General features: G+C 42.6%; 1 protein-coding gene, 1 long non-coding RNA gene and 1 pseudogene across 8 annotated transcripts in view; 2 read left to right on the forward strand and 1 right to left on the reverse strand.

Annotated features, from left to right (window-relative positions):
• LOC149865869 (uncharacterized) overlaps window positions 1–29,361 on the forward strand; it is a 157,201-nt gene extending 127,840 nt beyond the window's left edge. The window contains exons 3-4 of the long non-coding RNA XR_016441559.1: window positions 6,997–7,101; window positions 28,494–29,361. This is a non-coding gene — a long non-coding RNA (uncharacterized LOC149865869). The remainder of the gene's footprint in view (window positions 1–6,996; window positions 7,102–28,493) is intronic.
• A 10,491-nt stretch (window positions 29,362–39,852) lies between these two features.
• Window positions 39,853–930,190, forward strand: NAV3 (neuron navigator 3). Of its 7 annotated transcripts, XM_090042583.1 has the most exons (41): window positions 39,853–40,281; window positions 125,728–125,865; window positions 277,427–277,831; window positions 668,191–668,308; window positions 668,962–669,014; window positions 698,761–698,833; window positions 707,083–707,266; window positions 731,597–731,665; window positions 734,557–734,696; window positions 745,710–746,745; window positions 759,424–759,539; window positions 774,585–774,693; window positions 775,057–775,440; window positions 789,261–789,380; window positions 845,337–845,475; window positions 849,515–849,791; window positions 852,260–852,965; window positions 854,495–854,983; window positions 860,167–860,208; window positions 862,575–862,735; window positions 866,417–866,605; window positions 872,039–872,091; window positions 875,867–875,890; window positions 878,694–878,771; window positions 891,287–891,370; window positions 894,879–894,990; window positions 896,917–897,038; window positions 897,612–897,632; window positions 898,798–898,970; window positions 904,250–904,403; window positions 907,536–907,710; window positions 910,548–910,645; window positions 910,934–911,029; window positions 911,331–911,499; window positions 912,243–912,478; window positions 914,971–915,125; window positions 916,479–916,550; window positions 917,003–917,199; window positions 918,442–918,560; window positions 924,433–924,636; window positions 927,330–930,190. In XM_090042583.1, exons 3-41 carry the CDS (start codon window positions 277,760–277,762, stop codon window positions 927,447–927,449), a joined length of 6,939 nt encoding a protein of 2,312 aa, XP_089898709.1. In that variant the 5' UTR covers window positions 39,853–40,281; window positions 125,728–125,865; window positions 277,427–277,759; the 3' UTR covers window positions 927,450–930,190. The 7 variants fall into 7 exon arrangements, with proteins under 7 accessions (XP_089898709.1, XP_089898710.1, XP_089898705.1 ...); XM_090042584.1 differs by lacking the exons at window positions 39,853–40,281; window positions 125,728–125,865; window positions 277,427–277,831 and adding exons at window positions 563,244–563,720; window positions 903,099–903,164; XM_090042579.1 differs by lacking the exons at window positions 39,853–40,281; window positions 125,728–125,865; window positions 277,427–277,831 and adding an exon at window positions 563,245–563,720.
• On the reverse strand, window positions 163,705–164,334 carry LOC149865871 (mortality factor 4-like protein 1 pseudogene; annotated as a pseudogene).
• Window positions 930,191–1,153,433: the final 223,243 nt, after the last annotated feature.

A 1,153,433-nucleotide genomic window follows, 5' to 3' on the forward strand; every position in this document is an offset into this window, starting at 1 on the left:
AGCTCAGGCCTGGGCCCAGGAGCAGTTTCCCCCTGGCAGCCGCAGGAGCTGTAGCTCTGCAGGAGAGCTGAGGAGCAGGGTCAATGATGGTGGTTGGCTGGCTGCAATGATGCGAGGAGAGAGGGAGAGAGCTCTGACAGCGGTAGCGACTGAGAGTCAGCACGCTGTGCAGTTGGGATGGTAAACCGGTAGGCCTTTTGTTACGTTGTAGCCGGCTGGCTGACTGCTTGGTTTGTTTATGATTATACTGGAGGACCAGGTGAGGCTGTAGGGGTGCCAGGAAGCCTCACAGGGGCTCCCCAGTAGCTTGGGGGTTCCTGGTGCCCAGTGGGGCACAGTGAGTGGTGCCAGTGTGGCACAGCAGTTTGCGCTGAGAGGCGTGGCACAGCCCCAGAGGGGGGCAGCGGGCGCGAGAGACGCAGCACAGACTCCAGAGTGGGGCAGCGGGCATGAGAGGCGTGGCACAAGGCCCCAGAGGGGGGCGAGAAGCACGGGAAGTGTGGCAAAAGCCCGGGAGGGGGCGAGAGGCTCCAGAGAGGGCGAGGGGCGGTGGAAGAAGCCGCAAGACAGGCCCAGTGGGGTGAGGCCTGGGCACGGCAGGTCCAGGGGCGCCGGTATCGGGGTGCAGGTTGCAGCAGCGGCCCAGGGGCACCGGTGTCAGGGTGCAGGTTGCTTAACTGGCCCAGGGGTGCCGGTAAAGGGGCGATAGGCGTGTGACCGACCCAGGGGCGCCGGTAGAGGGACTGCCGGTTGGCGGGACAGGCCTAGGAAGATTGGAGGGGGCGCCGGGGAGTAACAAGCCCCAGGGGCGCCAGGTGGATGAGAAGCCCGGGGTGCCAGAAAGGGGCACCAGGGCAGGATGAGCCTGAGGGGCGCCGGAGAGGGCGCTGAAGGGCAAGGGACCCAAACAACGTCCAAGGAACAACTGCGAGGCTTGGGGCGTACTAAAGGGGAGGTTGGAGGCACGCATTGCCCTTAAGGCAGGGGTGCGCTGAGGCACCCCATACGGAGTAGGGGTAGTAGTACTCACACCGTTCACCAGGGGATAAAGGCAGCCTCCTTTCTGAACTAATTGTCATCAAAGACATGGCGGGCGAGAACCAGAGGGTGCTGAATCACCTTGAGTGATGGTAGGGGGCACTAGGGAGTACACGACCACTCCTAGGCCCCACCCCCTCACCCCTAGTAGTCGTTCAGCCACCAAACGGTGAAGTCACGTGTTCAAAACATTGGTGACCCAGACCCAATTTAGGTTGAAATGTCAAAGAAAAGGAAGTACGATGAAGACTATGTATTATATGGTTTCACTTGTATTAATGAACATGATGGGACACAAAAGCCACAGTGTTTTTTGTGCAGAAATATTCTTGTGAACGGAAGTATGAAGCCAGCAAAACTGAAAGAGCACCACACGTCTGTCCATCCTGAAAATGCATCTAAAGATGAGGGGTTTTTTTATGTGAAGAAAGCTCAATTCAAAAAAGCTGGGACACTTCCAAAACTTGGATTTGCTATTTCATGAAAACCTTACCAGATTGCTAAACAAAAGAAGTCCCACACTATTGGAGAGACTTTAGTAAAGCCATGTGCACTGGAAATAGTCGAGTTGGTTTGTGGACTGGAACAGAGGAAAAAACTGAAAGCGGTTTCCTTGTCAAATGATGTGATACGTTCTAGAATAGTTGATATTTCTTTTAACATTTTGAAGCAGGTCATCGAGGAATTGGCAGCCTCACCATTCCCCTTCAGTATGCAACTGGATGAAACTACAGACATCTCTGAATGTAGCCAGCTCCTTGTTTTTGTTCGCTATGTGCATGCTGATGCCATCAAAGAAGAATTCTTATTTTGTGAGTCCCTTTTGGAAACTACAAAGGCTTTCAACGTTTTGGAAATGATAAAAAGTTTTTTTGCCAAACAAAACTTTGACTGGAAAGAAAAGCTTCATACTCTTTGCACAGATGGAGCTCCTGCGATGCTTGGTAATACATCTGGTTTTGCTACTTTAGTGAAAAAAGGAAGCTCCTCACGTCATTGTCACTCATTGCTTTTTACACAGACATGCACTGGCAACAAAGACTCTTCCAACAACCCCGAAAGAAGTTTTGTCAATAGCCATAAAAGTCATCAACTTTATCAGAGGCAGGTCTCTGAATCATCGCATTTTTAAAAGATTTTGTCAAGAAATGGGAGCGGAATATGAAGTGCTTCTCTACCACACAGAAGTTCTCTGGCTTTCAAGAGGACAAGTCTTGAAGCGCTTGTTCGAACTAAGGGCAGAAGTTTCACTTTTTCTGAAAGAAAAAGAAAACCCACTCTTGGAACACTTTGAAAGAAAGGATTTTATCCATGGGTTGGCTTACCTGGCAGATATTTTTAACCATATGAATGAGATAAATCTTTCAATTCAAGGTCCTGAAGTCACCATTATGGATGCTACTGAAAAATTACAAGCTTTCTTGGCTAAGCTGCCGATATGGAAGAAGAGAGTAGAGGCCAACATCCTTACAAACTTTCAAATGCTGGAGGAAGTGCTTTACCAAGATGGAGTTGAGATACAAAATTCTCTGTCAATTTCTTTGAAAAGAGAAATCTGCGAACACTGGGAAACACTTCAGAACGCTTTCAAAAGTTATTTCTATCTTGATGGCATTAAAGTTGAACCATGGATCTGCAATCCTTTTCTTTCTGATATAAACTGTATTGAAGATGTTGACCTAGCCAAAGATGAACTCATTGATCTTAGGACAAAAAACTTACTAAAATTGGAGTTTAACTCAAAAAGCCTTGGAGAATTCTGGTGTTCCTAGAGAGAAGCCTATCCTCACATTGTAAAACAAGCTATGGAAGCTTTAATTCGTTTGCAACAATATATCTTTGCAAATCAAGATTTTCAATACTTGTAACCATCAAAACAAAAAATCAAAATTGATTGGATGTCCAACATGACATGCGTGTTGCCTTGTCAAAGACCATCCCACAGTTTAATATTCTTATTCAAGCTAAGCAACAACAGCCTTCACACTGATGTCTTTAAAAAATGAAATTTAACTTTAACTTGCCTATATTTTAAATGTACTGTCTTGTTAATTAATGCGTTAATAAAGAAGCACATATATTACTATATCACAAATTTGTTTTTTTAATATTTTGATAACTGTATTTCAATATAATTGGTTTCCTTTGTAATCCTATGTATTTTATTTTATGCATTTAAAAACCTTATTCTGAGAAGGGGTCCATAGGCTTCACCAGACTGCCAAAGGGGTCATAGAATCATAGAATCATAGAAGTAGGGTCGGAAGGGGCCTTGTAGATCTTCAAGTCTGACACCCTGCCTGGGCAGGATTAAAAACTGGGCTCAAATGATCCCAACTAGGCAGGCATCAAGCCTCCTCTTAAAGACCCCCACAGTAGGATCCAGCACCACTTCCCTTGGAAGTTGGTTCCAGCTCCTAGCTGCCCTAACTGTGAAGTAGTTCTTACGGATGTCTAATCTAAACCTACTCTCCAACAACTTATGACCGTTATTCCTTGTTATGCCAGAGGGCACTAGGGGAAACAAGGTCTCTTCCAAACCCTTCTGGTCCCCCCTAGTGAGTTTACAGACTGTCACCAGGTGCCCCCTCAACCTCCTCTTGTGAAGGCTGAACAGGTTCAGGTCCTGCAGTCTCTCATTGTAGGACCTGCCCTGCTGTCCCTGGATCATTTGGGTGGCCCTCCTCTGGACCCTCTCAATGTTGTCCATCCACATCCCTTCTGAAGTGGGGCGTACAGAACTGGACACAGTACTCCAGCTGTGGCCTCACCAGTGTTGCATAGAGGGGAAGGATCACCTGCTTGTCCATGCTGGAGATGCACCTGTGGATGCACGACAAGGTCCGGTTAGCCCTGCCAACCGTGACCTCGCATTGCCCGCTCATGTTCATCTTGGAGTCAATAATGACTCCAAGATCACTTTCTGCTTCCATGCTCTCAAGAAATGCGTTTCCCATCTTTTAAGTGTGCTGCTGGTTACTACTGTCCAAGTGCAGCACCCTGCACTTGTCAGTATTGAAGCACATCCTGTTTTTGCTAGCCCATCCCTGTAAACTATCCAAGTCTTGCTGCAGTCTTTCCCTCCCTACTAGCGTGCTCACCTCACCCCAAATTTTGGTATCATCAGCAAATTTAAACAGGGTGCTTTTCACCCCATTGTCCAAATCGCTGATAAAGAGATTGAACAGTACGGGCCCAAGAACCGACTTCTCCCCAGGTTGAATATGACCCATGCACCACCACCCTCTGAGTGCGACCCTTCAGCTAATCTGCAATCTACCTGACTGTGTAGGCATCAATGCCACAGTTGCCCAATTTTTTAATGAGGATGGGGTGGGAGACGGTGTCAAAGGCCTTGCTGAAGTCCAGAAAGACTACATCTACAGCAACTCCTGCATCCAATGCTTTTTTGATCTGATCATAAAAAGCAATCGTAAAGCCATGCCAAGGGCCCTGCAATCACCCCTGCTAGCTCCCTCAACACCCTAGGGTAGAGAGCATCTGGACCTGCTGATTTGAACACATCCAGCCCCTCCAGAAGCTCTCTAACCTGGTCCTCCCCAACCTGAGGTCTGGAGGCGTTCCCCTCGAGTCCATCTGGTATCACAGTGGGGAAGTCCCAGTCCCTGCCCAAGAAAACAGAGGTGAAGAATTGGTTAAAGAAGTCTGCTTTCTCCTCTGGTGCAACCACCAGATTGCCCAGAGGATCTTGCAGGGGCCTCACATTTCCCAGTGCTTTGTTCATCCTCCCTATATATTTGAAAAAGGACTTTTTGTTATCTTTGATTTTGGACGCTAGTCCTAGCTCTATGTCCGCCTTAGCTTTCCTGACAGTCCCCCTACAGGCCTGAGCCGAGGCGGTATACTCCTCTTTGGAGATAGCACCCCCTTTCCACGGGGTGTACGCCGCCTTTTTGGCAATCAGGCATTTCCGTACACCCTTGGTGAGCCAGGGGGGCTTTTGGGCACTCCTGCCCCCCTTGCTTTTTGTTGGGATGGTCACCCCTTGGGCCCGGAGTATCGTCTGCTCAAGGAACGACCACTCATCTTGGGCACTGAGTTCCCCTGCCCTTGAGAACCCCAGCGGCTCTCCAACTAATCTCAACTCATTGAAGTTGGCCCTCTTGAAGTCTAGGGCTACTGCCTTGCTGCAGGCCCTTGGCACCCTGTGCTGGATGGTAAACTCCAGCAAGCGATGATCACTATCACCCAGGTGGTCAAGGACCTGGAGGCCCCTTACCAGGTCATTGCCTGTGGTGAGGACCAGGTCCAACAGGGCATTTCCTCTGGTGGGACTGTGCACCTCCTGAATTAAGTGGAGGTCCTGTATCTCGGCCAGGAGCCTCCTGGAATGGTCCGACCTGGCTGACTGTTCCTCCCAAAAGATGTCCGGGTAATTTAAGTCACCCATGACAACTACATCCCTTGCCTTAAGTGCCTCTGCAAGCTGTCCCGAAAATTCCCGGTCCCGCTCCTCCCCTTGGTTAGGGGGTCTGTAGCAGACCCCCTATCGTTAGATCCCTCTCCCCACAGCCCCCTTGTATCTTGACCCAGAGCACTTCAGCTTGCTCCTCTGACTCCATTTTGCTGGCAGAGGATGTGTATTCCTCCTTGATATAGAGCGCCCCACCCCCACCTTTCCTTCCTTCTCTATCCCTCCCGTAAAGCCTATAGCTCCTAATGCTAACTGCCCAGTCGTGGGATGAATCCCAACAAGTTTCTGTAAGGCCTATTATGTCTGGGTCTGAACTGGCTATTCTGGGGGCGAGTTCCTCCTGCTTATTCCCCGTACTATGAGCATTGGTATATAGGCATTTAAGGCCCTGTCTAGCTGCATGTGCCAGCCCCCGATTTGGGAGATTGTTTGGACCCCTGTTTCTTACCTGGGCACTCCTGGCATTTGTTACCTGTCTTGCTTGGGTGGTGTCTCCTCGTCTTCCTGCGGCCCCCTCCCCCAGCGATGCTAGTTTAAAGCTCGCCATACGAGATCAGCCAACCTGGAAGAGAAGACATGCTTGCCTTTAGGAGAGAAGTGAAGCCCATCCCATCCCAGCAAGCCCCCCACCCGAAAGCATGGGTAATTATCAAAGAACCCAAGGCCTGCCTGGCGGCACCAACTGTGTAAGTGCTGGTTGACCTTACCAATGCAAGCCTCATGTCGCCGTCCCCGCCTACTCACTGGAAGAAGAGAGGAGAATACCACCTGCGCCCCATCTCCTTAAGTTTGTAAGGTCCATGGCACAAAAAAGGTTAAGAACCCCGATCTAGACTGCTTTGGCTCTCAACCTCTTGACCACAACCTCCATCAGAGTTGATCCTACTCATACTCACTTGAGAAGAATTGCCTTTGCTATGTTCTTCAACTACTGTATTGCTGATTTCCCTTGACTGCTGATAAAAACAAAGCTCAGGAATGAAGGAGTTTGTTGATTTATTTATTGTTAATTAAGACTCCTCCAGACACACTGCTGTTGCCCAGGAGTTCTTGGTTATTGTGAAAGTAGTCTTCCAATCTGACTAAGCAGGTAGCAGTACACACATCCACACAAGACTGACTAAAGGCCACAAGACAGACTCCGATTTTTTGGCTATCTTAGTATTTCTGTGGGCTGCCATATTCCCCAGAAGCAAAACAGGTGTTCAAAATACTGTTTCATTTGCACTCTGAGTCACTTTTGTAAGCCTCATTAATTCCTGAAACTAAATTTACTTATTCCTACACTTGTTCCCTCCTAGAGTACTGTCATCACACCCAGAGAATAATTTATGGAAATACGTGGAGAAAGCATTTTATTTGTAATGAAAAAAACTTTCCCAGCACTTTCAATTAACTTGCGTCTTAAACCAAGAAAATCTCTTGATTTTCCAGTGGACAACAGCAGAGACATAGCAACATTTGTATGTTTAATTTTGCTTCTTGTTGTTATGCTTCAATAATGTTCTTTGTTTTACTTATAGAAAAAGACCTGCTCCCAAAGCATTGTTTGGATAATCACAGAAACCACAGCAAAGCAGGGCTGGATGGGACCTCAAAATGTTATCTAATCTAGCTTCCTGCTTAAGGTAGGATTATTCATGTCTAAACCATTCCAGGCAAGTGTACCTAACCTGCTCTTAAAAATTTCCAATGATGGAGTTTCTACAGCCGCTCTAGGTAATGTGTTCCAATGCTTGACCACACTCAAAATGACAAAGTTCCTCTTACTATCCAACCTAAATTTCCCTTTTATGGAGTTTGAAACTGTTGCTCCTTATCCTGTCCCTTGTGGCCACAGAAAATAGTTTATCTCCATACTTTGTACAAATAGCTAGTTTTCATGTATTTGAAGACTGTTAACACTCTGCAGACTAAATAATCACCAAAAATAATTTCAACCCTTCCTCATATGTTCAGACCGCTAATCATTTTTGTTGCTTTCTTCTCTCTGGAGAATATGTCCACATAAAACCAAATTAGAAGTTCAATCCAAAGCTCATATTCCATTTATTATGTGTTCAAATTAGTGGGATTAAATAACTGTACTGTCATGGGAGTGGCTTTCTCCATGACAATTTATTTCACACACTATGGCCCCCTCTATATTTGCAGGTAAAGGCATAATGGGATTTAATACATGATCCACATAGTTGCACCTCTTGCCATGCCACACATGTATGGCAGGAGGCATGATCGTGAGATCACACATTAGATCTGCACCTAATTGCCCCTGCACCACCAACAAGCAAGTTTCCCATATGTCAGATGAGGGGTGTGTGAAATACCTGGGCCTGGAGGACCACAGTTCCCATGATCTCCCAGGCTTGGGGGTGCATGAAATCCCCAAGACTGGGAGATCAATGCAGCCATGATCCCCCAGGCCTAGGAGTTTCTTGCACCCCTGAGCCTTGGAGATCACAGCAACCATGATCTTTCATGGCCAGGGGTTTCATGCTGGGCATGGTGCACCCCTGCAGCTGGAAGCTCTGTCAGCTGAGAGGCCTCCCAGCCACAGGAGACCTTTCTACACATGCAAATTAAAGCTCAATAGCACCCAGTTATAAAGTTAGTACACATTTTTGAGGCCTAACTTTATAGCTGGGTTGAGGTTTTTAGGGTGTGATAGCTACTTAGCATGTATAGCTGGTCTCAAGGTAACTGCACAATTAACCAGTTGATTATGCAACACCTGTAACATGTAGGAGGGGCCTTAGTTACATCTGGCTGGTAGGTAAAGAATCTGGATAACAGTTCTGTAACCCTGAATGAGAATGTGATAATAGAAATCAGCAGCAGATATGCATGCATATTTTTTTATTTAAATGGGATAAATCAGGGGTTTTCATCCTTTTTTAGTCTAAGTACCCTTGGTGGCTGGACACTGAGCAGGTGGGGGGGGGAGCACACAGCTGAATGCTGAGCGGGAGGTGGGCCACGGCTGGACATGGAGCTGGGAGGCAGGGACAGTGTGTAGGTGGTTGGGGATGGAGGGCTGCCAACTCCCAGAACCAGGACTGGGGCAGGACGGGGAAGCTCACTGGGCTGGGGTGAGGGCAGCGGCGGCCCTCTGCGGGGCAGGGAAGCTCCCCAGGCTGGTGTGTGGTGGTGGTGGCTGCCATGTGCGAGCTTCCCCACCCCACAGAGGGACACCACTGCCCTCACCCTAGCCTGGTGAGCTTCTCTGCCCCACCCTGGCCCTACTCCTGGAAAACTGGTGGCGTTCTGTCCCCACTTGCACGTGTGTACCCCCTAGGACTGGGCCAGGTACCTCCAGGGGTATGCATATCCCTGGTTGACAACCCCTGGGATAAATGATAACAGCATCAGAAGCCTGTCTGTCTGATATTGAGCCTAACCCTGCTTATTACTTTTGTAAAGTTTTTCCCAAAGCACATAAAATGTGCTTCTCAGTTTTTCTTCCTGTCCGGGTAAAGCCCTAGTGAATATCATGAAAGAAATAATCTTGGACGGGTAGAAGAATGATCTGGATGACCTAAACCAGCTCTAATTTCTATGATTCATTTTTATGATCTCTTTGTTATACTAAGTGTGTTCATATTTAGAGAACAAAGCAACAGTTACAGTGGTGTAACTGTACCCACACTCTACATTTTACCAGTATAATTATTTGGTAAAAAAAAAATCACGTTTCTAACCAAATTAGTTATATCAGTTTAATAACTGCATGTAGACCATACTTAACACCCACTTTCCTGAAGGGGAGTCTGTGTGGGGGTGTCTTCTGTTATAAACAAGGCACACTTGTTGGGTTTTTCCTGCATTATTTCCTTTAATATTAAACAAAAATGTTTTCAGTCCAGCCGTATTGCATATGAATAAAAATAGCAAACACATCAGCTTTTCCCTGTTGATAACTTTTTTCTTTCCCTTCTGCCACCCAGTGAAGGAAAAATTAATGGGGATTTTTAAATATGCTGCTACAGGAAATATCCTGGCAATAAATAAAACAAGAAACAGAAAATAAAGGAGAGAGGTGGCAATAATCTGGCTTGTATAAGAGAAGATGCAAGAAGAATAAATACTATTTTAACCCTCAATAATATGGTATTGTCCTTGTATTGGTATACTGACCTTAATAGGAGGTCACCTGCTATTAATGCCAAATCTGTCTTATTCTCCTTATTGAAAATTGATAGGCTGTCATTTCTATGCCTTCTCCTAGACACAGGCATATAAATCATTATGAGGAAAATGAGGAGCAGCTACCAGAGCCATCACCGCTACAGGGTGGAGTGGATCAGAGAGGGTGACATATATTCTGCTGAAGACAGGCTGAAATGATAATATAGTATTTCCTGTTTCATTGCTGCTGTTGTATGTGGTATGCTTTATCCTCTCAAAACTCAGTGGGGATGATAATTGGAGCTGCCAAGAACTGGCATGACTTTATTATTATCAAGACCTTTGTCTGAGACGCATCGAAGGTTTTCCCCTCTTCCAAGTGAACATGGAACTTCTACCTCTTACTCCCTTACTAGTTATAAACACATGTAGCAGTTCTGAGTTGTTTTTGATTCCCACTTCTGTCAGAATAAAATGTAACAGTGCCACTAAGTCCCCTGGAGCTGGCAAGGAAGGTGGTGGTGCATGGCAGGCGGTTGGTTGAAAGGTGGCTCATGGAAACTTGAGCCTCGTGTCTGTCATCCGGAGGAAAAAATAGGCTAACAGCATGCGTTCCCTTTTGATGAACTATATTTCTTGAACAGGCTTAACGCAATCAAAGCAGACAAGAGTCCTTAATGTTATTGAGTAAAGTTCACCCAGGTCTTAAGATGGGTTAGTGTAGTTCAGAAATTACTCAAAGTCACTGTGCAGGTCTCTTACATCAAGTATCTTTCTTCTAACTGCTTGGCATTGCAAAACAACAGTCATTCCCCTGGGACTTGCAAGAGTATCTTAAAGGCATAGATCCCTTGTTTACCGTTCCCAGCCAAACATAACAATAATTGTGAAACAACATTCATCTTATACTACAATTCAAATTCAATGTACATACCATCTACTAACAAATATATTCTATTAATATATGTAGTGCCATTCAATGTTGTGTGGATCTCTAGCTTTCTGCAGTGAAATCAATGCCATTCTTGTCTGTCACTGATCATGTCCACCTGCGGTGGTTATTACGTGGCTGAGATCAGAGATCGACTCTAATGCCCTTTTATGCATTTTATTTTTTGACACTCTTTTTCATCCAACCTTTGGATTGAATAGTAGGGACTAGCAGTTACATATGTACACCCGCTCTTCAACACAGAATGCTTAAACTCATGCTCATTAAATTGTAGACCATTTTGAGTATTATTCTAACAGTTACAACGTTTCTAGCAAAATTAAGTTGATATGTATAATCACCTGTTTAGATGTAGTATGTTTTAGTAAGGCTCTCTCAGAGAAATGGTAATAAATATACTAAAGGTAAATGCTAAGGATTCTTCAGCCAACATAAACAAATCTCTACTTTTTGCCACAGAGGGGCCAGATTTTCCTGTGCCAGATACCCAAGCTCTTCCTTTGACTTGGTCTGTACTTTGGCTTGTGGGAAGTCTTAACAGCTTCCTCATTGTCATTGTTTATTTGGGCCATTGTAAACTATCTGGCCCTCTATTTGGAATTTTCAGTCCTTAAATGACCTTTATATATCATTGTTAATATATTTTACTTGAATGCTGTAGGAATCATCAGTCCGGTGACTTTAAAGAAAATTCCATCTGGTAATAAAAGCTCCCCCTTTCTTGATGGTGCAGCATATGAATATGCTGTCCTGCCTCCATTGTGCTGGTAGCTTTAATTACCATTTTCATAGTTCCATCCTCAGCAATAGTTCCAGCAAAACGGTCCACATTTTGTCCGAGACTTGAGAGACTGATTTGGGTCTGGAATTTGTTTCACTGCACTCTTGTCAAATACTCTATAGACCACCAACTCTCACGTAAAGTTGTACTCAATTTTCAAATTATGTTTGCAGCTGAAAAACTATTTTCTGTATCTTTACAGAGATATATGCCAGACCCTTATTGGCAATGTTCCTTGAAGATATATAGTCAATTTCAGCTAAGACTTCCCCCTAAATAAAATACTTTTTTTCACCCAAGGATTATGGCCAAAACTTTGTGTTCTAGTTGAATGTATTAGCATTCAGTTTGTTGTTTGTGCCTGTGATACACAAGTCATTCATCTTCAGTTGTGACCATATGATTTTATGAGAACTGTGCCAATGCCTTCCTTGGTGGTATTCACAAACTTCTTAGTTTTATATTTGTTTCCCTGGTACTGTAAGATTGGAATCTCTTTAATAAAGGCCTTCCATTTTTCTCAAACTCCTTATTAGCACTTGTATCCCATGTCCATTGACCAGCTCTGAACAGAAGACATCCTCAAACTCACCTAAATTATTTTGGTTCCCTCTTGCAAAGTGATACAGTCCATTTCAGTTTTTCACATTTTCTTCTAAATGCTGGGCATTGCTTTAGTTTGTGTATGCCACACCATGTGTAGCTTGTTTGTTTTTTTAAACTCTGTCTTTGAGCTGTACATATTTTCTGCTTCAGATTTCTTTTCTTGTAATAGTATTTTTTGATTGTCCATAATGTCTGTAGTGTCAGATCACTGCCTGATCTCAATCAATTTAATTCTAGGTAGGATGACTTCCTTTGCTTGGAAAATTCAACTCACTTTGTCAAGAGTTAATTCTGGTTCTTCCAATTGGCACTTTCTGCGCGTTTTGTTGCAGGTCTCAATTGGGATCTTGTCTTTTATCAAGGATTCAAAGAACCCCACAATAGCAAGACTGACTCTTCAGCCTTAGAACCATCATGTACTATTCTGTATCCACTTCATTTGGTAGTATCTTTTGGTAGTATCCATTTCATTTTTTATGAGGTGTATAGTACACTTCAAATTTCTGTAATACAGTTCAATAGTAAGTCTCCTCTAGATGAGTTAATGAAAAGTGCTTAAAAATATAAAAATGCTTTAGAACCAGTTATCAAATCAACAGAAATAAAACTACATTATATCTTCAAAAAAGCTATGCCAGCAGAAAGGAGAACAGAGTGAAGTATTGTTTAAAACTTCTCTATTTTCTCTCTACCTTTCTGGTGTGTCCTCACCTTGGTGGGGCTTCGAATTGTTCCATTCTTCCACTCAAGATATTTTCTTAGTTTGTTACATTCCTGGTACCATGTATTGTTCAGCAATCACTCAGAGCCAATGTGTATGACAGAGGTCTGCTTCATATGGAGTCAGAGTTCTGAACGCCCAGATTTAAACAACGTGAGCCTCTGCAACCAGTTGATTTCTCTGTCTTTTCATCTCTGGATTCATTAACCCTCTTTGCTAGAGTAAATTTCATCCAAAGCATATCAATAAATAATCAATAAATGCTGAGTAAGTAACAATAACTCCATATCTCTTCTCATGCACTGGAGCTAATAACATACAAGGTGAAAAGATGCAGATATCTTGTACAATTCATATCATAGGATAAATCCCAATTGATAACCAGAGGCCTCAGGTGTGCCTAGTGTAGTTTTAAAACTACTCCATATAATACACAGTGGTATGCTACACATTAGATGCGTATGTGTGGTAAGAAAGTACAGTTAAATTTCTCATGAGTAATTTGAACTGGTAAACCACTAGCACATACCAAACCATTTAGCAAGCAGGCAGTGATTTGGGTCCGGTTGATCTACACAGGCAAACTTTATTTGATTAGCGAGGGAATCACTATGTGATTATGACTTGATCAGTGGTATTCAACCTTTTGACTCCACCAGCCAAATGAGGAGCGTGGGGCCTGTCTGTGGGATGGATCGGACCCTACATCCCAGGATTGGGCCTCAGGGTCCTATGTGCCTCCACCTGATCTCATATACTAGGTTTGGGCTCTGGGGACCCAGTGGCACCTCCGCCTGGTCCCACACACCAGGATTGGACTCCAGGGGTCCTGAGTCACAACCACATACTGGGTTTGGGCCCATGTTACCCTATACACCTGACTTAGGGGGCAGGATGACTAGGCATTGGAAGCCAGATCTGGCTTGTGGGCTATAGATTGAGTACCCCTGATGTAGGAGAAGTTTACAAGTGGTAAAAACTTATAACTGAAATGGGCTTTAAAAATGATATGTTAAGTAAAGTTTTTTGGGCCATTGTTACATTTGTAGTTTAGATTTCATCTAACAGTTGAGAACCTTATTTTAAAAATCTTTTTAAAAAGTCAGTAATCAAGGCATCAAGATACATGGAAGTTACAAACTTTTTTCTAAAAGTGTGAGGTCTTAGATTAGACATTTTTATGACCTCTGACAAGTATAACATGTAAATATGTATTTAAGGACTTTAAGATGTGGATTATTGGAGCTGTAATTACTATCGTTGATGTAAATACAGCAAGTATTTGTTTAGACAATATTTAAAGAGGATAATACCATGTACAGAGAACAGAATTCATTTTTACGGTACACAGTGGTTTTCATTCATGGAAGAAAGTCCTTTTTAAATAGTGAAATACTGTGTAGGTGACATAAGCTAGGCAGAGCCTTCAATATCTACAAGCAGTTTTACTGTAAGAGTGACTGAATAGCAGTTATAGACTTCTTTTTCTGTAGTCTTAAGCAATCTTTAAAGACCGTCTGTGCTAGCTATTGCAGGACTTGGGGTGAAATCACGACTCTGCTGAAGTCAATGGAAAGGAAATTCCTTGACTTCAGTATAAATAGGATTTCCCTCCTGGCAAAGGATGGCTGCCTATAGATGTTCTGGTTCATATTCTAATTAGAACACTCCCGCGTCGCCTCACCATCACATGTATTAAGAGTAAAGCTCATTGAATGAACTTTAGATAAAGTGCCCCCATGGCCATTTTAAAACTTGGAGGGCTTAATACATGTGACAGTGAGCCGTTTTAATTAGGGCAGCTGTCAGGGTCACTCCAATTAAAATGTCACTTCAATTAAAATGGCCCCTCCCCACTCCTAAGCATGTGTATAGGCTCGCAAAATACCTTAGTTTAACAAAGTGATATCAAATACACAGCCTATGGGCTGGAACCAGCCTGCAGAATTGTTTCATTGAGCCAGCCAGTAGCCCAGTGGGCTACCTGAAGTTAGGCATGGCTTGCTGCAAATTTTAGGGTCCCTGATGGACATGGTCATTGGTGACAGCTACTTACGCTGCCCACAACTGCAGCCCTCCACTGATGCACACCCCTGGGTCCATGCTGCTGCCTGGCTCCATACCTGTGCTGCCACCCAAATGCAGCTCTGCCCCCAGACCCATGTTGACACCTGATCCTGGACCTGTGCTGCCTCCATGCTGCTACCTGTATGCAGCTCCATCCTGCCACCTAGCCCCAGACTCACATTGCTGCCTGAACAAGCTTTACATGACAGCCTAAATGTGGCTCCACACAATTGCTGCTTGTCCCAATGATCTCAGCGGGGAGAGCACCTGCACTCCAGATCTAGTCTGGGGCCCAGGGTAATTTTGACCATGTCCCTCCTGGAACAAATCAGTCAAACATCAACACTTTTAACTCGTTTCACTGAAAAGGAACCAATTTGAACTCAGAACTTCCTAGTCAGGAATAAAAGTATAAAGTTTCAGATAGTGATTCTATTAAAATCTTGAAAGCAATCTATGATGTACAGTCCTGTTCCATGCCCATCTTCCACAGTTAATCATTTGAAGTCAGTGGGAGTTCATGAGAGTATCTCAGAGCAGATTTTTCCCCCTAGGCTATTTGTTTTCTTTTTTTTTCCCTTGTGTGCACTTATTTTTTTTAAACTAAGAGACAAAAGTGATTGCAGTAGTGTAATATACACATCACTTGTCAAGTTTAGATCAAAGCAACTAGCTGTAATTATGTGAGAATAGAAAACATTGTAACTTGACAAACTATTATTTTTCCTTTGGGGTTATTCTATGTTTGTCTGAAAAGAAAAAGCTTTACAAAATACACTTGCTACAGGCACCCACTGCTAAAACCCATGTTGCAGCTTTCTTCCTTCCAGTAAAGGATAGTGAGGCTTTTTCCAGATCCAGCCATCACCAGTCCTGATGTGCTGAAGAGTGCAGGTGTGTGACACAAGGTATCCTCCTATGTTAGCACAGTGTGTAATGCCTCCAACTTGTTCTCTTCCAAATCAGAAACTGTGATATCAGGCAAATAAAACCAGGTGCCATTCACTAGTTCTTTTGTCACTGTGCAACATTGTCTTTATTATGAATGTGTCCTGTTGCCCTCTGCTATTAGAGTATTAGACTTGCTCAAGTATTTGCAGGGCTGGTTTAAGAAACCCCCCAAAAAAACTCCATCAAAATTGGTTTTCTTTTCACAGAAAATTGATTTTCTGACAAAATATAATTTTAATCCAAAATGTTTCCTGTCTCTAGAATATTTAGATTTTTCTTTTAAATGGAAATAAAAATGAAATATTTCATTCAGAGCCAATATATATGGATTTGGAAATGCTTCTGTGGTATCTCTTGGGATTGTAGTTTGGTTGTCTTAGGTCATTTCTCTTCCATGGGTTGAGCACCCTACATGGACTACATTTCATAGGATGAAACACAGTGCACTGCACCCACTTTACAAAATGGTAGACTGTGGTGTTTCTTGGGAGATAGGAGCAAAACAAGTAGTCTGTAGGGAGGAAAAAAACCCCAAAAGCAGTTTTCCTACCTGAGGCCTTATTAATTGTCCCACAAAGCAGGCAAGTACTATCTTACTTTCTATTTAGTTTGAATGGAGTTGGTCTATGGTTCTGATGTATTTGCCCGTGAAATATATATGGTTATAATATATGACTGTCCTAACAGATTATCACAAGCTTTATGCGGTCTCAGAATGGCTTTCAGAAATGCTGCCCTGGTTCTGCCTTGGCAGACCTGAAAAGGCTAAAAGGAGAGAGCAGCCAGGAGCATACTTTACCAAGGATGACTCAGAAGTTTGAATGGACACCTGCTGACTTTGTTTTTCAGAATAGCCGTGGAAGATTGACAGCCAGTGCTGATGCTCAAACCTTACACAGTTTTTGAAAGTTGCCAGTAAATTCATATGCAGTGAACACTCTTGTATTAAGATTTGCCATTACAGTGCTAAAGTTATTTTATGAACATCAGATTAAAGGCATGTATACAACATGGTTACACTATCCCATTTAAACAAGCGGTAGAGGTACGACATATAACCCTACTATACAGAATCATAAAATCAATGAGTCGGAAGGGACCTAGACAGATCATCTAGTCCGACCCCCCGCCATGGACAGGAAGGAGCACTGGGGGTGGGAGGGGGCATAAGACCCCAGCCAGGTGCCTATCCAGTCTCCTCTTGAAGATCTCCAGGGAAGGTGAGAGCACCACCTCTCTGGGAAGCCTATTCCAGGCTCTGGCCACCCTTACTGTGAAGTAGTTCTTCCTAATATCTAACCTAAACCTATCCTCCCTCAGTTTGTGGCCATTGTTCCTGGTGACTCCAAGGGGGGCCCTGGTGAACAGACTTTCCCCAAGTCCCTGCTGCTGGCCCCCTGATAAGGTCTCCTCTTGCAGAGACTGAAGAGATTCAGGTCCCTCAGCCTCTCCTCATAGGGCTGGCCACGGAGGCCCCCAACCATATGAGTGGCCCTCCTCTGGACCCTCTCCAGGTTCTCCACATCCTTCTTGAAGTGCGGTTCCCACAACTGGACACAGTACTCCAGCTACGACCTGACCAGCGCCACACAGAGGGGGAGCAAGACCTCTCTGGACCTGTTAGTGATGCCCCTGTTGATGCAGGACAGGATGCGGTTGGCTCTGCCTATTGCTTTGTCGCATTGGCGACTCATATTCATCCTGGAGTCAATCCTGACTCCAAGATCTCTCTCTGCCTCTGTGCTGCTGAGTGGGTCAGCCCCTAACCTATAACCATAATGCTGGTTCCCTCTCCCCAGGTGCAGCACCCTGCACTTGTCCTTGTTGAACCGCATCCTGTTCAGATCCGCCCACTTCTCCAACCTATCCAGGTCTGCCTGGATGCGGTCCCTGCCTGCTGGTGTATTCACTCTACCCCACAGCTTGGTGTCATCAGTGAACTTGAACAGGGTGCTCTCCACACCCTCATCCAGGTCGCTAATGAAGATGTTGAACAGCACTGGCCCAAGGACTGAGCCCTGGGGGACTCCGCTGCCCACACCCTCCCAGGTGACATTGACCTGTCCATCACCACCCTCTGGGTGCGCCCCTGGAGCCAGTTTGCCACCCATGTGACTGCATTCGTCAATGCTGCAGTCCCTCAGCTTGCCCACCAGAATTGGGTGGGACACTGTGTCGAAGGCCTTCTGGAAGTCCAAGAAGATGACATCGAGTTCCTGCTTCACATCTAAGCTTTTTGTTACCTGGTCATAGAAAGAGACCAGGTTAGTCAGGCAGGAGCGGCCTTGCACAAACCCATGCTGGTTACCCCTCAACATCACTAGCCCTGCAGGGCTCTCACAAATGTGGCCCTTGATAATTTTTTCAAAGACCTTCCCCAGGATAGAAGTGAGGCCTGTAGTTGCCAGGCTCTTCCTTCCTCCCCTTCTTGAAAATAGGGACCACATTGGCCCTTTTCCAGTCCTCAGGGACTTGGCCCGAGCACCAGGAGTCCTCAAACAGCCGTGCCAAAGTCTCTGCAATGACACCAGCCAATTCCCTCATAATCTGATGTAGAATTTCCTCTGGAAAAATGAGGAGTAAAACTACACCAGCGTACATGTAGTGTCTACTTCTGTTCTGGGGTAGCTGTTTGCTCAATTCAAACAGATTACCCTTACCATGTAGTGGTGAGACATTATTATGTGGCCCATAACTGAAGCACACTGATCATGTATCTCACTGGTTCACAACCTTTTCAGAGTCAGGGTACCACTCCACAACTTTTTGAATTTGGTGGCACCACAGTTGAGAGCCACAGTTGTGCTGCATTCTCAACTAGGGTACTTCTGCTGCTGCCACCAGCTAAAGTGCCCCACACATGCACATCTGTCTGCATTGTGGTTAGATAATGCAGGCAGACACAAACTCATATAAGTGCAACTCCCTAGGCCACAGCGCTTTTTAGTCCAGCCTGAAATGCACCTACTGGAAACAGAGGTCCATTATGTTGCTATGGTCAGGTGAAATCATATCTTGGTTTCTAGGAGACATGTCAAAGCTGATCTGGAAAGCAGCTGTGGCAAGAAGTAACATGTCATGCGGGCAGGAACACCTTTTTCTGCTGCAGCTACTTCCTTGTTCATCTCTGACATGTCTCCTGGAAGCCAAGGTGTGCAGAAAAGTTTAACTTGGCTGCAGCCCTGGCTGTGGCAGCAGCATCATTGTCATCATCATAGTCATGGCAGTCCTGACAGTTCTCGAGGCACCATGGCTATTAAACAATGATCTATCTGCTCTGGACAGCGGGGTAATGTATATCAGTATATAGAACAAATGCAAATTATATTAGTGTTAATATGTCATAAGCTCAGGCTCCAAATGTGTTCCTTCATTTGGTGGTATATACTACATCTTTTTTTTTAAACAATCATTAGGAACTAGGAGAAATGGAAATAGCCAAGACCATATGATCTGCTAGGAAGAAAACAGTGATGGGTAGAGTCCTCCTGCTGGGAAGAAGTTATGAAATTGTGGTCACGAGCATCTAGTTCAGTCATTTGCAATCTTTTCCTAGAGCAACCCTTGCTTGGCTGAGTTGACAGATAGGAGCATATAATGTCCCTTCACAGGATACCAGGGTGTAGCTGCCATGTTTTATTCCATTATGTATTTTCTGCTGTCCTTCTTTTCAACTATTTTCCACCTTTTTTTCCTCCCTCAGTAGAACAGAAAAAGTCTACATGCTCTTGGAGCAGAGTTATCTGGTTACATATGTTCTTGTAGCTTATATGAATTCCACAAGAATAAAAAAGAAAAGCAGAATCTAATTATCTGCTTGAGTCCACAGCTCTGCATGCGTGGGCTGCTCCAATGGCCACTTGTATTGAAGCCGCAGTGAAACATGGTTAGAAAACGGATGGCTTTCTAAGGGACACTTCTTAACTCAGAGCTTCAAGACCATATGTGCATGGAGAGTCAGGTGGTATCCAGTGTTGCATAACTCTCACCATTTCCCCTTGCTTAAATTCCTAAATTGTTAGCAAAACACGTGGGTAATTTTACAAAGAAACAATATGTTTGAAAGAAGCATTTTGTCTTTTAATTACTGTATCTGTCAGAACAAACCAGACATCTGCTTTCCTGTGACATAATCTGTTTTTGGTGAACATAGAAGCTTGAACTCTAGCCTTACTAAGAAAAGGATGTTTTAGTTTTCTTTTTAAAAACCTCTGTTTGCAGATTTAAGGTTTTTAGATCATTTCCATATTTAATCCTATTTTCTAACTGTCACCTAATTGTCAAGACAACTCTTCTTGCCTTCTGCCATGAGCTCTGTTGGGGAGAAAGGGTGTGTGTTAGCAAGTCTGAGAAGGTGATTACAACCTTCACAGAAGACTGCAATGTGAGACACTAATGTAGTATTGACTCTTACAGTCTGCTGCTAGCAACTGTCATCTCTGGCAGCAGCTAACACAAATTATGAAAAGCACAGGAAAATCTTTGGGGAAGCACTGGACTATATGCTTGCTAGTGAGCAAGTCCTCAAGCCATACTTTTCTCTCTTGCATCTGCTGGGAAATGACTCATTTTCTTACTCTGGTTTGAGGGGAAGAGAAAGAAAGTTCTCCTTTAACATCTATCAAAAGAGGCAAGATGACCTCATACTCCCGGAACAGTGTCTGCTGAATGGGTGCCTTGATTAATTCTTCCCCTAAGGGTCATTGGCTCATGGATGAACTGAACAATGACCAGACACATCAAAACACCCATGGACAAACAGAGCTGGGTATCTGGCTGTGCCTCTTCCCCATGTGGATATTTTAATGTGGCTCTTTTTACCATCTGTCTTGGGAGCTTATTTTTATGGTGGGAAGAAACAAAAAAAAAAAAAAGATGAAAAGCTCAGACTTCTTGTCATTTTCCATCTCTAGCATGTGAGGCAGCATACATAAGTATGCGAAAGAAGAATGTCTTGCATTCAAAAGCTTGTGTAGGTCTATCCCGACTATGCAGTTGGTCTAATAGAAGATATCATCCTAAGAAATCCTGACATCTCACACAATTCCTTGACCAACACAACTGCAACATCACTTACAGCATCTTAAAGCTGTCATTCTGTACATACGTACATCAGAGATGGTGTCTCATCAGCCTAGCTATCAAGCCTTGCACCATCTCTAAAGAAAACAAGCACCCAACATTTTGGTGGCCTTGTACAGCCAGAAGTGAAATCACAGGGTTGTCAGTTGAGAGCGGGTTGATAGTGGGTAAATCCTTTGATCTTGAAGAGCTACAAACAAACTTGTACAGATGTAGTCTAATGCTGAGAAGCAGTTACTTCTCTGTGGGATAGGTTTTGGGGTGACAAGAGACTTCTGCAGTTTGGAGACAATAACTAAAAGATTTTTAAAAATATGGCCACTTCAGAGAGAAAAAAAAATGTATCTCCTTACTTAAAAAAAAATCTCTAAACAAAAAAAAAGGAACCTCCTGCTCTGTTGTTTTATCCTTGTGAACTGGAGTTGGAAACCTCCTATTGACATCAAAATATAGCAGCCTACAGAGAGATTAAGTGTTTAGAAAAATGAAAGCCCTCAGTCTAGACTGCAAATTTTTGGTCCTGGAAATCAAATATAAGTATGGATGACTCATTTTAGTTACCTCAGAGAATACTATATCCTATTCTCTGACTAAGATTTATTACTAAAATCTTTCTGTATATTCTGCATATATTATTTCAAAGGACTTTAAACATGACATGTACTGGCATATACTGTACTGGCATACAGTGTATTTGGTACAACAAGATATGCATAAATGCCTAGAAACAGTCCTCTTAGATTATCCTCAGCCAAAACCTCTCTTAAAACCCAGGGAAATAGAGATTGACATAGCAAGTACAATGAGAAATATCCTGAAAAAAAGTTTGCAACTCTTCGTGGCACACAGTTTCGCTTTGGCTTAGTTTCCCTACCTAGCCTCTGCCACTTAAAATATCTCTCTACTTTCTGGGGCTCAGGATAGGTTTATGTAGATCAGTAGGGATAGCTCATACCTCAGGTTAATAACAAATACATTTTTTTCCATTTATGACAGTGTCTCAGAACAATTCTCTAAATATGCTGGATTTCTTTTCCTGAAATATATTATGCTATGTTTTCTGTGTCAGTGTGATATGTTGACCATGAGAGAAATATATCATTCTTTCCAGTCTCAAAACCTGTAAATGCTACAGCTACAGCCTGCCAGTTACAAGGTACAAGTACTATGTATTTATGATCCAGTTCCTGGCTGGAGGCCTGATCTGTTTTGTGACTATGGGCAATTTACATCACTTCGTGCCTCTCTCGTTTCCCATCTTGTCTGTTTAGATTGCTAGCTTTCTGAAGCAGCAACCATTGTGAATTGTGAATATAGTGCCTAAAATAATGAAGCTCCAATACTGGTTGAAGTCTTTATCTCCTGCTGTAATATAAATATTAACAAATCATAATGATTTACATACAATGAAAGCATTAGCTTTAGTGTACGCCAGGCTATCTTGTAATTTAGTTTGTGATTGTCTTTGTATTTTTTTCACTTATATAGAAATAATATTAATTCTGGTGTGTGTATGTAAAAACCAAACCATTTTTAAGTTATTGTATAAATTGCCCTCCTTAGGTGACTTCTGATGGCTTGAGCCTGTGTAATTCACAACTGAGTAGATTTCTTCCTAATGTCTTTGTAACAGCGCAAGGTCCTAGGGGTGGCCATGAACTCCCCTAGCGCCCCCTACCGTGCCAATGTGATATTAAAAGCACCCTCACATCTCACCTGCCACTTCTTTGATGTCAGCAATGTATAAGGGAGGCTGCCCTTAGCATCTCTGACACGGTGCTCTGATGTATCTCAGTCTTTGTTCTATCTTGGGTGACTCGGTGCACCCCAGCGTTATGGGCTATGCGTGGCTCCAACCACCCCTGTACCATGCCCCAAGCCTCACAGATGTACCGGACGTTGTTTGGTCGATTTCACTCTCCGCACCCCATGGGTGCTCTCTGGCTTGTCCCCTTTTAGGGGCTTCTCACCACTGCCCGCTCTGGGGCTTCTCGCCTTGGGGCTCAGGCGGCCTCGGCCTTACCTGCCCCCCCCAATCTTCTGCTCTTCTTCTCAGGACTGGGGTCAGTGCACCCCTGAATGTTGCGCCCTCTGTTGCCAGGGTCCCCACACTACTGTGGAGCCCCTATGAGGCCTCCTCCAACCTCTAATAGCCTCACCCGGTCCGCCGGTGTAACAACAACAAAAACAATAACACAAGCCCCTGGGCTATAACACAAAGCTAAACCTCATGGCTAAACGTCCTCCAAACCACACCACATTTCTCACCCGTGTAACTAGCGGCTTGTACATCCAGGCCTTTCTCTCTCTCCCACATTCAGGGCCAATCTCTTTCCCTTAGTCAGGCAGTACTCCTTCTTCCTGGCTGCCAGCAGAGAGAGCACCCACAGCCTCCAGTCTGGGTCATATAGTAGCCAGCGCTGCCCCTTCCGGTCAGCTGACTCCCCAGGTGTGGGCCCTTAGCGCCTCCTGGTTGCCCCTAGCAACCAGCACCTGAGCCCATACTGCTGCCTTTCAAGTAGCAGGCACCTTAGTGCCCTGCTATAGTCTTCTTCACAGTCCCACTCTGATTCTACCATGGCCGTCCTCATTAATTATTGGCCAACTCCTCTCAGCATTGCAGGTCCAAGTTCTTTCTAAGGGATAATGCTTCCTTATCTTTTTACTTTGAGGCTTAATTAATTGCTGTTTGTCAAATGCTGAAGGAAGGTGTATGGTATATAAGTGAGATTAACTTATGTGGTAACAACCTTCGTGTTTGTACAACAGTGGGTGTGTCTACATGTGTATTTACAGATGCCTAAACTTAATGCGCCTTTGCTTAAAGTGACTTAGGTGAGTGTCTGTATGTGGACATGCTAATGCACATTGAGACCCATTAAATTTAGACTCAAATAGCTAAGTCACAGTAGCGTACATGCAGGTGCACTAATGTGCATGCCACATTAATGTGCATTACAGCATCTACATGTTTGCTAATACAACTTAGCTAGTCACACATAAATTGGATACTGGCTTCATGCGGGCATTCAATTTAGGCTTGAAAAGCCTGAAATTGTCATTTTAGGGTGCATTAAGAGTGCACACATGTAGACATGTGCAATTAATGTGCCTGAAATTGAGCTAATGCGCATTAAATGCACACGTGTGGACATTCCCAGCTTGTACAAGAAGATGGGGGGTTGGGTTTGAAACCCAGGTTCTCCATTCAATTTTTTAATGTACCTTTATTTTAATGTACTCAGTTGTGGCCTTCCTTTCCCCTAGGAAACATACTCATGATCAGATTTGTTGTGCCTCTTGGTTTATATTACAGTTTCTTATGGCCAGAAATGTTAATAATTATGTAAATTATACAATTAAACCACAAAGGCCACATAACCTGATTTCAGCAGAAATTCCATTCTTAGTTAATTAACTGTGCCTGGGTGTTTTAGACAATTCCATGATGTGGAAGATTACCTACTAATAGTTTTGAGTTTGAGTCCTAACCTAGGTCACTTTGCCTTAAGTCAGAAGGATTGAGGACAGTACAGATGCAGAATTGTTCAGCGTATGGAAAGTTGAGAACAATTTGCTCTCAAATGACTCCTGATTAATACGTAGTCTCATGTTCTGGAGGATGACCTAGGTAAGCCAGGTTTTCCTGTATCATTCACTATTCCCCTCCTCATCCTTTTAGAAGTAACTTCATAAATGTACAGTGCATTTTAAAAATAATTTTCATTGTATAAACGAAGAGCATTTTGAGGGAATCAAAGTGAAAGAAAAGTATTCTAGCTTTTTGTCTTGGATGCAGAGATGCCCAAGGCCATTTTTATTTCTTCAGGTAGTTAGTTTCATCATATAAGTCCAGCTCTAGTGAAAGTGCTGACTCTGAAACATAAATCTTTCCCTGTTTTGATATCTAGTTTTAATGTGCTCATAGAATGCACCTATTATGGGTTATCATGGCTATGGAATCTTGTGGACCTTTAAACACCAGGGCTGAGACCATGAATTCGATTCTGTTGCAGCCCATATATTCGTGGCAATCCCACCTCTATTATGTCAGCAGTCCCCCCCCACCGCATCTTTATACATATTGAATAATATATGGAATATGAGTGAACCACACAGGCAAGGCTCTGGAAATGAAAGATCTATCCCCTGTAAGAACCCCCAGGAGTTGGTTTGAGAGAAATAATCTGAGCCATGTCAGGATATTTGGTTCCTCCTCTTTGAAATGAGGTGGAAATATTTAATGATTAGTAGCTTCAAGTGTTGGAGAGTACGGACATTATCCCCTCGTAAGCGAATAGGAAATGAAACAGTAAATGTTGTCTCTGTACCATGTCTGGACTAAAGCTTGACTTAAAGGAATCTGTAATACCAGCCCCTGAGAAGTGTTAGTAGGCACACCTTAGGGTATGCTGCCATTTGAAAATTCAGTAAAAGGCACCCCAGCTGCTCACAAGGATTTGCACAACAGCTGTTGCCTAAACAGGGAATCCTCATGCATATCTCTGCCCCTAAGCTGGTACTCTTGACATAATTTACACATTCTGAAATACTCCGACAGAGCAGTATTGCATTGCCATTTGTGTTTAAGCTACCATAGTTCTAGATCCTCTGAACTTACAGGAAGTTAATAGAACTCCTTATCAGAACTAGCAGTAGGCAGGTAGGCATTGCTTTACCAGCTGATACTTTTTTTCTTTGATGAGTGCCAGGACATTTTTTTCTACAAGGTTTCATTTGCAGTGTATTGGTCCTTCAGATTAAGAATATATCAGGTAACCATCTTCTGTCTTTGTGTTACCACAACGTCTTCATTTATGAGAGGTGTCCCTTCAATTGTATTTTGCTTTCCTTTTCTGTGTTTAGAAAAGCACTTAAATCAACCAGACACACTTAGGTTGCTGGAGGTTATATGTCTTATACGTTTAACTGAAGGTTTATCATGCTGCCATCATAATTTATCATAAATTCTAGTCAACCAATATGAACCACGACAGACCACCAACTATGGATTTTCCAAGCCAGCCTACAGATTTTATTCCTGCATTTCTGGCATACAATATGTAGCTTCCACCAGGCCTTCAAGAGACAGACCAAGTGATTCGGAGATTGCTGATAAACATAGAAGAGATGACTCAGAGCTGCCCAGTGTTACCTCTTCTCCTGAGGTTACCAGGGCTGTAAACAAGAGAGAACAGAAATGGCTAGACAGTCGATTTATAGAACGCTGAAAAGGTCAAGATATTACAGTATGCCGCGCTGCACAGAATGTATGAGGCACTCAAATTCTGATGCTTCGTTCTTCGGGAAATAATTGCAGTGCAAGGATAGAGTGGCACAAAAGTCCAGCCTTGTGACAATTATACAAAGCAAATCCATTCCAATTACATTCTTATTGCAGTACTCCTGCGCAGTCCCTTTTGGATGCTGTACTAAGGCTCAGCTATTGAGTCTAAGCACAAATAGCTTATTTAACCAGGAGTTCAAGTTGGAAATCTTAATGGCTGGGGATTTTTTTTCTTACATGGCTGAAATTATTCTGCTCATGAATCATTGCTTGCCATGGTAACCTTGATCAACCTGCCATCACCTACAGATGGTAGCACCGAATATTAGATTTCTTTTTTTTCTCCCTCTGTACTCTCTACCTTTCTTCCCTTCTGCCTTCCAGTTTTCACTCCCACTTTTTATTCTCTTCCATGTGTTATGGCTCTTTGAGGAGCGAAATTCAGCAACTCTTGGCTTCCTTTCGACAAGTGGGGGTTTTTTTGTTTTAATTTGGTGTCAAAGGTACCTAGTGCATTAGATAGGCACCATTTTTGGTAATATTGATATGCATATCATAGTAGGATTTTCAAAATTGTCTAAATATTGTAGGTCAGTGGGACATCTGTTCCTAAGTCACTTAGCCTCTTTTGAAGGGTTTGTCTACACCAGAGGTCAGCAACCCCCAGCATGCGTGCTGAGCATGGCATGCATTTTGCTCGGCACACCACTGCCAGCCCGGGCTCTAAGCAGCTGCTGCCAGCCACAGAGCCCAGGCTACTCCCAGCAGGCAACTGGGAGGCTGCAAGGCCCACTGCAAGCAGACAGGGCTCTGTGGGCTGCAGGCAGGAGGCTGCAAACAGCTGCTTCAGGCTCTGACATGTCGGCACTCCGGCACCTTCCAAGGTAGACATTGTAGATTTTTTGGCACTCCAGCCAAAAACCCTTGCCTACCACTGGTCTACACCATGGTGGCAGCAGGTCTTGGGAAAGATAAGCCTCAAAACACCACAACTACACCCCACCCACTTGCAGGCCCACTCCAAACCCGGAAGTTTGCTGGGGAGGTTGCTCTGGGCTCTTTTCCAGTGCCCACTTGTTAGCCTGTGTTGTCTGGTGTGCCTGAGAGGATCTTTACTGGAAAACTTCTGGATTGGAGCACATCAGCAAAGACAGCTGGGTGGGGCATGGTTGAGGCATGCCAGAACCCATTGCTGCTGCAGTACAGACCAGCCCTAGAGGCCACCAAACAGCTTGGTTAAGTCACTAATATCCTACACATTGAATTATTTTCTTTTAGTCTTTACACAAAAATGAATGGAGTGCAACTCAGGACAGGTCATCACAGAACTTGGTGAGTGTCAGGATAGAAAAAAAAAGGATGAGCAGCAAAACATTATTATTAGTTAAGCATAAACAAATTATTTAAGGCTGCTGACAGATGTGAAAAAGAAAATTAAAAGCAATGCGGAAGAGGAATAGCATCAGTTTCACCCAGCTCCCCAGCATCTATATAGTTCATGTGCTTGGGGGGGGGCTTTTCGGCACTTTTTGGCACTGATTCAATCAGTGATTAGATAAAAGCTCCAAAAAGCCCCTTTGAAGCATGTGAGCTATACAGACTCTGCATAAGTTGGGTCAAACTCATGCGATGCCTCTTCTGGGCATGTGCTGCACTGGGCACAGGGGTGTGCTGAGCTGAAAGTAAAGCAGTTTGGTTTGGTTTTTTTTCCACATCTGTAAGCACCCTAAGGGTTTACTTGGAAGCCAACAGGATCATGGCACTAATGCTCTTTCAGAGCTCATTACAATTTAAAACATATTCATTTGTATGTTTGGAAAGTACATTGTTTACTGTGATAGCCTAAAGCTAGTAATGACTCTGGTTATCATTTGGTGGCTGCTATTTTACCCTGGTTGTTTTCAGCATGTTTAGCTAGGTGACAAGTGACAGTAGTGTGTTTTTATTATTTGCCTTCTGTCCTATTTTAGCCTTAAAAAACCCAGGAGTCGTTCTTGTTAAACAAGCAAAGATTTCATTTCAGTGGCCGCCTCAGGCTTTTGTGATCCGTGGGTCCCTCTCTGACATAAGGGGTGATTTAAAGCATGAAGACCCGTGTTCAGCCTTCCACAATGGTAGCATATAACGTGGAGTTTTAGAAAATTAACAGAAGACAAAGTGGTGCATCCTGGCCAGATTGTGGCAGCAGAGGATGGAAGGGGGATGCAACAGCTGTAGAATATGTTAGAAACTAGAGAAGCAATATCCCTCTCCCAGCTGGTGGTCTTCACTATCCTTTTTCTTCCACATTAAGATGTTAGATGGAGATTTCTATATTCCAGGGACTTCTTCACTTCTTTCTACAGGAGTATTTCTGGAACAAGTCTCTCTCCAAAACCTTTCTCTTTTCTAAATTATGTGGCATATCAGAAAGACCTCCACTGATTTTTTTATTCCTTTCCTCCCCAGTGTGGTGTCCATCCCTCTTCTGTCTGCAAGAGTTACTTCTTTTCTTGAAGAGCGCTCCATCTTCTGCTATTCCTTCAGCTACAACAAACATAGAGTTGCTGTGGGAACGCATCAGCAAGATGCTTTGAACACCATAACTTCAAAAGTAAAGAAAGAAGGTGCCAGAGCAGAAAAGCAGCTGAAAGACCAAAGGCCTGGAAAAATTCCTGAGCATTCCTGGGCTTATTCTGCTTTAAGATCTGTCCCCGTGATCCCCACCACTCTCCCTGCCTTCTGTCCATCCCTACAAAGTCCCCATGGAAATGCCCCACCACCAGTCACAATGACACCGTGATTTCAAATCTATGATCTGGTATCAGGGCGCCCAAACTTCCTAACCTCTCTAGTTGAAAATAAAAGTTTTGACGTGGCTAAGAGTTGTAGGACATACATTTTCAGATGAGCATGCCCTAGTCAGTGATCTCTATGTAGGTGTCCCAGGTGCAATAATATATTTTTAATTGATTTAATAAGCAAGAAGAAAATAAAAAATGGATAATTTCAAGCCAACAGGTCTCTGTAAAGACTATCTCTCTTTCTTCAGGAGCTGCATTTAAACTAGCCAGAAGCCACAAGTCACAATTTGGCTACTTTTATCCTATATAATTGTGTCTCACAGCATGTTGAAATGAGGTAGTATCATTTTAAATAGGTTGTCAGTTCTCTAATGGTGCTCACTATGTGCTAGGGTTTGCAAGCTACCAGTGTCATTAACAGTAACTCAACATTTCATTTTTGTGCATAGCTAGTAAATGATTGTTTGGCCCCAAACTGTGCCAATATGATTTCCTCATGTTGTTGATCATTATGTAAAGAGCAAATAAAACATCTGACAGTGCACCAGAGCAGAGTTTGTATTCTCTATCTGACCACTCATTATAACCACTTTGAACACTCTTGTGCTGTTTATATATTTCGTTTTAAAGTACCCCCTGCACAGTATCTAGGCACAGTTTAGAGGCAGTACTGGAAGAAAAATCCATGATAGCTCTTTTCCCTTCACCCACCCTGAAGAGTTCTGAGTTGATGGGTGCCTTTTTCAAGATGAGCCAGTTGACCCTGTATGATTGATAGGAAAACAGCTGTCCAAAGAGGTGAGCCTTGGAACATAAAAGTTTGTTCTCAGCTTGCTCCCTAGCAGTAGAAGTTCCATGGCCACAACCCTTTTCCTGAGAAAGCTTTGTAACATGTTCCCTGGGATCTATCAGTGGTAGCGTCCAAGTAGGGCCAGGTTAACCCTTTAACGGACCCTAGGCAAAGAAACTTGTGGAACCTGGGCTGGTCAAGACCACCCCCACCCCCCGCCCTGGTGCTGCCACCCACGGGGGGCAGGGTTGGAGCCACCGCTAGAAAGCAGTTGCCAAAGTGTTGAGGCCAGCGGAGGAGGCGAGGAAAGGAAGGGAAGGGAAGGCGGATGGGACCATTTGTGCCACCACCCCAAAGTGGGAAGGACCACACCCCCCCCAAACCCCACTTGCAGCTGAGGGCCTTAGGCATGTGCCTAGTTTGCCTATACATTAATCCAGGCCTGGGTCCAAGGAACACTGTCGTGAGAAAAACAGGGGCTCAGAATCTTGATACTGAATATATAAGCCCAGAGTATTCATGTGACCTATTCTTCCTGGTCTGCTGACCCATTCAGAGTGAATGAAAAATAAACATTTACAGTGGATAAATCATTTTGGGGCCAGCAAGCATAATTGTTATAGGAAGGTCCTCTTCCTGCATGATCCTGGTTGCTGACCTGGCATCTGAAAAGTCTGGAATGCATTTCTAGCTCTACAGATGAGGGGGTTTCTTTAGTTGAGTAGCTACAGAGAGGGACTATTAGATAAGCAGTATTTGCAAAACATAGAAAAGTAAGGCTAGAAGGGATCTCGGGAGGCTATCTGGTTCATCTTCCTACTCAAGTCATCCTCAGATGTATGGATCTGGGAGGAAATGTAGCCCAAATTTTCTCTGGTTTTCCAAGATCCTACGGCTCTCCTTCCAATGTTGCAGCTCCCAGAGCCACTGAATATGCTATGTTTAGTTGAAGACTACAGGGCAAGCCTGGACATTTCCCTGGGGAAGCTACCAGACTACTGCTGGCAGTTTGAGCTCTTGGTTTGGGAATGCAATCACTGCTGAGCCACTAGGAACAGACTGATGACATCCTTCAAATGTCTTGACTCCTTGTCCAGAGCCAGGAAACCACTGCAGAACCAGATGAGAAGATCGATGCACTGGGCAGCAACTCTGAGCCCTCAGGAGCAAAGCTCTGTACTAGTTTTAGCAAAGGTACAGAAATTTTAGGATTAGAGGAAACCTCTTGGGGGTACATCTGCTCATCCAGTTTTCGACTTAAACTGGAGGAGCCGACATGCTACTGCCCAGACTGCTCTCCTCTTCCTGCTGCTGTTAGTTGTAGTGTGGGGCATAGGAGAGAGACAGAGCTTGGCCCCATGTCCAAGGATGGGGTCATGGAACAGAAGAAGGACTGGAAATATCAGTCTGCAGGTCTAGTATGACTGGGGTGAGTAAATGGGGAAGTTTGTAGAGTAACAGCCATGTGGCCCCCAATTTCAGCAATGCCTCCTCAATTTCTGTTTGTACATTTGGGGCCAGATTCTATTGCATCTATTAGGCACATAAGTGAATTTAGGCTCCCAAGTACAATTCTATTCCAACCTGCTCAAGTCCCTGAAAAGCAGTGAGTGTAAAAGGTGGATCCATCCCCTTCCTTGCTGTTTTCTTGTGACTCAGTTTTAAGGTTAAGATGACAGTGTGTTACTACCGTACTGGAGTATGCAGAGGATAAGCTTAGAACTAGCCATAGGTTTTGAATGGCTCTTCCAAATCTGAGAAGTGCCGTTCTCTGCCTTTTCATGACTTTTCATTCAGGCAGAATGACCTTTCTCAGCATCCACCAGGTACCAGTTATAGCTGTTATGATACCAGTGTTCCCAGAACAGTGTTTTAGGAAATATTTTCACAGTGGAGTCTGTATTAGAAATAGAACTGTATTGACATAAATTGGTTCTGGCAATACTGATGAACTTCTAATAAACCTGATGGGATTTGCAGGTATATGTGCCAACAAGACCCAACTTTTTAGACATTGCAGCACCTAACTCTTATTCTGTCACCCAGTGGCAGTCACAGTACTGAGTTAGGTACCTAGGCTCCTTACATAATGCATGGGGAGAAGTGGGTGCCTAACAGAGGGATTCACAGATGTCACCAAGCTGAGCAATGAGGTTCTGCCCAGTTAAAAATGCTGAAGACTCAAAGGTAGGTAGACACCTAATATAGGCTGCTCCCTCTGGCCCGCTCTGGGTCATTGTAGGCAGCCAAAGCAAAAGGGGTTGGTGTAGAAGATTAATTTAAAAAGAAAGACTCTTATTGCTACTATTGCCACATCTCCACAGAAGACTTTCTGATTTATGTGGAACTTTGGCAGATCTGACAGAAACTTATCTGTATCTTCCAAGCAGACCTAGGCATCAGCACTTTCTCCTGCTTACCTACAAAAACTCTACTGCACCAAAGTTACTAAGCAAGATGTAGAAGCGTGTTACTGATGTTAACTTCTACGCATGGCTAGAAAGCACTTCAGGGTACTCTGCTTTATGTTTCTGAAAAGGTAACTTTTATAATGGCTTCTGGTTATTGTATTTGTGACACATCAGTTTTCCGGGTTTATTTTCATATGAAATAATTTGTGTTTTACTATTCTTAGCCATGAGCCATCTCCCAAAGATAGACTAAACCCGGTGATGCTTTTTACATTAAAAATGAGGGAGAGATCCACCTCCCAAGTATACATAGTTGGTTAGAGAGGAGGACGAGATTGGAGCTGGTTTTCAGTTCTCAAATCTGCTTTATTTAGTGCAATGCTTTGAACAAAGCTGTCTTGCTATCAAGGAGAGAGCCCTAGCCATTTGCTATTCTCCCAGCTTTCTTTTGTTGAAGCTGTTCTGCTTTGTTTAAATAAGTACTTACTGAATCTTGAATGTGAGCCTGGATCTTCCACATCCTCGTAACTGTCCTAAGGGCTGGGCTATTGGGTTTAGTGGGACACACATATGTGTCTTGTCCCTAGCTGTCTATTGCATGTATTAGATATGCCCAAAGCATACCTACTGGATTAGGCCTCTCAGGTGAGGTGGGTGGGACAAAGCCACCTTTGAGACCCAATCAGGATTTAGCATGAGGTAGAGCACTGTGTGGGTTAAAAACAACAGGAGATAGGCAGTTTTATGCAGGACTTTGTGCAACTTTATGCAGGACTGTGTGCATATATTAAGCACTTGTAAGACTGGACAGTGGTTTTGTGAAAGCCATTTTCACTGTTTCAGTTTGGTACCTGAAGGGCAATTTAGTTGCCTAAGTGTCTTTCTGGGTCCAGTTTCTAGGACAGTCCACAGTAGAAAAGCTTCGTAGGAAACTCTGCAGTTATAGCTGATTATTTTTACTTAACTCTTTTCAGCAATGCAAGATTAAGATGCAGCTTTCCCTTTGAACTTTCATTTTATTAGCAAATGAGTGTGGTATTAGGTGATGGAGTTTTTGTTGCTGAGTGTAAACTGTTGATGCTCTTTATTCTATACCAAAATATACAGGATGTACAACATGGATGAGTTAACATTGTGACAGAAATAGAAGCATGATTGCTTTTAGATTTCCCAGGTTTTTAACCTTTACCCTTACCAGTGCATTAACAGTAGATTTTTTTTTGCCTTCAGTACAGTATGCCTTTTGGAAAAAGAAATACACATTTTGACATTATGTGAAACATGAATCTTACGTATAGGCACATGAACAAGGTAAACTAATGTGAAGTAAGCTAATATGCCAGTTCATAGTTTCATAGTTAGTAGGGTTGGAAGGGACCTGAGCAGATCATCAAGTCTGACCCCCTGCCATGGCAGGAAAGAGTACTGGGGTCCAACGACCCCAGCAAGGTGATTGTCAAGCCTTGTCTTAAAGACTCCCAGCGTAGGAGCCAGCACCATTTCGCTTGGCAGTTGGTTGCAGATCCTAGCCGCCCTGACAGTGAAGTAGCGCTGCCTGATGTCTAATCTGAATCTACCCTCTGCCAACCTCTGACCACTATTTCTAGTCACTCCTGGTAGTGCTCAGGGGAACAGGGACTCCCCTAATGGCTGCTGGTCCCCTCTGACTAGTTTGTAACAGGCCACTAGATCCCCCCTCAGCCTTCTCTTGTGGAGGCTGAACAGGTTCATGTCCCTGAGCCTCTCCTCATACCACCTGCCCTGCTGCCCCCTGATCATGCGAGTGGCCCTCCTCTGGACCCTCTCCATGTTGTCCACATCCCTCCTGAAGTGCGGTGCCCAGAACTGGATGCAGTACTCCAGCTGCGGCCTGACCAGTGCTGCATAGAGGAGGAGGATCACCTCCTTGGACTTGCTCAAGATGCATCTGTGGATGCATGACAAGGTGTGGTTGGCCTTCCTAACTGCATCCCCACACTGTCTGCCCATGTTCATTTTGGCATCAGTGATGACTCCAAGATCCTTTTCTGCCTCTGCACTGACGAGAAGGGAGTTCCCCAGCCTGTAGGTATGCTGCTGGTTCTTCCTCCCCAGGTGCATCACCTTGCACTTGTCAGTGTTGAATCCCATCCTATTCTCATCCGCCCACATCGTAACCTGTCTAGGTCCGATTGTAGCGTATTCCTTCCTTCTAGTGTGCCCACATCCCCCCACATCTTAGTGTCATCAGCAAATTTGAACAGGGTGCTTTTTACCCCCTTGTCCAAGTCACTGATGAAGATGTTGAACAGTGCAGGCCCGAGAACTGAGCCCTGGCGGACCCCACTGCCCACATCCCTGTGGGCTGAAAATGACCCTTCCACCACCACTGTCTGGGTGCAGCCCTCCAGCCAGTTGGCGGGCCATTTGACTGTGTAGGTGTCAACACCACAGTCCCCCATTTTTTAATGAGAACAGGGTGAGAGATAGTGTTGAAGGCCTTCCAAAAGTCCAGAAAGACTATGTCCACTGCTACCCCTGCATCTAAGGATTTGGTGACCTGGTCGTAGAAGGCCACCAGGTTGGTCTGACAGGATCTGCCTCTAATGGACCCATGTTGGTTGCCCATAAGCATAATCTCCCGTGCTGGCCCCTCATGGACATGTACCAGAATAGTTCTCTCAAAAAGCTTACCTATAATCGAGGTAAGACTAACTGGCCTATAGTTTCCCGGGTCCTCCTTCCTCCCTTCACAACTCATTAAGTTAATCTGTAGTTTGTGTGTTTTATTTCACAGTAAATGTAAGGTAGCCTACACTACCTGAGGCATTTGCACACAATAAAGGCATTCACATGGGCAGTATTGAACAGTATGCGGCAAGTTATATGTTCGCTCCCTAACTTGTTTGTGTGCCCCATACGTCCTATAAAAGAAGTTTTTCCAGCATGAAGCTTTAGCACACCTAGGGTACTAATCCACATGATAAGTAATATTGAATATTTTTTTATGATTGCTAGAGATTCACCTAGAATTTGTGGATGGGTCCATGGGCAGATCTAGAATTTTGAAAAGCGGGATGCAGATGGCACTGTGTGCCATTACCTATAACACAGCACATATTTTTCTACAATTGAAACTATAAGTTCACTATAAGTTTTACTTAGCACCATATTATTCAGTTTAAGATTCAAGCAAAACAAATATAATGTGATTGACACATGCATTAATTTGCTATATTATATATTGTATATAAAATAACAACCCACTCAGCAGTACTACTCAAAAGATGTTGTTTCATTAGTCCAGTAGTCATTAGAATTAAATATATGTTTTTCTGATTTGTAAGACAAAATCAAGCCCTTTTGAGTATCTTGGCAGCATATCCAATGCTTCACTGAAAGTTATTTCTACACCTGAATTAATGCTCACCTGGGTTAACATATTCACACCTCAGCTAATGTTTTTAGCTCGATTTAAAAGCAGTCTGCAGAGCTATGGAGTGGAAGCTATGTCACCAGGAACAGCTAATAAACAGCAGAATTGCAATAGAAGGGATAGCCTGATTAGTGGAACATCAATTCTATTAAAATGAGAAAGTCATTAGCACCTGTGGAATGAAGGGTTTAGAACGATTCAAGTAGATTTTAATGAGCCATAAAATCAAGTGACTCCCTCCTTGCTGCCTGAATAGAAATGGTGCTGTTACTGCCAGAGTCAGCTTTAAGCTATGGGGAGACCAGGAATTAAAGGGGAAGAGGGGGCATGCTGCACCACTGCACCTCATCTGGATCTGCCCCAGTGAGGTTTTATGTCCTATCATGATGTAATTTCTAAGAAACTAAGCATTCAAATCCCCAGGACTGGATTTATAATTTTATCTTTATATGTTTTTCTTTGTTTTGCCATTCCACTTATAAAAGTAGATAATTGATCTCATTTAAATACACAAGACAAGATATTGTAATTTTAAATTAATGCATTATTCCTAATTATCCTAAATATCTTTGAAATAAATTTACATTTAAATAACCTAAGCTTTTGCATGAAATATATGAATTTCTCTCTCATGGGAAGAAACTACAATGTAATTCAGTCTAATATTTTCCTATTCAAAATTTTGTATGCCTGATTTACAGATATCTCGAAAGTACCTGGAAGAAAATTTCCCTTCCTTTTCCACTTCTGTCTGGCAATATTTCTTTGTTAAGGATGGAAAGACTTGAGAATCAGAATATGTTAGATATTAGAAATACTCCTCTTGTTTCAAGGTTCCTATCACCTTAGAATCTAAGTACTTCTTAATCATTCCCCAGTAAGCTTCAATAATGTTGATTATCTACAATAAATGGCAAAGAGACTTAATTTAAGGAAATATTTTCTCTGCAACATTGAAAGCAGTCTCCTGAAATAGTTACAGCCATTGCAAAAATCCTTTCTAGTAAAAAAAGGCTCAAAATACATCTGACAAGCATTTCTTTGACCCAGAGGCTTGTTTTCCAGTGAACTATCAATGACAACCCTTTTCGTCAAGTGATTGGGTTTTGTATTGCTTGGCAGCCTCAGACAGACCAACAAGCTCCCAGCATTGTGTAATGCATGAAGCAAAATGGCTGAGCTAAAAAACAATAAAACACATGCTCCAGGGGAGAAGTATATCCACCCAACTTTGTCAGAAACTGAAAGAGAGGATTACAAATAGAGTAGACCTGGATGGAAAGGAGGTGGAGTATTGTGTACATGCTGCCATCTATTAAAAACTAAACTCTTTTGGAAATTGAAGTATTGTAAACAGAGTAAATGTGACTGTGTCTGTACTCGGAGCAAAACAAATTCATCTGAGTGTAGCTATACCAGCAAACCTGCACTTAGGACCAGAAAAATAAAACCACCATCCTAAAATGAAAAAGCTACTCCAGTGAAAGCAGCATTTAGCCTACTAGCATTACCATGGGGGGCTTTTACTGGCACAGCTATGTTGGTCAGCTGGCAGAAGTCTGCAATGCAAATAGAGTTTGATGTAATTATTAAATCTGTGTCTGTGGACACTATAAGAACATTGAGCCAAAGCTCCCTGACTGCTTGGATGACAATTATCATTTGCAATAGATACCTATTACCTGAAGTCTTCTGTCCCAGATATACTGTTTTATTATTAAAATTTTAATACTGTCAGCCTCCATTCTGCTATATGCCTTAAGGAGAGACAACTCTAAGTGCTCCATTACTTTTTATTGTTCTTTGCAAACTGCAAGCCAAAATCCATTTTATTTTCTTTAGGTAGCATAATTAGTAAATTGCAATTTATGTTGGGATTTGGATAATTGGGCATTTGGAGACTCTATCAACACCTGCTTTTGGTTTAGCCATTTCCAATGCACGTTCTCATTTCCTTGCATTTAGGTTTTTCAGACTATTATTTTTCTTATGCCTTAATATTTTCCTTACTGGAAATGGCTCGGTTTAAATGGCTGCCATTACTTGGGATGGGCAAGTACCCCAATATGCTGATATTCAGTAGGGTTTTTTTCTTCTAGCCTGAATTTAAGTGTCATTTCATTAGCTTATTCCCTTATCTGCCTCAGTGTGCTATTGAGTAGAGGGGACAGCAGTGAACCAGAACTAGCAGTGCTGGTTAGGCCACATAGGTATAAATACTAACTCCCAAGCCTGGCAGCAGGTAGGAAAACATAGTTTTAATGAATAGAATTTCAGTCCCAATGGGCTTTCAAGCCTATGAACAATCTTTCCCCAAGTTACCACTTGCTAAGTACTTCTCTGGACCCCTCATGGCTAGGGAGAAGATATCCACACAATCACTGCTAGTGAAGGAGACTGGGAGTGCTGCCCTGTTCCCTTGGTGTATCCTTTTGTCTCTGAGGAGTGGCTCTTTGTTGGTTGTTCTCTTTCCACCCCACCCCTGAAATCTCTTTCTTCTACTATGGAGTTAGGCTCCATTTTCCATTCTGGGAGCAGTATGGGTGGACACCTGAGAGTCTGTCTTTCCTCCATTCCTTATTACCTACTCCAGTCAAGTGAACAGCAACAGAGCAGAGAAAGCTATTTGAATACTTTGGGACTAAACATTTCTCAGGGCTGAAATAATTCAGGATACCTTTCCCACCAAATAGAACTGGTCTATGAAATGTATTTACTGCAACTGGGTATTCTTACTTGCAAAACTGCCCTCCCTATGGGCAACAGTGGGACTGCCACCATAGGAAATGGAGAGAAAGACTGACAAGAGAGGAGTCATGCAAGTGCTTGAAGTGGATCTCTGTGGCGTTATGCTAGAGGGTTGTGGAGGATGGAAGCAGGTCAGGGGTGTGGTGGTTGCCTAATTGCTTAGCCAGCTATATCAAGCCACTGACCCAAACTGTGTTGCCTTTGTTGCTACTTCGTTTTATAATATGGCTTGATCTTAGCACCAGGATTCCCTCCCCTGTTGAGAGACAAGGCTCTTTGGGTAGATGTGCTATCTTTTATCTTTTTTGTCCCAACTATTTAGTTGGTCTAATAGAAGATATCACATCTACCAAAAAAATCCTGTTTGCCTATGTCCTTGGACCAACAAGGCTACAACCAATTCTCCTGTTGAGGTCTTTCAGGCAAAGCTCATTTGCTCAGGATTCAACCTGGGATGCACAAGCAGAGAGGTCTTCAGCTCAAAAATGGCAGGTGCGGGGACTGTTTCCTTCCGTGTCTTGCATCCCTTCCCTCTGCCCATCCTCCATTGCCAAGCCTATTTATCTAGCTTGAAAGCTCTTTGGGGCAGGGACTGCCCTCTCCCAGGGGTGTGTGTAGTGCTTAGTGTAGCTGAGCCCTAATCCTTGCTGAGACTCTCAGATACTCTTGTGCCATTTTACATAGTGCATCATACCTAGTGCCGCACCTCACATATTCCCTATATACAATCCATACATAAAGATGCTGGGAGGACTGATGATAGGATGGAGGTGGGAGTGCCACCAGTGGGAGTCAACTTCCAGTTCTTATGCCCTGTGTGTACAGCTGGACTTCTCCTGCTTCAGGCAGGGGGTTGCACTAGTCACTGGATGACCTCTGGAGGTCCCTTCCAACCCTACGTCTTTCTCTGTCATTTCTGCAATTTTAACACCTTTATTGCAGACTCCCTATAGGAGGCTTTCAGTGGAAAGGCACCCCCAGCCTTCGTCTGCTGCACACAGGCTTTGAAGTTGTTCCAGAGGATGGAGCTAGACCAGCGGTCACCAGCCAACGTGTCTCGATCCACTGGTAGATCTTGGAGCTTCTTGCGGTAGATGTCGGAGACTCTTGGAGTCGATTTGAGGCTGGGCTGGGGGGCTGAGTGCCCGTGTGCATGCATGCACACGCTTCAGTCCAGCAGGTCTGTCTGTGTGGGAGCTAGATTGAGGCCCCTGCAGTGAGGGACAATGCTGCGGAGGCAGAAGCGGTGTAAGTTGAGTGGGGCCCCGGCAGGGTGGGACTTACCTGCTGGGGAGGCATGCCCCTAAAGCATTTTTTCTCCCTTTGTCTCCACCTGGACCCCTACTCTTCCTTCCCCACAGACTTACCTGTTGGGCAGGGGGGCATATAGTAGATCTTGGGTTGCTTTTAAATGCCAAAGGTGATCTCCTTCTTTAAAAGGCTGGAGACCACTGAGCTGGACGGTTCTCAGTGGCAGCAGATGACAGAACAAGGAGCAAGGGTCTCCAGAAGTTGAGGTTAGATATTAGGAAGCATTTTCTCACTATGGAGTAAAACCCTGGAGCAGGGAGGCGGCTGAATGCCCATCCTCGGAGGTTTCTTAGACCCCACTAGACAAAGCCTTGCCTGGGATGATCCAGCTGGGGAGGATCCTGCCTCGAGCAGGGGGGTCGGGCGGACTGCGCTCCCCTTTCAGCCCTCATTTCCTGCGCTGCTAGACTCCGATCCCTCCGCCTGCCCCCGGGACCGGCACGAGCGCTCCCCGCCGCCGCCCGCAAGCCCGCGCCGAAGCTCTGGCGCCTCTGTCCCTTTAAATTCCAGCTGTGCGGAGGGAAGCAGCACCACTGGCCGCGGCGCAGCGCCGGGCTGGGGGCTGCTGGCGCGAGACGGTCCCTGCGCTTCCAGGCTCGAGGAGCTCCGCGCCGCGCCGCGCTCCGGGGCCGGGAGGCGAGGACGCCGGGCAGCCGGCGCGGGGGGAGGATGCGGGCGGCCGGGGCCGGGCGCCCCCGCGCTGCTCCAGCCGGTTCCCGTCGGGCCGTGGCGGAGCGGGGCCAGGCGGCGCACTGAGCCCCCGGCCGGACGCGCGCAGGTAGGCGAGGGGCCCCCGGGCGGCGCAGGGGCGCGGGCGGCAGGTGGAGGCCGGTCCCCGGGGGGGAGGGGGGTCTTGCCTCGCAGGAGCGGGCGCCGCTTTGTTCGGTCCTTCCCCGCCGCGCTGCCGGGCTCGCCCCTTCCCCTCCCTCCTTTTGTTGCTCGGAGAAGCCACACGCGTGGGTCCCCCCCCGGCCTGCGGCCCCAGCCTCAGCCTCACTTCAGTACTTTATTGATCCGCTTCTGCCATCGCGCAGTGGCAGCCTTGTCTCCCCGGGGAGGCCAGACCTGACTGGGCTGTCGAAACCTCCCCACCCCCCCGACAAAGGAATCGCTGCAGAGAAGTTGCCCGTCTCACCCCCCCACCCCCACTTGGGCACCTTCGGCGGGCGGGCGGAGGAGGCGGGGAGCCTGGCAGTGTGCGAGGAGCCTGCTGCGTGTGGGAGGAAGGGGGGGCAGGCACCAGTGTGTGAGTGCATCCCTGCCAGGGAGAGGCAGAAAGCGGCCTGGTGTGTGAATTGCCTAGGTGACGGGGCCTGCCCTCCCAGGTGCAGCAGGTCTAGGCAGGGACTTCCCTGGCAGGGGCAGTGTCTGCCCTACCCCGGCCTGGCACTGCCCCTCCTCCCTTAGGGAAGAGACCTGTGTCTGAAGATGCATTCAGCGTACAGGGCTTTTGTTGCACGTTAATTTTAGGCTCTTGCTCCCTGGACTGTCTCCACGTTAACACCTGAAACTAGCTTTAAGCACCCATCAGGTGGCTTTGAAGTTCTACCGCTCTAGGGAAGGTTTCTCTCTGGGCTACGTTCCCTAGCCTCAGTTGCAGTCCTCCTACGATGCTGTCGACTTGCCTGGTCCGTGTGGACAACTCCCAGCTGTAGCTCCTAGTGGCAAGTCACAGCCGTGGCAGCTGAGGACAGTCAGAGATGGTTTTTAGCCTGAATGTGGCTACTCCAAACTCAAACTAATGTGAACACCATCCACTGCTTTAAAGCTTAATGTGCAGCATGTGATGAGGTCCTGGCTCTGATTCTCACACTGGAGGCTGTGAATCTTCTCAGTGTCATGCATCATCACCCATGGGAAATATCCTGGCAGAAGAACTCGGGATTCCTCTTTCTTGTCATGCCTTTGTCGTCTTCAGTGTGGGCCAGGGCTAGGCTGTTGTAGTGCCGCTGTGATCAGTTCAGATGGTCAGGTGTATATGAGAGCAGATTTTGACCTTGCTGTGAGAATTAAGTGTGGGGCAGTCTAGGATTTTGAATAGGATTTTGCCTGGAGAAACACATGTTCCTCCAGGCAAAAGGGAACTAGAAGCTTGACTAACATGCTAGGGGCCTAGGGCCATTTTATTCAGTTGAAGATTGAAGCAAGGACAAAGTCACTTGATTGAAATGAGACAAAAACAGTCTGCAGGGCTGTGAAACAGGAGAGAGATTACCAGGAGCAGTTATCTGATAGAAAGGCTACCTTGATTAGTAGAACATCAAGACCATTAGAAAGGAGAGAGTGTCACTAATACCTGTGGAACGAAGAGTTTAGAAAGCATCCAGTAGATTTTCATGAGCTTTTAATGAAGTTGATTGACTCTCTCTCTCTCTCCTGCCCGACTAGAAATGATGCTGCCAGTGCCTGGCAGCAGGTTTTTATCTTTGGTGGAACAGAAATTGAAGGGGGTGCAAGTACATTAGTGCAACCCCCTGGATCTGTCCCTGACATTGTGGTAATGGTTTCTTCCATTGCACATGGCCACACTGGGGTTATTGTCGCTGTCTAACTCTAAATTGTGCACACAGCAATTCTCCACTGAACCCAATGTCATTTTATTGCTCTTCTGTTCTCCTATCTCCCCTTTAACTTGTTTCACCCCATAGTATGCCTTCTTGAACAACAAGCTTTTTGTGGAAGGGTCTAGGGTTTACAATCTTTTTGGCCAGCACCTAGCACAATGGTTTGGCTGACCTGGTTGAGGTATCATAATTAGGGTGGATAATAGTTAAGTAGACAACCAAAAAGGCATTGCAAAATGGCTCAAAATGCAAGGGCAGTAACTTTTAAGTTGTCAGTTTAACGTTTATCTTGTATCCACATGAACTTGTTTTAAGAAGCGATAGCAGGGTTTTCAAAAGGACTAAGCCTCTTACAATGTTACTGATCAGCAGTGGTTACCATGGGAGTCCATTCTTGTTTAGAAGAAAATTACAAGTTCCAGAATATCCCCCAGCTTTTCTGAAATCTAGCGGTCCAGTTAAGTTACTTTAGATTGCACTGTGACTGCTCCAGCACCAAACACTGGAAGTATTGTTTACTTCTGTTAATTCCCACAATGTGCTAAGTACTTTTCAGGCACATAGAAAGCCATAGTCTCTTGCTTGAAGACTTTGCACCGTAAGAAAGCAGTCCAGTGGAAAGTAATGTAGGATAATGGTGGTCAACTGGCAACTGGCCTTGTTTCTGAAAACGGAAAAAGTTCCGCTTCCTACACCTACCCTTACACCTGTGTGTTCGCACACATGTATACATGATCTGAGAGTACTGTCTAGCCTAGCCACGTATACTTCTAGGCATTGTGACAGATAAAGTGTTTTTTAGAGGTATTTGGGTGAGGAGGTAAGGGCCTTGCAAAAGAGGTTAACTTCACGTAAGCGTGACTTGGAAGTAGCTGGGGAAATATTTGTTAGAGAACTTGACAAAGGCATAGGGACCTACTTAAATCACACTTTCACAATTTTTGCAGAAACTGCAAAAAATGACAGTTTCTATTGATTGCCACCAAAAATGAGGTTTGTCAGGATTTGCCATGGAATTGCTCCCCCCCCCACTTAAAATCATACTAAAAATAAAATGCTGGCTCCTCAGTGTGAGGAGGCAGGGTGGGAAGATGCTAGCTGGCAGAGGAGCATGAATGAGAGCAGGCAAGATGATGGCTGCCCCCTCATCCCTCCTCCCCTGCTGTGGCTTCTCTGCCAATCAGCAGCAAGAGGTGGGGCTGCATGAAGGGTAGCTGTTTCTGCTAATCAGCAGGAAGGGGCAGGGCTTCTGGAGCCTCTTGGCCAATTGATGTCAAGAGGCGGGACCACCATGAAATGCGGAAGTGGTGCTTCATGCTGCAAATGGGCTGCAAAAACCGTTTGTCTAACCTTGATTTAGGCAGGTGCATATAAATGCACTTTCCATTCCAATGGGCACTAGGGCAGATAAATAGCAAAAGATTGATATTATTCAAGGAGTTGAAGACTAGGATAAAAGGGTTGAAGTAATGAGGCAAATGATGAAATCTTGTTTCTTACATATCAATCTATTAACCCTAAAGAGACAATAAAGCTTGTCTGATGTGTAAATTACATAAATATGTGTAATTTGCTACTTAAGTGACATGTGGCATAGCAGACTTTCTAAAATGGCTGAAAAATGTTGAGCAAAGGGTCCAAGTGAAAGCTACTGAAGGAAAATATATAAAGATTCAGTTTTTTATTTTAAAATTATGGTAGGCTAAATAATTTTAGAGTCCCAGGTCTACCCATAAGGCTGGAGGTAATAAATTTAAGGAATTTTTAAAGTCTTTCATAAGACTTTTATTTGATCCAGATTAGATTGAAGGTCACTTACAAAAGAACACTTCAGTCAATGCCAGAAATTGCCACCAGGATCAACACCTTGTACAATAATATTAGTATCTATATTTCTGAGTCTGGGACTATTTGCTTCACATGACTGCCCTTAAAATGGCGTATACTCTGAAGAGATCAAAGATCCATTCTTTTTGGGTGGCAGTGCAGAGATCTAGTGGTAAAGAAAATGTATTCTTGAGAAAAATAGGCTATCTACGCTATGTCTCTTAGGACAAACCTCTGATGTAGAGAGACAAAGAAGAATATGTGGAAGGATCTGTTTTCCATAATTTCATAGTTTGTAGGGTTGGAAGGAACCTGAGCAGATCATCAAGTCTGACCCCCTGCCATGGCAGGAAAGAGTACTGGGGTCAAATGACCCCTTCTAGGTGACCGTCTAGCCTCCTTTTGGAAACCCCCAGGGTAGGAGCGAGCACCACTTCCCTTGGAAGTTGGTTCAACATCCTAGCCACCCTGACTGTGAAGTAGTGCCTCCTGATGTCTAGCCTGAACCTACTCTTGGTCAACTTATGGCCATTATTCCTTGTTACTTCCAGTCGTGCTCAGGGGAACATGGACTCCCCCATAGTCTGCTGGTCCCCCTTGGCCAGTTTGTAGACGGCCACCAGATCCCCTCACAGCCTTCTCTTGTGGAGGCTGAACAGGTTTGGGTCCCGTAGCCTCTGCTCATAGGGCCTGCCCTGCTGCCCCCTGATCATGCAAGTGGCTCTCCTCTGGACCCTCTTGATTGCTGTCCACATCCCTCCTAGAGTGCATCGCCCAGAACTGGATGCAGTACTCCAACTGCAGCCAGACAATGTCACACAGAGGGGGAGGATCACCACCTTGGACCTGCTTGTGATACATCTGTGGATGCATGACAAGGTGCGGTTAGCCTTGGTGGCCCATGTTCATTTCGGCATCAATAATGACTCCAAGATCCTTTTCTGCCTCTGCACGGACGAGAAGGGAGTTCCCCAGCCTGTAGGTATGCTGCTGGTTCTTCCTCCCCAGGTGCAGCACCTTGCACTTGTCAGCATTGAATCCCATCCTATTCTCATCCTCCCACCCCTGTAACCTGTCTAAATCTAGTCACAGCCTGTCCCTCTCCTCCAGTGTGCCCACTTCTCCCCACGTCTTAGTGTCATCCAGGAATTTGAACAAGGTTCTCTTCACCCCCTCGTCCAAGTTGATGATGAAGATGTTGAACAGTCGGGCTTGAGGACTGAGCCCTGTGGGACCCCACTGCCCACATCCCTCCAGGTTGAAAGACCCATTCACCACCACTCTTTCATGGACTGTTTGGGTATCCAGCCTCCATTTCTTTACATGAAGACTTGCATTCATACAATCTGTGCATTATCATTTGCACCAGTAGGTGATAATTTCTACCATGCAAATGTGAGAGCCTGCATATGCAAGATCCATTGGTATAATGTGCAGGTGTTAATGCAAAGGCAGGTATGCATGTGCCAAATGGTTTCCACACAAATGGAAGCTAGTTTCTGAAGAATAGGTACAAGGTCTTTCCTTAGAATGGTCTATTTTTATTTATAATGTCACAGAAGCAAGGAAGTCTGGGAACATAACCAGTGACTGTTTTTTAAATTATTTATTGCATTCAGCTGGGGATAATCAGTATGCATGTGACAAATAACATAATGGCATCTGTTCATCAGTGAGTGACGGCGGATATTACAGCTCTTCTACTGACAGGTGGTGCATTTTGTCTTGTGGCTGTGATGTTCAACTTGCAGGGCCTGCTACAGTGGGCATGTGTACAAAGCATTAGGGGCTACTATACTGACAGGTTGCACTGGTTCTGTACTGACAGGACGTTTCCTTCAGCCACATCTCTGTTGTAAAATTGAGCTTTTAATGCATGACTGCCCCCTTCACTGTTGTGCCCATGCAAGTAGCAAAGATGGAGCGTCCTCTACATTCAGTTCTGGCTGCAGTGGCCTGGGCAGCTGATTATAGAGGTGGTTGAATGGCCCATATATCAAGTTCCCCTCTTAGTCTCACTGGTTGATCCCACAGGAAGGGCAGAAGACAGTGTATTTGGAGCCAGCTTGGCTGCAGGAGCTGTTGGTACGAAGATGATCTTCAAACTGTCTGCCTTTTGCGGCTCTACTCCTAGACTGGTTGCCAGCCAAGACTGGAGAGCCCAGTCCCTCCTGTCATGGCATCTGCGTTTTGTTGGCATTTCTTCCACCAGGGTAGGACTAGTACCCCTCTCTAGGTTGCTTCTCTGCCCAAAGCTGGCAACATAGAGATGGCTAGGTTATTTCCTGCTGCCCAGTGCTTGGCATTGACAGCTGCAGGTAGTATCGTTTACTGTCATAATAGTACCAGATTTGGCCTAGTCTAACCTAACTGTGACAAACAGCATGGTGTAGGTGCTATTCAAATACATTTTTGTCTTTGGACACACAAGGTTACGGGGATGTTTGAAGTTTGCTTTATAATAGGCATAGAGAATACCATGGTAACACTACCCTTTTGCAAAAGCATTTTGTGGAGATTTTATTGGTGACCACTGTATGTTTGTGACTTTAAAGGATAAAAAAGATGCTGTCTACAAATGGTACCTTTCTTCCTCAATCAATTTTTCTTCTCCTGTCTATATTTAGTAATAATATCTATTTACTTTAGAACAAAAACCGGCCTTTACTTCTGTTAACCCTAAAGAGACAATATAGCAATGAATGAGCTGGGTTGTGTTCTTATTCTTCTGTTCTCACTTGTGCAGTAGGAGAATGGTTGAAATAAATTCTAATTGCAGAAGCAAATTCTGACTTGGTCAGCATCAACTTTTGTGAAACATTTCCCCTGAGGCTTGTTGGGACATAATGTCATGAAAGGCTCTTTCAAGCCGTTTTGTACGGCACCATAGAAGAGCTTAGGTAGGGCTAGTTGAAAAACAGAAACATTTTTGGAGCCAGCACTTCCTCTGTGCTTTCTCCTTGTCTTAACCTGCTGTTTCGGTCTAGTCTCTACATAGAAGCAGATGGTATTTAGGCACTTAAATGTCTAGAGGGTAAAACTGCAATAGATTGTCTTGGATTATAAATTTAAAGCATTCTGTACAGCTGTATATGCATCCAATTCAAGACGAACACGTTCCTTATTTCCTACCTAATTTCTAATACAGGTTGTCACACTACTGAGGTGATCATACAGACTTAAGGAGCCAGTTGCAGATTGTAAATGACTCTTGTCCTCTTTCCTCTCCTCTCTTCTTCTGGTTTGTATTTCCATAAGTGTTCTTCAGGAAGGATGATGTGCTGGCTATTGTGTAGCTTCCTCTATTAGAATTAAGTTGGCTGCAAAAGGCTTTAATTTTGCAATGCTCCGTCTAAAAGAAATGAGACAAGAGCTGCCTTTGAATTGCATTACTAGGGAGTTCCAATACTGGGAAAGTATTACTGAGAATAGTTGGGGGGGGGGGGCGGGGGGGGGGGGCTGCTTTTGTTTTTTTTCTTTTCTTCTGATGCATAAAGATTTTCTCCTAGACTCCATCAAATTTATGTAGAAGACAGCCATGTAGGTATTGACCCTGTTCCTGTGACAGGTTGAACTTCAGCTCTGTTAGCCTCACAAACTGAAAACTTTTCTTGCAGGACAAATGCCTGTTGTGTGCAAGAATGAACTTATTTGTTTGCACTAAATTAGAGCCTCAAGGACTGGGCTATGGTCACGCCCCACTTTTTTTGGGTGCAGTCAAAAAAACAGAGGCATACATGGTGCCTAATCCAAATCGGATTGAAAACTCTGAATTTGACAACTAGGAACTGAGTGTGACAAACACAACGAGGCATAGCAGAATCTCTCATTTACCCAGGATTGTGAGTAAATACAAGCACATAGTTAAGGAAGATGACTGATACTCAACTTGATAGTCCAAAATCTTTTCATTATTACCTACTTCATTTTTAAAATCCAGTAGAAGTAGTGATCCTCATTTACTTCACATTCTAATTTACAGTGTTTGGATGAGGTCTTCATCTATCATAGCACAATTGAGTTGGCAGGTAAATTGGAAATGAAGCTAGTCCCTGATTTCAGCTGGTACAATCTGCTGAGGACTCTTAGTATAGGAAGAGGACACTGACAGTAGTCTGGTACTGAATAAGAATTGAAGGGTGAAATGATCACAGCAGTGAAAATTGTGGATCATGGTATGATTTATTTTTTCTGAAGAAGTAGTATGTGCATTTCCAGACTACTTTCACCCAAGATTCACTTAGTATAAATGTGGGAAAAAAAAGTTGATGTCGTTTAGAAGACCTGCTTGACTGAGATTTTTACAAGAAATCTCCTTATCTGTCACCATCAGTTTTTAATGACATCTTTGCATTTCAAAAACAAAACTTTGGACAGGAGATATGAAAGCCCCTTGAACATGCTTGGAGAGAAAATATTTAGTACCAGAAACCTTGCAAGTCTGCTGAGTGGAGCTTGAATCTGAGGGCAAATATATAAAGTAGATTGACATATTGTAAAAAGTAACATGATTAAATTGACACACAGCCTTCTTTATCTTTAAGAATGAAACAAGTATTGCTTGTGCTCTCTTGTTTGCATTAGCATAGACATTTTTAGATACATTCTTTTAAACTTCTTCCAGTGTCTTTGAATACATTTTTGCAGAACAACTCTAAGATTCGGGAGATATTCTAAGCACTAAATTATGAACTTGGGTTGCTAATTAAAATATTAAATTCTAACCAAATTATTTCTTTCTTTGGAACATCTACTACATCAGAATTGATCTGTTTCTCTCATTTAGTTATTCACCTCAAACAGTGATTTACAAAAACAACCAAAACCAAAACCTTGTACACACAATATTTTTATCGTGCTGTAAAATGCCTTAATCCATGTATCTTGTGAATACATTGCATCCTTTTAAACATTTGCTATCAATTCATTAGGTTGTCGTTGAGACCAGTTTTCAAGTTGGAATGTCACATGTTAAGAAACCGAGAAAACTCATCATTACTTTTAAATTCTATTTACTAAAAATGAACAGATTTTTTTGGTAGATCTGTGGTATAATATAGTAAACGTAGCACATTCACCATTATCTGATTTTTATATAGATATCTTTTCCATTGTCTGCTAGTCATTTGGAAGAATAAACAACTTCCAGCAGGAGAGAGAAAGAGAAACTAAGACAAACAATTAGTGGAAAAAAGGCAGGGGAGCATCTGATGAATCTTCAGATCAACATAGCAAAATAAGAGAGATCTTGATCTCCTTAAGACATAACAGATGAATGCATTATCTCTATTTTAGAAACATTATTCCTGTCAAGTATCTGCATATACACCATGCATAGCTTATTTGTCATCCAAACAGCAAAAATAGTTAAAATAAGAAGTACTGGAGATCTGAGCTTGGAATAGACACAGGAGGATTACTTCAGTTATTTAAATGCCTACATAAGGCATCCGGAGTTATACTACAAACAGTTACATGGAGAATGCTACACTCTAGCTTTAGTATAAAATTATGCTGTTTTAGCATTCCCTGTGTGGCTTAGATACATACTTATGGTACTTTGGTTCATGTGTTTTATGCATTTACTCTCAAAACAGCTTCTGCAAATATGTTAAGAACGTATAGATGGCTGTATCCTGAAATTCTCTCTCTACAAGCTTCTTGAGGAAGGATTGAGTCAAAATGAATTAAACGGAGGTACATACTAATGTTTTTAGCCCATAGTGAATTTTCCAAATCCTTGCTTACTTCAGGCCATAGACTGTATATGGAATAAAGCCATACAAAATATGCCCAGTGTTTTCAAGTTATGTCACACCTTTTCCCTAGTTGTTTTCTTCACGCATAGTCAAGAAACTGGGTCATTAGGTTTGGGAGGATTTTGTTTTTTCTTAAATTGCCAGGCAGTGCCTCCTTTTTATTATTGCAGTTGTCTTCTTAAATCACAAAGCAGTCCCAAGGTTCTGTGTCATGGTGAGGTAGAGTTAATAAAGGTGAGCCTTCTTCAACTTTGCTGTAACAATGACAATGTCTTGACAGTGTACTGGAGATAATTTTAGTACCAAGGTGAGGAACCTTAGAATCCATAAGGAAGTGTCAAGTTTATTAGTTGGCTAGAAATAAACAGCTCTTGACTGTGAGAAGTCAGCTTAAAAACAGACTGTGTGTACCTGTATTAGAGCATTGTACTTGTATAAATCAGAGCAGAACATTCCTACCATAGGCAGAGATGTTGCTCATGATTGTTTTAAAAAAAAAAAAAAGGAAAAAAAATCCCACACCTGCCAAATAATTACATAATTAAAATATTCAACAGCTTCTTTTTATATTGCAGCCATCTCTCATGATGAACATTGTTCACTGTTTGCCCTTGGATGCATAAGAGGCACTGATATTTCATATATGCCTGTTGGGGAAACAGTGGTGGTGAACTGATAATGAAATATTCCATTTATAGAGCCATAACCACAGCATTTGAAAGGATAGCTTCCTTTTATGTCTGAAATGTCAGTGTATATATTCTTGCATCAGATATTTGCAGTGGGGCGGGGAGGGAAGAAGTGTATATTACTATGCATTCCCCCAACTCTTAGGCCAGATATAGGCATTACGCTTTTACTGGTGTAAGTGATTGAAAACCAGTCTACGTTATATGTGCCATAATAGACCAGAAGTTCAGCACACACAACCAGTCTATACCTGTAAAAGAGCAGAAATTTGGCGCACACAGATTGATTTAAAATGGCAGAACCCAGTCTAAGATTTGCCACCCCCACTCCACTCCCCAAAAGGGCAAAAGTGTTCTGTTTGCTACCAATCTAAACTACACTACTTACAGAAAACCATGCAACTGTGATAGATTCTACCTTAGGATTTTTGAATCTCTGTACATAGCTCTAGTAACTAAAGAATTTTCTAAATCGATTATATAGAGAGAATAATGTGGAGTCCAAAAAGATTTTTATTTCCTCCGTAACTTTTGTCTACCCAAGTGCCATCTTGACCCCTCCCCCCTGAACAGCAAAAGATCTTTAAAAGAGAGAGGGCAAGGAAGATAAGAGTCTTAAAAAAGAAATTTACAGCAGATTTGCATATTTGTATTGCTACAGGATCATGTAGATGTAACAGTTACCTGGCAATAGCTGAAGCCTGTTTCTGAGTAGCAGTTTCCCCTCCCTTTTTAAAGGGTCACTATAGTGTACACTTGACTATGCCCAGGGATTGTCACTAAGAAGACAATCCCTGTAGACAATACTGTAGACATACTCCTTCTTGATTTAGTAACCACAACTCCATTGTATCACCAAGAAGGGTCTCTTGACCACTCCTTTTCTGCATACATGGGTTCTCTGACCTCTACCACAGCCTGTTTTAGTCTGCCTCTGGCTCATTACCCTCTTTATTGTTTATTATAGAGACATGAGAAGGGCTGGGGAGGTGGGAATCCTTTGATGCATTGGGATGCAGAAGCCTACCCTTAGCCTCTCAGCCAAAGTTTCTCTCTTCCTCAGAGGCCTAATACCTGACTTGCACAGATACATCTACATTTTATACCTTAGCAAAAGATTAGGAGGAGGATGGTTAGGCTAAACAACAACCTGCTCTTGGTCTCTAATATTGAGGGTACCTTGGTGGCTAATTCAGCCTGGAAGAAGTAGGCAGTATGACGCTGCTGCTAAAAAGATGGTCTGAGCCAAACATAAATGCATTATTAGTTTGGATGTCTATGAATGATGACATTTAAATTGGGATTTTTCTCTATGCATGGTTTAAATAATGTCATGGCCTCATGGTCACTTTAATATTTTACTGTAGCTGCTCTCTTTCAGCAGGAGACATAACATTGAGTCAGTTTTGATTTAAGCTTCTGTAATTTGATGTTCAAAGGTGTATTATATTAGAGACAAGACATAAATTACTATCTTGTTTACTGTAGTTGGCCTTAGGATTATTTTTCTGTGATCTCATCCGTAGATGAATCAATTAAGCACTGCCATCGTCTTACTAGTTATTCTGAATACTTAAACAAAAGATTAAGTTTGCATGAAGTTGGTTTATATTTTCATTTTCGGATCTACAAATGTTTATAAGATATTATTTAGTATATGCTGTCAGTGCCTCTCATTGTTAATCATTTACAGAATGAAACCTGGAAAAATCATCCTATGAGGGGATACAAAGTGACTTAATAACTTATGACTAGGTGAACACTTAATAAAAGTTCTTTCTCTTATATGGAGAATAGCAACCACTGTAGTCCAAAACAGAGTTCCCATAACTGGTGAAGAGCTTTGGGAGATTGTGATAGGACCCACCCAGAGGGTGGCCTCGAGGGCCTGGCCAGTGTGCTAGTCCTGCTCTTGCCAGTCCTTATGATTCTCTCCACACACGTGTCATGCTTTGTTGAAACAACATACCCAGAGAAGTTGCTTATGGTTTGTTTGTTTTTTTTAAGAAGAGGAGTTTGGTAATATTGCCCCCTTCCACCAAAGGAACACCCAGAGCTGGTGCTTTGGTCACCCCCTATTGATGATGTTACCATTGATGTACAAAGAATCCTGCCCAACTAGTGATGGGAAACTGCTTGTTGACCTCTGGAGCTGAATGGCAATTCTGTTTTAAGAATAAATTCACTTCTCTCTTTCAGACTGTGCCTGTGAAATAGGCTTTCAGAAGAGCAGCTAGCTCACAAAAATAGAACATTTTCTTTATTGCTGAGCAATGAATTAGTTAAGAACTTTGCATTTTTATATTAGTTATTTTGTCCATCAATACCTTGTTCAGATAAGAGAAGCAGCACAAATTAGCTTTGGAGAACTATTGTAACAATTTATCTGTCTGCAGATTGAGGAAGATAGCACTGCACTCATTTACATTTGATTGGTTCCCTTTACAACTAGAAGGATTCTAGTCTATTGTATTCTAGTTATTTTTGCAAACTTACCATTGAACTTCAATTTGTTTGTTTGGCTTTTGTGCAGCACGGAGCCAAGTTTAGATACCAGGACATCTCAGTATCAAAAAAGTGTGCTGAAAAAAGCGGGGTGGCATACATGGAAGCAGCATGCACTGTGTGAAACTAGAGCCTGGCCAGCCAGAGCCACGCTGTGGCTGCTGGCTAAGCTCGGCACACCCAGAATGCCACCACTGGAGCTCCGGGAAGTCCCCAGGACTCCAGGTAACACTGCTGGAGCCAGCTCAGGAGCTGGCTCCAGCCTCCTTGACCCCACCTGGGCAACATGCTGCATGCCAGAGTGCATATGCAGGGACATTCCCTGGGGATAACTAGCAGCAGCAGCACAAATATGTGCTGCTGCTAGTTCTTCTCAGGGAAGAGCCCGTGTGCGCTCATCTGGACACTCCCCTAAAGTTCTCTCCCAGAGCATCAGGGGAGAAACAACCAATGATCAGTCCAAAGTCCCTGCACTCTGTTACATTCACAAAGGAAGATTTTTGCTAGCTGCATCTCCTAAGTTGATGTCTACCTAGCTTGATGAGAAGGAGGATAACGTCACAAGTGAAATAGAATGAGTTTGATGATTAGGAACAGAGTCATTGACAGAACTAATATAGCACATCATAGCTAGCCCCCATCTGTATCAGTCCTGAGTTTGGGAGATAGCTGGCAAAATGTACTTTATAAAGGAATATCGTAGGATTGTAGGGAGGGAAGTGACTTAATGAGACGGTTCAGTTTGGTGCCCTCAAGGCAGGATCATCCATGACTAAACAATCATAGCTAAGTGACTTGCCAAGCTGACCCTTATCTTGAAAGTTTACATGAATATTCCACAGTTTCTCTTGGCAGCCTATTCTAATGCTAGTCAGGAAGTTTCTCTTAATCTCCAACCTAAGTTGCCTTTGCAACTAGAGGTTCTTAGTTCTGCCCCCTCTGCCATAGGAAAAAGCCCATCTCCATCTTCTCTGTAATGGTCCTTCAGGTATTTGAAGACCCTTATCAAATGCCCCCTTGGTTTTCTCTTCTCTGGACTAAATAAACCCTAGTTTTGTCATAAGTCTTGCTTCCCAAGCCACTAATCATTTTTGTGGCTCCAAGCTGGACTCTTTCTGGTCTGTCCACATCCTTCTGGAAATGTGGGGCCCAAAACTGGACACAGTACTCCAAGTGAGGTGCCACCAGTGCTGAAAAGAAAAGAAGCACATCTCTTGATTTGCAAATGACACTCCTGTTAATATATAGCTCAGTAAGCTATTGCTTTTTTGCAATAAGAGCATATTGTTGCACTTATTCAGTTCATGGTCTACTCCAGAGGTTCCCAAACTTTTTTTTTTCTTATTGCATACCCCCTTCCAGACTTAATAGCTACTTCCATACCCCTACCAACGTGTTTTATATTTTAACCCTTTAAATACCAATTAATTATTATACAATTTTTCCTGTATTCCCCCCCCCCGATGTCTTGCATACTCCCAGGAGTAAACATACAACAGTTAGGGAACCTTGGCTCTACTGTAACCCCCAGGTCTTTCTCTGCAGTACTGTAGCCTAGCCAGCCACCCCCTAATCTGTATTTGTGCATGCAGTTGTTTAGTTTCAAGTGCAGGGCTTACCCGTGTTGAATTTCACCTGATTGATTGTGGACCATTTTTCCAGTCTTCAGGTCTTTCTGGATCCTAGCTCTGTCCTGCAGAGTGTTTTCAACTCTATTCAACTTGGCATCATCAACAACCTTGCTAAATAGTCGCTCTGTCTCATCCAAATTATTAACAAGTTGCTGAACAACAGCAGGCCCAGGAAGACATTTATCATTGGATGCAGTAAGATAATTATCTAGCAAAATATAAGACTGTACTCTCAACTACCTCAAACTTCAAATTAAAAAAAAACAAGTAGGTAGAGAACAGGAAGGAATATGTAATAACATGCCCAAAAGCCCCTAAGTGGTTTGGTTTGAATTTTTTTTGTCTGCACTATCAAATTCATACATGGTTCCTAGTTCAGAAATTCAAAAGCATAATGGAGACATCAATAATTAAGGGTTTGGTGCAAGTGTATGTGGTTCTGCTGACTTTGATTGGAGATGCATTGATTTATACCTGCTTTAAATTTGGTGTCTCCTGTTTAAACTGATCAACACTGTTTAAATGTTGTGCGCTTGTGCTTGCGCTCTCTCTCTATATATTTATATGAGAACTCCAAGATGCCAGTAAGGACTCTGCACTTCTGTAACATGTTCAGTCTCTACTGAAGTTGATAGCAATTTTTCTTGAGCACAAAAAATTGACAATGCTCAAGAGAAGCTGTTTACATACATCAGTGTTAAGTATGGGAAACCTTCCCCCCCAACCCCCTTCCTCACATTTTTAAGAGGATTTATATCTCAGGACTCTTGGGGGAGCCTGACTATCCAGTGCTTTATTAGGAATAGCTTAGCTGCAGCTTTTGGGCTTGGCAACCCACTTTCTAGGGTTGCCAATCCAAAACAACTTTTTTACTTGCACTCTTTAAAAAACACAAACAAACACTGATACATGTTTTGCGTAATATAAATGTTACTCTTCTCCCAGCCTCTGCCCTACTCTCAGGCCCCAGTTAGAAGGGTTGGGTTCAAATTTAGGGATTTAACAGCAATTGTAATAAAGTAAAAATGTTTGGTTAACAGTAAAAAGTTTGCAGTAAAAAAAATTGTGATGACAACCCTGTTTGACTTCAGCAAAGCTTTTACACTATACTGCTACCCTGGGGTCACTTACTAAGCCCCACACCCAATACCCATGACCACCATGCTGCCCACCCTGTAGACTGGCCCAACACAGCCCCCAAAGAAACTTACCTGTGATCTAGCTGTGTTTATAGGTAGCCAACAGGACTTGGCAGCAACAGCATGTGGTTAAGGGGCGGGGATTAGAGAGCCCTGATTAAAAGCTGCCTTCATGGTTCTGTGCTTCTACTTGGACACTAGGTGGAGATGCTATGTCTCCAGCTATTTTCCTACCAAGGAACTTCAATGAGGTCCAGATGTTTAGAGTTTTTACAAATGGCTCAATTTTCTTTACAGTTTCTAGGTATGTGTTTTTACTGATGGTCTGTAAATTTACAGGCAGTTGGCAACCCTGCAACATTGCCTCTTAATTCTCCTTTAGTCTCTAAGACATGATTTGTCTCTTGTAATAAGCTCATTTCATTGTTTCATGTTGCAGTTTGGATATTAGCAGCCTCCAGCTCTGTTCTCATTTTATAATGACCAGTCAGCACATTGAGTTTGCTTCAGCTATCAGTTGCCATGAAGTCTCAGAGATTTGAACTGTGAGCGCTATTCTGTCCTTTCAATGATCTCTCTAGGTATTTAAACTATGGTTTTCCATAAATCCAGAGGTAATTGAAGCTATTTTGTTTTAGTTCCTCTTTTTATTACTGTTCCAAGCATTGTGTGTTTATTGGAAAGTGCTGGGATGACCTTGTCTGCGCTACAGAGCTTAACCTGATACAGTTATGTTGACAGCCCAAGTAGAGATACAGTGTTTGGTGTTAGGAGGTTTTTTTTCTGCCAGGATGGTTGCACCACTTCTCTGAATGAAGAAAGTGAAGCTGACAGAAGCCCTCTTCAGTTGGCATAACTGCATCTGCACCAAGGGTTTTGCTGACATGTGTACCTCTGGTCGGGGTATATAATCTTTTTCCCCACCCCTAGCCAAGACAGCTATACTAGTGAAACTTCTGTAATGTAGCACCTGCAAGAGAGATTTTGTTTTTTAATCATGAGGTGCTAAGTGGCTGTGATTCTCCACAGTACATGGAAGATGGGGATTTCATACACATTGGCTAGTCACTGGGAAAGCTGTTTTTGTGAGAAATTCAATAGTCACCATATAGCTTTTCTGTAAATCCTGCTGATGTCAATAGGAACTTTTTGCAAGAACTAGGGAAGAACGTGCTGAGTGGAGAACGGCCGTTTCCATGTTTACTGCGTAGGTCACCGAGTCCTCAGTGTGCATTGGGTATAAAATACTCTCACGTCGAGAAAGAGGCGTTCTGATACTAGTGGGTGCAAGGCCAGCCACTGATTTCAACATGCATACTAGGTCTGAAGTTAGTTTTTCATTATGCCAAATGACACACACGTATCTTTATTTTGTAAGGAAAGCCTATCACCTCATTAAAAATGCATTTTAATTGGGCGAAGAGCAGGAGTACAGTAATCTGAAGATTTTTCTGAGAGAGCTACCTGCTCCCTGCCTGTCCCAGCTTTTGCAGACTTATGAATGAGCTGGAACTTGCACTTAAGAAAGTAGCAGTCCAGTAGTGTCACCTATCAGGTATGCATATGTGTAGTGCTTTCATATGTTTTCCCACTGTGTTTTTGTGAGCCAGCAGTAAAATAGAAATTTACAGAAATTCTGCCTCCAGAGATCTTTTGTGTGAGATCTCCTTTTAGGGAATCATTGGCATAAAGTAGCTGATTGTGTTCAGTGACCTATACAAGGAGTCCCTCTTCGGGGGATTGAAATTGATTTTCTTTGCCTGATGTGAAAATCCAGAGTGTGCCCCTTGACCCATTGCCTGAAAGTGTACAGTAGAACAAGTGGCAGATTATTTGTGCTTTTAGGACAGCACAAATCTGCCTTGAGAGCACCAGCACAAGCAGTTTTCCTGACCTGTGTTATGAAACAACCAGCATACTATATTGCAACAGTCTCTATCTATAGTCAGCAGTTACAAATGCTTAGATTTAATTGGAGTAAGGTTTCCCTTACTCTGGTCCATACATAACAGAGCTCTGAGCTGTGCAGCACATTCCCTAAAGGGCTACTCACCAAGCAGTGACAGGTCCACTGCTTAAGGAACTACATCACTCAAACAGGTTCATGTCAGTCATTGTGTTTTGCACTGTTACTGTGATGTTTATAATGTGGGTTCTGGATCCACACATGATGGAGCCATCTCTGACCATAAATCTACATATGACCTTGCGTATCAGCTGGCTTCTGAAAAATACTCACCATAATTTTCATATGAAAGCAACACCTGCTGTCAGATCCATGCATAACTCCTTGGAAAAAAATCACCGGTTTTGTGCTAGATGAAATCTGTTAGGCACAGGCAAAAAATCACACAATTCATTCTGCTCTGTGAATGCATTTTTGAGAAGGGAAGAATATAGACAGAAGTATTAAAGTTCTGACCTCAGTCTGTCCTTTGTAAGTCTAGAAATTAAAAAGCAGTATTTTTTTTTTTTTTTTTGGTTTTTGGGTGGTTTTGTTGTTGGTTTTTTGGGGGTTTAACATGGTTGCAAACTTTGCTAGACATGGAGGAGTCAGAGCTTTAATTCTGACCTCCTTTGTTTTTTGGTTGGTTTGGTTTGTTTTTTGTTTTTGTTTTTGTTTTTTTTAAACACCCTTAATGACTAAAGGTTATGCAATATTATTTGTGAGTTAATGCAGTTCTGCCCCTAAAAGGGGGAAATGGGGGTAGGGGGGAGAGAGTCTTGCTGTAAATAACATGTTTAAAAACTTATATTGCTGTAGTGATTTGGGATAAGGAAAAGGTTTAAATAAAATAAAATCTTGGTACCTAGAAATAGAAAAGATCTCTCATCACTTTTTTCCTGTCAGGTACATGAATCCACTCTGGAATAAATCCTAGGTTGATATACACCCCTCGTATTTCCATTGTCTCCATTTGTTTTCACCAGTTCAAATGGATTTGGGTTTTGGTCCATGGTGCTATTGCTGTGAAGTAATGTATTTTGATAGTTGTTTCTTTTGTTTGTTTTTAAAGAACGTTAATTAAAACAAATGTATCGTTTTCAAAATAAATTCTTATGGTTAATTCCAAAAGTTGTAAAATATACTCTAAACATGTCAGAAATTGACTCAAAAACATGAAAAGAAATCCATGCTAAAGAGCACCTTTTGTTATTGAGGTGGGTGATTTAGATAAAATTAAGATGCGTTTTGCTTTCAAGTGCGCTGGTAAAACCATGCCATCATTCTGTTTTAACCATTAGCATGACCGTGAATTAGTAATAAGTAACTTTAGAATCAGAGTTTGGTCCATCATGTCGGGTACTCTCCTATTTTACACCAGTGTTACCCTGTTTTGAGAGTCAGGAGTATAAATCTTTAAAATAACGTGACAAACATATCAGAAACCATAGTTTCTCACTAGTGAGTCAGCTTTTCAGACTTCGGAAAAGGAGGAAAATATTGTTTTTCTGTAGAGCAATACTCTAAAGATTGAATGCTAAATAATTACTACTTTACAGCCTTATGAATTGTGAGAATAGAAGGCAAGTATAGGGCAAGGGAGTCTTTGAAAGACTACAAGGAGGTGATGGTGTTAATGGAAAAGATGTGGGTGGCAATTGCATATTAAAGACCTTGGAATATTAACCTTTGACATGCACATGTTGTTTATTTCATACTTGATTTATAGTTTAAAAATTTTGGAGGAAAGGCACCTTTCGTTCTTTCAAACAATACACAATGTTTGTGAAACAGTTTTCTTTATTTTGTTTGTTTATTGAAAAGTAGGAACTGGAATGGTGTTGGTCAGACTGACAGTCATTTAATTGCATTTTATAGCGGTAGCTGAAAGTCTCTTATTTGGAGACCATATGATTTCATTTGGAGTGCAACACATGCTGCATTCATTGAGAGGATTAGCTGAATTCCATGAATTAGCAGGGTGACCTTGCAGAGCATAATATAGTTGACTACATGAAAAACTTTTGTTCTGTTTTTCTTTTTACTGGGTTTTTTTTTTTATATATATATATTTCTGAAGTTCGTTTGTTCAGATGGTTCTTATTTATGTTTTTCTGTCCTCATGTAAATGTGCACCCTTGATGGTTTCTGTGGGAGGGCCATATTTATAATTGTGAGAGCAATTGGCCTAGAGATCTACAGTTATGCAGTGGAATAGGTTAGCTGTAGGATAAACTACCAGAGTTGAGTCTTGGTTGAATCCTAGCCTATTTAAATGTTTAGTAGATTTTATGTTTTAACTGCTAGGCTAACTAATTGTCTTCTATATGACTCCCCCTAGTATCTGTCTAAGATTAATAAACTAGGTTCTGTATAGAGGTTAAGGATCTATATTGTAGTGCTAACGTGACTTCTCCCTCCCCTCTTCCATTCATGTTTATAAAGGTCTTTAGGATGAAAGACCTCATGATAAAAGGATACCATTTAGACCTTTTTTACTCTGTATAAAATTCAGTTTTATTAAGAGCTTTCTGTTCTCTCTGTATATGTCTATGTACACTATAACTTACTGTTTTTTGCATGTTTTCTTTTGAACTTTAGTTATGTTGAGAGAAAACAATCACAAGGGTTTAATGCACAATGCATCATTTGCACTGATGTGAATGCTACTGAAATAATGTTACTGTAAGCAAGGACAATATTCTGGATTGCATGTGGTCACGGAGGGCAAGATCAGGTCATGCAAAATTACGTCAGTGCAAGTGATAGGGGATTCTAAGCTTGAGTTGCAAAGTCTGGCCTGTGGGCTGGATCTGACTGGTGGTGGACTCCATTTCCCAGCAGCTCCTGCCTGCATAGCTGGGGCCTGTCTCCATGGAGACCCGGGCCACCAAGGTTGGAGTTGTCATGGAGACCAGTCCTAGCCGCACTGGCAGGCCGCATCGCAGGGCATTGCTTCAGAGCCACTAGGATCTTGCAGCTGGAACAGCTTGGGCCAGGCCCAGGACAGAGCTGCAAACTGCATGCTCCAAACAGGGGTGCACATGGCTGTGCCCCTGTTCTGAACTAGGCTGTTACTGCTGCAAGAAGCTGAGACGGAGCTATGATTTGCTGCCTGTGCACCGCTGCCTGGAACGTGCAGGCTGCAGACTGTGGCTCCGCGCTGGCTCCGACCAAGCTGCCCCGGCTGCAAGATCCCAGCGGCCCTGAAGCAGCCTCCTGCCCTGTCCTGCCAGCATGGCTAGGGCCAGTTGCCATGACAACCCCAGCCTTGCTCTATCACAGTGCAGCTGTGGCTGGGATCCCCCTGGTGATTGGCCCCAATCATGCAGGCAGGGGCTGCTGGCAAATGGAGTCTGGCTGCTGGCCAGATCTGCCATTTTGCCCACCCCTGTTCTAGACTATAGTACACAGGATAAGTTGAAAACACATTTATCCCAAATAATGAGCGTGCTCATTCTATCCATCTTTGTAGAATTATAGCTATCATGTGAGAAGTGTAATTTCAGGAGACTGTTTGTTTGTTTGTGTTCTATATTAGACAGCCATTGGTTAGAAAACAGAATTTTTTGGGGCAGAAAACACCAGAAAGGTGAGAAGTAGTTTCACACTGGATTAGAAACACAGTCCCTCTTACTTGCTGTCCTTCAGCCCCACAACTCTTCCATTGCTTTCCAGCTCCAATAGGAGGAATGGGAGGTGTCTTCAGCCTTGCTTATGTGTGGCCTATTGGTTATGTCACTTTCCTGGGAAGTAGGAGTGGGGAATTCAAACCCCTTTAAGGCTGAAGGCAAGCACTAACGCAGTTCTTCCACATCCTGGATAACTGCCCTTAGCAGTAGACTGTTGGGCAAAAAGATGATGAATGGGCTGCCCTCCTCTTCGCTGTCTTTCTTATGAGGAAGGTGACCAAGTATGTGCCTTCCCTTTCTTCATCTCTGGGCAAACTGGATTGATAATGGAAATGCATAGTGTACAGTTTTGCATGAGGCACATGTTCCTATGCTTCATCAACCTACTAGATACAAAAAACCATGGACTAAATATAGACATGGGATTTATGACACATTTATAACCTGCCTAACATCTGACTTCCCAGGTAACTTCTCTAGTATTTACCAGCTATCTTCATTCTACCCCCCCCCCTTGATTACCTCAATTTACACTTTCACTGACTGGCTTTCTCACACACATGCTGGCCCTCTGGCTTCTTCGGGAAGCCATTCGGGAAGAGCGCAGTCCAACTGTGGACACCGCTTCAGCCCGATTTTGAAGGGTATTTGTACTTGAAAACTTGCAAAAAAGAATGTTTTTCCAACTATTTGAGTTGGTCTAATAAATGATATCAGATTTACCCAAAGAACCTTGTCTGCCTATGTCCTTAGACCAACATGGCTGCAATCTATGCATAGCATTTTCTATTGTCTGTCTGTAGGTGACTCTCTGCTGTATGCTTATTAGGGCTGTGTGAAATGGGCCTTATTCGGATTCAGCCTGAATTGGGGGCAGTGATTCGATCTGTTGATTTGGATCACTGTCTCTGATCTGATTCAGCCGAATCTGAATATTCGATGCTGATTCGGTGAATCAGTAATTTGGACACATGCACAGCTTTAAGGGTTTTTTGTTTTTGTTTTTTTTTTCCTACATGCCTTGAGATAGCAGGCACGGCTTGTGATCGCTGTGGTGCTGGAGCGCATGGAGCATTGCACAGGACTATGTGGGGGGTGCTCTCCAGCATGCTTGGCAGGGAACCCAGAAGTAGACCGGAAGTACTTCCAGTCCACTTTCGGATCTGCCGTGCTGTGCCCCTCCCTGCCATGCCCCTGGAGCTCAGCATTTGGCCCCTGGGTGCCACCCCCAGCCCCAGGAGGCACCAGTCACTGAGCCAGGAGCTGCAGGGGGGGCCCTCCCAGGAACCTCCCCGGTGGACCAAAAGTGCTTCTGCTCCACTTCCGGGTTTGCTGCCAAGCATGCTGAGGAGAGCCCCCCCCCGTGCTCCTGTGGGATGCTGCATCTGCCCCAGCACTGCAGCGTTCAGAGCCCCTGCTACCTAGAGGTATGTAGAAAAAACATTTAAAGCTGTATCTACATCCAAATTGCTGAATCTCTCCAAATCAAATCGGAGGACACTTTAATCTCTTCGAGTTGTTTCGGATTCAGAGATTCGGCCACCAACTTGGGCTGAATCTCTGCTGAATCAAATTGGGGACCAAAGCTTTGCACAGCCCTAACGCTTATCTCTTCTTTTAGTACATAAAATTGTTCATTGCCAGAATGTAAGCCTCCCCAGAGTAGAATGGGATCAAACTCTGGAGGTATATTAGTTTGTTTGTTGGGAGAATGGGAAACTCAAGCACTTGAAAAGAGAAGAGGATTGCTCTCCTGAGGAAGATATAATTTTGAGGTGTCCCAATACCAGGTATGTAGTATAATAAGATCTGGATCTGGGTCTTAATTGCATTGTGACAGTAGTGAAAAAAGAGATTCTAAAAATTAAAAAAAAAAAAGAGTGATTACTATATGGAATATGGTTGTTTGGTTCTTGATAGAAATCTCAGTAAAATTTACATGGCTGTGAAAGTAGTTTTTAGATGTGGAAATATTGGTATTTGAACTGTTGTCAGAAGTATACCAGGGTAGCTCTGTGCCCTGAGCATCAGGGATGCCTGGGGCAGAGCTGAGTACCATGGTGCTGATGGGGCAGAGCTGAGTACCATGGTGCTGATGGCGCTGGCTATTTTTGAGCCCTCCCAAAAGAAGCACCCAGTTTACTGTCCTGGTTACCTCTTCTGCCTAGCCACCCCTCCTCAAAGTATGCTAATGTTGGTGGTGCCTGTGTAAGCTTCTTGAAGTAAAGATAAATGTATTATTGAAGGCAATTTAAAGTAATGCAGCTGGTGAGACAACCTGTTTAACTCATTCCTTTTTTTTATGTAACTTCCCCTTTTAGGTCAGCACGGCAGTACAATAAGCTGCATATAAAGTGAAAGACACTGCAGAAATGCTCACATAAGTAGCATGCAGTAGCATATCTTTAGAGGAAACAAGACTATCATGAGTACCTCACCCTTGCTCTACATATTATTTTGGCTTCCCATTCAACTCTGAAAACATTGTTGGTCTCTAGTACTTTTACACTGAATGCACTAAGGCTTGTCTGTCTCGGACTTCTTCTGCAGAACAGGAGGGAATGCCAAGCACAGGGGATACTGTTGTGGCTGTGTCAGTAGCACAGGCTCCCTGTGGGCTGTCCCCAGCCAGCCCACCCCAAATCATGCTCCTGAATATACTAAACATGTGACAGATGGGAGTGATGGAAATGAGACTGAGCCTTACTTCCTGGCTGCCATCATGTAATATGGGTTTAGCTATAGCTATGCCAAAAGCAACTGGAAAAAAAAATATTATGGAACAAATCATGAGATTTAAAATCTCATTGGTTTTTCATCCCTTTTTTAAATCTAAAATTGGTTGTAGTCATTTCGGGTTCAAAATTCAACCTGCTTGTATTCAAAACTCTTGCCACCCTACTGGCTGCTCCTGTGGGACACTGCTAAACTTGTCATTCCCCAGCTGAAAGTTTGCTATGCATTTTTTCCCTCCATTTCCATGTGCCCTCTTTCCTGCCTTATCCTCATAGCCCAGTCTTGATCCATCTCCTGCCCCAGGTTTTTAACTGAAGACTGGATATGCTGTACAAGATTTGCAGTAACTCAAATGGGAATCGATTCAGGAAATCCTTTGGTCCAGACAGGGCAGACTAAATGATTCTGGTGTTGCTTTTTAATGTGTGAATCTAAACGCACACATTCTTTTTCTTTATTGTCTCCTAAGTTGTCTATTTTTCTTGTATTTAACTATCCCTAGTGTTTTCTTTCCTACCTTTCTCATCTCTCGCCTTCCAACTGGCCAGACATTGGTCCGGCCTTAGTTGGAGTCCTGCGTCCAGTTCTGGGCGCCGCACTTTAAGACGGATGTGGCCTGCCTTGAGAAGGTTCAGAGGAGGGCCACTCTCATGGTTGGAGGGCAACAGGGCAGGCCCTATGAGGAGAGGCTGAGGGACATGAACCTGTTCAGCCTCAGCAAATGGAGGCTGAGGAGGGATTTGGTGGCTGCTTACAAACTCACTGGGGGGATCAGCAGCAAATAGGAAGGGTCCTGTTCCCCCCCAGCACCACCTGGGGTGATGAGAAACAATGGCCAGAAGCTGCTAGAGAAAAGGTTCAGGTTAGAGATTAGGAGGCACTATTTCACTGTTAGGGTGGCTAGGATCTGGAACCAACTTCCTAGGGAAGTGGTCGTCACTCCTACCTTGGGTAAATTCAAAAAGAGGCTGGACAAACATCTGTCTGGGTAATGTGTTCCCAGCACGTGCCCTGGCCAGTGGCAGGGGGTTAGACTTGATGATCTGTTCAGGTCCCTTCTGACCCCTAACACTATGAAACTTGTAGCATCCCATTTTGTATTGCCCCACTGTCCTCTGCTTTGAACAAATAGAGCAAATAGATGGTGGACATCTTCCCTGATAGGAGTGTAGGACTATAGTTTCAATTCTGTTAGTTGTCAAGACACTGGGAGATCAAATATCATCTCTTATGATGTTTGTGATAATACTGCAGGAGCTAAATGTTTGGGATATAGTAGTTTATATTCCTGTCACATAGGAAGGCTCAGAATCTAGTAACTCCATTTGCTACTGTTACAGAGTAGGCAGTTTTACAGACCAGATCAGCAGGAGCCTTAACTTTACCAGCCACCTGGATACCATAGTTGGGGACATACTAGAAATACTCTGTGGAGGTAATATTTAATAATAAAATATTAATATTTTCCCTGCTATAGCTCATGGCTAAGTTCACCTCAGGCTTCCTGAATGCCTGGAAGTGCTCCAAGTATAGCACTGTTCTCAAAGTGCTCTACATTAGGTTCAGACAGAATTGAACACGTGTGTACTGGGCGGGGCGGGGCGGTGCTTGGAGCCTGTGAGGTATGTGGCCACTTGGGGGTGCTCCCGTATGTCTCCCAGGAGACTGCAGGAGCAGCCAGCCACCTGTGAGTGGCCAGTGGGGCTCCTCTCTTCCACCCCCCCTCCCCCGCCAGTGGCTGCAGGGGTTAGGGGAAGAAATGAAACCTCTCTGTCCCATAGACCAAGCCTGGTCCCCAACAAAGAACCATGCCCCCAAGCTGGGGGAGCGGGTAGGGCAGAGGAGGGGGGAAGATCTGCATGGCAAAGAGGCTCCATTTCCCCATGTTCTGGGCTGGAGCTTGAGAAATGGAGCCCTTTTAAAATGTACCCAGCCTGTGCCCACAAGCTTGCAGGGGGGATCCATTCAGCAGGGAGGTTTAGTTTTCCCCAGCTGCAGCCAGGAGAAACAGCCTCTCTCCTGCACAAACTGGCCTGCGTGAATGTTGTGAAAGACCCTGGGCTCCTTCCTTTGCAGTGCCCCCAGCCTGGCCACAGCATGCTGCTGGGCTGGGGTGGATGTGGGGCAGAAACACTTCTTATTTCACTCTAATCCCTGGCCAGACTGCATGTGGGCCTGGGATCAGAGGTTGTCACTGATTTGGGTCAGTGGCAACCAAAGGGACAGGGCCAGCCTGGCACTTGGATAGAGCAAACAAGCTCTGCCCAAGGCTAGAGCGCAGCCCTGCGCAACACTACCAGGGATGGCAGCTATCATGCTCCGGGTTAACCCTTGATGGGATTTGGCACAGATGTTCAATAAGTGCTTTACTCTAATACCTCGTTCATTGAGGGTTAACTTAGAACACTTTAAAAATGGTGGACTGCACTTTAAGAGCCATGAGCATCATTCAGTTATGGCTTTAGAGTGCTTTTTGCCTGCTTAAAGCAAGATGAATATAGTTCTGTACCTAGGCTATAAGAGAATGGCATAAAATACCAGCCTAGGCTTAGTACTTGCGTTGCTGTGCCTTTTCAGTGGATTGATTTATGAAAGGAGTACTAAATCACGACGTTTTGCTAATTCTTATTCCAGCTGTCAAGTGTGGGTTGTCCCTTGTCACATCTTTCATGCAAGCAGAACTGTTGGGAGGAGATCTTAAGATTGCCCATGGGTTGTTTTTGGAGGGACCACTTTTTTGTGCTGGAAAAAATGCAAGTGGGAAAATGCAAATTTTCTGACTGTTAATTCAGAAAAGTTCACCCACAGGCAAATTGAAGGGGAAGTAAACTGCATTGCAGAAGCAAACATACTCAACAGTCTGAAATCACTGCTGCTCAAATAGAACACGGTGTGGCTATACCTGAATAGAGTTGCATATATTTGATTAAAGTTTATCCAGCAAGGTGCTAGACTTTCTGACCTTAATTCAGTCCTAAGGGTAAGCCCTCCAATCCTAAAGGTAAGCTTAAGTTGAAGTGCTTGTCTGGGTTCTAGGGTCAGGAGTCTTGCCAAACAAATCGTATGTCAGTTTTGTTCTGTCATTTAAGGCCAAGATTTGCCAATGACTTTTTTTACTTTAAAGTTCATTGTGCCATAGTTCACTATGTTTTATACCATTCAGGAAAGGACCATACCTGATACTGTTCTGCAAAGCCTCTAGCATGTATTTGTGTATGCCTCATTATAAAAAAGAACACCTGCTAAAAATGTAACTTTTTTTGTTTATGAACCTAGCCAAGGATTTTATCATAAACCCTCAAACCAAGTAAATGGCATTTATAAAAACCATATTGCTTTATGTTATTCAGAAAGAATCCTGCTATAATAGATTGCTAGATGTTAATGCCCAAAGAAGGGATTAGTTTATCTTGTTTGACCTCAAAGTCTTTATGCACATCTAGACCTCAATGGGGCAATGTATGAGAGTCAGGTGTGCAATATTTAACTGCATAGCCCACATGTGGCTGATTTTTCTGTATATATATATTTTTTTCCCACGAAAGGTCATCTTTCTTTCTGTGAACCTGCATTCCTCAAGTTCATGTGATAAAAGATGTTGGGTTGAATTTGAAAAGGCACCAGAACTCCAAGTCACTGGGTTTTAGGTCCCCAGGTCACACAAGTGCTTTTGAAAATGTCACCCATTTTCTCACTCTGGGAAACAAGGCTATGATGCTAAGCAATTTTTTCCTTTAAAATTCTGTATGTGTTTTATAATAGCTGTGGGAGGACTCGGTGTTAGTGAGAAGCAGGTGTTTTTACTGCTGTACATTTTTTTGCAGCGTGTGTTGCCTGTTACTGTAATATGGGGATTCAGGGCTCCTAAAACATCTTTATGGTTACAATAAACAGCAGTAGTTTTGCTTTTTATAATATCAAAGGCAAAAACTCGCATTTTTTGTCTTTTGTTTCCCACATGTATAACCACCCTAATATTTCTCTCTCTCTCTCCTAATACCAAGTCTTTCTCTCTAATATAAGAATGTTTTATTATACAAAAAAGGCAAGGCCAGTACATGCTGGTTTAAAAAAAAAAAATCATCTAATAGCATCCTTTGTTCTCTCTTTTTACTATCATTTTCTTCCTCCCCTTCTCTCTTCCAACTTCTTACTTCAGTCATAGCCAGTAATGCAAGCAGTACTCTCATATCGTAAATAAGTTTGCTTAGCTGTGATTAAATATTTGGTCTATGGATAATATTGCACATACTGAAAAAAGCACCCCTCATGTGGCAGGTTGGGGGCAGGTAAGGATCCCAAATACTCCAAACAGGATACTTGAGAATACTGGGTGCATCTACACATGCACTTTACTGTGGAGTAGACTAATTAGCTCTGCAGTAAAGTGTCACCATCTACACATGCAGCAGTATTGAGGCACAGTATCTTATGGTAGAGTAATTTACTGTACTGAAATGTATGTGTGGATGCTGACTGCAGGCATAAATTACAGGCCCCCAGTCAGCCCAGCCTGCCAGGGACTTGCTCTGGTTTGGCTCAAATTGCTGGTGTCTCAGGTGCATGTGTAGATGCTGTGTCAAGGAGCAGTTTCCTGCAGCTGAGACGGCACTGGAATTTATTGCATCACATTAATTGCATGTATAGGTGCACCCACTGTGTGCGTAGATGTCAGTCTGGATCCTTCAGTGATTTCTGTTTCTCTACCTGCTGTTTTAGTGGGTTCGACACTTCTTGACATTCTTAGTACATCCTGCTTTCTCGGGTGACAATTGATGGTATGTCTACACTGCAGCTGCTGCACAACTGCAAGTAGCTACTAAGTTTGACTGCTTCTAGTAGTCTAGCCACAGCAGCACAGATCTAATTATGGTCTGTAACTGCCTTGGTAGATTCTGAGTATCCCATGTTTTGCACAAGGCTTTCGCAAGTATTCTATTGGCAGGTCCTAGATCAAACTAGCCTGAGTGTCAGTACTACACAGAAGTATAGCATTGAGCACAATGTATTCACACTCTTGCACAGAGATGTCGACAGGTTAATTCAGTTCCTGTTTCTGTTTCTACCTGTTTCTTCACTGAAACATTCAGCTCTCTCTTGCAGATTGTAAAATAGCGTGTCTTGCTTTTCAGGTCTGTTACAGCAATTTGATTCTCCAGTTTCAAGCAGTCACACTGATTACATTAAATCTAATGATTTTGGAATGCAGTCATACTAGGCGTCTGCAGGAAGCCTACGTGAATGCTTTTGAGTGATATCTGGCAAGACTCAATTCTGCTCTTGTATATCTTTGCGTGTGTCAGTGGGAGATGTTCATTCAGAGGACAAATTAGCCCTGAATGTGAAGCAACACTTTGCTGAACAAAATACAGGAAAGTAAAAATATTAATGAATTTTCATTGTATGGTAGCAGGGAACCTCCAACCAGGGATTAGGCCCCATCGTCCTGGACACTGCAGGAGCAGAATCACCATGCTGCAGATAAGCTAAATAAATTAACAAAGTGATGGAGAGAAGGTGAAGAGAACAAGGTGACAAAAAAGACAAGTTCATTTCCATGTAGACATCATTTGCAAGAACAGTAATCCTGTACTGGCAGGGATGGATTAACTGAAATAATGCCAGGGAGATAAAAGACCTGTTATGAAATAGCTAGGGTCTGTTTTAGTGGCAAGAACCTGTTTTGTTAGTCTTTCTGAGATGGTAAGGTAAGGAAACTACCTTTTTTCTTCTATCATGCCTAACAGCTAGGGTCTCAACCCTTCTGTGCAATTCAGTCAAAATATCCTCTGGACATCTTGGGTAATATTTTGTGATGGTGACTTTCAGATGTCACTCATGTCATTTCTAATATTCTCCTTAACTAACAGCTGCAGTGCATCTTCCCTCATTTTCCACTACTAGTGAGCCCAGGGCCCTTGTGAAAATCCATGGGAGTGAAGCAATTCAGTCTTCATGCAATGAGGGTCTTTGGCTTCTTTCCTGTAGTTGGTAGAAAATATTGCCAGTCTTATGTAATGGCTTTGTGATCTAGTCAGCTCAGCCAGGTCAGAGTGCAGACCACCAATTCAGTTGAATTTCAGACACAATCCCAAGGGTGAACAGCTAGTGTTTTATGCAACAAGCTGCAATTTAGTTACCATAACAACTTGGTGCTCTCTTTGTAATATTGGCATTCTGCCTCTGACGTGTGACGTACAACCCTAGCAAGTGAAAAGGTGCTTTTATATTTGTAATGTCTATTAGTAAATTCTGGCTTCCCTTGCTTTCGGTGCGTTTTGTACATGTGAATTTGCTCTTATGTGATGACCCTTTTTAGACCAAAAATTTAATTATATGCAAGGTAAATTAACTCTTATACAATTGGTGTGGTGGAAGCCTGCAGTCAGCTGCTTTTGTGTGGTGCATTGTAGGAGTGACATGCACCAATATATAGTCTCCTGTGTGGATTTGTGCTCCTCACTCGTTGTCTGCAACAAGTGTTTCTGTAGTTGCCACCCCCATTATGATAGCTCTCTGTGCTTGTGTGTACTGTCTGCTGTTGGCGAGTACCGAAATGGTCTTGTAGAAGTGGGTCTTGGGGTTGGTACAGTAGAGGTCTTGGAACGTATCCCTATTTGTTACATTGTAAAGTGGGTTCCCTTTATGCAAATTTGAGTAATGTGCCGTTTTCCAGGAACACATGTACAGCATAAGCAAGGGGAAACCTGTAGGGGCTTTTTTTTTTGGACAGGAGGACAGCAGCTTAGAATCATTGCTCTTTATTGTGTTTGTGCCAACCTTTCATAAACTTCATTGTGGCATCCACATGCTGTGTACCCATGATGCCATTTTGTACTCTAATTATGAAAAAAACCTGTCTCTGCATATATACTGCATGCATACATAAACAACGTGTGTCTCGTTAACACATGCACAAAATGTTTGCGGGTTATCATTTTAATATTGAGGGATTTTGAAGGTCACAATAAATGCTGTTGTCTCCCTGCCCCACTCTGACCCCACCAGCAACAGAGAGCGTTCTGTGATTGTACTAATATTGCATTATTCCTGTAGCATGCAGTGACTGGAACCTCTATTAGGGTAGAAGTAATGTGACATAGGTTATTTGCATAATCCTTTCATCACTGTAGGGGAAAAAACACATTAATTAAACTCCCATAAAAAGGGACATTGTCAAGAATGACATGTTAACAGTTGCCTTTTTTCTTCCTTTTGTAAGGCTGTTTGAAAATTTGAGATTTCCTATTTGATCTGTTCTTCCTTGTTCACTTGACATAACTTTATTTTCACCTGGATACATAGTTTAGGTCCCAATCCATACACAACGTGAAGTAAATGACTCGCCTTCTGAATTCAGTGGGATTTCTTGCATGCTTCATATTAAGCATATGCTTAGTGCTTTCCCAGATGGGAGTTTGAGCAGGCCAGAATCTGCTGTCTTTCCTCTGCTACTTTGCGTGACACAGTGAAGATTGTTAACTCTGTCTAAGGGTACAGAGTGGGCACACAACTCTGCACCCAGTCTATATTCACACAGTTTACTTTAAACTGCGTAAAAGTAGACCAGGATTGGCAAGCGCAGCCATTCCCTGCTTCTAGAAACCAAGTGAGGAAACTGATGCAAGTAACTCAGGGCGTGGGGTGCGACACATGGGATTGGAGGGGGCTGGTGGGTTCAAGGTAGGGTTTGACAGGTCCTGGAGACTTTGGCTGGATTAGGAAGGCTGACAGGTCTGCAGGGGGAGGGAAATGTGGGAAAGGATGTCAGGGTAGGGTGTACAAATAGCATAATCCTGGGGTTGGCTTGAGCAGCTGGGTTTTCCCAGCTGTAGGCCTGTGTTGAGAGCACATGCAGGCATCTCAATACCAGGTTAACTTTTCCTTAGTTTGGGTTAGCTTGATCTCAACCTAAGTTAGAGCACCTTCTTAGGTGAACTTACTTAGATCAGGCATGCCAGTTTTTGGGTAATTTCAAGTCCTCTGAAAGACTGGGCACTTAGATTGAGCTAACCTTAGTTAGGTCAATCTAAATGTAGTGCCTGCATGTACCTGAAGGCTAAGTACTGACAGTCAGAAAGTCCAAGGCTGAATCTATTTAATCTTCACAGTTTAGTTTAAGCTGTGTAGATTGAACCAATAAGCAAGTGAACAGACATCCACTGTTGACTCTAGAAATGCAGCCATATGCCTGATCACCTAGAGTGGACAGCTTGGGCCAAAGCTAGCCCACCCATTCTGTAAGGTGGGGTTTGCAGAGGAGGAACAAAACATCCAGGAATGCTGGGGGACTATGAGTTGACTTGAATCTAGAGGGGATCTGGGACAGAAATTCAATAAAATGATTTAACCTAAATCAGTTAAATCTGATACTACATCCATTCAAGTTTATCTTAAACTGGGTTTGACCATTTTGCAAGTAGTTTATATGCACTGAACTTCTATGTGAACCAGTTTCCAATCACTTATACCAGTTCATGTGTAATTTCTGTCCCTTTCATAAATGTTCACATCTCAAGGATGTGCCCAAAATTTCACTGTGTCCCTAGATTGTTTTTAAACTGGCCATCTGTGTGTTGCTTAAGTAGCTTTCCAATGTGCAAATATAAGGTTGTACATTTGTATCAGCCAAAGAGAGAGGCAAATAATTGCCTAATACTTGAGCATAAAATTGGTTCCTCTATAACTTTGTGGATATAAATGTAGTTTGTAAAACTTGTCCCACATTCATGAACACAGGACACAATAGCCTGTTTGTGTGTGCAAAGAAAAATCCTAGATTAAAACCAAGACTTCTTAAAGTGCCCTGTTTTTGGGTGCCTCAGTTTTGGTGATGAACATAAGACTCTTTATAGGTACCTGGTTTTCAGAAACTCCCCTCTAAAAATCAGGTCAATTTTGGTCACCCAAAAAAACTTGTCATTTTTGAGTATTTTGGCCTAACACATTTTAGATGTTGCAAGTAATGGTATATACAAATGAATTTTTTAAATTATGAAAAATACTAAAACAATTTTTAAAGCTCTGTCCCCTGATTACACAAACAAAAATGTCAAGGTAGACAAGTATTCTTGTAACAGTTTTGAAAGAGAGAGGGCATGGCTAGTTTATCCTTAAGGAATAAAATGAAAAGTTGAAAGAATGAGGAACCTTAGTTTGAATTTCCATAAAATCCCAATGAAATTCATAATCCAGTGGAGCAGGTCTGCTTCATAATGGTAAATCATTGTAATCACTGCCTCCTTTTTCAAACCCACAGGGCAACAGCTCCGAAGTCCTGTCTCCCTGTCTGGATGTACTGAAGCAGTGCAATTCGCGTGTGTGTGTGTGTGTGTGTGTGTGTGTGTGTCGCCCATTTGCGATGCCTAATCCAAACAGTGGTGCCAAGAATTTAACCACAGTCCCTTGAGTGCAGCATACTAGTTTACTGTTTCGCTGAGTCAGTATTCCAGTTAGTTCTTTAATTCAGAGTGGTTTTTGATGTGCTATTCCAGCTGCTACTGGTTTACATTATCCAAACAAATAACAATGCCCTACAAATAGTTGTGGGAGTTGTACAAAGGAAATGCTTTCCATTTCCTTATTTGTTCTATGTAAATTTGTCTATTATGCATTTCAGGTTCTCAGTATTTTGTTTTTTCCTGAGTAATAGATTTAGCATTTTCATTTTGGCTAGAAAAATAGGAAAGGCCTGACCTATAAAGTTGCTGGACTTATCAGGTGCTGCCTGTATGATTTGCTAGAAAAATTGCATAAGATAATAATTTGAGGGCTTCTTCCTGAAAAATAAGTGCTTCCATAAAAAACACCCCCTTTTTTTTTTTTTTCTGTAAGCCAAATTGTAGTTTGTAAAAATCTGCAAACAATAACAGGATTTAAGAAGACCTTGAAAGTAATTTTGGTATCATCAGCAGTCCATAAACATCAGTGGCTCATTAGAGTTCCAGAATGCTGACTCTAATTATTAAGTTTGTTCAAAAGAAAAATATAAATTTTAAAAAAAATTTGACTGATCACATGGGAATATGCAATTCTAAAAAGAATTTGAGACGTTTTAGTGTTTTGTGCACTAAATTAAATATTTATTTCAGGTCCTGTTTTTAGACTAAGTGTCAGATAAAGGAAATGTGTTTCAAAACACGATTCGTATATAGTTTTAATATTCATACAGCTGTGCAATTGTTATAACCTTAGGGGAAGGTATGAAGAATAAATGGAAGGGGAGGCTCCTGAGAAGAAATATAGATCTCAATTTTTTTTGCTTAAGAAACATTGGCTATCTGCAGGGCATATGAAGAAAGAATGTGTTAACACTCTATTGCAGCTCCAGCACAACAGTGGTGAAACTGGAAAAAATTATACTTACTCTAAGCTTTCATGCAAATGGCACTCTCCATTTACATGGAAATCGTTTTGGAGTTGGATGGAAATGACGACAGGTTTTAAATCTGCTTTATTCATTTTTTACCCACTTGCTCTACTAGACTTCTAACACCAGCATGAGCTGAAGCTTTTGAAGTGTGATCAAAGATACCACATCAGCTGATGAGCAGTGAAAATGAAGACAGCTAAAGTTTTGTTGCTTTATGTAGCTGCAAATACTATTCTTCATTGTGATTATGGTCTTCATCAACATCATTTTCAGAAAAAGAATAAAAATACAAATTACTCCATAGTATAGGTAATGCCCACATGTTTGGAATCTGGTTGCCAAATTTTCAGTAGTCCAGTGACCAACTAATATCCTACTACACTTTCCCCTCATCTCTTCTGTTCTGATTCCTTCTTACTTTATTCTTAAGTCTCTAGCATGTGGTATGCTAGCTAATGCTGAGAGGTGTCTGTGTAAGGCAGACAGGACAGTGTCCGCTTAGGGCTTTTTGGCGTTAATCAGCAGCTCAGCTGGTAATGTCCCTCCATTTTTAACTTATGTGCTTGTTTTTGGTTTGCACATAAAAATGCATTTCTATGTGTTTATATGTGGTCCTACAAAAATCTTTCACATGCGTGCCCTCTCCCTGTCCAAGCAGTTACTCTGGAAAAGAGATGGACTTAGCAATATTTTGTAACATAATAAGGAACAAATCCAAGATGAAGCCTTCCTGTAGATGGTGCTTGTTCCCACCATGTAGAGGAGTGCATTCTTGGCTAGAGTGCCTTGGCTCATCTTGTGACAGATGAGACAAATCCCAAGAAGCAAACAAACAGTTTGTCAGAGAGTCCATCAGGTTTTCTTTTTCTGATCGCTATTTATTTGTTTAATCGGGGTGGGCGTGGGGGGATGTCTTTCTCCCCTAACTTTCTTCTCCCCCATCCCTACCTTGGTAGCTGGAATAAGACTAGAATCTCTCTCCAAGAGAAAAGACAGGTTCCATGGCTGTTTTTCCTTTTATTTCTAGAGCAGGTTTTGAAAGGGATAAGTCTTGGGAGGGGGAGGGGGTGCAATAAAGTCTCCTCTAAACACAGTGGCTAAGGCAGACATTACACACAAAGCAGTTTAAGTGATCAGAAACTAGTTTAAACTTGTGACAGAACAGATGTTCAGTGCATATAAACCAGTTTGAAAACAGCTGAAACCTGTTTGAAATAAACCTGGTTGAATATAGTATCAGACTTAACTGATTTGGGTCAAACCCAGTTTATGCAATGTCTGATCTAGACCCCTTCCTAGTTTTAATTTTTAAACCAGAATCCCCCAGCATCCCAAATGCTTTGTGGCCCTGGACAGGGCTCCAGAGAGTTGGGCTGGCCCCTCCCCTCTGCTCTCCAGATGGAGCTCTTGCAGAGATGGTAGGCACAGCAGTGTCTGCTTGGCTTTCCTGTGCCCTTCACCTCCCCCCAACCATTCCCTGCTCAAGCAGACATTCCCCCCACCCCTCCCATTGCCCCGACTGTAGCCAGAATGTGGTATGCTAGCTAATGCTGAGAGGTGTCTGTGTAAGGCAGACAGGACAGTGTCTGCTTAGGGCTTTTTGGTGTTAATCAGCAGCTCAGCCAGTAATGTCCCTCCATTTCTTCCTTGGAAAAAGTTGTTTAAGAAGAGCTTGAACTAATGAGAGGCTTTTGGATTTTTTAATGGGTTGATAATCACTCTGTTACCAACTCCTTGCTGAGCTGATCAGGAGTAGCAAGGGGAAGGGCCCTCCCTAATTGGAGCATCCTTCCAGGGCCTGGCCACGCCCCTACCCCATTCAGCGCAGTACTGTAAAAGGGAAGGGAGAGCTGCCCTAGCACCCCCCTGGCTTCTAGCCTGAGCCACTGCAGGCATGTGCCTGCATTTTTTTCCATCCAGAAGGGATGTGTGTGTGGTTACAAGCAAGTCAGCCTAGCCAGGTTAGATTAACCTGAACAGATTACATCAATTCAGGCTCAGGCTTTTTGAATGTCTGCCCCTAGCCAATGTTTGTGAGGAGGGACTGTATATTTTCTCAATTCTCTATCCACCAGCTTGTTTAGCAATAAGCTGTACCGCTGTCTAGGGGTCAATCTCTCTAGTGGTTGAAAGGAAAGCTCCAGCCACACACTGGTGTCTTAGCTGCTCTCACATCTGGTATACTCCCTCTCGTTGCCCACATCCAGTGTCAGTGTGAGGAAATACCAAGTTAACCAAAACATTTTGATTAGTCAGTAACAGGATACCCACAAGATAGTTATTTTGCTAACCTCAGCATTTTCTACCTGCAGAATAAAAAAAAAAAAAGTTCTGTATTTCCCTTTATTCCGTGCCTTGGCTGTATTTCACTGTCATCTTACATTGGTTCACATTTCATCTTGTGATTCAATGTAATTGAATGCATAGTGTAAGGAATTCTTTTTATTGCAGATAAATAAGACCTGAATGAGATGAGCTTTTTGCAGTAGTTTAGAACCAAGAGCAGTATAGAATTCACACAAGCCTGTGGAGAGGGGCTGGAATTATGGACAGGGCCTGAGTCAATCGAATTCTGTTTCCTGACAGCCTCATTTATTTAAATGGTTCCTGATAAACGAGGGGCAGAAAATGACATTAAAATGACTTGTGATGTTGGCAAGCATTGCTGCCTGGAAATGTCACGCTGTACTGAGAGATCAGAAACCAACATTACCTGTTGTGTTCACTCTATAATCAGAATCAGTTTCTGTTCCCTTCTTGTTGCCAGCAGGAAAAAAAGACCTTTTGACCAGAAGGAGGGAAGAGAGAATGGAAACAGCCTCTGTGTATGGCATAGCTGGTATATTAGTCATTTTTGTAGAAAATTCAAATAAATATTTTTGTTTAAAAAATAATATATTGAAATATTTCCTATTTTGAGGGTGGTTAGAACAACTTATTACATTATTATATAATATTTTACTATATTATATTATTTTTGATCTGCTCCTCCCATTTAATGAATGACAATATGCAGCCCTGTTTCAGGGGTATATATTGTAGTCATGTTGGTCTAAGGCCATGGGCAGACAAGGTTCTTTGGGTAAATCTGATGTCTTTTTATTAGACCAACTCAAATAGGTGGAAAAAAAAATTTCTTTCCAAGCTTTTGGGTATAAATACTCTCTGTCAGGCTGGGAAAGCATCTGTAGTTGGTCTGTGCTCTTCCTGGATAGAGTAGAATAGTAAAGAAGCCAGAGGTTTGTATGCGTGCAAGAAAGCCCGTCAGTGAAGATGTAAATTGAGGAGTCAGTGGGTGAGAGAGAGGTTGGGGGAGGGGAGGAATGAATGTAGCTGTTAAATAGTGGAGAGGTACCTGAGGAGTCAGATGTTAGGCAGGTTATAATGTGTCATAAATCCAATGTCTATGTTCAGTCCACGATTAGTTGTTGTTTTTTTTTTTTTGTATCCAGTAGGTTGATTGGAGTGAAGTTTGTAGGCTCATCTGTGAAGGTGTTTTCTTAAATTCTCTTTGAGGTTTAGCACTGAGAAATTGGAGGAAGAGTATGGTTTTCCTGTGGGGAAAAATCTGCACCTACAGGTAATTGGGTATTCTTGTCTGATAAATTTCCAGTGTGTTCATTTGGCCCACAGTTATTGTTTGGTGTCTCCTACATATTTTCCACCAGGCCATTTGGTGCATTGGATGAGAGATTATACTTCTGGAGGTACAGCTGTAAGATCTAGGAATACTGATTGTTCTGTTGTGGGGTATAGTAACTGAGGGGGTGATGGAGATATATTTCCAGGTTTCACATTTCTTGTCGGGATCCATTCAGAAAGCTTGCAAAGAATTTTTCCAAGTATTTGAGTTGGTCTAATAGAAGATATCAGATTTACCCAAAGAACCTTGTCTGGCAATGTACAGCTCTGCTATATAATCGGAGCTGTCACTGTGATTCTTTCCCATTCAGTTGAAAAAGTGAAGTCAGTCGGGGTTTTTGCTTGAGTTAAAGGGAATAATTTGGACCTATAGCTTTTGCTCACTCTCAGGCTTCCTTTGGTGTTCACAGAATTATTTTGTTTGTTCTATCATAACAGTATTTTCATAGTAAGTAGGTAGATGGCATGAAATGTGTTTTTCTGATTGTTGTAGCATCTTTTTAAATGCAGAAATTAAAAGGAATAGTGTAGTTAAAATCATAGCGTGAATACACGTGTACTAACTTTCTGACCGTTAAGTTGACTTTTTTTTAAGTTGACTTAACTGTCAGAACGTAGACATGTATGTGGAGTAGAGTTGACTTAAATGGACACCGAATAATAACCTCTGAGGTGTATTTACTAATGTGACTTAGCTCACAAGATGACTGCCACATCAAGGAGCTGTACATGTGTATCCTCCAACGTGGCTTAAGTCGACTTAGTTAAGTCGCCTTATTTTAAGTTAACTTAATATGTGTACACACACCTGTAGAGGGTCAGATAGGAGGGGAGAAATTTCTTCCTCCTTTATGTTTTGTATCTGTGCACGTTAGCCAGCCGCAGTTGTGATACTTAAAAAGCACCATGCTTCTATGGTCCCTGCCAGATGTGCAGGTAAAGGTGTGGTGGGATCTGAAGCATGATCCACACAGTTGTGCTTCCTGCCACGCTATACATGCATGGCAGGAGGGACGATTGTATATTGGATCCCATCATGCCTCACTGCCTGTGGAGGAGGAGCCTGGGTTCACAATCCTGGGCTCCCCCTGCACTGGAAAATATCAAACTCCCATGTCTGGGAGCCTCCTCAGCTGATGGGGTTCTGAGCTGGGGGAGCAGTCATTCACCCCAACAGCTGGGGCTAGGGACAGACATTAAGTGATCAGAAACTGGTTTAAACCTGCAACAGAACAGACATTCAGTGTCCATAAACCAGTTTGAAAATAGCTGAAACCAGTTTGAGAAACCTGGTTGAATGTAGTATATCAGACTTAATTTGGGTCAAACCGGTTTATTCAGTGTCTGTCCCAGATTCTGGCTCTATGGGCTGGTCAGAGCTCTGCTCTCTGTTCCAGTGAGCTGGGCTGGCCCCTCTCCTCTTCTCTCTAGCCAGAACGGGGGCAGGGTGTGGCCACACAGCAGCTTGCTATGGCCCCTGAGGTAAACTCCTCCCTCTGTTCCCCTTTCTCCTCCCCTCCCCCCTGCTGGCAAACCTGGGGACTACAGCTGGAGTTTACCAGCCCCAGCCACACCTGCATGGCTTTCCTGCAGCCAGGCAGGGAGGGGATTGATTCCATAGGATGTACCAGAGCAGGGGGAGAGAAGCAAACTAGTCCACTGTGTGCATATCCAAGCCCTGAACCTGTGAGCCCAGAGCTAAGATATGCAGGGCTAGACTGAGGTGGGAAATGTTGGCAAAAACCTGACGATCATCACACACATAATGGAGATGTAGTTAAGAGAAGTTGCAGACAGCTTCCGCAAAGAATGCAGAGAGCTACATTTACATTGTGAAGCACAACATGTAAAACCTGGGAATACCTAAACAAAGCCTTTCTGAATGCTTGGCTGTGAGGAGACACTCTGTTCTCAGGATTAGTAAAACTTATTTTTGTCTTCCTGGTTTACATTTTAAGTTGGACTAAGTTGTATATGCTGTATTTTACTGGGCTATATCTTGGCTTAGGCAAAGATTTTTGGTAGTTCCCTGTTTTATGCTTTGCAAATTGGTGTGTTCAGTACATGCTTGCTTCAGAGAGAGGACCTTTTCTCCATCCCTGCTTATCAGTCTGGTAGTACTTGCTCTACCCCGAGGCTGGCAGCTGGCATTTCATGTGTTGTGGTAGCCCTGGCTGGTGCCTGGCCATACCCCTTATGCTCCAGCATGAAGGGGTGAGACTCTCTTGAAGGGCATCTCTCTTCCCTCCCCTTTTGGCAGTGGCTGGCAGGCATGCTCTACCACACCCTTTTCCCCCCCACCAGCTTCTGGCTTGAGCCACTACAGGCATGTGGCTGCATTTCCTGATTTAACAGAGAATGTCTGTCCAGTTGTTAATCAGTTTAAGCTGCACAGTTTAGACTAACCTGCAACAAGTGAATCAATTCAGGCTCAGGCTTTTTGAATGTGTGTCTGGGAGTTCTTTCAGATGACTAGGGCTCCCAGCTGGGGGTATGTACCATGAGGGGGCTGCAAGTTTCAGAGACATGTGCTACTGCAGCTGGTAGCACCATCAGCTCAGGCTCCTGGGTTTGGGGGTGCATGGTGTACCCCCATGGCTCAGGAGCCCCAATTATCTGAAGGAGCTTCCAGCTGCAAGGGTGTACTGGCCACACATTCAATTAATGGTATCAAAGGAACCAGACACAAAGTTATGACATTTTTTGTGAAATAACTTAGGTTATTCTTCTTTTATCATGCCATTAATTGATTACCTGTGTGGTTGGGTTTTACTTTAAGATGTGATTAATTGATTTAGCACCTTTTTTAAGTGTAATGTGTGACAGGGGCCTATGAATCTAGTACAAGGGTTGGAAACCTACAGCCGACAGGCTGGATCCATCCTATGAAAAGATTGGATCCAGCTCAAGGCAGCTCCAAGCGATCAGCAGTACACTGTAGCTGAGGCAGCAGAGGACATGTTCCCAGAGTGCTGCCACTTGCCTTGTTCCATATATTCCTTTCACAGCATCTACTGACCACCCAGCCTTCCCCGATCTGTTCCTATGGCACTGCTGAACTGAATGTATCCATTGCCATTGGCCACTTGAATCAGTGGTGGGGATTAAATGCAGGCAGTTTAGGTGCTCTGGGATGTGAAGATTTGCAAGCAGCAGTCCATGGCAGCCAAAGCTTGCCAACTCATGGTCTGGTGCAACTAGGATCCCAAAGTTCTCGATTTAATAGAAGTAGGTTTGGAAGGGACCTTGTAGATCATCAGGTCTGACCCCCTGCCCTGGGCAGGAGAGAAAACAGGGCTCAAATGACCCTAGCCAGGTAGATGTCAAACCTCCTCTTAAAGACCCCCAGGGTAGGAGCTAGGAAGTTTGTTCCAGATCCTAGCCACCCTGACTTTGAAGTAGTGCCTTTTGGATGTCTAGTCTAAATTTACTGTCTAACAAGTTGTGGCCATTATTCCTCGTTACCCCGGGGGTTGCTGGGGGGAACAAGGTCTCTCCCAAATCCTGCTTGGTGGTATGTTGCTTCTGTCCCCACCTAATTGCTGTACTAGACCCCAGTTTTTTGTCCCAAAAGAGAGAACTGGGAAACAGCATATCTTTTTTTTTAAAGCAGAGTTGCAGTGGCTGCAGTCCCTGCCCTTGTCTATGGAAAAAAAATTGTATCATTGATTCACTCTTGGTGCAACTCCAACAGTGGCAGCTGTAGTGTAGATAAAGCTCAAGTGCACTGATACATTTTAGAACTCAGTCTTGATGGCTGCCAGTGATGAAGCTGCCCAAGTGATGCATTATAGAGCCTAATTTTACCAGCATAGACACAGTCTGCTTTTGAATTCCAGGAGGCATTATGCTTCTTGGAGGCACATCTAAGGAAGTCCATGCTGAGATCCTTCTCTTGTGTGCTCCAAAGTATTGGCCAAAAACTGAAGAGCCTCGGCATAGTTTTTATTTCAAAATCAAAATGGACTTTTAAGGGATTAACAGAATTCCATCCAAGCTGTGCGGCCTCGCAGGCGCGCTCATGCTGCATTGCCAGGCGCACCTGTGCAGCCGTGCACGCCCTGCAGCTTAGAGGGAACACTGGGGATAAGTTCTTAAGTCCTTGTTTGGCCCAATTCCCATTGGCTTCCCAAGTCTTGTTTTTCAAGCTTGCTTTAAAAAAAACAACCAAAAAACAGTGGACTGAGGGAAAGCACATTCTTAATCCTTCTTGTTTTATTCACACTAGTGTCCCTGCTGAAGCCAGTGGGACTGTATCTGTAAGCAAGGCAAGCCAGATTTGTCAGGGATTTTAAAAAAGGCACAATAATAATTTTGCCATTTAAGCTGTACTTACTTTTTTCCCCCTGATTTCTAGGTCCATTGAAACCACTGGAAAGAGGCTTGTTGGCTTCAGTGGGCTGTGAATGAAGCTATGACTTTTACACTGGAAGTAGGTTAGCATGATCTGCTCTGTAGTTCTTGTGCACTGATACAGGTTTTTGCTGTGCTTGGGTTGCAAAAACTGCCAGGGCATGATAGATGGAAATAAAAGCTTCTGTGTTGTTGTTTAAGCTAAGAAAACATTTCTACTAATTTTATAAACATGCTCTTGAAAACAGTTGGGTGTAATCTTGTGAAGTAGTTTCCTAAAGTCCTGTGTTAGGACTTCAAAAGCCTTATTTTGTTATTTTCTTCTAAGTAAAACCTGTATTTGAGCTCTTGTATCCGGAAGCGTTCCTTTTGTTCACATCTGTAAGTGCAATTAGAATATTACTGTGGTTGGTATCTTACTGTTTTGCATTGTGCTATGGGTTAGCTCTGCTGTTTAGGTTTGAATTTTTTGTGAATGAATACATTTCACCACAAATAAAGCCCATTTGGTGTGTTTTTTTATATATATATATAGTAAATTTCATCCCTGCGTTTTTGAGGCTTTTTACGAAAGGAAAGATAAGTAATGCTTATTTCCATTTTTATAGATGGAGAAGAAGTCACAAAGTAATAAAGTGGTTTATTCAAGGTCATACAGCAGTTCAGTGTCAGACCCATGTATCGAACTTGATAGCTTACTGCTCTGTTCACTAGAGCCTGCTGTCTCCATGTAAATGAATTAGAAATCGCCACAACTTAAAAAGAGCCTTAGAATATGTATCTTGACCAAACCCAATTTATGTTTAATTTAAATGAATTCCCTTGCCCGGTCATAACATTAAAGCCATGAAGAGGGGGGAAAAAAAGAAAAGCTCATTGCTTTTTGCAGTTTACACACTTTTAATTAGATATTTCATTAGAGCCAACTTTGTTCTCCTGACTCTTTTTAAAACATTGTCTTTTTTAATGTAAATTTGCTTCCTTATATATCTGATTTAAAGCCCAAAGTCTTCTTCAATATGCTGGTCTCAAGGGACATACCCATGAATTCCCAACGGTGTGAGCAGATAGCCTAGAATCAATTAAGCAGGTTGATGTGCTCAGTCATGTGTTACACTGCTACAGTGGGCCACATGGATGGGATTTTTTATTAATTTGGATTAAAAAAAAAAAAATCCCTGCTTTGTCTTATACCTTTTGACCTTTTTGCGGTGCCTTTTTAGTGCCTCTGTAGGAACCCATACAGCTTGGATATGTTCCTAAGGCTGCAAGCTTTTGTCTTTGTGCATATTTTTAAAAATACCTATGTGTCAGCCTTTTGATATGAATTCTTTTGTCAGCTCATCAAATATTCTGAGGTAATAAGAAAACTGTTAATCGCCAGGATGTTTTACAACCTAGGAATCTGTTAATGGTAAAGTACACATCTTCTTGTGAGCCTTTAAAAAATCATGGCTTGCTATACTTTAACCAACAGCCATTCTGCAACACTGCTGGTAGTTGTATTCATTTGTGTAGGTATACTGTATCAGGGAGAGGTTTTATTTTGTGTGTGTAATGCACATTTATTTTTGAAAGTCTTCTATTGAAACTGCATAACCAATGCTGTTTAAGAAAAAATAATGCTTGAGGAGATTTGTTTTATTAATCCTATACACAATATCCTTCCTGTCAAACAGTAGAATTTTGATGGCAGAATCAATAATGTAGCATCCACATGGGAGTTGCTAATACACAAATTAGTGCATGGCGCTTCTGCACTTGATAAGAACAAAACCCTGTATTCTTCCAGTCTTTTATTGCTGTGTAATCAAAGAGAATTATGAGGACCCACAATTCAATAAAATAAAGTTGAATATTTCAAACTGCAATGTTTACCAACAAGAGTTGAAGCAGTGCTTTTAAAAGCATAGCTGCACACCATAATGGGCAGAGAGGTGCGGGGGAAGTGCATACTTCAGCAATGAAAGGCAAATTATTAGCAAGATCTTCTGAAAGTCCAATATTGAGTTAAGGGACAATCTACTAAAATCTAATGGCATTAATGGGAATTTTATCTTCTCAGTATACTTGAATATTCTTTGTCAATGGCTCTCTTGTTCTGTGACATTTATTCTATAGAGCAATATTTTTTTCAAGTTACTGTGTAAAAATGTTAAGGGTGTCAGTTAGATGCAATGAAATTATATAATCTGTTTAATGGTAATAATAATGATCCAAATATACCTAAGATGCATCACCAAGTGACTGACTGCCGTGGTAATTGCTCAGATATATGCTTGTTTTTTGTAATCAGCACATTACTCAGACTATCTTCTGCAGAATTTATTACCTCATTTTCTGTTTCATACTACTTAAATATTCAGTAGGCAGTCCCATAGAAAATTACGATCTCTATGGAAAAGAAACTGATGTCAGAGGTCAGGGTTCTTCGTTTTCATGCCATTGAAATGACTCTTTAATATTCTAAAAGGGCAAAAAGCATGCTATTTGTATTAAAAGCACTGTTCTCTTGTGTTGCATTCCATTGTGTATATCTTTTAGATAGTGGACATTTATCATAACATTGCTCTTGAATCTGGAAATGCTGCAGAAGGTAGCTGAAGAACCTTTGCAATCATGCAGTACAAGGTAATAAATCAGAAACTGTCACATGATTACTATGGTAACCATCAAGTCTGTCGTGTTGCAAGCTTTACAGAAGGGTAGGTTCAATTTTCAGCTCATCAAGTGTTCATGGTGATTTACTTGTTGACACTGCACATTTGATATAGCAGCATTAACACCCTCTTGAATCTCACAAGGGACTAATACCAATACCCCACTTTATAAGACGATATGCTATTGTGACCTCAGGGAATCATTTAAAATTGTAGAATCCCATTTATGTCAGCTAATACATAAAGTGACATAAATTACTGGCTTTAGAATGCTATTTTTAACCTGTCTGTAGTAACTTGGTGGGAAAGGTATTCTCAAAATACTTCCAGATAAAGGATGTATTCAGATTTGGTAAGAAAATCATGCATTTACTTAAGTATTTATAGAAAGGATACATCTGTGACATCCCACATATTGTATGAGTCTGCACGTGCAACATCATCCTGTTCTGTGCTGGAAGGATTGTGACAGTTGTATTCTACAGTATGGAATTTGTCTGTGTTAGGGTATTCTCCATGGAGAAGTACTCCTGAATGTCTGAAATGCTGTCATACATACTGTTGTCTTGGACAAATTAGTTGAAAATGGTCTAGTTTGCATTTAAGATTGCATTTTTACAAACCTTGTTGCTTTCTCTCAAAGCCATATGTAACATTTTTTAATCTAAGTATCAAGTAGGAAATCTAGTAGTTAGGTCAAACCCAGGAGGTTTGTTGGATAAATTGAGCTATTTATTCACTTTGTGATTTTTGGAAACATCTCTTTGGATATCATGGGGTCCATGCACACACACACTAATTTTCTGGCAGTTAAGCTGACTTAACTTAAAGTTGACTTAACTGTCACAGCATACATATGTATATGGAACAGAGATAACTCAAATGCTATGTAAGATAATACACCTCTGAAGTGTATTATTTTGAGTCCCATTAGTTGACTAAGCTCACAAAAGGGCTGCTACCATGTCAAGGAGTTGTATGTTGGTACTCTCCAATGTGGCTTAAGTTGACAGAAGGCAACTTAAAGTCAACTTAATTAAGTCACCTTAGTACGTGTGTATGCACTGATGAAGGCTGGGAGCAGATGTTGCATTTGTCTGTAGACACATTGTGCTGGCATTTCATCCTGAAACAGAAATGCCCTGGGATTTGTGTGTATACACCTCTCCTTTTCTAAATGGGGGTTTAGTGGCCATCTGAATTCACTGCTTCTTTTCTGCCATTGCTTCAGCGATGAAATCCTAGGATAACTGTTCAGATACATTTTTGTGATCTCCTGGGTTAAACTGTTAGTACTTCTTATCCTGTGAACCTTTTCAGGATGTGTCCCAGGACAGTGGACATGAATATCTCAGTTGTTGTACCTTATCCAAGAATAAAATTTTTTGTACTGGGACAAATGTGAGATCTTCAGCCCAAGGCAATTTCTGCTGTACAAGTAAGAAACAGAAGCATGGCTTAAAAAGCAAGCAAGCGAGCAACCAACCAACCAAACAGAAAAAAACTCAAATACCAGACCTACTTTTTTTATCCTTCAGATTAAAAAATTAGGGGTGTACCAGTAAAGACTTTTTGGGCTAGTGCTGATGGCTGATTTGCTGATTTTATATCCTGGCAGCTTGGAGAGCAGTGTCAGGCTGGTAACTTTTTTGTGGGGGGGAAAAAGGGGCAGTGGGAGGAAAAGGGTGTGCGGGGGGCAGATCAAGGTCCCTGCGATGAGGGAGGAGGGAATGGGGCTTGAGGCAAGGGCAGGTGCTGCTCAGCTGGGTCAGGATGGGGAGGAATGCAGGATGGAGCCATGAGTGGCTCATCTGGGGATGTGGGGAGGGAGTGCAGGGGAGATCCCACCACTGCATCTCAGGGGACACGTGTCCCCCAGATCTGTGTGCAGGGTAAGAGCAGGCTGCTGCTTCAGGCTGGGGCCAGGGCTGTGTGCAGGGCAGGCAGAGGTGGTGCTGGGAGGAGGGGCTACCAGGAAGGTGCTATGGCAAATTCTGGGGTGCCCACAGCTCACTCTGTAGCCCCCCTGCCAGGAAGAGCCCAGTGCTGTTTCTAACTCCAGCCCGGAGTGGCAGCCCACCTTTGCCCTGTGCACAGATCTGGGGGTCACATGCCCTTTGTGCCTTCCCCAGGGCACACTAGCAGCAGCAGCAGGAGCTGCCCCCCCTCCCTTCCCATGTCCCCAGACGAGTCACTTGTGGCCCCACCCCAGCTGTGCAGCACCTGCCCATGCCTTGGCCCCACCCTGGCTCCCTCCCTCACTACAGGGAGCCTCAGTCTGCCCCCACTTCCCCTTCCCTTCCCTTTCCCCTCACAGACTTACCAGCTGGATGCTGCTCTCCAAGCTGCCAGGCTGCACACAATATTAATGACATTATCAGCCAATAAAAGCTGATTGCCAGTAATGTTAACTTTGCTCTTATCAGTGCTGATATGATATAATCCAATGTGTTGGTGTACTTCTAAAAAAAAAAAAAAAACAAAAAAAAATTGGAGAATATTAAATGACATCTATTTGAGAGGAAGAAAAGAGCCCATTCACTCAGAGCTGTTACCCTGTTTGAAATAACAGGCTCTATCAGCACAGATGTCACGAAATATCTCAGGTTAATTTTCGTAAGAACAGGGTTCTGCTCCAGTCTCACTGGCTCAGCTTTCTTCCTCTTTCACAGCTGTAAAGCATGTACCTTCCCAGTAGTGCTTATGTTCTGGTCCACCAGAAACCTCTTTGTTTTTATATGCTTTTTGAATCTGAGGGAGCCAGAGACACAGTCTAGTCTTTGTGCCAGTTCCTGAATAGTAGAAACGTTGCATTAACTTGTGCTACTTAAACCCTGTTGATGGCTCCCTGAGGTACTAGAAAGTCGCTTAAAGCAAAAAGATTATCATACCTAATGGCAGCCCTGCTGGTATGGGCAGCACCTCCCTTTCCAGCTTTTTAGGAACCTCATAATTCTGATTTGCATTTTCCTTCAGGATGGTCACTACATGGGCCTCACCATCACCTAGCCACTGTCCCTGCTTCAGGACCCCTGTCTGCCTTTATCATAGGCGACTAGTAGGGAGTGCATGGGGGTGCCCCCCGCTGACAGGGCTGCTGCTGTCGGTGGTTTCTGCAGGTTTTCCCGCCCCCCCTAGATTCAGGAGGCACCAGTCACTCGCGGTCTTCATCACAAGGAGAAAGACAAAGGAGCCTTTAACAAGAGGTGAGGCTTCACCCTTAGTTATAAGGGAAGGGCCTCGGCAGGGATCCACCAGTGGTGTAGAACAGAGCTCCTGTCAGAGAAGGTAAAACAGGCAAGCTCTCAGGGTGGTAAGATGCACTAAAGGACACTGCACACTGTAACAGCGGGAAGAGACTTTGCTCACAGAGACCCTGAGAAGTCTCAGCTGTGAGAGGCATTATGCCTGGCCAGCAAGGCTTTTCTCTCTAGGCACCTGGCCACTGACAAAACAGTATGGCATGGCAGGTGAGTGAGGCAAGGAACCTGAGAGTGAAAGGACAACCTGCTTTGTATGGGATCTGCTGTTTGCATAGGGAAGGGGGCAGCAGTGAGAGTCCACAGTACAAAAATTGTGGGCGAATCCTTGAGGGTCAGAAAAACAGACTTTGACTTTGTCAGGGAACTTATGGACAGGATACCCTGGGAAGCCCATATGAGGGGGGAAAGGAGTCCAAGAGAGCTGGCTGTACTTCAAAGAAACCTTACTGAGAGTGCGGGGACAAACTATCTTGATGTGCAGGAAGACTAGGAAGTATGGCAGAAGACCAGCTTGGTTTAGCAGGGAACTCTTCAGTAAAATAAATCACAAAAAGGCAGCTTATAAGAAGTGGGCAGCTTATTATAAGAAATGACTAGAGAAGAATATAAGAGCATTACTCGAGGGTTCAGAGATGAAGCCAGGAAGGCCAAAGCGCAATTGCAGTCGCAGCTAGCAAGGGATGTGAAGGGTAATAAGAAGGGTTTCTACAAGTATGTCAGTAACAAGAGGAGGATCAGGGAAAGTGTGGGTCCCTTATGTAATGTGGGAGGCAACCTCATAACAGAGAATGCAGAAAATGCTGAAATGTTCAATGCCTTTTTTTGCCTTGGACTTGACAGGCAACATCGGCTCCCTGACTACTGCACCGGGCAGCACAGTTTAGGGAGGAGGTGAAAGAACAGGTTAGTGACTGTTTAAAAAAGCTGGACATGTACAAGTCCATGGGGCTGGATGAGATGCACCTGAGGATGCTGAGGGAGTTGGCTGATATGACTGCAGAGCTATCGGCCATCATCTTTGAAAAGTCCTGGCAATCAGGAGAGGTCCTGGATGATGGAAAATGGCAAACATAGCGTCCACATTTAAGAAAAGGAAAAAGGAGAATCCAGGGAACTACAGACTGGTCAGTCTCACCTTGGGCCCTGGGAAGAACACAGGGCAGATCCTCAAGGAATCCATTTCTAAGCACTTGGAGAAGAAGGTGATTAGGAGCAGTCACCCTGGATTCACCAACTGCAAGTCGTGCCTGACCAACCTGATTTGCCATCTTTGAGATGACTGGCTCTGTGGATGTTGGGAGACTGGTGAATGTGGTGTACCTTGATTTTTAAGAAGCCTTTTAATATGGCCTCCCACAGCATTCTCCTAGGCAAGCTAAAGAAAAATGGGCTGGATGGTGAATAGAAAACTGGCTGAAGCATTGGGCTCAGAGTAGTAATCGATGGCTCAATGTCTGGTTGGCAGCCAGTATGAAGAGGAGTGCTGCAGGGGTTGGTCCTGAGGCCAGTTTTGTTCAATGTCTTCATCAGTGACCTGGAAGATGGCATAGGGTGTGCCCTCAGCAAGTTTGCAGTTGATACCAAGCTGGGGGGAGTAGTGGATATGCTGGTGGGTCCAGCGGAGAGAGACAAAAATTGGTTTCGGGCTGGGGGACATGACTTCTGAGGGAACTGGGCATATTTAGTTTAAAGAAGAGGAGACTGAGAGGGGATTTAATAGCAGCCTTCAACTACCTGAAGCGGGGTTCGAAAGAGGATGAAGCTAGACTGTTCTTAGTGGTAGCAGATGACAGAACAAGGAGCAACTGTCTTAAGTTGCAGCAAGGGAAGTGTAGGTTATATATCGATGTATGTTCTCACTAGGATGGTATTAAAACACTAGAACAGATTACCCAGAGAGGTGGTGGAAGCTCCATTCTTGGAGGCTTTCAAAACCTGGCTAGATAAAGCTTTGGCTGGGATGATTTAGTTGGGGATGGCCTTGCTTTGAGCAGGGGGTTGAACTAGATAACCTCCTGAGGTCCCGTCCAACTCTAACTTGCTATGATTTTCTTTGATCTAAGGTTGGCAGTGCTATGCCCAGGCTTCTTCAGAGTAGTTCCCTGATGGTGGTGATGTGTGGTTTAGGGTGACCTGAGGCAGATTTTGCCTCATAATCCCAGCCCATCTCAGCTCCTTATTCAGGGCAATTTATGTGATATCGAGTCATAGAGAAGTAGGGCTGGAAGGGAATTCCAGAGGTCATCTAGTCCAAACCCCTGCCCGAGGGAGGATTATTCCTATCCAAACCATCCCATACAACTGTAATCTAAACTCTACATAAGACTATCCCCAACCCTGACACAACATAGACCTAACAGCATAACCTGCCACAAGTAAAGCAGGAGAAACAGCAGCCAATGTCCTGCTTCTATAAAATGTTGTCATATGATCAAGAAGTCTTGGGTGGAGGGTTATACCATCCAATACAGAGGAAGTTTTGCCATAGTCCATGCCAATCTGACCATAGGATAAAATTCCTTCCTGACTCCAGGTATGGTGATTGGTCTGACCCCGAGTAGAGTGAGGAACCTCTGGCTTTTGCTTCTAGCAGGAGAATTGATGCACCCCAGTTGAAGTCCCCAGTCTTAGCTGTAGCCAACACCCAGTGTTTCTAGGAAGGCTTGCAAACACCCTGACATGTATAGCAGAAAAGATCAAGGCACAGGTGGGAGCAACTAGCAAAGCCCAGAAGCATGATAAATAGGCATTGCTACACTTGGATCATCTCCGACCAGTGGCTGTCTAACCTCTCCTTGAACACCTCCAGTGCGGGAGAGTCCACAACTTCTCTAGGCAGTCTATTTCACTGCCTCACTATTCTAACAGAAGTTTTTTTCTGGATATCCAAAATAAAGATAATTTGCTGCCACTCCAGGCCATTGGTCTGCAGCAAAGGAGAAAAAGTGCTTTCCCTCTTCTCTATGGTGGCCCTTCAAGTATTTGAAAACTGCTGTCATGACCCCTCTTAAGGACCTTTTTCCACAAGCTGAACATTCCTAGGTTCTTCAGCTTCTCCTTGTATGACTTGCTTTCTAAGCTCTTGATCATATTTGGCCATTTCTGAACTCTCTTACACTTTTCCACATCCTTTTTTAAAATGTGGAGTCCAGAGCTGCATACAGTACTCCAGATGAGGCCAAGCAGAGAGGCACTATCACCTCCCATGTCAAGCACTGAATCCTTCCCATGTCAAGCACTGAATCCTTCTATTGACAGCCCAAAACTTCATTCAGCTTTTGTGTGGTTGCATCACGCTGTAGACCAGGGGTGGGCAAAATGTGGCTTGCGGGTCAGATGTGGCCCACCAGGCCATTCCATCCGGCCCACGGTGCCCATAAAAATTTATATTCATCTGCCCCTGGCTGCCTGTCTTGCGGCCCTCAAAGGCTTGCCAAAATTCAGTAAGCTGCCCTCCACTCAAGGAGTCTACAGTGGGACGGGCAATTATTTTGACTGACTATAGACTCTGTGGTCTATCAAGACTCCAAAGCTGCCATCCAGCCAAGTGTCTGCCATTTTATGTTTTTAATCATTCCTCGCAAGGTGTAGCACCTTGCATTTGTCTGCTTTGAACTTTATCTTGTCAGCTTTAGCCCAGCTTTCCAATCTGTCAGGATCCTTCTGAACTGTGCTTGCATCTGCCAACATGTTCACAATCCTTCCTAGTTTCATGTCATTCAGAAAGTTGCTCGACAAGCTTTCTGTGCAAGCATCCAAATCCATAATAAACACGTTGAACAGCACCGGGCCAAGGACAGACCCCTGTTGGACTCCACTCAACCTTCTGCCATTCTGACACGGACCTGTTTATAATGACCATTTGCTTGTGGCTATTGAGCCAGTTATCTGTGCAGCTCATAGTAGTTCTATCCTGCCCACATTTCTCCCATTTGTTTATGAGAAGGTCATGTGGGACCTTGTCAAAGGCCTTGCTAAAGTTCAGATGCACTATATTGACATCGTTTCCTTCATCCACCCAAGTAGTTATTTTACTGAAGTAGGACATCAGGTTTGTTTGACATGATTTGTTTTTCATAAATCCATGCTGGCTGTTTTGCATTTGAAGGAGGAAAGGCTGATTGCAAAGGCCTTCCTATGGATATGTTCCAAGTGAGGTGAGGTTAACTGGTCTGTAGTTCACTGTGATCTTCCTTTTAGCCTTCTTAAAAAGAGGGGTGCTATGTTGGCCCTTTTCGAGTCCTCTGGAACCTGGCCTGTCTCCCACAACTCCATGAAGAAATTACATTTTTATTAGCCAGTATACATTTTTGATGAAATATGTAGCTCTTTACCATGTCTAATTAATTGGTAACAACCTTTAAATGTAGAAAGAGGAACTTTTGAAAACAGAACTGGGAATAAGGAATCGGGGAAATAAAGAACCAGCTTCAGCCATTTTTTGTGGATGGAAAGAGATTTAATGGGGAACAACACTACAGAACTAACATTATATTCTGTATGGAAATCTCAGGTTTGGGAAGAGATTTTGTTATAAACTCCCCAGACTTTTACTCTTTCAAGGCATCTCAGTGTTGATTTGGGATGCAAGAGGGTACAGTAAGATTGGGGAGTAAAAAGAAGCATACCTCAGTAACTTTGCTCCTTCCTGTTCCCATTTAAGGGATTTTATACATTTTATACTGTGTATGTGGTCAAAAGGAGCATATCAGTCCTCAACCATAGTTTTTAATGTGCTTTGGGTTTCTTTAGGGTAGGGGTGGCTAACTTGCAGCATAGGTGCCACAAATGGCATGGTCAGCCTCTGTGTGTGGCACATGGTAGATTGGGAAGGGAACTGACAGTACAGTGCTGAGAGCAGAAAGAAGAGCAGCAGATTGGGCAGGAGAAGGGGATTTAGGGCAGCACTTGCAGGTTTAATTTGTGACATGCCTGCCAAAAAGGCTGGCTCTCACTACTTGGGGTGAAAATCTTCATGCACAATTATCAGCATTTATTTACAGTTTCCACAGACTGGTATCTCCAGCGCTGCAGTTATCTCCAAATGATACCATACCAGTTTATGCCCACCTGTATCACATCTCAGATGGTATATTTGTTTGAGAGCAGGAATGATTGAGTACATGTACATTTCAATAGCATGGTTCTGGCAATTGACATACTCCCTGTGGAAAACGGGAGTATATAACTTTAAGTGTAGAGAGGTCAGCATGGAAATGACAACTCTCAAAGTGCCTATACTCCTAAAGGTAGAAAGTAAGCTATAAATCAAAACTGAAGGCAGAGGAGAAGTAATTTATGACATCATGCTATTGCTGTAGTGTCATTTGTCTCGTACGATTAACAAAGAAGCTAATTTCTCCGTAAAGCCTTTTTTATTTTATTTTTGTTAAGACCTAATCAAATAATTCTCACCATCCTGTCAAATGACTCATAGCCTTGTGTTCTCTGTATCAGTTCTGCATAATACTGCAGTGTCTTGGCTTTTATATGGGACAAGCATAAAAGTAAACTACTGTACATTGCCTGGGAAGAAATGAAGGAAAATTGCAAAAGGAAGAACTTGTTTTTGGTTAAAATGATGCTGGTGATAGATGCTGCTTGGCATTACTTTCCAGACCACAGTTGCTTAAAGGCAATAGTTTAAGGTTCCCTTTTTTGGCAGGTTAAAGCTTCATTTGCAACATTTGTTTTGGCTTTGCTGCTAAGTGGCAAACAAATAAGCATTCATGCTTTCAGAGCCCTTACTAAAGTCCTATCTGTGTTTTTAGATTTGACTTCACCTAGACACACAGCTCTGAATCCAGCTCTTGTGTAACGAAAATAAAAAGTTGCCAATAAGATTTCTGTAGTCAGTGTGCACGATCATCTCTGCAAGCTACAATCCAGATCAGGGGTCATTAACCTACAGTCTGTGGGTCAAATCTCAGAGCTATTTGGTTCAGTGTGCAGATCTGGGTCTTTGGTGGCAACTGGCTGTGGGGAAGTATGGTCACCACTCCAGGGAGAAGTGGCGGCATTTTCCCTCTTGCATTGTGGGGAAAAACTCCTGCCTTCGTTTCCACTTCTGAACTAAACTGTGTTATTCCTTCCCACAAGCTAAAAACCTTGCTGACCTGCTGGTCTAGATACTTACCTGGAGAGAAATGGTTAGCTCTTCATAGCCAGAAGTGTGTGGAAAAATAGTTTCTATATAGATACTAATATGATTTCTTATTTTTGGATACATAAGGCCTAAGAGAAAATAATAAATACTACAAATACAAAAAGTAATATGGATATAGTGAGTCCTCTGGAATCTTCTACAAAATTAACCCTTTGCTATAGAGCTATGTTCCAGAATCATTACCAAAAAAATGTTCCTATCACCTCCTATTGCAACAAAAACCATTTAAATTTTGAACTGAAATTGTTCTCACAGGATTTTCCAACCTGAAACCATAGCTATGACAAGTATGGGCTGTTGACTCTGAAACCTAATGTTGGTATTTAACATCAGCCTAGTTACATAGTACACTTCTAGCCATTTTAATGCATATCAAGATAATTCCACATTCCCAAAATATAGTAAAATGGTTTTCTCATTCAATTTAAAAAACTAAAGCTACTGCAGAATTTCCATTTGAGGTTACAGAATTCAGGGACCTGCTTGCAAAATTTAGATCCAGGTTGCCAAAAATAACACACAGCATTGGTCTTAGCTGTATTTTCCCATTAATGTTGTTACACCAAGAAAGTAAAATTAATGTAAAAAAAACATTAAAATGTAAGTCTTACAAATCTAATTGCAGGGCTCTTTCTTGTATATGGTGTCTCTGTTTTGATGACAAATGATTGTAGCTTAAATCTTATTTTTCCACTACCTCTTTATATCTCTGTGCATCAGCACATCATTTTTGTCTCCATAGTTTTTGCTGGCCCTGTTTTTGGGCGCCTCTAAGATTCTATTGATAGGTCTTTCAATGAAAGGAAAGCAGAGATTCAACACGAGCTTCTATTGCACTGGTGCTCTGTAAAGAGAATCCAGTATGCTAAGATTGGTAAACACCAATAAACAGAGGCTAACATACTTACTGTTGCTGTTAGGCAATAGCTGAGCTGGAGCCTTTTGCAATGTTTTTTCCTGGTGCTATTTATATACTGCATCACTGTGCAGTCACTACTGTCTCATTGCTGTATTTTTTTTTTTTTTTTTAAATGCACTATCTTTCAAAAATGCTTGAAGTGAAATCCAGTCTCTTTCTTACGCTCCGTATTGGAAGGAGGAAACAGAATGATGTTATCACTCCCGCCAAACATAGGGTTTATTTTGTTAAACACATTCCTTTTCAGTTCAAAAGGACAACTAGCCTTCTGGTGCCAGAGGTGAAGAAAATAATCCTTCCGCAGAGGGAATTGATGACAGGTCTTTTCCAGATTGCAAAACCTAGTGAAGGAAGTAGCCAATATGGGAGGATGACGTGTCTGCAGAGGGTAGCTCTTGGGCATCCTGGTACGTGAGAGGGTGAGTACAGAGGCAGATCTGGGAGAGGGGGTGCAGTTTTACCGGTGCACTTGTACTCTGCTTTGATTCTTTGGTCCACGCATTAAAACCAATTGCCTAGCAGTGGCAGCAGTATTTCTAGTCAGTTGACTTCATGGCTTATAACTTCTTGGATCCCTTCTTAACCTGTCATTCAATGGGTGTTAATGACTGTCTCTTCTTTTTAATGTTCTTGGTGTTCCAGCCATCAAGCTATCCTGTGTTCTGCAATTCTGGAGTCTTTTTAGCTGCTCCTTGTAAAGCATCTCTCATTTCACAGTCCTGCAGATGGGTTTTTAACTAATTCCAAGGAAGTTGTATTTGTTTTTGCTTCAATTTTAAACTGAATAATGCAGCTCTAGGCCCCTAGTATATTAGTAAAGCTTCTAGTTGTATTTTTCTCCAGTTAAAAATAATGTTGTTTTACATGCAGTAATACACTTCACCATCTACAACCCTCTTTTCAGAATTCTAGATCCACCAATGAGTACAGGAGGTTCTAATGGAAGGGCAGAGCATTAAAAGTAGGAAGGGTGGTGTGGCAGGTGTTTTACAGGAAATGAAAATACAAGCTAGGTGACTTTCTGGTGCGAACAGGAATGCGAGTTACATCTGGTGAAGGATGCATCTGGTTGGCAATATACACAGGGGTGCAAATATCTCGTAGAATGGGCAGGGGAGATGGAGAAAATGCCTGCTGAGGTCAGTATCTCTGAGCAGCTTGCAAGGTAGAGATGCTCCCTAGTGGGGGAATGTATTGAAATATGCATAGAGAACATTTCGGAAGCAGCAAGCCACCAGCAGTCTTCCTCATATGACTCTAATATCTCCAGAAGAATCCAAGAAACCATTAGTCATCTCTTCTTTAAAAAACAAACGAACAAAGAATTACAATCCCCCCCCCAAAAACAAACAAACAAACAAACCCCAAAACAACAAAACACAACAAACCTTCCCCAGGAGTGCACATATCATGTGGCTTATTGGCATGTCTTATTTTGAAGTCAGTATCGTTAACTCATTTCAGTTGCAGTCATATCACTGACTTTTCATGTGATACAGAGCTTTTGAGTGGAATTTATGTTGTTTTAAGAATCCAGGTGGGCAGAACCATAAATCAGATGGGAGCAGATCATCGTTCCATATTTTTGTCTAATGGACAGTATGCAGTGAGGAGAATTAAAAAAGGAAGCACAGAGGATAGACTTCCTTACAAAATATTATGAAGATGACTGGCCAAAGAAAGAGGGATAGAAAGAATCATGTATTTAATATAAACAAATTTAAATATAGCTCCAAAAAGTGTGCATGTATGTGTATTAGATATCTAATACACACTCTTGTACATACTTACGATTTCGTATATAATGCACACATGCGCACGCACGCAGTGGCTATATTTAATTTTGTTTCAACAAGTATCCACTAAGTTACATAGTATTAGTAGTAAGAAGTTCATTGCACAACAATTTTTTATTTATTCTTTGATTATGTAATTATCACACTCTAATTATGTAATAGAGTATGTTTACATTTTTACCGACTGATATGTTACTAGATTACATAAGTCAAGTATAGAAGGTATGCGTGAATCAAAGATGGGCTATATGTGGTGATAGTGGCGATCTGAATTAGCACTGCTGTATTTTTCTAGGTGACAGGTATATTATGATTATGGGTTTTATGACTTTATATAATTTTATTCATCTGAACTGAACTGTCTCCACTCAAACAAATGTCTAAACTGTCAAGCAGACAGCAGTATGTATTTATCTTCTCCCAAGTGCTCCATGCCCTGTACCAGAAGCTAGTACCCCCACAACGTATTCAAGTTTATCCTTGCTTGTTTTGTAGATTGAGATAGGATGACATTCCTCTTGGCTTGTAATAGCCTGTAAGGGGGTACAGTCTTCAAGGGCTACAGCTGCAAGTAGGCAGTAGTTCATAAGCTGCTTGGCTGGGAAGCTGGGAGTCAGCTGCAGTTTAATGATGAGCGAATGAGGGTACAGCCACATTCAGTTGTTCTCCACATTGGAGCATGTGGAGGGTTTTTTTTTTTTTGTTTGTTTTTGACCCCTAGATAAACCCACAGAAAAAAAATCAGAGTAGTACATGCAACAGCAGCACTCAAAACCAGAGCCTGGCCAGCTGAGCCATGCTCCATTGCCAGCCAGGCTCCATGTGGCAGGATCGATGCTGCTGCAGGACCAGAAATCCCCCAGGACCTCAGGTATGGCTGCTGGGGCTGGCCCCAGCCTCCCTTCCCCTACCCTACCTGGGGTAACTTGCTAGAGCATGTGTGGCACAGGTGTTCCCTGGGGAAAACTAGTGGAGGCACTAGTTGTCTCTGGGGAACCAAATGTCCATGCACGGCTGAACATGGCCAAAGAGGTATAAAAAGCTCCAGAAACAGAGTTGAAAGGGAGAGTGGGATGTCTGTGGTACTGATGGAGAAGTACAGAGCCTGTGTTACTTTCTCAGGGTCTGAGAAAAGATGGCAGGTTTTTGTTTTTCTGTCATTTTGTTGTTTTGCGAGCTTGCTTGTTTGTTGCTTGTTTTATATCTGTAGGGATGTTTGCTTCATGAAAAATAAATGGTCTGGAAACACAGCATACAATGCTGACTGGCATTGAGAAGGGAGCTGGGTGAGTGACCCGCTTACATTTGAGTATCCTTCAAATATACATGGTTTAGCTATTGAAGGACAGAAAACTTAGCTTATCATTTATGAAAACCTTGTCTAAAGAAATAATCTTAACTCTTGCAAGTAATATGGAATCATATGCAGACAGAAGAATGAGTCTTCATTTATTTCGGGGTTTTGCGTTTTGTTACCTTGAGATTTGTTTTTGCTTGGCCTTGTCCTGTTCCACTCTTCTTCTTTTCTCTCTTCTTGCTCTCTCAATTTTTCTGTATACTATCACTTTCATTTCATGCGGGTGGCTGGTTTTATTTATTTATTCAGCTATTCCTGTCAGCTTATAAGTGTAGATTTTTTTTTTTTCTTTTCTTTTTTTTTTTCATCAGCAAAACAATCTTTTCTGGAGGATTTTAAAACGGCTTATATATGCATGGAATATCGTCACAGCATCAGTTCAGCAGGTGGTTTCTCTCTGTTCAGATTCATGCAGGGGGTGAAAATTTTATCTTCTCTTTAAATTCTGCTGGGCACATGGATTATGGTGTGCTAAACTTACTGTATTTATAGATTATTCTGCAATATGATGCTAAAGCATTTTCCTAAAATGCAGGCCCCTTGCTCTTTTTATGATATTCTGCTAGTTGTGCTTCAAATCTTTTGTATAAAAGACTGGATCTAAATTTGCACAAGCTTCATGACTGAGTAGTCACTTAATTGTAGCTTTCCAGATGCTGTTTGACTTACGGTGCTCAATCCTGTTTCTGTTACTCAGGTTCACTCAGCAGAAAAATTAGCACCTTTATTGGCAGAGAAGTTAAGTGGAGATGGGGACTGAGTTAGCAGTGCAAGGGGATTGTCCCCACACATCAGCAATGAGTTTCTTGGAGTATGAGGCATTGGAAGCTTATGTGACTATCACTGGTGCTGTCTGCATAATGCAGATGCACTTCTTTCAGTCTCCAGGGATGTTGAGTCATAACTGCAAATAGGCTTTAAAGAGAAGCAAGATTGCAAGGTGAAGTAATTTTGTTTTTATTGGACCAACTTGCATAGTTGGAAAGAGAGACAAGCTTTCAGAGTGCAAGTGCCCTTCATCAGATCAGGGAAAGGAGATGTCCTAATTCAAGCTAAATACAAATAAGAATGGTTTTGCTCTACTTTAATCTAATCATGTTAGTTAATTTGGCCACTTGAAAGGGAAGTAGGCAGTTATTACCCATGGAGTAAAAATAAATTAGTAGAGGATAGGTGAAATGTAAATTTCATAATGAGTCATAAAACCACAAATTTTCAGGTCCAGTAAAGTTACGAATTTTTGTTCCTTGGCCCATCTTTTGACGGTATGTATAGGTTTCATTTGAGGAGAAGGTCTTTTGAGGTCTGAGGTGGACTGCTTGTTTTTGTGAAGTGTTTACCCACTGTGTTGAAGGATGATGATGAAGGTGGGGAGATATGGGCAAATTTTACATTTGTGTTTTGATAAGGTCTGGGTCCATTTTAATAGCTTCACTCACAAATCTTGCTTTTCTTCTATCCTCAGAACTTCATGGCCACAACAACAGTTTTGCAAATTTTTTGCAGAAAGCACAGCCTATCCTCCCCTTTTCCCTTTACAATATATGGACAATGGCAAGTAAAGAGATTTCTGTTTCTTCTTTCTCCCATTGTAGTGTATTACTTCTGTGTTTTTCCTCAATCCTAATATCAAGCTTAATAATTTGTAGTGTCCTATATTTTCTGTGCATTTTTCTTAAAGTCTGTGCCAGAACAAGAGACTAGTTTTTCTTCAGGTCATTGACAGCTCTTCTGTTTCTAAGGAGATTTTCTTAAGCATGTCTGCCAGAAGTTCTCTTGTCTATCCCAGTTCCTTTCTGGTGTTTGGTATGGATCTCTCCCTAGCTTTTTAAACTCGGATCCTCCAAAGTTGTAGTTTTGGGGTTTTCTTGTTGTTGTTGTTGTTGTTGTTGTTGTGTGTTTTGGTTTTGTTTTTTAAGTGTTGATGCTCCACTTAGCAAGTGAAAAGGAACTAATGCAAACTGGAAGTTGTTACCATTAGGGAGCAGTGTTCACTCTGCATAGGGCAGTGTTAACTCCTGTATAGTCTGGGGAAGTGTAGATGGGTCCTGCAAGTAAAGAAGGTCCACTGTTCATTCAGAGTAACTCCTGAGCCCATGGATCTTGAGGATGTAATTTCCCACCAATGTCTGGCAATTGCAGATTTAGGACTCTGAGGTACAGCCATTACACTTTGACTAGTATAAGTGACTGGAAGCTGGTCTATACCCATAACAGAACAGAAGTTCAGTGAGCGCGCACACACACTATTTTAAAAATGGCAGAACCTGGCTTAAGATATGTGCAGTCTCCTCCCTCCCCACTTCCCATGTTTGTTTTGTTCACCCCCAGTCTAAATTACAGCAGTTACAGAAAACTGCGTAACTTGTATCAATTCTGCTTTGGGATTTTTTGAATATCTGTGCCTAGCCTATATTTGAAGTTCTGTATTTGTAGGCCTCAAGATAATCCTGGTAGAAAGGATGATGTATTAGTAAGCTCTCAGTCCCGTTATAGCTCCATCTGGCAGGTTTCTTGGTTTGAAGAGACTCCTGTATTTGTACAACATTCATTTTCTTCTGGATTTTATCGGAGCCGAGTGCCCCGGTGTCATGGTGGGCCGAGCGTGAATGAACAGGTGGGATTGGCGGCGAGGAATCGGAGCAGTTTGGGACACGTTCGGTTTCAAAAAAAAATATGGTTTTATTATTTACTTACACCCCAAGATGGTAAGGTGGCGTAGGCTGATTCAATCTTAGGCTTGGTTACAATCAATCGGGAACAAGAACGAGAAACGTGGAATGATGAATGGTCGATGACGAGAACGATGAAGAAATGTGAACGAGGCCGAGTCGGTAACAGTGGCGGAGGCGATTTGAATGAAGTAACCGGAACGAAAAACGTGGAACAAGTAGCCGAGGCGTGAAACGAGAAATGAAGCCGGAACGTGGTCGAGGAACGAGTAAAATGGTAACGACTGGTCGAGGGGCGTGACAAGTGAGTAATCGAAGACCGGAATCAATAATCAATAACGGGTGATCAAGACGAGGCAAACGTTGGGTACACGGAGATATGACGGCGGCGGAGAGACCAGTGGGCCCTGGCCTAAGTAAACCAGGATTCTAAATGGCTCCTGAGGTGGTCTCTGCTGCGGCGGTCTCCGCTCAGGTTTGGTCTGGTTTCTCTCTGTGGGTGGAGACTCTCTGGCCTTAAATATGTTTTAGGTGGCCCATCATGCGGCTTCCCCCATGGAAGTTTCTAGTCAAATTATGTCATGCTTGGAGCAAGACTGGGCATGCGTGTTGTGTCAGTTCAGATTACCTCATTGAAACATTCTGATTGACAAGCATGGGGTCATACAGAGGGCACGTGCTGGGCATGCTTGCTAGCCCTCTGGGGATTTTCCATCAGCTTGTCAGCGCATGTCTGTGCTTAACCCTGTGTTAGCCAGCACTTTATTCAAATTTGGTTCTGACAGATTTCTCCAATGAAAAACACATTTTCTTGTGACATATCTTCCACATGAAGGCAAAGAATATGTTTTACCGTATGGCAGTGTCTGTTGCTTCCCCTTTGCTCATCTTTATATTCTTTCAACATGCTGAAGGAGTTATTATTTATCATAACCTCTTAGTCTATTGTACTTCCTATTGTACTTTGTATTCAGATTTGAATTTGGTTTTAAGTTGATTGTCTTTACTTTCAAAACCCTTCACAGCCTGCAACCCCTTTTTTTCTCTTCCTGCCCACACCTTTTAAACACTTACCATCTCTTATTAATAAGAGGAATCTGACCTGCCTTCATTTGATCTACTGTTCCCGGTTACATTTCAAGCAAGAACACTTTGCTTTATCCCATCACCCCTTCATGTTCAGGTGGAGCTCCACAAAGTTGCTTCAGTGTTGTCCTTTAAATACATCCTTAAATCACCCTTCTGTTATTTACAAAAAATAGTTACATTGCTGAGACCACTGCTTATTGCACTAGCCAATATTATTTTACTGTCCTCTCCCTTCCCTCAGCAATCTTTAACCGTCTTCAAGAAAGTTCTTAACCTACACTTGCTAAGTTAGTCATGTCCCTGACAAAAGTAAGGTATGTACTCGAATCTAAGACGAGGGTTTCCCCCCCCCTCGCTAATCAACTTGGGGGTGGGGGGGTCCTCTCATCTTAGATGTGCATACAAAGGTGGGGGGAGCTTGGAGGCAGCTGTGGCTCTGAGCCTGGGTTGGAGCCAGAGTTAGACCCACAGCTGCCTCCTAACCCACACCCTAGCTTACCCTCTGCAGCTTCTGCCCCAACTTCCCCCTGCCCCCCCTTGTACCCTCAGGTACACCCTGACTCCAGCTGGGCCTGGATTCTCTCCTGGGCACAGAGCACATGGAAACTTTGTCCCCTGTCTGTGCATTTAGGGACAATCACGAGTGCTGCTGCTGCCACATGGCCCAGTAAGGGCTGTGCTTTCATCTGCTGTGCTCCAGGAGGGAAGTCAGCCTGAGCAATATCTGACAGTAAGGAGTGGAGGTTGGGAAGAGGCAGAGACATGGGGAGTGGGTGAGACAGGGAGTGTGGGGAGGGGTAGATTGCGGGGAGTGAAAGGAGGGCAGAGGCTGTGGGTATGGGGTGCAGGTGGCAGAGGGGATAGGAAGGCTGGAGGGGGCAGAAGTGGGGGGGGGGAAGAGGACAAGGGGCCCTCCAGCCAATGTTTTCTGTGTTATAGTAATGGGAGGGAAATGAGTTTAAGGCAACCCTCTGATTAGCTGCATTCTTTGCCTGGAAAATTGTAACAAATTTATACCTTTTCCACATGTAGAATCTTATTATTGGTGGGTAGCCTTAAACTCAGGGTCAACTAGATTTGAGTAGATATGGTATATTGGGTAGCTCTGGCTGAGCACATGAGAACCGTGGAAATGCTAATGGAGCAATCGGCTCCTTAAGCATACCTTGAATTTGCCTCTGCAGTACTCAGGGATGGGCCAGAGAAGGGGACAGAACTGCTTTGAAAAAAAGCCAAGCCAACTCCTGAACACCCCAATGTGTGTACTCCAGTTGGAGCTCAGTACAGAGTCCCCTGCATCCACACATTCTTTTGAAAATGCTACTGTTACTACTTCTAATCCAAAACTTTATACACTCAGAGGTGTTTTGCATAAGGAACTGTGTATGCAGGCACAACTAGGACTGCCTGCACATAGCTCTACAGATGTAGGGCTTTGTCTACATTATTGAGACAAATATTTTAAAATTGGCATGGAGATCCTAAATGGAATATTATGTATGAAACACTGCATGGTCCCTAGTATGTTAACATGCTTTCCTTGTTACTGTACATGTTTTCTACCAAGTGTCTATAAGTATCCAGGGTGGGTACTTGTAGGTTCTGCAAGTACTTGTAGGTACTTGTTCATTCTGGTGTTTTGGAATGGAAAACAAACTACAATGACAGTAGGGTTCAGGTTTGTCAACTGGACAGTCCACTTAAAAAAAAGGCTAAATCTGCCTGTCCATAAAGTCCATTAAAAAAAAAAAATAGAGCCATCCATAAAAAACCTAAGAAACTATGAAATAGATTGAAGCTCCTTTAGAGGATAGACAGAGCAGAGCAGTGCTACCTGGTATCTGAGTGGGAGCATAGCACCCTGGAATGAGCTCTTTCAGGGCTTTTTGGCCAATGAGAGCTTCTATTCTCCTTTCCTAGCCCCAGCCATGTGCTGCTGCTGCTGCTACAACCCATCACCTGCGTGTAACAGTGCTGGGTCACATTTATGCAGCCCAATCTTGGTAGGAAGCCCTGGTAGGGCTTAATGCTTTACTCCACAGTTTTGGAGGAGTATAAAGGACCTTATTTTCCATAACCTATGTGAAGATTCAAAAGTGAGATTGGTTTCTAGCCCTTAGATCTGTTGTGCAACTGCTAATTACCTAACCAAAGAAACCACAGTTTCCTTAAGGAATTGAAGAGGTTTGTAGCACCAGAGAGGAAGGAAGAAACAGACAGAACAAGCAAGCCAACAGACCGAAGGAAATAGTATTGGGCAGTGAAACAGATACGGTAAAGTGTAGAGAGCCAAACACATTGGGGAGTAGCACTTAAGATGTCACAAAGTCGCACAGAGGACATTTCACTTGAATTGGACACATTAAATACAAGAATCATGACAAATAAAAGAAAGGGGCCAGAATGACAAGCACATACAATGGCTTTTATCATTCTGGACTTTACTGAAACCTGACAGAAGGAATGAAAATTAAGAGGGTAAATGGGAAGGGTTATTTAAAATGTTCTGAAGAGTTTACGAGGAACCAAAAGGGAAGCAATAAACTTGTACACAAAAACCTGTGTCAAAGACCTCCTTTATTAAAAAAAAATGATGTGCTCAAGAGACTAGAATATCTGCAAGCACTTCACAATGTTAGATTACCTAGTTATTGAGTAACAAGCTCTCCAGCATCACCAGAGACTGTACAGAATTGTTCCCAAATGAAGCAGTATATTTTTTTGTATAAGTCCTAGTACAAAAATGATGTTCCTTTTTTTAATAGAAAGGCCAGGCATCAGTTTAATATAGTAAACATTTTTACATGATTTTTTTGAAGTAGGTCTTTAAAGTTAGGCTTCTGATTTTTTTTCACGGTGCTCAGTACCCTGCCATATACATTGCTTAAGACTTGTATTTCATTGTGTCTACAGCAAAAGGCAGATGTACATATTTTGAAAATGACCCTTATTTATTAAAAATAAGGAGTTTTATTTATAGATCCATATAAAATATGGAACCTTACTACTGATTTCTTTTGAAATATTACTGATGTAAATGAAAACAGAATCTGACCCTCAGTATTTTATAAAGAATAAGTTATTGATCTCAAATATAGTTATGATTTATACTTTAGTAGGATTTCCCCTTAAATTCAAGTAAAATCCTCAGCCCAACTGTATTAAAAGACTTTTACAGTAGAACTTTCTAGCTGTTCCTTGAGTTGTTTGATACAGCTTTTATTGTACCACAACAGAGGTTTTAAAAGTAGTAGATGTTAAGTGTTTGAGAGATAGTAGGGTGGAATCATGGCTGCTTAGAGCAGGGATTAAAAAAGGGAATGCTATTTATTAAAATGAAACAGTTGCTTAGTGCTGTGTATAACCCCCGATTTGTAGCTACCCAACTCCCAGAAAGACAGGACAATCATTTCCTAAAGATCTTTTATATATAGGGCAAGAAAGAATTTAGATGGTGGGACTCTGAGGCATCTGGGTTTTGTCATTTCTGGTGGGTTGTTGTGGAAACTACTGCTGGCAGCAGACCACCCTACCATACAAATGCAGTTGGGTGAGACAAAGGGAGAGGAACAGAGAAATGTATCTCTCCAGAGAGGCTCTGGGAGATGAGAATTTTCCTTGCATTCAACATTTTAATAGTACGGCTCACAGACTATCATGCACTGTCTAATGAGGAGTAGGGGAACAGAAGACCTCTGCCACTGTGGTCTGTTGGTCTTTTGCCAAGGCCTGTTAAGGGGTGCCATTGAGAGAACCAGTAATGAAAGCTGTAAGGCTTCCTGTATGTTATAGCTGAGGGTGACAACAATGACTATCCTTCCTCACATAGTGCAGGAGTTCTAGGAGATGCTCTAGGATGGACATAACTTGCAAGTCTAGGGAGGGCTTTCACTATGGCTAAGTACAAGCAATCCAAAAGTGTGAGGCTGAATCAATTTTCAGTCTTTGCAAGTTTGTCTAAACCGCAGAGATTAAACTACTGGACACACATTCACTTTTGATTCAGGAAATGCAGCCACATGCCTGCAGTGGCTCAGGCCAGAAGCTGGGGGGTGGGGTGCACTAGAGCATGGCTCTCTGGCATGTAGCCAGCATGGGCTGTGCCTTTACTTCCTCTTCCTGCTGCCCCCAAGATTTCTGGAATTTGCAGTCCAGAATCACGGCAACGGGACTGTGCAGGGTTGCTTATCCCTTCCTCTTCCTGCTTCCAGGGGTCTGTGGGATTTGTAGTCAACAGTCGCAGCCAGAAGTAAGTTTCAGTAAGTGTAGCAGCAGGGCAGCTCTGTACTCAAGGGAAGGTGGGCCTAACTCCTCTCCCTGGCCCCAGCCCCCAGCTGGGGTTTGCCTGGGGGGTGCCAGTCCCTGAGGTTTCCCTGAGGTGGGGGGCAGTCCCCACCTCAAACCTTCTTTGTTGCAGCAAACAGTCCAGCCCAGCCCAGGGCTGGAAAGCATGCTGGAGGACTGTGATTTAACTTGAACCAGGAAGAGGTCTGGGACAAAAGTTTCATAGTCTGGTTTGACCCAAATCAGTTAAGTCTGATACTACATTCAACTAGGTTCATCTCAAACTGGTTTCAGCCATTTTGCAACTGGTTTATGTGCAATGAGCTTCTGTTCTGTTAAAGGTTTAAACCAATTTCTGATTACTTAAACTGGTTTATGTGTAACTTATGTCCCTAGCCTATGAATGGGAGATTAGGATAGAAACCATATGTCCTCCATAAATGTTTTATGTTTGTCCGTATGTACTTTTTCTAGTGAGAGGTTTTTCTGCCAAAAGCTGCTATCACTCCTGCATACAAATACTTTAAAAAATAGTGTTCAGTCCTACCTTATTTTCTGCTCTTTTTTCTTTTATTAGCTGCTCTCTCCCTCTCTTTATAACTGAGATGCTTATGCTTTTCCATCTTTTTTCACTTGTTTTGTCACTTTTTCCAGTCCACTCCATCAGTCAGTCCCTTTCCTTTCTTCTTCTCTTCGTGTGTGTATGAGTAAGTGTGTGTATATATATAATTTTGTAGTATTCTCTTTTTTCCTCCTTATACATTCTCCTCTCTCTCAAATTTTGCCACTCAAAATAAATAGGATCTCTTATTTCTCAGTGCCCTATCCTAAGTTACTTCTCACTTCCGGGGCTTTTATGGAGTCTGTTTTACTGGTCTTTGGTCCAGCCTAGTTCAGGGAAGTATTCATTTATTGACAGTTGTGTGTCTGAGCTGTCTATTAGCCCACTGAAGCTATTCTGGTTTTGCTTGTCAGCAAAGGTCTTGAGACTTTGTATGGAAAAGAGAGCTCCCTGGAAACCCTGTTAGCAATGCACTGCAATAATGTTTAATAGACCTAGTTGTGTTTTTTGAATTTAGGGGCACACTTGTTGTCAACCCAGTTTCACTAACTTAGATGATAACAAGGGTCATTTATACACATGCATTTGTCTGGAAATCCAGTGCGTCAGAGCAGATTCGATTGACTGAGTTTGCACGTGAGCCAATGCGCCTGGTGCTGTGTTGCATGCATATATATAAATGGCGAAATGTATGTCAGTGCTGAGAAAATGGTGGTAGTGTGCTTTTGAACCAAAATACTTTTGTGTTTTAGTTCAAGAGCATGCCACTGCCATTTTCTCAGCACAGACGCACATTTTGCCATTTATACAAATAGATGCACTGCAGCATCATGCACTTTTAAAAGCGTCCGGCGCTGTGGTGCAAACATGTACAAATGCCTAAGGCTTCTGGACCACTGTGTAAAAACAAACCTGGGCATGGGGACAAGCTTTGGAAACAAGGACATACCATGCTTCTAGGAACTCAAGTCCAGCCTGAGCCTAGGACGCCTTAAAATTAAAGGTCTCAGATTTGGAGAGGAGTGATACACATTCAGAAAACAAAACCCACATTGTGGTGTTGCACAAATGGAGCTTGTGACTTAAGCTTTCATTCACAAGGAATGAATTTCTTTTTCTTTTTTCTTTGTCTTTACAACAAAAGCTGCTTGGAGCAGGGCCTGGTTTTTTCCCTTCTGTATTTGCATGGCACACTGTGCAGTGCAGTCCTGAAACCTGATTGGGAGACTCTAGAGGCTACTCTAACAATAATAATAATAATGAATCCTTACATCCTTGTATCATTGATCATAACACGCAGATGTTTTCTCATCATCATTTTGCCATTTCAGTTTGATTACAGTTTTGTTTTTTTTTGTTTTTTAATAGTTTAAGCTATAAAAATCATCCTTGACTTCTAATTTTTTTAGAAAGTGTTTATGATCTGTGATTGAACTATTTAAAAGTTAACATTTAGCTATCAAGGAGAAACATAACAACACATGTTAGAATCATTTGTGACAAAGCAGGAAATGGCTTGAGCATGCTTTCCTCCATTTGTCCACAAACGTGATTATATTTTTCTGCTTTCTTTTGATCAGTTACTGACTTACTGGCACCAGGATTAGACTATGCAGTGAATAAATTACCAAGGAAAAAATATGTTGCTGTCCAGGAATAATCGGCTTTCTTGGCTGTTGCTTTCACGGAAGTGTTTAAGATATATATACTAGCAGCTGAGTTTCCTCCTCTGTAAAGGATTGTCACAAAATAGTATCCCTGGCGGGGCAGTCTGATACCTCACATCTTATCAGTAGTTGTTTGTTTTTAAGGCAGGCTATTGGACAGTGTAAGGAAGTCATTCACCTCAATGCTAGCACTTGGTAAAATTACAAGACTACAACTATAAACATTCAGATGGGAATAAAAACATTGGGAGGGGGAGGAAATGTCATCCAAACACCACTTGTGGAAAGAAACGCAATACCTAGGGATATGTTTCCAGAGAATAGTTAACCTGGGTATTTGGGTCAGCCTTGTCTGTGTGAGCACAGCAAACCTTGCCCATGCTACTCTTGTCTTTGTTTCTGCACTGCCCATGTGAATTTGTCAATATAATCTATGATTTATTTGTTTTGTGATACCTTTAGAAACCTTTCCCATTCATAGATTGTAACCTTGGAAGGTCATTGGGTCCAGCCCCCAGCACCAAGCAGGAAAGATAACTGAGGGTCAGGTGACCTCAGCATGGTGACTGTCTAGTCTCCTCTTCAAGATTTCCAAGGTAGGTGATTTGCACCACCTCTGGAAGGATCTTATTCCTCCATCTGGACACCCTGACTGTGAAGAAGTTTTTTCTAATGTTGAGCCTGAATTGGTCTTCCAGAAGTTTGCGGCCATTACTCCTGGTTTTCCCTCGGGTGCCCTGGTGAACAGTTGCTCACCAAGCCCTTGATGTACTCCCCTAGTGTAGCAGTAAGCTGCTACCAGGTCCTCTCTCTGCCTTCTTTTCCTCAGGCTAAAGAGTCCCAGATTCCTCAGCCTTTTCTCATGCGGCTTGCTGTGCAAGACTCTGATCATACGGGTGGCTCTTCTTTGGACTCTCACAAACTTGTCCATGCCTTTGTTGAAGTGTGGTGCCCAGAACTGGATGCAGTACGCCAGCTGCGGTCTCACCAGTGCTGAGCAGAGCAGAAGAATCAGCTCCTTGGTTTTGTTGGAGATGCATCAATCGATGCACACCAGAGTATTTGCCCTACTGGCTACAGCATTGCACTGATGTATTCGGCTCATATTTGGTTGCTTCAGTTGTGGGAGACCATATCTGTCCTTCTGGGGGAATTATGCGGATGACATTTGAGAACAGCTCTTGAGTGACTTTTTGTCTGCATCCTCACTTCATAGTGGAAGACTTTGAGCAGTCAGCATCAGATTCTGGGCTCGTCTCTCATTCCCCAAGATTAGACTGTTTTAAGGGCCTTCAATTCTGGTCAGGGGTTTTGTTTGGCTGGTAAGAGAATTTGGTAAACAGTAGGTAACTAGTTTGCTTAATTTGCAGTGAAGACATCCTTTATGAGGTTGAAATGCATCATGTGTGGATGAAATCTCAGAAGTTTCATGAGGTCACCTAGGGAAAGGAAATATAACAGTGAAAGTCCAGCTGTTTTTCTGGCTTGATTCTTGGAGTCAGAGTTTCTTGGACCTCTGGTGGACTTCTTACTTCTCTTAAGTCAGAGCCTAAAATAATTGTATGACAAGTTTTGAAGGGCCTACCTTCAGTGATCTATGCATTTGTGACACCAACTTTATGCTACACAATTAGACGTGCTTGTTTACATTGAGGATTTGTACCCCTTAATTAAATAGTGCATGTGCTTACACTCGTTATAATCAGACAAAGTAGATGTTTATTTGTAATTAGCTACCAGACTCCCAAGGGCCTTCATAACTGACCTGTGAGACAGCGTACCTCAAAAGTGCTTTGGATTTGTGCTTTAAAGTTGTTTAAAAATAATAAAGTAGCTTCTGCCTGGATACTTTAAGTCTTACAACTGGCTACCCTGACAAGGCATGTTGGAAAGGAATGTTCCACGTACTAACGAGAGTGCAGTTTCTGACGGTGGCTGAGTTTATCCAAATCCCTATTCCATCACTACTCTGCACACAGAACCTGTACAAAAGAGATTATATGGCCCCAAGCAGCCTGAAACTGCTTCCTGCAGCTACACCACTGAGCTATTTTCTTTCTTTCTGAGCCCTTCTTCACATGCAGGTAAAGGCATGATGGGATCTAGACCAGCTTGGTTTCTCAGGGAACTCTTTTTAGTAAACTAAAACACAAAAAGATTATAAGAAGTGGGAACTTGGACAAACAACTAGAGAAGAGTATAACAGCACTGCTCTGCTTGGGCATGCAGGGATGAAGGCCAAAGTGCAACTGGAGTTGCAGCTAGCAAGGGATTTGAAAGATAACAAGAAGGGTTTCTACAAGTGTGTAGGTAGTAGGAGGGGGATCAGGAAAAGTGTGTGTCCCTTACTGAATGGGGGAGGATGAAGAAAAGGCTGAAGTGCCCAGTGTCTTTTTTTCCCTTTTTGCCTCAGTCTTCACAGGCCAGGTCAGCTCCCAGACTACTGCACCCGGCAGCACAGTTTGGGGAGGAAGTGAGTAACCCTCAGTGCTGAAAGAACAGGTTAGGAACTACCTAGAAAAGCTGGTGTACAAGTCCATAGAGCTGGAGTTGGCTCATGTGATTTGCAGGGCCATTAGCCATCATCTTTGAAAACTCATGGCAATCAAGAGAGGTCCTGGGTGATTGGAAAAGGGAAACATAGTGCCCATATTTAAGAAAGGGAAAAAGGAGGTTCCAGGGAACTACAGACCAGTCAACCTCAACTCACCTCAGTTCCTGGAAAAATCATGGAGCAGATCCTCAAGGAATCCATTTCTAAGCACTTGGAGCAGAAGATGATTAGGAACAGTCACCCTGGATTCATCAGGGGCAAGTCATGTCTGCCCAACCTAATTGCCTTTTATGATGAGGTGACTGGCTCTGTCGATGTGAGGAGACTGGTGGATGTGGTGTACCTTGATTTCAGCAAGGCTCTTGATATCGTCTCCCACAGCATTCTTGCAGGCAAACTAAGACAGTATGGGCTGGATGAATGGCCTGTAAGGTGGATAGAAAACTGTCTGGAGCATTGGGCTCAGAGCAATGGCTCAATGTCTAGTTGGCAGCCGTTATCCAGTGGAGTGCTCCAGGCATCGGACCTGGGGCCAGTTTTGTTCAATGTCTTCATCAGTGACCTGGAAGATGGCATAGGGTGTGCCCTCAGCAAGTTTGCAGAAGACACCAAGCTGGGGGGAGTAGTAGATATGCTGGAGGGTAAAGCTAGGATTCAGAGTGACCTAGACAAATTAGAGGATTGGGCCAAAAGGAATCTCATGCGGTTCAACAAGGACAAGTGGAAAGTCCTGCATTTAGGACAGAACAATCCCATGCACCAGTACAGGCTGGGGGCTGACTGGTTGGGCAGCAACTCTGCAGAAGAGGATCTGGGGGTTATGTTACAGTGGACAATAAGCTGAATATGAACCAGCAGTGTGCCCTTGTTGCCAAGAAGACTAATGGCATACTGGGCTACATTGGTAGCAGTGTTACCAGTAGGTCGAGGGAAGTGACTATTATCTTCTATTCGGTACTGTTGAGGCTACATCTAGAGTACTGTGTCCAGTTTTGGGCCCCCCACTGCAGAAATGATGTGGATAAATTGGAGAGAGTCCAGTGGAGGATGACAAAAACGGTGAGGGGGCTGGGGTGCATGACTTCTAAGGAAAGACTGAGGGAACTGGGCTTATTTAGTCTAGGGAAGAGGAGACTGAGAGGGGACTTAATAGCAGCCTTTAACTACCTGAAGCGGTGTTCAAAAGAGAATGGAACTAAGCTGTTCTCAATGGTGGCAGATGATCGAGCAAGGAGCAATGGTCTCAAGTTGCAGGAAGGGAAGTTTAGGTTAGATATTAGGAAGAATTTTTTCAATAGGAGGATAGTAAAACACTGGAACAGGTTACCCAAAGAGGTGATGGAAGCTTCATCCTTGGAGGTTTTCAAAACCCAGCTAGACAAAGCTTTGGCTAGGATAATGTAGTTGGGGATGGTCCTGCTTTGAACAGGGGATTAGACTAAATGTCTTCCTGAGGTGCCTTCCAACCCTTACTTTCTATGATTCTAGTTCATGATCCACAGTTGCAGGGCAGGAGGCATGATTGTGGGATCATCCATTAGATCCCATCATGCCTTATTGCCAGTGCAGGGGGAGCCTTATCCTAGGCTCCCCCTGCACCAGAAAGAAGCAAGCTCCCATGTCTGGGAGCTCCCTCAGTTTTACACACTCCCCAGGCTGGGAGACTGCAGCTACCATGATGCCCCATCCGGACCCCAGGGGTTTCGCGTGTCCACCCCGCCACAGGCTGGGAAATTGTGGCAGCTGTTATCTCCCGGCCCCAGAGGCTTTATGTACCCTCAGGGCAGGGAGATGGTAGTCATGCCTTGCAGCTACTGGGCCCCAGCTGGGTTCTAACATCAGGAAGCATGCTACAGGACACTGGGTTCTGACAGATAGGAGGTGCTGCTGGATCCCAGAATTGGCAGCTGCTGGGGATGAGACTCCTCTCCACTAGGCATGGTGCATCCCTGCATCTGGGAGCCTTGTCAGCTGACGGGGCCCCCAGCCAGAGAAGACTGCTAAATGTGCAAATTAAAGCTTGGTAGCAACCAGCTATAAAGTTAGCACAGATATTCCAGATCTAACTTTATAGCTGGTTGGAGCTTTTTATCATGTGATAGCTAGTTTGCATGTGTAGGTGGTCTCTGGATAATTGTGTAGTTAACCCGTTAACTGCACAGTACCTCTAATGTGTAGAGGGGGGCCTCTCTTTCTTTTGTGATTGTTTTGCATTGAGAAGGTTGCAGCATTACAGCCTGAACCGCGCTGTCTTTTTTTCCAAGCAAAATATTCTGTTGCTTGTTATTGCTCTCAGACTTCAAAGATAGACAGCGGGGTTGAAAGTGTCAATATGTTGTTAATTCTGCTGTGGCAAGTTCCTGGCACTAGTCATTCAGATGAAGAGCTGTGATAAAGTGAAGCAGTTTAAAATAACAGCAAGTTCAAGGTAGATACTGTGATTTAAGTGCTGTATTTTCAGGGGAAGAACTGTGATGAAATTTGTGAACCCTGATTGATCATTTGTTAATCATGCCAATGGTCTGAGTTCACACAACTGCCTGCCCTTACAAGATACTGTGCTGCCATTTGTTACTATGCTGTCACTCTAACGGACTCATGCAAGAAATGGTTTTTAAAAATGGAGTAGAAGCAAGTAGCAGGTACCAGAATTTTAGTAAACCCAACTTCACAGAATAAGTGAAAACTATAACAAACACACTACCATGTCTCTCAAGATTTTGTGAAGGTTTTGAGTGAAGTGCGATTACTTTTTCCAACTAAAAAAAAAAAAAAAAAAAAAATCCTAAACCAGTAGGATCACATTACTTTGTGTATTGGTACCTTTCGTGGTGTTGAGCATTACTGACTTGGCCGGGCAAGTGCAAGATCTAACAGTTTGGTGCTGTGTGGCCAATGTGGATTTGAGAGAGCAGGCTGCAAAAACTGCCCTGGGTATTGTAGGACCCTATGGGCCCTGACAAATGTGCAGCTCCCCACTGTAAACCATGGCGCTTTACAGGAAGTGTCATGAGTTATAGCAATCCCCCTGACTTAATAGATGTTCTCTTGATCTGGGTGCTGGGGGATCAAGCTCTAGCTCGGAGGCTGCTGTATGTCTGCAGCCTCTCTTCCCTAGCCCCACCCCGCCAGCTCTGCTGTTGTCCTGTCTTCAGGATGGGAGGGAGCGTGGTTTGGGGTTTGCTCACACCTTGCTCAGGAGGGGGGCCTACAATCCACCCTCTCCCTCCAGCAAAGGCTGAGCAAACTCCAAACAGAGCTCTCTCCCCTCTTTTCTCCCCCCTCCCATCCTGAAGAAAGTACCAATGGTGGCTCTAGGTTGCATCTGCATTTTTAGAGGGCTGATTGCACAACAGAACATCACTTTTGTCAGTGCCCTCTGAGATGGATTCCACCCAACTTTTATCTGTGCCATCTCCTTCCCAATTTAGTGAGCTTTCTCTTCCTCTGGTTCTGTGACCTTTGGCAACACCTTTGCTTACAGGTACTGGTAAACCATTTAGTGGAGTTCAAGTGCCACTTTCTAAGTAGCTGAGGAAAGGGAACTTAACCATCTTCAGTGGCCTCCTCCTAAAAAAGAAGCCCAGAAGGAAAAATGAGTAGGATGCTTTGATTTGGTGCTGAAGGAACATATCTGATGGGGGATGTAGGTAACTGTGTAGGCAATAGGATAGCATGGCTGCATGTGGCTCTCTTCTGCATTGTGACTCATCGGCAAAACTGTCATCTCCTAGTTGGAGCAGGTCTAGAACAAGAGGCAGGAATTAAAATAGCTTGATTTATTTTGAGATCCCAGGCTGAGTTCACAATACTTGCAGTTCATAAAGCATATTTTGATTTGCAAATGGGTATGTGAGTTACTGAGGGAAGATAAGTATAGAACTCCATAATGTCATTTTCACTTGCTGTCAGGGCAATAACCATATTTAAAAAAATGCAGGTTAAACTTTTTGAGAGCTTTCACTTGCTTGGAAAGATGTTTATCTGCTGCCATATTTTTTAGAAAAATGTTAGGATGCATTTTGAACTTACTCCATAACTACTATTTTTTTTTCCTAGCAATATGTCTGTTTCTTAAAATAATAATCTAGAAACTCTTTACAATCTTATTTCTGACTAATGCAGGAACATTATCATCTGTCTTGCAGACTGCTAAACAAGCAAAAATGAAATGCCACATGGGGAGTAATTAAAAATGGGTTCCTTGTTGTGCACCCCCTCTCCTCCAACTTTTACATGGGGCACCTTGAATGCTGTGCATTAGAATCTTAGATATTCATTGTCCCCTAACACCCATCATCAAACTTCTTCAAATTATCTGAAGTTTGGGAAGACTCAAGTAGGAAAAGCAATTCCTTTCTTTTTAAAGAATTTTTAGCCTATGTGGACCCATTTATAATGGGAATTTCTTCCTCCCCAAAAGAAACAACTAAGCTTGCCAGAAAGTGACATCAATGCCCAAGGCTTCTGTTGTGTACCATGTCTGTTTGGATACAATGCGGAGTTACTGTTTACAAACAAAAACAGATTTGTGAGTGGGACAGGATGTTGTGCAACAATGTTAGGGGGCAAAGTTGCAACAAAAAAGAGATTATAGCAAGGAATTATATTTGGATAGCTAATTGCCATTCAGTTTTAAAGTAATACCGCAGAGAAATGTTAGGGCTGTTGGTAATGGCACTGGCTTCCTGTTATGAAACAGTGATTTATAGATGTAGAGATGCTATAAAACTAGTTGAGTTCTTATAAGGTTGTGGTGATGCCTGTTCTTGAAAACATGGGGACTCAAAACGTATGACTAAATATATTCTTATTGGCTTCTCACCATCCCTCTCCTGATTTCATTTTTTCCCCCCCCCCATGGCACTCTGCAGTGTATTCCTTGACTTTCTGGATGCTTCTTCTCATCTTTTGAAATAAAAATGTTAAGGCCGTATATGCTGCCAGGTTTGTGTTGAAATTAGGCTTTATTTATATACTGAAGGGACTCCTGGTGGATTTATATCTTCTCTATGTCTGCAAAGGGAAAATGTTGAACCCAAAGGAGGTAGAACTAGGCCAAATTATTATACCTTTAGAGAATATTATAATAATGTATAGAAGGGTGGAGTTACAGGAGATTATTTTAAGTGTTAATTAATTCCAATTTAGCTGGAATAACTTGCTCTCTCCTCTGCAGCTGCATAATCTCTAGTGAATTGACTGACTGCATCTACTGTTTGCATCTGTCAGCTAAACCTAAGATGCAAATACAGAATCCTAGTATTCAGAAATATTGTAGATTTATGACAGGCTAAAGATTATAGGTATGTAAACCAATGATTAGATCAGCGAGACATTTCCCTCCCTGCCAGATGTAAATGTTCATGTTATTTTAAGATAAACATGCCCATTTTCCTCAATTTTTCCAAAATTCAGAAGAGAAGGAACATGTCCAACTTTTGAATGAACTGCAAAAAGGATGGAGCATTAGTTTGGCAATATGCTTTGGGACTTCATGCTTTTATAAGGAAAGAAGGCAGATCAAAGAATTTATTTTCATGATTTTTTTTTCCTACACTATCTTATTAATACTCTTAGTTCAGAATTTTAATCCACAGTGTGAGGTGCTAGTTACAGTATGTAGTTGATGGGCACAGCACTTCATATTAATGGTTTTGGGCAATGGGATGTACAGCCTGTGTCATAAGCACAGCCTAACAACTGTGCTTAGCTGACTGACAATATTGGACAGAACACTGATGGTAAAAGGTATTGATTTATAACCAGTATATTGCATTGTTGAATTATAATCGATTGCTTGATGTATCCTGATTACTTTATGAGATGATACTTGGAAGTTTTCAAGTACTGCATATAGTATTTCAGGGGCAAATTTTATACAACCTTTTTATGTCCTCAAATAGAAAATAAAACACGCAGAGTGCCTCTACTACACAATCATCAATATTATGTAATATTGGTTTGTGTTGCATTTTTAAGTGTTGTCAGGCAAGTTTTTAATAATCCATTTTTATTTGTTGTCCAGTTATCAACTGATGCTATTTTTGCTGGCCATTAAGTATCCTTAATTTGGAACAGTGTTGCTCAACCTTTTTTGCAGTGAGCCAGATGGACAGTGTCTGGTCTGAATGCAGGCTGGATAGTGGTTCCAAACCAGCACCCAGGGCTGGCATCACAGGCAGTATCCAGCCACACAGGGTGGGTGGAAGGCAGGGGAGCAGGGGGAATCCCAGCCCAAGCTTGGCCCTGTAGTGGGCGTTAACCCAATCTTGAACCACATTAGTATGTTGGCTACAAAGGACCAACTTACAGGATCATCATAAAATTCTAGTTTTAGACGGATGCAAAAGTCAGATCATAAACCTAGGAGTTGATCCCCTCAACACACTCATTCAGGCACAAGCACACACTCGCAGTAGCTAGCTATGAACAGTAAGCACTGATGTCAAAATATATGCCTATTCCCAAGCACTGGACTTTGCTGTCGATGGCCAGTCGAGCCTTCTTTCAGTGTGATGTTGCTTCAGAAGGGGGTCACTGGCTGGTCCTTCTGGCCGGGCAGGCAGGGTACTGGTCAGGTCAAAGAGGGGGTGCCATTGGGGGTCATTCTTCGCTGCCTTTTATTCCTCTCTGGCAGACTTTGGTGACTCCCCAATTTTCGGGTTTACCCAATCCAGGGATCATTGACCTCATGGGACGTCCTCCTTGGTGTGTGGATGGCAGCTGTCAGCCCCAGGGGTCATGTCCGCAGGTACATGCAGTCTTGGGAGTCAGTTGATTGAAGTTTGATTAATTCACTGCTGTAATTAGTTCAAACCTGGGCTTCTGTAGTTTTTAACAGTGACTTTTCAGGGAATTCCTGGCTCTGTATTGATCCTTTCCTCTCCTTTAGCCTGTGGTTTCCTAGGTGTTAATTGCCACTTGTTTGCTTGTTCCTGTCTAGCTACTGTTATGCAATCAGTCAAGATTCATTCAGGGACCCACTCCATAAAGAGAAGCTGAAGTTTGATTCCCACCCTTGCTAACATTGTTACATGGTACAACTTACTTTTAAACTTAAAGTACATTTGTTACAAAATTAAAAAACATAGAATATAAAACATAAAAGGCTGAAATGCCATGGCACATGCAACAAATAGACCAAATACAATGCTGGAGGGGGGGAGGGGAGGTATACTGATGCAGAATACTATTTTATACCCATAAATGTATCTACAAACTATATTTTTATTACAAGTGCACCTTATATTCTATAATAATATAATAAAAGAAGAAGAGGGAGGGAGGAAGAAAAGGTAGAAAACAGAAAGCATCCCCAGAAGGGGGCAAATATTACAAAAGGGGCTTTTTGCCATATGGAGGGGCTTCACATGGGGTGGGGGGGGCAAGCAAAAAAAATGTTTGCTTGCTACAAGTATACCTCCTCAAGTGAACTTACTTAAATTGGGTACACCATTTTTGGGGCAATTTAAGCCCTCTGCACCCTTGGATGAGTGGTCCGTCTAAATATAACACCTGTATGCACCTTCATGGTTCAAGTTAAATCTGCGTAATGTAAACTGCCAAAAGCAGAGGAAAAATCTTTGTCTTGGCAGTAGATGCTAACTCTGTGGTTTCTGAAAGAATGAAGCCTGTTGTGATCATACATTTTAAATCTATGTCTGTAAGTACTTACTAGTTAGATATTGAAGTGTTTCTGAAGTGGGCAATTTAATATTTCAGAAACAGCCCATGGATGACTCTTATCAACTAATTGTGTTATGTTTGGGGGGGGGGGAGCATTTAATATCAGATGTACCTGTCTGGTTTACTTAAGAATTTGGTGCCTAGGTGCTTTTGTGATTATGGGCCTTGGTAAGCGTGTCTCATGTCCTTACTTGCTTGTTTTACTTGACTCAGGACTATGGTGGTCTAATTAACATGTTGCCGTGTCTACTGTATCAGCATCCCCACACTTAAAAATGGTGGTGGGGGCACTTGAACTAAAGCTTGTTGGACAAGTGCCTCCACCACCATTTTTAAGCATTGAGACACTGATACACAAGTGACAGGAAACTGCCGGGGTATGGCAATTGCTGTACTCCAGCAGACTCAATTAATCCTGTTTGCTCCAATGCACTGGAATTCCAGTGCACTGGAGCAGCCTCAGGCCTTGTGTACATGTGCCCCAAAGTATTAGACTATGATTTTTTAGACAGCTATCCGCTTAGGGTTTTTTTGTTTTTGTTTTTTAAATCCATCAGAATCAAATGGTAGTTGGGTGCTTATGTACCCTGGGATTCTTTAAACATCTCAGATAAACAGCTGTTATGAGCAGAAAGCTTGACCACCATGGTCCTGAGTCAAGTAAAACAAGTGAGTAAAAACATGAGACATATGCTTACCAAGGCCCATAACCACAAAGGCATTTAAGCACCAAACTCTAAGCTAATAAAAGCTCTCCACCCTCAGTGCCCCTGTCCCCCCATTCCTGGCACACATGTAAAAGTGCTCTCAGTTTGTAACTATTTTATGCAGTGGATGTAAGGCACTTATTGTGGCTAGTTTGGGGCTCTTTTTTTTGTTTCATAGATCTCTACTGTAATTACTGTTGTTTTCTTTAATAGTAGCATTTACAAGTTCCTACTGTGATTTGGTCTCTCCTTACCTGGCACTGAACAAAGACCTAATGAGAGGTGGTTCCTGCTCTGATGATGTTTTAATATAGACAAGTAAAATGGAATGAGGAAAACAGTTTTCTTTCTCTGTAGATGGGGAATTAAATCGGAGTGAAATTTAAGAGGAAGAAAAGGGTGTCAAATTCAAAAGTTCAAAGGTAGAAAAGGGTGTTAAATATTCATTTCCTGTTGGAAGTCAGTGCCTTTGAAAAATTTCCCCTAAAGTGACTTACTAAACATCACACGGGAAGTTAATGTCTGACTTGGGTTATAAGCTTGGATTTCCTGAGTCTCAGTTCATTCTTAAAATTCTCTGTCCATTTATATCTATCCTTATATTTTTGAACACTTCAGCCCTCCATGAAGTAATCATTAATTCAAAGACATGTTTTCAATATAGTTGGTAAAAAGAGTTGTATACAGTCTTCCTATAAAAAATATGAAAATTGATGGGCTAATCATAGAAATTATGATTTGTTAATTTTATTAAACAAAGGTATACAATTAAATATGTATTGTGTAATTATGGGACTGCTTGCCTGGTGGAACAACCACAGAAGCCCAGTGGAAGGCATCTTCTATCAAGATTAGACCCCTGTTGGCCTAGTAACTTTTGAGTTAGGAAGTTGATTATCTTGGTTTAATTATGGAAAAGGTGTTTGCTACCAGTGTCTTCAAATAAGTGTATTTTTAAAAAAATTACAAGGTTGTAAAGAAGTCAGTGGTTCTCATGTGAAACAAAAATGAGGCATCTAATTTTTGTCTTTCAGATTTCTCTGCTTTCTTGTGTTTTGTGCATTTATTGCTGTGAGAGCCTGTGTTTGCATTTCTGTTCCAGCTCATAATACGTGTACCTCATGCTTTTCAGACCCACAAACTCTATTTTGTGAACAGAGATGCAATATCCTTGACGCTGTAAGACTACTCTTTGTTTTCATTTACTTGCCCACTCTCCTTTGTCTCCTGCTGCATCGGTCCTCTATGCCAATGCCTAAGTGACAACCAGTGGCAGTAATGAGGCTGCAGACTTCTTTATAATTGAACCCTGTCAGTGCTGCCCATTAAGTTTGCAGCATGTGCACTGGCTCATTAATCCAAGCCACTATAGGTTTTTCTCCCCCTTTCTGCCCCCCCCCCCTTCTATAACATGGCATTTGTTCAAATAATGAATCCCTCTCTTATATGCTGTGGTACAGGAATGAGTTGCTAATTGCAGCCACTGTTATCAGCTTGGCTAGTAACACAGTAAAATCAGTCAGTTGGAGGGAGCCAAATGACCCACAGGTCAGTGTTAGATAGTATTGTTGATTATGTACATAAACACAGATATGTGAGTCTGCTGAAACTGAATTCTTTCCATTCGGTTTTCGTAGCTGATAGGGTCGGAAGGGACCTAAGCAGATCATCAAGTCTGACCCCCTGCCATGGGCAGGAAAGGATGCTGGGGTCAAACGACATCAGCTAGGTGATTGTCTAGCTTCCTTTTGAAGACCCCCATGGTAGGAGCGAGCACCACTTCCCTTGGAAGTTGGTTCCAGCTCCTAGCCGCCCTGGCTGTGTTTCATGCACCTTAAATGTGAAATGCTGGATTGCATATGATTTGCAGGGAGATCTCTCTAAAATCCAGGAATTATTTATTGGGGCTGATTTTAAATGCTCGTGCTGCGCGCAACTGCAGCGCAGCACTCGGGCAGCGAGAAGCAGAAAAGGCAGTGTGGAAAACTGCCCCCAGCTGGTCAGTCCATTGTGATAGAAGGGGAGGGGAAGGCCATGGCAGGGCGGATCAATGCCCCCCACAGTGAGGGAGGAGCCAGGGGCAGGTGCTGGGGGGGGGGGGGAGGGCTGGAGCTGTGGCTCATGGTGGGGGGGTGGCGAGGTGGCTCCTGCTGCTGCTTGCACCCTGGGAGAATGGGTGTGTGCCCCCCTTATCTGTGCAGGGTGGGGCAGGCTGCAGCTGGGACTGCATGGTGTTTTTCTCAGTAGGGGCTGGGCTTGGAGCAAGCACTGGCAGTGCTGGGAAGATGATGCATCCACCACAAATTTTGTCACATCTCAGCTTCCAGTGCTGCTATTGCCAGCTGCCCAGTGCAGCCTCGACTCTTCCCAGTGCATGGGTAGAGGCAGGGCATTATGCTGGAGCAGCACCAGGTGGCTGGCAGTGGCAGTGCTGGGAGCTGAGCAGTGGTGAAATTTGGAGTGGATGCAGCATCCTCCCAGTGCCACCAGTGCCTGCTCCGAGTCCATCCCCCACAGAGAAGAGCCCCGTGCAGGCCTGGCTACAGCCTGCCCTGTCCCATGCAGATCTGGGGGGTGCCCCCCCATGTCCTCCTGGGGTGCAAGCAGCAGCGGGAGCTGCCTTTTTGCCCCATCTGCCCCTGCCCCCTCCCTCCCTCACCATGAGGGGCTTTTGATCTGCCCCCTTCCCCTTCCACCACAGTGGACTTATCAGCTGGAGGCAGCTGTATTGGAAATTGGATCAGTATCAGCCAATTATGCCTTCTTAAATATCAGCTATTGGTATTGGCCCCCAAAATCTCTATTAGTACACCCCTGCTAAAAATAGTCTTCAGAGTTGTAAAAAGGAAGAGAGACATTACCAGAAATGGCTAAAAGACTAAATTGAAGAAGAAAGGATATCTTGATTAGTAGAACATAGATGTCAGTTGAACACAAAGTTTTATTGATATATTTACAATATTAAAGCAATTTGGAAGCCTACCAGTGCCTCAGTCACTATAATAAAATACATTCTAAATATCTATAAATTTTGGTGTTTGATTTTGGATTTTTTATCATGGAAAATCAGAGCTCCCCCTGCCTCCTTCACTCACCAAGATGTGGGTCCAGCTTTGGCTGCCCCTCACCATCCCCTACTTTGTGGCACTGAGCAGCCTTGATATGGCAGTGCCCTGCCCATGCCATTGCCCTTCACTCCCCACCCACAGCTCCCCACCTCTGCTGGTGCCCTTATTCCCCACTCACAGCCAGGGCTATGGGGCCAGGGACCTGGGTCTGCAGCCCCCTGCCCACCCCAGTAGTGCCTGAGCCCCAGTCACCGCTTGTAGAAGGTGGCAGGTGCTGTGGTGGAGCCAGAGCATGAAACCTGGCTCCCCATCCCCCACGAGCAGCATGGCTGGAGCAGAACCATGGGAGGGGTGGGGATGGGCTGCCCTGCTTTGCTGCAGGTCTCCCTGCCCTACTGCTTCCCCTTGGCCTCTGCAGCACAATGGGCTGGGTCTGGCACACCAGGGCAGAGTGGGGCCAGGTGGGGAAGCTTGGTGCCATCACACAAGCCCTGTGCTGCCATGGTGAGGCACCCCCTGCCGTACCAGCAGCAGCAAGGGGCACAACTCCACACTGCCATCCTTGCTGATGCCAGTGGGAAGGGGGCGCTTTGCTATGGTGGCATGGGGCTTGCAGCAGCAGCACTGAGCTTCCCCACCCTGTGTGCCCTGCCACACCAGGTCTCACCTGCTGGCTTGTGGAGGCCCCAAGGGGAGGGCAGCATGGCAGGGAGATTTGAGCCCGCAGCGGACAGCCCGTGTCCTCCCCTACCTCATGCACAAATCTGGGGAGCACATGTCTCCCTGCCACCCTCCTCCCCAGGAGTGCATACAGTGGCAGAGCCAGCCTGCCTGCCACCCCCTAGATGAGCTGCCTGTAGCTTCATCCTGTTCCCTGCTTGGGCCCTGTGACTGCACATTGCAGCCCTGGGGCCTAAGCCCTAAGCAGAGCCCACACTGGGCAGCAGCCTCAGCCCTGTCCAACTACCTCCCTCCTTTTCTCTCTCCCTCCCTCCCAATGGAAGTCTCAATCTCCTGCTCCCCCCGCCCCCCAAATTACCTGAAGGGATCTCCAGGCTGTCTGCTAGCCACGTGCATGTGTATGTCCACACATGTACATGGTGCCCCCAGTCCCTTGCAGGCTGGAACTCTGCCACCCTGCAAGGGGAAACTCACTGCTTTCCATGTTTTTCTCTTTTAAAGGAGGAAATGCAGGAACTTCTCCTTTTTAAAGGAGAAAATCTGGGTTTTACTGCATTTTTCCATGAAAAATAGAAAACCTGGATCCCTGCATATAACTAACAAAACTAATAACCAAATGAACTCTAAGCCATTAAGTTAGAAGAAAACATACTGATTAGAGCAGTTAGTTAACTTCACTGGCAGAGAGATTTTCTTCCAGCAATACATTCTTCAGTACTTCTTTCCAGGGTAGTTCCTTGCCAAAGGGTTTCTACCAGTTCCCTTAGGAGATAATTTGACAGCAACTTTGAGGAAGTTTTCTCTGATATTCAGCATAATTATTCCCTCTCACTTTTATCTTAATGATCCTAGTTAAATCTCTCCCCACCCCCTTTTTTAACAGCATTCTTCTGATAGATAATTGGTTCACCTTCTGTCTTGTTACCTGTCTATATGGCCAAACATATGACACTAGAAGAGCTATACCGAGGTGTCTTGTGTAAAACCTGGGAGTTTAAAAAAACCCTAACTTTATATTTAAAAATAAAATGGAGAATCTGATACACCTGCAATGCAGAGAACAGGTTTGTACTGGTATGTAAAAAGAAGCAATGGTCTGAGCACAGAAATGAGAACAAAAGGCTCCAGAGTTTTGATTGGATATAGAAGACCAATGTGTAAGTCGCTTCGCTCTCAGCGCAGAATGACACGGCTCCAAAATTTGCACTTGCCTACTATAGGGCTGAATCTTATGCTGCGCTTCTCATGGAGTCTTTGAGGTGAGAAAAGGAGGTGGAGTAATTCAATAATACACTTAATAATTATGCCTAGTCTTTATATAGCACTTCTCATGTATAAATCTTCAAGCTATTTACAAAATAAGTTAATATAATGATCATAGTATTATGGATGGAGGAACTGAGACAGAGCATGGGAATGTGAGTTGCCGAAGGTCAGTTGTAGAGTCAAGAATGGCACTGGGTCTCCCGGGTCTGTTCAGTGCTCAGAATGAAATAATTTAATTTCATACTTCTTGAATGTGACATTTGGCTTCACCCACTTGTGGAGAACTAAAATGCTGGCTTCTTGGGTGCATTTGGGTGGCTTTTTTTAGGAACTATCCATTTAGGAACTGTCATTTTGTTTTAATTTGAAGCTGCTGTTGGTGAAGATTTCTTTTTTTTCCCTTGATGGGAACCTCTTGATGGCTGTTTGATGCTTTGGTTGCTTTTTATTTCTATGATATACAGGGACAGTTATCCAACGTTCTAATATGATGCTTCTGCTTTCATTTACAAGAAGAAGTTCATAAATCAGAAATAATGTGCACCGCAGTTATTTGTACATTTTTACCATTCTCCTAAGAGTTTTCATTTTCCTATAGGGTTTAATAAGACCATATGTTATATTTGTTCATGATACCTGAAAAAGCATTAAAATGTAAATGAGAACAACTGGGTGCAGTACGGTAAAACTGATTGCAAACAGTTAATAAACCATGTCTGTGCCATTTCTGCAAAAAGATCAAATTAATTTCCAGTAAATACATACAACCTGGTTCTGTTGATTGACAGAATAAATGCAGAACCTCAGGGATAATATATACTCATTAGAAATTTCTTCAGGATTTTTCTTCAGGATTTCACTACATCTACTTGGGGGGTGGGGGGCGGGGGAAGGACCTTCACATTATGTAACATGGAACATTCCCCCTCCAAGCCTTTGCTTAAGAATAAGGAAGGAAAAGCTTTGTTTGGGTTTAAAAACAAAGAATCTGTATCTGTAAGGCAATATTCTGGTTTTTTTTTTTTTACAGCATCAAAACAGAGATGACTGTGGATGCTACACAGCAGTACCTTCAAGGTGCAGCAGCACAGCTTTGAATCTGACAAGCTGAAGCTTTGAATTGGATTCTGCTGACAACTTTGGTCCTGCAGACATTCCTCTTAAAGTGGTAAGCTGAAAAACAATGTTCTATTTAAAAGTGTGTGTGTGTGTGTGTGTGTGTGTAAAATGTATTGCTGTTCAGTAGAGAACACAGCTGAAATGTTTAGTGTCTCCCAGAAAGACTAGCAAAAATTGGTTGGCTAATAAAAGGGTGTTTTTAACTATAGGTCAAGCATAACTATCTTGGAAATTTCAGGGATAGTTTAAAGTGGTCTCTTGAGATAATTGGCTTCCTGCTAGGGTTGATCCTTAGTGCAGGCTTCACTGTATATGTTATTTATCATCAGTGCTTCTGTGTTTCAAAGAATACTTAAAATTGAGCTTATTTTGTTGCTACATGATGTGATGTGATGGAATGGCAGGTCAAGTCTCATTTAAACTCTTGCATTTTTTTTTAAGCTCCTAGGTTTTGTAATATGACCAAATGGGAGAAGTATGAAAGCTATTTAGGAATATTGACAACACTGAAATAAAAATTATCACCAAGTCCTACAACACTAATGAGCCTGAGTAAAACAATTATGGGATAGTAAAAAAATAATAACTTTTTGGTTGGAATCGTTGGGCACACTTCTATCACATCAGCGTTTCTTACAAGTGCCAGAAAGTTCCCGTTTTAAAATTTCAATTGAGATTTTGCTGTAATTCTTGAATTGAAGAATCTTAGAAAAATATCATGAAACAAATGTTGAAATCATTAGACTCAGCATGTTGTGTGTTCTAGCTAACTCCCAAGATCTAGCAATTTTATATAAATGACACCAAAGCACCATGTTCCGTTGGTCTTTACAGTCTTTGACTTCATTTGTTTTGGGATGACTTCATTCTGGGATTTCTCTTTCAGTAATTTGCTCTTTAGATAAAAGAAGTGAACTAACCTTATAAGACCGTTCTTCTGGAATAGTGGAAGCATGTTGAGTGCATTGGCTGGGGCAAAAGTTACTTTTGGCCTCCCTTCCCCTGCCCCTCCCACCTTTTTGCCTTCAAATCCTTGAGCCAATCTGCAAAATCTTGGGCTCTCTATGCCTGTTTAATGTTACACCGACTCCCAAGAGTCCTTTTAAAATAGCCATCCTGAAAGCCAAGTTTAATGGTGTGTAGCCAGTATGTCATTTCCCATGGTACATGTTTGGAGTGGTGGGTTAGGAGTGATGGTGCTGGGAAGAATGCTAACTTTAGTCCTGGAAATGACTGATCGAACATTAATGGTGCTATCATATTAGGCAGTTGATAACCGAGGAACCTGGTTTTCTCTGTTTAAAAATCCCAAATGCTCTGACTTAAAAAAACAATTGCAAATCCTCTGCTTTAAAAAAACTCAAAATCCATGTTTTTCCACGATTTTAAAATGAAACATCACTCTCTCTCTCTCTCTCTCTCTCTGTGTGTGTGTATATGTGTATGTGTATATGTATATGTGTGTATATATATATATATATATATATATATGAACACAATGTTTTATTGATATATTTACAATTTGAAAGCAACTTGGAATCCTACCAGTTGTTATAACCAGACAAGGTTCTTTGGGTAAATGTGAGATCTTTTATTAGACCAACTAAATAGCTGGAAAAAATTGTTTTTTGCCAGTTTTTAGGCACAAACACCCTTGTTCAGGTAGAGGGAGAGTTTGCTTGTGTTTTTGTGTTCTCCTGAATGGAATAGAAGCCAATATGCAAAATGCAGATCTCTGAAAATGTAGATGTGTGGCAGTAAGTATCAGAGGCCATGGGAGACGATAGGGGTGAGACAAGTGGGGGAGGGGTTGGGAAGGGGAGAATGTTGACCTGGTGCTAGAATGAAGCTGGTAAAATGTAGAGAGATTACCTGGGGTTATCAGATGTCAGATGTGCCTTACATCCAATGTCTATATTTAGTCCATGTTTTTTGTATCCAGTAGATTTTTATGAAGTGAAGTTCATAGGTTTGTCTACAAAAGATGCTTTGTAATTTCCATTTGAGGATTAGCATGGAGAGAGAGAAAGTGATCATATTGTGAGAAGTGTGCCCCTACAGGTAATTGGGTATTTTTGACTTTGATAGATTTTTGGTGTGCGTTCATTCTGGTAAGCAGTTCTTGCTTAGTTTTTCCTACATATTTTCCATCAGAGCACTTAGTGCACTGGATGAGATTGTATTTCATTTCCGGAGGTGCAGGTGTAAGATCCAGGAATAGTTATGGTTCTGTTGTGGGGTGTAGTTATGGTGGGAGTGGTGGAGACATGTTGGCAGGCTTTACATTTCTTCTCCTGGCATGGTCTGGATCCATTTGGTGTGCTTTGGGCCATAAGAAGTTTGCTTCTGGTGATGAGGTTGGTGAGCTTTGGTGTTTGTTTAAAAGGTAGGATGGATGGTTTGAGAGAGAGATCTCTTTAAGAATTGGGTTGTTTTCTAGTATGGGTTGCAATTGTTTGGGGATTTTTCATATAGGTTCCAAGGAGGGATGGTATGTCATAACTAATGGTGCACAATTTGTACACCCTCAATCATTATAATAAATAAATCCTTATATATTTTGTGATTTTTATTTTGTTTCTTTTATCATGGAAAATCAGAGCTCTCCCTACCACCTCTGCCTAGGATGCAGATCCAACTGCAGCTGGCCCCCTTGCTGTGTTTATGACACTGAGCAGTCCTGATATGCTGGTGCCCTACCGCTGCCCGTACTGTTGCCTCTCACTCCCAAGCCACAACCCGCACCAGGCCTGCCGATGCCCCTCACTCTGAACCCACTTCCCTCCACCCCTAGGCTCCCAGTGTGTGGGGAAGGAGAGGTATGGCCATAGGTAACGTGGGGGGTGGGCCACAGGTGATGCCATGGGGGGGGGGAAGAACAAGTGCCCCTTGAGATTTCTGCACTTAGTGGGGTGCAGAGCATGGGGCTGCAACCAAGCTGGCCTAGCTCCAGGCAGGAGCTGCCTTTGCAGCCCAGCAGGCAGAACCCAGTGTGGGAGGGAGCACTGTGCTGCCATGGCCGCCAAGATGAGACACAGTGGCAGTGTGGAGTTGTGCCCCCACTGCTGCTGGGCAGAGAAGGGGAGACTCATTTTGGCAGCCATGGTGATGTGGCACTCCCTTCCACATAGTTGATAGCACTAATTGAAAAATGTCACTGTCATTTATTGTGTAGTTGATACTACACATTGAAAGCCACATATATTTTTATGTGCTTTACAGCTTTAGATCAACGCCTTTTTTCTAAATATGTAAAATATGTAGTATGGTATATTCATCCAGGGAGTGGAATATATACTTCAGATCAAAGTCTCCAAAGACTCTTTTAAATACTTTTTCCAAAAAAAGAGTAAAAATTAAAATGATAAATTATAGCAATATATACATACACACACATATACTATGTAGACTGTGTGTTCCGCATGACTTTGTGGATGAATTTATTGTTCTGCATATTTTACATACTTAGAAAAAAAGTTTAGCCTAAGCTATAACAATCACAAAAATACTTAACTTCCAGTTTGTAATGTGGACTGCATAATAAGTGACAGTGATAGTGAAACTTTCTTTCTTTGCACTATGAAAAAGTTTAAGGAAAAAGAAATAATTTTTCCAGCATTTCATTCTTCAAGGAAAGAAGAAAACAAAAACGCTGAAGATGGGTAACTCTGCCAAGTCTAAAAGCCTTGTTACACATTAATTTTAGGCAGCTCCTGGAGCTCTTAACCCCTGGATTATCCACACATTAACACCTGAAATTAGTTTTAAGCATGTTTTAGGCCGTTTAAAAAATCTGCCTTGGAGTGGCATAACATCTTTAATTCATGTAACGTATGTTCCATTAATGTGTGGCCACTCCCCACAGATGAGCACCCCAAGGTGCAGTCCTCCAGCATCCCAGGATGCTGCATCCCCTTCCACACCCTCCTGTTCTGTGTGGGCAAACTTTCCACCCACTGAACTGTACTGCTCAGGGGACAGTACTGGCACCAAGCCAACTCTCTCTTCCACCTCCTGGGGGTGTGACCTTCCCACCCCCAGAGGTGCAGCGTGTGCAAATAGCCTGCAGACCACATGCCAGCTAGATGCATCTTGGGGCATGGATGGGTCTAGGACTGGCGTGCTGCAGAGGTGGAGGGTGGGAGCAACGTAGTGGGTCAGATTGAGTCCCCATCAGCTGGGGCTTCATTTCTGGGGCTGGGGCAGTAGCTCCCCCAAAAGTGCCTTCCCTCACTGTTTCCACCTCCCAGCCACTCCCAGGAAACATGACCAGCACCCTCTATGCCCCAATCCTAAATTCCAATTTATTAAAACATGAAACATTCTTTAGTTTACTTTCTCTTTATTTATATTTTACTTTATTTTATCCTTCAGTGGCTGACTTCCATCATTTCACCTCCCTTTTCCTACCCCCATTTACTTTCCACTTTAATTTCATTACCCACTCCCATCCCATTAACTCACCACACCTCCCAGCTTCGTGTTCTGTCCCCTCCCTCCCAACCCATCTCTCACTTCCCCGCCAGCAGGGACAGAAACCCATCCTGGCACACTAGCCCTGTATTGGCAACTCACAGCTATAGCTCCCAGTCAGGTTCCTTCTTGCCAGCCCTCCAGTGGCAAGCCATAGCTGGGCAGGTCAGAGACAGATTTGGAGCCTTAAGGTGCAACTGCTCCAAATTCAAGCTAGCACCAACATCAGTCAAATTTTGAGCAATGTGTAACTAGGCCCTTTAACTGCAATGCTTTTACTGTTGTTTGTTTACTGCAGTAGGGAGACTGAATTACATATCATATATTTGATAGCAAAGTAAAAAAATGCTGGGTTGGTGAGGGTATGTGAATGGTTTCTTTAAGTAGATGTGGTTAGGCAGGTGGGAAGGTTCTAGGGTTTACTTTGATGCAAAGGAACAGCAGACTTAAGGATGATAATTGTTGTCCTTATTCCAACGAAAGCTCCTTGTCAGAACAGTCGTATCATGATTCTTTGTCACAGTGTTGTGTTTAGTGTATCTGGCTCAAGAACCTGTATATTATTCTGTGTGTCTCTTCCCATGCAAGTATGGGGAAAGTGTCTGGAAAATTAAATTAAAACTCAGGCTGTCCATGAGCTTGGATCCTGAAGATCTATGGGGAAATCGGGATCCATTCCCATAGATCTTGAAGGTTTGAGGTGAACGGTCCTCTGCTTTTCAGGCTTTCTGTGAACTGACAGCAGAACTCACAGGGGAATTGTCTCTACTGCTAACTGAAGTTACTGTTGCCCCTCACTTAAGATTACCTATAGACAAAACTGCTTAACTTGAATGGGCTTGCCCTTCAAGGGAGTACAGCTCAGTTTAGCACAACTCATGATTATTAATAATATTTCTGTACTATATTCAAATTTTCTGTGCATCAAAAGTGTTAATTCAGCATAGCTACTCTCACTTCAGAGGAGTTTCTTCCGGTGTAGATAAATTGCCTCTACAGTGAAGACATAACCACAAAATTCTCTAAAACAGCTGTCCAAAGCTGCAACACTATCCCTCTCCCTCAAGGTAATATAATCAGCTGTTCTTGAACCTTCATACAGATTTCTGCTAGTTTGGGAGGAAATTTTATTCTTTGTAGAGCTCCTTTACTTGTGCTCTATTGGCCAAACCACATATGAAACCTTTTCTGTGTGGTGTGTGTGTTGTGGGGGATGGTATGTTGGACACTCAGGTACACAAGATTTGGATGGAGGGACAGCTGCAGGCTTGATTCAAACATGCTGCATAGTCTCTGCTCCCTTCTTTCATGGATTTGGGATTCTCTTGTATTCTTTTCCCTGTTTATATTGTCATCTTTCCCTCCATGTACCACAGAAGAGAAGAGACTCCAGTGTCACAGAAAGTTTCGAAGCAGAACTTAATTTATTGCAATTTCAGTTTTACAACTCAGTGTCTCATTTTGGGTGTCTCAGTGGTCCCTAGATGGAGGAGTGTGCCACAGCTGATGCTATATATTTAATACCATTAATTTCTGGATGAGACACTACTTTCTGTGTAATCTTTAGTCACCCAGCCAGGACTGCACATTAGATAATCTTTGAATGTCCTGGCCAGCTGATGAGACAGGCACTCCACAGACAATTTCAAGGCAGTATCCCCCAGCAGATTAATCTACTCCAGTGCTAAAATTACTGGAGTAGCTTTAGTGTGCTGGAACAGGTGGCTACAGTTGACAATGTGTATCCTGAAACCCTGATTTTTGGCAGTATGATTATATCTAGGGATTTTGAGGCATGTTGTAATAAAAAATGACTACTGCTGGGTACAATGAATCTCTGGGAATAATGTTTTGAATACAGTGAACACATGCATCACTTCCTAGGAGAGGTTGCATTTGCATGCTTATGAATTTCTTGCAGATCTTTGAAGCAAATACATGCATATCTATAAGCAGTGCAGGTGGTAATGCCTATTATTAAGGTTACTTGATAGTTTCCATTACAAGACCTTGTATTTGGATGCTTAAAACTTTGCCAAACATTACTTTTTTTTGGGCTGAATTTTTCCGTGGTGGATGTCCATGTCCTAGAATGATATTAGGGAAAAATGTGTTGTTTTTCCCATGTTAAATTGTTTAATGGTTTTACTGAGAACCTGGAGCTCATCCAGGCTTTAGTAGAGGGGTTGTTCTGGAATGAAAAGTGTACCATATATCATTTCTGTAAATATTCATCTAAATTTTGCATAGATGTGAAATTCTGAAAATCAAATGCACAGACTCTTGGTAGTGTAACTTGTTGGGATTTTTATTCCAGAGTAAATTCCAACATTTTGAAACTTTGTGCCATTCTTCTCCCCCCTCCCCCTATCAGAATGGAAAGTAAACATTTTTCCCATGAATTTACATTTTTAATACATTATTTCAAGTCAGTTGAACTGTTATTTCAGTCAAAATGAAATAAATCACTCAGTTTTACAGTATAATAAAATGAAATTTCTTTCAAAACAAAGTTTATTTCAAAATGAAAAGCTCTTCCATAGACTCAAAAAAATTGAAACATTCCATTCTGATAAGGTCAAAAGCTTACCTTTTTAACTCTTCTTTTAAAATTGAACTGTAGTTGAATTAAACTTTTACTGAGAACATGTCTAAGTTTTGACTAAACAGAATTTTCAATGAGATCATTTTTGACCATCTCGGCTTGTCAGATTTCTAAGAGATTTGGAAGACAGTTCTCTGGAGGGTCCAACTGTACTGAGCGTGCTTCATCCGTGGGCTGCAGGACTTAAAGAGAACTCTCTCCCTACAGTTGTTTCTCTCAGTATTCAGGAATAAGGGTGGTGCTTGGCTCAGGAACTGGAAGCGGGGAATAATACTTTTGTGTTCTCTGTGGGCTAGTATTTGGGTAAGAGAAAAGGTAAGGAGTAATGTGACTGGAGGATGGAGGGGTAAGGAGCTCTACCTATGAGCAGGGTGAGGGAGTGTGCTGAGGGTGCAGAAAGCAAGGTGGGGATGAGAAACTGCAGGCTGGTGGCAGGCAGAAAGCTGAAATGAGGCCAGGCTGGAGTCCATTTGGAATGTCTTCATTTTCAGGTTGCATTTGTTAGAAACCCAGGAAACTGAACAAACTTGGCACTAAATGAGTATTAAAGGTTGCAAAGTCAAGCACTTAACAGCTAGGCAATGGGAAATTCACAGTTGCCTGTGCTGTCTTAATTCTGTGTCTTCCTGCAGTGAGCCCTATGCATAGGTCTGATGTGTAGAGGTCATCCTGAGAAACTGTCTAATTTAGAACTATCTTAATATGCACAAAGGATGGGGGTTAATGGAGGGTGTATTGTGTGTAATATTCTTGATTTATATTGTAAAAGATAAAAACAAATTCACTTGTGCAACTGCTGTAACTGTCATCATGTGTCATCAGCAGGGTTTGAGGCAGGAGCCTCTAACTATGGTATGTAGTAACAAGAGAAGCCTCTTATGCCCAGGTGGGCATAGTAAACTGCTGAAACAACATGCTGATGGTGAAGCATAGTCAAGTGAACCAGCACAGCATTTTTTCCTCAACACCAGGCTGGTGAGGAAAAGCCTTCCTATCCCATGTAAGGTCCTCCAAAGGATGGGATAGGCTACTGGGACTCTTGGCCAAATGTGTCTAACTGTTTGTTACTACAGGTGTTGCAATAGCTCTGGTAACAACCAAGTATTCTCCCTGCAGTGTCCAGGTGGTGGTGCGGTATGGAGCCCAGCCAGCATCTGGCCATGCCACCCCCATGCTAGCTAATGCTGAGTAGTGTGTGTGTGTGTCTCCAATTTCACTGGGACAGGACAAAGTAACATAGGACAAAGGCAGACCGGACAGTATCTGCTTAGGGCTTTTTGGAACTAATCCTGTGCTGGTTAGCTGGTTAATGTCCCTCTGTTCCTTCCTTTAAAAAAAGGCTGTTTAAGAAGAGTTTAAAGTAATGAGAGAGGCTTTGTTTTCTGGATGGGCTGATAAGCTGCCTGCTGGCTTGCTTGCTTCAAAGGCTGCAATCTGTCAGTGTTCAAGAGAAGACAGAGAGAGGTGCGAGAAAGAACCTGGTTTGCGATGCATGGGACCTGTGAGTGCCTGTCAGTTTGCTGGAGACAGCATGAAGAAGCAGGGAGAGGGAGATGCATGCACTACATGCAAGCAACCCTTCTTCCATCCCTCTTTGCCTCTGAGTGATAGCCTGGCAATGCTTCCGCCGCTTGAAGTGAGCCAGGAGAAGTCTGGCTGCTTCCCCCTCCTCCAGGCACACCCCGGCTGGGGACTGTGCAGGCTAGGGTTGGGGGTCTAAGTCCCTCCTTAATCAGAGCATCCTGCCAGGGCCTGCCCCCTCTTCCCCTCAGCTCAGCACTGTGGAAGAGATGGAGGGCAGCTCTAGCGTCTTCCACTGAGCCACTGCAGACATGTGCCTGCATTTTGATTCAAAAGTGAATGTCTATTCACTTGCAAATTGGTTCAAGCTCTGCAGGTTAGACTAACCTAAAAAGATTGAATCAATTCAGGCTCAGGCTTTTTGAATGTCTGTCCCTAGGCAGGGGCTTCTGGATAAAGAGTTCTTAAGTATGTGAAATCAGGAGCGATCTGTATGAATCTTCACTGACCTGCCATCCTGGCCCTTTCTTCCTTTCCTACATGCATAGTTCTTGAATGAATGTTCTGTTGTTCATCAGGAACCTCAGTGGAAGACACAGAAGGAAGCCCCTAGGGAGTTTTAGTACAAGCTGAATAAATTCCTAGGTAGATGCCTGCATTTGCAACCCTGTACATCTCTCCCAAATTACAGAAAGTGTCTGTAATTCACACTTGCCTAAAACTTGACTGAAAAGAATTTAGAAAAGGAATACCAAAAAATTATGCACTAAATAGAAAAAGGAACTTGGCTGGAATATAATTTTACATTTCAGATCTCATTAGTATTGAAAGACATGATATAGCCAGAAATCAGTTCTCTAAATTAAATTGCAAATTAGGCTAATAATAAAATTTTGCATGGTAGTATGATAAGAACTAAAATATAATATTACAAAAGCAGCGGTAGGTTGAAGATCTATTATTTACATTTGAATTTTAGTTTTCAGTAAAGGGATTTAAAAGTCAAAATAATAGTTTTGTAGTGAACATACACTAACTTTATTCAAGGGATACGTAACTAACCTTTTGGAAATTAAATCTTCTTGAACTATGCAGAGCTCTGTAATCATTACACCCTAGGCTATTTTAATTAAAGCTTATCAGCATTTTTCAACCAGATTAAAAAATGTATAGCTCTGAGGCATGTGCATGAACAATACAGGGTAAATATGCTGCGACAGTGTTCCTCCCCTTCTTCAAACCCTGGAAGCCATCAAGTCAGAAAATAGTATTTAACTACATTTATTTTAGCTGGTCCTTTTGTTATTTAAAATTGGGAGTGTTTTGGGCTTTAATTATCTGTTGTTTCCAAGTGAAGTAGCCCATATTTCTACATAATTTGAGCACAACTTATCATTATTCTCCGGCTTAGCTTCTGGTGCATGTCTCTGGAAGCTGACCAAAATCAGAGGTGGGAGCATGGGAGTATTTACTTCCAAGGGGGCTGCGGGAGAAAATTGCTCCGTTGTTAAGCATCAACGGACATGCCCCTGCATTCCTTATAGAACCAAGCCTTCACTGAAGTTAGTGGTCACCTTGACAAATATGGGCAATCAGCCTCACGTTTCATGCAGTCTTGAACTACCTGTTTATATTCCAGCAGGAACGATTTCAGTCCTTCATTTTCTCGAGGTAGAAAAATAAGTACTATACAATGTACTGCATTATTTTAGGGTTTTGGTGAAGTGAAGATGGAAAAGAAGGGGAATCTTTTCAATGTGACTTGCACTGAATCTCTCATGACTATCACTTGGCTCTCTTCACCATAGTAACCGAGTGCCTCCTTGACCAGACATTTGGGTGGGGAGTGTGTTTGTGTGTGGGGGCGGAAGTATTTGGACAGTTTCACAATAATAAATAAAGCTATTATAACTGAGATCAGTTTGGAAAACTGTGGTCCAGAAACAACACATCAGAATATAGATTCAGACACAGGTTTTATTCCTGGCTATTATATTGATTAGCTGTGTGACCTTGGGTAAGGTGCGTCACATTTCAGTAGACACGTTTTGTTTTAGGTTTTTTTTCCTCTCTCATGGCATTGATGACACTTGATTCTGTATGGACTTTTGCCTTCACATCTTCAAATATTATACAATGCAAGGTACCATTACCCCCATTTTGTGAACTGAAAAACCCAAGCAGAAGCCTAAACTATTAAAAATAAATAAAAAGAAGATAAAACTTCATGCTTTTTGGGTGTGTTGTTTTGTTTCTTTTTTAATTTGGTCTTCATTCAGTATGAATAAGGACTTTGTAACTGAGTTCTTAGAGTTTACGTTCCTGGTGAGTTTTACTTGAACTTAATAATTTTGTATCTGTTTCCTTTTCTGCAAATGAAATGAAATAAATCATTTTCAATCAGGCTGATGTAATATAATATGAATGACCTGGTTCCTCCTGAGATTGGGGGCCACAATTTGTGACCACCCGCAGAAGCCAGCGGTGGCAGCGGCGAGTGGCAACTGGCGACCGCCCGCAGAAGTCAGCAGGGGGGCACGTGTTCCCCTGTGCCCCGCCCCACGTGTTGCCTATGCAATATAAGGCACAGCTGAGCCAAATAGCATATTAAGGACATCAGGTGGTGATCCTGATATGTGAGGGTTTTGATTTTGTGAGACACCAGATCCTGAAAAGACATGCAAATATTTTTAATGCCACTACAAATCTAACCTATCACTAAACATGTATTCACATATATGTGTAGATGACTAAATAGGCATTTGATAAACATTCTTCTGAACATAAATTGCTTGGGGCATAGCCATAATGTAAACATTTATATTTAAGATCATTATGCTTCATTTAATTCAGCTGAACATGTTAATTCTTCAAATTTTATTGAGGAAAACTGTAGTATGATTTTATTCTGTTTTATCATTTGTGAAGACAGATTAGGATTTAAGCAACTATAAAACAAACTCTGGATCTTTCAGGGATTCAGTTTCTCAAGCTGTGTTATAGGTGGGGTTAATTATATTTTATACAATGATGATGTTTTTCACTAGTCTTTCATAAGCGCATGTGCACCCCCTTAAATTGGCAGTGCGCCCCCTGCAAAAACCTCTGTTGGTGGTGCCCACAGACACTCACCACCCACCCCTCCACCGCTGACACTGCTGGCGGTGTCTGCAGGCAGTCCCCAGTTGTTGCTGGCTGCCGTTGCCACCGTCGGCGGCATCTGCGGGTGGTTGCCGACTGCTGGCTCATGTCTGCACCCCCCCCCCCCCCCCCCCCAGTGCCATGGCCACTTGCAGTAGCTCACTGCCGCCATGTCCACACCACTGACAACACTGCTGCTGCCTGCAGGAGCTCGCCATGCCCCTGCAGCCTCCGGGATATATAGGGCTGCGTGTACTCGGATTGATCTCAGTTCAGTACTTATGTAGGGGTTGCGAGCAAGGGATGAAGGAAATGCAGACACTTGGGTATGGTGCCTACACAGCCACCCCACAAACATTTGTGCTGATTTTGAAGTTGTCCTCATAATGGTGTGTATTACTGTAAAGTATTGCCACAGAATAAATAATAATGAAAATTACTAATGAATGACTGTTTTATTTGGCCTTCGTTCAATGCCTGCAGCTTGGTGTCTGCTGAGCAGACGTCTGTAGCGTTGTACTGTCTCCTAGATTGGACATCAAAGAAAACCTGGGTTTCTGTGGAATAATGCATTTCTAACTTGTCTTAAGCAATAACATTGTAAAGAGCCAATAGTGGTACAAAATATAAAATGTTTTGGCATTTCCTGTTTAGTTTATTATGCATTATTTTAATGCAGTAAACTGAAATGGATTGGTTGGTTCTGTGCTATAAAAAGGATATTGCCAGTTTGGCAGTACTGGAGTTTGGCTGGGGTCAAAAGGTCATGGACTGAAACTGTACTTGCAAAATATGGGTATCTTTCCAGATCAGGGTGTTTAAGTGTTCACTTTCTAATAACCCGAAAGGCTTCTGTAGAAGAGAACAAGGGGTATGTTTTCAGCATGGTATATAGAAATCAGTGGCAGTGGTAATTAGTGCTGGAGAGCACATTAATGTAGCAACTGGCAATTAACACTGCTACTGCTCCCTGCTGCCAAATTTGCATTGCTGTGGGGAGACCCACAGGCTGGATTACACAGCTCTGCAGGCTGGATCTGGCCCACGTGCTGTAGGTTGAGCACCACTGGGTTATATTATTCAGGTTTATATTTGTTCTTTGGATCTCGCATATCAGTATCAGAACCAAATCGGAACTTTCTAAACCTTTAAATGTGGGAGGCTGCAGGTGAAAGAGTCCCTGTTTACTGTCCCTTTCAGCATTCACTCTCTGCCACTGTGTGACCCAAGCAAGATGGACCTATGGTCTGCCCCAATAAATGGGTGTTTTTATGTTCTAATAGGGTTAGGCTGGGCGGAGGGTGACTGCCACCCAGAGTGGTGCAAGCGCTTGATGTCAGAGGGCTACAACTGTTATCCCTCAGCCTGACCATGAACAGAAATACTCCCTGAATGCCACACATGGATTGCCCAAACACTTGATATGGCCTTATTCTTTATTCATTGTCCTGCCTCCTCAAATGCTCCCTGGATCCACTCTGTTCCCCATTTTCGTACACATCACCCCCATGCTCTACCCCATCCTACCATGCCATTCCCCCTAATGCCCCACTGTGCCATTCCCTACCCCTTACTGCCCCCATGAATACATTGCACATGTCTGCATATGGCTGTATGTCTAGTATGGTCTTGTATAAAATGGATTCAGTAACCATTTCCATCAAGTGGAATATGCCTGGTGTTTGTTGCCTCTCCGACTTTGGTCAGTGACACTCCTTGGTAATAATACGCCATTTTTCTTATTGTTTTTGTAGATCTGTTTAACTTGAAGACTTTTAACATTTCAGGCTTTGATTGCATCAGACCTCTCAAACTAATGTTTGAGGGTCTGTCTCTTAGACCTGGTTAATTTCTCTCAGGGGGCTTTCCAAAGTGACCTGCTGGTATTTTAGTAGGTGGCACTGTTCTCTCTGAGCATGAAAATTGCCAGTAGTACCCAAAGCCAGAATGAACAGGGTTTTTGCAGGGAATTATGCAGGAGGCTGGAAGGTTCAGGAGCAGAAAGTTACTAGACAAACTATGACTGATCCAAGATGCCTTTAAACTTGTTGACAGCTGCTAGTCCAGCTCTTAGCTAACAGTAGCAGCTGACCTAGCACACTTGCTTTAGTGTAGTCACAGACTGAATAGCAGTACTTCAACTGCCCTGCTCCATGCTGGACTCAATGGGCCCAGCACCACTGAGAATGAAAGATTGGTCTGATTCACAAAGTATAGGTCCAGGACTGAATTGCCTGAAAGTCTGGATATGTTTAGATGAAGGACACTTTTATTTTGGCCCATCTCCATTGTCTAAAAGTCTGTTCTGCATATTTACAGAAAATTCCACCTATTTACTCTTTGCAGTCTTTTAGATAGTGTCTGCTCAAGTAGCTGCTTCTCCATCTCTGCTGCTAGGAACTGTTTGTTGTCACTGTCAACTTAACTAGGGCATTCAAAGCATTTTTCAGCACCTCTACCTTTCTCAGACACTCATTGGGGAGGTGCTGCTGAAACCTGCTATACAACCACCTCTGAGGTGATTAACTGGAAGCTTTTCCTAGCTTGCCTGGACTCCAAAAAAACTTCAGCCTATACTTCTTATGAAACCAGTTTTTAATTTTAACTTTACATGGATGGATTACTTCATGTCACACACATGCTCAAAAACAGCATCCTGATGACATTCAAGCAACAGTATTTCACTGTGCTATATTTCACATCATTTCAAGAGATTTAGTGGAATTTTTCATTGGAAAGAGAAATGGATTCCTTTTACACTTCAGTTATACTATAAAATATTGTTATACTGTTGGGTTCTGCAAGAGGGTGCCCTGATTGGTGTGGACTCCAGTCCAAGTCTGTGAGAGACTAGAGATTATATTCAAAAGCTTTGTTTACCTTAGTTGCTTGCTTTTAATTGGAACAGCTGTGGCAAAGCTTATTAGTTTTCCTCATCCAATTTTGGAACAAAATTTACATTAGAAATGTGCATGGGGTTGGAAATGCTGATCCAAAATAGCCAGAAGGCACATGGATTGAAATTAGTAACAGCCACACTGGAATGCTGAGTAGGGTCTCGTAGAGGGAGGTTCTGTCTGGCATCAGAGCTAGGCTCAGTTCAATTGAAAGCATTAGCACTCTAACTACAGGTCTAACTTTTTGTCAGGCAGCTCTAAGTCTGGGCTTCTTATTAGTGGAGATCTGATGTATGGTAGTGGAGCAGTACGAAGCTTCCTACTCATCCTTGACATGGGACCCAGTTTTGGGGCAGAGAAGCAGCAACAGCGACTTTAAAGTTTGGCAATACTGCATATGCAGAGGGTTTTCTACTGGTGATATGTGACAGAACATATGGTGCAAAAGGACTGTTTCAGGCTTGGGAATCTGGCCCCATGTCTTTTTTTGTGCATGGGATGGTCCTTTATATCGTTAGGCATGTGTAAGATTAGCATCAGGTTGTGTGCCATAGATGAACATGTGCAATACTGAATAAGCTGATACCCATGGCTGTCAGGAAGAGGGGCTAACAAATTGGAGCCTCCACATCTCATTGAAAGCTACATTCACTTCTCCATGGTCCTTTTCCACCCACTACTCCAACACAAACACACTCTTCTGTGACTTCAGCATCATCCCAAGCGTGTGTGCAGGAGAGCCCATTTTCACATAAATGAGGAAATGTCCTGATGAACTTGGCATGATTTCTGAATATGTAGTAAGACATGGGTGTTTCATGTAATTTTGTTTCACAAAGTTCTGGAAATAAAACAGTTGCATTTGTTGAGGTTCGAGGTAAGTGCACTGTAACTTTGTTTATATTTGTTGCATTTTAGAATTGTTCACATTAGACAAAAAGAGGATGGTATAACTCTTTGTTTCATTACTTTTACATTGAAACTATTTGCTCCTACATGAAGCAATGTAAACATTCCCATTGATTTCACTGGTAAAAAGAATCGGTCCTAATTCCTGCGCTTCCTTTGGATGGCTGTCTTCATTAAAGAATTAATGCCATCTAGTACAGAGGAAGCATACAGAGTACAAGATTGGTGAGAAGCATTGAAATAGCTCCTCAGTAGGCATCCAAGTCTCTCAGAATGGTTCTTTGGACTTTGTACCTTCTCCCAGTGGTGGCCTTGGCAGAATTCAGGTTCTCTCCTTGCGCAGGTTTTGTAGGACAGAATCGGAATAGTACTCTAAGACTAAGTATAGACTGTCAAAAAGCCTGAGGCTGGAATGATTCAGTCTTTGCAGGTTAGCCTAAGCTGCAGAGATTAAACTGAGAAACAACTGGATAAACATTCCCTTTTGATTCAGGAAATGTAGCTACATACCTGCAATAGCTCAGGCCAGGAGCCGGGGAGCTCAAAAGCATGGCTCTGTGGCATGTAGCTAGCATGGGCTGTGTGTTTGCTTCCTCTTGCTGCTCTCCCTGCGATCTCTGGGATTCACAAGTCCAGAATTACACCAGCAGGACTCTGCAAGGTTGCCCATAACTTCCTCTTCCTGCTTCCAGGTGCCTTTGGGATTTATAGTCCACAGTCACACCCAGCAGTAAATTTTAAGCAAGGTAGGGCAGCTCTGTACTTGTGGGATGGGAAGTTTAACTCCCCTCCCTGGCCTCAGACCCCAGGTGAATATTCTGGGGGGTGGGGAGCAGTCCCTGCCTCCAATTCCCTCTCCTTACCCCCAGCTCTTCTCTGCTGGAGCAGACAGCACAGCACCACCCAGGACTGAAAAGCATGCTGGGGGACTCTGGAAGGGATCTGGGATAGAAGTTCCCTAAACCGGTCTGATGCAAATCAGTTAAGTCTGATACAATATTCAGCCAGGTTTATTTTAAACCAGTTGTGGCCATTCTGAAACTGGTTTATGTATACTGAGCTTCTGTTACAGGTTTAAACCAGTTTCTGATCATTTAAACCAGTTTATGTGTAACGTCTGTCCCTAGCTCCACTCGGCTTAATTGGGAGCACAGTCACTCATTTAGGGAGCACAGTCTGGCCCCAATTTATGACCCACATGTGAAAAATAGATGCATCTTTACATAGGAGCTGGGATGCCATAAAAACAGTACTAGATACCATAACAAAGCTGTATTGATTTGGCTGGCAAAGGTAGAGCCTGTCTGTAAGTAAAAAAGTAAAATATCTTTAAGTTCTTAACAGAGCAGAGCATCTTACACTGTTACACTCCAGGAGCTCAAAATTCCATCTTTTCTTTGCAGACTGCAATGCCCTAGTATGTGTTTAGATAATGCCAAGACTACAGGAATAATATTAAGTGTCACCAAACCACAGAACGGGAGGAGATTTATGATTTTAAGACCTATGGGCTGTAGCACATATGGTCCTCTGTCAGTCTTTCCCAGACTGGAAAGTAGAGTTTAAATACTTGGCTAATTTGGGCCCGCAGGCTTTGAGGTCCTGGCACAGCTCTATTTCATGCTCAGTCACAAATAAAATGGATTTCAACTTTGCATAGTTACTTTTACCACCATTTCCCCCCTTACCGTTGTGCATCCCACAGCTGAATTCATCTCTCATATACAAGTCTGAGTCATACAAGTCTCATCTGAAGCTAGTAATAATCTATGCGGTTTCCCCTGCATTTCTTTTCTTCTCTATGCAATCAGAGAAACAAATATATATTTCCTCCAATTGTGTTAGAGTGGAGAAAGGCTGATGATAACTGGAGCCCCTCAGAGATTCAAGTGACTTCTGTGAGAATTATACAACGTGATTCTACTGGCAACAGAACAGACTGCTACCAATAGGGCCCTTTCTGTGAGTCGTCTGAGGACCATGGTTATGCTGTCTGATCACTGGTCTTCTAAAAGAACTGTAAAAATCACATTTTAAACTGTCTTTTTTTATACAACATACTGGGTCTGTATACTGAGTTTCTTCAGGGGAAGGAATGTGGCCCACTGATAAGCAAATTATATTGTGAGCCAGCTAGGACACTATTCCTGTTCACAGCCTTGGTGGCTGCTTATTAATGAAAAGGTTCAGAAGACCAAACTGACCAACCTCAGTTAACTTGTTGCTAATGATGATTTAAAAACGTGTTCAAACAGCAGCATAGGCTTACATTATAGTTTCTCGGGTTGGAAGGGACCTGAGCAGATCATCTAGTCCGACCCCCTGCCATGGCAGGAAAGAATACTGGGGTCAAACGACCCCAGCAAGGTGTTCATCTAACCTCCTCTTAAACACCCCCAGGGTAGGAGCCTGTACCACTTCTCTTGGAAGTTGGTTCCAGACCCTAGCTGCCCTGACAGTGAAGTAGCGCCTCCTGATATCTAACCTAAACCTACCCTCTGCCAGCTTGTGACTGTTATTCCTGGTCACTCCTGGTGGTGCTCGGGTGGAACAGTGACTCCCCCAGTGCCTGCTGATCCCCCCGACTAGTTTATAACAGGCCACAAGATCCCCCCTCAGCCTTCTCTTTTGGTGGCTGAACAGGTTCAGGTCCCGTAGCCTCTCCTCATAGGGCCTGCCCTATTGTCTCCTGATCATACGAGTGGCCCTCCTCTGCACCCTCTCCATGCTGTTGACATCCCTTTTGAAGTGTGGTGCCCAGAACTGGACGCAGTCCTCCAACTGTGGCCTGACCAGTGCCACATAGAGGGGGAGGATCACCTTTTTGGACCTGCTCGAGATGCATCTGTGGATGCATGACAAGGTGCGGTTGGCCTTCCTGACTGCCTCCCCACACTGCCGGCCCATGTACATCTTGGAGTCAATGATGACCCCCAGATCCTTTTCCGCCTCCCTGCTGATGAGAGGGGAGTTCCCTAACCTGTAGGTATGGTGTCGGTTGTTCCTCCCGAGGTGCATCACCTTGCACTTGTCAGTGTTGAAACCCATCCTATTCTTGTCCGCCTTTTTCCCCTGTAACCTGTCTAGGTCTGATTGTAGCCTGTTGCTTCCTTCCAGTGTGCCCACGTCCCCCCACATCTTAGTGTCATCAGCAAATTTGAACAGGGTGCTTTTTACCCCCTCGTCCAAATCCCTGATGAAGATGTTGAATAGTGCGGGCCCGAGGACCGAGCCCTACGGAACCCCACTGCCCACGTCCTTCCAGGTTGAGAAGGACCCATCTACTACCACCCTCTGGGTGCAGTCCTCCAGCCAGTTGGCGACCCATTTGACTGTGTGGGTGTCTACACCACAGCCCCCCAGTTTCTTAATGAGAATGGGGTGAGAGACCATGTCGAAAGCCTTCCGGAAGTCCAGGAAGACTATATCCACTGCTACCCCTGCATCTAATGATCTGGTGACCTGATCGTAAAAGGCCACCAGGACCTGCCACTGATGAACCGGTGTTGGTTGCCCCAAGCATGCAGTCCCCTGCTGGTCCCTCCTGGATGTGTGCCAGCATAGTTTTCTTGAACAGCTTGCCTAGGATCGAGGTAAGATCTATAGTTTCCCGGGTCCTTCTTCCTGCCTTTTTTGAAGATGGGGACCACGTTGGCCCTCTTCCAGTCCTCCGGTACCTCACCAGAGCACCACGAGTGCTCGTAAAGCCGTGCCACGGGACTTGCAATGACCTGGGCCAGTTCCTTTAGAACTCTAGGGTGGAGATCATCTGGACTGGCTGACTTGAATACGTCCAACCCCTCCAGAAGCTCCCTAACTAAATCCTCGCTAACCCTTGGCCCAGGTGTGCCTCCCCCGGGGCCTGAGGGGGGCCCAGCAGGGAGGTGGCTGTTCTGGTCCCTACTTAGGAAGATGGAGGCAAAGAGATTGTTAAACATGTTAGCTTTGCCTTCTGGTGTGACGACCAAGTTTCCCATCGTGTCCTGGAAGGGCCCCACATTACCCGGGACCTATCCTTGAATCTGATGCGGTGACTACACAGAAGGAGCAAGCCCAGTGCAGCTGTCTAATATCTCAGTATTTATCTACTCATTTCAAACAAATGAACTGTTAAAGTATTTCATGCAATATTGGAACCTTACATTTCTTCTATTTCCACATCCTGTTTAAACAGGAATCTAAGAGTTTGGCCAAATCTGATACTTTACATGCATATAAAACAACAATGGACTCGTCTGCAAGTATGGACACATCCTTAGATATTTTACAAAGTACAATTAAGACTCTTTAACCTGAGCTTTCCAGAAGTATGAGAATGTTGTTCACAGCTTAGCATAAGAAAAGTCCATATATAGAATGAAATGTTAATGAACACATACATATTAATCAGAATAAAGGATATGTAGCACAAATGGACTGGTAGTCTTTGACAAGATCTTTCTGTATGCGCCCCAGTTTCCAGATCTACAAAGTGGAACCAAAAGATGCTCCTCAAATGAATTGTTGTCTGTTTGTGTTCTCTTGCATAGTAATATAGTATCATTCTTTAATGAATGGTTCTGGATCTCCAGTAAAGTGCATCTTTGCCACTGTTAACATCATTATTTCTCACCCACTTCTTTCAGTATGTTACCTATTTATTGTGCCTTGTCTCCATTTGGACTGTAATCTCTGGCGCAATGCTAGCTCCTTAATCTGATTGGCATTTAACACCTTTGTTATAAAAATAATAAATAGTACTTTTCCCCTTGAGATTAGAATAGCTAGTGCATTATTGGTAGTATAGAGGCAGGGTGGATTTGCAGGGCAGAGTAACCAACATAGATACATATATAGCACAAGTTTAACTGTAAAAGCACTCCAAGAGAAATTTTAGTTTAATTCACATAGCTGGAGTAAAATAAAATATGGAACTCCTTGGTAATTATTACTGATTGGAAATATGTAGTGACAGTGCTTAGTATTAAATGTTTATTTAGGATTTTGCAATGGAGAAGAAATATCGTTCTAAGCAAACTTTAAAATGACCATTGAGTTCGTATAGGAAGATGTCTAATCTATATTTTATTAGGGAAGAAAAATAAAGGGGATTGTGGTTGATGTAATTCCCAGTTTGAAACATGCAGGTATAATGTGCTGATGCTGTTGCTTTTTATACACTTTGATTTCCTTGTCTGTGTCTCAGTTCAACCACTAAATACAGTCTGCAGATGTGTCTTATCATTCTTGGATCAGCTTTTATCATAAAAGAGCCCTCAACACAAAGATTATAATTTATTATGGCCTATGAAAATGCCAGCACTGACACTATCACTGTAGTTCTGTCCCAAAGAAGTTGTACACATTCAGGAATTTGACCCTTTTGTTTCTAGTTACAATAGTCCAAGAGTTTTCAGCATGCCAGTGGAGAGTAACTTGCTTTTAGAAACTCCATTCATCAGTTTCTCATGTTGCACTGTCTGCCACAAGCATAACCTGGGCATTGAGGGTTGGGGACATGGTGCATGAGGGTGACAAGCCAGGAGTCTGTAAGCTGAGAGTCATAAACTGGAAGTCCAGAAGCTAAGGGCTGAGGTAGAGGATTCAGGCTGGGTAAGGATTCAGGCAGGAGCTAGACAGAAAAAATGGGGTACCAGCAGTCATGGCACAGAACAGGAATCTGGAGCTCTGGGGCTACACAGAGGAGAACTTCTCTTATTGCAAGCCCACAGCAGTGCAGTCACACCCAAGAACTGTAGTAGGAGTCAGCTGACTTATTTCAATTAAAAAGGCCGTGGGCCTAGCAGGAGTCAGTTGAAGGCAGTCTACAGCTGGCAGCCAGCAGCCAGTCCCATCCAAGTCATCAGAGCCAGCTAGGGCTTGTGTGAGAAGGGAAGGGATCGGTTCCTGACACTGTACATAGCAACAGTCCAAGAAAGCATGTTTCTCCCATGGTATGAGAGTTCATAATCAACCTGTAATATTTTTAATTATCTTGTCCCTGTCATATAATAGGAATATTATTTGTGGCATTATGCCAAGCAGCAGCTTTTATGATTATCACGTATCTCAGCTATTTTTCAATGTTGTGTCATTTGTCTTGAATGGTTTATCTGAATGAATAACTGAGGAGCCATATTAATCTGTCAAGAACATCCAGGACAAGATTATTAAACAATTAAGTCCCTCTAGGTCATGTTTTGTTGGGGCATTATTATAAGCAGCAGGTGTTTTGGAGGTATAAAGCTATAGTGATGACTTTTTTTACACCAAAATCTAAAATCCACATACTTGGATAAATATCATATGATTGGCAAATCCTGTTAATTGTGTTTAAAGACCTTCATTGTTTTCCACAACCAGCTATACACAAGAGTAATTAACTAGAAACCCTCCAGACTGGATCCTGCAGTCCTTCCTCAGTTCTGTTGTTATCACTGCAGAATTTTACTGAATAAAGATTGCAGGACTGAGACTTTAAACTTAAGAAAAAAAGGAACTGAAGTCAAAGGGAATTTTGTCATTGACTTCATTAGGAGTAGAATACAACCTTTTGCTAGTTGAATGATGGTGAAGCTGAATGCTTTATAATATATAACAGAGCTATTAGTTACTTCTGCTGCCTTTATGTATATATTCATGAATCTCCCTTTCTGCTTACTGTCCTTCAAAGCTTTTCTGGGGAAAAGAACTTGAATAGAGTTGGCTATACCCAGTTTTTGCAGTATATTCCCCTTTCTGACATGCAAAACATTTGTTAACTTAAAAGTATGACAGGTGATTTTAAAATAATTTTTCAAAGAGGTTGAAGTGAGGCGGTTGTAATGTGAATCTGAGTTAAAAGTCCATTATTCGAAAATACTCAAGGTTCAGACATCATTAGTTGCCCTAGACATAAAATGAACAATTTCTATCTTGAGATCTATATATATCATTCATTATTAAAGCTAATAATTGCTTTAATTATTCAAAGCATTCTGATGGATTGATTTGTCTGTGGCTTTGAGATTTGAATTGAGCTCTATTTTAAAATCATTTAGAGAAATGTAATATAAATTTCTGCTCTTCATATTCTATTTAGTTTTGAAAACATTATTTTCCCCTGACAAGAGTGTAGTAGTATCTTTTCTTAACTTGCTAATAACAAATCATATTCTAAGACATAAAATAAGACAGAATTAACATGAATGATTATGAAGAACTTAACGATTCATGTTAATAGAAATATAGATTTTTCACGTTTTACATTGAAGTATTGCATACTATTAAAAGATAGTTAATGAAAGATTGTATGACATTAAATTAGCTTTCACATTTACCACTTCCAAAAAATAACATTAAAGTAACTTGACAACCATAATAAATTTAGCATGCGGAAAAATAGGATTTTTTTAGATGCATGATTTTTCTTCACTTGTATATCCCAGGGTGGGTCTCCATGAGATGTTAGCTGCCTAATTGGCTCCACATTAAACATCTCAGCATCTACATGTGGGGCCCTATTAGGCTGCAGTAAACTAATAATCTCCATTGCAGGATAGTATTTGTAAGTACTCTGCTACTCTGGAGTTCTTTAGTGTGCAGAAATGTATGTGTAGATGTTGATGGGGTATCTGGTCATGAGGGTGCATCAGTGTCGGGGCTGCCTGCTAGCTATCTCCATACTGGAGTACCGTCTTGCCCCAGCCAGCCTCTCCATAGCATGTTGAGCTGGGTCGGAGTAGCCCTATGCTGGCATGCTGACACGCCCCTCCCCCCCCACCAGCCAGGGCTGTTCCACTCTAGCTCAACATGCTGTGGTCACAAGTGCATGTTCATATGGCATGCCCAAGAACACTAAAACTGAGTTTATTGCTGAACCGTTATTGCATGTATACATGTGCCCTCTGTCGCCTATTCTATTACCAGACACCAGAACTCAATAATTTGTTTTCTTTTAACTAATACACTGCTTTTGTCCTATATCTAAATGCTGTAATGGTAACAAGTATCAAAGATATTAGGAATTGAGCTGGATAGAAATAATAATGACTGTTTTGTTTAATTTATTTATTTTATTGAGTATCCTACAAGAGCAGTATTTGCAGACTAAGAAATGGTAACCTGGTCTAGAAAGCTGATCTGGTGGGTGTGGGACTCCTCTGCCTATGTGGAACATCACTGACTTTCCTAATGATTTTGTTCAGACGTAAATTATCCACCATAGGAATCAAACTGCAGATTTATAGCCCAGAGCATAAATATATCAGTCCATTGAAGGTATTTTACTTTTCCACAGAAAAAATTCTGGGCTCCCTCCTACAACACTCACACAAGTAATGCCATTGACTTAATTTAATTGCTTGGTATATGGGCTAGGGACAGATTTGAAAGCCAGGGTCTGAACTGATTCAACCTTGCAGGTTAGTCTAAGCATGGTTTGCCTGGCTAGGCTCCAGCTGCCGCTGCTCTGTGCTGGGGCCAGTGGCTGAATAAGCCCCCTCCGACTGGGAGGGAGCTGGCCTCAGCACAGAACAGCGGTGGCTGGAGCCTGGCCTGGCAAACCATGCTCCAGTGCCAGTGGCTGAATAAGCCCCTTCCTGCTGAGCACAGAATGGTGGGGCCTGCGCCTGGCCCCACCCAGCAGCTGGAGCAGCCACCGGTGAGTAGTTGTGATGGGCGGGAATGGGTCACGGCTTCTTGGAGAACAAGCCTCTTCCCAGTGGGGCCTGCGCTGTGAAGTGCTGTAGGGGACTTGCAGGGCTCTGGCCGTCTTGGGACCCAGGCGCTCCTGTGTGCAGCCAGCTGCAGCTCTGCCAGCCCTGCAAGACAGACCCTCACTGGGAAGGGGCTCGCGTTCCCCTGCAGTATGACAGGGGCTCCTGCCCTCAATAAGGGCCTTGCCACCTCCCACTGCAATGGCAGGGAGGAGGCACAGCTGGGCAGGGATGGGGTTATTCCTCCTCCCTCCGGTCTCTGGCAGAGGGGACAGCCAGGGGCCTATTCTGAGCAGTGAGTGAGGGGGGAGTGCTGGGCAGACCCCGCTCCGGTCCCTACTGGCGGTGCAGGGAGGGGGAATTAAACCCGTCTCTGGCCAGACCTCTGCCCCTGCCTGCTCTTGCTCGGGCTAGGGAGCTGAGGGGCAGGGCCAGCTTGGCTGGGCTGGAGCAGAGAGCCCCACCCAGCCCAGAGAGCGTGCAGGGATGCTGGGGGTCTCTGATTCAACTCAGATCAGCAAAGGGTCTGGGACAGACAGTGCATAAACTGGTTTGAGTCAAATTAGTTAAGTCTGATATTACATTCAACCAGGTTTATCTCAAACTAGTTTCAGTCATTTTGAAAGCGGTTTATGTGCACTGAACATCTGTTCTGTTGCAGGTTTAAACGAGTTTCTGATCACTTAAACCAGTTTATGTATAATGTATAAATTGTAAATAAACCAAAGCATTGCTTAGAATAATGCTTGCTAGATAATTTTATTGTTTAGCATTTCTCATAGGCTTCACAATAACTACAGTTATTTTATAGCTTTATTAAACAGGCTTAAAGAAGAAAGCAGCATAGTTCAATCCCCATAAACTTAGGTGAGTAGGTAAAAGCTAAAAAACAAAATCCATCTTGGAGACTCATGTTCTGTTTTTATTAGAAATTATTACTTGTAAAAAGTGTGTTTGTTTTAAGAGGTGTTGTGGAGCTTGTATAGTGGGCACTCTGGGAGATATTGAATGAAGAACATGACAGAATTAAATCTCGTGAAAATGTGATGTATCATATAAATAAAACAAGCAGAACAGTTTTACAGATTGGCAACCCCCAGCATGCTTACCAATTAGTGGTACATGGAGACATGTTCTCTGGCACACCAGGAGGCGTGTGAGGAAATTGTTTAATTTTTTTTTTAAACTTGCTGCTCTGGGCTCTCCAGAGCAACCACAGCTCCCAGCACCATGGCAAGCACCAGGGGCAGAGTCAGAACACAGGCAGGAATGCTTCTTGTGTCCTTCTGACTTCCCTCGCCTCCCACCCCCGGGCCCAGGCACGGGCCCAGGCAGACCGACGCCCTATCCCACCTGGGTGGGGGCAGCAGCAGAGTGCCAGGACCAGGCACTCAGGGCATGGTCTGGGCAACGTGGGGAGAAGCAGGCATGGGGGAGGCACTGCAGGCAGGCAAGCAGGGGCTGGGTGGGGGCTGCCCCAGGGTTTTGCAGGCTTGGGTCACAGCTGGTTGGTGGATTGGCGGGGGGCACCCAGCAACACCTGAAGTGGGGCCCAGTCCAACTCATGAACTTTGTAAGGAATGGGGTGCAGCCACCCTACCCACAAGGGGACACCATCTGGCCAGGGCAGGACACTGGGTTCAGGAAGCTTCCAGCTCAGTCTTCTTGCATGCTGGGCACAGTGCAAGCAGAGTAGAGCCACACCTGGTGCAAGGCCTCAACTGTGGGAGCCCCCCCCAGACCCCAGAAACAGCCACCACAGCTGTCTTGGCCTGCCCAGTCCCAGGTCTTGCCCACCTGCAGCTCCCCTCCAGGCCCAGGGTAGGGGCAGGCACTGTGCAGGGCCATTGCACTGCATGCTACCAGCCAACTTGGTTCTGAGTGCCATTTGCAGAAGCTGTTCCCAGGGTCTGGGGGCTCCTGTAGCCAGGCCTTTGCACTGGGGCCGGCTCGGTCCCTCTCAGGCTGTGCCCGCCATGCAGGGAGGTCAGACCTGGAGCTGGGAGTCCCCTCAGTACAGCGTCCTGCCCTGGCCAGATGGCATCCCCTCACAGGTAGGGCAGCTGCGCCCTGTCCCCGTGGAGCTGTGCTGGCTAAGCTGGACCCCACCTCGTGTTACTGCGTGTCCCACCCACCTGCCGTGGTCCAAGTCTTCAGAGCCCTGGGGCAGCCCCTTGCTTCCCTCCGGGCCCTGCTCTCCTTTGGTTGCTGCCTTCCCATGGGGCTGGCTGAGCTTGCCTGCTCACAGCGCCTCCCCCTGCACCTGCTTCTCCCCATGCTGCTCCTGCGTCCTGGGTGGGACGGGGCGTCCACCTCTCCTAGCCCCAGATGCACCCTCCCCTCTCAGCCATGGACTCAGTCGCCCCTGCTCTGGGACCTTTGGGAAGGCCTGAACACCTTGGCCTTGGTGGCTGCTGTTGGGGTGTCGCTGCCTTCCTCTGCCAGACACTGCCATGGACCAGTGGGCCTGAGCTGCAGCCGGTAGTGTAGTTTTTCCTTTCTCTCCTCTTTTTCTCTCCTTTCTCCTTTTCTTTTTTCTTTCAATTTTTTATCTCCTCTCTTCTTTTTGTTTTTTTTTCCTTTTTTCTTTTCTTTTTTCCCTCTTTCTCTCTGTCTCCTTCCTTTTTCTGTTTTTTCTCTCCTTTTTTCTACTCCTTTTTCTCTCTCCTTCTCTTTCTTTCTCTCTTTCTTTTTTTTTTGTTCTCTTCTTTTTAATTTCCCTCCCCCCTTTTTCCTCTTTCTCTTCCTTTCTTTTGTCCTCTCTCTCTCATTGTAACATGCTTAACAAGAACAAAGGTAGTATATGAAGCTTTATTTATTGTCACCAGGTTTAAATTTTTTAGAAAACCTGGTATTTACCATTTTAAGAAGAAACATTTATTATTATTAACTATATTAATGTGCAGTGCATCCTGCCGTGTACTGCTCCCCACTCCAGTTTTGTTTTTCTGGCATGTTGGTACTCTGGCACCTTACAAAATAGACGTTGCAGTTTTTTCAGCACTTCAGCCAAAGACATTGCCTACCCCTGGGTTAAATCATATTAACATGAAACTCTAGTTTATTGTTCTATGACTTGGACCTTAGCTGATTCAGGGACCTTTGTGAATAGCCAATATTGTATTCTATTGAACTGAAAACCATGGAACGTGTTGAGCAACATTAAATAGAGGCAGTTTTATTAGCATTGTGTATCATGTGTTCATGAAAATTTCACTTTTTATATTATAGTAATATTTCACTTCTTCTTTCTTAGAATCACAAGGAAAGATAGAAAGAAGTAGATTTATCCTCAAAGACCCTGTGGTGTACTAAGTGTAGCTGGAATCCCAACTCTTCTCATGGTCTGGTGACTTAACTACAAGGTCCTGTTTTTCTTGTTAATGATGCTGTTATTCATAAAAGTGCCAAGTTTGTGTATATATTTCTAGGTGAGAGATCACTGAGCCAAGTGGAGTTAACATAAGCATTTCATTAGCTGGGGTAGAGGGATTGTATGGAGCTGGAGAAAGTTACTGGAGAATATTTTTAATTTGTGATAAATGACTTAATTACAGTAGGTTACACATCTATAAAGGGGTGTAGGTTGTAGCTGTGGTGATCTGAGGATATAGGCAGACAAAGTTCTTTGGGTAAATCTGATATCTTTCATTAGACCAACTAAATAGTTGGAAATTCTTTTCTTGGCAAGCTTTCAGGTTTAAAAACCCATCATCAGGCTGGGGAAGCATCTGCAATTACTGTGTGAGCACACACCAAATGCAGATGCTTCCTCAGCTTGACAATGGGTTTTTAAACCCTAAAGCTTGCTATGAAAATTATTTTCCAACTATTCAGTTGGTCAAATAAAAGTCTGTAAAGGAACTCCAATACTATGGAGATGTGCATAGTATCAAACAAAATTGAGTTTTTGTAATATATAATTGTAAAATTTGTGGTCGGCTATTTTGCTATTCTTGTATTGCTATATTATGAAAGTGACCTTTACTGTTAAGAATTCTCTCATAAGCCAACTCAAGGGGGCTTTTAAATGTCATGTTTCTTTTCTTTCTTTTTAAAATCCTTGTAGTTTTTGCTAGTCTCTTGGCTTTTTTATGTCTAATTTGTAAGGAGAGGCTTAGAGAAAATGAAAAAGATACACTTAGTTGGAGAGCGGGAATAAAAACGTATAGAATTGATCTCAGGGGTAATAAGTTGCCATTTCATACTGTCACTTTTCAATTCAGAACTACATTGTAAATTGTCAAATGTTTCACAAAGTAAAAGCCTCTATATAAGTTTAATCTGTTTTTTTTAATGACAGAACTGAGATTTTCTCTTTACTGAATTTCATTTCTATTAGTAGACCTAAGACAGTAGTGGACTGCTCTGTTTTGCCTTAGATGTAATCAACAGAATCATTAACGGATTTATAGTTGCAGGGCAAATTTCTATCCAGTGTCAAAAACCAAGGTTCTATATGTGTATTTGATTGCAGAATTTGAGGTATAACAACAGGCTTAATGTTGTCAAAACTTGTATTATTGCTGCTTCTGTGTGAGCTGAAAAAACCTATCTTCACTTTAAGAATGCAGGTTGAGTTTGCAGAACTGGCAGTTGGCAAAATAAACACCTTTCTAATTGTCTTTTTATCTGTATGAAGTACACTGATCTGGAAATCACTGAAATGCATCAAGAACATGGAACTACAGAAGTAACACTGCTTAATGTAGTACTTGGGACTTGAGTGGGTTTTGGAGCACATTTTAAAACATCTTTGCTTATGCAATCAGGGTGGCATAGAAAATTTGTCTGGTAGTTTTTTAAATTAAAAAAATATAGATGGTAGGGTTAGAAGTAGCAAAATAGTAATGCAACGTGGTGTATTCACCACAGGTGAAAAAAATACTATGGATTAACATGCATACCTGTTTTTCATATATTTTTAATTTAGTCTTTCAAAAGTTTTTAATTTCCTGTTTTACTGACCTCTTATACTAATATACTGATCATCCTGTTTTTTCATGAAAATAAAGGCCAAATTAATTAATTACTTTTTTTTTATATTCAATCTTTCTGGGTAGGGGGTAAATCATCCTTTTTCCTTTCTGTCTTGTGTCCCAAAGGTCCATTGCAATATCATTTGAGTTGGGTGCATTGTGGCGGAATTAAATGGACACAGAATATAGGATTAAATAGGCTATTTGCATCTTGCAGCATCTAGCATTGTTATATCCAAAGTTTATGCCACTAAAATCCAGTTAGGGATATTCTGATCCTAAAACCAGACAAGGTAACAGACCAAAGGCATAGCCAATCCTATGTTGCTGCTGGTAATTGTGTTAATATGGTATACTAATGTAAGAAATTTATTATCAGATAAAATCTCTCCATATTTGGAACCAAATTGCTATATGTGTAAGGGTCCTAATGAACTCTATCTGTCAGGCTGTGGGTTTAAACTTGAAGTCTCACCTTGTCTGGTATGATTGCTCATCCTGGTCTGCCTCCTCCTCAGAAGAGCACTGTGGTGGACATGGGTGGTCACAGCCCTCCAGCTGGGATCCACCACATGCCTACACTCTGCCACTGGAGAGGCTAGCCGAGGTCATCTGCTCCTCACCCCTTTCAATATAAACCCCTGACCCTTAAGATGAAGTGTGCAGGCAACGAGATTCAACACTATATATAGGCTGCTGCACTCTTGGCTTGTGCTGCTACTGGTTTCCTGACGGACTCTGGATATCCGTCCAGGCTTGCCCACAGACCCTAAGTTTGGCCTGACCCTTTTGATACTTGACCCAATTCTGGTTTTATATCCCTGGTATCTGGTTGGGCTAGCCTTTTGACTCCACACTTTACCTGATCCTCTAGTGAAAAAATATCACAAGGACCACTAAGGAAAGCCTGGATCAGAGCACCACGGAAAGGTTTGTTGGGTAGGGGAAGGGAAGAGTCATATCAGGCTGTGGCCCTGAACCTGGGGCCTCAGCCTGCTTGGCACAGACATTCATCTTGGTCTACTACCTCCTCAGCAGAGCCCTCAGGCAGACAAAAGTGGCCACAACCCTCCAGCTGGGGCTCACCCACTCCCTGCCACCAGAGTGGCCAACCAGGGTTAGCTAACCCCTTACCCTTTCCAATATAAGTGTTTCACCTGAAAGAGAAAGTGTCCAGGCAGAGCCGTCCTTAGGGCTGTGCGGGTCCTGGGGGCGGGGGAGGAAAGAGTGGCGAGTGACTGGAGCTGGCAGGGGGTTTGGGAGCCTCAGTGCATGGCGGCCATGGTGGGACCTGTACAGCACTGTCCGCTCTGACTTGGCATGCTTCCCTTTAGACCTTGGCTGCTTCTCCTGACCCTGAGAACCATCAGACCAGGCTACCTATGACCCAGCATGACACTACCTGCCTCATGGCATATAGTCTTTATAAATATGACTACTTAATATGATGCTGATACTTATGGCAGGGGTCCTGTGTATCTGGATCTTTCACCTTTACATGTTCCTTCAAGTGTTAATAAGGTATTTGTGAATTTGGAATTCAGTCAGCAGTGACCAGGGAAGCTAAAGCTGCTGGAAAGAAGTGTGAGGGATGAGGGGCATAGAACAGAATCCCTGCTAGTGATTGTGAAAACCCCGTAAAGGAAAAAAAAGTACACCTGAGGGTGGTGGTATTTTTCTGTGGTGCCTTCAGCCCACACAGCCCAAGCCTACTATAGCCCCAGGATTCCAGAACAACCCTGGGTATGTTGGAGTTACTTGATTCATAGATGTTAGGGTTGGAAGGGACCTTAGTAGGTCATTGAATCCAACCCCCTGCCCTGGGCAGGAAAGAGTGCTGGGGTCAGATGACCCCAGGAGATGCTTGTCAAGTCTCTTCTTGAAGACCCCCAAGGAATGGGAGAGCTCCACCTGGAACTACCTTGTTAGGGATAGGAGTGTGATTCCATCTTTCACAGTTGCCATTGTGGATGCCACTGACCTTTCAAAGGTCCTGGGGATCCACTATCTTTTGGGGAGTGAGGGAAGGATCCAGGTTGAGATGACCAGAGAAGTTAATTTCCTTGTTTTCATTGCAGTACCATAGAAATCTAAAACACATGCGTGACAAGGTGCAGAGAAGTGGAGAGAGAAACACAAATTCCCCATGTCCCTTTTTGATTCCTCTGTTTGATATTTAAAAAAGTCAACTCAATCTTGTCTGATTTCTAACATTCAAACGCCCTTTTGAACTAGAATCGGAAATGGTTTCATTCATTCCTTATGGGCCTTTTGATTACAGCAAAAGCACAAGTGTGAAACTTGATATTTCTATTATAGATCACCAAAAGGTCACCTGTCCAAAAATTTACAAGAAATTATATTGCTTCCTTCTGTAATAGCTTAAAGTTGGGAGTGACACTTTCAGATTGGAGAAATTAGGTTCTTCTGGGTCACCGGTTCTGTTTGATGAATTTGGGCCAACAAATTTGAGCAAGATAAGTGAGCGTATGTGGCTGGTGTCATCTACAATCAACCAAAGGGTGGAGGTCACAAAAGTGTGTTAAGTTCCCTGTTCAACTATGTAGAACATGTTTCTTAGTTTAAAAGTTGTCCCTTGAGTATAAATAATCCATCACTAATTGATATCCTCCTAAACATTTTGTTTTCATAAATGAAAAAAAAGGATGATATAAAAAGTTACTGGTTGTATATGTGAAGCTTGACTATAACGTAGTTATAGACCTTTGGAAAGATGCTATGATAAAATTTCTAAATTTGAAGGAATGGAAAGTGGGAAATAATTAAAGTCAAATCATGGTCTCAGTTGCACTGTGAGCTCTCATTAACTTTAAAATAACTAGGATAATTTTTATGGTGTTGATTTACACTAGAATTTGCTCTTCTGTTTTCCCTGTGTAACTAGCAGGAAGCTATTTCAGGTTTGCATTTTGCTACCTGGGGTCTCATGGTATGTGTTTGGTGCATCTTATTAGTGATACTTGTCAATGTGCAATTTCTGAAACTTATAGTAGTATTTTTTTCTGCTGCATTTCTACCTTTGACAGGTAATAGATACTGACATTCTGTGACTCAGGTGATGTAGATAAATCTGCACATGAGAATCTGTTATGTGTTGTATGCTCTATCTGTGCTAAGAACTTTAAAATCAATACGTCCTTTCATTGATTGCTGGCAGGTGCATATCTCTGAGTTGGTGTGGGAACCAAGAATAGTATTGGGTAGATTTAATTCAGTACTTTGCAAAAATGAGCAAAGATTCAAATGTAATTAGAAAGAAATCATTGGAGATTTAGAGTTTGATTTCTGAAGCTCCTATAACTTGACAGCTGATTGATAACTCAGTACTGGAACTCTGTTTTACTGTAATTGGATGCAGGTGGATGGCGTTTTCTCCTGGAATGAAAAGAGATAGCAATATACAAACTTTCCTGAAGGGTAGCAGATTTTTATCTAAAACATTTCACATTAGTGAGAAAAAAAAGCTCAGTTCTGTAAAACTATGTTAGGAAAAACCTAATAATTTTAGCAAAAAGTTAACCATTAAAATGATCATATAAATAGAGAATTAAGGCTCACTGCATTTACAAACTTCCATGTTGAAACTCTGGACTAAGGATAAAATAGGCAGGTTTTTTTTCCCAATTGTCTTGGTTACCTTAACCACTTAAGCCTCAACTGTATCCTTGCTTGCTCCATAGGAGTTTTGGGAAATCAGATTTTTTGGTTTTATTTTCAGTTAATTAGGAAAAAATGCCTTGGGGCAAGTGAAACATTTCACCCTAATTTGCTCCATTTGAAACGCTTTATTAAAAACAAAGGAAATTTGGGTGCCTACACGCACACTCTGATGTATTCTAACTAAAATGTGTCAGGGCAGACTCCATTAACTGAATCTGCTGGAGCCTTCTAATTAGAATGCATGCCTCACTGTCATGTGTATTCAGTGTCCATTCAAAATGGTGGTGGGGGCACTTTAAAATTTTGTCAAATGAGCTTTAGTTAAAGCACCCCAGTGGCCATTTTGAAGCGTGGGATGCTGAATACACATGACCCTGTGGCATTTTAATTACAGCGACTGTCCAGGAGCTGCTCTAATTAAACCCCCTGCCTCCACACGCTCCACCCCAGAGCATGTGTGTAGACACTCAAGGGGCCAGATTCCTAAGGGCATAAAGTGCAATATATAACCCTGAAGAGTAGCTCAGTGATTGTGCTCCTACCCTTGATATGAGAGACCAAGATTCATAATCACATTTCTTCCTGATTTGGAACAGGGATTTGAAATGATCTTCTACCCCCTTAAACATGGGGCCAGAAAGTATATTCTGAGGCAGATCTCAGTTTCTCCTCTTGAAGTGGTTCTATTTTTAAAATGAACCCCCCCCCCCCAAAAAAAAAACAAAAAAAAAACTTAAATACCCACTAGGACAAAGTGTATGAGAATGGACTTGGTGGTTTGGGTACTCCCCTGGGAGCGAGGAATGTTGCTGCACTGAATAATCAGGTAGAGAAAAGATTTGAACTGGAGTCTTCTATATGCCAAGTTAGTGCTGTAATGATTGGGTTGGCAGGGCACATTTTCCTCCACAGTTTTGCAAATGGCTGCTGGGTGTCTTTATGAATCTATCCTGGGTAATTGAAATATTTTGCTTTGGAAATGCCATGAAAAGCTTTTCAACATTTTTATTATTTTTAATGTTTATGTTATCCAAAAGCATTTGCATTCAGGGACTTCCATTTATAGGTGTGACCCAAACAAACAGATTTTTTAAAATTCTCATAAAATCCATTTCTTGTAAAGACCAGAGCTCAGATTCAGTGGCATAAAGGGCCTGCATCATGGAGGAGAGAACTGGGAATAAAAATGCCAAAGTCTCAAAAAATCTCTGGCATTTGTTTTAAGATCATTCAGTAATGTATTAGCTAATAATGCAATAAATGTTTATAAGGTTAATGTAATGTTTTGTAACAATATAATGAATTAAGAGAAGGATTGGTGATTATCCCAGTATTTTAACATCCCAGTATTTTAACAATTTTCAGACCTCTTTATAGCTATATATAAATAGAAATGTAGTAGATTTGTTATCTTTTCGGACATTGGTTATGGAACTGTAAAATGGAAAAAATAATTAAGTTGTCATCTAGTTAACTCGCAGATGACTGGTTACATCACTTATACTTTAGGCTCTAAACTACAGTATTCCTAAGAAAGAGTAACTAGATTCCTTGGGCATCTTTATATGCGCTCTGGGGCTGAGGGGGAGGAGCACTTTAATTAGAGCAGCTCTCAGGAGGAGGGATGTGAATTCAGCTTTAAAATGGTGGTAGGGGTATTTTAACTAAAGCTCGTTTAATGAGCTTTAATTAACGTGCCCCCTGCCGCCATTTTGAAGCATGGGGAGGCTGACTACAAGAGACGCCAAGACTGCTGGAGCCTGGTAATTAGTATGCTTCAATAGACTCAATTGAGTCTGCTCCAACATGTTATAATTGCAGTGTGTTGGAGCAAATGTCCCACAAATCTACAGGCACCCCTTGTGTTAAAGTGGGAGAATAAGCCTATGCTTATGTGGAAATTACCATTTACCTGACATCCTCATTATTGTGAGCAACTGTGCAGGCAAATAAAGTTGGAATTCTCTCTGTTCTACTTTTTTCTGTTTTTAAATATGAACTTTTTAAGAAGAGCTTATCTGTACCATCAGTCTATCTTTCAAATTTGACAAAACTATCTTCAGGATGTAGTTCAAGGCATACTTGATGTCATCCCCAAAGACAGTGTGTTGTGTATCATTAGGTATGACATAAGCTTGTTATAATTGGCATATCGGAGAGAGAACCTCTCAGGCTGTTGACAGACAAAACCTTCCCCCCCCCCCCAATAGTGCTGGAAGAAGCAGCATGGTAATTCAACCTGGCTCCCCACTGTATGTCTAGATTGGGCTCTTCAGCAGGGCTTTTTGGTGCTTTTATCTAAAGATGATTAAATCAGCTATTAGATGAGCACCAAAAAGCCTGTCTGAATCACCTGACCTATACAGATGTTGGGCAAGCTGAATCAAACTAACATGATACCTCTTCTAGGAATGCACTGTTTGGTGCAGGGGCACAGTGAGCTGAAAATGCTGTTTTGTTTTGTTTTTTTCACATCTGTAAGCAGCCACAATTGCTAAATAAGTCTCTTATCATGGAAGAACTACCTAGGCTTCAGCCACACAGTTTTGGGTCAGACACAGTATGATATTTACTATTTTATAAATTACTGTAGCTTTGAACCCACACCTTTAGTTGTTGGTCATTTGTACTCCCTGGGTATATCTACACATGCACTTTACTAAGGAGCTGACTGATTAGCTCTGCAGTAAAGTGTCACCATTTACATGTGCTCCTGTAAATTAATTAACTCTGCTACAGGATAGTACTGTCTGGGACAAGTACTATCCTGTAGCACAGTGGTTATGGGCACTGAAATGCACATGTAGATGGTGACTGGGTCTGGCTGGGGCATGAGGGTGCTACAGCACGGGGGATAGTCCCACACTGTAGCACCATTGTGCTTCAGCCAGCCCCTCTGCAGCACACTGAGCTGGGGTGGAGCAGGCCCGAGATGGCAGGCTAACCCCCTGGACCCTTCTGTCAGTTGGGTTTGCTCGGCCTCTGTTCAACAGGCTGTGGTCCCAGGTGCACATGTAAACACTGCACCCAGGAACAATAAACTCTGGCACGAACTGTTCCAGAGTTTATTGCTATATGCTAATTGCACATATAGATGCACCCCTTTTCATATAATAAAAAGCAACTTCCCAGAAGGTTAAGATTACCTTTTTCTCCACTGAAAGGTGTCCTGGAGTTGGTAAACCAAGCTCACGGTGTCACGGTTGGCGGCCGGGTGGCGGCGGATTGGAACGAACAGGTGGGATTAGCGGCGATGGAGTCTGAGGCACAGAAGCGTATGGTTTCAAGCAAGGATTGATTTATTTACTCACGCTTCGAAGTGGAGGCACAATTCTTTCTTCAGCTACAGTTATGAATAAACAGGAACGAAAACAAACAACAGAAGGGGTCTGCTGGCCCATGGGGTTCTGGAGTGAGCCCTTGCTATCTAACCCCGGAGGGCTAGGGGTGGCTGCCCACTCCTTAAGTCCCAGGGCTGGTCAACAGCTCATGTAGAGGTAAACAAACAACAGTACAAAACTGTAACACGTCAGGATGAGGAATGAAGTCGTGACGCCAGTCCAGTAATACGATCGGGTGGTCATGGAAGAAGCCGAGGTTGAATGCCAGGTGAGCCGATAACCAAAGAAGCTGAGATCGAAGTTATAGGGATGATTCGGATCGGTGGTTGTTGATCGGTGCCAATGTTCAGAAGTCAAAAAATTGGTATAGCAATAACAGTAACGAGAACGATGTGAAACGCCGAACGAGGGAGGAGACCAATAGGCCAGGAGGCCTAGCTGAGGAGCAGTCCCTGTAGCAACAGCCTCTGCTTTTGGCTCGAGCGGGTTTCCCCCCACAGCGTGAGACAGTCTCCGTAACGCACTGCGTCCGGTCTCCCCCGAAGGAGGGGCTCACTAGTCTTTTATACAAATTTAGTGGCCAATCAAAATGCTCTCCGCAGAGAAATTTCTAGTCCGATTACCTCATGTCAGGTTCCTTCTGAGCATGCGCTCAGTCAGAAGGTGACACAGTCTGAGCATGTGCCTGTGGGGAAAGTAGGTCAGTAATGACTGACAGGCCCGCAGGTCACCCAGGGGGCACGTACTGGGTGAGCTTCGGAACTTTCCACTCACAGAGTCAAATGCGCATGTCAGTTCTGGCACTTCTGTGTTGTCAGCATACACTTAAGATTTTACCGTGACATGCCCCCTTGCTGTCAACACAGAAGTCATACCATCCAAATTATAATTCCTCCTTCTCAGCATTTTCACAGTGCCAAATTTTTGTCATACGTGGGAATGGTGGAGTACATATAAGCGGATAATTTGGCAACTTTCTGCGTCAAGATTTTAAAAATACAACTTACGATAAGAACAACAACTATGAACACAAACAAAAATGATAACAAGGGTGTCAGCAGGTTCAATAGCCATGAGGATGCATTCCAACTTAATCCTGAAAAGATATACAATTGGAGGATTCAGACTACACGCAATGGTTACTGCGGCCATGACTCAAGGATTTAAGGATGACAATAATGACTGATAAAATAAACAGGAACACAAAGACAAGTACGACAAATATAAAATTGGCAAGATGCACAGAAATACAGATATGCATGGGTACAGTCACACTTCCCACACCTTGCTGTCCCGTCTCGTCATCCCCAGTGTCATTAGCCCACAATGAGAGCAGGTGCAGAACAGTATTTCTTGAGTGATCGAGTTCTGAAACCAGCCCGATTAGGTGTCCAAACAGAGTAATAACTATGTACACAGTCACTATGTTTGTGGTTAACATTCTTTCGTCGCGGATTCGCAGGTGCAGGGGTGCAGTGCTCTTCGGTGATTCTGGAATTTGGATGGTCGCTCAGCAAGGTCTGATAACGCCCTACTCTCAATGGCTTGGTGATTCTGCAAAATAAAACAAAATGGGACAGAACAACTTCCTAACAAAATTATTTACATTATAAATCTAAGGGCCTATTTCACAGTGGTTGCCGTAGAACACCTCGCCAACATAGTGTTATACTGCTTTTCGATGGTATTCAGACGAGGTTACTTCATAGTCACTGGCGCTAAACAGCGTTGACGAATTCTTCTCTAAATACTTTAAGAAATCATGCAGGTACTTCAATAGTAAAGTCAAGCTCTTCTCATCCAGGGGTGTATAAGCAAGCATAGCCCCAATCTTCACAAAGAGTCGTAGCAGATGAGGTGCGCCGTAGACCTGGGACATGGGAGCGTCCGGATGCTCTAAGATTTCAGCATACTGGGGCCTCTCAAAGCTGTACAGCAGTTGAGTTCCCAGTATTACATTGAAGTACTCCTTAATCCCAGCAGCAACTTCATCAACAGCATGTTCTCGGTTATCAGTGTTTCCTCGCGATTTTTCGTAGTTTGCATGATCTTCTAGAATGGAATCAACATTCTTTTTGGCAGGAAGATAAAAGAGTTGTCTTTGCCTTGCAATCAAATCGCAGTCATCAACAAGCCACGGTTTCAGCTTTTCTGGAATTTTAACCTTTACTTTAACCCCCTTCATAAATGTTTCTTCCCTTTTAATTGTGGGGTCTACTCGAGCCCTTTTCTTCTTAGGAGTCCTCCATTTGTTCTTTTCTGTTTTCATATAATACCAAGGCTTGGTTGGTGCCATCTCAGCCTTCTCTCGGGTCTGTTGTCATCTCCACTCGAGAGTAAATAGCGTCTTCTGTCGCCTTTGGTGGGTCGTAACAGTGGAGCAGGGCGTTGCACCTTCTCTTGGTCGACGTTTGATTATCACACGTGACCTAGAAAACAAACAATACATGCACAGCTTTTATTCTTAAGTCTTTGCAACATGCAGTTCTTGTTAAATTCCCTCAGCTCCTTAATTTCCTCTTCCAGGACTTCGTTTTTCTTCTACAGGTCCTTTATAGTATCCTGGGCTCTCGTTAGTTGTGGATGTAGCTTCTGTTTCTCGGTTTCCATTTTTTGGTTCTTTGTCTTTGGTTCTACTTCCACGTCGTATCGAGACTGATGCCCCCTTCGACTACGAGCTTCTTTTCAGGGAACTGATCGTTCGATGGCATTCATATGAGTTCCTGTCTCTAGTAGAAACTTTGTAGGCATTACGTTACTCGGTTCATTGGGGTCTTGAACTTCAATCGATGCGTACGGTCGTGGATCGTCGTCGAAAATTTTTGTGTTGTTCGCTGCTACGATAGCACTCGGTCTTGGACAGCCTATTTTCTTAACTCTAACTCCTTCCTGCACTCCTTCAGTCAAAACAGTTTTGGTTACTTCAGGTTTTGTTTCTGATTCGTTTGGCTTCGCTTTGTTTCATTTTGATTCGTTCCGTACGGTTAATTCAAGTTTCGTGTCTCGTTCGTTACGCTTCGGGCTTCGTTTTTTGTTTTGCTTCGTTTTGATTTTTCTTGACTTGGTTCATATCGCTTTGTTTTGGTTCATTCGGGTTCATTTCGCTTAGGTTCGGTACGTGTTGATTCGGTTCGCTTTGGTTCGTTTAGTTTTGGTTCGTAAGTCGTCAGTTCGCGTCGTTTCAGTTCGAGGTCCGTTTTCCGTTTATAACTTAGCTTTTCAGGATCATTACAGCCGCCGGTCACCGGACTCACGCCGATGGTGGTCACTTGTTTTTTGGCGTGGCTCGGTATTCTTGGAACCCTAGGGTCTTTGCTAGGTCCCTTTGGCCGTCATCCCCTAACAGTCGTATGTTTTCCTTTGGCAGACCTGACTTTGCAATCAAGAACCCAAACATGGCTCTTTCCATTGGTGATCTTTGGGGCAGTGAGTATTTGGCCTGAGAAGATCAATTCCTCTCCTGAGGTGGTGAATACTTAGCTTGGTTACGGTTGGATTTTGGAGAGTTATGTACTGATTGTTTCTCATATCCCTTGTTCGTTGGTCTCGAGTATAAGACTTTGGCGGCTTCATACTCATCGTCAGAGACAAGGCACACGTTCTTCGATGGCTTTGTCTTCATTGCCCCTTGTAATTGATCCAACTGGCCCAGGGTGTGAATAACAGGGCCATTAATGGAAGCGCTTAATAATAATCGGGCGGTAATACTCTGATTCCCTCCATAGATTTCTGTGGCCGCGTCTACGGCTTCAGCTAAACAAGGTACGTCCTCAGGGGTGGTGGTATACCGGTGCAGCCTTGCTCCTTGCACCTGGGCAGGTGTCAAATTTAAAGCCTGATGCGCGGGATTCCACAGCACATAGGATGCTCCGATGACTGCATATACTAGTGATGTTGCAGTAGCACGACTCCCTGCTCCCTCGTGCCAGGTATGGACCATATGTAACAGGGCCTTTGCTGCTAACACTGGCACCGGAATTGACCAGTGGTAATTAGCTAAAATGGGGACCGGGTCAAGCACTTTAGCCCTACTCCATGCAGAACTTCCTACTAGAAGTAGCGCTTCTTCCTGATTAATAGTTTCGCTCCTGGCTTCTGTTACCAATCGTCCCAACCATGCGATAGGTGTTTCATTGCTACGGATTGATGTGTCTTCTTAGCTCGCTCATTTCAGAGCGGGTTCTGGATCTTGTGGTTACAGTAATTCTTGTTCCTCCCTGAGGATCAGTTACGAGCTTTTGTACGGCTATTGGATACGCAGTTACCACTTCTTCGTCGTCATTCGATTGTGTACCAGGTTCAGCTGACATAGCACTTGTAGGTTTGGTTATGGTTACTTTTGGTGGTTGTTGTATTGTATTGATTACCCGATTGCTTACAGTTTTGCTGCTGGAGTACATAGCAGTGTGTGCATCTGGATCCTGGCTTGTGGTTACATTCATTCCTTTTGGTGTTACTTCGTTGCAATGATCATACACTATTCCGCTTGCTTGGTTAGCATTGTGGTTACAATTCTCCCATACATCCTCTCGGTGGCGCTGATCGACGTATGGGGCGGTGACATAAGCGCAACAGGTGGCGTTGTTCCGGGAGGCAGGTTCCAGGTGGGTGGAACCTTGACGGGAGGTGGGCTTGGAATGGGCGGAGCTACGAGTGACGTCTCCACAGGAGGACGGCTTTTGGCGGGCGGGGCGGACAGTGACATAGGTTCAGGGGTTGGCGCATTCTCGGATCGGCCAGCGCCATTTTGTAATGGCCGTTCAGCCAAATTTTTTGCCGTGGCTTCAGTAGCGGCCTTCAGTTGGTTCCCTGATTCACAAACTCCCCCAATAATAAAACATATTCCTGGAATAATACCTTTATTATACAGCCCTTCTTCCATTTACGGAGGCCTGTCCACTTGGCCCTTTTTCCGTCCCGCTCCAGGGCCTCATGGAGCTGTGTTATTAATTCATGGCCCCTCGATCCGGCGGGGAGGCCCGGATACTGGAACCAATATGGAAGGGGTTCCTTCCCGCTCTCCGTTATGTATTTAATACACCGAGCCAACTCCTGTGCCGGGCTGAGGCTTGCCGTGGCCGGAGATTTTGCATGGGCCGGGGATACGGTCCCGCTCTCCTCCCTCGGGTGATAAATGGCCCGGGAGTCTCGTAATACACAGCCCAGGGCTCCCAGACTGAGCCGGACAGCCCTCTCTCTTCCGCTTATCCCATCAAGAGACGGGTAGCTGTGAACTGCGGCTGAGGCCTGGGTTGCGGCCTGGTGGAATGCCACATGGTTCCATAGGTCCTCCGGGTTGGTGTTCAGACAGACCCCGCTGTGCCATGGGCAGCTCTCGATCAATTCAGACTCACATATGCCTCCCTTTGATCCTGTTCATGACGCCATGTCCCGGAGTTGGTAAACCAAGCTCATGGTGTCATGGTTGGCGGCCAGGTGGTGGCAGATTGAAACGAACAGGTGGGATTAGCGGCGATGGAGTCTGAGGCACAGAAGCTTATGGTTTCAAGCAAAGGATGGATTTATTTACTCACGTTTTGAAGCGGAGGCACAATTCTTTCTTCAGTTACAGTTACGAATAAACAGGAACAAAAACAACAGACTGGGTTCTGGAGTGGGCCCTTGCTATTTAACCCCGGAGGGCTAGGGGCGGCTGCCCACTTCTTAAGTCCCAGGGCTGGTCAACAGCTCATGTAGAGGTAAATGAACAACAGAACAGTTCTGGCACTTCTGTGTTGTCAGCATACACTTAAGATTTTACCGTGAGAAAAGGTAGTGTACAAATTGGGGAAAATTCAAGTTTTTCTTCTGTGTGCTACCCTCACCTCGAACCTGGAAGAACATGACAGAGATAGTAATTTAATTTCACTTCAGTTCTTTGCCAAGGATACAGATTAATGCCACTTTCAGTAATGGTTTTAGTGCCACAAGGCTTTATTGGGAATTGGATGGAGAGCACCATTTTTAGTTAGGTAGTTCATCAAAAATATGGCAGTTGGTACAACATTTGAAATGCTGCCTGCCTGTTGTGGATTTGAACCTACAAGCAAAATGTTGCATGCATTGTATAAATGAATTCTAAATTATGTTTAATGTGGAAAATTAATTAACAATTCCAAAATAGAATTAATCTATCTATAGCCTTCATAAAAAGCATAATATACATTTTTTCATATGGATTGAAACTGTATCTTTGCCAACACTAAAATAGTGATGCCTACATTTTAATGAGTAAGTGGCATCTAGAATGTGTGTGGAAGAAATAAAACTCATTGTTCATCAGTGCATATTAGGTATTGGTTTAGTAGGGAACCATTAGGTTCAAAACTTAAAAGTACACATTGGCTAGGGACAGACATTAAAAAAGCCCAAGCCTGAACTGATTCAGTCTTTGCAGCTTAGTTTAACCTGCAGAGCTTGAACTGAGTTGCAGGTGGACAGACATTCACTTTTGATTCAGGAAATGCAGGCACATGCCTGCAGTGGCTCAGGCTAGAAATTGGAGGGCACTAGAGTAAGCCTTCCCTTCCATAGTACTGAGCTGAGGGGACTGTGACCAGGCCCTGGGAGGACACTATGATTAGGGTTTAAGCCCCCATCCTGACTTACACAGTCCCCAGCCTGGAGGGGGAGGGGGAAGCAGCCCTTGCCAGGCTTTCCTGGCTCACTGCTGAAGGAGTGGCTAGCAGTCTGAGGCAGGGGGGATGGGGGGAAGGAGGACTGCTTGTGTGGAGTGCATGCATTTGTTGATGATACTGAGGTTTTCAGTCTCCGTCCTGCTTCTTCATGTTGTCTGCAGCAAATTGACAGGCACTCACGGGTCCCATGCCTTGCAGACTAGGTTATTTCTCACACCTTTCTCTGTCCTCTCTTGAACACTGACAGGTCGCAGCCTTTGAAGCAAGCAAGTCAGCAGGGAGCTTAGCAGCCCATCAAGAAAACAAAGCCTCTCTTATTAGCTTAAACTCTTATTAAACAGCATTTTTCAAGGAAGGAATGGAGAGACTTTACCAGGTGACCTGCTGATTAGTTCCAAATGCCCTAAGCAGATACTGTCCAGTCTTTCATTGTCCTATGTGCCTTTTGTCCTGCTCCAGTGAAACTGGAGACATAGACACTGGTTAGCATTAGCTAGAATGGGGGTGGTGTGGCCAGATGCTGGCTGGGGTCTGTGCCTCGGGGGTCTGTGCTGTGGGAGAGGGGGATCCCTGCTTGAGCAGTGAGTGAGGGGTGGTTTGGGCAGGGGGGAAGAAGCCAGGCAGTGTTGTCTCCCCACTGCAGTCCTCCACCCCCTTCTCAGCCAGTTCAAATTCTGGCAAGGGAGGAGAGGGGTGGGGCCTGCCCTGCTCTCTGGACCAGACAGCCCAGCCCAGGGCTGCAAAGGATGCTGGGATGCTGGGGGACTCTGATTTCACTTAAACCAGGAAGGGGTCTGGAACAGAAGTTCTATAAACTGTTTTGATGCAAATCAGTTAAGTTTGATACCGCATTCAACCAGGTTTATCTTAAACCAGTTTTGGCCATTTTGAAATTTGTTTATGTGTACTGAACTTATGTTCTCGTATAGGTTCAAACTAGTTTCGAATCACTTAAACTGGTTTATGTGTAACTTCTGTCCCTAGCTAGGGGTCATTCTCTGGGTACAATTCACCTCAGTCCCTACCACACAAGGCTTTTGCAGCAGTTACCCACTGCTTAAGTACAATAAGCTTTTACAGGCTTTCAGTACAAAAGTGGCTTTTACGCACTGAGTGCAAGTACAGCAGTTTCAGTAGACCACTCCTTACACTAGGGGTGGGCAAAGTCTGGCCCATAGGCTGTATCCAGCTGGCAGTGGACTCTGTTTCCCAGCCGCCTCTGGTCCTGAGCTGGGGCAGAGCTGCAAGCCATTGCCTGCACACCCCTGCCTGAAGCGTGCAGGCTGCAGATCATGCAGCCCTAGCCCTAGCCCTAGCCCTAGCCCTGATCAAGCTGCCCCTGCTGCAAGATCTCAGTAGCTGTGGACCAGCCCCCTGCCCTGCCATGCACCCTGCTAGTGCAGCTGGGGCCGGTCTCCATGGCAACCCCAGCCGCTATCACAGCACAGTTGCGACCAGAGTCTCCATGGAGACCAGCCCAAGTTATGAGGGCAGGGGCTGCTGGGAAATGGAATCCGGCTGCCGGTTGGATCTGCCTATTTGCCCACCCCTGCTTTATACCTTAATGTGCATGCAGGGATTGGACACAGTTTAATGCTAAGAGAGGAGTTTGCTTCTCAAATTTTTGCTCTCTCCTTCCCTACTAATGTTGACCTTCAGTCATGAGAAAAGCCTGTAATAATACAGCACTACAGGAAGGATAATGTTTACGCTGTTTTTTCTTAACAAGGTTAATTCACAGCTGTTCAGCTTTTTAAAATCACATTTTATATGTAACACTATTCTAGAGTTTACTATCCATTTTTATTCTCTTTACTCTGAAGTAGGTTTGTATAGTGGAGCCAAAGCTAGTGTAAACTGCTAATTTGCCAGCCTTTTAGTTAGTCAAGATCTGCTATAAATAGCATTTTACAGGCAATTTTTGTGAAAGCCTTTCACTTGCATTTGCTATCTTCATTCTTTATTGTATCTTCCTTTACTGCTGTCTGAGCAGCTAGTTAATTTCTTCAGCAGTAGAACACCAAGGTTTTACAAATTAAAGAAATATTGGTTAAAAGCATCCTGTGGTTTGCTTTCAAATTATGTGGGGATTTGTCATAAGCCTGTTGATTACATTGATATTCTGGCAGCACAGTACAATTAAAATTGAACATACGAATTGCATATGAAGGAGAACTGAGCCTGCATCCTTTTACAGGAGTTAGATATTGGTTTTATTAAAAGTGTATATATTTTTGACAGCCCCTCTAATCATGATTTGTAAGATCAGCAGTATAACTAGTTATGCTTGCGATAAACATTGGCATTCAGATTGACATTAAGGGTTATTAGAATCCAACATTTTGAGTACTGTCTGTGCATATTGTTTACTTTTGATATATGAAATGCATGCCAAAAGGGTGTAAAAGCAGTTCTGAAATCATAGCTATTCTTTATTTATGGTTGCACCTGATTAGTCAAACCACCAACCCAGCATCTGTCTTTGCATTCAGTTCTGCCTTGGCTCAGCGCTTAGTTCAGGAAGAGAAATTGCTTGAATTTTCAGGTGTACGTGCATATGCTTAAAATGAGAATATTTCTAATGTCAGACCAGAAAGGGTTGGAAATGGTATTTTACTTAAATCTTACAAAGATCGATGCAGAAAGCTGAGTTAATGTAAGGTTATGGCTGAGAATTTAAATGCAAAAAAAAAATGAGGAAATTCAAACAGATGGTTACCAAAGCAACTGTGATTCTCCCCCACTTGTGCTTCTGTAGTGTCTCGTATACCTCTGTGTTATTAAGCTGTAATGCCATAACATATATGTGCTATCTAGCTGGGTTACTGTGGGAACCATTGCATTGAATGTCCTGATTTGTGGATTTAACTGCTAAGTTGTAAAGGTCCATTAATGATGATTTTTGTAAAATATAATTCATTTTTCTTAGAGAAATCAAAACCAAGGGAACAGAGAAACTGAAAATGAATAAATCAAAAGGAAGAGATAAAAGAGACTAAAAAACCCCCCAAAGAAAACAAGGAGATTCTGTGTCCCAACAGCTAGAAGGAATACTGCAGAGCAGAATAGGAGGAACCTCTTTCATCTAGTAGTAGAGTGGCAAATTCCTGCCTCCTTTCTCAGGAGCAAAGAGAAAGTGGAAAGATGAGATTAAAAAAGAGAGCATGATTACAGCAAGTGGCAATGCTGAGAGAAAAATAAAGCTTGTTGGGAGAGTAACATCATTTTGCCACTGCTCCCCTGCTTGCTTAAGGCAGTATGTTCAGGGATTGGAGTAGTAGGGGTAGTGGGTATCCCACACTTAAGGTAGTGGGAGGAGCAGTGCTGTCTGATTTAGATAAGGAGCACTTTCCCACAGCTTCTCCTCCCATCCAGCTGGTGCAGTGAGAGCTCCCCCTCCTGTTTTAATCTGCTTTGGCCACTGGCTGTATCATAACATGAATGTTCATTAATATTTCAAATTCAGGGAAGAAGAAAAAGAGGAGAGATTTCAGGTTCCATCAGGGCATTCCTGATAAGAACACTTCACAGCAGAAGGAAGGTCCCTTATTTGGGGAAGAGAATGACACTGTCATGTTGTCGCGCCTTGTGCTTTCTGACACTTTGGTCCTTGTAACAGAATCTTAATAGAGTGCTTGAATCAAGTGATTGCAAGGCTGGGATTGAAATTCAGAAAAGCAGTTTTTTTTACTGGTTTTGTATACAAATATGCAGCCACCATGACTGAAGGAAACTTCATTCTAGACTTGTACTAATCACCATGGTAACATATTCTCTGCATGCAATGGGAATTATTCTTTAATTGTAGATATGTAGAGGGTTTTATTTTTCCCAATAGGGTTTTTGTGGTTGTGATGTGTGATAGAGTTTTGAATGGAGATCTCTTGCTTCCTTTGGACAAAAGATTTCCTTTGAATGCAGTAGACGATCTCAAGGGCTGGGAAACACCTGACTTGTTCCACGATTTAAATGCTATTTAATCAGAAGGGAGAAGGATTCTCTTTTGAATCTAATGATTTAACTGTCTTAGCAATCACTATGACAAAAATGAATTGCAGTCACTAAAAGCATGCACAAAATGTTTATCGTATACAATTCAGATTTTCTGACACTACTCTCACCTGGGAGTGAGAGTTTTGCATTTCATTTCTGTTTCACAGGCTATGTAAGAGTTAAGCACAGTTGTAGGGACGTGCAAAGAAACCAGAAATGGAGCAAACTGTTTTTGTTGTTATTACTGTTATAATCCTGGCTATACAGGTCACACAGCTATTTATTTTGAGTCGCCTGATGTGTGAGCACCCCTGAGATCTTCTGGCTGTATGTTGCATGGTTGCTACCTCTCCAATTTTTGGAAGGAGGTATGTCCCATTCGTTCTTAAAAGCTTTTCAGGAATTAGCTGGATAGATTCCTGGTCTTGATACTGCTTCCCACTAACTTAAGTTTTGCAAGTACGGGTTTGAAATTCTCCCTTCTGTAGTCCCAGAGTACCCTGGCATTTTCCAAAGTATATGCAGTCTAAAGGTGATGCCAGATTCACTTCTAACAAACCTTTTTTTAGACGGCTGAGGCTCAGCAGATTTAACAGGAAGGCAAAGGCTGCTCTGAGATTTCCTTCTTCCCCCATCCCTTTGTGAAGACAGAAAGGTCACACAGCTCATTTTGAAGCACTAGGAGAAAGGAACAGGACAAATAATTTTCCTTCCGTGAGCACATTAGGCCCAGTGCTGTGGGAGTTATTGGTCAGAATGCTGCATCCTGCACAGAGGAATTAATAAAAAGTTGAGATATCAAAGGCTCTTGCGAGGGAAGAGATGCTATGGGGAAATGAGAAGAATAATTGTTGTTGTGGCTCGGCCCTTTTTTTTTGGTGGCAAAATCCTAGTAATCGCCATACTGATTCTGTAACTGAAAAACCATAATTAAGTAACATTGTAATGTCTTTGTAAGTGGGGCACTTGCTTTTGTTGACATGCATCAGTTGTTAAGTATCCAACATTTACCACATGGTAGTGTATCTGATATTTGAATATTTCTCTATTCATAGAATACTACTGTAATAATATGTCAGAGGTAACATGGAGTAATGGTTTGAGTATAGGTGTGTTATTTGAGAATTGGTTTTCTGGCCTTGGATCCCCCTATATCTAATTTGCCCTTTATATAATGATTACCAAATTGCCCATCATGAAAGAAGGGGGGGGGGTGGCAGGGATGGATCACCAACACCCAGTGCCCTGCAGTCTCCGGGTCTGTGCACCCCTGTTGCCCCTGCATCCCCGCCATCCCCCACTATCCCCTGCTGCTCCACCCTGCAGTACTGCAAGCTCCCAGGAACAGAGAGGGGAAGGGAGCTTGCACACAACGGTGGCTGGCGACACCCAGTGGCATGCAACATGCCTCCCCCTCTCTCCCTGCCACCTCCCTCTCTCTGCCACCTGCTGTCAGGGCTGGGTACAAGTGGCAGTGGTGGGGGGGTGGTACTGCCACTGGAAACCCCGCCTTCCCATTCCCCTCCCTCCCTTCCTCCCCTATTCCCTGCTGCCTCCCCCTCCCTGCTGGCTGTTGTTGAATTTTTTGTTGTGGTGGTTCCTTTGCTCCCTCTGTCCATAGCTTTCTGGGCCCTTGCAGCCAATCTGCGCGCGCCATTTTGGCAGTGCATGCAGAGTTGGCCTAGAGCATAACGGACAAACAGACTAAGGCTATTATTGTATTAGAATGCTAATCATATTTGCCTGACATCCAGGTTAGTTGAAGCAATTTACAAAGGATTCCTATTGCATAGTAAAATCTATAGTTAGTTTAACTAATTAACTAATTCTGCATTTAAAAGCTGATGTTGAAGTACGTGGTGTTTTTGTAGGTGCATCTATGCATGATTTTAAGTGGGCTTAACTTTAATGCACATTAAACTAATGTGGATTAAATGGCTTTTGGCAGGTGTCTACATGTAATGGGACTTGGGATTAACTTTAGTCCCAGCTTGTTTCAGTCCTGCCATGTGCCCCTGTGGCCACTTGGGAGAACTCCAGCCTCCAGATACATGGCTGCCAGCACTTCGCAGTTATGCTGAAGCCACAACCAGATGCCAGCATTTGGCAGCTATCTTGGAACCCCTCCCTCCCTGCTCTCTGGTCCCTGGGCAGCCCCTTCCCTGCTCAGGAGCTGCATGCTGAGCACAGAGGCAGCACACCCTCCTTGCCCATCTGGCCTCCCTGTGTCAGAGATACCTTTGCCCCTGCTCTTGCCCCTGTCCCTGCCAGCTACACCCAGCACCCCACTGCTTCAGCCCAGCCCCTGCCAGTGATGACCAGTGCCCTGTGTTCCTGCTGACCATGGTGCTGTCCCTGCTGACCCCAGCAGGCACCACCACACCCAGGCCCCAGGAGAGCCATGCACCAACCAGTGGAGGTCAGGACACCAGCCATGGGAGGCCCTAGCCAACTCCCTCTTCCTGCATTCCCTGCTTCAGCTTGCCTGCCCTGCTGCTCATGTACCTCCTACTCTCTGTCCACCCCCCTGCACTATTTTCAGCATGCACACATAGTTGAAACAAAAACATTTTATTACCCTCACAACCCCCACCTCTATCGTTCCTGCCTCCCACTTCTCCCCTCAACAAATAGTACCTTTCCACCACCCTCCCCACCCACCAACAATAAAAAAACCTGCTCACAAGTGGCAAACTATATAGAGAGCATCCCAGCCCTGGTGGAGGAGAGGTGCCGAGACAGGAGACCTAGGGTTGGGCAGACCAAGGACTAAATTCCTGTGTTAATGCGGAGTGATGCATCTACACATGTTAACCCACATTAACTAATCCTGCTTAAATTTGATACTTGGTTTGGGCAGGTATTAAATTTAGGCTCACGTAGCCTAAAATCACCATTTTTAAGCCTCATTAAGGGCACTCACGTGTAGACACGTGCCCCTAATGCAACTTAAATTGGGCCAAACTGCATTAAATGTGTAGACATGCCCAGTAAATACAATAGGAAAATTGGTGGAGAATTCTTATTTTTTGACATAATCCCTATAACATTTCTGGAGTTAGTGTCAGTTGGGACAATTTCTACATAACTGCTAGTTATGTAAAGTGGATCACCCTACTGATTTATTTACATTTTTAAACACATAAGAGTGACAACTGTTTGCTGCTTTGTGACAGTTTTCCCTCTTGGTTTATTTTTGGGTCTAATTTCAATCTGCTCCTCCTTGGACAATGCAATAAGTTAACTTCCTAAATAACTTAACATTTGGGGGTTTTTTGTAATATATTTAGGAAAGTGATTTTCTGTAGTTGTCCTTCTGTATAGTTTGCCGTTGGTATTGTACATCGCTCTTGAGTGGAGCTTCCATAATTTGATGTTCATTTAAATGTCAAATTAAAAATGCATATATGAGAGTTAAGGATCCTACCCTAGCTAATTATTCACTAGGGGGTTTTGAAATACTATATTAATGAGGTAAAACATGCAAAGGAAAAAATGGCTGAACATCAAAAGCTGGTGTAAGTGAACATGCAAGAGGTTTTAAACTAGAAAATCCAGCATAACTCTTGCCCAGCATGCAAGAATGAAAAGGAGTGAACTTAGATGGTTTAAAGTAATAATAAAATGGGATTTCAAATCCCTAAATATCATGACATCGAGACATCCACAAATCAAAAATCTACATGTACATGGACATAAAGCTGATAGTGCTTGAGAAATGTGGAGATTTAAAGCTGTATTATCAGGACCTAAGGATGGCCAGCTAGCTTTCTACTCCAAACAAAGTGGAGTCAATATTGATAAATTAGGCAAATGTCTGTCAAGAATGATGGGGGAGGGGAGGGGAGGGATGGAGCACTGTAACCCACCACCCTGCGCTACCACTGCCTCCCAGGAAAGGATGGGGGGGAAAAGCTTTGACACGGCAGCCGCTGCTGCCACCCACCATCACACGCTCCCGCAGCTCTGCATCCAGCTGCACACAACCTGCATCCCCATCCCGCCAGTCCTCATCCAGGCCCATGTTTCCCCTGCACCCTCCGCTACTCTGCATCTCGTCACACGCCATCCCTCCTCTACCCACCCCCTGCTGCTCCATGTCCGGCCCAGTGCCAACCCCACCCCACCACTCTGCAGATTAATGTGTACTGGGGCCCTAGGCAAGTCCAAAGTCAGAGGCTCTTCTCCCCCTGGGAGCTGGGCTGCAGGGAGGGGGTGGGGAGCAGGGACCCTTCCTCTGCTGATGCAGGTGGGGGGTTGCGGTGGGGGGAGGGGGCACATACTGCCTCTTCTCCCTGCTCCCCTGTTCCGCTGTGGTCAAACATACACACACAGGTGTGCACACAGACACACAGATGCGAGGACACTACTCTCATGCTCTGCACATGGACACACAGACACAAACATACTTTCCCTGCCAGGAACACAGACACACTCACACGTGTGAACACTCTACTCACTCACTCTCTGTACATGGACACAGGCACAATGCACTTTCCCTCCTGCCATGAACACAGACACACTCACAGACGCATGCATGCATATACTCAGACAGGCATGCACTCTACTCACTTGCACTCTGTACATGGACACACAGACACAAACAGATTTTCCCTCCTGCCATGAACAGACACACACACACACATGCACAAACATATGCATGCACACATGCAGGAGGGCGTGCACTCTCATTCACTCTGCGCATGGACACGCACAGAGACAAACATACTCTCCCTGCCATAAACATAGACGCATGCACACTCGCACACGGACATGAACTAACGTGTGCACACACACATGCATGTACACATGCAGACAGGCATGCACTCTACTCACTCTGCACATGGACACAGATTGCAAACACACTGTCCCTCCTGCCGTGAACACAGGCACACGCGCGTGCGCGCACACACACACACACACACACACACGCACACGCACACACACACACACACACACGGAAAGAGAAAAAAGAATGGGGGGGGGGCTAAGCATGTGCCCCTGCTCCTCCCCATGCAGGAAAGTCTGTGGGGGGAGGGTAAAAGGCAGGGAGTGGAGCAGGGATCAAGAGGGAGTGAAGCAGAGTGAGGCTTGGGGCCTAGGCCTGCTGTGCCCATGTGGCCCCTTCTCCACACCCAGGGTCATTCCCTAGTGCTGGCAGCCCCTGCAAAACCACCAGCCCCCAGCCCCATACCAGCCCAGGCTGCCTTCCCACCACCAGGGAGGGCCCGGAGCTTGGGGCTGGAGTAGGGCCAGCCTCAGCTGCACTGGCTGGAGCCCCCGGCACTCCCTCACCCACCCCACATTATTCCCATAAAGAACCCCGCACAGTCTGGTAGCTTCTCCAGAGGTGGCACTGAGGAGCTGAGGGGGGCGTGTGGCCCCCAATCTGTGCACAGGGCAGGGTGGCTGCAACTGGGGCCAGGTTCTATCTGCTCCCCACCTGCATACCTCACTCTCACCTTTGACAGTGGTGCAGCGCCATGTGCATCCCCGCGGGGTGGGCAGGAGGCACATGGTGCTGCACTGCACCACTGTCCAAGACAGGAGCAGGCAGAGGCATCCTGCAGCTGCTCTGCCCTGTGCACAGACTGGGGGAAGTGTGTGCTCCACAGCTCCCAAGTGCCTCCTCTGGAGTAGCTGCTGGGCTGTTGGGGCTCTTTGTGGGGATGATGTGGGGTGGGCACAGAGGATGCTGGTGGCTCCATCCCCTCTGGACCAGTGGTGTAGTTGAGGCTGACCCCGCTCTGGCCTCCAGCTCCAGGCTGCCCCAGGTGGTGCTCGGCTGGTTCGGTGCTAGGGGTCAGCGATTTTGCAGGGGCTGCTGGCACCAGACAATGACCTTGAGAAGAGGCAGCTGCATGGGCACAGTGGGCCCTGCTCCAGCCCCTCCCCGCCACTCCATGTCTGCCTGGCCCTTGTCCAACTCCCCTCCCTGTCCTTCCCTCCATGGCAGCTGTTTTGGGGGGCATCCAAGCTGGGTTGGGGGTGCCTCCACCGTGATTCATCCCCTTGCCCTCAGGCTGGGAGGCAGAGGCAGCCCTGCAGCTTGGGTGGTTGGGGAGGGGCGTGTTCCTGTCCCCAAATTTCTCCCGCAGCCACACAAACTTGGCCCCTGCAACCGGGATGGGCAGCCAATTGCCACTGCCTTCTCCCACTTTTCCTGTGCTGGCCCCACCATTTCATAGATTTCATAGACATTAGGGCTGGAAGGGACCTCGGGAGAGCGAGTCCAGCCCCCTGCCCAAAGGGCAGGAAGTCAGCTGGGGTCATAGGATCCCAGCAAGATAAGCATCCAATTTACTCTTGAAGGTGTTCAATGTAGGTACTTGAACCACCTCCGCTGGCAGACTGTTCCAGACCTTGGGGGCTCGGACAGTAAAGAAATTCTTCCTTATGTCCAGCCTGAAATGGTCTTGCAGGAGTTTGTGACCGTTCGACCTCGTCATCCCTTGGGGCGCTCTGGTGAACAAACATTCCCCCAGATCCTGGTGGTCACCCCTGATAAACTTATAGGTGGCCATCAGATCACCCCTGAGCCTACGCTTTTCCAGGCTAAAGAGTCCCGTGGCTCTCAGCCTGTCATCGTAAGATCTGTTTTCCTGACCCCTGATCATGCACGTGGCTCTCCTCTGGACTCTCTCAAGCTTCTCCACATCCTTTTTGAATTGTGGAGCCCAAAACTGGATGCAGTACTCCAGCTGCGGCCTCACCAAGGTCAAGTACAAGGGGAGAATGACGTCCCGGGATTTGCTCGAGAAGCATCTATGGATGCAAGCCAGCGTTTTGGTCGCTTTACTGGCCGCAGCATCGCATTGCAGGCTCATGTTCATCTTGTGCTCAATGATGACCCCCAAGTCTCTTTCTTCTGTAGTGCTATCCAATGTAGTACTGCCGAGCCTATAAGCATGCTGCAGGTTTTTCCTCCCAAGGTGGAGAACCTTGCATTTTTCGGTGTTAAACACCATGAGGTTCTCGTCCGCCCATTTGCTGAGCTTGTCCAGGTCAGCCTGGATCACCCGCCTATCTTCTGGCGTGGATGCTTTGCCCCAAAGTTTGGTGTCATCGGCGAACTTGGCCAGTCCACTCCTGACTCCAATGTCCACATCATTAATGAAGATGTAGAACAGGATGGGTCCCAGGACAGAGCCTTGAGGGACCCCACTGGTCACAGGGCACCACGATGAGTGACTGCCATCGATTACAACCCTCTGGGTCTGACCACGGAGCCAGTTTCCCAGCCAGCGGGTCGTGGTGGAGCCAAGGCCACAACTGGGCAGTTTGGCCAAGAGGTGATTATGGGATACCAGATCAAAAGCCTTTTTGAAGTCAAGATATATGACATCAATCTCTTCTCCCCTTTCCAGGTGATAGGTCACCTGGTCATAGAAGGAAATGAGATTGGTCAAACAAGACCTACCCGCAACAAACCCGTGCTGGCTATCCCTTAGAATGTTATCAAGTGCAGACTAATTCATTGATTTTTTTCCAGTGGAGGGAAGAGCTGCTGAGGGAGCTGCAATGGGGAGGCTGAGGAGACGGCAGTACCCGTGGAGGGATCCCCACTTTTCCTCAGCTCACCCTGCTGCTGTTAAATGGCAATTCCAGATTGATTTATTTCTAATTATTTATTTCTGAGGTGTGGAGGTAGGGTAGGGGGAACTCCTGTACCAGATAGGCCTGCAGTGCCGCCTCCTGCAGTAAGGGCTCCTGTCTGAACTTACTAGGCCCCACTCCTGCCCTCCTGGCCTGCAGCCAGTCAGCATATATGTAAAGTTGGGCAAAAGCATTAGGGATAGACAGAGAAATTAAGGCTTTTCTTATATTAGACTTCTAGATCATCCAGAATAACTGGTGATCATTCCATTTAACACAATAAAAGAAGTGGGATAGATTTACAGTTTAGGGCATTGCAGTTTTTGGTGGATTCACTGTTCTGATACCAACTCTAACAAGAAGCACACTTCTTTTATAATGATTTATATGTTAAGTGCAATTATCAGTTTAGGAGGTAAACCTTCCTCTGCTTATCCATGTCTCTGTCACCTCAAGGTCAGATCGTTGCAGTGAATTCTGTAGAGGGTTATGTCTAGAGACCACCTGAGAAATAGTCATTGCTGAAGAATCTATATGTACAAGTTTTATATGAACAGCCTACAGTATCACTGTTGTGGGATTCACATAGCTGTTTTTGACTCTTAGATTAGGACCTCGTTAAGTGTGAAAGACTCTATCTGTATGTGTGACTTAGTTCCATGGACAGGGGTGTTTGGTTTAGTGTTCATTTATGCAGGGTCAGGCAGCTTTAAGGCATTTTCTTTAAGAATTTCTGTGAAGTTGTCTTAGAGTGTATGAGACTGCTTATCCTCCCTTGCTTTTATTGCTCTACAGTGGCTTATAGAAATTAGGTATTAATAGAGCAGTGAACAGCTCTTCATTTATTATTATGATATTGATGAGACTGTAAATTTAACTGTCCTAGAGGTCGCCAGAGAGCAAGATGACACCTGCTTGAATGACAGATGTCTCTCTGAAAGCTGAAGAAATAAAATAAAGACAGCATATCTTTGTATCATATAGTATACTGTTGCCTAAGAAGTGTCTTTTGACCAACTTAGACTGTTGAAATGCACAGAGTCCAGAGGCAGAGGTAAGGTGCTGATAGTACCAAGTGATAGATAGATAGATAGGTTTTCCTATTATTGTATTTTAATATACTTGCACTTAGTGGATTGTTAATGACTCAGACACATATAACCTCTGGAAGGTATAATTTATACTAATATATATGGTGAGTGTACAAAATTAAATAGTTAAACAGAATTATTTTCCACCCTTTTCTCCTTCACTCCACATTTTCTTTCTTTTTGTTGTTCATCTTGACTCCTGTTCATGTCTTTCAGTTTATATTGTTCTCTTCCTTTTTTTGCCTTTCACCTCCCTCATTTCTATTCCTCTTTCTTCCCTGCCTTGTGTTTTCTCTCCACTTTCCAAATCATTTAATCATTCTCTTCCCTTCCCTTCCCTGTCTCCTTTACTTGATCTCCGTCTCTTTGTCCCCTCAGACCTCTAAAATGCACACTCTCTCTCTCCGCCCATGCATTCTCTCCTTTTTTTTTATGATGTACTCTAAATCTTGTGTAACACTAGCAATTCTTAAACTTGCATGCCTTCTTTCCTCCTCCCACACAAATTTCACCTTCATATATGCAGTGTCTTGCATACATAGAAAAAAGAAAAGAAAATGCAGTTTTTTCTTTGCTGATTATGACCCCTCAGGCACCAAAGCCTCCTTCATCCTTCTAGTGGCAGCTGCTTTGTGTGTGCGTGTAATGTTTCACTGAGCAACAAACAGTTGCACATTCTTTTTGAAATAATAAATCACGTCTGTGTCAGAGGAGGGGGGAGAAATGTTAGGACTTAATATTCTTTCCTATTTTTAAATAACTTCCAGCTTTTCTTGCTGCCACAGTTACCCTCAAGCGTTAAAATCCTGCAAGAGAACAAATAGAGTGACATTAAGTTTACTTGCCACTACAGTCTCATTGGATCAGTGATCAGCTGTCAATTATTTCCAGGCAAAATAAATTCTGAACTCTCCAAATGAACAGGAAGGATTTCTGCACATGAAAAATTATATGCCTGTTTTTGTCTAAAATGTGTAACCCAGGTGGTATGCTGAAAGGTACTCTCTCTCCAGTTGAAGGAATGTCAGCGGGTGCAGGTATGCTGTGGGAGGCATGGCTGCCTAGCTGTATGCAGCTCACCTCCTTTTCCTACAAAGCAGAGAGCCAGGACACCCAATGAATCTTAACTATATACAGGTTTAATATTATAAAATAATATACAACTTATAATCACAAACTTACATACACACATGTATGTGTATACGTGTGTGTGTGTGTGTGTGTGTGTATGTGTGTATATATATATGTGTGTGTATATATATATATGTGTGTGTGTGTGTGTGTGTGTATATGTATGTATGTATGTATGTGTATATATATAATTATTTATATATATATAAAAATAATTTACAGATATGAATTTACCCAAACAAAACTCTAATTAACACTGAACTTAAGCATAGGTCTGGTTCCCCGTGGCCCTTGGGTTAGACTGTAGTCCCTGCTCCTCATTATGAGCTCTCCAGGGCATCCATATGAAGGGGGCATCCAATGATAATACAGAGGTTACCTGATGGACCAATAACTAAAATATCTGGCAGTGATGGGTCAATAATTAAACATTCACAAATAGGTTACATCATGTACCCAATGATAACTGACATAAACTAATGACACAAATACCTGATGATAGGACTAAAATATATGTGTACATACATACATACATACATACATACATACATACATACATACATACAGTGAAGTTGCATCAAATAAGACACCAGTGCATCAAATAATACAATAAATACAAATACAAGACAGCTTAAAACCCCGTTCTAATACAATAATCAAGGTGCAGGGCTACAGCAAAATCCCAGGAACATCGAAAAACAAACAGAACCCAACAGTGATCCAGCAGCTGTGCCCAAGGAAGAAATGACAACCCAGGCGAGGGACTCCATCACCAAACAGGACACCCTTACCCTTGCTGGGAATGCTTAGATGGTGGGGCCTTTATCCCAGGAACTCCCTTAACAAACAGGAGCCCTGGATCCCTTGCTATACCCCAGGGCAAATTGCCCCCTCCTGTCAGAGGCTTTTCCTCAACCATTCATAGTGTGGAGGGGCCCTCCTCCCCTGTGGGAATCCCCTTCCCCAGGTGACTCGCGACTTCTGCACTTGACAAGTTGGCTTGTCTCCAGCGGCATATTGTAGGGGTGAGGCGTTCCTCCCTACTCCCCCTTCCTGGCGTGGTTGACCTGTGCCACCACTGCAGGAGGACCCAGGTTGTCTTGTGTGGCTCTCCTGGCCTGTCAGCCCACTCTCCACCCTGTGCACTGCCCTGTACTCTGAAGGGACACCTGCCTTATGCAGGTGATGGGGGTGTGAGGGGAGGAAGGAGAAAGGGACTCAACCTGTCTAGGACTTTACAGCCCTGTGCAGTGTGCCCTGTACAGCCTTCTTCTGTGGAGACTGAACAGGTTCAGGTCCCTTAGCCTCTCCTCGTAGGGCCTGCCCTGCTGCCCTGTGATCATGCAAGTGGCCCTCCTCTGGACCCTCTCCATGTTGTCCACATCCGTCTTGAAGTGCAGCGCCCAGAACTGGATGCAGTACTCTAGTTGCAGTCTGACCCTTCTATGCAATGCTGCATAGAGGGGGAGGATCACCTCCTTGGACTTGCTTGAGATGCATCTGTGGATGTATGACAAGGTATGGTTGGCCTTCCTGACTGCATTCCCACACTACCGGCCCATGTTCATCTTGGCATCAATAATGACTTCAAGATCCTTTTCTGCCTCTGTACTGACGAGAAGGGAGTTCAGCAGGCTGTAGGTATGGTGCTGGTTCTTCCTCCCCTGGTGCATCACCTTGCACTTGTCAGTGTTGAAACCCATCCTGTTCTCATCCGCCCACCCCTGTAACCTGTCTAGGTCCAATTGCAGCCTATTCCTCCCTTTTAGCTTGCCCACTTCTCCCCACATCTTAGTGTCATCTGCATATTTGAACAGGGTGCTTTTTACCACCTTGTCCAAGTCGCTGATGAAGATGTTGAACAGTGAGGGCCCAAGGACTGAGCCCTGCGGAACCCCACTGCCCACCTCCCTCCAGGTCGAATAAGACCCGGCCATCACCACTCTCTGGGAGCGGCTCTTCAGCCAATTAGCGACCCATCTGTCTGTGTAGGTATCAATGCCACAGTCTCCTAGTTTTTTAATGAGAATGGGTTGAAAGGCAGTATCGAGGGCCTTTCTATAGTCTTTCTGGACTTTGTCCACCTTGATACTTGCGTCCAAGGATTTTGTGACCTGGTCATAGAAGGCCACCAGGTTGGTCTGACAAGACCTGCCCCTAATGAACTCATGTTAGTTGCCCCTAAGCATACTCTCCTCTGCTGCCCCTTCTCAGACATGCACCAGGATACTTCTCTCAAAAAGCTTACCCAGGACTGAGGTAAGACTGACTGGCCTATAGTTTCCTGGGTCCTTCTTCCTCCCTTTTTTTGAAAATGGGAACCACACTGGCCCTTTTCCAGTCCCCCGGCACAATGCCAGAGCACCACGAATGCTCGTAAAGCCATGCCAGGGGCCCCGCAGTGACCTCTACTAATTCCCTTAGCACTCTGGGATGGAGATCATCAGGACCTGTTGATTTTAAATATGTCCAGTCCCTCCAGAAGTTCCCTGAATAGGTCCTCTCTGACCCTAGGCCTAGCTGTGCCTCCCCTGGGGTCTACGGTGGTCCTGGTTGGGGGGATGACCCAATCCCTGCTCAGAAAAATGGAGGCAAAGAAATTGTTAAATAGGTTAGCTTTGCTGTCTGGTGTGATGACCAGATTTCCTAGCGTGTCCTGCAGAGACCCCATGTTATCTGGAACCTTCTTTTTACCTGCTATGTATTTAAAAAAGTATGTCTTGTTGTCCTTGATCCAGGTAGCTAGTCCCAGTTCCATCTCTGCCTTGGCCTTCCTGACTGCCCCCCGCAGCCCTAAGCAGCAGAGGTGTTCTCCCTGGTGATGGCCCCTCCCTTCTGTTCCATCATGGGTTGAGGACCTGTGCTGCCTTGTGCAGCTGCTAAGGTCTCATCCGTTCCCAGACTCTGTGTACCGACCTGTGCACCATTGCTATGGCTCCCTCCACAGCAAGGAAAAGACACAGCCACTTGCCGCTCCCTGTTCGGTGAAGGCATCTTTAGGGTGCCTCTGGAGCAACTGTTCCACTGTGCTGGTCAGCTCAACCAGGTCTTTTCAACCCTTCTTTGTAATCCCTCATCAAAGTCTCCTATCTGCTGGGCATGTTGCCTTTTTATTTCTTCAGAAGTCTCCACCCCCAGATTGGAAGCAGACCAATAGGGTAGTCTGAGGGGTTAGTCTCAGGTCGGTCCTCCTCTTCACCTCACCTCTAGGTCAGAGTGGGGCAAGCCACTCTCCTTCCCTTTCCTGATTGGTGGGGAAAAGAAAATGCCCCCGTTAATTGCTGTGAGCCTCTCAGCTCAAGCCGCTGAGCCAGGCTGCTACTGGCAAGCCTGCCACAAATGTATATTCTCATAATTGTATTTATCCATGCAAAGGTGATTGATTACCCTTGCAACTCCAGTAAATGAGCATGCATTTTACTCTGCCCCTACATGCCAGATATTCTGCAGCTATGCAGTTTCACTTGAAGAAAATAGAGCCCTTCAATAACAGGAATCATAGGGTCTGCCATACGGGATAAGACTGCTGGTCTAGAGCAGTGACTTTAGACCCCATTTCAATAAAGCACTTAAGTATGAACATCAGTAGATTTAAAATGTGTACATAAAGGAATAATGTACTTTAAGTGCTTGACTTGAAACAAAAGCAGAATCTCCCAAAATGTACCCAACCAGGAGTAGGATGCTGTACATCAGTAGAAGGGTGAATTCCATCATAACCTCTGCTACGAGTTGATGTCTTGAAGCAAGAAATAGCAGTCACTTTCTGTTGTGCAAGTATTAGATAATGTGCGCCTCTTTTATAATCATTTCGATAATACAGCAGCAAACAATTTAATTTCATAAATTGTTATTCAGAAGAGGGCCAGATTGTTGAGCTAAAGCAAATTAACCCCAAATGTAATCAGCAACAACATATATAATTTTAAAATAAATTAATTCTAATTACGAAAATCCAACTACAATATATATGCTTAATAAATATATGTTTATAGATGGAGAATGATATAGAAGTGCAAAGCATCCTGGGATGGTGGAGAACAATGAGTTAACTAGAATCTGGAGGGAACTGCTTTCAAAATGGCTGAAACTGGCTTAATATAAGCCTGAGTGGATCTGGTAGCAGACTTAACTGATTTAGACTAAACCAGTTTATTTAACTTCTCTCCCAGATCCCCTCCAAATTCAAGTTTTAAAAATACAAGGAGAAGTTTAAAAATATACATAGGATTAAAAACATAACTTCCTTTTTAACAAACGAGTTTGGATTCAGAGGGAACAGAATAATTTTCAGTGGGTGTGTCTACACATACAATTAAAATGAAGCAATAAACTCCAGAGCTTATTGCTTTTGAGTTTAATGCTCTTGGGTTTGTCGTTTGAAAGTGCATCTGGGATTGCAGCACACTGAGCTGGATTGGAGTACCCCTGGCTAGTAGAGGGCTCAGGGGGGCAGCATGCCAGGCCAGGGCTGACCCCCCCAGCTCAATGTGCTGCAGAGTTGCTGGCTGGGCATGAGGGTGCTTCAGTGTGGGGCTAGTTAAGAGGTAGCCCTTGCACTGAACACCCTTGTGCCCCAGCCAGCTGGGACAGTGTCTACACACGTGCTGCTTCAGAGTAAAAAAAAAATCTGTCTGGCTGTGGAGTTAATTAGTTTACTCTAGCCTAATAGGGGCATAGATGTAGACACGTGACGTTTACAGGGGAGCTAATTAGTCTATGCCACTGTAAATGTCTTATGTATATGCACTGAGTAAGTATTCAGCATCAGCCAAATATAGCTTTCTACAATTTGCCATTATGTTTATTAGCCATACTGTCATTAATTTTTTTTAGAAACTCTTGCTGCTCTTCTCAAACCCAGAAAAGTGTGGAATTTCCCTTCTATTAATTGTCCATTACACATTCTCACTTGTGGGTATGCTGAGCCCTTGAGCCTTTGTAGCCCTTTTAGTACCCAGAGAATACACTCCAATACTGTTTCCCTACCACCTATGCTGCACACCTGGGAACAGGAATGGGGCGCAATGTGAACTTCCTACGCTTCAGTTTCTTTCAGCCACCTGGCTTGGAAAAAGCCCTTGGCTGCTCTGTGTTCACAGACTTTTTTGTTCATTACAAGATTAGTTACCCTTTGCTTTCGCCCTCACTGTATGTACCTTTATTTTTTTTCATTTTTATGAAAGAAAATAAAGGTACTCTACTCCCGTTGTACGGGTTCAGAGCTCACTTCATCTGTAAGGTTGATGGCTCACACTCTCTCTCTTCTAACAGATTTTCTCTGCACTACATAGTACTATCTTTGTCAACTTTGTTTGCAATCAAGGTCATTTATATAAATTTTTGAAGGGTGATCAGGCAGAGGGTATGGAGAGCAGCTCCCTCAGCTCCCTCCAGGTAAGTCTGTGTGGGCAAAGGGAGAGAGTGCATTCATCGTGTCTGCATCATTTTGGGGTCACAAAGATTTCCCTGTTTAAATGGGGTCATGCTGAGGAAGAGGTTGGGAAGCACTGCCTTAGATACTGACTGGGCCAGAGTCATGAGCTTCCATAGGCAACAGTGTACTGCATCAGATGCTATCAGACAGCTTATGATGAGAAACTCAAACCTTATAACTTGCTAGAAGTAGTAGATTCATTTACAAGTGGTAGATATATCTATATGTAGCAGATTTACCCTGGTGATTCACTCTTGCAACATGTCAAGTGGACCTCAGTAAGTAGCAATGAAGAAGTTAAAACGTTTTCTAAAAGAAGAGACAGAGGCACAAGAGAAGGATTCTTGCAAAAGGAGTGTATGTGATAAACAAGGAACTAGAGCCAAACATGGTAACTTGCTTTGCAGCACAGTTTTAAATCAATTGTTTATTTTTGAGATAAGGCTCTGAGGAAAGTGAATAAAGGCAAACACCACGTGAAGGATGGAATCATTGTAAGACCTATATATCTTGCAAGATATGCCTGTTTCCTTGGCCAAATTCATCCTAGTTGTTGCTCTTTGTTTCAGTGGAGTAAATAAAGGTGATTTTGGTTCTTTCACTATCCTGTCATTCATTATCATCAGCCTGTCATTCATAGCTACCTCTAAGGCACGTTCTTGCAGATTGCCAGCCCAAATGTAGCCCTACAGAGCAATTGGAATTGCTAATGTCTTTCTCTCTGCACCTAAGAGGAGTTTGTCTCTGTTAATATTTCCCAACAACTTCAATTCCACTTTTTTAAAAGGCTCATTAATTTTTTGGCACCCTGCTCTGTAAAAGTCCAATAAGTATAACATAGTATGATAACCTTTGTGATAGAGGTTTCAATCATCCTATAGAATTTAACAAAAGAATGAATGAAAATGACCTGGCCTGATTGCCTGACTAAGCCAAGCTATATTTTAGCTGGCAGTTGCCTGCTTGAGGGATTGGTAGAGGGAAGGTGGTAAAGGGCCAGGGGTTTTTCACCTTGAGGGTGAATATTGTATATACCTTTTAGTTACAGAATTCCAGCACCTGACTGAAATATTAAGTTGACAATATTAAGTATCTATTAAATTTTACATTTTCATGAACAGAAGTGTGCAATATGGGTTTCACTCCCATTCAGACTGGCTCAACAGCAGGTTTACATCTTTCTCCGTAATTACCAGCTAATCTCTAAAGCTAAATCCTATTTTATCTTTATCCACTTGAGTGGCACTTGTGTGGCTGCGAAACTGCAGTTTTTGGCAGTGTGGATTCTGCATGCATGTCCATAGCTATGTAAAGTCAGAATGCAAACTTTTAAAGCCTGCTGTTCGCAGAAGGCTGTGTTCTGGCTGTATAGGGTGCAAGGTGGAGTAGAATAGCCCAAGGACACATGTAATGCTAAGTCCCAAAACTTTAGTCACAGAAAATCCATGACAGGAGGGAAAGAGGATGGCCCTCCTACTTTTTAGCCCTACACTTATAGTTGGGGAATTGGCCAGGGAGTGGAACACCTACGGTCTAGGTACCTCCTATTTTCTAGTAAAATACTCTTAACTACCTGGCCATGGACTAGGTATTGCCCAGATCATCCTCTGGCTCTTCTTTTAGAGTTGGCCCACTGGACAGCCATGAGGGAAGGTACGTTTGACCAGGCAGAGGAGAGAAAATCAGAGAGAGGGTTGCTGAGTGAAATGGATGCTGCCCTCAGGGGCCAGCACCTACCTGGTGGATACTGGGGCAGGGTGATAAGGGGCCCTTGGTGAAAACTGAGCGGACGGGAAGAAGCTATTTTGCTGCTCTTTATATAAAGAATATATAATGCAAGATACAGAAAAGCTACTACGAGCAGCATTTTTTTCAAATAAGTCATCCTTCCTCTAACCCTACGTATCTTTCCATCCTGGCTGCCCAGTGCATCAACTTCAAACGCAGGGCTAGAGAGTGCTTTGGCTAATGCATGGTCCATGACCTGATGTTTTAAGCAGTCTGCTGGGTAGTAGAAGATGGAAGTTTGAATATCCTTTGGGAGCGGGGTTCTTCCTCAACACTTGCTGTAATCACTAGGCTACTGAGCTGAAAGATGGGTAGGGGGACCATCGCTGCTTTTATTTTACATCAAGCAAGTTATGCACATATCTAGGTGATTGTATTCCACTACAGGTGAACATAGAATCCAAACTGTGCAAGCCCAAGTTTTACTTTTGTAGTGACATAAAGGAAAAATAGGATTTAGTCCTATTTCTGATAGTATTGGTATAAATACCTGTGGCTACCTTACAATACATATTTACGGATACCTACAGTGATTAGGGAAAAGTAGGTTTCAGCTTTGTATCTGTGAGTGGGGGAGATGTGTGGATAGATGTACAGAAACTTGGAGCAATTCATTCTGTTGCAAGATTAGGGAGGAAACGTTTCCTTTGGACATGTATTGCTCGGTGAATGCCTAGCTGAGGTTCTGCTAACTGGAGCCCTTATAAAGGAATTATAAATCCATATTAGAAAATTGTGTGTAGAAGGAAAGGAGGTGAACTGCGGTAGTAAAAAAATGCAAAAGTTAATTATATGTGAATTAAGGGAGGGGAAAATCCCAGAAGAATGACATGTTTGCTCATAGCCTTATATTCTCCTGTCTTCAAGACACAGGGGAAGAAAACCAGGTAAAAGAGTTCCACAAGCATAATTTTTGGCTCTGGGGTGCATTTGGTTAATTTCTGTTATAGTGGCTGAAGTTGTATTAAATATACTCGAAATATTTTAGTTGTCCTTTTTGCTTGCTGATGTTAAAATAAAAATCAGTAACTTGGCCTGATAGTCATTTTTTTCATAAAATATTTATTGAAAGTAAGTTAAACATGATTCTAGTCATGAATTTGTTATAATCAAATTATTCTCTTGTGCATTCTGTTTATGGAACTGACAACACTGAATAAGATTACTGGACATATTATTATTATTATTGCCCAATGTATTTAATTGTGATACTCATTACAAGCTTGTGAGATGTAGATTATAGGTAAAAAAATCTCTGGAGATGTGCTGCCAATAATCATGCTGTGGGTTTCAATTATGGAATGATTCTGCCAAATATTCCTTTTAATTCTGAAGAGCAAAGGTCACAAAAACGAATTATCTTTGTATGAATAAGAACATGGGAAATTATTTAAGACCAGCCTATAAACGTATGAGACTATCCATTAACCAACCTAGGGCAAAGTGGGCAAACCTACCTAGGAGGTTGGCCTCCACCCTGACCCTCTACATTTTTGATGGTGCTAACTTTGATACTCAGAAGCACAGAGGGTATTTTCAGAATAGCTCAGGATTGGTCTGACTAATCCATTAAATTGGGTCTTAATCCATTAAGGTCATAGATGCTCATTGATTTTGGTGGAAGCAATATTAGGTCAACACTGAATGTTGTAAGTATCTTAAAAGATGGGAGGGAACATTGTCTAATGAGTATTACAGGTGATTAGGCTCTTAAGTCTACTGCAGATGTGATATGAGGATGACAGTCCTGTAGTAAATAGGGAAGTCATCAGCAAGTTCTGAGATAAATGGAGGGGCCAATCTGAGATCTACATATTCAGCTGAAGCCATGGCAAATAATTCTAGGAGAAAGGAGTGAACTTGTTGACTTTGAGTCATAGCTCTTTCCTGTCCTCTCATTTATCCACCTCCACAGTGAGGCAAGTTTGCTTAAAACGATCAATGCCTTGCATCAGTGCCTAGAACATCACAGTTCTAATAGCAAAGGAGTCTGCTTCCGAGCCATTGCTTAGGACAGTTGCTGCAATGCCATTGTGAAAAAGTCTGATGGTAACAGATTTTGGCTTGTATCCTTCTCTCTTCAGTGTGTTCCATAGACTGTCTTTGTTGGTTGACTCTAAGGCCTTAGTCAGGTCAATGGCAGCCATGTAAAGAGATCTTGGTATTGTTCGTGGCACTTTTCCTGCAGCTATCTGGCAACAAAGATCATGCCTACTGTACCTCCTGAGTGGTCCGAAACTATGCTGGGACTTGCATAGAAACTCTTTGGTGAGGAGAGTGAGTCTCTTGAGGAGAATGTGGGTAGGAACTTTCTAGCTATGGACAAAAGTGCAATACCACGGTAATTACTACAATCTGATTAATTTTTTTTTCTTGAATATGGTTACAAATTTGTAATCTTTTAAGTCACTGGGAACCAGCTCATGTTTCCAGATTTTCAGAATAATGGCATAGTGAGAGAGCTTGTTTCTACTATGCTTCTATATTTCATCAGGACCACATGCTTTGTTGTTTAAGTGGCTGCTTAATGGCTCTTAAGGCTTCTGGATAAGTTGGTAGATCTTAATATGGTGTTATGAAATGGTTTTAGTAACGCCTTTGACATTAGAATCTCGGTTTCGAAGCTTTTGAAAGTGTTCCTTCCTTTCCCTGTCACTATCATTGAACTTATCCTGATTTTCTTTGTAGAGAAGCCTAGAGTTCCTTTGCACACCTAATGAATGCCTTTCTTGAGGCTTTCCCAGTGATCAGCAGTGTCAGGATCATCAGGGAGTTTGGAGAGTTTCTCATCAAGGCACTGCTGGAGATGATTGCTTTTAGCAGGGTCTTTTAAGCACTTAATATTGAACCTCTTCATTGGTCGCTGATTTTGTTTACATCATTTTGGGGTGACATGAGTAGATGTGATGGAACGTATCAAATGCTGATCTGTCCAGTAGTTGTCTGTGTTTCTGAGGAAAGACAGGAGGAGCATTGTCTACTGAGTGATTAGGCTTCTGGGTCTACTACGAATGTGATAAGATATTGCCTTGCATCAATCACTTAACTTCTCTTTGTCTCATTTTATTCATCCTTAAAATGGTAGTAGTGATTTCCTACCCTATTGAACTGGTCAGTCTTACTGATGTTTGCTGGTTATTAAGAGCTTCTGAAGAAAAGATATGCCACAATATAAGCAGTAATTATTAAGTTTTATTATCATAATTATGGTGTCATTGGACAATGTTTGTCCTAAGTATTAATAGCTATCATATACCTTTGCTTCATTTCTGTTTTACACCACTGAAATGCTTCCTATTTGCTCCTTATAATTTGCTGATGTGATCATTAACACCTGAGTACACCTCTAAATCCAGCTATTGACAGAGACCCATGGTCAACCTTTAAGATGCTCCTTGTCTACTCCCACTGAATTTAGAGCATGATTTGGCCTATTTTTTACCATTTAGTTTCCCCGATCCCATCATTGCACAGATTTAACTCCTTTGTCATCACTGAGAATTATATATGCCCATCAGGGGAAGGACTGACATTAATTCATTTAAAACATAGCTATGTTTTAAAACACACATTCAGGGAGTGAATATGGAAGTGCCCATTGCCATAATTAAATTAATGATTCTACGAATGAAGATAGATTCTGCAAGTTCTAAGAAGGTAACTTGTGGACGTTTCTATTGAGACATTTTGATAGCTAATGGAATAAGACAGAGCTAATATATATGATTTCACACAGTAACTGAAACAGAACCTGGGAAGGCATAAAGAAGATGAAAGGCAACTGTATTTTCAGAAGAAAAGGTTTAATGGGAAAGGGAAAGGACATTTGCGGTAGAAAGGAAGAATTGTTTCATTTCTGCTTCTAAAAAGGATTTAGGGTTGGCAGCACCAATAAAAAGATTTGTTGCTTGAATTTGCTTAAAGGAAGTGTTTGGGAGATTTATGTTCCTACACTAGGAGATCCCACATACAAGTAGGACAAACACTTTATTTTAGTGAAATCAGAGGAGGATAATTATTCATTCTGATCTCTGTCCTGTAAGAAAATGAGGTTATGCACAGTGCATGTGGCTGGCTGAACATGAAGAGCTTTGTATTTATAACGTTCTTCTTTGTCTAGTTTATGGCAGTGGTGCTCAACATTTTGGCCCTGCAAGCTAGATGAGTAGGGTGGGACCAGTCTATAGGCTAGATCGAGCATTGTGCACCAGGACCAGACCCTGGGGCTCAATCCCTCCCTGCCTCAATCACTGGCAAGAGGCTCTGGGACCAAGCACCACCCTCTCCTGTGCCAAGATTTGTCCCCAGGGGGCCAGCACCACCTGCTTCCACTCCTCACTCTGATTGGTCCCTGGGGACCTGGCAATAGCTTCTTCTGCTATTAGGTCCCCAGAGATCTGGAACACTGCTTCCTGCTGGGATTGTTTCCCCAGTGATCTTGCAACACTCCCTCCCTCCCTGCATTGTGGCATTGGTCCCTGGGAACCCAGCACCGCCCTGGGAACAAGTCTTTGTGGGAGGGGGCCTGGCACTGTCTTCTCCCATCCCAGTGTTTGGGATTGGCTTCTGGTGGCCTAGTGCCACCCTGTCCCAGCTCTCTGCATGCTGGGATTGGGTCCTGGGGCAACAGTGTGCTTCAGGGGAGACTAGCTGCAGAAAAAAAATAACGGGTAGTATAAGTGTTACATGAAGTTCATGTTGTCTCCTCTGCAGAGGCCAATTGCATCTGGGAAAATCTGCAAATGGTGGTACAAGTTATGGAAGGAACAAAAGAACTGTTTTCAAAGGAGTAGTAATTTGCATATCATAATTTGCTTTTTCCTTGAAAATCTGTGAGTGAAGAAACAGGCATAAGCTATGGAAAATCTTAATTGTGTGGGATGGGATAACTGTTCCCTGCCTAGAATTACTGACCAGTCATCTAATTGCTCTGAGCAGTGTGTGCTGATAAATACTACTGGGAAAACTAATCTATAGAACAAAGATCACTTGTAAAGAATGTGGAAGATTTGTGTATTATTTTTAAGAAATATGTTTGACTTGGTTTACCTTTTTCATTTTGTGCTACGTGCTAGCTGTCTTGAGCATTTATTTTTTCTGGAAGTGCTTACTGTGAGTGATGAACAATGTGCATGTCACTGACCAAGTTTGGGTTACGTGAGCAGACTATCAAAACTCAGCGATATTTGAACAAGTCTACCCAGGCTATCTAATGGGTCTGCTAAGGAAGGTGGCCAAGCCAAGAAAATTGGTCCTGCTAAATAGACTAGCAACCAGACAATGGATCATCTAGTGATAGCTCAGTGTGGCTAATCAAGGATTCATCCAAATGGGAGTCTGGAGTTATAGAGTGCCCGGTGAGAGATCCTTCCTTTAAGAGTTGACGGATGCTAATAGCAGGGTTGAGTAAAGAAGAGAGACTTGTGGCAGGATGTTGTGGCAGGCATCCTGGTATTGTAGAAAACTGACTAAATCTCTGAGAATACCCAGAACTGTTCAGAAAAATGTGGCAGGAAACGGCCAATAGACATGTCATTGTTTCATTTAGATCTGTATATTTCTTGTACTTTCCAAAAAAAAAGGTTTTCCAAGTCTATGTCTATTTTGCCTTACCTCTTTCGAGAACACATGATAGTTAAGACACAAATCATAGGGCCAAATGCTACTCCATCTATTAGGTATCTAGGCAGACTTTAGTCCCCAAAAACTATGAATACAGCAAGTGGATGGATCCTTCTCCTTGTGTTTCTGTGACTTCCATTTAAGATAGTGTTAGAGAGATATAGTTGTGATGTTCCAGAAATTATGCACGTGTCAAAGATATCTCTGAGTTATTATATGTTACTGGAAAAACTGCATAGTTGGTATGTCCCATTTATGCAGTTGGTCCAATAAAAAATATCACCCAAAGAAATCCTTAGTTTTAAGGCCAAGATGACTGCATATTATAAAAGTAGATGTGTAAATGGATTTTTCAGGAACTTAAATGAGATGCAATAAGATTGCATTTGTGTGCTCAATAGGTGGAGCAGAGTCTAGTCTAGGGGTTGTCAACCGGGGGTATGCATACTCCTAGGGGTACTTGGAAACTTGAAAATGCATACCCCTAGGGGTACGCAAGGGTGGAGTACCTCCACTCACCATCCCATGCTGCTGCCTCCCAGGAGCAGGGCCAGTGGGGATGAGGGCAATACTTCTTTAAAAAGGTTGAAAACCCCTGGTCTAGTCTATGCCATCCATAAAGTTGGAACTCTGAAAAATGGTTTGCTTGAGCAACTGAGTATTCTATGGAAAACCACCATAGTTTCAGGCTCTAAGCTGTGGAATGGTGGGATATCCAGGTCTCAAAGGAGGTGCTAAAAGAGGATATGAAGCTCTTAATGTCTCAGAAATCCAAAACCAGAGGCAGGACATCCATGCAGTGCTCACATTTTGTCCAGATTCAGGTAACTTAAAACCTACAAGTTCAGTGTGTGAGTTCCAGAAGGCTGGATCTGGATTGGACAACAGTATTCTCTCTTTTTTCCTTGCCATTATTGTAATGCAACCCTGGAAGTCTTTTCAGTAAAGCATTTTTCCTCCTTGATATACTCATTTGACATGTCAGCTTTATAGCAGACCTATTTTATGGGTTGAAGGAGGGCAGTATACGACAATAGAATTTGATCCAACTTTCTCAAGTGTGATAACAGCAGTTCATATGATTGTCTCTGATTAAAGATCTCTATGAATGTTTAAAAGTTATAATCACATATGTGGCTTCCTTTGCACTAGATCACTAGATTCACTTGCGATTTCCTCAGATGTTTCATGGATTAGAACAGTATTGTGACTTCTTGCCACAGAATGAGTTATATGTCCTTGTATATTATTAGTAGGGGGTCTACCTAAGTTGAGGTGGCCACTGGCTTTTTTTTTTTTTTTTTTGCAAGGAGACTGTGAGGCTGGTAGCCATTTTTGTGGGCCCTGGTGGCCCTGCCCCTTGCCACTGATTGGCTGCAAGGCTGTCCATCATTTAGCCCCACCCCTCACTGCCAGTTGGTGAGGGGAAGGGCTTTATGATGAACAGCCCTCACAGCCAATCAGTGGCAAAGGGTGGGATGGTAATGCCAGCAGCCCTGCTCCTGGTGGGCTGTTCAGCCAGGTTGCAGTGGCCACAAGAACTGCTGGCATCCAGAGGGAACCAGCATTTTATTTTCAGTGAGTGTGGTTTTTTTGTTTTTTTTCAAGGGAGGATGCCAAAAGTGTGGAGCTCATAGTTTTTTGCAGACCCTGTACTTTTTCACAGGACCTGCCCCAAATTGTAGTTTCCACAGAAATCATGGAATCATGATGTTGGTAGGTCCCGTCACAGAGTGGGGCCTAGTAGCGGCCGTGATCCCTCTAGTGCCCCCTATCGTGTCAAGTAGGCGATCCAGCACCCTCTTTTCTCGCCTGCCACATCTTGTTAGTGTATATATAGGCTTCTATGGGAGGCTGCCTTTGATCCCCTTGTACACGGTGTTATGCTGATACCATCCCCCATTCCATATGGAGTGACCCGGTGCACCCCAGCCTTATGGGCTATGCGTGCTTTCTACCTCCCCTTTAGCATGCCCCAAGCCTCGCAGCTCTTTCGGACGTTATCAGGTCCTTTTCCTTTCTGCGCCCTGCCCGGTGCCTCTGGGCTTGTCACGCAACCGGCACCCCTTCTCTGGCACCCCTGGGCTTGTCACGCAACCGGCACCCCTCTATCCGTTAGCCCTCTCGGGCTTACTGACAGTACTCTTCCCAGTTGGGCTCAGGCGGCCTGAGCCTTACCTGGCCCCTTTGACCCTTTGGGGTCCCCACCACTGTGGAGCCCCTCTGGGACCCTTTCCAGTCCTCACCCTTACTGGGGTTTCTATCAATAATATATGCCCGCTCCTGGGACTTCTCTCAGTACACATGCCCACTCCTGGGACTTCTCTCGTACAGACTGCATCCTGTCGGGCCAGTCTCTTCGTGCTTAAGCACTCCTAGCCCTCACCGGGTCTCTCAATAAGCTTATTCCCCTTTCGGGGCTTCTCAAGTCTTTCTCACAGCTGGGGCTCAGGTGGCCGTAGCCATGCCTGGCCCCCTAGACCATCGTCAGGGTCTTTCGCCCTACTTGGGCTTCTCCGCTTATCGCTCCACAGGGCTGGGATCAACACCCCTCAACACCACGCCACAGTGGCGCGAACAGCTATGTCTATCCGGCACCACTCACTGTACCCCACAGGGCACCAGGAACCCCCAGATTACTGGGGAGCTCCCGTGAGGCCTCCTCGCACCCCTACAGCCTCACCTGGTCCTCCGGTATGTAGCAATAACAAACAAGAAACGTAAAGCCGTGAGCCAACTGGCTATAACCGAAAATAAGCCTCCTGGCTAGAACTTAAGTGCCCTGCCCTTATGGCCACTATGTCCCACCTTTAAGCTTCCCAATCAGGGTTCTCTCCCCCTTTCCATGATGCAGCCGCCTGGGTGTTTAGGCTGCACCGCTTGCCTCTGCTCTGCTCTTCTTGGCTCTACTGCAGAGCTCTTGCACCTCTGGTTGTCAGCAGGGAACTGCTAGCTAGGCTTCGGCCTGGGCTATTTATAAAGGCCCGGCCCTGCCCCCTTCTGGTCACCTGACCAGCATGGTTGCCCCAGCAACCATCACCTGAGCTGCCCTTGTGATTGGCAGCTGCCTTTATTCCTGCCTAGGAACAGGGCACCTCAGTGCCCCTGTGACAGGTCCCTATTTGTTAGATTATGTATTGCTCACATCACTGCCACTACCTATGACCTAAGAATTTTTTCAAACATGGAAAATCTGTTTGCTACCATTTTGAAAAGCTGGACCACATTTTTCTTTCTGCTACTTTTTCAGCTTCAGTATGTGAAAATGAATTTTACTGGGATGTCTGTGTTTTATACTCCCTTGAGATAGTGAGTTTTTGTATCTACTGTGCTGACCTCAGATGTGTGATATAATAAATGGAAGTATTAGACTGAGCAGTACTGGATTAGAATGGTGACATCACATTGCACTGTAAATGTTTCTGATTCTTAACGACTTCCAATGAGCTTGATAGCATTGGCCTCTTCTGTATTATTTGATCTGTCAAAACTCATACCTCATTAACCCATACCTCATGTTTTCACTAAGTAAAATGTTCAAGTTAGAGAGTAAATAGAGTTAATCTGCAACTGAAAATAAATGGAAGGTACTAAGTAAGCTCTATGAATTCCATCTTTTAAAGTATTGTGTATGCTACTTGTCTTTACCCTTCTATATGTAATTCCTTATACCTATTAATTCAATAATGTAGCATAAGTGATGCATAAGCAGTCACAGCATTATGCATACAAAACCCCTTCATGAGATTTGTTGGGGATATAGTAAGAGAATGACTATGCTTCCATATATGTAAGAAATAAAGCAAAATCTAAAACAAATTTAAGATTAGTGAGGAATTTTGAAGGAAATATTTGAATTAATGCCTACAGCCAAATGTGAGAGGAGGATGGGGCTGATGAATAGAGGGAGGAAGAGAATATTTGGGAAGCTGGCATGCCAAAACTAGCAGGGGAGATGTAGGGAACAGTTATGCCGAACCAGGAGACCAACTTAATGTTCTGGAGCAGGTTTGAAGAGCCCCAAACCAAAAGAAACAGGGATTTGGGTCAGATCATCTGGATGAACCATAAAATGCTGCCCCCCCCCCCCCCCCCCCAGTTGGTAGCGTCCAGATTTAAAGGAGAGCCTAAACAAGGGAAATATAGATAGAACTGTGAGGTTGTTTTTTTGTTTTTTTTTAAAAGCCACATTGAATTCTCTGTTGGAATCTAAAAGCACATTGGAAAAGCAATGGGATTTACTCGCTTTGGTAATAGAGTATTTATCAAGTTATTCTCTTCCTTTTCTTAGTAATAATTTTGAGCATAGTACTCAAATCACATCTGACTTTCAAATTGTTATGAAATATATGGCTGGCCTTGCACATACAATACAATCTGCATAAATACTCTTGATTTGAGTCATTCAGTGAGACGAGTGATACAGATCACAGTTCTACCTCATTGTTTACCACAGTTCACTTTTATATTCCCTGCAGTTTCCCTAAAAAGGGAGAAAACTTGCCTAAGATCTACACGAATTATAACTTTACTTCTTCTGATAAATATAAGTAGAATCAAAATTTGAGTCTTTACTATATATTTTTTACCTGTATTTAGCAGCTATAAAGTGCCTGTCCCTCACTTGTCACTTGAAAAGCTATTTCCTATCCATTTTCATGACGTCTGTGATTTCCCCAGTAGAAAGCATTTTAATATATTCAGTCTTAAAAATGTTTCCATTAATTTGATGGTTGGTATCCAAATAAATCCATTACCTAAAGAAATAATAGAGCGAAGAACATGCTTCTGTTATTAGTTCTGATGTGTAGTCTTTTATTTTTAATGGAACACACAGCCTACTATTATGCACATGATGTTGTTACCCTGTTATTATACATCACAAAGAGGATCAAAGACAGCTGTAACAGAAAACATGCCATTTGTATGTGATTTATATGAAGCTGGGTGAGTTTCTTCACAATGTGGTGATCGTCACATGATAACAGCTTGAGTGAGTGTTTATAGAGGCAGGAAATTTTTTCCAGACTGGAATTCAATGAAAATCAAAATAGGCCCAGTACAGTATTCATATGTGCCTTTTGGTTTTCTTGAGCAAAGAAGCAGTGATATAAACAGACTTTGAACAATTTTGACCAGACCTTCAGGTACACCTAGGTATCAATAAATTTAGGAGGCAATAAGTAATTTCCCAGTCCATTCCACCTAAAATCCTGGTGTAGAGGATGTAACCTCTCATACTTTTTAAAGCTGCTGGCAGTACGAGCACGCCCCTGCCCCTCATCTTTCCCAGCTGTCCTTTTAAGACTATTCCCTCCTCCCTTTATGTCCTTGAAGATGTGCTGAAGGGATAGAATAGGAGCCATGATCTGATCTTCTTTTTTCAATCTGTTAAGTTACATGAGCATGGGTAAAATCACAAATGAAAAATGGATTTAGATATTTTTCCCAACCTCTAGTAGACTGATCACCTTCTGTAGCCTTGTTCTGCTTAGGGGTTGTACAAACATGAACAAGGCAGATGACAGTCCTAATTATTTATTACTGTTGTGAAAGACGCAGGAGTATCTGGTATAATACAGTAAGAAGAGCTATGTAAAGCTTTGTCTTTTGAGTTGCATCATATGGTACTTAACATAAATCACAACACCATAAATACTACTAGAAGGAAAGCTGGAGCTGTATCAGATTAGTGCGTAGTACCATTCACATTTTAAACCCTATACATTTTAAAAGGAAGGTGGAGAAGATGAACTCTTAAAAATCAGACATGCCCTGCCCCATGGCCATGTGCTGCCTTCGGTGGGTGCTGCCCGTGTCCCCCTGCCTGCTGCCCTTGTAGCACTGCGGCCACATGCCATGCCCTCCCCCACAACGCGGGGCGTCTTTCATGAACCAGCTTCCCGCACAGCACCGTGTGGCCATGTGCCTGGGTAGGTGCTCCTCATGCGAGGGGTGTGTGTGGCTGCAGAGTCCTTCATGGAAAAGGGGCATATGAGGTGCAGGCAGCGCCCGCCACCTGTAACATGTAGGCTTGGGTGCGCGCCCGCTCCCTGCATGGCATCCTGTGGCTGTGCACCACGCCCCACTGTGCAGGAAGTGCCCGCCGGATGCAGGCTGTGGAGGGTGTGGGGTGCTGGGGGGAGGTGGGGGCACAGCCGCAAGCAGCCCTGAGGACAGCAGGCAGGGGAACACGGGTAGTGCCCACCAGCTGCAGCACGTGGCCATGCGTCACACCCCTCCCGTGTTTTGGTGCTCCCAGTGTGGTGGGTGGGGGCATGGCACCTGGCCGCAGGGTGTTGCACAGGGAGTGGGCAGGAGGATGTGCCCCACTCCATGGCCATGTTGCAGCTGGTGGGCACTGCCTGCACCCCCCTGCCTGCTCCCCTTGCAGCACCCTGCAGCCATGTGCCATGCCCCTGCATGGCTGGTCCTTGCAGTGGGGAGCACAGCTTGATCCTGCCACCTCAGGCCCCACCTCCAACTCTGCCTGTCCCTCTGTCTGTCCTAAGGCTCTGGGCCATGCATGCACAGTTGGCCCAGAGCATTATGGACAGACAGATGGAAGTGGTAAGGCTTTTACTATATTAGAAGATTCCAACTGTAGTAGTTTTTCAGGGAGTGTTTCATTTGCAGTAAATTGTCACTGAGAGGAAAACAGCGATCATTTGGGATGACCCCAGATGTAATGGGTAGAGCTTAACGTTCCTGTGAAGGAAGCTGTGTCTGGAAGTGTCTTTGTTTTTTAGACTGCTGGGAATTGCTGGTAGTTTTCAGGGAGAATAAGTTGCTTTTTTCACTCTCCGATGCATCCATTGTAAGACTTTGAAAGATTTTGTTTGCTATTTAGGCTGTAGGAACACTGAATCATTCTGAAAGTATTGTGTATAATTTTGAGGGAAGAGGGCAAAAATATTCAAAGGATCCTTTCAGAGCTAATTTAGGTGAAAAAGAAAGCATTTATTTTCTCCCAATTTCGCTATCACATGCCATTTGTGATGCCAATTTTAGGCTACTACTGAGGGAAAATTAAGGAGGTCTTTAGAAGAGGTTCCCAAATATTTTCTTGCATAACCCCTTCCTGGTTTACCAGCCACCTGCGTACCCCTACTAGCATATGGTTTATACTTTAACCCCTTAAATACCAATTATTATTGTAATGAAAATCAAACCTGCCATTATACAATTTCTTCTGCATAGACCCCAGAGATGTCTTGCATAACCACAGGGGTACACGTACCACAGTTTGTGAACCTTTGGTTTAGAATATGTTGTCTTTATTACTTGGCTTCACTCAGGTGAATGGAACCAGTTCAGAAATCTTTGAGCTATTGTTGTAGGCAGTCTTCAGGCTGAGCCATAGTTTATTTGTTTTTCTTAATATATTTTAATTGTCTTCATAAATCTGGGGGCCAGAAACATTTGGCCCTTTTGAAAAATTAGACTCTGGAACAGATGACAGCAGCCATTGTAGAGCCACCACTAACTGGCCCAACTTGAAAACTGATTTTAAGATGCACCTGAGTAAAGGAGAAAGGAAAAGGTCAAATATACTACCTAGCATTCTTATTAGTTCCCATTCTATTGGGTAGACGTTTGGAACTGTTGGAGAAAGTACCTCAACACAAAATCAGTACGAAGAAAGGATTTAAATATAACAACTGTGAGATTTGGGGAAATAGGCAATACTTCATTCATCCATCCTCCTGTTCAGTTGTAACCTACACAGAAAGACAAATGGGGATTGTAGGAAACTGTGTGAAAAATATGTGTATTAAAAAGGGGGTGCAGATAATGGAGAGGGCAAGAGAGACATGTTACAATTTTGTATTTTTTTTTTTTTTAACGTGGAAAATTGGACTTCCTTAACTTAGGTCATCTTCCTAGCGCAAGTCAATCATCATTTGTACAGTGACCCTAGACTTTTACTTGAGTTTCAGCCCACATACTGTCCAAACCTAGTTCCCAAAGGAATTTTTTTCACTCTGATTTGGAGGACTGGTAAGCTTAGGCTGCTTATAAATTACAGCCTGGGTTTGCTTTGGTTCATACTGGAACCTATCTGTTTTGCAGTGGGAATGCAGGCAAATTCCAGAGCTTCTCAGCAAAAAAAACCTGCATGTGAGTGCATAAACAGAGAAAAGAGTAATGTGGAAGGACTTTGCTATGGGAAGGTTAATCTAGGTTTTTAGACCTGAATTACTAGTATTAACCATGCAATGAAGACGATTCTGCACAATAGTTAAACTCCACTTCAACATAGAGAATCTAATGGTTACTAATTGTGCTACATTTTGCTTCACAGTTGTTACGATGAGGTGAAATAATGTCTTTGGAAAGCAATTGGAGAAACAATTTGAGAAGAGAAGCAGTTTGCTCTCATGATTTACATTGTGCTGGAGTTGTAGGTAGATGCTGTTTGCTTGTTGTCTCTTGGATGTCGAAATCCAGTATTTTAAGAACAGAATCAGACTAATGATGCTTAAAAAGTGCAAACAGATGTAACTGCAGGTGCTTAATTTCGAAGTCCTGAAAAGCTTATTGTACTTGCCATGAGAACAGCTAATACCTGGGTTCTATTTTCTTTTTTCCAAATGCTTGTATTCTTTTCTCCATGTACTATAACTCAGTTACAATGCTATGAGTTGTGATCCTGTCCTCAACAACTATAACAATAGCCTTTGCTTTATGTTTAGGACCAAATACTGATTATTTAAGAGTGTTTAAATGGTGGGTTGTTTCTGCCAATGGGTCTGTGTTTGATAGCGGTTATAAGACCTGACTGTACTAAGAGGCTGTCATGAAACCATTTTATAAATTAAAACATAAAGTGAAAATCATTTTCCTCACTGGTGAACGAAATGAACTTCTGATCAAGAACTTAAAATTGTTTAGCACAGTGGCACACAATCCCCAGAGACCTTTGGCTGAATTGGACCCATGTGGGCTCCCACAAGTCCAGAAATTTGGCAGTGGCGAGCAGTGGTAACATGACTATCCAGAGCAGCAGCAGTCACTGTTCTTCACCACCAAATTTCCTGACCCTTGTGTGACTCTTGCAGCGCAGATGACATGGCCCAATATGCTGAATTGTGTTGGTATGAAGAGTGAGGCCATGTCTGGATCTGGAATATAGGGCTGGTTTGGTGCACCTACTGGATTGCACCCACAGACTGACTGCTGTGCGCTGACCCCACGCTGGATTTGGCCTGTAGGTCAGCCCCACACTACTCATCCAGGCTATGGGGCTGGACAGCTGAGCAGCACTGGTTTAGGAATTATAACAGAACTATCCAAATCCATGTTGGAAAGCAACAAAGGATAGCTCTGTGAACAAAAGGAACACATTTGCAGTACATATTACAGTTCCTCCACTTTTGAGAGGTTTAAAACTGTTCTGAAGATTTGGTTTGGTTTAAAGCTTTGTTTAGAAAGTCTTAACAGATGTAACTTGGATTCTATATATGTAGTATAACCCAATATCATACCCAGCCTTGACTTTTGAAAACATATTTTGGAAAAGTATGTTAACAAGTTATGATAAGCAACCCAAAACTTAAGTAAATTTTCAGAGAGCTCTTGCCTATCCCTCATTTGCATACAAGTCACCACGTACATGTTGATGAGGATTCACCTAGGTTAATTCTGTCATTCTGGTGCAAAAATGATTAACAAAAATGCACATGGAAAATTATGTTTTCAAAAATAGACTTGGAGAACAATTTTCCATAGTGCCTGAGGGACTAGGGTATCTAAAGTTTACCTAAGTCCTGTTTTAAGCACCCTACATCTGTAAGTCTAAAACTGTAAGCTAGAAAATCCACCTTCCCTTGAAGGCACTTACATTCTTTAGGTACCACCGTTCCTGACTACTCCTAATGTTCTCTGAGCACCTGCAGATATGCCTTCTGGGCATGTGTAGAACTGCTCCAACCTGAGCAGCTGACTCGTACGTAAGCTGTACCAAGATCGACAAACCCAGCCAAGCAGTGCCTAAGACACCTTAGCGCTTGCCTATACCTCTGCAGCAACTGCTGCCAAGGAGGATTCAGTTAGCATACCCCCATCCACCTGAGTCTGCTGATTCACTCAGTAGCCCAGAAGTTTACAAGTAAGCCTGCTCTGGGTTTGTTCCCACTGCCCCGTCTTAAGCCCTTGGTTTTTCAGTGGGTCTGAAAGCAGTGGCTGGTGACATGCCCACAACAGCCTTGCTGGTTAGTAATCTATCACTGAAAATAGCCTTGGTACCAGGCGGTTGGAGGTTTGCCAAAGTGCATCCCATATTTAAAAAAGGTTATAGAAAGGACCCTGGGAATTACTGGCTGGTAGTCCAGTTTGTGTTCCTGGAAAACTGGTATAAATAATAATAATAAAAAAATTCAACACAAGGATGAACATAACTTGCTGAGGAGAAATCAGTATGGTTTTGTCAAAGCTAATCATGCTTCGTCATCTTCCCAGAGTTCTTTGATGGTGTTGATAAGCAGGTGAATCCGGGTGATCCAGTTGACTTGACTTCCAAAAAACTGCTGACAAGGACCTGTCAAAGTCTTGTAATGGCGTTAGATAGTTTGGGGATTACAGGGAGGGTCCACTTTTGGATGAGAAATTGGTTTAAAGATAGAATTAGTATAAGTGGTCAGTTTTCAGGATGGAAAGAAATAAACAGTGGGGTTCTGCAGTGATCTGTGCTCTGACCAGTGTTGTTTAACATATTCATAAATGATCTGGAAAGAGGCTGGAGTAGTAAGGTGGCCAAATTTGCAAATTCAACAAAATTATTCAAAGTAGTAAAGCTCAAGGTAGACTGAGGAACTACAGAAGGATTTTGCACTGTTGAGTGAATAGACAACTAAATGGCAGATGAAATTAAATGTAGATAAATATAAAGTGAGCCTAGGTAGAATCACAGTGAACATGGGCAAAGAGAACACATACTGTACCTACGCTATGATGGGTTCTATATTAGCTGTTACCACACAGGAATGAGAACTGGGAATCATTGTGGACAGTTTACTAAAAACATCATCTCAGTACTCAGCAGCTGGCAAAAGGGCAACCAAAACATTAGAAATGATTAAGAATGGAATGGTAAACAAAATATCATGATTCCACTTTATAAATCCACAGTGCATCCACACCTTGAATACTGTGCCTAGGGTTGGTCCCCATGCCTCAAAAAGAATGTAGCAGAACTAGAAAAGGTACAGAGAAGAGTAACAAGGATGATTAGTGGAATGGTGGGGCTTCCATATGAGGAGATGCTGAAGAGGCCTGGTCTTATGACTTTAAAAGAGATACGATAAGGGATTACAAAATAGTAAATTGTGAAGAAAAAGTAAAGAGGGATTTATTATTTACTAGTCTCTCACAATAGAAGAACGAAAGTTCATAAAATGAAACTAGTAGGTAGTAACAAAACTAACACAAGGAAGTTCTTTTTTCACACAGTGCTTATTAAAGTGTGAAATTCATTGCTACAAGACGTTGTGGAAGCTAACAGTTTAACCAGATTCAAAAAGGTGTTGGACATATTCTTGGGGAGAGAGTGCATCAATAGCTATTGAATATGGGAGTTAGGCCTCTGAATCAGAATTATCTAGACCTTAAATACTGGAGGCTGTAAGTGGGAGGGTAACAAGTGGAAAAAACCCAGTTCATACCCTGTTCACTCTCCCTTTTGACCTCCCCTCCCTGCCACTGTGTGACGTAACATACTGGATAAGATGGACCTATGGCCTGACTCAGTAAATGGCAGTTATGTTTGTATAATGAACTTCCATATGTGGAGAGTGTGAGTGGACATGAATGTGCAGGGCATATTTAGCCCTGACCTCCCAGGGACTGGATGCTGCAGCAGTATAGACAAGCCCTAAGGGGCTACCATCTTGTAGTCATGCTGAGACCACATACGGACAGGATTGAGATCAGCACAAAACATAGCAGCTGTGTCCATGCTCATTCAAAAAGCAAGGCCTGAGGAAGAAGGGGGAGTATTCCTGCTGTTGTCATTGAACTTTCAGATTGTTATATGTGAACTCCATTGCTAAGTACAGAAAGCCAAAAAGCCTCAGGCTGAATTGATTCAGCCTTTGCAGGTAATTTAAGCTGCAAAGATTGGACCGATAAGCAAATGAACAGACATTTACTTTTGATTCAGGAAATGCAGCCACATGCCTGCAGTGGCTCAAGACAGAAGCTGGGGGGGGTGCATAAGCATAGCTCTGTGGCATATAGCCAGCATGGGCTATGTGTTCACTTCCTTTTGCTGCTTCCCCCAAAGCCTCTGGGATTTGCAGTCCAGACTGACAGCAGCAGGACTCTGCAGAGTTGCTCATAACTTTTTCTTCCTGCTTCCAGGTACCTCTTGGATTTGTAGCACACTGCTGCAGCCAGCACTAAGTAAGCAGGGCAGGGCAGGGCAGGGCAGCTCTGTACTTGGAGGAAGGGAAGTTTAATGCCCCTCCCTGGCTCCAGACCCCAGCTGGGATTTTCCTGGGGGAGGTAGTGAGCTGGCCAGTGAGCCAGTGCTCACTGCTGCCACTAGGGCAGGAGCAGGCAATTATTTTGGGTGGAGGGCCGCTTACCCAGTTTTGGCAGGCTGTTGAGGGCCGCATGGGTATCCCTGCCCCTTGACAGATGCCCCGCCCCCTGGTCACCATCTTGGGACCAATGTCCCAGGGCTAGCACCTGTGAGGCCCAAAGTGGGGCAGGGGTGCGTGGAGCCGGGCTGGGCTGCACCAGCAGAGAGGGAGGAGCTGGCCCGGTTCCATATACCCTGCCAGTTGGGACCCCATGCTCCTGCCATCCTGCTCTGAACCTTGCTGGCACTGGCCCCAGGACACTGGTGCAGGCCCTGTGCTCCCGCTGGCTCCCTGCCCACTCACTCCCAGTGTTTCTCCAGCCCTGTGGTACAGGTGGGGGCAGCACACAGCCCAACCCCCTGCTTGCCAGCAGGGAAGAAGCTGGTGCTGAGCATGAGGAAAAGCAGCCCCTCGCATACCCCATGGCCAGTACAACCTGGTGCAGCTGTTTGTAGCCCACATGGGGCTGTCTGGAGCAGGCACAGGCAGTCCCACGCTATAGTACAGGTCAGCAGGCATGGGGCGAGCAAGGGGCCGCTCTTCCCTGTGCTCAGCCCAGGAGTGCTACAAGTGGCTGCAGCACAGGGCACCAGAGATGGGGTGGGCGAGGGGCTGCTTTTCCCCCCACTGTGCTCAGCTTTTCTTCTGGCCAGTTTCCCCTGGGCTCCTCCCCTGCCCTTCCCCACCCCGGTTCTACCATGCGATCTCAGGCCAGCGATGCGATCTCAGACCAGAAGTCCCTTCTGGGGCTCCTGATGGGGGGGGCATGGCTGAGCAGGCCCTGCTGTTGTGGGAGCCTGCTGGGCTTCCACTGGGTCCTACTGCCCTTGGTTCCTATCATTTCTGACAGGAACCAAGGGCAGATAAATATTAATTTTCTAAATTTTTTTTAGGGGCCCCGCAGCCTGAATAGAATGGCTTCACAGGCTGGATCCGGCCACGGGTTGTAGTTTGCCCACCCCTGCGCTAGGGAGCAGAGCCAGCTCTGCTCTCTGGAGCAGATAGCACAGCCCAGCCCAGGGCTGCAAAATGCTGGGATGCTGGGGGACTCTGATTTAACTTGAATGAGGAAGGGGTCTGGGACAGAAGTTTCATAAACTGGTTTGACCTAAATCAGTTAAGTCTGATACTACATCCAACCAGGTTTATTTTAAACCAGTTTCAGCCTTTTTTAAAATGGTTTATATGCACTGACCTTCTGTTCTGTTACAGGTTTAAATGAGTTTTTGATAACTCAAACCAGCTTATGTGTAACTTCTCTCCTTAGCCCATGACTCCAAAATGCATTAAAGTCCTTTTTGTTAGATGCATCTCACACATGCTAACCCTCCCTGGTACAGACAAATACCTTGGTTGGACCCAATGCAGCAACGTGAAATGTTATCTGTGCTGCTTGGGAGGGCCTGAAGTCTTCCCATGACCCTTTCTTTAGTTGCTGTGACATCACTTTCATCCAAGTAGATCTCCTTTTTCAATTTAACTAGTCTAGGCACTTTTCCCATAATGCTTATGCTTTGGCTCTTTTCCTAGATTGGTTAGCTCAGTTCACTTTGTTTTAGTGACTGGGGAACCAGCTCAAACTCGTGCTTCAGTGATCCTTGGAATGTGTTAATAGGTAAAAATTTATCAGTCTGAAAAATGCAGGCCTGCTTTCAGTCTTTCCCATTGCCTTCCTTTTATACAGTAGGCTTGCAGTTAGAACATACATACAGAAAGTGGGAAATGTGGATTCCAGGTTCTCCTCCTTTTTCTCCTATCGCAGCCTATAGACTCTTCTGGGTGCAGCACCCTCCACTTCATTTGGTGATACAAGATTTGTGGGGCCGGAAGGAGAGTAAACAGGATAAAATATAGCAGTTAGAGCATCCAGTTGGGAGGAGAGAGTGCTCTAACCATTAGGCTGTTGCATAGAAAGGGGCACATGCTCGTCCTTTGATCATGCTTTAAAATAGTGAGTCATACTTAGTTCTTTCAAGGCTGCCTATAGGTGTCTATCCTCAGAACTGGTTCTAGGCTCTGGATCTTGAATGGACAGAAGCTCCTCCCTTGCAATCCTGATTTAGGCATCTAATTCCTGGGAATGGAATTGGAGTTCTGAAAGAAATCCTGTGCTTAGTGTTCCCCATTGGTTAGTTTTAGGCATTCCCTCAGCTCGGAGGCCTTTTGGATCACCCATTTGGGTGCTTGGCTCTCCTAGTGCAGTGTCCAGGGAGTCTGGGCTCCTAACTCTTCATTTTGGATGTTGCTTTGGGGGGCCAGTGGCCTGAACTGTTGAAATTGCACTGCTTAATGTCTGGGCACCTAAGTTCTCTTTTTTGGATCTGGGCCATAAATCCCATTTTCTGAAGTGACCTGCCACTTAGCAGCAGCAGTGTAACAACAGGTGGGCAAAGTGGGTCTGTAGCCCTTAGTGCAACCTAAGGGGAGCACTGAAATTAAAGCAAGGGAGTGGGGATGTCCCCCTGCACTCTGTACCTTCCCTGCTGTGGCTCAGGCAACCAGGACAGAGGAGCCAGTGCCTTGGTTCCAGAAGCTGCTGCTGCTGAGGAGGAGGTACAGGTGTGGTTGGAAGTCAGATGTTTGACACTTTCCCCTTCTTTTTATTTCATGCCAAATGTTACCTTTTTAAATAGTGGCTCAATATACTTTTTCTGTGGCACTAATCCTCACAGGAGTGGCCTGGAGTGCACACTACGTCCATTACATCTCTGCTCAGGAGCCCTTACTAGAGATTCCTGAAAAGGAGAGAAACACCTCACATTGTAACACTTTTAATTAAGGAAATGAAGCCTTTTTTTTGTGTGTATATTTGAATAAAAATATTTTGTTTAAGTAATTTGCACCCAAATGCCTGAGAGTCAACCTAAGAATGCTGCCTAGAGTGTCAATTGTGGCTTTAAATTCTAGTGTCTGTGCCCAGTAAGGCTGTGGTATAGTTCAACAAAAGCTTTATTTACATACTAAGTGTTATGATATTTTGTAATATTGTTTTCATCATAACAAATATGTGGTATGTGAGTGTTAAATCCCTTTCATGTATTTTATTAGATATTGATATTTGCAAATGATTATGCAAGTAATATAATTTACTTGGAAAAAAAGCATTAATATTCTTGATTACATATTCCCATATTAAAGATACACAGATAAGAACATGCATGACCACATTCTATGCAGTCTTTGCTGCCTACCCTTCAGACATATGATTTTAATCCTTTTTTTTTGAGAGAATCTATCCTTTCAAGATTATGGAAATGCATGCTGTTTGGAGACTCAATCCCATTAACCTGCGTTATCCTGATGGTCTTCGTTATTCTTAGCTTTTCCCAAGGAAGTTATAAAAATAGAAGACTAAGATTAATACAGCATTAAAGTTGAGAACTCTACCTTTCCAATGTGTGTTTATGCTTCATTATAGTCTTTCTTTCTATCCTTTTGATTGTCCTCAATTAATATCAATACACATTTGGTCATTCAGATTTAAATACTGACAAGTTTATAACTTATGAATACCTTTACTTTTTTTTTTGGCTTAGGTAGATGTCACCAAAATGTAAAGCAAGCTTTGAGTCTTTGCGTAGCTGAATGTATATTTAGTACAAATTATTTGAAATTTTTCATAGAGCAATCTAGTGAAAACACTGACAATATCCTTAAAGAAATCCAGTAAACATTAGCTCATTCACATACCATAAATGTACAAAGGGGCTTGAGTTAAACTAAAGGTCACAACTTCAATCCCCCTCTCTGCATTTGTCCAGTAAATTGGTATTTTCTCATTACTGTATTCATGCCAGGGAGAATGGATGGTCAAACCCTACTTCAATGAAAGAGATGAGAAGTTATACCCTGTATATGTGTTTACACAGTCAAAATACCAGAATGGCCTTTTACATTCTTTAAATCTGCTTTCTAGATTTTGAGACTACTGTTGATTTTCTTGGTGATACCACACTAAGGAGTTACGGTATAGTACTGATTGAACACTTGTATAAAATCTGGGTACTAAGTATGAATTCATCAATAAAAAAAGGCCTGACAAGTATTTTAGAAGAGAGAATAAGATTACAGGTGGCATTTTATACAGACTGTGTGAGAAAGAAAGGACAAGAATTACTGAGTAGAAAAGAAACTGATAATCCTATTTGCTAAGGATGATGTAGGTAGTACAAAGAAAGAGGTGGTGTGTGTGTGAAAAATGGGTTGTTTAGTTGGTGAAAGATCCAGGTTGAATGCAGAGTTGGTAAATAGGGATTAGAGGGTAAAAGCCCATTAGTGGATCAATTGGTGAGGAATCAGGCTCAGTACAAAGAGGTGAGAATTTAGGCCACTTGAGAGGATTAGTATTGAGAAGTAATAATTCCAGTTGGAAAGAAGAAGAAAAAAAGACAATGAAGACTTGCACAAAAGTGAGGGTACAAAGAATATGAAAAAGTGAAAGGAAAGACAGAGTCAAACACAAATCTGTCATTTAATAGAAGTCTCTCGTTTAATCTGGGAAGAGATGGTGATAACACAAATGAAGAATTAGTTTGGTTTCAGTTTTTCTTGCATTGCATGTCTCTCTATTTTCAGCAGAAGACAGAAAGAGAGAGGTCATAATTATGATGATATAAAATGAATTTTGAGCATTTAATGTTTTCAGCTACTGCCAGGTATAATGTGATGGGTAAACTTTGAAAACCATGTTTGGAAGATGAACATGCAAATTGAGTCTGAAATTGCTTGAGTGTTAATGAATTTGGAAAGTTTCAAGTTTGCATCACTAAATGTGACAAACATCTCCACATTTCTTCTAAAAACACATTTATTTTTAATAATGACTATGCATTTTATGCAAGATAGGTGAATGCTTTCTTTTAGGTGAGAAATTCTGGTACTTATAAAATTCTAAGTAACAGTCACAGGAGACTTCAGGATGAGTAGATAAAAAGGATGGTATAGAACAGTTTGGACTCCCCTGCACCATATGTATCAGTGTATTCAACATTAGTGAATAGATTTGTGCAAACAGCAGTAAAATGTATTCAGTGAATGATTTTCACTGAAAATGGGATAAAACATTTCTGAATTAATTATTCATTGATTATTTCTAAAAAAAAATTGCAGGTTAATGAAAATGCATTAATATTATTATTTGAAGTAATGAGATAATTGCAAAAAGTGATAATTGTAAGATATTTTCAATTAATAATTAGAGCCTGAATAGATCATGTTCATTTATTATCTCTATAGCATCTAACCTGTATTAGGTGATAGCTACAGAAGAATAGTTTAGAAATAATGTTTAGAAATTAAAATATCATTTATATAAAATGTTTATTTTGTAGAGCTGATGCCTTCTTTGAAAATTATATGTTGAGCCTTAATAGGCAAGTACAGACAGTCAAAAGGCCTGAGGCTGAATTGATTCATGCTTTGCAGGTTAGTTTAAGCTGTAGAGATTGATCTGATAAGCAAATGAACACATGTTCACTTTTGATTCAAGAAATGCAGCCATGTGCCTGCAGTGGTTCAAGCCAGAAGCGGGGGGGGGGGGGGGGGGGCACTAGAGCAGGGCTGCCAGCCATTCCCAAAGGGGAAGGAAGAGAGAAAGCCCTGCTGGAATGGAAGGGGTATGGCCAGGCCCCAGCCCATGCTCTGCCTGGGTGGGGAAGAGGGTTTGGGGGAAAGGAGAAGTAGTGGCATTGAATTCATAAAAGCTTGAACAAAAATGTTCTTTTTCTGAAAAAAAACAAACAAACACTACAAACTGAAGAGCTATGAACACAGCCTGGGCTGTGTGTTTGCTTACTGTTCCTGCTTCCCCCAAGGCCTCTGCGATTAGCAGTCCAGAGTCACAGCAGCAGGATTCTGCGGAGTTGTTCATAACTTCCTCTTCCTGCTTCCAGGTGCCTCTGGGATTTGTAGTCCACAGTTGCAGCCAGCACTAAGTAAGCAGGGAAGGGAAACTCTGTACTCAGGGGAAGGGAAGTTTATTCCCTCTCCCTGACTCCAGACCCCAGCTGGGGTTTGCCTGGGGGAGGCAGTGAGCCAGCGCTCAGTGCTCTCACTAGGGAGCAGAGGGAAAGGGCCAGCCCTGCTCTCTGGAGCAGACAGCCAAGCCCAGCCCAGGGCTGAAAAGCATGCTAGGATGCTGGGGAACTCTGATTTAACTGGAACCAGGAAGAGGTCTGGGACACAAGTTTCATAAACTGATGACTTAAAGCAGTTAAGTCTGGTACTACATTCAACTAGGTTTATCTTAAACCAGTTTAAGCCATTTTGAAACTGATTCTGTTCTGATACAGGTTTAAACCAGTTTCTGATCACTTAAGTCAATTTGTGTAACTTCTCTCTCTAGCCACAGTGATGTTAAAAATTCTCTCTCCTAACACTGGTAATACTGCTAATTGAGTTATGTGATCTTTGTTTATTCTGGGGAGAAGCTTTATAGACATGCAGAACAAATTAATATCCAGTATGAGAATGAGAAGTTACTGCTGTACCAGCTAGTGTTGTCTTCACAACTTGATCTATAGAAAGAGCGCTATTTTTAGAACGAGAATTTCCTAAAAGGTTTTTAGGATGTTTTACTAAATGAAGATAGAATGTTTGTTTTGATATTTGTTTCTTCATGTTATGTATTGTGGTATTGCCAAACAGGTCCCAGTCAGAAATAGTCCCTGTTTTCGTAGATACTGACAATTGTTAAACACACAGACATTGACCATCTCTTCCCTGAAGAACTTGCAACCTAAACTGAGACAAGTGACTGTGACAGCAGGGTGGAAGAGGTAGAGGAACATCAAGGATAACTGAAATAATGTGATTTACATAAGCAGTTGTTATATAACTCAACACTATTTGAAATGTCTGGGGAGATATTGGTGGTCATCTTCCCAAAGATGTTGTAACAAAATTTGCCGTGGGGGGGGGGGAATTTGGTGAGTAGAGTAATTTGGTAAGTGTTACATATGCTGGTCTCAAACCTGTGAACTCTCACTAAAGTCCTGAAAAAGGTTGTAGCTTCACATTGCTAGGAATATTTGGCAGCTAATGAGAAAATGAAGAAGCAACGTGATAATCAAATTCCCCCCCCCCAAGGAAAAGATATGGGGTACTAAAAGGCTCTTTACTGTAACAGAGAAAAGTATTAATGAGTGGCTAGAAGCTGATGCCATTAAATTTAAAGTCAGAAATAATGCAGAGATTTTTAACTGTAAAGGTGACTGACTGGCCATTGGAACAACCTACCAAAGGAAGTGGTGAATTCTTCATATTTTTATGCCTTCAAATTAAAGCTAAATGCCTTTCCGGAAATTTACTTTAAACAATAAGAAGTTATTGAATTAAATAACAGGATAAAAGAATGAAATGTAATGGTCTGTGATGCATAGGAGATTAGGCAAAATGATCTAACAGTCCCTTCTGGCCTTAAACTGGATGAGCCCATGATATACATGTGCTATAATTCAGTCTGGTGACAAGCCTGGACACTAAACACTGCATTTTTTTCAAGCTATATGAATGACTTCAGTGGGACAAGGGTATTCTCAGTTGCTCTAAATAGGAGGCTGTTTATTTAGGATGCATACAGGCATCACATTTCTACTGGTGGAATTGCAGGGTTAGAAGGGACCTCAGGTGTTCATCTAGTCCAACCCCTGCTCAAAGCACTACCATCCCCAACTAGATTATTCCAACCAGAGCTTTGTTGAGCTGGGCCTTAAAAACCTCCAGGGATGGAGATTCAAGCACCTCTTTAGGTAACCCATTCCAGTGCTTCACCACCCTCTTAGTGAGAGAGATTTTTCCTAACATCTAAACTTCCCCTGTGGCACCTTGTTCTGACATCTGTCAACACTGAGAACAGTCTAGCTCCATCATCTTTGTAACTACCCTTCAGGTAAGTTAAAGGCTGCTATCAAATTCCTCTTCAGTCTTCCTTTTTGAAGAAACCTCAGTCTTCCTTTGGAAGAAACTACATGCACATATGTTCAAACATTTTCTACTGCATCAAAACTGTCATGTCTAGTAGAAACTTTGTCCACCTCTGATGAGGTAGAAGTGGTCTGTAGTAGAGTATCTACTAGAGAAATGAACACTTGTACACTTACCTTTGTGCTAAAAGCTACTGTGATGCTCTTCAGCATCTCAGTGTGCATTACTCCAGCTCTCCTCTTCTCTCCCCTCCAGAGTGGAGACAGTTTGTGACTTTACTGCATCAGATAAGCACAGAGTAAACCCTCTCCCAATGTCAGCTTCAGAACTGGGGAAGCTTGCACCCTGTCCATAGCCCCAAGGCTGTGCAGCTGACGACCCCATCAAACTTGTGCAAGTGGGAGAAACAGACCTGGTGAGCACCGAACCCTGACCTGTCAGCATTGCTCCCCACCTGCCCCCCACCAACAGGCCCAGACTAGCCTAACCCCACCTCTGTTTCCAGAGCCACCTATGGATCTGCAAGTCTGCTCCATGTCTGCAGGGGAACCAGGTCTAGGGGCTTTGTTTCTGGTGGGAGCTGGGTCCATGACGTTCTGTACAGGAAGGGGCAGGATATAATCATGCTGGACCCAGCCCCTATTTTAACTGGAGCTTCCAGATCCTTCTCATGGCAGGAGTCAACCCTCCAGCTAACCCAGACTGGATTCACCCACCTGTACTGGAACTGGTTCGGTAATTTGGTCCCAGAGGGGTAGGGAGCTATTGTAGGCTGATGGAAGGGAAACTATCATGGGGCAGGGCCCCTGGAGTGGCCGTGATTCCTCCGGGTGCCCATACCATGCCAAGTTACTTGTGTAACACCCTCGATCTTGCCCGCCATGTCTTGCTGTTATATAACATATTAAAGGCAGGCTGCCTTGCAGTCTTAGACACGGTGCTATGTTTGTACTGGCCCCTGTTCTATAAGGAGTGACCTGGTGCCCCCAGCCTTATGGGCTATGCATGCCTCCAACCTCCCCTTCAGCACGCCCCAAGCCTCCCAAATGTGCCAGATGTTCTCATGTCTCTACTTGTCTTAGTGACCCCTTCTGGGTCATCTTGCTCTTATGCTCACCACCCCCCCGGGGCTTCTTACTATGTAGCTCGCCCCTTCTCTGGGCTCCTCAATAAGCTCACCCCCCCTTCTGGGGCTCCTCATGTAGAGGCAGCACCCCCACGGGGTGCAGCACCCCCACGGGGGTTTCGTCACCCACACTTCCCGCGGTAGGTTAGCCCACTGGGGTTTCGTCGCCCGCGCTTCCCACGGTAGGGGCTCAGGTGGCCTGTAGCCATGCCTGGCCCCCTGACCTGTCTTCTCGGTCATATGCCCTGCTTGGGCTTTACCCCTGATACTGCCCCACTGGGCTGGGGTCAGGACACCCCACTACATAGCACCACCCTACCACACACCACCTGCTGTGCCCTCCTTGGCACCAGATTGCTGTGCCCTCCCAGGGCACCAGGAACCCCCACACTACTGGGGCACTCCCCTGAGGCCTCCTCCTTCCCCTACAGCCTCACCCAGTCCTCTGGTCTGTTATGTCATAAGCCAGGGAACATAAAGCCATAAGCCAACCGGCTATAACTCAAAATAAGCCTCCTGGCTATAACAAACTGCACACCACCCTGGCTATTCTTCGCACTTCCCAGTCAGGGTTTTCTCCCCCCTTTCCCTCATACAGACACTCAGGTGGTAAGGCTGGGCTGGGCTGGGCTGGGCTGCTCTGCTCTGCTCTGCTCTGCTCTGCTCTGCTCTGCTCTGCTCTGCTCCTACTCCTCAGGCAGTCCAATGGAACTGACCTCTGGCCTTAGCCTGGCTGCTTATGAAGGCCAGGCCCTGCCCCCTGGCGGTCAGCTGACCCAATCAGTTGCCCTAGCAACTTCCACCTGCGCTGCCCTGCAGATTGGCAGCTGGGTCCTTGTTACCTTTGCTAGTAGCGAGCACCCTAGTGCTCTGCTACACCCCTTCCCCCTTTAGTCTGTACCTCTCACTAGGAGCGGGGTGCGCAAGTACCCTGCGACAGAAACATATAGGCTTGAAGAGGCATCAGACATACTCTGCGTCTCTTATCTGAAAGGCTGCCAGCTGGAAAAGAAAGCTGGAGGAGATGTTGTGTGCAAGGGGGTTTGCCATGCTTCCCTGGAGCAGCCACCCAGCCAGCCAGCCCTGACCTGTGCTGTTGGCTGCCGTCAGCTGTCTCCAGGCAGACATGTAAGCCTACAAAGCACTCTGTCATGTGTGCACTGGGGCTTCCTGGCTGGGTGCCATCAGCAGAGCAGACTGTCTGAAAAATACCTGGCTGGTCGCTGTAGTACTTGTACAGTGCTTTACCAGTAGGTTTTTCTACTGGGAGAACAAAACCAATAGCGATCTCTTGGATCTTTTGAATGCTTGTACTCTGACGGCTAAGTTTAAACAGACAAGCTTGACAATTCTTCAAGCTGATCAGATCATATCTTTTGGATGCTTGACAAATCTGCATCAGCCTGTCTATATGGAAAAGATTTCTGCCTTGGCAGTGAGTCAGAGCACTGCTGCACTGTAAACATCAGTATTGCTGCTATAATAGTCTGTTGAAATTTAGATTTAGGATTCTGCCATATGCTCAGAAAAGACCAGAGAAAGCTTTAATGGCTAAGGAAAGGGATAATGAGTGTGATATATATGTTTTGTTCCTTAGAAACTCTCTTTCCAGCTCAAGCTTTTTTCAGTAATTCTACAAAACTATTGTGGTTAGTAACACAATAAGTTGCATTCTGTATATATATTATGTGTTTAAACACATAGAACTTAGGAGTACAAATCCGGTGTTCAGTATAGAAAAAACAAAGATTTGGGTTTTTTTACTTCTGGGTTTCTTGGTGCTAGACAGAAATAAAAGCCTAATATATTTTTAATTGCTTAATTATATGACTTGATTAAAACTAAATGCTCTTTAATAATTAAAACATAACCTGAATTTTTTTTAAATGGAGGCTTTATTATTTGATTTTTTTTCTCATTTGAAAAAACATGATTTCAATTCTTCATTTAGGGCTGGATCCTGCTCGTTTTGAAGCCTTTCTGTTGACTTCATAAATACAGAATTAGGGTCTGAATTACCTGCAGGATTATCTAGACAAACATAATGGAGCATGACACAAGAGGTTTGTATTTAAAAAATATTAGAATTTTTCATTGGGGAAGGATTTTATGAATAATAAGGTTATGCCATTGTCAAAATTGTGGAACGTGTCATTGGCCTGTTCTGTTGCTTTAAACAAGGAGACAAAGAAAATTTGTAACCTTACCTGAAATAAATGTGAAATTTACTATATAACTCAATTTAATCACTAACTGTTGGCTGGTCAGACGAATCATGGGCCCAGAAACTATTTCACCTATAAGGCAACTGAAACTTAAGTGTTCCTTGCTGAAAACTTGTGTTGTCTCCTCATTTCGGACGAGTCAATCCTAGTTAACCACTATGGGGCCTAACTTCCATTCTCTCAATCGGTAGCATGGTACATCCCTGGAGCATGATTCCATCCCATCCTACGAAGATGCAAAGCTTTTTAGTTCTGTCAAGAGGAAGCAGCCAGTCAGTGCACTCCCAGGGAGATGCAACATCCTGTTCTATTAATGGGAAGAGCTATGGTTTATCTTATGCACTTCTGTCTTACCAATATTCAGCTTGATCCAATTCACCGAGGGAAGGATTGAAAAGTGATAGGGGGAAAACCAGTATTGGTGGTGGTGGTGCTCACCTTTTACCTAATACCCTAGTTGCTAAGCCACTTGGGCAAGTACTGGAGACACTTGCTTTCCAGCCCTGCCTAACCCACTTAGGGCATTTGTATCTTTACCTTCTAGGACAGAGTCCATAGACAAGGCAAGTCTGAGAATAACGTTCATATCTCCCATTGAAGTTGATCTTGTTGGTGTAAAAGAGTGCAAGACTCAGAAGGACAGCAAGCAAAATGGAGTATGAGTTTGAGTCCTGGCAGTCAGTGCACTTCTCCTGGGAAGAAAATTTCTGGGTCCAGTCTCTCCTGCCATGGTTATATCTAGTTTTTAGCCAATGCCTATCTAGTATGAAATGTATAACCAGTTCAGGGAGCAAGGAAGGTGTTATGGAAAGCACTCAGCTGGGAGAGGCCAGTTCTAGTTTCTCACCACTGTTATCGGTGCTGGTTAGCCATTTTATCTAATGGCAGCTTAATGCAAAAGGCATTAACAGTCCAAGCGGCCGGGGCAAGAACCCACAACATCTTCTTCCACCCAGTTGAGGGCCCTAATTGCTCAGCTACACATTCTCACTTCCTCTTCCTTACTCTCCTGGCCCCATCGCTCTTGCATTCTTCCCCAACTCATGGCTCAACTTCAGCAGGAAGGGGTTGAGGATCTTACAACCTTTCAGACATGCAATGAAATATGAATTATTTTGGTGTGGTATGGGTTTTTTGATGAGAAATACAAAGATTAGATTGGTTTCACATCATTCAAAGCCTTTTCTCTCAAGATATGCATTAATACAGGGGTGACCCAAGATGTAACCCATGGAGTTTTGTCTTCAGCCCTGGGGGACAGATGATGCAGCTCTATGCACTGGATCAAGCCCATGCACCTGGGTCCTGGAACAACTCATGGTAGTCTAAGCTATGAATTGGCATTTGGAGGGTATGAAGAAATTCATCAAACTGCAGTATTTTCAAATTTAATGGGAATGAGTGCCTTGATTCCCTAGTCTTTTAAAGGGGTTTTTCCCTATCTTCCGCAAGTAAAATTCTGTGTTGCACCTCAACCTGGAACTTGCAGCAAAAAAAAAAAGAAAAAAAAGTACAGGATAATGTACATGGTCTGTGGTCTGGTCTAAGTTATGGTAACAGACCTGAGCTTCTCTATTGTCCAAAGTGCGGCCCAGAATTTCTGCCGCAGAACATGCTGCTGTTTCCTGTCTCCCAAGACAAACCGCTTCAACCTTCCTTCCCAGCACACTACCCAATGCTGGTGTTTGTGTGTGGGTTTTTGCAAGCCAGCTTTATGTTTTTCTTTCACAGTGACAGTGTTAAGGAAATGTGTTGACTGCTGAGATTTTGGGAGCCTTTTTAGTGCACTGTAAAGGATCTCAGGGGAGTAAAGATGTTTACAATATAGAACCTGGCAAATGATGCAAGGAGGAGTTTCTATTTTTATGAAGAAAATCATAAGGGTCAAGTCAAGTCAGTGGAACAAAGGGAGGGAACAGGTAAAAGGTAAAGAAACATCAACACAGTAGTAGCGCATATACTCAGCACCTTAATTGCCCCCCCCACACACACATCTCTGGAGGTGTGCCCAAAAAAGTTTTTAGTTTCTAGAGTGCTCAGGCAGCAGCCTGCAGCTGTCCCCAGGTATGAGTCCAGCTCCTTCAATCTACAGCCCTGGCTGACCAAGCCAGTGATATCTCCAGTTCCTCTGAGTAGGACTGCCCAGATCCCACCTTCAGACTGCTCTCACTTCCTCTTACTGCAGCCTCAAGTTTCCTCTTTTTTTTCCCCTTGTCCCCAGTCCCTGAGAGTTTCTGGGACTTGTAGTCCAAATTAACAGCCAGGACAGTGGTGAAGACTGTCCCACAGGCTTCTGCTCTTGCACACATTGCATTCATATTACAGTATAATTGTGAAGGCTTTTCTAATTTGTGTGTTGTTAATCAGTATAATAGCATACACATGAGTGGAAGCAGTGCCATGTGGAGAACGTGTATGGTTAAGGTTGTACAATATTTGTTGTGTATTTTCACATTCCATTATTTTTATGTGGTTCAGTTTAGATGAGTTAGTTACTGAGCATCACCAAGAGAGGAACAGAAATTTCCTGTTAATTATAGAGGCTAGGGACAGAAGTTGCACATACACCAGTTTAAGTAATCAGAAACTGGTTTAAACCTGTAACAGAACAGAAGTTCACTGCATATAAACCAGCTGCAAAATGGCTGAAACTGATTTAAGATAAACCTAGTTGAATGTAGTATCAGACTTAACTGATTTGGGTCAAACAGGTTTATGAAACTTCTGTCCCAAACCCGCTCCTCATTCAAGTTAAATCAGAGTCCCCCAGCATCCCAACATTTTGCAGCCCTGGGGTGGGCTGTGCTGTCTGCTCCAGAGGGCAGGGCTGGCCCTGCCCCTCTGCTCCCTAGTTGGAGCAGTGAGGGCTGGCTCACTGGCTGACATGAATGACTTGTGCCCCCACTGGCTGGGCGGGGCATGGTGGCAGCAGAAGCCCGATGGCAGCAAGTGGAAAGCTCCCACAGCCACCGCCTGTGCTGTCAGTGGTGGCGTGGCGGGGGTGGCAAGCACCAACCAAGGGTCGGCAATCACCCGCAGCCACCACCAGCAGTGTTGGCGGTGGCCAGCAGGGATTGTGGACCACCTGCAGACACTGCTGGCACTGCTGGTGACAGGGTTGCAAGTGGTGACTGCCCACAGGTGCTGTCGACACTGTTGGCCCCTTTTTGTAGGAGGTGCACTGCCACATGCAGGGGGTGCACATTCACCTGCATGCACCCCCTATGTGTCACCCCTGCTGGCTGGCTCACCACCTCTAGGCACACCCCATCTGGGGTCTGGAACCAGAGAGGGAGAGTTAAGCATATGTAAAGGCTGGGAAGGTAAAGGAAAATAACTGACTTTTCATTAAAAATCTTAACCTATCTATTTGTAAGCCCATTCTCATCTAGGATTTTTTTTGCTATGAATCTCTTCTGAGTGGATAAGAGAGAATGCTGTTTCTTAGCAGTCTCAGGAATATGGCGCTTTCTAACTGTTTGAAATGACTGACTGCATTTCTTTCCTAATGGAACATTTGCAATTGTGTGTTTGTAGGTTGTTGTTCTTTTATAGTAAAAGCATAAAAAAGCAGAACAAAAATAACTGCCCTGCTCTTGGGTATGTGTGCATGTGTTACTCGCATTTCAGATCAGAGCGAGCTTGTGAGACAGATTTGCAGTCTGTGGGTTGAGACTTTATTCTCCCACTGCTTGTCCTTATCAGCTGAATAGGTCAGCATAGCTGAGCCAGTGCCCATGGGAGGTAAGGTAAGGTCCATTAGAAATTACTTCTCCTTGGAGAAATAACGAAACCAAGACTTGAGTTGTGATTCTGAGTCACAATTCAGTTGCTGTTCTGCTGCTGGCTGGTGGGTGCTACTTCTTATGAGCAAAGCTATCTAATACCACAATCAAAACCATATTGCAAATAGAACGGCTCATAATTTGAGAGAAGTGGTTAGCTTTATTAGTCTGAGGCCAAGCAGAGTAGATATTCTGAAAGCAGGGTAGATATTCACCTTATACACAAACTAAATAGGATTATATAGAAAGCATAAGTTATTTTGAATTTACTAAGTTATTTTGGAGTTTACTAAAGATGCTGTGAAAGGACAAGCATAGAGCAGTGGATAAAGTGGAGTGAGTGATGTGAATATGAAAAGTGGTGAGGGATGGAAACAAGGGCAAGGACAGGAAACCAAGAAAAGAACCTATAGGAACGAAGGGGTCACCCAAGCTAACCTAGGTAATGGGATAAAAATCCATAGTCCCTGGTTAAATTATACAAACACAAGCCAGTCTGTGTATTCCATAACATTTCATAATTTGAGATGCACAGTGATTCAGTGGAAAGGAGAAAACCAAGTGGAGTGGTTTGTGATGGGGAAAATGGCACCTGAAAGGAAAAATCTATAAGAAAGTGATAAGGCTAGTGTTATTGTAGGGACCAGAGTGTGTGGCAATGAAGAAATAAGTGCCCAAGATAACATTGAAATGGATTTGTGGAGTCAGCAGGAAAGATAGTGTAAGAAAAAGTGCAAGGAACTACAGCTTTTGGAGGGGCCAGCCCCGGCTGCAGGTAGGTTGTTAATTTACAGGGTGCTTGGCTGGAGGGCTGGAAGGCCAGCTGCAACTGCTGAGGGTAAATGAAGCCACAAAGAATATTTTTACACGTGCTATGGAACGTGGAGCGAAATGCTTCAATTAATGAGCTGTGCTAATTAAAAGTCTCTGTGTTGTGTGTATCAGTATCCCTGCGCTGAAGAAATGGCGGTGGGGCAGTGAACTAAAGCTCATTGAACATGTTTTATTTCAAAGCACTCCGCCACCATTTTTTCAGCATGGCGATGTGTTGGGATGCTGATATGTGTAACATGGAAGGCTGCCTGAGTGTGTACTAATTTCTGTGCTGCAGTGGACTCAATTAATTGAGTGTGCTCTGATGTGCTGGATTTCCAGTGCATCGGACCAGGCTCCACATGTATTTAGGAGCCCAAAGAGAGTTAAAAGCTCAAAGAACAGGGTGCAAAGGGAGAGAAGGTGCTAATGTTAAGAGAGAAGGACAGAGCCTGTGTTACCCTCTCTAAGGTATGAAGAAAGACTGCAAGTTTGGGGTTAGTTTGTTTGCATGCTTGCTTGCTTATTTTGTTTTTCTTTTACTACGTGACAAGGCTGTCCCATGTAACAAACTGGCTGGTAGTCCTGGATGAAGTGCTGACTGGCCTTGATAAAGAAGCAGGGTGAGTAACCCACCTAAACAGTTATGGCAATGGGTAAAGGTGACTTCAGTAAAGGAAGCATTGTCCAAATGTAGGTTGCGATGGTTTAGGTATGTAGCCAGATGGCCTGAAGAGTATGTGAACAGGGAGTTCAGATCATTATAATTAGGGATAGAAAACAAAAGAAGACCCATGAAAATGGAGCATTCGTGTGAAAAATAAAAGTCAAGAGTATGCAGGGTGTTACAAGAAATATAGTGATAGACAGTAGATTGTGGAGAAACATCTTCCAGAAGAAAAAGAAAATAGCAATTGATTTGTCTGTGACAGCAGGATCCCTTTCACATAAAAAAACTATTATGCCACTCATGATATAGGTGCTAGGCACACTAGGCTTTGTTATTGCCTGTCATATCAATAAAACCAGGACTTGCTAAAGGCTGGATTGAAAACCCATTTTTTGTTTACTGTTTGATTTCATTTTAAATGTTGTTATAAACCACTCTGAAAAACATTTTGTGCTTTGGGGGCTGCATTTTTAATGAATTCGTAAAATTTGATATTCATGAGTTGAAATGCTAATGCTTTTATAATTTCCCCATGAAACCACAAGAAAAAAGCATCAGGTTTTCATCAGTAAAACAAAACAATTTTTACTGTATAATGAGGAAGAGAAACAACTTGAATCTTCTTTAAGGGACTTCTGTCAGTATTCATCTCACTGCCTTGTAACTCTGGTGCGATTTTAAGTATACCAGTAAGGTAGTTAAATGTTAAGATCTGCTTAGTGGTATGCATTTCCGATTTAGTTTATTTACAGTTTAGATCCATGAACCATGTATAAACCATTAATCAAATAGTTTGTATATTCAGATAAACTGCTTTTTTATGCATTAAATGGTGAACTCATTTTTGAGGTACTGTGGTCACATTTAAAGAAAGGATAATAGTTGGGATAGGGAATTTTATGAAATAGGAAGTGGACTAATTTGGGTGGAATTTGCTTTTCTGGTAAGGAGTAAGCTTGAAATACCTTGCATATCTGGGAAGTGACACATAGTAGCTATAATTGGGCAGAGTATTCTTTTTCTTATGCTTCGTACCTTTGTCTTCTTTTGAAGCCTTGCACTCCCAAGCTGATGTCAATTGTAGGTAAGTTACTGATACTTCTAACAATACCTCTGAAAGCTGATGCACTTTTCCCCATTGAAACTGTCAAGCTGGTAACTTGTGATAAGCTGTGTCAGTTTTGAAGGCAAAGGTGTTGACAGTCTTTTCGTTTTGATTTCTATACTTAGGTGTGATTATTTAGTTGTTTCATTGACAGATAGGGTTGAGGGAGGATGTTCTTATGGTTCCTCATAATTGACCAGAAGTACCAGGTTGGTTGTAAATTAGTGGCCTTGGTTTCACTTCACTGATGGTTTTTTAGTTCTTCAGATTGTTCAGGCCAAGTCCTGAGCCAAACAGGGGCTGGATAATAGCTGATCAGGCCACCAACCAGTAAATTGTAGATACATTTTAGTATTAAAGTCTTTAAACATTATTATTTAACTGTTAAGTTGAGCACAAGAAAAATATTCTAGTGAGCTTTACTCAGCACCTAGAGGCTAATAGTCTGTATCACAGAGGGGGAAAACATTATATTTCTTGTAGAAACTATTAATGTACTTACATCAAACGATGCTCAGAGACTCTGCAAACATATTGACCAGGTAATATTTCAGTTACTAGCATAAGTGCCAGGTCAAAAGACATAATGGAAATCATTGTGAGGACATTGTAGCTGTTTGTACAGTTCCTAGCTTGTGGCTACGTAAAATAATTTTGTAAGTAAATGAAAGTGCAAACTTGAAGACTGGGAAGTTTCTTCATATGGTTTTGCAGGGTAAGTTACTCATCTTGGTAATATGAAGGGACAGTAGTGACTCAGACAGAGTGATGGAAATTGTTTTAATGGTGATGCTGTAAAACTAGACATTTTGGATGACAAATTCCCAATAAAGTGATGAAATAAAAATAAAGATGACTTCCTACTCCCATAAATTTCAAAGATCTGATTCTGACATACTGAGATAACTAGGAATGGCAGTGCTGTTTTTCTTCAGGTTTCAGACATTTAAAAAGTTTTGACAAGTGGACCTGGGCAGATGACAAACTGTCATGGTAGGGTGGTTGTTTTTTTGCTTGTTTTGTTTTGGTCCTGTGCTGCTGCTGCTTCTGGGTTTATTAAATGAACAATTGAATTTACAATAGTACATTTCAATTTCATAATAGTAGGAGATAAATCAATGAGTTAATAGACTATGAAATTCAAGGGAAATAAATCCTATGGTTTGGAGAGACTAACATTTACATTGAAAGAAGAAAATGATTTGTGTGGTATTAGCTAATCAAGCTTATGCTTTTCATGTAAAAGAAAGGTGTGTTGAAGCTCATGAAGGTAGGTATTAAAATATGCTGTTTACTTATTTCTCTTTGTCATGATTAAGTTGATCTTTATTTAACAAATTGGGTCTGACTGTAATGGGAAAGAATAAGCAAATAGCATACAGTAATGTCAGTCGTTCATTCAAGTAGCAAAAATCGAAGTACCATCTAATCAAGATAATGTTTTATTGTCTGGAGGATGTACTCATTTGTTTTCATTTTGTTTGGTACTTCTAAGTTCTAGTGTAAATGAATACCTATTATTCAAAGTTCAACACAAAGTAAGTGGTTTAACCTGTTATTTGTACCGATTAAATACCCAAAACCTGTGAGATGCAAAATAGTTTGAAATAAGGTCTTAGGCATGTTAGGGCCTTGTTGCACATTAATTTTGGGTGGCTCCTGGAGCTCTTAAAGCTTGGATTGTCCATAAATTAATACCTAAAACTAGTTTTAAGCATCCTTTAGGCGGCTTAAAGTTACACCACTCCAGGGCAGGTTTATCTCTGATTGGTGTTACCCAGCTCATGTTCCATTGATGTGTGACTATTCCCTACAAATGAAAACCCCCAGCTGTAGTCTTCCAGAATCCCAGGATGCAGTATTTCCTCCCTCACACTCCTGTTTTGTGTGGACAAACTTTCTACCCTTGAACTCTACTGATCAGGGAGTAGTTCTGGCACCAGAACAACTCCCCCTCCTGCTCCTGAGAGTGTGACCTTGCCACATGATAGCAAGCCAGGTCACAGGCCATGGATGGGTCTAGGACAGGGATGGGCAAAGTCTAACCTACAGGCCAGATCAGGTCTGCAGTGAAATTCATTTCCCAGCACGATCAGCACCCTACCCCTCACTGCCACATTACCCCAATCCATTAAAATCATGAGACCTTCTTTAATTTGCTTCCTCTTTATTTATTTCTATTTATTAATTTTTTATTTAATTTCACCATCCTTTTCCCACTCCACTTCCCTTTCCACCTCCCATTTTATTACCCACCATCTTATTAACTCTCTGCTTCCTAAATTCATGTTTCTGTCCCCCCCACTCCCAACCCATCTCTCACCCCCTACCTAAAGCAGGCATAGAAGCCTATCCTGGCTCACCAGCCCTGTAACTCACAGATGCAGCTCCTAGTCGGGCCCCTGCTTACCAACCCTCTCATGTTAAGTCACAATTGTGAGGGTCGAGGACAGTCAATGAAGGTTTTTAGCCTTAAGGTGTGACTGCTTGAAACTCAAGCTAGCATTAATAGCAAACAACATTTTGAGTAGCACGAAGTGCAGTGTGTAACCAGGCCCTTAGAAGTTTCACAAATAGTGCCACATTGGGTATGTGCCATACCACAATATTTTGAATTTAAAGGGAATCTTCTTGCTTTCTTTTGCTGACTTTCTGGGCTCTGGTGGGTAAGTATCCTTTAAATATGTTTTTTGCTGATAATTTTGCATTCCTTCCACTTATTCTGGAATAGCTTCTCTTGCCCCTTCTTTTCAAAGGTGTTCCTCAGCCTTTTTTCTTGAGATAACAAACCCTGAGTCCTGCCTTGCCTACTGAATCTCACCCGAGTAAATTAAGACTCTGTAAGTAGATAGAGTTCCAGACCTTTTCCAATTAAAATCTATATATGCACCTAACTCCATCTATTACCTTTTTAAAACTTGTGTAATAATCTGAGGTTTTTACCATGACTAACTCTTTTTTTTGCATCTCACTGTCTCTGTCACTAGAGAGTTATGCCTATCTGGCTAATAAGTTGCATTTGCAATTACTTATTCAGTAGAGTTTATTCAGACATCTTATTCAAGACTTTAAGTCTTAATGTCTGCATGGAGCAATAGGAAATATCGTTATGCAGTTGTAAATCCTATGTGTTGGAGGACACTGGTGGTCAATCTGTGGCATAGGCAGCTAGTATGTTTGCCATGCAGTACATTGGGGAGGCGGGAGAAAAGGGATTGCAGTGGCAGTTGGGGAGGGGGTCAGAGTCAGGGTTTGTGCTTACTTGAGGGTTTGGCCTTGTGGGAACAGCAGGGGTAAGTGCTGTTGAATTCAGTGTTGCCACATCCTGGTGGCAACTGATTTCAGTAGCACTCGGAGATGGCAGTGGCCGAGTGTTAGTGGCTCTACTTCATACTTCGAACTTAACTTGTAGCTCACTTGCCAAGATGGTTGGCCACCATTGCTGTAGCATATCTACTAGCCAACTTACCTGAAATCAAGAGTGCAGTGGTATGGCTATCTGGATACTAGAAGTGGTGATTTTGATTTCTTGAGACCATGGAGAGTTGATTCATTTTACAAGGTCTGTATCGCAGCAAGCAGGGCAGTGTTTTAAGAGTCAGTGCTGAAAAAGGTAGTTGTGACAATGGTATAGCTTTCTGTACCTGCTTAAGGCATGTTTATGTAGTTTGACACCACAGATAATAACTGGCTGGTTGGTGAGCAGATACAATGGAACGTATATGTGTGAGGTGGTGTGATACGAATTGAAGCAACCTGGAAGGGAAGGATTAACCTACGTAACCCTCAATGCCCTTTACATATACTCACAGAAAGGAAAAGGACTGCAGATTCCATACAACGGAAAGGCCTGTTGATACTTTTGCTCCCTTTGCACTACCCATCAAGAAGCATCTGTGGAGCATATGGAGAACTTTGGTCCTAATCCAGGAAACACTAAGTTATGTATGTGTGTATAAGTAGTCCTGTTTGTTTCAGGTACCATAATTTACTATCAGAGTATCCTTTTGACACTCCCAAAAATCTTGTAAAGATTGGTTTCTCACACCCTTCCCCTTTCACTCTTCCTTCCCCTCCCACCCCAGCTTTTCTAGGAGCTGCTGAAAAGCAATGCAAAGTAGTAAAACATCTATAGTAAGCAAGCACAGCCTAATTATAACACCATTAATGTAAGGGCTGTGTGTGAGAAGTCTAGGCTGCAAATGTCGGGCCCCTTTGTGTGTTGAGCCACCTTGCTGAGCTTTTATGTTCATATAATTGGTGAGTTTTTGATGTTAATGTATATATGTGTTGGTTCCTATTTCAATGAAACAGCAGCAGATCAATTGCTTTGAACATTAAAAAAATAGAATTAATTTGCTCTAACATGAATCATATTTTATGGATGAGCTTCATTTGCAGTAGGTCTTAATTTTTGTTCATTTACCTACAACTATCATTGCAATTTACATAAAAGTACAGTTTAGTCAGGAGGGATGGTAGAATAAGTAATGGAAGTATGAATCAATGTCTACATGTATGTTGCAGTTCCAGCCATCTACTTAGTAGGTCTGTGCAAAATTTTGCTGCCAGTTTTGTTTCAATACATTTTGAGGTCGAAACAGGAAAATTGAAATGGAACAAATATAAAACAAAACAAGGCAAATTGAAACATTTCGCCGTTTTGACTGTTTCAACATTTCGCCCATAGGCTATAATGGAGAAGGTTGAAACAGCCTATACCTTTGTCATTTATAGCCTGATTTGGATGAAACATGCAGGAATGGTAGCCCCTTCTGAGGGCATAAAGCCTGCCAAATTTCAAGGAGATAGGTGCAGGGGGTTTGGAGAAACTGCACCCCAAATTCTTGAAAGCAAAACTTGTGTCACATGTATGTGTTAAGCCACAGTGGGGTCAAAACTGCAGACGTACTAGCCCCTGCAGAGCCCACAATGTCTAGTAAGTTTCAAGGAGATAGGTGCAGAGGTTTGGGGGAAACTGCACGTCAAGCTGTGGACAAGCAAAACTCATGACATGGGTGACACTGTGTGTGTTAAGGCGCAGCAGGGTGAAAGCTGCAGGGATGGTAGCCCCTGCCAAGGCCACGAAGCCTGCCAGCTGTCAAGAAGATAGGTGCAGGGGGGTTCTGGGGCCCTGCGCCCCTAGCTGCTGACAGGCAAAACTTGTGACATGGGTGTTTGTGCAACTGTCTGTGTCTGTCTTGGGGCAGAGCGGGGTGAAAACTGCAGGCCTGATGCAGCCACAATGTTGGCTACAAAGGACCAACTCGCAGGATCATCATAAAATTCTAGTTTATTAGATGGATGCAAAAGTCAGATCATAAACCTTGGGGCTGATCCCCTCAAACACACACACTTCATGCGCAGACTTACAGTAGCTAGCTATGAATACTAAGCACTAGTGTCAAAATCAGTGCTGGCACTTGCATATTCTGTCATATTGTATATTGCTAAAGAATTCTTTTTGCTTTTAAGTATGGATATACACCGTTCTTGCTGAAGTTGGTTTATGTAGGCTGTATATACCGGACACCAAAACTTGGCTCCTATGGAAAATCTCTTTCCTTCCTTTCCCTTATATATTTTTAAAAAGTGTGTATAGAGGAGTGCCTTAATTTAGGTGTCTTTATTTTTTACCTAGGTTTTAATCTTAATCCATTATGCCTCCAAGAAACAAGTCTTCTGATAGAGTACAAGTAGCTCCTACTGAACTTACTTTTGAAAGCCTGATTGTAGAGGGACACAAGAAACAGGGCCAGATTCTGTTCCACCTATTAGGTATGTAATACCTAATATTAGGTATGTGGACAAATGTGCCTAAGTACAATTCTATTCCACCCTGCTGAAATCCTTAAAAAGCTACTGATACAGAATTAGTAGGTCCTCCTTTTTTTGGTGCCTCATTCTTGAGGCAGAGTGTTACAAAATTAATGCAATGACTAGGATTTGAATAGGTTGGAATAGAATCACAATTAGGTATATAAGTGCACTTGGATGCTCAGTATGTGGAATAGGATCTGACCTTGGGCATTTGTGGACTTTGGCAGGTGTTCTGGCACTCCTTACTCAATAGAATTGTCTATGAACAATTTTTTGGAGCTGTATTGTCTAAAATGGTTTTCTGACTGATATATTGATTGCCATGGCAACTCTTTAAGAATTATGACATTTTTTTTAAAAGCATTTTCTCTAGGCTAGAAAGTTCATATGGTATTCTGCCCATGGAATTGCAAAACATGAGCACTTTACGCATGGTGTAAGAGAGAAACTGTGTATGAAGGTCCTTTTTCTCTCTGTAACAAGGATCCCTCTGGGACAACTGTAGCACCCCCTTGGCAGCCACACTAATCCTGCCTTCACCTACTCTGGTCTTTCAGGCTACAGCCTGTCTTTACCTGCCATAACTTCTTGATGGAAAATATACATTTATGAGGTGGTACTCTGAGGAGGAGCCTTGGGCGATTTACTCCAGTGTTTCTCAACCAGTGTGACGTGAAGGTTGTATAGGTGGGACTTTTCTGGAACAAGTGGCATTTCTGAGAGAGGCAGGGGGCCTAAAATGCATGTAAATGTAAAAATACATGTCTTGGAAAAAGTGGAATTTTGTTTTTATCATGGTGGGACCAGGGTTTCTTGAAAAAAATAGTTGGTGGGGTGAGGCTCGAGCCCAAAATGCTGTGGCAAGCCTGTGTTATGAATTACGCTGTTAAAGCCACATGCAGTTTGCTCTAGGCTGGGGCAATGCTCTGTGTGATTAAGTATCCAAAGTCAAATACAGAATCTTTATTCACTCAAGCAAGGTGCCTCTGCAGAGAGGGACCCCGCCTACTAGTTATAATATTTTTTTATACTTTCTAAGTGCGGAAGTGTTAGTTCGTGATTAGCTTGTGCTCGTAAAAATACCCAATCATCTATTAACTAAATCACTATTCTATCCAATCAAGCGGCACTGTGAGCGTGAACACCAAAGTTTAACTCTCGTGAATTATGTGCCCCCTATATTTTGTCTCAAGATGTTTCTTTATCTAACAAAAACAAATCATGCCTGACTTTGAAGTTTCCCCTATTGACGAGACTCCCCTGTTGACTGGATTCAGCTAGTTTCATATCTTATCAGTAACCCTCACACAGTACCCCTTTTCCCTCTCAGCCGTCTCATAAGTGCTGTGTCTGCTTTTATGAAATGGAGGCGAAAGGACAAAGAAATGGCCTCACTTTTAGCATTACAAAGCCTTGCTTTTAGCCCTATAAGATTCATATACAACACCTGGATGTGCAGCACACCAGTTGGGAAATGCCATGCTAGTTAACAGACACTTCCTCAGCAAGGTAGAGGAGAGGGGGGGAATTCCTGTTTAGCAGGAAGTGGTGAGGGGATGGGAGGAGCAGCCTGCAAGTCTCTGGAGGGGCTAGCCCTGCTGTGGAGCAGAGAGCCTCAACCAGCCCAGAGAGCATACTGGGATGCTGGAGGTGTCTGGTTTATTTTAAACCAGCAAGAGTCTGGGACAGACATTGCATAAACCAGTTTGAGCCAAATCATTTAAGTCTGATACTGCATTCAACCGGGTTTATCTCAAACTGGTTTCAGCGATTTTCAAACTGGCTTATGTACACTGAACATCTGTTCTGTTACAGGTTTAAACCAGTTTCTGATCACTTAAACCAGTTTATGTGTAATGTCTGTCCCTAGCCAGTGAGGCCTGAACCCAGGAGGGGCAGAGAATGCAGGCCTGGGCCCTGAGATGACCGGGAAGAAGTTGGAAGTACAGTTAAAGAGAGGGAAATGTGAGCCCAGGAGGGGCAGGGATGGATAAAGCCAACAATGGCTGAGACTGTTCCAGGTTTTAGACTGGAGTGTTGACTGGGGTTGATGCTGAGGCTGAAGACCTATGGATGAGAGATTGATCGGATGGGACAGTGGGGCCTAATGCCGCATGAGAAGCCAGTGATTGTTAACACCTGCAGGGCTTGGGCATGGCTAAAAGGGGAGTGGAGGCTATATAATTAGCTTAAGATGATGAGTAGTGACACTTGTGTTCATGAGTGAGCTCTTGCTTTGAGAGCCCTGGGTCAGCTTCCCTTTTCCTAAAGGCATGATTACATCAAGATTTGGCAGGTGAACGGAAGGGGAGATTGCCTAAGGAAAATAAAGGTGATAAGGACTAAGGAGGCTCCAGGGGTGTCCTGGCCACCCTGGGGGGGGACCCTGTGACATCTGTGTTGGTGGCTCATTCCAGCTCTCTGGGGAGGTGCAAAGCAATGTGCTGAGAGAGACCAGAGTTGAATAGTTGGTGCCTGGAATTTGTTTGGATTTTGTGGCTAGATCTTCTGCTGGCATTCTAGCCACTGTGGGGGTCCCCAGCCAGATGCTGTAATAGCTTCTTTATAGCAAATGCAAAGCACTTGGGAAGAAAAGGACATTTTAAAACATTCTGAAAAGCGTATTTTCCTGGAACATTTTCAGGTGGGTTTCTGTTCTCTCTTTCCCACTCGCTTTCCTTCTTTCTTTCCATGTTAAATATAATTAATATGGTTCTGGGTACAGGTCAGTTTGCATAAAAGTTGTGGAGAAGGTTCTTTGCAAGACCTTGACTCTAAATTTCCATACTTTCTAATATGTTATGATAGGTAAAGATTAATCTATAATTATTAATACTTAATTAAAAGGCTTATCCTCAGTTTAAGAAAAAACCCAACTATTTGAAATTTCATTTCTCCTGAACAAAATAAGTACTTGTTTTTCAGCTGCCTTCTGGAATACATGTGTTAAAATCATCTGGACTTCTGCTTATAAGCATAGACTTGGAAGAGTACATATTTGAGTTGGTGATTCATATTTGCCAATTCTCTTTCTATTGTAATGTGAATATTGCTGCTGGGAAAGTTCTTCATTTTATCAAATTTAAAATTAACGTCTTTCCAGAAAGAATACATAACTACAGCCCAAAATATTGCATAGGTTATAAGGAAATAGTGTGTCTACTTTATGCATGATGCTTATGACAAAAATAGAAATAAAATAATTTCCTCTGAAATTTTTGATCATCATGAGAATATTTTATTTTTTGTGGTTATTCTACTCCTATTGATATTGCATAACAGTGAATTCATATAGCTCTTCTTTCTTAATACTGTATTTACTTGGTTCTGAAATAAGGGTTTTTTTCTCTCATTCAGTATTGGGGCGGGGATGGGGGATGACAAATTGTTCTCTTACAATTGAGTATTGAACTGCTTCAGCCTAGAGCTGTTGGGAGCAGCAGTACAGGGAGCATGGTTTGGCAGAGGACTGCAGTGGCATACAGGTTCCTCCTTCCAGCACCTGCTCTGTGCCCAGTTCCTGTGCTTTCCTCCCCTGCCCCTCTCACCCCTGCCTTCCACCCCCTTTGGCTGGGAGCAGGTGCTGGAAGGAGGAACGTGCATGCCATGGTGAGGTCCCAAGATGTTCCTGACCTCCTTGCCCTATTATGCAGGGAGTAGCAGTGTGGGAAGCCTGACTTGAATAGGGCAGAATCAGTTGTACACAGGTTCTTCCTTCCCAGCACCTGCTCCCTGCTTGGGAAGGAAGAACCTGTCTACCTGTCTTTCCATCCTCCCCACTCTCACCGTTGCTCCAGGGCAGGCTTCAGTTGGCACTGGATTTATGACCCAGATACCTTGTTCCAGGTGGATCCAAACCTTCAGACTGACCATGACTTCTTTTTTCTATAATAGGCAAATTTTATTGATACACAGTTCTAGCAGATGAGAATAATGCAGGCAAGGCGACAAAATAACTGCCCCCACCCCATTCTGTATCTACCAGTCTTAGGGTTGACAGAGGGATGGCACATCTGGCAAGTATGTAAGCTTTACCCTGTGGCTCTTTCTTGAATGTCAGTAGCCTGGAGGTCAACGGCCATGGCCCCCCTTCCTCCCACCCCTATGGGTTGGGTGAGACAGGATGGGGGGTACCCTCTGTCCATGGTGGCTTCAGAATCCCCTCTCAGGGACCCTTCGCTGTGCTGAAATCCCTCCTTTTGTATTCTTTCCCTCCTCTGACTTGATTCCTGGGCATTGTTGATTGTGCTCTCCCTGTGGTTGTCATACTGTCCATGTTCTGTTCTGTCAGCATATTCCTTTGTTTCCCCAACCCATTGCATGCACACATCTTAATTTGGTCATTTACCAGTGTCTTAATCTGGGCATGCCTCAGCCTCCTATTTCGGTCTCCCCACCAAAACCGAAAATCCCAAGGGCTCTGCAGCTGGGTACTGTGACCTAGTGCTAATGCTGTAGAGTCCCTTATCTTTGTTATGGGTACACTGTGCAAACTTCCCAGCCTGTGTATGCCTTGAAGGACACGGTCACAAACAGGCTTTTAGAAATGAATTAACCCTTGCTGTTGCTCTGGACCATTATTCTAATGCAATATTTATTTTACCTACAAGCCAGTTCCTAAAAGCAAACCTCTAAAAACCATTTTCCTGTCATCAGCTCCCAGAACAGCTGCTCCCAGCAGCATGGGGTAGAAGACGGCCAACAGTACTTGGGGACAGTGGTGGTAGAGTACAGGTTCCTCCTTTCCGTGCTTGGTCAGTTTGGACATAAGAATTTTCTTGTATTCTCCAGTTGATGATGATTGGTCATTCTGCTATATATATTAAAACAGTGAAGGGAAATTCAGGGGCAGATTACTGAATACTCTAAAAAATTAGATTTACAGAGATTTATGGTGTCCTTCTTTTTAACCCCACCTCAACTTTGTAGTACAGCCATCACACAGCACACCAAAAACTTCAGTGAAACTCATCCCAAAGATGTCAATAGCAGGCTTAGGGAGCTGGAGTGGTAATTATTGAGCTCCTTCCTCATCCCTAGTTTGTTGAAACAAACAGTGTCGTTTTTCTCTATTTGTGTAGTGCAGAGAGTACTTGCTATTGTTTAAAAAAAAAACCCCCAACAGCTCCACTTTTTCTTCTTTACATGTTGTATCTTCCTTCAGTGTAGTTTGAGTTTCCCTATCAAGGACTTATATAGTTGAGCTCAATGTACAAATAAAGAATATGGATTTCTCTTTATTTCTTTTTCCCTCCTCCCACGTGGTAAATGTACCTGCCTCTGCAGTAGCTTGTCTTTAGAGATAACCTGAGGACTTAACTGATAATGGCATCTGTACTCGCATAGTTTTGGTTGGCAGCAAACAATTGTTGTTTTTGTTCTGATTTTAGAGGTGTGCTGAACCTCCTCTGGGTGTTCGAGTATATTCTTTGCTATATACCACCCTACCAAAGAATTTTTAAATTGACACATCCAAGAGTTCTGTTTTTAAATTGACCTTGCATGGTAAATTCTTGCAGGAAGGTACAAATATTGAAATAAGAAGTTTTAAAGAAAATTACTATTTTCCATCCTTTATAGTCATTTATTTTTGTGAAAGTTGTTTTGCTAGTTTTATTTGTGTACCATCCTTGAGACCATTCTTAGGAGCAGTTCATATCAACTTAGGCTTGAATTGGGTGATGTCCTGGCTCCTTTGAAGTTAATGACAACACCCATGTAGACACCAGGAAAGCCAATATTTCACTCATCATGTTTTTTTTTTTTATTTATGCTCATCTCCTACAATGCTCTTTTGCCTATTGCATCGCTCTCTTTATGTTATCTTTCTCAGCTGGGCTGTTTAAATTGTATTGAAACACTTTGTACAGGAATTATTTCATTATGATACTGGTAATAAGCAATATAAAATTACAGATTCAATATAATACACTTTAACTTTCTGAATTTGAGATGCAAATAGTTTTTAATCTTTAGATCACTTGTTAATACACTGAGTGAATGTGCAGTATTAGTAATTTTCTGAAGTCCTCAACCTTTCTCTGTGCTATACTGGACCTCTGTTTTGAGATCCTTGGTTATTATGTATTCTAACTACCTAAGCAAAATTTTGTAGTGTCTTCAATATTCTGGTGAGTTAAACACATTTGCATTAAGATGTGCATCCTTTTAATGCAGCCATTGCAACCTCTCTATATATGTAGTGCGCTACAACATCTAAATCTCAGATATGATTGGAGATGACACTTACTTACCTGTGTTAGATGTTGCACCTTGCTGTGTGATTGCAATATTATTCTTAAAAGTTTGCAAAAGTATCAGTATTCAAATTTTCTTACAGACCATCATTTTATACCTCTGGAGGCTTGTATCAATTATATAGGTATATTATTTAGCTCTACAATGTACATTTCCATAATAATGTCTCAATAAATCCTGAATGGTATTGCTATAGTTTCATGAAAAAAATATTACCAGTTTAGTTTACATTGCAATAAAATGTTTTGCTGTAAAATGTTCATGATGGGAGGAGTATTTTCCTCCACACTGAGCACTTCACAGAACAGTTTTGTCATGAATCTTTTTCATTTACATATTTATATAATGAAATATTTGGATATTGCAAATGCCAATTTACCTAATAAATCCATCCATATGTTGTCTGCATAAGATATTAAGTTTATATCATGTGTATTTCATTATGGAAATCTCTTGTTTCTTGAAACTATGTACAGTAGTAGCTGAAAGAATGTCTTCATCTTGCCTGCATATACTGATCTTCTTCCAGAACCTCATAAAAGAAAACAGTCTTTGTATGATACATTCGACAAGCTAATGATCTTTGTTTTTGTTTTTGTTTTAAATTAACAACCTAGCAGATAACATAGCTTCAGAAGAATACTACCACTTTTTAGGTGTCTTTTTAGAGGATGGCACTTCATGATAATGCCATGGGTAATATTTCTTATGGTGACTGGCAAGTATAGAGATGCAGAAGCATATGGAGTCCAGAGGACAGTGGATTTCTGTATATGTGTTTATCTCTGCATACATTTCCAGCTGATAGCTGAAAGTGGCGTTAATACCAGATGTTCCATAGGAACTATAAGGAGAGTTCTTGAAGTCATATTTAAGGAAAAAACTGTAGGGGGAGTGTATGCAAGTAATATAAATCTTACATGTCATGACTTTTATAACACAACATATTTACAGAACAGTCACTGTGTGTAGTTATTTGTATAAGTATATGAAACCATGGTGTTGGACTATCATGGCTTGTGGAGTCTATACTGTAACAGAACAAAATATGGAACAGTTTTGAAGATTGTGCCTAAAATAAGTTTCCATAAACAAACCACAGTTTGTTAGCCACCCTTTTTTATTTTAGGTCCTCACTAGCATGTTCAGAAGATGGCTCTCTGCAAAACTTTGTTATATCCCCGTGCAGGAAACCATTGCACAACTCTGTGCCTTGACTTGTCAGCATCCCATGCATAGAGGCACTCAAATGCAGGTCTGATGCAGAAAAGCTTCAAGGCTTTTTAGTTGGGCACTTCTACATTTCTTATTAATTGCTCAATAAGCTATTAATGTCCTGATTTAAAAAAAATGCTAAATCTATTGCATTCTCCTTTGGTCGATTAACCAGTCTACAAGGAACAGTAAATGAATTATCTTATTTCAACTCTTTTTGTTAGTCTGTAGCTAACAGTAATGACATCACACTACACACTGCATGATTCCCAAGTAAGCTGTCTCAGGCTGTCTCAGACTGCCTCAGAAAAATGAGTCTCTGCCTGTTAAGTGGATGTAGAATATGAAGAGACACAACTGTGTCCTGGAAAAACACGGCCTCAATGACAGCAATAATTTTCTGAACATCCAGGGGCAATACAGAACTGCCTGCTTTTTTGTTTTCCATTTCAACTGTTTCTGCCAAGAATGCTGTGTCCTTTATAGTACTTTTTGATGGTCCACTAGTTACAATGACAAACTAAACTACAAACATATCCTCAAAAGTATTAATTTCTAGGCTTCTGTGACATGTCTGGCTCTTCTCCCTGAAAATCTTTTCCTTTAATTTTATTGTTGGTTCCCATGGGAAAGGCTATACAGATTGAAATTCAGTGTATCTAGGTTTCTAATTCATTTCCCAAGAGACCAGTATCACAAAAAGGGTGGAAGAGAAGTAATGTGCTAATGGCCCTATTTGTATCCCAGAGGAGGGAAATGCTGAATCTGTAATGTACAAATAAAAGAGCAAAGATTCCCTCTCCTGACTTGGTCACTGCAAGATGGCTTCCTTGCATCCAGAAAGAGCATTCCAAGTACAGAGGCCCACGCAGTGTCACCCAGTAGATCAGAGGCTGGTGACCTTTTGGTGTCACAGGCTCACTGCTTGTAGCCCAGGCCCCTAACACCAAGCTGTAAATTTTCACAGTCCCTGGTGGTCTGCAGATGCTGTAGAGGGGATGTGGAACAAGGCAGGCTGTAAGAGCCTTTATTGGCTGTCCTGCTGTCTCAGCAGAACCATGCTGCTAATTACCCAAACTGCTTGGGGCCAGATCCGGTCACTTCGGGGCTGGATCCAGCTCATAGGCCATAGGTTGCTGACCCTTACTGTAGGTAGTTTTGCCATGTCCAAAATGTAGCAGAAATACTTCCGATCCATTACTTCTGAAGCTAAGCCTAATATAATTATAGTTAAAGTACTATAGTGTAAAACAGGAATACAAACTACAACCTAAATTCTTTCACTTAAATTTCAAATAATGGACCACTCTTCATCTGGTATAAACTGGCACATCCACCAAAACAAGACAGACCTATTTTGATTTACAAAAACGGAGACCACAAAGATGTGGTTGCAGAGATCTTAGAAGCATACACAAACAATACCGAAACAGAAGTTCATGCAGGGACAACAAGGAAAAGTTAGAATGGAAAATTAAAAAGTACTTTAGAATGATTAGACCTAGAAAGAGCTGTAAATGTATGTGTGAGTGCTTGTTTTCAGGTGGAGGGGCAGTGTTATTTATTGGGGCAAACACTTGTAATTTTTATTTCGGTGCTGGAATCCTGTTCCAGGGTTTCCCCTCAACCCTCCCCCAATCTTACTCATGGTTGCGTGTATTGTCTGTCCCAGGGGAGCAGGTAGGGAAGGCCATCAGGCCGCTCCTCTTTAGGCCAGAGAGCAAAAGTGGCAGCTGAGCAGGCATTTTAACCCTTCCCTCTGCTTTCTGGGGTAGACAGTGCCGGCAGCCACAAATAAGTGGCAGGGCAGGGGAGGATGAGGACAGTGAGCAGGCTAGGGACAGAAGTTACACATAAAGCAGTTCAAGTGATCAGAAACTGGTAGAAACCTGTAACAGAACAGAAGTTCTGTGCACTTATCCCTTGCTATTTGAAAGTGGTGTGTGGTCAGCATACTGAGCCCATCCCCTCCCCCAACTTTTGGCTGAGCCACTGCAGGCATGTGGCTGCATTTCTTTAAGCAAAAGTGAATGTCTATTCACTTGCTTCTCAATTTAATCCCCATAGTTTAGACTAACCTGCAAAGCCTGAGTTGATTCAGCCTGTCGATTTGACTGTCATTCCTTAGCTTGGGGGTGCTAGGAAGGGTGGTACGGGGGGACAGTGGGCCTGCTCAAAGCCCGTGGGGGGAGGTAGGGGAAGGGAGATGTGTGGGTTGTTCACCTTAGGGGAACTCAAGCTGGGTGGCATAGATCAGAGAGAATCCCTTCCTGTAGTGTTATAACTTCTTGAGCTGCATAATGAGTGCTTAACACTAGTTTCAGGTGTTAATGTACAGACAATCTGGGGGTTAAGAGCTCCAGGTGCCACCCAAAATTACTGTGTAACAAGGCCCTGAGGGACCTCATAGGATGGCTCAGGCTGGGCTAGAGCAGGTGTGTGTTTTAGCTGCCTTGTAGTATATCACAGCCTGGTGACACCATAAGTGCCATGGAGTGCAGTTTGAATCCCCAGGGTTCTGACAGAAAGAATCTATATCGCATGAACAACCTCAGTTGCATTGAATAAAGCCTGCATTGATCAGGTTGCTGTGGGGAAAATGTGACCGTTTGATCAAAATGGTATTTTAATCACCTAGACTAAAGTAATGTTCCTGACTTCTGTCATAGCTTCAGGTGTGATCAGGGTTGTTGGATCTATATTTGCACATCATAAAATTCAGCGCAAAAAACTATACTATTGGCCACTGGCCCACAATTTCCAGTTCTCATGCCTCCAAAGATTTTCTTCATAACTTAAGATTCAGTGCACCTATTCATTCTTTTTCAAATAGTGAAATCCATTAATTTCCTATTTTCCTTTCATGGTAAACATTTTTCATGATCTTATGAGTCGTGACCTCTTAAAAGCTTAGGTGTTTTACCTGATGATCTTTCCTCTGCTTCCTCCACTCTGTTTCAAAGGGAGGTTTTTAATTTGATCCTTATTAATATTCTGCCCCTCTGCATTACTTACTGGAGTATATCTCTCTGTCTCTCCCTCTCTCCAGCTCAACCTCCCTGCCTTCACATCAGCAACAATCTTATTAAATTCACCTTGTAGTATTGCTAGGGGTACACTGATAGAGATTTTTGGGGCTGATACCAATAGCTGATATTTAAGGAGGCATGTCGGCCAATACTGATCTGATTTCTGATCAGCCTCCAGCTGGTATGTCTGGTGTGGTGGAAGGGGTGGAGGGGGTAGATCAACACCTCCCAAGGTGAGGGAAAGGGCAGGGGCAGGTGCTGCCCAGGTGAGGCAGGGAGGAAGCCAGAGCTGCAAGGCAAGTGGGGAAGGTGGCTCCTGCTGTTGCTTGCACCCCAGGAGGGCACGGGGTGTGGGTGGGACAAGTGCATCCAGATCTATGCCGGGCAGGGCAGGGCAGGCTGCAGCCAGGGCTGCATGGGGCTCTTCTCAGCAGAAGCTGAGCTTGGAGCAGGCACTGGCAGTGCTGGGAGGATGCTGCATCCACCCCAAATTTCATTGCTGCTACCTGGTGCAGCCCTGGCTCAATGCCTTAGCTCCACTCACACACTGGGAAGAGCCGGGGCTGTTTTGGGAGGCTGGTGGTGGCAGCGCTGGGAGCAAAGCAGCAGCAAAATTTGGGGTGGATGTGGCATCCTCCCAGTGTCACTGATGCCTGCTCCGTGCCCAGCCCCAGCTGTAGCCCATCTTACCCCACCCCACGCAGATCTGGGGGTACATGCCCCCTATGCCCTCCCTTCATGTAAGCAGTGGCGGGAACTGCCTCCTCCCCCCTCATGAGCTGTGGCTCTACCCCCCGCCTCTTCCCTCACCATGGGGGGCATTGATTTGCCCCCCCATGCCCCTTCCATACCCCCTCCCCTTCTACCACACCGGACTTACCAGCTGGAGGCAGCTCTCTATGCTGCCAGTTGTGCTTCTTGCTGCTTGAGTGCTGTGCTGAGGCTGCACTCAGCACTGGTGTTTATTGGCCAAATTATCGGCCCTGTCAGGCCGATATCCGATATAGCCAGTTTTCTTTATATTGGTAGTGATCTGATATTGGACTGATGTAATCGGTGCCCCTCTAACTGTTGCTATTTCTTCTGAACCAAGTTTGCATGACATCAAATGGGCAGTACCAGTTGATTCTTCCCACTGCATATTTGTTTTTCTCCTCTTTTAGAAGTTTTCCATGAACTTGTTTCCCTGCTTGTTATGCCTTGATGTTTTTGATATAGCATTGGAGACTGAAACTTTTTGAATTATGTATTAATCTTTTTTTTTAAATACATTTCCAAACCTGTTAACTCCAAAGACAATCCAGTGCTACAGCTTTGTATTGATTATTTTCTAAACTACAGGTTGTTTTAGTTTTCATTTTTTATAACTTATAAGTGAGAGCGTATTCTTAGTAACCAATTTAATCATTTAAGATTTTTTATCAAAGGAAATATAGGGCTAAGATCTCTGGGTTGCATTATATATTGGGCATTATGGATATAACAAATCAGATTGTAACCTAGGGTATGGAGCTCTATTGCAGTTAGCATCCCAACTTCTGTACCCTGCTTTGGTTGTAGTGGATTCAGACCTCTGAGGATTCCTGTGAACCAGCAGTTCCCTTTCTATCACCAGCTGACTCCCTAGGTTTTGACAGAAAAAGATCTTTGCCAGATTTATCGATATTGACTAGTGTTTCCTAGTTGCCAAACTGGCCTCTGGGAGTTGAGTGTTTAATTAAAGCAACTGGGGTCTGGTCTGGCCAGAGGATTATGCTTTTTGTAAATTTGGCTTCTTGCCTCTTTTTCCAATTTTGTGTTATGCTAGTCTGGAGTGGTGGAGCCCTAGTTTAGAAAAGGTGAAATTCCTAAATGTCATCTTTATTTGTATGTGGCTTCAGTTTTTAAATAGCTGTTTTTCAATGTTGACAATTGGATGTTAGAATATTTGTGTTTTAAAGCCAAGATTCCCATTTTCATACCCCTAGTACAAGTCTACAAAAGTAGTTTTGAATGAAGACTATTAAATACAACAATGCTAATGGGCATTGCAAGCTGGCTTTCGTGGTGCTCAGAAAATATCTGCTAAAAAAAATCAACAATAATGACTAGTTTTTGTTGTAACTTTTCAAGGTGTAGAATGCAGTTGTACTTTCCTCGCCTGGAATTGCCCAGTTGATAACAAAAATGTTAAAATCCAAAGTGTATATAAGGGAAAACCTGAGGGAAGTGCAGATTTGAGTCAGCTGATAAAAAAAAGTATGACGACTGTATACTTATCATATTAAATTATTTAGGAAAAGGCATGAATTATTTTTTCATATAAAGTTCTGGGAGAGGTTTTTTCTTCTTTTTTACTCAGTTTGTCTAAATAAATAGTCTATGTATACTTTAACCTTATAATAGTGTTTACAGATAGTAAAACTGCAGGAGAATAGGATGAATAAGTGAAGGATATATTACTTAGCTCAATGTAGTCAAGAAATAAAGTATAGTTGTTATGTAAAATCATTAAAGCAAAGGGCATAAATGGGCTGTCTTTGGGCATTTATACATGTGCTCCAGAAGTTGTGCAGAGGGAGAGGGCCGGGCTCTAATTAAAGTGCCCAGAACATCATGTGTATCAGTGTCCCTGCACTGAAAAATTGCAGTGGGGCTCTTTAACCAAAGTTGGTTGAATGAGCTTTAGTTAAAGTGTTCCTGCCACCATTTTTCAGCACAGATGCTGATACACATGATGCTGGAGCCTGTTGGAGTGCAGTAATTACCAAGCTCCAGCAGACTCAATTAATTGCATCATGTCAGAGCAGCCTCACTGCATGTCTATAAGTTTTATCCCTTCCTACCCTGGGTGCTTAAAGTAATAGCCCTGTTGGGCCAGTTTAGTCATTCTTCAAATCCTCATAGTCTTTGAATATATTGCTACTTTCCAGATACAGAGAACATTTTTTTCTGGATTTTGAGCACAAATTCTCTTTCGGATTGAATTTGTATCCAGTAAATGTGTATCAGGTTAAAAGAGAAGTATTATTTTATCAATGCATTGGTTTTATGTGCTGCAATATCACTTCTTGATGGCAGTTAAATGCACTTATGTCCAAATGCCAAAGTAATGAGGTACTCATAAAATATGACCCAGCCAATGGTGGGGGCAGAGAGGGGGGCAGGGGGCATTCTTTTAACTTCCATGGTGTTAGATCAGACCATAAAGCTGGTCATTGTTGACTTTAGTATATGTCTAATCTAGTCCTATTGTGTCCATTGCTATAATATCTTGGCTTTACAAGGACTGGTGAAAGCATTATTGTTCCTTGTCAACTGCGTCAAATACATTATAATCCTCTGTTCCAATGCGTTATCTGGTGCAGATTATTTGTAAACCATGGTGATTGGGCAGAAAATCTAGCAAATCCCTGGTAATATTTAGGGGGTTGCCTACTGAATATAGACCATGAGCATGCTATAACTACCATGATGATATATAAGCCTGGGACTGAGCTAAGCCAGGGAGTCTAGCCCTGTAAGCCACAGCAGTATAACTAGGGGTGGGCAAAATAGGGCTGATTTTAGAGGGACAGCAAGATTAGTACAGCAAGATATAACTTATTGTTTTCACTGGTGATTTGTAGAAGGGACTAAAGCCTGGTTTTGGAGGTCCCGTTAGTGCCTGAGAGGTATGTGACTGCCTTGAGTCCTGCTAGGAGTCAGGCTAAAGGTGCAGTCAGAGGGTCTAGAGCCCAGAAAAGGTCTGAGCTTGGGGCCAGAGAGCCTGGGGCCCAGGGAGGGACAGAAGCTGGGGCCAGATGGCCTGGAGAGTTGGAGCTGGCTCGATGCCCAAAGCAGGGCTGAGGTAGCGCCAGGGAGCTCAGAAAGAGCCAGAACAGGCTCAGCACCCAGAACAGGGTGGAGACAGGGCCAGGGAGCCCAGGATTACAGTAAATAAGATAAAAACTAGTGCCCAGAAGCCGGGTCCAGCACAGCAGACATTGGCTAGAAGGCCCAGCTAGAGAAAAAGGCTGAGAAGACTGTGGCTCAAACAAAGGGAATGATGTTCCAGTGACCTCTAAGGCATGGGCATGGTGTAAAGGTGCAGTTGGAGCCATGTAATAAGCCCTTAAGGCAATGAGTGCCTCAAGGCTTGCATGGGCCAGACTCAGTTTGGCTTAGTGAGGTCTGGGGAGGGATCCACAGAGAAGGAAGGACAAGGACTAGTTCTAGGACTAACAGGCAGTTTCTCTTTCATAATTTAACCATTATGTCAAGGCATGGCAGGAAAGAGCAAAGGGGAGGGTACCTAGAATCAGGTTGAGGCAGTAGCCATTTGGACCCACGGGAGCAGCATGGTAATGCTGGGGTCCTGGTCCTGCTACAGTGACTCAGGCCATTTAGGGTGTTATAAGTCAAAACAGAATCAAAACTTGTGGCAGAGGTGAAATCTTTTATTAGACCAACTAGATATTAGTCAAATTCTTTATTTATAAGCTTTCAGGCATAGGCACCCTTTATTAGGTAAAGGAGATTGCAAAATTTGTAAAATTGGAGACTTTACTACACCTTCAGCTCTTCTGTGAAATATGAAATTTCATTTCTACCTAGAAGAACTTTACAATCTTTGCAATCTCCTATGCCTGATGAAGGGTGCCTATGCCTGAAATCTGGCAAATAAATAATTGATTTTGTTAATATCTAGTTGGTTGAATAAAAAATATGACCTCTGCCACGTGTTTTGATTCCTTTTGCCTCTAAAGTAATATGGCTACAACCTGGATACCTGACATAAGTCAAAACAAATACTTTGAATTGCACCCCAAAAGATATTGGAAGCTAGTAAAGGCTCAGGAGCATGAAAGTAATGTAGTTTTGATTACCCATTCCTGTCAGAAGGCATGTTGCCCCATTTTGTACCAGCTGCAGCTTCCAAATTAGTCCTGAAGAGCATCTCCACATAGAATACATGACAGTAGTCTAGCCTTCAGGTTATGAAGCATGGATGATGGTGGCCAGATTCAAGTCTGAAAGAAAGTGTCACAGTCGTCTTACCAGATGGGGTTGGTGAAAGGCAGTTATCGTGGAAAAAATGCTTACACAAGTTCGTGAAAGGCACTTAGGGCACTTACATTTATTCTATTTTTCACATCATCAGGTCCCTAAAAGCACTGTACAGCTGTGATGCAACACACGTGAATGGCTGCAGAGCACTTAAAATAGCCATTCACACAAAAAAATAACCCTCATCAAGTTGGGTATTAGATGAAGGTGCTCTAAAACAGAATGCCTTGGGGAACTTGTGTTCCCTTTAAGATTAACATTTTTGTGCAGGGGGAAGACGTGGCTGGTATTTGTGCTGGGTAGAATGGAGCCTTCTTGGGCCCGGCCCTAATACCCCAGCCAGGGTAGCTGGGGAGAGTTCGTGAGACATGTGGGCTCTGTTCCCCTGTGCCCCACCCCCTGTCTAGTTCTGGCCAGGCAAAGACCAGCTGCCAGCTCTGTGTTGCTCCCTTCCTCTTCCCTTCTCTGCTGACAGCCTTGGAACAGGGGGAGGCAGTGCTGGGAAGAAAGGTTCAGCTGCCTCCCCAGAGGCTGCTGGACCAGCCCCACCTGCTGGCCAGGGCCAGTGCAGGCAGGCTCAATCTCTTTGCCCTTCTTCTCCCCTCCCCTCCCCTGACCCAGCAAGTGAATGTCTGTTGGGTCGTGGGGGAAGGGGGTGCTCTAACTCATGGCACTTTGTACAGAGCACCATGAATTACACTGTGGCTCCTAAGCATTTATAGGCACCTTTAGTCACTACTGCAACCTGAGAATCTGGTGCAGCAGTGATTCTAGGAGCACCCAAAGCCTGTAAAATTGAGTGACAAGGGGAGGCTGAACCCTCAAATGATATATTTCCTTATCACTGACAAGTCATGAAGTTTACCAGCTGCCATCACCTCAATCTTGTCTGGAGTCAGTTTCAGTTGTTTTACTTTTATCTGATCCCTATCTGTAGCCAGGCACTAAATAAGAATCGAGTCCGCAAGAAGGACATTGTTGATGATACTGGATTTGGACCCAGCACCTATATCTCTGTTTTGGGTGAGCACAACCCTCAGACGGACCACAACACCTGCCAGTTGATAATAGGTGAATTTAGTGATACAGAGTAAGAACAAAAAAAGCAACAAACAATTGAACAATTCTATATCTACCAATCCTAGGGCTGTCATCGGAGCCAAAGTACATCTGGTCGGGATGCAGGCTCCACTCTGAGGCTCTCTCTCTTAGGTGTCAGCAGTCTGGAGGTGGGATGCCAAGGCCCACAGTCCCCGTCCAGTGGGGTGCATGATATGGGCAGTCCAGTGGGCTGCTGGTATGCTCTCAGTGGCCTCAGGGACCCTACGTAGGGGAGAGGGATGGGACCCCTCAGGGAGCAAAATGGGGAGGAACGGTGAGGGGTGGAACAAAGGGAAGGACCCTTTGTTAATCTCAAGTCTCTGCTTTTGTATTCTCCTTCCCCCTTGGTGACTCCTGATGACTCTTCATCCATGGTTAATGCTAGTTGGTTGTCTCTCTTGTGGTCACAAGTCCACATAGCCTTCTGGACCTTCTCCTAATTTGGTCTGTTCCCCCAAAACTGGGACTTAGGCCCCCCTGGTCTCTGAGGCCTTGTTGCTGGTGTCACTTATCTTGTATTATGGGACTGTATGGTACATACTACTTTGGTTTCCACGCTGCGTGTCCTTGTTATGTTAGAAAACCTGTCTGCCTTGAAGGCTGTGATCTTGTGTTATGGCATGCTCCCCTTCATTCTCAGTCTGTGTCCATCTGTTGGCTTTGTTGTACTAGACAGCCTGTCTATTTCCAGGGCCATGAGAAATTGTGTGCATTTCCCAAGCTCTTTAGAAATCCATTTAACTCCCGCTGCCCATCGTGACGCCTTATAATGCATATATCTATACCTATAATCCCATTCCCTAAAAAATGGCCTTTAAATAACATTTTTAAGCCAAGAAGTGTCATCAGCATACTGATAGCAGCTTGCTCAGTCTCTGCATAAACTCATCCAGTGGTTTCAGATGCATGTTGAAAAGAGGGGACAAGAAGTTAGAGCCCTAGGGGACCCCACAGGAGCAGTCCAAAGGGGATAATAACTTCATTCAGTTTATTATATTCCATTCCACAAGGTTCTTTAAAACTCCAGTATAATAATCCAATTCTTTTTTTGCTTTGGCAGTAGCTCCCAGCTTCATGTCCTTTGCAGATTTTATGAGGACACGTCATTCTCCCGAAGCAAGGTCACTCATAGACATTTTAAACAGGATAGGCACTCTGTTCCATGAGGAACAATACTAATAACTGTTCTCCAATCAACATAACCTGTGTTGTGTTTGATGCTACAACATTTTATTTTTAAGCCTACTTATTACTATTATGGCTAATCCTTTTGCTGCTATATGTTTCTATGCCTCCTCTCTAAGATGTGCATGCTTGTGTGTATGTGTGTGTGTGAGAAAGGGGGCAAGCTGAGGGAGGAGGTGACAAGAGAGACTCTCGGATAGAGCTTTTGTGGGGTCTGAATGAATTCAAGTCATCAGGGTTGGATAAACTTCATCCCCAGGTACTGAAGGAGCTGTAGAGGAGATTTTGGAGTCCCTGGCAATGATCTTCATGACATTGTGGGAGACCAGCCAGGTACCAGAGGACTGGAAAAAGACCAACATAGAGCGCCTCTTTAAAAAAAGGCAATAAGGAAATCTGGGGAACTACAAACTGGTTAGTCTCACCTCAGTACCTTGGAAGTTACTGGACTGTATCCTTAGGAAGGCCATTTGCAAGCACCTGGAAGAAGAAAGGCTGACTGCAAGCAGCCAGCATGGATTTATGAAAAACTAATAGCATCAAACTTGATCTCTTGCTTTGACAAAGTAACTACTTGAGTGGATGAAGAGAATAGTGTAAATATAGTGTATCTGGAATTCAGCAAGGCTTTTGACAAAGTCCTACATGACCTTCTCATAAACAAGTTGGAGAAATGTGGGCTAGACAAAACTACTAGAAGGTGGATAGACAACTGGCTCAATAGACAGAAGCAAATGGTAATTATTAATGGGTCCATGTCAGAATGACAGGAGGTTTTGAATGGAGTCCTACAGGGGTCTGTCTTGGGCCCAGTGCTGTTCAATGTGTTTGTTAAACATTTGGATACTGACATACAAAAAGCTCCTTGAGTGAATTTGAGGATGAGACAGAACAGGAAAGATAGTGGACACATTGCAAGGGTGGAGGGGAGGAGGGGAGTGCAATTTGGAACATTCTGACAGATTGGAAAATTGGGCTAGAGCTAACAGGATGAAGTCCAATACGGACAAACACAAGGTACTGCACTTTGGAGGAATAATGAAAAACACAAATACAAAATGGGAGACACTTGGTTGGATAACAGCACTTAGGAAAAGGATTTGGGAATCTTCATAGACCCCAGGTTCCATACGAGTCTGTGGTGTGATTCAGTCGCACAAAAGATAAGTGTGGTCTTGGAATGTATCGATAGAAGCATTAGATCATGGCGGGCAATTATTTCGGCATTATCGAGTTTTGGTGAGCTGTCAAGGGCTACAAATAGTGGCCCCGCACCTGGACAAGAGCCCTGTCCCCTCGTTGCTATCTTGGGACCAGAAGCGCTGCCCCCTCACCTCTCACTTTTACCACTGGAAGTCCTTCCAGCTTTTCCAGTTGGCTGTCAAAGTGCTTTAAAATTGTAAATATATTGATAAAACGTTGCATTCAGCTGATACCTAGGTACACAGTGGTATTTCATTTGAATCACAGAAAAATGCAGATTTTGGGTTTTTTATCACAGAATTAGTGATTGTTTTTTTTAAATGGGAGAATTTGCAATTTTTAAATGGAGAAAACCCAGATCCCTGCTAATTAGTGCCAGTTCTATGACAATAGTTTTATGATTTGGATATTTGTCTACTGGGAACAGATTTAGCACAGTTTAAATCATTTTTTATAGAGCACTGTTCAGTCCTGAGGTACTAATAACTTTTGCCACTTACCTGGGCTTGATTTTAAGTGATTAACTTGTATAGGAAAGAAAAGGGGAAAGGTATGCATGGGTCAAGGAAGAAATCAGTATAAAGGAGGAAGCATGAATGTGCATATTGGGCTGCAATTAATTGTAGTAATTTCATGCTGGACTAGGAAATGGTAAAATAACTGGCAAATTCTGAGAAACAAAAAGGCTTTCCTTAATGTGAAAAAGTACTTTCATAACTGCTGACAGATGTCCGGATTGTCAGGTCTGTGAAATTAGAAGAGAAATATTTTAACTGTTTGGGGAAACAATGATCTTATTTCATCTAATTTTTTTTTTGTTATTGAAAGCATTATGCAATATGAATAAAGAATTTCTGTGTATTAGGTGTTTAACTCGTATACTGTGATTGTATTAAATCATAGGCTGTATTTTTTATTTTGCTACTGTAGGATACAGTGTTAATATTCATGATTTTTTATATTATTGCAACTACAGATAATATTGCTTACAGTGATAGGGGTTGTTTTTTTCCATTCATTTAACCTCTTTCTTGGAAACACTGAGGCCTAGGTCATATTTCTTTGTAAATTTACTCATCTGCATCTTGAGTATAAACAGCTATATTCATGTTACATAGATGCTGGCATTAGAACCTGCTGTCTTTGGTAGCAAATACAGAATGTGGCATTATAGATTCATAGATTGTTGGGGTCTGGAAGGGACCTTACAGATCATCGGGTCCAGTCCCTTCACTCTAGGCAGGAAGACAAATGGGGTTAGGTGATCCCAGTGAGGTGACTGTCTAGTCTTCTCTTGAAAACCTCCAGGGTAGGTGACTGCACCACCTCTGGAGGAGTTTATTCTACTGTCTGGACACCCTGACTGTGGAGGAGTTTTTCCTGGTATTAAGCCTGAAGCAGACTTCCAGGGGTTTGTATCTATTAGTCCTGGCCTTCCCTGGGCATGCCCTAATGAACAGTTGTTTGCCAAGCTCCTGACGCACTCCTCTGATATAGTGGTAAGCCACTATCAAGTCCCCTCTCAACCTTCTCTTCTTTAGGCTAGAGAGGCCCAGGTCCCTCACACTTTCCTCATATGGCTTGCTTTGCAAGTCCCTGATCATAAGGGTGGCTCTTTTCTGGACCCTCTCAAGTTTTTCTATGTCCTTATTGAAGAGCAGCTCCCAGAACTGGATGTAGTACTCCAGCTGTGGTCTCACCAGTGCTAAGTACAGTGGGAGTATCACTTCCTTAGTTTTACATAAGATGCATTGGTTGATGCATGCTGGCGTGTTGTTTGCTGTGCTGACCACTGCCTTGCACTGAAGGCTCATATTCATGTGATAGTTTATCATTACCCTTGGGTCCCTTTTGGCCATTGTGCAAGTCGAGCTGTCACTACCAAGCCTGTATGTATGTTGAGGGTTGTTTGCCCCCCCCAGATGGAGCACCTTACATTTGGAAGTGTTAAAATTCATCTGGTTCCAGTCTGCCCAACTCTTGAACCTGTCCAGGTTTGTCTGTATCTGTGACCACGCTGCCCCATAACTTGGTGTTGTCCATGAACTTGGCCAGAGAGCTTTTCATTCCCCCATCCAAATCATTGATAAAGATGTTGAAAAGCACTGGTCCAAGCACGGACCCCTGAGGGACACCACTGGCCACTTTGCTCCAGGATGACATAGATCCATTCATGAGAACTCTCTGGGTCCTACCCTGTAGCCAGTGTCCCACCCACTGAACCATCAAGCAGCTGAGCCCACAATCTTCCAGTTTTATCACAAGGATATCGTGGGATACTAGATCAAAAGCCTTTTGGAAGTCTAGGTATATAACATCTACCATGTCTCCTGTGTACAGGTGGCAAGAGACCTGGTCATAGAAGGAGATGAGATTGGTAAGACAAGACCTATCCATGACAAAGCCATGCTGGCTGTCATTCAGAATCTTACTTTCTGCGAGCATATTGCACATAAATTCTTTAATGAGCTTTTCCAGGATTTTCCCTCGAATGGAGGTTAGGCTGATTGACTTGTCATTGCCTGGGTCCTCCCTCTTCCCTTTCTGGAAGATGGGTACAATGTTGTTCCTCTTTCAATCCTCAGGGATTTCCCCTGTGTACACAAATCTGAAAGAGCTTTGCCAGGGGCTCTGTGATGACCTCAGCCAGCTCATTCAGCACTCCCGGATGGAGTCCATCCAGTCCTGCTGACTTATAAATATCTATCTTTTCTAATTGGTATTGCACCCACTCAGCACCAACAGTGGGGAGGCTGTCAGTCTTGGCATGCCCCCTATGAGCCTTATCTTGCTTGACTTTCCCCATGGTTTGGTGAAATACCAGAGCAAAGTGGGCATTCAGGTGTTCAATTTTTTCCTGAATGTTGGTTACCAGCTGTCCCGAGGTGTTAAGCAGGGTTCCCATACTTCCATTTGTTTTCCTTCTACTGCCTACATACCTAAAGAAGGCCTTCTTATTGTCCTTGACTCCCATAGCTAAGCTAAACTCTGTCACTGCCTTGGCTTTCCTGATCATTTCCCTACAAGTGCTGGCCACTGTTATACAGTCCTCGTTGAGGACCATCCTTAGCTTGCACTGGCCACTGTGCGTACACCTCTTTTTTCTTTTTTAAGAGGACCACAATGTCTCGATTAGGCCAGGAGGGCTTGCCAGCCCTTCTGCTGCCTTTCCTCTTTGCAGGAACAGTTTTCCTTTGTGCTTTGATCATACCATTGAGCAATGACCACTCTTTGTATACCCCATTTGCCTTGCCTTCCTGGTCTTGCGTTGCCTCCCTACTAATGCTTTGAGTCTGTCAAAGTCAGCATTTTTTAAATCCAAGACTTCAGTCCTGCTGGTTGATCTGTTGACCTTGCAGAGGACAGTGAACCTGATAATTTCATGGTCGCTGTTGCCTAGGTTACCCTCAATGTTCAAGCCACTCACCAGATAATCTCCTTTGGCCAAGACCAAGTCTAGGAAAGCATTACCTCTGGTTGGCTCTTGTACTTCATGGGTCAGGAGGAGCTCCTCAATCACAGTCAGGAGACTGCATTGACTATCTGATCTAGCCAAGTGTTCCTCCCAATCTATGTCTGGGTAATTGAAGTCACCCATGACAACCAAGTCCCTTGCATGTGCGGCCTCTGTCAGTTCTCAAGAGAACTCCAGATCCAGTTCCTCCTCTTCGTTTGGTGGCCTGTAGTAAATGCCTACAGTTAGGTTTCTCTCACTTTAATTTGGCCCTTCATATTTACAAGATGACTTAAAAGGGTTTAGATCAGGGGCAGCAACCCCTAGCACGTGTGCCAGAGTGTGGCATGTGATGGCATCTTGCTTGGCATGCATGCCTCGGCCCAGGGGGGGCCGAGGATGCACTGCCACAACAAGGATCAGGTCCCTCACAGCTCCTCTGCTGTCCACCCAGAGGTGCATGAGCATCTGCTGCCAGCAATGAGCTGGGCCAGGTCTCCACAGACCCCGGTACAGTAGCTTGCAGCCTCCCTGCTGCCTGCTATGAACAGACCAGGCTCTGTGGAAGGTGGTAGGGACCTTCCAAGAGCCCAGGCTGGCTGTGGCAGGCAGACACGAGGCTGCAAGCCACTGCACCAAGGTCTGCGGAGTCCCGGCCCAGCTGGTTGCTGGCAGCAGGTGTGCGTGCACCTTGGGGTGGACAGTGGAGGAGCTGCAAGGGGCCTGATCCTTGTTGTGCCAGTGCAAACATGGCCCTTCTGCTCCATGCACCTGCTGCCAGCAGCAGGCTGCTCCACTGCTCTGCAGACCTTGGTGCAGCTTCTTGTAGCCTCCCTGCTGCCTGCTGAGAGCACTCTGGGCTCTGGTTGGCATCAGGGGCCTTCCCAGAGCCTAGGCTGGCTGTGGTAGGCAGCCAGGAGGCTGCATGCCACTGCACTGAGATCTGAGGAACCCTGTCCCACTGCTGGTGGTGTGTGCATGTGTGCCTCCCGTCATATGGTGGAGAAGGGGCTGAGGCTGCACTGTCACAACAAGGGTCAGGTCCCTCGTAGCTCCTTCACTCTTTGCCCTGACACACAAACATCTCGCAAGTTAAGGTTGGAGTGGTTTTAGCACTCCAGCCAAAAATGTTGCCAACTCCTGGTTTACACTGTTCATACCCATCCCTTCACAAGTGGCCTAGACTTTATTTTGTTTCATTTGTCACCCCAATGACCAGGACTGAATCTGAGTAAATACTGAGCTCTGTTTTTTTGTTTGTTTGTTTGTTTTTAGAGAAAATGAATCATATTTCTGTAACCCTACTTATTCCCCCTCCCCCCCTACCTTTTTGCTAGAGAGCCAACTTGCAGCGGAAGATGTCTGGGTGAAACATGCTTTGCAGCCAATCAGCACCACTACTAATCTGGCAGGGTGATGCATTGTTTTCCTTTCCACTCCAGGGGGTTGCATTTGCTGCCTTTGCAACACCCCGCCACCTGCCAACAAAAGACCAGACTTGGCTCTGTGATACACTGGTATGAAGCATTAAACATAGGGCTCCCAGGCTACTGAATGCAAATGGATGCAAATTAAACAAATACGTTTTTGATATATATTGCTGAGAGATGTCATGAAGGTCTTTTTGTGAAGTGCAATATAAGAAGTAGCCTGGTTGGCTGCATAGTAATACTTGTCTCTGATGACAGCAAGCATCCAACATGCCGTAGGTTTAACACTCCTAGGCAGCTCACTTTCTTTCTGGTGTTGGTTTCTGGGAAGGATGAGCTGTCACCACTCTTGATGTGTGTAGAGAACAGAGGTCTCCTGAGATAAGGTTGTTCATTATGCTTCCTGAAGAACCATTAAATTTCTATCAGTGCAATGTGATCCACTCCTTGGGTAAAGACATTGTTTTGTGAGCCTTTTCTTCTGTAGTAAGCTCCACTTGTGCGATTTTTTTTTTTTTTCTGAATCTACATACAGCAAGAATGTAAAAATATGTAAGTAGTAATAGCAGATTCTTTTCATACAGCATCTTACAATGCATGACTAGATGAAACAAATTATACGTTCTTGCTGCACTGCCTCGTATGTTCTCTGAATGAGCCTGTGTAGAATTGAAATGTGCCATTTAAATCAAATTGCTTTGTATCAGTTGACTGGATTGTATATGTGGTTGTAATGTTCTGTTTTAAAGTATTTCAATATTTGTTGGATTCAATAGTATGTTAAGCATCATATAGTAAGCTATTACTATAAACCTCAGATTTCTGGAAAAGCTTGCTGAGGCCTCTTTTAAGCAAATACTTCCAAAACTTATTGCAGTACAAAGACAGTCATGAAAAAAAAGAAAACAATGAGGACAAAAGAGTAAAACTGCAAATGTATGCCTGTGTAAGTCATATCTGGTCTGCATGTATACATGTATATAACAGACATGCATATATATTATTTGTCTATATATCTGAGTATATATCAATATGATGTGTGTAGGATAAACAACTACAAATGATGCCTTCTGTATCACAGGTGTATTTTAAGATGCAATGATCCAGTTTAAATTATCCTATTTTCTGAAGTATTGTCAGTACTAGAAAATTAATGGTATTGGCTCAAAATTCTGGTAGAGCAAAGCTACTTTGGTATTTGAAGACAAGTATTTTATACTCTTATTGGCAGGGAAAAAAAGTGTTTTCTGCATATATATGTAGATCTCATAATTTTACTAACCTATTTGGCACTCTAGCTATCTGAGCATCTTATACATATAATTACCAGTTGAGCTAGGATTTTTTTTTTTTTTAGTTCAATCAAATTTTTAAACTACATTGTCAATGACTTCTCTGATCTTCCCTTTTTGTGTTGTTTCATTCATGTTCTGTAATTACTGAGGCTTTTGTCCAGGTAATGCTAACAATAATGTCATGTAGAGGATACACTAGTGTCAGCCAGTTAAACATTATTCACAGTGCTTGCCAGTAAATGGCCATGTGCATTTGCTCACATACATAATGTTTGTTTTGTGAATGGCAGTGATATGATTGCAGATGACCCCTAACCTCCACATTTGCTTTTTCTTTGATTGCTACATGTTATGAATGGTGATTACCCATAATGTCTGTGAGACTGACAATATTTAGATGTAAATGCACCCCTGCAAACAGTGCATATTACATGGTCTGATTCAGCAGTGTCTGTGACATGAGCCACATTTTAATAACGGTTAAGATAAATTACATGACAGCTGTCTTAACAGCAGAATGAGAATTGTTTGCATTGTTAATCATTGTTTCTTTTTCTTTCTTTAATTACTACATTTAGAAATATACTCAGTGTGTTTTTGGCAATTTTAATAGAATGTAACTGCTGCTGTTTAAAAAACAAGAATCTAGCCCCTTTCAAACCAAGCTTTCAGATTGGACAAGTTTTTAGATTATTGTCTTGCTTCTAAGGAAGGGGAAATTGCCCCATATTGTTCTCTCTAGCCTAATTACACTCCAAGAAAGGAAATTTTAATCCCATTGCCTGGGGGGAAAAAAAAGATTTGAAAGGAAAAATAATTTTTAAAAACCATTAAAAACTAAAGAAGTATTTATTTTTAAAGGACATAACTAGTTTTAATGTTTTTACAAAATGCTTCTTTGGCAGTTTAAAGGCTCTATACTGTATTATCAGCAAAGATTTCTGTTTACTAGGGTTCTATAAAATAGCTTTCCTACAAGGTGATATGCTAGTAGAGTCAATCAATAATAATGTAGTATCCACAAACGTTGTGTATGTACTTAAATGCCATTTCTTCAGTTCAAAAGGCCAGATCTCAATTTCAGTGATGCCTGGGCCTGACAGGAGGGTGAAAGTGGATATAAGTGAAATATAACCCTTCTGCTGGTCATGTAGATGAAGGTGAATTTTATGCAAAGCTACTTGTAAACATAACTGGAAATTCTCAGTGGGTAATGTTTACTACGAGTTCTAACACAATCTTTTATGCGTAGCTCACAGACTGTTGGTCTCCACGGCTAGGGACAGACATTACACAAAAACTGGCTTAAGTGATCAGAAACTGGTTTAAACCTGTAACAGAACAAACATTCACTGCACATAATCCAGTCTGAAAATGGCTGAACCAGTTTGAATTAAACCTAGTTGAATGTAGTATCAGACTTAACTGATTTGGCTCAAACTGGTTTATGCAATGTCTGTCCCAGACCCCTTGCTGGTTTAAGTTCAATCAGACTCCCCCAGCATCCTGGCATGCTCTCTGGGCTGGTCAGAGGTCTGCTCCAGTGACCTGGGCTGGCCCCTCCGCTCTGCCCTCTAGAGGAAGCAGGGGCAGGGTGTGGCCAAATTCTTCCCTCTGTCCCCCTCTTCCCCCCACCTTCCACTGGCAAACCTGGGGACTGCGCCTGGGGTTTGCCAGCTCTAGCCCCACCTCCATGGCTTGTCTGCAGCCAGGCAGGGATGGAGTTAATTCCTTCCTCTGTCCCCTCTCTCCCCTGGCACCCCCTGGGGTTTGGTTGCAGTCTCTGTGGCTTGCCTGCAGCCAAGCAGGGATGCACCTGTGAGCCCACAGCTAAGACCTGCAGGACCAAACTAAGAGGTAGGGGGTGTTGGTAAAGATCTGACAAACATCACACATGCTGAAGTTTTAGTTAAGGGAAGTTGCAGACAGCTTCACCAAAAAATGCAGAGAGCTACATTTACGTTATAAAGCAGAACGTGTAAAACCTGGGAATACCTAAACAAAGCCTTTTTGAATGCCTGGCTGTAAGAAGACACTCTGCTGTCAGGATTACTAAAACCAATTCTAATCTTCCTGCTTTACATTTTAAGTTAGACTGAGTTGTATATGTTGTGATTTACTCAGCTGTATTTTAGCTTGAGTGAAGATTTTTGGTAGTTCCCTGTTGTATGCTTTGCAAATTGCTGTGTTCAGTACATGCTTGCTTCAGAGAAAGGACTTTTCCCCTATTCCCACTCCTCAGTCTGGCAGCAGCTGCCCTCCTCTTCTCCAGGATGGAGGCTGGCATCCCATGTGTTGTGCTAGCCCCACCTGGTGCCTGGCCATGCCCCCTCCACTCCTTCAGGGGGGACTGAGAGCCATGGAGGGTATATCTCTTTCCTCCCTTTTGGCAGTGGCTGGCAGACATACTCTAGCACCCCTCAGCTTCTGGCTTGAGCCACTGCAGGCATGTGGCTGCATTTCCTAATTTAACAGAAAATGTCTGTCCAGTTATTAATCAGTTTAAGCTGCACAGCTTAGACTAACCTGCAATGAGTGAATCGATTCAGGCTTGGGTTTTTTGAATGTCTGTCCCTAGCCCATGTGGCACTGAACTGGAGTCTTGAACTGACTCTGATGTAGTGCTGGGGCTGGGACTGATGATCGGCTGATTCAAGGCTCTGGTGTAAGGGCAGGGACCTATTGGTCAGTAAGCTGATTGTTGGCCGCAGCCCCAGTACTGCATGGGAGCTGCTTCAAGTCTCTGGTGCGTGCTGGAGCTAGGACCAACAGTAAGCTGATTGTTGGTCCCAGCTTTAGCCCTGTACCTGAGCTAGTTCAAGTCTTGAACTGACTCTGGTGGTGGTGCTAAGTCTGAGACTGTCTCATTCACCTGATTGTTGCTTCTGGTTCTCGCACCACACTGGAGTCTTAAATCAGCTTCTTTTTGGGGCTGGGCCTGGGACTGAAAGTGGAAGCTTGGTACAGTAGAGGGGTCCCTGGTGATGTCATGGCTGGGTGTGGACCACAGAATATGGAGCAATGTGATGATAGCTGAACGCATGTGACAGTATGATCCAGAGATACTCCTTGCCTAAAGAGTCTTATTTTTGCTATCATACGATCACAATTAGGCATTTTTTTACTGCTTAAATGTGTGGACATTCACATTTTAAGTGCATTTAACATGTCCTAAGTGGAATGCGTGAATAGATTCTAACCTGTGAAGGACAGTTACAAGCATATCAATAGATGATGTTACAGTTATAAGTTATGTTTTGGAACAACTCATTTACCTGCTAGTGATTATAACAGTTGATTAAAATATAATGCATTAATAATTTATAAAAGTATCCTTTATTATCAAATACCCCAAATCTGTGTTTCAGCATCTTCAGGTAGCCTTCTGAGTGACTGGTCAGACCTCTGACGGTGTTCTAATCCCATAAAACATACGTTAAAATCCTTTTTTATATAAACTTTGACTGTTGCTTGAAAACACTTATAGCTTAGGAACCAGAGAAATAAGCCTTATGAAGTCATTTAGGTACTTAAAAATGCAAATAAATACCTAGCAGGATTTACAGAAGTGCCCGACCAAGTTAGGCACATACCTCCTCCTTATGTTTAATGATGATCTGTATCTGTCTTGTATGACCATTTCGCAAACTATTTTTCACTTAAAGGGAAACTTGTGCTTTCCAGGAGGTAGGGAAAAACTTAAGGCTATGATTGTCAGAGACTCCACACAAGACCATTAAAGATTATATATTCAAATCCAACCCATGAAGACATGGGTGTCTTTATCCTTTGTGTGTGTGTGTGTATTTACAAATAGAATAATATAGCAGGTATCAGGTTTCTATTTTCCCTTTTTAAGCATCTTCATTAAAAATCAGAAAGCGGGCAAGCAGCATGTTAAACACATCTGCAGATGATACTAACTTTAGGGGAGTGCAAAAGTCAGTTGAACAAAGCAAACATGCAAACAGATCTAGAAAGTTTAGCTCTGCAAGGAAAAAAACCCCCATGAAATTCCATTTGGAAATGAAGTTGAGGAAGGAGGAACAGATATTCACTGCAGGAAAAAAATTCTTAAAGTGGTAATGACTATGACTTAAAGGATTCTGGGCAGCAGATTTCTAATATCATGTCACAGCACGATAGGCCAATGCTATTTCGGGTAGACTGGACCCCACAGAACCTGGAGGTAATGGGGAAACTATACCTTATCTAGATCTTTATGCCCCTATTCAAATACATCTGGATTAGAGATGGCCTGAATTAGCATGCTCAGAAGTGGACCCGGTCCACTTCTAGGTCCACTGGGGAGCGCACAGGGGACCCCCTCCTGCTGCCCAGCTTGGCAACTGGTGCCTTCTGGGTCTGGGGGGGCACCTGGGGTCCCCTAATGGACAATCGCCAAGCTGGGGGCCGCCGCGTGCTTGGCAGCAGACCTGGAAGTGGACTGGAAGTACTTCCAGTCCATTTCTGGCTGCCTAGCATGCGCCTCCCCCCCATGCTTCTATGGGATGCTCCATCTGCTCCACCACCGCTCGCAGCATTCACGAGCTGCACCTGGTACCTTGAGGTTTTTCCTACATACATTTAAAGCTTGTCTATGGCCTAATTGCTGATTCTCTGAATCGGCATCGAATCTTCAGATTCGGGTTTGGCTGAATCAAATCAGGACAGTGATCCTAATCAATTAATTGAATCACTGTCCCTGATTCGGGCCAAATCCAAATGCGAATCAAATATGGCCCATTTCGCACACCCCTAATGATTATGACTCATGCCAGGTTAAACACGGATGGGCAAACAAAAGAACCCTGCCACCTCTACCATTTTATCTCTATGGTGGCTTGGGGACAGTGACTGTACCCGAAGCCCTCCTCATCATGAATGTTGCTGAAAACCCATATCCATGGGCCTGATTCATTAGATCTACAAGCCAGATCCAGCCTGCATGCTGTAGGTTGCTGACACCTGCTACAGGGGAAAGTTCAGGAAATTCCAAAATGAACTATTATAGAACAACATGCTCAGTATGTTTTTCCTCTAATCTTGCCAGTTAGTAGTGAAAGTTTTTGGATCATGTCTAATTACATGTAATTATTACTATAGATAGAAACTGAACAAAGCCCCACAACATCCACCATTTGTTAATTTTGTAATGTAAATAATGTTCTCCTAAAAAGCTGGTGGCCAATTTGATACAGGCGCTTAAAGGCGCGTGGACTGAGTGTGTGGCAGAGTGGGGAGGGAGCAGGGAGCACAGAGGCAGATGGGACGGGGAGCAGAAAGCAGAGTAGCAGATCTGGGGGGAAAGGGATGGGAGTGACACTGCAGGGTTAATTTGTAGGATGCCTGACAAAAGGGTTGGTCCCCACTGTTCTAAGACATTACCATGCAACTGTAACACTCTGCACGTATGCATTCTTTACAATAGAGGCATGGATTCTGTTTAAAAAAATAATCAAAATAATATGAAAAATATAACTGTAATCAAATTCTAAACTTGCAATGCCCTGTTGTTCATTCTTAACTGGAAACTGCTAAATTTTTGATATCCTGGATGGCTTGTATTACAGTTTCCTCGGGATAATTAAATGCTTTTGTTCATAAAGCAGTGTTTGATCTGTCTTTAGATTTACCACCTTTTGAATGTTGCATTCTTCAAAAGGAGAGAATATGCAATAAACCCCAAATTACCTTCTGCCATTTTCCCATGCATTTTTTAATGTCTTTCCAGGACTCAACTAATTTTAATCACCTTTGTCAGGACCCTTTGTTTTTGTGAACCAGGATCTAGGGACTGCCTCATCTCTACTGACCATAAGAATATCATCAGCAAACCACAGTTAACTTGGAGAAAATTATGGAAAGCTTTAAAAAAACCCAAGTTGGCCTGATTTGCTTGGTAGGAACAGCAGCTGCTTGACTCCTCATCTTCAAACAGGGAATCAGTCCTTACCCGTATGGCTTGCTTATGTTACAAGCAAAGACTTGTTTACATGAGACAGCTGCATCAGCTAAATATACAGTGGGTTTAAACACTGATGAATAGAGTTGATACAAAAAGTAGTGTGAAGTAGTAATATGTCTGTACTATATAGTGCAATGCCATGAAAGGACGTCTGAGGTCTTTCAGAAAAGGAAGATGAATTAGCTTTTATGAAGAAACTCCACTGCTTCCACTGCCTAAGATAACTTTGTTTCTTGTACCTGTCAGAAATGGTTTAGGTACAGTTGATCCTGCCTTGGGACAGGGGAATGAAGTAAGTGACCTCTCAAGGTCCCTTCCAGCCCAGTTTTCTATGGCACTCCATTGTCTGGGTAGTCAAACCCTTAGTTTAAAACAAACATGCTTTTGCTTTGATTAAATTGATTAGAAATAGATTTAAAGGCAATCAAATTAAGATTGCCTGCACAATGGTTTGGACCAGTTGATTTAAATGCTTGCTAGTTACAACTCGGGTCTTTGCCAGTTCTAGTTTATTTTAATCTGTGACTTCATGATGGTGGAAACTGAAATAATCTTTCATTTGTAAAGTTCATTTTTTAAGAAAACGTTCTGGGTTAAGGCTCTTCATTGGGTAAGTGGGAGGCTGCCCTTTGATCTGTCAGCTTTAGTTTTCTGGGTTTTTGCTCTAAAATTAATTTCCATTACCTCAGCATTTTTTCCTTTTTTTAATCTTGTCTTTCTTGCGGGGATACTCTTGTGACATGCTTTCTCTAGGAGCTATGTTGATTCAGACACACGTTTAGTAATTAATTTGATTAATTTAAACAAAGGATAGAATATTGAGGCATCAGGGTTTGGTTTTTCAGTTATGTGGAGCAGTACCTAGGAGACACGTGGAGCCACATAATTTCCAGGGATAAACATGGGAGACACCTGAAAAAACTGCAGCTAAATACATAATGCCAGAATGAATTGGCAATTTTTGAGGCACCCATAAAATCATGAAGAATATGTTCTGCGAAGATAGGTGTGATTTATGCTGTATCACTAGTAGCAGGCAGGGACTTAATACTATTAAAAAGCAGTTAGCTGTCTGATCAAATTGAGTTATTCAGCATGTCACAACACAGTCTAAGAGACTTTTTCTGTGTAATTTAATGGTATTTTTAGGATTGAAGGATTTAGGAATACCAAAGGTGGGAGCGTCTGCTCTGTTCTTCCGAGGTTTAACTATTTCATGCAAGAATAGTATTTAAGACCTCTTTATTCTGTAAAGGTATGTAACTTATCATTTAAACAATAACTTGAAACCCCCAGAAGTGCTTCCTTTGCTTCTTTTTCTTCTGCCAGACAAACGTGATTCTCATTCAGAGGCATAACTACTAGGGTCGGTGCCCTGGCTGGCTGAGGACTTAGTTGTTGTAGTGGCAGTGGCTGCTATTCTTGTGCCCACTCTAAGTGGGTGCCTGGGGCAGCGTCCCAGTTACCCACCTCTGGTTACACTAGTGTTCTCATTGGATAGGACTGTGATTCTGCATCTGTCAGGATACAATGCTTATATTGGTCTGTACTGGAAGAAGCACTTCCTGAAATTTTTTGATACACTAAGCAGACTAATTTGCTGAAAGCTGCTTTAGAAGACTGAATAGGACTTGTCGACTGATAACAAGGGTGGAGTGCAGGACTGGAAAAAATTCAGAGACCACAATCAGCATCTGGTCTCTCATGCTACACCTACATATAGAGAGTGCATTTGTTCCAAGAAGCTTGTTATCTAAATAAAAAAGGCACTAGTAGGAAAAGAAAATATTATAGATGAAGAATCAGGGCCAGGTGAACTCTAGAATTTCTGGTAAGGGACAACAGAGGAGAGGATATATACAGCCTAGTCCATAAATTTAGTAACAGAAGGATTTACTTCAAGCTCAAAACATCTAATTTCTTCAGTACAGAAGTTGACACATCTGGGATAGTGCCTACTGGATCCTATGCAGACTTTGCAAGTCCAAGTTTTCAGTCTGACTTTTTCAAATACTGGTGTGCTCTTTATTAAAAAAAAAAATGATGCATAGCTGAGGCATTAAGTCAAATATACATAAGATAGGACTGAAGCAAATTAGTACACATAATGGCTTGCTAGTGCTTTATGTTGGCTGTTCTAAGCTTGCAGTAAATCCTTTCTTGACGTATCACCTTGACCTTGGTTGTAATAAAGGGGCTGTGCTCTTGCATGAATGAGCTCTTCCTGAACAATTTGCTCAGTGCATTTTTTTCAGTTTTGTTTTTTCATTTGGTATCTAACTATATTATTATTATTTGGTATCCAACTAATATTCGAGTGCCTTTTCTTTTTTTTCCAGAGAATGTTCTCTCTCAACTTCCAGACTAGTTTATCAAACTAGGGATGCTCTTTTTTTCCAGTCAAAATTTGGGGGCTATTTTGGATTTTTTTTCCCCTTGGAAATGAGTAAAGCATACATTTTCTCCCTATCAAAGGGTTTTATTGCAGTATCTGATTATTGGTTTTAAAATTTTTGGTCTGAAAAGGGATGGCATGTAATTTTTTAAAATTCTTTTTCTTTTTGTTTGAATTTTGCATCCACGCCAACTCAGAATTCAAAGCAAATCTGACATTTATAACACCAAGTAACTGAAACCACAAAAAGCGCCCTCTCTAGTGTTCATAACCTCACCACCCCCCTCCTTTTGGTCCTTCCCTCTGCCATACTCCTACCCAGACCTCATGAAAATAAAGTTCAAGAGGTTCCTGGGAAACTAAGCTCCTTAGGTATGCAGCAACCCTTTTCTCTTCTCCCTGTGTGTACTTGTACTAGGATTTGGCCTTGTGCCTCTCGTCTTTGGGAATACCATGATTCACCCACTGACCAGGTCTTAGTGCTACATCACATGTGTCATGTTTACTTAGCAGGCCTGTAAGTGGATCCAAATTTTTGAAAAGGGGGTGTGGGAGCAGTGCTGCAGTTTTGGCTGCTGCCCTGCTCCTATCCTCCCCTCCCTTTGACCTGGGAAGACAAGTCATACTATGGGAGCAGCAGGCAAGAACTTGCTGTTTAAAGTGCCCAAATCTGGTAAGAATTCCCCTTTGCACTCTTGGTACCCACTCCCTTCTCCTCTCTGTTTAATAGCACCTCCCCTCCCCTCCCATTCTCCTTTCACCCTGTCTAGTTATACCACTGGGCACAGTAAAGGGAGACCCATCCACTGCCACTGCTGTACCACCTCTCCTACCTTGCTGCAACCAGGGCTGTGGGGTGACGCTGCCTAGGGAACTGGACTTGGCCAGGGACAGCAGTGGCAGCTAGTGGCTCCCCCTCTGTGTGCCTGTTCTTGGTCTGGTGAGAAACATCTGGGAGGACTGACTCCCCAACAAGCATCTTCTCACAGCTCTAGCTTCGCGTGGGGAAGGGACTGTGGGTAGTGGCTGCAGGTTTCCCTTTTCTGTGTCCAGAGGTGCATGTAGAGACAGACAGGGGGGAAATGGGAGGAGAGTTGCTGCTGAGCACAGAGGGAGTAGGGTGTGTGTGGGGGTGGATTCTTACCTGATTCAGGGGCTTAAAGTCCCTGGCTACTGCTTCCATGAGGTGGTCCAGAGTTGGCAATGGGAGTATGGGGCTACAGGGAACCCAAGCCTGTGGAATCGGGGGTGCAATCGTGTCAGCCTCCCAGGTCTGTATATGACCAGGCCTGAGTGGATTGGTATGAATGATCCCTTGACTGCATGAGCTGGGTGAAATGGTAAATGAAGTTTTCTTTAACCACGGTACTGTTTAATGTTACATACAAAACATAATCTTGGGAGGGGAAGGGGAGGTATTTTAACACTACGAAAGGTTTGTGCACACAGTATCTCATGTCTAAACCAGACTTGGCCTATACTATCTCCTGTCTCTCAAACTTAAAGTCTGGATTCATCTTAGCTTAAAACCCCTGTCTCCTGTTTTAGGAAACATATACCTTTGACTCCAGCTAGCTTTTTTGGTTTCTTCTGTCTCTTGCATGTGGTTACATGAGTAAGGACAGCTCTGTAAGGGAGTTAGGCATTTCATGATGAACAATTCTTTTGTGTCAGGTGTTGTGGACAAGCTATTATCAGGGCTGTTATCAGGAGTCAGCATCATTCTTTCTGTATACTTGCATTGTCCTTCACTCCCCTCCTGCCTGCAGATTAAACATCTTGCGTAATACAATAATTTAGTCAAAACATTAATATATTTTTACAGGCAGCCCCTTTCAGTTCCTTCAAACTATTATAAACATACAGTATAATATGAATGATCATCTTCAGTAGTAATCCCAGCCATGTCCTTTCCAGGTTCTCCGATCTTTTACCCTCCCATTCTGTAACCCAATTAGATTGACTGTAAACGCCCTTATCTTTTTTTGTCTGTAAAGAAAAATGGGCTTCTGTTGTATCTGCAATACCATAACGTCAGGCCACAGCCCCATACCTAGGTTCTTGGCCTGGCCAGCAAAACTGTTCACCTCAGCCTGCCACTCTATAGCTGGTTACCTTGACTAGACCAGGCTTTAGTAAGACTTAGCGCTCTGCCCAATCACTTGCACTGAAGTAGCTGGTTAGGGTCACCTGACCCTCTACTTTCCCCATATACTTCCTGTCCTGAATCATGGGTGTATCTAGGCAACAGGGCTCAATTTCATCCCAGACTGCTTTGCTCTGTCATGTGCTTTCTGATGCCACTGTCTCATGGATGCTTGAACCAGCTTTCTCTCTAACTCTGCTTTTTCCTTGATTGCCCAGCTTCTTGACCAGGCTTGCTTTCTGATATTTTGGCTGTCTGCCTGATCTCCTGGCTTCCCAACTTGGCTTGTTCCTAGACACTGCTCTTGTACTGACCTTCTGGCTTCCTTACCTGGCTTGTCTTTGGATTCTGTTTGCTCCTCCTGACCTTGGTCAGCACCTTGATCCCAGAGTGGCCCCAGCCCTGGCTATCCAAGATCCAGCATGATGCACAAGTAGTGATAACAAGTATAGAGGTAAAACAGTTGCGTATACTGAGTTTCATTCCATTAGAATGGTTTCTAAATCACTGTCAACTTTGTTTATGTAAAGAAACAAATTGTTCAGAGCAGCATAGCCATTTCTGAGGAGAGACAATGTACAGTAAAAACTTAGGGACAAGCATAAAGTCTGTCAGAAAACATTGAAATGACAGGTGAAAATTAGGTAGGGAATTGAGCTAGCGACACTAGTTGGAATTTGTCCAGGCAATACCACTTTGCAATATTTTGCAAGATCAGAGGCAGGGGTGACGCATATGGGTTGCATGTGGGTGCGTGTGCTCCCCCTGAGTGTGATGGTGCACCTTCTACAAAAAGCTGATAGTGTCAGCGGCACCTGTGGGCGGTCACTGCTCATCAGCCTGCCACTGATACCTCAGATGATGTTTGTGGGCAGTCCATGATCCCCGCTGGATGCTGCTGGTGCTGCCTGTGGGTGGTTGCTGACCCCTGGTTGGCATTTGCAACCCCCTCTCCCTGTCACCCGTGGCATCTGCAGGAGCTCCATGCTTACTGCCACCACACTCCCGCCACCGCCGTGCCCCCACAGCTGCCAGGGGCACGCATCATTCATGATCAGAGAATAATACCTCTGCTCTTGCAAAAGATGCTATGAGATGCTTAAGAAGTAGCCATTTTGCACATCGTTCAAAAGACTGCATCCCAAGCAACACTATGCTTGCAAAGTTGATAACCAAAGTTCATTTAAAGCCGGGATGTCCAACCTTTTTGAATGTGGGGCAGGATCGCAAACTTTTTATCACCTAGTGGGCCGACGAGCCATATTCAATTCGTGCAGGAAGTGGTATCATATCGGGGAGTGATGTTACGTGACCTTTGACACCAATGAAGTTGCAGGGGTTGACACGGTGCTGGTTGACATGGCATGCATGTCTGGGTTGACATGGTGCTGCAGGAGCTGCTTGGCTACAACTGAGTTGACCTGGTGCTAGAGAAGCCAAGGGCCAGGCCGGGGTTGACCTGGGGCCCGCCCAGCCTGCTGGTGCCATGCCTGGGTTCACATGGTGCTGCAAGACCTGCCTAGGCAGAACCGGGTTGGCACCAGCTGTGAAAAGCAGTATGCAGCTGAAGCTAGCTTCCCATGTGCTGCTGGGGATGGGAAGAGGCCGGCCAGGTCAGCACTGGCCAGCAGGAGTGGCCGCGGAGCCGTGTGCCGCTTGGGATTGACTGGTGCAGGCTCGTCCCCGTCCCAAGTGGCACATGGCTCCGCCGCCGCTTCCACTGGCCAGTGCAGACCTGGCCAGGCTCCTCCTGTCCCCAACAGCACATGAGAAGTGGTCCCCTCAGGGCCTCGTCCGTGGGTGGCTGGGCCCGGAAAGCCACAGCGCCCAGGGGGAGACTGGCTGGGGGAGCAGGCACTGCCTTGCTGTGGAGCAGGGCAGGGCAGGGCAGCAGGGATGTCTTGAAGTGGAGGCAGGTGTGGGCTAGCAGTGCCAGTGGCCACTGCTTGGCCTCCTGCGCGGCGCTGCTCCAGCAGCGCAGGGCACGGGCACAGGATTGGCATGGGCACGGGCTTGGGCTTGTGTTGGAGCGGGGAGGCAGAGGCAGGAGCATGGATGCTCGTATCCTCCCCGCCAGCAACCGGTATCCTCCAGTAGACCGCCTCTGGCCTGGATGACTCCTGCCCAGCCCGGCTCTAGCAACTGCACACCACATAGCCCCGGCCCGGCCCGGCCCCGAGGCACCTCTAGCTCCATGTGGGAACTCCTCTGTCCACCACACATGCAGGCAGGGCACAGGCCATGCTGCAGCTCCCCCGGCTGCATGCCGGGGGCAAGGGGCAGAGCCAGAGGGGAAATTGCAGGTGCTGTCCCCAGCTCATCCAGTCAGGCACAGCTGGGGCAGCCCTCGGGGCAGCGGCAGTGGGACCTGGCTCAGGTGATGAGCCCGGCCTCGTGTGGCTAAGCTGCTCCTCTCCCCTCATTGCCAGCTGGGGCCCACGGGCCGGCCCTGCCCGCTTCGCCTCACCTCATCTCACTGCCGCCGCTGTGGAGTGTGGAGCAGGCGCCAGGACTCCTCGCCTGTCCCGAGTGAGGGACCTCAGGCCAGATAAAATGGCTTGGTGGGCCGCATGTCAGACAAGCCTGATTTAAAGGCTGGTGCTCGATCATGTGCTTCAGCAAAATTATTGTGCATACAATAGATCTGTCTTGCTGTCTATAAGATATGTGTAGGAAAAGTGGTAATAACGAGATGGAATTAAACACATGGTCGATATTGACTCTCTCAAGAATATATCTGAGATGTATTTCCTCATTCCTTTTTTCTCTCTGCTGCTCAGTGGCCAAAGAACTGAATGATGGAAGAGATAAAGGACATTCCTGTCTAGCACTGTTTTCAGGAGTGAAATAAAATTACGTATAACATAGGCTCTAGGTGCTGCACGTAGCCTCTCAATTCATATGACAAAGGTGCTATCAGGACTAAAATGAAGTGGAAAAAATACCAAGTACATTCATTTGATTCCAGTGATAAGATGATAGCCAGAACCTAAGCCAATGTTATTCTGTGGAAACAAGAATTGCAGTTACTTCTGCAGTTAGAGTAATGGCTTGTGGGACTAGGGGAATCAACTGAGAGCCTCCAAATATGGTATTGTTAGGGGACATTATGCTGTACCAAATAACAAATATGTAACTTGTACCTTGTACAGAACTGTCTACTCAGCCTGATAAAATGAAGGCGATCAACATCCTGATCTGCAGAATATTAGTGTAGAAGCATAAAATTAGATTCTCCTAGTTAGCTTGCTGTTTAATTTGTTGCTTTTTGTAAGTTTGTGAATGCTCCTTGCTATTGCAAATTAAGGTGCTAATTGGCATTGGCTAAAGTAAGAAATAGTGCAGTTATGTCTGCCAATTCTAATATAATAAAAGCCTTAATCTGTCTGTAACGCTTTTGCCCAACTGCTCATATGCTGGCAAAGTCTCCTTCTGCAGTCTCTGGTGCAGGGGTTTAATTGGGAATTGCAATTTAACAGCAGCGGGGTGAGCTGAGGAAAAGTGGGGACCTCTCTGTGGGTGCTGCCACCTCCTCCAGCCTCCCTATGGCAGCTTCCTCAGCCACTTTTTCCACTCCTGGAAAAACAATGAATTGGTCTTTGCATTTGATTAGAGGTGGGGCTAGCTCAGGAAAAGTGTGGGAGGGTGGCAGTGATTGGCTGCCCACCCTGGTTGTGGGGCCCAAGTTTGCAAGGCTGCGGGGGAAGTTTGGGGGTGGGGAACATGCCCCTCCCTGGCTGCCTGAGCAGTGGGACTACCCCTGCCTCCCCGCCTGAGGGTGAAGGGATGAATCACAGTGGTGGTAACCCCCTGCCTGGCCTGGCCCCAGAACAGCTGCCAGGGATGGAAAGGGAACTGGACAAGGGTCCAGGCAGATGTGGAGTGGCAGAGAGCAGGGTGGAGTAGGGCCTGCTGCTCCCGTGGGGCCGCCCCTTCCCCACACCCAGGGTCATTGCCCAGAGCTGGGGAGTGGGGCTAGCCTCAGCTGCACTGCCGGGCTGGAGGGGATGGAGCTTCCAGCACCCCTGTGCCTGCCTTGCATCATTCTCTTGAAGAGCGCCAGTGTCTCCTCCAGAGGAAGTGCCAGGGAGCTGAGGGGGGCCTGAAGCCCCTGATGTGTGAACCACTGAACTAGAGGATGTTGAATATAACAGGGTAGAGTATTTCTTGTATCAGGATGCACTTGACATCCAGGAGCTGTTCACCTTTACCTAGACTGATGGAATACTTCTGCAGACTGACTCAAATCCACGTAATCTTTGTAGCAATGCATCTATGATCATGGGAAGACTGGAAAAGGACTTACCATCTGCTGCAGAGACTGTCTTGAGGTGAAGGAGACCCTTGACATGGCACCCCAGAATAAGGGATCAAAAAAACTTTGTGGTACCAGGAAAAATAGTACCTGCTTGTTACTTTTCTTGTAGGTGCCAAACTCATAAAGCAACTTTCTAGTGTCAAAAACAGTTACCTTACCTGCTACCAAGTGCCTGGAAAACCTTGGGTCAAGAAGAAAAGTCCAAAAGAGGGATCTGTGGAGTTCGTAGAGGACTATGCAAAGTGTGGGAAGCCTGCTTTAAAATGAAGAAAATTCCTGAGGCAAGCAAAGGAGGATAGAGGGAGGCAAATGTGGGTAGATCCAGAATTGTGAAAAGTGGGGTGCAAATGGTGAGATGCATTGTCACATGGAAAACAACACACTTTTTGTCCAGTTAAACAAACATAAACCAGAAGTTTTACTAGTACATTAGGGGTCTATGTCTGTGTTTATTCTATAGGCATAACTTCATTGGAATGTGTTGAAAACAATCTACAGGGCTGTGAAATAGGAGCTTCATTAGCAGGAGAAGCTAATAGATAGACAGCAGAATTGCAGAATGGAGGATAGCTTAATTGGTGGAACATCAAGGCTATTAAAATGGAGAGAGGGTCATTAATCCTTGTGGCATGAAGAGCTTAGAAGGGACCAGGTGGATTGCGATGAGCCATGAAGTCAAGTGACTCTCTCAGCACAGTCTGACTAGAAATCTTGCTGCCACTGCCAGGCAGTTGGTTTTAAATTTTGCGTGGACCGGGAATCAAAGTGGGATGCAAGTGCACCAGCACACCCTAACCTGGATCCGCCCTGAAGGCAAAGAGACTTAATTTCTCTCTGCCCAAGGGGAAGCCACTTAGGGCTGGCGAAGATTCCTTTGTTGCAGCTGTGGAGTCCAGTATAAGAGCAGTGGAGCTGAGGCTTGTGAGGATAAGGAGTTATCCCAGGCCAAACTTCAGTCTGCTCCTTGGGACAAGTGGTGAAAATGAAGGAGAAATGTGGGGCTCTAGGGGTGCCCTATGGATGGGTTGTGGCAATTACCATGGCCTCAAAGCTCCTGAACTGCCCCTACTGTCTCTAGCTGTAAGCCTTCTCTGAGCTTCTGAAATAAATCCCTCTAAAGCTTTCTCCACGCCATCTTGTATAGCTCAATGTTTTTAAAATGTTGATTCTTTTTTGTCACCCACTATTTGTGATGTGATTGCACTTAGATGGAAGCTTTATCTTCTGCTGTCCAAATGCCCAGTCAATGGCACTGCTACAGGCAGAGGCAGGTAGCAGGGGAGGGGACGGGGCAGAGTAACATGGCTGCTTAAGCAGGTGGCCCTATCCCCAGCTGTCTCCAGTGCTATGGGCATCTCTTTGGCCCCATCATAGGGGGCATGGAATATGCTCCCATATCTGCCTGAGGAGCCTGGTCTGGTCCAGCTCTTGAATGGGTGTTGGATGTGGGATAGGTGTCGGCTGGGTCAGGGCAGGGGTAGAGTGCTGCTGTGCACACGTGTGCATGGTGCCCCATGACCATGGTGCTCTGGGTGGTTGCGTACTTTGCCCATCCTTAAAGCCAGCTCTGGTGCCACCAGTCTCCTGTGGCCAAATTTTTGGACCTGTGGGGAGCCCCGTGGGCTGGATGGCATGGTGCCATGGCTTGGATCTTCCCTGTAGGCTGGGGACCGACCAATCCTATTGGTATTAGATCAAGAATGCATGCACAACATACCTGCCCTACAGCCGGAGTCCACCAAAGCTCATGTGCCTAGGCATTCTTGTATATAATTTACTAACAGCTATTGATGTCAATGTTTGAAATGTATGATGGTACACAAAGAATGTCCTGTGGATGCCCAATGCCATTTCGCAGGGACCCTCCCACTTCACAGTTTAGTGATACGCATAATAGTACTTAAAAATTCAGGCAAGGCAGAGAGGAGCTGCATCCTATAGCTTCTTGTCATATGTAAGTAGGGTGGCCACTGATGATTCCCTAGATCATGGGGCATTCTCTTCGGGGGGGAGGGGAGCAATGGCCCCCTTGACCAATCAGTAGCAAGGGGAAAGGCCACCACTAAAAGGCCATCTCCCTCCCTCCCTCCCTCCCTCCTTGGCTGGCTCAGAACCCTGCTTCTCCTGGCTGTAGACACAGCCTATAGAATTGCCAGGACAAATGATGCCTCTGTGCAAAATAAAATAGTAAATATTAAATTGGGTGCCATCATAAAACAGGACTTGCCAGCCAAGTATGTTAATTACAGTTTTTCATGTTGAAAAGATTGAAGACCTTTGAATAAAGTCTTGAATGGAATATGTAAGAACTGCTGTATTGTGCTTTGCATGTTAAAAATGAGACCAGACTAAACAGAATTATCTGTATTCTGTCCAGCTTTGGCATGAAAACACTATACAGTTTAATTGAACAGTTCAATAGCCTAATCTTCTGGAATTTTTCTAGTGAGGGGGTTGGTGTAATGGATGTGTCTGACCAACAAATAAACTGTATTTCTAACCAATTGGTTTTCACTTATTGGAGCTGTAAAATTATTTGATGTCTACAAAAAGCTTTACAACTCCAGATGTCGATCGCTTGCACATCATTTTGTGTGTGTAGTCTCATCTTTTGGAGTTTATGGACTGAATGCTACTGAAGATTATACAGTATTACTGAAATTTCTTTGCCTTCTGATATAAAGGGACCTCTTTAGTTCTTAGTTTCTAGTAATGGATGTGCAGTAAGTGACAGGAATAATATTGAATACTTTTAAAATTTTCTATATACTTTTCAAACAAAAGGGTTGTTCTAAAGCCAAATGAAGTCAAATACCTTATTTATTGAATGCACTTGGCTTTGGATCATTACTCAAATCTGCAATATCAAATTGAATAATTCATTTTCTTAGACGATGCGTGTCAGGCTAGATCTGTATTTGGCAAAATAAGGCTGCTTATTGGATCAATGGTTAGAAATTTAGATTATACAGTAGCCTTAATTATACAATACAACATACTACTATTTCACAAACAATTGACAATAGAGATGTACATTTCTACCAAATGACCCTGTAGCAGGTCACTAAGGTGCCTGCCACTGATAACAGGGATATGGGCTCAGCTGCCACTCCCCAGGGCAGCACAGGTGTGGGTTGCCAAGGCAACCAGTCTGGTCAGCTGACCAGAAGGGGGCAGGGCCTGGCCTATATAAACAGCGAGGCTGAGGCCAGAGTCAGTTCTCCTCTGGCAGCCTAAAGGGTAGGAGTCCTGCTGGAGCAAGCAGGATGGGCGTAGTAAGGAAGCCGGATGGCTTGAGCAGTGTTGGCATGGTCTGGGGTGAAGAGGACCCTGACAGGGATAAGCCGACCTGGCTATCCTCCGTCCATAAGATTTGTGTTACGGCCAAGGGGCTTTGTGTTTTTGGTTTTGGTTGTGATATAAGACTGGAGGACCAGGCAAGGCTGTAGGGGTGGAGGAGGCCTCAGGGGAGCTCCCCAGCAATGTGGGGGCATTCCTGGTGCTGGAGAGGGTGCTGCGTTTTGGGGTGTCTCAACCCCGGCCCCAGTGTGGGCGATTAGCAGGAGGAGCCCCAGTGGGACGTAGGACCCAGGAAAGGGGTCTGGGGCCAGGTAAGGCTGAGGCTGCCTGAGCCCCAATTGGGAGGAGCCCCAGTGGGGCGTAGGACCCAGGAAAGGGGTCTGGGGCCAGGTAAGGCTGAGGCTGCCTGAGCCCTGTTGTGAGGAGCCCAGTGGGTGTAAGACCCCAGGAAGGGGGTCGGGGGGCCAGGTAAGGCCAAGGCTGCCTGAGCCCCAATTTTTCCAGGGAGTGCGAGCAAGGCTCCAGTGAGGGTGGGGAGTGCGAGGCACAGGCCCTGGTTCCAGTTGGGGGGGCGAGAGCGCACGGAGAAGCCCCGGGGGGGGGGGCGAGAGCACATGGGAGACAGGCCCCGGTGCAGTGAGGGCCGCGAGAGGGCACCCGTGAGGGCAATGGTACAGGGGCAAGGTCCCGGTGCGGGCTACGAGAGCCGTGGGAGACAGGCCCTGGTGCAGCGAGGGCTGCAAGGAAAGCAAGGGGGCGCCCGTGAGGGCGCAGGTGGGCAATTGGGCGGAGCCCCAGTACAGTAAGGCCCGTGCCAAGGAGGGCAGGAAGGCAGCCTCCCATTAAAGATATTACCAGCAAGACGTGGCGGACGAGATAAAGAGGGTGCGTTCGAGACCCGATTTGGCACAGTAGAAAGGGGCGCTAGGGGCGGTCACGGCTCCCCTAGAGGTCGTCCTGCCACAGACCCTGAAAAAATGAATTGTCAGTTGGTGCTGTTTTGTTCACAGTAACATTACAAAGTACGAACTACTTCAAATTCCAGTGGTTCTGGGGAAAACAACTTCATGTCTCGCTGGAGGCTCCTCAGGATTTGCATGATAACTTGGATTACCCTGTTTTGGTATCTTTATCTACTGCTTTAATAGGCTCTTGAAATATGAATGTGAGTTTATTCCATGTACTTTAGGACATTGTGACTTATGGCAACTTACAAATAGAAATAGCCCTGCAGAATATATATACCTGTTGTACTGTATTAATGAAGTTGAGCACAGGAGAGTGTTATGCTTCTTCTAGTAGAGGAAATATTATTTCTCAAATTTTCAATGGAAACTTTGGGGGCAGGGAAAACCTGTATGAAAATCTCCAGTATCACTTAGTATCAATCTGTTAAATTCACTATGTCCTGCCTGTAAATACTGGATAAAAATGAAAATCAGAAAGAGGAATAAACACGCAGGAAAATGGCATGACTCCAGTAAGAATGGGTGGCAATGTGAATTCCTCTATTCCAGAATGGGCAAATGGCGGCCTCCTGTCAAATAAAAACAACTTCCTATTGCATATACAGAACCATAATTCAAATCCTGAATGTTTAATATTCAGTTCTGAAACTCACAGTTATATACTTGGCTCAAAAAGACCTGGTTTTCAGAGGTATTGAGAAAATAAAGTTGCCAGGGAAATTAATGGCAGTGTGAAACCACTTAGGTTCTTAGGTATGAATTTTGGAGTCCAACCCCAAGCACTCAAGGCTTGTGACTTTTGGCCTAAGTATGAATAATGAATTGTTGTTGAATATCCCTGTGCCATGGACCTGATTCATAGTCCATTAAAATCAGTGGAAGTCTTTCCAGTGATTTAAGTGGGTTTTGGTCCAGGTTCTGTATGAGAGAATATAACCTTTTCACAATCATCTTATTGGAAATAAATTGCATATTCTACCTCACACTGTTTCATACCTTCTAACTACATATATTTTTCATTTCAGTTTGAAATAGTTGTATGTCATACTGTGAATGTTATGCATTTAAAATGAAGCTGCATTCAAATTAATTTTTATGTGAGCTTCATCCTATCAATTTAATTCAGTGCAAATGCAATTGACTTTTAATTGCACTAAAGGCATCGGTATTCTCTTTTTTTTTTTTTTTTATTGTTGACCCAGGTTGATTATATATCTGAGCATTTTCAGTTTTTGTTATTAATGGAACTGCAACTTATTGGCGAGCAGATTTCACTTGTATTGATTATTTTTTCCAACTGCAAAAGTATACAAATAATGTGTATGTATGTTCTGTATTGACTTGGGATTTAGTAATTTGACTGAGCTTTCTCTGTCTCACTTAGAGGTGGCATATGGGTTGTCACATGTGATGGGCATGTAGCCCATAGCATGCAAGTGTTATAGGCTAGTATGATTAGAGGATGTGAGAGTGTCCTAGGTGACCTTCATACTGAATAGTTTTTGTTTTCCTCTTGTTCTTTGCCTAGAAGTTGCACATGTGCTTAATATGAATGCTTCTGTATACTGCAGTGATAGAGAAGTTGGTAGTGCTAACTATCTGAGGGTGCTAAATCTACAGTGAAGTTCATCTACAAAGCGGTGGTAGCAATGCTTTTCAGAAATAAAAACACTACAGAAGAGATAATTAGCTACCAAGGGTGACAGTAAATTGCAAATTAACCTTACTACTTGTCTTTTTCTCAACAGGTTCACAGACAGGATGTAACTTTATTTAAAATGGAAGCTTCTGAAGAAAGATACAGATAGCGGTTGGAGCCAAAGTAGTGGATGAATATTTCTCCTTTGAAGTGTCAGCTTTTAAAAACACTATGCTGATTCGGAAAGTCCCTGGAGTGAATTGCAAAGTTTATTTTCTCTGCACAATCAATAGTTTTTTATTCGTTCCTCTGAGTCAATGAAGTTGAAAGAAGGTATGTGATGGGAAAAGCAGCATGCCAGTGTGTTTGTAGCCCCAGCATTTTGGATTAGTTTGCTGTCCTGCAGAACCGTTTCCATTTTGAAGGGCAAGGAGTGAATGTGATGGATTTATCTTCAGAAATGAGTAGACATGGAAGGAATCCAGTAAGTCACAAGCTTGAAGATCAGAAAAAGGTAAGATTACTTTGGATGATAATTACATTATCTTTGAACTGCTCACGTGCTCTTAAGGTGATTTTTAGTAAGCTGGTAACTAATATGCCTTACAAGTTCATTACTTTGGCATCTTACTTATAGAGTATTACTGTAAAGCATACTGTTAAGAAACCAAATTTCACTATTGCCTTGTAATTTTGCTTCCAAAGCTGCCTAAATTTTGTCTAGCAAACTGGTTGGCAGAACTTTTACTCTGCTGTCCATGCTGACTTCATGCCAAAAACCTGCTGATCTGGAATATGTTTAACTTTGTCTTGACCTTGTTTGAGCTCATCATCCCATATAGTCAGCATGCAAATATGCACCTTTTTATCACATCCCAGCAGCGATTCTGAGCAACTCTCTTACCAGATAATTTTGCATTATCATCATTAACTTAATCCATGTCTCTGGACTATTTGATGTGGCTTAATCAAATAAAGTGATCCCTACTTAGTATAGAGTTCTCTTTTGCTTAATACAAGTTTTCCACCCTGACAGCTTAGTCCTCGGAGGATCATTAGGTTGCTTTTGGAGGCACGCCTACTAAATCCAACTATGTCACTGCCTTAGCATAAAATCTGAATGCGTTTGAGAGTTCATTGCACGAGCTTGAGTTTAATGTTCTTCAGGCTTCTTTCATTATGTCATACTATGCTGCTACATTCTTGGGTTTTTCTTGAAAAATCATTTAAATGTTCAAAACTGCATTATGGTTTTTTGGCAAGGAACCAGGACGTGTCCACCAAATTCACTTTCAGCTGTGACCTAGGAGAAGATGTAAATCAGAAGACTAACTAGTGCAGGGCTGTCCAACTGGTGGCCTACTGGCCTCATGCAGCCCACAAGGGGTTAAATTGTAACCTTCAGATTCCTACTAAATCATAGTTCCCATTATTGCTTTAGCTGAGACAGCAGCCAGGGGTTTCAAGCTCTCCTTTCTCCTTCAGCTGCTGCTTTTATGCCCCTGTTCTAGGGGACAAGTCAGTGCTATGTGGCACAAGGAGCAGAAGGTGAGCCAGGGCCATGTTGGTGCATAGTACTGAGGGGCTCCTATACACGTGCAGGGAGGCTGCCCCCATCGGAGGAGACTCAGTCAAGTCTCTTAGAGTGTGATTTAATTACTGTGCTCCAGCAGACTCCAGCATAATGTGTGTCAGTGTCCCCTCACTGAAAAATGTTGGTGGGGCACTTTGAACTAAAGCTCATGTGCGAGCAATGCCTGCTAGCTTTCATGGGTTCCTGGACTTGTGCATCTGTTCAGCAAAAAACCTTAATTTCTGTTATGCAAGAACAAAGCAGGAAACATTACAGAGAGAAACTTGAATACAAGTATTTAGTTTTTTTTGGTTTGCTGAACTGTGTGGAGGAATGCAACCATCCTCCCAAAACAGCATAATATAAAAAAGGAGAATCTTGTCTGTCCTTCTGCACCTCCCCAAGAATGAAGAAAATTGTGAAATGCTTGGGCTCTGTGTTTTGGTATCAAAGAAACTTGTTCCCTATTCTGAGTTGTTTGACCAAGATGCAACATTTTCATTCTTCCATAGATATTTATTCACCTAAGTAGTTCATAATGGGCTCCTGCTGTACCATGTACTTTTCTGACTGTGTGAACCTGCCCATTGGTTCAGTGGTGTGGCTTCAAAATACAGCTGACTCCAGATGTGCCTGTATGTGCATGTCACACCTGACTTCCAAGTTGCTTTTTAAGATTCCAGTGCATGGCTGGCATGTTTATGTACTGATATGTTTATCTTTACTGTTGTCAGTGAGAGTTACTAAAACTGTGCAATTTCAACAGATGTAGAAGCCATGGGCTATTTAATTTATTTTGACCTCACGTTGAAAATCCACATCAGTAGATTTTACAGACAGCCTTAAATACGGTTGTGGCAAATCCAGTCAGAAGCAAATACTTGGCTTTAGTCTTTGCTGTGTTTGTGTACGTTGAACTAAGCAGTAAGTCACAGCTGACACTCCTCTAAAAGTGCAGAAAATTTCTGGAAATATACCAGGATAACACGTGTGATAAAAGTATGTCAGGCTATTGCTATTGAGGAAATTTAATCAGCCTGTGAGTTCTTTTTTTGTGTAATGGAAAACACTCAAAGGTATGATTTGACATAATTGACTTTGAGCTTGAAATTTCTTCCAAATCATAATTCCTATCAATTTAAAATGCAAAAGAAAAGATGAGTGTTATTTAGTATTAATCAAAACAGTTACATGTGTGGCTTTGCAAGTCTGTATTTTCGAAGAGGTACACTTGAGTTGGATATTTTGTAGACCAATCCTTCCCTTTTCTAGAATGAAATATCTTTGCCGTTTGGTTTATGGAGAAGATCCAGGCCCATAGGCAAATTGACAGCACAGAATTCCTAGGAAGATGAAGATGGTTTCAAAGATGGCCTTTTGTACTAGAGATCAAATTCTTTCCTGGAACGAGCTTGTGGATACTTTGTCCATTCTAGAAGAATTAATTGTTGACTGCAAAGCACTCTTCCCTATAGTTTTTAAAATTGCTATATCTTGTATGCTGTGTGATTCTGAAGAATTAATAAATTACCAACAGTGAAATGCATATTTGCTAATAGGAATCTTTAATCCTTCAGCAATGAAGTATTACTACCTGTTTTGTTAACAAATTAGGCCAGTACTGTTTTAAGAGGGTTTTAATGTTAGTTAACTGAGATTTTTTGCAAAGCCTAGTTTTGTAATATGTAAACATTGTGAAGTGCAGACACACTGCCTCTCATTTGGAGCACACGTGGAAATAGATGTGACTAAGTGATTGGTCTGCTTTTATAGCAGAAAACTGTCTGGGTGTCTTACTTTCAGTTTACAGATGTTACATGGTTGCCTTGCTGGATTTAGACACCTAACTTACGTTTCCATAAATAAATGGAAAGCCCAGTGTTCGGTAAAGATTGAGCTGTAGCATCACTATTCATTCTGCCACCTATGGAAGCACTGTATTTCTGATGGCCAGTTTTTGGGTGGGATTCTAAAGAGGTAACTGTAAAACCTCCTACAAAGTGGTAACTGTAAAACATCATTTTTGTAGTTTGGGCATGTAACATTTTATGGAATTTTATATAATTTGTATTGTATATCAGTTTCCATTTAAACTTAGCAGTTATCACATGGTGCAACGTATTGTACAACTATGCATGCAACTAATATTTGGCAAGGTGTGGGGAGAGAATTGAAAGTGTCCTGTCCATATTAAGTTCTTGAATAGCTTTCATTATTTTATTTGATACTGTGTGTTTGTTACTCTCCAGCAGTGTACAGATTTGTTTCCCATTTATATGCAATATGAATTTTAATACTGTGCATACTTGTCCCATGACTGAACAGCTGTACAGCTCTTGAGTGATTAGGCAGTCCCACAACAAAGTGCTAATTCTGATTCTTTCTTTCAGTATTCCACTACACCTGCTGAACTGGCAAGTACCACAGACTGGTTATGATACTCAAGCATTCACCCCTCCTCCCATGTACTCACTCAGCCCTGCTGTATTCTTGCAGAGATTTCGAGGGTCAGGGTCTGAGCAGGAGTTTTTTGGTAGTTACTGCTTTTGTCCATGAGGAAGACAGTGCTGCTGGGTGCCAGTATTCAGAGCAGGGAGACCTGTCTCTAGAGCTCTCACTGCTCCTTTTTATTTTCATTGTAGAGGATGAAAGAAAGAAATAGCTTAATTTCAGGAGAAGTGGAACAGGAGTACGGAGACCAATTCATAGGTTATAAAAACACAAGGAACCATTCTGATACTTTAGTCTGCCCTCCTGTATAACACATAAGACTCCCCTGCAGCAACCCTTATTTCAGTAGGGGCCAGTCTTTTTGGAATGCATGCCACAAATTAGCCCCAGACCCTCCATGAATGCCACTTTGATTCCCTTCCCCTGCCTATCTGCTGCTCATGTCTGCGCTGTATCCCAATCTGCTGTTTTGCTTCCTATCCTGCCTGCTGCTGTGCTGCCTGTCCTATCCTGGACCTACTGCATCTCACACACAGGCTGCCTATGGCACTTGTGGCTGACCATCCCTTCCTTATTTGATCTGGTGGCGGAGGGGGCAGAGGCATCAGAAGAATAGAGTTAGAGGCTAGGGACAGACATTCAGAAAGCCTGAGCCTGAATTGATTCAATCTTTGCAGGTTAGTCTAACTGTACAGATATCCCAGAAATGCAGGCACATGCCTGAAGTGGCTCAGGCTAGAAGCGAGGGGGTGTTAGAGCAGCCCTCCCTTCCCTTCTGTAGTGCTGAGCTGAAGGTGAGGGGTGTGGCCAGGCCCCAGCAGGATGCTCTGATTAGCGAGGGGTTCCACCCCATCCTTGATGAAACATTTATAAACTGTTATCAGCATTTATCACCCCATCAGAATGCAGCAGTCTTTCTCATTAGTTCAAGCTCCTCTTAAACAACTTGTTCTAAAAAAGGAAGGAAGGGACATTAGCAGCTGACCTGTTGATTAGCTCCAAAAATCATAAGCAGACATAGTCCTCTCTCCCACAGCATGGACTGTAGCCAGCTTGTGGTATGCTAGTTGAAGCTAAGCTGTGTCTGTGCAAGGCAGAGAGGATGGGAGGATGGATCCCTGCTTAGCAGGGAGTGGGGAGGGGCAGGGAGCAGGGGGAAGCCAGGCAAATTCCTGCAGTCTCTGCTGTACCTGCAGCCAGGGAGCAGAGGGGAGGGGCCATCTCTGCTGTGGAGCAGAGAGTCCCACCCAGCCCACAGTAGGCTGGGAAGCTGGGGGAGTCTGGTTTAAGTTAAACCAGGAATGGGTCTGGGACAGACATTGCATAAATGGATTTGACCCAAATCAGTTAAGTCTGATTAAACCTGGTTGAATGTAGTATCTCAAACCTTTTTTCAGCCATTTTCAAACTGGTTTATCCGCACTGAATATCTGTTCTGTAAAAGGTTTAAACCAGTTTCTGATCACTTAAACCAGTTTGTGTAATGTCTGTCCCTATCCAGAGGGGCTGTTCCAGGCAGCCATCCCTGGCTGCCTCCGGATTTTCTGTCCGTTCCACTGCCTTCAAGAAATGCCCCTGAAATCCCTTACCTCAGATGGTCTGTGGTTTCCCACTAGCTTCTCCAACATCAGTTATTTTCCCTTGTACCAATGCGAAGTACAGGGGCATGCCGTTTCTTGTTCACATATCCTTCCCTCAGCTCCAGGGCACCTTGAAGGAGAAATCATTTCCCACTTCTTACTGGTGAGAAATGCCACACATGCAGCTACGTACCTACAAAGCTTTCAGATTTTCCCTCTTCATCTATTTATTGCTTCCACAGCATACAGTAATTGCCTCACTTTTTAATGTTTTATTTAATCATAGTGCTTAATAACACTATCTTACTACCTAAGGGTATTAAATTTACATCTGGTTTACTAAAATGTGATTTGCATCTTTGTGCTTCTAATGTAGGGCAAACAGCACAGGGAGTGCTAAGGTACCAGCTTGAATAACTGGCTCCTATAATGCTGTTTGCCAGATTGATTGTTGTTTAACATAGACAAAGACTGTTTCAACTATCTTTTATTATTTACTACGGCTCTTTCTTTTCCCCTGTCTACTGAAAATCTGTAATCTGCTTTTCATATGCATGGTTTACAGTCAACAGGCACACACACTCATACATATATTTAACTTGCTTGTAAAAGCACCTCAGTATCCATCAATTAACACAGTTTTTTTTTTTCTTTTTCTTTTTTTCCCAAGAAGCCTTGTTGAAAGCATTCCTTTGATAGACTACCCAGGTTACTTGGTATCTTCAAAAACACCTGAGGCAGACAAAGGACTGCTTTTGAATGATTGCTGCAGCTGGGGTCTTGTTGAAGTCAGGAGACTGTATGCATAAGGTGCATGTGCATGTGTGGGTATTCGGTAATACTCTGGCAAATAATATGAGTTGCAGTACTTTCAAGCATCACTTAAGTACTTGACCTTGTGCAAAGCTGTAAAAATGCTTTCAGAAGGATGGAAAGTATATAAAATGCATCCAAGTAACAGCACTGCTTCATCAAACAACAGAGATGTGGCACATCTGCTTTTTTGTCAACGTAATGATTAACTGCTTTCTATTATCTTTGTGATTAACTGCTTTCTGTTGTTTCAAAATACTTAAAGATGCGTGAGAGAGAGAGAAAGCTGAGAGTGAGAAAAAGGGTTCCCCCCTTCTGGTATCTACATTGAGAGAAAAATTGACACATTTTCTTCCTCTATTCATGCCTGTATGTAGGGAGAAATGTATTATCATTGAGGTCTTGCCCTAGGTTATAGAGATCTTTTTGTCTGTATTTAAAATGTTTCATTTTAGTGGAGCACTACAACAATTTCTTTTGCTATATTTACTGGGAAGTGATGTCATTACCTCATTGGTAGGGACCTACCGAATTCATGGCAGAAGTAGAGCGCACAACTGCTCCTTTAACCTTTCATGTTCCCCTGTATGCACCTTGTCCCTTGCCCTCCCCACCCCACTGCTGGTTAGCAGAGGATCCCACCACTTCTAATCAGCAGGGAAGCTAAAACTTCCATTTTAAACGTAGTGTTGTTTTTGCCTCCCTGCCAGTCAGCAGCAAACATCAGGGCTGTCCAGAGCCCATCAGCCAATCAGTGGCGAGAGGCAAAAATGGTACCATATTTAAAACCACACTTTTTGCCTCCCTGCTGATTGTGAGTGAGCCACAAGTGGGACTCCTCTACCAATCGCAGCTAGGCAGGGCCTTAAATGCCTATATACCAACGCTCGTTGTATGCAGAACAAACAGGAGGAACTCGCCCTTAGACTAGCCAGTTCAAACCCAGACATAATATGGCTTCCAGAAACATGGTGGGATTCATCCCATGACTAGGCAGTTAGCATTAGAGGCTATAGGCTTTACAGGCGGGATAGAGAAGGAAGGAAAGGTGGGGGTGTGGCGCTGTATGTTAAGGAGCAATACACATCCTCTGCTAGCAGAATGGGGTCAGAGGAGGGGCAAGCTGAAGTGCTCTGGGTCAAGATACAAGGGCACCATGGGGAGAGGGATCTAATGGGGGGGGGGTCTACTACAGACCCCCCCAGCCAAGGGGAGGCGCTGGACCGGGAATTTTCGGGCCAGCTTGCAAAGGCACTTAAGGCAAGGGATGTAGTTGTCATGGGTGATTTAAATTACCCGGACATCTGCTGGGAGGAACAGTCAGCCAGCTCGGATTGTTCCAGGAGGTTCCTGGCGGAGATACAAGACCTCCACTTAATTCAGGAGGTGCACAGTCCCACCAGAGGAAATGCCCTGTTGACCTGGTAAGGGGCCTCCAGGTTCTTGACCACCTGGGTGACGGCAATCATTGCTTGCTGGAATTCACCATCCAGCACAGGGTGCCTGCAGCAAGGCAGTAGCCCTAGACTTCAAGAAGACCAACTTCAACAAGTTGAGGAGATTAGTGGGAGAGGCGCTGGGGTTCTTGAGAGCAGGGGAACTCAGTGCCCAAGATGAGTGGTCGTTCCTTAAGGAAACGATACTCCAGGCTCAAGGGGTGACCATCCCAACAAGAACCAAGGCGGGGCAAGAGTGCCCGAAAGCCCCCCGGCTCACCAAGGGCATCTAGGAATGCCTGATTGCCAAAAAGGCAAAGTATACCCGGTGGAAGCGGGGTGCTATCATCAGAGTATACCTCCTCTGCTCGGGCCTGTAGGGGGACTGTCAGGAAAGCTAAGTCGGACATAGAGCTAGGACTAGCGTCCAAGATCAAGATAACAAAAAGTCCTTTTTCAATATATAGGGAGGATGAAGAAAGCACTGGGAAACGTGGGGCCCCTGCAAGATCCTCTGGGCAATCTGGTGGTTGCGCCAGAGGAGAAAGCAGATCTCTTTAACCAATTCTTCACCTCTGTTTTCTTGAGCAGGGATCAGGACTTCCCTACCATGATGCAAGACAGACTTGAGAATGCCTCCAGACCTCAGGTTGGGGAGGACCGGGTTAGAGGGCTTCTGGAGGGGCTGGACATGTTCAAATCAGCGGGTCCAGATGCTCTCCACCCCAGGGTATTGAGGGAGCTAGCAGGGGTTATTGTAGGGCTCTTGGCATGGCTTTACAAGTGCTCGTGGTGCTTGGGCCAGGTGCCAGATGATTGAAGGATAGCCAACGTGGTCCCCGTCTTTAAAAAGGAACAAGTACCTGGGCAACTATAGGCCCATCAGTCTGACCTCAATCCCAGGGAAACTCTTTGAGAAGATCATCAAGGAGCACATCAGCGATGGGCTGGCTTCAGGGATGATGCTCAAGGGCAACCAGTGTGGTTTCATTAGGGGCAGGTCATGTCAGACCAACCTGATTGGTTTTGTGACCTAATCATAAAAGGCACTGGATGCAGGTGTTGCTGTGGGCGTAGTCTTTTTGGACTTCAGCAAGGCCTTTGACACCGTCTCCCACCTCATCCTCATTAAAAAATTGGGCAACTATGGCATTGATGCCTACACAGTCAGATGGATTGCTGATTGGCTGAAGGGTCATACTCAGAGGGTGGTGGTGGATGGGGTCATATTTGACCTGGGGAGAAGTGGGCAGCGGAGTCCCCCAGGGCTTGGTCCCTGGGCCTGTGCTGTTTCTTTATCAGAGATTTGGACAGCGGGGTGAAAAGCAACCTGTTTAAATTTGCTGATGAAAAATTTGGGGTGAGGTGAGCACGCTAGTAGGGAGGGAAAGACTGCAGCAAGACCTGGATAGGTTACAGGGGTGGGCTAACAGAAACAGGATGCGTTTGAATACTGACAAGTGCAGGGTGCTGCACTTGGGCAGTAGGAACCAGCAGCATGCTTATAAGATGGGAAACGCCCTTCTTGAGAGCACGGAAACAGAAAGAGATCTTGGAGTCATTACTGACTCCAAGAAGAACATGGGCCAACAATGCGAGGTCACAGTTGGCAGGGCTAACCAGACCTTGTCATGCATCCACAGGTGCATCTCAAGTAGGGCCAAGGAGGTGATCCTCTCCCTCTACATGATGCTGGTCAGGCCACAGCTGGAGTACTGTGTCCACTTCTGTGCACCCCACTTCAGGAGGGATGTGAACAACATTGAGAGGGTCCAGAGGAAAGCCACCTTCATGATCCGGGGACAACGGGGCAGACCCTGCAGTGAGAGACTGCGGGACCTGAACCTGTTCAGCCTTCATAAGAGAAGGCTGAGAGGGGACCTGGTGACAGTCTATAAATTCAGTAGCGGGGTCCAGAAAAGTTTGGGAGAGACTTGTTTCCCCTAGCGCCCCCTGGCATAACAAGGAATAAGGGCCACAAGTTGTTAGAGAATAGGTTTAGATTAGACATCCGTAAGAACTACTTCGCAGTCAGGGTGGCTAGGTTCTGGAACCAGCTTCCAAGGGAAATGGTGCTGGCTCCTACCCTGGGGATCTTTAAGAAGAGGCTTGATGTCTATCTGGCTGAAATAATCTGATCCCAGTTTTTCTCCCGCCCAGGCGGGGGGTCAGACTTGAAGATCTACAAGGTCCCTTCCAACCCTACTTCTATGATTCTGTGAATCAGTAGGGGTAGCCTGCAAGATTAAAGGAGCCACACCACACCCCACCTCTGCCATGCATTCAGTATGTCTCAACTCATTGGTGTTTAGGAGTTTCTACAATCATTGTACATCCCAAAGTAATACTGTATCAGAAATGCATTATTGGGCCCTTACTAACCACCTTTCCATGATATTTTTCTGCTAACCCACCTAGACTACAGTGTAAGCAGATTGTAAAAAAAGAATCCATATGTTTAGCAGGAAGATATTGGTACATTACATCAGGATCATAGGTCAAACTGTTAATTTGTAGTCTTGGGGGAAAAAGTGAATTTGAGACCTTGGTCTGGTATCAGGAGCCTGATCCAGTAACGCCAGAGAAGACTTCTTTGACTTCATTGGATTTGGATCATACTCTAAAGCTTTACTACAGGATGCACAGATGTCATTTTCAGTATACAAGTGCCATGTCTTGGGGCTCTAAGTTCAAATTGAAGTTGGATAGAAACCACCTATAAAGTTGTTGCATATTTTCCAGCACTAACTTTGTAGCTGGTTGGCTGTTTTATAGCTGGATGGACTTTTTATAGTGTGATAATTACTTTGCATATGTGTCTGGTCTAAGTTTATTGTATTACTAACCAGTTAATTGCATTATAATTATTTGCATGTGTGGCAAGTCTTGCTGTACATGTGTGGTCAGTTTTGCTTTGAATATTGCCAGTCTAAATTTATTGTGCAGTTTACAAGTTAGTTGTATAATATATGTGTCATGTGGCAGTGGCCTTGGATCTACTATACTGGCAAAAGATCCTAGTCCCTCCACTGGAACTCTCCACCTGCAATGCATCCCAATGGCACACCCTACATATCTGTCCTTGCCTCATAACATGTTGATAAAACAGAGGTCTGAAAACCTATGTAGGAACTGCAGAGTCTAACATTCACTGCTAATCTTTGTGTCTTCAAAAGAGGAGCTTTTCCAGTTTTGAAGTATATATCCTTTGATTTGGCACCAAAAAAAATGTCATTCTTATCTGTGTGATCCGAACATACAAAGGAGCAAAAGGAGCCAATTAACTGAGCAAGGGAAATCAACTGTGGGAAACAGAATACATTTGAGTTTCAAATGCCCTCCTATAGCAGCCCTGTCACATGTTGTTTCCTTGCTTTTCCATGACCTCTCTACCTCCCTTTCCACATACACCACCTCTCTATGATCCTTTTGTTTTGCAGCCAATATTCCTTGTATCACTTCCTCTAGCTGCTAAAATGTTCCTAGGCAATCCAGGGAAACCACTTTGTGTACAGCTCTGCTCCAGTTGTCCCAATTTTAAAACTCATTTACTCTAGGCTTAATGTTCAGCATTTAATATATTGCTTTATAAAAGTTGAACATTTTAATAATTCAACTAATAAACTACTACAATTCAACAAATAAACCTGGTACATTTCACAGTTCATTTTTACTGTTACTTTATGACTAGGCTAATAAATATTGTTTTACTATGTATTCACTCTGTTTATTGCTTTCTCTAATCCACTAACTTTCTGCAATAGTCTCTTAATTAGAAAGGAATGTTTTGACCCAGAGCTGAACCAAAATAACTAAAAAATAAAATGCAAATTATTAGTGGTTTTTTGGTTTTGTTTTTTAAAGAAAAATGCACAGTTCTATTTTGTTTTTTGATTTCCAGTCTTACATATTAGTTCTACAGCTAGCTGCTTTCCTTTCAACCCTATGTTATCCTTAAGCTCTTGCTGCTAACACCCGCCCAAAACTGAATAAAACTCATTATGGACTACAAAGCAGGAGTTGCACCAGACCATCGTCTCTGTCTGGTTGAAGGGACTCAGCTGCTTAACAGTTGTTTGTGCTGGCAGATTTTTGTGTAATCAAATAGCTGAGATGAACACCACTTTATGTGTATACATACTGCCTTATTTTCTGAGTTGCAGAGGAAAGGGGGTTTGGAATGAATAAAGAGCATTCTTACTTGTTTTGATGACTGACTTTCTTTTAAATTTATTTTCAGAAAATGTAAGCTATAAACACTGGGGTCATACGGGGCACTTTTGCATGTGCTTCAAGGCATTCTGATTACAGCGTGTCAGAACGGACTCGATTAGAACGCTCAAGCGGACTCGATTAATGAGAGCACTCCAGTGTGCTGCAGCATCCTGTGGATTCCGTGTCCCTGAGTTTCAAAATGGTGACGGGGTGCTTTAACTATAGCTTGCTGAATGAGCTTTAGTTAAAGCACCCCAGCCACCATTTTGAAACGTGTGACACACAATACATGAGAAGTTGCAGATGTTTTAATTAGAGCAGCTTTTGAGAACTGCTCTAATTAAAATGCCCCCCTCTCCCCGGTGCACATGTATGGGTGCCCATAGATATTAATTATGTAGCTTTATGGCTCTTTACATGCATTAAAATGAGAGCTTCCTGTCTGTAAAAATGTAGAATCTAAAAGAAGTCTAAAAGAAATATATAAGAATGGAACTAGATGTTATGGGTTATGCTTGTATCCTCATAGTCAAGCAGGTATATTACTTCTATAGTCCAAAGATCCTAACTGAAATAGGATCTTCATTGTAGTGTACTCTGTGTTCTTGGACAATTATATTGTCCCTGTCTTAGGGAGCTTACAATATACTTAGACAGAAGATGCAGTCCCTAAGAAGTTAGAGGGGAGATAAAAGTAGTAAAGGTAAGAGTTATTTGTTTGATTACCAGGGATCCTGGTTTTCTCTGTTTAGAAATCAAATTCTCAGATTTAAAAAAAAATCACAAATTTTCAGGAGTTGTGCCCTTTGCTGGCAGGTGAGCAGGGGGTGCCTTGCCGTGGTAGCACAGGACTTGTGGTGGCAGCAACATTTGAGTTTCCCCACCCTGCTGTGCTGGGTCCTGCCCTCTAGGCTGTGAAGGCCCTGAGGGCAAAGCAGGGAGCCTGAGCCTCCAGTAAGCAGCTTACATCTCCCCTGCATGCACATGTGCCTGTCATGCACCTCCCAGGAGCGTGCACAGAGGTAGGGAGCCACCCCCCACGGCCTCCAAATGAGCTGCCTGTGGCTCTGTCCCACTCCCCACCTGGGCCCTGCAGACGTACATTCCCACCCTGGCCCTGGGCCCCATGCATTGCTTGGGCTTGGCAGTAGCCCAAGCCCCATCCCGGCCAGACTCCCTCCCTCACTATGGGGGTGTCAATCCCATTCCCACCCCCTAAGCCATCAGACTTGACTTGTCAGGAGCTGCCTGGTGGACATGTGTATGTGTACATGCGCACATGGCACCCACTGCTGATTGCCCTTCTCTCTCTCTCCCCCAACCCCTTGCAGGCTGCAACTCTATCAGCCTGCAAGGGGAAACCCACTGTCCTTAAAATAAGAACATCAAGTTTTACCCCTTTTTTTTCCATGGCGACTGGAAAACCTGCATCCCTGTTGATTACCTATCTTTGCTATTAGACAACTTGAAGTGTCCAAAATAATTGTAACCTTTCTGGTTATTAACTGTTAAAAAACATGCAACCAACCTTCCATTATAAATCTAAGTTTTGGTCATTCTCAGTCCTAACTTTGACAAAGAAAATTTTTATTCTTAGGTTTAGGATAAAGGAGGATATTTTAGATAGCGTTAAATAAATGAACAAATAAGTGAGGCTCTTAAGCTTTCTCTGCTGTTTTTACTCTGTAAGAGGTTTAAGAAATTAGCATGCAGACAGAGATTTACACAAAGGCCAGGTAGAGACACAAACCAGTCTAAGTGGTCTGAAATCCATCTGAACCTGTAACTGTGTAGGAATTTGGTGCACATAGGTTAGTCTAAAAATGGTGGAACCCAGTCCAAGGCTGCAGACAGAAGTGCAGCTCCCTACACTAACTGAGAGTGTTTTTCAGGAAGTTCACTGTTTCACAAGTTTTCACACTGGTTTTCACAAGTTCACTGTTGGTTCCAGGGGGGAGGGGAATCTAGCTGTTGGCTGCCAGCCTGCAGCTGGTTTCCCCTAGCAATGGCCCCTCCTTTCTGTGAGGCTGCAAGATTCTTAGAATGGGAGGGAGGAAAGGGAACAAAGGGAGCTTGTTCTAGGGTTCCCCAGCTGGTGCTGGAGGGGTAGGGTGTGTGTATTGGAGCCCTGGCCCCACGTCGGGGGGCTCCAATACACCTGCTCACCCTCCAGTGGGGACTGAAAGCCCTCCAGACCAAACTCCCTTTGCACCTTTCCCTCATTCTCAAAACAGTGACAGGCTGGCTCAGTTTTTAAACACAGGCACACAGAAGTTACGGAAGACTCTCTGTTTTGAAATGTCTTCATCTGACCCCCTCATGCAATGAGGGTTCAGATTTTTACCCTTTTTGCACCATTTTTGAAGCTGTCTCCAGCCATGTACTTGTGGTTGGGCACAGATATAGATTGACTGCCATGGCCATATCAGATGGAAATTGTCACTTGTGTCTGCACCCTAAAGTAGTGCACTCAGCACTAAGAGCACCTGGTTTGGTATGAATTCAAATCTAATAGATTTAGGTTAGATGGGTTAATTGAACTTCTGTACCAGATCTCTTATCAATTCAAGCTAGATCATCATCCTCCAGCATCCCAGCCTCCTTTGTGGCCCCCACAACCCCACCCCATCACAGGGAAATTTGCTAGTGCTCAGCCCATGCTTCACTGCTCCAGCTGAGCACCCAGCAAGCCCAGCCCCCAAGCTCTTCCAGAGTTGGCCATCACAGAGCCTCTCCCCAGGCCTGTCTCCTGCCTCTGACCATCTGTTGGCTGCAGGCAAGCACTGGGGGTGGGGGGAAGGGAGGTGTCTGTGTCCCTGCAAGATCCCTGGGAGCTGGCCACATGTTATGGCCATGCCCCCACACTCCATCACAAAGCACCCCATGAAGTACACATATGCATACCTGACGCTGAGATCAGCGGAGCCCCCTTGCTCAGGCACAGCCCAATGGAGCCCAACCCTAGTTCTCGCATGCACAGCCAGAGACCCAGTGGTCAAGCCCAGCCCCATGGAGCCCAACCCTTTGTCCTGCACACCCAGGCAGGGAACCCCATGCTCATTGGAACTGGAATTGGGCCAGCACTGCATTGCTGGTGGGTGTTCAGGCCATAGGCACCTGGGGTGCTTTGAGGCTTTTTTTGGCCCGCAGCTACAGGGTTCCAAAGTAGAGGGGCAGGGGGAATGCGGGGGTGTGCTTGCCTGTGCTCAGCAGCCATTTGGAGTGGCCCAGGCACTTGACTGCACTTGGCAGCCTTCGGGAATCCAGGGAGCCCACAGGACATATTGGAAGGAATGCATAAGCACCCCCAACTCGCAAGCCTTGCCCCCCCAAGGGCTAATGTTATGTACCTGTTCGCTACTCATCTAACCTAGCTCACTTACAGAAACCCACATCACTTAGACTGATTCTGCCTTGGACTTCTTGAACATCTGTATTTAGCCTAAGCCAGAATTTGCCAATTATTATTACAGTTTTCGCTTGTTCTAAGTGAATGGTAACCATTTAGCTGAGTTTGTCTTAAAATTGCCACTTTTGACTGTCTGTGGGAAAAACCGACACATGAGGCATCATGGCTTGTGGGATTATTATGCAATTGTTTTGAGATTTCAAATGTCAGTGTCAGAACACTGCAATAATAGTACACAGGTCCAGGGAGTTATTTCAGGACTCTTTACTGTAAGATTTTTTATCTTTGAAGTAGGAACAGTCTTCTTCCTAACAAGTCAGCAGTTTTGCAGTCCTGTCTGCCTGATTTTATTATGCCTTACATGTTTCAGTCTGTTTCTATAATCAAACAGTGTTCATGCAAAGTAATTGGCTGTTTTCTTAAGCTCCCTTCCCAAGAATTCCAGCCTGCAAGACTCGGTCAGATGCTTCCCAGTGTTGCCAGTCAGGTTCAACACAATCATGTTTATAGTTAGAACTATGTCCCAAACTTGTTAAAAACCTAAATCAACCAGAACTCCTGCCCCTCCACACTCTTCAACTATATAAATAAGCCTGAGAATCAAAACAGCATCACACCGTTCTATTATTAGTGTTGCATGAAACAGTTTGGTTGATGGTTTTGTTTTGCTGTCAGTGGTCCTGGTTCTCTCAGCACTTCCTTCTCTCAGTTCCTCCTGTAGATGCTGCTGTCTGGAATAATTTGGAGACCTTTTTTCAATATTTCCACATTTGGTAGTTATTTATTAATCCTGGGGGTTATGTTGCCTTTAAACATTCTAACTGATTGAAAACTTTTTGGGGCAGGGACCATCTTTTTCAGATACAGCACTCAGCATAAGCAGCCATGGTTCTGGGCACTTCTGTAAAACAAAATAAAATTAAATAAATCCTATAAGGCAACCATCAATTCTGTGGATCATGGTGTATGCATAAAAAGCCTAGTCAGGTGCTTGATGAATGCACTTGTGATGGACAAGCCCAATTTGAAGGTGACATAACTTGTTACAAGTTTCACAGATCCATGTAGTCATTATTATTCCTAACAACCATACTTGCAAATGGCACCCATTAAGTTAGAGAATGTGCAAACATATAGTAACAGACCTTCTACCTCCTAACTGGAAAAAGACAAAGGGTAGGTGAAAAGAAGTGTTATCTTTGTACAAATGAGAAACTGAGGTGCACATAAACTGAATCCCTGACTGCACAACCTTGAGATCAGTGTTTTTATTCATGCCTGTAAAATTAAACAGACATGATCAGGATCTAGATGAGTCATAAAGGTAACACAAGGATCCCTTAGCAGAAGAGGCAACTGGCTATGGGGTCAGACCCAAAGAGTTGATGGGAGCAAGTCAATGTGGTACAGGGTGACCAGTGGAGTTCCTCAGGAGTCGGTACTTGGGCTGGTACTCTTTAACATCTTCATTAACGATCTGGATTTGGGAGTCAGAGGCAAACTGGCCAGGTTCACAGACAATACCAAATTATGGGGGAGGGTGATCACACTGCAGGACAGGCTGGGGATACAGGCTGATTTGGACACGATCTCAAAGTGGGCTGATCAAAATGTGATGGTTTTCAATGTAGAGAAGTGGAAGGTGCTGCACCTCTGTAGAAAGAACCCTCAACCTGCTTAGGTTCGGCAGTACTACAGGCTCAGTAGTACTACGCTTGCTAGCACGATACCCAAAAGGGACTTGGGGGTCTTGATTGACTGCAAGATGAATATGAGCCACCAATGCAATGCTGTGGCTGGGAAAGCAAAGCAAACCAAACTCTGGCATGCATCTATCGATGCATCTCAAGCAAAACCAGGGATGTCATCCTCCTGCTTTACTCGGCCCTGGTGAGCTGGAGTACTGTATCCATTATTGGGCCGCCCCACTTCAGGAAGGATGTGGAGAAACTTGAGAGAGCCGCTCTTATGATCCAAGGCCTGGAGGGCGGGTTGCATGAGGAGAGGCTGAGGGACTTGGGACTCTTCAGTCTGGAGAAGAGAAGGCTCAGCGGGGACTTGGTGGCAGCCTACAATTACAGAAGAGGACCTGAGAGAACAACTATTCACCAGAGCTCCCCAAGGGACAACAAGGTCTAACGCCCGTAAACTCCAGAAAGGACGATTTAGACTAGACATAAGAAAAAAGTTCTTTATGGTGCAAGTGTTCGGGGTCTGAAACAAACTCCCTCCAGAGGTGGTGCAACCATTTACTCTGGACTCTTTCAAACAACAGGTGGATGTATTTCTTGCTGGGGTCACTTGATCCCAGCAGACTTCCTGCCTATGGTGGGGGGGCTGGACTCAATGATCCCACGAGGTCCCTTCCAGCCCCTAATGTCTATGAAATCTATGAAAGATCAACTTCTTTTATCCTGGGTTATAACCAAGACCATGCTTCCTCACCATGCTATGCCTTAAGTTAGGAATTTGAATAGCATATTCCTGCTGTACTTATATAAATTGAGAAATATTTCCTAATTTGAAAAAATGTTTGGAAGCCACTATATTTATCCTCCAGTTTTGTAACATAAAGGACCACAAAGGCAGAGAATCATTTAAAAAGGGGTTAGTATTTTATCCTCAACTCAGAATTTCCTTTTCTCATTTTGCTTCTCATTTATTTCTCATTTTGATGCAGAAAAATATAAATATTCATACTGATGTGTAAAAAGACACTTGGACCTCAGGTATAATGTTTTATACCTACTGCATGTAAATGAGCAATGCTAGTTGGCTTCAGGAGGAGAAAAGTAAAGTGAAGCTACTGACATTTTAGTTATATTTCCAGTGTCATTGTTTTTCCACTACATGACAACAGCATTTATTTAACACTGCAGTATAACCTATTTCTGATAAGTTGAACACGGGAATGACATAAAGTATTAGTTTTTCACAGTATCATGTTTAAATGTGATAAAATTTTGTCTTGGTAAAGATGCACACTGCTTGAAAATCAGTTCATTTCCAGTATTACATTACTTCAAGTTGTCTTGAGCTGTCAGCATCATACCCTGCTATTGACATCAATGACATTTCTTGCTAGACTGACATAATATGGCTTCAGTCACTGAAAGGAAAAGTACACTGGTTTGAAAATTCATTATTTGAAGTTATGTACTGGGTCATCTTTCCCTCCAGTCTAAAGTTTATCATTTGTGAGGGGAACCCCCCCCCCATTTATAGTTTCATAGTGTCTAGGGTCAGAAGGGACCTGAGCAGATCATCTAGTCTGACCCCCTGCCATAGCAGGAAAGAGTTCTGGGGTCAAACGACCCCAGCAAGGTGTTCATCTAACCTCCTCTTAAAAAAACCCCAGGGTAGGAGCCTGCACCACTTCTCTTGGAAGTTGGTTCCAGACCCTAGCCGCCCTGACCGTGAAGTAGCGCCTCCTGATATCTAACCTAAACCTACCCTCTGCCAGCTTGTGACCATTATTCCTGGTCACTCCTGGCAGTGCTCGGGGGAACAGTGACTCCTCCAATGCCTGCTGATCCCCCCTGACTAGTTTATAGCAGGCCACAAGATCCCCCCTCAGCCTTCTCTTTTGGAGGCTGAACAGGTTCAGGTCCCATAGGCTCTCCCCATAGGGCCTGCCCTGTTGTCCCTTGATCATACGAGTGGCCCTCCTCTGGACCCTCTCCATGCTGTCGACACCCCTCTTGAAGTGCGGCGCCCAGAACTGGACGCAGTACTCCAACTGTGGACTGACCAGTGCCGCATAGAGGGGGAGGATCACTTCTTTGGACCTGCTCGAGATGCATCTGTGGATGCATGACAAGGTGTGGTTGGCCTTCCTAACTGCCTCCCCACACTGCCGGCCCATGTTTATCTTGGAGTCAATGATGACCCCAAGATCCTTTTCTGCCTTCGTGCTGACAAGAGGGGAGTTCCCTAACCTGTAGGTATTGTGCCAGTTGTTCCTCCCGAGGTGCATCACCTTGCACTTGTCTGTGTTGAAACCCATCCTATTCTCATCCGCCCACCCTTGTAACCTGTCTAGGTCTGATTGTAGCCTGTTGCATCCTTCCAGTGTGCCCACGTCCCCCAAAATCTTAGTGTCATCAGCAAATTTGAACAGGGTGCTTTTTACCCCCTCGTCCAAATCACTGATGAAGATGTTGAACAGTGTGGGCCCGAGGACAGAGCCCTGTGGAACTCCACTGCCCACATCCTTCCAGGTTGAGAAGGACCCATCCACTACCACCCTCTGGGTGCGTCCCTCCAGCCAGTTGGTGACCCATTTGACTGTGTGGGTGTCTACACCACAGCCCCCCAGTTTCTTAATGAGAACGGGGTGAGAGACAGTGTCAAAAGCCTTCTGGAAGTCTAGGAAGACTATGTCCACTGCTACCCCTGCATCTAATGATCTGGTGATCTGATCATAAAAGGCCACCAGGTTGGTCTGACAGGACCTGCCACTGATGAACCCGTGTTGGTTGCCCCTAAGCATGCAGTCCCCTGCTGGCCCCTCCTGGATGTGTGCCAGCATAATTTTTTCAAACAGCTTGCCTAGGATCGAGGTAAGACTAACCAGCCTATAGTTTCTTGGGTTCTCCTTCCTGCCTTTTTTGAAGATGGGGACCACGTTGGCCCTCTTCCAGTCCTCCGGTACCTCACCAGAGCACCACGAGTGCTCGTAAAGCCGTGCCAGGGGACTTGAAATGACCTGGGCCAGTTCCTTTAGAACTCTAGGGTGGAGATCATCCGGACCAGCTGACTTGAATATGTCCAACCCCTCCAGAAGCTCCCTAACTAAATCCTTGCTAACCCGTGGCCCAGATGTGCCTCCCCCGGGGCCCTAGGGGGGCCCAGCAGGGAGGTGGCTGTTCTGCTCCCTACTTAGGAAGATGGAGGCAAAGAAATCATTAAATGTGTTAGCTTTGCCGTCCGGTGTGACGACCAAATTTCTCAACGTGTCCTGCAAGGGCCCCACGTTACCTGGGACCTTCTTTTTACCCCATACGTATTTAAAAAAGGACTTCTTATTGTCCTTAATCTGGGAAGCTAGTCCCAGTTCCATCTCCGCCTTGGCCTTCCTGACTGCCCCCCTACATCCCCGAGCAACTACAGAATAGTCCTCCCTGGTGATGACCTCTTCTTTCCATTGGGTGTAAGCCTCCTTTTTAGCAAGGAGACATTCCCAGATGCTTTTGGTGAGCCATGGAGGCTTGTGTGCTCTCCTGCTCCCTTTGATCCTCATTGGGATTACCTTTCTTTGGGCTTGGAGGATCGTGTCCTTAAGGAGCGACCACTCTCCTTGGACACCTGGCTCCCCTCCCCTCTGGGACCTCAGCACTTCTCCAACTGTCCTCCTTAGCTCATTGAAATTTGCCCTCCTAAAATCTAGGGCCGCTACCTTACTGCATGCCTTTGCCAGCTTGCGCTGGATGGTGAATTCCAGCAGGCAATGATCACTGTCGCCTAGGTGGTTGAGTACCTGCAGCCCCCTCACCAGGTCATCACCCGTGGCCAGCAGTAGGTCCAACAAGGCATCTCACCTGGTGGGGCTGTGCACCTCCTGGGTTAGATGGAGGTCCTGCACTCTGGCCAAGAACCTACGTGAGCGTTCAGACCTGGCTGACTGTTCTTCCCAGCAGATGTCTGGGAAGTTCAGGTCCCCCATGACTACCACATCCTTAGCCTTCACTACCTCTGTGAGCCTACCCAAGAATTCCTGGTCAAGCTCTTCTCTCTGGTTGGGAGGTCTATAGTGGACTCCCACCGTTAAGTCTCTTTCCCCTCAACTGCCTTCTACTCTAACCCAAAGCACTTCAGAGTGCCCCTCCCCGACTCCTTGCTAATTGACAAGGATGTGTATTCCTCCTTAATATAGAGTGCCACGCCCCCACCTCTCTTTCCTATCCTGTCCCTCCTGTACAGCCTATAGCCCTTGACATTCACCGCCCAATCACGCGTTGCGTCCAACCATGTTTCCGTAATCCCCACTATATACGGGCTGGTGTCAGGCAGCAGGAGGGTGAGTTCCTCCTGCTTGTTACCCATACTACGAGCATTTGTGTAGAGGCATTTAAGGCCTCCTGAGGATGTACTGACCCCCTAGTCCCAGCATTACCCTGGCCCCTATCTCTTACCTGTTTATTTGCTTCGCTCATTGGTCTGGGCTGGGCTGTAGTTGTGGGTGCTGTTTGGTCTTCCATTTAAATGTAAGTCGGTAGGCTGCTTTCACAGTTTGCACCCTAGACATTTTTCTTAATCCAAGTTTGTTTGTTCTTCCTTCACTGTCAGCCTTGCTCTGTTACCTGCCATTCTCCTGCATGCCTTTCTACACTCTTGCCACTCTCCATGACATTTTCATTCCTACAGTGTATTCTGCTTTTCTTCTGTTCCTTTATTAAAATTTAACTCCCTTTCTTATCATTCCCATTCTCACCCTGTCTATATTAGAAAAATGAGGCAGTGGAAAAGACTGTCTAGGGAAGTGGTGGGCTCTGCATCGCAGGGGGTGCTCAAGAAGAGGTCGGACAGCCACTGGTTGGGGATGATCACAGGCTATGCCAGTGTTTACTGTAGGTATTTCCCATTATTCTGGGCTGTAGATATTTCCCCTGCTTCTGGGCTTTGCTGTTTGCCGCATGAGGCTGGGAGGGACTTTGTCTGCCCTGGAGTATGCCAGTTATTCTGCTTAGAGATGGAGGTTCTTGGCTAGAGGGTCTTGTCCCTCCACTTACAGGGAGACCGATTTACCAGATTTGGGGTCAGGAAGGAATTTTACCTCATCTCAGATTGGTATGGACTTTGGGGACTTTTTGCCTTCCTCTGTAGTGGGTACATGGCCCTCTTCCTGGGTTTTCTTGTGCTTATAGAAACAACCATTACAGCACCTGGACTTTGGGCACTGTGACCTGCTTTACCTGTGGGAGGTTAGGGTATTATGTGCTGTAGTTGTCAGGTTTGACTACGTAGTTTTCCTAATAGGATAGACTCTGTAGTTTTGCCAATAGGCTAGACAGCAGATTGTGTAGGATGATTTGGCTAGGAGTGAACCCATCTCAGGCATGGGGTTGGATTAGCTGACCTATTTAAGCCCTCTCTATGATTCTGTGTACACAGTGTGTGCACTCATGTAGTGCATGCCTATGTGTTTATAATTTTAAAACATAGTCACCAAGATGCAGGCTTGACATCAGCCTGATTTATTTGAGCCCGCCATCTTTTATATGTCATTTATAATGTTGTATCCTTATGACAGTGCCCATGTGTCTCTCTGAGTGTTGGTACAGTGATTAAGAGAATGGGTGCTAGATCCTAACTGGGGCCGTCGGTAATACAAACAGCAATAACAATAATGATATTAAGTATTTCTATTCCTCTAGCTTTTAGTATAAATGAGTATTTTTTTTAAAAGTATGACATTTCTTAGGCTATGCTGATACACAGTTTTTCTCTTGTTACCCCGTTTTATCAGCTGACACTTATTATTAGTAGTTCTGTGTATCTTGGCCAGAAAGGTGGCAATCACACTTACACATGCATTTTATTTTTCTTTTATGTAATTTGCATTTATCTTCTATGTTAATTTGCTTTTATCTTGTATGATTAATCTATGTTAATTTGCTTAACAAGGATTTTGACCTGAAAGAATCCATCCGTGGAAAGGAAGGGAAAAGGCTGTCACATGCACAGATAAGACAAGAAGGTTTTCAGATGTGTAAGTGGAGGCCCTTCCAAGAGAGTTGCTCTCAGCCAATCTTCCCCCTTCCCCCTGTGTCTCTCCAGACCCATATTGTGGTAAGCTGGGGACTTGGGGGGTGGAGAGAGTTTCAGATGAGGCAATTCATAATCCCCTCATTTGCTACAGTTTAGTCTCAGGCATAAACCTTGGTATAATGCCAAGCTGCATCCCTGCCATTGTGAAAAGAACTGTTATATCTATGCTAAGGAAACAAGCTTCACGTTTTGCTCAGTCCCTGGCCCTGTAAGAACACTGAATGTGTTCTGAGAGGCTTCATTAGTGAATCTCCTACTTCATCTGAGTGCCTAGTTTACAGTATCTCTTTCAGAAGGTTTATCTCTTGCCAATCAGTAAGTGTGAACTTGTGGTAATGACATCTGCTGTCTCAGGTCTTTGAAATAGGGCAGAATATTTCATTAGTAGCTTGTCAAGCTACATGTGCAGAAGCTAAGGGAGGCTACCAATATTCTTTTAATTTTATTGCAATATTTAAAAAAAAACTTGATGTCAATAATTTCTGGCTTGAAATCAGTGATTTTTTTCCAGCAAGGTTTCTTTATCAAGGCTAATTTGGTTGGGATCATGAAAGAAAAGCATTGATTATAATATGAGACACAAACATACAGGATTCTACATAATAAGCTTGAAAGCTCTAGTACACTCCCACAAAGCACCAATGAATAAGTCCTCTCTGTCACCATGGCCATCATTTAAATATCAACACATCCACAATTACCACAAAATGTATATGAGGTTTTTGCTCATATTTTCCCTATACCTGTGGTAACTGTGGCTAAATATTGATTTGGATAGTGCACACTGTGGATAGACTCAGTTCTTAAACACTATTTTTTAGTTTAAATTCCAGGTGACATACTAATATTAAGGTTTTTAATTAATATTAGGTTTTTAATTCTTTGTTGATTTAAAAAAAAATACAAAAACCAGAAAAATATGTGTGTATAAAGTATCAACTGTACATGTAAAACTGAACTGCCACAAACAATATGCAATAAAAGAAAAAAGAAAAGCAAAAAGGAGTGAAGAGAGAGGAAGAAAAGAAGAAAAGCAAAGTGTGTGATAAGCAACAATCTAGCTATCAAAATATTCCAAAAATTCCTTCCAAGTTACACCAAAATTTTTAAAGCACTTAAGATTTCTAAACATAGATGCCAAATGAACTATCTCATTGTATCAGATTTTGATATTTAGAGATGTCCTGCTTTTCCAATGCAATAATATAATTCTATGTGTTACTAATAAGGCCTGCTGTAAGAGCGTTTTGGGAAGGATTCAGTTAGAATTCCTTGGGGATATACCCAAGAACACACACGCTTGCCAAATGTATCACTGCTGTGTTCGAAACCACATTAACTCTAGTTATAAATTTCTTTCCAAAAAGAATTGATAGTAGAGCATGACTGAAACATGCAGCAAGCATTATCTGCAACTCATCAAATCTCCAACATAAATCCACTGGCAGTACATTTAATTTTTTTAAGTTTAGAGGGAGCTCAGTGCAGATGAAAAATGATCTTGTTGTGTAAAATGAAATTATAAGATCAATTGTTAGGATATTCTGAATTTCTGATTTCTGCTAGGATTTGGATACCTAGGTCTCCATTCCATTTCAGTCTTAAATACCATATTTACTTGATCAGACCTCAGTGGGGTGGAGAGGTTTGCATGTACTGATGACCCTAAGAGCAACCACATCAAGAGTCTTGTACTCTTGGTAAGGTCAAAGGTGAGGTATCAGATGAAGAGCAGTCCAACGTAACATAAAGACCTCAGTGGTGGAGTAGGCGAATGAAGCAGGCATATATCTCAACAACTGTGAAGGTGGATGAAGCTTGCAGTAGAAGAGTAACCCCAGTTGTCTTGTATCTCCTTGCCACTGGACACAGGTTTCTTCTCCGCCAACATCCGTGTGGTTTCGGATGCACAACAGTCTCCTCATGTAAAACATGTGTGGGCTTCTCCCACTGGGTCCAACACTTGAAGATGAGGTTTCCCCCGTATTTAACAAGGGCGGGGAGCCCTTTGCCTTGCAATTGAACACAAGGCAGCAGGGAGAGGAGGGCAGCCAGCAGCTCCAGCTCTGGCCTGGAGCTGGAGCCGGAGCTGCTGCCTCCCTCCCACCCTCCACTGTCTCTGTGCACGCTGCCAGACTGCTGTCACAGTCCCCAGTCTCCCTCCACCCCATGCCACTTCTCCCTCTCTCTCCCAATCTGCATAGTCCTCCTTACCTTTGCTTTGCACTGGCTATTCCAGCCCAGCCTCCTAGCAGCAGTGCTGTCAGCTTGCCACCGCTGCTGCCACAGGACTGGACTGGAATGGCAGTGCTGGCTCAACACCGCTGCTATGGGGCCAAGCTGGAGCCATCAATGCTCTGTGCCCTGGGCTGCAGCAGGGTCAGAGCCTGTAAGTGGGGAGCAGAGGTAAAAGGGAGTGTGTTGAGGGGTAGGCAGGGTTGGAAGAGATGTCAGGGGTGGGGGAAGATGGGAATAAGGGAAGCAGGGACCTGAGGCTGCAGCTGACAGAAGCAGCATGGAAAGGGGAAGAGTGGGAAGAGGAAATCGAGGCAACCTGGGACTGGGGGTGCAGGCAAAATGAGTTTAAATGGGGGGACAGGCAGCAGGGGGCAAAGTGCCTTTCTCCCACTGCCTGGCCCATTACTGCCCCATGCCTGTTCTACCACGTGCCCTCCTTACTGCCTCCTGCACCACCTGCCCCTTTACTGCCCCCTCATCACTTCTTCCCTCACTACCTGCACTAATTGGGGGAGGGGGGATGTGAATTTAAGGTGGTATCCCAATAATTAGAGTCCATACATGGAAAAAATATAATACATTTGTAATTTTTCTGTGTGTTGAATCTTATTATTGAGGGGTCAGCTTACATTCAGGATTGTCTTGTATCTAAGCCAGTGGGGTAGTCTGTATCAGATCAGGTTTGTTATGTGATGTTATGTATTCTTAGAGTGATGGCACAGGATGGGGAAGAGAAGTAGATTTCAAGGCAAAAATATATTATACCTGGAGTATTTTCTATACCTAAAGTTTCAGGTCTACACTGATTTTTTTAATACTAGATGCAACTGCATATACTGTCATTCAACTATTTTTGGAAGGTAAAATTTGTTACATAACTCAGAAAAGCACTATTATTAAGGTTTTAATGTTAAAATCCTTGATGTTGTTGCTGCTTGTTATGTTTGAATTATAAACTTTTTGATTTAGGATGCTTGTCTGTCTGTCTGCTTTCCGAAGCATCTTGTGCAATTTTCAAAGTTGTAAAAATATATGTGGTAGTTTTGGTACTGTTGCTTAGAGCAAGCTGTGTCTGCTTCTTTCTCAGACCTGAGGAAGGGGTACCTTGTGCCAAAAGTTTGTCTCCTAGCTGTGTACTTGGTCGAATAAAATAGGTCACCCATAAAAAATCCTTCCCTTTCTCAAAAATATATGTGGTTCTATGTACGACCCATAAATATGTTGCTAAATAAAGCATGGGACAGGTAATTGGGCATGAGAGTTAGAATCCTAGGTCTGCTATCATTTTATGACTTTGGGCAAGTCACTTAAATATGTTGGTGCAGATTCCCACATATATCAAATTTAAGAATTGTTTATTCCTTGATATTCATAAAGTGTGGTAAGATCATCAGATGGGATATCCAGTATAATTGACAATTCTTTTTTAAATACACTCTTATTTATGTAAATTGTGGTACCATTAAAGAGTTTTAGCATAATGGGATCCTAGCCCATGACTAAGTGCTTCACAAATGAAGAACAAAAAATTTATCTGACTCAGGCTGTAGGACTATTAGACTTTCTTTTCTAGTATCTAGGCTCTGACCAGGACATTTTTTCCATTCTTCAGTGGATAGTGACCACCTTCTTTGTTATAAAATATATGGTAATACTTTACTGTGGGAAGGAGTGAGGAAAATCACTTGTGTGAAGTAAGGGAAATGATTATATATTGACTTTTCCCCTGCCCCTAATAGAAGCATATGACTTGAATCATGCTAAATTTTACTTCTTGGAACTATTGCCCAATTTCCTAATTAGATTGTTTCTATATGTTACAGTTGGTCATATAAATATCTAACCACTTTCAAAATTTACAGTGATCTTTGTTGATTGATTTACGTTCAGAGTGAATTCATCAGGTTAACTCTATATTGTGCACAGAAACTTCTCCTTAATCAGTTGCCTTAGAGTTAGGTGTTACTTTGTCCCTCATGTTAAGAAACTGTCATGTGACTGGTTCTCCTTAAGCCAGGTATTCATTAAATATACCAGTGCACTGACCTTTTAAAAAAATCAGCTGAAGTGGAATTAATGCGGGCAGTGGAGGAGGTAAAAGGAGGAGATAATAGAGAAGAACTAGAGGGATTTTCAGAGTGTTTTCTTATGCCAGTCCAGAGAACTGGGATTTAGTTCTTCCTGAAAGCAGATGGAGCTGGTAACACTGAGTTTTGGAATGGCATCAGTTTCTACGTAGAAAGAGCTTTTTGGCTCAGAATCCATAGCAGATCTGCTTTTACAGATTGCACTGTTGTGAAAGCCAACTTGTACAACAGCTTTGGCCACAAACAAATAGAATAAAATGGCACAAATACACCAGTGAGTCGAGAAAGCCAGAGTTAACACTATGTTAAGGTTTAAGTGACATTGTATAAATAGTTGGCTTCTCTGACAGAAAATAATATTCCCGTATTCTACAGAAATGAGGTAAAACAACTTAGTGAAAGCAGAGATGGGTCCAAACTGAAAAATTCCTCTGTGGATTCAAAACTGGAAAGTGCCACAGCTTGGGGTTCATTCTGGCTCCTCTTGGTTTAAGATAATGAGTCCCTTTCTATCTGTTTGTTTTTTTACAGTTGCTTTACAATTTTGGAAGGGTAGCAGCAAACAAATCATGCAGCAGCTGCAAAGTGCCTTTAAGGTCATCAGTACTTATCTCGCTTTATGTCTTTATTAAAAAGAATAACTTCAGTCAAGTGATGCTTCCACAGTGTCCAGAAAACATGTGCCTGCTGATTCTGGCCAGTGCAAATTTGATTTGTCAAAATTCATGTCACGTTATCCTGATCTGTCAGTTCATGGCAAAGCTAGAGAGAAAGACAGGATTGCCATAAAAGCTGGCAGAACAGACTGGAAACTGTGTTCTCAAGGACTGAGCTTTCACCAGGGAAAGTTCAGTAGAGGACCTTAAAGAGCTACATTTGCAGGCCACACTGTATTGCTTTTTGGCATAACATGGAATTTCAGCAGAGGCAAGCTAAACAGCATAAAATACTGTGTTTTGGTAGAAGAGGATATTGTGAGTGTGGTGATTGCTGTGGCAGCTGTCCAGGGAAACTGGGGGCTGTTCTATATGGGAACTGGTTTCCACTGGTATAATTGTTTATTTTGTCTCTCTCTTCATTTGTAATCAGCTCCTCTCTTTCCTTAACAGGGCTTCAGTTAACAAAAAAAGCAAGTAAAACTGCATTAAGGAGAGAAAATAATTCATTACGAGTATTATAATACTTGTGAAACGCTACCCTCCAACACAGGACCTTAGTTACCCCAATGCTCTTTTGATTATGTTAAATACTATCATATTGTTTCCTTCCTCTCTCACTAACACAGCATATTTCATAGATTTCATAGATATTAGGGCTGGAAGGGACCTCGGGAGATCAGCGAGTCCAGCCCCCTGCCCAAAGGGCAGGAAGTCAGCTGGGGTCATAGGATCCCAGCAAGATAAGCATCCAATTTACTCTTGAAGGTGTTCAATGTAGGTGCTTAAACCACCTCCTCTGGCAGACTGTTCCAGACCTTGGGGGCTTGGACAGTAAAGAAATTCTTCCTTATGTCCAGCCTGAAATGGTCTTGCAGGAGTTTGTGACCGTTCGACCTCGTCATCCCTTGGGGCGCTCTGGTGAACAAACGTTCCCCCAGATCCTGCTGGACACCCTTGATAAACTTATAGGTGGCCATCAGATCACCCCTGAGCCTGCGCTTTTCCAGGCTAAAGAGTCCCATGGCCCTCAGCCTGTCATTGTAAGATCTGTTTTATGCACGTGGCTCTCCTCTGGACTCTCTCAAGCTTCTCCACATCCTTTTTGAATTGTGGAGCCCAAAACTGGATGCAGTACTCCAGCTGCGGCCTCACCAAGGCCGAGTACAAGGGGAGAATGACGTCCCGGGATTTGCTCAAGAAGCATCTATGGATGCACGCCAGCGTTTTGGTCGCTTTACTAGCCGCAGCATCGCATTGCAGGCTCATGTTCATCTTGTGGTCAATGACAACCCCCAAGTCTCTTTCTTCTGTAGTGCTATCCAACGTAGCACTGCCGAGCCTATAAGGATGCTGCAGGTTTTTCCTCCCAAGGTGGAGAACCTTGCATTTTTCAGTGTTAAACACCATGAGGTTCTCATCTGCCCATTTGCTGAGCTTGTCCAGGTCAGCCTGGATCACCCGCCTATCTTCTGGCGTGGATGCTTTGCCCCAAAGTTTGGTGTCATCGGTGAACTTCGCCAGTCCACTCCTGACTCCAATGTCCACATCGTTAATGAAGATGTTGAACAGGATGGGTCCCAGGACAGAGCCTTGAGGGACCCCACTGGTCACAGGGCACCACGATGAGTGACTGCCATCAATTACAACCCTCTGGGTCTGACCACGGAGCCAGTTTCCCAGCCAGCGGATCGTGGTGGAGCCAAGGCCACAACTGGGCAGTTTGGCCAAGAGGTGATCATGGGATACCAGATCAAAGGCGTTTTTGAAGTCAAGATTATATGCCATCAATCTCTTCTCCCTTGTCCAGGTGATAGGTCACCTGGTCATAGAAGGAAATGAGATTGGTCAAACAAGACCTACCCGCAACAAACCCATGCTGGCTGTCCCTTAGAATGTTAGCCTGGGCCAGTCCCTCAAGGATGCCCTCCTTAATAAACTTTTCTAAGATCTTCCTCAGGATAGAAGTCAGGCTAATGGGCCTGTAGTTAGCCGGATCCACTCTCCTCCCTTTCTTGAAGATCGGCACCACATTGGCCTTCTTCCAGTCTTCGGGCACTACACCAGAGCGCCAGGAGTTTTCAAAGATCCGTGCCAGGGGCTGGGCTATGATGCTCGCCAGCTCCTTGAGTACCCTGGGGTGCAGATTGTCAGGGCCGGCTGACTTGAAGGTATCCAGCTTCTCAAGATGTTCCTTCACAAGGTCAGCATTTATGGAGGGTAGGGGATCCCCCTCACCCGGATCTCCCTGTCCCATAGCAGGCATGGGCGTCCCATGGGACTGATGAAAGACTGACGCAAAGTACCTATTTAATAGGTTGGCTTTTTCCTGGGCATCAGTTGTCAGTTGCCCCATCTGGTTTAGCAGGGGTCCAACATTGCCCTTGCTTTTCCTCCGGCTCCCCACATATCTGAAAAAGGACTTTTTGTTGTCCTTGATGCTTGAAGCTAGTTGGAGTTCAGTTGCAGCCTTGGCTTTCCTGGTTTGCTCCCTGCAAGACCGGACCAGAGCAGAATAATTCTCCTTGGAGGTGAATCCCGTCCTCCATCCTTTGTAGGCTTTCCTTTTTAGCCGCAGGAGGTCCGCTAGGTCCCTAGAGAGCCAGGAGGGCTGCTGTGCCTTCTTGCTGCCTTTCGTCTGTGTTGGAATAGATTTAGCTTGTGCATTGAGGATTGCTTCCTTGAGAAGCAACCACTCTTCTTGAACTCCCATCTCCCTGGGGTCATGGTCCCTGAGGGCCTGACCGACAAGCCTCTTGAACTTGTCAAAGTCGGCTTTTCTGAAGTCAAGGACTTCTGTGTTGCTGACTGACTTGCCAGCTTTACGGCAGATGGTGAAGGTGATCAGCTCATGGTCGCTGTCACCCAGCTTCCCATCGATCACTAGGTCGCCGATTAGGTCGTCCCCTGTAGCCAGTACCAGGTCGACAGCGCTTTGCCTCTCGTTGGTCCATAGACTTCTTGAGTCAGATAGAGGTCATCCACGCACGAGAGAAAGCTTTGTGACCGCTCAGATTTTGCTGAGTGATCTTCCCACGAAATGTCCGGGTAATTGAAGTCACCCATGACAACCAAGGTCCTGGAGCAAGCGGCCTCAGTCAGTTCCCGGGCGAACTCCTGGTCAAGCTCAGGACTTTGAGTGGGAGGTCTGTAGTAGACTCCCACCATTGTGTCCCCTGTGCCGTTTTTCCCACGAATTTTTACCCAGAGGGTCTCTAGCTGTCCATGCCGGTCACCAACATCAGCTTGCAGGGACATGTAGCTTTCCTTCATATAGAGAGCTACACCCCCACCCCTTTTGTCAACACGATCCCTCCTGTACAGGGTATAGCCCTCTATACCCGTGGTCCAGTCATGGGTGGAGTCCCACCAGGTCTCCGTTATCCCAATGCCGTCATAATTCTTTGCACTGAGCAGGAGGACGAGCTCCTCCTGCTTGTTACCCAGGCTCCTGGCATTAGTGTACAGGCAGGCAAGTGTCCCCTTAGGGGCTCTTGCCTTGCCCACAGATTGTGTCAGGGCTGGGGTAAGGGTGGGCTCCCTTAAGTGCCTTGCTCTGCTGGCTTTGCAAGGGTCACTCAGCGGGCCAGCAGTGACAGTAGTCCCCCCATCCCTCAGTGGGCTTAGTTTAAAGCCCGGTGGAGCAGGTCAGCCAGCCTGGCTGAGAAGAGCCTCCTCCCCAGGGGAGAGAGGTGGAGGCCATCTCTTCCCAGCAGCTCACTGCCTCTCTCGCCAAAGAGCGGGCTGTGGTCATGGAAGCCAAAGCCTTCCCGATGACACCAGCTCCGCAGTCTTTGGTTCACTGCGTGGATCCTCCTCTCCCTCCTCAGCCCATAGCCCGAGACTGGGAGGATCAACAAAAACACCACTTGAGCTCCCAGACCCCTAAGCCCTGCTCCCAACTCCCTGTAGCGCCTCATGACCTGGCTGGGGGTGCTCCGAGCTGTGTCATTGGTGCCCACGTGAATAAGGAGCATGGGGTAGTGGTCTGTGGGCCGGAGGAGCTGTGGGATCCTCTCCGCAATGTCTCGGATGCAGGCCCCCGGGAAGCAGCAGACTTCCCGGGCTAAGGGGTCTGGGTGGCAGATTGCCCCCTCAGTGCCCTGCAGGATGGAGTCTCCCACAACAAACACCTTTCGCTTTGACTTGGGGAGAGCGGGGCCAGTAGCTGCGGTTGAGCCTGGGTTGCCTGCGGGAGCTGAAAACTGAGCAGGCTCTGCTGGGGCTGCGAGAGGTGCGAACCTGTTGCTAAGCTCCAGCGAGGGAGGGGCCTTGGTGCGGCGGGCCTTAGGGCCCTTGACCACCTTGGTCCATGCCCTTGACTGGGCAGAGCGGGAGGTCCCAGAGTCCTCCTTAGTCGTGGAGGGAGACGGTGCTCTACCCTGCGGCTCCCGGGGGAGAAGGGCCTGGCAGTAGGAGTCTATCTCTTGCTCGCAGTCCCTGATGGCACGCAGTCTCTGGACTGTGGCCTGGAGCTCCTCCAGCCTGGAGCTCCTCCAGAGACCCCAGTAGGAAGCAGACCCCGCAAGGGGAGGTGGCCATGCTCCTGGGCCCCAGAGCCTGAAAAAGGGACAGGCAGCCCCCGCAGCCAAGAGCCAGGGGCTCCGTCTGCATGGAGCCCGGAACCATGGGCTCCGTCTGGGTGGCCGTCTCTGAGGTGCCCAATGGCCGGGGCCGCAGAGCCCGAGGGGACTCTCGGGGTGCGGCGTGTGCCCATGCGTGTCTGCCTCTGGTAGGCTGGCTACGGCTGGGGCTGACTACTCTGGGGGGGTCGCAGGCAACTCTGGGGGGGTCGCAGGCATGATTGCTATGGACAGAATGTTCTCAGAAATGCAGTATTTGAATCAAAAGAGGATTTAGATAAGTGGAAGAGGAATGGTATTGAGGGATCTGTGTAAGGAAGCATGCCTTGCTTTTGAAAATTTCTTTCAATATTTTTGGTAATGTTGAAGATGTGTTAAACTGTACTCCTACCCACTGAGGTTGAAATAAGGGACAAAGAGAAAGTGTAGTGATTTGCCACACTTACTAAAATAAAGAGGTTTTCATTACTGCATGACTATTTTATGTCTTGTAGTATTACACTTTGAGTTTTGAGCTTCTCAAAACTCATTCAGTTTGTCCTGGGGCATGGCGAAGGCATGAACCCCGAAGGGTCCAAAAGGGACCCTGGGGGGCAGCGCACCCCTGGGAAAGGAAAGAGGAAGAAAGAATAAACAAAAACAACTTACCGGCGGCAGGAATCGCGGCGGGGCCTGAAGTGACAGCAGGAATCGCACTGGAGTGGAAAGCGGCAGCGGGACCCGCGCGACTCATTAGCCGTGGTTTGTTTAAAGGAGAAACAGCTGGGAGAGAGGGGGAGGAGGACCAGCTCGGGGGGATAAGAAGGAAGAGTGAGTGGGTAGAAGAGGAGGGGAGGCGGCAAGAGAGCCTGGGGAGAAGAGCTCCAGAGTGCATTAAGAAGGTGGAGGAGCTAGGAAACGTTGCTTTCGACTCACAGGAGGAATCTGATTTGTTCCCAGGGGAAAACGCTGCTGTTGGACCTGAGAAGACCCAGGTGTCCTGACTGTATGTCACCCTGGGGGCGCGTGGCTAAAGGCTAAAGAGCTAAAGGCTAAAGGCCGAGGCTAAAGGCTTCATCAACTCAGGTGGAGGTTGATGGACATAAGAATTAAGAGGGGATCCTTACAGGAGGATGGACTGAGACTCCACGTCTGGGACAAAGGACCCTGACTGAAGCTCATTAAAGAAAGATTCCTTTGCTAGGGAGCTTAGCATATTTTGTGGCGGGGGGATCTGCGGCATTGCCCAGTATCCTACAAGGGGAAGGGCATTTAGATTAAGGGAGATAGCATTGCAGTAGGCATACCTAAACATTGGCCTAGGAAAGGTTGTGGAGGGACCTGGAAGGGGTTCCTGTAGCCTTGTGGTTAGTTTATTATTATTGTCATTACTATTGTCGCTTGATTGTTAGTGTTATTATCTTTATTATTATTGTTTGGGGCTCTAAAGTTAGAGGGAGCCAAGGTCACTAAAGGTCAGACTAGCCAAGAAGGAGCCAGGGCTTCCTGGGCCCCTGTGTGAGCCTAGCTGGAACCCAGAGGGACCCTACATTGAGTGAGGGTCGGCCGTCAGCAACCACGATAGCACACCGCTGAGGCTGGCTCTAGGGCGAGGTACAGGGGAGGTTGGAGCCTCGCAAAGAACATCACGCTTCGGCCTTGTGGAGGCAGCTGGCATCAGGCAATCAGACCCCTCCACCACTGAAATATCATTGAAGTCGTGGCAGGCGGGATAAGGAGGTGGAAGACCACCTGAAACGGGAGATCGTGGGCCACTCCCTTAAGGGATGGAGCGAAAGGTTACCACCAGGTCCCTGGGCAAGGCGGCAAGGGACCGTATGATCGAGGCCCGGCGGGTGCACAGTTCAATTCTCAAAATTCATTCAGCCCTTAAGTAAGTTGGATAAAAATATGCAGGTGTTGGTAGTAATTTGATAGTAAACTTATAGTTAAGATGGCATTTCAATTTGCAATAAATCCCTCCATTTCACGTTGTAAAAATATATATTAGAGTCATTTATAGACGTTATGTTTTTCTAGGTTTAATCTGGACTACAGCCATCACTATATAGATGTGGACATCTGTACTCTGCATTAAAATTGACTCCAATCTGAATTAATTAATCCTCATTCTCATTGAAGGAGGATTAAAAGTTAATGAAGACTAGGGCAGTCCAAAACAGGCCATTTAAACTGTGTTTATTAACATGTATGTAGGGCTTTGCTTTTAGGAAAAACAGTCCTTAGGAACTCAGATAAGCATTCCTTAGGAATGCAGATCAGCATCAATCCCCTCAAGGGGAACTCAAGGATTTTTGCACCCTACAGAGGCTATGAGGCACAAAGTAACACCTTTACAAAATCAGGTGTACCAACAACACCTTACCTGTGACTAAGTATCGGTATCCTGACTAAGCCCTCAGTCCTATCCAAACATATGTACTACTGGTCTGTGAAGGAGGCAGCAAACCCCCTTGATTATCTGAAATTTGATTCAAATTATATGATGCAAATCAGTTAACATGGTTTAGAAAATGGTGAACACATCAACAAAAGGCCTAGGTGTCCAAGTGAGTGATACTAGAGACTATAGCCCTGATCCAAAGCTCGCTGAAATAATTCCTATTGGTGTCATTGGGCTTTTGATCAGGTCCTTTACTTGTTCTTTTTTTCTATATAATTTTTTAGTAAAATATTTGCTAAATTTTCAGGAGAAACATATTAACATACTAACTTCCCTTGTTTGTGTCTTATTTGTTTGGGTTTGTATAGCTAAATAATCATAGTCTCTGTATACTGTCATCTCTGTCCCCAAATATCCACCCTCTTCCCAAAGAACTGTGTCTGCCTATACCCTCTTCCCACACACCACAGATGCATGCACACACACTCACACTCCCTTGGTTCTGGACTGCATTTGAAAGCATGAAAATAGTTTGCCTTATTCAGGATAATCTAACTGAGCTGTGGGTACTAGCAGTATTCTCTTAGCTGACTCATGGGCCTCTTTGGGGCCAGAAGTTGCCTCACTCAGGAAGCATGAACTTTAATTCTCCCCTTGCCCCTTTTGCTCTCTCAGACTGTACTACATAAGGACTTGTAGAGGCAGAGAGCTGAAAGTCAACTTGGCAGAAACGCCACTTTCATCACTAGTACAGAATCAGTTGCTTCCTTTGACAAAACCGCCTAAGATGTGGTCTTTCAGGTTCGAGGCAGTAGATGAGGCACTGTTTGTACCAGCCTCACAAAAACAACTGCAATTATATTTTTGGTGCAAAAAAGCTCAAAAAACCCCCAAACAAAACCCAACTTAAAGCTATTATGAAGGCTCCTTTGTGGTTCAGTTATTAGTATTGAGAATTATACTTAAAGCAAGAATGAAATCTTCCTGTTTCACACCTTGCCTGGACATGGTCCACAACTGTTAACCAGGGCACCCTTGGGGAAAACCAGGAGTAATGGTCACAAACTCCTGGAAGACTGTTTCAGGCTTAGCACTAGGAAAAACTTCACAGTTACGGTGTCCAGACTGTGGAATAAACTTCCTGCAGAGGTGGTGCAATCACCTACCCTGGACATTTTCAAGAGGAGACTCGGTGGTCACCTGACCCCAGTTGTCCTTCCTGGCTAGTGCAGGGGGGCTGGATCTGATACTCTTGTGAGGTCCCTTCCAGTCATGAATCTATCTATGAATCTATAATCTATATGGTTTCTGATTTTATTGCGGTGACTCTTCAGAGGATGGTTAAATATTCCCTACCAGGGTTTTAATCAAAGACTGATTTTGGAAAAGGAAACATGTCCCATCTAAAACATAATAAAAATTACTCCATTTTGGAGCATCCCTTAAGGATATTATTTATTTTTAGATTCCTATAACTAAATTGGCAAAAGAAAAGGCAGGGTATCTTAGAGACTAACTAGTTTAGCGAAGCATGGTCTTTCATAAGCGGCAGCCTATTTCATCAGATGTTATAAATGGATTAACAGAAAGCAAGGATTCCAAGTAGAAAGTTTAAATACAAAGGATAAGGGGAGGGGACAGTGTTGAGAATGGGAAAGTGTTTTCAGTAGATCAATACGTATAAACAAGGCAATGAACCTATTGAGGGAGATGAGGTTATTGAAGCTAGTCCAGATTTCTGGTTAGTGTTTAACTAGAAACAAAAAGAACCAGAAATTTAAAATGACTCCTAGACCTGCAGCCTTTCGTAGTAGCTCATGCTTTGGATGGCGTTTGAATTTTAATTGAATACCAAAAAAAAAAATATTCCTTGTATTTGTTACAAGCTAATTTAGATGTGTAAAAACATGATGATGGATCTGCTCAGATGTCACAATAGCTTCTGTGTTCAGAGCCGCCCATCTTGACATCTAGGCTAGGGAAAGACATTATACATAAACTGGTTTAAGTGACCAGAAACTGGTTTAAACCTGTAACAGAACAGATGTTCAGTGTGTGGCATACCAGTAGTGGGTGCTCCTGTGCTGAACCACCCATCTCACTGCACCTGACCACCTACCAAACTCTGAGTGCCTCCCAGGGAGGGCCTTCCTGGAGCACACGTGCAAGTCTGGGGTCACTGATGCCACCACCCAGGGGTCTGGGCTGTCAACAGCTGTAAACCCCCTGAGGTACACAGGCCTTGCAATGCTAGAGGTTGCTCAACCCACTGCAAGAACTTGGGGTGCTTGCTTTAGTCTGAAGCACAAATAGTAGCCTCACTTAGTCAGCCGGACCATGGGGGCACCAAGGCATGCCTCTCCCAACAAGTCCACCATGCTTAGTACAGTGAAGAACTTTATTGGTTACAGAGGGAAGGCTTGGGGAAGGGTGCAGGATAGAGAAATATTACAGAATAATCCTAGAGCAAGCAGTGTAGCTAGGTAGCCTTTGATCGCGCATCTCTTCTACTGCAAACTATATATCTAGATAGGTTCCCAGAAGTTTACTCACAAGTATCATCCACAGGCCGATTGAGCTTTCCTCTGGAGGCATGCAGTTCATGGTGGTTCAGCGAGTTTCCAGAGAGATCCCCACCTCTCTGCTTGGTCAGTTACTCATATGTTCCCCCAAGATGGCTCACCCCTCTCCTTCCTCATGGGGGACCTTTTTATACACCTGTTGTGTCCTCATCACTAAGTTCCCACCAGGAGCAGCCCCATTGGATGATTCCTGATGCTTCCTCATGACATCACCTCCAGGTGAGGGAACTAATCACATGAATTGTAGTGGCAGGAAACTTGAGAGAAAGGGAGCAGGTTCCCCCTCCCTCAGGAGTGTCTCCAGCCTAGGTCCCCTGACTAACCAACCAGTACTATGAAGAAACCCAGGAAATATAGGGGGCACCTGGTTTTGTCCCAAGTGGGAGGCAGAGAGGGGGATTCCTCCACACAGTGCACTGAAACTGGTTTGAGATAAACCCAGATGAATGTTGTATCAAACTTAACTGATTTGTGTCAAACCGGTTTATGCAATGTCTGTCCCAGACCCCTTACTGGCTTAAGATAAACCAGACTCCCCCAACATCCCAGCATGCTCTCTGGGCTGGGCAGGACTCTCTGCTCCACAGAAGAGCTGGCCCCCCCGCCTCTGCTCCCTAGCTGCAGCTCAGCAGAGACTTCAGGCTGTTCCCACCCTGCCTCTGCTAAGCAGGAATTCCCCCCTCCTTTCTGCCTCGCTGAGAGGTGTCTTTGTATTAGCTAGCTGGCTGTGGTCTGTGCTGTGGCAGACTCAATAGATAGGTGGTAATGTCCGACTGCTGTTTTCTTAATGGGGTGATGAACACTGTTACTAATTCCCTGCTGGGCTCAGAGCATCCTACCAGGGCCTGGCCACACCCCGCTCAGCTCAGCTTTGTGGAAGGGAAGTGAGGGCTGCTGTAGCATGTCCCCTCTCCCCTGGGCTTCTAGTCTGAGCCACTGCAGGCATGTGCCTGCATTTTCTCCATCCAGAGGGAATGTCTGTGAACTTGCAAACCAGTTCAGTCTAGCCAGGTTAGACTAATCTGCAAAGATTGAATTAATTCAGGCTCAGGCTTTTCAAATGTCTGTCCCTAGCCCTAGACTCCCATGCTGTGCTCCTCCTGCATATATGCCCCTGTCTTTCTGAATGTAGAGGAGGAAAGAGGAGCTGAATGTGGAGCAGTAATGTTGGGATTGGAGATGAGAGGGACTGTTATAATGGGGGTAAATGGAGAAGGGGCAGAAACAGCACTAGTGATCTGAACTTCCTGTGGGGGGTTTTTTCAGACAGAAATTGCAGACTGACAAACCATTGGAGTTTCTAGCTCCTTTCCATCCTAGTTTCATAGGGTCAGAAGGGACCTGAGCAGATCATCAAGTCCGACCCCCTGCCATGGCAGAAAAGAGTACTGGGGTCAAACAACCCCAGCAAGGTGATTGTCAAGCCTTGTCTTAAAGACCCCCAGGGTAGGAGCCAGCACCACTTTGCTTGGAAGTTGGTTCCAGATCCTAGCCGCCCTGACAGTGAAGTAGTGCCTCCTGATGTCGAATCTGAATTTACCCTCCGCCAGCTTGTGACCGTTATTTCTAGTCACTCCTGGTAGTGCTCGGGGAAACAGGGACTCCCCCAGTGCCTGCTGGTCCCCTCTGACTAGTTTGTAGCAGGCCACTAGATCCCCCCTCAGCCTTCTCTTATGGAGGCTGAATAGGTTCAGGTCCCATAGCCTGTCCTCGTAGGGCCTGCCCTGCTGCCCCCTGATCATGCGAGTGGCCCTTGTCTGGACCCTCTCCATGTTGTCCACATCTCTCTGGAAGTGCAGCGCCCAGAACTGGATGCAGTACTCCAGTTGCGGCCTGACCAGTGCCACATAGAGGGAGAGTATCACCTCCCTGGACCTGCTCGAGATGCATCTGTGGATGCATGACAAGGTACGGTTGGCCTTCCTGACTGCTTCCCCACACTGCCAGCCCATGTTCATCTTGGCATCAGTGATGACTCCAAGATCCTTTTCTGCCTCTGCACTGACGAGAAGGGAGTTCCCCAGCCTGTAGGTATGGGACTGGTTCTTCCTCCCCAGGTGCATCACCTTGCACTTGTCAGTGTTGAGTCCCATCCTATTCTCATCCGCCCACCCCTGTAACCTGTCTAGGTTTGATTGTAGCCTATTCCATCCTTCTAATGTGCCCACATCCCCCCACATCTTAGTGTCATCAGCAAATTTGAACAGGGTGCTTTTTACCCCCTTGTCCAAGTCACTGATGAAGATGTTGAACAGGGCGGGCCTGAGGACCGAGCCCTGTGGAACTCCACTGCCCACATCCCTCCAGGCTGAAAATGACCCATCCACTACCACTCTCTGGATGTGGCCTACCAGCCAGTTGGTGACCCATTTGACTGTGTAGGTGTTGACACCACAGTCCCCCAGTTTCTTAATGAGAAAGGGGTGAGAGACAGTGTCAAAGGCCTTCCTAAAGTCCAGAAAGACTATGTCCACTGCTACCCCTGCATCTAAGGATTTGGTGACCTGGTCATAGAAGGCCACCAGGTTGGTCTGAAAGGACCTGCCTCTAATGAACCCGTGTTGGTTGCCCCTAAGCATACCCCCCCACCCCACTGGTCCCTCGTGGACATGTGCCAGGATAATTCTCTCAAAAAGCTTACCCAGGATTGAGGGAAGACTAACTGGCCTATAGTTTCCCTGGATCCTCCTTCCTCCTTTTTTTGAAGATGGGAACCACATTGGCCCTCTTCCAGTCCTCTGGAACCACACCAGAGCACCATGAGTGCTCATAAAGCTGTGCCAGGGGTCCTGCAATGACTTTAGCTAATTCCCTCAGCACTCTGGAGTGAAGATCGTCTGGACCAGCTGATTTAAATACATCCAGTCCCTCCAGAAGTTCCCTGACTAGATCCTCCCTGACCCATGGCCTAGGTGCGCCTTCTTGGGGCCTGCAGGGATCCCAGTTGGGGGGGCTGATCTGGTCCCTGCTCAGGAAAATGGAGGCAAAGAAGTCATTAAATAGGTTAGCTTTGTCGTCTGGTGTGATGACCAAATTTCCTAGTATGTCTTGCAGGGGCCCCATGTTACCCGGTACCTTCTTTTTGCCCCCTATGTATTTAAAAAAGGATTTCTTGTCTTTGATCTGGGAAGCTAGTCCCAGTTCCATCTCCGCCTTGGCCTTCCTGAATGCCCCCCTGCATCCCCCAGCAACCACAGTATAATCCTCCCTGGTGATGGTCCCTCCCTTCCATTAGGTGTACGGCTCCCTTTTAGCTAGAAGACATTCCCGTATGCTTTTGGTGAGCCATCCTACTTCATGGGGGCTTACAAAAAGCAGCCATGGATGCTTTTGGTGAGCCATCCTACTTCTCGCATCAGGGAACAGGACTGAAGAGTAGCGTTGTGCTGACTATCTGTGCTTTTTTCCTATTCTTATCATTACATGCATTAAAACTTTGTTGTGCATCATGGTGACTAAAAAGTTGCAATATAAAGTATCCCAGTAGGATGCACCTGCTTGTGGAAACAGGCTTCATATCAACAATATGCTGCTAGCTGCCTTTTGAAGTTGTCTGCAACAGTGTAAGTTATTGTAACCTTGACACTATCTTTAAAAATGTATTTATCAATTGGGGATTGTCTATTTTCTTTAGCTTACGAATTTTTAGATACTATGAAAGATCTCTGAGATTCAGCAGTCCCAATTGTTATGTTTTTAATTAATTGCCAAGTGAGAGAACTGACCTTATGGGGAGGTAACATATATTGCATACTTAAAAAAATTGTAGGATGAATGTTGGTAAAAGGTATAATGCTGTTTGTGTTGTGTAGATTTCAAGACTGAAGACATTGTAAGGAATTTGATGACTTGATGGGGGTGGGGGAAACGGCTTCTTGAATCTTTAGTTCATTTGGTGCTTTTTGTTATAAATTGAGAATCAAAGTCTTTGGGACAGAGTGTCATCTTACACCAGTATCTGTATCTGGTTTATTTGCTTATTAATTTACATACCAGAATATGCAAATATGTCATCATCTTATCCACTCTACATGGCTCACCATAACTTGTCAATGATTGAGAAACTAGGTCATACACCTCCATGGTAGCACGAAGAGGGGAACAGATTCTTCCCCCTGCTGGAGATCTAGACCCATAATCATCTCTTTGTCCAGGGCCCTGTAAAGTCTTAATTAGCCTCTGGTGTCTAGTCACTAGCATGTGAATGCTTGGAGGTAGTGGGTTTTGTGCTTGCCTGTCAGGTACAGACTGGGGGTAAAAAGGAGCACCCCTTCCATTTCTTTCTCATTCTGGGGCCTTGTTTTCATTGTCCAATCTCCGCATCCCTCTGATCCCCTTGGCACCCCCCCATGTGTCACATGCAGCTTGGTACCTCATGCCTGCCAGCAGTGTGTCCCCAGGCTCCATTCATTTTGGCTGTGGGGCTAGAGGTCAGGGAGAGGGGATTACCCTGGGATAACCAAGGGGAGAAATTAGCCTGCCAGTTCTTCATTTCTAGCAGTGACTTGCACCCTTGTATAGGAAGCTTGGGTATCATTCTGGGAGCAAATGTGTGTGGGGTCAAATAGAGTTGGGGAAGTGGCCTGAAGGGGTAATTATTAAATTTGTATTTTATATTATATTAATACAATGAATAGCACATAATTAGTAATATAATTCTATTGATTTCACGGTATGAGCATTATATTAGATTTTTAAATGGGGGGCTGCTAATGATTGAAAACTTATGGAGGGGTTCCATGAGTTCAAAAAAGGTTGAAAACTATTGGTCTAGGTAAAGAAAAATAACATGGTTAGGGAAAAATTATTTTCTCTGAGTAACTTCTGCTATTGGTATCTTCATTGTGAATACAGGTGTGTATACATGCCTGCAGACATGCACATTTTTAAATTTCTAGAACAAAATGTGGGTTTTGAAGGTTAGAATGCAAACAAGAAAATGAAAATATTCTCTTGTATTTTAGTGTAGAAAAAAAATTGACCATTGGAGTAGTGTCAAAGATGTGGTATGATACAGAATATCCTGGATATCTTTCTGTGCTAGTGGTGTCTGCCAGACCCTTTAGAAATAGTGGTGCTTAAAGCCTGTGTAATACACATGGTCAAAGCAACAGCTTTCTCCAGGGAAAATAAGATTATGTGCTAAGTTTTAATGTTCTAAAATGATACAACTCTGGTTCATTTTCATTGGTTCATTACTATTCTGAACATTTGCTTCACTGAGTATTTTCCCTTGTTTTGGAAACAAAACAAAACAAATAGCTTAATGCAAATGACAGTGTAAATCTTCTTCCTTTCATTTAGTTGAAAATCTCCTCTTAGTCTATTACTTGCCTCTGTGGATTTTATATTTGCATAAATTTGACAGAGCTTCACTGTTAACACTTTCTTCCATAATGTAAGTTTTCTTGGAGAACTTGCTGCTTGTGAAGAACTATTCATAACTGAACATCATTCTACCATATTTATGGATGATTTTAGCACTACACCTCTTTTGATTACTAACTGCCATGGTGCTTACCGGTATAATACTAAGGCCGTGTACCAGGGATTGGCAATGTTTTTGGCCAGACTGCCAGAAACACCCCAACCTTCACCCATGCCTCAGCTTGTCATGCCAGGGCAGACAGCGGGACAGCTGTGAGAGGCCCAATCCTTGCTGCCGGCAGTGGGTGCATGCGTACCTCCAGGCAGATGGTACATGAGAGGCCAAGGTTGTGCTGCCCTGGGCCTTTCCCCACTGTTCTCCCAGAGGTGCACATGCAGCTGCTGCTACCACAGAGCCCAGCCAGGGCACCAGAGCCCAGTACAGCTATTTGCAGCCTCCCAGTTGCCTGCCTTAGATGGCCTGGGCTCTGGGCAGCTGCCACCTGCCATGGAGCCTGCATTGCTTGCAGCAGGGCTTGCAGCCTCCTGGCAGCCCAGAGTAAAAATAGCTGCTTCAGGAGAAAAATAATCTAAGAACAACCAGTGTTAAATCACTCCTGCGAGAGTTTCTTGGGAAAGTGAAAGTCTGTACATGCTGTAGTTTCTCTCAGAAGAGAAAATAGTCCTCCAGCATCCTCCTTCACCAGGGAGACGCTGTGTTGCTCACTGGACTCTGTTGCTGTGTTGCTCACTGGACTCTGTTGCTCCAACAAGGAGCAGAACACCCCTCCTCCCCAATCAAAATTCCTCCACTGTGTAGCAGAGAAACAGACTGACCATGGGCAGACTGGGTCAGGCAGTTGGGGCTGCCCCATGCACTGCTTTCATTTGGCACCAGGCAGACTAAAGGAGCCTGTGGAATGCACTGATATGTGTGCATGGCCCCCTCCCCCCTGCTTTCCCCAGCTGTACAGTGTCAACACTGAAAGCTTTCCACTCTTCAGGCCCTCATCATTTGAACATCTGTAGATGTGTTTCTGGGCAGGTTTTTCTATCAGGAGAACAAACCTGGAAGTCTGCTCTCAGATTATTTGAAGGTATGCAGCCTAAAATACTACATAGGTCATTTTCTGTTTGTTCTTCCTTGCCTTAGGTGTGGATCCATGATAAGGTTGATGGGGCAGATTTTCAAATTTACAAAAGGTGAAAGCTAAAGGGAAATTAGACATTTAATCCCTGATGCACAAAGGGGTTTAGGTGTTGTGACACTGAGCTTGGTCAGACTTATTTTTGAGACATCTGCTCCAGGAGTGGAATTCACAAACCTGAGTTAGGTGCCTAAGTTCACCTGCTTGCTGTACCCAGGACTGCTGCTGTTCCTGGTCCTGGCTTGCCCAAGGTCATCAGTTTGGCAGAGAAGATGGCTTACAGGGGCATTTTTTGGAATCTAGGCCCCGTCGTGCAAAGCACTATATAAACACACAAAGAGACATGATTTCTGCCCCTAACAGTTTGTGTACAAGCTTGCCCTTGATCTGGCAGTCGTATGCACCCAGGTGTATTCTTGTTCCTCATACACTGCTTGTAAGGTCAGAGTCTACTTGAACTTATTAAACTGTGTAATGAAACCATAATTTACATATATGATTCCCCATAGATTTCTCCTGTTAAAATAATCAGTTTTCTTAGACTTGTAGAATTAGTGCAGCAGTATTATTGTGTATTGGATAGAGGGCCAAGTTAATCTGATTCTCTGTTGTGTTTTTTCAGTTTTAACACAATGCTTAAATAGACCTCTAGTTGAGCAGTAAAAAATCAGCTGGATTTGGTTCTGTCCTGAAAGTGAGGTTTAAATTTTAAATAACGAAGAAAAGAGCTGTTGTAATGGGTTGTTAACAAAAAATTGCTTCCTTTATTGCACTGTAGCCCATGCATGGAGACATTTAGTGCTGTTACACAAACTAGTAAGAAGGAAAGTTCACTGCTTTATTCTATCTGTCTCATCAGAATTTTTCTGATAAATAAAGATGAAAGTGGCTTTGGGCACTTATGAAGAATGAAACCAGTAATCCCCTGAGCAGAAAGGGAAAGAATTAAAATATTGTGAAAAGACTGACTATTTGAATCTAATAAAAATGAACTTCTGTCTTATATCCACTATAGTATAGGATATAGTTGTTTTGATAACTGCTGTTACAAGATTTCATAATGTTTTTGTGAAATCATGTAGTTGTGAAAGAGCGTCCACAGGTTCTAGCTACAAGCTGGAAGGGGTGGATAGGACTATAAAGAGAGACTGGTTTTGTACTTTAAAAGTGATTCCTTAATTAGCAATATAAGCAGCAATAGGTACCTGGGGGGGTGGCCTAAAAATAGGCATAAGGTAGAGCTGCAGCATGGTGTGACAAAAGTCCCTCTCTGCCAGACCCAATGCTGCTGTAGTGCGGTGTGGGCGGGGTTTCCCTTTCACTAGTGCTCCCAGTGGCTAACTGTGGCACAGTGCAAGGAGAGCCCCCACTGACAAATGTTGCGAGAGCTATAGTTCTGCAGGCTGTGTCCAAAGGCTCTACAAGCAGTAGGTTGTTGACCCCTCCCTTAGGGATTAACTTTAGGGAGGTATGAGCTCTCACCTGTTCCATCTGATACTATCACTGGACTGGCAGAAAGAAAAGATATTACATAGAAGGGGAGGGGGTGCTTCTAAAAGACACAGTAACTTGGTTGAATAGATCAACTGACGTAAACAAAGCAATTAATGCTTGGAGGAACATTGAAGTTAACAGCTTGTACAGGTAACGGGTTAAGAAATCATAGTGCCAGTTGAAATCATGATTAATAAAATCTAGACTGTGGATGAGTTTTTGTTTTGCAGTTTCTTGTTCAAGTTTTTTTTTATAGGTTTTTTTTGTTCCTGCTGCTGTTTAAGGACAGCTATTCTGAGAACAGCAATGGAAAGTCCAGGGAAGGCAAAATGGACATTTGTAGAAGCTTCTGTCTTTAATAGGAAAATACTGCTGTATTGCTATGTGCTCTGAACTGTGTGCCTTTAACAAATGCTTTACCAGAAATTAGTAGCTACAACAGCAAGGTTCATCAACAGCAGGAACAAACCATCTTTGTGTAATGTGTAAGTACTATTATATCAACTTCTAACTTCTCTGCATGAATGTATTTTGAGATTTGGACACTCAAGTGCTGTAACACAGTTTATATGGAGATCCAGCCCTGAGAGGCATGTGTGTGTTATTTTGCGTAAGATTACTGACTGATTGAGCCTGATCATGAAGAAGAAGAATGGGCCAGGAAGCCTTCAATTGGTGCTGTCATCACTGAAGTAACTTGACTTAGTTATTAAGTCATTAAGGAGAGTCTTTATATAGTTATTAAGGAGAGTCTTGATATTTGCATACCAGTGTCTGATTTCCAGTACTTTGAAGTTTGCCTTGAGGGTGATAGTCAAAATCAACTAAATGTGCTTCAGAAGTTTTTAACGTACGAGTGTAGTGGACAGTAGACAGCTTAATGCTTGAAGATGGGTGTTAAAGAGTAATTAACAGTATAGATCAGGAATATGAGAGCACATTTTTTTTATCCATATGTTTGGTCAGTCATTTTGCAACTGTTCAAAAAGTCATCAGTGTGGTGGTAATATGTATTTTAGCCATCAACATGTTAGATAAGGTTTAAAGGTAAAAACTTCCTTACAGGACTCTTTACTTCAACCAATCCTTTGGTTCTTTATTAGAAGTTCAGTGTGTATGAGCATACACCAGTATTATAGTTGCTGTATGCTTGGAGTTTGGTGCTTAGGACCTGAGTTGGGAACTGCATTCAGCTCTCTGTTTTAACTTCTTTACAATGTTGGGGTGGGGGGGGAGGATGAGAAATAGTGGATTTAAATATTCCTTGCTTCTCATATGGACACCGTGAATAGGGATCTACTTAATTCCTGCTGAGGTGAAGGAAAAATTGTAGGCTGCATGCAGTGCCATTTCACAGTCTTTTTGCAATGACCGTCCCAACAGCAATTGGCCCTGGCAGCTCTATACCACTCCACTAATTGGCCAAAAAGTCTGCCTATTGCGTGGCCCCACCCCTCACCACTGATTGTCCAAGTGGGCTGCCCATTGTGCAGCCCTGCTCCTCTATGCTGATTGGTGGAGGGACATGGCCACGTGATGGACAGCCCCCACCCTTGCTGCTGCCAATGAGCACTGGGGGTGTGGGAGGGCAGCTGCCATCTTTGCTGCTCCTTTTCATATTGGTGGGTTCCCCTTTCCTCCTCTCCAGTGGGCTGCAAGGATGGGCCCTAGGGGCCCTGAAGGTCACTGGCTCCCACTGGGGAGTCGGCATTTATTATTAGTAAGTTTTTTCCACTGGTGATTCCACGCCAAAATTATGGGGATCACCATTTTTGCAGGGTTCACAGAAACTATTTTTTTCCCATGAAAAACATGAAATCACAAATAGGGTAGATCCCTACCTATGAAATAATGATATTTGCTTCTAGGCTGAAACATTTGGACACATCTGCTATATGCTGTGATGCGTGTATATTGTCACTACCAGCAATTAAGGATCTTCTCTTGCTCCCAGTTGGAGCCTTGTCACTGGTTTAAAATAGGAGCTAGTCTGGACACCAACATTTTAAAATATGTGATTTATATATGTTTGTTTGTTTTTTTTAAACAGAAGAACATTATTTTTCACCTTTTGCTAGAAATAATTATCTGTATTTTTTTAAGGAACTCTCATGTTAAGAGTTTACAAACCTGTTTGAGCATCTTTAAGGCTCAAATTAGTGGCATTTTAAAGAAATAACATTTTCTTATGAGAGCTCACTAATATTCTGAACTTATTTCCCTAGAACCTGTCAATTATGTTCTGAAGCTTTATTCTTAAATGAATCTAACCACTGACATTCAGACTTTTGTGCTTTGTACTGTATTTGAAACTTGCCTGTGTTTTCACAGTGCATGTACTCAAGAACTGAATTTAGCAGAAATCTGATGTTAATAAGCTCTCTGTGCTGTGCCCCTGACCTAGTTATATGAAATTGGGAGTCAGAATGGAAAGAAAACACCTCTTTTTCAATTTTTGTTCTTTGCTGATAGAACCATTTAAAGTATCTGTTCAAAAAGGCTGTTAGCTGTGTTTTAAAAAGATAAAAACAGAAAACATTGATTAAAATTTTAGACTGTAGTAATAACTATTTTTTCAGAAAATTCATATATCAACTTAGAAGAAAACCATTTTGTAAATGCAATAATTACTGCACTGTGCCAACCAAATGGTTATTTTTTTACTTTAATTACAAAAATCTTATCCCTACTAACCAAACCCTTGGGAGGGTTTGGAACAACTGCTTAATACATTATGTTACTGTTTGAAAATAATAATATGGAACCCTAAAACTAAACATATGCATATGAAGCAAGAGAATTGGGAGGAAGAGAAAGATTTAGAAAACACTGAAGGAAAAGAATCAATTTGCAGTTGCATTACTGTTATTCTGATCCTGTTTTTAATGATTTTCAAGCAAATAAGTAATACAGTAGAAAATTTATACGGGTGTATCACATTAGCCCCAGTCATAATATGCTTGTAATAGTCATATATATCATAAGATAAGACTCCAGTGTTACGCTAGTAGAACAATATATTGTATTTTAATAGACATGCAAATAGGATTAGAGATGTGGAGAATCATTACTGTTACATCTTTGAGCTGCTGTAAATAGTGGGAAAGTCCTTGTCTCTTGTGAGCTAGGCAGCCTGTTTTTTCTGCCAAAAGCTTTCATGTAGTAAGTCTTATTACAGCTAATCACAAGGGTTGTCTAGGTCACTGGTATGCCTGCTCTTGTAATATGAAATAAGGAAAACATCCCGTATACTTAAATGTCTTTGTTCATCTTATTATAGACACTGCTGTTTTTTGCCATGCAGTAGATGAAGCTTTGAAACTTCCTCATTGAATGCTTTGTCTTCCCATCCCACGATGGAAAGGTCTGATTACCAAAATATTTGTGGTTTCACCTTTGTATGTCAAACATATCATCACCATGTAGGTAAACCTACATCTTGATTTCTTTTGATAGTGAGTGAAGGAAGGATAAAATGTTTCTCGAATGAGTATTTATCTACTTTTTCCCTTTTCAATTCATATGTAAATGTTTTTTAAAAGGTACAATTATTGTAAAAATACAATGCTTTAACAGAGTTGCTAGCTGCTTTGTAGGGCTGTGAGAAATTTTGTTAGCCATTTCATTTTGGAGGTGTTTCAGTCCATTTTGGTGCCCAAAACACTGAATCTTAAATGAAACAGTAGGCTCCAAAACATCTCCAAAATGAAATGCAACCATCTGAAACATTTTGGATGTTTCAGAATGTTTTGGAGGTGACCCCTGGGAATAGTCCAGCACAGCCCCGCAGCTGTCTTTTTAAAGTGCTGGGAGGCTGAGGCCAGGCGGGGGATGGGGCCAAGGAAGGCAGCCATGGGGGCTTCTCCTGCAGTTCCCATCACTGGGTCAGAGGCAAACATAGCCAGAGGAGCTTCAGGAGAAGACCCCATGGCTACCCTGCCCAGCCCCATCCCCTGCCCGGCCCCAGCCTTTTGGCACATAAAAAAAAAAAAAAGCCCTGCACCCACCGGCTGCAGCAGCAGCAATCAACGAGGGCTCATGGCAGAGTCCCCCCATGCAGCACAGGGCAGTGTGGGGGACAGCGGGGATCACTACCCCTGTCTGGCACTCACGTGGCAGCTGCTCCATGGCATGAGTGTAGCGTGGCTCAGCAGTGTGCTGTGCAATGCCTGGGAGTTGGGGTCACTTGGGCTGCATGGTGCTGGGTTCCCCCAGCTGGCACCCTGCTGAGCCACACTGCACCTGCACGATGCAATAGCTACTGTGCAGGTGCCAAGGAGGCAGGGGAGGGTGATTCCTGCTGCCCTGTGTTGTGTGTGGGGGGCTCTTCCTTGAGCCCCGGGAGGCCCTGATTGCTGCTGCTGCATCCAGTGAGTGTGGAGCTTATTCAAAAAAAAAAAAGTGGCAGGAGGGGATAGGGCCGGGGGGGGGGGGGGCATGTCCTGTGGCTCCTCCCACCCAAGGAGAGGCAGGCACAGCCAGAGGAGCAGCAGGAGAACCTGCAGCTGCCCAGCTGTGCCTTCTTCTTCCTGGCTGATCCAAATCTCCAAAAATCAGTGTCAAAACTCTGAAATAGATTCAGTAGAATCAAAATGGAACAGTGATCCACAACACCAAAATGAATCACTGTCCTCCGAAACAGCCAAATCCGAAACCGAAACTAAACATAGCCATTTCACACAGCCCTACTGCTTTCCCTAATAAATAACTACATGCCAATCAGCTACATTTACAAGTACTCCAATCTTTACATTCTTCCCCCAAATCAGCCATATTCCCCTTTCCCCAAAGTCTGAAAAAAAAAATGGATCCACGTAGCAACATGCTCTGGAAATCAATAACGTTGAGCTGCAATAGTGTAACTAGCATTCAGTGAATGCAGCATCAGTCCTGAGTTAGTGTACTTAGAGGGGACACCAGAATAGGGCCCCCCCAGGAGTCTGTGATGTGGCAGCGGCAGTAGCATCAGTCCTGTGTAATACATTGCACTGCTGCTGTGAAGGCAAAAGCAACAACCTGGGGCAGGCAGACTGCAGAGGACAGGTAAGACCTTTCCTTTCTCCCCAGCTGCTTCCTTTTGCTCTATAGCTCAGAAACTCTCCTGCCCCTTGCTGTCCAGCAGAGTTTGCATCCTTTTTCTCAGGATGCAAACTTTGCTAATTATGTTTCTGTTAAGCTACTGTAGATCAAGAAAGAGGTGTGAATTCTAAAGCTAAGGGGTTTGCAAGGAGATTATCCTTTTGTTTATTCTCTCTGTTTTAAACCAAGAGATGTCCATCTCAGGCATATAAACTAATTTCTGCTGTTGTTGGGCAGCACAGAGAGAAAAGGGTGGGGGGCATACCCTAGATCACTGTGAACTTTGTGGTCAAAATCAACTCCTTAAACTCCATAGGAAAATTGATAAGAATTGATGTAGATCTAGTAAATTACATCAGCATAATGATTGGCCTAGATTGTGGCAATAGTTTTACCTCTGAAAGAAATGGTTGCAAAATCCTGTGCAGAAGTGGAAATCAGTGTACTTTTTGACTGACTATTCAGCAGCAGATGGAAATCCTATTAGATCACTTTATTGTAAACTGGTGTGACAAAGTCTATCAAAGGAGTTGATAAATTACCCCAGTGTCTTTCAGTTCCTTTCTTAAATGAACTGGGATTTTTTCTTTCCATGATAATATCTCTAGGCTTATGATTATTTAGGTTTTTTGGTATGGGTTTCAGTTTTCAGGCATGAGTGAGTGTTCTGTGTACATTTATTCCAGCTTAAAAATTAACTTATTGCCTGTACCTGGGACTGACATTCTTCTGAAAGACATGTAATGCAAATTGGACAGCACAATTTTAGGTTTGGACATTTGTACAATTTTGTCTCTCATCTCACAGGGATGATACAATATCACGATACATTAGTTGTCCAATATAGTTATTAAAATTTACTTGTAGATGCATTGGGAGTATACTTGGCACTTTATAAGCATAGTGTAAAATACCTCCCAAGTGTTTGTGATTTTATATATTTAAATTCCTTCAGGGCAGTCATTTTAAAAGAGTCTGGCTCACATTTTACAACTTTATTGAGAAGTGGCTGTGATGTTTTGTCTAATGATCTTTTAAGAGTTTTGTTTCAGTTTTGTTCTTCAAAAAATCTTTTCTAATGTTTATTCCTCTTGTTGTAGTAAGTGTCACACATTTTTTCCTTCTCTCTCCTGCTTTTTCTCCTCCTCCACCAAAGGCTCTATCTTGCTGTGCTGACTTTGGAAATACTCTTAGGCTTTGTCTGAGCAAAGAATGTAGGACTGGACTTTATCATTCTCATAATCATCATTAGTAATACTGATAGTCCCAAAGTTGTAGATGTGAAGGCACATTACTGGGTCAATGCCCCTGAATGAAACAAAGGCAGGAACTCTCCAAGTTCTGACTATAGGACCTTCAGTTTCTGCAGGCAGTGTCATACATTGACCTGACCTGACCCATCGATATCTCTCATATAAAGCTCCTGTCCACATGCAGTTAATGGATGGAGCTTCCTTGCATTGTCTCGGCCACCTGTCTCAGCCTTTGAAAGATCATCCTAGTTTGTACAATTAATGTTCCTGGGCTCTGAATGCCAAAACTTCCTGTATATCCAACTCGAGAACTTCCTGGGTTATTGTTGGGGGAGCAAAATATATATATATTTAACTTTTCTTTTCTATCCTTACCTTTTCTGAGAAGCAACCATAAACTACAGGACACTTTCCTGAACATAGATATTCTGGTCTAGATCTGCTAAAGTCAATGGCTTGTATAACCTAGCCAATGATCTTGTACATGCTGTCTGTTATGATTTAGTATATTTTTAACTTAGTGTTTCCAGGGAAGGATAAGACCATGATACTTTTTAGGCCTGTGCATAATGAATAGTTATCATTAGTTTAAGCCATGAAGCTTCAAAACACCACCCTTAAGGGTGCTAGAAATGGTCTTTGTAAGGTGAACCAATGTACTAATATCCACTTCTTCTTATGGCCCCCTGCTGTGCCTAGGAGAATGCTGCTTTTCATTGCCTGTTCACCCTACCATGGCCCTTTTGATTCCATATGGTAAAGACAAGTTTCAGCTAAGGTTGTTGATTTTTAAATGAAAGGAGCCTGGTTCTCATTTACACCAGTGCTCCCTAATATCAGCCTAACAACATAAAGGGGCCTTGTATTCTGCAGTCCAGTAATTCAAAAGGCATGAGCCTGACAGTAACATTAGCTCATCTGCTCTTTCACGTGTCCTTATGTAGTATTTTGATTATAGTAGGTTATTAAATGTATTCCTTGATATAGACATTACAGTTGTTAACTGTCTGATGTAACCTTAGGTTTTGATTTTTTTTTTAGATTCTTCATTTAAATTTGTGGTTTTAATGTCACAATTACATAGATTCCTTTATTTAATTTTTAATGAATTTTAAAAAGCATGGATTGCCTGAAGAACTAAAACCTCACTTGTCTGCTGAAGATTGCACTTCTGAATTCAGCTAAAGTCTCAGTTAAAGCACGTGCTAGTTGAAGTCTTTGAGCTGAGTTCAGCTTCAGTTCGAGCCATGTCTGCTTCAGACTGGAAGAAAATAGTTTCCTATGTGTCACGGAGTCACATAGGTGCCCGGTGACTGTGAGTGAGATTGGCAGAGCTGCCAATCACCAGGGCAGCTCAGGTGCTGGTTGCCAGGGTGACTAGGCAGTCAGGTGGCCAGAAGGGGGCAGGGCTGGGCCTTTATAAATAGCTTAGGCCGGAGCCTGACCAGCAGTTCCCTTTTGACAGGAGCAGGAGCAGGAGCAGGAGCAGGAGCAGGAGCAGGAGCAGGAGCAGGAGCAGGAGCAGGAGCTCGAGCTCGAGCTCGAGCTCGAGCTCGAGCTCTGTGGCTGAGCTGAGTGGCCTGAGTTAGGAGTTGCAGCATTACCATGCTGACTGGCTGCGATGATGCTGGGGACAAGAACGCCCTAAAGCGAGGTAGGCTTGAGAGCCTGGTGAGGGGCTTGGAGTTTGTTTGGAGCACGGAGACTCTGTGTGGTTTATGTTACAGCCAGGTGGCTTGAATTTTGGTTATGGTTAACCTTACACCGGAGGACCGGGTGAGGCTGTAGGGGAGTGAGGAGGCCTCAGCGGGGCTCCCCAACAGCTTGGGGGTTCCAGATGCCTAGTAGGGGCACAGTGCCAGCGGGGCACTATTGTCTGTGCCAGAGAGGCACAGTATTGTGCCGGGGAGGCGCGGTGTGCGGGGTTGCAGACCCCAGCCCATAAGGGCAGTGTTTTGCCCAGTGCGGGCAACCGGACCCAGAGAAGGGTCAAGGGGACAGGCACGGCGGTGGTTGCCTGTGCCCCTAGCGTGCAGAGCATGGTAGTGGCCCCTGAGAGGGCAAGGCCCCAGAGCGGGGCAGAGAGGGAGCGCGGTAGTGGCCCCAGAGAGGGCAAGGCCCCAGAGCGGGGCGGAGAGAGAGCGCGGGGAGCGCGGTATCAGTCCCAGAGGGGGCAAGGCCCAGTACAGGGCGGCAGTATTGAGCCAGGGCGCCGGTAACAGGGCGGCAGTATTGAGCCGGACCCAAGGGCTCCAGTAACAGGGCGGCGGTATCAGGCCCCAGAGCGGGGCGGAGAGAGAGTGCGAGGAGCGTGGTATCGGCCCCAGAGGGGGCAAGGCCCAGTACAGGGCAGCGGCTTCGGGCCAGGCCCAAAGGGCGCCGGTAACAGGGCGGCGGCTTCGGGCCAGGCCCAAAGGGCGCCGGTAACAGGGCGGCAGTATTAGGCCCCAGAGCAGGGCGGAGAGAGAGTGTGAGGAGCACAGTATCGGCCCCAGAGGGGGCAAGGCCCAGTACAGGGCGGCGGCTTCGAGCCAGGCCCAAGGGCACCGGTAACAGGGCGGCAGTGTCGAGTCAGGCCCAGGGGCACCGGTAGTAGCTGGACATTGGCGAGACAGGCCTGGGGGTGGGCTGGTGGATAGGAGCCCGGCTCAGGGGCGCCAGGCGGGCAAGGAGCCCAGGGTGCCTGAGAAGGAGAGAGAGCACCAGAGGGGCGAGGGACCGCACAACGTCCCACGGAACAGCTGCAAGGCTTGGGGCGTGCTAAAGGGGAGGTTTGGAGGCACGCGTACCCCTTAAGGGAGGGGCGCACCGAGGCGCACCCATTTGGAGTAGGGGCAAGAACACATGCCGTTCACTAGCGGAATAAAGGCAGCCTCCCATTTAACCATTTAAGATCAAAGTCGTGGTGGGCGAGGATTCGAGGGTGCTGAGTACAGCCCTGAGTGACGGTAGGGGGCGCTAGGGAGTTCACGGCCGCTCCTAGGCCCCACTCCCTCACACTATGCTACACACAAACAACTTGTGCTGAAGGCCTGCCACTTCACTTATCACAGCCCCTAATCATATGTAATCTTTGTTACTTGTGCAAAAATAAAAATGGTGTGTTCAGGCAAAAATGAATTTGTAAAAGTCCATATCCATATATACACATACATATTCATATACATATCCATATTTTACTTTAGAACTCTTGTTTTCTAAACTTTACGGATACTTTGGTTCTATGCTTGTACTGCTTTTTATAGTAGCTAGATCTACTGAAGAGATGACATGAACTCACTTGACTGTTTTGCCTTTTGGTATCCTTAAAGTCATGTACCTTTGTCGTGTTACTTTGTCATTTTCCTTAAACAAGATAAGAATGATTTATTTCTTGAGAGAGATCAGTCCCAGTTCTGAAACCTTTCTAGTCTTTCCACTGGGTACATATTGTGCTTAAATGCATCAAGCACACACAAACCTCCAAAGTTTCACATCAAAGATCTGGACAATTTTAATCTACTAATCAAGTTTTTCCTAGGGTGTTGTATACACATGTACATGGAAGTTTTTGAGGTGTATGGAAGACTTTAGGCTATGAGCTGGGATTATGTATGCCCCTCCTAACTGCCAAAGTTAACAGTGAAATACTAGGTCCATGAAGTACGGTTTCATAGTAGTATCCTTCATAGATAAACAGAGTTGTTAATTCCTCTGATCCTTCCTTTTCAGGTCCTTGTGACAAGGTATTTAGTAGAATTTGCAGATTTTGTTGGTTTTCTTGCAGGCCACACTGAGTGCTCCTGTTATGGCCTCAAATTTGCAATATCTAGGCTGTCAACCCTCTGCCTTAGTGCCTGTGCCACCCCATCTCCTCTTCACTCCAGTATTCTAATATAATAAAAGGCTTAGTCTGTCTGTCTGTCTGCAACACTTTTGGCCAAATGCACTTGTGGCACTGAAGCGATGATTGGCTGAGTGGCCTGGCCTGTGTGGGCCCAAGTTTGCAGCACTGCCAGGGAAATGTGGCAGTGGGGAACACGCCCCAGCTGCCCAAGCAGTGGAGCTTCCCCACATCTCCTTGCCTGAGGGTGAAGGGCAGAAGATCACGGTGGTGGTGCCCACCTGGCACCCAGCCTGGATGCCCCCCAGAACAGCTGACAAGGATGGGGAGGCAGCAGGCAGGGAGGGAGGGAGAGGGGAGGCAGGTGGACATGGGCCAGGTGGACTTGGAGAAGAGGGGTGAGTGGGGCTGGATTCAAAGCGGGGGGCAGTGGAGTGGGGCCAGGCTCAAAGTGGTGAGGGGGTGGGGATAGAGTGGGGTCAGACCTGAAGCAGCGGGGGAGAGGGAGGCAGATGGGGCCAGACCGAAGCGATGGTGGGGAGTGGGGTCAGACTTGAAGCAGCAGTGGGGAGGCAGGGGAGCTGGGCTGGCCCAAAGTGGCAGTGGGGAGGGCAGGAGTGGGGTCAGACCCAAAGTGGTGCATGGTTAGACTTGATGCAGTGGGAGGAGTGAGGGAGCAGGGTCGGACCTGAAGCACTGGGAGGGGAGTGGGGGTAGAACGGAGCCAGACACAGGGTTCTGTCTCCACTGTCTCCCCCCCATCATTCTTGATGGGCAGTTTGCTAGTGTGGTTATAAAACCTGCAATTCTTAATGTTGGCCATGCTCCTTTAGTTTCAGGCAGGTTACCAAAGTCTCTGTAGATCTCATGAGACAGACGCTGCAAAGTCGAAGTGGAACTTTAGCGGACTTCACATACTAAGATCCAGTGAGCTATCCACAAAAATCTCTAGGTAGCCTGCTCAACTTCTTAGCCAACCTCGTAGTCAGAAATTTCTTAATCTCCAACCTAAACTTTGTTATCTTGTTTAAAATAAAATTAAATATTATACGTTTGTTTGATACTTTTTGGGAGCAGGGATAACTAGAACCAGCCGTGGTACTACAAAGACAGTCCTTGTGTCTTTGGCTTACGAGCTTTTTTTGTTTATACGGTTTTTGTTTCTGTTTTTGATCTATTTTAGTTGACTTGAATACTGATCTCAGTGTTTTTGTTGAAGCTGATACTGAGATTGGCTTTATTAGAGATTGACACAGTGCTGCTTGGTTGACTCTCCCTTTCTATGTCTGAAAGGACCCATTGAATAGTTCTGTTCTAGAAGCTCTTAAGTCGCTTCACATTTTAAGATGTAACCTATTTTCCTAGGCTATATGTGACTTCAGGATCAAGCGTAATTCTGTTCCTCAACCACACCTGTTAAATACATATCTAAGGCTGCTTGGGGTGAGACTGAGGTTGCTTGGTTTCCAGCACCTTTCATCTGTATAGGGCTTGCATCCTCTCAGCTTTCCTGAAATCTAATGGAAATTATAGCTTGGATGGGGATTGTCTGAAACTTAGTCCAAGTTAAACAGTTAGAGCCTGTGTTGGATGGGAGATATAGTTAGCGGAAATTAAAAGGGTTGAGATCAGATGTCTTGATAGCTATTTGCCCAGCTTTGTTAGTGAGGGGTACAGTATAGTAGTCCTGATGAATTATCCATCTGCTTTCAAGTACCAGAAGTAGACAGAATTATTTCCTTTACCTATGTCTTTAACTAAGACCTTGTCTTTCAGGTCCAGGTCTCACCCTGTTTTTTCATGTTTCTGTCTCTTCAGATCTGATTACTGCCATGGACTCTACTTGAGGTTGTATCTGAAAAACCTTCAGCAACTTATGCTCATGCAGAATACATCGTTGCTCATTTAGCAGCATTTCTTACAGGAGACTTCTGCTCATTACTGTGCTCTGACTTTCAATTTATTCCTAGGTATTCAGTTTTACTAGTAAAGGAAGATGAAAGCGGAAATGCAGTAATACGCTAGTGCTCAAATGTTAAAACAGATGAAAGAAAAAAGAAACCTCCCATATGTGTATTATGTATAGATGTGTGTGTGTGTGTGTGTATGTATATATATATATATATATATATATATATATATATATATATGCTGTATACTCGTCCAATATTTTTTTTTTTATTTATATAGTGCATATCTGGTTTGAACTTGTCACCATATATGAATGAATGGTTATTTGCACTCAATTTTTGTTGTAATTTCAATGCAGAAAATAAAATATTTTAATTTCTATCATAAAAATCCATGAATTAAATATACTTTTCATTTTTTAATAGGGGCCCAGAAACAGAATGCTCTTTTGCTTTCCATTCTCTTAGAACTATATCCGACTAGATACCGCATTGTCAAAACCCTTGTTCTAAACTCTTCTCTTTCCCCATGCTGGCCACCCTGGGCTGGTGGAGGACCTGTTAGGGGAGCTTCAGATTCATGGTCACCTTGGGGACAGTGACCACCAATCAATCGAATTCACCATATGGCGTAGGGTGGGTAAGATAACTGGTAGGGTGGAAGTGCTTGACTCTAGGAAGGCTAACTTCAGTGTGCTTAGGAGTCTAGTCAATGATGCACTGCAAGATAAGAGTATTGATGAAATGGGAGTCCAGGAAGGGTGGTTGTTTCTAAAGGAAGCAATCCTTTGGGTGGAAAGGGAGACTATCCCAGTACGAGGAAAAAGGGGGAAGGAGCCAAAAAACTTCCTTGGATAAACAGGGAAATTGAGGGGAGACTAAGGGCAAAAAAGAAGGCATATAGGTGATGGAAGTAGGGGGAAGCTACCAAGGAGGAGGATACCTACTTGGCCTGCATTTGCAGGTGGCAGTTAGAAAGGCCAAAGCAGTGGGGTCCCTCTTTCCCTCTTTCCATTCTGCCACCAGCCCAGATCCCTGACCTGGTATGTGGGAGCGACTTCTGCTTCCCTGGAGTTGGCCTCAGCCTCTTCCTCCAGGTCACCGTTCTGGTTGTGCTGCCATTCGGCATCTCCACCACCAAACCTCCTCAGTGGTACTAGGGGGAAGTCACCTCCAGTGCTTCTCCCCTCCCGGGGCTTGACCTCGGCACTTCTGGTGCAAGGGAACATTGCCACTTCAGCTGCCACCTGTCCAGGTGTTCCCAGTTCGTGCCGGCTCCATCCGTTGCTGGCACGGAGAGCCTCCACCTCCTTACTTGTTCTCCCTGCCTTACTGCCGGCGGCTGCTTTTATCCCTGTCAGCTGGTGCATCCCCATGACATCACCCGCTGGGTTTAATTGCATAAAGGCACGGCTTGTAAACCGCGTGATCTCTTCTCCTCGTCCCTCTGGTGTCCCTCCTCCTGCAGGTAAGTGGTTGTTCTGTGTTTCCTTCTTTATTTTCTTGTTTTTTTCTAGGCTATGTCCCATAGGCAGGGCTTCCCAGTCCCTCTTTTTGCTATCCCCGGGACAGTCGCAAACTGGCAGAGACCAGGTTTAGGCTAGGTATCAGGAAAAAACTTCTTCATGGTAACGGTGGCCAAAATTTGGAATGGGTTTCCAAGGGAGGTTGTGCTCTCCCCTAAATTGGGGGGTCTTTAAGAGAAGGCTGGATAGGAACCTGGCTGGGGTTATTTGACCCCAGCACTCTTTCCTGCCTAGGCAGGGGGTCAGACTTGATGATCTATTGAGGTCCCTTCCAATCCTAGCATCTATAAATCAGTGAGCTTTAATTCTCCCCTTCATAACTGTTACATTTCTAGTATAGATTATGAGGAACTAATGACATAGTGATGTCCTTAATAGGAAAAAGAGTTATAGGGACATACTATTATAAAGAATGATAATAAAGTACAGTTTCCTTTTTACTCACATTACCATGTTGAGTCTCAGAAGTGGCTTCATTACTTTGCTCTGTTTAAAATAACTCAGTGCTACTTGTACTGTAGATATTACAAATACTGTAAAAATGGAAGGATAATTTGATCATAAAAGCTAGATCTGGATGTTTTTAGTTGTTTTCTTGATGGTATCTCATTTGATTTCTGCTTTTTGGATACTTCAGTATTTGGCACAGTAAATTCCTGCATTATTGGTTGCTGTGCGGCTAAGATGTAATGGGTTCATAAATCCAAGACCCAAGACATGCTATAGATATTTAAGTTGTGCTGTGTATTGAGCAGAAAAAAGAAATCATTAAAAAAATCAGTTTTAAAAGAATAATAAAATGTGGTGTTTGGGTCATAAAACATGTTTTTGATTTATATTAAACAAAAAAAAATGCAATTCTTTTATTCTATACATCATTTAAATGTTCTGTTTAAAAAAGGGAATTTCACAGTTTACAGAAGGCCTTCTCAGAATTTTTTAAAAAGAAACTAGTAACTTTAGGAATCTTGTTCCACAAGTTTTACTCATGTTGAATAATTGTCATGTGATGGCTTGTAGATTTCCAGTACTTCTGTATTCTAAGTAAAGACTACTGCAGATGAGTTGAGTAGGAGTTGTAGAATTTGGTTATAGATTGTTAATGGAGTAATGATGTACATTTCCTATGGCGGTCTCTGATAAAACTATAACTGCTCTGTCTAAATGTTTTCCACAAAATGGAATGATAGTCAGTGTTAGTATTAGTATATTTATATTGCACTGCTGTGTGCTGAATACTAGGCTGAACTTTGCTCTTCTTGGTCTGCTATTTGGTTAAGTTATTCAGTTGTTTATGTTTTTGTTATTTTAAAATACGGAAATTATTGCAAACCAAAGACATAACTTGGCAGGGTGACCTGGGCAGCCACCTATGGCATCGGTTTGGGGCAGGATGGGGCGGGGCGGGTAGGGAATGGGTGGAGGAGGTGCAGGAAGAAAATGACTACTATGATCATGCCAGTGGTGTGGCAGTGGCCAGAATTTGCTGTTGTCTCTGTAGATGGCAGCTGCCTAGCTGCATTGTGTTCCTCTGTTGCCAAAAGAGTTGTGGCAGGGCATGGTTGCAGAGCTGTTAAGGCATCTTGCTACAGCTCCAGAGGCATGTATTTGAACTTTTTTCTGGATTTTGCAGAAAGCTGTCCTTACTTGGGCATGGTGCCTGATCATTCAGGCTGGGGAATCAGGTGGTATTGAGTGCCTGGTCATTCAAGCTAGGGAATCAGCTGGATGTCATGCTTTTGGCCATAGAAACTGGTGTGCCTTAACCATGGACGGCCACTGGGCCATTCAACTAAAGTGGACCTTTGACTGTGAAGGAATGGTGCACATTTGTAGTGTGCAAATATTTGTATTGCAGCCTTCAGTAGAGTGCAACATCAGTAATCTCAGGGCCAAATCAACTTTACTTAGTGCATAGGTTTGTGATCCTAGCTAGATCCTATGTTAGTGCTACAGAGCCCATTACGCCTTACTTACATAGTGAGAAAGTGAGAACTAGCATTGTGTTAAACCTTTGTTTTGAGACAAAAATTAAGAAGAGGCGATTACTTTTGTATTCTCTCTTCTCCTCTTTGTACATTCATGCAGCATTAGGCGTAGTCAAACCTGTAATCTCTAAGATCTGTGTGTTGAATGGAGAGTGATTCGGAGATAGCGTTTTGGAAGAGATTGTACTTGAGGGAGATGCAAACTTGCAGTGCGTGGGGAGCTGGATAGGTTGCACATTGTGTGGCCAATCACTTTATGGTACACAGCAGAAAGTGGTGAAAACCTCATTCCCACCCTCATATTTTGGGTTTTGGGAACCCCCCTCCCCCCACCAAGAGTGCATTGAGGCATGCACAATACACAGAAGTACAGGGCTTCTTGTAAACATTTTCTCCCCTTTTTGTTAAGTTCTGTCTTAAATGCATATTTCCACATTGTTTCTTGAACTCCGCACTTGAAGCAGGTAGCATGTAGTTTCATACAGGGTGCCTCTATATGTGATGCAACATCGCTGTAGCAATGTGCTATGCTGACATAGCATCCACGGGCAAGAACGGTGACGCTGCACCTACGTTGCCATAGTGACACGCTCTCCTGTTATAGCATGTTGCTACGTCAGTAAAAATAAACATGCATGGTGCAATAGAGGGTGTCACTGCACCATCTTTTAGTACTTCCAAAAGGAAGTACTAAATGAAGGCACAGTAACAATGCCACCATAGTGGCACGGGTAGATGTGCCCACTGAGACAAAATGCTAGCACCAAATGTATAATATAGGTTCACTGAAGGCAGAGATGAATATTTTTATTAAAGTGTGGAATACACCAGGAATCCTTGGCTAGAAATAACTACAGAATGTTAATCTTGCTGCAAATCAGAGTAATCCAGTAAAAGGCCGTCAAAATGCATGTCAATACTGAGGGTCCAAAGAGTTGGAGCAAATTCAGTAAAGTACACCTCCATCCTCCTTAGCACCCACCTGGAGTCTCACTGACCAATGGTTTGCCTACTCTAAGCCAGCTGCAGGTGCCGCTGTGTTTGAAGTCCGCCACATTTTTTCCACAGAGTGTGTTATTACTAAAGGGTTCTGTAAATTTAGTGTAACTTAGTTATTGGGTTACTAGCTAACCATGAAAATGAGTTTTGATTTTTATACACATAGGCATAGAGGAAATCTTAAAGTATGTCCAAGATCTGTAACAATTATTGTTCGATAAATTGCCTTATCCAAGTGCTTTAGGGTCCTAGTACTCTATACGGCTGTTACTTTCATACTTTTAACTAAATATGTAGTAGTAAGTCTGCTTTTTACTTGGGATGGGAGTACTTTATAGTTGCCTACATTTATATACATTTGTTTTATCTTATGTAAAAAGGAATGCTTCTACAAGGAAATCTTCAAGAGCTATCAAATATAATTTTGTACTATAGGAATGCCCACCTTAAAGTTATTTTCTTAAACTCACCCACAAGACTCATTTTAAGTTAAGTAACAAAAGCATTTACTTTCAGGTATTTAAAAATATGGATCGAGCTGGAAAGACATGCACTTAACTGACTTTCAGAGTCATCTTCCTTGCTGCTAAATTACACCAGTTTTGTTATGTCATTCCAAGAATTAGATTAAAATGTCATTAGGCTGGGAATATCTCTGTGTGGCTTGACATACATTACTTTTAAAGCCTCAGAGAAAGTGGCCCAAAGACCTGTATGTCTGGGCCAATGATTAATGTGCTAGTCAGATGGACAGTAGTACTCTGTCACAACATTTTTTCAGTACTGGTATTTTGTGTTATTATCCTGCTGCTTGTTTTTCAGTATGTCGCATTTTCTGTGAAGATTTTTTTTAGACACAGTATAGTGGTCAGAACTTTTTTCAAAAAGTCCCGATTTGTTGGAAACTTGTGTCTTCTCTTCACAACTGCTTTTATTACACTGGATCTACTGTGGATGGAAACTAAATAATGGGACAAAGTATTTGTTGACTTTGTGTATCTATGTAAATGATCCACACCATAGGCTAGGGATGGATTCTAAGGAGTGCTGTTAAGTGAATGTATGCCACCTTTGTGATAGTCCTACAGTGAAGAAAAACTCTGGATCTAGGATTTTGAGATGGAGGGCCTCAGACAGTGTGGTGCACCATCACATAATACAATGCACATTTTTCTCCAGTTAAAGAGAAACTAGAAATTTAGTAATGTGGTAGAGGCCTAGGGATATATTTATTCAATGTAAGATCAAAGCAGAAAAATATATAATTTTATAGGAATGTATGCTGATGTGACAGGGTGGCAAACTAGAGGCCAGGTCACAAGTTGGCCTACCCACCTGCCTAGGACAGTCTGCCCTAACTCACCTACCATGACTTGAATTTTTGCAAATATATCAAATGAGAGGCTGCCCACTCACGACCCTGATGCCAGGGGCACTATCCATGGCTTCGAACCTCCCCTACAGTATGGCCCATGCCTCACAGATGGCATCCAGATTGATATTGCTCCCTGGTCTGAGGCTGGGGCAAATTCAGTCCACCATTGGGTTCCATTCTAGCGCTCGCTCATTCTGTCCCCCTCTCGCAGGGGCCTCTTACACTCTTGCCCCCCCTCTCACAGGGGCCTTTAGCATCCTGCCCATTGCTAAGGTACAATCCACTGCCCTTGTTCCCCTTGAGTGGCCCCTTTTGGGCCATTGGGCTTTGCTGCTTTAATTTTGGTAGGACACCTTTGGTTCCCTCAAGGTCCCCTACTTATGCCAAATACCAGGCTGACTCTGGCATTAGCCCTCACTGGCCCCTTGACACTGCTCTCACCCATGGGGGTTGGCCCATGTACTGTCCTTCAGGCTGCTCTTGCTGCCCTACTCAGTACCCACTGGTGCAGCTCTTCAATTCTCTTTCAGTGGCCCTACTCTGCACCACATACACACAAGTCCTTCAAGTGCCCCTTTTTTACCCTAGTCTGTGTGGGCCCTCACAATACCCTTTCACCACAACAGTGTCCCCTCTAGGGCCTCCGGGACCATTTGTCCCTGCTGGGCTCAGGTCCCTACTAATGGGCACGCCTGGCCCCAGTGCTCCCACAGCTCCACAGGAGACTGGTAGGGGGAGCACAGTGGGGTACATGCCCCACCTAGGACTGGCCCCCGACTTGGCACCGCTCAGGATGGGATAGTTTTTTTGCTGCGTGGACTGGCAGTATGTTAGCCGAGGGGTATAGGAATGGATATAAGGCTTTTGGCCTTAGACTCAGGAGGCACCAGCCACCCCTGCACAGTTCTCACCAATTACCCACCAGATGGTGGGGGTCATGGTTAAGGCACCCCTACCCACCTTTCACGAGGAGGGGTACCTGGTCTGGTATTTCTTTGGGGCTGTCCCACCACAGATAGCTCTCTCAGACCTGCCTTACCCAGCAGGGTGCAATTTTAAGTCATGCCCAGAACCAGGAGCCTCCAAACCTCCCCATAGATTCATAGATGCTAGGGTCGGAAGGGACCTCAATAGATCATTGAGTCCGACCCCCTGCATAAGCAGGAAAGAGTGCTGGGCCTACATTACCCCAGCTAGATACACATCTAGCCTTCGCTTGAAGACCCCCAGGGTAGGGGAGAGCACCACCTCCCTTGGGAGCCCGTTCCAGACCTTGGCCACTCGAACTGTGAAGAAGTTCCTCCTAATATCCCATCTAAATCTGCTCTCTTCTAGCTTGTGGCCATTATTTCTTGTAACCCCCGGGGGGGCCTTGGTGAATAAATACTCACCAATTCCCTTCTGTGCCCCCCTGATGAACTTATAGGCAGCCACCAGGTCGCCTCTCAACCTTCTCTTGCGGAGGCTGAAAAGGTCCAGTTTCTCTAGTCTCTCCTCATAGGACTTGGCCTGCAGGCCCTTAACCATACGAGTGGCCCTTCTCTGGACCCTCTCCAGATTATCCGCATCCTTCATGAAGTGCGGCGCCCAGAATTGCACGCAGTACTCCAGCTGCGGTCTGACCAGCGCCCGATAGAGGGGAAGTATCACCTCCTTGGACCTATTTGTCATGCATCTGCTAATGCACGATAAAGTGCCATTGGCTTTTCTGATGGTTTCGTCACACTGCCGACTCATGTTCATCTTGGAGTCCACTAGGACTCCAAGATCCCTTTCCACTTCCGTGCCACCCAGCAGGTCATTTCCTAGGCTGTAGGTGTGCTGGACATTTTTCCTCCCTAGATGTAGCACTTTGCATTTCTCCTTGTTGAACTGCATTCTGTTGTTTTCTGCCCACTTGTCTAACCTGTCCAGGTCTGCTTGCAGCTGCTCCCTGCCCTCCGGCGTGTCCACTTCGCCCCATAGCTTAGTGTCATCTGCAAACTTGGACAGAGTACATTTCACTCCCTCATCCAAGTCGCTGATGAAGACATTAAAGAGTATCGGTCGAAGGACCGAGCCCTGCGGGACCCCACTGCCCACACCCCTCCAGGTCGAAACCGACCCATCCACCACGACTCTCTGGGTGCGACCCTCCAGCCAATTCTCCACCCACCGGACTGTGCAGTCATCCAAGTCACAGCCCCTTAACTTGTTCACCAGTATGGGGTGGGATACCGTATCAAAGGCCTTCCTGAAGTCCAAGTATACTCCTGCCCTTACCTCCCAAGATGTCCCCAAGCTGTAGCTCAGCCAGCTGATGTTTCTTTCTTAGCAGCTGGCAGCAAAAGGCTGCCTCACCCTAGAAGAACTTGGTCCTAAAATGGCCACCCTAATCAGGCACCTGCTTGCTGCCTGCCTTCAGCCCTTAAAGTGGCAGACACCAAAGGTGCATTTCCACAGCAGATTTGTTTGATTATTTATAAAGTTTAAAAACACAACACACTAGGTAAATATAGTCAAAGAGATTGTTTTATTGGGTTGGTAGTCATTATAATTAAATAGGCATCTCTTATTCAGATCCTTAAAACAAAATCTAGTTTTCTTGAGTGTCTTTATGGTACATCAAACACTTCACTGTCTGTTGTCTCCACACATGAGTTTATGTTCACCTGAGTTAATGTTACCACACCTGAGAGAAGCTTTTTAGCTAGAGCTAAAAAGAGTCTGCAGGGCTGTGAAATTGAAGGGAGACATTACCAGGAATAGCTAACAGGTAGAAAAATTGCAAAAGAAAAGATAGTTTGAATAATGAAAGTTCAAGACTATTAAAAAGGAGAGAGGGCCATTAACACCTCTGGAAAGAAGAAAGATTGGCAGGGATCAGATAGATTTTAATGAGCCATGAAATCAATTAATTCCCTCAGAGCTGCCTGAATTGAAATGCTGCTGCCCCTCTGGGGAAGTTGGTTGAAAGCTTGAGTGGAGCAAAAGTCAAAGGAGGGTGTAACTGCACCCCACCTAAATCTGCCCCTGCCTGTGCCTGTGCAGTATTGGGCATAGACAGAGGAAACTGCCTTAAGTAAAAAGTCTTGATTCTTTTCCTAGGTTTTGGGCTTTCTTCTATCAGTAAATCCAGCTGTTGCAGGCATAAATGGCACAAGCCAGACTTTACCCCTGCTCTGTTGTGAGACCTGAAACTGACAGGGAAACATTAACTGAGAATGTGTCCCTCCAGTGTGGCTGAAAACTCACTGGTGGCAACCTGCCACCACTAAAATACATTGAAGTAGTCCCACATGACAAGCAATAATTACATGGGTGGACAGTACAGTATTTCGAGCACAGTACCTCTCAACCTAAAATTCCCACAGCCCAAGGTAGTGGTGTGTAAACAGTGCCAGATTGAGGCTTAAGCTACTTAAGCTACAGTTTAGGGCCTCACAATATGAGGGGCCTCTAAATAAGAAAAAATACCTGAATCAATATCAAGTTTTATAATAATCAATTAGTAGATAAAGGAGATATGGGAAAATGAGTCTTCAGATATGGACATTTTTGTTCTAATATGACAAAATATACATGCATTGGATTATTTTTATTGTGTGGGACCTCTTAAACTGGACACAGTTTAGGGTCTCAGCATGTCATAATCTGGCACTGTGTGAAAATTTACTTCATGATGGTAAATGGGGACATCATCACTGAAATCAGGCTTCAGGGTGAATGAATTATTTGTATTACAGTGGGAAACATTCTAGAGTCATAGGATTTTTGAAAACCTAGATTTATATGCCTTCTGTCAGAAGCTACAGGAAAGAATGTATGGGCTGTCAGCATGGGAAGTTGACAAAGGGTGCAGACAGATGTTAGGACCCCAGTCTAACTCATGGCACTTTACATAAAGCACCACGAGGTGGAGCACCCCAAGTGTCTCTCCTCCACCCCCAACCCAACAGATATTTGCCTGTTGGGGTAGAGGGGGAAGGCGAAAGGGGGCTGCAGGCAGCCTGCATCAGCCCAGGCCAGCAGATGGAGTGCTCCAGCAGCCTCCCAGGGGTCTGCCAAATTGCCCTTCCCCCAACTCCAAGGCTGTCAGCAAGGGAGCTCCTAGCTGCTGAATGGCCAGAGCTGAAGGGTGGGGTGGGATCAGGGGTCCCCACACTTTGCGGCCCACTCCAGCCACTGTGGCTTGGGTATAGGGGGGATCTGGATCAGGCCCCTGAGGCAACAGGGCTCCATTCTTCCCTGCCTTCCCTGCTCCCAGCTCTGGCCATTCAGCAGCTGGGAGCAGCCAACAAGGAGCTGAGGGGGAGGGGAGGGAATGGAGTCCCCTTACCTCGGGGGCCCCAATACCCCAGCCATGGTAGCTGGGGTGGGGCCACAAGGTGAGGGGCCCCGTTCCTCACCCCTACCCACCACCTCTGGCCACTCAGCAGCCAGCAGCTCCCTCTCCTTCCCACTGAACAGCCAGGGCTGAAGGGCCGGACACCAGCCCAGCCCTGATTCCCCCCCACAAGAAAAAATGAAATCTGGCGGGAGCACAAGTTCTCTAGGGCTGTGTGTAGACAAAATGAGAGGTGTGTTTGCACAGCACTTAGAAGAGCTAAATGCTTTTGCACTTCTTTAATGGTGTTGGTGTTTGCACCTGTCAGCGGCGTATTGCGCATTAATTCCAGCTGCTGTAGGTAATTCGGTGGTGTAATGTGCCTTAAATGACTTGGGGCACAGCAAACTAAAACTCCTTTCAGGAGTTTTAATTTGCTGCCCCTACAGCTGTGGAGTGAAGCACCAGGCTCTGTGCAGCTCAGGGGCTCTGTAAGAAGCCCTGCAGGCAGCTTGGCAGCAGCCCGGAAAACCAGGGAAAAGCAGCGAGCCTGATCTCCTGTCTCCGTTAATTTTTCATGTGATTGGCCATTTTAGAAGCACTGTGCAGCCATGTACATGTGTTAAGTCACAGCTGTAGAGTACTTTCAGGGGCCAGATTGTTCACAGTCTTCTGTCTGTGCCTGCAGTTCCCGAAGTAGATCAAGAAACTTTTGCTTTGCAAGCAGCAGGTGGATCAAATATGGGGTGCCAAGGTGAAGTCAGCTTTTAGTTGCCTCTGAGTTTGTGTATGGTTCACAGCCAGTTTTATGTGCAAGTGTGGTCCCTCTTAACTTAAAACTTCCAGAGCCCAAGACAGTGGGATGTAATTTCACATAGGTATATAGACCTTTCATCACTGAAATCCAGTGTTGAAGTAAATGAGCTAGGACCCTGTCAGTCAGATCCTTGGTGTCAGTCTCTTTTACTTTAGGAGCAAATAATGATCTCTAGCTTTAGGGGAAAATGAGGGTTTTATCTAGAGGGGATTCTATGTGGATCTCTAGAAACAACACCATCTTGTACCCAATCTTAAACAGCTTATGGAAATGCCTGGGCATGATGAATCCATATATCTGATACTTTCGATCGGAATGATGTAACCTTTTCCCTTTCAAGAGCTATATTCTATATCTTATTTCTAGCCACATAGAGTAAGAATCAGAAAAGGGCTCTGTCTGATGCATCTGAACAAGATCTTAAAGGAAATCTTATTTTCACAGCCCCCTTACCTTTTCATGCGCAATTCTGCTTTGCATATCAATTTTTTTTTTTTTTTTACTTTGATCATTTCCATTTGATCTTACAAGTGCTACCAGGGTCTTTTCCAAGACCATGGCAGTGTATTAATACTGACTCTAAGGAAGAAATAAATTCACTTTATTTCTTTTGGTTAATTATTTTTCTGGTCTGTACACAGAATGTTATGGTTTCCTCAATATCTTGGATTCATAATGAGTGCAGAAATACCGTGCCAGGCAAGTCAATCATGGCCTTGGGATGGGACTTGATACTAAGTTTCATCTCATGTCAAAAGAATGTTATCAGAAGATAACAATATGGAGAAAAGATGTGTCAGAGAAACAAGAAGAAGTTCTCAGTGGAGCCTACTGTGAATGCTGATCTCATATGAAGTCATGCTTTAGTGAACCAGAGTTCACACAAGTGTTATCCAGTAATACCTTTACCACATGTTTTGGCAAGGTCAAGGTCACATATTCTCCACTCCCTCAGTTGAGGATTACAAAGCATCAGATCTTTTTGGAAGATCTATCCATTAGTAAACTAGGAAGAGTAATTAAGTTAGTTCTTGTCCTTTCTCCAGTTAGCTGTGGAGAAAGGACAAGACCCATTTAGGTTCCAGTTAATTCTAGAGAACAGGAACCAGAAAGAAAGAGCATAGCATCTGCTGCAATAGAAACTAGTGATTTGTTGTGATCTGGGAGCATTCTTCCTTCCAGGAATGTGAATTGCTTTGCTCATGTCAGTCAACAAATATAGGAATTTTTTCCCTGCAGGTGTCATGGATTACCCAAGGGGAGTGCTTACTCAGGACCCCAGCCCAATTTGGTCTCTGGGTACCCCCTAAAGTTAGCCCAGGCATGGCTTCTAAGGTGGGGTGAAATATGGCTCCTTTTGACTCTTAGACTCTGGTTTTCTGGTCTGTGACCCTCTCTAGTTATCCATAGCTCTCCAATACACCTCCTCTGAGGGACTTCAGCATCCTTTAAAAGGGTGAACATCCTCCTTCCAGTGAGGGTGAAGAACATCTAGTGAGTTCCAGGCAGCAAAGCAGACAGCAGACCACGCAGTGAGAAGACCTTGCCTCCTCGAAAGGGTTAAGCAGTCCCTCTGTTCCTAGTCTAGCCCACACAGCCCCAAGCACCCCAAGATTAGCTCAGCTGTTCTGTTTCTCTGGTTTGCACAGCTGTGAATACCCCAAAGTAGTTCTGCTCTTCAAACACTTCAGCTCTCAGGCTGACTCCCTCTTTTTCAGGCTTCTTAATGCATTTTCCCATACTTATCTTCCTCCTTCCTCCTCCAGGGCAGTGGGGTATCTTCTTCCAAAGATGTTACCAAGGATATTCAGTTCTTTGTTGTTGGTTAATGCTTGTCTTCACTTAGGCAAGGCAGCTCTAGCTTCAGATTCTTTTAAACCCTTTATTGTTCCTTATATGAGACAGTCAGGGAAACAGAGGCATGTGACATTACAATATTGTGAACACATTTAACCCAGAAATATGACATTAAAAGCATAGCCTGTCACAGTCATCACTTATATGGCAGCAGAAATTGCTCAGTAGCGTGGGATCTGCACCCAGAAGGAGATTGACTCATACACCAGTTGGGGGGAGCTCTTTGTCTTGAAACAGGTGTGATGAGTCACATGGCCTCTCTGTATTTCATGACCTAGGGCATTTATACATGTATTTTTTTTCCCACAATGCACCAGAGGTCCACCACTTCAGAGCAGACTCAATTAATCAAGTCTTTGGAGCAGACTCATACATTTTGCCACTTATACATCTGCATGCGGTACAGCACAGTTTGCCTCAGCTTGCATGCAGAGCAGATTTGATTAATTGAGTCTGCTCTGCATGCGAGCTGAGGCGAACTGTGCTGTGCCATGTGCAGCTGTATAAGTGGCGAAAGATGCGTCAGTGCACAGAAAATGGCAGTGGTGCATTTTTCAACCAAAGCACCTTCTAGGTGTTTTAGTTCAAAAGTGCGCCGCTGCCATTTTCTCAGTGCTGACGTGCATTTCACTGCTTATACAACTACATGCATCGCATTGTCGGGTACATGTGTAAAAATGCCCTTAGAGGCTACGTGCAGAGATTCAGAAAGCCTAAGGCAGAATCTGTTTAATCTTTGTGAGTTTTTCTAAGCTGTGTAGATTGAACCGATGACAAATTGAACTGACATTCAGTGGTAAGATGGCTAAGAGAGGCAGAAACCTGCACTGGTCCAGGTGAGGGGTCTGGGGGTGCTCACATGCACCACTCCTCATGGCAATACTGGAGGGCACAGCCAGGAGACAATCCCTTCCCAGCTTCTCCCCCTCCCCAGCTGCCTGCCTCTCTGAGTGGGGGAGACTGCACGGTGTGGGGCCTTTTTGTCCCCACATCCCTGCAAGCTGGGAAGAGAATGCACCCTGCTCCCCAGCCTGGCATTGGACCCCCCCTGGCCAGGGTCTGCACAGTGCAGGGTTGCCAGTGATGGACTGGGGGGGTTACATTCCCCTTGCTACCACCCCCAACCCTGAGGCAGCAGCTGGGTAGGGGTTGGGGCTGCGGTGATCCTAGCCCAGCTTTCCAGGCTGTTGGGGGATGACAAACCCCTGCCATGGGGGCTTTTCCTCCCCTTATGCTGTGCTGACCTGGGCTGAGGGGGTGGGGGATGGCAGGTGTCCATTCCCCTGCTTCCTGTCCCACCACAGTGACAGGCACAGGCAGGAAGCAGGCTTTACTGCCTTGGCTCTATGACATCTCAGGGTGGGGCCGACCCCGCTCTGCTGGAGCAGGCAGCACAGCTCAGGACTGCAGAGCATCCTGGGATGCTGGGGGACTGAATTAACATGAATCTGGAAAGGATCTGGAATGGTTCAATAAACTGATTTAACTTAAATCAGTTATGTCTGATACTACATCTGCCCTGGTTTATCTTAAACCAGTTTCAGCCATTTTAAAAGCAGTTTATATGCACTGAGCTTCTGTTACAGGTTTCCAGTCACTTTTACCAGTTTGTCCTAGCCAGAATGAAAAGTAATGGAGAATTTCATATAAATCTGGGCAGAGGTTCTGCTATGATTCTCCATGTCTTCCATATTTCCCCAGGACCATACAAAAATAGGAAAGACAGGGAGGAAGTGGTACTGTGCTAAACAGGCCATAACCTTCAGAGTAAGCATTGTGCCAAGTTCAGCAGCCTCAAACATGTGCTTCTCTGAGCAACCTACTTCTTAAATGAGAAGCACTGTAGCTCTGCACATCATGTGAATTTGGCTGGATAATTAGAGGGATAAATGACTAACACTGTCAATCTGTGATTCCAGCTACCCCACCATGGTACTAATTAGACCCATTGATGCTTCTGGCTGTTTTGCTTTGGTTTAGGTAGAACAGTGCAGTCTTTACCTCATGTGGTAAATTTACTGTATAATCGTGAGTTATTGTCCTCAGGCCTAATTAACCTGGCTCTGAACTTTCCAGTGTCTCTATCTCTCAGTGGTTGTGTACTATTGCAAAAAACTCCCTCCATCTAGAACTAGACAGCCTCAAAATGAGTATGCATTTGAACTGATTTCCTAGAAACTGAAAGTTAAACAATAAGACTTATTTTACTGACCTGAAGAAAAGTGTATCGATTGCCACATTAAATAAGTGCACCCCACGGGAAGTCAAGGTCTAACAGTCGCAAGCCGCTGGAAGACAGTTTTAGATTGGACATAAGAAAAAACGTCTTTACCAACTGAGTCTCTGGAGTCTCAAGTAGACTCCCCCCAGAAGTGGTGGAAGCACCTACTCTGGATACCTTTTAAGAAACTCTTGGATGCTTATCTTGCTGGGGTGATCTGACCCCAGCTGACTTCCTGCCCCTTGGGCAGGGGGCTGGGACCAATGATCTCACAAGGTCCTTTCCAGCCCTAATGTCTATGAAATCGATGAAAGTACAATGTACTAGGAAGGCTCTTGTGGTTGCATGAATGTATCCAAGAAAAAAGGTCACGTGTCTATATTATAACACCCTCAAGATTATCAAGAAAACAAGTTTCATGTAAATCTTGACAATTAATATATCCTTGATTCCAGCCTGTGACATTTTGCGCTCTCCGGAGTTTGGTCCCCCTAATGGCCAGCCTGGCCTGCCCGAGTTCCCTGGCCTCCTCCACCTCCTATGTGTCATCTGCCATGATTTGATGTTACATATGCGAAGGGGAGGCCTGAGTGGCCTATTCCTTGGTGCCTCTTACTTTTCTGCCCTCACCCAATGGGTATATACACCCTTTTGAAGAGGGCCTTAGTTGCCTTAGTTGAAAAGGGCTAGACTCCGGACCTCCAACCACCCCTATAAATCATACCCATGCCTTCCAGATGACTCATTTGCCTCTTGTAGGGGAATCTCTTGGTCCCATATAGACATTGGGCACCTCAGGCCCCAAACCCTTGTCCAGGCTTCAGCCTTCTTGGGCTCTGCCCTTTTTATCTGGTGAAGACCCCTTATACCAGGTCCAGACCTTGTCTACAGCCACAGCTTAGTCCTCTAGTCATGAACTCAAAGAAAAAAAAAGAAACGCCCGAAGAGTTAACCATATGATTTTAACTCGGACTTAACCCCTTCAGGGCCATAACCATCAGATGAAATTCTGAAGTTGGGATCTTTCTAGGATAAACTAGTGTCTGTCTTTTAGTTCATACAAATGGTTCTCACCTTTGCCATAGCCAGTTTATTCTCAAAATAAATTCAAGAAATATTCTTCCTTCTGTCAAGCATCCCATTCCAATATCTAGGAGCAGTGACATTATTAGGGCAATGAAAATGTGTCTCATGTAGTGAGATCTACTGTATGATTATGGGGCCACTGGTACACAAATTCATCACATTTTCATACTAGCCATTTAGCCTTTAGTCAATGTCATTATTTTAGCAGAAGCTTTCTCCCTGCCTCAGTGCTCACAGAAGGACAAAGGATATATTATATATCTTATTTTTGATGACTGTTTAATGGATGATTCTACTTTCCACCCTGGAGGCACACTGCTGTGAAAGTCTCATTTTAATAAATTTGTGGATCTTCCTACAGATACTAGGACAATTCATCTGTATTTATCTGAAGATTTTCCTTTCTTCAAGTAATGAGGTTCACTGATCTGACCCACTTTGGAGACAAATGGATCTTCCCGAATAGGAATGGAAATTGATATAAAAAGATTCACGTTTATTTCAGTAGAATTATCTTCATACTCTGCTATATGAGAAATTCCTTCAAATGTAATTAATGTTATCTGTAATTTGGGAAAGTAGAACAGAATGATGTCAGCTAGAGGCAATTTCATGGGTTAGGTCATTTTGCTTTTCCAGTAACAGACCTGTTTATGCCCCCACCCCCCTGGTCTTCTATACTTTACCTCATAAACCCTGAGTTGTCTGAAATAGTCTGACTGGTTCAATTTATTCTGACATACTTTTGCTCTTCCCAACTTTCTTTTTTTTTTTTAAATGCTGAGTATTTGTTGCATCAACCTAGACTTCTAATATAACTCCTTGCACTGGATACTGATCTGGAATATGTAATTATTTTACTTTTATAGTTATTTTTGCACTATATTTCATAAGCTGTGTATTGGTTGCCTTGATGCAAGTAAATAGAAAAAGGATTTAGATGTAGTCACAAAGCTGTCATGTGCGTTCCAGGTTTTTGCAGTTTTCTGAATTAATCACAAAGTTTAGAATGCATTGTAGCAATTTGAAGATCTTTTTAACGTTTATGAACAATTACAGGAACAAAATATATATATTGTAATCATGTATAAAATAAGGAATATATAAAATATATTTCAAGAAAAAACTCACAAACTCTGTTTTGGGTCTTTATTAGGGCAGTGGATACTGAAAATATTTTCGACGTATGTTTATTCAGATTTCAAACACGTATGTTTCAGTTGTGCTTGTACTTCGTTTGTGATCACCTTCTACATACAATTTTTCAAACAGGTTTATTGGCAGTAACTGAGTCATCTGCCTGGGGCGAAGCCTCTGGATATGTATGTGAACATGTGAATTTATCTTGAAAATGTGCCTGTTTTTATAGACTTTTGAGACTACCCAATAACTCTGCAACGAAATCAAGTGATCCGTGTAGCAAGATAATATTGTTTTTAAATACTGATATAGCTGACTGTGATAGTATCAATTATAATTCCCAATTCATAATGGAAAACTTTCATCATTCACAGGAGATCCAGGTGTTTTATCCATCATACTTTCCAGTGAGTATAGTGTGTTCTCATGAGCCCTCTTTTTCTTGCCTCTTCAGCTAGAGCTAATACTCTCAAATTACATGTTATGCTTTTGTTCCTCAGAAATCTGATTTTACAGTGTAAGAAAGCATTAACCTTTACTAGGACACTGGAGAGCTTTAAAGCTGTCCACTTCTGTTTGCATAGCCTGGATACTGTCAAATACAGCATTAATATTGTTTCTAATATTTCATGTTTTCTGGCTAACTTAGGGACCGAACCCAAATGGGTTACCCCCCACCCCACTGTAAGGTATGATGAAGAAATACACCATTTCAGGGGCAGTCTAAGCAAGGAATTGTGGCCCCAAGAGTCATAATGGAGAGTTACACAAACCTGTGGAGGGTCATTTCTGCTGGCTGGCACGTTAGATTTGGTGGAGTCACAGGTTTTTCCATTCTTTCTCCACCTACATTGGGGTGGGTAGAGAAAGCAGTAGCAGGATGGGAAGCAAACGTCCACAGAATGTTTTCCTCCTATCCAATGCTGAGTGGTGACCTGGGCTTTTGAATATCCTGTGCAGCACTGAAGACTTTGTATCTCACACAGAGCATAAAGAACAGTGCTGGCTGGTACAGGTGGTGGGAGATATTAATGAGTGTGTAATTACATGCAAGAAGTAGAACTAAGGTCCCATATATAAACACTATGTAGTACAATGAACTGGACAGGTTAGTTTCCCTTTGGGAGCTGTGTCCACTGCTGTGTACAGTTACCCTGAGATTTCTGTAAACCAAGTCGTGTTTATAGGAAGCATGATAAAAATGGTTATAAAATAACAAATCTACATGCATGTCTACCTTTACCTAGCGGCTTGCCATCTTTTAAAGAGAGACCTGCTGAGGATGTCTGCCACTTTCTCTTCCAACAACTGCCCCTTCCATCAAGAGAATCTGTTATCTTCACGGAAGCCCCTTATTAGTGTGTTTCTGAACTTCTTGCCTTTATACTTCCTTTACACTCTAGGAACCTCCTGCTTTGACAGTTTACCTGAAAGAACTTGGAAGTGAATGGTTCCTGCATTGTCTCTCTAAATGGCTATCAGAAACTATTGTTCTTTTCTGCTTAAATACAATCAGCCTTTTCTTGGAATAACCCCACACTTTCATACAGTTAACTCCATTACAGCAATCAAACATATATAGACCAAATATTATGTATAAGTTGTTATAGAGCAAGCCCAAATACCCTCATACGAATAAATGAAAAAAGTGCTGAGTGCAAACAAGAGAAGCTGTAAATCCAGTTGTCCATGGTGCTTATTACCCTATTCATTTGTTGCAGCTCAACCTAGAGTTTAAAAGAATGCCCTAAGAGGAATGAGAGCATACTAGTATTCGTATTTGATCCCATCTAGGCATTTTATTTTCATATTTCACACTTTAGATTCTGAAAAAGAAATGTGTATCATTGGAGTGTCTCAAAATATCTGATTGCATGGGTTGGTCAAACCCACCATAAAGCTATCTTTCTACCCAGAGCCTTTATTAGATTCCTTGGCTCTTAGCACAGGCATTCACCCCTAGGTTAGGGAAGCAATCATTCTCTCTCTTTTAAAAAGAAAAAAAAAAATCATATTGCTCTTACTCCATGAAATATGATCTATTGTGGATTTTTTAAAAATGTGGTTAAGTCTTTGTAAGAACTTTGCCTTTGTCTGACTGAGAATTGTATGTTTTGACATGTATGTTTAAACAATTCCTCTTCTTTAGTCTGTCATTCTTCAGACTCTTATGATACTAACAGAAAAATAGATATTACTTCTACACGTGGGTGTCCACTGATAGTACTTGCCTTTTTTAATACCAGTGAAGGGAGACATAATTGTCAAGAGTATGCACCAACTGAAATACGGGTATGAAGTATGTATAATGCTTGCTTTATGCTCACTTCTGTCTGTCAGCAGTATATGCAGGAAGCTATACTAAATGTATGCTTCTTACTTGTATATATGCTTTGTAATGAGGCTTGCACATTGCATGATGTGGCAGAGACTATATGCATTTAGACAAAAACACAAACCTATCTAAGGCATCTAAACAAAACCCAGAATTATAATGTTGGACATTGCCCAGCTATGTATTCCATGTGTATTTTCCAAACACAAACAGAAGTATTATATTTTGAGAATGGGGTGTTTAAAAGCACATGTGCTGGCCTAAGCTTTGGTTCCACTGAAGTCAATGGAAGTTCATTGGTTTTTGTGGGAACAGAGAAAAGCACACTTCTGTAAATCCCACCTTAAACAAAGAAAGAACAAAAACAAACTCTCTACATGGTGCAGTGGGAATTTTAGCTTTCCGAAACTCTGTTATCTACAATAATGCTTCCAAGTACTTGAGCCCTGACCCTTTTCACATATGCAAAAAAGGTGTTTTCTGGTGCCATAGAGCATTGTTTCTCACTCTTCTAAGTAGCAAGTACCCCTAGCTTCTAAAAATTTTTGTAAGTACCCCAACACTCAATTTTTCAGGGGATTTTATGTTTACAGACTAAAGTGTGCCATATGTTGGAAGAAGGGCTGTGTATGTAAGGCTGTGATATGACAGATATCTGATCTGATGTGGGTAGGGTTGCCAACTTTTACATCAGGGATGCACAACTCAAGTATGTACTTGGGCTAGAGGTGATGTTGGCTAATGCTAGGAGGGCTCAACCCAGTGGCACACCAAATTATTACTGAGGAATTTAAAGTGCTGCTCAATGTGCAGCTCACCACATTTTTTGCCATAGTTTTGAGAGGAGGAAGGGGCAAGAGAGAGAGGAAAAGAGGGGGAGAGAGAGTGAGTGTTGGGGTACCCACATAGCCCCTGCCTGTGTCTCGTGTACCCCCAGGGGTATGTATGCCACAGGTTGAGAAACTGTGCCATAGAGGAACGGAATCCTGCAATAGCATATGATACTATTCACACTTGTCTTGATGTTGTCATATTCAGTAAAACTCAGATGTCCAAATGCAGCAAAGCCATCTCTTCAAGCAGTTAGGACTGTTTCTCTCAAAGGAGATTCAGTCTTGCAGAGTAGTAGACACGTTTGCTCTTTGTTTGGCTTCTTCCAGACGTAAGGAAGCTTTAAATCTGGGTGGAATCCCAGATGCGCTCTATCAACAGAAAGCTTGGAAAGAAACTGGTATCAAGTGACTTCCTAGACCAGTGGCTCTCAACGTTTGTGGAATCAGGGCACCCCTCCACAACTTTTTTCACTGGGGGGGGCATTCCTGGTCAAGAACCACTGAACAATTCAAGTGTGCTCCATGTGTTTCCTATGGAAAGTGCTTTAGAAAAGGCATAGAGGGGCCATGAAAAACCTTCCTGCATTAAAAGGGGGAGTTGGACCAGACAGATCAAAATATATCTTTGAATCACTTAGCCTTAAACCAAGAGTATTCTGTTTCCTGCCTTGCAGCATTTCAAGACTCTTCTCTCTGATTGGGCTACTGATTTTTAATCATTTGAAACAGGGCAGCAGTGAAGAGTTAAACGCAGACATACTGTGCAGTCTTTTATTTTCCTGAAAGCTGCTCCACTGAGCTTGACAAGACTTCTTAAAAAAAAGAACAAAACTCCTTGTTGAGTCTGTGATATTGTCTCTCTAGCTTTGTCTTTTAAAGCAGTGAGCTAATTGTATCTGTTTGGTGAATTAATACGGAGTTATTTTAATGTCCTATGATTTGTTTTCTATATCAATTTCCTTCAGTTACACTGCATGGCTCCACCAGACTGTAGTTTGCTGCCTCAGTCTACCTCTCTGGTTCTCAGCCAGAGTCCCATGACCAGGTAAAAATGCCCCCTGTGGGCCTGACACATAGAGGAACCTGAAAGGTTGCAGGATACACTCTCCTGCCTGTGTTAAAAGTGTCTGATCAGCCTAAAGCAGGCAGGAGAGCTGGCTGGTGCCGCAACCCTTCCTGGTGCGATCCCACACAGCATCTCCCAGGAATGGAGGCATCTGGGGCAAGTGGAACAGTCCGGTGCTTTGGTTTCCAAAAGGAGCAGGGGGGAAACTGAACTGGGAAGGGCTGCAGCACCAGCCAGCTCTTCCCCCGGCTATACGCTTATTAGATAGCACTAATACAGATAGAAGGAGAGTACAGAAGTTCTACTGTTACTTGGGGCACTCTTACTTGGCCATGGCCATGGCATCCTAGTTGAGACCCGCTGTTCTAGATGCTCTGAATAGAAATAACCTTTTGAGATTTGGAATAATGCTGGCTCTTTACACATACTCTTACCTCTAAATGAAGTTGTAGGTAGTTGTACCACCTCTTTCTCTTCTCCTGAATGCTTTCAAAGGATCCTCCAACGATAACTTTGCTGGTATAAACAGATAGGTAATTTGGCTTAGAATATTCTGGATGGGTAGTCAACTAAAACAAACATTATGCACAGACATAGCATCATGTTTCAGTCAACCGTTCTCTTTAAATGGTTCATTTTTCAAAAAACAGTATCTTTAATGCAGATCTATGATGAAAGCAACCTATTAAGTTGTTTGTTGTCAATTTATGAGCAGCAGAGAATGCATTGTAAAAAAACTTCTTGGTGTGCAAATAAATACACATCCTTCCATTCAGCAGGGAGATTACCATCAGTGCCTTTTCTTTTAAAGTAAGTGTTTAGATAATGTATTTTATATGAGCTCTCTGGGTTTGATAGATTACAATTGTACTGCCATTTCCAGAAAATATAATGGAAGATCTCTCCAGGAGGTGGAATTTGCTTGGGGATGAGTAGCAGGAGGTGGTGGTAGAGTCAGGGAGGAAGTTTTATAAAAATGTGTTTTGTTGTGAATTTACTGTAACTCACCTAAATCACTAGGCTGGTTGCGAAGTGTGGTAAATGATTCCTGCACCTATATCTGATTAAAAACAATCGATAGGAAATGTTGATACTGGAACAGCAAGAGATGTAGACTGTTTAAGCTGATATAGGGTCAGATTCTGTTTTCCTTTAAACTGGTGTAGTGCCATTGGCTTCAGCAGAGTTGCATTGAATTGGCCCTTATGTCACTGAGAACGTAATCTAGTCTTTCATTTTGTAATTTTTCACTTCACTGCTTTTAAGTAGAGACAACTAGGTACTCCAGTGTCATGGAAATATGAAGCCTAGAGCATATCTTACAGCACCTAGAGCATATTTTATAGCACAAGGAGAGGATTATATTAAGAAAAAAAAGTTAATCTGATTAATCATTTCTTAATATAATCTACATATTTTTTCTGTTTGCAAGATAGTGCTGATGCCCTGTACTCAGAATAAAATGGTAAATCACGTTTTATCTCTGAATGGCTCTAGTTTAACCACTAAATATGCAAAAGACAACAACAACCAATTCTTTTAATTTGCCAAGGGAAGGACTCTGCAAGTAATAGTTAATATAGTAAAAACAAAAATATCTTGCCACTGACAAGATGGGAATTGCAACCTAGACTATAAAATTCCACTGATCACATAGTCACGTAAGAGAGGTTATTTATCTGAAATGTACTTCTGAAATCTCCCTAACTTTCAAGACAGTGTTGGAACTGAAAATTACATTGTTTTCCTTTAAAACTTGAAACTGTTTCTTCAAGTCTAGAGGTAAAAGCTTTGGGTGGGAAAAAGCATTTTCAGCACTATTGCTGTTTCAGTCCAGTGAGTCCAGGGTTGATAAAGAAAGTGATTTTTAGGAACACACTTGTATATACACAAAATGAAATTACCTCTGACTAGATGACCATTTTTTGTTTTCTTCGCCCCCCCACGACTCTTTCAGGTGTATCTAGTAAATTTTACTCCTGTCTCCTCCTCCTCTGTCTCATGCTTATCGATATATATCTTCTATACTATCTAGATCTAAATTATCTCATTATTATTTAATGGGACTTAAAAGTAAGTGTAGTAAATCATTACATTTACTGTTCTTCACCCCAACTTGCTACTTTATTCCCTTATTTTACTAATGTATGTATCACATATTGACTGATGCTGAGGTTTGCTCATATTCTTTCATTCTCTCTCTCTCTGATTTACTCATTTTTCTTATCCTTTTGATGTAGTTGATGGTAATTTAATATTTATTTCATGTTCACTATCACCACAAAAACTTAGTGTTTGCACAAAGGAAAACAAAAGAATATTTCTTAAATCCCTGCTCTTTCCTTAGATTCCTTAATCCCCATTCAATATTCCTTAGCCATAAGAGCTACGGACAGAGATTACACATAAAGCGGTATAAGTGATAGGAAACTGGTTCAAATCTGTAACACAACACATATTCAGTGCACATAAACTGCTTTCAAAATGGCTGAAAGTGGTTTAAGATAAACCTGGATGGATGTATTATCAGACTTAACTGATTTAGGTTAAATCAGTTTATTGAACCTCTGTCCCAGATTCAAGTTCAATCTCAGTACCCCAGCATCCCAGGGGTATTTTGCACCTTGCCTGCAAATCCCCCTTTCCAGGGTGGGTGGGCTAGTCTTGACCCAAGGTGTCTGCTCCAGCTGACCAGGGAGGCATGCTCTAGCACCTCCATCCCAGCTTCTGGCTTGAGCCACTGCAGGCATGTGGCTGCATTTCTGGACTCAAAAGTGAATTTCTGTTCACTTGCTTATCTTTTCAATCTTCACAGATTAGACTAACCTGCAAAGATTGAATTGATTTAGCCTTGGGCTTTCTGTCTGTCTGTTTTTAGTTATGAAGACTGGTTGCACACTTCACATCAATGTCTGCTACTACTAAGTAGCTATGCTGTCACATTAGCAGTAGCACATACCTATTTGTTAGAGATCTATCATATTGTATTTTCTTGCATACAACATGCCCTCATATATTATCTGCAACTGGTTTTCAGAAGCCAACTTGAAGAAAAAAGATCTGAGTAGCAGCAGATAGGGAGCTGAGTCAGCTGCCAGTCCCACCCAGGATGTAGTTGGCTCAGGGCTATGTGGTGGGTCCAACCCAGCACACCAGGTGTAGCTGTCGACTGATGCTGCATGCCATCCTGGTCTGGTATGTGGGACTATGTCATCTAGCTAGGGGCCTCCCTATGGGTTCAGAAATTTGGCAGCAGAGGAGCAGCGGGAGCATTAATAGTTGCAGCAGTTTACGCTACCACCTTTCCCCTGCTGCCTTTCTGGACCCGTGGAGATCTGTTTTTTCTTGCATGTAATGCAAACTGCCATTTTCACAACCTGGTTTTGGGGTGACAGTGTGGATTGTGTGAGAGAAAATATGATACGTAATTGAGACAGCCAGTCAAGATGGTATCCAGTTTTTTAATTTCCTAGTCATGCTCCCTGATGAAGTGGGGAAAGAGAATCATAGAGAACAACAGCATGTGAGTGTGACCTTCAGGTGAAAGTCCTTCTAGAACAGTACTGTTTATGAAATATTTATGCTAAATTTAGTAGTGCACATTTTTATGGAGTTGTTCATGAAAGGATTTCAAAGCACTTCGTAATTTTTAATCAGGCTCTTCAAACAACCTTTTGAGGCCAAACTATATCATTATTTTATACATTTGGTAGACTGAATCACAGAGAGTTTGAAAATAATGTCCCATTCACTTACAAAGTCAATAGCAGAAGTAGGAAAAAGAGCACAGAATTGGAGGGTGTCTCCTTGGCTGTCAAGTCCAATACCCTGCTTTCAAGCAAATCATTTATGCAAGGAATCCTTAAAATTGCCACTTCAAGTCACATACATATTTGCACATACACACAACTTCATGGCACAATACAGAAAAAAAGAAAATCCAAGAATTTTGGTTCTCCCAGTGTTTCAGCATACTGCCCTGACAATAGACAGGCTTATTTTCTCCCATTTTTACTTGTCTGCAGGTTTGAAATGATACTGTTGAATGAAATGATACCAATGAATGAATGAAATGATTGAAGTACAGGGAAAAGTCATCAATGACTTATCAAGATAGTACTTTCTTATTCTTATGGCCAGAATGCATTTAATGTTATTATGTGGTACATAGCACAATTTGCTTAGCACATTGTGCTATACTTCTGTCTGAATCATATAATTCTAACATTTATGGTAGTTAGTTTTATTGTCTTCACAAGCTCATAGTGGACTCTATTTAACATATTCTGAACGCTGCCCTTTGTTACTAAATTACTCCAACAGTAGCAGTTTGAAGTGATTACATAATTCAACTTCCATTCTTTTTTTTGACCTATGTTTAACAGAGTTGACAGTTTCTTAGATTTTTAGAGATACCATGGAGAATTAAAAAATCAGTAGCTAAAGTAAGTATAATTTGGAATTTTTATTGTTGAATCCAGTAAAAATTGTTGTTTTAGTTAGGATTTGAAATGTTCAGAGCATTAATGATGTGTAGATTAGCTGTGCACCCCCTGGAAGCATCAGCCATGAAACTGGAAGTGCTGGTGAAAGTGCAATTCCAGTTTTGCCACTGGTGGTTCTGCACTTGGCGATTGGCTGCTAAGGGACTCTGTTCCCCCAGTTGGTGATCTGGTGCCCCCCCAGACTCAGGAGGCATCAGTGGCCCATGGTTCAGAGGCTGCCATAGCATAGGCATGTGTACTGGAGGCAATGTCTGTTGCTTCTCCACAGGTATTTCATAGAAGCTTCAGATGGCATATCCTGTCAGTTGAGTTCACACATGCTATATAGTATTAATTGTCTGGGGGCTACATAAGATAAATGCTTTTATCATTGTAGAAAACTGGCTAGAAGGAAAATAATGAGATTAAAAGGCAATTGTCATCATGACACCTCTTTTTTTAATTGTCATTTTCTGTTTGCTGATTTCTAATTTCTAGAACTGATTCTAGCATAGACTTTTCAGTTCAAAATAGTCTGAAACCTATATTCAGAGCAATTAATTATGGGTAATATAAAAAATAGTAATGCATTTGGAATGCTAAAGTATATAGTTAATCATATACAAAATAGTCTAACTTTATCTGCTGTAATAAAAATATGGATAGAGATAATGTATTATCTGGTAGTTAAAAAAACACTATATTTACCATGGTAGGCATTAATTATTTTAGCTCCTCATATGCTGCTGCAGAAGAAAAGTTTTTACAAGAGAAAGGGTCAGCTGAAAACCAGTAAGATGATAGATCTACAACAGGGTCCTAGATCAGTTAAGGCTTGGGTACTTGATGGGTTTTGGTGACTGAAGAAGAGCTGAATGAATCATGAAATTCACAGGGGAAAAATGTGCCTGGAGGATATTATATTGTATGTGAAAACACCCATTCAGAATAGCATTACAAATTGCACTGTAAGGGCCATTGGTACGACTGTTCTGCCCTGATGACCTGAAGGCAGAATTAGTAAGATATAATTTACATCGGAAGTTCCTATGGTTACCTTTTAGCATATGCTGTCAAATGTATAGAAGAGGGGGCGGGGTATGTTCAGGAGGTCATTTAGAGTACTCAAAAAGAAGTTCAGATGAATGATGCAAACCAGAGGACAGGGGACATATCCACACAAGACATTTTACTCTAGATGAGAGCAAATTACTATGTAGTAAGTGTCACCGTCTACATGTGCCAGATGCTTACTGCACAGTAATTTGCTTTCATCTCGAGTACATTTACTACTTGTAAATACAAATAGCAAATTTACTCAGGAGTAATTACTGTGCAGTTTGGCACATGTAGATGGCTGACTGGGAGCAAATTTGTTCCCAGGCAGCTGGGGGGAAGGAGATTGTTCCCTGCCCCCAGGAGCTGCCCGCTGCCAGGGTGGGCTCCACCACCAAAGTCTGGGCAGGGACAATGCCTACATGTCCCTGCAGCATGGAGCTCCCAGCCCCTGCTCTGCAATTGGTTGGGAGATTCTTATCTCTCAGAAGGGGCTGGGAGATGCTTATTTCTCTAAATCAGTCTAGAGTAAACCCACCCCAGAGCATTTGCACATGTAGATGTACCCAGGGAGAACTTGTTCAATGCTGTTATGTGTTGCTATGATTGCATGCCACTAATTCTGCCTTCTGATTTCTTCCCAAACTCATGTAGTAGTTACAGAATTGAAGGGTATGCTTCACGAAAGGCCAGATTTATTCTTGGGCCCACCAGTCCCAGAGGCCTTGATCACCAAAACCATCAAGAGCATGTTGTCTCTTTCTATGCCTGACTCTAACTCTTCTGGACATTCTTGGATTGTAGCTCAAAAGGATGTCTTTTATATTATGCTCTTTTTTCTTTCTTTAGCCTGTTACGTACAATGAACTGTAGAAAGCTAAAAGAATCACATTGCTAATTTCATACCTCTTTTTATTAAAAAGAATAGCAGTAAAAAAAACTTCTTTGAGCTGCCTGTGTACTCACTGGGAATTCTTTCATAGTTGTACGTAAAAGGAAATTTCTCCTTTTACGTAAAAAGCTATTATTCTATGATTTTTCCAGCATCAGGCATGAAGGTAAGAGTCTGGCTAGTGATTGTTCTTTAAGGGGTCATCAAATTACTAATCAGCAGGGATCCAGGTTTTCTGTTTTCCATGGAAAAACAGAGAAAACCAGAGATTTCCTGTTTTTATCAGAGAAAGCATGGATTTTCCCTTTTAGGTGAGAAACCTGAGGATTTCCCCCTTTTGTAAAGAGCTCTGGGGGCTGGCAGAGTTCCAGCCTACAAGAGCTGTTTGCAAAAGGGATGGGGAAGCCCTCAACCCTGCCTGAAGGGGAAGGGAGAGGGGGAAGGGAAGGGCCCAAAACTCGCACTTATCAGAGGCTCCTTCAGGCTCACTCTTCTTGCTGCAGATAAGTGGGTCTTGGGACTTATGGGGTAGGCTGGGGCGAGGGGGTGGGGGGGAAGCTGGCTAGGGGCTGAGGAGTGGGGAAGTTTTCAACCAGCTGGGCACTCCAGCTGGGAGGGTGTTTGCAGCTTCCCTGCTCTTGGCTGAAGTGCCCGGCCGGCAGCAAACCTCCCTGCTTCCTCAGCCTCCAACCAGCTTGGGCAATCCCTGGCCAGGCACTCCAGCTGGAAACGGGGAGGCTGCAAACCCTCTGACAGCTGGAGTGTCCAAGCTGGCTGCAAACCTCCTCACTCCCCCAGCCAGCTTGGGCACTCTAGGCAGGAGCAGGGGAGGTTTGCAGCCTCCCCACTCCCTTAGAACCTGGCCAGCTTGAGCACTCCCTGGCCAGGCAGTCTGGCTGGGAGAGGGTATGCAGTCTGGCCACTCCTGGCCAGAGTGCTCGGCTGGCTGCAAACTCCTGCCACTCCTGGCCAGCCACAAACCCCCCCACTCCTGGCCAGCCAGAGTGTCTGACTGGGGAGTGCCCAAACTGGATGGGGGCTGCGGGAGTGGGGAGGCTTGCATTCAGGCAGGCACTCTGCCTGGGAGTGAGGGGTTGCAGCCTCCCCTGCTCCCTCAGCCAGCTTGGGCACTCTCTGGTGGGTAGGTGGGGTTTGCAGCCAGCCAGGCACTCTGACTGGGAGCAGGGAGACTGCAAACCCCCCCTCTGCTGGCCAGAGTCCCCAGCCAGCTGTGAACCCTGCATCACAAATGCTTACTCTGCGCCCAGCTGTCCTCCCCCAGGTCCCCTGGAGCACAGCCTGTGTGACTGGCATGGCAGGACACAGAGGGCCAAGCACAAAAGCTGCCTGTCACTGCAAGCTCTGTGCTGCCCATGCCATACTTCCTTTGTGTGCACGGGGGCAGCGCACATCCACCTTGCTCCCACCCCCAACACAGATCTGTGGTTGTGGGTCCCCCCTACCCTCCAGGAGTGGACACAGCCACTGGGAACCAGCCCCGCTGGAGCCCACAGCAGGCAGGCAGCAGTGGGGGAGGTGGCTCATGTTCCTGCTGTAGCAGCTGCTGCCATCCATTGGGGGCAGGAAGCTGTGGACCTGGGTCCCTGGCCCCACAGCCCTGGCAGCTGGGGGCCCTCTTCAGCAGGGCTGGGGGGCAGGGGCTGTGGGTGGAGGGCAAGGGGCACAAGCAGGGCTGGGAGGCTGTGGTGGGGGGAGTGAGACACACCAATAGGGCTGTGTGGGGGTTGTGGGGGGCATTTAATTTTAACCACAGATTTTGGGATTTTTATCAGAGAATTTGCAATTTTTCATCAGAGAATTTGTGATTTTTTTTATCACAGAAAACCAGGATCCCTGCTGATCAGTTTCCTGATCTGGGGCACTGACAACTATGGCACAGTTCTGCTGAGACCGGACTTAGATTATTGCATTATTAGAAAAAATATTAGAAGGCTTTTGATTGGAAGGCATTGCTTAAAAGCTAGTGATTTTATTTTAAAAAATGTTTTAAATACATAACTTTCACAGTGAGTAGGCCTATTGAATTCAGTGGGATGGAAATCACACATATATGCAGGTGGATGGAAGAAGGATGCCTATAACCAGCCTGTTCTGCCTTCTTCATCAGTTCTAGACTTGGGGAGAGATGTAGTGGTCTTCTCACATTTCAGTTCTATCTTGTACGTTCTTACTGTGGTGATATGTTCTCCCATTTTGGAAATCCTACCAGAAGATACGAAGTAGGATTAATAATTCTCTGCTTTGCCCAGGGGTGGATCCAGAGTGGGTGCAGTGGTACAGTCATAACCTGTTTCAGATCATGCCACAAGAGTAACAGCAGGGGACTTTATAAATCCCTGAATCCAGTAATAATCTACTACCTTTCCTTTTGTGCTCAGTAGCATGTCCTCCTCCCTCCTCTCTTCCCTTGCTTGCCACTGACACTATTCTCACTACCTCAGACTGCTCCAGGGGTGGAGGGAGCTTCAGAGCCACTCCTGCCCTGGTGCAGCTAGTCTGCATGGGGACTCAGGCTCAGCCTGGGACAGAAGTTGTAGTGAGTAGATTTCTTCTGGTCAGATTTCCCCTTCCGGGTGTTTTCTGTGAGCCTAAGAGCAGAAATTGCTGTGGCTGTTATTGTCCCTGGCTGAGCCTAGTTCCCTCTGCAACCCAGATGGAGTAGGGCAGGAGTGGCTCTGGAACACCTGCCCCCCCACCACCCCCAGGGCAGCTGGAGACAGCTGGTGGCAGGTGGGGACAGGGGGAATGGGAGAGGAAAGGAGGTGCCAGGGGGGAGATTTCTACCTGATTTGGGGACTTAAAGTCTCTAGTTGCTGCTCCTTCAGCAATGTCTGCCCATCCCAGTGCAGGGAGGGAACTGGGACTGGAGTCCATCCACCTGTAGTGCTAGTCACTGCTTCCACATTTCCATATACAAAATCCTGGATCGGTCCATGTTCCTCACTGTTCCCGTTTGTATTGGAATGTCGACAGAAGACATTTTATCTATTACATATGCTTTAAAAACAAGACAAAACAAATCACCTCACTCTCCCCCTGTCATGCTCTGGGCTTGGCATATTGAATGTTGATGTTACAAAGAATTATTATTTCACATGGGGGAGTAGAGTTAAGGGGTGGGGGCAGATCCATCAAGGAGAACAGTGGATGACTTGGAGATTATGTCAGAGTTGGATAAAGTAGGAACTTAATTGCCTTTGTTTAACTTGGTGAATCAACTATTAGCCCTGAGCTACTTATAAGTACATTTAGAACACTGTCTCAGTCATTTTATAAATGTTAAAGTATTTTTATATGTTCAGCATTTGGATGTCATGATGACAGGATATGTAGAAAGACCTGATATGGACGAAGTATCGGCTATGTTGGAATATTCTGCACATGTACAGCACACTTTTGTGTTTGTTAAGCCAAGAAAATATTTTCTTTATTCCACAGAAGTTCAGTTCCATAATTGATGGTTTTTAGCTTAATTTAATTGGGAGCAGCAGATATTTACAGTGTTTGAAAACTGTCCTGTGATTTTATATTGCCATGATCACACAGTAAGTTTTGAAGGAGCTGGGTACATCTGAGGTCTGCAGGAGAATCCAGTCAAACAAGAAAAAGCCTGCAGTTGAAACATGAACAGATATTTTACAGTCAAGTAACTTTTAAATTGGTTTGGATTGTACGTCATTTACTGACCAATGGTACACTTAAAAAAAATTGAAACTGCTTTTTTTTAGCAATACATGGAAATCATTTCCTCCTTTTTTAGGGGTATCCCTTACCCTTTTTTTGCACTTGCTATGTAAACGCTAAACCTTAATGCAATTTCTGGTGATATAAAGGCAATAAAGAACCCAATCTATTTTAAAAACATGTTTTACTGTTATATTTAAGACTGAAGAATTCTGAGCGTTTCGTCCTAAATCCTTTCAGATCAACAGATGTTGCTGTCTGCCTGAGTAATCTAAATGCTGAGGGAGGGGTGTAGGGCAAGCGTAGGTAACTGCTTAGGATTTGGCAGTAATGTAATAAGGTGCCATTGAATGGGATTCACCATGTCATGTGGTGAAACTCTTATGGGAGAGGTAGTTTCTGTATTTTTGTTGTTTGTCATTTTGGTATTGTGCCTATGGTGATCATTTTACTTTCTTGTGTAATTTCTTAATTAAGGGTGTCTTACTTTGTGGTACCTTGTGTGTTGTATCTGTTGCTTTATGCTGTTGACCTCTGAGTTCTAGGCTTCCGAAATAATCATACTTTTACAGAAATATGTGTTGCAAATGGTATAAGTTATATGCATTTAGCCATAATGGGCTATCCGTATGCCTGCTTAACAGACTGGTTCAATTAATAACCATTTTAGTCACTTTTCATGTTTCACACATGCAAAAAAAACCCCCAAACCTCAAAACCATTCATTAACTGAGCTAAACATTAAATATGGTATACAAAGGTACCATTTGCTTGGTGATAATTACCAGTGTTCATTTTTCTCACTTAAGTGAGAGGGCACATCACACTGTTGCCATAGCAACCTCTATTCTATTTCATTAACTGCCTAATGTGAATTTATGAATGCAAGTTTTGATGTCTGAAGAAAAAGGCTTGAAATGGTGATTCATCATCTAAAACATATACAGCCAAGTTGTGGGCTAATTAGACTGGCTTATGTGTTTTTGAATATTACAACAGCATATATTATGGTTTGAAATGTTTGTAGGTAACCAAATTAAACAGGAAGTAATTTAATATGAAATGAGCTTCAAAATGATGATCAGAATCTTTCCTGGTTTTTTTTTCTTTATTTAAGTTCAAATGTTTTTGCATCATATTACAACATGCAATTACATCTTTTTTATGAGGACCAGAAATGATATAGCCTCTTTTGTAATTAATTATTTTTTACATTTTTATGTGACTGTATTTCATCTTAGGTCTTTTCCTGTTGGGTTTATGGACCAGATATATTCCTGCTTCTAGGACCATAGTAGTTTTACCTGCTTATTCTGATTGGTATTTCTCTTGATTCATAGTAGAGACAAAATAGATTATTTTGGTTATATAACTGAAAAGAGGTCTGGGATCAAATCCCACCCTGCTGCAGACTCCCTATGTGATCTTGGGTAAATTTCTTAATCTGTCAATGCATCTGTTTCCTATAAACTGGAAATAAAACTATTCCCTATCTCCTAATTTTGCTTCTGTTGATCTGTGTAGGCCCAGATCCTGGAAAAACACTTATCTGTATGGGCAATTTTGCATTCATACCTTGAATTATTATATGCATTAATATGTGAAGGTGTCAAGACTTAAATTATAAATTCTTCAGGGTGAGAAATGTGTGTTATCCTACTGTTGCTTGTCTGTACAGAGCCTAGAACAGTGGGGCCTTAAGGTAGGTGGGACTTGTACTTTTCTTTTTCTTTGTTTTTTGGTATATCATATAACACATGAAAGGAGTGCTTCCTAATCAAAGGCAGGACCAGCTACATCTAAAATGAGTATATGTGTATATATATATATATATACAAGTTGGTGTGTTTTACTAATGTGGGAACAAGGTCTCTAACCATTCCAGTTGTTCCTATAAATTGTAATGCCATCCTGAATGTGACTTCTTTGGTTGGTACAAATGTGGACCTGTGAGCACCTAGAAAACAAGGAATTTGTCTTTAAGAAGCTATTAAATAACAGGAGAGGAAGACCCATGTTATGAAGAACAAGTGGCGGGAACACAAGGCTTGAAAGTCTTGCTGTCATCCATGATATGCATGGTTTTTTTCAGTGCTACTAAAGCCATCTGCAGTCTGAACACTCAGGGACTAACCCCCTTGATACCTAAGGATGGAAAAGACCCGATTAAGGAAAGGAGAGCTATTCATGCCCAGTGGAAGGAGCATTTTGAAGACTTTGTCAGTCGAGACTCTGCTGTTGATGAGTGTTCTCAACTCCATCCTGCAACAGAGACAGAAATGATCTCAGATTCCCTCCAACCCTTGACAACGTAAGGAAAGCCATCAAGCAGATGAAAAACAAGAAGGCACTTGGAGTTGATGGAATCCCTGCTGAAATAATTAACCAGAAAGAAGAGGAGCTCATATTACAGCTTCATGCCCTTATCTTAAGGATCTGGAATAATGAGGAAATCCCGGGCAACCTCAGGGATACCATGATTGTGACAGTTTCAAGAAAGGAGACAAGTCTAACTGAAAACTACAGAATGATCACCTTGCTGTCCACCACAAGAAAAATTATTGCCTCCTGAAAAGTCTCCTTCCACTTGCTGAAGAGCTCTTCCTGGAATCTCAGTGTGGGATTAGGGCATCAAGAGGCACAACTGACATGATCTTCACAGCTCACTAGCTGCAGGAGAAATATCAGAAACAACAGAAGCCTCTCTACATGGCCTTCTTTGACCTCCATGAAAGCTTTTAACACTGACAGCTGAGGAATCTTGTGGAGGAACCTTCTGAACTACAGATGCTCACTGAAATTTGTCACCATTCTCTGCCTGCTCCATGACAGCATGCAAGCAGTGGTTCTCAGTAATGGATATATCACAGTGTGCGAGGGCCAAGGGGCTGGCACACCCCGGGACCCCGGGATCGGAAAGCCCAGCGCCGATCGCCCGCTTACCCCTTTGGGAGAAGCGGCCGGGGAGATCGGAGACCTGCGGGGCAGAGGGTTCTGCGGCTGCCGTGCACCCGCCACTCCGGGAACCGCGGCGGGGGAAGGTGGAGACCAGAGGGGTGGAAGGAGTGGTGGCAGCTGCCCGGCGGAAGCCCTGGGAGGCGGAACATTCACCCACTCCTTGCAGGTGGGAAGAAAAGCCGGCGAATTTAAAAACCGGCCTGGACTCCAGGAGGGGCGGACCGGAAGCACCGGTGCTGGAGAGGATGGCCGGCTGGGATTCAACAGGAGGGAGGCTGTCCGGTTCATGATGGCCCCGAACTTTCTGGGGCAGGGGTAAGGCCTCGGAAGGGGCAAGGCGATGGGGCTGTAGCCCCGAGTAGCGGAGAGACTGTGTGGGGGGGGAGTCGGGGGACCTGACTCGGCGGGCTAGAGTGATAGCCCACAGACCCATTAAGGCAGTGGGTGAGACCCAGCCCATCCTGGCTCGGAAGGTACCTCCTACAGGAGAGAGGAAGCCTCCCGGGTAGACGTAGGAAGAGCCTGGTGGCAGAGATTGGTAGGGGCTCAAGCGGACCAGGGGCCACCGAGATCTGGTACTCGCTAGGACATTCTTGAGGACTCCCCCCGGACGGGGAGGCTTCGGGGCTCACGGAGCTCGGACATTGGCCCACACCCTATTCAGTTGAAGGAGTGTGGGTGTGGAGAGACTGGGTATCAATGGTCCCGGAGGCTCGGGCAAGGGTGTAGGGGAGGAAGGAGCCCTCTCGGACCCTCCCCCCCCCCGAAGGGGTAGGGGGAAAAAATTGGCCGTCTCGTCCTTAGCCGAGCGAACACTGGAGGAATTCACTGAACCTATTAATCATCAAAGTCGTGGCAGGCGGTTCTGGTGTACGCCGCTTGGAGACCCGCCCCTTTACCAATCGGAGAGAGGGGCGTTGAGGCAAGAGGAGACGGTGCCGTAAGCAGGGACGTTCATGCCGGCTCTTCCACACACAGATCCCTTTGTGGTTAAAATGGGAGTAAAGCAAAGCTGCATCATCGCTCCAACACTCTTCAATATTCTCTGCCTCAATGCTACATTTGACCAGCAACTAGCTTCTTGCTGGGGTGGAGCTAAACTACCAAATGGCTGGTAAGCTCTAACCTCAGCCAACTCTGAGCCAAAACCAAGGCCATCCTGACCTCAGTCATTTTGCTCCAGTATGTTGATGATGCTGTAGCGTGTGCTGACTCGGAAGCAGACCTTCAGGCAATTGTTAACATCTTTACTGAGGCATACAAGAAAATGGGACTGATGCTTAACATTCAGAAGACTAAGGTCCTCCATCAATAAGCTCCTAATGAAAAGTCCCCAACTCTGGTAATCCATATCTATGGTGAGACTCTGGAGAACACTGAGTATTTTTCGTACTTCAGAAGCCATCTCTTGCAGAATGCTGGCATTGATGAAGAAAGCCAACATTGCCTCAAATGTGCAAGGTGTCTTTGGATACCTGAAGAAACAAGTATTCAAAGATACTTGTTACATGAGATTCTTTCAAAGATGCATCAGATCTGAAACTAAGCTTGTGGTTTATCAAGCAGTCATGACCCCCACCTTGGTGTATGGAGCTGAGACATGAACAACATACAGGAGACATCTAAAGTTGTTGGAGAAGTACCGTCAATGCTGCCCACAGAAGATCCTCCAAATCCAATGGGAAGGCAGATGCACCAACATTAGCATCCTCCTGTAAGCAAACGCCATGAGAACTGAGGCAATGATCACCAAACATAGTTTCATAGTTTCTAGGGTTGGAAGGGACCTGAGTAGATCTAGTCTGACCCCCTGCCGTGGCAGGAAAGAGTACTGGGGTCAAACGACCCCAGTAAGGTGTTCATCTAACCTCCTCTTAAAGACCCCCAGGATAGGAGCCAGCACCACTTCTCTTGGAAGCTGGTTCCAGATCCTGGATGCCCTGACCGTGAAGTAGCGCCTCCTGATATCTAGCCTAAATCTACCCTCTGCCAGCTTGTGACCATTATTCCTGGTCACTCCTGGTAGTGCTCGGGGGAACAGGGACTTCCCCAGTGCCTGCTGGTCCCCCCCTGACTAGTTTGTAACAGGCCACTAGATCACCCCTCAGCCTTCTCTTGTGGAGGCTGAACAGGTTCAGGTCCCGTAGCCTCTCCTCATAAGGCCTTCCCTGCTGCCCCCTGATCATGTGAGTGGCCCTCCTCTGGACCCTCTCCATGTTGTCCACATCTCTCTTGAAGTGTGGCGCCCAGAACTGGACGCAGTCCTCCAACTGCGGCCTGACCAGTGCCGCATAGAGGGGGAGTATCACCTCCTTGGACCTGCTTGAGATGCATCTGTGGATGCATGACAAGGTACGGTTGGCCTTCCTGACTGCATGCCCACATTGCCGGCCCATGTTCACCTTGGAGTCAGTGATGACTCCAAGATCCTTTTCTGTCTCTGTACTCACAAGGATGAAGTTCCCCAACCTGTAGGTATGGTGCTGGTTCTTCCCCAGGTGCATCACTTTGCATTTGTTGGTGTTGAATCCCATTCTATTCTCATCCGCCCACCCTTGTAACCTGTCTAGGTCTGATTGCAGCCTATTTCTCCCTTCTAGCATGCCCACATCCCCCCACATCTTAGTGTCATCAGCAAATTTGAACAGGGTGCTTTTTACCCCCTCGTCCAAGTCACTGATGAAGATGTTGAACAGTGCGGGCCCAAGGACTGAGCCCTGCAGAACCCCACTGCCCACATCCCTCCAGGTCAAAAATGACCCATCCACCACCACTCTGGGTACAGCCCTCCAGCCAGTTGGCGACCCAATTGACTGTGTGGGTGTCGACAACACAGTTCCCCAGTTTCTTAATGAAAACAGGGTGAGAGACACTGTCGAAGGCCTTCCAAAAGTCCAGGAAGACTATGTCCACTGCTACCCCTGCATCTAAGGATTTGGTGACCTGGTCATAGAAGGCCACCAGGTTGGTCTGACAGAACCTGCCACTAATGAACCCATGTTGGTTGCCCCTAAGCATGATCTCCCCTTCTGACCCCTCATGGATATGCGCCAGAATAATTTTTTCAGAATGCTAAACTCAGCATAACTTGGTTGAGCTGGCCATATCATCTGGATGTCTGACTCCAGACTCCTAATGCATGTTTTATTCTCCCAGCTTAGCCAAGGTGTTCGCTCAAGAGGAGGGCAGAGACAGTGCTTCAGGAGCATCCTTAAGGCCAACTTAAAAAAATAGTACATCAGTGTCAACTCATGGAAGACTGTTGCCCCAGACTTCCCCAAATAGAGGAAGAGTCTTTGCAGGGATCTTAGTATTTTGAAACCTCACAGTAACAGCATGAAACGGAAAATCAGGAGCAGCAGAAACAGCATGTCGCAGACTGAATCAAGAATCCAGCACAACCCACCCCACACAGAAACAAACATCTAAGATGCAGTAGAGTCTGTGGATCCCGGATAGGCCTCATCAGCCATCTTCGGAAACATAGATAAAACAATCATGAAAGACCATAATCCTCAACTGCAAGGGATTGCTGAAGAAGAGAAATAATGGAAAAGAAGAGAAGGATATTGAGCCATGAAATCAATATCCTTCTCATCCAAAGCATCAGTTATCTAACTGAAACACATACTTCTATTTTGTTTTCTTTCTTTTCCTATTTGTATCTTTGTTCCTTGGGTGTCCTGGCCTCCTAGCGTTTTCCTGGACTTGTGCTTCAGTACACAAGCAGGTGCCAGCCCAGTGTGTAACCTACTGATTATGTTTAGTCTATGCATGCATGCTTAGGTGCTCACAATTCAGAGCCAACAATGTTCATGTATTTCACTAGAGAACTGCTTGTTAGGTGCACAAAGGAAGACAGAATCCTATCCTTAGTTATTTAGTTTTCCCTTAATACCATTTATTAGGAGTTTCCTCCTTTTACAAGGCCTGAAAAGATCCTTTTGGTTGCAGGGTTGCAGCTCAGATTCTTAGAAAATATATAGTCATGAGTGAATATTCTGATTAAAAAACTTCACAAAGAAATAACATCTCTTCCTAAACTTCTAATCTACAAGAAATGGTGTTACTGTAATACATATGTGTATAGCAAGTTCAGATGCAAACAGTTTATTACTTATATCTCTGGTGTCATGTTAACTTCTTTATAATAAGAACATTTGATGAATATGTGTGAATTTGTTGACCCCTTTAGAAATGAGGTTAAAGGCTGAATATTTAAAGTCAGGTTGAAAGTATTACAAAGGTTAATATACTGCAGGCTATAAAATTTACAGAACGTTAGTAAAACCAAAATCTCTAGTACTTACTGGGTGGCTGTTCTGAAATTCTTTGACCTTTCAGCTGCAGACATTATACAACATAGGGTGGATTGAAGAGAGATTGTAGTTAAGGGTTGAGGGAGAAAGGAATCAGGGCAGATTGTGAAAACAGGGATAAGAGAATTTAGTGATTTTTATTAATTACAGTTTTACAGTTCATAAACAAGAAGGCAATTACTTAGGTGTTTACTAAAGGCAATAGTTTGTTGCCTTTATTATTTTTTTATTATTGAGATTGAGTGAAAATGTAGCTTCAATACCTAAGAGAGATGAAGCCAGTGAAATGTGGCAACTAGATTCTCAGTGGGTAAAAAGTGACGTAAGTTAAGTTATAGATTATCCATGAATGCCCTTGTATTTTGCCTATATATTTTATCTTGAAAAAGTCATTATAGTTGTACCAGCAGCTGATTATGAAATACTGTATATTGTGCAGGCATACACAACTTTATGAAAAGCTGATTGTCCTGGGGAGACGGGGCGGAGCTTGCCCACGGAGGTGGCGGAACCCGAGCGGGACATCCGCCGCTTGTTTGCACTGGAAGCCGGTGCCCATGCCGGCGGCTGGGAGCTGGCAATAAAAATGGCCGGCCAGAAAGAACGGGGCAGGAGCCCAGAGAGGGGACTCGCTGCCACGGAGGCGAAGGCTCCAGGAGGGGAGCCAGCAGACGACTCCACACCGGGCGGGAGTGCGGACCCCGGCGGGGAGTGGCCCCCCACCCCGGCGGAGGGAAGGACAGCGGTGGCAGCCGGACCCAGGACCCCGAGCGGGGAGCGGCTGATCAGCCCGGAGGACGAGGATTCCAGCAACGGGGAGTTCTGGGACTGTGCACCTCCAGCTCACAGGACTTACAGGTCGAGGTTCAGCGCCTAGACCGGTGCCAGACATTAGCGGCCAGGAACCCGGTGAGGAGTATCCCCGGGAGGGCCCAGGTCGAAGGCTTGGTGCTAGCCAGCTAGATCTCTCACCTTGGACGAGGAATCCGGTGAGGGGCATCACCGGGAAGGTCCGGGCGAGGGCCGGGGCCGCGAGTACGAGAAGACCCAAGGGGGCGTGAGGCCGGGGTGAAAGGAGTCGGCAGAGCCCCGCAACGTGACCGCCGGGGACCCCGGGCTATGGAGAACCAGGAGCCGTCCCACTGAACCTAACAGCAAGTCGTGGCGGGCGAGAACCAGGGCGGGAACCTGATGACCCAACATCTGCTCCAGACCAACGGCGTCCTAGGGGAATAGCGTCACCCTTCCACCGTGAGCCGCTATTCCGAAGGGGGTTCACCCTCCTCCCTTCTCCAGCCCGACGGTCACGCTGATCTATACATTTGCCACAAAAACTTGCATAATTAGATTTAGAATTGGAAGCTTGCTTATTGAGGCTTGATTCAGCAGAACACTTAAGAGGGTCGTAAGGGCCTAGTGACTTCATCAGGATTTAAAAACATTAAAAAAATTAAGGATGTGTTAACATATTGTTCTGGTTACTAACTGAGTTACTCGTGCATACATGGCTTGCTGAATCAGAGCGTTAATGAATGCTGATAGTTCTCTAGTACGGACATATTAATAAGTGTAATAAAAAAAGTCAACTCTTTTTAACACAGCCAAAAAAACTGACTTTGAAAAAAATCTCACGTTTTTCATAATAGAATTACTAGTTTGGTTCCATAGGCTGAATAGATATTCATCAGTTTTGTTACATATGACAAATACAGAGTACCCTCTCCTAACAACACTTGCTTTTGAGTTCATAATATTTTCTGGGAATTTAGAAATTGATTCAAACCCATTTTTTAAATTAACTTCATTAAATGTTAGCAATCAGTGTCAACATTTCTGTTTTGGCTGATATTAATAATGGAATAAGCACACTCTTCATATCCCAGCGACATTTATTTTTTCTTCATTGAAATATAGTGCATGCCCTGCAAATTGGTGGAATTTTTTATTGGAACAAAAGTCATGTTTGGTTCATTCTTCATGAATGGAAAGTTCTTCCTCAACAGAGGCTGAATAATGTTCTTTCTTGGATAACAAAACAAACAAAAACAATACTGCATCTATTAAAAAACATTATTGCTCTCTCCCGCTGTTTTGAATAGCCTTGAGACCTTGGACTACCTCCAGTGAATGTAATGACTCCTTTAAAAAAGGCAATTGTTTCCAATAAGAGCAAAACTTAAATTTCTTTAGTCCCATAGAGAGTATTAGCAGATCTCAACCATCTTGAAATAAGGCACTGCTTCATACAGTTTTCTTTGGAATAAAATTCAGCTGCTATTAATTATAGAAGGTATCATGTTTAGAACAAAATTAAAGGTAATTTCTTATACTTACTTATAGAAGGTACCCTCTTTAAAATGTGATTGTAAGAAATTACTTTTAATCTTAAACATTTCAAATGCTACAAGTATGATACAAATTAAAAGTATAAAACTTAGATCTAAGTTTAGTACTGTATATTTGCCAATCATTCTAGATATCATATGGTAATGTTATTACATCATTTTAATAATTTTTTTAATGTTTTTGTGGGGGTAGGGATGATTTAAGAATTTCTAAAACCCCCACAAGATAGAAAAAAAATGTTAATCATGGATTCATATTTCAAATCATATTACTTTATGATTTTAAAAGTCCAGGTTAATATAAACTTGGAACTTCCTGGCTTTATGCTACTTTATGAAATAATTGCAATATATTTTACCTCAAATTACTGATATACCTCAGACTTAATTTCATTTGAGATGCAGTGCTTCAGGGATTCTCCATGTTAGAGTCCATTAGCTGTGACTTGATTTTTAAAGCTTCTCACAGAGTAGAAGTCAGTTATGAAGGCAATGATAGTTCCCATTCTGTCTTTGTTGTTCATTGGGTTGCATATTAAAGTTGTGAAAAGTAAAATCTGCCCTAGTTGCTATACAGGATTTAAAAGTACAGAGCACATAACTCTGAGTACATAAAATAGAAAGATAGACACAAAGCTCCTGATGGGAGTTTGGAAAAATGTCCATTCAAAGTGATAATCCCCAATTTACAAATGTCATGGGGGGGGGGTTTTGAGTCTGGTTATTCCATAAAACCAAATAATTGTATTAATTCAGTCTTTAGTATAACTGCAGGGTAAACAGTAGGCCTGTGTGAATAGGGGAGTATTTGATTTGGTTTTGGATTCAGCCAATTTGGAGGACAGCGATTTGATTTGGGGATTTGGATCACTGTCCTGAATTGATTCGACTGAGTCAGCTTTGGAATATTTGGCACTGATTTAGAGAGATTCGGAGATTTATCCATAGGCTACAATGGGGATTCTCTGAAATTCCTATATCATTGTCATGTTTTGGCTGATTTGGATAAAAATTGGGATGGGATGGTAGCCCCTTCTGAGGGTATGAAGCCTGCCAGATTTCAAGGACATAGGTGCAGGAAATTCTGAGAACCTGCACCTCAAAGTCTTGAAAAGAAAACATGTGTTGTGTGTGTATTAAGGCATATATGGATGAAAACAGCAGGGATGGTAGCACCTTCTGAGGGCATGAGACCTGCCAAGTTTCAAGGAGATAAGTTTAGGGGTTTCTGGGAAACTGCTGACAAGTGAAACTCGTATCATGTATGTGTGTTAAGGTGCAGTGGGGTGAAAACTACAGGGATGCTAGCCCCTGCTGAGGCCATGAAGCCTGCCAGGTTTCAAGGAGATAGGTGCAGGAGGTTCTGGGAAACTGTACCTCAGGATGCTGACAAGCAAAGCTTGTGACATGTGCGTTAAGGCACGCCTTCACTGGCGCTGGGGCCAGTGACATGACATGGTAGTGTGCCCCAATGAGGCCTCCTGCCCCCTTACAGCCTCATGCCAGTCCACCACTTTAAATGACAACAGGTAATAAAATAACTTAGTGAGCAATAGCACAGTAGCACCAGCAGCTTCTAGCCCAGCTGGGCTGACTTCTTGCCCCCAGCCAATCTAGCTTGAGTCAGGCCCTTTGTCTTTCGGTAACTCACTAGCCTAACTGACCAATTTCCAATTTGTGAATTCTTCTAAGTAATGGAGTGTCTCTAAAGTATAACTTCTATCACTACAGGAAGGTTATAGTGGTATCCTTACAGTTGGGGGGAAACAAGTTGAAATGGGAGCTCCTAACATTTAAACATAAATGTATTTATATCTAGGTGCTAATACAGAAAGGCATACAAATCTGGATCTTAAAAGCAATGGAACTACCTGTGCACTTAATGTCAAGCATATGCTTAAACAATTTGTAAGACTGGAGCTTGATGTTTGTGCGGAGGGAAGTAAAGCTCAGCTTCAGAGCTGTTACCCAAGTGAGCTAAGAGAGAACTTTGTCCCCACCAATAAAGAGCTGGAGAGGTATTGACCTTGCTGTGTTCTTCATTATCATCCCATATGCAGAAGGGGTTGGAAAGGATGTGGTTGCTTTCGATCTCATCAAATACCACATGTTGTAAACACTTAATGCTAATAGGATGCTTTCTTATGAGAGCCACATGGTGACATAAGTGCTGCATTCCCAGCTTCCAGTTGCAACTTGAGAGGAGACTATAATTGTTCAAATCGGTGCACAACAGAAAAAGCCATGTGTCTTTCAGATAATTATCTTTATTTTATTTACATTAAAAAGAATGTGCAATAATTTGAAATTGCAATTAGTAAATAAAAGGTTCTCACAGATAATGGATTCCTTTTGAAACATCAAGGAAAACCTTTGTCTCACTGCTTTTTTCAGCTTTTGCCAAATTTATTTTTGTAGTAAAGCATAACACAGAATAATACTATCTCTGTATAAACTTATTAATCTAGCAACCGTTAATGGAAACAAACTTTTGAGACTGCCCTCATGAGTGCAGTTAATCTCCTGGTTGTGATGAGATGTACATTAAAAATTTGCATTAGAACATATTTTATATTTATTTTTAACGGTCAGTCTTATGGTACTCATTTTATGTCAAATCATTGCTATTTCTACCCTTGACACGTTTTTATAGAAAATATTATTGCACAACTTGTTTAAACAAAAGTGAAAAATATCACCATTGGCAGTTTTGTTGCATCACAAAATTTTCATGTGCATTTGCTATTTTTTTTCACTCAGCAAAGGAAATTTGGCTCTTAAAACTGATTTAAGAAAGGTGTGCCAGTCCTTTGCATTATGATTTTTCTGCAAATAAATTAGGCTATAGGCTTGCAATTGGCTAAGAGGAGCACAGGCATTCACTTGTATAATGATCATTGAGGCTAAGTATAGAGAGTCAAAAAACTCAAGGTTGAATCAATTCAGTCTTCACAGGTTAAGTCAAAGCTACGTAGATTGAACCAATAAACAGACATTCACTTTTGATTCCGGAAATGCAACTGCATGCTTGCAGCAGCTCAGGCCAGAATCCAGGGTGTGCTAGAGCATGTCTCTCTGCTCAGCTGGAGCAGACAGCTTGGGCCAAATCTAGTCCACCCACCGTGTGAGGATGGGGTGTTTGCAGGGAGGTGCAAAGCATCCTGGGATAATGGGTTGACTGTGAGTTAACTTGATATGGAAGGGATCTGGGACAGAAGTTCAGTAAACTGATTTAACCTAAATCAGTTAAATCTGATAGTACATACATCCAGGTTTATCTTAAACTGGTTTCAAGCGTTTTCTAAGCAGTTTATGTGCGTTGAACTTCTGTTGTGTTACAGATTTGAACCGGGTTGTGATTACTTATAATGGTTTATGTGTAACTTCTGTCCCTAGCCTAAAAGATGAGCACTGTAACGTTTAGCTGACATACAAGAGGTAAGAGTCTGCAGTAAAATTGTCTTCTACTTTGTGAATGATTCATCCACTGTATCTTCTTTAAAGAAGCTTGTGTAGTGACAATATTTAAAGCTATGTTGAAAGTGAAATAAGACTTAATATAGCAAAGATTCAGAAGTTAGTAAATGCAAAAATTAAAGTTGCCTGTGAAGTTTCAGTATACAAATAATACCTTCTTTGATTACCTGATTACATTCTGTTTTCTTGAACAACCCTCAGTTAATGAGCAGATATTCAGTGTTGTTCATTTTCTTTTTTTTCAGTGTGCCGCCCCATGCCTTATTTACTACATAGTGTTCAAATGCTACTTTAAAGACCAAACTGTTAATTTTCTCATGAGCTTTTATATGAGCCATCTATTCCTAGTGCTTCACAAATAATTTATCTCCATAATACACCTGTTAGTTAAGGAGATCATTTACCTCCTTTTTATGGGTTAGTATCTGATGCACAGAGATGAAGGTCAAAAAGTGTCCATTGAGTTTGGATGCCTAATTTGAGAGGCCTAGAACACAGTTTGTCTTATACATTTTATATTCAGAGCACAGATCTCATTGATTTCAGTTGTATCAGGGAAACCTGAGCACTTTTGTAAATCAGGCCCCAGTGTATCAAGTTAAGCATCCAGAAAATGAGGAATACAATTAATGAATACCAAAGAAAAGAGTGGCTTAAATGACTTGACTTGTATCCCACAGGAATCCTGTGGCAGAATCCAATTCTCTGGGACAGCGTTCAGCTATTATGACCACAAGTCTCTTCTGTCCCTGTGATCCCCAACCTCATGCACTACATGTAGATGTGGAATTAGGGGGATGTGGTGGTACAGTTACACCCCTTTCAATTCCTCTGCAACTGTTGCCATTCACAGGAGGAAAGGGCACAATACTGTCAGATCCAGGTCTGTTCCATGCTTTGACTAGTGTGGGGATCCTATGGGGAACACACAACTAAAAAGACACGTAATAACAAAACTAAAGAGTGCCCTTCTCCCAGTTAATTTGTTCAGCCAGTCCTGGGTCTTATCAACTTCTTGTGAGATCTCCCAACCCTCACTTTTCCTTCCCCACCGGAGGTGTCAAGTTCCCTTGGGTGCGTGGTCTAGATCAGGACTCACTTTTAGCAGCAGGGTGAGAAGTGTTGGTGTTAACATGCATCTCTAATGAGAGTCTTTTACTTGGGAATTCAGTGGCAGGTCCTGCTCCTGAATTTCCATTCCTTCAGGCTGGATGAAATCCCTCCATAGCCACATCTGGCCCATGAGCTTTTATCTTTGACACCCCTGCTCTACATTGTTTACTTGCCCTAACATCTAGTGCAGTGTCCTTCATTCCTTCAGCTCTTCATCTGATCTCAGTGTTCTCCAAGCAACAAACTCCTCATAGTCCCCAAACTTCCCTTGTCAGTTCCCAGTCCATGTCTCTTCTCCTCTGGGTTTCAGACCCAGCCTTTCTTGCCAAAAGATCCCTAGCCTCCTTCTGCCCCCATGTCAACTTATCTCTTTGCATAACCAGTCTTCTTCTTTCCTCTCCTCATCTCCTAATTCTAATCTCTTTGTCAAAACTCTCTCTCTCTCTCTCTCTCTCTAATTTATAGCTAGGGTTTCTTTCTCCAAGTGCAGTCACAGTTTTGTCAGACTGTCTTAGACTTTTGTTTTCCTATTTCATCCATTCAGCTTTTAACCTCTCTCCATTCAAATTAGAGACATAATTTCTTGGAGCTGTCTGGGTGAGAGCAGCAGGATCTATCAGAGGTAAAGTTCTTACCCTCCATTCCAATGTCCATCCCAGAGCACCTGAGATAAAAACAGATTTCCCCTCAAAAGCAGTGTGAAGACACCCCATGTAGCAATGAAAATTTCTGCCAGGGATTAAGTAAAGCAGTGTCCTGCAGGCACTCTTCATACAGAAGGTGGCAAGCTCTTCTGCTGCTCATGTAATGTGACTCTAGTGAGAAAAAATATTATTGATTGCCATTTAGAGTCAGAAGTACACCAGAAAAGAATGGCTGCTTCAGAGGCTGAATGACAGAGAGAGTGACAAACCACCATGTCCTCGATGTTCAAAAAGACCATTGAAAGCAGTTTGGCAAGGGGAGGGGCTAAATTTGCTCTGGTCAAGGCATTCACAGCTGCAAATATCCCTCTGCAGAAGTTTGACCACCCAATCCTGAAACAGTAGTTGCAGGACAACATGCCAAATTAGGGAAGTATTCCGAGAGCTAACAAGCTTTTGGAATAATATCTTCCACAAGTGATAGCTTCACACATGCAGTCCACAAAAGCTTCACTGGCAGAGTTCGACTCCATTTCCATTGCGGCTGATGAAGCCACAGACAGTCAGTGTTGGCACTGGATTTATGACCTTGATACCTTGTTCCAGGCAGGCCCAAACCCTCAGACAAACCCTGACCATAACCTCTTCATTCAATAATAGGCAAATTTGATTGATATACAGTGATAGCAGGTGAGAATAATGCAAACAATTCTATATCTACCAGTCCTATAGCTGTCACAGAGGGAAGATATGTCTGGCCAGTACATGAGCTTCATCCTGAGAGTCTTTCTTGAATGCCAGATGTCAGCAGCTTGGAGGTTGAAGGCTGAAGCCCACCGCCACAGTGGGGTGGGTAAAATGGGCTGGTGGTATGCCCTCTGTCCCTGGTGGCCCCTCTCAGGGGCCCTTTGCTTTTTTGAAATCCCTTCTTTTGTATTATTTTCTCCCTCTGATGACTCTTCATTCCTGGGCGTCATTGATTGGTGCCCTTGCAGTAGCCATGCTGTCCACATTCTGTCCTGTCAGCACATTTCTTTGTTCCAACAAACCAGTGGTTCAGTGCCATCCAGTACCATGTCAAACGCATCCAGTTTATTATGGTTTCATTAAGAATTCTTAGCGGGTCAGCTTTATATAGACGTTGTTGTTTAATAAGTGGTGAGCTTTACTTCCTTAAAACAGCTGAAGAACAGCCTGTGTGCTGCTGTTCAATGGTAATCAGCCACATGGTGGACTCCCTCAGCCAATAAGAGGCACGGCAGAGCCTGCCCTGAAAAATGCCTGAAATTGGCTCCGGCAAGCCTTCAGGGAGCTGGATTTTCCCCTTGCTGGAGCCTGAATTACAGTCATCAGGGCCACACTCAATTGCCCTGTGAGCATAGCACATGTGCAGTCTTCTCACATAGGAGTTACGAGCACATAGGCTGTGCTCAGACACTCTGTAGGGCTGCTTATGCACACACATGGGAGCTCTGAGGGGATGGAATGTATTGACTTGCTTAATGGGGATGGCACATGTGCAGTTTGGACAGCACTTGAAGCCATGAAAGGCATACTCAGGGAAGACAATCTGTGGAAATCTTCCCTACTGAAATCAGAATAGTTCCAGCTGTGTGAACTATGCTTCTCAAAGGTTTAAAATTAGCCAATTTAGTTGGATTTTTTTCTAGAAATAACAAGATATACATCCCTGACACAAAACCCATCATGCCTGACAAATTGTAAATTTGTGCTCTGAAACACAGGGGCTCTAGGGATATTCAGTGAAAAGATCACCAGAATATTTTTACCATGGGGAAAAAGAACTTCTTTTCTCTATTCCTATTATTATTTCAGAATCAGCTAAATTATTTGGGTTGTAGCTTTTCAGTAAATTCAGCCTAATGGAGGCAATCAACATGGCTTCAACCCCAAACAGATAAACATTTTTAGCAAAGGGTACCTGCCCCTGAAGACTGGGTCTAACAAAGGTAAATGTCAGGCAACTTTAATAATACCATGCTGCTAGCCCCATCTATTCTGTCTGATCTATTTCAGGTTTGAGCTCCCCTGAACAAGGCCAGTGTAATGATCAAAGATCAATGCAATCAGTCATATCAGTGCTGCCAAACTTTTCCATAAATTGCTTTGGATACTGTATTTGCCAAAAGTGTAATACTGCACATTTTTTAATTGCGTCAATAGGAATAAATCCTTCAATCAGATTCTTACAGGCCAACTCCTTCATCTATGAAGAGCACTCTTGAAGCCAACGAATCTTCACATGAACACAAGACCCAGATTCACCAATGTGATTGTAAATCTAAGATGCATTGATTTATAATGCCCACATATAAATATATATTTATATATATTTCTCTACATATAGAATCACTTTAGCTTTTGTTTGTTTGTTTGTTTTTGTTTTGTTTCTGCAGCAGAGACAGTGATATGTCAATTCCAATTATAGTCTCTGGAAATATTTTTCTGTGTTCAGGTAGTGTGTGTTGAAGCTAAGGAAAATACAATTATCATCAATATATTGGTATCAATATATTGTTAAAGCAGTGATTCAGTAAACCTCAGGAAACTTTAAAATAATCAAAGGGATTGTGAGGAAGGCTCAAATCTAAGTATCTACCATTCCTAGATTAATTAACAGATTAAATGAATTAAATGAACTTGATACATAATTATTTCTTTGAAGGAGTAGAGAAGACACTTGATTTCTTTCTTTCACAGCAGAAAAACAGTTGCACGTACAACCTTCATTGCACTGAGAAGAAAAACCTTTAGTCAATAAACAAAATTAGAGATTACTCTGTGCTCTTTTATCAGTTGGCATGGCAAGGGCCAATCTCATTAGATACTAGACTGCTGAACACAGACAGTGTTTGTGCCTTTTCAAGCTGTAATGTATTTTCCCTGATAGCACAGTGGTTGCAATTATTATCTCTTTCTCCATCAATTCTGGGAGCATTTAGGGCTGAAATATGAGCTCTTTGTAGATCTGTCGTGGTGAAAAAAATCTTAAGATATATGGAGTGCAATTCTCTTGTCCACTTGCAGCTGACATTGGCATTTCTATAGTTTTATTAAAGCAGAAGCTGATACTCAGCAGAATCTACTGATAGCCTTAAATATAGACAGGTCACAGCTTTTCAACTTCTAAATGATTGTGCCAAAGTTCTCAAACCTAAATCAATACTGGTGCTTCTAATTTAGCAGTCAGAGTTTGTAAATTTTGGGCAGCTGATGCTGCTGTAGAAAATGTTGGCCTCTTGTCATAATTTTGACCTGAGATATAGCAGTCACACATTAATTGGGAACACTTGAAAAAGACAGTTGAAAAAATAAATTCAAGATCGAATCACGTCTGTGGTTCTGTATGTTTAGCATCTTTTTCTCAGTGACTACATGTATTTCTATGTTCTGAGCTTTCAAAAATTGTCAAAAAATGCAGGCAGTTGCGTAAAAAATGAAAAGAAATAGAACTAGCACTGGTGTATGTGGTTCCATTATCTATAATCTGCTTAAGCACTTTTTCATTATGAAGTGCTGCTAGGAAATTTTTCACAGATAAGTCGATAGACTTTTTTGTCTACTTTGTGGCTTTCTGTGCTTCTTTAAAATTGCCTTTTAAATTCATTATGCTACAGAGTAGTGAACGTGGGCAGGATGCTAGCTGCATGTGTGCTGCCCCCACTTCAGTTTGGGGAACAGTTGGATCAGACTGGGTGCAGCTTCCCAGCTGGGGCAGCACCTGCCTGCTAGCTGCCCACTGTGGAGGGAAGAACCCAGGCCCCCTGCAGCTCAGGGCCCACCGGCAGCTTGCCCCCTCTGCCCACAACCCCCTGGCCATCAGAGTGGTGGGCAGGCTCTGCAAAAAAAATAAAAATAAAAAAGGATCGGACCCCTCACCACTTTTTTTCTTTTCCTGGCAGAGCCTGCCTGTGCAAGCTGCTGCAGAGGTGAAGCTAGGGGACTGTCTTTCCCTCTGCAGCAGTGGCACCCCCCAGTGCCCCTCAGGTGGGGTGCTAGCAAGCCAGGGGTTGCCCCAGCTCGGAGGCAGCACCCACTGAATTGAAGTCTTCTTCAGGTCCACCTGATGAAAACCTACCACTGTACTTTACGGGCACTTTTACATGTGCTCCAGGGGTGGTGCTTTAAGTAGAGCAGTTCCCAAGAGCCACTCTTATTAAAGTACCACTGCCATTTTGAAGTGCAAGGGTGCCGATAGACAAGATTCAGAAGGCTGCTGGAGTACCGTCAATGCTATGCTCCAGCAAACTCAATTAATCAAGTTTGCTCCAACACATTGTAGTTACCTCTGGTATTCACATGTGCTTAGTTTTTACCTCTGCAGCCTCTGCACTTGATTAAAAACATAAAATTAATCAAGTGTGCTCCAACACGTTGTAATTACCTCTGCACTTGTGTACAGGCACCCTAAGGGAAATTTAGCATTGTGCTTTTCATGAAAAAGCTGGTATTCGCATGTGCTTAGTTTTGAGGCAGAAGGCTGCTTTTGACCTGGGTTAATATTTCATTCTTTAATAAGTATACAACTGTGAGCAAGTGCATAGACCCCAGTAAAGATAGTTGTAACTTGGAGGCATGTTCTTAATTTAAAAGTGCTGCTGTTGGCTGTCACTCAGAGAATGAATTATACCCAGTAGCAGTTCTGGTCATCTGTAGTCATAGAATCATAGAATATTAGAAACATAGGTTTGGAAAGGACCTCAGGAGGTCATCTAGTCCAACCTCCTGCTCAAGGTAGGACTATCTTCAGCTAGATCATTTCAGCCAGGGATTTGTTGATCCAGGCCTTAAAAACCTCAGATTCCACCACCTCTCTAGGTAACACACTCCAGTGCTTCATCACCCTCCTAGTAAGAAAGTTTTTCCTAATTTCCAACCTAAATCTTCCTTGCTGCAACTTGAAATCATTGCCCCTTGTCCTGTCATCTGCCACTACTGAGAACAGTCTAGCTCTGTCCTCTTTGGAACCACCAGATTCAGGTAGTTGAAGGCTGCTATCAAATCCCATCTCAGTCTTCTCTTCTGCAGACTAAATAAGCCCAGTTTCCTCAGTCTCTCCTCATAAACCCCAACCCCCTAACCACTTTTGCTGCCCTCTACTGGATCCTCTCCAACTTGTCCTCATTCATTCTATAGTGGGGGGGGGGTGGAGGAAAAACTGGACACCATACTGTTGGGCTAAGTACAGACAGTCAAAAAGCCAGATGCTGAGTCAATTCAGTCTTTGCAAGTTACCTTAAAGTGCAGAGATTAAACTGAGAAACAACTGGACACGTATTTACTTTTGATTCAGGTAATGCAGCCACATGCCTGCAGTGGCTCAGGCTAGAACCTGCAGGGCAGAGGGAGGGTACCTAGCATGGGCTCCATGTTCACTTCCTCTTTCTGCTGCCTCCAAGGTCTCTGGGACTTGCAGTCCAGACTCACAGCAGTAGGACTCTGCAGAGTTGCTCATCACTTCCTTTTCCTGCTTCCAGGTGCCTCTGGAATTTGTAGTCCACAGTCACAGCCAGCAGTAAGTGTCAGTAAGTTTAGCAGCAGGGCAGTGAGGTACTCGGGGGAAGGTAGGTTTAATCCCCTCTGTCCCCAGACCCCAGCCAGAGTTTGCCTGGGTGGGGGAGGCAATCCCTGCCTCCATCTCCCAATCCTTCTCTGTTGGAGCAAACAGCACAGCACAGCCCAGCTCAGGGCTGGAAAGTATGTTGTGATTCTGGGGGACCTCTGATTTGACTCAAACCACTTTATGAAACTTCTGTCCCACACCACTTACTGGTTCAAGTTAATTCAGTTAAACCTGATACTACATTCAACCAGGTTTATCTTAAACCAGTTGCAGTCATTTTGAAACTGGTTTATGTGCACTGAGCTTCTGTTCTGTTACAGATTTAAACCTGTTTCTGATCACTTAAACCAGTTTATGTATAATGTCTGTCCTTAGCCTTACAGGCACATCCAGTCCTCCAGTGCTAAATCAAACACAAAAAGGTAAGCAGCTGCTTTAGAAAACAAAACAAAACAAAACAAAAAACCCTTCACCCATTCTTGGTAAAACAAATATTTGGTTAGCTTTCCTTATGTGAGGCTCTTACTTCTCGATCCATAAGGCGTTTTGGTGCCTGCCAGGGTGTTGCATGCAGCCCCTCTCTCCTGTAAAATACTAGCCTTCTCTCCTTGCCTTTCTTTAGGCACAGGGTTTTGGTGCCACAGAGCACTGCACCTTTGGATCAGGTGACTCTCTAGCCTCGTGAAGATGTTCCTCTTTAGGACTAGTGGGCAGCTCGCTCCTCTCAGTTGCAGGTTATCTCAGCTGCTGGTAGCCCCTGTCCTATGGCTGTCTAGGAGGGTGCTCTTATTCCTCCTGAATATTGTTGTACCACTAGCCCTGTTTCAGCTACCTGCTTGCCTATGCAATGCAGCCAGGTTAGCTTGCTATGCCTTCCCTTTTCTAGTAACAGGAGCCTTCGACTTCCTGTTACAGGCTCCCAAGACATAGTTCCCATAAAGATTATGAGTATTTTTACACATGAAAGTGCTGCGGTGCTAGGAGCTTTGAAAAGTGCCTGGCATTGCGACTCATGCAGTTGTATAAGCAGCAAAATGTACATCAGTACTGAGAAAATGATTATGATGCGCTTTTGAACTAAAACACATTGGGGTGCTTTAGTTCAGAAGCACAGCACCATCTTTTTCTGTGCAGTGATGTGCATTTCACAGCTTATAAAACTGCATGCAGCACAGCGCAGTTCATCTAAGCTTGTGTGCAGAGCTGACTCGATTGAGTCTGCTCTGAAGTGGTGGATCTGTAGCGCACCACAGGACAAAAAAGTATGTGTATAAATATCATATGATTACATCCATTTATTTAATATATGTATATTTACATGCATCAAAGTTCAAGTTATGGTTCTGGTCCTTCCTAAATCAGTCTTAGTCACTCAGCACTTACTTCTGCTTGTTCATGTCAGAGGACTCGCTCTTTTTTTGGCATGGGTCATTTCAGATGAAATGTACACATTTTGGATGAAATGTATATGTGGTACCAAAACAATGTTCTGTTGCATGCTGGAGGGTTTGCAGGCAGTCTGTTTTCACAGTGATTGGATAGCTTAAGATGATTTGCTATGAGAACTGAACTTGAGATCTATCCATGCATTGTAGGATTAACCCATCTACTTGGCAGGTGTCTGATATTGTTGTTTATGGCCTATGCTCTCTGCCTACATTATATTTGAAAGTGTTACTCTGAGGCCAAAATTTCTAGTTTAAGAGGGAAATAACATTTTTTTTTTTTGCTTTAAAGGATTTTTTGCCCTTTTTATTTAACATTAGAAACACTGTCAAGGAAATTAACATTAATTAAGTAGAAGAGAGATGAAAGAGTCTGGTAAACAGTGAAAATAATGCAACCCTTACTCATGACTTTTACCCATATGTACCCAATAATGAAAACAAGTGTGATCAAAGGAAAGGAAGCTCCTGGGTCATTTGCTTCAGGGGTTAAATGATATGCTCCCCCTAACATGAGCTGCTTATACCATTTTCAGATATTTGTAACTTCTTATGCATAGCTATGCAATTTGGAGGGGACTGGAACACAGGGTTGTCTTCCATCTCCTAGTCAGTGTCTTGTTTACTGCAACGCATGGCTTATTAAGTTATTATGCACACTCGCCCAGTGCACGGCTTGTCCCCCTCTCTGTGCTTTTGGACAGACTGCGCTTAAAATTGTTGGAGCAGCCTCCACGCTCATAAACAGGCACCCATGGGATTTGGCAGATTAAAGGATAACCACACTGGCAAGTTGTGGGTTTTCCACAAGTATTATTAAAGGGGCTCTCTGATGCTTGTAGGTCCTGGCATCAGCATGCAGGCATAACATCATTATTGCCCCACTTGGTTCCCCTATGCCACATGGGATTAATGAGGTTTGTATCATGGTCTGTATGCAACCAGTGTCTACTACTGCATGGAGCATTAGCTTTCCTAGTTTTACTTCCATTGTAGCCTTTAGTGGGCTTTGACATCCTTTCCTACCAAAACTACAGTCCACCTGCTCTGGCTTCTCAATTGCCTCTTTGTAGTCTTGATTAACACATGGTATCTCTTTCAGGGGCCAGTGACTCACTCTGTGGTCACTCTCCACAATTGTAACATCTATCCTGCCTTGCTATGCCACTCCTTCATCTTATCTTGTTCAGCCAAGTCCTCTGGCTATTCCTGTACCTATGGTTGCATAGGTGACTTATGCCCGTATCTTGCCAGGCACTTTTTTCCACTTCACCATAGGCCTCTGCTATCTTTAGGGCCTCAGACACTGACTGTGGTTGGTGCCAATGCACCCATTGTTGGATTCCTTCCTTCGATAAATTGTTCTAACACTATGAAGCTGAGTGTCTCTTCCAAGCTACGTTTTCCAAGATCCAGCCACTTTCATGCCAGATCCTGAAGTAGCTGTAGTAAGATTGTAGTAGTTTCTCATCTGGTGTCTTTCTCTCCTGAAATCTAAACCTGTAAATCTCCACAGATACCTCCATCAGGTAAAGAATTGCTGCTTTTACCATTTGGTAGACCCCTGCTTCTTCCTGAAGCAGAACTGTATAAACCACCTGAGCTTTGCCCTTCAGGAGGGGACCAACTGGTAGGCTGGTTGGCTCTATCCCATCTTGATGCTGTTGCCACCCTTTCAAAAGCCTCAAGGAACACTTCTGGGTCTTCTCCATCCACCATCCAGGGCATGTGGAATTCCTCCTGCTGCCCCAGCAGCGTCTACCATCTTCTTGTGCAAAGCCAGCTGCTGGGCAAACAACAGAATGGGGGCTTATTCTCTTTCACTCTAGTCTTCACCAGCTCATCCATCTGTTGTTGCTTCCCCTGCAGAATTTGCAGCATAATTTCTTGCATCTTCTGATAGGTATCCATGTTTCACTGCAGTGGTCGGCATTCCCTCCATCTGAGCTGGGTTATCATTGTCCTCAGCCAGTGCTTCACATTTGGGAACATCAGGGGTAGGTGCCCGGAACTAGGTACTTTCCTGACTTAAATTGACCTATATGTGCCCACCACCTCTTGCCTTGCATGACTTGTGGCTAAAGTTGCACATGACGGGAGACAGGTTCATCTTAATGCTATATAATCCACCAAAAGAAAAGGCTTGTCATGCACTGTAGTCTCAGTCCAAAATTTTAGGGCTTGCCCCTCTAAGGGCTGGCTGTGTTTGTCCTGTTATGTTGCCCTGTGTGTTAAAAACAGGGCACTGTTGGCCTCAAGCTCCATCACCCTTCCACTCCCTCCACATCCACCAGAATTAACAAAAATAGAAATTAACAGAAAAGGCAGGAACCAGTTGCTCCTGTCACCCGCATCTGGGATCATTGCAGGTGAAAGCTGCCACTCCCTCTCTCCTCCTACTTCTGGTCACAATAGCTACCTTTAATTCACCCACTGGGGCTTACAGTGGCCTATCTGCTAGCCTTTCTGCCTGCTGTTATGCAGCTGCCCCTCAAGTAAGTTCTTCCCCACAGGGCTTCCCAGGCTTCTCCAATATTCATTCTGGGCTGAGTTTTCTCCCTGACCTAGCATGGGCAGTCCCACCAGGCCATCCTTCTACAGCAGGATTTGGCAAGTGTAAATCCTCTATGAATTGTATTGCCTCCATCTGTCCCCTTACAGTGGTATTATTTCTACCTATTTTTACCTATCTATACCTTATTTAATTGTTGATCCACACATTTGTAACCCCCAGGCTCTGTCATTACATATCACTTTACATAAGGAAGATTTACAGCAGTGAAATCTCTCTCTCTGACCAGACTTACCATTTTACCTACAATGCTATTCATGAATCAGAAAGATTTCTGTGACAAGCAGGAGCTTGCTAGGGCAAAGAGAGCCTTCACAGTGGCTTGCCCACTACTGTAGAAACCCCTGTTACAACTGCCAAGTCAGTCTACTGATTTCATGGTGTGCAGCATAAAATGCAAGATCATGCTTTTCACTAGTAGGGGTTCACCGATAAAGAATTTTTGGGCATATACTGATGGCTGATTATTAATGAACCATATCAACCAATACTGATCAGATTGCCAATATGCAGCCTGGCAGCTTGGAGAGCTACATTCAGCTGGTAAGTCTGTTGGCTGGGCCAGGGCTGCACTCGGGGTGATAGGTGACACTGGGAGGTGGGGCTACAGGGGGACCCACCCCTTAGCCCCAGTCCTAGTGCTGCTGCTGCCCACCCTGAGCACAGCCCTGGCCCAGCCCCTTCTCTGGGAAGAGCCCAGTATAGTCACCGGACCCAGCTCACAGTGGCAACCTGCCCTCACCTCGTGCACAGATCCTGGGGGTGTGCCCCTATGCCTGCCCCAGGAGGGTGCACATAGTGGCAGAAGACACCCCCTGCCTTCCCATGCCCCCCAGATCAGCTGCTCGTGGCTCCATCCTATGCCTTACCCCAACCCAGCTGGATAGCACCTGGCCCATTCCCAGCCCCAGCTCCCCTCCTCCCTCATCATGGGGGGCCTCAAACTTTCCCCCTCCTTGCCCCTTCCTTTCCCTCTGCCCCTTAACCCCAACAGACATATCAGCTGGATTCTCCTCTCCAAGTTGGTGGGCTGGCTGCATGATTGCTGTAGCTGTGCATGCAGGCAGCATTTATTGGCAGCATTATTGGCCACATCAGCCAAAAATAGTCAATTGCCGATAATGTTAATTTTCCTTCCATCAGTACCGATATCATATAGACTGATGTATCATTGCACCTCTCTTCAATAGTGGATTTTCAGAGTGATGAGGATGATGTAAATCAACATCAAATAGAAATAAATATTTATATTTCCTGCCAGAACTGGAGTGGGTAAAGAAAATGAGAGGGGACTTTATTTAAGGATTGGTTTTCATACCAAAACAATTATGGTTAATTCTTTTCTGGAAGAAGTTGAGTGTGCTTCATAATGCAAGCATCAAGCCATTTCAGGGAATTTCATAGAATCAAAGAAAATTAGGGTTGGATGGGATCTCAGGAGGTCATCTAGTCCAACCCTGTTCTCAAAGCAAGACCATCCCCAACTAGATTCTTCCTGCCAAAGCTTTGTCTAGCCAGGTCTTGAAAACCTCCAAGGATGGAGATTCTATAGCTTCTTTGGGTAACCTGTTCCAGTGTTTTACTACCCTCCTAGTGAGAAATTTCTTCCTAATATCTAACCTAAACTTCCATTGCTTGAAACCACTGCTCCTGTTCTGTCATCTGCCACCACTGAGAAGAGTCTAGCTCCATCCTCTTTTGAACCCCTCTTCAGGTAGTTGAAGGCTGCTATGAAGTCCCCTCTCAGTCTCCTCATCTCTAGACTATAAAAGCCCAGTTCCCTCAGTCTTTCCTCATAAGTCATGTCTCTAAGCCCCACTCACCATTTTTGTTGCCCTCTACCTGATTCTCTTCAATTTGTTCACATCCCTTTTATAGTGGGAGGCCCAAAACTGAAGACAGTACTCCAGATGTGGCCTCACCAGTGCTGAATAGAGGGGAATAATCTCTTCCTTTGGCCTAACTGACAACACACCTACCAATACAGCTCAGGATACTGTTAGCCTACTTTTCAACAAGAGCACACTGCTGGCTTATATTCAGTTTATTATCGATTTTTTTTGAACAACTACTGTCAGACCAGAAAGCGCCCAGCCTGTACTGGTGCATGGGATTGTTCCATCCTAAGGGCAGGACTTGGTACTTGTCCTTGTTGAACCTCATAAGATTTATTTTGGCCCAATCCTCCAATTTGTCTAGGTCACTCTGAATCTTAGCCCTACCTTTCAGTGCACCTACTGCTGCCCCTAGCTTGGTGTCATCTGCAAACTTGCTGAGGATGCAATCTATGCTGACTGTTCCTAATCAACTTCTTCTCCTCCAAGTGCTTCATAGTTTCATAGTTAGTAGGGTCAGAAGGGATCTAAGTAGATCATCAAGTCTGACCCCCTGCCATGGGCAGGAAAGAATGCTGCAGTCAAATACCCCAGCTAGGTGATTATCCAGCCTCCTTTTGAAGGCCCCCAGGGTAGCACCGCTTCCCTTGGAAGTTGGTTCCAGATCCTAGCCACCCTGACTATGAAGTAGTACCTCCTGATATCTAGCCTGAATCTACTCTCAGTCAACTTGTGGCCATTATTCCTTGTTACTCCCGGTAGTGTCAGGGGAACAGGGACTTTCCCATAGCCTACTGGTCCCCCTTGGCCAGTTTGTAGATGGCCACCAGATCCCCCCTCAGCCTTCTCTTGTGGAGGCTGAACAGGTTCAGGTCCTGTAGCCTCCGCTTCTAGGGCCTGTCTTGCTGCCCCCTGATCATGCAAGGGGCTCTCCTCTGGCCCCTCTCAATGCTGTCCACATCCCTCCTGAAGTGTAGCACCCAGAACTGGATGCAGTACTCCAACTGTGGCCTGACCAGTGCTGCATAGAGGGGGAGAATCACCTCCTTGGACCTGCTCGTGATGCATCTGTGGATGCATGACAAGGTGCAGTTAGCTTTGCTGACTGCGTTCCCACATTGGCGGACCATGTTCATTTTGTAATCAATAATGACTCCAAGAACATTTTCTGCCTCTGTGCTGACTAGAAGGGAGTTCCCCCACCTGTAGGTAGGCTGCTGATTCTTCCTTCCCAGGTGCAATACCTGGCACTTGTCCATATTGAAACCCATCCTGTTTTCATCTGCCCACCCCTGTAAACTGTCCAGATCTAGTTGTATCCTGTCCCTCTCCTCCAGCATGCCCACTTCTCCCCACATCTTAGTGTCATCCACGAATTTGAACAAGGTGCTTTTCACCCCCCTCATTCAAAATGGATTCCTTCAGGATTGGCTCCATGATTTTTCCAGGAGTTGAGGTGAGGCTGACCAGTCTGCAGTTCCCTGAATCCTTCTTTTTTCCCTTCCTTAAATATGGGCATCATGTTTGCCCTTTTCCAGTCATCCAGGACCTTTCCTGATCATGATGAGTTTTCAAAGATGATAGCCAGTGGCTCTGCAATCACATCTGCCAACACTTTCAGCACCCTCAAGTGCATCCCATCCAGCCCCATGGACTTGCACATGTCCAGCTTTTCTAAATAGTCCCTAACCTGTTGTTTCACCATTGAGGGCTGCTCACCTCCTCTCCAAACTGTGCTGCCTAGTGCAAGAGTCTGGGAGCTGATCTAGCCTGTGAAGACTGAAACAAAAATGGTATTGAGCACTTCAGCTTTTTCTGCACCCTGTCACTAGGTTGCCTTCCCCATTCAGTAAGGAACCCATACTTTCCCTGATCCTTTTCTTGCTACTGACATACTTGTCGAAATCCTTCTTGCTACCTTTCATGTACCTTTCTAGATGCAACTCCAGCTGTGCTTTGGCCTTTCTGATTTCCACCTTATATGCCCAAGCAATGTTCTTATACTCCTCCATAGTTATTTGTCCAAGTTTCCACTTTTTGTGATTTAGTTTACTTAAGAGTTCCCTGCTAAGCCAAGCTGATATGCTGCCATACTTGCTAGTCTTTCTGCACATCAGCATGGTTTGTTCCTGCACTCTCAGTAAGGCTTCTTTAAAGTACAGCCAGCTCTTCTGGACTCTTCTCCCCCACAAACTGGGTTCCCACAGGATCTTGCCCATGAGTTCCGTAATCAAGTCAAATTCTGCTTTTCTGAAGTCCAGGGTCCTTACTGTGCTGCTCTCCATCCTTCCTTTCCACAGGATCCTGAAATTAATCATCTTGTGGTCACTGCTGCCCAAGTTGCCATCCACTGCTACATTCATACTACCAATTCATCCCTGTTTGTGAGCAGCAGATCAAGAAGAACATGGTCCCTCGTTGGCCGCTCCAGCACTTGCACCAGAAAGTTGTCCCCATTACTCTCCAAAAAATTCCTGGATTGCCTGCATGCTGCTGTATTGCCCTCCCAAGAGATGCCAGGCTTACTGAAGTCCCCCATGAGAACCAGGGCCTATGATTGAAACACTTCTGCTACCTGTTAAAAGAAAGCCTTATCCTTGAATTTGCCTGTGGCTGACATTCTGGAGCCATATGTTCTGAGCTTCCTATTTTTTGAAGACTCTGGACAATACTTCCACAGCACTACAAAATTAAAGCACTTTGGAGGTGTGCACATATGTCCAGAGGCAGGACGGGGCTGCTTCTTTTTACCCTTGCTCTTCCCAAAGCCTGTCATTGAGGCTGTGGAGATGGAAGCGGACATTTATACTGCTCCTGTACTGGCGTGGAACTGTCATTTACACATACATGTTGAATGGCAATTAGCTTGAATTAAGCGTCATTTATCTCAGGAAAAAGTGCAATCTTGAATTCTTCACAGGTACTTAAACTGAGTGACATCACTCTGGAGGATATATCTCTTGGTATCCTTGACAGCCTTTGCTACTTGGTTTCTACAATCAGGAGGAATCTTGACTTTCAGTCTGAATTAATGGAATCAGAAAGGTAGCTAAGAATTTTATGCTATTACAGAAATGTGCATTGAATAACAGGAAACTATCAGCTAAAGTGAAGATGCGAATCTACAAGAGCTGCCTATTGTTATCTGTACTTTATGGTTCAGAAACGCCAACTACATATGCTAGGCACATCAAGAGACTAAACAGAATCCACATGAAATGTCATGAAATAAAGTGGGAAGACATAATACCAAACTCAGAAGTACTGGAGTATGCAGGACAGACACACTTAGAAACCACTATCAAGAATAAGTGATGGATCCATCGCATCAGGAGAATGGGAAGAGACCGTATCCTCAAGAATATTTTCTATAGCAAGATTTAAGATGCTTCTAGAAAGTGGGGTTGTCTTCTATGATGGACTCATGATGTGTGCAAAAATGATATTGGGTCATTTGACATCTGTGTAGAAATCTAGGAGGAGCATGCAGGATCCTGTCTGATTTGGAGGGAACATCTGGCACCGGGTGCAGCTCTACATGAACCTAGTTTAATCCAGAAGATGGAACCAAAGTGAAAAAGAAGGAAACAGCATGCTGTAAATTTGGACTCCAACTCAGACAACATGTGGGTCTGTGGAACTTGTGACAAGTTTGTGTTGCTCTTGAATTTGGCTTGTCATCCACAAATGGATTCAAATGGTATCTGATTAGGCCTCTTACGTGTACACCATAATCCAGAGGATCGACTGTTGGCTATAGTTAAGTTGGAGAATTGATTTGTAGGTCCTTGGGATCCCAGAATGGAAGCATTTTGTATCTTTTGTTTAAAACATCAGTAAATTACCACACTGAAACACTTTCTCAGTCGCAGCATGAATAAGGTTTCTTATCCTCTGATATAACATTGTCTGGTCCAGTCAATATGTTGAATTAGAAGGAAATCAATAAATGCAGTCTTTATTATAATACTTTAACAGCTTTTTCTAGCAAATTTCATCTACCATTTGCTGAATAACAACATGAAAGGCCTCAGTTTCTAATACTAAATTGGCCCTTTATTAAGAGAACTACCTTAGAGATTCTGGTTAGATTCTGTCCATGTTTTCATGAACACACTTAGTACCTTCCTTAAAATCTTCTGTCCAGCAGTCTGTGCTCTTTCCTTTAGGTTTCATGCTGAGTGTTGTAAATGGCAAGATAATTTTCTTGATAAATCATTTTGTTTTCCTTATCTAGTAACTGTTAAATTGGAGTTAGCCTTTACGCTTTTCTTTTGTGCTTATATTACACTGAGTACGTTGTAAGCACTTTATACATAAAGTGGAAAGGATAAAATAAACCTTTTTTAAAAATCATTTTGATAAGCTGAAATGCAAATCTATACAAATAATGCTTGAGAGCTCAGCACACAACTGATGGTAAAACAGGGACAGAATCACACAGACTAATTTTCAAGCTTGGGGTCTAAAGCTAAATAGCTTACATGGCTGATTTTAAGTGCTCAAGGTTGAAAACTTTGGCCACAGTGTGAGAGTTAAAGATTTCCATTTCAATATGTCGGACAAATTGATGTAAAATTCTATATTGCATGGGTAACTAAATAAAATGGACAAAAGTGGGAAAATTAGTCTAAAATAAAATCTGATTTAGGAACAAAAAGCTAGTCAAAAGGAAAGCTTTACTAGAAAGAAAGAAGAGAAAGAACTGCCTGGCTCCAATACAGAGATTCTCATAAGCATGTTAGGAGTCTCCCAGAGACTGGATACACATATATTCCCTCTTGAGGCACTGCATAGATGTGCATAAAAATAGCCATGACTTAAAAAAACAAAACCCAAGAAAGAGCGATAAAGGGAGCATGGAGCAATCCAGTTTTTGCTAGTTAAATGAGTTACAGTATTAAAGAGAGAACTGAGACTATAATGGGATAAAATACATTAATGAAATATCAAATAATATTTTAAAATGCTAAAATGAAAATGCTTGGGCAATTCAGATAGTGAAAGATCCATGAAATAGCTTTTAAAGATTCTCCTGTTTAACATGATTTGGTGTAATACCCCAATCTTTCCAAGATGATCTAGTCAATGAGGGCTCACTACATCACCGTTTAAATAATCTAAGAGACTACAAAAGGCTAAGCCATGAGGTTGTTCTCCCATGGAACTTCCTGTCTGAAAATATTACTTCTGTAGATTCTGGATGCTAATTTTGTTGGCTTCTCTCAATACCAACACAACACTAGTGGCTATGGGGAGTTATTTTATTTATTCAAATTAATCAAAATGCCAAAGAAACGCTCAGCTCTGGGCACTCTTGGCACTTTCTTAAATATGCATTCGTATATAAGCAACTTCTAGCCGTTACTCAAAGATAGCACTAATCAGGTCGTAAGTGAATATATTTATGATCTGTATGTATTATAAAAAAAACCTCTTATAAATACCTATAAACTTGTCTCATCAAATTTCCTATGTGCTTTCTGAGACATGGAAAAGAAAAATGCTCATGGTTATTACATCTTTAGATTTTTATACTAGGACTTAGCAATCAATGGGAGCTGCACTTCAAGTAGATAGAAAGGTCCTGATCAATTTAATTTATCTACAGTGTCTGCTTTGTGTGATGAAAAGGATCATTTGATACAACTAGAATGTGCTCTCCTGCCACAGAGGATGAATGTAATTCAAATGGCCTTCAAATCTAAAACTGAAATACAAGTGACATGAAAAGTACCCTAGTCTTTTCTTTGTACTAAGCAAGCTCCTGAGGTTGTTATATTAGATGACCTTATAAGGAAAAGAACATTGGGAAGTTAATGTTTCTATGACAAGAGGAAGTTTATAAATTCAAGCAATCAAAACGGCAGAATTTCAAGATTTAGTTGACCCCGTAGGCTAATAAAAAAACAACTCTTCAGATACTTATACTTAGGGCCAGATTCAAATGGAGTTTGTATGTATGTAAACAGGACTTAAGTAGAACTTAGGTGTCTTAAGTCATAAAACATGTTCCAGATCAGCTTACTTGAACAGCTGTAAAACTAATTGCTTGGGTTCATTAGGTGCCTCCATACTGGCCTGAAGAGATCCCTAGGTGCCTAGACTTTGAATATTGCACATATTCAGAAGTGATCCAGAACAGACAGTTTGGTGAGTAACTGCCACCTAAACTCCACTGTGAACCTGATCAGCACTAATTACCCAATCAGTGTGGGAGTGTAATCTCCCATGCCATTCACCTCGGCGTTGAGTATGGGGGTTCCTTCCTGACTTTGCCGTTGTTTTGGGGAAGAAACAGTTCTGTTAGTAGGGTGGCTTTGGTTGGTCCCCCAGGGGGTCTTGCCTGCCATGTTTTTGATGGAAAAATAATTTTAATTGGGAGGAAGATGGTTGGTCCTGTCCCTCCTGGTGCCTCTCTTTGGTTGTCCCAGCTGTTCTTCCTGTTTGGGGCTCTGCCTCCACTGCAGCCCGCCTAACGCCAACCAAAGATGTTGTTACTTGAATTGTCGGAGTTGGTATACTATATGCCTTGGTGCTTCAGCTCTCTAAATTTCTGGCAGTAGGATGGGGACATTGTTTTGGCGCAGTTGTTCTTTACCGTCCCTTTGCCTCATGTATGCGTTCTCCTGATCAGGTGTCATCCTGTCCCCCAGCATGTCATTCCTTCTTTGGGCTTGGTACTTGCTGTGGGCCAGTCATGTATGGATCCTTGCCCTATTTGGTCCTGCCAGGCTCCAGTCTACGTTTTTGTCATCTGATATCCATGGAGATTCTGTCAGTAAGGACTTGGGTCCTCTCTGCTCCTGACCTCTTGCAGAAACCCCTTCCTGGGTCAGCCACCAGGTCACTGCACTGGGACTAGGTTCCAACTCTGGGACTTCACTACCGCTCCTCCCCACTGGTCTTCTGCCGGGTCTTTTATCCCGGGGCCCAGCCAACCAGTCAGTCCCAGCACACTGCCATAAAGCATGCCCACACCAATGGGGGAGCTGGTCCCAGCTCCTTCTGACTCAGCTGTTTTTTTTTCTCTTTTTTTCCCCCCTGGTGGCTCACCACACTCTGTTTCCAGTGCAGTGTCCTGCTGTCTCCTCTCCTTGCCTGGCAGAGGTAAGTTTTATTCCACAGGAAGGTTTCTAAAGTCCATATTAGTTCTTGTTTCTTTAGGAAGAGACAGAGACAGATCATACCAAATGACTAGAGGCCTACCAAATTTGAAGGTCCCAGCGGCTGATTACGCTGCTGTAACACAGTTAGAGCCCCTGATTTCATGACTGTATTGTAGCTGGGACTGCCATTTATGAAGGTGGAGCAAAGCAGGTCTCCCCATGCCTCTGATTGTCTGAGGGATGCTTTCAATAAATCCCTTCCAGGCATTTATTGAAAGCCTTATCTGAAACTGCCTGGCTTGTTAATTCAGTAATTATCATCCTATTCAAGAGAGGGAGGGTGATAATCACTGAGCAAACAAACATAGCTCTGGCTGTCATCCCACGCCCACCGTCCCCTTCTGGACACACAAAGATGGGAACTTTTCCTGCCTCTCACTCCCTGCCTTCTCCACCACTTCAGAAGATCTGCCTCTTCTTTTTTCTCTTTTCTCTCTTCCCCCTCTCCCCACCCTTCTATGAGGCAGTTTTTGCCAGCTCTTTACAGCCTTTTTAAACATAGATGGTTCATGGGGAACTGTCTGTTTCACGGGAGACTGCCAATTACATGATTTCAATGAAATTCATTAAATTGTATATTTGGTAAGTCCCTAAAAATGCCTATTCAATGCTAAGGACATTGAAAAATGGCCAGAGGAAGAGCCTCAACTGTTTATCTTTTGCCTAGCAGCGTAGTGGTAAGAGCACACTTAGGCAGTGGGAGACCTGGATTCTAGGCCCCATCACCCTCTCATTCTCAGGGAACTCAACTGGTATCTCCTGTTTTCCAGGGGAGTGCAATAAGTGGCAGATTATGTGCTAGGTTAGGCTGGACACTTTCTTGGCCTCCTGTTGAAACTGTGCCACTGTATAGCCAAACAAGACCTTTTAAAAGTGTTTAACTTTTATCCTGTTTTTACTATACTCTTCATTGATTTTTCCCCTACTCTTCTACCCTGCCTTTTCAGCACAAAGCAATTCAAATATTGTGTAAATTCAAATCACGTTTTCAAACACATCCATCTGAATGGATTTGAAACTAAGCAAAACTACCACTACTGTAGTTTGTTCATCTTACCTCCTTTCTCTATTACTGCATTTCTGCTTTTCTTTTCTATTTCTTGCTTTACTTTCCAGCTTCTATACTTTCCTTCCTTTGCTTTCTTTCTTCTGCTCAAGTATAGACCAGTTGTCACCAGCTGCCACATTTCACTTTCTTGACAGCTGAACTGTAAGATCAGGAGACTGAATTCTATCTGGGGATTAAACTTTTTTCTGGCTTCTCTTTGGGCTCTTAAAGGGTTAGAATTATGATTCAGCCTGGGAAAGTAGAACTGGACGATATACATCTGGGAGATCTCATAACGTATGGTTTCAGATTCTTAACTGAGGAACAAGAAACTACAAAATATAGTATCATAATTATTTACTAATAGTACACTGTCAGTTTCAATTCCAGAACAAAAGTCCATTCTGCTACTTGCTGAAAAAAATGGTCTTTTGGTGTTCTGAAAAATTAAGAATATAGGCCATTTGTACAGAAACCTTATTTCTTTTTTATAACATTAAGTTCCAAAATACAGTGTAAATATTTTTTAAAAATTGTATTATGTACACATGGGCTTGGCTGTACGTGTGGATGGGAAGAAATATTCTCACACCAACTTTCTGACATTTAACATTAGGGCTAAACATAGACCAGAGGTGAACAAAATACAGCCTGCAGACTGGATCCAGCCCATGAGGCCAATCTATCCAGCCCTCAGGGCCCCTAAAATTTTTTCAAAAATTTAGAAAATTTAGAAATGCTAAAAAATTTAGAAAATTAATACTTATCTGTCTTTGGTTCCTGTCAAAAATGACAGGAGCCAAGGGCAGTAGGACCCAAGGGAAGCCCAGTGGGCTCCTGCAACAGCAGGGCCCACCTGGCCCTTCCTCCCCCCAGCCAGGAGTCGAAGCAGGGCCTTCTGGCCTGGGACCATGTAGACTGCACTGGCACCAAAAGCTCAGGTAATAAGCGAAGGAAGGGAAGGGGGGGACCCCGGGCAGGGAAGGAGCCCGGGAAAAAGCTGAACCCAGGGAAAAGCAGCCCCCCCTCTGCCCTGTGGCTGGCACTCCCTGCTGAAGGTGCTTGCAGCCCACACGGGGCAGTCCTGTGCAGGAGTACAGGGTCCCCATGCTCAGCACCAGCTTGTAACCCACCCCTGCTGCCAGCTTGGGCCCTGCATCAGCTCTGGTATTGCCCACTGGGGCTGTGCCATGGTGGCAGCAGCAGCTGCGCCCCCCCCACTTGCTGTGCTGGGCAGTGTTTGCCACTGCTGCTTCTGGGCTGCCCAGTGCACAAGCTCCAGGCAGGCAGCAGAAGCAGCAGCAAACTCTGTCCAGCACAGCAAGTGGGGGGAGGGGAGGCGTGGGTGCTGCTGCTGTGGCACAGCCCCAATGGGCGAGCCCAGAGATGGCATTGGACCCAGGCTGGCAGTGGGGGTGGGTTACAAGCTGGAGCTAAGCATGGGGAAAAGTGGCTCCTCACCCACCCCATAGCTGGTGCCCCGCATTGCAGCTGCTTGCAGCCCACGTGGAGCTGCCTGTGCCTGCTCCAGACAGCCCTGCTTGGGCTGTGAGTGGCTGCAGCAGGGAATGCCAACCACAAGGTGGGGGAGGGGCCATTTCCCCCCCGTGCTTAGCACCAAGTCATTCCCTGCCGGGGAGCAGGGAGTCGGGGCTGCATGTTGCCTCCCACCTGCACCGTGGGGTTGGGGGGCACTGGGAGTGAGCAGGTGTACACCAGTGTCCCAGGGCCAGCACCAGCGGGTCCCAGAGCAGGGCAGCAGGAGTACAGGGTCTTGGCTGGCAGGGGCTCTATCGAGCTGGGCCAGCTCCCCCCTCTACCTGCTGGTGCAGCCCAACCTGGCTCCACAGACCTCTGCCAGCCTGCACCCTGCTCTGGGCCCCACCAGTGCTGGCACTGAGACATTAGTCCCAAAACACTGGGGCATTGGTCCCAAGATGGTGACCGGGGGCGGGGCTACCCATGCGGGGTGCTAAAGCATGCCTATATGGCATGTAGCCAGCATGGGCTACATTCGCTTTCTCTTCCTGCTGCCCCTGAGGTCTCTGGAATTTTCAGTCCACAAACACAAAAGCAGAACTCTGCAGGGTTGTCCATCACTTCCTCTTCCTGCTTCCAGGTGCCTCTGGGATTTGTAGTCCACAATTACCACCAGCAGTAAGTTTCAGTAGGTTTAGCAGCAAGCATCTCTGTGCTCAGGGAAAGGTGGGTTTAACCACCTTCCCTGGCCCCAGACTCCAGCTAGGGTTTGCCAGGGGTGGGGAGGAGCAGTCCCTGCCACACCCAACCCTTCTCTGATGGAGCAGACAGAACAGCCAAGCCCAGGGCTGGAAAGCATGCTGGGATGCTAAGGGGCTGTGATTTAACTTTAACAGGGAGTCTGGGACAGAAGTTGCATAAACAGGTTTGACCTATATCAGTTAAGTCTGATATTACATTCAACCAAGTTTATCTTAAGCCAGTTTCAGCCATTTTGAAACTGGTGTATGTGAACTGAGCTTCTGTTCTGTTACAAATTTAAACCAGTTTCTGATCACCAGTTTGTGTAAATTCTGTCTGTAGCCTAGGATATCTGAACCACCCTTTCAGCTTCAGGGGAGGATCCAGATGGAGTGCAGTGGAGTGGCTGCACCTGCCCTTTTTTGCCATGCCACCAGGGAAGTGACCAGGGACTTGAGTCTTAAAGTTAAGAGCTCCTGACCTCCATTCCCTTCCCCTCTGTGCTCAAAGGCACGATGCCTCCCCTCCTGTTCCTGGTTCCCTTACTTGCCATTGCTGAGGTCTGTACTGTCCCAGGGGTAAGAGGAAACCCTTCCCATTCCCCCTTTATGCTTAATCCACCCAGGTGTTCCCCAGCTGTCTGGGAACAGACACGGGGAGGGGGAAAATGCCCGTCACTGCCACTGTTCCAGGTGATAAAAGTCTCTGGTTGGAGTGGGATAGGAGGTCTCTTTGTCCCAGGACAGCACGGATGCCAGCAGCACTAGGCAGAGGAGGGGGGATAGGAGTCAAAGGGTAGGAAGGAACAAAAATGTGTTGCTGAGCATAGAGGATAAGGAAGGGGAGGAATGCTTGCCTTCCCTGAGACTTCCTTCTTCAGCTGCTGCAGTCTGTCTGCCCAGGTCAAGGTGGGAGGAGGTTGGAAGTGGGAGGTGGAGCCATCTCTGCAGCACTGGTTGTTACAACTGTACCCCCTTTTTCTGGAACCATTTCTGTTCAACTGTATACCTCTCTTTGACCTTAGTTGATTGAAAATTGATGTCTTCAATGTTTGAGATTTATTTTATTGAACAAAATCTTGAGTAAGCATCAGGCACTGAACATCTGACCAAAGAAGTGTTCTGTACCCTGCTGCTGGTGATTTCTCTGTATTTGATTTTTACGTTCAAAGTTGTTCTCAGAAGCTGCCCACATTCCACTATATGTCATATTATTTTTCTTTTAGCATCAATCAAAAATACTCTTGGCATATTACATGAAACAGTTTGAATAAATGGCTTGGTCAATATAAATGAAAAAGAAATGAGAATAAAAAATTAGATAATTTCTAGTACCTGACAATTTGAAAATGGCAAAATTGTAATGGCTTCTAAATTCTAAAGTGTTGTTTGACTTTCCCAAATGTTCTACAGGTTGCATGCTTTTTTTTGGACTCAGACAACTAAATTATACACCAAGCCACTTACAGCTGTGGAAGTGTTATATAAATAACAGAGAAGAGGGTTCAGTTTTGAAGTCACATGTTGGGTAAATTTCTGACATCATTCCTCAGGCAAAACAGATTCCTGTTAAATTAAGACTAGTTTTGCCTCAGTAAAACTTTCAGACATGTGGTCTGATGTTATGAAAAATGATGAAAAGTTCTTTTTTTTTCTGTCTAAACTAGATAATTGTACTTATTATTATTAAATTATATATGTGTTGGGCTTTCCCAGCAATTATGATGAATCTGGATAAGACTGCAGTTGGCAGATGTCAGGAAAATATGTAAAATTCCTCTACTGAGGAATTTACTTATCCTTGGTGTCAAGCAGTATCATGGTGCAGCCTCATATGGCATTCATTAGTATAATCCAATCAGAAAATGACAAAGAAATGGATTACTGTGGGAGCAGCCACATCCAAAAGAAAAAGGTAATAAGCCTTAAGCCAAACAAATACTTTAAGCATTATTTACCACTGATAGTATTTAGGCATTTTGAAGCAACCAATGACTCCAGAGGGACTTTAATTTATGAACCTCAAAAGATAGGTAAAATCTTTCCCAACAGGAATAATGCATTCTTCCTTACATCTTCCAGCTATTTGGTCTCATTTTACCAACCATTTAACATACTAACAGATAAAAGTATATTAAAGGTTAAGGACATATTAAGGCTGTTTTCCAACTTATATCTTCTCAGAGGTATTGCTTTTCAACATGTGTTATTACTTCTGTGCTTTGGACAAATGTCTTTATTTTTTGGCCTTTTCATTGTAAAATGTTACATGATGCAACATGTTTCCATTCCAAAATGTGATGCCTTGCTAACAACAAGCCCATCATTAATTGTTAGTATTGACTGACTTCTGGGGAATTATTGTATGATTTAAAGACCAATGCTATGCAGAATGCCATTGTTTGACCTGCTGGCTATCTATTTGTGAGTGAAGGGTCACAAATATTACTAATTAGATATAATGCCCTACAGGAAGACTTTGTTGATAGAGTCACAATTTAATATGCCCTTGCAAACAAATTCCTAGACTGGAGTAATTAACTTGTCACTATACAAGCCTTTACATTTACTGCTTTAAGTATTACTCTGTGTCATGAAATAAAATCCTGTTGTTGTAGGGCAGCAGTTCTGAATTTCTTGAGGTATTAGTTAGATGGATTCAATACTTTACGCCTTTGAAGTGCAAAGTTGTAAGTTCACAGATTAATTCAACCTCACAAGAAGAGTAACATCTGATTAAAAAGTGAGAGGTGCAATAAGGCTAAGAATAAATTCAGTAGAACTTGCTTTAGCTGCTTTTTTTCTTTTCTTATAGTAATTCCATTTTGACAAGCTCTATCTGGTCATTTATTTGAACTGTTCTTTAGGAAAACCCCTATTGAATAACTACCTTTTCCCTTTCTCTTTAATATGTCTGTGCCCCCCTGTATATGTTAAAGATAGTGCACAATTAACTGGTTAATTGTGCAATTACCTTGAGACCAGTTATACATGCGGAGTACCTATCATTCCATAAAAATCTCCAGGCAGTTACCAAGTTATACAGTTAGTGCACATTTTCTAGGTCTAGCTGGTTACTGTTGAGCTTTAGTGCACTAGAGTCTCTCCTGTGGCTCCCAGCTGTGGCCATGCACCATGTCCAGCTAGGGCTAGGTGACCTGCAACTGAGGGGACTGTCAGCCTCAACAGCACAGGGACCCTGCATCCCACAGCTGTGGATCCTGGGACCCAGCAGTGCGTCTCCCAGTGCCAGGACCTAGCTTGACCCTGGAAGCCATGAGCCACAGCTGTGATATCCCAGTCTCAGGGGTGTCTAGAGCCCCCCAGGTCTGGGAGATCATGGGAGCTGCATCTTCCAGCCACAAGAGCTTGGTTCTTGCCAGTGCAGGAAAAAGCGTAGGATTGGGCTCCTCCTTCACCAGCAATAAGGTACGATGTGATCTAATGCATGATTGAATGAATAATGCATTGGATTCTGTTGTGCCTTTATCTGCATGGTTAGGGACAGAAGTTACACACAAACCGGTTTAAGTGTTTTGAGACTAGTTCAAACCTGTAACAGAACAGAAGCTTAGTGCACATAAATCAGTTTCAAAATGTTTGAAACTGGTTTAAGGTAAACCTGGCTGAATGTAGTATCAGACTTAATCGATTGAGGTCAAACCAATTTATGAAACTTCTGTCCCAGACCTGTTTCTGGTTCAAGTTAAATTAGAGTCCCCCAGCATCCCAGCATGCTTTTCAGCCCTGGAATGTGCTGTGCTGTCTGTTCCAGAGAGCAGGGCTGGTCCCCTTCCTCTGCTGCTTAGCTGGAGCAGTGAAGGCTGGCTCACTGCCCCGCCCCCACCCCTACCAGGAAAACCCTAGCTGGGGTCTGGAGCCAGGGAGGAGGGTTAAATTCATCTTCTCTTGAGTACAAAGCTACCCTGCCCTGCTAAAATTTAGTGCTGGCTGTGACTGTGAACTACCAAACCCAGAGGCACCTGGAAGCAGGAAGAGGGAGTGATGAGCAACCCTGCAGAGTCCTGCTGCTCTGCTGCTGAACTGCAAATCCCAGGGACCTCATGGGCAGGAGGAAGAGTAAGGGAACACACCTCCCAGGCTGTGTTTATAATTTTCAGTTTATAGTTTTTCAGAGAATGAACAAGAATAGTTTTAGTTTTTATGAATTCAATGCTACTACCCTCCAGCCAGGCACAGCATGGGTTGGGGACTGGCCATGCCCCCTCCACTCCAGGAAGGAAGGAAGAAAAGCCTTGGAGTGGTTGCCAGGCATGCTCTAGCACCCCCCAGCTACTGGCTTGAGCCACTGCAGGCATGGGGCTGCATTTCCTGGATCAAAAGTGAATGTCTGTTCATTTACTTATTGATTCAAATTCTGCTGCTTAGACTACCCTGCAAAGACTGAATCAATTCAGCCTTGGGTGTTTTGACTGTCTGTACTTAGCCCATGTGTAGAGGGACCCTACGTTATAGTCTCTAAAATGGAAGCTGGACTTTTAATCATTATGTAACATATACAGCATTAGTTCATGTTAATATGCTACATATTCTGTGTGTATATCTCTGTATATGTGTGTTTTTGTGTGGAAGTGAGGTGCAAATGATTGGAAAACTGGATGTATACATACATATACGTACCCCGCAACCCCCAACACTTAGCATTTAAAGTGCCGATTGTATAAATTTATTTGAGTCTTTTGGTTCCTAGATTAGGAAGTTTTTGTCATATTAAAATGAAATCAAGCTTCCTTTTCCAGACACATTTGGATTTAATTCTACAAGTAACATCTAATTATGGAACCCTGTGTTTTCAGCTTGTTGGTGGCTTAGTTTTCTTTTCCCTCCTTTTTTCTCAAAAAAGAATGAGCTTCTGGTATGTTCTCGAGAAAGTTAAGCTCCAATGACATTGAGAAATTGCCTTTACAGCTCACATGCGCTTTGAATTTAAAATTTAATCTGTTCAAATCAGCTTGCATTACAAGCAACTTGTGCTTAGCATGTTCTATGAATGATTCAGGAGCTCTTAATAGCTACCTTAGTAATTTCTTATGAATCATTGAAAGAGATTACATTAGTAAACATTAGTGGTAAGTACTAAGCACATTTTTCATGAAATAGTACTCCATGAGTATTGTTGGATCCAGAATACGTTTGTGTAACTGTCATAGAAAGAAGTGTATATTGCATCTTAGATTTGTTGTATTTGAAGAAGGGGATATTTGAGATTTTTCCATGCTGATGGAAATGTTTGCCTGTTACTGATGTGATTAGTATGCGAACGTGACAACCACAAAGCACTGCAATATAGCTCCCTGTTCACATACAATACTATACCTCACTGGCTAATTCCAATAATGGTATAAATACTACCAACAAATGCTTTTAGCTGCCACAGAAAGCTTTCCTTATACCTCAGTTATGGCATAAGTTAGCTATGGCTGTCTAGAAGGGCAAATATTGTTAATAGCAATTGGCTGAATTATGATAGCTCCTGGGAAGTGTCATTATAAAGGGAGTTTTGTGCTTTGTAAATTTAATGCCCCAAAGATTTTTAAGTAATCTTAATTCAGCAGCAAGGAAATAAAGTGTTTTTCCTAATTATAATTCACATAACTCTGGTTTTTTTTGTGATGGTAACTGTTATTTAGTTTCAGCGTTATTTGAAACAGAAGGATGAATATCTTTCAGAATCTGAGTTAAACTCTTAAAGTACAATTATCATATGCATTATACGTACTGTGTTCTGTAAGAAAAAAAATTCCTCTTTCTCCCCATGTCATACACATTAGAATACAGGGAAAATTTTTAAAGCCAGATATGCTGTAGGAATGTTTGTGCTGTATGGACATTGTATAGAGACATACAATGCAGAGACAAAGGTACGTGCAGTCATTACACTTAAATCAACCTAACTAGTATTAGATCAATATAAATGCTAATAAACAGATGTTTGGGGGGAGGGAGAGGTTAGATAGGTGTTACCAGATTTTCCCATCACTTTGGGGTGTGCTCATTAATTAGGGGTACGTTTCTGGGGGTCTCTATAATTCTGTCAATGTCTGCTTGTGTTACCTGTGTTTTTATATGGAGCTGTATCTCTCCCTTCTGCAAGTCCTCACCCCCAATGGAACTACCTTGCAGGACTCAGTTTCAATGGGGCTGGGTTCCCCCAGACACCAAATAGTCACACACACACACACACACACACACACACACACACACACACACACACACACACACACACACACACACACACCCCGACCCAGCTGGATTGATCAGCATGGACAGGCTGACATGCTCATGTGCCAGGAATCAGTTCATAACGTAACAACAAAATGCAGTGAGACACAAGCACACAGGTAAACAGAATACCTCTGAATCCAGCTGGGTGTCTAGCTGACACCCTCATGGGCTAGCACCCAGATCATTAGGGCACGTCTGAGCCAAACTGGGTCAATCAGCCTGTACAAACTGATCCCCAGATGTGTTTCAAACTCAGCACATCCCAATCTTTTGCCCTAACTGTCCTAGTAGTGACCCCCTTGATGAGCAGACCCCACTGTGATTTTGGGCATTACAGAGATCTTTGGCGTAGGTAAAAGAAGCGTTGCTGCCGAGCAAATGGGGAGGTCGAGAGGAAGAAAGAGTAGGTGAAGTTCATAGAAAAAGTATAGCAACCAGCTTAACCATAAAAGTTATTTATTGCCAGGTATATGAACTTATGATGATACCAGTAATAATAGCCATACAAGAGAGAGACAACTAAACAGTTACAATATTACATGGGTTCAGTTAGCATTTTGGGAAAGTTTAGCTTGAGTTTGATTAGCAAAAGTCAGGTTTAGAAATCTATGCCTAGTGTAAGAGAATAAAAGTCAGGTTCCTGGAATCAGAGAGAGAGTTGGGATCTCACCACTCAGTGAAGCTTTAACCAGTTGAGGTTTCCAGGTGTTGTTTGATCTGACAGACAGGCTGAGTCCTCAGCATGGTCAATGGAGAGATTCCAGGCAGAAAAGGAGTGGAACTGGTGCAGCTTTGGATCCAAGCACCAGGACAGAAGCTTGAGCTTGGGTAGGGTTTTTTGTAGGGAACTAACAATGGCTCAAGGCAGAACACTAGGTTTGTTTAGGGGTAAAGAGTGGTTCATATGCTGGATAATAGGAATTGATCTCTGCTGGCTATAGGTGGATAGGTGGCATTCCTCTGAGGGAGCTCACAATACAGACAGGAAGATTCAGTGTTTTAGATACCAATAGAGAGGAGTCATTACTAGAATTGGTCTGATAAATGCTGAGCTGGATGTGTGTGGATGTGGGTTGATTAGCATTTGGAGCAAGGATTCCCCATCATGCAGTGCTTTTCTGATCCCAGAATTCAGTGCAGTCCTTGCTTTGGAATCTCTGTTCTCCATCCTGAATGCTAATGAAGGTGCATTCCTGTCCCATCTCCCATGTAAATGAGTTGTCATCTGGTTCCATCTTGGATGCAAATGAGACCAGGGGAGTTGCTTCACTCTTGTCACCCTTGTCTGGAGGGCTTTATGTGCATCTCCCACTGCATCGTCTTTGTCTTCTGTAAGTCCTTCCTCTAATCAGTTCTTGTTCAGGCAGAGGTGGGGAGGGGGAAAGTTCTTTGCGAGTCAGGCAGGCTATGTCCTGTGCCAGAGTTCCCCAAGAACACGGAGCTGAGAGGTAACATAGGCAAAAAAAATTATCAGCCAAAACTAAATTAGTTCACTTGAGGGAATTAGATTTAATTTAGATTGGGAATATGGTAGTTCAATCTACTGAACATCGGCACATGTTCAAAGCACAGTCCTAGGGCTGTGCTCTTCCTATGGCTGCCTGCTCCCCACCCTCCTTGACAGGGCTATTTCTAGCTCCCCGACTCTCTCTACCCTGAGACACAACCCACGACATAACATTCTACTCTGCCACAGGTAAAGGAGGGGGACCAAGGTGGCTAATATCCTGCTGCTGCAAAACACACTTGGGGACTCCCAGGAAGAGGGCATCATCCCCTGCTACAGAGAAAAGCAAAACCACTCCCATTTGACCATGGGATAAAATCGCTCTAATTTGACCATGGGGTAAAATTTTCTTCTGACCCCAAATATAGTTATCATTGACCCCGAGCAGATAGGCAGTGCTCTGTAGTCAGGAACTTACAGGTTTAAGTCCCAGCAGGAGCACTGGCTGCAGCCAACAACCAAAGCCTCTGAGAAGACTTTAAAAAATCCCTGGCACATGTAGCAGCAGAAAAGGTGGGGAAAAAACACTTCCCAGCTCCATATGATAACCAGCAAAACCATGAGGCAAGGGAAATACCCATATTGAACATAGGAATAGGTATGACTAGATCATCCCTGGCCAATGCCTGTCCAACCTCATCTTGAACACCTCCAAGGATTCATTTACTTCCCTAGAGTCTATTCTACTACCTCACTGTTCTAACAGTAAAGAAGTGTTTCCTGATATCTGGTCTTAACCTACTTTGCTGCAATTTCAGGCCATTGGTTCAAGCCTCTTTGTGCAGCTCTTCAGATATTGGCAGACTGCTATCATGTCCCTTCTTAAGAGCCTTTTCCACAAGCTGAACATGCCTATTTCCTTTTGGCTTTCTTCAGATGACTAGCCTTCTGAGCCCTTTATCATCTTTGTTGCCTCTGAATGGTCTCCAATTCCTCCATGTCCTTTTAAAAATGTGGAGCCCAGAACTACACATAGTACTCCAGAAGAGATCTGAGCAGTACTGAGTTGAGAGGTGCTATCACATCCCATGTCTCACACCTAATGCTTTTCTTGATGCATCCCAAATCCTCATTTGCCTTTTGTGTGGCTGCTCATAGTGAGTTGGTGATCTACCAAGACTCCCAGCTGCCATCCAGCCAAGTGTTACAAATCCCTACGTGCATATCAAGAATGAACCTGTCTGTCTTCCATTGGTCTTTCATCCACCCTCTCTCTCCTTACTCACCTGCCATGTCTTTGATGTTAGTCATGGGAGTAGTCTATGTGGGTTTACAATGGTTTGGAGAAACTAGCAGATCTGTCTGTCTGCCCAAGTTCACATTCCTTTAAGGAGACACTGTCATGGTGTCTTGGGATTGTGTTGGGATCTCACTTGCCTATGGTCCAATCCCTTTTTCTTTCTGGCACTGCTTCTGACTTGGTTCATGAGGCAAGTCCCAGTCTGTGAGAGTTTACCACTCTTAATTCCTGATTACCTGTTGTCTGAGTAATAGAAGAACATACTATGTCAACAGTTATTCACCCAAATGCATCCTGCTCTGCATGGGTGACTGGTGCCTCCTGAGACTCGGGGGGGGGGGATAATTTGTGGGCAGTGGCATTGGTGGTGGGGTGCCAAGCAGTGACTGCCCACAGAAGCCAGTAGCAGGGGGCAAGCGGTGACTACCTGCAGAAGCCAGCAGCAGTGGCGGGGTGGCGAATGGCAACCGTCTACCACTGCCAGTGGTGGTGGCAGCCAATCTCAGGGGGGCATGCGCCCCTGCCCCCATGCCCTCGTACCAGTTGCCTATGCTGCTCTGCTATTTTCTTCCTCCTGAACCAGGGAACATGTGTATGTATTTTTGACATATAAGGCAACATTTCTCCCAATCCTGTCCTTCCAAAATGTCAGTGTTGACATTTCAGGCATAAGAGCTGTTTTATTAGGTCTCTTTTATATCAGTCAGATCACAGTTCCTTTCACAAGGTGCACCTTCCAGCTTATCTTACTTATTTCCCATACTTCTCACATTTACATACTTACATTAGATGTATTTTGCATTTCAACCTGTTTATTTCCCTTTTGCATCACTAATAGCTGTCCTGTGTTTCCCTGGCCCTTCCTCAGAGTTGAGCTGCGTCTTCCAGCCTTGATGGTTTTCTCTGTTGCTAGAGGGTTTTGTCCACCATCCCCAGTAGAACCTAGTTTAAAGCACTCCTTACTAGATTGGCCAGATTGTCATTGGCCAAATATGATCTTTCTAGTTCTGGTTAGATAGATCCCATCTCTTGATAGCAGTCCTCCTCCTTAGAACATCTGTCCATAGTTGAAAAATAATTAAGCCTTCACACCAACACCACTATTTCAGCCACACACTTACTTCCATGATACGATGGTCCCTGCCTGGGCCCTTGCCTTCTGTGAGGAGGATCTATGAGAATATCACTTGTGCTCCTTAACCCTTCTTTGAAGAGCCTCTTAGTCACAGTTGGTGATGCTGCTTGTGTTTTTTTTCACTTGAGAAGAACCATTTCAAGTGAAAACACCTGCAAGGGTCACTTTTCACTAAATTTGTGTGAACTATGGATTATTTTATAATAAGTCTTTTTAAAAAATCACAGAAAACAGAATCACTGCTATAATCTTGTGTGATGATGTATTTTAGATATAAAAATCTTATTTAATACATTTTCACAAAAAATGACAATTTACCAATCATGAAATCCTCCAAAATAAAATTGCAAAATCAAACCTTTTCCCGTATGCATTCTATCATCTTGTTTCAAGTGGCATTTTAGGTCTAATCCATAATTTGTTGTTCCTTGACTAAACCTGACTAAACCAGAAAGTTTGTGTGTTGTTTTGGGAGATGTCTACCTGTATGCGTCATATAAAGTAGCAGTGGTAAGTAAAATGTAACAACATTGTTAGAAGCTTTCATTAATCTTTGTTATATGATGAGAATTGCCTCATTTCAGACACAAAAGCATGGTAATTTAAAACCCAGCTGTGCAGGTTAAGTATATATGCAAGGTGAGAGTGGAGGATCAAACCCTTAATCCTTCCATTCTCTACATAGGAAATCAGTATTGAAAACTTCTAAGAGCTGTTCTACCAAGTAAGGACTAAATTCTCATGGCTGTATGCTGCCATGAAAGGGAATATAATGCTGTAATTCCATAGGGGAGCTGTAGGGTCCTCTGGCCTTAGGCAACGCAGTAAGGGATCAGATATGTATGCTATAGACTCAATTTGAGTCAAATTAGTCCTAACTTTATTTGACAAAGTATTCATAAATATAACGCAGTCAAAAGTGCAGAAACAGAGCATTTCTTTCTATAATTAAAGATAAAATTAGGTTGGTGTTAGGCAGTTTTGTTTACTTGTCTGTTCCTTAAATGAACCTGAAAGGAGCTTAAATACCGAAGTTTGCTAAGGTTATTTAACATAGTTTATGGTACTGAGCAGTGAGTATGCTGAATGCTGGTACTTTGCATATTAACAAGTATATGCAGTTTGATAAATATCCGTTATCTGTAGCAATAATATTTACATTTTATATTATGACTTTTATTCTATAATATCTCTATCTATAGTATAGCATCTTTGCTGGGCAAGGCTATGGGTGCATGTGGGTGATCAAATGTCACAGAAACCTCTTGGATGCAGCTTCTTGCAAAAATATAAAGCAGAAGAATGTTTAGGCCAATGACAATGGGGTAAAATTTTACTTGCAAGGAAAAGGCAGTGGAGCGCGTGCGCTCACAGGTATGTGTCTGTGCATGCGTGTGTGTGCATGTGCATGAACAGAAGTATTATTGCCTGTATTGATGTAAAAATTTTCTGTGAGTGTGGCCAAGTGGGTTTCCCTCAGGCCAGCCATGGCTGGCCTCCCACCTGCCTCTGGACACGCTGCCCGCCTGTTGCACCCACCACGACTTGTTGGAAAAATTAATAAGTTGTTAAATAAGGTGGGTGTCTGCCCATTTCTTGCCCCGATGCCAGGGGGCGCTATCTGCATCTCCATTCCTCCCCTACGCCAGCCTAAGCCCCGTAGATGGCATCCAGATGTTAACAGTCACACCAGCCCCACACTAGACTCCAGAATCCTCCTAGCTGGACCCTCCTTTGATCCCTCCGCTCAGGCAGCCTACGCTGCCTTCGTTTGGACTGCCGAGATCTTTGTAGGTGGTCCCCTCTTGGGCACGGTCCCCACTCAGGACCTTCAGCCATACATAGGACCTGTCCTCACCTTCAAAGCCAGGCAGGGTCCCAGGTCCACGACTCTGGGTGCCCCTCACAGTGGACACCTGGTCCTTTAGATCATCTTGGTCCTGGCCCCAGCATGGAACACTTGAGGGGGCACTCTACTCCCAGCCTCACTAGCCCCGCATTCTCTCCAGATCCACCTTCCTGGATGTGGGCAGCTGGGGTACCTCACACCATGACTGGTGCCCCAGGGTCTCACAGGGGACTCTCATCCCCCGCTCCCCCAGGCAGCAGATTGTGGTGCTACTTCAGATCTTACATTCAACCCACACTCGGCCTCCCAGCAGTGGAGGACCTACCGGGGTCAGGACTCCCCTCTCTTGCTCTGGGGCTGAGCCCCTTTCACTCGGCCTCTGGCCCAAACCTTGTCCTGAGGCCAAGACTTACCTGGGTCTACTCCCCTTGTTTGGGGCTACACATTGCCCCCCCTTCACTTGGGGCTCCAGATCTCCACCCCTTACTTGGGGTGACCCCCCTCACTGGGGCTCCGCAACTCCACTCCCTCACTTGGGGCGCCAGACTGCCTCCTTGCTTGGGGCTACAGATCTTGGCCCCCTTCACTGGGGTCCTTATTTCTGCCCCCTCTCACTTGGGGCTCCAGACTGCCTCCTTCACTGGAGCCATAGGGGGGGTGGTTTGCTCCCTGGTGGGCTCAGGTGGCTGTAGCCATGCCTGGCCCCAACTTTCACTGTCGGGGCTTGCACCCCGACAGGGCTCAGGTGTCCACAGCTGTGCCTGGCCCCAGCTACCTCCGATGGTATGCAAACCCACCCAAAGGTGAGGGCTAGGGTTAAGGTGCCCCCAGCTGCCTTTTATTGGGGTGATAACTGGCCTGGCATTTCCTGGGGGCTCCTGCGCCACTGGGAGCCCTACCAGGCCACCCACTCCTGGCAGGGTGCAGTTTTAGGCCATGCCCAGGACCAGGAGCCTCCTGACATCCCCTACAGCTTCTCCCTTTTCTCCAGATGATACCTCCAGCCAGGCAATGTTGTTGCCTGACCCTCCAGCAGCAAAAATGCCCTGTTTATATGGGCAGCCCTAGATCCAAAATGGCTGCCCTCTTCAGGCACCTGCCGACTGTTAGCTTCAGGCTCTTAAAGTGGCAGACACCTACAGTGCCCTGTCACAGAGAGCAGTCATGCAGTCTTCTATAATTCTTGTTCCACAGAACTTCCACTGAAGTTTTACCTGAGTAAAAACTGTTGGATTTTTCCCTATGTTTGACTGGGTTTCTGCTTGTTATGGTTTGGAGGATCTGGCTCTAATCATGAACATGCATAAGTTTCTGCCAAAGTCAGTTAGAAGTGTTTAGTTTTCAAGGTATACAGTATGACATAGCACCATGCAAGCTGAATGCAGTTCTCTTATACATAAGAGATAGCTTGTCATTGATTAATTGCCACCTGCTAGCTAATAAAATAGCTTTCTGTTTTTTAGACCAAAAGAGTACACTGTCTCATGGAATGATCATTACTTGTTCAGAGAAAAAATACATGTATATTATTTTAAATGGTTACAAATACTTGCTATGTTTGTTATTTTAGCTCTCTTGAAATATGAATAGGAAACTATACCATTATTTCTTTCTCACTTCAGTAATATGAATTGCTTTGTTACCATACTACTGAGATAAATATTTGCAAAATGGTATTATATTTATTATACAAAAATACTTCCCAGAAAACTGATGCACATGTACCCAAACATACCAGAAGATCCATGTATTTTACAAATGATGAACATGTTTGGGAAAAGCAAAAGGTTCTGAGAGGTGACTACTTGTATTCATTACTTCAGCATTAGTTCCACTGAGCCCATTTTTGAGGTTTTGTATAAGAAAATAGATGGCTATTACCAGATTCTCAAATGACTAAAAGCGGCTATTCTTGTACTATATCTTGTGGTGTATCATCTACCAATAGGACCACATATCTCAATTTTTTTATCTTCTCTCTCTTCCGCATCATACCAGACCAATAAAAAAAATCATGATGTGTCCTGATTCTTATCTCTACAATGTGATTTGCTGGTAGAGTCATATTGGCTTAAAAAAAGGAAGGAAAATTAAAGCTTTAGTCTAAAACTTTTCATAAGGTGTCAAGGCAAGTTTTCAAAATAATAGCCCCCAGGTATAAAGATATGTATATAACAGCTGCATTACAGAAGGATTAGTCATTTATGAAGTGAAAAAAACTAAGATGTCTATTGGTCTAATGTGGCAGGTTTGTAATTTCACACCTGGGAGTTATGAACAGGGGAGCTAGAAGCATGTTAGTATTAAACGCATCTTGTTTAAATAGATTTTTAAAATTACTAACATTTGAATAAGAAGGATTTCTATATACCCACGACGGGGCAAAAAAATCTGCTCTGATCTGCTCACTTTTTCCCCTTCAGTCAACAGCAAAAAGCCCACAGTGCCTTATTGGGTTATCTAGGGAATCCTTGACAGTTCCAAAACTGTCTGATTCCTGTAAATCTGCCCTGCTGATTTCTTTCCAGTATCTTTTTGGGCATTGAGCTTTTTTGTTAGCAATGAGTTCTGTAAACACTGCACCTTGATGAGGGAGCTGGCTCCAGCTGAGTTCAAGCCAGTTCCCTGCTAATTCAGTTGGCCTGCCTGATTGGCCCTGGCTCCTCTGTTAATAGCTCTAACAGAGGACCTCTACTGTTTAGCACTCCCTCATCCTGGAAGCAACCTCCTGCTTTACAAGTTGCCTTGCCTCCCACCTGGTTCCTGCCTGTTCCTGCTCAGCTTGTTCACCTGTTCCTGTCTACCTGGGGCATTCCTGAGGCTCCTGACAATTGGATAGCATTCAGATTACTGATCTTTGTCTTATCCTTTGCCTTGCACGTGCATAAACCCAGTATTCTGGGGCACCTATACATGTGATGGAGCTTTGTTCTGACTTGTGCTAATTGGCAGACATGGCAGCAGATTCAATTAATCAGGCCCTCTGAGAGTCTGCTGGAGTGTGCTAATTAGTGCTCTCCAGCAGCCTCCACGTCATGTGTATTCAGCATCCCCACATTTCAAAATGGCAGCAGGGGCACTTTAATTATAGCTCATTGAACAAAAAACAGCTCATCAACAGTTAGTGGAAACTAGCTGCAGATGAACACCTACTTGCCTATAGTGTGGCTCAGTGGCTGCTTACCCAATGCATCTAGACAGTGGTGTCGAACTTACCGAGCCCCTGTTCCAGGTGAATAGTATGGGACCAGTCCATGGGCCAAATGGGGCCCACAGACTGCCCCTGCATACTGGTTTCAGCATGTGTGTTATATGCAGCATGTGTCCCAGTTTGGTCCTATGTGTGCTGAATGCAGTGCACAAGCTGGATCTGGCTTGGTATGGCATGTGGGGCTGATCCAGGCATGCATTGTGTGTAGCATGCCAGGCTCAGTCTGAGAACTTGGGCAGTTCTGAGGCTGGATAATAGGGCCCCAAGATCAAGATCTGGCCCATGGGCTGTGTCTTTGACACCTCTGATGTAGAGTGAACTGTAGCCTGTGCCTATGCAGTAGACAAACGTCAGTCATATAAAGGCTACCATTACAAGGTATTAGGTTATCTACAAGAAGTCAGTGGGACTCTGTAGAACCAGGATGCTGTGTCACACCAGGACTTTGTGCCAGTGGATTGCCTTGCAGGGCAGGAGCCTAAATCTGTATAAGTTACCCTGAAGTTTGTGTGTGTAATTTTCTTTACCTTACAGCTTGCCAATGATTCTGTATTCTTCATACTCTCAGTACAGTTGAGGTCAGCGGGAGTTGTATTTTGAGCATATAAAGTGCTATATAATGCTGACTACTGTGAAAATGCAGATCCTAACTGTCTCAGATTGGACACCAAAAACTAAAAGACTCTTTTAACCTTAATCCTTGTATTTCTCAGAAGCACAGGGTGAAATAAATGTTAAGCTTACAGATACTATTATAAAGAGCACCCTACAAAACCCTGTAAGGAAATTTTTGTCTTGATAACAGAGTTTGAACAGTTTGCAGTAACAAATTTGCAGAAACATGCTGTACAACAAGTGTGTTTGCTGCTCATTAACTGAGCACCACCCATTCTGTGCATTTAATAAGGTAGGGTCCAGTGGAAAAAAATACTCTACAATTGTGTCATTAAATGCTGTATCATAATTACGGACCTATGCAAATCAAGAAGGCAGGTGGCCAATTTCGTGAGCAGATTCCAGGGCCGGCTGCCATTTTCACGAGCTTATCACAGCAGGGCCCACCCACAACTCTGGCCAAGGGCTGTGTCTGTCTTGCAGACCCACCTCTTCCTGCTGACTGATGGGAAGGGGTGGGGCTGCACAACAGGCAGCCCTTTCAGCCAATCAGTGGTGAGGGTCCAGTGTGGCCTTCATCTTGGCTGCTCTCCTTTGTGCCGGAAGCCTTGCTGCCCTGCCCCTCTCCCTGGCAGGCTGTGTAGTTTGGCCCCAGTGGCCATGAGGACCACTGTCTTCTATTGGGGAACGGGTATTTTATTTTTAATAAGTTTTTTTTCCCAGTAGATTTTGGGGACATTGCTGGTTCATAGGCAATGCCTGATTTTTTGTGATTTCTGCAAAATCACAAATTCAGTAGGATCCTAATCATAATAACCACAAAGGGGCTGAAATAAGGTTGCACGGGAAACAGTTGTGGCATTTCAGATTTCTAAGTGCTTAACCTTGCAACCTTAAAACATTCTTATAATGTAGTTTTTTGTGTATCACTTTCCATCTAGTTCAAAAACCACAAGTTGCTGTTTGAAAATGTTTATGTATTTCAGACATGTGGCAGCTCATGTGAGGACAGAAAGATAGACTTAGACTTTAAGTTTGCGATACCATAAGTGCAAAAATTCAAATCGAGAGAAAGGAACCATATGTCATTTGATACTGAAGTGGAACAGTATCTTTTTCTGTAATGTACTCAACTGTGTATAGCTTGCCAGACAGGTGTTAGGTTTTGTTTCCAGTAGGGGTGCACCAATAGATTTTGGGGGCTGATACCGATCACTGATATTTAAGGAGACATATTGGCTGATGCTGATCTGATGTCTGATACAGCTGCCTCCAGCTGGTAAGTCTGTTGTGGTGGAAGGTGGGGAGGGAAGGGGTGTGGGGGGGGGAGATCAATGCCCCCTGCAGTGAGGGAGGGAGGGGGTAGGGGCAGGCGCTGCCCAGTGAGGTGGGGGTGTGGGATGAAGGTGAAGCTTGTGGGTGGAGGGAGGTGGCTACTGCTGTTGCTTGCACCCCTGGAGGGTGACGAGTAGTGTGCCCCCCAGATCTGTGTAGGGTGGGGTGGGGTGGGGCGGGCTGCAGCTGTTGCTGTGTGGGGCTCTTCTCAGCAGAAGCTGTGCTTGATGTGGGCACCGGTGGCACTGGGAGGGTGGAGCCATCCCAAATTTCTTTTCAGCTCCACTCCCAGCCCCACACCAACAGGCACAGCTTGGCTCCATCTCCCACCTCCACCCACATGCTTGGAAGAACCGAGACTGCACTGGGCAGCTGGCAGTGGCAACAGTGCTGGGAGTGGAGCTGCGGCAAAATTTGGGGTGGATGCAGCATCCTCCCAGTATTGCTGTGCCCACTCCAAGTCCAGACCCCACTGAGAAGAGCCCCGTGCAGTGCTGGCCCCACCCACCCCACACAGATCTGGGGGGAACACCCTGCTCCCACCATTCCAAGGTGCAAGCAGTGGCGGGAGCCACCCTCCCATGAGCCACACCTCCATCCTATGCCGCCACCCCTGCCTCCCTGGGCAGCACCTGCCCCTTCCTCACTACAGGGGGCATTGATCTGCCCCTCCACACCCCTTTTCTCCCTCTCCCCTTCTGACTTACCAGCTGGAGGCAGCTATCCACACTGCCAGCTCTGCTGTGTGCTGTGCTGGGACTGCATGCAGCATGGGCATTTATGAGCCAAATTATCAGCTCCATTGGGCCAATATCTGATAAAGTAAATTTTCTTGATATCGGTACTGATCTGATATCAGACTGATGCATCGGTGCACCTCTAGTTTCTAGCTATGAATTTCAGCGCTTGTGGGTTTATCACAGTTGAGGCAATACTTAAAATCTGTGCTCTTAAACTAACATTTGCCACATAGCTATCAAAACAGAACTATGTTTAACTCATTTTTGTCAGGGTAATATTGCAAATAATTGATTTATATAAGCAAAACAAAGACTAATGTAAACAGCAACAAGATTTATCTCTAGCCATAAAGAGCCATCTTTTTTTATATAGCATATATACATGAATTTGTTTTTGACTCAGTAGTAAATCAGAAACTCCAGTAAGAGCTGGATTGGAAGGATGCAGGGGGATGGACTTAAGTTTATACTTTGCCATAGAAATGGACGCTGGTGGTTTTGTTGGGGGAGGTTTGTACATATCGAGGAACATATAATTGTGTTGGTGTGTAATAACTGTAATCCTTCTGCCACGCACAGGTTGGTAGCGAGAAAGACCAGGTTCACATTTCAGGGTTCTAAGTAAGTTATACCAGTGGCTCAAACCCCCACCCAGAAATCTGGGAACACTAAATTTGACTGGGGTATCCCAAATCCCTGTTCTCACAAGCAGTATAAACCAAAAAATACAAATTTGTTACTAAAACACAAACGAAAAGAACAAAACCTTAAATACAGTACACATGTTATCCCTGCAACTATGTTTCATAGGTTGAACCCCTTTAGAGAGACTTCACTCTAGCCCAGGCCAGTCTGGGACTTGGGGCTCCCCAGTGGTTTATTTCCAGGGTCCACGCTGGAGCTGCCTTATGGTTGAGGTTAACCTCACATCAGGAAGCTGCTTGTGATCAGCAGCTCAACTGTGATGCAAAGAGAACCTTGTCTCTGCTGGAGAAGTGGTAGAGCCCCAATCTTTGCTCCTGAGGAAAGGCTGTATGCCAGAGTGACTGTGGCTCTAGCCAGCATACACACAGTCCAAAATTTCTGGGCCAGATTATATGGTTTGCTAAGACAGAAACTGAAGGACAAACTCAAAAGGGAGCCAGGTTGATTACTGGCTACAGCTGGTCTCAATCACACAGCTTGGCTGAAGCAAAGGACCGTTTAAAGAAACAAAAGCTGGGGATAAGGCCTACCCTCAGGGCCCAGGCTGCAGGTAACCTCAGTCATACAACTGCACTGCAAGCAGAAGGTTACAAACTTCAACCTTGGCCCAAAGATGGCAGAGCCCATCCTTTGCCAATCTGACAAAATTAGAAACTCCCAGGTTTGAACCCTGTTTAAAAGCTGCCCGGCCCAATTCCTGGCCAGCCAACCATCCTCCCTCATATCAATCCCCTAAAACCACAGAAAAAGGGGAAAGAAAAGGAGAGAGGAGTTCCCAGATACTGGAACAAGTCTCCCATTCTCTCTCTCTCTCTCTCTCTCTCTCTCTCTCTCTCTCTGTCCCTCCCTCTCCCTGTCCCTTTTCCTGAGTTACCTTTAGCATGACATCACTTTAGCCTTGTCCAGTCAGGGAGTGCCTCTCTTTTAATCAGTCTGCCTGGAGAAGTTTCTGTTCCTCCCAACCAGAAGATTTTACATCTCTTACCCAGATACAAGGCAGAAAACATGGCTAGAACAACAGGCACCATTTTGCCCACATGGCTAGACCACATGTTTTCTCCTTGGGGCTAGGGACAGACATTACAGACAAACCGGTTTAAGTGATCAGAAACTGGTTTAAACCTGTAACAGAACAGATGTTCGGTGCAGATAAAGCAGTTTGAAAATGAATGAAACTGATATGCGATAAACCTGGTTGAATGTAGTATCAGACTTATCTGATGTGGGTCAAACCAATTTATGCATTGTCTGTCCCAGATCCCTTCTTGGTTTAAGATAAGCCAGACACCCCTGGCATCCCAGCATGCTCTCTGGGCTGGGTGGGGCTCTCTGTTCCACAGCAGGGCTGGCCCCTCCCCTCTGCTCCCTGGCTGGAACTCCTCATAGACTTTCAGGCACAGAGCATCTACCTGGTTTCTCCCTGCTAAACAGGGAATATTCCTCCCTCCCCTCTGCCTTATGCAGACACCTCCGCATTAGCTAGCAGACCACATGCTGGCTACAGTCTGTGCTCTGAGAGAGGTCAAAGGCAGACAGGCTTTTTGGAGCTAATCAACAGATAGCTTAATGAGCTTCATTGGAAGAGCTGTTTAAGAAGAGCTCCATTAGGTAATGGAGATAGGCTTCTAAAGTCCTCCTTCATGTTTTGGCAGCATTTTGAAAGAGTTCAGCATTTAAAATGTGCAAAGAAGGTTTCCCTCCCCCTCCCCCCACTATTTGCCTCTGTTTCACAATAATAACTTACATGCACTATATTTTATCATATATATTTTTATTCATTTAATTAGGATGGGCCAAACAGTGTCTATGTGTGCACAAGCTGCTTTTTCTACACTCTTAGATGCTTATAATCTGCATATTTTTAGGCTTCATGTTTTGATAATTTACAGACTACCTATGCTGTCTATGCTAATTCTATGCTATCTGTACTGTTAAAGATGTAGTGTATAATATTGCTGTCGTGTATGCTGTCAGAATATGATAAAAGTGCTCTAGGGTCTTGATGCCTGAAATGTTGTAGTAATAGAGAATGTGAAGAATGTAAATGTAGTACCGCTGTTGAGACTGCAACATGGCCAGTTTGTCCCTGGCTCTTACAATGAGGAGAGGAAAGCTTCAAAGGAAGGGAGAGGAGGAAGGAGATTTGTATTTGTTTGTACCCAGCATAAGAGAGAGCTTCTGTACTCAGGAACTTTCTGGTTTTCTCTCTTTGATGAACTTAATAGGCACTAGTAAGCACAAAGAAGGCCTAAGTATGAGATCCAGAAAAGGACAACAGTGCTGAAATGGAAACCAACAAGGTGGACAAAAGGAAATGCCAAAGACAAGGAGATAACTGCTCCTCAAAAAGAGTGAGTTAATCCCCTTGCTGGGATCCTAGCCACAAACTCTCTCTTCAGTTATGTGCCTAAGCCAGCTTTTTTCCCTCATAAAAACCCCAAATAACCAAAAAAAAACCCAGACCAGAAGGAGACAGAGCCCTTGTTCTAGCTAATAGCATTGTAGAGCGATCACCCAGGATGGGGGAGATTAGGATTTTGTTCCCATTTCTATCTAGGGAGATTTGAACCCATACCTCCTATGTCCCAGGCTATCCTAGGATAGATAACTTTCATCCTTTCCTGCTAGACCTACTCCACATTGTGTGGGGTTATTGAATAGTCACTAGGGAGAAAGAGAGTGTAATTGAGAATAACTTAATGGTTAGGAGTTCTATCTGTGGAGGGAGATCTAAGTTCTAGCCCCTGCTGCAATTAATAGTTAAGCAGTTTAGATTAAGTGGAATGTCCTTTATAGAAGTGATTGAGAGACCTGTGGACTTAAATATCCTCCATCTGATAGTCAGGGCCTTATTTCTAGAGGTCACAGAGGTGGATCAAGTTTCTTCAGATAGAAGAGGAATTTGAACAAAGGTTCCCACATTAGAGGCCAATGCTGTAATTACCCCATTTTTGTACAAGGTATGGTTTTATAGATCTGTTCTAAGAACATCTACCTGTTCAGGTTCTGAGGCAAGAGAGGTAGAGTATATGTCTAATTCTGAGAATCTCAATGAGGATTAGGTCTGAGCTGAGTATTTAGATAATTAGCATTGTGAAGTTCAGGTACTTAGAAAATTTTACTTGTGAAAGCTCAGGCATCTCTGAGGTTTTTGGGTGTTTTCAGGTTTAGGTTAGCAGTCGAAAAACAGTTTTGGGATCCTGTATTTTGGACTGGCATACTTAAAATAGCAGTTAGGACTAGATCCACATGAAGATTCAGACACCTAACAGCCACACATGGGCCATTAGTGTTCATCTCTCCTGTATGCATTAGGTAGACCACGTGGAATCCTCAGCTTGACCTGAACTGAAAGAAAAAGAGACAGAGTATGAACTTAGAAAAGTTAAATTACAGATAGGGTTGACTTCTATATACTATACAATGTAACTCACATTTTGCTGGAATTATACAAACTTGGATTATAGATATTACTTTAATATGTCAGTGAGTGGTACTTCTTCCCCACTTCCTAGATTTCAAGAGTAAAAAAAGCCTATAAAAGCACAAGATTTATAATTGCCACTTTCCCCTTGATTTATCTGGTTAGGAAGAAGACCGAGGTGTTAGCAATTGAAACTTAATTATATACTGTCAGCTGTGTCACCTATGTGAAAGGAGCTAATAATTTCTTTTCATTTCCCAGTGACCAGGTATCCCTATTACAGACATCATAATGGCACTTGGCACTCATTTTCAGTATAGCCTGAAGTTTCAAGAAGGGCCGGGGGAAAAATTAATTAGCTTAGGGATTGAATTTTTCTCTCATTCTCTATATACACAATGTTGCCAGGGCATTATGGAGGAAGAACTGTCCAGTTATGTATTTGAATTGTTCTACAACAGTGTGTTGCCCTGTGGGGTCAGGCCAGCTCTCAGGATCTCAATATTGCGCTGTCAGACAGGAGGGTGTGACACAATTGTATATATACAAATACACAAATCAATTAAGTGCATACACACACACTACTAACTCAGGCACAAACGCATCCAAACCAGCCTAGGCACATGCATACCTATCACCAATTCAAGCACATACACACTACACACCAATAATTAGGCAACAATCAGTTGTCAATACCTACACACTCCATACACATACATGGATCACTAATTTGTATATCACGCACACAATGACATATATATGTGTATATTCACCAGTTCACACACAAACCACCCACCTACACAAACACACAGGTGAGTTCCTAACTTGGATGCTATGGTATGTATGTGTGTGTTTTAGGGTACTTGGGATACCTGAGGGAAGGTTAAGGGAAGAGAGAAAGTGTAAGGAGTGAAAGTTGCTGGAACTGGGATTAGAACCAATAGACTAGAGAGAAGATGGGCTGAGGAACTGAGGCTGGGAGTTACTTAAGGCCAAGTGGCCCCAGGGTTATTTGAGGTCACTGGTGCAAGGGGAGAAGCTCGGTGGCAAGGAGGAGACAGCTAGGAAAGAAACTGAGGCAGAAACGTGGGAGCTTGGGGCTGGAAACTGAAGCAGAAAGCTGGGAGCTTGGGGGGCAGATAAGTGGTGGCAAGGAGAAAACAGTCAGAAAACAGACAAAAACCCAACTCGGGGTTTCAAAATAACAGGTTTATTAAACAGGCGACACACTACACAGCCCCATGAAGTTATTGGTGTACACACTCTCTCTCTCTCACTCATATTCAGGAACCAAGTAACACAGGAGAGGTAGGTATGAGTCATAGGTTACACAACAGGGCATGGGGACAAGATAGAGACTTGACAGACAAAATGGAAACTTGACATGACTTATGGTAACTTACATATGTAGGCCTAAATCATATAGTATCAGTAAAACAGTAATATAGAACAGTAAAAATAAAAAAACCCATAATACTTATAAAATATAAAGAAGGAGAAAAAACAAAACAAATACAACTTGCTACCAAAATAAAATGCTGAAGCTTATCCTGTCTTAGCTCACTTATACTTATCTATAGGGAACAGAGAGGGAGAGAAAAAGTCAGAAATGGTTGTGGAAGGGGAGGGAATGCATTTTAAAATAAGAAAAAAGAAAAACGGGGTTTTGCTACAAGTGGCATGGGATCTGTCTGTGGCTCAGATTTGGGGCTCAGGCTCATATCATCTGGCCTATGGAGCTCCCTACAAGTCCAACAATTTGGCAGCAGGACAAGGTACAAAAATTAAGGTTACTACCACTCTGCCATGGGCTGGACGATGCAATTACTATGGGCCAGATCTGGACCAGGGGATTTATCTTGGCCTTATCTACACCATGCTTCCAGTCGTTATGAATCAGGCACCCATCCATAAACACTAGCATCCCAGTTCCAGTATTCTTATTCATGTTAAAGGGTATCTTCCACCAAGAATAGTCACCATGACTGCTTTTGGTAAAAAATACGGGCGGGAAAATCTGTTCCTAAATTCATTTGGCAATTTTTAAAAATAAGTCTAATGGAGTATACTGAATGGCTTTATTGGAAAATGGCATTTATTCTAGACATCTTACTGCGTTGCTTGATATTTATGATTTTCTGGAAAAGCCGTTGCTAGCCTGATATTTTATTTCTAAATTGTTTGTTTTTTAAAAAAGGAACATTTTATCAATGGAAAAACAGTCACCAGCTAGCACTCAGACTTGCTTATGGAGTGAGAAGCTTCTCTTGTGGTAGCTTTTACTGAGGAAACCATATTTTGAGGTTTATCAAGGTTAACTTTCATTTACCTTTTGCTATACTACTACAACAAAAGGGTAAGACTTGCAACTGGAAGCACTGTTTCTTTAAGAATTGTTTTAACTTATGCCTAGCAGAATAATTTGTAGTAAAAAAAAAAAAAAAAGGCAAAAATGCAGGCAATTATTTCTAGGCCTTCCCTTTGAAAACCCTGAGACTTGAGCAGCTCCAAATTTGTTTTACTCTTTCATCCATACCCACAGCAGTATCTCCATTTCATAAATAGAGATGTAAATGAGCTTCCACAGAACATGACATCACTTCCCAATTTCAAGTCCTGAGAAATATTATGATTTCTGTACTGTGATTCATAAGGATGACTCTTTGAAGGGTCTGGATGAAGGCATTATCAGACATCTAATTAATAATCTGCTCAAATGTGTGCTTTGGGTTTAAAGAACAACTTTATTATGCTGAAGGACAACAGACTCAATATGAAATATTATCCCACATAATTGGATTAATATAAATGGAAAAAATAATCCATTTTAGTCCAAAAAGGACAGGAAAACAGTTTTTTTTATAATTATGACTGACTGATATTTTTTCCTTGAGATTAGGTTCTTGTTTACCTAAGTATAGGGTAGTTACATCAGGAATAACTGATATTGCAGAGTTTATGTGGATGCATTTAATAACAAATTCAGCAGTCCAAAATTTAAATTTATGGTTTTTTAAGCTTCTAACAGAATCAAAGGTGTTCTAACTCTATAGAAGTAGATATGACAGGTGGCAAAGATAGTCGAGAAGAATTTGACCACTATAAAGCTTTATCACTCAATGCCATTAAAAACTGAATTAATGTCATGAGTCATGGCTTGACAATTCAGTTACAATCTATGACCTTCCCATGCTAATTTCATCAGTGATTTCTGCCTACTTTAATAGAGTCTGAGTTGTCAGCTGCTAAAGCATGATCGGCATTTTCATTTAGAAATAGTTGTACAAATGTCATGACTTCGCACAATCCATAAGAAAGACTTAGTATTGTCTCTATCTGTGCATAAAGCTGCATAAAATATGGCAAATTTTCATTATGTATGTCAGCTGCTGAAAATAAAATCTTGAATTAGTCCTTTTTATGAAACTTCAGCTGTTTATTATATTATATTTTCTGTCAATACAATATGCAAGTTATGTATCCAGAGGCAGATCCAAAGGGTATGCAGTAGTGCCAGTCAAGCCTTTTGAACTGGACAACACTACAGAAACTCCTGGGGACTTTTTGAAATCTCCAAAGTAGGTGAAACCACCTGACACCTTCCTTCCTCTCAGTGCTCAGGGGCATATCCCTTCTCCTCCCTGTCCTCTACCTCCCTTGCCTGCTCTTGCTGCTTTCCTCACTGTCGTAGAGTTGGGTAAAGTTTCAGAGCTACTCCCACTTACTCCCTCTGGGCTCAGCTGGGACAATGACAGTGGCAGCAGCAAAGGGTCTGGGGTACCCCTGCCTCATGCCTGCTTCTGGGGAGACCAGGCAGGATGGGAGAACCCACTCCTTGCTCATCACTGCTGCTGCTTAGCAACCCAACTGAGCCTAGCCCCCGTGCAGCCCAGCTGGAGAGGGCAGGGATGGCTCTGAAGCGTCCTCTTCCACTTGGGTAGCAGGGAAAGCAGCAGCAGTAGGGGTGGAAAAGGGGAAGGGGGCATGCTTTTGAGCAAGGGTGTGTCGGGGGGTGCTTCTCACATGCTTTGGGAACTTTAACAAGTCCCTGGAGTCCAGCCCCTGTATGTCTGTTTGTATCAATGTAGGGAGGAGGAGGCTGGGAGCATGGGATGCAGCCACCTTCTGCATGTCCCTTTGCCAAATCCTGGATTCGGCCCTGCATGTGTCTTGTTTTGAAAGGCAGAATGAAGAAAAAAGAAAGAAAGAAAGAAAGAAACTGAGTAGCAGCAACTAGGGAGCCCACTCATTGTTCTGTTCCCTGTAGATTATGTGCAGTCCTTACTTCTGCTTTCCCCAGTAAGCAGCGGAAACTGTTCTTACCCTATTCCTTCACATATAACTTGCACTCAAATTTCCAGAAGCTGAATTTTGGTGGGGGAAGTCCAAATTATATGTGAGAAAATATGGCAATGTTCTTTGATTATACTTAGATAATGGGTGTGGAGTTTCCAAAAATGAAATTGGGTTTTAAACTGAAGTCTTTTATTTCTTAAATAATTGGTACTGAGAGCTGAAGAAGATAAATTGTGACTTCTAGCTCTGAAAGAAGTTAATATATTATTTTGTTATTTTTAGAATTAAGAAAATTCATTCTTCATTTTCAGTTTATTTGAACTGAGTTGGACTTTGTTTGAAATACAGTGAAACCTGGTTAGTTAGTCACCAAGACAAGTCATCACTATGGGGTGTGTTTATGTGAGATGTTCACTGTGCAGTAGACTAATTAGCTGTGCAGTAAACTGCTCAGCATCTATACATGCACCCCTATTAGGCTGGAGTAAACTAATTTAGTCTGCAGCAGGACAGTACTTGTAAATAAATGTACTATCCTGCTGCAGAGTAAAAAATTCTGCAGCAGCACATGTAAAGATACTGGAGGGGCTGACTGGGGCATGAGGGTGCTTCAGTGTGTAGGCTGCATGGTGGCTAGCCCCATGCTGAAGCACTCTCATGCCCCAGGCTGCCTCTTGCAGCACACTGAGCCTGGAGGAAGCTGGCAGGCTGACTCCCCAGGCTTCCTGCCAGCTGGGGCTGCTCCACCCTGGCTCAACATGCTGTGATCCCAGGCACATGTGCAGATTGCACCCAACAGTGACAAGCACCAGAGCTTATTGATACACATTATTAGGCCTGTGGTAAGTGGCAACATGTAGCGGGTGCATGTGCACCCCCTGAAAGTGCCAGTGTACCCCTCTTCAGCCATGTTCCCCATTTATCCAGCAGGCAGGGGGGCAGGTGGGAACACCCGTTCCCCCATGAGAGCACCAGCCAGGGAGCGGGGCCAATAGCAAAAGCAGCTGCATTGCTTCCAGAAGTGGCCGCGGGGCTTCTGGAAGGGGCACAGCTGCTTTTTGGTGAGTGAGATCGGGGGCAGGGAAGCCCCTGGTCAGCGTGATCAGCCACCAGGGGATCTCCCTCCCTGGTCACTGACTGGTGTCGGTGGGGACATGTCTCCCCCTACCCCTGACTCAAGAGGCACCAGTCACCCATGCCCGTGGTTTTATTAATAGTTTCACTAAAACCCTAACAGAGTCCTATTGCTTTGTACAGAAAACACTTTGGCTAATTCATCGTATGTTCAAAAGCAGTGGTATAACTGGGGAGGTGGTGGGGGGGGTGGCAATAGGGACAACTGCTTTGGGTGCAAAATTTTGTGGGAGTGGGGAGAGTGGGAAAAAAGGCAACTGTGGCTTTCCTTTCCCCTGGGTGTGTGTCACCTGTGCTACTGTTAAAGAATAATTAGTTATTTCCAAGTGTGTGAACACATTAAATCACAACAGAATTTACTTCTAATAATTAGCTGACATCTCTCAAGCCAGTAGATGCTCCCAGAACATTAAGTATTTTTCAACTTTTCTTGGCATGAGAAAACAAGCATAGATGATCAACCATTCCATTTTGCAGAATTATCTCGGCTAGGGGCAGACCTTCAAAAAGCCTGAGCTTGAATTCATTCAAACTTTGCAGGTAAGTCTAACCTGCCTAGGCTGAACCAGTTTATAATTGTACAGACATCCTCTCTGGACTGAGGAAATGCAGGCACATGCCTGCAGTGGCTCAGTCTAGAGGCCAGGGAGTCCTAGAGCAGCCTTCCCTTCCCTTCCTTAGTGCTGAGCTGAGGGGGACGTGGCCAGACCCCAGCAGAATGCTCTGATAAGGGAGGGGTTACTCGCCTGCTTGATAACAGCATTTATCAGCTCTGTTATCAGCATTTAACACCCCATCAGAAAACAAAGCCCCTCTCATTAGTTCAAGTTCTTCTAAAATAACTTTTTGCAAGGAAGGGAACATTCAAGGAGGGACGTTACCTGTTGATTAGCTCCAAAAAGCCCTAAAGACACTGTCCTGTCTGCCTTACACAGACCCTGCTCAGCATTAGTTAGCATTCCACATGCTGGTTTTGGTCAGTGCTGTGGGGGGAGGAGGGAGGAATCCCTGCTTTAGCTGTGAGCAGTGAAGGGGATGGGGTGGGGAGCATAGTTTCATACTTTTTTAGGGTTGGAAGGGACCTCAACAGATCATCTAATCCGACCCCCTGCCATGGCAGGAAAGAGTACTGGGGTCAAACGACCCCAGCAAGGTTTTCATCTAACCTCCTCTTAAAAACCCCCAGGGTAGGAACCTGCACCACATCCCTTGGAAGTTGGTTCCAGGCCCTAACCGCCCTGACTGTGAAATAGTGCCTCCTGATGTCTAACCTAAACCTACCCTCTGCCAGCTTGTGACCGTTATTCCTGGTCACTCCTGGCAGTGCTCGGGGGAACAGTGACCTCCCCCAATGCTTGCTGATCCCCCCTGACTAGTTTATAACAGACCACAAGATCCCCCCTCAGCTTTCTCTTTTGGAGGTTGAACAGGTTCAGGTCCCATAGCCTCTCCTCATAGGGCCTGCCCTGCTGTCCCCTGATCATGTGAGTGGCCCTCCTCTGGACCCTCTTGATACTGTCGACATCCCTCTTGAAGTGCGGCGCCCAGAACTGGACGCAGTACTCCAACTGCGGCCTGACCAGTGCCGCATAGAGGGGGAGGATCACCTCTTTTGACCTGCTTGAAATGCATCTGTGGATGCATGACAAGGTATGGTTGGCCTTCCTAACTGCCTCCCCACACTGCCAACCCATGTTCATCTTGGAGTCAATGATGACTCCAAGATCCTTTTCCGCCTCCGTGCTGACAAGAGGGGAGTTCCCTAACCTGTAGGTATGGTGCCAGTTTTTCCTCCCCAGGTGCATCACCTTGCACTTGTCTGTGTTGAAACCTATCCTATTCTCATCCGCCCACCCTTGTAACCTGTCTAGGTCTGTTTGTATCCTGTTGCTTCCTTCCAGTGTGCCCACGTACCCCCACATCTTAGTGTCATCAGCAAATTTGAACAGGGTGCTTTTTACCCCCTCGTCCAAATCGCTGATGAAGATGTTGAACAGTGCGGGCCCGAGGACCGAGCCCTGCAGAACCCCACTGCCCACGTCCTTCCAGGTTGAGAAGGACCCATCCACTACCATCCTCTGGGTGCGGCCCTCCAGCCAGTTGGCGACCCATTTGACTGTGTGGGTGTCTACGCCACAGCCCTCCAGTTTCTTAATGAGAACAGGGTGAGAGACTGTGTCAAAAGCCTTCCGGAAGTCCAGGAAGACTATGTCCGCTGCTACCCCTGCGTCTAATGATTTGGTGATCTGATCGTAAAAGGCCACCAGGTTGGTCTGACAGGACCTGCCACTGATGAACCCGTGTTGGTTGCCCCTAAGCATGCAGTCCCCTGCTGGTCCCTCCTGGATGGTGCCAGAATAATTTTCTGGAACAGCTTGCCTAGGATCGAGGTAAGACTAACTGGCCTATAGTTTCCCAGGTCATCCCTCCTGCCTTTTTTGAAGATGGGAACCACGTTGGCCCTCTTCCAGTCCTCCGGTACCTCACCAGAGCACCACAAGTGCTCATAAAGCCGTGCCAGGGGACTTGAAATGACCTCGGCCAGTTCCTTTAGAACTCTAGGGTGGAGATCATGTGGACCGGCTGACTTTAAAACGTCCAGCCCCTCGAGAAGCTCTCTAAATTGTCGCTAACCCTTGGCCTAGGTGTGCCTCCCCCGGGGCCCAAGGGGGGCCCAGCAGGGAGGTGGCTGTCCTGGTCCCTACTTAGGAAGACAGAAGCAAAGAAATCGTTAAACATGTTAGCTTTGTTGTCTGGTGTGACGACCAAGTTTCCCAACGCATCCTGCAAGGGCCCCACATTACCCAGGACCTTCTTCTTACCTCCTGTCTATTTAAAAAAGGACTTCTTATTGTCCTTAATCTGGGAAGCTAGTCCCAGTTCCATCTCCACCTTGGCCTTCCTAACTACCCCCCCTACAGTCCCGAGCAACTGCAGAATAGTCCTCGCTGGAGATGACCCCTTCTTTCCATTGGGTGTAAGCCTCCTTTTTAGCAAGGAGAGATTTCCGGATGCTTTTGGTGAGCCATGGAGGCTTGTGTGCTCTCCTGCTCCCTTTGATCCTCATCGGGATTACCTTCCTTTGGGCTTGGAGGATCATCTCCTTAAGGAGCGACCATTCACCTTGGACACCTGGCTCCCCTCCCCTCCGGGATATCAGTGCTTCTCCAACTATCCTCCTTAGCTCATTGAAGTTTGCCCTCTTAAAATGTAGGGCCACTGCCTTACTGCTTGCCTTTGCCACCTTGCGCTAGATGGTGAATTCCAGCAGGCGATGATCGCTGTCGCCCAGGTGGTCGAGCACCTGCAGCCCTCTCACCAGGTCATCACCCGTGGCCAGCACTAGGTACAACAAGGCGTCCCCCCCGGTGGGGCTATGCACCTCCTGGGTTAGATGGAGGTCCTGCACTCTGTCTAAGAACGTACGTGAATGATCTGACCTGGCTGACTGCTCTTCCCATCAGATGTCTGGGAAGTTCAGGTCCCCCATGACTACCACATCCTTAGCCTTCACTACCTCTGTGAGCTGACCCAAGAATTCCTGGTCAAGCTCCTCTCCCTGGTTGGGAGGTCTGTAGTAGACTCCCACCGTTAAGTCTCTTTCCCCTTGACTGCCTTGTACCCTAACCCAAAGCACTTCAGAGTGCCCCTTCCCTGACTCCTTACTAATTGACAAGGATGTGTATTCCTCCTTAATATAGAGAGCCACGCCCCCACCTTTCCTATTCTGTCCCTCCTGTACAGCCTATAGCCCTTGACATTCACCGCCCAATCATGTGTTGAGTCCCACCACATTTCTGTAATCCCCACTCTGTCCGGGCTGGTGTCAGCCAGCAGGAGGGTGAGTTCCTCCTGCTTGTTACCCATACTACGAGCATTTTTGTAGAGGCATTTGACGCCTCCTGTAAATGTGTGTACTGACCCCCTTGTCTCAGTGTTACCCTGGCCCCTATCTCTTACCTGTTTATTTGCTTCACTCGGTGGTCTGGGCTGGGCTGTAGTTGTGGGTGCTGTTTGGTCTGGCAGTCTGATGTTTCGTCCACCCTTGTCTACCCCTTCCCCCGAGGAGCCTAGTTTAAAGCCCACTGGAGTAGGTCCGCCAGCCTAGAAGAGAACACACGCTTACCTTTAGGGGAAAGGTGGAGCCTGTCCCATCCCAGCATGTCTCTTGTTGTGATGTGCCGGTCATGGCTGAGGAAGCCAAAGCCCGCCTCGAAGCACCATTCCTGTAGCCGCCAGTTGGTCTCTGCGATGAACATTTCATGCCATCTGCCTCATCCACTCACTGGCAGGATAGAAGAGAAAACCACCTGTGCGCCCATCTCCTTCAGCATGCACCCCAGAGCGTGGTAGTCCTCCATCAGGTAATCAGGGCTCCTCCTTGCCGCATTGTTAGTGCCCACATAGACTAGGACCATGGGGTAATAATCGGTGGGTCGGATTACGGTTTGGAGCATCCCTGTCATGTCCTGAATCCTTGCTCCAGGTAGGAAGAAGACAGGCAGATACTCTGTGCCTGCAAATCTGTACCGAAGCTCCAGTGAGAGAGCAGTGTCCCACCCAACCCAGAGAGCATGCTGGGATGCTGGGGGAGTCTGGTTTAACTTAAACCAGGAAGGGGTCTGGGACAGGCATTGCATAAACCAGTTTGCCCAAATCAGTTAATTCTGATACTACATTCAACCAGGTTTATCTCAAACTGGTATCAGCCATTTTCAAATTGGTTTATGTTCACTGAATGTCTGTTCTGTTACAGGTTTAAATCAATTTTGATCTCTTGAATAATGTATAATGTCTGTCCCTAGCCCTTCTCTTCAGAAGTTAGGGCATGTAAGAGTGCAATTCAAACATCTTTGACTAGTTGTTTTCCTCTGTCATAATCATGTGATTCATGCATAATAAGTACTCTGAATTTTTTTTACTGAGCAATTGTACATTTAATCATTTACTGGTATCACAATACAATTTGTCATAAGGTGTCAGTTTGCACTTACAATTCTTGTAATATATTATTTTTATTACAAATGTCAGTCATTCTCTGTGGTATCTTGATATGGCACAAGAAATAAATCCCACAGAAAGTTGAAAATGGCTAACTGTTGCTAAGTAGTGATTTAGGAGTGATTTGTGGATGATTAGCATCATTGCTAATCCCCTGGCGTGATGACTTGGTTATCATCTGCTGAAAAGTGAATATTGAAAAAACTGATACATACAGACATATCCTCATTTAGCCTAGCATATACGCTGCCTGTATTAAGAAGGGGAAATATTACACTATTTAAAATAAATGGACAGAAGTTCCATGGGAATAAATTGGTGTAGCTCCATTGATTTCACAAGAGCTATACCAGTATATACTCGCTGAGGTTCTGATCTAGTTGAAAGTAAATTTGTAAGATAGATGATTTTCTGAAGCTTTTGTTCCTTATACTTTTAGATATTACTGCCCACTTCTCTTGAAGGACAATCTCTTGAAGTATTCTTGGAATGTAGAAGTCATCCAGTTTATATACAAGGCTCTTCTGTGATGTAACAGTTGCTTTATAGTAAATGAAGACTAGCCCACCAATGGTCATGAAGACTGTGACAACCTTTAACTTGTTAAAATCTGAACACTAAGACAATGTACTTATGGTTCATTCATAAAATTGCAATGTGGCTTTTTGCACATATTAATTATCACAGCCCTCAGTTTTCCCCACCTGTAATGCTAGCAATAGTTGCTTGAAACATACTGCTATATTTTAAAGCAGGTGTGCTCAAGCACATCCAGCATACAGAGCCAGAACTGGCTCATGGAGCCATGACATCCAGGTTGGAAAAAGTTGTTACCTAGGGGTGGGAAAGCTCCATGCATCAAGGTCCAGCCTTGCCTGGGCCATTGTTATCCAGCAGATTCAGAGCCTGCCCACCATCCTTCCAGATCTAGCTGGGCTGTTCCCCACCTCCTCTATGTATCCACATCAGCGCTGGGATGCCTCCCCCCTCCCCCTGCAACAGTCCCGGTTGGGGCCCCTGGACCCCAGGGAAACGTTCACCTGGATCTTATCTGGGACACCTGATACTTTTCGCAGCAGCATCCTGCCCCTGCCCTGCTGCATACAGCTGGAGCCTACCTCTCTCCATTCTATGTCTCCCTTTATTGTTTGCTTTGGCCGTGTGTACCCCACACAGCAGATGCTTATACTACTTCTGAAGGAAGGCACTACAAAGATAAAAATCAGAGCAAAATATGGTTAATTTGCTACACTGAGGGTAATGCAAATAATGGTAACTTACCCAGTAGTGACCAATAGTCAGCGACTGATAATGGATGGGATGGGACCATGCAGCAAATCAGACAAATTCAATCACAGTGGCAAATTATCTCACTTGTGAATTATGCAGAGTTTGCCATATTGCTTGTGTCTACTAAACTGGAATTAAAGATGAAAATTGTCCTGTAAAATATTAAAACATTTTTTAATAATTCACATAGTAACGCTCATTGTGAAAGATAATGAAAGTGCCATGGCATATAATCCTGCTCCCACTGACTTCACACTGATTTCCTGAGAGAAGGATAATAGAGCTTTTAAAAGCTTGGCTAGGACAGGTTTGCACAGTTTAAGTTAGGAAACAGAAAATATTATTCTAGCTCACTGAAACATCACTTGGGAATTATGTAGTTAAATGGACCTAAATTTATAATTAGATTATAATGAAGAGACCAACATCCCATTTTTATATAAATAAAATGGGAAAGAAGTTTGGGTAGTCATTGTTATTATTTCTGCTTTATATAACAGTATTTCCCTGGCAGAATCTACATCATCTTATATGTGAACAACAAATACCTTTCTGGAGAAGTGGCAACACTTCTGGGAAAATTATTATTTTAGGGTCCTTCTTATAATATTTTACACAATTAAGAAATAAAAAGTGTAAAAGGGCATGCTTGTTTTTTCTTACATATTACCTGCAATTTCCTAGAAGGCCTTTCTGTTGTTATATTGTACATTGTACTGTGTGTGACACATGCCATCTTCTGGGCACTTTCAGAATTGAAGTTTTTATTTATTTTAAAGTAGTTCAGTAAATACTGAGATGTTGGTTTTTGTCTAATGATTTGGTGAAGAAACAGCTGAAATCTATGCATGGTATAACACTATGATTGAAGGTAACTGGAATTTTTGATTAGGCATTTTTCAAATTTTTGGTGAATGGTGCAAGCTGATAGATTCATTCTTAGTACAAAAAAAACACTGAGCACTTGTGTTTCTATGAACGAAGGCTGCTCTCCACAGCTCTCAGAAATTCAGTAGGATTGTAGGCATTTTGAATAGACAGCAAAGGGCACTATACATTGTAAAAGCTATGAGGAATGAAAAAGTAGTGCTATTAAGGAGCTCAGGCATGAAGTGTTCTAGGCATGAGAATGATGAGCTTGTATATCAGAACCAGGGAGGTAGAGCTGGCATGTCTGAAATTAGATAGTACAAATAATTTAAAATAAAATAAATAAAAGGAACAAATTCAAATCTCAGCTTCTGGAGACATCTGGTGGTAGGAAGATGAAGGGACGATGTACAAAAGGTTTACATTGGTTGAGACAAACCTGAAGTTCCCAGCAGCTAGAATCCATGTCTTTTGGACTTATTCTGGCCAGGCAAGCTTTATACCATTTAATCCACATCACAACCTGAGATCTCTGTCTCCTAGTTACCTATGCTAACTTGAAATTGCCTTCCACAGATAGAATTGCCCCCTGATTTGTCTCTTTCTTGCTACAACAAAATCCTCAGTTGATAAGCGGGGGATTCAGGGGAGAGGGAACTTATTCACTCATGTGGACTAGCTCCTTACATCATCCCAGTACATCTCATTGGGCTTCTTAAGGCATAACATGAGCATCCCAATAAATGTAAGAGTGACAGCATCCTATCCTTTCTTACTCCATTGTTTTGTTACAACCTCCTGCTTAGAAAGGGGGAAGAGCCCTTCAATGAACTAACCTTTCAGTTGATGCAAATGGAGACTCTGGCTTATCCAATTTATTGGTTATTTTTATTTGACAGTAATGATAGGACTATAAGCTTAATTTTCAGTTGCCTATTTTTTGTTAGTGGATGTTCTCTCATTAGAGTCAAAGTACAGAATGGGTTTTATAAGTTATATAAATGAATAGCATACAAAACTTAAAGGTAATTGGTAGATGATCTATGCTACATAATCAGGTCTGATTAGTGTTGAAAGAAAAAATCCTGAGGTTTCCAAACTAATGATAGTAAAGCTTGCATTTTTTATGAAAAGTAACAGAAATTTCCATTTCTGTGCCAAAAAAAGGTATGTTGAATGCAAAAAATGTCAAAGGCATCCCTTTCCAATGTTTCTTCTTCAGATACTACTGCTCCACCCAGCCCCTGTGCACTGGCTGTCAAAATCCACATGGCAACCAGAAGTTCCCTCTCTCAACTCTTTTCTAAAATATTATTTCCCCAGGGAACAATTTCCTCCAGTTTAGAAAGGCATAATGGTTCTTTCTAAATTCCCTGGTGCATAGCATGCTTGCTGATGAGGCTGTAGATTCTTCTGCCCTGTTAACTGGGGAAAAAACACCACCTGCCCTTGAGACTTGCATAAGTGAAGCCAGTTTAAAAATGTTTAAACTGCAACCTAAATGCTATGAAATTTGTATCTATATTCCTTTCACCTAAAAAAACAGCTAAATGTGTATTTTGAAGTATTCGCCTTCAGGAGGAAAGGGGAGGAGAATCATTTTTAAGAAGCTGTAACTTTAGAATTGTTGGTACAGAAGTTAATAGTTAATACATGGAGCTGGACAGGCAATCTGTGTGAAAAAGTACCACTGAATACTCAGTGGTCCACTAAAGGGCGGGTAATTGGAGGAGTTACTGTAATTGAAATTCTAAGTTAAATATTAAACAGAATATAATAACTCATGAGCACAGAAATAGAACTAAATGGCACAAGGCAAGCCATTTTTGAGTTATGCAGCTGGTCTTTAGTCACGTTTTGTCCCCTGCAACTTCAGTAGTGATCCCCCAGGGAGACTTGTAGGAGGTTCTGCATTTCCAGGTGATCCAGAATCTAAAAAAATCTTAGTCGCATTTAACTTAAACCAAAGTCTGTAATAAAGCCTTTTTTTATAATGTCCTTTAAAAAGACAAATATATGGCAACTTCTTGGTGGAAGTTTAACACAGACTGTAGTTGGAGCAGGTGTGATTTTTCCAGGTTAAATGCAGAGGTGGTGTTGCATTCCCAGTTTAAATGCAAACAGAAGTCTTCCACAAGCATTGTGTGCCAAGAGATGGAAACTGTGAAATGAGAACAGTTTAAAAAAACAAAAGTTGGGGATGTAGGAGAAAGAAGCAGTATGGCAAGTTCCAAACCACATAAATATTGTTCCTGTCCCAAGATAAAATCCTCAGTCAGTTTTAAATTTTGAAACCCTCTAGAGAAAAACATGGTGAAAACCTGTTACTAAGGAGCGTAACCAGTAAAAACATTTTTATATATAGTCAACTGACTTGCCATTTACACTTTTGATGTGCCACATTAAAGCAGAGGAGACATAAGGCATTAGCTTCACTTTCATGCTGTATTTCAGGTACTTAAGGTACTTGCTTTAAGTGGGAGTGACTGCTTCACATAGAGATCTAAGGCATTTTCTTTCCTACTTTCACCAAAGTGTTCATTGGGGAAATTGGTGAAAAGGTAAATATGAAATGCTTTTGTGAGCAGTTCTTAAATCACTTGCTTCATAAGCAGGCAATCAGAAACCCAATGCAGATACAATTCCACAGGAAATAAATAGAAAAAATGTTCTGCATATCCTATAAACTGACACAAACTGTTTAGTTTTATTTAGGTTTTTTCCAGTTTTTTTCCATTAGTTGCACAGAGTTCTATTGCAGTTACTAACATGAGTCACAGAAAGAGAATTATTCTCAATAGATGGTCTCCATCACAGTATCTGGTGTGTTAGCCTTCTGAAATAAGGCTGCCATGACTGGTAAGAAGAGCTTTAAACTAAGAAATGGGGGGAGAAGGTTGGGAGAATTGCATGTAATCTCCAAACCTGGTTTTAATACTAAGTAGTGATGACGCTACAGAGGAGCTTTGAGTGAGTGATTATGAGTTAATTCAACTGAAATTAAAGGGAGGATAAACAAAACGAAACAAATAAATTGCTAATAACAAAAAATAATGTTTTAAATGTCAAAAAAACAATTTTTTCAGGAAAGAGTATTTGGTTCAAAACTGTACCATACTGGATAAAGAAATATCAAAGGGTAGGAGTATGAACAGTGAAAAAGAAAGGAAGTGCTAATTGTTAGCACCCAATGTGGCACCCAGTGACTAGGGAGATGAAGATCTAATTGCTTATGGGTCCTGTTACTCATTAGCTAGGGCAAGCAGGGAGCAAACACATTGTCTGCAACAGCTTTTTTTAGAATGGAGACGGCTTCGGGTCAGGTCCCAAAAAAACCAGCAAACCGGGGACCTGCAGTGAGCAATAGTTTTTTCCCACATTTAAACACTTTGGTTTATACTCATTAACATTCATTCTACCCTCGCTCCTCCTATGTTCCACCCATTTCTTCTCCCATCTCAAGCTCCACCTCTGTTTACTGTTTGCTTCATTAGCATGGAATTGCCTATCTATTTTATTAATTTACATGTCATTTTGCTATGAGCACATGTCTAAGACCTTGACTTTTCTTCGGTCAAGGACTTTGACCAAAACCTGGAAGATTCTGGAGGCTTCTTCACCAATCACTATTCACCTTTTTGCATATGTTCATTTTGGATTCTGTTACCAATTACGTGTTGTTTTTCACAGTCCAGTCTGTTTTTCTGTCTCAGGTTGTATCATTTTCCACATTCCTAAGACTTCACCTCATTCATAGCACACAGACTCACACAGATTCATTTGCTGCTTTTTCGTCAGAAAATGTTTGACACAATTAAGATAGTTACTTAGCATAAGCAAATGGCTGGCTTAGCTATCGTTCTGCCTTGTGGTCAGCGGCTCTGCTAGGCCACAGGTCATGCCTTTATTCAACTGAAAATCCAGTGCTCCCCAAGATCTAAATATTGTCACCCTAACACTAGTGTTGATTAGAGCAGTAGTTGGGAAAGCAATATCGTTAGCCAAAAACCTAATTAATCTGATTAGGAGATAACTATAGTTAGTGATAAAAAATGAAATGTTTATGCATTAATGCAAGGAGTGTGGGCAGCAAAATGAAGGTACTATTGCTGTAGAAGAGGAAATGATGGGGATAGCAGAAACATGATGAAATGACAGTCATGAATGGAACACAGATATTGAAGGGTATCAGGAAAAAATGGGAATAAAGTAAAAGGTAGTGGGCTGGATTGTATGTTAATGGTAACACAGACTTAAAAGAAGTAGGAAGACATAGCATGAATAAAGCAGAATCTATTAGGATCAATATCATGTGGGGGAAGGATGATTAGAAAGGTTTCTGTGGAATAGTGCTGAAAGTCTGCTTTGAGACCACGAGCGTCACATCTGGATATGGATTGAACTCTCTGTAATATGAGAGAGAGAGGTACGACTGGGAATTATGTCATTTATTGGAGATTTCAGCTTTCTAGATAAAGATTGGAGAGCAAATGCTATTACTAATAATGGGGCCATGATATTCCTAGATGGGGTACCAAAATAAGGGTGCGGTGACCAGGGCAGCCTGGACTAAAGGGGAGGAGTAGGGTAGGGTGGAGCAAAAATATGCTATTGCAGCCACACAATTGCAGTGGCAGCTAGAAGTCCCCCTTGCCCCAGACGCCTGGCTGCACTGCTATGCCGCTGTCTGAATGTGATAGCTGAAAGATTTCCTCACTGAGCTGTTACTGAACTTAACAAGAGAGGATGCTATTTACTTTAGGTATGGCTTTGCTAAGTAGTGATGACACTAAAGAGGAGCTTTGATTCAGCTTAAATTAAACTAAAGTTTGACAACACTGTGAGGGAGCGGCAACTAGGGGCGGCCGTGAACCCCCTAGCGCCACCTACCGTCACTTTAGGGTGACGTAGCACCCTCAGAACCTCGCCCGCCACGACTTTGATGTTAAGATATATGATGTGGAGGCTGCCAGTTTCCCTAATGGACGGTCTTGTTAGTCGTCCCTATTCCCAGACGGGTATTTGATAAGTGTCCTGCCTTAAGGGCAATGCGTGCCTCCAAGCCTCCCCCTTAGCACGCCCCAAGCCTCGCAGCTATTCCGGGGGACGCTTGTATGGTCCCTCGCCCCTCGGGTGCCCTTGTTCTCACTCTCGGGCACCGGGGTTCTTCGCCCACCTAGCGCCTCCTTGGGTCGGGCCCCAATCTCTGGCCCGTTCCCCACGCCCTGGGCCTATCACGCTGGCGCCCAGCTACTTGCTGGCGCCACCTGGGTCGGCTCCTCCAGCGCCGCTCACTACCGGCCCCCTGGGCCGGGTTCTAGCCGGCGCCTGGCTAATCGCCGGCTCTGCCTGAGTCTGGAGCACTCTCGCCGCCCTAGCCTCAGCGCCCTCGGGCCGGCTTACTCTCGCCGCCCTAGCCTCGGCGCCCTTGGGCCGGCTCACTCCCTGCGCCCGGGTCTCTCGCCACCCTCGGGCCGGCTCACTCCCTGCGCCCGGATCTCGGGTCTCTCGCCACCCTCGGGCCGGCTCACTCCCTGCGCCCGGATCTCGGGTCTCTCGCCACCCTCGGGCCGGCTCACTCCCTGCGCCCGGATCTCGGGTCTCTCGCCACCCTCGGGCCGGCTCACTCCCTGCGCCCGGATCTCGGGTCTCTCGCCACCCTCGGGCCGGCTCACTCCCTGCGCCCGGATCTCGGGTCTCTCGCCACCCTCGGGCCGGCTCACTCCCTGCGCCCGGATCTCGGGTCTCTCGCCACCCTAGTCTCGGCGCCCTTGGGCAAGCACTACCGCCGCCCTCGTCTCGGCGCCCTCGGGTGGCTAGCTAGGCTGCTCTCGCCGCGCTAGCCTTGGCTCAATTGCCGCCCTAGTCATGGCGCCCTTGGGCCGGCACTACCGCTGCCCTAATCTCGGCGCCCTCGGGTGGCTGGCACTATCGCCGCCCTGGCCTAAGCTCTGTCGCCGCCCTGGCCTCGGCGCCCTCGGGCCGGCTCACTATCGCCGCCCTAATCTCAGCGCCCTCAGGTGGCTAGCTAGGCCGCTCTCGCCGCGCTCTGTCTCTGCCCTGCTCCGGGCCTTGCCCTCTCGGGCTGACTCTGCGCTTCCTGCGCTCTGTCACTGCTCCGCTCCAGGGTTAAACACCGCCCTTCTGGGCTGGGGTCTGTAACCCGCACACTGCGCCTCCCTGGCGCAATACCATGCCCAGCCGCACTGACACTAGTGCCCCCGGCACTGTGCCTCAACTGGGCCCTGGGAACCCCCAAGCTGTTGGGGAGCTCCCCTGAGGCCTCCTCGCTCCCCTACAGCCTCCCCGGTCCTCCGGATGTAAACTATAACTAAACACTCAAGCCATCTGGCTATAACATAAATACAAAGGCTCCACACACCTAACAACTCCAAGCCCCACCAGGGCTCTCAATCCTACCTCCAGTTAGGGCGAAGCTGTTCCCTGCATCATTGCAGCCGGTTAGCGCGATGAAGTAGTAGCCACTAACCCTGGCCGCTCAGCTCAGCTCAGCCGCAGAGCTCCTGCTCCTGCGGCAGCCAGAAGGGAACTGTGTCTCAGGCTCTGGCCTGAGCTGGTTTTAAAGGCCTGGCCCTGCCCCCTTCCGGTCATGTGACCACCTGGTTGCCCCTGGCAACCAGGCACCTGAGCTGCCTGGGTGATTGGCAGCTCTGCCAATCAGCCTCAGAATCACGGGGCACCTCTGTGACTCCGTGACAAACACCAAACAAAAATAAGTTTATAACCAATGATTTAAATGTCAAAAGAGCAATTCTTTAGAGAACTGGGTGGGAATGCTCAGTGACATTAACATGGAAGATTTGAAAGCGTAAAATTATTTATAGTTTCTGAGCTAGAACCAAATCTCGAAAATCTCAATGCAGTCGTTAAGGGCAACCATCCCAAATACTAGAGAAAAGCAGCACATAAATGTGCAGGCCTAATAGCAGGAATCAGGACTGGTTGCCACCTGATTAGAACAGTAGACAGTGGAGCATATTAAAAACAAAAAAATGTTACCAGATAATCTAATGAAAAAACATTGGAACAAATTTTGAAGGAAACTATACTAAAATACCCTGAGGTAAATGGAAATGGGATAAAAGTGCCATATTGGTTCATCGAGAGTAAATTGTGCTATATACCTATAACCCGATCAATTTTTTTGGACAAAGTAATCTGAAATTCTGCACTGGAAATGTGACAGATCTCTGTAAACATCTGACATAGTCCCACAGGAAAAAAAGGAAATTAGAAGGTGGGCATTAATACAAGAACTGTAAGAGGTAAGAACTGGCTAATGTGGAGGTGGGTGTTGTTGAAAAGGGGTTGGAAGGAAGTTGCTTGGGAAATTCCTCAGATATCAGGCTTGATATCTTGATATCCCTTTAATTATATTGACAAAAAGCACGGCCTTTGCTCATTTAATTTTCCGATGACAAAATTGGAAGGTCCCATTGATATAGATTGGGACTGGGGCATCATGTAGGAAGAACTGCATAAACTTGGTGACTGGAATGAGATTGATATTTAATAGCACATAGTTAGTGCCTAATCATACACTTTGAGACTAGTAACAAGATCTCCTGTGGCAAAGCTTTTTCTGTGATCCGGGGTTTCTGTTTCCCATAGAAAAATGGAAAAAAATGTGGATTCCCCCCTTTAACCACAGAAAATGTGGATTTCTCATTTTAACTGAGAATCCCATAAGTTTTGCAGTTTTGCAAAGAGTGCTCTGCAGGGTGGCAGAGTTCCAGCCTTCAAGGGGATGGGGGGGACCAAGAGAGGGGGGCCAGGCAGAGGGCACTATGTGCACATGGCCACCAGGCAGCCTGGACAGTAGCTCCCAAAGCTAAGTTGGGGTGGGGATTGAGGCCCCCATAGGGAGAGAGGAAGCTGGGCAGGGCTGGGGCTGGTGCTGAGGCTGCTGCCCAGCCAGGCGGTGCTTGGGGCTGGAAGTGCGGCTGCATGGCCCCAGTGTGACAGGGCCATAGATGGCTCAACCATGGGGCGGGGGTGTGGGGCCACATCCCAACTGCTGTGCACAGTCCTGGTGGGGTAGAGGGGCCCCGTGCCCCCAAATCTATGCACAGGTTGGAAGCAGGGGCTCCCTGCCCTGCTTCCCTCCCCCACACCCTGCACAGCCCAGTGGTGCAACCTGGTACTGCAGGGCACAGCAGAGCTGTGTGCGGAAGCTCGTTGCTGCTGTGAACTCTGCGCTGCCCTGGCGAGGTATTCCCTGCCCATGTGGCAGCAGTGAGGGGCACAACCCTGTGGCATCACCCCCGTTGAATTGCAGAGGCACTGGGGGAGGGCAGCAGTTCAGGGATTCTGCACCTGCCCCCACCCCAATCCCACATACAGATCTGGAGGGCACGGGTCTCCCTCTCCCCCCAGGAGTGTGTGCAGTGGCAGGGAGCTGGCCCCACCCCTGCCTGAGCCCACTGCAGGGGATGTGGCTGTGGACCCAGGTCTCTGGCCCTGTAGCCCCCTCTGACAGGGCCGGGGGGGGGGGTCAGGGACCTGTGGATAGGGAGCAAGGGGCACCAGCAGGGTGAGGGGCACCATCAGGGCCAGGGGGACTGTGGCTTGGGCGTGAGGCACCTGGGCCTGCATTTGGTGAACTAACGGAGCAGGGAGAGCTCTGATTTTTCCATGATAAAAACCCAAAATTAAATACCAAAATGTTTAGGTATTTAGAATTTATTTTATTATAGGGAATGAGGCACTCATAGGCTTCTAAATTGCTTTAAAATTGTAAATATATCAAGAAAACATTGTGTTCAACTGCTAACTATATATATAGTGGCATTTCATTTTAATCACAAATTTGAGTGTTTCTATCAGAAATTTGTGATTTTTTTTTTTTTTTTTTTTTTTTAAATCAGAGAATTTGTAATTTTTTATCAGGGAAAACCAGAATCTCTGGTGATTACCTTTTACTGGACCAGTTGTATAGCTGGGATAAGCTTTTGGGCATCCTCCTTCAGGTCTGGAGGAGAAGCAAATGCAAGCTGGGCTAAATACCAAAAAGACTATGCAATTGCAAATAGTCTGCTTGGAGGCATAGAGGAGTCAGGCCACAGCTGGAGTACTGTGTCCAGTTCTGTGCACCCCATTTCAGGAGGGATGTGGACAACATTGAAAGGGTCCAGAGGAGGGCCACCCGCATGATCCGGGGACAACAGGGCAGACCCTACATTGAAAGACTGTGGGACCTAAACCTGTTCAGCCTTCACAAGAGAAGGCTGAGGGGGGTCCTGGTGACCGTCTATAAACTCACTAGGGGGGACCAGAAGGGTTTGGGAGAGACCTTATTTCCCCTACTGCCCCTTGGCATAACAAGGAATAATGGCCACAAGTTGCTGGAGAGGAGGTTTAGATTAGACATCCATAAGAACTACTTCACAGTCAGGGCGGCTAGGATCTGGAACCAACTTCCAAGGGAAGTGGTGCTCACTCCTGCCCTGGGGATCTTTAAGAAGAGGCTTGATGCTTACCTGGCTGGAGTCATTTGAGCCCAGTTTTTCTCCTGCCCAGGCAGGGGATTGGACTTGAAGATCTACAAAGTCCCTTCCAACCCTACTTCTATGATTCTATGAACTGTGAACTAGGAATGAAGAAGAGTAGGCAGGTGCTCAAATCAGACATAAAAATAGCACTAGAATAGGCAGTCTAATTGATGGCAGAGTGAGATAGTTCAAGAAGGGGTAGTTATTCCCTGGGAAGTGCAGAGAGATGATTGATTGGCAGCATTTGTAAGGTTGTAATGAGCTGTAAAGCACTGCCTATATTAAGACCACATTTTTAACTGTCTAATAGACTTATGAACATCTGTTCCCAGGCCCAATTTCTGGACACGTCCACTAAAAGATAATACATAAAAGCCTTGTCTCTGGAAATGCTATAGACCATAATGACTACGAGAACACTCCAACCACACTACAAGAATTTCTGATAAATTTACGAAAGGAAAAATTATATGGTTGTCTATAATAGGGAACTGAATTTAATAACCCAGGTTGTATGTTTAAAACACTTTTCTGTTCTAGTATATAATGGGAAACAAAAGTTTCCTGTACTGCTGTTTGACATGACTAGTAGTATCATTCTGTTTCCTATTGCTATTGTTATTAGTTCTGGAATCCTTTTTGCTGATACTGAGGATGTGATCCTGCCTGCCATTTTATGGTGAGGTATTTAATAATCTTAAATCTTCCTGGTTCCATGATCTGAGTGTGCTCTCTCATTCTGGAAGTCTGCGGATATTCCTTATCTTTTTAATTTCTCCAGTTTCCGTACTTCACATCTTGCAGGTTAAGATATAACTTAAGGATGAGGATGTTATAAAGCTCTGTGAATATCTGAAGGGTGTAACACCAGAAAGAGAGCAGAATTACTTACTGTTGTCCCAAGAGATAACCAAACACAACAGGATGAAACTGAATGAAGGAAAAATAAGCAAATATCAGGAAGTGGTAGGAGAACCACTGCTGAGTCACTTGCAGCTACAACGGAAACACACCAACAAATGCTGCAAGGAAGAACTGTGTTAGTCCTAAGGGAGTCTAATCTTGTCCATTCCCTATTTTTCCTCATCATTGCTTCCCTTTCTCTTATTGTTGCATTGTCATGGCATTATAGTGTACATTCCAACATGCTGAATGATCATAATAAAAGAACTAAGATAACTATTTAGAAATAATTAATTAAAATACAGGAAAAATTTAGAATATAGTCATCAGTGAAATTACAGTGCATTTTATCCCCCTGAAGCTGTTACTACATAGTTCATGTTTCAAATCAGGTTTATCAATAATTTTACAGAAAATCATCCTTCTAAAGCGTCATGATCTCACTGTTGTGCTCTTAAGCTCTCTTGCCTATTATTCAGGCCCATTACTGCAACAAATTAAAGAGACATGCCATTGTGCCTTGTTCCTATATTTATAGATTCTTTTATTTTTGTCTCCTATGACTTAATTTAGAGTGAGTGGATAATACTATTGTGTTTAGTAGATATTTATTTTGTGTTAATGTGGATATTCTTGACAGCAGCTTGTATTTTTTGTAATGTACTTTGATTTGATATGTATTGAACTATTCAGTTTTATAATTTTTTGGATGAATATTAGTACCATTGTAATGCTTAACACATTTCCAAATCAAATAGCTTGCAAAATATATGCAAGTAAAGTATTAATTTTGTACTTCACTCAGTACTTTGAAAAAAAAAGGATTAATTGATTCTAGACATCCCTTTCTTTTGGGAATAATTAGTTTTCTCAATTTATTTATTAAAAAGTGCATGAAAATTACTACAATGTTTTGCATTATTAGCCAAGCACCAACTTTCTTAACTGAAACTGGTTTTTTTAAATCCTAACATGACAGCAGGCTTTTTTTTATTGAGGGTGTCTTGGATTTGGAAAGACAGTTCCAACATCTTTTCAAAGCAAAATGTCACTGGTAAAGTTTGAGGAAGTGTGGTGGGTTTTTCTTTCAGTTGTTTTTTAAGAACTCAAATCATTCTGCCTTCCAGCTGTGCTTATAGCTCTGATCACCAGCTGCCACTTACTTATGTAATTGCAAAACCACTGAGAGTAGTCGGGTACAGAAGAGGGAGCACTAGCTCGCACTAGGTTCTTTGGGCTAATCCAAGGCCTAATACCAGGAGTGGGTGGCTCCTTCCTGCTTTTTGATGATTTAGTCTTAAAGTCTAGATGACAGAGGATGTAACAAAAGCAAGAATTTTGATATTTCTTTTTCAGAGACTTGAGGAGGGTGGAATAAGATCATATTTTGGCATGTAACTTCACTTGGATGTCTAACAGGTAGAGTATAATCTGTAATTCTTTGTGTAATTCTATTCTACCCTGCTCAGGTCCTCAAAAAACAATCTATGCAAAAGGTAGATGGATCTTCTTTCTGCTTGTTATTTTTGTACCTAAGTCTAAAGGCAAAGATGGGGGCTTCTCAAAAAAGTAGATGTAGTCATGAAGTTTCAGGTATTTAAGCAGAGTGAGATAGGATTATACATGGGTATCTAGGTGCCATTTAAATGCCTAAACACATGGAGTAAAGCTGGGGTTTTTTCCTTCTCCCTTTCTGGCTTACAATTTATTTCCTTTGCTTGTGTTAAGAAATGCTATCACCTGGTAATAGCTTGTACATAAAGAAGTCCTAGTGAGAATGACATATTTTATATCAAGAGGTAAGAAGACCCTTAGTTTTGAGAGAACTGAAGGTAACCAGATGTGATGCTGACCACATCACTGCCAGATGTGTCATAGGCTAAGAAACTAGTATTAATTACGCTAGCTGAATTATCCATTAGGCTTGGATTGGAACTTCCTTCTTTCTTAAATGTGCATTGTTGTTATATTAGCATATTTCAAAATGGGCTGTGTTTGTGATTTGTCCATTTGTGAGTAACGTGGCCACCCTGAGCAATTACTGGTCAGTTCTTCATATCGCAACCCACTGTCATAGTTTTAGAGTATACATATACATTTGTATCAACTGAACTATTCCTGTCCTTAAAGGTAAGAATAGGCATGCGTGCTTTGAAAATTCAGTCTAGACTTACTATCTTACAGGATTCTTGCTTTATTCCAATTGATATCAATTTTTTTTTATTTCCAATCCAATCATTATTACTATAATAATCTGTATAGTTTTAACATAGCCTTTCTTATAACCTTTTAAAAGTCATTTTACTGTAAATGTGCTCCATCTTCGCCTTCTACATAAGGCATTCTGTTTTAGTTCAGTAAACAAAATATGACCTCAATCAATAATATTGGCTGCTATAGAGAATAACTGTAAATGTGAAAAGTGACTATTGTGACATCTGTTGTTCTTATTCCTCAAATCAGTGTTAGATATTTCCTCCGGCATCTCTAACCTAATATGACAGCGAGGGTGTTGAATAGGGGGATCTGGTTCAGTGCTTTCCTTGTATAGCGTTCAGTTTGCCACTGTCAGAGATGTGATACTAGACTAAATGGACCATTATGCTGACCCAATGGGCGTATCTCCATGCTCATTAATGCTCAGTAGTTACTGCACATTTAGTTTAGTACTTACTTAATAAAGTACTAACTAAATGCACAGTAACTACAATTATTGCACAGTAGTGCTGCTGCATGGTTTTTTAGTGATGCTTACTGTGCAGTAGCCTAATACTACGGCGTAGTAGTGTAATAGCACTTTTTTTTTTCCTGGCACGCAACTACACAGTGTTATTACACTACTGCACATAGAGGGTCTTGTGTAGACATGTCCAGTATGGCACTCCTTATATTGTTATGTAGATTTATATTGTTGATTTTACACAAACAGAGTTTCTTTCAGCAGCTTGTGCCCCTGGTGGTAGTTAATAATCCACTAACTGATATTTATTAAATTCCTTTCTCTTCCACAGTGTGTACCCCACAGTTTGGGTGACAAAATCGGGCAGAAAAAAAAAAGAAAATGCCCCTATAACTCTTTGAAGTGTGGAATAAGTTTAAATGACACAAATAAAAGAAACTTTTGGCTCAAATGTGCTGTTAGCATCAGGTGTACTCCACTTCTACTTTAGGATTCAGGGTCATGTGACCTTGTTCATATCAGTGACTGTTTGGCTAGATTTGTGTCACCTTCATAGCCCGCCTATATGTCCTGCTAAGAATATAAACCTAATGTATGTTGCTTGGATTCTGTCAGTCAACCCAAAGATACCTCCCTGGGTTGTCAAATATTGTGTGTGAATGTGAGCAGCGAGACAGGGTCTGATTTCAAGTTGACAGTAACCAAAGGTAATAGAAACAATTAGCCATCACAAAAAAATGGCTAGAAACAGGGATTATTTTTAATGAAATGATTATTTTGGTGTGGCAACAAAAAAGGTGGGGGGGGGGTTGCATGGAGTCAGAGCAATACTGAGATCTTTTATGTAAGTAGTTGTATATGGCACAATCAGGAAAGATCAAACATAGCAAAGGTTAGTGCTAAAGTTTGCATGTCACAATAGCAGGAATGAAAAGAAATGTGTTAAGCTGTAAAATTGTGTGCAGCCGTGTGAATTATGTTACATGTGATATATCTTGAAAGAAAACTACTTTACTGTGCTTCTTAGTTAACACTGGGTTCATCGACATGGGATGCTACATAGCCATAGTGTCTAAAAATAACTGTTCGCCACTGGGACTGTACAGTACTGGATAAAGCAAGTACTAAATGACTGCACAGTACCAACTACACAGTCAGGGGCATGTGTAGATGTGCCCACTGATAGGTAAAAGAGGAATATAACTGTATAACTTTTAGCAGACATGATCTGTAAGACCTTGTAATAAAAGAAAAAGAAATTGGGTTATTATTAAATTTCAGTAAGAGGAGGAATATTTTATTAAGTGAAATAAAAGCTGCCATTGCCAGGAAACTATTTTTTAAATAAACAAATTATTGATGAGTTTTAAAGTGAAATTCATTTTTCCATTAGTTTTTGTTAATATACCTCAGGGTGCATTGTTAACTAAGCTGGGCACATATGGTCTGAATATCCCATATTTGCTGATGTGGTCATATTCATTTCCAGTATTTTTCTTAACTGCCATATGCCAATTCTGCTGAGAACGAAGAAAGAAATTATGATAAAGTTCAGTCATTTTTACTCGAGGCCTCTTGTTTACATCCTGACACTGCTGAGCTATGCCAAACAGCTTTTTCTTTCACAGGGCCTATTTCAGTCCCTAAAGAGCCAATTTGCATATTATTATGAGACTGTGGTCAAAACTTCACAAAGGAGGTTAAAGTTAATATATATTTGCAACACAGAACTGCAAGTCATAATTGTACTGTCTGAAGCTATAGCTGTTTAAGATGGAGCCAGGCAGTTTAAAGAGTGACAAGAAAAAAGCAAATGTTCTCAGCCATTTAGAAATAATTTTTCAGCATTATTATGGTTTGATATTGTAAACATTAAGAATAAAAAAGGAAGGGATTACATTTGTTTTTGGAGCTATAAGTTTAAATCGATCAACAAAGGTAAGGGTGGCCAAAATTTGGAATGGGCTTCCGAGGAAAGTGATGCTCTTCCCTACCTTGGGTGTCTTTAAGAGAAGGCTGGATAGGCATCTGGCTGGGGTCATGTGACCCCAGCACTCTTTCCTGCCTAGGCAGGGGGTCAGACTTGATGATCTATTGAGGTCCCTTCCAACCCTGCATCTATGAATCTATGACAGATCAGGGATTTAAAGTGATTTTAAATGGACTTGAGTAGTTACACTCCCATCTAGTTTCACACTTTGAATACTCTGACCCTTATGAACCTTACAAAATTCAAAAAATATTTTAAAACAAACCATCAAAACTCATCTCTTCATAGGCAAAAGATTCAGAAAAGACTAGAGCACAAGATGACTGTTGATTTCCTTGTTAACAGCAGGGCCTCACCAATTCACACTAATGGCTGAGAGACAAGTTATAGATTAGCCAAATGAGCAAATTAGCAAGTAGGAGAGCAAGCACAATTAAAGAGAACCCAGATACGATATCACAAAAGCTGTTTTGTTCATGCTTTTGACAAGTGTAGATTACAGTACTTTAATTATTTATAAAAATACTTCAAAGCACAGTTGGAATTATCCTGCAATAAACTCTGTAGGAGGAATGAAAACTTTGTAAAATGACCTCTGTCACCAGGACCCTACTGTGAAATGATTGATTGATTGAGAAGTATGGTTTATGTGTATTATTGGGTTTATGGGTTAGTAAAATAACTAATGATCTGCGTGTGTGTGTGTACATAGGTACATAGATAGTCAGATTAATAGGCCTGTGTGAAACGGCTAGTATTCACTTCAGAGTTGGATTTGGCCAATTTGGGGGACAGTGATTTGATTTGATGATTCAAATCACTGTCCCAAATTGATTTGGCCCAATCGCCGAATCATCAGGCCCATCCCCCACTCACTTTCCCAGCTGGGCAATGGCTGCCTCATCCACCCCAGCTCCCGGTACCTTGAAGAAAAAAGCCCTGAGTCACCAGGTGCTGCCTGGCTGAGGGGCAATCTCCACTGCCCCATGCCACATAGGGGAGGCTCTGCATGAGCCCTCTGACCGCCCCTGCTCCCCGCCCTCCATGGCTGCCATGTCTGCCCTAGCTCTAGCCCTTTAAGGAAAAAAAAAACCCCGCACTCACCAGTTCCTGCCCAGCGGGGGGCAATCTCCGCTGCCCCACACCTTATGGGGGGCTATGAATGAGCCCCCCACAGCCCCTAGGGTTCTGCAGGAGCTGGTGAATCCCGGGGTTTTCCTCATTTTTTTCCCTAAAGGGCCAGAGTTGGAGCAGGTAGGGCAGCCATGGAGGAGGCTGGGATAGTGGGGGGCGGTGGGGGGCTCATGGCAGAGCCCCCCATGCACCATGGAGCAGTGGGGGGGCAGCAGGGATCTCCTGCCTGCCCAGCAGCACCTGGGAGTGGGGATTTTTTTTAAAGCACTGGGTGCTGGGGTGGGTGGGGTAGCCATGGGGGAAGTGAGTGGGGGTCAGGAGGGCTGAGGGAGCAGGTAGGGGAGGGGGCCTCCCAGGGGTCCCCCCATGGTCCCCCCCCTCCTCCAGCACCCTCTCCCCCGCCCCTACTTACCAGCTCCAAATCTGGCCTCAACTCCCTGCTGCAGTGGGCGGGGACTGTCTGAATCATCAAAGCTCTCTGACTCTTTTCTGAAGATTTGGAGAGCTTCGAATCAATTTGGACCTTTTTTTTGGTCCCCTGATTCAATTCCAAGTTGGAGATTCGGCCACTGAATCAGGCCAAATCTCCTCCCAGTCGGATCAACACCCAAAGCTTCACATAGCCCTACAGATTAATACAGTGTATAAACTAAATGAAACATCAAAAGTTTAGGTTACATGTATTTAGAACTCTTGTATAGTTCCTGACTTCTCAGTATGTCCATCCCTCAATGTAACAAGGCACCAATCTTCTTGAAGTTTATTTATGATGATTTTGTTGAAAAAGTCGGGTACCCATACATTACCATTGTGCTTGCCTCACTAGTTTTGATCAGTATTTTTAATAGGTCAATTTGTTTGAAATCCAAATGATCACTGCAGTGGTGGCTGGCTGAGTTAAGCTAATGCTGACATCTTTCTTTTTTCCCCTAACTCATATTTTGCCAATTTGATGCCTATGTAGGTTTTTAATTATATTAATGTTTGGGGAGTTAGGTTCAACACTAATCATCTGAACCGAGAGAGGCAATAGATTACTAAACATTTAGACAATATGTCTAATTTAGACAACAGAATAAATGTTTACCAAAGTCAAACGCCGATTTCATTCTTCATATTTTTTCCTAAGAGTAAGCAAGTGTTACTAAAAATGCACCTGTAAATCTAAAACTAGACTTCAGGGTCAAAGGATCTGCGTTTCACTAGATGAACAAAGTGTAACTCCGCTGCCTTCAGAAATATTCCTTGTGATTTATACCAGTATTTGATAATAATCAGGCCCAAGAAATTAATTTTATCTAGATCATTCAGTTCCATCAAGGATTGAAGTTAATGAGTATCTGACCAAAGTTTTCTTCCTGAGTCTTTAGTGTCTCCAGATAAAGAAGAGATTAATTGTTCATAAAGAAATTTCTGCTCAGGTGACTCTCCTTTTTTCTTTAACCCCTGCTAATGTGAATGCTGCTCTGATAAATTTAATTTACTTTTCTAAATATGAATAATGTGAGAGTTTTCTATTTCTTACGTAGTAGACACATATTGTCCCTGGGATTTATATATGGAGATGTAAGAGCTTTAAGATGGTATTGGGGACTTCAATCACCCTGACATCTGCTGGGAGGGCAATCCAGGAAGGTTTTGGAGAGTACTGGGGACAATATCCTTGTGCAAGTGATGCAGCAGCCAACTAGGGGCCATGCTCTTCTTGACCTGCTTCTCACAAACAGGGAAGAATTGGTGGGGAATGTAGTAGTGGATGGAAACTTGGACAAGATAATTGAGTTCAGGATCCCGAGGAAAGCAAGAATGGAGAGCAGCAGAGTAAGGACCCTCTTCAGAAAAGCAGACTTTGACTCATCAGTGAACTCATGGGCATGATCCCCTGGGAAACCAGTCTGAGGGAGAGAGGAATCCAGGAGAGGTACTTGAAAGAAGCCTTACTGAGAGTGCAGGGACAAACCGTCCCAACGTGCAGGAAGACTAGCAAGTATGGCAGAAGACCAACTTGGCTTAGCAGGGAACACTTCAGTAAAATCAGTCACAAAAAGGATGCTTCTAGTACTTGGAACGTTGGATGACTAATTAGGAGGAGTATAATAGCATTGCTCAGGTATGCAGGGTTGAAGTCATGAAGGCCAAAGCACAATTGGAGTTATAGCTAGCATGGGACATGAAAGGTATGTTGGTAGCAAGAGGAGAATCAGGAAATGTGTTGGTCTCTTACTAAATGGGGGAGGCAATCTTGTGACAGAGAATGCAGGAAAGGCTGAAGTGCTCAATGCCTTCTTCACCTCAGACTTCACAGGTAAGGGCAGCTTCCAGACTATTGCACTGGGCAGCACAGTTTGGGGAGGAAGTGAGCAGCCAACAGTGGTAAAAGAACAAGCTAGGGACTACTTAGTAAAGCTGGATGTATACAAGCTGGGGGTGGGGGAGGAGGGAGGAAGGCAGTTACCCAGGGGTTCTCAGGGACTTGCATGATGAGATTGCAGAGGCATCATCTTTGACAACTCATGGATATCAGGACAGGTCCCAGATAATTGGAAAAGGGCAAATATAGTGACCATATTTAAGAAAGGGAAAAAGGAGGATCCAGGGAACTACAGACCAGTCAGCCTTACCTCAGTCCCTGAACAAATCATGGAGCAGATCCTCAAAGAATTCATTTCTAAGCACTTGGAGGAGAAGGTGATTAGGAACAGTCAGCATGGATTCACCAAAGGCAAGCCATGCCTGACCAACCTGATTGCCTTCTATGACAAGGTGACTGGATCTGTGGATGCAGGGAGGCAAGGTATACCACATCTGTGGATGTGGTATACCTTGATTTTGGCAAAGCTTTTGATATGGTATCCAACAGCATTCTCACAGGCAAGCTAAGGAAGTATGGGCTGGATGAATGGACTGTAAGGTGGATAGAAAACTGGCTGGAGCATTGGGCTCAAAGAGTAGTAATCAGTGGCTCGATGTGTAGTTCACAGATGGGATAAAGTGGAGTGCCCATGGGTTGGTCCTGGGGCTGGCTTTGTTCAGTATCTTCATCAACGACCTGGAAGATGGCATAGAGTGCACCCTCAACAAGTTTGCAAATTACACCAACTTGGGGGAGTAGTAGATACATTGGAGGGTAGGGCTAGGATTCAGTGATCTAGAGAAATTGGAGGATTGGGTCAAAAGAAATTTCATGAGGTTCAACAAAGACAAGTGCAAAGTCCTGCACTTAGGATGGAACAATCCCATGCATCAGTACAGGCTGAGGGCTGACTGGCTGGGCAGCAGCTCTGCAGAAAAGGACCTGAAGGGTTACAGTGGACAATAAGCCAAATATGAGATGGCAGTGTGCCCTTGTTGCCAAGAAGGATTGTTACCAGTAGCTCGAGGGAAGTGATTATTATCTTCTATTCAGCACTGGTGAGGCCATATCTGATGTAGTATGTCCAGTTTTGGGCCCCCCACTACAGAAATGATGTGGACAAATTGGAGAGAGTCCAACAGAGAGCAACAGAAATAGTGAGGGGGCTGGGGGACATGACTTATGAGGAAAGACTGAGGGAAATGAGCTTATTTAGTCTATAGAAGAGGAGACTGAGAGGGGATTTAATAACACCCTTCAACTATCTGAAGGTGGCTTCAAAAGAGGATGAAGCTAGATTGTTCTCAGTGGTGGCATATAACAGAACAAAGAGCAATGGTCTCAAGGAACAGCAAGGGATGTTTAGGTTAGATATTAGGAAGAATTTTCTCACTAGGAGGATAGTAAAACACTGACACATGTTACCCAGAGAGGTGGTGGAATTTCTGTCCTTGGAATTTTTTAAGATCCAGCGACAGCTAGGCAAAACTTTGACTGGGATGATGCAGTTGGGACTGGTCCTGCTGTGAGCACGGGTCAGACTAGATGTTCTGAGATCCCTTCCAACCCTGATTTTTCTATGATTTTATGTATTATATGAATGTGTTCTCTACTCTAGCTTGCTCTGCTATCAGAGCTACATAGATAAAGTATCTTAAATATACCTTATTGAACTGATGTCTTACATTAGGTTTTGATTACAGCTAACAGGATTTTTTTGAAGTCTGGAGCGGTACTCAAATTACATCCAAAATTGAAGAAATGGAATAAAATGAAAAATACTCCCCTACAATCTGGTAGAAATGTCCTTAATTTATATTATTATATGGGCCATTGAGTTCTTTGAAGAACATCCAGGCTATTTCTACACTTATTTTTTATAAGGATATGGTTTAAATAAAAAAACAATCAGAACTATTCTTGTATTTGGCCACATATTTACATTGTCATTACTGGCAGAATATCATCTTATTCTTTTGAAATTAGGAATGTTCATCAATGTAACAGTTTTCAGCCAGGTTTCTCTGTGATGTACAATTAATACGTTCTCCATGGTTAACCTACCTTCTCAGCTTTTTTTGCTGTTGCTTTGTAAGACTTATACAAAGAACCAATCAATCAATAAAAAAAAATGTTTAAAAGTTACAAATGCAAGGCAGATCCTTAGCCTCATTAGCATCTTTTTAGCACTGTTTTTAAACCTTGTTACTTGAATTTGTTACTGTCTTTATTTGGTGTCACAGGAGCACTTATGGTATGTCTCTGTTGCTCAGTCATAGCACCTTACAGAAACACACTGGATTTTCTCTCTGCATGAAAACGACCAGAAATATTGGGGAGCAGCTTATTGGCACCCAGAGCTCTGTCCAAAGACAGTGCTTTTTGGACTTCTGGTTCAGTATGCCTCAGTATGGTAGGGAGCCAATGTACAGCATCTCTCAATACAGTACTGAGTGGCACTATAACTAAGTGGTACAAACATACTGAACTCTAGGGCCTCCTTATTTTAATTGTTGGGCAATCTCATGGTGAGGACGGTTCCTGCCTACAAAATATTTGCAATACAAATAATAAAAGGAATGTATAATATTATATAGGGCATTGGTTCAGGAGTCAGAACTGGCTTTACCGTTTCTCCTCCACTGTGGAGGAGAACTGGTAAAGCCAGTCCTCACTCCTGAACCAGTGCCCTATCTACTAGACCACAATCTCTCTCAGTTTGAAGGAAACTTATTTGACATTAAGCTTTTCTACTGAAATGTCAGGGAGGATATAAATCAGGTAGGGCGAGGGCAGGAGAAGAATGTGTTCTTGTTGTCATGAGCCTTGAATAATCAGAAGTAATTACGGACAGTGTTAATAAAAGTAGTCCTGAAACTGCTTTAGTGTCTGCTGTTTGGAGCCACGGGGCGTGTCCAGATGAGCATAGTCGTTTGCAGCACCTCATACTGCATGGTCTGGTGTTCTCCATGCTGCAAGGGCACACTCCATGCTGAAAGGGCATGCTATCCAAGTGTGTGCTGCTTCATTTTATTTTTCTGTGGGTTTTTTGACCCCTGGAAATCCAGGGATCAAAAAAAAGCTGTGGGGGAAAAAACCCTGAAGCAGCACATGCCCACAGCCTTCCCATGCCACCCAGGGCAACTTTCCACCTGCCAAAGTGTGCGTGGCATGGGCATTCCCCAGGGACAAGAAGCAGTGGCAGAAGGTGCACTGCCGGTACTTGTCTCCAGGAACCAAACATCCATGCACATCTGGACACGCCCACTCGAACTAAAGGATCAATCACAATAAAAAGGTAGCTTAAAATCTCTTATTCTTTGCTCATCATTGCCACTCTGATCTCTACAGGAGTCGCTCTTTGTTCAAAATGTTCTGATCAAAATATTTTTGTTCCAAAACAACATTTGGAAAGGAAACAATGACTTTTTTCATTTCATTTTGATTTAACTTTGGGTTTTGTTTTTCTGTTTTAAGAAAGCAACTAAAGCACATTTGAAGGTAAAATAAAAAGTATGTTTTTCAAATCAGGTTTGAAATGTCATTTTGTTTTTAATCTGAAATGAAAAGCTGAACTAAAACAGCATTTCCCCCCCCCAAAAAAAATTTAAAAAATCAGAATTGTCATTTTTCCTGTGCAAAATTTTCATATGAATGAATCTATGCTTTTGTCAGGAAGGCTTTCTGCATAAAGAAAAGAATCTGCTGTATTCTGCGTTAAACTCTACCCTGCATGGGAATGTAGCTGTGAAGATAAAATCTGCAGATACCTTTAACACTACAGACACACCAGGTGCATACATGGATTTAGTGATTCAAATTTCTTCCTAGGTGGGAAGGACACTATTTTAGTCCATATACTGAAATAAGAAATATCAAGGGACTAAACCAGGGGTAGGCAATTATTTTGGGTGGAGGGTGGAGGACCGCTTACTGAATTCTGGCAAGCCATCAAGAGCCGCATGACAGGCAGCCAGGAGCAGACAAATATTAATTTTCTAAAATTTTTAGGGGCTCCTCAGACCAGATAGAATGGCCTGGCGGGCCGCATCCAGCCCACAGGCTGCATTTTGCCCACCCCTGGACTAACTAAAGTCACAGGACATCCTAATGGGCTGAAGCCAATTGCTCTGGTTCAGTAGCTGAGTTTCCTCCATGGTATATACCTGGGAGTTTAATTGCATTTTTTGTGTTATTTATATAAGACGTGAAGTTAAAGATCAATTTGACAACTCCAGAATTACAAATAACCTTTGAGAAGTCACAGGCTAGTAGTTTTTATTACTTTGTGAAATGTTCTCTTCTCAGCAGAGATTAGAAAGAAACTTGAGAGCTTAATTGGCCTAGTACAGCAAATCTAATCATTGTAAATGCGTTCATAACTGAATTAGAGCTAAAAGATTTGTGCCATTAAGTGGGGCAGATGCTGGTAAATCAGATGAAAATCTGAAATTGTCTCTATTTTTGTAGGTACAATAATAAAAATAAGCTTTCAAACCCCAATCTTCTCTTCCATGGCCAAGCAAGTATTTAACTCATAAAACTTTTCCATAATATTGGAATATAGGGAAATAGGGTTTCAGTATTTTTGACACCCTACAGTAATTGTTCTGACGTTTCACTATCTCAATTAAATTTCTGAGTAGTAGTTTTGATTAAGGGTTTTGCTGCCTCTTATTTCTGAGTTAGTATCCGCCACATTTTGATTCAGTGTGTCTCAGTAAGTTTTTTTTAAATAAATTGTTAGGGTATTCTGTTTTTCAGTTCCTCTCATTTATCAATGTGATTCTTAGCTTTGAACAGATTTCCAAGCCTTTGATAACCAGTTACATTTAGCTCTCATTCCTCAGATGAGTAATTTTATGCAATGTCTCTACTTCAGGTACATACAAGCATTACATTTAGATTGACCATGGTTAAATCAATCTAAGGACATCTTTACACATGGTCTGGGTGGGGGGTGGGTGCTTTAATTAGAGCCACACTAATTAAAGTGCCCAGAGCATCATGTGTATTCAGTGTCCCTTCACTTCAAAATGGCAGCGGGGCTGCTTTAACTAAAGCTCATTAAATGGACTTTAAAGTGCCACTGCCACCATTTTAAAGCATGGAGGCACTGAATACATATAACACGGAGGCTGCTAAAGTGTGCTAATTAGCATCGTCCAGCAGACTCGATTAATTGAGTCTGCTCTGATGCATGCTAATTAGAATGCATTGGAGCAGACATCTAACGTGTATAGGTGCCCTAAAAATGCAGGCATTCACGGGGCTTAAATTGCCATAAAAATGGCATGCTTGATCTGACTTAGTTCACCTCAGGAGATGAACTAACTTTAGCTCACCCTGGGTTAACCTGATCTAACATGGACTAAGCCAGCCTCACAAATGCCTGCGTACACTCACAGCCTGGGAATTTACTGTTTTTACCTCCCCGAACCTTCCAGTGTCCCCAGTCCAATCAACCCATCCCCCCAACTTACTTCCAGATGCTTTGGCAAATGCCTGCACAAGGCACAACCGAACTCAGGTTTAGAGAGCTCAAAGATAGCTGCCTAACCCAAGTCAGGTTGTTTGAACACCTGTTCACACCCACTATTACTGTCTCAGCAAGTTCAGTCAATTCAACTTATTTTGAATAGCTTGATATATTGTTGGCACATGTGACATGGAGGTTGCTGAACCGGCAGTTCCCTTATTTCTGTCTGTCTGTCTTGAGGAATTTATGCCAAGACTTTTGATCGCATAAAGATGCGTGAAAGTAGAACATTTTGCAAATGTACCTTAAAGCAGCCGTTAAAATCTTCCAGCCTTGGAAGGTGATTAAACATCTGGCACTTTTCAAGCCGAAATGTGTTCAGTGGGCCTCCTTCATCCCTGCTTGCCTTTTTCCTTTTGTAGTTAGCATCTTGGATATTTTCAGTTCACAAGACCAAGTGTGAATATCAAATCGTTATGGTGAATGATAAAGATATTGTAAATATCAAGTGTTCTTGACTTAACCTTGTAAGGTCTGGTCCTTTGGTGCTGTTGCTGCTAGAAAGTTGATAAAACCGTGGAGCCAGAACAAAGTCTTTTTAATTTCTCCTTAAGATAGAGTAACTGTCTTTTCTTCTCTGATGATGTGAGTGTATCCTTTTCTTTGAACATTTAATAACAGATGGAAGGAAAAAAACGGAAGATGTTTTCTTTTCTTGGTGACCCCCATAGTGGCAGAGAGAGCACAGAGGAGAAATCAGCTTACTTGAAAGCACTGGGGACAAGAGCTAGGGAGGAAGGAGCCAGTTAGGATAAGCAGATTAAAGAGACTTGGTGTGAAGTGGGGGAGGAGGGAAGAATGAGAAGAGAGGAACCATGATTGAGAGTTTTGGAAGGATTCATTCTGCACAGGAAGAAGACATTAGGACTGGATATTGGACAAGCGGACTTATGAAATTTTCTTGTGTTGAAATATTTAATCTCTTCCTTCCCTTGTTCCCTGTGCTAAAATTATGTAAAAGGACACTTCGCTGTCTGTTGGATTATGATCCTTCAAAAAAGGTAAGGTCCAGCTAGTTAGCTTGCCTTCCCTGCCCTTCATTTTGTACTGTACCTGTTCATTTGTAAGGATTTGGACTGTGCGCTATTTTGTTTTCAGAGTTGCTACACAAGAAACAAGCTAAGTATACTTTCTTGTGAGTATACTATATTGAAAGATATTTTAGGCTGAAGAAATATGCTTATATGTTGTATGTGGGAAGAAAACAAACAAGTCAGGTAGGAAAAAACTTTACAAAAGAATAATAATAAGCCAGCTATGTCTTCTGCTTTCTTGAATATCATTTTAAATGGTACACTGAGCTTGTTAAATGCCCTACATGTATTCCTGTCTAAAAAAACCCCCAAACCCTTCCATTTGGTGTCTTTGTGGAAAGAGATCTGCAGGATTGCTATGTTATTTTATAATACTCCTTGGTTTATTACCAAAGGCATGAGTACAGTCTTTCAAATTAGAAAAAAATGACATTGGAAAACTGTTTGTTTAGAGCTGTGGATTTCAGATAAAATGGAAATCAGTAACTTCATTGGAGACACTTAATCTCAAGTATATTTTATATATAGTGTGTGTGTGTGTGTGTGTGTGTGTGTGTGTAAGGCATGGACACTTAATAAAAAGTTAGAGAACAGAATGGAGGCATTTGAAATGTGCTGCTTTAGGAGACTGCTGCTTGTTTTGTACACTGACCCATGGACCAAAAAGTGTGTCAAGCAGCAAATCAATCAAGAAATTGGAACCTACGAACAGTTGTTGGAGATTGTTGCTAGGGACAGACATGACACACAAACTGGTTTAATTGATCAGAAACTGGTTTAAACCTGTAACAGAACAGATGTTCAGTGTACGTAAACCAGTTTGAAAATGGCTGAAACCAGTTTGAGATAAACCTGGTTGAATGTAGTATCAGACTTACCTGATTTAACTCAAACCAGTTTATAAAATGTCTGTGCCAGACCCCTTGCTGGTTTAAGTTAAATCAGACTTCCCCAGCCTCCTGGCGTGCTCTCTGGGTTGGGTGGGGCTCTCTTCTCAGCCCTTTGCTCCCTAGATGGAGCTCAGCACAGACTTGCAGGCACAGCAGGGTCTGCTGGCTTCCCCATGCCCCCCACTCCTCGCTCACCACTCGCTGCTTAAGCAGATATCTCTTCCTTCTCTCTGCCACAGCAGGAACAGTGGCCAGCATGCGGTCTGCTAGCTAATGCTGAGAGGTGTGTGTGTGTGTCTCTGTCTCCAATTTCACTGAGAGGGACGTGTGGGGTGGGGGGGGAAACCAAATTTGCAGTGCAGGGGTAAAATTAGGTAAAAAAAAAAAAAAAAAATACCCTGGACAAAAAAAGCAGGGCAGGGCATTGTTCAAGAACTTCACAAGAACTGTGCCCTGAGGCAACTGGAGGTTCAGGTCCTCCACAGAGATGCTCTGGTAGCCAGCCAGAGCGTCTCTATGGCTGGCCCTCACCCCGGGGCTGAAGCACAGTGACTACCTGTGCAGGGCAGGCAGCGTGCCAGCTGCAGAGAGCTGGACCCGGGCTCCGTGACAGTAAGTACGGGTGGGGGGGGCTGAAGGAAGGGGAAGTGGACCATGGGGAGGGACCCGCACCGGCTCCACTCCCCGCTTGCCCCCTAAACCCCCTCAATTGCTGCCCCAGCCTGCTTGCCCCCAGGCCCTCCCAGTTGCTTCTCTACCTGGCCCCATCCCATGCTGGCTCCCTGAGCCCCCCACGATTGCTGCCCCATCCAGCCCCATTCTCTGCTGGCTCTCCAGTCCCCACTGATTGCTACTCTACTCAGGCTGAGCGGTGCTGGGCCCTGGGTGACAGCCTCAGTAGCCCCAACTGTCCAACAGCATGTGGAGCCGCATGGTGCCCTGCCAACCTGGACCAGACCCGCACGATGGGGCAGTGGCTGTGCAGGTGCCAGGTGGCTGGGGATGGTCCCTGCTACCCATGCTGTGCAGGGGTGCTTTGCCAGGATGCTCCAGTAACCCTGATGGCAGCTGCTACCACCGGGCTTTACTTATTTATTTTTTTCAAGTGCGGGGAGGCTGGAGCCAGGTGGGGCAGCCATCGGTGGTCTGGGGGTGCAAGTGGGGGATGGGGCCAGGTGGGGCAGCCATCAGGTGGTCTGGGGGTGCAAGTGGGGGTGGAGCTTGGTGAGGAAGCCATTATGGGGGCTGCAGGAGCTGGTGGGGGGATGGGGCCAGGAGGGGGAGCAATCCAGGGGGCTGGAGGAGCAAGTGGGGTGGGGCACATGGGCCCTGCAATTGGGGGTGGTAGCTCCTGTGGGGATCATGTAGCCCCTGTTGGGGGCACTGTTGGTGTCTCTGTCTGTTTTAAAATAACTTTCTCTTTATTGGAAGGTCACCATCCATTAAATAGGCTTAATTTAGTAACTTTTAATATACTAGATATTCCCAAAGGCAAGGATGTTGAGGAAGAGGAAAAGATTGACAATACATTTACAAATAAAATGGACATAGGTGAGGAGGAAGGGTTTTTGGGGGTGATATCTGTTATTGGACCAACTGCATACTTGGGAGAGATGTTAGACAAGCCTTTTCTCAGCTCTGGGAAAGAAGCAGAAACAGTTTAAGCCAAATGTCATATAGAGCAGTGACTTGTATTTAATTTCGTTATGGAAAGGAATTTTTCTATTCCCAAAGTCATCCAGACTATTTTCTGAACCATCGTGGCTACAACAGCACTCCAGCTCTTCTAAAGGACTCACATATTTACAGTAGTATGTAAAGTTACTCGAGCATGTCATGTTGTCTATCAGATTTTTCCTCCTCAACCTCTCCCCTTTCTAGTGATCAATATAATCATAATAAATTGAATCTTTTGATTGTTTTCTGTGAAATGTTTAAGTTGAAGAGCACATTAAGTAATAATATTTTTTATCTGTAGATCACAAAAAGCTAAGAAAAAATATTGAAGAGAATGAGCAGTGAGATTCACTATATAAAAACCCTGAACAGGAAAAGTCATAGAGGTCTTGCTGGTCTTCACAAGAGCTGGAGGCAAAAGGAACCTGTTCTCAAATATTTTAATCTTACAAATTCATTAAATGCAAGTACGGGCTGCATTCATTAATACATCCCGAATACATGGATATTGATCCTGAATATGTTATTTTTAAAAGTGCAGACCTAGTCATTAGAGCTTTCATTTGAAACTGTATTTGAACTTTAACATACATTTTGATTACAACCAGCTGATTCAGTCACTGCTACACATGTGTACATGCAAGCAGTTTCTCCTGTTTTATATGTTAATACAGCATGTTTTATGAGGGAACACACTGCAATTTCAGTGCATCTACTTTGGTCTCACATGTCATGCATATTTATCCTCTTGTTAAGAAGGCTTCTTATAGCAATACAAGGCTGGCCTTTGACTATAAGGCCGAAAGAGATCTGTGAGCTCAAGGTAAGTTCTTCAGTCCATTCACTGTTGTTCATCTCAAGAACTGATATTTTTGCGTAATTATTTGGCACCTGGAATATTTTTCCCATCTATTGTAATAAACTGATTCTTGCATCTAGTAGAACGGAAGAATTATGTTAATTTAAACATGAACCTGTAGGCTTGTGTGGAGAATAAGGGAGCTGCATGTAATAGTTTTATAAGTGTCCAATGCCCATAAGGCTATATTTGTGAAATTAGTGTATCTAAATAGATGGAACTAAATCAAAAGGAGTGTTAAAAATGGGTTTGGCATCCCTTGCCTTGCCCTCCCATGATTCCAAAATGTCTACTTACGCCTCTGTCTGCAAGCTATTTACCTAGGGCTAAATGCTTCTGTTCTGGAGTTGTGTATCAAGTCATTAATCACCCAGCCACAAACTCTCATTGGAAAAGGCTCACAGGTACCACGCCCAACTGGGCCTTCTGAATTAACATCCTTTGGGGGAAAACGAGCTTTAGGCCAGTGATCCAGTTTAAAAGTGGTTGGACCACATGGTTTTACTCAGAGTGAAATGTAGAAAGCCATGGGGAATTTGATTATGAGGGACAAAAAAGGATCTATGATACATCTCTCTCTGTAAGGGCTGGTTGCTAAATTTAACTGTTGCCTCTCTACAATTTAATGTAAAGTGAAGGTAAATATAATTTCTGACTGACTACTTTTAGATAGTTTTGAGAGAAGGCCAATTTTTTTTGGTGGGACAGTTTTCTTTTGGAAAATGCAGTTCTGTAGAAAGCAAAATGCTTAATTGGTAATGGGAATATATTTATTTTTGACATTAATTGAGATGAGAGAAAGCAAAAATGAGTCCTCATTTATTTTAATTTGTTTACTTTTTAATAAATGAGAATTTTTTAAATTTGCTGTTCAGCAACATAAACATTTTTATGGGAGGGAGTGTTTATAAATAAATACATTATTTTGATAATGTCAGCATAACAGTTTTTGATGAATTGGGTTTGGTTTTAACATTATTTTAAAATATTTATGTCAATAGCATATATTTAAAGCACTATATAATATGTGTAACATTTCATATTTTATATTAAAATGTTTTGACATAAAGCAAAACTTTCTGAAGTTTTCAAATGAAAATATTTGATAAATTCTTTTAAATTAGTAACATTTTGTTTTGATTCAAAATGACATGCTTTGAAATACCAGACTGCAATGAAAAATGGAAATCCTGCATCTTTTTATGATAACTAAAAGGTCTAAGTGGAAATGAAGGTATTGCTCAGTAGCCTCATGTTAGTGGTTTATGGGCTTCTCCACTGCTAAAAAAAAAATGGTAATCTTTCAATGAAATGACTCATACAATGGGAAGTGGAAAATTAGCTTCTTTTATTTATAAAGAAATCTTTAGGTATGGTAGCAGTTGAGAGAAGGTCAGTACATGCAAGGCAGTTTAGAGATGAAACCCATTTCTGAATTTTAGAATTAGAAATGGGATTTGATGGTTTTTTAGGGTGCGTATAAGTGTTCAGGGAGTTACGAGTGGGTTAAAAATGGCTTCTGCTGCTTGACCCAGTGATCAAAGACTGAGATGCTCCAAGGGTCAACTCACTCACTTAGGGTTTCATCTTGGCTCGCCAAACCCAGGTGCCAGCTCTTACAAAAGCAGATTTTGCCACCTAGAAGAATTCATAGATTTCATAGACATTAGGAGCTGGAAGGGACCTCATGAGATCGAGTCCATTGCCTCCTGCCAGAGGCAGGAAGTCTGCAAGGATCAAATGATCCCAGAAAGATAATCATTCAAATGCCTTTTGAATGAGTCCAGAGTAGGTGCTTGCACCACCTCTGGGGGGAGTCTGTTCCAGACCTTGGGCATTTAGACTGTGAAGAAGTTTTTCCTTATATCAAGTCTGAATCGGCCTTCTAGAAGTTTGTTGTCATCACACCTAGTTATCCCTTGGGGAGCCCTGGTGAACAAGTGTTCTCCCAGGTCCTGATGCACCCCCCTTATATACTTATAGGCAGCCACCAAGTCCCCCCTGAGTCTTCTCTTCACCAGGCTTAAGAGTCTCATGTCCCTTAGCCTCTCATCCATAAAGCTTGATCTCTTGGCCTTTGATCATATGGGTGGCTCTCTTCTGGACTCTTGAGCTTATCCACATCCCTCCTGAAGTGGGGAGCCCAAAACTGGATGGAGAACTCCAGCTGTGGCCTCACTAAGGCTGAGTAAAGCGGGAGGATGACATCCCTGGTTTTGCTCGAGATGCATTGGTAGATGCATGCCAGAGTTCGGTTTGCTGCGGCAGCCACAGCATTGCATTGTGGGCTCATGTTCATCTTGTGGTCAATCAAGACCCCCAAGTCCCTTTCAGTCACAGTGCTAGCAAGCCTAGCACAGCCAAGCCTATAAGTACGATACTGTTTTTTTTCTCCCAAGTTGGAGTACCGTGCATTTCTCTACATTGAATGCCATCAGGTTTTGGCCCACCCACTTTGCAAGTGTGTCCAGGTGGGCCTGTATCCCCAGCCTGTTCTCCAGCATGACCGCTTTCCCCCATAGTTTAGTGTTATTTGTGCGTTTTGCCAGTCTGCATCTGACACCTGAAACCAGGTCATTTAATGAAGTTATTGAAGAGTACCGGCCCAAACACCGAGCCCTGGAGGACTTCACTTGTAACCTTGCACCATGTTGATTTGTTCCCATCAACTAGTACCCTTTGGGTCTAACCCCAGAGCCAGTTCCCCAGCCATCAGACTGTGAGATGGTTAGAGTCACAGTTCCCCAGCTTGGTCATGAGGACATTATGGGAGACCAAGTCAAAGACCTTCTTGAAATCCAGATAAATGACATCAACCTTGTCTCCCTTGTCCAGGCAATGCATCACCCGGTCATAAAAGGAGATGAGGTTGGGCAGGCAAAACCTTTTAGTAATAAAACCATATTGTCTGGCATTCAGTAGGTTGCCTTCCATTAGCCTGTTGTGGATGAATTCCTTGATCATTTTCTCCAAGATCTTTCCAGGGATGGATGTCAGACTGATAGGTCTGTAATTCCCTGGATCTTCCTTCCTTCCTTTCTTGAAGATTGGGACCACGCTGGCTCTTTTCCAGTCTTCTGGTACATCACCCAAGCACCATGAGCTTTCAAATAAATATCTTGGCCATAGGGCATGCTATGATGTCCGCCAGCTCTTTTAAGACTCTCAGGTACAATCCGTCTGGGCCCATGGACTTATGGATGTCAAGCCTCTTGAGGTGTTCTCTCACTTAATCTACATCAATTGTGGGCCCATCTCCTGAGCCCTGGTTGCTTTGTGTCCTGTCTGACAGTGTGACTCCCTTGGGTGGGTGGAAAACTGATGCAAAGTAAGCATTTAGGAGGTTGGCCTTTCCTTGTCAGATGTCAGCTGCCCCATTTGATCTCATAGGGGGCCAGTGCTTTTGTTCTTCCTCTGACTTCCCACATATCTGCAGAACGACTTTTTGTTATCTTTAATTCCGGTGGATAGCCTGGGTTTGGTTACTGCCTTGGCTTTTCTGGACTGCTCCCTACAGGTATGGGTTAGTGCTGAGTAGTTCTCCTTGGTGATGATTCTAGTTTTCCATCTGATGTAGGCTTCTCTTTTAAGTTTCAGGAGAGCCAAGCAGGCTTCCCTGCCCTCTGACTGCATTTCCTGTGGGACGGGATGGACTTCCTTTGCGCTCTGAGGATTGAGTTCTCTAGGAACAACCATTCCTCATGGACTCCCCTTCCTTGGAGGCCCTGGTTTGCACCCTTGTCTAGTTGTGTGCTTAGAAATTATACATCCCCTCTCAGTAGAAGGGGTCAAATGCTCTCAAATCACATTTACCACTAACAAGAAGTTATAAAAGATAATTAAGGAGTCTATTATAAAAAAAACAAGAGCAAACATAAGAAATCAGTCATCATATGTAGAGATTCAAACAGAGATATAACAATAAACAAACAAAAGAAAATATAAGAATGATGAATTTACCTCCTCCCTTCATCTTAACCCTAAGTTCCAAGAATGCGGCTTCCACTTCTCAGCTCAGCTGGTTAGAAAACAGCTGCTGCCCCTGACCCTCCTGTCAGGGCTTCCTAAAACGTCTCCTGTGCCAGAGCACTCAGCTTGCTAGCTGGGTGAGAAAACTGCCTAATATCAAGGAAACTTTAGGCAAGCACTTGCTCCTGTGGCAAGGCTTAAGTATAGTTTCTTATCTGGCCATTTACATACATTATTCATGGAATTCTTGAGGGACCCATATAACTTCTTGTATATGTATATAACCCAGACCATGAATCTTTTCTGATCTAACTATGACTAGGAGAATGTTTACACCCTTTCAAACATAAATATCCAATATCCTAAATAGTTCACTTAATTTCCCGACTGTGAGAAATACCCTTTTTGAACTGCCTGTTTGTACGTATTATTCTTGCCACAGGTCTATTCTTTTAAAATATAAATTTCTTATTGTCTGTAGGGGCCTGGCTCATGTGCCTTGGATCATGTCTGGAAGGGTCTGTTTGACTGTCCATTAAACATACCCATATGCTAATTCTCAGTGATGATGTCTGTCAAGTATTTAGGTTTTTATTCTTTATGCAAAACTCATGTTTTAAGGCAGTGGGGGCTCAAATGTTTGTCCCCCTACCTGTTGTAGGCTGGGTGTAGGGCTGGTCCACTGGCTGGGTCAGGCCCTAAGCTGCCTCTGCCAGGCCCTGTATACCCAAATTTGGCCCTGCACTGCCTCTGCCTGGCCCTGCACACCATGACTGAACCCTTTGCTGCCTCAGGCAGTCCCTTTGCAACTGGATTGACCCTGCACCACCACCCTAGCCCTACATGTCCAGTCTAGTGACTGGGGCCATGCTGTTTGCCCCATGTGACTCCCCACAGGCTGGAAATTTGGCAGTGTGAGAGTGGCCACCACTCCCCTACCACCAAAGTTTTCGACTTGGGTGAAGTTCTTCATTTCTTTGCATATTTATTAGAGAGAAAGCTGGCAAGACATTTTATTCAACAGTGCTTACAGATACAAATGCTTTCTCTAAACTAGCAGGCAATTTCCTTGCAACAAAAAAATGAAACTTAAAACAAGAAAATCTGAAGTAAGTGAAATGTGAAATGAAACCATATGATAATGGTTATTGTACAGCAGGATAATAATTTTTGGTTTACAGTAAAATTGCTCATCATGGAATCTATCACAAAATATCATCTCTTTCAAAGTATGCCATATATTGGCAATCTGTTTTGTTTACCCTCCTCTTCTGATTAAGGGTTTGATCCTGTGCTGATTTCACTGGGAGACTTGCCTGAATAAGGTATCTGGTTTTGTGCCCTGTTACTCACCCATACCACTCAGTACAGTATAAAGTACCTTGGACGTCTTTTGTTTTTAGTTAGAAAACTAAAACTGTGCTTGGATATTTTTATTTGGCTTTTCCCCCCTAAATTATGCCAAATTATTTCAGAGACATTACTCTGTTTGCATTCTTTTTCATGCTTTGTTGGCACATCAGACTGAAAGAGTTTAATGTATGAATAAACTGTGATCACTGAGGCATATCAAGATGCCATAGGCCAGTACATTTAATCTGTCTTTCATACAACAGAACCTTGAGTCCAAAACAACTTAAAGTAATCCTAAAATACAACAATTACTGTGTTGTTAGCTAAGCTCTACAATCCCAGGTGCGATGAAACAGTATCAGAACTAAGGCAGGATGAGAGGATACCAGCCCCAGGTGCTGACTTAGAGGGGGTATGGTCCCTCCCCCAGAAGGAGTCTTTTCCAAGTGTGGGGCAGCCCCCTGCAGCCTGACCATAGCGAGCTGGGCTTGCCAGCCCCACGTACCATAGCATATCTTTTGGAGAGGGAGTGAGCAAAGCAAGTAGAGTACGCCCCTTTCTCAGCCTTTGCCATGGAGGCTTAGCCCTGTGCCTGGAGGCTTAACCCTGTGCCTAGAGGCTTAGCCTTATACCCATCTGGGGTGGGGGGAGTGAATGGGGCACCAACACCAGCCCTAGGGTGCAGCAAGCCCATCCTGCAGCTGTGGCAGCCAATCTCACACCATTACAACACAAACTGTAGCAGCTTCTGCACAAGCACAGACAGCAGGAGGCAGAAATGGTTTCGCTCCCCATCTCCTCACCCCCACCACCCCTGCTCTCCAGTGGTCAGGATAATTCCTTCCTCACCCTTTCATTGCCCCAGGCACTGAAATATTTTGCTGCTCCTTTTGCTATGAAGTGATAGAACTTCTGTCACAGTTTTAATGCATCTGTTTTCTATTTGATGCCCATATTTGTTATGTATTTTTATGTAATATTTACTGACTTTCCTTTTTTCACACAGCAGTTAAGTTGTGTTACTGTTCTAGGTGATTTAAGGATAACATCAACTCTTTGCTTGCAAAAACACGGTTTAGTGAAATGATTTTAAACCCACATACCTGTTTCACAGGCTTTCTTTCTGTGTACCTGACACACTAGCCATTTTACACAACTGGGTGTAGATGTCCATACCAGTCTACATTGCAGATGTGGAAAATATACAACAACATATTTTTTTTATCCGGCATTTAAGTAACAGGAAGTTGCATTAACCAGAAATCCAGCCAGCTGGCCAGACGCGGGACATGGAGGACAGATTGAACAGAGCTTTCATTGCCGCCACCCAGCACCCTGCAGTGTTGCCACTCCACGTGCGGCTACTGCCACACCCCTCCCCTAGCCTGGCGTTATCTGAAAACCCCTGCCGGGTTATTTCAAATAACCAGAATTTTTACATAACCGGCAACCCCCTTACCCCTGGGATGCCAGATAACAAAGATTTCACCATATTGTTCTTTCATGATTTCTCATAGTAAGGCTTATAGTAAAATGTAATTCCAGTTCCTCTGAGTCTGTGTTGAGAGCAGAAAGCAGACCCTGATATGGTTTCAGAGGTACGTTTGAATGGAGCTTAACCTGATTTAACTTACACCTTCTTCTGATCTTTTTGCTGTGTAAACTACAGCAAATTACAGTACTCTAGATTCATTCACTTAGTTTGGTATTTGCATACAAGTTACACCCTCCTTTGCCAACCAATCACATTTTACCTTGGTCTACTCATTGTGATTGAATGTATGGATGCAAACAAATGACTGATTTAGCCCCAAATAATTTTTGCTTAATTTTTACTTTGCAGTAAAATTACACCAGGGTCCACAGCAGTCACACAACCTGCTGTCTCTAGGTAGCTGCCTGCAGCTAAGTGCTATTCTGGTACCTGGAAAGATGCTGATTGGCCAAGGGTAGTCAGCACAGAACAAACAACTAGCCTGAGATGAAATTGCAGGCATGTGATGCTTATACCAATATAACTTGACCCAAAGTAAAGTTCCGGCAGTTTTTTTCCTGGGCAACAATACCCCACCCCAGAAAAGAATAAGGCTTTGTGTTGTGTGCCTGCTCCTCTTTTACTATAAAGTTGAATTACTTTGGAATAAAAGTATTGTGTCTATACTCTAAGGCAGTGCAACAGTAAGGAGACAGAAAATGGCAGAGTAAATAGGAAAGTCACCAACTAAAGGATATAAAAAAGTGCAAATCAAAGGGATGGGTGCCTTTAAGAGAGAGACATCACACAGGAGAGTGCTAAATATGAATTGCGCATTTACTAAACATTAAATTTCCAGGAAGAATAAAGATCAACTGAATGTTTCAAGGTTATATTTTGCCATCAATGGAGGTAGAACTTCTGAAATATATCCTACTGCTTACAAAGGCAAACCTCCCAATTTGCATAGGATTTTTCCCTGCATGGGGAATGCCTGATTAGGAATTTGGTTTTTGTCTTTCCAGCTGAACACAGTGAAAATACCAGATATAAGCTGCATGGAGGAGTAGAACATGTTTGCATAGCTTGGTAGTGGGGAGGTTCTCTGTACCTGAATTAGTTAATGATACGGAGCTTTGTCATCTTACCGCTGTATTTGAAAGTACCATATTTACACACATGCCACACCCAAATTTTCCCAACAAAATTTAGCCCCCCAATATTGGGGTACATGTCTTAAGTGGGGAAGCAGATTTTTTCCCAGATAAGAAGCACCATGCTTTGATTCCTCCTCCACCTTGCAGCAGGAGTGGCATTTCTATTTAGGTAGTTGAGGGAAGCAGCTGATTCAATAGCTAATTGTTCTTCACTCCACAGGTATTAATAATCATCTCTCCTTTTAATGATCTTGATGTTCCACTATTCAGATTAACCTTTCTTTGGACAATTTTGTAGCCTGCTGGTGTTCTCAGTCTCTCTCCTCCTATTTTGCAGCTCCACAAGCTGTTTTAAACTCTTTTCAAAATTGTAGATCCACCCATGGAGACCAGTCTTCAGCAGGAGCAAGCCTGTCAGCTTTTGGTTGAGCATGAAAGTGAGCATGAATGAGCTAAAGATTAGGTCCTGTCCCTGCTCTTTGTAGGCATAAATCTGAAAAGTTTTTTTCTTCTTCATAATGCCTTCATAAAACAAGGTGTGGGTCTTATTTGGGGATGTGCGATTTGCAAGAAAATATAGTAGTTATCTTCATCCAAGAAGTATGCATAATGGTATGTATATATATATACGACACTTGGTTCTCCACATGGACTCTGGAGAAAACATGTTAGAAGACTTAAGAGGTGTGAAAATAGATGAATATTTTTAAATGTTCTATTAAAAAGTCATTTCTTTTTAGGGTTGCTATTGCATTTCTTAAAAGAAAGTCAGTATCTGATGGACTTAGGGTTTATTAGGACTTTCCATTCTTTTCCTATCTGTACTCTAATCACTCAGTATAAATAGCATATTGCAGTTCACGGCCAACCATTTTCTTGTCTTTTACAGAGCAGTCAGCTATTCCATGATGTCAGTAATTTTAAATGTTTGATTATTTGGTTAGTTATTTAGGAACAATATTGGAAATATTAGACTTAAAAAAAAATCATATACTGCCAGACAGATGAAAGTTTGTCTTGTCCAAAAATACAAAATATATGACTCATTTTTATCTTTGGTTTTCCACTCCAAAGAATGGGTGTCAGCTTCCTATGTCATTTTTTTGATTTGTTTATCCAGCAGTTTTGGTTGTCCATGCAGTTTGCTCTGTACTATTTGTGGTTAATATTTGGTTTCCATAAAAGGTATGCATTTTCTTTGAGGTTATCTTTTTTGTAGCTATTGCCAAACCCACAACTGATGCACCATTACTTGGACTTTTGTTCTTAATTTAAACTTGGCATTGTGTCTCCCTCTGGTGTAAAACATGAAACAAACTCCATTCGAACACTAATGCGAGGAGGTGACTCTCTTGTTTGTGATGTTTTGTGGTTTCAGTTGCCTGGAAAAAATGGTTTGGTATTCATTCAGTTGTGGGATGGGGAACTAGAAAATTTACCTGGCTGTCCTTATATTCACCATGTGGCAACTCTTTCCTTCTCTTCACTGTAGAATAACGCAGAGGCCCTTTTTGCAGGGAGGGAGTTTGCAAAAAGTTAAACTGGAGAAAACTGACTTACTGTTAAGAATATGTCCATCTAGAAGGCAAAACCACCCTTCCTTACGATCATATCCCCTAATATGAACCATTTTTATTGCATTTGATAATGAAAAGTATTAAAAAGTGAAAGATTCATTTCCAGTTGCCAGTTGGTATCAACTACAGGACTCTCAAAGCAATGCATGGAGGAAAACAGTTGTTCAATTAAGATGATAGCTTTAGGGAGGCTGTGTATTTCTTCAGGAAAAAAAAACAGGAGTCCTAGCAGGACAACATTTTTTCAGTCAGATTACAATGGAAGTGACAGAATCAGGACTGCAGAAACTGTCTCAGTTTCATTTTTTTTTTTTTTATTTTTTAGTTTGCTTGGCCTGTGATTCTCACAAAGCTCTCACCTAACCATACCTTCTACCATTTTTAACCAACGTTGTTATGTGTATTATAAAATGTTACAGAACACCACAGATGAAATCTTGGTACCATTGAAGTCCCTTGGACTTTTTCCTCTGACCAGGATTTCATTGTAAGGATTCATTGTTTTCACAGTAAGCAATATGGGTCAGATTCTACAACTGTTTTACTCATAGGAAGTATATTACTGTACTCCTTAAACAGTATATAACAAATTATAATCGAGTATAGGCACAAGAAGACAGAGTGGTCTGGATGGGATTTTCAAAACACTCTGCACCTAACTCTGCTCCTTTTGCAGTCAATAAAGCACCATAATTGTTTTTGGTGAGAACAGTTAGGCTAGTGCTGGATGTTTTTGAGGATGCTACCCTTTCTGAGTGAACTACTTATGAATGGAGGGCACATCTTTACTATTGGAAATTAGACAAGCCAAATTATTGAAATTGATCAGAAAAATAAAATCTCTGTGCTCTGTACTTGGTACAGCTGGAATTAGGTCAACCAGTTAACAAATCAGGTGATCCCAGGACATTATCACTTTATCAGGCTTCTTTTAGTAATCTGCATGTGCATGCACATTTATAAATCCACCTTTGGCATCATTTTTTAAACTTTTTATTGATTTAAAAAATGCAATTAAAATAATACTTGTGCGCGCGCACACACACACACACACACACACACACAGACATATATCATTGGTACATGTAAAGCCAAACTATGTCACAAATAACAAGAAATAAAAGGGAACAAACGGGGGAGGGAAGAGGGAGAAAGAAGAAGAGAAGCATTTGTTTGGTATTAATAAGTTTAAAATATAGGGGAAAGGCAGGAGTTCTTGTCAGGTCTTGGAAGCATATGCATCTTTTCTTCAAAAGAAAGATTGAATAATTTATCTAGTTACATTACAGGACATCTTCAAAACTATAACCTGCTTACAGAAATCATTGTTTTACATGCTCTTTTCAGTGCTTTTATGATTATAGAAAAATAATTCAGCCAGGACAACCACCAGGTGTTTCTTGTCAGCAGAACTACAAGAATTTTGTCTTTAATTATTTAGTGGTAGATTGTGCAACTCATTTACACTGGTGAGCTCTTACTTATATGAACAGTATCCCTATTTATTTCAGTGGGAGCATCTGTGGGGTATTGTGTGGTTCAACATGAGTGTGAGTATCAGATGTTGCTCCTTAAATTAGCCAGACTTTCTTCTCTCCATTTTATCATTTTGTATTGTGAGAACATTCTTACAGTAATAGAGTCAATGCTTGTTGGGTATATTACTTTGAACTGGCTTAGACAGGTAGAAGTTGTTACAGTATAGCTCTATAAATTCGGCGATAGCACAATAGATATAACAGACTGAATTGATGGTACACTGGAGACTTAAGTCTTGAATTCTTTGATACTTCATCAGGATATTAGGGATGTTCCCTTTCCCCCCTTACTTCTTGGTCAGAAGAATCCTTTGGATACAAAAAAAGAGTCCCATCATATTTATTAGAACACGTTAGTGTGAGAGAGTGCTTATGCTAAGCAAGGCCTAGCATTAAAAACAATGCACTAAAACTCCCAGAATGCTTCAAGGAGGTTGAGGAGTCAGCGATTGACATTCTGGTAATCACCTTCTGACCCTTAGGTGAAGATACTGAACTTCTGACCTTTAAACAAATGATAAAATAGCAGACATGCCGCTTACATTGTTAAGAATAGGAAACTGCATGGCTAAACCGCAATGACGAAAAAACAACCGCATATTATGTCAGTTTTGACATTTTAACCCTGCAAAACCCAGCAAAACATGTAGATGAATAATGTATTTAGGTTATAGAAAATTAGCATAAGAAATATAAAGGTCATTAAGAATTAACATAAGAAGCGTAATGATTATAATACAAAGCGTATCACCTGATATTATAATATAGATAAGTCAACTAAATAACCAATAGAAGTAAGAATTAGAAATGCATATGTATAAGTGTTATCATATATAACTAATAGTAAAGTTATGTTAGATGCCTCACTTCCACCATGGGGACAGTTTTGTATCTTTTGCCTAAAAAAAGATAAGGGACTCCTTTTAAATGAGCTGTTGACCAGTTCTGAGACTACTGAATCAGGCAGCCGCACCTAGCCTCTGGGTTAGAGAGCAAGGGCTTGATTTGGGAACCTCGTGAACCAACAGACCTCCTTTAGTTTATGACTTTATAAAACAATAAACGTTTTAAATTGACCATCCAGGTCTGAGCCTGTGCTTAATTCAGTCCTATATAATTCGGCATCGAGCTCCCACAGTTAGCTCTATGGGTGATTAATCATGTAGGCCTGGAATTTACTTTCATCTGGTATTCAATATTTTGTAAGTAAAATGGGGAAATTAAATTGTTTGAAAAGCTAAATAAAAAAATGGGTTTAGATTAAGTGCTTTATATGCCTACAAAAAGTAAATGTGGGTTCCCAGGTACTGCCAAATATTAACTGTTGTAATAATGCTCGTTGACAATTCTGATTTGATGCCCATTGCTCTTTTAACATGTTTTCCAAGCAAAATTTTCAAGGAATCCTAATACCTGAAGTAGCTAATATAGCAACTGAACCTATGTAACAGAAGACTGGACCTACTAGAGCAGGGAAATTTGATTTTCTTCTTTTTGTCATTTCATTTATTTATCATCTAATGTTATGGACATTTTAGTGTTATATATACCTGTAGCCCATATAATATTAATCAACATGAATAAAACCAAAGAGCACTAATATCATACTGGGGAGAATACAGTTTTTTTAACTGCTAACCAGATAAGGATCAAAGCAGACACAGAACATAGGTGCTTCAGTAAAATACACTTGGAATGTACCATTGGGTGTAGCATAACCAGAAAAGAGATTCTCCAAATATCTTACCATCTTTTTTCATCCATTTTTCAGTCGGTTAAATTATGTTTGTTTTTTCCACCTTACAACTTAGGGTTTGGAACAAATAATATGTCTCTTGTGATGTTAGTAGAAGAGGAAGAGACCTTTATGAAGTGCAAAATATTATTTGTGCAACATTTTAGGTATACCTACCATAGTTTATATTTAGTTGGAGATCACATATGTATGCCCCCACCCCCAGTCCTATTACTATTTAGGAGCTTTAGACTGCAGACAGATGTTGTCCTTGTGCTGCTACAGGTTTTCCTTGCCAACCATGGTTTTGACTATCCACGGTTAATATTCTGTGTACCATTTGGCCTACCACAGTATACAGTTTTGAGTAACCACAGTTTTCTATGGTTATTCTTAGGAGGAAGGAAGAAAATAAATTGGGGAGGGCTGAACATGGGCCCCAGCCAAGCCGGCTTGTGGGGCAGTCAGAGCCTGTTGGCTCCTCCAGAGGCAGCACAGCCCCGGGAAGCTAAGGAGTGGGGGAGGGGGGCACGTGGGCCCCTGATCTTTGCACAGGGCAAAGGTGGGCCACAGCTGGGCTCAGCCACTGCTGCCTGCCTCCACACTTCACTGATGCTTTGCTGCTGGAACTGCCCTGCCCATGGTGGCAAGGAACAGCAGGCCTGCTCGCCTCTGCGCCCTGCTTCCCTCCCCCACAACCTGGCATGGCAGGGACCAGAGAAGCCGTGTGGGGATCTCTTCACCTGCCACTGTTCACCCCATGCTGCTCCAGCGATGCACCTCCTGTGCCTGCCACTGGTTTGAGGGGTGCAGCCCTGTACGACTGCCCTCAGTGCAGCCCCATGCGCAGGTGGTACGTTGCTGGAGCAGAATGGGGAAAACAGCCGGGGGCAGAGATCCCCGCATGGCTCCTCTGCTCCCTGCTGTGCTGGGTCGCAGGGGCGGGAAGCAGCGCACAGCGCTGAGCAGGCCTGATGTTCCTTGCTGCTCTGTTTCCCTCCTCCATGACTTGGCCTGGCAGGAAGCAGAGAAACTGAGCAGGGAGCTCCTTGCCCGCCATTGCTCGCCCCGCCCTGTCCCTCATGCGCACAGGGCTGCATTGAGGGCAGTGGCCGTCCCCCTCCCCCAGATGAGCCACCGACAGCCCTGTCCTGCCCCCCACTGGGGCCATAAGCCCCAAGCACTGCCCAGCTGGGCAGCAGCCCCAGCTCCCACCCTACAGAGGCCTCAATCCCCGTCTCCCCCCACTTACCGGCTCATCCAGGGGTGCGGGTGGTCAGCTCCCGCTGCAGCCACACTCGGATGGTCCCATGACTCGGCCTGGTCAGGGTCCCATTCAAGACCCTAACCCCATTTTTCCCACAAGCCTCTGGTTTTACCAACCATGGTTTTGCTGACATGGGAACTTCCAGGAACTTAACTCCTGCAATTGTTGAGGGAAACCTATATAAAAATGTTTATGCTGGTACAGAACCTGAGTAAACAGATTCCGTTGCCCCTTGTCATGATACAAATGCCTAAAATTGTGAACATGACAATTCCTAGTGATAGTTTGTGCTAGCTTTTTGCAGTCTTTTCATTTGTGGTTTGAGAGTATGGACAGTCTGGGGCTCTCCAGGCACCCCAGACAGGTGCTACTGGAGCTTCAGGAGCCTGGTCCTTTGGGACAATAGTACCTAGTACCTGAGCTGCAGGATCAGGACCCTCAAGCCCAGCACAATGGCCTCAAGTGGCATCTGTCTCTGCCATCTTTTGGATCAGCTGTGGCTGGATATATCCCTGTACAGCTGATCATGCTACAAAGATGATGTTTGTTTTTAGCCTAATACCACTTCCCTTGTAGGACATTTTCAAACATCACAATTCCACCACAAATCATCAATTGCTAATTGTTTAAAGGTTTGATTTCTAATACAGGTATTCCTACAAATTTCCACCTATGGCGGGCACAGTAGGTCTTTTAACAAACTTACTATATTAATTAGTATTTCCAGCATCAATTATAAGAGTAAGAAAAGAGATTTTTGCTTCAGCAAAGGTCAGTTAAACAAAACAAAGGGGATAATCCTTTAAGCATAAATCAGATGAGTAAACCAATTGAGAATTACATGTCTGCTTTGTTGCTTTTTAGTTCCTTTCAATTCATTTTCCTTAATCCCGTCCAAGAATTGGTAGATCTTCAGGCATATCAAATGAACCTTTTTTCCTTATGCTGTACTCAGAGCTTAGTATAGAAATAGGAGTACAGCTGTGATGGCCTTAGCCAAATATTCTTGTTTTACTGAAATGCATTCTTTTCTCTTTGCCTGCATTACTGGGCTTTGCTTCAAAAATAACTGGATTGTGTTTACATTATGTCCTCTCTTGCTGTAGCTGCCTTTGGGATCCTGTCATGCTGAGTCCTCACACTGTCATATTCATTATGGAGTCTCCCTTTTACTTGGACTTTCTTGTGAGAACTGTGTCACATTATTTTGTGCTGAGCACATCTAACATTTTTGTCGGAGAAAGGGGGCACAATTTATCCCAAGGATGACATAAAATCCACGTGTGCTGATCAGCCAGAATTCTTTATACTCTCAGTAATTGTAGCCTCACCCTGAGAGTGTAAGAATGCTTATGTTTTGTCAATCAGAATATTTTAGTCAATTTATATAAACATTTAAAGCATCAACAGCTACACTGTAATCTGGTGAGACTTTTGTTTCAACTTGTTTGAGTCCACGTTCAGTTCATCTAACTGGTTCTCTGTACTTTCCCAAAGATGTCTGCAGTTTGTTGGTCTCAGGATGCAGAATTTTGAGATAATTTAGTGCCTTTACTGGACTTAAAGAATTGATGAAATTCTGCAGGATGCTAGGCCATGAATGTTCCTCCTTCAAGTGTGCTTGCAAACATTCTTAGTTACCTTTTATTAGCCATAATGCAGCAAAGCATTTAAGTAAGATACTTCCCCTATTAAACTTTTCAATTACTTTTCAGTATGCAAAATGTGTGCATGTGAGGAGGAGATTGCCATTAAAAAAAATACCTCCTGCTGCTACTCCACACACTCCAAATCCATAAATAAACTAATGAGAATGCATCATAGGTGTTCCCTGACACTGCTTTCAGGATTTCTGTCTTGGATCATGTTTGAGAATGGCATGGGTAGACTTCCCACAACACCACTACCATTTCAGTTTCTGGGTTTGGAATGGGTGGCCTGGACTACTTTTTTGATGGTTGTCTCAAAAGTGCTGTAGACTCAACAGAGACATTCCCTAAGTTTAATTGCAAAAATGGGCCTATTTTCATTAACTCTTGAGTCTTTCTTGAATAAATTTAAGTGTTGCAAGTTTGCCAGGAATTCACTATTTTTGTGAAAATAAAATAAAACTGGACAAAAAATACTATGTGACCTTTAATAGAAGCATGCCTAATTTTGTAAGTGCTACCATTCAGAAAGATAAGAACAGTGTAAGGTTCTCATGGTTTTGACAAATCCCCATCTTCAGTTTTATTATTTTCTTTTCCACACTTTACATTAGGCCCTGAGTAGAATAGTCAGTGTTTGCTAATAACTAAAATAAAAACAGGAACTGAGCTTAGTTATGTGTCAGGAGGAGTGCTATAGAGGAGCCCTAGGGAGTCTCTTGGTCAAAGTTTGTTCCCAAAGGCTAAGGACAGAAGTTACATGTAAACTGGTTTAAGTCCTCAGAAACTGGTTTAAACCTGTAACAGAACAGAAGTTCAGTGTATATAAACCAATTTCAAAATGGCTGTAATGGGTTTAAGATAACACTGGTTGAATGTAGTGTCAGATTTCACTGATTTGGGTCAAGTCAGTTTATGAAACTTCTGTCCCAGGCCCCTTCTTGGTTTAAGTTAAATCAGAGTCCTCCATCATCCCAACATAGGCTGTGTGTTCAGTTCCTCTTCCTGCTGCCGCTGAGGTCTCTGGGATTTGCAGTCCAGGCCCACAGCAGGAGGACTTTGCAGTGTTGCTCATCATTTCCTCTTCCTGCTTCCAGGTGCCTCTGGGATTTGTAGTCCATGATCACAGCCAACTGGGCTCTACAGGGTTGTTCCCTTCTGTTCAATACGTACTCACGTCAGAGGAAGGACTATTCTTGTTCAAGCTTTTATGAATTCACTGCTCCCTCCCTCCTGCAGCAGACCCTCCAGTTAACCAGTTAGCTCTGGACTTGGGCTTGTCCATGTCCCCTCTACTTGAGCAGGGATGGGGAAGAAGCCTTGGAACTGGTAGGTTGGGAGGTATACTCTAGCACCCTCCCCCCCAGCTTCTGGCTTGAACCACTGGTGGTATGTACCTACATTTCCAGAATCAAAAGTGAATATCTGTTTGCTTGCTTGATGGTTCAATCTTTGCAGCCTAGACTATCCTGAAGAGTTTGAATTGATTCAGTCTTGGGCTTTCTGATTGTGTGTACTTAGCCAAATAGAATGGAAGTGAGGGTAATTGCCAAGCCTGTTACAGACATCACTGGATAGGACTCAGGAATCCTTGTCCCAGATGTTATTTCCTTTGGCTCATCAAAATATTTCTAATAGCACACATTTGAGACCAGATCACACCAAACAGTAGCAGAAATATTACATGGGGGAGGTTATCTATAACCAAGTGTAATGTGAGTGTAATGTATGTAACAGCAGGAGGAACCAGGGGGACAGTCTGTAAAGCTGTGGTGACTCTTAATTTGGACTACAACTCCCAGAAACCCCAAGGGGTTGGGGGAGAAGGGAAAAAGGAAGAGAAAACTTGAGGCTGAAGTAAGGAGAAGAGAAAGCAGCATGCAGGTGGAACCTGGTCAGCCCTACACAGAGGAGTACATAGTGGAGCTGGAGAACTCACTGCCTTGGTCAGCCAGGACAGTGGGCTGAAGGAGCTGGACTCAAAGTTGGGGGCAGCTGCAGGCTGTTGTTTGAGCGCTTTAGGGACTAGAAGCTTGTTTGGGGACACCTCTGGACATGAGGAGGTGAAATAAGGTGCTGACCCTTTGGTCAGTTTGTAGCCTGGAACAGGGTCTGCAGCCTATTAGGGAGGCTACAGATAGTAAAGACTATAGCAGGGGGTGACAACCTTTTATCACTATGGGCTGCTGCTTGCAAGCCAGCCCTTGCCATCTCTCCCCCTGCATCCCACCCTGGGGTCAGCAGATGCTATAAAGGGAATAGATAGAAAAAGGCATGCAATAGAGACCTGGGCATGCCCCTTCTGCTGCTGTGGCTGGAGCACACTGCCAGTTCCCTGAGTTGCTGTGGGCTGGATGTAGTCTCTTCATGGGTCATGATTTGCCAGCCCCTGAGCCACAGGGAAGATAAACAAAGGCCCAAATGAAGATAAGGGAGAGGTAGGCAACCCCTGGCACAGGCGAAGGCATTTTGCTTGCCATGTGCACCTTGGAGCAGACAGAGGGGAAGGGGCCGGGGCTTCACTACCACAGCAAGGATCAGGCCCCTCGCAGCTTCCCTGCCATCTGCCCCAGCACACCAATATCTTACTAGTTGAGGTTGTGTACATTTTTGCACCGTGCCCAAAAACATTGCTGACCTCTGAGATAGGGATTTAGTCATAGGCATGTATGCTTTTGAAAATCTCGAACTCCCCACTTCCTGATGATGTAACTGGTTTTGCCCAGTGGGTGTTCCAGGGCAAATCCAGTGGCAGAATCTCTAAAATGCACCCCTGATCTATCCAAACCCAACTACATTTTGCATTTATATAAATAATTACCACTGTTACTTTATAAATTACATCAACGCTTGGGAGAAGGGAAAGGAATGCAGGGCTATGGATCCTCAGGCAAGAAGCATCTAGCTAGCTGGGCTTGTCTTAAGCCTTCTCTGTGTTGTTTTAACTCTAGTATTAAGGAGAAGGAAACCTAAATTATCTCAGTGGTGAATCAGACTTGAAATACATAGAATACAGCAGTAAACGATGGGACTGTTCATGTCCAAAAAGTCCCTGAATACAGTACTTCTAAAATATCACTAAAGTATATAGGCTTTTAGTTTTGATTTAGTGTGCATGTAACACTGTATTCATTTTATTGATATCTAAGTGAAAATTCATACCCTCCAGAATGTAGTTCTACCTGTCCGGCACAGGATGACTTCTGCTTTTCTTTCTATCCATATGTGATAATATAATTGAAGCAGGGTTTTAGAAATGATAAACTGACACCCTCCTGGGATTTGCAGTTTGGAAACAGAGAGAGAGAGTGAGAAGAAAATGAAGCTTCAGTGAGACAGACATTGGCAATTTTGTAAGCTAGTTCTTCAAGCTGCTGAAAGTTTATACTGTGAACCGCTTTAGATAAAGTGGTGTATAATATTCTGTTCTATAACACTTTGTCCAAAAGCAACTTGCCATATTAAAGTACAGACATCCATTAGTGGATAGAAATACTACTACCTAGGCGTTTTTTCAACAATTGTTGTGAAAATGGAGTAGCTGGAAACTGTAGTAAGATAGTTTCTTTTTCTTAGTTGGAATGCCCCTGCCCCTGCATGTCTTTGAAGGGAAAAATGTTGTTAAACAGGTGAGTGCCAAAGGATGCTGGACAGCAATTAGGGATGTGAAATCTAAGTAGCCATTTGTAGTGGAAGGGTCCTGTGTCTTGGTTGTTGTAGGTTAATCGTTAAAGTTTCAGAAGGGACAATTTACACTGAGCCTTTTTCAGACTTCATTGTAGTATTTAAGAGAAATGAGTAATATGATGTTGGCATAACAGGGATTTAATTCTTGATATTTTTATTGCTTAATGCATGTACTCCTAAGCACAAGAATAAATATTATAATGTGTTCCACAGATGATGAAACCAGAGCACATAAGGTTAAGTGATGGGCCCAAGGTCATGCATCCAATCAGTCAGACTGGCACTTCGGAGGCTAAGTTACTAAACCAAAAGTCATTTGCTAATAAATGATATGTGGTTAAAGTTTAATTGATATCCAGGAATTGTTGTAACTCACAAGTGCATGAAAAGCAATGATCAAAGGTAGGAATTGCCAGGAAATTTCTGGGTGAAAAATTGAGACTAGATCATTCTTTTGTATCATTCCTCTTCTCGTGAATTTTGAACCTGTAGGAGATGCAGTCTGATACAGATGAGGGCATAAAAGTCATTACAAGCTTTTTCTTTTCTTTAGACATGCTTGTTTCTCTGGAAGTTGCTTTCTTACTTATGAAGCATAAGATTGGCTGCGCAATTGAGGTGCCAGTGCAAAGTTCTCAAAATCTTTTTTATGGAAGACTGAGCAGCTGAGCCTTCTAGACTAGAGAACTCTGTTAAAGCCTTGAGGATATTAGACATCAGGACCTATGTTAGATAAGAACATAAGGCATTTAGAAGGTTTGGATCCTTTTTTTTTTTCAGATGGACATCAAACCTAGACCTGACGTTGCCACAGTATATTTGCATGCAGCAAGAAACTTGCTTGTTTTTGGCTCACAAGATTATGTACCCAAATAAAACATTTGTCTGAGGTAATACATTTTTTTGAAAATCATTCATTATTTATTCTGATGGAGCTTGTTCATTACTGTAGAAACGTGCAGTTTTGCTTTGCTGCCGTACGTTTCTATGAGACACATCATGAGAAATATGAAAAAGAAAATCTGGGAGCCATTGGAGAAAATCTTAACTCTTTCATTTCACATTATATAAATAATGTCTGATTAATAAATAGAAGCTGGTGTTAATTCATTAGTGACTGTATTTCAGTGAGGGCTAAAATGATACCTGTCTATAGTTTATACAATACAAGAGACTCAGATCAGTGGAAGCAATGCTTAGATTTGCAAAAGTATTTTGGAATTCTTTAATGCTTTAATCATTTCTTTCCTAAATTCTATTATTTTCATTATTGGTTTTCTAAGACATATGATATAAAATCTGCTGAATCCCAATGGTGGAAATGGCCCTCTTACATTGGAGTAAGATTTTAAAAGGCTAGAAAGTAGACAGAGTATTTTAAATTTGTTTTACAGCAGAAGTAGAGGAAAAATATAACTTTAGTCCAAGCTTTACTAGAAGAGGGATATCCTTCTTGGCAATAGAATCCTTTCTAGTCACCCATGCTGGGACTACAGCAGGACTGGCGTTAGGACGTTTGGTCTTTATTATTAATGGGGAGCTAAAGTTACAAGGCTAAGAAAACTTTCTTCTTCACTACTTGGAACAGGTGCAGCAAGCCATACCTATTTTTGTAGATTTCATAGATATGAAGAAATCTGCTGGAAGGGAAATGGGCTGGAAGGGACCTCGGAAGATCATTGAGTCCAGCCCCCCACCCAAAGAGCAGGAAGTCAGATGGGGTCATAGGATCCCAGCAAGATAAACATCCAATTTGCTCTTGAAGGTGTTCAATGTAGGTGCTTGAACCACCTCCGATGGTAGGCTGTTCTAGACCTTGAGAGCTCAGACAGTAAAGAAATTCTTCCTTATGTCCTGCCTGAAACGGTCTTGTAGTAGTTTATGACGATTGGACTTCATCCCTTGGGGTGCCCTGATAAACTTATAGGTGGCCATCAGCTCACCCCTGAGCCTGCGCTTTTCCAGGCTAAAGAACCCCGTGGCTCTCAGCCTGTCAACGTAAGGTCTGTTTTCCTGACCTCTGATCATGCACGTGGCTCTCTTCTGGACTCTCTCAAGCTTCTCCACATCCTTTTTGAATTGTGGAGCCCAAAACTGGACACAGTACTCCAGCTGCGGCCTCACCAAGGCCGAGTACAAGGGGAGAATGATGTCCCGGGATTTGCTTGAAAAGCATCTATGGATGCAAGCCAGTGTTTTGGTCGCTTTAGTAGGCACAGCATCGCATTGCAGGCTCATGTTCATCTTGTGGTTAATGATGACCCCCAAGTCTCTTTCTTCTGTAGTGCTAGCCAGTGTAGCACTGCCGAGCCTATGAGGATGCTGCAGGTTTTCCCTCCCGAGGTGGAGAACCTTGCATTTTTCAGTGTTAAACACCATCAGGTTCTTATCTGCCCATTTGCTGAGCCTGTCCAGGTCAGCCTGGATCACCCGCCTGTCTTTTGGTGTAGATGCTTTGCCCCAAAGTTTGGTGTCATCGGCGAACTTGGCCAGTCTGCTTCTGACTCCAATGTCCACATTATTAAAGAAGTTGTTGAACAATATGGTCCAAGGACAGAGCCTTGGGAGACCCCACTGGTCACAGGGCACCATGATGAGTGACTTCCATCTATTACTACCCTCTGGGTCTGACCACGGAGCCAATTTCCCAGCCAGCAGATCGTGGTGGACCCAAGGCCACAACTGGCCAGTTTCGCCAAGAGGTGATCATGGGATACCAGACTGAAGGCTTTTTTGAAGTCAAGATATATGACATCAATCTCTTCTCCCTTGTCCACGTGATAGGTCACCTGGTTGTAGAAGGAAATGAGATTGGTTAAGCAAGACCTACCCGCAAGAAACCCATGCTGGGTATCCCTTAGGATGTTGGCGTCAGCCAGTCCATTAAGGATGGCCTCCTTAATAAACTTTTCTAAGATCTTCCCTGGGATAGAAGTCAGGCTGATGGACCTATAGTTAGCTGGATCTATTTTCCTCCCTTTGTTGAAGATTGGCACCACACTGGCCTTCTTCCAGTCTTCAGGCACTACAGCAGAGTGCCAGGAGTTTTCAAAGATCCATGCCAGGGGCTGGGCTATGATGCTTGCCAGCTCCTTGAGTACCTTGGGGTGTAGATTGTCAGGGCTGGCTGACTTGAAGGTATCCAGCTTGTCAGGGTGTTCCTTCACGAGGTCAGCATTAATGGAGGGCAGGGGAATCTCCCTCACCCAGACCTCCCTGTCCTCTGGCAGGCATGGGCATCCCATGTGACTGATGAAAGACTGACGCAAAGTACCTATTTAATAGGTTGGCTTTTTCCTGGGCGTCAGTTGTCAGTTGCCCCATCTGGTTTAGCAGGGGTCCAACATTGCCCTTGCTTTTCCTCCGGCTCCCCACATATCTGAAAAAGGACTTTTTATTGTCCTTGATGCTCGAAGCTAGTTGGAGTTCAGTTGTAGCCCTGGCTTTCCTGGTTTGCTCCATGCAGGACCCGACCAGTGCAGAATAATCCTCTTTGGAGGTGAATCCCATCCTCCATCCTTTGTAGGCCTTTCTTTTTAGCCTCAGGAGGTCTGCTAGGTCCCTAGAAAGCTGAGGTGGGGGGAGGTGCTGTGTCCTCTTTCTGCTTTTTCTCCAAGATGGAATAGACTTAGCTTGTGCATTGAGGATTGCTCCCTTGAGGAGCAACCACTCTTGAACTCCCCTCTCCCTGGGGTCCTGGTCCCTTAGGGCCTCGCTGACAAGCTTCCTGAGCTTGTTAAAGTCAGCTTTTCTGAAGTCAAGGACCTCCATGTTGCTGACTGACTTGCCAGCTTTACCGTGGATGGTGAAGGTGATCAGCTCATGCTTGCTGTCACCCAGCTTCCCATCAATCACTAGGTCGCTGATTAGGTCATCCCCAGTAGCCAGTACCAAGTCGAGCAGCGCTTTGCCTCTTGTTGGCCCATAGTCTTCTTGAGTCAGGTAGAGGTCATCCACATGTGAGAGGAAGCTTTGCGACTGCTCAGATTTTGCTGAGTGATCCTCCCACAAGATGTCCAGGTAATTGAAGTCACCCATGACAACCCTGGTCCTGGAGTATGTGGCCTCAGCCAGTTCCCGGGTGAACTCATAGCCAAAGTCAGAACTTTGGGTGGGAGGTCTGTAGTAGACTCCCACCGTTGTGTCCCCATGTGCCGTGTTCCCCATGGATTTTAACCCAGAGGGTCTCCAGTCACCCACCCTGGTCACCAAGATCAGCTTGCAGGGACATGTAGCTTTTCTTAACATAGACAGCTACACCCCTGCCCCTTTTATCTACATGATCTCTCCTGTACAGGGTATAGCCATCAATACTTGTGGTCCAGTCATGGGTGGAATCCCACCAGGTCTCCGTTATCCCTATGACATCATAATTATTTGCACTGAGCAGGAAGGTGAGCTCCTCCTGCTTGTTCCCCAAGCTCCTGGCATGTGTGTACAGGCAGGCAAGTGTCCCCTTGGGGGCTCTTGCCTTGCCCACAGATTGTACCAGGGCTGGGGCAGTGGTGGGCTCCCTGAAGTGCCTTGGCTTGCTGGCTTTGCAATGGTTGCTTAGCGGGCCAGCAGTGGTGGTAGTCCCCCCATCCCCCAACAGGCTTAGTTTAAAGCCTGGTGGAGCAGGTCAGCCAGTCTGGCTTAAAAGAGCCTCTTCCCCAGGGGAGAGAGGTGGAAGCCATCTCTTCCCAGCAGCTCACTGCCTCTCTCGCCAAAAAGCGGGCTGTGGTCTGATGACACCAGCACCACAGTCTTTGGTTGACTACGTGGATCCTCCTCTTCTTCCTCAGCCCATACCCTGAGACTGGGAGGATCGACAAGAACACCACATGTGCCCCCAGATCCTTTAGCCCTGCTCTCAAATCCCTGTAGCACCTCATGACCCGGCTGGGAGCACTCCAAGCTGTGTCATTGGTGCCCACATGAATAAGGAGCATAAGATAGTGGTCTGTGGGCTGGAGGAGCTTTGGGATCTTCTCTGCAATGTCCAGGATGTGGGCACCCGGGAAGCAGCAAACTTCCCAGAATAAGGGGTCAGGGTGGCAGATTGCCCCCTCAGTCCCCCTCAGGATGGAGTCTCCCACAACAAACACCTTACGTTTTGTCTTGGGGAGAGCGGGGGCGGTAGCTGCAGTTGAGCCTGTGTTGCCTGCAAAAGCTGGCAACTCAGCAGGCTCTGCTGGAGCAGCAAGAGGTGTGTACCTGTTACTAAGCTCCAGTGGGGCAGGGACCTTGGTGCAGCGGGCCTTAGAGCCCTTGACCACTTTTGTCCATGCCCCGAATGGACAGAGCGGGAGGTCCTGGAGTCCTCCTTTGTCCTGGAGGGAGATGGTGGTCTACCCTCCGGCTCCCAGGGGAGATCTCCTGCTCACAGTCCCTGATGGCATGCAGTCTCTGGACTGTGGCTTGGAGCTCCTCCAGCTGGTGCACCAGAGACCCCACAAGGGGAGATGGCCATGCTCCCAGGCCCCAGAGCCTAAAAAAGCGACAGGTAGCCCGCACAGCCGAGAGCCAGGAGCTCCATCTGCTTGGATCCTGGAACCATGGGCTCCATCTGGGTGGCCGTCTCAGGTGCCGGGGGGGGCCACAGACCCCAAGGGGACCCTCAGGGTGTGGCGCGTGCCCATCCATGTCATGCCTCTGGTAGGCTGGCTACAGCTGGGACTGTTTACCTTGGGGGGGTTCGCAGGCAGGGTCACAGACCCTCCTGTGCACCCTTCTGTGCAAACTCCATGCTAACTCACGCGCCAGCAGACAAGCGCGCCTGTTCGCATGGCTCCGGTCGCGTGGCTCCCTGCGGGGCTGGGTGAAGTAGGGACCTGGGTGGGGCTTGACCCAGCCCAGCTCCACTCAGCTGCCTCTTCCCACTCAGAGGTTAACCCCCTCCCAGCACGGGCCCCGCTTGCCTCCAGCTGTGCTGGAGGTCGGCGGGGGCTCCACAGCTGCTGGGGGGGTCTTTAGGGGGCTTCAGGGGAGTGGGGGCACAGTGGGCTTTCACCCACACGTCTCTCGCTGCTCTGGAGCCTAACTGCCTGGGTAGTAACTTGAGGCTGGATAAGGGTGGGTTTAGTGTGAGAGAGTACTTATGCTAAGCAAGGCCTAGCATTAAAAACAATGCACTAAAACTCCCAGAATGCTTCAAGGAGGTTGAGAAGTCAGTGATTTGACATTCTGGTAATCACTTTCTGACCCTTAAATAAGGATGCTGACCTTCTGACCTTTGAACAATGATAAAAATAGGAGGCAAGCCGCTTATATTGTTAAAAATAGAAAACTGCATGGCTAAACCGCAATGACGAAAAAACAACCGCATATTATGTCAGCCTTGACATTTTAACCCTGCAAAAACCAGCAAAACATATAGATGAATAATGTATTTAGGTTATAGAAAAATAACATAAGCACTATAAAGGTCATTAAGAATTAGCATAAAAATATAAAGGTCATTAAGAATTAGCATAAGCATAAAAATTATAATACAAAGCGTATCACCTGATATTACAATATAGATAAGTTAACTAAATAACCAATAGAAGTAAGAATTAGAAATGCATATGTATAAGTGTTATCATATATAACTAATAGTAAAGTTATGTTAGATGCCTCACTTCTGCCATGGGGACAGTTTTGTATCTTTTATCTAAAAAAAAGATAAGGGACTCCTTTTAAATGAGCTGTTGACCAGTTCTGAGACTACTGAATCAGGCAGCCGCACCTAGCCTTCGGGTTAGAGAGCAAGGGCTTGATTTGGGAACCTCGTGAACCAACCAACCTCGTTTATTTTATGACTTTATAAAACAATAAACGTTTTAAATTGACCATCCAGGTCTGAGCCTGTGCTTAATTCAGTCCTTATATAATTTGGCATCGAACTCACACATTTAGTCTCTGAATATAGCGTTTAGCATCTTGTGCCTGTCAGGTGATCATTCGCAGAGTAGCATTGAATTGCAGCACTTTTCAAAACACTTTTTCTTTTTGTAGGACTGTAGACTGTTTGGAGACCTATCCTCATGAGAGAGATTTGGCAGAAGAAACAAAGCAACCAACAAACAAAAAAACCGCAAAACAAAACAACCCCATATTTGCTGCCATCAGGTAGCTTAACCCATGGAAACAACTATGCAAACCCTGAGTGTAGATGGGATGAGAGCAACTGTACCATGTTGTTTAGACCTGCTTGGAGCATGGTTGATTGGTGAAGTGCTTAAAACATCAGCTGCTTATCTAAGGGGATTTCAAGCTCCAAGGTGTGAAAGTATTGAACACATCCAGGGAATACAGAGCTTACTTTTATTGCTATAGAAACAGTTTTACTATGGATGGCTGTCATGCTAGAGATAAGAAGGGCTTCTTAAGTAGAGGCTGAAGTGGGTTTTGTGTTCTCTTAATTTCTTTTTTAGTTGCATATACTACTTATCTTTTAAAGTGGATTAAACAGGGTAATCTAAGAAAACAGTGCGTCTAATGGCATTGATCTTAATAGTTCTTGCTACTCCTCTAAGAAGTTTGAGCAGTGCCATTTTCGGTAATTCCTATCTTTTCTCCCTTGACCAAAGGGGAGTTTTTTCTGATTTCATCTTTGCCATCTCTGTATTTAAAAAAAAAAAAAAAAGAAAAAAAAAAGGGAATTTATATTTCTGCTGGTGCTGATCCTAGCTCTCAGACATGGGATGCTACAGGCAGCAAGTAGGCATTCTATACAATTTCACTGTTTGCACTTCCTTAAACCTGGTGCTAATATATAGAGTACAAACAGTCTGTTATCTGAGAAGCTATGTATATAGTATACTCTTGGTATTACCATATTTACTCAAATAGAAGATGTAGGGTTTTTTGCCCCAATCTGTATGATTGGGGTGGGGGAAGGCGGGGGAGAAGCTCTTCATCTTGCATTTCCACACAAGAAAACCTTGCATAGTTTGTTATGCTTTTTAAAGCTTTATGCATAATCTAGCAAATCATTCATTTTATATATATCTCAGATCAAAGGTGTGTGCGTATTTTTTTTTTTTTTATATAATACACACACACACCCCTTCGATCTAAAATGGAAAAATTTAGTGCTGGCTGCCCAGCATGTTAGTCAAGCTTCTAGTTTCTCATTTCCTGGAGAAATGCGTGTTGTGTAATACGTGATGATATGCCATATCATCTGCACCCCCTTTTCAAGATACTAGATACACCCATGGCTGTGGCCAGAATATTCCCAAGCATGTCCTACTCACCCACTCCCACTTCTTTATGCCAAACCCATAAATATGCTGATGAGGCCACTATACTGTTGTCACCAGTAGTTGTGTTCATGTATGCTGGGGACTTATGTGTTGAGAGCAGCTGTTACAAGATGCCCTGGATTTTCTTTACTGGAGTATTTCAGTACAAATGTGAGCAGAGGGTATCACTTGGGATGGACTTGTGTACATCTCATCCAGGGCTCAACCAATTTTGGGTGCCTTGAGAGCCTTTCAAACATGCTATGGGGTGCCACAAAATGCTAGCTTTGTTATGTGTGCATGAATGATTCACATGATAAAAACAGAGGTTTCAAGTAGGGAACCAGTGTGTATCAAACTTCCTGACCTGGTGCAGTCTGAGTGCTTTGCAGCAGAAGAATTGTGGTATTATGTTTCTGTAGTCAAAACCAAGTGAAAATTAAGAACTGACATAGACTTGAGGCAACCCTCAGAAAAAGTCATCACCTGGATTGTATGGCAGCACAAAGGCCAAGCAAACCGACATCTGTTCGCTTTGTTATGCCTCAAATTTGTCACCATAAGAGATGGTATAAATTTGTATGGCTCTATTGTGGTGGATGTTTGTTTTCTGCCTGATGGAAAAGCACAGGTAGCCCAGGCAGCCCAAAACAGGGGCTCCTGGAATTCCCATTCTTGTGGCATGCAGGATTAGGCCTCTGAAGCTGTGGGAACACCTACCTGGCTGCCTGCTTTTGCAGAGGTGAGCCCCAGGAATCTTCCAGCAGAGGATTCCCCCAGCATGTAGCATGTTTCTTTGTCCCAAGTTGGATGTGCCTCTGCCAACAGGGAAACCTTGGATTTCTCCTTTGCAAAAACTCATGTCCAGGGCATCTAATTTGGGATGCATCTCTGAAAATGGGGAAAATCCAGGATTCTCCACTTGTAGAAGTGGCCTCAGGGGTTCCCACAATTTTGGCTGGGGAACGACTGTATGGGACACCAGACAATGTCTATTATACCCACTGAAGCAGAGCATTTGTGCCAGGACACATTGAGCACAGCTGATCTGCTTCATTTGGTGACCTCTGTTTATAGCCTAGAGAGGCTGAGAACTACTGCTGTAGAGTTTTTTTTTATTAATATACTTGTAGTCTTAGCTTGCTAGTGATAAATACCAAAAAAACCCTATTAATAACTAGAGCAAATAAGCATTGTAAAAACAACCCTCATCCCCTCTCCTTTAAAAATGTATATACAGGTGGTCCAATAAAGATACCACCAAAATCCCTTAGCTTCTCACCCATTTCCTGGACCTTCTAACACCACTCTAGTCCTTTAAAAATAACAAGACAAAGCTGCTGTATATTGGCTTCAGTTTTTTTAATCTCTCTTTTTCACACAGATCTCCTTGGCACATGCAAAATGCTTGCATGCCAAGAACAATTACTTTCTTTAAAAAGGCATAGCTTCTAGAACAGTGAATTAATAAATTATGTACTTTAAGCATTTTCTGTTAAAAATACGTGTGGTAGTTATGTTTTAGTACCCAAATCCTGCTTGGTAATCAGGTTAGTCAGGCATGACTTGCTCCTGTTGAATCCATGCTGACTGTTCCTGATCATCTTGGGTGTTTTTACAGGTGCTCTGGGGTGGGACAGTGAGGCATTTTAAGGAGAGCAGCTCTCAGGAGTGCTCATGTCTCATGTATTTAGCATCCTCCATTTCAAAATGGGAGTGAGGGAGCTTGAACTAAAGCTTGTTCGATGAGCTTTAGTTCAAGTGCCTCTGCTGCCATTTTCAAATGCGGGGATGCTGAACACATGAGAGGCTGGAGCATTCTGATTACAACGCTCTAGCAGTCTTGATTATTCAAGTCCTCAGATTAATTGAGTCTGGCCTGACGTGTTCTAATAAGAATGCATCGGAGCAGATGTATAGGTGCCCCTTGTTATCGAGGTGCTTCAGAATAGATTCCCTGAGGACCTGCTCCATGATCTTTCCAGGTATCATAGAATCATAGAAAATTAGGGTTGGAAGGGACCTCAGGAGGTCTAGTCCAACCCCCCTGCTCAAAGCAGGACCAGCTCTAACTAGATCATCCCAGCCAAGGCTTTGTCTAGCTGGGTCTTAAAAACCTCCAGGGATGGAGATTCCACAACTTCTCTGGATAACCTGTTCCATTGTTTTACTATCCTCTTAATGAGAAAACTCTTCCTAATATCTAACCGACACTTTTCTTGCTGTGACTGGATACCCTTGCTCCTTGTTCTGTTATCTGCCACCACTGAGAAAGTCTAGCTCCATCCTCTTTTGAACCCCCCCCCCCCCCCCCCCCCCCCCCCCCGGTCAGGTAGTTGAGAAGACTGAGGAGGGATTTAATAGCAGCCTTCTTCTCTAGACTAAATAAGCCCAGTTCCCTCAGTCTTTCCTCATAAATCACGTGCCCCAGCCCCCGCGCCATTTTTGTTGCTCTCTGCTGGACCCTCTCCGATTTGTCCACATCTTTTCTGTAGAGGTCTGCCCAAAACTGAACATAGTACTGCAGTTGTGGCCTCACCAGTGCTGAATAGAGAGGAATAATCACTTCCCCCTTGACCTGCTGGCAACACACCTACCAATGCAGCCCAGGATGCTGTTATCCTTCTTGGCAACAAGGGCACATTACTGGCTTATATTCAGCTGATTGTCTGCTGTAACCACTATGATCCTTTTCTGCAGAGCTGCTGCCCAGCCAGTCAGCCCTCACCCTGTACTGATGCATGGGATTGTTCCATCCTAAATGCAGCACATTGCACTTCTTCCTGTTGAACGTCATGAGATTCCTTTTGGCCCAATCCTCCAAGTAGTCTAGGTCACTCTGAATCCTAGCCCTACTACTCCCTCCAGCTAGATGTCATCTGCAAACTTGCTGAGGATGCACTCTATGCCATCTTCCAGGTTTTTGATGAAGACATTGAACAAGCCAGCCCCAGGACCACCCCTTGGGGCACTTCACTTGATACCAGCTGCCAACTAGACATCAAGCCGTTGATTATTACCCTCTGAGCCCTATGCTCCAGCCAGTTTTCTATCCACCTTACAGTCCATTCATCCAGCCCATACTTCCTTAGCTTGCGTGCAAGAATGATGTGGGAGACAATATCAAAAGCCTTGCTAAAATCAAGGTACAACACATCCACCAGTCTCCCCGCATCCACAGAGGCAGTCATCTCATCATAGAAGGCAGTTAGTTTGGTCAGGCATGACTTTCCCTTGATGAATCGATGCTAACTGTTCCTAATCACCTTCGGCTCCAAGTGCTTAGAAATGGATTACTTGAGGATCTGCTCTATGATTTTTCCAGGTACTAAGGTGAGGCTGACTGATCTGTAGTTCCCTGGATCCTCCTTTTTCCCTTTCTTAAATATGTTTGTCCTTTTCCAAAAATCTGGGACCTTTCCTGATCATCATCAGTTTTCAAAGATGTTGGTCAGTGGCTCTGATATCTCATCAGCCAACACCCACAGCACCCTTGTGTTCATCCCATCTGGCCCCCTATATATGTCCAGTTTTTTTAAGTAGTCCCTAACCTGTTCTTTCACCACTAAGGGCTGATCACCTTCTCCCTAAACTGTGCAGCCTGGTGCAGTAGTCTGGGCACTGACCTTGCCTATGAAGACTGAGGTGAAAAAGGCATTGAGGTGAAAGAGGCATTGAGTACTTCAGCCTTTTCTGTATCCTCTGTCACTAGGTTGCCTCCCTCATTCAGTAAAGGACCCACACTTTCCCTGATCCTCCTTTTGGTACTGACATACTTGTAGAAACCCTTCTTATTACCCTTCACATCCTTTGCTAGCTGCAACTCCTATTGTACTTTGGCCTTCCTGTTTCCATCCCTGCATGCCTGAACAATGCTCTTATACTCCTCCCTAATTATTTGTTCAAGTTTCCACTTCTTATCTTTTGCCACACTTGTTAGTCTTCCTGCACACATCGGGATGGTTTGTTCCTGCAATCTCAGTAAGGATTTTTTAAAGTGAAGTCAGCTCTCCTGGACTCCTCTCTCCTCAGACTGACTTCCCAGGGGATCCAGCCCATGAGTTCCCTGAGCTAGCTGAAGTCTGCTTTTCTCAAGTCCAGGATCCTTACTCTGCTGATCCCTATCCTTCCTTTCCTCAGGATCCTGAACTCAATCATCTCATGGTCACTTCTGCCCAGGTTGCCAACCAATACTACATTCTTCACCAATTCTTCCCTGTTTGTGTGCAGCAGGTCAAGAAGAGTATGGCCCCTAGTTGGCCTCTCCAGCACTTGCACCAGGTCAGGCTGGTCTGTAATCTCCTGGATCCTCCTTCTTCCCTTTCTTAAAGATGGACACTCTACTCTTTTCCAGACATCTGGGACCTTATCCAACCTCTATGAGTTCTCGAAGGGTGTTTATACACATGCTTGGGTGGAGGAGGGGGATGCTTCAATTGGAGTGACTCTTGCCTCTCTAATTAAGGCACCCAGTGTATCATGTGTATCATCATCCCCACACTGAAAAAATGGTGGCAGGGATGCTTTAACTAAAGCTCATTCAGTAAGCTTTAGTTGAAGTGCCACCGCTGCCATTTTGAAGCTTGGGGCGCTGATAAACATGACTCCTGGACTCTGCTGCATGGTCATTACCATGCTTCAGCATACTTGATTAATTGAATCTGCTTTGATGTGCTGTAATTACAGGTATCAAAAAACTCATGAGTAGAGCAAATAGCTGCATAGTAAGCATCTGCACATGTGATGCTGACTGCACAGTAATTAGCTCTAATCTTGAGTCTTGTGGAAATGCACCCCATGAGAAGAGAGTCCTGCTGTGTGGAAACTTTAGTCAGTCATTTAAAGAAGTCCACACTTACCTCTTCTTCCTGGTCCGATGGCCTGTAGCAGACACCCACCACAGGATCCCCTCTGCTACTCTTCCTCTGATTTTACCCAGAGACTTTCAACAGGTCTATGTTCTAGTTCATACTGCACCTGAGAACTTATGTACATCTCCTTTATACATAAGGCAATACCTTCTCATTTTTCCCCACTGCCTTTCATTCCTGAACAAGTTGTATCCATGCTGTAGTCAAGTGAACTATCCCAGAACTTCTTCATAATCTCAGTTACATCATAATTTCTTGATTGTACCAGGTCCTCCAGTTCTTCCCATTTGTTCCCCATACTTCTTGCAGAAGTATATAAACATTTCAGGGATCTAATTTATTGTCCCATCTTCTCCCTGAGAACATTGCTAAGGCTTCCCCTTAATAAGTTTTTATCCAGGTCCCCTGGCTTTTTGCTTACCTTACTTTAATAACCCAAAGTCATTATTGTAAAACTTTTCTTTATTCCTTTTGCTTCATAAGGATGCATATTAACTCTCATTAAGTTAGATACGCGAAATGTTGGTGGAAGGCTTTCCAGTGACTTAAATGGAGATCAGAGTAGACCTACAGATTTAGCATCTCACAGCAAATGTGCACTTGAAAAGATAGGTACTACTTTTAAATACGGGTAAGTGTCCCTCATGTTTTAAGTTGTTAAAGATGAAGACATTCAGGTTGTGTGATTTTCAGTGCAAGTTAGGTACTTTTGAAAATCCCAGTTGGCATGCATCTTCTTGACGTACCTTTCAAAACCTGGCCTTAGATTTCTTTGGACCTCAGACTAGATGTCCCAGTTATTTAAACTCAGCTCTCTCAGGTTTTTATATGTGTAATTTGCAATGAAATCACTTTTGAAGATGGGAATTCACCTTTTGTAACTATAAAAAAAAATTGTGTTCAACTGCCTTAATCTTTTTGCTCAATTATAAGTGTGGAGTGCATAAGTAAGTGGCAGATTTACAGTGGATTAAGTCAAATTTATAGGATTATAAACATTAGAATTAATTCCCCCAGAGTACAAGGTTAGGTAACACACTGCTAAAAAAAAGGAAGGAAGCAAGCCGGAAAGCAAGCCTGGTCCAGATTTTCACCATAACTTGTGTATCTGCGCCGGTCTGGAAGAATATTAACATGTTTTCCCAGAGTGGTTTCATGCCCCATACTTACAAGTTTTATAAGTTTATAAATTTTATAAAATTATGAATGGCATCGATGTCACGGAGTGGGGCCTAGGAGCAGCCGTGATCCTGCTAGCACGCCCTACTGTGTCAATTAGGCAATTCAGCACCCTCTTATCTTGCCCGCCACGTCTTTGATGATATCTGGCTCTATATGGGAGTCTGCCTTTGATCCCCTAATACGCGGTGTTATGCTGAATTATCCCCCATTCCATATGAGGTGACTCGGTGCACCCCAGCCTGATGGGCAATGCGTACCTCCTACCTCCCCTTTAGCACACCCCAAGCCTCGCAGCTCTTCCAGATGTTATCAGGTTCTTTTCCTTTCTGAGCCCTGCCCAGCACCCCTGGGCTTGTCACGCACCCGGCGCCCCTTCTCTGGCACCCCTGGGCTTGTCACACACTCGGCGCCCCTCTATCCATTAGCCCTCTCGGGCTTACTGACAGTACTCTTCCCCACTGGGCCAGTGGCTTAAGCCTTACTTAGCCCCTCTAGGTTTATACCCCCAATCTGTATCAATTAGACTTAGGCAGCCTGAGCCTTACCTGGCCCCTTTGGCCCTTCAGGGTCCCTGACACTGGGAGCCCCTCTGGGATCCTTTTCAGTCCACACCTACTAGGGTTTCTATCAATAGTATATGCCCACTCCTGGGGCTTGCTTAAAACCCACCCCCTCGTGGGGCTCCTCTCTCTAGTAGCACCCACCCCCTCGTGGGGCTCTCCCCTTGGAGCCTAATACAAGCCCCTCAGGCTTCTCACTGGTGCTCCTTGCAGTGGGGCTCAGGTGGCCTTAGCTGTGCCTGGCCCCCAAAATCCTCTTTGCCTCTCAGGGCTGGGGTCTTATACCCCAACTACAGTGCCCTCACTGGCACTGTGCCCCCGCCCCCAGGGCTGGGGTAGTACACCCCGCAATGTAGCACCACACTCCGGCACTGGGAGCACCCCCACTCTACTAGGGCATTCCTAAATGAGGCCTTCTCCATCCCCTGCAGCCTCTCCAGTCCTCTGGTGTAACAGTAACTAAACAGAACCATAAGCCAAACAGCTGAAACACAACAATAAGCCTCCTGGCTAAAACATAAGATCAAAGCCCACCTGGCTCTCTCACAAAGGCCTCCCAGTCAGGGTCCTCTCCACCCTCACCATGCTGTAGCCGCTTGGGTGGTTGCTCTGCTCTGCTCTGCTCTGCTCTGCTCTGCTCTGCTCTGCTCTGCTCTGCTCTGCTCTGCTCTGCTCTGCTCTGCTCTGCTCTGCTCTGCTCTGCTCCTACACCTCAAACTGCCAAAAGAGAACTGCTCACCAGGCTCTGGCCTGGGCTGTTTATAAAGGCCTGGCCCTACCCCCTTCTGGTCACGTGACCAGCCTGGTTGCTCCGGCAACCACCACCTGTGCTGTCTCAGGGAGCTTCAGCAGCCTTATTCCTTCCTAGGAACAGGGCACCTGCATGACCCTGTGACAATCAGTTGGAGGAAACCCCTTTGAGACATCCTAGGCAATCTGAGCAAGGATTTTTTTATTTCAAAAACCACCTACTCCTATTACAATCTGTATGAAGAAATGTAAAATTAATTGTTTATAATCAAGATTCCCTGCTAAAGAAGAAATAATGGGTGAAACTCTGGCTCTATTAAAGTTAATGGGAGTTTTGCCAATGGAGGTAAAATTTCATCTAGTATACTTACTAAGCCCTAATTCTGCATACCCTTACAAACATGTTGAACTATACTCTCATGAACAGTCCCACTGAATTTAATGATTTTCTTAAAATTATCCCTTTGTCTAAGCTGTTATGCAATTAAGGCCTGAATTAAGGTGACCCTGACCAAACTTGCATGTAAGAGAGTATATTAAAGTAAGATGACTGTGATGGAAGACATAAGTAAAAAAAAACAAACAAAAAAAACTATGTAAGCATTTGCAGGGATCAGGGCCTACTGAAGCAGTTTACAGGATGCTGTATTGTGTCATGGGATTTTAAATATTATGTTGCAGTCTGCATTTCCTCATATTCATTGCCATTTCTCTTAATCTTGCTCTGATTTATATAGTTTTCAAGTGGTTTTATTTGAGGTTTTTTAAAGTACAGTAGTTAAAAATGGGAAAATGTGTAATTGCCATTGCTCTTCTGCTTAATATTTTATGTATAGAAAATGCAAACCATCATTGTTTGATTGGCTAATCGCAGGGGGAGGAGGAGTGTTGGGTTATTATTGGTACTGATGGGTAGAAATTTGTTGTCCGAGACTGTGTTTCAGGAAGGATCTAGTGGTAATAGCCTAGGACTTAGACTTTGAATTCATGGGTTCCTTTCCTAGTTCTTTTCCGGAGTAGTGTAAACAAGTTGCTTAAACTTTCTGGGCCTGTTTTTCCTGCTGTATAATAGGAATTACAATATTTACAGGAAAAAGATCGGGGGAGGTTTGGCTTCAATGGAAGCAGGATTTTAAGGCATCTTCCTCAAAGGAGTGTTTTGAGGCGAAATTAAAATATGTAGTACTTTAAGGTCCTTAAACAGAAGGTTTTGTGTGAAGTCAAAATATTGTTAGATTACTTGGTATTTGTAAAGCAGTAGGTAGACTTTGAATGGCTATGTTGTGTTCCACACGAGTGGTTTTCATTCTGTGGCCTGCAAAGTATTATCAGGTGGTTCATGCAGCATTTGCACTTTATCACAATAGTGAAACATAAGCATTCAGACTAGCTGTGGCTATGTCAGATTTCCAGAGTGGACCAACTGCATTTTAAAACCAATAATTTTTCATCTCCCTCATAGATACTTTATGTACCTCTGCTTTGGGACTTTTAAAATAAAATTGTTTAAATTTTCATCAAATACAGTTTTTGTTGATGGCAAAGTTGGAGATGAAACCCGAAGTAGTGAGATTAGAGGTAGTGGGGGTTGCAGTTAGTTATGAGAGTGTTAATTACACACAAAATCCCACATCCAAGAAAGGAAAAATAAACACCGCAGACACCAAAAACAGAAGGATCTCATAACAACATTCAGATACATTAGTAAAAGCTTATTGTCATCTGGTCTCCTTTGGCTGTCCTAACACAGACACAGACACAGACTCTCTCTCTCTCTTATGAAGTGTTCCACAGTATATATATTATATTTTACAAAACATTATGTGTAAATAAGTAGTACAGATTCATAAAAAAATTAGGCAATTAGGTGGTCTTAGAGAGATTACAGTTATTGGTCTCAGGGATTTCTATGCCAGTTCATCCCTTGAGAGTCAACGTTGGATTACTCAGTTTATTCTCCAGTATTTTTTTATTTGAGAATTCATATTGCCAAAGAAGTACAAACACATATAACCAGCCAAATCCTATTTTGACATAAATGTGACTTAAGTACTGCAAAGATACTGTGCTGGCCTTTTGTCTGGGAGTGTTTCATCCTCAAAAGGCTCTTTTAGACTAACAAGCTTTTATTTCTTTAAGAAAATGGAAAATTTTGTCTGATTTGTTGAAACCCTGTAAAAGCACTGGAATCTATTCAGTAATTTTTTTTTCAGGCTTTGAAACATCCTCCCCCCCATTTAGCTTTAGACTGTAACTTGTTTTATGAGGACTTAGTGCTGTGAGTGGAAGCAGGATCATTCAGAAGCAGTTTTTTGGTGAAGAAATGAGAATTTCCTTTGCCATAATTAGCAGAGTTTCCAAACTTCTGACAAAGCTGCACTTTTGCTCATTATGAATAAAAGCTGGACATGGGTAAAGTTTACAGCTGGAATCTTTCCAGGAAGACTTTGAAAGCAGAACTATATTTTATGTTCAATGTTATATTTTTATCTTAATTTCTGTCCCTCTTGACTACTATTATGAGATTAAAGTTAGATGGATACAAAGTCATTTGAGAAGCTGGGTTACAGTTAAATAGCCTGACTTGCTTCAAACAACCAGAAACAAAACTGCATTCTTACTGGGTTTTAGGATTAGAGTTGATGGCTAAAATGCTCCTTTGTGACATCCAGATGAAGTGATGTTATATGATAGTACTCAGCTTTGATTCTGCTCCTTGACTAGAACACTCATCTTTCTTACCAGCTGCTACTGTCATCAACCTCAGTATTTCCAGTGTGGCTAAGAATCACTTCATATAAAACAAATAGATCTTCTGTGCATTTCAGCAGTATCTAAAGTTCTCTCTTAATTTAATCAGCTTCATTATAATGAATGCATCTTCTGTACCCTTGACTAACGAAACATGGTAATAAAAAAATGAGGCAAGCATGTGGTGCTGCTGATGGCATGCAGTAGTACCACGGTGACACGTGTGCTCTATTTATCTGAAAACTAGTGGTAATGGTGACAGTTAAATGTCTGTCAATCTTTTTGATGCACATATCTTTCACTGTTTCTTCTCAACAGTTGCTGTCTTTTCAAGACAAGTCATTTGTTTTTGGTCAGCTGTAGCAGTCTGTTTTATCAAGATTTTTTATTAGCAATATTAAAACAGCTGGGCATTATGAATGTTTTAAAAATATTTGTATTAAACTGTGAACTGAATGGTAAAAAGTTGTATCGTGTGTAAATGTGCACATGTGCATGCATACATGTGCCCGCACTCATGCATAAATAACAATCCAGTACTTGAGAACAATATTACTTAAGTCTTCCATTTCAGTGGGGCTCTTTAGGAATATGAGAGTAAAAGTATTCCCCTCTGGGCCACCAAGTTTGATCTCCTGAATTTCCAGGCAATCATTTACCCAATCCTCGCTAAAAAGTTCTGCTTCCAACCCCTATATGCAACTTTAAAGCACGAAATGGAAACCTAGGAATGCCCCACAACAAGCCACAGATAAAAACAAGGAGACAAGAGCACTGCCAATTTCCTGCCACTGCAATGAAAAGTATAGGATTAACATAGGCTCAGAGCATCAACAAGGGGGAAGGAACCCCAGTACACCTCTTGCAATCTTACCAGTGTAACTTAAGGGAGAAGTTTAGTGCAATAAATATTCCTGATACAGAAGTAGCTTTATAGTTAGCTTTCAGAAAAGTCCAAGGAGACATCTGTTTGTACCAATCAGTCTTTCCTTGTTAAATTTCCTCAACACCCTACAGATTCTTCCAAACCACCCCAGTCTTCTGGAAGAGGTATTGGTGCTAATGAACCTCTTTTCATTTAGCCTTTAAGGGAGCACTATAGAACCTATTTTTGAATCAGCTCCAAGAAAAAAGAATATGAGGACAGCAGAAGGACCCTTATCACCTTTGCACATCAGGGCTAGGGACAGACATTACACATAAACCATTTAAGTGATCAGAAACTGGTTTAAATCTGTACCAGAACAGATGTTCAGTGTACATAAACCAGTTTCAAAATGGCTGAAGCCAGTTTGAGATAAACCTGGTTAAATGTAGGATCCGACTTAACTGATATGGCTTAAATCGGTTTATGCAATGTCTGTCCCAGACCTTTTGTTTGTGTAAAATAACCCAGATACCTTTAGCATCCCAGCATGCTCTCTGGGCTGGGCGGGGCTCTCTGCTCCACTGCAGGGCTGCTCCCTCCTCTGTGCTCCCTGGCTGGAGCTCAGCATAGGCTAGCAGGAGCTAATTAACAGGTAACTTAATGTCCTTCCTTGGAAGAGCTGTTTAAGAAGAGCTCCATTAGTTAATGGAGAGAGGCTTTGTTTTTTTAATGAGTTGATAAACCCTAAGTTAGGGGTGATAAACATTCCCTGCTCAGCAGCTTGGGGGCAGGGAGAGGAAATAACCAAAGCATCCTGCTGGGGTCTCACCATGTCCCCTCCTTGCCCCCCAAGCTCCCTACTGTGAAAATAAAGGGAGGGCTGTTTTAGCACCCCCCAGCTTCTAGCCTGAGCCACTGCAGGCATGTCCCTGCATTACTGGGATATCTCTCTGGGTTAGAAACTGATTTAGCTTAGCCAGGTTAGACTAACCTGCAAAGATTAAATCAATTCAGGCTCAGGCTTTTTGAATGTCTGTACCTAGCCTGAAGGTGAAATCCTAGCTCCGTAAGAACTAATTGAGAGTTTTGCCTCTGGGATTTGTAGTCCATAGTCACAGCCAGCAGTAAGTTTTAGCAGGGCAGGGCAGCTCTGTACTTGGTGGAAGGGTGGTTTAACCCCCTCCCTGGCCCCAGACCCTAGCTGTGGTTTGCTTGGGAGGGGCAGTCCTTATTATTCCCCTCCCCACTTCTCAACCTTTCTCTGCTGAAGCAGACATCACAACCAGGCCCAGGGCTGCAAAGCATGTTGGGATGCTGGGGAACTCTGTTTAACTTTGACCAGGAAGGGGCCTAGGACAGAAGTTCCATAAACCAGTTTGACCTCAGTTGGTTAAGTCTGATGCTACATTCAACCAGGTTTATCTTAAACCAATTTCAGCCATTTTGAAACTGGTTTATGTGTACTGAACATCTGTTCTGTTACAGGTTTAAACCAGTTTATGATTACTTAAACTCATTTATGTGTAAATTCTGTCCCTAGCCCAGGAGTTGGGTCAGGCATTTGTAGGTCTGTGAGCAACAGCTCGAGCTTCTTCCCTAGAAAATCTCCACAGGCCAATGAGGAAGAGAAATGGTGAACAGGTCTTGCAAGGGGGAATTTTCCTAATCTTTACATTGTCCAAGAGATGTGGGACACAGTGTCGTAGAGTGTTTGCAGAGCATAGAGGACACCCACACTGTTTCTTCTGACTGCTTTGCTGTCTGTCTCAGTTCAAGCTGCACATTACAGTTAATAACCCTGAGTCCAGGTATCAATTTGCAACCAGTTGGTTAGTGCTCACACTCTAGCACAGGGCAGGAAACAGGGCTGAAAATAGATTTCTAATCTCAGCTCAGACTCGCACCTGTAAAATAATAATTGAGGTAGAGAGTAGGAGATCTTGGGTATAGTCATTGCTGAGATTTGGTCCTAGGATATCCTAGGTCTCAAGTCAATGCTTAGATGGCTGAACTAGTCAAGGTGATCTGTAGCAGTGCTATAGAAGTTTTAGCATACTTTCCATTCAGTCTTGGATGAAATTGAAGAAGCATTTTTCTGGGGGGAAAAATGCTCTTGTCTAGGAAAAAAAATAAACTGGCTGAAGAAGAAAGTGGTAAGATATGAATAGTTCACTTAGGAGGACTTTTTATTGTGCTTTGTTTATTTGCATAATTATCTGTTCATTTTGTATATATTTTTCATGTTTTGGTGTGTATGTTTTCATTTTCTCTTAATATTATTTTTCTTAACTTTTTCCAAGCCCTCATCTTGAGAATGGAAGAGAAAATGATTTTGACATCAGTCTGGTCTCACAATCTATACCAGATGCCTCTGCTCTTTATGAACACTGAGACTTGTGTAGTCTAGGATTCTTCTATGGATCCCATGATTCTTGTCAGACTGCCACTCTCAAGACACCCCACCCAGGCTGAATCCCTTGCCTTGTGTGCCAAACCTAGAAATAAAGCATTTAAACTGGTCTGAAGGAGCCCCTGCCACTGCTGTTAAGCACTCCAGGGAATGAGATGCTCTTTCAGTGCAGCTCCCCTGCTTCATTTTTGGGAAGCAGGAGCAGTATTTATATGCTTGCATAGTCTTCACAAGGGTTCTAATAAATAGAGGCCATTATTATCATTTGCATAGGTTGGGCAAGCACTTTGAACTGTTTCATACGTGTCATCCAAGGCCTGCCACAGTGCATGTTCTTATTAGCTCTTTAGTAAGTCAGCAGGTTTGTCCACTGTCTGTTTGACATCTGAGAGAGATGCATCTTTGCGGTCTCTTGAATAAAATGATTTATTTGGTCCATTTAACACAGAGATAATTTAAAGAGAATGCTTTCTGAAAATGGTTTTATTTCATTGTAAATCTTGCCAAATAAAATATATTTTTGCACTGTTGGGCAGCATGTCAACAGCAATGTAGTTCAGACAATGAAGACAATGTCTTCAGCATTTTGAGGTTGCCTATGGTGAGCCAGCTTTCTGGGCAGAGAGTTCACTTTCTAATGGGAACAATTTATTTATGTGAATCCCAGCTCCTTCTGAAACTGCTCTGCGTTCCAGACTGCCATCTCCTTCTGAAACTGCTTAAGTGTTCCAGACTGCCATCTTTCATCTTCTCCCAGATCAAAAAATAAACATTTTTACTCTCCGAGACATAGTTCAGCATCTTGGAGATTTCATCAGAGATATTATGAAATACAAACAATGCCAAGGAAGAATTGGCATTTTTCTCCTCTTTATATCTAGTAGCAGTCTGCCTATGTGACCCCCTACATATAAGTCTTCCTCACTACTTGAGAAGAAATTCTCAGTCAATTCTTCTCACATCACCCTTGTCTCTCATACCACCCTTTCCAAGGAGTAGATACTGTGTCAGATTTTCCTTTCTGCTTTTTTTCATTTTTATTTAAATGTGCATGGCATTGCATGTGTGAATGGTACTGTACAGTAATTGCCAAACAAATTGCCAGGCTGAGGCATAATGCAAAACAAAATAATTGCAAATGGAAGTGTGCACTTTTTAAATGAATTATATCCTGGGATATAGCTTTGATGTCAGGGACAAAACTCCCATTGATTTCATTGAGAGCAGGGAGCTAAACAGTGTGAAATGTCCAGTGTAGGAAGGACAATCAGACTCTTCAGAAGTTTGGCTGTAGTTGAGTCTGACACATTAAATCTAGTTAAAAAAACTGCTTAGTATTTATCTAATAGTTTTTATAATAGGTTTCTAGATAATATTACAACTTAAGTACAATTTTATTTTTATAGCACCTCCTCAGGGTGCTGCACACTATACCTTTGCTGCTGTTCCTAGGTTACTCCATAGTAAATATTGCTTTGTCTCAAGCTGAGTGAAACTACAAATGTCTGTCTCATAGTAAATAAAATGTCAGTATTCATTTATTCATTTTTGTCCTGAAATGAGACAAAACATTGACATTCTGATTTTTTGTGGAATTGACTTTTCAACCCCCCCACAACAGACTTCAAAATCTCAATATGCTGTTATTTTAATTGAAAAATAAATACAACATTCTTGAATAAAAGGGGTTTTTTTCCTATTGTTTTCCCAAAACACTTTTTCCTTTCAAATTAGATTCTTAGTCTCTGTTTCTCATACATGAATTATGGGTACATACAGACATCCAGGGAAGTTAAGGGGCAGGTTAGATTTAGTTAAAAATGGCCCCCCAATCTAAGGCAAGTTGGGATTGGGGGAGTGGGCTTGGGATAATCGGAGGCTGGTGAGGTCCATGGGGGAAGGGATGGACGGATCTGGGGGGCAAGCGGCGTTCAGAGTGGGGGCTGGTGGGGGGTTGCAGGATTGGTTTTGTGGGCTAGTGGGGTCCATGGGAGGGGTGGCAGGGATCAGGAGAGGTTCTCCAATCCTGCCAAATCCTCCTAGGCTCCCACAGCCCCCCATGATGTTGCTGAACTTCCTTCAAGCTCACAAACTGCTCCTGGGGCTGGTCTTACAGCTAGGTCGCACTAGTCCCATGAAGTAGGTCAGGGTTGGGGAGCTGGCAGCTCTGTTGGGGGTGGAGTTAGTTCAATCCGTCCCTGGGTGAACCTAGTTTAAAGCTTTCCTCACCATGGTAATGAGCCTGTCTGCAAAGGTGCTTTTCCTTCTCTTCTGTATAGTTCATACTTAGAATCACCTAACTCGGGATCTAAGTGTACAGTCTGCATCTGGATGAACTAAGGTAGACTGGGTGGCCATTTTTAACACAATTTAACTTCCCCCATGTCCTTGAACATCTGTACCTAGCCTATGAGAGCATCATTAGATCCATTTTGTCTGTTGGCCTGGTACCTTGTACAGGGTACACATCCCTCAATGTAATGCAAACTCAGCTGACCAAGCAGCATGATATATCAGGGGACATGCAATCCTCCAGGAAGCCTTACTCAAAGGCACAGAAGCTTATGGTAAACCCTGCTGGAGAGCCGGTGGGGGCAGAGCAAGGGGATGGGAAGGGCAGGTGTCACTGAGTGCTAGAGTCATGGGCAGATATAGAATTTTGACAAACAGGATGCACATGGTGAGATCATAGAATCATAGAAGTAGGGTCGGAAGGGACCTTGTAGATCTTCAAGTCCGACCCCCCAGCCTGGGCGGGAGAAAAACTGGGCTCAAATGACTCCAGCCAGGTAGGCATCAAGCCTCTTTTTAAAAATCCCCAGGATAGGAGCCAGCACCACTTCCCTTGGAAGTTGGTTCCAGCTCCTAGCCACCCTAACTGTGAAGTAGTTCTTGCGGATGTCTAATCTAAACCTGCTCTCCAATAATTTGTGTCCATTATTTCTTGTCATGCCAGGGGGTGCTAGGGGAAACAGTGTCTCCCCCAAACCCTTCTGGTCCCCCTTAGTGAGTTTATAGACAGTCACCAGGTCCCCCCTCAGCCTTCTCTTGTGAAGGCTGAACAGGTTTAGGTCCTGCAGTCTTTCATTGTAGGGTCTGCCCTGTTGTCCCCCGATCATGCGGGTAGCTCTCCTCTGGACCTTTTCAATGTTGTCCACATCCCTCTTGAAATGGGGCACACAGAACTGGATGCAGTACTCCAGCTGTGGCCTGACCAGTGTCACATAGAGGGGGAGGATCACCTCCCTGGCTCTACTTGAGATGCACCTGTGGATGCACGACAAGGTCTGGTTAGCCCTGCCAACCGTGACCTCGCATTGTCAGCCCATGTTCATCTTGGAGCAGGATGACTCCAAGATCCCTTTCTGCCTCCGTGCTCTCAAGAAGGGAGTTTCCCATTCTGTAAGTGTGCTACTGGTTTCTACTGCCTAAGTGCAGCACCCTGCACTTGTCAGTATTGAAACGCATCCTGTTTATGTTAGCCCACTCCTGTAACCTATCCAGATCTTGCTGCAATCTTTCCCTCCCTACTAGCGTGCTCACCTCACCCCAAATTTTGGTATCATCAGCGAATTTAAACAGGTTGCATTTCTCCCCGTCGTCCAAATCACTGATGAAGAAATTGAACAGCGCAGACCCAAGGACCGAGCCCTGGGGGACTCCGTTCCCCCCAGGTTGAATATGACCCGTCCACCACCACCCTCTGAGTATGACCCTGAGAGATGCAGACTGTACACTTGAGCCAATCTGCAATCCATCTGACTGTGTAGGCATCAATGCCACAGTCGCCTAGTTTTTTAATGAGGATGGGGTGGGAGACGGTATCAAAGGCCTTGCTGAAGTCTAGAAAGACTACGTCCATGGCGACACCTGCATCCATTGCCTTTGTGACCTGATCATAAAAGGCAATCAGGTTGGTCTGACATGACCTGCCCCTAATGAAACCGTGCTGGTTGCCCTTGAGCATCATCCCTGAAGGCGGCCCATCACAGATGTGCTCCTTCATGATCTTCTCAAAGAGTTTCCCTAGGATTGAGGTAAGACTGATGGGCCTATAGTTGCCCGGGTCCTCTCTCTTCCATTTTTTGAAGCTGGGGACCATGTTAGCTATCTTCCAGTCATCTGGCACCTGGCCGAGCACCATGAGTGCTCGTAAAGCCGTGCCAGGGGCCCTGCAATAACCCCAGCTAGCTCCCTCAACACCCAGGAGTGGAGAGCATCTGGACCCGCTGACTTGAACACGTCCAGCCCCTCCAGAAGCTCTGTAACCCGGTCCTCCCCAACCTGAGGTCTGGAGGCGTTCCCCTCGAGTCCGTCTGGCATCACAGCAGGTAAGTCCCGGTCCCTGCACAAGAAAACGGAGGTAAAGAATTGGTTAAAGAGGTCTGCTTTCTCCTCTGGTGCAACCACCAGATTGCCCAGCGTACTTTGCAGGGGCCCCACATTACCTGGTGCCTTCTTCATCCTCCCTATATATTTGAAAAAGGACCTTTTATTATCCTTTTCTTGGACACTAGTCCTAGCTCTATGTCTGCCTTAGCTTTCCTTACAGCTCCCTACAGGCCCGAGCAGAGGAGATAGCACCCCACTTCCACTGGGCATACGCCACCTTTTTGGCAATCAGGCATTCCCGGACGCCCTTGGTGAGCCGGGGGGCTTTAGGCACTCTTGCTCCCCTTGCTTCTTGTTGGGATGGACCCCTCTTGGGCCCTATTGTTTCCTTAAGGAACGACCACTCATCCTGGACACTGAGTTCCCCTGCCCTCAAGAGACTAGCCTCACCCACTAGTCTCCTCAACTCATTGAAGTTGGCCCTCCTACAGTCTAGGACTACCGTCTTGCTGCAAACCCTTGACAACCTGCGCTGGATGGTGAATTCCAGCAAGCAATGATCACTATCGCCCAGGTGGTCAAGAATCTGGAGGCCCCTTACCAGGTCATTGCCTGTGGCCAGGACCAGGTCCAACAGGGCGTTTCATCTGGTTGGACCATGCACCTCCTTAATTAAGTGGAGGTCCTGTATCTCAGCCAGGAACCTCCTGGAACTGTCCATCCTGGCTGACTGTTCCTCCCAGCAGATGTCCGGGTAATTAAAATCACCCATGACAACTACATCCCTTGCCTTAAGTGCCTCTGCAAGCTGTCCCGAAAATTCCCGGTCTAGCTCATCCCCTTGTTTGGGGGGTCTGTAGTAGACCCCCACCATCAAATCGCTCTCCCCATGGCCCCCTTGAATCTTGACCCAGAGCACTTCAGCCTGCCCTTCCTCTGACACCATTCTGCTGGCAGAGGATGTGTAGTGCTCCTTGACATAAAATGCCACACCCCCACCTTTCCTTCCTTCTCTATCCTGCCTGTAAAGCCTATAGCCCCTAATGCTAACTGCCCAGTCATGGGATGAATCCCACCACGTTTCTGTTAGCCCTATGACATCTGGGTTTGAATTAGCTATTCTGAGGGCAAGTTCCTCCTGTTTATTCTCCATACTGCGAGCATTGGTATATAGGCATTTAAGGCCTTGCAAGACTGTGTGTGCCACCCCTCATTTAAGGAGACTGTCTGGACCCCTGTTCCTTACCTTAGCACTCCTTGCCTTTATCACCTGTCTTGCTCAGATGGCGTCTCCTCGTCTTCCTGTGGCCCCCTCCCCTGGCAAAGCTAGTTTAAAGCTCGCCATACGAGATCAGCCAACCTGGAAGAGAAGGCATGTATGTATTATTACATATAACACAACACATATTTTTCTCTAGTTAAAAAAACTAGAACATTTACTAATATGCCAGGGGCCTGGGTCTGTATTATTCAGTTTAAGATTGAAGCAAGTAACAAATATAACTTCACTGGAATGACTTAAAAACAATTGGAAGGCCTGTGAAATAGGAGCTATATTACCAGGAGCAGGTAACAGACAGCAAAATTGTAGAACAAAGGACAGCTTGATTGGTGGAACAGCAAGACCATTAAAAGGAGACAGGGTGGTTAACACCTATGGAATGAAGGGATCAGGTAGATTGCAATGAACCATAAATTCAATTGACTACCTCAGCACAGGCTGACTAGAAATGCTGTTACCACTGCCAAGCTGCTGGGTTTAAACTTTGGGTAACTGAGGTGATGGGATGCTGAAAGCAGGGATTGGAGGAGTAGGGAGGGGAAGGGGCACTGAGCACTGGGAGAAAGAGAATCCTATCTGCTCTGGGGGCTCAAAGTCCCCAGGTGCTGTTCTTATGGCATGGTCTGACTACCTCGGTTACTGCTATAGCACCAGCCCTGTATCCGTGTACCTGGCTGCTGTTGCAACACAAGCAATGCTGGTGGGCCGGGGAGGGGGAAGGGAGAGGACAGAAATGCATTTTGCCATTCTAATTAAGTTGGTGCCTGGGGCTGTTGCTCTGCTCTGCCCCCAAAATTACAAGATCCAAAGGCAACAAACAGCAGCTTCCATAAGACAAGGAGTTACAGAAATGCAATAAGTGATAAGTTTTTGACAGATTCAAAACAAAATATTTTCATGTTAGTAAAATGAAATTTTCTGATTGAAGTTTAACTGACCCCCCAGCAAAATATTTCATTCTGTTTTCCTAATAGAAAAGCAAAACCCTTCAGCAGTGTTTGACATTTTTACACAGAAAATGTTGATTCTGAAGAAACTGCATCAAAAATCATTCTTGGCGAACACTGTTTTTGATATGTACCTATGTTTTGCAGCTTATTAGAAAACAATGGAGATTTTCAAGACAAATATAACTTTTTACATTAAAACTAACATTTCTGAACTTTCGCTGATGTCTTCAGGCTTTTTTTCTATGTACAGGCCTTCTTTATACCCGTGGGAAATTGGAAACCTAATATGAATAAATTTAAAGCAATTTAGACGGAAATTGGATGGAAATAATATTTATTCTCAAATTGGAATTAATATTAAAGGACAATGTTGTAGCTGTTTATTTTGTCAAGCAAGATTGAAAGGTCATAAAATTAGTGTTTACTAAGATAAGTTAGAGAAAAGAGAAATAATTATTTATGGATCAGTTGTTGAGAGGCAGAAATAAACATTCAGATATTCAGAGTAGAGAGAATGGTTTATAGACTTTGTGACGTTAGGATGAACTATACGCTGTTACTTCTAAAATGGGGCTCAACTAAGCCTTGAGCAGTACATGGGCTATGTGTACAGAGGTGAATTATTTCTAATATGCATGTCTTTTTTATTATTATTCCATCAGTTATGAATGAGAGAGAATAGAGCTAGGCATAATGGTGGCAAATTCCAGAAGGAAGTTTTTAGGCTGAATATTAGGGGGAACTTTCTCAATAGGAGGATGGTTGAGCATTGAAACAGGCTACCCCAAGAGGTTATTTAATCCCCATTTTGGGAAGTTTTTAAAAGCAGGTGAGCTAAACACTTGACAAGGATAATCCTACCTTGAGTAGGGGGTTGGACCAAGTAACTTCCTGAGGTCCCTTCCAGCCCTACTTTTCTGTGATTTATTTTGTTTGCTTCCTTTAGCCACTGTGCCTAGTAGCGCGTGGCCAATTTCTAGCAGAGCAGGTTTTTTCAAATACTGTAGCATTTTTAGATGGTGTTGCACCATCTTTTAAGTTAAATGCTGGGGGCAAATTTATAACAAACCCAATATATTGAGTTGGAATTGACAAGTTGGTTTTATGGATGTTAATAAGCAATATACTATGCTCTTTTCTATGCTGTAGCTCAGAACTGGTGCTAAATATTTATTAGATAACCCACATTAAACAAAAAAAAAAGAAGTAATTCATAATGGTTAAAATGAAAACAGCCTTTTTTCATCGGGTATACTTTTTTTGGTGAAACACTTGATAATCAGTGGCATTAAACAGTTTACAGCAGCAGTTTGCCTGAAATTCTATTTTGTTAACATTTCACCATGATTTGTATGTATATACTGTAAATGTAATATACTGTAACTGTCGGTTTATATAAACATTTTAAGTGTTAAGATTTTAATGCATGTAACTATTTTTCCTATAATGCAAACATCTCTAAAAATACTGCTAAGATAACTTTAATATTCTGTGTCTCTTAATTTTATTTGTGAACCTCTTTCCTGATTTCAGGCCCACGGGAATCATTTGTATTGTGAAAAAGATCAGTTGTAATGTTCATAATCATTAGCTATTTCTATTAATTAAATTTAAATGAAATAATCCAGCACTGAAAATGATTTATGAGGAACTTTGAATTCTTGGTTTAGTAAATAATACGGGTTCCTATTCCCATTCCCCAAGGTGAAGGAGAGTGTGGGGAAGGGGACAGTTTTAAAACAAGATTTCCTTGAATAGGTTTTCAGATGCAGAATTAGAAATGTGAAACATGCTTTGTTTTTTCCTATCAGAAACTCATACCTCTAGATGTTTCTTATCCTCACTGTTACCAGTTCTTATTACTCAGTAATATTTATGTGATGTTTGCCATTTCTGTTATGATAATTGTGTTTTTTTCAAGTTTGACAAAGAGGTAGACAGCATGTTATGAAGGCTGGCACATCATTATTATTGCACATGTTATTTGTAAACAGTATTTCCTTGCATTCAAAAGTATCTTGTAATTGTCTGTGGCTTCAGGTGTCTTTGGCTCTTGATCCAAGATATCTTTGGACACAACCCCCCATAAAAATATTCAGTGTAAACATTTATCATTTCAAGAAAGTTACTTTGTAGATATGTAAGGCCAAATTCTGTTATTTTTTCAACATGTGCATAGGCTATATGCATAGCCAAGTATGATGTTGAATGCTTCTTAGTGTTTTTGAAAATTGCATTTAGGTGCCTAAATCAGACACTCCTGTACCTACTTTTTCAAAACGTCTGTCAGGGCCATGACTTTGTTAAAATTAACAGTTGTAAACATATACCAAGACATATACCAATATAAAATTAACATGTAAACATATATGGTTTCATCTGAAAATTCTTCCTTACAGTGTTTTCCAAGAGAAATTGTCAGGATGAAATGGCTATACAAAAAAGCAAGATATATAATATCACTGTATTTAGAAGGAAAATCTGGGGCAACAGGGAAATGTTTTGAATCTGTTTCAATATTAGCAGCTATATAAAACATTTTTTGTGTCTGGCTTTTTATTGCTACATTTCAAAAATATAAATAAAATGTCAGTAGAAGAATGAGAAATACATTTTTGAGATTTGGCTCTCCCACTGAGATTCCTATGGCTCTAAAGGAGTCAGAATCTGCCTGGCTGTTTTTCAGAGAGCACACAAGCCATGGACAGTAAGAAGCCACCTGTTCTTAGGTTTCCGTAGGCTTTTGAAAGAAGCACTGAATATGTATATTGTTGTAGTGTTGCTGCTTCACTGATGATGATCCAGGTGCTGAAAGCCATTATACTTAATTGATTACAGCCTACTTGGAGACTCTTTTATCCATGGGTCCCTGTAGTGTTTTCTCTGTTGTGGCAACAAGATTTCTAGGACCATGTAGCAGGCAAGTTGATGACAATTAGATTAATGTTTCAGGGGGGACTGTTATGCTCAATCATATTACCTGGACTGCCACAGTTTATGACCGTGTCACAAACTGCTGAAAATAGAACGTTAAATGGAAGCAGTGTTAGCCCTTAATTTTAATAGCACTAGTGTCATAAAGTAGATATATCAGCCTATTGTGTAGGGGTGACATATGCCCCTCCCTTGGTTCCCCTGTGGTGTGCGCAGCAGCAGGAGCCACCCACGCATGCTGCTTGATGAGCTGGCACTGGGAGCAGGGCTGTGGGAGGTGCTGCAGCCCCCCCGCCCAAATTTACTGTACCCCCCCGTCCCTTCCCAGTGCAGCCCAGTCCAACATCCCCACTGGGAACAGCCCGGCGTTGCCCAGCCCACCCTGCTGTATGTGCTGATCCTGGGGGAGTGCAGAGCAGCAGCACTGGAAGGGGCAGGGGAATGGGGCAGGGCTTGCACTTGGTGGCCACCGCCGCAGTCCTTCTTGGCTTCATGCCATGCTGCTTTCCCCTGGCTGATCTAAGCTTCATGAGCTGCTGACGGGCCTCGTGCGTGGCCAGTCGTGTGCTGCTGGGGGCAGGCACAAAGCACATTCCCTTTCCCCTCCTCTGCCATTCAGACCCTTACAGCTCTGCTGCTGGGGTAGTGGCCAATCAGGAGAGCAAGCTGGGGTGGGGAGTGGGGTGGTACTATGGTGTGTTGCATGGAGCTGGCAGTGCCTGACCTGGCCCTCCCCCAGGTAAGAGGCAAACATGCCATGGTGTGCTCCCTCCCCACCCACGTGTACCCCTTACATCTTTTCTACGTACCCCTGGGCATACCCCCGGTTGCCAACCCCTGGCCTAAGGGGCTTTTCATACTGCTTTTTGTTCAGTTCTTCATTATCTCTATCTCTGTTGTGTCAAAATATATTCCATAATTTCCTATTGTATACATTTTTGTTGCCAATCCCAACCATTCAAAAATCATATGTAGTGCCCCAGAAAGTTGTGATGTCTTACAGTGTTTTTGGGTGTTTTAATTAGCTTCCTTGCCTCATAGATTTCATAGATTTCATAGACATCAGGACTGGAAGGGACCTCGGGAGATCATCGAGTCCAGCCCCCTGCCCAAAGGGCAGGAAGTCAGCTGGGGTCATAGGATCCCAGCAAGATAAGCATCCAATTTACTCTTGAAGGTGTTCAATGTAGGTGCTTGAACCACCTCCGCTGGCAGACTGTTCCAGACCTTGGGGGCTCGGACAGTAAAGAAACTCTTCCTTATGTCCAGCCTGAAACAGTCTTGCAGGAGTTTGTGACCGTTCGACCCTGTCATCCCTTGGGGCGCTCTGGTGAACAAACATTCCCCCAGATCCTGGTGGTCACCCTTGATAAACTTATAGGTGGCCATCAGATCACCCCTGAGCCTGCGCTTTTCCAGGCTAAAGAGTCCCATGTCTCTCAGCCTGTCATCGTAAGATCTGTTTTCCTGACCTCTGATCATGCGCGTGGCTCTCCTCTGGACTCTCTCAAGCTTCTCCACATCCTTTTTGAATTGTGGAGCCCAAAACTGGACACAGTACTCCAGCTGCGGCCTCCCCAAGGCCGAGTACAAGGGGAGAATGACGTCCCGGGATTTGCTTGAGAAGCATCTATGGATGCAAGCCAGCGTTTTGGTTGCTTCATTAGCCGCAGCATCGCATTGCAGGCTCATGTTCATCTTGTGTCAATGATGACCCCCAAGTCTCTTTCTTCTGTAGTGCTGACCAACGTAGCACTGCCGAGCCTATAAGGATGCTGCAGGTTTTTCCTCCCAAGGTGGAGAACCTTGCATTTTTTGGTGTTAAACACCGTGAGGTTCTCGTCTGCCCATTTTGCTGAGCTTGTCCAGGTCAGCCTGGATCACCCGCCTATCTTCTGGCGTGGATGCTTTGCCCCAAAGTTTGGTGTCATCGGCGAACTTGGCCAGTCCACTCCTGACTTCAATGTTCACATCATTAATGAAGATGTTGAACAGTATGGGTCCCAGGACAGAGCCTTGAGGAACCCCACTGGTCACAGGGCACCACAATGAGTGACTGCCATCAATCACAACCCTCTGGGTCCGAACATGAAGCCAATTTCCCAGCCAGCGGATCGTGGTGGAGCCAATACCACAACTGGCCAGTTTGGCCAAGAGGTGATCGTGGGATACCAGATCAAAAGCTTTTTTGAAGTCAAGATATATGACATCAATCTCTTCTCCCTTGTCCAGATGATAGGTCACCTGGTCATAGAAGGAAATGAGATTGGTCAAACAAGACCTACCCGCAACAAACCCATGCTGGCTATCCCTTAGAATGTTAGCCTGGGCCAGTCCATCAAGGATGGCCTCCTTAATAAACTTTTCTAAGATCTTCCCCAGGATAGAAGTCAGGCTAATGGGCCTGTAGTTAGCCGGATCCACTCTCCTCCCTTTCTTGAAGATCGGCACCACATTGGCCTTCTTCCAGTCTTCGGGCACTACACCAGAGCGCCAGGCGTTTTCAAAGATCCGTGCCAGGGGCTGGGCTTTGACGCTCGCCAGCTCCTTGAGTACCCTGGGGTGCAGATTGTCAGGGCCGGCTGACTTGAAGGTATCCAGCTTCTCAAGATGTTCCTTCATGAGGTCAGCATTTATGGAGGGTAGGGGATCCACATCACCCGGATCACTCACAAAATCTGAGCCGTCGCAAAGCTTTCTCTCGTGCGTGGATGACCTCTACCTGACTCAAGAAGTCTATGGGCCAACGAGAGGCAAAGCGCTGCTCGACCTGGTACTGGCTACGGGGGACGACCTAATCGGCGACCTAGTGATTGATGGGAAGCTGGGTGACAGCAACCACGAGCTGATCACCTTCACCATCTGCCGTAAAGCTGGCAAGTCAATCAGCAACACAGAAGTCCTTGACTTCAGAAAAGCCGACTTTGACAGCTCAAGAGGCTTGTCAGTCAGGCCCTCAGGGACCGTGACCCCAGGGTGATGGGAGTTCAAGAAGAGTGGTTGCTCATCAAGGAAGCGATCCTCAGTGCACAAGCTATATCTATTTCAACACGGAGGAAAGGCAGCAAGAAGGCACAGCAGCCCCCCTGGCTCTCCAGGGACCTAGCAGACCTCCTGTGGCTTAAAAGGAAAGCCTACAAAGGATGGAGGATGGGAATCTAAGTCTTTATGATTAAGGTGCTCCTCTTTTTTTGTGCAACCAGGAATAATTTATTTTTAATGAAACCTGAGATTTTAACATAATCACATGAGCTTAAGAATGAGGGCTTTATGAATAATAGAAAAATATCACAAGACTTATGATAAAATTGTGAGAGTTGGCAGCACTCTCTTTAACTCAGCCCTCAAATTGTATTTAAAAACAGGTACTTTTATGCCATTCAGTCTAAATTTGTAGAGTTACTTGATTATTTCTGTTGGATGACAGCTAAATATCAAAGAAGCCAGACTGTCTTTCCTGTATGAAAATCTGTAGAAAGGGACTGTTTATTCAAATGTGTCTGTAAGGAATTATTCAGTTATTTCAAAATGTTTTCTTAAACAATTATTCTAAATTATTCCTTAGGGGTAGTACTGGAGCGCATAGTTTCTTCTTTCAGAAAACGTATCTTGAAACCTGGCTAAATACCTCAGGATCTATAGTAGACTACTCCCAGAAGCATACAGACCATGTATCCCTATAACTAGGGTGACCATTTGTCTGGGCAGAGCAGTCCCAGATTTTTAAGGCCAGTCCTAGCCAGTTGGTAAAAATTCAGATGAGTGACCTGAGCACCCGGTGCAGGGCCATGCGGGGGAGTAGTAGTTGTTATGAAATAGAAAGTCCTAGCAGACAGCAAAATTGCCCTACAACAGATTAGCTTGATTAGTGGAATAACCATTAAAAAGGGGAGATGATTGTTAACACCTGCGAAGTATAGAACAATGGGTCATTAATGAGCCACTGACTCCTTTAGCTGCCTGAATAGTAATACCAGGGCTGCACCATGCTGCCCTGCCTCTGCCTCTGCCTGCAGCAGTACTGCTGACTTGAAGGGGTGTGGGGGGGAGAGCATCATCCTGGATTTCACATTGTCCCATATGGTCACCCTACTTATAACATATGTTGTCCATAATACACTTTTATCTGGCCACAGTAGCTTCCAAAAACCTTAGTCAGAGGTGTGAAAAACATAATATGGCCTGGGCTGAGTTACCAGTTTCAGGTAAACTCTGTAGGGCTTGCAAAATTTTGTTTCCTCATCCTGAATACACCTCCCCTCACAAGGGCAGTCTACTGAGTTTGGTGAGAGGGTGAACTGGTATTGTCAAAGCAACTTTTCTCTTCTTCTTTAGGACAGAGGGCCTAGTAACACAAGTCTCAGTGATTACACCCATTTTAGTATACACACATGGAAGGAAGGGAGGTATGATAGTGTCAACTCCGCTGTGCCTGAGCCCCAAAGGTACTGTCTACCAGACAAGACAGCCAGGAGGCCCTGAACTAAGGAACAGCTTTAACCAACTCCCTGGGATCAACACTATTCTATCTGAATGGAGAATTACAACCTTCATAATTTTGTAATGTGGTTTTTTTAGCATGTTAAGAACACAACTACTTTTACGTGTCATTTTGATTTATGCCTTCTCTTTCTCTCCTGAACTCTCATCTTCATGTTAACAGATTGAAGCCATCTCCTTTCCAACCCTCCAAATTCTATTTTTACCTATTGCACTATGAAACATGATGTTTCAAGCAGCCATTACCTCAGCTTGGATATATAGCAGCTGATGTGAGAGTTTATAAAAGGCAAACTTTTCTTACTCCTTCATTCATATTAAAGTTAAGACTCTAGCTGTTTATTGAAGGATGTGAAGGAGTAAGAGCTGGAATAACCTCTGAAGCTTTAGATCTGTATGAAAATGTTAGTTCAGTCAGAATATTACTTCACTTGGAAAATTCTGTAAACAGTGAACATATAAAATAAGAGATGGGAACTGGGTGACAGGCTACGTGGGTACCTATGCTTTCCTTTTTAAGAGATAGCTGCAGCCTGATTTTAGAAATCAGGAGCTATGGTTTGTATCCTACTTTTGAGAGTAAAACTTCTGTGCAAGCTCCATACAAAAATCTACTTGGTGGGTACATGGATTTTGGGTTCCTCCCTTTTCCTCCATCCCTGCCAAAGAAACTGTAAATATTAAGTGATAAATTAACATATTTTAAATATATCAAACCCTGGGTTTTATATATGGGTTGTGTCTTGATTTAGTATATTTAAAACTTCTAGCATATTTCAAACAAAAGTAGTCATGTAGGGGTGCACCAATAAAAAACAATTTTGGGGCCAATACCAGTTGCTGATTATTAATGAGCCATATCGGCCAATACTGATCTGATTGCCATGATGGAGCTTGCCAGCTTGGAGAACAGTATCCAGCTGGTAAGTCTTTTGAGGGGGAGGGATGGGGAGGGAAGGGGCATGGAGAGGGCAAATCAAGGCCCCCATGGTGAGGAAGGGAATGAAGCAGAGGCTGGGGCAGGGGCAGGAGCAGGTGCTGTCCTGCTGGAGTGAGACAGGGCACAGGACAGAGCTGCAAGTGGCTCATCTGGGGGGCATGGGAGGAGGGGGCAACTCCCACTGCTGCGCGCATCCCAAACATGCCCTCCCAATCTGTGTGCAAGGTGAGGGTGGGCTGCCACTGTGGGCTGTGGCTACGGGTGGCTCCAGGCTCTTCCTGGTTTGTGGGTTTGGTCGGGGCTGTGCCTGGGTCTGGCAGTGGTAGTGCTGGGTGGGGGGCTATGGGTGGGCTATAGTCACCCCAGAATTCACCATAGTCCCCCTCTCCCACCACTGCCTCCCCCAAACACAACCCCAGCTCAACTTCTCTGGTGGGAAGAACCTAGCACCGCCCCCAGCTCTGCCCACAGCAGTAGTCTGCCTTTACCCCGTTCACAGATCGGGGGGTATGTGCCTCCCCTGGGGGTGCACATAGCAGCAGAAGCTATCTCCCCCTCCCCATGCCCCCAGATGAGCCACAGTTCCATTTTATACCCTGCCCCGCCCTGGCTGGGCAGTGCCTGCGCCAGCCCCACTCCCTCCCTCACTGTGGGGGCCTGGATCTGACCCCCCATGCCCCTTCCTTCCCCATCACCTCTTCTCCAACAAACTTACAGCCTGACGCTGCTCTCCAAGCTGCCATGCTGGCAGCATCCATGCTGTGGCTGCGCACATGCAAATGGCATTTGTTGGCAACATCTTCAGCTACAGCAGCCAAAAAAAGCCAATTGCTGATAATGTCAATTTTCCTTTTATTAGCGCCAGTATGATATGGACCCATCTATTGGTGCATGTCTATAGTTATGTTGTTTTGCTGACATGCACTCCTAAGTTACATTCCATAATTCCTTTAAGAAAATCCACTGAAACTATCCCAAATTGCCTTTGCGATGAAAGTGGGAGAGGGATTTTGTCACATTCTTTTACAACTGATTCTTTTCACATTAGCATGGTATCTAGTAACATCTGCTTTTGAGAAAAAATATATATATTTTTAACTTGCATTCCATGTTGCTTTAAGAAGTTTTGGCTACATCAGTTCCTAGTCTTCTCACCTGTTGTTGGTAGACCACCTCTACTTATCTCATTTGCTGAAATGGAAGGTCACTGTACTGCTTTTTTTTCCAGGCTGTCAGACATGGCCGCATCACTTCATATTTTCTTTCTCTTTAGTTTAGCATTTAGCTAAACAATTTCTCAGTGTTCCAGATTGTGTCCTATAATCTGGACCTATTTGCCAGTGGAAGCATGCTTTGTGCTTTAAAGGATGCATCGTTTAGCATGAGTAATTGTTTACTAAGCTAAGCCTGTGATAGCACTGGCTATCTGCATCTGCACTTGCTATCTTTGGAAAAGCAGCTACCATTTTTATTTAATTATTCAAAAAATAAAAATGAAATCATAGTAACATATGTTTTTACTAAGCCTTTTCTGTTCTTATTTTGGAGCTGTTATATTGGTATTATATTATAGCATACTAAGTGCTCATGACTCAGACCACCCATCAGCTGATTAGCATTCCTAGCCTTGGGACCACACCTGAGTGTCAAATGTGCTCCAGTGCAGTCTGGAACTAGGGCTATGGCAACATGTTTGACACTGTGGTTTGGTCTTGGGTGAGATTGGTGGTCCCAGATCTGGAACTGCATTGGAGTGTCAGCACCTGCCCAGGGAATCCCAAACCAGGCAACCCATTCAGGTCCTTTCAGGTTTTGAGGGCCCAGAATTTCCAGCACATGTAGGATTGAGCCCTTGAAGCTCTAGGTGTGCCTGCTGAGGCTCCAGGCTGCCTGCACTCTCTTGTTTCAAGTAAACAGACATCAGCCACAAAATAGTGGCACAAATTATTACCACCTAGATCATGGCCACAGTTTGGGGCATTGGGGTGCAATGAGGGCTATGGAAATCTGTTTTCTTAGTCTTTGTGCCACCATAAAAATTTTTATGGTGGCACAAAGGCAATGTCTATGTAAAAACGTAAGTGTCCTGAACATACCTGAATGCCTGCACTGGGCTTTTCATTGCATGGCTCATTGTCTTCTCTCATTCTCATATCTTCTTGGAGACTGGACTGTTCCCCTCCCAAATCAATCTTCCTGCTAAGCAGGGCCAGCCTGTCCTATCCTGCAGAACCTGTGGCCGTAGGGGGCCCCCACAGAGCCGAGCAGAGAGGCCATGGCCCTGCCCGCGTTTCACGATGGCTGCCATGTTTGCAGTGTAGCCTTTCCACCTGCCCAACAGGTTGGATGTTTAAGTGTTCCAGCCAGAAATTCCAGCCACCACCTTTCCCCCCCACATCCGGTGTACTGGGATGTTCATTTACCGGCGTAGTGTGTCATGGGATGGGAAAGGGGGCCCCACACCCTTCTGTGGTCATCTCTGCCAATGGAACAAGGGGCCCCAAAACTAAATCTTACAGGGGGCCGCAAAAATTGTGGGCCAGTCCTGCTGCTAAGGTTCTTCATGTAGGAGGGCACAGAGACCTGTCTGCCCCATGTCCTTGGCTTTTCTGTCTCTGAATGGAAATGCTAGTTCCACAGCTTTGAATGAACTAAGGTTTTCTGTTTACTGTCCCATAACTTGATGTATCCTGGAAAACGTTCCAGACAATAGGCAAAGCTCTGCTTGCTGCTTACTCCAACCTAATTTTTCTGCTTGGACAATTTCCAGTTTTTGTCATTTATTCTGGACCAATTTTGTTCAGCTTTTATGTTTCCTTCTGGAGATGTGTGCAGTTCATTGCTGTTTGTTTCTCTAGTCTAGAACATGTCAGAGATACTGTATGTTTTTTCATTTTGTAATTGAATGTACCAATTCTGTTTCTCTTCTCAGAATACAATTTCTATCTTTGCCTTCGGTGTTATTCAAAAAGTGTGTGGTAAGTTCTGGTGTTTGTCTCTTGTCTTTGCTGGAGGAAAGGATCTAAATCCAGAGCATATCGCCTTGTAATTACAGCTCCCCACTCCCCTTCCTGTGTAAGGAACACAAATGTAGAGGAGAAAAATCTGAGTAATCCAGAAGCAGGTGACCCTAGATAGCTCCCTGTGTTAATAATGGGACTGAATGTTTGCCAAAAGAGCCTTAATGATTATGTGACAAAAAATGTAATAGATTTAGACGTGTTTTTGCTTTAAAAAAATACAAACATTCTGAATAAGATAAGCAAGCAAGGTCATTATATTTTTTACTGGAAATTCTTGAAATGAAATGTAGCAGTTTGAATACTGCTGTTCCCATGTGTGTGGAGACTAAATCTTTCTCTAGATTGAAGAGAATAAAATGTAGTTCAGAAGTGGAAAGTAGGATAATCCAAAAGTGCATCTGCTGCATGGAGCTTCTGTTGACACAAGTGCGCAGCCTTTATTAAAGTCTAAAACATTTAGGAATCATGCTATTCCATTGCCCAGGGAACATTTTGAAAATGAATCAAGGTATAGTAAACCTATGTGAAATTATTTCAATAATATTTTACATTTTAAAGAAGAAACAATATTTCTTATATTCTGCTTTTCATAAGTAAATTCTTACATTCTTGCTCATAAGCCTGAGCAAGAGTGTTACATTCTTTTGCTTATGAAACAAGTGAAATCCAAATCAAACAATATCTTTGCTATGCTTTTTTGTTCTTTTATTTTTGGAATCTGGCTCAAATTGGGTTGAAATGTTCAGTCCTATTTTATAGCAAAACCACAGTTTTGTAGCTCTTTCCATGGTGAATTGCAAATCAGTTTTACTTTCAAGGTTGACAGACAAGGACTTGGTTAGAGTATTGTATCTGTCTTAGCTTAGGTTCTTTATGTTCCACTACAGCAAAAACTGACTTGTCAGATATTTTTATTGGCTTGTCACCTTTACTGTTGTAAAAACATTAAATTGAGAATCTATTAAAACCACATTTTAAAATGCCTGAAAATCTTAAATATGTACTGCAGTGCTGTACATGTGGTTAGACTGGTGAAAATTGGATTTTCCATTTTTCTTTCTCCAGTCTTGTTTACAGTATCCAGTTTCAAAGGGAAAGATAATTAGTTCAATGCTGGTGAATTCTGAATTTAAATAAAATATTTTTTCCAAAATGTCAGTAGAAAACATGGTTGGAAAGATTTCCTTGAGATTACGCAGTATGTCATGAAGCAAACATCAAATGTTTGCAAAACCTAACAAGGAGACAAAAGTTGTCAGAATAGTCACACAATTTAATATTTTACATCAAATAAGTAGCACTTGAATATTGAATCTGGTGTTAGTATATCAGGTGTTGGTAAATGCTACTTCACTTATGTGAGATGACGATTTTCTCTTCTACTTAAAATATAGAATATAGATGTATTAATTGTCAGTTGCTCTCTGACTCAAGCATGAGTGACTGGTGCCTCCTGAGTCTGGGGGTCACCTGCAGAAACTGCTGGTGGCATTGGCAGCAGGAGTGGAGCTGGCAAGGACCCATGGACACCAGTGGCAGTGGTGGAGGCGGAGCTGGCGAGCACCCGCATGTGCCACCGGTGGGATCAGGAATGTCCCTGTTGGGGGGCATGTCAAGCACCCACAGACACCACTGCCAGTGGGGACAGCCCTGTCTGGGGGGGTACGTGCCCCTACCAGTTGCCTATGGAAATGTGATCACTTTGTATATGGAATCAAAATATACCATAGATATTACCTCATCTTGACAGTATCTGGAGTATGGTGGTAGAGCAGTGACGAGATCTCATTACAACTGCTGAGGCATGAGTTCAAGTCCTGCTCTGAAATCATGCTGAAAGCCTCTTCCCATGCTTGACCTAGTTGTAAATGGTACCTGATCATCCAAGCAAGAAAGTGAGAGATAGCTGGATATGATGCTGTTCATGCAGCCGCTGTCTCTACAGGTGGCTAAAGAACTTTTGTACTTTAACCATGCTGGCCCAATGAGCCACGAGGCTTGGACAGAACGTTCTTTCCCTGACCAGTATCTCTGGGGGGTTGATTTAATCTTCGTTTTCTATTCTGAGGAAATACATGTCAAACATTACATGTAAAATGTGTTAACTCTACTTAAAACATGAGCATCCTCATGTTCAGGCAGTAAAACATTTGCTTATTGTGATTGCATTGTAGCAAAGTTACATCTTTTCATGAGAGGAATATGTCAGCGGATTGTCAGTTCCAACCCCAGCATTGCAAAAAGTCTTGAACAAGCTGTGGTATGATCCCAGGGCTGGGATGACAATCAGCCTGATCATTGGTTCCAGTCCTGGCATCTCACCAGAGTCTTGAACCAGCTGTATTATTGTCCTGGGGTTGAGACCAACAAGCAGCTGCTTATTGGTCCCAGCCCTGAGACTGCACTGGAGTCTTGAAATGGCCCTGATGTGATGCCAGGTCTGGGACTGACAAACAAATGATTGTCAGTCCCAGCCCCACTACCACTTTAGAGCTGATTCAAGACTGCTAGTTGTAGAGACCCAGCTTGCTTTTTGGATCCAATGGAAGTGGCAGTTCCAGTGGCAGGATTGCCTCATCTCCCAGGCTTGTGTTCCTATGCCTCTTCCTGCCCACTGTCAGTGGTAAAGTCCTGGCTTACCTGAGTGTGCAAGGGGCAGGTGCTCCTAGGTTGAGCAGTGCTGGAAATGTAGTGGAGAGGGCACAGGCTCCAGGCTTGGGAATTGCAAGACCTTATGGATGGATATGTTCGCGCTGGCTTCCAGTTTTGAGGATGGGGTCATAGTCAGCTTCAGTACAATCCAGTGCAGGCTGAGATCCTAGTAAGCTAACCCTGTGGCTGCTCAGGCATAGCAATGTTTACTACAATCTAAATAAAACGTGCTAAGAGCCCCGTGTGACAAGACCCTTAGTCTACTGAAATGCAGGAAATGGAACAGAAGCACTCTTCTTGAATAGTTCAGTTTCTGGATTACCACTTTCAAATGCTTGCTGAAATTATCTGCATACAGGATACTGATCTGTCGTGATCATACTTCTTTCATACTTTGTAAACAATACTCATACTCCACAATGATGCCAGAGCTAACACTAAGACCATCCTCTCTGCCATACATCTGATTTTAACATGTTTTAGATATCTAGTCTTCAGGGACAGTATCTCTGCTTGATAGTGTTGGCACAAAGAACTGTTTTGCAAAATTATTTCATAGGCATAATTTTAACATAATCTTCTGGTGCTTACAAAGTGGTTCAGCTTCAAACTGAATCTCTGTTAATCTGTTCATGTGGTCAGTATCCATGAAGTATGGATGTTTTCTGATCATACATCTATTTAGGTTTACTTTCAGAAATCCAAGAGAAGCTCTCACATGGCAATGCTTTGGGATTTGTGCATTGTGCAAAGTAAAGAGTAACTAATGGCTCTTATACTAAGGAGAAACATTTTTAGATCTCTTCTCTTTTATATGTCTGCATATTTTGTTTTCCATAAAAGGACAGTCCTAAGCCTTACAGCTACCTTTTCTTGCTTCGCACATAAACTAGTCTTCAGCTTTTCCTTTTCTTTTTCAACTTCTTTTTGATGACTTTGGGTTGAGACTAAATAGAATGTCCAGATACTCATTTCATGACCCCAGATGTATATACTTCTGTTTTCAAGGTATGCAGACTTCAAGATGTTGTGTATGGGAAAATAATAGAAGCAATAACTTAAGAAAATATCTCTTGCAATGAGACTATAAACTCCACCTCTGACCTTTCCTTAGAGCCTTGTTTTCTAATCTTACCTCTTTCAAAAGGAAAGGAGAGGAAGTAGCATAAGAATCATGAGATGAACAGACTCTCACACTGTAATTGGCCATTTTTCCCAACTGTTTCCACATGCACTGAGCACTGTACATATGCACCTAAGATTTTTCTTCAAAATCTGGCACACCCATGGAAACAAATGCAAAAACTAATACAAACACATTAAAAATTAGTGCTGGGTGTTAGATTCAAAATGGGATATTTGGGCCTTCTCTACACATACAGGTAAAGGTGTGCTTAGATCTAATATGTGATCCACTCAGTCGCATCTCCTGCTGTGCCACATGATTGTGGGATCATGCATTAGATTCAATTGCTCCTTATTGCCGGTATAGGGGGAGCCCAATCCTGGCCTCCCCCCCGCATCTGCAAGAAGTGGACACCCATGGCTGCGACCCGCCCTTTGTTGAGGGGTCTCCAAACAACCAAGTTGGAAAGACACCAGAGCTGACAGGGCTCTGGGTCCTAGCTGAAACTTGGGGCTATCAGTTGTGGGGTTTCTTAGTCCTGGCTGTAGTTTCTTAGTCCTGCAGGCATTGAGGTGCGGCCAGGACCAAGAGCCCCATGTGGCCTTGGGGATTTTACATGCCCTCAAGCCTTGGGGAGCCAGGGCTTGGAGCTTTCATGCTAGGCAGCTGACAGGCTCCTGGCCACAGGGAAGATCCTGCTACAAATGAAAATTAAAGCTTGATAGCAACCAGCTATAAAGTTACTACACATTTTCAAGGTTTAACTTTCTAGCTGGTTGGAGCTTTTAATCGTGTGATAGGTACTTTGCATGTGTAGCTGGTCTCAAGGTAATTGTGCAATGAACCAGCTGTAATGTGCAGAGGGGACCTTGGAGGGGTGCTGTGAAAGTCCTGGTGCTAATCCAGCATTATTATATTTCTTTTTAAATGGAAAGGGCAGCCATTTGAATTGTTTATGTTATATATGAAATAACCTGGTGTGATACAACAGTAGTCGTTTTTTTCATGAATGATATAACTGAGCCTGACTTTCATTATACATTTGAAACCCCATCTTTGGATCTTCTTGTATGTCCGTGAACTAAATCACGGTAGTCCTAAATTTGTATAATTCTGGTAACTGTGTGAAAAACACTGTACTGCAAATACTTCTCTCAGTATGGAATGGAATAGAAAAAGCAGGGGGTTTTTTTGGTTTATATTAAAGTTCTCACATTTCTTCTGCTAAGAGAGCAAATTGCTATTCTGATGATAAGTCTAGGTGTCTACTTTTACATGTAAATAGCTTTCCAAAGTGTTGTTTTATTCAGATGGATGTTATGGAGAGGATGAGATAAACACATGGCAGACGTTAGTTGCACTGTGCTATGCACAACTGGGACCCATTAAGATACTACATTAATGATCGTGGTGAAAGGACCTACAGAGAATAGAAATTCACGGAATTACTCCTTATTACATGGATGTGAGTGAGACGAAATACGAGAGGAGATTTTAGGCTTGAGGTGCCAAGTATTAAAAATGGGAAAACCAAAAATTGAGTGAAGATCAGTTATAATAGGTCAGTAACCTTTAGCCCATAGGACAGATCTGGCTTATGGAACCATTAGTTCCACCCCATCGAGATAGGGGACTTCAATGGTGGCAGCTCTGTCATGCCCAGAGGGTGGAGACTTTTGTCTATGTTATGGTTGGGAGGTAGGGACAATTGGCAGTGACAGCAGAGCCAAGTCTGATATTGGCCCTTATTGGACCCCAGCCAGGTCATTCTGGCTCAGCAGTGTAAAAAGGTTGCCTGGCACTGAATTAGAATAATACAAAATTGTCCCCTAATCCCTTTTGTAAATGTAGGTTAAATAAACAGGGCTAGATTCTCCCCTATAGTAAAATTCCCTTGGTGCAGATGCTGGTGATGAATTGGGCAGCATCATTAAATCATTGCTGCAGCAGCAACCATATTGTTGGAGGTTGGTCTGTTCTAGATTGGGTACAGCTTATAGCAGCAGCTGGTTTTTAGTTCAGTGTAAGATAAGAAGAGCTCTGATCCCATTGTGCTGCTTGAGTGGTGTGAAGGGGTTGGATTTAACCTACATTTTGGTTCACAGCCTGCCTTGTTAGTTTAGTATATATGCCTTTTTGGGGAATGGGCTTGGAAAGTGTGTTTATCTTCTAGTTAATAGCAGTATTATAAACAAGCAATTTCATTTGTTCTCAGACTGCCCAAAATGGAAGAGTGCCTAAACTAACCGAGTACCACCTTGGCTGCTCTCAGACCTGCATAAAGCCAGTTGTTGGGACCTGCTGAGTTAGTACATCAGACAGGCTTAGTAGTGTAGAGTGTATCGGCTGAGAATAAACAACTATGTCTTTATTTAAAACACTGGTGAACAGCATGGCTGTAGCTTCCTCACTTAAAAACTACACCAAGGTTAAGAGTGCAACATTCACCCCATTGAGGGCTATTCATTTCATGAATGATACAATTGAGGCTCACTTTCTTTATAAACTTGAGACACCAATCTTTAGGCCATCTCATATGCCCATGAATTCACTCATGCTAGTCTCAAACTAATAAAATCTTCCAAATGGATCTCATCTTTGGAAAAAACAAACAATATGTTTGATTGATTGAATCATAACATGAGCCGTCTCAAATTACCCCCTTTATACTCTGAGAAGAAAGTTGAGGAAAAAGGTCAAAGTGGAAGGTGGTGGGCGAAGGCGTTTACTAAACCAGTTATATTTAACACTATAAATTCCCATTAATTTAGACCTTCATCTTGCCTGTATTTACATTATTGCCATATATTTGTAATGTTAACCCTGGACATGTTTGCAGGATCAGAATCTTAGGGTGCAAAATGTATGTGAAAATGTATATATAAATATAAATACATATTTTGAGTGTCTGTGCAATTGTAGGGACCTCTTGCGGTATATCAAAAAGCATGTTTTTTCCTAATCCTTATGCTCCCCATCCTGCCTCAGTGATAATCTATTGAAGGGAAAAGTAAACTATTCCCTGACTGTTGCCATTATCAGTAAGACTGTATAAGAAAGAAAAGAGATAATAATAGCTATATTAATTATCCATTCTGGTCTGAAATCCAGTGTAATCAAATCAGGGACAAGAATTCAGATGATGATATCTGAATAAACTGACATTAAAATAAAACTTGACCGCACTCACTCAGACTGTCTGTACTTAAGGGCTTTGAAAAAACTTCCTGTTTTGCACCAGAACTGACACCAATCACAATCATTTCCACCATCTTGCCTTGTAAACCTGAATTAGACAACACGATCTTAAAAAGACAAACAACTGGTCTATGTTAATACTCTCCCCACTTTGCTAGTTTCAGTGGTGCTTGCACTTGTCCTGGTTTAAATAAGAGAGGTTCCTGAAACCTCAAGTGCCGCTACCCTAACGTTTAAAACAGTAAACATTAGTGTTAAGGAGGGCTGTGGTTTCACACAAAACTGGAATGACAGGATGTCATAGGATGATAGGAAGCAAAAAGCCTCCCGAGCTGAAAAAGTTAGCTAACTGGGCAAGTCCAGAGTGTGTTTTCTATAAAATTCTGAGAAGCTGTTGCCACCAGTTATGTCAGACTTGCTGAGATCATATGAATTGCAGTCATAGCATAAAAAATATTCCAGATAGCTCTGTACTATATGTGGGCTAATGTTCTTGGAGCACTTGTATCCTGAGGAAAAAAATAAATCACAGAGGAAATTAAGAATGAATATGCACTGGTGAGCCAAAAACACTGGGAGATCCATAGGCAACAATGCACATCAGGACAGACATGTGGTTAAGTGAGTCTACAGCATTGCCATAAACCCCTGGGTCACTTGCAGTTGTGGAGGAGGGGATTGTGAACAAGGGGATTAAATGGCTAAAACACAGTGGAATGGAATGGAAAAAGCAGGGGTTTGGGGGGTTTATATTAAAGTTCTCATGTTTCTTCTGCTAAAAGAGAAAATGCTATTCTCATGATAAACCTAGGTGTCCACTTTTACACGTAAATAGATTTTTCTTCAAATAAAGTGTAAAAGATTTTGATCACGTTTTGTTGCAAACCAAAATCACAAAGCATTCATACAGATTTTTTTAAAAGTATTATTTTGATTGTTTAAATACACAATTACTATTATCTTGTAGTTGCCCTAGGCCTGGCTACTCTGTTTGCTACTTCATTTCTTCTTGCTATTCATTAAGATTCAAAAGAGGTCTTTTGGTAATGAATCTTTTTTCTACATGGCTAGAGTGCATAAACTGCAATCTATAGAATATGGGCACTTAGGGAAACATTTTTGCTTGTAAGTGAAACTGAACTAGAAGCTGTAGTCTGATCCTAAGCTCCATTAGGGTTGCTTTTTGTTACATTCCTGCACCGGGAACTGATATGTCATGGAAAACCATGATAGCCAAGGAAAAACCACCCCAACACAGGGATTTATGGTAAGGGCAGGATTACCATTCTGATGTCCTTAACATTACTTGGATGAATCTGGGCTGAATACAGCTGGCATTCAACAAAATCTACTTTTGTGGATTGAGACTTTTTCAAATCTAAATAAAGACTATAGGCCTAATTCTTCCCTAGTACGAGCCTTAAAACAGTCTAATTTCATTATCTTCACTACTGTTACTTTTAACATATCATGATGTAATTCAGCAGAGAAGCAGTTCCTGTATCTGAAATAAAGTATAAAACAGTAAGAAACATTTTTTTTCCTGGACTCAGCACTACATCAGTGCTTTGGGGCCTGATGAGCTACTTGATATATAACAGAGGTTCTCAAACTGTGGTCCACGGATTACCGCTGGTCCATGAGCTCCCTTCAGGTGGTCTGCAGAAACGTTGTGGAACAATTGAGAATATCTGTACTTGTAAGGTAAGACTACAGATATTAAAATTTAAGTTGTGTGTTTTGATTCGTAGAAGAAAAACTAGTTCAATATGTGGTCCACTGAGACGCTCAGCAATTTTCATGTGGTCCTCAGAAAAAGAAGTTTGAGAACCACTGATCTACAAGCATAAAACAATAGTCTCTGCCTTAGAGAGTTTAGAGTCTGTGTGCATTTGAGTTAACAGGTAACTACAGGTATAGCCCGCTTCTGTACTGCTCTTTGTAGTCACCAGTCTATTGTGCATCTGATTTCCCGCCTTCTGTGAATGTGAGGATTTTTGGTGTGTCAGGCTGGGTAAAGTCCCTACTGCAAATCCTTCTCATATGCAGTGGCTCTAAGCCTCTGCACAAAGCAGAACCCTGCTTTGAAGTGGGAGGTTTGTCTCCTAAACAGCCACTCCCCTGGGGCCCCTTCCCCAATCATGTTTTACACTCTCCTCTAAAAAAACTGATTGGATAGAGAGGGAAAAGCAGTCACTGCAGGACAAAATCCTTGACTCCAAATTACAGTTTTGGGGGCTTCTCAGTGGGTAGTCCTTCGATGGAGAGTCAGTGGCTTGTTCCAGGCAGGGCAGTTTTCTGTAAAGCAGTTCAGTAGGCTTTCTTGGATAAGCAGAGCCAGCCTTAGGAGTAGGTGGCGTGGGTGACCACCCAGGTCATCTTGGTCGGGGGGATGCAGGCAGCATGGTGCAGCTCTGTAGACAGAGGTGGGGATGTGGCATCTGGTGCAACTCTGGTATTACTATTCAGGCAGCTAAGGGAGCTATGGGAGATGATTGTTAACACCTGTGAAGTAAGGAACGGGCCAATAACTCTCTTAGCTGCTTGCATAGTAATACATACCAGAACTGTACCACCTGAGGGAGGACTGCGGCTGCTCAGCTGTGGTGGTGGCAGAAGCAGTGCCAGAGCTGGGATGCTCATTTTAATTTCTATCAGCTGTGATCCTTACAAGGATGTGCCAGGGTCTGCAAATGTGTGCCTGGGTGTATAGGCATGTGCAAGAGTGTGCCAGGATGTCTGTTTTAATTTTCACTGGCCATGAAACTTGGCAGGAAACAAAATCTTGCAAGTACCTAAGAAGAGGATGTCAAGGGCGTAGAACAGGAACCAAAAAGCTCAGTTAATGACTGCAGTGAAAAAAAGATGCTGATGCAATGAAAAAATACTTGAAATCTGTTAACAACATGCTGTGTAGTAGTAGCAAGATGGTCACATTGGAGACATCAGGTGAAAAATGCATAGATCCATAGTTTAACTTCCAAGAATCATTGCAAGAAAAAAAAAAGGGGGAACCAAACCAAACCAAACAGAAATCCTTCATCCAGACCAGAATAATGATGATGCCATTAGTGATAGATATAAAATGATTCCCATTATAGGTGCTGGCTATGCCATTTCTGGTTCTGCTGTATGTCCCAACTTAACACCCAAAATTTGAGATCTGTTGGTGATCAATGGTCCACCAGAAGTAAAGGATATGCATTTTCCTCTGGATGAGCAGAATCATAATTTTTCCATGACATTTTTATACAGAAACCTTGAAAACAGCAAATGTCTGAAGCGGTGCTGGCTGCTTTACTTGGAGTCCACTGACAAGATTTTCTGGTTTTGCTGCAAGCTTTTTTACTTGAATCTAAAATCATCCCTAGTATTTGAGGTGTCAAATGATTGGAAGCACACCTCAGATTCTTGTTGTGAGGGAGCGGGGCCTAGGGGCGGCCGTGAACTCCCTAGCGCCCCCTACTGTCACGTTAGGGTGAACGTAGCACCCTCAGAATCTCGCCCGCCACAACTTTGATGACTAATATATATAGTATGGAGGCTGCCTGTTTCCCTAGTGGACGGTACTGGTGTTCCTGTCCCTACTCCAGAATGGGGTATCTATATGCGTCCCGCCTTAAGGGCTATGCGTGCCTCCAAACCTCCCCTTCAGCACGCCCCAAGCCTCGCAGCTGTTCTGGGGGACGTTTGTATAGTCCCTCGCCCCTCGGGTGCCCTCGTTCTCTCTCTCGGGCCCCGGGGCCCCTCGCCCACCTGGTGCCCCCTTGGGCCAGGCTCCTATCTCCAGCCCGATCCCTGCGCCCTGGGCCTGTCTTACTGGCCGCCAGCTAATCGCTGGCACCCCCTGGGTCTAGAGTGCTCTCGCCGCCCTAGTCTCGGCGCCCTTGGGCCGCCCTGCTCTCGCCGCCCTAGTCTCGGCGCTATCGCCGCCCTGCTCTCGCCGCCATTGGGTGGCTCGCTACCACAGGTTATTCTGCCCCGCTCTGGGTCCTCGCCCCCTTTGGGACCTGTACTGTGCTCTCTGCGCTTCGCCCCCTCTGGGGCCTTGCCCCCTCTGGGGCCGACACGCCTCGCGCTCTGTCTCTGCCCCGCCCTGGGGCCTTGCCCTCTCTAGGGCTGACACCGCGCGCCTCGCGCTCTGTCTCCTGCCCCGCTCTGGGGCCTTGCCCTCTCTAGGGCTGACACCGCGCTCCTTGCGCTAGGGGCACAGGCGCTTGCCACCGTGCTTGTCCCCTTGACCCTTCTCTGAGTCCATTTGCCCCACTTGGCAAACACCGCCCTTATGGGCTGGGGTCTACAACCCCGCACACCGCGCCTCCCTGGCGCAATACGGTGCCTCTTCGGCATCAACAGTAGTGCCCTGCTGGCAACTGTGCCCCTACTGGGCACTGGGAACCCCCAAGCTGTTGGGGAGCCCCCGTGAGGCCTCCTCGCTCCTCTACAGCCTCACCCGGTCCTCCGGTGCAAACTGTAACATAACCTCAAGCCATCTGGCTGCAACATAAACACAGAGGCTCCATACGCCTAACCATAACTCCAAGCCCTGCCAGGGCTCTCCGTCCTACCTCCCGTCAGGGCGATCTGGTTCCCCACATCATCGCAGCCGGTTAGTGTGGTAAGGCTGCGACCACTAACTCAGGCCACTCAGCTCAGCCGCAGAGCTCCTGCTCCTGCAGCAGCCAGAAGGGAACTGTGAGTCAGGCTCTGGCCTAAGCTGTTTATAAAGGCCTGGCCCTGCCCCCTTCTGGCCATGTGACCTGCCTGGTCGCCCTGGTAACCAGCACCTGAGCTGCCTGGGTGATTGGCAGCTCTGCCAATCACCCTCACAGTCACGGGGCACCTACGTGACTCCGTGACACTTGTGCAGCATTAAAAGTTGCCTAATCATTTCGATTCCTGCTGAACATGGGGCAAAGCAGACAAAAGGATAAAACAGTATAATTGCATTGATATGGAGCTTCAACATGTGATTAAACAAGAGATAAAACACTGGGAGAACATTCTAGAGAGGCTCATGCCAACAACACTATCTTTGTAAAAATAGCCTGGCATTTCAAGGCTTATTTGACAGGCTCTTCATGGTGAACAATGGGAACTTCCTGGGTTTGTTGGAGTTACAAGGAAAGTATAACGAAGTAATGAAGGAACATTTGCGATGCATCCCTTCTAGGAAGGTGACAGATAACTACTGTGGAAAAACAATCCAGAATGAGATAATTGAATTATTGGTCAAGAGAGTGCTTTTTAAAAGGTTGAGGAGTGCCAAGTATCAGTCCATGATATTGAACTGCACTCTGGGTGTGAGCCATTCTGAAAATGTCTTTTATTGTTAGGTTTCCTGACACTTCAGATGTGATCACTCAGGGGCACTTGATTGGTTTTAAAACAGTGGATGAGTCCACATGGGAAGGACTAACTGATACTATACTTACTACTCTGAAGCAATGCGACATAAATATCTGAGACTGCCGAGAGAGTGATATCTATACGTCTCTCTCTGTCTCTGTGTATATATCTATCTATATTTATCTATCTATCTAGATATGTATATCTCAATAAGAATTCTATGTGAGTGATGGGTGCAGAATCAACCTCACAGGGAGCACAGGTTGTTGGATGCCCAGTTCAAGGTTGTTCATATAGTGTTAACGTTAGATATGGCTGAGTACTGCTTATTTTGGACGGCACTCAATCTTATTTAGTTCTATGTAAGCAAGTAAATTAAATATAGTTCATCACATACTATAACATATGCATTTGATGCTCTTTATATCTACAGCACTTATTTAGCAACAGTTATTTGTCCTTAAAGCAGAAAACCACCTGGTAACTTTTAGCCCTGTTCTTTAACAATTTATTATTAATGAAAGTCTATTTTCAGTATCAAAGTTCTCAAAAGTAAAAAAAATCACAGCATAAGAAAAAAAAATTAAATAGAAAAGCAAAACTAAGTATTAATTTGAATCTGGGTATATACTAGTTATAGGGTGTGTTTTTACAGCTATATAATTAAGGGCTTCGGGTGGGTTAGAAAGCAGCTTTAGTCATAGGATTTCTGACTACAGTCATGAGGTACTCAAAGTAATCTAGATTTTTTCCTACATTGATCAGATGAGATAGTTGAGTGGGCAATGATGGGAATACTCCACACTCCAAGCTATGATTCATAAATGTGCCTTATTGTAAGGATATAAGTACAGCATTACGATTTGCTTTTTGTTAGTACACGGCATAGAAATGTATGTCATTATGAAAGGGATATAGAAAACTTAATCTTCTAAATATTTTCAGTAATGGTCATAGTATCCTCCATAACCAGTGCAATTTAATTGTAAAAATATATACTTAAAACATCTGCTTCTTTCTCTTGAGGACATTTCACCACAGCATTCTGCATAGCCACTGTAAGCTGTCTATTAGAATATGTATAATTATCACTCCACACTTAAATATTGTATCTGGGTCTTGTCTTTCCACCAGGAGCTGTGGCCTCATTAGAGGCCATGATTCCATCTGTACTTTTTTCCTTACATCAACATGTGGAGAGAGTGTGTCAGGCTCTCCCTCTCTCTTTACAATATCAGTCTTAAGTCGTGTAAGTGTAACTGGTGGGATGGGGGAGGGACACTAGCCCTTTATGCCAAATTGGCACTAACATTGCAGCCACTGCTGCTACCTGTCTGTTGCCACAAGTGATGGACCTGACAGTGCCACTGCCCCATGTGATGCCACTCGCCAAGGTATAGAACTGCGCTCTTAAGCCTCTGCTGGACTCTGCTGACCTCGTGAAGGAACACCTTGAGAGCCTGGATACCTTCAAGTCAGCTAGCCCTGACAATCTACACCCCAGGGTACTCAAGGAACTGGTGAGCATCATCGCCCAGCCTCTGGCACGTATCTTTGAAAACTCCTGGCACTCTGCTGTAGTGCCTGAAGACTGGAAGAAGGCCAATGTGGTGCCAAACTTCAATAAAGGGAGGAGAGTGGATCCAGCAAACAATAGGCCCATCAGCCTGACTTCTATCATGGAGAAGATCTTAGAAAATTTATTAAAGAGGCCATCTTTAATGGACTGCCCGATGCCAACATCCTGAGGGATAGCCAGCACGGGTAGGTGTTTCATAGTTTCATAGTTTTATAGTTTCTAGGGTCGGAAGGGACCTGAGCAGATCATCTAGTCCGACCCCCTGCCATGGCAGGAAAGAATACTGGGGTCATATGACCCCAGCAAGATGTTCAAGATGTGTTGCTTGACCAATCTCATTTCCTTCTATGACCAGGTGACCAATCACCTGGACAAGGGAGAAGAGATTGATGTCATATATCTTAACTTCAAAAAAAGCCTTCGATCTGGTATCCCATGATCACCTCTTGGCCAAACTGGCCAATTGTGGCCTTGGGCCCACCACAATCCACTGCCTGGGAAATTGGCTCCATGGTCAGACTCAGAGGGTAGTAATAGATGGAAGTCACTCATCATGGTGCCCTGTGACCAGTGGGGTCCCCCACGGCTCTGTCCTTGGACCCATATTGTTCAACATCTTCATTAATGACGTGGACATTGGAGTCAGAAGCGGACTGGCCAAGTTCGTCAATGATACCAAACTTTGGGGAAAAGCATTGAAGACAGGAGAGTGATCCAGGCTGACCTGGACAGGCTCAGCAAATGGGCAGATGAGAACCTCATGGTGTTTAACACCGAAAACCTTAGGAAGAAAAACCTGCAGCATTCTTATAGGCTCAGCAGTGCTACACTGGCTAGCACTATGGAAGAAAGAGACTTGGGGATCATCATTGACCACAAGATGAACATGAGCCTGCAATGCGATGCTACGGCTAGTAAACCGAGCAAAACACTGGCTTGCATCCATAGATGCTTCTCAAGCAAATCCTGGGATGTCATTCTCCCCTTGTACTTGGCCTTGGTGAGGCTGCAGCTGGAGTACTGCGTCCAGTTTTGGGCTCCACAATTCAAAAAGGGTGTGAAGAAGGTTAAGAGAGTCCAGAGAAGAGCCACATGCATGATCATAGGTCAGGAAAACAGACCTTATGTTGACAGGCCAAGAGCCACGGGGCTCTTTAGCCTGGAAAAGCGCAGGCTCAGGGGTGATCTGATGGCCACCTATAAGTTTATCGGGGTGACCACCAGTATCTGGGGGAACGTTTGTTCACCAGAGCGCCCCAAGGGATGACGAGGTTGAACAATTATAAACTACTGCAAGATCATTTCAGGCTGGATGCAAGGAGGAATTTCTTTAATGTCTGAGCCCCCAAGGTCTGGAATAGCCTGCCATTGGAGGTGGTTCAAGCACCTACATTGAACACCTTCAAGAGTAAATTGGATGCTTATCTTGCTGGGATCCTATGACCTGAGCTGACTTCCTGCCCTTCGGGCGAGGGGCTGGGCTCGATGATCTTCCAAGGTCTATTCTAGCGCTAATATCTATGAAATCTGTGAACCACATAAATCCCATCTGGGCTCCTGTATCAAGGAAAAGCCATTGAGAAACACCTGTGGTGAGCCCCCTTTTTCACTTGGTGGGGTTTGAGATGCACTCTAACAGTTGTGGCAATATCAGCACCATTTGTGTGTGTGTATTTCTGGTAGGGGCCCCATCATACTGGTGTCCATGTTCACTTTATCAGCCGACCCACATTACGAAGTAACCATGTGGATTGTATATTCTCCTTGCCATTAGAAACTAGCTGTGGGAGTAAAGTCTAACGTCCCTTCTAGTTTTTGTGATTTTGGGAGTGTCCTTCTGGTTATTGGGAAACAGGTTTGTGGAGGAGTCCTAAAAATAGGTGTTGGTCATTCTTTTAATAGAAGTTGAGTAGGATTCATGGGTAGAAGAATGCTTTAGTATATGAAGGAAATAGAGTATTCTACCTGTTTTCTTTTCTCCTTTTAAGTAGAACATTAAAATAAAAAATTATAATAAAGGGTATCTGTCAATGAGAGCTGTGCAGCAGTGAGATGAACTTGTTTTGCTTTGGTGGGGCATAGGTGGTCAGGGAAGGTAACCTGGTTAGTAGAGTGAAGTCCAGAAACTGGGTTCTTGCGCATCTAGGAGTCATAGCCAAGGTTGATAGCAAACCAGTACTTATGGAGCTTGAGGTATAGACCAGGGGTCAAGATAAGCCAAAGGTCTAAGCCAAAATTCAGGTTAAACCAAGAATTGAAGATGGAGTTCCAGCCAGTAGAGTAACTAGGGGTAGGGAAGAGGAGCACTCATCCCTAGCACCAAATTAGAGGGGTGCCAGAACAACCTCCCACCCCCAAAGAGCCATGCTGGGAACTTCAAAACAGTTCCTGGATGCTGTTGCAGGCAGAGCTTGCATGGCAGCAGCAGCTCATTTGGCACTGTTTAGAAATTCCTGGCAAGGGTAAGGCTGTTGTCCCTCTGGCCCATTTTTGGAACTCATGATCACCCACTTGCCCCCACTATGAAAACCAGCCCTGCCCCCACCCCCTTCCAATCTCTGAACCCCCATCCCTTGCCCCCCACAGCTTTCAGAGTTTGTGTCCCCTTCCCCCACTGGATGCTTCTTCCCCAACCTTCAGTGGCCCACAGGGTTTGCCCCAGGCACCTACTTGTCTTGTTATGCTACTGGTAAGCCAAGAGTCTAAACTGGAGTCGAAGTAAACTAGAGGTCAAACTAATTTTAGGTAATTGGGGAACCAAGGGGTCAAGAGCAAGCACTGGAATCTGCTCAAATAGCGTGCTGTTCTCTGGGACAAGCATTTAAAGGCTGGAGCAGGTGAGGCATATTTCCTGCAGCCTCAGGGATTATTTATGCTGATTGCTTACTTAGGACTGGCTAGGCCAAGGACATGGATCTCAAATCATCACATATTTTAAAGAAGTGCTAATGGACTGTGGCAGGACGCCCTAGGGGTGCCGTGATGTCCTCTAGCACCCCTACCTACTGTGCCAAATTGGGTCCCGAATGCACCCTCTATCTCGCCCGCCACGTCTTGCTGCTAAATATCAAAGGGAGGCTGCCTTCCTGCCCTCCTTGGCACGGTGTCTGTCTTGCAGTACCGGGGCTCTGGTCCAATTGCCCACCTGCGCCCTCACGGGTGCCCCCTTGTTTCTCTCGCGGCCCTCGCCGCACCGGGGCCTATCTCCCGGGCTCTCGTAGCCCACACCAGGGCCTTGCCCTTATACTGTCGCCCTCCCTGGGCCTTGCCTCTATGTACGTGCCCCCTTCCGGGGCCTCTCGATAAGCTTGCCCCCTCCTGGGGCCTCTCCCACACAGACAGTGCCCCACTGGGGCCTGTCTCTCCGCGCTCACGCTCTCGCCCCCAACTGGGGCTTGTCTAACCTCACGATTCCCGCGCTCTCGCCCCCAATTGGGCTTCTCCGTGCGCTTACGTCACCCACACTCGCTCTCACCCCCGAACTGGGGCCTGTGCCTCACGCCCCCCGCCCACACCAGGGCCTTGCTCATGCCTCACGCGCTTCCCCGCCCACACCGGGGCCTTGCTCATGCCTCACGCTTCCCCGCCCACACCGGGGCCTTGCTCACGCCAGGACTCAGGCGGCCTCAGCCCTACTTGGTCCCAGACCCCTTTCCTGGGTCTTACGCCCACTGGGCTTCTCCCAATTGGGGCTCAGGCGGCCTCAGCCTTACCTGGCCCCCAGACCATTTTCCCAGGTCCCACTCTCCTCCTGATATTCGCCCACACTGGGGCCAGGGTCGGGACACCCCGAAATGCACCCCCTCTGCGGTGCCAGGACCCCCCCCCTTTCTACTGGAGGCCTCCTCCACCCCTACAGGCCTCTCCCAGTCCTCCAGTTGTAACTACAACAACAAAACCAAAACTCCCACTCCTGGGTTCCAACATAAGTTCCAAGCTAGCCTGGTTCCCTCTCACTTATCAGGGCTTCCTCCGCCCAGAACTGTCAAGCCAACGCTCTCTGGCTATCAGGCTTCTCTATTATGTTCTGCTCTGCTTGCTCCATCAGAGCTCCCTCTTCCTCTTAGGCTACCAGCAGGGGAACTAACTCTGGCCTCAGCCTTCTCTGTTTATAAAAGCCAGGCCCTGCCCCCTTCTGGTCAGCTGACCCAATCAGTTGCCTTAGCAACCCCCATCTGTGCTGCCCTAGTGAGTGGCAGCTGCGCCCATATTCCTGTTATCCAGTAGCGGGCACCCTAGTGCCCTGCTACAGGACAAAGAAAGGAAAATTCAATATGGAAATAAGACTAGATTAAAACAAAATAAAAATAAGAAGCCAGAAGAGCTTAGTGAAATCAAATTGAAAATTATATTTAGAAGCAAGTATTGTGCAAATGATTAGAAAGGAGGAAACAAAGGTTCAGTAAAAGGACTGCTATTGTATTTGTTTAAAAGACATATCATTAAGGTCCCAGTCTCATTTACTTTGGTAGCAGCATTGAGCTAAAGTAACACTGATGACAGTTAATATTTTCTGTTGTTCATTATTGACTAACCTCTGAATGGAATATGACAGTGCTTCTTTTCTAGCAATGAAGTACCACAACATGTTGAAAAATGGGCATAAAAAATATTGGAGGCATACCTGCCTCAGAGTTAAAAAGTGTAGGATTTAAAAACCAACGTTTGGAATCATAGTTTTATGTGTGTGGATGTATGTCTGCCACATAGAGAGAGATAGGATATGCTACACAGTGGTCTCCAACCTTTTAAAGTAGGAGATCACCTTTGGCATTTAAAAGCATTTAAAAGCAACTCAAGATCTACCATGTGCCACCCCCCCACCCAGCAGGTAAGTTTGTGGGAAGGGAAGGGGGGGGCATATTGAGGCAGAGGGAGAAAAAGTTATTTGGGGGTGCACCACCCCAATAGGTAAGTCCCACTTGGCTGGGACCACACGGAATTTACCCCTGCTCCTGCTTCTGCGGCACTGTCCCTCACCTCGGTGTAGCCCTCCCCCCTTCACTCCCCGATGGAATGACATGTTGGGCTGGGGTACGTGCATGCATGCACGCACGCAGGCACTCCCCCCCACCCCAGCCTCAGATTCCAAGAAGCTCCAAGATCTACCACAAGAGTCTTCGAGATCTACCGGTGGATCAAGATCCACTGGTTGGTGACCACTGTGCTATACTATGGTGAAACAACATAAAATAACACATTTAATCCTCACTTACTATAAAATGGTAAATGGCCTTGGGGACCCAGAAGATCCCTTCATGTCCTATGTTCCTAAATGGTATTGTAGTAGCGAAGTCAGTAAAACTTTACTAATTTACAATAGCTGAAAATTTGACTTGATGCTCATAAAGTGAGGAGGTCTATTCAATGATTTCACAAGCATAATCACTCCACAATTTTTATTGAACTAGCAAATTTGTGGGAGGTGCCACATTGAAGTTGTTAGTCACATTGACCTCTCTTATTCACAGTCTTGCCCTATTTCTATCTATCTAGGATTCTTCTGCCATAATCCTTTTCCTAATCTGTTAGTTCGAGTATGCATTTTTCTCTTCTGGCTGTTTCCTATTTGTTCTCTCTGTTCTACTTTGTCAGAATAAACTAGCTTCATGTTCAAAGGGCTTCAGTCTTGTCATCAATCATCTCTGATCATATTGATCAGTCTTTTTCTCATTCTTCCCTTGTGCTTCTCCATTAATATCCAATGATTGCCCTTTAACTCATATTTACATTGGAAGCTCTTTTGGGCAAGGATCATCCTTTTTGTCTGTGTTTGCACATCACTTAAAAATTGAGTCACAGTCCATTATGCAGGTTCTAGATGCAGCAGTAATACAGTTAAATACAATATTTTAATATTTTATGCAGTTACATATCACCGGCAATCTGAGAAGCTGGTGGACTTCATGGAGTATGTGGGACTTTCTTGACCCACAGGATGGTCAAAGTCATAGTAATAGGTAGTTTGAAGGTGTTTAGGAATAGAAGTTATGTTTACTTTTGGAGCTTCACTTATGGTGAAAAGCATTGGCCTTCCTGGATATGTGCAGGCAAAGGGGAAAATAATATGCTTCTATTTGTTTAAACTCATTTAAAATCTCTGAGGCTGTTGGGTTCTCGAAATTTTTTCAGGATTTTTATTAAACTAACACTTCCAATGTCTGCTCAGGGGTGGCAGTTGTGGGCAATAAGTTGCGAATTTTACATAACTTGCTACTCTTAAAATATGTTGATTCCACTCAAAACATGATTTATGACTTCAGCTTGGCTGTCAGTAGCTTAGGACTTTAAATACTAAAAAAGAAAACTCAGCCTTGCTAATTTCTCAATCCAGTTCGGAACAGCTTCAGGCTAAGCCAGATCTATTTCAAAACGTTCACACAAGAGATACTGAACAGCTTGGGCAGATGCTGCCAATTTAAGCAAATACCTTTATGGCCCTAAAGTTTCTGATCTTTCCACTGTTTTTTTAATCGATTTTAAAATCTTTTAACTCATTTATTTTAAACTGAATTATAAAAATCACACAGTCCTGCCCCCAAATATTTACATCACAGTCTTGTGCATATAAAGTATATTTCAACAGCCATTGGAGTCAATGAAATGACTTTCATTGAATTGAGTTAGTTGGATTGTGCTATGCCAATTTTTTTTACCAATTAGTACAAAGTTTTAAGAGTATGCAGGAGCCTTGAATCAGTGAAACTGAACTACCTATTTACGTTAAAAATCTGTGCCTTTTTGGGCTTGTCTGTGATCATGCTGACAGTAGGTCAGGATGGAGTCAAGTGTGGTCTGCCCATCAATGCCTCCTGATTCATACTAAGTCTGGAAGTTCACTTGTGAAGTTGCTCCAGGGTGGTCCCCAGAACATGCTTTCAAGAGCTCAAGAATGAGCACAAAAGAATGAGCCCTCACTGATGAGCAATAGTTCTCAATCTGAGTGCTGTGGCATTATGGGATATTAAATAATTTTAAGGATTCTGCAAGTGCCACACAGTATTAGAACTGTTTGGTGTGCAAATACCTACATATGAGTCACAAGATAAAAACAGAGATTTCAAATAGGAATCCAGAGGGTCAAAACCATTCTAACCTATTGTGGTCTTTCTGAATCCTTTGCAAACAAAGAATTCTCTATTTTTTCTCGTAGACAAAAAACAAGGGAAAATTAAGAACTGGCATTTTATGAGGAGTGCCTTGAGTCAAACAAGTTTGAGAACCACTGCCTGGGGCTAGGTACAGACATTCAAAAAGCCCAAGGCAGAATTCTGTGTGCTGAACTTCTGTTCTGTTACAGGTATAGATTGGTTTCAGAGTGATCACCTATACTGGTAAACATGTAATGTCTGTACTTGGCCTTAAAGTATGCCTGTAGGTGCAAGTGCATTAAGTGTGAGTGCTGGGGCAAGGGAAACGGGGGAGGGTGTACGCTTAGCCCTGTCCTCATTGCAGCTCACTGTTTCTGTTATGCAAACAAGGCCCAAAAATCCAGAACTCAGGAAATTTGTCAGTAGGAAATTTGCCAGAATACGGCTTGATTAAAAGCTGCAAGTTCTGATCTTTACTTGTTATGTGTAAGTCTAAAAACAACGGACCAGGTTTTCAGCTGGTATGAATCAGGCATTCCTCTACTGAAGTCTCAAGTCAATAGAGAGATTTTTATTTAAGCTAAAATGACATAGACAAAGATAATAGAGTCAAACTTTGACTTAATTTAAAACTATTTCTACTTGAAAAATATCTTCTGTTGAATTCCTTGTCTTTTTCCTTCTCTTCTTTAAATTAAAACCAACTCTCCCTTAAAAGGAGAAAAAATGTCCACAAAGATTCTTAAAATCCCAGCTCCAAGAAAATCAATCCAGCAGTCACAGGAGGAGGATGGCCCAGACAACCTAGTAGCTGTTTTTCAACTCCAGTTTCTCCAGCACTGGGGAGGGCAAGATGATAGGGCTGGGTTTGTTGAGAACACTAGACATAATCATGCACGTCTCATTGATCTTGCTGGCTTCAAGGAACAGAAGGTAGAGATGTGGTTTAATGCACAACTGTCATATGGAAAGGGTTCACATTTGTTAAAATGAAAATTTGTTGCAATACAGTTTAAAGGGTATATTCTTTCTTGGTGAATGGTCACTGAACATGAGTTCGCACCAGAAATATATCTAGCCCATAAAATATAATCCAGTTAACATTTTTTTAATAAATGTTTCTTTATAATCATTTGAATGATTCATAAATCATTCTGTAATGTTTTCATAGCTGTTGACTCAGAAATGTTTATAGTATGTGCACATAATATCATTCTCTAAAGGATTTTTCATTTAGTCAAACAGATATCAGTCTATAAATTATTGAAAAACATGTTACCTGATATACAGCCTAGAAAGAGAAGTGATTCTGTAGTTAGATTTTACTGTATGCTGTACATTTGAATGACAGAAAATGTTCTTTGTATACACAGACTTCTCCCATGGGCCTTTTTCTGAAAATTTCTCTTCTGATATTTACACTGCAAATAATCATATTTGTTTCTTCATTTTAAAGAAGATATGTCCCCTTATGATTTGTTTTTAAAATCTCAGTAATGTGTAGTTAATCACTGTAGTAGGTCAAAGGGTAAGAGAAGGCCAATGTATAGAACTGGAATATTCAGAATTAATGCAGACTTGAAATATTACATTTCCCTGCACCTGGAGAAATGGAGAACAAATTCTGCTCTTAGGGTAGGTAGAGACATTTGGGGAAGTTAGGGAGAGGTCAGATTGCATTAAAAATGGCCACCTGATCTAACTTAGTATGCCCATCTGCAGACCTTACACTTAAATCCCTAGTTAGGTCAATCTAAGTGGGAACTGTACAGAAGTTCCAGGAAGTTTAGATCAGTCAAAAATCAACCTATCCAAACTAATTTAACTGTTCCTCAGGGGTGCCCTAAGTTAGACTGGTTAAACTGATCTAACTGAACTTCTGTATATGTTCTGAGTGCAGCCCTGGGGCTGGGAAAGCACAGCTGCTTATCCCAAACCTGGGCCTGCACTTTTCCTACCCACCCCTGCCACCAGACTGTTTTTAACCCCTTGGACCTTCCCTCCACCCCCAGACAGGCAACCCCACTTCATGGACCAGCCAACCCCCTGAGTCCACCAAACGCTTTGATCCCACAAGCCACTCTTGGCATCAGTTTTACTGGCACTTTCCAGTGCCAAGAGCCATCTGAAATAAATTTGGGTGGGCAGGATCAGGGAGGCTTGTTTTACTGTGGGGGTGGGGGGGTTCTTTGTTGGGTCTGGATCGGGCTAACAGAAGTAACTAAGGCTTCATACAGACATTACACTGAGAAGTTTGGGCTTTAGACTGGGTTAAAAATGGGCCCCTGATGTAACTCAGTGATTAGATAGGTGTCAGGAGACTGATCTAAGGTAAGTCAGGGTAGGGGGAGCAGTGGGTGGGTTCGGGGGGGGGGGCTAGAGGGTCTGTGAAGGTCTTGGGGAGGATTGTGGGGCTAGTGGGATCAGCAGGAGTGCTCATGGGGGTTGGCAGGATTGGAGAGCCTCTCTGGTCTCATCAACACCTCTCTCTCCTTACAAAGTTGCCTGACCTCCTGATCTGTCCACCTCTCTCCCCACCTCAAAACTTCTGCTCTGGTGAACACCAGTAAACCAGAACCAGGATTGGTTTGTAGGACAGGGGACAGTTTGGTAGCCTTTTGTTGGGGGAAGCTGAGGAGGATCCAGCAGGTTGACAGGATCAAAGAAGCTCTTCAATCCTGTCAAATGCCACTACCTTCCCCCTGCTAATCCCCTACTCTCCTTGACCCTGCCCCACAGACCGTGTCAACTTCCCAATTCCACTCTCCATTCCCCCTACCCTGAATTTAGATCAGGCTCCTGGCACCTATTTAATCACTGAGTTAAATCAAAGGGTCATTTTTAACCTGATCTAACCCCCCGAACTACTGTAATGTCTGTACGAAGCCCTGGTTAACCTGGTATGACTCTAAAGTAATTTACCTGCAGTTATATCATAATTTTACCACTGTAACAAAGAACAGAATTCAACTTTGGGTCTCTCTCATGGATAGGTAAACTCATTTGGCCAAAACATAAAACAATCTGAAACATAGCCTAGTCACAGAAACTTTTTATGTTCAGATAAAGGAAAGTTAGTAATGTAGCCCTTTCTATCTATATTTAATTAATAAACCTGGGGGAATATACATTCATCTTTCTTGTGTTCTGGTACAAAATGTGTTCTGACATTTTTATAAGAGAAAACACTTCAGAATATACTAGTGCTCAGATCCATAGAGTGGCTAAGATCCATAGCACCTGACACCCTAATGTTTATCAAATAAAGCAGAAGGAATTTATTTGGAAGGTGCTTGGATATTATGGTGATGAATGCCAGTGTGAGAGGCTGGATAGACAGATAGAAAGCCAACAGGAAGCAGGGCCCTGGGGGAAAAGGTTGCTTGACCTGTTGTGTAAGGGATTACAATGTAGAGTCTCAAGAATATTAGATAGTGAGAATGTCATAAGGAAGAAATGTCTTGGGAATCAAGGTCCCCTGTTAGGAGATCACAGGAAAAAAAGAGAACTTCCAAAAGTTGGTGTAAGCTTCAGAAGGGGTTGGAACTTTTCACTAGTTAGCTAAATGAAACACTGAACTTCTTGAAAACCATACATCACTAGTTATAGCAAAACTTCTGAGTATTAGTTTGTGCTTCTAGAGTTATAATGCTATGTTACTGTTTCTAAGATGAGAACACTTGCTGCCCAACTGGCCTACACTGTGGAGAAGTGCTCTGATTGGTGGGGATGAAAAGGTAAAGAGCTGACAAGAGTGAAAAAAGAGGTCAAACGTCTCCCCACGCTTATCAACCCATTAGGTTAGCTTTCTGAAGGCATCCTACATCAGTGTTGGTCCATTGAGACAACTAGAATTATGCCATTTTATACCTGCTTAGAATCGACTTAGTTTCATTGATTAGATCATAATATGTCATGACTCTTAAGTAATGATGCTGTCTGCTAGATCAAGCTACCTGCTTTCTTCACTGCTGACAGTCTACTGTTAATGGATTCAGGGGTGATTGCAGCTATGCATTAGGTGATTTCAGCTAACAGTTAATATCAGTTTTGCCAGATGCTCCTACTACCTGAGCACTTCATCTTCCTGATGGTTTTGATAACTTCATGCTTTGTTCATGGTTCACCCTATCATACTGTAAGTGAAGCAGAAGCTTATTTGGGCTTTTTATTTTATTTTTTAAAATTTTGCTAGTTGATGTTGCCTTTATGGCTGCCATATGTTTGTTATGTATGCTGGTTCTAAAAGCTTAGCTGCTGGATGAAAGCTGGTGGAGAAGTTTTACCATTTGTCTCCCATCTAATGCTTTTTTCTTCTGCTTGAAGGTAAGCCCAATGTCATAAATAATCATAGCCTCCTTTTTGTGCATGCCACATCTGTAAGGTAATATTTCTCAACAGTGTGCCTAACTGCAGGAAGGAAGCAACTAACATCTGCAGGATTTGAACTTATCTCTGACAGCTGTGTACTATTGAGGTCTCCCTTTTATTTGTGAAAGATAAAACACAAGGTGAATTGCCAATAGAGCAATCAGGATTTTTAAACATATTATCTATCTATATACATGTGTTTTTACCTACATATAGCATGTTATAAAATCACTGTGTATGTGTGTAGAAGAGAGAGAAAAAATGTTCATCTTCATGTGCTACTAACTAAACAAAATGTATTTGTTTATTTCTTCTTAGTTGGGGAGTTTGAAACATTTTGTTTTCCTCAGAAATTAAAGCATGCAAATGCTTGTTGTCAGTCCAGGAAACATTGTAAAAGCAAAACTAAATAGGATGCAACACATCAAACACTTTCAAGACTAGCAATAAGAAACATTTGCATGTGGTTCATACAATATATAGGCAGGTAACTGAGATTTCATAGGTATTAGACCTATTTTTACTGAAAATGTTGGAGCCTTAAATACAGGTCATCCATTCTGTACCATGAATATGGCTAAGCTTTATCTTGGGCAATACATAATATATTGGGCCTGTTGAAACTTGTTTCCTCTTGGTTTGCCTGTTAGTGGGCTAGATGTCAAAATAAATCAATAGACCAAGGGTCATCTCTTACTTCATGTATTAGGCACCTAAGTATGATCCTGTTACCTCATCATCCAATCTCTGGAAACCTGTTTTACAAAAAGTGGATGGGTTCTCCTCTTCCTCGTTTCTTTTTGTTGACTTGGTTTTAAAGCTAAGATCTGTTTTACAAAAGATTTTGTTTTACAAAACATAGATGCATTAATGGATTTTCAGGGATTTGAATGTGGTGGAATAAGGTCAAATTTAGGCATCTAGCAGGTGAAGTGGGATTTGTTCCTAAAACTTTGTCTTCATTGAAAAAAAAGAAATGTGTTTTTGTATTGAGGCAACTAACTTGAGATGCAAGAGACAAAGCACTTCAGGCTTTATCTCCAACTATTCAAAATACACACCGGGTAGTTGTATAATATTGACCCTGATTAGTTATGAAGTTGTAAAAACTCCCGTGCTCATGTCCACTGGGATATAACATTGAGATGGTTCTCTCAAGTTAGCCATCTTGATATGAAGACATGATTTTGCAGTGAGGATAAAGCTGGAAGGTAACTCAGTGTTAAAGCCCTTTTGATTTTAAGAAATCTATTTAAGCATAAATACCTGTAGCCAGACTAATCTTTCAGAGGTAGTACAGAGCAAGGTAGTCAGGGTTTGTTTTGCTATTTCTTACTAAAGGTGAAGGTGTGTGGAAGGACATTTTATTTGGTGATAAAATGAATTGTGCTAAATGAAAGACACCTTCAGGAAATAGAACAGAACTATAAAAATTTGGGAGGGAAAGTCCTGACTTCAGACCGCATGCATACACATCTGTATAACGAGGAGTAAGAACCCCCTAAAACACACCTGTATGGGACAACTACACTTTGGATGCAAGTGTGGAGTAAGCAGATTCCTCTTAGAGGTTTTGTATGAGAAGTAGGGGAAGAATGGCTAGAACATGAGCAGTTGTGTTGGTGTAAAAGGTGTCGGGGAACAGGGCCCCAAGGTCACGGTGGGCCGAGCGGTTCGGAACGGACAGGCAGGATTAGTGGTGAGGAGTCTGAGCGGTATGGGACACGTGCGGTTTCAAAAGACGGATTTTTATTTACTTACGCTTCTGGAGCGTAGGCAGAGAAGCTTGCTTCAGTTACAGTTATGAACGTATGAACAACAAAAGGGGTCTGTTGGCCCACGGGGTTCTCGAGCTGAGCCCTTGCTTTCTAGGCGGGGTCAGGTGCGGCTGCCCAACTCGATAGTCCCAGGGCTGGTCAACAGCTCATAAATCGGGAAGACTGACAACGAAACTGTAACACAACAAAAGTCCAACGTGGACGAGAACGGGTCGAGTGCGATGCCGAGGTCGATTGAGAGCGATGCCGAGGTCGGTGCCGGAGTGAAGTGATAGTGCCGTGGTTGGTGGTCGATGCAGGTCGGGTTGGTCAAATTGTGGTTGGTTTCAAAGCCAGAAGGAAGTTCGGTAACGAAGGAATCAGTACGGAGGCGAAGAGGAACAAGTGTGAAACCGCAACCGTGAGGAGACCAGTGGAGCTCTGGTAGCAACCAGGGCTCTAGGCCTAAAGGTTCTCCTGAAGAGCAGTCCCTGTCAGGACAGCCTCTGCTCTCAGGACGGATCTCTCCCTGCGAGACAGTCTCTGCCAAGGCAGTCTCTGTTCGCCAGTCGAGCGTGGTCTCCCACCTGGGCGGGGGCTCACAAGCCTTTTAAGATAACCAGGGAGCCAATCAGGTTGCTTAGTTCATAGAAATTTCTAGTCTAATTACCTCATGCTGTTAGCACAACTGGGCATGCGTGTTGTAACAAATTAGGTCAGATATGATTGACAAGCCCTGAGGTCGTGCAGGGGGCACATGCTGGCATGCTTTAGAATTTTCCACAGACTTGTCTTGTCTGCGCATGCTCAAGCTTAACCCTTCTGTGTTAGCCAGCATCCACTCAAAATTTGGTTCAGACAAAAGGTAGCAACATTTGGGTAAGCAGTAAATGGTCAACCCCAACAGAAGGAAACAACATGATGGTTTGTGACAGAGAGGTGCTACTGTCGCTGCAGTGCAGCTAACAAAGTACCCTTTTCTGTGGGCCAAAGTCAGCCCTGAATGCTTATCCCTATTTATTTTTCTGAAGTTATAGCCTGTATGTTTTGTCCATTGCTACACTCCCAGCCCAACCCATCATCATTAAATTAAAAGGTTGTTTTTTTCCTTGCTGCCCTTTGCATACACTTTGGGTGTTCAGGTTTTCTCTATATCTCCCAAGCCCTCTATGCAATAATTTCCAGTGACTATAGGGATATCTTTTGGTAATAGCAGAGCTGATTGACTTCAAAGTCTCTCAGTACTGTTGCCGAACTTGGCCACGAGTCTGATCATGACTGTAACAGATGTTTCTGGGTTGTTGGTTTTTTTTAAGACCAATGGGAACCTTATGGAGAAGTTTTTTCACTTCACTCTAGAAGTGAAAGCCAGCAGAGCTGTGATTTTGAAACGTTTTACCCAGCCCGTGGGAACAAACGTTGATCAGCAGTAAGGAGATCTGAGCCAGTATTCTGAGGAGCAAAGTTTCCCTTTCCAGTAGATGAAAGCATGAGCTTGCCATCCTGCCAGCTACTTGATGGCAGATAATCAACAAATTCCTGTTTAGTCTCAGCTCCTTCAACGTAATGGGTCATTTTTTACAGCTCATTAGAAAATTTCACAGTAAGTTTATTTTGTGAAGAAAATTTGGATCAAAATTCTGAGCAGTTCACGCTTGCTGAAAACAGTAAGGACTGCTTTTATTAATCCACTAAATATTACTAGGTTTTTGCTTAAGTTGTTATGAGCATTTCTTTAACATTCTAAAAACTGCGATAAGATTTTTTAGGGTCTATAGTCATTTTTGCTACCGGTCTTTGGTGGAGTGAAGCTTATTTTGGAAGCAGTGGTGCTGGGTCAAGATCAAGGACCCAAACTGATCTGTTAAAGAAATAAGATGTTTCTTTACGAACTTTCTACTTAAGCTGAAATTTCTCTTGGGGTCAGCAGACACACATTTATATCTTTACACGGTATAAATTATCTTTTACATCTGTATAAAAGAGCAAACACAAGAGAGAACCCCCCTACACTGTATAATTTACCAGCATCTAGAAATAAAAATATACGGGCGTAACGTAAAATTTACCTTCCTTGGTTTCATATAATGAGAAAGCTGGTCATCTGTTTGCTTTGGATCATAGTGGGTGTAATTTACATTTGCGTATAAAAGTGGTGTATAGTTCACCAATGTTAACATACTGTATGACCAGAACCTTAGTGTTTCATAGATTCAGAAATATCTATTTGCTTGTGATAATATACTTAAAGATACCCCTCATCTGTAATATGCTCAATTTGAAGTCAGCAGGCTGTCAAAGCCAAGCAAACAGGACCCAAGGCCTGAAGGGTTCTTCAGAGGTAGGGAGTTGGTTGGGGATCACAAGATGAAAGGTGAACACTATCTTCGGGAGGTCAGGAAAAGGACATTAGGGAGGCCAGTATGTTTGCTAAAGGTCAGGCAAAAGAGCCAAGAGACCATTGGACAAGAAAGGTTGGAAGGAAGGAAGAATCAAGACTTCAGATATTAAGATAAATTTGAATAATCATTTAGACCAGTTTACGTTGAGTGTCTAAAAATCTCTTGAGATTTGCTTCATCATTGGCTAGGATAGCAACAGCTTTCTGAGACATATGTCATGTGCTCCATGTATTTTGGAAGAAAGAAATGAATTATCTCCTTCCCCCACCCCTTTCCTCCACCTGAAAACAGAAACTCCTGCTTTCATTAAGCTTTACCAGCTGTTCATATGGGCTAGTCACTAGGTCAATGTATAAATACTTGTATTGTGTATGTAATTACTGTTAGTCCACACTCGCTGTTGTAGCAGTTTTGTTTACGTTTCTCAATCCTATTGTGTTTAATCTTGATTATTTTAAACTAAACACTTAAATGATCAAGTACAGTACATGCTAACAGAGAAATAATTATTAGCGACTGGAATAACTTGCTTTTTAACTGACACAGATTTGTATGTTTCTGCTAAGTAAGAAGCTAAAAACCCTCTTCCGCAGAAGGGGTACTAATCCACAGACTCACTGAGTAGCCCTGGGAAAATCACTTAACCCTTTGATTATAAATGGAAACAGGCTATTTAATATTTTACCTACCTCATGGGGACATTGATGCTAAGTTATGCATAAAGGGTTTTGAAATCTTCAGTTTGAAAGGTACTAGAAGCGTAAAGTAAGAGTTTAGAATAAAATCTGGTCTTTTCTTTTCCAATTAATTAACACTTTCAAAAGCATTAGCTCCTAGTTGAATCTTCAAGGGTTGGATTATTCTTTGAAAAACAGAGTACATTTAAAAGGCCCTGCTTCCAAGAATCTGCTTTTTGCACATGCTACCAAAGCAGAAGGATTTTCTTCAGGAAGCAAGATGAATCTTTTTCTATGTCTGTATCCATGGTTTGGGTATCCATTCATTTCTTTAGTTTTAAAAGAATAAATCCACATTTGATTTTTGTAAAAAGAAACACAATAGAATGGTGTTGTGATCACAACTGGTATTTAACTCAAAGTCTGAAGATTTGCATCTTACTATTGCCCAAGTTATTTATCATATTTTTATACTGAATCAGCTAGAGGCTTAACTTGTTTAGTTATTTTCTATTCTAGTATCTTAACTCACCGTAAGTTAAAAGTCTGAGCAGAGTTTACCTGAATGTCTAACCAACAGCAGGATACAACTCTTTCAGGTAGCTTTTAATATATTAATATTCTGCTTCCCTTTTAAAAAGTATTAAAATTGCTTCCCACCACTAGATTTATTCAGCTGTTTACAGCAGGAGAAAAATGTGAATCTTGCTTATAACAGCATGTATCAAATATTTAGCATACCAACCGATCCAAAACCTTTCAGGAATAAGACTATAGTCCACTTGAAGCTGGAAGCAGCAGTGGCTTTAGCTGTTGTGCTAGTAGGGTGAGGTGGGGGAGCAACCAAGGATAAGAGAAGACATTTTCTAGACCCCAGACATCTAGATGTTTTGAGCCTAAACACTTGCAATAACTTCCTTGTGGAAGATCATAGGGTAAAAGGAACAAACAGATCTCTTGGCAACAATGTTGAAGCAGGTGTTCCCTGTCCTACCATTTCCTGTGGTCCGAGGGACATTGCCAACTATCTGTTCATACAAGCAGTTTGTCTAACTAAGGACTGAGGGTGGAGAATAGGAGAGACCTTCACAACACTAAAGTCTCTAACATCAGATATAATGTGGAGGGAAAGGAAACATTTACTATAGCCCTGTGCTGTGAGGGATTAACTAGGAGAAATAAAGAATGCTGGCAGGATGAATTTGCCAGTGATTGCAAGGAGGAAATGGAAAGGATTGGTTACTAAGAGAAAATGGTGAGGATCAAAGTACATAGAATTTTGACTTCGAGAAAGGGATTTTGGTGGGTGGAGGAACAGTGTTATACATAGTAGGGAAATGTGTTACATGGTATGTGTTTATTACATAACTTTCTGAGATTGTATCACCTGCCTGTTGATCATTGTATCTACCATTAGACTATACATGTTCTGAAGGTGGGAACTGTCTCTTGCTATATAGATGTGGCTGGCACATTATGACTGCTGTTGCAACACTGGTGATATTACAGTGTTATGTTAGGATCATAGTCATAGTATAATTTATCCCATTTTAATGCAAAAATGGCCCATAACCTTTGAAAAAAACTGAACAATCTTTTTCTTTTCCATAAAGGGTGGTTTGTATATTAAAAGTCAGAAAGCAAAGGGTTTGCTCATCAGCACATAGATGGTTAGATTGGCATATAGAAGCTGAAGTCCTCGAGAATCTGAATAGCACCTCTTATTCACCTTTATTGACCAGAAATTGAATGTTTCAGAAATAACAAATACAGTGTAAATTTATCTGGTCAGAAATGTAAAGCTTTCATCTCCTTAATTTGGATATGCCCATACCCCTCCAAATTATCCCATACATTGTTCCCACTGCCTATTCTTGTTATTTCAACAGCTGTTGTCACCCTAGAACCAGACTCTTTTTCCAGACTTCCCCATCAAGAGTGGAATGAGCCACTGGGAGAGTAAAAATAAGGCATAAGATCTTGGCCTACAGATCAAGTGGAAAAGATGTTCCTCCTAGTTTCCCTGCATGTTTTTCCTGTTAAATCTTGAAAGGAGAAAAACACCCTAAACATAATCCAATGCTCAGATAACCAGATGTTTCTATAACTTCCTTACAAAATTACTTGCATTTCACACAAATGCTTACTCTGTTGTTCAGCTACATTATGACATAGCAACATTTAAATTAGTATATTACACCATTTTGAGGTGCACAAAAGTTCTTAAGTCTAAATGTATTTAAACATAGTAAGTATAGAAGTCATATTGGTTATTTACTGCTTTTAGGCATCTTTATAAGCAGGTTTTTAATTGTTGTTATTATTATTATTAATTATTTTAAGAACCATGCCTTCCCTGCTTCACCAGAACCCCCATTTTCTTCATCAGTGTTGATAATGCTATCATTTATGTCACTCACTGTTGTAACTTTGTGTCATACTTGAATTCTATATTTTACCAGACTGTACAAGCCTTGCCAGTTCTTTTACCAGTTCTTGTTCTATAAGATATGTCATATACCTTTTTCTACACTTTTAAAACGTTATCTAGACTATCACTTCTTTTGATTTTTGGTAAACTCTTTCTCACACTTTTGTTGACAATCACTTTGCCCTTCTTCCTTTCTCTGTAAGGCGCCTGAGAGAACTGTGGCCAACACTGAATTTCTGTAACCACGTTATTCTTTTCTTTGAGTTCTTCCATTCTAGTTTCTCTCTACTTCATCCAACACAAATGTTTGTTACCTTAATTTTAAGGGTTTTGGTCAACTTAGCCTGACACTGTGGTATTCTTATTCCTCTCTGTGGCTCTACCAGCAATGCTATCTTTTCCTATGGCTTGTTTTTCCATGTTTCCCACAAGCCCAAGCTTCCACTGTTCTGTCCTGTGTGCATGAAACACTTGCCTCAAACTAGCCCATACATTTCATGTATTTCTTCATGTTGCTATTTGTTTAACCCTGAAGGACATAAGCATACATTAAATTCCTACGTCCCCATTGTGGTATCAGGGCATTTGCAGTCCTCTCATCTCTGCTTTCACCTGTGGCTTGTATATGGTGTTTCAGATAATGTTGCTAATAGTTGTGGGTGAGGGTTTGATTCTGGTGATTTTTTTGGTTAATGGCCGTCTGCAAATCTGGAGGCAGTAGAGTAACTAGGGTGACGTGAGCAGGGCACTAGCCTGGGTGCTAATTTAGACGGGGTGCCAGAATGGCTGCACAGATTATTTGTAGAGACCCCACAAGGTGGCAGTAGTCAGGGTGTGAGGATTATCAGGCTTCTCACCCCACTCTCTGGCTTTATGGCCTAGGGTGCTGAAATTGAACACCTTCAAGAGCAAATTGGATGCTTATCTTGCTGGGATCGTATGACCCCAGCTGACTTCCTGCCCTTTGGGCGGGGAGCTGGACTTGATGATCTTCCAAGGTCCCTTCCAGCCCTAATGTCTATGAAATCTATGAAATAGCCAGTTACACCTCCATGCAAGGGACTGGGCTTTGGGCTCTGGCCTAGGAGCCTCTTTGCAGTTCTGTTTTTCTAAGTACATAATATTTGCTGTATTGTCAGACCTACAGTCCCTCTTGTTTAGTGTCCTGTCTTTGATGGTTACAAAGAGCAGAGACAGGATACTGGGAAAACAGGACCTTATGTCTGTTTCTAGTACCCTGCAGGAATTGTGTGGAGTCCCTTTTCATGCCCTCCCAGCCACCCTTAGTAGGTTACATCCCTAACAGTTGCATTTAATAGCCCCCAATAGACCTATCCTGCCATAAATTTGACTAATCCCTGTTTTGAACCCAACTGTACTATTGGCCTCCACAGCCTTCCTGTGTTAACTGTTACTTAGAATTTAAAATTAAGATTTAGAACCACTTCAGTGTTTATTTGTGAAGGTGATCTTAGTAGTATTTCTCCTTCATTTTGCCCCTTCTTTCGAATTATTTTATACCTACTTTATGCATCTTATATTTGATTTTTGATTCTGTTTTGAAAAAGACCTATCATAATGGAGCTCTGTCTGCCCCCAGTATAATAATAATAATAGCAACAACAGTTGACTTTGTAACAACAGTTGAAACAATTTGAGCTTTGAAACAATTTGAACTTTGAAACAACAGCCTTGGAGCCAACAGCTGACTTTGAACATGGGTTCCACAATGAGACTGGGAGTACCAAGACTTTTCTCTTGTATTCAGGTCTAAAAGATGTAATCAATATATAAGGGTATAGTTTTAAACAGTAATGTATTTAGTAAATCCTGTTTTAAGAGTGGATATACCTCAGAATTGTAATGAGTTTTCTCTCTCTCTCTTTTTTATTAGAAAAGGGGATTTTTTCCACCTCCAGGCTTTGGGGGTAGATCCTGATGCTCATATGGTACAATTCAAGCTTTGAAGATGCTCATTTTTTTACAGCTGTACCTGTTAGCAGCTGTACATAAGAATCCTAAAATCCTAATACATACAGAGCTTTCAGGATGCTGCAGGACAGTGGTAGACCACAAAAGGAGTTTTCCTCCCTTGTAGTCCACACAAGACCTGGAGTGGGTGCTGTGTATATGTTCTCCAACCAAATTCAAATGGAATGCAAACATAATATTTCTTTGTGCTCTCTATCCTACTATCTATCTGCTAGCACTGTTGTGATGGTAGAAACCAAAAGAGATTACATTGAGGGTACTGCCACATTTGCTCTTTTTCCACACCGGCTTGTAGCATTTACTTTGGCTGAGAGGCAGGCATCCACTGAAAAGCCTCTGAGCTAGGGACAGACATTCAAAATCCTGAGCCTGAATTCATTCAATCTTTGCAGGTTAGTCTAACCTGCTTAGATTGAACTGGTTTCCATCTGCACAGGCATTCCCTCTGGACTGAGGAAATGCTGGCACATGCCTGCACTGGCTGAGGCTATAAGCTTGGGCGGGGGGCAGGTGCTAGAGCAGCCCTTCTCCTTGGCAGTGCTGAGATGAAAGGGGACAGGACCTGGCCCCAGCAGGATGCTTGGATTTGGAAGGGGGGTAAACCCCACCCTGCCTGCACCCTCCCAGGCTTTTCCTGACTTGCTGCTCAAGGGTCGGGAGTGTTGCTAGGTGCCAGCCCTGGGCTAGCATTCTGAGGCAAAGTGGGGAGGTGGGTGCAGTGCATGCATCTGTTGATAATACTGAGCTTTTTAATCTCTCTCTCCCTGCTTCTTCATACTGTCTGCAAACCCGAGAGGTGAGGAAGCGAGTAGGGGGCTGATAACACAGCATTTATCAGCCTATCAACAAAACAAAAGCCTCTCTCATTAGTCCAAGCTCTTCTTAAACAGCTTTTTCCAAGGAAGGAATGGAAGGACATTACCAGCTGACCTGCTGATTGAATCCAAAAAGCCCTAAGTGGTCACTGTTCTGTCTGCCTGTCCCAGTGAAATTGGAGACACACATACAGACACTTCTCAGCATTAGCTAGCATACCACGTACCTAGGATTCATGGGGCTGGGGTCTATGCTGTGGGAGATGGGAGTGGGAGATGCGGGCGGGATCCCTGCTTGAGCAGCAAGCAGCAAAGGGAGGTGGGGCAGTGGGAAGCAAGGCAGACACTGCTGTGCCTGCAGTCTCTGCCAAAGCTCTGGTTAGGGAGCAGAGGGGCGGGGCCAGCCCTGTTCTCTGGAGCAGACAGCCCAGGCTAGCCCAGGACTGCAAAGTATCTGGGATGCTGGGGGACTCTGGTTTAACTTAAACCAGGAAGGGGTCTGGGACAGACATTGCATAAACCGGTTTGACCCAAATCAGTTAAGTCTGATACTACTACATTCAACCAGGTTTATCTTAAGCCAGTTTTAGCCAATTTGAAACTGGTTTATGTGCAGTGAACCTATGTTCTGTTACAGGTTTAAACTAATTTCTGATCATTTAAACCAGTTTATGTGTAATGTCTGTCCCTAACCCTGGAGTTTCCAAGTCTAACCAAATTCACAATGGGTCTTCTGTGTCATTACAGAAGACCCAAACCTCCCTTAGTCAGGCATAGTCTGTCCAGAGTGAAGAGAGTTGACATTTAGCCCAAATTCATGATTAAATGAAGAAAAAAGTAGTGATTAGCATTTTAATTAAAGCTTTAATTATTTTTTGCTAAATAAATGTGTGGGTGAGATATAGTTAATGTTTCAGTCTATGATGCTAAAGTATTAAGATAAAATCCAGGTCCTCTCCTCCCCCTTCCCCACCCCCCCAACTTTGTCAGTTCTAGAGAGAACAAAAGCAAAATGTGGCAAAACTTACGATGGTCCATATGGTCAGCTGATATGATTTTACATTCAAAGCTTGTTTGTTGGAGTGCCATTTCTATTCAGGCACTATTCTTTCTGACATCAATCTCATTTTAAGGGGTTTTCCCTGTTGTGAAGGCTTGATGGACTTTACTTCTTTTTCTTTTAATTCTCTGAGTAACATAAACTCTGTATGTCCCTGCTTACAAATTTATATAGTTTGCTCTGACTGATTGTATAGTTTGCTGCATCTCTCTTACTCTTCTATTTCCAAAGTCAAAGGGTTTGATATCACCAGATTAGAATGTTTTTAAGAATAATTTTACAGAAATTTTCATTTGGACATGGACTTTATGGAGCTTTAAACTGTTTTAGAAGGGGAAGTGTTGATGATTTCAACAGAATAAAACGTTAAAAATAATGGTATTGACTAGAACTCATAACAATGTTTGTTATTTTCCTATATCCTGCCCTTTTGTTTTTGAATGGATTTTTCACAGCAGAGGCAGATGTTACCCACACTGTGATTCAGCATCTGTTGTTAGCCATGCTTCTCCACGATTTTAACCTGATTTTACGGGATGAACAGGGACTGGAACACCATTGCTTATGACTGTCAGAAGTGAAAAATAGCCAGGAATCAGACAAACAGCTTCATCATTGAGATTGTTTCCGGGCTAAAAACTCTTCTAACAGATGTTTGCTTTGGACACTACTCAGATTCAGTTTTTTTTAACCCCCAAAAGAGTGGGTTTTTTTGTTTTTTTGTTTTAAATGTGGGCTGGCTATTTATGTAGTCCGGAAGAAGTCTGTGTTTCCACTGTTGTGGTCTTGGTACTGTTTTGACAGTTGGAGTACAAGGAGATTTCTTCCCCACCCCCCTTCCCCCCCGTGTCTTTCTGTCTCTGTCTCTCCCTCTTATTTCTTTCACTGAAAGCACAGAATTGGAAGGCTTTTGGGAGAAGAAAAAGCCAATTTACGAGTTCTTTAATCCCAGACAGGCAGTTTTGTGACAGTTACCTTCATGATAAGTTCACGCCCCAGAGGAGTGTTTAGTCTTACAGTCACTGGCTGACTAAGCAGAGCATGTATGTTTGTGTGTGTGTATGAAGGAGAAGCAGAGAGATGAAGGAAAGTTTTACCTCTTCATGAAAGTTTTAATACTATTATTTTAAGAAGCTTTTTAAAAGATGACTGCTACTTTTGTTTAAAGTGTTTGTTCTGGAATTACTGAAGCTGGAATCTACCAGACTGAGGTCAGAAGCATTTTCTTTGGCAGAAAGAAGATACTTTTATAAAAGCCATGCCTGTACTTGGGGTTGCCTCAAAGCTAAGACAGCCGGCTGGAGGGTCAAAGCCTGTTCATACGGCCCTTCCAATGCCAAATCTTGGCACGACTGGGTCACAGCAATATTCATCAAATTCTTTGGAGCTTACTGGGGCAGAGAGCTCCATGCTTTCTTGTCAGCTTACATTAAAGTCAACCTGTAATTTTGAAGAGAAGAAAACGCTGCAAGGAAAAAGCAAGGAGATCGAGGATAGCAAGGTTAGTTCTGTACTTTACTAGCAGATCTGAACTTGTAAAATGCTGATTTACTTGTGCAAAACCTGATATAAGCCTTTAAGCACCAGCCTGATGGATATGGACTGCATGTGTAAAACTGTGAAGTAGTTTTGGCAGATGACTGGTTCTTTTTCTGTATCTAATACACATTCACATAGCAAGTATTTCAAGTTTGTTTTGCCTGTTCTTGCAGTTTGGATATATGCTCTGGGTTTTGAAAGCACCTTTTGATATCTGATGGAGTGAAAACTTTTTGATAATGGTGAGTCATATTACACTGTGATAAAAATCACACTGCAGCTCAGATAAACAGAACTATGACGTGACAGGACTTACAAAAATATTGAAACTTGGCTGTTTCTAGTTTTATTGCAGTGCTCTCACACCCACACCTATTCCCAAAGGGAGGGGATTTTTAAAATAAAAACAATTCTTTGACTCTTCTTTTCACTTTTCAAATAATCTGGTTAGACTTGCTCCAGAAAAGTTGAACCAGAAAAAATGAACCTGAATGGAGAGTACCTATCTGTTTCACCTTTGTGAAACAGCCTGCTCCTGTTTGCCTTTCTGATAGCTTGAATATGTTCTGATTCATTTTTATTTCAGTTTTAAAAAGTCGTGTTCATTTGGCATAGGCTGCTATGGTTTTAAGATCTTGTGAGATTTTGTTTGTTTTTTAAAAATTGAGGCTTACCTGATAATTGACACATCGCTGTTTCAAGCATCAGTAATCTTTTTGTAACTGTGTAAATGTATTCTGTCTTGGGGACAGTCAGACCCCTGATTCACATCTTGCCTGTAGTGTGTAGTCCTCTGGATCCTTCAGCTTCAGTATGTGAGGAATTTGTATAATGTAACTTGTCCCCTAGGAGAGCTTATGTTTCTCTGAACCAGCCAGTCTCTAAGGTGCTACCTTGCCCTACCTTCCATATACGAAATAAAGGGAGAAGTATTTTGCAAACTTATTTTCCCCTCCCTTTTTCAGCACCTTTGATTCATGTTCGTTGACTGCAATTCAATTAATATTCATAATGACTTTGTTTTTATGCTAGGGAAATTTGTTTTCAGTGGTGGCATCACGCAAACACAAAATGCATGTACCTTACTGTCCTTAGTTTGTGAGAGTGGGACTGCTCTCCCTTGGAAAAGAAGATTGGTTTTGTGGTTAAAGGATAGGATTGAGAGTTTGAAGCTTTGCCACAGACTTCCTATGGGATTTTGAGCTGATGCCTTCACTTCTTTGTGCCTCACTTTCTATCTGTCTTGGGGTTTTCTGCCCCTCTTACAAGGCACTTGAAGTGCAAAAAAACCTTATTACTCCCACCGTCTAATGAATAGAGTAGTTTAAAGTTGTTATCTTTTTCCATTAAGTGATTGTATTTTGAAGCTTAACATTAGTGAGGCTTTTCAGAACTCAACTGGAGTTCAGTTCATGCCCCACAAATATAATAGATTCCTACCTAGTTACTGGTTTTGATAAATTGAGGAAGTGTTGAGAGTATTTTTTTTTAATGTTATGCTTTTGCAGTTACCATGGGGAAAAGTGTTTCAGTTCTGCCAGTTACTATTTTCAGAAAGTAGCTTTACCCATATCCATAGGGATTTATATCACTCAATATTAGAGACATCCACAGGGGGTTATCTCGGGTCTGCCTGCCAGGAGGTTCTTGTACCTCCCCTTGAAGCATGTGATGCTGAGCATTACTGAGGGCAGGATCTGAACATGGCCCTAATCCAGTCTGGCAGTCCCTTTATTCTTTAGTTTGGCAATTCTTATGTTTCTAGAGCCAGGTTTTCAAAGGAACTCATTAGCCAATAGCTCACTCTGATCTTTAATGGACATTTTTAGGTTCCCAGTCCTTTGAAAATCCAACTCTCAAAAGTGTACAGTCTGCATGTTCACACTGAGCACAGCCTACATGTTCACATCTATACATGCAAATGCTCCGTGGTGGGTTTACTCTAGAGCAATTTATTTTTGAGTAAGCCCACCCCAACCAGGCACCTACACATGCAGGGACATGGGCGCAGATTTGCTGCTCATGACAGCAGTCTGCTCCTGCCCCCGCCGGCCCTGCACCACCCCCCTGCAGCAGCCGGGGGGGCTCTAGGTTGGGTGCTAGTTCATGGGCTCTCTCCTGTTGGGGGCTGGGACATTGCTCCCTGCCCCTGGGAGCTGCCTGCTGCCAGGGTAGACTCTGCCACCGGAGCCTGGGCAGGGACAATGTCCCCTTGTCCTGGCATCAGGGAGTTCCCAGACCCCACTCCTCAGTTCCAAAGTGGGGGCTGGAAGCTCCCTGCTGCCAGGGCAGAAGGACGTGGTCTCTGCTGGGGCTCTGGTGGCGGAGCCAGCCCCAGCAGCAAGCAGCTCCTGGAGGCAGGGAGCAATCTCCCACCCCGTGTTGCCTGGCTGACTGGGAGCATGTTTGCTCCTGGTTGGCTGTCTACATGTGCCATACTGCGCAGTAAGTACTTGGGAGTAAATTTGCTACTTGTATTTACAGGTAGCAAACTTAATTGCAATTAGAGCAAATTACTGAATAGTAAGTGTCCACACGTGTAGACAGTAATGCTTACTGGGCAGTAATGAGCTCTAATCATGAGTAAAGTGTCTCATGTAGATGTGTTCACTGAATGTAAAGTTAGGGGCAAAATACATACTTAGAACAAAATTGGCTGCATTTTTCAGAGATTTTGATCACTTACAGGTTCAATTTTCAGATATGCTTGAACTTGAGAGATGCACCCATATCTCCCACTGTCTTCTGTAGTCTATGTCAATGAAGTGTCCAGAGCTCCCACCAAAGTGAAGGGATGCTATATAAAAATTGTGAAATTAAGTGAGGTATGCGAGTGCTAAGCATTTCTGAAAACCAGGCTAATTTTATGCAGGTACCTAAATAAGGATCTTTTGACCCTATCTTTAGTTTGAAAATATAAACCATATTTGTTCCATTTAATGTTTTCTGATGTATTTCCCATTCACAATTTTGGTCTGCCCAGAAAAGTCATTTTGCCAAAATATGTGGAGGTATCAGTGGGATGGTGATGGTTAGAAAAAACCTGTTTCAGGATCTTTCAGGACCCCTGCTTTGGTAACCTCAGTAACATGGTTAGGTTACTTAAAAGGTGCAGCTAAGTACATATTTTCAGTGAATTATTAGGGTTAATGTCCCTTCACGTTTGCTGTGGGCAGATGTAAATTCCGCATTTTATGATGTGGCGCCATCCCAAAGCTTGACCATTTTTGAGTGCTGTTTTCAATAGAATTTTGGTTGATTTTCTTGGTTAGCAAACATATTAATCAAACATATGATATTCCTGCATGGCTCTGTGGTATACAGTGCTGTACTTTAGGATTGTTTCCATTATAACAGTGATCAGATAAAAAAGGTCTTTTAATCAAAATGTAATGAATACCTAGTCATGGTTTCCAAACAAGAGTCAAATCTGCTTATACAGTATAGAGTTTGTGTGCTTATGGTATATAATTGGATATAGGGCTGCTCTGATTTTCGAGGGGGAAGTGATGAATATATATCAAAAAAAGACAATGAAACATATGAATGAATCATCTGGTTAACATTTGCCCTTAGCTGCTGTATTTCAAACTTTAGTTGTGCATTGTAGTACATTCAAAATGTAACACTGGTCACTTACTGTCTTAGATTGCATATATATATTCTCCATTTTATATTCTGTTGTTATAAGTGCTAATAATTGCAAAATATATTTGGATTTACACGTAGCAGTACAGTAGGTCACTGCCACCCAGCTGTTTCCACTGTGGCCTTCATGTACAGCACACCTGATTTTTAGAGACGTCTGACACTACTATTGGCATTTTCATGTTATAGCATTGCCAGGACTAGCTAGGAACACAGCTGCAGAAATCAGTTCAATGCTCCCTAGATGCTCCTCCTTCCTTGCTGGGTTCTGCTGTGCTTGCACAAGTTGAATTGTTTTGTGGACATGATAGAGTTTGAAGTTCCTAAATAAAGTATGCTTTTTTTTTTTTAAATGGAAAGTAACTCTTTGGCTGTAGACCACTGGGTTGAAAGTGTGTTTGAGGATATATTGTTTTTGTTTTTCACCAGTAGGGACTTGGGCAAACTGTTTGTGGTAAGTAGTCTATTTATTAGCTTATTCATTATTTGAAATTATTGAACCATGTGGTTTTTGCCAATTATATATTTTGAACGTAGATTTTTAGATGAGAATGCTGCAAGAGTGCTCATAATTTTGCTCTGCATTTGTCACCTAAGTTGCACCTAATTATTTTGTGGTTAGATGACTCAAGTCCATGAAGAACTTTCAAGCAAATGCTTCTTGCAGGAATACTCGTGAAAAATGGTGTTAAAGCAGTCACAGCTCATTCTCTTCCCTTAGTTATCTGTTGCCTACAGTTTCACAGAGAAAGAATTCAGTTATGGGTATGAAATCATGAGGTAAAATCCCGGCAGCACTAAAATGAATGGGAGTTTTGTCACCGACTTCAGAGGGCTCAGAGTTTTTAATTCAAACTAGTACCTGCAAATACCATTTTTGTAATCCTTATTCAACCTTAGGCATAATCCTTTATCTAACCTTAGGCTAGACAAAGCATTGGCTGGGATAATCTAGTTGGGGATGGTCCTGCTTTGAGCAGGGGGTTGGACTAGATGACCTCCTGAGGTCCCTTCAAACCCTGATTTTTTTTATGATTCTATGATTCTATAATTCATTTCATGTTTCTGCGTTACTGTTTTCATCTTGTTTGCCAAAGACCATGACATCAAGGCCATCTAAAAAGTATGCAGGCATGTTTTGTAATACTGTCTCCTACCATAGAAGACTCCACCAAACAGTGATAGGAATGAAAAAAGTATGTTGAATAAAAACAGGAGAAGGAATGTAGGTAAATTAAGCAATGGTTGGCCATGGAAGGAATTTAGGCAGAATTTATTATACAAAAGTTACAGATAACAGAGGTACCGAAGTTGTACTTCCCAGCAGCAGAGGCCATTCATTCCAAAACAGAGCAGACTGTATGGCTGATGTTGTCATCCTTCCTCGCATGCTTTGTGGTGTGGCTGAAGGTAAGCTCACATGAGCTTTTCATAATACTGGAGGGATACTTTGGATCAGCATAACTGCTAATCATTCGCTTTTCTTCACTAGCATGCTGCTTACTGCTGATTTGATTGGCGCCTGATTTTCTGCTCCCACAGCCTTTTTCTGCTCCACATCAAACTTTTGTCTTTCAGGAGCACTGCATCTTCATTTAATGCTGACATAAATTGGCATCATCTCAAGCTGAATCTGACTCATTCATTTTCATACTTTACCCCTCAATTTTACCCTTCTGCCTGAGTTAATTTATTCTTGTAGTATAACATTATCTATTTTGTTGTTTCATATTTCCTCCTTGTCCATGCTGTCTGCTTGCTTTTTCTGCTGCTGCTTTTCTGTTGGCCAACATTCTTTCAGACTTCTGCATATGTCCGACCCTTTTCTGTATCCACTAATTTAGACTCTCCCATAATTGTTTAGTCTTTCAAACCAGTATGTCATTACTCCTTCTGTTCAGCAAGAATTAATTGCTTGTACACAAGCTCTAGACATTCTGAAGCTGGTCCAGTTCCTGAAAACCTAAATTGTTTCTGTGTGTAGCAGTTTTCTGACTTACTTTCAATTAAAATTAAAAACGTGCAACTTTAACCCGCACCTTCTCTGCCATTGCTTGTCCTAGCCTTATGAAAGGAGAAGTTTTCTGACTTGCATTAAGATTCTTGTAAAACAGTGTTTACTGGCTCTCTAAGGGAGGTTATAGGCTAAGAGTGTCCTGGCCCTATTAAGTTCAGTATTGAATAGAAAAATTCTTGGAGGCATAGGCTGTGGAACGGGGTGGGCCACCCAGGCCATGGCCCAACCAACTTTTAGCATGTTAATTTAGCTAGTTAAGCAGTTAAAAAAAACCCCAAACTATACAGTTTTAACTGGAATGACAATTGAACATTTGTGGGTTATATAGATGAACATGCCAAAAGTTGGTCGGGTCATAGCCCAGGTGGCCCACCTCGTTCCGCAGCCTATGCTTGGAGGTGTAGTTTCGGTGTGAATTGTGGGAACAGTAGAAACTACAGAGGATGTTGAGAATAAATGCAAAAGTGTATAATGAGGAGATTTCCCCCTGAACCACAAAGCTCTTCACCACACGAATTGGGGAATCATTCCTAGAACGTAAGCCTCAGAGAGACTATGGAAAAAGTCTGTAAAGAGACAGAAAGAAAGGAGATGTAGTCTGGCTCAGGAGTCTGGTCAAGCAGAAGAGAATGGGGTATGTGACACCCACAGCAGCTCATTAGAGTGTGGTTAAATACTGATCTAAATTTTTTAAAAAATCACAAACTAAAATTCAGTACTTTGATTTGGGAATGCTGAACCACTTTGTTTTGATCCAAATTTATATATTCAGGGATGATAGGGAGAGATCCATTGTCTGGAGTTTTGCATGGCCCAGAAAATTAAAACACAAAGGAAACTGAGGCACAGCCAACCCTGATGGCTGTTGACAGAGAATTAAGATTGTATCCTGTTGCTAGTTTGAACAGACTAGAAAACTAGTAATATAGATAACTAAAATCATAATACTTGACCTATTCTTGATTTGAGGGTTTCCCATGTAGTTTAGCCTCTACTATTCCAATATGGCATTCGAGCCAGCATAGAAACAGCTCTTAGGAGTTTGCCCATGATGTAGTAATTTCTGGCTGTCATCAGATATCAGACCTGGAATAACGTTCTGTTCCACTATCCAGACAAATTTCAGCTCTAAGATTCTTCTGTCAGACCATGGGCTGATCTCCCCCTATTCATAGTCAGTGAGTTTTCTGCATATCGGAAAAGAAAAATATCTCCCCTAAATCACTCTAACCTTTCCTCTTCCTCTCTCCAAACCATTCCATTACTTACTCTTCTCTTATCAGTGACATGCCAAAGCCAGATAATTCACAGAGTCACTTGTTTTTTAACAACAGGATCTGAAGAATATAGAGTATTCTGATAGCCATGGTTAGCAGAGTACTGCCTGATTTCATCCACATATAAGCAGTAATTTCAGTGGTGAAACCCATCCCCTTTCTGGGTTTGGCTCCACATTTCTCCCACAAGATTTAGTTTCCTTAGTTGAGAATACTGAAGAAGAGAGTATGGAGATATATGCCATTGTAACTCTACAGGGAAAGAGGAGAGTAAGGTCAGGAATCCACTGAGGATACGGTAGGAGACACAGAGAGAATCATGGGTGGGTTTAGATACATACAACTGAAGGGAACCATCATGGAACCAATATTCCTTATCTAACTGGAGTTCTCCATGTGTAGCTAAATTCATACAGAGGTGGGCTTGTTGTCTGCTACCTCTGCCTCCATAGCATTTTGTGGGGAAAATGGCAGGTGTATTCTCTTCCATCGCCTTCTGTGGGATTTATTTGTCATCTTCATACAATGGAATGATGTAGAATTTTTCTCCTCTTTCTCTCTAGCTGAGAGAGGTGTTGATTTTTGACCTCTTCCCACCAGAATGACAGAGGATGATATGTACCATGAATGTGTTCCATGTCTGTCTCTATTCATCTACTCATTTGATGACATGAGCTACAGTTCATGAAAGTTCTCTCTCACACACACACACACACACACACACACACACACACACACACACACACACACACACACACACACACACACACACACACACACTTCAGTTTAAAGTGGAAATCTGCCCTGCCTTCTGTTTGCCTATTCTGTATGAAGCATTTGCCCTTTTTCCATGTGACCTCTTTCTCCATATGCTGGTCACTGTCTGTCTGTCTCTGAACCTCTTTCTCCCCAACACTAGCTCTTAAGTCTCTGCCCCACATAAGCATCTGTATCCTCCATGGCCTCTCATCTCTGACATCTTCATGTTCCTGGATGGCTCCTATCCATTCTCTGTGGATCTCTTTGCCTGAAATGTCTCTCACTTTCAACTTCAAGACAGAGTGCTTGGGGTTAAAAAAAATGGATTCCTTTCCATATTTCTTCCAAACCCTTCCTCCCTCAACTTTCATACATTAAGAATGTCTGAAGCTGTGATGTTTAGACCAAGGACAGCAGTAATTTGTTCTTCAGGGTGCTTATGCTGATGTTTCCTTGGCTTGTAGCATAATGGCCAAGAAAAGAAAAAAAGACAGTAAAGGCAGCCAGAGACCTCTTGCCATCTCCATAGTGGCCACTAGTGATGGGAAGCCAACACTGGTTTTTGATTGCTGAATTAGCTGCCAAAAACCTCAGCCAGCACTTCATACACCTGGGACCATATGTGTTTAAAATTCACAGTCACCTCAGCCAAACTGAGACAGTTGGCAGGTATTCAGAATGTCACTAATTTCAGTTTCTTGCCCTGTGTTCTGTATTATTTCTTTATCAAGAAGATAACACTCACCGACACCATCTTTAATATGCTTTCCTTATTGAAAACCATCTATCTAAAATCTTAAGTAACTGATTTAGAGTCTTTGTAAGAGCTTAGAAGTTGCTTTACTGTTAGGCATGTGTTTCATAATTACTTTTACCACCTAAAATTTCATCTAATTGAGATAAATGTACAATAACATAGCTAGGTAATTCTCAAAACCTATGCTGATGAGTGCAGTATGTGTCCAAATATGCATGTGGTCAAAAGCTGCTCTTTATTCAGGCTGGTACCTTTTGTAACTGTGAAGAGAATTGAGAGGATAGTTATGACCTGTCTTTGCTCATTTTATTTGTGTTTTCTTTTATTAGCAAAAGAAAATTAAAACCGAATATAGATCATGGGTGGAACTATTATAGGAGCACCTATTTTAGAAACTGAAGGCCTTTAACAATTTATGTTTGGTAATTGTAGCCCTACAAAGGGAAGTACTGAAAACATTAAGCACCTAGATAGTTATAGAATTTCTTGATACACAAATATGCACTGAAAAATTATACTAGCCACTGACAGAAAACAGGTGTTGTTTATTTGTATTACATTCTGATGATATATAGCTTTTCATTAGAAAAAGCCAGTTTGTTGAAACTGAAATCTTTTGCCTAAGTATCTTGCTTTTGTTGAACTTCCTCCAAAATGCAGGCTGAGTTCCCATAGAAACCTGATGCACATGTGGATTCCTGCTAGTTCAGTTATGGAGCAATCTGCCACATGGGTTACCCCTGTGGGTTATCCAGGCACTCTACAGAGCAGGGGTGGGCAAAGTCCAGCTCACGGGCCAGATCCAGCTGGCAGTGGACTCCATTCCTCAACAGCCCCTGCCTATGTGGCCGGGCTGGTTTCCATGGAGACCCCAGGAGCAGCTGCTCTATGATAGTGTGGGTCCGGGGTTTCCATGGAGACTGGCCCCAGCATCACTGGCAGGGTATGTGGCAGGGTGAGGAGCTGCTCCAGGGCCAGGCTGGGATCTTGCTCTTGCAGTGGTGACGGTATGGTCCATACCCAGGGCAGAGCAACGATCTGCAGCCTGGTCCAGAACTGGGGCAGAGCTGTGATCCTCTGCCTGCACGCCCCTGCCTGGAGTGTGCAGGCTGTAGATTATGGCTCTGCCCTGGCTCCGGACCACACTGTCACCACTGCAAAATCCTAGCCCAGTCCTGGAGCAGTTCCCTGCCCTGCCGAGTGCCCTGGCAGCTCTGCTGGGGCCAGTCTCCAAGGAAACCATGGTTCCATGCTATCACAGCACCTGGTTGCTGGGGTCTCCATGGAAACTGGCCCTAACCACATTGGCAGGGGCTGCTGGGAAGTGGAGTCCGGCTGCCAGCTGGATCTGGCCCATGAGCCAGACTTTGCTGCTATAGAGCCTGGGTGCAGCAAGAATATGGGTTTCTACCACTGTATGAGGGAGCCTGAAAACCCTGGGAATCCCAGCTAGAGCCAAGACTTCAGTTTGGTGCCAGGCTGCTCAGCCTGGACCCTTGGACTTCAGGGGATTCCCCAAGCTGCACTTGATCTGAAGCAATTCCATGCACTGCTTCCAGGGACCTAAGAGTCCTTCTCAGTCAAGGGTATTTAGATTATTTTTCCCAAATAAAAATTCCCTTCAAAAAGAAAATTTTGAGTTTCAACCATCTCCTGTGCTTAGATCCCCCAAGAAAACTGAGGCCTCTTTGAGAAAAGTGCAGCACATACACATTTTTAAAAAATCCTTGTTTCACAGATTTCACAACTGAAATAAACACAAAAGATAAAGGCTTGGAGAAAAAGAAAAGATAGCATCTCCATATTACAGATGGGGGAAGTTGAGACTGAGACAGAGGGAGCATGTAATTTTCTCACACTCATACTGGGACTTTGTGGCTGAGCCAGGAATGGGACCCCAGACATCCTGAGTTTTGGTCCAACTTGCTAACCACAAAACTATCCTCCTCTTTTTAAAGAATATCTATTTGGAAAGAAATGTCCATATAATGAAGAATTTTTCCTCTTCACTGAAAGTTTCCATGTAAAGATCTGGCTTATCCTTCCTCCTGAAATTAGTGATAAGCATTGCCAATGAGAATGGTCACTGAGCTAGCTAGTCTAATTTATTTTTACTCTTGGTGCAAGTAAATTCTGCTCTTTGGTTCTGAAGTACCTGATCAGCATAAACTATTAGAAAGACAGCCTACTTTGTTCTTTCTGGGATAGAAAAGAATGCACAAAAGTCCTATGTGTACTTCTGTGGGCACCATTTATTAAACGTGATGTGGGAAGAATAAATAGTCCTGAATAAAAGCAGGTGTCTTTTTGGGAAAGGTTTTTGATCATGATTTCTGCTTATAAATGCTCTTTGGTTTATTTTTTGGCAGAAATGCTTGCACTTCGTAGAATATAATGGCGTCAATTACAATTGAAAATTGCTTGTTTTCTTAAACCACGAGCTAATCTCTGGGTTTAGCTCACTGCCTCCTTTTTCTAATGTACTAATATCTTGAGCTAATTAGGTAATTTTTTTACACTTACGTGCAGTGCAGACAAGAGTGGCTCATTTAGAGCAGCTCTGTTTCACTTTGACCTGATTCACAGGATGTGGTCTTGGATAGAAACCATGATTTAACAATAGCCTTTTTACAGCTAGCGTGTTTGGGGATTTTGCTGGGGGGGGAGGAAGGGAGGGTGGCAATTATAACTCTCAGAGTTATTAGTGGATTATTTTGTGTGAATCTTCAGTTGCCCATGATGTTTTTAAGGTCATAAACCTTTCTTTTCTGTTTTTATTGGCAGGAGAAAATTGGCTGAAAGATAGTATAACATATTTAAAATTCAGTGAAGGAATGCACAGTGTTTTGTCTGGTAAATGCAAGTAGATAATTCCCTTGTGTGAATTGTGCAGATTTCTGATGGCTCATATGTATGCACTATGTAAACCAAGTTGAGAGAACTTGGAAAATAAGCAAATCAAATCAAAGGGACGCGTAATCCTAAAGTGGTTAGGGCAGGATTGTAGAATTTCTGGGTATATAAACTGAGAAGGTGCCAGCCACTAAACATGTCTGCAACTTGCTCTGAATAAAACATGAAAAAAGCCAACCAAATACAATATTAGGATTGTGCTAGCTTACTTTCAGAATGACATTTGTTCTGCCTTATCTGTCTGGCCACTTTTGCTTTCCACTAATGTTTTCTCTGCTCCTGTGCCACCGCCGAGATCTTAACACTGTGGGACAAGTTTTCATATTCAGAGTATCTGTTTTTCAATGTGCACTCAAAATAAATTGTTCAGGTGAAAATGTCCAATTAATGCATCTGCAGTAAATTTGAACAATCAATACAAGAGATGTCAGTCTCTCCCATGCATTTTTCTTTTATAAAAAATAGCTAATCAAACCATCACTCTAAATATCTAACACCTGGTCCTGCATCTTGACGATACTGTACTGAACTCCAAAAGATTTGGCAGTTGAGGCTTCCTGTTGTGCATCGGGATTTGATTTATAGGACATCTGTAAAACCACCGCAGCTTAGTAATCAGAATGATCATGCATGACTTCCTAGCAAGTGCTGCAAAGCATACTTTCATTAAGCAGGAAAGGGCTACATGGCTCATGCATGATTTAGGGTGAGTAAGACATAAGTCAAGGTGCAGGACTTTTACTCACTACTAAAAACAACAATGGGATTTCCCGGCAACACATGTATGCAGTAAACAGGGCTTCACTTCTATAAACTGACTCTGTTACAGAAGGGAAGAGAGAACCAAAGGGACTATATAAATAGCAACAATTATATTACAAGAAAGCAGCCATTAATAAATATAACACTTTAGATAGCTAAATGAGTAGGTAATAAATAAGAATGTAGAATAAAAATAAAAAATACAAATATTTTGAGATATGTCTGTTACTTTCACTATTCACAGTGGCTAGGGACAGAAGTTGCACATAAACTGGTTTAAGTGGTCAGAAATTGGTTTAAACCTGTAACAGACCCTCAATGCACATAAACAAATTTCAAAATGGCCGAAACTGGTTTAAGATAAAACTTGGTTTGAATGTAGTATCAGATGTAACTGACTTGTGTCAAACCAATCTATGAAACTTCTGTCACAGACCCCTTCCAGGTTCAAGTTAAATCACAGTCCCTCAGCATCCCAGCATGCTTTGCAGCCCTGGGCTGGGCAGTCTGCTCCACAGCTGGAGCAGAGAAGGCTGACTGACAGAGGGGTAGGGGTAGGGGCAAGCCTGGCTGGGGATGCAGCCCACTCTATGGGCGGAGGTGTCCCCCCAGGCAAACCCTAGCTGGGGTCTGGGGCCAGGGTAGGGGATTAAACACCTCTTCCCCTGCTCAAACTTACTGCTGGCTGCAGCTGTGGACTACAAATTCCAGAGGCACCTAGAAGTGGGAAGAGGAAGTGATGTGTAACCCTACAGACTGTTGCTGTGATTCTGGACTGCAAATTCCACCCTAAGGAGAGCAGGAAGAGGAAGCCATGCTTTAGCATTCCCTGGCTTCTGGCCTGAGGTACTGCAGGCATGTGGCTGCATTCCCTGTATCAAAGGTAAATGTCTGTTCACTTCCTTTTCAATTTAATCTGTGCATCTTAGATTAACCTGCAAAGACTGAATTGATTCAGCCTCAGGCTCTTTGACTGTTGGTACCTAGCCAGTGACTGATTAAGGTGTCTCCTTTACTCACTGCTGGCCATGTCTTCCCTGTCAGAGACCAAGGGAATGTATAATAAGCATTACATTTCTATCAGTAGGATAATTGTTAGTTAGGTAGAGATGTTCAGTGTACATGTGTTCTACTAAAAGCAGTCTGGACAAAAAAAAGGTGCACCCAATAGAAAGTTAAACCTTATGCAATGGGCATTAGTCCAGTTAGTAAATCCTTGTACACTTACAGAAGTGGTAGAAGCTGCCCCACTGTCCTTCATGAATCGCAGTGTGCATTGCTTCCCCTCCTGCAGGAACACCCCTGCACACCACTTGAAAGACCTACTTATGAGGGCCATAGGCACAGTTCTCAAGTGTCACATGGGAGAAACAATACCAAAGTCAGTGCTGGGTTCTCTCCTTCGGTGTGACTAGGAGCGATCTCTGGTGCTAGTGCAATGGCTTTTTGGTTTGTGCTGCTTTTATGGCAGTCAAAAAGATTTGTCTTGAGTGAGGGAAGTGAAAAGGTTACACTCACCTCCAAAAGACCCCTTAAAAGCTTCTCAGAATGAACCATGTTGGAGAAGGAAAAAAGGTAGATCAAGAGTTAGTATTTCGAAACCCTATGAAGACTGAATAGTTTCATCCAAAAGAAAACTGCTTAAAGGAACTCCGCAGCTGAAAATGAATATGGTACAATACATCCAAATCAGCATCTAAAATACTGAAGTACTTACATTCCCTGAAAGCCAGGAGATTAGGCATATACTTTTGATGGTGTTTACAGAAAACCTCATTCTTTCTATCTTGAACACAGAATTGAATCATAGATTACATTGTGAAACTGATATCAATACCAGTACAGAAAAAAATGATGACGATTACATTTTCAGACTGAAAGGACAGATACTATATCTTGCATTTCCTGCAAAAATGGCCAACATTGCTAGTTTATATTTTACACCAACACTGTATGTTTCTGCTTTCTGAAAATAGCATGGCTTTCTGCAGCCAGTAAATTGAGATTCACAACATCTTTATGGCACAGAATGGTGCTATCACACTTGTTCAACAAAGAGGTAAACTGAGGCACCATGTGCTATGTATCTTTTCTTTCAAATCCAAACAGCAAATCAGTAATATATCCAAGAGTCAAGATATTAGTTTTCTGCTGAACTCCCAGAACACATCTTTGTGATCCACAGTTCTACCCTGTGCAATACTGGGTATTCAGTTTGAATACTACTGTTTTAAAATGTATTTCCAGCACAAGAAGTGAAAACAGATTTAATATTTGTTACCAAGTACGCATGTTTCTACTAATTTTGTTGCTACTAAAAGAAACAAAATCTTTTAGAAAGATGGTGGCTTCCACTTTGTACTGGCACAATGTGCTGTAACAATACATAGCTAATTATTGTGAGCATCAGCTTGTCTTGTAACTTCAACAGTTATACATCATTTGCAAATATATAATAGTTTTTATGTTAAAATAATTCAAAAGCAAGCATTTTACATACTCAAACATATGCACAAACTAAGATTTAACTATAAAGAAGGAAATTAGAGTTAAGGTTCCAAATATTGTCTCTGTTTACTGTGGGATGATTACAGTTTTATAGAACCCAAGTTTTGTGCTTCAAAACCCCTCCATTTTAGTTTATCTTATAGTTGCTTTTAAAATATTTTGAGATGTGTTGCAGTGTGCCAAGCATTGCCATGCTACAGCACATCTCAGAGCAGCAAGGCATAGATTGAAATGGAGACGACTAAAAATATTAATAATTTAAAACACTGACTGAGTATGTTATAATAACTTCACTGGAGCCACTAAGATGAATAATATTTATAGAAGAGAGATAAGTGTGGTTTTGACATTGGCACCATGATACTGTACTGTGTCAGTTGCAGTCATTATAATGTTGTGTGTCCTACTTCACTGAATATGTTAAAGCTAGAACCATATGCATGTACACAGCCCTACCTCCCCAAAACACATTCATGTATATATGCACAGATCCAAGAAATATATATGGTAATGGGAGGGGTTTATTATATAAAAATGTTTTATGGAGGAAAGGTGCCTAGCCCATTTTAATACCCTGTATGCTTTATGTCTATATTTTTTCTCTCTGGTGTGATTGTGAAGAGAGTTAGAAAAGATTACTCTTCTTAGTCTTAAAAATAAAGGATAATCCTTGGCACTAATGTTCTACCTCTTTAAGGCTCTGACAAGAATTCACTACTTCTCACAATATTCCCTACTGAACGAGGTAATAATAATTCTACATAGTTCTTAAACATTGCTTTTCATCTGTAGCTCTCTCGCAGGACTTTACAAAGGCTGCCAAGTGGTCTATTTCAGACCTGAGATTAGAATTCAGTAATTCATATCTATGCACCTACACATCTCCTATCAATCTCCACTTTTCTTTCTGTTATTTTCCATGTTATCCCAAATGCTTGCCAAAGATTATTTTGTTAAATTTGTTGCTTCCTGCATTGTCATGAGATCAGTTCTCAATTACTGCTGGCCCAACCACAACTAGAAGTCCAATGGGATACCCTCTTAGGGCCTTCTTACACCGTAATGTTAGGGAGCTTCTGGAGCTCTTAACCCCTGGATTGACTGTATGTTAACACCTTTTTAAGTCACTTAAAGCACTTGTTATTCAACTCAAAGTTATACCACTCCATGGCAGAATTATTTTTAATCCACTTTATTTTGCTCTGGTTCCATTAAGGCATGGATCCCACAGCTGTTCTGCGCAAATTGCAGTCCTTTAGCTTCCCAGAATGCAATGGCCCCTCCAGAGCTAGAGTGAGCAGTGATGCCAGGGTGTAGCGGGGCCAGGTATACTGCCCTGTAGGCACTTCAGGCCAAGTGAGCACTATAGCCACAGAGCTTCCCACTGCCACATAAATTGGTTCACTGTCCTCACCAGTGGTGGTGTGGAGTGGGATGAGCTCTGGAGGAAAAAAAGGATCCGGCCCATCTGGAGCTCACCACCCTCTATCCTCCCACCCCCAATGCTGCCTGAGCTCTGGAGAGGTCTGATCCTTTTTTCCTCCAGAGCTTGCCCTCCTGTGATCTTCTGGCCAGCCAGATTCTGCCTGAGCTCCAAGGGGCTAGATCCTTTTTTCTCCAGAACTTGTTCCTCCCCCACTCTATCCCACACTGCACTAGCCATCTGCTTCATCTACATTGATATTTTACACCAGATGCGTGATAGTTTCTGATAATCAGCTGGTACTTTCTTACTTCACACATCTAAATTTGATTCATGAAAATTATGGGTTCAAAAGAAAAATAGACTCCTGTATACATTCTCAGCATTCAGCAGGAAGTGAAATGTTTCATAGAAACCTGGCAAAGGAACAAGACGTTTACTTTTTTGACTTTTCTGGCTCTTTATTTTCATTCAGTTGAATTTGTTGATTGTGGATTCCATGCTGGCTGGGAAGGGAAAAGAAGGATAGCACCATAAAACATTGGTATTTTAAAAAAATACATTGACTTATGAGTCTGTTGTTATGTTCATATTTGGAAGTATACATTTTTATTGTGACTAATATGTTATTGCATTCTTTTTTAGCTATCTTAATAAATAGAACTAGCATATCCTTGTATGGTGCAGTGTGCTCAGTGTCTGTTTCTGCACAGTGTAGCCAAACATGATCATGGCCCAACAATGTTTGAGAAAAGGGTAATCTATCTGACAGTATGAATACTCTGAGGAAATACTGATAAGTATAGCAGGTAATAAATTATGCATAGAGAATTGTTCATGTTCAGTGCTCTACAGATGAAAAAGTGAGAGCTCCCACTTTCCTGCCCAGAGCTGACTTCTGGCAGTAAAAATTGACTCAGTGAAATTCTGATCACACCTCTCTGTGCCAACGCATATTTGTCTGCTTTGTCTTAGTCATACAAACTAAAAAGTTCCAAGGAACAATTGGCTACAATCCCATAAATGTCTTATCCTTTAATAAACTGTTATTTTTAAAGTGACACAGCATTAGCACCTGACACAACACTGTTGTAGTTGTAGCTGTAATACCGTTGAGTCACTGTCCTGGACATGTGATTAACATAGCCTGCGGTTCTGAAGAAGTTGTGGGGTAAGAGAGAGGAATTGTTGGAGAAGCTCCTTCCCACCGTAAATACATTTTTAGGGAAAACTGGAAATATTGTGGGGGCCTAAAGAATTCTGCAGCTGTTGTTCTACTGCATGGAGCACCTAGGCCAAGGACCACTTCAGAGCAGGAGACACAACTTCAGAGTTAGATCTATTTGCTAGTGGGCATGAGGGGTGGAGGTGGTGGAGGTAATCGGGTGTGTGTAAGTCTTGTAATATTTGTGCTTATATTGATTTTTCATTTCAGTGAGGGTGGAAGAAATGTATTTTCATTAGCAGGGCCATCCCTAGGTTATGGTGAATTGTGTTGACTGCCCCCCACTTTGACATCCTGGCTTTGAGGGCTCCAGCAGAGGTGCTGCCTCGCACTTGCCCCACGACACAGCCTGGCTCGGAGCCCCTGCAAGGCTGCCAGGCACTGGGCCCCGTGACTCGGTTCAGCTTGGGGCTCCTGCTGCAAGGGTGTCCCTGACCCAGCCCGACCCAGCCAGTGCGGCCCTCGCCTCAGCTACCTTGTGCTACAGGCACCCTCTTGGGCAGGCTGAGGCTGGGCCAGCAGCAGCACCTTCAGCTCCAGAGCCCTGGGCCAGGGCTGCCGCCTCCATACTGCTGTATAAAAATGTTAAGGGGGCCCTGCACAGGCTGATTTGCAGGCCCTGCACCCGCCTAGAGTCAGCCCTGTTCATTAGCAACCATACCAGTTCTGCTCCACTGGAGGATGGTTTTGTCTGAGAATAGCCAGTCGAACTTAGCAAACAGGTGTAAAGCAGAGCATGGTGGTGCCTTGGTCTAACTCATTCAGAGAGACAGGAGCTTTCATATCTTACTTTGCCACATGGTCAGAGCCTGTGTATAGCCCTTACTAGTAATCACACTTTGTCTGATTTAAAACACAGCGGAAAAAGTTTATCTTACCATCTTTGGGGAACTTACATGTCCTTGTACAATTAAAAAAAATGCTCAGTGCTTTAAGTGTGTTATTTAAAACATTAAATATAACAAGAGAGTAGTCTCTCAATTATCCACATAGCTCTACTAAAGTGATTGGATTTGGGCTGACTTTTCTCAGCTAAGCACTTGTGCCTGAATCTTCAAGGCAGGTTAGGAATATAAACCTGAACTTGGTATGAGACTCTGGGAATCAGAGATGATATGTAGGCAAATAATGTATGAAGCTAAAGTGCTTACATAGAACACAGATGCATAACTGTGAGCTAGAGAAGAAATACTCTAATGAAGTGATTCTCAGCCATTTCAGACTCAAGGTAGCTCTCATCAGATTCGAGGCACCTCTCCATAACTCAACTGAGCAGCTCTCCATTAAAAAAAAACTAATTGATTTACTACTGGGGCAAGCAGCCAGGCAGGGAGAGCCTTAGCCTGAGCTGGTCTACCCTTATCTGCTTATCTCCTCATACCTGGAACCTGAGCCTGCCTTTACCTGCTTATTGCCTCACATCTCTTTTACTCCCCTACAGTTCCTGTGGCACCCTTCAAAGGATCCTGTAACACCCTGGCCGAGAATCGCTGTCCTCATGTATGATTTGTCTTGGCAGCTATCTCACTGTTCTGTTCTGCAGTGATAGTAAAGCTCACTATTTATGAGGGCCATAACTCAAATATAGCTACTTTAGTTTTTGCAAGTATCAGGCAGTTTTACTGGGTGCCTATCTATAGAATAGCTCCAAAGACTAATGTTCAAAAAGGTTGCCGGAAATCATCCTGTTGCACAAAACTTGAAAACTCCCTGATTCACCATCTCATTAGTAACTCACTGTGTTTTTACCTATTGTTTGCATTAGCTGCAGAGACCCTATGTTAGTTAGGCACAGCCACTTTTCTAAAGTGAAAAAGGGCTAACATAACACTTCATCCAAAAGCTTTTGCTTTATTTAAAAACCAAGTTCTGGAAATTAATTCATATAAAGGTAGGATGTTTATGCAACTGTTCTCAGATGTTTCCATGGTCTTGTCTACTTCTTAATAGAGAATTTTTCTTGAGGACCACATCCCCTCTCATTCATGGCCATGCATACCACTTTCTGAATGGGGATGAATATGCTTGGGATGTCTAGAGCAGTTGCTTGTATTGAAAAAAATCACATGGGAATATGGATGTTGGTTTACATCTAGAAAATGAAGCAAGCAGCAGAATATCACCACTGCACAAGGTAGATGACTTGTGGGCTTTAGATAACATTTTGGGAGCCAAAGACATATAAAATTACCATTTTTACTTGAATCTAAGATGAGGCTTTTCCCCACAGTCACATGGGGTAAAAGCCCTTTGTTTTACAATGGCTAAACCAAGATAAAGGTAGGGAAGGGTAGCTGTTGCCTAGGTTGGGACCAGAGTCAGACACACAGCAGGCTCTTGACCCCATCCCCACTTTCCCTCTGCAGCTTCTGTCCCTCACCCCCTTCTCCCTTATTACTGTCAGGCATAGCTTGGCTTGGGCTCAAGCTGGGTTCCCTCCTGGCATGAGCACATGGAAACTCTGTCCCCTGCAACACTGCTGCATGGTCCCTGCTCTGCTAATCAGCAATGCCAATGATGTTGCCTAGCAAGCTAAGCTGCACTTCCACGCGCTGTGCTGTAGGAGGGAACACAGCCAGAGCGGCATCTGAGAGTAAGGCAGGGAGGGGAAGGGGCAGAGATTGTGGGGAGTGGGAAGGGAAGGCAGAGGCTATGGGGAGCATAGGGTGTGGGGGGCAGGAAGGGTGCAAGCAGTGGGGGGGGGTGGCGAGGACAAGGGGGCTACCTGACTGTCCCAGCCACTGCTTTTCCTGCTGTAGCAGTTGGGGAGAGGTGGGGAATGGAGGAATTCTAGACAACCCTCCAATAATTAGATACTATACCTAGAAAATTCTAACAAAGTTATAAATTTTCTTTATATAGAATCTAATTATTGGTGGGGGTGGGCATGTCTTAAATTTAGAGTCAACTTATGGTGTACTCACTAATAAAAGTTTACCTAGCTAAGGTGAGTTAGTGGATGAAGAGGTGCTGAGAATACCTTACAAGTAAGGCAAATGGGAAGGTTAAGTGAGTGTGTAGAACCCCAGAGACAGCATTTCAAAGTGTCAAGGTTCCAGCTGTACCAAAAATGGATCTATCAGAGACGTTGTTTTGTTCTGTTGCTCGTATAACAAAACCAAGCGTTTTAAGAAGACGCAACTAGTTCAGTTCTAGTCGCTCCTACATCTAGTTCAGGGCTTCTGAGTATGGGGAGATTATAAATTGTGACAATAGTCTTAATTGCTATATGTTCATTTGTATACTTGAGTATAATGGAGGTGTAGTACATGGACAATATGCTGAAGTGTTTGAGATTAAAAGTTCTCTTGTCTGTATATTTGATACTTTGCTACATATGCATATGTAATATTTTTCTATGTATTTAGCCACATTTTCCAAAGTGTGTACTGCTTTCCATACCTAAATTTCACAGGCTTGTTTATAGGTGCCAGTGGATCACCCATCATCTGAAACTCAACCCCTTTTAGATTCCTTGGGCAAGTCCAGACAAGTGTGCACATGGGGTGTGCAACCCCTCAAAGCTGTTTGAGGCGCTGCAAACTGCACACAGTGCACGTGTGCCAGTTTGCTGCACTGCTAATTTTCAGCATGGCACCAGAATTTGACACTGGGAGATCCTAGTATCAAAAAAATCTGCTGCTTAAAAAAAAGTGGTGCAGCCATGTAGTGGCAGCAGCATGATTCGATTCAGAGGAGATTCGGCTCAGTTCGGTTGCTGAATCTCCGAATCTGAATCGAATTGGGACCAATTTAAGAGTCCGAATCTTCGGAAAAGATTCAGAGAGCTTTGGTGACTTGGGCATTTCCTGGTGGCTGCAGGAGGGAACTGCAGCCACTCCAAGTTGGTAAGTACTAAGGGCCGTGGGGGGGAGGGTTGGGGGAGGGGACAATGGGGGGACCCCTGCTAGCCCCCCGATCCCCCTCCACTCCCCCAGCTTGTGCAAAGCCCCCCACACAGGGGGGGGGGGGGCAGCAGGGATTGCCTCTCGCCTGGCAGCACCCGGTGACCACCGGGGCTTTTTTTTTTTAACAAGAGTCAGGAGCTGGGGCAGGTGGGGTAGCCATTGCTGGGTTGGGAGAGGGACAGGAGATGGGCCTGGCCTGGCTGATTTGGAGATTTGGCCAAATCGAATTGAGACAGTAATTTAAATCACCGAATCAAATCAGTGTCCCCTAAATCGGCCAAATCCGAAGCGAATACTAGCTGCTTCGCACAGGCCTATTAGACACACCAAATTTGAGGCTCCCAGAATCACTTCTAGAAATCTAGATACTCCTCTTTTTCTAGTCTGGTTACTTCCATCTCTTTTTGCTCCCTTCTCTCATGTATTTTTTCTGAGGTAGGTACATTCTGAGCATTGTCCTAACAACAGTGACCTTTTATCTATATTTCTTTTCAGCAGTTTGAATCACTAGGCCTCATCCTTCTCATCTCCTCTCATTTTAGGCTTACTTGCAGTTCTGTTGAATTCAGTCAGATTAGTGGTGGAGAGTTGAAATTGAAATAGCAAACAGGCTCCTTTAGGTCATGTGACATTCCTTTGCTCAAAGTGTGCCAGCAATAACTCTTTTAAGAACTGTCCAGCAGATTGAAATATTTTCTTTCCCTACAAAATGGCTTTAGTAGCTCGTTAAATAATTGTTGGTCTCTTGATTGATAATCGCCATTCATAGATGAGTTGCTGTATCCTCTACAAGCCTCTTTGTAATGCAATATGGCATGATCATTCAAATACATACAACGCTACGGACTATTTTCCAGAAAGCTTATAGCTTTAAAACTTGTCATAGAAGCTGATATGCAAACTTTTATTTTGTCTAGAAGGAAAGCATTGGCTTGTCAAATAAAGTGTTATTTGGAGGAACTTATAAATTACAAGTTTATTTTAAATCTGGGATGAACTCAGTCTTTGTAACTCTGCTGCAGTCAGTTGTTAGTGGAGTTACAACAGAAATGAATTTCACTCACTGTCCATTAAGGCGGTTGTGGTGTGGCCATCATACAGTCTGGCTCACTTTAAAAGGATTGTGCAAAGGCTCACTTTCTTTGGTTAATGTAATTTTTGTTTTATGATCCCTCCGCATTAGTCTTTTAGGGCTGAAGAGCATATGATTTTAGTCTCTTTTATCATGCCCAAAAAGGACAAAGTCTCAGATAAAACTGACATACTGTAGATAACTGTTCAATCAAATAGCATTAATTGCTGCTCTTATTATATATTATGCATTAAATATTTGTGTTGCAGCAGAGGCCAAATCATGGTCAGAGCCCTATTGTGCAAAGTGCTAGATAAGCCAGGAGTTTGCACAATCCCTTTTCTAAAGGGCTCACAATCTAAAAGAAAAATCCTGATAATATAGGATAGGTGTGGCCAAGAGGAAGAGAAGCTCGTCTAACTGCTTATCTGTCTATTTATAATGTCTAGGTAGTTTTACCATAACAAAACTACTTCCATTAGTGGCCTCTGACCTAGCTTTTACATGCCAGCTGATTTTTGTTTTATTTCACAGCAAAGTTGATCTTGAAAGGGGCTGAATAAAAAAGTAGTAGCCTCATGGATCAGTTCAGGGAAGACATTCCCTGCCTAAGGGTTGTGGTTGAAGAAGGATGTTTGTGGGATGAGCTCATTCATGCACGGTAGAGCCTGCCATTGGTGCATGAAACAGAGGTGCAATATGCTATGGCGCAAGAGTAAGTAAATATGCAGGGACAGAACTGTGAAGGGCATGAAGGCAAAGACAAGAAACTTGAACTTGATTCAGTGGAAGGCAGAGAATTTAAAGGAGGATGTAATTATGCTCAGACACAGACAAGAACATCATCTTCATAGCCTTTTTTCCGTAGCAGTGAAACTGCTATTATTGTACCTTTGTATAATGCTGCAATGATTCAGGAGCTTCTTCCTGTACAACAGGGTAACAATATGAAAATGTATGTGGTTGTTAAAACAAAATTGGTTATATCATAAATACCCCCTATCAGCATATATTCACTTTGCTGAGAAAGACCTTAAAGATGTACTCACAAGACTAAGGACACCGGAGAACATATAACATTCTCTATGCTTGGACCCATAATGTGTGCTAGGTGGGTGGCTAGGGCTGGTAGAGGTTTATCTTTAGTAAGTGTCAGTGGTGGTTTCAGAAATTTTGTTCAATGCCTATCTGTTTTAGAACCTGTACTCTGTACTTACACATGCCACAGTGCTCCTGCCAGGTTAAGCCATAAGCCAGAAGGCTCACTTCTTTGGTGGGATTCTGAGAAGCTTTGTTGGTAGGGAGACTCTCTAGAGGCAGAGAGATTCCAAGGCAGGCAGCTAGACTGTTAAATCTGTCTTTTACGAGGCAGCATCATAGAGGAAGGTCTGCAAGCTGAGATATCTGCCACAGGGCAGTACCTGAACTCTGTCTGGGCTCCAGAGGCCTAAAACATTTGGGATTCCAATGACTAGATTCTCTCATGTCAATCAGAATGGTTATGCGTGGCAGGTGGAAGCTCAGTTGGGTTTTGTCCCAAATAGATATTGTACCTTACTGTTTATTTCTCTAAATTATTTGTCATGAAGTTACACAATTGTATTTTAAATATTGGATTCAAGTCGTCTTCAGAAACACAATTTCACGTCTACCATAGAAGTGTAGGGTTGGAAGGGACCTCAGGAGGTCATCTAATCCAACCTCCTGTTCAAAGCAGGGTCATCCCCAACTAGATCATCCCAGCCAAAGCTTTGTCTAGCCAGGTCTTAAAAACCCCCATGATATGTACTCCATATTGCCTTATTCACAGTACAGTAACTGTCAACTTTATTAAATGTTTTATACAGCCATAGGTGAATTCAGAATTGGGCTCTCAGTAAGCAATGGGGGAAATGCATTTTATTTCTCCTCCCCTCTTTCTTTTATAAAGTTGTGGGCTAATTATGCTGTTCAGATATGTCTTACCAATTCTGGAGGTCTCGAAAGGAGAAAAGATATAATCACTCTTTTCTTTATTTCCCACTGACTTTTAATTGCAAGCAAATATCTGACATTGCTTGTTACTCAGCATCATAAGAAATCCTATATATATATCATGCCTCATTACAGCAGGTAAGAAGTCTACTCACTGGATGTAGTAGTACTGCATTGCTTTTGTAGTTAGGCACTTCATTTTCAGCTGGGAAAGGTTGATTTTTGGATTACCCAGTTTTTCCTTACACAAAATCTCTATGCTATTAACCATCTCTCTGATGATGGAAAGCTAGATGTAGCAGTCTCTGAAGTGCCAATGCGGAACTGCTGGTTTGGCTGGAGAGCCAGATAGGATGACTCATCCTATCTCCCTCCCTCCCTCCAGGGGCTGAATGTTTTACTTGCATAGCGTTTCCAGCTTCTGTTGAGATGCCCTGATGAGAACATTCCCTTTGGTGAAGGGGGACAAATGTTACCCCAGGTTCTGCCACTTTAAAATCAGTCTGTGTGTGCTGAACTTCTGTTCTGCTATGGGTACAGACTGTTTCTGTGTGCTGAACTTCTGTTATGGCTACAAGCCAGTTTCTGATCATTTATACTGGTAAAATGTAATGTCTGTACCTGTAGGAGATCTTTCTGTGACAGCTTCTCCTACCCAGGATGAAAGATAGACTCCTGTTAAATTTTAGCTTCTGTCCAGCCGTCTCAGATTTCACTGACACTGCCAGTCAGTGCAAATTTATTTGTCAGAGCATGGAGGCAGTTGCTTGGTTGTGAATCTATGGTGGCATTAACAAATGTGTCAGCTTCTCAGATCCACCGAGCTGTGTGCTTGTAATAACACCTCTCCACTCTGATGTGTGTGCTGCTGTGGCTGCATCAGCTGCATTTGATTTAGCACTTTTCTTTGATAATAAGAGTGTGTGGTTTTTAATGTAAAGTTTTTAAGTATAGTTTCCAACTTAAAACTATTTTATCTAGGGGTGGTTAAGCCAAATGAAGTTTGAGGTTTTGCAAACCTCACAAACTTTCTGAGGTTTACAAAGCTAGCTGGGTTTTGGGAACCTCCTCCCCATTATTCCATGCTGTTTTCTCCTCTAGGGATGATTTAGTTAAAAAAAAGAAACATTGGACTTCTTTGAAGTCAGATTTGTGTTAATGGTAGGATGCCCTCATCCTCCTTTCATGGAAGAGCTACACTTTTGAATATAGTACACAATGTGAATACTGTATTATTTTTTTCCAGAACAATTTCTCTAACTTTACTGCTTTATTCACAGTCCTGTTTTTTGTAGTTTCCTGAAAACACCTGTAGAAGTATCCTTTTGCACATTTCCTTCTTTCTGTGCTTATCTAAAATAAATAGAGTTAAATCTTGATGTATTTAGTCTTTATTCATGGACAGCACTCACTGGATTCAACTAACTTGAGTAGAAGCTGAATAACTATTGAAAGATTTGGCTCATAGACAATAAAAGAAAATTTTCCCTAAGAAGCAGTAGCAATAAGCAAGTAAACAGACATTCATTTACTTTTGATTTTAGAAATGCAGCCATATACCTGCAGTGCCTCAGGCCAGAAGCTGGGGGCCTGTAGAGCATGCCTCTCTGCTTGGCTGGTGCAGACTACTTGGGCCAAGGCTAGCTAGCCTGCCCACCCTGCGAGTGGCGGTTTGCAGGGGAGGTTCAAAGAATCCTGGGATGCTGGGGGACTGTGAGTTAACTTGAATTTGGAGGGGATCTGGGAGAGAAGTTCAATTTAACCTCAATCAGTTAAGTCTGATACTATATCTGTCCAGATTTATCTTAAACTGGTTTGGGCCATTTTGAAAGCGGTTTGTGTGCACTGAGCTTCTGTTGTGTTACAGATTTGAACTGCTTTCTGATAACTTATATTGGTTTATGTGTAATTTCTGTCCCTAGCCTTAAGGGCAACCACTGGATTTTGAATTTAGAACTATACATTTTAGCTGTTCAGTGACACATTTTTCCTGTATTTGACTATAGCAGTATTATGCAGAAAGCCAGAAAACAAAACAAAATTAACTGTTTGGCATTCTTCAAACAGCTTCAGTCAGGGAGGAAGTGGAGGATTTAACGTTCAGAATATTAGAAGCAGCTGTGGATACCTCAAACAGGTTTAAAACTTTAATAGAGCTGCATGTGACTTTAAAATAGATGGAAGAGTGCTGGCATTGGCTTTTGATTTTTGAATGGCAAGGAGCATAATATTTCAGTAAGTCTTAGTCAAGCTGTTTTAATTAACCAACAAAAGAAAAAAGATTGTATGAACTAAAAACATCTTGCACTCAGTGGGTAAACTTGATCAGTTTGGTCTGAATTATTTGGCTTCAGTATACATGTCTCATTTCATGTTTGCTGGCCCAGGTACAAATGCGGAAGAGTCGTGTAGAAGCGAGGGGTTGGAAAGTACTATGGGCTGTTCTTTACAGAGACATTTGTCCCTCAAATTTGTGTACTTGAGCCAGAGCATTCAGGGTAAAGCTTTGAAAAATAGTGCTTCTTGAAGCATAGCCATATTTATTTGGCATTGATTCACATACAATGGATACAACATTGGCACAATTACAAAAAAGGAACTGATTACAAAAGTGTACGGTGTGGTGGTTTTAATAGGGTCACAGTTTATTAAAATCATACCAAGCAGAAAATGAAAATTCTTCAGAGACTTTTCTGGAGTTTTTTTTCTGTTGTTTTTCCATTTACCCCCTACCCCTTCCTCCTTCCCTGTCAAAAAACTTTCTCCTCTTTTTTTCACTTCTAAAGAAAAAAGGTGCAATACACATTTTTTAGTGTTGGACTGCTAGGATACTCTGCAGCTGTCCAGCAGCCAGTAGATAATTTCGGAAGAGCAATTATTCTTTGTGCTGTAGAGACTGAGTGCAAAGTATGCAATACCTAAAATGAAAAGTTTGTGAAAATGTATATCAATAAGTTATTCTTGTTAAACTAAGTGATAGGATAGCTGGGGATAATTTACAGATACAAATAATAAAACCAGCTTTTATAGAATTTTAGACAATAACTACATAATTGGTCAACTGACACCAAAAATACATGTTTGTGATTTATCTGTAAGTGCAAACACTCTCTAACTCAAACCCTTCATACTGAAGTCACCCACTGATGAAATAATAAGACTGGTAAAAAAAAGACCTGTAGAGGCAACTTTTTTTTTAAACTCCAGATAGAGCATGGCACCCAATTCTGAGTAATGAAGGAATCTAAAAAGAGGCAGTAAAAAAGCCCCTTTAGTGGTTTAAAGTGTTTTTCCTTCAAATTGTTTGCTACGCTGTCATGTCAATCATGCTGTTACAAAAAGAAGTGAAAGCCCATTTTGTCAAGCTGTTAGTAAAACCGCTGTTACGTGTCCTCATATTACTGTAAAGTAAGGATGGGACTTGAACCAGTTTTGACTGATGATCAACAGAGCTCAATTTTAAGTTAAATCTCTCTTATTGCAAGCTATGGAATAATTCTGTGTCAACTTCCACATATATTTACATGGATGGAAGAATTTTTACCTCTTCCCTTGCTTCTCATGTTTTCTTGTTGAGATTTAGAGTTCTTGCATGTTTTGCTATTGCCTAAACTTGGTTTTCTGTAATTCTTAAGGGTATTCTTCTGACGTTGAATGATCATTAAAATGAATTATGTTTAAAAGCCTTAGAAAATTATTGAGTAAGGCGACAGTCCGATTCCCCTTATATTAGATTAATGATAGGTTTGTGTTATATATTTACATTCAGCATGTAAAATGTGCAGCTGTTTGCTCATTTCTCAGTGTTTTTGGCCAAAGAATAGTCTGTGCTACTACAACTATTTACTGGTTTTTGTGGGCCCCACTAAGATGCTCCTTGCTTCCTTCAGTCAGTGTCATCTAGATCTGATGCACTACACCAATGACTAACTGGTTTTAAATCTGGCAGTGACAAAATAGATTTTCTGCCATTTGTAAAGGAAGAGACCAACACTGAAATGACCAGACTCTGCAGAGTCTGTGGAATAATTTGAGCATGTTTATTTTGGCTTCATATTACATCTGGGAGTGGGAAAACAGAAACCAGGAGTCAATTTTAAAATTAATTTTAAGATGTTGATAATCCCACATAAAATACGAACATGTTACAATGGAAGGAAGTAAATTCAAGAACACAGGAGTTACAGCATAAAACTTCCTTTGCTTTTTATATTAGCGTATAGTAAACCCATTATGCTCCACTGAAGAAGCTGGTAGGGGAATATAAATGTTTTCTTAGGGAAAGGACATATTTCTTTTTTCAAAACTGGTTACTGAGGCATATTAGTCTCAAGCGAACGCCGTGCCTAATACCTACATATTAAATTGACTACGTAATGCTTATTTGTATAGATCAATGCCTTTTTATTCTCAGTGTCTTTCTATTTATTAAAACAAAGTGGTTCCTATTGTCCCAATGAACAGCATGACTGCTCTTGGGGAACTGCCCCTTTGAAGACAGTTTGTGTTAAATAAGTTTCAGCAATTTAGGACTAAACACAACGGGCTTGTAATTAACACGGAAAAGTGTTTAATACCAGTTTCAAATAAACAAATGGATGCTGTCTGCAAAGTCAAAATGCAAAAGACAGACTGATAGATAACTCTGCTCAAGAACAGGAACCAGGGCAGAAATGACAGGGGGTGGGGGGGGGGGGTGTATAAGGGGAGTAAATGGATTATGGAAAAATGTCATATTATATCTCTCCATGTGAGCTATCAAAGGGAACAAAAGAGGGCTTCTGCCTTTCCTATTTACTATTCATTGAACATTGATTAGGCCACACGAGTTCGATAACCCACTTAATCTCTATTAAAATCCTTATATGGACAATGATTATTTTATAATATATCTTAGCATTAAAGTCCTTTAATAAATGTAATATTTTTTAAGACAAAAACTTTTTTAACCTTAGGAATGTTGGTGATTTTTTTAAAAGTCTGTTTGCACAGTAATTCAATACATTCTTTTTAAATTGCAAAAATAACCAGTATTCATTTCATCTAAAAACTAAAAGATGCTGCTGGGTGGTTACAAGTAGCATTCACGGACATTTAAGGACTTGTTTGGATCAAAGAATGTCTCTAGAAGGAAAATAAATTATTAAACCATAAACAAATACATCAAAACATGATTGAGAGTATGACAAAGCCACAAAAAAGAGTATTTTCATAGTTATGGTTGAAAATGTGGTCAGAGATGCTTTGCCTGTAACTCACGCCACTTTTATTAGTCTGTTAGAGTTAGAACAAGAAAATTAAACACATTGGAAGAAATTGTCCTGCTCAATCAAATTTGCAATAAATGCTCTAGAACATTCCTAAAAACAATGTGTATGTTGGCAATGCCTTGAAAGACCTTTTATTATTTTCATGCAAACATTGGATGTGTATAAGCATTACATTTAGATCACTCTAACCAAGTTTAGGGTGATCTAAGTGCCTGGCTGGGCAAGCATTCTTAGGGCTTAGATCAAACTAAAACTTATGCACTTGATTTAAAGTTAGTTGTTGTCAGGCAAAACTAACTTTAAATTGGCACAAGGTTAATTATACCTAGCACAGTTTAATTTGGCCTAGCAAACTCTTGCATGCATTCACAGTACAGCCCCAGGGCTGGGAAAGCCCAATCCCTCTTCACAGCCAGGAGCTGTACTGTTTTTATTCTTCCCCAGCTACATCAGGCTATTATTTACCCCCCCTCCCTGGAATGGGCAACCCCCCCCATGGACCCACCAACTCCCGTCACACCCCATGGACCAGCCAGCCCCCAACAGACCTGCCAGTACCCCTCCTTGAACCCTCCCTGACTTACCTCTGGCTGCCTGTGCCTCCTCCTAGCAAGCAGCAAATGATCATGTGCACGTGGCAATCCTGATTCTGGTTTGGGAGTCTTTAACCTGAGCCTGGTCATGTAAATGCTTGTTTGCATGCACTGATTATATCTTGCTGATTATCTCTTTAAACAGGCACACGTGGTGGGCCAAAATCTGTGACCCTTAGTTGCACATTATTCTCAATGGACTCAAGGATGTTTTGCAAAGAACCACAGATTTGGCCAAATGTCGGTATTTACTCTGTGAGTAATCCTTTGCAAATTTTCTACATAATGAAATGAATTGACTAAATGAAATCCTGACCTCTTTGAAGTTGGTGGTGGTTTTTGCCACTGATTTAAGTTGGGCCAGGAATTCATTCTGTTATATCTCAAAGTGAGCGCAAGTCACGAATTCAGATATGGTACTGAATGTACCTAAATTCTACTTATCTAATACAGTCCACAGTGCATGCTGCTTTAGAAATATTACATCTACCACTCCTGTCGACTGAATTCTTCCCTTGAATCATCAGTGGAAATCATGCAAATCTGAGGGTAGAATTTGGTTCTTTGATTTTTAGCCAAAGGGCAGGGATTTAGAAAGTCACAGTGATCTTATGATTGTTATTCATTACAATGAAAGTGTCCTAGGAACATGTTCAGGAAGTGCAGTACTTGTCTTGTACCTTTCAATAGCTACACATGTGTGCAGCAGCAGTGTCACAGTTGATGGCAGGTGATCCTAATGAGCCAACCCACCTTTATGAACTCATGTTGTGATTGTTAATGTGAGGCTACTGAGGTTATTTCATGGAAAAGAAGTAAGTTCCTTATACCCATTGGGTTAGTCAGGTTGTTTGTGTGTTGGTTGTTTATAAAGAGACTGTAGGCTGCCTGTGACTGCTTGGAGCTGAGACAAAAATGGTTTGGACCAGGATGGTTAGACAGGTTTATGTTGGTAGGCAGTCCACTCTTCCTCATCTTGCCTGGCAGAATTTCTGTGTGCTACATGATATGCAGTTCTGTCTCTATCCTCACCTACCCACATTTGGTTGAGCACCGGTGAAATGGTATGCTTCAGCAAGACATCAGGAAATGCTCAGATCTTCTCTTATGATAGTTCTTTTTAGGCACAAGGAGATGCTTTGAAACATTTTTTCCTCTCACTTGATTTCCCATCGATTAGGAAATAGGAGATCTCTTAGCAGAGCAGGTGGAGATTTCTTTTTTCCACTGCAGTCTCCCTCCATCTCACTTTCCCCTAAGGAAGAAACTCTGGGGAAGTTGGTGTTAAACTGAGAGTAAGTCTAGATGTTTTGGTTACTCACCCTGATGTAGTATTTCTAAAAATGATTTCCTGAAAGACAACATGGGGTCTCAGTCTGAATCACAAATGGTAAATCAAATTAGTACAGTGTGTGCATGACTCTTTCAAGCTGTTTTTACTCTCATGTGTCATGCAAAATATTTATATTCAGGTCTGTGAGAGCAGTGCTTCAGGTTTGAAAAGGTTCCCCCCGCCTTTTGAATAAATGATAATTCTGCCACTTCAATAGAATACATCTATTTTCCATAACCCTTTGTATCCTGAGATGTATGTTTCAAGCCCTGGCATCTACTCATAGCTGTAATATTATTCATAGTGTTAATCATGAAAACACTATAGGAACTGCATAAAGGGATTCAAATAGCTAAATACTGACTGACTGATACTGGCTAATATCGACTGCATGCCATGAACTGTATAACATTTTGCGAATTTTAAAAGAGATTATGCATGAGCAGAGTTGTGGTAAAAGGAAGACCTCTGAAAAGAGAATTCATCCTACTTTATGTAAAATATCTTCCCTGAATGTGAAAGGTGGAGAATTTCAGATAAAAGCAGGGGAACATGCATATAATTCTATGTTATTTGCAGATAAGGGGTATAGACATACAACCAGCGAAGGAGGCAAGGCTTTACTGTGCCTCAGCTATTCCACGGTAGCTGCCTATTCGTATGCTCTTACCCTGCAGTAAATACAAGAGTAACTTACTAGGGCTGTGTGAAACTTCGTTCACTGATCTGATTTGGTGGAGAATCGGCCTGATTTGGTGGCTGTCTCTGAATCTGAATTGAATCAGGAGACCCTTTAATCTCTCTGAGTCAAATTGGAACTCTCCAAATCGATTCGGAAACATTTGGTGATTTGGACCTATACACAGCTTTGGATGTTTTTTCTATATACCTCAAAGTAGCAGGTGGCTCTTGAATGCTGCGATGCTGGAGTATCTCACAGGAGCATGGGGGGTTCCCTAGCGTGCTTGGCAGCAGACCCACAAGTGGACCAGAGGCACTTTCAGGTCTGCCAGGGAGCATGTAGGGGGCCCCCCTGTACCCCCCTGGCTTGGCAACTGCTTGCCTCCTGGGAAGTAGTTCTGGTCCACTTCCAGGTTTGCCGCTGAGCATGCTGGGGGCCCACCCGTGCTTCTGTGGGATGCTCCATCTGCCCCACCATTGCACTGTTCATGAGTCACACCTGGTACCTTGAGGTATGTAAAAGAAAAAACATACATGCTACCTTGGGCTAAATATAGACAGTCAAAAAGCCCAAGTCAGAATTGGTTAGTCTTTGCAGGTTAGTCTAAGCTGTGTAGATTAAACTGATAAGCAAGTGAGCAGACATCCGCTTTTGAGTCCAGAAATGCAACCACACGGCTGCAGTGGCCCACGCTGGTGATACAGCATGCCTTCCTGCTTGGCTGCAACAAACAACTTGAGCCAAAGCTAGCCTATCCACCCTGTGTGTCCAAGTTTGTGGGGGAGGTACAAAGAATCGTGGACTGCTGGGTGACTGTGAGTTAACTTGAATCTGGCGAGGATGTGTGCCAGAAGTTCAATAAACTGATTTAACCTAAATCAGTTAAATTTGATTCTGCATCTATCCACGTCCATCTTAAATCAGTTTCAGTCATTTTGAAAGTGGTTTATGTGCTCTGAAGATCTGTTGCGTTATAGATTTGAGTCAATTTCTGATCACTTATACTGATTTATGTGTAATTTTTGTCCCTATCCTTGATATTAGATGCTGGTATTAATTTATTCTAAAAACAGGGGATCATGCAGTCATGTTTAAAAATTTGGCCTCATAGCTACTCTTGACACATGAAGCATAAAAAGAAAAAAAATCAGGTTTAAAAGGAGCACCGTGTCAGTGTATCCCTTAGGAAACTTTTTTCATACTTAACATATTGCTGCAAATATAAGTTCAGAGTTAAGTGTAAGTCAATGTCTTTCTGCAGCTTTACAGTAATTCTGGATCATATCAGACCCAAAATCTGTTATAAAACTACCAAAACAACACCAAAACCCAATTAAAGTGGAATTGTTCTCAATATGCTATTTAAGATGCACTTTGTGGTAGAATGATTTCACAATCAGTCTGCAGCACATATGCCTTCACTCATGCTTTGATGAGAAATCAAAGAATCTGTTATCATCCACCTGTTGCCTGAGTTTATACCCTGATATAAAAGATTAATAATGTACTGATGATGTTCTGCTTGCTTCTGTGGCTAATGTAAAACAAATGACTGTGTTAAAAAAAAAAATCAGAACACCACAAATCTATAAAAGGTGTTAGTTCGTAATCTAGAAGGTTGAGAATCAACAACCTAAAAATAAAAGAAAATGAAAAGAAAACACGAATGTGGATAATGTTTCATGATTATAGTTATTTTATGATGCTCATTGGTGTTGCAACAACTCAGCAGAGTACTTTGAGGGAAATACTGAGGCTACTTAGGATTTTATGAAACAAAGTCTTATTGCAGTGCTTATTTTCTTGAATTCAGTTGGCAATGTTAGAAATGTATCACTAATATACTAGTTCAAGAGTGCTTTATTTTAAATATCTTAATAGCTTAAATGAGTGGTTTTCAAACTTTTTAAATTTGCAAACCTCTAAAAAAATGTTCAAATGGAGGTGTGGACCCCTTTGAATTACAAGTGTGAGTATTCACATACTTTTGATTTATCATAGTCATCGTCTGCAGGCCCCTTAGACATAATCTGCAGACCCCCATGGGTCCACAGACCACAGGTTGAAAACCGCTGGCCTAAATTCACTTTCATGAGCATTGACCCTTGAGAAATACTTTTTGAGCTGTGGAACCACACAGGTTAAGTTAGATTTGGGAAATAATATCCTTCCAGAATTGCATCTGGTTGAATTACGCATTCTGAGCTACCGTTTTCTGAGAATAGTTTATGATTCTGTCTCTCCTGATTGCAATTGGACTTTGGAAGAATAAGTGGAGAGGAGTCAAATGAATATGGACTAAAATGAATGGAGATAGAAATTTCACTGAGCATGAATTGAAGTTGAATATTGTAAGGGGGTAATTTTTTTACTGAACAACAGTTAGCAAACTAACAAATTTTGAAAGGGCCATGGCCTAGTATTAGTTTCTGGTTCTACTCAGTCCTCAGTCCTAGTTTAGCCAAGCAGAAATTAAACATTCCCTGGGATGGAATCCCATGGACTAATTACCCAAACCCTGTGTACTTGGGGGTTACATTGGACCAAACACTTACCATCAAAGTGCATATAAAAGAAGACAAAAACAGGAAATTCAGTGCCCACAGCAACATACTTTGAAAGTTGGCCACCTCAAAATGGGGAGTGAACCCAGCTACATTATGAACCACTGCTATTGTCTTGTGTTACACCACTGCAGAATATGCATGTACAGTATGGGAACAATCAGTTCATGCCAAGAAACTAGACCCAGTTCTAAATGACAGCTATAGTGAAATAACAGGATGTCTAAAGCCAACATCAAAGGTTATCCTGTACTTACTTGCTGGCATTGTACCACCTCCTACCAGAAGAAAGGTAGCAAGCCAAAAAGAAGGATCAGGGCAGATGAAAGACCCTGGCATCCACTCTTCGGGCACACAGAAATAACTAACCAGCTTAAAGTGCAAAAGAGATTTGTAACCAGTGCTGTGCTGTTGGACATGATGGCTGACTGTGCAACTGAAGTTATAGAAAGACAGACTGTGCAATCGGGTGCTCTGAAGTAGACCCAATACCCCAGGAGGACCTTCCCAAAGGGGCTCATCTAGAGTGGCCATCATGATGGTTTCTGAATCACTTGTTCATGCAAACTGGAAAATGAAAAATAAACATGATCAAATGAGCCAACTCTAATGACACAAATTTATGTGAGTGTGGTGAAGCGCAGACAACGGAGAACCTGATCATTTACCGGCCCTTTGGTGAGAAATATATGACAGAATTGCAGCAATGAAAAGAACCACTGTTTGTGCATGATTCTGGACAAACATATAGTTTATGAAAGAGGAAAACACAAAGATGAGAAGAAGAGAAGAACTAGTTTTTTTCTTAGTTTATAACATACCTTCATAGTTTCATAGTTAGTAGGGTCGGAAGGGACCTAAGCAGATCACCGAGTCCGACCCCCTGCCATGGCAGGAAAGAGTATTGGGGTCAAATGACCCCAGCAAGGTGTTCATCTAGCTTCCTCCTACCTGAAACAGACCCCTTTGGAGCCCTTTTTTGAATGACAGGTTTATACTCATAAGCCATAGTTTAAGAGTGAAAAGAGAGTCTGATTTACCCACTGACAAGGGAAAACTAATGCAGAGTATTATTATATCAGTTGTGTTTTGGCCAGAATATCAGAACACCTGCCTCCTACTCTCGTGTGGGCAAATGCATGCACATATAAGCACTTGGGGACCCCATGCTGGTCCTTTTCCCTTAAAACCAACATATGGTTTATTTACTAGAGGTTACTTGTAAGCATGACTGTGGCCCTTGTTGCTGTAGTATGAGTTATTTCAGGAGCTGTTACAGGCAGCCCCACTCAGGTTGATTAGGTAACTGCTTTGTCAGTCAGGCTCTTGCTGTATGTCTCCTGATTGGCTTGGAGTGAGAAGAGGCCAGCAATGCATCTACTTAAGTCACGCTGGGGGCAATTGACTGTAGGCTGTTCAACAGACTTACTTCAGTTTTAGCTTCTTTGCTCAAGTTCCAGGTTCCTGGGTCTTCATTCTTCATAGCACAGAACTTTGGCTATCATCCAGGTCCTCTCATGTAATAGGCTTCTTTCATTAACGTAAATTAAATAAGGAGCGGTGTTATCACTGTTTTATTTCATATGTTGAAATAGCATCTCAAAGGACAGTACATTGATTTTTCAGGCTCCTACCCCTGTTTCTAATGCAAGCGTCCTTCCACTTCTTTAGTTCACAAAAGCAGTGTGCCGCGTGCAAACTTATCAGCATATCACTTCTTGTGGCTTCTGTGTTTTTCTTGAATATCTTTGATCTACTCATAGCCCCAACACTGTCTTCATATAAAATCTGAGGACACCACAGCCTTGCATTTTACGACTGTAAAATTGGGTTTTTTTTTAAGTGGATATACAAAATTACCGAAAGAGAGAAAAGAATTAAACTCCTGTAATGAGTCAGTGGTCTCCAAACAGCAAACAGCTCCATGTGGGTGAAGGATTCATCAAGAGGAGAGGCTTGTAACATCAAGGACTATAAAAAGAACTACATTAGAGAAAGATGAATTTTATTAAAAGTTTAAATGTCACTACTTTAAACCACTTTATATGGTTTTAACATTTAAAGAGTACTAATGGAGATTACTTGAATGAAGACTTTAGCATGTACAAGGTTATCTGTTCTGATAAGAGATGGCATATTTTATATATTGAATTAGAGATGATCATGAAGTATATGTGAGGGAGTGAGGTTGGATTTATCCTGTGAAATTGATAGTGTGTTTAAATTAGCATTATTTCAGTCATACAGGGATCATTGTAAGGAACAGCTTAACAGGAGGGGAAATATTACATGCTGGTTTACATAATAAAGAAATATTTAATCATTTAAAAGGATAAAGTAAAAGTATTTTGAGAAGAGAAATTATTTAACTTCACTTTATCTTTTTAAATATAGGGGTGTGAATTGCTTTGGTTTTAGATGTTGGAGTTCTGAGAGTTGAGTTGAGTTGAGAGTTGAGTGCTCTGCCATTACAAAGTGGGTCTGAAATTTCTTCACCTACTCAGATTTGTCTCCCTTACAGGCCCTTTTTCTATGTGGTCTATTTAACTGGGTTTATGAACTGAATATTTATTACTGAATTAGGTTGTGGTATCTTTTGTATGATTCTTTCTCTGAAGAATTTTTTTTTATTTAGGTAGCAAGCACCATCTGACCAGAGCTGGCTCCATTTTCCTTCATTTTATGTTTCTGTCCTTTTTTCCCTTATGTGATTTAATAAATGACTGCTTGAGCTGAAGTTTAATATCTTCAGACATAATCTCTCCTACTCCCTGTTATGCCCAAAGTGCATCTTGTCTTGCCTCTCTTGTTTTATCTACCTGTTAATTTATTCAGTCCTTCTTTTTCCTTTGTTTCCATAGATTCACTGTCCTTTGAAAGTTATTCTTTAACCATAGACATTATCTCTTCCACTCATTCTCCAACTGGGTGAAAGAGAAGGAGGTTTGTTTGTATGAGACATACAGATAGAGATGGGATGCAATGGCAGTGGTTAAAGATGGGGGAGTAATTGTTGACTCCGGGATCTACACAGCAACTGGTGTGTATCCATCTAAACCTGAGGGTAAACCTGTTTTGACAAATATGAAGGTAATTATAGCAGTGGACCTCTAGATTAGGGACAGAAATTACACATAAACTTGTTTAAGTGATTGGAAATCAGTTCAAATCTGTAACAGCAGAAGTTCAGTACACATAAATGGCTTTCAAAGTGACTGAAACCAGTTTAGGATAAACCTGGATGGATGTAGTATCAGACTTAACTGATTTAGTTTAAATTGGAACTCTGTCCCAGATCCCTTCCAGATTCAAGTTACCTCAGAGTCCCCCAGCAGCTCAGGATTCTTAGCACCTTGCCCACAACTCCCACTCACAGGGTGGGTGGGCTAGCCTTGGCCCAATCTGTCTGTTTTAGATGAGCAGGGAGGTATGCTGTAACATCCCTGACTTCTGGCCTGAGCCACTGCAGGCATGTGGCTGCATTTATGGAATCAAACGTGAATGTCTGTTCACTTGCTTATTGGTTCCACCTATGCAGGTTAGACTAACCTATGAAGAATGAATCGATTCAGCCTTAAGCTTTTTGACCGTCTGTACTTAGCCCTAGAGTTCTGTCTGCATTAGCTTGTCCCACTAATGCTACTGCCAGAAGGAAATAGTTCTGAAATATTTCTATTGTAGACAAGGATGCAAAAAGTGAGAGTGCCAGAAATCTGTAGTACTCTTGTCAACACTTGACTCACCAAGCAAATTGCTTCTGCCAACTTCTACAGAGAGAGAGAGAAAGTTTATGGCCAGCTCTGACTTTCTCAATTGGCTTTTTCAGTTTCATTTGTTTTGGAGTCCATGGACCCATCTGTTGGACTGTGCTGTCCTTTGTCCAGCTAATCAAAAAGCCATTCAGCTCTATGTGACAGAAGCATCCTGGCCTGAAAACAGTATTAATTTCACATGGCAAATGAAGAGAAGATGCACACACCTTACAAAAATGTTATGCCATTTTTCCCCCCACAGAATGTACTGTGTCTGCACAGCTATTGACAATCTACAGGGCTTCATCCAGGTGTAAATGAAGAAAATGGTGAATATAGTAATTATATATAAACTATACATTGACTTAATAAATAATATTCTACTAGACTCCATGGATGTGTTAGGTCAGAGGTGAAAAATAATGCAATATGAAGCCTTGTGTAAGGCTTGAGTCTTTGATTGCTGTATTTTATTAGAGAGTGGATTAGATACCAGGAGAAGGGAGGAAGTAAGGCTACAAAAGTGGAATTTCAGGAGCGTCGGGGAATAAGTTAATTGCAGTGTGGTTTTTCCAAATGATAAAAGCAGCAAGGAAAGAGGATTATTGCCAGGTAGCGGCAAGACAAAGAAGGCAGTGGGAACAGAACTTCTCCTCCCCCTTACCCCCCACCCCCAATACTTAAGGAATATGTAGACTGAGAGGAGATGAAGTGAGAAATTCAGAGGAAACAGAAGTCTATGGAGAATCATGAAGACTAAGAGAGAAGAGTTTATATTGGATTTTGAAATGGGACTTAATGAAGAATTCTTGTGTTCTTCTTGATTAGAATTGGGAGAGGTGAAGATGATTTTCTGAGTTCTATGAGCTGGCAGGTAGATTTTCAAGATGGGAAATGTGAAGGGCAAACAAGAATGCAGATTTAAGCCGAATTCCTAGAGAGTTTGTTATGAGTCTAACCATTGCATGCAGCCTGCTCATACTCTGGTTAAAGAGACAGTCATTTTGGGTAGGATGAGTTAAAGGATCTTAGTTGGTATCACAATGTGAAAAAAGTAGAGGTAGGAATAAAATGAGGAAATGTTCATAACAGTCACAGGAATGTAAACAGGTGTATTTTTATGCAATGAAATGGTAACCCTTTTAGCAGAGAACTTTTCCATGTGAGAACCATCATTGAAAAAGCCTACCTGTGGAAACCCAGACTACAAGTGAGTATATATAATGAAACCTCTCTTCTGCAGTGTTTTGGAGCAAAATGTTGCAGTACTTAACAGGGGAATAAAACCTTCTGTGTAGCAGGTGGAGCCTGAGGGGGCAAAGAAACAGATTTGAAAATGGGATGAGGGCAGAACAGAAGTAGGGTTGGTCAGAGGCATAACTATGCTTTGAGCAAAGGGAGGGAGTGGGGAGTTTGGAGGATGTGGGATCCTGCTGTGGGAACTCAGTCTGCTGAACTTGGTTGTTGATGAGATACCAGCATTGTGATGTCCTTGCATCCAGCTGCTGCTGTTGTCACAGCACAGACTCCTCAGCAGGGAGGGGGAAACTGTTTGCCCTCACTAAACTGGCACCCAGGTTATAGTACTCACTACAAATAATGATACTGGGGTTGATGGTTCTGCCCCAACTGGACCGAGAGAAGGCTATCCTAACTTGTCCATCAAGGGTGGAAGAATCCTTTTATCCTCTTTTCAAAGGGTAGAGTATAGACAAATCATTAGTAATCTCATATTCAGATTTGCAGTGTAATAGCAAAAGAGACTTTCCCCTTGGAGTAATTTGAATTTTATTCTAAATCATGCAAGCCTCAGGTCCCCAACAGAATTTTACAGAAGGTCAGATATATTCCCTGCAGACACCAATATATATGTAAACAGTTCACATGTGCAACAAAATGATATTCAGAGGTCAAGCACATACATGTTTAGGAAATAACAGAGTGAGGGCCTTTCTTGGACAGGAAAAATGGTGGACAGGACTTGATTTATTATTCATTATGAGATAGACCACCAATGAACAGCTCTAGTGTATTTACAGCAAAGATTGCTTGTGCAGCATTCTGTGTTTTTGTAGTTTTTCCTATGCCTTGTGCATTGTGTAATGGGAATGGGAATTACCAGGTTTCCTTGTACTTGCATAAGCTTCTGAATAAAGAAGTTCTTGGGATTTTGGTGAGTTTTTCGCCTTTCTTTATAATAGGAAAACATGCATTTGCTATTAGCAGTTGGACTAGACTTCCTCTGGGTCCAAATCCAATTCAAATTAAAAACCAGAATTGTGGACATTAGTGTATATTCCATTAACCTAAGTGGTCACTTGTGGTACAGTTGAAATATTACTTTAGCAGTAGAGAACAGACAAGTTCTGTGTAGACAATTCATATTTTGATATAACTTGTCCTTTAAAAACAGATATAAGACTTATGTAAGCCAAAACACACAATCTGACACTGCTTTAACTAAGGGCCTTGTTACACAGCTATTTTGGGCAGCTCCTGGAACTCTTAACCCCTGAACTGTCTGCACATTAACACCTTAAAGCAAAACTTGTTATTCAGCTGAAAGTTATGGCACTCCGGGGCGGGATTATTTCTGATCTGCATTACCCAGCTCCTGTTCCATTAGGCTAGGGACAGACATCCAAAAAGCCTGAGTTGATTCAGTCCTTGCAGGTTAGTCAAACCTGGCTAGGTTAAGTCAGTTTTGTAACCAGACAGACATCCCAGAAATGCAGGTGCATGCCTGCAGTGGCTCAGGCTAGAAGCTAGAGCAGTCCTCCCTTCCTGCCACAGCATGGAGCTAAGGGGAGCATGGCCAAGCTTCAGCAAGATGCTATGATTTGCTCCCCAGGGACTTGATAGCAGTGTTTATTAACCAATTTAAGAAAACAACAGAGGGGCATTACCAGCTACTTGTTGATGCTGCCTGTTGATTCTACCTGTTGATTCAGCACAACTGTAGCCAGTATGTGGTCTGCTAGCTAATACACAGACACCTCCTCAGCAAAGCAGGGGGGAGGAATTCCTGCTTAGTGGTGGTAAGGGTGGAAGCTGCAGTCAAGGAGAAGAGGGGAGGGGCCAGCTGTGCTGTGGAGCAGAATGCCCCGCCCAGCCCAGAGACCATGCTGGGATGCTGTGGGTGTCTGATTTATCTTAAACCAGCAAGGGGTCTGGAACAGACATTACATAAACTGGTTTGAGCCAAATCAGTTAAGTTTGATACTATATTCATCTAGGTTTATCTCAAACTGCTTTGAGCCATCCTTAAACTGGTTAATATGCACTGAACATCTGTTCTTTTACAGGTTTAAACCAGTTTCTGATCACTTAAACCAGTTTATGTGTAATGTCTGTCCCTAGCCTTAAGGTGTGGCCACTCCCCATAGATGCAACCAAATTGAAGTCCTCCAGCATGCCATGATCTCTCAGATACCCCTCCCTGCCGCCCCTCCCCGCATTGAGCCTGTCCTGGCTCATCTGCCCTCCAGTGACAACTCACAGCTACAGCTTGTAGTTCTAACCCTGCTCACCAGGCCACTAGTAGCAAGTCACAGCTGTAGGGGGCAGTCAGAAAAGGTTTCTAAAGTAAGGGTGTGACTACTCCAAACTCCAAGTTAGAATTAACACTGATCAACTTCTGTGAGGCTCACAACATTAGGTATGACAGGATCCTAAGTTTAAAAGCACATTTGTAGTGAATCTGGTATTAGTTTGTGTGTAGATAAGGTCTAAATCATCTGTTTAAAAGTTCTGCTTCAATTAGGAAATCCCTGAGCAGAATATCAGTGAGTAGAGGAATGAAATTAAGTAAACAACAATTACTGGTATTAAATTGTGCTTAATGTAAACCATATTATGAATGAAATAACACATTTCCACAACTGGTTACTAAAAGCTATGCCTTATAGCAATGTTTCGTTCCAAGCTTGAGATATCTTTCCTTTTTGGGGTAAGTGGGGGAGAGTAGATAAAGTAAATAAGAAGTTGTTGTTCTATATAAAGGAAAACCATCTTTAAGCATTCATGGCTTTAATTTGGGAATTAATTTTTCATAGGAAATGAACCACCCTCTATGAGTTATATATATAAGTTCTGCTAAATTAGACTTTGCTCATGGAAAAAATCCAAGAAAATAATTTAGCTTATGGACTCGAGGGAAAAGAATGACTTGAAAAACTCCATGGTCCAAATACTCATAAATGCCATACTAATGACCTGCTTGGCTGAAAATTAGATAGCGCTTGCAGATACTATGAAAAATGATGACTATGACATAAGAAGTGATAGAACACACAACTGAAGATTAGTGCTCTTTAGTTCATGGCAATTTCAAGCAAATTACCTGCAAACTGCAGACCATATTCAGCCATTTGTTGCATTGTTAGTGCTTTTTACCAGTTACTTACTTCATTCTGGATAAAGTATAATTTCTATTAAATTTGATTTTAGAGGTTAAAACCTTTAAAAATCTCATATAATGTACCTGAGCCTGGATAGAAATCAGTGTTTCTTCAAGATACTTTTACATCCCTTTGAATACTGTAGCTGTTTTATTTACATCACATGAATATAAGGTGACTTAGGCTAGGGCCAGACATTCAAAAAGCCTGAGTCTGAATTTCATAGTTTCATAGTTTCTAGGGTCAGAAGTGACCTGAGCAGATCATCGACTCCAACCCCCTGCCATGGCAGGAAAGAATACTGGAGTCAAACGACTCCAGCAAGGTGTACATCTAGCCTTCTCTTAAAGAACCCCAGGGTAGGAGCCAGCACCACTTCTCTTGGAAGTTGGTTCCAGATCCTAGCCACCCTGACCATAAAGTAGCGCTTCCTGATATCTAGCCTAAATCTACCCTCTGCCAGCTTGTGACCATTATTCCTGGTCACTCCTGGTAGTGCTCGGGGGAACAGGGACTTCCCCAGTGCCTGCTGGTCCCCTCTGACTAGTTTGTAACAGGCCACTAGATCCCCCTCAGCCTTCTCTTGCGGAGGCTGAACAGGTTCAGGTCCCATAGGCTCTCCTCATAGGGCCTTCCCTGCTGCCCCTGATCATGAGAGTGGCCCTCCTCTGGACCCTCTCCATGTTGTCCACATCCCTCTTGAAGTGCAGTGCCCAGAACTGGGTGCAGTACTCCAGCTGCGGCCTGACCAGTGCCGCATAGAGGGGGAGTATCACTTCCTTGGAGCTGCTTGAGATGCATCTGTGGATGCATGACAAGGTACGGTTGGCCTTCCTGACTGCATCCCCACACTGCCGGCCTATGTTCATCTTGGAGTCAGTGGTGACTCCAAGATCCTTTCTGCCTCTGTACTGAAAAGAAGGGAGTTCCCCAGCCTGTAGGTATGGTGCTGGTTGTTCCTCCCCAGGTGCATCACTTTGCACTTGTCGGTGCTGAATCCCATCCTATTCTCATCTGCCCACCCCTGTAACCTGTCTAGGTCTGATTGCAGCCTATTTGTCCCTTCTAGTGTGCCCATATCCCCCCACATCTTAGTGTCATCAGCAAATTTGAACAAGGTGCTTTTTACCCCCTCCTCGTCCAAGTCACTGATGAAGATGTTGAACAGTGCGGGCCTGAGGATCGAGCCCTGTGGAACCCCAGTGCCCACATCCCTCCAAGTTGAAAATGACCCATCCACCACCACTCTCTGGGTGCGGCCCTCCAGCCAGTTGGCGACCCAATTGACTGTGTGGGTGTTGACACCACAGTCCCCCAGGTTCTTAATGAGAATGGGGTGAGAGACAGTGTCAAAGGCCTTCCAAAAGTCCAGGAAAACTATGTCCACTGCTACCCCTGCATCTAAGGATTTGGTGACCTGGTCATAGAAGGCCACCAGGTTGGTCTGACAGGACCTGCCACTAATGAACCCGTGTTGGTTGCCCCTAAGCATAATCTCCCCTGCTGGCCTCTCGTAGATATGCGCCAGAATAATTTTCTCAAAAAGCTTGCCCATGATCGAGGTAAGACTAACTGGCCTATAGTTTCCCAGGTCCTCCTTCCTCCCCTTTTTGAAGATGGAAACCACATTGGCCCTCTTCCAGTCCTCTGGCACCACACCAGAGCACCACGAGTGCCGTAAAGCTGTGCCAGGGGTCCCACAATGACCTCAGCCAATTCCCTCAGTACTCTAGGGTGGAGATTGTCCAGACCAGCTGATTTGAATACATCCAGCCCTTCCAGAAGTTCCCTAATTAGTTCCTCACTAACCCTTGGCCTAGGTGTACCTCCCCTGAAATCTAAGGGGAACCCAGCAGGGGGGTGACTGTTCTGGTGCCTGCTTAGGAAAATGGAGACAAAGAAATCGTTAAATATGTTGGCTTTGTTGTCTGGTGTGACGGCCAAATTTCCTAGCGTGTCTCACAGGGTCCCCTGATTACCAGGAACAATTTTCTTGCCCCCTATGTATTTAAAAAAGGACTTCTTGTTGTCCTTGATCTGGGAAGCTAGTCCCAGTTCCATCTCTGCCTTGGCCTTTCTGATTCAATCTTTGCAGGTTAGTCTAACCTGGCTAGGCTGAACTGGTTTATAACCACACAGACATCCCAAAAATGTAGGCACATTGCTGCAGTGACTAGGACTAGAAGCTGGGGCGGGGGGGAAGGAGGGGCACTAGAACAGCTCTTCCTTCTCTTTGACAGTGCTGAGCTGAGGCAGGGGGTCATGGCCAGGCTCTGGCAGGATGCTCTGATTAGGGAGGGGTTTCTCCCCCCTCCCCCCTTTGATAACAGAGCATTTATCTGTTACCAGCATTTATCACCCCACCAGAAAATGAAGCCTCTGTCAGTAGTTCAAGCCCTTCTTAAACAATTTTTTCCAAAGAAAGAATGGAGGGACATTACTAGCTACGTGTTGATTAGCTCCAAAAAGCCCTAAGTGGACACTGTTCTGTCTGCCTTTGTCCTGTCTGCCTTATACAAATACCTCTCAGCATTAGCTAGTATACCACATGTTGTCTATGGTCCATGCTTTGGGAGAGAGGAGGGAGGGATCCCTGCTTGAGCAGTGAACAGAGAGGGTGAGTAAGGGTAGGGGAAACTAGGCAGATGCTGTTAGGGCTGCAAGTGTGTGCCGGAGCTCCAGCCAGGGAGCAGAGGAGAGGTGCCATCCCAGCTCTCTGGAACAGAGAGCCCAGCCCAGCCCAGAGACCATGCCGGGATGTTGGGGGACTCTGGTTTATCTTAAATCAAGAAAGGGTCTGGGACAGACATTGCATAAACTGGTTTGACCCAAATCAGTTAAGTCTGATACTATATTCAACCAGGTTTATCTCAAACCAGTTTCAGTCATTTTCAAACTGGTTTATGTGCACTGAATGTCTGTTCTGTTACAAGTTTAAACCAGTTTCTGATCACTTAAACCAGTTTATGTGTAATGTCTGTCCCTAGCCTTAGAGCCTCCTGGACCTCACACCTGTACAATTTCTGGTTCAAAGTGAGTGCTAAATCTGTGTCTGGTTGTACTCCAAATTCCTTAAGTGATTAAGTGTCAGTGTTGATAATTATCAACTTGCATTGAACTGGCCTAAGAGTTTTTGGCATAATTGTTCTACATACTTCCACCACCTGCAAGTATAGAACACAAGAGAGAACTAAAGTGAACTAACTAGCAGCTGTTCTTTTCCCTGCTTGATAAGTCTGTCCTGCACTAGAAGTCTCAGTGAGAGTTCAAAGTGTTTGAGACAGGAAGATGGTAAGGCGTCATGAACTGTGCTAACTTGAACTAGTTCATGAGAAGGGTCATGTGAAAAGAAGGGCTGTTGATGACTGAAGTTTTGCAATCTGTTTTTATGGCACTGAGGGGAAATTTCAGTAGTTCATTTTTCTAGAACTCTGCTGGCTCTTTCATAGTGGTAAATAGTCACTAAATAATATATTCTGTAGGTATATATACATGTTTGGATAAAGAAGAAGAAAAGTTAGACAATAGAAAAGCATATTTTGCCAATATTATGAATAACTTTTCTGCAGTACTGGTTTACTTTAAGAAAGAAACACACAGATGCATCTGTTTAAATGTGCTTTCCCTAGGAATGCAAAGCTGAATTGTTCCGTGAGGCTAAGATAACGTTTTACAGTCTTTTGGCCTTCTTATGGTATATGTGAAAATGTGTTCTTGTTCAGTGATTCCTGCATTTTCACAGTACAGAGTTGTGGCCGACTTGATCAGATGGGCTTCTACCCTATTAAAAAAGGGTATCTGTAACAAGTGATGTCATCAAGTGTCTTTTTTCCCTTTTATGATTAGTTCAACTGTATTAATATGGAATGATGTTCTTGGTTTAAAACGGTGTTGAAAGATAAGGGCCAAAAAACTCAGGAAACATTTTTTTTTCACATTTTCATTGCTCATTAACATGGATAATGGAGGAAGCTCTGCATATAGACAGCTGGTTTTCCAGATTTTGCCATGTGACTTTGGAAAGACCTAACTTATAAAATACAATCAAACATATTAGACAAGCATTGCCAAAGTTTGCCTTGCCAAATATAGGTAACCTGTACTTCACCTTTAATTATTCATTAAAAAAAAGCCTGTGTACCTACCAAAAAAGAAAAAAGCATTGAGCAGTGAATCAAAAGTTCATATGCTGTACTGCTCAAACAGAAGCTTGGCCACATATCCTGAGGGCAATCTATGGCTTAATTCCTATAGACTTTCTGACCGGGAAACAACCTGCCTGGGACTCTGTCTCTAATATAGTAAACTTATTATACTTAGACTATACTAAGGACAATTAAAACATGAACACTTAAAAGGTCACTTAAAAGTCCTTATGTTAAAGCTCATTAACTCATGCTAAGTGCCTCTGAGCGTCTCAAAGTTATGCTACTTTAACTGAAGGTTACATCTGGACCCTGCTACATAGCTCATGCTAGAGTAACTTCAGTCTACTCCACAGAGTTAAAATGAGCAACTTGCAGTCTTCCAGCATCCCAGGATGCACTGCTCCCAGCCGCTTCCCTTACCCAGAGCAAGCATAGAATCCAGGTGTCCTGGCTCCTAGCCACATCCCTACTCAACAGCCCTCTAGCGGCAAATAAGAGCTGTGCAGTCAAGAACTAATAGTAACCCTTAATGCAACTGCTCACAACATGTTCCAATTTTAACACCACTTAACATTCCATAGGTTTCATATGATCTTTATGTAACACATGATTTTACCCGTAGACCTGTTATGTTTCCCCATAGTTCTCATGGTATAATGTTCTGACCCCAGTTGCATCCATTTAAGTCCTGAATAAGATTCTGACAAAGTTGGGTGATAACTAGCTGCTTTTTTCTTTTACTCATTATCATCTGATTTACACTATCTATCATCTGATTTACACTATCATGATCACATTTATTGGATTAACCTTTACTTGCTGGCTGAGGCTTGAGCATTTGAAAGGAATGTAGTATTTCTTACACAATAAACAGCATTTAAAGCAAAAATATATTCATTTCAAAATATAAAAAATTGTGTAATAAGAAACTGAACTTGTAGTCTATGCATTATGAACACATTTTAAAGAACTAAAGTATGGACAGATGGTACGGTTCTAGCAGGAGAAATGCTGCTCTTCTGCTGAAGCTGAGAATATACTGGCATTCATACAGTTTCTCCCACAGGAAATGTGCTGGGCCTAAGAGAAAGGTTGTCTTGTTTCAATAGGGCAGTTCTCTCCTACACGACAACTTCTTGTACAGGAATGAACACCTGTAAGCTTCCCTGCTTCTTGATTGCTCCCAGGGACTGGAAGGAGTTAAGTGGTAAGGAAGTACTCTGTGCACCTTCCACAGACCAGGGTCCTTGGTTTCCAGATATGTGCAGTACTAGAAATGAATCCCTGTCCATACCTCTAGTCTGCTTTTTACCATCTATGGTGCTTTAGACCTTGCTTGTCTGTTATGTTGGAAAAACTCCTAGTTCTGGCACTCTGTAGCTGCAATGCAAAGCAATGCAAACAGAAATTGTTACTTTTGCAGCTTCCCATAGTTTTAAACATGGACAAAGTGTACTGATCCATATGTTGTTGGTTCTGACAGTTCTCTTTATCTAGGTTCAGGATTTGCAGTCATGCGCGTATGTGCATGGCTGACCACTGATACATGAAATGTCCACAATAGATAAGGTTGTAATTCCACACTTCAGTTTAGCTGGTGGATATAAACGGGGTTGGATTTGTGTGTAGTCAATTTAGCCTTTTCTTTATAATACAATAGTGTAGTGTGTGGATTATAGATAGTGAAACTTGGCTGTTTAGATTAGGTTTTATGGCGGGGAAGGGGTTGGACCTACTGAAATTAAGAGCTAAAATCCTTGGGGAAGTTGATAATAGATGTTGCAAGTCCCTTTATTAGATAAATAAAATGTTGGGCCCAAACTACAGGATTTGACAACAGCCAGACAAAAATATTTATTTATTCTAATATCCTTAGATGGTCTATATAGTAATCCATATTGTTATCAGCGAAGGAATTGGGAAACATTTGTATGATTTTTGTTGGCAGTTTGTTAATGATGGAATTAATTTCTGTGCACAGGGGGGCATCCCACTTGCATCCCACATCTGGTATGACTTCAAATAGATTCTATCAAGGCATAAATTATGCATAGTCCTTAGGCTGGCCTGCTGTACAGGGTTGACTTTGGCTCTGAAGCTTAGCACAGACTGTCAAAAAGCCCAAGATTGAATTGATTCAATCTTCACAGGTTAATCTAAACTGCATAGATTGAACCAATAAGTAAGTGAACATACATTCACTTTTGATTTTGGAAATGCAGCTGCATGCCTACAGTAGCCCAGGCCAGAAGCCAGGGGGCACTAGAGCATGCCTCCCTGCTAGGCTGGACCAGGCAGCTTGGGCCAAGGCTAGCCCACTTGTGCTGTGAGTGGAGGGTCCCTGGAGAAGTGCAAAGCATCATGGGATGCTGTGCGACTCTGAGTTAACTTGAATCAATTGAGGCCAATTCAATAAACTGTCATGCAGAGTAGTACTTAAACACAAGTATACACCAACAATCTAATGAGGCAAATGAGACTACATACGGTACATGTTGCCTGGTTGTTGTAGAGATTTTCTTATACTAACACGATCATTCTATACTGGTTGCATTGGGAAAATGCAGGCAAATGTGTTAATCCATACTTTCTTGTCTTGCATTATTTTCAGTCAAACTAAGCGCCATTAATAAATAATTTCTCAGGACATGTTGTAAAATTAATTTTCTTTAACAAAGCACAGATCGTGCCACAAACAATGTTCATTTCTTTTTATTTTCATTACATTTTATTGCTGCTTCCACTATATTAGTCTCTTCAGTCTGAAATCCTTAGAGTTTTTTTCCCCCTTCCAGTAACCAGTAAGCCTGTCTAAATTGATATCAGCTTTAGGAATTTAAATTTTTGGTGCATCTTTTAAATTACTTGTGTGTCAATAGGGAAAATTTAAGTGTCTATATTCAACTAAAATGATATTAATTTAGATATAAAAAGAGTTTTCTGAAGTGTGCTTTATAGATGCAACCATATAAGTGATAAGACATGTTCACAACATTCTACAGATAAAATAAATTAAAATAACTAAGGGGCTAACGGTTTTAAAGCTCCTGCCACCCTGCCCCTGTTTTAACAAAAAAGCTTTATTTTAATTAAAAGACAACATTGAGTGGGACTGGAGGAGGAGAGAATACAATCAGTTAATTAATTTTTGATCTTTCACAGTGCTTTGCAGATTACAGATCAATCCCACACTGAATAGAGTGAGCAAATATATTCTTGAGAAAATGCTTTTCAGAAATCCAAAATGAAAAAAAAAAAATGGACAAGTACACTGTAGCCTTCTAATATTCCCTGACTCTCTCCATTGGACAACTAAAAACTAGATTCCTCACTGAAACAGAATGTGACATAAAGGCACAGTAAACTATGTTCCTGGGTTTATCTGACACTTAAAATGGTCAGTTTGAAGTGTGAAGAAAGGAGGTGCATGTAAATCAACAGCAGAGTCAGACTCTTGCAGTGAAGGGACGTTGCAATCTGCAGTTTTCTTTGTAGACTATGTTTGTGTTGGATTGATTCTGAGGGCACAGACCAGTCTGGTGCCTAATTCAAAACTAAATCCTAAATTCTATCAGAATATGGGCACTTAACAAAGGAATACCTGAATCCTTTGAGAGGCCTGAGCCAATAGGATTTTTTATTGCATACCAACAGAATCTCCCCCACATCAAAATGCAGTGGGGGCCACTTTCTTTTAAAAATGACAGTGGCAAAGCTGTTCTATTATATGATGCTCTAGTTGTTAGAGTACTATCCTGGGAAGTGGGAGATTTGAATTTAAAGCCCAAGTAGGTTCAAACTTGCATCTTTCACCCTCCTATGAGCGTGTGTCTCACCACCAGGTAGAGGTTAGACTGGAACTTCCCCTATTCTCCTGTGGAGGATGTGACACTGCAGCAAGAAATAGGAGGTTTCTGGGGCCAGCAGCAAGTGTGATCATGTCTTTGTAACTTAATGGTGTAGAGGGGTGTCAAAGATATGGCCCGTTGACGGATCCAGCTCACAGAGCCATATCATCAGGACTGCAGGGCTCTTGGAGGGTCAGGAATTCTAGAGGCGGCCCACAGCCAAATTCTAGCATGCGGAGCCCTGTTGGAAATACATGTTATCAGTGGAGGGATGAGTGCTGGTCGTGTGAACTGGCGCAGGTTCCTGAGCTGTAGGAGTTAACACTGCCACCACTCATCCTGCTGTGAGAGGTGGGTCCAGATTTAGTGCTTGAGGAGGTCTAGGGGCTGGATCTTTTTCAGGGGACCAAGGAAGTTTGACACTTGTAGTATAGAACATTCAACTGAGAAGAATGTCGCTTGGATTCCAGTCATTGCATTTAAACCAATGCAAGTATAATGTATGGTACAAAAACTGTCCTGGGATCAGGGACTGGGAAATAATAAAACTACTGAACTACCATGCAGTAAGATGGTTACCCTTCCCTACCTCTTCCCTCAACCTCATTTTAAAATAAAAGCTTGAACCTTGTTCAGTTGTTTGAAAGCATGGATTTAGAAACTAATCCTCAGGAGAGGATTCTGGGCTCTGAATCCCAAGTGGATAGAAGTAACAACCTGCAACCCTGAGTACCTAATGTCCAGAAAGAGGCTGGGTTTAAGACACAATGCTTTCTGGATCTTTTCCTGTTGGATATCTCTGGGTTGTACCTTCTCCCATGTGAGTTTCTAAGGGGCCTGACTATCACCAAGCATTATATATGGAGCCTGGGCCCTTGATTTGGGATTCCATTTTTGGGAGTCAGCTGCTCCAAAAACAATTACAGTAGGGCCTGTTTTGTAGCTGCCTAAGTCCTTTACGGGATCTAACCTGTTGTCTGTATTCAATGAATGCAATCACACTTGGTTTCAGAGGGTTTAAGTCTTTGTATTCATGAATGTTCTGACATGTCGTATTCATTTATTCATTCACATTCCTAAAGTTGATAAACACTGTTTAGCTGTCATGATGAACATCGCACAGTGGAAAAGGCTGCAGAAAGTAACTAACAATGGTTAAATGTTGAGGAGGGTAACAGTGTTTCTGTTTTGTTTTAATGACAAGCAGACCTTGTCCACGGTTGATTTGTCTCATTGGATTTCTTTGGTGAGTTTTGCAGTTGCAAAGAAGTGAAATCACTTTGCAGATCATCCAATACTGCCCACTGGAAGGTCACTGCTATGAAACCAGAAAAAGTAGGTTCTGCAACTTAGCTTAATGAACTGGTTCAGGGCTGTCCAACTTCTAAGTGGCTGAAGGCACCTCAGAGACTACACTAGTGCAAGTAATTGGCCCCCAGGCTGCATCCCCATTGCTATACTGTTCATGCAGGCAGCCTCCCCAACTGCTGCACCACATATATGGGAAGCTCCACACACCAGCACTGTACCACGTGCTCCCCTCTACTACTGCACAGTGCACTCATGGGTAAGCCCATCTCAGCTCCCTCACTGCACCATGCTGCAGGCTCCTCTAGTGTCATTGGCTGTACCACCCCACCCCGTGGGGCAGGAACAGGAAACAAAAGTTGAGGGATGGAGGAAGAGCCTTAGAGACCTTGGTTGCAACAGTAGTTGGAGAGAGAGGGACAGTGGTAGCCAGGAAGAGCCTGGGGGCTGCAGGTTAACCCCTTGCATGGAGCCTGCAGGCTGCCAGATGGACACTCCTGAGCTAGGTCACAGAGCTATAGAAGGCAGTGGTTCTCCCTCGGCCTTCGTTTTTTTTTATAAGTGGGCCAAATCTTAAAATCAGAAATGGGTCAAGGGCCACATAGAAAAGCATTATCGTTCTACACTTTGGCATATCTTAACGTCAAGTTCAAGTAAGATTAGAAAGGAATATGTATGTTTTTTAGTAGTTTTAGGTTTATTAATACTAAGTAAAATGTTCAGTATTCCATAGTATTATTTTAAATTTGATAAAAATAATTACGTTTTCTAAGGACCTACTGTGCATGGCAGAAGAGGTACTGAAACTGGACTGGGTTGGACCAAGGTCAAGCACTGAGATGCCTGGCTCAGTGCGCTATGCAGCAGCAGGGATTGAGGTTGGTGTGCCACCTGCTTGCATTAACCTGTAAGGAGCTGGCTGGCTTCCAGGTTCTCAGTGTTTTGGGGGCTTGTAGCATCTCAGGTCTGTGAGAGGAGAGGACAGATGGAGATTGTCTAGCTACCTTCCCTGAGCTTCCCAGTGCCCTACCAATGTCACAGTGAGAATGGGATTAGGTTCTGCTCCCGAACCATGGGACTTTCTTTGAAATAACATTTTTTTTCAGGTGCTGTAGCCAGCTCTGTGCTGTGCATGCGTGTGGTCACCAAGGGTGAGTCTTTACTGCCTTTACCTTTCCAGCTGCAAGTTTTCCTGGGCTCTGCAGGAGCTGAGTTGTCATTGCTGTTTGCCTTCCCCTCCCTTTCTTCCCCACTGAATTGAAAGAGATCAAGCAGTAATAACAGTGCTCAGCTTGTGGGGTGCAGAACTGCACAAAAGCTGTGTCTCCAGCCAAAGCTCACACTATCATGTTGATGACTTTGGAGTTTTCATGTTGCTTCAGGGTCCATGGACTGAGCACTGTTGTCACTATTGCTCATCGTTTCTTTTCCCTGCTGCTGAATTCACTGAGGGGGAGGAGGGGGAGACAGCAATGATGCTTAGCCCCTACACTCCAGAGCTGCATGAAAGCTCTGATCTTACAAGCATGTCAGTGAGATACCTGCGCTCAATTCAGCTGCAGGGGAAAGGAGGGTTCACCTGTGCTGGTATGCCAGTGATGGGCTGTTCACTCAGGCTTTGTGGGCTACCTCTGGCCCACAGGCCACAGGTTGAGCACCCCTGACATAAAGCATTACTGGTGAGTTCTAGCATTGAAAGAAGTTAATTCAAGCCCTTTCTCTTGAGAATCCCACTCTTTTGTTGTCTGAGAAATTCTTGATCTGCTTTATCCACTTCTGCTGTCCTAATGGTTCTGAAGTCTGTGATCTGAACAGCCCTGACTATCAAGGAGGATGTTGTACTTTTTAATTAACCTTAATAATTGTGTTAACTTTCAGTCTTGCTCTAGGCTTATCAAGATTTCATTTAATTACCATGGTTGCTTGAGGGGAAAAAAGAATAATTGTATGCAGAGTCATATCAGGAAATGCATATTAATGAGTGTATGCTTTTGCAACCAGGCTAATAATGACATCAGACACTGCTAAAAAAAATGGCAGAAGCCAAATAAAACAGCTGTAAAATTTTCAAAAGAAACTTTTCTTGTTTTCCTAACATAATGTGAAAATTACATTTTGGGCTTGCTTATTTATTTGGTCATGTGTCTTGAGACACTAGGAAGCACATGATGACAAATACATAAATCAGAAATGTGTTTAACCCTCATCTTTGATGCAAATCAATCACAGTCATTGCCAATTGAAAGGTGAATGATAAATTTTGGAAAAAGTAACCTTCAACATTTTAATCACTAGAAACACAGCAGAAGGTAGATCAAACTTAGCATCAGATCAAGAAGATCAGTAAACTCATTGGCTAGGGACAGACATTACACACAAACTGGTTTAAGTGATCAGAAATTGGTTTAAACCTGTAACAGAACAGATGTTCAGTGCACATAAACCAGTTTGAAAATGGCTGAAACTGGTTTGAGATAACACTGGTTGAGTGTAATATCAGACTTAACTGATTTGGGTCAAATCGGTTTATTCAGTGTCTGTCCCAGACCCCTTGCTAGTTCAAAAGGAACCAGACTCTCCCAGCATCACGGCATGCTCTCTGGGCTGAGTAGGGGTCTCTGTGCAAGGCAGAGCTGGCTCCTCCCCTTTGCTCCATGGCTGGAGCTCCAGCAGAGACTACAGGTACAGCAGGGTCTGCCTGGCTTCCCCCTGCCCTACCCCCTCTCGCTGCTCAAGCAGGAATCGCCCTCCCCCCCACTTCCTCCCAAAGAGCAGACCCAGCCCCACAGACCCTAGGCATGTGGTGTGCTAGCTAATGCTGAGACGTGTCTGTGTGTGTGTCTCCAATTTCAATGGGACAGGAAGACAGAGCAGTGACTGCTTAGGGCTTTTTGGAGCTAATCAACAGGTCACCTGGCAAGCTGTTTAAGAAGAGTTTGAACTAATGGAGTGTATTGTTTTGCTGATGGAGTGATGAACACTGTTATCAGCCCCCTGCTAGCTTGCTCGCATGTCAGTTTGCTGCAGACAGTATAAAGAAGCAGGGAGGGAGATCAAAAAGCTCTGTATCATCAACAGATGCATGCACTGCACACCACCCTTTGCTTCACAGCGCTAGCAGAGGGCTGGGGTCTGGCAAAACTTCCTCCCCTTGACCAGCCAGTGGGAAAAAGCCTGGGATGGTGGAGGCAGACCTCCCTAATCAGAGGTCCTGCTGGGGCCTGGCCATGCCCCTCCTCAGCTCAGTACGGTGCAGGGGAAGGGAGGACTGCTCTAATGCCCCCTGACTTCCACCCTGAGCCAGTGCAGTCATGTGCCTGAATCTCTTCAGTCTAGAGAGAATGTGTGTCTGGTTACAAACTGGTTCAGCCTAGCCAGGTTAGACTAACTTGCAAAGATTGAATCAATTCAGGCTCAGGCTTTTTGAATATCTGGTCCTAGCCATTAAGTTTAATTTGAGCCCTGTGTACCAAGATGACTTATAGAGGGGGTATGATGGCACAGTCATCCCCCATTCCCACTTCAGCTGTGTTGCATGTGAGTTCCCCACAAAGACCCTGATTGGAGCCCTTTTTTTCACATGGCTCTGGAGCCCAGGGGGTGACTGCTTTTGCTGCAGTTTGTTCCCTTCTTTCCCATGTTGCTGAATTCAGCAGGTCAAGGGGAAGAATGAACACCAATAGTATTCAGCCCCTAGGCTCTAGAGCCATGTGAAAGCAGGGGTTTCAGCTAAACCCCACAATGATCAGCTGGTGAGTTCAGAGCTCACTGATCACATGGAGCTTTAGTAGGATCCTGCACTGATCAGGGAGTAAGCTCAGAGCTCCCTGTGCATTTTTGGCACAGTCAAAGTGGGGAGAGCTGCCCCACTTTGCTTCCCTTGCACTATTCTTGGACCTGCTATTGGTAACTTCCATTCCTGTTCTTTTGATGAACACCAGTTCCCCCTATGTATACTTTCCATCTAACTGTGGCTCATGAAATGTCTAGAGGAAGATGCAAGACAAGTAAATGGATACAATTCACACACTCTTGTCTCACAGGATTTGTAGACCCTCAGGAACCTGTCTTCCAGTTTTTGCTCTAATTCACAAGTCACCATTTATACCACCTTTGCACTAACTGAGTATAGGTAGGTTATGGTCCAAAACCATCCTTCCCCTGAATACCTACTTTGTGTAAACCCAACCATATCACTACAGGGCAAAAGGCTTAAGTATTGTATGTTTGCAGTTTTTGTTTCACATTTCATATCTAAAATGTCATTCTTAACTAAAAGAGGTGTTGACATTTTTGGTTACTATCTAAACCAAGATTTAAATTTTCACATTATTTGTCCGTTACAATTGCATTGTTTTCTGAAATTCATGTATCCTGTTCTCTGGGAAGATCAGTTTAGCTCTGTCTCCTATTCAAGTCCTTTAGCCATCTGAAGAACTGTGTTTAACAGCAGTCACAAAAATGATTCTAAGAAAACTTCTAAAAGAAAATCCCAGGAAATTTTGCACAAATGTCAAATTATTAATAGAAATTAGTCATGCTACTAGGGATCACAATGAGGTATGTGGAACATTTCACCTTTAGGGCCAATGGTTCAACTGTAGTCCAGAGTACTAGTAGCTAGATAGGCTCTGTAAAATGAGTATGTAATCTTAGGACAGTGTATGAAAAGAAGTCTACATCTTAGGGCTTTGTTACATGTTGTACTTTGAGTTGTACAAATGATGATCAGTGTTAGTCCTAGGTCAAGTTTGGAGCAGTCATATGTTCAAGCCGGCAGGGGCCTTGAGGACTGAAAGGTAAGAATCCCCCACCATTCCTGGCTTCCCTCCTTGCCCCCAGGGCTCCTCAGCTTGCCTCTCAGGGTTTACCCCTTCCTTGTCACTGCTTGGCTCACTTCCTGCCTACCTTCCTTACCCCCTGACCGCCCCCCCCCCCCCGACCTTACTGCTCACCGGCACCCTCCCATGCCCGTGGCTTACTTGTGGCTGTCCATCCATCTCAGAGACTGGCAGAAGTGTTGATAGGGGATGGACAGGCAGGTTCCCATTCCCTGCAACTCCCCCAGGACACCATGGCAGCTGAAAGTAAGCTCAGGGTAGGGGTTGGGGGGCATAGGAGGTGTGCACAAGTACAATGTCTGCACAGTGTAACACGAGCTGGGTAAAACAGATCAGAGGGAAACTGCCTGGAATGGCATAAATATAAGTTTCCTAAAGGTTGTTTAAAACTAGTTTAGGTGTTAATGTGTGGACAATCCAGGGGTTAAGAGCTCCAGGAGCTGCCTAAAATTAATGTGTAGCAAGGCCTTTAAAAACCCTCACCACAACTGGAACTAATTAGTGCTCTGTTGGAAGCCACAGCAAAGAAGCCAGTGACTCAATGAGTTTGGAGACTAAATTATCCTCTAACCCAGTATATGGGGTATAGGTGACAGCTGAGATGTATTGGCATGGTAATGCTAACAAACTTGCTCCTTTATATAGCATACCTATGTCAGGATATAAAGAGAAATTCATTACTTTCAGCTTTCTGATAAGAATTCATTTTATATTTTAACTGAATGTAGCAGTGGATATTGTTCAAAACACCAAGGAGGCTGATTCTGAGTTAATATACATCTGGAGTTGGTAAATGGAAGCTAATGGAATTACACCACTGCAGGATTATTGTCAGATCAGAATTGAGCTATTTGGTAGAGAGATGGATTCACAAGGAATTAGAAAACAGAAGTGTTCTAAAAGGGATGGTTTAACTCTCTGTAGGTAATATGTATCCCTTTCATCAATTGCAGTATTTGAATATGGACTTTCAAGAGCAAAATCTTTAGAAAGCAGTAGTTTTTCCTCTGCAAATAGCAAAATCCAGTAGTAAATTATGCACACTAAGAGCCGTTTTTTCTCTGGGAAGATTGTACAGTCTTGCAAAGGGTTTGAATGTGAAGAAATAAAGATAGTTGTTTAAACCATTTGTGTGTTACTGCAGTCAGTATATCCCACATTTGTAGTATTGATGCCATTCTATAGAGGAAGTGCAGATGTATACAATATTTTGCTGGAAGTTATTAATTTATTCTGGCTTATGCATGGTTAAATACTCAAGTCTGCTTACTCAAACTGTAACTCTAAGTTGTTTGAAATATTCATTTATGTTGCAAGGGGCAAGAATTCCTGTGGTTTCTAGCTTTTCTTGGACTGACTGTGTGGTTGTGATAGACATAGGCAAGCTTTGGGGTGCCACAGTACCCTTTTGATTTCTAGGAGATAAGAAGGCATAGCAGAGCTAAATAGCAGATGGAACAAAAGCTCATGCGAACTGCATATTTAAATAAAAATAGGATATAGGAAAAATGATCAGGTAGCCAATAGGCAGGAGAAGTGTAGAAAATACCTTATAATAGAAGAACAAGATTGTTCAGAAGGGTGTTTATGAACTGTGAAGTACAGAGGTTAGCAGGTACCAGGTAGATTATAATGAACCATGAAATCATTTTCTTTGTTAAGTCCCTGGTGTTTAATATCCAACAGGCTAATGCATTTCTGTTCCCAGGCTCATCTTGAAGTGCTAGGAATTACTTATGCTATAGTGGTGTTAGGAGTCCTGAACCAAGACTGAGGTTCCATTTTCTGATGGACTAAGTCAACAAGGAATGAGAGACCATTTTGAATAGCTTGAAGTTTAATGAGGTTATAGGTCATTGGGTAAAATCAATGGGAGTTTTGTTATTAATATCAGTATTGCTGGTAGTTCACCTGTGGTATTCAAAATGTACAAAGCAAGGAAAAAATAATCTAGTTAATTTTCCAGTTGCATGGTTTCCCAGATAATAATAGCTGGTAAAATAGTGCTGTTTTTATGGAAGGTTCATCTGCAAAATAATCAAATGGAAAAAATTATTCTCTGCATAAACCTGCTAAATACATTTTAGAATTTACAGATTCCCATTACCACTTTTCATATCAAATTTTATAACCTTGTTAAAAATACATGCTGGGCTGTTTTACTGAAGTTAGATCTGACACTGTATAAGGCTGGGTTAGTGCCATGCACCTGGTTTATGTATTATTGTAGGCCTCTCAGCTTTGAAATGGAAACCTAATGGGTATTGTATCTTGGAGACGCATCATTTTAATTTCATATAGGTATATACTTATTAGGTAACTTTTAGGATCTTTTTCTGAATACAGAATTAAATTTCTTATGCAGCCACCCCAGGGGAAAGTCAGTCAGTCACCTGCCAAAGTTGGAGCCTGATCCAAAACCCACTGTAATCAATAAAAAGATTCCAACTGGTTTCAATGTGCTCTGAATCCAGCCCATCGGTCTTTAATTAAACATTGAACAAAATTCTGTGGAGAGCCTTTTGTAGACTTTCAGGTTGTTTACAGTATGGTGGTCTTCAGTGCAGGTTTCACTGCACTGATATTGGGCAGAGTGAATAATGTTCCATCTGTCTTTCTGATTGCATGTAATATAGAGTAGTTATTTAGTAAATTTCATTTATCATTCATATTTTCCAGTCCTGTATGTACTATGCACGTTCCCTCCCCAGGATACCTCAATAATTTTAAATCTTGGAGCAGTTTCAAACAGCTGCCACCAGTTTGGGAATCCAAATAAAATTCTTTCATAAATCATAAGTAAGAGATTGGATCCTGCTTGGTAACATGTAAATACACAGTATATTGACCTATAGGAAGGTGAATGAAATTCTGAGAATGGCTGTGGCTGTATTTTGATGCAAATTGAAAGCACATTCAACTGCCCTGGTAGCCACCCAAGCTTCCCCTCCATATTGGATTACATTACTTTGATGTAACAGCATGTGGGAAACAGAGAGCAAGTAGTGGGTGGATTGACTCCTATGGGAACAGGAAACTCAGACAGCCTTTCTGGGAACCCCATCCCCATTTGTCTCTGCTTCTGTGCTTGACTAAATTATGGGCAGTAGAGACAGGAAGTGGAATGCAAGAATGTGTGCTTTGTTTCAGACTTGTACTGTGCCATGTGTTGCTTGGGTGAGTTGTGAATACACTGCCAGGAAGCTTGGGAGTGGTTTTAAGCAGCAGTATAGACATACCATCTGAGATCTTTCAGTGCATGATGATTAGCATGGTGATAAATTTGTTTACTGATTGGTTAATTTTGACTGTAACACAGGTCATACAATTATTAACATGGATAGATAATGGATGAACCTTGCACAGGTCTGGTGGCAGAGAGCAGAGGACAGAAGGGGTTCCTTCTGGACACAGGTATCCCTATTCAGGAGGAGCATGTTAGGACTAGTCCTCTTTGCACCTCTAAAAATAGGCATTACCCTGGGAGGGGTTGAGAAGGACTGAGATAAAAGTAACAGCTTGTATAGCCTCTGTAGTCCACTTACATGTAACCTGCATACTTTAGACCAGGAGTGTCAAACATACAGATATGTCATTTGCTCTGGGCTCCTGGAGGAGCCTGGGATTTGCGGGCAGCTGCATTAACCCCCACAGCTCCCTATTACTGTTCACCCCACCACCTCAGGCAGGTCTGATTCTGGCCTGTGACATGGGTGGATCCTGGATTTGTTAAAGAGGAGTGTGGAAGCAGTGGGAGTAGCTGCACCCCCTACTTCCAGCCCCGACCAAGGGTGGCAAATAATGCTACAGGAGCAGCAAGTTGGGACTTTTTAAAATCCCTGAATTAGGTAAGAATCCTCCCCACTCCTGCTCTCAGCATCTACTCCCTTCCTGAACTCTATGCTCAGTAGCATGTTTCAGTCCCCTCTCCCCTCACCCGGTGCTGCTGCTGTCCCCAGTACTCCTGTCCCATTCCAGCTGGAGTATACAGGGAGCTGAAGTCAGCTAGGGACAGGGACAGCAGCAGTTGACAGGTTCCCTCTCCCTGCGCCTGCACCTGGGCTCTGGGGAACACCTGGCAGGATGGGGTGGGAATTGGGAAGTGAGGAGGAACCCACCCACTGCTGCTGTCCCCAGCTGAGCCAGGTTCCTGTGCAGCCTGGCTGGAGCAGGGCAGGAGTGGCTCTGGAGCTTCTGTGAGCCTCAGGTCAGCATGGACAGTGGCAGCACTGATGAGGGAGAAGGAGAATGGGAGAGGTGGGGGACATGCTGCAGAGCACAGAGAAGAAGGGAGATGGTAAACTCTTACCTGGTTTGGGGCTTAAAGAGTCTCCAGATCCTACTCTCACAGCATGGCCCAAAAGGAGAGTGGAACTACACTACTGCATCCCCTCTGGATCCACCCCCTAGCTCACAAGGAGCTCTGTGGTCTGGATATGGCCCAGGGGGCCAAACAAATTTTACAACCCCGCTTTGGAAAATAGCTTTTGATTGTTTATCCAAAGGAAATGTTGAGTGGCAGTGGAGAGAAGATCAGTTGTTAATTAAACTGGGATTCTTTCTCATTTGAGGAGACAAGAGAGTCAGAGTTAAGTGAGTTCAGGGGTGTTTTTTTTACCAAAGTAGCTAAGCTTATAGGGAAAAGAGAGTGCTCTCTAGAGTTAAAGCCTTATACTGATCAAGGATCTGGATGTTTTATAGGTTGATCCCTGTACCACAGGCTTCAGATTTTGTTTTACCAGCAGTGGAAAACCAGTTAACTCTTATTCCTGGTAGTAATCTTGATAGTTGTGGAGACCCAAGACAGTTTGTTAACTGATATCCTGAAGTGTTTAGAAGGAATTGAACTGCTGCTGTTCTTCTCCAGATACAAGCAGCACTCATGATATATTATAGTTATGTATGAAAGATTGAAAAATCAGATCTGGGGGAGTGTGCTTGTATACGTACTGCACTGTACATGTATAGATAATGTACTGAAACCTTGTATTTGTGTGTGTGTGTGTGTTGTGTATAATACAAAGTTATAACAATAACGAAGTAGTTTATTGCAATTCAAGTATGTATAAGGAATGCCAGTAGAATTAGTACCTGAAAATTCCTGTTTAAAAATTATTCGTAATATACTTTTTGCTATTTACAGTGTAGTGTACTATTATACTGTTTCTTCTGTTCATCAAAAAATGTTTTTAGTAAGTACATTTTTATTATGCTGTCTTTGAAAGTTGTCTTGGGCCTCTTATCCCTTCCTTATTAAGATTTACACATAGTAGTTCTGTAATGTAACAAGAAAAGCTTAACCTTCATTGTAGGAAGAAAGAGAGTGTAATGGTTACCCACAGTATTGCCTAAGCATCTCCTTAGCCCATTATACAAGCAGACTCAGGATGGTACCACGAAGTTCCTATGTATTCTGGTGGCTAAAAGCCATAGTTTGATTTCATAGTTGAAATATTTAGAGAGATACTGCCAGGGTTGTCATAGTAACAGTAACTTACCTACATTGCATCTTAGTAAATGGAAAGGCATTCAGTTGAAGTTCACATGCTTTACTGAGTTGAGATGGCAATGGAGAATGGAAGATCCATGGAGCCATGGCATGTGGTTGGGTCAGATCAGGTGGGCCAGATTATACACCCTCTCTCCCCCACCACATGCCTTCAGCCAGTCTGAGTTCCCCACATGCCCCCCACATGCCCAGAAGAGCTGTGGGCACCTTGCATGCCAGATTGGACTCCTGCCACACCCACTCCACAAACCAGATGAGGCTTGCCAACCAGACCTGGCATATGGACAGATGTGGCACCACCCATCCAGCCAAGGGGTGAAAAGTTTGGGCACCACTGCTTTAGTATCTTTTACTTCCATGGATCTTTAGAGGACCAGGCTACCCCATTGGATAAGCTTGTAAACAGGACTAGTCGAAGTAGGTAGTAATGCACTATAAAGTGCAAGATTGTGTATTTGGGACTAATAACAAACAAACCAATCATCAGTTGAAAAGAATGACTTCTGTGTATCAGTCTGTGATAAGATGACTATGAGATGTCAGTTTAATGTAGTTTTGAAAAAGTTGTACGTGATTCTAGGATGCACCAGAAAAGGGATATGTCCATTAATCATTGAGAAGTATCACCACCATTGTAGTAGGCTGGCCAGTGGGCTCACCGGCAGTGCAGCTTGTTGGCTTGAGCCCGGATGGTGGGGAGCATTTCTCTTCCCCACCAATTGGGAGAAGTCAGGAGACAGGCTTGCCCTACCCTGATACAAGGGTGAAGTGAAGAAAAGGACCTGAGGGGGAAATAACCCCTCGGGCTTCCCCATTGGTCAATTTTCAGTGTGGGGACGGTGCCTCCAGAAATAGATAAAAGCCTGCATGCCCAGCACACAGGTGGCTTTGATGAGGAACGATGAAGAAAGGCTGCAGAAGGGCTGGTGGAGCAGTTGCCCCAGAAGCACCCTGAAGACGCCTCTGCCAAGCAGGAAGCAGCCAGTGGCTGTACCCCAGCCCTGCCGCTGAGGGGTGCAAAGAGCAGTGCATGGGGCCCCATCCCTGCGAGGGAGGGAGTTGAAGGGACCCTGCGGCTGCACGAGGCAGTGCGGGTCCCCATCCCTGCGAGAGGCAGGAGCCCCACAGTGCACAAAGCAGTGCATGGGGCCTAGGAGGAGCTGAAGGGACCAGTTCTCATGACTGCATGAGGCAGCAGAGGTCCCTATCCCTGTGAGAAGCAGAAGCCCCCATGGTGCACAGAGTGGAGCATGGGGCCTGGAAAAGCCCCACGGTGCATGGGGTCTGGGTGGAGCTGAAGGGCCTTGCAGCTGTATGATGCAGTGTGGGTCCCCATCCCTGCAAAAGGCGGAAGCCCCCATAGTGCCCAAAGTTGTGCACGGGGCCTGGATGGAGCTGAATGGATCCCACAGCTACACGAGACAGTGTGGGTCCCCATCCCTGTGAGAAGCAGAAGCCTTTTTCAATTTGTCCTTCCCTACTTTCTAAAATTATCCAAGAAGTTTTAATTTTTGTACATTTTAAAAATTGTAATTGATGTTCACCTCTTACGACATTCCTCTTCTTTTACATTCTGAGAGCCACCGCAGTTATCATTTTAAAAAATCTATAATGTGCATAGATTGTTGTGTATAGATAGATAAAACTGTAGAAAGTAGAGGAAGTAATTATTAGTATGCATGGTTTGTACTAAATCATTAGATACAAGCATCTGTCTCATAATAAATTAGGTCTTATTGTTATTACCTCAGTTGTTGTATCTGTTTTGAAAGCTTATGCAGGAACAATTTGTAGTTTCTATTCAGATAAATTTGTTTGAGTCTGGTAATATGAAAGATTTCTTACCTTTATGTTCTTTTCAAGATTGTATATGCAAACTGGAGTAATATTAAATTCTTTCTCAATACCTATTTGGTAATAAAGATCATTTAATGACTATGAAATCTTACCTTTGGAAAATTTGTAGTAAGTAATCACTTCTGCATTTTAAAAACCTGGCAACATATTTTTGCAAGTAGAATAATCAAATATTGATTGGATTTATTCACTGCATGGAATACAAACATCATGATTTTGAGGTTAATGGATGTGCTGTATGAAAGCTAAACCTTGGTCTTTGCCATTTAAATCTACATTCTTTACACACACATTTTCTCTAGCTTTTTATTGAACCTTCTTGTGTGTGTTCACTGTTGTAGTACTTAAGCATTTTTCAGGTAATTTAGAAATGCAGAGCAAAATTTCTAATAGTTTTGCATTCTTTTTCCTTCTTTCAGTTATTAAATGTATCATTTTTCTTTTCCTTCTAGTTATCAAATACAAACAGGAGCCATGTACAATGATATGCATACAGTACAGTCTCTCTTTGTGTTCGTGAGTGAATGTGTGAAACAGATTTCTGATAGGTATTGCCATCATTAACTATTAATTACTATTATGTTTACAGATTAATGGTATATTAGATGATTGTAGCTAGGCTGGCATTTCCAAGCCCCAGAGAGTTTACAGTCTAATTTTGGCTGTAACAGCATTATGTTAATGACAGTAGAAAGTACAAAGGGTAAGGAATGGCAAGGTAACAATAGGTAATTTTGGGGAATCAGACCTGCTTTTCCATTAATCGCTTCTTAATTATAAATAGTTAATATTGAATACAGTGTTTCTGGTCCAACACTCAGTACATAAAGACTCTACAAAAGGATTACCACAGTGATATTTTCACCCTATTCACTTCATGGAAAATACACAATTACCTATAATTGGTTAGCCCAAAGGAAGTCTCATTTGAGCTGCCTTCAGTAGAGCCATGGTCCTGGTCAATCTCAGAAGGGTGATGCTGTTCAGCAGTGTCTAGTTATAAAGAACTGTATAACTGCTCTGGCAGTGTGTCGTAAACACGTAGGGGAAATTTGTCACCCTTTAAACTAATTTGGCATGGGATACTTGACTAAAATAATCACTGTTCCAACTTACTTTTCCTACCAGGGTATTACTAGCTGTGGATATTATTCCCACCTAGTATTCTGAGGTGACTTTAGTAATTTGATAATAGCCTAAGTGAAGAAATGTTCTTTTATTTTCTAAACATAATGATGCTTTATTTTATCATATGTTCCTTTGTTCATGTATTATGGAGGAGGATAAAAGGTGATGAGCTTCACTGTGATTTTCTTACTTGTACTGTCTCATTTGTGAGCAACTGCTACATAGGATGCTGATAGTGCATTTGCAAAATACCTATGCTTATTTCCTGAAGCTAATGCCATTCTACATGATGCTGCCCTAGGAAAATAAATAAGTGTCTCATGATTATCAGCAGTCACATTTTTGCTCCATCAACTTCCATCTAAGGCATCAGCAGTGGGAGAAGGGAGAACCAATACTTGATACCGGATGACATGGTAGGCAGAACTGATATCTTGTATGATATTAGTTCTGCCTATCTACTGAACCCTTGGTATCTTGTACTATTAGCATCGGTATGTTTGAAGAGTAACCTCTACATTTTATATGCACAGTCACAGGTTTTAGCTATAGGAGAGTAAATAGGAACAATGCTACTAAAATGCTAGGTGATGTCATATTCTGCACTCAGTTACACCAGTATAGATCAGAAGGTTTTAAGATAATATGTCACATTTAAAGCTGTTGATTTTAACCTATTACTTTGAAATGGGAAGCATGTAGTGATACAGCATCCAATATCCCTTAAACACTTAGCCAGATAAGAATAATGAAAATAAGCTTAATTCAAGAAATACAGAGTTCATTTCATTGAACAAATAAAATAATTCACTGATTTCCTGGTGGTTTAGTTATATTTGTTTTTTCACCCTTTCGCTTCATATAAAACAGGAGAAGTTTTATGGAATTTCCGCCTTTCATTGCCATGTTTTGTTTTTTAATTTAAAGCAGTTACTACCAAGGGAAGGAAAAGCGTAACAGGAAAACAAATTCAAATAAGCTGAAGTCAAGTGTTGCTGCTTCCATATGAAACAAAACAAAACAAAACAAAACAAAACAAAAACCCTTCCTGTGTGTACAGTGTTAGCCCTGTTTTGCTTTAGCATTGTATAAAGTCTGGGTTTACCCTGAGTATTATGAGAAAAGTCTCACTGATGAAATAATGACCTTTTTACTGGAAAAGTGACTGCTGACTAGTTGAAAACTCTCCTTTTCCAGGGAGAATTATTTCAGTTAATAAAACAAGATAGTTAACTCATTATCTTAGGATACTAGCAGGTTTAATTTCAGCTAATGACTACTTAAGTGAGCTAGTTAGTATTAAACTAATTCCTCTAATATATTTTTGGTTTTGTCTTTCCTTTGAGACTTTCAGAATATTTAAAGTCTTGGGCTAGGGACAGAAATTCAAAAAGTTTGACCTGAATTGATTCAATCTTTGCAGGTTGGTCTAACCTGGCTAGGCTGAACTGGTTTGTAAGCAGACAACATTCTCTCTGGACTGAGGAAATTCAGGCACATGACTGCAGCGGCTCAGGGTGGAAGCTGGGGTGTGGGGGGTGCTAGAGCAGTCCTCCCTTCCCTTGGACAGTGCTGAATTGAGGAGGAGCTTGGCCAGACCCCAGAAGGACCTCTGGTTAGAGAGGTCTGCCTGCACCATCCCAGGCTTTTCCCTGCTGGCTGCTCAAGGGGTGGAAGTGTTGCCAGCCCCCAGCCCCCTGCTGGTACTCTGAGGCAAGAGGGGTGTACAGTGCATACATCTGTTAATGATATGGAGCTTTTCAATCTCTGTCCCGGCTTCTTTATACTGTCTGCAGCAAAATGACAGGCAAGCAAGCTAGCAGGGGGCTGATAAGTGTTTATCACTCCATCAGCAAAACAATACCCTCACTCCATTAGTTCAAACTCTTCTTAAACAGCTTACCAGGTGACCTATTGATTAGCTCCAAACAGCCCTGTTCTGTCTGCCTGTCCCATTGAAATCGGACACACACACACACACACACACCTTTCAGCATTAGCTAGCATACCACGTGCCTAGGGTCTGTGGGGCTTGGGTCCGTGCTGTGGGAGGAGGTGGGGTAGGGGGTGGTATTCATGCTTGAGCAGTGAGGGTGAGGTAGGGCAGGGGGAAGCCAAGCAGACCCTGCTGTGACTGCAGTTTCTGTCGGAGCTCCAGCCAGGGACCAGAGGGGAGGGGCCAGCTCTGCCTTGCAGCAGAGTGCCCTGCTCAGCCTAGAAAGCATGCCAGGATGTTGGTGGAGTCTTGTTTATTTTAAACAAGCAGGAGTCTGGGACAGACACTGCATAAACTGGTTTGACCCAAATCAGTTAAGTCTGATACTACATTCAACCAGGTTCATCTCAAACTGCTTTATATGCACTGAGCATCTGCCCTGTTAAAGGTTTAAACCAGTTTCTGGTCACTTAAGTTGGTTTTGTGTGTCATGATACAGCCTCCCCAGGGATGGCCGTGATGTCCCTAGGGCCCCATGACCATACTGGCTCCACCCTATGAGTGCCTACTAATCTCAGCTGCTACGTCTTGCTGGTTTAAATAATGAGTCGGGAAGCTGCTCTCGGGTTGCTGCTCAGTCAGAGTCCTGACAGACTCTTCTAAACCCTGTGGGTTGTTGGACCCCTTACTGGGTTCCACACTCAGGAGGTGCTTTATGATACCCCCAAGCCTTATGGGCTAGATGCGTGGCTCCAAAACCTCCCCTTTACCACGCCCCATGCCTTGCAGGTGGTAATTAAATGTTGTCCCTTTTTATGAGGCCTCCATTTAGCTCAGCCTCCTGTTGTCACTAGGTCCTGGGCCCTTGTTACTGTACCCTTGCTGGCTCTGTGGCTCTCTGCAGCCCTGCCTGCACACCCTTACTGGTGCTGGGCCTCTCTGCAGCCCTGTCTGTGTACCCTCACTGGTGCTGGGGCTGTACACAGTAGTGTGCCCCAGTGAGGCCTTCTCCTCCCCAACAGCTTCAATCCACCACATTACAGACAAAAACCAAAATATGAGCCCCTGGGCTATAGCATAATACAAATGGTATGGTGCAGGGTACAACTGTGTCTCTGGGCAGTTCTTTTCTGCCGGAACTCCTTCCCTTGGCAGCTGCCAGAGAACTAATCCCGGCTGGCCTCAGCCCTGGGGCTTATGTGTGCCCAGGGCCTCACTCTTTCTAGTCACCTGACTAGGTGCAGGTGCAGGCTAAGTCCCTCACATTAGCGTGCTGCCATGGCAATCTGCACCTGTGGGGGTTCTGCCTGGTTCCTAGGGCCCCGTCTCTGGGCAGTGTCTGGCCTTAAAGGAGCAGGCACCCTTTAGTGGCCTGTGACAATGTGTAATGTCTGTCCCTAGCTTTGTTGTTGCCCAGCTTTATTCCAGCTTCAACCTTTACTTCTTCTCCAGTCTGATAGATTTTTGTTCCTCTTTGGGCCTACATGCTCTTGTAGTATACAGGTGGTTTATTATAACAGTTTTTGTGGCTACTACAAAACAGAATTTGACTCTGGGTAGAACATCATGGGTAAGCCATATCCACTGAAAAATGGCACTCAATTCCTATACACAAATACAATGAAAATAAGGAACCACACTCATCAGGGCACTTTCTGTATCAACAAATCATCCTTTGCTGCAGACCTTAATCCTTAAATATCCCCAAACCTGCCAGTACATTTTCATTATACTTCCTTGAAATATATCGACTTTTAGGATTAACTTTTACTAGTCAATTGTGTGGTAGCTTAAGAAATTTTTATTACAATGAAAGCTGATTTTGGAATACCAGTTATGGTGTGCTAGTACAAAGATAATGTTCAGATCTATGTTGTGTATGCAAAACAGCTAGATGGTATAAGAGTAAACCTTATTGGATGAATCATTTCATCTAGATAATGGCATACATATTGGGACCATTTCAGAATTGTAGTAGGTGCAAGAATACTCTGTGTGTGTGTGTGTGTGTGTGTGTAGGAGGGGGTTGTTGAAGAAAGAGACTGTATTTCACCAATATTTTGCTTTCTGTGCTGCTCAAACAAACCTCAACATAGACTTCAAGTAACTCTCTCACTCCTTTTGAAACTTCTGTACTTCAGGTTTGTGGACATACTTGAGCTAAAGGTTCTTTTTGATAATGGGAGGGAGCAATTCACATTTGTCATGAAGCTCCTCCCCTACAGGTCTTTCTTCCCTCTGATGTTTGCTGTAACACAGATTTGTTAGTCTTCTAGGCAAGCAGAAAAATCCTTAAGCAGTAATGTTTGAGCGCTGTTTGAGTAGGGTTATTACTAATATTTATTTTGGGACGGTTAGGGAGGATGATCATGGATGTGGGCAATTAGTTTCTTGTGATTTTAGAATCGTACTCTACCAAATAATATCTGGTTGATCAGTTATAGGTGCTTTCATCCATGCACTGAATGAGCTAGGGCTCTGTAGAGAAAGAGTGTGTGACCACATAATAAAAGATTTTATTATAATGCATATGCTCAAAAGACCAAAGGCAGAAACTTGACTTGAATGGTATAGTCGGAGATGATCCTGCCTTGAGCTTGGATCTGGACTGGATGATGTCATGTGGTTTCTTCTAGCTCTACTTTATCTCTCTTCCTGACTAGGAGTACTTGAATTTTCAACCTTACTATGTTCCTTTACTGTATTTTTTTTTTAACTTAAGCTGTATACTACAAGATCTGTTCTCTTCTCAGTTTCTTATTCACAGACTTTTCAGCATCACCAACATCAATGTACAGACCAAAATGAATCCTTTAGCTTCCTGTTGCTGAACCAGTAGGACCCATATTCTTTCTCTGCATGTAATCAGGACTTCGGGACTGGCCAGGAGGCAGGTTATGGGTAGCCTAAGCAATCCTCTGTTGTCCTGTGAAGAATATCAGTTACTGTATTGCATTAGTATTTCAGTCATGCTGCCTTTCTGTTGCAGTCCTTGCTTGAAGGACTGGAAATCACAGAATAATTTGCATGCATTTCAGATACAATTTTCCAGTAGCTCTAGGCATAGGGTCTTGAGTCTGTTCCCTACTTAAATATGAATCTGGTTCACCAGTCTATTTCTATATTAATGCAGTAAATATTCTGAGCTTCATTAAGTTGGGTCATTCTGTCCATAGCTCTCAGAACATCTTAAAGCTATTTTCCCCTTTGTATAGTAATTGCCTTTACTTTAGTGAGCAGTTAGCATATGTGGCCCTGTAGAAACTAACTTCCTAACGCTAAATACAGATTCCAGATCAGCTTGCAAAATTCTCAACCTGCTGATAGATGCCATGTTCCTTTCTGTGCTGCCTTATGTTATTATGTAACATTTTCTTTTTGCAGAATTACATAATGTATTTTACTGATTTTATGCCACTGCTTGATTTAACTGTTGCATTTAATTTTATGACTGAAAATCTTGAATAATTTGCCTTTCAGTTAACCTTGTTCACTTTGAGAGTAGTTCAGACATACTCTATTGTAACACAAGTATTTGCAAAAGGACCTTAAGGCCCCTGCTGGGATTCATTTGGATCTTTATGTAGAGATTCAGGATGCTGAAGTGTGTAAAAATAAGGGAGCTTATGCAGCTGTCTGTAAATAAGAAACTGCTGTGAGAATATCTTGCAAACCAAGGGGAGGAGTTACAGAGAAATGATATCTCCCTGAGAGCAGCTAACTGCCTTTTCTTTCTCTAGACTTAATATGTGCTCCCTCATTGTTTGATGCTTGAAGCTCAGGCCACCATGCAGTTTTACATTTCTTGAACCTCTCCCTTTTTACGTCATTAGTTGTTTGAATTTCCCTGTTTATTCTCCACCTACCAAAAGAAAAGAGGGGCCCTGGTCCTTTTTGATCCAGTTTTCCATCCGTTGATGGACAACCTTAAATGTAGCCATAGTGGGCACTTTTACACATGCTTCGGGGGTGGGGAAGGGGGTGGTGCTTTCAACAGAGCGGCTCCGAAAGCTGGTTTAATAAAGCGCTGCAGCATCTCATGCATCAGTGTCCCCGCACTTCAAAATGGTAGCAGGGGTGCTTGAACTAAAGCTTGTTTAACGAACTTTAGTTTAAACACCCCTGCTGCCATTTTGAGGCATGCGGATATATATGAGATGTGGGATGCTGCTGGAGCACAGTAATTATCAATCTCCAGCAGACTCGATTAATTGATTAATCGAGTCTGCTTCAATGTGGTGTACTTTGGGGTAGCCTCTGCATTCCTGTACATGCACCCAGTGTGATTCCACCTAAGTCAGAAGAATTGGAAAAGAAACATGTAAACATGCATTCACAGACAGGCTGATGGAGGACAATAATGCTTGAAGGTTTTCAGGAGTGGTGTATTCAGGTTTCCATTCTCCTGGCAATCTGACCTTTTTCTAAGTATCATCCCAGATGACTAATGTGAGAAAGAAAGATATGATTTTTGATGGCATTGAAAATATCTTTAGCTGAATCTTAAGTTGCAACTTTCAGGTAAGAGACTAGTTTTTGGTACATTGGATTTAAAGCAGTGGATTTCTGCTCTGTATAGGGAGTTTTTTTACCAGAATACCATACTGTAGAGACATATCAGTCAGGAGACGTAAGAAAGAGTCGGTTTGTTCTCCTTGCCTCTTTTTATCTTGGGCAGTGTGCCATTGGCTCATATTATTCAGTATAGTTCCAATGTGTGGATTTATAGTGGCAGAGTAGGAAAATAAGATATATATTGTATTTAGATCGCCTGTTGATGTTCATCAACTCTCTTGGCTTTGGTTTTCCAATATTTTAAAATAATAATTAAACAGGCTGAGTTTAGTGCTGGACTGCTTAAGATGCGACAGTTCAAATGAGTGAAATGTCAAAAGATAATGAGTATCATTTGAAAAACACTGAAAAGTCCTTCCCTGGGAGAGTGAGATAACATGAAAACATGCTTTAAAATTAATCCAAAAGACTCTAGACAAAAAAACGAATAAGACTTGGCAGATCAGTTGACAAGATTAATCTGAAGAAAAAATTGTGGCTGTTCCTATCAGGGCTGGAAAAATATGTAAATTGGAAACTGTTTTCTAGGATTGTATTATAAATGTAGGTCCCAACAAAAATAGGTTTTAATTTATTTCTGTCTCCCAACATCTACTGTTAATGGAAGTACATATTGGACTTGGATTAGAACATCACATCAGATGAAACATTTAGTTCTCTCGTATTTGGACTATTAGCCCCTGCCAAACTGCCTTTGAACCAGGTCAGAAAGCTGCAGGGTCCTGACCTATGCCTGCATGACTTGCACACCTGAATCTTTCCCAGCTGGGAAATTCAGGGCATGGAGGATTTTTCTCATGATGCCTCTAGAACCTGACTAGAGGTTTCCCAGGACACAAGTAGAACATCTAGGGGATTGTTGGCAGTGACAAATGACTATAAATTCTAGACAGTTACAAAGCTAATACCACTTTGAGAGAGCTTGAAATTCCCCTTTTAGTTAAATGGGTGAAACATGAGCTTTTGTTTGTATGGTACCTTGCACGCTGGATCTTAAACTATGACTAGGGTCTCTGGGTCCTATGGTAATACACACAGGTGGTATTATATATAACTTAGACACTGATAACAGCAGCTGATATATAACATTTGTGTAGCTTGGGATATTTTTGCATGGAAGCAGCTATTGTTTAATGTAAATTATTATATTTAAAACTAGTTCAGAAGTATGTTCCAGTGGGCACTTGGGAGCCACAATCAGCTGTCTCTGGAGTATTCATTGATTAACCAGGAGGCTGTAGAATTTATCACTAGTTGTTTGAGCCACATAGGGAATTTTCTAGATGCCTGGGGTGTTTCATCTGACTGATGAAAGTGTGTGGCCATCTCTGGAAGTACTAGGAGTTCCGGTTTTGCTGGGCTGTAGTAAGTTAGGGTGCTGTAAACCAGTATGGGAGAAAGGGGCCTCATGTCCACTGCATGACCTGACAAGAAAAAAAATCCAACACATTAATGAGCAAAGAGACACTAAACAGGGTACAAAAACAGCAGCTAAAAAACTTGGGGACAAATATAAAAAGTAAGAACTTACTAATAAGACAGAGATAACAAGTGCAGGTTTGTAAACTTGGAAGACAGAACAAATAAAGATGAGCATCTTGACAAAGAGAATGATGAGAATTAGTATGAGACTGGGAGCATACAGGTATAAATACAGGGATTGGGAGACCTGACTCTTGTAGATGCCTAGGGGAAAATGAATAACGTATGGTGTCACTACCTGTCAAGGACAAGCTTCACAAAGTTGGAATGACTGTCAAACCAACTGGTGTGCTGTCTGATGATAATGGACCTTTCTCAGCTGTTGCCACTGAACACGTATCCGAGTTGTGTTTTCTGTGTCACCTTCAGAATCTGGAAGACAGCTCAGTAGCCTTGGGCTTCCAAAACACACAGACTCCAGCAGCCTGTACATCAAAAGCAACAGCAACCAGCTACCACCTGAGAAAACACTGATTCCTGTTACTGACAGAGCAGCAGGGTTGCGGGGATAGAACTGCTCTCCTGTGCCATGCAGTCAGTCATGGATGGCTTATGCTCAGGGCAGGCTGGGAGGTGTGGGAGAGCTCCCCCTACCTGCTGGCCTCTGGCAGTGTGAGCCATCTCCACCAAACGGTGAATGTCTGTTTGGTTCAAACCCACTCTAACTTATATTGCTTTAAGTAAAGCATGATAGAGCACTTTCTCCGTAGGCAGTGGCGATGTGTAGTGGGTGCACGGGGGTCCATGTGCACACCCTGAGAGTGCTGGTGCACTCCCTGACGGGCCGCACTCCCTGCTCAGGTGACAGGCAGGGAGGGCAGGCAGGAGTGCCAGTGCCAGCCAGAGTGCGGGAGTGCCGCGGCCATTTACGAGAGCACTGCAGCTGCTTCCAGGGGCGTCATGGCTGCTTTCCAGTCAGCATGTTCGGCCATGGGGGGACCCCCCAGTCATTGACTGGTTGCCAGGGTGACACGTGACCCCCCTGACTGAGTTGCCCTTGTCCATAGGCTTTTTGAACATCCTGGGTTCTTTGGCAGATGGTCTCAGTTCCCTTTGTAGTACAGGTTTCCCTCGGTTTATGCTGTACATGCGTTCCTGGAAAAATGGTGCATAACACGAATTTGCAAAAAGCAAACCCACTTTACAATGTAACAAACAGGGTTACATTCTAAGACCTGGACTGTACTGACCCCCAGACCTATCCCTACTACCTTTACAAGACAGTTTGGTACTCAGCAACAGCAGACAGTGCACACAAGCACAGGGCACTATCATAATGGGGTTGGTAACTACAGAAATGTGTGTCTTAGACAATGAGCAAGGAGCACAGATCCACACAGGAGACTGTATTTTGGTGCACATCACTCCTGCAATGCACCGCACAATGCATCTGACTGCAGGCTTCCGCCACACTGATTGCATAAGAGTGAATTGACCTCATGTATAATGAATTTTTGTCCTAAAAAGGGTAATTGCGTAAGAGTGAGTTCACACATACAGAACTCGTATAAAGTGAGGGAAACCTGTAACTTGTTTTGGGGATAGTACTGTTGTGCTGTGTAAGGAGATCAGTGCAACCACAGAATGGTTGATAACATGAAGGTTTGGAGAGGAGAGGACTGGTAGGTTAAGAGAGTTAAAAATACTCATGTTATTATTGGTTCACTGTAATCAATTGCTTGCCAGTTTAGAGAGGGTTAATTTTTGCCATTAGGATAAAACAGAGTTAATACTTTTAGCCAGACCAATTCCTGGCACATTAACCTGGCTCCTTTCTCTTGAGTATTCCATTGTTAAACAGGTGGTATGGGTGAGAAAAAGAGGCAATAGGAGAAGAATTAAAGGGTTTTGGAAGTCTTTCTATTTTACATCTGTCCAGTTACAGTAGATTTGGAGATAGTTATTTTTTGTGGCCTGTTTTAATCTGGTTAATGTGATTATCTTGTCTTCTAATTTGATGTTAATAAGACCTTGGTAAGTAGTAAACTTTGGCATGAATCAGCCTTAAAAAATGTTGATACTTTTGAAGGTTTCCACTTTGATGCTTTGGAATAACATGAAAAGTCAAATAATTAAAATAACGTGCTCACCGCTTTTACTATGTGCTGCAGCATGCTTCATTTATTTCACTTCTGATAATAGTAGGGTTAGAGTGGTGTTGTGACCATGATGGTCCAGGAAATGTAAGAGAGGCAAGCATTGTTTGTGATAGGTTTTTATTGAACCAACTGTATAGTTGGCAGAGCTTTTGGACAAGCATTTGAGTATCAGCCACCTTTCCTCACATCTTCAACTGCTGATAATGAAAACAAGAAATGTGTGATCCTGTATAATAATAATAATGACAATAACCACAATAAACATTACTATTATTATTATTTAAAGGCAAAATATGGGACCTGGAAAGCTCTTTCCCTCCCCTGTTTTATAAAATGTTTAAACGCATCAGATTATTGCCAAAATAGAAAGTTTCACATGCTCATTTTATGATGAACTGGCCAATAATATATTTTTCCCTTGCCTTGTTTCTGGAGTTTTTTGCACAGAGGTCAGTGCTCATCCATTGCACTTGCCTCATATATGCTCCACGTGTTTGTTTTATCATTATCATAAGTGGTTTGTTTTTTTTTTAAATAACCTTGTCTATAGTGCTTTCTTCTAGGAGTTGATAGTTTTGGCTGCTGCTGGTATTATCCCATTTGCTGCTCTACTTAGTGTAAAAGCAACGTGAAAACATGCAGGGTACGAGTTAATAATGGGAAGGGATGAAGAACTAAATTCCTCTACTCTGGAAGCTTCAGTTTACCATTGATGACGACTTCTGGCACAAAAGTATTAATTTAAAATTAATTTATAAAAGATCACATGCTTGAAGAACAAATTGGCATGTGTATCTGTGGGGACGTTCTGCTTTTAAATTACCAACTGGCAGCGAATCATTGTATCTAGAGATGAAAAGGCCATCTAGATCAGAGTTTGGCTTTCTTAAATAGCAATATATTCCACTGTCCCTTGGTAGCTGTATTGGTTGAAAGAAATTATAAATTTACCAGAAGCCAGTAAAGATTTTGATTACATGTATACATTTTTGTATGATACTACAGTACTGCAGATTAATCTGTTTATTTTCCAATGATCTCCTGATGGTGTAAGGGTCCTCATTAGCCAGTCAGATGTCACATTGGAAAAGCTGTTACAAGCTATTATATATTTAGATGTATCGTTCTTTCTCTGGCCCTGGTCCATTTGTACTGCTGTTTTCCCAACGAGAGAAGCAGGTGTTCTGCTAAATTTGAACACCGTCTTTAATGAGATTCTGGCTTATAATGCTTCCTGGGAGGTTAGTGAATTTATCCATATGCCATTTAGATACTTGTATTAATCCTTTTAATCTTGCAGAACAGAACTAATTAGCTCATGTTTTACTTCATTTTTGTCTGATACCAAAAGCGTTAGGTAAGGTGTACAAAAATGCAGTTTTAAGGAGTGCCAATTTACACAAATTCAAATAAATGTTCTTCTGTTGGAATTGTAACAACAACTACATACAATAGTAGTATTCTGTGCTGAAGGCACTTATTTAGAATACAGTATATTATTGCCTTGAATTGGACATGGATCTAGTAATTTTTTTTTTACATAACAGGTTACTGAGTAAATATTTTCACTTCTTCTAAAAAGCCCTTTAGAGTTGATGGTGTATGGTCCATAGAATAGTACCTGCTACAGCTGTGAAGTGGAAATGATTTGACTAAAGTGCTGATCATATTACTCTTGATTCTTTATTATACTTTATGGTGAACATGGGCAGAAAAGTCAGAAGAGTAAGAATTTTGTCTGTATTGGGAACTGTTGCTTTTCAGAAGACTCCATTAGTTTGAAAAGGGAATTGGGAGTACAAAAAGAGTTACAGCTAACTATCAACAGAGCTCTGCGTATGTCAGTAAGTTACCTCTTTTATATTTTCTTAGGATATTAATACAGATCCTTTCCACAATATGAAACACTCCAGTAGTCAATATAAGTGGGTAGATCTATAGTGTATATTTCTTTGGATACAGATAGTTTAATATAGTTCTTAGCCACTATATGAAACACTCTGCAATCGTGCATATATATGGAATCCAGATTTTACCAAACAAAGCTTTCCAGATAGTTTCTGCCAAAGCTCTGAGCCAAGAAAATAAACCACTCCCATAAAACTATAGGATGCCAGTTAATAGTGGCTTTTAGCATACACTTTCCAGTTTTCAGTCTCAGTTAAGCATTTGAATGGTTCTTTCAGGAAGCAACCACAAATTGTATGTTTTTTTCCTTTTCATACAGTGTAACAAACAAGTACAATAAAAATATGTACTTCCTGATACTTTACTAACATACTAATTATATATGTTGAATGATGCCCTTTTTAGTAATGACTCCCTTCTGTTAGTCAAATGCATGCCTAGCAACAGATGTCCATCAATGCAAATTTTGAAACATTTGGAAGATGAATTATTTTTTGTTTTAATAAAAGAAAAATTGGATTGCTATTTGAAGAAATGTAACAGTTTCAAATCTGCCCCCACCCTGAAGAGATCACCCATTGTTTTGATTATTCTGAATACAAATTTAAAGATCCCTGAAAGCACCAAATTGTGTCAGGAAAATAAAGGGGATCAGTAAGTCCAAATAAAGAGGGGACTCTTTTTTAAGTGTCATGATGCAGAAAAGGGATGACTTTTATACTAAACTGTATTGTCAGACCTCTACACAGGCTTAAAGTTGCTTTCCTTAAAGCATCCCTAGAATCAGCTAGAAGATATAGCCAGATATTAGGAAGATCCTTCACATTAAATGGGAAGACAACTGTACCAATGCCAGCATCCTCTCTGCAGCTACCATAACCAGCATTGAGTTAAAGATCATGAAACATCAACTTCTCTGGGCTGGTTCTGTGTGCATATGGCTGACATTTGTCTCCTGAAACAAGTCCTCATCTCTCTACTCAGTCACCATGGTAAGAAGACCTGGAGAGAACATAGTAAATACTACAAGGACACCCTGAAAATATGCCTCAAAAAGTGTGGCATTAACCTTACAAACTGGGAAGCGCTGGCTGGTAACAGGTGTCAAAGGTGCTGTACCATACATCAAGCTACAGCATACTTCGAAGAGAACTGTCTTGCTCAGGAAGCTGAGAAATGGCAGAGGAGGAAGGAAAGTGCACAACATCTTGGTCAGCAGCTGTACACTTCCCCCCCAAGGCACCACCTATCGTATCAACAGAAAAACTTGTACAGCACAGATTGAACTCTTCAGTCATCTTAAAACTCACCAATAATCCCCCCGCCTCCTCCGGCAAACATCATCTTCATATTGAGGGATGGCCGAAGATCACCAAATATCACTAGTGGACAGTGATCATCCATGGCAGGGGACCTGGGGGGTATACTTATCAAAATTCACACCCCTTGCTGGCAGCTAGCATAAGACTGTGGCTGAGGAAAGAATGCATGACTGGCACCGTTTGTTCTGTGCCCCACTTATCCTCAACCAATACATTAGCATTTGGCACAAATTGGAGAAGTTTAAGGTGGCTCTGAATCAGGGGTGGGGAATTATTTTGGTTGGCGAGCCACTTAATAAGTTTTGGTGAGCTGTTGGGGGTTACACACATCAAATCTTTCAGAAGATATCATTTTAACAAATTATACATAAAAAGCAAATCATATACTAAAAATCAAACATCTACTACAAATATATTAATTTGATTTCAAAAAATATTTTTGTCCTGATTTATTAGTGTTTGCATAGTGTACATAGAGGTGCCTGCATAATAACTCAAAATAAAGCGGTTTGGTGTGGGGGTTGGGTGTGTGTGAGGGTGGTGTGGAGGAGGTGTGCAGTTTATATGGGTGTACAGCTTTGCCCTGGCACTGTACAGCATCTACAGCTTCCTGGTGGGGCTAGTGCTGCAGCTGCCCAGGTACTGCTTGGCTTCTCCCGCTTCTAGCAGCTCTTCCTCCTCCTCCTGTCTCTGCTGCTCTACTCTGCACAGTAAGTAGCACAGGGAAGCCATGGGGACACATGCTGGGCACCAGATGCCCAGCCAGGCAGGGGGTGGAGCTGCAGCTGGGCGGCTCCTACCCCAGCATATGGGGATCCGGCTCCAGCTCCCATCTGCCTTCCACCCCACTACCTGAGCAGAGCAATACCCAGGTGGCTGCAGAAGCAGCCCAACTGGGAAGCTGTGCACAATGGCCAGGACCAGGGCAATGCCACTGGAGTGCATGGGGTGGGTGCAGCCAGGAGTGCAGCACAGGCTACCTTGGGCAGGAATGGGTGGGGCTCAACCCCATGTGGACCGCTGTGGGACAGCCCCAGGTCAGATACAATCAACTGGCGGACCAGGTTCAGCCCACAGGTCATATTTTGCTCACCCAGCTCTGAATAATGCCAGGGTATTATCTTGGTGTAATCTCACAATGGATTGAATGAATACAGAGTCACCCTACCACTCTGTGTGTGTGTGTGTGTGTGTGTGTGTGTGTGTGTGTGTGTGACATAAATTCAGTTTATGTAATGTGTTGGCTGTGCTCTGCACATTCTGTAGTCAGCAACTGCAGTTGATAGATTTCTTATCCTTTTCTGAGCTTAATAGAAGCCCTAAAGGAAATATATTTATCAAAGCAAACAAATCTTGAAAGAAGCAATTCATTAGCTTTCTAGAATCTGTAAAGGCATCACAGTTTGAAATGTTCTGTGCCTTTTGGCTTTTGTTACCTGGTGTTATTGGATTTGGCTGCGAGAGCAAGATTTCTGTAGCCGTGCTTCTGGCAAACATGGTCTGCACTTAGTGCATGCCTATGACAAAATTCATATACAGCTGGAAGTGAATTATTAAATGGATTAGGACTAGAATGCAAAATAGGATTAGGTGCCTAAAAATTAGGGCTTGCAAAACTTAACTGTGACCGTTACTCCAGGTTCTGGATACCTAAAGTGAGTAGATATAGTGCATATGCAGGGACAGACCCCTCCAAAAGGGATCCATGATGGCTGGCATGCTGAGAGAGAATCTGCCTCCATCTAGCCAATAGGAAACATTGGGGAAGGGATCAAATTCAAGTGTTCTCCTTGTTTGGGGAGTGTTATGATTAATAGGAGACTATATGAGTGTGCCAGGCCTACCCATGTTCTAAAAGAAATCAGCAGTGTCCCTGTGTAGTAAGTATGCTTTACTGACTGAGTTCTTCAGGAAGGTTAGGCAGAACACCTCATTTCTTGTTTTGGATTAGGATGAGATAGATGCCAACCTGTTCATCTTTGTCAAAAGTAAAGAACATCATCTGGTCAGGCACATAGGCATGTGGGACATTTTCAAGTAAAGTAATGAAGTACTTATGAAGTTCATATTGCTGCTGGGGTTGGGAGGCAGGGTTTTTCATGATAGCAGTTTTGGACTGAGACGTTTAAATTCTGCCTCTGTTCTAGTTTAAGCACCAACCCCCCCCCCCCCCCCGTCTAATTTTCAGTAACGTTAAATTGGTGCTGCTTCCGCCAATTTGACTTTAACAGAAGCTGTGGATGCTAAGCATCCTGATGGAAATAGTTGATCTTGGACATTAAAATCCGAACATAATTGATCGTACTTTCATTCTTTTTGTATTTCTCATCCATCCAAAGTCAAGAACTTAGCAGTGGGTCACAGGAGGCAGACCTGTACCATGCTCCCAGATGCCACTCCTGAACCAATCTTCAGAAACTTTTCCTGATCCCTGTTCCTGCTCAGTACGTGTCAGTTTATTTCAGTTTAGAACCACCTTGCTTATTCAAATACATCCACTTGGCTGGAAGGATTTTTAATTGTGCAGACAAAAAAACAAAAACAGGAAATCAAGACTTGCGTGCTAGGGAAAATGAACCTATTCCTCTTAGAATATTCAGGCACCGCAAGATTTGCCATTTCCCTGCTGTCTTTCCATTGAAACAATCCAATCTTACTGCTATTGAGCCCAATCCTGCTCTGGTTGAGTGGAATGGAAAAATTCTCACTGACTTTAATAAGTGTAGGATTGTGAGTGCTGAGAACTTCAGCCATTCGTAACAATAATCATACTTCTCCTTTCTGTAATACTATGTCTTGCAGGACTTCAAACCACTTTATAAATATTTATCCAGATGTCTCAAAACTCAGCCACAGCATTAAACCTTAGGAGTTAGGGCCAGCTTTTAAAAAGTATTCAGGCACCTAAATCCCATTGATTTAAAAATCTTGACTTTAAGGGTGTGGACAGATTAACAATTATATGCTTGAAATGGGAGGAGAAGGATTTATAACAGTATACCTGACTCCCCTATTATTGTTTGGTCAGTTTACTTCTGTCCCACAGTAAGTGGAATATAAACTGGGGGTAGGGTACTCTGAAGACGATGGTGTTAAGTTATGAGTAGTAAGTGCCCCTGCTCTAAGTGGGAAAACTATTCATCTGCCTGTAGCTTCAGATACTTTATACAACAGAATGACTCTAAAACTGCAAACTAAGAAATACTCCATTGCAGTTGCAAAAGGCATTTTGATATACTCCATAGGAAACAGACTACCTGTTAATTGGTATGCCTGCTGCACTGACCATAACAAAAGACCACAAGAGCACCAAAACTAGGTGCACAGGCCACTGTGGAAATTATCATTGATTTCCAAAGACCTCTTCCTGTGAGCATTCTTCCAGCCATTTCTCATCTCCTGTTAAATACTGGCATAACTGGGGGTGGAAGGTGAAATTCTTTCCCCTCTGTGACCAGTAACTCTGTGTCCTACATAGTAATTATTTCTGGCTGAGTCACTCAAAAACAAAAATTCCACATTCTTCAAGTTTTCTGTTTGCTGCTCCAGGACTTTACTTTCACTTTCATCTGTGATATGTGTTGTTCTCTTGCCTTGTTCTGTTTTTTGATGCCTAGATAAAGATGACAGCATTAAGGAAAAGAGATTCATACTGCCAGAAAAATATAACAGCTTCAATGGGGGGGGGGCTGGATTCTGTTCCACCCTCAGGCCAGACCTCAGCCACATGAGGGTATTCTAATTATTAGGTTAATTTGTGAAAGATGACAGCCCTCAACCTCTGTGCTTTCTAAGCTGCATTCTAAAAGGAAGGAGTGATGTAATCTGCTTTTTGACAGAAGTGGTACCCAACTTCAGGAGAGTGTTCAAGGCTGTGAATCCCTCCCTCTGCATCCCATAGATTGTCACCAGGTTTGGAAAGGATGGATCTTTTTAGCATTTCCTATTGGATAGTTCCTGTTCCCCGTTAGTCATGCTGGCTGTTGTGTATCCCATTCCAGGAAGCAGGCAGAGAAAAATTATGTACTGTAACTTTAAAAGTCCCTGGCAGAAGTGCTCTAACTTATTGTGCCTTACCCAAAGCAGGATAAGTTACAGCAGAAGCCAAGTGAACAGAAGCTGGCTGTTCGGTAGGCGGGGGGCTCACAGCCTGCCCACACTCACCACTGGAAGCTGCCAGAGTGGCCCCTCTTCCTAGCCCCTTCCAAACTGGCAACTGTCAGCAGTGGTTGGGGGAGAATTGGGGAAATAAAGACCTACCACCACAAGGGATCCCCCCAGTAACTTGCTGACTGAGGTCTCGGGCCAGGGGGCAGACTGGGTCTATGCAGGAGGACTCTCCTCCACCCCTCTCTCACCCTGCCTCTTGACAGCTGCAGCACAGCTGCATCCAGGCCAGGGTAGATGCTGGGAGAGAGACCCTGGGCTCCTTCCCTTGCAGCCTTTCTTCCTCTCCAGCTGGGCTGCAAGGACAAAAATACCTGTCTTCCCCACCCCCCTGCAAGCTGCATGCAGAGCTGGGATCAGAGGTTGTCACTGACTAGGGTCAGTGACAGCTGGGGGTGGAGCTGGCTTAGACTTGGGCAGAGCAAATGAGCTCTGTCAGAGGCTGGAGCACAGCCCTGAGTAACACCGCCTGCGATGGTGGCGTTCATGCTCTAAATTAACCCTTGAAAGGATCTGGCACAGATGTTTGATAAAGCTCTTAATGGAAAGTTTTTGGAGTAAGTACACATCCATCCAGGGTTAGAGTGGGATCCACCATTTTTGAAGCATTTTATATGCCATGAGTTTCTGTTCTGTTTCAGCTGTAAAGTGCTTTCTATGTTCTTAAAGCATATTAAGTGTAATGTCTGTACCTAGTCCCAATGCCTAAGTCTCTTGTCTTGTTAATCTAAATAGAGAAAACTGTCTTGTCTGCTGTCTTCAGTGGTGTTATTTCTAATTTACAATGCTGTAGGAACAGATGACTGTGGTCTGGATGCTATAAAGCTGAGAAACAGCTTTACATGTTTTAATTCCCATGTTAGGAAATGAGTGTTATTTATGTTTAATGTTCAATTTAAATTGCAGCCCATAGGCTTTGCTATATGACACCCTTGATGGATTTAGAGGAGATGTATCTTGTGCTTGGAGAAATGTTATTACATTAAGCACTCTGGCAAACTGATTTCTTGCAAAAGTACTGACCTGAGTGGCTAGCTACAATTCATGATCTTCTTGGCTGTTCCAGTTTGAAGAAGAAATTGATGATTGAGTCAGGTATCTTTCTTGTGATTTTTGCTCAATACAAGAATATACAAAGTTCTACCTTCTTGACAGCAGGGTGTGGGGGGTGAGAGTGGGATGAGATAGCAAGTGACAGGTTTTTTGGCTTAAATCCTGTAAGCTCTTTGAGCCAGCACTTGACTCAAAAGCCCACTTTCCAAGCCACGCCAGTACTATTTGGGCTGTGCCCCTTCTTTTTCTCACTCTGTTCACTTTCTCTGCCTCTGAGCCATCTGCGCACACCCTATACTCAAAACAGTCATTTTAAATGCACGGAGCTATAGAAGCCATTAAAGGAACTTAACTGGGTAGTTAAAACTTTGACACACATAATAGTTCTGGAGGAAACGAGAGGGAAGTTGACTATTGGGAATATCCCCCACGTGGCTAAATACAAGTTGAAATGTTTTTTCCTTCCCATGACTAAGACTAGGATCAAAGGTAACATGAACCAAACAGATGCTAGAATCAGGCAGGAAACAGGAGATAGACTGAGACAGAGTGAACGTGTCGGAAGACATTTTATCTAGCCTCCCAAGCACACCAAAATGTTATTATTGTTCCTGCCATTAGTAGACATGGTCTACTTCCTCCCACCCAGAAATGGGAAGTTTACAAATGTTTGAAAGAGAAGTTTAAGATTCAGGTAATGGGATATAGGTGTCTAGGTCTCTTTATGGTGTGTAAAAAAAGCCCTGTGATCCAAGCTTAGATTAGTTGACTGTGTGGTTCCCACCACAGTGAAATATAGGAAGGTAAGCCTGTCACTTAAGGAGTTCACTTGAGAGATACAAAAACCTCACCTTTAATATAGTTTACCCTGCGAGACTGAGACTGTAAAAAGCCATTGTCCCTGAAGTGGGATCTTGGCACAGCTGATCTACTTCACTGGCTAACACAGATGTCTCCCATTGTCCTGAGTGAGGGCACAGCATCTCAGTACAAACATTCATATAGGATATGCTTATATTTGTGTCCCCAAGGTTGTATCAGGAACCTTGAAAAAAAGTGGTGCAGTAAGATATATATGCTTTATATAAGCATGTAGAAAATAAAGTGGCTTGTATTTCTGGGAGATTCCTGGGGCAAGGGGGAAACCTGCATAGGTGCTCCCTGGGGTTAACGGGCCCAATCTTGCAAGGGAATTGCTGGAGTGAACAGGATCAGGCCCTTGAAGCCCTAGGGCTAGGGACAGACATTCAAAAAGCCTGAGCCTGAATTGATTGAATTTGTGCATGTTAAATCAGTTTTGTAACCAGACAGGCATCCCAGAAATGCAGGCACATGTCTGCAGTGGCGCAGTCTAGAAGCTGGTCCTCCCTTTCTTCCACAGCACTGAGCTGAGAGAAGCATGGCCATGCTCTGATTAGCCCAGCAGGGAACTAATAACAAGGTTTATCACCCAATTAAGAAAACAACAGAGGGACATTACCAGCTACTTGTTGATTCTGCCTGTTGATAGTACCTGTTGATTCAGCAAGGACTGTGGTCAGCATGCGGTCTGCATGCTAATATACAGATACCTCCTCAACCAAGCAAAGGGAAAGGGGGAATATCTGCTTAGCAGGGAGTGGTGAGGAGAGCAAGGAAACAGCCTGCAGCCTCTGGAGCTGCAGCCAGGCAGAGCAGAGCACAGGCAAAGGGCCAGCCCTGCTGTGGAGCAGAGAGCCTCACCCAGCCCTGAGAGCATGCTGGGGTGTTGGGAAAGTCTGATTTAATTTAAACCAGCAAAGGGTCTGGAACAGACATTGCATAAAATGATTTGAACCAAATCAGTTAAGTCTGATACTACATTCAACCAGGTTTATTTCAAACTGGTTTCAGCCATTCTCAAACTGGTTTATATGCACTGAGCATCTCTTCTGTTATAGTTTTAAAACAGTTTCTGATCACTTAAACCAGTGTATGTGTAATGTCTGTCCCTAGCCCTGGAGTGCCTGATCTGGGGTGCTTGGAGAGTGTGGGTAGCTCTGGGCTGCCCACATTTTCTTGGCATAAAGCAAATGCTGTCCACTCCAAAAAAAAATGGCACAAATATTTACTATGTATAACTGTGGTCACAATTCAGGGCATGTTTTAAACCATAAAAATGTTTATTGTGGCACAAAGGTGATGCATGTTTGCAGCCAAGACAACCCGGTCTTTGTGGGAAGACAGGTATCACCAGAAAATGTTATTAAAAGATTGTAATGAGTAGCAACATACCCCTTAAGGTCATGTCAGGTATTTCTTTCCTTTTTTAGGTTAACTTTTGATAACAGAAACCACCATGCTCATCTTCCATTTGTGGTCATAGCAGAATATGGTAATCACTCAAAAAAAACACCACCACTTCATCTGCCAGTGGCTCCGAAGTATGGATTTGCACATAACAGAGTCCCGGTTGAGATCAGTCATTCATAGGTTCAAAGATGTGGGGTCAGAAGGAACCTGAGCAGAACATCCAGTTCAACTCCTTGCACTGGGCAGGAATTAATACTGCCCAGGGCCCCTGGTAAGTTTAAGCTCATATGACCCCAGCCAGGTAATTATCATGCCTCCTTTTAAAGACCCCTAAGGTAGGAGCCAGTACTACTTCCCTTGGAAGGTGGTTCCAGATCCTGGCCACCATGACTGTGAAGTAGTGCCTCCTGATGTCTAGCCTGAACCTACTCCCAGTCAACTTGTGGTCATTATTCCTTGTTATTCCAGGAGGTGCTCAGAGGAACAGGGTCTCACCCATTCCCCTCTGGTCCCCCCCGGTAAGTTTATAGACAGTCACTAGATCCCCCCTCAGCCTTCTTTTGTGAAGGCTGAACAGGTTCAGGTCCCGTAGCCTCTCCTTATAGGGTCTGCCCTCCTGCCCCCGATCATGCAAGTGGCCTTCCTCTGGACCCTCTGGATGCTGTCCACATCCATCCTGAAGTGCAGTGCCCAGAACTGGATGCAGTACTCCAACTGTGGCCTGACCAGTGTGGCATAGAAGGGGAGGATCACCTCCTTGGACCTGCTTATGATGCATCTGTGGATACATGACAAGGTGCAGTTAGCCTTACTGACTCCGTCCTCACATTGGCGGCCCATGTTCATTTTAGAATCAATAATGACTCCAAGATCTCTTTCTGCCTCTGTATTTTTGAGAAGGGAGTTCTTTAGCCTACAGGTATGCTGCTGGTTCTTACTGCTCAAGTGCGGTACCCTGCGCTTGTCAGTATTGAATCCCATCCTATTCACATTCGTCCACCCCTGTAACCTGTCCAGGTCCAGTTGTATCCTGCCCCTCCCTTCTAGCGTGCCCACCTCATCCCAAATCTTGGTGTTGTCAGTGAATCTGAACAGTGTGCTGTTCACCCCCTTGTCCAAGTTACTTATAACAAAATTGAACAGTACAGGCCCGAGGACCGAGCCCTGGGGGACTCCACTGCCCACATTCCTCCAGGTCAAATATGAGCCATCCACCACCACTTTCTGGGTGTGGCCCCCTAGCCAATTTATGACCCATCTGACTGTGTAGGCATCAATGCCATAGTCCCCTAGCTTTTTAATGAGAATGGGGTGTCAAAGGCCTTCCTAAAGTCCAGAAAGACTACATCCATCATGACACCTGTGTCCAATGATTTTGTGACCTGATCACAGAATACAATCAGGTTGGTCTGACAGGACCATCCCCTAATGAACCCATGCTGGTTGCCCTTGAACATCAACCCCCCTGCTGGTCCTTCATAGATGTGCTCCTGGATAATTTTCTCAAAGAGCTTACCTAGGACTGAAGTAAGTCTAACGGGCCTATAGTTGCCTGGGTCCTCCCTCCTCCCTTTTTTGAAAACGGGGACCACGTTGGCCTTCTTCCAATCTTCTGGCACCTGGCCAGAGAACCACGAGTGCTCATAAAGCCATGCTAGGGCCCCACGATGACCCCTGCCAATTCCCTCAGCACCTTGGGGTGGAGAGCATCTGGACCTGATGATCTGAAAATATCCAGCGCTTCCAGAAATTCCCTAACTTGGTCCTCCCTGACCCGAGGCCTGGCGGACTCTCTCTTGAGTCCATTCTGAATCCCAGTGGGGGAGATGTCCCAGTCCCTGCTTAGAAAAATGGAGGCAAATAATTTGTTAAAAAGGTCTGCTTTTTCATCTGGTGCAACCATCCGATTGCCAGCATATTCTGCAGGGGCCCTACATTGTCTTGTGCCTTCTTTGTACTCCCTTTGTATTTAAAAAAGGACTTTTCGTTGTCCTTGATCCTTGTTGTGAGCCTTAGTTCCATCTCTACCTTAGCCTTCCTGACAGCCTCCCTACAGACTCGAGTGATGGAGGTATAACCCTCTTTGTTGATAACCCCTCCCTTCCACTGGATGTACACCTCCTTTTTGGCTTTCAAGCATTCCTAAATGCCTTTGGCGAGCCAAGGGGGCTTTTGAGCACTCTTGCCCCCTTTGACTCATGTTGGGACTGTCACCCTTTGGGCTTGGAGGGTTGTCTTCTTAAGGAACGACCATTCATCTTGGACATCTAGTTGGACATCTCCAGGACCGCAGTTGCCTCTCCTACCAATCTCCTCAACTTGTTGAAGTTGGCCCTCCTGAAGTCAAGGGCTACTGACTTGCTGCAGGCCCTTGACACCCTGCACTGGATGGTGAATTCCAGTAGGCGATGATCACTATCACCCAGATGGTCGAGAACCTGGAGTCCCCTCACCAGGTTGCCAGGAGCAGGTCCAGCAGGGCATTCCCCTTGGTGGAATCTCCGATGACGAGAACTTGAGTGTGTAATGCAGGTCAAGAGCTTGTAGAGCTTGAGTGTGTAATGCACTTTGAGCCAAGTCCATCTTTTTTTAGTCAAGATACAGAAAAGCATGCATCTGCTATCTAGTAAGTCACTAGATTCTTTTTTAGCTTTGCTTGTAGTATAAGTTAGCCTTCTGGAATATATACGACTAAAATGGTTAGACAGTAACTATTTTTTAATTTTTTATTTTTTTGCATCTCTAGATTTAACATCAAAGGTAAGCAATTGTCTCATGTCTTGGCCTCCTCCTTGGGTCATTATTTCTTCCTAAGATCAAGCTAAGAAATCTGTCCAAATGCTGTGTAACTTTTACAAAGAACCTTTTACTTAGCAACTGCTGAAAGACATCTGTGAACCTCTCACAGCAAGCTGAAGTGCATAATAAATTAACAAACATCTGTTTTAGTAAGAATGCAGGCTTGCCTTCAGTGGAGCAGGATGACTTGCATTTACACTTCCATGCTATGGTGATTAAATATCCTTTGCTTTACATCTGATAAAATCAGAAGGATTCCTTTCTCTGTAGACAGTTGTTTGCTGTGCTTTATTGCAAAGCTGATTGTTCAGTTATTGCCATGTGCCCTCTGTGCCGTTGTGGTTGTTGTGCATTTGGAATGTAGAGCATGCTGCCACAATTAATTAAAATATCCTGTTCTTAGGATAATTGTTTACAGGACTGTGTTGTATCACTAACTATGACTGATCACTGTGAACATTTAAAATACCATTTTTAGGATGTAATAATTTTTAATAGCTTACAGTACAAGCCACTTTATTTTCTACATATTTATTCTATATATTTTACTGCAGCACTTTGTTTCGGATGTTTCATGAAGAATCCCTGGGGGCACAAATTTAAGCATATCCTATATGAATGTTTGTGTTATTGGCTTATAGCTTGACATGCATAGGAGCCATGTGTTGTTACCTTTGTGCTTTCCCTGGCCTACCCTACAGATATCTGTTTTTAAGAGAACACTTTTGTGGATTTGAGGGAAATAGAATATATGTGCACAATACACAAATGCATAATATTTTATGAGCACTATCTTAAGACTATCTGACTGAGTCTGGCTTTGTTTTATTATAAAACCAAAGACTGAGGAAGCAAAATACCCAATTTCTTTCTTCCTTTACTGTGCAGAGTCTTGTCGTTTCTTTTCTTTGTCAAATTCTTCAGCAGATTATAGGATGGTGCTTTGGGTTTGAGAGCCATGTTGTTATAGCTCAGGAATAATTGTGAGGCAGAAGATATTGATTCTGATATAAACTATAACAAGGTGCTAAAATGATATACACACTTTAGGGTGAACTTTGAATGTTGATAGTGAAAAGAGAAAGCAGGGAACAAAATCAAATATTCAGTTGTTTTGAAGCCTTTATCTGAGGCAGCACATCTTGAGAAGTGCATTAATTTGATAATATTTGTAGCTTGTAGTTACCATGTATTTAAGTTCTATAAATCTGAATTAAATCATGATTTAGTCTATATATTTTTTCAAACTATTCCTCCAAAGCATGCCTCTTTAAACCCCTTTCAGCAATTAGATGCATTCAGCAAATCATACTAATGCGAGGACAACATTTATTTTTAAGGATATAGAACCATGATACTGTGTTTAAACAAACTATATGGTACTAAGTCATGCAGTACAAGCAGATCACACTTGCATCTCACTCATGGATTGCTGGGAGATCATGAGAAGAGCTCTGCAGCCCAGAGCAAGTAGATATTGGAGAAGACAATGCTCAGCAAGAGGAGAGTGAAGTAGAGCCCTGTAAATAGCTCAAATAAAATAGATTAAAGGGAAAAGGATAAGGCTGTGAAGGGGAAAGGATGACACAAAAGGGGTGGGTATGTGTAGCTGTTTGCTGTCCTTAGGTTTCAGAACAGACTGTAAGGTATTTGTTTTTCACCCATCCTTCTGGGGCATGGAGTCACATGGGGCCAGGAAGGATTATTTTTCCCTCCTGTTACTACAGGTGTCAAGGGTTTTTATTATCTCAGAAGCATTGGGTGTTGGCTGCAGCCAAGGCTGGAGATTTTGACTGAAGATCCTGCTGAAACTAAAAAGAGAAGGTTTCTGATTAGAGTGTCTTGCCCCACTGCTCCAGGTCAGATTGACTGCCACATTTCGGGTCAGGAAGGAATTTTACCCCATGGTTTTTGCCTTCCTCTGCAGCTGGAGCTATGGTCCTCCTCCTTGGATCCCTTGAGTGTATTTAACAGCCTGCCTAGTGGTGGAACATTAGCAATGCCCTTGTCCCCTTGCTTCACCTGTAGCAGGTTAAGTTGTTCCTGGTGCCTTTGGGCTGTGTCTTGTAATTTTGCAAGTGTTGTTTGTCTGCATTTAGAAATAAATTAGGCAAGCACTTGTGTGAGATGTGGATGGTTTAGGTGTGGATGCTCATATTTGGAGCTGGGGGTTGGACTAGTTTTGAACTCCAGAGGTTTCTTTCAGAGCTACTTGTCTATGATTCTATCATAGGGTAATTTCTGCATAATGGTTATTGTAATATGGACTAGATCCACCAAAGGACATCTAAGCCCCATCTGAACTCCACTTTAGGTACTTAAAAATGTACCTGGGTGCCTAAGGTTCTGTTTCTGGGCCTGGTCTGAAACATCTCAGTCTTGACAGTGCTGAGCAGTAAAGCCCCTTTCTGATGGCTAAGACCCATATGGATCCATAGGCATTCTTCTACCTATAATATAGTCCAGTCTGCTAGGCATTCACAGAACATGCCTAACACCAAGACTGCACAAAATAGAGATCTGAGAAGGAGCAATATAGCTGTGGATCTCCTGTGAAAGCTGTATTCAGAATTGATTGGTCAGGTGGAAGAAGCAAGATACTGTAGCTTAGTGGTTGGACCTTTGCCCGGGATGGGTAGGATCCTTTCTTGTCCCTCATATCATACTTTTCTTTCTGTATTGTCCTTCTGTTGAATAGTATAAGCTATGAGCACCTTCCAGACTGTTCCTTTTAAGCTAGCGCTCTGCAGCCCCTCACAACGTGCCCGGCTGCTTCTCTCCCCATGGCTCCGGGCTGCACCCGCAGCTCTGCTGTCACACAGAGGAGCCCCATGCTGGCCTCTGCAGGGAAGCAGGGGACTCCCTCCATTGCAGCAGTGTGTGAATGTGGGACTGCACAGTGGGGAATGGGGGAAGCACCTAGCTCCAGCACGGGGCTGGAGCTGCAAGCTCAGGCTCAGAACCCTGGTGGGGGACGAGGCAGACTCTGCTCCCTCCCCCAGTGAAGTGCTGGCTGGAGCTGCACCTACACCAGGCACAAGTGTCCTCACTTCCTTGTTTGCTGCAGCTGCCAGGCAATGGGGGCTGCAGCTATGGGGGGAGTGTGCAGGGGTCCCTACAACCCCTACCCAGCCCCTCACAGAGCCCCCCTCCTCACCCCATTGCAGGGTAGGAGGAGGAGGAAGAAGAGTCTCCCAGCACCAAACAGGGCTCCTGGCCCTGTGGTCGTGGGGGAGAGGGAGGCGGGGGAACATGGGGCAGGGCAGCCCTGTGTGCCCAGGTTGTTCCCAGCTGTCAGGGAGCTGCTGGGGCCTGGCCACAACCCCCCCGCCCCTTCAGCTAAGCTTCCCTGTGGAAGGGAAGGGGGGGATGCTGTAGCACCCCTGGGCTTTTGGCCTGAGCCACTGCAGGCATGTGCCAAATGTCTATTCACTTGTAAACTGGTTAACTCTCTGCAGGTTAGACTAACCTGCAAAGACTGAATCAATTCAAGCTCAGGCTTTTTGAATGTCTGTCCCTAGCCATGGTGTTCAGTAGACTCCAGGTGGGAGCCAGCTAAAGAATTTCAGAACTGTATTTTTGGTCTTTGGTGTCTAAAATATGTTATAGGTGCTCTTAAAACAGCTATATCTGGATCCGCTTTCTGGTCCATAGTCCTTTGCAATAAGCATAGGACTATTAAAAGAATGTATGGTAAGTGCCTATTTCCCGTGAATCAATGCTACATGTTTCTGGGTTTTTTACCACTTCATGGAAATGGACATTTTCAGGAATCTGTCATCCTGAGGTAGATCATTTGATAGCACCTGGTTTGCAGTTATTTTAATAATGGCTGTGCTTCATCCGGCTATAAACAGACACTTCTGAGATGATGATTTTTTTTGTAGGAAAAAGAGGGTTTTTGGTAATTACTTCTAAAAATAATTCTGAGATTGATTGGCAGTTCCTAGGGCAGACATTTAATTATCAGTGGAAGTGGGTGGTTCTCAACACAAGAGCCAGTTGGTCTAGCACAGTGGTTTTCAAACTTTCTGAAGTCATAGAACACTTTCATATTGCTTATTCTGCTGCAGAGCACCTACCTCTATACTGAAGACTGATGCGGTGCCAGGTGACCCGGTCCATAAATAGTAGTGCACTGCCTTCCTGCCCTCTCTGTCATTACCCCAATTTTCTTTGCAGAGCCCCTGATGACCTTGCACAGAATCCCAGGGTTCCACAGAATGCAGTTTGAAAACCACTGGTCTAGAGTTAGTAATGTTAGTATCACTTATGTACTCAGGCAATAGATTACAATTACCAAAGATTGTTCCAGCTGTTTGTATGTAATTGGTAGATAAAGTGATCCTTGTGTGCAGTTTATATATTGCTTTGAGGCCCTGATCTGTAAAGGTATTTCTCTGGACATGCCAGTAACCCATCCTTTGCATATTACCTCCCAAGATTCAGTGAAATCAAATGCACGTCTATGAGCATAGATCTTTGCAGATATATAAAGGTATATGACACAAGAAATGACTGCTATCTGCATTATTGGGATAGCTATTATGGGGAGGGGGTATCAAATCACTTTGAAGGTGGAAATGAATGTGGAAATTTAATCGCTGGTTCATAGGGACCTGCTGCTTCAGACATTTCCTCTGTCTATATGGCATATTGCCACAGCTGTGGCCAGTGAAGATGTTTCATATGGTCCCTTCCCATCATGGAGACCTTCTGGGCATGCTGCAGAAGTCATATATTTGAAGGGGCTTTTTTGGAAAGGAACAAGGAAGGATATTCTCCTGGGTCTGATGTGGGGTGAGAAGCTTTCTGTTTTTGATGTCAGTTGGCTGTGGTAAAATTGTTATCCATTTCCTTATCTAAGGCTTCTGGCTTTCAGAGTTTGTTTAATGTACTAGTGTTTATGATAGTAGCTGCCAGTTAATGTCTGATTAAGATTCTAATGCACATTCTTTTGCAGTGTTAAATTTCAGTAAAATAAATAATGAAAGAGGCATATACCCGTCGAGATGAGAATGGAAATATAGTTTTTCTAATACTAGAACACTTTTTTTACTAGAAGAAAGATATTTGGAGGTTGTCACCTATGGAGGCATCATTATGTCTTTTCCAAGCTGCAGCCAGTTAAGCACAACAGAGTCAGACAGAAGTTATGTTTGTTCGGCCCCTTGAAAATGCTCTACAATTGTGCCCTTACAGAAGTTCCCAGCTACAAAGCGCCTTAAAGGCCCAATCCCACAACAATCTGAACCTTCATTACATGAGGTTTCAGATGAAGATGCTCCAAACCAAAGTACCTGTATTACCGTATTTTTCGGCCATAAGACGCACTTTTTTCCCCCCAAAAGTCGGGGGGAAAACGAGGGTGCGTCTTATGGTCCGAAGGTGTGTGTCCCGGGGAGACGGGGCGGAGCTTGCCCGTGGAGGCGGCGGAGCCCGAGTGGGACACCCGCCGCTTGTTTATGCCGTGTCCCGGGGAGACGGGGCGGAGCTTGCCCGCGGAGGCGGCGGAGCCCGAGCGGGACATCCGCCGCTTGTTTAGACGGGAAGCCGGCGCCCGTGCCGGTGGCCAGGAGCCGGCAATAAAAATGGCCGGCCGGAACAGGCGGGGCAGGAGTCTGAAGGAGGGACTCGTTGCCACGGAGACTGAGGCTCCAGGAGGGGTGCGTCTTATGGTCCGAAAAATACGGTAACTTGTGTCCATGTGCACCGGGAGCAGGGTTGGGTTGACACAGCCCAGCCCAGTTCCTCATACTGTCTTCAGAATGGGAGGAGGGGAGGGAACAGAGGGAGTTTCCTTTAGGGTTTTTTCAGTTTGTGTTGGAGGGTTGAGTCCCCCCCTCCCCTCCCCTCCAATCCACCCACCCCTCCCTCCAGCACTGACTGGAAAAACTCCAGACTGGGCTTCCTCTGGTCCCTTTCCCTCCTCCCATTCCGAAGACAGTGCTGGGATGGGGAGGGGGGAAGAACAGAGTTAGAGGAGAGTGGCTGCACACTCCAAATTGAAGCTGGATTCCCCAACCCCTGGGACCCAACAGTGAACATCTGCTGAGTGCAGGGGATTGCTGTAACTCATGGCGCTTCTTGTTAAGTGCCATGAGTTAGTGGGGAGATGCACTTCTGTCTGTGCCCAATAGGTTTTCACACACAGGGCATTATCCTGTTTGATCTACCAAACAATTACCATTGAAATCAATAGGATGGTGAATGGGCCCAAAACTATTCAAACTGAAAATCATTGATTGTAGCTTGTTGGGTTTATAGCTATAAGTTTTGAAGAACATTTTGAATGATATTCGTAGTTGAAGGGTTATTAACAAACTTTTATGCTACTGAAATTCAAAGCAAAATTAGACAGAAGTTAACATTTCTAGTTGGGCTCATTGTTTATTTGCATGCAAGTATTAGTTATTAAAAAATTGAAGTTTGAAACTTTTCCATTTGCCAGAAGTTGACAATTTTTAAACAAAACCAGTTTTACAACCTAATGAGGGCAGTAGCAAAAGGAAGACCTTTTAGAGAAAGTTATGACCTCTCCATAACAAAAACCAAAAGTAGGGCTTAGAATTATTATTATTTCTTTGCATCTTTATAAATCAGAAACTTGCTCTTCCATTTCCCTAATCTTTCCCAAAAAAGGTTGGGGAAAGGGGTTATTTTAATCCATGGGCCAAGTTATTTAATGCCAAGTTTCATCATGGAAAGAATATCTATATTCAAGTTTTAAATCCTTACAATGGGCTGTGATGGAAAACTTATGAGAAGTTTCACTGTAGAATCTGTAGGCTTAGTGCTATAGGGCACTGCTGTCACTTCTATGTAGTCTCTGTCAGTGATGGCCTTATTGACGTGGGGTGGCTTGTTGTTTCTGAATGGTACAGAGATTGAGGAAGGGAAAGTATTTTTTATTTGAAAATAACTTTACAGTTTCTAGTCATGTCTGTGTTTGTAGTTTATTTCTTTCCACTTATATTTAATTTGTCAGCAATTTTTGTGACCCAAAGGAAAGCCTATGGAAGTACTGTTCTTTTTTACTATTTGCTTGAATCTAAACTCGGTCCATTATGAGTTTATTAATGAAAGAGACTAGAAGACAAGATATGGAACTTATCCCAGCAGTTACAAGACACAGATGTTTCAAAGAGGCTGAAACAGGAGGTAATCCAAACTTAGAATGATGCTGTAATGACCAAGTCAGTTATTTCATTTATCCCTAAGGGGGTAATCATTAGTTTTATTTATAAAGTGTGTGTCTTCTCTAGTACTTGCCTCGCTGTTGGAGATTAAAATATACAGAGAAATGGTCCTGCAGGCTGTGCATTGCCTCTGGTTGCCTGTGCGTAGACATGGTGATAAGAGAGCAGGTGCTCTGTTCCAGCAACTTTGACTGCTGCCCAGGAGACACTAGGAGAGCAGGGCAGGAAGAAGCTACTGCTGCGTTATCTCAGAAGAGTAGAGTAGTGTCTCTGATAGAGAAGCCTTACAGCTGCCACATTGGGAAGCCTACACAAAGGACTCTGTGCCTTCTGCTACACACCTGTTCCTCTGGACTGGCACTGGTGCTGCTTCTCAGATCACCTTTCCATGTCTTGGAAGTGTGATATTTTCTTTTCTGCCAGAGTATTTTCTTCTCATTCAAACACCCTTGAGGAAAAAAAAAAATCTATCCTATCCTTCCTTTGTCTCTAGCTTGATTTTACTGTCACACTCCCTCTTGCTTATAAAGTGTCCTTGTGAAAGTTAATTGGTGTTTAATTTATTTTATAATATACAATGAACATAGCCTCCTTTTCCATCTCTCTCTGTGGCAATGACTGTTGCTGCCTGTTGCCTCTAAAGGCTTAAGGCCTATATGAATAATTGTGGTGCCATTACTGTCTTTGCAGTAATTATTGTATGCAGTAGTGTATACAGGTCTGTTAGAAACTGCTGTCTGCATGACTGGGTTGCCTGTGCAGCATGAAGATCTAGCTCCTTCCTGTGGCACTTTATTGCTACTGCATGGGACTTGAAATCCTTACTGCATTCAGACAATTCAGTGCAGCGATCAAACTTGTAAAGCAAATCAGTCCATGTCTCTTCAAAGAATGAACAGCTTGTTTAGGATGTAGATGGGGGGTTGTTCTGTTGTAAGGTAGTGATTCTTTTTCAAGATACAGAATCCTACAAATGCACGGCCAGTGTCATGCTTTTCATCTGACTTGAAGTTCATTTAGCTAAAGCTTGAAGTTTTTATACAAATAATGATTATGGACTGTGAGCACTTGCACCCAAAAGCAAACAGTATTTAATAGGAAACCTTAAGAAAGAGAAAGTAATAAGACAGTACTCAGGTTGTGGAGATCATTGGTCCATAAACTGAAACTGCTCCCTAGAAACGTACCATGCTTGAAAAGGGTTGAGTATATGATCTACAGATTGCTGGCAAGTGCTGTGTAGAGCATAATTTCTATGTATTTCCTTAGGTCTGGCATTGCTTCTACCTATTTGCCATCACTAATTATTTAGATTTTATTGAATTAAATTGAATTTAATTTAAACTGAGAATTAGCGAATGATGTTAGGGGCATTAGCGAATGATGTTAGGGGCATTTCTTGTTAAAAAAACAAATTGTAGAGATTTGGATGTTTCATCTATTTTGTATTTGTCATTTAAAATAGTTTCTTTTCATTAACAAGTAATTGTTCTTATTTGCTCAGTTGGGATTTAGGGATGTGGAATATGGGTTATCATTTACGGCTCTTTTTGTTAAATGAAAAGCATTGGCTTCTGACTTGCTCATAATTTAAATCACTCTAGTTTCAAATTATGCTTCAAATTGTGTACATATTTCCTCTCATGAGATTCACATAATGTCCCAAAGAGCTTTCTGTTTTCTTTATCATACAGCAAGCTGGGTAGAGAGACAGAAGCAACAGTAATACTTAAAAATAACATTTCTACCACAAGCAGCTGTTCCTGCCTGAAAGAGAGTGGATGCTGCCATACACCTGGGATGCATTTGATTTACAGCATTTGCAATATTGCTCTTTAGCACAGTAGGAGCCTTTTTTCAATGTGTGCCCAGCCAATCTCACTGCCTATGTTTAGTTTAATTAAACTGGCTATTCCATTTTTTCCTCTCTAAAGTCTTCCTAAAAAGGAAAGCAAATAAAAATGTTAGAGTTCCATGCAAGAACTTTAATGGCCAGCCAAAGTGAAAAGATGGAACCATTAATAGTTAAGTTAATAGTTTGATGTGCTTGTTCTGCTTCAGGTGTGGGTTTCAGAAGATGCTGTGATTTATAGATTCATTAGATCAGAGCTTTTCACCTTTTGTATCGCTGCTTCAAATCCATATCCTTCGAGACTGATGGTCTGATTCTCTTGTGGACCAGCATACCGCAGAAGGGTGATCACAGGAACTGTCTAGTATAGGATCTAATCTTAATGCTGAATGTTCAGTAATCTTAGTTTGGGCAAAACTTTCGTGAAGAGGACATGACCAGAATCATATGGCAATGCAGTTATTCATGGCTACTGCAGTAGTCTTATCCAAGTATGATAGAGCGGCCTTGAGAGTGTTTGAAATTACGCTGAGCATAGAGAAGGCATGGGGTAGTATCAGAATATGCCAAGGCACTTAGGTAGCATGAAATTGCCTATATCCTCTCTACTCACCCAGAAAACAGGATTTGGTTCTGTAAGTCTCTTTTATCATAAGTTCTTTCCTGGATCACATGAAGTAATAAATAATTTAGTAGTCTCAGTCATGTTCGCAATATGGAGGTGCTGTTGACATGATTGTTGACTGCTTCAGCAGACAATCCAAGCATTTGGAATTCACAAAAACTGAACAGTACTGTTCACTCCTATTATAGATATATGCTGTCTGGGTCAAGATTATGGCATATCTGATCTGTGAGGATTTCAGCTGGAAACCTACTTACTGTCTTCAATCCTGCGGAGAATGGAAAAGGGGAAAGGGTGAACAATGAAACTATTGCTCCTTTGTATTAATTACCCAAGATACAGTTTCTGTTCATAGAGCATCCTACATGATATATCAAAGGAAGAGTGGCTGGTGGTTATCAGTAAGTTATGTATCAGAGCAATACCCCTCCCAGTAAAGGCCCATTGTACCTCATCTGATCTTGAATAGAGTTGACAATTGTTGTAAGGTCCAGACATAATTCAGTTAGCTATTTTCATAGCTATAAGCAACATTGACATAAATGAGACACAGCAGAATATGCTTCTCAATGGTGACATGGGGGAGATCTCTTCAAAAGCAGAAAGCTTCTGTTCTGTGAAAAACAGAGTATTGCAGCTGGATTCTCAAACGTGAGATCTGATTTTTTTGTTTTTAACTAGGTTTGTTCATAAAGCTGTCTGATATATGACTACTGACAAATGATTAAAGAACAGAATAAGGAATCAGAATAGTTCAGCCAGAGCCCCAGCTGTGTTCTGTCTTAAAAAAAATAACCTGAAGAAAAACAAAAATGAAATGGCAGCAAAGCATGTCATCTAACCAAGGTAGAAAAAAAGCATCCACTATAAACTCCCAAAACAAAAATTCTGTTTTTCAGTTTCCCTACTTCTAAAAAGAAATCCACAGGGATGCAAAATCTAAATTTTTCTTTATAAAACATATGGAGATAAAATCACACAGAGGGTGTGATGTACTATTACTACTGCATTTTGGCTAACAGTAGATGTGAAATCTATTTGACGTTTCTCCCGGTTTTCACTTACAGCCCGTAGGATATGTTGAAGTTTCTTCAGTCTAGATTAATTTTAGAGTGGGTATGTGGTAGGACCTCCTGTTTTCTGGGTAAATAATTCAGAATCTTAGTTAAAGCATCTCCTAAGAAAATTATGTAGCAACAAATTGGAGTTTCCCTGTTCTTTTGTGCTAGAACTGAGATATTATAAAGCAGGTATCAGTACACACTTGGCCAAGTGCATCTATTCTGTTCCTTATGGCAATGTGTGAAGTACCAAGATGAAATTCATAACTATATTTGGGTATTGGCGATTGTTTAATTTCCTCTACTCTTAAAGGATAATATGACAAGCAGTTAAAGAATGCAAGGGGAAATCATTTTAACATGAGAAGGCTGTGCCCTAGTTCAAATTGCCATGTTGAATTCTGTTTTACATTGCAAGTAGTTAAATCATCAGAGACTCTGGGACAAAGTTAGGAACACACACATACAGAATTTGTTCTTTTTGTTATCATATTGTTGAGACTCATCCACTATGGCACAGATAACACAGACTCCCTGTATGCCTTGTTAACAGTTAGAGCCTGATCCAGCAGATGAATAGTGCACTGTTAGTGTGTTCAAAGAACAGTGCGGTAAGAGAGGAGACTGTTAAAGGAAATGAGTAAGTTCATTCCAACAAGCAGTTATAAGGAAGCATTAGCAAAGTGAGTGAAACATTAGCAAAGTGATTGTTGGCTCCGGGAAGAGGCATAGCAATGACTAACCCTTGTTAGGTTTTTTGGAACTGCACTGTGCTTAAAGCAGTGTATACCCCAGTTTAACACATTGAAGAGAATAATATTTTAGGAAACATATTGAGCAAATACAGTTGAACAAATAACACACAAGACGACAAAAACAAGTATCATTTCCTTTAAAACAGTAAGCACACTCAGCTTCCCCTGGAAGGTTCTCAGCACCCAGCCCTGGAGTTCTGATCAAAGGTAACAGACTTGTGGTAGCATGAGAATGAAGATGTAGCTATGATGGCCCAGAAATTACGCAAGAGACGAGGTCTTTTTAGGGTGATATCTTTTAGTGGACCAACAATGTAGCTGCAATAAACTTAGACAATGTCTTGCTTCCAAAAGTTTGTCTACTGCAACTACATTGTTGGTCCACTAAAAGATATCACTCTAAAAAGTCCTTGCCTCTAGCATAATAGAATTACAAAATTGTTGACTTGTATTCTCTTGTCTGTCCATTTTGTACTGCCTCTGAGTGCTCTGATTGTACAAGAGGGTTGGTTTGTGTGTTCATGTGCTCTCTTCAAGAAATTATTTTAAGATCAAATATCTAAAGGGCTGATTATTGTCTGATAGTCATAACCTATAAAGACCAAATTCTTTATTTCACTTGACCTTTCCTTCACAGAGCTTAGTCTAAAAAGAATAGAATACATCACCGCAAACACATTCTTATAGTTTCATACATCTGTCATACATGCTTCTCATTTTTTGTGTCTGACTTTGAGCAGTTGGATCCCTAAAAGAATGAGGTGAATGAGAATTGCATTCTAATACCAGGGGGAGGAAAAGAAGAAAGCTGCGGGTCCCTACAGAAAAAGAGGAAATTAAATTGTGCATTCCATCTCCAATGTTTATTGGTTTGGTGTATTGCTTGTCAGTGACTCTTCAATCTTATACTTTTAGACTGTTTGTAAGCAAAGGATCTTCTACTGGACTGTGTCTCCTTCAAATGCTCTAATGTCCTTTTTTGACTTTCAAACCCAACAGTGTAGATCATAAGGGAAGTCTTTGTGGACCTCTGTTGAAGCCTTAACTTGAAAAAACTGACGTATATGACCAGGATCTTTAAAAACTAGTGGTTTTGTTATTTTTTTTGTTGGAAATATGTTAAAAATATCACAAAAAGAAAATGGTGTTTGATTTGGTGGGTAGAGTGTGTTTTTTGAGTTTGAGATGCCTGAAAAAACAGCTGTAGGCATGACAGCTTCACTGGTTGTTTTGTGAGAAGGATAGTTTGAATTGTAGACAAAATTAGGATTGGTAGAGTGGATGGTCTGTGGGTGTGAAGTACAAAAAAGGGAAATGCACAATAAAGTATTTCTATTTGTAATATAACACTTTCACAATGTAACCTTACTGGATATTAAATTATGTATGTTCCATGGGGTCAGTTTCATTGAAGTAGAGGAAATAGTTCGGATGATAGTATAGTAATAGTCTGAGAGATTAGTTTAAAGAAATAAATAAAGTTGAAATCCTAGTAGTCCAGACACCATAATAGTGTGGGTGTAGTATAAGGTTTTATCATCCTGAATTCAGGATGTTCCAAATAAGTGCTAAGATACTCTTTAGAGCATTCTTCATCACCATTTAATCATTCTGTATATGCCATGTATGTTAAAAACACTTTAGAAATATTGAAGAGAGTTTAGCAACATAGTAATGTAGCTATTTTGATTTCTCTGTCTCCCAGATTATTTTGAATGGGTAACACAATAGTGGATGAAATCAGAGTTTATAAATGTGGTGTGTTGTTAGAAGGAGTCTTCTTGGTTAATAAAAACTCAAAGGTTCATGGCAGCGCAGCAACCCATGAGAATTTTATCATCCCATAGCCACTTTCCATAGCCAATCACAGACAAGGGAATAATGTAGCTAACATCATATTCACCTGCCTTTGATGACTCCTCCACAGGCTGTATGACCAAGGCACCCATTTACAGATGGGTCAACTGAGGCCTGAAGCCCTATCAAGATGCCTTAAACACTCTGCTACCCTGCAAGGAGAGGGAGAGCGGGAATCTAGGATCCTATCTAATGGACTTTTATTTTGAATGGAAGGGTTCATTTCCATTTTCTGAATTTCATGTTTAGAATTTTCATATTTTACAGTGGTCAAAATAACTGTGACAATTTTGAACCTATCCTCAGATACGTGATAATAAAGACACTGTATCACACAAATTGTTAAATTATAATCTGCGACACATCCCGTTACCAAGTGGGGAAACATATGTGTGCCTAAAAGTGTTCAGGAGCTCACAGAGTGTGCACTGAAAGTAGCTAGAAGCGTTTGAAGTAGAACTGCTGAGGCACCATAATTTGCCATAATGGAGAAAGGATGATGTTGGTCTTGTGGTTAGGAACAGGACTGGGAATCATACCTGGAGTCTGTTCCAAACTGTGCCATAGTTTCCTGTTTGACGTGAATGAGTACTTCACCAGCAAAATGGGGATCCTGTAGCTTACTTGTCTCTCAAGGGTTCTGTGAGGTTAAATAAATGCAGGCTTGAAAAGTGAACAGGGATTATTGGGTGGAAGATGTGCAAATGTGACATTGTCTTCCGTATATTTTCTTCTAGTGGTGATATGCTAAAAAACAGAGAAAAGGAAAGAAAACCTGTGTATAGAATATTCTTTTATTCAGTTAAGGCCAGAATTGCAACAACATCCCTGATATAACTTCTGCCAGTAGAGGATACTGCAGTAGTTAGATTGGCTGCACCAATCCTTATGCCAACAGTGAAAAGTAAAAGCAGCCAAAAGAACCCAAAAATGGGCATGGCTGGCTGGGAAGGGGTTTTGGGGGAGCTTTGCACAAAACGTCTGTGCAACCTCAAATTGTAGTCAAACCTCCCAAGAAGCTTAGTGTGTCCTGGAACATGGTGGTCTTTGCTGTAATTTCTGCCTCTCAACAGTTTAAGTGAATCTGGTCACTGTGTGTATTCTGCACATCCCCTTCCTGTATATCTACATGGTTTTTAATCTTTATTCTCTAATTTTTCTGGATGCATTTTAACCTTTGGTTGACAAATGCCTTTTTGTGCTGTCAAGTACTCCTGCTGAATAACATGAGTTGATCCAAGCCCACAGTCTCCGACCCATTTTCCTGGAGAACAAACACAACATACTCCTAGAATATGTGCTCTAATTTCAATAGCATGACTACTGTACATTTGTTGCTTTCAGTCTCGTATTTCCACAGTTAGCAGGCTTAACCATAGGTGACAGAGCAAATGAACTGTCTCAGCACAGTGGGAAATTATGATTATTACAGAAAGTGAAATAAAAAGATTGCTGCCTACAGTAACATGAATGACAAACCCAATAAGTTCCTACCAAAGCGTGCACACAAACTGGTGTTATGATTTCCTTTTAAACTCTTCCATTTTTATAAAATTTATGGTGTGTGAGTTGTGGGGGAGGGTGAACCATACATGTGTGCACGCACATGCGTGTGTGCGCATGTTTAGAGAGAGACGAGAGAGGTAGAAATGTAGAGGGAGGTGGAGTTGTGGTAGAAGGGACTGATTTATGGCAGGGGTTTTCTTGATAGTCATAAAGGGAATTTTTGCTTGGTCACAGTAGTGAGTCTGAACCTTCAGGATACAAACTGAATCATTTCAAGTTAAAATTAAACAGAAAATGGCAGGGGGGGAGAGGGTTGACTGTTTTTCTTGAAAAAATAAAAATGTTTAAACAGTTTCCTTTGGTGCTGACTTCTAAAAGCAGAATGTGATCCAGAATAGTTCTCATGTGTAAGCCAACATTTGTCTCAAGAATTTTTATTGTCTTTTTTCTCTCTGCCCTCTCCTTCCTATTCCCCCCTCTGCTCTGCAGATTTACACTGACTGGGCTAACCACTACCTAGCAAAATCTGGGCACAAGAGGCTGATCAAGGATTTGCAACAGGACATTGCAGATGGAGTTCTGCTTGCAGAAATCATCCAGATCATTGGTAAGACCTGTGCTTAAAAAGAAGCAGCATGAGCTTGTTTCCTTGCATCAGGGCTGGGGCTGTGGGGGGACAGAGGTACATAATTCAAGTTGAATGTATTTAATAAGATGATGAATCCTGAATAATACACTTTGACTTGGTCCATGTGTCTCTAATATTTATGTGGTTCATCCTTGTTTTAATTAAAAAATATGCTTATATGAAGATGTTTGGAAGTGGCTGTTTAACCATATTTTAAATGGCCAGAACTATATCTAACACACTTTGAATTGTCACAAATGAATGCTCCATTAAACCATATGTCTCCCATGTGTGCATTTTGCTAGTCGGAGTGGTTCATACTTTCTGGGATGCCTTGAAACTGTATCCTGACCCTGCAAAGACAATTGTGGAAGATTTCATGTCAGCAGTTATTCGTAGGGGCTGAAGAATTAGCAGCAACCTCCTTCGCACTTCCCGTTTTGCATGATTTGGCATGTGGAAGCAACTGTTGCTAACAAGAGTGGTGTTACTGTAGGGCTGTGCTGTACTTAAAAAGGAGCTGTGTGTCAACAAACCCAGGGCATTTCATTGCTTTATCTTTACTATACTTTTTCTAATTTTTCTTCTCTCATTATTTATTCCTGTTTTTTCACTTCATTGTTTTTCCTTAGCAAATGAAAAGGTTGAAGATATCAATGGCTGCCCCAGAAGCCAGTCTCAAATGGTAAGAATAAAATATACTTTTAGTAAATGTTGGTGCCTCTGCTTTTTACTGAGATGATATTTAATAGTAATCTTTCAATTAACTGTCTAATATTGTGCTTAATAGAAACTAACAGAATTGCTGTAGTCTTCCCAGTACTTTTTAACTATGCTTAGTGTTTGTCAGTTCACTTTGGCAGAAGCTAGTGTAGGGTCTCAGGGTAACTCTGCAACTAAACTTCATGACTCAAAGATAGTATATAGTGAACTGCTTTAATAGATCTGCTATTCTCCTGATCATCCAGATAATTTCATTTAACTTCTTTTTTTAAAGGCAGGAAAGCCCCAGAACAAATTTTAAATGGAGTCTTTGTGTCTGAACAACTGGTTTGATGAATGAAGCTTGCCAACTTATTTTTAATATAAGTAGCCTTTGGATTGCCCACTGTGGAGTCCAATTTAGATGCACTGACTCCAAGATTTTCAGAAATAGAACTTTAGGCATATAGCTTTCTGAGCTATCACTGGCAGGCAGTTAAAATAATTATAATACTGTCAGGCAACTAGTCTTATGTGACTGTGATTTAGATGAAGGATTATTACATTTTTTTTACAGTCTTTACTGGTTTAGTAAACTGTAGGCTTAATAAGAGAACTTTCAAAAGTGGCAGGTATAACATCTGAATTACAATAACATCTCTATTTATCCAATGAAATGTTCTGGTATTAAACCATGTTGTCTTTACTGCTCAGTAGACGCAAGCAGAGGATTTTTAACTGTTTATTCAGACACAAACGTTGTGTGAATAAGCTGCAAATGCTCACTGCTGGCAGAGTTTTGGGAGTGACACACTTTTGATGAGGTTGCATGCTAACGAACTGCTGAGACGAGGGTTCTAAATGGAAGTTGGAGATTATCAAAGAAGAAGCTGCATTTATATAACTGTTTCTAGTGAAGGCTATTTTTTCCCTAAAAACTTGAGGAAGAAGAGTTATTGAAATGTTAAGTCAAATTTTAATTACTGAGATTTTTGACCTTTTGAAAAGAAAGCCATAAGAGCAGACAGGATGCTTCTAATTTTCTCTATTTTTAGCTTGCTAACTTTTCATAACATCCATAGTAATGGGATAGCATTTGTATTACAGCAACAGCTCACAGTCCTAGCTGAGATCAACTCCCACTGTGTTAATCAGTACGCAGATAATTATTAAGAGAGGTGTCCCTGCTCTAAAGCGCTTACCTTATACATGGGCAAGACAGTTGTTATGGAAACCAAGGCACAAAGAAGTAAAGCGATTGTTCCCAAGATCAATGGTCCTAGTTGCGGTTTGAAGCCACTCCAGTAGGTCAAACTGTCGTCTTAGTTAGTATTTCATAGCGCTTTAGGTCTGTAGTTCTCAATGAAGCTTGCCATGTTTATTTGGCACTGTTATCCCCATTTTGCAGATGGAAAAACTATGACACTTACATTTTGAGAGGATAAAAGACCACAGGGCTTGCATCTGTTGTTGTGAATACCATGTCTTGCTCTCTCTTTAGAATGTCAGTTTGCCTTATCTTTGGTTTTGTGCCATCATTCAGCTGTTGCTTTACCTCATGTGATGATCACAGTGAGATCTGTTTCCCTTTCCTTCCTTATATCCCAGCACAATGTACAGCTCTTCTCCCTTGTAGCTCCCCACTTTCCCTCTTCAGTTTGTTTCATATTTCTAAGTCAGCTTTCTACATTATTTTCAATAAAAGTACCACAGGGCAACATTTCTAGTATTTCTTTTTACTGGAAATTGTATTTGTTTCCCATAAGGCATAAGTTAGATATAGTAAGACTGATGCATATGTCCACTCTGGCTATTTTGTGTTTTTTACACCACAAAATAGTCAGAAATCATCATAGAGTGACTCCTTTCCATGACTGTAGACACAGGTGGCATGGCCCAGGGCACACTCGTGCTTCTGTAATACACTGCTGCTAGAAATGCTTTTTGAGGCAACTGAGAGCTGTCAGCCACGTGCACTTAGCAGAAATCACACACAGAATTAGACCTTCATACTTTTATTTCTGAATTTTAGAAGTGCTGTGGGTGCTTTGTGGTCTCAGATTGGATTCTCTGAGATTGTCACGTTGGCATTCATTAGTCTTTGAACTTAATGCAAGGATAAGATCTGTACATTTCACCACAATGGAGGTAGATTTTTTTTTCCACCTTCTTCTTACTTCATACTACCTCTTATGGACTCCGGCTCAACCACCTGATTAGCAGGGATCCTAGTTTTCTCTGATAAAAACAATTGCAAGTTCTCTGATAAAACCCCCAAAATCCATGCTTAAAATGAAACCTCTCTCTCTTCATACATACATATATATATATATAGGCATGAATTGAACACAGTGTTTTATTGATATACTTACAATTTTAAAGCAATTTGGAAGCCAACCAGTGCCTCAGTCACTATAATAAAATAAATTCTAAATATGTATAAATTTTGATATTTTATTTTGGGTTTTGTATCATGGAAAATCAGAGCTCCTGCTGCACCCTTAGGTCACAGAACACAGGTCCAGGCCCCAAGCCACAGCCCCCCTGCCCTGTTGGTGCCTATCAACCCCTATTCCCCCCACCCTGCCCCCTGGTCCTGCTGGTGCAGGACACAGGGGCTGTTGCAGCATAGCAGTGTCCAGAGCTCAGCTCCCTCTCCCTCCCTCCACCATAGGCAGCATGGCCAGAGTGGAGCCCATGGGATGGGGTGCAGGCTGTCTGCTGCAGGCTCGGGCAGGAGGGATGGCTCCCCACTGCTGCATACACTCCTGGGGTGTAGGGGGCCACGTGTCCCCCAGATCTGTGTGCTGGGTGGGAGCAGGCTGCCTGTTGTGGGCTCAGGCTCCCTGCCCTGCTGCCCTCCCCCAGGGCTTCCGCAGCCAGTGGGAGGGACCCAGCATGGCAGGGCAGAACGGGGCTGGTCAGGGAAGCTTGTTGCTGCTGTGAGCTCTGCGCTGCCATGGTGATGTGCCCCCTGCCCTCCCTGCAGCCATAAGGGCCACTGCCCCCCGCCCCTGCTGCTGCCTCCACTGCTGAGTGGGCAGGGGGCACATCGCCATGGTGGTGTGGAGCTCACAGTGGCAATGAGCTTCCCCATCAAGCCCTGCTCTGCCCTGCCATGCTGGGTCTCACCCACTGGGCTGTGGAGGCCCTGGGGGAGGGCAGCAGGGTGGGAGCCTGAGCCCACAGCAGCCCGCATCCACTCCCACTCCACACACAGATTTGTGGGTCACAGGTCCCCCATAGCCCCCTCCCTCAGGATTGAGTGCAGCAGAGGGGAGCTGGCCCCACTCCCCCTCCCCACCCCCCAGTACACTGCCGGCAGCCCTGTCCCGCTCTCCTCTGGCATTCCAGCCCCAGGCCCTAAGCCCCATGCCCTGCCTGGCTGGACAGCCCTGCCCAATTCCCTCCTTCCCTTCCTATGAGGGCCTTAATACCCCCCACCCCCTTACCTGCCATAGCTGCTCTCCAGGATGCCTGGCAACCTCATGGGTACACGTGCACAAGGCGCCCTCCTGCCAGACCACGTTCCTCCTGCTCCCCCCAGTCTCTTGCAGGATGAAACTCTGCAGATAGCTCTTTACGAAAACCGTGCGTTTCTCTGTTAAAATGACAAAAAGCTGTTTTTCTCAGGTAAAGGGGGAAATCCACGTTTTTTCTGATTTTTTTTTTTTTCCCCCATGGGAAGTGGAAAACCCTGCTGATCAGTTTACTCTGACTTGCGCTGAGAAAGCTATTTTAGATTTGCTGATTTCCTCCAATGAACAGAGAATTTCAAATTAAATGAATTTTCAGTAACCAGAAGTGGAAATCCTATGTTTGCTTTTAAAGGATGGCTGACAAGTGCTGAGTCTACATTCTGTATGCCTTTTTTTCAAAGTGCATTTATGTGGTCTTGTCAAGTGCACTGGCTTATTATATTTTCCATTAGCTTTCCTCAGCAGTGTAATGGAGTGGTCTAGCCCATTCTCCCATTCTTTCTATTTCAACAAACAATTCAAATAGTTGGAATCTGGAGAAAAATAAAGTGCAATCGTTTACACAATCTTGTTTGAAGCTAATTTATATTTCTTTCAAAATACGGACCAAAAATGTAAGGTATCTAACTAACTTTTTTGTCATAGTAATATCCTGTATGTTTTTTCAATGGTGTTTGGGTATTTGGAGAATCCATCAGAGAAAACCTTTCAGGGTTTATCCAAACTCACTAATTTTGCTTCTCTGCAGAGGTTTTTATCAGCATGAGGCATACAAATGAGCTTCTTACCCAATAAGAGTTACCCAATAACAGTCATCTGTTCCTCTGAATCCAAGAAGTATTTTTCCAACTTTGGAATTCTGAGTTGAAGAGAGACTTTCCCTCAAATCAAACCACAGCACTAATGTAAATGTATTTGCTAGGCTCAGAGAAAATTAAGAAGGACAAAAGTTCTCTCAGATGTGTCTCTCCATAGAAACATTCTGAATGTCATACAAAAAATGCAGCTTTTTGAACTCCAGAAATTTTCCCTCTTCCCTTCTTTCTGTTATCCATCCTGGCAAATTTATGAGATCTACGATTTGATGTTTCTGTTTTTAGGAGTACCATCATCATAACATTCTCTCAGTATTTTATTCCTGGTATTTATACTTACTTAGAAAAATGACAGCATTTCATCCTCTTTTACTCTGCATTTGTCAAAGAAACAAAGTTCAGAACAGAAAATGTTCTATGGCTCATTCAGTAAAGGGCTGTGATTTATGGATCTCAAGAATCTTATCTTTTTTTTTCTTTCCCAAAAGCTGTAGTAACCCATTGTTTTTATGTCCTAATCTTACAAAGGGATATTTTCCATTCATGCCATGTCATGAGCATATAATCTTCCCATATGAAGTTTTCTAAAAGCAAATATGATCTTGAGAGTGCAGATATAGATAGGATATTCCATCCTGATCAGTAAGCACTCAAAATATAACTTATGTCCACCATTAGTCATTGTGCCAGCAGCAATTCCTAATTAACCAGAAACAAAAGAAACCCCTTTTTAGTGTTGTCTTTGGCTGTTGTCCATCTTGAAAGTGAGTTTTAGGATACCACCTCTATAGCCAGAAGTCACATTTTAAAATGCTCTGTTAACATGGAAGAGAATTTAAAAACATATTCCTTCAAACTCTTATACATAACAATAATTTCCTCATCAAAAAGAGCAAGAACTTTCTTTAGAAATTTAAGAGAAGCAAAAAGATTGCAGTGAAGAAGCAACATGTGGTTGATTGAACATGTGTTTGGAGCACAGTTATCTGGCCCTCTGTAGTATTTCATATTGAACACCAAATGTTCACATTTCACAGTGAAACAACTGCTCATTATTTAGTATATACAAACTGCAGGAAGAAACCAACAACAACCAAAAAGTAGCTTCATAGTTGGGATGTGAAGTGGGTTTTAATGTCTTTTTATTATGGTCCAAAGAGTAGAGAAAGTGAGATTCTTTAGTCTTTCTTCATGGGGATGTTAAAAAAAAATGCTGGAAGACCTCCAGTTTTCTGTCTCTAAATGGATCAGATCAAACACATAGAAGGAGCACATGGCATCTGATTAGATCCCTCCTGGAGGCCTCAGTGACCATTCAAATGATTCCTCAAAGTCTTAGACTGAAAATTAGGGCTGTGCAAAGCTTCGGTCCCTGATTCAGTTCAGCAGAGATTTGGCCCGATTTGGTAGCCGAATCTCTGAATCTGAATCGAATCAGAGGACCCTTTAATCTCTCTGAATTGAATTGGAACCCTCCGAATCTATTTGGAGAGATTTGGAAAGATTTAGAGATTTGGACGTAGGGACAGCTTTAACTATTTTTTTTACATACCTCTAGGTATCTGGGGCTTTTGAATGCTAAGATGCCAGGGCACATGGAGTGTCCCACAGAAGCATGGGGAGCTCCCCAGCATGCTCAGCAGCAGAGCTGGAGGTGGACCAGAAGCAGTTCTGGTCCACTTCTGGGGCTGCCAGGAAGTGTGTGGGGGATCCCCCTCATGCCCACCTGGCTTGGCAACTGGTGCTTCCTGAGTCTGGGGGGCACCCGGGGTTACCCTGTGGCCAATTGCTGAGCTGGAGGGGCACGGGGGCGCATACACACACACCCCAGCAGACTCAGAAGTAGACCAGAAGTACTTCCAGTCTACTTCCAGGTTCTCTATCAAGCATGTGGAGGCCCCCCTGCACTTCTTTGAGACACTCTATGCACCCCAGCATTGCAGCGATAGAAAGCCATGCCTGCTACCTCAAGCGATGTAGAAAAAAAACTTTTAAAGCTGTGTCTATGTCTAAATCGCTGATTCTCTGAATCAGCATGAAATCTTCGGCCGAATCAAATCGGGGACAGTGATCCAAATCAATGAATCGAATCACTGTCCCTGATTCGGGCCAATTCTGAATCCAAATCGAATAGGGCCTGCTTCGCACACCCCTACTGAAAATCCTTTTTACAGTGACATTTGCAATGTTGCCACTTGATATTGCAAATCCTTCCCAAAGCTCTAGAGAACTAACATTTTCACCTCAGCTCATGCAGTCTTTGCTTTTACCAATTTCTTTCAATATAAGCCAGGCAAACAAAATTACAGAATTATAGTACTTCTTTTTCATTTTTGGTTCACCTGCAGAGACTTGTTATTGCCTTTAGTTTAGATGTTTCTTTCCTTCTTTGCAGTTGGGTCTTGTTACTTCCTGGGTGCATCTAGATGAGACACTTACTGTGCAGTAGCTTGTTACTACTGTGCAGTAACGTCACTAGGCATGAACTGTGACGGAATACTACTATGCAGTAGTAATGAGCTACTGTGAAGTAAGTGTCACTAGGTAACTGCTGGGACACTGCTGCACAGTAATCCTAGTTACTATGCAGTCATTTAGTACTTGGTTATGGAAATACTAAATGAAGGTGCAGTAACAACTGCACAGTGGGCATGTTGCATAGACACAGCCCCTGTGAATTTTGTCAAGATGACTAGATGGCCATATGTGAGTGTTTCCCTACCTGTAATTTTTACTTTTTCATAAAAAAGCATAAAACAAGAGCCTAGCCCTATAGTAAGTCTTGTAATAAGTAAATAGAGGAGATTTAGTTTTAGTTATCCTGGACTTCTTCATGACTTTAATATTTTCTACAAGTGTATGTGATTTCAATCTTGGAGGTAGTTTTCTGGGGTTAAAATACAGGTTTGCTGCAGTCCAACTGAAGGAGTCTAAATTTAACTAAGATGGTACGTCATGCTTGCGTTCTGATTCTGAGTAAGTGTTAAGGGTTGAAGTGGATAAGCAGTTGCATATACACTCTCAATACAGTGCTGTAGTTAAGTGAGCTAACATAATCCTTGGCTATGTGAGTAGAGGATTATGCTGTGGAAGTTGTTATCACTATATATGGCATTAAAGGAGGCCACTACTGGAAGTGTGTGTTCAATTCTGGTATCAACACCTAAAAAACCATGTTGACTAACTGGAAAGGTTTCAAAAACAGAACTCTAAGAATGGCTTGGAAAACAGTCAATGGGTGTAGCTTATCAGAAGGGAAGGTAGAGACTTGTTTTGCCTTATCCCAAGTAAGGATAGATTTCTGATAGTAGAGGACATTTAAATCTAGGAGACAAAGGGCAATAATATGTAAAGATTAGAAACTGAAATGAGAAATAATGTATAAATTCTTATGAATTTAATTAACCCCCAGATCAATTTACCAATGAAAGTGGCAGATTTACTGTCACTGAAAGTTTTAAAATCAGGATAGAACAGTGATTCTCAATCATGGTGCCATGATATCCTTTAAAGGGTGAAACCGAGTGACATGCAATATTAGCATTGTCAGGTTTCAAACACCTACATATGATTCACAGAATAAACATAGAGATTTCAAATAGGAATCAGTGTAAAAAACATAGTGATGTTTTGTGGTCCTTCTGGGTTATTTGCAGCAGAAGAATTTTTTTTTTTTCACAGTAAAAAAATAAGTGAAAGCTAAGAGCTCTTGTTTTCCAGTTGTGGGGCATGACTCTGTGAGGGCTGCCCTGAGTATAAAAAGGCTATAAAGGTAGACTTTTTTTCTAAATGGTATGATTCAGCACAACAAGTAGTTTATGGATTAGCTGAAAGAACTACTAGTCTCTCATGTAGGAGACAGATGGTAAGAAGTTCACTTTTCACCCACAATCTATGAAAGAAAGTGAATCTGTCTAACTAACTACTTGTTCCACTGAATCATACCATTTAGAAAAAAAGTCTGGCTTTTCAACCATTTCAACCTTTCCCCTATTTTTCTTACAGTGAAATTATCAAGATTAACCCATGAGTTGTGTCCAAACCAAGAGATGTCACCCAATGTGAGAAATTATAAATTACCATTTAGGAAACAAATCCTTTCTTAATGGGGAGGCAGTCACTAAATAGTCTGTATTCCCTACGTATAGTTTGATGTTAACATCTGGCATTTATAGCAAATGCTGGGTGCAAAATTGAGTTATTCTTCTGTCAAATTTAGAAGAAGTGTCCTTGGCATAAGAACACTGGTGAGTCTGTGCCAGAAGTGATGCAACGAACAGGCTGCAGGGTAACACTCCTCCATATTCAGGAACACGTTAAACCAGGGAAAAATATTATCACTGATGCAGTAGGGCTTGCACTCTTTAAAAATTGTTTGTGAACACCATTTACATTTTGTTTGAACATGTAAAATCTGAAAATAGTGGTTCCAGTATGCTCCCTAGCACTGTACATGAAACTGTGGTTCTCATTAAATGGACACTGTCAAGGCTGGTAAGCCTGAAGCTATATCATTCAATGTTGTTTTCATTTGTAACTGCCTGCCTGCTGGCTCTGTTCTTTTCAGCTTGCATAGTATTGAAATTTAAAAGGATATTGTGCTCTTGCCAGGTCAAGAAAAACAGAATCTGCACAGAGATCAAAGCAAGATATCCATGTCCTGCTATGCAGCATATATACCAAGGAAAAACTCTGAGAAGATGAGAACTTCTCTATATTGCAGCCTTCGGTTTTGATGGGATTATAGCAAAAATGGTTCTGGTTCATTTTGAAAAGCATAATTAGTTAGAGTAAGGATACAAAAGGTCCAATCCCTACATATCCTGTGAAGTTAGTGATAGCAATTCCAGGTATCATTTTAACATATTAACACAGTTCCAATTCAGTTCCTCCATTAAAATATATTTTTCTCTGAAATGGTTTATACTCTGAAATTTTTCTTCCAGTGTGTTATCATGAGTAATAAAAGCTCATGGACCATTTCTTTAGTGACATCTATTGAATGTCCTTGTATTTATACTGTGCCATAGGTGATTCTTGAGCATGCCTATTATAGCTGATGAATTTGCATAGGGCTACATGGTGACCTATATATGTACACAAAATGCCAAAGTAAAGGTTTCTCCCTCAGCCATGTTAGACCTGAAGTGCTAACAGGAGTGAAAGGCAATAGAAATGTAAGTTGGTTGCTACAGTATGGAGGTATGACCAAATAACTAAAAGGCACATACATATCTGCCAAGTGAAATGGTGCAGGCAGTTTCCACAGAGGTGTAACAAGCATTTTTTTGTGCCCTGGGCAGCAGTGTCAGTTGGGATGGTGGTAGTGGCAACCACTAATCTTGCTCTTCTTCTAAGTCAGCCCTGCTTGTGCACTCCTAGTTACACTGCTGACTTTTAGAAGAAATACATTGTAAGACCTATATATTTTTCCCAGATGATTTTCTCAACTGCAGAAAAAGGCCACTAGGTTTAGCTGGTTTACATGTATTTTTTTTTTTAAAAAAACATATTGGAACTTTGAAATGCATGCTGCTTAAAATGTAACTGGAAGCATGTGAAAAGGAATCACTCTCAAGCTCTCAGGTCTTGTTCAAACAAGACAGTTTCCTCTGTCCACTTCGATACTTACATGGTGTCCAGAACCATCATATTTGAGCATGTTCTTCCTTCTATTTCTTAGAAGCCATTGCTTTTAAATAATGCCTTTGGATATCACTGACAGAAGTATTTTGAGAGCTCATCTTCAAAATTATTATGTAGTAGCCCATATAATTTTTTCTATGGATATTGTCCAGACAAAAAAACTAAGGGAAGGTGGGAAAGTTTCAGTAGTAGTATATGCTGACTTCACTTGATAAAGAGGGTGGTTAGAATATATTTGGAGACCTATCTATGGTTCTTTCTGCCCACTCCACTTGTAATGAAAAACACACACACACTTACTTTATAAAAGGAACTTCTGAATGTTTAGTTCTCTCAATTTCAAAGTTTCTTTTTTAATTCTCATCATTATTATTTTATTTTATGTATTTGTATTGCTATGGCACCTAGCAATTTTAGTTGGACACTAGAGCCTTCTCATACTAAGGCCTGATGCAACACAAAACAAAATGATTGTCTATATTGGGTACCTGGGACTTCATAATTTAAGACAAGAAACACTAGGCAGGGAAGCACAAGAAAACAATGAGACAATATTGGTCAGCATTAGAGGCAGTACTGTTACATACTATTGGTCTAATCTTTGTTCCAGTTTTGTAGACGTTACAGTAAAGAAGAGAATAAGACAGTTGAAGGAAAAAAATGAGGTAGTTTTGGGTTTTTTAGGGCGAGTTCTTCCCAGGTGTTTCAGGCAGCGCTGGAAAAAACTCAAAGGTAGAAAGATCTAGTACATTGGCAGTGAAGCTGGAGCTGAATAGAGATGGGAGTCAATTTTTCTGTAATGGATGAGTAATGCTAGGTAGCATAAGATAGACTGGGAAGGGCTTTGAAAGTAAAGATAAGAGACTTAGAGAAGAATGTTATTAGAGTGAAGCATAGAGTTGGAGGATATTCAGTGCAACAGACTCAGAAAGTCTTCTTTATGATAGCATTTGGGGATGCGTATGATAGGGGCAGGGTCGAATTTGTCAAGGCTGAATTTGAAAGGGATGTCATAGTAATCAAAATGTGGAAAATAAGAACTTGGATGAGAAAATTTTAGACATATAGTTATCTTAGATATGGTATGTAGAAGGAATTTGTAAGATTTAAGATATAATCTGGATCTGAAGACCTAGAAGGAGGTGTGAAATGAAGAATATAGATTTAGCTCTGTCACTAGTAACAGAGCTAAATGACAGACAGTATGATGGTATCCACCACTGTTGAGGAGGGGGCTGGTGAAGACGGTTTTGGGGGGGGAGTGTTTTAGAAGTGTGTTTTACCTGTGTTGTTTGAATTGGCAGTTAGACGTGCACAAGGAGATATCAGAGAGACAGCTCGAGGTTTTTGTTTGAATAGGAGCATCAGATCAGAAAGAGAAGATCTGTGATGCATCAACATAGAGATTCTAGTTGACTTTGTGTTTGCAGTTGAGATTACTTCAAGAAAAAGTGTAGAGGAAGAAGTGGGAGGATCACAGACAGATCCCCATGAGACTTTTGGAGAAAGTTGGAAGAGGGATGAATATGATTCTTCAGAGGATAACAATAGTAAAAAGAAAGGGTGGAGTTAGGGGAGCCAAAGATGACAAGACTTCCAGAAAAAGAGCATGGGCAGCTGTGTCAAAGGTGACTGAAAAGTCAAGGAGGATAAGGATGGCATAATGGTTCTGCGTCTTTGGTAGAAAGAGATCAGTAGAGACTTTGGTGAAAGTAGGTTCAATGGAGTGCAAGGAGAGGAACTCCAGACAGAGTTGGAAACAGCATGCTCAAATAGCTTAGCCATGGAAAGGAAAACAGATATGGTGTTAGTTTGAGAAGCAGGTAGGATCCAGGTATTTCTTTAAAAAAGGAAGAGACTTGTGTGAAAAGAGCCAGAGGTAGTTTGAGGGGTTGCAGTGAAGGTAATCAAGGAACTAAAGGTGCATTTAAGGGAGATCAGGAGAGGGACTGGAATGAAATAACCAGGGCAAGCAGAGAAGAAGGAGAATTGTAGAAGGAAAAGGGGGCAGGAAAGGCGAGTGTATTCTTGCTTGTATGATGTGATGACTTTCCTGGTTTTGTTTCATTATTAGAACTCTCTATTCTGGACTGAAACAAGGAGTTCTTCTTGCGCCCAAATTAGATCTGCAGACATTAAAAGAACCACAGGATTTCTGACAATGCCCCTTCACAGAGCAACTCAGAGTTATTCATTCACACCAGTCAGTGAGCTCCGTATTCCTTTGAACCGCTTACATTTGACTGTGTGATGTCACAGCAGATGCCCAGCAGGATCACATCCTGGCTCTCATCATTCTGTGCTGGAAAAGAGCACTGTTCAGTAAAAAGGAAGGACACACACTGATTAGATTCTTTGTTTCAGTTTATGAATTGCTTGTCATTTTAATGCATTGATTCACATGTGTATAAGTCACCAGCACTCTAATGAAAAAGTCACGTCACAACAATATTTCTTTATGTCTGTTGTATCGGCTTTAGGAAATATCTAAGGAAAATGGCAAAAGCACTCTTACTTGAATATCCTTTGCAGCTTTTGTAGGTTAAGTTCAGGTCATTCACCAGGGGCTCTCAGCATTCCTTATAGTTAGTGAGCTCCTGGTATGTGACCCTCCCACCCGTCTCTATTTCAGGGAATCCCTGAATGGGGATTCTGCTCAACCCTCTATTCTCCCTCCCCTCATATCAGGTTCAGTATTTTTACCTCATGCTATGTGCTCTGTGCACATCCTTCTCATTTTGCTCTTCAGAGCCCAAGTCCTCTCATTTCCCTTTCTGGCATACCAGGGTCACTGCTGTTGGATGTTCTTTAGGCTTTTCATTCCTCCTCTTGACATACCACAGTCCTCCATTCTCTTCCCCATGCTAGTAGCTCTGTGCAGATCTCATTTCTACTTCCCCCAGAGCCTTGTTCCTTCCTTATCCCTATAGAAGAAGTTCTCTGTGCTCCCTAGTCTTCTCACACCCCTTTCCCATCTTTTCCCCATGCTCCCTTTCTTTTCCCCCATCATTAGCAACTCTTTTTTCCTGCCTCATTATCCATTACCACACCGAGCTGTGCAATCACCTGCTTGCATGGAGGTCCCTGAGTTTTGCCCTGCCAGGATTTCAGGATACAAATTGGGCACTCAAGTCTGTGTTAAACACGTTTTTGCCCTTGAATTGGATTTAAATGCTAAAGAACTTATTGTAATAATTGACCCCACAGTGCAAAACACAACTAAGTTATGCAAAAATATATTTAATCTGACTTAATCCAGCTGTATGACAGGCTAGTTATCACAAAGGCTTTTTATTTCAGAAGTATTTACTAATTCCTCTCCATGTAAGAGCTTTTGATCAAGTTCTTTAAAATATTAACCCAGTCTTTATGCAACTTGGCTGTACACATTTACTGTGACCTAACATTGCACAAGATCTTGATTCGAGTTAGAATACACCAGTTATGATGTTCTTTTAAAATACTATACATTATGTATTAGTTTTTGCTGCCATATTTTGAAGAATGTTGGCCTGAGTAGGTAGTGGGGACAAATGTTCAGCTGGTGTGAAGTCAGACTGTGCCCATTTATACTACTTGAAGATCTGGTTTAATATCTGTAAGTAAATTAGGTGAGGCTAGGCTTGAGTCGGTCAGAGGCGGGGTTCAAGTTTTTATTTGATAATACCAAAATCCCACAAGCTGATCACATTACTTTGAAGTGTAGAAATTGAACCAGATTAGCTATTCTTCTGACATTTTGACCACTTCTAGTATTTCAATAACCACAGGCTACTGATGTTAGCAATTCTTAAGATCCATCCAAATGAGAATCAGAAATGACTCTCCTTCCAAATATTGACTAGGCCTGAAATTCATGGTATAGAGGCAGGTTCAAGTCTAGTGAATTGAACCTGAGCACTTTTCCTGTATACCAAATGTGGATGAACTTGAAATCCTAGTAACAGTCTTTGCCTCTTATTTGAAATAACAGGAATGTTTAGGTTTGTAATGTTCTCTGACTTGAACATTCTTCAGATTTTTGAGTTTTCAAATTAAGGTCTGGAAACACAATGAAAGCAAACTTTCCCCATGAGATTCCTGATGCTTCTGGTTTGTCCTTAGGGAAGGAAATATAACAAGAACCTCTTATATCACAGGATTTTGATGCTTCATAGTACAGGCCTATTTCTGTGTGGTTGAACATGTAGAGTTCTGAGTGTTCTGATGGCACATGCAGCTAGAAGTCTAAGTTCCTAGATTTGTGAATTGATTAATGCTTCATGTCCTTGACTCACTGGGCATCTTTACACATGTTCTGGGGTGGGGCAGGGGTGCTTCAATTAGAGTGGCTCTTAGGAGCCGCTTTAATTAAGGCACTCACAGCATCATGTGTATTCAGTATCTAATGCTTCAAAATGGTTGTGAGGGTGTTTTATCTAAAGCTCATTTAATGAGCTTTAGTTAAAGCCCCTTCCACCATTTTGAAGCATGGGGGTGCTGAATACATGTGACACAAAGGCTGCTGGAGCATTCTAATTAGAATGCTCCAGCAGACTCGAGTAATCAAGGTGCCCAGGAAGACTGGAGGAGCATTCATTAGCTTGCTGAGCTATAATTGCAACTCTGCTAGCCAGTTTATACATACAGAAACTGCAAGTATTTATGGAAATATTAGTGCTGAGATGTCCCCACAATTTTACACATAAATCTGGGGCTCTGTTAGGATCTCTAAGCATGAAATTTTCTTTGGAACAATCACATACATGGTATATACATTGGCAAAACTGAAGTCATGACCCACAAAAGGGCAGGAAATTCTATTATTCAATTATACTTCTTTAAGTGCAAAGATGTCTGGATAACTATTTCAAAATTTTTTATCTTCATATACCAGGGACAAGATAAGTAAACAGAGTCCTGACTACAAATCTAGTCTTTATATATTGTGACTCCCAGGCCCTAATCACTTTTTGTTGCTCTGAACTGGCACCCCGCCCCACCCCGGAACATGTGTAAAGATGCCCAGTGAGTCAAGGACCTGAAGCATTAATCAAACTGTCCACATCCTTCTGGAAGTGTGGGGCCCAAAACTGGGCCCTGTCCTCTAAGTGAGGTCTCACTAGGGCTGAATAGAGCAGAAGAATCATTTCCCTCAATTTGCACTACTCCTGTTGGTACAATCAGTAATGCTCTTAGCTTTGTTTATTTTTGCAACAAGAGCCCATGGTTGGCATATTAGCTAGGGACAGACATTCAAAAAGCCTGAATTGATTCAATCTTTGTAGGTTAGTCTAACCTGGCTAGGCTAAACCAGTTTGTAACTGCACAGACATCCCCTCTGGACTGAAAAAATGCAGGTACATGGCTGCAGTGGCTCAGGCTAGAAGCCAGGGGGTGCTAGAGCAGCCCTCCCTTCCCTTCCACTGTGCTGAACTGAGGAGGGTGTGGCCAGGCTCCAGGAGAATGCTGTGACCATCTCAGAAGGGAATTGATAACAAGTGTTTATCATCTTTAACTCAGTGTTTATCACCCCATTAAGAAAACAACAGAGGGACATTACCAGGTATTTGTTGAGTCTGCCTTTGTCCCATTTGCCACAGCACAGACCATAGCCAGCATGTGGTCTGCTAGCTAATGCTGTGTGTCTGTGTGAAGCAGAGGGGATGGCAGAATCCCTACTTAGAGGTGTGTTGGGGGGGGGGAGCAGAAGCCAGGCAGATGCCTGCAGTCACTGCTGGAGCTGCATCCAGGGAGCAGAGAGGAGGGGCCAGCCCTGTTGAGCAGAGAGCCCCGCCCAGCCCAGAGAACATGCCAGTATATTGGGGGAGTCTGAACAAGGAACTGTTGGACCTCATTAGACTCAAATGAGAAGCTACACCAGCTGGAAAACAGGAAACATCACCAAGAGTACTACTCAGCACTCACCCACACCTGTAGGGAGTGGTCCAGAAAAGCCAAGGCACAAACTGAGCTCAGGCTAGCTACAGGGATCAAGGACAACAGAAAGTCCTTCTTTAGACATGTAGGAGGTCAGAAAAAGAACCAAGATAGCATTGGGCCCCTGTGAAATCAAATGAGGCAGCTGACATCTGACGCCCAAGAAAAGGCCAATCTCCTAAATTACTTTTTTGCATCAGTTTTTCACCCTCCCAAGGGGACCACACTGTCAGAAAGGACACAAACCATCCTGGGAGGGGGTGGCGGGCCCAAAATTTATGTGGATTAGGTAAGGGAACACCTTGAGAAACTGGACATTCACAAGTCTGTGGGCCCAGACAGAATGCACCTGAGAGTCTTGAAGGAGCTGGCAGACATCATTGCACCCCCCTTGGCAAAGATATCTGAAAATTCGTGGCACTCGTGCAAGGTCCCAGAAGACTGGAAAAGAGCCAATGTGGTCCCTATCTTCAAGAAAGGGAGGAGGGATAACCCAGGGAATTATAGACCAGCCAGTCTGACATCCATCCCTGGAAAAATCCTGGAGAAAATTGTCGAGGGATCCATTAATGCCAGACAAATGGAAGGCAAACTTCTGAGGGGCAGCCAACATGGTTTTGTGACTGGCAGGTCTTGCCTGACCAACCTCATTTCCTTCTATGACGAGGTGACATGAGCCCTGGACAAGGGAGATAATGTGGATGTCATATAACTGGATTTCAAGAAAGCCTTTGAACTAGTTCCCCACAATGTCCTCATGGATAAGCTGGGGAACTGTGGCCTTGATCATCTTATGGTCTGTAACTGACTATGGGGTTGGACCTAAAGAGTACTAGTTGATGGGAGCAAATCAGTGTGGTGCAGGGTGACCAGTGGAATCCCTCAGCTCAGTACTTGGGCCAGTGCTCTTAAACATCTTCATTAACAATCTGGATTCAGGAGTCAGAAGCTGTGGTGGGCCAGTAGGGAGTGCTCCTGCACTGAGCCACACACTTCATTGCGCCCGACCATCTTCCAGGCTGTGAGTGCCTCCCTGGGGGTGCCTCATGTCTGGCCAACCCCCTTCCTGGAGCACATCTGCTAGCCTGGGGGTAACGTTGCCACCACCCAGGGTCTGGTGTGATTCTGGCTCTGTGCCACCTGGGAAACAGAGGCCTAGTAGCCCTTGAGGGTACTCAACCCACTGCAAGAGCTTAGGGTACTTCCCTCAGTCTGAAGCACAAATAGTGGTCTCCCTTAGTCAGCTGAAGCAAGGGGACCACAAGGCATAACCTAGCCCCTCTCCCAATAGGTCTCCCATGCTAGGTACAAAGAAGAACTTTATTGGCTACAAGGAGTCGGTTTGGAATAGGGTACAGGGTTGAGCAATGTCAGAGAAATCCCATAGAGCAAACTGGCATGGCTGGGTAGCCTTTAAGCATGCATCTGAGTTACTGCAAGCTATATATCTAGTTAGATCTCAGGTAGCTTACTCACAAGTATCATCCAGAGGCAGGTGGAGATTCCCTCTGGAGGCAAGCAGTTCATTGATCATGAGTTTCAAGACAGAGCACATTTCAGATGGTGCATCTTCTCTCTCTGAGTTTTCATCATAGCTACTGCCCCTCCTCTTGGGCAGTCCTTAACTTATATAGATCTTATGACCTGATTTACCTGGTCCAATGGAGGCCAGCACCTGCCGACTGCCAGCCAACCACTTTGAAATGCATCACTGGTTGCCGGGTAGAGTGGCAGGGTCGATAGCCCCCTCCCACTCAGTTTGGCATTGCTTAGAACAGTAGGCATATCACTTGATCCCAGCTGACTTCCTGCCTGTGGTGGGGGCAGGGCTGTACTCAGTGGTCTCACGAGGTCCCTTCTAGCCCCTAATGCCTTTGAAATCTATGAAAACTTAAACTGGCAAGGGGTTTGAGACACGTTGCAGAAACCAGTTTGACCCAAATCACTTAAGTCTGATATTACATTCAACTAGGTTTGTCTCAAACTAGTTTCAGCCATTTTCGGACTGGTTTACGTGCACTGAACATTCGTTCTGTTACAGGTTTAAATCAGTTTCTGATCACTTAAACCAGTTCATGTGTAATGTCTGTCCCTAGCCATTAAGTTTATGCTCCACTGTAACCCCCAGGTAATTCTTTTTGGTGCTGCAGCATAGTCGCTCATTCCCCACTCTGTATTTGTACATGCAATTATTCTGTCCCAAGTGCAGTAGTTTGCACTTAACTTTGTTGAATCTCATCTTATTCATTATGGACCATTTGATACAAAATGTGAGTTATTCTAGATCCTAGTCCTACCCTCTGGAGTATTTTCATCCTCATCCAACCTGGTGTCACTTGCAAATCTGCTAGGCATGAACTCAGTCTCATCATCCAAATCATTAGTGAAGATATTAAACAATACTGGACCAAGGGCAGATCCTGGGGAAACCCCACATGTTCCCTGGGGGACCATAAAGATGCACGGGCAGGCTCATCAAAGCAGGGATCCTGGTTTGCTCTGTTTAAAAATCCTAAATTCTCTGATTAAAACCCCCCAAATCCATGATTAAAATGACACACCACAATATGTATAGGTTTGAATTCAACACAATGTTTTATTCATATATTTGCAATTTTAAAGGAATTTAGAAGCTGACTAGTGCCTCAATCACTATAATAAAATAAATTCTAAGTACCTATAAATACGGATATTTGATTTTGGGTTTTTTATCATGAAAATCGGAGCTCTCCCTGCCTCCTTCACTGCCACTAAGATGCAGGTCACAGCCCCCCGCCACTGGTGCCCCTCACTCCCCACAGTCCTGTCCTGCCAGTGCCTCTCACTCCCCACCCACAGTCCCTGGCCCTGTTGGTAGCCCTCACTCCCCACCCACAGCCTTCTTCTCCCTGCCCCTAGCCCTGCAAGAGGGGGCCCCCAGCTGCCAGCGCTGTGGAACCAAGGACCCAGGTCTGCAGCTCTCTGCTCCTGCCCCAGCACTGACTGAGCCCCGGCTGCTGCAGTGGAGTGGAGCACAGAGCCTGGTTCCCCCTCCCCAATGGGCAGCATGGCTAGAGTGCAGCCCATAGGAGGGATGAGGATGGGTGCTGGCTGCCTGCTGCAGCCTTGGGATCCCTGCCCTGCTGCCCTTTCCCCCCAGGGCCTCCATGGCCCAATGGGTAGGACCTGGCACAGCAGGGAAGAGCAGGGCTGGGTAGGGAAGCTCGGTGCCACCACTGGGAGCTCCATGCCACCACTGCCCCTGCTGTGAACTCTGCACCACTGCCCTCACTGCTGATGCAGGGGGTGCTTCACCAGGGCAGTGTAGGGCTTGCAGTAGTGTCAATGAGCTTCCTTGCCCACCCTATTCTTCCATGCCGGGTCCCACATGCTGGGCTGCAGAGGCCCCTGGGAAAGGGCAGCATGGTGAGAAGCCACAGCAGGCAGCCCTCACCTGCCCCTGCCCTGCACACAGATATGGGGGGCATGTGTCCCTCCTCCCAGAAGTACATGCAGCAGCATTTATCTTATATTAACACTGTATGGGACACCCCAGGCATGATAAAGGCCCATTTTTCCTGGTGCTGTACAAACCCAGTGATAGGCACAGTGCAATAAAAGAAGGACATGAACAGCAAAGCGGATGGGAAGGGAAGAATGCCGACAAGAAGGAAAACATCGTAGATTCGGAAGATGTAACTTGTGTATCTTGTTGCTGCGTTCCTTTTTTAAAGATGAAACTGAGCAAGGAAATGTCTAGCGGTCCACCTAGCCATTTTGATTGTAATTAATGTTGTTATTTAAAATAAATGAGGTATTTGTTTATTTAGGTTTGATACCTAGAAACACAAAGGAAAGCTATGCTAATGACATTTAAAGTAGTGGCGATCACACCACATTCCCTAAGTCCTTGTAAACACAGAAATGGAAGTTAAGGAAAAAGTTTTCAGTATTTATTGTCACCTTCATATTACTTAGGGTGCTATTCATAACACTGCATAGGACATTAGTGTTCATCTCTAGCAAATATTGAAAAGCGATACATCCCACAACATAATACAACTTCCATACTAACCTTGACAATGACCTCATACATTCTTCCATTAGCAAGCTAGTACATCTGTCTGTTACACTGTCCAAGTATTTGGAAGTTAATTTGTCTTAACATTACTGGATCATCATTAATATCTTGTGATTAGAGTGCAAATTAGATGAATTTGTGGTATATGTCTACTGGAGATGGGAACTACAAAGATTTTAAATAATTCCAGCATCATCTTAAATCTTTCCCTTAAAAATAATAAATAAATAACTCCAGCATCATTTCTGAAATATTTGCCTAGGAGTCTTCTACATACCAGTAGTTATTATTCTCTAAGGGGAAATTTCTACCCAAAATACTTCCAATATGCTTATTTTTAATTTGCAAAGATGCTGTCTTGTTGCAAAGTACAGGCTGAAGATGAAACAGATTTATGGATTGCCCCTGTTTTTGTAGTTCAGTGTTGCATATTTTTATAAGATGCTTCTTTAATGATTATTTCAGTACAAGAATACTTTGTTCAGGAAGTTGCAAGTGTGCATTCAAGAAACAATCACGAAGTAGAGTACTAGCATTTTCAAAGAATAATATTCCCAGAGTGGCAATCTTCCTGCACTATTGAATCAGCAAAACCCATTTAGTGTCTCCCAGCAAGACTACCGATACCTGTGGAAGAAACCTTCTTTCTTGAAAGTCTAGAAAGGACTGCAAAAACACTAGATGCTACTACCAAAAACAAACAAACAACAAATCAATAATACCGTTACCTACAGTATAAAGGTTTCACAGCTTTGATAAATGAATCTTCAGTACAAAACTTCCTTTGAAAATTGGTGAAAGTACTGAAATCATAAGGAACAGGATTGTTGTCACAGAGAGAACCTTCCTGACTTTTAAGAAGGATGTTGGCAATCCTTTAAATAAGCTTCAAAAATTCCTTGGCTTCTATTCATAATATACATTTTTTAATGGGAGAAACAGCTGTATTATAAAGGGAGTGGCTCTGATCTTTGTTTTTAAATTGTCTTACAATTTACAGATTTCTGCAAGTGAATTGGCCAAACTTCAGAAGGAGCTGAGCACCCTGTTTTCATGTTGAGAACAGTAGGAACTTCTCAGTACTGAGCATTTTTGAGATGCCCCAAATGATAGCTGGGCTGGGTTGAAAATCTAGCACTTAAGGAAGAGAGGGAGGGAAGAAAGGAGACAAACAAACAAGCGCTTTGTTTTATTCTTTGGTGTGTTCATCTGACTTTGCCATCAGTAGAGTCCAAGCAAGTTTGAGGAGTGAAGGATGAGGCTCAGAACTCATACTTGCAAAACCAAATGTGCAGACAAAGACAAACTGTTGATTGAAATAGGTGCCGCGTTTGTTTGTACAACCTGTTTGTACCAGAAGCATTGTAATGGATATTTTTCCTCCAAAGGAGAAAGTATGAGACCTTTGTTTATTTTATATAGTCTATGTAACTGTGATACCTAGGAAAGCTACAGTGTTAAAAAACTTCAGATGCACACATCTACCTGTGTGCTATGTTTGGTTTGTTGTTTATTGAATTAATCTGTAATTAAAAAATACATGTAAATACAGAACTGCTAGCACTTTTCTTTATGTCTTAATAGCAGGATTTTAGTTAAAGGAAAAAATTGTTCTTTGCATTGGTGAAATGTAAGAGTACCACATTGGGAAAATAATCTGGAAATAGCTCCCAGAAACAACAAAGTTAGAAGGCTAACTAAAAATCTGGGTGTTTCCCACACCACAAGTGCATTCCAGCAAGTCACAGATGTTCATAGTATATGAGCCAATTAAGAACAAAACTGAAGAAAGATACTGCTTTTGGATACTTCAGAATAGTTTTATGTGGGTGAGGTTGTACAAAGTTGCATATTTTGGCTGGGGGGAAAAATGGAAGTTGGGAAGTTGGTTGGTTGGTTGACGCAGGTAGGTTGATCATTGACAAGGATTTATGAAACACAGTCTGTGTAACTGAGTCAAATCTGATGCAGAGCTGTAGAGTGTAAATGGGGATCCCAGGAACAAGAAAGTGCCCCTGATCGCTGAGTTAGAATATTCTGAGGTGGGCCTTTCGGGTTTTTTTTGTTGCAGTTGTTCTACTTTAGCTAAAACAATTAGCTAGTTAGTGACATAAAAACTGATTTCCTTCTAGAGGAATTCCCCAGCCACTAAGGCTAAGTACTGACATTCAAAAAGCCCCTGACGGAAGCACTTATAAGCTAGGGACAGACATTCAAAGAAGCCAGAGTCTGAATTGATTCGATCTTTACAGGTTAAACTAACTTGCCTAGACTGAACCAATTTGCAAGTGAATAGACATTCGCTTTTAACTCAGGAAATGCAGGCATATGCCTGCAGTGGCTTAAGCCAAAAGCTGGGGGATGCTAGAGTGAGCCCACAGGCGCAGGGAAGCTGTGCTGGGGGGTGGGGTGGGACAGCATGGCCAGGCCCAGGAGTAGCGTCAAGCAAACTGGCCAGGGATGGAGTTTAATTTCCCACTCCCTATCCCACCAACACAGACCCAAGCCAGGGTCTGCCTGGTGCTCCCCCATCACTGCTGCAATGGCAAAGGCATAGCCAGATGCTGGCTGGCATGGCCTTCTGAGGCAAGGGGGGTAGAGAGGAGGTTTATTCCCCCTTCTGCCCCCTCTGTCCCTGGGGGACCACAGCCAGGGTCTGCCAGCTCTGACTGCCACCTCCACTGATCACTCCCTGTATGGGGTGAGCAGCAGAATAAGCTCCTTCCTTGCCCTGTCCACTAGATGCTGAAGGGGGATGCTCCATCTCCCTGCCCCCTTTGCCTAAGGCGGCCATGCCAGCCAGCCTCTGGCCATGCCCCTGCCACTCAAGCAGTGAGGGGGGAGTGACCCTGATGGGGGCAGCAGCCCCTGTCATGGTTTCCCAGGGAGCACAAGCCTCTTCCTGGTGGGTGGTGTTGTGCTGCGGGTGGGAGTGGGGCAGGCAGAGTTGCTGCAGGCTGTTTGGGGAGAGCAGGGATGACTCTTGGGGGACAACTGTGAGCCCTGGTGCTACCACTTGTCTTGCATAGACTGTGGCAGGTCTGTCAGTCGTGCTTCTGCGCATAGCACAGCCCTATTAGAGGTGGTGGTCCGTAAGAAGGAAAAACTGAAACCTTACACTCCCAGCTCAGGTTTGTATGTTGGAAAAGTAAAAGTAAAATATACTGTTTGTAAACTATGCACATTTGATATAGAGTCACTGGGCATGTCTACATGTGCAATTAATGCAACTGAATTTGACCTTATTTGAGCCTGAGTAAACGAATCCCAACATTACCATCTACACATGCTTTTAAGTGCATTAATTTACTGCTGCGTAGGATAGTACCTGTGTCTGACAGGATTATCCTATACAAGAGTAAATTAATCTACTGCACACTAATTGTGGTGCACATGTAGACTGTGTTCCTTTATTAAGCATTAAATTAGTCTAATACACAGTAAAACACACATGTTGACTTTCCCACTGTGACATAAAATATGTAATTCTATCTGTGCAGTACTACAATTCAAAATAATCAGATAATTTACAGCATTGTGTTTCTTTTCTGAAAAATGCATATGTGGCTTTCAGAGATTCGTTGTTTAGTATGTCCTGTGTTGCCGCTATTTGTACATCATCACCAGTTAAAACATTTCTATAAAGCAAATACTGTGCTTAGGTATATATATGGTACCAGTGGTTCTGTATCTGGAGCGTGATACAAGAGGAGTTCTCTAGTGAGTTAAAAGGTGCCATCTTCACAATGTTATGTTTCATTTTGAGCAACCTAGAACAAAGTTGAGCTTCAAACACATAGGCCATGATTAAATGGTATGCAGTTCATATATATGAATGCATGTTCTTGTAAAGTAAAAGAGCTTTGCAAACTTTGTCTGCCTTCCCAAGAAAGCATGCTAATCAAATCCAGAGATTTATCAAAGCTTTATATTAATATAAAAATTTATACTGCTTTTTTAGTCATCATAACTTGTCATACCCTGCCGTTTGATTTATGCCTGGAAATGGTGAAAGTATTGCCTGCCAAACAAGGGAGATGAAAGTTAATCTTAGTAATAGCAAAAACAGTTGTAATAAAAAGGTATAGTCTATGTGGTGACTCGCTGGTAAGAGTCAGCCCCACAAATGAGCTATTCCTGTTAGTCTATTAACTGTTGAGTAGTGGTTTATTTCTAAAATGTCACATAGTTACCAGTACAAAGCAGGCTGTACATAATTATACTATGCAAGTTATTAAATCAGATCTCTAATGCTTAGTATAACGCAGTTGTTTAGTTTTAGACTTGGATGCAAACTACAATATATCTTTATCTGATGTATGAACCCCCTAAATTTTCAGGTATTTAGATTTGGGGCTTCAGCTGTGTCCTTTGCTTATGTTTATAATCAGCCCTTCCATTTGCCTTTTTTCTTTTAAAGACAATAAGCAAGCACAAATAGAACCACGCATTTTTGTTGAGAAGTCTAGCAGGGAAGCTGGGTGGGCCAAGTCCAGCCCACCCACTCTGTACCTCCCCTACACCTCCCCTATCACCCCACAAAGCACCCTGGGATACTGGGGGACTGTGAGTTAACTAGAATCTGGAGGGGATCTGGGACAGAAGTTGAATAAAGTGATTTACCCTAAATCCGTTAAGTCTGATACCACATCCCTCTAGGTTTATCTTAAACTGGTGTCAGACATTGTGAAAGTGGTTTATGTGCACCAAAATTCTGTTGTGTTACAGATCTGAACTGGTTTCTGATCATTTATACTGGTTTGTGTGTCATTTCTTTCCCCAGCCTCAGAAAATTGATCTAATCTTTTATAGAGATGCATTTACAGCACTGTATTTTAGTATGGCAAGCTCAGTGTCTGTATTTGAATCTATCTGCTATTTTGGGCAGTGAAGGATTTATTATGTTTTAGCCAGGTGTTCCTTTCTTGGTTTTTTAAATAAAGTTCTTGATTTTGGAAATCTGAAGTAATGGCTTAAAATGTTATAATATTCCTACATTTGTGAAGTGATGTATTATTTTTCTATAATGCTTGGAGCAACATTTTGGTGACTGGCAAGAGCACAGCCAAGTTGTTCACTAGTGGCCTGATCTTGCAAACATCCTCATTTGCAGGACTGGGCGCTGATTTGGCATTCTGAGGAAATCAGTAGATTCAACTACAAACTCTGAAAATGGGGCTTAACTAAAAACTGATTCTTTTAAAAGTATTGTTCCCTGTAACTTAAATTAATATCACACTAATAAAGAGCCCCAACTTTCCTATTCATTGACATTAAAGTACTTTCAGAAAAAAAAGTGAAGTGCAAAAAAATTGGACAACAGGAAATTGTAGTGTTTGTGGTCAGGTCTTATATACATCATGTTTATGAAGGTGCAAAGACTGAATTTCCTGAGACATAAGCAGGGTAAATGCTGTTTATGTACCATTGGTATGAGGCAAAGCTGCACCCTAAACCATCTTAAGCCCATCACTAGCTACTTAAATAAACTTGAAGTTCATAGATCCATACCACTCTTGATTGAAACAGTATTGAGGAGTGGAAGCTGGTTGAAGTCTCTTGGAACTCTTATAATTGCAAAATTACTCTCATCTGTCTCTAAGTTTGAATAAAAAGTGTTTGGGGCTATTGGGGTTTGAGTTCAAAGAATAACTGTGGTTTGCCAAGGCAAAAAGAAGGTAATTAAAACAATGTTTATGGATACACTGAAAGCTTCAAAACGGGAAGACTTTAAAGCAAATTTTTCTGCACTGAAAGGGAAGGAAAGTGAAAATAACCCAAGAATTTATTAAAACCCATGCCTCATTGAATCTTCTGACCATTCTCCAAAATTATACTAAAATATGGTAATTATCAGAAAGCAGTCTATAAAAATTAAATATCAGGATTTTGTATGTATGCTCCATTGATTCCCCATACCAAACTTGTTCAGTTTATAAGTCAAAGCAAGAGTTTACTATATAGATGTCTACAGTATTGACCCAACAGCCTATTGCCTAAATGCTAGGGTATGTTGTTACCAAAATGATTCTGGAACTAGATCTTACCTTACAGTTCTTTTGAATATTCAGGAAGAAAAATAGCTTTGTATTTCTATAGCTACACTGGATCTACACAGTTAATGGTAAGACTGGATTTTATCTATAAGGTTAACAGATGTGGCATACATAGAATATACATGCAGTAGGGAGCAGAAATATAAAGTAAATTTTTTTGTAGTTTTTCTTTTCATCATAACTATGCTTTAAAATAGCAGCATTGGGTTTATTATGTTAAATATACTACTTAGTCTCCCACTTACATATACACACAAACCACAAAAAATAACTAAGAAATATTAGGTGACAGACACTATAAATATTCTCCAATAAATTTGTTCAGATGTTTATAGCTTTGAAAAATGTTTCAGTAACACCAGAAAGTCTGTCAGGAAATCTTGATTTAATTTTTTGGAGGTTGCTATTACTGATCATTCAACCTAACTTGATTAGTCCTTGATACCAAACTAAAGTTTTCCATCTTTCCTATAATTTGTTGAGTACTTGAGCTATCCTGGAAGATGAAAAAGCACTCAACTGTTTTATAACTCATCTCCAGACAAAGCTTGATTTGAGTTAAATTTTCCATTAAAGTAGAATTTCCCATCAAGATATGTTCACGTGACCTATGCAGGTTATGCTGTGTAAGGGCTGGATCTTTCCAAAGGTTATCATATGTGTGAGTAAATATACATGTGCAGCTGACTTGGGACTGGGGTGTAAAGCCAGGTCTTTAGATCTGTAGTGATCCCCTTCCAACATTGGACCTGCTGCCAAGGAATAAGCCCTGCCATAGGAGGTGCACTCTTCACCCAGAAGCATATCTGGGCGGGGGGGCAAGAGGAAAACAGAGGCAGCAACTGGGCAGAATAAACAAAGTATTTTGACGCAGCCCTTGAGTGGTGTGGGGCCCCTCTCACCTGACAAGTGCACCCCTCACCTGACACAGAAAGTCCAAGTGTAGCACTTAAGTGTCCATTCAGGACCTGCTTCAAGGTATCTCCTGTCTCTGCCAGTCTCTGGTACTTTTGTGAGTGGGCAGCAATTATTTGTTGGTGGCAGTCTGGGGGCTGGAAGAGCAGCTACACAGACAAGCTCTTAATCAGTGGTTTTCAACCTTTTTTTGTACTAGGACCCATTTGTAAAAATTGACGTCCAGTCCTGACCTAGTAAATAGTTTAAGTAGAAAACAGCCCCCTGGCCCTCTGGTGCCCTTTATTCCCAACCCACATTGCCCCACCTCCCTAGCTCCTGCCTGTACTGGTCTGGCTGGGCTGCAGCCTTCTGCCCACTGTGGGCACAAGCACCTTGGGGGAGATGTACCCTGCCTGCCCCCTCCTGAAACATTGTCCATGCCCCCCACTCCATAAACTTACCTGCAGGGAGCTGCTCTCTGTGCTGTCTGGCTGCCACATGCATGTGTGTGCACACACATGCATGTGGTACCCCATGTCTGATCTCCCTCCTCCTGCTCCCCCAGCCCCTTGCAGGCTGGAACTCTGCCAGCCTACCAGGGGAAACCCACCGTTTCTCTTTTTTTTCCTCCTAGAAAGGAGAATCCTCTTTTAAAGTTTGTTGATCCATTTTTAAAATTTGTTCACAACCCTTTCATATATTCTTGTGACCCACTGTTGGGTCATGACCTATGGATTGAGAAACACTGTTCTAAATGACGCAGTTTATTTTATCTTACATTGGATCAAATTCTCAGTATTTTCATTGACTGATGTAGCCACTTCAGATTTCTATTAGTATGAATTGGCAGCAACTACCAACATAGACAATGTTATCGTGATTCTCTCAGAAGCACAGCAAGATATTTCAGCACCCAGGGCATAGGTGGGGGAAGGTGTTCAAGGGTGGGGTGAGATTATGCTGACCATTGGCTAGCGGGGGGGGGAACAGAGAGTGGGGAAGTGGAATCATATCCATCCCTGCTCTCTGTGCTTCGATGGCAGCTTCTATAGCTCTTGCTGTAGGAGCATGAGCGTGACTGCTGCAGCTAAAGGGTGGGCTCATTGTGTACTGGTGTAGCAGCTCAGCCAGCATGAACTCCCCAAGGCTGGTCCTGGTGCCCCTTCTGCTCCCCAACCCACCTCCACATATATATTCCTGGGCTCAGGACTGTATCTCCCAAAGCTTTGTGGGGCACATTCTGCTCACCTCCTCTCCCGTAGATACATTACAGGGCATATGGATGTGCCTGCCTGGCTCCCTATAACCATGGAAAAGACTATAGTGTTGTGGGGGTGGGGCTGACAAGAAGCCATACTGGCATTTTCTTTAAGTCAGTGCCAGGGGCTGGCATCCCCCTTGTCCCACCCTAGTTAGGCAACTGGAATCTCTTATTAGCAGTACTTTTTAAAAATAGTTCCTGGAATTATATCCATTTTTAGGACAAATGGATTTATGAGAGAGATTATTCATTATTTCATGTAAATGTTATAAGATCTTTGAAAACAGTTTAATTAGTTTGATTAACTTACATTTTAGATATTTGTCTGCTCCATTAGCTTAATATAATTCACTTTGCCTGAAGAGTAGACATCCAGACTTTTGGCATTCGCTCATAACTTCAGAAGTGCTACCCACATGTTAAGGGAGTCTCTATAGATTTGGAATGCATTTCTTCAAGGCACACTAGCAAACTGAATGCTTCTTTTATCAAATATAGTTTTCAAGTAGTTGAAGAAGAGCTGAAGTCATAGAAGTTCAAAGTAAAAATTTAAGGACTCTCTCCTCATTTATTTTAACATGTATTCAGGTGAGGAGCGATTATCATCCTGGGGGGAAAAAAGACTGTTGAGGTTAAGCCACTTTTAATTAATGAATTCATCCTCTGTCTACTTTGTGGATATAAAACTGCCAATAAAGGTTGTATAACAGGCAAAATTATAAGAGAACAAAATTAACTGCAATTACCTGTCCTACCAACCGGTTTGTGCCTGAAGCTGGGTGACTAAGCTTTAAACATGTTTTGCAGTTAAAATGATATAGTCAATAAGTATTTCAGTTGCGTGTTCAACCTTTTGTCTTGTATATATGCAGTCTTAATCAACTTTTTATATAAAACATTAAAGTAAAGTCTTTCTAGAGAAGATTCTGTGTTGTTATGCCTATTTTTATGGAAATTTAACTAGACAGATACAATTATTATTCACAAGGTACTAAGATACTGAGTTTTACCTTTGCAGTGCTTCTGGATCAGCCACCACAGTCAGCAGCATGACCTATCCTGAAAAAAGTATATTTTAGGAAAACTCTAACATAAAATATGCTTAAAGAATTATTTTAAAAATATTCTGAAAAAGAACAAAGATAAGAAAATATGTTTATGACATCATCATTTTCACAGTATTACACCTCATTCCAAGCAGATATTTGCTTTTGTTGACTGTATTAACATTCTTTAATTAAGGCAGTCACCCACATCTGCAGAAGTACATGTAGTGTTTAATTATCTATGGATGCTTTCCTTGCTATTTATTTGCACAGCACAAAATCCAGTTTTATGTGAAGTAGGTGGGTTGTTGCTTTGCCAACATACCATTCTGGATCAGGCCTTTATGAATTGTTTGTAAGCACCAAAGTAGACAATGGAAGCTTTATAGCAATTTCCCCAATTAGTAGTAATCATTCTTGTTAAACTCTGGTAAAGAGCTGTAGTATGTGATGAATGTAAAGTATTCATTCCTAGGGTTTTCTTTTTTTCCACTCATGTACATTTTGTAAACTAGTCTTAAATTGCTTGTTATTTCTGTTCATATTGCAGATTGAGAATGTTGATGTCTGCCTTAGCTTTCTGGCAGCTAGAGGAGTAAATGTCCAAGGTCTTTCTGCTGAAGGTAAGAAAAATATATCATCATTTCCAGTACTGGGGATTTCTTTTAGAAGACTAATTTTCTCAGTATGAATTATTTGCCACTAAAAACCAAGCTCCAGCTGTATTGGGTTGCATTAAAGTATATATTTATCAGAGGAAGACTATACAGACTTTATTGTCCTTTTCATGTTTCAATAAACATTAAATTAAAAAACAGGGTATGTATATGAAATCTTAGGCAACACTTTAATTGAAAAGCTTACACATTTTGTATGTTTTCTTTCTCCCAGTGTTTCTTAGCTACACAAATGTCCAAATGTAACCATTATATATTTATCCATGCATACATAGAAATAGAGCTTACAAATATGCATCTGAGAACCTTTCCTTGTGTATGTAGTCTAAGTGATGATGACTATTCATTTGAACAAAGAGTCATGTTTTCAGTAATTGTTTTCAGAAACAGGCCCAGTTTTGTAAATGTATGCATATACATTTGTGTATGCATGTGCATATGTGTGATACATAAAGTGCAACACCTGAAAGAACCTGCTGATTGTATAATATCTCTTCTAACTCTATTTTAGTTCTCAGCTGATTTTGTGACCTAGTCAACACTAATTACATATGTTTTTCTGTAATGTGTTCAACTAAAATATTACCCTATCTTTTGACTTCCTTAAAATGCTATGCATACATGCTGAATCTAAATTATATTAAAACAGCTGGGCTTCCTGTCACTGCCTTTATGCTGTGGTACCAAATTAGTAAGGTATATAAAGGTTAAATGGTGTAGGCTGAGGCCTTCTGCAAGAGGTTTAATACCCAAAATTCATAGGCGGTTGAGTGCAGTTAGTACTTTGCAAGATTAAACCCAGTGTTTTCAGTTTTGTTTTACATTTAGTTCAACTGTATTGAAAGTTAGATGTCAAAGTATTTATTATAGCTCATAAGTACAGTACTATTTAATTTTAAGAAGTATGCAATGAGATTTTTTTTTAAAATATTTTACTAAACCTATCTGTCACTATCTTTGTCCTGATATCATCCTAGCTAAATAGTAACATTACAATCTAAGTTTTGATAGGGGTGATCCTGCCTCAGGCAGGGGGTTGGAGTAGATGACCTCCCAAGGTCCCTTCCAGCCCTATTTCTCTATGATTCTGTGGCCATGAGACATTGACTGTGCAGTAGCTTGTGACTGCTGCACAATAGCATTGCGTGACAGAAAGCATGATGCATTGCTACAGTGCAGTAGTCTCTGGCTACTGTGTCGTCAGCATCACGAAAAAGGTGTTCAGCGACTCTACTATGCAGTACATAAGTAACTAGTGCCTCCTGAACCTGGGAGGGGGGTACCCACAGAAGCTGCTGACCCCATTAGGGGGGCATCAGCCCTACCGACAGCATCAGTGTCAGCCACTGGGGGGGCCACCGGCCCTGTTGGGGGTGCACATGTACCCCCATGCACTCCCTACCAGTCGCCTATGATGCAGTAACTCCAGTTACTGAGCAGTCCTTTAATATTATGATTTCTCTAGCTATTATAAAGGGCTCAACATTATGTTCTGAAAACTTTGAAATAAGTGGGAGTTTATGGTGTTAAAAGAGTGAAGCATTAAGATAAGTGTGTAGAAGTTAGGGCCACATTGAATTCAGTGGCAAAACTCCCATTGACTTCAGTAGGGGCAGAATTTAATTTTTTGTGTATTTAATGCAGTAGCTACACATTCCAACTATAGAATTATCATCTAGATTTCTGTAACCCACTTGTATTTTGAGTATTTATTTGGCTATGCTATGTAGGACATTCTTTGTGCTGTTATCACCCAATAATTCATAAAATGCACTTTAAAAGTGAGGGGCTGAATTAAATGTTCTAAAGGCAGCCAATCCCCTGGGATTACTGTAGGCATCCTTTAAAAAAAATTAATGATGATAACTAAATCTTGGAATATTTGAAAGGGAAAGCCATGCATACACCATTCTCTTTGATAGCATAACGTGCAATGATGTTTTTCCTTCTTAAACCAGTGTAAAGTAAAATGGAGACATACCAGTAATATAACATATTAACATTATGTGCACACGTTTTTGCTTGCATTGCTTCTAAATGTTGTTGTGTCCTCCTTAATTTCCAAATTTTCACTATAGAATTTAAATATAGAATTATACACCTAAATCCTCCCTTAGGAATATTCATCCTCTGCTGCATCATTGTCAATGGTGATAATGATGCTTATAATAATGATAACAATAAACAAATTGCAAAGCTCCTTCAGAAGAACAGAAGTGCCAGGACCTTTGACCTTTGAAGTAAGATTAACAATCTTTGTTCTACAGTATATTGTCAAGTCATTTTCATCTAAATCCTTTGAAATAACTGATTTAATTGATCTGACTTTGGATTTATACAAGTGTAAATGAGAGTGGAAAGTTGACTCCCTTAAATTTATTTTTTTAGTGTCAACCAGCTGCAACGCTACAGTTGCTCTGTAGAAGATAGAAGAAAGAAATATAATTCATTCTTTTATTCATTGGGAATGCAACCTGAGCTTTAAAAAGACCATTGTACTTTGTCAGTATGTTTATGTTTTATAACTGCTTATTTGGAATGTAAAAAGTCTAGTAAGTTTGTTATTCATAAGTGGCTTTGGTGACTCACTTTGTTACCATTAAGTTATTTGTAAGTGAAGGCTGCAGACAAGCTGTTATAGGGACCATAACATCTAATATCCTAACGAAGGGTTTTGCAACCAGCTGCTATCTAATTTTGACACTTGGAAAAAGAGGCTCTGTACAGAAATAATTTTCCAAAATGATATTGCTCCACAGACCAGAGTCTAAGCAGTGCTAATAAGAAATTACAAAGTAGCACAAGATTAATCCTTTTTCCCTCCAGTGCATATGTATATTTAGGAGGAAAAAGGTGGTTAGGTTTGTCCATGGTAAGAGAAATCTTAACATGTTAAAAGGTCTAAAAGAATAGTAATAAAATTAATGCTTTCTTTCTTCAAGCTTTTTCTACAATCTGAACATTACTATGTGCACACCTACATCTGTGTACTTTGGTGTTATACTCTAGCACTCCTGGTGTTAGCTATACATTCTCTCTTATTAGATTTTACTAAAAATGTAAAATAAAATGCTGATGGCAACAATTTCAGTTTCATAGTAATTTACTTTTTATTATCTAAGTTTGAAACAGACATATCAACAACATTTGAGAGGACATGGTGTGCACTGTTGATTAGGAGTGGTAGACTGAGGACTATACTTTGTCAGTCTCTGGTAAAGGAAATATTTTTGCAAAATCCCTTCTCTCTACCTTCCATAAGTCTTCTAGCAACCCACTGTTAATTAGATCAAACTGATAAAAGATAAAGTTGAAAACTGCTCACACCTTATTTTAGAAATATAAAAATGCCTTAAGCTGGAAGTAGAGAGCTGCTAGTGAGCTTGGTCTTCCAAAAGAAAGGTAGCAAAATGATACTATCAAACAAACATCAGGTACAGAAAAAGACTGTTAAAGTTGAATATGCTAAAATAAATAATGTAGTTTTCATTTTTAAATTATTTTAAAGAAAAGTGGTTTCAGTTCTTATAATGGAGCCCATCTGCCTGTTGTAACTTCTAAATTATTTCTAAGTTAGGAAAAGTGATTTTATACATCTCTGATGGTTCCTTACAGATGTGGATCCTGCAACAGTTTGCAAATTAAAAAGGAGACAATGTCAGTATGTAGATTATATTTCCTTCTCAGAAACATGGATTTCAATGTCTGGGACTGTGTTTACCGTTGTAGAACAGAATGAATGTACAATAGCTACTGTGTTTACCTACATATTTGGGTATAAACATTTGACTGATTTCTCATTAAAAAGACTGAAAATAGTTTAAGGACACGTGGATGAAAATTTATATAACTTCTGCTCTAGAAAATTCAGTTAGAAAGAGCTGTGCAATGCCCATATATCAATAATTTACATTTATAGGAATAACTGAAATATGGTCTGAGACAGTCTTTTTCAAGATTAGATTTCATAGATTTCATAGACATCAGGGCTGGAAGGGACCTCGGGAGATCATTGAGTCCAGCCAGATGTTAAACAAGTGCATTGTTAGAAAGCCAAATGCTTGATGAGAATTCTGATATTATAAAATCCTTAGTCTGTCTGTCTGTCTGTAACACTTTATTTGCACTCTGATTGATTGTCTTGGCAGCCAATCAAAGTGCTCTGCACAGACAGAGACATACGGTGGAGTGCCACCATGACAGCTGGGACTGAGGAGCCAGAGCAGAAAGGCAAGGCCAGCGCTGCTGGCCTCGCCTCCTTGCCCTGCTCCTTGGAGGCAGAGAGGGACAGTGGGGACCAGAGAGCTGCCATGATGGAGGAGATGGAGTGGGGGGGGCAGTGCAGGCTTCACCCCTCCCCCCACGGCCCTGCTCCTTGGAGGCAGTGGCAGTGCAGGGTGCCGGCAGCACAGCACTGGCCTTGCCTCCCAACACGGAGTGCTGCTATAACAGTGGGGGCAGCAGTGCCCCCACCAGCCCTGCTCCTTGGAGCCAGGGGCCAGAGCAGTCCCGCTCAACAACCAGCAGGGAGTGGGAGGCTGTGAGGAAGAGGGGAGGGATGGGAGCAGAAAGGGGAGGGGGGGTTACTGGTGGCACCCGAAGCAGTGGGGGGAAACTGGTCCTGAAACAAAGGGCAGGAAGGAGCCTGGGCCTGAAGTGGCGGGCAGGAAAGGTAGGGAGTGGGCCCAGACCCGAGGCAGTGGGGGAAGGGGAGAGGGGGAGAAGCTGGACCCTGACACGAGGCAGTGTGGGGGGGGAGTGACACAGGCCTCTGTCCCTGTCTGCCCCCCTGGTCATGCTTGATGGGCAACTTGCTAGTCCTTTATAAAAGGTTAATATTACAAAAAAAAATTGAGAGTGCTAGCAGATCTGAATGCCTCAGGTGATTTAATTAAAACCCTCGAGGCTTCTTTTTTGATACTGAGGTCTTCTGTAAGAAGAGAATAACATCATTTCCTCTTTACCTTTATCTCAGACTACAAGTAAGAGGGGATTAGAGGGAGGAATTAGAGACAGGCAAAATCTAGTGTGGATCAGCATGGCCATATCCTGATAAATGTTTAGACAGGAATATTGTGCCTTATAGTAAAAGGTGTGGGTCTTCATTTTTCCTTGTTTAATATAAGTAGTGTGACACAGAGAGCTATAAAATAATTTAAACAAAAAGTTACAAGACACAACAACTCCACGTTTGCTTTAAAAAAAATTGGGACTGGGATCTCTATAGCTATTTGATAGAATTTGCTTAAAATTATTTGACAGAAGTAGTATACTTAGGTTTGGGTGAATATGGCATGGTCCCCAAAGGTTGACTTAGATGGGCATGCAAGAATGGTGGTACCCTCTGTGCTGTGGTGGCAGCAGCAACAGTGGGGTGTAGGGATTTTCTAGCTCCCACACAATGCAGCTGCTTCTCTTGTCACTGGAATTCCTGGTATCCATTGCCATAGATGGCTACAGCAGTAGCTGTAGTAGAGGTCTGGAAATCTCTAGCCCAGGGTGCAGACTGTACTAGTTATGCCTGTGGTTGGTGCATGAAACTCTGGAGGAAGTCACTCATCATGTGCTGTGTAGTAGGTTTGTCATTACTTCACATAGGGACAATAGAAATTTAAGGGAATGGAAACAAAGAACATAGAATCTTTAACACTTCTAGAACAACTGTAGCAGGAGGACAAAGTTTCTTGTATACAATCCTTCAAAGCACTGTCTATCCCTGATTTTCTATTCTTGTCTCTGTTCTGCTTCCTGACTCCTCTGAATCAACAGGTTTGCCAATCTGCATTTCCTGTTTGTCTTTTTCTCTCATGATCTTCATGATATGCTCTTCTTTGTGGATCCTTTTGTCTGGAATCATTACCTGCTCCTCCTCTTCCAGAAGATGCAAGTCCTCAACAGTTAATGCAGGCAATTTGTTGAATAACTGGGCAGCCAGGCAGAATGGATATGTATTTATGCAAAGAAAAAATTCTATTGTGGATGTAAAAAGTGTGTACATATAGTGCTGATATCCTATCATCTATCTTTTTAATTGCTCATGGTTTTTAGGTTGTAGTGTTTTAAGAGGAGAAAATATATTTTTATATTCAGTGTCTAGTGCATAGCTTAAATTATAACCGTGAATAAAAGGATCATATTATTAATATATATTAATGGGAAGAATGGAGCTGGAAAATCTGAAATAGGGCTGCAAAGAAATAGATTTAATCCTCTTTTCTTCCATTCAGGAGGGAAGTCTACAGCCCTATTTCAGATTTTCCAGCTCCATATCAGCAATATATGTACACATTTTTTACAGCTCCACTGAGGCAGAAAAAGATCTTGGAGTCACTATTGACTCAGGACGAACATGAGTTGTCAATGTGATGAAGCATTTGGCAGAGCCAATCACACCTTGTCACGCATTCGTAGTTGCTTCACAAACAGGTCCAGGGAAGTGATTCTCCCCCTCTATGCAGCACTAGTCAAACTGCAGCTGGAGTATTGTGTCCAGTTCTGGATGCCACAGTTCAAGCAGGATGCAGACAACCTGGAGAGGGTCCAAAGAAGGACCACTCGCCTGATTAGAGGCCTGCAGGGAAGGCCCTATGAGGAATGGCGTAGGGACCTTAACCTCTTCAGCCTCTCCAAGAGAAAGCTGAGAGGGGACCTTGTGGTGGCATACAAATTCATAAGGGGAGAGAAACATGAAGTAAGCAACAATCTGTTCACCAGGGCATCCCCTGGAATGACAAGGAACAATGGCCATAAGCTACTAGAGAGAAGGTTTAGGCTGGACATTAGGAGAAAGTTCTTCATGGTCAAGGTTGCTAGAATCTGGAATGGTGTCCCAAGGGAGGTGATGCTTACCCCATCCTTGGGAGTCTTCGAGAGGAGACTGGACAGGCACCTGGCTGGGATCACATGACCCCGGGGTTGGTGACTCTTTTCTTGCCTGCCAGGGGCAGGGGGTTGGACTAGATGACCCACTGAGGTCCCTTCTGACTCTACGAATCTATGATTTGGCTCAAACCGGTTTATGCAATGTCTGTCCCAGACCCCTTGCTGGTTTAAGATAAACCAGACACCCCCAGCATCTCTGTATGCTCCCTGGCTGGGCAGGTCTCTCTGCTCCACAACAGAGCTGGCCCTCTGCTCCCTGGCTGCAGGTTGGCAGAGACTTGCAGACAGAGCAGTGTCTGCCTGGCTTGTCCCTGCTAAATAGGGATTAGTCCCCCCTCCCCTCTGCCTTATGTAGACATCTCAGCATTAACTAGCAGACCACATGCTGGCTACAGTCCATGCTGTGGGAGACTACCAAGGCAGACAGGCTTTTTGGAGCTAATCAACAAGTAGCTTCCTAGGAAAAGCTGTTTAAGAAGAGTGGTTTGTTCCCTGTTCCCCCCCACCACTCCCTGCTAAGCAGGAATTCCCCCCTCCCCTCTGCCTTGCCAAGTGGTCTCTGTGTATTAGCCAGCAGACCACATGCTGTCTACAGTCTGTGCTGAATCAACAGGTAGAATTAACAGATAGCTGGTAATGTCCCTCTGTTATTTTCTTAATGGGGTGATAAACACAGAGTTCGGGGGTGATAAACACTGTTTAATTGTTTAATTCCCTGCTGGGCTAATAAATTCCCTGCTGCATTCCCCCAGCTCAGTTCTGTACAAGGGAAGGGAGGGCTGCTTTAGCAGATCTCCTCTCCCCCACTGTCCCGTCCCCCCCCAGATTCTAGCCTGAGCCACTGCAAATGTGTGCCTGCATGTCTGTGCAGTTACAATGCGATTTAACGTAGCCAAGTGAAACTAACCTGCAAAGAGTGAATCAATTGGTCAGGCTTTTTAAATGTCTCTCCCTAGCCACTGAAGCTCACTGCATTGTTTCTGAGACTGCCTTGTCTCTGCTAATAGCCTTGTAATTGTCAGGACCTCATCAGTGTCAAGGCTGTTAGAACACATTACTCACTGTGGTTGATTTTGACTGAAAGGGTTTATTGCCTTAGGCTTCATGTCAGGGAGTTTTCTGATTACCAGACATGCCCACAATATGTAGCATGAACTGTAACAAAGTAATCAAGCACTATATGTATAATGTGTGTTAATAAGTGTATGCACCTCTTCCCACACCGTGTGTGTGTGTGAATTAAAACGTAATTGTGCTGTTTTCACTTCTTTGTATTTTTATGTTTTTATTTATTTTATTTATTTATATTACAGAAATAAGGAATGGAAATTTGAAAGCCATTTTAGGGCTGTTTTTTAGTTTGTCTCGCTACAAACAGCAGCAGCATCATCAGCAACAATACTACCAGTCTTTGGTAGAGCTACAACAGCAAGTCTCTCATTCTTCACCTCCAGGTGAAATCAGCCATTCGAAAACACAGCAAGATATGCAGTCCAGGTAGGCCATTTTTCTGTGTGTCTAGTTCAAATGAGGTTATAAACTACTCTGTTTTGATGAAATATTTAGAGGTCTCAAAGAGCCTTCTGCTGCTATATCTAACTACTTCTAGCATTTTCTTAGTTACTACTTTGACATGTTTTTGCAAATAGTAGATGTTTTAAGTACATTGGTATGTTATAGTCTTTATTCATTGAGAGCAGAGTTTGGGTAAATATTTGGAATTTTAAATGGTACTTTGACTTTGTGCACTTTTATTTTCACCTTCTGCAAATGTTCTAGGAATTCTTTTTACTACCCGGGTATTATCAGAAATAGTATATTATAAATAGTGATTAGAAAATAAACCTGGGGGAAAAATAATTAAATTTGTACAGAGGTGTATAACATCAACATTCTCTACTCTGAAGAAAGAAACAATGTGAATCAAAAACAGCTTTCACCCCTTAAATTTAATATCCTGGCTAGTTATAATGAACCTCATTCACATGCCCAGCCCAGTCCCACATCTGAAGTGAGTAATTTCAAATAATAAAGACATAATAAACTATGGGAAGATACTTCACAATAAATAAACTCTTTCCGGTCTCCCCCATTATTTCCCTTGAATTATTCACTTCAATTGGAGTTGTTTAAAAAAAAATGTGGAAAGGGCCTGGCCTGAAGGTTTTTCACACTGTTTTCCTTTAGTGTTTGATTTAAGTGTTAACTGTTGAAACGTATTGAATTTATAGTGGATTTTTTGAGCTCTTGCATTCCATTTGTTTCACAGTGAAGCAAATAAAAGGTTATGAAAAATATGGGCCATGATAGAAGAACCAGATCTAAAACACAAATATCTCCCTTATTTGAAATGACATTAACAATATTGACTTTATTAGGAAAAAATAAATGGAAATACAGTCAATATAAAGACGTATATGCACTTGTATAGCTCCATTTGAACTTCAGAATAAAGCTTTATTTATATTTATAGTTTTCTTTTATGGGAGATTTTTTGGTTTTTTTAACAAAATACCTACTTAATTTATGAAAACAAGCATGTTAATGTGTTTATTCAACAATATATATGAGGAGAATAACATTGGAATCCACTAGGGTTTCCACCCATCCTTAATTGGGTGGGACAATCCCAGCATGGGGACATTAAGAAGCATGACTCTGGGACAACAATTAGTTCCAGATTCACAGTATCGTGCAGGGTTCATAAAATGGTGGGTTTCCCCTTGCAGGCTGGCAGTGTTTCAGCCTGCAAGGAGCTGCTTGGGGCTGCTAGGAGCAGGATGCAAGGGGCGCCATGTGCATGTGCATGCCTGCACACATACACATGGCCAAGATTGCAGCCAGGCAGTGTGGAGAGCAGCTTTCTGCAGGTAAGTCTATGTGGGGAAGGGGGCATTAAGAGGAAGTGGGAGGGCAGATTAAGGCCCCCACAGTGAGGAGGGAGTGGGGCAGGGGCTGGGCCTGGGGGCACTTTCTAGTCATGGGGCTAGGGCCTTGGGTGTGGAGCAGGATGGAGCTAGGGAGTACAGGGAAGGTGTGGCTCCCAACTTCTGTGTGCACCCCCCAGAGGGTATGGTGGCTGCACCCCCCTCCCAGATTTGTGAGCAGGGTGGGGGTGGATGCAGGCTGCATGCTGCAACCTCAGGGCTCCACCCCTGCTGCCCTCCCTCTGGGGGCCCTGTGCTGGCCATGCCACCATGAGAAGCCAACCCCTGCCCACCCGGCAGCAGTGGGGGCAGTAGTGAAATGGAGTTGTGTCCCCCATTGCTGCTGGGTGGACAACAGGTGTGTAACCACCATGAGCTCCCAGGGGAAAGGCATATGCCCTGCTTTTCCATTTTGAAAAGGTGGTCACCCTTGAATCCACTAAAAAGGATTTTGCTGCTTGTTTTTGTTTACATTTAAAAATTGTTAAACTTTTGTTCCATTTGCATCACTACTTAGAATAATGTATTTCTTCCCCTGTTGAGTAAATGTTTTCTGTTTCAGGCCAATGGAAATCTTCACCTTAACACTGTAAATGTTGTTATTAAAAAATGAAAGTAGTGTTTGTGGTATAACTATTGTATCTTATTTATTATGATAAGGAAATGCAGGTATATAATTGGTTAGACCTGCTTTAGGTATCAAAGTGTTGAAAACATTGTTTTTTTCTTTGTTGCCTTCCTTTGAAAATTAAATTTTAGTTTGGAGCTTTAAAAAACCCAAAAACCTCAGTAAAAACACAGAACACAGAAAATTATGCTCCTCACCCTGAAAGAAGCTGTTACCTCAGTTCCCACAGCAATATGCAAATAGATATTTAAAAAAGAAGACTTTTAAAATTTCTGGTTCACCTTCTACTGTTACCAAGGTTCCTCATGTAGTCAACTGTAGTCAGAGTTCTAATGCAGGAGTGCTCAACCCTGGATCTGTGGACCCATGGAATCCAGCCTCCAGGACTCCTTCTAGTTTGGGAAACTTGGCAGTAAGAAGTGATCTCAATTAACACTGCTACCCCTCCCCAACTACCAAATTTCTAAGCTCCATGTGGCTATATCAGGCAGGGTTGGGCCATTGTCATGTGGCTGTATCGGTCTTAGGCCATTGTTGCATTGCCGCATTGGGCCTGGTCTATTTCTGCCTCGCATACCAGATCAGGCCCATGGACAGACCTGGATCCTCCCATCTGGCCTGCGGGGCAAAGAGATTGGGTACCACAGCTCTAATTCATAGGACGTATATAGTCAGTTAAATGAAAACAATCTTAGTTTTTCAGTTCACTGTACACCTTATTTAAAATAACAGGACTTGAAGACTTTCTTCAAAAATAGATGCCAAGGATAGAAGGAAAGATTTAATCTCTCGTCCACTTCACTACCACTTTGTCTAGTAGTGACTAGTTGTGATTGATTTAGAAATCTATAAGGAAAACAGTGTAATTTAATAAGGATATGAAAGACAGTTATTGCACAATGTTCTTTCAGGTCTTTTCTCTTAAGAAAAGCAGACAAAAGAAGAGTTAATTTAAAAAACATTTTGCTTTCAGTGGTAGCCTTCCAGGATCTCATAGTCACTTGACCCATTTGGCTCCCTGCAGTCTCCTCTTGATTAATGCAGTCTGAAAATCCTTTTTTTATTCCCTGGAGTATCGAATATTTGCCTGGATCCTGCATAGCCACCATTATCAGCTAAAGATCTACTTCCTACTGAAGCCTACAAACATAAAATAAAAAATAGCTTAGGGGAAGCAGGAAGAATGTAAAGTGCTACCTGAGTTGAATCCTGGTTATTTTTTAGAAGTTTCGGTATACAGATTAAATTCTTCACTTCAGGTTAATATAAAAAGTAGTTCAGTGTTTGTGTAGTTAGTAGGTCTCTTATATTGGTACAGACCCATAAAAAGCCTAAGGCTGAATTGATTCAGTCTTTTCAGGTTAGTCTAAACTGCACAGATTAAATTGAAACAGAAGTGAACAGATATTTACCTTTCATTCGGGAAATGCAGACACATGAGCTATGCATTTGCTTCCTCTTCCTGCTGTCCCCAAGGTCTCTGGGATTTGTGGTCCAAAATTATAGCAGCAGGACTTTGCAGGGTTGCTCATCACTTCCTCTTCCTACTTACAGGTACCTCTGGGATTTGTAGCCCACAGTCACAACCAGTAGTAGGTTTGAGCAGGGGAAGGGGTTTTTAACCCCTGGCCCCAAACTCCAGCTGGGGTTTTCCTGGGGGGGCAATCTGTCCCCCCATATCCACCCGCAGACTGGGCTGCATCCCCAGCTGGGTTTGCCCCACCCACATCCTTGTTACTGAGCCCTCACCGCTCCAGCTAGAGAGTAGAGTGGGGCCAGACCTGCTCTCTGGAGCACACAGCATAGCCCAGCCCAGGGCTGGAAAGCATGCTGGGATGCTGGAGGACTGTGATTTAACTTGAACCAGGAAGGGGTCTGGGACAGAAGTTTCATAAACTAGTTTGACCCAAATCAGTTTAATTAATCATTCTTTCCAAATGAGTGGTCTCTGCTTCCTTTAGGGTCCTGTTTCTAGGGTTTAAATGGCCTACATCTATTCAGACTTGGCTCCTGAATTTTCCTATGTTTCCACTGAAAGATTATTAAATCTGCATAATTTCTTCAATGGAAATCAGAAAGGTGTTATTTTATGCAAACTTGTAGAAGCAGGGTCTATTTCCCCATGAGATTACCATCTTGCACCTGGGGAAGAATAAATTGGCTCTTTGTATTTCACAGTGTAGGTCTCAGGGATTGAGTCAGGGACATATGGTTTTCATAGATTTCATAGATATTAGGGGCTAATTAGTATGCGCTGGAACAGAGCTCTGTCACATGTATAGACACCCATAGTTTGTAAGGTGTAACTCTACCTTGCCTTCTGCCTGACTAAGGACTCTTTCAAACTTTACCCACTATGGGCACTTGTACATGTGACAGGGGTTTAGCCCCCTAATTTGAAGTGATGGATTTATAATTGTGATGATTAAAAACCCACCATGTCAATTTAGGAGCTTCCATCAATGTTACAGTGAGGGGGGGGGGCAATCCTTTTTTGTTTGTTTGTTTGTTTTTGGTTTTTTTGCAGAGTCTTCCATGGCCAGAGGCCAAGCTGCTGGTGGGCCAAGCAACCCCTGAGTTGCGGGGGGGCCCTGGTTCTTCCCTCCATGGTGGTGGCATCTCCTGGGACTGCCCATGTGGGCTGCTAGTGGGCCGGATGCTGCCCAAACTCAGGTTCAGGGAACAGTTGGATCAGGCTGGTGCTGCCTCTGAGTTGAAGCAGTGCTTGCCCAGGCAGCCCCGGGGGGGCACCACCACTATGGAGGGAAGGACGAGTGCCCTCTGCAGCTCAGAGCCTGCCAGCAGCTTACCCACCAGCCATGGGAGAGTTAGGCAGACTCCGCAGAAAAAAAAGGATCAAGTCTATTGCTGCTATTTTTTCCTTTTCTCTGATGGAGCCTACCTGTGCAACCTGCTGGTAGGCTGAGCAGCTCTTGAGCTGTGGGGGGCCCTGGTCCTTCATTCCATGGCAGCAATACCACCCCCCCAGCCTACTCATGTGGGTGCTAGTGGGCTGGGGCTGCCCCAACTTTAGAGGCAGCACCCCACTGGATCCAACTCTTCCTGAAGTTCACCCATTGGAAGCCTGCTGGATGCTGCTCCCCGAGCAGGCTTGGGGAATAGTTGGATCTGGTGGAGTGCTGTCTCTGAGCTGGGGCAGCCCCTGGCCCACTAGCACCACACCTGGGAGGCCCTGGGGTATGCAGCTTCTATGGAGGGAAGGACTGGGGCCTCCCACAGCTCAGGGGCCATTTGGCCCATCAGCAGCTCACCTCCTGGCTATGAGAGATGTGGGCAGGCTTTGCCAAAAAGAAAAAAGATTAAAAAAAAGATAGGGTCCCTTGCCACTTCTGCCATCAGCCCACCTCTCCCAGGGTGGGGGCGAGTTGTCAAAATGCTGCAGTGTTACAGATAGCTACATTGCAAACTAAACTACCTGTGGATGTGGTTTAGTTTGGAATGTAACAAACACATTTAAATAGCAACAACGCCCCCCCATGCAGCGTGCAAAAATGGGCAATTTTTATCATGTGTAGAAGCACCTTATAGCTCTAATCTATGGCACACAAAGGAGCACGAGCTTGTGCAGAGTAGCCACAGAGACCTTAGCTGTTAAATTCCAGTGAGAATCTCTTGAGCATGTGCAAACCACATTCGTTTAAATGTTTATAAATTAGGTGGATTTTCACAAGGAAGGCAAAAAGGTTTAGTCATCTAATGAAGCTAGTGAAGAGACTCCTACTGATTTCAGTGGGATCAGACTGTGACAGTTTTGCATTCTTGTTCACCCAATACTTCCATTAAATTCACTGCAAGTTTGGAGTGTACAAGCCTGGGCTCAGGGCTTGGGTGTTGCTGGGCAGGTGGGAATGTTCATATTCCTGCTTGTAACTCATGTATTTACATTGTTCTGACTGATCTCTTTTAAAAAAGATACTTAAAACTCATTCATGACTGAGGATAATTGGTCCATGAAATTTAAAATGTAAAATCACCTTGTCCTGTTAATTTTTTCATGTTATCAGGTGTAATTATTATTCTCTAATAATCTATTATTGGTCAAATGGTTCAGTTCCTTTGGTATTGCTAATCCTAATTGAGATGCTTCTTATGTTGTTATAAGATTTGTGGATATTATTTGATAATTTCTTGTTTAACCTACCTTTTATTCGCTTAACAGTTCCCTCGTTAGTAGATATTTAATACTCTAAAACAATCTATAAGTTAGAAAAATTGCATCTTATTTGTGGCAACAGAATGGCCATATTTAAAATATTTTTCTTCTATAGCAACTGTAACACATGTTCCTTTAAATTCATTTGGTCCATTGGTTCTTTTTCATACTGGGAAAAATTCCCATTATTTTCTGGTAGGAGGTACAAGACCAGCCCTGAATGTGACAAAAGGAGGATAACCAATTTGATAGTGCATATTTGAATGGCACGTTTATCTTTATTCTGTGGGTTATCTCTTATATCATGATGTATATAACCTATCACGTGCATTATAAATGTGGGTTGAATTGGTAGAAAGACATCCTCCTTCTCTTAAATCTGTTTTGTTTAAACAACAATGTACAGTACTAACTTGAGACTAACGTGAGTCTGTGATTATTGAGAAATATATGTTCTACCTTTTAAATGCATTCTATATGTGTGGATGTGTGTGTGTAACAGAATAAAATACTCTAGAAAAGTGATCAGCTTCTATATACTTTTCTCTAAAGTTGATATAAGCACTAAATTTCATTTAGAAGTTTTAAACCTACATTTCTCTATTATTTAAATTATTTATTAATGTTTCTTCTTTTGGCTGGGATTATGCTCCTTTTTAGTGGAGTAGGGTCCAGTAATACTTTCTTTCCCCTATACCACTCATTTGATAATACTCAGAGTACTTGAGCATTGCTATACATGTGCATTTTGATTATAATGTACCTCATGCTGGTGCATACAACATAATTTGGTTTTAAAAATAGATTGCTGTTGAATTAATTTATTTTTAAAAATCAATCTATGGACAGTGTTTGGAGAAGAAGCATTTTAAGTCAAGTCATCGCAATAGTGCTAAGACATTTTTGTATGAACTTCAATATGACATAACACAGGTTAGCAAGAATGTTAATTTTCTTGCGGGATAAAGATTGCCTTGTGTCCTCTTGGTTTACTGTAAGGTGGTAGGAAACCTTACAGGTCAAGGGATGTAATTACTCCCTTCTATTGAGCACTGGTGAGGTCACATCTAGAGTACTATGTTTAGTTTTGCCCTCCCCCCCCGCCCCCGAAATGATGTGGACAAATTGGAGAGAGTCCAGCAGAGGTTGACAAAAATGATGAGGGGGCTGGGGCACATGACTTATGAGGAAAGACTGAGGGAAGTGAGCTTATTTAGTTTAGAGAAGAGGAGACTGAGAGGGGATTTACTAGCAGCCTTCAACTGCCAGAAGAGGTATTCCATAGAGGATGGAACTAGACTGTTCTCAGTGGTGATAGATGATAGAACAAGGAGCAACAGTCTCAAGTTGCACCACCCTTCCTACATGGTGGAAGCTCCTGCCCAGACCCCACTCCAGGAACCTGCCAGCTGGGGACCCAGGTAGTGCTTACTGCTGTGCCAGACGGGCAGTAGTGTCTCCATTTCTTCTCTCTGTCTCTCTCCCCATTCCTTTTCCCCTCCCTCCAGAATGTGATGAAACCACCCACCTGGCACAGCAGCACCTCCTACCTGAATCCACAGCTGAGTGTAGGGGCTCCTGGGCTGCTTGTATGCATGATGAGGGTTTAGTTCCCCCCAGTTGAAATAGTGGGTTTTCAATTGTGATGATTAAAACCCCACCATTTCAACTGGGGGGGGGGAGGGGGATTCTGTCACTGTTATAGCGAGGGGCCCAATCCTTTTTTTTTTTTTTTTTTTTTGGCAGAGCCTGCCCATGGCTGGGAGGTAAATTGCCAGCAGTTCTCGAGCTGTGGGGGCCCCTTGAGGCTGCCCGGGTAGGCTGCTAGCAGGCTGGGTGCTGGCTTGGAGCTGGATTAGCACCTGGCCCATTAGCAGTCCTCCTGGGTAGCCTCGGGGGTGCTGCCACTGCAGAGGGAAGGACTGAGCTCCCTGTAGCTCAGACTACACTGGCAGCTCACCCCTTGGCTGGAGGCAGGCTGTGCTGGAAAAAAAAATAGGATTGAGCACCTTGCTGCTTTTTTCTCTGCCACCGGGGCTTCCAGTGCCCTGTGCATTGTCCCTGGCGCCTGGAAATGGGCTGATTTGTCCCTGATGCAGTGGAGGAAAGCAGCAGGAGGGTGGCTGGCTATGCTGGTGGCTAGAGAAGACAGCGGGGACAGTGCATGGGGCACTAGAAACCTGCCAAGCCCGAGCTGCTTGCACCCCATGCATCATCTCTGTCACCTTCTCCAGCTGCCGGCACACTCAGCCACCCTTCTGCTGCCTCATCATGCTTCCCCAGGGTCAAACTGGGTGAGTTGGCAGCCAGAGAAGGCAGTGGGGATGGTCCACAAGGTGCTGGAAGCCCGGGAGGGCTTGGGGATGGATGTATTGCTGCAAGTTGTTAGGTTGCAAACTAAAATACATCAGGATGTATGTTCTTTTGCTACATCACAAAGTCATTTACATTGCAATATGCTGCCGCATGTGTAAAGTGTGATGAAATTAAATTGCAATATGCCTCCACGTGTGTAATGTGTAATGCAATTAAACCTCTATCAAAGGGAAATTAAACCACTAGAAAGGGCAATTTTGTCATATGTACAAGTGACCCTGGTGAACTACAGTTTTGGCTAGGTTCTGGAGGGAGGGAACAGAACAGAAGGAAGGAGGGGGAGAGAGATGGAGAGAAGAGGAAAGGAGAGGAGAGAGAAGAAGAAATGGAAAGGAGAGGAGACAGAGACAGAGATGGATATGCTCCTTGACAGGTCCCCAAAACTCATTAAGTGACCCTCCAGCTGAAATATTGTCCAGGATTAAAAAATAAAAAAGGCTGTCAAAAACCAAACCAACAAAAACCAAACACCCCCGCCTCCCCCCCACAAACTGGAGTGTCTTGGAAATCAAGGGATATGATTCTTTTGCTATTTGGCACTGGTGAAGAAGCATCCCCTAGAGTACTGTGTCCAGTATTGGGTCTTACATTTCAAGAAAGATGTAGAGAAATTGGAAAGAGTCCTGGGGAGAACAACAAAAAATGACACATGCATGGGAAACATGAGTTAATGGGGAAAGTTTGAAAGAATTAGGTCATTTAGTCTGGAGAAGAGAAGACCAAGCGGGTATTTGTTAACAGTATTCAAATACCTGAAGGGCAGTTACAGAGAGGATAGAGATGGACTTTTCTCTATGACCAAAAGGGGCAGGGCTGGAAACAGTGGCCTCAAACTGCAGCAGAGGAAATTTAGGCTGGAGATTAGGAAGCATTTTTTTTTTACTATGCAGGCAGTCAGCCATCAGAACAGACTATCTAGAGATGTTGTGGAATCTCCATCCTTGGAAATTTTCAAGAAGGGGTTGAACAGACATTTCGTTGGAGTGGCTAGTGAGGGATGATCCTGCGTTGAATAAGGGACTAACCTAGATGACCTCATGAGGACCCTTCGAGGCTCTCTTTCCTATGATCCTAAAGTTAGGCTCCTAAATCTGAATTTATCATATAAATAAGTGGTCTTAAATTAATAAATGTCAAGTACTTTTCTTTTGGCACTGTATCTTTCTCATGACAATCATAAAACATGATCCTCCTGAAACAGTAGAGAAAGCTTTAGGATGGAATGTTGAAATCAGTAGAAATTTTACCAGTGAAACAATTGGCCATTTCACTGAAGAGAGAGTCTCAATCTTTAAAAGCTAAGCCTAGTCCAGTCTTGGGAGTATTTGGACCTTGGGTTACAGAATTCTGTACATTTCAAGTTTACAGAGGCAGTGTCTCAGGCTGCAAATGGAGTGAGACGATGTACAGAAGATGATATGTCATTATTCAAAAAAATTAATTTATATAAAAAAGATCAAATACAGTCCCTCAGTATAAAGTTTAACATAATTTATGCAGCTAATTAGTGAGAAGCTATGTGATAGATAATAAGAGCTAACTCAGTGGACTGGGTGGACCTAGAGGAGTTTTCTGACCACTTTCATTCCCAAAGTTTCCTTCATTTCTGCATGACTAATCATTCAATTGGGAATACCCAGTGATGCAGAATCTTGGATAGGCCCCTCATGATTTTCTTATGATTTTGCTGCTGCTTTAAAATTTAGGGAAAAAAAATCACAGTGCTGGTGGCCTTATTAATATCTGTCAGTACAGATACATGACAAGAATGGTTATATTATACTTTTGCTAGTGGATTCCATTATCACAGCAATACATTTAAGCTTGCTACAGTAATGATCCTTCAACCACCCAGATACTAAGAGAAAACACATGTGGATGAAAGCAAAAGTTCTGTCTCATTTATGGATTAGAAACTGATTTCAGTGGGCTGTCAGCAAAATTTCAAAGAAGGGACATACTATTTTATCACGTACAGGAATGATGTGCACAGCTTGAGCTCCAGATGGATTTTGTTAACTCATTATATTAAAGGAGCACTCTGGTTTTTTTTAGAATCATAAACAAAGTTAGGTAGCTGGTTTTTAAAGGCAGATGATATATGGCCAATGCAGTGAGCTAGTTGCTTCTTCCTCAGAAGTACTAAGGAAAGAATGTTGGTCTAATAAAAGGTATCATTTTGGAACCAAGAGTTCTAGTTCTTTGTAAGGAAAGAATTTTGGACTCTCAGCTTGTTATACTGTGTTAAGTACAAACACGATAGTACAGTGGTTAGGATTATAAATTAAACAGACCCAAGCCAGAACTTGGAAATTAATATTTCAGTCTCAGTTATACCAGACTATATTCAGAGCAAAGCACATGATTTCAGTGTTCTCATAGAGTTAGACTATAATTTTAACCATAGAAGGAATTGTAACTAAGAGTAATTTATGTCCACCAGTCCTTTTAGTATCCAAACACATTCTCTGGATGCTGAAATGGCAGGGACAGACTTGAGGGTCTTCTCTCTGTCTGCCCCCAGCCTAGCCATATCATCATAGGGGAGAATCAGTGGTGTTACTCCTGCTCTCCCCACACAGGCAGACTCTCTATTCAAGCCGAGCCAAGTAGGAGAATAAAGTAGGACCTTATTCCGTCCTTGTCCTCTATAACCCTGATCAAGGGTTGTCATGATCTAATCCAAAGTAAGTGTAACTAATCCATGCTGCATTTTTTTAAATGTGCTCTGAAATTAGTAAGGAGTGTAGCAGATTGCTTAATATAAAGAGTACCCCATGAGCATGTCATGCCAATTCACCAGGATCTGCACTTGAACTTTTAGATGTTGTTTATTATTCATAAAACTATTATTAGTTTGAGATCTTCCAGCTTGAGTGCTAAAAGTCTCTCCTTGTTTCACATTGCTGCATTTGGGATTAATGAAGGCACTTGAGGTGAATGGAACTTCTGGGGGGACTCTCTGGAAGGGCTCCCTTAATTTGGGATTCACTTATCTTGGTCTAGGAAAACCTAGATGTTCATGGTTTCCAGGCATACTGGAAAGGCCAGTCAATTTATCTCAGCATTTAAGCAGGATTGAAATGACTGACAGTAGGATTTGTATGGAAAATATGTGGGCTAGGAGGCTATTTTTAGGAACTTTGTGATGTTTGCTGAGTAGTGGAGGATGTCATCTGTAAACTTACTGAGGATGCACCCATGCCATCTTCCAGATCACTGATGAAATTAAATGAAACTGGTTCCAGGACCAAACCTTGGGGCACTCTACTTGATACTGGGTGCCAACTAGACAGTTTGCAGATGACATCAAGCTGGGGAGAATAGTAGATACACGAGAGGGTAGGGCTAAGGTTCAGAGATAGCTAGACAAGTGCTTAGAAAGGATTTCTTGTGGAACTGCTACATGATTTTTTCTGGGACTGAGTTGTGGCTGATGGGTCTGTAGTTCTCCAGATTCTCCTTCTTCCCTTTCTCTAAAGAGGGGCACCATATTTGTCCTTTTCCAACCAGTTGGGACCTCTCCCAGTCTCCATGAGTTTTCAGAGATAATGTCCAGTGTCTCTGCAGTCATATTGGCCAACTCCCTCAGCAGCCTCGGGTGCATTGTGTCTGGCCTCATGGACTTGTACATGTCCAGCTTTTCCAGCTTGTCCTAACCACTGTTGTCTACTCATCTTCTCCTGAAACTGGGATCCCAGGTGCAGTAGTCTGATAGCTGAACTTGCCTGTGAAGGATGAGGTAAAAAAGGCATTAAGTATTTCAGTCTTTACTGCACCGTATGTCTTTAGGTTGTCTCCCCAGTTTAGTAAGGGTTCCATCTTTCCCTGATCTTTCTCTTGTTGCTGATATACTTAGAAAAACCCTTTTTGTTACCCTTCACATTTCTCACTAGCCACAACTCCAGATGTACTTTGGCCTTCCTGGTTTCATCTCTGCATGCAGGAGCAATACTCCCTAGTCATATGTCCAAATTTCCACTTCTTCATTTTTGGTGTTTAGCTCGTTGAAGAGTTTCCTGCTAAGCCAAGCTGGTCTTCTGCTATACTTGCTAGTCTTCCTGCACATCAGGATAGTCTGTTCCTGTACCCTTAGTAAAGTTTCTTAAAACTACATCTGGCTCTACTGGACTGTTGCCCCCCTCAGACTGGCCTCCCAGGGGATTCTGCCCATCAGTTACCTGAGTGAGTTGAAGTTCGCTTTTCTGAAGTCCAAAGTCCTTACTCTGCTGCTCTACTCCCTTCCTTTCTTCTGGATCCTGAACTCAGTCATTTAATGGTCACTGCTGTACAAGTTGCCATCTGTTTCTACATTCACCACCAATTCTTCCTTGCTTGTGAGCAGTGGATCAAGGAGAGCGTGGCCCCTAGTTGGCCTCTCCAACACTTGCCCCAGGAAGTTGTTCCCAACACTCTCCAAAAACTTCTTGGATTGCTTGTGCACTGCTCTATTGCCCTCCCAGTAGATATCAGGGTAACCCAAGTTCCCCTTGGGAACCAGGGCCCATGATGTAGAAATTTCTGCTTAAGTCTTTGAAGAAAGCCTCATTCACCTCATCCTCCTGGTTTGCTGGTCAATAACAAATGCCCACCATGACATCACCCTTGTTGTTCTCTCCTCTGACCCTAACCCAGAGACCCTCAAAGGCCTATCTTCAGTTTCATACTGGAGCTCTGAACAATCATACGGCTATTTTACATAAAGAAAAATTTCTCCTCCTTTCTCCCCTGCTTTTCCTTCCTAAATGGTTTATCCCCATCCAGAGTAGTACTCTAGTCATGTGAGCTATCCCATCAAGTCTCTGTTATTCCAAGCACATCATAGTTCCATGACTATGGGAGGGCTTCAGTTTCTACCTGCTTCTTTCCCAGGCTTCATATATTCATGTACAGACACCTGAGGTAACTAAATGATTGCCTTGCTTTCTCAGGAAGAATTAAAATGTCTCCCCTTTTGCTCCCTCCTGCTTGTGCTTCCTCTACATCACCTTCTTTCCCACTTACCTCAGTACTTTGGTCTCCATCTCTTGGTGAACCTAGGTTAAAGCCTTCCTCACTAGGTTAGCAAGCCTAACTGGAAAGGTGCTTTTTCCTCTTTTCATCATGTGGATCCCTCCCAACAATCCTTCTTCTTAGACAACATCCCATGGCCAAAGAAGCCAAAGCCCTCATGATGACAACATCTGCCCAGCCATATGTAGTTCTGCATGATGTGTCTGCTCCTGCCCAGGACCTTCCCACTGACCAGAAGGATCAAAGAGAAAACCACCTGAGCCCCTCTTCCCTTTACCCTTGCACCCAGAGGCCTGTAGTCACTTTTGGTCTGCTCAGGGTCTCCCCTGGCAGTATCATTGGTGCTATATAGATGAGCAGTGTTGGGTAGTAGTCAGAGGGGCAGATGTGGCTTGGTATTCCTTCTGTGACATCTTAGATCCAGGCTCTGGACAAGCAGCAGACCTCCCAAAACAAAAGGTCAGATCAACACATGGATGCTTCTGTTCCTATGGAAGGGAGTTGCCAACCACCACCAAGGGTGTTGTAGTGGTATCAGACCTTCCAACCCTGGGGAGGTCTGGCCTGGCCCCTTCCACTGATGCAACATGCTCCTTCCCCTCTGTTGATAGGGTTCCATATCTGTTCTCCAGCCAAACCACTGCAGGTGAGGATGAAGACTTCTGCTGGCTGTTGGAGTTCTCAAGCTTCCAGCTTCCACCTTCCTGGGAGTTCAAGTCCTCTTCCTTCTCCAGCACCACCTCTGGCAGTCCTTCCTCTGCAGTCCTAGAAGTCTCCTCCAGCTTTGTATTGATGAACTTCTCATGGCTGAGGATGCGTCAGAGCCTTGCCACCTCCTCCTGTAGGTCTCTTGCCTGCTTCTGGAGAGACACCACCAGGAGGCACTGCTCACATTGCAAGCACTCCTACACCTGACTGTTGCTGGAAGGAACCTGCAAACCACAGTTCCCATAGCACCAAACCAGCACTTGGATGGAAGCCTAAGTAATTTCATCATTTGCTACTGTTCTGTCCTTTCTCCCAATTATTATTACTTAACATTCTTAAAGGCTTACCATGCATAATAAATAATAAATCTGGAATTTTTGCATATTTTTGTGTTTCAGATACTAGTTGAAGAATTAAATGGTATACCTGGGAACTAATATGTTCAGGGGATGGGCACTCTGAAGTGCTTTGGGTGCGAGTACAAGGCAGTCAAGGGGAAAGAGACTTAACGGTGGAAGTCTACTACAGACCTCCCAACCAGGGAGAAGAGCTTGACCAGGAATTCTTGGGTCAGCTCACAGAGGTAGTGAAGGCTAAGGATGTGGTAGTCATGGGGGACCTGAACTTCCCAGACATCTGCTGGGGAGAGCAGTCAGCCAGGTCCGAACGCTCACATAGGTTCTTAGACAGAGTGCAGGACCTCCATCTAACCCAGGAGGTGCACAGCCCCACCAGGGGAGACACCTTGTTGGACCTAGTGCTGGCCACGGATGATGACCTGGTGAGGGGGCTGCGGGTGCTTGACCACCTGGGCGACAGCGATGATCGCCTGCTGGAATTCACCATCCAGCGCAAAGTGGCAAAGGCATGCAGTAAGGCAGCAGCCCTAGATTTTAGGAGGGCAAACTTCAGCAAGCTAAGGAGGATAGTTGGAGAAGCGCTGAGGTCCTGGGGGGGAGGGGAGCCAGGTGTCCGAGGAGAGTGGTCGCTTCTTAAGGAGACGATCCTCCAAGCCCAAAGGAAGGTAATCCCAACGAGGATCGAAGGGAGCAGGAAAGCACACAAGCCTCCATGGCTCACCAAAAGCATCTGGGAATGTCTCCTTGCTAAAAAGGAGGCTTACACCCAATGGAAAGAAGGGATCATCACCAGGGAGGACTATTCTGCAGTTGCTCGGGGATGTAGGGGGCTAGTTAGGAAGGCCAAGGCAGAGATGGAAGTGGGACTAGCTTCCCAGATTAAGGACAATAAGAAGTCCTTTTTTAAATATGTAGGGGGTAAAAAGAAGGTCCCGGGTAATGTGAGGCCCTTGCAGGACATGTTGGGAAATGTGGTCGTCACACCAGACGGCAAGGCTAACATGTTTAATGATTTCTTTGCCTCCATCTTCCTAAGTAGGGAGCAGAACAGCCACCTCCCTGCTGGGCCCCCCTCGGGCCCTGGGGGAGGCACACCTGGGCCAAGGGTTAGCGAGGATTTAGTTAGGGAGCTTCTGGAGGGGTTGGACGTATTCAAGTCAGCTGGTCCAGATGATCTCCACCCTAGAGTTCTAAAGGAATTGGCCAAGGTCATTGCAAGACCCCTGGCACGGCTTTACGAGCACTCATGGTGCTCTGGTGAGGTACCGGAGGACTGGAAGAGGGCCAACATGGTTCCCATTTTCAAAAAAGGCAGGAAGGAGGACCTGGAAAACTATAGGCCAGTTAGTCTTACCTCGATCCTAGGCAAGCTGTTCGAGAAAATTATTCTGGCACACATCCAGGAGGGGCCAGCAGGGGACTGCATGCTTAGGGGCAACCAACATGGGTTCATCAGTAGCAGGTCCTGTCAGACCAACCTGGTGGCCTTTTACGATCAGATCACCAGATCATTAGATGCAGGGGTAGCAGTGGACGTAGTCTTCCTGGACTTCTGGAAGGCTTTTGACACTGTCTCTCACCCCGTTCTCATAAGAAACTGGGGGGCTGTGGTGTAGACACCCACACAGTCAAATGGGTCGCCAACTGGCTGGAGGGCCGCACCCAGAGGGTGGTAGTGGATGGGTCCTTCTCAACCTGGAAGGACGTGGGCAGTGGGGTTCCGCAGGGCTTGGTCCTTGGGCCCGCACTGTTCAACATCTTCATCAGCGATTTGGACGAGGGGGTAAAAAGCACCCTGTTCAAATTTGCTGATGACACTAAGATGTGGGGGGACGTGGTCACACTGGAAGGAAGCAACAGGCTACAATCAGACCTAGACAGGTTACAAGGGTGGGCGGATGAGAATAGGATGGGTTTCAACACAGACAAGTGCAAGGTGATGCACCTCGGGAGGAACAACCGGCACCATACCTACAGGTTAGGGAACTCCCCTCTTGTCAGCACGGAGACGGAAAAGGATCTTGGGGTCGTCATTGACTCCAAGATGAACATGGGTCGGCAGTGTGGGGAGGCAGTTAGGAAGGCCAACCACACCTTGTCATGCATCCACAGATGCATCTCGAGCAGGTCCAAAGAGGTGGTCCTCCCCCTCTATGCGGCACTGGTCAGGCCGCAGTTGGAGTACTGCGTCCAGTTCTGGGCGCCACACTTCAAAAGGGATGCGGACAGCATGGAGAGGGTCCAGAGGAGGGCCACTCGCATGATCAGGGGACAGCAGGGCAGGCCCTATGAGGAGAGGCTATGGGACCTGAACCTGTTCAGCCTCCAAAAGAGAAGGCTGGGGGAGGATCTCGTGGCCTGTTATAAACTAGTCAGGGGGGATTAGCAGGCATTGCGGGAGTCACTGTTCCCCTGAGCACCGCCAGGAGTGACCAGGAATAACGGTCACAAGCTGGCAGAGGGTAGGTTTAGGTTAGATGTCAGGAGGCGCTACTTCACAGTCAGGGTGGCTAGGGTCTGGAACCAACTTCCAAGACAAGTGGTGCAGGCTCCTGCCCTGGGGGGTTTTTAAGAGGAGGTTAGATGTACACCTTGCTGGGGTCGTTTGACCCCAGTACTCTTTCCTGCCATGGCAGGGGGTCGGACTAGATGAACTGCTCAGGTCCCTTCCAACCCTAGAAACTATGAAACTATAATATGTATGAAATTGCTTTCCTTAGTCCTATCAGAAATCACTGTTGTAGAATCATTGCATGTTTACGGTGGTGCCAATGAAAAGAAAATTAAGAGTGAAATTGTAAACATAGAATTCCAGGATACTCAATTTTCAGATGCACCATACTAATAGGAGATGAGCAAGCTGCTTGGAAAGATATGGTATTGGTCTGTATTTTGGCCTGCTTTATGTGAAACAACATGTGGTATGTGAAAGTATCTATAATTGCAACAGTAGTTTCTATTGCTTTCTTAATGTTGTGTGGATCCTGACCTGCAGTTGTGTGACTAGGCATGGGTGAATGGAGTATAAGCCCCAGGAGGGCCCTGAGGAGCTGAGATGGGACAGCAGCAGCTGTTACCAGCAGTTTTTGGAGAGACCCTGGCATAGCAGCAGTCCCTGCCAGTGTGTGAAGAGATGATGCTAGAGCCGCAACAGCTGGTCTTTGAGTCTGTTGGATGCTGCCTTCTCTCTTTACCATTGCTCTCTTTCATCTCTGTCTAGGGCAGCAATTTGCTATGCTAGTTATGCTCCAGGAGTCCTGTCTCCAGGGCAGCCCACTAAGCAGACTGCTGGGAAACTTGGATCTCTAAGGAGTCATGGGGAGCTAGTGACCTTAGGAACCACAGCTTCCATTTTCTGTCAGGCAAGCTGCTAAGGAATAGAAATCAGGAGCTTTCACTTCAATTTTTTGTATAAAAATAAACATTTTGAGGCAAATTTGTTACTTTCCCATGGAATTCGTTGATTTTATGGAAAGGCATTCTGGCAGGAAATTCCTGGCCTGCTCTGATTTGTACTTCCACCATCAATGTTCATCATCAAAATCTACTCAATGTTAAAATCCAGGTAGCTCAAGGAAGTAGAATTACTTTGACTTCATTAGAAATATCCTGATTAGCTCATTTTGAGTGTCCTGAAACTGGTTGTGTAACTTTAAAAATCACTTGGCCGTACTGCATGACATCCTGTAAATAACAGGAACAATTCTACATGGCAATCACACTGTAATGAAACATGGCCCATTGGTTAGAAAGGCTCTGTTGTTAATAAATATGAGAGAATATATAGGGAGTCATTGAATGGGTTTCCTTTGAAGCAGGGCTTTAAAGCACTGTCAGAGTGACTCATGCTGTGTATCCAGTTTCCTATAAGCTCTATCCTTCAGCTTCACATGCGTATACAATTTTGAGGGGCTTCCTCCTCCATCCTTCTTTCCTTCCTTCCTGTGTAGTGCTATTTGTCCTTAGGCAGGAATAAGCAGACAGATTTGCTCGCAACTTGCTCCAGTCTCTGTCACTCATTTATTGTTATAACCCTTCACCCTCTCCCTGCACATATAATCAGTTTGACTGACTATAGCATAGCAGGAATCATCCAGCCTTCAGAGCATTGGCCTTTAAGAATCTTTAGCACTGTTACCATCAGCAATTTCCAGAGCTTCCCCTGCATCTTTTAGAGAGAATCTCTAAAACCGTTGCCCTACATGCAGCTGACTTACTCTTGATTGTTAATACCCATCACTGATCTAGTAATAAGCAATAGTCGTTAACCACTGGATGCCTTGTATTGTTGCAGATAGGTTAGCAGTCATATCTACCTAGATATTATGAGTGGGAGAAGTACTAGGGCCTGATCCCTAGCCCTTAAGTCAATGGGGAAAATCCTGTTAATTTCAGAGTATTCTTGATTAGGCTCATCAGTACTGTACTACCTTTTCAGACAGGGATTTCCTAATGAAAAAATGGTTTGGATGTACTCTGACATGCCTATTTTGCTAAGATGCTCTGACTCTGCTTTCTTAACGTAATGTGTGTGTGTTTAATATCATTATGGCTGTGAATCTGTAATCAAGAAAAATGTGTTATATTGATTGCAAAACATTCTCTTTTTTGTTCCCAAATGCTGTCTACCAGCAGTTGTCTGTGATCCTGGATGGAAACAGTTAAAAATAGTGTAATTCAAGCATGTTAGGCCCTCGATGTGTGCAAAGATAAACTGGTAATGATAGGGCCAAAAGTTTTAGAGAAAATATAAGTGCAACGAGCTAATGCATCCAACATAGCTGGTGCTAGCTGAGAGGTGTAAAACAGAAGTGATTAGGAAGTTAAACATAGTTTAAGTTCTAGGGGCTTCTTTTCTACCCTGTCTTTTATGTTACTGTATTTTTTTCTTTTTTTCTTTCCTTTTTTGGAACATAAATTTCTTTTCAGAAGCAGAAGACCAGCTGTGATGGTAACACTGGCATAATGAACAGTGAAATGTATGTTAGTCTGAAGTGGAGTAGAAGGTTTGCAAGGTATAAACTAACTGGGGGGGAGGAGGAAGAGAAGGAGAGAGAAGGAAAGAGGGGGAGAGAGAGAGTATATGAAATGTATATTATATTGTATACTACTGTATTTATATATCTATTTTGGGTAATCTGTAAGGTGAAAAACTACCCTGGCTTCTAAAATAAGTACAGTATCTTTTAGGAGATTCTGGAAGTTGGGAAGAAGTCTTAGAGCTGAGATCCACAAGCTTGTTCATGGTTGGGCTACCCAAGGACTGGCATGGAAGGAAAGAGGTATCTTGCAAGTGAATGTTTTCAGGCAGCCATATTGCCTACATTTGTGCAAAGAACCTACTTCCTGCCTATAGTCTAGCACACCAAGACACTGTAGAGTCATAGGTGTTTGCTGCCTAAGTCTGTACCGGAGCTTAGTGTTATTTTAGGTAGAAAAATGATAGTATAGTAATGTCATACATGACATTCAGAACTTTCAGTTAGTAACTAAAATGCATCCTGTTCACTCTGCTTTTCAAATCACTGTCTGTGTTATCTGTATCATTTTGTCTTTTTAAAACATAATTTCACTCAAATTTTAACATATCATATCTTTCACACTTTGATCAGTGTAAAGTGACATGTTGGCATTTGTGGTCTCTTCAGATTAATGACCATGATGAGTCATGGATGGGTGGGAGACTTTATAAAACTGTGGGCTTGTCAGATATTTCTTCAAAATTCATCCTCTCTGGTAAAAATGACAGGATATGGTTGCCACAACTTCTATTATCTAGGCTTCTTATAAGAAATGTTTGTAGGTAATGAACCAATAAAATATTTTAATATAGCATATTATTATGTAACGTATGTTAATGTATATGGGATAGACTACACACACACACACACACACACATATACATTTATCTATGCCATATACTATATCTATCTGTCTGTCTATTTATCTATCTAAAATGTATGCATGTATGTATGTATGTATGTATATGTGTGTGTGTATTCATATTCCTTATATAAACTAAAATATCATTCCATAAATTTGTGCTATTAGGGATACTGGGCTTTTCTACACGCTCATTAATGTGCCATAATTAGCGCTAAATGCAGTAGTGCTGGCATATACCTTTTTGTGATGCAGTACCATGCATTACCACAGTTTTTGCCGCCCACTCTAATATGCAGTAAAATTAATCTACTGCGTCTTTAGTATCTCATGTAGACGCACCTGTCCCAGCCGCCTGCGGAGGGTTTAGATTGAGAGTGTGGTCAGGGGTAGAAAGGTAAGAAAGATTTATTGACTTAAAAAACCCCACAACTACACGTAGTAACAAGACACACGATGACAGACAAAAGCAATTCGCATCAGCAACTTATTGGCAGTTCCTCTGATGCCTGATACACAGCAAGCTTCTCTTTCCACAAAGTTCAGCAAGGTTAGGCATCCCCGAGCAACGATGTCTGAGGGGTGCCAGGAAGGACCCTGGAATGCAATTCTTGGGCTCCTCGAGGTCCATGGGCCCACTGATCCAGGCAACAGCTAACTAATCCTTTTCACAGAGCTGCATCTTCCTTCTGAATGGTTTTCAAATATTTTAGCTAATCTATAGCTTCTGAAGGACACTGATAATGTATGACCACTTAGATTCCTTTTTCTTCAACTGTTCATAGACTGACCAATAGCAGTACAAGTCTTGCATTTCTTTAATAAGGTAATTTTAACTGCTCCACAGGGCCTTACTACTTCTAGGCTTTGGTAAATTTACTAGGCCTTACTTTATACAAGGCCTTACTACATTTTAAACTATAATTAGGCTTCTAGCAACAACTTATAGCGTAATAGCTAAACAAATACAGAAAAACACTTGGTCTAATCTTCATAGAGCCTTCAGCAAGCACTTTTTTCACACAGACATACTTTTCAGCTGCCAGAGAACCCACTGTCATTTAAAACAACATATTTTCATTGTTGTTGTCAGGATATAATATGCTAGGTTTAGGCCAAAGAACTGAAACAATTGGGGGTTTTATAGTAGTTCTTTGCCCCAGTGTTAAGACTCAAGGTTGTTCTTTCATCCATGATCTGAGCAGATATTGTTACTAATCTTCAGTTCACACATTTTTAAAGGCCAAATTGACCCCTTTACTGAGGTTTGGTTTATTAAAGAAAAACCTGCAGCACCCTTATAGGCTCGGCAGTGCTACGTTGGTTAGCACTACAGAAGAAAGAGACTTGGGGGTCATCATTGACCACAAGATGAACATGAGCCTGCAATGCGATGCAGCGGCTAGTAAAGCGACCAAAATGCTGGCTTGCATCCATAGATGCTTCTCGAGCAAATCCCGGGACGTCATTCTCCCCTTGTACTCGGCCTTGGTGAGGCCGCAGCTGGAGTACTGCGTCCAGTTTTGGGCTCCACAATTCAAAAAGGATGTGGAGAAGCTTGAGAGAGTCCAGAGGAGAGCCACGCGCATGATCAGAGGTCAGGAAAACAGATCTTACGATGACAGGCTGAGAGCTCTTTAGCCTGGAAAAGCGCAGGCTCAGGGGTGATCTGATGGCCACCTATAAGTTTATCAGGGGTGACCACCAGGATCTGGGGGAACATCTGTTCACCAGAGCGCCCCAAGGGATGACGAGGTTGAACAGTCACAAACTCCTGCAAGACCGTTTCAGGCTGGACATAAGGAAGAATTTCTTTACTGTCCGAGCCCCCAAGGTCTGGAACAGTCTGCCAGCGGAGGTGGTTCAAGCACCTACATTGAACACCTTCAAGAGTAAATTGGATGCTTATCTTGCTGGGATCCTATGACCCCAGCTGACTTCCTGCCCTTTGGGCAGGGGGCTGGACTCGATGATCTCCCGAGGTCCCTTCCAGCCCTAATGTCTATGAAATCTATGAAACCCAGAAATAGTAACAATACAAAAAAATTCATTTCCAGGTTCTTTTTTAGGACCGCTGTGCCTAAAACCTAGGCCCTTTCTTCCTGGAGTACCACTCTTACCACCTTTTATAAAAGTTGCTGATTTTATTATACCAGCAAAAACTGTTTAATGTTTTCACAGCAGAATTAGTATTTCTTAGCAGAAACAGAGAAGAGAAGAGTCAGGTGTCAACCTAGTAAGTAGGGGCTAAATGCAGGTGGTTGCCATTGCTATTGAGAATAGTGACTGAAAAAATATAAATCTGCGGGACTTGTTGCCAAATATTCACACCAGAGCTGCTGTTTTACTTGACTCTCAACCATACCCTAAACAGATCTAGGGCCCTGATTTTCTATTACACCTGACCTATGCTTTAAGCCACCTTTGTTCTTGCATAATGTAATACATTAAGATGCAGCTCCTTATTAAACTTACCAATATAACTAAACAAATACAGGCATACCTCGGAGGTATTGCAGGTTCGGTTCCAGACCACCGCAATAATGTGAATATCGCAATAAAGCGAGTCACACGAATTTTTTGGTTTCCCAGTGCATATAAAAGTTATGTTTACACTATACTATAGTCTATTAAGTGTGCAATAGCATTATGTCTAAAAAAACAATGTACATACTTTAATTAAAAAATACTTTATTGCTAAAAAATGCTAACCATCATCTGAGCCTTCAGCGAGTCATAATCTTTTTGCTGGTGGAGGGTCTTGCCTCGATGTTGATGGCTGCTGACTGATCAGGGTGGTGGTTGCTGAAGGTTGGGGTGGCTGTGGCAATTTCTTAAAATAAGACAACAATGAAGTTTGCTGCATTGATTGACTCTTCGTTTCATGAAAGATTTCTCTGTAGCATGCGATGCTGTTTGATAGCATTTTACCCACAGTAGAACTTCTTTCAAAAGATCACAGATCACCATAACAAATATAATTATAATGAAAAAGTTTGAAATATTGCGAGAATTACCAAAATGTGACACAGGGACACGAAGTGAGCAAATGCTGTTGGAAAAATGGCGCCGATGGAAAAATGACGCCGATAGACTTGCTCGACACAGGGTTGCCACAAACCTTCAATTTGTAAAAAAAAATGCAATATCTGTGAAGTGCAATAAAGTGAAGCGCAATAAAATGAGGTATGCCTGTATCAGGGAGCTCCTCTTGAAATTTCTGTGTGTTTATTAGTTTGAATGGTAATGAAGAACACAGCCAGATATGGTGAATAACAGCTCTTTATAGATATATTGTAAGAAGGGAGGACTTTTTTGGGAGGTATTATTTAGGTCCATATTTTGTGTCTACACTAGACCTATAGCTGCAAATCTGAATATTTGTGCCTGTCTCGCTACCATATTGCAAGTCCAAATCAGATATTTGGAGGTGCAAGTACTTGTATATTGGCCTGAAATTCTTTTTGCAGGCAAATGTAAGTCCTAGGACTTGGCTATTCTGAAAAATTATCCCAAGTTTCTTCCTAAAATACTTTCTAGTAAATGAAACAAATTTCAGCACAGTCCATTATTTCATAATCTGTACATCACATTATTCATACAGACTGCCCATTGTGTTTATTCATACTTTGCCAATTACTATGTTTTTTTCCCTACATGTTCTGTTTGCATTCATTAACTCATAGTTTGCTGGTAAGTGTTTTCTGTGCATGTTCAAAGAAATCCTTTAATTCAATTTCTCTGTTTCTTCTCATACAGTCTGACAGCCAGATATGCAACTCAATCTAATCACAGTGGAATTGCAACCAGTCAAAAAAAGACTTCTAGGTCAGTTAAAATCTCTAATTTATTGCTTGTTAGTGATACTCCAGCTAGCCAATGCCCAATGGTATTTTATCCTTTGGAAATAAATGGATACTAAGCACTGTGTATTTGTGTTGTAAATGCAAGCTTTGCAACATTAAGCTTTGTCATGGAAAGGCCTTCCACCTGGAAAAAAAAGAAGATTTGCACAGTGTCTTTAGTCATATTCCTGGTTGCTGTGTATCCTGTATCTTTGTACCCTGCATGTAAAATACCAGCTTTGAGGGATTAGTGGAGGTAGGGATTTTAGTGCTCTTCAGCTTCTGGTTCAAATCCTTCCTTTGCTTATAAGTAAAAATGTGTTTGGAAGTCCACCCTAATTCTTTATAGACATTTTGTCCACATCTTAAAATTATCACACAGGTTGTTTAAGGAGCCCAGGAATGGAGAAGCAAAGATTTAAAGGAAAAAGGATCACTGACTCTCTCTACTCCTCTGGGAGGAGCCTGGTGCTACTCATGAATTACTCAGGTTTGGAACACAAAAGCACCACAGTTCAGGCTTGACAGAGCCATGTGCAGACACTGCTGTGTTTTTCAGTTTTAGTCAGTACTGTTAGTATCTTATGTTCATGAGCACTAAAATCCAGCAAAAAGTTCCTGGAAAGAAATACCTGAATTGTTTTTACTCCTGTTGTCAGTTTGGTTTAATTTGTTTATTAATTACACTGTTTACTGTACAGTTCATTGCTGAGAGCAATGAACTATAAATCATGTAATCCACACTAAAGTTTGCATTGTATAATACAGAGCACTAACACAGTCTGAGATGCTGGTGATAGCTTGCAGTGAGCTATACCAGAGTGCAGCTGCTTTGTACCTGTGATCATAGGTCTTCAGTTTCCTTTATTGCTGACGCTCCTGTCTTGTCCACTATTCAACGTATGTGAGGGCCAATGGTCTTATTGTCTAATACTTTAACTCTGTAACAGTGTTTCCAAGGCCCCGATCAGAGGTATGTGATCTGTCCCTTACCTGTTACTTCCTACTTTGCATTTCCGTAGTTGCTTAACATGATTCTGCAAAAGCTATTTGAAAATAAAATTCAATTAAACTATGACTGTCAGTGAAGCAAACTGGAAAGGGTGTAGAGTAAATGACCTCATGTATGATGTACTTACTGTTTCAATTTCTAGGGTTCTGGTATGTAAAATATGTGCTTAACTACTTTACATTTTAACAGAACAGATGAGTTTCCAGTGTTACACATGCCTTCTCATTGCTTTTTTCATTACCTTTGACAAATGATCTCAAGGCTCTTGCTGTCTGTCAAATTAGGGTAATGAGAAAGAGCAAATGGATTTTTAAGTTTGTTTTAGTGCATTCTTCAGGGAACAGAAGATCACTAGAACTCATGGGTCATGGAAAAGGTTAGAATGCATACAGCTGCAGAGTAGAGACAGTCTGCTCCGGTCTCAGTGCAGAGACTAGAGGTGCAGGCTGGTGGCCAGAATGAGCTATAAAAATAACAAATGGATTAGCATTCTGAGGCTTAAATTGGTATTATAACAGAATGTGAAGCTGTTTATATAAGATATCTAATGAAACTAAAATGACTTTATATTTCTAATGTACCAGCGTATTAAGCAAAACATTTCTAAACATATAGCATTTTGAAATTCTTTGTAATGTTATATCTTCCACCTTTTTTATACTGTATTTCCATAGGATGGCACTCGCATCATTTGATAACTCTAAAATAATTTGTTTTGTTATTAGCTGATGCTAATCACACTCCAGTAATTGATCATTATCAGAATGTGGGTATTGCTTTCCTTTAGTAAAGGCCTGTGGAGGATTTAAGCATTTTATTGCTTGTCATATTAAAAAAAGTGGGGGGGAGGGAGAGTTAATTTCAGTGTTAATACAGAATATTTGAGGTGAGCATCTATTAAATAATTGTGCATCATGGAACTGCAAAAACCAGAATAGAGTACAGGCTAGTATATACTACAGACAATGGTTCATAATTTTTTCATCGCATTACTGCACAGCAAGGTTCAGATGGTGGCAGCAAATACTAACAAATGAACTGGATAGTCTGTGTATATTCTTACATAGGAGATATATTGATATATCAATAGATCTATATAGATACATCTCTATATATAGATCTATCTATATATCTCCTATGTAAGAGATATATATTCTGTATATCTATACATATCCATATATCCTATGTAAGAGAGATATATCTGATATATCTAGATAGATAGATATCTCTATATCTATATAAATATATATGGATATATTTATATAGCTATAGTTATACACACACCTACTTCAACATTTAGTTTCAGTATTCTCCATTTGAAATAATAAACATGCAAAACACTAGTAGATGGAGCTACTAACCAATATTTATTCAAAATGTTTGACAGCAGAAGATGAATAAAAGTGGCTCTTGTGCTAAACACAGCTAAGTACAATATTTACTAGTCAGAGATTTGGGGTATTTTTTTCAAATGTTTTATTTTCAGGGTTGTTAGTTTTATTATATTTACACCACAAAACAAACTTGATGCATTTAAATGAAGTTGACACTATGCTCTAAAAGCACATTTAGGTGAATCTAAAAGCACATTTAGGTGAATCTGTTGTAGCAATGTTAATGGCAAATGCAAAGCATCCTTATGTGTCCTGTGATGCTATAAAGCATCATTTTCCCTTTTGTGTGTTTGAGGATAATTTTTTATTTTCACTGTCAAGTCTAACTAATTTGAATCCTCTTGTTCATTGTTGCTACGTGAACTCATTGTTGCTGGTATTGTATTTGGGTCTAATACTTGATGAACTGGCTTCTTCCATATGTTGGCATCATGTGCAACAAAGTAATTTCTGATTATGCTGTTCCAGGCTTCCAGGGCCCTCAAGGGTGCCAGCTGCAGGCAGCAGTACCAAGGTCCAGGGAGCTTCTAATTTAAATCGGAGAAGTCAGAGCTTTAACAGCATTGACAAAAATAAGCCTCCACAATATGCAAATGGCAATGATAAAGGTAAGCATTTTAAAAACCTACACATTTCTGTGCATAGACATTACAAAAGAAAAGCAGCATGCCAATTCTGGAAAACAGAAGTGGATTCACTATTAAGAGATGGGCTAGGAATGTTGTATTACTCTTATGATGTGATATAGGGTTACGCTGGATTTTAGTTTTGTAGCTGAATTGGGACTAAATTCAGGCTTTGGGTTAATCAACTGTGAAATCTTGTGAGTTGCAATTGATTTTAGCTCATACCTGTCCAAATCTCATGAGAGAAACCAACTATAAGATGAAATGAAATTGCATTGTGGAAATACTGGGAAAGTCTTAAAGCCTTTTGGAATCTATAAGAAGACTTTCCATGGACTGCAGCACTGGGGACAGAAATTACACATATGCCAGTATCAGTGATCAAAAACTGGTTCAAATCTGTAACACAACAGAAGTTCAATGCACATAAACCACTTTCAAAATGGCTGAAACTGGTTTAAGATAAACCTGGAAGGATGTAGTATTAGACTTAACTAATTCAGGTTAAATAGGTCTATTGAACTTCTGTCCCAGATCCCCTCCAGATTCAAATTAACTCACAGTCCCCCAGCATCCCAAGATTCTTTGCACCTCCCCGGCTATCCTCCCCGTCATCCCCTTGCAGAGTGGGCAGGATAGCCTTTGCCCAAGCTGTCAGTTCCAGCCCAGCATAGAGGTGTCCTCTAGACCCCCTCCCTCAGCTTCTGGTCTGGGCCACTGTAGGCATGTTGCTGCACTTCCAGAATCAAAAGTGAATGTCTGTTTACTTGCTTATCCATTCAATCTACACAGTTTAGACTAACCTGTGAAGACTGAATCCATTGAGCCTTGGGTTTTTTGACTGTCTGTACTTAGCCCAGTAGATTTTGGCTCAGGTCCCCTGTAGAATAGGTGGGTTTAATGGGATTTCAAACCAGAAACAAATTAATCTGGACCTGGGGATTCAAAATTACATGCAACTTGTTGAACTGTTCCTGGGGTCTGAATTCAAGGTTCATATTTTGCCACCTCCTCGAGTACAACTGCCATGTCCAGATTTTGAATTTTGCAAAGGGATGGGGGGTACAGATGGTGTGGTGCATCACCACGTATCAAAACATGTTTTTCTTTAGTTAAAAATAAACTAAAAGCTTTACTAATGTGGTAGGAGCTAAGGTTCTATTATTAAGGTTAAGACTGAAACAAAAATAAATACAACTTCATTAGAATGAGTTAAAAACAATCTGTAGAGCTGTGACGTGGGAGCTTCATTAACAAGAGCAGGTAACAGATGGCAGCTTTGCAGAACAGTGGATGGCTCGATTGGTCAAGACCATTGAAAAGAAGACAGCATTGTTAACACCTGTGGCATGAGGAGTTTAGAAGGGATCAGTAGATCATAAGGAGCCATGAATTCAATTGACTGTCTCGCTGCTGCCTGAACAGAAATGCTGCTGCTGCTTCTAGGAAGTTGGTTTTAAACTATATGTGGACTGGGAATCAAAGGGGAACAGGGGCACGCAAAGACTGCAAATTCACCAGAGCATCCTCTGGGAACTGTTCCTGCAAGCTGCCATTTTGTCTACTGATTAGTTTACTTCCATCTTCAAATATGCTACTTTCTGATCTCTTACTTACGCTGTGGAGCCATTGCGACCTTCTTTGTTCTCTCTGCCAGAAAGAATAATGTGAAAATTCCACTGCTCTACTCTTCCTTTTTTCTCCATGTAATGAACAGCATTTTATTCATCATCTCTGGCTTAGACTATAGTTCAAAATGATACAATATACATAGTAGCCATTCGCATCCTTGGGGTCTGTGGGAGGAACAAATATGCAGTGAATGTAGTTCATCCAAGCAATAGGCAGCTATCCAGATTTTTTTTTTTTTTTTTTTTGCAAAATTCTGATGAGCACACTTTGCCCCTAGCAGGATCTGAAGATATAAACCCATTCTTTCAATAGCTATTTTATTATTTTTACTGTGAGGGATAAGTGTTTTGGATAGGTCTATGGTAAATTGTATTTTATCAAGGGTTTGTTTATGGCAAAAATTAAAATTATGGAGTATACAGAGCATGTGTTGAGCAGAGACAGTAGAATTCACAAATACCACAGGAAAGTTATGAACTAGGAGATATGACTGCTTGAATGTGAAGGTAGGTACAGTAGTTTAGGTTTGAGAGAGACTATCTGATTTTGACATTGGTACAAAACTATATAAAACTGAAATTACTAATAGGTGGGATTGTTTTTTCTCCATATTTCAAGATTTTAATTTTCTTAGTTCATTACTTGAAAAATGTTTTTGGACTGCTATGGTTAGCCTTGCAGTGAACATTTTATGTGGCATTTTGTGTGATGGATTTTCTTTACTTTCCCATTTCTTCCATGTGCAGAATAAGAACCTTGATGAGATTTTTAGTGAAGTCATTGCTTGCAAGAGGATAAGGGCTGCTTTGTTTGTATATAATCATTCGATTCATTTTACAGGCTATAGAAAAAGTAATGTTGCATATCTATGGAGTACTTTATTTCAAAATATTCTGTTTCTGCTCTTTTTACTTACTTTCAGTAACAACCGTGTGAATGCAAAAACATTGGTTTTACATGAAAACATAGGCAACTGCCAATTTCTTTTACAAACATATGTATAAAATCAAATTTTAATGAAGGAAAACAACCATTAATAGTACTGGGTTAGCAAAATTATGTTTTATTTAATATCCCAAAACAACAAATGGAAAACAAACCCATCACAATATACCCTGTCAGTTCTTTACATGCACCAAACTTTTTTTTAAAGTTAATTACTGTGATGTACATTTTTTAATATTGCTCTGGCATTTTCAAGTAGCAATTTGTGTTTTGCATATATAACATGGGCATCATTTTCTAGAAACATTTATTACAGGACAACCTTTTCCCCCTAACATTCCTACTACTAAGTAATAATAATAATTGACATTTAGCACTGAAGGAGATTTCCATAGCTGTGCAGCCCACAAAATTGAGATCTGTCTTTTTCATTTACTATTTTTTACCTGGGTTATAGCCATTTTAGTAAGGTATACAGTGCTTTCAAAATATTAGCTGGAATGCCCCGAGTATTGGTCATTCTGGTAGGTAAGTATTATATTTGACTTTACAGATAGATAAGCAAGGCAGAGATGCTAAACAGCTTGCATTGTATGAGCAGGCATTATAACTCAGGAGCACCAAACTGCTATTTCTGGGCTCAGACCACTACTAGTAGCATTTATCTACCATGTCTCTCTGCAGTACAACTCTGTACATGCCAGTATTAAGTAAGCATGAGTGTAGTATGGAGTGCTTTTTACAGGGAACATTTTCAGGAAATAGTAGTAACTGGAACTCTAGCTGCTGTATAATTAACAAGATTTCTGACTCAGTGACTGTTAGGGATGATCATACATCTACAGATTAAGGAATGCAGTGCAACCAGGTATGGACTCAAAATCAGGTATGATCAAAATCCTTATTCAAAATTTGGCTGTTGTTGGACCTTTTTTTGGGCTTAATTTATGCTTTATAATAATTTCTGTAATTTCTGTATATTGTATCACATGGGGAGTTACTCACCCAGGTGAATTCCTGCCCCTCTTGAAACCAGCAGAACTTTGCCATTTATTTCGATAGAGCCAGGATTTTATCTACAAACTCATTCAGCCACAGATGGATAGGTAAATGTTACTTTATGTTGCTTCAATTAAGATTTGCAGTCCTGAGTACATAGTATATTCCAAAGATAGGGTGTCACTGAACCAGTCTGTGTTGGCCAAAGGAACTATGTTTTTTGGAGTGGTTTCTGTCTTTTTGGAACATCTGATTCTGAATGAAAAAATTAGAAAATGGTACTAATATTTCTTTGATTTTTAAATAATGTAGATAAAGACATTTAAATTATTTCCTTCCCCCTTGTTTGGAAAAGAGCACTGAAATATGTTTATCCTTATATCTGCTGGCTCTTTGACCACACCTCGTGTATCAGTTTAATTATTTTAGTCAGTGTTGTTATAATGGTACTTATTCTTATGTTTTATTTTAAACTAAATCACAAAGCAACAGACTGAAGTGTGTTTACTGTGATTACTAAATGTACCACATTTTGAGAACCACATACAGCATTAAAGGATTGGATTGACTGGAAAAATAGATTTTTTTCCTCTGAGATTAGGAAAGACAAATGTCCCAATTAACATTCTTCCTATGTTGTACCTGAAAAAAAAGACTTTTTGAGAATTTAAGAATATAACACTTCAGGATTTGAAAGCATCTCCATAGTCATGAATTCAATCCCCAGCTGTTACAAGCCACATCATTATATCATCCTGTTCATAAACTTACCAAGCTTATGAAGCTTATGTGGGGTTTAAACTACCCAAATCTTTTGTAGTAAAAATGAGTCATCTGAGACCTCATTTTAAAAAAAAGTGCCTAGTAAAAGTGAATGATGAACTGATGACCGTGTGTGTCTAGTATAAGGCATTTTGGCCTATTTTTAGGTAAGTTTATGCAGTTTTTCCTTGAAAAAATGTTAAAGCAGTAGTAAGTTTCCAAAGTGGACCAAACTGGCTTGATGGACTGCTTATCATCCAGGGGTCTCATGTTCATTGTCAACAATATATTGGATAGCTGAAATTAGCTTCCAGACCCAGCCTTTGCAAAGCCCACGTTGAAGTGGAAATGGTCCTTCATATATCTGAGAAACTTTCTGAAGTATTAGAAAGGGATTAGAAAAGGTCTCACAATAAAAACACCTTGGCCCTTACAGAGCTCTCCAGATTTAGCAGCATAGTATACTTGATCATCATTATATTGCATCAGATTTCTTGTTTAGCTACTCATCCCTTTATACATAGTAAAATATTTAAGCTATTTCTAAACACAAAGACCAAAATGCTACAATCACAACTAAGACCCTACAGTTGCAACTTTAGAGCACATATTCCACCCCCTCCCAATTCCTTTTTACACTTCAGAGGGTGAATATTTTTGACAAACTTAAAACTGTAACCCTCTCTTCACTTTGAGGGCGTAGAACATTTCCAGTTGTGCACCTCAGTTGACTAAAAGGGACTACAGAAGTGCGTGTAATTCTGTGTGATACAGAACTTGGCTTGGAGATACTGCACTGCTCTTCAGGTAGACAAAAGTGACTATTTCTACCATTGCGCAGAAGTAGCCAAAGTATTTTGTATGGGGGAAATGTCTATAGCTGTGTTTTTCCCTAATATGCAGCTGGGCTTCAGAGGAAGACTGGAAATGTTATGTGAAAAATCCCCAAGTATAGGTCTATCCTATTGAGAAAAATACAGATTTATTAATACTAATTCATGTCTTATTTTGTGTTAATTATCTTATTAGGTGACATGGGGCAAAGCCTGGCAGGATTCTAATGTTGACTACTGTGAAAATATCTGTATGCAGAAGAGTTAGTGCAAGGTTCAAGTTTTCTATCCTGACAGAAGGAGTATTCTAATGGTTCAGAGCTGGTTACTGATCTAGTAACATGTCCTTCCATAGATTTCTGCCACTGAAATGCCTCTTTTATATAATCCTGCAATCTTTATGATCTTAGCAGGAATAATCTAGGCAAGATAAGCGGAGGGGAAGGGTTAGGTAGGTAGTTGTTTACAAACAAACCAGCTGCAACTGAACTGTTATGAACTGAATACCAAAACACAACCATGCTTTTAGTTTGGGACAGCATTCCTACCTATTTCTAGAATGGGAGCTATAGAAAGGACTTTAAACTGATTGAATAGATGTGTTACATGCTGGAGCAGAAGTTAACCCCTTACGTATATACTTCAAAATATAGCTATGTTAGTAGCTCATAAAATTTAGCTTGATCATTGCTGGTTTTTTGTCATGTTTAGATCAGATTTTGGTGCAATTTTATAATTTTGGAATGAACACTTGGTGACAGATTCTCTTCCAACTATTAGGTGCTTATACAGACTTAGGCACTTTAAGCATGATTCTGTTTCCCCCCAAAACACTGTTAATATAAAGGTGACAGTGCCTCTTTTTCTATATTGCTTTTTTTTTTACTTAAGGATAAGATGGCAGTATGTTATAAAAGTAGATTCATTAATGGATTTTCAGGGACTTGAACAGGGTGGAATAGAATAATATTTAGGTGCGTAAGTCCACTTAGATGCCTAATGAAGTGGAATAAAAACTGGAACTTGCTGTTCTTACTGTTCTAGTAATTCCCAAAATAGATTAGTTTGTGCCTCAGTGGCTGTGTCTGCATGTGCAATTAATTTGAAGCAATAAAGTCCAGCATACTGTGCTGGAGTTTATTGCTCTAGGGCACACCGTTTGAATGTAAGCCCAGGACTGCAGCACGTTGAGTTGGGTCGGAGCAGCCCAGGCTGCTCTGACCCGGCTCAGTAAGCTGTAGAGCAGCTGGCTGAAGCAAGAGGGTGCTCCAGTGTGGAGTTAGCCAGAAGGCAAACTCTGCACTGAAGCACTCTTACACCCCAGTCAGCCCCATCAACATCTACATGAGCGCTGCTGTGGAGTAAAAAGTCTGCAGCAGAGTAATACTTGTATTTACAAGTACTAATCTGCAGCAGATTTTATTAGTTTCCTATGGCCTAATAGGGCTGCACATGTAGATGCAAAGACATTTATTGTGGAGATAATTGGGCAACTCCCCAGTAAACATCTTGTGTAGACGTGCCCTGTATCACAAAACAGCTTTCAAATAAAATGCAGAATAATTTAATTTTAACCAATATATTAGTATACAATTGAGAAGAAAAAAGGAGAATAGAATCTGAATAGGGTCTGGTCTTTTTTCTTAATCTAAGCACTGAAAAACATTAATTACAGAGGCAGACAAGGTTCTTTGAGTTAATCTGATATCTTTTATTAAACCAACTAAAATAGTTGGAAACATTCTTCTTTGCAAGCTTTCAGATACAAACACCCTTTTTCAATCAGAGGAATCATCTACAGTTGTTTGGTGCTTTTCCTGGATGGGATAGAAGCTGGAAGCCAGTATGTAAGAATGCAGATCAGTGAAAATGCAAATGCCTGACAGTGAGGGTCAGAGGGGTGAGAAGGCAGGTGGGGGTGGGAGGAGGGAAACAGTGACCTGGTGATAAAGTGTAGCTGGTAAATTGTAGAGAGGTTACCTGGGGTATCAGATGTTAGGCAGGTTATAATGTGCCATAAATCCAATATCTGTATTTAGTCCATGATTTCTTGTAGCCAGTACATTGATGAAGTAGAGTGCATAGACTTGTCTGCAAATGATGTTTTGTAAATTCCCTTTGAAAATTAGAACAGAGAACATTTTATGTTCATTCCATATTGAAATTACCACAAGGTGGGGACAGATGTCATGTAATAACCAGCTTATCTGACTGATTATTCACAGCACACTGAAAGATTTCCTGGTTCAAGGAATACTTTAAATTGTGAAACAAGGCCATCCAGGTGCAGAAATAAATCATTTTACTCCATTTTGTTAATCACAAAGGCAGACTATTGGTAGCACACTGAAGCATGTCAGCAACTCTCCTAAGGAAAATTAAGGAAGTAGTTTAAATTAAAGATTAATTTAAGGTTAAAGCCTACACACTGTCTGCAATTTATCTGACATTGTTTACGATTTGTGACCTAAATAGTAAAGATGAAAGGGTGAGGCCTCTGAGACTACGATGTATAGAGTACAACAAGCTACTGATAAAACAACAAATGTAACTTTACTTTTCATGCTGTTTTCTGTTTATTACATAAGCTTATTATTACTCAAAAGTAGTCCAGAGACAAAGGTATAATAACAGTTTTCAAATATTCAAAAGACTGCTATAGAGACTAGAGAGAACAACTCCTCTTCTTTACCACTGAGACAATATGTATGTACAGCAGTAAAGAAGATTTTAAAATCTCAGAAAAAGCTTCCTAACTCTAAGAACCGTAGAATAATGGAAAAGCTGCCCAGGGAAGCTGCAGAATCTGCTTATTGAAGGAGAGGTAGGATACAGCTGGGATGGTTTAGGAATTGCATACCCTGTATTTTTGCAGAGCATTGCACTAAATGACCCCTGAGGTCCCCTTCAATCCTAGGGTTTTATGAAAAGGGAAAATGGTAAATATGGATTTTTAATCAATATTGTTTTTAAAGAAAATGAATGAAAGTTAAGATAAGAGTCCATGTACGTAGTGGCATGTAAGCGTTACTACCACAAAACATCCTGGAGTCATGCAGCAGAATATTGCTATATGTATTTTGGATATATTTTTAAGGTGGACTTTGATTTTATTATTTTCTGCACAACCCAAGACAAATCACGTCAGCTCCAATCTTCTGGTATAATTGAAGATCACCGAGTACAAGTCAAGCCATGAGTGCAAAGGCATTTACACCCGCACATATACACAGAGAGTCCTCAGTCACTATTTACTGAGCTTTTCCCTGGAATAAATTAAAGAAGCCCAAAGGCTTCTATAATCTGCACCATCTGTCTGTGGTCCCTAGGCTGTACTCCAACATCTGGTGCTCACCAGAAAATGTCATGAGGCCCAGCCACAACCCCTGCCCTGAAAGCTTGGAAGGGACAAGCTCCACAGCCATACTTTCAAGACAGGGACTTGAAGGCTTATTCATATTACTGGAAAGCAAAACCTATCACAAAGCATTCCCAGTTAAGAAGGACTTAAAGTCTGGCCTGTTTTAAAAACTACTGTAAGATGCATTTGCTAAACCTCTCTCTCATGCCAGCTGAACTTTGAAAAGCTTCCTTGAACCTGGAGATCTGAGTCCTCTGTGAAGTGTGCTGTGGACATGAGTATGCAGAGCTACTCGAGTTGTACAAGGTTTGCAAATGATGACGATGGATACTAGAAAATGCTTAGACAGCATTATGCAGCATCTATGTAAGATGGAGATGTGTTGGCCTGATAGATTGTTATGTAAATAAGATTTTTTTTTTCCATGAATCTATGGTGCGTCAGTGTTATCTCAGTTGTTAATGTTTACTGAGGCTCTATTTGTGCTACAGGGAAACAGAGGTTTGTTTTGCTTTGTTGTTGTTACTCTATCTTTGGGCCCCATTTTAAATCACATGTGCCACACTTGCCATTTGTGCCAGCATGTGGGAAATACCAGCGTATTCTGCTTTTGCTGAGGAATAATTAGTTTTTCCCTCCGAGTATCCACCAAAGCTTCTTTCACTCTTATGCAATGGTGACTTACAGAAATCCATGCTAAAAAAGAATGTGATGTTTGTATCCTTACAGTACAAGAGCTAGAACTGTGAATAGCCCTTGCTCAATGGATAAATGTTTTAGTGCCTTCATGTGCTGTATTATTCAGATTATTGTGTCCTTGGGCATTGACCTTGGCCTCCTGTCTGTATAAAAAGCACTACTGTACTTCTGGCACTGTATTAACTGACTAACTGTTGAATGTTTTGTAATTCCCCTTGAGGGTGATCAGCTACTCTGAAAGTGACACTGAATTATATGGGCAGACCTAGACTTCCTTTGATTTTCTCCTGATGTTCTGAACATTGATACAAAATGCATTAACAGGAAACATGTCATCTAAAGAAATTCAATGACGGTTTAGAGGACATCATTGGTTAGGGGTTTAATCACCATTAACACTTCACTTCTCTGAGGCCCCAGAGTGATATTAGTTAACCAACAGTGTGTTCAGATATTCAGAATGTGGGCTTTCATACAACAGAGCACATTTCCAGTGCATATGTTTTTCATACATCAGTATGTTTTGCTTGCTAAGGCAAACAGCTTGTTTTGAAAAGAAAATTATGGTTACAGTTTAAAATATCTCTGTTGATTATTTGACAGAGAGCCTAATTCTTCTTTATACTAACGCTGCTTGCACTGTTCTGGCAATGCAAAATGTCTTAAAGTACCAGAACAGGATACATGAGTCTTAGAATACATGAGAATCAGTCCCAAAATAATGATCAGTGCTACAGCACTGCAGCACTAGCAGCTGCTTTCCAGTATTGTTATATATTGTCAGCAGTGAACCTTCTGGTGTATTTTCTCTTGTTTGGGAAAATGCACTGTAATCAAACATCTGTTGCCAGTTTTATCAGTGACCAAAAGTGGACCAAAAGGTAAAATTAAATTGGATGTTTTAGAGCAGAGGCCCAGAAAAATATAAGTATTGGCTTGATGTACTTGCTTTAATAAACAAAGGCAATATCCTCAGAGTCAGAAGTGGAATTCACAACCCCCAAGATAGGTGTTTAACTTCCCTATATATTCACTGGGGAAAGTCACGCCTTTATTTTGGGATTCACGACACTCGGAATGGAAATGCCTAAGTCAGTCCTGTGATGAGGTCAGTACATCAAGAGAAGGCAGTTCTGAGTTTCAACCCTTGCTCAAAATACTGCTTATATGTTTTATCCAATGACTCTAATGAAAAATGCGGAACCAGAACTTAAGACTCCCTCTCAGGGAAGTGCCTTCATCACTGGACTACGGAGTTATGTTCTCTTGCTTGTTCTCCTTCTGGCCCTATATACCTTGTGTTCCTGTTTACAAAGGGCTTCAGTGTCAAAAGGAGGTGTGGTGAGTGCCCTAGTTCTAATTTTGCCCATAGTCTGGTGTTGAGGGCAAGCACACTCTCTTGGGAGATGAGAGATATGGTTTAACAACCTCCAGGCTCAAGAAGGTCTAGAACCCAGGTCTCCTGCTTCCAGGATACGTGCTCTAATCATTTGTCTTAGAAGGTGGCCAGCAGCCACCATCTCAGTTCTACTTTAATACATTTTAGGCAATTGAGTTACTTTGTGAATCTATGCCTATGATTAGTAGAAACTGCGTTTTCTATCAGGTTTTTAAATCTCCAACCTAGCTGTGCTTTTAAAAGCACAACTAGTAGGGGTATGACCTTACAGCAAGAGAAGGGGAAATAGTTCTCCCTTGGTTGCAATATCACTCCTGCATTATGAATAATGTGTAATTTCTTCTTTTGTTCTTTTATTAAAATAGATTCACCAAAAGGCCCTCACCCATCTACAGGCATGAATGGAAATGTGCAGCATCCCACCAGCACTGGGCAGCAGCAGGTCTCTGCCATACCCTCTCCAAGTGCCAGCAAGCCTTGGCGCAGCAAATCCATGAATGTCAAACACAGTGCCACCTCTACCATGCTGTCTGTGAAACAGCCTAGTCCCGCAACCTCCCCTACTCCATCTTCAGACAGGCTCAAGCCACCCCTTTCTGAAGGAACAAAACCCTCTTCTTCTGGACAGAAATCTATGCTGGAAAAATTCAAGCTGGTTAATGCTAGGACTGCTTTAAGATCCCCCTTGTCATCCAGTTCAGGACCCAGTGACAGTGGAAGAGAGGATGATACCTTTTCAGAGTGTGGTGAAATCGATGGCTTAAGCAGTGGGCTAAATAGTGGTGGTTCCACCAGTAGCAGTCCTAAAGTGTCACCTAAACTAGCTCCTCCAAAAGCTGGAAGCAAAAATCTCAGCAATAAAAAGTCTTTGCTACAGCCAAAGGACAAAGAGGAAAAGAACAGGGACAAAAATAAAGTTTGCACTGAGAAAACAGTAAAGGAAGAGAAGGACCAGACCACTGAAACATCTACAAAAAAGAGCTCAAAAATTGCAAGCTTGATCCCAAAAGGGAGCAAGACTGCAGCAGCCAAGAAGGAAAGTTTAATACCTTCCTCTAGTGGGATACCAAAACCGGGATCAAAGGTACCAACTGCAAAGCAGAGTGCTTCACCTACATGTGCAGGAAGTAAAGAGGCTGAAAAATTGAGGACTACAAAGGGCAACCAGTCCCAATCGGCAACAAAATCTCAACCTAATGAGAAAGCCTCCCCTTCCTGCAGTCTTGTCTGTTCTGAAGGCAAGGAAGCTAGCCCAGCTCTTACCCCTGGTCCCTCTGCAGCTCTTTCTGTTTCAGTGGCTGCAAGCAGTGGACAGGTCACAGGAAATGGCATTGTCCAGCTTCCTCAACAACAGCAATACAGTCATCCAAACACAGCCACAGTAGCTCCTTTCATTTATAGGTAAGGTCACTAAAAATAAATTGACTCATGTTATAATTTGCAAGCTGTGTAACCAAAGCTGGTAAAATAATCCAGTCCATGGTGAATCAAATATTTAAATGGTTGCTCTGTCTCTTTCTGGATTATACACAAACAAAAAGTTTTCCAGAATTTGTATACTATCTAAAATGTCTTTATGAATACTTTCTATGAGTAATTCTTAGTCTGTACATGTTATACGTGATCAGTTTGTGGACTGTGTTTACTATTTGAAGTGCCAGGTATTTTGATTAGTTACACAGGCCCTATATAAATTTATGTTTTGTGGTTGGAAGGTTACCATTCTTAAAATCCCAGATTTCTATCATGACACTGTATTTGCAAGTGTTCCTCAAATAAGCCTTTCTGAAATCAACCTAGAAGGTAACACAAGCAAGGTATGGCAGAAAAAGAGTATAAAAATTGTAAGTATTCACAACAATTTCAGTCTTGAGTACAGAGGCTTGCAAAGGTTGATTGTAAATCTAAGATTTTTTGTCTGTACTTTGCCACAGCATAACTTAAACCTGTGAGTTTCTGCTATAAGTTATGCACCTGATATATGCTATTAGGCCGACTGAGGCTCTGGTACACTGGAACTAATAAGGAAGAGTACTGTCACTTTTTTTATGGGATCAGGTTTTATATCCATGCATTGTAAAACAGCTAAAGAGAGAATAATGATTTTAACATTGTACAATAAGAAAACTATGCTAAGTGAAGGGACTGTGAAGGCTGGTTTGAGTAACAGCAATTGCATTTTAATAAGATTTCAGATGTCAGCTGTTGGTGGATTTTTAGCTCCAGCTATAGGTAGATGAAATATTTTAAAGGGGAAATACGATAAAATAACTATATTATTAAGTAGAAGAGACTATCATTTTGTTGTTTTTTCTTTGCAACCAGTATTGTGGGTACAAGTAGGCTAAAGAGGTGTTTAGAATAGGTCCTGAGGGAGTATACATGTAAAACTAAAGGCAGCTTCAAGAGCAATGAAGGATGAAAGATTGCCTTACTGTCTAAAGTAATTGTAAATAAAAACATAACTCTTAACTTTAATATGTAATAGCTAACCCCTTAAATTTCAATTAAATGCATGTTTAAGAGAGATGCTTAACTGACAAATGAATGCTTCTCAATAATTGATTGAAGATCACCTATTGTCATGTCAGTTGTATATGTAGCCTACAGTTCTGTATATAGGAAGGTGCACAAACGTGTGTGTGTGTATACATACACACATACACACCTTCCTGTATACAAAACTGTAGGCTGCATATATAACTGAAAGTGTTCCATGAGAAATGACAATAGGTGATTTGCAGTCAGTTATTGAGAAACATTCATAATTATACACACACACACACACACACACACACACACACATGCGCGCGCGTTTGTGCACCTTCCTGTATACAGAACTGTAGGCTGCATATATAACTGAAATTGTTTCATGAGAAATGACAGTAGGGGATATATATGTGTATGTATGTATGTATATGTATATGTGTGTGTGTGTGTGTGTGTGTATATATATATCTATAATATATATAAAATATATGTATGTATGCATGCACACACACACAGAGCACATACTGCTCTCAGAGGCAGAAAGAGTTGCTCCTGTCATTTAACATTTTACCACATATTAATGCCATTTCCTCACGTTATCATTTTTGTTATGCTTCATGAGGAAGCAAAGCTATATTTGGAATTTTAAAGGGCAATGCAAGCGAGCATCTGCTGGTAGAATTTGGCTTTATGGGTAATCCACAATTTGCTTCAGACAAACAGCAAAGGCAACTGTATTTGAAGTTAAATCTTGCATGAAAACAAAACTCACAGAGACAAAGTCTGATCTCACATCAGTCTAAACCCAAAATACTTTGATGCACTTACTTCCAATATGTATCTGTAGAACTGAGAGCGGGATTGAACCTGCAGATGCACAGTAACTGCATTCCCTGCAGATCGCAAGGACTTTGAAATAACAGACAGTGATTTTTGTAGCAGAATATAAATATAATCAGAGTCAGAATATCTATATTTACAAAGTCAGCAGATTTATTCTTGTGGGCATATGATTAATAGTAATTTATGCAAAGCCCTGTTTGTATTTCCATTTCCTCACTTTTAAACATATCTGTTTTCTCACTTGGCCACTATAGTTTATGCATGTAATTCTCCAGTATGCATGTTAGCAGGTAAATAGCTTTATAGAATAATGGATTCATAAATAAAAATCACCATCCAAACTGACCTTTTTTTATAGTGCTGTCAGCTGGAAGGAAGACTCAGCTTTGACAAATTTGCATTGTGATCCTTGTAAAGTGCTGGGCAAAGCTCCAAGCATAATTCAGTAGAATTGCAGCAAAATTCTGTATATAATCCAGCAACCCCCTTTAGAATTGTGTTAGCTACAAGTCAAAGTTCCAGCCTATTTAAATTGTCACTGTTGTATTCAAATGTACAGGAAGCTGTCATTTTATTTGCTTTTCTCAATAATAATTCTGTGAATATCAAGCCTAAATACAGATACTTGAGAGGTTAAATCAGGTTCAAAATGGCTGCCCAATTTAAACTTAGCTTGTCTTGGTGCCAACCTTGCACTTACAGACCCAGTCTCAGTGACAGAAAATCAATCTGAATGTGCAACTGTACAGAAGTTTCATACATACAAACCAGTCAAAAAATTGCAGAACCTAGTTTAAGATAAACTTGGATTGTTATAATTTCAAAATTAATCAATTTGGTCAAACTGGTGCTTGAAACTTCTGTATATTTTCCCTGCACAGCCCCAGGGCTGGCAAAACCCAGCCCCAGCTCCAAGGCTGCACTTTTCACCCTCTCTGCCTGCACCAGGCTATATTTTGCCCCCGGAACCCTGCCCCCTCCTCCCTGGCCCAGCCAGCACCCCCAACCTCCATCCATCAAGCTGCTCTAGGTGCTACTACTGCCAGAGCCAAGCAAATCCCAGCGAGGGGAGGAGTAGAGGTCCTGGTTCACCAGGGGAGGGTTAGGGGGCTAAAAGTAGCCCTTGGTCTCCCAAAGCACCCCCATGGACCCTGTAAACCCCCCTGGATCCCAGCAACACCTCATAGATCACCCTCCCCGATTGCTCCCACAGTTCATGCCTGCCCCCCACTTGTGGTCCCACCTGCCCTCCAACTCCCCCCAGCCTGCTTGCACCCCCCCAACCTCCTGCTTGCCCCCCCATCCCAACTTACTAGATATTGTGCAGTGATTTTGAACTGATTTAACCTCCCCCTAATGCCCCCAAGTGTCTGTACTTAGCCCAAATGCTAAGCAGTTAGAGTGAGGGTGTGTTTTGGGTCAAGGTAATGCTCAAATGGGTTTAGGAGTAGTAAGCCCTATTGCAAAAGAGTTTCTTTGTGGTATCAACAGGTTTTGATTTAAAGAATGGAGGATGTTAAGGGATAATAGTCATCCATATGTTGTTTGTAATGAGTTTTAGTGTTTGTAGTAGTACATGAAAAACAAATATTCCACCAGGATACGCTGGAAGGATTTGTGGCAAGTTGCAGTCCTGTATGCCAGATGCACAAACTAATCTAATACCACATGATTTTTGTTTCTTTTAATTGTTGCATCATGGAGTCTTATCTAGTATCACAGCTTCTCTTCACAAATTTGAGGCTATAGTTGAAAGTGAATCTGAGGGAATCTGAATTGGTATAGTTGATACTTTTGCAAAATAACTTTATATTTGTACACAATTATTTATGTTATTCAACTTGCATCTCTTACATATCATCTCTGAACTTAGTACAGTAATTCCAAATTATTCAAGGGAGTCTAAGTTGGTATAATTTATTTGGCAGAGGGCACAATAAGATGGAGGTAGCAGGATAAGCAACCAAAAAGAGTCTAAACAGAAGCATAATTTGTTAAAGTAGCTTGGCTTCTATGTTAACTCTCTCCTTCATAAGCAGAAAATAAGGAGGGAAGTGGGGAAAGATTATTGTAAATATTTTTATGCTTTATCCTAAGTTAAAACTGTAGCCCATTACTTTCATTTTCTGCTGTTTATTATCTAACATTTATTTTATATCTTGTGTATAGTTGCAATGCTGACCTGTCCCTTAAATCAAATAAGCTATAAACTATGTAAGTACAAAGGACTAGAAGATACTGCCTGATCATCAAGTCCAGTTTCCTGCCATCACAGTTATATAATCCCTTTCATGAACTGATCCTGCTCCATCTTAAAATAAATTCATTTTTTTGCTCCCACTATTCTGATCAGCATGCTGTTGTAAAACCTAATACTCTGATGGCTAGAAGCCTTCTCATTTCCAAGTCTAAATTAATTCATGGCCAGTTATCAGCCATTTGTTCCTGTGCTCTTTAGCAGAAATAGCTCTTCTCCCTCCCTAATGCATGTATAGAAAACAATAGTGTACCCTCTCAGGCTTTTACTAGGCCAAACAAGCTAAGCTAATTTATTCTCCTCTCAAATGATAATTTATCCAGTTCTCTCCTCATTCAAGTATCCCTTCCCTGCACCTGTTTCTGTTTGAATTCATCTTCCCTGAACATGGGTGACTAGGACTGTACACAATGCTCCAGATTAGGTCCCACCAGCGCCTTGTATAATGGCTTTAAAATGCATCCAAGACAGCTGCACCCCTTAGAGCTTCCAAAAAATAAAAGTACATGATCATATAGTATGTTTTGGAATGCTGAATAACAACTGAAGCAGATCTTTGATGCTATCTATGTTTATCAAAGCCTGAACATTTCCTTAGACACAGGAAATTGCCAGCTGTGTTATAAATAGAGATCATTACATACATCGGCCCAAATCCTGCTTTTAATTACTCTCATACAGCTTCATTAAACCAAAACTGAATAGATAGCATAAAAGTAAATGAGGGCAGGATTCGCCCCATTTCTTAAATATATTTTATGCTTTTATATAACGGTAATGTATAGTCAGTGAGCTGGAGGTAAATATCTTCTCTAATTATCGTGATTAAAATAGAAAACAGATTGTCATGTTTTTATGACAGTTGCTTTAATTAACCTTCATTGCAAATATACAGCATTTGGTGATAAGTCAATGGTGAGGCTTCAACTTCCCTGACGATTCTATTTGATTTCTTTGCTGTCAAGAGAACGATGCAAGAATTTAAAAAGGGCAAGGAGTAGGAGTAGGGAGAGGGTGAATGAACACTAGTATTGAAGGTTAATGAGGAAATCTTCTAATTTGCTGTGTGTGAGCCTGTGGCTGTTTGGCCAGATTAATTCTTGGTAGAATACAAGAGCAATCACTTAAGTAACACCAAAGATTAGTATGTCCCATAGTAGGGAGCAAAAAGGTAATGAGTCATAAGGCAGACTGTACCTTCCTTTGCTGCTGAAAATATTAGCAACAAGTTAAGCTAAAATGGGTCAGCTGAGGAAGCCTGAATGTTTGCTCTCAAGCTTATCCAAAGTCACGCCCTACAGGCAGAATCAAATTGAAGCAATCTTAGCTCTACACTCCTACTTGAGGGACTCATACCCAAGCCAGGCCTCTACCCCTCACCACAATAGCTGAGGTGCCCACTGCCTTTCCAGTCTGGACAGTCTGGGACATCCTGACCCTCAAGATCACCCTGTGTGAGAGCACTCCCAAGAAGCATGTCCCAATCACCTACTCCCATTCCGTGCACCCCACACTGAGAAATAGCAAAACTACTTTACAGGTCCCCTACTGTCACTCTTAATATCTCTTGTCTCCAGCATGCTTGAGCAAGATGGTGGCAGTGCCCTCAGGGTAGCTTCACTGAGTCAAACCGGGTTCCATGTGCTGAACTTCTGTTCTGGGTACAGACCACTTTCCAATCACTTGTACCATTAAAAATGTAATGTCTGTACCTGGCCCATGTGGGTATCTTCATTGTTGCAACTTAACAGGGACCTACTGGAGTGTCAGAAGCAAAAATGTAATCTCAGAGTCCTTTCTTGGGGTAGCATCAGCAATGGCCCCAAGAGCTGGAAGGGCTGGTTATCTGCTCTGGTAGTGGATGTGAAACTCAAGCATTGTCATTGTTCTCTTTTGGAGCTGATGGTCTCTCAGCTTCCTATTTCCTGTCCATGCAAAAGGCTTCAGAGTTACTCCACCACAAAATAAACTTAAATTGTATTACAAGGTCCTTGAATTTCTATACCCGCCTCATCTGATTTAAATAATTGAAATTTTTTTTTACTGAACTAAATTGGACAATACTTAATATAGTTAGTACAGCAGTTTCTCCTTTTATTTATGACAATAGAAAACTCAATGCATTTGATATTGTCCTCACACTTATTTCTTAAGCATGTATTTCTTTTTAAACCTATTGTTTCAGACTGCCTGCAAACTCTGGAAGGCAGAAGCACATTTATAATATTTGCTTTGTGTTTTCAAGCTTTTCTTTGCTACAGAGAAGTTAAAAATGTAATTTAATGTTTAAATTAAAGCTTAGATTGTGGTGTAATCATATGACCTGAGGAACTGGGCCTAGGTAAGTGTGTAATGAACCTCTGCCTACTTCAGGTCTCTGTTGCCTGTAAATTTTGCATGGAAATCTTGTGAGTATTCTCTCTCTCAGTATTTGACTTTTTCCACTTCTGGTTCCAGCTGGAATCATATTTTTGATAATAAAAGAAAATTGAGGGTAATGGGGGATGGAGGCAAATACTTTAGCTGATATTTATGATATCTCTAGAAAATTTGGTTTGAACTTGTGTGGGGAAAGTCTTGTGCTGGTTCTTAATTTACCTAAACATCTTTGCCCTTCATTGTTAGTTTGTTTAGCTCTCTGAAGACCATTTTTCATTCTTCATGCCCCTGAAATTTACTACAGCCTTTTCTACTCAGTGGGCATGTCTACATTAATGCACTGTAATAAACTCTGGTGCTTACCTCACCAGAGTTCATTACTCTCAGGCATGCATTTACAGATGCACCCAGGATTGCAGCACATTCAGCTGGGTTGTAGCAGCTCTGGCTGGCAGGGGAGCCATGGGGTTCAGTCTGTCAGCCTCATAGAGGTGGTGGCTGGGGCACAAAAGTGGTTCAGTGCACAGCTAACTGGCAGTCAGCCCCCACACTGAAGCACCCTCATACCCCAGCCAGCTGGGGCAGTATCTAGTTTTTTATTCCACAGGAGCATAGTACTTCTATTTGCAAGTACTATCCTGTTACAGAGTAAATTAGTTTACTCCAGCCTACTAGGGATACAAGTGTAGATGTGATGTAACATTTACTGCATAGCTAATTAGTCAGTTGTGCAGTAAATGTCTCATGTAGACATGACCAGTGAGGTTCCCCTTAGTTTCTTTAGTTAGGGCTCAATCCTGAAATACATCAAGCGTGAAACTGTTGTTGTCAGTAGGAGTGCTATGCCTGCTGTCCTTGGTACAATCAGGAATGTCAACAAACTGAGATAGACAGGCTCAGCATGGGCGTTTCCATGGTTGGCAATTTAGAAGAAACATAATGGAGTGTCAGTAGCAAAAATACAATCCTGAAGTCCTTTCCTAAGGTGGCATCAGCACGTTGGCCCTTTAGTGTTACAGGAAGCAGCAATGCCCCAGAATCAGAGCTTAAATAAGAGCAGTCAGACAGTCAGCCTTTGCATAATTTCCTAGAAGCTGAAAAAATTGATTATAAAGACTAGATATATTGTAAGATACCATTTGTATTGTGTTTCTCTTTTAAGTACCATTAAAATTAAGCATTCTGATCAAGAAGATTCCACCAGAGCAGAGTCTGCTCCTTCGTATATCTCCATGTTCCCTCATTTGCTTTCAATATTTCTTGAATAAACCATTAGATAAACAAGTTTGAAATAAACATAACAAAAAAGAATTGTTTTATTTTAGAAAACAAACTATTTTTAAAAATGCAAAACCAATTTGGTGCTTTTATCAGTTACTCAGATGAAAAGCATCTTTGCCTCAGAGAACCATGCACTGTTTGCTGTTCATTTGATCATTACCAGTGTTGTTAGGAATTATAAGAGCCTGGCTGTTTGTTTAAGGTTTCAGAAATGAGATGTCAAATATATGCTTTACTATAATTTACAGCTAAGTACAGACAGTTAAAAAGAACGAGGCTGAATCAATTCAGTCTTTGCAAGTTAGTCTAAACTGCACAGATTAAATTGAAACAGAATTGAACAGACATTTACCTTTGATTCAGGAAATGCAGCCACATGCCTGCAGTGGCTTGGACCAGAAACCAGGGGATGCTAGGGCACAGCTCTCTGGCTGTGTGTTCACTTCCTCTTCCTGCTGCTCTTGAGGTCTCTGGGATTTGCAGTCCAAAATCACAGCAGCAGGACTCTGTAGGTTGTTCATCACTTCCTCTCCCTGCTTCCAGGTGTCTCTCAGATTTGTAGTCCACAGTCACAGCCACCAGTAAATTTGAGCAGGGGAAGGGGTGTTTAACCCCCTCCCTGGCCCCAAACCCCAGCAGGGGTTTGCTGGAGGGGTCAGTCCCCCTATCCCTCCCCCTGCAGAATGGGCTGCATCACCAGATGGGCTTGCCCCTCCCCTCTCCCCCTTGTCAGCCAGCCCTCACTGCTCCAGGTAGAGACCAGAGGAGTGGGGCCAGCCCTACTGTCTGGAGCAGACAGCACAGCCCAGCCCAGGGCTGGAAAGCATGCTGGGATGCTGAGGGACTGTGATTTAACCTGAAGGGGTCTGGGACAAAAATTTCATATACTGGTTTGACCCAAATCAATTAAGTCTAATACTACATTCAATCAGGTTTATCTTAAGCCAGTTTCAGCCATTTTGAAACCGGTTTGTGTGCACTGAGCTTCTGCTCTGTTATAGGTTTAAACCAGTTTTTGATCACTTAAACTGGTTGATGTATAACTTCTGTCCCTAGTCTGCATGTACCAACTAGTGTTCAAATGACCCGAATCAGGTTAGGTGGCTTAACTCAGGCTGCCTAAACCTGAGTCTGGTTCTGCCACATGCAAGTGCTTGTGGGGGCAGCCAGTGAAAGTAAATTTGGAAGTTGGAACTAGCAGGGGTGGGGCCGGTGGGTCTGTGGGGAATGTGTTGCCTGCTCTGGAGGGGGATAGTCAGGAAGTTAAAACAGCACAGCCCCAGGACTGCTGCAGTCGGGTGGGCTTTCCCAGTCCAGGAGCTGTGCTGTGAACACATGCAGGTATTTGTTAGAATGGGTTAAACCATTTTAGATCAAATTAACCCAAGCCAATCTAAAGTTAGTTCACTGGGCAATCTAAGGCCTATGAATGCTTATATGCTTAGTGGTTTAGATCACCCTATGCTCAGTTAAGGAGGTCTATATGTAATGTTTATACGTACCCTTAGAGACAACAGAGGCTGTTTAGTTGATATTTAGTTTGTTTGCCATTCTGCTCAGTGAGGTGGCAGAACTGAACCTTAAGTTAATATATTATTTTATTCTGCTTGAAGTTTCACATAACTCTCTTTAATATTCTTTTGCTATGAATGTATCAGTGCAGTTATGGCCATTAAAAAATATCAATACATGTCAACAGTTTCCTCAATTATACTTTCTGAGAATATTCCTAGGAGTTTTTCCCCTAAAAAGAGGCAGTAACTCTGGTATCCCCATAATGCTCTAATATCTCTGGCATGGTAATTCTTGGCAACTGTTGACTTCATAGTATTACAGCCACTGTATAAAGACAAATGTCCATGCTCCAAAGTATAACAGTGTATTTATATGTATATAAATTAAATCTCTTATTCTGGAGGCCAGAACTGTTGGCCTACACCAGAGGTGGGCAAATTATTTTGGATGGAGGGTCACTTAATGAGTTTTGGTGAACTGTTGAGGACCACATGGGTAGTCCCACCCCTTTACAGTTGCCCCACCCCTTTGTTACCATCTTGGGACCGGAAGTCCCACCCCTGACCTTTGCCACTGGAAGTCCTTCCCCTTGCCTCCTGGAAATGCTCCATTTGGGAGGGGGAAAACAAGAAAAAAACAAAATCATACACCAAAAGTCAAACACCTACTATAACATTTAATTTTATTACAAAAACTATTATTGTCATGATTTGTGTTTGCATACTGTATAGAGGTGATTGCACAATAACTAAAAAATAAATTCTTAGTTGTGTATATCGTGTGGGGAGGGTGTATGCGTGGTGTATGGGGAGTACGTAGTTTGTGTGGTGTGCATGGTATGTATGGTGTGGGGGGGTGTATGTGGTGTGTGCATGGGGTGGTATGCGTGTGCCTCTGGTATGGGTGTTGTATGTCAGGGGTATATGTGTGTGTGTGTGTGTGTGTGTGTGTATGGTGGGGTGTAGGGGTGTGTGGTAGGGTGTGGGGTGTTGTCGGGGTGTGGCTGTGTGTGGGGGCATGGGGTATGTTGGCGAGTTGTGTATATGTGGGGGGGTGTAGGGGCAGGGTGTGGGTGCGAGGGAGGTTGGGGGGGTGTGTGGGGACCCCCTCATACTTCCCCCATGGTACAGCAGCAGGTGGGATGCTCAGGGCACAGGTGCCCAGGAGGTGCAGCTCCGGCCAGCGCTGCACATCACAGTGAGGGGCACAGACTCCATGCGGCTGCCTATATCATCAGCACTGCCTGCCATTCACGTGCAACCCCTGCACTAGCACAGCAGGGAGGGAAGCCCCACGTGCTGGAGCCAAGTGCCTTCCATGCTGCACAGCACCACAGAGAAGTCTCAGGTGCTGGAGCTAGCTGCCTTCCCTGCAGGGGCTGCACTGCAGGGAAGGGAAGCCCCAGGCAGGGAAGGCAGCTACCTCCAGAGCCTGAAGTTTCTCTCTGGTGCTGCACAGCCCCAGCAGGAAAGACACCTGGCTCCAGCATGTGGGGCTTCCCTCTCTACTGTGCAAGTGCAGGGGCCGCATGTAAGTGGCAGGGAACACTGGCAATACAGGCAGCCGTGTGGAGGCTGTGCCCCTCGCTGCAATGTACAGTGCTGACCAGAGTTGTGCCCTGCTGTGCATCTGCTTCCTGAGTGCCCCACCTGCTGCTGCTACTTCCACCACCTGCCAGGGCGGCACACAATGGGGAGTGTATGGGCAGTCCCCACACCCACACATTGCCCACCCCAGCTCCACACTGCCACCGCCCCTGTCTCCCTGGGTGCGGGCTCCACGCTGCCCCCAGCCCTAGCCCCACACTCTGGCTCCTTCCCAGCTGCAGCCTCATCCTCACTGCTTCCCTACCTGCTGCCTGGAGCCAGCAGGAGACGGGGAAGTGAGCAGGTCCCAGGGGCTGTGGCAGCATGGGCAGAAGCTGCACGCTGCCAAGCTGGGCCCTTCTGCCCCTAAGGGTGGAAGCCAGGCAGTAGGGTACATTTCTGGGGATGCATCTACACATGGATGCATCCCTCCCAACCTTGTGGGTAAAACGGCTGAGTGGGGCACAATTTGTTTTGGGGCCCCGCAGACCGGATGAAAGTACTTGGTGGGCCAGATCTGGCCCACAGACCTTATTTTGCCCACCCTAGGCCTACACACAATTCATAGTGATATAACAATGAAGGGCCCTTCAGTAAATGCTTTGCTCAGGATTCACCGTTGTCTAGATACTGGTTACAGCGCATCTAATATTGTTCACTGCGTTGTTAAAGTGCCGTGAAGGTCTCCAGGGAACTGTGAAAATGTCGGCTAAGGGGGCTCTGGTCTGGTCTTCCAGGTTGAGGGTAGTGCGAGGGGTTGGTAGCTCACCCATTTAAAAAATTTCAATTATAGTCTACAAGAGAAGAAACCAGATGGAAATGATGGTCTGAAAGCTTTTGAAGTTAGAACAGTTACAGTTATAAACTGTTATAACTGTAACAGTTACAGTTATAAACCATAAAGAAAAGATGATGATTATGACAAAAGGTTATAAAAATTTTTAAAAAATAAACTTTCGCAGTGAATTGCGGGTTCAACTAGTTTATTATTTCCAGTCCCATTGATATAAATATACAGCCACGTTACTCATATGTGGACCTTGTTCTCAGCATTATGAATGTGTTAGTCTATCAGATAGAAATATTTTAAGCATTTTCAGTCATTTCTGTAGCCCACTTCCCAAGAGCTCATAGTAAGATGGTCAGCAGGAATTGCTTGTGCTGCACACAACTGGAATATTTTGGACCACATTTTCCTCTTAGGGACTGTCCCAGAAATGACATTCCATGTAGGCTGGATAGCATGGGGAAAAGGGCAGGGATATCGTCCCTTAGACATGAATCAGAAGCCCTCTATTACCTTCACTTTGCTCATAGAGACCACTAATTACAGCCTTGACCAGCAGTCAATTACTAGTTGTTATTCCCCTCAAATATATTAAGATGCTGGCTCAGTTTCTCTGGCTATTTCCTGCCCATGGCTTGCCTATCTCTGTAGCAGGAAAGGAATTAAGAAAGAACTGGCCTGTCTTGCTCCTAGATTCCCTGACCAAAGGCAGGTTTTTCATGAAGGGTTGTATGGTCCTTACTCCTTAGAAATAGTGTACCATTTGAGTCAGAATCTGGGACTGTGAGATCAGGCAAAATGTGACATTCTTGACATTTTCACTGCAAGGATTTTGCTGAGAGATGTGTAGTACAAAGAGATTCCAGGTACAGATTTAATTAACATTTGCAGTTAACATGTGTATGACAGATATAGTAATCAGTCTTCTTGGTTGATTTCAGAACACTCTCAGAAAATGACAGTACCTCTTTACCACCTGTGGAGTCCTGCACGAGTCCTACTAAAATGGATTTATCATACAGTAAGACTGCCAAACAGTGCCTAGAGGAGATATCTGGTGAGTACCATGTAGGAAAAGCCTCCGTGTGGGAAATTTTATATTTCTTTGTTTGTTTCTTTCCTACTAGTAGGTTAATAATGGTTACAATTTGACCTCTGTTCGTTATATTAAATATGCAGGAAAAAAGTATCACACATAGTTAGCACTTCAGTGGCATTTTTTTAAATCTAAGGTGACTAGCTCATTTAGGACATCCTTAGGGTCATTCTGCTGAAACTGGGGCTTTCACAGGGTAAGCTTTCAAACCATTATTATTGTCAAGTGTTATAACGAGTGCTTTTGGAGTATCTTTTAGAGGTGTGTTTCACAACATCTGACATTGCATTGCATTTGGGAGAATCAAATTCAATCTGAATGTAAGAGCTGAAACATAAATAACATCAGACTATTTTGTTTCCTTAAATGATGTGGGATTCAGAAAAGGGGAATAAATGAATAAATTCTTAAAATTGCAGGCTTTTAGCATGTGGGTCACTTAGGTTCATTCCCTTTTTTTAGGTTCAAACTCTGACTTGGTTACTAAAACACAAATCAATGGACATTTTTTAACATATAGGTCAAGATTCTCAACTGTTGAAAGTTGTCATTGCACCTTTGAAGTCAATCGATCTGTGTCATTTTACATCAGCTAAGGATTTCTCCATAAATTTTGCTTTTGATGAACATAAAACGGTCACAGTTGAATTTCTTGCTGGGATTGAACTGTGCTGCTGACTTGTGTAGGTGTAGTTTCAAAGGACCTTTTTGCCTGAGCTATGCTTTTTTTTTTTTTACTCAGTATCATTATTTGAAGATCACTTTCATGAGAATAAAGGGTGTAATACCAGGCCATTGAAGTCCATTGGATTTAAGCTGTTTCGCTCCAAATTAAATAAAGAAAAATCAAACAAATTTTTAAAAAGTGGTTCTTCTCACACAATTAGGATATAAATTGCTTAAAGGAACCCATCTGTCATACAAGTCTGAAACTATAATTGCTTGAAATACCCATGTTTGTGGAACTGCTTTAATGTCTGAACAGATTCATGTGGAAGTTGTCCTTGTTACAGGATGATAAGCTGGTTCTATATCATTCCTCCTAACATTCCTCCAGCTTTCACATACCCAACTTTGAGACAAGTGCTTCATGCTGAGACCTGTTTAAGGGTTCCCTCTAGGTTTCAGATAGATATATTTTATCATGTAACTTCTTGAAGAGGGAAAACAGGTTTGATTCAGGTTTGTCTTTTTTGAAACATTGCTTATCGATCTTATTGTAGGCATGTGGGCCAGTGGCTTGAAGTTGCAACAAAGTAGGTGTAGGTTGGATAGCAGGAATTTTTTCTTCACTGTTAGAATAGTGAGGCAGTGGAATAGACTGCCTAGGGAAGTTGTGGACTCTCCATTATTGGAAGTGTTCAAGAAGAAGCTGGACAGCCACTGGTTGGGGATGATATAGGTATAATTATGCCTGTGTTCTGCTGTGGGTAATTACCATGTTTTTGAATGTTGCTGGTTGCTTCTTCCATCCCTTTCTGCTACATGTCATGGTATTTTTAGCTTTTCCCAGAGGTGTTGTGTGTTGGTTGCCACCAAAGCTAGGGATTTAGTGTTTCTGCTGGGGCTAAAGCTGGAGGTTCCTGGCTGGGAGGGTATTACCCCCCCACTCAGGATCAGACTGATCACCATATTTGGGGTTAGGAAAGAATTTTACCCCATGGTCAGATTGGTATGGGCTGTGGAGTTTTTTGCCTTCTACTGTGGCAGGGGTTGAGCGTGGCCCTTTACCTGGGATCTCGTGAGTGTATATTAAAAAACTTCTACAGAAGCAGGACATTGGCTTTTGTGGTTCCCCTGCTTTACCTTTGGCAGGTTAGAGTGTTATGTCTTGTGTTGCATCAGGGTTGACAGTAGATTTACAAAGAGTCTAGGAGATGGAATGTATAGGATGGTATGGATAGTGATGATGATCCTACCTTAGGCCGGAAGTTGGACTAAATGAAGTCTGGAGGTCCCCTCCAGCTCTACTCTATGATTTTATGATCATATTTAAAAATTGAAACATAGATGTTACAGATAGGTCAATGGATGTTGCAAGAGGTTATGCAAAGGTATGGTTAAAAAACATCACTTTAGTCCCTGCTGAAGCATTCATGAGGTATAACCGGCATCCCGTCCTCTTACTGTGCTGAACAAAAGGGCAGCAGACATCAGATATGTTTCTGAACTGGTTATTCAGACTGTCATTAGCAGCAGTGTACTGTACTGGATGATACAGCAGCACCACGGGGAGAATTCAGTCACTGGTTTATATAAAGGGAAAGAAATGCATGTCGCTCATGACTGGCAGTTAGCAGTATAAAGAATGGCTTGACAAAATAATGCATTTGTCTATATTTATGGACTGTATATCCATTGGGAAAAAAAGTCACATGTTAGCTATCCAGAAATGTGCTCCAGGATGGTTTAGGCCAGGAGTAAGAGGGAGATTTTCATGCCATCAAGAATAGTTCTGCCTCTCAATGGGCTCTTCATTCACTAGAGGTAGCAGTTTATAATAAGGACACATATGAGGATGTTAGCTATGCTAAAGGAGTTGGGGTAAGAGACCAAGCACATGTTTGTTTTGCCTCACCCTTACGTTTGTTGTTCCTATAAGCAAAGTGGTTACTCTGCTCCATGCTCAGGCAGACGAGCCAGCTCCATGCTTAGTAGGGCTGTGCAAAGCTTCGGGTGCTGATTTAGTTTGAAGGAGATTTGGCCTGATTCAGCAGCTAAATCTCTGAATCTGAATTGAATCAGGAGCCCAATAAAAAGGTCTGAATTGATTCAAAGCTCTCCAAATCAATTCAGAAAAGATTTGGAGAGGTTTGGAGGTTCAGGCAGTCCCTGCTCACCACTTCAGGGAACTGGACCCGGACTCCATGCTGGTAACTGTGGTGGGGAGGGCTGGAGGAGGGTGGAGGTGACCATGGGGGGACCCATGCCAGGTCCCATCCCCTGCCTGCTCTCCCAGTCCCCCCAACCCCTGCCCACTCTCCCAGCCCTTGCCTGTGGCTGCCTTGCTTGCCCCAGCTCCCTGCTCTTTAAAAAAACAAACAAACAAACAAACAAAAAAAGCCCCCACTCAGCAGCTCCTGTAGTGGCTTCAGGGCTTCTGGGGGCTCGTGGCAGAGCCCCCCCATGCAGTGCAGGGAAGTGGGGGCAGCAGGGATTGCCCCCCTGCCTGGCAGGAGCCAGTGAGTTCAGGGCTTTTTTTTTTTAAGAGCTGGGAGCTTGGGTGGGCAGGGCAGCCATGGAGGGGGCAGCAGGGCAGGGGTCGATGAGCTCGTGGCAGAGTCCTCCACACAGCATGGGGCAATATGGCTTGCCCCCCGCCTGGCAGCAGCCAGTGAGTGGGGGGATTTTTTTTTTTTTTTAAAAGAATCGGGAGCTGGGGCCAGGTGGGGCAGCCATTGACGTGGCTGGGAGAGTGGGCAGGTTTTGGGGCCTGTTCAATTCAGAGATTTGGCCAAATCGATTCGGGACAGAAATTTGAATCACCGAATCGAATCACTGTCCCCCGAATCAGCCAAATCTGAAGCGAATACTGGCTGCTTCACACAGGCCTAATGTTTAGCTTTTCATACCAGTTTTATTCCTCACAAAAAACAATGCTGAGTCCTTAAAAAAACACAACAAAACCCTCTGTCCTTTCCAGGTGTTAAGAGAGGGTGTTAGAAGAGGGTGCTTTTAGGTCCGGGCTTCTCCAATCAGAAGCTTGCCCTCCCTTTTCCCCAGAGCTGCCTTCCTGGAGCTCTTAACTCTGTTTTTGGCCTTATCCTCATTATCCCTTTCCACTGACCCCAAGTCTCCCAGCCAGGTAGACCATTTTCTAACATTGGGCTTAATGCTTTAACTTTCCATTTCATACTGCTGTGTTTACTGTGTGTATGAATTTCCTTTGTAAAAGATATAGTTAATTCTTAGTAATGTGAAAATGCTTTACCACACCCTTAGTTATAATTTAATGCAAGAGACTCTATTTCTATAGATTTTGTTACTATCTTATATGATTTGTTAATGAAGGGCCACATTATGCGCTCCGACTTCCAAAAGGTTTTGTAAACTTATTTAAGGTCAGAATTTGTCCATGAGTTATTATTCATAAAATCATTGTTATGAATGCTTGTGTATCCTTGTGCATGGAAGACACTATAAAAATAAGAGTTATGATAGGTTGGTAAATTACCCTGGTAATTTTTTTCCTTTAGTCCACACTAAAAATAGCACTTTTGCTATCGTTTGTGTAAGCTGAACACTAGATTGTAATAGAAGAATGCTTTAGCATAACACTGACCATTTCAAAACCTCCTGTGTTATTTCTTAAATGCTTAGTGTTTGCTTGTGTATTTACTTATGTTTCTTTGTTTGCGTCCATACTTTTTTGTCAATCTAAAATGGGAGAATGAGTTTTACAAGAATATTTTTCAATAAATAAATCTGGGAGTCCTCTAGTTTTCCGTGTAAGATACTTTGATATTAAACCCAATAGAAACAGGGGATAGATTAAAGTCATAATTAAAAAGGAAGTATTGCAGTAATACAAAATGCCTTGTGCTGCACATTCACACGAAAGTCATTTTATATATTTTAGGAAATTATGATAGTAAACTATGCACTTTATGCATTCTGGAAAAAATAATATATGTGATCAAATGATTAAAGATTGTATCATGAGGCATGTAAGGGGTCTAAATTAAGATTACATGGGGAATTTAAATGGTCACATTTCCTAACACATGAGTGCTTGATTCTGCAACTTTAATAATATTCTTTCAATTATTTTTTTTTAAATTAAATTGATTATATAGCATGCTGTGTTTTTATTTTATTATTTTTTTATGCTGCCACATGGGACTTTGTGCTGGCTGCAACATGCACACTAACTGGCTGCAGAATTAGATACATTTCTCAGATTGTACTCTTGTGCATAAAATGAGTGGCAACCACATTACCCATTTTTCTTTTGGATTTTGTGGAGAGATCACAAGAAGATTACTGTTTAAACTGGTGGACAGGCTCTGCCCTCTTCTCCTCATTGCATGAGTGAACTTTAAAAAAGCAGCAGCAAAAAAAAAATGGGGTGGAGATGGTCTTTTGGCTGCCTGCATCATGGAAAGAGATTAGACTTCATCACTGAATCTGTTTCTTGAGAATAGGGCTGGATATCTGTAGTTTGTAACATTTTAACCTGCCTTCCCTGATGAGCATGTGAGTTTCTTTCTGGTAAACTCTTTGTTTGAAGAGATTTTTCTTTTATTTCCTTTTGTATTTGTTTTTTGGGGGGTTGTTTTAATTCTTTACTTCTTGTTGCCCAAGAAAAATACCACCCCCTCTTTGTTGTCAGGAAGTTGCCCCTCTTACTTTTTTCAACCAACCTTCAGTAGCATCTGTAAATGAACAAAGTAAAAAAGCAAAGACTGCACTTTGGGCTGCTTTTATGCTTACCGGTTAACCAGATAGCAAGTATGCAGTGCAAATCACGTCTTTCTGTGTTTCCCTAAATCCCGGATTGGAGTGGGGGGCATTTCAGCGGTTACATCCCAGTCTGGGCTTTCCCACACTGAAACCTCTTACAGGCATACAGTGGTACTGACATAACCAGTGTGTTGATATGAGACTTTTCTATATTTATATTTGTATATCTTTTCACAGTGTTTTATCAAATTAATTGGTCCTAGGTAGAAGTCTGTGTTTCAAAGTTTAAATTAAATTAAGTTATTGTGCTTATCTCTGTTCTGATCTCCTAATTCCGGATAAAATATTTTTTTCCCCATTGTAAGAAGATATATTTTAAATATAGGTCTGTACTTTGGTACTTTCTTTATATATATAAAACCATTACTTAACATTTGTGAATGTTATTTTACACTTGAAATTAGGATGCTTTATAAGAAAATTAGTATTCTTTCTGTAGAGCATTGCATTTAAAAGGTTTCTTTCTAAAGGCTGTGAAACCTTAATTTTTATCACAGCTTTATAATTCTACAGTAGTTTCTGAATCCTAGGTATTAGGGTATTTTTTCCTATTTTCTTTTTGAAGGAGCAGGAAATAAAATGTTTCCCTTAACAAATCACTTACTGGCACAAAGTAGGTAGTATTAGATTTCATCCTTTAGTTTCCTTATACTCTTAAATTATATTTTTTCATTCACAGCAGAAATTATAAGATTCAAGAGCCATTTGCAAATAGCTTTTTTCTGCCTGCATAGGGGGTATGGAAGAAACAGTTTGTCATTCTTACCTTTTAGGGAGAAATATAACATTTCAGTGTGAGCTAGGGCTAACACTGTAGCATCCCAATTCAGGTGAAACTATATCTTCAGACCTGTGGCATTGTAAACTGGGCAGAGGCTTCTGTGTCTCCGGTTTAATTCACCAGGATGTTTGCTGCCATGGCAGCCAGCAGCATCCACTGCAGTAGTAGAGAAGAGTCATAGATCTGGGAATGCAGGTTGAATACTAAAATGTAAGAAGGCTTGTGCAGAGCTTTGCTTCAGTGGTTAATTTTGGCTCTTATTAAGCTCTGACGTGTAGGCTGTACTTGCAGCTCTGTGTCAGCCCATCTAAAGTAAAGAGCAATGCACCGGGATCAGTCATGATCTGGTGAGGTGGGGGGGGAAGCACGAGATAGTACTTGTGCTGTACTTCGGATTTCAGAACACAGGAGCCATAGACGGAGATGCAGGCCCATCACTCTGATGAGACTGGTGATTGGATGAAGAGGGGAAAACACAGTTGGCTTTTGGGATTACTACTGTGCTGGAGCATAGTGTTTGATCAACTCTCTTCTGCTTGAGAGAAATTCAAGTCAAAATGCCTGTAAGTATTTCAGTTTAACGTGACTGGAAAGAAGTGGTTGAGTGCAGACAGCAGTGTGAATTTAGAGAAAATGACTGTGCCTGCCTAGTCATTTCCAGTACACTTGCTCGATGCTTGAGCTTTGCTTTTCATTACAAGAGCAAATATGTGCTACATAGGATGTGCATTATGCAGCTCTGAAAGGGTCACATCTGAGATCTGCTTGAAGATACGAGCTTCTCTAAAATAGGAAATGTGAAATCTAGTTGAGGTGAAGCCTTATTTGAAAAGATGCAACGACCTGCCGAACTATCAGTCTTTAAAGGCAAGGATGTTACGAGAGGATGCGCTCGTCTCCAGAAACAGAAGTCTTTGACCAATCTTACGCTTATCAGTGAAGGGGAAAAGAGACGATACTCCTACAGGGAGAACTGGTTTGGAAATGCCTCAAGGTCGAGCCAGAATTACCAGGAGAGAGAGGCCAAAGTTGGAAGTAGAAGCTCACTTTCCAAGTCGCTCTCAAAGTCGGTGCACCTTCTTTACCACACTGCCAGTACAACACCCCAGGTTCCTGATGTGCTACCACCTGCTGGAAACAGCACATTGTATAGATCTGGAGGCCAGTTTACGGATGAAGACTTTGAGATTGGTAATGATGATACAAGCAAATCAGATGATGACTATGTGTCCTGCAAGTCAAATTTCACTGGCAAGAATTGGATGGAGGAGGAAGAAGAAGGCTGCCTGCGTGAGGGGACTGCCCAGTTGGATGAGGATGTCATAATGACAATGCTGGGGGACTTGGAGCAAGTACTTTACACTGATATATTAGGTAAGCAAACTTCTGTTTGACACAGGAAAGGGAAGAGTGTTATGTAAGTGTTGGAACATATCTACCAGGAACAGACTTCTGTTGTTAACAGTAATGCTGAGAGACAGAATTGGGTTTATTTGCAGTAGTATTTAAAATGGAGTTTTAGTGTGTCCCTTTCTTGTTGGCTTTCTTTTAGCTTTAGAAACTGTAGGAATGAAGACTGGTTTCTAAATCTTTTTTGATAGCTACCCCAGTGGCAATGCAGTGTGAGAATAATTGAGCATAGCTTTTTTTAGCTATTTAAAAATAAGGTGAAATGTGTAAGTGCCACCAGTTTATTCATAAATATTTTATATCAGTTTTAGTAACTTCCCTTATTAATCTAAAATTAGAACCTTATCAAGGTTTTTTTTTTAAGTTGTCAATATCATGGCCTACTTACAACTTTATCCACACATTTTCCCTCCTCCCTCTAGGTATTCTCATCCATATACATAGAACTGTGGGTGCTAACATTTCACATTCTAGCTACATCAATACACAGTGCTGAGCATTTAAAATCATCAGCCATAGGTGGTTCAAAAGAATACTATGGTTATGCTTATACTTTTCATCTCTCATTCCTTGGAAGGGTGGGTTTTTCAAAGTGTTCATTTCAGATGCTTTGTGCTGTTATATAGGCAGATGGTTGAACTATATACACCTTTTCCTTAGGATACACAGTTTTTATCTCATCCATAGATTGTCTCATGGTAAATACTTGGACTCATATTCAGTTTAAAGATTTAGGATGTGATTTATTAAGGATGTTTAATCTAGTAAAATTTTGTCATGTAAATTGACTTAGAAATCAGATATATTCTTAACTTCGGGGGCAAGGAGAGGCAGGTTTTTATCTTTGGATGGTGATTAGGGGACTGGCAGTGAAGGTATCTGACTACACCAGATGCTGCAATTAATTGGCTGCATGACTCTGAGCAAACCCCTGAGCCCTAGTTTCTACACCTACAAAATGGGGATAATTATACCATCTTTTGCCAATTGCTTTGATATCTAAAGATGAAAATCCTATGTGGAAGCTCATCTTTTTTTTTTATGAATCCTTTATTGAAAAGGATGAAAAAGTAGTACAGAAGTAAAAATATTATTGTATTATTATCTGCTTCAGACATTAATTATAGATAGTGGAATTACCATTATCAGGATAATTGATTAAGCATTTTAAAGTAAGCATCATAGTTGGGTATCTACAAGTTTAAATTACCAAAACGGTGATTTCTGTAACTAGTCCAACCTTCTTTGAAAAATCACATTTTGATTTTCCTTTTGGAGGAAGAGGGTAGGGAAGAGAGAGTATGTTTGTAGCTATTTATTGAGAGAATATACGATCATGAAATATATGATAGTAAATCTATGATACAGACAAGTGTTTTCAAATAGATATATTAATTGTAAGTGGCAAAGCCAAGAGTCTGTTGAGCAGATTATACCTAATGAGTAATCTGTAATTATGGTTGATATATTTTGCAGGAAAAAATAATGTAGAAAATTTTAGTGTTTTGATTTTTTTTTTTTTTTTACTTACTCCATTTTTCTCTTTTTCTCCATCTGCAAAGCTCTTTTTGTTCTGACCCCTGGCTGACATTACCCTGTTAATCACACCATGTATAGTAACCCTGCCACACATTCAGGGAATTAATTGCATGACAAAGCAGGAAACTAGCCATAAAATTATTCCATAAAATATGTGCAGTATTTTTATAGCTAGTTTCCATCATGACTTAAATCAAATGTGTGGCAGCTCAGCAACAAACCAGAGCTGGTCCTAGCCTCCAGTGGGATGCTGGGCCTGGGACTGACAATCAGCTGATTGTCAACCCTGGCCCTGGTACCTTACAGGAGTCTGGAACCATCTCCAGTGTTATGACAGACAATCCCAGCTCTGGGACCACTCAGGGTCACACCTGGCTGTAGACACATGTCTTTCAACTTGCCAGGGCACCATTGGGCTTTAATTTGTGGTTCCAAGAGAGTGCTTTCTGCCACATATGTGTTATGGCAGGAGGTGTGAATACTGAGATCAGGGATCAGATAATCCCATTGCACCATTAAATGGGTCTCAGTGGCTATCAGGTCATCAGGGCTAGACCTAAAAGCAAGAGAGAAATTTAAATTGGTACATTTTAGAACCTGTAAAAAATATACAAGTGCTTTCCTATACCTGATATTGAAATGTTGAGGTCAACTATCTGGTTGTTCTGAAAACATGGAGCCCACTTTTTCCTGGCCAGTTCTACCATTGGGAACTTGTAGGAAGTACGTCTTGTTGCATTTTCAGGACAGCCTGGACTGATGTTCTGAGCCTTGACTGGTGTAAACAGAAGGGAAAACTATTGTTTTGTGAAATAAAATGTTTGCAATTTTGTATTATGATTTTTATTGCAGTCATACATGTAGGCCCCATTTGAGGATCAAGGATTCATTATACTATTCATTGTACATATTTGTATTAGGAAAAGCAATTGCTTCTCTGAAGAGCTTACAACCTATGCATACAACAAGAGGTATCAGAGAGGAGCAAATGGGAAGGAAGAGATCAAAGTACCTGTGAATATTAAATACATGAAATGTTAAGAAGATAGTGAAATAACTGTCTTGTACTTGAATCATGTTTCTTGGTCCTTTTAAGTATGTATATATACACATGTATATTAGTTATATTCAGATATCCTCAGTCCTTCAAACATGAAAAGTATTGTATTTCACATTTCAAGAACAGCCTTAACTCCATCAGGAACTGAAAATCTTTACAAGTGACCAAAATCATCTAGGCACACCTGGGTTCAGATCCAGCAAGATACTTAAACCTGTTCTTAACATTTAAACGAGGAGACTTGGTTTCATTAGGACCACTCAAATGGTTAAAGTTAATATGTATAGATGTGAACAAAGTAACTAATACAAAACAACTGCATAGACAGACCTTTAGTGTACTTGGCTGGTACTGCAGATCACTCACTAGGGAGGAAAAAATGTATCTGTGAAATACACAGTATTTTCCTATATACCTAATGATATCAAAACATTCTTAAATATATGTCATTGATGACAGGCTGTAGAACTAGGGTAACAAGCTGCAGAACTAGGGTTGAAGGAATGACAGTAGTTTAGTTCAGGGACTGTACACATACATTTCAGATTAATAAATTTAGGGATGGCATTAAAATTGAGTTTGTAATGAACCTGATTGCAGTTTTGGATATAGGGCAATGGCTATCAATAAAAAAATATGCACACATACATACACACACACCCACAAAATGCTGATGTATTAGGGCTTTCTTACACATTAATTTTAGGTGGCTCCTGGAACTATTAACCCCTGGCTTGTCATACAACACTAGTTTTAAGCACATTTTAGTCAGCTTAAATTTGTCACACCAGTGCAGATTTATCTCTGATCCATGTTACCCAGTTCATGTTTCATTAATATAGGGCCACTCCCCACCCCATGCTGCAGCTCTCCAGCATCCCAGGATGCAGTTTTTCCCTTCTTCCCCCTATCCTCCTATTCTATTTGGACAAACTTTCAACCCCCTGAATTCTAGTGCCAAAGGAGGGTTCTGGCCCTGATCTAACTCCCCCTCCTGTCCCGGGGGGAGTGACCTTCCCATCCCCAGGGGTGCAAGCCGGTGAAAACAGCCTGCAGAGCACTTGCCAGCTAGCCAAGTTCAAAGGGCATGTACAGGTCCAGGAGTGGTACCTAAGGAGGTTAGGGAGGAGCAAGATAAGGGGCCAGATTGGATCCCCATGAGCTAGGGCTTCCTTCCTGGAGCAGTAGCTCTTGAGCAAAAATGCCTTCTCTTACCACTCCCACCTCCCAGCCACCCCCCACACTTCTCTCTTCATCTATTAAAACATGAGGCTTTCATTAATTTACTTCCTCTTTATTTCTTTTTAAATTCTTTTTTTTTTATCCTTCAGTGACTGGCTGACTTTATTTTACCATCCTTTCCCCATCCCTAGTTCCTTTCCACTTCCCATTTCATTGCCCATCCCCATCCCATTAACTTTCCACCTCCTAGCTTCATGTTTCCGCCCCCCGCCCCCAAACCCATCTCTCACAGACCACCGGATAGATCAGGGATAGAAGCCTGTCTTGGCTCACCAGCCCTGTAGAGGCAGGCAACTCACAGCTGTAGTTCCTAATCAGGCTCCTGCTCACCAGCTCTCTTATGACAAATCACAGGTGTTTAGGTGGGGGACAGTCAGAGAAGGTTTTTAGCCTTAAGGTGTAACTGCTTCAAAGCTGAGCTAGCAGTAACTTGGATCCACATCTGAGCAGCTCAAAGCGCAACGTGTAATAAGGCCATTAGATTATTTTGGCCAATACCTTTTGAGAAATAATTGACTTTTCATTCCAAAAGTTGTCATTTGAAATTTCTGTGCCATAATTTCATTCCAAATTAGAACAAAAAACTGAGATATCAAAAATTTCTGATGGAACATAAATTTTGAAAGGTTCTGATTTAGGAAATTGTGACTATATCATTTTCTTACTGTCAAATGGTTTGATTTTGAAAATGCTGACAGCATAATATAAGCATAAAGAAATTAATTCTAACAGGTTTAAACAAAATAATTTTAGTGTGACAAAAAATAAATATTCCTATTTTATTGAAACCAAAGGAGAAGGACTAAAAATTTGGTTCAGGATTGAGTGAAAATAGCATCATGATTGTTACATTCCTAAACTATTCTATTTTAATTAAATTGCTTTTTCCCACAGAAGGTCGTAACATAAATATATTTGTAATTATATTTACATATATCTGTTTTAATTATAGACTTAGGGCTAAAATCAAATAGACAGTGTAGGTGCCTAAACTTGATTTAGAAATATAATTTAGGGCATCCATACATGTGGTTAGAGGTGGAGAGGAGGGTACTTTAATTAGATTGGCTCTGAGAGCTGCTGTAATGTAAATGCCCACAGCACCACATGTATTCAGCATCCCATGCTTCAAAATGGTGGCAGGGGTGCTTTAATTAAAGCTTGTTTCACAAGCTTTACTTAAAAGGCCCCTGCCACCATTTTAAAACACAAGGATGCTGAATATATTTGACGCGGAGGCTGCTGGAGCATGCTAATTAGCACGCTCCAGCAGAACTGAAGCAGACTCAATTAATTGATTAATTAGCACGCATTAGAGCAGAGATCTGTCACATATATAGGTGAGGTGCCTCAGGTAAAAAAACCCAAAAAAACGCAGTCCTAACTGACCCTGCTCAGTGGCTACAAGAACGCTTTGACACCTAGATTTATTGGATGTCTCCATTTTTGCCTGAAAAAATTGCTAGGCACCTACAATTTAACTACTGTAAAATGAATAAACAACCCAAGTAAGCAGCAAGAGGAACTTGTTTCTGTTGCCTAACAGTTATAGCATTTCCTGGGGTGGGAGATCTCTTGTTTTCCACAGCCTCACTGGCAGAACTCCTTATGTAATAAATCAATCATTGGCTAAAAATAGAAATACCTTGGCGATATGGGTCAGAACTCATAAATCTCCATTTCCAGGAGAGTATCCACTTCACGGGATGAGTCAGGCTTGCTGGATGCCCTTTGTGCTCCGCTGTTATAGTACTCTTGCCTACCAATAGGCTAGCTCCAATAGGATGCATGCAGGGGCCTATTGATTAGGTCATACTTCTAGGAGGTGGGAGATATTTGAATACTTCCAGGTTGGGGGAAGCCTGGAGTCTGCCGCTGTCTCTGACTTCCTGGGGAAATATTTTTTGCTTTCTGGCTTTATTTAAGAGGAAAGGCTATGGGAAGAGGGCATATAATGCTTTATTCCAGGGGTCAGCAGTTGTCAGGAGCACTGGGTTTGGGGCACTGCTCTTGACAATATAAAATGATGTTAATAAAATTAGGAATCAAGGCATAAAACAATCATTGCTGAGAGAAGGAATTTTCACCTAATGTTCAGTATTATATAAATTGCGAAGAGAATTATGTTTTTTCCCCGCCCTTGTTTGAAGTAGCAGACATTGGACCCTGCCAGAAGCAGTATATTGGGCCTGATAAACCAAGCATTAGATTAAATACTATAGATTTTATTTCTGTATTCTTTAAGGTTTGAGTCTGGGAGTGGGGGAGGGAAGGAATTAAACATATCTGTAGTAATTAAATATCATTATGCAAAGGAAACAATAATACAAAAATAAAGAAACTGTAGATAAATGTGATACTTGATTTTAATAAAGTATTTTCTGTATTTGTTTACTTTAAAATATCTATCTGATATTTTGTCATTATACATTTATTTTGATTTTCCAGTAGACTTAGATGCTTTCATTTTGTGGTGCATAGTGTTGTGACACATGCATTTTATTTTTATCCCCTTTCTTTTTGGTGTGGTGAAAAGAAGGTTTGAGTCTGAGAGAAATTCTACAAGCATTGACACGAAGGGCCAAAACCTAGGTGATCATTTTGGTCCCCTTCAATTGTTGAAATCTGTAAATGTATACTTGATGCTTAGAATTAGACACTTTGTGTTATCAGCTTCCTGATGGCTTGCTTGCAGTTTGCTGCAGACAGTATGAAGAAGCAGGGAGAGGAAGACTGAAAATCTCAGTATCATCAACAGATGCATGCACTCTGTACAAGCAGTCCTCCCTCCCCCCACCCTTTGTCTCAAAGTGCTGGCTGGGGGCAGCAAAGCCTGGAAAAGACTGCTTCCCTCTCCCCCTCCCCCTGCAGGCACACCCCAGCTGGGAACTGTGCAGGCAGGGTAAGGGTTTAAACCCCTGCCTAATCAGAGTGTCCTGCTGGGGCCTGGCCACAGCCCCCCTCAGCTCAGCACTGGTAGGGAAGGGAGGACTCGCTCCAGCACCCCCTGGCATTTAGCCTGAGCTACTGCAGACATGTGTCTGCATTTCCTGAGTGAAAAGTGAATGTCTATCCACTGCAAATCAGTTCAAGCTCTGCCTTTTAGATTAGCCTACAAAGAGTAAATCAACTATAGCTCAAGCTTTTTGAATGTCTGTCCCTAGCTCCTAACTCCAAGCACAATTCACAGGAGGATCTGTAGGGACACTTACGGTTTTGAAAATGAGTTTTTAACCATCACCAAAACAGGTGATTATTGTATGTGTGTGTAGTATTATTGGAGGGTTGAGCATTTGATCGTTTTACAGGGGTAGATGGATATGCATACTCTGGGAGCACGTATGTTCATATTTTAAATTATACCTATAATATGTATGCATTCATATATGTACATATATTCATAACATATGTGGCAGATAGCAGCTATGTACTTCATAGATACTTATTTATATGCAGACATAAGAGTGCACACACACAGAGAACCTATATTTATACTGTTGTTTTTTTCTAGGGGAAGACCCCGAAACAAGAAGAATGAGAACAGTAAAGAATATAGCAGATCTGAGACAGAATTTAGAAGAAACTATGTCCAGTCTTAGAGGCACCCAGATAAGCCACAGGTATTATTTTTTGCATAGACTGCTGAAATTTTGAACTGTAGAAGAATGTTGATTACCAAGAATATCAGGCTTACTGTTAAAGTAATCCAAGAGAAACCAAACATTGAAATATTGTAACTGCATTATTTTTGTGGTTGAGGGTTTTGTCACAGTAATTTGGATATAAGTGTTCTGTTTATCCTTCTATTGAAAGTGTCTTATAGACCTTTTGTAAGACTAAGCAACTTTTAGTGAAAAAGATTTTGGGGTTTGTTTGTTTTTTCAGTTTTAGTTTCCAAACTTCTGCCATCTTTTTAACCTTTCTTTTTTTATTTTTTAGAAAGTGAGTGGCCACAGTTCATTGATTTCTGTTTTGTTTGGCAGCACCTTGGAGACAACTTTTGACAGCACTGTGACAACTGAAGTGAACGGGAGAAGCATACCAAGCTTGACAAGCCGCTCCACACCAGTGACTTGGAGGCTAGGTCAAGCCAGTCCTCGGCTACAGGCAGGCGATGCCCCATCCTTGGGTGGTGGTTACCCTCGCAGTAGCACTAGCCGCTTCATACACACTGACCCTTCGCGATTCATGTATACCACGCCTCTTCGACGAGCAGCTGTTTCTCGCCTTGGAAACATGTCACAGATTGACCTAAATGAAAAAGGAAGTGGTGATCTGGACATGTCCTCTGAAGTTGATGTTGGGGGTTACATGAGTGATGGGGACATTCTTGGGAAAAGCCTCAGAACTGATGACATCAACAGTGGGTAAGAGACATTTTTTGCCATATGAAACCCTAATGAGGCACAGGCCAAATTAACTGGATTTTTAAAATAATTTCATTAGCAGGAGCAGGGGCAGATTCTAAGCGGCATTAATAAGCAGTGTTTATTGGCATTTTCACAGTTGTCTGGTGAAATCCAAGCTTTATTCCATTCTGCCTCAGGCTTCGGATTTTTTTCAGTATTATTCTTTCATTTTTTTAGATGACAGATGTGGTATTTTTGAATGGGGCTAATGAAGGGCGCTTACTGACAGGCCTGACTTTCTCTGTTTGCATGACAGATGCTGTCTATTGTAGCTTTGTGCAGCAATCCTTTAACATAGTTCTTCAACTGTGTATATCACTTCTGACCCATAGGAATACTCTTCGAGACAGGAATATATGAGTCACTACTTCCTTCTGGTTTACCCAGAAGCATAGAATGGCAATTATTTTTATTTTTGCTGACTATTTTTGTTTGATTGATTTTTGAGAACTGGTCTCAAGCTAATGCTGAAAGGAGTCTGCTATACTTGTTGCACACAGAGGTTTTAAGTCCTGACTTACTACCCCAAAAAACCTTTGAAGTTTTTTTTTGAAAAACTAATCATGTTCTTGGCTAAATCTTATGTACACATAAGAAAGATTCTTTTCTCTAGGGTAGCAGACAAAACCCCTGTGCATGTGTGCTATTTGTACATTCCTGTGTAAAGTACTTTAAGAATCTTCTATGAGTTCTGGAAATGCCAATGGAAAATTTAAGGTGGGGAAAAGGCCTTGCTTTCATTATTATCAATATCTGAAATACCCTTCACTGCTTCCTAATTTACAAGGTAGTATATGTTAGGCAAAGTGCAAGTCAAATGGTACCTAGCATAGTAGGTATGCTATTTTGTGGTAATCTTAACAGAAAATTAGAAACCTTTAGAAGACCTAGATAGTTTGAATAAACTGGGCTTTTGCTAGTAAGATGGAATGAAGACGAAGATTGAACTACTTCCAGTTATAAGTTGAAGCATGTTGAAGTATGCTATAACAATGCTTTAAGTACACTGTGGGTTTTTTTCAATGGCTTTTCCAGTCTAATGTCTACATGTCTTTCTGTGGTGCATTAAACTTTGTTTCCCGAACAATTTAAGCAGTTAAGCTGTTTCAGCATGCACACAGAGTCATGACAGGGGAATGATTGGGACAGTGGGTGGTGATAATACAGGATGTACTACTCTTGAGCTATGTTGGCCAACAATATCCACAACATGGCATTTTTAGCAGATATGTACAATCATAAAAATCAGTGTTGGAAGGGACCTCAGGAGGTCATCTAGTTCAATCCCAAGCTCAAAGTAGGACTGTCCCCAACTAAATCATTCCAACCACAGCCTTATCTAGCCAGGTCTTAAAAGTCTCCAAGGATAGAGATGCCACAACCTATCTAGGTAACCTTTTCCAGTGCTTTACTACCCTCCTAGTAAGAAAGTTCTTCCTAATAGCTAACCTAACTTTTCCATCCTGCAATTTGAGACTGTTGCTCCTTATCCTGTCATCTGCTGCCACTGGGAACAGTATAGGTCCATCCTCTGTGGAACCCACCTTCAGCTAGTTGAAGGCCACTATTAAATCCCCCTCAGTCTTCTCTGCTCCAGACTGAAAAAGCCCAGTTCCCTCAGTCTTTCTTCATACATCATGTGCCCCAGCCGCCTCACCATTTATGTTGCCTTCCTCTGGACTCTCTCCACTTTGTCTACATCCTTTCTGAGTGGGGGGCCCAAAACTGCACAAACTACTCCAGATGTGGCCTCACCAGTTCTGAATAAGGAGAATAATTACTGCCCTTCATCTGCTGGCAACACTCCTACCAATGCAGTCCTGTACACCGTTAGCCTTCTTCACAACAAGTGTGCACTGTTGGTTCATATTCAGCTTATTGTCTATATAGGACACCATATGTCCAGGATTAAATAGTGACATGAAGAGAAGAGGGAGAAGACGGCACTCAGAATTATATAGTTGAGCCTGCTCTAATCAAAGTACGAAAAAGAAATAATGAGAAATCTGATGCTTCGGTGCCAGGTTTCTGTAGCCCCCTAACCTCACACCTGGAAGCTTCCCAGAAGTGAAACCAGGCAGAAACAGGAACTTGCTACAGGATACATGGTAATGTGTTTAAATCACAGGAATACAGATTTAGATTAGATCTCAGGAAGAAACATTGGAAATGTAACAGGAGGGCAATAGAAAAAGCTTTTTAAGTAAATTGTGGAACCCTCTTAATTGGGGGAGTTGAGAAACAAATGGTATAGGCATCTTTCTGGGATAGTTTTGGAACAGCAAATCCTGCTTCTGTGTTGTGATTTGTATGGGATTTCCTTAGGGTCCTCTCCAATACTATGATTCTGTGAAACCCCTTTTTCCATAAAGAAAAATATAAAGTATGATTTCAATGAGTGTAAGGCCTCATTAAAAAAGAGAGGAGCCTTTGCAGTGCTTGATGTAAAATGCATTATTTAGTTTATCACATTAGAAAATGAATAAAGTAATCTTGTGTTGTGATATTTGCCTCACATCTGTAATAATGATAACTCAATGTGCAGTAAGTAGCTGTGTGCTCAGTTAACATTTTTTAGGTACAGTAGATGTTAAAAACAAGTTAATAAGCTCTAAAAATTCAAGATTAATTGGGGCATGTAAAGTCTTATCTCTCTTCCTCTCTCCCATTTTCAGTTTAATTACTTTAAACACTTGGGGATAAGAATCCAGTAGTAATTAGAAATTAGTGTGAGAAAGTTCTGTTTCACATGTTAAATCTCAACACTGAGACAGAGAAGCGGTTTCTTATAAACTAGGTTGTGCTTTAACCACAGTTGTATTTAATGTGTAATTCCACAGCCACAGAATTTGCTGCACAATTTACCTCGCTACACAATTTAGTCCAGAATGTAAGGTTGTTTTTTTTTAAAAGAACACCTCTATGTTAAAAGAAAACCTTCAACATGTGAAATAAATGTAAGCAATGTGGTTCTTTTTTCTGCAGTTAGTTTGAAACTAGGGGTTGAGAAAATTACATTTTGTATCATGAACTGCAGTGTAGTAGAAGAGTTGGTGTTATGGACATTATCATGTTTTAATTTAAAAACAAACAAACCAACCCCCAGTGTAATAATAACCCTTGAGGCCGTTTCAGAATTTTGATCTAATTTTTGTTATGAAGTACATGGGACATTATACAAGCAATATATGTAACATATGGCATTTAAGCCCGTTTAAATGACTTGTGGCAGCATTGTTTTCAGCATAAGTAGATCCTCCAGTGGCATATACTTAGCATAGCCATTTCCATGCCACCTTCTACCAGGTGCTAAGTACAATGAGCATGCATCCTGATAATTTTTAACGTTGTAACACTCCTATTGGCCAGGAGAAGTTGTCCTCAGTGAAAGCCCATGGCTGGGGAGGGGCTGGACCAACATGAATCTGTCCAGAGATGGATTGAATTAGGGTGACCACCCATCCATAGGCGATGCATAGGGGGTGCATGTGCACCCCCTGAGAGTGCTGGTTTCCCCACCGAGAGCTAGCACTCTTGACTTAGGTGATGGGTGGGGGGGCAGGCAGAGTGCTGGTGCCCCCCCAAGAAGTGCTGCTAACACTTCCGGGCTTGGCATCCAGCCACAGGGGGACCCTTCCCCCCCACCACCGAGACCACTGTGGCTGCCTGCAGACATGCTCAGCTTGCCCTTGCCACCAATGGCAGCGTGGCCATCTGCCAGTGGCCCCCACTCATCACTGCCACGACCCCACTGCTACTGCCACTGCCACCTGCAGGCAGTCATCATGCCACCCCAACCTCAGGAGGCACACGTCGCTTATGCACCAATCCCTTATTGGACAGAACAGTCCTAGAATGGGATCAAGTCCTTGTCTTGAGCTGCACAACTCCAGGACAGCATTTGTCTCAGTTTTGCAGCATTGTGCAGAGATCCAGGTTTCCCCTTGCAGGCTGGCAGCATTCCAGCCTGCTAGGGCTGCTTGGGGCTGCTGGGAGTGGGACATGGGGTGCCATGTACATGTGCATACCTGTACACATGCATGTGGCCAGGAAAGAGCTGGGAAGCCTGGAGAGCAGCTCCCTGCCAGTAAGTCTCTGGTGGGAACATGGGGGGACAGATAGAGGCCCCCAGTGGTGAAGAAGGGAGTGAGGCTGGGACTGGATGCACTGCCCAGCCTGGATGGTACATCAGGCCTCAGGGCCATGGTGAGAAGTAGAACAGCCACAGACGGCTCATCCAGGGGACATGGGGGAGGGAGGCTCCCTGCCATTGCATGCACTCCTGGGGGGAGAGTATTGGGGGCATGTGCCTCCCAGATTTGTGTGCAGGGCAGGTGGATGCAGGCTGCCTGCTGTGGCCTCAGGGCTCCTTACCCTGCTGTGTTTCCCTTGGGAGCCCTGCACCACCATAGCAATGCACCTCCTGTCCACCCAGCAGCATGGAGTTGTTCCCCCACTGCTGTAGGCAAACAGGGGGCGTGCAGCCAGCACAGGGCTCTTGAGGGAAGGAAAGCAGGGCAGGGAGCCCGAGGCTACAGCACACAGACCGCATCTGACCTGCTCAGCTCTGGTCCAGTCGTGCTGCCAGCAGCAGGGGAGGGGGAAGCCCGGCATGTGTCCTACCTTCCAGTTCGGAAGAGGTGGTCACCCTAGATTGAATACAGTCCTGTTTTGTGCTGTGTCTAGAGATTGATTGAATAGCCCTGTGTTGTGCTATGTGTACTGTGACTTAAGCTGTAGTGTGGTACTTGAGGCTAGGTACAGATGTTACGCTTATTGTGCGGTAAGTGCACTGCAGCCATAACTGAATAGATGGTTATGGCAGATAGAGCACTGTAAAAATGGTGTATCCTGCTCTAAGATAACCGTGGATGGATGTAGTATTAGACATCAGCACTTTATATTAGAGTGCTGTAATGAACATCTGTACCAGATCCCATTAAGACTCACATGCTGGCAACGCATGGAGCTTTGCAGCACCCCTGCCACCCTCTCCCCCAGGCCCTAGCCTCAGCCAGAGATCATTTAATCTGCTGAAGCATTGGGCCAGACCCACCCCTGGGTTGTCGCTGCCAGGAGTCAGTGAGGCCTGTGTCCCCTGGCCCACCCATGTGCTCCCTTCAGTTACCACAAATCTGTCCACACAAAGAAAACCGCTTATTGCTGAATTTCTCGTATTGCATATTGTCATGGGTGCAGTTGAGCAAGTGCTGAATGTGCTTCAGTTGGTATTTTGCCTTTGCTCACAGTTAATCTGTCTTAAGAACTGATTCATCTGCACCGATTTCTGGCAATGGGCAAGTTCCCTAATGGATGTGAGACATTTGACATAAAATTGTGTTTAAATCCTGGCTATTTAACATGATTCAGAATGGCATCCAAATAAGTTTGGCGATGAAAATGCCTCCTAAATCCAGTCTCTACCAAGGTGCTCAATAGTTCTATAACACTGTCAAACTGTTTTGTGCTTTTAAAATGCTGTTTTAGAGTCCCTGGTATAGACAGGAACCCCAACTCCTATTACTATAAAAAGAATATTTGAACAGGCCCAAAATGTACAGCAGTATACCTTACATACTAATACTGAGATGGGCAATTATTTTGGGCGGAGGGCTGCTTACTGAGTTTTGGCATGCCATCAAAGGCTACAAGTGTAGCTCCATCCCATGGTTGCCACCTTGGGACCAGAAGTCCCATGCGCTAACCCCTAACCTTTGCCACTGGAAATCCCTCCCCTTCCTTCTCCCCTCCCCCCCCCCCCAGGTACTCCTTTCAGCAAGGGTTTACCATCTTGGAGACAGAAAAATACCAAATTATATTCTAAAAATCAAACACCTACTAGAATGTTCATTAATTTCATTTAAAAAAATATTTTTGTCCTGATTTACATGTGTTTGTGTAGTGCACATAGAGGTGATTGCACAATAGTTTAAAATGAAGTCTTACTCTTGTATATTGTGGGGCAGGGGGGTATAGGTTTGTGGGTATGTGGGGTGTGGGGTTTGTGGAGGATGGATAGGCATGGGGGATATATGTGGGGTGAGGGAGAATGTGGGTGTGTGGGTGGGTATGGGTCGATATGGGGTTTGTGGGGGGTTGTGAGTGTGTGGAGAGAGGGTGGCTGGGGAAGGTTGTGGCATGTGTGGAGGGGGAGGTTTTGCCTACAGCCTCCCTATGGCAGGCAGAGCACCCCCGCCCAGCACTCCTCCAAGCCCAGGCTACACGCTCCTGCCACTCCTGGCCCCGGGGCACTGAAACAGCCCCATGCTCCCACTTGCAGCCACTTCCCCCTCCATTTGCCACCACTGCCCTTCTACTGCTTCCCCATCCTTCCCCACTCCCCATCACTTGTTGCTCCGGCACCACCTCCCAGTTGTACAGCTGAGACTACAGGATGCAGCAGGAGCCATTGCATGGAGCCAGCTGAGAATTGCAGAGGTCAGGCTGGCTTCTGCTATAGCCTGTGGTCCTGTTTGGCATTGCAACCAGGAATCGTGTGGTGCCAGAGCCACCGGTGGAGGGGAGTCGTGGCAGCGGCAGGCAAATGCTGTGGCAGGCTAGGGGGTGAGTGGGAGTCAGTGGGAGGGCAGAGCGCGACAGCTGGGCAGGTGCATGGGGTCACACCAGTGTCCCAGGGCAGTGCCAGTGGGGCCCAGTGTAGGGTGGAAGGAACATGGGGTGGGGCCTGGCAGGGCTTCTGGAGCTAGGCCAGGCTGTGCCAGCAGGAAGAGGAGGAGCCAGCTTGGCTCCAGAGCCCCTGTCAGCCTGTGCCTTGTGCTCCTGCTGCCTCCACTGGCCCTGGCCCTGGGACACTGGCACAGGCCCCGTGCTCCTGCCTGACTGTCGCTGTACTCCCACATGCCTGCTCACTGCCCCTTCCCCACTGACTGCTGCAGCTTCCCTTGCAGTACTTCCCTGCCTGTGGCTGCTGCCGCTCCTCTCCAGCCCTTGGCTGGCCACTCTGGTACCACGTGGTTCCCAGCTGCAGTGCTGGGATCACAGCAGCCAGCTCAGCCCAATCCTGAGAACTGGGGCAATAGTCTGTGGTCCTCACCTACTTCTCCCCCCACCTTTCTTATCTGGATTTCCCTCTAGCAGAGGGAGGTAGGAACACCCCCATGGTCCCAGGCCAGAACACTCTGCTAGGCAGGGGCTTCCAGCTGGGGATAGGAGGGTTATGGCTGGGCAGGCCTTGCTTTTGCAGCTGCTGAATCCTGCCAGTGACTTACAATGAGTCTTACTCCCCCTGGCTTCTGTCATCTTTGACAGGCAGCCAGGGGCAGATAAATAGTAATTTTCTAAGTTTTTTAGGTGCCCTACGGGCCAGATAGAATGGCCTAGCATATTTTGCCTGCCCCATACTAATATGTAGCATCACTATGTCTCAGCTTCTCTGGGGAAACCGAATATACATATAAAATGTAGAAGATGACTGTGCTCTGTGCTCAATACATGATGTAGGACCAGAAACCCATGAGTCCAGCTCACAGACATAAAGTCCCAGAAGCCTTGGATGCATTTAATATCCCATAAAGAAGTAGAGAGTGTTTCTCTGTTCCCATTTCTTAAAGTCAATTTCTAATAATTCTGGTCACTCAAGTAATGGTTTGGAACCACATGTACTTGATGGAAAGTTATTTCAGAAAGTCTGTTACAGAATTTGAGGCATGCTGCTCGGAGTTCGACAGATGTGTACATAGAGCAGCTGAATCCAGGAACTCTATTTTTTGTCAAACTCCCTACATCTTTTGTTTTATTAGTTGCTTTTCCTGGCTATATGAATAATAATATCCAATGGTCTTGCTAGCCTTAACATAGCATTCTTGTCTTAGAGCCATTCAGAAATTACACAAAAACCCTCTGGGACACAGTGCCTATGATGTTCTCCTTAGGAAACACCTGAAATTCTTCAATGGGAGGAAAGCAAATTCTTTTCCCACCTTCCCAATCTGCTGCCTTCAAAAGAAGCAGTGATTTTTATTTTCCTTTCTGAGCCCACTAGATTCCCTAATATATGTTCAGAATTTAGGAAGCCATCAGATATACAGGGCTCCTAAAGCCCTAGTTAATGGAGGCAGTCAGGTTGTCTCATTTGCAGGCCCTAGAAAGGATGACTTGGGATCATGAGGTATTTGGTACTGTTTCAGTATTACATCAGGTTTTTTTTAATTGTCTAATTACCTGGCATCTTAACGTTAGCAGCTGGTAGGAGGCATTGTTTGTCTAAATGACAGGCAGTGAAGCCACTGCCTTCCATGCCAATATAATATATTGTTAACTAAGAAATTCTTTGAAGATTTCCAAAGACATTGTTTGCCCGCAGGACAGTAACACTCCCCTTGTGTGTTTTCTGAAGTGGTCTAATAAATAGTGCAGTGAACTCTGGGGAAGTCGGGGGGGAGGTGTTTATTTGTTTGGGGTTTTTTTTAAGTTTACCATGCAGTCCTTCAGTAACATGCAAGTTGTTGAAATGTAGTAGTATTTAAACCTGAAATTGGGCTTGTCATTTTTCAAGGATTTATGGCCTGATCCTGCACTCATTGAAGTAAGGGGTAATTTTCCTTTGATTTTAAATGGAGTGGGATTGGGTCTTTGTACTGAACTGATTAGTTTATAAGTTACATATATCTCAAGCCAGTCTTTGTTTTGTCGCCTGGCAATGAAATAGAGAAATAGCCTGACCTGAAGAAAATCCCATCTTCAGCTGGGAGCACTTGCAAATAATCAACAGTTCTACAGTTTGATGAAAGGGGGAGAGATGACAGAAAATTCAGAGGTGAATGAAGCCAACTAAGTCTTATCAGGTGAAACTGCTGAACTCTATACAGCAGGGGCCTGCGGGTCTGGAGTGAGGGGCACCAGCAAGGCTGGGAGGAGTGCAGGGGGCTGTGGGTCTGGAGTGAGGGACACGGGAAATGGGACAGGTGACTATGGGTTGTGTGTGCAGGGCACTGGCAGCACGAGGGGCTGCAGGTTGAGAGTGAGGGGTACCAGGAAGGGGTGGGGGGCAGGGTACTGCTGTTTGGGAGTGAGGGCATTGGCAGGACTGGGGTCAGTGGGTCTGGAGTGAGGGCAGAAGCAGGGCTGGGGGGTGTGTTGCATGTCAGTGAGGGGCAACAGAGTGAGCAGGGCACTGCCATGTCACTGCCCCCTTACCATTATAGCCCCCCCTCCCGCCCCCCAGTGACAGATGTCCTCTTTTTTGGACCTGGAAATATGCTAACCCTACTAAGAGCCAGGTATGTATGAAGGTGAAAATTTGGAAGCAAAATCTGGCCTGAAATATTGTAATATTTTTAATACTACTCACTGCCAGGGATGTATTTGGTAGCCGTGTTCATCTGAGACAAAAAAAAAGCAAAATTCTAGAACTCTTGGTTCAGAAATGATACATTTTATTAGAGCAACTAAGAAACTCCAAACAAAAAAAAAATCTTTTTTTCTGCAAGCTTTCTGGCTCTCACGCCCTTCATTAGGCTTAGGGAAAATTAAAGATGGTAAGAAGTCCCCATAGGTGAGAAATAAACTTCATTTTTGTACAGAGGAAGCTGAAGGTGGAAGGCTGTCCCTCTGGGTCCATGAGAGTGTCTTTGTGGGTTGCTGTTTGTTATGCAGATAAGGCAGGATTCCTTCCTTGGTGGTGTCAGATGGCAAACAGGGAGGTGTAGAAATTTTTCTTCTTGTTCAGTAATGAAGTTTAAAAGCCAGAATTGGCTAAAATTCAGCATCTTCCATGTTTCAGGGATAAATTTGGTTGCCATGTTGCCAAGATGAAAAGAAACGCAGATCCAGTAATGCGGAAAAAGATAATTTTTTGCAATTTCTTAGTTGGTGTAATAAAAGATACTATCTCTAAAACAGGAGTTCTAGAGTTTTGTATTTCTTTAATAGTACTCTGCTTTCTTACTCTATCCAAAGATTTTTTGGGGGAATAAAATAAAAATAAAAGGAAACTATTTCTTGTTTTGGATATCTGTAGTCCACAATATCCACTGTCTCCATCTTACATTCTCCAAAGTGATTTCATTTGAAGTAGTAAGTAGTTGCTTACTTCATAGTTTGTCTATAAGGAGCAAATGTACCCTGCCTTCTGCCTGTCTTCAGATAAGCCTGACACCTCTCTCAAAAGAATTTTGTGATTTCCTGACGCAAACAGTATCTTGTTCAAACCACGTTTGTGTTTGCTTGAGATTTTGGTTAGATCTGAACGTTGAACCAAAATTTCTGTGATTTTGCCTAATACATTCAAAAATCACTTTGCTTAGAAAAGTGTTAAAGCCTTAAATATGACATTTCAATTTGATGCATTAAAGTCTTGGATCTAAGCTTGGCATATGGTTTTGATTCCAGCACTAAAATAATTCTGCTTATGTGATCTCTTCTTATTTCTGTCTCATATCACCTTTGTATCATCCTTCCTTTAAAAATTTCATGCCTCTCTATACTACATCTGCCAACACTATTCATCCCAACTTTCTACCTTGCTCAGGTTTGTAAACTACATATCTAGATGTATTATTTTTTAAGTATCAAAATTAATTTGTAATAATGCAATACAACCACTTGATAGTGTGGTCCCTTGTGCCTTCTCATTTGTGACATCTATATTTATATTGAAATTTCCTCAAAATGGAGTTTTTACAATGCTAATAAAGGATGGGGAAAGAAAAAGTAAAAGTGAAAAAATTAAAATTAATGAAATTAGGAGAGTATTATTTGGAGTTGAAATTCATAACTTGCAGTCTAGAATCCACTACACTAACATCCTCCATCTTATGAGGTCTAAAGTAAGTTTGGCCCTAAATATTTGCCATTGCTTTTTTTACACACGTGCACACACACACACACAACCCAGGCATTTGGGACACACACAGGCCCCAGGCAACCAGGACATGCATAGAAGCATGGATATGCACACCCATCCACATACACACACAACCCATGCACCCAGGACATGTACAGAAGCATGCATGTACACACGTATGCTTGTGCAGAACCCAAACATCCAGGCCATGCACATACGTAAATAGAACACTGGCATCCAAGACACCCACAACCCTTCAAAACTCAGGCATCGGGGAAATGCACACATGCGTGCATGCATGCGCACACACACACACCAGGAATCCAATGCGCACACACATATATTTAGCAGGCACAGGGTGTGCTAGCTGGTCATGCACAGGGCAGCTGGCTTGCAGCTATGAGGGTACAAGCCATGATGAACCACTGCCATATCACATCCATGTGGGTGGCCATGATGTCCCCCAGCCTCCAGTGAGATGCACAGAGTGACCAGCAGGACCTGACACAGCTCCTGGGCCTCCCTTCATGCAAGCCAGGAAATGAAGGCACATGCAAGTCGCAACAGCAGGGAGTTGGGGTGTGGTGGCCCATGACCAGCAGCTGATCAGGATGCCTCAGCAGTTTGTTTCCATTCAGGAATCTATGAGCATATGCAGACGAAACAGGAGCCCTAAGTGGACACAATGGGTTTTTAAAAACACTGCTTCAATTTAGGGCAAAGTAAACCCCTGTGCTATGTACAGCTGTGTTACCTGCCTCTCCGGTGGCAGGGAGGGGAGGACAAGCTGCCGGTGGGTGGCGTGGTCCCTGGGCTGCAGGGGCAGAGGTGGTTGGTGCTTCCCTTTGTAGCAGTGGCAGCCCCCACCAGGGGCACCTGCCTGCAGACACCTGGCTTAGGCAGTCCCGAGGGATACCACGGATGTGGAGGGAAGGACCAGGTCCTTGTGCAGCTCATGCAGGCAGGCAGGCTCCAGGGGAAAAGAAAAACAACAAAAATGTTCAGGCTCACTGTTTTTATTTTCCTTTGGTGTAGAGCCTGCCTTCCTGGGCTGCTACCAGGCTGCTTGCATGGGCTGCCTGCACAGTCCCTGAGCCGCACTGAGCCCAGTGCTTCGCTCCATGGCTGTAGAGCAGCAAACTAAAACTCCTTGGAGATGTTTTAACTTGCTGTGCCCCAAAGTCATTTAAGGCACATTACACTACCAAATGTGCTACAGCAGCTGGAATTAACACGCAGTATGCTGCTGACGTGTGCAGACACAACACCATTAAAGCAGTGCAAAAGCGTTTAACCTGCTTTAAATTGTCATGCACATGTACCCCTTGTTTTATCTACATGCCCTTTTGCATCCACTGGGAGGTGTACAAGAGCCCTCCCACCACTTGCTGAGCTCAGCCCATGCAGGACAGAGCTTCCATCTCAGGTTTCTTGAACACCTGTGCTTAACCTAAAAGTCTATGTTGGATTATTAAAGTAACATTTTTATAGGTTTTATAGATTTTATAGGCTATAGGTTCATCAGTTTATGCCCATGGGAATCTTATATTAATGGTGATTTGTGTTGGGAAAGAAGTCTAATGAATCCTTTAACTGTTCTCATAGCACTGTGCCAGAACTGATTTCAGTGTGCATAAGCCAGTGATTCTTAACCGGGGTGCCACAGCAGTGGAGTGCCACACAATGTTAGCAGTGTTAAGTGTGCAAATGTGATTCTCAAGATAAGCCTGGAAATTTCAAATAGGACTTCATAGTGTTAAAAACATTCTGACCTGCTATGGATTTTCTGAGTTCTTTACAATAGAAGAATTACCCTACTATTTTTCTGTAGTCAAAAAAGGTAATGAGTCAAAACAAAGAACTGGCATTTTCTAAGGAGTGCCTTGAGTCTATCAAGGGGTGTCTTGAGTCTAAAAAGATTGGGAACCACCAACCTAAACCATTCAAACTAGAGGGATGTCTGCATTTATTCTGAAAAAAATCAGTTATGCTGTCCATACAGTCTTCCAGTGTGGTTCTAATTTTTATAATCACTAATTCTTCCAGTATTTCACCAAAATTACCAGTATATATTAGGATTATTTATTATTTATTACCATAGGTATATACAGATTTTACAAAACACAAGCATACCATGCATCAAAGCCTCACACCACAGTGAAGATCAACAAGATAAGAAAAGAAGGGACATGAAAAATGAGACCATAAATTGATAATCTTTTAGAAGAATAATGCAGAGGTCTTGGGGATTTTATAGTCTTGTGGTATTATTTAATTAAAAACATCAAAGATTAAAACCACTTTAATGATGATTGGGCTTTAGTCAAGTTTTACATAAATGCTCACTGCTTCCTACAATTCAGTCACTTTTAATGGGTGACTTACATTCTTGCTGTATTTTTATTTTTAAATTTAACTCATTACACTACAAAGAACACAGTATAAATCAGCCAAAAAAAAAAAAAGCTGATGAAACTTCTGATCAGACTGGAAAGGCCAGCCATCTTCCAGGGCCTATGCAAAGGTTCTTGGCTTGTCTGACTGTCTGACTGTACCTGAGTAGAAATTGCAGGTTATCCTCTGCTCTCTTGTTTAGATGGACAGAAGACCCTGCCCATCTTGGCCAGAGGCCTTGTTTTTTAATTCAAGTACTATCATTCTTTAGCCATCATCTCAAAACTCAAGACAAATTTATGAATAGGCCTGTGAGCCCTTTATTCAACACAAAATTAGCAAAGCATTTTTCTCTGTATTAAACACAAAAAGTCAAACGATCCTGGAGAAAGAGGAAGAGCTGCTCCACTCTAATCTTACTTTGCTGGGTACAATGAAAGGCCAAAGTACAGAAGTGCCATCTAATTTAATATCCTTATTTTAAGCTTTGATTTAAGGTTTGATCTAAAGCTTAGCTTTAGTAAAAAATATGATTGTCAGATGGCTGTTTCCTGGTAATTGATTGCACATTTATTTTCAGATACATGACAGATGGAGGACTCAACCTGTATACACGAAGTTTAAACCGAATACCAGACCTTGCTGCCTCTCGAGATGTCATCCAGAGAGGGGTGCATGATGTGACTGTGGATGCAGACAGGTACCTTGTTTTTCTTGATAGAACTACTGAAGCTTGCAAGACAGGGTCTCTCTATCCTTCATACCTGTCAAAGCTAGTCATGAATGGTAGTGAATGAAGACATGATTTGGGACCATTGGGATCCTGGCCCACAAAGGAGACCTAGTGCATCAATGAATGGGAAAAGCAATATCCTATCTGTGAAAAAGCATCTCTCTTGGGAAGGAGAAAGTGGAGGGGGAATGTATTTGTTGAAGACATGGGGAACAATATCAGAAAATTCAGATTTGTGATGCAATCTGAAGTAGGACCCGATTTTTATGTAGCCTTGCATATGTGGGTAAAACAGATAACTCTTTACTCTAACAGGTGTTTTTTTACTCTAACACAGAGAAGGTAAAGTAGAAGGAAGTGACTAGAGTTGATGACAGGGATCTCAGTTGTACTTAATGGCTATTATCCCAGTCTTGAAACACCTCAAAGCCATATCACTTCAGAAAAAGCTCTTGGGCAGAATTCTGTTACCTTTATGCACCTAAATAGCAGTTTTCCAGTTGCACAAGTGGTCTTTTTGGCCACACAATTTATGATTCTGTTACCCTCTATTACACGTGCAGTGTGGACCTATAAGTGTACATGCATATATTGTGTATGCTCAGTAAGTTATTAACTGGCTGCATAGCTGCATGGTTATGTATACATGCCCACTGTATACAAAAAATCATGGACAGACAAAACCCCATGACTGGCAAGTGCTAGACACAGTAGTGGGCCAATGGAAACTGTCACAAGAAGCAAGGGGGAGTTCCCACTTTTATATAGAAAATCATAGGGGTTAGAGTCACAAGCCAATGGGTCAAAGGGAGGGAACAGGTAACAGGTAAAGAACAACATCAACACTTTGGTAGCATATACTCAGCACCTTAATTCCACCCCCCCCCCACCTCTGGAGGTGTCCTCAAGCAAGACTTCAGTCCCTAGAGTGGTCAAACAGCAGCCTCCAGCTGCCCCTAAGTCTGAGTCCAGCTCTTTCAGTCCACAGTTGTGGCTGACTAAGCCAGTGAGATCTCCAGTTCCATTTAGTACTCCTCTGTCTAGGGCTGACCAGGTTCCACATGCATGCTGCTGTCTTTACTTCTTATTCCAGCCTCAAACTTTCTCTTCCTTTTTCTTTTCCCCCAAATCCCTGGGTGTTTCTGGGAGTTGCAGTCCAAATAAACAGACATCACAGCTCTGCAGACTGCCTCCTGGTTCCACCTGCTGTTACACATTACAGTCACATTACAGCAGGGGGGCACTCCCATGCTTTATCCCTAACAGCTGGTTGGTTACAGCACTGTCCTGAGAAGTCAAAGACCCATGTTCAAACTGTCTATGTGTGAAGGGAGCCTGAAACTTGGGTCTCTTGCTTCCTGGGCAAGTACCATAACCACCCAGCTATTTGGGCTAAAACCCTTCTTATTTTTTTCCAGGACTTATACCAGTGTACGTACATATGTTGTCATCTATTTGCCCAGCTAGCCTCTATACATACTTGGCATACTCATCATACACATGTATACTTAAACATCTACAGTGCACAGGTATTAGAGTTGCATACTGGGCGTAAGTGCCAAAAATACTACTTATACAACTCGGAGAGTGTCATTTTGGTTCATAAAGGCTAACAGTTCTGTCACCAATGACCATTCCTGTCAGCTCTATCTTTCTCCATCCATAGCCTTTGTGCTCATTAGAATGCAAAGACTGCAATTATAACCAGCTTCCATGCAGGTATATAATATAAAAGACATGCATTGCATCACTATTTCTTTGTGTGTCTGTTCGAGGACCAGGCACAATCTGTTCCTTGGTGCATAGCAGACGTCCACTTTTGTCAGGCTAGCTTGTCAGATGATCTTTTCTCTTTTTTCTTTAGTTAAAAAGTATATTTTTCAGACATGGACTCATGCCATCAAGCCTGAATCTAAATTTATAGCCCAACTTCTGCAAAGCTTAGAGCTGTTCAGATCTGGGGGTTTTGTTCAGCCCATTACGGAGATAAGGACCAGCTGTGAAGCTTGGCAGTGTTCAGATTCAGGGTTCTGATTTCTTTCCAGCCTTTTAAAATCAAATTTCCTTTAAGAAAACATAATAAAGTTTAATGAGGAGGAGGGAAGGTTCACAAAACAGTATTGATTTTGCAAGGGCAACAAATTTGTTAAGGTTCCTCACAGGCCCCTCCTTAGGATTTATTATTATTCATAATGTTGTAAATTATTTGCAGAAAACATATTAGTGGTCCATAATGCACAAAGCCTATATTAATCAAATGGTGCATATAATACATCAGAATACAAAAGGTGGTTTAGTTTAGAGGTATAGCTACTTTAAAAAATGCTTTCCCTTTGTTAGTAGATTAATATCATTAGCCTTATAAAACGAATCTGTTTTAAAGAGCAGGTTGAACTAAGAGAGTTTGCTGCGTTGGTACAAAATGGAAGGAAGAGAATTTCAAGTACAGAAGGAAGTACACAAGCAGGAGTGGGGGAAGAGTATACAGTCGGCATGTAGGAGAATAATTTGGATGGAGTTCAGACAGTAAGAGAGGGAGAAGGAAATGACAGATGAGCTGTCAGTACAATATAGTTGTGTAGAGCATGGAATGTGAGGACAAGAACCTTAAACTTGCTAACCTTATTAACAAGAAGATGGATAATTTAGAAGATGGGTATGACAGAGAGTGCATCTACATGTGTATTTGTGTCGCATTAAATTTACTGCGCAGTAAGTGGAAATAGGCCGGGGTTTACACATGCAGATGTTAAAGCACATTAAGGCTGTGTGTGCTCTGACTTTGGACTAAAGTTAGTCCCAGGTTAGTCCACACACCCAGTGCTACTGCACAGTAAGGCATCTACACGTGTGTTACAGTACAATAACTAATTGGATGTAAATTTGCTACCTGCATCATGCAGGTATCAAATTTATGCCCAAGCCAATGTAAGTTGCCTTAGTTACTGCACAGTATGGGTCTGCACATGTAGTTGCACGCCCATACTGCTCAGTAATTTTTGCTTACTGAGTAGTAATTTAGGTTACTGCACTGCACAGTAAATGGGCACGTGTAGATGCACCCGGAATCTAGGAATCACACATTTTTCTGATCTGTCTGTTTATCCATCTATTCAGAAGTCTTAAAGTTCCCCTAAAGCAACATTATTCAGATTTCAAATTGTTCAGCTCCAGAACTGACCAAGGATATTGGCTGAAACCTATCACTAATAGAAGGCCTGAATTAAGTTTTAGATCTTCTGACACTCCTCACTTTCTGATCTCTGGAATTAATAAGGGCTGTTGTTTTGTGGTCATTTCTAGATATATTGTTTAACAGTGCATGCATAGAAGCAATGTGTATCTTATATTGAGACTAGTGGTAAAGATTATCAATAAGGTCGCTTAGCACTTTACAACTGTGTTTTGGGTTGCATTATAAGCCTGTCAAAAGTTAACCATGGGAGCTAACGCTTTCCATAATGAGTGTTTCCTTTGAATGAGGTTTTGTTTTTTGTTTTTTAATCTCAACCAAAATTGTCCAGCCATTTTCAAGAAAGAAGCAAAAGAAAAATATGGTGTTTTGGCCACATTCACAAATTCTGGTGCCCTTTTCTTCAAACAGCTCTGTTAGCCACAATGGCTTTTGTTCGGGGACTCAAAATGTGGCAGGGGATAACTTTTAAGCTAATGTTCTGTTCCTCCATGAAAATCTATCCAGTTATAAACCTTTTAAAAATAATCTTAGTTTGCCCTGACCCAACAGAGATTTCTTCAAAGATTCTGTCCTCAGTGAAAATGCTCCAGTCTCCCTGAGTCTCTAGAACAGACTACATTCAGCATGAGACACCCATACAGAGTGGCAGAGCATACAACTGACTAACACAAAGCTGGAGTAGCCTGGAAATGGCTGCTCCCACTTGCTGTTTTGCAGGTGGGTGCTCGGCAATGGGACCAAAAGCAGGGAGCCTGCTCTCAAACAATCTGTGTCAGCACCCAAAGGTGTCATATGGAAAAATTGAATAAAACAATGTTGTTAGAGATATTCAGCTGAAGTTGCTTGAGCCCAAAGAACTCTAGTGTTTCCTCAAGTTGAATACTCAATAGTAGCATTGATATTCTTTTTTAACAGTTGTTTGTATATATGTATTATATATGTGGGCTGGGTCATCACATGGTAAGACTATATTTGTGGAGTGCCAGGTACAGATATTTATTTCTGAGATTGGTGGTGGCCACAAAGCTCAGGTTTGCCAAAGTGGAGTTGATCCATAAGAAAGCAGCATTAGCTCATTCTAGAGAAGAGTTCACCATGCATTTCAGCAATGTGTCCATTGCATTTCAGCTGTGTCCCTTGCATTGATTGCTAGGATGGATTTTGGTCCTTCATAAGAGCTTGTATATATAGTTTGCTTTTATTCCATTGTAGTATTTCTTTCACATGCTGAGGTTAAATAATAGAGGTTATATAAAGACTTACATGGTATACATAAATGTGCTTGATGTGTGTGTGGCCCATATGACTATGTGTCTGTTCTTTGGCCTATGAAGGAAGTAATGTATTTACTCAGATACAAGACAACCCTGAACGTAAGAAAACTCGCCAATAATTAGATTCTACACACAGAAAATTTATAAATTTATTATAGTTTTCCATGTATGGAATCTAATTATTGAAGAATCATCTTAAATTAGCCTCCCCCCCACAACTACTGCACATTGTGAGGGGAAAGCTGATGAAAGGGGCTGTAATGGGGCAGGCAGGTGGGGGTCAGGTGGTAAAGGACAGGCAGTGAGAGGCAGGAACCTTGCCCCCTGCTGCCTGTTTCCCTTCACCCCACTTAGCCTCTGTTGTGCCTGTCCCCCACCCCCAGCCACAGCTGCCCAAATCCCCCCTTCTGCTGCCCCCCCCATGCTGCTTCTGCCACCTGCATCCTTAGGTCCCCGACCCCTTCCTCTTATCAGTGTGCCACCCCTCCTCACCTGCTCCTGCTCTTCCCCAGTTTATCTTTGCTCTGTGCTAGTAGGCTCCATCCCTGCTGCAGTCTGGAGCACAGAGCATAGCTTCAGCCCGGCCTGTAACAGAAGTACAGAGCAGCACTGCTATTCCACCTTGGTCCCCTAGCAGCAGCACCAGGTCCCTGCTGCTTTTGTTAAAGGGCTGGGTTGCAGTAGCAGTTCCAGGTCCATGTCCCAGGCTGCAGCAGGGATGGCGCCTGCCAGTGGGGAGCAAAGATGAGGAGCAGTGCAGCAGTAGGAGTGAGAGAGAGAGAAGCAGTATAGGGGAGGGGGAGTAGGGGGTGATGCAGAGGCTGCGGCTACAGCTGCAGCACCAGGTTGGGGCCATGGCCTTAACACCTATGTGCTGTTCCCCTTCCTCCCACCCCCCACAGCTTTGTGCTTGATTGTAAGACAAGAGGCTTTTTTTCCTGTGTTAAATGGGGAGGGGAAATCATATTCTAATCAAGGAAATATGGTATATGTGTTTTCTATGGTAAAGCACTACGTAACTTTTTAAGATAATGCCTCTTTCATTATGGCATTGGCATGATACTTGGCTTTGTCCACTTAGTTGGAAGCACTCAAATGCTATTTACATGCTAGGAGAAAATATACGATATACTACAATACATATTTTATACTCATGTTCACCCAAGGAGGGATATATCTGTATTCTTGTCATTTAACAGCCAGCAACTTCCACTGATAATGCTTCCATGTTCCTGATGGAAGTTGGACTTGGTTCTTTTCTGATATTCTAACTTCTAGGTTTTTGGGAGTTTTTAATACTTTATGGCTTTTTCTATTCATGAATTGCAGCACAGAGCTCTCCAGCTAGGTGGGCTAACGGTGTCTCCAGGGATAATGCCTATTCAGGCAGACGCACACTCTAGGTCTGATTCTCCTGTCACTTCAACACTGATAAATCAGAACTAATTTCAGTGAACTCACTGGAGATATTAAGGTGTAAAATAGATGTAAGAGGAGAATAAGGCCTTTTGCATTAATGACTACTCTAATCAGTTGTAACTAGCACCTGCTTCTTCCCCAGGAGTCCCAGAGAGCAAGCTAGTGAAGGATCTCCCCATGGAAACTTAGCAAAAGATTGTTCTTTCTAAATAACTTACAGGTTGTTCATAACACTATATTAATAAAAGTTTAAACTCATTAACATAAAATATGCCTGTCAATTCAAGTGTTTACATAATGCTGTGTGCATGTGGCTCTCAAAAATTCATCATTTTCCACTAGAAGACTCATGGTGGTTCAGTTAAATGAATTAAAAGACATTGGGATCTTAAGAATTTAAGACAGTCCCATAATCATTTTGCAACATTTTTTTTGTATTTGGACTTTTAGCTATAAAAAGGCTTTATGGTGGTTATTTGGGTGGCTCATCTGCTGTTGACTTGCCTTAGATACAAAGAAAGTTCTGGTTAGAGCAAGATGTATCTTTTAAAATGATGGTATATCATTTTTGCAAGAGCTGAATCTAGCTTACTGCATTAGTTTCATGATCGTCTTTCTTTCTCCAGCACTATCCTTTCTCCGTTGTATGCCAGATCGCAGTCCAGGCACACCACCTACTTACTTTTTATATCTAAGAATTGCTTCATAAATTGAAGCATGTGGTGTAGTTCAGGCCCAAAACTTTTGTGGCTGCCTCTCTGTGAACATGCCTTGGTCACTACCCCACTGAAATACATTTTTCTGCACTGTTCTGTGAGGCCTCTCACAAATTTCCAGAGATATTATGTTTCAGCCTTCCTTAATATGCTTGCACCATCTGTTCCTTGTGCAGAGGATTTGGCAGTCATCTCAGGCTAGCTCAGGCTGGCCTGTTGTTTGTTCTCAGCCAAACCATAATCACTATAATACATTATTAATTATAATTATTCTAAAATAATTCCAGATTTTGCCTGCAGTTTATTAGTAGCTTCCTGTATGGATGACTTTTCTTGGTATTTGCTTGAGTACTTGAATGTTGAGTAGGAATATTATACTTTGGAAAAGGAAGTTTGAGGGATCAAATTACAAACTTAGTTTATAACATAAAGTTTTGATAGGTAAAGGAAAGGCTAAATGAGATTATGAACAATAACTCAAAATCCTAGTGGAATTCATGTCTTTTTCTCATTTTCAAATTTTTGGCCATTACATTGAAACCAGTTTTATCATTTGGAATTTAACTCCCAGGACTTTTTCTGAACACTCATGCATGGTGTATATGGTAGAGATTATCTGCTTGTCCAGATATTGTTGCTTATCATATGTATTTCAGCAGCGCAATACTTCTGTGCTTTATCCCATGAGTCTGCCTTGGGTAGTAATAGTGTGATCATTGTACCATTCTTCTGTCATATGAGGACTGTAAATACTGACTTTTCACTTTAACCCTTTTGCTGCCTTTATTATTGCTGTATGGATTGCAATACAAAATATTTACATGATGTCTATGAAAAAATAGCTTGGCAAAGTATATAAATATGGCTATATTTTTCCCAATCCTGAAGCCTTAAGCAAACAGAGTCCACTATTTTTATAATACAGCTTGACATTGCTTTTCTGTCTCTGTCTTTATCGCAGAGTGTATTAGGCATTGCTGTTCTGTGACACAAAGCAAAAATTTCATTACATCCGTTTTGAAAATTGGTATGATTTACCTGATAATGTGATCTATTTTCAGAAGTTGCCATGGATGCAATTTTAAAACATAATAAATAGTCTTAAGGCACTGAGGTACCAAAGCTATACCTCAGTACTTTTGTTGTTATTACTGAGTTATCCTAGAGAAGATAATGAAAGAATCTGTCTTTTGGTACAATTCAGATATAAAACTCCGGTTTTACTATTATTGCTTTTTTCACCAATTTTAAGCTTTCATCATTTCTTTAACATCTGTTTCTGTTAACATTTCCCACCATTTACTTTTATTATTTTCAAATCATTTTGCATTTCCATAATATCTGTTGTAAATCTTTACTCATTTTGTCATCTGTTGTGATGCTTTCAAAAACATTTCCAGGTTATTATACTTTTTCAACACATATAGTTTTTTTCAAATTGTATTTCTGCAAACCAGGAATGCTAAACTAAACCAAATAAACTATATATTTTTTTCATATTCAGCTCATGAAGGATAGAAAAATCATGTCAAAATAAGTACTGCTGCTTTTTTTTACTTTTGATGTTATAAAAAAATTCAAGACACTTTGTGTTATTTTCAAAAGACTATAAATTAATAATATTTTTACTTGGATTTGATTTGTGCCAGATTACTAATTTACAGAATACTTTTAAATTTGACTTAGAATTTTTGTCTGGTCATGCTTTCAAAATCAAGAACCTATATAAGTAATATAAAACCACTGGCCTTTAATTTGCCTCATGACATTGCCTTCTCCTTAAGTTATTTTAAATTTCTGTAGAATCATCATCAGAGCTACAAATCAAAATGCATATTGACCAGGTGTGCACAAAAGTAGGTTCTGATACCTTATTAATATCAAGTATATAAATAAATTGTGTTGTGATTACATTGCATTGTTTTAAACTTTCATAATCCTGCAATATAATGTCTTCAGAATATTTATTTGCATCCAGTTTGTATGGGGAAATTACACTGAGAACACAAGAAAAGTATATACCAGATGTTAGATTAAGAAGTGAGCTACAAGTGGCTATACAAAATGAATAATAAATGAAATGTTTGTTCCTCTGTTTTTGTCAAATAGCAGGAAAAAGAGACAATATCAGCTAATTCACTGATTCAGTTTTATGACAGTGGCATCTTTGGAAGTAGATTTTTTTAGTCTCCTGAAAGGGATGGAACTGAATATGATACTGAATGGCTGAGCCATCTGACTTACTGTAGGGTCATGAAAGTGAAGGGTATCTATTCACAGCTGATGCATGTTAGTGTCATATGTATTCTACTTGCATTCTCTAGTACTGCTTCACTCAAAGTTTGTTTTAAGTACTTATACATAATGTGCAGAGAGGCTGGATTTTATTATATTTTAACTTATTGCAAATATTCCCTTTCAGGAAAAATGTGATGGCTTTATTTTGATTGTCATTTATTTCTAAAGGGAATTTCAGATAGAGGGTTGGATTGGATGGTCTCTGGTGTCCATTTCAATACTGTCATTGTATAAAACTGCAATGAAAACTCTTGCACATACAGCCGGCATCAACACATGTAGGCATTACAGCGCTGTAACTCTGTCTGTGGACTGATTTGGGATTAAAGTTAGTCCCAAATCAGTCTACACACACACTGTTACTGTGCAGTAAGGTGTCTTCACATCCCTACATATGCTCAGTAATTAATTGGGCGTAAATATGCTACCTGAATTAAGCAGGTGGCCAATTTATGCCCAAGTCAGCCTAAGTCACTGTAGTTACTGAGCAGTACAGGCATGCACATGTAGATGTGCACCCATACTGCATAGTAATTTTCAGTTAGTGTGCAGTCACCAAAATTATTGCACAGTAAATGTGCACGTGTAGATGTGCCCACAAAGTGCTTGTATATGCCTCTAGTTGTAGTGTCTTTCTGTTATACTATTGTAACTAATTACTTAGAGGAACAAACTGAGAGATATATGTATTTATGTATGTATGTACTGCCCTCCCCACCCCATTTATTAGAAGAATAAGTTGCAACCAAATTTTGACAGTTCATCAGAACACCACAGGCTCAAGTTTATGAAGATTTAATTTGAATCTCTTCTATGTATTGTGCGTTTGATCCCAAGAGTCAATGTGTGTGCTATTCTTTAATCCAAGTTCATTTAATTGATGGCTAGGGGAGCTGACCTTGCTCTGATTCTGTGTAGTTGTTAAAAAGACTTATGGTAATTTATACAATAAAACAAGTGGAACAGAAATTACAGCTCTGCAAGATGACAAAATGGTCTGTATTGGACAGTTCCTTCATTAAATTCTATGTAGAATTATAACTTGTAAACTTTTTTCAGAGTTTAATACCTGGGTTATAATAGTATCTGCCCAAAGAATGAATCACCAACCTATTTTTTGTGTTGCTTAGACTTAGATATTGATCATTCTTGATACATGCTTTCTCCTTAGGAAAACTTCCTGATTATTAAAAAAAACACATAAATATTTTTCAGTATTAAAGTACTATAAGAACATCTTCTGTAATGATTGCTTACTGCTTAGTAGGCATGCAGAAGTATAAATGCTTGGCAAACACGCAAAGTAATGTAATTAATACCATTACTTGACTGTTGAAACTAATATTTTCAAAAAATCTGACTGCATTTGTAATACTGAAAAATCTGCTTCCTGGGTTTATTGACTAGAGATCCGTTTCATAGGACATTGTGCATTTGGAAGCATAAATTGCTATATTAAGTCATAGGAAGCTGTAAGAAAAACCAAGAGATAGATCATGGCTTATCCTGCACAGGCATGTAGGGGAGTAAGATTGGAGCACAAGGTTCCCTTCTGTCAGCTACACAATGTTTTACTTCATAGGAGCTACTTTTTTCCTATTCAGGTGGAAGTAGGAATGGCGAATGGGCTGAGCCAAGGCTGCCAAACTTCTAAGTAGCTGGGGCCACACCAGTGTGGGGGCCTCTGCAGCCCCAACTGCAGATCGCAGCCATTGTCCCCGTCACTGCAGTGCCAGCCAGCCCCACCACTTTGGGTGAGGGCAGGAAGCAGAAGCTGGAGGAGGGAGATAGGAAGATAAGGTTCCCTTCTGTCAGCTACACAATGTTTTGTGTAGCTGACAGAGTAATGACAGGAGTGGTGGCTGGATGGCAGCCTAGGACCTGCAAATAGGTTACATGAGGTCTAGGGGCTGTGAGTAGGATTGCCCTTGGCTAAACCATGGTTCTGTGTCTCCAGCCAACAGGATGCTGGAGAACATGCCTTTCTCTGGGTGCAGAGCTGGTTCTGTTGGAGCAAAGGTAAAACTTGGATGTAGTTTGTGACTCCTTGCATTGCAGTCTGGTTTGTTAATTGTTCTGCACTTGTCCATACCTAAAGGGGAAGTCAAAGTTTAGTCCTAATGTATATTAAGACAGAGACTATCCTATCTTGAGTGTGGAGTTGGATTAGAGTACCTCCTGAAGCCCCAGTTTTCTATGATTCTATCTGCAAAATAAACGTTGAATTGGCACTTACGTTGTGAAGTAGAAAAACCTTACTGAATTTGACTTAGCAACTGTTTGCCAGGGATTTACTTCCCTGAATGTATTCATTAATGGCCACAAACAATTCCCTGTCCTTTCTCAGTATCAATGCAATACTTGTAAATGGATAAAACCAAAAAGTAGGAAAACTGCAATAAGCCAGAGCAAGTTAAATTACACGAGAACCTTTACATCTCCAAAATAAGGAAAAGCTAGCCAACTTAGAAAGGTTAGTGAACTCATTGCTGACAGATTGTGAAGTGCAGTTTGGGAAGGATTTGTTGTACTAGGTGCATCTACAAGCATGCTTTAATGTGCATTAGCCTATTTTAAGGCACATTATAGCATCACAAAAATACTCTTTAGTTAATGCACATTAAAATAGGCTAATGTGCCTTTTTCTAGTATTTCAGAATGGAGGTGCTAGCTTTAATGTGCATTACCTAAAGCACATTAATAAACATGTAGATGCACCTACTGAATAGCTATCAGTCAATGCAGAGAACATTACTTGCTGCATGATACTCTCTTTAAAACATTGACTTGTGTGTTAACCTTTCTCTTTGGAAAGCTTCCTTCCATACACTTTTATCTCCTTTGTATATTTAAATTATGCCATATCTATGTCTTCTTTTGATCAAGAGAGAAAAAGAAGATCTTTTCTTTACAATTTGTTCTCATAGTGAAGGTTCTGAAAGCTTGCTGCCCTTATCCAGGCATGCCTGTGGCAATTTCATCTACTAACAGGCAAATATTTGGTGTCTCAGTATGTTCAGAGTTTGTTTTCTTTTGAAGTTACAGCATTAATCTCATCTGTATTTAATTGTTATAATATTAAGTCTTCAAAGATTTCCTTGCCATATGTAAACAAAACATTGTCATACAATTTAAGCAGGATCAGATGTGCAAAATTAACAGTGGAACCTACAATGAATTTTACAAAAGAGTTTTCTGTACCAAGGGATACAATAAATTCATAATTCAAACCTTCTAAGTAAATTGAATCATTTTAAGAAAAAAATAACTTTTTCTAATTAGAACTCCCCAAAAAGAATAAGCTATTGAAAAGTTGCCTGTGTGTTTTGATTTTGTGGTTGAACTTTTTATTTATTCACTTAGAGAAATTATGCTTCAGAAATGTTTCAGATAGAAACATGGAATATAAAATGGTTGGTAACCCCATTAACTGCTGAGTGAGTACATTCATGAACGCAAAAATTGCTTTATGGAATTTTAAAAGCGCATGTAGCTTTGAAAATAATTGCATTGCCTTGGGAAGAACAATAATTGGCAGTACAGAGATTTGTCATTCCTAATGGTAGTTTTTTAGAAATAAATCTTAGCAATATAAGTTCAATATTTTTTGTCTAATATTTTCTATGATTTTGTATCAGACATCCAGCATAAAAGAAATAAAATATGTCAAAAAGATGGGATTTCAACAAATTATCATGAAAAAGAGCTGAAAAGAAATCATAGGGATGAAAAACATTTACTGAGTCATGCAGTGCACCTTCCCAATATTGTCCCTGTAACAGGGCTGTCTGATTCTTTAGGTGGGAACAGTCAACCCTGTTGAAAGAGCCCAGTCCATTTGGATAGGCAGGGAGTATCCTGCTAGGAATTTTGAAAAGCTCCCAAAAGAGTAGGAAGGAGATGAGGAAGGAAGCAAGCAAGCTGTGAATGCAGTTGCTTTTACTACAAGAAGGGGGCCTGACTGCTGTTCTGGGAGCACGAGCCACAGGGCTTCTCCTCTAGTACCTGGGATGGGGTGCAGAAGGGTTTTTAGCTTGCTCGTTTATTTGTTGGCCTGCTTGTTGCCTAAAGACTAGATAGGAAAGACTGAGGAGCTCTTCAGAGAGCAAAGCCTGCCTGCAGAAGTCAGCAAGCTACATAACGCATTTACAGTCCCTTAATGTAGAGTTAGTTGCAAGTATGTTTTTCAGTTTTCTCTACTTTTCTTGGTCCTGATGGATAGCAAAAAGACAGAAGGACTGAGGAGACTTTCCACATATGGGTCTGTGCAGAAAGAATGGGCACCACTCACCCACTTCATAAGATATTTCTACGCATATGTACAGAACCATCCTGGCAGAAGGTGGAGATTTGATGACTTAGAGACAGGAGCAAACAAGCCAAGGACAGGCCTGAGAAAGATACCATTTTTGGGCTGCCAAAGAAATTGCTTTTGTTTTCTTTGGCACTTCCTTGAAAAAGGCAGTTCAAAGGCAGCCTCAATCAGTTCAGGTCAATTTGGGAAGCAGGAGATCAGCATCCCCTAGGGTGATATTTTGTTCCTGTTTGGTCATCTAGATTGATCTTCTGTTTTCCATTTGATCACCCAAATTGACTTAGGTAAATGGCAACTTAGATGATGAAATGGAAATTCAGTATCAATCTAGATGACCAATATCACCTCTGGTATCCATGTCTCTGCCACTGCTGTTAGTGAGTGGTTTCTTAGAATGGAGGGGTATGGCATAGAAGACATTCACACGTTTATCAAAGTGTTTTTTGCATAGAATGATTTTTGTTAAGAGAGGATTCCTAAAATAGAAAAATGTCAAGAAAATCTGCCAACGCCAGTAAAAATCACCCGTTTAAATAAAAAAGTGCTAATGCAGTCCTTAGATATGTGGGCATTAGTAGGCCTGATGTTGGAATACTGTTTAGTTTTACTAACCAGATTTTAAAAATTTCAAAATTTAGAGAAGTTGTAAAGAGATTCACAAAAATTATCCAAGCTTTGGAGAAAGTGCCTGAGAATGATAGAATTAAGGAGCACAGTCTCATTCATTACACAGATTAAGGGGTGATTTGGTTACCTTTTTGGGAAGAAAATCTTGAATTCTAAATGGCTCTTTAGATAAACAAGAGCCAATGAATTGAGACAAATTCCAAATAAAAATTAAGAACCAATTTTATATTTGTAGGTGACAGGTGATGAACCTTTGGAACAAGTTCCTTGGAAAAGTGGGAGATTCCCCATCTCAGGAAGTCTTCCAAACAGAACTTCAAATTTTACCACATCAAATCATTTATTGTTGTTTAATAAAAAGGGGGTAACTGGATGAAATGTATTGTGCTATGATATTCAGGAAATTATTCTTGGTGATATAATGGTCCCCTCTATCTTAAAACTCTATGAATTTCTAAATTTCCAGAAAGGGATTGTAAGGTAATAATATAATTTTAACTATCTGTCTTTGAGATGCTGTAAGACCTCTCACATATGGCTGTGTTATTTATTGTTGGTAAAGGAAGATAGCTGATCTGATAGAGGGGTAGTTTTCCCAAAAGATCATTTTGCCGGAGAATTTAGAAAATATCATGTACTTGTTACAGGATATTTTTACAGAGATTATGAGCTTGTCATACGTGATGTTAATGAGGGTAGTCATTACCCTGTGCTTAAAGGCATAAACTTTTTACTGTTAGAGTTTGGATCTAGACCTTTAAAGATAGATGATCTGGGCTTAATTCTAGTTCCTAAAGTCTTTTTGGGTACCACCCTGGATGTGGCTGTCCTGGCATTGCTCTTCCTTCTTATGATTATCCTCATAAGAGAAAGATAATTCAGTAAAGATCCTGGCATCAAGAGTTCCCTAATAAACATTTATTCTTTTCTGACAGAAAGCACAGTACATTACACTAGACTAACTAATTCAGAGTTGTATCACTTAAGCTTTTGTAAGGAGCTGGCTTGCTTCTTCAGATGATATAATTAGCCCACAAGCTGCAAATCTTCCCTGCCTTCTGTCTGACTTCAGACTAAGATGGTTATCTACCTTGTTCTTTTTTTCTTGAGACATCAGTGTCTTCAAGGCTACCTTGTTGAAAAGCCCTCCTGAAGCCCAATTTTAGAATTGTTCAGAACCCTGCGGATAGACGGTCCAGTCGCACCCCCCCCCGCAAGTCTTTTATGTTTTTACTTTTTTTTTTGACAATTAGTTGTCTCCCTTGAATTTTCCAAGGGAGTATTGCTCAAATACCAAAGAATAATACAGCTTTATTTTTACCCAGACTTTACTTGCCTGAAGCTGCTAGAAAAAAATGATATTGGCTTGGTGGGCTGTAAAGTGATGGGTATTTATTTAGGATGGTTGGATACATTGACAATATATCTGTTTGCAGATTTTCATTAACTTACACCTTATTTGAGAGTCACTCAATGGGTTCTACCAAAAAAAAAATCATAATTATAAGTTGAAAGCACTTGCTAAATGTACTATCATTTTGTGTTGCAGGCCCCGTCTGGGACTTGTTTGCTCTTAGCTAGTTGTTAATATTTAATAGCTAAAGTTCAGTCATATCTTTTTATGCATGCATACTCTTTTTATTAGAAAGTTTCTTGCAATGCCATTTTCCTTGTATTGCTTAAGAGTACATTTGTTTTTGTAAATGTATTGTTATTGATAGCTTACATCCTGAAAATAGAACACCATTGGCTAGGACATAAAGTGTTGATTTCATTGCTTTGCCCTGCTTCTGTTTGTTTTGAAATATTGTTATGCTAAAGCAAGAGCTTACAGCAAATTTTGATTTGACAAAAACCCCCAAATTATATTTTAAATAAATAATTTAAGAACATAAAATAAGAAAACACACCAATGATTGTGTTTTTTAAACCTCAGCTGACATCATTACTTAGACATTGCATATCTATTTGTAGTTGCAACAGTCACAGCATGAAGTGATGTAGTGCAATGAACTTCCATCACAGGAATTTAAAACGAGGTCTATTTTATGAAAACCCTGGTATCTCTGAAGAAAACTATTTAAAGAGTGTTCAGCGAGTTTCTTAAGAGTTGAGGGGTTTTTTTCCTTTTCCTTTTTTAAAGTGGAATTCTTGCTTTGTCTGAAAAGAATTGCCTTCATGTATGGTATGTGACCTGAATGTTTTGAAGAGTGAAAACTATTTCAATTGACTTCATTTCACAAGTGGTTTCCCGCTGTTCAAGAGTAGAAAGCAATTTTTGCTCTCCCATTTTATACATCTTTTTTAATAATTGTCATAATACCTTTAGCATTATAAAGCAAGGCAGTTGAGAAAATGCTGAAAACACTGTGAAAAACTCAGCATGAATCTTAGGGAAAATATATTTACATCTATTAAATGCAGAAAAATTACACAGGTAATTTAAAGCTGGTCAGGTAAAATGTGACAGTTAAGGTTCTAAGAGATTCTTATTTTTCTTATTATTTTCCATATATTCATGGGAAGCCAGTGGCTTCTTTCATATTCTTTTTCCACCATTGATACTACTGGTGCAGTTGGAAATTGTAAGAAACAAGGACTGGTGGAGATTCAGCTGCAGATCTAGCGAAATAATTTTGAGACTGAGAGCCACTTAGTTACTGGGTTTTCTTAAGCAAGATGCTTTCCCTGTTTATGTCTTAGCTTCTTACATCTGCAATACAGACAATAATAATTATACAAGCTTACCCCATTTTCATGAAAGATAATTAATGTTTCAACTGTACTCTGGGAGCATCTGGACAGCTTCTCAGTTCTGCTCTGACTTCTTTGTATCCCTAAGCACAAAAAGGACTTGATTCTGACAGTGGCTGGTCAGCAGCTAGTTGCCAGAGTGGAAGAAAATTCCTCACTCACACAAAACAAATCCTGTGCCCCCTAGGATAAAGCTATCCTAGGTTAGGGGTTTACATCATCTGTCTACTGCTTTATTGTGCTGGCTTAAATGTTTTGTCTGTCTATTAGGATAGCCACATATTTCTTCTTTCAGGATCTGTTCTGGACTTAAATAGTTAATTGCAATTTCAGTTGCTGTCAGTCTTTTTACCGTTCAGCAGCAAGACCCCCCTCTATATTGGCTTGGTGGTTGTTTTTTTTAATTCTGCAGATAGCGCAGATTCTTTTTTTAAAATAGCTTACACCAGAATAAGATCTCACATAGTATTAGGAATCAAAATGTCCTCCAGACACATTGGACTTGATTGTCAAGTTTTCTCTGGTTGTTTAACAGCCTTTAACCGGCAGATACAATTCAGAAAGTCAGTTTAGCCAACTTCCCTTTTATGAATAGAATATGCCAGGTGGCATAGAGCTGAGGTAGCAATTTCTCTCATTCCCACTACTGGTGCTTGTATTTGAAGATAGAAAGCATAGCGATCCCGGAAGGTAGACTGGAAATCAGCAGCTGACCGTATGCTAAAGCAACCCAGAGGCTGCACTACATTACATTGAAAACCTAGCACGTCCCAAATCAACCTCAGAAGGAAGGCAATTTTGAACGTGACTTGGAGCCTCTTGGCTTCCAGTCCACTTCCATTTTGGTGGGTGTATCTGAGGTGCTAAGGACAATCTGTCTCAGAATCATCATAATCTCAACTGTTCATCATTGCCACGCTACAACCATTTTCTCATAACATATATGTGACAACTGGACTATAAAGGGATAGGGGAGATAGGTTATATATAGCTGATGGTGATGTTTTAATTGTACATGTAGAATAGTTCATACCGTTTGATTTTTTTCCCCTGAGTTAGTACGGTTGTTTTTCAGTGATGTTTTGAGACTCCAGATTGCTGTCTGAGAAGATTGCAGCATTCAGCTGTATCAGCCAGCAGTTGCTGGGAAACCACTACTTCTAATTTGAGTGGTAGTGCTGCATTTCATGGGATGTAGTAGCTTCTGGTGTCTTGAGTATGTGTTGCTAGAGTAAGCGATAAAAGTTCAGCATAAACTATCAGCTCTGTCTAATTTTGTCACACATGATTTTTCAGTTTGTTTTGTGATGAACTGAGCCCACATGCCAGAAAATAAATACGCTAATTTGGAAAGAAACAGAAAGATGGGATAATTTAGGAAACTGAAAAGGGTACATTAGATCCCCAGGATGACAGTTGTATTAAAACCTGTTAAATATTAACAAATCACCTATTTTCACATGGCTTGGTCTGTGGAGAATTATGAGGTGGGACTAATATAGTTAAGTTTTAAGAAAGAAAAGCTAGATTTGCTTGCCAAGTATTAAATAGCTATATTTTTATACATGCAGATATCTCTAGACGTTTTCAAGCAGCTAAATCTTAGACAAATGGGCTGTCTTTGATCTTTTCCCAAAATATATTGTGGCCCAATTTGTTTTTAATTTATAGGACACATAAGTGGCACTTAGGCACCTACACACATGACTGACGCCTGCTCCAATACATGCTAATTAGAATGCGTTGATTAATTGAATGTGCTGGAATATGTTAATTAGCATGCTGCAGCAGACTCAGCATCTCATCTATTCAGGATCCCCACACTTCAAAACAGTGGCCGGGGCACTTGAACTAAAGCTTTTTGAATGCGCATTAATTAAAGCCCCTCCACCCCCTGCCATATTGAAGCACAGGATGCTGAATATAGGAGAGACTGTGAGCACTTTAAGCGAGTCCTGAGATCAGCTATAATTTAAAGCAACCCCCCACCCCCACCCTGGAGCACCTGTAAAGACACCTTAGGTGCCCAAGAGTAATCTATTTAATTGCTTAAGTCCCTAAAAAATTGGTTGTGTACACATGCTAGGATGAATGCACACCTATTAGCAGCTTTTAAATACTGAACAGAGTGAAATAGGACTTCATTTAGGTATCTGTGTCCACTTTGGTCTTTTGTGTTTCAAAAATCACTCAGAATGTGTAATGCTTTAGAGATTCAGCTAAATATATATCCTTCTGCATGATGTGTGATTAGCTCAAGTAGCTGGATGCTTCATTTGTAGATTTTACAACTGACTTCCCCCTTTCTCATTTGACCTTGGAAAAGGCCATTAGGAGAGTTTAGGAGAAGAGTGTTCGTGCTCCTGCAGCCTTTGTTCTATAAGAAAACCAAGCCAAAGTTGAATCTTGTTCTCCTTCCCTGCCCCTTGCTCTTCCTAATTACAGGGAATAAAGAGTGACTCTAAAGAACCAGTGAATAAATCTGTAACACTAGGGTGATTTTAGTATTTGTGGGATTTCACTATGGAAATCTCATGAGAGTCTCATAAAATTTTGTATCTTATTGAATTAATAATGTATTTCTGTTATGTTGTAATACTCTGCACTTTTTAAAAATAGATTTAAAAAATCTGAGCCTCAGTAGACCCACTAAATCTTAGGTCCTTTGTCTTATACATGCTAGCCATTTCAGTCATGCAAAACTTCCCAAATTATTTAACAGAGGTTGCCTTGGTTTTACCTCTCATGAATATTTTGAGAATAGAGAGTACACTTTGAATGCTTTTCTGTTTATCTAAGACCAGGAACAACATGTGCCCCCAGAGGCTAGGGGGGCGCAGTGACCACCCACAGGCAGCGGCATTGGTGGCGGGGCATGGCAGCAGCTAGTCGGGAGCTCCCACAGGTGGCTATTGCAGTGTTGGCAGCATGGTGGGTGGTAAACGCTGACCAGTGGTCAGCGACCACCTGCAGAGGCCACCAGCAGCAGCAATCGGCTACCTGTTGGCAGTGAGGGAGGGAAGGAAGGGAGTGGCGAGCAGTGACTGCCTGCAGGCGCCAACAGCAACATTGGCAGAGGCCAATAGCAGGGAGTGCACTACCAATCTCAGGGGGTGTGCATGCACACCCTACGCATTGCTGATGTCTAAGACATCTCTTTAAAAGTGATCAACATAGGGAGCTTGTGCACATGACAAAATTGCCCTTTTTAGTGGTTTAATTGCTCTTTTATAGTGATTTAAATGCCTCACACTGTACACATGTGGTGGCGTATTGTGATGTAAATTACTTTGTTATGTAGCAAACTAAAACATATCCCAATGTATTTTAGTTTGCTACATGATACATTGTAGTGATAAATCCACCCCTGAGCCTGCCAGGGATTCCAGTGCCTTGTGCACAGTCTCTGCCGCCTTCTCTGGCCACCAGCAAACCCAGATTGCCCCTGGGGCAGCACAAGGAGGCAGCAGGAGGGCGGCTGGGTGTGCTGGTAGCCAGAGAAGGTGGCAAGGATGGTGCACAGGGTGCTGTAAGCCTGGGTGGGCTTGGGAAATCTTGGGCTTGGTAGGTTTCCAGAGCCCCATGAACTGTCCCCACTACCTTCTCTTGACTCTGTATTTTACTGCAGATGGAGGCTGCTTGTGCATGTGAAGGGGGTTTAGGTCCCCTAAATTGAGGTGGTGGGTTTCTAATTGGTGGGTTTTTAATTGTGACCGTTTAGGGACTTCTGTCACTGTTATGGCAAATGCCCAATGCCCCTTTTTTTTTTTTTTTTGGGTGGTGGAGCCAGCCTGTGGCCCTGGGGCAAGTTGCCAGCGCCCCCTGACTATGTATAGTCCCTGTTGCCTTCTCTGTCTCCCAGTACACCTAGCTTGCCCCTGGGGCAGCACAGGGAAGTGCCAGGATGGTGGTTGGGTTTGCTGGTGGCTGGAGAAGGTGGCAGGGATGGTGCACAGGATGCTGGAAGCCCAGGTGGGCTCAGGAAAACTCAGGCTTGGCAGGTTTCCAGTGCCCTGTGCACCATCCCTGTTGCCTTCTCTGGCTGCCAGCACACCCAGCTGCCCTTTTGCTACCTTCCTGCATTTCCCCAGGGGCAAGCCAGCCTGTTCCTGGGAGGTCCCAGGTGGCAGGAAAGCAGTGAGAACAGGGCACTGGAAGCCCCAGTGGGGAATTGAAACAGTGGGTTTTTACAGTTGTCACAATTAAAAACCCACCATTTCAGTTTCATAGTTTCATAGTTTCTAGGGTCGGAAGGGACCTGAGCAGATCATCTAGTCCGACCCCCTGCCATGGCAGGAAAGAATACTGGGGTCAAACGACCCCAGCAAGATGTGCATCTAACCTCTTCTTAAACACCCCCAGGGTAGAAGGCTGTACCACTTCTCTTGGAAGTTGGTTCCAGACCCTAGCTGCCCTGACCGTGAAGTAGCGCCTCCTGATATCCAGCCTAAACCTACCCTCTGCCAGCTTGTGACCGTTATTCCTGGTCACTCCTGGCGGTGCTTGGGGGAACAGTGACTCCCCCAATGCCTGCTGATCCCCCCTGACTAGTTTATAACAGGCCACAAGATCCCCCCTCAGTCTTCTCTTTTGGAGGCTGAACAGGTTCAGGTCCCGTAGCCTCTCCACATAGGGCCTGCCCTGTTGTGTCCTGATCATACGAATGGCCCTCCTCTGGACCCTCTCCATGCTGCCGACATCCCTCCTGAAGTGTGGCGCCCAGAACTGGATGCAATACTCCAGCTGCGGCCTGACCAGTGCTGCATAGAGGGGGAGGATCACCTCTTTGGACCTGCTCGAGATGCATCTGTGGATGCATGACAAGGTGCGGTTGGCCCTCCTAACTGCCCCCCCCCCCCCGCCAGCCCATGTTCATCTTGGAGTCAGTGATGACCCCCAGATCCTTTTCCGCCTCCGTGCTGACAAGAGGGGAGTTCCCTAACCTGTAGGTATGGTGCCGGTTGTTCCTCCCAAGGTGCATCACCTTGCACTTGTCTGTGTTGAAACCCATCCTGTTCTTGTCCGCCCACCCTTGTAACCTGTCTAGGCCTGATTGTAGCCTGTTGCATCCTTCCAGTGTGCCCACGTCCCCCCACATCTTAGTGTCATCAGCAAATTTGAACAGGGTGCTTTTTACCCCCTCGTCCAAATCGCTGATGAAGATGTTGAACAGTGCGGGCCCGAGGACCGAGCCCTGCAGAACCCCACTGCCCACGTCCTTCCAGGTTGAGAAGGACCCATCTACTACCACCCTCTGGGTGCGGCCCTCCAGCCAGTTGGCGACCCATTTGACTGTGTGGGTGTCTATACCACAGCCCCCCAGTTTTTTAATGAGAACGGGGCGAGAGACAGTGTCGAAGACCTTCCGGAAGTCCAGGAAGACTATATCCACTGCTACCCCTGCATCTAATGATCTGGTGATCTGATTGTAAAAGGCCACCAGGTTGGTCTGACAGGACCTGCCACTGATGAACCCGTGTTGGTTGCCCCTAAGCATGCAGTCCCCTGCTGGCCCCTCCTGGATGTGTGCCAGCATAATTTTTTCGAACAGCTTGCCTAGGATCAAGGTAAGACTAACCGGGCTATAGTTTCCTGGGTCCTCCTTCCTGGGTCCTCCTTCCTGCCTTTTTTGAAGATGGGGACCACGTTGGCCCTCTTCCAGTCCTCCGGTACCTCACCAGAGCACCACGAGTGCTCGTAAAGCCATGCCAGGGGACTTGCAATGACCTCAGCCAGTTCCTTTAGAACTCTAGGGTGGAGATCATCCGGACCGGCTGACTTGAATATGTCCAACCCCTCCAGAAGCTCCCTAACTAAATCCTCACTAACCCTTGGCCCAGGTGTGCCTCCCCCAGGGCCCGAGGGGGGCCCAGCAGGGAGGTGGCTGTTCTGGTCCCTACTTAGGAAGACCGAGGCAAAGAAATCGTTAAACATGTTAGCCTTGCTGTCTGGTGTGACAACCAAGTTTCCCATCGCATCCTGCAAGGGCCCCACATTTCCCCGGGACCTTCTTTTTACCCCCTACATATTTAAAAAAAGACTTCTTATTGTCCTTAATCTGGGAAGCTAGTCCCAGTTCTATCTCTGCCTTGGCCTTCCTAACTACCCCCCTACATCCCCGAGCAACTACAGAATAGTCCTACCTGTATTCCAGTAGCTACTTTTGGTTGTTCTATTAATTTTTTAATAATGGGAAAAGATGCATTCTTTCATTTCTTTGCTAGATATTTTAATTCCTCAAAATTTAGCTCACTCAGATAATATTTTTTGCTGCTGAGTCCTATAAACTAATTCCTTACAGTATGAATTCAGATTGCTCTCCAGCTTCTCTAATTATTTTTAGTCTTCATCAGTTCCTAAATATCAGAAAAGAGAAAGCCCAAGATTTCTTCCATTGAGAATCCCTACTTTCTAGACCATGAAGTTTTCCCTTACATGATTTAGGAATCTTTTTCTTGAGATAGCGTAGTTACTTATCTGGTTTCTTGGTAACATAATTCCAATATTAGATTTGGTCTAAATATTTTTGCAGGTTATGACCTTGATACTTTTTTTTTTGGTAATCTAAAGAATTTATCTGTCTCATTCTGATTGTGTGATTATAGCTTACTGGTAGTGTAAGTGTGACATACAGCTTTGCTCTTCCACCTCTTCTTCCTCTTTTATCTATCTTATAAATATAGAAAATATTTTATTTATACTTTTCTGTTATATGTATGAATATGATATATACCCCTTGTGTCTTAATTTATGAAATCATTTTTATTTTGTATATTCATTGTTAATGTAACCATCAAATTCTGTATAGATATTTAATACATTAATAATCTCACTCTTCATCTTCTGTTTCACAACTTCATTTTTGGCCAATTTAAGTTCTCCTTTGTCCTCTTAAAATGATCTTGACATCCATGCATTCATGAGGGTAGCCTGGCTAATCCCCTACATTCTGTGCTAAATATATTTTGAAGCTTTGGGCTAAGAAGGAAGCAAGAGCAAATGACAAAAGATAGTGGAAAGAATTCTACTTGAAAAGAAGTCTTTAACATCCAGACAAATGCCCTTGATGTAAAACACTCAAAGACATTACTTTTGCTTTGTTGAAGTGGGTGCGGGAAAATGTGATATCAGGTAATACTGGAGCATTAGAGGAGGGCAAAAGTTTATAACCTGGAGAGGTACCAATTTCATTAAAGCAGGCTTTCCATATTTTAAGTTAAAATTTTCTTTGTACTTCATCTTTTTCTTGATAATTTGATTCATTTATTAGTGTGGATATGGATAGCGTTTTTTGTAACAGTTTTTTCTGTGCTGAAGTAATTCATGCCTGTGTTTGTTGTTATTCTGTTATTTGCCTATGAAGTCCTGAGAGTTGTCAGTGTAGTAATTTATTTGCCGCAGTATGTGTGCCATCTTCCTGTTTGTCTTTTCCTGTGGCTTTTTGTCTGAGAGGGACTTTTTTTGTTCTTTTCTGTAGAGTTCTAGCCAGTTAAGAGCCCTTCATTTTTGGGCTCTTCTGATTTTAAATCAAGCTGACATTTATGGGAAGTGAGAGAGCTTCAGGGTGTGGGCGAATAAATTGGAATGATTGACTGCTACTCCGGCAATGATTTATTAAAGGAGCTACCTTAATCGCACTGTAGTTGTGATTCTGGCAACATTTGCCATGTAATCCCAGATAACCCAAAGTTCATACTTTCTCAGTAAAAGTTTTGCTTTATGATAGTCCTTGGTACTTGGGGTCAGAGGCCAAAAAATTCATTTAAAAATCAACCATTCGTAGGTTCACACTGAACTCTGGCCTCATTCCCAACTTTCAGTAGATTAGGGTACAAGTTTGCCTGCACATAACTCAAATTCAAACCCAACTTTGGTTTACCAGATGAAATACTATTATGTTCTGAAGTATCTGTACAAAAGGGTGAACCTGTTAGGGTTTCAGCCAGAGTCCTGATAATTGTGTGAAGGTAGTTTTTGTGATTTTATATGTAGAAGATATGTCACTGGATGGCAAAAGAATCAAGTCAAGACAGGAAACACAGTTGCAAATCTGTGGGATGCTTCTGTGTCTAAGGGTTTTCAGGTTGAAGAGTGAAATTCTGGCTATTATTGTAGACTCTAGTGCAGTTTCATCACAATTATCATTATGAGAAGATGAATATGGAGCTGAGAGGGCAGTTATCACCCTACATGTGCTTTATTCCATACAGTAAAGAAATCTTGATTTAAAAAAAAATACTTATTCACCTTATTGTAACTCATCATTTTTAAATTAGTTCAGTAAAAGAACTTTGATTTTTCTTAGTACTAGAGACAGCCTGGAAGAATTCTGGTGTGGGGATTGAACCTCTGGTGTTAAGAATCGATGGACAACTTATTCCCAGTAGATGAAATCTGGGCTCTTTAACTTCACCCTAAATCATTTCCTCCATAGCTGTGCAGAGTCTAAACCACACATGGTGCAACTCTGTATTTCCATTACACAGTAAAGGCAGGTGAGTCCTCTAGAAGGCATTTGTCAGGCAATGTTTTATGGTGCTCCTCTTTGTGTAGATAGGAAATTGTGGGTTGGCCTAGAGAGGACAGATTTTATGGCTTAGCACCCCGTAACTATGTGTGTCTAGTACTGTTGTGCAAGAGGCTTAACTACTGCACCTTATAGGAGTATCTGTATGGTAATGCCAAGCACAACCTGCCACTACCTATTGTAGATTTTGTACTGAAAAAGGCTGAGTTCTGTAGGCCTGAGTGTTGCTCAGCAAGCTGATTTGTGCTAAAAGCTAAGAGGACCTGACCTTAACAAATAACTAGTAATGACACTGCTGAGTTTATAGCATTCAAAGTGTAAAGCTCTACAGAATGTTAACATAAATAATGGTGCTGCATACACAGGAAAAATGCAGTGAAAATGTTTTCATAGTGATTATAGACAGATTAAAACTATTCATCTAAAACCTTTGCAGAGGTACGGTAGGTTCAAGATGCTGTTTTGGTTCTTGCAGTTTAATGAACTACATCATTAAAAATTTACTCTGACAGTGCTATTTAGAGCTGCTAATTATTTACCAGATACAAAATGTTTACTTGGCAACAGCATACTGTATATTTCATTTGAATGGTGTTGTACATCATTGTATATTCCTAGACTTGAAATTGACAAGCTATGTGTATCCTTTGATTTTCCTTTTCTGACACATAATATGCTATTTATCTATTTCTCGTCATAACAACCCTAAGCAGCAGTCCAGTATTTATTGCTTTCCATTTCTCAGTGTTTAATACAAGCATTAATTTACTTTCCCACCATCTCTGTGATGTGACTATTATTCCCATTTTGCAGATAACAAAACTGAAGGAAAGAGGTTTATACTTGCCCAGCAGATCAGATTATTGGGTCTACTGATCAAACAGCACCTGAGCTTTCACCATTGGAGGCAGCCTCAACATTTCACTTGCTCACATCTCTCATGTTTTTACCCATGCCTTTTTCTGAGCTCCATCAGTATTCATGAAGTCACTACTTGTTTGCCTGTAATAAGGTTTTCCTCTTAATCTGTTTCTACCAAATTGTCCCTATTTGTTCTCCTCTTTCTCAGTTCTGTTCATTTTGTGATTTCAATATCCCATCTTTTCCCATGCAACTTCTCTGTCTTCTCATTTGCCTATATTCTGTCTGTCAGTGAGACACTGAGTTTCCTGGGTCAGAGATTGTCTTCCTTGTTAGAGATCTGTATGATGCTGAGCACAAAAATCCCTATTCTGTGTTTGAAGTTACTCAGATACCACAGTACAAGTAATAATCCACAAAGCAACCTACTTGGTTTTAGAGTCAGAGCTAGAAGGCATTCAAGCCTGGTGCCCAGTCCTATACTCTGAAGACATGACCATGCTTTTCTTTTAAAATAATGTGTCATCCATCCAATAATGTCATCCATTTTTTAACTGAATTGCTCCTTGAATTCCACCGTCACAGTGACATAACAAAGCCCATAAAATGGCTAATTGTAGGTATTTCTGCTGAGAGATTGGGAGTATAGAAGTAAAGAGTTAGATCGGAAAAAACCTCAACCATCTCTAGTTAGTCTGTCTCCATCCTGTCTGAACAGATTGTTATTTTAAAACAGCCCTGATATTCATCTGTCTAATCTCACCTTGAATATTTCCACTGATAGCAGTTTCACAACCTCACTAGCTGCTAGTTACATCGCCTGACATTTTTTTAGAGATATTTTTATATTTTTGTCAAATGCAATAACATCAAATACAGAAGCACAAATAAGTGTTGTATGGAGAAATTGTGAAAGACAGGAAATGTTGTAAAGCAATATAGATGAGATAGATAGCTGTCTAGAACTGCAATCAAAACACACATGAGGTGGGAAAAGTGAAACAATAATTCTAGTGAGGGATTCAAAGGTAAGGAGAATGGAATGTATACATTCGTTTAGAAAAATAAAAGAATAGAGAAAAGTAACACTGCAAAACAATAAGATACCTGAATAGATTTCCAAAGATTCAGAATTGTTAAAATTCCAAAAAAAATGCCAAAAAGGTATGTTGTTTTAATTTGATGTGGAATATACAGGGAATTTGTTACCTTTCTGTAAGACCATGGATAAACATTAGAATACAGTTAGTAGAGTCATGGGACCTTTGTACACACCACAGAATTGGCTTTTAAAGTGGCTTGAATGCCTTTTTGCTCCACTTTAATGGCATTACTGTTTGCATATTTGGCAGTGTATTCCGCTTTAATGGCAGTGCTCTTTGCAAGCTAAGCGGCATATTCCGCTTTAAATGACTTTGGTACGCAGCAAGATAAAACACCTCCAAGGTGTTTTAGTTTGCTACCTAACAAAATGCAATAGTGCACAGGGTGCTGGAAGCTGATATGCTTGGGGCTTGGTGGGCCCTGCGGCGCTCGGGGCAGTGGGACCTAGCGGCAGCCTGAGAAGGCAGGCTCCACTGATCTTTTAACTTTTTTTTCTCCCTGGAGCTTGTCTGCCTGCCTGAGCTGTGCTGGGCCCAGTGCTTCCTTCCATGGCTATGAGGGGGGCAGTGCTGCTCTCTGCAGCTGCAGCGCCCCCTGAGACTGCCCAGGCCGGGTGCCAGTGGGCAGGTACTGCTTTGGGGGCCCCCACACTGCACAGGGACCACTCAACCCACCAGCAGCTCACCTCCGCTCTCCCCACCCCTGAAGAGGTAAGTAGGGATTGGGTCCCCACCATCATGTATATACCATGGGGGTTTAACTCATTTAGTTCTCCCTAAACTGAAGTTGTATTCTAAAAAAAAGCACCATTTCTACTGAGGCAGAACTAAACCAAATTAAACCCTTGTGGTATGTATAAGCAGCCATGGGCATCAAGTAGACAAAGACAGTGGGAGAAAGAGTCTGAAAGTTTGATGAATGCAGTTACCTCCCAATTTTAATGGCAATTTAAAACAAGTGTCAGAGAAAATCTCTGAAATAAACCTCAGTGATTTTTAGAAGTTGAAAAGGAAATACCAGTTGACTGAAACATTGTATCATTTCTTTAGAATCATTGGCATGGTGGGTAAAGAAACTGCTAGATGTTTTCCTACATATATTAAGGAAATGTATATGTAGTGGAAGGTTATCTTCAGTGGTATGTAAAAGTGATTTATTTAGATTGACCTATCGAGGGTTAGGTTAATCCAAATGCCTACTTGTACAGAAGTTCAGAAGGTTTAAATTAGTTGAAATATGGCAGGTCCAGTCAAAGTTAGTTCACCTCAGGAGGTGAACTAACTTAGTTTGAGAAAGGATTAACCCAATTTAGCAAATGCCTCCACACTTTCACAGCAGAGCCCTGGGACTGGGAAAGCCCAGATGCTTGCCTGAGTCCTAGGGCTGTATTGTTCCTAATCCCCCAGCCCTGACCAGGGTACTTTTAGCCCTCCGAACCTTGCCTCCCAAGCAGACAACGCTGCTTTCAGATCCACCAGCCCCCTCCAGGCCTACCAGCTCCTCACTCCCTATTCTGTGAACCTACCAGCACCCCTTTGACCCTACCAGCCTCGTCCACTCCATGCCCCAGCGATACTTACCTCAGACTCCCTGCACCACTCCTAGCAGCAGCAAACAGCTGCATGTACATTTCCTGGTCTAGGCTTAAAGCAAGCCACCTAAATCTTGACCGGTGCAGTGAAGGCTTCATTGCAACCTAAATGACAGCCCATGTGTTATGAAAGCAGTAGTATGCCAGACATGCTTTTGTTTTGAAGAAGTTCAGCTGCCCTATATTTGTCAAAGATCTATATTCATATTTTGTTAATAAAACTGTCAGTTCTCCCAATAGTTAAATATATCATTTCTGCCACAAGCCACCTCAATAGCAATAGGCATAGAAAGTTCTTTATATCCTTTAAACACAAGTCTGTTCAGGGACTTCTGAAAATCTTACAAAGGAAATTCCATAATTTTAAATGGATTTTTACTCTAGCAAAAATTCTTCTGCAGCATAAAAGAAAAGGTTTACAAACAGAAAACATTATTATTTGGAAATTAATGTTGAATCATTATTAATCCATTTTTGGCAGCCATTACACTGATAATATATCACTCAGATGGAATATTCTTGATATGATGACAAAATACCCAGTGATAATTTAAGAGAAGAAATATTTAGGGATGAGAGAGGACAAATACCATAGATTTCATTACTACTTCGCATTCAGACTTGATTAGAAAAGTTCACAGTAAAATATAATGATTTAGAAAGTAATGAGATTTAAGTTAGAAATAATAACTGGACCCAAGTCAAAATATGATCATTTTTCAGTATGAAATTCAATTTCCCTGCAGCCATTTCTCAAATATAACAGCTAGACAGATCCTGCAACTTGTTCAACATCTTATTAGTTAATCAATATTCTACAGAGATTAGGTTATTCATTGTAGTGACAACAATGTCAATGAACTAATTTCCCTTTAATGAGTTGATTCTAGCCATTCCTACTAGTTCTACTATTGTGAAAACTATTAATGTTTATTTCTAAGGTTAGGAGATAGGGATGGCCTGTCACGTGATCCAACATGAATATTTTAACCAAATTCAATCTGTTTTGCAAGCCATATTATATGATGGAAGTTTTTTTATTGAGGAGGGCATAGAAGAGATGTTCTGGGTTTAGGTTAATTGTTATGAGTAGGTATGAAAGGTTTTAACAATGTGGTAGAAGCCTCACTGTCTTAATTTATTTTAACCACACACTGGCCTTTCAGCTTTTCTTTCCAGTTTACTTATACCAGTTGTCACAGCTATAGTATGTTACTCTGACCTCTTTGTGGTCTGTGAGGGTGGAAATAGATGTCACCTTTTTGTCAGCATAAATATGTTTATGGTGGCACAAAGTGAAAGCCAACAGATGTTCCTACCTTCTGTCATGCCAGAAATGCTCAAATTTGTGGCCATGACAGAAGGTGATGATAAACTGAGCTGCTTTCTGGTTGTGGACATCTGCTTGTTTATGGTGGGAGAGTGCAGACAGCCCAAAGCTGCCTGCACTCTCCAGGCACCCCAGGCAGCAACTTGGCAGGTTTTAGGAGTCTAGTCCTGCACATTCTGGGAAATCCTGGGCAGGACTGAATCCCTCAAGCCTTGGCAGCACCTGCCTCACTTACTCTGCATACCCAGATGCTTTATTTACCTAGGAATCTCTAGGACTGAGCAGGCAAAGTTGGGGTTTTTGCTTGCCCAGGCACATCCCTGCAGTCTCCATGGCATGTCTAGGTAAGCAGGGAAGTTGAGCGCTTCAACCTAACACTACAAGGATTCCGCACCTGTAGTTACTTGCACTCTAACATGGGGCAACCATGGAATATGCAAGCCAGAGGAAATCCCTCTGCAGGGGTTGTCCTAGGTGCATACCTGCAAGTTCAGAGTGGGGAACTCCCTTACGGGCTTTCCCTCCCTGTTTGCAGGCACATACTCTGTGTTGGGGTGCAGATCTGTGGGGTGGGAGAATCACTGTGCAGGAGATTTCCCTGGTGCATGTCTGCATGCACAGAGTTGGGAAACATCCATGGGGCAGGTCCCCCTTCTGCATTTGAACCCCATTTATGGTATGAGACAAAGAGTGATATGATCTCTGGAGGGCAGGGGGGAGAGCCCTCAAGCCTCCAGAGTCCTGCCTGGGGTGGCTGGAGAGTGAGAGCAGCTCAGGCTGCCCATACTCTCAGTTAATACATGTCTGCCACAATAAAGTGGCAGGCTCTATTATTACCTTTTGTCATGCCACTGATTTTCCTGATGTGGTACAACAGAGGGTAGAAACATCTATTTGCTTGCTACTTACACTACAGGTAATGTCTGTTTCCACCCTAGGATGCCACTTGGCCTTGCCTTCAGTTTATCCTGATACTATCTTTTTGGTCTATTTTCACTTGGGCTCCATTCCATTTTAGCAGATTGTGCTTTTATGTACATATGTAGTTCTTCACAGTCTATTGTTCTATTCATTTCTTAGCTCAGGTTCTATCTGCTTCTTTTACAGACCCGAGGAAAAACATTTTGTGCTTGGAAGCTTTTTTAAAATCTTTCTCCATCATGCAGTTAGTCCAATAAAAATATCACCCCTCCAAATTGTCCTTGCAAGTCTCATATTTTCTGGACCGTGGTGGCTACAACATCACTCTAACAGCATAAGCTGAAAACAACATGAGAGCTATGAGATTGGAGTTGGAACATAAATATTCATAGGATAAAACTCACTTAAAATAATCAGGCACATTATACCAGTCTTTCTCAAAGAAGAAGTGTCAAGTTTGACATGCTGTGCATGGCATTTCCAATGTAACTTAAAAATGATTAGGTTTTAGATGAAGAAAGCTTTTTAAGTGGTATTGAATGGAACTTTTTGTCAATTTTCCATTTTCTTCTGTTTTAAATTTTCTTCCGTGATTGTAATGCTTGTTGATTCTAGAGAAATAAAAGGCAAATATGTGTAAAGAAATAGATTGAGTATTTCTGAGTGAAGCACATCCTCTCTTGCAAACTAACAATATAGGAAGAAAAATTTAAAAGAGTGAACAATTATGCTGCTTTTATATGTGGGAGTCTTAGATTAAGGAGAAGATACAAGGAGTGCTTATATATGTGCTCCGGGGTGGTGTGGGGGGGAGGTGTTTTAATTACAGGAACTCTCAGGAGCTGTTCTAATAAAACACCTGCAGCATCTTGTGTATTCAGCATTCCGCATTTCAAAATGGCAGCAGGGTGCTTTAACTAAAGCTTTTTCTATGAGCTTTAGTTAAAGAGCCCCGGCTGTCATTTTGTACCACGGGACACTAAATACATGAGACACTTTAGCACACTGGAGTGTTCTGATTAGAACACTCCAGCAGACTTGATTAATAAGATTAATTGAGTCTGCTCCAATGTGTTTGTAGCAGTGCACCTTTGGTGCCTGCCACTTTAAGGGCTGGAGCAGGCAGCCAGCAGGTGCTTGATTAAGGTGGCCATTTTCAAACTTAGGCAAGGCAGGCAGAGGCAGCAGTTTGCTGCATACAGCTGAGGGAACAATATCACCTGGCTGAGCTGCTGCTCACATCTTGGAGGTAAGGGCAGGAGCTATGGGAATGGCATGAGGCTTCTGGTCCTGCGCATGACCTGAAACTCCACCTTGCTGGGGTAGGGAGGCCTGGAGGGACTGCCTGTGGTGGGACCGCTAACCTCCCCAGTGAACGGTGGATAGAGGCACCTTAATATCCCCAGTCCCCACAACATTGTGAATAATGGACACCTGGACACCTGAGCCCTAGGGAGTGCAAGACCCCAGGGGACCCAGTAGTGGGTAGTGGGGCCAGGCACATCCATGGACACCTGAGCCCAGGGTAATGTAAGATCCCAGATAGCCCCAAGGAAGAGGGTAGGAGAGTGGCCTTGGAGGAGGGCAATAAGATATTTGGTGGGCCCACACAGAGTAGAGACCGTCTTTATGAACCAAAGGGCTGTGTGTAAGTCAGATGCAGAGTTGAAGGCTGCTCTGAAGGGCTGCATCAGGGGGTTTGTTGAGTAGGACTGAAGGATGGCCAGAAGGGCAGCACATGGGCCAACCCCCCTAAGTATAAAGCGTTAGTGGTATAGTTGAGAGGCTCCAGTGAGATGGCATAAGTTGAAGCCCCAGGTATGAGGTGGACTGGTATAGTGAAGGCCCTAGTGAGAGAGCATAGTTGAAAGGCCCTAGCCAGAGGGCATTAGTTGAAGCTCCAGTTATGGGATGGACAGGCCAAGGTTAGTTTATGGATGTGTGAGGCTGCAGTTGGGCCAGAGGAGAGTCATGATGCCAGTAAGTCCTCTGCAATGTCAAGGCTCCGCAGTTGGGTCAGTGGGAGACCCCAGTAAGTCTTCAAAAGCTGAGGCTGAGTTAGGGTCAAAGTATAAGAACTTGTTTGGTTGCCATCTGTGAGTCATCAGCCATGGTTTAGGGACGGTACAGAACCATGGATTGTGCCCCCAGGCACCAGGCCATCATAATGGGCATCCTCCCATTTAGAGCACCAGTTTATTAAACAAGCAAGTCATGGCAGGAGAGTCTAGGCAGACTGCCTTACTTAGAAGTGTGGGCAGCCTGATGTAAAATGTCAGCTACAGATTGGCCCCCTGTTCTAATCAGAAGGTGTCAGAGCATATGTAAAAGTGCCCAAGGTGCTTTCTTGTCTTCTCTGTTTGGTTGAATTGGCTGATAGCTTTAGACTGTGTTTCTCCTGGAAGAGCTGTGGGCATACAGTGCATTAGAAAATCAAGCTACTTATTTAGGTACCTAAGTTTTTAATTAGATGTTGCATGTTAAATATCCAGCCTTGAAAATGTTAGTCCTCTGTTCCTGCAATCCCAAACAATATCTGCACATAAGAATTGCAATACCATCTACTTCCGTATTTTGTTTCTGACAGTGATCAGCGCATAATTCTTCAGAAATAGGTGCTGAATACCCAATAATGAACACTTCTGAATTAATCCATGCACAGAGCAAAGCTTTTTTTTAATGCAAGGAATTTAATGATTAGTTGATGCTTTGAAGCATGATTTTCTTTGTCCATAAACACATTTATTTTCTCTCATGTGACACAGCTTCCATTAAGGAAATAAACCACTTAAAATTTTAAGAAAACAATCTCAAGAGAACAAATTAATCTTAGCAGAGCACTAAACAGAGAATTAATGCTAGCAAAAAATGCCTGGATTAATTTTACTATGAGAAGCTTTTCTTGTTTCTTATTTGAGTTGGTTTGATATGAAAGAATATAGAGGAGGTAGATTACTTTTGATTCAGGTTGATGAACCACATATTGTGCATTTGTGAGATTAATTTGTAATGATCTGTTCATTTTAGGTGTTCATACAAAAGCCCCACCAAGGGCAAACTACCTATCACCAATGGTTTGGCAGATGCCCAAAGACTTGTACCACCAACCTGTCCTATTCAACTTCTCCAAAGCCTTTTAAACATAAGTGTTAGTCCAGACTAGTCCAAGGGCAGGCAATTGTTTCAGGTGGAGGACCGCTTACCAAGTTTTGGCAAGCTGTTGAGGACTGCATGGGTAGCCCCACACGACAGGTGCCCTGCCCCTGGTCACCATCTTGGGACTGGGAATCATGCCCCTAACCTCTGACCTTTGCCACCGGAAATCCCTCCCCTTGCCCTAGAAGTACTCTTTTGGGGAAGAGGGTTTGCCTTCGTAGAGAAAAAACTCAAATTACATACTAAAAATCAAACACCCATAATAATATATTGTAATTTAATTTAAAAATATATATTTGTCCTGATTTGTGTGCAATCGTGGTATATATGCAGAAGCAATTGCATACAGGGGCTTGTGGGGGGTGTGGCTATGGATGTGGGTATGGAAGCCATGTAGTGCAGAGTGGCCGGCGGGCAGGCAGTGGTGAAACCAGTGGCGGGGAGTGGAAGTGAACAAGACTGTGAGGCGTAGCACTGGTAGGGGTCTGTGGATATGGGCTGGGCTGCAACAGCAGGGACAGTGGGGAGCTGGCCTGGCTCCTTAGAGCCCCTGCTGGCTGGGACCCTGCGCGCCTTAGGTCCTGCTGGGGCTGGCTCCGGGGCACTGGCATGGGCCACACGCTTCTGCCCAGCTATCACTGGCTCCTGGGTGCCTGCTCACTTCCAGTGCTCTGCCCCAGCCCCGTGCAGCCCTGGCCCCATGCATGCCACACTTGCCCATGGAGAACGAGCTGGTGCTCAGCACAGGGGAAAAGTAGCCCCCCATAGTGGCCATGTGGAGCAGCTGCTGGGCAGCACAGAGGCGGTGGTAAAGCAGCCACACTGCAGCCTAGCACGGTGTGAGCTCTGGGCAGGCGGCCACAGCAAATACTGCCTGGCAGTGGTGAGCAGGAGCACTGCTTTCCTCCAAGCCGAGCAGCAGCTTCTGTCCAGCTGCTGCTGCCATGGCTCAACCCCGACGGGCAAGCCCGGAACCAGCATGGGGCCCAGGCTAGCAGTGGTGGCAGGGGCTCATAGCCTGTGCAGGGCTGCCTGTTTCTGTTCTCTATTGCCACCAGTGCTCCACTGGGGTGTATGCGGGCTCCAAGTTACTGTAGTACAGGGCACTGGCCATGTGGGGGGAGGCTTTTTTCCCCCATGCTGAGCACCAGCTTGTACCCTGCAGGTGAGTGTAGGTTGCATGGAGTTGGGGCTTCATGGGTTGGGGGTCCTGGCCAGCAGAGGCTCTAAGGAGCCGGGCCGGCTCCCCCATCTCCTTGCTAGTGCAGCCCAGCCCATCTCCAGAAACCCCTGCCAGCCCATGCCCCATGCTCCTACCGCCCCACTCTGGGCCTCGCAGGCTCTGGCCTCAGGCCATTGGTGCAGACCATGTGCTCCAACTCACTTCCAATCTGCCCATCGTCGGTTTCTCACTCCCACCCGCTGGCTCTTGGTTGTGTGGCTGGACTGTGGTGCTCAGCAAATCAGGGCTGGATGGACCCTGCTCTTGCAGGAGCCTACCGGGGCTTCCCCTGGGTCCTACTGCCCCATGTTCCTGTCATCTTTGACAGGAGCCAGGGGCAGATAAATATTAATTTTCTAAATTTTTTAGGGGCCCTGCAGGCTGGATAGAATGACCTGGTGTGCCAGAACCAGCCTGTGGCCCATACTTTGCCCACCCCCGGTCTAGTCTGAACAGTTAGTTTTTCAAGCCTCTTCAGCTTCCCCAAATCACAGATAGTACTGTGGATATATCCTGGCCATATCTTAATCTGAGGTGAGGTTAAAATTAAATACTCTTAATAGAAGAATGCTGGAATGTCTAATTCTAAAGCATTAGGTCATTAGCTAGCTGGTTGTTTTGTGATACAGACAAGTCTGCATTTCTGTCAGAAGAATTGTGAATTCCAAAATTGAAATAAGTTTATATAAGTCCTCAGGGCTTTTGATGTTTTCTCATCTTTGCATTTGGTAAGTGTTGTGAGTAGCAGAACTAATTTCTGCAGCTAGTCAAACAATGTAAGAATATAATCACAAGAATTTCACTGAAACTGGCTTTGGATTTGGCCTGCTTAGACACTTTAATTAGTTTATTCTTGCCAAATCTTCAGTCAAACAACACTTTATTCATTCCGGTGCTTCTGAACAGCCCATAGCTAAAATTTGCTTAATGCAGCAAATGAAAGGAATGGTTAGGTCACCTAGTAACCCAAGGGAAGCAATACCATGTGACTGGTTGGCCACGTTCTTTGCTTAGCTAGAGAATTTTGACACTCCATATCACTTTGGAATGGTTTGAAAATAGTCTGTACACACCATATTAAATATGTTTATGAAAAATAAATATGTTAATGAAAAACTATTCATTAATAGGTACAGCCAATACATACTTGTCAGTCTGAGAAACAAGACTCCATGCTTACATTTTGCAATGAGTTGTTCAAACTGCTCTGCCAAATTCACTGAGAACTGTTATTTTAAAATGTGGACTTAACTCAGAACCTCGCATTATTTGGCTGGAATGTCATGAATATTTTTGTTTTCTGAAGATGCTTAGAGGTTAGAGACAATTGAATGAGTCCCTTGTTAAATGTCTGTAACATGTATGATGCTGACAAGCTGTGTCAGGAAGGTCTTGAATTCCTGAACACTATTTTTCTCTTTCACTCAACCTTAAAATAATAGTAATTTTAGTACTTTCATCTATTTGAGAGAAAGTACTTGTGGTGAGATACATTGATGTTGCCACCTTTTCAGCTGAAAATGGTGCTGTTAACGTGTATGTCCTCTGTGTTTAAAGAATGAAAGTGGCAAGATTAAATGTTTTGCTACCCAGCAGAATGGACTATGGCTTTTGAAAGTGTTACATTCTGTTTTTTAAATAACCATTAAAAAGCATGTATTTCACAGCACAAACTGAAGTAGTACTGTTGGGGGGGAGGATGGTGACATCATGTCATTAAATAGTCACAATAATGAAAATCTTTAAGTTGTATAAAATACCAGTTTTTCTGTTGTTAATTTAAAGTATTAGCCTATCTCTATATATATAGAACTGGTCAATACTTGGAATTTCCTAAATGTCATAATTTTTTAATATGTTCAGAGGTAATATGGAATAAACCAAAAGCTGTTGTTAGTCTCAGTATAACAGAACATGCAAACAAACTCAGTTAAAAAAAATTCAGAAAGAAATTTTAATTTTAGAATTTCAAATATTTGTTTTGAGTTTTAGTGTATTTTTATTATTTTTGTCACATCAGTAATGATACTACATAATATTATATTATCAGGGAAACAGGATGTTAATCAGTATTAAGTAGCAGTTATCATTGATGATTTTGAAAATAAGTAAGTTGAATATGAAATGGGAAAGAAGTATTATAAGGTATTTATCAGAAACGTTGTTTTAGTTATTTTCAAAACTGTCAGTGAATTTTAAATGTGTTTTTAGCCAGCTAGGACTCGGTATTTGAAAATGGGAATGACTTTGTGTGTTTGGAGACATTATATTTAGATTGACCTAATTAGGGTTAGGTTAATCTAAGTGCTCAGATGTACATATGATAGAGGAGTTTAGATTGGGCAAAAAATGGCTGGCTCAGTCTAACTTAGTTCACTTAAGGAGGTGCACTATGTAGATTTGGCTGACCCATGCCCTGTCTAACTGAATATGTGTGCATGTTCAGAGTGCAGTCCCAGGGCTCACCCCTGCCCACCCACTCACCCCTGCCCCAGGGATACACTTTTCTTACCCCCCTCTCATAATGACCAGGCTATTTTTAGTCCTCTATCTCTCCCACTTCCAAATAAACAACTGCACCCCTTCATACTTTTTAGCCCCCTCAGATCCTGCCTACCCCTCCCCCTACCCATACTCACTTAGATATTTTTCCCAGTGCTCCCAGCACTGATGAACATGTGACCTTGGGGCTTAAAGTAAGCTGCATTATCATAGGTCAGGTTCTGCAAATGTGTGCACATGCCCTTTGTTTGTCCTGATCAGACCCCATAAGTTGAGGATTGGTAATGAGAAGTCTAACAAAAGAGTTTCATGGACACAGCCTGCAAAAGTTCTTTTTTGCTACTTAACAATGCTGTGAATCAAATATTGGGACACTAAGGCTAGATATATATGTTACACTTATCATGCCTTAAGTGTGCAGAAAGCACTTTACAGCTGTAACAGAGCAGATGTTCAGAGCACATAGAGTGTTTTAAAATGGTAGATCCCACTTTAAGTTAACCCTGGATAGATGTGGTATTAGACTCAAGTACTTTAGGTTAGAGCACTTTATTGAATGTCTGTACTACATACCATCACGAGTCAGGGTAGGTCACATTCCCCTAGCATCCCGGGGCCCCTTGCTGGGTGGCTTGCTAGCCTCAGATGATGTTCACCTGTTCCCAGAGAACACCAACCCAGCCCCACCCTCAAGCTGTCACATAGATGAGACAGGAAGGGCTCTGTCTTCTCTCTGCATGGCCGGGCAGGGCGGTGGTGGAAGGGAGGCCACATGCTCTGCCCCACCCAACCAGATTGCTGGGCCAGGCCTTGGGAGAGCCATGCCAGGTCTGTGCAGCAGGGAGGCTCCATTTGTCCACCTCTAGTTCCCAGTGCAGTGAAAAGCCAGGCCAGGCAGCCCCATATTACAGCTCCTGGCTGTAGCTGTCAAAAGGCTAGGGAGGAGGGAGCCCCTGTGCCTTGCAGACCCAGTGTACTTCCACCCCTGCACAAGACCCAACCCAGAAATTGGGGGGGGATGAGGGGGGACTTGGCATGGGGTTTCCCTTCTCCCTTTCTTTGACTGTCCAGCTGCTGGTGACAGTCACTAGCTGGCGGGGGCTGGGGAGAAGGGCCACTCCAGCAGTCTCTTGGGAAGTGTGTGGGAATACCCCTTGCTTGTTTGCCTCAGCCTGTGCAGGCAAATGAACAGCAATTCCACCAATGAACAGCAAATGTATGTTTGATATGCTCCTGTTCCAATTCATCACTTTAAGTAAAGTGAAATAATTATAGTTTCATAGTTTCTAGGGTCGGAAGGGATCTGAGTAGATCATCTAGTCCAACCCCCCGCCATGACAGGAAACAATACTGGGGTCAAACTACCCCAGCAAGATGTTCATCTAACCTCCCCTTAAAAACCGCCAGGGTAGGGGCCAGGACCACCTCTCTTGGAAGTTGGTTCCAGATCCTAGCTGCCCTGACTGTGAAGTAGTGCTTCCTGATATCTAGCGTAAATCTACCCTCTGCCAGCTTGTGACCGTTATTCCTGGTCACTCCTGATAGTGCACGGGGGAACAGTGACTTCCCCAATGCCCACTAGATCCCCCCCTCAGCCTTCTTTTTTGGAGGCTGAACAGGTTCAGGTCCCATAGCCTCTCCTCATAGGGCCTGCCCTGCTGTCCCCTGATGATGTGAGTGGCCCACCTCTGGACCCTCTTGATGCTGTCCACATCCCTCTTAAAGTGCAGCGCCCAGAACTGGACACAGTACTCCAGTTGCGGCCTGACCAGTGCTTCTGCCAGGGGCTTTTTGAATGCCAGTTCTTAGCCCATGTTAGTGCTTTACGAACAAAATGTAGGGAGTAAGCAACTAAAATCTAGGAAGTGACCAACAAGACACAAAGATGGAAAGTGACATAGGTTCGTATTGTTGTCTGTCATCCTCTGTTATCTCTCCCAGTGGGATCTTGTCAATATTGTGCTCGTGGGTCACCTGCCACATGGCTATGAGAAAAGCTCTATGTGGGGCAGGAAGCTTCCAAAATTTCACATGGGAAAGGAAGCTTATCCCAATGCCAATGAGAACAAAGTAGATTCAGTTCCTTAAACCCATGGATGTGTTGATATTAGTGTGGGAAAACTGACATAGAGCAAAGCAGTTTGTCTGGTAGTGAATGGCTTCCACATTATTAATCAAGACTAAATTATTTCCTGATTTCTGAGTGGCTATTATTGTAACCACTGCCAGCCTTCATTGGTTGACTTAAAGCCATGATTCTTAAGGTTTGCTTAAGGGATAGGACTAAACCATGTGAAAAATGTTTTTAAGTTCCAGTACAAAAGTTTGAAATGACATTTTACATTTTATAGTAGCAAGATACCAGGGAAGAGAGCTTTACTTCTCCTCTCTATTTGTCCAAGAATTTACAGGAGCTGTAATTTATTTACATCTGTTCAGCTGATATTAATTAAATTGTCTGAATCTGTATTTGAAAAATGTAATCACGTTCTCGGATCCAAACAGCATAATATAAAACAAACAGCAGCAGGGAGATAATTCCATCAAATGCTTCACTCTCTTGGTTTATGAAGTTATCACCAACATTTCTTGATGGAATTATTTCTATACATCCTACTTCAGCCAATATATTATCTTTGATGGACCATGGGAAATATAATTTTAAAAAGGATGTGGTTTAATTGCCTCATTCAAACCAAGAACATCACATTCCTATGAGCCCAGTGCCTTTTTTGGCTTGCTATCAATAATTTTGTTTATTATCATTTGAATAACAGCCCATTATGTAAAACCTTTTCTTCTGATTTTTGTATTTTTACATTATCTAGAGCTAGCTAATGACTTTCAGAGATATTTATTACATTTTAGTAACAGTTGTATATAGAGACAAGTAGAAGCAAAAAAACCTTAGACTGAAGTTCATCTCTCCTTGAGCTATGTCTGTACAGATTTTTGCATGGTTTCTAAAATTAGTATCAGAAAAATATAAATCTTTCATGGATCACATTAGAAAAACAAGTTATTTTCTCTGAGCTCTTATTCACAGACTATCAAGGTTCCATCATTTATATGCCGACTATTACTTAAAGAACCTATTAGGAAGAAGAAATATGGAAATGTGTTAATTTTGTGAAAAATGAACTGTGCTATTTATAGGGACTAGAAATAATTTCATTTGTAGAACAATCTTGTAATCAGAGGATCTTAAACAAATCGTTTTGAATGGGAAAGTAAAAGATTCCCAGAGCGGTGCTTTAAAAAAAAAAAGAAAGAAAAAGCAGATCTATGTATTTATTGCTATTTCTCCTTGTTGTAAACAATTTTGTTTTGAAAATGCTGAATAAATCCATTCTGAAATATACATGACATGGTTTTCTATCAATGACCCCATAGCAATACAGAATTTACACTTCACTGGTTGCCTTACTGGGGGATGACAGGTAATGCATTACACTTGAAGAGGAAAAGGAGGTGAAGTATGAGTCTAACTGACTATGTTTTCATTTAGCTATGAGGATAGAATAGCTATAACAAAATTTATAGCACCTGTAAGTTTCTAGCAGGGTCTGGTGTGTTGCTCTGATGACTCGGTCTGTGGTTTGAAACAGAGTATTGATTTTATATACTCTGTGCCATCTTGAATCTGACTGCAGAGGGTCAGTGAAGCAATTTTATGAATAATGAACAGCAGTACCCAGAGTAAAAAGATTTAAAATGGATTAATACATGATGGATTGGACTTTGAAGCAGAAAGTTTGAAAGTTAATGTATTGGCACATTACATGGGAGCTGCTTTGAATAAAATAGCTCAATTATTTTCTTAGTGATTTTTTTTTAAACAAGCAAAGAGATTATTTGTGCTCTTACCAAGTAACTAACTCTAAACACTGAATCCGAACAATCACTAAGGTGCACGTTGCCTCAGGAGGGTAATCCAAATCATTAAGTTAAACTTCCTACATAGCATATGAAGAGACCTAAATGCAAGTCATGGGCCAAAAGGAAAACGAGGGAGAAGGGGTATGATTCCTGCAGCCAGCACTATTTCTACTTTTAACCAGTGACTAATATTTGGGACCAATTAAAAACAGTTACCCTAACTCTGAGTGAAATGTTTTGTTTCCTTTTTTGTCCTTTTATAGTTTCATAGTTTCTAGGGTCGGAAGAGACCTGAGCAGATCATCTAAGTAACCATTTTCTTTTATTTAAAAAAGCAATTTTTAATTGAAAGCTGCTGTTTCAAAATTAAGAGTCAAAAGGTCCCAGTGAAAGAATATTGAAACAAAATGTTTTGGCTTTTCCAAAATGAAATCTTATGGAAATGGTTTCCTCCAATTGTTTGACTAAAACTATTTGCTGAATTTGACCCAATTTCATTAACAATATCAATCCCCCCAAAAATTCTCATTCCACACTGTTTTCGTAGCATCATTTCTCCTTCAGCCAAGCTCATCCACTGGAGGCTAAACCTGTTCAGGTCTTGTTGCATTTTTAGTTCTTCTTTGATCTGTAGGCATTTGGGGCTCGTGGGCACCTATACATGTGCTGGACGTCTGTTCCAATGTGTGCTAATTAGCACACAGAGCAGACTTGATTAATCAGGTCTGCTAGAGCGTGCTAATTAGTACACTCTGGCAGCCTCCACATCTTATGTATTCAGTGTCCCCCCCCACCCCCCGCACCTCTAAGTGGTGTCGAACAAGCTTTAGTTAAAGTGCCTCTGCCACCATTTTGATGCACGTGACACTGAATACATATGATGATGTGGGTGCTTTAATTAGAGTGGCTCTTGGAGCCACTCTAATTAAAGTGCCTCCCACCCCATCCCAGGGCACATGTAAAAGACACCCTTTATGTCTCTAGAAGCAATCTTAAAATATTACAGAACTGCATACATAAGATTTTTGCAGCACCAGAATTGTTTTGTTTATTTATCCATTTTGATTGTTGGCCTAACTTTATTTTATTTAAAAACGGCATTTATAAGTTTAGAGATGGAGAGCAATCTGCAGCATGTTTGAGTTTGAAATGCATGGGATTTGCTCCCAACTGCTGTTTCAAGCTCATCAAGGCTAGCACCGCAAATATATAAGAAGGAAGATGTTTTATGAATACTTATTGGTTTTCTTTTGCTTTATAAATGCTGAACTTTTCTATATCTTTTTTAAATCTCATTATTCCAGAGATTTTTATTTGTTGTTAGTTGTGGTGGAAAAAATGTGAAAGGTAAAGGCTCATATACCTCTACAAGAATATGCCCTATTTTAAGACATTTCCTAAAAATCAGTCTTTTCCTTCATTCTTGTAATGGACCAGACTCTAGACAGATTGTTAGATGCCATGTGGATTTTAAAAAGAGCCACAAAAGGTGCATTGGCATGAGTGAAAAAGAGACCCCTGGTATTTGTTATGACTTCCTACATTTCCACGTCAGATGCAGAGGAAAACCCTTGACTCTGTATCCTCCCACACAATGTCTTAGCTAGTGGCAGACTACTGCCAGTGGAAGTTGCCAGTTTACCACATTTATTTTCATATGGTGCACACCTCTTTTCCAAAAATTAGCTGCTGAATATTCAGATGCATGTCTTAAATGAAGAGATGCGGGGGAGCAGAAGGACCAATCCGGTAGGAGCCAAAGTGCAGGAGCCCTCTTTGTGCTGGGTGAGTATCCAGCACCGCTTGCTGAGTCAGCTGAGGCCCACCCAGATTGAGAAGTGGGAGCAGGCAGTTAAGCTTAGTTAGGAGTATCAGCTGAAGGCCCATTTCTTCTGGGGCTGGAACTGCCCAGCCGTGCTTCTCAGGCACCCTGTCCTGTAGCAAGGCAATTTAAATTAGCCACAGGTTTTTGCTCCATTCCCCCCCACACACACCTCCTCAGCTCTGAAAATACCATACTTACCAGTATTTTCAAGGAGCGATATTTTTATCTCTCCATTCTACCTTCCAAAAGCAAAGTGCATGTTTAATTTGAGGGCAGATGGTATTCAAGAAAACACAATATTTTTGTGATGAGGTAAATGTTCTTGTGTGCCTAGGCTTAAGTTTGTGCAACTTGTAAATCCTGTAAGACAGGGGTTCCCAATCTTTTTATGCCGAGGACCAGCAAGCTGTGGACAGGCAGCAACCATGGACTGGAAGTGACCAGCATACTGCAGGCAGGCAGCCAACCCTTTTTTATACTGAGTACAAAAACTCAGTATAAAAAAGGATTGGCTGCCCTTCCACAGTATGCCGGTCACTTCCAGCCTGTGGTTTACCAGTTCATGGTCACTTCCAGTCTGGCAGCCAACCCTCCTGTGGACTGGCAGCCAGCCCTTCACAGCCCAGCACCGGGCTGTGGCCTGGGGGTTGGGAACCCTTCCTGTAGGAGACTGGATCCATGGCACAGTGTATGGCTATGAGAGAATTCAAACTAAACATCTTTATAAAATGACATTCACTAATGTAGTATCAGGTAACCTTTTTGAAATCCATGGGCAACTCTTTAAACATTTAGAAAACAGTGATCACTTTGGTGTCTGGGCACAATCACACATATGCACACATGCACCTATTTTTTTTATATATTTTGGAAAGGTGATCTCGTAATGCCAGCTTAGTGACTGAAAAAAACTTACAGGGCAACAGGCCACACTGAAGGAGGGTAATGTTGTGATTCAAAAGAGGTCCTGCCTGTAACTTTGATGCAAGTCTATGGGCACATCTATACAAGATGTGTTAACGTGCATTGGCCTAAGATGATGTGAATTAAGGGCACATGTCTACACATGCATGCTCTTAATGCACATTAATTTAAGCTAATCATGTCTAAATTTCATGCCTACAAATGCAGGCATCAAATATAGGTGTGATTAGTTAATGCGCATTAACATGTGTAGACATGATCCAGCACTACCTTTAGTACTAGGTCTTCCCTTTGTATATAGTTTTCCACTTATAAGTGTGTTTTTTATTGTTGGTGGGTGGGTGAGGTGGGTAGTGGAGGGGCTCTGTTGGTTGAGGAGAGAGGGGGGAAGGGATGTGTGTGGATATTGTAAGGGTAATAATTTTTCTGTTTCATTCATGTGTGTCTCCTGAGAGCGGTGCTGGGGGTGAGCAAGTGGGTAGGGTGTGTGTGGATGGCGGGGCAGGCAAGCTGGAGCAGGCAATATAGGAGGAGGTAGTCATGCAGAGCCTCCCGCAGCCTGGGCCCCTACTGGTGGGTTCATGGCTATCCTGGGGCCTGGTGGTGGGGTGGGGTGTGGGGAGAGAGGCTGCTGGGGCCATGGCCAGAAGGAGCACACAGCACTGGTTGTCACTGGCAGGGGCCTGGCTGGAGCAGCAGGGTGCTAGGCCTTGCTGGCAGGGGCTAGAGCAGCCCTGGTGCAGGGAGGCAGGGTGGGCAAGGAGGGAGCTGCTCATGCCACTCGTGCACTGGGCACATGGCTCCTGGGTAGGGAAGAGGCTGCCAAGGCATCAAAATTTCCCAGATGGCTGCCAGGTGGTGGTAGCTGGCTCTGGCTTCAACATGGCTGCCAAGTGCTGGCAGCCATGTGGTTGGAAGCTGGAGCTCCCCCTGGTGGCCATAGGGGCACATGGAAAGGCTACAGGGACTTGGGACTGACTTTAGTCCCAAATTAGGGATTTGGGACTGACTTTAGTCCTAAATCCTTGCACATGTAGCCACCTGCATGTAGACACATGTAGACACCTTCCAAAAATCCCTTAATGCATTTAATTCTCAATAAATTTAATCATGCTTACATGTACATGTAGTGTACATTGATGTTCTATACAGAGCCAGTCACAAGCACTGAAAAGTGAATCTAACCTCCCACTGGAGCCATGCAGAGATGATGAAATGCTGACTGATCTAGCCCTATTTTTGCTGGACTCATGAAAGCACGTCCTGCCCTTGTTAGAATCAACCAAATATAACTGAAATGCAGCTGGCATCTGAATCTAAGCACTATTATTTGGGCCAAAAGGCCTTGATAAAAATCCATGTGGAGTACAAAGACTGTAACTCACAATTTTCCTTCAAAAAATGAATATATCCCAGGAGAAGTCTGGTATTCTGACCAAATAAGTACCAATAGAAAAGTAAAAATTTTGAAAGAAAAAGAAAGTATACATTTAACCTGTGCATCCTTCCTCTAGCTGCATGAAATTGGGACCAAACAAGTTAAAATTTATACCTGTGCCAACAGGGGGTTCCCGCTTAGAGCTTCTGTCAGGCATGCAGTCTCGGTGTCAATAGCTGAGATACCTACTGCAGCCCAACACCCTGTTGCTGTTCCTAGAGACTGGATGGGGCTGTCTAAAGCTTCAAGCAGTGCCTGAGACTCTAAATATTCTCAGATACCTGAGGGCATTTTTACATGTGCTCTGGAGGTTGGTGCTTTAATTAGAGCAGCTCTCAGAAACACTCTAATTAAAGCACTGCAAGTGTCTTGTGGATCGGCATCCCCACGCTTCAAAATGTAAGTGGGGTCACTTTATCTGAAGCTCATTGAAGTGTGGGGATGCTGATAGATGAGACGGGGAGGCTGGGTGGAGCATACTAATTAGCATGCTCCAGCAGACTTGATTAATTGATTAGTGCTGCCCCTGGTCCCATGATTAGGGCAGCTAGTTAAAAAAAAATCAAGAGACTGTGGAGCTTGCCTACTGATCTGCAGTAAATTTCATTGTTGTTAGTTCCTATTCATTGTATGCCTGTATTTATTGAACTGAGTGATCACTACACAGAACTTCTGGAACTTAGTAATTTTTAGGGATACATTCAAGGCAACAAAATGTGCTATATCCACTTATCAGACAGAAGCTGAACTCAATCTATACAGGATATGGAGTTCTGAAGTTTCCATTAGTAACAGAAGTTCTCAAAGTAGTTTTGGTATTGATTCTTATTATGTATTGTATGTAAGTACTGTGATCCATACAGCATAAGACTCAGTGACAAGTGGGAACTCCCCGACTGGTCACAGTGCTACTGGTCTCCCACCTATCTCACCTGCCATGCTTTGTTGGTACATTAATTCTGTTGTTAAGTAGGTGGGCAGCTGCTGTTCAAGGGCCCTGATGTCTGATGCCAAAATATATGCTCCAATCTTTCTTATATGTACCCCATGCCTTGCTGATGTAACAAGGCCTAGCACCCAGCCTCCACTCTGGGGCTCACACTGGGCCTTCACCTATGTGGCTTGGCCTTGAGTCTGGCAGCACACACTGGGCCTTAACCAACTTCCTCCTGTCCCCGGGGCCTCACAACTACACCCCAAACAATCTGCCCTTTCAGTCAGGCTTTCTCAACTGCCTCCTCATCTCTGGGGCCTCAGAACTGTGCCCCCAAAACTCTCTAGGGCCTCTTTCAATACTCTGCCCTCCTACTCGGGCACGGGGTTAAACACCCCATAGGCTCAGGTGCCGCTCTGCCCCTGGTCTTGTAGCCAGATAGCTCCCCCAGCTGCTCTCCATAAAGGGGATGATGGTTTGCCCCATTTTCCCCGTGGCTCCTACTCTGCCACTCTCCAAATTGGCCTCCGGCCCAGCTGTGGCCTCAGGCCCTCAAAGGCTTACCTGGACCTAGCTCAGGCTCCAGGCTAGCAGGGCTTCACAGGGCGCCAACTCATGCCTCTTTCCCACAGGGCTTCACAATTACCACTTCTGAGCAGCCCTTCATGTGCCCTTTTGCACCCTACTCTACACCACCACCTCCACTGAGACATATACTCCACCCCTTTCTCTCGGGGCTGGGGTTGAACACCCTTCAGGCTCAGGTGCTGCTCATTGGCATACCTGGCCCACCTCGCTGCCGTCTCTCCAGGGCCTGCTGTCAGACACCTCACCACAGGCTCGGGTGCCACTCATCAGCGTACCTGGCCAGCAACTCTCTCTCCCTGGGGTCTTACACCCCACTGGGCTCAAATGCCACTCATTGGTGTGCCTGGCCCTCCTACCCACTCTCCAGGGCCTTGCGCCCCCTGGGCTCAGGTGGCTATAACCATACCTGGCTCTGTCTCTGCCTCCAATGTTAAGTGACCCACCTGAAGGCAGGGGCTGGGGTTATTAAGGTGCCCCAACCTATCTTTCACTGGGGAGGTGAGCAGTCCTGCCACCAGCAGTCCCACCAGGCCTTCCTTCCCTGGCAGGGTGCAGTTTCAGGTCATGCCCAGAACCTGGAGCCTCCAAGCCATCCCCCTAGCTCCTGCCCTTACCTCCAGGTTGTCCCTGGAGCAGCAGCTCTGCCAGGATATATTGATTCCATAGTGTCAGGCAGCACCTGCTGCCTCCAACCCTGCCGTCCTGGGACTTAAAATGGCCACTCATCAGGGCTGGGCTGCACCTGCCCACTGCCTGATCCAGGTCTTAAAGTGTCAGAGGACTTCAGGTGGTCTGGCACCCAGCTTCCCCTGAAGATATTTGCTAGGGAAGGCTTTTCCTTGCTGCTCCCCAAAACAGGTTCCCCCAGTGCCTGTAATAGCCCTTCAGTGGTGAGCACCCCACTGGTGCTCTGCCACAGACTCCACAGGCACATTTACTGATCTATAGTTTTCTGCCATTTTTTTATTACATGGGCCACACATTCTTTGTAGGGTGATCAGGTGATGTCTGGCTTTTTGAGATGCTGCTGCAAAGGATTTATCCCTGATCTTCCAAAATGGGTTCAGCAGTGTCTGATCCCTTTTCAAAACGTTCCAGCTTTGGTACAAATACCTAAGTTTGTGAACTTTCAATGAGCTTTCTGCCAGCAAAGAAAATGAAAGCTATTTGAACATTCATGTAGAGCAAACACAGTAGTGTCAAGAGCACGGCTGAATTAAGTTTATCTTAGAGTTTACCCAGCTCCACAATCTAACTGTATGCATATAGTATTTTGACTGTCAGACGTACCTTTATTTCTAGAGCAACGTGAAAGTAAAAAGGCCTATCAGAGGCTTAAAAAGAGCTCTTTCTAGTGTCAGACTTTAGTGAAACAAGGAGAAGAGTTATAATGGAAATTAACCAATGAGCATACACATGGTGTGGAGAGCAAGTTTTTGATTCTTAGAATTCTTTGAATGCTTTGTACGTTCAGGCACTTCACAGAGCTTTCTGTGAAGTATTTGGAGCAACCCATAGAACATGTGAATGTTATAGTATTAATAGCATGCCATCTGTGACAGAAAGGAGACAATTTAGAAGTACAGTTAGACAATTTAACATGAAAGAATATTTCGGGCTGCAAAACCAGCACAAATTGTTTAGACAAGTTTCAATTTAAGCAAAGCATGAATAGAGAAAAAATTAGCCAGTTTAAATAATATGATAGGTTCATCTGATATACAAAGGCAAGCACAGGAGTAGGTCATTTTGAAATAGGTGAAAAAACATTAGGAAAATTACTTCATTGAATTCAAAGAACATAGGAAATAAACTTTCTGGATGAAGACTATAACCTCATGGGCATAACTGAAATTTTCAAATAAGTATTAGAACTGACAGGTCAGTACAGATAGATTCTACTCACAAAACTGCTTTAAAAGAATTGAGATTGCAGGATTAAGCACTGAATACTTGTAAAATATCAAAATTAAGATGAGGTATGCAACCATAGGATGGCTGCCTTTCACATATGCATTTAGTATGTTCTCCACAGGACCCTGCCTCATTTATTGCACAGAATAGTCAGGGTTCATTTTATGAGCAGTTATTCAGCCTTGTATTTTCTCCTTATTTCTTAATGTGAGTTGCTTACTAATTGTACTATGCAGATGTTGCTCTGTAGACATAATTACTACATTCTTTTTCTCTTGATACTCCTTATTGTAATATCTTAGTATTTCACATTATATATAACGATGAGGTAATAGTATTATGCCCATTTTATCAATACATAGAATTATTAAGGCCTAAAAGGTTTAGTATTTTTAGGTGCCTATTTGAGACTCATAGCACTAGCTTGCTTGAACTACTTACCATTATGCAGCACTTTGTATAGCAAAGTGAAATTTTGTGTGTTCAAGTGTTGACTAAGGCAGACCCCAGGTTCCTGGTGTATGGGAATATATAGTTAGTGACTACCCTAGAAAAGTTTAAGTTAAGTGACATGCCAACTATACCTATCTCTTCCTTCAACCTACTGCTTTATTTACTATACACCTTCCCACTTCTGCTGCAAATGAATCTGGGATCTTACAAATAACAGTCTTCTCCACTACACAGCTACGTTTCATTTCCAGGGAATGTCTACACTGGGAACAAAAAAACTTTCCCTGCACTGTATATTAGCAGCACAGGATCAAAATTTGATACCTGGAGATCCAGGTATCAAAAAATACCCAAGGGGAAAAAGCAGGGCAGGACATGGTCCTGGACTGTGCCCTCAGGCAACTGGAGGCTTGGGTCCTCCACAGAGATGCTCTGGTAGCCAGCCAGAGTGTCTCTATGGCTGGCCCTTGCCCTGGTGCTGAAGCACACTGCCTGTTCATGCAGGACAAACAACAGTGCAGGCTGCAGTGACCTAGACCTGGGCTCCATTCCAGGTAAGTAGGGGTTGGGGGAGGCTGAAGGAGGCAAGGGGTTACTATTAAGGCTGCAGGAGACTAGGAGGGGGGCAGCTCAGAAGGGATGGGTCCCCTGCCCACTCCTCCCGCAGGGCCCACATGCCCCTATGTCATGCCCACATGACACTCAAGTGCACCAGGCTGCAGCCTCTCCACCTCTAACTCCAGAACTTCCTCCTAGGTTGTGGTTGAACTTCGACTCCCCACCTTCTTATTTTGGGCACCCCACCCATGGCCCCACCAAGTCCCGGAACCTCCTGGTCAGCCTCCTGCTGGCCCTGCCCAAGTGGGCCCTGTACATGACCAGGAAGGAGGCTCTGGCCAGGAAGGTGCTCAGGGACTGTGGGGCCTCATTCCTCTCAGTTTTCCATGTACATTTCCGGGCAGAACACCAGTGAGAGGTGACCACCAGCTCCTTGGACACCTTTCAGGACTGGTGGGCACGGCTCAGGTGGCTCTGCTTGGTGTCCTCCTCAGGCTCACTTATTTTCACGTTTTGAACCTTTGACCTACACAACACTTCTATCCTCTTTTTGCTTTAGTGGTCCCAAGAATTTAGTTGTACTACTCATTCATTAGCCCCACAAGGAGCTACTAGTTAGCCATGTGAGCCCTAAGGTCCACTCTAATTGGGTGTACAAATAGACAGGAGCTCCTGGCGACTGACCAGTTAGTATCTGGGGACACTACCCCTTATGCCAGATGGACTGCTGAAGCAACATCCCAAATTCACTTTTTAAAATACCCCAAAATCCATGTTCTTCCACAATTAGAACAAAAGACGATTATATATATATATAGTGACAGCTCCATACCCTTGGCTAATTTTCTTGCATAATTACCTCCAGTTTCCATCCCAATGTCTTTTTTTTACAGGCATCATCTTGTCTTCCCTGTCTTGTCGTCTTGCACTCAGTTCCAGTCTCCTTATCTAGTCATTCTTAGTTCTTCCCCCTGATCAAGTCCTTGTCCCCAGCCAGGCCTAGTTTCACCCTCAAGCTCCCTCTCCATGTTCTTATTTCTGTCTTTCCCATTGCAGTGTCCAGTCACCCTCACCCCCATGTTATATTCCCTTCATAATGGAATACAGATTACAGTCTTCTGTATACGTCAAACAATCCCTCTTCTCCTCCATGCAAGCCACTTGTCTTTTTTGTTCAGACACTGAATTTGCCCAGCTTTAACACTCCAGGCATTCAGCAGATCAGTTGCCACTTATTCACCCTGTCTGTTTTAGCCTTCTGCCCAGCTAGTACCTATCTTCCCAGGACCCTCAGTTAGTTCCCCATCACCCATCTCTCTTTGTCTGTTAGTCTCAGACTCCTTGCCCAGTCAATCACAGCTTTCCTTTCCAGACCCAGGTCTCCTTGCCTTCTATCCCAGTTTCCCCTAACTCCCCTGTCACAGTCTCCTTACTTCTTAACTCCACTATATACTCCAATGCCCCATCACAGTTTCTCTTTCTCACTCCCTGCCACTTTCTCCTCCCAGTGTCCCTCTCTCCCACCCAGTTTGTTGTCCTAATGTACTTCACCTGCATTTCCCCTCCCCACACTTCGAGTTTTTACAACCGAACTCTTTCCCCTCTGTATTCAAATCAGTGAGGCTGCCAGAGTTCAACAGGTGTGTCAGTAAGAGCATGATAGAGAGAGAATTACCTTGCTTTTAGTTCACCTGCAGACTTGGATCCAAAGTTAACATGCCTTGCAGGAGCTCATAACTATAACTTCAAGGAAAGTCCTGCTCAGTCCTAGGTTGGAAAATGCCCAGTGAGGAGCATCAAGGAAATTAGCTGTTAAAATTCTGTATGGAGCTCCCACACACTGGTTTTTCCCAAGCTTATATCTGGCCCAATTAGAGTGGACTTTCAAGGACAAGGAAAGGTACATCTCTAACACAAAGACCAGACCTTTTCTGAATTCCAAGACCCTTCTTCAAAGCACTGCAGAAGGAGGCTCTAGGGCAGTGATTCTCAACCAGGTGCCTTGAGATCCTTTCAGGATGCCATGTAACATTAGCATGGTAAACTGGGCAAAGATGATTCACAAGACAAACCCAGAGATTTCAAAGAGGGATCCATAGCATCAAAAACATTCTGAATTGTTGTGGTCTGAGTTCTTTGCAACAAAAGAATTATTATTTTTATTATTTATTCTATTATTTTTTCTGCAGTCAAAAAGGAAATGAAATCTAAGAGGTGGCATTTTTGAGGGGTACATTGAGTCTACTGAGGGGGTGCCATGAGTCTAAAAAGGTTAAGAATGCCTGGTCTAGAGTTTTAAATGGCTTATGGAATTTTGTAAGAAAACCACATTTTCTGGTAGCATTGTTTTAAAAAATAGTTGAATGGGGTTGCCTAAAATCTCCTAAAAACTGAGCTGTCCTCCAATATGAAACAATTCAATTGGTTAAAGCTTCACGATGTTATAAGCAATTGAAACAGGTAATATTGACACAAAATGTTATAGCAGCTCCATTTGTAAGAAAATGTGCAAAGGAGAGATGAAGGAAACAATACACGAGGGCTGTATAATATCAGATGTCTCTATAATGTCTCTCCTTGAGAGTTAATAGTGTGGCGGTGAAAGTTAAAAGGAGTTAAACAGAAGTTACAATGGGTGTCTGCTGCAGGCTACCAGGAGCAAGTGGAGAAGATGGAAATATTTTTGGATTAGTTCTCAAAGTGCTATATATCTGAAAACATCTGTATACTTGCCCATAAAGCAAAAGCATTTACTGTCTATTCAAGTAAATTTCACTTAGTTATCCATATATTGGCTTTTAGCATATTTCAGTTTATTGCATAAGCTGAAACTATAAAATGATAGAAATGATGTGAACTACTACTTTACAATAAGGTGGAATCTTTTGTACTTATGTGTCTGCCACATGATGCAAAACACTGTATAAATCGCCATAGTTAACTTTTGAATATCTTCACTAGAATTCCAGCTAGGAAGACGACTTCACATTGTTGTGTCTGTATTTTCAGTAGTAGCCAGACTTAAAGGAATTCCAATGGAGAAATAGTGAAACAAGTATACAAAATAGCTAAGCTGGTCCTAATTAGAAAAAAAATATTACTGGAGTAAAATGCAGTCAGAAATTATGTTTAAGATCTTCCAAACATTTGAAGACTTCTGACCGCTTAAGATCAGAGAAGAATTCTGGCCATATATAGAAAAGACTGTGAAAGGTCTACAGAGTAGGTGTCAAGATAATCTTCTGCATATCTTCCAAGACAGCCAAGGAGAGTTTCCAGAGCCCACCACTAATCCATTAGGGACTGCAGCTGTGCGATGAGTGTGAAATATTACAAAGAAGACATAGTAGAGTGAAAACAAGAAATGAAATATCCCTTCCCCCAAGAGACTTGAGCTGCCAAATACAGATATTGTCTGCATCTAGATCTTGTTACAAAGCTTTCGTTACAGAGTTTTAAAATTGAGATAATTTAAAAGATTTGAATCTTCCTTCTGAAATGTTTACTGTTCTAGCCTTAATAAGATGAAGATTCAAAGGAAAAGCAGAATTACCATGGATACATTGCTCCTAGTTCTCTAGCTCTTACAATAGACCATGAAATATTGTAAGTCAGGTTTTAATAAATGGGAATGACTTATTTGTACTATTTTACAGTAAAACATAGAACTTTTTGTTACTTCTGAAAGTATACAGCTCATATCAGATCTTGCTTATGATTGCATTTCTGGGTTAATCAAGGTATATTGTCTTTTTTCATACCTAATCGCATCTAAAAGTACTTAGCTGTCATATATGACAGTCTTGCAAATGTATAGTCCTGTATTGCAAGTAATATTTGAATAATAGGTTTTGGTATCTGAAGCTCCCTATCCTAGCACGAGGCAATGCTAAAAGGGTAAAAAAGACAATAAGTATAAATGAATAGTGCTTACAAAGGCAGTTCTTAGATGAATATGAGTGATTTGTAAGGTGGTTTTTTTTATAATCACTCAGATATGAAATTGTATTCCTAAGTCACTCTTTTGTATCTTACATGATGCAGAAGAGGTATTTATTTGTAGCCCTTATATTGAATAGTAGAACATACAATTCTGTTATCTGCTCTTACCCTCCTGAAATGTTTCTCTTGTCATTGAGGTCATGTACTAATTTGATTCCGTACCTTTGGCAAATGCAGGCATGCTCTCTCTGGTTGCTGTGATACTAACCTGATTGATCATGGCTCACTTCCCTATAGACTTTAATAACAATGCCCTCCATATCAAGTTCTTTGTCAATGCTATTGTTACTTTCCAAAGCCTTCAGTGAAGTAACCATATTTGCATATGTAAATCAAGGGTCCTCAGGGATTTCTGTTGATTTCTCTAAACTAATACAGTCGACACCTGTTTGAAGAGATACCTGATATAAAGATATGGGAGACTGAAAGCCCTGATATAATAAAGGCACATTTGTTGATTTGAACGTCATGAATGCATTTTAAGTAATATACTGATATGTTTTACCCTTACTGGGCTGGTTGGCTGTCTTCAAACAAACACAAAAAGCTTCAGAGGGAGTGAGCCAGACTTTGATTACCAAGGGAGGTGATGCTAGGAGGAAAGTGCATTGGGGCGACTTTGCAAAGGAACAATCATAATGCCTGCTCTCATTTGACAGCTCTCATTTTTAAAAGCAGGCAAAATGTTGTGTACTTGTCTTGGTAACCTAACGTACATATGAACTGTACTAATAGGCACTGCCTTTGTCTATTAAGTAGCCACTTTATGCTTTTTTTAATATTAAGCTAGAATCTCTTGAGTTCCCATAGTTCCCCTAACTTTGTCTATCTACCCTGCATGGGGTTTTCTCTATTGGACTTGGGACTCAAGGTCAGAATGAAACCCTTGGGAATGGTAATCAGAGTAGGTCCAAGAACCTGCCTCTACTCCTTTGCCTTCCTTATGACTCGCATGAGAATAGGTGGATGGAAGTGCCATAAACCTTGCATTTCCCTCTACCATATCACACCGAGATCTCCTCAGGCTGAATGGTTGTGTTTTTATGAGAATTGTAATGAATGCTCCATAAGTAATCAACCCAAGTGACAGCATTGTTCAAGAATCCTATTTTGATGACACAGCACCCACCAAAAAGGCTTAGACAAGAAAACAGAGCTATTGGAAATAATTGCTTTCCTGATGGATAGCTAGTTTGAGCTGTGGAAGGGATATTCCCTTTAGTTTTCTGTAGGCTGGGGTTCTATTGAGTAATCTAGGCTATTAATAATGCTTTGACTAGCAATACAGGTAGGTTTAATGGATTTCCATGCCATTATACTGAATGTGACTTCAATGAAGCATGAAACAACCTGTTTTAATGACTTATACTGGTATTTTCCCAGACCAGGCATCCTGGTCTTTCACTAATTGAACAGCTAGCCATACACATTTGACAATGACTAAATGATTAATTTAAATCTGAACATTAATATGCATTGTGCACTAACATACTTTCCTTACAGGTAATCATATAAGTTTAAGAATAGTTACTATAAAAAGTACTGATTTGAGTGAATCATGCAGTGAGTAAACAGATATCCTCCTTTCTCTGCAGCTGGGATGACAGCAGCTCAGTTAGTAGTGGTCTCAGTGACACCCTTGATAACCTCAGCACGGATGATTTGAACACCACATCATCTGTTAGCTCTTATTCCAACATTACTGCCTCTTCAAGAAAGAATGCTCACACTCAGGTAAGCAGCTTTTTCATTGCTGTGTCTTACAATGTCCTTTAAAGTGTACAGTGTACCAGGGAAAATGTCTTCAGTAGCAATATATTCAAACCACATAAAATGATGAATATTTCACATTTTCTATAGTATTTCTGTATGAGAAGGATCGCATTCTCTTAAACACAAAACGTGATGTAGAAAAGTTGGGATAGATGGGTTCCCAGTGGCAACGCATAGGGAGTGCACAGGGGTTCATGTGCACCACCTGAGAGCACTGGTGCACCCCTCCTGATAGGCCACACTCCTCCACAGTACTCACTTAGGTGATGGGCCAGGGGGCAGGCGGTGCCCCCCCTCTCCGAGCGCCAGCCAGGGAGTGGAAGCACTGGATGAAGTGCCACGGCCACTTCCAAGAGCACCGCGGCTGCTTTCTAGTCAGCGTGATTGACTGGTAATGAGCTTGGCTGCAGGGGGATCTGACTGGTTGCTGGGAGGGGCACATACCCCCCCCCCCGATTAAGGTGGCACCAGTTGCCCATGTGGGTTCCTATACCCTAAATCATGTTCAGAGTGGTAGAATTTAGACTAATTCCATATTCATCTGCCATGAAGCATAATTTCAGGAAAGGATTCCTACACAGACTATGAGGTTATTTCCCTTTTCCCTCTGTAGGGAGAAAGAAACCTGCAGAAGGAGACTGTTCTTCTCTCCCCTCTCCTTCATGGGGAGAGGTGAGCCAGTGGGTGGAGAGGAGGTTTTTTGTTATGCCCTTCCCCCACTCTCAACTATAAGAATATGGACATGGGCACAGGCATGGGCATCTTAAGCCCGTATTCCAGAGTTCCCTCCTGTGTTCCCTCCCAACTCAGGCCTTCTGCTAGGCTATTGTAGATGAGTAAGCCAAGTTCTTCCAGGATAAGGATTCCAATAAGCAGTTGCTTCTGTTCAGGCATGGACATGTCTTAGCCACTTGCTAACAAACATTGCTTTCTGCTTCAGTCCTTGTTGGTATGGTGAGGTGGTCCACCAAAAGAAATTTTCTGCTCTTGATTTGATAGAACAGCATTACCATCCTCTTACTTATCAGTATTAGTCATCATCTGACCTAAGCCCTGTTGCAGCCAGCTCTAAACAACCTCCAGGCTTGTCATCCCTTGAGCATGTTCCTGTCTGCACAATTTGATATCAGATTTTTTTTATCCATTTATTTCTTTCAACTTATACAAAATAAAACTCTTGTTCCAAGATCTGTTCACCTTTCACTGAAATTCGAGACCTCAAAATATAGCTCTCAGCAAAGTTATAGCAACAGGATGTAGATTAATGCCCCCCCAACCCCACACATGCATCTGAGTATTTCCCTACAGATCTCCTCAAATAACAAAAGAGTTTGCAGAAGTTAATAGGTCTAAGCTATTGCAGAAATAGTGGAATGCAAATCTCAGTCAAGGAGCCTTCAGAGAATGTATAGTTAGAATGCTTCATGTTTATAGCAAAGAACATAAAATTTTAGCATTTTGGTCAGTCATAACAAGGACCACGCATCACTGTAAGAGGTGGTTGTCTCTAGTGACCCTGTTTCAAAGAATTCAGGGCTTTAAATATCAACATTTTGAATTGCAAGCAGACATGCAGTGAAGCTTAGGAAATCTGTGTCCTCAATATACTGCTGCACTTCAAACTTGGCACTCATATTTTGTATTACCCTCAGTTTGTGCAGTCCTTAGATGTATCCTCAGATACAGAGGACTGGTATTCTCTGGGATTATGGCAAAAGTGCAATGCTCATTTTACCATGAAAAGCTGGGGGAAACATCATCTTGGGCACAGATGCTCTCTGAGTACATAGTACAAGCTTCCCCTCTAAATTCCAGATTTGGGTCATGCTCACAAAAGGTGGCCATGCAGTAGGAACAGTCATCTTGGTTCTTACAACTGCCTTTTCTTAGCCTTTTCCCAGTCTTCTACAGTTTTACCAAGCTGGAAGTCCTCCAGTCCTAATCCGTTGCTTGAACTGGCTCATTTGTTCTACCACACCAGCATTGTTGTTAATGGGAGGCATCAAACTGAGAATTTAACCCTTTCCCATTTACATTTTTAGTGACCTACTAATCCAAACTGGCAAGCTTCTCTTCTCCAATTTTGTTCTCAGTACCAGCCCAGAACTAAGCCCAAAGGCACTGTTCTAGATTGCTGTGCTGTAAATTAATTAGAAGATGACTGAGACTTTCCAGTAGGTCTACTTTGCACTACCACACACTCTGCTTGCTGAGGACCGAGTCATAGTTATTATGTCAGCTGTACTCTGGAGCGGGAACAGCTCTTTCCAGCAAAGAGATCCTATGAGGGTCCCTTTGCAGTTAATTTATATAATTGGTACAATGAAAATAGACAACATCATTTACAACAAGATGTAGAAATTGGTCATTTTGCCAAACAATTAACAGTCATTTCACAGGTGGTGCGATGGCAAAAAAGTCTTTCACAAATATTTTATTTAACATTTCCAGTGATAATGCAGTTGGCCTTAAAATGATGCGTGAATGTGTTTAAAAATTAATCTTTGAGAAAACTGCTGGGGATTTTACATACTTAGTGTGTATACTAGCAAATACTCTCTTCTGAAGGATCCTACAATATTTGTATGAATATTTTGCTTGGCTTCTTTTCTCATCCATCTTGCACAAAATCTCTCTTTTCCTCTCCAAAGCAAATGCAACTGTCAGCAGAACTAAGCCTTAAATTAACCCTTGAATACTATGCATGTCAGTGGAGTTGATTATTGCTGCCTGCCAACTCATTATTATTAATCATGTTTATTAAAGCAGTGCCTCAGTGCCAACCAAGAATGGAGCCCCAGCATACTTGGCACTTTACTAGCACACGGAAATGTATAGCTCTGGCCCTGTGGAGCTTATGGTCAAAATAGACAAGACAGAAGCAGGGTGGGAAAGAGCTGTGGTATATTATTGCAAAACCAGCAATTTACTGATTTGCTACCATCGAAGAAGCAAATGTCATGGTAGTTCCACAACTGATCTCTTATTACAGGTAGATAGGGGGGAAGTTGGCCAACCTAGAAGACAGGCAGGTGAAAGAAACAGCAGGCAGAGGAAAATGTAGGGAAGGAGAGTTATGAGAAGCAGATAAGGAATGAGGATGAAGAAAAGAGACTTTGAGGAAAGGGGGCTAGAGGTCTTTTCACAAACAGCAGTAGCACAAGAAAGAGAATCTGAGTAAAAATGTAGAAAATATTGTCAGTGTCCTTCTCTGCTTCATTTGCTTGCACAGTTGCTGTGCTGGCTGTGGTCTCTGGCTGGTTCCTTCTTGCACTTTCTTTTCTCACTACCACCTGCCTGAGGGAGGATGGGTGCTGCCTCTCTCAAGACTGTCCCCAGCACAATCCGGGGTCTGTAATGGGGAGTGGCCTTCTGGTCACTATTTTGCCTCCTTTCCTCAAAGCAGCTTTATCAATATAAAATGCCTCCATACATGCTCTGCTGCATAACTGAGTCATCACAGGGAAATTTCTGCTGGTAGCACCCTATTCATTTCGGTGGAAATATGCCCAGGGAATTCAGGTCACCAACATGAAGAAAGGTTTGGGAAAATAAGAATATCTGTTTAACTTTCCATCTAATTTCCCTCTGTCACCAACACCTGAGCTCAACCCTTCAATGCTTGTCAGACAGTATCCCTACTGGACTCAGTGGAAGGTTTTCCTGATTTAAAGCAATTATTAATTTGTAAAATCCCTGGGGAGTGCACGGACAATATGGTGTTATAAGAGATAATTTAAAGAAAATAGATTTTTACGTAATAAATTAGGAAATGTGCATAGAGAAGAAGAATGCTGTCCCTGATTGGGAGCTTGCTTCAACTTTTGAAACTGGGGAATGAATGTTTGAGGAGGAAGTTTTTGTGACCCTCATCTGTGATTTTAAAAATATATATATAATTTAATGTCCTTTAATCTCCTTTTCCTCCTTGGAGTTAAGAAGTTAGAAAATATTGAGGATGTTAAAATTTACCATTTCCCATGATATAAATGTTTTGCAGCTGAAGACTGATTCAGAGAAGCGTTCAGCGACTGACAGTGAAACCTGGGGCAGTACCGATGAACTGAAGAAGCCAGACGAAGATTTTGACAGCAGCGTAGATGGCAGTGGCAAATGGAAGGGTCTACCCTCGGGGCTGTCTGAAGACTCGGAAAAGGGTGGGCAAAAATCATCTCTGTCTGTTTCCCAGACTGGATCGTGGAGGAGAGGCATGACAGCACAAGTGGGAACGACCCCATCCAGGCACAAAACTGGAACAAGTGCTCTCAAGACCTCTGGTAGGATGATAACTTGGAAACTGCTAGTTTAAGTAGCATGGCTTGTTCTCTATACTCAGTCTAATTTTTATAAATGTTAAGGAATTTGTAAGGGATAAGAAAGTATTTTATAGCTAAGTATGTGACAGGCATGCCTAGCATGTGTTAGAGATGGATATACTAGTTATTAGAGTAAATAATTTCTCATCAAGGAATCTTAAAGGTATCATTTCTACCTGTTTTTCTTTGTTCTCTTCTCAAAATGCACCACTGTTGTTGTAGTATGTTTAAACAAATACATCACACATTGTGGCAGTATTTTCTCCCTAAACTATGGCAGACTTCAACATTTCCAAAGTTTAGGTATCAAATGAAGCATTGCTTTTACATACCATAGCTTAGTGCTAACCAAAAAATTCCTTCTTTTAAATGTAATGCTTGTGAAACATTTGTTTCAACACAGGCTGACTTTATAAGGGTGCAGAGATCTATTTCTCCTCCCTCCCCCCACTCCACAAAGGCTGCTTAAAAATAGTGTCATCTAGTGTCACTGTTTTTGCCAACTGTTTCTGAAGTCAGAAAGTAGAGATGGAAAGCACCTTTATTAGATCATCTAAGTCCATCATTCTGCTACAAGATGGTCACCTACAGTACATTTTTGAACACTTTGTCCTGTCTAGTGAAAAATGCTTCTTTCATATCCATTTAAAAAGCTTCCATTTTAATAAAGTATAAGTAAAGATTTTCCACACAAGCTGGAGGGGATTATAAATCACATCTGTGTTTTCTCAGTCCTAGAACTGATAAGTGCTGTTCTGATGTCCACAGCACTTGCAATGCTTTCTTTTAGGTTATTTCAGAAGCCAGAGATCATGTCAACTCAGGGATGCCCTAGTGACAAGTCTGTACTTACATCTAGGTGTAAAGTGGTGTAAGGGTGTAGCTGCGACACACCACCCAAGGATTGCCTAAGCCAAAGGAATCCTCTCTGCTGTTGGAGCAGAAAAAATATCTGCCTTTTTAACAGAGAACTGAGATCTTTAGTTATTAAAAAGAGTATGCTTATGCTTTGCATTTATAAATGTGTGCATGAGAGGAGAGGGGATATGCATATGTGTATACACTGTGTATATATGTATATATTTCTAAGATAAGGAGCTGGGTAGAATGATAGGACTGTAATAAACTTAAGTTTTCTTTATGATGGTTTAGCAGCACAATAGAATCCATTCCATATATACTTGTTAAAATTACTTGAAAGATGAATGAAATACTATGACATTCTCAATATAGGACCCTTTAGGAGTTTCTGTGAGCTTATAGTAGGCACTCAAAAAGATATCAAAGTAGAAGAATGCAAAGAAAGTGACATTGACTTGTATCTGTAAAATGTTAAAGATTAGTGGTTTTCAGACTTACATTGCACAGCAATAGAAACTAGATGTGTGAGCACAACTGAGAACAAGCTAACAGAGTAACAAGCGTGCATAAGTAGTAGAGATATGACAAAGAAAATTAAATTATTATAATGATGTAATAGTAGATCCACAATATTACAACTTATTAAAACCATTAGATTGTAGATAGTGCTTGGTAATTGTATTTTTGTGACTACCACAAAGGAAAATTAGCTGTATGTGGATGAAAATATATTTAATTAAAGTGAAGTTGAAGAATGAAAGTTCATTTTTTGTTTATACATAATTGAGATTGATTTTTTTTTTGAATTACTTTAACTTAAAATGCATTTTCAGATACTGTTTCTTGATTATACCATATTATTAATGAAAAAAGAAACATTGTCTGAAAGTCCTTATGGTTTTACTGTGATGCTCTCTCAGCAGCTATGCTCCCATGTCTATATATACTTAGAAATTGTTAGTAGAATGTCAGGCCTTTAATACATTGTGTGCATTTGATACTGACTGCTGACAGAGGATTAAATGCCTCATTATTCCAACTCTCAGTCAATTGAACTCTAAGACAATTGAACCCATATTTTCAGGTTCAATTTCAGGAAAAAGAAGCTGAATGTAAGTGAACAATTACTGATAAGGACCATGAACAGCTGTTGCCCTTACAAAATTCCAGAGGAGCATCAAATATCCAAAAAAACCACCAGGACACAAAGGGTTAAATACCCTAAGAGAACTGAAAGAAAAATTGTACTGGAAAACCTTCTGGCTTAGTATTTTTATTGTATGGCCAAAAATATTGCAGGTACAAAAGACAAAGCAGTTGGAGCCTAATGATAGGCTGACTGCAAATAAACTGAGGGCAATTTTTATGGTTCCTTTGGAGGAAATAAAGGTAGACTTATTACCCGAACAGTACAGTAGATCTAGATTGTTCTTTTCTTTTATGGCAATTTATCAGTGTTTGTATATCATGTATTTTTCCCCTGAAAACACACCTACATAGTAAAGATATGGTGATATACTATAGTTATAAATACAAAAATCTATATAATATATATATATTTTAATTAGGAAAAACAGATGATGCAAAAGCTTCTGAAAAAGTGAAAATTCCCCTTAAAGGAGCCTCTATACAGCGCTCTCCATCAGATGCAGGAAAAAGCAGTGGTGATGAAGGAAAAAAGCCTCCCTCTGGCATTGGACGATCAACTGCTACTGGCTCCTTTGGTTTCAAGAAGGCTGGGGTGGGATCTTCTACTATAATCACCACAAGTGGAGCTACCATAACAAGCGGATCAGCCACACTGGGCAAAATCCCCAAATCTTCAGCCATTGGTGGGAAGTCAAATGCAGGCAGAAAGACTAGCTTGGACGGTTCACAGAATCAGGATGATGGTGTATTGCACGTCAGCTCAAAGACCACTCTGCAGTATCGAAGTTTGCCACGCCCTTCAAAATCTAGCACCAGCGGGATTCCTGGCAGAGGTGGACATAGGTCTAGCACCAGTAGCATTGACTCGAATGTCAGCAGCAAGTCTGCAGGTACTGCCACCACCAAACTGAGAGAGCCAACAAAGATTGGGTCAGGGCGAGCCAGCCCTGTCACCATCAATCAGACGGACAAAGAGAAGGAAAAAGTAGCTGTATCTGATTCCGAGAGTGTTTCATTGTCAAGCTCTCCTAAATCCAGCCCAACATCAGCCAGCGCCTGTGGAACACCGGGACTCAGGCAGCCAGGATCCAAATACCCGGATATTGCTTCGCCTACGTTCCGAAGGTAAGGGGGTTTCTGTGAAATGCATCGTTTAAAAAAAAAGGCATTGAAAGTCAAACTGTAGGATTTGCATCCACATATGCGAGTTATTTGCCACAAGCAAAAGAGAAAATATGAAAGAAACTGGTAATGCCTGTTAACAGAACATAAACAGTTACTGAGGAGTAAGTATTTACTCAGAAGTACAATATCTTTCTCCAGAATGTGGACAGTTTTCAATATTGTCCACTAGGCAGTGCAGGTGGGACAGTTTTCAATACTGCTGTGCACATCCCAAAAGCTGTGATAACTTCTCATTGCATATGCAGTTGAGTAGTAAGTTCTCATGGAATATTCAGATCAAACCCAAGTAGAAAGTCCTGTTGTTCTTGGATGTTTGGTTTCTATGATAGTGTCTATAGTCTGCTGGCAGAATGTACAAGTGGTTGACTCCATAAAAATATAGAGTAATAAAGTGTTTGCTTTTATATTGTCAGCAACTCCTAGTGATTGGGATTTCATTAACAAGGTAGTTTAGTTATGTATCTCATCCGAAACATTAACCAAAAAAAAGTCTGTTAGAAAGGACTGTAATAATGGGTATGAAATATAAATCACACTGTACATACAGATGAAAGGCTTCCATTGTTTAAGTAAAAGCCAATCGTGCCCTCTTGTGTCCAGATACTAATATAGCCTCTCTTTTTTTTTTGGCTGTAAAATATGCTCCTGTTGACTTCCATGGGCTTTATTATAAATAAAACAGATTGGTATACCATTATTATTGCTTAATTTACTTTTATGATTTGTTTTGAATTTATATTGGTATTGGATTATGAAGGGCATTTAAAATGCTTGAAATATTTTTAGCAAAGACTAAATCATCACTATTTCAATAGTTCAATTAAAAAAAATGTCATTATTACTGTAGAAGCATCCATCCACAAATCATTGATAGCAGGCACATGAAATACTTGTTTATCACGGCAGCTCTTGAAAAAAAAAACAATTGGAGGCATTTAGCTCTGATGCACATTATTGTATTTGACCATTGTTTGGCTGATATCCACATGGCCAGCTGGGCAAAAAGAAGGAACATTTTAGACAGGTAGTTAAACGCTTGTGGAACTGCGAAGGGTACCCTATTGCAAATGAACTTCCATAACCATTTTAGCTTCTTCCAAGAAGCAATATTTTTAGTAGTCTAGCAGTTTACTAGTAAGAGTGCCTAAACTAGCAAGTGGATTTGGGTGAAAGTTTATGCAGTCATAAAACAAATGATTTGCTTGTTTTTCATGTCTACATGAAGTTCCATACATGCAAAGAATACATCTGAAAAGCAGGGAATAAGAGAGTTTGCTAATGAAATAAATCCCACATTATTGTGAAATAGTTAAGAGGATTTAATGTGGAAATGCAATTAATCAACAAGGAAGGCATTATTTTAGCAGCAGTAATTAAATGTGCAGTTTGGCTGTTATAATGTTATGTCATGAATGTTTAATGTGGCTGTCAGTTTCTCTGAATAACAATGACATCTGTTTTACTTCTAGGTTGTTTGGTGCCAAGGCAAGTGGCAAAGCTGCCTCTGCGCCCAGTCCTGAAGGTGTGAAATCCACATCAGCAATGCCCAGCCCTAGTACCACTTTGGCACGGCAAGGCAGCCTAGAATCTCCCTCCTCAGGTACAGGCAGCATGGGCAGTGCAGGTGGGCAAAGTGGTAGCAGCAGCCCCCTCTTCAGTAAACCTTCAGACTTAAATACAGATGTTGTAAGCTTAAGTCACTCCTTGGCTTCCAGTCCAGCATCTGTGCACTCTTTCACATCAGGCGGTCTTGTGTGGGCTGCAAACATGAGCAGCTCCTCAGCTGGCAGTAAGGACACACCAAGTTACCAGTCAATGACCAGCCTCCACACGAGTTCTGAATCTATTGACCTTCCTCTCAGCCACCATGGCTCTCTTTCTGGATTGACGACAGGGACTCAGGAAGTTCAGAGCCTGCTCATGAGGACCGGGAGTGTCAGATCTACTCTCTCAGAAAGGTGAGTTTAACAGTAGATACAATGACCGACCACAAAACCTGTGAGAAGGCAACAAAACCACAAACAGCAGTAACAACCAAAAAAGAATGTTTGCTTGTTTTCCTAAAAGGACAGCATCAATTTGTAACCTAGCCAATTCTTTACTTAAAGAATAAGAGAAAGATAAGAAAGAGTGATTTTAAAATAGTCTTTGGCCCTACACCCCTGGCATCCAATTGCCAGCTATTTGCAGGAGGGAGGAGAGCAAGGGCGGAGACAAGAGTTACTTATGAGCCCATTTTCTTATTTTTAAATGCTTCTTATATTCTTGTTGCTCTTTGTAAAATATTCCTTAGGGCTAGGGACAGAAATTGCATACAAACTGGTATAAATGATCAAAAAGTGGTTCAAACCTGTAACATAGCAGAAGTTCAGTGCACATAAATTGCTTTCAAAATGGCTACAACCTGTTTAAGAAAATCTGGACAGATATAGTATCAGACTTAACCGATTTAGATTAAATTCATTTATTGAGCTCCTGTCTCAGATCCCTTCCAGATATAAGTTAACTCACAGTCCACAAACATCCCAGGATGCTTTGCATCTCTCCCTCAAATCTCCCTCATCTCACAGAGTGAGTGGACTAGCTCTGGCCCACATTGTCTGGTCCAGCTGAGCAGGGGGCATGCTCTAGCACCCTTCAGCTTCTGGCCTGGGCCACTGTAAGCATGTGGCTGCATTTCTGGAATCAGACGTGATTGTCTGTTCACTTGCTTATTGGTTCAGTCTGCACAGTTTAGACTAGCCTGCAAAGATTGAATCAATTCAGCCTCAGGCTTTTTGACTGTGTGCACTTAGCCTAGAAGATAACCTTTGAACTCAAAAGGCATTTGAGTAAGCACATATTTATTTGGGATCTAGAACTGGTAAGAAAGTCTTTCTCCTTAATTCAAACAGTTTGAGACTGTCAATTAGAAAATAATTTTGTAAAACACAATATGTGAAACCAAAACTTTGAATGGAAAAAATAATTTTTTGCTTTGAAAATGTTGAAATAGGGTATTTCAACTGTTTCAAGTTATGTTTTTCCTTTTTTCCCATCCTTTAAACTAACTTTGTTCATGCACCCTTGAACTTTGGACAGATCAGCATTTTCCAACCAAGAGTTGTTAATCAGAAAATTCTTTAGCATCTTTAGATGTAACGTAGATAATATCAGATACTTTTATTTTAGCATAGCTACCGACACACCAGAGCTTGTATCCCTATAATTTTATTAGTACATATACCTGTGTATGTGACAGTAAAATTGATGCATAAATGTTGTCAGGTCCTGTTAGTTATATCAAATAATGCAATTACTTGGAATAATTACATTCTAGTCCATTGAATGGAAAAGGCAATATTTTATATATTGTTAAGTATTATTTTTTAAAGAGTTTATTATATAGTTTATAGGGTCCTCCATTAATTCCTATTGCTACTATGTTATTGATAATGAAAAGGTCAATACAAATATGAAAGGATGTTGAGTCTAAGCCAACACTTAGGTTTATGCAAAGGACGTTTAACGTTACATTAAAAATGTTAATGGTTTAGCATTAGCTCCTGAGCGGTCCCCACTTCTTATATTTTATGTATGTGTTCAGTGACTTAATTTCAGTGGCTTCAAATGTCTTTGCCTTGGGCAATATTTTAGTTTTAAGATTTGTCCACATGGGGATATTATGCCTGGATCCATAGAGGGTTATATATTTCATTGATCTAGTCTCAGAAGAAGCCAACACATGCATTTGGGAAAAAATGGTGTAATTTCATGAATGATAGTCCCAAATGGATTTTTGTAGTCTGTGGTTTCCAAAAGAGCAGTTACAAATACAGAATTATTTCTGACCTGTTTCATATAGACAAAACTTCTGTAACAATATTTTTTCACAACAATGAAACATGAAAAAATGAAAACTGAAAATGTGAAAAATCCTTCTTCCTTTCTTTTTCAGTTTACTTTGTCAGTTTATAAGAGTTTAAAAAAAACCAAAAAACCCACACTCTTAAGGCATTGTTGCATGTAAATTTGGGCCACTTCTGGAGCTTTTAAGCCCTAGATTCTCGAAATGGGCCCCTTCCTCATCCTTGTGTTCTGTGGGTTGCTTAGTACAGCAACCTGGGGACTAGGGCCAGAGCTTTTGTATTTCTCCAAGCCTGCAGCCCCCCAGTCCAGGAATGATGACTTCGGACACCTTTTGCCACCAGTGCTGATTCTGTCTGGGCAACCACTGCTGGATCCTGTTCCTGCCCCCACTCTTGCCAAGCCCTGGGCAGTGGAGGAGAGCATGGCCAGCTCCAGAGAGCTACAGATCTGGCTAGGCTTCATGAAGCCACAAGCTCCAGCCCCATGACTCCAGCAGTGCCCTGTTCAGTGGCAACACATAGGGGGTGCATGGAGTTGCATGTGCACCCCCTGAGAGCACTGGTGCACCCCTAACAGGCCATGCTCCCTGCTTAGGCAATGGCAGGGGCGGAGACAGGAGCACCAGTGCCCCCCTGTGAGCACCAGCTGGGGAGTGGAAGCATCAGATGAAGTGCTGTGGCCACTTCCTGGTCAGTCAGTCAGTGAGATTGCCCATGGGCCCCCCGCTAGTCAATGAGATTGGCCATGGGGGGACCTCCCTCAGTCACTAAGGTGGCACCAGTTGTCCATGGCCCTCCTCCATGCATCCCATCCTCAGGCAGTGCATTGAGAGCTGGCAGTGGATGTAAAGTAAAGGCCGGATCTAACGTAATCTCACCCTTACCTTTACTGTTCTAGACTTCCTTTAAAACCATGTTGTTGTTAGGAAATTGATTTGTGTAGAAGCAAAGAATTTAACTGGTTGAAATGGAAAAGTGTGATTCCTGGTCCTCAGAACAAAAGACTTTGGTCAGTTAGGGAACTGAATTAACATGCTGTAATATTAGCACCAATGAGCATAAGATGACACACGGACATCTCAGGTTTGGGGGCTTAGTCAAAAGGACTTAATCATATTTTTACATACACAATACATGCATATTGATCTTTATTTGTAGGCAGTTGCAATAATTTCCATACCTTGGTTAAGGAATAATCACCTTAATTTTATTTAGGCAGGCAGGGTTCAAAGTTTTCAAAGGGTTCAAAGGCAAGCTTTCGGGCACAATCACCCTTCTTCAGGCATAGGGAGTCTGCTGTTCTGAGACTCCAAGGCATGAGAGCAGCTGGAATCAGTACTTACACACCCTTACTCACCTTTGGCCTTTTTTTCCCCCTGCTTTTTTTCCCTCTCCTTTCCCTGATTCACCTTTTGTTTTTCTAATTTCTGCCCATTTACATTTTCACTGAAGTCCTGCCACACTTTTAGCTTCTCTCATTCTTTGGAGTCTCAGAACACCAGAGACTCCCTATCTCTGAAGAAGGGTGATTGCGCCTGAATGTTTGCTAAGTCAGCTGGTGTCATAAAAGATATCACATATCAAAGAACCTTGCCTTTCTATGGCCATAGACCAACACTGCTACAACCAAAAAACCAGCCTTCATTTTATTTAGGCATTTTGTTGGGCATTACAAACATCTGTTAAATAGGCACTTTGATTACAGTGTCTATTACCTTACAACATTTCAAGCACTGATTGTCTATACCATATAGCATTTATATCTAGGGCCAGGGAGCATGTTTATTTTATGATACTTAAAAAAGTATGCTGCCAAAAGTAGCCTCATAAAATCTGTTGCTTGTCATGGATTTTGTCTACATGCTGAAGAAAATGGTTTTTGCCATTATGCTCATTATCGTTTCTTTTGTATTACAGTGATACCTGAGGGCACCAGTCAAGAAACAGGGCCCTTTGGCTTAATGCATGAACCATGCATTAAATTCCTTGTAATCTCATTTTAAGCTATTTTATGTTTATGTGGGGAGCAACATGCTAGTTATCAAGCCATATTTTATAACTGGACCAGCCACTTCTTGCCAATTACATCCTCTCCAAATTCTTCCTTAGTGCATAAAGCTAGATCCTGGTTAACTAGGAGACTTTGCTTTAAAAATTCTTACTGTTTTGCTAAGACCAGTTAAGTTCCACTGAGTTCATCAATGTTTAGGGTCCTTAATATTTATTTTCAACACCCTCTCAAATAGACCTCCTCTGAGCCACATTACATGGCACTATTTTAAAAATGCCAGTGGTCAGTCCAACACGAGGGCTGCTAACACCATGGAACTTGATCATTAAAGAGTGTGTGAAAGTTTTAGGACATTTCCTTAGCTAGGAAGTATACACCTAAAGCCCACTCATTGCTACATGCTAGAACGTTTAGTACATACTGCTCAGTCTCTTATGGAAGTGTCATGTACTAAGTAAACTCCCCAAGCACATTTTGCTGAATCCACATATGAGCATCAACTTCTGCTTCCAAAAGACAAAAGTATGTTTTCATTCTCTAGAAAGCTAATTTGGATATTGGCAGCCAGGCACGGTCCCAAATAGCTATGGGAAGAGACAGTGCCTGCATGTTTCCCATTTGACAGAAGGTCAGGGAATTACTTCCAGACAACTCCGTTTGTGGAAGAGTTTTTATCAGTAAAATCCATTGTGTGGTGTCTCATGTAGTTATTCTGTCTAGCATGAAACGTGTGTAAAATGTTGCTGCCCTTACAATGTGATAGAATTCTATATTCTTTATGGCTTCATGTTGACTACAAAGGCTGCAAAACCACAGAGAAGCAGGACCTCCATTTATGTAGCACATATTTCTACAAACTGAAGCTGTCATTTGGCTTCTGGCAAGACCATGCTGTCATAAAACCTGCATCTGTTAGGCAAACCTACTAGAGGATCACTGGAAACTGTGAAAAATGCAGATTCATACTGTGACCATATGATTCTCACAGATTTCAGGGTGAGTCTGTATGACTTGGTAAAGAAGTTTAGCAATTTTGGGGCAGAAGATCTGTCTAACTTGGACAGTCTCCAGATGGCTATTGACCCAGACCAGGGCATGTCTGGATGAAAAATGAACCCATATCTTATACTCTTTTCTAATGAGTCAGAGTTTTATCATGAAAGATATATTAAAATAAATTAAATGACCTTTTGTTATGCAAACATATCTGGACTTTTAGAAATTTTAATCCTGAACAGTCCTGTTTACTGTGTGTCCTTAGGGGTTTTTTTTGTTTTAACAGCATGCAGCTTGACAGAAATACACTACCCAAAAAGGGACTAAGGTATATATTTTATTCAGCATGACTGCGGCCTCTCTGTTTTTCTGTAACCTTTTCTTACCTGTCTCTCCTACTCTTCCTCCCTCTGTTGATCCCATTTGCAACAGAGCTCCTGGTACTTAGCTTAAAATCAAACTAGACCTTTGACATTGGACTTACTCTTTCCAGTCTGGCCTAGTGAGTAAATTGAGTTTAAAGATATGTCCTGAAAAGCAAACACTATTAAAAATAGTTTCTTCATGTGATGAATGTTAAAAGAAATTCAATACTTTAAATTAAAAAAAAAGAACACAGTGCCTTGGCAACACAATGAGGCTAATTGTTTAAAACTTGGAGAATAACAAGGTTTTAGAAATGGGCTTGAACTTTAGTTCTAAATACAAATATTCGTGGTTTTTAGATTATAGATCCATTTTAAGGGGCTTTGGATCCCTAACCCAAAAAAGGCTTATTTCAGCATCTAAGTTTTAAAGACATAAAACATGTCCTATTAAGACCCAGTCCTTCTCAGTTTGCACCTCTGCAACTAATCTCCTCCATTGCTGGTTTTCTCAGATATCAAGGCCAGCAGTTGTGCATCCTTGTTCTGGGATCTGTTGGTGGATGAGGGGAGAGGCAGTGGGTGGATACTCCCAGCGGATCTTTCTTCTTGGATAAAGTGGCATGTGAAATCCACCCCCTTATTATTATTTTTTTCTTTTTTGCTACACTTACACACGGCATGCACCTAAAAATACAAGACATGCAGTGCATTGCTTTCATCCCTTATGTTATGGACAGGGAACTGCACGTCTTCTGGGATTTGAAGACTGACCCAAAGTATTAATGATATATAATGGTGTCACCCTTCCCCACTCCATTTTTTGTTAAATAGGATTGGGCTAAATTCCCCTTCATCCTAGAAGAGCTCTGTTGGATGGAGGGTAGGCCCCAAAGAACCACAGAGAAAAAGCAGCCAGCTAGTGCCCTCCAAAGAGTCTAAGTGAGACAAGGTGGAGTTTTGTGGATGCATGCTGTAAACAGCAAGCATGGGTAAGCCCAAAGAAAAAGAGTGGGAGAAAGGAGGTAGTATGTTGCCACATAGGTCACTGTCTGTTGTCCTAGGATTTTCACCTTCTGGTTCATTGTAGGTTGAACCCTAATTTAAGTCAGCATAGTTATTGGAGCTCAATTAAAAATCCAACCCTGGATTGTCATACTGGCACCACTCAGATCCAGTGACCAGCCCTTCTGTACCAAATTTATAGAAGGAAAAGATAAAAAGGTTAAATTGAAATAAGATCATTTAAAAATATTTGTGCCCAACCCCCAAATTTAATATGAAAAATTCATTTATTCCATTTTCTAATCAGAAATGTTAGTGCCTTATAAACTTGGAGTCAAAATATCAAAAAACCTTGACCTCTCTGAAGGCTGAGGAATTTTGATGGGCCATGATAGTAGTAAATAATGTTCTCAACATGGAATTATGATGAATTAAATTTTACAACAAGCTGACAGAGAGAAAGATACATGCTGGCTCCTGGTTGAGAAGCAAAATATGAGAAATGGTTCCACATGTTAATGTGTAACTTTAACCAGTACTAGAATTTTCCTTCTCTAGCTCAGCCACAAAAGCCTGAGCAATGAGCTATCAGATCTCCCCCTTGCATTGTCCAACCATCGCACTTGCTTCATTGGATGGTAGTAGCAAACAGTTGATAACTAATTTGATTTCCAAAGGGGTGGGGAGGGGGGTTGTTGGTGTTCCAGACACCTTGCTCCCACTTAAGTATTTTTCCTTACCCCTTTCCCGCTCCACCCAACTTAGGACAGGACGCAATACCAAGAAGCTTTCCAAGAGACAAATACCACTTTGGATCACTATCTCTACCAAAGGAAACTCCTTTCTTCAGAGTTGTTGATCCTTTTCTGCTCCCTTTGTCTTATTGAATGTCCACGTGTGCTCTAATGCTCCTGTGGCAGATGTCATTTCTGTAAGCAGCTACTTACCTTTCTTGGCTTCCAGTCTGTCATTTATCCATTTTATTGAAACAGTACTTGGGCTTTGCTTCATTTTATTCACATGCTTTAGCTCTTAAGTCCTTTCCTATCAGTTCAGCTGTCTGTTTTGTATGATTTATCATCATATATTACCCAAGGAAGAAGAATGTTAATATATTGTGGGGATGGGTGGGGTTTGGAGCTTTTTCTTTCTCAGGTAGATATAAAATCAATGGTATGGTAACAATTGTCTATAGTTAGATTCAGTATGTTCAAGTTTTTGTTTTGTCTGATGAGCAAAGTGTATTGAATGTTAAATTGTATCTGTTTCTTTGTGAACCATTTACTTTGTCACTGGTTTAAGTGTATCAGATGTGGTTTTTCAGATATACCCCATCATCTCGGCAGACAAGTCAGGAGGAAGGCAAGGAATGGCTGCGCTCCCATTCAACTGGAGGTCTGCAGGACACTGGCAGTCAGTCCCCTCTGGTTTCTCCTTCAGCTATGTCTTCCTCTACAACTGGGAAATACCATTTTTCCAACTTAGGTAAATGAAATTAACCTTCTTGTTGCCTCCACTAGAAAATAATCATATAACTCAACTTTTAACACTACTCTAGCTATGTGGGTACTCTCTTTTTTTCTCTCTTTCCTTCATTCAGGTACCACAGAATTATGAATTAACTTATCCTGTCAGCATTTCTGTAATATAGGCAGAAGTGTATGCCTATTTTGTTTGTGGAAATGAGTGACAGGTTTCTTGTAATTTGCCAAACAAGTCTTGAGACAGTTAGGAATTAAACTCATATGTATCAATGCAGTGTCTTAAACGCAAAGGCATCCTTTTCCACTTACAACTGGATCCAGGACTCACCTGGATCAACAGAACCTTTCCCCGCTCTTAGTAGGCCTACAATTAGATCCTTAATGCCTCCTTCCCACCCCAGTCCTGGGTGAAGGTCCACACTGAGGCTTTGGTTTGAAATAGACCCCATTCTACAGACCTTCAAATGTTGAAGCATTTGGATTGGTACCCAGAGCCTTTTGATGGAACTGTTTTCTATTATATACCTAACCAAAATCCCACCTGAAACAAAGTCAAGAAAATATTTCAGAAATGTCAAAATATGTGATAAAAGGCATGGAAATGTAGGACTAATGTCATAAAACTGAAAAAGGGGAAAATGGAAGTTTTTTTCCTGTAGCCTCTTGGTTATAGCCATCACCCAGGAGGTTGATTACATAGGTTAAAATGCCTCTTCTACTTTTGGGGATTTTAACCTACATCACAGACTTTCAAAGACAGTTCCTTAGCCCCTGTGCTATAGAATAATCTGGGATGAATTTCTTCTATTATTCCTGTTGTTGCTATTTCTGTTTCCCTGATATTAGTTAGGGGTCATGGCATTTTCCTTCAGGGGTAGGCTCATATACCTCCTTTGAATAAGGCAGCAAGCAGGTTTCAACCACAGTCGTCCACCCTGAGGGGAAAGTTCCTTAATCACTATACAATAGAGACATTCTCTTTTTCTAGCTCAATCTTTGCAAAGAGGAACAGTGTTAGTAGAGCTGATTGACAGTAACCATGCCAGAAACCACTGTAACTTGCTGATTAGGGTGCTCTTTTTGGAGCAGGTTATCATCACTCAGATCCCCTTAGGCAGAAGAGGGATTTGAATCTGGCTGTCCCACATCCTGCATTACTGCACTAATGTCCTATCAAGTAAAAGGAGGGACTCCTGGTTCAGTTTTGCCCAGTGTAGCTTGTCATTTATTTTGCGTTTATTATAGGCAGCAGAAATGAAATGTTCCATTTGACTCCAAAAAGATTTTGTTTTGTTTTGTATTTCAATCAGAAAATAAATCAATTCTAAATTGTATTCCAAATCAATCTGATCCCTTTTTTCTCTTTTTACTATAATTTCTAGGTTTGACTGCCAAGCCAAAGATGAATTATTTGCATGTAAACTTACTTTTTCACTAAGCTTTTTTATTTTAGGTCATAACTGTACAATTAACAATAACCTATGAAACATTCGCACTTCTGTACATATGTCAAATTATATCATAGGTAGGATACAGCCACTAGATAGTAACTTGATCAAGCACAGTCACACTTTATTTCATATGTAAATATCCAAACTAAGACTCGATTATAAGCAAAATCAGACACAGTCTAAGTAAGGTAGTTTTGGGAATGTTTTCCATAAATTTATACCAGTTTACAACACCAAGTGGCTGACTTTAGTAATGGTTTGTCCCACTCTCTATTGTTACATTTCCCTCTCTATTGTTACATTTCCATAACTATCATCATTATTATTACTCCAAGCACAAGGCAAATATAAATGACTACTCAAAGAGGAGTCATTGATGGCTTAGTATCTAACTTGGGGGGTGAGGGGAGGGCGGTATTAAACAGAGTGTTCCAGGGATCTGCCTGGGGTCTAAACAGAGTAATATCTTAGATTATATTCATGTTTCCATTAATGTGTTGGAGGTTGGAATTGAGTGCACACTTAGTAAATGTGCAGATGATGCCAAGCTGGGATGAATAGTAGATACTTTGGAGGATAGGATTAGGATTCATAATAAGTTCAATAAAACGGAAAAAATGGTCTGAAGTAAACAGAAATGGAATTCAGCAAGGACGAGTACAAAGTACCACTTTTGAGATGGAACAATCAAATGCCCCCCAAAAAAAAAATGGGAGCTCATAGTGGATTGTTACGAGTTAGCTGTGTAGTATGAAAAAATGCTAAAAGCAACCTGGGCACATTAACAAAAGTGTTGTGTGAAAGTCAAGGGAAGTCATTCTGCCAGCAGTGGTGAGGCTTCACCTGGAGATTTGGACTCCACAGTTCAAGAAAGACATGCACAAATTAGAAAGAGTCCAGAGGAGAGTAAGGAAACAGGTTTGGGTCTAGGAAACTTGAATTACTAGGAAGGATAAGAAGAACTGATTTCATTTAGTTTGGAGAAGAGGAAGTTAAGGGGAGATTTGCTAGTAGTCTTCAAATATAAAATAAAATTATAAAGATATAAAAATATTATTATAAAGAGGAAAGTCATTCAGCTGCTCTCTAGTCCACAGGGGATGGGCAAGAAGTAATGGGCTTAAATTGCAACAGGAAAAATACTGAAGTTGGATATTAGGAAGAACTTTCTAGCTGCACTGAGAGTTAAGCATTGGAACAGATTGCCTAGAGAAATTAATGTAATCTTCATTATTGTTAGTTTTTAAGTGCTAGTTAGATAACATTTTCTAGGATGGTTTAAGCAGAGCTGTGCCTGTCTTGAGCAGTGTGTTTGAGCGGACAACTTCCTGAGGTCCCTGTCAACCCTATTTTTTCTGTTATTCAGTGGTTACAGTGGCGTATTTGTCTCCATCCCTGTTCTGTTAGAAGTATCACTTTGCTATGGAATAAACAGCTCTTGGAAAAACTTTGCTGTTCCAGTAGTTAATGATTACAAACATATCTTGTGCTGATGGGAATCTTTGATCTGGAGCAATAGTTCAGAACACTTGACTCAACAGGCGGAGCTATGAACAAACAAATAGTGTTTTCTAGACTCTTTTCACACATAATCTAGGAGAATCGTATCAAGCTTCTCATACTACTTGCAAACCAATAAATGAAAGTAGCTGACAGAGTACGAATGCCTCTGGACCAAAAGCCTACCATTTATTCTTGTTTCTCAAAATGACCTCATTAACCCAAGTGGGAACATTTACGTTCTGCAAAAATAAGTGCTATAGAAATCCCTTTGATAGAGACCATAAGCAGATGTGTTTGTGTAGTGCCTCATTCTCAGAGCATTAAGGCACCAGTTTAGCATATATAATATTTACTATTGATATTTGAAGTGCTAAACTACAAAGGATACTTAGCTTGGCTTTTAAAGCTCCTCCACGAGCAAAAATGACAAAATCATATTCACTTTTAATTGTTTAAGGTGCAGGTTTCATATCTTTAATTTTTTCCCCATTTTGTCTATTAGTGCACCTTGTGTTTGGTGGTCACGGTGAAGAAATGTTACTCAGATATTGGCATGTGTGCTGTGACAGTATTACTGTATCTAACTCCACCTTCCCTTGAGATTGACTTCTGTATGATTACTTCAGACCTATGAATGAAAGCTTTTTACTCATGCTCAGTTTTATTTTGAATGGAACACAGATCCCAGATAATGGAACCTACTTTACAAGCAAAGTTTTGCATTGCAGTGAGCCCAACCAACCTGTCTCAGTTTAATCTTCCTGGACCCAGCATGATGCGTTCAAACAGTATCCCTGCACAAGATACTTCTTTTGACCTGTATGACGACTCGCAGCTGTGTGGCAGTGCCACATCCTTAGAAGAGAGACCACGGGCAATCAGTCATTCAGGGTCATTCAGAGACAGTATGGAAGAAGGTAAGGCTCAATTCATATTTTAACAAGCAAAGATAACACAAATGTGGAAGAATTCATTTTAAATATGTGAACTGAGTTTTAAATATTTAGATTATAGTGAGTTGGCTTGTGGCTATTTCTGTCTTACTGAAGTACAAGTGAGAGTACTTAATCTGGGGTTACAAAGAAACATTCTATATGGACTGAATGCAGTGTTAATTGTATGATGTGTTAATTGTCTTAAGTATTTTTATACTCCTGGGAAGTGGGTTCCAAAAATATGAAAAGAAGCCTTTATTCTGGGAGAATGAGTGTACTCTTATTGTGACATCATCTAAAATGCTTGTCCATGCCTTGCTACCTTCACCTCTGCTATCTCGTCTGTGGAAGATGTTGTGGCTAAAAGCAGACTTCCTTATCTATCATGTATACAACACCACCTCTTCCTTTGAAATACTTAATTCCTGTTCAACCTTTTGTATCAAACAATCCATAAATATCTTCACCTTCCTTTTTTTCCACTGAACCCTATCTTGCTTACATTTTTGTGTATATGATTCTTTTGTGCCTTTTTTGGTAAAACTGTTACCAGATCTTTAAACTTGCTTTTTATCACAGTGCTGCCTTTAAATCCTTTTGTACAGCATTTTCTGAATCATCCTTGTGCCAATTTCCATCAGTAAAATGACTCTTACCCACCAATAATTTTTTTTAAGTCTAATCCCTGGGATCTCCTAGCTCATGTTGTTTATTTTCTCTGTCATTTATTGTTATTTTTATTAATCAGTTCAGTGACTAGAAAGGACTTGGTACTGGTCAAGAAACAAAAACAATGTCAGTCCTTTTTCCTGAAACAGCTGTCATTTATGAGCTAAAGAAGAGTTGAGATGTACTGAGTGAAACAAATCACATATTGTATGTGTGTTTTTTAACATTCTTTTGTTTTTTGAAGACAGTGAGGCAGCTTGATATGCAGAATTAGGAGTAGAAGTAAAAAAAAAAGTTGGTAGCTAAATTCTTGTAAGCATATAGGCTAGGGACAGAAATTACACATAAAAGATCAGAAACCATAGAATCATAGAAATTAAGGCCTGAAAGGGACCTTGAAATATCATCAAGTCCAACCCCCTGCCCTGGCCAGGAATACTGCTGAGATCAAATGATCCCAGTGATGTGTGTCTGTCCAGACTTCTCTTGAAGAATTCCAAGGTTGGGGACTACACCACCTCCTTGAGACGTCTGTTCCAGCTTCTGGTCATCCTTACGGTAAAGAAGTTCATCCTTACATCGAACCTCATCTATCCTCTAAAAGTTTATGGCCATTGCTCCTTGTCCTCCCTTGGAGGAATAATAGTGAATAGTTTTTCACCCAGCTCCCATTATTCCCCCTTTACATACTTATAGACTGCTGCCAAGTCCCCCTGCAGTCTTCTGTTCCCCAGACTGAACAGTCCCACATCCCTTAGTCTGTCCTCATAAGGTTTCTCCTCCAGGCCCTTAGTCATTCTTGTGGCTCCTCTCTGGACCTTTCAAGATTCTTCACATCTTTTTTGAAGTGCAGCACCCAGAACTGGACACAGTGTTCGAGCTGGGGTCTCGCCAACACTTGAGTAGAGAGGAAATATCACTTCCTTAGCCCTGCTTGCAGTGCATCGGCTAATGCATCCCAGTATGCTACTAGCTCTGTTGACTACGGTGTTGCACTGACCACTCATATTTATCCTGTTATCAACCATAACCCTGAATTCTCTTGCAGCCATTGTGCTGGTCAGGACATCTCCTGACCTATATTCATGTCACTGGCTACTTTTCTCTAGATGAAGCACTCTGCATTTATCTTTATTGAATGGCATCTGGTTCTGCTCTGCCCACCTTTCCAGCTTGTCCAGTTCCACTTGGATCCACATCCTATCCCCTATTGTGACCTCTTTTCCCCATAACTTAGTATCATTCGCAAACCTAGCCAGCATGCTTTCCACATCCTCATCTAAATCATTGATAAGGATGTTGTTGAACAGCATGGGGCCAAGAACCAAACCCTGTGGGCACTACTGGCCACCTCCTGCCAACACCATACAGACCCATCCACTAACACTCTCTGGGTTCGGCCCCTTAGCCAGTTCCCGACCACCTGACCATGGATTCTGCTAGCCCACAATCTCCCATTTTTTTTTATAAGAATGTCATGGGAGAACATATCAAATGCCTGTTTAAAATCCAAGTATATAACATCAACTGCATCTCTCACATATAAGTGGTTCGTTACTTGATCACAGAAGGAGATGAGGATAGTCAGACACAGCCTGCCTGCAATTAAACCATGTTGGCTATTCTTCAGCATCATGCCTTCTGCCAGTCCTGATATTTTTTTCCAAAATGTTACCCATTATCAAGGTGAAACTGACTAGCCTCTAGTTTCCCAGATCCTCCTACTCCCCTTCTTAAAGATTGGCACCACATTGGCCCTTTTCTAGCCTTCCGGGACCTCTCCCAAGTTCCACAAGTCTTCAAATACCTTTGCCAATGGTCCCACAATGACTCCAGCCAATTCCCTCAGCATTTTGACATTGACCATTGGTCGCCAATTGCCCTGCTCTTCCCCCCACCATTTCCATCCAGTATCCAACCAAGGAGGAACCACCGTTTGTATGCAGGAACACTGATGCAAAGTATTCAGTAAAGAGCTCAGCTTTCTCCTGACTGTCTGTTATCAGCTGCCCCATCCCATTCTTCAAGGTCCCCACATTTCCTTTGGTCTTCCTTCTGCTCCCTGTATACATAAAGAAGGACATCTTATTGTCCTCGACTTCTGTCTCCAACTTGGTCTTGGTCACCGCCCTTGCCTTCCTTATCCTCTCCTTCCAAATATGGACTATGCTTGTATAGTCCTCCTTGGTGGAATATACCCCTTGTTTCCACTGCCTGTAAGCCTCTTTTTTTCTTTTCTAAGTACTCCTTGACTCCTCTGGTAAGCCAAGAGGTCTTCCTGGCCCCTTCACCACCTTACCACCAGTTCAAATGTGTAATGCAACAAAAGTTTAGTGCACATAAACTGCTTTCAAAATTGCTGAAACCCATTTAAGATAAAACTGGATGGATGTAGTATCAGACTTAACTGATTTAGATTAAATTGGTTTGTTGAACTTCTGTCCCAAATCCGCCCCAGGTTCAATCTGTCCTCTACAGCCAAGCAGAGAGGCATGATCTAGTGCCCCTGGGCTTCTGGCCTGGGCCACTGCAGGCATGTGACTGCATTTCCAGAATCAAAAGTGAATATTTGTTCACTTGCTTATTGGTTCAATCTACGCAGCTTAGACTAACCTGTGAAGATTGAAGATTGATTGGGCGCCGCACTTCAGGAGGGATGTGGACAGCATTGAGAAGGTCCAAAGGAGGGCCACTCACATGATCAGGGGACAGCAGAGTAGACCCTATGAGGAGAGGTTATGGGACCTTAACCTATTCAGCCTTCACAAGAGAAGGCTGAGGGGGGACCTGGTGGCCATCTATAAACTTACTAGGAGGGGACCAGTGGAGATTGGAAGAGACCTTGTTCCCCTGAGCACCTCCCGGAGTAACAAGGAATAACGGCCATAAGTTGTTAGAGAGTAGGTTTAGACTAGACATTAGAAGACACTACTTCACAGTCAGGGCGGCTAGGATCTGGAACCAACTTCCAAGGGAAGTGGTGCTGGCTCCTACCTTGGGGGTCTTTAAGAGGAGGCTTGACGTTTACCTAGCTGGGGTCATTTGAGCCCAGTTTTCTCTCCTGCCCAGGGCAGGGGGTCAGAGTACAAGATCTACAAGGTCCCTTCCAACCCTGCATCTATGAATCTACGAATTGATTCAGGGCTTTTTGACTATCTGTACTTACCCCTAATATGATATATCATCATAGGGTTTAAAGGGGAACAAGAATAGATCCCTCGTTGGGGCAGAGAGAGAGAACTTGCAAGGGAGTGTCTGGAAAAGTAGGGAATGGACAGAAAATCTAAGAAAGAATAAGGTAAATAGACTGGAAAAAGCATTTTCACAAGTGGAAAGAATAGAAGTCAGGTTGGAATGGATTCATGAGTGAGTTAGAAAAGGTAAATCAGTACTGCAATAGTAAATGAATCTTTGTAATTCACAAACCTTATAGGTAAGGGGAAAGACATGGATGGGAATGGACAGCATGGATGGGAAAAGTGGTGGGGCCATCGTATGTTATTTTGTGTGGGAAATTAAGGCAGGTTTGTAAAGTAACAGGAGGGAGACCGAAGAGAAAGTGAGATTGTGAAAGTAAGGGAAACTTGAGTATGCGACAGTAAGGACAAGCTGGATAGTTAGTACTCAAGGTGTTGGTGCCAAAGACCCAAGTTCAGACCCCTGAACTAAGAAGGAGAGAGGATGGAAATGGATGAAAGCAACAGCATTACAGATACATTTATAAGAATCTAAGAATGGGCATAGAAGCTTGAAGTAAATCAGATGCCTTTTTAGTACTTAATAATGTTATCTAAAGTCTAGGTTGTCTGTAAGAAATATCTCATGTGCAGAGCATCAGAATCTGCATTGATTAGTTACCAAAAATATCATAATACGTTTAGTAAAAAAGTATACCAGTTAAGTATAGACATGAAATAATCTTCCAAATTGTGCCTTTCCTGCAAAAAAAAAACTTGGAATAGAAATTCATGTTATAATAAAAATAGAATAGCAGCTCTTCCATGAGGTTCTCTATTAGAACTTTACCCTTGATAAAATCTGTTTTAAAGAAACATTTTGAAGCTGAAAAGAAGGGTTTCCAATTTTTTTTCCCACGGTAGTCCCATTGGAAACAGTCCAGGTGGCCATGTGCCATTACTTAAAGCCAGTCATTATAGTGCTCATTGAAGGTAAAATTCATTGATGCCCAAGGGGAATATACTGGTGCATAGTGCGGTAGCCCTCATCTTTAAGACAAAGATTCCAGTGCAGGCTGCAAGTCACAGAATACAATGTTCTGGGTTCATCTAAAAGGAATTATAACATAACCCCAGATAAGAAAGACCTGGGAGTTGCAATGGTATCTACATCCTGCATTTTGGATAGACCTGTATTAACAGATCCAATTCTGATTTCATTAAACCCTATATTTATCAAGTGCTTCACTGCCCAAACAACAGAAATAATATTTGCCTTACTGGTGAAAATATTGTATCTTATTGAAAATCTGTTTCATTTTGAGTATACAGGCAAGGGTCTCTCCATTTAAGGCAATCATTTCAAGAATAAGAAAAATAACCACAGGGTTTGTGTATACATGTATTGATAACCTCTAATAGCTGCTCTTTGTGGAAGATTGCTTTGCCTTTTGAAAGAGATGCTCAGTTATTGAGCTCCACAGGGGAGGTCTCATGCTGTTTCTTCAATATTTTATATAATGTCTCTCTTTGTGTTCTTTTTTTCTTTTCTCTTTCTCTTTTTTTTTAGTACATGGGTCCTCATTATCATTGGTCTCCAGCACTTCCTCTCTCTACTCTACAGTAAGTATTGACAATTTTGAAAAAACCAAAAAGCCCTCCTGCCTGCCTATGATGTACTATATTTGTCAGAAAACTATCTAGTTCATTAAATAGTTTGAGGATTATATGGATTAGAATTGTTAGTGCTGCTGTAAAGCAGTGACACTGCTATTTACATTCATTATTATCCTTAAATTTTCATATATAATTATTTAAGTGTTGAATTTAGCACTCTCATTCTTTTCTGAAATTGTTTCAAGGCCGAGAAATATAACACAAACGAGGAGTCTGACCTCATGTAGGCTTCCCTGCTGTCTACCAATCTGTACTGTTGTGCTTCCTAATATTCACCGGATTCCTTAGCATTTTGTGTCTGTGCCCTTTCACAGCAAGGTCTCTTACTGGGTGCTCTGTGAAGTATTTTTGTAATGTTTACTGTTTGGCATATTCTGCTTAAAAGCAAAGGGTTGCTTGAGAGACACAATTTGTAGTTTAAATGCCAGTTGATCTTTTGCAAAAATGACAGTATTTAGAGGCTGTTTCTAGGGAGAAAATTTAACTAATTCATTTCATTAAATGTATTTCCCCAAAAGAAGGATTCCTTATTATTCCTTTTTCTTCCCTTGATTTTGTTTTATCAACAGGCAATTTTTTTTTTTAGAAATGTTTCGTCTGTTGTTCTGGAAATGGTTCATTAGAAAAACTTTAATATGGTGGTCAGAACGTAAGCCAGATGCCCATGTTCTAAATGGGGAACAGTTATATGTGTGTGTTGTATGTTCCCCTGTCTAATAGATAGGAACCTATCTGTTAACTAGGAACAATTACGGAAGATGGTGGAAACATGCTTTAAGGAACAACCCACCAACTCTTTGTATGCCATGTCTTTGTGGCTGTGGTCGTCACTCTTTCAGTCCTTGTGTTCCTAGTTGCAAGTATTGGAGTTACGTATTAGCCATTGCTGTTGTATTGGCCAGGAAGGCAGGCTGTACCCTTTTAAAAAAATTTTACTATTTTGTCATATTTGTTTGCTTATTTGGTAGAAGGTGTCTGGGATTTGCTTCTTGGGGAGAAGGAGAGGTGCATCTACTCACACTACCCCAAAATAAGCTGTGACTGTTTTAGTTAGAACAGAGCTGCAGAGCTTACTTTCATTTTGTTAGTGGAAAAAGCCATGTGATGATTTCCATATCTTTGCAGCATTATGCTCTCTTCTCATAGGGAGTATCAAAAGCTGCAATTCCAGCTCTGATGTCAATTTTTAGAAGAACTTTACAAAAATGACAGATGGAAAAAATGCAAATTCTAAAGTAACACCCAGGGCTTTCAGAATTTGCTCGGTCAGTCAGCATTTCTGAAAGATCTCTGCCCCAATGTTTTATACCATAGCAAGGGTTTAATAGAACTTTGTATTTATGTAGCTCCTGTCATTCAAGATCTCAAAGCACCTTGCAAATATTAGCAGAGCCCCATGGAACTCTAGGCAAATAGTTTTTCATAGAGAAACAGAGTTTAAATGACTTATCCAGGTCACTTAGCAAGTTAGTAGCTAGGAAGAGATTAAAAGACTTCTGACTACAGTTTCACATTTTAGTCACTAAACCATAATATTTCAATTATTGATAATTAATGTCTGATAATGGAAGATTGCAAAAGATTTTGTTAAGGTCACAAGAAAAAAAAAGAGAGGTATACAAGTGGCATGGTTTTACTGGAAGGCAGAACAATCTGAATCAGAATTGTTCCTGCCATGAAAAAGTTCAGGCGACCTTAAAGCAATTAATCAGGAAATGGTGCACAAGTGGAAACACCAGACAAAAGGGTAGCTTTCAGTATCAAATCAGCTGAACCTGAAGAACAAAGTTTCATTGTTTGGTGATATTATGCAGCCTCCCACTTCTTGCAGAAAGAGGTAGCTTCAGAAGCGTTATGGTACACATAATTCACTTTCGACTATTATTAGATCCCAGCATGAAAAAGGAATACAAGAGCTGGACGTTTTCCATAACTCAGGCCAAAAGCACCAAGCAAAAATTCCCTAGCAGACCTCATTTCCATAAGTGTCTGGACTAAAGATGTTTATCAATTTTTTAACCACTGCCTTCATTCTTACTGTTAGTGTTTTGCTGTAGCTTAATCAGTACTCAGCAGGGAGATCAAGAGAAAGTAGCAAATAAAGAGTTTCATCTTTAGATTATCAGCAGAGGTCAGCAAAAAGTTAGAGCTTGTTCCCTGAAGAATATTTCTTTGGGAGTTGGAGTTTGAGATTCAGAAGATGTACTATTTGATTTGCTGATACTGCACTTCACACAATGGATAGGTCCAATGAGAAAGGACTTCAGCGTTCAGCATTTTTTTCAGTATGTATTGGTTTTCTTTCTTCCTTTGATTTGATTCCATATGGGGTTTCAGATGACATACAGATACATTGCAGTTCTTGCTTTTGGACATATTGTACAGGTATGGAGCCAAACATTTTGTGTCACAGCACAGTATGTCATATATACTAGGAGCTAGCAGATTCTAGTATAGTAATATTCTGCCAACTTTTACAGAAAAGGGCATACAGAGCTATAAATCAAAGAGAGCCCCTGCTGTAACTAACACTTTCTTGCATCTTGTTGTTAATCACTTGCTATATTCTTCTCCAGTGGCTCCTTGGCATGTCAATGGCATTTATGCTCCGTTATATTTCGACAGTTAGACCCATTAGTTTGAAGTCAGGCAGGATGACACCCTGCCCTACCTTCTGCCTCTTAGACTTTATTAGCTTTAGGTTTGGAGTGTCTTTGGAGCTGTGATGGTCCAGAAATTATATGAAAAACAAGGGGATTTGGTGATATTTTTTATTTGATTAACTGCATAGTTGGGGGACATGTTGAACAAGCTTTCAGGAAAAAAGTGCTTTATCTCAGGTCTACCTTTTCCCCATGGTACACAGAAGGTAGTTTGGGCTCAAGGAATGAAGGAGCCAATTGCAGACATCCACTTGAATGTTTCAGTGAGGGACTACCAGCCTTAGATCTTCATTTGCTTGCTTTCAAGAGCACAGTAACATTCATATTGACATAGAAACCTTTACTGCTCTTTTGATGACTGTTCATGCAGTATGTCTTCAGCTGACAGTAACAAAACACATTTTCATTTCTTGGTTCAGTTAAATCTACTCTTCACAATTGTGCTTCAGAAAGTAAAGTATTAGTATCCTTAAGTGTCATGTGAGTGGTCAAAAATAAAAAGCCAGTAGTTACCATAAAATGACATAGAAGATACTATAGCTATTTCCTCTCCTAAATGTCACAGGTGGAAGAACACAGTATCTTAGATACCACTTTGTGGTAACTGCAACATCCTGTTTGAGCCAGCCTTAGCTATTGTGAGGATACAGCAATTCAATTATGCAGAGTAGTAAATGTATAGTCACGCTGCATCAAACATTCTTTAATGTTTTATAAATGCAGTGATTGTTATTAAAGTTCTTCCACTGTTCTTCTTAAGAACCTTGTAGCCATTATAATAAACCGGATCCTTTGCTCATTATTCAGACAAAATTCTTTTTGTATTCAATTTGTGTTATTCCAAGAAAGGAAGAAAGGGTTTCATTTAGTATTTTTACTGACAATATTTAATCAGTTTCAGTTCTGGTATTTGAATTGTTTTTCTTGTACATGTGATTTGTTAGACTGAACTTTATTTATTCATTTTTTTATATAATATATATGCACACACTTTTGTAGTATTTCATGTGAAATTTATGTATTTCTGTTTCAAAACATTTTTTTTCTTTTCCCATCAGGCAGAAGAAAAGGCACATTCAGAGGTAAAAATCTCCCATTAGTCCAATGGACTGCATGTATATTCTTATTCTAATTCATTAAGTATAAAATATCAGTACAAGAAACGTTAGTTCCAAAAGACTCTACGGTAAAATGCATTGCAGCTATGGCACATGTATTATATTTAGTGTTGTACATACCATTTGGATCAAGTACCAAAAACCTGGAGAGTGTTAATAAGCTTATCAACCTTGTGACTGAAGGGGCTGGGATATATGTTTTCAGACTTCATTGACAATGATTCCTTTAAGGCCAAAAGTGTCTGTGCAGATCATTGCTGCAGAACAAGGTTAATTCTTAAATCTACATCATGTACATTTTAATGTATTGCACTGTGCTAAATTTCTGAACAAGTCTGTGTTTATGAAGTTAAGGGAAATTCAAGCATAAAATGCTACCAAGAGCCATGCTTCATAAAAATGCACTTTTTTTTGGTATTACCTTGACTACTGCAGGCATTTTACTCTGCTTCCACACTCAACAACCTTGACTATGCTGAGTAAAACAAAAAACAGTTGATGATATAATTTTAAATGGTATAATTATGGTGAGGAGAGAAATAAGCATGTTCACTATATTCCAAAATGGGTTTTACCTGACACTTTCTAGGCTGCTGTCTCTTAATGGAATTACAAACCTACTGTAACTCATAACAGCTTAAGTGGCCGTCACTGAGTTTAGTTCCATGAGCAGAGGGGTGTGACAATGCCTCTCTTTTGTGTATTTTTCATGAGATTTTCTCTGTATTTTGAAGCTGAGCTACATGCCCTGCATGCAGTGAACTTTGTTAGAACAAAAAAAGGTAGTAATGCATGTCATGAAGCCACCAAGTCCATTTATTTTTAGGAACTGAAGCTTTATCGGGGGGAGTGCAAGTGATTTTTATTTTGTACATTTGAAATCTGCAAAATCGGGACACAAACATCACATTTCCTTTAGTAAGCAAGGGATTCTAATTCCTGTAATTCCTCATTTGCCCGTACTGTCAGTGGGGCTATGACTAGGATATATACACAAATAGAGTTGCAACCTAGGCAAAGTACAGACATTCAAAAATCCCAGGCCTGAATTGATTCAGTCTTTGCAGGTTAGTCTAAACTGTGTAGATGAACTAAGAAGCAAGTGAACAGACATTCACTTTTCATTCCAGAAATGCATCCACATGTCTGCAGGGGCTCAGGCTAGAAGCTTGGGGGTGCTAGAGCAAGCCTTCCCTTCCCTTTGGCAGTGGCTGGGAGAAAGCCCTACAGGCTTTTCTCCCCTCCCTGCTTGAGCTGGGCGGGGGGAGGCAAGGGTATGTGGCCAGGTCCCAGCAAGCTGCTGAATATGATTGGGGAAGGATTTAAACCCCCACCCTGGCCTGCATGGTCCCAGCTGGGGTGTGCCTGGAGGCGGAAGCATTCCTTACCAGGCTTTTCCCCACTTGCCACTTGAATGATGAGGCAGGGGGCATGGCCAGACCCTGGCCCCTGGCTGGCATGCTGATGCAATGGGGGAGGGGAGAGAAGGGAGTTTACCTCACCTCCCCTCTGTCACCGGCACAGGACCCCAGCAGGGGTCTGCCTGTCAGGGGCTCAGCAGCCCTTGCCAGGCTTTTCTTCTGCTCCCTGCTCAAGTAGCGGGGGCAAGTGCCTGGCCAGATGCCAGACGCAGGCCAGCAGCCTGAGGCAAAGGTGGGGAGGAAAAGGCATTTAATTCCCTCTTTCTCCCCAGTCCCACAAGAACGGGACCCCAGTGGGATCCGTCTGACAGGGGTGCAGCAGACCCTTCCAGGCTTTTCCCCCTCTGCCTGCTTGGGACTGGGGGCATGGCTAGATGCTGGCCCCGGACTGGCAGCCTGAGGTGAAGTGGGGTGAGGGAGAGGGATTTAAACCAGGCCAGAGGTGGGGCAGGAATACTGGCAGGGGCTGCTTTGCCCCTGCCAGGCAGACCTTTCCTGGGGTCCAGTGCTGGTGGAAGAAGGGAGAGAGGGGAGATTAAACCTGCCTCCCTCCCCACCTTAGGCAGTTGTCCTGGGATCAGCACCTAGCCATGCCCTTACCTCCACCACTTGAGGGGGGAAAACCTGGTAGGGGCTGCTGCGACCCTACCAGGCAGACCCCAGCTGGGGTCCCATGCTTGTAGGACAGGGGAGAGAGACTGGATTAAACATGCCTCCCTCCCATCTGCCTCAGCATGCTGACTGGAGAATGGCCACAGACCTGGCCCCGAGTGGGGAAATGCCTGGCAGGCAGACCACGGCTGCAGTTTCCCACTCTCAGTCCCACTCCCACCCCCTTGTCAGCCAGCCAGAGCAGAGACACTGGCTATAGAGCAGAGGGGTAGTGCCAACCCTGCTCCACTGGAGCAGAGAGTACTTTGCAGCCTAAGGCTGCAAAGCATCCTGGGTTGCTGGGGGACTGTGAATTAACTTAAACTAGGAAACAATCTGGGACAGAAGTTCCTTAAACCTATTTGGCCTAAATGAGTTAAGTCTGATACTAAATTCAACTAGGTTTGTCTTAAACCTGTTTAGGCCATTTTGAAAGCTGTTTATGTGCATTGAACTTCTGTTCTGTTACAGGTTTAAACTGGTTTCTGATCACTTAAACTGGTATATGTGTACCTTCTGACCTTAGTCCTAAAGGCCAACTTCTCTAGATGTTATTATCTGACGTTTCATGGTGTTTTGGAATTTAATGTGAAATTACTAGGCTGTGAGACAGTATTTAATGATCCCTTTAAAAAAATGAAATAGTTCGTAAAATGAGAAAACAATGACACAAGTTTATTATATCTCACATCCAGCAAATTCAAAAACTACGGAGAGAGCTGGTTGCATCACAGGAAAAGGTTGCTACTCTTACCTCCCAACTTTCAGCAAATGTAAGTAGTTTTTGTCCTATACTAGTAAATACTTCTTGGAACCACAGGTAAGAAGGCAGATGTGACCAGCCATCTCCTCTCAAGGTGCAGCGTGAACTTTCAGTTCAGTGCACGTGACCAGGTATCAGCATGTATGGTCTAGTGACCCGAGTTCCTTTTTATTTATTATTTTCTTTCAGCGTATTTAAAACGCATGTATTTTCCACTTCTAAAGCTCATATTTAATCAATAGTCCCTGTGCCAGCATGGCAGCCAAATGAAATGTAATTTAATTATTCATGAGGTCAGGTCCTGGTGTTATAAGTATCCTCTGCCCATGATGCTTAATCCCTACAGTCTCTTTTTTAATGTTGTTTTTGGGATGTGATACCTCTTCCCACAGGGTCAAGTTCAGCCACCCTAACACAAGTTGTAGTCTCTCCTGACTCACTGAGAGTTAGAATGCCAAAAGCATTTTATACAGGTCACTGAACAGGGAGCAGAAGGTAAAGAAATTTCTTCTGTACTGTTGAGAGCCATATATGAAACAGTGACCTATAGTAATGGTGCAGGATTCTATATTCTGTTATACATTATCATCCAGTCCTCACAGCATACTTTTGCTTGTCTGAGACAAAATGGTAATCTTCTCATTCTGATGGATATTAAACTTCCCCAACACAGTACCCATCTCATTTTTAAAAATTGAAAAGCAATTTTGTTTTGACTTGCAAATTATATAAACAACAAAGGAGACAGTTAAATCATATTAGCTGCAATAAAACAATATCATTTTCTACAAATCTCTTATGTTAGTGTAGTGAGCCAAAGAAAGGCATGTATCTGGAAAATTCTAATAAGCATTTTCTCAAATGTTATTTAAGCAGAAGAAAAACAAATATTGAAACATACGTTGTGTTTAAAATATATTTTGCCTTTCCTCCAACTTCTGCAAAAGGTTTTAACTGAAGTACAGTATTTCCTTCAGTCATGCAGTAAAATGTGAATCGTCATGCTATGTTGAGTGTGGGTGTGGAATATTGTCCAACGACTTGGTTGTATTTATAATATGCATGTTACATCATCTGTGAGGGAAAGTGGGAGATTGTGGTCAAGAATTGTATAACATCTTGTCTGGCTAGTTTAAAAAAAAGAAAAGTTGGGATAGTATCAACATAGTCCAACAATGTTTGTGAACTCAGCCTCTGATTTTTTACTAGAGAAATTGAACAGGCAAGGAACCATTTGTAGCTTCCCCCTTGTTCCACCACTGTCCTAGACCATTTCTGTGTAGGTTTCATGCCCAGAAACAGAGGTGATTGTACTAGCTCAAAAGGTACCTTTTATTTATTTTTGGCTGGAAGGTTGTCTAGCAGCATAACTGTGTCATAAATTTATTAAGCTGCACCTTGCATATAAGTAGGTTTAGTGCCCCGGTACTCCTGTTTGGAATACTGTTCGAGAATCTCACTTCTGATGAATAGATCTTCTAATTTACAACCTAAAACAGAGATAACAGTGCTGATCTCCTTTTGTGAAGTGCTTTGAAATTTCCACTTGTGGAAAGTGCTGCCTAAGAGCTGGCTTCTATCATTAATGATGCCATTAATGATGACCTCCATTTTTTCCCCCCAGAATTCTCTTAGCCATGAAACCTTAGCCCTAAATAAAGTATCGTGCCCTAGACTTGAAAGCTTCAATTGGTACAGCATGCAGCTGCCTGCTTCTTTAGCAGTGCAGGTCAGCATAAGTGCATCATGCTGGTCACTACACATTGAATATCAGTTTAAGTGAAAGGAAAAGTGTGGGCTCTCCATATAGTAGTTTAAATTTGAGGACTTACCTTTGCTTTTCAAAGCCTTTGATGGGGTTGCATCATACCATGTCTGGAACTGCTACTCCCTTCATTACCAACACCAGCCACCACAGCTGCAGAACAATAGCTGGAAGAGTGCAATTATGAAGGAATCAAAAATAGCAGGACAGGTCAGAGTCTTCATGGCACATGGTCTGCCACTGGTGATCCTTCCTAGAGGAGATGAGAATAGTCATATAACTTCTGACATAGAAAAAGTTCTGTCTTTTCAAGTTACTTTACAATGGCTTCAATTTATAACAACAGATCCTAAAAAGGAGGGAGACGTCCAAAGAGAAGGAATATGTTAGGCTTTATACAAGTCTGCAAGGCACTCGAGATAGTTCTGAGATGAATATAGCTCAAATACAGACAAAAGTGGAGGGGAGAACATTGTAATCATCTGTGTGGAATTCATATGCTGCAATAACAGTGCTGGTCTATAACTAATGGAAACAGGGCTGTTTCACAGAGAACTCCTGTTGTTCCTCCCAATTGTCATACAGCAGAGATAGAAGTTGCTGAACGTGTTATCAGAAGATAATGCAATACAGGAAATGTGAGCCACAGTATTGTGCAGTTACTGTGATTTCAGATAGAATTACCAGAATCTCTAGTGAGATTTTTAAAGGCAATTCAGGAGATAACAAAAGTTGCCATATTCACTGAAAGCTGGGATATTTATGAAGGAACTTTATTTTATATTTTTTGAGAGGTCCCCTGGTAACATGGGATAATATAGTACATTCTTAGCATACTAAAGCTATGCAGTGCCTTGGGGTTTCTTTGAGACCTAAAGATACTGAGAATATTGGGGGTGACTAAAATATAGACCTACAGATATTGCCATTAATTTAAGGAAAACACTGCAGACTCTCGGATAGCACACTGTGGTAGCTAGTGGTGTGACTATAACTAGTTTTTGTTTTCTTGTGGTTTTCACACATGAATATTTACTGTGCCATCTGAGAAGTCTTCCTGCTGTTCTAGAAACTGCAGCATTTCTGTGAATATCAGTTCTCTCATAAAAATAGCTTCAGGGAGCAAACAGTATAGGAATCATTCCATGTACAGAGAAAGAGACTTGTGTTTTGGGCTTGTTGGTGCTGTATTAAACAACTGAGTTTTTTTATAGGCTGAGCATCACTCTCTTGGGCCATGATTTTTTAAAATATACCTTACAAGTAAAAACGTGTTGCATTTGATCTCTGATTGCATGAGAGGCTTCTATTCCCCCTCAAATAATTAACTGCAGAGAAGCACCACCCCAAACAAGGACAACTCAGGAAGCCACAGTGATTCCTTTGGCAGTACTTTCTTCCACTCCTGGTCCAGTCTTCCAGCATGCCTTTGTGACTGAGAGTAATAATTTATCTCCTCCTCTACCTCCTAGACTCAAGGCATATACCAAGAGTGGGATATGATACTCCATGCCCAGACACAGGGCCATCCCTAGCAGGGGACAAATCAAGGCAACTGCCCTGGGCCCTGTGCTTTGGGGCCACTCAGCTGCATGGAGGGGTATAGTGGTTTTCTGAGCATACTGCTTCTGTTCTACTACCTGTAGTACAGGTCACCAGCACAAGGAAGTTAGAAGGTTTCACCTGAACTGATTCATGCATTTGTGCCAGGTATTTGTTTGGTATAGCATACTTGTTCAACTCCTTTTACATCAGCAGGGTATCAGGCCCTATGTGTGATTCTGCATCTGTATGTCTACACAAGACATTTACTGAGCAGTTGATTAATTAGCTGCACAGTAAACATCTTGGTGACAACACATGCACTCCTATTAGGCTGGAGTAAACTAATTTACTCCACAGCAGTGTACGCGTAGATGCTGGAGGTGTTGGTTGGCTGGCACGTTGTGCTGGGAGGAGTAGCCTTGGACTGGCAAGCTGACCCCCAGGACCCTGGCTCAACATGCTGCAATCCTGGGTGCATGTGCAGACCTGCACCTGGCAACAATAAACTCCAGCTCTTATTGCTGCATGTTAATAGGCATGTGTAGATGCACCATATATGTAACAAGAATCTGATGCATCAGTTTCTCTGATCTCACGGCAAGAATATTATCTTCAGCAACACAGTGAATTTATACATTTCTATCTCTGTCTTTACATACAAATATACATAAACCTGTATATAAGAGTTTGTGTATATGCATATGTGTAACAAACGGTGAGAAGATCCACCTGATTAAACTAATTATGTGGTTTATAATCCACATAATTATAAGTCTGTGGAGATTACGCTTAACCTTCAAAACCTTTGAGCAGCTTTAAAAAGAAATCTTGTTAGTTTAGGAGTCTTAAGATCCTGTCAGATAACACTTTCCCTCTTTTCAAACCCCCAGCATGTGAAGTTACCCCTAAAAGTAAATTAGAAGAGAGCATGAAACTCAGGAGCATCACATTTTCTGTATGTCCAGAATGATGAAATGATGAAAAAAGACAAATTTTATTTAAAATCAAAGTAAAAAAAAAAGTTAAGAATACAAGGATTTAAGCTTTCAAGTAAATTATAGTTCATGTAATGATTTAATTTTCCTCTGGTCTGTGAAAATTTATTCTGTTCACAGAATATAAACTTTGTTAACAATTTGTATGATAAATTATTTTACTTTTTTTTTAAATTGTTAGGAGTAACCAACAATTAGTGTGGTTTAAATATCACACTGTGACAAAAATGTGTTGGCTTTTCACCTTCATTACATACTTCCTCCAAATTTGCAAACAGGTGCTTTTGACTATCAAATAAAAAAGAGTTGCATATCATTTATCCCATAGTCTCAGGGGCATGCTTTACAAATCAGCCTGTGTTATATGACAGATAGGGAATCATGACTCCAGAGTGTTAGAATTTACTCTAAAAGAAGCAGCATTTTTAGTTCCCTACAAAAATAATTCTATTGTCTTTATTGCAAGTTGCCTCCCATGTATGCACTGTAGCAGATTTCAAGCTGTATGTGTATGTACGGTCTGCTACAGCCATTTGCATTGATCTGGAGACCCTAGTCACTTTGGAAGTCCATTTGGTGAATGCATCCATCATCTTATTCTCAGTCCCTGAGCCTCCAATTTTTCAGATCTTTCACTGTCTGGAAATATTCAGTCCTTTGTTCTCACTCTGCTCCAGGGAGAAAAACCTTCTGGCTAATACCCTATGCAAATGACTGTCTGCTGACACTGTGACTTGCAGATCATTTTGTACAGAAATGTACACAAGTACAGAATCAAGCACAAGTACTGCATGGAAATGAAAAAGAGAATGTGCCTTTCCTGTAATTTTCACACTATTTTAAATCTTTTTCTTCATTTGGTGAGGCTTATGCAGTACATATATATCTGCAAGACTCAGGTTGTAATATGTCCAGTTTTGCCGAGCTGTTTCACTGTTTTTTTTCCCCTGTTGAAATCTGTCAGTGACAAGGTAAACCATTCTTCAGTTTTAGAAACCCCCGTTGGGAGTTTGCTTTTTCAGTTTTATTTAGTGTGCAAGTTCTGTTGTCTAGATGCAATCACTCTGCTGGATTTCAGCTATTTATCTTATTTTATAAACCCAAAAGTGTTTTGCTTGCATGTGATTAAATCCACAGGGGGTGCATCTGTATGTGAGTGCTTAAATTTACAGTTATTCTGAGATTTTGGGTTTTGCCTTACTTGTTTCTGTAGTGCTGACGGGTAAATCTCAGTACTAATTAAGAAAAGGCTGTTTTAGTTCAGACTGTATCCAACCAGCAGACTTCTTGCTTGACTGACAAGGGCTCAGATTCCATTCAGCAGTCTGAGCTCCAGTCCTCCCCTGTGTTTTTAGAATTACTTTGATCAATGCTTTGTACTGTATAAAGCTGAAGGGTGCATAATTGCAAAACTGTAGTAGACCCAGGATGCCACTAGAAAGCAGAGGGAATTCTTTGGCTAACACTCTTGTTTGGCCAGCTCTGAACCACTATCCTACAGCCAAACAACAAGATAATAGCAGGAGGCGAGCAGAAAAGGTCAACAGATGTACAGTTACTTCTTGCAATCAGCCAGATCCCTTCTGGCTTCTCACACATCCTTTCATTCAGCCATGTCAGGTGGGAAGAAATTTATTTTATTTACCTTTATTTTACAAACCTGAGCACAACAGTTCAAACTGTAAAGTGTGTCAGCAAACATAGCCTTGGATATATAGTCATCACATTCAAGGTGGGCTTTAAGCCTAACATGTTTTCTCATGAATATCATAAATGAAATGTGTTAAACCAGGGGTCTCATATTCTTACAGAATAGGATTCATTCTGCGTGCCCTAGGCACTCAAATCTCCAGCTGCTTTCAAATGGAGTTGTAAGTGCCAATGGAAGCATCGGGTCATATATTAGATATGGCACGAGTTGCATAACACGTTAAAAAAGTGGAATTTGGATATACAATGTTTTTGCTCTAGAAATACTTTGAATATTTCTCTGCATCATGTAGACTGGAGATGCAGTTTCTTAATTATGGTTCCAGGGTGTCTGTGTAAGTAGAAATGCGGCATTCTCACTTTTAAACTACCCTTATTCTAGATTGTATTATATGTTATTTAAATTGTGACTGAACTCATTTTCCTCAGAAACTGAGATGTTTTTAGATGCAAAAGATTAATTATAAGTATAAACTCTGCAAGAAACAAGGAGCAACTCTTGTTCCCATAATCTGAACAATTTCTGGGCCTCAGTCAAATATATGTGATAAAAAAATCTATGAATACTCACTTTTCAAATGAGATATTCAAAAGAAGTGTCTTCTGGGGGGAGTTTCCTAGGTCTGGGGATTTCAGCTGTTATTTGGATAACAAAATGGAGAAATTATTTGGAGTTTAACTATTTAAATTCAAAGTCTGCTCTAGGGTGGGAAATGAAGGCTTGGTGTTTTGTTTTCATTTTTTTTAAATTAGGTTTTCTTATTAGTATTAGGTTTACTTGAAAGACAACTTTTTCAGGTGGTATTTTATTATACAATATGTCCAGCGAACAATCTGGCTAGACTGGCCAATCCTTAGCCTTTTATTCTGAATAGTTCTACTGACTGCTAAATAAATGAGTATTCACTGAAGTCAAGAAAAGTTTTACAGTCTAACTGTATGAATTTAGAAGTTGAATAGTCTATATATGTCAGGATGTTCTATTTCAATAAACTATGGAAATAATATTTAATAATACACAATTATTTCTCTAATTACTTTCAGCATACAATTTGCTTCTTATTGTTGGGGACTTTAAAGCACTTACTCCCCTTAATGCCAAGCAAACCTAGTCTTATTTATATCCTTAACACACATTATCTCTTAAAAGTCAAAAGAGATCTATTATCATCTGAATGCAATTATATCTATGGCTGAAAATTATGGTATGTTACAGTATAAACAAAATATACTCTATCATATGCTAAAGTTTGTAAAACTTCATGATTGTGACATAGCTATCACTTTTTAAAGTTTTTAGACAGTAATATGATAATTTCAACCACTTCAGACGGTCTAGTTCTTTAAAATTTCCTGTCATGTTCTTCTGTTTATTATTCATAAGGAAGTACAAAGTAAGTCAAAGTTTCTCTGGTACTGTACCTCTAAAACTGAGATACAGATTATATAAATATACCCAATAACTTAGCAAAGACTTCTACTTTATAACAGTATAATCATGCAGAGTGGCATAAGTTATATTTAATCAAAGCAAACTATTACACGTCCTGTTTCCATGGCTATGCCAACAAATTAACAGCCAATGATTATTCTTGTGGAAGACTGGAGATGTTGATTATCAGTCTGTTCACTATTTTTTCCTTGAAACACTGAATGAAGAATTTGTTTAGCTTTCTATCAGCAATGTAAACTGGGAGAAGTTTGGATGCTATTCTTCCACCATGCTATAGTCTACTCTGATTCTGATTATGTTCTATGTTATGTTCAGGAAAAGAAAAAAGAAAAAATTGTCCTGAATTATGTTGATGAAACACTGCCAACTTTTCTAGCTGAAATTAAACTTAAAAACTGGTGGTCTATAAGGCAGTTTTCTTTCTTCTTTTTATCTGACATCTCAGTGTTGGATTAGTGTTATTCTATCTGCAAGACTGCAAGGATAATTTAAAATGTTATATACACTGATTTCAAACCTCATACATTTGCAATACATGTGTATGTGCATATATAGATAATTTGATACATTTAAAGTAACAAATTTAAAAATATTGCTTCAATTATAAATGCCAAATATGTAAAACAGATATCTGTCTACTCATTTGCAGAGCTTACAAAGTAATGGCATGTGCACTTAGGCTTGTGTTTATGAATATTTAACCTTTATGGTATAAATCTTTCACTGGAAATCATAAGCCTAAAATATGAAGTAGAATGTAGATCCCTGAGCATATGTTCAAAGCAGATTGACTATTATAACCATAAATAATTCCATTTATGACCCTTTAATGATATAGTCTACTCTTATAACACGGGCTTTCACAAGACATTGTAAAAACTTTATACCACAGTAAAACGTATTTTAAACCACCACTGATCACCTTCAATGCAACAGTTCTGTTGTGGAGGCCAGAACTAAACCAGTGTTACATATAGAATGGAAACAGGCATCACATTTGCGGTTCTATAAAATTTGTTGTGGCAGCACAAAGTGAAAGTAAACAGTCATTAGGGCTGTGCGAAGCTTCAGTCACTGATTTGATTCGGAAGAGGTTCAGCCCAATTCAGCAGCTAAATCTCTGAATCCAAATGGACTCAAGAGACCTGTTAATCTCTCTGAATCAAATCAGAAGCCTCCCAATTCGATTCAGAGAGACTCAGAGAGATTCTATGATTTTGGCCATAGACGCAGCATTATATATTTTTTCTACATACCTTGAGGTACCAGGTGTGGCTCTTGAATTCTGAGATGGTGGGGTGGATGGAGTGTCCCACGGCAGCACGGGGTGGAGGTCCCCCACACTTAGTGGTTGACCCAGAAGTGGACCAGAAGTACTTCCAGCCCACTTCCAAGTCCACTGTGGAGTGCACGGGGGACCCCTGCATCCCCGGGCTCAGTGCCTGGTGCCACCTGGATCTGGGGGGGACCTGGGGTCACCTGCGGCCAATCGCTGAGTCAGGGAGGCATGGAGGGAGGGGGTCCTTGTGCACTTGGTGGCAGACCTGGACGTGGACCGGAAACACTTCTGGTCCACTTCCAGGTCCACTGCCAAGTGCGCGGGGGAACCCCCTGCACTCCCATGGGACATTCCATCTGCCCCACCATCTCAGTGTTCACGAGCCATGCCTAGTACCTCAAGGTACATAGTAAAAACATATAAAGCTGTGTCTGTGGCCAAATCACTGATTCTCTGAATCAGAATTGAATCTTCAGATTCAGATTTGGCTGAATCAGATTGGGACAGTGATCTGAATCAGTGAATCGAATCACTGTCCCCTGAATTAGGCCGAATCTGAATCCGAATCGAATACTGCCCACTTTGCACACTCCTAACAGTCATACCTTTCTGTTGCACCTCAAATGCTCAAATTTGTGGCTACGAGGGAAGGTTGTGATAAGTTGCACCAGTTTAAGCTGACATCATTGGACATTTTTATACATGGAAACACTGCAGCACCAGACGCTTTCTGGCACTGCGATGCTTGCGGTTGTATAACTAGTAAAATGAGTGTCAATGCTGAGAAAATGGCAGCACTGCACTTTTGAACTAAAACACAAAGAAGGTGCTTTAGTTTGAAAGCACACTGCTCTATTTTCTGCGTGATGTACATTTTGCTGTTTATACAACTACATGCAGCACAGCACATTGCGTGTCAGCTCACATGTGGAGCAGACTCAATTAATTCACCACTCCAAAGCGGTGAATCTCCGGCACACTGCGGGAACCAAAAGTATATGTATAAATGCCCTGTTTGCCTACGGGAGGAGAGTGGACCGGCCTGGAGCTGTCCATGCTCTCCCACTGCTCTGCAGGCTTGAGGGGCCTGGTCCTGCATACCCTGGGAATTTCTGGTCAGGTCTGGGCCCCTCAAGCCTTGGGAGCATCTGCCTCAGGAGCATCTGCCTTGCTTTCCCTGCTTTTGCAGATGTGTTTGTTGCAGGGATCTCTGCAGACATACCTAGGTAACTGAGGAAATTTGGGGCTCGACCAGTACATAAGGAAATTTGGGGCTCCCTGCTTGCAGACATGTGTCCTGTGTTGAACTGCAGCAGTGATATGAGTGCAGGAGGAATCTCTTTGCAAGGGATTTCTCTGGCATGTGTCTGCAAATGCAGAGGGGGACCCTCCTCTACATTTACAGCTCACGTCCCAAGCTGCTGCTCAGAATGTGTGCCAAGTAAATCCTTCTGCGGGCATGGGGAGGAAAATTCCCAAAGGCATGCATTTCTGGCAGTAGGCTGCAGATGCAGAGGCCTGCCCCCAATGGGAGTTTTCCCCTCTGTGCTTGGAGATGCACGTGTGGAAAACCCTTCAGGGGATTCCCTCACTCCCTGACATGGGGGCACATCTGCAAATTCAGGGTTTTCCCCCGCTTGCAGACATGCTGCAAGTTGGGACATGATATCCAGTGACATCTGTAGATGAAAGTGAAATGGATCAGCTGTGCCATGACATACCACAGCAGAGCTAATCACACTCCACAGACAATGTCTGTTTCCAATCCTATAATTCTATGTTGAAAAATAATACACAGAGCTCTATAGTAGAGCTTTTTCCCTTTCCCTGCAAGTGCATCCTCAACTAGTCCACACAAGATTGATTGCATTTTAACCTTTTTCCTCACCATTCGTATTTTTAAATGAAATGCCTTCAAATTTGTTTATTTCTCTGTATTTGGAATATCCCTCAGAAATTCTGAGAGCCAGTAGGAAAACCCAGATCCAATATCTAGTAACTGTGCTCATGCAAATATTAAGAATTTCACCTGCAGTGAAAATCAGTGAGGTAGCATATGTGTTTGTGTGCATGGAAGGGGTAATTTTACTCACAAAAAGCAGTTGAGAAAATGCCTGCCTTTGCTTTGACTTAATTTTGAAATGAAAAAGAGCAAATGAATATTTTCTTGTCATTACTGCTTCATTTTGCTATAGCTGTGGAGTGTATTGTATTCTCAGTTGTCTCCAAGCATCTATATATTTTGTTCAGAGTACTTTCTCCTATACCTACATTTTATATTGTATAAAATGAGTCTGTTTTTAAAGGTACTTTTCATGACTGCTAAAATCAAGTCTTGTAAAAGAAACTTTATTTAGTCTTTTCTTGTACAGATTCTCTCGACTTGCCAACTTTTTCTCATTTTTTTTTCTCAACTTTGTCTACAATATTCCATGTAAGTGACAGTTCACTGCTTTGTTACAAATCATTAGAGGAAAATCATCCCATAAAGTTTTCTGGTAATGCGAGTCATGGGCTCACTCTTTCTATATTTAAATGGCTCTAGTGCTCATAAAAATTTAATCATTTCACTGGGGCCGGTCCAGCCTTTAGGTGAATTAGGCGGTTGCCTAGGGTGCCAAAATTTGGGGAGCAGCAAAATTATATGCAGAACAAAATAACAGGAGCATCATTCTAAATAACAGCCCTAACCGCATATGGCTCCACCTTAGTCTAAGACCTTTGGTTCAGTAAGGGGAGAAAGACCTCTGAAAAGATCTCAGAGGAAAAATCACTAGAATCACAACTCCTACCTTTTCAACTCTCAAGCGGATTTATGACAAGAGCATACCACTGGCAATCTTATCCTAATTTTTGTCTATATTGGAAGTGGTGGGGGCACTGAGGTACACAGTTCGCCTAGGGCGCCAATTATCCTTGGACCGGCCCGGCACTTCATTGATCCCTTTCTCTGCAATTCCTTTTCCTTGTATGACTCCTAATTGAAATAACTGTTAGGATTAACCTTCTTTTATATCTTGATTGCCTGTACCATTTGTTTAATAGTTTATAAGAAATTTGGAAAACAATATGTTAAACCATTGCTAAATCAATTGAATTTCTGTTGCCACATAATTGACAAATTTAGAGCTTAAACTTCAGATAATTCAATGTGTTTTATAGAAAAAAGAAGCAACCAACAAACAAGTGTATATAGGCAGACTTAACCCATAAGAAATATAAATAGGTTTGAGCTTATATTATGATTCTGCAGATGCCTGACATTTTCAGAATACTATTGCTGTAGTGAAGAAATAGACAAAGTCATAATATCATGAAAGGTCATTATGAATGTACCTGAACACATTCCATGGCCTTGTTCCTTGAATTCCTCTTCAGTTTTGTATCTGGGAGGCCTGGGGGCTTAGAACTTTCCAAATAAAGTTAGGATAATACTTGAATTACTCTGCTGCTTTTTCTACAATAGAAACAACAACAAAAAACCGGGAAAAAAATCTGTTGCACAGGATGACAACAAACTCTAACCAGGAATGAAGTGGCTTGAAGTCTGATTACTAAACTATTGGAGAATATGAAGTTGAGCCTAGAAAACATGGAAGTGTTGTGGAATAGGGGATAGAGAAGAGCAAGAAGAAGAAGTAGGATACATTCTAGAGATTCCAGATACTATGCAGCTAGACAAAACAAACAAATTATGCCTTGCCTGCTACAAAGGTTTTGCTAAGTATATTTAAGACTCCAGCGACATGTCAGCTGTTTTCTTCTGTTTCTTTCACAGGCTCATCTAGTAGCGGCTTTCGAAAAGAGCTTAGGAAATATGACCGGCCGACTACAAAGTTTAACAATGACAGCTGAACAAAAGGTATGTTTACAAAAGCAAATGCTTGAATGTGGAAAATTGTCAATAGATTATATTAAAGCTCATGTTTAAAAAAGAAAAAAACCTGAAAAGAAGAAAGGGGAGCTGTGACAATGAAAGAGACGCATCTTTCTTTCATGGTAATTGTGATCGAACCTTCATAAAGCTCTATAGGAATTAAACTATGTAGCATCAGGTTTACTTTCACAATATTGCAGGATAGTTTGAAGATAAAATCTTTCATTTCCAGATTTTAATTAAAACATTTGTGACTCTTGGTTTAATCCATCCTAAAAGATCCTTCAACAAAGGCTCATCATAACCTTTTGGAGTATTTAATTTCAATAGGACAATGTAGCCAGCATAATAAAATTAGGCAAAGAAAGAGCTTTTACATAGAATATTACTTGACTAACAGACAGCCTTTTTTTGGCCTTATTATTTAGACTACAAAAAAGGTCCAAAAGTAATAGCTACATACTCAGAAGGATGATATTAGGTCTGAGGGGCTGCTGCTTTTGGCTAGGAACAGACACTATACACAAACCAGTTTAAGTGATCAGAAACCAGTTTAAACCTGTAACAGAACATAAGTTCAGTGCACATAAATAAACTAGTTTGAAAATGGCTGACACCAGTTTGAGATAAACCTGGTTGAATTGAATGTAGTATCAGACTTAACTGATTTGGGTCAAACCGGTTTATGTAATGTCTGTCCCAGACTCCTTCCTGGTTTAAGTTAAACCAAAGTCCCCCAGCATCCCAGATACTTTGTAGCTGTGGGCGGGCTGTGCTTTCTGCTCCAGAGGACAGGGCTGGCCCCACCACTCTGCTCCCTAGCCAGAGCTCGGACAGAAACTGCAGGCACAGCAGGATCTAACCTGCTTCCCCTTGCCCCCCACCCCCCTACCCCATCTCACTGCTCACTGCTGAAGAAAGGATCCCTTCCTCCCTCCCTCCCATCTCCCACAGCATGGACCCCATCCCCATGGACCCTAAGCATGTGATATAATAGCTAATGCCAACAGGAGCTGTCTGTGTGTGTGTGTCTCAATTTCATTGGGACAGGCAGACAGAATGCTGCCCACTTAGGTCTTTTTGGAACTAATCAACAGGTCAGCAGGTAATGTCCCTCCATTCCTTTCTTGGAAAAAGCTGTTTAAGAAGAGTTTGAACTAATGAGAGAGGATTTTGCCCTGCTGACTCCTTCACCTGTCAGGTTTGCAGGAAAAGAAGTATGAAGAAGCAGGGAGAGGAAGATTGAAAACTACAGTATCATCAACAGATGCATGCACCACCCGCCCCCCACTTTGCCTCAGAGTGCTAGCCCAAGGGCTGGGGGCTGGCAACACTCCCACCCCTTGAGCATCAAGCAGGGAAAAGCCTGGGATGATGCAGGCAGGGTAGGGGTTACACCCCTCCCTAATCATCATGCTGGGGCCAGGCCACCCCCCACCCCTGCCTAAATTTGGCACCATGGATGGGAAGGGGGAGGGCTGCTTTAGCACCCCCTGGCTTCTAACGTGAGCCACTGCAGGCATGTGCTGGCATTTTCTCAGTCCAGAGGGAATGTCTGTGCAGTTGCAAACTGATTCAACCTAGGCAGGTTAGACTAACCTGCAAAAATTGAATCAATTCAGGCTCAGGCTTTGTGAATGTCTGTCCCTAGCCTTTTGGTTCAGTCCTGTAAGGTTCTAAGCAAACAGGCCCTTTTCAGAAAATCATGTGCTTAACTTTAAAGTAAATGAGTATTCCCGCTGACTACAGTAGGGCACCAACATATTTAAGGGCAAGAACATGCTTAAATACTTTTCTGGACTAGAAACAGATGCTCAACACCGTGCCAGATTGTGTCCCTATGATCAAATTTGACCATCCTTAGTCATGTGGAATAGTATAGTGATCATTGGGCCAGGTTGTGAATGAATGACTTTGAGCAAGTCACAGTCTGACCCATTGAGATAAAATGAGATAAGGGCAGCTTGTTGTGGATTAAGATAGCAGAAAAGGGTGGAAAGTATTTTGATTTCTTCATATTAAACAAAATTATTTTCAGCAGCAGTTTTTGATTAAACCAAAACTTCTGAGTCCTTTGTAAAGTCCAGTGAGAAGTCCTGAGAGGTCTCCAAAAGAGAATAAAATAGTTATACTAAAACCAATCAGCTCATAAATAAGCCTGTTTTCCTAGAGATATGAGAGCATGTTTTCTGCCTTTTCCTCTTTCCCCTACAGCTGAGGTTAAATTCCTTTAGCAGCTTTAATCCTCATTATATAAAATGAAAGCTGGAAGGACTGGCTCTTAATGCAGCAGTAATAAAACTAGTTTTAATTAAAATTGACTGTGCATTCCAATGTAGAGCTTATTGCATGGAAGAGCAACCATGTGACTCTGTAAATTGCATGGTTATTGTAGCTGAGTCTGAATGGTGTATTTGCCATTTGGATTTTTCTAAAGTGATACGCCAGTTCAGGGTGGGATTCATCCATTAAATAATCACCTATGAAGCTAGAGGATATAGAAAAATACTTGATTTCTTTTTCTGGTTTTCTGCACGCATACACACACGCACATATGTGTGCATGTGTGTATATATGTGTGTGTGTGTGTGCGCGCACGCATGTGTATGTATGAAAATACATACGTATACATATACATATATATAAAGCTTTTTATAGAGTTCCTTACTCATAAACATCCTTAACCTTTAAAATGAATAAATACAAATTAGAATAAATTCCCTGGATATATTCCTGAAGAAAATCTATACAAGTTATTCTTAACCACGGTGTACCTGCACTTGGGGTGGCAAGCAATATTTTTAAGTTTGCTGTGGGGCAGCATACAATATTAGCACTGTTAGGTGTACAAACATGTAAACATGATTCACAGGATAAAACGAGAGATTTTAAACAGGAATCCACAGTGTCAAATACATTCTGACCTGTTGTACTCTTTCTAAAGTCTTTGCAATGGAAAATTGCTGTATTATTTATAGTCAAAACACACATGTAGGCTAAGTGCTTGGATTTTCTGAGGTGTGCCTTGAGTCTAAAAACGTTGAGAACCACTGAACTCTGTAAGCCTGTAATCTACTTGGAATTTAATGTTGCGCTCAGTGGGTGCATCTATATGTGTGCTTTAATGTAGAGTAATCTATTCTACTACACAGTAAAGTGTCACATCAAAAACTGCTAATACGGTAATATGCAGTAGAAATAGGCTACTGTGCATTAAGTGTCACTAAAAAGGTGTGCACTTTTGCTACTGTGCACTAGGGCAGCCTAATCTGCATTTGTGTAGTACTTCATATTAGAGGTACTAAACATAATGTGCACTAGCAAAAGCACATTAATGCACATGTAGGCATGCTCAGTATCACCTATGTAACTCTACTTTGTCTCTGTTTAATTCAGTAAATTCAGTTTAATCACTATTGTCTTCTTCTTTTTTGGGTTAGACAAGCATTTTACATAGTTATGTATTCTGAAATGCTCTTTGCTGTTCCCACAGGAATCTGAGCTCATAGAACTAAGAGAAACTATTGAAATGCTGAAAGCCCAGAATTCTGCTGCTCAGGCTGCTATTCAAGGAGCTTTGAATGGCCCTGATCATACCCACAAAGGTATGGTTTTGTCATTGTCAAAATGAGTGCTAATTTGTTCCCCAGAGAAGAGCAAAGCCACTAGTCTGCTGGTATTTCTTTGAAAAAATGTCTGCGGCAAAGATGAGAGAATTGTATAGTGAGCATTACTCATATTTGTGGTATTTCCACAGCTGGGGAATTTGCATGCATTGTCTGTGTACCACAGTATTCCCGGAGTCCTTATTTCTCAGAATTGTATAGTCAGGAGTCAGTCCCCTCAAGATTAACCCTTTCTATATATCTCTCTAGAACACTGGTTCTCAACTGTTTTTGTACCAAGACCCATTTGCAAAGATTGGCTTGTCCCAACCCATACCCCATTGGCCCTGCCAGTACTTGATCCACAGTGTCCTGCCCCCCTTCCCCCCCCCCCCGCCCTGCTGCAAACTTGGCACCTGGCCACCCAGCCACCTTCCCCCAGTGCTGGCAAGTACCTGCCCTGCCATACGCCCATCCACTCCATGTATGCACGCGCGTGCGTGCGCACAGACACACACATACCCCAGCCACCCATCCGCCCCACTCCTCCAAGCCTGACCTCCAAGACCTGACCTCGCCTGCCAACCCCTGCTCCCCATATACTTACCTTCATCCAGCTGTTGGGCTGCTCCCACAGCCCTCCCTGACTGCATGCAGGTCATGCCCCAAGCATCCCCTTGCAGGCAGGAATGCTGCCAGCCTGCAAGGCGAAAACAACACTTTTGCGTATTTTCCTGGCACTTGCTCGCAAACTTTTGAAATATTCTTGCGACCCACTTTTGGGTAGCAACCCATGAGTTGAGAAACACTGCTCTGAAAGAAGCATGTCAAAGCAGTAGTCAAAGGTTCAGAGAAAAGGGGCAAAATATGTTCAAAAGGAAGAAATAAGAAAAGCATAAGAAAATTGGTGCACTTAAAATGTAAGTACCAGACCAAACAGCAGCTCTGATAGTGTGCTGAAGCTCAACCTAGTTAAGCAGGCATTTTAAATCTCAGAAGTTGAGTCTGCTTTTGCATTTTGCTTGTCCATTTAGACAAAGTTCACATGACAAATCAGGTAATGCAAAAGTGAAGTACCATTCCTGTTGAGAAGAATGATAAGAAAGGTGAATTTTTGTAAAGTTAGTGATTATTTTTTTAACTTATCATTTCAGAAAAGCAACTTCTAACATTATTTTTGTAAATCTCTTCAGTACATTGTAACTTAAATCAAGAAAGTAATATAACTGTATCATACCTTTAAATGGCTTGTCTTGATATCTTGGGGTATATGCAAAGAACGTATTTTCTGGTGATTGGCATATGCTGGAGCTATTTGATGCTTAAAAAAAACGAACCAAAAAGCTTGACTGACCATTCCCAACACATTTTACCTTCTATTTTTTTATTAATAAACTACTGACTGCCTGTATCCAGGAATACATGTCAGTGAATTGCATCTGACTTCAACGGTTAGTTCCACAAAGCATCAAATAGTACACAAACCTCTTACGGGATGGAAGAGGAACCATCATTACCAGTGCAAACTTTACGAAGTGTTTATTATGACATTAATTCAACTAACTGAACCATAACATAATTTGACCCTGATCCTGGACAATGACTCACTTGGATATAAAGAGATGTATATATTGATTAATGTGCAGAATTTGTGCTTCAGTTGCAAGCCCCTGTTCAATAGTATCAAACAGTGCTTAAGCATGTGCCAGAGTGTATGCAAGCCATTAGCCCATTGACTTCCCCAGACTATTCACATGCTTAAATATCTTGAATTCAGGCCAGAAAAAAGATCAATGTCTTTTTGCATATGCTATGTGTATTTGTACTCCTCTGGGGCTGGAAGGTACTGCATAGATATAGGTGTAGTTATGATTTGGAATAAAGTCCATATGGACAGATAGCTTACACCGTATTTTCTTTTCTTAGATTTGCGTATAAGACGACAGCATTCCTCAGAAAGTGTTTCCAGCATCAACAGTGCTACAAGCCATTCAAGCATTGGCAGTGGTAATGATGCTGACTCCAAGAAAAAGAAAAAGAAAAACTGGGTAAGTTCTCAGCAGATTTAAACCTATCCCCTAGCTATTATACATTTTCCTAGTGCCTGAATAGCATAATGGCCCATTTCATCTACAATATATTCTTTTGGGGCCAGACAGATATGGAACAATTCTCTTTTAGTCTCATTGTAATATTACTGGCAAACCAAAAAATTGTTGATTACTAATGAGGCTTACTTACATCAATCAAGATCATTTAAAAAAACACAAACTAAAATTAATTGTTTGGGGAAACAACCAAATAACTGGGCCTTGATAAAGCCCTATTTGAGTTTTCTGTAGCGAGATGGATTGACTCATAAATATTACATAACCATGAAAGGAGTAGGAATTTATGTGTAGTTCCTACTGTAAAATAGATCAAATGCTTAAACTTTGTTTATCAAGCAGAATATTGCAAAGATCATACGGTGTTCAAGTTTTAATATAATATTTTGTGTCGATAAAAAGAGGATATGTTTTCGTTGTTTTAAAAAATGTTTATGCAGGTAATATTTAAAAATACTGATCAGCCTTCATTCCCTTGATTTGTAATTCCATACTCTTTCATGTTTCTGCAAGGTGAACTCTAGAGGAAGTGAGGTGAATATAAACCATGGAAAATTTGGCATGCATCTATAAAGAACCCTATCTTGGCATGATTGCTATTCATTTTGGCAGTAGGCTTTTGTACTTTCTAAAACCAGATTATCCTGTATGTCTTCTCAGTTTGTCTCTATTCATTTTAATCTCAAAATTCAAAATATAGAAAGGGGGGAGTGTAGCCAAAATCCATTTCTTTCTTGGTAGAAATCATGAGTTGGAAAGAACTGAAATAACATTATCTTGTTTGGTGGTCACACTCCCCACTCCCCAGTTATACCCTGGAAGGAAAGAGCTTAAGTGCCCTGGGGCTTTGTAAAGGAATCGAGTTGTCATCAAGTTTTATATAAGTTTACCCAGAGTAAGTTTCTGGGGAAAAGCACATTTTTTTCTATCAGTAACTTCTGTGTGTAGACTAAGTTAACAACAAATGGGCTAATTACATTTTGAAAATTCATAGCAAACACAACTGCTGCCATGTTGGCTCTTGAAAAAAATGGCTCTTTGGCTATCTGTCCCTTTTCAATACTGGATAAGAGCTTCTAGAGGAAAACAGCAATGCTTGTTCATATGAAGAACTTACTACTCTCAACAAAATTGCAGTAAAAATACATGACTTGCAAGCTAACATTCTTCTCAACAGTACAGTAAAGGACAAGCCTCATATCACAGCTTAAATTCTTTTGCTTTGGATCCAAACTGTAGCGAATTATGTGTTTGAATAGTTCTGCCATTCAAACTCGTAATACAAAAATAAATTTACAAGCACTATTAATTGGATGTTGTCTTGTATTTTTTTTAGTTAATATTACCCATATCTGTATCTAGACACAAAGTGGTTATTTAAAACCAGCTACCTTGAAGGGAATGCCATAAGAATGGGATTCCACAGGGCCTTTATGGTTTTAAATGAGCACCTCCATTGGCATACCACTTGATCCTGCAATTTTTCCATAGTATTCAGTATGCGCTGCGCTGAATTACTTAAGGAACACTGTATCATGTTTTTAAAGATACCGTGTTGCATATGTTAATACCCTGCTTCTATATACTGACCTCAGGCAGTGGCTAGGACGGCATCTGCAAACTAACTCTTGAAGGCATAAGCTGCACAAGCAGACTGAGAAAAGGAAGATAATTTCTCTCTATTTCTATTCTTTTCCAGCTAAGAAGCTCATTCAAACAGGCCTTTGGGAAGAAAAAGTCCACCAAGCCTCCTTCCTCACATTCTGACATAGAAGAACTCACAGATTCCTCTCTTCCATCCTCACCCAAGCTGCCCCACAGCTCAGGGGAATGTGGGGCAGCAGCAATGAAACCATCACAGTCAGCATCTGCGTAAGTCTCTGTCTTTGGTGCGAGGTGCTCTTATCAAATATCACTACTGTCTCCTTAAGCTATGTCTATAGCATCTTGGAAATAATCACCAACATATATGAGCTTTTCGTCTTTCACTCTCTCTGTTTCCTGGCTGCCCCTCGTCTGTTCTCCAACTTCATTGTCTCTGATACCAGGGGTGAAATTCATGTTAGAGTTATAGCAGGTGCTAATTGTAAGGGATGCTAGTCTGTGTTAAGTTTAACATGTGCTGGTGATCAGTCGCACATTAAGGCTTAATGCCCTCTCTAATGTGCTTTTAACATGGTCTAATTGTAATGTGTAATCTCACCCTAATTGACTGACACTAATATTGGCGCTTTTTACTTCTTTTCCCTCAGTCACCACCATTCCCATCCCTCTAGTGGCCCCCCTTCTCACCAGTTTCTCTGTCACTTTCCCTTTTCTAATGGCCTGCTCTACACAGGAAAGCAAGTGTATTCAATAATTCAGTTCAGAAAATCATTCTTAATTTCTAGATTTTTGTTAACTACATCTCATCTCTTGTCTTTCTGTCACACCTCAACTCATGAAATGTGCTGTCCACTAACTTGTGTTTAGCAAAAGCATATTTTCCAGATGGGCATCTAGATTCAATTTGAAAACATCATCAGGGAATGGATAATCCATCACTTTCATTGGTAGCTTGTTCCAATCACCTACACTGTTACAAATGTGTATCTTAGTTCCCAACTGAATTTGTCTGGCTCCATCTTTCAGCTGCTTTTTCTTGTTATACCTATCTTTACTAGATTAAAAAAACCTTTAGTACTCTTTTTCCCCCTCCCCTGGTACCTACACACTGTAATCATGTCACCTCTCAATTTTCCTTTTGATAAATTAAACTTATTGAGTTTCTACCCACCTCTGTGAACTGGATCTGGCTCACGAGGCATACGTTTGAAACTCTTGCTGTATAGGATTGCCATATCTTCATCATCATTTGCCATTATGCCATCTGCAAATGGATTATTTTAGATATACTCTGAAAATATGGATGAAAATACTGAATAGTATTGAGCCCAATACCAGTCCTTGTAAAACCCTGGGAGAAATACAAGTATTCAGTGACTCTATTTTAAGATCCATCAACCAGTTCTGATGCCACTTAAGAGAAATTTTATTAATATTGTAAAATGCTGATTTTTAACCAAAATGTAAAGCAGTAATATATCAAACACTTTAGAAAAGTCTAAGTGTATTATATCTGCATTTTTTTTTCTTTACCAGTAAATTTGTAGCCTGTGCAAATAATGATTTCAGGTTTGTTTGATAAAATCCATTTCCATAAAAACATAAGATCATAGGAAAGTAGGGCTGGAAGAGACATCATGAGATCATATAATCCAGCCCCATGGTTAAGGCAGGATCTTGCCTGACTAAAGCAGCCTGGCAAAGTCTCTGTCTTGCCTGTTCTTGCAAATTTCCAGCAATGGAGATTCCACAACTTTTCTTGGTAGCCTGTTGCAATGCCTCACCACCCTCATAGTCATAAAATTCTTCCTAATTTACCCTAAATTTCCTTTGTTGCAATTTGAAGCCATTACTCCTAGTCCTGCCCCCTACAGAAAAAAAGTGCATCTCCTTCCTCCTTATAACTGCCCGTCAGGTGTCTGAAATCTGTTATTAAATCCACCTCCATCTTCTCCATACTCAGCAATCATAGCTCTGTCAACATTTCTTCATAAGTCATATTTCCTGGGCTTCTAATAATTTTTATCTCTCACCATTGGCTCTTTCTACGCTGTCCACATCCTTCTTGAAGTGTGGGGTCCAAAATCAGACACAGTAGTCCAGGTGAGGCCTCACCAGCACCAAATACAGCAGAAGAATCTTTTCCCTTGTTGACTAGCATTGTAATCCTGTCCTTTAGTTCTTTCTTAATTTAATTTTACTTTAATCTCACATTAATCTTTACATTATATTGAGTTAACTGGCCTGTCATTACCTGGTTCATACCACATGCCTTCTTTTGAATGTCATTGCAACATCAGCATTCTTTCAGCCTTCTGGCATTTTCCTGGAACTTCAGGTTTTATTTAAAAATTAGTGCCCATCATTTTCAGCATTTTTTATGTTATCCAGGCCTGTTGATTTTCAGTGTTTAACATGGAGAAAGCTTAATATACTCCTTTGATACTAAAGACCAGAAAATATATCCTAACCTTTATGGGGTGATATATGGGGTACATCCTGCTTCTTTCTAAATATAGAACAGAATGTTTATTGACATTTCTGCCTTTTCTGTATTATGCTTTAATAATGTTATGGTCTCCACCTTGAAATAGCCCCTGTACTATTGCCAAGATTTTGTTTTTTTCCTCGTATGCTTAAAAAACTCTTTCTCATTGTCTTTAGCCCTATCAGCCATGGCTCCCCCACTCCCCACACCTGGTTTTGATTCCTGTTTCTAGCACTGTCTAATGTAAAATCCATAAACAAGTCTAGAAATGGTGACCTGAAATTAGGGCTGCCCCCTTCCAGGGGAATGCTCTAATCACAGAGCTGCAGAGGCGGGGTTCCTTTTGCTTGTTCCTTTTGGCCCTGTGATTTCTGTGGTCTTGACAGTTCAGTGGCTTAGGCTCAATAGACAGAGTTGAAAATGTTTCTATTTAAGCTGTGCTATAACCTGGTATGTAGAAGAGTTCCCTAAGTAATGGGAGGGGTGGGTTCAAACTCTCTTGGGATGTCAGGGGCCTAGAACCTGTATTTCCCACTTGCTCTAACTTTAACCCTATTGGGCAGAAAGTGTTCTTTGCTACTAATATTTTGAGCTGAATTCACTACTGTCTATCTGAGTTTAATGTCATTTTTATCTCCCTTTCCGGAATCTTAGATGAAGTTTAGGTGCTTCCCAGGGATACTGAATTGCAGTGGAAGTTAGATCAGGTTTAAGTGTCATTGATCCCACAGACCCCCACTTGAATCGCTTCTGCTTATACACAGCTCTGCTGTAGGCACTCAGGAAACTCTGTAGTTGCAAAGGGGCTTCTAATGCATTTAACATGAGCTTTGTGGCCATTAACACAGAGCCATTTTTAGTTGCTCATTGGAACTTGAACACCTCAACTCTGCCTACGTCTTCCTTGCCTGCCATGCTGTCCACACCATATCTCTCCCTTGGGATCCCTCCACTGCCTCTGTTTTCCGTAACATCAATTTTAATCTTTCTTTCTCCTTCACCACTGTGGACAGCAGCAGTATTGCCAATTCCCATATGCAAGGATCATGAATCAGGCCCCAACATCTCATACTATTAGTTTTCATATTATATAAATAAATAAATAAAAGTTAGGTTATTTGTATTCGACTTCTGGCATCTGAGCCTTTGAGGTACTGAAGTCATATCAAACTTTTCTCCACGACTATAAGAATTAGAAACCTACTACTCATTTTACATGCAGTTCAGATTTTGATACAATTACATAACCATAAGGTAGACCTTTAAGAAACAGTGAAAACTGTCAGGAGCACGATAACATTGAATGATTTGGCAACACTGCACCTCCACCCTTCCCATCTGCCACTTATAGCATTTCCTGGTCCTCTCTGTACCAGTTTGTAAGGATACTACTCTTCTTTAGATTTCTCTTCAAGACACACTGCTACTAGGGTGCCTGTGAGAAATCTAGTAAATAATGTCTTGACAGAGCACCAAGTGAATAGGTGAGATGCACACACTCATATATATATATGGATTTGTATCGTACCTATCCACTTGGCATATAGATAACTTTTTTCTTTTGTCCCTTTCCCTAGCTCTTCATTTGATACTTGGTCATTTTCAGTGGTAGTTCGTCAAGATCAAACTGTCTTATTATTGGGAATATAGTAAATAATGATATGAGTCTTTACCTATTTTTTCTCATATGCAGAATATTTTGTACACGTTGTAAACATAAATAGGCTTATTTGAACATACCAGCCATTTTGCTTTCTTTAGTTTGTCATTTATTTTTTATATGCAATGAACTTCATCTTATTCTTTTTTGCATTGGTTTCTTTTTATTTTCCCTGACCTTAGTCTCATTTTCTAAACCATTGCTTTACTTTCTTCCACTTGCATCTGTCTGTCTAATGTATATGCAGGTCATCCCTAATCTGGGCACCAAAGAAAAGGCAAAACGGGCACGTGATCTACAGGCATAGATCCCGGTAAAATGGAATGTGGGGCATGGAATTGTATGTCCAAGTACTAGGCTAAAGACTGTTGCATTTTCTTTCCAAAATGCATTTGCAAGCATTCTGGCAATTAAAAGCTAAACTTTATTCCATGTTTGCATACTAGTAGTTATAGTCATAATAATATTTATTCTTAGATAGCTTTTTCATCTTTAAAGAGTTCTAAAATAATTAGTTATTTAGTAGTTGTAATAAAAAGCTAAATAAGGTACAGCAAGTTAAGTGAAAATATTAGCTGGTACTGCAATGTGCCAGAAACTTATTTTTCCACCTTCTGCCAGTTTTTATTATGGAATGGATTAATTAAAATAGTGGTGTTTGGGATATGGTGTTCTGTATAATAGAAAAAATTAGAAAAATGACCCATTGTAATGTAGAAGTCAGGTTGATGGCCTTCCCTTGGCAAAATCAAAATAAATGCTTCCATCTCCCTGTGTGCACCATAAAAAGCTCTCCATTTTAAATATAAACAATCACACACAGTTATCTTACAGTATTATATTTACTTTGTTATATAGGAAATATCTGTGGTATTTCAGATACCATATATTATCACCTTGTGGGTAACTAAAGGTAAATATGACAATATATGCATGCTTGTCTTATGCACTGTAAGGCCACAAACTATATTTTTGTGTGACACAGGACAGAACTTGTTGTACATATGTGACAAAAAATAATTTAAAATAATATAGTTTGGTTTTGATCACAACCATTGGAAGATAGAGCCTCTTCATACTTGAAAGGCTAAGAAATGAAAAAAAAATCTGTTTTGTAAATATATTCTATGTTTATACTTTTTTCCACACCCAGAAGTATCCAATTAAATTGGATATACAAGAAAAACAATCAATTTATGTGGAAATTTTTATTCTTTATGCTCTTTTAATTTTACGCTGCAATTTGAACACCTTCATGTTGCTTTGATAAGATTTTCTTTTCTATTCCTAGGTTTTACCAGCAGCAACCATTTTCTGTACCTTGATATATAGTAATTACACTGTTTCAAGGAGAGACACTTCCTTTCATCCCTTGCCTATTTTCCTTCTCCTTTTTAGGATCTGTGAGTGCACAGAAGCAGAGGCTGAAATTATTCTGCAGCTAAAAAGTGAGCTGAGGGAGAAAGAGCTAAAATTAACGGACATTCGTCTAGAGGCCCTCAGCTCTGCACATCATCTTGATCAGATTCGGGAAGCCATGAACCGCATGCAGGTCAGTGACTGGGGTAACGATTACATAAACCGTACTCCTGTTTTCCCGTTCACTTTTTTTTAAAATTTCAGTTACGTAAAGAAGTATTAATACCCAGTAAGGTGACAAGTAAATGGTATTTCCTAGAGCCAGTCCTGATAAATGTAGAGATAAAGAGTGGTTTTAAAACTTATCACTTATTCTAGCAACCCAAATACGTTTTGCAGCTACATGAAAAGACATAATTCTTGCCTTAGTATTTGTACAATGAAAAAAAACTCAGGCTGGAAAAACATGTGTTGCAGACAAGCATAGAGATCAGGAAGCTGCTTGTCTCACAGTTTATGAAAATGGAAAAAGTGATCGGGCATCTCCAGACCTGTTTATTTGATCTCAACAGCGTGCAAAGCTTTTGAAACAAAATCAAAGGAGAGAATAATTGAAGATGTGGAGATAAATGGTAAATGGTGATAACATGCGACATGCATTTACCAAAGATAGAACATGCTAGGTCTGATGCATTTTTTGTAATAACAGATTTCCTAAATGGGGGATGTAGGGTAGATCTAACCTATTTGGACTTATGTGAAACTTTTTATGTGGATTTCCATGGGAAGTTGGTAGCCAACATTGGGATTACTACAAATGTAACCTTAGTAAGGACTTGACAACTGGGAGAAGAAAACAGGTTCTGCTTTAGGGGAAACCATCAGGCTGGAGGGAGATTGCTAATGAAGTTCTTCAAGAATTAGTCTCAACGCTGGCCTTATTTAATATTTTCAGTAGTATTACCTGGACACAATATATGTATACTTCTAGGTCACATGAATTTGGGAGACATCATCAATACCGAAGAAGACCAGTATATCATTCAGGAAGAGTGAAATTACCTTATGGACTGAAATAACAGAACTGGGATGGTACAAGGTCATGACAGATCATGCACTTAAGACTAGCAATAATAATTTCTCCTATTAGCCGATAGCTTATCATTTGGAATTGACAGAGGGAAGAACCAAGTGTATGTGTGTGTGTTTGTTACAGCACAACTGTAAGCCATAAACATGATTTGGCCATGAAGGGTATTTTTACACGTGCTTTAGTTAAAGCCCCTCCCCCTGCCCCCATCCCCCAGTTTAGAAGCATGGGGATGCTGATACATGAGAGACAGAGGTTTCTGGGATGTGCTAAATTGTCCATTCCAATGTGCTGTAATTACAATGCGTCAGAACAGCCTCCCTACATGTCTATAGACACCTGAAAAAGGCAGTTGAAATCCTGGGAGTTATCAAGCATCGGGTGTCAGATATCACCTGAGATAGGAAAGAATTAAAGCCATTGTATTAGCTACTGGTGAATCTCATCTAGAATACTATGTATCATTCTCGTCACCCATTTTCAACAGAGATAAATTCAGATGGCAATAGGTATAGAAAAGGGCTACTCCACTCAGGGGGGACTTCCAGTCCTTGGCAAAACAAGGGCTCATGATTTATGGACTATAAACTCTGGGGAGGGAAAATAACTATTTATAGTAAAGGCCAGTATTGGTACCAGAAGCAATGGATAGGTATTGCCATGACTAAATTTAGGCTGGAAATTTGAATCAGATTGCTAATCGGGGCAGTGAGATTCTGGAGCAGCCTTCCATTAGGAGTTGTAGAGGGAAACAACCTAAGTGTTTTTAGGAGGGAGCTTGATACATTTAAGAAAAGAATTATCTCATGGTTTCCTGCTGTAGCAGGACTGGACTTCATGACTCATGAGAATCCTTCCAGTCCCTTGTGTCCAGTTGCAAAATTCTGCTGTACGTCCTGGTGGGTGTGATGCTCCTGGGATAAGGAAACAGCAAGTTAGGTTCATGTGCCTCTAGAATCCTGACTCCACCAAATGGTATGATTCCTGCTTGGCCAGTCCCCAAGCCTTTGGTCATCACTGTTGCTATAATTCTCTTTCCTGGAGTATTTTTAAAGGGGGAGCACTCTCCAGTCCACATGGAGTTTTGGAATTTGGAGGAGGGATGAAGTAAGAGGTTGTGCAGCAATACACTGTATATTTTGAAAACACCCAATACACTTTTCCTGCACAGTTCCCTCATTACCCATCAATCTTCCATGACACTTTTCCCCAGAGACCTAGTACAGGTTTCAACTCAATTCCTACACTGGGATAGCATTGCACTTGTTTGTCACCTTCCTCTCCCTTTCTACTGTACTTGATTTGTCTAGTTTCTTTCTAGTTTTTTGTGCCTGTTGTATTTCCTTTCTTTATTATTCTGTCCCCTATGCTTTTGCTTTTCAAATTGTGGTTGAAGACTCTCTATAAAAGCGTCAGACACTTAGCAAAGTGTTAGCAATACCGTCAGCAAGAATAAGCAGTTGCTTTGTACCATGCTCCATGAAGCGACTAAAAACTAGATTTAGCTGGTACCAGGCTGTACTCAGGCTAAGTTTTCATTTTATTATTGCACACTCGATAATCACTTGGCACCATAGAGGATTTGGCTATGAAAAAAATCCTAGTGGTACTGATTCATCTGTCACTATATGTTTTCATCAAAGGGGTTTTGTTTGCTATTATTTGAACAAACCCATGTTTGCATGATCAGAAACTGTCTGATGTCAAAAAGGGTTATGAAACTGCTAAACCATTTTATTTTTTATTGTCCACCTCTTAATTTCAAAGCTCCTTGGTGATGTTATTGATTCAGTGTACTTCCTATGGCAACAGGAGCTTTCTGTGATTTTAGAAGCAATATCTATTTGAGATTTTCACAGCTGCTTAATGAAATGACTGTTACATAAGATATTTGACAGAAAAAGATGACTGTGTGGAGCAAAAATTACCAGCACACCTCCAGTACTGTTAGATCTTCAATAAACAAAATATTGAAGTTTGTGTTAATGAGGAGAATAGCAGATGCAAGTGAAATGGGGTTTTGTAGGTTTTTCCCCTTCATTTTGGCAGTGTAGAAAATCTTGTTTTCACTAATTGTGTTTGTACTGTGGGTGCATTACTACATGCTGCTGCAGAGTTGCTAAACCAACTTGTTCCTGCTGGTGAACAGTAAGCACCTGAATAACCACCCCATGCTCAGTGGTCTTCTGCCACAAAAATCTCCTACGTGTATAGATTGATTTCTTTTCATTTTAGAATGAAATTGAGATACTGAAAGCTGAAAATGATCGTTTAAAGGCAGAAACTGGAAATACTGGGAAGCCAGCCCGACCCTCATCAGAGTCTTCCAGCAGTACCTCATCCTCTTCATCACGGCAATCGTTGGGGCTTTCTCTGAACAACTTGAACATTACAGATCCTATCACATCAGGTAAACAATGTGCTTATACAAAATTAATATAAATGGATTTCATATCATTTGCATTTCATTCACCCGTGTCTTCAGAAGCTGTGCATACTTCAGTTTGCACAGGAATAGAGCAAGACGAAAAAATTTCTAGTTACTTGTAACTTGCCCTTTTTATTCCCAGACATTTCATTGTTCATTTTATGCAGCTTCCTTAAGAATACACCATGCACATTATCAGAATAAAAGAAAATCACATTAGATTCTCAAAACTTGTTGGTGGGTACTGCTATATAGTTTAATTTGAGATCACCCTTTTATTTCTATATACAGTGGCCACATCTACACATGCACTTTACTGTAGTGTATACTAACTAGCTGCAGAACAAAGTATCACCATCTACGCCTGTGATGCTATTAGGCCACAGTAAACTAATTCATGCTGCCATAAGATAGTACTGTTGGGGACAGTACAGTCAGGGACAATACGATCTTACAGCAGGGTAATTAACTGTGATTAAACGCACATGTAGACTCTGGCCACAAGTGTAAGTTGTGCCCGGTCAGCTCAGCTAGTAGGAGGCCAGACTCCTGTCCCTTCTGCCTAGCCAGATGGCACCACATTTTCAGCACCCTTGTACCCCAGCCAGCCCCTCTGTTGCCTGCCCCCCCGGTGCCGCTAGCCCTGGCATAAACTGCTCCTCCCCAGCTCAAATTGCTGCTGTCCTGGGCAAGCATTTAGACCCTGTGCCTGGGAGTAGTTTACTCTGGTTCAAACTGCTCCAGAGTTTATTGCTTCAAATGAATTGCATGTGTAGATGCACCCAGTTAGAATCAGTTTAACCCATTTACTGTAGCATTAAATTCTGTGTTACTAAGTATTCCTATTAACTTTTATTTAACTTTTTCACTTTAAAGTGAACACAATTTTCATCTGCTTACTGGCCGCTAACAATTTAAATTTTCTAATACCATAGTGTTTGAGGATTGTCTTCTCACTACAGCAAACCTTCTGCACTTATTGAATAAACTGACCAAGAAACAGGAGCAGTGTCTCAAACATCAGAACCATAAGCACAGCACAGACTGACACTCATTAGTGTACATCTGTAGAAAGTATAATGCAGTCTCTGGAACTAATAATAATGTGGCTACTAATTATAGAGAGTCCAGGCAATAGGACAGCTGGGAAAGTGCCAAACTGCCTGACAATAATTTGGGTTGGCAGTTAGTCCTCATATCTTGCCAGCCATTGATTACATGGGCATTTGAACCTCTCTTCTCATTTAATGTCAGACTTTATATGAAAATCAGCATGTTTTCCTTTGCATTCCAGCCATCTTACTGCCAGGTTTAACTAACAAAATGGATGATGTCCTGTGGTGCCTTAACATATCAAGATATGTTGCATCTATTGCAAACAGAATCATTCAGCAGCAGGAGGGAAATGTCTAATTTGTGCTTTGTCTTATCCCTACTTTAAAGGAAGAAGTCCCCAATATCAGGGTTGAGTTTCTGCTAGAAAAGTATTTCATGAATAGATGTTGTGATCACATCTGAAAATCTTTTGATTCTAATTAAGGCTGGCATCCTAGCTATTAAAATACAGCAGAAAAATAATGGAATGGTTCAGCATGTTCTTTTAGTAAGTAAGTGAAATATCTTTAAGAAAAGAAGGGAGTAATGGCATATAAAGAGAAGAGGAGTATCCTATTAAACTATGTAACCAATATTTCTAATCAGGGTATGTGCCATTTCCTTAAAGCAACTGCACGTTTGTAGTGTATGAACTTTCTACCACCAAATTTTTGTGGTGTCTTTAGAGACTAAGAGATTATTAATAAGAGGTTCCTGATCTTTTGCCAGGTTAAGCATGCTATGAGCAGAATCAAGGGAATATAACGAGACCCTAATGAGAGAAAGAGATTTTGAACTATTTGAACAGGTAGTGAAAAGCACCAAGGAATAGAAGCTTTTGTTAGAAAATCTTAGTAGGGAGAGAGCATTTTTGACTTTTTGGGGTAGTGGTATGAACCCAGTCTTTAGCAAAAGAGCATTCTTATTTCAGGAGCTAGTGAAGAAGCAGACCTAAAAACATATGCTGTAGGCTGAGCGGCAGTGCTTACTACCAAGATCACTGTAAAGGGTCCCATCACCTGAATGCAGTACCCAAATGCAGTTTGTATTTATGTTGAATACAAAGCACTTTCTGGGGCAGGGTTACTCCTCCTGCCTCTTTTTTTCCCTCCTAATTATATTGCTAGAACAAGAAAGTAATTGAAAAATAAAACCTGCATCATGGGAAAAACCTGGGCTCTTGTATGTGATTGTGGCCTGTGAGTATAAGATGAAATCAGTTGGGAGGGAAAGATGAAATACTGTATTGGTATTCTAGCAGCAGATGTTTTGACCTAAGTATTTGCTGCCCTTCACCTGACATTTAAAGGGCAAACTGAGTACCGAAAGGTAGAATGTTAGTCTGAGTTCTACATGAGGGACTCATATGGGTGCATAGAAATTTTGGACATGCTTCAGTGAAGAAAGAAAAGACAAAACTGTACTGAAGTTATGTACATATATCTGTCAGCCAGTTCAGGATTCCCATAATTATCGTTAGTTACACACTTTAGTTGCCTCCAACAATAGACAAATTATTGCTTTTTCATGGACAACATTAGTGGATATGAAGTAAGTAGGTGTTAAAATAATTATGCTGCAGATTGTCTGGATGGCAGATTTTCTTATTAAAAATAAAAAGCACCCAACTTGGAATAAACGTTTAAATGACAAGCAGAACAAAGCTGATATCACTTGTCAGGTTTATCACATTCTGTAAAATGTGTTCACTTCATGTGTTGCAGATATTTTATTGGAGGATATTGCAGATGGGGGCCTCCATAAAGAAGGCCACAGTGTGAAAATTTTAGTCACCATAAACAAGGGCTATGGTCGAGCGAAGGTAGGTTCATTTTCCCGAAATCCTAGAATTATAGGCTCTTGTGAATGCCACCGCTATAGTTTAAAAATGAATGAGTTGAAATTTTATAAGAAGTTTTCAACCTTTGATATTTTAAAAGTAAAATCAGAATAATTGTCTTTAAGTTAAACCTGTTTTTGATATATAAACTATGAATAAGTTACAGTATTGTAATTTTAGATACCCTTTTTAAAAATTGGAAAATAGAAAAGGTGCATGTTAGCCACTTATCTTAGCATAGTTTGTGAAATTGCTCTTTTTCCCTTGCAGGATCAGAAGATGCAGGCATATTTGATAGGCTCCATTGGGGTTAGTGGGAAAACCAAATGGGACATTTTAGATGGTGTAATTAGACGTCTCCTTAAGGTGAGGCATTTAAAATGCATTTGATTTTTTCAATCCTTTTTTTAATCTTGCTCGTATACCATTTTCTCTGCCTGCTTAGTTCTGACTTGCTGGTTTTTATTTTTTTGGTCATGCAGCTTAAGATGCTCATTAACTTTCTTTTTAATGTTTTTGCTCTTTTTTTCTAATATATGTATGCTTCGTAACTGAGTCTTGTAATGGGACATCCCTATGCACCTAGGCTAAAGTGTGTGTTTTAATGAGCTGTCTGACATGAAATTGACCCTGTGTGCTTTTATCTTGTGTGTACATGTAATTTTAGGAATACATTTTCCGAGTGGATCCATCTACTAGCCTGGGTTTAAGCTCTGACTGTATTGCTAGCTACTGTATAGGGGATATAATTAGAGCCCATAGCCTAGAAGTGCCAGAACTGCTGCCTTGTGGATATCTGGTTGGAGATAATAACATCATCAGTGTGAATCTAAAAGGTAAAACCACAGCAGGATTCTTTCAGAAATGTTTTTTCTCTTAACTCTATTCCCTCATGCTCTTAATTTTATCTTTTATATATGAACTTTCTAAATTCTGTCCCCAGTCTTTGGTGCTGTTTGTGTGTACATGTAGTGTCTAGCACAATGAGAGCTTATGATACTGCTGAAATGAAATTAATATATATTAAACAGTGATATGGATAGTGTGGTTGTTCTTTTACTGGCTCTAAAATTGCAGCAAAGGACAAATCCAAAAAGTGACAAAATTCAAGGATTCCATTCAGAAATGGTTCTAAGTCATTCATCCCCACAACAAATATTTCAAATAGCTGTTGGTTTTTCTGTTCTGGGGGCCTTCCAAAGGACTTTGCATATTTGGATGTGATAGCTACATCCTGGTAACCCTTTCTTGTGCTACTTTGACCTTATCATCTTGAATGCTTGAAATGTTTGAAGCACAAATCTCTGCCTCACTGAGACTTCTCTTCATATTTACTTTGATTTTATTACTCCCACCCATTCTGTCATTCTGCTGCTGCCACTGTTTAATCTTTTTGGCCTACTGGAAGAAGCTGTGCACTTCTAGAGGTAGTGAAACCCTGCAGCAGGGTTTATATTCAATAAAAGTGTTTACCTGCTCTCATCATGTTATGGATGTCAGTGCTGAACCTCTGAGTACCTTAGATGTCACTTTTGTGGGGGTGGAAACAAGCTATTTTCTCCTCTTCTTTTATTCCCAGGAGTAGAAGAAAACAGTTTGGATAGTTTTGTGTTTGATACACTTATTCCTAAACCAATTACCCAGCGGTACTTTAATTTACTGATGGAGCATCGCAGAATCATTTTGTCGGGACCCAGTGGCACAGGGAAGACCTATTTAGCAAACAGACTCGCTGAATACGTAATAACTAAATCTGGCAGAAAAAAACCTGAGGATGCAATTGCTACATTTAATGTTGATCACAAATCAAGTAAAGTAAGTTACAATTAAAAATGACAATCGTTGCTAGCCATGCCACGGTGGCCAAGAGTTGTTCCTATTAATTTACAATTATATTTCCTATGTTTTATGTAGAGACTGAACTTTTAATTGCAATGAAACATGCAAACTCCTCTCTGTAATCTTAGTTAGTTAATTATAATGGTATAATAGTTTATTATAATATTATATGTGCAAAAGATGAATTTAGGTGCTTGGTGCTTAAATTAAAAAGCTGATGAAGGAGCCGATAAATAACATACCATCTTAACTCTCAGTCATTAGTGTTCCAGTAATTTCTCTGTCAGATGAATTTGGATGTACAGTAGCATTAGTTAGACTTACATTTCAGTAATGGAAATGGTAACCCCAAAATAGTAGAAGTCTGGTGGTTAGGGCAGTGAACCAGAACCTGACACCTTGATCAGCACTATATAAGTACTACTTGCCACTGACCTCTCCAGAGTATTACAGTAGAGATACTAACGATGCAATATTTAGTCAATGGTTCAGAAACTTCTCAGACTGAATAACACAGATTGTCAATAAATTCACAGGCTTGCCAGATCCTCTAGAAATCATAAAATACACCTGTTAACCTGTTAAAGTAGATACAAAGTTATTTAGTACCCCAATAAATCATCAGTCAGACAATCCATGTCTTTGTCTACAATGCTCTTAGCTTATCAGCACTGTTAGCATAGGTTTAGAAGAGAAGACACTGGGGCTAAGTTCAGACAGTCAAAATGCCCGAGGCTGAATCGATTCAGTCTTTGCAGGTTAGTCTAAACTGCAGAGATTAAACTGAGAAACAACTGGACAGACACTCAGTTTTAATTCAGATAATTCACATACCTGTATGGCTCAGGCCAGAAGCCAGGGGGGCACTAGAGCATGGGCTGTGTGTTCACTTACTCTTCCTTACACTTACACCCCAGGTCTCTGGGATTACAGCAGCAGATTCTGCAGGGTTGCTAATCACTTCAGCTAGCAGGACATTTTTAGCAGGGCATGGCAGCTCTGTACTTGGGAGAAGGGAATTTTAATCTTCTTCCCTGGTCCCAGACCCCAGCCAGTGTTTGCCTCAGGGTGTGTGGGGGGCAGACAGCGCAGCCCAGGGCTGGAAAGCATGCGGGGATGCTGGGGAACTATGATTTAACTTGAACTAGGAAGGGGTCTGGTACAGAGGTTTTATAAATTGGTTTGACCCAAATCAGTTAAGTCTGATGCAACATTCAACCAGGTTTATCTTAAGCAAGTTTCAGCCATTTTGAAACTGGTTTATGTACAGTGAACATCTGTTCTGTTACAGGTTTAAACCAGTTTCTGATCACTTAAAATGGTTTATGTGCAACTTCTGTCCCTAGCCCAAGACTATAGAGTCAATTGGAGCCCTATTCCACCTGTTATAAAAACACCTGTTTATATAGAGATTTGTGTTGTCATTTCATCTGGCAGGAAAGTGGTCAAATTTATCATAATTATAGTAATTATCTGACAAGAACCTAGCTTTACCAGCTCCCTAGAAAATTGTGTGCACTTCTGTGCCTTGTGCCATCTTAAATTCATTTGACCAGAGGAACTTGTGATTTTGTAGTTAAAAAGAGAAAAACAAATATTTCCAAATGTGCTTAAATACTACAGATGGTTCTACAGAACTCTACTTGGAAGAAACATGATTTTCCTACTGACGCACCTGGTCGGAGGAAGCCCAACATATTTATACACCCAAACAAAATCTTTCTGAAAACAACAAATAATATTTTTCTACTCTAAAAATATATATGATTTTGCTCCTACTGTTCCAGGAATTATTCTACTGTAATGACAGTGATATTGCTGATCAAAATGCCACAAAGCCTACCAATATATATGTACTTCTTTCATCCTTTTTTCTTGTTTGAAGGTTAGATGGTGACTCACTGAAATCACTAGGGCAAAGTCTGTAACATGCAGGAAATGGAAAATCCCTATTCTAATACAGTGTAAATTTATATATGCTCTTGCTGTTATGTCACATGCAGTACTGTAGACAGAACACAAAGACAAAGCAAAAACTAGTAATTAGCTATGAGACTTGGCAACACTAAATTCTTAGGGGGGTTGTACCAATTTTGTTGGGATTGTAAGACGTGTTCTTTACCCCAAAATCTCCAACCCTCTCAAGGGCAGCCAGCTAGCTGGTTGACATAGAGAAATTAAACGGAGCCAATACACTTTATCAAAAGAATCATCAAAGGGGTTAAGCAAGTGCTCAGTAAGGGGAACTGAATGCTCAGCCCATTGGAAACAGAATACAGTCTGTATTCCTGAGGAAAGTATCCATTGCCTATCTAACAAGCAGGTCTTTTCAGGCATGGAGACTAAGCTGAGATATAAACACTAGAAGAAATCTCTAAACTTTACTTTGTGCCTGTAACAGCCTGTCTCCTTACGAATGCCTCCATTTCATTCTTCTGTTTTTCTTTTTTCCTCCAATTTTGTTTAAGGATCTACGACAATATCTAGCTAACCTGGCTGAGCAGTGCAGTGCTGACAACAGTGGTGCTGACCTCCCTGTAGTAATAATTCTTGACAACCTCCACCATATAGGTTCATTGAGTGACATCTTCAATGGTTTCCTCAATTGTAAATACAATAAATGGTAGGTAATAGCTCTTTGCCCACCCTTCTCACTTACGTTTAAACAATTAAAAGATGTACTGTTTTGTATGATAACATATCCTACAGATAACCTTGAATTCTTTGAGCATTTATAGACATGCTTTTTTATCTCATGATGCGCCAGAGATCCACTGCTTTGGAGTGAGTCTGCTCTGCACGTGAGCTAAGGCAAACTGCGCTGCAACATGTGCAGTTGTATAAGCGGTGAAATGTGTGTCAACACACAGAAAATGGCGGCAGCACACTTTTCTAATTAAAGCACTTCCAATGTGTTTTAGTTCAAAAGTGCACCACATTCATTTTCTCAGTGCTGATGTGCATTTTGCTGCTTATACAACTGCAAGCATTGCAGCACCAGGTGCTTTTCGAAGCACCCGGCACTGCGGCGTTTGCATGTGTAAAAGTGCTATTTATGTCTAGATTGATTTATAACAGTATAACACCCATTTTCCAAGAGGGCTGCAAATTTTAAGTACATGAATAATTCCATCCTTATTCAGTCAAGTACTTAAGTATGCTTCATTTGTGCATATAACCTCCATTGATTTAATTGAGATTTAGGTATATCATTAAAATTAAGTGCTTTACTGAACTGGGGTCTTAATCCCCTGCTCTGTTCTAATACATCTGTATCAAGAAATACAGGGTTTGCTAGTTCTAGTGTGTCACAAAGGTTATGGGAGGGTAATACCAGCCTTTATGGGGGAGTATTTTCCTGAGTACAATGTGTACACATGGAACAGCAATGATTATATAGCAGGTATCAGTGATAAATTTGTCATTTATATCAGCTCTGCAGTGAGCCAGATATTTAACTATATGTAAAAAAAAAAAAAAGTGTGAAATATTCTTTAGATACAGTAGTATGTGGTTGACTGGCTGGTTTTCATGGTCAGGGCAGCATACAAATTATGAAGTCATTTGAACACAGATATTGGCTATTGTTAATTAGGATATTTCTATTGTAAAAGTGCCAGTTATAGGGAATTCCTGTCATAAAATTCCTAATGTATTGTAACTTACTGCTCATGAAAGACATTGACTGCTAGAATTGAAGCTCTAAGTATAGCACAAATAATAAGGTATATGAGGACTGCTTTGCATTATTTATTTTTCAGCTCATAAATGGGTGAAAAGGGAACCCCTCCAAAAATGCATAAAAATAGCAGCAGATTTTTTAAAAAGTTGACACCAAATGAGACAAGCACCCCCATTTCTCAAAGATGGCTTGATGCAGGATAAAAAAATTAAAGACTATTCTGTGGACAGCCATCCAGGTAGATTCTCTTGCAGTGAAGTCTTCTGCTAACACCATTATTTCTTTTCTTTACAGTCCTTATATTATTGGAACTATGAACCAGGGGGTTTCTTCCTCACCAAATCTAGAATTGCATCATAATTTCAGGTAAATACACTTTATCCGTAATTTATCTATTTTTGCTTTGCAGGCCTCCCATATGTCCTCTTCATTCCAGCTTTTCCACAAACACTTGTTTTAAATGTTATCACCTGCTAGAGTTGTCTACCCTATCTGTTTCCCTTACTGACAGGTACCAGTGGAAACTGTTTCCTTTCATCAAAAGATGTAAAATACCTTTTCACCAACATCAGCTATCTGATAGCTTTCCACAGCTTACCCTTTAGAAAGCTGAGTCCTTGAGATCATTATTGTGCTGCCTGAAGTAGCACTGGGCAATAAAGAAAGATTGAATAAACCGTTGTCACTTATCCTTTTAATTAACTTCTTTTTGCAGAGTACTAACTTTAAACAGTGAGGTCCTTGCCTTGTTGTTTTAATGGGAAAAACAATATTTGTTAATCTTTTGATTATTTAATATTTATATTTCTTATGTACAGGTGGGTGCTGTGTGCTAATCATACAGAACCTGTAAAAGGTTTCCTGGGCAGGTATTTGAGAAGGAAACTGATTGAGACAGAAATAGAAAAGAACATGCGCAATAATGACCTCATCAAAATCATTGACTGGATCCCTAAGACATGGCATCATCTCAACAGCTTTTTAGAAACGCACAGTTCTTCAGATGTGACCATTGGTGAGTCCATGTAATACAACTAATGCTATCCTTTTCTCAATAAACCCTGAAGTAAGGATAAAAATGGAACCTCTTATAAAATGTCATATTCACCTTTTAAAAATTTATGGTTTAAGCTGTGTTGGTCTAAGGGCATGGGCAGGCAAGGTTTTTTGGGTAAATCCAAAAGCTTTTATTAGACCAACTAAAGATAATTCCTCAGCCTGATGAAGCGTGTTTGTACCCAAAAGCTTGCAAAGAAGAATTTTTCCAACCATTTTAGATGAACTAATAAAATATATTGGATTTACCTAGAGAACCTTGCCTATCATGGTTTAAGCCGACACTGAAAACATCAAAACGTTTTCTTCTTTTTCTTGAGAAATGTACCTTGCAACATTGTTACCTTCACCGAAACACATTCTGAAATCCTACAAGAAAATTTGTTCTCCTGAGATTTTTTTTCTTGGTTACCATACTACAGTTGCTATTAAAAGGTTATACATACAAAGAATTACCATGATAGTGCTCTTTCTGAAGTTAGAAGTTTGCTTCTTTAACTATGCAACATAGTTAAAGCATTAGAAACACCTTGAATAGATACAGTTATGCTGGCTCAGTGGAGCCAAAAAAAAAGATATACTGAAATAAGCACATTCTTATCTGTATGCCAACATCTGTCTTAAGACTTTTAATGCATTAGCTACGTTGACAGGAAAATAAAAGGGGGGTGGGAAATTACACTTCATTGATATTAGTTATGCTAGTACAACTTTTAAGTACAAACAAGACCTTGGAATTGTGGGGGAGGGCAAACTACACTATTTAATTTCTTAATAGGAATTAAATTCAGAAAAATGCTTGCCCATAAATATCACATCAAACATCCTCCCAAGCCTAACAGCCTTTAGGGGAGTGTGGCTAAGGCATGCCAGCTTCTGTAGCCAGTGACACAAAAGGTAATGATATGGTCAGCATTTTATCTGGTCACTTTTGACTCCTCAGTCCACAGGACCAGGGGACCAGTTACAACTAAGTCAGCTGTGGGCTGCCTTTGGCATGACTTTAGAAAGAGCTTGAATTCATACTTCTGAAGCCATAAACAGATACCTTAACAGCTCTGCTGCTGTATCTTCAAGCTAATTGCATTATAATTATTCTTAGTTCAGGATTTCACCAGAATTACTCTTTCCTTAATTTGAATACTATTAATTTTTGTTTTTAAATCAAGTTTAAATAAAAAAAAAAAAATTTGCTTTCCAGGTCCTCGTCTTTTCCTTCCCTGTCCTATGGATGTTGATGGATCCAGAGTATGGTTCACAGACCTCTGGAATTATTCCTTGGTACCATATCTTTTGGAGGCTGTAAGAGAGGGTCTCCAGGTATGTAAACAGATTAACTGACAACTACTTGCTTCCAAAAGGCCATATTTTTTAGTTTTATTGTAGCCTCTTTCCAAGATGCATTTCAGTAATGTGCATGAGTGCTATAACATTTCCAACAATGAGGGAAAAAAAACTGATTGAAATTAAGTCTTGAACCCATTTTGCCTTGCTATTTCTCATTTCATGCTTTGGATTTCCACGAGATACCAAATGTTTGTCATAGGTCACATAGGTTCATTTTATCACTTGGATGAAATTAGGCAAAGGGAGCAGGAAACCAGTCCTGGCACTCTGTGGGCAGCCAGTGCCTCTTTTGCAATGGCTTATAACACTGTGATGTAACGCTCCCTTAAGAATTCTTCAGCAGTGCAGAAACAGGCAACTAATTCCACCCTACACACACTTTACACTGAATATGATCTTCTCCTCCCATGTGCGCCTGGAGCATGGAGGGCAGATGATACGATACAGGAAGCAGTTCTTTTGTGCAGGGAGAATTTTCCATTGGTTTTCTTCAGTTGGATTAAGGCAATAGCAGACTATAGCCAAGTTGTATGTAAAGGTTTGCCCCCTTTTTTGTTTTTACTTGTGTCCTCTCTGCTTTTCTGCTGTGATGTATTTATTAGTCCCTCTGGTCTCTGATTTCCTTGTTTCCCTTTGATTTTTTTCCTGTGATCTTAACTTTCCTTCTTGCCCTCTTCTTCTCCTGTATTACTATATTGCTTTTCCACAATGCCTGTAATAGCACTATTCCCTTACCTGAAGTCCATACAGATCTTCTAGCACTGGGTGTTTGCAGCATTTGAGTACCTTATGCTGAATTAATCTCATCCACTGAGATTCATTCTCTTACACTTACCACACAAAGTGCTGGTTTCTTCTCTGTCTGCCACCACACATTAGCAATGGGGGGCATCCTTTTTGGCAAGCATGCCACCAATTAGCTGCTCACCTTTCCAGAGTGCCACCCCAATTCCTTGCCCCTGAATGATCTGCTGCTCTGCTTTTTGCTTCCTGCCCTGTGCTCCCTTCCTGTTTAAAAGATGCACTCAGGGATGATAAAAGCCATAGCAGAGAAACTGAATTCATTCTTAGCATCAGTTTTTACCACAGAATATACGGAGGAAATTCCCATGCAGGATCAGTCCTTCCTAGAAGATAAGTCTAAGGAGTTGGATCACATTAAAGTGACAACAGAAGAAGTTTTGGAACAGGTTGATAAATTAAATACTAGTAAGTCATCAGGACTATATCACATTCACCCAAGAGTTTTGAAAGAACTCAGAGGTGAAATTGTAGAGTTCTTGGCAATAGTATGTAACCTATAATTACAAATTACATCTGTGCTAGAGGACTGTTGGGTTGCCATCATAACACCCATTTTCCAAAAGGACTGTAGAGGTGATTCTGGGAACTACAGACCAGTCAATCTCACTTCCATCTCTGGCAAGTTATTAGTATCTATTATTAAAAAAGAGAGCACTCACAAGGACAAATATGATCTGCTGGGGAAAAGTCAACATGGTTTTTGTAAAGAGAACTCTTTCCTCACCATCTGCTGGAGTTATTTGAAGGTGTTAACAAGCACATGGAAATGGGGGATCCACTTGATATAGTATATTTGGACTTTCAAAAAGTTTTTGACAGGGTCCCTCATCAAAGTCTTTAAAAAAAACCAAGTTGCCATGGGATTGGAGGGAAGGTTATTTTGTGGATTGAGAGCTGACTAAAAGATAGGAAGCAAAGGGCAGGGCTTAATGTTTACATGTCAGGATGGAGGGAGGTTCAGATTGAGATCTGTGCTAGGTTCAGTTTTGTTCAACATTTTCATCATTGACCTGGAAATGGGAATTGCATGCTGACGTCTCCAAGTTTGCAGACGATACCAAATTATTCGGGGTAGTCAAGTCCCAAGCTGATGGAGAGCAGCTGCAGAAAGATCTCACCAAGCTGAATGAGTGGGCAAAATAAATGTAAATGAACTTCAATGTCAACAAAAGTACAAGGTAATGCTCATGGGGAAAAATAACTTCAACTATAAGTACACAGTGTTGGGTTCTGAAAAACTGTTACAACTCAGGAAGGAGACCTTAGAGTCATTATAGATAGTTCTCTAAAAATATCAGCTCAATGTGCAGCGGTGGCCAAAAAAGCTAATAAAATGATGAGCATTATTACAAGGGGAATTGAATACAAAATGGAGAACATTATTATGCCATTATACAAATCCATGATGCATCCACAATCTAAATACTGTGTACAGTTCTGGTCTCTGTATTTCAAGAAGAATGTAGAAGAAGTGGAAAAGATATAAAGAAGGGCAACCAAAATGATCAGGGGCCTAAAGCCATATCTCCTTGCCATAGCAGGAGATACTAAAAAAGCTAGAACCCTTCAGTTTGGAAAGGAGATGGCTAAGGACAGATATGATGGAGATCTATACAGTTTTGAAGGGTGTGGACCAAGTAAGCAGGGAACTGTTATTCAAAATCCCAGAATACTAGAATTAGGGGGCATCCACTGAAATTAGTAGGAGGCAGGTTTAAAACTTAAAGCAGAGAGCACTCTTTTTACACAATGTATAGTTAACTTGTGAATTCATTGCCACAGAAGGCAGTAGAGGCAGATAGCATAGCCACGTTCAAAAAGAGACTAAACTGATTTATGGGTGATAGATCTATTAATAGCTATTGAATGAATGGCTGGAGATGTTTCTTCTAGCATCTCTAAACCAATAATGGTGGATTCCTAGGCAAGTAATAAATAGGGGATAGATCCCAGGTATATCCAGTTCAGTGCTCTCCCTCTTAAGACATGCGCTCCTACCACTGTCAGGGAGAGGATATTGGGCTCATTGATCTGAATCAGTACGGCACTTCTTATGTCTTTTTGCTGTTCTGCTTTCTGTCCTATCTGCTGTTGTGTGGCCTGGCTTTTCCCTGATCTGCTGTATGCCACACAAATGCTGCCTGTGCTGCTAGTGGCACACTTGCCTCAAGTTAGCCAACTCTGCTTTAGGCTTTTGCTTGTAGATAAACCGGTACTGCACAAACTGCACATGTCTGAAACAATCTTGCAGCCTGAAATTATTTCTGGTTGTCAGCTGATCCTTTTTTTTTTTTTTTTTTTAAACCTTTTTCTATTTAACCCCTTTTTGTTTGTTCTCTGTTTGTGTACTGTAATTTTGCATTCTATGGAGAGACATGTCATGGAAAAGTAATTCTTGCCAAACATCTACTGATACAGCTGACACTCGAGCAGTCATTTCCTTGGTAGAATACAAGTTGTTATGAACTAGCCAAAGATATGATGCTGAGACACTCTTTAGAAGCCCATTGTCTTGAAGCATCTCACTTTCCAAAAACTGCTTATTTTACTTGTAATCAAATAGTGCCTGTGCCTTCTACAATAATATGCCAAATAGGTACAGGTATGCTCATTCTGAGATTAGTGGTGCTATTAAACCAGGGTTCAGAGGGATAAGAGAAAGCAGTAGTGTTCTCCTTTGCACCACCCATAAATCATACATTGTCTGCTTAAGGTATTAAAATGAGTCATCAGCCTTGATTCTTTTGTTTCTTTCCTGAGCACCTTGATAATATTAAAATAGTTCTCATTAGCCTGGTACAAAAACCTAGAAATTATCTGTGCCATATTTGGGTCCATCATTTCCTAGATATAAGGGCTAGGGCCTTCCTTTTAATGAAAACTGCAGAAGAAAATGCTGGTTTTTCAGAAACCATTCTAATTCTTTGATATTTTAAAGTGCTTAAAAACCATAACCATATTAACAGAAAGACACAAAACTCCTTCTGACTTCCTTGGTTAACGTTTTATTTTCCCTTCCAGAAGTTCTTATCTGAAGCATAATGAGTTTAGGAAAGCTGACTCTGAAAGACTCAAGAGTATCAGAATCTCTCTAGGAGTCTCTGAGCAATCTGAATATAAAAGAAGCTAGATTCACAAAGGGCTGTAGGTGCCAGTCCATCAGACTAGATTTCGAACTCCAAAATTTAGATCTTCAGAACCCTGCTATCTAAATCTGGAGGCAGCTAAGTTCCCTAGGGTACATCTACATGTGCATATTAATGTGACACAATAAACTCTGGCATATATGGTGCCAGAATTTATTGTTTCTGGGCACCGCATTTACACGTATGCCTAGGACCACCGCACGTTTTGTTGTCAGAGCATCCCCAGCTGGAAGGGGGCCCCTGGGTCAGTCTGCCAGCCCAAGGCTGCTCTGACCTAGCTCAACATGCTCTGGAGGGACTGGCTGGGGCATAAGGGTGCTTCAGTGCAGAGCTAGCTAGCCAGCACCCTGAAGCGCTAGCCAGCCCTATCAGCGTGTACACGTGCATTGCTACACATGAAAAAGCTCCACAGCAGGATAGTACTTGAAATTACAAGTGCTATCCTGCTGTGGAGTTGATGAGTTTCCTGCAGCCTAGTAGGGCTGCATGTGTAGATGCTGAGACATTTACTACAGAGATAATTAGGCAACTGCAGTAAACATCTCATGTAGATGCATCCCTAGATACCTAAATTTCTTCCACTAGGCATGTACAACCTGCCAAGTTTTGATACTGCTCAGCACCTAAATTCTGTTCTGTATTAAATGAGGTGTTTCTCTACCTATCTAACTGTTCACAGAATTGGGCTAGGAGGATGTTGTTACTGTTTTTATTCAATAGTCTATAGGACATGCAAGAATCAGATTCAGGTCCCTCCTTGACCTGATTTGGAGCAGGGATTTGAACCCAGACCTCCAGCTATCAGGAGACTGCCTACTGAATCTGTTTCACTTTTTATTAAATAATTCAATATTAATTGGGGCAGAGGGTTAGTGAGAGTGACTCTACCGTCTGGCAACTGCTGTATTCACCTGAGCCCTAGGTTCCAGTCTTTGCTTCAGATTGAAGGGGCTTGTACTTTTAGGTATACAGGGTACACATCCACACACACGCACACAACCTGTGGTGTGGCATGGTGTGGGGGGAGAAGGGCTTCCTTGTGAAAAAAAGGACTGGCCTGACTTGGGCACTAATTCTGAAAACAGTTAATGGCTGCGAATCCTACCCGGAGGGACATGTTTGTCTCCAGCCTGGACTTAGGTGTCTAATTTTCTGAGAGGCATTCCCTTGGCAGTTTTTAGCTTGGTCGCTTCCCCACGCAGCCTGTTGGCCTCTGTGACCACTGTTCTCAAGTGCCCAACACTCCCCACATATTCCATAAGGAGTCTGGGTACTTTACATGGGGGATTATGAAATCTGGTATCCAACAGGGAATTTAAGAAGAGCCTTGGCAAAGCTAAGCAAATTTCCCATTGTAGATTTAGCTTTAAGTGATCTTCTTCTCTTAACCTATTAGAAGTACACCTTGTTCAGCATTAGAAAGCCTTGATACAGCTCCCCTAAGCGCTGTATAACTGGATCTTCTTTCTTTCTATTCTTCATGGAGCCCTGGTTACTCATTGTTTGAAAAAGAGGTCATTTAAAATAGGTTTTCATTACTTTCAAAATACCTTGAAAAAAGTTATTTTAAAACTTCTCTCCCTTTTTCCAAATGCTCCACTTCACATCTTAGCAAATCTCTTTTGAAGTTTCCTCTAGCTCTCAAGGGGGGCTGTTAAGTGTGGAGCATTCTGAAAATATAATCACTTTATTTAGGTGCCTAAATGGAAGTAAATTCTTTTGAATGATTGGATACATCTGTGGCTGATGAGCCCTTCTGAAATGTTGGCCCAACCGTTATGTAGTCCCTGCTGTAAAAATGTTTAGATACATTTGATTTTTTTTCTAGTATTATGAAGAGCAATATATGGGAAACTGCAGACTGAATAAATATATTAATTCTGCCCATAACTTAGATGTATGGTAAAAGAGCACCATGGGAGGATCCTTCGAAGTGGGTAGCAGATACTTACCCTTGGAGTTCTGCATCTCTTCAGCATGACTGGCCATCTTTACTTCAGTTAAGGCCAGAGGATGTGGGTTATGAAGGTTATGCATCTGCAAAAGAAGGAACAACGTCAAAGCACATTCCACAAAGTGACACAGAAGGGGATCCCTTGGTAAGAATGAAGCTTTTGAGTTGTGGGGAGAAGGAAGGGCTTTATAATGTGTTTGATCCTAGCAATGCAGAAGTTAAGGAAATAACAGCATAACTTGTCTGCTTAGCATTATTAAAAAGTAATTATTATTTATAAATTTGGGGCTGGACCCGATGATCTCTCAAGGTCCCTTCCAGCTTCACAATCTATGAATCTAAGGATACACCATTATAACATCAGAACACCTTATACACTTTTATCAGTTATTCTCAACAGCGCCTCAACTTTTACAGCAGGAAAACTGAGAAATAAAGATTAAGTGACTTGCCTAATATCCCACTGACAGTCATAGTAAGACAGGCAATTCAGTGTCCTTCCCATTTCCAAGAACATCTCATGACAACTTATTGTGGTGTCATACTTACTGTATAAGAAACAAATTTGTTGAAGATGTGAAAGGAAAACACAGGTAATTACCATAAATGTAGTGTATTTTTGTATTTAAATATACCCAAAGATGTTCTAGTTTGCTTTTACCTACTGTGATAATGGAATCTTAAATCCTTCGTGTTATAGTGATATTCTTTTATACATTTCACTCTGTAGTCTGTCCTTACATTAATTCATAATGTGTGGGTATAGATACCCTGACCACAACTAAGTAAGGACAATATCCTGAGAAAGGGGGGAAGCCCTAAAGAGAAAGGGTAAGTGGTAGGCTAGCTGGCAGAGGCTTGCAGCAGACTGCATTCTGTGGGCTGGAGGAGTCTGCAGGCTTGTGAGGCCTACAGCCAGCTGCAGGTAGTCAGGAGTGATTGCAGGCTGCCTAGCAGAACTGGATCAGCTGCAGAGGATGCTTAGCTGGCCATAAGAAGTGAAAGGCTCCTATGGAGAGGAGTAGGGGGTAGAGACTGAGAAAGTGTTTGGCTTGTGGTGGCAGAACTGAACCAAGAACTGTCCCTGAGTCTGGCAAAAACCCCAGGGCTGCAAAGCTGGAGACAGAAGCACCATGAGACGGGGCAAGGAAACTCACGCAGGCAAGAGAAGGAAGACTGTACTGTAGCACTCAGGGAGCAGCACAAATCTGGCTGCACCTTCTTGGGGCCTGAGGAGAGTCCTCAGGTCTGCAAGTTCCCTCTCCTGGTCTCTTGGTACTGCTGCCTCCAGCCTTGCAGCTCTGGGTCTTTTACCAGACCCTAGGAAAGTCCTTGGCTTGGTTCTTCTGGTACTAGCTAAGCTTCCTCTCTTCTCCCTAGGAGCCTTTAACATCCTGTGGCCAGCTAAGCATCTTCTGCAGCTGGCCCAGTTTTCCTAGGCAGCCTGCTACATGGTACTTCTCTTGGGAAAATGCTCTGCACTACATCAGTGCTGAGGGAATGAATCCTTAGCCCCTGCAGGTGAGATAACACAGGGAATTAGCTTACATGACCCATACTTTCCCATTCCATAAATACAATAGGCCATTTCACACTTCCGGATTTTGTACCCTGAATGAACTTCCTACCTATGTCTCCCCCATCCCCTTCCACTTAGCAGTGTGCAGATATTTATACAATTTTATCACAGCCCACTAAGAGATGTTGAGGCTTCTCCCAGTATTTGCTGTCTGGATCTTCTAGTTCCCCTAGATCCAGCACTTGTTCCTGAACCTGCTTTTAAACCAACAGGAGGGTGCATTTTGACTACATAGTCAGATCTCCAGAACATAGAATTTTAGACTGGTCTCTGAAGATAGATAAGATGATTACCATAGAGATGCACTAAACTAGGGACTTCAGACTACATGACGGTGTCCATAATACTATGTTTAAACTTTTATAGAAAGAAGTCAATTGTGCAGGCATGTGCAAAGATTTAAGGGTCTCTAAGCTAATTTGAAAAAAACAGTTTGCTTTAGTAAAACACCCTTCCTTATTTTCTATCTGATAATTATTGTTACAATAGGAGTTTATCGTTCCACTCAGTTGAGGTATTGCTTTTAAACTGCATTCACATTGAACACCTTGATGTGAAGAACACTTGATAGATGCAATCATCATTGTTTTTATTTAGAGTTAAACATCAGACGTCCAAGCAATTTTCCGAGGCTGGCCTTCCATTGTAAGGGTTTTTTTTCAGATGTACTAGTCTCTGATAATATCTAAATTAATTATGTTGATGCCTTGCCTCTTCTCAGAACTGTGGTCTCCTGTTTCTGTTGCTATTCCTCCTGCTGAGGTCAGGTCCTGAACAGCAGATGGTGCTCTTGTATGAAGCAGCTGGCTTCAGCCCACCCCACCCTTCTCCCACTCTTTCAAAAGGTGTATGTTTATGTAGTCATGTTTTTAGTTGCTTTGCTATTGTATTCTGCTCCACCAGCCACAAAATTATTGGAGGCTTGACCGTCTCCAAATACAGGCCCAGATGTCTAGCTACAAAATGGTTTCCTTGCCCTGTCATTATTGCAGCTGCAGCCATTTAATACCACTGAATTACAGAGCTATCACAGCCCTGTTATATCCCTATGGCTCTTGATACTCATACATGTATGTAAACGACAGAAAGCACCAAAAGTGGCACAAGCCAGGAGAAGCCACTGATATTTCATCCTGCCTGAGATCAGTTTACCTTTTTTTTCATCCTAGGTACCTATGCCCTGTATAGCAGGACAGCTTAATTTTTAACCATTAACTGCAACAGTGATTACACAAATATTGCTGTAACTTCTTTTTCAGATGAATATGCTAATGAGGCTCCAAGAAGCAGCCAATTACTCGAGTGCACAAAGCTGTGACAGTGATAGCACCAGCCACCATGACGATATTTTGGATTCATCCCTTGAATCAACTCTCTAGACGGGGTGGGGGGGGACGAGCCTTTGTAGAGGATTATGGTAAAAAATTATTTCCACTAGACCACTGCCAGTATTAAAGCAGCACTCCGAGATCGCTGAACAAGAACGGTGTGTTGTAGGTAGGCAGGAGATTTAACTCTGCAAAGTCGGGAAGAAAAATTGAAGTGGCAAGCTTGAATTAATTTAATTTCAAGGCATTTCAATATCTGCGGAGCCAAGTGAGACTCCATGAATCAACTGGAAAGGGCCCTAAATGAAGGGCAGTTAAGCAGATTGCACATGTGTTAGCCAAACTGGAATCTTTTGTTTTCTCCCTCTCTCTTTACAAGTTTACAGTGCAAACTTTTTTGTTTTTAACTTTAGTTGATTCTAAGGTGCTGCATTAGCAATGTGGTTTTCTGCTCCTCTTCTAACCTCTGTTGTGCCACATGGTGCTGGTCACAGGACTACAGTAGTGTGTGTTGTACTCTACTGCCCATTCCAAAAGAAAGCAAAGAGGATGATAGGAACTCAGTAAGCACAAACAGTATTGTGCAATCACCAGAAAACACTACTGTGATATGCTGGATAAGTGCCAATTTAATTCTAACTGCCATGGTCACAGTGACGCGCTCCATCAAGTTTTTAGTGTACGAATCACAGGTTTTATAAAGTTGTTTTTACCACAAAGGTCTTTTTTAACCACTTGCCCACTCCTTAACAACAGTTTTATACCAATTATTAAGCAACACTGACTAAAGGCTTCTTAGGGCTTCATTTGTTTGAGCCTTTTCAGTGAAAGAAGGAACATTTCCTATGGTGCTGTCTCACTGCCTTAAAACAGATTTCTAGAACAGTTTTACAGTTGGTTTAATTCCTAAACCATTGGTAAGTTACACTGCTTTTTTCATTTACTAACGAGATAATGTCAGTTAACACAGTAGCCTCATATCTGTATATCATGATTTTTTAAAGAAATGGATAGGAGAAAGAACAGTTGCTATATAGTATTTTTATCTTGTGAATAGATTACTCTGCCTACCCTCAGAATTATACAAGAAACCCAAAACCCACTTCCATAACCACCTGAAAAGCTGAGAAAGTTGGTTCAAATCCATTCAGCCCTATGGAATGGATTTTTTGAAGGCTAAATGTTTCGAATTCTTATCCAGCAGAGCTGGACGCACTTGATGCAGCATGAGCACAAATATTTGTTTTTTCTTTTTTCTCCTTTTTCTAGTTTTAGCATGTTGTTTTGATTGCTATTGTTGTACATGAGAAATTCAACATTAAAGAACACTGAAGCAGTGAAGTCCACTGTGGAAGAGGAAGAGTTTATACTGTAAAAGTGGGTTGGTTTTGCACAGTCTACTGGGTGGGTATTGTAAATACAAAATGCCTTGCACAAATCAAAGCAAACAAACAAAAAAAATGTATTTTATCCTGTTGATGTTAAGAGATGTTTCACTTGCTGAGATTTCCTGTATGTTGCAAACAAATACAGAATGCAAACCTTAAAGCTCTTCTTACCTGGTGTGTTTGTCCTGTATTTACAGTTGTTCTGACTATGCAGGAGCTATCAATGCTACAGTGAGCACGTTTCAATTTGTGTCTGAAGCCAATACATTCTTGGGGAAAAAATGAAACTGTTTTAAGTGCATCTGTCATGGCAGGCTACAAACAGATTGCATGAAAACTGTGCAGAGCAATTGGAAATGCTATTGCCACAAGAGACAACTGGTTAAAATAATGTAAAACAAATGTAATCTAAGGGCTATGGCATTGTGTAGACAGGTACTTGTACACTTAAATGGATGTTATCTTCAGGATGTGTAATTGGTGCTATTAACTCTTCATGGCCACCCTGTGGTCATTTGCTGTAAAACAAAGAAACCAATGCAGTTTTCAATGGCACTTAACTGCATCACTGAATACAGAGGTTCCTACACGGTGCTATTGCCCTAGTACAAACTAACTGATTTTATGCACATTGAATTTAGTCTGTCTGAGGTCAGGCCCCAAACCTAGATCAGTTTCTAGTTTGAACCATGAGCACGTGTATCTGTCAACTGAGTAAAACAACAGCTGCTCTTTATTACTGTATTTACTTGCATACCACAGGCACCTCAATCCCCCCCCACCAAAAAAAAAAAAAATCAATCCTTCAATATTGGGATGCATGTCTTAGTAGGGATGCTGATTTTCTGCACCACAGTTGAAGCACGTAGGGCTGCCATCAGCTGTGCTTCTCTGCTAATCCAGGAGGATGGAACAAAGTACTTCCTTCTGGCTTGCAGGTTTAACCCTATTACAGCCACTGATCAGTTGAACTATAGTTCTGAAGCTGCAACTGGAGACTGAGTGATGCTGAAGAGTGGGCTCTGCCTCTCCTGCCTGGGACCAGCATTTGGCCATATTGAGCCCACGCTGTGGCAGTTAAGATTCTGGCAAAAATATTCCCTTCATTCTTCCTTCCCAGCATAATGTGCATGTGTTATATGGATGCGTGAGGTGTGCAAGTAAACAGAGCATGTATGTGGTCTGAGCAACCTTGCAAATCTTTTCCTGCTATATTTGACACACAAACACACACAGTATTATCATATACAGAACTTCCTGCAATACATCTCAGTGAGTCCACCTAGTTTACAACTTAAAATGTTTGTGAAGCATTTGTCTGTATACATTTTATATTTTGTACATTTTTGATGTAACATATCATGTAAATAGACAGAAACAGTGAAATAAATCATCTGAAAAGTTTTGTAGTCTTTGTAAAGCCCTAATAATAAGTAATTGGTGTCATCGGATTTAACTGGATGATGTATTTTCTATTGGTTTATTGTTCCTCTAGCTTGTAAACCAGCTTGCATATATTTTTTTGCAGGTGTGCACACTGTATCTGTCTAAATTATTACTTTGCCATTAAAGTGGAATTATTTATTGAAAACAGTCTCATTTCTGTGCAATTAGGAACACTTAATGATTGATACGATACTATTTCAAAGGTAAAATATATAAACAAAACAACAAACTGAAGGATGTAATTTTTATATGCAGCACAACCAAACTCAGTGGGAGCAAAAGTATGTATTCTAATTCCAGTATCCTTGAGTTACCTTTGAATAACAGCGTCTATAATGGATTAACTAGATAGGCTGTGGGGGGGGGACGGGAGGGAGGAGAGGGAGAAAAAAAGAAGAAACATTAGAAAATCTCAACCCTTACATTCTTCACTCCATTCCAATTGATTCCACTGCAGGACTACAGATATAAATGGCATTATAGCAGTGTAAAACTGGTGCTACCATACCATAATTTAAAATTTACAATTTTTTCCAGGTAAAATCAATGTGATTTCATTGATGCCAATGATCATCATTGAAAGCCAATCAGCTGGGGATCAGGCCTTCTTTATTTTAATACTCAGGGTGCATCTACACATCACTATGTGGTGATGTTGCTACGGCGCCATGCTTTACAACTTCCTTTAGGAAGTACTAAACCGCAGTGCAGTACGGGTGGTTACTGTGCTGTGTGTGCAACAGAACGCGTATTTAGATTTCAGTGGCGTACTATAACCAGGGAGTACACCATTATGGTGATGTAGCTGGGGACCACGTATAGACACATGTGATCATTACGTCACCACAGCATGCTGTACAGTGATGTAGTGCAATACTATGTTGCCATAGGGTGATGTTTACGAGCACCCATATAGTTTTTGAGGCCACAAAGAGCCATTATAGGCACTGAGGCTGACTTCCTACACAATCCAGAATGTAGAAACTCACTATTAATTTCTGCATTAAGCCTGTAATTTGTGAATTGTAGCATGCCATCTCAGTTGAAGGCTTCACTGATAGTAAATCCAGTATATTTCTCCTGTTATTACTTGACTGGTTATTCCTAGTCTTAGTCTAGGTTCAGGTTTCAACTGTTGAGCCTACTGAGGCCTTTTCTACTAAATAAAAAAGCTTCTTACTATTAGAAATGTCTTCTATTTTCAGGTACTTAGACTACAATGAAGTCTTCTTCATCTTCACTTCAGTTAACTAAATAGATTGAACTTGTTTCACCTTTCACTATAAGATGAAAGATGTTTACCACATTTAAAAATCATTCTTGTCGACAAATAGAAAGGTTCAGAAAATTGATATATCTTTTAAGAAGTGTGGACACTACACCTATATTGCAGTATAGGTTTTAAAACCATCATAATACTGACCAACTCTTACTTATTTCTTTCTATTTATGTGTCAAAGGATTATGTTCACCTTCTTAGCCGCAGCATCATACTTTTTGTATTACTGGGAACGAACACATGTTTAGTTGATTATCTGCTATAACCTTGAATACTTTTTAAATGTCACTACCTTTCATGATACTGTGTCCAGTCTGGAAAATATAATCTATTCTTTGTTTCTAGATGCATGGACTTGAATTTAGTTGTATTAAAATGCACATTATCCAAATTAATCCATTTTACCAAGAGACCCAAATTGTGACTGACACTGTCATTAAATACTACTCCATCTATATTTTGTTATGTGGAAACTCTTATCACCAGTAATATTATATTTTCTATCAGACCCTTGAGAAAGATAAAACATTTAGCCAGGAATGGATCCCAGCCATAAATCTGCCATTCTATAACAATTTTTCATTCACAGTTATTTTGAGAAATATCAGTTCTCCAGTTGTAATCCATTTTATTTTGTTATGGGTGGAAGAATGTCCCACAGTACACAATCTGATGACTTAGAGAAAGACCAGATTCTATTCTATCCTGTTAACGTCCTGAAAACCTATTGATGGGTCTAATGCAACTGCTGGCCATATCTACTTTACTATCTATATTAACCCCTTAGGCTGGGACAGACATTACACATAAACCGGTTTAAGTGATCAGAAACTGGTTTAAACCTGCAACAGAACAGAAGTTCAGTGCACATAAACCAGTTTGAGAATGGCTAAAGCTGGTTTGAGATAAACCTGGTTGAATGTAATATCAGACTTAACTGACTTGGCTCAAACCAGTTTATGCAATGTCTGTTTCAGACCCCTTGCTGGTTGCAGATAAACCAGACAATAGTCCTGTGAGAATAGAGAAGTATTCCATTCAGATTTGATTGATTTGGAGGACAGTGATTCAATTCAGATGACGGTCCTGAATCAATATGGCCAAATCAGCTTCAGAAGATTTGGCACTGACTTGGAGAGATTTGGTGATTCGGATCAGCTGAGGAGAGGCAGGCACAGCCGGGTGGCTGCAGGTTCTCCTGTGGCTCCTTCAGCTGTGCCTGCCTCTCCCTGGGTTGGGGGAGCCACAGGGCTCTGCTCTGCTGCCCTGCTCAGTCCCATCCCCCGCCTGGCCCCAGCCTAGTCCCAGCACTTAAAAAAAAAAAAAAAAAAGTCCCATACTCACCAGCTGCAAGATCAGCAACTGGGGCCTCTGGGTGCTCATGGCATAGCCCCCCCCCCCCACAGCACAGGGCAATGGGGGGCAGTAGGGATCACCCCCCCACCTGGCAACCACATGGCAGCTGCTGAGCAGGTTCCAAGTGGGGGGGTATCCCATACTCTGCAGGGAGGCTCTTCCACAATCCCTCAGAGGCCCTGATCACTACTGCCAGAGCTGGTGAGTGTGGGGCTTTTTTTATTTTTATTTTTTTAAGTGCCGGGAGGCTGGGCTGGGCTGGGCTGGACAGGGCAGGGCAGCCATGGGGGCTTCTCCCATGGCTTCTCCAGCTGTGCCTGCCCCTGTCCTGGTGGGGGGAGCCATGGAGGCTATGCCCTGCTGCCACTTGCCCAGCCAGTGCGGGGGGCGATGCAGGCACGCCCACATCAGGGCTCACTCCAGGTGGCAGTAGGGCATAACCCCCATTGCCAGTGCTGCCATGCCCACATCAGGGCTAGGAGTGGTGGCTCTGCCCTGCCACTGCTTGCCAGCCAGTACAGGGGTGCAGGATGTGGGTGCGGTAGCACTGGGAGTGGCAGGGCGCTCTGTCCTGCTACCACTTGCCCCTGTCCAGCTACAGCAAGCCGTGCTCACACCCCCTGCCCTGGCTGGACAAGTTGCAGCAGGGCAGGGTCTCTGCTCCCAGGGCTGCTGCGCCTGTATCCCATGCCCCCCTGGCTCCCTCCCCAAGTAATTCACCCCCCAACCCCAGCTGGGCAGTTTGTCCCAGCCCCAATCCCTTCCTCCCTCACACCCCCTTCCCTCCCCCAACCCAAACCCCAACAGATTTACCATCTGGAGGCAGCTATATCAGCTGCCTGTTTAGTCTATAGCATCTCTGAATCAGCTGCATCTTTTCCAAAGCTTTTCCTAATCAATTTGGATGCTTTGCATCAATTTGGAGCTTTTACTTGGTCTCCTGATTTGATTCAGAGATTTGGTCCCTGAATCAGGCCGAATCGCCTCCAAATTGAATCAGCTACTGAAGCTTCATGCAGCCCTACCAGACACCCCCAGCATCCTGGCATTTTCTCTGGGCTGGGCAGAGCTCTCTGCTCCACAGCAGGGCTGGCTCCTTTCCTCTGTTTCCTGGCTGCAGCTCCCCACTCTTGCCCCTCACCACTCCCTGCTAAGCAGGAATTCCCCGCTCCCTGAGGAGGTGTCTGTGTATTAGCTAGCAGACCACATACTGGCTATGGTTGGTGCCGAATCAACAGGCAGAATAAAGAAGTAGTGGGTAATGTCCCTCTGTTGTTTTCTTAATTGGGTGATACACACTGTTATCAATTCCCTGCTGAGCTAATCACAGCATCTTGCCAGAGTCTGACCATACCCCCCCCATGTTCATGCTGTGGAAGGGAAGGCTGCTCTAGCACACCCCCTCCCTCCCCCCCGGCTTCTAGTCTGAGCCACTGCAGGCATGTGCCTGCATTTCTGGGATGTGTGTCCAGTTACAAAACTGATTTAGCCTAGCCAGGTTAGACTAACCTGCAAAGATTGAAGCAATTCAGGCTCAGGCTTTTTAAATGTCTGTCCCCGCCCTAGAACATCTAATGTATCCACTTTTGTAACATGCCATCATCTGACTCTTAAGACTGAGGTTACAAAAAAGCAAGAGGAACCTTATTTTTTTATATGAACTGTTTTTTTAGGGACTGGAGCACAATACAATTGTGGAATACAACTGTACTTATGTCTACATACCATATAATAGGTGGAAAAGAATATGGCCCTAAGTGTATATAGCTATATCACATATATAGGTGTAGAAAAATGCAAAGAATATGCTAAGCAGGAAAGTCAAGCTGTATTTAGCATCTTAATTATTAACTTAATTAGCTTCTAAGATAAATATAGATAACTACTGTAATTTCACATTGCAATTTGCTAAGACGACATGTAATTCTGCAGACTATGGCACCATGCAGGAAAATAATGGTTCTTAATAAGGATTTTTTTCAAGTTAAGCTCTCACAAGCTTTGGCTCCCCCAATGTCTTCCAAATTCAGTTTTCTTAGATTCACTACAGCAAATTTCACTACTGTGATGCAATCAAATCAAATCTGAATGAGTAACAAATACATAATTTTAGTGTACATTAGCATGTACTTAGCAAAAATAGGAAGTCATATGTAATACCTGCAAAAAAGATCTTTAAACACATATTAAGTTGAGTTTTTAAGAAGAAAAGATGATAGTTGGTTTTCTTGAATAAAATATTAATTAACATGAGCAATTCTCAGTCATGGCACCCTGGGATACTTTTTAGGGTGCTGTGGAGTATCATGCAATTTTAGCAGCATTAGGGAGTGCAAACACCTTCATGTGACTTGACTCATAAAATTAATCCAGAGATTTCAAATAGGAATCCATAGCATCAAAAACATTTTTGAGATCTCTGTTTTAGAATTGCTCTGTTATTCTTCTATAGTGAAAATCAAGTGAAACTTAAAAGGTGGCATTTTCTAAGGAGTGCACTGAGTCTGAAAAGTTTGAGAAACACTGATCTATACTAAAGGTTTCATATTCAGTTCTGGTGATGTAAAGGGGCCTTTAAGTAACCACACACAGCATTTATGTCTGCCTTAACACCAGTCTGTACTGCTGAAGAAGCCTAGCATAAATAAGAAATTTGTCCCTGCTCTGAACTAAAAATTTCCAATCTTGTAACCAGAACAGCTGAAAATTCGTTACTACATTATGACAATATAAACAGAGCATCTAGGATATCAACATATCTGCTTATTAGCATGCATCTGGAAAGCTAACTGACAAATCCCTCAATTCTCATGACAAAAATTGGACATCACAGCTTTTGAGATAATGGTAATTTTAGCTAAGTCTAGTGTCATTGTTTCAGTCTGTCAAGCCTCTTCTCCTGCTATTCTTAAATAAACAATGTTGCCTAAAATGCACTACTTTTTTCTTGATAAATAATGTCAAATTAAATGCTACTAAGTTGGTCCATGGAAGGGCTACAAATGCACTTTAACAGGCAAATGGATTTGTGCATAATGATACCACCACCATAAAAATGGAACTTGCCAGAAAAGGAAAATTAACTAAAACACAGGAGGTAAATTCTCTCCTCCTTTCTGCACTAGATGACATTTTCCCTGTTCTTTCAAACAGAATCTTAAATAAACACTGAAAAATAGCAGTGAGTGATCACTTTGTTGCTAAAAGCTGGGTTTAACTGCACTCAAGTTTCACAAATCAAATCAGACTTTGCCTTCTCTTTGTTTTATGAATACTTCTTTATGAAATCAGATATTCTAATTTAGCAAATAATAATATGGCCAGACAATTAACTGAAAAAGCTGAATGAAAAGGCAAGCAATGATCAACTGAAATGAAGCATTTGCAAAGTGACACATGACCGGGAGCCAATGACTTTCTCGTGCCATAAAGAAAAGAAAACTGAAAGGCCAAAGAAAAGGAACAAATAGTAGCTATAGATGAAAATCCCAAGGAAAGAAAAGGCCCATTTAACCCCAGTGAGCACGTGTCAGCAGGGACAGCACAATGCAACTAATCTATAACAAAACCTATGTCCCCTGGCTTATAGAAGTCCTCTTAAAGGAACCTGCAACATAAAACAAAACCCTCTTCATTGCAACAGTTCCCACGAATTAGTTATTGCACTTGAGCCGGGACAATGAAAGTAAGACCAACTGTACTGCACAACAACATGGGAGCTACGTTTAGTGATTAGGTTACCTTCTGAGGAGGTCTTAGTGCCTGAAGCATCCTCACCGCATGACTTGGGAAAGCATCACAGCACTTGGGCTTCAGTCCACCTCTAGACTGAACCAGCCAGTTGGGTTAGAAGGGTGGTGGGTTAGATGTAAAATTCAAGCTATAGTATATAGTTTAAGCTAACTGTAGAAGACAAACCATCCTAGATATACAACAGAGAAGTTAAGGTTACAATTCTGTGAGGTTCACTTACTGTCATTATTAGAGTACCAATAGCATCTCAAACACTTTGCAATATTTCTGAATTCTTTGCATTCTTAAAAGCGTTTCTGACATCAATACTTTATTTTGCTTGCTGAGATCATGGTTTGTTTGGGACCTGTCTAACGTCTTGATTCTTCCAAGATGCAGGGGTTTCTTAGGATGATATCTGTAATTGGACCAGCTGCATAGCTGGGACAGAGTTAGACACGGTTTTGAATGTAATTCTGGTTCAAGCCATCCTTAGTTAACAAATGACTTGTGTGGCAAGGACTCTTGGACTTCACCATAAATTAATAATGGGCTTAAGGAAGTATTTTGCTAAACCGAGCTGTACTTGAGTGCTTTGATGAAACAAGAGCTACAATAGTATTTCTAAAAGCAATCAAGTAACTTGAAACCATGAGGGAAGTGGGATTGTTGGCAAAGCCTTCCAAAAGCTTCTGGAAAGGGAAGCATTATAGTTTATTTTGAACAAGTGATAGGAGTCCTGAAATTGTTATAAACAAATGGATTTCTAGGTTATTGCAGAATGGCAATACATATTTCATATCCAAACCTATGAAATAAGGTGAACTTAAAGCTTAAAAACATGCCCTCAGGGAAGAATTTCATCATGTGCTCAAGTGCCTCCTTGAAGCAGCTCTCAGATGCTGCAGTATTTATATACTCAAACCTCTCAATGCAAGGAATAAAATAGTTGGTTAATAACGGCAGGATTTGACCCACAGCTATTACTACACACTTCAGAGAACTGAAGTTTAATTGACATATAGGTATGCATTTCACAAAATACTATTTGACTTCAGAGACATGTCCTCTGAAGTCAAGTTAACAAATCTCAAAATATTTTGTTAACCAGACTGGGCAAAAGTCCTCTTGCCCTGCAGCAGTGCAGGTGGTATGAATAAAACATTTTATATGTATAACTGAAAAATGAGGTTACTCTATATAGAAGGAGACAAAAACTATAGCACCTGTTAAAAAGGCATGCTGAAAGCAATATTGTATTCTAAAACAAGTTACATAAGGTTCAATTGTTGCCAGCCTCTGCTGTGCAACAGAATTGTACAAGCAACAGTTTTATAATTAACTGTCATGGAGTAATCTTCCTGGAAGCTGTAAATCTGTGGATTTTTCTGAATTGGTGAGTTCTAACTATAGAAGTATGTTGGAGACAATGGAATGTGAACCAGAGCATTACTTCAGGTACTGCTGATATTAAATATGCATCTAAGTCTATATTGTGCTATTGGTTTAAGCAGAACTCCCAAGGATCATATACAGTGCTGCTTAACAATAAAAAGTATTATGTTGGAAGAGGGCTTCAGTAACTGGACTCAATAACCTCTGTAGGCAAACTACCCTATTCGGCTTTGTATCAATCCTTTTCTAAACTGTTTTAGGGTACAGCAAAACTATTGGCTGGTATGAGTTTAATTGTAATGCTTATTTTGGTTTTGTGACTATAGGAAACCCTTTCGTAATTGACTGTTCTGTGTTCTGGCACATAGATGTCTACTATTCTGTTTCATTCTGTACACTTTGCTCTTGCCATTAATGCCCTTTGCTCTTGCCATTCATTTTTCCCTTTCTTGCATTCATTTTCCTTCATTGTTAATCTCTGTTTTGGCTTGTCACCTCCTTTGCTCAGCTCCTCATTCATCCCAAGGGTTATCTGATGCCCAGCATTGGTGATGGCATGATATTCTTAGCTGATTTTCAGTATGGGCCATCTGTTGCCTCAGTTGATTGGTGTTCTGAAATAGCAGGCAGATAGCATTCTGTCAACAGAGCTCAGTGAGCATTAGCTGTCTCTGTAGTCCTCTAGAGTAAGACCTGCCATAGTAGCAGGCAAGAAGGTAAGTTTCAGGATGCTGCCCTCTGCTTTATACATAGCAGCATGTTTACAGAAGGGAATCTGCATGGATCTTGAGGCCATGCAGCTTTCTCCACCATCCCTTGCTGCTCCTTAAGTGAGTAACACAAAATTAAAGCATAATTAATTTGGCGTGACTGGTGGTCTATCAAGAAATCATCTGTCTTCCAGTTCAGTTGATGGTGGACTTCCTTTGTTTGCCAGTGGGTAAGCTAAAACTTGGAGGTGGCATGACATCTCAGAAGAGGGTATCCCCCCCCCCCCAAAAAAAAAAAAAAAAGAACTTCACACTCTTGTTTTATTTCTGGATAGTAAGGAAAGGAGGGTGATTAGAAGCAAAAATTCTGACACTTCTGCCATGTTTCACAAAACAGCAATGGTGAAGTAAGTTGGTAAAAATGGTGACATTTGGACCCAATTTCTCATGCACGAAGCTGTGGAAGAAAAATTGTGTGACAAACACATTCATCACATCTTGAAAGTGAACCAAAGCCCTTCTGGCATTTTGAGAGAAAATTAGAAATAGTCAAGTTACTATAGTGATGTTTGACAAGTAGTTATTAGGGTTAGGAAAACACAGAAAGCATTTTTGTAGCTGTCATGGAAATAATATTAATAATACTCTTTAGCACTTGTATAGCACTTTTTTAAATATAGGTCTCAACGTACTTTACAAAGATGGGGGAAGCATCACTGTAAGGAATAAGTGGGACAGTAACCCCATTAAAGTCAACAGGGTATACATAACATCCTCTGAACTTTCAGAGTGCCTGTAGACATGCTGGGAGGCTGCTCCGACTCATGGTAATTACAGCACATAGGAATGGACTCAATTAATTTAGTGCTAATTAGCATGCTCCAGCAACCTGTGTCTCATGTATCAGTGTCCCCACACTTCAAAATGGTGGCAGGGGCACTTTAACTACAGCTCGTTCAACAAGTCATAGTTAAAGTGCCCCTGCTGCCAGTTTGAAGCACACTGATATATGAGATGCCGTGGGCGCTTTAATTAGAGTTGATCTTGGAGCCACTCTAATTAAAGTGCCACCCCCCTCCCACTCCAGCCCCAAAGCAGCGTGTAGAAACATGCTCATTGTGTAAACCTGCATCTCAAGATATTTCTAATAAAAAAAGATTCTAGGGTTGGTTGACATTTCCATTACAGCCAGACTCTTTGTGGGAAATGAGCACGCATTTTCAAAATATTCTATGTAAGCTATCAGCACAGAGGCCAAATTTTCAACTAAAAATTAAGAGAAACCTTTTAGATATAACTGATAAAGACCAGAAAACAATAATAATTTTTGTCCCTAAAATGGCAATAGCCAGGAAAAGAAAAGACATCAGATGTTGAGGGGTTAAAAGAAGAGCGGGTTTCATGGGATTGTTGGAGATGGACTATGTATCAACCGTTACCTACTTATATATTATCTAACAGTTACGTGCTGGTATGAACTTCCTCATTGCCAGTTGTATTACTGTACATTTCTGTTGTTGAGCTATGCAGACGGGGGTGGGGAAAGGGCAAAGATTAAGTTATAAACATCTTTAAACAATTATTTTTGTAGTGTACCTTGAGCACCTACCTATCGGAAATCAGCAGCTCATCTAGGAATAACATCAAGAAACTTATCTTGGAGGTTAGGGAAAAGTAATTGTTTCTGAAAAGGAAAAATATGGCTTCTCCCTGCCACTGGCAAGGAAAGCATTGACGATGAGGGAAGTCATTCCTAAGAATGATCCAAACAGAGAATTCCCTCTGTGAAAAATTTCAAATCAAATGCAAATTAAAGTTCTTTTTATGTTATTCATTACATTTTTTCATCCAAAAAAGAACAAAAAATCCCTTTAAGTCTCATCAGTAACAAAAAACTCATCTTTTCAACAGCCAAGTTTTAGACCAGCCCTTACCATATCTCCGTTTTGCCCAAGACAAATGGCCACATGTCTAGGAACAAGCAAACTGGGCTGGCACTCCCTACTCTGATGAGTCTTCACTGCAGTTGCTTCATGTGCATGTGCTTTTGCTTCTACCATTCGAAACCCAACAATACTTCATCCCCAAAGACTGCTCTTAACTGCATCAGAGACAAAGTTAGTAAAAGCAGCTATTCCAGATGGTCTTCAGTACATTTCTGGGTTATGAGTAGGTGGGTGGGATGTACATGAACATGTCATAGCTAGGACACACTGCTGCTGTGGCCAAGATAAATTTATGAATGACTTGAGCCTGAAGGGAAATAGGCAAAAGGGGACAGGGATTCACTTTGTCAGCTGCTGGCCACTAACAGCCCATGCTCTTACAATTTGGAAAATGGAACTGAATGAGAAGTAGCTTTTTTCACAATTTTTTTCAAAAGTGATGTAACCATTTAAGTAGCTACAGCATTATTCCAAGAAAATGACTCCCAAATCAATTACTGTATATTTTGTGGTTTGTGCTAGATGTATTAGCACCATCATGGTAGGAATTTCAGTCTGATGCTCCAAAATGGTGCCTAATCCCCCAAATCCCACTAAAACCAGTGATAGGTGCTTACATATTTTTAGGGATCTGGCCTTTCTTTGCCTTTGGGATCCAGGGAAGATAAATCAGCCTGCAGACTTTCACCAGAAGATTTGCTTGCTAAGAGTTCAACATACCTATACTCACCTATTTAATATCTAAATGAGGTTGCCACTCAGAGCACTGAAGTATCACTGCTTCACTGGTATGTCCAGACAGGCACAAAAGCTGGAGATTCAGTTTTATTAGGGGATGACTAAAGGAAGGGTTTCAGCAGCATACAGAAGTCTGGAACTCAAGTTAATAGGCTCACCCCAGCTTTTCTCAGGAGATGGCAGCAACAGCATATCTGAGGCAGCTATAGTGACTTGCACTTACAATATATTAGGTCAGAGGTAAAGCAGTTTATTGTGAGAGTAAAGTGTTATGGAGCAGTTATGGAGTTTTATGTTCATCATGATATACTTACTGAAATTTCAGAGGCTTAAATGGAAGAAAGAAATATGTTAAATTACATAGACTTGAAGTACATGAGCACTACCTGGAATATTTTATGGTAAACAGAACAGCTGAGTATTTACTTCTGATCTGGTTTAGTAAAGAATATTTTCAAAGGTATTTTAGCCATATTTCATTGTTAATAACTGGCAACAACTAGAATCAAATTGAACCCCAGGCAGGAGACCCATAGCAACCTGACCCAGGAAATTACCTTGGAAAGCTTGTGCCCAACCAAGTCCTTGAACATAGCTGAAAGACCCCCCACCCCTCACCCCTGCAGCTATTGCAACCAGCACATGTACAAAGGAAGACTATCTCTGTTAGCCTTGTCCAACGAGGCTTTCTCCAAGATGCAGGGCATAAGCATATACCTGATTTACCATAGGTGCCAACATTGGATTTTGTCAGTAGGTGCTTGCAGGCATTAAAAACACCCCCAAACTGCCCAATAAACCAGTACTTTACTGGCAGCATATTACTTCAACCCTGCTCACCTGGCATCTATAAAGGTCGGGGGCTTTAGTGGAGATTTTTTGGCAGTTATTTAATAGCTGATTGATTCAGATTTAGCTAAAAGTGCCTAAAAGCCCTAGTGAAGCATCCAATCTCTACCGATGTTACAGAGCCAGATTGAAGTAATGCGCTGCTTCTTCCAGTAAAGCATGTTTTGGATTTTTGGGGGGATTTAAATGTTTGCAACCTGCCCAGTGGGTGCTGAGCACCTGTTTGTTTTTTTTTTGTTTTTTTTTTGGTGGGTGCAAAACAGGAGATAATCTAGAAGCCCTACTACTTAAAACCCAAACTTTGAACTTTCCTGTGAACCCAGCTGATTAGCTTCAGTGGCAATTGTAAGGAAACCTACTTCTGGCAGCCCTAGCCAATAACCTCCTGGATCATCCAGTGTCCTCAAGAGCCCCGCCTAAACCCTGTTCTAACCTTGCTCCTAACATACAATTACCACTATCCAAGCCAGGACATCCCTACTGGAATACTACACCCAAAATAACTAAGAGTATTCACACAAACTTTCAGGGGGATCTAACCAAGCCATGGCTCTAAGCTCCCCCACTACTTTGGATCTCAGACTGCACCACCAAAAAAACTACCCCTTCCTCCTCCAGCATGCTGCACCCAACTAAGAAGCCTAGCTCTCCTGACCCCAGCCATCAAGGTACAGCACATCAGCTGAGTCCATTCTGCCTGAACTCTCAAACTTAACAGAAGGAAGGCAGCACAACCCCTTCTCCCCTCCTAAAAGCCAGGCTTCACAAAACAATGTAGAACCCTCCACTCTTTTCAAGCCCCAGACTCTACTTATTGAATTCTGGCCCTTCCCTGACAAGTGGGGGTCCCCCAACTGCAGCCTGGTCAAGGATCCACCATCCCGTTGCAACCAGGACCCCTGTAACAAACACCCATAATTTGGTTACTGATAGATAGAGTGCATAACAGCAAAGAGAGAGACTCTTTTAAGGGCAGCACTCTTGTGGCCTGGAGGGGTACAGCTTAAGGCTATATAAGCCCACCCAGATCCTGCCTAGAACAGGTAATCTGGTCAAGACTGGAATAGAGAGAAGAGGTTTCCAAGGAGGGCTGCAAAGCTGCTATTAGGGAATGATAGACAACAAATTGTAAGGCAACCCAGAATGCCTGGAGCTGGGGTAACTAGCTAGGGAATGGAGGTTGCTGTTATATGTACCTGTTTGTTTTAAGCAGAAACATTGGGTAGCCTGGGGCAACTACGGGGGGGGCGGGTGATGAAAAAAAATGCTTTGCTTGTTGACCTTTAGGCTTGCTAGCTACTAAACCTACTTTTGCCATGCTTTCCTAACCTCCCTAGAAGCATTCAGGCATGCTAGGGCTCCAAGCCCCAGCTGAGTCAACCATCCAACAGACAAAACAACCTAGGGCTGCAACTACAACCGAGCTATGGCTTCCTCTCAGCTGAAGCTCTCCTTACAAAGCTAATGCTACTGAACCCTATACCATGAAACATAGTCCTCTTCATTCTTTCAAGTCCAGCTTTGAAGACTGCATCTAGTCAGCAGCCAAGCAAACAGCCACAAGTTCTGACATACCCATTTAAAAACACCCCTCTGTGTACAAGAGATTCCTCATAGCCTAGTTAAATAACTCATTTGACAAGCCTCCCAACCCACTCCTTGAACCCAGCTGTAAGACCCACAGCTAGTTTGACTCCTACTGGAAAGTAAGCAAAAGGAATTCTACCTCAGGGATCCCTAACCCCGAGACCTTCCCTTTAGGTAGAGACCCAAATATCTACCTAACCTGCTCTTGGCTTCAGGAGCTGTCCCTGTCTGTGCCTTCAGCTTAGCTTAGACCCCAACCATCAATACATTTGACACCTTCTCCATTCTCCAACTATTTACAGAAAACTCATGCTTGGACAGCCACCAAATCCAACCCTTAAACCTACTTCTGAGATCCTTCATGGCCACAACTCCCACTGCAGCCAAAAGAAATCTGCATCTAAAGGCACCTTCCCATCCTTGAAGCTAGATCAGGCTTCCTTTGACTCCTGTGGGAGATGACAATTTCAAACAGCCTTAACACCACAAATCCTCTGCCTAACTCCAGGACACAAATGCCTGCCTGCCTGCCTTACCACTGGTATCAAGACTCCAACCTATCCATGCCTTGCATGAGTAGGCCACAAGGCAGTCCAAGAACCGTTAAAAGCTTGGAGGCTTTAAGTTCTGTGAAGGGCAGCAGAAAACATGAGAACACTTGGGCTGTCTTCAAGAACATCCTTAGTTGGATGGAATCTATACAAATTATGATAGTGAATAAAAACACTTAAGATGGTAACACCAAACTTGAAACAACACCTGCATATGGGATGCTATACTTGACTTATACTTGAATAAGGTCATTAATCAGTAAATAGTAAAGGTCCAACACACCAAACTTGATTGATTATGAGGTAATTATATAGAACAACACAACCAAATCTAAGTGTAATATGCATAAAGACTAATTACAAAGATCATTAATCAGCAAGTAGTAATATGAAATAATGTGTACCTAAAGTAAGCACTTCTAATCTATAAGAGAGCAGAATAGAAACATGCTTTAGCTTTGTGTTTAACCCTGCATTATCCCTGCTGTTGGGCAGTCTGATCACCTAGCTATTGGTACAAATAAAGGCTACACTAAGATGAACAGGTGCCACATGCTTATTCTACCTGCACAGCACTGGGACCTAGCAAGTTTCTGAGGGCAACTACAGCATTTAGCTTGGGGAGCCTTCCCAGCCCCAACTAGCCACTAGCACAGCTCACAACTTTTCCTTTTTTTAACAGTAGTACTTCAGCTATGATGGGGTAAAGCTAAACAGTATACTTAAGCCATACTAAAGTCACTTAATACATGAGTGCCCATGCATTAAAAATCATTAACTTGTGCTATGTGCCCTCTGAGCATCTCAGTTATGCCATTTCAGGGGAGGATTAACTTTGGGCTGTGCAGCCCAGTTTGTATGAGGGTCATTTCAGTCTGAGTAACTGAGCAATTTTCAGTTGTCTAGAAGTCCCAGGATGAACTGCTTCCAACCCCTTTCCCCATCCCCATTGCCCACCTAGAGCAAGGATAAAACCTGCTCCTAGCCCCATTTACTAGCTCTCTGGTGGGAACACTGGAACTATACAGGCAAGAAATGGTATATATTTTCAGTATATGACTACTCATAGCATGTTCTAATTTTAAGCCCATTTAACATTCCAAAGATTTAGTTTGGTTTAAATGTGACATGTAACTTTACCCTCAGTGGCTCCAGCAGCTTCAGATGGTAGATCTAGCCCCCGCCCCCACTGTTGCACCTTTATTTACAAGAATTTGAGATATTGGCAACTGGAAGTTGGAAACTGGTTGGAGATGCTTCCTCTAATATCTCTAAACCTATAATGGTGGATGCCAGGAAGGGTACTGAACAGGGGATAGACCACTCTAGTGATTTGGGGGACAGAGTGGCTAAATAAGCCATGGTTCCTCCTTCCACCAAATTTGCAGTCAGAATTCAAACAAGCTACTGCAACCAAACTCTCCACCCTTAATAGCAGTCCTTTCTCCATTTTCCTAGCTTGCAGCTCTTCCAGATTAGAGGCCCACACCTAATCAGCCAATTACAGTCCTCAACTCACCCAGCCCCCAGTTTCTATTCAACACACTCCTCTGTGAGGCTGAGATCCTTTGCAACCTGAAAAAATCAACTAGCTTGAAAAGCTCTCATGATCAATTTTGAACCCTGCTGTGAAATCCACAGCTGATGCGACTCCCACTGCAACTGGAGAAAAAGAATAACTGCTTCTGGTGTGTATATATATATATATATAGCCCACAAGTTCCTCCTAATAGCTGAGAGATGGAAACATTTATTGGATCTACCCCTGACTTCAGGAGCCCTACTTATACAAGATGGGGCACACCCTTGAAGACACACCATGAAAAGTAGCTTGGAAAGCCCCCAAACCCAGTTCCTCAAACTACCTGAAAGTCCTCTAGCCTCTGCAAGTACCACTGCAGAAGGTAGCTACCTCTGCCAGCCCTTCCTGACAAACCCAGCCTCAAGTTGTGGGATGTAAGCATTCACTTATCCTTCTCCTGTCTTCAAATGCACATTACTATTACATTTTTAAAACCCACTGGCCTACATTGGATTCAACATTTAATATTTATTTTAATGACTGTCCTATCATTTATCTCCCAGGTAACTCTCAACAGTCTCCTGGAGATGTATATCTAATTTCTGGAGACTTCAGGGCAATCCTGGAGGAGTGGAAACACTGGTCAGGTGAGTGCTCATGTCCTGCAGCATAAAGGAAGTTTGTCAAGTTATTGCTGTCAGAGGCAAGTTTCTTGTTGCTCCTGTGGGACTTGCAATAACTGGGTATCTTGAAGCTAGGTTTGAGGACTGGGCCTGGGGGAATCTTGAAGCCAGATCTAATAGTTGGGGAGAACTGCCAGAGATTGACTTTCTTCTCCAGGGGGTGTTGTGGTAGCTAAGGGACTTGCTAGATTCCAGAATAGGGTTTGCTGTCTGTCTAAGCTAGATCTTTCAGTAGGGCTTCTAATGGGTGTTTGCTTGGGGATGGTTTGTAGGATAAGGCTAAAACAGGTTGTCTTCCTTATGCTTCAGTGGGATTTGTAGGAGGTTTGGGAATGGGGGCTTTTCAAGTTAGTCCTTGTTATGGGCTGCAGCCCCTTCATTGCCTCCTCAGGAACTTCCTCTTGAGGTTTTGGCTGCATATCTCCCCATGCTTTTTCTTTTATCCACTCCCTGTCCATGGCACCATCGAAGCCAGAGACCCCTTGGTCAACCTCCTCCTGGCTACCAGACCAAGAAGGTAGCTCTAGTCAGGGGGAAACCAGGCAATTTGTGGGGCTGTTTACCTGTCTCTCATCCATGCACATATCTGGGCAGAGTTTCACTGAGCAGCATACACAGGCTTCTTGGACTTATTCAAGAGGCACTGGGCACTGGATGGTGTTCCCTGCTTGGAAAACAATGTAGGTAATGTGGAAGAAGAGATCCTAAATTGGAGAGCAGCATGTCAACGGTTAGGGTTAGTACAACAGTTCCCTTTCCTTGTTTAATAGGTACAGGCTAGCACCTGGTATAGGCTTTGTGGCTTTGGGATAAGCCACTTCTAGCTCTGTCCCTTGGGGCTATATAAGACATGACAGAAAGTAACTGGAGAGTTGCACTCTGGCCATTTAAGAGGTAAGAACTCTCAAGGCAGAAAGTGCTATAGATAGCTGCCAGGGTAGTGTACCAAGGGCTAGCAGACCACTGCAAAACTCTGAGAGGCTGCTATAGCAGAGTGGGAGAAAAAATCTCATTGTTCAGGCTAAGTTGTGAAGGACTTTTGGGGTATGATGTGTGAAACTATTGTGAGGCTGTGGAGAAGGCAAGGTGACTGCAGATCAGGTGTTACAAAGGAGGGCAGTGCTGGAGGAGGAATCACAATCTTAAATTCAGCTATTAGAAAACTTAATGTGCCCATATTTTCAAAGGCATGAAGTGAATAGAGATATCGGTCCTGCTGCTTCTGGTAATGCAGGCCATATGTGGACTGGCTGAAGCTGGTTGTGCTACTGTTTTTGAGTCCCTATTGAGTAGGGGAGGACAGAGGCTGGTTTGGGGAAATTATCTTTGTGACAGTAACATGCCCATGGATACACAGCAGCTGTAGCTGTAACCATGAATTTGACAAAACTAACAAAAATAGTCTTGGAAAAGAATAAGGTGGCTGTGCAGAAAACCTGCAAAACTAAGCAAGGATAAAATCACTAGCCCTTTCTCTATGCCACAAAGGCCTATTTCCCCCTAGAAGCCTTCTGTAAACAGGAAGGGTCAGAGACTGGAGTTCTCATGGCAGAAACTACTGCTTTAAAGATAAAAGTAAGGGCAGCAAAGGTAGCAGCAGCTGCTGTGTGTGCTACCTCTTCTGCACATCCTAGAAACCGCATATAATCCTCCAGTCTTCTGAACAAAAGAGCCTGCTCTTTCCAGTAATCCCTCATCCACAGATGATGAGCTGCCTCTTTCTCCTACAAATTTGCAGCTACGTGGCAAGAAGCATACTAATTGCTCTCTAAGGTCAATGATATTGATACCCTCTAATTATGGAGAGGCATATGTAAGGTGGATAAATGAACCTCTGGGGTGGGCAGAGGGAAATGTTCAACTGGGCTGGTACTTACCTTTTAAAGAGTAAACTGTTAAGTGGATCTAGTGTCCATGAGTGACAGAATGAGGCCTTTACAGTTTAAGTGCTGTATCCACAGTCTGGTCACTGGAGAAGCGGTTAGTAGAACCAGCTTGTTTTAAAATGATATTTAACAATGACTTGGAAAAGCAGAGAATAATGAGATAGCAATGTTTAAAGGTAACAAGACATTATTTTGTATAGACAAGGAGAGAAGACTTGGATTTTTTAAGAGACTTCCAGAAAGCAAGGGTGGCTGTAAAGGGTGGGTTAATCTTCAGAAAGGGCAGGTAAAATACATCCTAATTTAGGTTATTATAGACACATTTGGGACTCAATTTATTAATTATATTACTGCAATCTTATCTGATTTTTTTTTTTTTTTTTGTATGAAGCAAAACATTAGGACTTCCCATATTAATGTATATAGCAGGTTTGAGCCATGCCGGTGGCCATGATGCCCCCTGGTGGCTGTGTGGCTCCTGTCCAGCTGTAGCAGGGCACTGAAGTGCCTGCTACTTGTGGAGTAGTCATGAAGGAGCCCAGGTGCAGGTTGCTAGGGCAACCGGAGGGAGCCAGGGACCCACCCCTATTAGCAGTCAGCTGACTGGAAGGGGCAGGGACTGGTCCCTATATAACTCCCAGTCTGAGGCCAGGCAGGCAGATCCCTGCTGGCAGCTACTGGGGAAGGAATACTGCTGGAGTAAGAAAAGGGAAGAGGCCAAAATGCATGAGTAGTTGGTACAGGTGAAGGATGGAGCACCCTGGGGGGTGGCTTGAGTGATGTTTTAGCCAAGTGGCAGAAGTTTATGTTCTAGCCTAGGGGCTTGAGTTTTGTGTTACTGTTTACAACGAGTGGCTTGGGAGATGCTAGAAGGGGAAGGAGGAGGCTTCCCAGGGGGTCCATGGCAGCATGGGAACCTGGGCACCAGGGAGGGTGCAGTACTGGGGTGAGCTGACCCTGAGTGTGTGAGAAGCAGCTGCAAAAGGGGTATGCCAACCCCAGCATCAGTGAGGGCATAGCATTGAGGGGGTGAGTTGACCCGAGGGTCAAAGGAGGCACTGCATTGGGGTATGCCAACCTGAGTGCCAAGGAGGACACAATGTTGAGGTGTGCCAACCCAGAGCAGGGGGCAGCAAGATGAGGGCTGTGGAGAGCCCATGCCAAAGAAAGTATAAGACTGATCAACATCCGATACATCTGCAAGGCTTGGGGCGTGCAAGGTACAGGGGTGGTTGGAGCCACGCATAGCCCATAAGGCTGGGGTGCACAGGCAGCCTAGCCCTGAGATCCTGAGGAGAGGAGTTCTCTGCAGCAGGGCAGAAAGACTCCTGAAGGGCCCAAAGGATGGGAAACATCTAGCCCCAGCCTGGCTCTCTTCTGGCCAGGTGAGCTGCAGTCAGACCCCACACCACCTAGAAGCTGCATCTCAGGTACTTTCTCCCCCTAAAGTGGCAGGCACACCACAGTGCCCTGCTAGATAATATTTTGCCATTGTTTTTAAAAAAATCAGGGTTATTGAAACACTTGGTGAGTTGTTGCAGTGGTCAGTTATCTTTAGTTTTAAAAATCGCATCTTGCTTTAAGTCAGAATTTTTTTAGCTTTAACTCCTAGCCATTGGATTTTATTAGATCTATTAAATCTTGACCTGATAGTTTAAGGTAACTCATCAAATTTCATTTAACACGAAGCTACTTGGACTGTGATTATGTTAACCTTTAAGCTACTTGAGCATCTTGAATCTTTCACAATAAGGCATTAATCCTTCTCAAGACTTCCCTGAGTCATCTCCAGAACTAGGCACACTATTCTAGCGGTGATGAGATCAGCATCAATATGTGGAGAAAATAACTTTCTGAATCTCTTTGTTTCCCAGTTCAAACCTTCAGGGATTTCTTTTGGCCACAACAATTAAACTGATTCAGTTGAATCATGTGTAGCTGACTATTAAACATGACTCTAGTCCTTTAGTCACTGTGTGGGTATCTATACATGCATTTGATCTGAGATCAGTTTACTTGCAAGTAAATTAACTGCAAGATAAGCACTCCCAGGCAGGTGTCTACACATGCAGGGAGGTGGGAGCATATTTGCTGCTCCTACTTCCTGTGGCCCTGCAGTGGGCCATTGCTGCCACCAGAGGGCTCCCCCAGGGTGCTAGTGGAGGGGCTGACATGGAGCACCCAGCCACCAGACAGCTGTGTCTTGGCCAGGGCTGGGACATTGCTTCCTGCCCCTGGGGGGTTGCCTGCTGATAGGGTGGGGACAGTGTCCCCTGCCCTGGCAGCAGGGCACTCCTAGGCCTGGCTCCTTGATCCAGGCAGGGGACTTGGAAAGAGCTTCAGGGGAGAAGCAGGTCTCATCCCCCTGCCTCAATCTGGCCATGGGGCAGCTAGCAGCTCACTACTAGCTGACCAGCAGGAGGGTGATGTAGGGACCAGGGACCCTACAGCTTCCATACCTGACTGCCTGATTGGGATCAGTTCCCAGCCCCCACCCTGTGATAGAAGGGCGGGAGAGGGAGGGAGAGTCCTGGGGGCTTGTTCCCTGCTCAGCTTTGTGCTCAAGGAACCGAGTGGAGAAAAAGCTCCCCAACCTGATCCCCACCCAGGGCCATGATCAGTCGGGAGGGGAACAAGCTCCCCAGCACCCACCAGAAAGGAGCTTTTAGCACCAGCTCTGCAACCATGGGGCCAGCACTGAGAAATCCTTATCCCCTAGACTGAACTCCATCGTCACAGGGACTGGGATGGAAGATAACGATCTTTCAGCCCCAGCTCCCCAATCAGAATCTCGGACAGGGGAAGGTGGGTGGAGCTCCCTGCTGCTGGGGCAGGGGGACATAATCCCCACCTGTGCTGCAGTGGCAGAGCCCAGCTCAGCAGCAGGCAACTCCTGGGGGCAGGGAGCAATCTTTCACCCCCTGGTGGCTAGATGACCAGGAGAAGTTTTGCTCCTGGTCAGGCACCTATGTGAGCGCTACTGCACAGCAACTACTTACAGGTAAACTTCCTACTTGCATTTACAGGTAACAAATTTATTCATGATTAGCAAGGTTTACAGCTAAATATACCAGTAATAATTATTTTTCTTCTTTTTTATTCTAAATAACTCAGGCACAAGAACTGCCCTTTGTAGTACCTGTAGAAATACTCTTGCCAAATGATGATGTCCCACTTAAAATTTCATTTTGAGACCAATAGCCAGTCTCTTAATATTTTAGTTGTTCAGTGTTGACTTCATAACATTCTAGTTTCTTAATCAAAATATTGTATAGTACCTTAGCAAGTACTTTGCAGCAAAACTGGATTTATCAATAAAGAATGTAATCTTAACCAAAAAAGATCATGTTAACTTATCAGGATCTATTTCCCAGGGACATTTTGGTTAGCTTTCATTATTTTCTTCCTTAATCTTTTTTTAATTAATACAGTCTCATATCAATCATTCCATTTTCTTGTGTGGCAAAAAGCAGGGTATGGGTGTACCTTATGGCTTATTTATCTCATATTATGTTTGTCTTTTTTTGTCTTGTATTGATAGCTAGCAGATGCCATAACCTGGGCAATCTTAAACCTAATACCTTTTAATTTGGAACAACATTGGCCTTTTTGTCAGCCTTTTAGAACTTCTCTAGTGTTGCAAGACCAGTATTAAAACCAATATTAATGATCCACAGAGCACCTTCACTAGCATTTTTTAAAAACTCTTGAAGCAAGTTTTTTGGACATGCATGTTTAGATTTAATGACTACTGTTTCCCTGGGGTACTATTGGAATGGGGAGAGAACAGGAGCATGTTGTTGAGAACTCTACCATTTCCAGCTAGTAATGGACCAATATTATATTTGGGAAACTTTATATTAGGAACAAAAAGAATTCACCTGAATCCAAGATGACTCTGAATTTAGACATGGAAAATTTATAGTGTTTTTTTGTTGGTTTTTTTTTTTTTATAATTTTCCATGTGTAGAATCTAAGTATTGGAAGGTTATCTTAAATTCATGCCCCCTACCACTGCAGCGGTGCAAGCAGCAATGGTGAGGGGAGGGAGGTGGCAGGGGAATAGCTTCACCCCCACCCTCCAGCTGCCTCCTCTTCAGTGCCTCACACCTGCCTCTGTGGTACCTGCACCACCTGTCCCTCATGACTTTTTCTCTGCTATCTGGTTTCCCCCCCCCCCCCCCCAACTTGCACCCCTCTTGCCTGGTCCCCCACCGTATTTTGCTGCCTTGCCAACTGCCCCACAACCCTGACACCTGCCTCTCCACAGTGTCTGCATCCCCTGGCACCTGCCGCCTCCCATGTGCCTCCTGGTTGCACCCTTTGCTGCCTGCCCCATTGCTACCCTCTTCTACTGCCTCTTGCCTTCCCTTGCAGCTCTGGCTGGGGCCCCACTCTGGATAGGGCAGGGGGCATGCAGCATGTGTTGCCTCTGGCACCAGTCCAGCTGTGCTGCAGGAGAGGCAGTGACACTAGCAAGGGCAGCTTCAGCCCCGGTCCCAGAGCCAGGGCCAGAGCTGCCACCACTACTAGATAGCTGGGCTGGGCTGGGCTGCATGTTCCCTGTCCCCAGGCAGAACGGAGCCCCAGGCAGAGATGCAAGAAACCAGAAGTAAGCAGAGACATGGGGAGGGGGAGTGGTGGAGGGCAGGTGGTAGGGGTGGGGCAATGGCTGCAGATCTGACTCTGACCCCAGAGCTGCATCCACAGCCCCATGGCCTCTTCCCCTCCCCCTCCCTGTCCCTGCCCTCCTCTTCCCCCCGCCCCCCGTGCACTTGTGTTCAAATCTAAGACAAGCGGCTTTTTTCTCTCTCGTTGGTTGGGGGAAAGAACCTCATTTATAGATTTCAGTAAATATGGTACTTAACTCTCCTGATGACCGTAGTTACTGTCAAAGTCTTATTGTTTCTTCCACTTGTCATACATTTTCTTTGTTTTATAGATGCTCTCATTTCCCTCAAACCAGACTTTTTTTCTTCCTTTTTATTATGGCATTGTGTTTTTGAGCATTTCTTGCAATATTTATGTTTCCAATTATTATTCACTTTTTCTGTTTCAAATTCAATTCATTCTCTTAAGTGACTTTTTATAACTGTTTTCAGCTTTGTGAAATAGCTTATAACTAGTAAAGCACTGAGTTTATTTTTAGTCTTTATTTTGCTAGCACATAGACCATTTAAGAAGTCATGATCACTATTATTTAAGCTATCATTTGTGCTTAGTCCTGTTATCTGGGGTGTTTTTGGTTTGTGTTTTTTTTTTTTTTTTAATTCACATTGCCATTTAAGATATACAGTTCCTCTGATCTTTGAAACACTTCTCAGCTTTGAAATTTGTCATCTCCTAATTTTGAGACATTACAAGAATATTATAGTATTGGTATCTCATGACCTTCAGCATACATTACTCAGGGGGGGACAGGCATTATATTTGTGCCAAAAGAAACTCCTTTTTTTCCCAGCACAAAAAGAGAACATATAACTGTTTAAGGGGTTTCTTGTGGAAGAGAACTAACTTTTTAGCAAGAATACTAGATCTGTTCCTACAAAGAAGTGCAGCCAGAGGGGAGATCTAACTTGCACAGTTGTATGCTTCCTTTGGGTGTGGAGGATGCCCACTATCCCACCATCCTCTGTCCTCTCTCTCTCCTCCCTCCAAGGGAGTAGGGAAGCAGAGAGAGTACTGGTTGACTGATAGGTTGCCCAGGGGTGAGCCATTATGGATCCTGCCTTGAAAACTTCCTCCCCTTCCTGCTAATCATCTGATTGGCAGGAAAGGAAGGGCATTATCCAGTGCTGGGAACCCCTCCTGGAATGGGCCCTGTCCTGTTACTCCAAGCTAACCCACAGGAGTGTGGGAGGCAGCTGGCAACTGAGCTGTGATGGCATGGCTCCCCATGAAGGTGGAAGCTGCAGGCTGGTGGCCCCCTGCCTCCCCACGCTCCTGGGCTATTTCTCACAGCAATTTTTATTGCTAGAAATGAATGCCTGTTTGTGGCCTCGGACTAAAGTCCTCCATGACAATATCCAGTGTGTATGCCCCCGTATGCATCAGATAAGTGGTTAAATTGCTGTCATCCTATTCCCTAATGTCACCAACAGTTGCCCAAATTGCCTGTTACCAATCTTACGCTTTAACTTCTGCGAGACCGCTTCATCTGTAAGATGCAGGATCATCTGTTTCCAAGCTGTTAGTGATGGGCAGATTTCTGATGTAGGGTACCTCCCCCTCTCCCTCTCCCTCTCCCTCACTCTACATGGTCCTTTCTTAACAAGTTTTAACCAATAACTTAAACATTCGAATCACACAGATCTTCTCACTAGGCTCCTGTAATACTGACTAGGTAGAATTTATGCTCATTAATAAGCAATTCCAATTTCTGTTGTTTAATACCCTGACTCCTGATATTAGTGTATAGGCAATTTAAAGAATTTTCTCCTTCTGTGCTTTGATGTCTAGATTAATTTTGTTCTCAACATCTTGATTTTATTTTTTTTTTGGTGCTATATGAGTGCTCATTTGTTCCCTCTTTTCATCCTCTCCCTTTGTTCTTAATTTTAATGCCCTCCTAACTAAATCTAACCAGTCTGTCCACTAAAAAGATTCTACAACAACCTCCCCCTCTTTCCTATATTCTTGTTGCAGCCCACCTGTCAGCCTGCATTTACTCTCCTCCCCACCCCCACCCCTCTTTCCCATACCCCTCAAACCCTGTGCTGGCCAGACCTGCCACAGAGCTTGCCACTACCTCCAGAGCCAAACCAGTATAGTTCATGTTTACTTCATTTGAGATTCCTAGGTCAGCTTCTTAGCAGGGTTAATATGCCCACCATTCATTAAGGCAGTTTTGCCGCTTCCTGTACCGAAGCGAGTGTATGTAGAGCAGTTTGGTGTGGGGAACATTTGGGGGTGGGTTTGGCCCACCACTGCCCCCTCCCCACAGTTCTTCTTGCAGCCCACCCCTAGTACCACTGCCCTAAAATATAAGTTACCCTTTTGCCAAAGGGGAGACCATCCAGAATGCACTAGTGCGTTTCAGTATAGAAAAGCAACTAGTCATCTAACATCTTACCTGGACTTCTTTTTTTCCTTTGCTGGTGAAATGGGAAGGTGCATTAAGAGACCAAGTGAACTTAGCTATACTTCTCCTTCATACCCTGCAGAGTTCTTTGCAGCCATCTACAGTCTGTGAAGTATCCCATAAACCAGTTTTATAATCACATCCTGGCCAAGTGCATACCAACCTTCAACCCTATCAGTCTTATGTGTATGCTACGGATTGGTGTTAAACAAGGTAGTTAATAAGCACCAGAAGCAGTCTAGCCATGGGGACATGCTGATTAACAGGCTAATTTACCCTGCTACTCCAGAAAATTACTTATCTTGGCAGGGTAAACTAGACCATACATAGTTATATGCTAGTGCAATTAGATTAATTCTGGCACTGTGCTAGGTGGCTTAAAGCTAGCTTGGATATCTCTATACTATAGTACCATCTGCAGTTACTGACATACCCTTAGAATTAGGTTTTTTGCTTCAGGAAGAAACTGTATCATCCATTACCTTTTGTAGGATGTTCTATTTCTTATTCTACAGTTTGTCCATGGAGGATCTACTGACACTTTGAAACTGTTAGCTTTGTAGAGTTCCTCCTTGTTCTCTTCCCTCTAGTCATCACAGCCTGTGTGCATCCAGTTGTGTACAGTGTCACATTGGCTTGCTTCTCTTGACTATGCTGTGCCAAGCCTCCTCTTGAAAGGAAGCCATTTCTTTCCAAAATAAGACACGGGATTTTTTTGTTCAGTGAAGCCCAGGAATTGGAGAGCTCACCTGTCTCTTCTCAAGCGAATCACTTTATTGGAAAGTAAACTTAAGTTTACTTTCAGAACAGTCAATGGGAAGGCAGAAACATACGCCTAGGAGGATGGGTGTAGGCTGGACCCCAGGATAGAGTTATTTCTGGTTGTTCAGTTTCTTAGGTACTTTGTTTCCTTCTCCCCACCTCCCAGGTCCTCCTTTTTCCTCAGTCCTACTTAGGTTCACAATCATTAATGGCTGTATATCCAGACAGTCAGAGAAATATGTTACCAAAAGAGGTTGATCATGAAGACCCTCTTCCACCCTGCTACCCTCTCTAGCTAAGCAAAAGTGTCACCTTGATTTACCAACTGTTTAACTAAGATGACCTTCAGAAGTTACTGGATAGGTGAAGCATTCACTGTTTTATTGTTTAAAAAGGGGGTGGGGAAGGGGACAGGGCAGACAGCCAGACAAACACGGAATCTGGCCTTGCCTGCTTGTCTTTTTAGACAAGGTTAACTGAGAATTTCTTTTGAGTTACCTATTTACAGCAACAACATGCAGTTCCTATCTTTTATATAATGCAGGAAGTATGCAAGATGGAAGCACTTATGCCAAGGTCTCTAGTGTGTTCCTAACACTTGCCTGACAGTTTCGTGACCAGCTCACTTCTTCCTTGAATCTGGGATAATGATGCTTTCTGAATCTAGCTGTTCCTGTTAATGCTGTATAGGGCAAGAACTTGTCCTAAATCCATGAATATTTTTCTCTTGGCAGAGCTGCTTTGAACTACACATAGAGAAAGGTTGCTTCAGGTAGAAAATAAAATGCAGCACGTTTGTTGTACGGCACAACGGCTGTTTTATCATGGAGCTGTACCTAGAAGAAAGCTGCTCCATCACTCCCTTATGTTCCCCCATCTGCCAGACTTTACAGGGGAGGGTATGAAAGAACAGAAACCTTCGTGCTTCAGGACACAAGCCTATCACCTGTGGTTAGGAAGAATCTGCTCCTTTTCCATGCTGTTCCATAAGATTCTACTAAATACTGGCCCTTCTCTGCCTTTGGAGGCAAGATACTAGGTTAGAAGTATAATTAGCCTGATCGATAAGTAAATTCTTAAGATGTTGAGTTCATGCTTTCCTCATAGTGCTGTGTCAATATGCTTCAGCAGTGTTTTGAAAGAACACGAGATGAAGAACAAGAACATATTGTATCTTAGAACTTCTCTTTTGATACTGCCTACAATAATAACATTTCGTGCCAGCTACAAGATGCAAGGTTTTTTGTGATGTACTCAGCTGGAGTGACATCACCTGTTAATTTCATATCCGTCACATAATGGCAACTTTCAGTTCAAGGAAACTTACTAACAGATTCAATTTTTTAAAAACGGTGGGGGAAACGCACAAAAAGTTATGTTATTGAAATATATATTAACGAGATGAGAATAAAAATGTCAAGAGCTGAAAAAACTGCATAATGTCATTCGGGGAAGAATGCAATATAGTTAAAGATTTAATGTTCGTGTTATTTATTGAAGGAGGCTACTCTCATGATATGCTAGAGGAAAACAAAGACAGGGTGTCACTGAATAAATAGATGCCAGGATTTAGACTTATACTTGTGCCTTCGTAGCACAAGAAGTGGCAATAGCAATGGGGCATGCTTGACAGCTCTGATCCAATGAACATGACATGGTAATGCTCCTTATCATGTGTTTTTTTTGCAGACAAAGATCCTAATTGTGCAGTTATGAAAAGAGACTCAGGGATTTACCTAAAGCCCTCGGAGGTGAAGTAAAAATTGCAGACATTTCGCAGCACTCAGTGCCATTTTCAGTCTTTTTGCAGCAAGCTGCCCCACCCCCCCCCACCACACACACAGCTGAGAGGTCATGATTCGTTGGTGGGGGTAACTTTCATGCGGCCCCTCCCCTTGCCACTGATTGGCAGAGGGGCGGGGCCATGGAAGGCCGCCCTCTCAACCAATCAGCCGCAAAGGGAGGAGGGGGCAGCCACCATCTTAGCTGTTCCCCTATATGCTGGTGGTTATCCCCTACTCCAGCAGGCTGCAAGGGTGGGCCACTGCAGCCTCTGGCTCCTACTGGGAAGTCCACATTTTTATTTTTAGTAAGTTCTTCTCCCCCCACCACCTCCTGGCATTATCTGTGAGTTTTTGTAGAAGCACAGGAGTTTCAGTGATTGTCAAAACCTCCTTTTTTTTTTTCTCCCATGGTTTCCATGAAAATCACAAATTGAGTAGATCCCTACTCATAGTTCAAAATCAGAAATGTGTAGAGAGGGACTGGCTAGAAGGAAACCTGCACTCACCGCAGAATTAGCTAGGAGATTTTTCTAAGTCTTGATTTCTACTTTGGAGGTTTATGGGTCTCTACTATCACTATAGCACCACCAACCATCTCCAGAGCCATGTATGAAGTATACAAGTCTGACCAAAATTCCATCTTGGTGCACTAACGCCATCTCTGTGAATTGTGCTGCTTGTATTATTAGTACTCACTCTGGCTGAAGCCTTTTAAAGGATTGATGCATCTATAAATAAAAGCTGTGCAGAGTAACTTCTTAGCCCTTTCCTTGAAGCTTAGATATGGACCCTGGGAATGGGTATAATTTAGAAATAAATGGCTGAAAGATCAGTATAAGCTTGGAAGCAGTACTAGAAATTTTTACTATAGTGGTCTTTGGCCTGAGACGCACAATGGGCACATCTACACGAGATGCTTAATATGCAGTAGACTGATCTGACTTTGCATTACAGAGTCATGGTGAAAACTGTGCTACTAGGCTAATGTGCAGTAGTATTAGTCTACTGTGCATTAACCATCACAAAAAAAAGTGTGCAATCACATTAATGCACAGTAGGGCAGTCTACTTCACATTTATTTAGTACATCCTTTTGCAAGTACTAAATGTATGCTCAGTAGGCACTGCACATTAATAAGCATGTAGACATGCCCAATGAGGAGTGGATCCTGAACAGTGAGGGAAACAGGAAAAAAACAAACAAACAGGGAGTGGAACAGGAACCTGAGTCAAGAAAAGAGTGGGAAGCCAAAAGATGGTGGAGTACAGGAAGAGTGAGCTAATACAGGAGAAATGTGGCAACTAAAGAGGATGCAGCAGATGCACATGGGAACTGAGTGAACAGAGAAACTAGAGGGAGAGAAAGGTGTAGCAGTATAATGCCAGCTGGTCAGTGGTTCCAGCAGCTACATGCCAGGTGGTAGAAGGAAGCAACATGGACTGTGTGCTTATGCCATTAGTGAAAAAGAGACCTCTGGAAGGAAAGGAAAGTAAGGAGTAGGAGGCAGTCCTGAGAGGTTTCTGGGCACAAGAAGATCAAATGGCAAGCAGTGCAACTCCTTTCATTAAACAGCTCTACCTTGTTAGTATTAACCTCCCCCCCACAGCATTAAAGGGTTCATCCTGTGTGCCTGGTATCAATTCCTGTTCTCTGAAAGTGTTCATTTAATGTCTTCAGTCCAAATATTGGGGATCACGCTCTGAAAATATTTATATGATAGCAGACATGAAGGCATTGTATAAAATCCATTTTCTCTTAAGTCTGTGGTATGACATGTGGCACATACCAGTAATGCAAAACAGTTATTCATTATGTGCATTCCACCTCATACTGTGCTCTATATTGCCTCTTTCACTGAACCTGACTCAGCCCCTATTGAACTCAGTGGGTGTTTGTAACCAAAGGTACTGTGCACAGGCTTAGGGCCTATATTTTTTTTTTTGACGTACCACCTGATTACAGTCCACACCTCCAAATAGAATCTTTCTTCTAACAAACAAGCAGCAATGGATGGGAGCAAGCTGCTTCCTTTGCCTCTCCTGGAGCACTATTTTATACCCACCGTCTGCCCATCCATCTGCTCCATCTATGCTACCAAAAGCTGAAAATATTTTACACTTTTTAAATGGAAAAATGCATAAAAGAGGAAACCCAAACACAAGATTTTGGTGAACTGATTGCATTTCTCCCCAGTGCTGCTAAATTTATTAGATTACTTTTTTCAGTGTTATCACATTTTTTATATCTTCATAATGACCTTGAATTTTTTTTAAAAGAGCATGATTTGTCAAGAGCTCATTGCCAAGACAACTATCAGAGTTAGTTCAACTGGGTTTCTGGACTCGGGTCCAATCCTGAAGGTTTGGACTCCGCCAGCACTCCACATTGATACGAATAAGAGTTTTTTTGCCTGAGAGCTGATGGCAGGACTCAACCCTGCATTTGTGGCATTTTTGTGAAATTCACTAGGCGGTAGCAAAAGTTAGTGAAGTCAAGTCTGAGGATGAATTTTGCTGTAAGATGGCATTTAATGAAACTCTTATTCATGTGGCAGACTTGGCCTGTTAAGGATTTGCCTTCAGATCCCAATTGTTGTACTTGGGTATAATAGCCAGTCTTTATGAACACTGGTAGAAATGATGGTTTGTCATGTGATATGGCCCCTGAAGCACTCTACAGCCGTGCTCTGACAGAAGTGCACGACTGCAGAGCACTTTAAAAAAATGCCCAATCACACAAGAGTCTCAACCCTAATTACATGAGAGTTCAGATGAAGGTGCTTCAAAGTGGAGCACCTTCATTAATGTCTGTCAGCGCATTCTGGGATCAGGGCTGGGCTGAACCAGCCCATCCATGCCCCTAGGGCTGTCTTCAGAATGGGAGGGTGAAAAGGGAGGGGAGGGAGTTCTGGCTGGGGATTGCCCAGCCTGCACTGGACAGTGGGGTGCATGGGTGACGGTGCCTCCTGAGACTGGGGGAGGGGGGCACAGTTTGTGGGCAGCTGTGGCGGCAGCAGGGTGGCAAGCGGTGACTACCTGCAGAAGCTGGCAGTGGTGGGGTGGTGAGCGGTGACTGCCTGCAGAATCCGGCAGCAGCGACGGCCAATCTCGGGGGCGGGGGGGAAGCATGTGCCCTGCCTCGACCAGTCACATATGGTGAGGTGCATGGATTGGAGAGCCCTCCAAGCTGCTCCCCTCACCCCAGCACAGGCTGGGAAAATGCCAGACCAAGCTGTCTCTCATTCTGAAGATTGGACCAAAGATGGGAAGGGGGAGGGGAGGGCTAGGGCTAGAGGAGAGCAGCTGCAGATACTCAGCTGCTCCAAACTGCAGTTTGATTCTTGCTCCCTACCCCCAGACAAAATGCCTGAAGTTTGAAAGGGCCACAGATAACCAGGAGGGGCAGGGATCAAAAGATCAGGCCTCAAAATCCAAGGAGCCAGGGGCTTGCTCTAGAAGCCATGCCTGGGCTGGCTTTAGGGTATCCAGAGGCTGTGCAAAGCTGTGGGGGTGGGTCCCAAGCAAATGCTTCTTTGGAGAATCTGTAACATTTGGGTACTTCTCTTAAGGGAAATCCTGACTGAGACTCAAACTTAATTCAAACACCAAGGAAAAAGTAGGCACTGATATTCCAGGTTACCACATCTAAAAACAAAGTGATAGAGAGACTAGCAAGTTTATAATCCTGAAGATTCAAATTGCAGTTTAAAAAAAAAAAAAAGCAAAAGACAAAACAAAGCAACCCCCACACTCAAAAGATAGGAGTGGGAACTAAAGTTACCCGAGTATGTGTAGTGGGGCCCAGAAGACGGCAATAAAGTAAAACAGAAGCACTTGGACATATAGGCAAGGCCAGTCACAGGTATTTGTTATTTTAAAATGACTTGTATTATTCAGTGAATGTAGTGCAGATATTGGAAAGGGGGGGGGGAAATGTTGGAAAATATTGGAAATGGGGGTGGGGGGGATGTATTTTGATTTGGGTTGAAATTTGAACAACAGGATTTTAATATACTAGACCACTGTGTGGCACGCAAGTGGCTGGGTGCTGTTCTGGCAAACCTTGGAAAGGGAAAATTGAGGCGGCAGCAGCAGGCTCTTATTCTGTATTGGTAAGACTTTACTGAGGACAGTTAAAGTGTAATCAAGCTGTGATTATAATGATGAGTCATCTCATAATATTTTCTACCTGCTAATGTTTCAGCATCTTATCTGACGAAAAAGCTACACACACAACGGGGGGGGGGGGAAAGAATTTTGGCACACGTGACCTAAAGTAAAATCAGGTTTTATTGAAAATAAATGCACAACCTTTCAATATCTCTTTAATATGAGCTTAAAATCAAGCAGCTCACTTGCTCGCACACTCTTCCCCAGAGGGAACTGTGCTGTATTGAAGAAGGTGGATTAGCAGCAACTGGTTTCTTTCCTGCAGTTGATTTGCAGGGTTTTTTTGTTTGTTTGTTTTTTTTCCACTAAACTTGCCTTCAATTAGAAGAAAAATAAATACTCAAAAGCAGTGACCAGCACCAAATCCAAAGAAGCATCTAAGAGGCCAGATCACAGTCCATGGACCAAATATGTCATAGTTTTCTGCAATATACCTTTTGAGCCTGGTGCCTTATTTTTTTTTTTTATTTGGATATGCGACCTCTACAGACTAGAAGTCCTGTTATCTTGGCCTCCATTTTGGAACAAAAGTCAAGGTTATTTAAATGAAGGCATTGGTTCTTGGGACATGTGGTGTTTTCTCAGTGTGTTTCTATGCTGAATGTGACAAAAGGCCTATTTTGTGCAGACAGGTTGTGGCATTCACTGTTCTGGAAAACTGTCAGTTTAGTCTTCGGGTAGGAACACTTGTAGTCCTCTGTCTCTAAGTGTAATGGTGCATCTTGCTATTAAATATTTTTAACAAAAATATTAGAGCTTTCCATCATTTAGTAACCCCATAAACAATCTCCTGCTCTTTAAAATACATGTAGTACATCTAATGCACAAATCAGTTTGGATAAAACTAAGCCTTTATTCTAAGATCAAGCCTGACATAGACTTTGAGGTATATAAAATGTGATTAATTTTTTTTTATATATATATATAGCCTGCAATTCTGGATGGGCTGAACACAGAAATAGTAAGCTGAAAGATGTTCTTGTTGCAAACAAATAGAAGTTCCTGGAAATATAAGAGACAATCAGACCTTGGATTTCTCGGAACTGACTTCAATTCATGCACTGCCTTCTCCTAACCTCATCTGAACTGGGAAGCTAAGATGCTGAACCAAACAAACTTTCTGAGCAGTCTCTTGATTTCCCCTAAAACCCACTGAGACCCAGGCCACTTCCTGCACCCTTTGTTGTATCCTGGGTGGTCCACTCTTCTGCTCCCCAGTTGGTTCATGAGATCGATCACCTGGTCTGAGGTCATGACGGTTTGAAGCAGTGTGGTTGCAGTCATGACAAACACAGCAGCATGGAGTTCCAGTTTCTGGTGCTGGTGTGCACCAGGAGCTAAATGAAATCTTACACCCTGGCCATGTCTACAAGTGACACTACATTGCCACAGCAGCACATTATGGTGACGTAGCATCATCAGTCGCGAACCATGATGCAGCTGCTAGGTTGCCATAGCAACACACTCCCTCATTACAGCACTTCGATATAGCGATGTAGCAGCTAAAAATAACTGTTTATGGTGTGCCCAGCACAGTTGGGGCTATTACTGTGCCATCATTTAGTTCTTCCAAAAGCAAATACAAAATAACAGCGCAGTAACAAAGGCGCGGTAGGAACACAAGTAGATGCAGCCCCTGTGGCTAATACTGTAATTGCCACTATCAGCATCGCAAGGCCGCAACTGTCAGCCATCTTCAGTAGATGTAGACTGTATGCTGGATTCTGGGGTTTGCAGAAAGGAAAGACCTAGCAGACATTGAGACAAAAAATAACTACAAATTTTAAGGAAGAAAGCATGAATTAAGACAGAAATGTCTAAGTCCTACAGGAAATAACAGGTTTTCATAAGGGCTTTCCCCCCTCTACATTGGCAGTCACATTGTTAGGTAATTGCTATATTCTAGCCAAATGATATTGCTACACACAGCTTTTAGAGATTTTTCTGGTGCTTATTAGGGTAAGGAGTGAAAACATTCCATGAGGGAGACAGACAAAATAATAGGAATCTTTTTATTGTTGTGTATGCTGTTCAGTTTTAAACACTTTTTTAAGGGAAAGGGCTGTTCTTGTGTATCTAGCACAATTGCTATATTTTCTTCTGACAGGGGAGGGTGCAGAGAATCATTAAATATATGACTCATTTATAATCACAGTGCTTCTCTATTTTAAATAGTGAAGGGGGAGGGGATGAAGGGGTTCTGCTGTGCTTAAGGAGTACACAACTAAGGTTGCTGCAAGTTATTTTTCTTTTTCATGTTTTAATACCACTTATGCTACTTGATTGCAATGGATGTGTAAATTCTACCTGCCCTTTATAGATGTACTTGATTGGTTTTACATGATGCATGTAATCTGGAGGTGGACATGCTGCGCGGTATATTTATCGAGTTTGTGATGTGAAATTAAACAACAAAATGAGTTGCAGCCCTTTGTGATAATCTCCTAATAATTGTGAGACACATTTGTGCGAGTGGGGGGGGGGGAATCGCTCCAGTTTCTCTTATCTGTGCGCTTTAATCAGTCGGCTCAAATGCTACAGTAAATGTCTGCCTTTTTGCAAAGAAGCTACCTTAAAAACAAATGGTGCTTGGTTTCCTCAGCAGAGCCATTTAAGTGATCATAGGCTGTATGTGAGAAATTTCTCACCATTTACAAGGTGTATGAAGGAGACTTGAAAAACAGGTCAGTATTCTGCCAGGAGCACAGGGTGCCAACTACACATTGGGCCACTGAGCCATCCTTGCAGTCAGGATAGGACAAGATATAAAAAGGGAGAACATATTGTGTAGCTTACTTTTACTTCAAACCTAGTGCTTCAGAGAATGGCAGAAGTCTATCCTGCCCTCCTGCTATGTGTTAGATGTATTAGGACAGAGAAGGTAATAATACACTTGGATGCCCCTCCCCTAGGGATTGGTACCTTTACAAGTTCCTTATACATCTAAGAAATCCAAGACTCTGAACAAGTTTTGATTAAAAACATAAAAGAATTGCCACGACTAGAAGTGAAATGCTTGAACCAGGACTTTGGATTGGATTCAGACCATCTCCCCCACACACATACTCATGCCTTTCATGTTCTAGACTTCGGGCCAACTCCTGAGTCAAGCAAAATGTGCTTTGCAGTCAGTAGGAGTTATGGCTGATAGGGTTATACACTGATATAATGCTTGTCAGCATGATTTTAGATAATGAAGGTGGTGGTTATACTAGGCATATATGTATGGAGCTTTATAAAATGGCCTCATAGAAAGTTTTCATGGACCTTGTAAGACAATGAAATCTGAATTTCTTTTCTTATGGAAACCTTTCTGGAAATGGAAGCAGTTTTGGTCAAGCTGATGTAGAAACAAAAAAACGATACCAAGTCTATGCAAATTTGCATCTCACCTAGGTGTGTGAGCCCAGGAACGTCACCTGTAGTAGGCAGGTTTTGATGCCCAGAGAAAGGGGCAGAAACCTAACAAGGAAACATACCTCACAAGTAATGCAATGTGTATTTTACTGTGTTGTATATTAGCTAATATTATAATAATCAGTATTACAAGGGTTAATGAGATGTCTGTTTTGGTATTTCTCTTTTTTTGTTATTTTTCTTTTATTTTTTTTCTGTGTGCCACAGAAAGTTTTCTTCCTCCTCCTACCTAGGAAGTAATATCTCTGTATTTTCTTCTCTTGGTTCCATTGCCTAAATAGGGCCATATAGTACCAGCACACTTACTTAAGGCTTAGAGCTCCCCTATTTCCATCCTTTCCTCATCTTTAATGCTTCTGTAACAGACTGATGGTTTGGATAATGGCAGTTCTGGGAGCAGTTTCCCTTCTGAAATCTACAGCATTGGCCCATGAGTAGTGGCCTGTCCTCTTGAAAGCAGGACATTCTCTTTTTTGTGGTTCATTGCTGTCAGGAGAAAAAAATAGAGAAGAAACTATATTTGAAATTGCATTGACAGCCAAGAACTTAAATTCAGGACAGTTCTTTAATTAAATCAGGGCCCCTGTTGCCCTAAAGGTCCATTGGGATGGTATGATTAAGGCATACCAGCTTCTGTTGCCAATGGCACACATCTAGCTACTCTTGACTCCCCAAAGAACCAGTTATGTTTTAGAGAAGGGTCATCTTGAGACCATCTCTGACATGTGTCCAGAGCATGACTTAAGCTATTGCTTCTAAAGCTGCAGCAAAATACCTTAATTACTCTCGCCACTCCCCTCTAATGAAAGATAGGCCCCCTATATTGTGCTAGAAAAGTAGTTCTTACAGTTTTATAGACTGGAGGCATCTTGCCAGATCTTAGTTTTCAAACAATTTTTTTACTATAGAAATACAATAGAGCAATTCTTCTGTTGCAAAGAGTTCAGACCACAATGTGTCTGAATGGTTCTGATGCTATGTATTGCTCTTTGAAATCTCTGGGTTTATCTTATGAATTGTGTTTTCTTGCCAAACAGTGCTTGCATTGTGTGGGATCCCACGGCACCCTTGAAAGGATTTCAAGGCACTCCAAGGTGCTGCAGCATCCAACTTGAGAATCATTGTACCTGACGCGCATCTGAATCTAGGATCTCATTGGAATGAGCAGTACTCAGGGCTACGGACTCTTTACTTGTTTTTTGAGAAGAGATGCCTGCTGTGCCTTCATCTGCATATCTGTTTTAGGAGCCCTTGTCAATCAGCTAATGGGCTGTCCCATATGTGGTTATAAAGGTACTTAGGAATTTTAGTGTTCATGACATTATTGATGGATCAGTGCTAGGTTTTCTATTAATGAAACAAATCTTTGTAATAGACTGGATGACTAATAATATTCTGAGTGATAGTCTTTGACCCAACCTTTCTGGCATTCTACTGGAATTATATACCAATATTTAAAACAAAATATGGACAAGGGGAAAGGAAAGTGATAGAGAGAAAGTAAGACTGATGTTTAATGTAGTATCTTCCATAATATATTTTGAACTAGCCAAAGTACCTGGCTTCACATGGGTTGCAGTAATCAAATTTTAATGTTTTATAAAAAAAATATTTTTATTCTATCTTATTTCCCTCTATTAAGCTGTGTGGATCTAAGCTGAGCTTTTGGTCATACCAAACCCAGTGTGAGCTTTTGAGCATATCAAAAAACCCATTTAAATGTATTAAACAACTGAATTGTGAGGTAGAATTATTTATTTACTTTATAAGACTTTAGCATAGCACGGAGGATTTCGCATCACATTTTTCTATTCCAGTGTATGATGGTGTTTGACACTTCTATCTGTGTAGAGTTTCAGGATAGACAATGTTGCATGTTTTGCCATCTGGTGCCAAGATGAAAAGGGTTTTGCCACTGCCAACTCTGGAACAATCAACATAGCGTTGGCCATGAAAAAAGCATGGGCTTCGCAGGTTGAGGCCAACAACTTCAAATGATTGTCCCTGTGCCTTGTTGATGCTCATGGCAAAACTGAGGCAGATCAGGAACTGGAGCCATTTAAACTGAAATGGCAGGTCAGGGGGAATGTTTGGAATTCATTGAATGAAGACATCCTGTCCCGCTGCATGGCAAGTCATGATGGTGGTTTCAATGACATGTGGCATGAGCTCCTTGACAGCCAGTCGCGTTCCATTGCAGAGTGCTGGTGGGTTCAGATTCCTGAGAAGAATGATGGGTGCACCAATCTCGAGCTCCAGATTGTGTGAAGGCACACCTGGTGGTTCGAGAGAGTTGGCAAATTCTGTAGAGTAGTTGACTGCCTCATTGGTGTCTGGGACAGTGTCCACTGACTTGTATTTTTGCACAGTGCCAGGCAATTGAGAAAGAAGGCCTTTGTTTATGGTATTGACCACATCATTTTTTGGCGCCAGGATGGCTTTTCAGCATGGCCACTCATGGTCATGAAAGTGATGTGCAACATTTGGAAAAACTGCCTCTTCCAGTTCTTGAAGTGTTGCAACTATTTTCCCAATATTGTTCATTGAGAGAGTTCCATCTTGATACCAAAGCTGCCCCATTTCCCAGTTTGAGCAGGCTTGCAGTAAACTCTCCAGCAGAGACATCAGCTGTTAGATGCCCTCGCATGTTGGTCATGAGGCTGAGTTGCTGAATGTTTTTCCAAATGTATGAAGCTTTGAGGCAGGTCTGCAGTTTATCAGCTTTGGTTCCATGTGGAATGACTGGCAGTCCATCAAAAATCCCCAGCCGACACCAGAGTCACTCCTTCCATTGTTTTGTCATTATGTTGAAGATCTTGGAAGGTGAGATCAAGAGCCTCTAAGGCAGCTTTGTGAGACACTGTGCACTCATTCCAGACAATGAGCTGGCACTCCTGCAAGACCTTTTGCTTTGCCAGTACGTTTGGCAATGTTGCAAGTTGGTGCCTCTGCACTTGCCAGATTTAAGGGCAACTTGAAGGCTGAGTGAATTGTTCTTCCTCAGTCAGATGATAAACCTGGCCCTGCGCTTTAAATGTGTGCATGTAGCCAGATTCTCTGATGTCTTTTGTGGTGCCAAAAGATGTCATTTGGCAGCATGAGTTGTATCTTCTGATGTTGCTTTTGGAAATGATGTGCATCTGGAGTGTCGCCTGTCAACAATGTATGAAGGGGCTCAGGAGGATCATTCATTTGCGGAAGTTGAACCTTGCCACTGTTGCAGCATATCCCTGGAGCTTCTCCTTTTCATTTCATTGCAAGGCAGTGGCTGTAAGAAGTCGCCATTGAGCCAATTGCAACTAATGGATAAGAACTGTAATCCAAGGCTGGATTGTAGAAGAATGCAGAGTTTTCTTTTTCCCTCCAGGGCCAGTTCCTGGCTGCAGCCATTGCTGCTCTGTTTGCAACTTGCTATGCAGGAGTTTCAGTTGCTCTGGATGCAGCCATTGCTGCTCTGTTTGTTTGTCGTCTTTGAACTTGCTGCTCTGGAGTCTCAGGTGCTCTGGCTGCAGCTTTTGCAAGTTGATTTTTTGGCAAGTTTTGCTTCTTGTAGATTGCCTTACAGGGAATGCCTCTCACAATCCCCTAATCAGTCCCTGAGAAAACCCAGTACAGTTTTCTCCCTGGACCTTCCTTAAGCCTTCACTCTGCCTGCAAGTGCTCCCAGGTCCTGTTAACCAGTGTCAACCACAGCCTTTAGGGGAATACTCCTAAAGGCGGAGCCTTCTCCAGATGTACCGGTTGACTTTGGCCAGGAGCTTTGACCTTTGCTAAAGAATGTTTAGCACATACAAATTTATTCTGCTTCCTGCAGCTGACCTGTCACAGGGAGTTATGCAGTATAGATCAAAAAATCAATGAAAATGTTTTTGAGCCGAATAAAAAATAATAGCACCCAGGTGCACACCCCAGGGTCCCCTTAGTATGCGTGCAAAGTTTCAGGTCTCAAGGTATCATGGTCTTGGAGCTATGGTGCTAACACGCATGCACGCACACACACATGCCCTTTTATTAAAATAGATAAGTCTTTGGAGAGATTAAATGGTTGCTTATATCTGTATTAAGTTTTAACTGATGCTGCCACCCAAGTGCTGATATGATAGTGAACAAGGGGTGGGCAATGAGGGCTCCAGCCCTGGGCATCCATTTAGGCTGAGGACAGACATTACACACAAACTGGTTTAGTGATCAGAAACTGATTTAAACCTGTAACAGAACATTCGGTTTCAAAATGGCTGAAACTAGGAGTGGGGGGAAGAGACCCACTTTGGGACTAGGCAGCCTCACATAGAGCCCTCCCAGCACCAAACAGAGCCCTCCCCACCCCATGGCAGTGGAGGAGAGGGAGGAGGGAGAAGAGTTCTCCTCTGGGGCCGGGTAGCCCTCTGTGTTGGGATTGGTCCTGGCTGTCCGGGAGCTGCTGACAAACCCTGCAGGTCAAGGTTGGGCTTTTAAACCCCTCCTCAGTCTTACTCAGGCCTGCCGGGACCTGGCCATGCCCCCTCAGCTCAATTTCTCTGTGGAAGGGAAGGGAAGGGAAGGGAAGGGCTGCTCTAGCGTCCCTGGGCTTCTGGCCTGAGCCACTGCAGGCACATGCCTGCATTTCCAGAATGAAAAGGGTACATCTATCCACTTGCAAATAGGTTCAACTCACCTGCAAAGATTGAATCAATTTAGGCTCAGGCTTTTTGAATATCTGTCTCTCGCCTTAGAGTGGAAGCAAGAATGCTAGCCACTGCCAGCCTGGCCTGACTCTGCTACAGCCCAGGGTGCAGATCTTAGTAGTTATGCCTCTGGGTAAAGTCATTTTAGAGCCTTCACTTGTCTAAATTGGCATCACCGTATTGCCTGTAATTGAGTTTCATAAAGTTACACAAACTACAGATCAAGTCCATGAAGTCTCATTGAATCACAAAGTTTGCTGTAAATGGGGTGTTCTGAATTTAAGACTGGGTTTAAGGAGTTAAGTTGCTTGTTTCAGGAGAAGCAGCTTTTTAATCTTCCCTACGTTTGCTTTCTCTCTTCCTCTTTATTTTGCCATCCATCTTTTCTGGTCTTTTTTCTGCATCCAGTTGCTTTCACTGCAGTAGTAGCAATAAATGTTGAAACAAGGGACAGTGTTATAAGAATACTGTAACTTCACTAATACACTAGATTACACTGTTATTCATTACTATTTGTATTACATTAACTCCAATAAGCTTAACTGAATCTGGGCTCTGTGTTAGAAATTATACAGCAACATAGAGTAAACAAAAGTTCCTGTAGCCAAAGACTTAAAATTGCAAAAATTAAAAGCAACATGTGGGTGAAACAAGCAAGGGAAGAAGAGAGCTAGGTAAAAACAGGGTTTTGTTTTTCTGGAGGCTATTAGCTCACACAAATTGTAGATCTGGAGAGCTGTGCCATAATAGTTATATTGCTTCCTTGTCAAGTAATATTGCTTTGCAGAACTGAAATTTCTGAATATTGCATCTTAATTGCTGTTATATTGCTTGCCTATTTTGTAGCAGTTTTCTTTGCTGCAGGTTCCTAATTATCTAGTCACAGCTGTTATATTGAAGACTTTGTGTTTATCAGGACCTGAGCAGGCTGAAGCATAATATATGTGGAAACGATCAGTCTCTGTCACGGCCAACAAAACTGTGTATGTCCTCCCGTAATCAGTTACATGAGAGAGTACCATAAACAATTCAGTCTTTTACATTTCTTTAGTCCCCTGAATTTACACAGTGACCCTGGTTATACGAAGATGTGGAAAGCAAGGGGAGGTGGGCCAACTAGCTTGTGGTGAACCTGTACTAGCGGTTATCTTGAAAGCCCCTCTGGACAGAGCATCTTCCATGCTAGTAGTTCAGAGTTATAATTGCTGCTTTGGCTTTAAAGCACCCTCTGCTTGATGTAATTATTCAGTAGAAATAGCATTTATCTCGTGTTAAAAACTGTAATAACTAAGTGACATAATTAGGAAATCAAAGTTTGCAATATTGTTTTATTTCTCTGAGTAATTACCAGAAGACGCTGGAAAACAGGCTTAGTGTGATAATTAACCCCAGCTTAATGCTTAAGAATGTTTGGTTTTACTGATGCTACCCCACTGTGTTTATTATCTATTCTTTCTACAGCAAATGCTCTTCAGATAGTGATCCCCCTGTTATCTGTGTTCTCTCTCATTATGTTTGTAGTCCTGCTATGAATGCTTCCTTAGCGAAAGCATTATTGTAGCTCCAGATGTGACAAAGAGGACACTAACCACTTCTAGCATGTTCTTGTAGAAACAAGGCAAGACCTCTGTGTGGTGTTAGCTTCATATTTTAAGGTTGTTTTTTTTGGTGGGGGGCAGCTGTGTGTATATGTAGCAGAGAGAGAGAGAGAGACTTAATATGTGAGGGCGTTGGCTGAGCTGGAAATGAATTGAGGAGTAATTGCAGAACTTGAGTGACAAACCCTTTTATTACTAGTCTCTAACATTGCCCTACCACTTGCAGCTGTTAGCAGAAACACAGTTCATGCTGGCAGAAGTTAAATATTTTCTATTACCAGTGTCCCACAGTATTACCCCGGCTGGCTTATATGCAGCTCAGTGTGCAGTGCCAATGTGTCAAACTTTGGGCTTTATTTTAAGGTGTGTATTTTATGGGTTTCTTTCGAGCTAAGTTTATTGTCCAGAACGAATCATCCTGACTAAGCTATTCAGTTCTTATTCTGCTGTGAAATATATTCCCTCCTGCCTTCTCTCCCTCTCTCCAACTTTGTCTTTTGTTACATACTAATTTTTCTCTCCTACTGCAGTTTCTGCATGTCCTGTCACAGCATCTGATGAAGTGAACTTGGGTTCATGAAAGCTTGTGTTCTCTATATATCTTAGTGAGTCTATAAAGGTGCACACTTGCAATTAAAGACATTTTTGGCAAAAATCTAGTTGGTCTAATAAAAGATATGCTATCAGTACTCATGGTAGAGGTGATATCTACCTTGTCTTCTATATATTATAATAACACTCCAGACAAATCTTTAGGAGATAGTAGCAGGCAGCCCCTATGGGTATCCTTATTTTTCTTATAGACACTACAGAAAACATGTGAAAAGACAGATTCCTCTGCCAAAAAGGAGGTGATCTAAATTATTCCTAGGAGACAACTGGGCATTGACTCCCATTAGACTGTTATCTGGATAGTTTAGATATTTGTTTTCAGTAGAGTGGAAAGCAATGCTTGCTTCAACATCATCATTTTTGGGACTGCCCATCTTGGATCTGTTTAGGTTTTTTTTTAAGCATTAGTCCTTTGCTGATCTCATGCAGAAACAAGTAGGTGATTAACCTTTCTTAGGTGTTTCTCTAGGCAATTGGGACTATTCATATATCTTGACTGAAATAACTATACTGATGCAAATTGTGAAGCCCTTTTATCTTGCACCTTTGTCTAGCATGATGTTCAAACAATTCACAAATGTGTTTAGTGCTGCAAGTTCAACATCATTGTATAGTTATGTCAGGAAGGATTGCCAGCTCATGAGGTTTTTTCTCCTTCACGGTGGCCCAGTATTCTGTTCACTTCAGTTTCATTCAGTGCCAACTCATTTCTCTGAGGTTTCTTTATAAATCTCTAGAAATCTCATCAAATTCCAGCAGAGGGAATGATTTTTGGGGAAAGCACAGTGTAAAGTAGAATATAATCTGGGGGGGGGAAATGTCCTAAGAACAAGTGGCTTGAACTTGCAGTTTATAGTGACTTAATTTGGTTCAAGTAAAGGCTGTTGTCTTTGCAAAAGGATTATATGTCGACACCTTCACATTCAGTATAGTTTCAACAGCAGTTTGAGTAAGAAGACATCAGTATTTTGGCTTTTCGGACCCATTTAAGGGAGGAAGAATCTGGTCCAAATGCCACTCGGAGTAACTCCTGGAGTAAAGACTTAAATCTTGAGAAAGGAAGATGGGGAGAATCCACCTGTTAACATAGTGCACCAGCTCTGTTTTAGAGAACAGCTTACAGCATCCTTCGTCCTTAAATAAAAGGAAGAATAAATTTAGGCTGTAACTTTCAAAGTTGTTTAGAAAATGTGGATGCCTGACTCCCAAACAGGACTGAAGCTCCTGTAATGGATTTAAACACCTTAGCCTACATGTTTTTTACACTCTTGCAGGCTATCTACACCTCTGGTGAGATCAAGACTGTATTAGTGATGCGGTTCTGATACACAGCTATTTTTAGACATTGTCAGTCTTGGATATCTGTGTAAACATAATTGACATTATGAGTGTGGCATGGATGTTGACTTTTTTTGCAGTACTTGAATGCAACAATTTGCATTAGACGACTACTTGAAAAGTGTGTAGATTATTTTTATTTTCTTTTTTTCTTGGGGGGTTTCCCCCCAGAGGAGATAGTAAGAGATCTGCTTTACCCATTACATGTCCATGTTTCTTAACTACACACACATCACTATGAGCTTTGCAGCTATCCACTCTTCCTTTCCTTGCCTTTGTTAGATAGATTAGTGTGACTGTCACATTTCAAATGTGTACATCACCTAGCATCAAGGTGCCAGAGAGAAAATTGAGTTATATTGAAGAAGTCCATGAAAAAACGTACTCCTTAAGAGTCTTTGTTGCTGTTATTAGTACTTAAGTCTTGTGTACAATCAGGAATACCCCTTGTACAGGTGTGTGTAGCCAGTGATCGGTGTATTATGGTGGTTCTGACCCCTGAGTTTGTACAAGGACACGTGTTTGTATCTGCTTAAGATAACAAAGGTCTCTTCTTTCTCACGCTCAGGTGAACCTCAGTTAACTCGGTACATATACCATCTTGATGATTTGCCTCTTCACTCCTCTTGCTTCCACCTTCTCATCAACACTTGTCAATGATACTGCTGGTTCTTCAGACTTTGATATTTAAGGAAGGCTTTTTAGGAAAGACAGATATAGTATCTTGCTCTGAATGCAGTCAGGTTAGACTCATTCTTATCTCCTTGAGTAAATTTGCTCCCCTGTTGGGGGGTCTCTCTTCTTTAAACTTTCTGCTCCAGTTCCTAGGATTGTTCATCTGTTTTTAAAAGGAGAAACCAATTTCTCTAATGTTTCTCTAGCCTTTAAGACTATGGCTTTATCAGACAGGTTCTCCTACAAGTTTTACAGACCCATTTTTCAGAGTAGAAACATCTCACTGGGGCAGATTCCAAACTTTTTACAAGAATATTTGTCTGAACTGTGGTGATGGGTCACAATCATAGTCATGGTTCAAGAGCACGTTCTTTATCAACTTCTGTATCACCTCTGGCGAAATTTAGAGGAAAATTTTATTTTGGATTTACACAATAGTACAATTTGCCTACGGAAAGCTGAATATCTAGTTATTGATTTTTCTGGATGAGAGAGTCTTTTTTAGGGGACAAATTTTCTTTGAGATAGTTACACATTTTTGCCTTGGTTTCAGTTCTGCTTCGTGACAAGATTGCTTGAGCTTTCAAGTCATCTTCCCTAGTGAGAGATCTGGCTTCTTTCACTCTCCAGGATGTTAACCTAGTTTGGATGTTTGGCCTACTTTGAAAAAGAAATGTTTGACTAAAAAGACTGCTAAGGTAATGATTATGTCTGGTATGACTGTGGGTTTCTAAAATTTCAGTGATTCACATGGCGGGGACTGCTACATTTGTCCTGCTTTTAAAATTCCAAGGGGTGTGAAATTCTACAGGATACTGGAAATGCTAGAAGCAAATGCTTGCCACTTTTCTTTGTTTTACTGTATTCTTTTGGGCCCATCCACTACTGTGCCCAGTGCAGGTCTTATTACATCATATAAATTTTTAATCTTACTTTACTGGAACCATGTGTTCTTTTTTTATCTCAATCTTTCAGGAAGTTTTCTTGTACTGAACTTGTTAATTGGTGTGCAGAAATGGGCACTGTGCCTTTGGCAGCTAATCGGGCCAGTTTCAGCACTGTATTAAGTTTGCATTAAAAAAGCCTTCAAGCTTTTGACTGACCCTAGAAGGCTCAAGGTACTCTTCAGCACTACCTCTGAAATGGTAACTTGTTAAAGAACACCACGAGAAGAATTAAAAAAAAAAAATTAAAGGTATGGAGGGTCTTGCTGTCACAATCCTGTTGCTTCCTGGCACATATAATGAGATATAGTTTATTTAAATTGCATCTGATTCTTTCCTCTATGATTACTAGGGGGCCAACCTTTTTGGCAGGTATGCCACAAATTAGCTCCACACCTTCCCCAAGTGCCACTCTGATCCCCTTCCCGTGCCTGATTGACTGCCCTTCTTTCTGCTCCTTGCTTTATGTTCCTTGTGTTATCTATTATTCTGTTTCTCTGCTCCATGCCCCATCTGCCACTTTTCTGTCTATCCCCTTCCCAGGCTACTGTATACCACACAGAGAGGCTGCCAGGGTCCCTTATGGCATGTGTACTGCAGGTTGGCCACCTGTATGAAGGCAAAATCCCAGATTAGTCATTCCTGCATCTCCAATGTTAAATATCTCTTTTGTTTTTGTATTATCACTTTACTCACGGGGTTGTTTTGTTTGTTTTGTTTTTCTAAATGGTGGTTTCTTATACTATGATGTACTGATGGATGCATACTCTGCTTTTTGTGCTGCTGCTAGCATGCCCCTTCTTTGGTGAATCTATTAATCATTCTTGCTTTTTGGACTGTACATGTCACAGTTTTTTGTTTTTTTTAAATGTCATTTTTACCGTAAGTATGAAAGTAGTAAGTTTAAAAGTTTAACACAAGGGAGTTCATTTTCACACTGTGTCATTCCAGTGTGGAACTCATTGCCACCAAATGTTGTTGAAGCTGAAGTTTAGCCAGATTCAGAAAGTGTTTGCACAAATTCTTGAAGGAAAGGTGCATCAGTAGCTACTGAGCATGGGAATTAGAAGTACAGCCTCTGAATCAGAACTTCCTAGACCCCCAATGATAGAGGTTACAAATAGAAGAGGAAAACAGTGGAAAAACCCCTGGTCATACCCTGTTCGTTATCCCTTTCAGCATCATCTTCCTGCTACTGTGTACAACAGGATACTGGGCAAGATAGACCTTCAGTCTGACCCAATAAATGGCAATTCTTATATTCTCATGTAGATGTACATTTGTTCTCTTATTTTGCAGTATTATACATTTTTGTGTCAATACTAAAAGAATAAAAGTAGTAGGCCTGTGCAAAGTGGCTAGTATTTGCTCCGAATTCGGCTGATTTGGGGCACAGTGATTCAATTTGGTGATTTTTAAATCACTGTCCTGAGGCAATTTGGCCAAATCTGTTTCCTACAGGCACATATCCCGCCACCCCCCCCCCAGCTCCCAGTACTTTTGGGGGGGAAGGGGGGAGAAAGCCGGCACTCACCAGGTGCTGCCTGGCAGGGGGTGGAGGGAGGTGATCCCAGCTGCCCCACACTGTGTGGGGGGCTCTGTATGAGTCCCCTGATACTCCCTCAGTCCCCCCATGGCTGCCCCGCCTGCCCCAGCTCCGGCTCTTTTTAAGAAAACAAATGTCCCCCCCCTCTAACTCACCAGTTCATGCTTGGTGGTGGAGGCAATTCCCACTGCCCCATGCTGCGTGGTGGGATCTGCATGACCTCCCAAAGCTTGGAGGCCACTGCAGGAACTGGTGAGTCCTGGGGTTTGTTTTTTTTTTCTTAAAGAGCCAGAGCTGGGATGGGCGGGGCAGCCATGGGGGGGCTGGGACAGTGGGGGGGGGGGTCAGGGAGCATGTGGAAGAGCCCCCCCATGCAGCATGGGACAGTGGGGGGCAGTGGGGATTGCCCCCCCAGTAGCCAGCACCTGGTGAATGGGGGCTTTTTTTTAAAGGGCTGGGAGCTGGGGCAGGTGAGGCAGCCATGGGGGGGGGCTGGGAGAGTGGGCGGGGGTTGAGGGGTGCTCAGGAGAGCAGGCAGGGGATGGGGCCTGGTGGGGTACCCCATGGTCCCTTTCCCCCTTCTCTAGCTTCCCCCCCCCCCCCCGGAGGACTTTGAATCAATTCGGACATTTTAATTGGTCCATGGTTCGATTTGGATTTGGAGATTCAGCCACCAAATTGGGCTGAATGTCCTCTAAATTGAATTGACATCTGAAGCTTTGCACAGCCCTATAAAGTAGATCAAGTTAGGAGGGTGAAGATCAGGTAAGGATGTGTTCTGGGAATAGACGGTTTAAAAAAAAAAAAGCCAGCATAGTGAAATCATTGCCTATGTTGCTACCTTGCCTTTGTGAAAGGGAGAGGATTACAGCAGGCAGCTGACTCACTGTGAGTCTGTTTAGGTATCTTATTAGTTGTCAGACATTTATAAAAGAAAAATCGGGGCCAAGGCAGAGGTTTCAAAACCCTGCCAAAAGAGAAATGTTAAAAGTTGGGCAGGAAAAGAACAATAAGCCTGTACACAAACATATTTATGTGCATAATGGAGATGGTTGGACATAAATGGCTTGGTAAGCTTCATTGTCGCGTGCGTTCTGAATGTGTCTGGTGTTTCATACTGGGTTAACCCACACATCTTGTGTTTGGGAAACTTCCATGGCAGCTAAAGAACTGTCTAAAGGCAAGAGGCTTAACTGGTGATTCACATCCAACAAGCAGAATTTGAGAGCTGCCTTCTTGGTCATGCCCTTTACCATCTCAGAAGGAAGAGGAAACCTAAAGGTCACTTTGGCCTTGGACTAGGGGGAAGGAAAAGGAAGAGAGTGTGATAGCTTGCTTGCTTGCTTGCTTGCTTGCTAGCTAATGGTAGCTAGCGTTGCTGTGACATCTCTAACTGTTCCACCCTATTGTGCTTCCTCCTACTAATTTCTAAAGCGATTGCGCTTGACCCACCAGCAGAGTACTCATCCACAGGGTTTGAGGTGCTTAACTTTTATTTCTTTGTTTGCTTACACTTTGCTAGTTTTTCAGGCCCAAAGAAGTAGTAGATGGCCTGAACCATAAACACAGACCAGCAACCTTAAGAGCTTTAAATGACTACATTGTTTAAGGCTAAGGAAAAAAATACCACAGATCATTGGAAATGTCAGCAGCATTTTTAATGAATCAAGTTTGTTCTAATCAATATCTGAGTCTTCTTTCCCCTGCCCTTAGATTGTCATGCTTTGCAGAGAGATAATAGTAAATGTCATGTCTAGAAAAAGCAAGTGGCTTTGTTGCTGCAAATCAATGGGAAGCATTGTTCTGCTAAGTGTGACAGATATAAGTGACACAAATGCCATCTTTTCAAGAAATCACTATTACAATATCTGATCCAAAAATGGATGCAGAGGGGTGTTGACATAGCCTTTTGTTGCTGTGGATTCTGTCTGACAGCAGAAATCTTTGCAGAAGGTAAATGATTGCAATGTACAATGGATATTAAGCACTGAATTTGATTGGGATATGACTTTAAAGATGTACAGTGTGTTTCACTTCTGGTTGTGCTTGTGAATGTTCTTTTGGTGAGGGAGAGAAGGTGATTTCCCTCCCCCACCCCCCGAGTCATTTCTTCAGAAATGGGGAATATTTCCTGTTTGTGCATTTTCTCTTAAATGATCTTAAAACTTAAATGTTTTAGAGAAAATTGTCACGTCTAGCAAAATTCTGGAACCCACCAATCATACCAAGGGGTTTTCTTCATAAGGATACAAAGACAATCTCCAAAGAGAAGGAATCATTTAGGACAAGACAGGATTCTTTGTCTTTCTATTTTCTTCTAAGGTCTGCAAATTTCTCTCTTCGTATGTGGTGTCTGTGTCATGTATTTTGGTCAGTCTGTCATGATCTTGGGTATAGGCAGAAACAAAAGTCTGTAAATTTTAAGCCAGGTGCATAAATGTCTGGCTCATAAAATAGTCTGGCACTTACCCTGTCACTGAAATGAACGGAAAAGCCAGACTGGCACCTAGATTAATTCAACATCTTCATGACTTTAATGCCCAAGGAAAAAGAGAAAAAGAACTAAGGCTAATCTATACACTCAAATACATCAAAGTTATCATGGATTTTGAAAGTCTTGAGACTTTGGACTGTTACATTTGCATTTGAAACCATATTGCATGCATTTCTGCAATGGTCTTGAATTTTAATTATAGATATGTGGCAAAGGTTGTGATCTGGAGCCTCAAGGTTTACAACCCACTACTCCCTTGTGCAGCCAGATATCATGGGCCACAGTTGTGTCCTGTGGTGGACACCCTAAAAACAGCAAGCAGGGAGACAGTTGCCCATATCCAGCTAGACTGATATTTCTCACCTTTCATGTTTGCTTCTCTGGCTTCCATTTATACCCCTCCTTCCCATTTCTCTTTTCAGAGTATTTCCCTTATAGATTTACATCTTGTTTGCTTTCCACTTACCCACAAATCTTTCCAAGGATGTCCTCCTTTGTACCCAGGTGCCATACGCTTAGGGATAATTGTCTAGGACACTGAGAGTGCTCTCCTTGGCACCTTATTCTGTGTTTCTTCCCCCACCACTGATCTTCAAAACAGTTTTAGTAGTGAAACAGTAGAGGCTGACACATAGACACACAATAAATTATCCAGAATAATGTATATCTGTGGGAGGAAAGTTCATATTTCCTGAGACGAAAGCAATACATGGGGACCTTCTGACTTTACATGCACTTAAAATTAATTGGAAATATTATCTAAATGATTTTTTTCATTTAATTTTAAATTTTATTCCAGTTATGGGCCTGAAGTAAAACACTATCTGAACTCCACTGAGCTTTGGATGAGTTCAGATCATGAATCCCAATTCCAAAATCAGATCATGAATCCCAGTTTATCTGCATAGGCCTGTAATGGCTTGAACTATGACACTGAATCCAAAATCCTCCAAGCAGTAGGGAAGCTTGGTTTTGAGATGTGGTTTGAACCCAAAGAGTCAGCCTCCCATCTATACTGTATCAAGACCTATTAGATCCTGTGTTGTTAGTTTTTAAATTTAGGTCTATTTGAACAGACTTTTCTGTCATCTTTTTCTTCTTTTGAAGATGGCGTCTGTTTTACTGCAGCTGAAAGATAATAAGGACCCCAGGCAATGCAGCTCTTGCTGACCTATTTCTTTAAGTGTAGAATTGGCAACAATTCTGGCTCTGGGACTGGAAAACATTCTTTTAAAGAAATGCTTCTGCGAGATCAGACTGTTCTATATACAGTATGTTTTATATATTTGTCTGTTCACAGACTAGTACTATTGACATGGTTTGTGTCCATAGAAAGAAAAAACAGTTAGTATAGCAGATTGGTGTTACACAGAAGTGTAATGGTAAGTAAAATGGGATTAGGGAGCATATTAAATGGAGAAATATAGAGAGCCTTTAGACAGGAGGAAAGGGATCCTATGGATACCTTCCAGCCACGGAAGATGCTGTCACTGTGTATTAGCCAATGGCTGCAGAATCCAGAGAGGCAATTTAGTTTTGAATCCCTTCAGAAAAAGGTGCTGGATTTTCTTCCTGAACTAATGAAACACTTTTCATCTGGTTTCACATTACAAAAGTTACCAGGCTACCTCCCTGAGCTGAGCTGTGCTATAATTTTACAAAATCATAGGGCCAATCCTCATGTCTAATAAGGTACTTTGATGGCACAAACCATATGTAAATACTAAGAGAAGCACTGGAGATTCCTTTGTTTAGGGGAAATTACCCTTCTCTTGCTGCTGTCATACAGGTAGGGGTCTGGCAGGAGTGCCATGCACTTTAGCAATGCCAGGTCAGTTGGTTCCTTAGAGTTCATTAGAAGACAGCACTGATTAAAGCAATCTGAATCTTCCTTCTTAAGAGGCCAAACTACTTGCAGCTGTATTTGGTATTGGAGGACTGCAACACTGACTTTGAGGTGCCTTTGCCACTCTTTTCCTCAACTGTACTCGAGCAGAGTTTTGACACAGCTAAGACATTGGCTAATGTGTTTGCAAGGAGCTATCACGCTTCATTTCATCAGTTCCTGTGAGACCTATTATTCGGGACTCTTTAAATGTTGTGTGCTCAGTGCAAGTGCCCATGTGCTTTAAACTTATTGTTAAGTAGTTTACTCCAGAAGCTGTAGCAAGAAGATATTTGATGTAGGATAGGGAAACAATTGCATTCGTCACAAGTAGATTGCTTTCCAATCTTCTGAATATATGGTTAAGACTGAATTCCCTTCTCATTGATTCAGGCCCTGAATCGGCTGGATACTGAAGCTTATTCCTGTTGTTAAGCACTTGACTAGTGCCACTTAAATCAGTGGTACAACATGTGTGCAAAAGTTCGGCACGTCCCAAAGCCTTGTTTAATCAGCTTGGTACTGACATTTTCATGCGCGATGTCTAGCAAAGCAGGTACTTTCAGGTTTAACAGAGGAAAGCATGGTGATCCTGCAGGAAAAAAATGCTAAACATGTAGGTAGCAAAATAGCTAATTATATCCCAGGCAACAATATACAAGCTGTTGTTATGTTTCATTAAATTTTATTATTTGGCATGTATACCTTGTACTGAAACATGGATGACAATCACACTTGTACGAAACTACTAGATTGCTAGAGTGAAAATACTGGAACTTTCCTGAAAAGACAAATAAGTTGAGGTGCCATCAGTGCAATAATGCCATTCAGATGTGTTAGATGCTGTACTGTATGTATTGCTCTGAGCACTCCACTTTCAAAAACGCTTGTGTTGTCAGCAAGCCCTATCATGTTCATTGGAAATGCTATTAAGAGTTCTGGGAAGAAGAGAACACAAAGGGGCTTGGTAAATATTTTCCTATAATGCGATACTCTGTTATGCAAGACTAGGACACATGATTACAGCTGGGTTAAAATCGGGAAGTAATCTACCGTATCAAGGGGAAGGAAATTCAGTGTCTTATTTTAATAAAATAACTATTCAGTAAATATGGAGCAAGGATATGTTTCATATTTGCACCCTGTCAGGGCATTTGTGCTCTACCACATCTGTGCCTTGCCATTCAGTCCAAGTCATGATTTTGGACTTGTATCTTTTGACCAAATATCATAGAGTCTTAGATTGGCAAGTTTCCTACTTAAAACAAAGAAAGAAAAGGGGGGGGGGGGAAGAAAGATTGCTTCTAGAAAGTTGGGGGGAGGGAGGGAAACTTTAGGGCTAGAAAAGGGATAAAGCAGTGTTTCTCAATCCTTTTTTTTGTACCGGGACTCATTTGTAAACATCAATGGCCAGTCCTAACCCAGTGTTGCTTGCCCCCAGCCCCCCCGGTGTGTGGGGCAGGAATGGCTCCAAGCTATCCCTTGCAGGCTGGAACTCTGGTAGCCTGCAAGGGAAAAATCACCGTTTCCCACATTTTTCTCCTTTAAAAGAGAATCCATTTTAAAGTTTGATTCTTTTTTAAAGGTTTTGTGACCTTTTCATATATATATAGAAAGTCCCAAAAGTGGTCTAAAGGATGTTGCTTCAGGAAAACATAGATGGTTATGAGGAGCTAATTTATGAAGGCCTGATGCAAGGGTAACCGGGCAGCTGCTGGGTATCTAGAGCTAGAAGGCATGTCTATCTAGCACAAGGCAGCAGCATGTGCTATGAGTTCTGCATATTTTAACCTGTGATTTGGAAGTAACCAGCCCTGTTGGTGCAATCCTGTGTCAAGGAGCTCATGAGGCATGCCCTGCCTCAGTATAGTCTTGCTTTGTGCTTTATATGAAGGCCCATGGAAAAGAAGAAGAAAGAGTGACCTTCTAAGAAGGTAGGAATACAAGTGTTGAGATGAATGACAATACCAAGAATGAAGAGATTTGAGGAAATGAAGGCCGCTGGATGTGTTTTAGAAAGAACCAGTGTCTTTCACAGGGAGATGATTTGATTTAAGCTGAATTTTGAATAAAATAAACCACCAAAATGGGGTGGACCTTGGTTTTCAGACAGATAGGGTTTTGGCAGAGTTTAAGGAGGTAAAACTAAGGGTGTTTGTACACAACACGATGTTTAGTCCTCATTCATTAATTGCACCGTTAAAATTTTAGCCCGGGCTAATTTGGTGCGACACATTTGTGTTTTGCACAACACGCTCTTTCAAGTGATTGTAAGTCCTATGTGTCATTCCCCACAGATTCCAACAGGGGGAGCCAAATACCAGTCTATTCCCCCCCACCCCACAGTGTCTTTCCTAATGAATTACTGCAAGAGGTGCATGTAAACAGTTCCCGCCCCCTGCCCCTGGCGAATTTCCTGCTAAGTCCCTCCAGTCACCTACTGGCTAAAGGCCTGAACTACAGAAATAGCATAGCACCACCTGGTGCTGAAAGTAATTACAAGTCTTTGAGTCATTGACTGTTTGTACAACACAAATCCGAAGAGTGGAGCGAGGTAAGTGAACTCAATGCAAAATAAAACATGTCCCAGCGGTGTTAGTTTAACACATTGAAAAGACTTTCAGAGTGGCAGGAAATCCTGATTGTGCAAACACAGTTGCATTGGCGTAAATGGGAAATCTTGTGTTGTCTACAAATGCCGTGAGGAAATAACAGGGTCCCACCCCAGGCTGCAGAAAATCCTCTATTGTCTTAGTGAAAATCCTAACAAGAATTGGCTTTTAATATAGTTATCCAGTATGCAGAATGGAACAATACTTATTCATTGGTAGGTTTGCAAATGAATTGAGGATTCATCCTTATGATGGAAGTTAAACGGGCCCATTACATAGTAAATATGGAATGATACTCAGTACATAACTGAGGGTAGGTTACATGGGGCAGTGGCCCTGGGTATCCTTTCTGTCTGAAGGTGCAAAGACAGCTGTTGCTGCAGTGGCAGGTGATCACAATAGCTGCCACAATAGATATGGCAGGAGTTGGCACTTCTCTGTGCACTATGCCTCTAGTGAAACCTTGAAACGATTAAGATTCTTGGAAATAGATTGATTGTTAAATCATCCTAATTATACATACCTTAAATCTACTAAGAATTTAACTGTAGGTATTTGCCAAATGTTGCACACTTAAGGAACCTGAATCCAGTCCTTCTTCATGCTGGTGTTACAAGCTGCTCCTTTTTTGGGGGATCTGTCTCATATGCTATGTTATATCACCTGCTCCCACGTTGGTTTCATACACGGAGCATTCTATCATTGCCAGAAAAACCACCAGGATACTTTGAAATATGTAAACACAATATTCACTTACTTGGTTTAACTCAGCAGCCCAATCTGGGATTTGGAGTAAGTGCACAGTAAGTTCTAAATTTACCACATTCAATTCAATATTTATAAACTTCTCAATATTATGTAATATTTAATAGTAAAGGAAAATTAAGATACCAATATCATAAATAAAATGTTCCCGTCCACACAACTCTTTTTCAAAATAGACAGTCTTTCTATTTTGCCTGGAACCAACTCACTTGCACATCATTGGTTCAATACGCAATCTGAAGCAGGGTCTGTTTTGATAAGTGTGAATCTGCTCACTTTCCTCAGTACAGCATATACTAAGTTGTGTTTAATTTACTCTAGTTCTACAAAAAACAGTTGCATTTGGGGGTACAGAAGAAGGGCCAACATTCATCAATTACTATTTCATGTGATTGAATGGGACATACCCTCTTGATGATAATATATGCTTTGTTGTCTTTATGGGTGGATCCAGGAGTGGCAACGATACTGCCACTCCTCCCTGAGGCTGTGCTGTATACGCAGTGAGCTCTCTGAGCTCACCAGCACATCAGTGAAGTTCCTGCTGGAGCTCTGCCTATGTACCATAAGCTTTGACTGGGGAGGCCAGGGTTTGCCTGGACCTCCTGCTTTCAAGCAGCTGTAGAGTCTAGCAGTGAGAGTCATTACCCTTCTTCCCCCACCCCAAATTTAGGGGAAGGGGAAAACGGGGGATGAGCAACCAGGATGATACACAGCTCCCCAACGCCAGAGCTGTGTAAAAAAGAGGGTCCCAGTTCCATTGCCACTTGTCCCCTCTTTTCCCTTGCCACTGAATTAAGTTTGGGATCCAGCAGGAAAAAGAAGGGAAGGACACAGGCAGAGCTCTAGGCAGGAGCTGTGAGCTCACTGGTATCCAAGCTTCTGGCAAGAGCATGGTGCAGCTGTGACAGAAGTGCAGTGAGCTTTCTTCACTGGCCATGTACAAACTGAATGGGGTGTGGTTGCACTCCCATCATCCCAATCTTGAATCTGCCTTCCCATGTCTGTCCTAATTCAGTTTTCTGGAGAAAAAGGGAAAATAAACTGAATCCTTGAGAGATTGTACTATGGGTGAAAACTCCTATTTCAGCTTCTTGCCTGGTAAATAGCTAACCCTGGACATGCATGCAAGAATCTAGTCTGTTTAGACCCCAAAACATTTCAGTGGTTCAGCATTTATATCTCTACATTAGGCTTCCTGCTTACTTGCCATTGGTTTACTTACTGGAGATGGGCTTATACAGAAGATTAACATCATCTAGACTCCCTTGCTGAATAATGATAATAGGAGCCAGCACTCTTCCTTTCACCTGCTTGGAATAAATATATAATATTTGCAGTACAAAGATATAGTGTACATGATAACATAGTGATTCTCAACCGGGATGTGACAGCACTCTGGGATGCCCAAAGGCAGATTTGGGAGGGTGAGTGGTGTGATTTCCCCCCCCCCCGCCCCGTCTCCCTCCCTTTCTGGCTGTGCCATTCATGCACAGTGATCTTGGAGCTGATCTGCACTGTGCTGACTTCTGCCAATAAGTACAGACAGTCAAAAAGCCTGAGGCTGAACCAATTCAATCTTTGCAGGTTAGTCTAAACTGCATAGGTTATACTGATAAGCAAGTGAACAGATGTTCACTTTTGATTCCAGAAATGCCGTCACATACTTGCAATGGCCCAGGCCAGAGGGCAGGGGGCCACTAGGACATGCCTCCCTGCTTGGCTGGAGCAGACTGCTTGGGCCACGGCTAGCCTGCCCACCCTGCAAGGCTGGGGTCTGAGGGGAAGGTACAAAGCACCCTAGGATGTTGAGGGACTGTAAGTTAACTTGAATCTGGAGGGGATCTGGGACAGACGTTCAATAAACTGATTTAACCTAAATCAGTTAAGTCTGATATTACATCCATCCAGGTTTATCTTCAACTAGTTTAGGCCATTTTGAAAGTGGTTTATGTGCACTTAACTTCTCTTGTGTTACAGGTATGAACTAGTTTTTGATCACTTGCACTGGTTTATGTGTAATTTCTGTCCCTAGAGCCACCCATTTCATTCATCTCCCAAGTCCTGGGGCTGAGCATCATAGCTGTCAACTCTCCATTTCCCCTTTCCTCCTGAGTGAATTCAGCAGCAGGGGAAATCAGAGGATGAGTGGCAGCAGTAGGGCTCACCTCTCTTGGGCTCTGCAGCTGTGCTAAAGGATCCAGAGATGACTGGCTGTTGGCAGAGCTTATTCCAGTCACTGGGTGAACTCACTGAGCACGCACCTCTCTGTCATGCTCCTGGATCCACTGTTGTGGATGCTATGAGATCCTTTCATGAGTGACACAGGGTGCTGTGTCATTTTAGTACTATTGAGTGTGGAAGCACCTACTTCACAAGATAAACCCAGAGATTTCAAATAGGAATGCATAGTGTCAAAAACATTTTTGAAATGGGGTGCTGCTAATTCAGAAGTTAGGGAGAGGCACTTGAGTCTAAAAACTTTGAACCATTATTATAACCTCATAACCTGTCATTTGTAATTGCTCTCAACTCTTCAGCTACAAAGAGCTGTAGTATGAGCCCCATATTATAAGTAGTACTATAGTAGTCAGGAATAAAAGAGGACAATACATACTGAAAAAACTATTGTGTTCCCCACTGCTACAGTGATCTTTCTATATTAACAGATTCTGATCTCTTGTACAGTCATATATTAGATGAGTTGAAAGAATTATGACACACACTAATTAAACATACTGCACTGGATACACCCATAGAAAGATGTATTTGGTTATTTCCTTTTTATTTTATTTCTTATATTTTACCCTTTGTAGGAGTTTCTTTCAAAAGAACTAATAAAGCCTATCTTCCTATCGCATTTTTTTTTAAATACATTTGAAAACAGCAGGGTGTTTTCAGGGTAACCTAAGTACTACAATGATATAATCAGATTCCCAAAGCACATGATCTATAATGACGGGCAACAACTGTTTCATGTTGTCATGGCAACAGGAAATCTTAGGTTTAAATGTGCGTAGGGTTGCAAATCTATAATTTAAAAAGATTATCCTGAGCATGCAAAGAGTGTTTATATTGCAGCTAGAGCACCTATACACAGTACAAAATTGGTAGCTATTTAACAACCTACCTATATCTTTTTAGCTTGTACTTCCTTAGGTTTTTTTAAACCTTGTTCCTTTTTGTAAAAAAGGATTTTTTTTTCTGTCTTTGACATGATGTTCTTATGAATATGATTTTATGCTATTTTCTAATATTCTGAAATGTCTTTGATACATCGGCAATCTGAGGTTCTTAAGCATACTAGTAGATTATGAGTTGTTATTTTTAAATGAGGTGTGCTTTTATCTTTCTCATTGTGCTGAAAATGTAGGGCTTCACAGACAAGATTTGGTTTATTCCAAGAAACCAAATCTATAGCATGTCACTTCCTTTTTTTTTTTTTATCTGACAGGTTCAGTGGCATCTTTTACTTAATGAAAATAACTCTGTAAACAATAATAATAAAAATAGGTTAATGGTCATGATTATCTTCTACTGAACAGTACATGACAACATTAACATTGCATTGATAGCAATATTTAAAAAAACAAACAACCCTCTCCCCCCCCCCCAACAAACCACTAACAACAAAAGCCAGGTAGATTAGTTCAAGAAGGAAGAAGAGATTTTTATTTTTTTTCCCTTTCAAAAATTAACCCTAGAATGTCCCAGTGTGAATAATTAGTGGCAAAGGCATCCATCCAGATGTTTGGACCTATCAATCCAATGAAGGAAACCATATGCAGACTGTGGACACAATAGACTTTCCTTATGGGAAAAACTCCCTTTGTTTTCACTGGGGCAGGATTTTTAAAATGAGAGACTCTATCTGAATACTGAGTAAATGACTGGGTGTTGTTCATCTTGCTCTACTAGTTGCACAATTTGAGGGAACTCTTGTCCCCATGCTGCCACTTTTTCCACATTTATCATTGGATTAAGTTATCATCATGGATTGCGAATGCCTGGTTTTTGGTTTTTGGTTTTTTCCCTCCATCTTGACAATTATTTCATAAGACTGGAATGGAGTTTCTGGATTTTCAGGTTCAGTCCCTTGGTATCACAGGCAACCATGTCAGCAAGTTATCAAGCTCCATTTTAAGAGTATTTAGACTGTTTGTTTCCACTGCTCTTGGTGACAGGGTCTTCCTCTGAGGTTTGAAAACCCTCTCTAATTTTTAGCCTAAATTTGTTCATGGCAAGTTTATAGCTAATTCCTTCTTGCCCCAACTTTATCTTTTAGTGTATCTCTGGTATTTACCTCCGTGATTTATTTATAAGGCATACCGATTCTTTCCGTCAGACTTCATTTTGCTAGGCTAAGCATGCCAAGCCTTGTAGTCTCCTGTGGTGAAGACCGACTTTTCAGTCCCTGATCATTCTAGTTCTAATCATTCCAGCCACTTATATGATGTGCTTTTCTTGACCACTGAGGATCAGAACTGACTGCAGTGTTTTTGATGAGGTCTACCTAACCATAGCTTTTGCTATGACCTTATAAGCAAACTTGAACTAGGATGAGCAAGTCTTAGTATAGGTCCTCCAGTAAGGGCAGTGCTGTTTATACAGCAACAATTCCTTTTATATTCTAGTATGCAAAAGGTAGAGTGTGGCACCTTAGCTTTCTGCAAGTCCATTCCTAGCATCTAAGAAATGGATATTGCTTAAGAAAGTTCATGCATCTCTGAACCAGTTAGTTTCTAAGGTGCTACTCTGTCCTACCTTCTGCCTGACTTGAGATTTAACATGGCTCATCACCTGTCAATATGATGATCCTAACCGATGTGGAGCTTGCTTTTCTACACAATGGAGTGGATGACTTGTAGTCTGAAGAGACATCTTAGTTCTTGCTTTTCAAGGTGTGTACATTCAGAGCCTCAGAAGTGTGGCAGTCCCTCAGACTGACAGTGGTAGCAAGGTGTGTAACTCCATGCAAGTTAAGGAGGAGAGGAATCTGATTTGAGAACTCCGAAGCAAAAGTATATAATTAAAAATCAACAACGACAGCAACAAACCTGCCATAGGATCTTTAATCTTCACAAGGAGTAAGAAGGGATCTCACTTTCAAGATCTTGTCTAAGTGACCTGCCCATATTGTCCTGTGTGGAACTCCTTATTCGGTTTGTGAGGTTCAAGGACAAAAAATACCTTGGGTATGTAATTCAAGGCTGGCTCTTTTTTCATACTTGAAACCTGGTGTACAAGTAATGAACAGTACCGAGAAATGTTGCATTAGAAGCCAATATTCCACAATGAGGCTTTGAAGCTGGCTCATTCTTCCTGAGCTGCTCAGATACGATGGTGATGGGCATGGTGCAAAAACATGATAGTTGGATAATTTATTTCCAAACAAGGACTCTCATGAGCCCCTTGCAGTCTCATTTTTTATCATTATCACTAGACAAATCTGTGCAGGTTTCATTTTAAAAATATGAATAAACCAATAAGGATCCCTGACCTACAGGTGGATCCAGGATTTGGCAAAGTGGATGCGGAAACAACCACCCCTACTGCAGGGGTGGCTGTATCCCTGCTTCCAACATCCCTCCCACACAATCCGCCAATGCAGAAAGGGCAAATTTGTGCCGCAGGAGCCTCTGGGGACGTCTTCAAAGACTGCCCCCTTTGCCCTCTTCTCAAAGGCGTGTCCTGTCCCTTCCCCTCCCTCACTTCCCAGCCTATCTGTGCTGCTTTCCCTGTTGTCTTGTAGATGGAGGACACGTCAAAGCTGCTCCAGCTAGGCTGTGTGGGGGGTTGGTTCAGCGATAACAGCAGCCATGTCAGTGGGCAGAGGGCTTGGTTTCCATGCCACTCTCAGTCCCTGGGAGCAGGCATGGGAAGTGGCAACTCAGCCCCCCATATCCATGAGTGATCCTACTATTGCTGTTCCAAGATACACCAAGTCCCTACGCTTTCCAGCTGGAGCAAGTAGCAGCAATTTTGAAACTTCCCCCTTCCCTAGGGCAGTGGGGAAAGCAGACAGGGGAGCCAAGGAACAGGGGGGGATAGCATTTGAGGAAGGAGGGGAAGGGGGAACACCTTCAAAGTCCCCAGAGGCTCAAGTAGCACAGTCCAGTCCAAAAGCAGGGTGACGCTGCACCACTGCATCTTCTCTGGATCTGCCCATGCGCTCAAATATGCCAAAATGAATACATTGATGGAATGGAGAGCAGGGAAAGTGTCACTTCAGGAGCCATAACAACCTCAGTGGACTACATGCTGGCATGTTTTAAAAGTAGTTCAGTTTTGCTGTAGTTCCCATTGCCACTTTATATTTAAGGCTAAATCCATAGGTGCATCAGAGCAGTGCTCTCTGCATCTGCGTGGTCATAGTTACATGCCTCCTATCTGGTGCCAGGGACTGTCCCTTTCCTATCCTGGATTCCTAAGCAAGAGGAAAAGTGGCTGATCAAAGCCTGATGCTACCATAAGGTAGCTTTAAGTGCTGTGGCACGAATAGGACCAGGCAGAGCCAAATATCTGGCCCCACATCACTGTCCGTAGGGCAAGGGACTTGATAGTGAACTCCAGAGGTGTTTGAAATAATATAGGGGCTGCCTTCAGGTGGTATTGTGCTCCTTTGCTTGTCCTCTGTCCTTGCTCAGCTTTTCAATGCTGTGTGAGCTCAGCTGCCTGCTCATTCTGCATCTTCAAAGCCAGGTTTCTGTGGCTGCTCAGTTTTGTGTAGGGAAGTGAGCCTTTGCTATCCATGCACTGTGACCACAGCATCCAAGTAATGAGTATGAAAAAATAAAAGGTGGGGGGAAGGGGCAGAAACTCTTACTGTTTTATGTCAGAGCTTAAAGTATTGCTCCCCAGGATTTTCAGGGAGCTTTGAGCCCAGCTGGGAGCTGTCTGCTTGTCCCACTTCAGATGTTTCATCTTCAAAGAGCTTTGGTCTGTTTGGAATAGAGACATATTTTTTCAAATCTGAATTCATATATTCTCTAAAATTATTTGTCTGAGAATTTTGATCTCTGTTTTTGAAATCAAAGAAATCATTAATGCAACAATACACTCTTAGGCATGCATTAGTCAAGGCCAACATGTATTTGTTGAGTGTGCAGAGGCATGAGGTGTTTACATGCTTGCTAGGTACATACAGAGCCTGTTCCAAAGCCCATTAAAATGAATGGTGCTCTTTCCATTGATTTTAATCGGCTTTGGATTGAGTCCCTATCGCCTGATAAATGCGTTGTGTGTTATTTCTCACGTTGTATAGCTCTCCAATTATAATAATTTAATTAAAACAATTAATATTCATGTACTAATAAATGGTAGCAGCAATTTTGTGAACAAAATAATTTTCAAAGTACCCTATGTGCATACAAATGATGTAATTTAAATAAATGCTATAATTAACTTTATTTGTCACATAAATCAGGCCAAGGGAAATGCTTGCAAAGCTCCCTACAATACAGTGATTTTAAGAGAAGAAGCTCCAGGCATTTGTAAACGTGCAGAAAGAGGCTGGAGTACAACACATCCTCAGGATTGTTCAACCATTACATAAATTTGTACAACAAAAGGCAAGAAATAGGACCAAAGTGAAAGGTAAGCAAACATGGCAAAATTGAAAACTGAAAGCCCACTGCTGTGTCCAAAAAGGAAAAAAAAAAAAAGATTAAGCTGGATTTACTGTAGGGAGATACTGAATTTGGAGCCTCTCAGTTGTCAGTATTTCACTGCATTATTTTTAGTGAACCACTCTATACGAAACCTTTGCTGAATGACAAAAGCCACCGTCTTCCTGCAGTTCTATAATTCTAGACTAGCAGGGTGGAAAATAATACCCTACCAGCACCAGGCTGTACCTTCAGCATGTCAGCTTTCACAAAGTGGCAAAGCATGCCAAATGTTAGCTCTGCTCCCTACTTCCCAGCAAAGATTTTGGGCAAACTGAAACTGATTCCCAGCTCACTTAAGGCTCTGTCTGCAATGCTTTTCTTTTTTAAAATATTGCTTTGCATGGAGAATTGGCAAACAGTATTCACAGGGAGCAGATGCACTTGTTTTGGACCACTCCCTTCTGACTGAGCTGATGGAATGGTCAGGGGTTCACATATCTTGGCTTTGCATCTGTTTGCAGCTCTTCAGAAAAGTTATCACTGTTCAGGAGTTGGTGGGTGCTTTTCACACCCCCAGACCATTGTTAGAATTTTTTTTTCTCACTGCTTATCTCACCACCTTTAGTACTCTGTTCCTGGACTTTCAGACAGGAGCATATGGGACTTCTTTCTATTGATGCTGTTTTCCTAGAGCCTGATTTTAAGGACAAAGCATCCTAGGGATCTGTTAGGACCTCTGTAGTTGTTTAAAGCAACTCGAACATGACAATAAATACAATTGCCTTTTAAACTTTGTGGGGTGCCCTTCTCTTTCTTTTTTTTTTTAATTTGTATCTCAGAAATGTTAGATTAAGTCTCTAACACCTTACTGACAGCAGTTGTTAGTATACAGTGCTTAAGATGGCTCTTATCCACATCAATTTATTCAATGGCTGGAAAACTGATTATTTTTCATCTACGGTTCTGCAGCATGGCCAAGTCCTTTCTCTGTCCTGGTCATCTTCTCTTATCCTCAGCAAGGTTCATTGCTGATGTGGGGGTTTGTTCACATGGCTTAATATTGCACCTACTTTTTTTCACTAGGCAGGAGCCTCCTTGGCAAGTGCTGAGTACTCAGGCTGTCCACATTTCATCAGTTTTTGGCAGCCAATAAACCACTGAGAAGGGGAACATACCGAGCTTCTTATTTTTTGAAGGTGGGCTGCAAAGATTCTATAAATTTGCTTCAAGTACTTGAAGTGAAGGGTAAATGTCATACTCACTTTAACACAAAATATTGTCAAATAAATTGACTTAGAGTAGTGCATTTGAGCCTGGCTGCCATATCCACTGAAGCTGAGGGAGTCTTTCCATTGATTTCAATGGGTACTAGAGTTAGACCCGTTACCTCTTCATAATTGTGTTACAGACCTTATTTTTTGTGCCTGAGGAAAGAAGTATTGTCCAATTCTTTCACTGATAAAGAAACTCGGGTTCAAGAGGTTGTGATATGCCATGGGCTTGAATTCCGAACTCGGGAATACGTTTTGTTTTCAATTGGCAAGAGAAGGAATGTATGGTTAAAGAACTCAATATTTTTTGTATGGCAGCCTAACATTGCTGCACACATAATAGTTTGTTACTTTATTTATATTGTAATAATGCCCCAAAATATGGAGGGGAGAGAGAGTTCCTCTTCTGAAGAACTGGAAAAGATGCACGGGATTTCAAAAACATCAGTGGAGCACATATTAAAAGAAATCCTAGTAGGCACTTTTTTTATCTTTGCTCATGTTGACACCTTGTAGTTCCTTGGGGTTTTGCTGGGGTTGTTTTCATAAATTGACAGACGGTTAGGGGCTGGAAGGGACCTTGTAGATCAAGTCTAGTCCCCCTGCACTAGGAAGGAAAAGACAACTGGGGTTGGGTAACCCCAGTGAGGTGACTCTCCAATCTCCTTTTGAACATTTCTAGGGTAGGTGACTGCACCACCACCCTGGCTGTGAAGGAGTTTTTCCTGGAATTCAGCCTGAAGTGGCCTTCCAGGAGTTTGTATCTATTGGTCCTGGTCTTCCCCAGTGATGCCCTGGTTCACCACATTCTTGATATACTCCCCTGATCTAGTGGTAAGCTGCTGCCAAGTCCCCTCTCAGCCTTCTCTTCTGTAGGCTGAAGAGGCCCAAGCCCTTCACCCTCTCCTTGTATGGCTTGTTTTATAAGTCCCTGATCATACCGGTGGCTCTTCTCTGGACCCTCCCAAGTTTTTTTTTCACATCCTTGTTGAAGTGCAGCGCCCAGAACTGGATGCAGTACTCCAGCTGCACTCTCACCAGCGCAGAGTACAGCGGGAGTATCGCTTCCTTAGTTTTGCATGAGATGCAATCATTAATGCGTGCCAACGTGTTGTTTGCCCTGCTGGCCACAGCGTCATCATGTTCATGTGTCTGTCAATCACTACCCCTAGGTCCCTTTCAGCCGTGGTGCAAGTCAAATTGTCTCCGCTGAGCCTGTAGGTATGTTGGGTATTGTTTGCCCCCAGAAAGAGTGCCTTACACTTCTGAGTGAACTTCATTTTGGTCCTTTAATCTTTTGTCTCTTTGATTCCTATCTTGTCAAGGAACATATTTTTGTTTTGTAAAACATTTTGTGGCTCTTAAAGTTGGTGTTTCTGTACAAAATTGCTGCATTGCTAAGTCTTAGGAATTAGAGGACTTAGGAAGTCTTGGGAATTAGTATCAATGCTTTAGATACTCTGAGAAGAACAAAAGTGAAGAACGCATATAAAAATGATATGGAACATCAATTTATTGCTTTGTGACATACAGAAGAAACCTTTGGAGATAGTAGAGATGAGATGTAGGGTAGTATTAATTTCCTGGGAAGCTTTCATTGTTATATGTCTGTTCTTAATGCTTCAGCTGTTGTGAAGTAGTTTGTAGCTTCCCCCAAGGCAAGATTATATTTAAAGTATCATTGTTATATTATGGATATATTTTATTTGGAGGGGGCCAAATCAAAAGCTCACATCTGTTTCCTTTGGAAAAGTCCAGCATAGATTGCAACTGTTTACCTCATTCTTTTATTTAATTCCATCAGGCAAGGGAAAACTGCATTTTTTTCCCCCTTTGGCCATGTTTTTTCCTTCTTCCCTCCCTCCTCTTGAAAAAGGCACAGTGGGAGAAATAATTTCCATTGTTTTCTCTTTGTACTGAGCAGAAATGGAAGATAAGGCTGTTTGCAATCAAATGTTCTTCAGAAGAGTAATGGATCTTTAACACAATTTGTAGTTAGGGCTTAGTTTGAATCATGTTCTTTTAGTACCAAAGGAAGTAATTAATGGTTCTTTACTTGCGTAAAAGACATTTGGACAAATAAGTCATTTTAGGAAAAGCAGTTTCTAGCATTATCGTATAGGATGATGATGACCTAGAATTTTTTTCTGTCCAAATCATTCTGAGCTGGTGATTCAAATGACTGTTCCCATTCCTGTAATGCAAAATGTAGCCCACGTATGGTAGCACCTGCATCACTTCCAAGCAGTTGCTGGAGCTGATTCCACCACAGTGATGAAGCATGCATAATTGAAATGAAAGTTAATCCTGGAATCTCACCATATTTAACTTCTCAAACAGAGGTCACGTGTTCCTACCAATGCTGTATTGTGTTCTTCTGCTTGTTTGTTGTATGGGATCTGAAGCTTTTAAAAAATGCCTTACTCTTGAATGGAAGTAAATTCAATTGTGTTTGCATTTCTGGCTGACAAAATGGAAATAATAGCAAATACATAAGAGGACAAAACAAGCTCCAAGGTGACCTGAGCAGAGATGGAAGGACTCCAAGCTTTGACAGGCTCCAAGAAAATCTTTGATCATCTCTTCACACTTAAGAAGAGAAAATGGGCAGTAAAGATGCATTATGACATCAGCTTAGTAAAGCAAGTTCATTTATATTACCAGTGCTACCTGGCCAATCTTGTTGTGAGTGGCATTAAAATGAAGAGTATTATTGAGGAGTACAGCACATAACTTGTAGTCTAGCAGGAAGATGGAACTAAGGAATCCCAAAGCCGTAGTCACACCTTTATGGTCCTTGGGCTGTACTAGGGTAATACAGTTCTCCTCGGGGCATCTTAATGTGTCCTTCCATTCTCTGGCTGCCTGACAGATTCAGTTTTATTGACACACAAGCACAATCTGATGGGTAGTCCCATCACTTTGATTTTGGTTTCTTGGGTGACTGATGTCATGCGCATGTTTGTCTGTACTTAAAGGCAAGCTCCAGGGAGAGGAAAGTGTTCACCTTTGTCTTTTATGAGGTGTCTGAGTAGCATTTGTACTTGAATATTTCTGTGTACCTCTGTCCTAATATTACTTCCAAGTGCTTAGGGACAGACTTGCAATGAACCTTAATTGCAGATAAACATTTTAGTGATTTTCCAAAGTGCCCAGGTTCTTTGTGTCCGTTGATGTCAAAAACACCTAGCTCAAATAATAAACTCACTGGGTATCTACCTAAATATTTAGGTACTTTAATACCTTTAAAATATGGTTGCTGAGTTGAGAAGTGGTCCATCATATAATGTCTTGGACTTGGTCCATCATGAAAACATTTTTTAAGGTCTGCTACTCTATTTTGAAGAGAAAATGCTAACTTCTACATGCTTCCTACAGTTCTCCTGTTCATAAGTTTTTTCCATTTTCTTTTGAATCAGAATTTAGTTGATTAATCTGTAAATGTCATTGTGGTACTGATAGGTCTTTTTGAAAACAACACTGAGATCTCTTGGCAAATTAATGTTCTTATAAATCTTGAGTTGGAATTTAAATGCCTCAACAACCAAGTTTTTCTTTCAAAAATAAAATAAAGTGCTTTAAAAACTAATATGAGCACTGTGGAGAAAGTGATTATTTTTCCTGCCATGAAATGTAGTTAGATTCTCCTCCTAACTCTCATAAAAATAATATGATCTGATTTAGTCTCTATGAAACCTGATGTTTCACATTTACCAGATTTTTGAACCAGGAAGCATGAAATAAGTTTTAAACTGTAATATCATTCTGTAACTGTGATGATGTAATTTACTACATAACAGGAACAATCACTGTAAACAAATTGTATCTGTTGATTTATGGAGATATGCTACAGAAAGCATATTAGTCACAGTATTCCCTATGCAATATATACCTTACAAATAGGTCATCACTGAACGTCATCACTAAATGTCTAACTGATGAAGTATGTAGCCACAGTAGGTCAGTCCCTTTTCTATGCAGACAGTCACAATTCCTCTAAAGACAATGAAGGTCTTTGGGCTAGAAGATCCTGTAACTGGGACTCCTCCTTCATTTTGTACAGAGAGGGAAAGCTGACGGGTATGAATAAGTGTATAATTCAGACTGATGTATCCTTTAGGGATGAAGTCACAAAAATCATGAGGTGGTGACAGCACAGGGCTGGGGCCCAGAGCAAAGCCATGATCTGCTCCCTGCATGCCCCTGCATGTGACACCAATGCCTGTCACAGGGGCATGCAGGCAGAGGATCATGGCTCTGGCCTGGGCCCTGGCCTGTCACCACGCCATGATTCCAGCCTTTCCACCCAGCAGTATTCCCTGCCTACGTGAATCCTGCCCCAATGGTAGATGCAAGGTGGAGGGGCTGTGGTGCCTGGGCAGTGGGGCCTGTTCCCGTGGCAGTGGCATTCAGAAGGAGCTGCCTGCATTGGGGCTGCTAGGAAGCTGAGTCTGACCATTGCTGTGGATCCAGGGGCAGCAGGACCAGTTGCACACAGCACAGCCTGGGCTGCCTGCTGCATCTGTGTTGTGTGAGACTGCCAAACTTGCTGCAGGCCGGACAAAATCCCTCAGCAGGAGGGATCCAGCCCACAAGCCGTATTTTGCCCATCCCTGCTTTAGAGGGAGAGTACCATATTTGCTCACATACTACATACTCTAAACAAGAGAAGCAACTTGTTTTTGGGAAGGCAGAATAAAGAGAAGAAAAATATTTTTCCAGCATTATGTCTGCGTAGAACAGGGACAGAATCTAATCTTCAGTTTAATCACCTCTCCTTGTCTGTTCAACGAGAAGCAGAACCCCTAGCAGCTGCTGAAGACTTGTCTCTCTAGGCAGATCTTGACTTCCAAAAGGCTTTTGATCTAGTATAGCACAATGTTCTCATGAGAAAATTGGAGGACTGTGGGCTTAACCATGAGACAATTATGTGGGTAGGGAGCTGGTTGCGGGGTAGGACCCAGAGAGTTCTGATGAACGAATCCGTCTAGTCTTCAGGAGAAGTGGCCAGGGGTGTGCCTTGGGTGTCGGTGCTTGGTCCAGCGCTTTTCAACATCTTTGTCAATGATTTGGAGGTGGGGGTGAAGAGCGCATTGGCCAAGTTCGTGGACAACACCAAGTTATGGGGAAGTGTGGTCACACTTGAAGATAAGCTTCAGGTACAGACAGACCTAGACAGGGTAACAAGTTGGGCAGATTGGAATCAAATGAAGTTCAACATTGAGAATGTAAAGTACTCCACCTGGGGGCAATCCCCCCCCCCCCAACACCCCTACAGGCTTGGCAATGCCAAGCTGACTAGCACCACGAATGAAAGGTACCTGGGGGTAATACTAAAACACAGTATGAATATGAGCTGGCATTGCAATGCTGTAGCCAGCAGGGCAAATAATACTCTGGCATGCATCAATTAATGCATCTCCAGCAAAATTAGGAAAATGATTCTTCCACTCTACCTGGCATTGGTGAGACTGCTGCTGCAGTACTGCATCCAGTACTGGGTGCCGCACTTCAACAAGGACGTGGTAAAGCTTGAGATAGTCCATAGAAGGGCCACCCATATGATCAGAGACCTGCACGGCAAGCCATATGAAGAAAGGCTGAGGGACCTGGGACTCTTCAGCCTGAAAGAAGGAAGGCTGAGAGGGGACTTGATAGTGGCTTACTGCTACATCAGGGGTGTACATCAAGGGCTTGGTGAACAACTGTTCACCAGGACACCTTTGGGGGAAAACCAGGAGTAATGGCCACAAACTCCTGGAAGGCCTTTTCAGGCTCAAAATTAGGAAAAACTTCTTCACAGTTAGGGTGTCTAGACTGTGAAATAAGCTCCCTCCATAGGTGGTACAATCGCCTACCCTGGAAGTCTTCAAGAGGAGACTAGACAGTAACTTTTCTGGGGTCCCCTGACTCCCAGTTGTCTTCTTGCCTGGTGCAGCGGGGGCTGGACCCAATGACCCCCCAAGGTCTCTTCCAGCCTCACAATCTATGAATCTGTGCTTTTGAAAAACAGCCAAATAAGTCTACAAGGCTCTGAGAGAGGGTAGAGAGACCAAGAGTTAGCTACCAAACACAAAAATGCCAGAAGAATGGTTATCTTGATTAATGGAACATCGACTGTTAAAAAACAAGACCATCATTAACACCTGTAGAGAGAAGAACAACTGACTCCCATAGCTACCTAAATAAAAATGCCTCTTTAGGTGTTGGCAGTTGGTTTTGAAGTAGGAATCAAAGGGCGATGCTTCTGTTCCAGGCAGAAAATCAGCAACTCCACTTAAAACGTGCATCAAAATTTTGTTGGGTTTCTTTTTTTTTTTTTGGGGGGGGGGGGAGGGGGTTGATTCTTTTGTGGGGAAAGGTGTATGTAACAAGTGTAATGAACAATATACCAATTTCAGAAGTCTAAAAGCTAATACAGATGATCTAGAATTTCTGGCATCAGTGATAACATTCACATAAAAGGCATCTCTGAAATTAGGTGGAATAAGGGAAGTCAATGGGGCACTATAATTCCTGTATACAAATGATACAAGAATTAGAGCAGCTTTCATCAGTAACAGAGTGTACCTTAATATAAAAAAGAGCATTGAGTCAAATAGGGTAGAAATGTTATCCATTTCTGTGGATAGATTTAGGGGCTATATAGGAAAAGTTTATTATACATGGTGAAAAAATTTACAAACTTAGTTTTAAACCTGCTCCCTGCTCATTTTGTTTCATGCCCCCTAGGTCTGGTATAGTGAGAAATGGTTAATAGTGAATCCCTGCTTATTTTCTCCACATGATTAATTATTTTCTAGACCTCTATCATCTTTTCTCTCTAAGCTGAAAGCCCTACCTATTTAGTCTCTCCTCATATGGAACCTTATCCATGGCTCAACTGTCCTTGTTACTTTTCTTTGTACTTTTCCTCATTCCACTAATCTCTTTTGGAGTTGGGATTTGGTAACCAGAGCTGCCTGCAGTACTCAGGGTGCTGGCATATCATTGATCTCTACAGTAGGAAAATGACATTTTCTGTTTTGTTTTTAGCTTGTTTCCTTAATAATTCCTAACATTCTATTTGCCTTTTTACCTCTGCTGAACACTGGGCTGATCCACAACAATGCCTGGATGGCATTCTTAAACAGTAATAAATATATAGCTCAGCACTGTGTACTGTGTTCCCTGCAGGGAGCAGGAGCAGTCTGCTGCTCAGAGCAGTAAATCTGCTCCCATGTCCCTTTAGCTAAATATACTTTAGTTAAGGCACCCCCACCACCATTTTGAAGCATGGGGACACTGAATACATGCGACAGGGAGGCTGCTGGAGCATGCTAATTAGTCCCTCAGTGTTTGTAAGATTCTTTCTATACCCTCTGGAGCCACTGGAGTGTCTTTTGACACCACTCTACCTAGTGCTTCTCGGTGCTGATCTTTCTTTCCATTAGTTCTGAGTTGTTTCCCCTTTCTTGCTACAGTCTGTTTTACCTAACTTCAGTAATTAACATACAGATTAACATTCTTAGCTATGCATGTTAAATAATGTGATATACATCATGGCTTATAAAATGGGAGCTTGATTGCCTTACCTCCTTTTATGCTCGGGTACTGGGAAGGCAAGAGTTGGAGGACATGTTCTTTAAACTTATGGCCAGATTTCTAAAGGTATTTAGGTGACTAATTAACTACCACTGAAATCATGGAATACCAACAGTCTTCAATTGTATATCAAGGAATTAATCTTTTATATTTTTAAAGTGGCAAACACACTGGATGTGCAATAGAACGCCCTCAAGTTCTGCTTTTATGATGAGTGGCTGTCAGCAATAGCAAAGTTGTACCAGCTCTCAGACTTGTCATCAGGACAGCTTATCTAGACAACTTGTGGAATCATTGCAAGATGCAGGCTATGAGTAGGTACTGTGTTTCCACCAGGAGAAATTGCTGCCCTCCCAGTAGAAACTAGAAGCATACAAACACTTATTCAATTTCTCCCAGAGTAAACATGCCTCCTCCAGAAGAAAGATCTTCCAAGTTAACATTTGCAAGAAACTCTCTCATTAGAATGAATGCTTATATGCTGCTCACTGCTGGACTCCTCTGTGAATGGGAGGAATCAAGCAGCAGTGTCCCTTATGCCTTCAGACAGGGGACTTCAGTCTGGGGAAGGTTGGGGGAATTTCTGTGCAGCTTGACTCCTGATCAGGGAATAGTTCAGCTGCCATTGCTCTTCCCCCAGTCTTCCCCTGACCAGGGTGGGGCTGGTCTGGAGAATAGGCAAGAAGCTTCATATTCTTCTGCTTTGCTTCTGGTAACAGGGACTTGAGTGAAGAGGGACCTACTCCTTGCTCCACACTTATTTCCCACCTCCCCCCCGGTCTGGAGAAAGTAGTGGGAGTCTTCCTCTCCTTCCCATTGCCTCACATCTCATGGGGACTTGGAGGAGGGGAGCAGCTGCTGATCTCCAGAACTTCCCCAGACTGGAATTACCCCAGTCATGAAACGTCACAAGGAGCAGGGAAGAGAGGCTGACTGCAGGCTGAATGACTGTACTGCTCCATTTCCTGGAAAGGTTTCTAGTAGTAGAAATTTCTGATAAATTTCTACCACTAGAAACCTTTCCAGGAGCTGGAAAAATTCTGAAAAATTTTTGTCTCTAGAAATGAATACCTGTTCATACCTATAATGGTTTTAAAAGGGATTTTTGTGATGAAATAGTAGCTCTGCATGTTGTTGAATCAGTGGTGTGAAAAGCATGCACTGAAGGAGCTTAGCATTGGCTGACAGAAATGAGAAGATCCTTGTATGCTGTCCTGCATAAACCACTGGGGCCAGAGCCAGGTCCTATGTAGGAACAGGGGTGGCTGGAGATGGGCCAGGGGGCTCTCACTGGAAATGCTAGGGTCTGGCCCCAGGGCACCATCCAAGGGGGTGTGCCAGTGTTCCTGTTTGAAGCCCAGTCATTTAAAAGAATGAATGGGAGCAACTCAGAAGTGTGGTTTAGTGCAGGTATACTGTGTGTGCATACGAAAGCTGTAATTAAGCTGTGTCCTAGGTTCCAATTAAATGGACATCTGTGAGCCTTTTTATCCATTTTGTTGTTGTTCATATGATCTGTTCATAATGCAGCTCTGTTCAACACAGTGGTTAAGGACAATGAAGGAATATTCTTCTCACAGTTGTGCTCTAATGCCTAGCACTTTTATTTATAGGAAGGTGGGAAAATATCATTTTTATTTGATTTAGAGTTAGGAAAATATCATTGGTAAGGCTAAATCTCCTTCAGTAAGTCAGTGACCTACATGGGTGTAAAACTCATGTGTCCTCAGGCCAAGATTCATGCCTTCCTATGTGCAGTTCTTTGGCTTAACATCTGCAGTATTGATATTAAAGAAGCAATAATGTTGTTGGTCCTTAGTAATTCATTAGATTTCCATCTCTGGTATTCTGTATGAATTTCCAGATGTGGAAAATGAAGGGAGAAGAAAGAAAGATGATTGTTGTCTCAAAATTTGTATTTCAATTATTTTCCTTTGGAAAGATTAATGTAAGCTTTTTATTTGTAATGTTGTATTTCAGAGAAAAAATACAAGTGGTAAAGTATAAATAGAACATGAAAATATTTCTGTATCACAAGAGCTTTCAAAAGAGCTGAGTAATTTTCAAAAAAATGTAGAAATGGTCATCAAGTTGCATCACTTGCAGTTGCAGGCAACCATGTAATATACATTTTTTCATAAATTTATCAATTTCATTGTATAAACTAACTAGGCCTTGTGCCCATCATTCCTTCTATTGGAAGACTGTTCCAGAACCTCACCGCTCCAGTGGTTTAGTTACCTGCTAATTTCCAGCCTAAACTTATTCATGGCCTGTTTAATTTGTTCTTGTGCTAACAGTCCTTAAATTAGCTCTTTTTCTTCTCCAGTGCTTATGTCCCTAATATATTTATAGACAGCAATCACATTCCCTCTTGGTCTTTCTTTTGCTAGGCTAAACAAGGCAAGCTTTTTAGTCTCTTTTTGTAAAACACAGTCCATTCCTCTCATCATCTTACTAGTCTTCTTATACTTTTCCTAGTCAAATAATCTTTCTTGAACATGGCTGAACAGGATTGTACATGGTATGCCAGATGAGTACTCACTAGTGCCCTGGAATAGAATTAATACTTCCACCTTCCCTGTCTCTGCTTGAAATACTTAGTCTCATATATCCTGTGACCTACCTTGGCTTTTTTTCCTGTGACCACATCATTTTGTGGCTCACAGTTGTCCTGTGGCTGAGAAATAGACTCACATCTGTCTCTTCCTCTGTTGTTTCCAACTCATGAGTCCAAAATTTTATAGCAAGAACTCTAGCTTCCGGTCCCTAAATACATGCTGTTTCACAATGTACCAGTAAATTTCATTCAATTTCTATTATTGCAGTTCTCAAGGTCACCCAATTCCTCTTGTATGATAGTTCAATTTCCCTGTATATTGATGATGTCCCTGCATTGTGCATCATCTGCAAATTTCATTAGAATGCACATACTTTTTGTGCCAAGGTCATTAATGAAAATATTAAATAAAATATTTAATCAAGAGTGGTATTTAATCTCAGTAATAACCTCCCTATAGTCTGATACTTCTCACTACCTGTTGGCATCTCTCCTTTCACTTGTTTCCTTACTTAATTTCCAATTTTATACTAATCTTCATCTGCTCCAGATTAACTAATAATTTTGAAAGGGATATAGTAGCAAATGCTTAGTGAGGTCCAGATGGATTAAATCAGATCAACTACATCTCCTTTTTCTAGAAAGATATCAGGTTAATTCGGCAGTCCATATTTTGGGTAGCCCCTTTGTCGCATTTTATCCCATTTTCCATTTATCTCCATGTATAATTATTAGGGCTGTGCAAAGCTTCGGTTGCTGACTTAATTTGATGGAGATTTGGCCTGATTCGGTGGCTGAATCTGAATCAAATCAGGATGCCCGTTAATCTCCCTGAGTACTTCCAGTCCACTTCCGGATTTGCTGCTGAGCATGCTCCTGTGGGATGCTCCATCTGCTCCACCATCGCGGCATTCATGAGCCACACCTGGGACTTTGAGGTATGTAGAAAAAACATTTAAAGCTGTGTCTATGGCCGAATCACTGATTCTCTGAATCAGCGTCAAATCTTCAGATTCAGTTGAATTGAGTCAGGGACCATGATCAGAATCAACTAGTCGAATCGCTGTCTCTGATTCAGGGTGAATCTAAATCCTAATTGAATAGGGCCCGTTTTGCACACCCCTACTAATTATCCCTCCTTACAAAACATATCTAATGAGCTGCATATTATTGAAGTCAAATTAATAGCTATGTATTTTTCCCTGATCAGTTTCCCCCTTCCAAAATACATGTATTGCATTTGCAACTCTCACTAACATCTTTTGATAGATTTATTAATAATACTTGTGACAGGACATGGAATTTCATATGCCAGTTCGTCCAAAATTTGGGGCTGGTGAGTATCTGGTTGAATTGGGTGTATTAAGCTTCATAAGTTTTGCTTCCATAGCATTTGTAGTAAATTTTCATATATGAATTGCTTGGGGTTGACTGCTGCTGGCTTGATGACTGCTGGCTTGGTGACTGTTTGCTAAAAAAAAATGTCAGGTTATCATTTCCAGAAATTCTGTTGTCATTGTAATTAAAAAAAACATAGAATATGTTATCTGATTACATGTTTATAGAATGCATTTTAAACTTCTTCATTTTAATTTTGGTTCAATTAAATTCTTTATAGAATAACTGTTTCAGAAAGGGCGCTCTCTTTTTCTCTACTGCTTGCCCCTCAAGGAGAGCAACTAACCTGGTTTCCCTCTGTTCACTGTGGATTCTCTGTCAGAGAAAAAGGTGAATGGGGCTGTCTGAGCAGTCAGTGTGAGGTGACAGGAGCAGCATAGTGGAACAATGGACAACTTGTTATGAACCTCCAAGGGAACCACAGGAAATCTGTTCAAATTTCACCACTAGAGAGAGATTTAGGGTCAAAGAATCAATTTACCCCACACAACATAGACTTCAGCAGTATAACACTTTCCCTTCAAGTCCCGAGTTGGTTGTAGCGAACAAGAGAAATGAGGTGTCACTAATCTTATTGCTATTTTCAGTGGGCATTTCAGAAGCGTGATGTATTTTTAACGGTTTCCTGAAGATGCAATATTTTCAGATGGGTTTATTTGCAATTATTGTGAATCCTTGAACTGGTATCTGTTAATGAAATCCAGCTACTTCCTTTGCTGTCTGAAAAAGATGTTCCAGTGGGGCTGGATGGGAAGTGTCCTCTTAGGATTGTGATAAAGATGTTTTTAGTGCTGTGTTAAAAAATGGCTTATTGGATCAGCAAAAAAGAAACTAGCACAGCATGAGCCTGAATGCATTCACCAAGACTGAGGCTGGCTTCATTTTCCTAGGTGACACTTTCAGCTTTGTTTTAACCAGTAAAATTAGCACAAATGTTGATAACAAGACCATGCATTTATTTTTTTCTTTGCTTTCTCTGCTTTTTGTAAACTGCACAGTTTGAGGCTTAATCCCTAGCCAATGATTTGCAGCTTTTTGTTGTTGGATTTATTTTTTTGGCCAAAAGCCAAGATTCAACTAAAAATAACTAGGACAGCAGAAGCCAAGGCAGTTTTACAAACAGTAAGTGGAGCTTAGGCATCTGTAGTGTCTTTTCTGTTCAGAGTGGATGGTAGGAACTGACCTTGTCATGGACCTGTGGAGGGTGGGTATTCCTCTATTCAGTGTCTATGCCCTGACTTCCACCCCGCCTCACCTTGAACAGTCTACTGTTTGGATTTATTTCGGCTAAAACTACTGGATCGGCCTCAGAAATTGTGCCATTGGGAAAGGGGAAGGAGAGGCGAGCAGTGTATAAGCAGAGCTGAATTCTGCAGAGGCTGCTTCCAGCTCTCTGAGAGAGACATTTTAACAAAGCTGGCCTGGTTTCTTCCTGCAGGCACCCACCATGGAGTGAGTTCACGACCCTTGTTCTTTCTCAAGCAGACATTTTTCAATTAAAGCTCCTTCCTTTACAAAAAAAAAAAGGAAAAAGAAGGATACATATTAGAAAAGGCAGCCAGGGACATGTGATCACTCCTCAAGGCGCCTCTTCAGCAGTCTGACTAGAAGAATGGCTTCAGGCTAGGCTTCTTAGGGGGAAAAAATGTTTCTTTTGCTTCCTTTCAACATGAGGCAAAGGTTGAGATTTTTTCCCCTGCTGTAAGTGTTGTTTTCTCTATGTATAACTATCCATTGTTAGAGTTCGGGCTGCTGCAGTGTTTCTATTATAAACCTGTTTCTAACATCCCAAACATTTTCTATCACAACTGAAGGGAACATGAAGCACTACTTGTGAGCTTCCTGGGACAAAGTCATTTTATTTTAAAAATATCTACCAAAAGTAGCAAGGGTGGGGGGGGGTAATATTTTTTTATGTAGCTTTTGTAGATCTCCTCCAGCTGGGCATTCTCATCTGCTTAGGTCCCAGGACACAATTCCCATGTTTTTCTAAGTTGTACTCAGCCTGAATAGCCTGAAATAAAGACTTCTGTTTGCCTTTCTAATACCATATACAAGCTGTCTGGTGCTCCTTTTAGGGCACCTGGGCTGTGAGAGCTTATGCCCCCAGACTCCCCATTAATATAAGCACTCCCTTTCCCAGAGCTCTAGCCTTGTGAAAACTCTTAACTTAATAATGTATCTCTTCAGGATGTGCAACAGAATAGGCAAACAGATACACAGACTTTGTAACCACTGCAAAAAATCACTTTCACTTAGCTGCCACAAGAATTATTGGGTTGGAGTCTTGTTGTAGCTGTGATGGGCCAAGAAATATCGAAAGGCAAGGGTTGTTTTTATTGGACTGACTGTATAGTCAGGAGAGCTGTTGGACAAACTTTCAGACACCAGGTAGCCTTCCTCAAGTCAAAAGAAAGATCCTGCAGAAGGGCACTTAATGCCAAAGATTTTGTTCAACATCTCTCCCGACTATATAATCGATCCAAAAAACGATATCAAAAAAGCCTTCTTTACAAGAACTATAGGCCTTTGGGCAAAATGGTAACTGGAATTCCTACACCGTTTCCTTACTACTCCGTGTGCCAAGTGGCTTAAGGAGTGCAGGATCCTGCCTTTCCTCCTCCTCCCCTTCTCCAGAACATGTAATATCTTTTTGCACCTGCAGTCTTGTCTTTGGTTTTGATCTCTCAAATCATTAACAAGAAATACTTTCTATATAATATCCAGTCGTTTTTATCAGATGACTCCCTAATTAGTCTCATCAGATGATGAAAGTCCCTTGTTAAGTGTTTTTGTTGTTGTTTGTCTAATCACTGCCTGCTAGAGATCAAGCATGAAAAACTGGTTTGCCCTCAGTGGTAGCCAGCTTATTGTTCAAGGAGGCATTCCTGAACACCAAGTTTCCATTCCAGTAATCAGCTCCATTGATGGTTCTTTGTCAACATCTCCTGGAATTATAGTTAAAAATACGAAAAGTCAGATAAACTCCACAATCACAATGGAGATTGAGGTTTGGCTCCCCTCGAAATGAAATAGAATAGGATTTGGGTGGATAGATCCCCAAAACTGCCTTTGTAAAGGTGAAGGATACCTTTCCAAGGGGTTTCTTTGGGACAGAGACTCCACTATAACTACTTAAGTTGCTAAAAGCTTCATATGTTTATGAACTTAGTCTTGGGAGTTGTGCTACTATTGGTTGCCTGCACAGTCTTGCTCCCCTTGAAGGAGTTAGAAGCTGCAAAATGAAAATTAATGCTGTCATGAACAAAATTAATATTGGTGTTTACAACGAGCAATTCTTCCTCTGCTGCTCAGTACATGGCTCCATCTGTTTCCAGCTGGTCACACCACCATTTTCCCATAGAGTCACAAATGCATTTTTTGTGGAAGGGCATGTGCTGTCACAAGAAAAAGCAAGGGCTTGCAAACTAGGCTCATTTTTCCTTCTCTTGCGATTTATGACTATGTTTGGTCAGAATTCTGACTACTTTCAGTTCCCTATTCCCTCACAGCAGAAAACATTGGGCTGTTTTATTTAATTGATGATTAGCTGGTTGATGCCTGCAGTTTAAACTTAATAAAGTATTTTTCCTTTCCTTTCCAAAACTGTGGTTGAAACTGCTGAATACTTGAGGAGTGACTGCATGTCAGCGCTGGATGAAGCAATCCCTGTGTATAGTTTTCACATTATTATAGCTTTGCACTTCTGGATAGCCTCCTAGGTCTGAGTATCTCAGGCTGTGGCTACATTGGCACTCTCTGATCTTGGGGAAGTAACCAGAAAGAAGTCTCACCAACCTGTTTCCCACTGCACAGCCTCTAACCCTAGAACTGAGGGATGCCCCTAATGCTGTAGGCCAGGGAGAGAGCTCGCCAAAGTGGTATCTGGAGTATCCCCAGAGTATCTTCACTGTTTCCTGGTTTGAAGTAGCAACCTTTGGACAGGTCTTTGAGAGTGGTGTAGATCTGGTATAGAATTTACCTTCATACTAATACATAGTGAAGTGAAGACGGGCAGCTGCTAGAAGTTGCCGCTGCTCGTTACTGACCCACCCAGAATCAGAAGAACCCTTCCATAAGAGAATAGGGCATAGACATTTCCTTCCCTTTTTCCAGTTTATATTCCTCTCTGGAATACTGCTGTTTTCCTTTCCCTTATGCCCCATGTGGAACTGCCTCCACCAGGCATATGTCAGGAAGACTCCTCTGTGGGACATTTTTGTCCACAGGCCACTTCTGTGTACTTTTAGGCTAATGTGTTCTTAACAGATTGGAGAATCTGACCCAGAGAGAGAGAGATCCCCTGGGTCTTGTAAAGATAAGTGTCTGCATATACATAAATAGTTGGTAGCTAAAGTGCCTAACACTTAAGAATGTGCATCCAACTACCTAGGTTTTGTAATATTACTTGTCTTGTGCACTGTAAATGGCTTCCTTTGCTCAGTTCTTTACATCAGCTCTTAACAACTCCCAGATCTGTACTTTAGTAGCAATACCATCTGGCTGAGGTTTTCAAAGCAGCCTTAGGGAGTTGAAAGCCCAGTTTCCCATCATAATTAATGGGTTTTGGGTGCTCTCAAACCCCGGGCAGCTTTGAAAACATCGGGTCCCTTCTTCTTAAGTTTGTATGTGCTTTGGGACCTGCAAGAAAAATCTTTAAGCAAATCTAAGATAAAAGACATTATGCAGTCCTAATTCTACAGGCATCAGCTTTTCATCATTAAAGACAGAGGTCAAAAAACATTTGTATCATACTTGAAAGGGAATATGGGGAGCAAAGTCAGTGTTATTGAAAAAAATCAGCACTTTTCATTGTTTTATTAAAATTTGATTAGAAATTCAAAATATCACTTGCTGCACAGTGACCAATATAACTGATTTTGTATAGTGTGGCTATATTTATTGCTTATAAATAAAGCCTGCCAAAGCTAATTGGCCCAAGGGGATACAGTAGCTTTTTACATGTCGAGAGTTCCTTTTGTTTAAAGCCTATGCTTCTGTAGAACAGTAAATGCATTTTTTTTTGTGCTAACATGCCGTCTAGCAGCTGAAGTAGTACACATGAGATAACAAATGGTATAAATTATGAGGTGCTTAAAATGGATGCATCTACATGCTCATTAATGTACTGTAGTTACTGTGCATTGAATTTAGTACTTGGATAGGCAAGTACTAAACCAATGCACATGAACTAGTGCTACCACTACCAGCACACAGGTTTTTACACATGCTAAATATGCAATAGCCTAATACTACTACACAGTAGCATATTAGCTTGGGTTTTGCCCAGCATGCTATGGCACAGTGTAATTAGGCTACTGCACAGTTATCATCTTGTGTAGATGCACCCACTGAAGATGGATCAAAGGGAGTAGGAGGATGCAGAAGCCCCCATGGCTCACCAAAAGCATCTGGGAATGTCTTCTAGCTAAAAGGGAGGCATACACTCAATGGAAGGGAGGGGTCGTCACCAGGGAGGACTACACTGTGGTTGCTCGGGGATGCAGGGGGACAGTCAGCAAGGCCAAGGCAGCAGTGGAACTGAGACTAGCTTCCTGGATCAAGGACAACAAGAAGTCCTTTTTTAAATACATAGGGAGCAAAGAGAAGGTACTGGGTAATGTACCCAGTACCTGGGTACTGCAAACTTCCTGCAAGACACGCTGGGAAATTTGGTCATCACACCAAATGACAAAGCTAACCTATTTAATGACTTCTTTGCCTCCATTTTCCTGAGCAGGGACCAGATCAGCTCCACCACTAGGCCCCCCTCAGGCCCCAGGGGAGGCACACCTAGGCCATGAGTCAGGGAGGATCTAGTCAGGGAACTTCTGGAGGGACTGGATGTATTTAAATCAGCTGGCCTGGATGATTTCCACCCCAGAGTGCTGAGGGAATTAGCTGAGGTCATTGCCGGACCCCTGGCATGGCTTTGCAAGCACCTGTGGTGCTCTGGTGTGGTGCCAGAGGTCTGGAAGAGGGCCAATGTGGTTCTCATCTTCAAAAAAGGGAGGAAGGAGGACCTGGGGAACTATAGGCCAGTTAGTCTTACCTCGATCCTGGGTAAGATTTTTGAGAGAATTATTCTGGCGCATGTCCATGAGGGGCCAGCAGGGGAGATTATGCTTAGCAGCAACCAACACAGGTTCATTAGTGGCAGGTCCTGTCAGACCAACCTGGTGGCCTTCTATAACCAGGTCACCAAATCCTTAGATGCAGGGGTAGCAGTGGACATAGTCTTTCTGGACTTCCGGAAGGTCTTCGACACTGTCTCTCACCCCGTTCTCATTAAAAAACTAGGGGACTGTGGTATCGACACCTACACGGTCAAATGGGTTGCCAGCTGCCTGGAGGGTTGCACCCAGACAGTGGTGGTGGATGGGTCATTTTCGACCTGGAGGGATGTGGGCAGTGGGGCTCTACAGGGCTCGGTCCTTGGCCCCACACTGTTCAACATCTTCATCAGTGACTTGGATGAGGGGATAAAAAGCACCCTGTTCAAATTTGCTGATGACACTAAGATATGAGGGGATGTGGCCACACTAGAAGGAAGGAATAGGCTACAATCAGACCTAGACCTGTTACAGGGGTGGGCGGATGAGAATAGGATGGGATTCGACACTAACAAGTACAAGGTGATCCACCTGGGGAGGAAGAACTGGCACCATTCCTACAGGCTGGGGAACTCCCTTCTCATCAGTACAGAGGCAGAAAAGGATCTTGGAGTCATCATTGATGCCAAAATGAACATGGGCTGACAGTGTGGGGACATGGTCAGGAAGGCCAACCACACCTTGTCATGCATCCACAGATGCATCACGAGCAGGTCAAAGGAGGTGATACTCCCCTTCTATGCGGCACTGGTCAGGCCGCAGTTGGAGTACTGTGTCCAGTTCTGGGCACCGCACTTCAAGAGGAATGTGGACAACATGGAGAGGGTCCAGAGGAGGGCCACTTGCATGATCAGGGGACAGCAGGGTAGGCCCTATAAGAACAGGCTATGGGACCTGAACCTGTTCAGCCTCCACAGGAGAAGGCTGAGGGGGGATCTAGTGGCCTGTTACAAACTAGTCAGAGGGGACTAGCAGGCATTGGGGGGAGTCCCTGTTCCCCCGAGCACCGCCAGGAGTGACTAGAAATAATGGTCACAAGCTGGCAGAGGGTAGATTTAGGCTAGATATCAGGAGGCGCTACTTCACGGTCAGGGCGGCTAGGATCTGCAACCAACTTCCAAGTGAAGCGGTGCTGGCTCCTACCCTGGGGGTCTTTAAGAGGAGGCTGGATGAACACTTTGCTGGGGTCATTTGATGATCTGCTCAGGTCTCTTCTGACCCTACTAACTATGAAACTATGAAGTTGTGGTTAACTGACAATTAAAAGGGGAGTAGCACTTCAGTTAAAATAATGCCAGGTCTAGTAACATCCATCCAAGTAGCAATCATATGCTCATTCAAATAAAAATCTGGATTTGCCTAGATACAATTAGAAAAATCTTATTTTCCTTTTCATTTGGTTATTTTAATAAATATTGCTGTAATGTCATATTCTCCTTTGTAATAGCAACTTTTGGACATTTGCATGTTGTAGGGGTCCTGTTGTGCTGGGGCATCATTCAGGCATATAGTAAGAGTTCCTTGGGTTGTTTTAGAAAATTCATATGAGAAGAGGGCTGACAGACTTTTTGCAGACTTAAATATATTTCTACAAATAGAATATAATTCTATATGATATTTGTAAGGAGTGGAGGCTTTGCATACACACTTTGAACATAGGTTCTGGATTGCAGATATATCCATCTTTGATACCTACAGTTGTGGATAAATTTTGCTGTTTTTGTAGGACTGCTGGATCCTCAGTCTGCCCCCAGGACTGGTTATAGCACAGAAATAATTAGTTACAAAGGGTAAGGCATTTTTTTTATTAGTGAGCCAGATGGGATGACCTGTCAAACCTATCTTAGAAAAAGATAGAAGGTTCCCCAGGACTAAACCACATGTTGTTAAATAAATGCAGTATGTAAAGTATGTGACAGTAACCTCAGTAGGATGTCAAGAGATATGGGTATGGTAATTTCTGCATTATTATTTGTTATGAATTTCAAAGACTACAGACTGGACTCCAGAACGGTTTATTAGCTGGGTTCAGCAAATCACCTCTGCCCTTGTTTACTGGTATGACTGAGCAAAGAGGGAATAATACTGCAGTTCAAGGAATTATAGGGAATTCATTACAGGGAGTGTTTGCACCATGTAGCCAGTTACTAAATGATATAAACATTAGGAAGGCAAGACCCCACTTAAGCCTTTGGAAGGGAGTAGAACCTCTGTATTGAACTGAAAAATAGTTTCCCTGTTTGAAAGCAGTAATCCAAGAGGGGATTGCTGATTCATGCACACTTTAAGAAAGGCGTATCATCATTGCAAAGCTACTGAAGACTTTCTAATTCCCTGTTTGTTTTTCTCTGGAACTGGGCTCCAATTGTACTATAAGTTTTTCATCCCCCAGATGGCAGTGCTGCATTCCAAGATTATAAATGCTCAGTAGCTCTGGGAAAGCAGTGCAGCCTAGTCGCTGGCTGGTTTATGTGCCATGTTTCTTTGTTCCAGAGGAAATATGCTACAATTCTCATGTAACAAGACTTGTGTAATGAGGAACAGTTGGTTCATTCCAAGTCTAACACAGCAGCCATCTCCTACCCAAGTTATATGTAGGACCATAGCCAATTAATAATGAAAAAGTCCCTTGAAAACAATGAAATGGCAGAATTTGCACTGAACTTTCTTTTAAACATGTATCGGTTTGGTCTTGAAACATTTCTCAAGTCAAATAAAGGGCAACTTTGGTTTTCAGTGTTCATGATGAAATAAAGGCCAAACATTGTTTAGTTTTAGTCAACAAGTCCTTTACTTGGGGCCCAAACCTGCTTCCATTTATGTTAGAGGCCCAACTCTCAGTGATCTGCGTAGGGCGTGAAAGAGCTTAGAACAGCATCGTGGTCCAGTAGGATAGTATTTTACCTGGGACTGAGAAGACGTGGACTCTATTGTGGCTGTGACATCTGCATGAATTTGGGGAAAATCACTTAACCTTTTTAAAATTCAGTTTACCCTTATTTGCAAAGTGCTTCAAGACCTCTGGATGAAACTATATAGAGCACCGTTTCTGGACAGTGTTGCATAACAATTGGCTATTACTGTTGTGATGGGCTATTTGGCAGTGACCTGGCCCAGGGGTTTTGAAAGGGCAAAAGATGATTGGAGGACTTGGGATTCCCTTTCCTCACCAATCTGGTAATGATTTGGCCCAGGGGTTTTGAAGGGGTAAAGGATGATTGGAGGACTTGGGATTCCCTTTCTGCACCAATCAGGCCCCAGAGACCCCCCCCCCATGTCCCCTGATTTGCCCCTTGGGTCATCTGGAGGGGGATAAAAGGGGTAGCATGGGCTGACTCAGGAGAGACCAGCGAGGGACAACAAGGAAGGAGCTGCACAGACCTGGCAAGAGCTGAGCCAGCGGGGTAGGAGCAGTGCCCCAGAAGATCCTGGAAGACAAGGACCTGCAGGCAGCAATGGGACCCTCAGCAGTGTGGCATGCAGCTGGCAGGAGAGGCTCCCCTCCGCTCCAGCAAGAATCTAAGCAGTCACCTGAGAGGTTCCCAGCTCTGCTTCCAGCTCCTCCAATCGGAGCCCAGGCAGCTCAATGTGAGGCCAGGGCTCCAGGAAGGTCAAGAGCCCTAGCAGGCTGGAGCAGTAACACCAGTGGTAGCTGTGTGGCAGTGTTCCTGCCTGCCACATGGGAGATGTGACTTAGGGTGACTGAGCTAACCAGAAGCAAATCTTCTTGCAGTGGAAAGGGGCCATGGTGTTTCTCCCTGCTTCTCCCCCTCCAGGTACCAAGGCCCTATATTTCCTTGTCATTTGACATTTTGCATTTTGTGCCTTTTTTTATATTTCACCAACCCATATTGTTTGTTCTGCTGCTTGTGTTTTATATTTTGTTAACCCTGTTTTTTTTGTCAATGATTGTAAGTGTCTAACCTTGGTTGAATCCTGCCCCCTTGGGGCATTGTAGTGTCCACTATGCCCTCTGATTTATGCCTGTTATGTTCCCAGTATTAAAAGGTATATGGTTAAGTCCCCATTGGTGGTCTGGCTCTGCTTTATAGCAGGAGGAGAGTCCCTATACCTCCCACAGTTCTTGTGCACCTGCTTTGATCCCTTCAATTGGAGAGGGGGTACCTCTTGGAGTACCACCTGGGTTTCAACTGTAAAGACATAATCCTGCTCCACAATTTCAATGGCAGTAAAATGGACCCATTCCCACAGTAAGCACTTGGCAGGGCAATTAATAAATCTTTTATAAAATGAATAGCAAATACAAATCAATCTCAGGCCAGTTGATTGGAAAAACAGGAAAATGGTAACAATAAGCTATTTCCATTTGTAGTAGCCACAGCAAATAAAATTATTTGAATGTATTTCTTCAGTAAAGAAAACCAAATAAATAAAATTATTGAGGTACTTGCTGAACCCAGTTTGGGGAAAGTACATGAACCACAGTGAAACCTCAGTCCTGGCAGCTTTTTTACATAAGGAGTGCTAAACATTGTTCTTGAAGAAGATCAGAGAACTAATGGGGGTGGACACTCATGGCTGTTTGTGGGCAGTTGAAAATCCCTTAAAAACATTGAGAAAATTTTCTTCTTTTCCATTTAGATTTGGAAAGCTACATCTAAGTAGCAGTGGGATTGATTCCCTCCTGCCCCCAGGCTCTTCTTTCCTTTGTCATCCTGTTGTTTTTCTTTTTGGGGGGGGGGGAGGGAGTGGGGAGGAGGAGAGGGAGTAGAGGAGGTCACCTTTGGCAGTATCACCTCATTTTTTGAGAGCTCTCTTTGCTTCAAAAGCAGCTGACATGATTTATCCCAGAAACTGTCCCTCTTCTGGATGTTCCACACTAGCTTAAGTCACAAACCTTATACAATAAGGTTTATAAAGTGCCATTATTCCTATACCTCTCTACCTCCTTTGTGTATGACAGTATACATGCAGCCTCATGGAGCAGAGCATTTTTTCTGCCTCCTGTACAGTTACGTGAGGAATGGATGATGAGATAGGGTTGATCAGCTGGGCCATGACTCTGGCCCTTCCCTTTCCCTGTTACAAGCAGTGAACCAGGGAGGGATGAAGTCAGTTAATGGGCAAGTGCAGTTTACTTCCTATCTAGACAACAGGAAGAGATGCAAGGAACAGTTGCACTCAATGAGTACGTCTACACATGCAATTAATGCAAAGCAATAAACTCTGGAGTTTATTGCTCCCAAGTGCGCTGTTTGGCTGTGTACACAGGAGCAAAAAACCCTGGAACAATAAACTCTGGACTTTATTGCTGAAGATGTGCCCAGGAGCACAGCACATTGAGCTGGGTTGGAGCAGTCCTGGCTGGCAGGAGGCATGGAGCGTCAACCTGTCAACCCAGGTCTGCTCCCCCCTGGCTCAACATGCTGTGGAGTGGCTGCTGGGGCACAAGGTTGCTTCAGCACAGGGTTTGAAGTCCCTGCATTGAAGCATCCTCGTGCCCCAGCCCACTGGGACAGTATCTACACAGGCACTGCTGCAGTTTTTTTTACTCTGTAGCAGGATAGTATTTGTATTTATTTGGAGTAAATGAGTTTACTTCAGCAAAATAAAGGTGCACATGTAGATGCTGAGACATTTACTGTGCAAGTAATTAGTCTACTGCACAGCAAATGTCTCATGTAGATGCGCCCACTGAGATTAGTCTTGTCCCTGATCTTTTTTGGGGGCAGTGCAGCTCTGTACTGCTCTTTAATCAGAGCTAATACCAATGTAACCCAGAAGGCTGAGTTAATAGATTAAAAGATACACAGATTTACTTCAAGCTTCAACTGCTGTTGCTAATGGTTCTTAAATGGTATCTCCCATCTTAACCCCTCCCTCTTTCTGGAGAGAAGCATCCTTTCAGCATCCCTACCTGACAGAGTTTGGTTTTACAGAAGGAAATGTTTCTAGCCCCTCCTCTGTCTCCCCCTCTCTAATTCACCCACCTCCGCATCCAGTATCATGAGTCTCTACCCCACTCTTCATGAGCCCTCTGGAATGCTTCTATGTATTAATTTAGCTGACCTCAGGCTCAACTAACCCACCCTGACTAAAATGAAGAGATAATCATATATGTCATGCAATCTCAGCTCTGCCACAGCATGGAGTTTCTCTTTTCAGCTCTTCTAGCTGTAGAGAAGCTTGGGGGAAAAAATACCAGAAGCAATGATCTTTTTTTAGCTTCTTGATGAAGAGCACTCAGCCCTCCAGCCGACTGACAAGTCCAAGACCTCCTTATCACTCCAACGCACAAATATTCCAACAAATAAACATATTTGTTAATAAAAAGCAAAAACAGATATGGTAGTTTAAACAGAGGGGAGGGAAGTTGTCCTTCAGAATAGCGCTGGGATGTAACACTTTTCTCAACCAAAACCCCTCTCCCTTCTAAACATATTAGCAGAGATGGAAAAGAAATTATTTATTTCAAGATCTGTTTGCTTCAGATCTTTAAATTATGTTTCCTTTTTCACTTAACTCTACCTGCAATGAAGTGGGAGGGGGAATTCAGCCATTTAAAGACACATCTGCTCATCGCAGGAATTTGATTTCAGCTGTCACCAACTTGCCTGAAATGATTATATGGGAAACCAAGCTTATCAACTCCAGTTTCCCATTTCTAGCGATTATAGCAACTTGCAGTTCTGTTATTCTGCAGAATGCAGCAGGCTGAAACACAATCCTGGTTTATCTTTTAAATGGTCAGATTGCTCGGGTCTAAAGAACAAACGCAACATAAATGTAACAATTCTATTGCTTGTGCACAAAGATTTTTGCACATCTAGCATAAAAATATTGAATTTTCATTAATAGTTTTTTTGTTGTGAAACTGTTATGAATTTGGATTTTAAAAATTTGAAAATATTCAAGGTAATTTACTCAATAGACACATCTTATCTCCCATTAAAAAGTGCACACAATCTTTTCCCTTTTAAATCAAAATAGTGAAGTTTTTCTCTGATTTGTAACATAATGGTTTTCCAAGTGGATTTGGGGTGGAGGGGGAGGGGCTTGTCAAAATAAGTCTAGGAAGTGCTCTGTGTTTTGTTTCAAATACATTTAATTGTAGGGCAAAAGGCACTGTACATATTTGATATAACAAATATTTTATGATTGGATTAAATTTTCTTGGTTCTGCTGGGTATAACAACTTTCCTTCATTCTTGAATTGGACAAAATTAGTTAAACTCCTTTAAAGAGGCAATAGCATCTTTTATGTCAATGCCTAAAATAAATGTTCTTGTAAGCCACATCTCAGCTTCAAAGGGCATAGGTGAGTATTGTTTAGTAAAAGGATGTGTTCCTTTCTACATGCTAGAAACAGAAGAAAAAACCCAAAGACTTAGCAAAACTAAGACGTAAGAGAATGGGCCTGAAAATAGCTAAAAAGAACTAACAAGAGAGAGAGCTTTTAGGGGTGCTGCCAGCTACAAAAGGGGTTGATACTCTCTTTTTGGTTGATGCCTGTTACATTCAGGGAGATGAACGTTGGTACATTCTGTGTGAATGAACATGACCGCATCAAAGATATACCAGATTCCACACAGATTTCTCCTAAGTAAAACAAAAACCTTGGACCCTAATTTTGGTTACCAATTTAGTTTAAAAAATGGGTAACGGTTACATTATCTATACATTGCAAAATAGTATGTTGCAATACAGATAATCCAAGGACATCAGATGCTATGTAGCTATTGCATTTCAAGGATGCTCAGTGAAGTTCTTTATTTTTGGCCCTCTTATAAATATTGTCTTTACAGGGAACAATGTTTAAAAATGGTTTTGCTTTCACACAGAATGATTAATAGCAAATATACTTATTGCAGTATATTTCAGCCACTGTCTAATGTGCAATTGGATGGTAAAATTAGCTTCCAGCAACTTGAACTGTAATTTGCTTCTAGGCCTCTTATTAACCAGAGTAACCTCCATGTTGTCAACAGCTGGGATACAACTACATCTGCAGGTATTTTATTCAGGGCAAATAACTTAACAAATATCTGTCTAACTTATATAGACAGATTCTCAAATCTTCATTCATAATGGGCAATGCTTTAAGTAATCCCATTCATGTCATTGGGGTTGCATATAGACATTCAGAGAGGTCGAGGAAAGGTTAGATCATATTAAATAAGGCCACTCAATCTAATTTAGTTTGCCTAGGTGCAGATCTTACATTTAGCTCCCTAGTTAGGTAGATCTAAGTATGACCTGTACAGAAGTTCAGGACACTTAGATTGGTCTAAAAATAACTGACTTGATCTAAGTCAACCCTGCCTCTAAGGCAGTCTAACTTAGATCTGCTTGGCCATTTTTAGACTGATCTAACTGTCCTAAACTTTTGTACAATTTCCTGTGTGGCCCCATGGCTGGAAAAGCCCAGCTTCCAGCCTCAACCCCAGGGTTGTGTTTTTCCTACCTGCCCTCCCCCAAGCTATTTTTAGCTCTCCTGGCCCCTCTCTCCACCCCCAGGTGGACAACCACCCCCACAGACAAGCCAACATCCTCTCCCGCAAGCCCACCAAGTTTTCCATCCCATAAGCAGCTCCCAATGTCAGTTTTATCAGTGTTTGCAAGTGCAGGGAGCTGAGACAGTAAGTCCTGGTGGGGGGAGGGGTGGGAAGGATTGGTGGGGTAGGCTCATTGGAGCAGGTTGTTTGTTCAGGGGTGGAGAGACCAGGAAGCTAAAAATTGCCCCTGTTCTTGTGGGGGAGAGAGCCTCCCATCCTCCGAAGTTTCCCCCACAGACCCTGCAACCCCAGTGATCCTGGCAAACCCTTCATGGACTCTGCCTGCTCCCCCAAACTCCCTGCAGATCCCACTTGTCTCACCCCCTCCCAATTCCCTGATGCCCCCCCCATACCACCTGCCCCCTTCCAATACCCCCCTGAGCCTGCCTGAACCCTTGATCCCCAAAACCACCCCCACTACTGCTCCCCATCCTGACTTAAGGTGTCCATTTTTAATTTCATCTACCCCTCCAACCTCCCTGAATGTCTGTAAACATTCATAAAGTCAATTTGTGCGAGCAGGCTTGAGAACAAGAGATTCTAGGTCATTGTGACCATTAACAGCAACTTTTAGCTGCACTATTCATTCCACTTTTTACTTAGACAGATGCTCCCAGACCCCATGGGAGCATCCCTTGTTCCCACCCTTCTGCCCGTTGTTCAAAAATTGGGTCCAGTAGGAAAAAGCTATCAGGGCTTGTGGACAGAGGTGATATCTTGTATTAGACCAACAAGATTTTTGCAAAAAAATTCTTTAATTGCAAGCTTTTGGGCACAAACACCTTTCATCAGGCATCAGAGAAAAGATTGTAAAAGTTTTCCTGGGTAGAGATGAAAGTTGCCCTGATTGCTGTTTCCTCTAGACAAAGATGGCCACAACCTGGATCCAGTAAGAGGCGCTCATGAAAGAACCTGAACTTTTTTTTTAAAGTTCATCATTGTCAGTTCATTGGTGCTTTTCAAAAAGATACTGTAACCAATGTAGAGTTAAATGTTGTCAATGCACCTAGTTGCCTCATCCTGGAAGCAGACCATTGTCTTTACAATATGCACTGACTTTCTCAGAAAAACTACCCTTAAAAAACTGAAATATGAAATGCAATGTGCAGATTAATTTCTCATGCCAGCTGCCAATTCATTGCTGTGATCTCTGCAACACTCCAAATTGGCTCTCTACAAAATTGCTGCCAATATCATTTTTCTGTAGCTCTGGATAATTCTGTACAGTGAAGCCTCGTCAAAAGTATTTGAAGAACATAGTCCGCTGGAGAATGCACAGTGTGATCCTTTATCTCATTTCAGTTCAGAAAAGTACATGATAAATTTGGTGATATGTGGTATTGCAAATCCCTCCCACAGAATAAGAAATTTTTCCCTTTTAGAAGCACTCAGAATTTGAATTGTGATGATAAGAGCTGTTAAATACATCTTGTATTTTCCTTGCTATACTGGGGGGAGGAATTATTGGTCCAGCTATATTAGAGAAGTTTTTGTAAGTCGTGCACTTCAACCTGGCCTGCAGAGCTCAGAAAGATTTTACCATAGGGGATCTCAACAGTGCAACTGCTGTGCCTTCTCTTGGGATTTTCCGATTCTGAGAGTCTGTAGTCATGACTGAAATTCCAGCTTTGCCAGTGGAAGCTATTGAAGGAGCTGTCATCATTTCATTGGGAAAACAGGAACTGGTAGACCCCTTGTTTTTTTTGTAACTGTAGGATGTTATTTGTGTTTTGTGTCAGTCCAATTCCATTTGCTTACACATAGTGTCTTGATTCTCTTAAGATGGTTTTTGGCTATTTGACACTTTTCATGCCACACAGTTGAACACCTTGGAGTAAGATCACAACGTGAGTTTTCCTATACCAGTCCTAAGCTAAAAAATATATATATATATATTTTTGGAGGGTTAGTATTGAATTGCATCATGACAAGGGATGCACAATTCAAGAGTTGAATTATATATGGAACTTAGCTTTTAGTGAAATTTAAAAAGCTTCTCAGCTTTGTTTGTATTAAAAGAAACCCTAACCCCGTTCTCTCCCCACAGCCTAACTGTCCAATTCTATTTAATATCAGATAACTGCACTGTGAAAAAAGGAAAAGCATATTTTCCATCTCTCTACCTGCTGAGTCCTTTTTGTTGGTGCTCAGTATGCACCTGATCCAAAAGTCAATCCTACTGAAGTCAAAGGAAAGATTCCTATTGAAGTCATTTGGCTTTGGATGAGGTCCCAAAGAAGTATGGCATTCCTTTTCTTTTTAAAGGAAAAAGTCTCACTGTAGTTCCTGAACTTGGACTAGGAAGGAAAGCTAAATGTTTTGTCCTACTCTTTTGATAATTTAAAAAGTAAAATCAAGAAATTATTTGTGGACAATAACAGGCAAAATGTTGTAGACCAATTCCTAGTAGCCATAGGGTAAAATTATTCTGCAGTATTTTACCGGGACCAAGAATGCAGAGAAAATAGTTAATGGCCCATTTTTATACATGTGGATACTTAATGAGCAAAAATGTGCAGATTAATAGTATTTTACCAGTTGAGTAAGTTGAGAAGAGTATGCGTATATTACTGGAAGCATAGTAGGGTGCACCTGCAAACGCAGCCAGGTGCCCCCTGGTGACTGGGCAGCATTTGGCAGAGTACTCTGGCTCCCCAATTTGACTCCTTTCTCTCCCACCTGCCACATCTTGGTGACATAATTGAGATATTGTTTCAGGAGGCTTCATTTTGGTAACTGAAGCCTAGGCTGCAGTAGGCGCTTTGCTTCTCCTTACTCATCCACCCAGCCGTGGATCTGACCAGGCAGTGCAGGGATCTACCCTTCTCTCTTTCTCTTGTCCCCACTTTTGTCTGTGGGTACCCCCATTGGGATCCAGCCTGTCTTAATTCAGTCAGGGCCCTGGACTGTTTGAGCTCTGACCCTCTTTTAGACCTCCTGCCTAAAAAATAAAAATAAAACAAAGTGTGTGTGTTGGGGGGTGCTTTTGCCCATATCCTGCTCTGAAACCAAAAAAGGAAACAGAAAAGAGGAAACAGAAAAAACCACAAGGGTAATTGCAGGATGATAGGCACTGTGCTCTGGGTCATAGGCACTCACCATGCTTCCCTGTCCACCAGGTGTTATGACCAGAATGATGGGGGGCGGGGAGAACAAAAAGTAGATTTATTTTGGGCTTTCACATCTAGTTCCTCGGGCCCTTCCTGGGCCAATGCACACAGTCCTCATACTTCTTGGGTGTACTCAGTCCCCCAGGGCTCTTCCAGGGGGACATAGTGCTCAGTTCTCCGTATACACCCCTCCCCAGGGCCTTCCCAAGGCACCAAAAAAAAGTCCAGACACCCCCAGCATCCCAGTATGCTCTGGGCGGGGCTCTCTGCTCCACAGCAGGGCTGGCCCTTCCCCTCTGCTTTCTAGCTGGAGCAGGAGCCAGGTGTGGCCAGATACTGGCTTGCCATGGCCCCTGAGGGGAATTTCCCCCTCTGTCCCTTTCCCCCCCAATCCCATTCGCTGGCAAGCCCTGGCGACCACAGCTGCTGTTTGCCAGCCCCAGCCCCACCTCCATGGCTTGCCTACAAACAGGCAGGGATGGAGTTAGTTGCTCCCTCTGTCCCCTCCCTCCCCAGGAACTCCCCGGGCTTTGGCTTCGGCTTCAGTCTCTGCCTGGGAGAGAGGCAAGCTAGTGAAGAAGGTGGCAAGTGGTGGCAAAGACCCAACAATCATCACACTTGCTGATTAAGAGTTAAGAACAGTTGCAAACTGCTTCACCAAAGAATGTGGAGAGCTAGTTACATTATAAAGACTTTCTGAATGCCTGACTGTAAGGAGACATTTTGCCCTCAGGATTAGTAAAACTAATTCTTGTCTTGTTGGTTTACATTTCAAGTTAGTCTAAGCTGTGTATGCTGTGTTTTCACTGGGTTGTAGTTGAAGAGTTTTGGTAGTTCCCTGCTGTATGCTTTGCAAATTGATGTGTTCAATACATGCTTGCTTCATAGAGAGGCCGCTTTCCCCATCCCCTGTGTGCTAGCCTGGGCTCGTGCCTGGCCACTGTCCCCTCTCCTCCAGCAGGGAGGGGTGAGAGCCTTGGAGAGCATCTCTCTTCTCTCCCCTTTGGGAGTGGCTAGCAGACATGCTCTAGCGCCCCCCCACCAGCTTCTGGCTTGAGCCACTACAGGCATGTGCCTTCATTTCCTGATTTAACAGAGTGTGTCTGTGCAGTTAGTAATCAGTTGAAGGCACGCAGCTTAGACTAACCTGCAAAGAATGAATCAATTCCGGCTTGGGCTTTTTGAATGTCCGTCCCTAGCCACAAGGGGCCCTGCTGTCTTTTCTTCCCTGGCCCCTTCTTCCCTGTAACAGGATTGGGGTCTCCTGTTACAGGAAGAAATGCAGTATTTTGCCAATGCATGATTGCCTTTAGGCTGAAAAATATAATGCTCTGGTTTAAAGTGCTGTGAGATCACAACTTTTCACTGTATTCAGTGAAAATACCTTCTATAGATTGCCTGCATTAGATTTGTATTGTCCAAGAACCTACATGTGCTGCCAAGATATTATTAGCGCTTACTGAATGAAACCAGTCTGTGAAGGAAGGAATTGGTAAATGTGACAAACACCTTTCTGATTTCTTTTTGCTACCACCTGACTCTTACTGTGACTACAGAATATTCTGGAAGGGCTTTTCTGCTAGAAGATATCCTTGGAAAAAACAGAATTGTGAAAAGACACAATTCCCAGGGAATTCTGGGATCCAGAACTGGCCCTGATCATGCCAATACCTGGGAGATGAGATTCAAGGCTGTGTTTCATGTATGTTCCCATATATAGTGGACATGCTATGTATTATAGACAGCAATTGAGATGATAGATAAATCTATTATCCAAAATACATCTCCTAAAAATAAAATACAGTGCAGCTTTAGAGAGCTCAGTGCCAGCCTCCTTAATAGATGTCGTATAGAAGTGGCAAAACCTGATTTGTTTATTTCCTCATTATTTAAATTGCTAACATATCCGCCCTCAAGCTACTTAATTAATGACCTTTCATTATGTTGCCGGAAGACATATTTATATGCACCAAGACTGAATTTGTCTTGTATTAATTGTTCTCCCAAAGGTCAGCCTTCTGCAAAAAAGAAATTGCTTACCTTTGTTTTTGATTTCTTTCATTATCTTTTGCTGCTTTCAATCATGCAAGGAACAGATGAAAGTCTGTTAAAGTTGCTGACTAATCTTAGATCAGAGTTTATATTTCTTAACTGTGATGAATCTGGTCAATCTCAGAACCTCAAGAGCCTTTAAAGATCAATTAAAAGCTATGTTTTATAAGAGAGAGCTACAGAAAGATTGCAGTTGTCACAGAATTATTCTTTTCTTCACAATATTTTGGTTTACATTTTTTCCTAAGTATCCCCTATAAAATAGTGCGAGTTAGTTGAACATAATATGATGATCCAAACATTAGATTTTGCCCCCCAAATGATAATATTCTTCAATATATCCACATTAAGAAATGCTTGCTGCAAGGAAAAATGGTCACAGCTTTCGATAAACTGCAGCTTTGCCAGCTTTTAATCAAGTCATTTGTGCCCTAGTAAGGAGAGTGTGCTACTAAATTATTTTTAGGAGCATTTATTGCAGGTGCTTAATGTGTGTACAGCACATCCTCATTTTAATTCTTATAATGCTTAGTAATAATGAGGCAGCTTCTTAGAAGAGGCATACAACATGTTTTTGACTTTTCCAGTTAATTTGGGCATCATTCCTAAATAAGGGATGACTTAGTTGAGATTTACATTCTTGTTTTATCATTGGACCATTATAATTACACTTTAATCTGTGAAAAAGGGCATTTTGTATTGCGTATTATGATGCTGGGTATTTTTTACTATTTTAAGAAAACTACGGGTACATGGAAAATCTATACCTCATCACAGTTTCTTTCATTAACACTAAAATGTCAGTGGTGGGGAGGAGGGGAGAATGATCCCCTGCCTTTTCCTCTCCCAACCCACCTCTAGTTCTTCTATTTTTTGGTTGGAGTGTGGCCCACTACATTGTGCTGCAATATTAGTAAATTAGCATTAAGGAGCAGAAATAACCTGCCCTTTTCACAATATATCTTATTAATTCAATACTTGGGAGACAGTCCGCAGCTTCACTACTCAGGTAATGGATTGTTGTGAGAGTAATGTGTATCCCAAACCAAACCAGATAGATAGACAATAATATCCATGAGATGAACTTCACAATCTGCAGGCTGCAACAGATAGTGCTGCTATTAAGAAGTGTTTAATATTTTATTCTTGAATGTTTTATTTCATAGTTGTTAAAATTATTATATGTTTAATAGAAGTAACATATTCATTTATTTGACAGGATGAAGAAAAAATTCTGTTCAGGAAGAGTGAATGCACCAGAGGGTATGCAACACTAAAATGATGCCCTTTGGCAAATAATGGAGTGGTGATCACAGCATTTCTGTCTTGCCATATGGCTCAGTACAGATGTCCTAGCATTAAAATGAACTTTTTTGGTACAGAGAGGTCAAACATGCAAAGACTCAACACTATGTAACCTTTGAAAGTGGTATATCCCACACAGGAAGTGCATCTGCTTCTTAGCAATAATCAGAAACGAGATGTGAGAGATTTGACTGAAATACAGGAGTGATATTTTAGGGTATGCCAGTACAACACAATGCAATGCAATGCTCTGCAGAGACACCAAAGCTAGTTCAGACTCTGGTAGAGTTAGCAGGAGGACTGAAATCAGAATAGATGTAACAGTTTGCTGCTTTGCTCCCACTAGCTGATGAGCAAGGAGTATTAATTCTTTCTCATTAGGGCGAACTATTCTGGGTAGAGAGCTGGTAATATTGTTTCTGGTACCTGAGCTAGCTCAGAATACTTCCTCTGTTCCAAAATCTGTGATAGGTTTCCTTTTGCCTGACTGTAGGGTATAAAGATTGACTGGGGCTTCTCATACCTTAAATATCCTTCCCTGTCTTTGTCTGGCCTTATACCAGGTAAAAGTTTTCTTTGTATTAAAGAAATTGCTGGCTGAACCTGTCCTACTTTGGGCCTGACTTCAGAATCTGCCTGTTTCTTGTAGGCAACTTTACAGTTGCTGCGTGCTGCCTAAGTTATGCAGACAGAATGGCTCCTTTTATCAGGGTTACAGGCGTGCCTACAAGGGCTGTACAAAGCTTCGGTCCCTGATTCAATTTGGTGGCGATTCAGCCCGATTCAGTGGCCAAATCTCCAAATCCAAATTGAATCAAAGGACCCTTTAATCTCTCCAAATTGAATCAGAACTTTCCAAATCGATTCAGAGAGATTCAGGAAAATTCAGAGATTTGGACATAGAGACAGCTTTAAATGTTTTTTCTACCTGCCTCTAGGTAGCAGGGGCTCATGAATGCTGCGATGCTGGGGCAGATGGAGCATCCCACAGGAGTGCGGGGGGCTCCCCAGCCCGCTTGGCAGCAGACCTGGAAGTGGACCAGAAGCACTTCCAGTCCACTTTTGGGTCCTCTGGGGAGCGTGCTGGCCCCGCTCCCATGCTCCCCCTGGCTCACCTAATTGGTACTTCCTGGGTCTGGGGCGGGCACCTGGCATTCCCCTGCAACCAATAGCCAAGCCAGGGAGGTGTGGGGGGGTGTGGAGTGGCCCAGCACGCTCCCCAGTGGACACAGAAGTGGACCAGAAATACTTCCAGTCCACTTCTGGCTTTGCTGCTGAGCACATGGAGGGCCCCCCTGCGGGATGCTCCATGCACCCCAGCATCGGAGCATTCGTAAGCCATGCCTGCTACCTCAAGGTATGTAGAAAAAACTTTTAAAGCTCAGTTTATGTCCTAATTGATTTATTCTTTGAATCAGCATCGAATCTTCAAATTGAATCAGAGACAGTGATCTGAATCAATGAATTGAATCACTGTCCCTGATTTGAGCCAAATCTGAATCCGAATCGAATAGGGCCTGGTTCACACATCCCTAATGCCTACCCACCATCTCAGGGACTATTCTAAAGTATAGTTCTTGGTTGTTAGTAATAGATACAGCTAGTAAAATATAGGACTCCTTGCTAGCTCATTGAGAGAATGATTTGTCCTGATTATTCTTTGAAAACACCTTATGCAAATTATGCCAAACCTTATTCCTTCCCACTGCTGATCCGGTGGTGCCCCTTCAAATTAAAAAGAATCTGTTTGGGGAGCTGATGGGGGAACATTACTAACTACAGCAAAGATCAAAATTCTGTTCCTTGTACCAGCATCCAAAACTTGCTGAACTATTCTTTCCCATCAAGCATATTGTTTTTACTTAGTGATAAGGTAGCAACACATACAAGCCACAATGAAACCTACTGAGGCAGGTGTCAGGAAACATACCCTTCTCTCACAGTTGTACCGACTAGCCTTTTTTTTTGCATTCAGACTAGGAACTTTGAAAGTTCCAGTCATTGTTCATGTCAACTCGCAATACTGCAAACCAGTTAAGACTGCCGGTAGTGAAAATGGTTGAGTACTTGCTGAATCTTTTCAAAATCATGGCTGTAAGTCTGTGGGCAGACTTACCAGCTGGGGCCTTCAAATGAAATGCTTATGACTAGTGACCACATCTTTTTGTTTAGGATATATTTAACCATTTTCAGAAGATCTAAAAGGCTCATAATATAATACAACACTTATTCAATGAGATCATCTTCCATAGTTGGGCAAAGAGAAATGCTCCTTCTATGTAGGTAGCCTTTCCTGGCTACTATGGAGAGAGCTGCATTTGATCTTCCTTGACTGAATTTCTGCTCTGCCTTCCCAAAAGGAAGAGAACTTGTTTCTGGCTTTCTGAAAGTTGCATGTTTTCCTAATTGTGAGTGCTATTGAGTTTGAGCTGTCCAAATGACAGCACAGAGAGGAGGGGTGGGGAAGGGGGAGAAGCAGCTTATGACTCAAACATCTTTTTTTCCTTCCTTTTTCTCTTATCTGAAAGAATTAAATCCCGCAGGAAATTAAACATATACACCTAACAAAGAGCTGCATAGGAAATGTGATGTGTGATTATAGATGACTCACTCTCATTCTGGGAGACCAGTCTCCTTTAAGCATTCTGGCAAGTACTGTTTAAAAGGAGGCATTTTACAACTCCATTTTCTGAATATGATTTATAGTTATTGTTTATAGCATTCAACAATAGGAAATATAATGAGTTTCATTTTAATACTGCATTCTAGCTAGTCAAATTATTATGAATTTACATGCTGGATTCATAATGAAAATATTTTAGCAGTATGTATCAATGATCTGAAAAGAATTCATCTCTAGGTATCTGAAAACTATTGATGTTTATATTGTTGTTGCTTCAGGTTCTATTTCAAAGAGCATTACAGATCTTGAGCTAAAGGTGACAGCTTGCTGAAAATAAATTATCTAATGCTTAGAACTTATCATATGAAGATTTGCAAACCATTAAAAATATTAATTATTTTTCCTAATAGATCAGAGATGTGGGAAAGGCATACATGCAAGGAATACACTCTCTATCATTGAATGCCACCACATCTTTTGGGGGAATTAGCTGCTGTGTTCAGGACTTCAGCAAGAATAAATAATAGCTCAGGATAAAAGAAAAGATTATACCATTGAAACTGTAGAGGCTTGTGGGATTCAGAGAGCCATTACATGAGTTAGTGTTTGTCACAGACTCCTGAACTGAAACATTTATTTTAGAAAAATCACTGTTAGTATTTAATGGCCAGAGAAGTTAGGATCTCCATTTTAATCCTTTCAGCATCACTGCATCCTTTAATCAAACCCTACAAGAGCACTGGTTCAGTAGTAACTCCAAAGCAAGATTGCAGTTTTGTGAATCACCCACACTACTTATTGCAGTCAGTTTAATGTTGTTTAATTTGGATGATTTGACAGGTTATGAGTGCAAGGTGGGCTGTACAGCCTACAACAAATGAGGGTTGGTGGATATAGAAAATTTATTTTAAATAACATTTATTTTAAGTAAGTGTAAGTGCCTATACTGCATCACTATCAAATAAGGCAAATGTTATGAAAAGAAATAGTGTAGTCATGTCTACATCTAAAGTTATCCTGCCCTTTCTATTGGCAGATCCTATTTCCAGTTTTAGGTACTTGTAAAACTAATTGTTTTGATAGAAATGTTCTAATGCTGGTGCTTGCTTCAGACTTTTTTTGTGTAAGTTTTGACAGTTTCTAAAACTGATTAGAGAAAAATAAATGTTTTGTCTTCGTAAATAAATAAATAAATCTCATAACCATTCTGCTGACAAGCTTTTTTGTCCTTATACTTTGGGAGAGAGGCTTGTCTCTGGGTTTGGTTTCAGAGATGTGCATTTTGATGTTACAATTTATCCAATCTCTGTTTCCTCATGTTTTCCCTGAGGCTTCTAGTTTCCTACAGGACTAGAAATGTCCCATCCCAGCCTCTGAGTGAGTAGTAGTCCAGGGCTGTGGCTCTTGAGCAGCCTTTCCCTGTCATTGCTCTACTGTTGAACCACTGTAGTGCCAGGCAAATGAACTAAGGATGAGTTATTACACAGAAATTAAGACTTAAAGGAAGGCGGAATAGTGAAGCATGAGGGACAGAGCGTAAGTGGAGAAAAGCGGGGAGAAGGAATTAAGAACAGGAATTGAGGAAATAAATGCAGAAGATTGGGAAAGAGAACATGGACTAGGTTTCCCAGAGAGCAAACAGATTTTGCCCTGTGTGTGAGTGAGGCCTCATAATTAACATCGTTATATTCCCATTAAGATCAAGGCACTTCACACCCTTTTTAATTTACCAGCAGTGTCATTTTTACAGCCTTGCCTGTGTCCCACCCTGTGTATACCAGGCTGGTATAACTGGACCTTATGCATCTTCTTTATTTCTTCTAGGTCTGGGCAGAGTCCAGACAATGTCTCTAGTTCTGGCTTCTCAGTAACATGCCTGAGATGAACACTCTTGAGTTGCTGTCTCTTCTTGGAACATGGATCTCACAGGCTAGCTCTGCTAAAGCCTAAGATTAGTGCAGAATCCACCCCCAAGTACACCTGTAGCCTGTGCATGCTGTTCCCAGACCTCAGTGTGCTGGCTGTGATTTACATTTCACCTCTAGGAGAGACCAGATGACGGTTAAGAAGAACAGTTGTAAAGGACCTTCTTAAACATATACACTCTTTATTCATAAACTGCACAAAAGATATACAGATATATGGAAAAAGAACAAACCCTTAGATTCATAGAAGTAGGGTCGGAGTGGACCTGAGCACATTATCTAGTCCGACCCCCTGCCCTGGGCAGGAATGAATACAGCCAGAATATGGCCCCAACTAAGTTTAAGCTTAAGTGACCTCAGCTAGTTAGTCATCAAGCCTCCTTTTAAAGACCCCCAAGGTAGGAGCGAGCACCACTTTCCTTGGAAGCTGGTTCCAGATCCTAGCCACCCTGACTGTGAAGTAGTGCCTTCTAATGTCTAGCCTGAACCTACTCTCAATCAACTTGTGGCTGTTGTTTCTTGTTACTCCAGGAGGAACTTGGGGGAACAGGGTCTCACTCATTCCTCTCTGGTCCCCCCTGGTAAGTTTATAGATGACCACTAGATTCCTTCTCCGCCTTCTCTTGTGAAGGCAGAACAGGTTCAGACCCCTTAGCCTCTCCTCGTAGGACCTGCCCTGCTGTCCCCAGATCATGCAAGTGGCCCTCCTCTGGACCCTCTCCATGTTGTCTACATCCCTCTTAAAGTGCGGCACCCAGAACTGGACGCAGTACTCCAACTGCGGCCTGACCAGCGCCGCATAGAGGGAGAGTATCACCTCCTTGGACATTCTCGTGATGCATCTGTGGATGCATGACAAGGTGTGGTTAGCTTTGCTGACATTGACAGCCGATGTTCATTTTCGAATCGATAATGACTCCAAGATCTCTTTCTGCCTCTGTGCTTTCAAGAAGGGAGTTCCCCAGCCTGTAGGAATGCTGCTGGTTCTTTCTGCCCAAGTACTTGTGAGTATTAAATCTCCTGAGTTCATCCTGAATCCTGGTAGGGGAGATGTCCCAGTAACTGCTCAGAAGAATGGAGGCAAAGAATTTGTTTAAAAGGTCTGCTTTTTCATCTGGTGCAACCACCAGATTGCCAAGTGTATCCTTCAGGGGCCCCACATTGCCTGGTGCCTTCTTTTTACTCCCTATGTATTTAAAAAAGGACTTTTTGTTGTCCTTGATCCTTGTTGCTAGCCCTAGTTCCATCTCCGCCTTAGCCTTCCTAACAGCCTCCCTACATACTCTTGCTATGGAGGTATAATCCTCTTTGATGATAGCCCTTCCATTGGATATACACCTCCTTTTTGGCTTTCAGACATTCCTGAATGGCTTTAGTGAGCCAAGGGGGCTTTTGAGCACTCTTGCCCCCTTTGACTCACTTTAGGACTGTCACCCCTTGGGCTCAGAGGATAGTGTCTTTGAGGAACAACCACTCATCTTGGACACCTAGTTCCCCTACTCTCTGGAACCACAGTGCCTCTCCTACCAATCTCTTCAACTCATTGAAGTCGGCCTCCTGAAGTCAAGAGCTACTGCTTTGCTGCAGGCCCTTGACTCCCTGTGCTGGATGGTGAATTCCAGTAGGCTATGTTTGCTATTACCCAGGTGGTCGAGGACCTGGCGTCCCCTCATCAGGTCATCGTCTGTGGCCAGGACCAGGTCCAGCAGGGCATTCCCCCTGGTGGGACTGTGGACCTCCTGGGTTAGGTGGAGGTCTTGTATCTCAGCAAGGAACCTTTGTGAGCAGTCAGATCTGTCTGACTGCTCCTCCCAGAAAACGTTCAGGTAGTTTAGATCACCCATGATGACCACATCCCTTTACTTAACTGCCTCTGCGAGCTGTCCTGAGAATTCCTGGTCCAGCTTTTCCCCCTGGTTGGGTGGTCTGTAGTAGACACCCACCCTTAAGTCCCTTTCTCCATGACCCCCTTGTATTCTGACCCAGAGCACTTCAGCCTGCCCCTCCTCTGACCCCATCCTGCTAGCTGAAGATGTGTATTGCTCTTTGATGTAGAGCAACACACCCCCGCCTTTTCTCCCTGTTCTGTCCCACCTGTATAGTCTGTAGCCCCTAATGTTTACGGCCCAATCACGGGTTGAATCCCACCAGGTTTCAGTGAACCCTACTATGTCTGGGTTTCTACTAGCTATCTGGAGGATGAGTTCCTCCTGTTTATTCCCCATACTTTGAGCATTAGTGTAAAGGCATTTAAAGCCTCCTGTTGGTGCATGCACCACCCTTTCCCCCCTCCCCCCGATTCCTAAGACTATCCAGACCCTTGTTACTTACCTGGGTACCTCTTGTGCTTGTCACCTGTCTTGGCTGGGAGGTGTCCTCATGTCCTCCTGTGGCCCCATCCCCCTTGACTGCAAACTTCTCCTTGAAGTGTTCTTACTACTCTCTGGAGTCATTTAGGGTTGTCAGTGTCCTTCAGGAGGAATCCCAATCTGGTCCTCCACTTGTTCTGTGCAGTTTTCTAATGATGGTGATAATTTATTTCTCTTGCTGGACATCCTGTCCTTTTTAAAGTGGGTGTTGGATACTTCTCGATTCTCATGTTAGGATTTTTCCACTTTCCCTGCAGTTGTGGAGGTAGGAGTCCCTGCTGCTGGTAGAGAGTCATTAGTCTCTCATTCCCACAATATCAAGCTGATTGTTTATGTTTTCAGATGGTCCTTTTTCAGTTTAATAGACACGGTCTGTTTTTGGCATAAATTGAAAGTTTTAATCCAACTAGTGTTTATGGTCATAAATAGACTTCATAAAATAAAAAAAACAAAAAATTCAAATGATCACACAAACAGAACCCTCACAGTCTCTAACAGAGCTGGAAAATCATTAGCCCTTGGATTTTGGGAATTTTTCTTTGCAATTTTTTGGCTACTACTTTAGATAAAGCGTTAAATGGTGGAAATTGCTACGAGTTATTTCAGATATTACTCATTAATACACTGCAGTCACTATGTCTGTTATTTAAGTTCTGACTGATGCAGCTTTCCATACTGAAAGAAACAATGATGCTGTTGTACATTCGTGCTTATAAGTTTGGAGGAGAAATTAAAAAAAAAAAATCCCAGCATCTTTCCCCCTCTTGAGATCCCTCTCTGATATCCTGATGACTTATGTATGTCCTTCCTACCTCTTTTCTCATAGCATCTATGATGCTATGACATGTCCTTTTATAGAATCTGTCATTTCTTCTTTTGCATTAGCCTTTGTTGATCTATTCAGTTACATTAAACGTCTCACTCCACTTTCTCAAGCACTGGAGCCTACAAACTTCTGTGTTCCCAGTACTCTTAGAGTGCCCAGGATTTGAAAATGGATTCTACACAGGTTAACCTGTTACGCTGTTGCTTGACTGCAAGGCAGGCCCCTGCTTTATTATTTTTAAGTGGTGTCATACTTTGCCCTTTTGAATTTTTAAGAAGTGCAAGATGCCTTGTAATATAATAGACTGCCTGACTTGCTTGGCTTTGAATGATCAGAAAATTCATTACCCAGTAGGGATTTTTACACTGTAATGAAGAATTAGAAACCTTAGCTGCATGTCAAGGAACTTGCCAGATTTTCCCAGGCTCTTACAGCTGTACGGTAGGAAATAGAATGTAGCAGCAGAGAATCCTCTTACTAATGGAAATGACAGGAGGAATCAACTCCTGTGATAGCTAGACCATAGATTAATGCAAGCTTTCTGTGTTACACACCAGCCACCATGCTGTAAACAGGATGAATGCAGGCTTACTGAAACCAATACATTCATTATGTCATTCAATATGTTCTCTGCAAAGGATGCCAAATTAAGATTTCAGCCCTTCTGACCAGGATTACCACATAAACAATAAGGGTTAGGCAGTGAAGTTGGCATTGTTGCCTGGGAAATATGACAATCCAAAAGACATTGATATTCAGGGTCTCTGCCATAGAATGGAACGCTTTCTCTAAGTAAAGCACAGCATGAGTAATTTCTGTGGCAAAAGAAAACCTGTATTCTAAAATCATCAAAACACTGAAATTTTACTCCACAAGAATCTGACACAATTGTATAAGGTGTTAAGAACAAGTTAGCTATTAGCCAGAGTTCTATTCGGGGCTTTTCTCTATAAATAATATAGCAACAGCTTTGTTCAGAAGAGAAGAGTGAAGCCTCATAATTTCTACTGTGGGATTTGCTCAAGGCATTTGGGATTTGGGAATCAAGTCCCAACTTGCCTTTTTCCTTAGGAAATGCAGTATTCTTTTAAGCCAAATGTTTTATGGGATGTTAATGTTAAATTTCAGATGAGTTCTCTAACCGTGTGGCTTGCAGGGTGTATGAAAAACTGGGAACGGTTCCATTGATATGAACCTGGATCAGATTAACTAAGATCCTTTAGGATCCCAGAGGTGTTTCTGCCTATGATATTCCAGTTGTTCTAGGGTTCCAAATAGGGAATTTCAGCTTTGTAAAACACACCAAGGATTTGCACCACATATGTATGCAGTTGTGAACAATGTTTTAGAACAGGCTGAAATAGTGCCTTTATGATACAACCTTTAATATATGAGCACATTGTAATTTTCTGCCTTTTGAATGCTTGACTTCGTGACATGTATACTGTTCTTTTAGAGGAGGCGGAATGTGTGTTCATATTATTAAGCAAATTGTTAAAGCTTCAAAATGAGCTCAATTAGGCACCGAACTAGCTTCCTGTTTATCTTCCATGCAGGTGTAAAGGATGAAGGTAATAAATTAGGATGGGTTGCTGCAGGCCTAATTAAGGAAAAGCAAATAGATACCTAAGAATGGCAAGGGGGGAATTTAGAAAAAAAATCCTTTTAAGGGGTTACAAGTAGTGACTTGCTGCTTGAGTTTAAAGGTATTTTGTTAAATTCTTCAACTTTTATTGGAATCAAGGGACAAAGGTACTTGCATTTCCTTTTCATCTTAATTTTGCAGTTTGTAAATTCATATTTTGATAATAAGAGTTTTTGGTGTTCAGTTCATTAGAGAGAGATTTTGTAGCTTTCAACCAGCAGACCTGTTCACTAGCTTATTAACTGTGTTATAGTGATCCCTGTATTTAGGTTGCCTAGTGCTTCCTTTTATAAAAGATGTATAAGTTCTTTTTTTAACAGATTGACCTCCTCTGTTATTGTTGTTAGCTTCCAAAATCCAACAAGAAGTTCTTTGGTTAGAGATGTGTTTTTTTTCCTTGTCCCATGAAAACGTATTCGAGCCTGGTTGAGATGCAAGCTATTAAAAGTGTTGGAGACCTGGAAAGGCTGGTGTTTGTTTTACATGGAGCCAGGTCCACAGTGATGCCATCATCACCTTTGCACCATCTAGGAGCTTCTGGCAAGAGCATTTGTGATGGAGAGGTTTGGGACACAGTAGGGTTGCATTTCACACTGTCCCCTAGTTATTTCTAAGTCCAGCATGTAATCCTATGTGTTAAGACCTCAGTAATGTGTTAAGAGCTCCGCAACTACCTGGGCATGGAAAAAAGAGGCAGAGGGAGTTCTTAGCTGAGCTCCTTAAATTGATCTTTCTGGCTTATAATAAAATCTATTTTATGGTTATATTATCCCTTCTGCAGGCACAATTTGGCATGGACCTCCTTCCTTATGTTTGTGTGTGCATGCATATTGAAGGAAGGAGCTAAGTTTAGCTGTCCTTTGGACCTAGTGTTCTATCACCCTTCTTAAGGATAACTGCCTTTGTGAACTAAAGCACTTAATCTTACAGCTCAAGTAAGAGAAGCAAATGCAGGGTTCAAGTGCTGCCACCGATGCATGCTGGGGTTACAAGTAATCCAGTTTGATTTTCTTTAAAAAATGACATTAGAAAATTACATTGAAAGTCTATACTAAAAGAAGAGAATTCAGGTTGCAAATGCTAATGTTAGGTTACCTATGCTGTCTTACTTAACCTATGGGTTCTGATACAGTCTGGAATTACATGATCACAGGACTCTGCGGTTCATAGGACGCTAGCCTCAATAGAAGACCTATTGCATGGAAACCAACAAACTACTGAATTCATAGAGCAGCTCAAGACGTTCTTGTTCAGTGAACAGGCTGGGTGGATAATAAGCCTAAAATGGCTGATTATAACAGTTGGGTGCCTGAAAAGGTACATAGTCTTTCTGACACACAGATCAAATAGAGATCATATACAGTTGCCCACAATAGCAGCAATAGGGTGCTGCAAAGTTGCAAACCATTAGCATAATTATATTATAGCATGGCTGTCTAGTATATGGCAACTACATAGTGGGACCCCCCTCCACTTTTGCATAGAGGTCAGCAAAACGTAAGTTGGGCCGCCGGTTACCCTCGTAACGGTACCTCAATGAGTTCAGCACTGTATTCATTTGAAATGCTTCTTCCCATAAAACAAGACCAGTGAAGGACATGGCTTATGTAATGTTTATCCTGCCACCTGAGGGTTTTCAATTTGATATCCAAATGAAGTCCAGCTGAGTTGATTAATAGTAGCCAATTTAGCTTGATAAAGTTTAAAAGATACCTAGAAAACTAAGATAGACAAATCTTTTCTTTCTTTTAGAAGAGAAAACAAATCAGTTCTTCTCATCATTAGTACAGAGAAGCACTTAAATCTTTAGTAGTGGGCATGCAAAATACCTTTAACGGCCAGATAGACTGACAATATCAGATCAATCAGATTACATCATTTATCTAGGTATATAACAAAGACATTTTGATGACTAGTCTTGAATAAGCTTGGCTAATAACATAAAAATTTGGCTGTAGCACTTAACTGAAACATAGTCACAATCCAAAAGGGTATGAAACTATAAGAGACCTTTTAAAAGATTTTTAATAAAAGGATTTAAAGATTTTTTCTGTTTGATACTAGTTTGTTTGGCAGAATCGCAGCAGTATGGTCTGTAGTTGAAGCTATAACATTGTGAAAATCTTTCAGCCCACCAGAGGCCTGATGTAATACAGTCAGTGAACTGCTTCTCATTTTTGATCCATTGACTTTAGTAATAATATGGGAAAACCACAAAAAGCATGCAACAAGCGATACCTCTCTGGGCTATAAAAGGGTTATGTGTGAAGACTGCTAACACTCACAGAGCAACCTTTTGAGTGCCTTGCAGAATTAATTGTTCCTAAATGGCAACCTTAAGAACTCCTTTCTTTTACATGAGTCACTAAATATGAAATGCTAATGGAGATTTCCGGAGGGTGTCATTGAAACACTGAGTGAAATTACTGAAGCAAAAAATGACTCTGCACTTCCTGCATTCATGGTTTTGGATCATGTGAGAGGCTTACAGAAATGATTCTAGTCAAGTATGGAAGTCATTGGGATGGTCTTGATTGAAGGCATATATATTGAAAAAATTCACTGAATTTTTAACTTGTTAAAAGTTGTTGATTGGCTTGAAAAAAGAGAACTATAAAGGTGTGTTTGTGGATAAGTAGTCATGTTTCTCTCTTGGTATAAAGGGCTGAGAATGGAGGTAAAGAAGCCAAGGAATGAGTAGAATACAGAAGACACTCGTACATCTAGTGAATACTATCTTGTACAATAAGTGACATGCTAATTTCCTCTTTGAGTATTACATACTGTATCCTCACCAAAGTTTATTATCAAGTAAATTACACTGGAACTTGCTGCCTCCTGTATATCACCAAGTCCAGGGAACAAATACATTTCATTACTTTTTTTTGAAAGCAGAAAGAAAATTGGCTTTATTTCCAGATTAATAGTCAAGTAGAGTAATGCATGCTGTCGAAATTGTGTATTAGGTGCTTTATCATAGGATTTCAAAACTCTGCATAGGGCTGCTTACAAGAAAAGGAAAATTAAGGAAATGATAATAAAAAGTCCCAGTGTCTGAAAAGCATGTCAATTTCTCTGAACATCAACTAGCTCTTTAAATATCGTGAAGTGGTTGAGGCAGAATGAACGATGTTAACTTTGATCTCTTGTCCCCAAGTTACTGCCTAGAATAAAGTATGTGCTACTTGTATGCTTATTGTCAAGGAATTCTATACATGAAAGTATAATAAAAAAAAATGGCCTCACCTATAATTCCTTTGCCATCAAATCCCATATACAAATGTTAAAGAGATTGTTTCTTATTCCAAAGGAAAATTGTTATCAGAGCCTTTACAACATTGAGCTTATATAAGCCCTACAGACAGGGAGAGATAGAAAGCATGGGGATGACAATTTTCAAGTGAGCGGTAATGATTGTTCCCTTTTTGGGTTATATTGCCCATCAAGCGGCTGTCCTGGCAAGTTGACGCAGGATATTTGATGTCTATATTGGCCAGAGTTTCTTCAGCAACAATATTTTTATGAATTTATTTGGACTTTATCCTAGGCACATAGGGTAACCTGTGCCAGTGATGGAAATAAAATATTTGTCTGTCTGTGTCGCAAAGGCAGCTGCCAGTTCTTTAGCTACTCTGCTGTTCATTCTCCTTTAGTGGGTTTGAATGTGGTGTCAGTGGGTTATTACAGATTTCAGGGAATCAAAAGCAATATGACTCAGTAATTCCTTAAAATGGAATCTGTTCAGCATTCTCAGAATGTCTGCTATCTGCTCAGCAGGCTTCAGCAGAGAATTTCTCTGGGGAAAAAAAGACAAATGTATAAAAATGTAACCCTGAACAACTTCTCTTGTGTCAGGTATGATTTTTTTTCAAAAGATGTGAAGTTTCATTAGAAATATAGAAATTGGTAGCTGATGCCATTACTGAGCTCACTGATGGTTTTGTGTGGGTGTTCTTTATTGTGGTTATGCAAAAATATCAGGAGTCATATGTAATAGGGCTGTGCGAAGCTCCAGGTGCTGATTCGATTCAGAAGAGATTCAGCCTGATTCGGTGCCCTAATCTCCAGATCTAAATAGAATTAGGAGACCAGTAAAAAGGTCAGAATTGATTTGAAGCTCTGTGAATCAATTTGGAAAAGATTCAGAGAACTTTAGAGATTTGAGTAGTTCCCACTCGCTACTATAGGAAGCTGGATCTGGACTCTGTGCCGGTAAATGGTGGGGTGGGGCTGGAAGAGTGGGGGGGGACCACGGGGAGACCCCTGCAAGGCCCTTCCCCCTGCCCTTTCTCCCAGCCCCATCAATGGCTGCTTTGCCTGGCCCCAGCTCCTGGTTCTTTAAAACAAACAAACAAACAAAAAGCCCTGCACCCACCAGCTGCTGCAGTGTCCATCAGGGGTTCTGGGAGCTCATGGAAGAGCCCCTCACACAGCAGGGGGCAGTGGTGCGCAGCAGGGATCGCCACACCCTCTTCACCTGGCCAGTGGATGGGGCAGCCACTGACTGGGCTGGGAAAGCATGGGGGGAATGGGGCCTGTTTGATTCAGAGATTTGGCCAATTTGTCAGCAGCTGAATCTCCAAATCAGATTCGGCCAAATCAGTTCAGGGCAGTGATTTGAATCACAACATCATCGAATCACTGTCCCCTGAATCAGCTGAAACTGAGTGCAAAGTGAATACTAGCCGCTTCACACAGGGCTAATATATAAATGTGCATTTAGAGAAATTTAAGAAAACATGCCATGTGGGAGAACTGGGGTGAGGCAGAGGCACGTAGTGGGGCTAGAATAGTGTTTCTGTCTCATTCATTCTACTTACCCCTTAGCTTACCTGTGAAGTCCATATGTAGTGTATGAGGGGAATTAAAAGAAATGAGGCTGAACTGGAAAAAAGGAGAACAGAAAGAGAAGTTAAAACTAGGAAAAATGAGAAAACTAGGGAAGGAATAAGATGGGTGGACAGGGAGGACTGTGAGAGTAGAAAGGAAGGAGTTCTGAGAAAGGAGGAAGAAAAAGGCACATTTTAAAGGGAAGCTAGCAAAATGTCAGAGCAAGGGGGCGTGAAGAGAGAGGATGCTGGGCAAGAAGGGAAATAGCCACGTTAGAAAGAAAGGGAAAGTTGCATAAGGAAAAGGTAAACTGAGGTTCTCAGATCTCTAGGGAAGGGGGATTTGGCTTACGTCCGTGCTCTAGACACCCTGAATACTGTAACTTCTGAATTCATTGCGTAATCTGTCCAGCTCTCATAGGAATGACAGCTGAGATGAAAGCTAAAGTTATGCTACTCCCTCTTATTCAAATACTTTCAAGCTGATCCATTCCTTCAAGATTATGTAATTTAATCTTGCAAAAGTATTAAGTTGTTTGCAAATTGGCCTCAGTGAACTTCGAGTGCATCACTCATCTGCCTCAGCTCCTCTATGATAAAAGGCACTGTTACAGACAGCCTCAAACTGGACAGACTGGAACTTCGAAAGCTCCAGGTAAAGTGAAAATGCACAACAGTGTGGGTGTTTCTTAAATGCAGTAGGGTTGGCATGAAAGAACATACATCTTATTGAGAAATAGAGCAGTGTGGAAAAATCATGGAGCCAACAAAATAGGTTGCTCCTGTCTTTGGCTTTGGGGACTATGCTTGTGGCCAAGTCTTCAGATGGTACAAAGTTGGCTGCAAAAATGAATCCTAAGGGTCAATGACTTTGATGCTTCCTTGACTGAGATAATGAGCTGAGACTATGGTTCCCAATTTAAATCACATTTATTATTGCATTAAAAATAAAAATATTCTGTGTTCTTGAAACATGTTTTCATACTTGGGGCTTATAGGAGAATCCTAGAGTCAGCGAAAAGAGGGAAGGTTTCCAGAGTTCTAAAGACACCATTGACTCTTGTACATCCTACTGCCTTGAATAACCCATTTTAAAGATCTGTGCCCTCTGCTTTCCCTGTAAAGATTGATTAACTATTTTTTAAATAGAAGTAAGGGGCAATTTTATGTCTGTTTTTTGTTTGATTGGGTTTTTTTGTTAATCAGTTCCAGTGCAGAAGTTAGGGCATTTTATGTCCCACAGAAGTTATCCTTGCTGATAGAAATAATGAAATGTCACCTTTAACTGAATTAGAAGTCAGGGTTTTCAATGCAAAAATGATGTGAAGATTATTTGATACTCCCTATTCACATAGTTAAGCCCTTCTTCTGCTCTGCTGGTGGTCAGACTCCCTCCTGTGTGCAGTAAGTTTAAGTCTGATAGTTCGACTCAGTGGCCCAGAATGATTTATGGGGTTTGGTTGAACTCTACTCAGAGCAGTTTAGAAGTAAGGTAAAGGTGACATTAAGATACCAATACAGCCCGAAGAACTATGGGTCACAAAGGCCAGCTGGCAACCCTGGATCACACTAAAGCACCTTCAGAGCTGCTGTTTTTCAACCAGCTGGTTGTCACGAAGGGCCATTATGACAATCTAGGATAAGGTGGACATGGGTGCAAACAAGCGTTTGTCTCACACAGCCTAGCTTTAGACCAGGAGCAGTACATACAGCAGTTTGCTACTGCTGGGATTAGTGCAGGGAGCCCCAAGTAAGTAACTCAGGTAGAGTGGGGAGAAGGGTAGTGGGTCTGTTGTGGGGGGATGCTGGCAGGTCTGCAGGGGAGGTTGGTGGATCCACAGGCAGTTGCCCCATCAAGGGTCGGGGGGTTAAATAGCCAAGTGAAGTTAAGTGGTTGTGGGGAGAGGCATTGGGAGGAGGGGGGTAGCGGGGGATAGCATAGTTCAAGGGCTGGGGCAAATGGCTGGGCTTTCCCTGTCCCAGGACTGTGCTGCTAATGTATGCAGGCTGTAAGATTGGGGTAAGTCCTTCCTAGATCAGGTTAACTCTTTTTCAATCTAAGTTAATGTCCCTCTTGAAGAGCACTAACTGAGATCAGCTACACAAGTTTTTGGTCAGATTAAACTCTCTGAATGCCAGCATGAGTAGGCATTTAGATTGAGCTAACACCTGTATTCAGTGACTCTTCAGCTGTCCCTGTGAGTTGGTAATGGGGTTGCTGTCATGCACAATGGTTCATGGTTTATTAAGAGTGATGCTACCCTGTGCTATCCATGGCACACATTATTTTAACAAACATGTGTGCTAGGGTCCATTTAAGTTCAATTAATTGACAATGCATCTGCAAAATGTGACTATAACCTGTGGAGTATGGCACTGTGAAATCAGTCCATAGCTGTAGTCTCCAGACTATAGAAGATTTCTGATGTCTTTTTTGGTAGGGGTTTAATGAATTGGTTCCTTCAGGATCTAAAACTTGTCCACACAGTCCTTTTGGAAGGGATAGTATACGGCATAAGCGTAGGTCCTAGACTGTAGGGATAATTGTCCCCAAGACTGATTCCTACTTTGAAATCTAGTGTCTTACTCCTCTCAGTTCCTATTGTTCTTTGTGTTGTTGCTCTGGGCGCTGCCATTAAGCAGCATATGAAGTGGAGGCCAAATACATGATATGGGTATTTGGTACAGCCTGGGTAGCCTCTCTTTGAGCACCACAGCTTTGGGTATCTGCTGCTGTTCATATCTTACAAGCCCATGCAAAACAGGATTTGCTTTTAAGCAAACTGAATCTATATGTATTCATCTGAGATAAATATATGCTAGAAAAATTGAAGCAGTCTTACGCCTACCTCCTTCAGATTTATTCCTATAGTCTGTCAGTGCTTGACAAGTAGAAATACTTCATAAGTGGAGTACTTAATTTCTATGTTAAGTATTAAAAAGAAGAAAGTATAGCAGCTTACTACAAAACTTGCCTCCAAATATTATGCACAAACTAAAATTCCTTTTAAAGCCACCTTGGAGAATGTGAAAGGAGTAAAGGCAGTACTAAGATGCTAGTTATGCTATCTGAACAAATAAATCCACACTTATACACAGCTGCTTTGCAGAGATGTGCAGTTCTGTGTGACAAAATATACATATTTCAGAAGAGATTTTAAGTATACAGGAACCATCTGCAAACAGAGGTGCATGGCTTTTTTCAGACTAGCTAAGGACTTAGATCTCTGTGTATCTCCATATGATATGTTGTTCTGGTAGAGAAAAGTTCTCTGGTACCCAATATACTATCAATTTTTAAAAATTAGTTAGCTCACTTCTGAGCATGTCTACATGAGATGCTACTGTGCAGTCATTACTGCACATTTATTTAGTACTTGTATTAGCAAGTACTAAATAAATGTGCAATACTGGAGTTATTGCACAGTAGTGCTAGTGAACATATTTTAGGTGATGCTGCTGCACAGCAGCCTAATCGTACTTCACAGTAATGTATTAGCATGGTCTGTGCTGTGATGAACTACTGCGCAGTATTTTTTGGCTACTGGGTAGTCATAGTCTCATGTAGATGTGCCCACTGGGGGTTTCTAGCCACATATAAACCAGCCACTACAAATACTGTTGTAGCTCATTGGATAGGATGATACAATTTAACAATAGAATTTAACTTGTCATAACTGTTCCAAATCTTCCATACCTACAGATAAAGAGAGGTAGTTAGCCATGTTAGCCTAAACTGAGGCAGAAGGCAGGGCTGGGTAGCACTTTTATAGACTATAAGGTGATATTCATGGGGACTATAGACTATAAAGTGACACTGCCTTGCCTTCTATCTATGGGTAAGGAGTGGAAAATATCTTCCACCTATATACAGACCTGGACATTATATTGTATGGTAAATTAAAGAGCCATGTGATTAGTGACATTGACCCTCCAATTTTAACCACACCGTCTGCACAAGGCAGTATTTGGAATATTCTAAACTCATGAGGTGCGATGAAAGATCCAGCCTGAGAGAGAAATTATTCCTGTCCATTAGCAAGCCCTCATCTGGAATGTATTCTCAAGGTAAATGTGTCTTTTAAGACCAGTAAAGAACAAAATGTAAGCTTATTTTTAGGGAAATTCGATAGTTTCAATAAAAAGGGTATCTTCAGCACCTCCCTGCAGCAGTGGCATTTAAAAGGTAGTGTGATAACCCATGTGTGAGAAATGTGGCTATGTTCCCAGATTATAAATAGGAATTTATCATGGAAGAGTTGTCAGAACTTAAAGTATAGTTGTCTCAAACACATGGTCCTAATCAACAATGCATTAATTAGCAGTACAGAGACAAATACATCAGGGAAGATGTCTTTTGGGTTTTAATTTTTTCTACTCCTCGAATTTCACTCTTTGAGTACCAGAATGCACTGTACTCTTTCATGTGAAGTGAATGCTCAGCAGGAAGGCAGTGACTGTAGGTGGGGAGTAGGTTGTGGAAGAAGAAACAAACTTCTACATGAGAGAGAACCTGCTTTCATGCAAATGTTTAGAGTAATAAAGCCTAAAGGGAAAGAAATACAAGAAACAGATGGTAAATGAACATTCTTCAAGGTCCTCAAGGAAGTTATAGTAATTGTTGTAAAGTTGGACATTTGGGTACAGAGCATACCTAAGGAAAAGGGTCTATTAATCTGATCAGAGTGCTATGTTAACATATCTATTTTGGTTTTGGTACCTTAGTTACTGTCTTTACTCAAATATTTCTCCAATCAGCATGGGGGCAGAAGCTCTTTGTCTTACATTCACATACAAGGAAATCTCACTAAATATACTGTCTATCATTAAGCTGTTGCCAAAAGCTGTGTGCGCTCAATAATGAAAACCTACTATGAAGTCGATTAAATGTATCCAACACTGAGCATGGCTATAAGACGCATGGCCCATATTGGGCAAACATTTTTTTTACAGAATGTTTTTCATGTTCCAAGCCAAATCAAGTCAAAATCCATGAGTCAGTCCAGAACCGTAAGTGGCCCTACAACCAGCAAACATTCTCCACCCCCACCAGGGACTTCAGGAGACGTGGGGTTCAGATGCCGCTGAGCTTCTCCTGCCCTCCACCATATGGCCGCAGGAGAAAGCTAGGGAGGAGCCTCCAATTTCCATAAAGTGGGCTGTAAGCCCCAACACCTTGGTGGTACTAAGCCGCACCAAAAGAACAATTATCCCTGGGAATGCTTAAGGAAAACTGCCTTCGTGGACCCAGATACATGGTGTTTTGTCTGTCTGGTAAGTAGTGATGGGAACCTACCACAAGGACAGGTTAGTGAAGCCCATCTGAATAAAATATATGATAGTACCCATTACTCTCAGTCTCCCCCAGCACTATTTTTTCAAGTCATGCGGAGCCACAATATTGAATACAGTTTGGCTTCCTCTTCACTCCCACAGCTGAGCTGTGCCTTTCTTTCCCATTTCTCATTATTCCTGTTTCTTCACCAGTCTTAAAGATCTAGTAAACAACACCAAATGGGGTTCCAAAAAGTTCACCCAGAATCCCTCTGTTTCCCCATCTCTTAACCTACTGCATATGACATGTGGCTCCACCCTTTATGAGTTGGAGCCAGACCAGATTGCCCTGTGCCTCATCTGCATGTACATTTTTGGAGGATCCCAGGACTCATGACAAGAACACCCAGTTCTAGTCATGAATGGGAGCTAATTACCACATGGATCCTTTTGTAGGCAGTATCTGGAGTACACGCGCATACTGATGAGCGCTGAGCTCTGGAGTCACCATGGCTTGAAATGGTATTGACTCTGCTAGGACCCAGTACAATGACCTATATTATAATTCATAAACCTTTTGGCTTTCGACTATATACAAACAGGTGCAAAAGTATTGCTTAACAGTGTGTTTATGGAGTAGCTGTGCTAAAACTAGCAGCAGTTTAAAAAAAAGACAAAAGGCATCAATTCTGGATGAGCTAAGTCTATGCACACCCTTAGTTATTTACCTGTATTCAAATTACCATAGGCATGTTCATTTCAAAGTCAGTGTTTTTAAATTTGCTCCTCACTTCCATGTGTTCAGGGAAAGCAGGGTCTAATAATAAGGGAACTGGGGAAGGGCTGTAGGGAGAAGAGAGTGAGGGGAGGGTCACCTCACCTACCTAGATTTATTTTTGCTGCTGTAGCAGTGGGGGGAGGGCAAATTCAAGGCAAAGCTCCAATAATCAGATTTATACATTTTCCGTATCTGGAATCTAATTATTAGAGGATCATTTTATATTGAAAGTCATCTTACATTTGAGTAAATATGGTAGCTTATTCAAAGCTAGCTCAGATATCTGTACATGACAATGTGTAGTATGCCATGTGGTTATAGCTTTAGAGCAGGGGTTTGCTCATTTTGAAATTAATGAATCAGACAAATTGCTCTGAATGTTTGCCCTGCAGCCACTATTATTGATATTTAACAGGTACCTGTCATTTTTCTGAAATACCAAACTACATATTTAGTTTGTACCTTGTGAGCAACTCTGAATCTATAACATTTCTGTATGTAAATGGGTCCATTACTAACTTTAAAATAGGTTTAAAAAATATATATGATGCTTAATCAACTGATCATTACATTTCATAATTTGTAATTAGCAATTTAGGTCTTAAATTATTCTCATTTCATTTTGAATACCTGGTGGCTTTTCTCTTAGGGTGCATTATACAACCCAATTAACTTTTTCTTGTTATACTTAATTACTTAAGAGATCAAACACAGCAAAAAGCAATCTAAATTATAATTTTTAAAAAAGCTTCTGAGATATTCCATATAGAGATATACAATGTATCTCTATACCAATATATTCCATGTTATTAACAAATAACTATGTATAATCTTACTGGCCAAAGCAAAGTTACTTTGCTCAGCAACATTTTTACTTTAAATGGGATGATACAAAACACTGCATTAAGATTTACAAGGAGTCATGTATACAATTAATTGACATAAAAGGGGTAAAGCCTACAAGGAAAATGTTCTCACTTCTGCCTACTCCCACTGCCCATGCTTGGGACTTGGTTTCTACAGCACATATGCAGTATGCCTATGAAGTATGTGTTATGTCTCTCAGTTAATGGCTAGTCCACCAAAAAGAAAACAGCTTGCTACTAGTATAGCTATACTTTTATCTCAAGTGGTAATGGTTTGCTTTAGTACTGAGGTTTCAAAGTTCAGCCTTGTTGACAACTCAGCGTGGAGGATGTTAAAGAGCTCTTTTGGGATTTTTATTGTTTTGCTTTTTTCCCCCCCTTTATCATGGGTAGGCCGGTGTGAAGAGATCCTGCATACTGAGAAAGTTGTTTGTAGTCCTGTGCAATTATATTAGTAGTACTGTTCTTGATGGCTCATATAAAGCTTAATAGGTAAAGTTTGTTTCAGTTAATTCATTAGTCTTTGGAAAGCTCTGATGTCCCCATGCTTTGTAGGACAGTTTCAGCTTTAATAGGAGGCAGACCTTGTGGGTGCCTATACACGAACAGCAAGGCTGCTCTGACATGCTGTAATGACAGTGTTGGAGCAGACTAGATTAACTGAGTCTGCTGGAGTGTAGTAATTTGTGCACTCCAGCAGCCTCCAGTGTCCCTACGCTAACAAATGGTGGCAGGGATGCTTTATCTAAATCTTGTTCAACGAGCTTTAGATAAAGTGCCCCCACTGCCATTTTTAAGTGCAGGGTGATGATACATAAAATGCTCTTGGAGGCAGTCTAATTAAAGTGCCCTCCCCCACATACAGTGCCCTCCCCCACATACATTCCCAGAGCACGTGAATAAATGCCCTGTGTTACTGCCATATAAATGAAAAGTCACACCGAGGTGGCCAAGCTGTGAGCCTCTAAAAAATAGCAGTTTTCAAATGTCTTAGTTTTTAGCACCTAAGGGTACCTACACACATGCTCTGGGGAGGGATATTTTAATTATAGAGTGTCTATCGGAAACTGCTCAAATTAAAAGGTGTGTTCAGTCTTGTGTATTCAGTGTCCTGATTTCAAAATTGGCACGGGGCGCTTTAACTAAAGCTCGTCAAACACACCGGGGGGGGGGGGGGGTAAGGAGCAGATTCAGGCTGATCTGGACAGGTTGGATCAATGGGCAGAATGAAATAGGATGCAATTCAACAAAGAGAAATGTAAGGTACTCCATCTAGGGAGGAGGAACTCCCAGCACACCTATAGGTTTGGAGATGACCTCCACAGCAGCTCAGCGGCTGAGAGGAATCTTGGAGTCATAGTTGACTCCAAGATGAACATAAGCTGGCAGTGTAACGAGGCCATCAACAAGGCCAATTGCACCTTGTTGTGTATTAGCAGATGCAAGACCAACAGATTGAGAGAGGTGATGCTCCCACTCTACGCAGCATTGGTCAGGCTGCAGTTGGAGTACTGCGTCTAGTTTTGGGTGCTGTACTTCAAGAGGGACGCGGAGAATCTGGAGAGGGTTCAGAGGAGGGCCACTCACGTGATTAGTGGCCTCTGTGAAAGACCCTGTGAGGGGAGGTTGAAGGATCTAGATCTCTTCAGCCTTCACAAGAGATGTCTAAGGGGAGACCCTGTAACCGCCTATAAGTTTATCAAGGGAGGACAACAGGAAATTGGAGACGCGCTATTTACCAGAGTGCCCCTAGGAGTAACTAGGAATAATGGGTGCAGACTAGTGGAGAGTAGATTTAGGTTAGACATTAGGAAGAAATTTTTTACCATAAGGGTGGCCAGAATCTGGAACGGGCTGCCAAGAGACGTGGCACTGTCACCTAACTTGGAGGTCTTCAAGAGGAGGCTAGATAGTCACCTGGCTGGGGTCATCTGACCTCAGTCCTCTTTTCTGCCAGGGGCAGGGGGTTGGACATGATGATCCTTTGTGGTCCCGCCTGACTCTACAATCTATGAATCTATAAAGCGCCCTGCCACCATTTTGAAATGCAGGGCAGTGATACATGAGGTGCTGCAGCACACTGGACTATTTTAATTAGAACTGAATTAATTGAGTCTGCTCCAATTGGAATGAATTGGAGCACATGTATAAGCACCCAAAATACTCCAAATAACCCCTTTGCACTCCAGCCCAGACATGAACAGAAATGTTTCTGCCTCTGGAGCTCTGGGCTGCTATAAGCAGTGCCAAACCAGGATGGGGACCAGGAGTTTGTCTTTACTATGCTCTAAAGCAGTGAGATCAACCTTTTTGGCTTGTTAGCGTTGGATACTTCAGTATTTGTTGGGAGCAGGTCTAGCCTCTCTGCTCAGGGTCAGACCAATTACCATATTTTGGGCCAAGAAGGAATTTTATCCCAAAGTAAGATTGCTGTGGACCATGGGGTTTTTGCCATCCTCTGTAGCAGGGGGTGTGACCACCTACCTGGGACTTATTGAGCGTATTTTAAAAACCTTTGACAGAAGAAGGACATTGGCTGCTGTGGTTCCCCTGCTTCACCTGTGGTTAAGTTTAGGATGTTATGTCTTGTGTTGTGTCAGGGTTGATGTAGTTTTACATAAGAGTTTAGATTATGGATTTGTATAGGATAGTTTGGATAGGGATTATCCTGCAGGGGGTTGGACTAGATGACCTCTGAAGGTTCTTTCCAGCCCTACTTCTCTATGATTCTATGCCTCAGCATCTCCTACAGATTAGCTTAATGGTCCACTGTCCTGGCCTTTGTGGATCCCACTCCAGGATACCTAACTTCCCCCATGAACTGCATATGGAATTTAGGACCTTACACAAAACTGCAGATTTCACTAAGAAGCCTAATTCCTTTTGTTGATCTAATCTTTAAACCAAACTTTTCATAGGTGGTCACTAAGCAATCTTCTTGGCAGAAGGCTGGAGCTGTGAATATCAGGAACAGCAGCTTTTTGGATGTGTAAAATACTACTTCATGTTCTGAAAAAATCCACTGAGAACTCAGAATTAGAGGATATTTTTCACTTTAATGGCCCTGTAAGCTGTTTCTACCCCTATAAAATGAGGCTGCCATCACAACATCTCATTGGGATGTTCTGAAATCAATTAACTCACCTACTACTATAACGATAAGTGCTACAGAAAGGCTTATAAGGAAATTAATAATTTCATGTTGAAAGCAGGGTTTGTTCTGTCTGCAGCAAATAAAGTATGGGACCACACTGAAAAATGAGGGTAGAAAGAAAATATTGAGTAGCTGCTTGCTTGCAAAGAAAGCAGTCTCCAATCTGTGCTCTGAGGTTCTGTGGAGAAAAATAATATATGATCATATAATTAAAGACTGTATCACAGTGTATATGAGTATACGGTTTAAATTAAGGCTGCACATTCTAGGATTAATTCTAACTTTTGAACACTTGACTTTTCAACCTTTTAATGTAATGTTGTGCATAATTCTTATATATGGCTCTTAAAATCTTTCAGGTTAACAGGTTTCAGCAATTATTTTCCCTTTATTTCTTAACAGCAAGATCTATTAGACTGCAGAACAGACTCCCGAGGGACATGATGGTTGCTTCATATCTTGAGTCATTTAAAACTAGACTGTGCAGTAAAAGGAAATTAACAATATACCATAATATATCACCTTACAAAGGTTTTCTTCTATATGCCTTTTATACGGTTGTTGAAAAGGAAGCTACCCTCTTTTTTATTGTCAGTCTGCCTTAAAGAGAGACTGAAACTAGATAGGATATATTTATTTTAATTTGGAATGCCTCTCCTTTTCTTTCTCCTGGCGTCACATACTAAGTACATGTAATTATATGGTCCAAAATGCGTGAAACATGTAGTTGATTAGCTCTGTTACCATCAGCAAGGGTGTGTATAACACTGATAGCACTAGGGATTATGGAGATATTATCTGAGCCATAAAGAGAAAAAAGCCACCTGATCTTTAATAAATTGGTAGTTTCAATGAAAGCTCAGGAAGCACTGGATCAGTTTAGACAAGGTAACATTTAGAAGAAAGCTGGAGGATTAACTTTTAAATTCTAGTTGACACAGAAAATGGTAAGGCAAAACATTCAACTCATAGAGGCAAACATTTTTCCTCAAAGGGTGCAGGATAATTTTGACTAATTTCTTCCCCTCTTTTGTATTTCTGTTGATTACTTCTCTTTGTGTGGGAGACACTCCTGCAACATGCCCAGAAACAGCTTTAGCTGAGCAGGTCTAGCTTCCAATATGACCTTCCTTCTTTCACTAGTTACTGTAACAGTGGGAGCACCTGGCTGATTTTTTTTTCTTTCCCCTTCTAGGATTTTGTCCCTAAATGATAATCTCTCTTGAACAGCTGATTTGTTTTGTTTTTTTGTGATATCAAGCTTTCAGTGTGTGGTAATGCCGCTGGCATATGAACAAAGCTGTAAATTTTCATGCTTGTGGACTTTTTGGAGTAATCTGAAGGAAGAAGTATGGCTGTCTGAACAGGGCAAATAACAAGCAGAAAAACTTTAGCAAAGGTAGCTGTAACTAGTGTTATGATATTTGGTGGGGTTTCTTGAATTACCTGCTCTAAGGATCAGGTATCAGTGATTAATATCAGTGAGGTAGTATTGAATATAGATACGTTCGCAGAACAGTTACCATTCTGACCTTATTTCCAGATGCTATATTTTTGTAAGAACATTCACTTTTTGTTTGAATAATATCCTACCTACCACTTTTCCAGAGGCAATATTTAAGCAAAATCAAATCACATAAGCTGTAATAATGTACTGTTACCAAAAATTGTACTATATTTTATCACCCCAGTTAAATGTATCTTGGATAAATAACTCCTATCCATATTCCAAAATGAAGCATCTTTTCTGGTTTCCCTAAATAGTATCAGGGTAGAGCTATTTTGTATAATAGGTTGATCTGACAGTTTTTTGATAAATTGAGCAGGACCAGTTGAATAGAGCAGGTCTTTCCATGGATTCAGGAAGCCAATTTTCCAAATGTGAGATGGGTTTTAAAGTTTATTTTAAAAGAATAAGATTAAAGTCCAGAGTGCAGCTTTAACTGTGCTGCCTTATCCTATCCTTCATCCTCCAGGCCCTTCTTTGAATACAAGAGTAACCCAGGCCATGTACAGATGTTCAGTAAACCAGGGTAGGAATTGAACTAAGTTAGGGGGTTTTCTCCAAGTGACCTAATTTAGATTGGGAGCAAACAGTATACCCATTCCCCTTTGAGGGAGGGTGTAGGGAAAGGGGGTAGTGCACAATCCCCCTAGGCTGCAGGAGACTGTTGAGCACAACCAAGCTCCTGGGCCACCCATGACTGGCTGCTGGCTATGGGCAAAAACCCTGCCAAGCCCCTGCTGCCTCACCATGCACCTTCCCCTGTGTCCCACCTTGAGGTTTCCAGAAGAGCTCCAGAGCAAGTGCCTGCCTTTGTTAATTGCACATGCCTCTGTGTCCCAGCATGCCTGCTCCCTGACATGGCTGCATCTCCCACATCCAAGAATGCAGACTCGGGAGATGTGGTATGTCCTGCTTGCCACACTGTGCAACTCTCTCCAGCGGCTGCAGGACATCATGCATGGTCAGCTGGACCTGATCCAGTAGTTTCCTATCCCCAAGCCAGTAGCCAGATATCCTACATGCTTTTGTATCATGTGCTCACCAAACATCTTGGACTGGGCTACTAACTTCCAAGTGGCCAATGAGGACAGGGTGACCCAGGCTGCCATAGATGCCAGAGTGCTCTGGCTCTACCTCCAGATTGTCATGCACAAGTTTTGGACCCATACCACCAGCAGCAACTGATGGGAATGGATTTTACTGGACACCTGGGGCAATGAACAATAGGTCCAGACTTTCCATATGTGCTGGGCCATCTTCCTGGATATTGTCACCCAGGTGGACCCCCACATCACACCAGGACATCAGTATGTGTCTACTTCTCACTCTTCTCAGCTGGCCATCATTATCATGAAGCTGGTGACCCTAGCCCCGCTCCCTTTGCCTACCTCTGCCAGCTGAAGTGGGCACTGCCATGAGGCTTTTCTGCTTCCCTGGACCATGGGTCACCAGCTCTCTTGCCCCATTCCTGTCCAGGGTCTTTCAGGCAGCCTCTTCCACCATCCCTGGCCCTGCAGCAGTGGTCAGATGGGTTGCCAGGGAAGAAGAGGATGGATCCCTCTTCAGAAACTGTGGTGGGCACTTGCTCCACTTCCTCAGATGGTCTGGGGACCTGAGGTCCTGCCAGGTCTTGCATCATCCCCAGGGTGGACAGAGACTGACCACTATGGGAAATGCTGGAAAAGCTCTTACACCACCCTCTTGCCATCCACCCTTCCCTGACAGGAGAGATATTTCAGTGATGTGTCCATGCAGGAGAAACACTTCATTCTCAACATTTCTCTGGTAAAAGTCAGCCAAGAGGAGTGGAATGATCTTAACCACTATTCCCTGGGAATACCAGCCAATATGCCCTGCTCCTGCTGCAGGACATGGTCCCCCAGGAGGTTTTTGACAGCTGGGGGGGAAGGGAGGGGCTGTCTCCTTTGAAAGCACACAAGGGAAGTCCAGGTTGCCATTCAGTGTGAGAGTCCAGCTTGTTGCTACCTGTGGCTCCAGTATGATGAGCTGACACCTGCAGATGAGGTTACTATTTTCACAATTTATTGACACAAGGCTGAACCCACCGTGACCTGACCAAGAGAGGTTTCCCACCCCTCCACTGCCTAAGAAGAGTCCTGCCATGTGCTACCCTTTCCAGCACTGTTCTTCTGCTTTGAATACACCAAGAAGGGGTGGGGGTTGCTTTTCTTACAGCAATTGGAGTGGAGGTGGATACTGTCTGGGACCAGGATGGGACCATGCTTGTGGGAGGGGGTTGCTTTGCTTTCAGGGTTTTGGGTGTGTGGTGGGGCTCTGTCTGGGACTAGTATGGGGATGTAATTGTGGAAGGGAATGTGGAGGTTGCTTGAGGGGTCAGTACAGTGGCTACATACTGGAGACATCTGGCTCCCATAGACTCTCCCCAGGGATCAAATCAGATGGGGTTGGAGGTGAGTGTGTTTGAGTGCCACCTGCAAGCCTTTACAGATGCATGACTTGGGGATCACCTTGGCAGTGAGACTGGATTGGCAGACATAATGGTTCCTGTGTGGGATTCCTGTCATCACATCAGTGCCTTTCTTGGACTGGGAGGGAGGGAGGGAAGAAGAATGATTGTTTGGCAAAACAGAATTTTTCTCATTACTGCTGTACTGCAATTCCAGTGGTTTTTATAGATAACTGAGTATTGTCTCCTGTCCCTGACCTCGGTGTCTTCTCTGCTGTCTGGCTCCATGGCACTACCAACTGAGGCAGCATGTGGAGTGCTGGCATTTGTACCTGTTTTTAAAGTGTTGCCGACAGAGCTCAATGAATTCTTTTAGTGCCTTTCTATGAGTGCAAACAGAGTGGGGGTTGTCTCCACGCCAGAGTCTTCACCAGTGCAGGGCATCTTCACCCCAGTGCTGTGGGTGTAGTTGTGGGGCTGAGGGGTATGTTGCATGTCTGGAAGGGGAGAGTAAAGAGATGTCAGAGGAATAAGAGTGGAATACCCATGGCATCTGTATTGGAAACAGTATCCCAGGACTGCATGTTCAGCTGTGGTCTGTGGGGTTGAGGACCAAGGTGGGGCTCCGGCAAGGTAGAGACCACAATATCAGGGTCCAGGTCCTGGGTTGAAACAACTGTGGCATTGGAGCTTTCCCTGTAGACCTGTGCACCATGATCTATGTACTTGAGCATGCCCAAGAAGATGTCAAGTTGCTCAGGTCCAGCTGCAGGTAGACCTCTGCTCCTAGATCTGGTGATGATCTAGGGACTAGTACCAATTGGCCGGTGTCCTCAGGTACCACTACCAGTAACACACCTTGTGACCCATGACCCCCAAGGACCTGCTCCTGGGCACCCAGTTGTCCTGTCATCCCAGGGCCTTCCTGCGCCTCTTCCCATAGTGGGATCCCTGCTGGTGACTCCTCTCATCCTCCCCCCCAGTGGTGCTATATGTGGGTAGGGTAGGGAAGCCTTATTTGTGGTGATGAAGTATGTTAGTTAAGGACAAGGGCACACTGTGCCTCCTGCTTCTGGACTTTTTACTGCTGTCATTCATGCACTTATACTTGTCCTTGTTGTATCACCATGTTTGCATCTGTTGGGCAATGCACTTAAACATGTCCCTGTTGAAGTGTCCTTTGTAGAGCTGGGTCCTGGGTCTCCTGCTTACCCTAGGTGGTGACAAGATTTCTCATCTCCCCATAGCTCCAGCTGTGACCAGGATTGGGCTTGGAGGAGGACAGGACAGGTTCTTCCATGGTCTGTGGTGGTGTCCATGGCATCTCAGCATGAGGGTCTGGCTGCGAGGAGATGGATGGAAAGGATGGTAAGAGGGGTATGTGTAGGTCCTGGTACATGGCCGTCCCTCTCACTCCAGATGTATGAGGCCCCTGCTGTGGAGTAACCAGGGTTCTACTGGCCAGGGCACCCCCGTGACCTTGAACTTTCTAGGGGTTTCCAGCAGATGTCCTCTTGATGATGGCAATGCTCCACACCCCAGCCTGGAAATTGTGAGTGACCTCTATTGGCAACACTGAGGCAGCTGCCTATGCCCCACCCCCTCTTGAAGTTTCAAGGGGTGTCTGCCTGCTTCCCCTGGCTTTGTTACTCAGTGCCTGCCCCCACTTTCCCTGGCTCTAGTACTCCAGGACCCTGTAGCTGTGGCGCCAAAAAACCCTTGCAGCACCCTAGATGCTCATGGCCCAGGTACCTGCAGCAGAGGCTGAGCCACAGAAAGCATAGGGCAACTTCCATACAGACCTAGTCCTGATGTTCTGCTCCCACCACCCTGACCCACTAGAGGTTCTGCTGCCTGCACCAGCTCCTGATCAGGAGTTGGAGGATGTCTGTGCTGGGGTCTGGGTTGCAAGGTGCCTGGCTCTGGCCTCTGAGATGTGGTGTACAGGTGCTAGGGTGAGGGCCTGAGGGGCTGTGCCTGAGTGGCGGGGAGAGAGGTACAATGTAAGCTGGGATGATGGAGGACAGTGATCTAACTTGAATTGACAGGGGAACAGTACACAAGTTTGATATATTGGTCTAACCTGAATCAATCTCAATGGAGTGTACTTCAGCTGTATCTTAGGAAATGTATGCTGCACTTCTGTACGATTTTGGGTTTAAAGTGATCTAAGTTCACTTATATCAGTGTAAGTGTAATATCCGTACATGTTTCGTGGGTGCATTTGAGGCAACCTATAGCTTTGCTGATGCTGGAGCAGAACTCTAAATGGATTCATAATAACCCATCTGAGTTTTAACACATTCTGTTCAATTATAGCAGTGCAAAAGGATGAAGGATGAGGATTAAGTTTTAATGACATGAAGCTAAAAGTATGTGGAAGTAACTTAAACTGTACTAGAAGAAATCTATTACCTTCCCAACTGTATGGCTTGCTGAGATGCACTAGTGGCTCCTTCCTTAGTTATTCTCGGATACACATCCTCCTTTGCTACCTCTTCCATTACTTAGAAACCTTCTTTTTCCTAGCACATGAATGTATATCTCCTTGCAACTGCTTATTGCTGATGGAATCTGGAAGGGAGGAAGGGCAAACAGCCTTGACCTGCATCTTCACCAGCAGGGAGTGACTCAAGGCAGTGCCATGTACAGTTTGACTACAGCACTGGGAATTGCAAGCCCTCTATCCCCCTCGTAATTCTTAAGCATGTTTCCCTCTTGATTTGTTTCTGTCAAAATGAAAAGTGGTAATAATGCTTTTCCATAGCTCTACAGTGCTTTAAAATCATTTGACAGGTATGACAGTTATATAAACTATTATTCCATCTGCTTTTAGTAGCACTAGAGTGGTCATAGAAGGACTCATTTCCAATTCTTCCCAAACTGTATTCTGTTCTGTGAACTGTTGCAAAATTCCCACTTATCTATATATAAAGTTTGCTGAAGGACACTTTGCCAAACAAAGTCAGCAGGCTATCACTCAGTTCTTAAATGTTGTGCATTAGTTTTACGAGTGTTGCCCTTGGTCATGCAAGTGAGAGACTTCTTCCGCAATGAGTAGCATGAGATGAAGTTGAAAAATGATCTGTCACTTGTGTGAGTAGGATGGATTTGAGAGTGCTTCATCATGGTCAGCAGAGAAGATTAATGGAAGCTGGGACTTGAGTCAATCCACGTCAAGGCAAACCAAAGCAATTGATTAAATAGGAACACTTAACAAAGTCTGTATCAATAAATAAAGATGAACATTGGTGTGGACATGCTCTGAAAAGAAAATAGGACTACGATAAAGAACAGAAAGCACTTAAAAAGGAGGAATTTCATGGTCTTTCAATAACTGATTATGAGTCCATTAGGATTTGGTCATGTCAGGGAGAATGAGAAATTCAACAGGCTTGATCATAACACGGTTTGAGCAGACAACTAGGATTTCTGCTCTCTCTTTTTACTTAGTTGTATTGAATTTCTCAAATATTCATTCTAGCCGAAGCCCACATTTTACATGTCATTAATTAATCTTGCCTGCTTTCTTTCTTGACTTTATTTTGATTATTTGCATGAGTAAGAGTAGGATTTGGCTTTCAAGGTGTGTAATTTTGTGGGTTGATTAAAAAAAAAAAAATTCTCCAGAATTTTTTTACTTTTATATACACCTCAGGCTATTGCTGCTTCCCATAACTAAGAGGGTCACTGAGATTTTTGTCCTTCTTCTTATCATGTCTCTACACCACATTTGACCATTTTGTTACACATGCTTGTGCTCATTTATTGTACCTTGCAAGATCTTTCATTGTACATGTGCCTTTGAGCAGCATTGCATAGTCTGAGGCACTGTGCTACAGTTGCAAGTCTTTGAACTGATGGTATAGCCCCACTTCTTTATTAGTTCCTTGAAACATTGGACTCTAGTATGTAGGTGAGTCAGATATTGCCACCTGTGCCACGGTTCGTCAGCCCCTGGTGGTAAAGACTCGACTTCTGGAAAGTACATTTTTTCATAGTCGGGTATTTTCTCCAGCTTCTTGTTCCACATCTGTAGTCATGTCTCTCTGGGTGTAGCATTGAGAGGTTGGATGCTGGTGAGGAAGCTCCTGTGTGACTTCAGGAGTTTGTGTGCTGCAGGATGGTTGTACAGTGGATGTCCCACATCTTCAGTTTGTCTTGATTGTTCACATGTTACCTGTCAGGTATTATCTGGTAATACCTGCAAATTCTGCTAACACTAGAAACCATTATTTTGACCCTACAAATTGCTGTGCTAACCTGCTCTTAACAGGAAGCCTGGGAGTCTGAATGAATTAGAACTGATTGAGTATGTTGCTGGTCATAACTCTGTCAAGAAAAACAGGGGAAGAAGAGACTATACATTAAAGTGAGTCTCTCCCTCTTGTGCTGGTGGAAGTGGGGGGAAGAAAGTCCCTAATTCACAGAGGAAACTAGAAAAGGTGACCCCCTTGCTTTAGGTTCCTGTCAATCCTTTGAGAGAAAAAATAGAATTGAGGAAGGAGGGAGGCAAAGAAGACAAAGCTTGGGAGGGAAAAGTGAAGCTATATCTACATCAAGGGTTAACTTTAATTGTCTATCAAGGTACCTAGCACCGTTTAAACTCTCACCAGGGCAGGTGCAGTGGTAGTTGTCATCATGGTAAAGTTTCAGCACCAGCATCACATGACAGAGGGAGAGCAGAGAGATGGCCTGTGTGAAAGAAAAAAAATGACTGGTGTTGGAGGAAGAGGTGGGAGACTGGGTCAGTGGTGGTTGAATAATTAAGTGTGAAAAGGGAGAATGTTAAGTGATTGGGAGCAGTTTTGGAGAATAATTTTGTGCAGTATTTTCTTAAACAAGCCAGTGAATGTTGTTTTGTGTCTAAGGAAACTAGAATGAGGGGGAGGACAATGTCTGTTTTTTCTGGGAGACTAGTTGTTATTTCTCACTCTGAGCCCATAATTTCTGACAGTGATGTTGGTAACTAAGGCATTTAGAAATACATTTACTAGAAAAAATGCAAAGTTGTTTTAATAATTCTATACCATGCACAAATTAAGCTATCTTTAAGGTACAGGCTTCCTTCATAAAGGGACACTGCTTAGAGGGGTTTATATGAGGTTCCTTGTACTGAATCAAAATTAAATTAAAATGTCCATCTGAGCTAGGACCTGTCTCAGAATGATAGAAGAAACAGAATAGAACAACAGCATGCTGCTTAAATTCATCTAAATTCATCTTTCTATATCTCAACCCCAGTAAGTTAGTGTGTGGCATGACCTCAGTTGAGTTGATCTCACCGCTGAAGGGAATTGTTTGTCTGAATTTAAAAGCAGTGGGGGGGTGGGAGAGGGAGGATCTAATACAAAAGGAGAAAATGGATGCTAAAAATCCAGGGAGAAAGAAAATTAATTTAATAGTGGCTCAATAGTACTGCTAATAAAATTGTGCCCTTTTTTGTTATTAGCTTGCTTAGGACCAGGCTCAATCCCAGAAAGTTGCATTTCTTGTTTAATGTGGCTGTTTTATGGCTTCAAAGACACAAAAAGAAAGTAAGTTATAATTTTTTTTTTAAGTTTAGTGCCAAAAATGTATTTCCAGTTCATGAGCTCCTTCTACAAGTAAATGAGCTTGAACATGTATATTTAAAGATGTGATTTCATCAATATGTTTTATGACTATTAAAAACAAAAGGTCAAAATGATAAGCACCCTAATAATTTCTCCAAAGTTGGGACCTACTGTAGTGGCAGTGAACAACCTGATGTGTCTGAAAGATGCAGGTACTGGGACTGAAACTATTGGCTCTAATCTTCTGTTTTGTTCTTTTGATTCAGTCAGAAATAAAACTATAAAGGAGGACGCCTTTGTCCATGCCCTTGTTTTCAAACTGAGGGGAGTGGATTGCAGGATTGGATACACATGAAGATTAGTAGTATGTTGGTAAAGTGTGTGGATTTTCTTCTTTTAAAAACCATAATTATGTGGCAAATGCCTAGTGCAGATGCAGTTACACTGATATGAGATGCTTTATTTTGCTTCACTGAACTAGAATAAACTGCACAAGTCTAAGCATTTTGTACTAATTTAACTGCACAAGTGTAATTTTGACAATTTAACTTTGCCAGTATAATTAAAGCAGTGAAATGTTTTAGTGTAGACAGACTTTACCACTTACCACCTTTCCTTGGAGTTTCAAGTCTTTCTTCCTTCTGGGGATTTGTGTGTGGAATTACTCACGATGTGATTTTCAAACAAAAGAGATTGAGAAGGATGTCAATGAAGCCTGATCCCCTGATTCCTATTCTTTTCCTGCCTGTTCAGTCCTACCATCAGAGGAAAGTGCAAACCCATAAGCTCAAAAGCTGTCCTAGTAATTATAGTACAGTGATATTATCAATTGTGGCAAATTAATGTATTAACTTTAGAGTTAACTTTAGAGTTCATTATCACATAACACAAAGGACTAGGAGTGAATTGGAGTTGTCTACATCAGGAATTCTCAGGGAAGTTAGTACACAAAAGTTCAGGCATGAATTTAAATTGTAATAGGTAGTCTGCACAAGCTCCCCACTGTAGATTAGCTTGAACTACATAAAGACAGCATTGCGAGTATAAAGGAAAAGTGTCTGTGGATGTTATGATGCTAGAAGGGAAAGTTATTCAGCAAAGGTTTTCTGTGCAAGCCATTCCAGATGCTTTCCTTGTGTGTACAATCCATTAGATTCAATGGTTACATGCAGATATTACACTTAGGTCAACCAAATGGGGTTAGGTCAATCTAAGTGATGAGCTGTACACATATTCAGGGAGTTTAGATAAAGCAAAAAAAGGAAAAAAAAAAGAAAAAATGGCCATCCCAACCTACTTATTACACCTGAGGACATGTAGTGTGTAGATCAGGCTAACCAGTACCTGATTTAACCAAATGTGTGTACACTTTCAAAGCACAGCTCCAGGGCTAGGAAAGACCAGCTGCTTGGCCCCAATCCTGGGGCTGCATCAGAGCCAGTTTTAGGGGTAGGCAAAATGGGCGACTGCCCAGAGCACCACAGTCGGAGGGGTGCCACCTTGCCCTGCCCACCCCCCCCATCCTGGCCGATCCTGCCTCCCCCACCTCCAGCTGCTGCTTAGGAGGAGCTTGGCATGGGCTAGTGGCTGGTGAGGGAACAACTGTGAAGATGGGAAGCCCCCCACCCCAGCCAGGACCCTGCAGCACTGCCATGGGTGGCAGTGCTTCTCATTTGCCTCCTGCCCATGGGAGGCCCTGGCCCAGAGGGCAGGAAAAAGCCACACTCACTGCTCCAAGCCAGCTGCCATGTGGGTCAGTGCGGCTTCTGTCCCTTCCCTTCCCCCCACCCCACCCCACCCCACCACATCTGCCTCTCCAGGTCTAGTAATGGGCCCTGGACACAGCTGCCAAGTCCTCCCTGCCTGCTCTACCTCCCCCACCTCCCCACCCCACCCCACTCCACCCAGCTTCAGAGATGACCATGTGGCTGATGCTGTTATTAGTGCTGGCATTCACGTGAGCAGGTACAGCAGGTGGAGGCCAGGGTGGGGGCTGGTGCTGGGATCCCCTGCCTCAGCGACCTTGGACTGCCCGTGCCACTGCTACCAGGAGCTGTGGCAGCAGGGGGCACCAGTAATGTCCTCAGGAGGCCCTGCAGCCCCTCCCACTTTCCACTTCCCCTTCAGCTGCATCTCTACAGCTTGGGCTCCAGGTGGGTGACTGGGGTGGGAAGTAGCAGGGGGAGCACAGCATTGCCTCTGCCCAAGGGGTCTGCAAGAACAGCAGGGGGAGAAAAAGGAATGTGATGACTCAGGCCAGACTGGACTGACTGCTGGAGCAGGGCAGGGAGTGCAGGAGTGGCAGGGCACATCAAAATACAGGGTTTGACTAGGGTGCCATTTTTCTTAAGGTTGGCTCTAGGCGACTCTTTCCTTAACCCCCCTACCCTGACCGAGTTATTTTCAGCCCTCCAACCCCCTCGGCCCCCACATGGACAACAATCCTTCCTGTGGACCCACCAATTCCCCTTGTGGACTTCCTATCTCCCCCCAACAGTCAATCCTGCCTACCCCTTCTCCCATCCTGACTTACTTAGATCACATTCCTGGTGTGGCTTACAGCGTGTATATAAGTAAGGACCCAATCTAAAATCATGCAGCTTAAAGTAAGATGTGTAATCATAGATCAGGTCCTGCAAACAGTATCCAACATACGGTCGATAGTATTCTATTCTGAAGTTTCCCTGGTAATATTATATGTAATTTTAATGTCATACAGCATGAGGCCTTATATTCTTACAGATTTTAGTAGAGAGTCTTGTCAGCTTTTATAGGTTTTCTTTGTTCTATAGACTTGTTTGTAGACTACACCTGTCTACAAACAAGATGACTACATCTGTAGAATTTCAGAACAAATTCATGAAGAATGTGAGAGTTCAAATATACTTTCTGCCCTAGGTACTATAGGAAATGATAGTTGTGACTAACAATGTTGTACTTTCGTTGAGATGGAAGCCTGGGATTTTCTGTGAGCCTATTGTTTAGACTGCTATTTGAAAATCTCCACATCTCAAATAAAAGCTTGGCCAAATAAAATGAAATTCAGGTAACCATTATAATAGCATATACACAAAGCAAGAACAATTAATTTTAGGAAGAAAGTAAGAATGGCCAGAGGTAACTACATTTTCTTGCTTGAATCCTATTTTGACAACTTTGAATGTATTTACTGAAACAACTGGATTTATGTAGCCCGCGTGGTATGCAGCTGGTACCCTTCTTCATTTGAAGGGATGTTAGGGGGTGTGATGTGTTTTGGGAGTGTGTCTGCCTAGCTTCTGGCCTGCTCACCTCCCTCCCTTACAGAGCAGAGCAGAGCAGAGACAAGTGACACCCACGATGTTTAACTATTCACAGGTTTAATTTTACAGTACAGTGTCAATAAACATATAAAAACATGTACACACACATATACACATGCTGATATATACACACACATTTAAGTACATATAGATATACAGATATATACACACACACACATACATATAGTGTAATATTTACAGACCCATTAGCCAGCTAGATAAAGCAGATCATAATCCTCTCATAATACAACATTAAGTATACAAATTTACAAGAAGGGTCCCAGCAATATTAGGAACAAACACGAATAGTACACCAATTAACCCCAACAGAAGGGAATGATACCAGGGGAAAAGAGCAGGTTACCATAAGGAACATTATTTCCTTCCTCTAAGCCACATTGGCTAGCATGACCAGTAACTGCAAAGCCACCCCTGATGAATGGGGGCAGTCAACTCCCTCTGCCTCAAGGTGGGCAATAACCCCCGCCTTTGTCATGGGGCTTCCCTTTGATCACCAAAAGGAGAGGGCCCTTCCTCCCCTGTGGAAATCCTCGCCTCTTCCCTTTCTGCAATTCCCTTTCTGCGTAACTCACGACTCCCCAGGAGTTGTGGTGAACTTGGCTTGTCTCTCTCCCTCTGTGGATTGGCTGTGCAACTTCCTCCCCTTCACCCGGATGGTTACTCCATCTTGCTGTCAGTTTCTGCAGGAAGGCCCCAAGCTTCCTCATGCAGCTACCTGCCTGCCAACCCTGTCAGGCCCCATGCACCACTCTGTGCACCGAGGGCTCCTGCCTTGTGCAGAGATGGGGACCTGCGCTGCCTTGTGGAGCTGCAGGGGGTCCCTTCAGCCCTATGTACACTCTGTGCACTGAAGTCTCCACCGAGGAACTCGGAGCAGCCGCTTGCTGTCTCCCACTCAGCAAAGACATCTTCAGGCCGCTTCTGGGGCAACTGCTCTGCCGCACTGGTCAGCTCCATCAACTCTTCTCATCAGCCATCATTGAAGCTGCCCACATGCTGGGCACACGGACTTTTATCCCTCCTGGGAGCTCTGCCCCCAGATTGAAGATAGACAAAAAGGAAAGCCTGAGGGGTTAGTTACCCTTCAGGTCCTCCTCTTTACATTGCCCCTGGGTCAGGGTGGGGAAAGATTGCCTTCTGCCTCCTTCTGATTGGTGGAAAAGCCCAACATATTGGCCTGAGCCATTTTGTGCTCAAGTTAACAAACCAGGCTGCTGGTGAGCCCACTTGCCAGCCTGCCACATTAAAAGGAATACAAGGTAAGACCTTAATAAAGCTTCGCAAAATTTCAGAGAGCTAGTTTTAATAATTTTAGAGATGGGTAAAATGATCATTTATATATGGTTACAGTTGTGGCCATAGTCTCACAGAGATTGCAAATAAAACCAAGGCTTCTAACTTCTGGTCTCTTGTCCCTTGAACAAAGAGAGGTATTTCAACTGTTTAATCTTCTACGTGTGTGTGGTGTTAGACCATGCTTCTGATCGTTATTGCATTCAATTAAGTGGTGTTTTACTAACTGATTATGAAACAATCCATTGACTTGCTCTAGCATAAGCAAGTTAAAGAAGTCGCATCTTGTCTAGTTTTAGCAAAAAGGGGGTCACTAATCTTTTTATGATAACAGCTTAAGATGAAGGAAGAGCCCAGTGTATTTGGTTAGGAGGACTTGTCCTCGTTTTGAAAATATTTTATTTTAAACTCTTGAAGAGAAATCAAGATGGAAGTTAAGTCTACAATATTTGTCCACTGATCAATCTTAGATGCTTTTAGCTTAAGTTTAAATCTTTCCCCAGTGTAATTTCATGAGTTTCCTGAAGTGACACCTGGGATGAATTTGGCTCAGGTGTTTCCACTGTACCTGCCAGGAATAAATGTTTCTCAGTTGACTCTACATATTAATCACCCACAAACAGCCAACAACTTTATGTTCTTAATACAAGGCTCCCAAACAAGGCTATTACAGTTTTCATAATGAACTGAATCAATCTATTAGATTAAGTGTTACACCGTGAATTCAGAATTAAAATTCTTACTGGATTAGGCATTGTCTAATAAATTTAGGAAGGGTAATATTTTAATATTGTATAACTTCATGTAAGAGTGCCAAAATGATGATTCAAATAACTGGAGACTTTTTAACATTTCAGTATGATTCCCATGGAATAAAATATTTAGGGGGTAGTACTGTTGCAGTGTTGCACATCTTGGCTCCTGTCATCTTTCACATACCTAGTGAAATCTCCCAGGATAAAAAGGGTGCCTTTTGGCAAGGGGAAAGAGGATGCTGGGTGAAAAGTATAGAAGCACTGAATCGATGACAGGTCTACATTGTTCTCCTCAGGCAAGACTATACAGGTTTCTGACTGCCTACCTGCTATACACATAGGGGGGTTAAAACCTTGCTCAGCCTTCATGTAGCTAACACATAGACTAATCCCAAGATACAGGATAATATCAAATGTTATTAAAAGAGTTTACTTTCTATCAAAGCGTAACCTTTTCCAATGTTTGTCAATTTTTCTCTACAAATGTTATTTCACTTTAAAACCAGATGGCTTCCAAATTCAAATATAATAATATATAGCTCCTGCAGTGCTTTCATTGAAACATTACGCCCTTTATCTGACCCACTTTGGAAATTATATATTGTAGGGAGGTTTCTTAATTGATAAAGCAGCTTTAAAGCACTGCCTCTAACCTCTAGCTGTTTGTAGATGACACTTAGCGTGTTTAAAGCGGGTTAAATGCCTTTTACACTGCTCAAATGGCATTGCTGTTTGCACATTTGGCAGTGTACTGAGTGTTCATTCTAGCCGCTGTAGCACATTCAGTGGCGTAATCCTCCTTAAATGCTTTGGGATGTAGCAAATGATTTTTAGGCACTGCAAAGTAAAACACCTCTGAGGAGTTTTGGTTTCCTACCCTACAGCCTTGGAGGGAAGCACTGGGCTTCCTTCAGCTCAGGGGCTGTGCAGGCAGACCATGCAGGCAGCCTGGCAGCAACCTGGGAAGGCAGGGTCCATAGAAAGAAAAAAAAAAAAGTGGGAACCCTGATCTTTTTTTTTTTTCCCTCTGGAACCTGCCTGAGCTGTGCGGGGGGCCCAGTGCTTCCCTCAGTGGCTGCGGTACCGCCACAACTGCCTGAGCTGGGTGCCTGTAGGCAGGTGCCACCTGGGAGGAGGAGTGCTGCTTCTGCAACAGGAAGCACAGCCCCACTACAGAGGCAAGTAAGGATCAGGCTCTACACAGGTGTACACAACACATGGGTTTACTTGGTCCTAAATTGAAGTGGTGTTTTTTAAAAAAAACACCACTTCAGTTTAGGGAGAATTAAATCCCTGTGTATATACAAATACCCTACATAGCTCTCATGAACTTGCAGTTCCAGTTGAAATGATTTTGGTCTCTAACTCCTTAGCAAAGCTATCACGTCATGTTACTTTGATCTTATGAGGACCAGATCAGATTTTGGCAGCAAATAGTAAAAAGTCATTTCTCCTTAAGCAGAAAGGTTTTTTTGTTTTTTTTCACACCAACTTGAAATAATCGATGGGCCAGCATGCATTAGTCGTGAACAGCATACATCAGGGGCACTTGAGTCAAGCTAAAGTCCTTCAAGCATCAATTTGTAATTAAAAATGAGAGCATAGGCATGGTCCTTAAATCCTGATTAGAAGTCACTTAAAATAATTATAGAAGCAATGCATGTAATTTGAATTATTTTCATATTGCTAGGGAGCAGCTAATCCTGATTGGTGAGCAGGCAGCTCCACAAAATATTCTTGAAACCGCTAATGGATTTTTTTTTTTAAATTCATAACTCAAATAAACAAAAAACCCAGACCATAATCTGTGGAGCAAATCCTCACTGGTATAAACTGGTCCAATTCCACTCTCTTCAGTGTAGCTCATAACATTAATTTGTATCAAAATACTGATCTTATTCCATGTGTTGGTTTTGAACCCTTATCTCTCTGTGTGTTTTTTTCCTTGTTCTTCCTCCTCTGAGTAATTATTTTGCAAGATTTTTTTTTATTCTCTTTATTTGATTTATATAAGTGTCAAGGTAAAAAGACACAACCTTCTGAAAATTGTCTAGCATGATGCAAATAAACTACTGGGATGAGTTTAGAAGGCTGGGGATTTGCTAACATAAGAAAAACAAAAAACAATCTTCCAGCAGCCTGTCTCCCCCACTCTCCCCCACAAAACCCCAATTCTGAACATTATGTAGTGTAGTTGTATTATTTCAAGGCAACGCATTGACCATTTCTGCACTATCTGTTCTATGGCATCATTCACATGATTCATCAGGACTCAGGAAAAAACAGTTTGCTTTTTCTGGCTAGTATACGATCATCTGTAATATATTTTCTGAGATTTTAATTCAATGCAGAATATTGCAACGCTATTGAACAATGCACTGTTTTTAAAAGCTTTTGTGTTATCATGAAAACTGTACCTTTAGTTATACATTTTATTACTATATAACTATTATCAAGAAATCTTTGAATTTTTATTATTTTTCCTGTGTAAGAATCCATATTCTCTTGAGAGCAGCTTTGCAGCTTTGTCTTGTTTTGTGTCAGAGTGTAGGTGGCAACAGCAGTGCTAGGACCATATTTTGCTTTCATGGCAGGCCACATTTCAGTCCTCGCTCAAGCTGTGATCCATTCATAATCTGCAAAGGAAAATCAGCCTTTTTAGTACTTCTTTCTTTACCCACATTTGCAGGTATTATTTATTGAATAAAAGATAGAGAGTCAATAATATGTTGGTAATTAGACTATATAACACCTCTTCCTTTCAAGCCAATAGGGCAAATGAGGAGATAACAAGGTATATAGACAGTCTTAGTAACTTTTTGTTGTTCTGTGGGTAGTTCCTCAGGTATACATAGTGGTTTTGAAATAATTAGATTTTACCAAAATGGAAGAAACCCTCTGCTTCAAGGAATCTGCAGTTTTAAGTATATGAAGATACAATAATGTATCATCTCATAGTCAGTGTACATTACGCTGCTCCGGATGACTATGAAACACTCGCATCTGTGATACCATCCATACTCATTTTTTATATTGTGCCACAAGTAGGTTTAGTGTTTTACAGGCATGAGATGACATGGTTCCTCATGGTCTGTAAGAAAGATGTTCAACCAGAATAAAAGGAGTATGCAAAGAATGTGATACAGTTGTAACTTGGATTGCATAGCTTAACTAGTACTGCCACTTGTGGTAAATTGTAGTACTGCCACTTGTGGTAAATTCAGCCTAAATATGAGAGAAAGATTATGTCCATTCCAATGTATTTGAACCTGGCATTCTAGCACCAGCCAGACTAGCCTGCATGCATATCTACTACTGGTGTGAATAGGGAGTTACATCTGCTCTATTTGTTTCTTTCACTGTCTGAATTTGACAATACAGGGCATACGCAAATGTTCCTGGGACCTGATCAATGATCATCTGGCTTAAAGTGTAGATTGGGTCCCCATTTGTGCACACATTTGCTGGTGCTTGAGCCAGTATGGGAACATGGTCTAAGTCAGGGTGCAGGAAGAGGGGAGTGGAGGGTCCAGGGGGTCTTGGCAGGATTAGAGGCAGCTAGTAGGTCCATGGTGGGGGAGAGGTGTTGTCCATCCAGGAGTGGTGGAGTGGTGTTAGAGGGCTAAAAATAACCCCACTCAATGTTTAGGGGGTAGGAAAGTGCAGCCCTAGAGCTGGGACAAATGACTGGGCTTTCCTAGCCCCAGATTTGTGTTCCAAATATACATACATTAGGTCAGATAGGATTGATGTAGTGCACTTCCTTCTCTGTAGGTGAGCTAAATTAGATACAGGCAAAAAATGGACCGAAGTTTTTCCACTTCTGAGTGCTTGATTTTGCAACCTAAATAATGTTCTTTTACTGTAACTTTTAACAATGTACTTAATATGTGCTAAGCATTGTGGAGATCCTCTAAAAAAAACACTCCAAGTAGCTATCATATATAGGGTTCCTACCAAAATACCTGAAAATATGGTTATCCTTAGTAACAAACACCGATGTAATGCAGTGTGAGTAAAAATACTTATTTGTCTCTTAAAATTAGGGTTAATGTATTTTAGGGCACCAAAGAAGATGATGAGATATGAATGGGAGCATAATGCTTCACAATTAAAAATGTTTTAGTAGTGCAATCTCCCATGACACTACATGCTCTTCTAGAAGAAAGAAACAAGTTTAAAAAATTACTGAAAAGTGGAAATGCCATTCCCTGAGCACAAAGTTAGCATTTAGTATACCCTCAGCTGTTTACAAAAAAAAAAATGAAATGTTATTGTGAGTTCTGGGAAACATTGTTAGATTATATTTTAATACGGGCAGGAGAGGATGCAGTAAATTTCGTGCTGTAAAATTAACAGAAAAATCTGTAGCACTTATTTGTCAAGCATTCTTGAGAACATTGCCTTTAATTGAAGGAATGTGCTTGTGTATTAACTGAGTCACAATTGTTCACTTTTAGCAGGATTCATGGGCAATTGGGTATATTACTGTTGCAGTAATTCAACTGGGAGATGCACACTTAATTTCCTATGTGCACTAGGTGTCCTTGCTAACTTCTGTTTGCATAAACCCTGCCTAGAGAGCACAGCCATAGTAGTAGTGACTAACTGGAACAAAAGAGTCATCAGGACAGAATTTGCCTTGATATTTAGCACAGTAAACTCTAAGAGCCACTTATGAAAGTTAGGTGTATCTCATTTATGCGATTCAAAAACATCTGTAGCTGTAACATTTCTGCCACCCCCCAGACTAAGTACTTCTTGGAATATAAGAATGTGAGGGAAGATTTCATAGTGCAGCAAGGTTTAATTCATGCTTTCTACTGCCAAGTTATTCTATCCCTATAACCACAAAATACGTATAAAAAATATAAAAGTATGAGTGGCTAACTCCCTTAGGTCACATAAGATGTTATTTTCTTCATAGATTAAAACAGGAATAAAGAAATTCCACTTACTTCTCTGTAGGCATGTCTACACATCCACCATTACTGCTCAGTAACTTAAGTTACCATACAGTAAACAAAAATTACTGTGCAGTATCTACATGTGTGCACCCATACCGCACAGTAACTATGGTGACTTACACTGATTTGGATGTAAATTTGCTACCTGTATGATGCAGAAAGCAAATTTTATGCCCGAGCAGTTACTGCACAGTAAGCCACATGTAGATGCCTTACTGCATTGTAACCCTGCTCGCGTGGACTGGCTTGGGACTAACTTTAGTCCACACACAGCATTACTGCACTGTAACACCTGCATATGTAGACGCTGGTGTAAAAGCTGCTTACTGCGCAGTAACTTACTGCACAGTAAATGCACATGTAGACACACCCTATGTCCCTTTCAGAAGATGGTTGACTTCTGATTCCTTATCAGCTTAAAAAATATCCATTCCATTCTACATAAAACTAGTTTTGGCAGACCAGTGAGCATATTTACATGTTCTTCTCTCTTTTTATTACAAAGGAATTATATAAAAACACTACTTCATGTCCTACTTGATATAATAAAATTCTAGTTATGACCTCATAAGTCTTTCCACAACAAAAAATAATATGCCAAGCGGGTATCAGAAAGAAAATGTCATTTTCATGAAGTTTATTTGTGATGAGTGACAGAGAGAAATTTTTTTTAAATATGGTATGCTAAGCAAAATTGTTTCTAAATAGGTTGGTTCTTCAAAACTCTCCAAAAGCTACCAGATGAACTTTAAAAGCTGTATGCGCTTCAGCAAGCACAGCCTATGCTTCAACGAGCCCAAGAATAAGTGATGATAACATTAAATGAATATTGCCCACTTCTGTAAAAAGAGAAGTGGGGGGAAAAAAAAACCTTTGCAATCACACTTGCCTAAGGATTTGGAAAAAGTGCGACTTGTGGGTGGATGAGATTTAAGTGTCATATAATATTCTCTAAGTATTTTAAAGCAACTGGAAGATGCTTAAAAAAGCAGACACACAGGATGTAGTGAACATAACCAGGCTTATTGTAAGAAAAAAATATATACTGCTGGAATAGATGAAAAGTAAGTATCATAGTTCTAGCTTGACAGTTGTATAGTACATGTAGTTCCAATGACAATAGATAAACAGTGTGGATGTAACTACTTGATAAAGTAATAGGAAACAGAACACATTACTTTATGCTTACATATTTTTAGGGAATTGCTGTATATTGAGTCCTCAGGTATTTTCAGTGTCCTACTTCAGTGTAATACTTCAAAGTTATAGGGGTATGCCTGTAAAGTTACAGGAAACATGTTACTGAACGTTTCAACCATTACAATAACTGTTGTCACACAACAATACTTAAATATGCTTATATAAAATGATACCCTTTGTAAGTAATGATAGTATATAGAAGATTTCTATATAAGATTCAGAGGGCATATTTACACAAATGTTCACGCCACATATGAAAATGCCCTAAGGGCATATTTACACACTCTTCAGGAGTGGGGGAGGGACACTTCATTTAGAGTGACTCCAAAATCCACTCTAATTAAAGTGTCCAGAACATATTGTGTATCAGCATCCCTGTGCTTTAAAACGGTGGTGGGGGTGCTTTATCTAAAGCTTGTTGAATGAGTTTTAGTTAAAGTGCCCCTGCTACTATTGTGAAGTGTGGGGACACTGATGCATGAGAAGCGGAGACTGCCTGGAGTGTGGTAATTACAACGCCCATTGCAGCAGCAGCCTCCCAGTGCACTGGAGCAGCCTCGCAGCCTGCATGCAGGCACCCTAAGGTGCTGATCCACCCTACTTTCTGCCAGAATCTCCTTCAGCTGCTGTTGTCCAGTGATCTCTCCTTTTCTTCAGGCACAGGCCTTAACTACTCAGTCTTTCTTTAACCGAAAGCTTAGGTATGGAAAAGTAATTAATCTGCTACTCTACATGCAACCAGGCAGTTAGGCTTTATGCTAATATATGGCTTCCTTATTCTTTGGTTCTGGCACATTTCACTTTTGTTTCTCTTCATGACCTGTCCTTAAGACTATATAAGCTTCGAAACTGCTGTTCAGTAAATGAAAGTAATTCTGCTATTTTTTTCAGTGCTGGCTTTTACATTGTCCATTGTTTGGATTCACCCCCATTTCTATTCATGGATACATGAACACCCAACTTGTTTGTGGAATTGGCATGCTGATACCTGTAAATACAGGTTCAGAAATATCCTATTAAAAGGTATATGCTTGGTATGCAAGCTTCTGCTATTAAAAAATATTTTCCTGTCTTTCTAAAGGAGAAACATCAAGATATAAGAGGAATTTCAAAAAGGTAAGGGAAGGTCAATGATATAAATAAGAAATCATATGAATAAATAAGAAATCATATGAAAACTAAAAAAATGTTCCTTTTTGATACACAGTTCCATGACTGCATGGGCAAATGACAGTTCAGTTTATTTGCAAATAAACATAACTCAAATGTATGTGTAACACATAATTCCCATACTTGATCTGTGTATGGACTTTTCTGATACTAGTATGTTTAAATGTCCTAGGGAAAATCTTGTTGCCATTGTACTGCTCTAAAACAGGTCAGTTTTCTATGTTCAAGGAGTCCCTTATGATATTTCTTTTTTTACTGCCACTTATTCCTGACACAACATAAAAAGGGCAAGGTATATAACCATTTTGATTAAAGCATTTAACAGTTGTAGTAATCCATTCACATTATTAAAATGTCAGAAGGCCCCAATCGGGTCAGAGTTCCATTGTGCTAAGAGCTGGGCAGACAGACAGTAAAAAAAAAAAAAAAAGGTGATGGATCTAATTTCTGTGTTACCAGTAATTTCTAAAGAGAGAGTTTTATGCCTGTTTTTTCAGGCAATACTTTTGTTTTTATATCGTAAGAGGTATGTTATAGTATGTCTTTCTATTGCTTTTCCTTGTGTCACTTTGTATTTTATACTTCATACTGCTTTTAAAATTGAATATTATATTCTTTTATAAAAATCATTATGATTAGTTTGTATTTTATAATCTACAATGCTTTGTTGCCTTCTCTCAGAACTGCATGTAAAATAATTTTTGGGGCTTGTTGGGGCATAACTTCAAATAACTTCTGGCTGGAAATAGCTCATAGTTGTTGTAATTTGCCTGTGACTCCTAAGTGGGGCCTAATCTTTAAGAAACTGTAGAGCTTCCTCAGGATATTTTTTTTCCTTTGTAGTTCTTCAGTAAGATCTGGACCCATTTTTTTGAACTCGTGTTATCTCCATTTGGTTTGTCTAAGGCCTGATCAAAACCCTTTGAGGCCAGTAGTAGGACTTCCATCAGTATCATGGGGTTTGGCTTTGAGTCCTCTGCTTGCACTATGACCCCACGCTTTGCTCTCCCCTCAAATCTGAAGATTAATTGTCAGATTAAATAGCTGTTCTCTGCTTAGTAGCACTGCTCATATTGGGCATGTCTGCATGTTGCTATACAGTGACATTGCTATGGTGCTGCACTTCAATACTTCCTTTTGGAAGTACTAAAGCACAGCATAGTGTGGTTAGTTGATATGCCATTCACGCTGCGCATGGTGAAATTTCACTGCTATGTTGCTATAGTGGTGTGCTATACCTGGGGAGCATGCCACTATGGTGACGTAGCTGCCAATCCCATTTAGACCCACATGATCACTATGTCACCATAGTATGCCATACGGTGACATAGTGTACTGCTATGTCACCATAGGGTGATGTGTAGATGCACCCATTGTACCCCACATAGTCTAAGGGGTGTAACAGGCCCCTGCCCTGTTACTAAGGAGAAGCAAGTGAAAGAAGGGTGTGACACCTTTCAGAGCACTCTGTTTTGCATAGTAGCTGGAAGGGGCAGAGTCTAGCTGGCAGGATCCCTGGATGTAACAGGGGAAAGGATCCCTTAGGATACTACAGCAGGCTGGACCCCAGACACTGAGCTCAGCAGGACCTGGATGGTTGTGCTGCTTATGTGCCAGTAGAGAATATTCCTGCAAGAATGATGAAGGGGCTAAGACTACAGATTCTTAATGTTTATGCAAGGATATGTTGCTCTTTTTTTGAACAAGGATGCTGGAAGCCCTTGAAAAGGGACAATGCATGAGTCCTGTGAGGAGCTAAACTTTGGGCTACTGTAAGCTCCTCACCAGGCTCCAGGACTCTGGCGGGGCCATGGAGGAAACCCCAACAAAACTCTAAGAGCAACCATATTGCCAATCCCACTGTGTCAAAAATTGTGAGGCAAACTCTTAAAAATCAAGAGATCTGAATGTAAATCATGTGGTGCTATTTTTGAAGTGTGTGGGGTGGGGGATTGTTTGTGAAGGTGTGGGGGGCTATATGTGAGGGAGGGGTTGGAGCCCAGGGAGGGGGCAGTCCTTGCACACACTAGCAGGATGTGGGGTGCTGTGGGTCAGGAGTGAGGAGAAGCAGCAGGGCTGGGGGGCTGTGGCTTGAGAGTGAGGGACAGACAGAGGCAGACAGGCAAACAGCTAGGCTAAGGCAGGCAGAGAGGCAGGCAGAGGCAGACAGGCTGGGTCGCAGGTTGTGCGACAGAACCACAGGCAGCTTATCCAGAGGCGAAGGGGGGAGGGGTGGCTTACCACCCCTGCGCATACCCCCAGGGGAGGAATGGTGGGGCATGTGTGCCCCATATTTGTGCCTGGGTGGAGGCAGGCTGCCCGGCTGTGGGCTGGGGCCCTGTGCCCTGCTGCCTTTGCCCCGGGAGCCACAAGACGCAGGCAGAGGACATGCAGCCAGGCACAGCTCCCAAGGCAAAGGCAGCAGGGTGCAGAGCCCCAGCCTGCAGTGGGCTGCCCGCCTCCACCCCAGGCACAAATCCAGGGGGCACACGCCACCCATGCCTCCCCTAGGGGTGCATACAGAGACAGGGAAATGTGCCTTCCCCTGCGCCTCTGGACATGTCTCCCATGGCTGTCCCATGATGCACCCCAGCCCCAGGAGTCCATTCATCCCAACCCCTGTCCTGACTCCCTCCCTCCCCTGCCCCAACTCCTTGCTTCCCTCACTGTGTGGGCCTCAATCTGAACCTCCCCTTTCCTCTCTCTCCCTACCTCTTCCCCTCCACAGACTTACCAGCTGGGCACTCTCTAGACATGCCAGGAGAAAAAAATCCCCAAATCTGAAGGTTCTCTCCCAAGATCATGAGCCAGAGTTCATTTGACTAGGAAATCGCGACTCTCCTGTCTGTTTCATGAGAGTTGCCATTACTGTGACTGCAGTAGTTGAACTAACACAAAAGATGGCAGTCTACACAGGAGCAGGCCAGTCCATTGTTTATGGGCTTCCAGGATTCTGAGAAACATTTGAGGTCTCACCAACTATACCCAGGAAGCCTAGAGAAAGAAAGAGAGGAAGAAATTGTGAAACTGAGATGCCCTTAGTCGCAAGTGGGGCCAAACTGACAATCTGCCCACTTGAAGGCAGTCTCCCAAATCTGTTATTTTCAACATTCAGGTGTTGTAGGTGACATGTACTAGGGTGCCAGGAAGAGAGAAGCAGGTCATTTGGGACCCCAGTTGGGCAGAGGAATTCCAAGACTTGCTACAAGGACATCGTGCAGCCTGGGGTATATATCCCACAGGCCATGAAACTGAGTTCAGTTTCCTACAACATATTATATGAAAGCAAAAACTCATTGTAAATTCATAGATTAATTCCTTTGGGCATAGCTTTAAGCTTGAATTATGCTGTCCCAAAACTTTACCATTTGTCTTTTTTAGCACATCATAGTACATCTTTTAATTGCATATAGGCATAAAAGCAGTTGAACTTGCTTTTTGTCTTAAATTTCATCTCTGTACCTTTAAAAAATATCAATACATTTATCATTAATAGGAGTGAAGTGCATCAGGAGGAGAACAACAGATACTGCAGAATTTGCCCTGTATCTTTAGTTGTTTTTGGATGAGGTAACATAGGAGGATAAAGACTGTTTGCCCAACAGATATAGAAAAGTGATTTAAATTCATGCTAACTTCTCTCCCACTGGCTTTGTTGTCTGTTGTTTGAGACTCTCAGAGAGAACAGATACAGTTTATAGAATGGTCTGTCTTTGTTTTTCAGAATGCTACAATAGGAAGCTATTGTCTCCCCTGTGAAGCTTTCAGCTACTCTGCTATGTGGAGTCTTTGCCAATATTTCAAAACTGAGCTCTGGGCTACTATTCCAGCTCACCACTGTGCCGCCTCCGTGACAGATGGTATTCAGTTATGCAGAGGCCACAGCTGAAAGCAAGTTGTGGAGGTGTGAGTTCCATTGTAAAGCTTTTCCAATGCTGCTCCTCAGCAAAACTTCAATGCAGGAAACTAGTAGCTTAGAATTCCATTGATCTGCATAAAGGGTTCAGTCTCCTCTCATTACATACAGGGTTTGAGCTTGCTGCTGTGTCCATTAACACAAATTAGAGTTACCTGAGTGCAAGAAAGTCTCTTGTACATCCAAAGAGTAGATCTGTGATATCTTAGCTTGGAAAGATGATTGTGAAAAACATTATTGTTATTGTAAAAGGTACTAATGGCTTGCACATTAGGGATCATTGATGTTTAAGCACCCATAGAGGAACCCTCCATAAAATTAAAGATGCACCCAGAATATTGTTTAAAATATTGTGTGGGTTAAATATTTTTCTTCTTTTTTTTAAAGCCATTCGAAGTTTCCAAGATCTTTTTGAATTGTTAATACTGCACAAAAGGAAGTCAGGCATTCAGGTTCACCTTTCCAGGACATGTAGTCTCAGTGAGTGGCATAGGACTATGGCTTTACCAGATAAGTACAGGGGTTGTAGAAGAAAGAGTACATGGGTAACTACCTGGATGTGTTTGAGACTTGTGTGTGGCCCTGGAGAGGAAGATGATATCTTTTTTTCTTGTTAGAGGGTAGAAATTCCTTCAACAATGGGTTGCCTGAAGTCCATTACCATCTTTTTTTTAAACCATACAGTGAACTTGTATGTGCTCTGTAAATAAAGAAATTACTCTTAAAAAGTACCTGACAACATGTCATTAATGGACCTTTCAACCAATTTGTCAAAGGACAGCAATTCAGATGTTTTATTTAATTCTGTGTGTCATACTCATTGAAGGCTCTGGTTGACTGACATGGTGTTTATATAAAACCCATCCCTACAAAATATCCTGTTTAGAAAAAATAAAATACTCCCAGCAATATCTGCCTAAGTTGGAAGTTCCTAATGCTATCAGCCTTTTAGGTTGTTGTTACATGTTAGGCTATACTAAGAGCTTTTAATAGTGAATTGTTCACATGTTAAACTTTCTACTGCACTTAAGGTAGCAACACCCTTACTCTGTCTAGTCCTTCTGTGTACTATTTTCCCATTATAAGCCTGGGAAAACACTGTGACTTTTGGAAATATGAAAGATTGAAACCTGTGGATTAATGGATCAGAAAAGAAATCCAGATTCCTCACTGTAAACATCCACTAATTCAAACAGACAGGGCTGCCAGGAGGCAGGGGGCTGGGCAAAAGCAAGGGTCCCTGCCTCATCTCCTGTGTGTACCATTGGCCCCTACCCTGCAATATTGCTCACCAGAATTATTGGTATTTTGTTTTCATAAAAAAGACCAAATTGGTGTATTAGAGTGTAAGATGACACTGAATCATTCTCAGCATGTAATTGTGACAGTATGGGGCCCATCCCCAACCATGAAGTAAATATTATGCATAGCTGTATGTGAAACAGATGCTAATTTGAGGCTTAAGTGATTGTTGCATTGGTGTCCAAGGGGGAGTCTAACCCAATCATGGTAAGCATGGGCAACTAGTGCTACATGAGTCGGGGGGGGCTCATGCCCTCCCCTGCGACCAGTCCCACCAACTGCGGGGGTGGCCCATGGCTGATCTCGCTGCCCGGTGGGGGGTCCCCTCACAGCCGATCTCTGTGGCCAACTTGTGCAGCCACTTCTGGGAGCAGCTGCAGTGATCGGCTGGCATTTGCAGGGAGGCCGTCTGTGCTTCCACTTGGTCTCCCTGCCCATCGCCTAAGTGGCAAACCCAGCCAGTGCACCAGCACTCTCAGGGGGTACATATGCACCCACATGCATCCCCTATGCTTCACCACTGATGGTAAGGTAACATCTTTCTTTATCTCTGGGCAGCAATAGAGACAAGATTGATCAGGCAGGCTTATAATTGGCCTAGCCTAGGGCCTAGGCGAAGTAGTCCTGGTTACAGAGTCTATTGTGAGGAGAGAAGGAACAAGGAAGGCTTTAAGGAGGGATCTGTGGTAGAGATGGCCTGTTGTCACAGAAAGACCTCCAGGGGAAAGAGTTCAAGTCATGAGTGAATGTAAACTCTGTGGGTTCTTAAGGGCCAAAGTCAAAAATGAATTTGCAAGAATATAATAATTAAATGATATATTGTTTTCTTTTTGTCAATGAAAATAATAATATTAGGCATTAACACATATTCAGGTTCACATATTTCCCCACTTCAAAAAGTACTTAAATGAAAAGTGTCTATATAACTCTTAGGAAAAAAAATATTAAAGTCCTTCTTGATTGCAGAAGTTTGTGCTCCAAACTGCAAATCTTGCTTTCAGTACTGCAAAGATGACTTTTTCTCTTAATGTCCTTCAAACAACAGCAGTTGCTTACTAAGGCCCATAAGAATATGAACAGTCTCACAATGCCCTTAATCAAGGGGTTAAAGGCTAAATATAAAAGCTTATTCTCCAGCAACAGTACAAAGACAATCCTCCTTCCTCTGTCTACTCTCTCTGCAGTTACTTTCTTTTTCCTTAAACAGGGGCAGAGCCTGCTTATCTGCTACCACATCCACAAGCCTGAACCAAGTACAACCCAGCTTATGGCAGTTACATGAGCACCAGCTAAGATTTCCAGGCAAGGTCCCACTGCAAAGTAATTTTCCATGGCAGTTACAAGAGGGAAAAGGCCTAGGAGTGGTGTGAGGCCTTCCTTCCTGAGTAGTAGAGGAGGCCAGCCAGCAGGCCAGAGGACCTGTAAGACTAAGCTGGGCCCCAAGAAACTAGTAGGAGAGAGAAGCTCTGCCAGAAGGGGTTGGGAGGTGCTCAGGGAAAATACAACCCTATTCCTATCCCCTTATCCCCATGTAAGAAAAAATGAAGCACACCTATCAATCTGGAACATCAAAAAGAAAGGAGAAAAAGGAGAAAAAAGCTTGGGATGAAAAGGGGAGGCAGACACTGGATCAGTTTGGATGGGTGAAAGGAAATAAGGAAGTTGGAAGTGGAACAGATGATGTAGGTGGCACACCACTTGCAGGAGATGAAGAATGTTCTGATCATGAAAACATCACAAAGGAAATAAGCAGTGATGTAGCAGGAGAATGTGAAAATGAGTCAGGTTTGGTGGTGCAAGCTGAAGGAGACATAGCATCAATTGAGAAAAACAAGACAATTGATTTGGTTTCTGGATCTGTGCCTGAGCTTCACCATGAAATGTTCTCTAATGACCTAACCACCTGGGGGCATCTCAGCAGGGTGCAAAGGGATCTAATTGTGTCCAGGGGTCCACTACCCAAACCTGCAAGCTTCCCACGTGATTCCTACAAATGGTCATTCCCTACATCTGCTTTCTGCAAGACTCTGTCCAATGATGAGAGTGTGACAAGGAACTGGCTCATTTGGAGCCACAAGGCAGCTGGCCTGTTCTACTTTCCATGCTGTCTCTTCTGAGATCAGAACAAAAATCAAGCCCTGTACCATTTCAGATTCTGCCATGGGGGTGTGAACGATAACTGGAGAAAACTGTGTAACAAAGTGAAGAGTCACAAGGCCAATTCTTGTCATCTTCAACATTATTTACAGTGGAAAGATCTTGCAAATGCTCTTAGTGGAAAAGGAGCTATTGATAATGCTTTTGAAAAGGGTGTACATTCAGAGAAGGAAAGGTGGCATAAAGTGTTGTGAGGTCTGATTGAGGTTACCTTGTTTTTGGCAGAGAAGGAAAAGTGGTGTAAAGTGTTGTGAGGTCTGGTTGACATTACCCTGTTTTTGGCAGAGAAAAGTTTGCCGTTCTGAGGATCACATTCTACCCTAGAGCATGATGACTGCAGGTTGTTCCTTTCTACTGTACAGTTCATCAGTAAATACAATCAAGATCTGAATTGCCACCTTGAAACTGGAGAAAGAAGGCAAACACACTACATGTCCTGGCGTAGCATTGATCCTTGACTTCTGCCCAGATCTCATTGTCTATCCTAAGCCAAGGATGTGCCAAAGCTATTGTAAGCAGTTTTAATTTACTCTAGCTGACAAACCAAGAATTTATACCCCAGTACATAAGAGAGAGTAAAGAGTACTCTAAACACCATTTTTGCATGATACCAATAGACCCCTGCATCAGGACTTGCCAATGTGGAAAAGAAAGAAAAGGAAGCAAATGAAGTTTTGGGTTGTATTAACAAAGGCTGTTGTATGTAAGTCCTTGAGATGAGTATGTTATTCTAGTCAGTCTGCATGGGCTAAAGTTGGAGTGCTGTGTTCACATTTGAGTACCGTATTTTAAGAATGTTGTAGAGAACTAAAGAGAGTGCAGAGATAAATGCTGAAGAGAAACTTGTAGAAAAGCAAGCCATGTGAGTAAAAGATGAGGGAACTAAGAAGGAGGAGAAATACTATCTTATCTTACCATTAGAGGGCAGGGTAGTTGTCAATGGATCTGAAGACCAGGAGAACAGATTTAGATCATATTTCAGAAGAAACTTCTTAAGAACAGTAGGGCAATGAAATAAACTGTCAAATGAATCTGTGGCATCTTTCACTGTTGCCTTTCAAGAAAAAGTTGAATATGTATGTACTTGGAATGATTTAGGAATAGTGAATCTTGTATCTATGTGGGGGCTTGCATTATATGATTACTGAAGTCCTTCCAACTGTGTAATTTTACAAGGGCCAACTTGTTAGCTCTATATAGGTTTACCTTATTTCCAGTTCCAAAAAAGAGGACACCTGTTGCGTGCACAGGTGGGGGTGTATATGAGGGGTAGTGATAAGGTGGTACCCTGGCCCTGCCCATCCATTGCCCCTTACTCCCAAGCCCCAGTACCCTGCTTCTGCTCCTCACTCCCAACCCTCAGTACTCTGCTCCTCAGGGCCACTCTGGTGCCCCTCACTCCCAACCTGCAGCCCCCTGCCCTCCTGACCCACACTCCCCTGTCACCCCACTCACTTCCAAGCCACAGTCCCCTGCTCCCTCCAGCTCCTGGCTGCCCCACCACTGCAAACTTTTTCCTACAATGGGCTGCTACCTGCAAACCAGCCCCCTCCACAAATTGCATTCCCACATCCCATGATGATCAGATGCTGCTGCAAGAAGAGTAGATAGAAAGAGGCAGATGCTAGGACCCTAGGGGTGCCTTCTCTGCTGCAGCAGAGAAATTAAACTGAACTTGGTAGGTGTTAGGACCCTGGGGACATCTCCTCTGCCACTGGTGGGGGGGGGGCATGCAGCTCCCTGTTGCTCCTGAAGGGCCCTTCACCCTCTTCCCCACCTACCCCACCATGCTGCAGCCCCTGCACCTGGATAGTTTTTTGCAGCACCCGCAGGTACCATGCCCCTCACACTGCTGCACTGACCAGAATCCCAGACATTTGTTCACATTTAAAAAAAAACCCATCTGCATGGATCCAAAAAGAGGATATGTCTGGGAAAACCCAGATGTATGGTAACCCTAGCTCTATGTCCACTGAAGACAGCCCAACTGAGGCTAGAGGAAGTACTAGGAGAAATTTGTGGGTGCTTTTTGCTCCCTTTGAAGATCCAAGGGGCAAATGGTGAATGTGCCTAAATTACGGATGGTATGGACTGAAAGGACATAAGAACAAAGGAAGTGCCACATTGGTTGAGACCGCAAGTCCATCTAGGCCAGTATCCTTCATCTCACAGTGGCAGAGAGGAAGTTGATCTATTCATCCATCTATCTATCTACCTAGGCCTATGCTCCATTTGACCTGATCTGTCCCCCATCCCTTATAGCTTCTAGGAGTTAGTGGTGTAAGATTCATAACTGGCCTCTCAAAGTCACCCAGGCCATTTATCCTTAGTGCCATTTGGGCTGCCAAAGGAAATTGCTTTGTGTGTTGTGGCTATAGATTGTGTAAAAAGATCCAGGAGCCTTGCTTTCTTTGCATGTTACAGGGAATTCGTTCCCTGCTTAGGTTTGTCGCAGTTGTACAGAGAAACAAAGAAAGGTTGGAGCCTTTTAAGAGGTAATTGGGCTCCCAAAGGAAATACAGAAAATCTGGTTACTATAAGAGCATGGGGGAATATTTTCCCACAGAATATAAATTGACTGAAAACTGGGTTGCATCTATTTTTGTTAGGCCTTCAAAAGAAAAAAGGAGGAGGTTCAGCTTCAAATGGGGTGACTTGTACATACTTTCCGTGTATACTGAATACATATGTACAGATAGAGGTAGTAAAGGATAAAAATATTTTGTATCATACTTCTGCTTAAAAGGAGTATTCATTGGCTTGGGCCCCTCTATATATGACCACTCTGATTTCCAAGAGGCTTTTTGTCCCCATGTTTTCCCTATTGTGTACTTTTCATTTGAGGTAGTGCAATGCTTATTATCAATGACTGCTGTTGAGGTGCGCAGTTCTAAATTGCTTTCAAGCTGATAACTCTACTTAACAGGCTGTAAGGCAGTGCTCAGCATGTCTAATGCTTTTATTATTTTTTCTACAAAATTAAAACACTCCTGCCAACAATGTTTTTTTTCCCTCCTGTTTAATCCTCTTTTGCCCCCTTGTCAGCTGGTAGGTATTTTTTATGCTACAGGTGCACAGTTCTGAGAACAGCTGTCTTTCATGCCTCTCCAGGAAGAGTTATCATAGAAAATAAGAATATTGCCAACTTACTTCTAACTGGAAAAATATGTATTCAGTGATTATTCATTTTTCATATGTTCCCCCCCAGTATTAAAAATAAGATGCAGGTGTACAGATTCAGTACACAGCTGGCTCTTGTTCCCCTTAAAGTGTTTTGTTGCAGAAAATAAATATTTGCCAACTTGATGCCCTCCTCCCTCCCTCTTTCCCGCACCACACCCTTATTCTCAATCCCCGCGGCCCCCCCCCCCGCCAAATGTGTCAGTGACAGTCCCATCATCAGTCTGGCAACAAAGGAGAAAAACAGCTTGACAACCTGATGCTGCTGTGGGTTGACAGCCAAAATGGATTTGTGTAGGTTGTTACTGGCAACAGCTTTCATAAACTTGGTGTCTACTCTCAGCAAAGGCAAAAACTAGTCATTGGACACAAATACCCTGTACAGGCCAACTTCCATACTTTGTGAAGCCTGCATGGAGCTATGCACTTTTAAGTCTCTTCCGAACAATTATGGTTAGGACAGTAGTAGGTATCGTTATGTTATCTCATTCAAAAAACTGCTCCTTTCGTTTGCAAGAGCAATATGTAAGAAATACATTATTTTAAACCTATCTTCTCTTCTATGGCAGTACAATTAAATTATTCTCTCTTCCCATTATCTTTTGAAATGAGATGTTTCTCCTCCATATTTAAGGCCTGATTTGATAGCCCATGATTCAAGTAATAACTAGTCTGTGGTATCGTTTTGGCTGCTGGCTTGCAATAAGCCCCGCTGGTATCTCTACAACTTTCAGCATATTGAATTCTTAAACAAGAGGAGTAATTTCTTGTCATGCTTGCAAATACTCTGAATTTTTAACTTCCATGGTATTTTGGATAATCAACTTGGTGACTAACTTTAGTTATACAAAGCACTGATAAGTAATGGTGGGGGTTTTCTGTAACCAGTGTTAAATTGTATTCCAGCATACTTAGAATACATAAAGTGCTATTACAAAATATCACTGAGCATTGCTTGAATTTTTATGTATTCTATTTATAATTATTTGTATTGATACTATACTTAAACAGAAATAACTAAGCATTCTTAGTCTTCTATTGACTATATTTAGAATAGTCCTCAATATATTAAAGATGGATAAACCTTTACAGCCATGTCTTGGTTAACTTGCTAATGCATTCGATCCTCCTTACTTGATTGAGGTTAACAGATTTTATCTATTGCCTTTAAGTATCTCAAGATGGATTGAGGCCAATTTTCTGTTTGTTTGTTTTTTCCAGAGAGATAATGTATATTATTACATAGCATTAAAAATTAGTAAGGGCTAGTCTTACTATTACTCTTACTGTTAAAGCATTTTTGTAAACAAATTTCTTTCTGACAAAGCTTTTGAAATTATAACTTGAATTCTAAGAATGTTTTACATAACTGTAAAAGCAAGATGTATTTTAACTATTATAATATTTCTGTAATGAAGAACTCAGTCCTGCCTCTATTGAACAATCTGGAGGTTTTAAATAGAGGCAACATCAGAGCCATATTTCTTAGTTGCTGTTATTTCCCCCCTCCCTGCTCTCTTCCCTCCAGGAAAAATCATAGGTTGAATGCAGAGGTTCAAAGTACTGAACTTCAAGGTTTTGCTATTATAATTGTTGTTATTGCTGCTATTGCTGTTGTTGTTACTACTATTATTATTATCATCCTCATCACAGTTATCGTTGTTATGAAAATATTTTCTTTATTATCACTTATCTGCTTCACAACACAATCTTTGCAGTCCAACATTCATTTAGTCTATACGTAATATGGTTATCCATTTTTTCAAAATAAGTTTATTTGGTATTTCTCACTCAGTTGTTGCTTAATGTAAGGAGTGTTTTATTTCAACATTTATGGTTATGATGGTTCCTGCTGGCCTTGGAATCTAGGTATCTAAGTCCTGGTCTTCAACTGTTCCTTCAGAGGCCCTGGGGAGACCAGGATCAAGCATGTGTGTCATACTTACAGATGTGCACTGAGACAACAGCAAGGACAACAGTAACCTTTACAAGTTAAGGCTTTGGTCAGTTACCTTCAGGGACCAGGAAAAAATTATTTTCCACAATGCATAATTGGTTAAGTATATTCTAGCCTTCGGTTGGCAGGCTGAATCTGGACGATGGTGCTTCTCATGGGCTGGACAACTCACCCCCAGATCCATCCCACAGCGCTTTTCACCATGCCTGACAGAGCCGCTATGTCAGTGCCAATAGCCAAGGAGCTAACACTGCCACTCATTCAACATTCATTGCCAACTCTTGTTGATTTTTAATTGCTAATGGTGATTGAAATCAGTGTTTAACAGCAGTGTTCAGCACCAGTGCTTACCCCCAGCTGTGGGGATGGGGGTTGAGTAGTGATGCAGTAAACGCCTTCACTTCTGGCAACCACGGCCAAAAGTGCCATGGGCCAGATGACCTACCTTCACAGCCTCAGTCTGATTTGTGAGCCATATATTTGGCTTCCCTGTTTTAATGCATTAAATCTGCCCTATATAGAAATAGGATACTGGATTGGATATACTGATACTCTGAAGTGGTGCAAAGAATTATTTGTGGATATATGACTTAAATTATACACAAATCACACATTGGGCCAGATCCAGATTAGTTCTTTCAGTGTCTAAAAGGTATTTAAGTGACTGACTTCTACCTACATTCCAAAAGAATAATTCAGATAGGTGGTTAAGGGATTATGTAGTTGCAAAAGCAGGATCAGAATTCATTAGGCACCTCTATGCCAGAAGAGTTTTCTGCACATGCTGCAAAGTGATCCAGTATGGGTGCATCTAGATGTGCATTAATTCAGTTTTCCTAATGTGCATTAATTTTAGTATCTCCAATTAATTGAGTCTGCTGGAGTGTGGTAATTACTGTGCTCCAGTCAGCCTCCATGTCTCATGTATCATATAGAGTTAATAGATTTCTAGAGTTCTAGGGCCGGAAGGGACCTATAAGGTCGAGTCTGCCCCCCTACTTTGAGCAGGAAAGAGCACTGGGATTAAGTAACCCCAGCCAGGTGTTTGTCTAATCTCCTTTTGAACACCTCCAAGGTAAGGGAAAACTCCACCTCCCTTGAAAGCCCATTCCATATTTTGGCAACCCTCACTGTAAATAATTTCTTCCTAATGTCTAATCTAAATCTGTTCTCCTTCAGTTTATGGCTGTTGTTTCTAGTAATCCTGAGAGGCACCCTGGTAAACAGAGTATCCCCTATTCCCTGCTGAGTCTCCCTCCCACCTCCCCCATGAGTTTGTAAACAGCCAGTCTTCATAGAATTGAAGGATTGGATGGGACCTGCAAGATCATCAAGTCCAGTCCCCTGCCGTGGGCAGGAAGTTAATGGGCTCAAATGAGCTCAACAAGGTGCTTATCCAGCCTCATCTGGAACACCTTTAAGGATGGTGGCTGTACCACCTCTGCTGAGAGTGTGTTCCAGATTCTGGTAACCCTTACAGAAAAAAAAAATTCTTATGTCCAGCCTAATTTTTCCCTCTATTAGTTTGTGCCCATTGGTCCTTGACCTCTGTTGAGGTGCCTTCCTGAAGAGTTGCTCCCCTAGATCTTAATGCTCCCAGCTAACACACTGTTAGGCAGCTATCAAGTCATCTCTGTCTTCTCTTACTCAGACTGAACAGTAGGGCTGTGTGAAATGGCAGTGCTCCATTTCAACCAGCGTTTTGACATTTCAGTGGAACAGCATTCCGTTTTCAATTTTGTTTCGATTTGAAACAGCTGTTCTGTTCCATCGAAACAGTGTTGCCGTTTCAATCCTGTTTTGATGTGTCACCCATGGGATATAATGGGGAAGGTTGAAACAGCCTATAACTTTGTGATTTCCAGCCTGATTTGGATGAAACTTGCAGGACTGGTATTCCCTTCTAAGTGCATGAAGCTTGCCAACTTTCAAGGAGATAGGTGCAGGGGGTTGAGGGAAACTCTACCTCAAACTGCAGACAAGCAAAACTTATGACATGGATAGCACTGTGTATGTTAAGGCACAACAGGATGAAAGCTGCAGGCCTGCTAGCCCCTGCTGAGGCCACAAAGCCTGCCAGCTGTCAAGGAAATAGGTGCAGGGGTTTTGGGGCCCTGCACCTCTAGCTGCTGACAGGCGAAACTCGTGTCATGGGGAGTCCCCTTGACACAAGTTTTGCCCTTGGGGAAATTGCTTACAATCTTCACTTCGTTTCCAGGTTTTGTGGTCATCTGTCCTCGGACAAAAAGAACAACATCCAAATCAGCCCAGAAATAACGAATTTACAGGCTGCTTCAACCTTTCCCATTATAACCTATGGGTGAAACATTGAAAGAGCGTCAAAACCGTGAAACATTTTGACTTGCCTCATTTTATTTTGAGGCTGTTTCAATCATATCTATTTTGTTTAAGAAACTCTTCTTATCACTGTAGTATGGAATTCTGGTTACTTTCTGGACCTATAACTCTTGTATTCTTAGATTTCCTGTAGCCTAGTTCCAGCTGAAGAGATAACGGGTACAACCACCCAGGTTAGGCTAGAATTTGATTGTTAGGGCAGTCTCCTGGGAAATGTTGAGTTGAATCCACTTGGGCCCATTTTCCAGGATACCCACTTTGTGGGTGACTACCCTTATATCTATGGAGAATATGGACAACAAATGCCACTGCTGTTGTTTAGGAGCCTACTGCCAGCAGAGGGACTAGGCAATTTATATTTCAAATGAAGGGAAACATGTTATGTGAAGCCTGAATCTGGTGTTTATACTCCTGAAACAAGCAGGTGTTGACATGCCTCTATACTTAATATTTCCTATTAGCTATTTCTAGACCCTGTCAGACTTCCTGAATCCCGTCTTGGAGGTGCCTAAATTTCCCCGCTAACTGTATTGGGATCCTAAGTTCCAATATCTGTGTAGTAGACTGCACTAGGATAATTCTTAGGGATTACAGTGCTTAAGTGGAAGTGCTTAAGTGGCTAATTTAGATCTGGCCCATGCTGATCACCAGATATGTGACCAAAACATCCTTTTCCCCAAGTCAAAGTGTTAGGAATCTCTGAGATTTTTCCACTTTCCACTGCTTCATAGGGCATGGGTGGGTTGTTAGGACCCTTTGAAAATAGCTCACCTATTCAGTTCCCTATTCAGAACCTGTTCAGCACCATTGCCTCTCATTTCTTTCTGTGGTATACAATTTAGTCTCCTGAGGACTGAAATTAATGTTTGGGCTTTAACTGTGTAAGAATCAGTTATCTCTTAGATGATATAATGGTTCTTTCCGGCCTTAAACCATGGCTGACTGGTGCTACCTTAGTCATGGGGAATACATGGCCCCCCTGACTAAGGCAGGGGTCCCCTTGTGGCCAATCGAAAGGTGTCTGATGCTGCAGTCACTTCCAGAAGTGGCTGTGGCCAATTCTGGGAGTGCCACGGTGCTCATACTTCCAGGCCAGCATTTGCAGATGGGGCACCAGCACTCCAACCTTCCCGCCCCACCCATCACCTGAGCAGTGAGTGTGGCCGGTCAGGGGATGCACTGGCACTCTCAAGGGGTGCACATGCACCCCTGTGTACCCTCTGTGTGTTGGCACTGCCTTAAACTGTATGAAATTGTATCCTAAAATTAGAAGAGGGTTGTTCAGTTTAGCTAATCATCCTGGCAATGCAGGATTAAACTTCATGTATTTTAATTCTTCAGGCTACTTTTAAATATTCCAAGCTCCATTTCATACACAACCAAAATTTTTTTCATGATGGTCATCCTAAATTTTCACTCTACTTTAAAAAAATCCTAGTTATTTATATCCCTTTGCATGTTTTAATCTTCTCTGTGTTTATTCTCGTCAAATATTGTCTTTTTTGTTTCTTTTTAGTCACTGCTTAGCCAAACTAGTATGTATTTGGGTCATTTAATATTTTCTCCATAAACCTGTTTTGCAAGTGCCTAATCATTTCTGTTTTGCTTTTTATTTCAATTTGTCACTGTCTCAGGATTGCTGGGAAGAGATAGGATCCACCTGATGAAGAGAGGGAAGAGCATCTTTGCAGTCAGGCTTGCTAACCTAGTGAGGAGGACTTTAAACTAGGGTTACCATACATCTGGGTTTTCCCAGACATGTCCTCTTTTTGGGTCATCCATCCCCGTCTGGGCGGTTTTTAAAAATATCAACAAATGTCCAGAATTTTGCTCTGCTTCTACGTAGCATCAATGTTTTTCCTGGCACTTCCTGGCTTGCCCTAGCAAGGAGCTGCTTGGTGATGGGGGGAGGGGCAGAGGGAGGGTGATTGGAGGCAAGGCATACATGGCGCTGCGGGCTGCAGCAGGGTGGGGAAGGTGCCTGCCCTTCCAGTGGAGAAAGGGTGCGAGAGTGCCATTTGGGGGCAGCAGGGAGCTGCGTGGCCGGGCCAGCAGCACTAGGGCCAGTGCCTGTGCTCACAGGTGTGGGATGGCTGGGAGATGCTGCAAGGCTGGGGGGAACAGGGGACTGTAGTTCAGGAGTGAGGGGCATCAGCAGGACTGGGGGGGCAGGGAGCTAGCATCAGGAGTGAGGGGCACCTACAGGGCTGTGGGGCTGTGTCTTGAGAGTGATGGGCACTGGGGGAGTGGGAGACTGGGTCAGGGGTGCATGGCACAGGCAGTGCCAGGGGGCTGTGGATCAGGAGTGAGGGGCATCAACAGGGATCGGGGAGGCTGAGGGTTGGGAGTGAGGGGCACCAGCGTGGCGGAGGGGGGCAGGGTACTGTGGGTCAGAAATACAGAGCAGCAGTAGGGCTGGGGGGGATGTGGCTTGGGAGTGAGGCTCAGAGGCAGGGAAAGGACATGGGCATATCACTGCCCCACACTGAATCCTATTATACCCCCTCCAACAGATTAACTCTTTTTTGAAACTGTAAATATGGTAACCCTATTTAAACTAGGTTCTCCAGGGTAGAGCCAAGCCCTGAGGTAAGTGGGGAAGTGGGTGACCTGAAGGAAGAGCAAGCAGGAGGGGGCTATAGGGGAGATGTTCTCATTTTTTCTGGGAAATCAGGGTAATCAACTAGTTACCTCAGGTGCCTGTTTATGAATCCACAGAGGCTGGGAAACAAGCAGGAGGAATAGGAAGTCCTTGCACACTAATGCCACTATGATGTGATTGGAATAACAGAGACTTGGTGGGATAGCTTGCATGACTGGAGCACTGTCATGGATGGGTACAAACTGTTCAGGAAGGACAGGTAGGGGAGAAGAGGAGGAGAAGTTGTACTTTATGTAAAAGAGCCATATGATTGCTCACCACTTCAGTATGAAGCTGGAGATAGGTCTATCAAAAGTCTCTGAGTTAGGGTTAGAGGAGAGAACAACAATAGTGGTGGCATAGTGGGTGTCTGCTACAGACCATGAGTAAGTGGCGGATGAGGCTTTATCAAACAGCTGGCAGAAGCTTCTCAATCACAGGCTCTGGTTCTCATGAGGGACTTCAGTCACCCTGACATCTGCTGGGAGGGCAATACAGCAGTGAACAGGCAATCCAGGAAGGTTTTGGAGAGTGTTGGGGACAACTTCCTCGTGCAAGTGTTGGATCAACCAACTAGGGGATGTGCTTTTTTTGATCTTCTACTCACAAACAGGGAAGAATTAGTGGAGAATGTATTAGTACATTGCAACTTGGGCAGCAGTGACCATGACATGATTGAGTTCAGGATCCTGAGGAAAGGAAGGATGGAGAGCAGCAGAGTAAGGACTCTGAATTTCAGAAAAGCAGACTTCAACTCAACAGGGGACTCATGGGCAGGATCTCCTGGGAAGCCAGTCTAAGGGGGAGAGGAGTCCAGGGGAGTTGGCTGTACTTTAAAGAAACCTTACTGGGAGTGCAGGAACACACCAACCCAGTGTGCAGGAAGACTACTAGCAAGTATGGCAGAAGACCAGGTTGACTTAGCAGGGAACCCTTCAGTAAACTATATCACAAAAAGGAAGCTTAGAAGAGGTGGAAACTTGGACAAACTTGGGAGTGTCAGTGTACTAGGAAGGAGTATAAGATTATTGCTTAGGCATGCCAGGATGAAGTCAGGAAGACCAAAGCGCAACTGAAGTTGCAGCTAGTAAGGGATATGAAGAGCATTGCTATCACGGTTATGTACCATAGCATCTCATGTAGATGTACCAGCTAGTATATCTTAGGCCAAAGTGCTCTCAATCCATCCAGCTGAAGCTGTGTCATAATGCGCAACTAACGATTGTGCAACAAATAATTAAATGGTGAACGGGCCAGAGAAAGCATAATAGTGATTAGGTGGGGTCCTAGATTGTGATCTCTGCGCCGAAGATTGTTTCTATATTTCATTGGTAAGTGTTTAATGCAAGATGCATAAATAGCTTTGGAACCTCTTGCAGTAGATGATGATTAATGTAGTAAAGGAAATGTAAAGTCTGTTTGGATTTTTTTTTTTAATTCATTAAAATTTCTGACATGCCAGGAATTTATAAAAGCCTTTCAAGAAGTAGCTGGTGGTTCTGCCATCTCTACTTTTGTAGTAAAAACCATTAAAGAAGGCAATTCTTCCATCAGGATTAAGTTATTAATATTAAGATAGTAAGTGTGTCAGGCACACTGCAAAAGTTGATCGAGTGCTCCCTGCTGAACTTTACTGTTTAGGCAAAAAGGAAAGCAGAAAAGTGAAAATGCCTCCAGCCACAAGCTATCAAAGTGTAGGTGCAAGCACTTCTGCCTCCTTTACTCACTGCAAGGCATGCTGGGCTGGGTGTTCACTTCCACACTTGGTATTGGAACCTGTCATGAGTATCCAGTGGCCACTCATGGATGGAGTTGCTGACCGGGGTTAGGAGAAACACGCAGGTTCCAGGGACAAGCTGGGTCAGAAAGCCAGAGATCAATCAGAGAATAGGATCTAGGAACAGGCCAAGTCAGGAAGCCAGGGATCAGGCAGAGAATGGAGTCAGAGCACAAGCCAGGAAATCAAGTTAAAGCACAAGCCAAAGAGAACGGCAAGCCCCAGGGTTGCCCCAGGCACTTCTTGTTCCATGTCACGGGTTTATATAGGTGAACTGGAGTGTCAGTTGATCCCAGTCAGCCATTCCAGTGCCAGTCTCTAGGTGGAGGGCTAAGCCATGCTGGAAGCTTCACAACAGCCATGGCTAGGATGGGTAACCAGCTGTAGGGTGGCAGGCTGGAAAGAGCAGCTGTGCTGGTCAGGCTAAGATCCTCAGGTTTGAGGCTTTGCCTGGCAGAACCACAGCACTTCCAGGCCTAAAAGGTGACCATTCAACCTTCCATTTTAGGGCATTATATGCACAGCATATTGTGAACCTGTTCCCCATCAGTGACATTTGGAAATGATTTAGTTGCTACATGTCTGCATACCCTAAAGGGACTTAGGCAGAATTTCAGGAGCCTAAATTCCAAACAGTGCTCTAAAGTGTGCTCCTGCTCCAGTGGACAGAGAACTCAGTATCACCTTACATTTTCGACTGTAAAGTTCCCTAAACCCCTACACTAAGTAGCTACTGAAATGGTCAAACTGGATCATTTCTGAGCATGCTTGGAAGCCTGACTCCTGTTTAAACTTCACTGTGATCCAGAATTGAGCTCAGAGGGCCCTTCAACTTCAAGGAAGTCCCTGGTAAGAGTTATTCTGATAAACATCCCCAAAGTAGACCTTACTTAAACTGAGCATTAAAAGCAGTACAAAGCATAGCTGTCCAAAAACATATGGACTTATGCCCACTTTATGCATAATTGTTTGGTGATGGGATGATTTGCCTAGGAAATGAGGGACCTGAGGGGAATCAAACCCCACTTCTCTTGCCAGTATAATACCCTAACAGCAAGGTGTAAATAGTCTGGGTGAAGGTACCTTCCACATGTCCTGTTGAATCTAGACCACTAGGTAAAAAGTAATGCAAGGTTCATGAGGCCAGTGGAGTACAAACAAGAAGAAATATGATTGTGTTGCCCACTAATTAACCCTCATCTTTTCTCATGTGTCAGAGCAAAATTTTGTATGTATGCTGATAACACAGAGAGTTAGAGCTGAACATGCACAGACAAACCTAGCAAGCGGAAAATTCCACTGCATGCCCAGCATGTGCCCTCTGCTTGACCCCAAGGTTTGTCAATCAAGACTGCCATAACGCACATGCTCAGTTTACTCAGAGCATGAGGTAATCTGATCTAATGCACATGCTCAGTTCACTGACTGCATGATGTAATTGGACTAGAAATTTCTATGAAGCGAGCAGCCTGATTGGCCACTAAATTCATATAAAAGGCTTGTGAACCACCCCACCCCCCGGGGTGGTGAGGTGGTGTGTGTGTGTTTTGGAGGAGAGACTGTGCTCGAACTATGAGCAGAGGCTAGGGACTGTTTCACATGGAGATCCTTAGAGCAAGGGCTGCAGCTGCAGGGACTACTCCTAAGGAGGGCTTCTAGCCCACTGGTCTCTTCCTCGCTGCAATTTTGGCTATTTGATTCCTCTTCGTTTCCTGTCTTGATCTTTTGGCTACCGGACTGATTCTGGCACCGACCCTGACCACGATTTCGATCAACCCGACTGACTGAGATCACGGCTTTATCCATCGTACCCGGCACTGACCTCGGCATCGTTCTCCATCAACTCCGGCATTGATTCCACTTTGGACTGGCATCACAGCGTGTTACAGTTTTGTTGTTTGTATCTCTTTAATGAGCTGTTGACCAGCCCTGGGACTAGCGAGTAGGCAGCCGCACCTATTCTTTGGGGTAGAAAGCAAGGGCTCACTCAGGAACCCCGTGGGCCAACAGACCCCTCTGTTGTTCGTTTTGGTAGCACTATAACTGAAGCAAACTTCCTACCTATGCTACAGAAGTGTAAGTAAATAAAATTCAACTATTTTTGAAACCGCACGATTCTGCGTACCGCTCAGACTCCTCGCCGCTAATCCCGCCTGTTCCGTATACGAACCCTCGACCCACTGTGACCTTGGGGCCTTTATTCCCCGACATCATGAAATTGTAAGAGTTGTTCTCATGGGGTAACTTCTTATCCTGCAATTTGACATTGTTGGTTTCATGGGGTAACTTATTGTTAACCCATCCACATGAACAAAATGGAACCAGTGACAACAGTATAAATGTACCGAAAACTATTTATTAAACATACAGATTGTCTGAAAGGGTATTTAGGATGATTTGAACCCCAAATATTATTTAACTAGAACTATGAACAAAATTTAAACTTTTTTAGAATTTCAAAACATGAATGAACAATTTGCTAAGTCTGCAGTACACACTGTTTTCAAACTAACAATTACTTACAAAAACATTTCCTAACTGCTTTAACTAAACATTGGATTCGTCACAAAGTAGTAACACACAAGCACATAACTTACAATCTTCACATCGTTTCCAGGTTTTGTGGTCATCTGTCCTTGGACAAAAAGAACAACATCTACTCATGTATGCAGAAGGTTCTACTGGGGTGCATTGTGGCAATTTGTAATTTAGGGCAGTCATACCAGACTTGATGGACTTAGACAGATTATGTGTATCCATCATTCTTCATTTTATTTATCCATTGATCAACTAGTCTCAAAGATTCTGCAAAAAAAAGTCTACATCCAGCATATTGAAAAATAGTGTCAATGGCCACCTGTTGATGTTCTGTCTGCAGGTGGTCATATGGACTAAGTGGTCGAGGTTATCCACCCCACCCTTGTTTTCATTGTAGTCATGGATGATGTCCAGCTTTCTTGCACCCACTGACAGGTCATGGTAAATGCTTGACAGCAACAGGACAATTTTGGACTTCTTTGGAACATAGGAAACTAGGATGAGTTCCCCATCAAAAGCCAAAATGGATGAAAAAGTTTCCCTTCTTTGATTTGCGTGCATTTTGTTTGGGATGTCGGCCTTGTTTTTCTAAATCGTAGCCACATAGGTCAAGTCCTGCTGTAGCAATCTTTCTGCCAGGTCAGTACTTGTGAAGAAACTGTCACTCACAATATTCCTTCCTGTCTTGTACCAGGGATGAACCAGATTTTCAATGACCTGGGTACCAAGATTACCTTGGTGTGGAGCTTCTGGTTGCTTGCCCAGGTAGATATCTCCAGACAGGGGAAAAGATGTTGCTGCATCACAGCACCACCAAATTTTCAAGCCATAGTTGGCAGGCTTGCTGGGCATATACTGTTGGAAGGCACAGCGAACCCTGAATACAATTAGCTGCTCATCAACCATCAGGTGTATTCCTGGAGTATACCATTTCCTGAGCTGCTCCACAAATTGTGTACAAATATCTCTGAAGGCAGCAAGCTTATCCACAGCTCTCCTTTCCTCACGTGTCAGCTTGTTGTCAAATCTCAGGTAGTTGGTGATTTGACAGAATTGTTTTAAACTCAGGGTGGCACAGAAGCCAGGTACGCCTGCTGTGTTTCTCCCATAACTCCTCCAGTGCCTCATGACCACTGTGGTATAGGCCATTCCACAGCAGGAGGCCAATGTAGGCTTTCAGATCTGTTTCATCCAGCTTTTTCCACTCCTTCCTATTTTCAGGATGGCTATCATTCCACTCCTTGAATCTTCTTTCTGCCTCTATTTCTTTTTCTTATGATTATATTCAGGATATCTTGTGAGTGCAACAGGTGGAATGTTTCCATCACTGTGTCTTTATTACTTTCTCTTGTTGGCCCAGCACGTCCATGGACTATGCCCTTGGCTGTTCTCCAATGATGTATTAGCTGTGGACTTTTTCCCACACTCTGCCATTCCTTCCTCTAAAGGTCATCATTTTCAATGTTTCCTGGGGGTGGTGGTAGTGGTTCTGCTCCACATCCTGCTGTAGCTCTCCTCAGTCTTCCATGGCAGCCCCAGGCTGGTCCTCTTCCCTTTCCCACTGAAAGTATTGGCATCACTTGTGCTTGTGGCACCAACTCCTCATATGAGCTGCATGAAGCCTTCATAGGCACATGGTCTTCTTGCTCTGAACAATCTCCCATGTCTGGAACAAAGTCAGTATCTTCACTGCCTTGGGATTAGATTTCATCAGTGGATGTGTCACTGTCATTCCTGGTCACCTGAGCAAGAAAGGCTTCAGCACTGCATATGCACTGCCTTCTCATCCTGGACTGCACCTATGTTGTCACAGAAGCAATTCTACCTTGCCCTATGGAACACAGGTAGCACCCTCTCCTCCTAGGCACAGAAGCCAGAGACCAGCAACCACACATGCAGGGGCTTATTGAGAGCAGGTAAAAGGGACATGGCATGTGTCAAGCCCTTAGCATCGAAGTGGACTCCATAGTGTACACTGTATTGCAGTATAATGTTGTTCTTTTTCTTCTCTACTGTCCCTTTGCTCCTTGTCCTCACTTCCAACAAAGGCAGAGAAAACTAGCAAATAGTTTCATAGTTTCTAGGGTCGGAAGGGACCTGAGCGGATCATCTAGTCCAACCCCCTGCCATGGCAGGAAAGAGTTCTGGGGTCAAACGACCCCAGCAAGATGTTCATCTAACCTCCTCTTAAACACCCCCAGGGTAGGAGCCAGCACCATTTCTCTTGGAAGTTGGTTCCAGACCCTAGCCGCCCTGACCGTGAAGTAGCGCCTCCTGATATCTAACCTAAACCTACCCTCTGCCAGCTTGTGACCGTTATTCCTGGTCACTCCTGGCGGTACTCGGGGGAACAGTGACTCCCCCAATGCCTGCTGATCCCCCCTGACTAGTTTATAACAGGCCACAAGATCCCCCCTCAGCCTTCTCTTTTGGAGGCTGAACAGGTTCAGGTCCCGTAGCCTCTCCCCATAGGGCCTGCCCTGTTGTCCCCTGATCATACGAGTGGCCCTCCTCTGGACCCTCTCCATGCTGTCCACATCCCTCTTGAAGTGCAGTGCCCAGAACTGGACGCAGTACTCCAACTGTAGCCTGACCAGTGCCGCATAGAGGGGGAGGATCACCTCTTTGGACCTGCTCGAGATGCATCTGTGGATGCATGACAAGGTACGGTTGGCCTTCCTGACTGCCTCCCCACACTGCCCGCCCATGTTCATCTTGGAGTCAATGATGACCCCAAGATCCTTTTCCGCCTCCGTGCTGACAAGAGGGGAGTTCCCTAACCTGTAGGTATGGTGCCGATTGTTCCTCCCCAGGTGCATCACCTTGCACTTGTCTGTGTTGAAACCCTTCCTATTCTCATCCACCCACCCTTGTAACCTGTCTAGGTCTGATTGTAGCCTGTTGCTTCCTTCCAGTGTGCCTACGTCCCCCCACATCTTATATGTTTTATATATATATATATATATATATATATATATATATATATGTATGTATGTTATATGTTATGAAAGGGACAGGAGAGGTGGAGTTTTGCCATGAGAAAAGAGAGCAGAGGTGGAGTTGGGTGTGACAAACTTTTTTTTTTTTTTTGGAAAAGGGCAGGGTGTTTTGATGACCTTGCAGCCTGCAAACAAAGTGGTTAGCAAAAGGGATTACCACATCTTCTGCAAAAGCAGAGTTGAGGATGCTCATCCATTAATTACCATGGATACCTGAAGTGGACATGAATGAAGTGTGAATGAACGCTGACTTTTCAGATGCGTCTACCCAAAGTGGCCAAACAAGTATAGGTCTGTCATTTATACAGACATTGCACTGGGGTAATGCATTAACATGGGCTTAGGATAAGTTGTTACCCCACATGGAAAAACACATTCACGCCTGGGGTAACATGAACAGTTTTTCATTCACAGCGAGCAAACCATTCATGTAAGCTAGCTGTTCTTTGGTGATATTGTGCACTGTGGTGCCAGTGACAATATCCTAAAAATAATTTTTTTTAGAAGCAATTAACTTGAAGATACTGCACAGAATATGCATCTGGGGTAGGAAATTACCCCATGGGAATGTATGAATGTTAAACTAGTCTTCCAAGGTTGGGGGCAAGGAGTCCTAGTTCCAGTTGCTGTTCCCACACCAATTTTTGTGTTCCATATTATATAGCCATTGGTTTAAAAACAAAAATGTCCTTGTGAGCAAGGACTGGAATTCAGGTCTCCAACTCCATGTGTACTGCCTTAGCCACTAGGTTTTAGAGTCAGGCTCACTGTCTCTAAAATCATGATTGTTTTACTCTTGGTTGCTTTCTTGCTTACTGGAAAATGTTGATTTTTTTTTTTCTAAATTCAGTGTCATGAGACAGTGTCAATTTGTGAGTTTTGTTCAGGGGAAAAAAGTTAAAGTTTAGTTTGTATTTTCTTCTTCAAAGTCCAATTAAGCTAATACAGGCGAAAAGGAGTGCAACTTATAATACTCATTCTAATATCTATATTCTGTGAATTACCCTTTTTTTCCCTTGCTTTTCCACCGTACTAGGGCTATGGGTGAAATTTTGAATACTTATGCTCAAAAATCAGAGATTTGCCATTGATTTCATTGGGGTTTGATTTCACCATCTGCCTGCCTGTACCTCATACAACACAAAATACATCATTAATCTTTAATTAAGTTCTAATAAAGGATTTTAAAGTTTTCCTTTAGAAGTGATCGTTTTGTATTGATTAGCAGCATTGATTATATTCCCAGTTACTCAGTCTTTTAAATTTTCCTTCACTTTTCTTTTAGGGCAAATAAACTGAGCAAAACATTGCTGAATAAGTAACTGAAATGTAATGCAGCATTCCAAGTATAATCATAACTATCCTCAACACTGCAAAGGAGGCTGAAGGCTCAAACTGTTGTGAATCATAATTACACTTAATTGCAAAGATAATATTAAAGTGTCCAAATGCTTCTATCCAGAAATAATATATCATGCTACAATGACCAGAGTATTGACATTTAGAAATGAACATCTGTTAACTTCTGAAATAGTTTTATGAAGAGACTTGTTAAAAGAAGACAAACTTATAAAAGTTTACTCTTGTAAATTAGTTCATACTACCCAATGCTCATTATTTCTCTTTGAAAATATTATATTAAACAGAATGTTAATATACTTAGATATGAAAGCCAATTAGGTCTCAAATGAAGATGCATACAGACAATAGAGTGCAACATTTATTCACTATCAGAATGAATAATGCCCATGGACCTTTAACACTTGCACAGTACAGAGTGAGTGTGGTTATGTTTACACCAGGGAAAAATAACTAAGAGGAGGTGCCTAAATTAGTTTATAAGTATAGCTAGCCATACAGAAGGAATTTTGCCTCTGTTTCTGAATTTAACTGGGATTGTGCTATGCCATCTTGTTGTCAAGTGTTTCGTCTCTTAAATGTCTCATTCATAATCCCACTGTTATTGACTTTTGGATTATTTTTGCATGTGGTACAATTTGCCATAGCCGTGACTCTGCAGGATGTGGGAAGTGAGAGAGAGAGAGAGAGATTGAGTTTCTAATTACAGGTGAAATATAATATGTCTCTCAATTATATTTACTTTCAAGTATATATTTTTAATCTTTTGTTTTGTTGCATGAATTTATATTAAAATGTGGAAAAATGAGCTGTGAGATTTTCATTTTCCCACTCCTCTACCACAGTTAAGAAATGCCTGATGCACAGCTGGGTCAATACAGCATCACAAAATGGTATGATTTAAGTGCATAGCGGTGGAAGGCCCCCACAAAATGCTTCATACTACTAGAAATGAAGGAATAACTGGATAAAACATACATATTTTATAAGAGAAACTTTTCATCTTTTATTCCTCAGCAGGTCACAGAGACTGTGATAATTTTTAATATTAAAAGGCATGGAAGACTATAAAGTATAAACTGTAAACCATTGATTCAAACTGTTAATTATTAACCCAATCAGTTTCACTTAAAGCAAAATACAAACTGTGACGTATCTAACTGATGACTACCACAGTAAACTAAGGTTCACAGTACAGTTCCAGCTGTGAATCATTATTGAAACATCTGATTATTTCAGTTGTCTTTCAGCATAGAATAAAAAAATTACTATGGTGAACAAAGATGTATAGAACAAAGTTATCATACTGTATTGCATAGAACTGGATGGTAAAGCAGTCATTAGTATTCTCTAGTATTTAATGTTATTTTACTAGTCCTTATCATAGAGAATTAATAATCCAAATCTGCAGCAAGTGCTTATTTGTATTCATAACACAATCTCACACAGTGTTAAAATCAGTTTTCCTATTTCCAGTGTTGTTCTTTTCCATATCTTCCAAAGCACAAAACACTAGAACTGTAATAAAATGGTAAATGGAGAATGCTTTTGCAAGGAGTTTTCATTAGTAATAGTAGCTTGTTTTTAACAAAATCTGTAAATAATACAATAAAATGAAAACATATAAATGCAAAATATAATAATACATTTCCGTAGTCTGTAATTTGTTGCCAAAAGCAAGCCGTAAAATTGCACAGCTTACCATGTTAAATAAAATAGAATGTAGTATATGATGATACAAATTTTAGTCTTCCTCACTGTCAGTAGGATCCAGACAATGGGATTCAGCTTGCCACAGTGTTGAAATGGTAGTAAAAAATATGGAATTCGGCCATTCAGATTCTCTGATTGGAGTTGGGGATATTTGGGTAATTGCACCTAATCACTAGAGTCTGGATAGATGGCCCTTCTTATCCTGTGAAAACCAGCCTTAATCCCATTATTGATGGACATTTGTAATTGTCACTTTCTTACTATCTTGGGAAATATTTTTTGCTGAGCATTAGCCACATATGAACCATTAATATTCAGGTATTTTGCATTAGGCTGCAAACTTGTGGGTAAAGATTTACACTTTAAAAAAAATAAAGCATCTTCATATTAGGATATCTAAAAAACCACTGATGTGACTTTCCTAAGACTTTGCAAATTATCTTGTGATGAAGATCAAACATTGAAAGTTTCAGCTAAAACTTTTGTGCTATATCTGTCTACATTTGGGTGGGGAGTTGTCTGGAAAGCAGTCTGATTGGATTAGTAGAGTTTTGGACCCCTGACATGTTCATTTAATGGTGTAATGGGATCTGATTCCCCAGTCCTAATAGTTGTATGCATGGCAGATTGCAATTTTGGGTTTGCGATCAGATTCTAATTGTGCCATCACTACTTGCCAGTGCAGGGGGTGCTGCTATAATCCTAGGCTCCCCCTGCAGTGGCAAATTGAAAGCCAGGTGCCCACAGCCTGGCATGAACGGTGTAGTCCTGGGGCTGGAATTGACAACTGGCTAATCATTGGTTTTGGTACAGAGACCGCACCAGAGCTCGTCTGAGACAAAGGTGCGGGAATAGGACTAACAATCTGCTGGTTTTGCTAACCTTGGAGCCCTGTGTACTAGGATGTCAGAAAAATCTCATGTGCCGCCTAACTGCACATGAAGATTGTAAAGGTCCTGGTGCTTCTCTCCCTAATCCCAAATTCCCCTCGCCAGGATGTGTTAGATGCCTTTGTCTGAAACTCTCTGGGAGCTGCAGTGCAAAGCAAGCATTATGGTGGGTACAGGGAATCCTGTGCGTCCCTGAAACCCTGCACCTTGCCCCAGCTAATGAGTTACTTTCCATTTTGCACCCTAAAAACAGTACTGCATGGCTGTCAAACTGCTGATACAGGGGAGCTGCCAACAAAGCCCCACTGTGCAGCCAACACAGGGCTGCCCAGCCACACATTTAGTTTAAGGGGTGATGGAAACTAGCTACAAAGATAATGTGTGTTTTGTGGGTTTGTTTATTTATTTTTCTGTAGCTGGCTTTCCTCCTCCCTCTCCACTCCTTTTTTTCTGCCTGAACTTGTAGCCAGGTTACTATTTAGGGCTTGATTATCAGGTTAATTGTGTCTTTAGTGTAATGTCTGCCTTGCCTGAGATTTAGTTGTATGAATTCATGTCATCCACTGGGAAAAGACTTTGCTTAGTAGAATCAACATGTCTAAGTACTAGTAGGGTTATAGCGGTGTTGTAGCTGTGATGCCTCATGTTCTTTGGACTATTTTATTGCTCTGTATGTCGGGTGTTAAAGAGATGGCTTGCAGGCCAGATCCAGCTCACAAAGTTGTTCCACATGGCCCACTGGGGTACAGGAAGTTGTGGTTTGAGCCTACTGCAGAATTCTTAGCCATTGGCAGCATGGGAGTGAGCAACGGTTGTGTAGATACAGCCCTGGTTTGCCTTATGCCCACCAGGTCTCTGCCACTGCCAGTGCCACCACTTTATCACTACTGCCACTGGCTCTGCTGGTCTCTCCCAGAAGGAGCCACTCAGTTCAGATCTGGCTTGGGGTGAGTTTGACCCTAGGCCTGATCTAGATAGATAAATGGTGTTGCTAGGAGAAATGTTAGGTTAATTTTGGGCACAAAATGCCCTTCTCTGGCTCTGGGAAAGAAGCAGATACACCCTAAGCACAATACAAATTTAAACAATTACTCTTTTTTAACTCCATTATGCAACTGAAAACAGTCACTATAGAAATGCAAAAGGGCAATGAAACTGTGAAGCAGACAGAAGTTGTTAGAGGTAGTTGCAGACCAAGTAAAGAACACTTTTATAAAAGAGGTCTCTTGCACCACTTTTTCAGTAAAAGCTGTCTTTTACCCTGGAACATGTGTAAAAATGCCTTTGGTATCCACAAGTAACATTATCCTGGTTCACAGTGAACCAGTTCAAAAGAGTACTTGATCTTCCAGGTACACTTCCAGAACTGGTCCATGCATCTTTAAACCAGTTTCATAGGCTTGTATGCTTGTTTGCCTCAGTTTTAAACGTCGTTTAAATCAGTTTGTGTTATGCATGTCCATACCCATTTTTGAAGTGTGTTGATTTTGATGGTGGAGATGTGTTGGCAGGTTTTGCATTTGTATTTTAGGCAGAATCTTGACGTTTGTTCACCAGCAGGGATTTTGCTTCTGGTGATGAGTTGAGTGATGTTGGGGGGAGGGGGGGGAGTTCATTTAAAACCAAGAGTTGCGAAGAGGAAAAGTTGGCAACATTTCTCTTCTGTGATCTTCAAGTATAAGCTGTAATTGGTTGATTACTTTCTCTTATAGGTTCCAGCGAGTGATAGGATGTGATAACAAGGGGTATGTGGTTGGTGTGGATTTTCTTGTATTGTAGTATGTTTCTGTGGAGTATTTAGATGGCTTATTCAAGATGCAATTTATTTCTCTGCTGTAATGTCCATTCTTCCTGAGTAAAGGCAATTTTTAGTTTGGTAAGAAGGGTGTCATTAATGTTTTTCTAAAAGCAGATTGTGGTGGTATCTGAAATCCTGGCTGTAGAGTACATATTTCTAAATGTGTTGGGGATGATTACTAGATTTGTAGAGGTAAGTATGGTGGTCCATGGGGATCTTGTTTACAGCTTGTGAAGGTACTATAATAAACTGATCACGTTGATGTACAATCATGTTGTCGAGCCTGTCCGCTACATGTCCGGAAATTTGGTAGTGGGGGAGCAGTAGTAATGTTAATTATTTTGAACTGCACCCATTAATGCTACCACCACTCTCTTGCCACCAAATTTCTAGACCCTTGTGGAGGCCTTACGTGCCAGATCATGTCAGCACATAATGGGGCCATAGCCAGATCCAGCACTCAGAATCATGTCAGAGAGATTTAGCACCACTGTTTTAATGTGACTGTAAGAACATTCCAGGAAGAATTTCATGGTAGGGTAATAGATTTTGGAGCTGCATTAGAAATCAATAAGTGAATTCCAGTATTCAGTCTAGATGATGAAAATGGCATCTATATATATCACAGGTACAATGAATGTCTAGGTATTTGCTAAAAAATCTTCTTCAAGTTGGCTCATGAAGAGGTCCATTGTGGCTGGCACAGCTGTGACCATAGTTTGGAGGAAGTTGCTGGAAGTAAAATCCTTGTGGGTGAAGATTACATGGATGATTTATACAATATGTTGTGGTTGTAAACCTGAGTGTAGTCTATGGTCTAGTGCATATTTTGCACAGGCAATAATGCTTTCATGGTGATGGATATAGGTGTACAGGCTAGTAACACCAGCGATTGCAGAGAAGTGGCTAATGTTCTGCATTTTGTTGAGGAAGTCAATTGTCTTGGAGAAAACATGCTCTTTGAGTGACAAGTAGTTACAGTATGGCCTAGAATCATAGAAAATTAGGGTTGGAGGAGCACTCAGGAAGTCATTTAGTCCAACCTCCTGCTCAAGGCAGGACCATCCCCAACTACATCATCCCAGCCAAAGCTTTGTCTACCAAGGTCTTAAAAACCTCCAAGGATGGAGATTCCACCACCCCTCTGGGTAACCTGCTGCTACCCTCCTAGTAAGAAAATTATTTGTAATACCTAACCTAAACTTCCCTTGCTGCAACTTGAGACCAATGGTCCTTGTTCTGTCATCTGCCACCACTCAAAAAGGTCTAGCTCCATCCTCTTTTGAAACCCCTTCAGGTAGTGGAAAGCTGCAATTAAATCCCCTCTCAGTCTCCTCTTCTAAATAAGCCCAATTCCTTCAGCCTCTCCTCAGAAGTCATGTCCCCTAGCCTCCTTACCATTTTTGTTGCCCTCTGCTGGATTGTCTCCAATTTATCTACATCCTTTCTGCCTGTACTGGTGCATGGGATTGTTCTGTCCTAAGTGCAGGACTTTGCAGTTGTCCTTGTTGAACCTCATGAGACTTCTTTTAGCTCAATCCTCCAATTTGTCGAGGTCACTCTGAATCTAGCCCTACCCTCCAGCATACTACTCCCCCCAGCTTGGTGTCAGCTGAAAACTTGCTGAGGGTGCACTCTATACCATCTTCCAAGTCGCTGAAGACATTGAACCCTAATAGCTCTTAAGTGACTGGTCTCATTTGCATAATAGAGTTAAACAAAAAAGAATGTTTCATCTGTTATTTAGTTTAGCCTCTATTTACTTCTTTCCCCAACCTGAGAAAGATCAGCTTTTGGGCACAAAATACCCTAACATCTTTCATCTACATCCATACTACCTAGAAAGAAAGGCTAACTTCTGTAAAACAACCAAAGTAAACATCATAATTTACTTGTCTTGTGTTCCTCATACTCCTTTTATATACTTTTTAATTTAAAAGAATGGTTTAGAGTGACTAGTGTTATTTCTGTTTGGGTTTTCTTTTTAGGGTTTTTTTCAACTTTTCTCCAACTCTCTGTGAGTAGTGAAGGCTTAGTAAGTGTAGAAACAGCATAACAGTTAAAATTTGATTTTTTTCACTATAGCGTTCTTGTCATTCTTATCTAAACACAAGCATATTTTTGAAGTTCACAGTTCTTTCATTTGACTGAGGGTTTTTACATTCTTCTTTCTGATAGGAATAAGCTATAACTTCCTAAGCATTAGAAATTAAAGCACTGAAAACGCAAATAGTTGAGTCTTACTAAAATAACATTTATATGAATTTATTATGTTATAATACATCACAAGATTTCACGATGTGTTAAATCACTATTTGCCACTTACAGTATTTTATATTGACATAATGAGTAGAAAGTGAGGTAATGACTGGAAAGTATTGTGGATGCAAGAAGGAAATTGTTCAAATGTTCAGTGTGTTTCTTTGTGAGGACAGAATAAAAATTTCCCATCATGCAGATTGAAATAGGTAATAAACAAATTTGCAGCTATTGTGACAATTACATTATGCATACCACCGAGGGAAACTTTGTCCATAAACATCAATTTTGTGCTAAAATAGGGCTTTGTTCTAAGTATATTGTAAGGAGGGTTATCTTTCCATTGAATGATTGTTGGATTACAGTCATAATCATATATTGGATCATATTGCTCATAATGTATACATGCAAAAATTATTTCTTTTATGTAAGAAAAGCTTGCAGGTCCAAATGATTTGAATACATGAAACTGAAGGCCAGGTTTAGGTCACTTTAAAATACTTGGATAGATCCCTTCCCTTCCTCACATACCAGCAGGATGAACTGCATCTATTCTTCTGATTTAAGTATAAAACTCTAGCTTAAATTCAGATTCTAAAGTCTTCTTGCTTCTGAAAACAATGCAAAAAGGATATATGTGTGTTTTTTATACTGTATTGAACTTGCAATGCTGGCAGCTAGAACATTTTTGTCTTGTAAAGTGAGCAGGCTCCATATAAAATCAATGATGGAGAATAATTCTAGAAAAACATCTCTGACATTTGTTTACAAATCACAGAAACAAAACTGAGCAACTCCTTTCTCTTTTAAGGTGAAATAGGAAGAATGAGTGTGCTGGACAGTTCTAGTGCAATGGCCCAGTATTCCCCAAGTCAGCAGGAAAGCTAACACTTCAGTACTACGACAAAGCTATACAGCAACGTGCAAACTTACTCTGATGAAATATTTTATCATGATCCTGGGTTTGAAATTATGACCCAAATATTGTTGGGGTTGTTTTGTATGTAAAGGCCCGCTCTTTTTGTAGCTGTAGGGGCAATTTATTTCAATTTCAGCAGTCCAGTATGATTCTGTTCCACCTGAGTTTTTGAGTCTGTTGTAATATATGTAGGTTTGCTATACTTATGTTTCTTAACCTAAGTTGTTCATTATGCAAACACTTATAAGATCTATGCATGCACCAGTCCAGTCCAATATGTTTTCCTACATGTCTAAGTCTTGTGCCTTTAAACACACAAAATCCTCACCAGAAACCAGTAAGCATGTTCAGATTTTGAAGCTAGCCCCAGCTAGCTTTTGGCTTGCAGTAAGCTCCAATTCATGTCTGGCAGTGACAGCTCCCATTTCTGGTCATTCAGGAGCACCATAAAGATGTAAGGCAAATGTTTGAGTAAGACAATACAAGAGAGGTGACAAAGAAATCCCAGACAGAGTTAAGACCAGGACAGTTAGGCTAGCATGGTAGGCATGGGGAACAAGTTTATGGAGTAGGGATGAAAGTGGCTTAGACTAGGGCTTGTAGCAGTGTAGGGACATGTTCAGTCAGTTTGGCGAGTCAAGTAGGGCTAGGAGTAGGTTGCACTTAGATAGTTAGGGCTGGGAAAGGATTCTTGTGAGTGGACAGACTCAAGGCTAGGTCTGGGTAGGGTTCCTGTCAACAGAGCAGGTGAGGGATAGCTACAAGCAGACCAAATGTCTGCATGATGTCAGTCATGTGTTCCACGGAGTGCAAGTGAGTCATGTAGGCTGCAGAATGGTTGGACTAATGCCTATAATGATGAACCATATTGTCTTTCTGTGTTATATGGGGCATAATCCTTTTCCTAGCATCTTCTGAGTATATATTACCAAATTACTTCCCTGTCACTTAGGTGGCAGGACATCAGCAGTGCCCTTGTCTGCCCTACTTTTAGTTATGGCATATTCTAGGGCATTCTTGGTGTTTCTTATATTTTGACTTGTAGTTGTGTATGAGGATTTGACATGGTAATTCTGGGGTTCCTTGGCCAGGTACAAACACTATACATTTACTGGTATAAATGATAAGAAACTGGTCTATGCCTATAAAAGAAAAAAAGTTCAGCACACAAAACTGGTCTGTATCTATAACAGAACAGAAGTTTGGCACATAGACTGATTTAAACATGGCAGAACCCAGTCTAAGATTTGCACCCTCTCCGTCCAAAGTGTGAATGTATATTCTGTTCGCTATAGAGCTAAACTACACCACTTACAGAAAACCACGTAACTTAGATGGATTCCATATCAGGCTTTTTAAATATCTTTTCCTATCCCTTGGGTAAATGATTGCCTAGAAAAGTGCGGGGGAACTGGACTCAATGCAAAAGGCATTTCCAGTCATTTGTTCCCATGTATCTTTGTAGTCAGGGATCTGTTTGTTATATGTGCCACCTATTTGTATCAATGCTCCATGCCCATGCACGAATGCTATGAATGCCAGCTTCATAGTATACTTACCTGTCAGCACAGATGCATCTTGGAGCTGTCTATTCCATGCTTAAACTATCAGCTACCAGAGGCAGCCAGCCTATTTAGGCATTTCTTAGCCTGGTAGATAAGACTTCTCGTTAGTCACTTCTTTGTTAGTGCCTCAGTGTCAGTTTCTCATTTTTCTGCCACTCTGATGGTGATATGGAGCACCCCCACATAAGTGGTCCTACTTAGTTTGAGCTGCCCAAACATCGCTTCTAGGTGGTCCCTCTTAAAAAACGCAGGTCTGGAAGGGCCTGACTGTGCCTAATATTGCCCAGAGGCTCAGCTTGCTTCACATTTACCTTTCAGCAAACTTTTGGATTGCTGGCAGCTTGGAACATGCAGAGACAGCTTTGTAAGTTTTCCTGGAAAGACCCACACTCCCATAACATCCTAAAAAAGGCTAAGCTTATGCATCTACCAATCGCAGTATGCGAGTACATGCATAGCAGTGAGGTTGGCCCCCCAAGGGCTGCCTCTTGCATCTGACAGAGTTAGACATGGAAGCCAAGGCTTCAGGACTGTTATTGGGGGTTGCTTAGCAACCTTGGCTGGCCTGATGCCTGGAACAGAAGCTGCAAAGAAATCTATTAGGGAGGATGTTTGTATCTCATAACAGTAACTACTGCAGATCTGCTTTCTGTGTCATACTACGAAACTTTTTCTGACACCTCTCTCGGCAAATTGTTTGCAGTGGTGATTTATATAGATTGATAGATTTATAACCAGGATTTTGAGTGTCTGAGCTTTCACACTCCACACATGCCCACGAGCAAGCCAGCCCCCCAGCATAACCAGCTTCAAAATGCACAGGTTCTCCTGAGGACGTGGACACACTTAAGATAGTTTAAATGCAGTTTAAACCCCAGGTGGACAGGCATACAAGCCTGTTCAACTATTTTAAATCAGCTTGAATCTGTTCAAAAGTCTATGTGGAAAATTAAGTGCTATTTTGAGTCAGTTCAGTGATAACTGATTCAGTGTCACAGGTGATGTGCCAGGGAACCCTTGTTGTGGGCTATGGGGTAAACAGAACCAGCAAGGGCCCTTTCAGGGCAGGGGTTTTGTGGTTTGCAGGGGTGAGGAAAAATGCAGTTGTAAGGGCAGATAGAAATGGCACTAGGGAGAAGAGCCCAGGGCGGCAGGGAGAAAAGACAAAGTGACTGCAATCACCAGTAGCCCTGCCCCAGGTGGCTTGAACTAAGCAGAGCTTGCAGCCAAATGGCAGGCAGCTGACAGGGCTAAAGGGACTAACACAAAATCTCTGTTCTTGGGCCTGGCAATAGGTCTGATTAGCTGGAAGAGAAGTTGCTTGCTGGAATAAAAGCCTCGCCTTCCAGCTAGACAGTCACTGTAGCCCTGGCTGGGAAGGTGGAAGAGCTCCCAGGCAGACCAGTATGGTATGTGGAAGCACAGTAAGGGGAGAGCTGGTGTGCAAGGGGAAAGCTTTTCCTTTTTCCATTGATCAGACTCAAAAGAAGGGATATATAAGCTTATGTTGTTCTTTGTTTTGTGAGTACCCAGAAGGTCTTTGTTTTAACTGTGCTTAGGCTGGTAAATACTGGAGGACTGGGAGTAGCTGTGAAGGGAAGCTTGGAGGCTCCATGGCAGGCACCTTAGAGCAGCCTATAAACTCAAATCCCTTTTAGGCCTGGGGCCACAGAGAGAGAGGGATAAAGAGTTTGGCCTCTGTGGCCGCATTCAGAAGAATACGGACATGCAGCACTGCAGACCAGTCTGCGGTGGCACATGCTGCACCTGCAGGTGTTCCCCACACTACTACCTTGCAGCGAGATCCCAGGGTCAAAAAACCCATGCTGAAAAAGAAGTGGGGCAGCGCATGTGGCAGCAGCTCACATGACCCAAAACTGGAGCCTGGCCAGCCAGAGCCACGGTCTGGCTGCCAGCTAGGTTTTCTGCTGCAGCTGCAGCCCTGGGAGGCCCCCAGGACCCCAGGTAAGGCTGCTGGAGCCAGCACAGTTGCTGTCCCTAGCATCTCCTACCCCACCTGGGGTAATAGTTTCATAGTTTCTGGGGTGGAAGGGACCTGAACAGATCATCAAGTCCAACCCCCTCCTCTGGGTAGGATCAAGTGCTGGGATCATAGTACCCTAGCCAGATATCTATCCAACTTCCTCTTGAAGATCCCCAAGGTAGGTAATCTGCCATGTGGCACAAGCATTGCTGGGGGACAAGTAGCAGCAGCACAAGGCATGCTCCTGCTACTTATCCCTAGCAAAACATACATCTGCACTTGTCTGGATGCACCCTGTGAGGCCAGGGGGCTAGAACCTAGACTGTAGGACTTAAAGCCCCAGCTGGGCAGCTGCTGCTGAGAAGCTAAGGCTAGAATAAGGGGCTTAGGGCAGCCAGAATAAGTAGGCCAAGACTAAAGGATTGCGATAAAGACAACTCCAAAGGGCAAAACTAGGAGGCTCAAAGGAATGATCACCAATTAAGACCTGTGAGGTATGTGTGATAGGCAAATGACACCTACGGGGGAGGTAGGAGACTGGTATTAAAGCCCTGAGGTAGTTTAAATCCAGTTGGAGCATGTTGATCTTGGTGGCACTTGCCATTCTATTAAGATAAGCATGGACCAAGGCTGTACTGTAAAGAAAAATACCAATCCAAAACTCAGGATGTCTCCTGTAGGCATATTTATTGTATCAAGGCATGGCAGGAGATGTACTTGGTGGTGTAATGGAGAAGCCTGCTACTTCCCAGCAAGGCTAGCTCTGTCACAGTGGATGCCAAGTGTTCTGTGACAGAGGTCTGGTCAGTCCATCAGGCATCTCGTACTGCATTACCCCTCACTCCCCCACACCCTGTACCCCACACCTACACAGCTTCAACTGCCCCTTCTGGGAGGTAATCAGAATTCTACTGCCCCTCTTATGGCACTTCTTATCAATGAACCCCCTTGCACTGCTTGTTCAATAACAGCTATCTTTCTAACAACCAGCTGTGTTCTCACTGCCTACTCAACCCCACTCCAGCCCTCATCATGGCTTCCTGTTACCTGGAAATCAAAAATCATGGGGCTAGGCACTCCCACCACCCTCTGACATTAGATGACAGGCTTTTGTCATTTCAAGTCATTGGAGACTGTTGAAGTTATTGAAGGTTATTTGACCCATGCTGAAGAAACAAGGGGAAGCAGAAAAGTGAGCCAGCCCCTGGGACTCCCAAAGCATGGGTGCAAGCTTTCTGGCCCCTTACCCCTCTGCGAGGCATGCTGGATGCTCACTCCCACCCCCTGATGTTGGAGGCGCAGCACTTCACAGAACTGTAAAATGGTTCCCAATCAGTGACATTTTGGAACAGTTCAGTTGTTATGTGTTTTCACACCCTGAGTAGCACAGCGAATGCCAGCTTCTCATGTTTTTCTGATGTAGGCTGTGCATGTGCTTACAGAGGCTGGCATGAGGAGGGTGGAAACTGGCATAGTTTAACTTCAGAAGCCATGACAATGTGCAAGAGAATACATTTAGGGAGGGAGTCAAAGTACAGAGAGGAGTAGGATCTCTCCATCCCCTGCCTCATCGCAGAAATCTGTGTACAGGGGCAATGGCCTAATCACTAGATACTGTGGTGCTCTATCAAGAAGTTCTGCAAAACCTGCAGCAATTCTTGTGGAAGGGATGCCTGGTTTCTTCCTGGTAAACCAAAACCCTGCCTTTCTATTCTCTGAGGAGATGCAAAAATATTAGCCTCTTAACTTGGTTTAAGGAATGGACCCATGGTCACCTTCAGCCTTGAGACACAGAGCATTCTTGCTGTTGAGGGGCACCTCTGAATTAATGTCTCCTAGCCAGGATCCCTCCCTTTTCCAAGCCTTTGGAAAAGGGAGAAAAGCTATGCAAGAATGTTTCCCCCATTTCCCCAGCAGTTCTCTCTCAGCTGTGTGAGAAGTCACGTGTTCTCACTTCAAGTCTAGTTAGCACTTAACTTTCCACTGATAGTCTCTTGGGGCTGTGTGCCTGTAACTTGATGCCAAGAGATACTTGTCACGCTGTCCACAGCGATGCAGCGCCACATGAGGGCACGTACATGCACATGGAGTCCATGAGGCACCCAGAAAGGAGGGGTGAGCTTGTGGATCCTCACTTGGCATTTCAGTAGATCAAACAGCTGCTCTTGTGCAAAAGGCAGCTACCTGCAGCTTGTGAGTGATCCCATTGTTTCCATCAACCAATGGCATGTGCTTGGGGATCACTCCCAAGGATGCCCCTCAGGATGCTGCCCAAGCTCCCAGGCTGTCTACAGCCGGTTCAGGTTGGGGCTGGTGTACTCTCTATCATCCTCTCCTGAGTCTTGTTGTATGTAGCTAAGAATTAAATGACTTACAGGCAGAATAACTTTTGGGCCAGAGAAAGGAGTGATTCAAATAATGATACATGAGGGTGTATATGTAGTGAGCTATAAAGAGGCTGACAATTGCTGTTAACCTTGATTATTTATTTATTCATTGGTCATGTATATGCTACAGGAATCCCTTTGGATAGGGAAAAAGAATACTGTTTGTCTGGGAAAGGAAAAGCCTTGCTACATTAGAAACAAGATAAAATGATATGAACTGCAGATCATTTCCCTGCCCACCCCCCTCCCCAAGAGTCAGATGTTTCTCAAATAATTTTGTCTTCAAAATGGAGAATATTTAAAAAATAAAAATACTGTTGATGCACACTTTGCTTTGATTTCTCACCCGATGGTATTGTTTACTTTCTGCTCCAATTTTTTTGTACACCTCAGTAATTTGGATATGCAGAAGCCTGCTGTTTAGAATTTGACCAGATATTTGTAAATGAAAACACCTGAATCTTCCCGTTCTGCAAGACTGCTTTGGGAGTCCAGCCATTTAAACATCAGGTGAGGAAAATGCCACATTGATCTTGCTGAATATAAATTATGCAAGACCAAAAAACCTCCTTTCTCCAGTGTGGCTTTTTCTTATGTAACTTGCTGTTTTTTTTCAAACTTTCTCTCTACGCCTGTGTAAAAATGGTCTTTTCAGTGTTATGGTTCTCTAGCTTTATTCTGCTCTGTGGAAAAGTCCTACTGGGAGGAGTATGCACAAGTAATTCAAATAGCTGATGTCAAGTCATACTGCATCTCCAGAATGGCCTTGTGATATACAATCTGTATAATATCAGCTAAGTATGTCTCAGTATTTAATGTAGCTGCAAGTGGCCTCAGTCTCTTTTAGCCTCCTCCTTACCTGGAGGGCTACAGTAGTAAGATGTGGAGTCAGAGATCTGTAGGATGTGTCAGCTGGGAGACTGCACCTCTTCAAATGAATAGCAAAAGGCTTGAGCTGTTTGGTTTAGATCTACTGATATAAAAAGAACATCATCCCTATTTTTATTTTTAAACAAAAAAATTTGATGTTAAAACATATGCTGTGTTTTTACCATTATGCAATGAAATGTCTATCAAAGGTTTTTAAGTGAAGGTCTTGATTATAGTCAGTCACCAGTGCATAAGTCATGTGAACAGCCAGAAGTAAGGTACTTGATTGGCCATCCTCCTCCAGGGGAAGGACTGAACTAAGATACCATGAATATTGAATCATTTTCTCACCCTTAGGGTGGATGCCCCTGTGAAGGCTGAATCACTGTCAAAGCAGTATGGTGAAGTAATTTAAAATGCAGCTGCCTCTAATGTCTGTGACAGATGGATATAACCAGTCTATGGGTTCCATGCAAACTCATTTTAGAGACTCCATGACTCATTAGTACAAATATAAATAAAATAAAAAGATCAACTGCAAGACAAGTCCATTGTTTTATGGACATGTTAGCAAAGTGTTTTGTGGAGACCTTTTTAAAGTGTGTTAAAATGACCACAGGGAACTATGTATGCTTTAGGGCAAAGTCATATTTTATTTCACATGCTTCTTCATTTTTTCCCCATCAGATATCAAGCTTCCCTAGAATTGGAAGCATGGTGCCTCAGTAAACTGACACTGGTATTTTTTTATATTTCTTGCTGCTATTTTGTTCTGGTGATCAAATCAGTTTACCCGATTCAACTGGAGCTTTCAGAACATTAGGATTGCAGACATGAAAAAGATCAGGATAAATTTGACTGCTCTCAGTTGCTTTTAAAATAGAAATATTTATTCTCATTCAAGAAACAGAAGATGAAAGAATAATTTTAGAAAATATTATGCACCCTGATGAAAGATAAAACAAACAGCGGTATGTTCTTAGAATGTGTAAGACATTCTACAGAAGAGTAACTTCAAAGTAGTTTAATCTTGTCTGGGAACTGTAGGATCATAGAAAAATAGGCCTGGAAGGGTCCTCAGGAAGTCATCTAGCCCAACGCAGTAGCATCCATTTCTAACCATCTCATACAAGAGTTTCTCTAAGCTGCTCTTTAAAATTTCCAGGGATGCAGATTCCACTACTTCTCTAGGTCATCTGTTCCAGTGCTTAATCACCCTCATAGTTCTTTGTAATATATAACCTACATTTCCCTTCCTTCAATTTAAGAGCCATGTCACACATTGTACTTAGCATGTGTTTAATGTTAGCAAATGTGTTTTCAAGCAGTAAAACTCATATCATAGCAAAATTGTGACTTTTTGAGCAAGGACTTTAATTTTTATATTTTAATACTACACAGATTTACCACATACCAAGTGGTCACATCTACATGTGTGCTTTAATGTGCAGTAGACTTTAATACTGCACATTAAAGCATCACGTAAAAAAACCTGACATTATGCTAATGTGCAGTAAAATAGTCTACTGTGCATTGTCACTAAAAAGTGTGCAAATTTGCTACTGCATATTAGCACAGCCTAACGTGCATTAATTTAGTACCTCACATTGGACATACTAAATTTAATGCTCATTAGAAAAGGTGCATTAATACACATGTAGATGTGTCCAGTGTCCTGTGTAACAAAGCTGTTACTTGGCTTATGGCCTTGTCCCCTGTATAGTTACAGAGCATATTTAAAGACCATTATCAAATCTCCAGTCAGTCTTCTCTTTTCCGGGCTAATTCATACCAGTTCTTCCAACTTTTCTCATAAATCGTTGTGAGGGCGCGGCGGCTAGGGGCGGCCGTGAGCTCCCTAGCACTGCCTACCGTCACGTTAGGGTGACGTAGCACCCTCAGAACCTCGCCCGCCACAACTTTGATGGTTAAATATATAATGTGGAGGCTGCCAGTTTCCCTAATGGACGGTCTTGTTGTACGTCCCTATCCCAGACTGGGGATTCGATATGCGTCCTGCCTTAAGGGCAATGCGTGCCTCCAAGCCTCCCCCTCAGCACGCCCCAAGCCTCGCAGCTGTTCTGGGGGACGCTTGTATGGTCCCTCGCCCCTCGGGTGCCCTTGTTCTCACTCTCGGGCACCGGGGCTCTTCGCCCACCTGGCGCCTCCTTGGGTCGGGCCCCAATCCCTAGCCCGTTCCCCGCGCCCTGGGCCTGTCACGCTGGCGCCCAGCTACTTGCTGGCGCCTCCTGGGTCGGCTCGCCAGCGCCGCTCGCTACCGGCGCCCCCTGGGCCGGGTTCTAGCCGGCGCCTGGCTAATTGCCGGCTCTGCCTTGGAACTGGAGTGTTTTCGCCGCCCTAGTCTCGGCGCCCTTGGGCCGGCACGCTCTCGCCGCCCTAGTCTCGGCGCCCTCGGGCCGGCACGCTCCCTCCGCCCTAGTCTCGGCTCTACCGCCGCCCTGGTCTCGGCACCCTCGGGCCGGCTCGCTCCCTCCGCCCGGATCTCGGCTCTACCGCCGCCCTCGGGCCGGCTCGCTCTCGCCGCCCTCGGGCCGGCTCGGTCCCTCTGCCCAGATCTCGGGTCTCTCGCCGCCCTAGTCCTAGCTCTACTGCCGTCCTAGTCTCGGCACCCTTAGGCCGGCGCTATCGCCGTCCTAGTCCCAGCGCCCTTGGGTGGCTAGCTAGGCTGCTCTCGCCGCGCTAGCCTTAGCTCTATCGCCGCCCTAGTCTCAGCACCCTTGGGCCGGCGCTATTGCCGCCCTAGTCTCGGCGCCCCTGGGTGGCTAGCTAGGCCTGGCTATTCAGCCCCTCTCTGGGGCCTCACCCCTCAGGGGCCTCTACCGCGCTCCCTGCACTTCGCCCCTTTGGGCTTCCCCACTCTGGGGCCGACACGCCACGCGCCCCGTCTCTGCCCCGCTCCGGGGCCTTGCCCTCTCTAGGGCTGACTCCGCGCCTCTTGCGCCCTGTCTCTGCCCCGCTCCGGGGCCTTGCCCTCTCTAGGGCTGACTCCGCGCCTCTTGCGCCCTGTCTCTGCCCCGCTCCGGGGCTAAACACCGCCCTTATGGGCTGGGGTCTGTAACCCCGCACACCGCGCCTCCCTGGCGCAATATGGTGCCCGGCAGCACCGACAATAGTGCCCCTGGCACTGCGCCCCTACTGGGCACTGGGAACCCCCAAGCTGTTGGGGAAGCTCCCCTTGAGGCCTCCTCGCTCCCCTACAGCCTCACCCGGTCCTCTGGTGTAAACTGTAACTCAAACTCCAGCCCTCTGGCTACAACATAAATACAGAGGCTCCACACGCCTAACAATAACTCCAAGCCCTGCCAGGGCTCTCAGTCCTACCTGCAGTCAGGGTGATCTTGTTCCCTGCATCATCGCAGCCTGTTAGTGGGGTAAGGCTGCAACCGCCAACGCAGGCCACTCAGCTCAGCCGCAGAGCTCCTGCTCCTGCGGCAGCCAGAAGGGAACTGTGTCTCAGGCTCTGGCCTAAGCTGGTTATAAAGGCCTGGCCCTGCCCCCTTCCGGCCATTTGACCACCTGGTTGCCCCTGGCAACCAGGCACTGTCATGGAAATTTTTGAGTATGTGCTGCCAGCACAGAAGAGGTTAAACTGACATGCGCGGTTTGAAGCTGTGAGTGGAAATTTCCAAGGCTCACCCAGTCCTTGCCCCCTGGGTGACCTGCGGAGCTGTCAATCATTGTTGACCTACTTTCCCCACAGACGCATGCTCAGATTGTGTCAGCTCCTGACTGAGAGCATGCTCAGTCAGAACCTGACATGAGGTAATCGGACTAGAAATTTCTCTGCGGAGAGCACGCTGATTGGCTACTAAATTGATATAAAAGTTCTGTGAGCCCCTCCCTCGGGGTGGTGGTGCTGTGGTGTGTGGTGGTGGGTGGTGTGTGTGGAGAGATCGCGCGGACCAGAGACAGAGGCTGCTGCTGCAGGGACTGCTCTCTGAGTCAGGCTTTAGGGCCTATTGATCTCCTCCTTTGCCTCCTTCGCTTAGTATTTCGTATTACTCGTTGTATTTCGGTTTTGACTACGTTCATCTGGCTTCCTGACTTACCTTTCGAACTGATTAACGGCTTACGATTTCGGATCACCCTATGGACTTTGTTTAACCCGGTTCCGGATCACCGACCTCGGCTTTCTTCACCACCTACGACTCTGCTCATCCCTCCAACTGACGTCTCCGCTGCATCACCTTCTGGCTACTGACCTCGGCTTTTCTCATTCGACCACCCGATTCGTCCATTGCTGTGGACTGGCGTCACGCGGTTCAACATCACCGTGTTACAGTTCGTTTTATTGTTTGTTTCGTTGTTTGTGATCCCCATTTATGAGCTGTTGACCAGCCCTGGGACTAGGTCTTCGGACTGAACCTCGTGGGCCAACAGACCCCTTTGTTGTTAATTGTTTGTTTGTGTTCCAACTGTAACTGAAGACCTTTCTGCCTACGCCTGAAGCGTAAGTCAAATAAATTCACCTGTTTTCCTCAATCCGCTCCGAGTCCCTATCTCCAGACTCTACGCCGCTAATCCCACCTGTCCGTATCTGATTGCCACCCCGGCCCACCGTGACCTTGGGGCCCGATCCTTCGGTTTTCCCCGACATGGCGTCACGAACAGGATCAATGGGAGGCGTATTGGAGTCGGAGATTATAAGGAGTTGCCCATGGAGCAACCGAGTCCGGCAGACCATCGGTGCCGAGGACTTATGGGACCACATAGCATTCCATCAGGCCGCACCGGCTGAAGGAACTGTGAGCGGGTACCTGTCCCTCCGGGGAGAAAGTGGGGAAGAATGGGCCGTTCGGCTCACCCCAAGTGCGCTGGGTTGCATTATCCAGGACCCTCGGGCCGTTTACCGCCCAAGGGGGGAGACCGGGACCGTAGCCCTGGCCCGTAAGAAACCTTCGGGCATGGCAACCTCAGGCCCGGACCGAGAATTTGCCCGGTGCATAAAGTATGTGAAGGAGGGTGGTGAGGATACCCCTCCTGACGGGTTTAACTGCCCGACCCTTGCCATCGGGTCTAGGGGGCATGAGCTCTTGGTCCAGCTACGAGAGTGCCTGGAGAAGGACGGCAGAAAAATAAAATGGTCGGGACCCCGGTGGAAGAAAGGCCGTATAATAAATGTGCTTTTCCGGGAGTATGTTGTCTTACTGAGGGAGCTAACTGACACTAGGGCCCAGCTCATGGCAGCAACCAGAGCTGTGACACAAAAATTGGCCGAGCGGCCATTACAAGATGGCGCCGACCAAACTGTCAGCGCGCCAAAACCGATGCTGACGTCACGACGCCCAGCTCCACCCATCCCGAGCCCGCCTTCCGGAAAAACGCCGTCTATGGTTCCGCCCACCGAGAGCCGGCCTCCCGCAACAGCGCCACCTGCTGTACGCAAGCCACCGCCTCCGTACGTCAGCCAGCGCCACCAGGAGGACGTACGCGAGAATTGCACCCAAACGGATAACGAAAACTGCAACAAAGTAATTAAGCACATCACAGGAACGGAAACAACTGAAACAACAAGCGAAGATAAGACTAACAACGTAACCATAAGGAAATCAAGAGTAAGCACGAATACTATTGGAACCAATACGAATGATGTAACAAGAAGCCTAACGATTAAGACGAGTACCATCGGAACAAACACAAGCAACGGATTAATAGAAATGACTAAACCAGTAACCAAGATGAATTATACAAACGAAACCATAAGTGCTGATGAAACTGAGAACGACTTCATAAGAGTAACACGAAATAAACCAAGCCAACAACACAACGATTACACCGAAGAATTAGTATCTGCTTTTCCCATTGCAGTTCAAAAATGGGTAACTGATCCTCAGGGTCAGACAAGACAGACCATCACGACACGAACCAGAACACGCTCTGAGATGAATGAACTGAGAAAGGAAACCGGCATACGAAATGATGAAACACCGATTGCCTGGTTGGGACGTTTAGTAGCAGAAGCAGGGAGTGAGACCATCAATCAAGATGAAGCCTTGCAGCTCGTGCGCAATTCAGCTTGGAGCCGAGCTAAAGTAGTGGACCCGGTGCCAGTGCTGGCAAATTATTATTGGCCAATACCCATTCCAGCTCTGGTTACCGAGGCACTTCAGAGGAAGATCCACACCTGGCACGAGGGACATGCGGGTCGTGCGAGTGCTACCTCACTGGTGTATACAGTGATCGGAGCCTCATACGCCATGTGGAACCCAGCCCACCAAGCTCTAAATCTGACACCTGCTCAGGTGCAGGGGGCATGGCCTCACAGATATGTATTATCATCCGGAGACGTACCCTGTCTGCAAGAAGCAGTTGATGCAGCCACGGAAATATACGGAGGAAGTCAAAGTATAACAGCAAGACTCTTGCTAAGTACATCGGTAAACGGACCCGTAATCCATACCCTGGGTCAACTCGATCAGCTGAGAGGGGCGATGGAGAGATCGAAGCCCCACAAGAGTGTACATTCTGTGGAGGAAAGGGAATGGGAATCAAAATGTGCTTACTCAGTGGAAAATCCTGTCAACCACTCAAGAGGGGGTGACAGAAGGGAATATCCCCGAAAGCAACCCCGAGTTTCACCCACAACTCCGAAAAAGTATTATACCCGAACCTCTTCACCTCCACAGCAAAGAGCCCGAGCAAGCTATTCACCGCCGCAGAGAACCCCTCTAGAAAGAGCCATGTTTGGGTTCCTTCTAGACAAGTCGGGCCTAAGTAAGGAACAACTGAGAGCCCTAAGAGATGAGGGACAGCGAGCTCTCGCCAGAGCTCTTGGGTTTGTTGAGAAGACCAAGCCAAAAAACGAGTGATCGCCATCGGCGTAAGTCCGGCGATCGATGGCTTGACTGACCCAGCAAGGCGACAAACGGACTCAAAATTCGAAGTAACACAAAGCGAACGTAAGCGAGACGAATCTAAACCGAACTCAAACGAGGAAACGATTAACGAATTGAAACGAAGCGAACTTAAACGTGATGAAGCAAAACTAAGCGGACAAACCGAACTGAAACGGCGTAACCCAGAACGAAACGAATCAAAGCGTAACGAATCTACACGGAGCGAAACTCAACGAAGCGAATCCAAACGACGAAATGAAAAAACCGAACTAAAGCGAAGAACACAAACCGAACTTGAAGAAACCGTGATAACTGAACCAAAGCGTACCAAAACGAAACAAAGTCTGAAGCGTAACGAAACCACACAAAACGAATCGAAACAAAACCAAGAAGACCCAAGCGTATCGAACATGAAACTTACCGTAACGGAAACTATTTTGACTGAAGGAGTACAAGAAGCCAAAGAGTATCCAAATACTTACCTAATAGAACTGGAAGACAGCGGGAAGAAAGTGTTGGCCCATCACAATTGGCTAACCAGAAGGGCAGTCACTAATAGCGCAGATTAGGCCCGTAGTATTGAGTGTATATAGTTCCTTTTGAAAGAACCTGTTCTGCCGATTTGTTTGTTATTGTTTCAGATTCGTGACCATTTGCGACCCGCATATTTCATTGGAGACGAGATCACCAGACACCATCAGAGCTGACGGACACCATGGCGACCAGACCCAAGGATTTTGGACTAATTATTGTATATTGTATATATTTGGGATTCGTCATTGTAAAATCTGTCAGCCTATGTATATACTACCGTTCCCACGCATGAAAAATTCGGGAACGATGGTTCCTTCGGGGAGGAGGTATAATTCGGCCTTCTAGCTTCTGTGCTGACAGCAAGGGGGCATGTCATGGAAATTTTTGAGTATGTGCTGCCAGCACAGAAGAGGTTAAACTGACATGCGCGGTTTGAAGCTGTGAGTGGAAATTTCCAAGGCTCACCCAGTCCTTGCCCCCTGGGTGACCTGCGGAGCTGTCAATCATTGTTGACCTACTTTCCCCACAGACGCATGCTCAGATTGTGTCAGCTCCTGACTGAGAGCATGCTCAGTCAGAACCTGACATGAGGTAATCGGACTAGAAATTTCTCTGCGGAGAGCACGCTGATTGGCTACTAAATTGATATAAAAGTTCTGTGAGCCCCTCCCTCGGGGTGGTGGTGCTGTGGTGTGTGGTGGTGGGTGGTGTGTGTGGAGAGATCGCGCGGACCAGAGACAGAGGCTGCTGCTGCAGGGACTGCTCTCTGAGTCAGGCTTTAGGGCCTATTGATCTCCTCCTTTGCCTCCTTCGCTTAGTATTTCGTATTACTCGTTGTATTTCGGTTTTGACTACGTTCATCTGGCTTCCTGACTTACCTTTCGAACTGATTAACGGCTTACGATTTCGGATCACCCTATGGACTTTGTTTAACCCGGTTCCGGATCACCGACCTCGGCTTTCTTCACCACCTACGACTCTGCTCATCCCTCCAACTGACGTCTCCGCTGCATCACCTTCTGGCTACTGACCTCGGCTTTTCTCATTCGACCACCCGATTCGTCCATTGCTGTGGACTGGCGTCACGCGGTTCAACATCACCGTGTTACAGTTCGTTTTATTGTTTGTTTCGTTGTTTGTGATCCCCATTTATGAGCTGTTGACCAGCCCTGGGACTAGGTCTTCGGACTGAACCTCGTGGGCCAACAGACCCCTTTGTTGTTAATTGTTTGTTTGTGTTCCAACTGTAACTGAAGACCTTTCTGCCTACGCCTGAAGCGTAAGTCAAATAAATTCACCTGTTTTCCTCAATCCGCTCCGAGTCCCTATCTCCAGACTCTACGCCGCTAATCCCACCTGTCCGTATCTGATTGCCACCCCGGCCCACCGTGACCTTGGGGCCCGATCCTTCGGTTTTCCCCGACAGGCACCTGGGCTGCCTGGGTGATTGGCAGCTCTGCCAATCACCCTCACAGTCACGGGGCACCTCTGTGACTCCGTGACAATCATGTTTCCTAGATCTCTAATCATGGGTTATGGACTAGAGTCTCTTGGACTGATGTAAACCAAAAGTTGCATAAGGAGTGACTCATCTTCCCCATCGTGCTTGCCTACTGTCTCCCCAAAAGTGACTGAAGTTTGGAACAGACCAGGGTTAGAGAAGATGAAATCTGCTAATTCAGTAAAGGGATTCTGCTGATGAGACTTTTATGAAGCTTTTGTAAGATCTCCGAGTGGTTACTTTCAGCAGTCCCTAAAAGAAGGTGGCATTTCTAACACCCATGTGCTGTCTATCTGGTCAGACCTTTTTAGATAAGGAAATCCAGTTCATGCAAATAAAATTATATGGCTATTTTATGACCTCTTATATATAAGCAGTATGTCTAAGACTCTATATTAGTCATCTTGGTTTTTGGATAGTGAAACATACTTAAGTATGTAAGTATGATTATTAGCTAATATGGAACTTCTCAATTCATAAAAATTCTGTTGGAAGGAGATTTAAATTGGGAAACTCCCTGGAATGGAAATCATGTGCTAAAATGTTTTTATTGTACCTAGGACAAAGGCTACAAAAAACAGTAATCTTGGAACTTGTTCTCTCTTCTCTCTTACTAAAGCATATGCTGCTCACTGTACAAAGCAGGACTCACAAACTGTCCTCGCTGTGCTGAAGTTCACCTTTAGGAATGCTAGTTTTGAAAGTGTGGCATGTGCAACAGTGAGGATGTCAGGAAGGACTGAAATTTCATCTCATCCAGATCTATTACTGTCAATGTTCTTTTCATTATGACTTCATCAGGATTAATTAACAGGATCTGTGGTAATATGATGCACATATTTGATATGCAAAACCAAATCAACTGTACAATTTATACTTCCTTGCAGCTGGTACTTTACATTTTGGAGTATAGACTGCATGCATTAGTCTCCACCAGCTGTCTATTACTAGCAACTCAACTTTTTGACCCATAAAGTAGCTCAGGTCTCAGTTAACACAATTACGAGTGGTTGACCTTACTGGACTCCCAGCTTCAAAAATGGACAAAAGGCAAATTAAATGATTTACTGGTTTTCTTACAAATGCGTGTTAAGTCTCATGGATTTCACTCTATATTTAGATTAGAATAAATTTGTCTGGAATACTGTATTTTAAAAAATATTTTAGGACAGGCTTTTTGAATGGTTTTTATGTTCATATTTGTCTCAATGAAAAATATAAAAAATCCTCTAGGTTGAATTACTGATATGACATCAGTTGGTACTGTTACAACTAGAAGGCTAGGGACAGACATTACACATACGCCAATTGAAGTGATCAGAAACTGGTTTCAACCTGTAACAGAACAGACATGCAGTGCATAAAACCCAGTTTGAAAATGGTTGAAACCCATTTGAGATAAACCTGGTTGAATGTGTAGTACCAGACTTAACTGATTTGGGTCAAACTGGTTTATGCAATGTCTTTCCCAGCAGACCCCTTTCTGGTTTAACTTAAACCAGAGCCCCTCAGCATCCCAGATGCTTTGGAGCCCTGGGTGGGGCTCTCTGCTCCAAAACCAGGCTGGCCCCACCCCTCTGCTCCCTGCTGGAGCTCCTGCAGAGACTGCAGGCATAGCAATATCTGCCTGGCTTCCTTCTGCTTCTACCCCCCCCCCCACACACATACATATACAGCATTCCCTGATCAAGCAGGGATCCGCTTCTCCCCTCTCCCACAGCACAGATCATAGCCAGCATGTGCTATGCTAGCTGATGCTGAGAGGTGTCAAGGTATGGCAGACAGAACGGTGTCTGCTTAGGGCTTTTTGGAGCTAATCAACAGGTCAGCTGGCAATGTCCCTCCATTCCTTCCTTGGAAAGTTGTTCAAGAAAAGCACGAACTAATGAGAGTAGCTTTTGTTTTTTTGATCGGGTGTGTCACAGTGAAGTGCCTGCTCCTAAAGAAGGACACGTGTGGGTTGCCAGGCAACCACAGAGGTCATCTGACCAGAAGGGGGCAGGGCCTGACCTATATAAACAGCCTAGGCTGAGGCCAAGTGGGCAGTTCCCCTCTGGCAGCTGAGGAAGAGAGAGCTGTGCTGGGAGTAGGCAGAATTGAGAAGCCTGATGACCTGAGCAGATTATGGGTGAGAATACCAGGCAGAGGAACCCCTGGCAGGGGTGGAAATGACAATTAGCCAGAGGGCTTAGGTTAGAGTTTTAGCCAGGAGGCTTGGGTTTGAGTTAGGGCCAATTGGCTGATGATTTTGTTTGTTATTACACTGGAGGACTGGGTGAGGCTATAACGGGTTGGAGGAGGCCTCAAACTCCCCAGTAGCGTGGGGGTTCCTGGTGCCAGAGAGGGCACAGCAGTCTAGTGCCAGAAAAAGCACAGCAGTTTGGTGTCAGAGAGGGCACAGTAGTAAAAGGGGCAACGACCCCAACCCTGAGGGGGGGGGTTCGGTGGACTGTGGGCCAGGTAAGGCCGAAGCCACCTGAGCCCAATTGTGGGAAGCCCCAGTGGGGCGCAAGACCCAGAGAAGGGATCTGGGGGCCAGGTAAGGCCAAGGCCTCCTGAGCCTGATTGTGGGAAGCCCCAGTGGGGCGTAGGACCCAAAAAGGGGGCCTGGGGGCCAGGCATGGCTACGGCCACCTGAGTCCTGATTGCGGGCGTGAGTGCAAGCAAGGCCCCAGTGTGGGTGTGGTCATGAATGCAAGCAAGGCCCCAGTGTGGGTGTGGGCGCGAGCACACTGAGAAGCCCCAGAGAGGGCGTGAGCGCATGAATAGGAGCCCCGGAGAGGGCGAGCGCATGAATAGGAGCCCCGGAGAGGGCGAGAGCTCGGAGAGGAGCCCCGGAGAGGGCGAATGTAACAAGAATAGACTCAACAATGTCCGGGACATCTGAGAGGCTTGGGGCGTGGTATTAGGGGTGGTAGGAGCCCATGCGCTTTGCACATAGGGTGGGGTGTACCAAATCACTCTACACAGAACAGGGACCAGGATAATTAAGAGCATCGTGTCTAGGGGGACGAAGAAGGCAGCCTCCCTTTTACAATATTACCAGCAAAGACGTGGCGGGCGAGAACAAGAGTGCTTGATCGCCAACTTGGCACAGTAGGGGGTGCCAGGAGAGATCACGGCCGCTTCTGGGTCCCCGCCCTGTGACAGGGTGCAAAATACTGTCTTATCTCCTCTCTGCCGGCTGCCTCACTGATCAGGAGCAGTAAGGCGGGGGGGGGTGTGGAGTGGGGGAAGAGGAGTGCCTCCATAATAAGAGCGTCTTTCCGGGGCCTGGTCATGCCCCCTCCCCACTAGCTCAGCATTGTGGAAGAGAAGGGGAGGGGGCTCTCTAGCGCCCCCAGTTTTCTAGCCTGAGCCACTGAAGGCATGTGCCTACAATTCTTCAGTCCAGAGGGAATGTCTGTACAGTTACAAAACAATTAATCCTAGCCAGGTTTGACTAAACTGTAAAGACTGAATCAATTCAGGCTCAGGCTTTTTGAATTTCTGTCCCTAGCTGAAAAGGCTATATGTAATTTTTCAGCCAAGAGGTCAGTTTTAGCACAGTCCTTTATTCGATAACCTTGCTAATATCTGTTTAATCTCCTTTCTGTATAAATACCTGGTTTTGACAGGAGAAGTCACTTCTATGAGGATTCTTTTCCCATATAATTTGGTAAAGCAGCTATTAAGTTAAACCTTGGGTATATAGTTCTGTTTTTTAAATCTAATATACAAACCTTTAATTAAAAAATGCAGTATTGTTCTTATATTTTGAGACCGTAGTCCAAAATAACTACAGTCTGTCATCTAAGTTCCTTGGGTTTAGCATCTAGCTTTTATTATTTACTTTTATTATTATTTTATTATGTAGTATAATGTTTGTGTTTAGATTACATGCTTGTAAGAGATGCAAGGCTGACAGTCCTGTAGACTGAAGCTTTTTGTTTACTCACAGAATATGTACAAAGTGCAAGCTTCCTCTGCCAGTTGAAGTTCCTCAGTCCTGAACTGGAGGGACCACTGCAAGAGATCAGGGCCAGATACAGGCATTACACTTTTATTGGTATTAGAGATCAGAAACCAGTCTATATCTAAAACAGAACCGAAGTTTGGCACACATAGACTGGTTTAAAAATCTTGAAACCCAGTCTAAGATTTATACCCGCATCCCCAAATGGTGAATGCGTGTTCTGTTCACTCCCAATCTAAACTACGCTGCTTACAGAAAACCACATAACTTAGATCCAATTCCACCTTGGGCTTTTTGCATGTCTGTACCTAGCCCAGGTCATTCAGTTTCCAGACATTTTTCTCTCCTTTGCCTCTCTAATAAGACTGCCAACACAAAACCAATTAGTGCCAGATGTGGTATGTTTTAAATAGGCATGTTTGTCTAGTAGGAGTATGGCTCCTGAATGGCCCTAAAATGGAAACTTTGGATTATTACTGATCTGGATAGGATTTTAAATAATACTGTGGGGAGAGCGAGAGTTTCATTAACCAATCCAGTTATCGTTCTTGTATATAAAGTTGCATTGTAAGATTGTTGTGCTGCTCTAAGGAGTAATGTAACAGAAGCTCAAATACTTTGAAAATTTTCATATAAATGAATAAAATGTAAATGTTATGTGAACATGAAATTGACTGACTGTGCAGAAAGGTATGTAATAGGTAAGGAAGGGTAGCAGTTTAGCTTATAAATGTAATGCATTAATATTGTGCCTGGTGCACATTTATCTAAACAGTGAGGCTTTGAAATAGCTTTCATTAACTCTGCATTTGTACTGTGAATCCAGAAGGATGCTGATGTTTGCTTGGCTAAGCCATTTTTTATGGTTTTGGCAGGCAAGGAGTTAGTTACTGATATATGTTTGCTTTTTTCTCATGCATATATCTAAAATGAACATAATAAATGAGTAGAGTAAGTTGATTCTAAACCAACCAAAGAGAATAAGAAGAATTAAGCAATAAAGATGAGCTTGTTTCAGACGGATGGATTAGAGGGAAGCTCCAAAAAGTTCCAGGTTTTCATTTTGCAACAAAACAATTAGATCTGACAGGGTAACATGAAAGTAAATAAGAACAGGATTGTCTCAAGTGGTTTGCCTGTAGCCTGGTATTTTGCAGGATCTGGAGACCCAAGTGTGGTATACATAGGTCCAGTAAATTTTTCTATTGGTCAATAAAGTTTGCAAAAGCATTTTATTGGTTATATCTTAATTCCTCTAACATGCCATTCCACATTTCTGTACTTTCTCTAGGGCACCTTGTATTATAGCAGTGTTCTGCAAAGCAATTCTGCCTGATCCTTGTCAAAGTGATATTTTTTTTTTTTTTGGAAACCAGGGTTGTCTACCTGTGACCTACGGCCTGGATATGGCTTGCAAAGAGGTCCCATCTGACCTGTGAAGGTCCAGTCCTACACAGAGGATTGGTAGCACAGAGCTGTTCCACACCGTGCATTTCCTCTGCGGTGCTCCCTTTCATTACAGAGTCTGCTCTTATATGTCTGCGCTTACCATTACTGCAGAAGAGATGGGGATCAGTGGCAAGAGTAAGCACAGGCAGCTGGCTACTCTGGGTTGGGTAGATTAATGACCCATGGTAGGAACTGTACAAAGTGCAGCTTCCACTGTCAAAAGGTTCACAACCCTAAGTAACATTATCAGCTGATGCTGTATTTCAGCATTTTTAAAAGAAGATTTCTTGTCTATCATGAGGTAGGAAACTGCACTGTATTAAGAGGTGTCATAACCACATTGATTCCTGGATATTTGCTAGGTAATTTTGGGGAGGCTCTATATTCTCAACTTGCATGCTTTAAGCCTTTCCTTGGTCTGGGTAATTTACAACACACTTTGCCACTGTTAGCATATCTGAGATACTTCATAGGTATGGACTCTGTCTTTTATTCCTTTAAGGGAAGTGTGGCTGAAATTCCAACCAGTAGCTGAAGTACCCACTTTCCCAGAGCTCCATACTGTGTTTTATAGTTTTGTTCTCCTTGGATGCATGATAAATGAAGTACTCAGGCTTTTCAGATTGTGGATATGGTTACTGTTTTCTTTGGCAGTACAAAAACATATAGAGTGCACATACACATTTACTGCACAGTAATTTAAATTACTGCACTCTACTGCCATTTTTATAGCACCTACCTCCTAACCTTATATCAAGTAAAAAATCTGGGCTAGATAGAGCTCGTTCAAAACCTACCAGACAGGCAAAAGCGTACTGGAAGTTACTGTGCAGTATGGGTGTATGTCTACACATGGATGCCCATACTGTGCAGGAACTATGGTGATTTACACTGACTTGGGCATAAATTTGATACCTGCATCATGCAGGCATTAAGTTTACACCCAATTAGTTACTGCACAGTAACGCATGTGTAGATGCCTTACTGCAGTTATACTGTGTGTATGCATTGACTTGGGACTAACTTTAGTCCCAAATCAGCCCACACACAGTGTTACTGTGCTTTAAGGGCTGCACATGTAAAATGCCGGTCTAAAAAACGCTTACTGCATAGTAGGGTTACTGAGAAGTAAATGCACTTGTAGAAGCACCCACAGATACAGGCAAAGCATTAAAGTACCCTGTAACAGAGCACAGAATGTGCTTTGTTACTTCTAGGGGCATGGGCAGCAGCAAGGCAACCTGCAGCTGGTTGCAATAACCAATTAGGCCTGACTGGGAACAGGGCCTAGCTGTTCCTTATAAGAACAGGACTCTGGCCAGAAAAGCAGCACTCTGTTGCCAGCAGCCAGGAGAATACCACCAGACTGTAGCTGTTGCTTGTGACACCTTGGAGGTAGGGGCAGGAGCTATAGGGATGGCTCAAGGATCCTGGTCCTGGGGTGTGACCTAAAACTACACCCTGTTGAGGCTGGATGGTGTGGTGGGACTGCCACTGGTGGAGCAGTCTCCAGGAAATGTCACACCTGGGGCCTCCCCAGTGAAGGGTGAGTATGGTGTGCCAAAAAGCCTCAGCCCCTACAGCCTTGCTGGTGACCCTGTGGAGGGGAAAGGCTAAGGGAGAACACCCTGAATACCAAAGCAAGGGCCCAGACTCACTGTGAGTTCTGAGGTGGGGTCCTGCAGGGGCCAGAGATGGCACCCAGACTCATGGCAACATCTGAGGCTGCACTACTGGAGCTGGGAGTGAAGCTTCAGGGGCCCTGAGCCTTTTGGGATCTAGGAGTGAAGTTCCTAGGACAAGAGGGTAAGGGATTGTGAGCCCAGTGTAGGGCAGGGGAATAGGGCTTGTAGTCCAGAGTTGGGGCTGCAAGCCCTAAATGGAAATGTAGCTTAGTGCCCAGAGTTGTTGGGGACTTGAAGCCCAGAATAGGGATGGGGCTTGGAGCCCTGAGTGAAGAACAGTGGAGAGCCCAGTGAGAAGGCACTGGGATTACAAGCTCCAGTGGGGACTGAGAGTCCCATGTGAGACTCTGGAGCTTGGGTCCCAGTGTGTGACACTGGAAGAACATGGATGCCATCTGTGAGGCATGGGACATGGTACAGGAAAGGTCAGAAGCATGTACATAGGCCCTTGGCATCAGGGCAAGTAAATGGCCAGCCTCCCACCTTATTGACATCTTTCAATCATTATTATCAAGGTGTGGCAGGTGAGGTAGGTGGGTAGTTTGCTCACAGACAGGGGGGTGGGTCTATGTTTAGACCAGCCCCGGGACTCCCACTTGTTACATATCCATATATTGTTTCTGCCATCATTTTACTCCAGATCTTAAGCATTCCTTGGGACTTCGTCAAAGTTCTTTAGATTGCCCAGGATCCCCCTTTTCATGTGGCTTTTTCTCAAAGTTATGGACCTGCATTTAGCTTCCACATAGTTTCATAGTTGGTAGGGTCGGAAGGAAAGAATGCTGGGGTCAAATGATCCTGGCTGGTTCCAGATCCTAGCCACCCTGATTGGAAGTAGTGCCTCCTGATGGCTAGCCTGAACGTACTCTCAGTCAACTTATGGCCATTATTCCTAGTTACTCCCGGTAGTGCTCGAGGGAACAGGGACTCTTCCTGCCCACCCAGACTCAGAAACATGGGAAGAGACTCTTTTTGTTTTTGTTTCTTGTAATCTCCCATTCCCTTCATCGGGTGACCCTCTAGGCAGCCTGCTGGACTGTTAAATTACCATCCCATCTAGGGACACTGCAGTAATCAATGCTTTCTCCTAAGGTGCTTCCATACAAAATAGAAGGTCTTCATGTTTAACAGACTTACATTGGTATTGGCTGTCCCAGTTCTTTCAATTCCTAGTCCAACACTGGGGTAAAAAGATAGACAAGAGTCTGGTTTAAAATAAAGCTTAGAAATCTTCCACAGGGCTAGACATACAAAATATTCCGTATCAAATGGGATAAAGTGTACATGGACAGATCCTCAAAAGCTTCCTGGCAATCCAGTCAGTGCCAGCTGACTAGTGCATGTTATAAGGTAGAGTAGATTTGCACATTATAGACCTACACCTTCAGTGCATGCTATGCCATACTTGCATCTGTATCTGTTAACTGCAGCTGATTAAGTGCAAAATCAGGTAATTCCTTCTTTGTAGTCCAATTAAAATGGATACTTCAATTTTGTTTGCGGTTTGAGAACAGAACCAGACCTATCAGTCAAATAGTATCAGGGGAATCCCCTGCCTTATATAATGCTCTCCAGTTGCTTCCTATGTCCAGAGCAGCTGGCAGCTCAGCCAGACCTTTCAGCTGCACAGCTTCCCTGAGAAATTCCAAACTGTTTCACATTTTTAGACTAACAGTTTGGTTCAGTGATGTGTACAGCTCCCAAGCATGCCCCAGGACTGCATTTGATTTTGTGGGGGATATTTTCCCTACAGGTCTGATACTCCTTCTGAGATGTTTACAGTGGTTGGTACCTCTGTAGGCTGACAAAACCAGGGGCTAAAGAAAAGACGCATCTCCTGTTCTTCCTCCCTTTTATTGAGAGTCCTTTTGGAAAGCACAGGTGGCTCTGTGAATGCAGTTTCCTCCAGCTCAGTCTGTCATGGTGCTTCAACCTCCTCCCTCCCACACGCAACAGAAAAAGAGGCCAGAAAGACTGGAAAAGCTTTAGAAGAAGGAGGCCTTTCCCCCAACCTTCATAAGGAGAGGGAAAGGAGAAGGGCAGTGAGCCAGAGGGAAGATTTTGCCTGAGTCCCTATTGCCCACATTACCAGCCCTGTCTCTGACTGTGGACCTCAGCCACCTCCTCCTTCCACATGGAGGGAAAGCATCAGACACATCCTATCAAATGGTTAAAACCCCATCTAAGCAGATTACAATAACCAGCTTTTTGTTCTAAGGTGCTTCCACGTCAGGATGCTGCCAGTGACATAATGCGGTAACAAGTCTTTGGGCCTAGGTCCTTCACTCTGCTGCCATTTTTATAGCACCTACCTCCTACCCTTATATCAGATCCAAGGCTGACACACATCCTAGTAAGAAATCTGGGCTAGGTAGAGCTCATTCAAGACCTACCAGACAGGGAGGAGTGTACTGAGTATTGTGGATCATAAGAAGTAGGCAGCTGCTGCATGAAACCATATAGTCCAGGAGGGATAAGGATTTCCAGTCAGTTTCCAGCAACTGGGAAAATACTAAGCTCTCATCCCTGTGGTGCTAACATGAATCAACATGCTCTAATATCGCTATTATTATTTCCAGCTTCAGTGGCAGTGGTCATATCTCACCTCCATCTTCTCTCCAATCTCCAGATGATGGTTAGGGAGTAAGGAGTGGCAAAGCAGTCCAGACCAAAAAGGACCTACGGGGAGCCAGGTCCTCTATTCATTTCTTTCTTTCTGCCTAGCTGTGCCCTCCCTTGCCCTCCATTTTATACATCTAGAAGGCTGCTCAATGTGCACTAGTCAAAGATTAGCAGTGTGTGAACCATAACATAATAAAAGTTCTATTTTATTAAATGGTAAAGGACTCTCTTTTCACCTGAAAAAGTATCTCCCTCACTATAAAAGACTTTTATGGGCAGGCAATGCAACAGCTTCCTCCTCTGCTCATGAAAACTCTCCGGTAGCAGCAGGCCAACAAAAGTAAGCAGTTCTTAACAATCATCTGGCAGCCTAAGTTCCTCCACATGTTGTCACAGTCAGTGCTAACCTAGGCAGACAGAATTGCTAATATGGTCCCTTTTGACCTAAACATTGCATAGCCTAAGGGATTCTTCCTAGAAAGAAATTAAGATCTGTTTCATGCAGGTACGCGTTGCCACATGAATCATTTGGAATCATTTGCTCAGTCACTTTCCCACTATTTCAGAGACATTCGGAGGAATTTTAATGGAAAGCTGAGGCTCAGGCTATTCGGAGCCATCAGAAAAGTCTGCCTACATCCTGACACTTACCAGACATTATTCACAGGTGTAGACAACTGAAAATCAGAGATTGCATTTATATAAAGCCTGCATTTAAAAATAGACAAGGTTCTTTGTGTAAATCTTATAATTTTTATTAGACCAAATGCTTCCTCAGCCTGACAAAGGGTATTTGTACCCAAAAGCTTGCAAAGAAGATTTTTGCCAACAATTTTAGTTGGTGCAATAAAAGATACTGGATTTACCCAAAGAACTTTGTCTGCCTGTGTCTTTAGACCAACACAGCTACAATTTATACCCCTGAAGCATTTAAACCCAGAAGCTTATTCATTTCACTTTATAAAACATGTAAACAGACAGCTTATTAAAGCATTACTTTTAAAAACAGAAATAAAAACAACAACCTATAAATCTGGAGATGTTCCAAAAATGATCTCTCTCTGGGTTTTCCAAAATGAATTATTCTGCAACATCTGTGAGCTGTAAATCTTCAGGTTCTTGTGACCACATAAAAATCATATACCACCTGAACCAGAATTGTCCCACTGCAGCTCAAAACCTCCTTTCAATATAATGTGGAACAAAGGTTCCCCAAATTTTTCTCATTCCCTCCCCCCTTTCCAGATTTATCAGCTTCCCACATACCCCTACTAACATGTGTTTTATATTTGAACCCATTAAATGCCCTTTAGTATTATAATGAAAATTAAATCTCCCATTACACAATTTCTCCTGCATAACCTCCCCACCATCACCACCAGAGATGACTTGCATACATATTTTGGGAACCCCTGATGTAGAGTGTCATAAGATGTTGCTTACTACATCAATTACTGGAACTACAAAAATAATTTTTAACAACTTCACCACTTTAGAAAACAACTGACATTCAATTTTGACCAAGCAAGCTGAGATAATTCTCAACTTGAGTGATCTTTCTGTAAGCTGACAGTTATCCTGCAGTGGCTGAAGCTGCAAAGTCAATCACAGATGAAACCAGAATAACACACCATATTCAACTAATGTTTCTGCTATTTTTAGAGATGTTATGAAAGTTTCAAAATTGTAAATGACACTTGAGCCTTTCTGTTAAATTTTTAATTGATTGTTAGATTTTTTTATAATATCAAATCTCTTCAAAGGTATACCTGTAAACAGAGATGTAACAACCAAGTATATGCCCTAGGTGGCAGAGGTAGTAGCAGGGGCTTGGCTTAGCAGTAGTGGCTGCTGTTCACACACCCTCTTCTTCCCCCAGCTAAGTGGATGCCAATAGATGGTCGCCCTGTTTCTCCTGCACCCCCATTACACTACTACTTATAAACTTTCTCTGAATATGGGTAGCTGGATTCAATTACATCAATACTTATGTTTTACTGGGTGCATCTACATGTGTGCATTTACTGCACAGTAACCAAAATTACTGCGCAATATGGGCATGCATCTATACATGCACACCTGTACTGCACAGTAATTATGGTGACTTATGCTGACTTGAGCGTAAATGTGATACCTGCATCCAGCAGGTATCAAATTTATGCCCTATTAATTACTATGCAGTAACTCATGCATAGATAGCTTTACTGCACAATAACACTGTGTATGTGGACTGACTTGGGACTAACTTTAATTTTCATAGGTTTCTAGGTTCTAACTTTAGTCCCAAGTCAGTCCACACACAGCGTTAATGTACTCTAATGCCTGCACGTGTAGATGCTAGCCTATTCCTGCTTACTGCACAGTAACTTACTGCTCAGTAAATTTAACCCATCATAAATGCATGTGTAGACACACCCACTGAGTCCTTTTCTCTTTTGTAGAAACCCAGGAATTCCACCTTTTTCAAGGTATAAACTGTTCTGATGGATTTACTTAAAGAGAAAGTTAAAATTTTCACCTTAACTGATTGGCTGAAATGAATTGCAGCCAATGTACATGCTTCTTTTAGTAAAATAATTAAGCTTTGCAGAGGTTTATACAGATTCTCAACTAAGACTTTTAAACCTAGGATAATACCAATGAGAATGTTGGACTGAGGTCTCTTTTTAAGACCCTTCTCTAAATTTTTTGCAACCACCTAAGTTGGATACAATACAATGTAGTTCTTAGAAACTGAGGCTATTGTTGTTACACAGCACTCTTATTGGACAAGGATATGGATGTTTACTGATGTATTTAATACTTCAAAATTCCTGGTGATTTTTGTAAACAGCTTCAGGAGTACCTCTTTGGATAATAATAGTGTCTTGTCATGAAAAATTAAAAACATGACCACAGCAATGAGTTCCTCCTGTTTCAGCCTGATTTCAATGCCCATTAGTTCTCATGCTTCATTAGCAATATCATAGCATAGCATATCTCCAACAGTTATCAATCCTCAGTTTTAAATGCAGTGATATATCTTTAATTACTGTTATTATCATCCTACCTGCCAACGAGTAGTTTACAGTGGATTATACAGTGAAGTCTTATTGAATATTCATGGCGTTGTCCAAATACTGACAATATTATACCACTTGCTCTTTGTTAGAGAAGTCTGTTATATCTATCACACTTCCATACCACTTCTTAGAATTTCTTTAAACAAGTCCTTGCAATTTTAAGAGCAGCCATGATTGCAATTATCTCATTTGGAATAACTGGACTTGTGAATGTGTCTTGACTTTTTTCCAGCCACTTTGAAATATTATGATCATAATTTACCTGCAAACAAAATATTTAAATAAAGCTGTTGTTCATCTCTTCACCAAAGGGCATATTGTCAGTATATTCAGTGTAATGGCTTTGCAGTATACGTCTTTTTCTGGCTTAGTATTTTCATAAGTTCTTGGTTTTGTTTTTCTTTCTGAGAGTCCTGAAAAGATACTATCACCAAAATTCTCTGGGTCTTCTGAAGATTAGCCACTGATTCTTGTCAGAGCAAGTAACAATACAAAGACTTCTCTAGCTTTTCTTGAGCCACTTTTCCAATTAAAGAATCCAGCTGTAGGAGCATTCTTCAGCATACTTAATCAAAAGTACATTGTGCCTAAAAGCTGTACAACCATAGAAACAAAGTACGCTGTCAGTAACTTCAGAATAATGGCGCCCTTGAAAATTAGACTAGGATGAGCAAAAAGAATGATTGTGTTTTCCAGAGTTACACAAGAGGAAAGATTTAAATTTTGATGGCTAAGTTGTTTTGAAAGTGCTAGCAGTATTAGGCAACTGGCATTTGATTCTTGTTGCAGGTGATGGTAGATGCAGCAGTGCGATAAGTTGATTGCTTGCTGTTAGAAGTGAAGCCTTTCCCTTCTAATTACATGTGGTTTTATGCAAATTCATTTTAGCACATGAAAAATATTCTTTTTGCACTTAGTCACTACTTGCTTAATAAAATGTATTTGTTTATTTATTACAGTAAAAGCTGTGTTAACTGGCATTTTAGTAACCGGAATACTCTATTAACTGGAATTTCTGGCCGGCCAGACATGGGGGAAGGTACAGGGTAGGGAGGGAGCTCTCATGCAACAGCCACCACCACCACCCACCATTCTGTACTGCTGCTGCTCCGCATACGGCTGCCACTGAAAACCCCTGCCTTGGGTAACTGGAATTTTTAGATAACCAGCACCCCTGTTACCCCACTCATGCTGGATAACAAAGCTTTTACTGTAATTATTTATTCAAGTCACACACTTGAAATGTTGAGTTCCTCTCTTGGTTTCATATAGTCACTGCATTCTTTATAAAATGAATTGGCATGTGACCAAATGGCAAATGGGAAGTTGCTTCAATGTTTTTTTTTCATGACAGTAGAAAACACTTGCTTTGGTTTTTCGTTTTGTAACACACATTCACCTGGAAGGTCTTATATGGAAAACACTAAGGAACTGGAAGCACTTTGACCCTAGTGATGCAAAAGGACGGTCTCAGCTGCAGATAGCCCCTGGAGTTCATGCAGAAAGGAGAGAGAAAAAGAACAAAAAAGCCAATCAGGATGCTCCCAGGATTCAACCCTAAGTAAGTTGGAAGCTGGTTGGACTTGTCCAGGTCTCCAGAGAAAGGTGAGAGAAAAATGGAAGTAGCCAGCCGAAGTGGTACATGGAGTTTCTGAGAAGAAACTGGTGTTCTTAGCCATTTCCTATCCAGGAAAGAAAAGAGTTTGGTGTGGGACAGACCTTCCACCCAGCCCCAGCTATCAGAAGTCACATGATACCCAGGGAGAGACATGGTGATGGCAAACAACCAAGACTATTGGAGGACTGTAACTCAAGTGGGCTGAAGAGAACGATTTTTGACTTATCAGGGGACTGTCCATGCTTCAGTAGCTAGTGTAAAATGATATCCAACAATGATTTTAGAATAAAATTGCCTGGATCTTTTCTATACAAAAGGATATATACCACATTGATTGTAGCAATCTGAAGGAGGAAAAAAGCAGCTTCTCATGCATGATAATTAGATCAAGTAAATGATACTGCCCTATATTGACTCACAGCCACCTGTGTACATCTCCCACCTGCAGTTATATGGGTGCTGGGCTATTCATGCTTGTGGTCAAAAGAGATCAGTGGGCATTGTCTGGAAATTGGGCAAGAATTTGGATAACTCGGTTCTAGTCTTTGTGATCCATGGAAAAGCCATCACATGAATGAAATGATCTACCATTTATTCAGATCTGAACATTAGAGCCCACTCCTCTTCTTTTTTCTAGCCTCAGAATTGGAGGCAAGCAGAACAGAACCCTGTTTGAAATGTCCAAGTTTGTAATGGAGGCTGTTCTTCAAAGCAATCACATTTTAGCAACTTCAGATAATGTTCTGTTTTTACAGATAGATGGGTTTTTTCTTTTATTTTCCCAACTTTAATCATTACTATTTGGTTTTATGTCTATTCCCAGGGTTTCTCTCCAGGATTGTGGTAGCGATAAGACTGGCTTTAGGTAAGAAGGAAATTAATTCATTTCTTTGACAATTTTGCTGATCATGAATATCTGTAGAGAGAGAGCTGAAATAAATACTGTGTGATAGACTGGATGATCTTAGGCTCAAGAAAAATGCAGAGACGTGTGCTAGAGAAGTCAGTCAAGAGACCTGGATTCAGGATAAATACTATCAGTTACAAAATCGCATTTCAGAAAAATATTGGCAGATGATGATAATGGACAAACTGTCCCATAAACAATAATCCAGCTCTTATTGGATTTACCAAAGCCTATTGTGAATACTAATCTCATACACAGACATACTTCAATGCTTCTGACTTAAGGAGATCTATCTAGTAACTTTGGGTAATATTGGGCATCCCTCCACATCTTTCCCTATTTTATCCATTGCCAGAGGTACCAGCTGCATTTGTACAATCTCTGCTCTTACAACTGTGAGTGGAGTGAATCATGTTTTGAAGGGATCCTTTTTATTTGATTTGAGTGACAGACACACAAAAGAGTGCAGCAGCCCTGGACACAAAAAGGTTACCTAGCCAACTAAATTTGGCCCAGCAAGGCAGAGATGAACAGTTAGATTTGCATGACTAACAGAATGGCTCCCACCTCCAGAAATATTTTGTTTAACCTAGGTCAGGTTAGTTGTCTGGTAATTTTACCTTGTTGCATCTGGAAATGGAAAATGAATGTGTTTTGCATCTTTTCTGTCAGAACTTGCCTTGTTAGGGGTGCAAAGCTGAGCAACTTCCCTGCTATATATTTCCCCCCTTTCCCACTGCTCCCACTGATTAAAAAAAAGGAATATTTGAATGTGCCTATCACATATCTGTCTGCTGTTGCAAGAGTAATTTTCTATCTGGGACTAAACAGGTTTAAAATGCTGGCTTGGATCAAGAGAGACTTTTACTCTTATGGACCAAAAACCCCCCCAAAGGTCAACAAATAGGTCCTATTCTAGTGGTTGCTTCGAAGTTCATTGTGTAACTACCAAGTTTTGTGACCTTTGTATAGAATTTTTTTTCTATGGCAGCATAAAGGCCAAGTAAACGGATGTCAGTGGTCCCTGTTCCATCATATATGCCCAAAATGTGTGGCTGTAACATATGTGGTATGAATTTGCTACTCTCTATTTGCTTAAAGGAGAGTAGCAAGCAGCCTGGAGTAAATGATGCTGTCCAGCTGCCCTACGCAGGTGCACTCAGGGCTTCCGGGGCCCAATCCTGCATGCCTCAAGAACTGGGCATTCAGAATTGAGGCCCTGAAGCTCTGGAGGTGTCTGCCTAGGTCCCTCTGTTTGCAGAGGCATGCCCTGGGATTCCTCAGTTGTGTATCATGCTGCTGTGCCCCAGATACTGCTGCCTTGGGTTTCCCTATTTGCAGAGCCATGCCCAAGGATTTTCAAGGCACTCCTCTGTTAGCGAGGAAATTTGGGATTCTCCTGTTTGTAGAAGTATGCCCGGAGTCTCATCCTGCAGGATCAGGCCCCACCTGTGGCAGGGACCCAGTGCTGTGGGACAACACACAATGACCATTGCATTCAATGAAGCAGAGCAGCTGTCCCCATACCACTGATCTGCTTCATTGGGTGATAGCTGTTTATGCCCTTAGTGAAAGTGCTCAGAAATCCTTTTTTGTTGTTGTTCATATTCCAGCATCTAATGCTTCTTTAGAATATCAACCTTATTCAAATTCCACAGGTCACAGAACAAAACATTCTGCTCTCTCTAGCACCACTTGGACTCAGCCCCTGCAGGAGGTGTCAGTATACTACCCACTCATTAAAAGATGCCTCAAAATAGCTGATCTCTCCAGTTAGATAATATTTTATTTGGAATTGGGAGATTTTTGTGATGAGACCAAATGCTATACTTTTAATCTGGGCACAACATTCTCACAACTGTCTTATAATGAATTCCTTATAAATAAATAAATTCAAGAAACACTTCTCTTTTGGTTAAATATCACACTTGATTTTCTGTATGACTAGTAGTTTAGCAGATTGTACAAATGAACCATCTGAAGTTTGTCAAAGAAAGGAATATGGGTTTGGCTGCAGTTTTGACCAGGGTAGATTGTTTATATACAGTGCTCCTTCCCTTAATTATCCAAATTCAATTGATGATCCTGCCTCCCAGTTGAAGGTGCACTGCTACCCAACAGTAACGAATATGTGACACAAAGAATACGATAACTTACCCATGCTTATCTGAAAAGTTACTTTCCTTGCATCAATTATCCCTAGATTCATCTGGAAACAAATGGATGATCCAGAATAGAGTTGGAAATTAATGTCCAAGCACTTGAGCAAGTTGCCATTAGGTAAAATGGTTTTCTACTAAGTGTATTAGGGCATAATCACTATTTTAAGGAAGTAGATGCCAATTATCTTGGCTGTAAAGGTTGTCTGATCTTTGGGAATGGCATTTGCTCCTGCCAGCAGATAGCAAGTCTGATTCTGCCACAAGCTTGCCAGCAGGTCAGTACCATTGCGCTAGATCTGTGGGCCTTATTGCTCAAAAGGAACTTTATGGCAATCACATAATTTTTCCTGTACTTTTTGTAACTAGTCTTTGAACCTTTAATTAAAGTTTCCTACACAAGGGTAAACTTAAAAAGGAAAGTTTAACTTACAAAAGAAATGTATGATTTAGCATAAGCTTATTGTGTATATCTTACCAATGATTTATTTCATTGTCTGATGAACAGTTAATGGAGATAAAGTGAAATTCGTATACCTTCTGAACCACCTTCATGCTGAGTGCCCCTGTTTCTAGTGCAATTATCTCTGCTTCAGATGCCTTCTCTTGAAATAGAGAGAAAGCTTGCTTTTCATTATATGACTCAGTCTTACAAATGAAGTTGCTTTGCTAGGAAGATAAGGTGAAGAGGCAACTGAAATAATGCCATATATCATCAAAATAAAATGAGCTACAATTTTGAAGTAGTGTTACTGAGGGAATTCCATTTTAGTACCTTTCTAACTGTGCTCAAAGCAAAATAAACTAGTAAGTGTTTCTGCTTTTACAGAGAAAGTTCCAGTTACGTCACATGCTAGAGTAGATGTGCTGTTTATGTAAGCAAAACACTAAAAATTGCTTTCCATAGACAAAATCTAGCTAGCTTTAAGTTTTCTGTGAAGAAAAAGCTATGGGCTCTCTAGCAAAAATGTGTACGCTAATCCTCACTTACAGAACAGCAATTTGAAATTGTCTCAGTTAATTAGGCCTACAGAATTGTTTGGGCGCTGTTATTTGTTGTTCAATATTGGAAAGCTCTGTAATACTAATTAAATACCAATTATTGTAATGAAAATTAAATCTGCAGTTACACAATTTCTCCCATGTACTCCTCATAGATTTCCTGCATACTCCCAGGATATGGGTACCATAGTTTGGGGACCCCTAATCTAGCAGATAAACAAAAGGAAAATTAGGTGCAGAAGAAAGCGGTAGATGAAGTATATGAGGAAAACTTTTATTCTTTTGGTATTTTTCATAGACGGTAAGGATAAGACCTGTGCATTACCAAATCCCCATTCTAAGGGGTTAGGTGGTCACAGGTTTTGTACTGAATTTTGCACAAATGTGAATTTCATTTTCATTTCAAAAAGAAATATTAGTGACTAAGGCAACAGTCTGATCTGCTTCTCCGTGGGCCAAAAAACACAGCTGTACAACTCACTGATGCCAGTGTAATTTGGCTTTACAGTGATGTAAATGTCAAGTGAACACATTACATACAGCCCTATCCAAATTTAAGTTACCATATTTGCCCAAATGTAAGACGAGAAATCAGCATAGGGGGGAAAAAAACTCTTTATCTTAAATTCACATACAGGGAAATTTCATTAAATACATTGACTATCACTAAGCTGCTGTCAAAAGCAGCATGTCCTCAGTAATGGAAGCCAACTATTAAATTGATTAAATGTAGCCAACACTGAGCACAGCCATAAAACATGTGACCTATATTGGACATACTAATGGGAACCTTTTTATTTAGTTATGTTTATTTATTTTATTTTTAAGGAAAAAAAATGTTCACATTCCAAGCCAAATCAGCCAAATTAATTCTAAATCCATAAGTCATTCAAGAATCGTATGTGGCTCTACTATCAACAGACATCCTCCACCCCCACCTGGGGCTTTAGATGCTTCCAAATCATTTGGTGAGCATCCTATGTACAGACCCAACCCTGGAGGCATGGGGTTTGGCTGCCCCCGAGTTTCACTTGCCACAGGAACAAGCTAGGGAAGAGTCTCCCATTTCCATAAAGTGGCCATAAAGCCAAGATCTTCCCATTGGAAATGAAAGTGGGAGGTTAACTGTATATTACCTCTGTGGGTACTACCCCGTGCCAGAAAAGTGCTTCTCCCCAGCAGATAGGAGAACCGCCTTAGTGGTCACAATATTTCTCCTGACAGGTAAGTGTAATCTCAGACCTATGTGACTATGACTTGTCATTAGAGGGCTGGCAGGCAGGAGAGTGGATAGGAGCCAGGACTCTATTTCTCCCCTGTGGTGGGAGTGGAGGGGGAGTATGGCATGTAGCTGGGAGGCAGAGAAACTAGGATGAAGTCTTCCCTCACTCCATATCCAGTAAGAGGCCAGCCAGAGTGGAGGGTGGCAGGGGAGAAATCATGAAAAACTGTTTGACATGAGGTGGGGGGAATAAAGAGAATGAAGTTAAAACAAGATGAACAAAAAATTAATGTTCTTGAATGTGTCTCAGTGAATTGGGACTGGGTCAGAGAGGAGGGTAGGGTTAGTGGCAGCAGGAGTTGTGCTGGCTGGGAGAAAGAAAGCTGTCCTGGCCTGGGTGGTGGGACCCTGGGGCTGGGAAAGTATGCTTTATCCTGCTCCAGGATCCCACACATCTGCATCAGTTTAGCCCAAGCACACAGCCTCTAGGAGCCTGCCCTTAGAGCAGGATGGCAGGGGCTTGGCCAGAGCACAGAGCACCTAGAGAAGCAGCTTCCTCAGGATCCTGTGCTCAGATTGAAATTGAGCTTCCCGTAGCCAGACCATGCAGCCTGGGGAAACAGGCTTCCCTGGCTTCATGGTGTGTCTGCAATTAAGCTCAGAGTAGCTGCCCTCAGAAGGTAGGGAGGGAACCACCAGAGTTTGGGAGGGTAGGAAGGGGTACAGCAGCTGGGAGTTGTGCATCCTGGGATACCGAAGGCATGAAAGTAAAGCATTTTACCCTCCCCCCTGACCATTCAAACAAAACTCTGGAGTGGCTTGGGTAAAATGTTTGCAATATAAACCTCCAAGAAGAGCACAGGTCATCTGCAGATGCTTCCCCGGCCTGACAAAGGGTGTTTGTACCCAAAAGCTTGCAAAGAAGAATTTTTCCAACTATTTTAGTTGGTCTAATAAAAGATATTGGATTTACTCAAAGAACCTTATCTGATATTTTTAAGGTAACTTTTGCCAAGGCCCTAAGCAAACCCTAGCTGGTCTCCAGGTCTTGTGTTTCATCCCCACAGTAGCCTTTTCTCTATGCAGACAGGTTAACTATTTAATCGATTAGATGTATTTAATGTACTTCCAATTGATAAAATAAATTATATTTTAATTTGGGTTGTCAGCAATTGTACTCGTCTGCCTTGCCTTTTGCTGATGTTTTAATTATTATTTGAATGTGAATGTCAGCCCTTTTCCTCACTCCACTTAATATTATATACTGTATGCATTATGGATTTTTATCTAACACACACTGGAGTCCATTAGAAAGACTCCCATGGACTTCAAGGAGTTTCAGATGAGGCTTTTAATGAGGCAGGCTCCTACAGCAAATAACGTGAGATTTCATAGACATTAGGGCTGGAAGGGATCTTAGGAGATCATTGAGTCCAGCCCTCTGCCTCAGGGGCAGGAAGTCAGCTAGGGTCAAAGGTTCCCAGCAAGATAAGCATCCAAATGCTTCTTAAAGGAGACTTGACTAGATGCTTGCACCACCTCTGGAGGGAGCCTATTCCAGGCCTTGGGGGCTCAGACAGTAAAGAAGTTTTTCTTTATGTCCAGCCTAGAACGATCTTGGAGGAGTTTGGTCCTTGTCATCCCTTGGGGCGCTCTGGTGAGCAGATGTTCCCCCAGATCATGATGCACACCCCTGATATACTTGTAGGCAGCTACCAAGTCACCCCTGAGCCTGTGCGTTTTCAGGCTGAAGGGTCCCATGGCTCTCAGCTTCTCTTCATAAGGCCTGTTCTCGTGCCCCCTAATCATGGGCATGGCTCTCCTCTGGACTCTCTCAAGCTTCTCCACATCCTTTCTGAATGGTGAAATCTGGAATTGGATGCAGTACGCCAGCTGTGGCCTCACCAAGGCTGAGTATAGCAAGAGGATGACATCCTGAGATTTACTTGAGAAGCATCTGTGGATACAAGCCAGAGTTTGGTTTGCTTTACCAGCTGCAACATTAGATCTTGTAGTTTACAAGCTATATAACAACTGTGCATAAGGGGCAGATATATAGGTAGCCATAACTATATTTCTTGATTCCTCCTCCTCCCCACCCAAATAAGAATTCTACTAGCATTAAACTTTGTATGAATTTGTACTCTGTAATTATAGGATAATTTCCAAATTTCCCTTGGCCTCTTGTCATGAGATCAGAATCCTGTTGTGCATTTTACATTTCCTATTAATAATCTTTTTCACTAATCTGGGCATCAGGAATTGAAGGTCTAATGTAGTCTCAAAAATTATTGTAATATGCTAAACTAATTTTGACCTTTCCAAGTTTCTCTATTTTGATTGCCTGTCTGTCCCCTCCCTTGCATCATGACTCAGTGAGACTGCAATCAAAGAAAAAGTAAAATAAGCAGAAAAATGTGAAATGAAAGATCTGGAACAAAAGGGAGAAACTATCAAGATCTCAGTATCAAATTTTCAGAAGTTTACTGGAAATATAAGAGCAATTGCTATACCATGATCACTCTACCGTGCCACTGTTATACATGGCTAAAGTTAAGAATAGTAAGTGAAAACCAAGATCCTAAGGAAACTTAGTCCCACCAGTTGTCCCATTGGTTTCAGTAGAATTACTCACATGCTACTCTGTTTACTCATTTCATAAACATTTCATAGATATTAGGGCTGGAAGGGACCTTGTAAGATCATTGGGTCCCAACCCCCTGCCCAAGAGGCAGGAAGTCAGTTAGGGTCAAAGGATCCCAGCAAGGTAGGCATCCAAGTGTTTCTTAAATGTGCCCAGAGTAGGTGCTTACACCACCTCTGGGGGGTGTCTGTTCCAGGCGTTGGGGCTTGGACGGTAAGGAAGTTTTTCCTTATGTCCAGCCTAAAAGGGTCTTGACTGTTGCACCTTGTCATCCCTTGGGGTGCTCTGGTGAATAGGCATTCCCCCAGATCCTGATGCACACCTCTTATGTACACAGGTGAACACAGGTTTCCAGGGTTGGCCTCGCACCATTTCCACTAGATGGTGACTGCTTGTTGTACAGTACCATCCACATTTTTGTGATTATGTTTGTTTCTATAATTGAGAAATACATAATTAACCAAGAACAAGACCCATTACAAACAATAGACTTACGTTGTTGGTATGCATCTGTTACAAATTATTTATATGGATTATATTTTAATTAAAATTACAACTTTTAATAACAGGTATGCATATTGCTAACTAAATATAAATTAGGCAAACTTTGCATGCTGCCTCCGAAATGTGGAGTTTGCAGCACTGGGAGGCAGTATTCCCCCAGCGAAGGCAACCTGGGTTTTAGTTCCCACTGCTAGGGCCTAGTGTACAGTGATGGAAGGTACTTTCAGTTCTTGCTTCAGGCATTTCCTTCAGGGTAGAGGATGGGGAGCCACAAAAGCAGCTGCCACCACAATTGGTACAGCAGGAGTTGATCCTGCCCCATATGTACAGGTGGTTGGAGCAGCCACTTAGCAGTCTTGCTATGCATCTACTTTGATTTGTACTGAAGTCACAGGGCACGTCCTGATGGGCACACATATGAAGGGGTAGGGTGTTCCCTGTGGGAGAAATAGTAGTGGCACATAATTGCATGCCCCTGATCATGCAGTCCAGCGTATGGCAAAGTGACCTGGGTGGGGTAGGAGAAGTTGGGAGCCAGCACCTGTGCTAGACCCAACGGCCCTATTTGGGGTCCTGGGGGCTTCCTGAGGCAGCAGTGGCACTGACATGGCCACTTGGAGCCTGGCATGTGCGCGCTCATTGGGACATGCCCACTGTGTCCCGGCATCAAGTTAGGTGTCATGGTCCAGTTTCGGGCCTTCTTCTCTCTCAGTATTCTGTATCTTAAGTGCACAAAGGAACCTAATGAGCAGCCATAAGCAGATACTGAAAGCCTGAGGATGAGCAGTTCAGATGTACCCTTGCACCTAGCATTTTCTGCTGGCTAGCTTTAGATGACTTGACTTCTTCCACAATACCTAAGTATTGTGGAAGTCCTTGGGAGTTACATTAGGTTCCCTCTTCCCTATATAGGAATTCTAGGTGCCTGAGGTTTTGTGATACCAAAGTGAAGGTGTCTACAAGGTGGATTATAATTGACCCAAGGTAAATAAATCATATCAATAAAAACATAGTACAAATAGTTCCAACAATGTTATACAACATCAAAAATGGGTTACATTCAGAACTAAGCAAAGTGGGATATGGAATTTTATTTTGTAAATGGTATCAATTAGCTTTGTACCATGCTCTCACTTTAATTTCGGGATTCTGCTTTGCGATCTCTGTAAATGTTTCCTGGGGGAGGTAGTTTGTTTCTTGGAGAAGAAAGGACAAGAAATACCATGGCAAAGAAATGTTACTTACAGCATCATGTGAAAGTAGCAGAAGATAAGTACTTTCCGATGTCCTTTGGAATGACATTAAAAAATTTGGGGCTTACTGTTGAGAAGGCTCAGTTATTGACCAGCAGTTTCAGCAAAGGAGGCCTGTTGCATAGGATTTAATAGCTGTGGGATGAGTAGAAGAATGGGTACAACATATTTCCTCTACCTGCAAAGTGGAAGAAATGTTTGTAGTCATTTTAAAGTGTTACTTGTATGAAGTGTTGTTGAAAACTGGGCTTAATCCCAGAGTAGAAATATGATGGTGGTATCTTGTATGGTTTTGAAATTATTATCCCAAACAATAATTCAGTGCGTCAAATGTTGTCTTTTAATCCACCTACCTTGAATTAGAAGGTAACCCTATATCTGAGGACAATGTTTCACTCAATTGTAGACCCACAGGACAAAAATTGAAGAAGCCTATAATCTTGCTTTAGGAAGTTTTTACTATTCATTTGTCCAATTAATTCTAAATGATTGCAGCATCATTTCTTTTTGAAAGGTTATTGCACAGCCTAGTAGATATCAGCTTGAAGTAATTTTTCCTCGATTTAGCTGCTTACATTTCCTCTTCCTTTTTTAAAATTTCAGTTCATCATGCCTAGTGGTGGCTTCTTAAATTTGATCTCAGTAGTTTTGACTCAATATGTTCGTTTTGTCCGTGGAAAATAGAAAGAAAAATGAAAGCATTTTTAGAGCTAAAAACTAGCATTACAAAGAGTGTCAGATATTAATTCAGGATGTTGTTACTTAGAAGTGATTTGTAAGCAGGTTAATGTTCTTACCTTAGCAAATAAGATATTATATGTAACTGGCTTGCTCTGAATGTTTGTTTTGCAGTTTGTTCACTTGTTATATATTGGGCTACAGGATTAAGCTAATTATGTTGTGTAGAAGATTATAAAATTTCATGCATATTAAAAAGTGTACAGAGTTTGTGTAGTTACAAAATGCAAATTAAGTTGTTTCCTTTTGAAGAAAATGTGCATTTTGGCAATGCAATAAATAGAATTCTTACAATAAATATAATTTTAAAAATAGCATCTGCTTGTATTTTAGATAGCACTAGTGTTCCTGTCTTTAATAATAGCTTTCTGGGATTTCAGCCTATTATGGCATGCATGAAGTAAGTCTGTGCCAACACGTTGGATCATATCAGTAGATTTAAATCAAAGGAGGTTGTTATGAAGGAACTGAACAGAAACCTAAAGAGTAAATGAGATATGCTAGTAAACTGTCCAAGGAATACCTCAAGAGCCCCAAGTTTCTCCTTGCTGTCCCACTGCAAAGTTTGCCCAGAGATAGCTCTCTATCCCCACAAGCCTCCTTATATTGGGCCCTACAGCTGCAGCAGGGGAGTCCTTGCCAGACCCAGAAGTTAACCCTTTCCATAGAATGGGCTATCCTAGAATATCACTCACCCTGTACCACAGGCAGCTGGTAAGGAGACAAAATAGGAGGAAAGAATTATACAAGAAAAACTGCCAATATATTTTGAAGATGGAAGAAGAGACGAGTAAAGATTCTTACCTTCTCACCTGACTATAACCTAGTCCTTTCAGGACATCTTTTCTGAAGTGTGGCACCCAGAACTGGATGCAGTACTCCAGCTGCGGTCTCACCAAGGCCATGTAGAGAGGGAGGACAGGCTAGACATCAGGAAAAACTTCTTTACAAGTTGAGTGCCAAATATTTGGAACAGGCTGCCGTTGACAACCATCTTGCTGGGGTCATCTGATCCCAGCAGTCTTTCCTGCCCAAGTGCAGGGGGGCTGGACCCAATGATCTGTAAGTTCCCTTCCAGCCCCTAACATCAATGAAACTATGAAAGTCCTGCCAGTATTTTCAGAGATCAGTCCTCCTGCTTGTCTTGCCAGCTCTGACTGCTAGGGACCTGGATTCTCTCTAAGACTGGGATAATCCAAAGACCACGAGTCTCTCATAAGCAATTCCTAAATACCACTCCCACATCAAGACAGCATTGTCCTAATTGCTCATCCTCTAAAAAAATGTTCTCCTTCTTGGGGAATCTTGAATTCTTCCCGCTAGTGGCCCATTAGTTTGAGATGTCTTCGCTACTGAGGGGTTAATTTTCCATTACAGACAGAAGATACCTTGGGTGCCCCTTCCCTTCTACCTGTGTCTTGAAGTGGTAATTTTTCTTGCCTAACTAACACAATGCAGTGTCACCTTCTTCCTTTCTCTTAAGTATGCATGTCTCAGTTTCTTTGACTAAACCATATCTGAAATCATAAAGATATATGCCATCAGCCTAACATAATCCATAGAGAGATAAAAGCAACATAAATTAATACAGCATAGCATTGGCTTTTCAAAGAAACTATACGTGCCATATCAAACAGGAAAATATTAATGACATCCAATGAATACCTTGAAATATAGTGGGTTTTGTGACAGGATAAGCTTCCTTAAAAGAACTGAAGGAAAGGGAATACTAATAAGTGGGAAACTAGTCCCTATCTGGCTCCATCTGGGTTAAAACATTTTCCTTTTTCCAGTCCCAAGACTAGTGTCACGGAGCAGGGCATGGGAGTGGCCGTGATCTCTCACTAGCACCCCCTGCCGTGTCAAATAGGCGGTCCAGCACCTTCTTACTCGCCCGCCACATCTTGTTGTTATATGGTTCTAGAAAGGAGGCTGCCTCTTGTTGCCCTGGACGCTGTGCTATGCTTATACTGTTCCCCGTTCCGTAGGGAGTGACCTGGTGCACCCCAGCCTTATGGGCAATGCGTGCCTCCAACCTCCCCTTTAGCACACCCCAAGCCTCGCAGACGTACCGGACACTATCTGGTCAGATTCCTGTATGCACCCTTCACTGGTGTCCCTGGGCTCGTCACGCAACCGGTGCCCCTCTATCCGCTAGCCCTCTCAAGCCTACTAATTATATCTGCCCCCGCTCCTGGGGTCCACTCAATATACTCACCCCTCCTGGGGCCTCTCCATGTACAGATGGTGCCTCCCCCCCCCCACTGGGGCCTGTCCCTCCGCGCACTCACCCTCTCCGGGCTTGTCTCTATAGTAGCACCCTACCCTGGGCTTCTCTTCCTGTGTGCCCCCCTTTGGGCCTAACATGAGCCCCTCGGGCTTCTCGCGGGTGCTTCTTGCAAGTGGGGCTCAGGTGGCCTTAGCCGTGCCTGGCCCCTCCAAAATCCTCTTTGCCCCTTCTCAGGGCTGGGGTATTGCATGCCGAACCACAGTGCCCTCGCCGGCACTGTGCACTTTGTCAGGGCTGGGGTAGTACACCCCTATTACAGTGCCCTCATGGGCACCAGGGTCCCCACCACTGTGCAGCCCCTCTGGGACTCTTTCCAATTGGGGGTCAGGTGGCCCTAGCCTTACCTGGCCCCCTTGACCCCTTTCTCTGGGTCCTGCCCCACTAGGGCTTCTACTTATGCCCACGCTGGGCTTTGTCTCACTAAACGTGCCCTCCCCAGGCTCCTCAATCTGTTAGCCCCTTCTGGGGCCAGGGTCTAGACGCCCTGCAATACAGCACCCCTCTCTGGTGCTGGGAGCATCCCACCCCCCTGGGGAGCTCCTGATGAGGCCTCCTCCACCCCTACAGCCTCACCCGGTCCTCCGGTATAACAATAACTAAACAGAACCATAAGCCAATCGGCTGTAACGCAACAATAAGCCTCCTGGCTATAACCTAGGATCTAGGCCCACCTGGCTCTCTTGCAAAGGCCTCCCAGTCAGGGTTCTCTCCACCCTTGCCATGACGCAGCCCCTTGGGTGCTCAGGCTGCACCACTCGTCTCTGCTCTGCTTGGCACTCCTGCACCTCAAGCTGCCAGAAAGAAACTGCTGCTAGGCTTTGGCCTGGGCTGTTTATAAAGGCCTGGCCCTGCCCCCTTCTGGTCATGTGACCAGCCTGGCTGCTCCGGCAACCACCACCTGTGCTGTCTCAGGGAGCTTCAGCAGCCCTTATTCCTTCATAGGAACAGGGCACCCAAGTGCTCCTGTGACAACTAGTATCAGACAACTTATTAAACCATTGAAGGACTTGGCTAGAAAAATAAATTGAGTAGGTGGTTTATAGGGGTTGGAGACGCATCTTTGGAAAAGAAGCATAAAACTGCATCAAACAGGATGTTCCTTCCAAGCTAGAGATGGAGGTAACTAAGCAGAACAGATTTAATGAATACTTGTAAGGAAAGTTAAATGGAGATAAGCGTATTATTTTTACCCTTTGCACCAGGTGTTTTTTTTTTTTTTGGAGTGAACAACATGCATCATACCACCAAAATGTGTCTGAAACAGATGCACTTGAGAGCAACTAAAAGTGGTCTTAAGTGCCGCACAGTCTGTGATCAAGTCTTTCAGCCCTGTGTTGAGTCATTGCTTTTGGAAATAAACTTCTGGGAATTCTAGCTAGCCAAATATTATAAGCCATTTGCCAAGGAGAAACTCCACAATTTAGTCATCTGAATTCTACACAAGGTTTATATTCTACTGCAAATATTACATTTAAATACACAATAATAGTTAATACAATGTATTGACATCTACGCCAAATTTATGAGGCAAATGGTGCACACAGCCAAATATACTTTAAAATGGAATTGCCCAGGTTTCATCCTAATCCTAGGACATACTGTATAAACTCCTACTTTTCTAATAAGTATTCCATCATAGAAACATTAGTTAACTTGGCCAAAGGATTATGACACCATTCCAAAAAATCCACGTGCCTCTATTTTACAACTTACAAAAAATAACCATGTGACAAACCTACTGGCAGCTCTGGAGTTACCAGCTTAATAGTCAGGGAACACTGCCAAGGAGCCAGATGATGCAAGGAATGGTTCTGTCACCACTTAGTTTCTGGGTTGTGTGGCTGCCACCAAACAAGAGAAGAAATAGGACAATAGATCATTTCACTACTATAGGACAGCAGCTTTTCCATCAATCGATTCTTGTTTTGCTTTCATTTGAAGCAAACATTTGTATAGGTTTTTATAAGGAAAAGAAAAAAATGAAGTTACAACATTTTATGAAGAAACCTGCCCTCCTAATTACTGAACAGTATGCTGTACATTCTTAACCTTCAAACAAAATGGGAGAAGCAGAGTTTGGATAAAAAATTTCTAGTTTGGAAGTGTTCAGATTTTAATTTAGCTCAGGGGGACTCAACTTTCTGGCCCCACAAACTGAGCAAGTGGCACAGACCCAGTCCATGAGTCAGATCCTGTGTCCAGGTGCAATCCTGCACACTGGCCTGACCTCGCACACCAGATACAGCTGCTTGCTGGCCTAACTCTCTATGCTGGGTTTGGCTGTAGAGTGATCCTCTGTGCTGGCCCTGTTATAGACTGGTTATCTAGTAAACAGAGCAACATCAACCAGCTTCAGGAATGAATGCTGCCACTGCTGCCCCACTGCCAAATTTCCTGACCCATGGGACCCCCACATGGGCCAGATCTGGCCCATGGACTAGAGACTGAGCACCTCTTATTTAGGTCATTATGAATGTCATCCATGAAGGTGAGGTGTGCTTGGAAGATTTTCTGAAGTTAAAGTGCTTACTCATCTAGATCTTTTGTTCCAGTCTGTGATATTCAGTTATTCAGAGTGTTGTAGTGTCTCAGAGGTCTGCTTTAGCCAGTATCTGACTGATGAACTGAGCCATTGAAAAACATAGCAACACTGCCCCATCTTGGAGCCTCCAAAAGGTACTGTTCTCCACAGGGCTCATTTCTGGAAAGAAATATCAATACAGTCATTATCTTTTACTTATAGAAATATGCTAACTCAAACTTTTTTCAGAAAAATAGCTTTTGCAGCTTTTTTTTTTACTTCACCTAAGTAGCATCTCTGAGAGTAATCTTAATGACAAAAGATGGCAATAAAGGAAGTACAAATGTCATAAAATATAAATGTTATATTGTGATAATCTACACTGGAAACTGAAATGCTGTAGTGTTGTCCCCCTCCCCCTCCCCACAAAGAGCTGAGGATGAGTGATCTCAGTGAGCAGAGGATGCGGATGGCCTAAGTACATGTACTGCTCTAATTCCATTTGAGTCCTCAAACAAAAGTTTATATTTTGCATAGCCCTTTGCTATTCTTCAACAGATGGGTAAAATCCAGTCTTCTGAATATGACGAGGTAGTCTTTTCTGCTTTACCCTACCAACATGCCCCATATCTGCCCTTGAGACACTAATACCTACCAGATTTAGAGAGTAGTTCATATCAGTGATGTTCCAGTTTTTTTCTGTTTCTGATGAGGCTGCCAGCCATAGTGGTGGTTGTTTTGATGAGGCCTGTGTAATGGAAACTAGATTGAATTTAGCAGCTCAGTTAATAATAGCCACAAAATAGTGTTCTGAAGGATAACCTTCTCTTCTACTTTTCCTTAGATGGCCTCAAGTCTTTGACCTAGAGCTGATTATTGAGGACATTATTGATCATCTGGGCCAGCAATTTTTCTCTCCTTCAGCATGTATTGAAGTGCATGAAAAGTGTTACAAATATTTATATATAATTGTGTGTTATATCTTTTTATGAAAAAATATGATATATTGGGGAGGCTGTCAGTCCACCCCCCATTGCAATGTGGTCTGTTATGTTTAAGTCTTCTTAATGGTTTTGTTGTTATTTTGCTTTTAAGATTTGGGAGGCTTTTTAATAGACAGCTTTGACTGCTATGTTCTTTTAAAAATATATGTTGTTCAATGTTCAGAGGAATATTTCTGAACCAAAGCACCAGCCAAAACCCTTTATCACAATAGACTATTCTCAAGAGATCACCTTATTCCAAGGGTTACTTAAATGAAGGCAAAGAGCCCTGAACATTAGATTCTTTTTCAAAAGATTTCCATTTTCTTCCTTAGACCTGCCACTTTACTTGCTAGTTGTATTATAAAAAGCTGAGCTTATAGCAGACCTATTGTAGAAAGAAAAGGGGAAATGCTTTTGCTACAAGGCAGTAGCTAATTCGCTATTCTTCAGGGACTGATATTCATCTATCCTTCAATAAAAGCTAATGGTTAAATAGACCCAATGCACTCAGCTAATCTGAAAGAAGTTGATGCTCGG

This window comes from Crocodylus siamensis, chromosome 4, assembly GCF_052110815.1.
Source record: "Crocodylus siamensis isolate JL-2025a chromosome 4, ASM5211081v1, whole genome shotgun sequence".
Classification (NCBI taxonomy): Eukaryota; Metazoa; Chordata; order Crocodylia; family Crocodylidae; genus Crocodylus; species Crocodylus siamensis.

Excerpts from the sequence above, each read along its gene's own strand:
- NAV3 (XM_090042584.1), top strand. The coding sequence starts at position 563,478 with ATGCCTGTACTTGGGGTTGCCTCAAAGCTAAGACAGCCGGCTGGAGGG. Across the intron at positions 563,721-668,190 it reads AGGAGATCGAGGATAGCAAG|ATTTACACTGACTGGGCTAA; the intron begins GTTAGTTCTGTA and ends TCTGCTCTGCAG. Across the intron at positions 894,991-896,916 it reads CCCTGATCATACCCACAAAG|ATTTGCGTATAAGACGACAG; the intron begins GTATGGTTTTGT and ends TTCTTTTCTTAG.